At 39.9% G+C, this 821,336-nt stretch overlaps 12 protein-coding genes, 2 long non-coding RNA genes, 2 other non-coding genes and 1 pseudogene across 61 annotated transcripts; 7 read left to right on the forward strand and 10 right to left on the reverse strand.

The window, feature by feature from the left end:
- The first annotated feature begins 577 nt into the window (after window positions 1–577).
- On the forward strand, window positions 578–23,634 carry CDR2 (cerebellar degeneration related protein 2). Its single transcript, XM_014857887.3, has 5 exons — window positions 578–944; window positions 8,667–8,779; window positions 19,688–19,836; window positions 20,091–20,255; window positions 21,715–23,634. Exons 1-5 carry the CDS (start codon window positions 866–868, stop codon window positions 22,577–22,579), a joined length of 1,371 nt encoding a protein of 456 aa, XP_014713373.1. The 5' UTR covers window positions 578–865; the 3' UTR covers window positions 22,580–23,634.
- Window positions 23,635–34,125: 10,491 nt separating this feature from the next.
- On the reverse strand, window positions 34,126–65,234 carry POLR3E (RNA polymerase III subunit E). Of its 15 annotated transcripts, none has more exons than XM_070484768.1 (21): window positions 65,078–65,234; window positions 58,929–59,003; window positions 57,614–57,664; window positions 54,665–54,742; window positions 53,740–53,852; window positions 53,309–53,391; window positions 51,382–51,489; window positions 50,999–51,048; window positions 49,252–49,371; window positions 48,007–48,092; window positions 47,633–47,677; window positions 47,461–47,552; window positions 46,226–46,346; window positions 43,711–43,792; window positions 42,361–42,420; window positions 42,083–42,240; window positions 41,430–41,491; window positions 40,327–40,853; window positions 37,808–37,885; window positions 35,840–35,965; window positions 34,126–34,927 (listed from the first exon to the last, which is right to left on the reverse strand). In XM_070484768.1, exons 2-21 carry the CDS (start codon window positions 58,962–58,964, stop codon window positions 34,871–34,873), a joined length of 2,133 nt encoding a protein of 710 aa, XP_070340869.1. In that variant the 5' UTR covers window positions 58,965–59,003; window positions 65,078–65,234; the 3' UTR covers window positions 34,126–34,870. The 15 variants fall into 15 exon arrangements, with proteins under 15 accessions (XP_070340869.1, XP_070340868.1, XP_014713374.1 ...); XM_070484767.1 differs by having other exon boundaries at window positions 50,999–51,045; window positions 53,787–53,902; XM_014857888.3 differs by having other exon boundaries at window positions 53,787–53,902.
- Window positions 65,235–65,397: 163 nt separating this feature from the next.
- On the reverse strand, window positions 65,398–65,479 carry TRNAL-AAG (transfer RNA leucine (anticodon AAG)). The gene has a single exon. It is a non-coding gene; the product is annotated as a tRNA-Leu (tRNA).
- An 8,512-nt stretch (window positions 65,480–73,991) lies between these two features.
- On the reverse strand, window positions 73,992–133,382 carry EEF2K (eukaryotic elongation factor 2 kinase). Of its 2 annotated transcripts, XM_014857892.3 has the most exons (18): window positions 133,016–133,382; window positions 118,810–119,131; window positions 106,756–106,856; window positions 103,293–103,353; window positions 101,309–101,346; window positions 100,704–100,875; window positions 96,971–97,120; window positions 96,512–96,644; window positions 96,128–96,255; window positions 94,928–95,129; window positions 93,345–93,412; window positions 90,729–90,806; window positions 89,777–89,839; window positions 88,235–88,369; window positions 87,884–88,072; window positions 82,322–82,446; window positions 78,673–78,851; window positions 73,992–77,331 (listed from the first exon to the last, which is right to left on the reverse strand). In XM_014857892.3, the coding sequence occupies exons 2-18, from the start codon at window positions 119,053–119,055 to the stop codon at window positions 77,222–77,224; spliced, it is 2,178 nt and encodes a 725-aa protein (XP_014713378.2). In that variant the 5' UTR covers window positions 119,056–119,131; window positions 133,016–133,382; the 3' UTR covers window positions 73,992–77,221. The 2 variants fall into 2 exon arrangements, with proteins under 2 accessions (XP_014713378.2, XP_044602335.2); XM_044746400.2 differs by lacking the exons at window positions 100,704–100,875; window positions 101,309–101,346 and having other exon boundaries at window positions 133,016–133,337.
- On the forward strand, window positions 133,346–136,727 carry LOC139040207 (uncharacterized). The gene is made up of 3 exons (XR_011494264.1): window positions 133,346–133,613; window positions 134,553–134,708; window positions 136,379–136,727. It is a non-coding gene; the product is annotated as an uncharacterized lncRNA (long non-coding RNA).
- A 4,580-nt stretch (window positions 136,728–141,307) lies between these two features.
- TRNAL-UAG (transfer RNA leucine (anticodon UAG)) lies at window positions 141,308–141,389 on the forward strand. The gene has a single exon. It is a non-coding gene; the product is annotated as a tRNA-Leu (tRNA).
- Window positions 141,390–145,625: 4,236 nt separating this feature from the next.
- LOC123276947 (uncharacterized) lies at window positions 145,626–151,274 on the forward strand. The gene is made up of 5 exons (XR_011494265.1): window positions 145,626–145,906; window positions 146,782–146,926; window positions 148,973–149,051; window positions 149,155–149,248; window positions 150,597–151,274. It is a non-coding gene; the product is annotated as an uncharacterized lncRNA (long non-coding RNA).
- SDR42E2 (short chain dehydrogenase/reductase family 42E, member 2) lies at window positions 145,696–161,516 on the reverse strand. The gene is made up of 11 exons (XM_044747449.2): window positions 160,425–161,516; window positions 159,846–159,941; window positions 158,447–158,504; window positions 157,656–157,774; window positions 156,908–156,983; window positions 152,771–152,853; window positions 151,500–151,637; window positions 150,885–150,950; window positions 148,966–149,029; window positions 148,513–148,586; window positions 145,696–145,932 (listed from the first exon to the last, which is right to left on the reverse strand). The coding sequence occupies exons 1-11, from the start codon at window positions 161,142–161,144 to the stop codon at window positions 145,696–145,698; spliced, it is 1,731 nt and encodes a 576-aa protein (XP_044603384.2). The 5' UTR covers window positions 161,145–161,516.
- A 4,681-nt stretch (window positions 161,517–166,197) lies between these two features.
- Window positions 166,198–221,900, reverse strand: VWA3A (von Willebrand factor A domain containing 3A). 10 transcript variants are annotated; one of them, XM_070484776.1, is made up of 35 exons: window positions 221,762–221,873; window positions 217,419–217,506; window positions 216,983–217,106; window positions 213,033–213,157; window positions 212,860–212,953; window positions 212,430–212,698; window positions 211,179–211,233; window positions 208,522–208,620; window positions 206,931–207,037; window positions 198,263–198,388; window positions 197,833–197,941; window positions 197,537–197,602; window positions 195,434–195,559; window positions 193,733–193,868; window positions 193,520–193,623; window positions 192,169–192,249; window positions 191,655–191,749; window positions 189,843–189,962; window positions 186,097–186,171; window positions 185,738–185,882; window positions 185,097–185,292; window positions 182,719–182,789; window positions 180,167–180,319; window positions 178,628–178,718; window positions 177,804–177,914; window positions 177,147–177,244; window positions 176,143–176,280; window positions 175,076–175,184; window positions 171,969–172,113; window positions 170,824–170,968; window positions 170,261–170,412; window positions 169,324–169,447; window positions 167,602–167,699; window positions 167,350–167,415; window positions 166,198–167,024 (listed from the first exon to the last, which is right to left on the reverse strand). In XM_070484776.1, the coding sequence occupies exons 6-34, from the start codon at window positions 212,498–212,500 to the stop codon at window positions 167,364–167,366; spliced, it is 3,198 nt and encodes a 1,065-aa protein (XP_070340877.1). In that variant the 5' UTR covers window positions 212,501–212,698; window positions 212,860–212,953; window positions 213,033–213,157; window positions 216,983–217,106; window positions 217,419–217,506; window positions 221,762–221,873; the 3' UTR covers window positions 166,198–167,024; window positions 167,350–167,363. The 10 variants fall into 10 exon arrangements, 7 of the variants coding, with proteins under 7 accessions (XP_070340877.1, XP_070340876.1, XP_070340873.1 ...); XM_070484775.1 differs by having other exon boundaries at window positions 212,860–212,937; window positions 221,762–221,867; XM_070484772.1 differs by lacking the exon at window positions 212,430–212,698 and having other exon boundaries at window positions 212,860–212,937; window positions 221,762–221,899.
- A 12,149-nt stretch (window positions 221,901–234,049) lies between these two features.
- On the reverse strand, window positions 234,050–298,368 carry MOSMO (modulator of smoothened). Its single transcript, XM_044746663.2, has 3 exons — window positions 298,196–298,368; window positions 239,407–239,619; window positions 234,050–234,802 (listed from the first exon to the last, which is right to left on the reverse strand). Exons 1-3 carry the CDS (start codon window positions 298,299–298,301, stop codon window positions 234,618–234,620), a joined length of 504 nt encoding a protein of 167 aa, XP_044602598.1. The 5' UTR covers window positions 298,302–298,368; the 3' UTR covers window positions 234,050–234,617.
- Window positions 298,369–301,907: 3,539 nt separating this feature from the next.
- PDZD9 (PDZ domain containing 9) lies at window positions 301,908–318,084 on the forward strand. Its single transcript, XM_070483990.1, has 5 exons — window positions 301,908–301,914; window positions 304,994–305,264; window positions 306,832–307,028; window positions 311,878–312,067; window positions 317,557–318,084. The coding sequence occupies exons 1-5, from the start codon at window positions 301,908–301,910 to the stop codon at window positions 317,951–317,953; spliced, it is 1,062 nt and encodes a 353-aa protein (XP_070340091.1). The 3' UTR covers window positions 317,954–318,084.
- A 798-nt stretch (window positions 318,085–318,882) lies between these two features.
- Window positions 318,883–352,588, reverse strand: UQCRC2 (ubiquinol-cytochrome c reductase core protein 2). 14 transcript variants are annotated; one of them, XM_070484779.1, is made up of 18 exons: window positions 352,545–352,588; window positions 350,252–350,362; window positions 349,356–349,414; window positions 348,656–348,729; window positions 341,431–341,643; window positions 338,871–338,954; window positions 338,623–338,772; window positions 337,142–337,206; window positions 335,665–335,721; window positions 335,116–335,240; window positions 332,737–332,834; window positions 329,480–329,537; window positions 327,248–327,343; window positions 326,740–326,939; window positions 324,874–324,954; window positions 322,729–322,805; window positions 320,506–320,659; window positions 318,883–319,148 (listed from the first exon to the last, which is right to left on the reverse strand). In XM_070484779.1, exons 5-18 carry the CDS (start codon window positions 341,461–341,463, stop codon window positions 319,065–319,067), a joined length of 1,362 nt encoding a protein of 453 aa, XP_070340880.1. In that variant the 5' UTR covers window positions 341,464–341,643; window positions 348,656–348,729; window positions 349,356–349,414; window positions 350,252–350,362; window positions 352,545–352,588; the 3' UTR covers window positions 318,883–319,064. The 14 variants fall into 14 exon arrangements, with proteins under 14 accessions (XP_070340880.1, XP_070340882.1, XP_014713388.1 ...); XM_070484781.1 differs by having other exon boundaries at window positions 350,252–350,359; window positions 352,545–352,581; XM_014857902.3 differs by having other exon boundaries at window positions 348,656–348,725; window positions 349,356–349,411; window positions 352,545–352,577.
- A 7,883-nt stretch (window positions 352,589–360,471) lies between these two features.
- LOC106841718 (phospholipid-transporting ATPase ABCA3-like) lies at window positions 360,472–578,468 on the reverse strand. 7 transcript variants are annotated; one of them, XM_070484794.1, is made up of 21 exons: window positions 578,157–578,468; window positions 507,105–507,278; window positions 504,400–504,581; window positions 500,138–500,275; window positions 485,402–485,519; window positions 466,619–466,773; window positions 458,487–458,697; window positions 455,813–455,963; window positions 451,581–451,679; window positions 435,682–435,853; window positions 434,705–434,999; window positions 428,196–428,442; window positions 427,933–428,050; window positions 423,419–423,638; window positions 420,115–420,270; window positions 414,245–414,432; window positions 381,188–381,375; window positions 380,535–380,705; window positions 379,722–379,921; window positions 360,998–361,071; window positions 360,472–360,617 (listed from the first exon to the last, which is right to left on the reverse strand). In XM_070484794.1, exons 1-21 carry the CDS (start codon window positions 578,212–578,214, stop codon window positions 360,477–360,479), a joined length of 3,456 nt encoding a protein of 1,151 aa, XP_070340895.1. In that variant the 5' UTR covers window positions 578,215–578,468; the 3' UTR covers window positions 360,472–360,476. The 7 variants fall into 7 exon arrangements, with proteins under 7 accessions (XP_070340895.1, XP_070340894.1, XP_070340893.1 ...); XM_070484793.1 differs by having other exon boundaries at window positions 380,535–380,702; window positions 427,846–428,050; XM_070484792.1 differs by having other exon boundaries at window positions 427,846–428,050.
- Window positions 387,134–388,013, forward strand: LOC123276878 (small ribosomal subunit protein uS2-like; annotated as a pseudogene).
- A 2,717-nt stretch (window positions 578,469–581,185) lies between the features above and the next one.
- On the reverse strand, window positions 581,186–786,651 carry LOC106841750 (phospholipid-transporting ATPase ABCA3-like). Of its 3 annotated transcripts, none has more exons than XM_070484799.1 (31): window positions 786,525–786,651; window positions 774,930–775,016; window positions 774,320–774,575; window positions 759,867–759,991; window positions 750,041–750,200; window positions 745,887–746,146; window positions 719,350–719,466; window positions 718,884–719,001; window positions 711,275–711,448; window positions 703,262–703,443; window positions 701,036–701,173; window positions 684,350–684,479; window positions 671,395–671,549; window positions 670,990–671,145; window positions 670,473–670,683; window positions 668,047–668,197; window positions 663,637–663,735; window positions 653,390–653,546; window positions 650,961–651,261; window positions 627,472–627,724; window positions 627,046–627,250; window positions 615,483–615,702; window positions 603,548–603,709; window positions 600,661–600,836; window positions 597,757–597,882; window positions 597,337–597,531; window positions 589,215–589,402; window positions 588,352–588,522; window positions 587,788–587,978; window positions 581,846–581,919; window positions 581,186–581,449 (listed from the first exon to the last, which is right to left on the reverse strand). In XM_070484799.1, exons 2-31 carry the CDS (start codon window positions 774,987–774,989, stop codon window positions 581,327–581,329), a joined length of 5,034 nt encoding a protein of 1,677 aa, XP_070340900.1. In that variant the 5' UTR covers window positions 774,990–775,016; window positions 786,525–786,651; the 3' UTR covers window positions 581,186–581,326. The 3 variants fall into 3 exon arrangements, with proteins under 3 accessions (XP_070340900.1, XP_014713390.3, XP_070340901.1); XM_014857904.3 differs by lacking the exon at window positions 786,525–786,651 and adding an exon at window positions 784,357–784,481; XM_070484800.1 differs by lacking the exons at window positions 670,990–671,145; window positions 786,525–786,651 and adding an exon at window positions 784,357–784,481.
- A 522-nt stretch (window positions 786,652–787,173) lies between these two features.
- On the forward strand, window positions 787,174–804,178 carry CRYM (crystallin mu). The gene is made up of 8 exons (XM_014857905.3): window positions 787,174–787,459; window positions 787,925–788,078; window positions 789,911–789,973; window positions 794,990–795,091; window positions 797,290–797,473; window positions 800,804–800,925; window positions 801,613–801,697; window positions 803,831–804,178. Exons 1-8 carry the CDS (start codon window positions 787,290–787,292, stop codon window positions 803,893–803,895), a joined length of 945 nt encoding a protein of 314 aa, XP_014713391.3. The 5' UTR covers window positions 787,174–787,289; the 3' UTR covers window positions 803,896–804,178.
- Window positions 804,179–809,696: 5,518 nt separating this feature from the next.
- On the reverse strand, window positions 809,697–820,451 carry ANKS4B (ankyrin repeat and sterile alpha motif domain containing 4B). The gene is made up of 2 exons (XM_014857907.3): window positions 820,224–820,451; window positions 809,697–811,944 (listed from the first exon to the last, which is right to left on the reverse strand). The coding sequence occupies exons 1-2, from the start codon at window positions 820,385–820,387 to the stop codon at window positions 810,849–810,851; spliced, it is 1,260 nt and encodes a 419-aa protein (XP_014713393.3). The 5' UTR covers window positions 820,388–820,451; the 3' UTR covers window positions 809,697–810,848.
- Between the last annotated feature and the right edge of the window lie 885 nt (window positions 820,452–821,336).

Genomic DNA, 821,336 nt, shown 5'->3' on the forward strand with positions numbered 1-821,336 from the left:
AGTACAACTCCCAGAGGATTGGAGGTGAGGGCTCAGATGTCAAGGAGAAAACTGCTAACAGCCCTAAACTCCTCACCCACCACTGATTTCCCGGCGTCAACGAGATCAAATGTGGGAGTCAGAAGACCCGAAGGGGCCGGCGGGGCAGCGGACCTCGCGCTCCCGGCACCCTTCGCGCCCCGCGCCCGCACGAAGGACGCCCCACGACAACATCCCACTGCTCCGAGGCCGGGCTCCCGCCCCTCACGATCGCGCAACCTGTCCACTGGCCGGCCGCCCGACACCCACCACAAGCGCCGCGGAGGCCACCACCTCCAAGACCCAGCGTTCGCAGCGCACTCCCAGAAACTACCCAACGCAGGAGAGGGCGGGGCCTTCGGCCGCACCCCTTCGCCGTTCCCCGCCTCCTTTGTTTCTTCCGGATCCGCCATTGGCTGCTTGCCCCCGAGACCGGGCGAACCCGCGGGCCTGCATTGAGACGCGATTGGACGACGTCGCTGCCGCTCGGCCGGCAGCCCGCTCTCCATTGGTCGAGGCGCCGCCGGGGGTTTGAATCGCAGCCCCGGCCGGGGAGGGTCCTGCCAAAGTGCCACGTTGGGCCCGGCTGCGACGTGAGAAGCCGGCTCCGGGCGCCAGCCGGGGCGCTCGCGCCATTGGGGCGGGTGGGCGGCGCGAGGCGAGTCGGGAAGCGGGTCCGCGGCGGGTGGCTCTCGTCAAGGCGGCGGGACGGAGCCCGGGCGGCGGCGCGTCCCACCCGAGGGCGGCTCTGGCTGAGGGCGGAGGGGCAGGCGGAGCGCCCGGGGCAGCGGCTGAGGCGGGACGGCGGCGGCGGCGGGGACCGCTGTCCCCGGAAGAGCCGGCCGAGATGCTGGCGGAAAACCTGGTCGAGGAGTTTGAGATGAAGGAGGACGAGCCGTGGTACGACCACCAGGACCTCCAGCAAGGTGAGGGCGCAGTCGCCCCGCAGACGACGCGCGGGCGGCCTGGCCGAGGAGGCTCCTCCTGGGCGCGAAACTGTTAAAAAGTTGCTTTTGCTGGAGGCTGCCAGGTGCCAGGTGCGGGGAGAGGCTGGCGCTCACCTGGCGTTGGGATGGGCTGTGCCTGCCCATCGCGCCGGGGAGAAGCATCTGTGCGGGGCCGGGGCGGGCTTGTGCTCGGTGATCCTCATCAGCATTACTGCGCGCCGAGCGCTAACTATGCACCAGGCACTGTTTGAAGCGCTTTCCCCGGCGTCGCTGATCTAATCCTTAGAGCGTTCCTCGGAGGCAGGGGGGACCCCGAGCCGGCTCGGGCTGCGGCCTCTCCGCCGCTGGGAGTCATCGCAGCCCGGGCCGGGCGGGAGCGGCTGCAGGGGGCAGGTGTAGCGGGGCCATGTGGCTTGTGCCTAGCCGTTTGCACACATGCCGTCCGCACAACGGCTCTGTTGGTGAGAGAGTGACTTTTAGCATCCCCATTTTCCAGACGGGGAAAGCGGGGGCTAAAACGGCTAAGTGACTTCGCTCGAGTTAAGTGTGGGAGCCGGTATTTTTGGAGTCACACCCTCAGAATGAGGAGTGCCCAAACGCTATCTGTTCTTTTACCACCCGGTTTACAGGTTCTTCCGTTGAGTGTTAGAGAATTGCTTAGGCATAGTTCAGATGCCGAATAAAATGACTCCGGGGCCCTTCTACCCCGACCACTCCTTCAGTTCGCGCTGGAGCTTTTGAGTTAAAAACAAGCGTTTGGCTCTTGGCCTGCCTTGGATTTCTTGTTGACGCTGTCTCTAGAGAAAAACCTTAGAGCAGCCCTCTTTTTTTTTTTTTTTGCGTATTAATAGCAGGGACTTGCAGTCCGGGGAACACTTTTTATGTGCCAGACACCGACTGGCCCTTACAACAGGTGCTCACTTAATCCTCCCAACAACTCGGGAGGTAGAAGTAGATACTGTTATCAGGGAGCTAGGATTCCACTTCAGACTCCAGCGCCAACTTCCTTAACCACCATCCTGAACGCTGAATACTCCTCAGGAATTTCTTCAGGCATCTTCTGTTTCTGCGATTCTGTGTCAATCAATTTTTCCACCTCCAAACTTGCACTGAAAATTAGCATCTCATTTAGTTGAATATTAAATGACCATGATGTTTGTTCAGGCTAACCATTGAACTTGGGGGCGGAAAAAGAATGTAGGCTTAAATGACTCATACTCAGAAAAGGAAAATAAAACAAGTACCTCTTTTGGGGGAAGATGATTTTTTAAATCAGTATGCTGTGGACGGTAACCGACATCAAAGTTATTCACCGTTACGCTTTTATAGTCTAAGCTATTTCGTGGCTGTGGCGCAGAATTTGCCATCGTGTTCTCTAAGTCCGCAAGAAAGATTTGTCTTACTTTTTAACAAACCCGTTTTCAGAATTCCCTGTAAGGATTGATGGCCTAGTTTGATGCTTTCTCCAGGGTTAATGGAGCAACCACTGTGAGTTGCAACATTTCCCTATAATAAATTAAACAGTTTGCAGAAGCAAAGCTAAATATTTTTCTTTCCTGCGTTTAAGAAGCCTAGATCCCTACAGGCTCCTTGTTTTGAATCCAGCGAAATACTTGACACATAATAGAAGCCCAATTTTAGTATTTGTTGAACTGAACCGAGGCACTCACACAGTCTTGCTGGTTTCATGGCTCTCTTCCATCAGGTGCCTTTGTCCACACTACACTTTCCCCCTGTGGGAGATTGTTAGAAACAACCATTTGTAATACTTCAGTCTACTGAGAAGCAAATGCAAGGTGGTGGGGTTTCATGTGGAACTCATTAATCTCTGATCAAAACGAAGTCATTAGGTGTTCAAGTTTAATGAAACCTTAAAGAGCACAGGTCTCAACCTCCTTAATGTTAATTTGCATTTGGAATTTGTTGTATGCTTTTCAAAGGACTTTTACATCCATTATCACGATGGACTTTGACATAACCCTGTCTGTCATAACCAAGTGCGTGGGGTAAGAAGAGATGTGAAATTCTAACAATCATAACTTATGAATATGGCCTGTAGAATGAAGGCTGCAGTGTGAATAAAAGGATATCTTTGTCCCAATTTTGTTAAAATATATATTAAAGAACTCCTAAACTTCTAATGGATTTAAATTTTTGTTAATTTCTCAAAAATTTATTATCTGCTCTATGCCAGGTCTTCATGTAGGCACTGGGGCCACAAGTGCCTATCCACAAGCTAGGATAGTCAGGGTCCTCCTCATGGAGTTGACAGTCTGGGCATCTGTTGACTAGAGAAGCCTGGAGATGCTGCCTCCTGGTATGTGCCCACTACAGCGCCTGGCATATGTGGTAGGCCCTCAGTAGATATTTTCTACTGAGTAAAGTGTTGGAATTGTCCTGTGAAACAGATTGATAAGCAAATATAGTGGGATTTTATCAAGTGCAGATATCCATCTGCTCATTTTTTACATCCTCACTATTAATTTACTGAGCAAGCCCTGTTTGAGAGAGCTGCTAAAACAACTTTTTCAGATCTGTTCTCAAAGTCACAGAACTACAAATCTTTTCCTTTTGCAATAGAAGTATTATTTAAGTAGATTGAATCTTTGTATCAAAGCTTGCTGGCACATTCTTTTTTTAAAATTGCTGAAAAATTCTACCCTCAGAAGCTCTGGTCTACCATTCATACCTTGTTAGAAACATGTAAAGCTGTGTGCAGGCAGAAGGAGAGAACCCATTGCTTTCACAAAACACTTTGATGAAGAGACTGTCTTTTGTCAGAGGGCTGAGTTGGCACAGTAAGAATGCTGACAGTGATCTCTGAGTAAGATCTTTTCTGGGACAGCAGGAGCCTTCTGTGCAGGTAATAATGGTGCTCGCTTTGAAATGTGCCCCTGAGAACAAGGTGGAAAGACTTCAGAGACTGGGTTTTCTTTTAGACGAGCTGCTATTATAATTGTTGTTTAGAGAGCTGTGCAAGCTTAGAATAAGGATTCAGATTTCTCCACTGTAGATCAGCAAATGAAATCTTAGTTTAGAGGAATCCTAGGATTTCTGCTTCTTTTCAAGATGAGTACATTTTCCTTGTGTGCAACTAATTTGCTGCATCACTGCTTAGAGGGTCGTTAAAACTGACATTGTCATTTTTCTTGGTGTTTATGTTCAGGCTTTTTGCTTTCCCAATTATAGTAACATTGGCAACAGGAGGTACACAGAAGCATCACCGAATGACGCATTTGACTTTTGTAATAGGAAAAGCTTTCAGCCTTAGTCTTACTGAATTACTGCTGCCGACTACAGCTAACCTGGGAATATGTTCTCCTAATGTTTTTTTGGAAAAACTGCAGTAAAATAAGAAAAACTAATAGCAGTGGGATTTAAAGGTTTCAGAATTCTGGAAAAAAGATTCTTTTAAAAAAATCTCTCCAACTACTAGAGCTAATTTTCAGCATAGGGCTGAGTGGAGTGTCTGTTTAAAGCTAACTGTTTACGCTGTTAAAATAGATTATTATCACTTGCAAAGACTGATTAGTGATAGAATATTAAACTTGTGGAAGTATTGATAGGTTGCAATTCTCAAGCCTACAGTAAATCTGTGGTATTTTTAGTAGCAGCTTAGGCCAGTTCAACAGGATTTAGAAGAGACAATGTCTTAATGAAAATCCTTATTGGAAAATAGAACGGGTACATAAGGCTTCAAAATGATATTGTTTCCTTTTCTTTTGTGCCTTAATTAAAAGTATAATAGTAAGGGACATTGAATACTCTCCCATTCCCCCCTGCTAATTATTTAGAAAACTTTTTTGGGCTTACTGCCAGCTTTTGGCTCCTTTTGGTTATGGAAGGCAGACGCTACACAACAGGAAACAAACTTTTTTTAAAGACCAAAAAAAGACCCTTTACCAGATGAAGTAATATCCTTTTATACCGTGTGACTTCACAGGCACTTTCTTGTAGTTGAGACCTGTCTTACCAGAATTCTATCCTAAACATCCTATGAAATATTTAGGAGACTGAGACTTCGGGAGATAAGGACGAGTCTCAAATTCTTTTCTGTTTACTTTTTACTAGAGGAGTGCTATACTTGGCATCTCTTTCTGCAGCAGCAGAAAAGCTGCTCCTGGCTGAGTATTAAGTGACACAGGTAGTTTCACAACTGAATGAAAGTAGTTGATGATGGTTTGAAGTTAGTCTTCATTCTGGAAAAGGTTTCGGCTCAGGTTTTGATTGCTAGTTGAGAATATCTTTGGTGAATCTCTGGTCATTCCCAAAGAGGAATTACTCACCAGTTTACAACAGGCCAGGAGAGGCTTAAGTCATGTCTAGGTAATGTATATATGCTTTGTCTTTAATACAGTGTGGTGGCTTGGCTTCTGTGTGGGGCTGTGTATACACATTACACACCCTGCGTGTACAAAATAATTATATCTGGAACATCTTCAGCCATACATAATTCTTTTTTCACTTAGTGAAAGCAAGATATTAACTTGCCTGGGGTTGTATGTGTTTTCACTGGCAGAGCAGGCAGTACAAACCCAGAAAGCTCAACTCTCGTTTCTCATTACCATCTGTGAAAACAAGTGAAAAACTTAAGTACCTCGCCTAGGGAAATTTGTACTCTCTCCCTTAAACAAAGAAGTGTATATCCCTGTCAGACTTAAAACTGTGAAGATGTGGATGATAAAGTAGAGAATCTAGTGAGAGTAAGAGTTAGAACCTGTTGGCTTATTATCTGAAGTCTTAAGTACTTTAGTAGACGTTAATATTTACATCATGAGAATATATTGTAACACTCATCCATCAACATTATACTGTTTGTTTAAAATGGGGTATAAAATGTTTTAAAGTGAGCTACTGTGGTGTATGGTAGATTTTGCTGCTTTGTTTTTTCCTAATGAGGGAGAACTAAGCAAGGAGAATGCTAATTATGCACTTGAATGGACATTAGGATGTAACAAAAGTTGTTGCTTTTCTGTTACCACTTATCCTAGGTTAAGTTTTAATATCGGTAGTAGTGAATGAACATTAAATCTTGCTTGTCAACCTCTAAAAATTAAGTTTAAAAATCATACGTAATAAAGAAATTTGTTTTCATAATAAATATTTTTTATAACATTAAGTGAAATGACTTTCCATCATATTTAGAATAAGATTCAAACTTTCCTTACCATGGCCTATAAAATCTTATGTGATCTGGTCCCTGCCTACTTCTCCAACTTTATCTCAAAGCACTCCCCCCCCTCATGCTTCTGTCACGCTGGCTTTTTGTTGGGGTGTGGAGTATGCCAAATTATTTCCTGTCTCAGGGCCTCTGCCTGGCTTTTACATGGCAAGATCCTCATCCTTCAAGGTTTAGCTAAAATGTCTCCTCAGAGAGACTGGCCTTGTGACCTCTCTTCCTAAAGTAGATCCTTTCTTCATTATCACCAAATCCAGGGGTTTTTTGTCTTTTTTTTTACACTCCACATCCAGTTGGTTAACAAATCCTTTTAGCTCTAACTTTCAAAGCATATCCAGAATCCTACCCCTTCTCTCCATCTCTGCCACTCTAGTCCAGGCCACCATCATCTCTTACCCAGACCATTGCAGTATCCTGTCACCCTGCTTCTAGCTTTGTCCCTTTCAATCTGTTTCCACAGCAGCCAGAATGATCCTGTCAGAAGTCTTCATTGGGTTCCATTTCACTCAGAGTAAAAGCCAAAATCTTCATCTCCTTTGTTAGGCCCTACACAAGCTGGCCGACCTTGGAACCCTGCTTGTCGTACTCCACCCCACTCCCCGCATCCCTCACACACTCTTACTTTGCTCCAGCCTCAGTGGCCTCCTTTAGCTCTAGTCATGTTCCTCCTGGTCTTTGCACTTGTTTTGCCTCTGCCTGGAATGCTCGTGCCCTAGATAGATCTACATGGGTCACTTATTCAGTTCCTTCACATCTTGATTCTCATGTCACCCTTGTCATATGTTCTTAAATTTCCACCTCCCATATCCACACTCTTCCTGTCCCCCTTCTTGCTTTATTTTTTCTCTTTGACTCTTAGAACTGTCTATTATGTGTTTTATCATGTTGTTTCTCCCAGTAGAATATAAGCTCCATGAGAGCAGGGATGTGTTAGTTGAGTTCATTTTTAGATCCCTGGTGCTTAGATTGGTGTCTGCTATTATTGAATGTATGCATGTGTGTGTGAGTGAATAGTGTTTCATGGTTTGCAAGTTTATTTGTTTGCTGTCTGGCTTCTGGCATTAACCTGGGAGTGTCAGGAAAGCAGGAACGTCATTCATTTTATTCACCATTCTGTGGCCAAAGCTTAACATAGTGCCCAGCAATAAAAACATTCATTTGTGAATCAGTGAATACTAACAATACTTTTCCCGTGTATTGCAGCTTAGTTTGTAAAGTTTTTGTGTATTATTTCGTTTACTTTTCACAATCATCTATTGACAGGCCGGTCACCTCTAGACAAGAATAGAATTCTTGTCTGTAATAGTGTAGGGGCCTTTAAAGTCACCATATTTTTTTTTTAAGATTTTATTATTTTTTTTATTTTTCCTTCTTCTCCCCAAGCACCCCCAGCACACAGTTGCATACTCTAGCTGTGGGTCCCTCTAGTTGTGGCATGCGGGATGCTGCCTCAGCATGGCCCGATGAGCAGTGCCATGTCCGCGCCCAGGATCCGAACCAGCGAAACCCTGGGCCACTGCATCAGAGTGCAAGAACCCAACCACTCGGCCAGGGGGCCAGCCCTAAAGTCACCATATTGAAAGTATTAACCTGGTAAATGGTAGTCAGAACTGGATCTCAGACCTTCCTACCAGTTCAGTGCATTTCCCACTATGTTGAAGAACCTCTCCATGAAGTTTACTGTACAGATAAGTATTTCAGTTACCTATGTTAGAACCAGTGTCCTTTTCTGTGTCATCAAATTTTTATTTCTGGGATTGTGTATAATACAAACAAATCCGATTTTATGTGCACATATGCGTGAGAAGAAAGAGTTGAAAAAAGAGGTTTAAAATGGAAATAAGGCTCTTTGCTAAATGAAAGCTTACACTATGACACATAATTGCCTCAGAAACTGTATTGCTGCTTTGCTTGTCTGATTTGCTCATCTTGGAGAAGGACTTGAAGAGAAGAAGGAAAAATGAGACCTGGGGCAACGTTCTTATTACTGATGTATTTTTCCTTTTCTTGACTGAATAATTTTTAGCACCCTCGGAAGGCACCAGGATCTGTAACAACAAACTTTGCTTTGATAGCTGCTTTCACAGTGGCTGGATTTCATGGAACTTTAGAGACTATTGAAAGATTTGTCTGTATTTTGGCTCAGGGGTCCATCCAAAAAAGTAGATAATCAGGATCTGAATAAGTCCAGTCCATTAGCAAATAATTATGATCTTAGAAGTTACAATGCTAAATAATCATTCCTGAAGTAATTAATACACCTGCATAAAGAAGATCAGTATTCTTCAAGTCTGACATGTTAGGACAGGTCAGAGAGTATGTTACCTGTAGAGGACCTCAGTTCAACTGAATTTTAAGTAGAACTCAGGTTTCCGTCCATGCCATTCCACCCTCCGTTGGGATCTGACTTAAGCTTTATATGTTGGCTTGGGTCTTGGTTCATTCCTCTTTTAAAGACTGAATTATATAAAGTGTTGAAGTGAGATTGTTTGCATTATTGTAAGATTCACTTGTTTTCCTAGATCTCCAACTTGCTGCTGAGCTTGGGAAGACATTGCTGGATCGGAACACAGAGCTGGAAGATTCTCTTCAGCAGATGTACACAACCAATCAGGAGCAGTTACAGGAAATTGAGGTAATGTCCTCGGCGGGAGAGTGACACTTGGAGGTGTTGCGTGTTGCTGCTGTTGTACCAATCATATTTTGATAAAATGGCACTTGCAATTGAAAGCAACATTTAATTTCTAACACAAACTTTTTTGAGAATAGGAACTATTGGAGAGGGTGGAGAGGTTGATTTCTACCTTCTTCAGTCTTTCCCAACATGGAAGGCTGAGTAATGAAAAAGACTTCTCCCTTCGCCCTTGGTGAAGTTGCTAGAAGTAAATGGTCCAGTATTTGCCAGTATGTGAAGCAAAATAAAGCTGTGAATATTACGCTCAGTTTTTCACTTTTTTCTTTTAAAAAAATGAATTATGCAATATTTAAGATATGCAAAGAGGTATAAAAGAATAATACAGTATAAACACCTGCGTACCCACCACCCAGCTTAAAAAGGAAAACTACCTACACTGTTGAATGTCCCTGTCTACCCTCTCCCTGGTTGCATCTCCCCCACACCAAACACCATCCTAAACTGGGGTTTAGATAAAAAATTTAAAAATCACATTATTGAATTTCATAATGTTTTCAAATTCCTTGTGTCATTCAAACAATTAATCATAGATGTTTCTTTCTCTCTGCACTGATCTTGATTTATTTACATTTTTAGTAGTTTTAAAATTAAAACACTACTTTTTCCCTTGGCTAACAAACTAAAATGAAAGATGCTGGAATAGGGCTTTGAAATGGAAGGTGCTATCTTGTAAATGATCCCATTTAAGTAGCCCAGTTATATGTAGGCTACGTGGCTATAAAGATGGTAATTATGGCTATTAACCAGACAATTGTCCCATTAGAATGTTTTCTCCATACCGCAAACTCCCCCACCTCCAAAAAAAAAAGCTTTACACTTAAACTACAATTCTTTCCCCTCAAATTGGTACACTACAATCAGGACTCTTGTGTCTATGTGTAGAAAAATGTAAAAGACCTTAGAAAAGTGAAGCAATTCATCATGATCAGAACTTATTGAGCTCTGATTATATACTAAACCTGGTGCTAGAAATTCAAAGAAGTAGAATTACATAGTCCTTGACTTCAAAGCAATCAAAATTATACAGATTTCAATTTTTGAACATAAATATATCGTCAAAACCGAGGCAAATTTATAATTTCAGTATTCTTAACTTTACATGTCGCCATGATTGAAGAACACACAATAGATCTTGCCCTTTGTCACAGTTTAGGAATATAGCCAATGATACGACTGAAAGATCCTTTTATAATTCTGGGACGGCATGTCTTGTAATGATATTGAGGTCACCAGCTACCATTTTTAGCACATTCTAGAGCAAAAGAGCATAGAACATGCCATACCAGAAATTGAGTTTACAGTAGTCCCCTTATCCACAGTTTTGCTTTCTACAGTCTCAGTTACCTGCGGTCAACTGCAGTCTGAAAATATTAAATGGGATATTCTAGAAAAAAGCAATTCATAAGTTTTAAACTGCATGCCATTCTGAGTAGTGTGATGAAATCGCACACTGTCCAACTCTGTCCCACCTAGGACGTGAATCATCCCTTTGTCCAGCATAGCCACACTGTATATACTATCCACCTGTCAGTCACTTAGTAGCCATCTCTATTATCAGATGACTGTCGCAGTATGGCAGTGCTTGTGTTCAAGTAACCTTATTTTACTTAATAACGGCCCCAAAGCATAAGAGTAGCGATGGTGGCAATTCAGATATGCCAAAGAGAAGCTGTGAAGTGCTTTCTCTAAGTGAAAAGGTGAAAGCTCTCAACTTAATAAGGAAAGAAAAAAATATCATATGCTGAGGTTGCTAAGATCTATGGTAACTTTTATTATAGTATATTGTTGTAATTGCTCTATTTTATTGTTATTGTTAATCTCCTACTTTGCCTAATTTATAAATTAAACTTTATCATGTATGTACAGCTGTGTGCTGCATAACGACATTTCAGTCAACAACAGACCACATATATGTTGGTGGTCCCATAAGATTAGTACCATATAGCCTAGGTATGTAGAGAACCATCTAGGTTCTCTATGATGTTCGCACAATGACAGAATTGTCTAACCATGCATTTTTCAGGACATATCCCTGTTATTAAGTGACACATGATTGTATAGGGGAAAAAAAACGTATCTCCTGAGGATAAGGGGGGACTACTGTAATTACTTGTAGAGTTTGCCAGAAACCTAAAAATGTAGAAGAACCAGGCATTTTTAAATTATTAAACTAGCCAAATGTCATTTGTGGTCAAGGAACTCATTCCTGCTTTGTTTCATAGATTTTGTTTCTCAACTCATTGGAAGATTTCGTAGAGTGGTCTTGGGGTATATCCATGAAGACTGTCATCCATATTTATTTGTATTTGGGTAGAAACATAGTCTTAACACATTGTATTGATGATTCCTATGAAAGCAGCTATAAATCACTATAACAATGCTATAATTGATACTTATTTTAGCATATCTCCCAAGTGTAGATGAAAAAAAGTCCAAATTTGTACAATTAAGAGAATGATGCCTATTTGTTAATGTAGGAGGTTATAAACACAATTGCTTTATGATCTAAGTTACTTGTCTTTCTACCTTTGTTTTCTGTGGTATTGAGGATGATTAAACAGTTAAGACAGATCATTGACATTCTGAAAAACTCCAAAGATCTTTGAAATTCTCCAAATCTGCAAAGAACACTCCACCATCTAGTGTCTTCCATAAGATGTTGTAAAACATAATGGAAATGAAGTATCCAGTTCAGACCTTAATGATTAAATAAATATAAAATTAAATGTGTGTATAAGTATTTCAAATAAATTTAGACTGGAGTACTTGCCAAAATATTTTCTTGAATCTCTTGTCTCTCTAATAGTGCATGTGGTCCACTGGTTCATAGATCCAAGCATTGTAGCATTCAACATTTTACTCTTTATCTAAAGCTGTTTTTTGGCTCAGAATAACACTGTCTTAGATGTCTTCTCTGCCATAACAGTTGCCTTTCTTCTTTATTTCTTTTTATAAATTGCTTCATGAAAGTCAGTAGGGGTGGGATGAAATGGGGAGATGAAATGGACATGCTGGCTAAGCTTATTTACCTGCCAGAAGACTACGGCGTAACAGCCTTACTGCCTGCTTGGTTCAGATCTGTTTCTGGGCATGCTTACCGATCACAACATAGACTTCCACGGTCTCTCACTAATAGTCTAAAACAAAGAAGGCCTGATGCTCTTGTAAAAGTAACCAGGCAGCCAAAGAGCTTAATTCCCTGCTAAAAGATGACCCTTGCATTATGTACCTCTTATCAATGCAACCTTCAGGAGCCCCTAAACTTTATAAGGGCTCTTTCCTTAATTCAAACCTTATGTCAATTTTTTTCTTTTAAGTAAACTTTTTATTGAAATATAATGTACATACAGAAAAAAGCATGAATCCTAAGTATATAGTTCAATGAATTTTCATAAAGTAAACATACCCATGCAACCAACACCCAGATAAGAAATGAGAACGTTATCAGCTCGTCCAGTCACCCGACTAACCAGCATTCTAACACCTAGATTAGTTTAGCCTGTTTTTGAACTTTACATGAATGCAATCACTTGTACAAGTTTTAAACCAACTTTTCAGAATGTTTATTGGGAGTTTTCCTAATGAGAAAAGTAATACATGGTCATTTTTTTAATTTATAAAAATACGTATTTGAAAACCAAAAGTCTCTTATCCCACCAACCCAGAGAAATTTTAAATGAGACAGTCCAGAAAAATAGTCTTGGAACAAACTACTCAGAGTGGATGAAGAATAGTGCAGAACTGGTGAAAATACTAGGACAATTATAATCCCCAAACCGTGACTCATTATGGAAATAGACAACTTGGAAACTGTCAAAAGGTATTTTGTAAGTAGAACTACAAGCATGCTTTCAAAGACTGTTAGTAGGTTTCAAACAATCCTCACAAAAATTGATCAGTATTTTGTAAAGCATCATTTTTAATGTAAAAAAAGATTAAATAAACTATTGAAAGTAGTGATTGGCTTCAGAGATGCTTACAGCCTGTGTGACTTTTATTCAGTATTAATCTGAGCATCTAATTTTTCAAGATTTCAGAGCAAGTTTTTCTCTCTGGGATGAGGGGGAGGAGAGAAGCTTTGGAGAGTAATGAGATCTGACACTATCAGACACAATTGGATTCTCTTAAAGTTTCCTACAATCGTGTAAGCAGCCCACAGCCTGGTGTTTTTTTTGCTTCTCTGCGTGGAAACCTGCATTATCCCCACAGAAGTTGTCCCTACCACTCAAAGTCAGCTGGCCTTCAAGGCGTCCCTTCTTGCAAGAGCTCGTGTCTTCCTTGGAAATTTTAAAGCATTTTGTGCTTCCTTTACTACATTTACCAATATTCTACTGTATATTATGCATATTTCTTGATTTGTTTTATTCTTCCCCCTCACCCCGACTTCCCGTTGCAGTGTTGAAGCTGTTGCTGTGTTTATTCATGGTCTTTCACACAGAGTAGGTAATCGATAAATGTTGAAATCAGTGTCTTAACAGAGGACAAATAAACAGTTTACAAAGTGCTTCCAATATTACTAAACTGTGGGTTTCCACCTCTGGAGATTTTTAAAGGAAGTGAAAGGAGCTCTGGCCTCAGTGTTAGAAGACTCAGGTTTAAGCCTTCAATTCTACAGCAAATAGCTAGAGACTTAGGCATGTGAATTACCTCTCAGATCCTGTTTGCTCCCCTCTGTGATGGTGATAAGAATGCTTGCACTACCTTGGTACAGGGTTGTTCTGAGGGGATGCGATTATGTAAATGCATATATTTTGGCCAGTATAATTTGTTGCACAGTTTATCCATCTTTTAAGAATTTTAGTAATGAAAGAATCTTAATTCTTAAAAAAATAAATCCTTTTCAATTACTGGAAAACAAATCTTAAAAACAAGCCAAGCTTTTAATAGTGAGATTATAGATGGTTTTTTTTTTCATATTCATGCTTTTATTTCTTTTTCCCACTAAATTTCTTACAGGGGAAATATAGTAAGCAGAGGACAGAGATTTTTCAAAGGTAATAGGAAATATTTCTTCAGTATTGGGGAAGGTCATTTTGATCCTAAATTAAGAGGATTTGGGCTATAATTCTTAATATAAAGATAATCTCAACACTGCATAAAAGCCAAATTTCCATTCCATTCCTTATGTGTTTTTAGTTTGGGTTGTGTCTGTCTTTTCCTGCATTCCAGGTCAGGGTTCTACAATTGCCACATGTTAGTCTAATCCTACTGACCTTTCTTTTTCAAAGGTTTGCCTCAGTTGTAAAGGTGGCCTGTTTATAGCTTTTGTGTATAACCTGAACCTTGTACTCACAGCTGAGGTGACATTCTGTGCAAATTCCAAGACACGTGTGAGATAACCCACGGAACTTAAACTTTGATACTCTCGCCTATAAGTTGACATTTTTCCCTTTATTTTTGCTACCCGCATCTTCTTCTCCCCCCGCTGTTTTGCTTAAATGTCCTCTTTCCCCCTGTTTAATATGGCAGATAGTTTTGTACTCGAGTTCTTTTTGGCACTTGAATTTCAGATTGGTGGCAGTCCTGTCATTCATTTGAGGCTGTGTATCAAACATTCTGAACTGAGAAAACCAGAGCATTAGAAGTATATCTGTACCTTTAAATGCAGGGTAGAAAATAAGCTAACTCATTTTCTTCTAGATTCAGAAAAAAATTGATAAATACTAATTTGAAGTTTTAGACGTCAAGCCTTAAAGCGGTGTCTGACTACATGGAGTTCTGATTCTCAGGCCTTATATCAGTACTTGCTAAAAGATCTAATAATTTTTCTTTTAAGTTGCTGACCAGTTTAATCAGACTCCTTTGTTAGGTGACCTCTCACAGATTGTGGAGAAGTGAAGGGCTTTTCTGATTAGTTTTGCTTTAATAAGATTAAACTCCTACCGTGTGAAAACAAGCTCCCTGCCATTTAGATTGTCCTTAAAGCCAAGTCCTCTAAAACCAAAATATCACAAATTCCTCCTGAATGGTTTCCTTGTGTTTTTGTCACAGTTTTTTATATCAAACGAGGGAGACTCACTGTAGTTTTTAAATAGCCTCTTTGTATTTATTTGCATATTGACTCGTTCCCTTTATGTTGGCCGCAACTCTAATTGAACATATCTTTATAAAGGGGCAACAGCTTGGGGCCCACAGAATAGCTGGAATAGGTGCAGAGAAATAATCTGTAAATGGAGGAAGAGAGGAGAGAAGTAGTGGCTAATAGGGCCTTTTCCCAAGAGGGCTTTAAGCAAAGCCCTTCTCAAAACCTTTCAATTAGGTCTCTCGACATTTCAGCTGAGTTGTGATATAGCACATGATAGCTGTTGTGAACAGAGGTCTAGAAATTGCCATTTAGCCTACTTTTTTTAGTCACTACTGTGTGTCAGGAATTGTACTAAATGGACTAGATGTATAAGGGGCTTCCCTTCTTCAAGGCGGGTTAGAATACAACATTAACAAGTAAGTAATTGGGTTGTTTATTATTGTGTAAAGTGTTTCAAGGGAAATTGATAGGGTGCCTTGGGAGAGGTGCTGCTTTAGACAGGGGGTCTAGAAAGGCTTCTGAAGACGGTCTGTTTGAATGGAGGCCTAAAGGATAATCAGAGTTCTTAACCATTTTTGTGCTGTCAGTCCCTTTGGCTATTTAGTGAGGTCTATGATGATCCTCTTAAAATACATCAAATACATAGAATTACAAAGGGAACCTGTTATATTGAGATGCCTATGAAAATATTGCAAAAAATGAGTTTGTGATATCGTAATATGTTTCTTTATTAATACATTAAATATCAAGATCTAATGGCAATCTAAAAACTGCAATTTCAAATAGTGATGAGTATAACCAATAAATCAACATTTCTGCACCCATTATCATGTCATAGGAAAATGTCTGTGATTTCTATTGGTGAGGAAGTGCTAGGTACCCCTCATACTACTGGTGGTTTTTTGCCTCCATTCATAATTGAAGGAAATGCTAAATTTCAATTAGAAGTTAGTGAAAATGGAGCTACAACTTTCCCCCATCCATTGTTGCAGACTCTTTCAATTCTGTCCGTGGACCCCAGGTTAAGCACTGCTGGATTAGATAGAGCCAGCCAGGAGAAGTGTGTCCTCTGGGAGAGGGGAGAGTAGGGGAAAGGACCTAAAGGGAGAGGGAGCTTGCCTTAGGCTGAGGCAACTCCACAATTTTAATGTAAAGTTACCCACCTCCTGAGTGTGAAATAAGGAAGAATCAATGGCTAACAGATAAAGCTGGAAAAACCATTTAAAGAGAGACAGTTGGGAAAATATTAACACCGAAACATAATAGCTGATATTAAGGAATTATTGGGTTTTTTTTTTTTTAGGTGTGATTGGAATTGTAGTTAAAGTGAAAAGTCTTATCATTTAGAAATATAAATATGTATACTTGAATTAAGGTGTCTTGGATTTGCTTTAAAATGATTGGAGATGAGAGTAGAAGAGTAGAGATGAAACAAGATTAACTGTATGTTGATAATTGTTAAAACTGGATGATGGATAGATGGGGGTTCATTAAACCATTTTTTTCTGCATTTATGTTTGACATTATCCATAATAAAAAGTTTTTAAAATGTAGATAGGATTAGCCATCTGTAGAGTCAGTATTTGAGTGGACTGAGAATTTAGGAAGCAGCACTCAAAGTTCAGGTAACTAGTACGTAATTTCAGGGAAGTATGAGTGTAAGAATTTGTTGAAGTATAACGTGGTAAAGAATGCTACTGTGATACAGTTAAAATCTAACTTAATCTTATTGAACAACTGCAACTCGACGAAGTCCTAAGAAGGGAAATGGTGAACATTAAGCTTAAGGATCATTGTTGATCCAAGTGAGTACTTATGTCTTCTAGACCCAAGAGAAAGAGACATTGGGTTAAGGGAGGGGAGATTTCCAGGATATTCCATGACCAGGATCAACATTTCTCTCGTAAGTGTGATCCATGGACCACTTGTACTAATATCACCTGGAGTGTTTTCTAAAAATGCAGAATCTTAGCTCTACCCTAGTCTTACTGACTCAGAACTTTAGGGGAAAGGCTCCCAGGTTCCTATACTTTAAAATCCCCCAGATAAATCTTAGCACGTGTGAAGTTTGAAAACCATAACCGTAGATAAAGATGACAATAGCTGTCTCTTGTTGAGCAGTTTTACCATATGCCACATGCCATGCTGAACCTTTCACATATGTTAATCTCTCAGCAACCTTGAAAGGTGATGAGGCAATTTCACCCTAGAAAAAATTGTTACTTGCCGGAGGTCACCCAGTTAGAAATGACAAAACAGGACTTCAGACCAAATTCTGACCCCAGAGCCCAAGCTCTTAGCTACTATGCCTCTCCCTCCCATCAGGCTTCCTCTTTTCTCTGATCCTGTGCCCACCAAAAGACTCCCGTGGGAGCTGGCCTCTCACCTAGCATTTATGGGGCAGATGTGTCCTACAGAGGACGTGACTATTCCAATCGCTGGGCAGGGACAGATCCTGTTGTAAATTAATAATTAGTGTCTGGTCTATACATTAGCCTTTTTTAAGGTGGTTGTGAATCAGTCCCAAAGAATACTTGAGACTTTATACTTGATATAAAGTAGCTTGCAGAATTTCTGTACTATTGTATATATATTCCCATATTCTAAACCTCCTTTCCACTCCAATATTCCTAAGACATTGAACACATTTTCCTCAGTGACAGGAACCTACTATGACATGGCTAGCCAGAGGGCAGGATTAAGGGCAGGGTCCTAGGAGAAGCTGTGGGGGATGAGGGAGTGAAGAATAAACACAGGTTTTACAGGGTCATGCTGTGTGTCACTTATCTCACATAATATTTCAATCCTACAAGATGGGTGCTAAGAGATCCTCAATGCCTTATTTTCAATTCCCGACCCAAAAGGCTCTGTAGAACAAGATTTTTTTCTTAAGTTTGCAACAAATTCATTTGGCAGCAAATCCTGACCTGAACTCATGTGAGGCTGTTTATAATCTTTATTCATACTTTTTGATTCACAAAAATCAATGCTTGATTACAGAGTGCTGCCCAGACCCCACCGGGGATATTATAAAGTGTTGTGTGCCATGTTGTCTTTCTAAAATTTAAAGAATTTTCCAAAACACTTTTGGCCCCAAGAGTTTCAGATGAGAAAGTTGGAGTTATGAGAGTTAAGTGTTTCTCAACACATTGCTACCAAGTTATGTAACTAGATTTGATAAAAGGCCATACATGCTTTTTTCAACTCTGCCACACTGCCGTTTAAAGAGCCCACTAAAAATTACGTAGCCTGTTCTTTGAAAGAAGGCTGTTGGCTTTGCAAATACTTGTAAGTTTGTATAAAAAGCCTCAAAAAAGTATTTTTAAAGTCATGTCTTTGGTCTGTTACCATTTGATCATCAATAATGCTTCAGACCTACCTTTTTTCCTCTTTCTAGTTGTGCCCCAGAGAAATATGAGTGTTTCATTTGGAATATGTACTGTGTGTCAGCATCTTGAGTGGAGTTGAGTAGGGGAGGGAAGCAAGATAACTTTAACACTGAGGCTTTAAGATTGTGATAATTCCCCTGTATTCCTGGCTTTAGAAAGCAGTCTTAGCAGTACCAAAGTAAATAATCTGGCAAATTTCTCACGAATAAGGAGGATTATGATGATAACATTCTCACAGAATTAAAAATAATAGGAATCTTTGAATCATATTAAGCTAAAATATGTCTTTCTGGTTAAATCAGTCTTATTTTCCATATCTCTTGTCCAGAATGGCTCACTCAGAGAAAAAAATGCTTTTTTTTCCAAATGAAAATTGTTTAAAGTCCTCCACTTTAGCCTTTCTTATTTCTGTAAAACGTGATATTTTTGCTTAAACATGGATTATGTATTCCATGCTTTTTCTCTTGTGGGAGTATCATATCTCACTTTAGATTTTTCTGTAGAGTATTAATTTTATGTGTGTTATGTGATTTGTAAGAGTAGACCAGACTCATAATATGCAGGATGTTGCTAAGCATTAGGGGAACTAAGCATATAAAGGATGGTCTGTACTCATTTCCTATTAAGACAAGTAGTTTAACTGGGATTCAAAGTTATTTCTATAAAAAAACCAAAAAAAACCTGTGGTATTGTGGTGTAATAAAAATTATATATTTGATCTTTGTCCCCAGCCTGGCTCAGAGCTCCTAAAACCCTTGGAATCTCCTGAGTGATAGGAGGGGACAGGTTTCCAGAAGGAACCAACCACTTGATTAGTGGGTTAGAACTATCAACCCAATCTCCTAACCTCTGGGCTGGAGGTTGAGTTCAGTCACCAATAGCCAGTGATTTAATCAATCGTGCCTATGCAGTGAAGCTTCAATGAAACTCTGAAACGAGGCTAAGGGAATTTCCAAGTTGGTGAACAAATATATTGATGTGCTCGGAGGATGGTGTGTCTGGAAAGGGCATAGAAGCTCCACACCGCTCTCTACCCCCACACCTGGCCCTATGTCTCGCTTCCTTTTGGCTGTTCCTGAGTTGTGTCCTTTAGAATAAAGCAGTAAATGTAAGTAAAGCACTTTTCTGAGTTCTTTGAGTTGTTCCAGTGAATTATTGAACCTGAAAGGTCGTGGGAACCCCCAAATTTATAGCCAGGTGGTTGGTAGTACAGATGGTCCCTGGGACTTGCAACTGGCATCTGACGTAGGGACAGTTTTGTGGGACTGAGCTATTATGACCTGTGGGGTCACCAATTCCAGGTAGTTAGTGTCAGAATTGAATCGAATTGTAGGAACTCAGTTGGTGTTGGACGATGAGAGAACTGGTGTGGGAATACTGCAGGTATCGCATCTGTTTAATGTGCAGCCTGGTCACTGTCATCTTCTCTTACAGTATCTGACCAAGCAGGTGGAGCTTCTACGGCAGATGAATGAACAGCATGCAAAGGTTTACGAGCAATTGGATGTCACAGCAAGGGAACTGGAAGAAACAAATCAAAAGCTAGTTGCTGACAGCAAGGCCTCACAGCAAAAGATTCTGAGGTAAATTTCCGGACTCTGTTGAGGAAGCTCTAGGGGAAAGTCATTTGGTATAAGCTAGAAAAGAACATGGCTGTCGTGGGTTGGGTCAGTATGGGGTAAAGTTTAATTTGATTCTTTATGGAGAATAGAGGTTAAATGGAAGGCCTTTCCAATTACAAAAACCATTTGTGTGTCTGGCAACTAAGCTCTCCTCACTGCTTATGCCCTTAATTTAATATGACAAGCAGCAATTGGCTTCTCTCTGTTCCTCACAGTCTGACTGAAACGATCGAATGCCTCCAAACCAACATTGATCACCTCCAGAGCCAGGTGGAGGAGTTGAAGTCATCTGGCCAAGGGAGAAGGAACCAGGGAAAATGTGACCAGGAGAAATCGGCACCCAGCTTCTTGTGTCTGAAAGAGCTGTATGACCTCCGCCAGTAAGAGCCTGCCTTTCCATGCATTTACAAGCAGGGGAGCGTCTCATGTCGTTGACACACTCTGGATTCCAAGAGATTAAAAGTATCCTTTTAAGGGGCTGGCCCAGTGGCATAGCAGTTAAGTGCACATGTTCTGCTTCGGCGGCCCAGGGTTTGCCGGTTCAGATCCCAGGTGCGGACATGGCACCATTTGGCAAGCCATGCTGTGACAGGCGTCTCACATATAAAGTAGAGGAAGATGGGCATGGATGTTAGCTCAGGGCCAGTCTTCCTCAGCAAAAAGAGGAAGATTGGCAGCAGATGTTAGCTCAGGGCTAATCTTCCTCAAAAAAAACAGTACCCTTTTAAGAAACACCACATGGTTATTAAACTGCCAGTGGTTTGAACAAAACCACTTAATGTAAACATAAAAATTACAGGGTTCTTGGGTATTCATAATTCTATGAAAACTCATTTTTGAAAGTCTTGGGAGCATTTATTTCAGGGTTTTAATGCATTAAATCTTACTTAAAAATAAGATGCAGTACTTCTGATAAACTATAGATTTTGGGGTTGTATTTCACATTAGAGTGAAGAAAAAACTGAAATTTCAGTGAAACAAAAATCCAGGCAAACAGAAGTTTTTTCTGCCTACAGAAATGCCTTTACAATTTAGAGCTATGAGATTGAATTTTTATTGAAGAAGTGTTTATTGAGCACCTGTTGACGGCAGGTGCTATGCCAGAAATGAGGAGTGGTAAGCGAAATAGACACAGTTCTGCCCTCTTGAAGCTTTCAGTCTCGAGGAGAGGCAGATGAACAATCACGTAAATAAATACACTTGTAAGTTACCTGGGACTGCGTTGGTGGTTCTCAGCCTTGACAGTTCATCAGATTACTTGTGGCGTTTTTCAAACTGCAATACCAATGACTCCCAGAGGCCTCAATCAGAATCTTTAGGTGTGGGGAAAAAGCTGCCCAGGTGATTCTGATGTGCATTCCTGGTTTAAAGTCAGTGCAGCAATGGTTCTCAATCTCGGCTGCATATTAGGAATCTCATGGAGAGCATTTAAAAAACCCCAAGTCTAAGTGACAGACCAACTAGGTCAGAATCTATGGGAGGGGGACCCAGGCATCGATATTTTTGAAGACTACCCAGGTAATTCTCATCTGCAGCCAAGGCTGAGAAGCACTGGGCCATCCTGATTTCCTTGAGAGGTATCGGTCGTACTACCGGTCTTTGGGAATGGATGTTTTATAGTACTTTTAATGTTTAAAAAAAATTAGTCATGTTTTCTTACATGTGTTTATTTTCCAGCCGCACACAGTTTTATTTTAGCCACCACTCTAATGTGGAATAGACAAAAAATAGGTCACTATCACAGCTCCCCAAAAATACTGGGTTGAAAAAAACATCACTCGCCCGCTTTCCATTCTCAATTGACCTGTGTAATATATTCTTTCGTCATTTTTCCTCTAGACACTTTGTGTATGATCATGTGTTTGCTGAGAAGATCACTTCCTTGCAAAGTCAGCAAAGCCCTGATGAAGAAGAAAACGAGCATTTGAAAAAAACAGTGACAATGTTGCAGGCCCAGCTGAGCCTGGAGCGGCAGAAGCGGGTGACTATGGAGGAAGAATATGGGCTTGTGCTAAAGGAAAACAGTGAACTGGAACAGCAGCTGGGGGCCACGGATGCCTACCGAGCTCGGGCGCTGGAATTGGAGGCTGAGGTGGCAGAGATGCGGCAGATGTTGCAGTCGGAGCATCCTTTTGTGAATGGGGTTGAGAAGCTGGTGCCAGACTCTCTGTTTGTCCCTTTCAAAGAGCCCAGCCAGAGCCTGCTAGAGGAGATGTTCCTAACTGTGCCAGAAGCACAGAGAAAGCCTCTTAAGCGTAGCAGCAGTGAGACGGTGCTAAGCAGCTTGGCAGGAGGTGACATCGTGAAGGGCCACGAGGAGACCTGCATCCGGAGGGCCAAGGCTGTGAAGCAGAGGGGCATCTCCCTTCTGCATGAGGTGGACACTCAGTACAGCGCCCTGAAGGTGAAGTATGAAGAGCTGCTGAAGAAATGCCAGCAGGAAGAGGACTTCCTGTCCCACAAGGCCGTGCAGACCTCCAGGGCCCTGGCCAAGGACCCGGCTGGAGTGAATGCCCAGCCTGAGCCCAGTGCTAGCAGCTGGGAACTGGCCTCTCTTACCCCAGAGCCCATTGGCTCCCCCACCACCACCACACCTCCAGAATACAAAGCACTTTTTAAGGAGATCTTTAGTTGCATCAAGAAAACTAAGCAGGAAATAGATGAACAGAGAACGAAATACCGATCTCTCTCCTCCCATTCCTAATTGAACCTCCAGCTCTTCTGCTAAAATGCCTGTTTCCTATCACATCTCTCTCCACTCAGACAAGTGTTTGTAAACCCAAAGCCTAACGTTGCTCATGATGTTTGCCTCATTACTTTGCTTATTTAGCAAATGTGTACATCGAGGAAAGAAGGTGGCTACTGATGTCAGTTCTATAATCCAGTTCTGTTTAAGCTTCTCAGGAAATCCCATGACAAACTGGCCTCGGGCTGGCGCGCTGATTAGGCTGCAGTTTCTTGAAAAGCCCCAGAACCAATGGAGGGAAGATCTATGCTCCTGGAGAAGTCTGCCTGGAGTTACTATAGTATATAGTATATGTATTGTGTATAGTATATTGGGGGGAAAGGGCAGAGTTGAAACAAAGTCAAGGCAATTGTTGCTGCCTCCTTGCTTCTCAAAACTACGTAGAAGTCAGATGGCTGCCAAACTGAAATATCTTTTGCAAACACTGTTGGATACTGTGAATTCAGTAAGAATGTTCAGGAGAAAGCAGGAGTCTAATCCAAAATAAATGGCATTAACAAATGCTCCAAGCCTTTGAGTTGTGTTACATCTGCTACCAGTTGAACTGTGACTGACAGGTAATCCTAAAACCTCTAAATCTAATTGAATACCAAATGGAAAGGGCAGACTCTGGTTTGACCAGCTTAGCTTGTTAGTATCCACCCCCACATTCAAATGTTTTTATGCAAAGCTATAGTGATTAGGACAGGCAAATATGTAAATCTTTCATTCCTTTCTTAAATTCAAACTAAAAGGGCAAGATCAAACCCCTTACTCTTACTGTGTTGTCGGAGCTGGCTAACCTGCCAGCCACAAGCTGCTCTTGCTCAGTTTCTTCATTCCTGTAAATGGATTTGACTTGCTGCAGAAACTCCGATCTGCTACTTTGTTAAACAGTATTGACGTTCTGACTGTGGAAATGTACTCACCCTCTCACTTGCATACTTTTAATTTAAAACTATTTAAGAAAACCGAGGTTATAGTAATTGTATATATTTTTCTAAAAACCAAATAAAACTATGAAAATGAACAAATGGGTCTATTGCTTGTTATTTTAAGCTTAAGCCATTTTACTGTTAAAAACAACTGCCCACTTTTTTTTCTTCCAACAAATTTCTCTAGGAAGACATGGTAGTGATTTTTTTTCCCCATTTCCTTAGGATCGTGTAATGGCACAAATTCTCTTGTTGACAGACGTTCATTAAAATTACTATATGATTGAAAAACATTTTCAAATTTATATACTGTATATAATTTTCACGATTTGAGAAATGTCAGACTTGGATCTGAATTAAGAGCATTTGACTAGTTGATTCTTAAAACATTTGATCATTCAGTCATAGGAAAGAAACTTTATAATATTTAAACATTAAAATGAGCATTGAATCTAAATTAGTTTTGCTTTTGGATTATTTAAGTTTTTAAAAATGGGTAAACATTTTTTCCAACAGTGCAAAGAGTTTGTAAAGTTAGTCATCTTTTCTTCCCTGACCTCCCAGCCCTCTCTTCCCCCAAATCAGCTAGTTACTGGTTTCTTGTATATTCATCCAAAATATTCTGTGCATGTGTTAGTACACAAGTATGCTTATATCGCCCCATTTTTTTAAACAATTAAGAATATACTATAAGCACTCTTGTGCACTGTATCTTCCGTTTTTATTGAACCATCTGTCTGTGAAATAATATCTTTATCTATCTACATTCTTTATGATAGCTGTATAGTATTCCAGTCTATGGAGAGAGAGAGATATATATATATGTAACACAGAAAGAGAGATTCATTTAAATAGTCTCTGATGGGTAGATTGTTTCTAGTCTTTTGCTACCACCAAAACAAAAATCTGTGATGAATGGCCTTAAATACATCTTTGGACACTTATGAGTCTAGAAGATAAATTATTAGAAGTGGAGGCAAAAAGAAATGGGCATTTTGCTAGTGTCATCTTCCAGAAGTTTACTGATATATACTTCCTTCAACAATAGGTAAGGTTGCCTATTTTCTCACACTTGTGCTGGTGAACTTTTTGACCTTTGCCAAACTAATAGAAAAGTGGTGTTTCCTTGTAGTTTAAATTTGCATTTCTTTTATTGTTAATAAGGTTGAATATTTTTTAATCTTAAAATTTGTATTGTCCTTTGCCCATTTTCCTTAATTCAGAGCTCTAGTATTTAGGAAGTTTACTTATCTTAATTTTTACTTTCTTATGGGCATTTTGCCAAGCAAAATTTTTATGTAGTTATATTAATTTTTTAACACTGTTTCTTTTTGTGCCTGACAATTCTTTGATCTACCTGAGCTTTGTTTTTTCTTTTTTTATCGTGGTAAACATCGGTATAGTATAATGATTACCATCTCGACCATTTTTAAGTGTACAGTTCACTGGTATTAAATACATTCACATTGTTGTGCAACCATCACTACCATCCATCCCCATAACTCTCTTCATATTTAAAACTGAAACTTTATACCCATTAAACAGTAATTCCCCGTTCTCCCCTGACCCCAGTCTCTGGCAATTACCATTATACTTTCTGTCTTTATGATTTTTGACTACTGTAAGTACCTCATATAAGTGGAATCATACAGTATGTTTTTTTGTAATTGGCCTATTTCACTTAGCATAAAGACCTCAACTTTCATCCATGTTGTAGCATGTTGCAGAATTTCCTTTTTAAGGCTGAATAATATTCCATTGTATGTATATACCACATTTTGTTTATCCATTCATCCATTGGTTGACATTTGGGTTGCTTCCATGTTTTAGCTAGTATGACTAATGCTGCTATGAACATGTGTGTACAAGTATTCTTTGAGACTCTGCTTTCAATTCTTTTGGCTATATACCCGGAAGTGGAATTGCTGGATCTTAATGGTAATTCTATTTTTAGTTTTTTGAGGAACATCAATACTGTTTTCCATAGTGGTTGTACCATTTGACATTTCCACCAAGAGTGCACAAGGATTCTAGTTTCTCGACATGCTCACCAACACATTGTTTTCTATTTTTTTTTGATAGTAGCCATCTTAATGGGTGTGAGGTTTTGGTTTGCATTACTCTGATTAGCGATGTTGAGTATCTTTGCATGTGCTTATTGGCCATTTGTTTATCTTCTTTGGATAAATGTTCAAGTCCTTTGCCCATTTTTGAATGGGATTGTTTTCTTGTTGAATTTTAGGAATTCTCTATATATTCTGGATATCTATCCCTTATCAGATAATATGATTTGCAAATATTTTCTCCCGTTCTGTGGATTGCCTTTTTACTCTGTTGATAGTGTCTTGATGCATAAAATTTTTTAATTTTCACAAAGTCCAGTTTCTCTATTTTTTCTTTTGTTACCTTTGGTGTCATATACAAGAAATCATTGCCAAATCCCAGGCTTGTGAAGCTTTTGTCCTATGAGTTTTATTGTTTTTGGTCTTAACATTGAGGTCCTTGATCCATTTTGAGTTAGTTTTTTTATATGGTATTAGGTAAGCATCCAACTCCATTCATTAGCATGTGGATATTCAGTTTTCCCAGCACCATTTGTTGAAAAGACTGTCCTTTCGCCATTGAATAGTCTTGGAACCCTTGTCAGAAATCATTTGACCATACGTGTGAGGGTTTATATCTGGGCTGTCTATTCTGTTGGTCTATATGTCTGTCTTTGTGCTGATAGCACACCATTTTGATTATTGTAGCTTTGTAATAAGTTTTGAAATCAGGAAGTATGAGTCCTCCAGTTTTTTTCTTCTGTTTCAAGACTGTTTTGGCTATTTGGGGTTCCTTGAAATTCCATATGAATTTTAGGATTGGTTTTTCTATTTCTGCAAAAAATGTCATTGGGATTTTGATACCAGTTGCATTGAATCTGTAGATCTCTTTGGGTAAGAATAATGTTTTGGTAATATTGTCTCCCAGTCCATGAGCATGAGATGTATTTCCATTTATTTATGTCTTCTTTAATTTCTTTCAGTAATGTTTTGTAGTTTTCATAGTACGAGTCTTTCACCTCTTGGGTTAAGTTTATTATTATTTTATTCTTTTTGGTACCATTGTCAATGGAGTTGTTTTTATAATTTATTTTCAGACTGTTCATTGTTTATGTATAGAAATGCTACTGATTTTTGTGTGTTGACTTTGTATCTTGCTACTTTGCTGAATTAATTTATTAGTTCTAAAAGTTTTTTGTGGAAACTTTAGAGCTTTCTACATATAAGATCATATTATCTGCAAACAAATAATTTTACTTCTTCTTTTCCAATTTGGATGCCTTTTCTTTTTCCTGCCTAATTGCTCTGGCTAGAACTTCCAGGACTGTTAAACAGAAGTGATTAAAGTGGGCATCCTTACCTTGTTCCTGATCTTAGAGGAATGCTTTTAGTCTTTTAACATTGCATATGATGTTTGCTGTGGGTTTTTCATATATGGCTACTATTATGTTGAGGTGGCTATCTCCTATTCCTAGTTTGAGTGTTTTTTATCCTGAAAGGTGTTGAATTTTGTCAAATGCTTTCTCTGTGTCCATTGAGATGATCTTGTGGGTTTTTTCGTTCATCCTGTTCCTGTGGCATATTACATTGATCAATTTTTTAGTGTTGAGCCATCCTTGCATTCCAGGAATAAATCCTACTTGGCCATGGTGTATAATCCTTTTAATGGGCTGCTGAATTCTGTTTGCCAGTGTGTTGTTGAGGATTTTTATATCAATGTTTGTGAGGGATATTGATCTGCAGCTTGCCTTCTTTGTAGTGTCTTTGTCTGGCTTTGGTATTAGGGTAATGCTAGCCTCATAGACTCATTAGGAAGTGTTTCCTCCTGAATTTTTTGGAAAAGGTTGAGAAGGATTGGTAGTTCTTTAAATGTTAGGTGGAAAGCCATCACGTCCAGGGCTCTTCTTTGTTGGGAGATTTTTGATTACTGATTCTGTCTTGTTACTAGTTATAGGTCTATTCAGATTTTCTATTTCTTTGTGATTTAGTCTTGGTAGGTTTTGTGTTTCTAAGAATTTGTCCATTTCACCTGGGTTGTCTAATTTGTTGGCATACAATTGTTCATAGTTCTCTCTTATAGTCTTCCTGCAGAATCAGTAATAATGTTCCCACTTTCATTTCTGATTTTAGTAATCTGACTCATCTCTTTTTTCCTTAGTTTATCTAGCGCAAGTTTTGTCAGTTTCACTGATCTTTTCACAGAACAACTTTTTGTTTCACTGACTTTTCTCTATTGTTTTTCTGTTCTCTATTTTGCTTATCTCAGCTTTAATCCTTATTATTTCCTTTCTTCTGCTAGTTTTGGGTTTCGTTCTTATTTTTCTAGTTCCTTAAGTTGTAAAATTAGGTTGTAGATTTGATATCTTTCTTGTTTTTAAATGTAAGCATTTATAGCTATAGATTTCCCCTTTATCACTGCTTTTGCTGTGTTCCATAAGTTTTGGTGTGTTGTGTTTTCATTTTCATTTGTCTCTAAGTATTTTCTAATTTCCTTTGTGATTTCCTCTTTGATCATTTGTTTTTTAAAAGTGTGTTGTTTAATTTCCACAATTTGGTGAATTTTCCAGTTCTATTACTGATTTCTAACTTCATTCTGTTGTGGTCAGAGAAGATACTTTGTATGATAACTATCTTTTAAAATCTGTCGAGACTTAATTTGTAACCTTAACATATGGTCTATCCTGGAAAATTTCCCATGGGTAATTGAGAAAAATGTGTATTCTGCTGCTGTTGAGTAGAGTGTTTCTTATATGTCTGTTAGGTCTAGTGGCTTTATTATGTTGTTTAAGTCCTGTTTCCTTAATTGTCTTCTGTCTGGTTGTTCTGTCAGTTATTGTGAATTGGGATATTGAAATCTGTAACTATTATTATAGAACTGTCTATTTCTCTCTTATGTCCTGTCAGGTTTTGCATCATCTATTTTGATAGTCTGTCATTAAGTGCATAAATGTTTCTAACTCTTATATCTTCTTGCTGTATTGAACCTTTTATTAATATATAACATCCTTTGTCTCTTGTAGGCTTCTTTGATTTAAAGTCTATTTTGTTTGATGTTAGTATAGCTACCCCGGCTCTGTTTTGGTTACTATTGCCACAGAATATCTTTTTTCATCCTTTCACTTTCAACCTGTTTGTGTCTTTAGATCTCAAGTGAGTCTCTTGTAGACAGCATCTAGTTGGATCATGTGTTTTTATCCATTCTACCAATCTCTGTCTTTTGATTGGAGAGTTTAGTCCATTTACAGTAAGTAGGCAAGGAGGGACTTCTGTCATTGTGCTATTTGTTTCCTAAATGCCTTATAGCTTTTTTCCTTAATTTCCTGCATTCTTGTCTTTTCTGTTTAGCTAATTTTTTGTAGTGAAATGTTTAAATTCCTTATTTCCTTTGGTGTATATTCGTACAGCTCTTTTCTTTGTGGTTACCATGGGTATCACATTGCATCCTAAAGTTATACCACTCTAATTTGAATTTATGGCAGCCTAAGTTCAATAACATAAAAAAACTCTGCCCCTTTACAGTTCTATCCTCATCCCTTTTGGCTGTTGTTTCCTCTCTATACATTGTGTACCCAAAAACAAACTAATAATTATTTTAAATGTATTAGTCTCTTCAATTATATAGAAAACAAGATTTGGAGTTACAAATCAAAGTTGCAGTAATATTACTTTTTACATTAATAATTGTGGTTTCTTTTTCTTTAAATGTATTAGTCTCTTAAATCATGTAGAATACAAAAAGTACTGTTAAAACAATGGTTATAATACTAGCTTTTGTAATTGCCCATGTATTTACCTTTATTGAAATCTTTTTCTCTATATGCCTTCAAGTTACTGTCTAGTGTCCTTATGTGTTACCTTGCAGGACTCCTTCAAGCCTTTCTTGCAGGGTAGGTCTAGTTGTGACAAATTCCCTCAGCTTTTGTTATCTGGAAATGTCTTACTATCTCCCTCACTTTTGAAGGACTTTTTGCTGGATATAGAATTCTTGGTTGACAGTTAATTTGCTTTTAGTGCTTTGAATATATCGGCCCACTGTGTTTTGGTCTCAAAAGTTTCTGATGAGAAATATGTTTATCTTTGGGTTTTTTTTTGTTTTTTTTTTTTTTTTTTGAGGAAGATTAGCCCTGAGCTAACATCTGCTAAGACTGGCCCTGAACTAACATCCATGCCCATCTTCCTTTACTTTATATATGGGATGCCTGCCACAGCATGGCTTGGCAAGCGGTGCCATGTCCACGCCCAGGATCCGAACTGGCAAACCCCAGGCTGCCAAAGCAGAATGTGCAAACTTAACCACCACACCACTGGACCGGCCCCTGTTTATTATCTTATTGAGAATCTTTGGTATGTGAGGATCCACTTCTCTCTGCTGCTTTCAGGACTCTGGCTTTTGAAAGTTTGATTATAATGTGTCTCAGTGGGTCTCTGAGTTTATCTCACTTGGAGTTTATTGAGTTTCTCAGATGTTCATATTCATGTCTTTCATCAAATTTGAGAAGTTTTCAAGCCATTATTGCTTCAGATATTCTCTGTGCCCCTTTCTCTTTTCTGGAATTTTCCTGATGTGTGTGTTGGTACATTTGATGGTGTCCCACAGGTCCCTGAGGCTCTGTTCATTTTTCTTCAGTCTTTTTTCTTTCTATTCCTCAGACTCAATTTCCATTTGTTGATTCTTTCTTCTGCCTACTCAAATCTGCTTTTGAATCCCTCTAGTGAATTTTTTATTTTAGTTGTACTTTTCAGCTCCAGAATTTCTTTTTGATTTTTTTAATGTCTTTTCTCTTTATTGATATTCCCATTTCCTTTATATGTTCTTTTCTTGACTTTCTCCACATCTTCCTTTTTAGTTCTTTGAGCAACTTTAAAACAGTTGTCTTACAGTCTTTACCTAGTATGTCTGCCATTGTGTCTTTCAGGGACATTTTCTATTGATTTATTTTTTCCTTGGAATGGGCCATACTTTCCTGTTTTTGTATGCCTTGTGATTTTTTTTGTTGAACACTGCACATTTGAATCTAATAATGTGGTAACTCTGGAAATTAGATTCTACCACTTCCCCAGTGTTTACTGTTCTTTTATTTTTCTAGATTGTTTCTCTTTCTGTTTCTAATTTTTAGATTGTTGTAAACTTTGTGCCAAAGATCAGTCTGAAGTATAAACTTTAGATCTTCTCAGGTCTTTCCCTGGGCATACATGGTCACTTTCAAATTTTCCCATATAAGCAGTCATTTCTGAATGTCCTAGTCTTTAATATCTGGTTCCCAGCCCAAAGAGGAAAACGCGAAAAATGAGGGCCAGGGGAAATGTGTGCCAGCCCTTTAACTCCCTTGGTAGTCACTTCAGCCCTGGGGGAAGGGCTTGTAACAGTAGGGGGGAGGTGAAACAACAGTGGCTGCCCACCTCTTTGTCTGCACCTCTGTGATCAGACGCAGCAATCAGAGCACAGATCCCTGATATTTGGAGAACAGGGCCCTTTTTGCCCACCCTGGTTCCTGCAAGCTGTTCCAACAACCTGGCTCCGGGGGGAATGGGTAAGTTGCTACTGTGCTAAGAGCTGAAATTGACCAAAATCAACTGCAGTTTACAGTTCAAGTTTTCCTCTGGAAGTTACCTTTACAGACTCCAGTTCCAAACTGTTACATCAGAGATTCTGCCATTGCAATTATCTAGCTGGGGAGATAGATCCCTGGTGCTTCCTACTCTGCCATCTTCCCAGAATCCTCCTAAGCTTCATCTTAAGTCTATTCCCCGTCACTTGAAATACCACCCAAATCAGTACTAAATTTCTACATGAATTTGAACCTATTTCTGTTCTAGGATCTTTATTTTCGTGCACCTAGGGCAATTTTTAATTGCTACATAGATTGATATTATATGTTCCCAACTGGTAAGGGGAAGTTACCCTCATTGCTCCTTCAGAATTTTCCTGGATTTTTTTGCATGTTTTTTCCAATATAAAGTTTAAAATTAGCTTGTCTGGTTCTTGGGGAAAAATTGTTACTTTCAATGAGATTAAGTTAAACAAATAGGTTAAATGAAGTAGACTATGATACAGAGACTTTAATCCAAAAACATGGGTTTAGGACTTCTCATTTGTTCAAATGGTCTTTTTTCTCTGTTTTCAATTTTTTTTTTTTTTTGGAGGCAGATTGGCCCTGAACTTAACATCTGTTGCTGATCTTCCTCTTTTTTCCTCCCCCAAGCCCGAGTACATAGCCGTATATCCTAGTTGCAAGTCATTCTAGTTGTTGCACGTGGGATGCTGCCACAGCATGGCTTGATGAGCAGTGTGTAGGTCCACACTCAGGATCCGAACCGGCAAACCCCAGGCCACTGAAGTGGAACATGAACAAACTTAACCACCTGGTCATGAGGCCAGCCCCTCAAATTTTTATGATTTAGGTCCTGCAGATTTTAAAAGGTTCATCTGGATATTTGTAAGTAAGATCTTTTCTTATTATATTTCTAACCAGTTGCATATAGGAAAGCTGGTGATTCCAGCTATCTTGTTAAATTCTCATTGAGAATAGCTTTTAGTTGATTCTGTTGATATACCTGAAAAAAGTTTTGACTCCTTTAACCTTTTTCTTGTTTAACTGTTCTAATGAACATACCCAGGATGTTAGATAATTATGGTGAGTAAACATGTCTGTCTCAATCCTGAGGAATGTGTCCCATGTTTGATTTAGCATGCTAGCTTTTATTTAATCATGTTAATGAAGAATACATTTCTTGTTTTAAGAACTTATTTCTGGAATAAATTCTAAGTGTTGACCCCTGAGGTGATTTTTTCATTTGGCCTGTTCAGTTGGAGCTGTATTGTTAGTGGAGGCCCTGATAGCACCCTTGTATTTGTTATGGTTAGTCCTACTATCATCACCCTTGACAGACACGTTATGGAAGAGTTATTTCATTGACATGCCACTGGAATCCACTACTTAAGATTTTTATTCCTATTAGGCTATCTTTGTCAGTTTTTTTTTTTTTTTTTTTTGAGGAAGATTAGCCCTGAGCTATCTGCTGCCAATCCGCCGCTTTTTGCTGGGGAAGATTGGCCCTGAGCTAACATCTATGCCCATCTTCCTCTACTTTACATGTGGGACGCCTAGCACAGCATGACATGCCAAGCAATGCCATGTCTGCACTCAGGATCTGAACGTGCGAACCCCGGGCTGCTGAAGCAGAACATGCGCACTTAACCACTGTGCCACGGGGCCGGCCCCATCAGGTTTTTAAATCAAGGCTTCTTAAGAATTTGGAGGCTATTACATGCTTAAGTTTCACCCTGTGTTTGTCGTAAAGATTTGATATAATTGGTGTGTTGCAATTTCTTCTTTCCAACCAGTTTTAAATTTTTTTAGAGAAGATTGGCCCTGAGCTAACATCTGTTGCCAGTCTTCCTCTTTTTGCTTGAGGAAGATTGTCGCTGAGCTAACATCTGTGCCAATCTTCCTCTATTTTGTATGTGGGACACTGCCGCAGCATGGTTTGATGAGTGGTATGTAGGTCTGCACCTGGGATCCAAACCTGCAAACCCTGGGCTGCTGAAGTGGAGCATGCAAACTTGGCCACCAGGCTAGCCCTTCCAACCAATTTTAATAATTCATGTTTTCCCTGTACATCATCTAATTCCTTGAACCTTTCCCATCTCACTGTCTATTCAGGCTTGTGCCATTTTACTTCATTGGTTAATTGTTGGTATATCTTAATTTCTTCCTCAATTTTTTTCACATTTCCCCCTGTTATTTCCCTAGCTATTTGAAGTCAATGTTTAACTTCTCTCTTTATCAGTATAAATGTTTAAGGCTATGACTCCCCACTGAGCCCCCTAAGTTCTGCTCTCTGGTTGTGCTCAGTCTCTGCTGTCCAACCATGAGGGACCCCCCCACTGTAATGCAGCTATATGATAGCAGGATATACTCCAGACCAATTTCGGAAGTTTCTTACTCTTTTCAGGCTCATGTATGTTAACAATTAGAATCAAGAACATAATGTAGTTTAGCAGGTTGATTGTATATTATCAAATAGTAGATGTTTTTCTTTTTTGGTTGGTGGGGGAGGGGGATGGTCATACATAGACCATCTTCTAAAGCTTCGGATAGGAGTGGCTCTATTGCCCCAAATACATCATGGCAAAAGCTTTATCAAAATTTCACATCTCACCCAACCCAGCTTACTCCTTTTTTCCACAATCCTCCAGGGCTGCACTGTTCAATAAGGTCACCACTAGCCACATGTGGCAACCGAGCACCCAAATTGTGGCTAGTCCAAATTCTGAGTGTTGTAAGTATAAGGTACCACATCTTGAAAACTTAGTACTAAAAAAGAATGTAAAATTTGTTATTACATATTGATGTTTTAGCCATATTGAGCTAAATAAATATTAAAATTTAACCAGTTTCTTTTTACTATCTTAATGTGTCTACTAGGAAATTTTAAAATTATGTATGTGACTGACACAGTCCTCCCTTCCCTGACATACATACGAGGCTTTGAGAGCACAGACGTTGCCTTCTTGTAACTATCTGAAGACAGCAGCACCATGATACCAGGTGAGATAGCATTTATTTTAAAAATACACAAAATATAAATTTTTTTACATCAAAGTGTGATAACCTCACTTATATTTTTCCATACTTACTTACCTCGTTTTGTTTGCATCCTTATGCAAACATTAACAGATGGACTTGAGATTTGATTCTGATTTTTTGCTATGGTTCATGTAAACGGTTGAGACTGCTACATAAAGTAGGTTGTTTTAAAAGGTAAAGTGGCCACAGAAACCCAACAGTAAAACAATTCAGTTTGGTTTAATGAAATTGGCAACAGTCTTAGCATATAGATAATCGAAGACTAAATACTGGCTTCTAGGCATTTTGAATATTAAAAACCTTGAAGTTTTCTTCATCTTGTAAACATAACTTAGACCTTGTTGGCACTGAAAAGTAAAATATTAAACCATGATTTTCATCATCCTGCCCGTGTCAGTATACACTCTCTTTATTATGAGAATGAAACCAAATAATAAGCAAAATACATCAGGAATTTTCAAATTGTACTGAAAGAAGGTCCCAGCTGGTCTCTTCAGAGAGCGATGTAACTTAAGCTGATCCTGCCACTGGCTGAGTATGATCCCCTCTGTCCACTGGACAGTGCAGTGCCCCAGGCCACGAGATGGTCAGTTCCTCTTGCTCCATATCTTCTGAAGCAATCGAGAATCTACTTCCACCTCTGCTGGCTCTGCCTTCTTTCCTTGGGCTTGGATTTGCTGGGTTAGTGGTTTGCAACTATTGTCAAGACTGCACCGTCCCTTTAAGGTACCACATGCCACCATAGCTTACACAACAGTCCTATGAATAGAGAGAGAAACATGTTAAGGGCAGACTTGAGCAGGAAAGGTAGTTGCTACATTCTGTGCAGAATATCAAAATGATTTATGATTAACAGATAGAACACAACTGGGAAATCAAGATCTGCCTGACCACAATGCTGTGGTAACTGCCTGGTCTCAGTGTTTGGGCCTCAGGCCACCCTTCTTCCCCTCAAACGTACCTTAAGAGTGAGGAACTATAAATGGATGTGCTTTATAAACACAAAATACAAAAACTGTTAGTAAGCTGACCAGAACAAAAGTGCTTCATAAATGGTAATAGATCAGAATATAAGAAAACTATCATTGGCTTTCTGTGTTCCACTGTTTCTGCAAATATGGTATTTGTACCACAGTCAGTTCAGAAAAGCATTAGAGATAGTACACTTAAGTATTCTCATATATTAAACAAATGATATATTCCTTTTTAAACTAAATTAAAAAACTGACTCTACTGAAAGCAAGTAGTATAATCGTTAGTGTGTAGCTATGGCAAAAATCACGGAAGTGGTACCAAGATTCAAAGTGGGTGTGGAGTGAGGACTCTCATCTAGACCCTGTCATTTTAAAGGATGAGGAAGATGAGCCACTAGGTGGTATTTTTTGGAAATGGAGCCTACGTCTTACTCCAGTTTAGTCCGTTTGCAAATACCCACTACACCAGTGCCAATCATTATCAGTTGCCCAAGACCCAACTGGCTGGCGAGGGGTCCGGAGGAAGCCTGACTTAAACTCAGCAGTAGGAAAGGCACCAGACTAGAGCCCTTTCCACACACCGTCAGCTTCCAGCTGAGAGCGGGAAGAGCCAGTCATGGGCGCCCTCGTGCTGAACCTCGTGGTCAGAGCAGAAGCCCAGAGCCTCTGGATATTATTCTACAGAAAATGGATGTACCTTTAGCACTTTATCCACCTCCTGTTTACTTAGATCTTCTCCACACTCTTGAGTCAACCGAGACTGGATCATGTTCCGGCGTACCCGGTAATTTTTGGAAAAGATTTCAAGCAAAACCTGTCGATGCTTTAGTAGCAAAAATATGTTATTATGGGAAACAATCACCTAAAAGAGAAACATCCCCAAACAAGAAATCCAAAGCTATGGACCACCCAACTCCCCACTTCAGTCTGTGATCAAAGACCTTGCCCAAGACTTCTGGCCAATTTGTCATCTCTTGAGACCCCAATAAAATGAAGTATAGAAATGTATATGCCACAAAAACAAAAGAGCCAGTGAAGCGTCAACAGAGGATAAGCAGTTCAGACATACTTTTGCATAATAAAAACAGGAGTGATAACTGATTTAGCAGGCAGAGAAAGCCACAATCTAAACTGCATGAAGACAGAAGTGAGTGGCTTAAAGTCTTGTCATACTAACATGACATGGCATCCATGAAACAGGATGCCATGAAAAGGATTATGTCCCAAAATAAAAATTAAATAGAAGATAGCTGAAATCCTCCCAAGAGGAGAAAAGGTGTTAAGTGAGACAGAAAAGATCTGATCCGGTATATCTAATGTGACATAAGAATTCTGAAAGAATAGAAAAAAAACTGGTGAAGGAATTACCAAATCTATCACAGAAGTTCATAATGACCCAACTGTCTAGTAATAATGACCCACACCAGGTACATCTGGACTTGCACTGATGTACAATATGCAGAATAAGGAAAAAAACCTTACGTTTGGGATAAAAGGAAGGATGTGGGTCAAAAATTTTAAAGACCGAGAAGCAGAATATCATTGAACAACTCTGAAAGCTTGACTACAATGGAAAAATATCTTAAATTCAGAGGGAAAATGATTTGCCCTCTATAATTCTAGCCCCAGACAAACAATAATACTTGACCAGAAAAGTCATTTTAAGACAAAGAATGCAGACAACTCCTCTGCCCCTTTAGAAGCTAAAGTTAAGTAAGGAGGAAGACACAAGATTCTGCAAGCCAGCAACAGACAGAGCGCGCCAGTCCCGCTGGAGAGGCCTCCAGGGAATCATTCAAGCACGGGATGACTGCTGGCGTAGATGTTCAGAAACTCATGCAAGCAGAAATAGGAAGTAACATAAAAAAGAAATGTGATCATAGTATACTACTGATATTTGGCTCTTCATAATATACCCCACAATAAACTGCCTACATTCTCCCAATATAGCTGAGAACTAAATCCTCATGCACTGCGACAGGAAGCCCATTCATATTATCAAGTTGATACATCAAACAGCAGTATAAGCACATTGTGTATATGTAAAAAAAACGGAGGCAACTCTTTTGGTGGCATCTTGTAGTTAAAAAGTGATTGCTTCTGAGGAGTGGGACTTGGATCAGACAGGGCAGAAGACAGTTTCCCATAAGCTTTCAGTCTGATTTTTAAAAATATGCACTTACTACTTTTTTGTTAGTTATCAGAGTCCTTCAGGAGTGGGAAACCCAGATGCCACCTATTCTGCCCACAAGCACACAGGCTTGCTCAGGGAGGCCTGTTCCAGACTGTTCTCAGTCTACAGCACCATCACAGGCCCAGGGGGCACTGAAAGGCCCCACCCCTTTTGTATGCTCAGCCTGCCAGTCAATCCCCTTCTAAGAGGCAAAAGGAGACAAAGAACCCAGCAGGGGCTTTTGCTCACTCCCTCTTTCCCCCCACCTTAGGAACAGGGCCTGAAAAAGGATAGACTGGTTTTGGCTCAAACTGTTGGTGCGTTCCAGTCTCTTTGGCAGCATACAGAGACATGGAGCCAGAATATTTAAAACTAGGAGTGGCTAGAAAATCTGAAATGGCTATGACTGCACTCTGGCTCTCCCCGAAGGCCTTACCCTCTCGAGGAACACCTCCCTGCTCTTGGGGAAGATGGCGGCAAAGGTCACCTCACCTGATCACTCATGTCTCCAGACTCCCAGAGGGCGAACACCTTCTGCTCATCCGGAGAAGCAGCAGTCTGTGGGGGAAACTAACCAAGGCCCAGGCATGAGTTGGCTGTTTGTCTTTACCACATGGATCCACCTGCCCCAAGCCCTCACCTCTCCCAGTCTGCACCAGCCCAGTTCTGGGAATGTGGGTTCCAATCCCAGCTCCTGGTACTCGCTAACTGTGGGGCTGTGGGCAGCCACAAACCTGCATCAGTTTCCTCATCCTCCCCAGAGGGAGGCAGCCAGTCACACCCCACCAAGACCTTAGAGGGCTTCGGTGAGAGAAAAAGAGTGACACGCCCAGCCTGAAGCCCACAGATGCGCTGCATAAGGCGGGTTCTTCCATTTTCCCCATTAGCCTGACATTAGCTCACCTCTCTGCTTTAACATCCAGTGTCCTCCTACCCTACATATCAACCCTCAGATGTGTCCTGAGAGGTGCTCTCACCCCAGTAACTCTTTAGGGGTGTCCTGGGGATTCCTTTCAACCCCTTCCCACAACGGCCATGGCAGGATGGGTTAGAGGCCCTGCCTGACTCCTAAGCAACCCATGCCACTGGGATCAGCAGGGTCAGAAGTTGGACCCAGAAAAGGGTGGCCTAGGCTCCGGGTACCTGGATGGGGGGACAGAAGGAGGAGGCTGGTAGACACAGTTGCAGTCTTGGCGCCACAACACAAGTGACTGTAATGATCGCTACCATGGCTGTATATTTAAAGCCCCAGTTGGGCTTCTGATCATTAGAAACCAGAGAGGTAGCGAAGTGTTACTGCCCCTACTCTCCATGAAGAAAATCCGGTTCAGAGAGGTTAACTTATTGTCCATGGTCACATAGCTAATACGTAGCAGAACCAGGAGTTAAACTCAAGTCTTTATGAGTCTGCTTGTTCTCCCTGGGCCTCAGCTCCCTCGTGTAAAAAAACAAGGCTAGACTGATCTGAGGTCTCTTCTACCTCAGATAAGACTATGATGTGACCCCCGCGTCACGATCATGGGGAGGGAAGTTGACGAGAGAGCTGCAGAGAGGACCATGGTCACCACAGATGCCAGCTCTACCAAGAGGAAGAAGCATGGCAAGAGCAGGTCCTGAGGGTGGGGTAGGATGTCTGAGAGCAGCCCACTTCATGTCCCTCACCTTCTGTCCACTCCAGCCACCTAAGACAGCCTAGCTAACACCAGGCAGGTGCCCCTCCCTTGCCTGGCCCAGCTCAGAGAAGGGAAAGCTTTCAGAAAAACGACCCATTTACTGGTTGGGCCAGGGTGGCTCCAAACAGGGCAGGGCCCCGAAACCCCAGTACCTTCCATAGGAGACCTCACCAAGAAGATTCCCTGCCATGAGGGCCAGATCCCCTGGGACAGCCCAGGCAGCCTGGGATCCAGGGCCTCTTGTCCTAGTTCCTGTCCCTCACGTACACGGGAGTGGGCCTTCGCCTCAGATCACCCAAGGCTGTAGGTGCTTCTGACCCTGGACTGCAAAAGTCAACACACCCTTGTTAAGAGGTAGCCACAGCCCACCTCACCGCGTTTTCTGCCAGGTCTGGGCAAGGCCTGGGAGGAGAGAACAACCAGCACAGCTTCCCTGAGGCACAGCCCGGCACCCTTCACCCTCAGCTAAAGGAAATGGTCTCCAACACACGCTCTGCTCCTACGTTTCCTCCACTCTGGGGCCCCTGAGTGACAGGACTGGGGTGTGGGTGGCCCACCCTCCCACCTGCAGGCCTGCCACTGGAAATGCTAACTGAAAGGCCACAGAGCCCATGCTGGTCAGCTAGCCTCTATGGACAGGGAGGCCCGCTACGACCCAGGCACAAGCTGGGGGCTCTGGTGAAAGAGTAAGCTCATCTCAGTTGGAGCAGAAAGGATTTAAGACTAGGAGCCACTATACTGAGGTTCGAGTTCCAGCTCTCTCACTTCCTGGGTATATGACCTTTAAACAAGTTCATTTCACCTCTTTGAAACTCAGTTTCTTCATCTGTGAGTTGCAAAGAAGATCAAATGATACTTGAAGTGAAAGCATCCTGAAAAATGGCAAAGCTGACAGAAAGGAGAGGTGTCAGCAGGGGCAGGGGGGTTGAAACGAGGATGGGGAACCTGCACATAGCCCTGCTGTGTGCCAAGCAACAGGTCAGGGCCATCAGACGTCTCCAGCCCTCACCAAAGTCCTAGGACACAAACGAACATTGGCTCATTTCCCATGAGGGTGCAGAGCCCAAGAAGCTGACTGGCCCAAGGTCACACAGCCAGCCACCACAGGAGAGCCAAGATTCAAACCGAGGTCCATGGTCCTCCCAAGTCCCCACACCCCAGGAAGCCTCCAAACAGCTGCTTCCCCCAAAGCCGCAGGGCTCAGGCCACCCTAGAATGACCAGACCTCTTTCCAGAGCTCCCTTCTACCAGGAAAGGTGCTGCCTGCCAAGAGCCCTCCTGAGGGGCTGAGGGCAGCCTCGTCTGTCCACCTGTCCAGCAGGCGCAGACTCTACTTACAGGCACCAGTATCTGCTTGCAACCGGCGGCCAGCACCGTGTCCTGCAGCATGCGGTCCGAGATGCCACTGAAGAGCGTGTGGCCAGGGGGCAGGCTGGCCAAGTGCAGGTTGAAGAGACGCTTGAGTTCGCTCAGTGTGAGCACAAACTGTCTCTGAAAGGTGGCCTCCACGAAGGCCCTCAGTTCCCGGGCCACAGGGGTGTTGGCGCAGCCTGGCGGCGGGTGCCCATTGAAGCTGTCCCCGCCTGCTGCCCGCCCGGCAGGCAGCCCGTTGGCCAGCCTATTGTGGAGGCCACGACTGGGTGAGGTGTCCATGGGCTCCTCGTCTTCCTCCACTTCCCGCTCTTCCTCTTCCTCTCCCTCCTCACTCATGGGCTCCTCCTTGATCCGAACACCAGGCAGGACCGTGGATGCCCGGATCTGTTCCTTCCTCCGTTGCAGCTCCCGTTCCAGCAATGCGTGGTTCTGCTGGGCCTTGCTCTTGGCTACTTGGACCCGCTGGTCCCCAGAGACCAGCACAGCAGGCCCTGCTCAGGAGGGTAGAGAGACATGCAGAGAGGGGCCTGAGACAAAGGCCCATGGCCCCTCTGCCCCACGGACAATCCCTTTCATCCTGACAGGGGATGTCCTGCTGTCCAGAGCAAGGTGACAGGAAAAACGTAGGCCAGCTGGGGCTGAAGCAAATGGCCCAGTCCTGCCTTTCACCCCACCTTACCCAGGAGAGATTTCGCTACCCCAACAATGAGGAAGAAAGAGAACTGCGAAAATCAGATTCCCACATCAGAGAGCCAAGCCAGGCTGGTTACTGCTGCTCCTGTCCCACCACCCTCTGCCGACCCAAGAGGCAGAGAGAGTCATAGGGGCCTGGGACCCAGACACAGCCCTGGGGTACAGAAGCCCTCTTTCCTAGAGGCTGAGGTTTTGCCACTAGATAAGCCTTCGGCTGAGGTCTGTGGGGAAGGGGAAGAGGGCACAGAAAGGCAGCCAGCAGTGAGAGCCACGCACCCTTCTGCAGGCCCAAGCCCGACAAGCCCCAGCAAAGCAGCCCTCCCAGAGCCAGGCTCAGGGTCAGGGCCCTGCCCAGCCTGATGCCCCTCACACACCTGATTGTCCATCCGGCTTCTTTGGCATAGTTTCCTTCACAAGATTATAAACTTTCTCAAGTCTGAAAAGAAGAGTAAATGCTTTTAACTTTAAACCCTGTCCCCCATCATCTGCCTCACAATAGAAATGCCTCCCTTAAGCCCCGGGACGTCCTGGTCACTGAAGATGCTGCCTGCTTGGAGCTCTGCGGTCTCTCCCCACAACAAACAGGCTCCATGTCCATTCGGAGCCCCCATGACTGGGGTGAGGAGTGGCAGCCCACCCCTCCCTTCCCTAGCCAGTCTCAATCCAGCCTGCCTTGGGCCACACAAGCCCAGGCTCTTGCTCCTGAGTGCTCTTCGTCTCTGTCACATCTAGCCCTCCTCCCCGACCCCTCAGAACAGACATGCTGAGATTTCACCTCACAAGTCAGCTCTCATCAGCAAGGAGTGGCTGTGCAGGCCTGTGCTGGGGAGATTCTGGGATCAATCAGCAACGTTCACCCGAGTGGAGGAGGGGGGCCATGCAGCCCCAAATTTGGCAAATTTGACCAAATTTGCCTTCACTGCCCCAGATGCAGCGTGGCACTGCTCCCCCTGGGAGGCAGGGTGGCTGGGGGCGGCCTGGTACTCCTCTACCTGGCTTCCCCCCTTTCCACCCAGCAAGCTCTTACTTGGCCTGGATGCCCGTCCACAGCATGTGCTGCCGCTGGACCACATCCGGATGCTTCTTGATGAACTCTCCATCGTAAGGCAGTATGAACTCCCAGCCCTTGTTGATCCTCACTACCGCCATGTGCTCCAGAAAGTCCTTCACATCCTCTGCACTGAGCTGGGAGGAGGCGGGCAAAGCTGAGGCACGGCCAGCCTGAAAGCCACACCAGCCCCACAGCCAGCCCCCAATCCTTCCAGCAGCAGACCCAGGCCTCAGAGCAAGAAGAACATCACTTACTTTAGTCACCGTTGCCACCTCTTTCCTTACCACCCACCGGCTCTGCGTGAACTTCCACATCTGAGGGAGAAAAAGCAGCATGTTTCCAGAAGGCAGAGATGGCTGCTCCTAAAACTGTCCCCAAAACTGTGTAGTTGTCATGGGATGAGGGTACAGAGTGGCAGTTCGGTGCCTGGTGTCTGGCAGACCTGGGTTTGGATCCTGGCCCTCACTCTTACTAGCTGTGTGGTCGTGGGCAGTCACTTCAACTCTGAGCCTCCGTCCCCTCCTTTGTAAAGGACCTCCAAAGTCACCTCATCTAAGAGGGCACCTGGACCCACCCCACGCCCATCTAGACCCCAAAAGCTCCCTAAGCAGGGGATGCTTTGTCCCTCTGTCCCTACAACTCAGATTCAACTAGACTCTCTCCCAAGCCCCCAGATTCCACAATGTCTGCACAAACAGAGAAGGGCTAACAGGTAGGGAAAGGTGAAAGGCACGCGTACGTGAGTAAGTGACCCTGGGAGCAACTATCCATACTGCACTCTGATCCCCAGAGACAAAACAGACTGCATGGGCACCTACACACTAACTTCCCAAAGGAGCTGGGCCATCCAATCAGGAACAGAGAAAATGCAGACACTCTTCAAACAGCTAAGGGGTGCCCTGCATGACCAGGCCTGCACACAAGCACAAAGGTCCCCATGGACAGCTCCAAGGAGACAGATTCCAGCAAACTCCATGCACGCTCCCGAGGTCGAGGAGGCAGTGCAGGTCCCAGGAGCTGAGGGTTCAAGTCCTTGGAAGGGATGCTTCGGCTGGGACTTTAGTTCTCGATAAGGGCAGGGGCAGGGTGGGCGATGGGATGGAGAGATGACCTAGCTCAGGAGTTACAAAACAATGCAGGGAACATGCACGCGGGCAGCAGACGTGCCTGGGAGTGTGATGAACTGGGGACCATCAGTCCCATCCAAAGTAGGTGCCGTCTGGGGACATGGGCCCAGCAGTACCAGACTGTGGGATTATTGGTGACAAGCTAGAAATCTGGTTTGCATCATGATTTTGATTTGTAAAAATCAACAACCAAGTCAGCATCTTAAAAACACCACCCAGGCCAAATGAAATATGCTCCTTGGCCAGAATTCACCTATGGGCCTCCAGTCTGCAACTCGAGGCTTGAGGAACTCAAAGGTTCTTAACAAAGCCTGAGATACCAGGATCCCAAGAGGAAGGAGGAGAAAGGCAGAGTCCAGAGGCCCCTCTCTGCCACAGACACCTGCCCTCTGCCCGGGCCAAGGTCCAGGGAGCTGTGCTGGCCCTGGGTCCACCCACTCTGCCCCTGCCCCACGAAGCCAGAGCCTGGGCACTTACAACAAAGTCTCGGCCCCTGCAGAGCACCTCGGCAGGCACGCCACTGTGAGGGCTGGAGGAGTCCTTGGGGTACAGGATGTCACTGCCAACGAGAGTCGGGGTGGCAGGTCAGTCCCCGTCCTCAACCGCCTCCACCTCCTGTCCTGCTCAGGATCTGAGCAGAAGCCCAGCCCATGCCTCTTTCCAACATGGGTCACCACAGGCCTGGGCCCCATCTGCTCTCAGCAGCCTGGCTCTGTGAACCTGTATGTAGGAAAGAAGCACCCCCCTCACACCTCCCCCTCAAGAATTCTTCCTCTTTCTCCTTCTCAACCCCTACTCACACACTGACCCAGCCCTGAGGCCCACTGCATGGCCAGGGAGGGGCCAGGGTTTCAAAGACAGACAAGGCGAGCCCAGGACTCTTTGGAAGACGGTGAGTCCCACGTGTAAAGGAAGTGTGATGCCGAGAGAGACTGGTGATGAGGCAATACACAAGGCCGTCACCACCTGCCGAACAGGAAGAGATGGGCAGTGTGAGCTGAGGCAGCCGAGGCAAGAGGGGTGGGGGCCGGGATCTGGACAGGCCCTGAGCATGGGGGAGTTGAAGCCTTTGGAAAGAATGGGACCAGCACTCAAGGTTCAGAAAACTTCAGGGCCCAGGGGCGAATGAGCAGGGTGCTGAGATTGACCAGAGTCTCCACAGCAGAATTCTGAGCCCAAGTCCAGCCCCAGACCCCACAGCCCAGGAGTACACACACACCACCTCCCGCAACTCCGTGCCTGCGATGCCCTTGTTCTTCCTGCCCTGGCAACCAATCCTACCTGGCAACCAACTACTCCTCATCCTCACGGTTGAACTCCATGTCCGCCCCCTTCCCGTGAAAACTCCATGGGAACAGGGAGCTAGCCTAGGTTGTTCATCGCTGCTGTGGACACGGAGCTCGACTGTGAATGATGAGGAGAGAAGGCAGCCACTAAGTAGGTGCTGAATGAATGTGGTCCGTGCCCTGGATCTCTGCACTCAGTGTGCTCAACTATAATGGTGTTCACCCCACCCCACAAATTTCCTGAGAACAGGGACAGTGTCTGAACGAGAGCACAGGGCACAGAACAAGTAATCAAGATAAATGTACTGAACAGACGGTGAATTTTGCATCATCTCCTCACAGGGACAGGGTATGGAAGGACCATTACCCACAGGCCTTGGTGCGGCAGTGAGGGCAGCATGAGAGTAATTAATGCTCGCGGCAGGACCCCAAGCATGGGGGCAGACAGTAGGCCCCGCCTTCAAGTCACAGGGACAGATGACATGCTAACCAGGGGCGCAGCATCCGGGGCACATGCAGCACCAGGCAAAGAGCTCTAACCCCAGCTCTGTGGCAACCTTTTTTTAAAAATTTGGAGCAATTCACATTTTGACCGATTATTCATCTTACACCATGCTTCCCCAAAAGTGAGTCTTTATTAATGTATTTTATATTACACCATTTAAAATTAGTATAATCCAAGTATGCATAAAAATGTAGCCACACTGTTGGTACCCACAGTCTACCGTGTGCCTGGCATTATACTGAGCCCCGGGATATAAGGGCGAGTCAAAACGCACAGCCCCTACCCCCTTGAAACTGAAGTCTGGTGTGGGAGAGTCTAGTGGAGGCATCACAGGAGACGGGAAACTACTGCAAAACATCAAGCCGCAAATTCAAGACCTACGAACCTCAACAGGGTCCACATAAAGAAACTCACACTTAGACACATCTTAGTGAACTGGGGAAACCAAAGCAAGAGAAAATCTTAAAAGCAGCCAGAGGGAAACAGAGGTAAACTACTTTCAAAGGAATAAGTATTAGAGAGACAGTGGATTTGTCAACAGAAACAATGGAAGTCAGAATATAAGGAAATTATATCAATGTGTGGAAGGAAAATAACCAACCTAGAATTCTCCTCTCAGTAAAAAGATCCTTCAAAAACAAAGGTGAAATAGACATTTTACCTTTAAACAAAGTGAAGGAAACAAAAAGCAAGGGAACGCATCACTGCAGGCCAAATACCACAGCATTCTTTAGCGGAGGGAAATTAACCCAGAGAGAAACTAAGAGATACAGAGAGGAATGATGAGCAAAATAAAGAACACTGACTGGATAACACAATGTCTTGTGGGGTCTAAAATAGAATTAAAATATAGAAATACGACAGCACATGAGTTTAGAGAAAGATAAATATGAAATATTCTAAGGTCTTTGAATTGTCCTGGATGAGAGTAAAAAGCAGCAATTAATATTAAACTGTGGTAAGTCATGAATGTATGCTGAAATCTGTAGGCTAATCACTTAAAGAGTCAAGAGAGTCTAACTTCCAAACTAGCAGGGAAAAATGGAATAATAAAAAAGGAATCCAGAAGAAGAATAAAGAGAAAATACAATGTAGGCAGGACAAACAGAAAGCACTATGGTAGATTTAAGCCCCCAAAACCGGTAATTGCATTAAATTTAAGTGGATTAAGTGGCCCCATTATGGGACTAGGACAATTTACCTCTTTACCACCCAGTTTCCTTGGACTAACATCGCCACCTTCTGGATGCCACGCAGAACAGCCACAGAGTCGATGAAGGGGCCTAGGAGGCTCATCAAGTTGGCAAAAGGCATGACCTTCACTGAAAAGGATGTGGGAAACGTCAGACAAGGGAAAAGGGGCCAGATCCTTCCCACCCCGCACCAAGTCTGTATAGCTTCAAGTTCACATAACAATCCCAGCATGTGAATAACAACGATGACATGGCAGTAACAGTTGACATTCACTGGCTGCACAGTCTGGGCAGGCACCTGCATCTCGCTAAATCCCAGAGGGAACACCCATTAAGGAAGACCAAGGAGTGCCTTATGAGGAAGACTCTTATTACTCAGGCCTACTCTTACTACTCAGGTCCAGAAACGTTTTGAAACTCACCCATGATCACTTGGCTAATAAGTGGCCAATAAGTGGCAGAGGCAGGATTTGAACCCAGGCCTCTGGGTCCACAGTCCATGCACTCAACCACTGTGTTCTGCTCACTCCCAACCACCTGACCCCGAGCCCAAGTGAGCACAGGGAGGGCCTGGGAAGGCCCAATGTCCTCTGCAGCAAGGCCAGCGGCCTGGCACTCTGGCAACCCCAAGGACAGCAGGGGCTCTGTCTGCTGAGGCCTCTCTGCTCAGGCCCTGGGGCACCCTCGAGTTGGCATCTCAGAAGAGGAGCCCAGGGCCCGAGGTTCAAGGCTCAAGCCACTCATCAACTAAGGCCCCTAAAGCTTCTGGCCCTCAGCGTCCTGAGAAAAGGAGACCAGTCCCGACCATGTGGAGCCTGGTGAGGGCGCCACAGTGCCAGTGAACACTGCGTTACTGAGGTGAACACAGCTCAGGTGCACATGCGAGGCTCGGCACCAGACCTTCAGAAGCCTTGTCTCTGTGAACCCTCACCTCAGCCCCCAGGAGCCATTGTCAGTCCCTTTTTTAGAGAGAAACAAACTAAGGCTCAGGAAGGTCAGTGACCCGCCCAAGCTGACACAGCAGGGGCGTGGCGAGGGCAGCACAGGAGCCCCAAGCCCGCCTGAGGGAGCCTGCCATGACACTGTAGTTCGTCCTTTCCAGACAAGGGCAGAGCTGTAAAGCTGGGCAGGCTCTGGGTAGTGGGGCTTCTGGCCTTGCCCCTTGGTCTTCAGTCTGTCCCAGACTCCATTTCCCTGGGAGGGGGTAGGGCTGGGGTCTGCAGGGCAGGGGGTAGCCACTCACCATTCTTCATCAGGATCTTGATCTGATCAGCCAGTGGCAGGGTACGCAGCTGGGCCATGGACAGGACATTGCTGGGGGCCACGGGTTTGTCTCTGTTGAAAACAAAGGTGATGGGTTAGAGAAGGCCGGTGGGGGAGTGGGGGATGAGGGGGTCCAGCCCACCTCTACTCACTTCTCCTGCTCCTGGCTGGGTGGCATCAGCATCATGAGGTACTCACTGCAGGGCGGAGAGGGCGAGTCAGCGGCTCCCAGGGCTCCATCCCTGCTCCACCCCTGCCCACGAACCCAGGCTGCATCCAGGCTGAAGCTTCCCCAGGTGAGGGTTGGGGGAGCGGGAGCAGACAGAGGCCTAGCCACCCCCCCAAATTCACAGAGAAAGGAAGACCATCTCTTCCCACACCCACCCTCCTGGCCCCTACCCATGTCCCTCCCCATGCTACAGAAGGGACAGTCCCAAGGGAGGATCCACCCAAGAGGGACCCTCCCGGGGCCAGCGTCAAGCTCAGGAGCCCATAGGATTCAACACTCTAGCCCAGCCCATCTCACCTGGGTGACTTGACGAGCTCCGTGTTCTCGACCCCACTGGAGCCCTGGCACAGCAGGTACTGGCGCTCATGCTCAGAGCGGCTGTCCTGTTGGAGGAGCAGGGTGCGGAGGAACCTCAGCCGTCAACTCAGGCCTGTGCCACCCCAGAGCTCCTTGTGACATCCCGGAGCTCCCTCCGCCATCCACAGTTCTCACCCCTGCATCACCTTCCACTGGAAATCGCCCACTGTCCTGCCTCAAGGCAGGCCACAGGATCACATCCAACAACCTGAGCTCAGCACTCAAGACCTCTGAGATGTGGCCTCAACCCACGACCTTCCTGGCTTTATGACTGCAGAGCCCCAGCATGTGCACCTTGGTGCCCTGTCCGTGACAGAGCAACACCAAGAGCAATGATAAAAATAACAGCTAGCATTCACTGAGCACCTACCACATGCTGGGCTCTGTTCCAATGGCTGTATATCCACCAACTCCCCTCATCCTCAAAACAACTCTAGTTAGGTACTATTATTACTATTCCCCTTTTACAGATAAGGGGACTGAGGCTCAGAAAGGTTAGGTAACTTGCCTAAGGTCGCACACTAGGAAACAGCAGAGCTTCTGGCAGTCTAGCTCCCAGCCTCAGGCTCTGTCAACACAAATCTCTTTGAGGAATCCTGGTTCCAGAGAAATCAGGAGTTACTCCTCCCCCAGAAAAATGTTGGGGAGCCCTAGCCCGCGGTGTCTTTGTGAGCTAACATTCAACTGCTTTTCTCACTCAATACACAGTTTCAAGGATTGGGTTCTAAGTCAACACACGAGAAGAAAACTGAGTATAATGAAAATCACCTGTGGCAGGTACACGGCAAACTCGGCCATGTGACAGATGGCCAACTCTCCATGGAGCACCAGATGAAGTGTCTAGTTTCGTTCAGGGCCCACAATGCGTAAAAATATGTAACCACACACCAGCCCAGCATGGTGCTCACATTTAGGGGGACCCTGGGGGGCTGCAACCCTCAACCAGGGAAACACTCACTTCTTGATTTCACGTTCCCTTGGCAGCACACAGAGTAGACTGCAGGAGAAACTGCCCACAGAACTTAATCCTCTCTCCCTGGGGTATTACCAAGTGGCTACAACTGAATGTGAGATGAGCTAGAGGAGAGACAGTGAGGGGACACTGTAACACTTCCTGGGCACTGGGCTTTCCTCCCAGGACCCCATTCTGGGGCCAGCGTCAGCCGCCAGGGCACCTCAGCTCACCCTCAGGCCGTAGTAGTGCAGGTGGACCCAGGGCTCTTCGGCATGCTTCTTCTGCAGGAACTCGTAGGACTGCACACGACGTTGGCGGGCCTGTTCTGACTCGGGCCGGGAGAACCGGACCTGGGAGGGGGTCATGACTTCAGGCCTGGTACACTTCCTGGACTGCTGTCCCCGTGCCCACCAGGAGGCCAGAGAACCCCATATCTGGGGCATTTCCCACTCACACCTCCCTCTCATTTCCTGACGCAGGTCATTTTAGTTCAGTTCTAAGCCTGTCCCTCTCTGTGACCTGCCAGCAGGCCAGGAAGCAGCTATCTCCTGCCTCTGCCTGCCTAGCACTCAATCCATTTCCATTCCCACTGGTAACAGCACCTCCATTTTCCTTTGGGAAAGTCCCAGTTCCCCTCCAGTTCAAAGGAGCTAACATCCCTCCCCCTGCCTCCCACCCCCACACACGTTCCCAGCTACAGGAATGGGCACGTGACTCAGACCTGGACAATCTGAGCACCAAATCCTCTTAGCCACAGGGGCTGGTTCAGGGTTGGCCAAGCCAATGAGTCCAGTCTGGGACTTTTGTTTAAGTAATGAGAAAGAAGTTTCTTTTTCCCTGGAGTCTTGGAAGCTGGGAAGATGTGAGCCTGGAGCTGGGACAATCCTCTGTACCACTGAGAACAGACACCCTGCCTGAGAGGCCAGAAGAGGAAGACAGAACCTGGAGATGGAGATGGAGAAACCAGGTTTTGATGATAGAGCCTGAGCACCTGAATCCAGCCATACCTGAAGCTACCCTTCAACTTTTCAGGACCAATACATTTCATTTTTGGCTCATGCCAGGTGGATCTAGGTTTCTGTTGCTTAAAGTCAGATGGAGCCAAGCTCTGACTCACCTCTCCTGTGAAAGACATCTGCACACGGGTATTGGCTGGATTACAGAATCCTGGGATTCTATATGGGGGTGGGGGGAGGGCCTTTAAAGCACATGGGTCTAAGAATACCTGGTTAAACGAGGGCCACTGAGTCCCCCAAAAGGGAAGAGGGCATCTAAGGTCATCCAACAAGCTACTGAGAGAACGGGCGGAGCACCCACGGCCCCTACGTTGTCAATATTTGCCAATCACTTGCCTTGCACAAGGATATGCAAACATTCACCACAGCTTCAGCCTCACTTGTGTACCATCTGCATCATTATCTGTACAGTATTTTTCTTTAAATGCTCATTTTAACCTAAATATGCGTAAAGAGGGGAAACTTTATAAACCATAAATGGAAGGTTGATATTCTTTTAAACATCTTTAAAATACAGGAGTAACTATGAAGACAGAAACTTTTCATCTGTGCATCAGTGAAAAAATAGAATTACATGGTCAATGAACACAAGGTTTTGGCTCCGTTAAGACATGGCTCCAGAGCACAGACTCTGTCTGTGAGCTCACTGGGCCTCCTGGGCCCTGGCTTCCTCTTCCCAGGCGATTTCAGCCAAGCCCCAGGATTCCATCTCTTATATACACCCAGGGCCAATATCTGTTCATAGCTGGGAGAACTCAGGCCAGGCAGAGGTTAGGCTACCACTCCAGGTGGCCCAGCAAGAAGACTCTAAAGGATGGACACTGTTTCTGTATCTATTTCAGACCCAGAGGCCACGTTCCGTGGAGACCCTCCCGTCCCTTGCTGTCTCTGGGCAGCTGAGCTACAAAGCCAGTCCTGCTGCCCCCGAGGCCGCACCCTCCCGCCTGGAGCCAGAGCTCACCGTGATCTGCTTCACATCTTCTTCTGCCTCGTCCTGTGAAGAGTCTCCTGCTGCAAGAGGAAGTAAGCCCTGCTTGCAGCCTCTGGTAGAGCCCCCAGCTCCCCACTCCCAACCCCACGCACCAGGGAGGCCTCAAGCAGGGTAGCCGCATAAGTCAGTGATTCTCAGTCAGGGATGATTTTTACTTCCCAGGGAACATGTGGGAATGAATGGAGAGATTTTTGGTTGTTCAGACTGTGGGGGTGGTGCAGGTGGAATCCGGTGGGTAGAGGCCAGGGATGCTGTGAAGGATCCTATAATCCATCCCTTCAATACGTTTTCTCATGACCAAGCCATCCCGCCAAGACGCAAACAGACAGGGGCTTTGGGGGTCCATAGCTCACCCTCATTGGCGGCCTCCCTCTCTCGGTGCTTGGCATCTGCCTTATCCAGGTAGGAGAAGCTGGGCCGCAGCTGCAGGATGCCATGTAAAGGTGTCAGGTGGAGCTCACCTGGCAGAGGAAGAAGGGCTTGGACCTGACTCTAGGAAGTGAGGCGAACCGCCCAGCTTGGCTCAAGGCAGTCACCAAGGGCCCTGGACTCCCCTGAAGACCTCAGCCCACTGCCAAACCACCTCCCACCTCTGCTCTAGCCCCCACTCCTAAAGCCTTGGGACCATTAGGCCAAGGGTCATTCCCAACCCTACCTGGCCCTACAGGACACACCAGACACACAACCCAGATCAGGACATGAACCCAAAGTCTTCTGCTCAAAGCCATTTCCCCAAGGCCTGCCTGTAAACACTCAAGGCCCTCCCAACCCTGGTCCCCACTCCTCGCCCCACAAGTGCTTGTTCCGACCACAGAGCAACTCATCCACACCAAACAAACCCTGCTCGCTCCCCCGCCAGGCCTTTGCCACACCACCCTCACTGCCTCCCTAATCCCACACACACCCCGATTTCCTCTCCTTCGCATCCTCCCACCTCTCCGTGTCAAAATGCCACCCGCCCCACGGAGAAGTCTGCTCGGGCAAATGTGGCGCAAGAAGTGGCCCCTGGCACAGCCAGGTGGAGGACTGTCTGTGCAGTGTGACGAAGATCATGACTTTTCCTTGTGACTCAAACCCATGCACTGGGAGGCAGTGCAAAGACAATCGATCTGAATCAAGTCAATGGAGGCTTGAAAGAGAAGAAGCCAGATGCTAAGGCTCTGTGGAAATGGCTCTGTGGACTCCAGAGGAACAAATGCTTGAGATAAGGAGTAAATAAATGAATGATCTGGCTGCGAGGAATGTGGCTTTAAAGAACTATATCCTTGAGATGCAGGTTCACGAAAGAAGAGTATGGTTATTCAACACTACTTCCGCTTCTACTCTGTTTCCCACGTGTTCAAATTAGTTGCATTTATTGCTTTATAAACTCTAAATACTTACAGTACCTTGTACTTCTTCATAGCTTTACTGCGATATAATTCACCCGTTTAAAGCATACAATTCAATGTATTTTAATATATTCACAGAGCTGCACCACTAGCACCACAATCAATTTAAGAACATTTTCATCACCCCAAAAAGAAACCCTGTACCCATGAGCAGTCACTCCCCATTCCACTCTCCTCCCCTGGTAACCACTAATCTACTTTCTGTCTCGATGGATTTGCCTATTCTGAACATTTCATATGAGTGGAATCACACAACACGGGGCCCTTTGTGTCTGGCTTCTTTCACTTAGCTCACTGCTTTCAAGGCTCGTCCACGTTGGAGCATCTATCAGTACTTCATTCCATTACATGGCCAAATAACATTCCACTGCATGGCTAGACCACATGCTGTCATCCATGCGTCGGCTGATGGACATGTGGATCATTTCCATCTTTTCAACATCATGAATGATGCTGCCAAGAACATCCGTGTAAAAGTTTTTGTGTCGACACAGGTTTTCATCACTCTTGGGCAGATATGCTGTCTAAGAATGGAATTGCTGGGTCATGAGTACCTCATCTTTAAAACAAAATTCCACCACCTGTCTCAAAAGTTATTCTCTGTGTGTGTATCTGTGTCCCAAAAGGACAATGACCTTGGAGCCCCATCCCTATCATGTCGGAGGGTGTCTAGCCAGAAGTCCCTAAAGATGGCCAATTCGAGCCCCCTGACAATCTGTTATTTCCACAACCTGCCTGGCCGCTGCAGGCATCTAGCATTCAGGGAGGAAGGGGCTGGACACCAGGCCAGGGAAGGCCTGCCTCTCCCTGTCCCAGCCCCCATCCTGCTTCCCTCCCACCCAGTCAGCCTCCACAAGCCATAGTGCCCGGGATGCCCAGCTGCGGGTACCTTGCCTGTAGAGCGCAGCAGCGTAACGGGACGTGTTACTGGTGGTCTGGGAGGAGCAGAACGTCTGCTTGTCCATCAGCTTCCTGGGAGCACAGGGAGAACAGACATCAAGGGGAAAGAAGCTGCAGACCCAGGACCTGGCAGGCTCAGCCCCCTCCACCCTAAACACTTTATGAAATCCAACAGCGAGGGACCAACGCCACAGGAGAGGCTAACGTACCTCAAGAGGGAAGCTCACATGAGACAATTCAAGGCCTGTCTGTAGCCCAAGAGACAGGCAGGGGGTGGGAGCTCCCACTCCCATCAAGGGGCCATCATCTCAAGAGAGAAAGGTCTGAGGTGGGCCCAGCCATGCAAAAGTGAGACACTGGTAGGGAGCTGAGCAAGGGGGCACAAGGACTTAGGTGTCTTAAAGCCTTTGGAAGGCTCACATTTGAACACAGCGAAGCTCGGACGCCTTGGGGCCTGGGGAACTCACGAGGAATATGTGCTGGTCTCGTCGGCACAGGCGCCATCCACATTCAGTGCAATCTGCTCCCCTTTGCTGCGGCAATAGTTGGGATTCAGGGTGTCGATGGCCATCTCAAGCTCTACCTGGAGGCACCAAGCACCCCCACCAGCTATAAGGACGCTGAGGCACAGTCCCCAGGGGATGCCATGGCCACCTCCTAACCCCAGTCTTGCCAGTCTTGGCCCTGCTCAGCAGCAGGACTGACACATGTCCCTTCCCAAGGGTCTCTAGGCTGCAGTCCACACCAAAGGCCATAAACCCAAATTCCAACAGAAAAGGCTTTTTTGGGGGTTTTCACGTAGTTTTGTTTGTCCCCCAACTCTACTCCCAAAGATCTATATCCGGATTTAAAAAATCAAGAGATTTCTCATGAAATCTTTTATCTCCACCCTCTCTTAAAAAGTCAGCAGAACTGGGCAATCCCTGAAGAGCACTTCTATGTGACAACGGGAGCGAGAGCTGCAGCCACCCAGATGGGGGCACATCCCCAGTCCTCCCGGTCCCGGTCACCCATCCCTGCGAGGCATGAGATTTCCCCGTCACAAGGCCTGCTGCACACTGGCCCCCAGCCTTACCCTGTGAACACGAGTCATTCCCATTGCCCTTTCCCCCGCATCCCATTCTCTAACTCATCCTCAGCCACATTCCTCCCTGGCCTCCTCTGGAAATGCCCAACCTCTTTCCTTCTGGAACTCCTTCCTTCCTAAGCTACTGGTTCTCCTCCTAACTCTCCAACAGCTCCTTCTCTGGGCTTCCAGTCCGCAAAAGGCCCGTCTCCTGGTCTCCATCAGCCCCCACCCACATCACCACTCCCATCCCCCACCTCCATCAGAGGACAGCCCCACCTTCTGCTGCTTGGGCTTGATCTTGGCTGAGAGGTGCGGAATGTCATCGTAGGTCATCGAGGCTGGGCGCACAGGGTACTGGGGAGGGGAAGGGAGCCGTCAGTCCATCCTGCCCAGAGCTGCACTCCAGGGGCTCCAGCCAAGAATCACCACAGCCACCCTCAACCCCCAGGCCCACCCCCAGCAGAGATCAGAGGCTCCACTAGGCTCTGCTGGTCTCCACCTGCATCCCATTCTCATTGGGTCCACCCAGCCGTCTTCCAAAGGGCAATTTTCAATGTCTTTGACTTCCAAGAGACATGCCTAGGCATCAAGAACCCAAACAGGCACCAGCTCACATCACCCTTTGGGCTCTAGTAACACACAGAGCACTGCCATGGGAGTCAAGAGTGAGGGTACAAGGTCTAATTGCTAGTTACCAGGCCATCCAGGGAGACAAGGACAAGTGAAATGAGACCACAGGGAGCAAAGAAGAAAAACAAGACTGGCAAAGTGCTGCTCACTGCTGAAGCCTGACGAAGGATACATGGGAACTCATTATCTCATCTCTCTTCTTTTGCTTACACGTGAACTTTCCCATAATAAAAAGTTGAAGGCAGAGAAGGGAGCTGGTCTGCCACTGGCCTGCTCAGAGAGCCCTCTCCGGGCCTGAGTGTTGTCATGCGTGAAGTTATTTTTATGTCACACCTTAACGTACTGCCCTGAAATTGCTTCTTTGCTCTGAACACACTGGGGACATCTTTCCACGTCAATCCTCACAGACGCACTTCTTTCTTTCTCCCACATTGTACGTATGCTACTGGGTGGATGGACAGGTCAAGGTTTGAACTCACTCTCAAAAAGCTGTGGCCATCGCTGCTGGCACCGTGACAGACTGAAATGAGCCTGGTGGAGGCAGCAGTGCGTAAAGTAAACTCTCCCCTGGAGGCCATTTCAGATTAGCTACATGCCAGCCCAAAGAAATGGGTGTTTCCTAAAATCTCACTGAAATTGCAACACAGTGACTCTGCCCTGCTTCCCGGGCCGGAGCGTGGGGCAGGACCTTGGAGCGCAGGTCCAGGAACAGCCTGCAGCTCAGCTGGTCTGGATGAGCCTTTGAAAGGGGACTGGGCTGGGACAAGCTCACTCACGACAGCCCGGGAGGCCTCTGGTTGGCCAAGGTCCCAGGCAGCTCTGTGATCTTCACATCTTGGGCTGGGAAGGGTGGTGGTGAAGGGCACAGGTTCTGGAACCACAGAGGCCTGGGTTCTAGTCCTAAGTCTGCCACTTGCTATTTCAGCTCCTCACCTCCCCGAGCCTGAGCATTCTCACCTCACAGGGCCGCTGGAAGCAGGGGATGAGGCAAATGGAGCTGAAACCAGCACAGGGCCTGGCACACCATGAACACGCCAGGGTCACTTCACCACCACCAGCTCCACCATCATTTTGCGGTCACTCAAGGAACTACGTTCAGAAGGCCCAAAGGACAGGCCTCCAGCCCCAAGGCCTGTAAAAGCAGACCCCAGAGGATGGACGCCAGGCCTCTTAGCACACGTTTGGAGCACCACTTCTGCCACCCCGTCCCAGGCCCCTTGCACAAGTTACTAGCTTCCCTGTGCCTCATTTTCTCCTACGCAATACGGGGACAAAAATACTTAAAACAATAACGTTATTGTTGGGAATGTAAAGTGGTGCAGAACAGCCTGTCAATTCCTCAAAACAGTAAACACAGTGTTTCCATATGACCCAGCAATTCCACTCCTAGGTTCACACCCGAGAGAAATGAAAACACATGTTCATACAAACACTTGTACAGAAATGTTTACAGCAGCATTATTCATGGCAAAAAGTGGAACAACCCAAATACCCATCAACTGATGCATGGATAAACAAAACGTGGTGTGTATATATCCATACAATGGAGTATTACACATCTGTAAAAAGGAATGAGGAACTGATACATGCTACAACATGGGAGAACTGGGAAAATATTATGCTAAGTAAAACAAGCCAGATGCAAAAGGCCACATACTACTTGATTCCGTTTATACGAAGTGTCCAGACTAGGCAAATCCAGAGAGAGAGAAAATAGGTTAATGGTTGCCTAGGGCTGCACATGGGAATGGGAAGGTAGGGGTGCGCAGGAAAAAAAAAAGTCCTAAAATAGACTGCAGTGCAGGTTGCACAACCCCGTGAATAGACTAAAATCCACTGCATTATACACCCAAATGGGGGAATGGAATGGTGTGTGAATTACATCTCAATAAAGCCATTAGAAAGTTACACTCATAATAACCACCATGGGTTCTTGTGGGATGAAATGAGTTAACATATGTAAAGTGCTTTAAGCAGTGCCTGCAAACAGTCAATGCTCAATGCCTGAGACCCACTAGGACAGCTACCAGCCCAGGAGAGAGGGGAGGGGGCAGGGATAACAACTCAGGGGACTCACAGCTGGCAGGACTGAGGGTTCACTGCTGCTGCCCCGGCGCTGCTCCAGAAATGATGGTGGCCAACATGCTCAGTGCTAGCTCTGTGCCAGGCAGTGTTCTAAGCACTTTAATATGGACTCATCTAATCCCCATGGGGACCCTACAAGGCAGATATTATTACCGTCACCACTTTGCAAATAGGGAAATTGAGGCACAGAGAGATCAAGGAACTTGCCCAAGGGCTCACAGCTTAGTTGCGATGGAGCTGGGCCTCCATGCGGCAGTCTGTCCCCAGAGCCCAAGCTCTAACCACTACACCATCCTGCCGCTCACAGTTGCCTTAGTTTTCCATCCTCAAAATGAGAGGCCACTATTGACCTGCCCACAAAAGCAAAGAGAACCCTCTTATCGCACCCTCTGCACTAAGAATTCTAAGCGAGGCTGAGGTTTCCCACAGTTCCCAGCCCACCACTTACTGCATCTCCACCACTCCACCAACACTGCTTTGTACCCCTTTACCTTCAAGCCCCATAATTACCTGAAACAGATAGAGCTTCTCTGCCAGACTTTTGGCCAAGTACACATCGATCTGGGGACAAGAGAAGAAGACTCAATCAGGAGACAGAACCCAGTGCCTGACCTGTACTTGCATGTGCACGCACCTCCAATTTCAGGTAAGGGATGGCGGCCTGGAAAGGCAGTTTGGGAGTGGAGGGAATAGCTCAGCTAATGCTAAAAACAAAGGGACCCAAGTCTTCAGTCTGCATATATCCAGGGCCTGCTATCCAGGTTCACTACAACCGAACAAAGAAGCCTCTTCCCTGGGGCTGCCCAGATCAGGATGCATCCTAGATGAAGCACTGTTCTGATGAGGATGGAGCAGGGGAACGCTCACCCACCTGTCAGGGCCCTCCGCCACCCGTCCAGGATCAGCCTGTCACTCTGTCTTAGGTGGTCCGAAAGTCCCTCCGAGACTGACCTGGCCCTACTTTCTTTCTTCTCAACACTCAGCGCCCCCTGCCCTACCATGCAGAAGTTTACCTGCTTCCTAGCTCTTCCTACGAACCACGTTCTCTCCCACCTCCAGGCCTTAAGGATGAGTAAAGGGTCATCAGGTGCAGGGGAGGTATGCACGAAGGAATTCTAGGTGGCAGGAACAGCATGTGCAAAGGCCAAGAGGCCCTAGGATGTGTCCGGATCTGGAACCCACCTTCCCACCCTCTGCAACTTGAGACTCCTTCCTTGTCAGTCTCACCCTGCAGATCCTAAGCTTCCCAAGGGCAGGAACACGCCTCACTCACTGCCCCCGGCACACAGTGGATCCAGTGAACAACTGCTGAATGACTGAACCTGGGTAAGCCCAGGAAGAAGGGGGAGTTGTCAACCCCATTCATTCATTCATTCAACAAATAGTCACTGAGTATCTATTAAGTGCTAGGCACTAACTTGGCTTTGTGGACACAGTGACAAAGAAAACAAAATCCCTGCCCTCATAAAGCTTACATTCCAGTGGAACAAGACTGATGTCTAGGCTGATGAGTGCTGTGGCCGAGTGCAAAGCATGGCCAAGGTAAGGGGTTGGGAGTGCTGGGGGCAGTGTGCAGGGGCGTGGCCCACGAGGCAGGGTAGTCAGGGAAGCCTCGCTGACGACCTGATGCAGGATCAGAGACCCGTAGGCAGTGAGAAGGTCAGCCAGGCAGGAATCCGGGAGAAGAGGGTTCCAGGCAGAGGAGATGCCAACAGGTCCAGGGCCAGCCTGAGGACGGACGAAAGGGGCCCAGCCCCACTGCCTGCAGCCCTGGGCCCGGCGCTTTCCCTGGCAGCCCGAGCAGAGGGTGGGGACCAGCAGTTACCTCCTGTACAACTGGGTCATCCTCTTCATTGGCCATACTAGGGGGGGAGCCAGCCGCACAGTTCTCAGACTTGACCTGCAAGGGACAGCAAGAGGCCTGGACCGTCAGTCAGTCGTTCAGCCGACACTTCTGAGTCCCTATTCTACAAAAGGCCCTGCCTTGGGAGAGAGGAGCCCAAGACAAACAGAAACTCATCTCATTTCTACATCTATCATGAAGTCGAAAATACTCAGCCCACCGTATACCCCATCAGCCAAAAAAAGAAACAGATAAACAACCAAGCAATGGGTACAAATAGGTGGACCCAAGTCACCACATCAGCTGCACCTGTGGGAAAGAACAAATGACTGGTTTTAAGGCTCTCTGACCACTCACAAAGAAGAAGGCACCGCCAGGCAGGAGGCTGGAGGCTGGCGGGTCCACAACCATGATGAAAACACTCGAGAACTAACTGGGGGCCATCGGGAAGCTCTAACGAGTCCAACGTCCAACAGGAAGAGCAGACAGTCCCAGGGCCTTCCAGGCTGTCCCTGTCTCTGATGTTTGATTTTCAAGCTGACTTTAAGCCCAACCTCGAGTGAGATGACTCTGCTCTCTGGGTCTCTGCGTGTGTGTGTGTATCTGAAAATGGCCCTCTTCACATACTTTTCTCTAATGTGTGCAACACAACCCTGTAAGTGGCTTGACTGCCCCCATTTTATAATGAGGAGACTGGAACATTTGGAAAGTGGAGACATTTTACGTATGTTACCCAAAGCCACACAGCAAGCAAGAGGACGCAACAGAAGTCAAAGCCAGGCCATACGACTTCAGGGAGCAGCTCCAGGTAGGGGGGTTCAGAAGAGGGAAGGGAAGGGGCCGGGCGGGGCATTTGGGCCGGGTCATGAAGGATTAGGACAAGCCTGGAGAGCAGAGGGGAGGAGGGATCGCAGGTGACAGGAAGCGCTTCAAGCGGCTGGAGGAGGGAAGGCTGCAGGTCTCCACGCGGAGGGCGAGTGAAGGCGCCTGGGCACCCTCAGATCTCAGCAGTGCCCGGACCTCTACTTTCGAGTAAGACCACCAGGATTTTTATCTTACCAACTTAACATTTGAGCTATTTAATATTTAAAAAGGCAAAATACCTTCACCATGGGTGGGATTCAACATCATCAAAGGCCCCTGCCTGAGCAACACCACCGGAAACCACCTCACTTATTCCCAATACACATTCCAAACTCGGACTGCTCAGGCCAAAATGCCGGCATCATCCTAAATGCTTCTCTTCCTCTCATCCCGCACCAGCAAACCCGGTCAGTTCCACCTCCAGAGAACGTCTGGAAACTGGCCACCCCCACTGCCACAGCCCCAGTCCAGTCCAGTTCTATCTCTTACCTGCATTACCGCAACAGCCTCCTGACTGCTCTCCCCGCTTCCAGCCCTGCCCCTCCAATCTGGGCTCCAGCCCACAGCCCCTGGTCCTTTGGAAAGCCAAGTCAGATCATGTCACTCCTCTGCCTTCGAAGGCCTCCTCCCTCCCATCTCACTCAGAACAAAAGCCAAAGTCTTTATGAACGCCCCCCCCCCCCCCCCCCCCCGACTTTACCTCTCAGAGCTCATCTCCCACAGGCCTCCTTCCCTCTTCTCTCCCCTCCCACCCCACCTCTGGGCCTTTGTAAGGGCTCTCCCCTCTGATCGCCTCATGACTCCCTCCTCCTCTTTAAGGTTTCTGCTCAAATGTCAGCTCATGGCTAAGACCTTCCCTGTCCACCCAATTCAAAATTGCAACCCCCCCCCCCAACTCCCTTCCCTGCTCTGGTTTTCTCCATAGCACCTATCGCCCTGTGACTGTGTATAGCTCTGTGTTTATTATCTGTCCCCACCACCATTGCCACTAGCTGGAAGCTACAGAAAAAGCAGAGATTTGCATCTATTTGGTCCCTTGCTGTAGCCCCAGTGCCAGATACTCAATACATATTTGTTGTCCAAATAAATGGATCACAGGAATGCTATTTAATAGGGAGCTACCAAAGGATTCTGAGTAGAGGAAAATCTGGAGGGGGTAAAAAGACAGACTAGAGGGAAATAGGCCATCACGACAGCCAGGAGATGGAAGACTGGGGGAAATCAGAAGCCCCGAGGGCCGGCCCAGTGGTGCAGCAGTTTTAAGTTCGTGCATTCCACTTCTCGGCAGCCCGGGGTTCGCTGGTTCAGATCCCGGGTGCGGACATGGCAAAAGCCATGCTGTGGTAGGCATCCCACATATAAAGTAGAGGAAGATGGGCATGGATGTTAGCCCAGGGCCAGTCTTCCTTCAGCAAAAAGAGGATTGGCAGTAGTTAGCTCAGGGCTAATCTTCCTCAAAAAAAAAAAAAAAAAGTCCCGAAAGGACAGTGTTAGGTGCCTTCTAAGGCCCAGACAGAGAGCAATTGATGGGGGAGCCCAAGACCCCCCCATCTGCACTGGCTGCCAAGACCACAGATGTACGTCAAGCACCTACCTTCTCTGCAGTTGGCTGTGTTCACAACTGAGACTGGGGCCTTCCAGGTGAGCCAGGGAACAGATCATTTATACTAAGAGGGTGTGGCCAGGGAGATTCCCAAACCGCAATCATTCTCCCAGACAGGCTTTCCCGGCTCTTGTGCTCTGCTGGCCTCTCCCAGCCACAGAGGAGCTCAGGGAGGATGAGGTACCTTGAGCTGGAGCCCCTCCCTCCAAGGTACACCTGATTGGGTTACTGCAGGGGTTAAACACCTCGCTTCATCCTCCCACCCAACATCATCCAACTTAGTGGTTTTCAAAGTTTTGAGCCTAAGACCCACAGTAAGAAACCCATTTCAGGGGCTGGCCAGGTGGCATACTGGCTAAGTTTGTGTGCTCCACTTCTGCGGCCCAGGGTTCAACTGTTTGGCTCCTGGGCATGGACCTACACACCACTCATCAAGCCACGCTGAGGTGGTGCCCCACACAGAAGAATCAGAAGGACCTACAACTAGGATATACAACTATGTACTGGGGCTTTGGAGATTAAAAAAAAAAAAAAAAAAAAAGAGGAAGACTGGCAACAGATGTTAGCTCAGGGCCAATCTTCCTAACCAAAAAAAAAAAAAAAAAACCATATCTTTAAAAACAAAAAAAGAAATCCATTTCATATAAACAACCCAGAACATATATACAATTACACAACTAAAACAAGGTTTCATACAGCCATAATTGTCTCCAGTAGATGTGATGCAGTGACGTTTTCTACTCTTGCTCATTAAAATTAAAAATGCTGGTTACAGGGCCAGTCCAGTGGCCTACTGGTTAAGTTCAGTGCGCTCTGCTCCAGCAGCCCAGGTGTGGTTCCTGGGTGTGGACCTACACCACTCATTAGTAGCCATGCTGTGGCTGTGACCCACATACAAAATAGAGGGAGACTGGCATAGATGTTAGCTCAGGGTCAATCTTCCTCAGTAAAAAAAAAAAAAAAAAAAAGCTGATTAAAATCCCAAGTTGATTTCACATCCCACTAATAAATCTTGACCTGCAATTTGAAAGGTACTGCTCCAACAAGTCTTCCTGTGGCCCCTCTTTCCTACCTCCAATCCTCCCAGAAACGGCCCAAGTTATTCTTGTAAAAAAGTAAATCACATCATTACCCTGCTCAAAACTCTTCAACTGTCACATGCAAAAAAATCCCAACTCTCTTTCATGGCCCCAAGGCCCTACATGATCCTGCCCCACCTTTCCCTCATCATCCCCTTGGCCAGGTGACCACTTGCTGGGCTTCCAACAGGCCAAGCTCCAGCCTCCCTCATGACCTTTCCACATCATCCATTTTCCCCAGGTCTTTTCAAGGCTGGCTCCTTCTCATTAGACATCACCACCACCCCCTCCAGAAGGAGCTAAGATTCCTTGACCGCCCCATCTAAAAGAGCCCCTCGCCCACCTCCAACCCCTTCCCAGTCACTACCACATCTCCCAATTTTACTTCCTTCGCGGTTCTTATCACGATCTGGAACTACCTAGCCTGTCTCCTTATGCATTGTCTGTCTTCTGCACTAGAATCTGAGCTCTATGAGGGTCTCTAGATGCTTCAGTTTCCTCAAAAAAAGTGGAGATTTTTATGGGGATTTGTTATGGGGATGATCATCTTTTCTTTTTAAACTCACGCTATTTTCCCATTCCTAGAACAGTGCCTCGCATAAAGTAGACCCTCAATATAGTACAAAGATTCAATGAACGAGTGTCTGAAATCAGGGGGTCACACAACCTCAACCCCGTGAGCCTACCTCTGCCCCATCAACAGAGTGGGGGCCAAGAGACTGAGCCGCATGGACACTGGAGAACAGACAGTGGCTGTGGCCCAGGCCAGAGCAGGCCTCCCAGCCACCACAAGCCAAGCTCCCCTGACAGCAGTGACTACCCGAGCCTCAACAGGGGGTCTTGTGGCCACAAGCAGACTCTGTGGCAGTGGCTCCGTGGCCTTAGGCACAGGAAACTTCCCTCAACAGGGAGCTGCTCAATAAATGGAAAGGGGACAAGGACACCAGGTGGAGCTAAGGAGGGGTTCAGAGCACCCAGGAATCTAATCTGTCAATTAGAAAAGCAGAGGCAACTCCAAATGATCTCCAGCTGTTGGAGGGAGTGAGCGAGGTCTGAGGGGATAAAATACAACGGAGTTAAGAGGAGAGGGCCCCAGGGCAAACAGTCTCAAGGCCTGGCCACTAACTGGCTGTATCCCCTGGACAAGGTATCTCCCCTCTCTGGGTCACCTCAGTTTCCACCTCTGCTAAAGGAAGACTTGGCCTAGGGGACAAGAAGAACTAATTAACCCTTAACTGAGTGTCAGATCCTTCTCTATGGACTTGAAATACATTCTCATTTAACCTTCTCAATAGCCCTATAAATCAAGATTTATCATCCGAAATTAAGAAATGAGGAAACTAAGGTTCAAAGAGTAAGTAACTTGCCCAAGGTGACAGCGCTAGAGAATGGCAGAGCCAGGACAGAAAGCGGGGTCTTGCTGTCAAAGATTCTTATTCTCATTCTTAACCACTATGCTGCACACACTTCCAATAAAAGGCAGTATGGTATAGTGGGTAAAAGCCTGGACTCCAGAGCAGAACTGCAGAGGTTCAAATCCCACGCTTGCTACTCACCATCCACAGCCCACCTGGCACTGTTTAAATGTCCGTTATCGTTCGCTATTTTCATCCCTAAAAAGGGGATTATAAAGTACCGACCTCCAGAAGACTGCGGTGAGGATTAACTACGTGATTAACGTAACCTGTGAGAGTGTTTGTTATTACTTGGCAACACGTTTTCTTCTAATCTAAGAGGATATGAGATTTAGCCACAAATCAAACGCTGCAAGCTGGAGCTTCTCCCGTCTTACCCGATTTAGCCCTCACCACAACCCTATGAGATAGGAAATTCTATTATCCCCATTTCACAGACGAAGAAACTGCGGCGTGTGCTAAGATCTCCTCTTCCTGCCCCCAAACCTAGTGATTCTAAAACTAAGAACAGAACGACCTTGTTTCTTTACTGGTTTACTTGACGTGCTTACTGACCCCTCCTCTGACCAAATGGTCAGGGTCGCATCCGCGGCATAGAGTTGGCTCCCAATCATCACTGAATGGTGGCTTCAACAAATGAACGAAGAATTCCGGGCCTGGCCGGGCGGAGGCTGATCTGGTTCAGCGGCGAGCAGGGGACCCAGGCAGGCCTGGTACCTTCCCCCTGCCCATCAGGGCGGGCGGGCCGCCGGCCCCGAGCCACACTGTCCAATGGTTTTGCCTCCCTGGCGGGTGGGCAGGCCCCCTTCTCACGCCCACCACGCAGCCATCGCCACAAGCCTCCGCGCCGGCCGGACACCGGCTGCCTTGGGACAGGTGCTCCCGTAGAAGGCCCATCTGGGCCGGGAGGGGCAAGGCGGCTGGACCCTGAGTCACCGCCGGCAGCATCGGCCGCGGCCCCCACCACTCCGGGGCCGGGGCCAGGTCGGAGCCCGCGGCCGGCCAGGGTCTACCGGGGCAGGCTGCCCATCCTTCCCGCCCGAGTGCCGGAGGCCCTCAGCCCCGGGGCACGGCGCGGGCCTCCCGGCCTACTCGGCAGCCCAGCCCAGGCCCACCTCGGGAGTGCGGGCCGGCTCAAGACCAGGCGGGCGCTGCCAACTCGGCACTCACCTCTCCGCTGGGCCCGCGAGCGGGCGGCGGCAACGGCCCAGGTAGCCGCGGGCTGCAGAGGCGGCGGCGGCCCGGCTCTCCTCTCAGGCAGCGGCCATGTTGCTGGTGGAGAAACTCAGGCGGACACGTGGGGGGAGCGGGCCGGCCCTCGCGCTTCCTTTTACCCACAATGCCCCGCCCCGGCGCACACGGACCCGCCCGCTCCGCCGCTCCATTCATGCAGGCCGCTAGCCCGGCGGGCAGCAGGGGGCGCCCACGCACCCTCAAAAGAGAGCCGAAAACAGCCCCGCGCGGAAGCGAACCAGACAAAAAGCTGACCTTGGCAGCGGTGGGATTCGAACCCACGCCCCCGAAGAGACTGGAGCCTTAATCCAGCGCCTTAGACCGCTCGGCCACGCTACCCGCCTGGAGGGGAAGTCTTCCAGGGACCTACTTAATACGCTTAAATGCACTTGCAGCGCATTTTCCTCGGAGTTTCTTTGTTTAATATGTGCTTTACCTGATCTTGATAGAGCTATTTAAAAGAAAATATTTGCGCCAATCTTTAGATGCAGAGTTGTTCCAGATAGATTAAAGGGAAAAGCAGTTTGAGTCTGTGTTCTGAGTCGGGTGTTTAAACTCGGAGACCTCAGGTTAAGCCACGCTCCTCGGGTTACGTATCTCCGGGAGAAATGACGAATTCTGGAAGAAACCCGCACCACGGGCTCCGAAGCCAAAGCAGGGAGCTGGTTTGTGCCCTTCTCTGTGAAAAGTTGTTTTAATTTTTAATTACACAAATAATACGTGAAATTTTGCAAAATATTAAAACTTTGCAGATAAGGTACAAATGCCTTTTTACCTTTGACCCCCATGCTAAGTCCCCTCCGCAGAGGTAACCCTTATCATCAGCTTCGTATATATCCTTCTGGATCTTTTGCTGTGAAGTTATATGGATATATTCATATGGATATATGTACGCATAGAAAATAGAGGGTTTGTTTTTATTGTGTATGAGTTTTTACATATTATCGTGCTATTAGTATTGATCTGCAATTGACTTTTACCCAACTACATATTTCAAATATCTATCCATATGGACGTATATAGATATTTAAAAATACAGAAAAAGTGCAAAGAAAGAATAATCATCCATATTCCTACCACCTAATATTGAGGCATTTCACTTCCAATTCTTTTCCTATGTATATACTTTTTTGTTAAAATTTACACAGGTAATGGTGAATATGTCGTCCTTTTAAAAATCCATTAAAAAGTAAATGGACCGTTACAAATAAAAATAAATCCCCCTTCCCAAACATCCTCCCTGGCTATAACTATTTATCATGAATTTGATGTGTATCCTTCCAATCCATCTCTTACACTTTCATATCTATATATACATTTCTGTGTGTCTTCTGTATATTTTTCATTTACATAAACATTACTACATTGTAGCAATATCATTCTGCAACTTGCTTTTCGCCTCCAACATTATGTTTTCGAGGTCTATTACAACACATACAGATCCAGTTTATCCTATGCTATGAATATGTGTGTTTAAATTGTTTATATTAAGTTAAATTGTTATATTCAAGTTTCTGGTTAATATCCAGTAGACACACACCCTGACATTGGGGCATTCCACATTTCTCCTTCTCTTCAGTTCCTCCTTAAGCCAGTTTTTTCTCCATTTATCTTTAACAAAAGTATTGATACGCAAAGATTTCATTGTGCTAGGAGAGTTTGTTGCTTTTAAAGGAATTTTTAAAAAATACAGAAGCAGCCATCTATTGAAGACACCACCAGTCACTGAAGGGGATTCAAAGCTAAATGAGGAATAGTTCTTGAGATCAATAGATGCATTGCTCTGGTTACAGTGTTTTAGTACCGGGGGACTGTATTTGTTTGTGAGTTGTGTGCTGTGTTTTCCAAAAAGAAATATCCCAACGGTGAAGAATAATTACTGGCATCTCTGCCTAATCCCACTTCTCTAGGAATTGTTTGACTAGCCCAGAGAATGGGTCCCTGGCAGACACATTTGTGCTGTGCATCCCTGCCCCATACCATGGCCAGCGGGCTCTATGAGACATAGGACTCAGGGTGGATCAATCAGATTTTCTTTTGAGAATCTAAACTGACACATGGTGAGTTTCTGAGTTGTTAATTTGACTGTATTAAGTGTTGGAGTTACTCTCTGAGACTGACTGGATCTAGGGAAAAAGGGGAAATTGGGTGGCCATATTCTGTGAGATGGATTGGAGAAGTAGAGAAAGCCAGTGTATGGAAAAAGAAAGAATGATCAAATGAAAAGAACAGAGAGTCGTAGAGAAATCCTGATGGTTTTCTGGCTCCCAGCCCCAGGCTATTCCCAGGGCCTATTAGGACTTAGCATTCTTAGAGACATCCCTTTATCATTGGAATAAATTCCCCTTTTCTGCTAAAGCTAGTGCTACTTGGGAGCTGTCAATTGTAACCGATAAACCTGCCTTGCACGGTAAGGGCTCAAATGAAGCTAGCGATATTTCTACCAGAACATTCTGGAGCAATTCAGGTCTGTGCCTACTAAAACATGCTGACGGGGATAATTAACAGGGAACCTGCAGGGATGCAGGCTGATTCTGGAAGGCAGAGCCCAGGGCCTTCTTTTGAGAGTTTCTTGCAGTCTTGCAGCCCCATTCCACAGCTGTCTTGTGACAATCAGATATGGAACTAATAAGTAGGAGAAGCAGAATGTTGCATTAGAACTCTTGGACCCACAGGGTTCCAGCAGCTTTAGCCTGGGGGATAGAGGGAAGGGCTGAAACCATGATTATCCCTTAGTGTGTCTACTTCTCTGTCCGCCCCACTCCCTGCTCTGGTGCAGGTGGAGTGGGGATGGGCAAGCACCACAGATCAAAACTGCCCACTTGGCCCCTACCCCCAGTCTAGGGGCTGTCAGGTGAAGGGTGTCTGTGTATATCATAAGCCCTCACCTGTGGGCAGTGAGGATGGGCGGAGCGGCTCAGTCCTGGATCCCCTCCATTCTTCACTCCCTTGTCCCCATAAAAGGAAAATGATCACAAACCTGGTCCAAGACCAGACCTTTCCTCCAGGAACACGGACCTCCTTCTGGAAAGAAATTAACATTCCTGGTAAAATGAAATTTAATAATATTGAGATTTGAACTGGGAAACTAGTTTTCTACCCACCCAGTTGACTGTCGTTTGTCAGTCAAGAGCCTAGTGAACTTTTCTTTTCTTTTTTATTTAATCCTTCGCTTGTCCTATAAAATGTCCCTTTCAAGACAGAGGTCAGAAGAGTGGTTACCCTCGTGCGGGGTGGGGTGGGTGGGGGTGTACTGCCTGGGAGGGGCCCTGAGGGAGCTTTTCTGCAAATGTTCGAAAATTCATCAAGCTGTACAATTTTTTTTTAATGATCCGGAAGGAATTTTATTTTATTTATTTATTTATTTATTTATTTATTTATTTATTTATTTATTTATTTATTGAGGAAGATTAGCCCTGAGCTAACATCTGCCACCAATCCTCCTCTTTTTGCTGAGGAAGACTGGCCCTGAGCTAACATCCGTGCCCATCTTCCTCTGCTTTATATGTGGGACGCCTACCACAGCCTGGCTGATGAGCAGTGCCATGTCCACACCCGGGATCCGGGCCGGCAAACCCCAGGACGCTGAGAAGTGGAGCGTGCGAACTTCACCACTGTGCTACTGGGCTGGCCCCCAAGCTGTACAATTTAAGATTGTGCAATTTACTCTATGTAGGTGATACTGTAATAAAAAATAAATTTTTCGAAAATATCCCTACCAAGTATGGATCTTTGAATTGGCCTCCTGGCAAGTTTACACTTGCCACAAGGCTGTAATCCAGTTTTGATAGAGGATTGCAACCAAACCCTCAGAAAAGTTTTAACACTTTCCTCTTATTTTCAGGGCCCTTTTCCTCTTCCTCTGCAAAGGGAATTCTCTCTCTGGGTGGGAATCTGTTGTTTTTGCTTTCCCAGAATCCTTTCCCCCATTTTCTGCTTCCAATACTGATTTTCCTTTGGGGAAACGCTCCTGTCTGTGGTCTTGGAGGAACTGTCAATCAAAGTGGTAAGGGGATGGGCACAAGACCCAAATTAGACCAATCAGAGAATTTATCCTAGAAAACTGAATCTGGACTCCAGTTATTGTTTAGCTCAACAGTAGGGCCGTGAAGTGAACTTCCAGACCATTACCCCCTGCCTGCTAGATCTCCACACTTGGCCCTATAGCTTATTTTCTAAGGCCTGATTCTTTCAGTTTTATCCTCCATTCCGTAAGCTACTTCTTCCCAAAAATATTGCTTCTTTGCTAAAGTTAGCCTGCATTGATTTGTAATGGCAACCAAGGAACCCAAGTGATCATCCCAGGCCTCCCCAAAAAGAACTTCGTACTTGCAGAGGAGACACATTTTAGTTGTGAGCAGAGCACGTACCCTTAGCACGGCCATCGGAGCACTTTTTTCGGGAACAAATGCTTAACCGGAAGAAGTGGGACATGGGCGTGAACTAGGACTCTCCCTGGTAAACTGGGACATGCAGTCGTCTTAGACCTTGACCACTCAAAGGTCCATCCAAGTTGACAGACTTGAGTGAGATTTTCTGTGTTGAGTCAAATTAAGCTACAGACTCCACCACTGGCACCCTTCCATCAATTCCTTGAAATTTCAGCTTTGCAAACCCAATCCTGGTGTCCCAGGAAGGTGCTGGTAGGTCGTGGGAATAACACAGCAGCATTATCAGTTGGCATTGATGATATCTGATCTTCAAACCTCCAACTTTCCTTCTTGATTAATGAAAACATTCTTGGCAAATGATTATGGGACCCTTTTAAGCCTCATTTTTCTCATCTGTAATATGATCACAATAATACTGCGATTTGTTGCAGAGTTAGAGATAACTGTATATACCCAGCCCAATGTCTGACATAACACATATTCTTGTTTCTAAGACACATTTTTTCACATTTTAATCTCTCTAAAATTGACCTGCATCTTATGATCAATGGCATATTGTTTATTTTCAGGGGTTTTTTTCCCATTAATACTTAAAATAATGGTGCATCTTAAGAGCAATGGTGTTTTAGCTTCAATAAAACATAGTAGTAGGTGTTTAATACATTAATTATTATAATCAATTTTTTTTTTTAGGATTGGCACCTGAGCTAACATCTATGGCCAATCTTTTTTGTTTTTTTTCTCTTCTTCTCCCCAAACCCCCCCCAGCACATAGAGTTGTAGATCCCTCTGGTGGTGCTATGTGGGACACCACCTCAGCATGGCTTGATGAGCAGTGCCATGTCCGCGCCCGGGATCCGAACTGGGGAAACCCAGGGCCACCCAAGTGGAGTGCGCAAACTTAACCACTCGGCCATGGGCCAGCCTCTATAATGTTTAACTTAGCAAACTTAATTTAGTATTTTTAACTTAGTAAATGTTTTAAATTCTTACTTCAATTTGATAATTTTACCAAAGTTGTACATGTGTATAACATAAATGCTACAAGGCTTGTTATCAGAATTAGCCATACGCCTGTCCCTTTCGCCCAGGCAACCACTTTCAACCTTTAGCTGATTCTTCTGGTATTTATCTCCATATTCTAAACAGCATGCTTAAATTGTTGCTTTGTTTTTTTTCTTTCAGTTTTAGGCATTCCCTACTGACTTCCCACTGAGTCTTTAACCATGCACCTCCACTGTCACAACCACTCCCCTCACCCCAACCCTCCTAATAAAGTCATATTACAATTTCATTTGAGTGATAATTAGTAAATGCTATTCACTAAGCTTGGTCTTAGCTGTATACACAACTATTTTTCCTCTTCTGGAAAATATTGTTTATAGTTAATAATTGCCTTTTTCTTACCTAGTTTCTATGAAGTCATCCCTAATACAAATCCAAATTGTCCATCCTTGCCACAGACACATGAGGTATGCTATCACTTCAGCTTCTTGAAGACATTTCTCCCATCGCCTGACACGGACCATAAAGTCTAGCTTTACAGCAAGGCCGCTATGTTGGATTGCCCTTCACCTTCACAGAGGGTCTGACTTTGCTCCACTCTTCTGCACTCTTCACCCTATGAATTCCCTGTTAGTCCCTCCCGACACTGGCCCTCTTTTGATAGAGCAAATCCTCCAGTATCTTCTGAAGAAAGAGGGAGATTACATTTTTGAGAATTTACATGTCTGAAAATGTCTTTATTCGACACTTATACTTGATTAACAGTTTGGGCATATCATTTTAGGCTAAAGAGCATTTCTCCCAGAATTTAGAAGGCATTCTCCTCCAACTTCCAAGGTTACTGTTGAGATGTCTGATGTCGTTCCAATTCTTGATCCTTTGTGTGAAACTGGTTCTTTCCCTCTGGAAGCTTCCAGGATCTTTTCCTTGTCCTCAATGTGCTGAAATTTCATGAAGATGAAACCTGGCACGGGTCTAATTTTATGCATTGTCCTGGTACTTGATGGGTCCTGTTGTCCTAGAAAAACACGTCCTTCAGTTCTGAGAAACGTTCTTGAATTTTTTAAGATCCTCTCCCCTCTACTTTCTATTCTTTCTCAAACTCCGAAGTTAGGCTCCTAGACTTTTTTAAAAAAGGATTTACTTTGGTTTTAATTAAGACTACTACACTTTCTTCCCACCAGATACTACTTAATATTAAGAGCTCAATTCTTTGGAATTTAGTTTATAATTGGGAAAACTAAAACTGTGCATGAAATAAGAAAGAAGAAATACAAGTATGTAGGAAGAAAAACAGCTGGATACCACAACTGGCTCATAAAGGGAAAAAACAAAACCAGTCCTACCCGACTTATGAGTTCCTTTTGGTGATCTGAAACACTGAGAAGAAGTATGTCAAAGTAGAAGGAAAGAAACCAAACCTTTTCGGAACCCTTATTGTATTACAGTAAAAGTTATCTGCTTATTGCTAAATGATTCGTACACTGGTAGGACTGAGTTACACTTTTTTATATTTTAATCAATACAATTTAGTAAAGATGATATCTATATCTACATGGAAGTTCAATTTATATTAAAGTCTCTATGAAAATTTTGATTATGAAATTAAGATCTTAGAATTCTGGTCCCAAATTTTAAAAGGCCAAGATCACTTAAAAAGCTGCACATACATAATCTTAGGCTGTTCTTAGCTATTTTCTCCACAAATATAACAATTATAACTGCTCCACTGTGGAACAGTTGTGCAGCCCAGAGTGTGTCTGTTCCTCCGGCTCTGAGAATTTTCTCCTAGTTTCTCATCTTTTATGTTTTTTGTTCCACTTCCTGGGAGATTTCTCTACTTTTATTTTCCAACCTTTCTATTAAGTTACTCATTTTTGTAAGGGTATATTCAGTTTACAGGAGCTCTTTTGTTGTGTGAATTTTTAGAATTGAATCTTGCTCTTTTCAAGGATGCAATATTTTATCTAAGGATATTGATAGTTTTTTGTTATGTAAAGTTTTCTTCTCCCCTATAGTCTGTTTCCTCCAAGATGCTTTGTTCTGTTGGTTTAATGTCTTTCATATGAAATACTTCCCTTAGTATGGGTCTTTGGCCAGCTGTTCAAGTTTAAGAATGGGGCTCTAATAAGTTGTCTGGGAATTTCTGCGGGTGCGGGCAGGGCTTGGTGGCTGGGGCCTCCCCTGTGAGGTACTCCAGCCAGCCTGTTTCATTAGGGGGAAGTACCTTTAAGTCTTTTATCTTGGGCTGGCCAGATTCTCTAGGGATTTCTCCAAGCATCTGTCAAAGTCAAGCTTCCAGTGCCTGGCAGCACAGGGTCAAAAGGTGGCTAGTGGAGACTCTGTATCCTATATGGAAACTTCCACCTACCCCTCCCTCCAGTAGAATAGCTTCTCTCTACTGTGCCTGGTGCCCCAGGCTTCTGCAGGGTGATGGAGAGGCGGCTGGCTGGCTACACATGGGAGCTGAGCAGGTCTAGCGGTCTGATGCAGTCAGTCTTTCAACTGACCCTACCATTTCAGCCCCATTTCATTCCCCCTTCAAGAGGTTCCTAATGTCAATTCTTCAGCCTTTTGGGGGTTCTTAGATTTCTCCACTGCTTACTTAGAATCCACCCTTCTTGGGTCCACTAATTGAATTACAGTCTACCTGCTTGCCAGCATCCAAAATTTTGTTGCTGTTGACACCTCTTCCTCTTCATCTTCATGGGTTCATGACATTAACAAAATCTCTTTCCTGTCATTTTAGTGGGGATTTATGAGCAAATGGACCTAAATACATGTATTCAGCCTACGATGCACAGTCATGCTACATTCAACTTTCTTAAAAATAAAAAACCATTAGCTTGAAACCAAATGATCATACCAGTAACCAAGATTTTCTTCAGCTTTGGATCACAAAGCATCTTTTTTCATTTTTTTTCTTTAAAGATTGGCACCTGAGCTAACATCTGTTGCCAATCTTCTTTTTTCTTCTTCTCCCCAAAGCCCCCCAGTACATAGTTGTATATTCTAGTTGCAGGTCCTTCTGGCTCTGCTATGTGGGACGCCACCTCAGCATAGCGCAAAGCATCTGTAACATGCATTATCTTCTTTGAAGGTGATGACAACTCTGTAATGGTAAAGATTATTCTGTTTTATAGATGAGAAAAGTCAAGAAAAAAGAGAGATTCACATACTTTATCTAAAGGAAATGGACAACATACGGGCCAAACCTGGAAGGCTTTTTTTTATCACAATTTATTAGAAATGTTAAAAATCAGGAGACCTTGCATTAAACAATCCAACTTTCAGCAGCTCTTGAAAAATCAGAAAACAGGGCAACATGGGGCCCACCCCCCATGGAGACAATCATTCGGAGCTGAATCTTGGCTGCCTCTTTCAGATGTGGCCTGAGCCCTCCAATTTACCTCCGGCGCCAGCCAACTACCTCACTCATTTGTTACCAGGAGACATTTGACTTTGTGACCAGAAAGAAAGAAACCACTTTATTTGGGAAGACAAAATGGAACTTAATACATATGTAAAAATAAATCTGTAACACAAGCCACTTCTCTGGGTCCCACCCTATTCCACCTTGTCTAGGCTAAATGGTTACCTCAGAGACTTAGAAACACGAGTCACAGACACAAATCCATGCAGAATAGATGCATATTTTGTCTCCTTTCTCCCACACAAGCTGCATATATTTGTGTAAACATTTGTTGATTTGTAAAATGTGTCTAGTACTGCAGACAGATGCGCTGGGATGAAAGGAAAGAAGTCACTAAAATAGCTACAAGGGTAGTTTACATGGCTTAGTTCATCCAGGTTGCATCTGATGATAAATTCCCACAATGCCTCAGGTAAGGAACAAGGATGGTCAGAAGCACTGGGGTTTGGGACTATTTTTTCTTTTTCCATGCATAAAGCCCGTTTTTGTTTTTTTTTAACCTATAGCAAAACTGAAAACATTAAACTCTAGTTTAACTTTAAATTTTATTCCCAGGATCTGTAAATAACAGCACCTCTCAAACCCGAGCTCCAGTTTAGCCACTAACTGGCAGTGTCATTGTGAAAGAGTCTACCGTTCAGAACCTCAATTTCTCCACCTGTCATTGAAAGTATCAGATTATACCCCTGACTCGCCTAAGTTCCAGGACCTTCACCTGCTTCTCGCACTTGAAGACAGTCTCTGAGGGCTTCCCAGTTAGGCTGCAATGTCCTGGGGCTTTTTTGTTGTTGTTTTGCATACCCAGTATTTGTGGAAAAAGAAGATGCCCTAACCAGCTTTAGAAGGCATAAAACTAGGTTTTGAACATGGGATAAGTTCTCTGGCTGGTTCAGAAGGATCTCAACATCTTGTAGATCATTTTACTCTCAATGGTCCTTAAAGCAGCATTTGCTTAGCTATATATCCAGGCCATCCCAGCCCCCTGGAGGAGAAGGGGACCACCTGCTGACATTAAGGCTATGTGGGTGGGTTGGGGGGTGGGGCACGGAATTGCAGGGGTAATGGTTCAAGCCAATCATTAACTGGTTGGAGGAACCAGAGCCACAAAGAGTGAGTGCAGTGACTAGGGCTGGCCCCCCATTTGTTCACGCATTTATTGAGCGCCTACTCTGTGCCAAGGCACTGTGTATTTGAGCCCTGGAGGCAGAAAAACTGACACAGCTCTTGCCCTCAGGGCTTAATACAGTAGCTTTCAGTCAAGGATGAGAGCAGGACTCAGCAACTCCAGCCCAGGCAGGCTGTTTAGGTAAGTAAAGTTTTACTGGAACACCAGCCACATTCAGTCTTTAGGTATTGTTCACGATGCTTCTGCAGTACAACAGCAGGGCGGAACAGCTGCAACAGAGAACATACGGCTCGCAAAGTTTGAAATACTTACTATCTGGCTCTTTACAAAAGAGTTGCCATCCCTGTGTTAGAGATAAGCATTGATGTATAACTAAGAAATGAGACAGGTGGTAAGGGAACCTAAATTATTTGTACAATAAAGTCTCAGAGAGAGAGGAGGCTGGCTGAATTAACAATAACAAAAAAAGCATGAATTATTTGAGGCTGATTCCTTTGGATAGATAAGTCACAATCAAGTTGCTCCCAACTGACATCTAACATACCCACAAAAAACACAAGCCAACCACCTGATCTGGTGCCAATGTAAAAAGAGCGATCAGTTCCAACTTCTAAAGGAAACTGGCTGTTTCCTTTAGAGTCCCTATACAAAAATGAGGGATACTGTCATTTATAGGCAGTCTAAAGGATTTTTAAAGGGTACTTTTGACTGTGCTTGATTTTTCCTTTAGGGCACACTCTGAACTTTGGAACCTAATGCTGGCACAGGTTTATGACTCCACAGCACCTAACACTAGCGTGTTGAAGGATCTGTTTTAATGAACACATAAGAGTGGTTTGTATGTTACACTCTGCTTTTTCATGTTTTGATTTTTAAACAAAGAAAGAGAGGCTGCATTAGCACTTGCGGTTGATCAAAGCAGTCTGTTTTCTCTGCTATTTGAAACACCAACTGAAGTCACACTGATATTAAATCTGAATTCCTTTTAAAGGGAAAGCTCATTAAATACAGATAGCCATAGCCTGGCCCTAGGGAAACTACTGGAATTAATGAGTGTTTATAGTTCTTGCCCTCTCATTCTCAGACAGCTTCGACATATCCCAAGGGACTGCTGCTGAAAACATCCTGCTGCAAATTACAAGAAAATCAGCCTAGCTTCAAGCAGAAAATACCAAGGGGGGAGCGGAGGGGGGTGCCCTGTGGAACGGATTCTACACAAAAACATCAGATGCTAAGAAAACACGGAGGAATACTGTGTGCAAGGGGTACTTCAGTCACATTGTGGATGCTGCCACTGAGGTGCAGAGTACACGTCTGCTTGGAGGAAAGGCTCCAACATATCAAGCCCCTGTCCTGTTACACGGACAAGTTGTGAGGTGCACCCACTTCCACACTAGCTGACGGAGGACTTAGAGGTAGTGAATGTGTGCATACGAAAATCAAACCTGTTTTGTGAAGCCCACTGTAGAAAGCATGCTCAAAAACAGAATTCGGCTGTATTCCAGAAAATCAGCTCCATTTCAGGAAGGAAATTTAAAAGATGAGCAAACAGTCAGCGTGCGGGCCCTCCCCTAGGGCAGAAGGGGGCCTGGGTACTACACAATCTCACATCCACAGAATAGCGCCATGCACACTTCCAAACGCTCTGAGAAAGCAGCCTGTGCACTAAGTCATCGCACTACACCCATGGAAAGCTAATGTGCGGCTCTACCTTCCCAGCCCTGGCTCAGGAAACACAGGCCCTATGGGCCTAAGATTTCAGTCCAGCCTGGAAAGGCCAGTGGGCAAGGCCCTAAGGTTTTCCATCCAGAGCAGAAAAGCACTTTCTTACATCTCATGATAACACAAAACAAGAACCTCAGAACGATATGTTGGTTAATTAGGCTGCATTTTCAATCCCCACTTCCCCAAAATGCTGCCCTAGGGGACAGCAGTAGAGTCTCTGCTGGTAGCAAAGATATTTTAAAGAGTGGAAAAAAAGGAAATACAAAAATTGATTTACAATACACTAAAAATACTTGCCCTTCCTCCCCTCCAAAAAAACCCTAAATAAGTAAATAAGTCTTTTTTCTCCTCCCTCCTAGCCCTTTTGCTTGGGACTGGCCAGCAGGGCTTTTCCCAGCAAGTTATTCCTCCATCTGGGCCCAGGCCTCCTCCGCCTTCTGATAGTACTGGTTGGCCAGCCGGCCCTTCATGGCTGCCATCGCTGCCTCGGCTGCCTGGGTGTACAAGTCGCCTGAAAGAGAGCAAAGTAGGGTACAAAGAGGTGAACCATCTGTTGTTTTCGCCCCCACTCCCATCCCTGGGAACAGCATCCTGAGGTTTCTTAAGGACCCAAACTACTCCCCACACCTTCTCCTTCCACATGGCTGGGGTGGGGCTCTGGGTGGGCATGTGATTCAAGCCTGGCCAATCAAAGTACTCCCCATTTCCTACCAGGCCTCAGGGATTGGTCCAGATTTAGGCATAGCCAATCAGAGTAAGCCATCTCAATGAGTGCAGTGATTGTTTTAGAGGTGGGTGGATGATTCTATTTGAGCCAATGAGAATCAGGCTAAGGACTTTTGCAGGACTAACTGGGGATGTATGAAAGTGGAAGAAAGAAAATAGAAGAAATAAAGATTATATAGCCTCATGTCAGTTCTGGATAGGTTTTGCCACCAAATGAATTTATGCAAAACATATAAAAATACTTGGTTTTCAAAGTTTTTTGGATTTAGAAATTTCAAGTATGGGATTATAGCTCCACATTATTATTTGCTTAATTTTTTTATACAATCTCAAAAAAAAACTCTTAAACTTAGGCTTATCCCATACCTGTGAAACCAGGAGGTCAGTATGTTTATTACGTAACAGAAAATAATATATATTTAACATGTACATCAACTGATGAATGGATAAACAAAATGTGGTACATCTGTACAATGGAATATTATTTGTCACTAAAAAGGAATGAAGTACTGATACATGCTACAACATGGATGAACCTTGAAAATATTACGCTAAATGAGAGAAGCCAGACACAAAAGGCCACATACTGTACAATTCCATTTATATAAAATGTCCAGAATAGGTAAATCCATAAAGACAGAAAATTGGTTGGGGATTGCCAGGCGTGGAGGGAGGCGGGAATAGGGATTCACTGCTAACAGGTACCGGATTTCTTTTTGGCATGATGGAAATGTTCTGGAATTAGATAGTGGTGACAGTGGCACAACATTGTGAATCCTACTAAAAACCACTGAACTGTACCCTTTAAAATGGTGAATTTTCTGTTATGAAAACGTCAATTCAATTTTCAAAATTGAAAGAAACCAAAATCCCCCAAACCCCTAATATATAACCAGTAAAACAAAAATGTTCATCTGAATACCAGCTCCATAAAGCCCCCTCCTGAGCCCACACTACATGGGTATCCAGCCTGGCAAAATATAGGGCCAGTATGAATGTTTCTCCCCACCAGTACTGAGAAGAGAGAATCAGCCTTGCATCTTGCCATAATTCCCATTGAGACAGGAATTATGACCCTCCCTGTCCAGTCCTGTCCCACTCCAGGGGCAGGTCTGCCAGGCCGTACCTGATCTCTGCGGGTCCTTCTCTAGCCCGCAGCCACCTGTGAACAGCATCTCAGCCTCCCTGGCCAGCAGCGTGTACCGGGGTTCGTCTTGCATCCCATCGTACTCACCGCCCTCATCACAATCTGTCGTCTCCAGGGCAGTGTTGTACCAGTGCAGGGCCTCCGGCCAGTTTTGGGACCTGGCCAGGATGTACAGAGGGAAAGAGGGAGGTTACCGCAGCAACAAGGCAGGAGGGAGGAGGGCCATCCAGCAGGAGGGGAAGTCAGAGATCCCAGTGGGGTCACCACCTTTGCTTCATGACCCATAGACCCCAATGTCACCACATGTAAGGGGCATCATTCACATTGTAGATTTATATATTATGACAGCAGTCAAGTAGCTTTCCCTAGCAAAATCGGTATATTACAACAATTTTCCAACAGATGAAAGTAAAGCATCTTGAGGAAGGGGGGCATTTTTCTACTTTGCACAAAATCACCCTATGGGCTAGCATTAGCAGTGGCTGGTATCCCAGTCAATCTGCCCTATGACGAGTAGGAGAGGAGGTGGGTAGGGACCCTTTGCCAAGGCCTCTAGAACCATCTGAGCTATTGGCAATCTTTTGTCCCGATCTTATGCACTGCCTGTGCTGGCCAGCTCGGGCTCTCCTCCTGCACAATGCAGGGCTTACCCTAAAAGACCTGGCTTCCCTCTTCTGGCTCCGCCCCTCTACCTTCAACTCTTTCTCTTACTGCAGCCAAACATATAGCCAAACCATCAAGGGCACACCCAGTTCCCAACCACATCTCAACACCACGAAATACAGAGCAAACAGGGCAGCACGCTCTTCCTCTCTGGGTGTACTAACTGTGTATCACCAAGCACGTGAGTAACTATTTACGGCACATCAGAACAGAGAGAGATGCAGATAAGAAGATCTGTGGATTTCATGAAACATTTCAGGAGCACCAACTATAATATAATGGCTGTCCTCCCCCTGTTGCCCTACCTAACCTGGCTCTGCCCCCATCTTAGCTCCTGTTAACCTCCCTCTGTGCCAGACTTGCTGGACCACTTTCTAGTCTCCAAACATGCCAGCTCCTGTCTGCTCCTTGACCTTTGCACCTGCTGCTCCCTCTGCTTGGAATGTTCTTTCCACACCTGTCTCCTCATCCCTCCAACCTCAGCTCACACATCATCTCTTCCAAGACGCTGTCCTCAAGCACCCTATCTCTTAAAACCACCACAGTCTGTAATTCTCCTGTTTGCTTATTTGCTTGTTTATTATCACTAGAACGTAAGCCCCAGGAAGGCAGGGACCCTGTCTGCTTTGTTTACGGCTGCAATCCCAGGGCCTGGCAAATGGCACAGCCTCACTAAACGCCTGCTGAATGAATAAACATAAAGAAGTGGCTGGCTGGGATGGTGCTCGGGAGATAACTTTAACACCATTTTATTTTATAAAAAAGGGTAATCATTTGAAAATTATCGGTGACACACCTAACAAACTAGGGTTTTAACAGTGGACTGGCAGCTACTAAAGTAGTTGATCTGACCCTTTCAGCTCTGACTCTCCTCTGTCTTAAAGGGCAAAGTAGAATTGCCCCAAAAGCATTAAATAGGAAAGAGGGGAGGGCCTAATCTCTCCCCCAACCCCTCCCAATTCTATACCCAGTAGTTGGGGTGCCCACCCTGCCTTGGAATTTCCAGTGACTTTTCCTTCCTCTATTAGATGGTAACTTCTGAGAAGGTCAAAACCCCTTGAATGCAAATTTGGGCCTGCATGGCCCAAATAGCTTTCCCATCGCAGGCCCTTAATTAATGCTCCCTGAATGGAAGAGGCTGGAGCTGCTTGGAATGAGGAAGAAGAATAAGAAAATGACTACAGCAGAAGCTATAATAAAAATCTTGATAGATTTAACCGCATAAATATTAAAAACCAGGGTGTTCCTAAATCCAATAAACAATGGTTATTGTATGGCACATGTGCCATCTCCCGTTCCGCCATGACTATGGTAGCCATCTCTGAAAAAAAATTTTTCAAAAGAGAACTCCTATGCCAAAGCATTAATATTAAAGCCTTAATATATAAAAAATTCTTACAAATCAACAACAAAAAAATTATCATCTTCAATAAAAATGAAAAGTAGACAAAAGACATGAAGAAAAACCATAGAGCAAAGATTTTTTTAAGGACCTCAGATACAAATATTTAATGCCCAGCACCAGCTCCCTGCACTCATGCTGTGCTTTCCCTACTGACTCAATGGGAACCATATACACTGGCATTGATCTGACACAATTATGTCATGTCTTTTGTTTACCTCCCCTCCATGCCAGTATAGTTCTGACTCCACTAGGAAGTAGGCCAGTGGACAGTCCACTGGAGGAGAGGTGAGAAGACCTAAGTTTTGGCTCTGCCACTTACTAGCTATTTGACCATGGGTAAGTCCCTTCCCTTCTGAGAACTACAGTTTACTCATCCATGAAATGGGTCCCAAAATACCTGCTCTGTCAACGTCAAAAAGATGTGCTGATTTATCCAAACTACTGAGCCAGGCCCTGCACTAAGAAATGGGACTACAGAGATGCAGGAGATGCAATTCCTTGTGCCCAGTGAAATAAAATCACAGATATGAAAGTGTGGTCCAAGGGAGCATTACTATTACATAGTAGGTAACTGATAAAGCCTGGGGCTGCATGATATGTAATACAGGCAGGATGTCATGTATCCAGGCATTTTAGACCCTGAGAGCTTAATATGATACAGCCACAGTGCTGACTTTCTTTATTCTAAACCCAGTGAGAGGGAGATGAGACCTTGACCCAAAGAGGGGGAAACTGCCAGGCTGCTCCAACCCTGGAGGTTTAGACAATGAATGTGCCCACCCTGCTCCCTTCCAGAAAGCCACAGGCTCCTGAGGACAACCGTAGGTGGCTGAGACCCAATGAGGGCCACAGAGGGTGAGCAATGGGTCCCATTACAGGTTCAAATCCCCCAGCGGCCCTCTGCGTCTGGATTTCTGGGATCTCCCTCAGGCCAAGCCAAGATACAGCTACCACTCTCCTCTCCTCCCACTACAGAAACCCGTCCTGGCATCTCAGCCCAAGGGGTAACTGAAAATGTGTTGGCACCTGCAGAGTCACAGCCTTCAGCAGCCTCAAAGCCACTCTGGAAAACTCCCACTAGGCCTGAGCTCACCCCTGGAGCTTGCTCCCTTCCCGTCCCCTCACTACTCGGAAGTGAAAAATGACAAAAATAAAAGTAGGAAGAGTAAATTAAACTCACCTATAATCTTAACATACAGGGACAACCACTCTGGACTTCATAGTGCATATCCTTTCAGACCTGTTCTCAGGTAAATCTTGATATATCATGGCTAAGATGCTCGCCATTTATCTTATGCTTTATGTGCCAGGCAGAGTGGGAATTACAGGCATCATCTCATTTAACCCTCAAACAACAACCCTAGGATGCAGATTCTATAATTATTCCCATTTTACACAATGAAGAAACTGAAGCCAAGGAGGTAAAATAACTTGCCCCCGTTAGTGGGTTGGTACCAGGGGAGCCGAGCCTGGAACTTGGGTCTGGACTGATACTGGAGGGGAACCTCCCACCTGCAGCCCAGGGTCCCACCAGCTCCACCTGAGCGACAGCCACAGTACCTGTCTGGGCTAAGGTTCTGGCCACTGTCAAAAGCCCGTGCCACCAGGATCATGGACTGTCTGTCACCAGCTTCAGCTGCCTTCAGTAGATAATTGAATCCTTTGGTTTTATTCTCTTCCGTCTCCTGTCAATACAAACCAAAGAGGGGGAGAGAAAAAGTAAACAAGGCTTGCACTGGAGGGGCTGCCAGGATCTCACTAATCAATCTTCTTCCCATTTCTTGGACTGTTTTGAGAGCCATGGGCTGGGGCTGCTGTAGAAATGCACATCATGAGAAAGAGAAAAGGCCTGGTACCGTGTTGCAATGAGCTCCTTGGGGGTTTCCATCAGGCAGGGAGAAACGGAAGCTTAGCTCACTCACCTCTCTCTGCTCTGACTGCTCCAGAGAGCCACATCATCTCTTGCTTCCAACAGGGCTCCCTGCTTCCATTCTTTTTAACAGCTTTATTGAGATCTGATTCACATACCATATAATTCACCCATTTAAAGTATACAATTTAACGGGTTTTAGTATGTTTAAAGAATGTGTAACCATCACCATAATCAATTCCCTATTTTGATCAAGCCAAAAAGAAACCAAACACCATACTCCTTAACTGTCACCTCCCAACTGTCTTATCCCACCCAGCCTTAGGCAACCACTAATCTACTTTCTGTTTCTAGAGATTTCCCTATTCTGGACATTTTATATAAATTTAATCATACAATGTGGCCTCTTGTGACAGGCTTCTTTCTGAACTTAGTACAAAGTTTTCAAGGTTCATTCATGTTTTAGCATGTATCAGCACTTCATTCTTTTTATGGCCAGATAACATTTCACTGTATGGATATACCACATTTTATTTATCCATTCATCAGTTGATGGACATTGGGTTTGTTTCCACTTTTTGGCTATTATGAATAATGCTGCCATGAACATTTGTGTACAAGTTCTTGTGTGGATGTATGTTTTTATTCTCTTGGGTATATACCTAGGAGTGAAATTGCTGGGTCACATGTAACCCTATGTTTAACCTTTTGACGAGCTTCCCAACTATTTTCCACAGTGGCTGCACCACTATACTCTCCCACCAGCAGCGTACATTCTCATCTGCTTCCATTCTGCTCCCCCAAGATCCATCCCACAGAAGCAGCCAGAAAGATGTTTTTAAAACCTATGTCAGGTCACATTACTCTATCAAATCTGCTCCATAGTTTCCTATCTTACTCGGAGATAAATCCGAAACCTTCCTAACAGCCCATGAGGCCCTTCTTAACCTTCAGGCTTCAAGAAGTGTGGCAGGGACTACCAGTTGTTCCCCATATCCATTCTCTCCCACCATGTTTTTGCGGGCACATGGTTGACCAGCTAAAGACTACATTTCCCAGCCTGCCTTGCAGCCGGAAACTGTCTAAGACGAGAGGCCTAGCCAGCCACTCTTGATCACGTTTTCTCTCATATTTTCTCCCCAGCACTTTAGAACAATGCTTGGCACAGGAAGTGCTCAATAAAGGTTAGTTTTTTTAAAATCTGTTGGGAATATTTTCATTTGTTAATTATTATCTGTACTACATCCTTCCCGAACTAAAAAGTTTGCTGTCATGAATAGGAACCTAGAACAGTGCCCAGAGCATAGGGGATGCTCAGAAAGTGTGCTGGATGAATGTATGTCTTAGTGAGACGACAGAAAAAGGCCCAAAGAGTGGGGGCATTGGGGAAAGTGGGAGACGAGCTTTCTAGAGCACACAGCAACCTCTCAGAGCACGTAGGCATCATTTTCCTTGCTAAGTCATAAGCTTGGCTTGATTAAAGCTCACTTCCTTCCTGCCCTGTCCTAAACACACTGCTCCATCCAACCACACTCCTGCTAGGGGAAGCTGCCAGAGTCTGTCCTCAAGAGAAAGGCCTTTGGGACGCCTGCAGACGAGCAGACTAAAATCACTCCTGCTTCCCTTTAACAAAGGTGCCAGGATGCAGCTGGTGTAAAAAGCCTGAGATCACAAGGAGAGTTACCAGGGAGTCTCAGAGAGAGGAGATCTCCCCCAGTCTTGGCCCCCCATCACTCATCCTGGGCTCCGGCATTCCTTTATTCAGGCCTCGAACCCTCTGAGTGTGCTCTCTGTGCCAGGCTCTGTGGCAGATGCTGGGGGGACAGGCCCACTGCACTGGTTCACTGGAGCCAGTCTACAGGCTTGTGAGAAATGACTAAAATTTGCAGGAATTTTGCAAGCTGGTTGTAAAATACAGCCATTATTAAAAATTAAATTGCATAAACTTACAATTAAATGAAAGGTAACAAAACTCAAAGCTCAACACTTCCTAATTATTTTACTATTATCTATGCTCTTAGGGTTATTTATATCTATTGCAGGGCTTCTCAACCTGAGCACTACTGACATTTTGGACCAGATAATTCTGTGTTGTGGGGCTGTCCTTTGCACTGTGGGGCATTTGGCAGCATCCCTGACCTCTACCCACTAGACGCCAATTGCATCCCAGAGTTGTGACAACCAAAAATGTCTCCAGACATTGCCAAGTGTCCCATGGAGAAGGAGAGGGCAAAGCGACTATTCGAGAACCACTGGTCCATTGAATCCATATGGTGGAAATACTATATAATGGTGTGCTACTGTGCATTTCTTCCCAACTCCACGTTCAGTGATGTCATGTTTGTACCTTGCACTTGGCCTCAGGAGGAGCATTTACACCACAGAAAGTGGGAAATGCTACAGATCAAGGGTTGGTGTATTGGTTTTTTGTCTTGATTGAAAAAAGATATGGAGAAAATATTAATATCGCAAATTAATTTAAAACTGTGTCATGTCTGTAGCCATTATTATGACTAGCACAGGAAATTGAAGAAACATTCTTCAGTATTTAAAACTATTATCTGATTCAGCAAAGAAGTTGCTCACATCAGCAGCAAATAAACAAAGTTCCAGCTAGACAGATGTCTTCCTCATTTCACTTTCATCTTACTCACTGAAGTGAAAGTGTCAATCAGTAGTTATGTCAGAATTCCACTCTTCCATCAGTTGCAACCAGAGATGGGCTACAGATATGAAGTCCACGAAAATTAGCGAAAGCATTCTATGAGGATCAACTGACTATATGGAATTTACAATATAGAATATTTTTATGATTGTTTGTAAACTGTATGTTCTACATTCTTTATATCAGTAAAATGTATAATAAACTTACATACATATATGTGCATACATCCCTCCCCACCCGTAAGAGACATTTACTAGCACACCACTGGAAGAATGAGATACTACAGTCGGTCCTGCCCTCAAGGAGCATGGAGATGGGAGGGAGAGAGGAGAGAGAGACAAGTTGCCAGCCTGTCAAAATCCCACCCCAACAAAGCCTGCCCCTCACCATCTAAAATGGGAAGTAAAAATGGCATTGGGTTACCTCCTGCCCACGTGCCAAATGATGTATGTGACTGAGCCATATGACACTGTCAATATTCTACCATTTAGGACCTACAAAAATGGCAGTTTCATGAAGTGCAACTTAACGTGTACAAGGCTAGCCACTGCAGCAATATTCGTCATATCAGAAGAATGGAACCAACCCAAATGTCCATCAACAGGGCATAGGTAATAAAGTACACTGCACTCACACAATGGAACGTTACACAGCTATCAAAAAGAATGAGGAAGCTTTTCCTAAACCACTGAGGAAAAACGTCCACAGGACGCTTGTCAAGTGAGAAAAGAAAGGCCAGATGAGTGTGTGTGGTATGATAACTTTGGAGAAAAAAAAAATAGGGTGATAATAAGAATCTATACTCTGGGGCCGGCCCTGTGGCTGAGTGGTTAAGTTTGCTCGCTCCGCTTCAGTGGCTCAGGGTTTCACCAGTTTGGATCCTGGGCGTGGACATGGCACCGCTCATTAGGCCATGTTGAGGCGGCATCCCACATGCCACAACTAGAAGGACCCACAACTAAAAATACACAACTATGTACTCGGAGGATTTGGGGAGAAAAAGCAAAAAAAACCAATCTATACTCTGTATTGGCATAAGGAAACTCTATGTACTGGGTTGAACAGCATCGCCCCAAAATTCATGTCTACCCAGAACTTCAAAATGTGACCTGATTTGGAAATAAGAGTCTTTGCGATGTAATCAGTTGAGGTCTTACTGGAGTAGGGTGGGGTGACTACTATAGTATGACTGGTGTCTTCATAAGAGAAGAAGAGACACAGAGACACACAGAGAGGAGAAGGCCATGTAAAGACAGAGACAGAGATGGGCGTGATGCATCTACAAGCCAAGGAACACCACAGATTGCCAGCAACCACTAGAAGCTGGAAGGGACAGGAAAGATCTTCCCCCAGAGTCTTCAGAGAAAGCACGGCCCTGCTGATACCTTGATTTCAGATTCTGGCCTCCAGAACTGAGAGAGAATAAATTTCTGTGGTTTGAAGCCACCCAGTTTGTGGTTGTTATGGCAACCCTAGGAAACTAACATACCCTGGAATTATATATAAGAAACTGATAAAAATGGCTGTTATAGGGAGAATGAGAGGATGGAGGAAAAGGTGGGAGGGAGATTTTTCACTGTAAACTTTTTTATATTAAAAAAATATTTTCATCACAAGAATGTATTACATATTTAAAAAGTGAAATAAGGACTTCGGAGTGCCTTCCCACCCTCTTCCGGCCTGACACCCCTCACTCACCGGGCCGTGGCCAGGCCCACCGAGGAGGGTTGGTGCCCTGCGCTCACACTGAGCCCACCCGAGCCAAGCCACTCACCCAGCCACAGCTGGGTCCACGTGTTAGGGAAGATGAGGACAGATAGGCTGGGACCACACGCACGCCAAGAGCCTCTCAACTTCTCCAAGAAAAAGATCGCACCCCACAGGCCTTGTCACGTCCTGTTCACTCAGTCCTTTGCTCACTGTGCCCAGCGATCAGGGAAGGGAAAGAGGAGCAGACACCCTCACAGATTTCCCAGCACACCCACATCCTGCTGCTTCAGACCCGGTCCAGACCCACTCTCAGCCTCATCTCCCGCACCATCTCCTCACGCCCCACGCTCTAGCTATAATGATATCCACCTCCTGTCCTCTGATCCATCATCCTGCTGTCAACTCTGGGCCTGAGCACGCGAAGTTCCCTCTGCCTGAACTGCTCCCCTCCACTCTGCCTGGCTGACTCCCCCTCAGCCTTTAGGTCTAACTTAGATATCACTTTCTGTATTTGTTTCACAAACGAATACTGAGTATCTGTGTGCCAGGCTCTGTTCTAGCCACTAGGGATAGAGCTGGAACTGACAGTCAAGAAGCCTACACTGACCCCTGGGAACCCAGGTAGGGCCCTTGCTCATTTGTTCCCAGCACTATCCTCTGCTTCTATCAAACCAGGTCATCATTGCCTGGAAATGTAACCATCACCTTCCACTCACTCCCCAAGGGCAGAGACCAATTCTACCAGTTTCAACTAACTTGGAAATGCCTCGCCCCAAACTGATGTTCAGGAAATTTATGTGGCATGCCTAAACCACAGGATGGGGAGGACGATGGATTGACTAAGCCCCCCTCTGGCTGGGTCCCTGCCCACCCTCACCTTCAAAGAGACGTCAGCCAGGATGTGGTGGGGCAGCTGTGAGTACATGAGTCCCAGGCCCACGATGGCCTCCAGCTCACCCAGGTCGGCTGCATGTTCCAGATGGAAGACGGCCGACTCACGGTCCCACTCCTCATCCTTCTCGCAGAAGCGCCCACCCTCATGGTAGCGTACCATGGCCAGATGGACCTGCCACACAGACTTCACTGTTGGTCCGGCTATCTGGAAGGCCAAAGCCGCACCCAAGGGCCGCCCAGCCAGCCTGGGGAGGAAGTGATTAGTGGAGGAGAGGCGTGAGCCGGGGGCTCCGGGTTAGTGCAGACAGGGCTCTGAAACGGGCATCATCGGTACCTTCCCCAAAATGGACTTCCCGATTTTCTTTTCAAGGTCCAGAGCATTAAGCCTTTGCATCTCCAGGGCCACAGTTGAAGGCCTCGGCAGGTGGAGGCGGGAGGAGTTGAGGAGATTCCACTTCTCCACACAGACCTGAGGGAAAGAACCGGGCATGGAGAAGTTTATAGGCCAGACAAGTGAGGAGCAGGAGATGGACACATTGTCACCAGCCCCCAGCTGCTCCCACTGCACAAAAAGGCTGGCAAGTTCAGGGGTGTGGGGAGCGAACCCTTATGGTGTCAAGTTTTCTTCAACAAATACAACTTCATTTCTAATCACTCACATTCCGCCAGCTTGTGGGTGCTGAGGGAATATTATAGCAACAGGCCACACAGGCTAGCAGAATGGACTGCAGCAGCCCAAAGAAGCATTTCCCCCTCATCTATCAATCAGGGTTTGGTTGGGGAAGTTGGACCCTAAGTTGCTCCCTTTGCCAGCTTCCCATACAAGGCACCAGGAGAGTCTGGCTTCAGACCATGCAGCAAATCCACTTTGCTTTCCTCTGTGCATCACCACAGTGCTGTGGGCAACAGCAACAGCATGCTTCGGGGAATGGGTTTAAAAAACACATGACGTCTCCAGCTAAAGACACCTGGTCAAAAGGTTCCTGCAGGACAGAGCCAGGGAGCTGAGCATGTGTGTGCATGTGTGCCCTAAACACCCTAGAATGTACAGGGCAGTCCCCCAACAAAGAATGTTCCAGCCCAGAACGTCAATGGTGCTGCAGGTAAGCAACCATGCTACATTCACACTGAGACCTTGACCCGACTGAGAAATGCCACGTGGTAAATAAATACCACGTGGTAAATAATTTTCGTTCTGGAAGGGGCAACAGTCAAGCCTGCTGTGGTGATCAGGGAAGGCTCCTGGAGGAGGTGCCACTGGGGTCCAGTCTGGAGAGCAGGCAGGCTCTGAGGAGATACGACCAGAGGGGGAGGAAGGACCTTGCAGGTGGGAGACCTGCCTCAGCAGGGGCTCCAAGGTGAGAGGTTCAAAGTGTGTTTTCAGAGTTAGCTAGAGAAGAGCGTTCCCGAGGGCTGGTCTTTCCCACAACCGCCTGATGACAACGATCACCCGAGATGCTTCTTGGAAATATTAGCCTGGGGAACACTGCTGAAGACCCCCATTTTCTCATACGTAAAATGGGGATGAACAGCGTTAGCCTGTTTCATTGAGTGGTTGCAAGAAGCAAATTAATTGATACTATAAGGCACTTATATGGGCATGACTTTAACACGTGAGCTGTGGCTGTTGTAATTTCTGCTCCAGGATGGAGCTATTCTAGTCTTCTCTAACCTTCCCCACAGATACCCCAGCATCCCACCCAGGAGCTCAGAAAGTATTTGCTAAGGGGAGTGGCTCCTTTGCATCCATCATGTTTCTTTAGGAGACGTGTGAGGCACCTGGGCAGGCAGCAGCGACATGAGGCAGGAGAAACAGAAACAGAGCCTGGAAAAGGCAAGCATGCAGCCACGACAAGGATTCCTGGGGGTACATTACCCGTCCGGAGCTGCCCAGGCTGTCTTCATCCGACTCATACCTCCGGGTGCCGTTTGAGTGGCCCTGATGGAGGCAGAGAGTAGAGTGATCCAAAGAGCAGTAATTCTTCCCAAAAATCTCCTCCTGGGGAACTGGCCCAGCCCTCCCAGGGGGGCCTCTTCCTAGGGGGCAGGTCCAGCCCTCCCAAGGGACCCTCCTCTCAGGGAACCGGCTCAGCTCCCCCAGGGGAAGCTGGAACCCTTGTCTGCCAAGCAGAGAGGATGCTGGGTAGATGCAGGACCAATGTGCTGGGGTGGCCACGGGCTTCGTCTTGCTCTCTTTGTGTGCAAAGATGGAACTGACTCAAAGGTACAGGATCCTGGCAGACAGGCACCAGAAAAACTCGGCCAAGTCCTTCCCCCAGCCGAAGTTTCCTGGCATGTCTTTATTCACAGTAACAAAGCTGAGAACAGAGGGCTCGCAGTAAGATTGGCCTTGATGCTCAGGCTCAATCTTGGCTCCTGGCAAAACCTCTAAACGGCTGGCACTGTCCAAGGCCACCCTCACCAGAATGCTGCTGGAAGGAGGCCTCAGGAAAGTGGCCTCTAGGGCTCTCCCCAGGGCCTGCCCGAATCCTGTGCCTGTGAGCTGGGCCCTCCAACCTACACCAGCACCATTCTGGGCTATTAGCCAGCTTCCACTCTGCTTAGCAACCAGAGGTCCCAGCTTCACCACTACAGCTGTCCACCATTTTCAATCTTGGGTCTAATCCTCCATACTTGTCCCCTTACTAAACCTACTGGTCCACATTCCGTTTTGTCTTCTGCTCTGCATTTATCTTGATCTGAAATGATCTTACTTATTAATTTACTTGTTACATTCTTACATCCCACTCACATCCCCCCCACCTCTCTATCCTCCCTGACAGAGAGACGACAGGCAACTCTGGTCTCATTTTCTACAGGTTCCTTACGTGTTCTTGGGGCTCTGGGTCATCCAGCTCACCCCGCTTCTCACTGGGGTATCCGCTGTCCCCACTGTTCTCAGAGTCCTGTGGAGAGAAGATGGCCCTAGGGTCTCAGCAGCCCTTGGAGTACCTGGTGGTGTGACAACATCTGGACATCCCAGCCATTTGCCTTCTCCCCTTTGTCCTATCACCTCACTTAACATTCTCTTCGTCCTGCCCTTGCTGGTTGGGTGACAAGGGAGCAGGAGAAAGTAGTGGTGAAGAGCTTGGGCTCTAGAGCCACACTGCCTGAGCTCAAATCTGAGCTTTGTGACTCATCAGCTGTGACCTTGGGCAGTTGCTCACCCTCTCTGAGCTTCGGTTTCCTTAGCTATGGGGATTCATGAGAGCACCTATATCAAAGTGCTGTGAGGATGAAATGAGGTGTTACACTCAGAGTGTGGCTCGGAGTAAGTGCTGTTATTGAGAGTGGCTGACCCATTTCACAGGTGGAGAGACAAAGGCTGGTTCAAGGGCTATGGACAAAAATGCAGGACTGGGCACAACATTTACTACAACTAAGCCCTCTGCCAAAACTGCACAAGTCACCGGGGCTTATTTTTTATTCTTCTAGCTCTGAGTTCGGTTGTGAAAGGGAACCTGGTATAAATCAGAATCTCTACAACTTCAGTCATTTGTCTACTAACGCTGGGTTCAGGCCCCATCTGCATGTTACCGGCATCACCATCCAGCTAATACTTTCACTTTTTCCCTTCTTTATTCTACTCAGAAGTATTTCTAACACGCAAATAAGAACAGAGAACACCAAGATGAACTCCTCTGCATCTATCACCCAGCTTTGTCGACCCTTAACATGAGACCTTCGTTAATCCTTGGCCTCTGGTTTGTCCAGGGGTCCTTCCACCGAGGAGCTACGTATCCTGAAAAGGCCCCTCCCAGGTTTCTAGAAGCTCTACAAGCTTCCCTCCCAACACTTTGCTCTGTGTGGGCTGACAGCCTGTTCTGTTTTTTTATTTTACTTTTTTTAAAGATTTTATTTTTTCCCTTTTTCTCCACTAAGCCCCCCAGTACATTGTTGTATATTCTTCGTTGTGGGTCCTTCTAGTTGTGGCATGTGGGATGCTGCCTCAGTGTGGTTTGATGAGCAGTGCCATGTCCGCACCCAGGATTCGAACCAATGAAACATTGGGCCACTTGCAGTGGAGCACATGAACTTAACCACTCGGCCATGGGGCCAGCCCCATTTTTTTTTAATATTTTAATTTTTAAAACGGAAGTATAATTTACAGACAACCAAATGGAAGTGTTCAGTGTGCTGAGTGAAAGGCTGCTTTTGAAAACAGCCTGCAGGCCATACCCAGAACCCCCAGACAGCCTGCTCCTTGCACCTCGTCCACCTCACAACTTTGGGCCCCTTTGTGGCCCCTTTTGGAACCACTGCCAAGCCGAGCAACAGAGTCTTACTCAAACCCCAGCTCAACAACTTCCCAGCTCTGGGACCTCAGGCGAGGCCATCAACCTCTCCAAACCTCAGTTTCCTCATCTGAAAAACAGGCAGTGCATACCACAAGGTGAGGAAGAGAAGGCAGCGGAGGACAGCAGTGCCGAGGGTGGGTCTGAGGCCAGACGGCCTGGATTTGAACCCTGGCTCCAACACTGAGTGACCGTGAGCAAGTAGCCTCCTTTTCTGTGCCTCAGTTTCCTCATCTCTAAATAGGGATGATGAGAGTCCTGCCCAAGCAGCTGCTAATGCTGGGATAAGCAGCAGGCGCCCAAGGGATGGGTGGGAGGGGACCTTCCACCAAGCTAATCTTTTGAACTTTCACCTTTGGAACCATGAGAATATATGACCTATTCTGAAATTCTAAAATACATTCTGATTCTAGGTTAAAACCTACTCTAAGAGGAATAAAAAATGATATCCATCTCATAGGTTGTTGTGAGGATTAAATGAGAGCATCTGCCAAGCTCTTAAAACAGCATCTGACCATAGTGACGACTCCACACCTGTCAGCTATTCTTATTTTTTTCTTCCACTCAAGGACTCTGAAAAGCAGTCAAGAGCGAACTGAACCCTTTGGAGCCATCTGAGGCTACAGCACAAAGTGAGCTTGGGGTCTGTGCAAGTGTGCTACTTCTGCAAAGTCTGTTTAGAAAATTCCCATGAATTTTTAATTTGACACCATATTATGTTTGCCTGAATGCAGATACAATATCTTCGGTTTCTTACCACTGAGTCACCCAGAGGCTGCAGGAAACCTGGCCTGTGTATCTGACCCTTGATTATCACACATCTGAGACCCAGGACAGCCCCCTCCCCCCAAGACAGCTGTCCACACAGGTGTGGCCAAACCCCCCAGGGTTGAGCCAGGCACTTACCAGAAGCTCACACTGCTGCTGATTGGGACACACTCTGCTCTAACCATCTCCAGGAACTGGAATAGACTCAGCACTTCCCAAAGGAAACTGCTGCTTTGGGGAGGAGGCTGAGATCCACCTGCATTCCCCTGTGCCCTCCTGGCAGTGCCGGGAGAAGCCTTGGGCTGCCCACCTCTGAGCCTGAGGATCGGCCCTCAGTTCTCGCTCCTCCCAGCCCTGCTCTCTCTGTGCCTCTCCACTCACCCGGTGGTTGTCCAGATGGTCGTGGTCTCGGGGTGTCATGTTATCGAGGTCACTGAACACAGGCCAATCTGGGCAGGGAAATAACAGAGGGATGAGCTGACTCCACCACTGGAATAGTTCACAAGACCAACCTTCGGCCTATAGCTGACCGCATCTGCCACCAAGCCTTTTTTTCTTTTAAATTTTTAGAGAAAGGTACAAAAATGGAAGAAGAATGTCGTCAGCACCCAGAGGGCTACAGTTCTTCCTTGAGAACTTTCTCTGAGTCTGGCACTTGTCAGCAGTGGGGCCTTGAGCAAGCAGCTTAACCTCGTGCACCCTCAGGGTTATCAAACGCAAATATACTTGCCTGACGTGTTTGTAAGCACACGCACTTGGCCCATGGATGGCCCTCAATGAGGTACACTTGTGAAGGAAGAAAAGCCATTTGTACGTTCGGGACCCAATGGGTAGCTACAACCGGGAGAAGCCCAGATGACTTAAAAACCAACCACTTCCTGGTGGTTCCGCCTCTAGCCCCGCCTCGAGCTCCCGTGAGCCAAATCTGGCTTGTCTACCATTTCTTACCCAGTTTTTACACTTTTAAATGGTCCAAAAAGCAAAAGAAGAATATTTTGTGGTATGTGAAAATTATACAAAGTTTAAAATCCAAGGTCCATAACTAGAGTTTTACTGGAACGCTGCCACGCCTATTCATTTAGGTATTGTCTGCAGCTGTGCTCATGCTGCAAACGCAGAAACCCTACAGCCCCCAAAGCCTAAAACCTTTATTCTCTGTCTTTTAAGAAAAAGCTTGTTGACTCCTGCTCCATACTATTCCCAAGGCCTTCTAGTAGAGATGTACAAAAAGGCTTCTTTACCCTTTGACATGTCAGTCCTCCTCTCCTGCTCCCCCGCAGCCTCCCCCAGCTGAATAAACGGCCACACGGTCCTTCCAGGCAAAACCTGAGAGTCAGCCTTGCCTCCCCTCTTTCCTGCAGAACTCCTGCCACATCATGAGCAAACTGTCACTTCAACTTCAGAAATAATGATTTACTTTTTCTCTTTTGACCTATTATGATGCTAATCAATTTCCTCATGTTGAACAACCCTCAGAGTCCTACAAAAACCCTATCTGACCATGGCAGGCGATTCTTTTAAGATACTACTAGTCTTTACATGTTAATACCTTATTTAGAATTTTTGTATTATATATTTATTTTTTGCACTGTATATTTATATCTATAACTCACATTAGGATATAGTTTTCTTTTCTGGTGTTTCGTCAAATTTTGGTATAAAAGTTTTGCTACTTTCATAACACACACTGAAAAATATTACCTTGTTTTCTACAATACGAGTTGTTTTTAGCATTTGGATGACTTGCTGATCCTTGTACTTTTCCCCCTGAATTTTCTCATGTCTATCAACGGTCCCATCAATCTTCTGAAAGTTTACTCAAAGAACTCAACCATAAAACCATCTGGGCCATGAATCTTTTTGGTCAGCAAGTCTCATAAAGTAAGTGAAAGCCAGTTTAGCTCTGCCCTACCCAGTGCTTGTGCCCTCCAACCACACTGACCAGAGACCAAACCATCACTCACGGAGGTGGTCCAGTTTCTGGCTGTGTGGCGTGGCCGAAGATGGGGAGGAAGGGAGAGAGTCGAAGGTCACGTCACTCATGTTCTCGTCTCCGGAGTTCTCTGAAAGGCGAAGGAGCAGTGGAGGCCGGCTCCCAGACAGGGTCCTTACTCGGGGGCTTCCACACTTTTCCTCTGTTCCCCTCAAGATGGTCTTGGCAGATTGCTGGAGAATTAACAGGGACATTCATGTCACACAGGCACCCCCTGGGAATGAGGGGCCCTTCCTGTTGCCTGTTGTTTCCCTGAAACCTGAGGCCCTGTCAGCCACAGCTCCCATATGTACCTGTTTGGGGACTGGCAGAAAATCCAAAAATAATCAGTGGGGGATTAACCCGAAAGCCTCTAAGAAGGGGCATCTGGAACAGGAGCTCAAAGGGTCTGCCAGCCAGCATTCTCAAAAGTGCTGACCACACTTTACAGTTCTGAACTGGGGAATACATGTCACTATATATCCAGAATCCCAAGTTGGTCTTTGCCAATATTCTCTTTTTTTTTTTTTTTTTGAGGAAGATTAGCCCTGAGCTAACTACTGCCAGTCCTCCTCTTTTTGCTGAGGAAGCCTGGCCCTGAGCTAATATCCATGCCCAACTTCCTCTACTTTATATGTGGGACACCTACCACAGCATGGCGTGCCAAGCGGTGCCAAGTCCGCACCCCGGATCCGAACCGGCGAACTGTGTCGCCGAGAAGCGGAACATGCGAACTTAACCACTGCACCACCAGGCCGGCCCCGCCAATATTCTCTTGTATCTGGTCCTGCGAGTGGAGGTGGGATGGGCACATCCTGGACACAGCAAGGTGCCCGAAGAGCCAGGTCCCACTCTAGTCCAGTCATGTGTCAGCACCCCACACAAACACATACAAACACACACACCACACACCTCGCTCACTATCTCTACACATATAGTCCCTTCACTCTGGTCAAAAGTGGGCCCAAGTCAAGCAGACTCCAGTTACTCTGGCGGCAACACTCAGGAAGGCTTTGTGCACTGATTTGGGAGGGACGAGGGGCACGGATAGGACCAAGATCCTTCCAGCCCTGACACTTTTCAAGTAAGCATCAGCAGGGCCTGGGCCATCATCACACAGAGAAGAATGGCGTGCTGGTCCTGGCAGCAGAAATACCCCGCCAGTCCAAGCAGGCTCACGCCGGGCACTCACCAGCAGCTTGGTGTTCTGATTCACTGCATCCTTCTCTCTCGGCGAGAGGTCGAAGGGCGTGAGGCCCATGCTCTTGCAAATCCGGTTGCAGGCATGAGAGTGGAAGAAGAGAGCCATCCCCCGGACACCTGTGGACAGAGCAGGGGTGTCTGGAGCATTGCTTTGCTTTGTGACAGGGGGTGGGGCAGTGCCAGGCACCAGAAACGTGGCAGGGGCAGGTGTAAAATGTGCAGAACTGGCAGGGGGTCAGAGGTCCCAGGCTCCCATTGCCATGATCTCGGGAAGGTCACTATGCTATCTGGGCCTGTGTTCCTGGGTGTCCAAAGGGCTGGGAGATTTGGGGGAAGGGAAGGGAAGTCCATGGAAACAGGTTTCCCCATCTACCTAGGTTGCCATCTCCAAAGTCAGTGCCCTTCTCGGTGTGGATCTGTGGGTCAGTGTAGAGGTCGCCCACACCCTGGATGTCCACCACAATCAGCTGATGGCCAGAACGCTCAAACGTGAAGTGGCTGAAGGCCTGTGGGGGCAGAAAGAAAAAGGTGACAGCAAGAGGCCAGGCTGTGGGCTGCAGGGTCACTGGCCAGACATTACTCTGAGGGGCTGCGACACCCCAGCTCTGCCCATGGTGGGGGCCTTTGTCTGCAAGGAGGAGCTGTATAGAGGAAAAGACAAAGGAAGCAGCCCTGTTGGATTCAGCAGCAACCTTAGGTTGGCTGACAGAAGCTGGCATGGGGTGACGGGTGTCTTATTACAGAATTTCCTTCAGAATGCTCCATGGGGCTTGAGGGCCCTCTAAGGCTAAGACCCCATCCCCACAGGGACCCTCCTCTCCAGGGGCCTCACCTGTGGTGTCAGGCGCACGTTGTCGTCGCGGACAAAGCCCGAGTTGGAGTTGTACTTGATGTACTTGCCCTCGATATAGTGCTCCAGGTGGAAGAGCGGCTTGCCCGGCCTCTCCTTCAGCTCCACGACGCACATCTGCATGATGTCCACCTGGTGGGAGGGGAAGTGGAGTCAGGTGGAAGGCAGGGCCCAGGTGGGACCCTCCTCTGATGAGAGGCAGGAGCAGAGGGGTTAAGAGGAGCCAGCCTGCCTGGGCTCAGATCCTGGTTCCATCACTTACCAGCTCTGTGGCAGAAGCTGCTGACTGTCCCCAGAATCCATTTTCCCCCTTTCCTTTGAGAATGAAAACTCCTGCTATGGCCTGAATGTGCCCCCCTAAAATTTCTACGTTGAAATTCTAACCCTCAAAAGCGATGGTATTCGCAGGTGGAGCCTTTGGGAGGTGAGTAGGTCATGTGGGTGGAGCCCTGATGAATACAATTAATGTTCTTATAAAAGAGACACCACAGAGCTGCCTTGCCTCTTCCCCCATGTGAGGACACAGCAAGAAGGTACCAGCTACGAACCAAGAGGGCCCTCACCAGAACACGACCATGCTAGTGCCTGGATCTTGGACTTCCTAGCATCTAGAACTTAGAGAAATACACTTCTGTTTTTTTGTAAGTTATCCAGTCTGTGGTATTTTGTTATAGCAGCACGAATGGATGAAGACAACCACCATCCTTGAGTTTGTTTTTTTTTTTTTTTAGGAAGATTAGCTCTGAGCTAACATCTGCCACCAATCTTCCTCTTTTTGCTGAGGAAGACTGGCCCTGAGCTAACATCCATGCCCATCTTCCTCTACTTTATACGTGGGACACCTACCCCAGTATGGCTTACCAAGCGGTGCCATGTCTGCACCCGGGATCTGAACCAGTGAACCCCGGGCTGCCGAAGTGGAACTTGTGCACTTAACCGCTGTGCCACTGGGCCAGCCCCCCATCCTTGAGTTTTGACTAGAGGCACAGCCATCCAGCAGGGATGACGTCACATGGCTTCCCTTGCAGCTAGGTGTGGCCATGTGACCAAGCCTGGCCAATGGGAAGCGAGCAGCAGTGATGATGCAACTCCAGCCTGCCCTCCGCTTCTCCGGCCTTCCTGAGGCTGTAAGGTGGACATCTGCCAGTGAGCCAGAACTGACCACGTGGTCCAGGGCAATCCGCAGGGGATGGCAGAGCAACAAGACAGAAGGAACCAGGCCTCTGCATGACTTAAAGAGGTGAGGCACCAGCCCACCCCGAGCCCCCCACCAAAACAGGAGTGTTAGATGAGAGAGAAAGAAATCATTTTGTGTTAACACACATTTGTGGGTCTGTCTGCTGAGCAACTTAGCCTGTGCCTTACACTAATACTCTGAATCTGGGCAAGTTATTTCATCAATTTGCCTCAGTTTCCTCGCCTGTGGAATGGGAATCTCAGACTTAGGACGAGGCTAAAATCCGTTGATGCACAGAAGGTCTGTCAACATTTGCTGACATCATTACCATCAGTAGGGACAATTCTAGAGTAATACATTCCCAACTGTAAACAGTGGTTCTCTCCCTACAATGGGGAATTATGGGGAACTCAGACATTCCCTGCTGAATGTCTTACCAAGTAGGTTTAATTTTGCACACAGAAGAAAATGTACAAGTATGGCATATGGTTGTGAAGTGGGGTAGGGAAGACCTGTGATTCTAATTTGTGATCTGTTACACCAGGATTCGCCCACGGCACCCCAGCCCCCTCAGTGCTACCCAGGACAAAAGGAGCCAGGTCTGGGTTTCCCAAAGAAATGACCATCTGGGGAACTGCCTGTTGAGTCACTAGACAGGCGGACAACAGCGGCAAAGGCGGCAAGGGGCCCAGAGCTGAGAGCTGGGAACCTCCCCAAATGCCGCCTCAGTTCCGAGAACCAGCCTGACGGGAAGGAGCAGCCGGTTCCCAGAGGGTCGCCACCCCAAATGCTGGCTCCATCTCTACAAGGAAGCCTGCAGGGCCAGAGAGCTCACTGGGGGAGGGGAAGGGTCAGGAACCCAGCCTCGAGGGGACAGCCAGTTCCTCCTCAAACAACCACACTCCTGTCCCTTCAGCAATTCAACCAATCACTATTACCTGAGCACCTAGGTGCTGGGATACAAAGTGTACCAGACAGATAAAACCCTGCCCTCGGGGGAGAGAGGCAACTAAAATATTAACTATGTGAACAGGACTCTTTCAGAGAGAGCTAATTTGCTCTGAGAAAAAGACACCAGAACAAACAGAACAAGGGGACAGAGGGCGACAGCAGTGCAAGGGCTACTTCATTCATGCACGCAGTCTGGGTGGGGCGGTCTCCCTGAGTAGGTGACATACGAGCTGAGACCTGAAGTATGAGAAGGAGATCAACATGCAAGGATAGGGGAACATGAGGGATGCGGTTTGGGGCACAGCCAGGGCAAAGGTCCTGAGGCAGGAACAAACTTAGGGAGGAAGGGAAAGGAGGCCAGGATGGAGTGTAGTGAATTACGGAGGAGGTCACAGCCCCCAAGAGTGGGGACTGTGGCTTCTTGTGTTCATTCCAAGTGCGCTTAATCAAGGACCCTGCGAACAGCAGGCACTCAATAAATTCTGCTGGCTGCTTGAAGTGTGGCTCTCCTGAGGCAGCCAGGAGATAGTGCCTTGTATCTAATAGATGCTCAAACAATGGGAGAGCTGAGCTGTGAATTCAGGCAGGGCAGAGGCATGCAGCCCTGCTTCCCCAAGGAGCCCCGCTTCCTCAAGTGCCTGCAGGCAACAGGAAGTTCTCCTTGGTCTTGAATCGCTCAACATCCTGGGGGTTCAAATGAAGAAGCCCACTGGGCAGGGGCTTGGAAAGCCTGGATTTGAGCCCTGGCTCCCTAAATCCTGGCCCGTTTGGGCAGGTCACTTAATCCCTTTAAGCCCTGGTTCCCCAGGGCCAGATATGGCATCCATTCCTCCTTCCTCCTTCTGTTTTTTCTCGGGAGCCACCAAACTCAGTCCACGTAGTCTGGGTAGAAGGACCCACATTCCTAGCTCTAAGGGTGAGCACATGGCTCAGACCTACCCAATCTGCATATCCCCTCCCTCAGCCATTGTGATTGGCTCAGCAACAGGTATCTGACCTATTCAGAGCCAATGAAACCCAGTTCTGAGACTTTTATTGGAACTCCTGGGAAAATAGGTGCTGTCATTCCACAAGGCTGCTGAGAAGACAGAAAGCAAGATTGCAGCTGCTGGTGGCCAACATGCCACTGCAAGTCGAGAAGCTGCCTGAGAGTGATGCCAACACAGAACACACACCAAGGCTAGAGATGGAGGAAGATTCCCAATAACCTCAGTTTGGTCCTGAATCCAGCCATGCCTGTGGCCAGCACTGTTTCTCAGTTACATGAGGCAATACATTCCCTTTTTGGATTAAGCCCATGTGAGTGGGTTTCTGTCATTTGCCAACAAAACTCCTGACTGACAGACCCAATCTGTAAATGAGATAAAAACATTCCAACTTCAAACAATCTCAGAGCTGTTTTTAGGAATAAACGACTCTGCACGTAGAGTCCTTGGCCCGTCACACTCAATAAATGACGGTTGTTATTAGCTACTGTTAAGACGGTGCAGAAGAGAACCTGCGACTGGCAACACCATCACCCTCATCTCCAGACACTGTCCCCAGCTGCCCTGGGGTGCGGAGGCGGCAGGCAGGGGTACCACACACCTGCTTGGGGGGCTTGTGCCGATTATACTCCTCTCCCCAGAGCTTGGCCTCCATCTGTAGACACACATCCTCAAAGTACACGTCCCTGTCCACCGACTCAATGTAGCGCTTTGCCACGTAGTTGGAGGCACCCTTCCACTGCTGGGTGTGCAGGAAGTTGGAGAGCTTCTTCCTGGGGAAGAGGCAGCAAGGGGCCCATCTGGGCGCTCGGGTCCACCAGGGACCCAGCTGTGGGTGTTCAAGTAAGGGAGACCCTGCCTGACCTGGGTGGCTGGAGCCAGGAACAAAATTCAGGAGCGGGGAGGGGCTACCCAAGCTCCCTGCGAAGAGGCCTAAGGGACATTGTTAAAGGTTTCCTCTCCCACATCCCTTGGCCCCCAAACCCCAGAGGAGAGATTAGCAGGATACTCCCTGTTCTCCTGGAGCCCATCCCCACAGCCAGGCCTAACCCTGTGGTCCAAGGGAGACCAGATGGAGAGGAGCTTAGGCTACAAGCAGCAGAGGCCACTGTCTCCGTTTCTTGGCCAGAAATGTCACAACGCCCAGGCTCTCAGGAGTCTGAGGAAGTCTGGGCAGGGCCCCGAGAGCCAGGCTGAGTCACTTACGTCCTGAAGCACTCCCTCATCGCTCCACGGCCAAAGGGCTGAAAGACACCACACACAGGGTTATCAGTCCCCACGCCCCACCCAGAAGCAGCCCTGAGTCAGGAGACTTTCCCCTTGGACATCAGCCACCAAATGGGTGCCCTAGACCTCGTCTCAATCCTAAAATCCCTAGGCCCTCACTCCTATACCCCAGCACCAAAGCCTGATAGAACTGTCAGCCTGGGGGCTGCGCAATTGATGAGACCAGCCCATTCTCCAACCCGAGCTGAGTGGAAGAACTCCTAGGGCCAGATGTCATGGGGGTGCAGGGGCAGGGGGACAGCACATATCAAAGGAAGTTTTTGCAGCCCTGTCTGTAACAGGAAAAAAAAAAAAAAGACAACCTAAATGTCCATCAACGGTATAATGGATAAATCAATTAGGTCTATTCATTGGGTGAAATACTATACAGTAACGAGAATGAACAAATTAGTTCTAGCAAAAACTTGTACAAACCTCATGGACAAAATGTTGAGCAAAGGAAGCCACATTCAAAAGAATACATACTGTGTGGCTCCGTTTGTATGGAGTACAAAAATAGGCAAAACGAATCTAGGGCGACAGAATTCAGGGCACTGCTTACCCTTCGGGGTAGAGGAGTAGTGACTGGGGCTGAGCAGACTTCTGAGGGTGCTGGGGATGTTGTGTGTCTTGATCTGGGTGCTGGTTACACAGTGTGTTCACTTTGTGAAACTCATCAAGTTGTACACTTTTCTGAGTGCGTGATACACTAAAAAATGTTTCACAAAACAATCCTTACCCTTACTATCCAAGAAGGAAGTTCTCTATTTCCTAGTCTACTTCTTTTTTTTCAAAAAGGCTGACTATAAGCCACTGAATTCATTTAACAACTCAGTAATAGGTGGTGCTCTGCCATTTTTGAAAATGGATAGACACATTTACGGTCAACTGATTTTTTTTTTGGTGAACTGATTTTTGAGAAGAGTACTGTAGGGAAGCAGAATTTGCTACCTCAAAATGTGTCTATTTGGCTTGATTATTTTCAAGAACAAAAGACTCAGGAAGAAACTCTGAACTTCCCCTAACTGACTAAAAGAATTTAAGATAGAAGGCCTGTTACCGGAAGGAGCTATCACCATAGAGAACTATAGTGTGATATGATCTAAGTGTGGTAGACAGAGAGGAACCTAGCAAGGCCAACTCGATCAAAGTTCTCTCCATGTCTCTGCCAGGCATGACAAACATTTGTTTACCAAACATTTGCTTTTCCATCTCTATGTGAACTGCCTTCCTCCCCTTCGAAGTCCCAAACCACTATCCCCAAAATCTTCCTTCGTCTTTAGCTGAAGATGGTATTTAAGGTGGTGGCTTCAACCATCTCAGTGTTACTCAGTTTTCCTGGGTTTCTCCCATGTATACATCTTATTAACCTTTGTTTGATTTCCTCCTATTATGCCGTCTCATGTCAATTTAATTCTTAGATGAGCTAGAAGAACCTGGAAGGGTAGAGGAAAATTTCTTCTTCTCCTACAGGGCCAAGAAGAATCTTTTTTTGAGATAAGATATATGATTAACATATGAAACATCCAGAACAGGTAAGTCTATAGAGACAGAAGGTAGAGTAGTGGTTTCCCAGAGCTGGAGGCAGATGGGGAAATTGGGGACTGACTGCTAATGGGTACATACAGGGTTTCTTTTGAAATGGTAAAAATGCTCTGGAATTGATTGTGGTGATGGTCGCACATCTCTGTGAATCCACTAAAAACCAGTGCACTGTATACTTTAAGTGGGTATGGTGTATGGTGTGTGAATTATCTCTCAATAAAGCTATTACAAAAAATAAAATAAATATCCAATAATATAAAGAATCCCCCAAAGTTAAAAAAAATAAAGAGGGTGTGGAAGGGAGGGAGCAAGAACCCAAGTGGGCTTGAGAAAAATCCCCACTCAGCCCTGTCCCCACTGGGCTGGAGGCTCTGCTCACCTGAGACGCCATCTTGATCAGAACTTCATCTTCCAGCCACTCCCCAGTAACAGCGTTGTACCTGCAGAGACCAGAACCCACCCAAGGCGTCCATAACCTGATCTTCTCACTCACTGGCTAAAGGCGAAAGACCTTTCTGGGCTCCCCACTGCCCTAGGGATCAAGCCTATTCTCTACCTGCAGGCAGCCAACCTCCTGGGTTGGGACTGCAGACTCTCCCTCCCTCCCAGACCCCCACCACATTGGCCTCCTTCCCTTTCCTCAAACGCAGGTGTTCCCTCTCCACTGTGTCCCCGGGGCACTGAGTGCTGTGCTGTGGGCAGGCTTGGTCTCTGTCTGGCACTCCACTGAACAGTAACTCCACAAGGCAGGCCCGTGTCTGTCTTGTTCACTGCAGGGCTTGGTGTGTGTGGATGCTTAATAAATGCATGTTGGATAAACGACTGAACAAATAAATATGCTTATTATAACTGGTCTACATAACAAATGGCAGGTCCCAGGAGGGGAGATGGCAGCCTCAACCTTGCCAGGCACCTGTGCGAGGCCCAGCCCAGGCAGCTGGGTGCATCTCCTGCAGACCATCTGGGTGCAGGCAGGGGTGGGGGAGGGTCTTGCCTCTCAGTCCATCCAGGAAAGGGGCTGCTGGATGCACACCCAAGGCAGAGAGGGATGGAGAGGGCTCCAGAACGTTTCCATGTCTCCTTTCCCAGGAGTTCTCCCTCCCAGAGCCGATCTGCCCCTAGGCCTGCCTGGGCCTCAGACAGGTTTGCCTGGTAGAAAGCTCTTCAGCTCAGTAAATCCCTAAAGTCTAACATGTCCCCTGGGGCTGAGGTGTTGTTAGCTCTAGCAGGTGCTGCCCTGGCCCACCCTTCAGCGAGGGGGCGGGGGCCAGAACACTCCCAGTTCATGAGAACAGGCTTCTCGGAGTCTGAAACCTCCATGAAGAAGAACAAGCAGAGGCCTGGCAGGTAACCGCCCCCAGGCCCAGAGCAAGGAAAGTTCCTCAGAGCTGCAGCTGGATGGCAAACAGCCCACGGCAAGCATTGTGCTCAGTAAATAACAGCAGTGATGATTATTATTACTACGTAGAGATCAAGGCAAAGGAAGCAGTCCTCCCCCACCTGCAAGAGATTGAAAACTGAGAGGCGCCCAGAAGTCAGGCCAGGGAGGAGTTAGGCGACATCAGCGTGATCTTAATCGTTCTTCATAACCACCGACATCACACAGGTCAGAGTTGCTCAAAGCTCAGTGAGCATTCACCATACGGTGGGTGCCTAAACAGAGCTCTTCAATCAACCTTCACAGCAGCCCTGAGATCGGTACAATTATTGCGCCCACGTTCCAGACATGAAAACTGAGGCTCAGACAGGTGAAGTAATCAGCCTGAGAGACAAGATTCAAACCCGGGTCAGTTTCAACCAGAACCCGGCTCTTAATCAGCCTGGGGACAACCCATGTGAACAGGAAATGTGCCCCACTAATGGCTGTCTTGCCCCAGAGCTCTTTAAAAACCAGGGATGGAGGAGGGAGCCTCCAATTTAGAAATCTCTGGGGGTTCTGGCCATCAATGCCTGACATCCCTCTGGTGGCAGCCAGGGCAGATGAAGTCAGCCGCTTTGGTTAGGAAATAAACACAGTTTGGCCTGGTTCCTGGTTCCCAGTCCCCGCGGACTCCAAGACACACAGGGCCAGCCCAGCATGTAGGTCCTGCCTTTCCAGGGGCTTCCCTGTGTTGCTTGTGTCCTCAGCCTGAAGGCCATGTGTCACCAACCAGCCACCACGCTGCCCTTATAAAGGCAGGAAGAAACAGAGTTCGTACCTTGCCCTGCTGGGGCCCCCAAGAATGCTGACCTTGGCTGCCAGCACAGACCCCAGAGCCTACTAGGAGGTGGGCCTCCAGGGGTAGGGAGGGGGTGCCTGCCAGGCTCTAAGCCATCTTCTCACAGAGTGGGAGCAGGAATATATTGCAGAAAGGTGGAGAAGCCTCCACGGTTTCTGCCTGCCTAGCATCAGCTCCCCCTTCTTCTAGTAACAGCACCCCCAGCCCAATTTTCCTTTGGGGAACCACCATCCTCCATTCTCAGAATATGTGGTCTGGGTGGAGCTGATCCCCTAGCACCTTCTGTCTTGTAGTATGTGGTCTAGTCCTGGCCAATCAGAACAAAGCTCCCTGAAACAATGACTGGTTCGGACATGGGCATATAACTAAAGCCAGGCCAATGAGATTCACATATGGAACTTTTATTTAAAAAAAATTGAGAGAGAAAAAATCCTTTCCATTGGGTGAGATGAAATGTGGGGCTCCCGAGGGTCATCTGTACCAATGATATAAGAGAGTCTATCTGAGGTCAAAGCGAAAAGCCTCCTTGGAGCATCTGGAACCAGCCATGCCTGAAGCCTCCCTATATGAGCCAAATATTCCCTTCTATGCTTAAGCCACTGTGAGTTGCATTTCTGTCACTTGCATTTGAAACAGAGTTCTGACTAATTCAAAGACACTGTATTGAAAGTCAGAAGGTTAGCTTATTAACTACATGGCTGACCCTAGGCAAACTTCTCTCTCCCCTGGAGCAATGAAGGGAACTGAGAGGGTTGGTCTGGATGACTCAGAGCTGGTAGCATCTACAGAGGTCACAGGACAGAGGGCAGGCTCCAGGGCAAGTCCATGAGTTCTCTAAAATTATAAGCAAATTATACATACGTGTGCAACTTTCTGAGCTGGCCCTCATCAGATTCTGAAAGGGGTCTCAAATGCTTGAAACAATTCCTACTTCAGGCTTTTTTAAATGAGTAAATATACACAGAGTGTTTAAAACAGTGCCTGGCACATGGAAGATTCAATTAATAAGGGCCACCATCATCATTGTCATCCATATTATTTTATTAGTGGTGGTGTTTTGTGGTTTTTGTTGCTACTTCTTCCTGAACCCCCCTGAAAACACTCTTCTGTCCCTCTGCCTCTTCCAGTAGGGACTCTAGACGCTCCCAGTTCCATTTTGTGAATCCTCCTGGGGCCAAGGCATTGAAAACCTGGTGTGCTGCCTCCATGCTCTCTCTTCCCCTTTGGTAGCAACTGTGGGGGTCACATGTTGACATGATGGAACTGCAAGATGGAAGCAGCCTGGATCACTGAGCTGCCCTGAAGAGGTGCTCAACTCTCCCCCAACTTTATATAAGTAAGAAATAGATCTTTGTTGCCTTAGGCCCCTGGGTATTTGTTACTGCAGCATAGCTCAGCCTCGCCTGTCCAATACACACCTTATAGGACCACTCTAAGGTTTAAATGAGATAATGCCTTAAGCATGCATAAGCACTCACATATTGGCTGATATGATTATTATTCCCTTCTCCTTGACCTCCAGGGGTACTTAGGCCTCACTGATTGTGAAGAGAAGCAGGACTCACACCCTCAAGGACTCCTTGAGGCCTGGGGCCATAGAGTACCCCTAGACAAGCTGCTGACCTGTGACGTGTGGCACATTCCGTGGCAATGTCCTCCAGGTGGAACTCAGCCCAGGGGTCAGGCATGTGCTTGGCCTTCTCGATTGCGTGCTTCCAGGCTTCCTGCAGAACGCAGAGGAGAGTGTGAGACCAACAGCTTTGGAAACAGTGCAGCCCAGCCTCCTCCCACCCTGTGATTTCCCAGGGGTCCCCAAGCCCTGGAAAGGCAGACAGCGTCAGGGCAAGAGAAATACTCCCATCTATTATCCTTTCAGGAGCAAAGTTCCCAAAAGACCCTATTTGGTCTCACTTGGGCACAGCATTCCCATGGGCAGAAGTGACGTGTCTTAACTACGAGACCAAAGAAGAAACATAACATGCATAGGAAAACACACACCACTTTGCTTGTATTTAAAAAGTTGAGAATGAAAATAAGCTATCATTCCCCCATCCCACCTTGTTCAGACTGGCAAACATTTTAACAACTGCTAACAGGAAGTGCTGTCCAGGATGGGGGGAAACCGATGTGCTCACATACAGTCAATGGGTATAAACCTCTTCTAAAGGCAATCTGGCAATGCACTAAAATGAAAAAAAATGCATTCCTTTATTCTGACCCAGCCATTCTACATCTAGGGATGTATCCTATAGAAACACAAACACAAGTGTGCAAAAATATGAGGCATAATTGTGATTGTGCAAAACTGGATTCAACCCACATGTCTGCCTGTGGAGCCTGGTTTATACATTTTAATTATATCCACTTAAAATGCTAATAGCCTTTCCAAAAAGCTGCACTGATTCCACGGTGAGAATTATGGACCCTATCAGGCCTAACAGCACCTTTTATAAATACTATATAAATCATAAATACACCCATTTTCCTGCCCTAAATGAAAATCCTAGACCACATAACCTTCCTAAACTCAGAGTACATCGAACTACGCAAAAAGATGTTGCCTTTACTTTAACACAGTGCTAAGCTCTGGGCTCAGTTCATCATGAACAGATTCCCACGAGACATTCCAAGGTCCTGGGGATGCAGGACAATTCATTGTGCAGAACTGCCTGCCTGTTTCAGGGTTTCAGCATCAATGCCCCCAAACTTTGAAACCTTTTGAGAACCAGAGCTTTCTGGGCACTTACCGGGAAAGATGTCCAAGGCATATTATGAAGAGAAGAGAGCATGCTCCTCAACGGTATTATGGTACAACTCCATTTTTTGTTTTAAAAGGCTTACTTTATTGCTTTTATAATCCCAAGGTGGAATTCTTCCTTGTCCCCTCCCAACAAACACCCTGACACCCACACTAGGTAGCAATCCCTTTCACTCTCTTCCTGAAGAAACTGACCCTTTGCCCTGCAGCCTCTGCAGAATCAGTGAGACGAAAACTTCCTGCCAGGCCAGAGGCCTGAGCCATGGGGAGGGGACGGGATGGTGGGCTAGACGCTGCCTGAGCAGGGCAGGCCCACAGCACTCTGAGACAAGACAGACTCGAGGGACAGCAATTCCAGACCTCCTCACCCGTGACGGTATCCCTCAGCCACCTGCACCAGCCTCTGCAGGAGCCCAGCTCCCCACGGATTCGGGCCCAGACAGGACAGCATCCCAAGGGCCCTGGCCCCACCTGAGCCCCATCACTGGGACCCTGCTCAGAGAAGACAAGGCAGAGGAGCTGAGCCTTTCGAGAAAAACACACACAGAAACACAGAAGGTCAAGGACTCCCTCGCTGGGCCTTCCTAATCTCTGCAAAATCCAAAGATAAAGCCCATAATTTTTTTCCTCCAATTCAGAAGCTAATTCATGCTTAATAAAAACACTTGGAAAATACAGAAGACCAAGAAAATTCAAATGTGCCACATGCCATCCACCTAGAGCAACCATCATCAACGCTTTGGACTAGTTCTTTTCCAGATCTTTTACACTCATTTTTTTATAAGACTGGGATCACAGCGTAAACATAATTTACGGCCTTTCACGAGAGTGGGTCAATGAGACTTGGGACTTTATTTAGTGATCTTGACTATTTTCCTGATTCTAAATGTATGATCTGCTTATAGAAAAAAACTGCAAGCACTACACAATTCTGAACTAGAAAGCAGAAGTCCTTTCTAACCCCCAACCCCCAATCCTCTGAAAATCACAGCTGATGTAGATATTCTGCAACTTTTCTGCTATGCATTTGTTAACACATACATGAATTTAAGAGCAATGGGACGGGCCACACATTCTGTTCTGCATCTTACTTTTCTCCACTTAATACAGTATCTTGGACTCAGCCTTTCCAAGTCATACGTACAGACAGGCTGGGTCATCTCATTTCCCTCCCAGGATTGTGAAACTATGTAATTGTACAAACATATCTTAAGGTCTTTCTCTAAGCTCAGTTGATGGATATTTGGATTCTCTCCAATAATTCCTAGTACAGACAGTGCCGAAGTGAACATCCTCCTATCTAAATCTTTGCACACTTGTGCAAGATCTCAGTAGGACATATTTCTTGGAAGTGTAATTGCTGGATCACATTTAAAATTTATAAGTTTGGAGTCCTCCTTCAAAAACTTTCTCTTAAGTTACACTCCAAGAAATAGCAAATAAATCACTTTTTTTCACACAAACATGACATCATGAATTTGGAAGTTAGTTGTAACAGCTGTATAATAATCCACTGTATGGGTTCATCATTACTGCCTTAACCATTCTCATACGGTTCTCCACTGTTACACTTTGAGCTTGTCACTGATTTTTCCATTACAAATAACCTCAAGGCAGACACATTTACAACTAAAACATTTTCTGAATTTCTGTACTTTAAAAAAGTACCACAGTCCCCTCTCGTATTCCAGCTGCTGTGAATGGCAGGGACGGCCCTCTCACCCCCACCTGTCAAGGAGCCTGTGGTGTTCTGAGCAGTCAGCAGCCCACCCTTCTGAGCGTGTGTGTGCAGGTGCCCTCTTCTCTGCCTGGGACACCAGGCTGTCCAACTGCACCTCTCTCAACTGGTGACTCAAACACTCCCTAAGCCACCGAAGACCTGGGCCCCCATTCCATGAGGATTGTCAAAAGAAATTACCTCCTGGCTGGTTGCTGTGGAATCAACCAAAAAAAACAGTCAAGGAAAAAAGTATTTCAGAATTAGAGGGCATGTTATTCCACAGGGTCAAAATTACCTCTTTTTCCAAACCAAAAAAGGAATCATGCCGTATCTTATTGGCAACAGGTGGGTTTAACTCAAATGACTTTTTTTTTCAATCACAACAGAAGGAGTCCTGTACTAAGCTTTCAGTTCCCTCAACTCTGGTTCCTGCCCACCACTGACGAACTGTGGGAACCTCTCTTTCCTCATTTACAAATGACAATGAAAAATGTTTTGACTACTAGTAGTCAGCTTTTTTCCGGTCCCCACTCCTGGGGCAGACACGCTCCCTCCAGAAATAGTGGCTCACTCAGGTCACAGTGGTCACTACAGGTGAACAAGCTCTGCCCGAGCTGAAACTCCCTGGTGAACTAGTTTACCCATCAGGTTAGGACAAGGGGCGTTTATGGAGGCCTAGGCAGTGGATACCCTCAGACACTGAGAGGGGAGTGGAGGCAGGGACTATCACCTCTGAGAGCCATCTGGCAGTGGCTATGAATCCGCTCCTTCACTATTCGTGGCCCAGGTCTGATCAACTGCCTAGGCGTGCCCAGGTGAGCCGGCCCAAAGATGGTCAGTCTTATAATACTATACAACAGTCGAGCACTGAAACCACCTGCCTGTCGACAGGGGTCTGATTACATGCACTTGGTATACTCCTACACAGCCGTTAACAAGATCAGGGCACTGACATGGGCAATCTCTAAGACTTACTGTTCAGGAAAAGAAAGCACGTTGCCGAATAATACAAGCAGTATGACACCATTTACTGGTCGAGGAAACCCACAAATCACTATGATGCATTTCTAAGGATGTGTGTGTCTGCAGATACATGCATAAACGTATATTTATATACAAATGCATAAAAAAGGTCTGAAAAGTGATTTACACCAAACTGCTATAATGGTCAGCTCTGGGAAGAGAACAGAAGATGATCCAGGAGACTTCAGTGTTATCTACACTGTTCGCATTTGTTTTTACTATGACAACGTCTTCAGGTATTGCATGTGTAAATCGAAGTTAACAAACAAAGATCACTGGGTTGTTAGACGATTCTTAAGGCCCTGCCAGCTCTAATATTCTCTAGTTCTAAAGATACTAAAACTGAGTTGTCAAGTGGGCTGATTAATCTTACATAAAACAGGATGTCTAGGGGATTTCATAAAAAGGAAAACAGAACCCAGCCTAGAGAACAGAAAGGTTTTGCTTCTTCAAAGCTTGAGAGCACAAAATAAAAATAAAAATTGAATAAGAATAGTAACAATAAATTTCCCAGAATATGCCATGAATGAGGCCGGATGTGCGGGTAATGTGTTTGCAATTTCTTTGGCACATAGAATGTTGCTGCTGTTGCTATGTCACTATTCCTGTTGCCACTATCACGGCCATCAAACCCTCTGGACCTCACGAGGAAGCATCCAGTAGCTCAGGGAGGCCTCTTTCCTGAAACATTAACTGTTACATTCGCCAAGGGGATGTTATAAAACACGTTTTTTCCCCATCCTCACTTCTGTAGACTTTAAGAATTAGAGCTCTAAGCCTCCACCCTGGCTGAGAGTAAAGGGCTTAAACCACACCCAGGGACCAATAAAAGCAGCACAGTCACGCTCCTGGTGAAAGAGGTCAACAGCGCCGTGTGGCTGCCCCATTCTGGGCCACATGCATTTAGAGGTTTCATGGAATTTCCATGGAACCCAGCATTGAATATAGCAGCAAAAAACTTGAAACTGCCTACACATCCAACAAGAGGAAATGCTTAAAGAAAGTGTGGTAGAGCCATACCATGGAGCCATTAAAAAAATGATGGACTAGATTCATATTTACTGATGCAGAAAGATATGCATGATCTATTATTTGCTGAGGGAAAACTAGTTACTGAAAAGCACATATAGCATGATCCTAATATTGTAATACAAAGTCCCTATTTATTCATGTCTGTATTTATAATGAAATATAGAAAAGTCTGAAATACATACTAAAGCCTTAATAGCATCTGCTACTATTTTCTGCAAGGAATACGGATTACTTCTATAAGCAAGAAAACAAACACAAAAGAAACATGGCAGGACCAGCCCGGTGGCGCAGCGGTTAAGTGTGCACCTTCTGCTTCGGGGGCCTGGGGTTCACCGGTTTGGATCCCGGGTGCGGACAAGGTACCACTTGGCAAGCCATGCTGTGTCAGGCATCCCATGTATAAAGTAGAGGAAGATGGGCACGGGTGTTAGCTCAGGGCCAGTCTTCCTCAGGAAAAAGAGGAGGATTGGCAGCAGATGTTAGCTCAGGGCTAATCTTCCTCAAAAAAAAAAAAAAATTAAAAAATAAAAAAGAAACATGGCTAAAAATCCTAAAGAAAACTCTCTTTGTCAAAAACAGTGGCTGTAGCTGATCTCCCTTGACCAGTGGGATTCAGAGCTGTGGACAGAGAGGACAGGATGGGAAGGATGGAAATAATAACCAGCAAAGCGATAACAGTCCCCAAGATGACAATGTCCTTGCCTCCGGGAAGCCCTTCTCCAGATGACATCCCAGCCTGCACCCCATGGCAATCTTGTCAACCGCAGACAGGCAGGCAGGCTAGTTCCCCAGGCCACTGATACATTCAAGGCTCAGAGCGAGAGGAGGTGACTTGCCTGAAAACCTGCGGCAACCAGGAAAAAGCAGACCCAGGACTCCAACCAAGCCTGTAAAACCCCAACTGCCTGCTCTTTCACAAAAAGAATGTGGGCCAAATGTAGAGTTACCACATGACCCAGCAATTCCACTCCTAAGTATCCATCCAAGAGAAATGAAAACACGTCCACGCAAAGACTTGTTAGCCAAAAAGGAGAAACCACCCAAATGTGCATCAACTGATGAATGGATAAACAAAATGTTGTATATCCATATAATGGAGTCATATTTGTCAATAAAAAGGAAGGAATTGCTGATACACGCTTCAACATGGATGAGCCTTGAAATCATTACGCTAAGTGAAAGACGCCAGTCACAAAAGGCCACATATTACATAATCCTACTTACATGAAATGTCCAGAAAAGGCAAATCCATAGACAGTGAACGTAGATGAGTGGTTGCGCAGGGCTGGGTGGGATGGGGACACCAGGGCATGATGGCTAAGAGGTGTGGGGTTTCTTTTTAGGATAATGAAAATGGGCTACGATTGACTGTGGTGATGTGGGTGCATAACTTTATAAAGCCACTGAATTGTACATTTTAAATGGGTAAATGGTACGGTACGTGAATTATATCTCAATAAAGCTGCTAAAAAACATTTACAAAATACAATTAAAGAAGGGGACCCCTTGTTCCCCGGCACGTTTCCACGAAGGATTTAAAGATTTCAGCACATGCACATACTGCAGAAAGATGAGTCCCTGTAGCTGGGCCCCAATCTCCTCAGCCTCCTCTTGTTTTCCAGACACCAGGTCACTGAGTGGCCTCCTGCCCAATGCCAGCATCACTGTCTTTTTCCTTCATCTGCCCAGCAGACCCTTATCTTGCTGGTGGTCCTAAGCTTTTTGGATCCAGGACACCTAAGCTTCCTTTTCCGATTCTGCATTCTCAGAGCAGTGGGCAGAGCACCGAAATGGTCACCGCCTCTGGGTGTGCACAGAGCTTCCTCTGGTCACTTGGCAGGGACAGAAGCCCAACACCGCCAGGGTGGGGCTCCTGGGGGTCAGGTAGGCAGGGATGTCTCTGCCCCTAGTAAGTCATCAGACTCTGGCTCCTCCGTCTCATTTTGGAGTGATCACTGTTTTTTGACTAAGCTGTCAGTCACCCTCAGTGGGTCGAAAGTATAAATGTACTCACTGAAGTCTGTCAACAAGGGTATGGGAAGCAGGCGTGCCCAGGCATCATGGGGGGCACAGAGGCTGGTGCAACCTCTTTGAAGGGCAACCGGCAATGCCTGGCTGAGTTTTAAACCTACAAACGGTTTGCTCCAGCCTTTCCACCTCTGGGCACTCACCTGGCAGGCAGACCCCTGCGTGGGTACAAGGACATACATAAATGGATGCTTATGGAAGTGCTGTTTGTGGTAGCAAAAGTCTGGAAACAACCTTCATACCCATCCAAGAGGAGATGGCTAAATACATTATGGTGTTTCCAGACAATGACAAGATATTCAGCCATTGAAATCAGCAACCTAAGCGAGGCAACATACTGCAGTCATGAAGAGCATCAACTCTGGATCCAGACTGGCTGGGTTCAACACGGCCCCACCATATACCAGGGAAAGTGATTAAGGTCTCAGAGCCTCAGGTTTACTATCGGTCAAAATGCCAATCCTCATGGGACTGCTGTGCAGATTAAGTGAGGTGATCCAAGTACAACACGCAGAGCATTGCCTGCCCCACCCCGCGACCCGAGGCCCCCAGGGAAACAAGGATCAGAGGTGGGAGGCTCACTCTTCACTGTCTACCATTTACAGTGTGAATTCTTTGTACATATACATGCACTGTTTACAAATTATATGTATTTTAAAGGTTGCTTGGATACATAGATAGGGAGATTTATTACAGCACTGTTAGTAATAGAAAAACAAAGGAAACAAAGTTTCCCTTAAGAGGAGATTGGCTAAATAAATCCATGTCTATCACGTGATGGAATATAACTTAATCTCCCTAAAAAAAAAAAAAAAAAAGAGGTGATTTGCATGTGCGGATGCGGGATGATCCCCAAGATATTCTCAGACAAGGACGACATTTTTTTTAAATAAAATTGCACACTGTATTAAAAAATTGAAAACATATATATGCTGCAGATGCTTATTCTAGAAAATACAGAAATGACAGAGAAGTAGAAAAGGAATGCAATGACTCCTGATCCTGTCCAAAGACAATCCCTGTGGGCATGCTGACGTACTTCCTTCTGGGCTTTTGTTCTGTGTGTGTGTGTAATCATACTCTATATTCTGCTGTTTAAATTTAACTCCAGAGCAGAAGCACTTTCCCACGTTATCATAAACTCTATAAACATCCTTTGGCTGGCCGCCTGATAATCTATGGAGAAGGCGGCCCCCTGAAAGGTTCTGCCACCACCCCCTGGGAAACTCAGGCGGAAGGCAATGACCTTGACAGTGACAGACCTCGACAGTTCATCATACATGCCCAGTACCTGCAGGGCGGCGCCACCCTGGAGGAACGCCAGGTGGCCATTTTGGTTAAACAACCCAGGTTGCCATGTTGACAGTAAATAAAAAAATACGTTAGGTTTGTCGAGTGCCAGAGAGAGTGAGGTTTGGAAAACCGGGCTGCTATCTCCCTCCGAAGTCGCCACAGGCAACAGGAACCCCACAGAGCCTGCTTGCGATGATCTAGGACACGGGCAACAAAGAGCTACAGCCCACGCACAGGGACTGGGAAGTGCAATCGGACTCAGCCCCTAGCCTTGCAGTCAGCGGCTGACTCATAAACAGAGACTGACACATGCACAGAAAGGTCTGCTACAGCCCCAGGGAATGCAGAGGAGATAGCCAGGGCAGGGTGTCTTCAAATCCGGTCCTGAGGGAGCCAGGACGATCATTTTAACAGACATCAGTTGAAAGAGGTTTCAGGCAGAGGCGTGAAAACCGAAGCCTATTCCAGGAGCGGGAGAGGTGTGGGGTGAAGAGAGCCCAGCAGGGTCCCTGAGGACCATGAGGGCTCCCTCCTCAGGGAGGATATTGAACTTTGCCTTGTAGAAGAGACCTGAGTTGTAAGGAGGGGCTATTTATTGATTTGTTTGTTTGGGGGGAGGGGAGGTTATCTGGCTGTTTTGCTTTATTTTTCTTCTAAAAACATCTTTTTCTGCACACAGGTAATACATACATGTAGTTTTAAAAGTTCCAAATGTTTAAAAATACATATAATGTAGATAATCAAAGTCCCCCTTAACAGCACCCTCTCCCCCAGAAAGAATCACCATTAACTATTGGATGCAAATTTCTCTGTCAGTTTTTGCTATGCAAATATTAATATGCGTGTGTGTATATATATATATACATATTTTAACATTGGCCCTGAGCCAATCTTAAAATACTGTCAATCTTCCTCTTTTTTATTTTTCTCTCCAAAGCCCCAGTACATAGTTGTTTATGCTAATTGTAAGTCCTTCTAGTTCTTCTATGTGGGATGTCACCACAGCATGGCTTGATGAGCAGTGTGTAGGTCCACACCCAGGATGTGAACCGGCGAACCCCAAGCTGCTGAAGTGGAGCACACAAACTTCATCACTACGCCACCAGGCTGGCCCCTGTGTATATATGTTTTCTGATAAAAGTGGGATTGTATTACATTTCAACTTGCTGTTTTACTTAACAGCATATAAAAACAAAAATAGCTAACATTTTTTGTCCTTATTATGGACCAGCACTGTCCCAAGGGCTTTTCATGGATTTTGTTTTCCTCCCACAAAATACATAATATGTACATACACGCACAGATATATATTTATCTCTATTTTGGCACTGTTTTCAAGTCAAATCACACGGAAAGGTCATCTTTGTTTTCATGTAAATACAGCATTCTGCTAGGACCATGGTCTACAATGGACATTTGAGCTGTGTCCACGTTTTCTTTATTACAAACAATACCGCAAAGCACATCTTTAAATACGTAAATTTGAACACTTAGACAAATACTTCTGTACTGGTTCTCAGCTAAGAGCAGTACCCCCTCACATGAGCTTTGTAAAAATATGGTGGGGAACATTTTGGGCTGTCATAATGAATAGGGGGAAAACATGGTATTTAGTGGCAGGAGTCAGACATGCTGAGTATCCTACAATATAAGGGACAGTCCCACCCAATAAAGAACTGTCATTCCCAAAAAGCCAACAGCACCCCCAGTGGGAACACCTGGCTGAGGATGAACTTCCAGAGATAAAACTGCCATCTGAGGTATGTTTTTTATTTTAATAACTATTATCATATGGCCGCAGCAGCTTACGTTTTATGCAAATACTGTCTATCTGTTCCTTAGAGAGAGAGTACCCACAGTGAAGTGAATTCAGCATTTATCCATGTCCCCACTGATTCCAAATGAAGCACCTACTGTGTGCACAGCATGGCTCTAGGCACTGGGGATGAGTGATGAACAGGCCACAGGGTCCTGCCCCCATGAAGCTCACATCCTAAAGCCAGACCTACAGACAGACCTCCCTTCACCAGAGCACGCCATCTGTGTTTCCTTTAAAGGCTCACCGTACTGCATTCTGCAGTCAGAGACTGTGTCCCACCATGTCTGAGACCCCTCAGCTCCTGGGTCCATTCAGTGTTTGCCAAACGGCCCCCACCAGGCTCTTGGTTCCTCTAAACAGGCAGCTGTGGGGAGAGTCCTTCTGAGGGGTCTGCCCCGCTTGGAGGCCACTAGGATCCTCCTTCCCTGGAAGCAGCCCCTCTTTTGTGACACCCCCACCCCAAGCCCTAGCTGGAAGTGACCGGATCAGAGATGCAGGATGACTGACCCAGGCTGGGCCAACCAGATTTTCTCCCCCCACAACTGGGATGGAGAGGGTCAAGTCTGTCTTTGCACGTGGCTCCAGCTGTAATGAGGGGACTCTGGGACTGTGAGGGTCTATTTTCCCACTCCGTAGACCAAGAGGCAGAGAAGATAGGACAGGATATAGGATAGAGATTGGGAGATGAGACAGAGAGAGACAGGCCCATGGCCTTCCAGTTCCTGCATCTGTCCCCTGAGAGACACACATCATTTCTGCCCCTGGGTCCCAGAAAGCACTCCCGGATTGTTACAATAAATTCCCTCTTTCCCTTGAGCCGGCGTGGGCTGGTTTCTGTTTCACGAGCCCTGACCCCCCAGCCCCCTCTGGCACCTGGATTCCCTCACATGGGGTAGAGGACGCCGCACAGATCAGCATCTCCTCGAGCCTTCCTGACCTAAAGTGAAGGGACAGAAGTGCCAGGTGCTCTCCCACCCTTCCCACGCTGCCCTCCGAGGGGCTGGGTGTGCATTTCAGAGCTGCCTCAGGACAGGAAAGCGGGGCAAGCCACAAGCCGACCCTTCAGGGGCCCCCCCAACCTCAGAGGGGACCCACAGGGCTATTTCCGGAGCTGCCTGCCCCAGAGAGACTTAAGCTAGAACTCTGGCCCTGAAAGGAAAAAATATTCAACTGTGAACCAGAATTATTAATATTCTAAAAACAGATTAATTCTGAAGTTAGAAGAGAATGGTTTCAATTTCAAATCCCAAAGTGGTAATAGGCATTTTGTTCCCAGTACTAACAGATATTTACCGTTTGTGAGGATTGAATAAAGATAACAGTATCGCGCTTTTAATGTTTTTCACCACCAGTTATTATACAAAAGTGCAATAACGTTTGCCTTTCTCCCTCTCCTTTAGACCAGCTTTCCCATGGAAGGAACACAAACCCCTAACGAAGTAAGGGATTTCCTACCCTTTTCCTCAATCCAGAAGAAGGATGCTCAACCCTAAGCAGTGGCTTTTTTGACTGCAAACCACACGAAGAACTACATTTTATGTCATGTCCCCGGGCCCACGAACACACACACCAGAAGTGAAACAAAAATATTTAACAATTGGTACATCGTGAGAAGCTGGTCATCAACAACCAACCTGGTCACCACGTTTATGTGTGTGAACATGGATGCATATATGTGCCCCCAAATAAGATCTTTACAATATGCAGTATTCTCCAATACTTTCTAGTCTATTCTGTTCTGTTCCAGTTCCTAAAAAGCTAGTCGAGGTTTTCACAATGCAGGGGTGGGTCCCAAGCAGCTATCTGAAAAACAGTGCTTTCATGTAATGAAACTTGTTTTAAACCAACAAAATCCTTCCAGCTTAACAGGTCTAGCCTCAGATCCAGATTTTAGAGGGCTGCCCACGGTTTCGAAACAGGGAAGACTCTAACCAGCGACCCGAGCTCCCCATCCCTCATGCAGGTGAGCTGGGGTGGGGAAGGTGGAGCGGGTGGTCCACTCACCTTAAAATGGAAGGAGCTCGCGGGTGACCCGCTGGAGCTGTACTGCTCACTCTTCATTAGGTTGCTGTAGTAGTTATTAACCTTGGAATTGACATTCTGGTGTGACCTGGGGTCATCGGTGATGGGGCAGATGAAGTAACCTTCGTCATCGTCGCTGTCTGCGTCAGAATCACCATCGGGGCCAGCCCTGGAGGTCTGGCCGCCATCAACGCCTTCGAGGCGGAAGATGAGGTCTTCGTCTGCCATGTTCCTGCGGCGCCCGTCTTACCCACAGGGTGGACGGTACAGCCAGAGTCACCGCGCAAATGCAGCAGCGAGGGTCCTGCAAGGGGAAAAAGAGAATGGGTGCTAAGGCCCAGGGGGTGAGAGCTCGCTGGGCACCTCACCCCAAATGCCACTGGCGACAACAAGAGCCGGCACCCTCAGAGGGAAGACTACAGCCACCTTTTGGGGAGGCACCTGGCAGGCAGCATCTGGGAACATCTTCAACGTACAAACCCGTCCACCCAGTCATTCCGCTTCAAAGAACAGCACTTGAAACAAGCCAGGGAAAATAAACCCTTCTTAAGTAACCAGAGTGATCTTTTTAGAACATAAATGAGACCAAGTCACACTCTCCAGTGGCTTCTCTCCATGTTCTTAATAGAATCGAAATGCCTTTTAAGGCTATACGGCCTGCGTTAGTCTAGCCCCTGCCCACCTCTCCTCCGCCTTGGTGGCTCTCCAGGCACACTGGCTTTCTTTCTGTCCTGTGAACACCGCGAGCTCATTCCCACCTCAGGGCCTTTGTACTTGCTGTTCCCTGTGTGTGGAACGACCTCCCCAATCTTCCAACAGTGGGTTCTTTCTCATCATTTGGATCCCAGCTCAAAAGTCACCTCTCGAGAGAAATCTCTGACTCCTCAATTCAAAGGACTCCTCTGACACGCACGTCCAGCCACTCCCCAGCACATCACTCTTTTATTTTCTTCATATTTTCTCAAGTTGAAATCATCTCATTCACTTTTTCATTGTCTGTAGCCCCAGTGCCTCAAAGAGCGCCTGGTAACAGAGTGGGTACTCAAAACACATCCCCAGAATGAATGAGGGGCCCTAAGAGTGTTCTCTGCAGCGTGATCAGTAACAGCAAAAAGACAACAGCCCACAGTGTCCATCGATGGAGCCTGGTATATAAGTTACAGTTTCTCTTCGCCCTGAAATGCTGTGTGACTGTTAGAAAGAAAGGAGAGGCTCTGAATACACACAGACATGCACGGATAGTCAAGCAAGGGGTCAGCAAGACTGTAGGATACACAAATCAATTGTATTTCTATACACTAGCAATGAAAAATCCAAAAATGAAATTAAGAAAACAATTCCATCTATAACAGCATCAAAAAGAATAAAATATGTAGGAATAAATTTAAGAAAAGAAATGCATGACTTGTAGAGTGAAAAACAAAATGCATTGAAAGAAATTAAAGACGACCTAAATAAGTGGAAAGACATCCTGTGTTCATAGATAAGAAGACTGAGTACTGTTAAGAGGGCAGTCTTGCCCATATTTATCTAGAGATTCAACCCAATCACTATCAAAATCCCAGCTGGCTGCTTTGAAAAAATTAACAAACTGGTCCTAAAGCTCATATGGAAATTCAAGGGACGCAGGATAGCCAAAACAATCTTGAAAAAAGAAGAACAAAGTTGGAGGAGTCACACTTCCTGAATTCAAAACTCACTACACAGCTGCAGTAATCCAGACAGTTGGCACTGGCAATAAGGACGGACACAGACCAAGGCAATAGCATTGAGAGTCCAGAAACGAGCCCCCACATTTATAGCCAACTGATTTTTGTTGGGAGTGCCAAAACAATTCAACGAGGAAAGAGAAATCTTCTCAACATATGGTGCTGGAACAAGTGAATACACACATGCAAAAGATATTGGACCCTTTCCTTATGTTATACACAAAAATTAACTCAAAATGGATAAACAGCTTAAATATAAGAGCTAAAACTGTAACTCTCTTAGAAAAAAATACAGGAGAAAATCTTTGTGATGTTGGGTTAGGCAAAGCCCTAGATAGAACACCAAAAGTACAAGCAACCAAAGAATAGATAAACGGACATCATCAAAATTAAAACCTTTTGTGCTTCAAAGGACAGAACCAAGACAGTGGAGAGACAACCCACAGAATGGGAGAAAATTTTTATAAATTATGTGTCTGATAAGGGACTATGTAAAGAACTGATATAACTCAACAATAAAGAGACAACTCAGGGGCTGGCCCTGTGGCGTAGTGGTTAAGTTCAGTGTGCTCCACTTTGGCATCCTGGGGTTCATGGGTTCAGATCACAGGCACAGATCTATACCACTGGCCAGCCATGTTGTGGTGGTGACCCACATACAAAATAGAGGAAGTCTGGCAGAGATGTTAGCTCAGGGCAAATCTTCCTCAAGGGAAAAAAAAGACAACTAAAATAAACTATGGGTGAAGGATTTGAATAGACATTTCATTAAAGAAGTTATACACATGGCCAATAAGCACATGAAAAGATGCTCAACATCATTAGCCATTAGGGAAATACAAATCAAAGCCACACCCACTAGGATGGATATAATCCAAAACATGAATAATAACCAGTGTTGGCAAGGATGTAGAGAAATTGAAACCCTCACACACTGTTGGTAGGAATGTAAAATGGTGCAGCCACTTGGAAAACAGTCTTACCATATGATTCAGCAATTCCAGTCCTAGGTATACGCTCAAGAGAAATGAAAACATGTCCACACAAAAACTTGTACACATATGTTCATAGTAGTATTATTCATAATAGCCACCCCAAATGTCCATCAACTGATGAATGGATAAGCAAAGTGTAGTCTGTCCATACACTGGAATGCTATTCAGCCAAAAATGGAATGAAGTATGGATACATGGATGAATCTTAAAAACAGGCTAAGTGAAAGAAGACAGTCACAAAAGACCATATACTGAACGATTTCATTTACAGGAAATGTCCAGAGAAGACAAATCTCTACGACAGAAAGTCCACGAGTGGTTGCCTAGGAACGGGGGAGAGGAGAGCTGGGAGGAGTCAGAGAACGACTGCTGATGGGCACAGGGCTTCTTTCGAGTTGATGAAATGTTCTAAAATTGATTGTGGTGTTGGTTGCATGATTGTGAATATACTAAAAACCATTGAATTGAACATTTTAAATAAGTAGATTGTAAGGTTTGTGAATTATATTTCAATAAAGCTAAAGTTAAAAAAGAAGACAGTCTGGGCCAGCCCAGTGGCATGGCCAGCGGTTAAGTTTGCATGTTCCGCTTTGGCGGCTCAGGGTTCGCCAGTTCGGATCCTGGGTGCAGACATGGCACCACCTGGCATGCCATGCTGTGGCAGGCGTCCCATGTATAAAGTAGAGGAAGATGGGCACGGATTTAGCTCAGGGACAGCCTTCCTCAGCAAAAAGAGGAGGATTGGCAGCAGATGTTAGCTCAGGGCTAATCTTCTTAAAAAAAAAAAAAAAAAGAAGATAGTCAAAGAAAACTGTTAAATTTAAAAAGCAAGTTGCAGAAGAGCAGGTATATTATGGTGATCCTATTTGTGTTAAAAGAAAAAGGACACTTGTAGACACATTAAAACTTTCCTGAAGGACCCACGGCAACTCTCCCAGCACTGGGATGGGCAGTGGGACCGGGAGCTGGGAGCTAGGGGGTGGAGGCAACTTTTTAAAACTTAGTACACTTCTATCCTGTTTTAACTTTTTACAAAGCTGGATTGCTTCGATACAAAATAATAAATAAGTGAAAAAATTTTAAATCTTTTTTTAGATCAAGGCAATAATTTCAATTATTCTTAACAGCTCTTTCCATCGGCAGGCAGTCTTCTAGATCTGAGGCCTTGGCACTTAATCTTGACAGTTATCACAGCAGGAAATATATTTAGATCATAACCCAGGACATGCCCACAAAATGTCAATGAGAATTTTAGGAAACCGTACTCAGTCTGATTTTGTACAATACACTCTATTTTCTTATTTTTCATTGTTGTTTTTCTTTTTATTCTTTTTCCCTAATGCACCACTCACACCAATTTCTCGACTCAGTTTGAAAATTGCTGCTCTAGGAGTCGACGGCTGAGTTTGTTTCCTACGCTCTGGGCAAGACACAGTCACGGCATGGATCCAGTGCCTGAGCCACCTGATCCTGCTCGTTACCAAAATCTTCCCGGGGCCCTGTGCCCACTTCTCCCCACTCGCGGCCACGCCCAGCCCCAGCGGCTACTCTGTCCTGGTCAGCCCTTGGCCTGAATCCATGCTGATCAAGGCAGCTTGGTGCCTGGAGCTGCCAGCAGGCCCAACCAGGCCACTGGCCTCTGGGGGCCGGGATGGTGTCAGACACACAGCTCCAGCCTGCAGACCTCCAAGCAGTGTAGCCCAGTGGTTAAGAACCTGGACTCAGGAGCTAGGCTGCCAAAGGTACAAATCCCAGCTGTGCTGCTGGTGACCTTGACCAAAATAATCCATCTCGCCGACCCCCCCACACACCCGATTGGTAAGGGGAGCTGGAGTGGGGAAGTAGCCTGACTGGGGTTCCACAGCCAGTTCACAGGAGAATTATGAGCAGCGCCTACTCTGTCCTGGCCAGCCCTTGGCCATGTCCCACCACAGACCTGACATTCTCCTCGGTCCTGGGAAACAACAGACGCTGCACATGCAGCTGTGACCCTGCCTGGCACAGCGCCTCGGACTTGGCAGGCACTTGGTATGTATCCCAGAACTGGGGGAGCGGGATGGGTTTTATGGCTTTTCAGTTGTCATAAATTTGCTCTGAAGGCAGCTGAGACAGCGGCTACTAACTGTCCCCAAACAGCTGTTCTCTCCCTCCTAATAACGAACCACCCGTTTTTGGCCAAGCAAATGGTCACTCAGAATGACGGCTACATTTCCCAGATTCCTTGCAATTGGATGTGACCATGTGACCTAGTTCTGGACAAGCGGATATACGCAGAAGGGCTGTTTTCAACCTTAGAGAAGGGTTTTTAAAGGGAGGGAGTGTGCCCTTCTGCTCTCCCTCTTTCCTGCTGGCTAGAATGAAGCTGTGATGGCTGGAGCTCAAGTAACTATATTTAACCATGAGGAGGAAGCCATGTGCTGAGGATGGCAGAGCCATGAGACAGAGGGAGCCTGGGGCAACATAAGCTTACATCATGGGGCAGCATAATAGTCCTGGACTCACAATCTTCAGACTTTGCTACCTAAACTTCTATAATCTACTGTAATTTTCCTTTTTTCTTTACTACTAGCTAATTCTGTCTGGCTCAGTAGCTCTTTTTCTCCCTTATCATAAAAAGGCGCATCACATCTCTTAGGATAAGTTGATGCCTGGGCAGAATCAGCCTGGGAAAACTATGGCCTCAGTCTAGAGTCCTAACTTGACAGCTGCTCCCACATTTGCCCACGAAGACTGGGCCCCTGGACAACGCTGGATTCTCCCAGACAGGCAAGGAGCCCCCACTATACCATAACTCAGTCCCATGATGCCTGTTCCAACACCAGCCAGGGCACCCCACCTCCTAGGAATCTCCATCTAACCTGGGCTTCCCTCTGCCCACAGAGAGGGCCTGCTCCTATAGAACAGAGAGCTTGAGACCAGGAGCAGGACCCCAGCTCCCAATACAGCAGGATTCTCTAGAAAGTCTCCTCGGCCTTCACTTGGGCATCCACATCTTCCCCTCCCAGTCGCTGACACACCCTGGGAGAATATTTCCATGGAGAGGCAGCTGAGTGGAGTTCTGAGACAGGAAGACCCGAGTTCAAGCCCCAGCGCTGCTACTTACTGGCTGTGGGGCTTCGCCTCTTGACCCTTGGCTTCCTCACTATAATCTGGGATGCAGAGTTGTACCCATCCCCTTAACTTGGCGGTGCCGGCACAGAGCAAGCACTAAGACATAATAGCTACTATTGTCATCATCATTTTTATTATCATAAACAAAGGGGGCTGAGCCTTGGGTCCCAGCAAGGCTGGTGACCTGGTCGCTTGGTTAGCAGCCGAGCCAAGTTTCTTCAGGGGTCCTCAGGGAACAGGCTATTTCAGGCTCTGGCCACAGGACCACTGCTGTCACTGGGTCTTGCTATAAAGGGCTCCTCTGGCAGCTGCTGGGGCAGGGAGCGACGCTTGCAATGCTCAGGTCAAGGCCTGCGGGCCAAGCTACAGTGACCGCTGGTCCTCCTCAGGCCTCCCCTCATCCCCAGGAGCTGCTTTCCTGCTGTAGAAATGAGCTGCAATCTCCCACCCACCACTCCCGGGAGCCAGCACCCCACAGCCAATGTGGCCCACGCTGAGCTGGCCAGTGCACACTAGTATATGCCCAGCACAGCAGAACCCACCTGGTCCTCAACTGCAACCACAGTGGACAGAGTGACTTCTGGGCTACCTTGTGTCATGCCCCTGCTTCTGTTCAGGACCTGCTTTCCCCAACACTCAGGTCACAGTGGTTGAGGTTGGGGATCCCACCCCCAGGTAACAGCATGTGTCCCATGACCCAGGTCTAAGCCAACTACAGAGTTCAGGCACCTGGCCACAGTGACTGGCTCAGAGGTGGGCATGTGACCCAAGTCAAATCAAGCTGGCCCAATGGCAGGTAAGCCTGGGGCTTTAGCCTGAGTGACTGGAGATCAATCCTTTCCCGCAGGATATGAATCTGAGACACGGGCTGAGGCCACCGGAGAACAAAGCTGACACTCACTGGAGAGCAGAACAAGAGATAGAGAGAAAAATGAGTAGTGATGACATCATTTGAGACCCTGAATCCAAATGTGCCTGAAGCCAAAGTACCTGCCTGGACTTCTGAATTATCTGATACAACAAACCCTTGCCTTTTGTGGGGGTCAGGGGATGACTCGGCCAGTTACACATAGGGTTTTTGTCACCTATAATAAGATAAGTCCAGGACTTAGGGCTACTGTATACTATTTCTATATAATTAAAAAAAACACTTTTATTAAAGCACATGGTTAAAAATAACACCCCTTTCCTTGTAAGGCAACCATATACGACCACACAAGTTGAGTACTGCTCAACTTGAGTGAACAACCTTTGCAACAGCACATGAGCAGCCCTGCTTCCCACCTCCAGAGACAACCACTTCCAGTTAGTCTAGATGTTACTCCTGGTAGATAACTCCACACCTCTAAATAATATGCTTTCTCTGCTATTTCATACTTTATCTATTTTGGTCCTTATTGATCGATTTCCTGGTATGATAAATGAGACTTTAGCTTCACTTCCCCTCACTGCTTCCCTTCCCCACTCCACCCCCACACTGGTAGGTCTTCTGGTTCCTTCAGATATCACGGCAAGAACTCTCCACCTTATTCCACCAACCAGAAGGAGCTACGAGTTTCTCACATTGTAGTGTGAGTTCATCTTACCAAGAGAAAGAAGGAAAGATGAGGCTTTTGTGCTGCAAATGAATGATAAGAAAGCAGAAGAGACCTTTGCTCCTATTGACCTCAAAAATGCATGATTTCTACTGAAACAAGACAAACAAATAACCCAGGTGGACAGGTTACTGCACCCCAGGCGCTACACTAAGCATTTGACATGGACTTTCTCATCTGGCAATGACAGGGGCCTTGGGGCAGAAAAGGGCCGGCCCACCTCTGGTGGGGCCACCTTGAGGAGGAAAACTGAGCAGAATTAGGCTGCCCTGGGCGGCACCTGGCTTGTTCCAAGGATATCTTGAGCTCTAGCTTGAGTCCTCAGTTTCCTTCAAACAGGACACAAAAAGCTATCTTGAAGAGGAATTTGCACCTCCACGTTCACTGCAGCATTATTCACAATAGGCAAGGTACAGAAACATCTTAACTGTCCGTCAACGGAGGAACAGATAAAGAAAATGTGGAGTGTATATATATATATATATATATATATGCATACACATATTCAAACAATGGAATATTATTCAGGCTTAAAAAAGAAGAAAATCTTGTCATTTGCAAAAACATGGATGAACCTGGAGGACATTATATTAAGTGAAATAAGCCAAAGAAAGACATATTATGTGATCTCACTTACATGTGGAATCTAAAAAAGCCAAACTCACAGAAGCAGAGAATAGAAAGGTGGTTATCAGGGGTTGGGAGGTGGGGGAAATGGAGAGATGTTGGTCAGAGGGTCCAAAGTTTCAGTTCTGCAAGACGAGTAAGTCCTGGAGATCTGAGGTACAGTGTGCTGACTGCAGTTAACACCGCTGCGTATACTCAAAATTTCCAAAGAGAGCGGATCTTATTTGTTCTCACACACAAAAAATGGTAACTATGCGAGGTGACGGATGCATTAATTAGCTTGACTGTGGCAATCATTTCACAATGTATACCAAATCATCACACTGTACACCTTAAATATATACTATTTTTATTTGTCAATTACACCTCAATAAAGCTGGAGAGGAAAAAAAAATCCCAATGTGGTGGTGGAGAGCTTGTGCCCTGCAGCCACATGGCCTCTGTGAGGAGGCGGGACCCTGTCCTAAACAACAGACTCTGTGGGGCAGGCTGGGTCTTCCCTGGCACCGAGCAGGACTCCACAAGCGCTAATCAAACACCTTTCTAGGCTGTGTTTTATTTATTCACGGGGTAGGGGGCGGTAACAAATATACAGCATCAGGAGTTAGTCAGTCAAGCATCAAACTAAGAGTTGATGTCAGTGTCTCTTAATGTCTGTACCCCACTCCGCATGTATAAACATTTATGGAAACTATTAAGAGAAATAATATAGTTTGCTGTCAGAATGTCAGAATAAAAGGATGGATTTACAGATGTCCACACCCATCTTCTCCCTCCTGCTATCTCACCTCCCCTGCTCGCCCCACCCAAGAACCAGTCACCGTTCATGACCAAGCTCTCACCTCCGCGCCCCGGAACCCTAAGGCCCCTCCTTCCGGAATGCCTTTCCCACTTGCTGCCAAACCCCCATGTTCCCTTCAAGATCCAGCTCAAATTTTGACCTCCTCCAGAAAGCCTTCCCTGGGTGTTTTTCTCATCTGTAAAACACAGGACAGCTAACAGTACTTATCCCAGGAGTCGTTCTGAGGATTCAATGAGATCAGGCATGTGGCGCCTGGCAGAGAACTGGCTCGCAAAAATACCAGCTGCTATTACGCCCTGACCATCCTCCACCCCCTAAGCCACATCCCTCCTCCTAGGCCCTCCATAAGCATTCCCGTTACACCCAGAGGCCCAGCAGTCTAGGTGGTGGGCAGAATAATGGCCACACAAAGATGTCCACATCCTAGTCCCCGGGAACCTGTCAATAAGTTCCCTCATACGGCAAAAAAAACCTCTGCAGATGCGATCAAGTTAAGGACCTCGAGATGTGGAGATCATCCTGGATGATCCAGTAAGCCCAACGTAATCACCAGGGCCCTTATGAAAATGAGGCAGGAGGGTCAGAGTTAGAGGAAGAGATAGGACAACAGAAGCAGGGGTCACAGACAGAGAAAGATTTGAAGATGCTCTGCAGTGGGCTTTGAAGATGGAGGAAGGGGCCACAACACAAGCCAAGGAATGCTGCTGGTTTCTAGAAGCTGGAAAAGGCAAAGAAACAGATTTTCCCTGGAGCCTCCAGAAGGAACACAGCCCTGCTGACACCTTGGATTTGAACTCCAGAATCACAAGATAATAAATCTGTGTTGTTTTAAAAGCCGCTCAGTTTTCAGTAACTTGTTCCAGTAGCAATAGCTGGAAACAAATATAGTCTAGAACAGTGGCTCTCAACCTGGGGCAATTTTGTCCTCTCAGGGACACCTGGCAATGTCTGGAGATATTTTTGGTTGTCACAACTCCAGGAGTACAACTGGCATCTAGTAAGTAGAGACCAGGGATGTGGCTAAAGATGCCACAGTGCACAGGACAGGACCCGACAACAGCTATGCAGCCAGACTGTCAATAGTGCTGAGGCTGAGAAACGCCGCTCCAGAATGATCCTGGTGGAATTCCAAGGAGCCCTCCCCGACCTTCTCTCCCTCTTCTCCTCTTTAAAAACAAACCTCTGTGCACAGAAAAATTAACTCACTCACTGATAAGAACGCAACCTGCGGCGGAATCGAAGGCGATAAGTCAGCACTCACCCCACGAAGTCTCATAAAAACATCACCGCAGGACACAGTGCTCTGTCCACATGACACTGTTATGGTGCAAAGGCTGTTTTATTGTTTTACAGATTAGAAAAATACATTTTGGAATACAAAGCACAAAATGTTATAATTATAGCTCTGATTAATAAAATGCACAAGAGAGCTGGAATTTTAATTTTTAATCATTTGCTGGGCACTCGGCTCATGTACCAGGACACTGTGTACTCCTGGCAGGTCAGACCATGGAGACAGCATGTCTCACTTCTCAGGGGAACTCTGTGTTTACGCAGCCGCTCGGTGGCCAGACCATGTGAGTGTCTCCAACAAAAGGGGCCGTGTCTTATTCCTCTCTAGCTCCCAGCCCAGAGCACAATGCCTGGCACACACCAGATTCTCCGTAAATACATGTTGCATGAATGAACAAGCAACTGGAGAAAAGTTGGCAATTTCTGCTGATATAATAGGCATTGCAGGCGTGGAGGAGTGCAGGGACTACTGGGTTATAATTACAAGGTGTCTGGGGGTTAGTTAGCTAGAAAAGACATGGCTGAGGTCCGGAGCGGGACAGCCTGGATCATGGGGATACCTTCAAAAAGCACCCAAGACCAGGTCCTGGCCCAACAAGACTTTTGGGACCAAGAGATCTGGGATCACGTCCTGGCTCTGCCACTACTAGCTGAGTGACCTTGGGCAAATTACTTAACCTTTCTGAACCTCAGCTTCCTCATCTATAAAAGTTACTCATTCAGCAAAGTGGAGCAGAGACAGCAAGGTGAAGAGGTGAGAGAGGTGGCCAGAGGCCAGAAAAAGCCACACTGGCACAGACAGCTAGCCCTCCACCACGGATTTGTGCTCACCTGCCCAGCCAAGGACTACATTTCCCAGCACATTTTGCATCTAGGTGAGACCACGTGACAGCATTTGGGCCAATGGAATGTGGGCAGAAGTAACTTGCGCTGCTTCCAGGCCCATCCTGGCAGCCTGTTTTCTGCGTGCTGTCGGCTTCCCTTCCACGGCGATCCTGCCCTGAGACCCGCAGCCCAGAAGAGATTCACAGCATTTCAGGATCACTTACAAAGCACTTGCTACATAACTCCTCTCAGCAACCTGGGGGACACAGGATCCCGTCTCCCTGGGCTTGGCACACACCGTGCCCTCCATCTGGCACATGCCCCAGCTTGCCCTCCCTACTAATCCCCTGGCCAACTCCTCTGCTCATCTTTTAGGTCTCAGCTTAGATGTCACCTCCCCCAGGAAGCCTCCTTTTGAACCCCAGGGGGTAAGCCCTATTAGCTTCATCCTACAGATGAGGAAACTGAGGAACAGAGAGATTAAGTGACTTGCCCAAAATCACATGGCTAGAAAGTGGGGGTTGAGTTTGAAGCCAGTGCAGGCTGAATCCCGGGCTTCCACTCAGTCATCAATTGCTGACCCAGTCTTTCTAAAAGTGTGGTCCTGGGACCACCAGCAGCAGCAGCGTCAGCCTCACCCGGGAACTTGTTAGATGTGCAAATTCTCGGGCCCCGCTCCAGTCCTACTAAATTAAACTCTGGGGGCGGGCCCAGAAATCTGTGGTTAAATAAGCCCTTCAGGTGGTTCTGATGGGCACTAAAGTTGGAGAACCAGTGGCCTCGAGAAATTTCCTGCGGTTGAGCCACCTGCTTTTCAGCCAGTCCCTGTGGAGTCCTTGCTAAGATGAGAAGATGTCACAGCTGAAGAACTGAACACTGTCTCCCCTCTGACCTTCCAGCCATTTGAAATGCTTCTCTGGATGTTCCACAGTCCTGAGACTATCAGGACCCAGAGAAGGTCATCTTATACTTTATCATCAGCCTGTTAGTGATTCCTTCCTTTGCTTGAAGGCTTCTTGCCTGTGCCCATCAGCCTTGGCTATGAGAGTTTAATCCAGCAGCACTTTAAGGCTCGAGCCACTTCCATCCCATGGTGGTCACTACAACCACCTCCTTCTAGAACATTCTCAGTTCACTGCAGTAAACATTATGCAGCTTCTTGGTCAGCAGAACTGATCTCCCCAACACAAAAACTTTTATTTTTTTAATCAGTCCAGCCAGCTGCTATTACTTTGAATATAGTCCTGATCATCAATTTCTTCTGCTTTAGCTTTTAGAGTCAGACCTGAAAGAGTGAATCCTCGAGAATGAGCCTGAACAAATCCAAGCTTCTGCTGTTGACCCTCAGTTTTCTTCCACAGTGCTCTCAGAGTCCCGGCAACCAGAGGCCAATCCTGACAGAGACTGGTCAAGACGTCTTTGGGGAATCTGACCAGTGTGAGAAAAAAGACCTAAAAACACCGTTCCCCAGTGGAACAGCCCAGCCAGATCGCCCTGAGGGGAAGGCCACAGCCCACAAGCCCCACTCACACCCAGAGACCTTCCAAAGAGCTTACTGGAGTCCCACTGTCTCTAGCAAACAGCCACCAACCATCAGGGGAGGTGGAAAGGAGAGGCTCAGCTCCACAGTCACTCAGGAGCCCAGGCTCCTTCCAGCTTGTGGCTCTGCCCTCCTCTAGGCCCTCACAGTCCTCTCAACTCATCTGGTAAACAAAAAAAGAGGGGGAGATTTTTTGGGTCCATGCTTGGGAAGACAACATACTATTTCTGCTCACATTCCATCAGCCAAAACTTAGTCATGTGGCCCACCAAACTGGCAGGGAGTCTGGGAAATTCGTCCAGGTGATACCCCAGGAAGAAGAGAACAGAGGTATTGGTGACCAACAGCTGTCTCTGCCACAGAATACATTAAAAATGTTTTAAAATCAAATCAGTGATACATCTTTAATCAGCCAAAAAGTACTGTTCTGTCACAAAAAGCACAAAAGAAAAAAATTGTAAATCATAGAAGGTACACAATTGATCATACGTAAACTGAGACCATTTCAAGTAATCATCAGGCCCTGACTTCATGCCTCCCCCCACCTCCTGCAGAAGATAGGAACTTGAGATCCCAGCCCAAGGGGACAGAGAGAAGAGGGGATGGCAATCCCAACCATGTTACACCTGAATTCACGTCATCAAGAAGCTTCATCGCACTTGTTGAATTAATACATGCTCAAAGGAATGAACATAAGGTGCTGTGGAGGCCACAGAGAAGGAAGATATCTGCATACCTCTCTCTCTAAACCCCACCTCCTTCCACGGGCGTCCTTTCCAGCTCAGCTCAAACATCACCTACTCCAGGAAGCCTTCCCCAATAATCCTCCTCCCCCCATCCACACAGCGGGCACTAGCAGCTCCCATGTGCTTGCTCTCTACTCCCACACTTCCTCCATCTTGCTTCTTAGAGTCTGCTATTAGACCACCCACCCTCAGCCTCAGTTTCTTCCTCTCTAAAATCAGAGTGGACGACGTTACTCAGTTTCTTGGCTGCGTGGCCCCAAGCCAGGACCAAGGACCCAGAAGTCAGGCTCCCAGAGAGCGTCCCGACAAGGCAGACCTAGCGGCCCCCTTCCCATGCAACCCATCTGTCACACTAGGGGCGCAGCTGGGCCGATTTCCCGCAATCCCCCCAGATGGCGCAGGCAGACCGAGGCCGGGACTAACCCGGAGGCCACCGCCCCCGCGCCGCCACTTGCATATTAATACCCGGCCCCTTGGCGCACAGGTCAAGGGAGCCTGCCAACACCCGAACTCCCGCAGCCAACAAGGCAACAAGGGCGCGTCTACACTGTTCTCCAGGTTCGGGGAATTCGGGCCTCTCGTTCAGGGTCGGGGTGGGGGATGCGGCTCCTAGCCCTGCAGGTGACAGGATGGCAGCGCTGCCCCCATACTCTGCGGAGGGGCCCCGGGCGGAGGCGCCCAAACTGCCTCTCCCAGCTTGCTGCATGCCAAGTGTTTTCTCAGTAGACACTGCCGTTAAACTGCATGACTCCCCCATCTTACAGAAGCAAACACTGAGCCCCGAAGAGTTTAACCAGAGGAGGAGCGCCCCGCACACTCTCCTTCCGGGCCGCCTCGAGCCCCAGTTTCAAGCCCCAGACCCAGCGCGCTCCGGGTGCCGGCTGCACCGAGGCGCGCAAGCTTGCCCGATGCCGGCCCCCCTGGCCAACCGCGGCCCCCACCTACCTCCCTCGGAAGGACAGGAGCCGCAGCCGCTGCTCACGGCCGCGAGGATCCAGAGGAGTTGGCAGAGGCTCGCAGCCCGGTGCTCCAGGGTGCAGGGCGGGCGTGTCCCCCGAGAGTGCCGGGGAGGCAGCGGGGGCCGCGCGGAGCGGATGGAGCGATCCCGGGGCGCGGGGGGCGCGTGCCAGGGGCGCGAGCGCAGTCGACCGACCGCCGAGCTGGGGCAGCTGCAGCGCGTGGCGTGCGGGCGTAGGAGCTGAGCAGTAGCCGGGCTGGGGCTGGGGCGGGGACAGGAGCCGGCGGGCGCTCGGCGCCGCGCTCACGTGGCCGGCCGCCCCCAGCTGGCCGCGGCCGCTGCTGCAGACGCAGCGCTGGCCTTCCGGCGCGCTCACGGGCGCCGCGGCCGCCGCTCCCCAGCCGGATGAGTACATAGCGTCCGGATCGAGGGCGTGGGGTGGCCCTCGCAACTCCCCGCGGGGGCGGCGCCCTCCCCGTGGGCGATTCGAGGAGGGCAGCCAACCGCCCATCTCCCACCCTGCCTCCCCGGGCTCCGTCAGCTGCCAGCCCAGTTCCTGTATTCGAGTCCTTTCCAAAATCACTGGTAATCTGACCTCATTGTTTGTCTCTATGCATAACCTTAAAATAGTTTTATCAGAAATTGCTTTTGTTTTTTTTTTCCTGATTTCTACTTTGTAAAAACTTTGGCACTTAGGACAATTGCAATTATTTGTGTAATTATTTGATTAATAGCCCCCCTAGAGTTCCCTGTCTAGTCCTTCGCTGTACGCCTAACTCTAAGCACAGGACCTGGCACGCAGTAAATGCTTAATAAACACCCGTGGAATGAATGGACAAATAGGGAAAGGTATAAAGAAGAAAGAGAAATAAAAGGAATGATAACTGGGCCAGCCCCGGTGGCCTAGAGGTTAAGTTCAACGGTGCTCCATTTCAGCAACCTGGTTCGGTTCCCAGACGCGGACCCACGCCGCTCTGTTAGCAGCCATGCTATGCTGTGCTAGCGGTCCAGCTGAAAAAGAGGAAGATTGGCTGACAAATGTTCCTCAGACAAAAAACCCAAAACTACTGTGAACATGTTGATATTATCTCCTGCCAGATGCTTTTTAGTGAAATTTTAGAAATTTCACAACTCTTATTTTAGAAATAAAAATGATATTTATTGGATTATTTATTGTACACCAACGAAGAGGTAGGTTTCACAGCTCTATTTTACAGATCATAAACCTGAGGCTTATAGAGCTAGGCTTGCCCAAATGATTTCTAAGGTGGCTCCTGTAGGCAAAGGGTTTCTATATTTCATGGCTCCTGCAGGTTTGGGGTCTGCTGAGTTATTCTGTGTAGTAAAAGGAGAGAGGCATTTGAAGCATTGCAGGTGAGAGGGAGGGAGGGGACAGGCAGAAGCTGCCAGGCATTGTGGGAGGGAGAGAAGGGGAAAGGCTTCCAGTAGGAGAGCATCTTGTGGGGGCTGTTCAAATAGTTTGCTGTAGGGGGTGCATCCTAACCACCTCCCTATGCCCCACAGAGCTCTTCAGTGAAGGCTACTTGGGCTGGAATGGTGGGAGTGACCAGATTCTCTCATGGACCTGGAGGGAGGGCTGAGTCTTAGTCCAGGTGAGCCCCAGGCGAACAGAGACCACAGGTGTGGGCAGACCAGAGACAGAAAGAGGCCGACATCTGGGTATGTACGTGGGTCTATTTATGTTTTTCCTAACAAGAGTGGACTCCTATTTATTGCTCCTTTTCCCCCCTCAACACTAGGTTGTAAACATGTTTCTGTAGTCAAGAGCCACCTGTTATTTGTAATGCCTGGTTTGATGTGCCTTTTTGGACATAATAATTAGAGCTGATATTTACAGGGCATTCCCTTTATGCCATGCAATTGCTTTACAGGCTTATCTCTTTTAATTCTCATCACAACCCTCTTATTGCACCCACTTCATCCACAGGGAGACTGAGGCAGGTTAAGTGACTTTCTCAAGGTTACACAGTAAGTGGCAGAGCCAGGATTTGTTCCCAATCTGGGTATATACTGGCCCCTCGAGTGTCCTGTCCCTAAACCTTGACTGTTCAGTTTTTGAGGCCTCTGAAAATTCAGGTTCCCTTGGGAGAATGAAGGCCTTCAGCTTACCAGCTACTATAGCCTCTGTGGGGAGTAGGTTCAAGTTTATGAGGCCTGGGCAGTGGAGCAGCATACAGGCAGCATCTCATAAGTTGGTGGGGGGAGGGGATGAAATAAAAAACAAACGGTCCTGAAACCCATCATTGAGTATACTACCCCTTGGGCTCTGTGCTACAAGTTTGAAAATACAAGATCTAGAAGATATTATTTTGGCTTGAAGTGCTGGCTCCTTTGGTCACCTTGAGAAAACTGCTCTGGCTTTTGGCAAAAGACAAAATTGTACCTGAAATTCTGATCGTGGGAAACTGGGGCAGGAATAAAGCATCTGAGCTAGTCTGTCCAAGCCCCTCCCCCCACCCCCCAAAAACCTGCACTGCTTATAGCTCTGTGGCCTTGGGAAAGTTATTTAACTTCTCTGAGACTCTGTAGTTTTTGTCTGCGCAGCAGAAATCCTCCTTCTTTGCATGATCTCCTTGATTAGTCCTCAGGGAAACAGCCCACCCTACTCTCAGTTCATGAGAATAACCTGCCCCCTCACTCCCCTGGCTTCAAGAGTAGACACATGACCAGATCTGGCCAATCAGCATATTCCATCCCTATAGCCCCACTGATTGGTTCAGGAATGAACATGTGAGTCAAGCCAGGCCAATGAGATACTAATCTGGGTCTTTTATGGTAACCATTAAAAAGAGAATCTCTCTTTTCCAAGGAGTTGTTGAGCTGGTAGCATGTAAACCTAGGGTTCCTGGGCGTTCACTCTTATGGCAGATATTTATTAAAATCGTATTGTGTGCCAGGTATTGCTCTAGTTGTTGAGGGAAAGGCCTGCCCTCAGAGAACTGTCTAAGAGGGTAGGAAAAAGGAAAACAAATTTCTCAAATAGCCATTATTCCATACCAATATAAACTGCAAAGCATGCTATGAGCAAGAAGTGTAGGGAGCAGCGAGAGATTATAAAGGCAAACCTGGTCAGGAAGGCTTCTCTGAAGAAATGACACTTAAGCTCTGAAGGAGGAGTCAGCATCCTTCTAGTAGCTTTAGGAAGGCAGGTGCCCTGGGTGGCCTCAGCAAGGAGACGTAGGTTAGATCATTCTTGGTTTTTGCTTGGTCCTTAATCACCTCCTTCAACCATCACACAAAACTGTTCAGATTTTATTGAAGAGTTTGGGGTAACAAAAGAGAACTAAATATAGGAGGAAAAAAATTAAATTGTTCTCTCAATGTTACAGCATCCAAGAGGAAGAATAACCCTTCCCAGGGGACTCTTCATTGGTGCACTCAGTTCCAAGCCTTGCTCCCCTGTCCTGAAGCCTGCCCTTCCTTCTCTCATCTCATGTGGACAAACATCTCTTCAAACTCTGAGGGACAAAATCCCCACCTCTATTAGAAAAGTCCCTCTCCTTGCTCACAGGGATTGGGTTCTTTCTCCTTTTCCCTCCACCAGAATAATCCACAGGATTCAGTAACCCACGGGATGCTAAAGATATCTTCAAGAAAGTGAAAAAACAACTCAGAGAAAGGGAGAAAATATTCACAAATTATATATCTGATAAGGGATTTGTAGCTAGAATATAGAAAGAGCTCTTACAACTCAATAATAAAAAATAAATAACCCAATTGAAAAATGGGCAAAAGATTTGAACAGACATTTCTCCACTAAGTACATGAAAAGATACTCAACATCACTAACCACAGAAAAATGAAAATCAAAACTACACCCACTAGGATGGCTAGCATCAAAAAGTCAGATAATAACAGATGTTGGCAAGGATGTGGACAAATTGGAACCTTCAAACACTGCTAACCCAGGAATGGAAACTAGAGAACAGTTTGGCAGTTCCTCAAAAAATTCAACATGAGGTTACCATAAAATGTAGCAACTCTACTCCCAGGCATACACCCAAGATAAATGAAAACATATGTCCACACAAAAACTCATGCAAAAATGTTCATAGCAGCATTATTCATAATAGCCAAAAGGTGAAGGCAACCCACCATCAACTGATGAATGGATAAACATGTGATGTGTCTATACAGTGGAATATTATTCGGCAATAAACAGAAACGAGGAACTGATACATGCTACAACATGGATGAATCTTAAAACTATTCTGCTAAGTGAAAGGAGTTAGACACAAAAGGCAACATATTATATGATTTAATTTATATGAAATGTCCAGAATAGGGAAATCCATAAAGACAGAAGGTAGATTAGTGGCTGCCTGCGGCTGGGAAGGGAGTTCAGGAGGAACAGGGAGGGACTACTAACAAGTATGGGGTTTCTTTTCTGGAGTGATGCAAATGTTCTAAAATTGATTGTGGTGATGGTTGCACAATTGTGTAAAAATACTAAAAAACAATGAATTATCCTCTTTAAATGGGTGTATGGTATGTGAATTATATTGCAATAAAACTGTTACCCAAAAAAAAGGAGTCACGGTGCCTCCATGTTACCATGGTGCTTCAGGGTGTGGCAGCAGAAGAGAGGTCGCCAGGAATAGTATTCCAGCTCTTACGTGCTCTAGCCCAGTCATGGGTACGTGGCTGTTCCCAGCTTCAAGGAAGTAGGTGTGATCTTCCCACAGGCTCAGAGAGGGTTGGAGAACCACACTAGCCACATACGCGATAGGAAGGAAACGGTTCTCAAGTGTTAGCTGCTCAGATCCCCTGTCCACAGGAGGCCATGTCCACACGCGTTGTAGAACAGTTTTAGGTTCACAGCAAAATTGAGCAGAAAGTGCAGAGATTTCCCATTATCTCCCCTGCCCCCATACAGGCACAGCCTCTCCCACTATCAACATCCCCCACCAGCGTGGGGCATTTGTTACAACCAATGAACCTACAATGACATATCATTATTCCCCAAAGTCCATAGTTTACATGAGGGTTCACTCTTGGTGGTGTACATTCTGTGGGTGTGGACAAATGTATGAGGACATGTATCCGCCGTTGTAGTATCAGACAGAGGATGATCACTGGCCTGAAAACCCTCCGTGCTTTGCCTAGTCATCCCCTGCCCCAACCTTAACCCCTGGCAGCCACAGTGGGATGTTTTCAAGCAGCAGCATGAAGGCCTCCTTGGCTCACTTCCGTGGCTCAGAAGGTCCTGGGCCTACTGAGCATGAGAAGCGAAGCCCATTGCAGAGCCATCGACGGCCCACCTGCAGCTACAGAAAGCCTCGCAGGGCTATACGATGACCACTCTGCTGTCCTCGGGATGGTGCGTTTCTCCCTTGCCCTTGTGCTAGGCAAACCCCAGGGTTCCAGTGGGGCATGTTTGGGCCTCTCCTTCCCTGTGCCCATACACGTGCATAGGAAAAGATCTGGAAAGATGCAGCTAAACTGTTGCTCTTCACAGTGGTTACTTCTGAGCTGTGGAATTGGGTGTGAAGGAGTGGGGTGGTGAGGGAGAGAATTTCCCCTTAACTTTATACATATGATTGGACATTTAAGAAAAAGTCACAATGAGCATGCATTACATTACATTTCAAATGCAAAAAGACAACCTACACCTTCCTTTACCAAAGCATTGACAGAGTTGAACGGGGTGGGGAAATTAAAGGTAACTTTATATTCTCATTTGTGTTTTTCCTTCTTTGCTCGAGTTTCAACAAGGAACATGTATTACTTTCGCAAAAGTTATTTTTAAATGTCCCTTAAAAGCAAACAAACAAACAAAAAAAACCCCAAACTGAACAGAGCCCAGTTGCTCTGGTTTCTATGGCCTCTGAGCCCTTGTCTGGCTGGGGCTGACTTTGCATAGGAGCTGCTCTCGCAGCATCAGGCTTGAAGGCATAAATCACCAGAGAAGCTGACTCAGCAAGACTGTGGGAGCCCGGTAGGGAGACAGGCGGGTGGAGCCATGCTCTCGTTGGAGCAGATGAGCTCACGGCCTCGCTTCCACTGGAGTTTTGTTCTGTTGGAGAAATGCCTCAGGCATGAGGGTTCTGAGCAGCTCTGGAAACAGCTCTTCTCACAGAAGGCCTGCTTTTTTCCTGATCAGGTCTACTAAGTGTAGGATTAATGTTCACTTGAATTAAATTATCAGAGAGAGAGTTGGGGTGGGGGCAGGGTTGCTGCTAGCAAATGGTCCAAATACTGGAGAATGCTTTGAGTCATTGTAGGGGGATTATCCAAAGAGATCTCTGCATCCTTCTTGCGGCTGCAGGCGGGGATCTTCCAGTAGAGCAGACCACAGTCTGGCCATGTCCAGATAAAGGTTCTGTGAGCTCTCATGTTGAGCAGCTCCAGTCAGAAGCATTTACCTCTGGCTTTGTCTAAGTCCACATAGCAAGATGGAGTGGCCTTAACCAAGGATGCCAAACCACTGGTTCAAGGAATGGTCTGGCTGCCAACACTGTTTCAGGCCCTGGGGATATACTGTTGGATGAACAAGACACTGTCACCTGCCCTCCTGGGATTGGCATTCTAGGAGGGCCCAGTCATTAGGAGAGACTCATAAACACCAGCTTGAGGCAGGGGAGTAGGGGAGATGTTTGTGGAATACCACCGAGTGATCAGCAGCCGTGTAAGAACTCTCGTGGTGAGCACATTGAGGAGGAAGTGGAGAGCTCGGGTCCCTGGAGTCCCCACCATTACACCCCTCACTATGTGCCAGGTATCTGTTTAAGTGCGTGACACACATTACTACATTTATTCTTTGTCTGACTTGTTCTCTGATGTGGCCAAGAGCCCAGAACAGTGCCTGACACATTGTAGGTGCTCAAGAAATATTTCCAGAATGAATGAATTTAATTCTTATAGCAGGGGCTGGCCCCGTGGCCGAGTGGTTAAGTTCGCACACTCTGCTGCAGGTGGCCCAGTGTTTCGTTGGTTTGAATCCTGGGTGTGGACATGGCACTGCTCATCAAACCACGCTGAGGCAGTGTCCCACGTGCCACAACTAGAAGGACCCACAACGAAGAATATACAACTGTGTACTGGGGGGCTTTGAGGAGAAAAAGGAAAAAAATAAAATCTTTAATTCTTATAGCAAAGCCTGTGATCCTACTATCATCCCATTACAGAGACGAGCAACTGAGGCCCAGAGAGAAGTAGCTTTCCTAAGGTCACACATCCAGTGAAGGCTCAGGCTGTGTGCTTCCCAAGCCCATGGGTTTACCTACTGTATTGGTTTCCTTGCTGCTGTAACAAATTTCTTCTAATTTGGTGGTTTAAGATAACACAGTTGTCTTACAGCTCTGCAGGTCGACGTCCTAAAGTCAAGGTATCAGGCACCTTATGTTCTTTTCTGGAGGCTCAAGGGAAGAATGGGCTTCCTTACCTTTTGCAGCTTCCAGAGGCTGGCCGCATTCCTTGGCTTGTGGCTGCACCACTCCAAACTCTGCTTCTATCTTCACATCTTCTCTAATTCCTGCCTTCCTCTTATAAGGACCCTTGTGATTACATTGGGCCCACCTGGATAATCCAAGATACTCTCCCCATTTCAAGGCCCTTAATTTAATCACATCTACAAAGAAGAACACTGGGTCTTGGGAGGCTGGGGCATGCTGGCTCTGCCTGGGACAACTGAAACAAGTTACTTAGCCTCTCTGAGCGTGAGTTTCTCCCTCTGTAAGATGCGCATAACAGTTATGATTGACGGAGCCCACACTTGCAAATGACCTGTAACAACGTTCAATGATTCTCCTCCCTGGACTCGTGGTTCTCACATCGCGGGGGCAGGAGCCAGCCCGTGAGGCCACCTGGGCTGCAAAGGTGACCTGAGGCAGGGCTGGAGAATCCGCAGGCTGGGGACCCGGCCGGGTTCGGCGTAAACCCGGATTCCCCGCGGGACCCGCAACCTGGCTGGGAGGAAGCGGCAGCGCGGCACTGCCCCCAGGTGGCCATAGACAGTATACCACGCTCATGGAAAATAAAATGCAAACCTACGTGAAGACTGGATATTAATGTTTAACATTCTGCATCTCTTTTTTCCTTTTTTAATGGGCATCCCGACTGTAGTTATTGCTGCCGGACACGAGAGCACTGTGACTCCGAAGCCCGGAAGACATCCAGGAATCAGTACGCGCTGACGGGTGCAGGAAACTTCAGGGCGGCATTGGGCATGCGCAAACCTAGGAAGGCGGAGCTCGCCGAACGTGAGGCGCAGCGTCATTACACTAATATAGTCTTGATAGAATACGTCAGGAAGGGGAGGTAGCGTGGCCGAGTGGTCTAAGGCGCTGGATTTAGGCTCCAGTCATTTCGATGGCGTGGGTTCGAATCCCACCGCTGCCACACCCTTGATGGTTTCACTTTTCCGGCCTTAAACCCTTCAAATTCGTTGTTGTCGTTGTCTCCCGATCTCTCTACTCGGTTTGTCCTTTCTGAGCCGTACGGTTTTTTTAGTGGAATGGGGGACTGGGGAGGAAGAAACTGAAGCACAGGCCCTCTCACCCCCTACCCTAGTACACAAACCCACCAATCCTGCTACCAAAAACACCAAAAACGTTCCTCTATTTCCAGGAGGAAGTATCTGAGATACCTGGAAAAGTTCCCAACAGCCTGCCTGCATCTTTACCTTAATGCTTCAAGATCTGAGCCCACAGGAAGTGGGCCTCTTTACTTCCCAAGGACAACGGTTAGGTGGGGATGATTTTAATCGTGACCTGAGTTAGGGATGGTCCCTTTCTGGCCGGCTCTGTGTCTTGTAGAGAGTTCCCGCTGACTTCATAAATCTGTGTTCGGAGAAATGGTGTCAGGTGACCCTAAAGAGAGGCTGAGATTTCAGGGGGCCTGCCCCACGTCTGGGTACCAATCTTGGGGTGCCAGCTTCATTGATCCACCTCCTACTTGGTCTTCAGGCTTGGTTTAGGGAACCTTCGTTTATTTATTCATTCAATGACTATTTGTGAAGGGCCTACTATGTGCCAGAAACCAAGTTCATCCTGATGCCACAGAGAAAACAAGACACACACGTCTTCGCAGTCAGCCATTGTAACTTCATTAATTATACCTGTGAGGAGTGTTATACAGTGCAGCATGCTAACCTGGCCCAGGGTCAACGGAAGTGACACTTAGCAGGGACTTGAAATTGAGACATTAATTATGTGAAGGTGGGAGAGGGGAGTTCCAGGAAGAGGGAACACCATGTGGAAAAGCCTAGAGGCGCATGAGAGCCTGGTGAGTCTGAGATGCTGTGAGGGCGATTTCGGGCAGCGGGACAGAGAGCAGCAGTGGACCAATGATAAGTGATGAGGCTGAAGTGTTAGGCAAGGAGGGCCATAAACGTCAAGATAAAGCTTTGAACTTGATCCTGGGGGCACCCGGAAACCACTGAAAGGTTTTAAGCCCGAGGGTGGCACGTTCCAATTTTGGATTTAGAAAGTTCCCTCTGGCAATAGGAGCAGGAGGTTCCATTCGAAGCCTGCTCCAGTTGTCCAGGAAAAAGAAGAGTGGCTCGTGCCATCGCTGGGACAGTGTGTAGGACAGAAGGGGTGGGTCAGAGAGACGTTTTGGAAGTGGATCTGACAGAACTCACTGATTAAGACATGAAGAAGAGGAAGGTGTTAAAAGTGTTGACTAACTTTTGGGCTTGAACTACTGGTTGGATGGTGGTGCTTTTCCTTTTCCCTAGAAAGTTGCAGAGGATGAAGAGGAAGTTTGTGGAAAAGATGATCTCAGTTTGATTCACACTGAGTTTGAGATGTGGGACATGGGGTTGAATGGGAGGTTGGACACAGAAGTCTGGAGGTCAAGAGGACATTGGGAACAAATGATATGGATTTGGGAGGCACTGGAGACTGAGGATTTGGAATGGATGAACTCGCCCAGGAAGAGTGTGCAGACAGCAGAAGGGCCAAGACGGAGTCCTGAGAAACATCATCTTGAAGGGAGGGCCGTGGAAGAGGAGACAGTGAAGGGGACGGAGAAGGACTGGCCAGAGGCATAGGTGGAAAACAGGTGTGGTGTCACACAGCCCAAGAATATGACAAGAAGGAAGGAGTAGCCAACCATGTTGAATGCTGCTAAGAGGCTTGAGAAGATGAAGGCTGAAAAATATCCATTGGATTTATGATTCATGGGCAAGGTTATTGATGACCTTGATTAAAGTCATTTTGGAATGAGTTGAAGAGAAGAAATGGAAACATAAGTGTGGACAACTCATCATCAAATTTGATTTTGAGGAGGGGAGAGGGATGGGAGCCGTAGTGAGAGAGAGAATGGGGAGTCAAGGGAGGATATTTTTAAGATGAGAGAGACGACGATGTTTTAGACACCTGGCATTGGGTCTACAGTGGAGAACAGCTTCAGCACCCACAATGGAAAGCTTATGAATGTACCTTGATGGTCCATTCTGATTGGCTGTGTTGCCTTGGGCTGCCCACAGCAACAACTCTGTTTTCTGCATGCATGATGCTTCAGTGTCTCCAAGAAAGCTAGGACTTCCTCCTGCTTGCCCTCTCAGAACCTGATGGAGAGCTGGTTATGTGGGCAGCTTCTAAAACACTCACGGGCTCAGTTTGTCTGTTGGGTGGAGGTGCTTTGGTCCTTTTCCATTGGGTAAAGTCACGTGAGAGGAAGGAAGCTTTCCTGGCATAGTGACCCACACCACCCCCAGCCCCAGGGTTCAGACATTATACTTTCGGAGCCGCAGGGCAGAGATGACTTAGAGAAATCCAGAAAACAAAGGAATTGATTTTGCTTTTGGGTTTCACAAGCTGAGGTTTGGCAGTAGATAAAATGTCTAGAAGATTCCGTGAACAGGGAAAGCCTGTTTTCCTGCCCTAAGAACAGATGTCTCAGGATTAGTAGAGAGAGAAAAGTCAGAGAAGGAGGTGAGTGTAGACACAGCTGTATTACTGAGAAGAAAGGGAGGCCGTGAACTGCCAGCCCCAGATGGCCCGAGGTTTGTGGATCTGAGACGGAAGTGGATCCCAGAGTGCAGCCCAAGCCCTGGCACAGCCCGGATGCAGAAGAGCAGAAACGACCGTGTGTGTGTTTAGGCCAGTGGGCCTTGGGCAGCTCCTCCAAATTACCCCAGCTGCAGAGCAGGAACCCCCACGCTGTCCCCTCTTTGAAGTTAGACACGACCTCAGTTTCCTCATCTATACAATGAGTAATAAATCCTACTGTAAGGGTGGCCCTAAGAAGGAACGAAATAAGAGCATATAGATGAAAGTCCTTTCAAACTGTCAAGCATTAAACAGACATAAAGGATTATTATTGAGCTTTAAAAAATTATATTTACACACGCAATTCAACTTAGCAAAGAGGAGCATACACTTTTTAGCTGCTTTGCAAACTTTCTTCATTGATCAGCAGAGAGGGACACAAGAGCAATGCCCACACCCACGATGGCCACGTTAGCTCTGATTAACTAACACATTCGCTCCCCTGCAACACACGTTTCTTCAGACTTATGATGGTTTTCCTCCTTGCCAGGATCCACGGTTTCCTCCTTGCCAGTTCCACGTGTGCATATTACGGTATATACATGGATATATTTACACACTGATCTTTGTACCCAGAATCGATACCAAGACCATAGGGAGGCGCTGTTTCTGTGGCGAGCAGGACTGGATTAAGAAATTTTGCGGATTTATACACTGAAGATTATGGTGATCACCACTGCCTCCTCATTAACAAATAGAAGCAACATTAAATCATAAAATAAGATCAACCAAGTTCTAATCCTTCCCATTATAACTATATTGGTGTTTGTTTTTTTTTTGAGAAGTCCAATTCTTTCAAAAGTTTTTTTTCTTTTTTGATATCCCTCCTGGTAACGAAGCCTGTGCTTACTATGCCGAGTCACCCTCAGACTCATAAACCGGAAACCCAAAAAGGCGAGGCTGGGCTGAGCAGAACCCTGGCTATCAGCACACAGGGAGACCTGTGTGAGTGAGCGAACTCAGAACACTAGGGTAGGAGCGGATCAAACGTCACGCTCCCAGAAGGGGTGTAATCCACCTTCCCGAGATGATGTCAGGACAAGCCCAGAGAGGCTTGGGCAGCGAGGAGGGTCCAGCATCCCTAGACAGGCCGCAGCAGACAGCAAAACTCTGTACACGCCACCCAGCCTGCAGTGGGCGCTGGAGACAACCGCGGCCAGGCCCGGGGAACTCACCTAGGAGGCGCTGCTGGGGAGTTGGGGGGGAGGGTCGAGCCAGAGCGGGAGGGGAGGAGGCCAGGGCCGAATTACAAGTAAGAGAGGGGAGGGATTGGATCCAGAGAAAGGAACAAGGCCAGTCCCGGGGGAGGAACCCAAGGCGGGGGGGGCAGGGGGTGGGGCGGTTCACGGGTACCGGTAGGGCCAGAAAGAGAGCAGAAGCGGAGCAGGGGCGAACCCGGGGGTGGGCCAGGCCTGTGCAGAGGCGGGGGGAAGGCCCGGAATGCGTAGCCCGTTGTGAGGTTAGGATCTCGTCAACAACCCAGCCAGGCCAGAGGGAGGAGAGGCCAGACCAGGGCCCAGACGGAGGGGCAGGGGCGTGGCCATGACGCAGGGGCGGGTCCAAATCCAGAGGGCGTGGTGAGGCGGGGGCGGGACCAAGCCCGGAGGACGAAGGAGGGGCAGCGGCAGGGACCGGCGGGTGGCAGAAAGTTAGACGGCGGACGGCTGCAGGCCGAGGACGTGCAGGGCCAGGGCGAGTAGGCCGAGGAGCAGCAGCAGCCCGAGCAGCAACCGCAGGAGCGTCCGCGCCGTGAAGCGGGGCCTCCCGGCCGTGGACTGCAAGTATCGGTCCACGGCGTCGGCGAAGCTGAACTTCTCGGGCGCGTAGCCTAGCTGGGCGCGGGCCTTGCCGATCTGGAAGGTGTGCGTCACGGCCACGCTGCGCACCTGCGGGGAGAGGAGGGGCAGCCGAGGGCGGGACTAGTCGGCGTCGGGGGGACCTCCACCTTGTTTTATGGAGAAGAGAGGGCTTCCATCGCACAGCAGTTTAAAAGGACCCATGCGCTGTCTTGCATCCTGCAATGCCCTCTTCTGGAAGGGCTTCCTTTCTCTCTTCTATCCCTATATTCCTCGAGAGCGCCGCCTCCAGGATGCCTTTTCTGCATCTCCCTCACTCAGTTCCCCAAAAGCAAAGGCCCCACTTCTGCACTCCCCTTCCCTGGCCTAGCGCGGTGCTGGGACTCAGGAGGCCCTTGAAACATTTTTGGGTGGTCATTAGGAGACTGAACGCCCCGCGTTTGGCTTGGGTTTGGCTCCGGAAAAATGTCTCCAGGAAGCTTGGCTTCTCAGCCCACAGCCCCAGACCAAGTCTGGCCAGACGGGCCCCAGGGCGGCGCCCTCACGCCCTTGCTGATTAACTAAGCTTCTCTAAGAGAGGAATTCAATTACGCGGAAGTGATTACTCTCCAGGGTCTGAGCTGCGTTTCTCCTCAGCCGCAAGATGGCCTGGGTCCCACAGGCTTCAAGAGTAATAATGACAGCTGTCAATTACATCACTCATTCTCCACACCTGACCTGGGCTAAATCCTTTATAAGCCTTATCTCATTTAATCCTCTGAGGTGGTACTACCACCATGTCTTTACACATTTGAAAATCAAAGATCAGAGGGGTTAAGTGACTTGCCCAGGGTCACACAGGGGAGCCAAATACTAGCCCATGCTATTCCATGCTGTGCTGGGACCAGGAGGATGCCCTCCCACCTGACCTGACACATTTCTTCCTTTCTTGTTCCTCAGCTGGACACTGGGAAGGGGTCCACTAGTTGCTTGGTTCTCCTATGGCACTGAAATGAAACAGCCCCCGGAGTCAAGCCCTAGTCTTGGATGCTTGTAGGAGGAAAGACGGAGAGAGGCCAGTTCTTGTCCCCTTTTGCCCCAGCTGGTAAGTTCTGGGCTTTGGGGGATACAGCCATGAACTAGATAAGCAGGGTCGTGGGACGCAGTATTCTCAGATCTCAGGCTTAGATGTCACCCCCTCTGGGGACCCTCAGAACTGGCTGAGGTGTCCCTTCTGTGTGCTCTGAAGTTCCTCCTAATTCGCCTAGTGCAGCCCTCATCACAGCGTGTTGAGTTGCCCAGTTACTGGGCTTCCCCTTTGGACTGCTTGGGGTAAGGACTATATCTTGCCTGCATTGCTCAGCACAGTGCCTGGCACACCGTAGGTGCTCGATACATGTCAAGGGAATGAAGGCTCTAAAATCAAACTAGACGGCTGGTTGCTATGTCACAGACTGACCAGCAGAGGGCACCCGAGCCACACTGCCTAGAAACGTCCCCAGCTAACCAGGGATCCTTGGTCCCTGAGCTGAATAAGGAAACCCACAAGGGAGAGGAGAGAGAGGGGAGCAGGCCGTGCCCGACCACAGGTCAGCAGCACCCGGGCAGCTATTGTACATGGATGTCATTCCTACTGGTGAACCTGAAATCCTTTAGGTCTGGTCTGGGTTCGAATGTCAGCTCTGCTACTTAAGTGAATGATCACGGGCAGTTATTTCACCCGAGTGTGTCTCATTTCCTCCTCTGTAAATGGAGATGATAAGAGAATCTACAATTTAGAGTGGAAGTGGGGATTAAGTGAGATAAAGCGCAGTGCCTGGCATATCGTCACCACTTAACAGATGGTCGCTGTTGTCATTATTCTCTTTCCTCTGCTGGTCAGGGTGGTTCAAAGCATAGGGAATTGCTTCTTTCTGTCGCCCACTCTGCATTCCCCAAGTTAGAGAGCACTGGGCCTGGAGTGTGAAGCCAGTTTCAGAATGGGGTGACCTTGGACAAGTCACTGACTTCTCTAGTGCTCTTTCTCATCATAAAAAGAGGTCATCATCTTTTGCCCTTGGTGACTTAGCAGGGCATCAGGGAGAATCAGATGAGAGAGTGAACTGGAAGGATTTTGCAAATAACACCAAATACCACTTGTTCCTTTACTGTTTACAGTTTGTATTAAAACATCGTCTTTTCTAAGCTGTAGATGCAAATAGAAAACTGCATCATCATTATTTGAGAAGAGTATTGTGTACACACTAGGTACTTAATATATACTTATTGAGTAAGCATGAACGGTGAGCCTAGAACCAGCAGGCTCGTGTGCGTATGTGTACTGACAGTTGGTAGGGTTGGTGGGGAGTGGTGGCATTCAAAAACTGAATGTCATGGCACCTGCCTTGGGGAGCCTCCAGTCTGGCTGGACAGATAAGCTGCTTAGGGATGAAATGACAGTGATGAGGGATGGGCCTGAAGCTGTTGCTCTCCAGACCAAAAGAGCATAGCCTCCACCAAAGCCCAGAGGTTGGGATGGTTATGGAGCTGGCAGTAGATTTTGGCCCACGTGGAAGCTTCTGAGACCTCAGACAAGCATGCAGTTATAGTGTCACAGGGGTGAGGGGTGGTGGCAATGGGGGTGTGGAGAAAGGGCAGGAGGGCAAGTGAGTGGGCACCAGGGGACAGGTCCCCCAGCAGCTGCCCACTTACCTCACTCCGGGTGAGCAGTGGTGGGACAACGCAGATGGGCCTCAGGGCCAGGTGCAGATACTCCATCACCGTGGCTGTGTGGGGAGACGGGGGCCAATGACTAGGGTGCCTCACTCTGTGTAACCTCCAGGGAGGCCCTCGGGGACAAATCAGTCGGTGGCATTATTTGCTTTGCTAGGGGGAGTCTTCCCTTTGCAAAAATATCCTGTCCTTGGATTCATTTAAATCAACACTTCTCAGCACATATCAGGGGGCCTTGTTTGGCTGTGAAGGGTGTCACAAGTAAGTTGTTATTAAACGACTGACGTTTTTCAATATCTCTATAATCATGTCTCTCCCTCCCTCCCTCCTATTCCTATATACTCTCTTGAGTAAGAGAGGAAGAAGTCGGAGCAGTACATAAAATGAGGTAATGCATGGCCACCTGGCGCACACACACACTCCTTTCCTTACCTGCCAGGTAAACCCAGGAGGTAGGCACCTGGATCCAGGGCTGGCTGCACCCCAGCTTCTCAAACTGCAAGGAAACGTGGCCTGAGGTGAGAACAGGTCCCGCAGGGGCTGGTGTGGGAAGTCCACATGTTCCTTTTACCCCCGGCCCAGCAGAGGTACCTCTTGGCCGCTCACCCACCTACCCTACAGGGCAGACCCCACAACCAGCCCCAAGCCTGCACCAGTCTTGAAATGAAATCCACACCTTGACCTGGAACCCTCAAGGAGGAATGGAATGCATGAGGTGGGTTTTTAACTTGGGATCATTCATATCATTTAGTTATTATTTACATCTGCCTATACCCAAAGACACTGCAAGGCACTTACGTAGAATCTGATTTTTCTAGAATTGACTTTTCTGCTATTATAGAAAAAAAAACCCCAGCATATGTGTGGAGGGTGGTAGGAGATGTATGAAGAGATGGTCTGGCACAGGATGGTAAAGGTCTTCACTTGTATAAAAACTCTCTAGGTCAAAAAGACAGACAATAACAAGTGTTGGTGAGGACGTGGAGAAATTGAAGCCCTCTTACACTGCTGTTGGGAATGCAAAATGGTGCAGCCACTTTGGAAAACAGTCTGGTAGTTCCTCAAAAAGTTAAAAACAGAGATACCATAGGGGCCCAGCCCCATGGCATAGTGGTTAAGTTCGGCATGCTCTGCTTTGGCGACCTGGGTTCACAGGTTCAGATCCCAGGTGCAGACAAACACCACTCCTCAGCCATGTTGTGGCGGCATCTCACATATAAAGTGGAGGAAGACTGACACAGATGTTAGCTCGGGGCTACTCTTCCTCAAGCAAAAAAAAAAAGAGAAAGACTGGCAAGAGGTGTTAGATCAGGGCAAATCTTATGCAGCAAAGAAAAAAAAAAGGGGGGGAGAGCTACCACAGGACTCAGCAATTCCATTCCAACGTATCTACCCAAGAGAAATGAAAACATACCACACACAAAAACTTGTACAGGAATGTTCATAGCAGCATTATTGATAAGAGCCCCAAAGTAGAAAAACCCAAATTTCTATCAACTGATGAGTGGATAAACAAAATGTGGTATATCCATAGAATGGCATATTTTTTGAAAATAAAAAAGAATGAAGTGCTGATATGATCCATGCTACGGCATGGAGGAATCCTGAAAACATTAGGCCTAGGAAGGGAGCCTAACACAAAAAGGTCACACCCTGTATGATTCCGTTGATATCAAGTGTCCAGGATAGGCAAATCCAGAGACAGAAAGATCAGTGGTTGCCTAGGCTGCGGGTGGGATGGAGTGGGGAGGGGGTAAAAAGAATTGACTGCTAAAGGGTAAAGATTTGGGGAGGTTCTTCTTTTGGAAGGTGATGAAATGTTCTAAAATTTATTATGGTGAGCATTGCACAACTCTGAATACACTAAAACCATTGATTTGCATGCTTTAAATGGGTGAATTGTATGGTTGAAGTTGACATGCGAGGGCCTGAACGCCCGAGGATGTTTGCCACGGCCCAGGGCTTCTGGGCAGTGCAGGGCCTCCGAGGGGCTGCAGTGCAGGAGGCCCCAGGGCCAACACGTCCCTTTGTGCTCCGATCTACCCTCTACTTACCTCTTTCAGAGCCTCAGCACATCGTATGATGGGCATGAGCAGAACTCCACAGTCAACATGATCGGGAAGCAGGCTGGAAGGGACTGTGGCAAACTGGGGGAGCACACGGCCCCCCAAAGGGGCAGCCATGACCCAGCTCCAGCCAGTTCCAATGTCGCCCAGTGGATGCTATTGGCATAGGTGGTTCTTAATGTGAAATTTTCTGACTTTTTGGAAGTAGGAAAGCATGACTGGGAGAGAAGACATGAGGATCCCGGAGTTCTCCCTTGGGGTGGGGGCGGGCGTCTGGGCACCTACCAGCGGGGCCATCCACTCGAAGACGTTGACGCTCTCCCCGTCGTTGATGTAGTATGCCTGCCCGCTCTGAGGGGGACACACGGGGAGAGAGACAGTCAGGCACCCGCCCACCGCCTGACCCCACCCTTGCGGATGGCTCCCAGAAGCTGCCCCCACCGCCCAGTTCTCCTGAGCAGCCACTGAGGAGTCATGGCCAGCCCCCAGCCCTGAGCACAGACCTGGGCAATTCTCTTTGAAATCTGAGGCTGCCACACTGACTAGCTGTGTGACCCCAATGGAGTCACTTAACCTCTCTGTACCTTCTTCATCTGAGAAATGGGAGGATAATAATGGGATCTCCCTCTTGGGCTGTTGTGAAGATTAAATGCGAGAGTATATGTAAAATGCTTAGCATTTGGTGACTGTTATTCTGGGATCAATGACACCTACTCACAGGGTCACCTTGAGGAGGTAATGATGCTCTATAAAGATACCCCGCCCTCCGGCTTCCCTGGGCGGACAGTCCCACCAGCCATCTTGAGTGGAGGAGGAATGTGTGAACCAGGAATCCCCTGGGGATGGGATGCCCTGACTGCAGCCCGTGGGCACGGTAAGGTGGGGGGAGCAGAGACTCACGGCCACGTAGCCCTTGGCGGCGGTGAGGGCCTCGGCCGCCAGCACGTGTGCCTGCACGAGATTGCGCACGTGGACCCAGTTCATCCGAGTCCTGCGGTCCCCAAATCGGAACAAGAACAGCCTCTTCTTGATGTGGCTCTGGAGGGGGCGGTGAACACAGACCCAAGCCTGGAGTGGCTTTCAATTCCATCTACATGCTGACGGCTCCCAATTTCTAGCTCCCGGCCAGACCCCTCTGCCCCGGGCCCACACCTTCCCCACATCTCCACCGGGTCGTCGGCCTCCTGGACTGAGCGCTGCCCTGGCTCCCGCCTCCCCTCTCAGCTGACGGCCCTCCAGGCTGAGCCAAACCTGGAAGCCCTTTGCCTTCTCTTCTCCCACACTCCACGTCCAGCTCCTGTTGGCGCAACTATTCAAACCTGTCCAGAATCCCACCACTTCTCAACCCCGACTTCTCCCCTGGAAACCACGAGAGCCTCCCTGACTGCCAGCACTCCCAGCTCCCACACTCTTCTCCAACATTCCTTATCCCTTATCATGTTTATCTGTCTCCTCCTGTGAGAATATAAGCCCCACCAGGATGGGAGCTGTCGTCTGTTTTGTTCACCAATCTGTCCCCAAACCTGAACAGTGATCTTCCTCATCCCCAGGTTTGTTCCCACGCTGTCTCCTCTCTATGGACTACCTTCTGTCCGCCAGCCCGTTTCCTTGGTCAGTTTCTTCTCTTTCCCAACAGCACAGGTATCACTTCCTCCAGGAAGCTCTCCTGGACCTTTCCTGCCAGGCTGTCTCTGCTGTGCTAATTCCCTCTCCACAGCCCTGAGCACACTGAATCTGGGACTGTGGCATCTGTCTCCCTGCCCAGGCTGTGAGAAGTCTGAGGACAGGGCCTTGAGTCCCTCGGAGCTATATTCCTGGCACCCGGCTTTCTCTGGAGAGAGGTTTTCTGCCTGAAGACCCTTATGCTGGCGGCATGAGATGAGCCTCCTGGCCCTCAGGGAGCCTGCATCTGAGTGGGGGCAATAAGCTCACTTCTGCCTCTGGGGTCACAGTGTCTCCTCCACCTGTGCCTAGGCCTGGTGGCGCACACGGAGAGTGCTGTTCCTGCTAGGCCTGATGGGGGTAGGGGCAGCTCCCAGAAGTGAGAGTCCCAGGCTCGGGAGGGACACTGCCCCGAGACTAACACGGTGACAGCAGGCCGGGGGTCTCCAATCCACACACACGTCAGCCAGCCTCCTCCTGTGCCTCAGGCCAGGGCTGAGATGACATACCGCCACGCGGGGCAGGTGCCTCTGCTCTTCAGGGCCGTAGATCCCCGGGGGACGGAGCACACATGTCTGCAGAATGCCTCCTCCTAGGGCACAGGAGAGCACAGTCAGGGGAGAGGGGTGGACCAGCAGGGAGAGAGACAGAAAGGCTGTCCACATTTCCTAGTCCTTACCTGGGGAGGTAGCAGAGAAGACAGGCCCTTGGGGTTTCTTTGTTCAATCAGTTATTCTCTCAGTTGATCAGGAAGTCATTCAGCAAACACCATTCAGAGTTTCCCCCCACCCCACCCCCAGCACTGAGCCCTGGGATGGATGCTGTGGAGAATCCAAGGATGACCAAGAAATGGTCCCTGCCCTCATGATGCTCCCAAGCCAGTGACAGAGGCAAGACCTCGATGCAGACACGGGCGTGGCTCGTGAGAGCTTACCCAACACTTGGTGGACGTGATCTCCTTTGACTCCCCAGAGAGCGTTACTGTGCCCATTTTACAGACGTACACAGACTCACTCTCTCAGGCCAACAGATGTAGTTCTTTCCTTTTCTGATTATCCGAGAGATAAGGACTATGATGTCTCTCAGAGAGGGCCTACTGTGTGCCTGGTGCTCTGGTAAGCTGCCATTTTTTTTCCCCCCCCCCCTCAAGGCAACGCTACAGGTGGGAGCTATTATTATCCCTGTTCTATGGATAAAAAAACTAAGGCTCAGCAGCTAGCCCCGTGGCCGAGTGGTTAAGTTTGCGTACTCCGCTGCAGGCGGACCCAGTGTTTCGTTGGTTCGAATCCTGGGCGCGGACGTGGCAATACTCATCAAACCACGCTGTGGCAGCGTCCCACATGCCACAACTAGAAGGACCCACAACGAAGAATATACAACTATGTACTGGGGGGCTTTGGGGAAAAAAAGGAAAAAATAAAATCTGAAAAAAAAAAACCAACAAAAAAACAACTAAGGCTCAGAGAAGGGATGTGATTTGCCTAAGGGCACACAGCTCAGCATAGTGGGCTCTTTTCACTAATACCTCTGCCTCTCCGTGATAGGATACTAACACACACGCCCTGGCTTTCAGCTCTCTGTCTTAGTCTCCTCACCTGGAAAATGGGTGCTTTGTAAGCGGTGGTAGCATTATACTCTCCAGACAATCAGTGGAGGAAGGAAAAGACCAGAGCCATCAGCACGAGAGCCTGGGGGTCCGTTCCCTTAACTCTCACTGCTCTGTGCCAGCCGTGGCCCCCAGACCAAGACAGAGCTTGGTCCAGAGCTTCCCAAATTCTCTGCCAGGCGGCCCCCAGTGGTAGCAGTGGTGAACATGTCTGTCCCGGGGAAGTCAGGGGGTACAGCCTGAAGGGCTGCCACAAACATATTTCTTTGAAGTCTTCAGTCTACAAAAATTTCAGTTTACTCCCATAATCCATTTGTGCTTAAGATTTTAAAAAAATATTTAAAATTATTTTGTAAATTGATTCCCAAACCCAACACCTTAATTGAGATGGAACCTCCTGGAAGCTGTTCCACTCTCCGGAGGCTCAGGGTCCCAAGCGGCTATGCCCCCAGTTTGGGAAAGCCTCATGTGGACCATCCTCTAGGACCAGCAGCCCACCCTCCTGTGGGGAGCCCCGCCCCCTCCACACAAGGTCTGGGGGGACTGTCAGTCTAGATGCACTGTTACTCCCGGAGATGGTGGCCATGGGACCCAAGCTGGGACAATGACATGTTCTCACCCAGGAATGTGAGTCTCGGTATCAGAGACACGTGGACCTAAAAATCTAGGAGTGGGTTCACCCTGAAGAGACTATCACCAGTTCCTGCCACCCTGGTCCCTGGAGCTGCCCTGCCCCTGTCCTTCCCAAGCCCTGGTGGTCATTTTTCTGGAAATATATTCTCCAGAAGCTATCCCACATCCTTTCACTCTAAGATCCCCTTTTCCTCGTAAATTAGCTAAGGCTGGTGTCTCCAGGTCATAGCCTAACACCCTGACTGCTCCCCTTCCAACACCCTCACTTTACAACGAGGCCCAGTGTAGTGGGTTGAGTGGTGGCCCCCAAAAGATATATCCACGTCCCAGAACCCGTGGATGCGACCTTATTTGGAAAAGGGGGTCTTTGCAGATGTAATTCAGGATCTCAGAATGAGCTCATCCTGGGTTATCCGAGGGGGCCCTAAATCCAATGTCAACATGCTTATGAGAAACTCACAGAGAAGAGACAGCTGGAGAAGAGAAGAAGGGCACATGAGGATGGGGGCCGAGACTGGAGGAATACGGCCACACGCCAAGGAATGAATGGGGCCATGAAGCTGGAAGAGACAAGGAAGGACTGTCTCCCAGAGCCTTCGGAGGGAGTGCAGCCCAACTGACACCTTGATTTCAGACTTCGGTCCTCCAGAACTGTGAGAGAAGAAATTTCTATTGTTTTAAAAGCCACCAAGTTTGTGGTAATTTGTCCCGGTGGCCTCAGGACACCAATGCACCCAGAGACAGGAGGACACAGCCGCGTTCACACTACACTGGGGTCTGCACGTCTCAGGACTCTGCTACAGGGACCCGGGCCCTCCATGCTGGGTTTGAAATAGAGTCTTAGGGACTGGCTTGTGTAGCAGGGACTGGAAATCACCTAGCGCGACCTGGCTAGACTCCTGGAAGGCAGGTATCAGGTGAGCTTTTCTGTAAAGAGCCTGCAGCTAATTTTAAACTCTGGGCCACCTGGGCACTGTGCAGGGGAGGTCAGGTTGCAGCTGACGTTGGCTGGCAGGGCATGGGGCAGCCACGTCACAGAGGGGCTGGGCCCAGGGTATCCATGACTCTTCTGACCATGGAAAGCTGGGGATGCTCGTATAAATAATTCTCAGCCAGAGGATTAGGTGTCTGGCTCGTAGATGGCTGGTCCAGCCGGGGGACGCCCCAGGGAGAGAAGAGAATTCAACTGCACCAGGTCAAACCCCTGGGAAAACACAGCTAGATGTTCCTCCTGGGATCAGGGATCAAGACCTGACAGACCCAGAGTGATGGGGTGGGGTGGCGAGGATTTTAGGGAAAAAAGCCCATGTTCAGGGACCTGCTCAGCTCTGGCTGCAGTGTAGCACGATGGTTAAGCCCCAGTTTCTGGTTCTAGACCCCAGGGCATGTGTGTGTGTGCGCACGCACCAGATCCCACCTCTGCCACCGAGTAGCTGTGTGACCTTGAGCTACATCCATTAACCTCTCAGCCTCCGTTTTCTCCCCTGTAAATTTAGGGGCTTATAATTTCAAGCATCCCTTGCTTTCCTAATCCACTTGGCCCCTGAGTTTAGATAGTGAGAAAAACCAAGTTTTCTGATTCTCTTGTTTCTGAACTCCGGAAAGCAAGTAGTGATCATTTGGAAAGCAAGGAATTTATCTGAATCTTTGGCTCCTGAGTTTGGAAAGCAAGAGATGTCTAAAGCTCTTACCTCAGATGGATGCTGTGAAGAGTTATTGAGAATTCTGCATGGAAAATAGGGCCTGGCATGGAGTCAGCCCTTGATAAACGCGGACCGTCCACATTCTTTTTTAAGAGTGCCCGGCATGATTTTGTTCTCATACAAGCTCTTTGAGGAAGATTCCACTATCCTCATCTCTTTACAGATTGGAAAGTGAGGCTTGGAGAGGATACGTGCATTGCCCAAGGTCACACAGCTAAGAGGTCGTGGAGCTAGGATTTGAACTCAGTTCACTCTGACGCCAGTCCATGGGGGCTTAGCCACTGTGCCCTCCTACCACCTTCCCACATTCTGTCATTTCCTCTCTAGAACCAGAAGTGGCAATGCAGTAAAGGCAGCCAAGGCTGATGTTTCTGGGAGTTAGTGAAGGTTAAGCTTTAGGGCCCCTCACTTGTATGGCCTCTCCAAAGCGCTATACCTCATTCCATATTCATAATTTTGTACTCTTTTATCTAAAGAGGGTCCCTAAAACTGGATCCACTCCTATGCAGCAGAAAAAGGATCCATTCCTATCTGGTCTCCTCCCCACCAGACCACGAGCCACATGAGGGCCTGCTTTGGAAGTGTCGTTTGGCAGGGAGGCGGGCTTTAGAAACATATCAGCTAGAAGCTAGAACCGCACACACATTTCGGGGAGGCGGCAGTGGCACGCACACTTCCTGTGAGCAGGGATCCGCGATACCCACCTGGGAGAGGTGTTCCGTTGGCCATGAGGGTCAACTGGTCGGCGATGGCTTTGGTCCGGGAGTAGTGGTCCATGTGCTGCCAGAGGACAGGGAGATCAGAGCCCCCAGAGAGAGGTCAGCGACAGTGCTGGCAGGCCCGCCCAGCCCAGCCTGGCCCAGGGCTGCATCTTTGCTTCAGACCACACAGGGGTTGGATGTGGGCAATCCCAGTGGGAAATGGCCGAGTGCTAGGCCCCGTTGCCCCTCCTCTCCCACTGGGCAGGAGCAGAGGAGCAGAGCTCAGGGCAGTAACAACGACCAGGGGCTCCTTGACTCAGGGGGGCTCCCGCCAGCCTCAAACGCCTGCCCTGGGATGCTGATGCTGGACGTGCGTCGGACGAATTATTTCCATGTAGTCCTTTGGTGTTCACGTGGCATTTTTGCCTATATCACCTCATTTCCTACTCTCCACAACTCCACAGGGGTGCCCAGATGAAGAAACAGAGGCTCAGAGTGAAGTGACCTGCTCAGGGTCACATAGGTAGAAAGTGGCCTGGCTGGCTCAAGGCCAGCTCTGTCTGATTTCAAAGCCCTTGCTGGCACCACCAGCTAAAATAGGAGAGGGCTAGTGCCACCCAGTTTGGGGGACCCCTTCTTCCGGGAACCTACCCTGAGTTGTGAAGTTGACCCTGGTTCTACCCATCCCTACCCTTTGGTCTGAGGGTCTCCAGCCCACGGGCCCTGCCCACCTCTCCTGGAAGCCAGGTACCTTCTCCAGTGGGAAATATGGCACAGAGTCCTCATCGCCCTGTTCTATGGGCTTCCCGCCAAATGCGACATTGACAGTGCTGGTGTAGATGAGCCTTGGAACTCGCCGGCGGACACAAACTGCAGGGACAGGTGCACAGAACACACACACACACGGGGACAAAGTGGTCAGGGAGTTGGCTGAGGAGGTGCCCATAGAGACCTCCTTGAGCGAATCCGCTGGTCTCTCCCCAGCCTCCCACACACCCGGCCCCGGGCCCTCCCAGAGCACAGAGCTGCTCAGGAGGGAACGGCCATCCCCTGAAACTGCAGGGAGGTCGAGGCCCTGCTCCTGGACCCCTGGGGGCCGGCCGGCTCACTCTTCCTTGTTAGTGTGGCCATGGCCCCTGAGCTACCTTGCCAGAGACAGGTCAGAAAAAAGTGTCACTCAGTGGGGACACAGAAAGAAGACACTCTAGAATTAGAGAGAAAAATGGATGCAGGACATGCTCGAGAGCCCCGATGTGGGTCTGTTTTGGCGATTCAGCGCCTTTTCTGACTTCTATCTCCTCAGCTCTGAGTGCAAACTCTGCTCCCCGAGTCCTCAGACCCATGGAGGCCATGCTGACACACCCCATGCAGGGACCCCGGGCAGGTCTGCACCACAGGAAGGATGTGCTGCCACCGGCCCTCTGCTGGGGTGGGCAGGGGTAGGGGTGGAGGGTCCCACCTCTGTCCCCCAGAGCTGGGCCTGTGGCAGGAGGGAGAGAAGCAGGACACACACAGCAGGTCACACTCCGTCTGAGTGCCTACCATCAATCACTAGTTTGGTGCCTCCAACATTTATAGACTCAATCTGCTCTTTTTGCAGCTAAAAGACAAGACAGAGGTGGGACAGTCGTGGTGCTGCCTTGTGCCTTGTCCCTGAGGATGAGGGGCTGGGCTTGGAGTGGGGCAGGGTGGGGGCCGCAGAACATCCAGCTCAGATGCAGGGACCCCGAGAGGCCCACGGGCTGTGCAGCAGCCCCGGGTCCAGTGCCCAGCTCTGCCATACCTCCACGGGCAACCGGGAGGCATCCGTCCCTTGTCTGGCCCTCAGCTCCCTCACCCTTAAAGTGAGGGCAGACCCCCATGGGTGGTCGGCAGGATTAAATAAGCCCCATGGGAGGACCTGGTACAGTGCTTGGCACAGAAAAGGGACTCAAAATGTGTTGGATCGTTTCCTCGCTCTGAGAGTGTCAGTTTCCTTATCTGTAAGATGGACACAGCAATAGTGCGCATGGTCTAGCGAAGGGGCCGGGGCGGGGGGTGAAAATAAAAACAACGGGTCTATAGCGAGAGCAGCTCGGGTGTTAGCAAAGCCTTACGTCTCATTTAATCCCTACGACCACATTAGGAGGTGGATTCTATATTGATTTTTAAATTCTATTTATTCTCATTGTGGTTGTTTTTAATAAGTAATATAATCACGAGGTTAAAAATAATTCAAACAGTAAAGAGTCACAGTGAAAAGGATATTTCCCTTCCACTCATGGTTCCACATCTCCCTTTTCCCTCCCAGAGGCCACCACTGTTACCAGTCTCGTCTGTTTCTAGAGATAATCTGTGCTTATTAATATCAGCACACATGTGTGAGCATCTAAATATTGACTCTAGCTTTTTTTAAATGAATAGGAGGATATCCAAGACTGTCTGTGCACCTTGGAAACTGTTCTGTCATCAGCACATAGGGAGTTCCCTCATTCTTTTGAATGGCTGCAGAGAATTCCATTGTGTGGATACATCACAATTTATTTAAATAGTCCCCAGCTCGTGAGCATTTAGGTTATTCTTGTGTTTTGTTATTAAAAACAAGGCTGCAAATATACAAAAAGTGTGATTTCTGATTCAAAGAGTATGTGTATGTTTTGATGGATACTATTACACTGCTCTCTGAGAAGGTTGTGACATAAATACTAGTAATGTCCTCACTTTACAGATGAAGAAACGGAGGTTCAGAGAGGTTAAGTTAACTTGCCCTGGGTCACACAGCTAGAAAGTGGCAGAACTGGCATTTGGTCCCATGGACACAAAATGCAGGCTGGGTATAGCCCAAATCTTGCCTGGAGTAGGTGAAGAGCAATAATGAACACATGGGCATGAAGGGGTGTGGCGGGCAGAGCCAGGATCTGAATCCCACTCTAACTCCAGGTCTCACACGGGAGGGACCCACCTTCTCAGCACCAGACATTCCATAGGACGCCACGTGGAAGACACAGTCCACCCCTTCGAAGGCACGGTACAGGGCTTCTTCATCTCGGATATCGGCCTGAGACGGGGAAGGAAGAGATAAGGCAGGAGGTTTGGGTCCAAGGCAACAGCTGTGCACCTTGCCAGGTCCCAGAGCTTCTCCCTCGACCCCCAACCCCCCAGGCCAGATGGAAAGGCTGTGGGGCAGGATTTACTGCATGACTCTGAGGGCTTCACCATCACCATTGGCCCCATTTCCAGAGCTGTCAGGAGGCTGTGCGCAGTGATCTATGTGTACTATCTCACTGACTCCCCGTGAGAGCCTCGTGAAGCGGATATTATTAGTGTCCCCTCACTACGGATGAGGACGTGAGGCTCAGAGACGTGGAGCCTTGTGTCACAGCTACCCGGGCAAGTGCCAGAGCCAGAGCTGGACCTTCAACAGGCTGACTCCAGAGCCTGTGCTCCACAGCCCGCCACCAGTTTCACATCAGATGCCACCCCCTGACCTCAGCCACCAGCCGGGGCGCCCGACACCCCCCCAAGACCCTCATCACTGCACCTGGATGAACTCGGTCCCTGGGAGCAGCTCCCACTGGGGTCTGCGGAGGTCGAGCAGGATGACTGAAGTGCCGCTCCTGGCCAGGCTGGAACCCAGGCTGAAGCCCAGGTAGCCTCCTCCTCCAGTCACCAGAACCTTCTGCCTGGGGGCCTGTACGGGTGTGGCCTGAGTCTGCTGCTGCGGTGCTGGTGTTGGAGCTGTTGTTGGCTCATTGGTTTTAGGTCCAGTCCCCGACCCCCGTCTGGGCCCAGGCCCTACCCCTGGCCCAGGTACTGACCCAGCTCCTGGCCTAGGCCCCAGACCTGGTCCCGGTCCTGAAGCAGCACCAGGCCCCAGCCCAAGTCCAGAAACAGCACCCAGCCCTTGTCCAGGTCCCAGAACAGCACTAGGCCCCAGCCCAGGCCCTGACACTGCACCAGGCCCTGGTCTAGGTTCTAGAAACACACCAGGCCCCAGCCCAGGTCCTGACACGGCACCAGCTCCCAGCCCAGGCCCCAGAACAGCACCAGGCCTTGGAACAGCAGCAGGCCCTGGCCCAGGTCTGAACACAGCACCAGGCCCCAGCCCAGGCTCTGGAACAGTACCGGGCCCGGGCCCCGGCCCTGACTCAGACCACGGGCCTGAGACCCCTCCCCAGGCCTGGCAAACAGGGCAGCTCTTCTCGCCCTGGCCTGGAGCTCTGCAGGCCTCTGGGGAGGAGCCTGCCAGGTTGGGCTTCATCCTCTACTGAGCCATGTGGACCCAGAGTCTGTCTACCTGTAGGGAAAAATAGAAAACGTATGTTCTAGAGTTGTCTCAAGTCGTGTGGTTTATCAGACCCCTAGGGGCCGAAGGGAACTTTTGGCGAGAACTGGAGATGCTCTGAGTTCCCAGTGAACCTGTCCCTTTCAGAATCTAGAGAACTTCCAAGGTGGGCCTTCCGCAGAAAGAGGCAGAGACAAGGCAGCCAGGCCTTGGGTTTTACAGCTGGGGAAACTGAGGCCCAAAGCCACACGGCGTGGCTGAGATTTACACCAATCATTCCTAACTTCTCCACCAGTACCTTAAAACTCCAGTTCCCATGCAGGACCAGAGGAAGACAGACCAAATGATGCCAAGGGGAACTTCCCCAGACCCGGGCGGGGGGGTGGGCGGTGACTGCTTTCTCTCTGGGGAGATAAGAGGGCTTCCTGGGGGGGGGGGGTGGGCAGGAGCAGGGGAAGAGGAGAAAGGGAGGAATAGGAGGGGGAGGAGGAGACGGGGAGGACTCCACATGGAATCAAAAGGGCTCTGTGCCCTGGAAACTTGCACACGATTCCAAGCGCTGCACGCCCCTGCCCTGACAACTGCTGCCTCTGGTTCTCCCAGGTTCCCCAGCAGTGCAGGTGGCTGGCACCACAAGGTCTGCCCAAGCCCCCTACGGGCTTCAGAGTCAGGTCTGTGGACCTCGGGGGCCAGCACTGAGGAGCCTGTCCTCCTCACTCTAGACTTAAAGCCAGGCTGTCAGTCACTGTCACCATCATCGTCCCACCCCCTACCTCCTGCTCCATCTGATGACGAGGCTGGACCAGGGGCCAGATCATCATCATCATCATCATCATCATTAGTAACAGCAACAACCTTGTACTGTGAGCCTACCATGTGCCATGCCCTGTGGGTCCAGAGATAGGTAAGTCTCTGCCCTGAGTGGCACACAGTGGCTGTAAAAAAGGACAGGTGTGACTGAGTGACTGAGTGATGAGCCCCACGGTTGTTGCTGGTGGTGGTCATGGGGCAGCTATAGGGGCTGTATCTTTCAGTCTCCTCTGTCACTGTCCTGCTCTCCAGAGTTCCGGGTGAGGGATACAGCCTGTCCTGTACAAATACTGGCACTCAAGGGGTTCACAGTGGGAGGGAAGATGCCCCGAATCTGAGTCATCACAGGGCATGAGTCTAATTTCCTGATAAGGGAGGGCAGAGGATGCAGCCCCCGAGTGGAGCCCTTCTCTACCCAGGCTCAGGGCACTCTGTTCTGGGGGAGGGTCTGTGGGACCAGGGTGGTCTTTCAATCCTATGGGGATGTTTTTTGTGACAAAGCCTGGGACCCTGCCTCGGGCACCCATTTTGCTGAATGTGCCCTTGGGCAAGATCCTGAAAACCTCACTGCACCACAGTATCCACAGCTGTAAAATGGACCCAGACACCCCCGGCCGCTCCATCTACCTCACGGGTGGTAAGGAGAGAACAGCTGGCAAAGGCCTTGGCAAACCGCTGGAAGGCACGCTCCAGGAGGGCTCTGTGCACTGTAGTGTCCCCACACCCAGACCTGCCGCTGCGTGAGGCAGGCCTGAATGAGCGAAACCACTCAGGGCGGCTCTCATCTGGGAGCTCTCTGGCCAAGCGCGGCGCTGAGCCCACGCTGCCCCGTCTAATCTCCCGGTAGTCCTGTGAAATAGACGCTACTGTTCCCATCATCCAGAGATGGAAAGTGACGCTCAGGGAACCTTCACGAACTTTCATGGAGTCACAGTAAATGGCTCGGGCTGGATCCGGGTCGATGGGGACCCCAAAATAGGGTTTGGTGAAAGGAACTGGCGACAGGGAAGGGGCATCCGCCTCTCCGGGGCGGGCAGGGGCGCGTGCGCCCCACGCCGAGAGCGGCCCCAGGCCCTGCAGCTCCGGGGGCAGGTCCTCCTCCCGCCGGTTCCCCCGCGCCCCCGGCCCGCGCCCGCCGCGCTCACCTGGCGCTCACCTGGCGCTCACCTCCCGCGCGCTGCCAGCTCCCCGCCTGCGCCCGCGCGTCTCCGCCGAGCCTGGGCGCTGCGGGCCGCCGCCTCCTCAGGGCGGGCCGGGCTCCGGGACCGCCCTGCGCTCCTCCCTCTGTCCCCCGCGGCTCTAAGGCGGGAACCCGCAGCCTCTCACAGAGGGGAAACTGAGGCTGATCGATGAGGTGAAGTGGGCCGTGCTGCTGGTGGGGAAGGGAGGCCAAGGCGCTGCGTGCTGGGCCCTGTCCTGCCCATTGTCGTCCTAGAACCCCAAGAAATGCTGTTTCTTTCCCCACCCATCGACCCATCCATCTATTCTCCCACACGTTCCTCTCTCTTCAGCCTGCCTCCTGCCTTCCTTTCCACCTTCCTTCATCTATTCATCATCCCACCTATTCTTCCATCCCTTTGTCTATTCATCCATCTTTCCACCGATTTTTTTTTTGTCTATTCATCCATTCGTCTATCCATCCGTCTTGTCATTCTGTCTTCCCAGCTATCCATCCAGCTTCATCCATCCATCCTTCCACCTATCCATCCAGCCTTCCATCCATCCAGTTCATCCCATGTCTTTCTTTTCTTCCACCCATCTATCTATCCTTCTGTTCTTGCATTCTTCCACCGTCTCTGGGTTCATCCAATCTCCGATGCCATCGTTCCACATTTAATAGGTGCTTCTTCAGTGCTGGCCTCTCCCTTACACTGCAGACCCATATGGATCACACCCTTGAAAACCCGTTTGCAAGTGGAGGTAGCAGAGGGCAGGCACGTGCCCAACAGCTCTCACAGCTGCTATAATAGAGTGATGGTGGCTGTGCACCCAGGGCTGGTTACTTTGGTCTCAAGAGGGCTGCTGGAAAGGCTTCACCCCAATGAACATCCTCTGTGGGCATAGGTGGTCATGGGAAAGAGAAAAACAAAATCTTAGGTTGCATGTGCTATGTGCCAGGTGGTAAGGTACATACCTGCTTAATCCCCACAACTCTGTTTTAGCCCAATTTTAGAGACAAGGAAGCGAGTTCAGAGAGATGAAAGGGGCTCAGAGTGTGGTGGGAAAAGGCCATGGGGTAAGCGCTGGGTTTAAATCTTGGCTCTGCCACTTTCTTGCCGTGTCTTTTTGGGCAGCTACAAGCCTCAGTTTCCTCATCCATAAACGGGAGCTGTTGTGTACTTCACAGTTGTGATGTTTTGAGGCTTGTGGCTAACAAGGTGTATGCAAAATGCCGAGTATGGTGCCTGCCAGTTGGTACTCAACCAATGGCAGCTGTTATCATCATTGTGTGAGAGGCTGGGATTCAGACCCAGGTCCTGTGCTTTGCCGCTTCACAAACCATGTCTCTGGTCCATCCTTCCATTCACAAAGACCAGCCTCTTCCCCTCCCACCAGCAGGGCCGGAGAACTCATACTCCCCAGGCCCAGCCGGCTCATGTTGCCTTAGAAGAAGCATGGTTTACAACTGTTATGAGTTGAATTATGTCCCCCACAAATTCCTATGTTGACGTCCTAAGCCACTACCTCAGAATGTGACCTTAGTTGGAAATAGAGTCATAGAGGATGTAATTAAAGTCACACTACAGTAGGGCCCTAATCCAATATGACTGGTGTCCTCGTAAAAAGGGGAAATTTGGATATAGACATGCGCACACGGAGAACATCATGTGAAGACTGGAGTTATGTGCCACAAGCCAAGGAGCTACTAGAAGACTGGAGAGGGGCTGGAACAGATCCTTCCTACCACCTCCAGAGGGAGCATGGCCCTGCCCATACCTTGATCTCAGACTTTCAGCCTCCGGGACCCGAGACAATAAATTTCTGTTGTTTCAACCACTCAGTTTGTGGTACTTTGTTACGACACCCCTAGAAAAGCAATACAACCACCACGGGCCATTTTCTCTGTGTTTATAGAAGTGATGCAGAAGGGTAGCTGCCCAAGACAGTGATCAGACTGAGAACCACTGTGGCAGGGGCTGTGGTCACTGCTGCCTCCCTGGGCCCAGCAGGGAGCCTGGCCAAAGCCAGGGCTCATCAAGCCTTAGTAAACCATATTTTTTTAGCAGCTTGATTCTTTGCTTATGTAAACATCAATGTCACCACCACCCGGATCAAGATATAGAACATTTCCAGCATGCAAGAGGCCCACTATGTGCCCACCTGCCACATAAGGTAACCACTATTCTGGCCTCTTTTGCTAGTGAGTTTTGCCTGTTCTTGAACTTCATATAAATGGAATTACACAGTGTGTACTCTTTTGTGTCTGGTTTCTTTTGCTCAATATTGTTCATAAGATTGATGAATCTTGTTGATATAACTGTAGTTCATTCTTTTTTTTCTGGGGGTGGTGTGGAAGATGGGCCCTAAGCTAACATCTGTGCCAATCTTCCTCTATTTTGTATGTGGGATGCTGCCACAGTATGGCTTGATGAGTGGTGTGTAGGTCCACGCCTGGGGTCTGAACCTGTGAACCCAGGGCTGCCGAAATGGAGCGTGAGAACTTAACCACTATGCCACCGGGCTAGCCCCTACTTCATTCTTTGTTAATTGACGTGTAGTATTCCACTGTACAAATGTATCACAATTTATTTGTCCATTCTACCATTGATGGATAGTAAAGCAGTTTACAATTTTTATGAATTGGCTCTTATGAATAAAGCTACTCTAAACATTCTTGTATATGTCTTTTGTCGAACATATGCACTCATTTCTCTTGGACTGGATTTGCTGGCATAGAGTGAGCATGTGTTTTACTTTAGTAGAAATTGCCGAACAGTTTTCCAAAGTGGTTGGAAGAATTTAAACTGGCCCACCCTGACCCCAGCAATGTATGAGAGTTCTGATTGCTCTGTATCTTGATAGCATCTGTCTTTTTATTTTTACCATTCTGGTGGGTATGCAGTAGTATCTCATTGTGGTTTTAATTTGCCTTTCACTGATGGGTAAGGCTGCTGAGCCCCTTTTCATATACCTATCGCCCATTTGTACCTGTGTGAGGCTTGTCCATTCTTAAAAATTAGGATGTCTTTTTCTTATTGATTTGAGTTCTTCATATATTCTGGATATGAGTCTTTTAATTAAGTTTTATCACACAAAAAATTTACACACATATGAACCAATGATCGCTTAAGTTTAAAAGTCATTTTGATCCTAATTAAATAAAAGCAACTTTTCCTGTCTTAGAAAATGACCCCAGATGACATAAGACATGACATATTCATTTCATAAGTCCACAGTGGGGCTGGCCCAGCAGATCCAGCCTGATTTTCACATGCTTGAGCAGGGTATTTGCTCTGGACGGGGCTCCAGAGCAGACTGCAGTTCACTTTGGGTGAGCTGGGGTGGGGGTGGGGCATGAGGCTCACTTGTTTCTTCTTCCTCCAAGATGGGCTGATGGTGAATCTGCATCGCTCCCATGGACCAGGGTGGTGGGGAAGCTCAGAGCAAGGGGACCAGGGTAGAGACAACCCCATCTGGCTGGTTCCAGAGCTGAGGTCCCACAACTAAGCTGCATGCTGTTTCCTACATGTCTGCTACACAGCAGGTTCTGGGGACACAGAGGTGGTCAGGATACCAGCCTTATCTTGAGGAAGCTCACAGTCAAGGAGAAGAGTTAGACAAAGGAACAAGGAAGCCTGATATGGAGCACTGTCATAAGTGCTAAGTGTCACCTCTGTAAAGAGGGATATATGGTCAGGGCGCCATGGGAGGACGGCTGGAGGCCCCCAGCTCCTGGTGGTCCCAGGGTCATCTTCACAGTGTAGCTGATGCCATCTGAGCTGTGCCTTGGCGGGTGAGCAGGAGTCACCAGGCAGAAGGTGGCAAGAAGCACATTCCAAGCATGGGGCTCAGAGCAGGACTTCCCAGCGAGTGACAATCCTGTGACTGGAGTGTAGGGCATGTTGGGGTCAGGGCGGGAAGGTTAGGGTAGACCCAGGGATGGCAGAGACTTTCCTCCTTCAGCTTCCAGGGCGCCCTGGTGCCGGAATCATGTTTGCTGTGGATGATCTGTGGCTTACAGCCTTCCAGGGTACCTGGCTCTCAGGGTCAGTGTGAGCCTAGTGACTGCTTCTTTGCAGGCTGGGCTTTCTGTTTAGAGGAATCATTATTTCTGATCCCTCCGCATAGTTACCACTATCCACAGAACAGAGCATGCTGCCTGACCCTTGGTGGGCACTCAAAAGTTGGGGAGTCCATCCCCTCCCCTTACCTGAGAACGCTTCTCTAAAAAAGAGCCACCTTTGGTTCTGTGTTGGTTTTCTTCTGGAGTTGGGACCTAGTGGACAGGAGGTGAAGGAAGATGTCCCCTCGATGCCCAGATTTCTGAGCCTCGTGGGGAGAAGTAGGGCAGGAGGACATTGAATAAGGGTGCCATGACCATGGTGGGCCCAGTCTTGCTGGGGTTCAGGGTCTGGGTGTGCTGGAGCCACGGCAGGTGGGAGGAGCTGCTTGAAGGGCATACCTGAAGGACTGGGCCTGCCAGAGGAAGCTTCTGGCCTTGGCGATCTCCTGGGCCAATCTCCTTAAATCATCTCCCTCAAATAGTGGCAACGTGGGGTCCTTGAAAAGGAGAAATGAGCCTGAAGTTAGGTCCATTAAATGACAGGATGGGACCTGAAAACTCAAAATCTCAGGAGAAGACTTTTAGAGCTAATTAAATGCAGCCTCCCCCGCAGGGCAGGAAATCTTATGGGCCTCAGCTTGCGTGTCTCCAGGGACAAGGAGCTCACCACCTGTCGAGGCTGTCATTCTGCCACTGGGACACTTTGAAATAAGAAGTCTGAGAGTCAGTGCAGGCAGGGGGCAGTGGCAAACCAGGATGGCCTCTGGACTTCACTGAAGTCAGCCCCTCTCTGCCCAGTAGAACAGAAGTGGTATATGCTCCTTCTCTCTCTATTATTCAACAAAATCTGTTCAGCTCTTTCTCTATTTCTTCTAGTAAAACAGAGCTTCACAGGCATGCTTTTTTCTTACGCCAACCAATGAAATTCCAGAGTCTGGCCTTAAAACCACAAATTCTCATAATTTGCAAGAGCATCTACGAAAATGATGAGGCCATCCCTTCTCCTTGGCAGTAGCAGAATGATCCCGTTCTGCATCCACAAACTAGTCAAAGAATCTGATTTGATAAGATACTAAACTGAGAACCTTCACAACATCGTCAAGTTCGTTTTCCTGTGCTGTACGGATGATCGTGAGTAACTGTTACTTTCACTTGTTCTGTTCTCTGATTTATTTGTAATATTTGTCCCTAGAAGAGTTACTTGAACAAAGAAGTCACGCAAAGCACTCGACTTCCAAAATCATGCCATGTGCTGTGGCAGTAATCGTTAACCTCCAAAAAAGAAATCTGGAATTCTGGTTGGTTGTCTTATTTGATAATTTGCTGCCCTCACCACACTCCTGAAAGGTATAAATATGTACATAATTTTTCCATCAGATCAGAAGAGGATCGTTGGTACTTTCCTCTTATCTCACGTGTATGATGGAACCTATGACTTTACTCAATTTATTACTTAACAGACCATTTGAATATCTGTGTTTCAATGAATTGAACACAGGGAGAGAGAAATATGCAGGAATTAAACAAAGAGGTTGAGAGCATGGGTGGCTGGGCTCCGGCTTTACCATCTACCCCGACTTTAGGTATATTCCTAAACCTTGCTGAGTCTGTTAATCATCTGGTGAATGAGTACAGCAATGGTTGGAGGATTAAAAGAGAGGTTCTGGGGGCCGGCCCCATGGCCTAGTGGTTAATTTGGGCATGCTCCAGTTCAGCGGCTAAGGTTTGGTTCCTAGGCAAGGATCTACATCCCTCATTGGTGGCCATGCTGTGAGTGACCCACATACAAAATAGAGGAAGATTGGCACAGATGTTAGCTCAGGGTGAATCTTCCTCAGCAAAAAAAAAAAAGAGAGGTCCTATATAAAGCAACCAATCTGCACATGGTAAGTGCCCAATGAACGTAAACTGTTCTATCATTAAATATCAACACCCCCAAACACTGCTTCCCCTAACCTGGAAGAGAGTCAGTCTACAAGGAGAGCAGCAGGGAAACACGACCCTTTTCAAAAGTTGATGCTTTGACGAGAGAAGCAGAGAGATCTTTTTAGTTAGAAGGAAAAAGCCATGCCTGTTGTCATTTTATGGAGCCATTTCAACAGACCTCACTCAGGCACCTACCCTCTCATCCACGGAGCCCTTGGTCAGCAGGCCGTGAATTCTGACGAGCGTGTCCTCCCCAGCAGGGCAGTGGTAGCGGCCCCCGGTGAGGGAGGCCAGACGTCTCAGGAAGTTAGCCGCTGCCCTGGGGGGAGGAAGAGAGGGCTGCTACAGCCAGGCCCACCGACTGCCCAGGCTCCCTGTGCACCCCCAGCCCGTGGGGAACTCAAGTCTGTGGGGCAAAGGCCCTTGGCCCCCGAGACTGTGCCACTGAGGCCACATCAGCAGCACCAAGCCCACTCTCCTACCCAGTTTACGGGCAGCGGCTGCTGCCTGCAGTGGGTTCACCGTTAGTGTCGCCATTTAGACTGGACTCCCTGAAGGCCCACAGCCAGCACACTCCACCTCCATTTCTTAACTGGACATCTGTCCAGTGCCTGCTCTGCATGAGGCCTGGCAGAAACACAGTGTGCCCTTTATGGAGCTCATGCTTTAGACAGAGAGAGAAAATACACACCAGAGGAAACACTTTTGCCAATTATATTAAAGTTTTTTTCTGAAAGAGGCTAAATCTCTCTTGTCTAACACATGTTCTTCTATGGCGACCGTTCATAAAAATAACCATACACTGCTACTTTAAACGTTTTCCCCCTAAACATTCATAAATGTGCTCCCAAGAAAGATCAGGAGGGAAAACGCAACACGTGACTGGGGGAACCCGTGCAAATCCGTTTCCTGCTGGAGAAAGTAGGAGAGCGGGTCCTCGGATGGGTGAGTTGGGGTGGAGGGGGGCTCTCACTCTGTGGCAATCCCTGCCCAGGCCGTCCTAATTTTTGACTGACCGGCTTGGGCCCGGAAGAGATCAGCGTCTGAGGGGCACCCCAGGGTGAGGCGATTGCCCCTCAGACGTGTGGCCATGGAAGAGGAATATGACTCAGGCTGGCTCCTCACTGCCCACCTGTCTGAGCAGCTCAGGGAAATGGTGTGCACCTTCACGTCTCTGTTCTCCTGGAGTCTCTGGACTTCACTCAGAATAAGGCTGCAGCTTGTGTCTGGCTTCCCATCGGTCAGGAGGTACAATCCTTCCACATCTGGAAAACTGAAAGCTTTCTGAAAGAGCATGGGAAGGTAGTCTAGCTCAAGGATAGGCACTAACCAGGAAGGGCAAAAACCAGTTGGCTGCTGTCCCCAAGGAAAACGTGTCTGATCGGATCCCACTGACTTGTCTGTTAAGACACAGACCAAGGAAACTGCTGAGGTTTAGGAGAAAGAGCGTGGCCCACCTCCTAGCTGGTTACCTTCAAGCAATTCACTTAACCTCTCTGAGCCTCTGTGTCCTCATCTATGAAGTGAGAACAATGAGAATCCCTTTCTCTTTGGCTTGTTGGGAAGAGGAAATGAAGTAACACTCAGTAAATTCTAAAGTGTTCTTTGTGAAGTCTAAAGCATCGTGTAATATCAGTATAGGGGGTGATGGTATTTCTGTTTTGCTGTGGGGTTGGGCTCAACGGTGGAACTTGCCAGTAGTGCTTCCAAGACTGAGGTGCTCCCCTGAGCATGCAGGTGGGTCACCCACTGCATAGCTTCGTGACATGCCACATCTGTGGTCTCCACCAGAGTGTCCTGCCATAGTTGTAGGCCCTCTGCAAAGCTGAGCAGGTTGAAACTGGGGAGGGGAGAGAAGAGGTGGGGGGCAGAGAAGGGGAGAAAGCGATTGGTTGGAAGGCGCCCGTCTATCTGAATTCGGGTGAAGTAACCTCCGTGAGGACTGTTCATGCCTGTCAGTGGAGACCCCTCCAGTGAGCCCTGTGGCCCTCGGGGAGAGGGCTGTGGACCACCTGAGCATGAGAAGTACACGTTGAAGATTCTAGATGCAGACAGAAAGAGATTTAAATCCAACCGCAGCCACTTATTGGTTATGTGATTGTGGGCAAGTTATTTAATCTCGCTGAGTCTACTTTCCTCTTCTGAAAAATGGGGCTAATAATAGCAATATCTCATAGGGTCACTGTGAGGATTGACATCATGCATGGAAAGTGCCCAATAAATGTTTACTCTTTTTAATATAAGACAAGAATGAGTCCAAACCCAGGACCGGAGTCTCCTGCCGTCCTCTTAGGGTCAACACTTCTGGGCAGAGAGAACAGACAACCCAACCCCCCCAAACCCTCCTTGAACTAAAAAATCAAGTTGCAGGCCAGCCCTGGTGGCCTAGTGGTTGAGTTCAGCATGCTCCACTTTGGCAGCCCAGGTTTGGTTCCCGGGTGCAGATCTACACCACTCATCAGTGTGGCATACTGTGGCAGTGGCTCACATACAAAAAAAAAAGAGGAAGATTGGCAACAGATGTTAGCTCAGGGCGAATCTTCCTCAGAAAAAAAAAAAAAAAAAAATCAAGTTCAGCTGAAATCCACAATTCAAGACCATATGGTGCTTCCCTTGATCTACTTGCAGTTGTCCCTGGGCCTGAGATAGATTTCTAAAAACTACTTTACTTCTGCAGCAGAATGCAGTGTTCTTTCCTTCTCAAATAACTATTCAGAAGAGCATTTCTGAAACCTGTGGGCCCTTTGGAACTGTGAGGAGGGGGTGCCCTTGGCCAGGGAAGCCCCAGGAACTACCCACTGACATTCCTGACCCCACCCACCCCTACTCCTGCCTCTTACCTATCGCAGTGCTTCCGCAGCTGCTCCCAGATCAGCAGAATCAGCTCCGTCTTCACCTGCTGCAGGTAGGGGCCCATGGACCCCGATGTGTCCAGCAGGATGCACACTTTGCTCTCCAAAATGGTGCCAAACAGTCGTCGGCTCCCTGATCCAAGGTGGGTGGGGACAGAGGCAGGGAAGGAGTGAGGGGTCGCCCCTCCGTTGGTTTCCCTCACTGTAGCTATCAAATGTAAGGTCTTGCAACACTTGCTGCCTGACTGATCATTGATCAGAACTCAACCCACTGGGAGATGGCCTTGGTGGTGATGTTGGAGGAGTCAACTGTCCAAGGGCAGAGTCAGTTGGTGGTCTGGGCTTTGGGAGATCAAAGTCTTGGCTGTGGCTTTGTCTGTGATGATGAGCACAAGTGGCTATACCACCCTGGGCTCGAGTTTCCTTGTCCCTAAAGTTAAGTGATTGGACTACATGATGTCACAGTGTTCTTTGGGTCTGGAAAAGATGTTACAGAGCATGGAGTCCATCAGTTGTTCAACAGAAGTCAAAGGGCATCCACTATGTGCTCAGCACTGTGCAAAGTACAATGGTGAATGAGAGGGTCCCTGGCCTCATGAAGCTGACAGGGCAGGGAATCAGATGTTAAACAAACAGTCACAACTCTGCTGAGAGTTATGGCAAAGGGTTAAGGGAGTACAGATGGGGAGAATGTGACTCAGATGGATATCGGGTGGGGAGCACATAAGCTATGACTGAAGGATGAGCAGCAGCTAGTCAAGGAAAGAGGTGGGGTGTGGAGGTGAGGGAAAGGCTCTGAGTTGGGAGAGCAGAACATGGCATTCTTGAGGGAAGGGAAGAAAGCCAACATGGAAATTAAAAGACTGGAATGGAGAGACCCACAGGGAGAGGGACAATGGATAAAGCTGGAGAGGTTATTGAAAGATTTGTGATTCATTCCACGGAGAAACAGAGAGGGCCAGGGGCTTGCCCAGGGTCACACAACTTGGCAAGGACAGCCAAGATTCATACCCAGGTCCTCTGATCCACACTTTAGTCAGACAGTCACTAACCCCGGCCCTTCTGGCTCCACAAGGCTAAATGGAGGTAACACAGGTAAAGGTGGCCAAACAGAAGGTGACGTGTCCAATGTTCTTGAATCACACCTTGGGGACCTCGTTGGAGGAAGTAGTATTAAAAATGGAAAAACTGCTACAAAATGGACCCACTGCCCCCCAGGAAAGGGTGGGCTGAATTGGCTGCATCCACTGCCCAGGAATCTTTCAGGACTCATCCAGGGTATTCTCTGGCAATGCTCATGTCAACATCAGGACAAGAGGGGAGCCATCCTGAAACATGGGGGACATTCCATAACGAGAGCCAGCCAGGCAGTTGGCCAGTGGAGGGACCTCCAACCACAAATGGCCAGCTGATTACCTTAGGAATCAGAAGATGGAAACACTGCAAGCCGCCGAGCCCTGTCATCTTTACCTGTCCAATCTTTCTAACTCTGCCCATTTTGTCCATCTCCTTCATCACTGCCCTTTTCCAGCCAGCCCAGTCTTTCACCTGGGCTACGAGTGGGTTGCCTTGATTCCACTCCATCCCCTCAACAATTTATTTTCCATGCGGCAACCAGAAGGATTATTGCCGATGCTAACTTGATCATTTTCCTCTTATTTAAAATTTCTTAGTGGCTTCCCATTGCTCTTAGGATAAAGGACAAAGTCCGGGCCATGGCCTCATCTTTCTGCACGGTCTCAACTTTTACTCCACCTCCCTCTCAGCCACACCGGCTTCCTTTCAATCTGTACTCAGCATCCTCTCCTGCTCAGCGCCTCAGTCATGCAGGTCTTTCCTCTCTGCCCAGGTAACATCCACTCATCCTTCAGATCTCAGCTGAAGTATCACCTTCTCAGGGTGGCCCTCGTGGTCTTCCTGTGCAGGTCCATTGCCCCTCTCAGAGGCTTTCACTGCACCATGCCTGTCTCCTCCCTGCACCTGTCACAGTTGCGACATTAGACTTGTTTGTGAGACACTTTGGTTAACGTCTGTCTCCTCTCAGACCATATGCTCCATAAGCTTGGGTCCATGTTGGGTGTTGCCTTCCGCCATCTCCCCAGGACCCAGTGGGAGGGCTACACTTATAATGAATGAGTGAGTGAATCAGTGAAGCATCCTCTGGGTAGTTTTGCAGTATTAGATGGTGTGGGGGTGTGTGCCCTTATGTGAGGTGGGGAATTTGACTCGGTCTTCAAAAGGAGTAGCTGCCTCTCTGGTCTTCACACTCTTCTCAGCGGTAAATGGGAATTGGGGATGGGAGAGGCACACGATCTCTTTGGTCTACCTCAGCCTCTGACCTGATAACTACACCTGGAGCTTGCAGCCCCCTCCAGAGGCTTTGGAAAGTGGCAGTCATTGCTATACCCCACTGCCCATGGACTGTTTATACCAGGTTCTACTGCAGCGGATTGGAACTAATCGATTTGCACAGGAACGCAAGTGGCCCACACAGGGATCTCAATAAAAGGTTCCTGCCCTCCTCCCTCCTATTGTCCCAAGAACCCACCAGGTCCCAAAGCCTAAACACCCTCTCAACCAGTTCTAGCTGTCTTTCTGGGCTCTAAGACTGGATGCTGAGACCAACTCCTCTTGATGCTTAGCCCGCCCTTTTCTGGGATGTGAGCCTGGCTCTCCTCAGCCAGCCTTGTCCATTAGCCTCTTCCAGAGGGGCCTTGGTGCTCTTTGTAAAGAACAACGGGGGACTTCTTCTCTGTCAGGCCCCTCTCCCATCTCTACCTTCATGGGCCAGTTCTATGGGACCCAATCAATATTAAATTGAGCCTCTTGAGGTGTGGAAGATGGCCTTGCAAAGCAAGCCTGGACAGGCATGGGTTCTCTCTAGTGCTCTCTGGCCTGAGCTCCACCTCTCTGTCAGCCAGCACCTTGCCTGACCTCCGAACCCAGAAGTCATGGTTGGATGACCCTCCTGGCCTCATCCCTGACCTGCCAGGTTATGAGTGCCTAGCCTGGGAGGGACTGATCCTGGGGTCCCTGGGGTTGACCTTCAACTTCCCCTCACGTCCCCCAACCCTCCAGCACAGCAGCAGGCTCACCAGACAATAGCCACTGCAGCCTCTGGACATAGCGCCGTATCACCTTCTCCAGGTGCGTGATGTACGCTTCCAATTCCCTGGGTGTCCACTGGATGTGTCTCACTGTCCCCTGGAGTAAGGCAAGAGAAGGCAAATTTCCCCCCATCAGCTATGTCTTCATATCCCCAACATCCCCCAAAATAGTTTAGTCCACTGTGGTTCATAATTTTGCAAACATTGTCAACCATACATTTTTGTTTGTTTGTTTAAAAGCTTCTTTTGTGAAACTACTAGATTTATGGTTCTAGGAAAGTGTAGGGGAATTGGGATGATGGTTTTATGGCAAATACGGTAATTATAATAATGAAAGATATAGGATCTCTAAATTTTAAAATAGAAAATCCTTAGTGGTAGGATGAGAGGTCCATAAATTTCAAACTAAAAGATGAGCTCGGATGGAGAGGGGGCAGCATGAGAAAACTCCCGTAAAATTCTTCTGGTGGATAATTTTGAATTCGGTGGCTTTTAGCTTTATAGTTTCCCCTAATGTGATAATGTTTTATAAAAGGGCAAGGAGAGAAAATGGAGTGTTTTTTAAAAAGCATGATTAGATTTTCCTTTGTACTAAATTTACTTGTTCCAGTGTCAAAGCAATGAAAAAATATTACCTCAAAACTAGAAAATAGAGACAAGGACCCCCTCCCCTCCTGTCATAACCCCTGCTCCCCACCATCCTAACAGAACCATCATCAGTATGGTGGTACAGAGTTTTTATGGGTGAGCACGTCAGCCCCTGCCCTATGTTCCCAGCACTTGTTTCTCATCCTCACTCCAATGAGCCCCTCTAACCCTCGAGTGTGGTCTCAGGCACTCTGAGAGGCTGACTTCTCTTCCAAGGGGATTCTGCATCTCCTATGCCCTGAGGGCAGTCCCCCTTTGGGGGAGTGGGGTTCACAGAAGCAGGAATAGAAGCCATGGTGCATACATTCACATGGAGCTCTCCCCAACACACTCTGCCATTTGTGCCCAAGAAGAGGCAGGAGTTGGGAGGGAAACAAACAAACAAATAAATAAAAATCATGACTTACGTTGATCTCTACACTGGGGAAGACACTGCAGTATTTGGCTGATGCTGACCTCTGTGCTGACTTTTGATGAGAGCATTTGGGACCGATGTATCTGGAGATCTCCATCTTCAGCTTTTTTAGCCCATAATTTGCTACCCACTTTAGAATAAATGAAAGAACTATTATCTTGGTTAATTCAGGCTTAATTCAATGATTGACTCATCTTCTAAATCCTCAAATTTGAACTCTGTCTCAGTTTTGAAACGTGGGGATCCTAGGTCCTCACTGAGCATCCAACATATAGAGATTCCTTCTCCTGTGCTGGGGAGAGATGAACTAGAAATATGGGGAACAGGCAACTAAATGTATGGAGCATCTACTACTCCATAGTCTTGTGGACACTGTGGCTTCCCCAATATCCATTTCAACCCTCTCCCACAAAATTTGAGTGGAAAGCACTGATTGGTCTAAAGTTCAGACTCTAAACCAATTAGGATAATCTCAGTCTCTTTGTCACAATGAGAGATACAAGAACGGGCAGGCTCAAAGCACTCAGAGCATAGCATCCAGGATTGGCCCAATCAGAACCAAGCTCAGATTTTTACTGAATGGTCGTGGGAAGAAATATGTCCTATCTTCTGGACAGGAACAAGAAAGGGGGTTTCTGTTGCTTACAACTGAAAGGATCTGACACCACTAAGTACTTTACACAAAATATGCTTCAATTAATCATCATCCTATTAATAGGTACAACTGTCTTCATTTTATAAACAAAAACACTGAGATTGAGTGTAGCAAAGTGACTTGCCCGACATCACCCAGCTGGGAAGTGGCAGACCAGACCCAGCTAGGAAGCGGCAGGTTTCGAATGTAGGTCTATTTAACCCTTTCACCATCTGCCACTTTAAGCAGTCATTCTAAGGAGGTTTGTCCTCACTTCCAAGTATGCTCACGCTCCTAGAAATAATGGTTGGTGGAAGGAATTATTGCCTGAGGGGCATGTGCTCATGCCGACAACTTAATACCTCTTGGCTTGAGCAGACTGTATTCTTTCTGGGCAACTCAATAGAAGAGCTAGTCCTTCTTACTCCCCTTCCTTGAGGGTACTTCTTGTACACTGAGCCTGTGAGAAACAGAATAAGGTTACCTTGTGCACCTCTCTTCTCCTCCCCTCCCTCCACTGCTCCCTTTTTCATGTCAATTTCTCTGTCATTCAAGTCAGTCGTAAAATTCCTTAAGTGCAATTTGCTGAGAGGTAGAAAGGGAGGCTATTAGAAGGACCAGGTAAAGCATGCTGGGACCTCCTTCTCCACACCTCGATGAATTGTTACTGGGATCTAGCATTTGGCAGCAACCCATCAGGCTGGCCTGGGGGACTCATCTACACGCCCTTCCCAATCAGCCTCAGAGATGAGGACACACCCCTGGTGAATGGAGCGAGAGTGCTATATTCAGAGACCTTTGGAAATCTTATCTTTAATATTGATTTTTCTCCTCTTGGCAGTGTCAAGACTGCAATTCCACTTCCCTGGACTGGGAGACCTGAGTGGCTTGAGGATGGGCCTGCGGTGGAGGCACTGCTGCCCATGTCCTGGAGGGGTCTGCTTCCCACAAAACCTGCTGACCTTACGGTTCTCACAGGGCGAGAGGCTGTCCAGACATTTGTGTAACCCCCAACTTACCCACATTATTCCCTGTCTCTGTATAAAACAGCAAGAGAGACGTCTCTGCCTCCCTCGATTTGGTCTTCCTCCTCCGTTCGGCGGTCCCTTCTCTCTTTGGCTGAGCTGCAGCTGGAGGACATTTGGCCTGTTGGCTGGAGGAGCCTCATTGGTTCATGTGGTGAAGCTGTCCAGCTTGGCTTAGAGACTTAATTTTAGCTGTGCTCTGCCCTCAAAATGGGGTTCCCAGATGGCTTTGAGGTCCTTTGGGACTCCCCCAGGTCCTCTGGCCTCACCTGGATCATTAAGAGCTAGGGCTGCCATTTAACGAGTCCTGATATTTACCAGGTGTGGTACTCAGTGCTTTCCGTACCCTGTCTCATTTGATCCCGCAGTTCCCCAGTTTACCGATGAGGCGGGCGGGACTCAGACTCAGCAAAATAGAGCAAAGATTCCACCCAGGTCTTGCTGACTCCAGAACTCCGCTCTGAACCACTCTGCTATGTCTTTGACATTAGAAGTAAGATACATCCACGGTCTCAGGTTCTATGAGCTGAGAACGTTCATAAAAATACTGATGCCCTATCGTGACCAGCTGGCCCTGGTCCTTTTCCTCAGCCCGTTTGAGCCTGAATTTCTTCATCAGTAAAATGAGGAACTTATAGATTACCTGCCACGTAGGATTGATTGTTATATGCTTTAAATAGGACGGTCTTAGCAGAAGGGCTGGCGCACGATCAAGACCCGTGATCATTGGTCATTTTAGTGACTATCATTATGAATACGTGTCTCAGCCATGCCTGTCCACCCCACCACCCGCCAGCCCGACCACAGCCACGACTTACCTGGTGGGATGCCTGGCTGGTCGCTGGGTGGGCGCCATATCAGAGCTCTCAGCGGGGGACTCTTCTCTCTGTCAGGGCCACCTTTAATGCTCTAGAAAACAGGCAGTCTTTCCCGTCAGTGGTCTGTTCTCTGTGGCAGGCTGTACCCAATCACCCCAGTCTCAATCTGTCAATTAGGGACCTTTGCAGGGAGGGGCTCTGGGAGTAGACTCCTCAGATATGTTTGCCTCATCTCCTATGGCAGATTCAGAGGAGACTCTGGGTTTTGAGGTGAAAAAGTATGTGTGTGTATATGTGTGCGTGTGTGTGTGTGTGTGTGTAATGAGAGAGAGAAAGAGAGAGAGAGCTAGGACAGCTGTGGGATTTGCCAGAACTTTCTGCATCAGTTACCCACCCCATTCCTACTGGACTGGGATTTCTGGGCCTCTAGCGTGATAAGCAACCATTCAGGTAACTTCTGTGCCCGTTTGGCACCTCAGTTTTAAGGGCGGGGTTCCTCCACTGGGCACAACCAGAATGTGGTGGTGGTTAAACAAAGTTATGCAGGGCCCTGGACCAGCTGAGGAGACCTCCGGGTGAGCTGCTGTGAAAAAGGTTGGTTGCTGCTGCTCCAGGGAGCCCCGGGCCCTGGTTTCAGGAAGCCCATGAGAGGCCTTGGTGCAGCCTAAGCCCCCTCACACTGAATCAGCTCAGGAACCCCTGAAGGCCCACGAGGCAGACCCCCAGGTTCTGGGGTTTCACCTCAGAATTTGGGAAGGGAGCAGAGGGCGATGTCTCTGGGCCGGCTTCTGAAACTTTGTGTTCTTTGAATGAGGGCAGTGCCTGTGTGTGGACAGAATCTCCTGGAAATGCAGCCTCTGGGATGGGAGTAAGCTACACACTGTCTGGGTGGATTTCCTCATTCGGAAACATGCGCTGTGTTCACAATGCGCTGTCAGTTAGTGAAAGACTGAAGAGCTCATGGGTTTCAACGCCCCTTCTGCTCACAAGCACTGTGGAGGCTGGGATCTCCCCCAGGCACACCCCTAGAGGCCCCTTCTGATTGCTGGAAGTGGGTATTTTGTGCAGGACAGGGTTGACAGGCTGTGAATGGGGATAAGCCCCAGCAGGCACAAGGCCACCCTCAGGCTCCTATCAGACCCCTGCTAAGCCTGGGGCAGCAGCAGCAACAGCCCATTAGATACCCAAATACCCTAACTCCTTTGCCCCTGAGAGACCCTCCAGCATAAGCCCTCGTGCCTTACAGCCACGGTGGGTGTCAATTCCTTGGAGTCCCTAGCACCACAAAGCTGGGATAGGCAGGCAGAGCCGAAGGTGGGGTGGCGTGGGGAGCCAGAGCTGCCCCCAAAGCTGAGAAGGTCCCCGAGCAGAGTTCCTTCCCTGGAGGCACCCAGGGACACGCACCACTGAAGACCCTGCCCCCACCCCTGCTGGCCCTGGGTCTGGAGGTCTGACCCAGGGCACTTCAAGATCCAGGAAATACCAAGAGACAAGGTGGAAACAAAATCCTCTGTGTGTTATTAGGGAGGGGAGTCAAACCATTCTGGCCACTGAGGGGGCTGTGGGTTTGGAAGGACAGAGTTTCTTGGGCTGACTTCTTTGCTTGAGCATCTTTGACTTTTCTTTCGGGAGGGCTGCACTTTCCAGTTCTTTCCTGGACTGGTTCTTCAGGGAGGACACTAGTAAGGCACACTGCAACGGGATTCAGAGGGTTAGCAGCACCCCAAATGTGGGGTGCCTCCAAGCAGGGGACAGAGACACACACATACACACCAGGCGGAAAGACTTGGGCCACTGGGGCCACTGGACTCCTCTTTGTGTCCTTAGAATGCCTCCTGGGGCTGAGAGCACTGCGGATCAATCCTATTAATAAGCACCATGTATGGAGGGCCTGGGATGCACCAGGCACTGGGCCAGCTAATGCCTAAAACCCTTATGCCAACAGGATATGCCAACTATGCCAGTAGGGCAAGTGCTATCTTATCCCCAATTTACAGATGAGGAAACCAAAGCTCTGTGAGTTTAAGGGACTTGCCCAAGGCCACACTATCAGTATGTAAAGGACCTTTGATTCCAACCCAGGTGGGTCTGGTTCCAAAGCCAGTGCTCTTTCCATATGTGGACCCAGCATCCACATACGCCAGTAGGGTCAGCATGTGCCCAGGGCTGACTCCAGATGCTGGCATATGACTCCAGATGATGGCAATAGTGGCGTAATACTTAGTTCCTTTTGCCTACACATTTCTCAACTGCCTGAAGGGTTCTCTAGTAATTATTCTCAATCAAAGCACTAGAAGACACCACTGGAATGTAAATAACATCCTAGGAAGAGTGGATTAAACCATTATTGCCCATTAACACCTCGTGACTGAGTTTCTCGGATGAGGGAGCACCTGAGGAGAAGGGCCCCTTTCAGGCAGGGCAGTTGAGGAATCTCTAGGGAGCCCCAGATCTGCCAGGCTGTGGCCTGCCTCCTAGAGCTCACAATGTAGTTGGGGAGATAAGTTGTCCTGCAAATGGTGATAATTAAAATGTGAGTCAGGCTGAGTCTCCTTCACAGGCTCCTCCCCACTCCCCGCCTTGACCATGGCCACCTGCAGGCTCTCTGTTCATCCCCATGGCTTGAACTCCCCATGTCTCTATCTCCAGCCCTTATCTTTTTCCACCTGCCTGAAGGATACCTCCACTTGTTATTCACAGGCCCCACAAACTCACCTTTGTTCTAGGCCCACCCTCCCTGCACCCCCGACGGGATCCTCCTCGTGTTTTCCCTTAGTCAATGGCACCATTGTTCACCAGGTCCCCCAGTGAGGAACCTGAGAGTTACTCTGGGATCTCTTCTCCCCCACCCCATACATTCAATCAGCCACAAGTTTGGTCAATTCTTCCTTAAATGTTCTCATGTCCGTTCCCTTATTTCCAGTCTCATTGCTCCTGATATGATCTGGCCCTTCTCTGCCTCTCTAATCTCACCTTGAACTTTCAACTCTCTTGTCTGAGGAAATAAAACTTCAGTGAGCCTTGAAAAATGAGGGGCAATCCATGGATGACCTGGGAGGGGAAGGGCAGGCAGAGCTAACAGCAGCTGCAAAGGCCCTGAGTTTAGGGATGAGCTTGATGTGCTCAAGGAACTCAAAGGAGACCAGAATGTACAGCACACAGATCTAAAGCCAATGACTTACAGGAAACTCCCATGTTTCACCTGAACCCTTGGGTGTCAGTGGATCAGGACGTGAGGAGGAAGCTGATGTGGGATGAGCCATGTCCCCCAAAAAGATATCTTGAAGTCCAAACCCCTGGTATCTGTGAATGTGACCTCACTAGGAAATAGGGTCTTTGCAGATGTAATTAAGATGTAAGTTAATGAGGTCATACTGGAGAAGGGTGGGACCTTAATCCAATATGACTGGTGTCCCTAGAAGAGGAGAAGTGAGACAGACACACACTGAGGGAGGAGAGCCATGTGACAATGGAGGCAGAGATTGGAGTAGTGCTCTCTCTCCTTGATCAAACTTTAGTAAGACACCTCTTAACCCTCTTCTCCTCTAGGCCTCAACATTGGTCTTCTGAACCCAGTTTTAGCAAAGAATCCTGCTAAGTCAAGGGTGAGAACGCCCCACCCTTGATATTTGAGTCCTTGGCCTGCCTTTAGCAAGAACCCCCCCCCACCCTTGATATTTAGTCAAGTTCCTGTTAGTACTTTTCCATCCCATGACCCTCGAACTCTGCTCTTTGGCTATAAATCCCCAGCTATCTTTGCTGTATTTGGAGTTGAGTTCCCTCTCTCTCCTCTATGGCAGTAGTATTGAGTAAAATCTTCCTTGACATTTTTAACAAGCATCCAGTATAACCTTTTTCTTTAACACCAGCCACCACCAGAAGCTAGGAAGAGGTGAGGAAGGATTCCACCCAGAGCCTTCAGAGGGAGCACGGCCCCTCTGACACCTTGGCCTCCGACTTCTAGCCTCGGGAACTGTCAGAGAATAACTGTCTGTGGTTTTAAGCCACCCAGTTTGTGGTACTTTGTATGGCAGCCCTAGGACATGAATACTGGAAGCCAGTAGAGTAATGCGCCCACACCTAAGGCGTACCTTTTGGGAGTAGTTGAGAGCCTTTTCCATCTCAGACATGATGGCATTGATGTCATCGCTTTCGTAAATGCCTGGAAACAAAGCATATCGTGAGTGTGGGGAAGGGATATAGATTCTGGCAAGTGTCTATATCTGAACACACGAGGGCCATGTGGAGGTGACCTGAGCCTGAGGGGCAGGGTGGGGTCTTAATGAGTTGAGCTGACCAGCCTCCACCCCTACACTGTCCATTAGTGAAGGGGATGGGCAGTTACAGTGAGGTTACCAACAGTGGGGCTGGCCCTGGGACCTAGCGCCCTGGCATCCGGCCAAGAGCTCTCACCCGTAGGAAGAGTAGGTCAGGAATAAAAGTCTTGCTATTCCAGTGAATAAAAAGACCCACCTGGGAGTTATTTGAAGTAGTTAATGTATGTAGTGAATACTGATGACTTATTTGAGAGGGACTAGAGTATAACAGCTAAGACTCTGAAGTTGGCCTGCCTGGGTTCAGCTCTTGGTTCCACCACTTACTAACTGTGTTTTGGGGCTCTGTATCCCAACTTCTCCATCTGTAAAATGGGAATAAAAATAACCTACTTCATGGGGTTACTGTGAGGAGCGAATCATAATATACAGCCACACGCTGCATAACGACGTTTTGGTCAATAACAGACCGTATACATGACGGTGGTCCCATAAGATTAGTACCATATAGTCTAGGCGTGTGGTAGGCTATGCCATCGAGGTTTGTGTAAGTGCACTCTATCATGTCCACACAACGACGAAATCACCTAATGACACACTTCTCAGCACGTATCCCCGTCGTTAACTGAAGCATGACTACATGTAAAATGCTTAGAACCGTGTCTGACATGTAACAGCTGTTCTATAAATGTTTGCTGATATTAGTAATAATCACCAATAATAACTTAAATGTATATACCCAGCACTCTTCATGGAAAGAGCTGGGAAACAGGGCCAACAATTTCCACACCAGCTATGCCACTAACTTTGTAACCACAGGCACCTCAAGTCCCTGGGAGTCATTTCCTCATCTGTACATCTCAGAGGTTGGAATGCACTAGTGTGTCCCAAGCCTGGACCACTTCTGTATCACTGTCACCATTTTGTCTTATCTAAACCATACCTCCTAAACCATTATTGGCTTAATTTATATTTTTAATCAATTCATTTTCATTTACTTAAAAGTATATATATATTTTAACTGAGATATAATTGACATATTACATTATATTAGTTTCAGGTGTACAACATAAAGATTTGATATTTGTATATACTGCAAAATAACCACCTGAATAAGTCTAGTTAACATCCTTAAAAGTATATTTAAAAAAGAAAATTTATGTCACTGCTGGCAATGGAAAGCTGGCATTTTTCTAAAAAATGTAAAAACAAACATAGAACTCTTTATGGGAAGCGAAAAATCTTTTGCTCTGCCCTCCTAGATTCTCCAGCTGGGCCTTGGAAATTAAACTGACAAATGACAGATTAACAAGAGAAAATCAGAGTTCATTAACGTGGGCGGCACACATACACACGGGAGAAACTCAGTGATGAGTAACTCACAAGAGTGGTTAGAACTTGGGGCTTATATAGCATCTTAACAAAGAACAATGCATTTGTAGAGAAGTGACAAGACAAAGAAAGGGGGTTAGGCATTCAAGGGTGGCAACTGTGGGAAGGCAAATACACAGGGAGAACTAATGGAAGATAGGGGTTGTTCTATTAAGGTTTGTTATGCAGATCCCTCTTGGTAAGAGTCTAGAATTGTCTTCGTGATTCAGAGTCTAAGAGTCATCCTCCTCTTCCTTTACAAATGGAAATTTATGTCCTGCTTTTAGGGCTAGAGAGCTTTTTTGGTATCTGCTCTTTCTCAATCGTCTTCAGCTCAAAATAATCTTTATGCGAAAGTGGTATATTTTGGGGTAGTATATTCTGATCCTCTACAACTATCACAATAAGAAAATTTGTTGCTCCATGTTCCCCACACAACCGTCTTTCCAACCACCTGTTGTGAACATTTCACCTTTTGGGAAACAGTAAACTAAGGGCACTTGAGGGCCCTTTTCAGCTCTGACACTCTAAAGTATTTTAAAATAGTTTTACTTTTTTTTCTTTTTTACTTTAAGAAAATTGTAGTAAATATACATAACATAAAATTAACCATTTTTAAGTGTACAGTTCAGCGGCATTAAGCACATTCACATTGCTGTGCAACCATCATCACCATCCATCTCCAGAAGAGTAGTTTTACATTTTCAAATGTGACTTTCACATGCCCCTTTGCTGGAATACATTTAAGACATAGGGAGCCATGTTGGTACTGAGACAACTGTCTGGGAAGAAAGACGTGGAGAAACCTGCCAACATTCACATACCTGTGTCTCCAAACCAGTGGAAGCGGCCGCCAGCAGCCCGGGTGACATCCCGGTAGGCAGCAGCAGTGTCAGTGCGGCTGGCATAGCAGGCAGGGGGCGTGGTGTCCATCTGTGGCTCACCCACGTAGAAGAGACATATGTGCAGCTGGAGGTCGCAGCCTCCACAGGCCTCGGCCACGTAGGCCCTGAGCGTGGGCTGCGAGGGACAGAGCAGGAGGGGCCCACAGCTGAGAGCTCTTGAAGCTGCTGGTCTCAGCTCAGTTCATCCTAATCATCTTTCTTGAGGGCCTACTATACGCCTGGTCTTTACTTGGCTTGGAGGACAGAAAGATGAGCGAGACTGGGTCACAGTTTCTCTTAGTGTCTTAATAGGGTATGGCCAGGGAGCTGTACTCAAGAACCTGGTTACTCCGGGTGTGGTCTGTAGACCAAGGCCATCCCCTGGGAGCTTGTTAGAAATGTAGACTCTCAGGCCCCAGGCCAGACCTTCTGAACCAGGATCTGCTTTGAACAACATCCCCAGAGGATTCTTCTGCACGTTAAACTCTAGTTTGGAAAATCATGCTGGAGAAACCCGTTGCTGGGCATCTTCTTAGGGGAGGCTGTGGGGTCACGAAGGTTAAGGGATGTGGCCTACCCACCATGTCCTGGTCAGGCACGCCCCCCGTGAAGAGGTAGATGCCCTGCGATTGGTGTTTGTCTTTGTCCTTGAAGTCCACTTCCACAGCCTTCCGCAGGGCGCTGAGGACGTTCCTGCTGCCCCGACACTGCAGGGTCAGGGCCCACCTGGGAGGCAGGGAGGGCCATGCTGAGGGAGGCCAGTTGCGAGGCCCGGAGGGGAGGGAAGGAACGGAAGGCAGTTGTTTTCCCATTCATGCCCTCGTCTGTTGGAGGACAGGGATTCTAGAAAGCTACTTCCTGATGGAGAGGGGAGCAGAGAAAATAGCACCTCTGAGGCTGCCCTCAGACACAGCAGGTGCAATCTCTGTCCATCACCTACCGCCAGGCGCTTTGTAAGTTGTCATGGCTCACGGCAACCATCTCAGGCTTCCAGCTTTCAATGGTGCTTCCAAACCTTGGAGGGAAGGAAAGAGGCTTGTTCTTAGGCAGGAGGTATAGGTCCACTCTGCGCCCTGGCTCTTTGGGCTCCCCAGGCTTTTAGGTGGGCAAAATTCTGATTATACTCCCAAAACATTAGGATGCCACTGGCCTGGGACAGTCACGAGATTTCCTTGCCAGTCATGACATGTCCCAGAACATTCACGGTGAGGGCAGAGCTGGGGGTCTCAATCAAGAGACAGAGCCAGGACCAGCTTCGGCCAGACTTCCCTCCTGACAAGTTAAGGGTAGCTCGTGTTGTCTCCCTTTTCTCTGTGAACTGCCCCACCCACCAAGAAGGGAGCCATTTCTCCCTGTTTAAACTCCCCTGGCACTGATTCATCCTCACAACACATGTCACTCTCTATCTCTACTATAGATCGTTCTAAAAATATACATCATCTCATCTTTCCTATGAGACAAAATTTAAATCCTTGGGAAGAGAATTTATCCCCTCTATCAAGGAGAGGATGTCCCCTTTCTGGTTCAAGACTGATTCCTCCACCTGGGCTGTTGACTTCACTGTCGCCAACCTCTTCTGAGACCTTGCCCCGGAGTTACTTCTCGCTTCCTCATTTACCTTTCTGCGTGTTTAAGCCTCTCCACACTTAAAAATAACTTCATCCTTCCACCAGGGTCCTCTACTAGCTACTTCTCTCTCTTTCCCCTTATGGAGAAGCTCCCTGGAAAACCAGCGTCCCACCAGCTCCTTATCTTCTACTTCCTCCTCAACCCTCTGCAGTCGAGCTTCCACCCTGGGAGGTTCTCTGGCAAATATTAATTATGACTTCCTTTCCCCCTCCCATGGAAATGGCTCTAGTATTGCTAGATAATAAATCCTCTAATATGATTTGATGACAACCCTAACAATATCCAGAGAGTGAAGATTCCTCCAGTTTTATTCCCCAGAAAAAATTTTCTGTTAACTTTTGCTCTATAGTCCTTTGGATTAAAAAAAATGCATAGGTCAATGTATATTTACAGAAATGGAATTATACAATATATACTATTTGTAATCTTCTTGTTTTCTTTCATTTGGTCTTATTGAGGGCATTTTTCTAAATGCACCCTCGTAAATCTCATTCTTTTGAATGGTTGCATGGTATCCCACTGTCAGGTTGTTTTGCCAATTTCCTCTTGATGGTCACACAATTTGTTTGCAGGTATATCTACTATTAGAATTCTGTGTTGAACATCTCTGCGCAGTTATCTTTGCACACTCATCTTAGTGTTTCCTTCAGATAATTCACAAAGATTTAATTAAAGGAACAAAGAATATACACTTAAAAAATTTAATACAAGGGCTATACCAAATTACACTTCCACCGACACTTTCCAAGAGCACCTTTTCATCATATCATCACCAGCACTGGGCATTATCAATCTTTGAAATATTTGACAAACTGAATTGCAAAACAATTCTCTCTTGTTTTCCTATCAGTGAGCTCTATTGCCAAATTCAATGGATTCCTTCCTTCTTGCTTCTGCAGGATCAAACTCTGTCTCTTTCTAAGATGCTTCTCCCCTTGGCTTCCCAATACCCTCCTCTCCCGGTTTCCCTCCTCCTTCTCCGGCTGTTCCTCTCTTGTGTTCCCCTGCCCCACCCTCCAAACGTCAGTACCTTCATGCAAGTTCTGTCTTGGTTGTCTTCACATCTCCACAGGTGCAACTCATGCTCTCCCATGTTTTCAACCATATAACCAAAATGCTGATGGCCCACAAACCTGTGTTTCCTGGCTAGAACCCCTCACTGGAGCTCCTAACAAGAGAATCTCCAAACTCTTGCGAATCTCAAACTCTACACGTTTAGACCCATCTTCCACTTCTTAAATCTGCTCCACCTGGCACATCTTTGCTTCTCCATCCCTTATCCCCTACAGCCCAAAAATGACTACGTTCTGTAGCTTCTAACTCCCAGCACCTCTCCCCACATCGCTTTCTTCCATGCCCTTAGCCGTGGCTCAAGCCCCCTCTACACTACTGCAGACTATTGCAGTAGCCTCGCTGGTCTCCCTTCCTCCAGTATTTCACCCTTCAATTCGCCCTTTATCTTATTGCTCAAGCATTTCAAGATTATTACCTTGCTTAAAATCCTTTAATGCCTACAGGTCCCATAGCATAAAAACTCCTGAGCATGGCCTATATAAATCCTCCATCTTCTGGGGCTTTTTGTCATGCACAGTCTCTCCCTCTCACCCCATATCCATACTGAATACCTGATGGTCCCTCAAAGTTCCCTAGTACCTCATGTGCCTCTGCTCATGCCATTCCCTGTACCTGGAATGCCCTTCCTCCCCATTGCCCCCATCACTCCCGAGTGCCAGGCAAACACCTACCCATTTGTCAACACTCAGTTAAAGGGTCACTTCCCCTAGGAAAACTTCCTGACGTCACTCTGCCCAGGTGGAAAGGACTCATCCTGCCTTTGGGCCCTCACAGTCCCATATCCTGCCTTCCAGCTATTTCTACAGAAAACACTTATTGGACTTATTTCTTAACCAGCCTGTCTCCCACTGCTAGGCCATAAGTGCCTTGAGGACAGGGACTGTGTGCTTTACCTTCCGTATCCCTAATGCCCAACACAGCAACTGCTATGTGGCGGGCTTCCAGTGAACGTTTGTTGGATGGATGGATGGCTGGATGGATAGATAAATAAATAAATGAAAACATTGCCTAAAATGTTTCTCTAAGCATTTCTTCTGTAGAACTTATTAGGGAAAGATTAGGCTTTGGTACAGAATAATATATAATATTAACTGCTGACTTAATAGGTTTAGAATACTCCGTTTGATGTGAAGTTGTATAAAAACATTTCCTTTAAGTAGGTTCCTTTTCTCTTTCTCCCCTAATTAGTTAAAATGGTATGCAATCAAAAAAATATAAAACTATATATATTTAAATTATATGTAACTATATATAATAGATATAATTTAACTATATATAATATATAACTAAATATTTAAATTATATATAACTATATAATACATATAACATGTTATATAACTATTTTATATATAATTGAACTATATATAATATATAACTATGTAATTATATATAACTATATATAATACAAATATATACAGTTGTATATAATTTGAGTATATATAGTTAAATATATCATTTATATATAAAATATTTATATTTTAAATTTTAAATTTATTTATAGTTCAAATTTATATATAAAATTATTTTATGCAAAAATATATAATTTAAATATATATTATAGTTTAATTATATATAGTTCTATATATAATTAAAATTTAGCAGTGGAATCTTAAATGTTTGCAATATTGTGGCTTGCTAGACCGGAGCTGGGAACTAAGACTGGGGCACGCCTGGGGGCCCTTCTTTTTCTCTTTTGTGCTCATCAGCTTGGAAGCCAAATGGGGCAATGGGCTGAGTTACTTTATCCTGGCTGATCAAGCAGTGTGTTTGGGGCCACTTATCACCTTCGCCCCAGTGGGACTGTCCTGCAACCATTTAATTATTCAATGCCCCAAACAAGATCATTCAAATCAGATAAACTGATGGCCATTCTGGGAGGCTGGGCGCTCATAACGACTGTCGTCCAGCTACCTGCCAGAAGCCTCAGCCCAGCGAGGGCACCAAACCCACATGACCTCCCCCGCCCGGGATCGGGGAGCGTACGCGATGATGTTGAAGTGGTCCTTGTTGGACAATTGCTCCTCCAGCAGCAGCCGCAGGGAGTGCTGGATATGAATAATGTACATGGAATTGGTCGCAGAGATATCCAGCAGTATAACCACCCTAAAAAGAAACACAAGCTTTAAGAGGAGAACTGAATCTCTCAGATAGGGTTTATTTTGTTCCATTTTACTATTTAAAGTGTTTTCCAGGGGAATTTTACATGCCAAAGTCACAGCTGGCCAAAATCTTCTTCATGGTTTGAGGTCAATAGAGTAGATTTACAACAGGAGACTAAGCGGGTCGTGGAAACTTCTCTCCCAGGAGGTTCTATCACGGAATAAAGTCGCAGGGTGGAGACAGTTTATGGGGCTGCGTACAATGCTTTTCACACAGTTCCTTGTTTTAAAGCACCAGCATCAGTATTATTATAGGCCGGGGTCTTTGCAGGGAAAACAGAAACAAGGTAAACAAGTTAGATGGGGAATTAGGCGTATCTGGGCCTCTGGGGAAATGTTCGTATCTTTTTGTTTCCTTTCTCTATTTGAAGATATTTAGCCCCATTCAGCCTTCTTTCATCACTTCAGATCTTTCATTCCCACCTCCTCCCTCCATTCTCATTTTGAGACAGCTATGGATAGCAAAAGAAAATCCACTGGATTTAGAGTCAGAAGTCCTTGGTTCAAGCCGCACTTCCTGTGTGGCCTTAGGCAAGTCACAAAACCTCTCTGATTTTTCGAATATTTAACTATAAACTATAATGAGACTCGTTATAGGATTGCTTTAAGAATTAAATAATATAATAGATGTATAATATTACAAACTGTAATATTTTGTAAATGGTAAAATCACATAAGGTATAGAATGATAATGATAGCTATAATGGACACCTATTGCTTCTCCCTACTCAGCATCCATTACCTCTTCTGGCAACAGAAGCCTGATTTTCCTTTGGCAATCACTTCTGCCCCTATCAGTCCATTTGAGGTGAGTGGAGCTGACCCCATCCTAAGCTTCAAGGGTGGGCATTTAACCCTAGGCAATCAGAACATCTCACACACACACACACATTCCCACACGGCCAGAGTGAACAGCTCATGGATGGGCCCGTGCCCTAAGCCCTGAGAGTGCTAAACTGCCAGAAAGTAAGTTGGCAGCTTCAAGTGGCTATCTTGCCACCTGGAGGGGAATATCTGCCTGAGAAAGCCAACAGATAAGAAAGCAGAGCTGAGAGATAGAGATAGATTCCTGACATGCATGAACCTCTGGATCAAGCCATGCCTGAAGACACTTATCAAACCTAATCTCGAATTTTTTTTTTTTGAAGAAGACTGGCCCTGAGCTAACATCCATGCCCATCTTCCTCTACTTTATATGTGGGATGCCTGCCACAGCATGGCTTGACAAGCAGTGAGTAGATCCACACCCAGGATCCAAACTGGCGAACCCCAAGGCTGCCAAAGCAAATGTGCAAACTTAACCGCTGCACCACTGGGCCGGCCTCTAGTCTAGAATTTTCAGTTTCCTTAACCAGACTTCCCTCTTTGGTGAAGCCAATTTACAGTTAGTTTCGGTTGCCTTTTAATGGAAAGAATGCTGAGTGGCACAATGGTGATATTATTGATGCTGCTGATGATGGTGGTGACTTCTTCCTCCAGGGGTTCTGCGGAGTGATGGCTGAAATCTTATTCTTAATCTAATCCTTAATCTCAGTGATGATTTCTGATGCTACCAATAGGGAATTCATGAGTAGAATAAGTGCTGTGTCCCACACCAGACCCACAAGGGATAAGAGCACTGCTTAGGAGAAGGTACCTTTTTTCACAAACAGTGCCCCAGATTCTTCTGCTGGCCAAGGAAAGCCACTCGATCCGCCTCTCGTACATCCGCATAGCTCTGCTGAGCTGTTTCTGCAAACGCAAGGGCCACAGACAGTGAGCGACTATGCAAAGGATGGCTGATTAAGGGGTCTGTGGGGGAAGGGAGCGTACCCCAGTTGCCTTCTGGGAACAGCGTGTCAAGGCCATGGGTAATCAGGCAATATAAACATTGCGCTAAATCATGAAATGAGTCTGCCACAAGACCAGGAAGAGAAGAGTTAAATATTTCATTGCCTCAACAGGGAGAGGAGGTAGATCTCGCCCCAAAGGATCAGAGACTTTTGTTTTAGGCATCCAGGTCCCTGATACCAGAGATGCCTGTGGGTGGACAGTTTCTGTTTACAAGAGAGAGTTCAGTCAATGGCTCGCTGTCTCCACATTCACTGGTGCCTCCCTCCCATTCCCTGCTCCCGCACCCCATCTTCTGACCTGTTGGACCCATTGCTGACCTGGTACTCATAGAGGAACGGCGGGTCCACGTGGACGTTCTTCACTGTCCCGTCATGCCACTCAAATTGTACCATCGCTTTCTGCACTCAGGCGCGGCCAAGAAGGGGAGCAGGCGAACAGAAGCACATGTGGGGAATGATTTTAAGTTTAATTTGGGCACTGGACTCTCCGAATCAGATACAGGAGAGGGAAATGGCCACATCTGAGCACATGTGGGGTCGGACTACGTCTCCTTCTGCCAGGCCACGGCCTTGTCTGGAGCTGGCAGCAGAGTGCCTTCAGGACAGCGGTCCCCTGAATGAACATGCCTGACAGCAAGCAGGCTGCCTTCTTGGGAAGCTCTTCTGAACATCAGAGTTTATTACAAGATATGGTTGGGGGTTTTCGTAATAGCAGAGTTGGAGAACTTAAAACATACTGGCATGGGTTCTTAGGTTTGGGAACCCAGATAAGGACACTGAAAATTAAATTTATTCATCTTTTCTTTCATCTTCCACCAAGTCATTATACTGATATCTCTAACTATGACTCCATCGCTCTAGTCACTCATCCATCCACTGCTAGAACTATACATCCGCCACACCACCTCTCTTTCCTTTCATTCTTCCATCTTTCCACTGATCTTTCTATTCACCTATTGTTCCTGCCTTCCATTTCTCCATCCTTACTTAAATTTTACATTCATCTTTTTAAATTCCATCCTGTCATCCATCCTTCCATTTTTTCCTTTCATCTTTCCATCTGTTCACATTTCCATCCATCCGTCATCCATTCATCCTTTTACCTGTTCATTCATCATCAACATTTCCATCCATCTACCCATTCCTCTTTCTTTTCCTTCTTTCCATCCTTCCTTCTACCCACTCAGCCGTCCAGTAAACATTCATTGAGTGCTCATTTGTACTAGAAATTGAGGATACAGAGTTGGAGAAGAGTTTTTCCTTTTAAAGGGCTCATACTCTGGTGGGGATTTAGATGTGTAATAAATACACACATTATATGAGCTATAGCAGGAGTCAGTACAAGGTACAGAGAGGACACAAAGGGAGTGAGTGTGTTCTGGGTGGAGAGAGGAAAACCTTCACAGAGGAGGAGACCGTGGTACCCAGTTTACTCCATCTTACCCTCATCTCCCAAGTTCCATTTTCAGATCTGTGAGAAACAGCAGTTAGAGTGGATTTGATGAGAGTTCTGGAGGCCTGGGTGGAAAGCCTGCATCCTACTCCAGGCCCTCAGGCCCCTGCTCCTTGGGCTCTGCCTTATGACTCTTATTTCCCGACCATTTAAGAAGGGAAATGCCACAGAGGAGCTCCCCTGCAGAGGACCGAGAGAACTCTGAATCTGAGTTACCTCATGGATAGTTGATGATACTGTTTTCTGGAGAATAGGCACAAATTCCTCCACGGGCGAGAATGCGTTGGGTGCCAGAACCTGATAAAGGCTTAACTTCTTGGCTGTAAAAATAAATAGTGGGGCTTGAGGCACCACTCTTGAAGCCCTAGAGGATTCAGGCCTGGTAGTCAGTCACCTTAGTTCTGGCTTCTGCCCTCTTTTGGGATGTACCTTTCAGGCCATTGATCTTGAGCCATTCTGCAGAAGTCTTGTCCAAGTTTGGGAACTCAATGGTGAGGGGCGCCTCATGCTTTGGAGGTTTAGGCAAGAGACTTGTGAGTGGCCCTTTTGCAATCTCTGTGGAAAGCTAAATTAAAATTAAAATTAAAATCCTCGTTACATAATTGTATTTTAAAGCTAAAAAGTCCTCAGTCTCCCCCACCCACCCGGCTTCCCTAAGCGGAGCATGTAAAACCTTACCTGGTAAATTAAAGGCAGTTATGCCTTCCCTTCCACCACCCCCATCCCCTTCTCTGGAGACTTCCCGAATTTCCAGGGGAAGAGGGAAATGTCCCCAGCAACTCGTTCCCTCTTTCATTTGTCAGTCCTCCTCGTCCCTTCCCCACCCTGACCATTAAGATCAGCACCTGGGACTCTAAGATCACAGGTGGCCTCTCCATGAGCTCAAAATATGAGGTATGGGAACTAAAAAGTAACTCCTACACCAAATCAGATAGGGAGCCCTGATCGAGCCCACATTTACAAACTGAAAACCTGAGGTCCTGAGAAGTTAAAGCACTCCTTGTCAAGCCACGCTGTGGCAGGTGTCCCACATATAAAGTAGAGGAAGATGGGCACAGATGTTAGCTCAGGGCCAGTCTTCCTCAGCAAAAAAGAGGAGGATTGGTGGCAGATGTTAGCTCAAGGCTAATCTTCAAAAAAAAAAAATTTAATCCATGTATCACCTTATAATCATCTTGCAAATCAGAAATAGTACATGCATTTCATTTTGGGAAACTCCTGGCAAGGTTTTGGCATTCGAAAGACCTGGGTTTGATTCAAATTCAATCTATTTCTATCTCTGTGATCATGCGGAAATCATTTAACCTCTTAACTTCAGTTTTGTCATCTGTAAAGTGTAAAGTACCCACCGCCGACTGTTGTTGTAAAGATAGAATAAGGCATTTAAAGAATTAAGCATCGTGCCTATCTTAGAAAGTACACTCAGTACCTGAGAACTGTTATAATTACAAGACTGATAGTTGTTACGGTTTACAGAGAGCCAGTAGAAGAGCTGGAACTAAAATTTCAGACCCCAGTCGAGGTGCTGTGTTTCTTTCACTACATCCCGCCAGGCCGAAATGTCTGGTCCTCACACCCACATCTTCATTCAGTGAAGTTACAAATGCATTCGTTCCTCGTCTGTCCACGCCTCAGTTCCCTGCACAGTCTAAACGGCACACAGCTGGTCATGGTGCTTGTGGCCTGGAGCTGCCTGAACTATGCTGCTGATGTTAAGTTAACCAAGTCACCGGCAGGGACATCTGCCCTGAATGAGGTGCTGGGTGGGAAAGATCTCCTTTAAGACAGACTGTTCTGTGTGGTTGAGCTTTTCATCATTCCTCAAATTGGGGGAAGGGAGGGGACAGTGGCAGGTGGAAGAGGTGGCAGAAGCCTGCTGGCTTTTCTCTGAAATACATTTTTCAGTTAGAAAATGCACCCGGATCTTTCCTGCACAGTGGAGGGCTCGCCCAGCCCACCCGGCTGAGAGCTGTGAGCTACAGCAGAGGGCGGGGCTCTGCCCTGTTCCACTTTCGGGACATGGGGGCCTCAGAGCCATGCCTCTGAGAGACAGGTGAGAAAGGAGAATAGAGTGAGGCCAGCTGAGAGTCTCTGGGAGGAGGTCCCAGAATCTTCCTTCGCATCACCTACCTCCCTCATCATGCAGGTCAGCTCATCCCAGGGGGTGCTGTGGTGGAGGGCTTGGACGTGGCCCAGGAGGTTCTGAGCCTTCTGGATTTCTGCCAGGAGCTCGTCCACCTCCCGGCTGGTACAGATCTGGGGGTGGTGGGAGCAATCAGCCATCCAGGGGTCACTTGGCAGAGTCTTTAAATCAGACATGATACACTGGGGTCTGTGTGCCAGACAGAGCTTGCAAACATGTTGTGTCCCTCTTGTGCAGTATTGGCCCGCAGTGTTTTTAAACAATTGAAGCATTGTCTACCCTTAAAAAAGTGAAGAAACACTTTACACCCAATAATAATAATAATAATGATAATAAGAATAATAATAAAGGGACTATAACAAGTATCCACGAGGAAGCAGAGAATTGGAACTCCTGTACATTGCTGGTGCGGATGTAAAATGGTGCAGCCGCTGTGGAAAACAGTTGGGTGGTTCCTCAAAAGATAAAACATAGAATTACCACATGACACAGCATTTCCACTTCTACGTATATACCCAAAATAATTGAAAACAGGGACTCAGATACTTGTACACCAATGTTCATAGCGGTTCACAATAGCCAAAAGGTGGAAACAACCCAAATGTCTGTCAACTGATAAATGGACAAACAAAATGTAGGATATCTAGAAAATGGAATATTATTCAAGCATACAAATGAACAAAGTTCTGATACATGCTACCACATAGATAAACCTTGAAAGACACCAAAGGTACAGCATTCCATTTAAATGAAATCTCCAGACTAGGTAAATGCATAGAGACAGAAAGCAGGTTGGTGGTTGCCAGGGGCTGTGGGAGAGGAGGAATGGGGAGCATCTGCTCAATGGGCAGAGTTTCCTTTCGGGGTGATGACAATGTTTTGGTACTAGACAATGGTGGTGGTTGCACAAGGCTGTGACTGTGTTAAATGTCACTGAACTCACTTTAAAGTGGTTAACTTTATGTTATGTGGATTTCACCTCAATTTTTTAAAAATGGAGAGAAATCACACCCCAAAATCCAGATTTCTGGCCCTGCTGGAAAAACTGGAAGACGTAGCAACACTGAGGTCACATGCCTACAAAGCAACGATCAGCTGGGGCTCAGCAGAGGCGTCTCTTTCGATGGGGCATGAGCCGACTAGTTCACCGCAGGCCCCACCACTTTGCCGCCCCCCCATCAGAGTCATAATTTTTTGTCATCCTCGCACGGTTGTTTTGCTTATACTAAAGAGGACAGTGAAATTTGTTGTGCCCATATCTCTACCCAGAGCAGAAAAACAGTAGATATGCCAAGAGGGCCACAGACTTTAAGATAAAATATTTCTTAAACCCGCCCTTTTCGTCCATTTACTGTACCTTCCTCGCCCCTGTAGCCTGTGACCCCCACAAACAGAGAAGCGGTGTTGGCCCAGGAAAATGTTGCCTGACCCTGGCTCCTTGGTGTGAAATGCTAGACTTCGCAACACTTGAACATATTTGTGAGGTGCAAACATTCATTTGCTCATGGCTATGAATGGTTAGCAGGCAAAGCACAGCCTGTGAGCTGGATAGATGGTTGGCGTCTCAACCTGCCACACAGACCTACACACACATTTGCTAATTGTTACCTCCATTGTGGGCATGGGGTGTTATCATTAACTTGGACAAGGACACTGATGGATAGATTGGTAGAGAATTAATTGCTCATTCAGAATTGATTGCTGGGGGTCTATCCAGGAGAGAGGACTGAGGCAGCTTTCAGACTCAGAGCTTTGGTGAGAGCAGGGGTAGGGGTGGGGCCCATGTCAATGGTAACTGGATAGAGATTCATGATTCTACCCACCAGGCTTCAAAAGGCCTCCAGGCTCACCAGCGTGCAATCAACTCATCATACACGCTGACCAAAAGATTTCTTGTGACGTCATGTTGCCCCTGTTCTTGCCACATATTCATTTTAACCTGATTACACCTGGGTAAACCCATTGAGCATAGGGGTGGGAGGAAGCAAGTACATAGCGTGGTCTGTCCTGGCCCAGATCCCATGGGCACAGCCTTGGAGGCAGGCAGGCAGGGAGGGAGGAGAGGGCAGCGTGTTGGCAGAAGGGCTTACCTCCGTCTCTGGGCTGTAGCAGTGGTAGTAGCCCCCGACAGCCTCTGCAAGGTTCCTTAGGACAGCCTGCAGGGATGATGACAGATCAGCCCTCAGTAGGGCCACACCAATACTCTAAAGAGCTTTCTTCTTGACTGAACCTCCCAACTGTCCAACGCTTCTCATCTTACCAAAGAGAGAACTAGACACAAGGAGAGTCATGTTCTTGTCCACAGCTAGGGTGGCCTGTCCTCCAAGACCGGCCCAGCTCACCATGGCCAATCCAAGGGAAACATTGGAGAATCTTGGGTACTTACAGGGGGCACCTGGTGGTCGCATTTGTAGGTGATGATGTGGGTGATGAGGCCCCTTCCCACGACGGACTGTTGGATGTAGTCGGACAGGATTTCAGAAGGCTGATCTGGGCTGGGAGAAGATGGAAGAAGGGAAGGGGGCACCCCAGGTCAAATCCCTCTGAGGACATTCCACAGCAAAATGCTAATTCCCAGGGAACATCTTATGAATCCCACTGACCACCTGTGTCCCAGGTCACCTGTGTAAGATGCAGGGCAGAGGGACCGCAGGCCTGGCCTGGCTGTCCTGCCCCAACATCTATGGACAGCCAGCCTGTGAACACAATCATTCTCTCAAGTGCATGGGAAGAGTCATGCTGATGATCTTTTCTCAAACAATGCTTTGGTTCTCTGGCCTCCTTAGTCTGTCACCCACTTAGCAAAGGAGACCTACCAGCTTCCCATTATGGTCACCAGAGAATTCAGCTCCTTTACAGCGAAGATCTTCTTCAGGGCTTGTAGCAGATTGCTGCCCACATCAGGCTGCAGTTTCTTTACCCAGAGCTTGAGTTCCTGGAGGCTGAGGGAGACAGTAATGGAGAAGACAACAGCGATCTCATCACAGTGCCCTTACTAAATACCAGGCCCAGGACAGATATGAGCTCATTGAAGCCTAATAATTCCTTGAGGCAATACCTTTATTCCCATTTTATAGATGAGGAAACTGAGGCTCAGAGTTATGACTTGCCCAAGGTGATAATGTAAGCATCTGGCAACACTGAGATTTCAGACCTGGTCTGATTCTAGGACCTGAGCTTCTACTGACTGATGTCTGAGGGTCTGGGGCTAAGTTCCTTCTTCCCCAGACACCCTCCCAGCCCTCCTGGAAGGCAGACCTCAGCCTGAGCATCGAGTTAAGCCCCTAACCCTCAGAGGTTTCTGAGAGAAGGTACTGTGGCTGTGGGACTGCATCCCACGTGGACTGGGATACACATCACTCATGAGAAGGGAAACGCCCTAACACAGTGCGTTCTTGGTTAAAGACCTCACGTGGTACAGTGAGAGATTTCTGCTCTTTCCGTTTCTCTTTCAGTCTGTCCAAAAAAAAAAAAAAAAAAACTCAGCTTACTGTCAGAAGTCTGTCTTTTGTTATTACATAACTGTTGAGTCTCCCTTTTCAACAAAGAGAGAACAAATCCCAGGCATAGCGCCTTCTCAAGCCAACAGGTTCAAGCTGGAATGTAATATCATTGTTTTGTTTGCTTTCATTGTATTTATTTTTATGACTACTTTCTAACTATGGCAAGTGAGATGGGCTTCTCACTTATGATATTCACAGAATTTCCTTCAATAATAAATATAGAGTTGATATTTAAAAAATCAATAATAGTGCAAGTGGCAGAGCAAATAATAGTACAAGTGGCAGAAATATGACAAAAATCACAAAGGAAGCAATGACTGAAGTTGAGGAGTTCTTGGCTAGATGATCTCAAGGTGACTTCCAGGTCCAGCATTCCGGAGATCAGGGGTGAAACTAGAGTGGAAATCTCAGAAAAAAATGCGCTCATTCACTGAGTACCTGCCACATGCCAGGTACTTAGTTTTCATTTCATCTTCACAACAGCTCAGTGAGGGTTCTCAGTCACTTGGCCTCTTTCTGCTAAGGAGAGAGTTAAAGGACTGGTCAAGGTCACCCAGTAACTGTCAGAGTGGGATTCAAAGCCAGTGCTGCCAGAACTGGGCTCTTCCCTACTCAAAAGTGTTGCTCATTGCAGCCAGCGCGGGGCAAGGGGACCCTGTCCCGGACAATTCAAGCACGTGGTTTGTCCTGGAATCTCCTCTGGGCATGTTCCCTAACTGAGTCCCAGTTTTCTCATCTGCAAAATGGGGATAATAATCCTATTCCACGTTTTGGCTATAAATATTAAATAAGATCGTATGTGCGAAGGGCCTAGCATGGTACCTAATACATGAGTGGTCAAGCATATTCCCTTCATAAAAGAGAAATTTATGCTTACTGGCATAAGTAATTAGAAATTCTTATACACCTTTCCTCTCCCCCCACACCCCCAAAAAACTGCAAATGAGAAACTCCCAAATAAAGGACTGGTTCAATTGTAGTACGTCTATGCAGTGGCATAGTATATAGCCATTAAAAAGAATGCAGTAGGTCTGTGTGTACTGAGAGAGAAGGCTATTCAAGATTAGGTGACAAGCCAGGGTGGAGAACAGTGTAACATGCTCGTGTTTCTGTTTAAATAAAAGAGGATAGGAAGATCCAAGATGGCGCCGTGAGTAGTCCTCTTTGTTTCTCCCCCTTCGAGTCTACAACTATTTGGACACTTATCACTTGACAAAGGATATCCAGACAGCATCTCAGGATGTCTGAGATACCCACGTGACTATGCATCGGAAGGTGGACGGATTTTCCTCTGGGAGGATGTGGAAATAGGTGAAAACTCTCCGACCCCGACCGAGCAGCCTAGTACCCACAAGCGGCTTTCTTCCAACGGACGCCCCCAGAGGATCTACACACATCTAGGGCAGGAGCGAGCACACAACAGAGGAGCGACGGTGGAAACAGGTGACCAGAACCCTACCTAAACCCCCCGCAATTACTCCTAAACGCAGAGGGAAACTTTGGAGTTGCACACCTGAGCCCGTGGGGAGAGTCTCTCCCCGCCATTGGCGGGGAGACCCCGCCTGGTGTTCACGGCGCCCGGAGGGTCCCAGAGAGAGTCGCTGAGGGTACGGAGGTCTCCCGGCTGCCACTGCCCGCCCCGTGGGAGTAGGGATTGCCGGAGATCTCGGAGAGGACAGGGGCTGGGGAAAGTTTCAAAGGCCGGCTCTGCGACCCGGAGGGGAAGCTCCGGAGTTCCGCCCAGGCAGCAGACAAAACTCTCTGTCTGCCATTAGCAGAGGGGCCACGCCCAGCATTCACGGCTCCGGGAGAGTCCCGGAGAGAATCCCAGAGGGTGGGGCGACCCCCAGCTGCTGTTGCCCGCCCCGTGGGACTAGGGATAGCTGGAGATCTCGGAGAGGACTGGGGCTGGGGGGAGTTCCAGAGACCCAGCTTCGTAGCCTAGGGGGAAACCCTACAGGCTCACAGCAGCCTTAGGGAAAGCCTCTGCACAGCACCAGTAGAAGGCACCCAGCTGGCAGCCACAAGGCTGGAAGACCCCAGGGCAAAAGCAGCATAGCTAGGTGAACTAACCACAGACTGTAGAAGATGCCAATAGCTCTCCTGCGACCCATAGAGGACAAGTGAGATTTTGTGGGTGCCGAAAGCAATGGAGCGGCAAATATAAGTGATCCCACCCCTGGCCGCTGGAAAAGCCCATAACACCGTTGCAGACCCCAAGGAGAGAGCACATCTAGGTGGGCTGCAACAGTAGGCACCAGCAGCCTGAAGCCCCCCTGTGACGGCCCCCATGGCAGAGGAGGGAATCCAAAGGGCCACTGTGGCTACGAGGAGGGGCCCAGGCCCAGTTAGCAACTGCGGACAGGGTTCCTGGTTGGAGTAGTATAAACAGCTGCTCCCCCACCGCAGCAGCTGAAACAAGTGAAAGGAGCAACTAAACTCTATCTCCATGTGGAGGCACGAATCAACAACATCAAGCAATATGAAAAAATACATTAAATCTCCAGAACAGAAAGAAAGTAACAAATACACAGAAAACAATCCCAAAGAAAATGAGATATATAACCTAAATGATGATGACTTCAAAACAGCCATCATTAAAATTCTCAATGAGTTAAGAGAGAATTCTGACCGACAACTCAACGAGTTCAGGAGCTATGTCACAAAAGAGTTTGATACGATAAAGAAGAACCAAACAGAAATATTGGAAATGAAGAACACAATAGAGGAGATTAAGAAAAATCTAGATGCTCTGAACAGTAGGGCCGATAATATGGAGGAAAGAATTAGCAATTTGGAAGATGGCAATATAGAATTGCTGCAGGCAGAGGAGGAGAGAGAAGCAAGACTAAAAAGAAATGAAGAAACTCTCCGAGAATTATCAGACACAATTAGGAGATGCAACATAAGGATTATAGGTATTCCAGAGGGAGAAGAGAAGGAGAAAGGGGCAGAAAGCCTATTCAAAGAAATAATGGCTGAGAACTTCCCAAATCTGGTGAGAGAGATGGATCTTCAGGTGACAGAAGCCAATAGATCTCCAAACTTTATCAATGCAAGAAGACCAACTCCACGGCATATAGTAGTGAAGCTAGCAAAAGTCAACGACAAGGAGAAAATAGTAAGGACAGCCAGGCAAAAGAAACTAACCTACAAAGGAACCCCCATCAGGCTATCAGCAGATTTCTCAGCAGAAACTTTACAGGCTAGAAGAGAGTGGAATGATATATTCAAAAATCTGAAGGACAAAAATCTACAGCCGAGAATTCTCTACCCAGCGAAAATATCCTTCAAATACGATGGAGAAATAAAAACTTTCCAAGATAAACAAAAATTAAGGGAGTTCATTGCCACAAAACCTCCGCTACAGGAAATCCTCAGGAAAACACTCATTCCTGAAAAATCCAAAAAAGGAAAGGGGCTACAAAACCAAGAGCAGAGGAGATAAGTAGAAGGACAACAACAGAGAGTAGCAGCTCTACATCAGAACAGATTAAACCATGGGACGAGAAACAAAGGAAATTGAAGAAAACCGGAAAACAAGACACAAAATGGTAGTGGTAGGCCCCCACATCTCAATAATCACTCTAAATTTAAATGGATTGAACTCCCCAATCAAAAGACACAGAGTGGCAGGATGGATCAAAGAACAAGATCCAACAATATGCTGCCTCCAGGAAACACACCTCAGCCCCAAAGACAAACACAGACTCAGAGTGAAGGGATGGAGAACAATATTCCAAGCTAATAATGAACAAAAGAAAGCAGGTGTCGCTATACTAATATCAGACAAGGTAGACTTCAAAGCAAAACAGATAAAGAAAGACAAAGAGGGACAGTATATAATGATAAAAGGGACTCTCCACCAAGAAGACATAACACTTATAAATATATACGCACCCAACACAGGAGCACCAAAATTTGTAAAGCAACTCTTAATAGAACTAAAAGAAGACATCAACAACAATACAATAATAGTAGGGGACCTCAACACACCATTAACACCAATGGACAGAACATCCAGACAGAAAAGCAACAAGGAAATAATAGAATTAAATGAAAAATTAGACCAGATGGACTTAATAGATATATATAGAACACTTCATCCAAAAACAGCAGGTTACACATTCTTCTCAAGTGCACATGGAACATTCTCAAGGATTGACCATATTTTGGGAACCAAAGCAAACATCAATAAATACAAGAGAGTTGAAATAAGATCAAGCATCTTTTCTGATCATAATGCTATTAAACTAGAAATCAACTACAAGAAAAAAGCAGAGAAAGGTGCAAAAATGTGGAGACTAAACAACACGCTTCTCAACAAACAATGGATCATTGAAGAAATTAAAGAAGAAATCAAATTTTATCTGGAGACTAATGAAAATGAGAACACGACATACCAAATCATTTGGGATGCAGCAAAAGCAGTCCTAAGAGGGAAATTCATCGCAATACAGGCTCACCTCACTGAACAAGAAAAAGCTCACATAAGCAACCTCAAACGACACCTAACAGAACTAGAAAAAGAAGAACAAACAAAGCCCAAAGTCAGTAGAAGGAGGGAAATAATAAAAATAAGAGCAGAAATAAACGATATTGAAACAAAAAAGACAATAGAAAGGATCAATGAAACAAAGAGTTGGTTCTTCGAAAGAATTAACAAAATTGACAAACCCCTAGCCAGACTCACCAAGAAAAGAAGAGAGAAATCTCAAATTAATAAAATTAGGAATGACAGAGGAGAAATCACAACAGATACCAATGAAGTACAAGAGATCATAAGAGAATACTATGAAAAACTACATGCCAACAAATTGAACAACCTGGAAGAAATGGACAAATTCCTAGACTCCTACAATCTCCCCAAACTGAATCAGGAAGAAATGGAGAATCTGAATAGGCCAATCACAAGTAAGGAAATAGAAACGGTAATCAAAAACCTCCCCAAAAATAAGAGTCCAGGACCAGACGGCTTCTCTGGAGAATTCTACCAAACATTCAAAGAAGACTTAATACCTATTCTCCTCAAACTGTTCCAGAAAATTGAGGAAGACGGAGCACTCCCTAACACATTCTATGAAGCCAACATCACTCTGATCCCCAAACCTGACAAGGACAACACAAAGAAGGAGAACTACAGGCCGATATCACTGATGAACATAGATGCAGAAGTCCTCAACAAAATTCTGGCAAACCGAATACAGCAATACATCAAAAAGATTATACACCATGATCAAGTGGGATTTATACCAGGGAGACAGGGATGGTTCAACATCCGCAAGTCAATCAACGTGATACACTACATCAACAAAATGAAAAACAAAAACCACATGATCATCTCAATGGATGCAGAGAAAGCATTCGACAAGATCCAACACCCATTTATGATAAAAACCCTCAGTAAAATGGGTATAGAAGGAAAGTACCTCAACATAATAAAGGCCATATATGATAGACCCACAGCCAACATCATACTCAATGGACAAAAACTGAAAGCCATCCCTCTGAGGACAGGAACAAGACAAGGGTGCCCACTTTCACCACTCCTATTCAACATAGTACTGGAGGTGCTGGCCAGAGCAATTCAGCAGGAAAAAGAAATAAAAGGAATCCAAATAGGTAACGAAGAAGTAAAACTCTCGCTGTTTGCAGACGACATGATCTTATATATAGAAAACCCCAAAGAATCCATAGAAAAACTATTAGAAATAATCAACAACTACAGCAAAGTAGCAGGGTATAAAATTAACGTGCATAAATCAGTAGCATTTCTATACACTAACAATGAACTAACAGAAAAAGAACTCAAGAACTCAATCCCATTCACAATCGCAACGAAAAGAATAAAATACCTTGGGATAAACTTAACCAAGGAAGTGAAGGATCTATACAATGAAAACTATAAGACTTTCTTGAAAGAAATTGACGATGACATAAAGAGATGGAAAGACATTCCTTGCACATGGATTGGAAGAATAAACATAGTTAAAATGTCCATACTACCTAAAGCAATATACAGATTCAATGCTATCCCAATCAGAATCCCAAGAACATTCTGCACAGAAATTGAACAAACAATCCTAAAATTCATATGGGGGCAACAAAAGACCGCGAATTGCTAAAGCAATCCTGAGCAAAAACAAAGCCGGCGGAATCACAATCCCCGATTTCAAAACATACTACAAAGCTACAGTGATCAAAACAGCATGGTACTGGTACAAAAACAGGTCCACAGATCAATGGAACAGAATTGAAAGCCCAGAGATAAAACCACACATCTATGGACAGCTAATCTTCAACAAAGGAGCAGAGGGCCTACAATGGAGAAAAGAAAGTCTCTTCAACAAATGGTGCTGGGAAAACTGGACAGCCACATGCAAAAGATTGAAAATCGACCATTCTTTTTCACCACACACCAAAATAAACTCAAAATGGATCAAAGACCTAAAGATTAGGCCTGAGACAATAAGTCTTTTGGAAGAGAATATAGGCAGTACACTCTTTGACATCAGTTTCAAAAGAATCTTTTCGGACACTGTAACTCCTCAGTTGAGGGAAACAACAGAAAGAATAAACAAATGGGACTTCATCAGACTAAAGAGCTTCTTCAAGGCAAGGGAAAACAGGATTGAAACAAAAAAACAGCTCACTAATTGGGAAAAAATATTTACAAGCCACTTATCTGACAAAGGGTTAATCTCCATAATATACAAAGAACTCACACTGATTAGCAACAAAAAAACAAACAACCCGATCAAAAAATGGGCAGAGGACATGAACAGACATTTCTCAAAAGAAGATATGAATATGGCCAATAGACACATGAAAAAATGTTCATCATCGCTAATCATCAGGGAAATGCAAATCAAAAACTACACTAAGATATCACCTTACACCCATTAGATTGGCAAAAACATCCAAAACCAAGAGTGACAAATGTTGGAGAGGATGTGGAGAAAAAGGAACCCTCATACACTGTTGGTGGGAATGCAAACTGGTACAGCCACTATGGAAAACAGTATGGAGATTTCTCAAAAAGTTAAAAATAGAAATACCCTATGACCCAGCCATCCCATTACTGGGTATCTATCCTAAGAACCTGATATCAGAAATCTCAAGAGTCCGTTGCACCCCTATGTTCATCGCAGCATTATTTACAATAGCCAAGACGTGGAACCAGCCTACATGCCCAGAAACTGATGATTGGATAAAGAAGATGTGGTATATATACACAATGGAATAGTACTCAGCCATAAAAAAAGACAAAATTGGCCCATTCACAACAACGCGGATGGACCTCGAGGGTATTATGTTAAGCGAAATAAGCCAGTCAGAGAAAGACGAACTCTATATGACTCCACTCATAGGTGGAAGTTAGTATATTGATAAGGAGATCTGATCGGTGGTTACCAGGGAAAAGGGGGGGTGGGGGGAGGGCACAGAGGGGGAGGTGGTGTACCCACAACATGACTAACAAAAATGTACAACTGAAATCTCACAAGGTTGTAATCTATCATAACATTAATAAAAAAAATAAAATAAAAAAAAATAAAAGAGGATAAACACACAGATGCATGTATGTGAGACCATGGAAGCAGATAGAAGAAACTGTCACTGGGCGGAAAGGGGGAACTGGGCTGAGAGGGAGATCCATTTAGTATTATTTATCCTTTCATACTGTTTGAATTTTTGAAAATGAGCATGTATTATTTTCATAGTAAAACTATCTTTGCTAGATTGCTGGGTAAAAATGGTGGCTCACGGTTGTCTTCTCTTTCCTTTTGTGGTTTGCTCATGAGGGTGACCGTTTTTCCAAAAGCTACTGGCTCCCAGTGTTTTGCTTTTGCAAATCATCCCTGTGGACTCACACATCTGTTGGGGTCTTGGGTTTGCATTTTAATCATGGACTACAGACACTAACACGTAGGGAGGAAAACGAACAAGTACACATCCTGGCCAAGCCTGGGCTGTCACTCACGTGGAGGCCTTGACTTCCACCGGGTCTGGCCAAAGGGCACTGGTGGTGGTGCCGAAGGACAGGACATACAGCTTCTCCTTGAGGCTCAGCTGCTCATCAACGAGGCTCTGGCAGACAAAAGGACATCTCTGGCTCCCACAGCCAGGGGCCACATGGAGCCTCGCTTCACCTCTCACTCTATGGCTGGGCCCTCTCTGCAGGGTGTGAGCTGTGCTCAAACAGGGTCACTTGAAGCTTAGTGGCCCCCAGCTGACATTTGCGTTCTGTCCATTGGGTTTCATGGGGGTACAGAGTGAGCACCTTGGCTGCCCATCTCAGCCTGGGGGCGGGGCCTGGGCCTTCAGCCTGTGGACTGGCCCATGGCGCTGGAAGGCTGTGCCCTCATGCACCCCCACTGACTGCAGACTGACGTTCTCTTCTGGAGCAGCCCTTAGGGCTGCTGCACACTTGGGTCACGAGTGCGGGTGGGATGAACACCCTGGCTACCCATCTCAGCGTGTTATGGGTGGACCCTTGGCACTGAACTGTGGCACCCAGGGAGGACAGGGGTCGGTCAGTGGTTTCTCTCCAAAGCTTGTGAGGCGGGGACAGAAAAATGGGCACTACATCGTGCTGTTTGATGCTCTCAAGCTGTAGCTGGTGAATATCCAGCAGTAAGGTAACTCCTCCCTCTTATTCCTGGCTAGCTAGAAATTTCACCTGCAGGCCACCAAAATGGGCCTTATCCTGGCCAGTATTCAACCAGCCTACCTGGGGGCTCTTTGGATACTCGGCCCTGAGGACTTATCCTGAAGGGCAGCCTGCACTGACACCTGCTCCTTGATACCTGCTGAGACCAGGAACAGGGAACCAGTCTGGATGGCGGGCCCATGTTGAGCCCTATAAGAGATCCTTGAACCAGCTACTGCTGCTAAGGTCCCTTCCAAAGCTCCAGGGTTTCCATAAGAAAATGGACTCTATGTTACTTCATGGAGACTTTACAGAGGTTCTTTCCATGCCAGAGTTTGTACCAAGCACTTAACCCGCATGAACGCCTTTCATCCTAGGGCAGCTGTGTGAGGTGGCCACTGTTATCATGCCCATTTTACAGATGAGGTAACTGAGGCACAGAGAGATCAGGTAACATGGTCACAGAGCTCAGAAGTGGTGGAGGCGGCTGGGATTTGACCTTAGTCATGTGACTCTAGAGTTCTTGGCTTCTCTGTCACGGACATGTCAAAGAAACCAGAATAGCTCCTCCGTCTGGAAAGGGCCAAGAAGCCCATCCAACGCTGTGCCGGAGTCAGTCCAACTGATTTCTATCTTAACACCTTCTTTCCAGGGAACCGGGGCCCTTGAGGCAATATCCAGTTAGCAGGGACTACGGTAGTGAGAATACTAGAAGCTCACACTGCAACTGAAAACTGCCTTTGTGGTTGGGTTTTGCAGAACTCAACATATTTTTTTAACCGCCAGGTGCTAATTAAGTGTGAACTGTTCTTTGTAAAACACCTCACTTTGCATTTGCTCTAAACAAAGCCAGTTCGCAAGCTCACAAAGTGGAGGGAGGCGGTGGGGTGTTTCCAGGTATTTCTCTGTGCCAGAGACTTACCACGAGGTCATTTTGGAACTCTTCTGTCTGAGGACTGCTGTTGATGGCTGACACGTCAATGAGGATGCCGACTCTGGCCCCCTTGATGAGGCCAAATGCCTAAAACCAAAGGGGGCATGCGGAAATACCCAGCACAACTCTGCTTCTCTTAAGCCTTGCACTGAGCCTCTCCACGTGATGCGGAAGTTCGAAACCTCCACAAGAAGCAGCTGAAAGAAGGCCCGTTTGATAGAGGAAAAAGCAAAACCCCATGTCCTGTCTTTAGCTCCGGGCATTATCTGCTCCTGTTTTGTGGCAGCCTGTTCTTTAAAAGTTTTTTGTTGTTGTTAATATTTACTGTTAACTCTTATAAAGGAATACATGTTCGTTACAGAAAATTTGGAGGCTATAGAAAAAGCATCCTTTGTAAGATATAAAGTTTGCTATCTAATTACATCAGCTTCTCTTATTTCATTTCTTATATCTTTATTTATTTCCTACCTGCTCTACCGGTCAAAGGCAGACACGTTAAGCTCGCTGGCTGCAGCGGTATTTCTGAGTTTCTAGTTACGTTTCTAACAGCTATTGCTAACTCCGCGTCAATGCCGTTTGACTCTGCACGGAACTATTCGTCCTGTTCCAGCTGCATTGTGAATTGGAATTTTCAGTCATATGAAATGGTTGGTTCTCTAGGGGCAGGAGGTTCCATCTGATGCTTTTTGCCTTAAGTCCTGCTATTGGCTACTTCATTTTCCTGTTCAATTCACTTCTCTGCTCCCAGAGATGCGTATTTTACGCCTCCTACACCTCCAGCCTTCCCCTTCTGCATTCTCTCAGCAAGTGATTTTGCCTCCAATTTCACAAAACAAAAAACAAACTGAAGAGTTACTTTAAATCTTTCCACTCAGAATCTACCAACCTACCCGCCCCCACGTGCCTCGTGCTTTGCCTTTTCCTGTTACAAGCTATCTAAGGCCAATTCTCAAAGCCCCAAGGCCAACCCTTTGACTTGCATTACTGGATCTTCTGCCAAGTAGGGACTTTGCTTCCAGAATAATGCCTCCTCCTGGATCATCAGTTCCTCCCCATCTATCGCACCACACACAGAGGCCATAACGTTGCCCTTCTTTAAAAGGAAATAAACTTTTCAGGACCCCATCTCTCCCTCCAGCTACCACTTTCTTTCTCTGCTTCCCATTTTAGCAACGCTTCCTGACCTCCCATTTCACTGCGACACACTCAAATTAGGCTCTCACTTCCCCACTCCTCTGAAGCCACACTGGTCAAGGTGATCAGTGACCTCGCTCCTGCCAAACCCGATGGTCAGATCTAAGTTCTCAACTTTCTTGAACTCTGAGTAGCATATGACACAGTTTGGCCGTGTCAAGAATTTGGCAAGTCGAAGCACTTAGTGAGTCCACCTCATCTTTCAGGGCACATTTTCCCGCTTTCCCCTCTACTGGCTGGCCAGGCCTTCCTCATCTCCTCTGCTAGACAGACTCTCCCCCTCCTCCCGGAGACTAAAAATTGGAACGCCCTGGAAACTTGTTCCTGAAGGTGTTGGCCATGGACAAAAGCATTACCACCGCCTGGGAGCTTGTTAGCCGCAGAAGCTCAAGTCCCACCCCAGCCTTACGTCTTAATTAGAGTCTGCATTTTAACAAGATCCCGCCCACCCCTCCCCCCAGGGGATTTGGCTGCACAGTAGCGTTTGAGAAGCTCTGGGCTAGGGTTCCATCTTCCTTTTTCTTCTTTATCTACACCAGGGTTTGTCAACGTTGGCACTACTGACCTTTTGGGCCAGATAATTCTCTGTGGCGGGGAGCTGGCCTCTGCATTGTAAGATATTTAGCAGCTTCCCCGGCAACCTCCCTTCCCATTTGTGGCAACCAAACATTTCTCCAGACACTGCCTGGGTGAAAGCAAATGGTGAGCTAGAAAAGTATCAGTTAGAGGAAACAGGCTAAAACAAGTAAGAAAGCAAATCAAAGGTTAATTTCCTCATGATCACCCTTCTACCCTCTGGCTCTAGGGAAAACGTTTAATCAAACTTTGAAGAAAAGTTACGTGCAGATGACCAGCCTTAGTCGTGTAAATCTCCCTGTGGGTCTGAGGCTAAATGGTCTAGGAGACACCTGCTGTTCTCAGCTGCCCGGGACTGTTTCCCCTTGTGGTAACAGCACTCTGGCTTTCCATATGCAGCCATCTGTCTCCCTTTCCCAGTCCCGGAGGTCTGGGGGGACTTACCCAGTCTCCCCCCACAGCCTCCACCCCCTGGTTTTCCCCAGCAGTGAGCACTACTTCCAGGCCTGGCCAGTTAGTATATCTCATCCCCTGGGCCCAGCGGGAGTCAATCCCAGGACTTGAGAGTGTGTACTGGGAAAGGAAGGGAGGTCCCTTTCCACATGTCACTCTGGCTGGTGAGCATCTTTCCAAGACTGAGGAGAGCTTTCCCAAGAATAAAACCGACCCAGAGGAAAGCAGAACCCAGAGACAAAGAGATGGCATCATTTGAGCCCCTGGATACAGCTGCGTCTGGGTTTTTCCTTTATGTAGGTCAAGAAATTCTCATTTTAGCTCCAATTTAACTTGGAGGTCTGTCACTCACAGCTGAAAGGGGTCTAACAAATATAGATGGAATCAGTGAACGGGGGCAAAGAATGAAATCCACGTGTTACCTTCTTGCTGTTTTCTGTGAGCCACTGAATTCTCTGTTGATAGAGTTCAACAGCTCTGTCAAAACACCAGAAAGGCCTGTCACCCAAGGTCAGCTTCATCCCTGAGCAACAGCCACTCACACACATGGAAGGAAGACGTAGACAGGAATTTTTTTAAAGGTATCTAAGATGTTTGGAGAATATAAGACAAAGATCTAGCAAAAAGAAAAGTGAACGTATTGTTTTGCCAGGGGTGAAGGACAGCGGGGATTGTGAAGGAGATAAGTGTGTGGACGCTGGTCTTTGGTGACACAGTTTACGTTATAAATGACCATGGTTTGGGGAACACGGGGTGGCGTAGAGACAGGGCAGGCCTGTGCAGGACGGGGTCGTGCGTTCTCATGAGGAAGGTGGAAGGACACTCCTCAAAGCTGTGTCTTCTCAGGTGAGACTTCCGTCACGTGGAGATGGTCATAAATGCACAACTGCGGAAGTTCAGTGCAGCTTCCCCGGGGATTGATGAACAAAAAACTTAGTTTCCGAAAAGTAAGTAGTCGGGGCAACGTCTTGAACTTCCCTTATTGCAAACCATGCCAATGGCTGTTTGGAGACCAGCATGTAACAGGTGCTTAAGGTAAGGACTCATCACTTTCCTCAACTGAATTGCCTTCATTGAGGTCAGGTAGGATTTGGGGACCTCGAGAAGGGCAGGGAACACCTTTGGATATGGAATCATATCCAATCAAAGGGGCAGTGGCTGGTGGATAGAGTCCTAAGGCATACATGAGTATGGATAGAGCTGAGAATGAGCTTCATAATGAGACGTATTTGTCTTTGAGATCTACTCTGCCATTTATTAGCTGTGTGACTTTGGGTAGGTACGATAACCTCTCTGAGCTCCAGTTTCATCATCTTCAACATGAAGATAATAATAGAACTCTGTTCACGTCAATTTGCCAAAAATCAATTTCCTGAAAGGTAATTATCTGAAAATCAATTTGCCAAATGATCGGTTAACTGAATAGAGCTGAACATTCCCTAAAATGCTGGATTCATAATTAAACCCTATCGCCAAAATATTGCAGAATTCTTTAAAATCTGTTCAACCTTCCAACCCAATAAAAATTGGTCATTTAGCAATTGATTTTTGGTTAACTGGCTTGATAATAAAACTATATTTCGAGTTGTGAGGATTAAATAAGATAATGCATGCGGCCCTTAGCAGAATTCCTCACACATTAATAAATGTTGGCTATTAATTTTTATTATTACCTTTTAAGAAACCTCAGGCAATCAGTAATCATGGATCGTCGATGGCTACAGCAGCGATGGAATGTACACATGTGCTGCTAAAATCCAGTTTAGGAGTGGGGAGCCTGCGTATTTTTCACATACATTTGCAAAACGATGGACTCAACTAAGCTGTCTTTGAAAGCGGTCACTCTTCACCATTAAACATCAAATGAGGCTGTGAGGTTTTATGTGTTCATCCAAAGAGACCGTGGATTTTAAAAGATGGAGAAAAACTGATGTGGGCCAACCTGTTTATTTGAGAAAAGAGGAATTTGGGGCTAGAAGTGGGAAGAGACCCGCCCAAGTTCCCACAGAGATGGTTGTTTGGGCAAAGTTACTTTCAGGCTGCTGAAATGAGGTGGTTCTTGAGCTCTGGGAGTGTTGGGAGGACCCTGAGAAACACACTTACTCAGAGAGCTTGGATTCAAATTGGTGGATGATCTCAGTGGAGAAGTGTATTTTCCTCATGACGTTGCTGCCCTCCTCCCTGAAGAGGCAAAAACCTATGAGAGGGGTCTCTTGGCCCCGCAGTTGGCAGGGTCCTTGCAGGCTCAGGGGTGCGGGGAACGGCTTCGGACTTACAGCACGGCGGTGCCCTGTCTTATCAGGTCAGCCAGGGTGAGCTTCTCAAACTTTAAGCTGTGCACTGAAAGCCAGTCTTCTGAGTCCTCCCGAGCTGAAGGCTGGGTCTCGTCCCCCTGCAGCCTCTGCAAGACAGAAGCCAGAGTGAAACGGAAAACTCTGGAAAGAGAGGGCAAGGCTGAGGGTGCCTTAGGTTCCTTTCACACGGATGCTCAAGGGTTGCCACCTCTGGCTGGTCCCACCTGAAAAGCAGTCTGTTCAGGAACTCGACTTGCTGAGGGCACAGAAGAATGTGGAGGCCTGGGCTCTGGGCCACTTGTCCCGGAAATACCTGTTCCCATCCCTCACCTCATCCCCAGTATGTGGCTGGACAATTCAAGGGCCTCTCCCCATGGCTTTGTGAGAGACTGAATATGCAAACACACTCGGGCCAGACCACGTGTGACAAGAGAACTGTGAGCCGCAGCCTCTGCAGCAGCCAGCCCATGAAGCCAAACCACAGCTTCTGCAGCAACTGGTCCAGGAGGGTCAGGACTTGGTCAATGACTGCCAGCTTTCCTATTTTTCTTCCCTTTTCCAGGTCAGGTCCAACCAGGAAAAGTCAAATATGCCCCCAAACCAGTGACAGAGACCACCCATCTCTCGTTAGCCCATCTCCAGCTTCTGCGTGCCAACAGCCTCCCTCAGGGCACACCTGAGGCCGTACATTTTGTCCACTGTAAACCTTTCCCACACCCCTGCCTGCCTTTGAGTCCCTGCCAAGCACAAGTGGTGGTGGCTGACCCCCTGGCTAGAGCAAGCTCTGAGCAAATTGCCTGTGTTCTCCTGTGGGTGGTCTTTGTTTATTTCCACACTTGCTTTCTCTGTCTCTTTTCAGGTGTATGAGTTCTGCCTCCCTATCGCGCTGAGGGGTCCTCGACAAACATTTATTGAGTAACTGATGGAAGAGGGGAGGGTTTATCCTGTGCATTCCAGAGGCCAGCCATAGGAGCAGTGGGCGAAAGCTTTGGGGGAAGCATTTCCTAGCTGTCACAGGAGGCAGGCCATGAAATGGACTACACCCCCTGGCTTCTACCTAGTGACACCTGTGTCACTTACATAGTGGTAAGTCCAGGTTGTGGGAGGTGGCCTTGGTGGTGGAGCTGAAGTCAGTCATGGTAAGCATTCCACATTGGAGATGCTTTCTGGGAGCCAGAAGGTGAGTGAGCTGACCTGAGGCTCTGAGTTCACCCTGCCTTATTCACCTCTTCTGGAGGCGGGCATTTCGTCCTCTTTCTACTGGGTGTTTCTGAGCCCTACTATGAAGTGGGCATGGTCCTGGTGTTGGGGCACAGTGTGAACAAAATAGAAATGTTCTTGCCTTCTTGGAGCTAACATTCTAGTGTGGGTAGATGGAAAATAAAGAAGAAATGAAATCAGTGTACATAATTTCAGGAAAAAAAAACCAGTTCTATCAAGAAAATGGAGCAGAGACATGTGATAGCAAAGGATGAGGGTGGAGATGAGGAGGTCGCTTTAGCTGGCATGGGGTCAGAGAAGGTGTCTCTGAGTTGAGATCTGAAGGTGAGGAAGCAGCCAGGCCTGTGCATAGCTGGGGAATGCACATTCCAGGCAGAGGCACAGAGTGGGGAAGGGGTCAGAGTGTTGGCAGAACAGAAAGGTGGCAACTGTGGTTGGAGTGTAGTGAATACAGGGTAGCATGACATGAGAAGAGGCTGGAAAGTTGTGGAAGGCCTGGATCAGACAGGATTCTGCAAGAGCTTCCAGGACAACCACAGTTGTTTATGTGATATAGATGGGCCTTACATGTTGCCATAGCTGGCCATCACTCAAGGTGTGGAATGGCATCAAAAGGGGAGGCTGGCTCCATCTCACTGTGAGAGAAACTACCCCACAGCATCCGATGACTGTGGAATGGGCCTGATCACTATTTAACCCATTGGGACCCCAGTCTAGATTCAGAGATGCCTTCACCCTGCTCCTGACACCTGCTTGAACCCTAAGTGCGTTCTGCTTGAGCCTGTATTTATCAGGGCTTTCACTGTGGTGGGCGAGGTGGTGGACAGGAAGTTGGAAACTATCTGAGCTACAGTGGATAGGACAAAGGAAAGGAGAGAGAAAGAGGGGGAGAGAAGAAAGGAGTGCCCTACACTGGGCATCTCCATTGACTAGCTGTGTGATGCTGGGCAAGTCATGCATCTCTCTTTCTTCACCTGCAAAATGGGTTGTAGGACCTGTGAAGCTGTGCTATAGAGCATAGCTTGAGTGTTGCTGCGTAAACAGTTCCCAACAGTAATCCTTATTTCCCCTTCAGGTTGTCATAAATAGAAGGTAACCTCAAAACAAAGACAATGAAAAGAAAATGCTGTTATATTCCAACTAGATAGTATAGACTAATAATAAGAGCTAACACTTAAATAGCACTTGTTATGTGTCAAGCACTTTCCATATATTAACTCATTTAATCCTACAGAGTAGGTTCCATCATTAACCCCATTTTACTGACAAGGAAACTGAGGCATGGAGAATTTAAGTAATTTGCCCAAAGTCACACAGCTGGTAAGGGGTGAAGCTGGGATTCAAACCCACACAGTATATAGCTCAAGTCACGCTCATAATCACACTAAAGGCCATAGCCTTTAAACTGGCACCAAACCGTGACTGTCTTCCTGAAGGATGGGGAGAGAACTGATTGAAAGAATGACTTTCTCCTTATGTGATTCTATGCTAATTAAGGTCCTGCCCTTGAACAGCATCGCCTCAAATCACGGTCCCACACTTAGGGAAACACTGCTGCACGTCGAATGAACACTAGATGTCACTCTTCTTGTCTTTCAGGACTCAACCATCTCCCTGGTTGCTGACGCTGAGTGCAGTAGACTGGATTCTCCTTTCTTCCATTTTACTTGCTTTTGAAACGATCCATCATGTTTTAGGATATGGATTTTATGTTATTAATATTTGAAGATCCACCATTAAACGCATCATAGGTTTTGACTGTAGGGCATACTGATAACTTATGTGCTTTCCACAGAGACTAGCAGGATCTGTGTGTTGGGCAGTCCTTTCCCTCTTTCCCTGCTATTCACTGTGGCTTCAGCTGCAGCTGATAAATATACATGTGGTCCTGGTACACCTGGTAAGTCACATATTTTGATATTAAATTAGATGAAATAAAGACTCATATCAACACCTGAAGTCATTGAAAGAATTCTTCAGAGTCTCAAGACTCTATCGACATTTCCTCATTTCCTTTTAAACTTGCTTTCCCGTAAGTGCCAATACTTGAGAAAAGTAAAACATGACTATTTTCCTGATTGTGTCATTGCCAGAATTAAAACTGTACTGTTTCTGACTGGTTATCGTTTCAAAGGTAAACTCTAGTGTGGATTAGATAGACAGTTATGGGCTAGGCTTGCACCTGACAACCCCTGATGACAGTAGTTTCTATGGTAGAATGAATTCTGAGTTCTAGCAAACCCACTCACCATCTCGGGAAGATAGCTTATTTACACATGGAATGTCAGCCTAAAACCACAGTTCTGGATATTCTAGAGATGAATTCTTCTGCCATAACTCTCTTGTTCCAATAGCACTTACTGAAACTGATTTTTGGATCTAGATTTTAAGGAATCCTAAAAGAAAAACAAATCTCAGGAAGGGGAATTTTAGATTAAATTCCTTAGACTTTAGGCTTTGATAACATGGACAGAGTCTTCACATGCTCCTGAATATTTAATGATATGGCCAAGAAGGCCATCAAATTTCTAGAAACAGTAAAAAAATTCTTCAGTCACTTCTAAAGGCAGATTAGCGATGAATGCTTTGCTAATCTTTTTCAGTCCTGGGATCCTATGTGAAAAAAGAAATAGCCAGAATTTAACCCATTCTGCATTCCCTGACTATGGTTTGTAGGCACTGTGACTCAGTTAAAACACCATGGTTTTTACCAGTAAGTCCTGTGTCTGGTTGACGTGTGTAACCAGTAGTCCATCGTCTGGATTTTGGCCAAGTCCATTGATATCCTTCTGATTCAATTGCTTCTTTGGATCTCTGCCATTGTTTCTCCTCATGCTACAAAACACAAAGTGTTGTGATCAGTGCCCCAGCACTGGACATTGACTCCACGCTGCCAGGGCCTCCAGAAACATTTTTATTTCTGTGCAGTAACTGGGAAGGGTTCACGTAGAGTGCTGATAAAATGTGGGCTCCAGGTTCCTAAGACATTTTATTCTCTTGTTCTGGTAGTTAGAGAACTGAAGCCCTCAGTTATAAGATGACACCATGACCGTTTGACCAGTCTCACTTCAAGGCAGGGCTAGCCCTCTCAACTCCTATGGGCAAAATACTGTTGTTTTCATTTGAAAAATCAGAGAAGATGCTTACCAATGATTTTCCAGAAACTTGTTATCTTGACCATGAAAGTCATGACTAGTTTGTGTAGCCATTATAAAACCACCCACTGCTTATTTTCCTAGGAAGGAAAAGAATACCAGAAAAGATAAGGATAAGTGCAGCATAGAGACAAGAGCTTTGGGGGTATCTACATTCAGCTCAACTCTTTTAATTTATTCATTCCGTAAATACTTATCAAACACCTACTAGGCATCAGCTTTGTGCTACATGCTGAGCACACAATGGTGAACAAGATAACAAAGGTTTCTCAACTTTGGCACTTTTGACTATTTGGACAGGATAATCCTTTGTTGTGAGGCTGTCCTGTGCATTGTAAGAAGCTTAGCAGCATCTCTGGCCTCTACTTATTAGATGCCAGTAGCATTCCTGCTCCCCAAGGTTGTGACAACCAAAAATATCTCTAGACATCGCCTGATGTTTCCTGGGGGCACGACTGTCCTCAGCTGAGAACCACTCATCTGGATATTGTCCTTGTCCATGCAGAGCTTACGTTCTAGAGGGGAAGACTGATATTAAAAAATTAAATATTGTAATTACAAATTGTGGAAAGTGTTATGAAGGAAGTAAACAGGATGATATAGTAGAGAGTAATCAGGAAAGGGGATCTATTTTGCACAGGTAACGTAGTCAGCAAAGGTGACCTTCTTGAAGGACAAAAAGGAGGAAGGCATGTTAACAGTATGGTGAAGGTTGGACCAGGCAGAGAGGACAGTAAGTGACCATAAGGATTTCGAGAAGGGGGAGGAGAAAGGAAAAATATTGAGATGATGTTGAGTTCTTTGTCTGAGAACTGCATCTGTACTCAAATGGGTGAGTCTCTACAGCCTGCTAGTTGTAGCTTATTGAATCAGTGTAGACCTGTATCCAAGATGGATCAATCACATTCTCTCTCTGGGAATTCGGAATTCAGAGCTCTGGGGCCACATTCAGAAGCAGGAAGACTGTCTCCAGAGAAAAGTGGAGTGAGTGGTCATTCCCTGCCTTGGTATCCCTGGCTTCCTCCCGGCTTCCTTCTTGCTCTCTGCTCCTTCTCAGTCTTCTTTGCAGACTCATCGTCCTCTACCTGAGCACTTTAAGTCGGTGTTCCTTGAGGCTGAATTGTGTATACGTTTCTCTTCTCACTTTCTCCTCTTTTCCTAGGCAATCTAACCTTGTCCACGGCTTCAACTACCACCTATACACCAATGATTCCCAATTGTATGTCAAAAGCCCAGACCTCTCACTCACACTCCAGACCCGTGCATCCATTGACCCTGGATATTTCCAATTGAAATACCTCAAACTCAATATGTCCAAGATTGAATTCTAACTCCCTACAAACCTATCCTCTTTTCATTGTTCTCTAGCTTAGAGAAAAGAGTCACCATCCATTTACTTATTTGAGTCAGAAACCTAGGAATTATTCTTGATGCTTCATTCCCCATATCCAATTCATCACCTAATCTTGTTGATTTTACCTCTCTCAAATCTCTCCACTTATCTGTCTCCACTGACATTTCTTGTGTCCACTCCACAGTTGTCTCTGCCATAGACCCTAACGGGCCTCCCTGCATCCCCCCAGTCCTCTCATCCAATCTGTTCTCTTCACTGAAGCCAGAATGATCTTTAAAAAAACACAAGCCCAATGTCACTCCTCCTCTTCTCCTTTCTGATTAAAACTGTCCAAAGGCTTCCCTTGATTTCCAGGAGAAGACTAAGATCCTTATGATGGCACTAGATGATTGCATGGTCCGGCTGCTGCCCACCTACATCTCTGGCTTTCCCACTTCACCACTTCTCTCTCCAGTGTTCCACAACCCCCCTCACTTCAGTTCCTGGAATACTACATAGTTCCTTTAGCCACAGGGCCTTATCACGTGCTATCTTTGCTCTAGAACATTTTTCTCCCCTCCCCCAACCTACTCATCCTTGACATTTCAGCTTAAATGTCACTTCTTCAGGGAAGTCTTCTCCAGCATCCCACTTTATTTCAGAGTCCTTTGTATTATATAAACTTTCATAGGACTGTGTGCCTTTCTTTCAGAGCACTTAATTCAGAATGATACATTCATTAGTGTGATTTTTAAAAATTGGTGTCTCTCTCCTGTTAAACTGTAATTTACATGAGAGCAGGGACTGGCAGACAATGTTTTGAGGAGGGGAGGTGAAGGGAGAGAAGGCAGTTGAGAAACTGCCTTGGTTCTTGAATTTCTAATCACTGATCCCAGGTGCTTGTGAGAACTGACCACTTTCTCTTGGGTTCCATGAGATACTCTGTTCTTTATAATTCCCTACATTTTGGCTTAAGCTAGCTCATTTTAGGTTTCTGTTCCTTGAAACCAAAAAAATACTGGCTAAGACAGCAAGCGAGACACTCCAAACGGAGCTGCAGCTTTAACTCAGAGTGTGCATTCTTATGAAATCATTAAATAACCTAATGATAATTTAGCAACTTGCTTTTCTCTTTTTGGTCTTTAATCGTTTATTCAGAGGATGCTTTGCTTTTTGGGAAGCACCAAGATAATGTGGCAATGTCTAAAAAAATAAAAACTGGCGTTCCTTCAGTACTCTTTGCTGGCAGTACTCTAGTGGCAGAGACTGTGGAAATAGAAATGCCTCAGGGACCCTGGACACCCCACGGTGTCCCAGCCCCCTCTTTTCAGTGAGTGACTAACAACACTTAATGAATTCAGAGGCCTGCATGGCTGGACTTTGGGATGACTTGTGTGGGCCGATGGAGGAGGTACTATAGAAATGGAGGATACCATTTAAAAAATGGGCTGCATCTTTTTTTTCTTTTTTAATGATTGGCGCCTGAGCTAACAACTGTTGTCAATCTTCTTTTTTTTTTTCTGCTTTTTCTCCCCAAATCCCCCCAGTACATATTTGTATATTATTTAATTGTGGGTCCCTCTAGTTGTGGCTTGTGGGACGCCGCCTCAGCATGACCTGACGAGCAGCACCACGTCTGCCCCCAGGATCCGAACCAGCAAAACCCTGGGACACTGAAGTGGAGTGCGGGAACTTAACCACTCGGCCATGGGGCTGGCCCCTGGGCTGCATCTTCAAGCACTTCAGCATAGGACGCTTAAGCAATCATTCATCCCTGAACGTTTATAGAGTACCTACTGGGTACCAGAGAGAGCTGGTCCTGGGGAGGCAGAGAGGAACAGGATGCAGCCTTCGCTCAAATCAAACCTTATTAGAGAGGTCTTCTTCGATTCCTCCCATAGTCCTCCCTCTAGCCTGCTTTGTTTTCTCCATAGCACATTTCATCATCTGACGTTCCGCATACTTATTTATTATCTGCCTCTCCCCCTTTCTCTCTCACCCATCAACCCACCAGAAGCAAGATCCATGTGGGCAGGGACTTAGTTACATTCACGGCTAGAACCCTTTTGTGTAATCAGTGCCTAGAACACAGTAGCTGCTTAAAAAGCATGTGTTGAATAAATGTACTTAGGGAAGCTCGAGAGAATAGACAAAGGTGGGCCACATTCCCCGGGGGAGTGGTCTCGGGAGGGGAAGAGAACATGAAAACCAGTCCTTGCGAGACAGCATCTTGGCCAAAGGGAGACAGGTCGCCCTGAGTAATGGCTACAAGAAAACCTTCAGCTAACTTCCTGGTTTGCTAACAGCTGGACCTAGGATTCTCCTAAATATTTATCCAGCATAAAGCCATCCCCAGGGTTTGTATTTTTAACTGCTAAACAACCTCTAGTCTTGCCCCCATCCAATCCACTTTACGTTCTGCTGCTACAGGGATTTTTCCAATATGCAGAGTTGTTCTTATTGCTACCTGTTTCAGACCCTGCCATGGCTCCTCAGTGCTATGGATAAGCATGTCAAACCTTCTTCACAAGGGTTATCATTCCTTCAGGATCTGTTCTTTGCTTACCTCTCGACCCCATCTTGCATCCTTCTACAGTCCCTGGCAACCCCTACTGACACACACCTTGCTATTTCATACCCTTCTTTGCTCAAGTTGGACATACTTCTAGAAATGCCCTTTGTCCTTTTTGTTTGACAAGAAAACCCAGAAAGTCTTTCCTGAACCCCATTTGCTGGCCCCCAACCCCCATGGAGGAAATCGTTTCCTCCTCTTGCTGCCTTCTGGCTGTCTCAGACCAAGTCATCATGGTCCTTCTCTGGAGCAGCCCCATTACTTCCTTGTCTACTGTTGGACCCCCAGCACCTACCACAATGCCTGGCATGTAGGGAGTAGATGCTTAAGACCCCAGGCTCCCTAAATCTTTCTCCCTCAGTCCATAGGCTAACATCCGGGCCTCCCCCACCCTCTCTCTTACCACCCTGTCAACCCTTGTGATACTCACCTCACCTGCATTTCTCCATTTATTTCTCCTTCTTTAGGAGAAGGGTCCCGGTCATCCCACAACCCTGCTTTGCCTGGTTCCCACTTCTAGTTCCTCTAAGCAACTCAACAGTGAAGCTTGCCCTGCTGGGAAGTGTTAGCTGGTCTCCAAGGTAACAGACTGCACCATTGCAGCTTGTGGCAGGGACAGGGAAAAACCTGCTTTCCCCCAGGGAAGAAATTACCACTTTGTTGTTGATAACAACCTCTCCCAGGCCTCTCTGCTTTTCTCCACCCCCACAAAAACCTGGAAGCAGGATTTGGACCTCTTTTCTATTTTTAGAACCTCTGGGTCAGCAGAGAACTATGGTTTAGGCCAGTAGAGGCCTGGTGCCTGCTACCTTCCTTTGGTAGGAACTGAAGAAAGGTAGCAGAGAACCTGTGACAGGAGTGGAAGGTGATAACCTTCTCTTCCTCCTCAGATTCCCTGGGGTCCCCCAAACACAATCCCTGGGAGATGTCTGACAGCCCCTCACCGCCCTCCCCAGGTTCGGCCCCACTCAAACCTGGCTAGTGTAGCAGTAGGCTCAGTGACCTCTTAGCATCGGAAGAGATCATTTACTGCAGTGGTTCCCAAACCCAGATGCCCATCAGAACCATCTGGGTTGTTTGTTAAGAAAACATACATACATTCCTATCTGGGAGCTTGAGACAGAACTGAGGTAAAGTGTGGGAACATGAATCTTTAACAATGGCCCCAGGTGATTATGATGTAACCAGCCCTTGGCCTATAGTTGGGGACCTCTTCAAATCCTTCTTTTATGGAAGTTAAGAGAAATGAAGTGATGTACCCAATGTCAACCAGCTTATAAGTGGCTAAGGGATCTGCACTTAATTTTTCTTATCCAGGTCATTTCACAAATCACTGTCTTCACCTTCTGAACCTTTAATTTTATAGTTTAGAACACATATGACTTGTGGTAGTGATCATATGGTAGAGAATGTTGACCCCAGGAGTGGCTCCTATAGGACGATCAGAAACAATAGAACCCCTCAAAATAAACTGTTTACCGACCACCAGTCACTCCGGGCAGAATAGTCATGGGTTGTGAGTAGCATGTGTAAATCCAAGGCGTTTGGTCAACACCAACAAGGCAGGAGAGGAGGGAGATCGTAAAGAGGCAAGGAAGTCAGAAGAGGTAAGAGTCACAAGAGGCTGAAAGCAACCAACCAATGGCTACTCCGTGAATGAGAGGTGGCAGTCCTTGTGCCCACCTTCCTAGAAATCCTGGGTAGAAGGGGCTGGATAGCTCTGAGACACAGTTTTTGGAGACATGACGTCCCAAGATGGTTTACCATCCTCCCAACTTCCTTTGCTCCTGGATACATGGGTTTTTAATATTTACAAGAGGTAAAATCCAACATTGAGAAGTCATTGTTACTTCTTTTTTCTGCTTGAGCTGACATGACTTACACATTCTGGGTGTATCTGTGCCAGATGGATAAAGCAGAGTAGGATTTTCAGGCTGTATGACCAGCCAAGAGGAAGGCTATGTGCAGGTGCCATCTTTCTCAGCTCTCCTCAGACTCTATGTAGCTCATGATTAGACCCATGTATGGGATCGGAGCACAATAGGAATTTCTCTTTCTCTTACCGTAGGTTCTTGGAACCTGATCAGGGTCACCTCATCTCTGGTCTTTATTTAGGAGCTCTAACCTGGTCCCATTGCCCAAAATATATTTGCTATGTTCTGAAGGTGTCCCTCCAAAATTCATATATGTTGAAAACCTAACCTCTAATGTAATGGTACAAGGAGGTGGGGGCTGTGGGAGGCGATTAGGTCATGAAGGCAGAGCCCTCCTGAATGGGATTAGTGCCCTTATAAAAGAGGGCCGACAGAGCTCCCTAGCCCCCTTCTGCCATGTGAGGATATGACAAGAAGTCGGCATCCCAGAAGAGGGACCTTACCCAACCATGCTGGCGCCCTGATCTTGAACTTCTGGCCTCCAGAACTATGAGAAATAAATTATTTTAAAGTGATGTTTCAATGTACATTGTTTTACATCTTTGCGTGCTGTGAGATTTTGTTTCTGTAAGATAAAGACACAAAAGTAAAATGTGTGAATCTAGGGACTTTATTTTAGAAGTAAAAGGCCCTACAAACTGAAAGTATTTCTTAAGTTCACAGCAAGCTCATTTGCTTTTTATAAGCCACGTAGTCTATGGTATTTTGTTAGAGCAGCCCAAACAGACTAACACAATATTATTGTGTGATATATTTTTTTAGATATTACTTTGTATTTTGCTTTGTTTATTTCTTACCTCCATTTCAAGCCAGTAAGAGGTGCTTTTTGTTGGGTTGAGAAGTAGCCTGAAGTCAACAGTTTTTTTCTGTCTATTGTAAAAGCCTAAGCTAACTGAAAGATTAAAGTGACATGCCAAAACGCGGAAGGTGAGGGATGTGTTTAATGTCAAGAGGAAAGTGGGAGTGTATCAAGATTCTTTCAGTTAAAAGACAGAAGCCCAACTCAAACTGGCATAAGGAAAAAAGGGAATTTATTTACTCAAATAACAGAAAAGTCCAGGGATAGCGCTAGCTTCAGGCATGGCTTGATCCAAAGGCTAAAATGATGTTAATGGAAATCTATCTCCATTTCTCAGCTTCCTTTTCTCTGTGATGGCTGTATTCCTAGGCAGGCTCTTCATGAGTGGTTGGCAAACTTGGCCACCAGCAGCTTAGCTTTTCTCCCCACAACTTAGCAACCATAGAAGAACACCTCTTTCCCAGGAGTTCCAGCGAAGTCCCAGGTTTGGTTTTGTCACATGACATGCCCATTCCTGAACCAATCACCCAGACCTGGCTTCTGTGTCCAGCCCTGGAGCCAGAGAAACCACATGGCCTGAGGTTGGGAAACGGGCAGTTTTCCAAAAGAAAAGAGCTGAATTTTGTTTGTTTGTTTGTTTATTTGTTTTTACTAAAGAAGGGGACATGGGTACTAGGCAAACATGCCTCTCATGGAAGCCAAAGGGGAGAGGACGGCCCCTACAGGGGTCGGGAAATCGGATCTGAAAATCAGAGGGAGTAGGGATCTGCTCAGCGTTTGGTAGCAACACCTTGGTGAGATGGCAAGACCTCAGGAGAAATGTGTCCTGGAGATATCCAGGGAGAAAGTCTACAGGCGCAGGGTTTCTAGCTCACTGAAGTTTCCCATGCTCAAGCATCAGATGCACACAGAACTACTGCACCATTCAGCCTGGGACAGCTGATGTCTCAGCTGTAACAAGTGTAGACAGATAACAGACAACTGGAGGGGCCTTCCTAATGTTGGAGTCACGCACCTCTGCACAATCCTAGGCTACTCAATAACCAAGAGATTTCCGATCAACAAGGGAGAAGGCATCTAGCTGATTTTTTTTTTTTTTAAAGCGCTATAGAGGGGATGGGGGGATAGGCCTGTTTGGGAAAATTTCCCTGGATCCCAATAAAATCAATGAGTGGCATCATCTAGTTCACCAATCACTGATGTTAGCACTAAAAAATACCACTTAGTGGGGCTGGCCCCGTGGCCGAGTGGTCAAGTTTGCGCGCTCCGCTGCAGGCAGCCCAGTGTTTCGTTGGTTCGAATCCTGGGCGTGGACATGGCACTGCTCATCAAACCACGCTGAGGCAGCGTCCCACATGCCACAACTAGAAGGACCCACAACGAAGAATATACAACTATGTACTGGGGGGCTTTAGGGAGAAAAAGGAAAATAAAATAAAATCTTAAAAAAATAAATACCACTTAGTGACGATTGCAGAGAGGAAGGTGACAATGAGAGGGAAATGATGGAAGATTAAACACCAACAACTTAAATTATTAAACTTACGTACCTTTTTTTCCCTTTCAACAAAATATATAATATCCACAGGTTGTTTCTAAGTAGGGACTGCCTTTTATGGTTTGCATTCCACATCCAGAAGAAGCAAACCATACATAGATTTAGCTGCTCATGTCTTGAGCCAAGGAATAATGCAACTGGGACAAGCTATTTTTATTTCCCTTAGACTAGCCAAACTGGCAATGCGGGACAGCAGAAGTAGTGCTGGATTTGAAGTCAGGGAACCCAGGTTTGAAACCCAGCTTCTCTGATTACCAGTTATAGAACCTTGGGTAAATTTTTCACCCTTCTGATCCATAGTTTTCTAGTCTATAAAAAACCAACTCCACTTCACCTTACAAGGATTAATTAAGACAACATATGGAAAAACACATAACATGAATTTAATGTTAGTTCCTTTCTCCAAACTTTTGTTGAATGCCACTATTTCTTAGCCAGTATTTTTAAATATACAAATTGCCTTAACAGAGTTAGTTGGTATGCTTCAGTTGGATGTCAGGTTGTTATAATATTTGGGAAGTTTCTGTTATCTAAGGCCTAAGTTCATAGCAGCATTATTTGTAGTAGCAAAAACTGGGAAACAACCTAAATGTACAACAACAAGGAAAGAGATAAATATATAGAGAGAGTCAGGTGTCGCTTAACAATGAAAATACATTCTAAGAAAACATCATTAGGCAATTTTTTCATTGTGTGAACATCATAGAGTGTACTTATGCAAACCTAGATGGTGTACCCTATCACACACCTAGCCTATATGGTACTAATCTTATGGGATCATCATCATATATGTGGTCCATCATTGACCATCTTTTTTTTTTTTTTAAAGATTTTATTTTTTTTCCTTTTTTCTCCCCAAAGCCCCCCGGTACATAGTTGTATATTCTTCGTTGTGGGTCCTTCTAGTTGTGGCATGTGGGACGCTGCCTCAGCGTGGTTTGATGAGCAGTGCCATGTCCGCGCCCAGGATTCGAACCAACGAAACACTGGGCTGCCTGCAGCGGAGCGCACGAACTTAACCACTCGGCCACGGGGCCAGCCCCCATCATTGACCATCTTTATGCAGGTACATGACTGTGTGTATGAGCCATTAAAAATGAGGAAGATCTTTATTTATGGACACAAAAAGTTATGTCATAAATTAAGTTTAAAAAGAAAATAGTGGCAAATATGTATAATATGATCTTGCTTTTGTTAAAATAACTGAATAGGACACAGCCATCATATATATATACATATATACATACACACCTGATATACATATATTGTAAAAACAGCAAAATGGAAGAATACCTAATAAACTGTTAACAGTGGTAATCTCTGGAAGGTGGATTGTGGAGGAGGGAGCTTTTAATGTTCTATACTTTTTCTTTTATTTTTTTAAAATTGGTACCTGAGCTAACATCTGTTGCCAATCTTTTTTTTTCTTCTTCTCCCCTAGGCCCCCCTCAGTACGCAGTTGTGTCCTCTAGTTGTAGGTCCTTCTGGCTGTGCTATGTGGGACGCCTCCTCAGCATGGCCTGACGAGTGGTGCCATGTCCGTGCCCAGGATCCAAACCGGCAAAACCCTGGGCCGCCAAAGCAGAGTGCGTGAACTTAACCACTCATCCACAGGGCTGGCTCCCTCTATACTCAATTTTAAAAATATTTTACAGACGTGTCACCGGAAAAAAAAAATCCTTTGGTCCCAGTTTAGGGTCATGGTAACTTTATTCTCCACAATAGCACTTAGGACAAGAAAAAGTTTGGATGACCCTGAAAACAGAAATGCGGTAAAGTATGAGTGGTGTGTGTGAGTGAGGGTGGGACAGCAACACGAGTCCATTTTGCTACTCACTAACCACATTAGTGAAATATGTAGAAGATGACGTAGTCGAAAGCTTTCTTAGATATGTGGATTATTTTTTTCCCCTAGAGCAATTTATTATGGGTGATGGAAAGGATTTTCTTTGGTTCGCCAACTGTATTTGCATTTTGCTACAGAGAACAAAGCAATGTAAAAGAATGAGTTTTTATTTTGTTATTAAAGAAAATACTTGAATTGTCTTAGACTAAATTAAATATGTAAACAGCCTGAAAAGAGTGCCAGAGTCAGGATATAGCGTTTATTTTACTGACTTGCCCTGACAGATAAGAAATAGGGATTGATTTAATAGTGACCAAATACGTTGGCAATATGCTATAAAATGGGCAGTTGGGGATGACCACATCTAAAGTGAGATCAAATCCTTAGGTTCGTTCCTTTTAGCAGAAATAATTAAAACTATCTTGGCAGAATGAAGTCTTTGCAAAACATACCAAATGTATGGCTTCAAGAGGGTGGAGAACCCACAAGCCTGAAGAAGCCTCCAGAGCTCTCAGGATCAACAGGGTGCTTGCATCCTCCTGGTCCTCTTTGCATAAGTATCAATATTAGAGCACTGTGAGTTCAGTAACAGTCTTGAGTCCACAGAAAAATCCTAAGGAGGTCAACGAAACTGGCATATTATACAGTCAACTGCTTACGAATAAAGAAATAATAAAGTCACCACACTTACTTATAAAGGGCGATCTAGGCAAGCCTCTGCTGTCAGGAAGGATTTCACTGAAATGATCCTGGCAGATGGGTGACTGGGTCTTTCAAATCTCCTGGAAACATAGTTTCATAATTTTTCTTTATAACCTAGCCCCAAATTTAATTATGATAATTCAATTCATGTGTAAAGCATTGTGCCAGGTCTCTAGGGAATATGAGAAAGCCACATTCCTTGCATTTGAGTTTACAATCTAGTTAGAGAAGTGTTTAATAATAACAGCAGCAACTAACATTTGAATGCTTACTATGTGCCAAGCACTTTCCATGCTTTATCTCATTTAAAACAACAACAACTCTATGAGGTAGGTGTTATTAGCATCGTTCTACAGATGAGAAAACCAAGACTCACAGAGGTCAAGTGATTTATTAAGGGTCACACAGCTAGAATTGTGGAACTGAGACTTGAATCCAGGCAGTCTATTTCCCTCTAGTAAGTTCTGTTACAGAAGTGTAAGAAAAAGGGAAACAAAGCACAAAAATTAGATATATTTCAAATATGGGAGGGATTAGGAAAAACTGCATGCAGGAGGTATTACAGACACAGCCAAGACAGAAAGCAGGTGTAGTGAAAGAATGAGTAGGCTGGTTTGTTAGTAAAAAGTGGAGAGAGAGAGGGGTGGGAAATAAGACTGAAGAGAGAGCCTAAAGCCAGATCACGAAGGATTTTAAATGCTATGCTAAAGAAGTTTGGACTTCATTCTGTAGACAGCGGGAATGAGAAGAACTCAAATAAGGAAATAAAAATCTTTGTGTTAAGATTATTGTGGCAGGAATGATTTGGATGGATTGAAGTAGACAGAGATTAGATGAAAGAAGACTGGTTCAAATGGCTACAGAATTTGAATTGTTCTAGGTCAACAACTGTCTAAGGTCTATTTGTCATAGACATTCTTTTCTCTTTTTATTTCTTTGAGGAAGATTAGCCCTGAGCTAACATCCGCTGCCAATCCTCCTCTTTTTACTGAGGAAGACTGGCCCTGAGCTAACATCCATGCCCATCTTCCTCTACCTTATATGTGGGACACCTGCCACAGCATGGCTTGATGAGTGGTGTGTAGGTCCTCGCCCGGGATCCGATCTGGCCAATCCCAGGCTGCCAAAGCAGAGCACGTGAACTTAACCACTAGGCCACCGGGCAGCCTCTAAGACATTCTTTTCTATGTTGAGTGCTCCACTGAGACCTAGTTGTGTGACTTTGGGATAGTCAATAAGCCTTTCTGAGTCCTTGATTTCTTCATCTAAAACCTGGAAACACTGGACATGCTGTCTGAGATTTCATTCAGCTCTGAAATTTTATGTGTCTCATGAAAAATTTCTTCTTGAAATTTAAGGTTGGGTAGTCTTAGTCTGTGGAACTGGGGCTGATTTGTAGAAACCTTGAAAGTACGTGCAAATATCATCCTAGTGTTTTCTTCTGCTGGAAAAATTCTGGAAAAACAATACAGCATTATGCTTTCTATCTTTAATATCATTTATAAATAACTACTTTTGTTGCTGGGTAACTGTGACCCACAAGAGTTGACTTTGCATAAGAGGAACCCACAAACCTCTAGTCTTGGTGTTTTTCCTATAATCTTCCCAAACAGTGGTTAGAATAGAGTTGATGGAAGACTAAGTCAAAAAAACGTATTTTTAAACACATGTTGTTGTTTTTAAAGCCAATCTGTTGCCTTTTTCCTATGGTAATACCAAAGAGAAAGAAAAAGTGCCCCTCCTCTCTTAGAAGTTCAGTAGAAGTTTACCATGACAATTTCCAATTGACCTATTTTTTAATGTTCATAGAAAAAACCCTTCAAATTCCTCTAATATGTGTTACAAATCAGGGCAGGATTTGGATGATGTAAAGACAGAGCGATCAACTCATCCCTGTTTGTCTGAAACTTTCCCAGTTATAGCACTAGAAGTCTCATGTCCTGGGAAGCCCCTCAGTCTCAGGCAAACTGGGATGGTTGTCACCCTAAGATGCCCTTAAGATCCTGGATCCAAGAACATCCAAATCCTACCTTGTCCCAACTCTCCATAAGGCTCCTGAAGAGGCCACATAAAGAAGAAACAGCAGCAAAGGATGAACAGTGTTTTGTTTGATCATTAGTTATTGTTAGGCCGGGCTAATCCTGATACCCCGAAAAGAGTTACAGTAAAGGTGTGATGGAGCACATGGACGAGTCTAGAGACCAAGGGCATCTATATCGTTCCTTCAACCCAAATTCTAGAATCTTAGAAGATAAGTTCCTTTGGCCTGCAATAAAGTAGAAACAGAAGACTGACGCAAAGACGAAGGGGCTTAGGTCTTTGTGCATGGAAGGAAGGGAAGGAAGACGGCTGGCTTTGGGGGCCTTGGCTCGCTATCTCTCTCCCAGCCTGAGGAAACAAGATGCAGAAGAGAGAACCACATGTGTGTGGTCTTTTACTGCTGAGAGACTCTTCTTATTGGTAAACATGGCCTAATCCATGTTCTGGAATATTAAGGGCATCTCTCCCCTAAGGGGGAGCTAGGATGGGAGTGAAAGGAGAGAGGGCTGTCCTTCCCTCAGCATGATGCTAACGACAAAACCAAAACAAGAGGCATGTAAGTGTCACTGTGTGAATATGTGAAACCTCTATAAGAAATAAATTTTAAAAATCAAAGCTTATTTCAAAGTAATAGAATAGAAGCCTTTTTAGTTTCTTTAGTAGACAATTTATTTTGATAAACTTGCTCAATAACAAAAATACAAGTGAAGAAAATTATGTTCATTTTATACAGTTTGTATTAACAATTTGTTTTGAAACTATTAATTGAAAAATGTTATAACCAATTAGAAAACAATTCTTAATAAAGTTTGGGGTAATATACAGACCTTGATCACAAACTTGAAAATCTCTTGAGGTGATACAACTAAGAAGTCCTGTGTAGGGAATCCAACCTACACAGGCCACTTTTTTCCTTCATATATTTTCATCCTTCAAAAATTAGTTCTGAAAGACAGCTTACTGTTTTGAATTGTGAATGTAAATTTTTAAAAGAAGACCAAAGTGGGCTGATAAAACAGTTACTACAATCAGAGTAACTTGTGGTTAGTAGTCTTTTAATAAAGACAAAATAAATGCAACATGTTCTTCCCATGAAGCTCATGATGCAAAATGATAGGTAAGAATATATCCAAAGTTAGTTTCCAATACTTTTTCAGGGACTTTCCTCTAAATCAATAGATTGTATGTCACCAGGACTATTTATTATTTTACTTAAGAGATTAAACAGTGAATTCACAGAACATCGGGTGGGGATATCAAAGCTTTAGGCAAAAGGGTAAAAAACCAATGAAGTGTTTTGGTCATCTAGAACATTAAAAAGAAAAAAAAAACCATCCTTCAAAACAAAACAAATGGAAGAGAAAATAGATTTATAAGAAGAGTCAGAAAAATTACATACACACATTAACAACATAGAACATGGATTACCTTTGGAAAGAATCATACTGAAAGGTTTGCTTTTAATGAATTGAAGATTTTTCATGTTTACAGATGTTTAGGCATGTTCAATAGGAGCTTCCAAAAATTTCAAACTAATTAAGTCTTGTGCAAATAAAACCTATAAATAGTTTTCAGCAGATTTTACAGTGATGTTCTTAGGTATGGGAAGAATGCACACCCTCTAAAAACAATGTAACAGACAAACATTTGACAAATGATTGCACCATAAAACAGTGTTTTATATACAGTTTACAAGATATGATTTCCTGCTATAAATTAATACTGTACTATATAGTACTTATTATAGTGACCTTTTTAAAAGCAACTGCTGACAGTTGTCTATCTTTTCACTTACAGGATTTATAGAATTTTTATATGAATAAGTCCATTTCAATGTTTGGTCTGGAAGAGTACAAAGATTTAACTTCACATACTACTTGATGGGACGGTTTTAATCCTGGGTTAGAGTGCTGACTGGTTAGAGGGAGTTTTCCCCTATCAGCCCTTTATGCACTGCACCTCCAAGACAGTGATGAAATTAAAGACAATTTAATGGTTTGGGTAATAGATACAAATAAAACCTTAAATTTTGCAATCTTATATGCAATACCACTGTAAGTGAAAGAAGTAAACAGTGGGGAAATTCTTAGCAGCTGAGAAACTTTCTCTCCCCATGCTTATGATCCAGTTAAAAATATTTTGAGAAACTATTTACAATAAAATTTGTCTTTTGGAAGAGAAAAGCTCTTGGTCATATCATAAATTAATTTGAACCATACTTTGCTAACACTATTTCAGTGGTATAATGGTGACAACCAAAGCTTTCCTTCAAAGTGATCCATCTGACTGAGGACCAATCAAATCACTATGGGAACTGCAATCCCAAATGTCCATGGAACACATCCAGTGGTATGCTCAGAACTGACTAGATATCATAATACTCGGGGAAAAACAGCCTCCCCTGGGCATTCCCCAAAGGTTTCTTTGACCCTGGGAAGGAAAGGTGTGACAGTCCCCAGCACACTCAAGGAATGCACTGCAGTGGTGGTCCTCCTCTTACCCCAACTCCTGAGCGAGCTGAAACACTGGGGGTTTTCTCTCTCAATAAACACTGCTGGATTAACAGTAAAATATATGAATGTCAAACAAGCCAGTGTGAAACACATCAGGCGCTTCCATTTCATACGTTGAATATCTGAGGAGGCAGCCCCATCTCCAAAGTAATCATTCTGTAATTTATAATGTAGTTTTTTAAAAACAGTGCATTCATTTCTGTGCGAAATATGGACTACACGGGACTCTAACTCTACCTGATAGGGACATTTGGGTTGCCGTTTTACTATAAAGAAGAAAAACTTAGTTCCACTGTCATGAAAGACTCTCCTGCACCACATTTCAAACAGGAGATTATCTGTATTGTTCACCTGGAGAAACAACTAAGCACTGACATGAAGGCATGGAAACGTGGAGAAGAGAAACACTGTATTCCAAAACTATTTGCGGGTTTGAGGGTTAGCTGAAATGCTTCTTTTAGGAAAACTGTAAAGCTGTGGGTTTAGTACAGCCCTTTTAAAGTAAATGCAAAAATGTTAGCTTTTAGCAAACAAAAGCATACAGCATATAAAGAAAATATTGTATTGCTCAGGTTTTTGGTAAAGGAGATGTATTAATAATGCTTGCAAATGAAAAGAACATAATTTTTTATAGCAGAGTGAAGTTAGTGTTGTAAATAGCCAAAATATTGTAAATTGATATTACTAGTGAACTCTGTATTTATGTAAAATTGTGTGCTTGAACATATAAAATGTGTTATTAATGTAACAGACCGAGCCAGTAGAAAAAGAGAACCTCTGTACAACAGACAACAGTTGCCAATAATTTAAATAGTGTCAGATTCCCCAAATTATAAGGTTTGACATGAGCTTACCTTCTACCATCATATACAAATAAATTAACCCTACAAAGAATTTTAGCTTAACTTAAAATTGCACCTAGAAACGTATGGGAGTATTTGTACCTATTACAAAAACCTGTTAAAATCAAGGGCCGCTACAAAGAATGAGGTAAACTGAAGACTCTCTCCACTATGCAGCCTTCAGATAAATGGCTTTTTTTCTATTGAGTTCTAGGTTTGCACACCACAGTGTTTTGCTAGCAAAGCATTCAGAGTTCTCTTCCAGGAACTATTTGCATGTGTGTGTATATAAATTTACACACACACACACACACACTATATACACACTGTATACTGCATCAGCAAAATATATATATTATATATATATTTATATAAATATAAGGAACATTTCCCCCACCCACCCACCCCAACAACATATTTCTTAGTGTTCGATTTTTTTTTTTTTGTACACAGAGAATAGGGAATTTCAGAATTTTTACATACATTTTAGCAAACAAGTTTTGATCTATTGGCTTCTTGGTGCAGTAATGCAACGGCAATCCATTCTGGTGCCAAAGGCTCATACCATTACAATGAAGCTGTGAACACTAATTTCTTAGGAGGTGAGGCCAGCCCCACATGAACTTCTCTTGCATCCCTCTGGTCCACCATGATTCATAAATAATTAGACTTGTTTTTCTCAAATGAATCATTAGACATTAAAAACAGAACAACAGAATCACAAAGGGCCACATGCTTTCAGTATAAAGCATTCTCCTTCACTAGGTTGCTATCACAGTGCAGACCTAACTGCCTGAATATGCTCAGGAGATTAGTCAATATTGTCTGTATTTGGTTACGGAAAAGGCTCGCCTCACTTTTTGTTTTTAAATCCAAAGTGCATAGTGAGAACAAATCAAAGCATTTTTTTTTCTTTCACCATCAGTTTCATCTAAGCATCTTCCTCCGAGAGGACTTCTCAGATGCCTTGCTTTTGTCCTCCCAACTCTCCAAAAATAAAAAAATAAAATAAAATAAAAAATAATAAAAGAGTCAAGCAATTTAGACATTCATCAGCCTGGTAAACAAACTTTGCCAGCAAATAGAAGTCCTACTATTGTAAAGAAAATTGATAAGACAAAAAGTACATATGATGACCCAACTACTGTATTGTTGGGTAATTTATAAGGTTGACCTCCGACTTCATTGATGTAAAATCCTATCGGAAATATTAGGGCAGCCATACAGAAAAGGATCACTGTAAAACAAACCAAAACACAACATTAGTAACACGGTTTGGTGATTCAGAAAACAATGAAAATTTGGCACAAAGGAATTTTGTAGGAAGGGTTGTGGATTGATAACATGGTCAAACCTGTTAAAACATTGGACCACTTGTCAAAAGATTTGTATCTACTACAGATCACATAATGTCCCCAAAGCCTAACAATTAAATACAGTAAAAGCTGGGTTAGCCTTTTAGATAACTGGTAGGACACTTTCGAACATGAGCAGTAAGAAGGGCCTCCAAACCTACTCAGGGCCCGCATCTGCTATTTTTGACCATTTAAAGTAGTGATTAAGGGCTCTGGCTAGAATCAGATAGGGGCTAAGTTCTGGCTCTACTGCTACTTACTAGCTGTGCAATTTTAGGCTTCTGGTTCCCTTCAGAAAATGGGGCAAATACTAGAAGGATAAACAAAACAACGTCAAGTCCCTGGCACACTGCCAAATTAATGGTAAGTGCTAAATAAATGTTGCAGACTATCATCATAGTTATTATTTTGCTAATTCTCTGTTCCTCTCAGTTAGTATTACTTAGAAGGGATTGGGGGAAACGTACAAACAAACATAGGTACCATTTATCTTTGATTTAAAATCAGCTAGTGGAAAGAACCTCAGACTTGTAGGATGATTAGCAAATTGTCAGAGTGGTTCTCTCATCATGCTCAATGTTCAAAAAAATAAAAATCTCTGTTAGTTTCTGGATACCCAGGGGTTAAAGTGGGGAAGGATGGGGAAATGTTCTTTGATTATTGTATACAAACACAATGAAATATATTATTTGCTAAAATGTTTCTAGAAAGATATCAGAAAACCCAGTGTCTGGGTAGAAGTAATTCCACAGTCCGCTGTTTGCTAAAACAGCATGCTCCCCTGTGCTCTTCTTAGCGAACACAAAGTAACCTATGCATAGGCTAGCTTTTCCAAGAACCTATCTTATGCTTTTTGAAAGCACATTCGTCAAATGTTCATAGTCCTTCAAATTTCTTTGGAAGCATAAACATTTCTTCAGTGTAATGTGAAGATAGATTACTACAGGCACTGCATATGAAGAGTTGAAGCTTTCCCTTATTAACTGAACGAGAAACCTTTTCCAAGTTAAACCTATCCCCAGGAATACTGCCCGAGTTCTGGATAAACATCTCAGTTGACACTTGTCCTAAATTATTTTTGTGTTAATCCAGCAACAAAGTTTAATAGAAGAGTCCTTAAAAGCCAATTAGGAATCTTTTCCTGGAAGGAATAGCTCCAGAAATGTATTGAAAGGTAACATTTTCTTAAGTAATACACTAGCTTAAGAAAAACATTGACACTCTTGCGTGCTTTGCACCATTTCAGTGGATTATTTTATATTATACAGACACAGAACCTATTTCATTTTGGGCAAACGACCAAACCAAATAATGCTACATGAATGCATTTGGATTCTCTTGGATACCTACTATAGAACAAATGAAAAATTTAGTTATTAAGTATTAGGTTTTTTGGCCTTTCTGTTGTATAGTCAGTAGTAAATAACTTTATTAGTGCTGTCAATGCCCACTTATCAGTGTTATCTGCTACCAATTTCTAATGGTTCTTATGTCTTAATATGGTTTGGTAAATAAAATGAAACTATAATCTAAGTAGCTATACATGATCTAATAAAAAACAATGTGACAAGACTATTGTTTTAAAAATAGTTTGTTTCTTAATGTTGACTAATCTAATCTCAAGAAATACTAAAATAATTTACAAGTGCTTCAGAAATATGCAGATATTACAGTCGTTCATTCTGTTAATTGATTTGCCAACTTTATTCTTATCCTTTCCTATTTTCTATTGTAAAATAAAAATCTATCCTTTAAACAGAGTAATCATTTAATGACTATATTTAAAGTAGAGTTTAATATTTTATGAGTTAAATATTTTCTAAATTGGTTAAGAAAGGCTTAATCAAATTTTAAGGAAGCAATGAACTCCTATTCAATCTAATCTTGGTTTCTAATCCAAGGAATTAGGTTCTCTATATTTCCTGGGAAGATTTAGTGTAGGTGAATGAGTTTTCTTCTAAGCTATTGAGACTTGTGACGTTACTTTAGATCTTAAAATATAATTAATGCTGACAATATCTATCAACTTTTGACAATTAAGTTCTAGGTCCTAAATAAGCCTGTAAAGACATAACTTCATATCCTCCATGGCACAGATTTCTCAGTGGTGAGACTCAGATATTGGGTGTTCTTGTGGATGAGGATGTAAATTAGGGCGACAGAGGAAAGGACAATGGTCAGACTTGAAGAAAAAGAACATCTTTTGTTACACTTGTCCCCATAGGAAAGCCCCATCACGTGCGGCTCTCCTCTGAGAGCTATTTCCCCACTGGGTAAACTCATCAGAAAATGTTGCCCTTACATTCTTACCAAAACTACAGCTTAACTGGAATAGAAATTAATACAATAGAGTTGAAGTACATTTTCAAAAGCTGAATGGAAACACTAGGGGGAGCCCAATCCCTCTCAGGACTGCCACCCCAGCCAACTAGCTCCTGTAACAAAAATAATGCAGTTAAGGAAGCTAAGAAGAGTAATGCACCTCTATGCTTACTTAGATGACATTAACTCCAAGATACTGTGGAGCTAAAAAAACAAGGTAAAGAATAGAATAAATACAAATTTATACAGCACTCACACATATACATATATGTTTTATGCATAGAATACCTCTGATAGGGATCCCAGAAATTAGTAATAATGGTTGCTTCCAGGAAAGAGGGATTGGATGGCTGGGTGACAGGACCACAAATTAGACTTACTTTTCACTTGGTAATCCTTTCATAGGCTTTGAATTATGTATCACATGTACATATTATTTTTTAAAGTTAAATTATTTAACTAAAAAATAAAGGAAAAACACATTGCGTTTGAAAGTAGTTACATACACTTAAATATTCTCTGAAGAGAAATGAGAAACAAGGTAATCCTAGTACTTTCCCTTTATTGGGTCACCACAACCAATGGCTCATGTAAGCATATTAATACTTTCTTTGACTCATACTACTTTGCTATATTATATTTTAGATTTTTGGCATTCAGAACATATGCATTCCCAAATTTCAACTAAATCGTTCTTCTTTGACTTTCTTTTACTTCTGAAAGAGAGAATTCTATCTGGATAAGTAACTTTATCTGTGAGTAAAGATTCTCTTTAAATTCCTCATCAACACCCTTTAATTTAGTGGCACAGTCTCTACAACTGCCTCTGGGGCCTACTATTTAGAAAAGAAATGTATTGGGAGGTCTGTTTGACCTCAAACAAGATCATCAACTTGTTTCACATTTCTTAACAAGAAAGGAAGACTTTTTATTTCATAGGCAATTTGCTCTAAATTTTAAAATTAAGGGAGATATAGAGACAAAATTAAAACAACAGGGACAAAAACATATACATTCAAGAGAAAGAGTTTCACAGAGAGATAGGGAGAAACAGAGACTCACGAACTACATCCCTATCCTATGGTCTTTAAGGATAAATTGAGTTTTGACATTAATACAGATAGGTGGGATTATGCCTTACCCCTATCATACAAGTTCTAAATGAAAATATCAAGTGAAAGTAAGCGCTGTTATAATATTCATTTTTTAAAACTTACGCGAACCTGAGATGATTATAAGGCATTGAATTAGAAGTTAAATCCCATAGTATTTGGCATAGGTATCGTTATCCTGTTCTTTAGAGCACGGTTTCTCAACAGGGCCCTATTGCCATTTTGGGTCAGGTAAGTCTTTGTTGTGGGGGACTGTCCTGTGCATTGTAGGATGTTTAGCAGAATCTCTGGCCTCTACTCACTAGATGCCAGTAGCATCCCCTTAGTTGTGATAATCAGCAATATTTCCAGACATTGACAAATGTCCCCTGGGGGGAAAAATCACTTGAGAGAGAAAGAAGTAAGAAAGCAGAATTACAGAAAATCTTTCCTGTGTGCATTTTTGTTGCTTTTAACTTGGGAAAAGCCTCTGATGTGTTCTGAAATTAAATCAATTTTGCAAAGGACAAGAGAATGTGTGATATATAAATATATCATACCCTTTGGCATAGCTTAATGGAGTAAAAAGTGTTGATAAACAATCATTAAATAACCAAATGTGTTGATTTTTCAATGGTCACACAACGACTCACAGCAGAAACTCAGAATCTGGGATATTGAAAAGCAAATCACCACCTTAATCTAAGTTATATTTCTGTATATTTTCTTCTAGATTTATCTTTATTTGATAGAAGATATGAACACCTTCAAGAAGAAAAAAGACTCAAGTTAGTTGTAGCTCTGAGTCACAGACCTGGAACACTTATGTCACAATGTGAGCAAAAACAAAATTCATTAAAACAGCATTTCATACAAAGGAATTAAGGGTTTGGATGTCCTGGTCTTGTGGTGAGAATTCTGAAGAGCTGATGGGACTGCCTAGAGTCTGACGGCCGTATGCAAGTGGTGCTCTTCGGTGATTATGGAGTCCTTATTACCGATTCTTGATTATCTTCATAAAAATACCAGTGTGCGTGCCTTCTCTATAAATTTAGTAAGCACAGGTTACTTACTTCCAGTGAATGCTATCCATCGAGCATATTTTGTAGCTTCTCTTCGCCAGTGGGAAGCCACCAGCAAACCACATGTGACAGTCAATGAAATGATTCCCATGATGATAAAAAACAGTGTGGTGACCCACTCTGGGGGAAGCCGAGGTGGGATGCACGTCCGGTCTCGTCCATGGATTGTTTGACACTGTCGCACAAGGCCCACAGTGAGTGCTCCTGCGGGGATGAAAGGTGGGACTATTTTAGTGGGTTTGGCGTACCCAGGGAATATTCCTACCAAACCCCTTTCGTCCTTAAATCTTATTTCTCTCCGTGTGGGTCATTCAAGCACTTAATTCCACTGAGTCCTACTCCTCAGCATTCTGCGGTAGTCACAATGTAATAATACTCGGCTCAACATACAAAGTGAACTTGTTTAAAAAAAAAACAAACAAAACCCACAAAAGCCATGAAAGGCAGTTCATTCATTAAACAGATACTATCTGAGTACTTGTGTCAGGCACTGTTCTAGACTCCAGGGAAGTAACAGTGAACAAGATAGATGAAGTTCCTGCTCTTGCTGAGCTTACATACCAGCAGAAAGAACTGGAAGTTTTCTCTTCCCAGATCTAAGACTCAACATATATTATTTTATTTTGGCAGAATCGAAAAACATTTTTCAGGAAATTGAGGCAAACTTGAAATATGTCTAATCATAATATATAAATAACATTAAATAATGGATTAAATACTAGAACCAATATATTTGATTAAAGTTAAAATCTCTGAGAATATTACAATATAGTTACTTTGCCATTAAAATCAAGAAAATGTTGGAAAAAATAGTAGGTTCCCCCCATTTGGTAAGCTCAATTTTTGTACAATGTACAAGTGTTTACATTGCCAAACCATCACTAGCATGCTTCAGCAGAGGAGCATGAAGGCATTAGTGGTAATTTTTAAAGTGCCCCCTCTCCCATTTAAATACTATAAAAGTAATTTTTGTAAAACATCAAGTGCTATTTTTACATAAACATGCTTTTATGTCAAACCCAAGGAACCCCTATATCGTATTTGGTAGAGAAAACCTAGATAAGGAAGGTGAAAGACTAATTGTTTTATCCTCTTCCCCACTAAGAAGAACAATTAAAATGTTACTTTGAGTAAAAACTTGTTTCCCTCTTTAAGAGCACCTGCAAATGGAAAACAGTTGCCAAAAGTACAAGAAAAGAAATTTCTGGAGCCACTTAAAAGACAATATATTTCTGCATCTTTTTTTGGTCTTAATCATTGTCTCAGTATGAACAACAACAACAACAAGACATTAACCTCAAAATCACAGCACTCGCCGTGAACATCAGCGCCTTTTCTGAGGACAGTCACTGAAATTCCTCAGGGCATTCTGGGAAGCTGTGCCTTGGTGGGAGAGACAGACCAGGGCTGGGTCTGTGTATATGGATGTATGTGTGGGTAGGGGGGGCAGTTGGAGAGAGGGGGCTTTCCTGCAACTTGTGTCTAGCCATTGATGCATTTTTAGAAATTGAAGCGAAAAATTAGTTCTCTCAAAATCAAGTCATTGTTTCCTTTAATGCTAACCCTGACGATAACTCTTTAGGTAGAGTGGAAGAAGAAAACTCAGATAAACAAGGTGTACCTTTTTCTATTGAATCATCTAATAATTAGGCCCATCTTGTGATCTCCATATAGGTGCAAACAGCATTATAATTATGGAATCATCCTCAGCAGAATGGAGGCAGATGGGGGGTGGGAGAGGGACAGAAAGCAAGCAAACCTTCACAATAAGGCCACACACTATCCCTCCTTCTAGCTGCTGCTTGGAGCTGAGTGATTTCACAGGCCAAAGAAAAGTAAATCAGTTCAAAGTTTTGGACACTCAACTGCTAACCTTTAAAGTATCATGGTAATTGCTTGAAACCAGAAAAGGGGAGAGGGTAGGGGTAAGTAGACACTACGGAGTTACATAATTGTTCTTAATTTGAAACACTAAAAAGCTTCCTTGGAGAGAAAACTTGGGGAAGAGGGATGTTTTATAACGATAAGGCATTTTATTATAAGTTTGGAAATAAAGAAGGCATTCACAGCAATGCTCAAGAACGTCTAACAGGAAACTACTCCTCATCATTCAGCAAAAGACCTCTAACAAATTACCCTCTGTAGTCACTATCCCATTTATACAAGCTGTAACTGCAATAAGAACAGACAACAGGCAATGAAAGACCATCTGACAAAATGCAATATTGTGCATTCTGATTATAGCAGCAACTTTCCTCATGACTTAATTTAAAATACAAAGTTTCACTGGTAATTCTATATAGCTAGTGGACTTAGACTTACATTTGAGAATTATTATTATTTTTTTTTGCTGGCAAGTATTTAAAACTGTAGGTTCAGTAAATCATAACTAAAATATCTCTCCAAAATATTTCTGAGTATCCTTAGGTTGCCTTTCTTGCTTTCCGTTTGTGGACATAGCAAGGAGCATTAGGACTCAAATTTAACTTAACCTTCTGTGACTGTAGATTGTTAAGCTTTCTGAGTAGGATTGCTTTTTCCTCCTCTCCTGACTGGCATACCACACCAAATAAATACAAATAGAACCAGTAAGAAAATGAAAACTATAGCTATACTTTCTGCAAACCTGACATTTGGAAATAACCTGACAGATGTGCAGCTTTAAAAGAAGAGTTATGCTCCTATATTTACAAAAGTCTTTATCACCACAAATCAAGACCAAATATTCAGCAGTTATATTCTGGAAGAAAAGAAAGCTTATGTTAACTGACAACCAGAAGGTACACTGTATATAAGAAAATCAATTCACATATATTTTATTGAATGTCTCTTGTATGCTCAGCATTGTAGTGGTCAGAGATTCCAAAACTAATACTCTGTCACTTTCAGTGAAAACAGACTTTCCTTAAAAAAACTATACAAGGGGGGCTGGCCCCATGGCTGAGTGGTTATGTTTGCCCACTCCGCTTCGGTGGCCCAGAGTTTCACTGGTTCAGATCCTGGGCGTGGACATGGCACCGCTGATCAAGCCATGCTGAGGCGGCATCCCACATGCCTCAACTAGAGGCACTTGCAACTAGAATACACAACTAAGTTCTAGGGGGTCTTTGGCAAGAAGAAGAAGAAGAAAATTATACAAGGGCTAGTGCAAACAGTGGTTGGTCAACATTTTTGCTAAAATCCATGTTTTGAGTAAGAGTCTAGGTCAACAATTTATATCATAGTCACACATTTTCTATAAGCTGTCTGGGGGGAGAGATCTGCAAAGGTAATTGTACTGCTACTATTAAATCTTGTAAATTCAGGTACTGTTAGTACAAACTTTCACCAGGTCTTTAAATTTCCTCTTTTACCTCAAAGAATTATCTCCTACCTATAGGTTCAAATCCATCACTCACATCAACTAGCCAAGATCTTTTACATCCTCCACATTCTCTGAATACCTATAGTTGTGTATCACACAATCGTCCACTTGATTTTAAGGTAGATTCTTTTTACCCCAAACAGAAAATGAGCTTTTCAGGAGGGAACTGAACCTTCTACTTCATTGGAAACCCCCAGAATGGCCTGCAGCAGTAGGCACAAAGCACAAATTAATAAGTATTTGGTGAATTTAAATGAATTAGAAACAAGCTAAATTTAAAATCACGCTGCATTAAATAGGTTCTCCTGTAGTGTCTTACTCAGTGTGATCTCCCTGAAGCACACTAATTAAGCGCAAGCTCAGCCATTCACTAATTTTTGTTTTATCCAACAGGTCTTCTGCTTCTAGAAGGGGCCTGTAATTCCATTCCCCAAACACCCAATCCATCTTTACCCTGCAGCGGTTTCCTAGGTAACCAATCCACCCAAATAAAAGACAGACACAATAGGAAAAAGGAAATCAAACTAGGAACTATAGCATCCCACATGCCTCTCAGTATCTCACCTGTGCATCATAACACACAAAAGGAAGTTATAATGAGTCTTACCCCGTTAACTGGAGGATTTTAACTAAAAGGCTTTTGACACTCATCATCTACAGATCCAGACACTGTTGAAATGATTTAGCACAGCCAGTCTGAGCATATCTGCTGCCACAATGAGGATGTAAAAGCTGTGTCACAGAAAATCTGAAACACAGGGAGGTAAAGCAGAGGGGCATACACGCCTACCAGAATCTGTCAGAGGAAATCATGGGAAGTGCTGGCAACTTGGCCATAGAGAGGATTTTCCTATACAGGGTTGAACCTCAGCAAAAATGGTGAAATTAACATTTGCTATTGCCTTCTCCCATCTCCCAGTTAAATTTTCTTCCTACTCACAATGTTCTCTTCCTCTCATGGGACTCTCCTGTCAGCTCTAGGTATTGTGATCTGGCCTGCCCAATCCCCACCAGTGACATGGATCTCTTACTCTACTTCCTCCCTGGGGATGTAGAAATCTCATCTTAGCAAAGTAGCTTACTGGTAATACAGACCAAACGCTTTACCACAAATGTCTTAATGATTGATAAAGGCTTAACATATTAATATTGCCCCTCCCAAGAGTATCTGTATTTAAGCAAGGGACAATATTCCAACTTAACTGAAATTATGGAGTATCATGTTTTAGTGACAGGTTGGCTGAGGAAATTTAGGAGAATTCGGAGGGATGGAGGATAGGAGGGGATGGGAAGAGGGTTCTAATGTAGGCAGTGATGCATATCTCCCTGTGTAAGTCATACCTGGCAGCTCATACTTTAAATGAGTAAAAATACAAGCACAGAAAAGAATAGCCTATAGGTAACTTAAAAACTTTACATATTTAATTTTTTCCTCCAGAAGCACTGATAGTGGTGATGATTTTTATCAGCTATGATTTCTGGGTTCTACCTTAAAACATAGGTGCTTATAAATAGTGAACTGGCCAAAAGGAGTGAACAGATAAAACAAGGAACCTTAATGAACCACACATGGACAGTGTCTGAAAACCTGAGTAACATAATAGGTTTAGGCCAGTCACTAGTGTCCACTATAGCGAGTGTCCCCTCCCATTACTTCTACCTGCTCTAAAACTCCACAGCACTTCCTGTCACTGACCCCTATTTTCTCCCAATCCATCACCTTCCTATTGTCCTCCCTGCTTTCCCTATCCAGCCTAGAGTCCTTGATCCATCATATTACCACCTAACTTCTAGCCTTTCATTGCACTCACCTGGCAAAGACCATAACCCTGATTCAATATAAATTTCTCCCTTCCTATAGTTACCTCCAAGCTGCTGAATACGGATACAGAAAATTATCTATCAGAGTGCCCCTGTGCCACTGCAAATTTCTAAGTTTCAATCTCAGGACAAATCACCACCATCCAGAAACCAATTAGGTTTCCCTACTTCAGCGCTTCCCCATTCTCTGCTGTGCCTATCCCAAGTCTGTTGCACTCTCCTTAAACAGAGAACCAACCACCACGTCTCTGAGAGTCAGCAGGTGCCCACGTCTACTACTTCTCAGAAAAAAACAGGCCGCCAAACAGCAACTTCTCAATTGTCCACCATTAAAACTTACGAACTTTTCTGCACACATTCATTCTTTCATCCTATTGATCCTCCTTCCTGTGTTTGGGATCCTATTCCCTCTCACTTTTTTTGGGATTTTGCCTAATTTACCATTTTCTTTCTCTTCTGGATTGTAAAATTGTTTGAATGTGCTTGCGTCTCCCCATCATAACAAAACGATCCTACTATGCCAAGTCATCCTCCCTCCTGCTTGTGCTTGTCTGCTCTGCCTAGCCTCCGCTGCCCCCTAGCCTTGTCAAGATTTCCTGTCTCCACTTCCTGAGTCTCATTCACTCTGCAGTCTACTGCAGCTTGACTTTTGCCCCAACTAACCCCCTGAAACAGCTCTTGCCCGGCTCACCCACTCCACATTGCTGACTCTAATGGATATTTCTAAGTCCTTTTCTTAACATTTTAGCAGCATCTGATAGAACTTCTTCAAACACATTTCCTTTGGTTTTGGTGACTCCTTCCATGTTCTATTCATTTTCCTCATGCTTCTTAGTTTCTCCTTCTTTTCCCACACTTTTTTCTCTGTCATTCATTAAAATTTATTGTTCTTTAGGGATCTTTATTGGATCTGATTTTTCTTCTACACACAGTCTCCTCTAATTCCAAACGGCCTACAAAGGTCTGGATGATATTGCTTCTGCTTTTTCTTTTTACTTTTCATACCTGATGCTCAAATTCTTATATCGTATATATACCTCTCCATATATACATAACATACACACAAATCAGGCCTTTATATATGCTGTTCCCTCAGGCTAACCTACTTTTCCAAACTTCTCCTGGCTCTACCCATGACTCAAAATTCCATTCACAGCTTAGAGGTTACTTTGGGGAAGTCTTCCTTGACAAGCTCTTACCCCCCCCATTCTGGGTTGAGTGCTTGTCCTCTGTGCTTCCACGGCTCCTATCAAAGCACTGCAATTCTCTTTATTGAACATGAGGGGGTCGTGGGAACCCCAAAATTTGCAGCCAGTTGGTCAGAAGTGTGGGTAGCCTGGGGGCCCTCTTGAAATTGTGGCAGTGTCTGAATTAGGGTCAGTCTTGTGAAGGACTGAGCCCTTAACTTGTGGGGTCTGTGCTAACTGCAGGTGATTAGTGTCAGAATTGAACTGTAATACAGTACACTCAGTTGGGGTTGAAACAGAATACATATCTTTACACAAAAGCTTGTACATGAATGTTCATAGCAGCATTATTCATAATAGCAAAAAAGTGGAAATCCAAATGTCCATCTATTGATAACCACAATCCAGACAATGGAATAGTATTCAGGAATTTAAAAAAATGAAGTAGGGGGCCAGCCACATGGCCTAATGGTTAAGTTCAGTGTGCTCTACTTCGGCAGCCTGGGTTCAGTTCCCAGGCATAGACCTACCCACTTGTTGGTGGCCATGCTGTGGCAGCAACCTACATACAAAACAGAGGAAGACTGGCATAGATGTTAGCTCAGGGCAAATCTTCCTCAAGCGAAAAGAAGATTAGCAACAGATGTGAGCTGAGGGCAAATCTTTCTCAGTAAAAAAAAAAAAGAAAAAAAAAAGTAGTACTGGTATACACTACAACACAGATGAACCTTGAAAACACTATGCTAAGTGAAAGAAGCCAGATACAAAAGGCTACATATTGTATTATTCCATTTATATGAAATATCCAGAATAGGTAAATCCAGAGACAGAAAGATTAGTGGATGCCAGGGAATGTGGAGGAGGATTTGGGAAGTATGGGGTTTTTCTTTCTTTTCCAAATATTCTGGAACTAGATATTGGTGATGGTTGCACAACATGGTGAATATACGAAAACTCACTGAATTGTAGACTTTAAAAAATTATGAATTTTATCTCAAAAGAAACTCAACAGGTTAGACTTACCAATTTAATTTCAATAGTATACCAAAACTTTGCTCCACTATCCCTCCATTCCCTCCCTTCCTTTTGTACTATTATCGTGCAAATTACATCTTTATACATTATAAGCCCATCAACACAGTTTTATAATTACTGCTTTATTTAAAAGACAAAAGAGCTACAAACAAAGATACATGTTTACTGACTTTTATATTCACCTATGTAGTTACCTTTACTGGTGCTCTAATTCTTTGTGTGGATTTGAAATACTGCCTAGCATTCTTATTTCAGTCTGAAGAGCCTTTCAGTATTTCTTAGTGACAGATTTATCTCAGCTTTTGTTTATCTTAGAAAGTCTTAATTTCTCCTTTGTCTCTAAAGGATAGTTTTGCTGGATACAGAATTCCTGGTTGATAGTCCATTTCTTGCAGCATTTGGAATATTTCATCCCACCGCTCACTGGCCTCATGGATTCTGATGAGAAGTCAGTTGTTAATAGCATTGAGGATCCTACATACACGAGGATTCACTTTTTTCCTGCTGTTTTAAGATTCTCTTTATGGGGCCAGTGAGGTGGCAGAGCAGTTAAATGCTTACGTTCCACTTCAGCGGCCCAGGGTTTGCCGGTTCGGATCCTGGGTGTGGACATGGCACCGCTTGGCAAGCTACGCTGTGGTAGGCATCCCACATATAAAGTAGAGGAGGATGGGCACGGATGTTAGCTCAGGGTCAGTCTTCCTCAGCAAAAAGAGGAGGATTGGCAGCAGATGTTAGCTCAGGGCTAATCTTCCTTGGGGAAAAAAAAAAAGATTCTTTTTATGTCTTTGGTTTTTGACTGTTGGGCTATGATGTGTCTAGGTATGGATCGAATCTATCCTACTTGGAATGTGAGATTCTTCAACATGCAGATTAAAGTTTTTCATCATATTTGGAGAGATTTCAGTCATTTGTTCAAATGTTCTTTTTGCTCCTTTCTCTCGTCTCCTTCTGGGACTGCCATTATGTGTATGTTGAAATACCTGATCACATCCCACGGGTCTCTCATGCTCTGTTCATTTTTATTTTTTCTGTGTGTTCTTCAGATTAGCTAATTTCAATGGACCGGGCTTCAAGTCAGTTGATACTTTCTTCTGCCAATTCTTATTTCTATTACTAATTTTTAACTAATTTCAGTTATTGTACTTTTCAACCCTAGAATTTCTGCTTTCTTTTTACAATTTCTCTTTTTAGATATTCTCTACATAGCGAGACATTGTTTTCTTACTTTCATTTAATTCTTTATAGATGGTTTATTTTTTTACACATCCTTTATACATCCTTTACTTTTTGGAACATATTTGTAATAGCTGAATTAAACTTTTTGTCTAATAAACCCAATGTCTGGGCTTCCTCGGGGGCAGTTTCTACTGTGTGTATTTTTCTCTTCTATAGGCCATACTTCCCTGTTTCTTTATGTCTTGTAAGTTTTAGTTGCAAATTGGAAGTTTAAAACAATACAATGTGACAACTATGGAAATCATATTCCTCCCTTTCCCAGGGTTTGTTGTTACTGTTTGTTTACTGACTTTCCCGAAATAGTGCTATAAGGTTTGTATTCGTTACTGTGTGTGGCCTCTGAAGTCTCTGTTCCGTTAGTTAAGTAGTCAGCCAATGATTGAATGACATTGAAATAAGAGCTCTGGGAACAGATCTTATAGGAACAGCAATGCTGGGAACATTGGGATTGAGAATGCTTTGCTAATAGAATGAAATCACAAAAGGTTTTGTTAGATACAAAGTAAATAAAAAATGATCATTAAGCTTCTTTTTTAGTTTGATTTTCTTTTCCCTATTGGCTGTTCTATCACAATTTAAAATACAACTATTACCAGCTGTTTCTAAGTAGGACTGTAGTTCAGAGGTCATATCTCATTTTATAGTTGACTAAATCATACCCAACACTGAGATACCCAACACTGTCCTCTCATTTTAGCTTATTCTATCAGCTCTTGCTCTATAAACTGGCCTTGGATCTAATTCTATAAAGATGTTAAACATAAACTAGCAGTGAATTTCTATTTTAAAGTCAGCTGTACTTGACAAGTACAATACGGTACCAGAATCTGTTCTCACTACTACTCTCCCAATCACTGATGCTCTTAACATATAATGTGCAAGGAAGTCATAACAAAAAAGCTCACCACAATGTTTAAACTCTCCATACAATGTATGAAAAATATGTGGAAGAATATTTGTCACAGTGCTAAGAATGGCCTAATCTGACTAAGTAGGATTGGAGGTAGATTGCGGTTGAGAACCCTTGTACTTTTTATTCTACCTTATCTGAATGTAGATAAATTCATACAATTCTGACCTTAAAAAACCCAGAAAACATTTGCTTTCTATTTTAAAATTCCAAAATGTTTATGGAGTATTATACATTAAATTTAAATAAAATGTATTAATTGCATTTATATTACCCGCTGTGAAATCTTTCAATCATGTATGAATTTAAGCACATGCTCTGGATCTAAAAGAAATTAGAGAATGCAAAAGAGATTAAAGTAAATCAGGTAGAGAACTAAAATGGAATTTAAATTACTATGTCTATATTTTCTATTCCATTTCAATTCAATTCAGTATCATGAGAAACTCCCATGGAGGAATTCAATAGATCATATTGGGATACTTACTGTTTTTTCCCTGATTGATTTGGCAGAAGAAACCAAGTTTAACATCTTAACATTTATTTCACCTAATAGTCTCCATGTTTTACATGTAGAAATGAGCTGGTATAAGACAGGTGATACTGGTAAATGGAATAAAATCAAACAAATTTTGTACATCAAGTAGTTTTTGTGGCCAAAAAAGTACTGCAGAATAATTTGCAAAAGATTTTGATGAAAAGGCTGAACATTAATAACAACTCCACAGCCTTCAAATCGCTGAAAAGGTTTGCCAATGAGAGGAAACGAACAGACATTTCTCCAGAGAAGATATACAGATGGCCAACAGGCATATGGAAAGATGTTCAACATCACTAATCACCAGGGAAATGCAAATCAAAACTACTAAGATACCACCTTACATCCGTTAAAATGGCTATAATCACTAACACAAAAAATAACAAATGTTGGAGAAGTTGTGGAGAAAAGGGAACCCTTGTACACTGCTGGCGGGAATGCAAACTGGTGCAGCCACTATGGAAAACAGTATGGAGATTCTTCAAAAAACTAAAAATAGAAACACCCTATGACCCAGCTATCCCACTACTGGGTATCTATCCAAAGAACTTGAAATCAACAACTCAAAGTGACTTATGCACCCCTATATATATTGTAGCATTATTCACAATAGCCAAGACACGGAGGCAACCCAAGTGCCCTTCGACTAATGACTGGATAAAGAAGATGTGGTATATATATACAATGGAATACTACACAGCCATAAAAAAGGACAAAATCCTCCCCTTCACAACAACTTGGATGGACCTGGAGAGTATTATGTTAAGTGCAATAAGCCAGATGGACAAAGACAAAAACCAGATGATTTCACCTATATGTGGAAGATAAACATACGGACAAAGAGAACAGATCAGTGGTTACCGAGGGAAGGGGACTGGGGGTTGGGAAAAGGGTTGAAAAGGAGCATTTATATGGTGTTGGCAAGCGACAATGCACAACTGAAATTTCACAATGTTGTAAACTATTATGAACCCAATTAAAGAAAAAAACCAATGGACAATGATCAAGAAGTAAACAAGCAATGCAGCAGACAGAATGGTTCTCAATCATGTAAAACTCCTGCCCAAAAGTAGTCATAAAATAGGGAATTTAGAACTAGAAGGGATCTCAGAGATCATCTGTCCTAACCTCCCCAAGTTAGGGTTTGGAGAATACTGAGGCCGGGAGAAGTTAAGTGATAAATCCAAGGATACAAAGCAACTAGCAGTGCTGGGACTAAAACCCAGGGTTTCAATTAGGGAATGTATGTAAAGCACCTAGAACGAATGCCTGCTACACAGTAAGAACTTGACAAATATTAAACATTATTAAATGATATACTGCTATTTCACTAGAGGTATGTACTTTAAGAAAGGAAACCCAATCCGTGGGATTCCATCTTCCTCTTAAATTTATTGTTCTCTCATGGTACCTTTCAGTTCCTTGCTTTCTTGGGCTTAGATGAAAAAAAATCATAAATCTGTATTCATTTTATGTAGATCTATTGCATTATTTAAAAATGAATCAAAAGTTTAGAGTCTTGCAAATGTGAGGAAAGAAGTTTAAGATTGAGATGAGTATTCTGTGCCATTAGCATGGTCCCTCAATTACAGAATAGGATGGATTTAAGAGTGGAGAGCTTTGAAGAAAGACAAAAGTTCTGATTCTGACAACTGCTCTTCCATTTAATCTTTAAGGGGAGCTTGTGTTCCTACTGTAGTTATTTTTGGTTTCAGTTTGAAAATGTAAGGTGATATCTCCCCCAATTTTCAACATCAGAAAACACTATCTGAGCTTTCGCAGAAATATACAATATACAATATACAATATACAAATATACAATATAATCAATCTCCCATTAATTAGCTGACATTTATCGTAGCTGTGATCTCCTAAGCAAAGAGATGGTGGTCTAGGAAATCCATACATTAGAGACAGTCTCTGCTGAACTTGAGAAGCCTGGCACTATGCCAAGAGATAATCCTGACTTTTCTGTCCAAGTCTTGGTAGCCACGGCGTGCTACGCTAAACTTTCATTCACAGCAAATACTGAGCACACGTTCTGTGCAATACATTGTGGGAAGTATGAAGAAGAACACAGACATCATTGCTATATTTCCATAGCTTATAATATATACATACACATGGTCTGTGTATTTCCAGAGCCAAGATGCACACTCACAGAACATTTAAAAGCACAATACACACCAGGATGTGATTTAATCCCAAGAGAACTGGGCAACCTCACAAGACTAGGAATCTGGAGATAGGTACTCTATCCACAGGCACATTAATCACATAATTTTGAGCAAGAAACTTCACTTCTTTAGGTCTCTTGCCCCATTTTACAAATGAAGTATTTCCTAAAGGGTTCCTGATAACTCTTTACAATTGTTTAAATTAGCTTTACTGAGGTATAATTTAGATACAATAAAATTCATTTTTTTTTTTTTAAGGAAGATTAGCCTTGAGCTAACTACTGCCAATCCTCTTTTCTGAGGAATCCTGGCCCTGAGCTAACATCCCTGCCCATCTTCCCCTAGTTTATACGTGGGACACCAACCACAGCATGGCTTTTGCCAAGTGGTGCCATGTCTGCACCCGGCATCCGAACCAGCGAACCCTGGGACGCTGAAGTGGAACGTGCGCACTTAACCACTGTACCACCCGGCCGCCCCAAAATTCATCATCATGTGTACAATTCAATGAGTTTTGACATATGTGTACAGCCATCTCAGTCATGATACAAAATATGCACACCACTACAAAACATTCCCCCATATTCCTTTGCGATCAATTCCCTCCCCAAGCTCCCCAGACAGACCTGCTATTACTATACTTTTGCTTCTTGTAGAATTTCATATAAATAGAATCACATACTGTTTGCCATTATGAATAAAGCTGCTATAAACACTTGTGTACAGGATTTCACGTAGACCTGTGTGATGGTGCAGGTGGGCATTATCCAGTCCGTTGAGAGCCTGAATAGAATAGGCAGAGGGAGGAGAAATTCACCCCTTTTTCTCCTGCCTCACTGCTTGAGCTGGATATCTCAGGTCCTATTCTTCTGCCCTCGGATTGAAATTTACACCATCACATCCCCTGGTTCTCAGACCTTTAGACTCGGACTGAATTACATCACTGGTTTTCCTGGATCTCCAAGCCTGCAGAAAGCAGATCATGGGACTTCTTAGCTTCCATAATCTAGAGAATCCTGACTAATATAACACACTTTCATTCTTCCTGTGTTAATACCTAGGAGTGAAAATGCTAGGTCATATGATAAGTGTATGTTTAAGTCTTTAAGAAAATACCAAACTCTTTTCTAAAGTGGCTGTACCATTTTGCCTTCCCACGAGCAATATATGAAAATTCCAGCTGCTCCCCATACTCACCAACACTTCGTATTATCAGTCTTTTTAGTTTTAGTCAATCTAAAATGCAGAGGTGGGTATGTAGAGGTCTCTTATTGCGGTTTTAATTTGTCCTTTCCTATGTAATGATGTAGAAAATATTTTCATGTGCTTATTTGCCATCTTTGGTCTGTTCTCATCTTTTGCCTACTTTTAAAAAATCAAGTTCTTTGTCTTATAAGAGCTCTTTATATATTCTGAATACAAGTCCATTATCTGACATGTGTTTTACAGATATTTCTCCTTCAGTCTTGCCTTTAAATTTTCTTAACAATGGCTTTTGAAGGACGAATGTTTTAAATTTTGGCAGAATCCAACTTATCAATTTCTTATCCTGCCTTCTGTGACTAGAGGCAGAGGGGGCATACACCCCACCATCCTAAACCAAGCTGAGACCAAGGCAACCAGATACTACATCAGACGGGTTACCAGAGTAATACATTTTATTTTTAAAGCTCTCTATAAGGAGATACCCCATGGCTCACAGAAAAAGACTGCCAAGGAGTATTCAATTTTCCTTATTATGTCTGGGAAGACAGCTAAAAATCATATCACCTCAACCATTTAAAAGACAAATATACAGTAAGAATAGTTCTTCGTTCCTTATTTAGACAAAGCTCACTGTCTAACCCAGATGCTTAGACGATATCAACTGCATTACCTTTAAAAGATCAATTAATTGCAAAGTCTATTCACTGTCTGAATAAATAATAGATAATATACAAACAATAATAAAGAGATGACAAATCTATCTGGCAAGAGAAAGGTTACTATTTCACAACAGAAAGCCTCAGTTAAAACAACGAAAGTTATTACGAAGTACAATTCTTATAAAACCAAAGCCTGTCATAACAAAAATTATACAGAACATCACCAATGAGTTCTTCAAGTTTATTCTCAAACCACCTCTTTCATCTCACTCCAAATTCTTTCTAGGCAATCTCAACTAGGTTCACAGATTCACTTATCACCTATAAGCCAATGACTCACAAATTTATCTCTAGCTAAGACATTGCTTTTTCTCTTTTGCTGAGGAAGATTAGCCCTGAGCTAACATCTGTTGCCAATCTTCCTCCACTTTATAAGTGGGTTGCCACCACAGCATGGCTGATGGGTGGCATAGGTCCATGCCCAGGGTCCAAACCTGCAGACCCTGGTTGCTGAGGCAGAGTGCGCTGAACTTAACCCCTAGGCCTACATGGGGCCGGCCCCTAAGGTATCTCTTTTAAGCTCCAGATTCCTATATATTACTGCTTACTTAGTATTTCCACTTAGATGCCTCACAGGCATCTTGAGCTCAACAAACACAAAAATGAATTCATCTTCCCTCCCAAACTGGCTTTCTCTGGTGTCCTACTCAATGTCACCACTACTCATACACCTGCTCAAACCATTCTTAACCTCCTTCCTCTTCTAATTCCTAGAACTCTCCACCCCAAAATCACTAAGCCAAGTGGAATCTACCTGCTAAGCATAAAAATCTATCCTCTTCTTTCCATCTCTACCTGCAACATTCCAATCTAAGTCATTATCAATTCTCATCACTCAATTCTTGTCCCTTTCGATCCTTTCTTCTTTGCAATGCAGAGTATCTGTTTTTAAAATGCAAATCTGATTTTTGTCACACTGTCTTAAACCCTTAAATGGCTTCTCAGCATTCTTAGGATGAAGACCAAAATCCCTCACATGGCCTACCAGGTCCTCTAGGACCTGGACTATGCCTGTTTCTTCAGGTGTATCTCTCTTCTCAGTCTCTTCTCTTGCTTGATACTTAGCCCCACTGATTTTCTTTAGTTCCTAAGTGCACTGGACTTTTTCCTACTTCAGGCCTTTGCACGTTATTCCTTTTGTATGCACTGCACGCAGCATCATTTCTTGCTAACTCTTGCAGTTCCTTTCATCTTAGTTTAAGCATCATTTTCTTAGGGAAGATTTCCCTAGTACTTTCTTCCTTTTATAGGCCCACAGTAAACTACACTTCTCCTTTCACAGCACTTATGAAAATTATGTTTATTTTCATGATTTCTTTGTTTATTGTCTCTTTTACCTGCTAGACTCTAAGCTCAGTGTGTGGTCTGTGTCTATGTTATTTACCGATATATAGCCAATGCTTAGCATAGTACCTTACATATAATGTGTCCTCAATATATTTTTTTCCAGCTCTATTAAGGTATGACTGACAAATAAAATTGTACATATTTAAAGTGTAAAATGTGATGATCTGACATATATATATGTTGTGAAATGATTATCACAATCAAGTTAATTACCACATTGGTCACCTCACATAATTAACATTTTTTGTGTATGGTGAGAATGCTTAAGATCTACTCTCTTAGCAAATCTCAAGTATTATAAACCATAGTCACCATGCTGTACATTAGATCTTCAGAACTTATTCATCTTACAAACGAAAATTTGTACCCTTTGATCAACATCTCCCCATTTTCACCACCCCCAGCTCCTGGCAATCAGCATTCTGCTTGGTTTCTATGAGTTCAACTTTTTTTTTTTTTTTTTTTTTTAAAGATTCCACATATAAGTGACACCAGATAGTATTTGTTTTTCTCTGTCTGGCTTATTTTACATAGCATAACATCCCCCAGGTTCATCTGTCTTATCCCAAATGCCAGTATTTCCTTCTTTTTTTATGACTGAATAATACTCCATTGTACATACACATCACATTTTCTTTAACCATTTATCTGTTGATGGACCCTCACGTTGTTTCCATATCTTGGCTATTGTGAATAATGCTGCAATGAACATGAGTGTGCAGCTAATTCTTCAAAATACTGATTTCATTTCCTTTGGATATACAATCAGAGGTGGGATTACCAGATCATATGATAGCTCTATTTTTAATTTTTTGAGGAATCTACATGGAGGCTATAGCATTTTACATTCTCACCAAGAGTGTACAAGGCTTCCTTTTTCTCTACATCCTCTCCAACATTTATCTCATCTTTTTGATAACAGCTGTCCTAACAAGCGTGAGGTGATGTCTATCTCATTGTGGTTTTGATTTGCATTTCCCTGATGATTAGGAAGAATTAATATTGTTCAAATTTCTCTACAATCCAAAGTGACCTACAGATTTAATGCAATCTGTACCAAAATTCTAATGGCATTTTTCACATAAATAGAAAAAAAATCCTAAAATTCATGTGAAACCACAAAAGACCCCAATAGAGAAAGCAATCTTGAGAAAGAACAAAGCTGGAGGCATCACACTTCCTGATTTCAAACTATATTGCAAAGCTACAGTTATCAAAACAGAATGGTACTGGCATAAAAGAGACACATAGACTAATAGAACAGAATCAGGAGCCCAGAAATAAACTCATGCAACTAATCTTTGACAAGGGCACCTAGAACATACAATGGGGGAAAGGACAGTCTCTTCAATAAATGATGCTGGGAAAACTGGATCACCACATGCAAAAGAATGAAACTGGACTCCTATCTTACACCACTCTCAAAAATTAACTCAAAATGGATTAACGACTTAAAGATCTGAAACTGCAAAACTCCAAGCAGAAAACAGTGAAAAAGCTCCTTGACATTGGTCTTAATGATTTTTTAGATATGACACCAAAGCACAGGCAACAAAAACAAAAACAAGTGGGACTATGTCAAACTAAAAAGCCTCTGCACAGCAAAGGAAACCATCAAAAAATGAAAAGGCAACCTATGGAATGGGAGAAAATATTTGTAAACCATCTATCTGATAAGGGGTTAATATCTAAAATATATAAGGAACTCATACAACTCAACAGCGAAAAACTAAACAATCTAATTAAAAAATGGGCAAAGTCAAAGAGTGTGCTACCAAAAAAGGGGGAGGGGGCAAAGGATCTGAATAGATATTCTTCCAGAGAAGACATACAAATGGCTAACAGGTACATGAAAAGGTGCTCCACATAAACAATCATCAGGGAAATGCCCTCAGTAAATATTAATTGAATGAATAGTGAATCAACTGTTCCATATAATTTTTGTGCTTATGGTTTAATAAGCCACATTTTATCACATTATTCTCTTCCTCTAAAATATAAGATAAATTAGGGAGTAGTTAATTATTTTTCATTTTAAGGTAGGGATCATTTAAACAGTAGTGTTCCTAGACCACTGACACTAGTTAATTCTCTACTTAAGAGGAAACAGGAGAAAATAGAAATATTTATTTCAATAAGCCAGCAAAATATGTTACATTTTAGTGACATATCCAGATAATAATTAGAAATCCTGATAATGTTCTCATTTACTTCACGGCCCAAAGATATCCCTACAATAGAATCAGAAATGTATTTTTACCATATCTGGTCAACTGTTAGCTGAGATGTGTCTTGGGGAATATACTGGTTCCTGGGACATTTATAGCGAAATGTAAATATAGAGACCCTCAAAATTTTTTGTCTGTCTAATTTGAAAGGAGGAGAAGGAAGCAGCAACAGAGATTTGAAGAAGAAAAAAAGACTACAGAATTGATAATGTCTGCACTCGGGCCTCAGTTGCAGGTGCTAATGTAGGTAATGTCCCAGAAAATGGGCTACATTTGTGAAAATAAAGGCTTTAGAAACGGGACTAGCCAAGCCTACTCCCCAAGAGGAGAGGGCTCCCAGGCAAAGCTACAACGTCTAGCACAGAGTACACAGCCTTACTTTTGTCACCTCTATGAAAGAAGGGATACCATCCCAAATTCCCAAAGAACCAAATTTAATTCCTTTAGGTTTACTGCTCTTTTTGGACTACGGTGTGGAGAAATCTGCAAACAGCATCAGGGTTTGGTATGATCCAATGCCATGCTGCGTAATGTTCAATTCAGTAAGGCAGCCTAACTCCTCCTCCTCGGGTGAAAGATGTAGGCATATAAGAAAGTCATGACAGCAAGTCATTTCTTTTCCACCCTGAAGTGCTGGCTAAAGGTTAAGGTGAGTACAATTTTCAACTTCTGCTATGATTAATACCTACTGACTCATTTTTCATTATAAGACCTGATAGAGGATGGAAATTTTGTGATTTGAGTTCCAAGGGGCACTCTTCTTCAAGAAGTTTATTTGCATTAAAGACTGAGGATTGTTGTGGGATAGAATTTACTCTAACAGAAGAAAAAGTCTACGAGGCAAATCTAATCTGGTAATAAAGCCTTTAACACGCATCACAGAGGAGTGATTCTGAGTAATGCATGTGCCCCTTGTATTTGCCTCTAGTGGATTTGTATCTAAGCCCAAGGAGGATGCAAAGGTTATGGGGAAAAAAATAGAGCCAGTTCTATTAAAAGTCCCTAAGATACTGGTGGAAGTGGCAATACTGTTGTGGTACTGCTCTAGTCAGGATGTAACATAAAATGGAAATAATTCTCCCATTTCAGTAGAACACAATGTACCTAACTCAATACCCCATCATTTGGAGAATACCAGTATGTCAACATTTAACTTAGAGGATGCAGTAGTGGTGCCTGGTGGAGCAGCAGTACTCAGAAGCAGCAGTGATGTTGACTAAAGTGACCAACAGATGTCATGCTACCCAGTGGAAATAGCATCAATGCCTGGCAGTACCCACTAGTACTACACTAAAATAGGATGTTGTACAGAGGCCAACCAGACTTGTTCTGTCTCAAAAACAATCAAGGAGAAGGTGAGACTTTTCAGAAGGCTGGCGTCTTATATTTGGTAAGAGAATGTATGAGTCTGCTAAATACAGGTACATTTGTACAGCTTTAATCACTTATGCTAGAGATAACGAATGCATCTTTATGAAATAGAACGGATTTAGCATTTAATGAAGATAAATGCCTTTGACATGTTTGACAAATAATTTTTTTGTTTTTGGTGAGGAAGATTAGCCCTGAGCTAACATCTGTTGCCAATCTTCCTCTTTTTGCTTGAGGAAGATCGTCCCTGAGCTAACATCTGTGCCCATCTTCCTCCATTTTGTATGTAAGAGGCCACCACAACATGACTTGATGAGCAGTGTATAGTTTTGCGCCAAGGATCCAAACCAGCAAACCCTGGGCCATCGAACTGGAGCACATGAACTTAACCACTAGGCAAGCGGGCCAGCCCCCATGTTTAAGTAATTTTAATTAAATAAGACCCAAATTATTCCCCTAAAACATGTGGAAAAAATACTTGTGAACAGTCTTGAAAAAAAAGAGAAGTGTTCAATTAATAGATTCTATTTCTAAATTACTCAAGGTAGGAATACAAAGTTTGACTTTTGCTTCCTATCAAAGGCAGGGCCTGAATAGACATTTTGGTGAGCTATATATGTATCCAAACTGCATAGCACTATTCTAATATAAGCGCAGGTAGTGTTTACTAAGAGTTGAGATACGAAGGGAATTAAAAAAGATGTTAAAAACACTTGAGGAAAACTTCAGAGATTCTTCACTAAGCAATACAAAGAAAAGTAAAGTTAGTGAGGCTTTGGATAAGGGCTAAGAGTAGAATAGCATTTATCCATATTCCATGGAATTTAACCTTTAAGGAAAAACTGGCATGAGAGGTGAAGTACCTAGTCAACAAAAATGTGTATTCCTTTTATTTCATATATGGTTTGGCAAAACTTGCAGTCACCAAGGTTAGAAATACTAGAATTTCTCCAGCCATCTCTCATAAATGATAAATAACTTTCCTTCTTTTTTCCTGGGCACATTGTTTTTTAAACAAAGATTTGAATACATTACAATATACATTTGCTACAAAAATTCAAAAGGTACAGGAGGGTGTGGTGTAGAGCGATAAGTAAACTTCTCTTCAACGACTGGCCTCCAATTACCCAGTTCCCTTCCCTTGAAGCAACAACCACAGCTACCAGTTTCTTGCGTATCTTTATAGGAATAAAGCATGCATACACACAAGTGTGTATTCTTTATTTAAAAAAAGATCCATACAGTTATGGAAACAAATTATATATAATGTTCTACATCTTGCTTTTCCACAATTATTTTTATTAAATAATTAGTAAGTATAAAAGAATATTTATAAAATATACATAAGGTTAAAAAATCCATGACATAACAAACACTCATGTACCCACATGCCAGTTTAAGAAAAAAAATTATCATTACTTTTTCAATCGCCTATGTGCTCTCCCTAATTCCTTTCCTCTCCCTTGAGGTAATTACTGTCTTTGATTTTTTGCTTATTAATTCCCTTGCCTGTAGTCTTACAATTTTTTTTGCCTAGACAACAAATTGTTTAATTTTGTGTTTCTGAACTTCATATGAACAGAACATTTTATGTATTCTTTTATGACTTTTCTTGCCCAACATGATTGTTTAAAATTCATTCTAATTGTTATATGTAGCTATAATTCATTTTCATTGCTGTATAGTACTCCACAATTTATTTATTCTACTCTAGACAATTGAGTTGTTTCTAGTAGGCTGTTGCTGTTATTTGGTTTTCATGATTATAAATGGTACCATGAACATTTTTTTACATGTCTCCTGGGCAAATGAGCAAGACTTCCTCTAGAACCTATTAACAAGTAAAATTGCTAGGCCATAAGGCATATGCATCTTCAAATTTACTAGATAATACCAAATTGTTTTCCAAAGAGGTTGTACCAATTCACTTTTCCACCAGCAGTATGTGTGTTCCAGTTGCTCTATATTCTTGCCAACACCTGATATTGTCTGCACTTTGCTGTTTTACTTAATAACATATTATGGAGAACTTTACACATGAGTATAAATAGAGCTGCCATACTCTTTTTAAAGGACTTTATAGTATTCTAGCATATGGATATGACATACTTTATTTATACAGTTTTCTACTGAGGGAACACTCCAGTATTTCCCTTTATTAGATTATTTCCAGCCTTTTGCTCTTTCAAACAATACTGCAAGAATAGCCTCTTATATTTACTCCAAAATGCATTTCACATATGAGACTATATCTGTAGAATAAATTCCTAGAAATTAAATTTATGGGTTAAAGAACATACGCATTTAAAATTTTGTTAGATACTGCCAAATTGTTCTCCGTGGAAGTTATATTAATTTACCCTCAACTAGCAATTAATTCCTAGTTCATCACATCCTCACCAATAAAATATTTACCAAATTTTTTGATCTCTGCAAATATGATTGAAAAATGGTATCTCACTATAGTTTTAATTTGTATTTCTCTTACCAGATAGGCTGAACAACTTTAAGGGTCATTTGTAGAATCTTTATAACTATCTGTTCATATCTTTTGTTTTTTTAATTGAGTTGTTGGTATTTCCCTTACTGAAATGTGAGGGCTCTTTAAATATTAAAGAAATTAGCCATCTGTCTGTGATTTGAGCTATAGATATTTTGAGAACTCCTGCTTTAGAGACAGGTTTACCTTCAATAGTATTTGTTTCTTGGGCTGGCCCCATGGTGTAGTGGTTAAGTTCGGTGTGCTCTGCTTCTGCAGCCTGGGTTCCCAGGTTTGGATATCACTCATCAGCCATGCTGTGGTGGCAACTCACATATAAAATAAAGCAGAGGAGGACTGGCAGAGATGTTAGCTCAGAGTTAATCTTCATCAAGCAAAAAAAGAGGAAGATTGGCAACAGATGTTAGTTCAGGGCTAATCTTCCTCAGGGGGAAAAAAAAGATAAATAAAATTACTTCTAAACACAGAGATGATCAGACCTAAAGAGTAACATCCAATTATGTTTGGCAAGAAAGGTGTTTCTTAAACAGTGAAACTATTTTCTTCTGGAGTTTAATATTTTAAATCATCAAGTAAAGCGTCTGGTGCTGGTATTTCTCTTGGATAGTTCTCTCTCTAGCTTTATAATAGCTTAAGAGCACCTATTACCTTGTCCCAGAGAACAAATGAAGTATGCTGTTTAAAGACCACAAGGCAGAACGGTGACAGAAGGCACCCAAGCAGAACCCAATTCAATCCACTTCATTTACTCTAGCTTAACAGGGGTTTTCCTTTTAACTTCCAAAATTAAAGTCAGTGTTTGAAAACAAAACTTCTACAGAGTGCTTACTTCCAAGGTGAACTCTCTAGCTGCAAAACAGATATTTCAATCAATAAAACAGAATCAAACACATCTCAACAGGCCAAGTATAGATAAGATGGCAGTAGAAAACAATGGAAAGAATGGATTATTTAGTAAATTGTTTTGGATAATTGGCCTACCATTTAGAAAAGAATTAAGATAGATTTCTACTTAATACCATGGACCAAAATAAGACAACATATGGATATAAAAATTAAAACCATAAAATAAAAAGAAAGGAAAATATTCTAGTTGACTGTGGTCTCTGGAATGGGGAAGACCTTTCTATCTATATATGCAAAGTCAGACTCTATAAAGAAAAAGACCATGATTGTAATTTAAAGGTAAACAATAACCTGTGTGCAATACACATGAAGGGATAATATTCTTTATATATAATGAATCCTTACAAATCAATGTGAAATCAAACAGCAAAATTGAAAAATGGATAAAGAATGTGAACAAACTATTCACGATAAGAAGCCATACAGGGGACGGCCCCATGGCCAAGTGGTTAAGTTCATGTGCTCTGCTTCAGCGGCCTAGGGTTTTGCCAGTTTGGATCCTGGGAGCGGACATGGCACCGCTCATCAGGCCGTGCTGAGGTGGTGTGCCACATAGCACAACCAGATCGATCTACAACTAAAATATACAACTATGTACTGGGGAGCTTTGGGGAAAAGAATAAAAAAAAGAAGATGGCATACAGAACATCAGAAGTATATATTTTTTACAAGTTCTCTCTTTCTAGTAATTAAAGAAATGCCAAACAAAACAACATTCCCATTTTTTGGCTTCTAACTTGGCAAAAGCTAAAAATATAAAAACAGGGTTGGGATGGGGTACAGCAAAACATTCTCTGGCAGAATAAATTTCTAAATGTATTCCTCAGGGTAATTTGGCAACACATGTTAAAACCTTTAAAAATGTCTATATTCTCCATTCTAATATGTATAGAAGTTTAGAATATGTAAAGGTGCCATTTCAAAGCATCAGGAAAAAAATATGCTAGTCAATGAATAGCACTGGGGCAACTGGTTATAGATGGGAGAAATAAAGCTAATTATTTTAAATTATGGATAAAAATTACTTTAAGAGGTTTTACAAGGCTAAACGTAAAAAAAAAACCCCCAAAACTATAGACTTGGAGCAAGAAAGTCCTTTCAAAGACACAAAACCCTAAACCCATACAGAAAAAAACTGATACTTAAAATTTTAAACCTCTTTCTTTACGATAAAAGAAACTATAAACAATAGTACTGAAAAATAAATTTTAAAAACAATGGGAGATTGGAAGGAAATATTTACAACTATATAACAGTTTAATATCTGGAATATACGAAGAGGTACTACAAATGAATAAGAAAAAATTAAAACCTCGAGTATACAAACAAGCTAAAAATATAAGTGGCCAACATTATGAAAAGATGTTCAATCTCATAACAAACGCCAATTAAGACAAAATATCATTTTTTGGTCATTAAATTGGCAAAAACTAAGAAGATTTATACTATCCAATACTTAAAAAGGTATGAAGAAATGAATATTATTTTACACATTGTTAGGATGGTGGGAAGAAAAATTGATACAGCCTGGGAGAACAATCTGGAATAATAGTAACGCAGCAGCATCAGTTAACGCTTATCTAGTGCTAACACGTCTCAGGTATTATCCTAAGTGCTTTAGGGAGACATACTAGCCCACTTCATCTCTTTACAACACTATGAGGTATGTACTATTATTTCTCCAGTTTATAGATGAAGAAACTGTGACACGTAGACGGGGAGTAACATCTTATACAAAGATGTTGAACTTAGAGAGTCTGGCTCTAGACTCTGCTATTATCCACTATGCTATACTATACTGCAGTGGCAGCCACAGAAGTACACTGCTGCGATCTCTCTTGAAGACATCTGGTGGTTTAGCTCCAAAGGGTGCAGTGAGCCTCCCGCTGTTAGTACCTTTAAGATTTGACTCATCTTTCAAGATCAAGCGGCTTTCTTCCCAGGCAGCCCTTGGTCCATACCGAGCATGAGGGAGTTCTAGGGCCTAGCCATGTCTGTCCATGGCAGTACACAGTACCACTCCTCTTAGAGGCAATCTGCACTCCAGAATGCCCCACTGAGTTGGCTGAGACTCTGCAAGACCTGTATCAGGATCTGACTACTTTTCTTATCCTTTAGTTTCTGCTCCCTGTCTTTCACATGCGTTAACTCTCAAACACTGCTTGCAGCTCTAATTCCTTCTCAGTGTCTGTTTCCTAGAGGATGCAACTGACACAACTGCCTTTCTAACAAAATTTAAACTGCATATGCCCTTCTGCTCAGGAATTTCATTTTTACATAGGTAATCCAGAGAAAAACCTCCAGATATGGAAAAAGAAACAGGTACAAATATTTTTACTGCAATATTTTTTATAATAGTGAAAAAACCTAAATACTTATCAATAGAGGAATGGTTAAATATAGTGCATACACACCATAGAATACTAAAAAGAATGAGATAATTCTGTGCATATTGATGTGGACGGATCTCTAAGACATCATGAGAAAAAAGCAAACCACAGAATAGTATGTATCATGAGATATATTTATTAAAATATATACACATAATTCTGTAAGTACACATATATGTAAATGCACTGGAAACTGAAAGTGGTTATTCTAGAAAGGAAAGACGGAGTGGGGGATGGGAACAGTAGAGATGGACAAGAAAGTTTTTTATTTTTACTTTTCATTTTAAAATTTAAAATACATTCATACATTTGATCCTCGCTATTTCCAGATTCCATACTTGCAAATATGCCCACTCACTAAAAGTTATTTGTAATCCTCAAATCAATAGTTGTGGCACTTTCATGGTCATTTGTGGACATAACACATGTGCAGAGTGGCAAAAAATGTTAGTCGCTTGACAGACACTTCCAGCTGAAGTTGAATTGGTGGATGTTCTGCCTTCTTTCAGCCCTCCTACAGTAAGCAAGTGTCATTTCCGTGGTCTCTTTATGGCATGTTTTTTGAATTCAATGTTAATGAATCAACAATACATATTAAACAGGTGTCTTTAAACAGAAACACACATAAAACTAGGTTATGTATGGATTGGCTGGGGACATGTGACCAGAGGCTCACAGGAACCTAACCTCTTATATCTCCTAGAGGCAATGATCCAGTATTTACTAATCCAGCATTCACAGTGACTTTATAGAACATAACTACCACATAAGAATCAAGAGTATCATTAAAATTTAAAAAAAGAAAAGAGCAAGAGCTATGTCAGCCAGAGTTCTTTAAACACAGAGCACTGAAGTCATCACTAGGGGTTAAAGTGTCCTTTTAGCTCTCCTGTGCACTCAAATCGCACATCCCTCAGCTTCCTGCTTTTCATGGTGATGACACAGTTGTTTGAACTTTTCTTAACTCAGATTTCTCTTCACAAGGCCCCTAAAAGAATTAAAGAACTCAGAACGAACGACACCGGGGTTCATCCAAAAAGACAAGATTTTATTCCATAAATGATCCCTTCGACAGCCTGGACCTGCACTAACATGATAGCCACCAGCCACATGTGGCTACTGAGTACTTGAAATTTCTATTATAAAAAAAATTTTTAAATACTAACTAAAGTCCTTTTAAATTTACTGTCATCCTTTTAGCATAGGAAATCTTTTTAAGAAATGCGAAGAGCAAATTTTTATTTTCAGGATCCAACTACTAATCATTTTTATCAGTTTCCCTAACATTTTGCTACCCACCAAGGCCCACAGCCAACATTAGAGAACTCAATACATTTTATTTATAAGGACTATGGAGATCTAGCCCAAATACTGCCCTTCTTATGTCTTTCCCACTCTGGTAAAATAACACCAGAAAACATGTAGCATTTTTCCAAAAAGCCCAAACTTCACACTGAATTAACTACAAACACGTTAGATTCTTGACCGTGTATAACAGACCAAAGAGCAGGGCTAATTCTTTCCTTTCACTCAGTTATATCATTAGTATTAAACATAAGCTCCTCAGATAATGCAGACTAACGTGCCCAGCTGTTTGAAAAGCTATCCTTAACATGAGGGCCAGTGAAAGGCAGCACAGAATAATGGTTAAGAGCATAGCAAGCTATAAAGCAAGTCCACCCGGGTCTCTGCCACTTACTAGCTCTGTAACCCTGGGCAAGTTGCTTATCCTCTGTGTGCCTCACTTTTGGCATCTGTAAAATGGGGATAATAAACAGTACCTACCTCACAAGGTTGTTGAGAAGATTAAATGAGTTTATTCTTGCAAAAAGCTTAGAACAATGCCTGGCACACAGAAGTACTTAATAAATTAGTTATTATTAATATTGAGAGAGTGTTGTATTAGCAATACAAACAAAATACTTCAGGCTATCTAACTTGGGGAACAGGTAATTAAACAATCACGTATTCCTTCAATGGGTTGTATTCCATACAACTGTTTTCTATAATATTTTTATATAATTGACGTCTCAGAATTTCTCAAACTTAGCTAAATTGATCACATATTTGAGGCAAGTCTCCTTGATTCTAAGTTCAATTGTGAGTATACATAACCATCTAGACTTTCATCACATTCTACACCTAAGACCTAAAAACAACCACCAACCAACCCAGCTTACTCTATGCTGGGAGGGACAAACCGGCTTTGAATCAAGACATAATTATGCATTTCTCTGGATGGAATAGCAGAAGTAATGCATGTTGGTCCTATTTTTTAATTAATAAATCCCAATTTTCAGAAAACAGGCTTTCCTGGGTAACTCCTGGGATATCTAGCATAATGGCTGGAATAAAAAAAGTGCTTTGTAAATATTCATCGATAAAATAAAGGAAGATGAAGCAAGAGTGTGTGAACAGTCTCAGATAAGCATCCATGTGAGCAATGTAAAGATATATATTTAAGGAAAAATAATCCCTCTTACGTATATCAGATAATAGTTAAGCCAGGAATGCAAATGTATTGCCGTGGCTAAAAGACAAAAATGCTGGGTACCATCCCAGTTCCCTGAAAATAAAACAGAAAACCTTAAATTCCTACTATGCATAACCCTTATTTGTCCTCATGAAAAATATGCAGTTCTATGTGTCATACTAGGAACCTAAAGGCCTAAGGGAGTCAGAAGAAAAGACTATAGGAACAGATGAAAAATTTCCCATTTAATTAATTCCCAAGGCTGCATTTCTTTAATTACTGATCCATACTGGGCAATAAGTTGCTTCCAATTAGAAATTACTAATTAGTCAATAGTACTACCGTTATTTTATTTTATGCATAAAGAACCTAACTGGCTGGACTATATCCTACCCAAGGCAGCATGGTATAAGGAGTACAGGGTGTAGAATAAGAGATGTGGGTTTGACTTCCAGCTGTCCAGCTTCCTTGCTCTGTGACCTTGGGCAATCTAAGCATCTGAGCCTCAGTTTCCTCATTTGTAAAGGAGATATTCTAATATCTACCCTAGAAACGTTGAAAGTATCAAGTAAGATAAGTGTAGGATAAACAGGACAGTACCTAGGTGTTCCTCTTCACTTAGTTCCAAGTGACTCTTACTTATCCAAACCTGGAGAAAACTAAGCAGGTTGGTTTCCTTTGCCCTACACCCAGGGCCCGGCATTCACTTGGTGGTAACATTCAGTGCCCAGGTGAAAATAAATGCCCTCCACAGGGCTGGCATTAGAAATAGCAATCTGTAAAATGATGGCAAGCTTCACATGAACTGTGATCAAAATCCACAGACAGAACGAATGTAAATATATTCTAGCAAATCACTACAAGCCTCTTTTGAGTTGAAAGTCAGGTAAATTTTAGATACTTTATATCTTGTATAGAAAATATATGAAGTTTATTATTCAGTGAAGTGGGACAGGCTGAAAGCATCAAAAAAGGCATAAGTAAATCTACAGAAGATGAAGCCACAATGAGTTACCTGGAGAAGAAATGTTTTCAGGACTTTTCCTCACTTTGAAAAATGTTAGGGAACTGCTGACTGGGCCACCAGCCATGCCACCTAACTTAACAGAGCCCAAGGCTGCTAGCACAGCACTGCTTCTGTTCCTCCTCTGTTGACTCTGCTGCGCCCCCCACACCAGCTGTTTCAGACCTTTCCACACTCCTCAAATCATGCCTGCCCAGAGTAGATAACCTTTCTTCCCACTTAACGGAAAAAAGAAAGGTCAAGCAAATGAAGCAACCTCATTGCCCTTCTTGCACCCTGAAAACCTCCTTGAAGTTCACCATCTCAAAATTTCTCCGTACCATCTCTTCCTGTTTGTTTTAAAGATGAACTCCTTCTCCTTCCCAAAGCTTAACCTTTACCCTTCATTTTGTAAAATCAAATTCCCTTCTCACCCTTTTCTTTTCTACTCCTTGGACCAGTGTTAGAGTGTGATCTTAGTATTTACCTCAGAATCTTTTGGATATGTGTGTGCGTGTGTGTTGTGGCGTGGGGGTTACTTGCTAAAAAAGGCTGCTATCTGGTCCCCCGACCTACTGAATCAGATTCTCTGTAAATGGTGCCAGCAACCTGCATTTAATAAAATCCTCTTGTTATTCTTGTGCACACTAAAATTTGACAATTCTTTTAGATTATGGCTCTCTCTTCTCTCTCTCCACAAAATACGCTTAGGTCTTTATATAAAAAAACAAAACGAAGCAAACTATACTTCCTTTAAATGACTATCTCAGATTACCATGTTGCCTCCCTTCCTTTAGCTCTATGAGGGAAAAATATCTCATGATCCACTCAATTCCTCACACCCTTTGTAATTTGACTTTTACTTCACTGCTCCGTGTAAGTTGTTCTAAGATCACTCTTGTCCTCTCAGTCTCTAAATCCAAAGATTTTCTCCAGTGCTTATTTTCTTCGGATTTTCTGAAGGATGTAACATTGGTTACCTCCTCCTTCCTGGAACTAGCTCTGTCTCTGCTGTCTTGAAACCACACTACTGTTGTTCTTCTCCTACCTCAGAGGCTGCTTCTTCTGTTAGTTCGTTCTTTCCCTTTAAATACCATAAATCCCAAAGTCTTTTATTCTTTCCACAATGTTAGCCTCATCCTCCACCTGCTTGGGTGTCCTATTGTTATTTTAAACACACGATGTAACCTTCTGATTTCTCCTATTTTCTTTCATTCATTCAAATATTTACTGCCCATCACTACGTGTTAGGGACTGTTCTAAGTATTGGACATAAAAAGTTATAAAAGGAGATGAAGGCACACGCCTTCAATAATGGTACTGTCACTGCTTCAATCACCCAGTTTGGAAATCTTGGAATAACCTTGTTGCTTCCTTCATTTTGTCCCTTCTAATGTTAAAAACCATTCTTTCTTTGTAATTTTTCTTATTTGTTCCTTCCTTCCATTTACACTATTATCTCTGTTCAGATCTTCATATCCTAATGTTGAAATTATTCTAATAATTTTTGTTTTGTTTTGTTTTTTAAAGATTTCATTTCTTCCTTTTTCTCCCCAAAGCCCCCCCCCCCCCACATAGTTGTATATTCTTTGTTGTGGGTCATTCTAGTTGTGGCATGTGGGACGCTGCCTCAGTGTGGTTTGATGAGCAGTGCCATGTCCGTACCCAGGATTCGAAACAACGAAACACTGGGCCGCCTGCAGCGGAGTGCACGAACTTAACCACTTGGCCACCGGGCCAGCCCCTCTAATAATTTCTTAACTAGTCTCTCTCCTTCCAGTCCCTCCTTATATTTCATTCATTCAACACATATTTACTGAACGCCTCCTATGTGCTAGGCACTGTTCGGGCTGCAGAGATACAGCAGTAAGACAGACAACATCCCTTTTCTCATGAAGCATATATTCTAGTGGAGGGAGATGGGGAAAAAAGTAAACAACTTAATAAACATGGTAATTGCAGATAGGCACAAACGTCATGAGGAAAATGATACAGGGTAAGGTGTTAGAGAGGAGGAGGAAGCACTATCTCAGATTCTCAGGGTGATTAGGGAAGGCCTCTTTGAAGAGGTGGTATCTAGCTGAGATCATAAATCCCATCACACTACTGATAAATTAATAGTCCTAAAACACCGCTTATGTTCTCTCTCTGCTCATGAACTTTTAAAGGCTATCTACTAATTAGCAAATAAAGGCCAAAATCCCCATCTAACTTTCCAATTTAATTTTCTACAAATCCCCTAGAGATTCTGCTTCAACTCACATTCACCAAGTGGTGAAAAGGACGTGTCAGGCATAGTGCTTAGCATTTTTTTCCTGTAAAAGACACCCAACTGAATACTCTCAACATGTATTATAATTTCCTTTTTAAAGATAAAAAGGAAGGAAAGTTGCCTAAGGTCACTCAGCTAACAAGTGACAGGATTGGGCCACAAATAATAATAAAAGCTACTATTTATTAACATTTATTATGTGCCAAACTATGTGTTAAGGGACTTCCTTGTTTTCTCACTTAATCCTTATCACAGAAAAAGACAGGTATTACTATGATTAGAAAGCTGCTATGATTAGGTGTGATTATTATTAAGAAACTGAAAGAGGAGGTTAAGGAATTTGCCTAACACTAAGTGGTCGGGAGAGGATTAAAACAGACCTGTCTTGACTTCAAAGTCTATTAGACCATTATGTTTGTTCATTCAGTGCCTCTTTCTCCTATGTCACGTGGGACAAACTCCAACTCTGGATCAACACAATGGTCTCCTTTTCACACATCTCCAGCCAGGCTGCTGAACTCTGCTGGACAAAATACATAACCATAAGACTGGGATCATTAAAAAATTTATGCCCTACATGCCCAACTAGGCCCTCATTTCAACCTAGAAATCATTCTATTTTTCTAGCCAGCTCTCTCTCTACCACTCTCTTTAATAGCTATCTGAACTTTTTCCACTCTCCTCAAACTTCCTATCATCCCCTTTTCACTCCTAACAAATGACCCTTTCTGTTATCTCAGAGGGAAAAAAATAAGCCATCAGAAGTAAACTCTCAACTTTCTACCACCATATCTATAAACTTACTTACCTGCTCCATTCTTCATTCATTCCTTCCCTCTTTTGTAACAAAGGAAAATGTATCTTGCCTCCTGAAGTTTATCCCTCTGCTGTGCTCTGTCTACCATTCTGTTGGGTATCATCAGGATCCTTGCTCAATCAAGAATTCCTTCTCTTTTGTGCATTATCAACCCCTCCCTCTCATTATTACCATCAGATAAGCCCCTCTTCTCTATCTAAAAACTACCTACCCTGGGACCCCACATTCTTCTCCAGTTAACTAACCTCCCTCTCCCTTCCATCTCCATTGCTATCTTACTTCACCTACCAGTCATCTCTCAACCCACCATGAATGAGGCTCCTACTCTACCAGTTGACTAAAACTTCTCTCACCAGAGTTATTAACAATCTCTTTAAAACCAACGTACTTTTCAATTTCACATTACTTCCTCTTTGGTAACATTGCTACCACTTCTTTCTTCTTGAAAACAGTTTCTCCCCATGGCTTCCACAATATCAAATTTTATTTTTGGTTTTCTTCTTAAGTCTAGCTCTTGCTCAGCCTCCTAAAAATGATGGTGATCTTCAGGGTTCTGGCCCAGGTTCTGTTCTCTTTTTTCCCCTCTCTCCCTGGGAAATATCATCCCTACCCATAGCATTTAAAATCAATCATATGCTGATGATTATTCTGTATCTTCACTCTAAGTCTGATTTATGAGTTTCAGATTCATACATTTACCAGGCATACTCTCTGGTTGTTTACCTCTTCAAATTCAAAATATTAAAATTGAGATTAATATTAAAATCAAGTACAAATTCTTAACATACCTTAAAAGGTTCTTTAGAAAACATTTTGGCAGTTTCTCAAAAAACTAAACATGCAACTACTATATGATCCAGCAGTTGCACTTCTGGGTGTACATCCCAGAGAAAAGAAAACTTAGGTTCATACAAAAACCTGTATACAAATGTTCATAGCAGCTTTATTTGTAATAGCCTAAAACTGGAAACAGCCCAGATATACTTTACCAGGTGAATGGTGAAGCAAATTCTGGTACATTTATGCCACGGAATATTACTCAGCAATAAAAAGGAATGAACTATTGACACACATACCTGGATGTCTGATCCTGATTATGGCAGTGGACACATAAAACTACACAGATGATAAAACTGTGTAGAACTTATTAATACACAAACACAAGTGAGTACAAGTAAAAGTAAGGAAATGTGAATAATATCTGCAGAATGTATCAATGTCAAAACCTGGGTTGTGATATTACATTATAGTTTTACAAAAATGTTACCACTGTGGCTAGGAAGAGAAATGAACTTCCTCAACCTAATAAACAGTATATACAAAAACCCCACAGCTAACATACTTAATGGAGAAGGACCAAATGCATTCCCCCTAAGATCACGAATAAGACGAGGGATGTCTGCTCCTGCCACTTTTATTCAAAATTGTTCTGAAGGTTCTAGTCAAGGCAATTAGGCAAGAAAAAGAAATCCACTGGAACACTATTAGAGCTAACAAATGACTTTAAAAAGGTTGCAGGATATAAGATCAATATACAAAAATTAATTGTATTTCCACACACTAGTAATGAGCAATCTGAAAATTAAGAAGGTAATACATTTACAATAACAGCAAAAAGAATAAAATACCCAGGAATAAATTTAACAAAATAGTGAGAACTTCTGGTTTCTGGTCCAGCATGTAAGGAGCTTAGAAGTTGTCATTCTCACCCACAGAACAAGAAAAATGCTGAACAAAATGACTATCAGCAGCTCTTCTTAGATCCATCAGAGAACCGAGGACACAGGGCAAAGCACTGTCCGCAAAACTGGAGAGACAAACAGGCAGATACAGAGAACCACAACTCACTGGAACGGGAACCAGTACCAGAGGAGGAAAACCTAAACTGTGACGAATTCTTGGAGACTCAGTGTGGTCAAGTTTGAAAGTTAAAAATTCCAGGGGGACCCAGTCTTAGGGGGCCCCTCACACTCTTGTGAGTGTTAATTCTAGAAGCTCTACCAAGTTCTCACAGCAAAGATAGGAGAAAAATTCCCTGTGCTTCTGGCAGGGGAAAGGGGAAAACAGCTATTTTGAAATAAGCCTAGAACATTTTGTTCTTAACGTGCCTTGGCCTCAAAAGAAACTATTTCACCAGAGCCTGATTGGGGTTTCACCAGAGCCTAATGGAACTAAAGAAAGAGAAATAGCCAACTCCAGCCCTCTTTAGCCTTCATGTCTCACCTAACGAGGGTAGGGGCACTGAGAAACACTTGTGAAGGTCACGGCCCAGGGGCACAGGGCTCACTTAAAGACTAAGACCTAATCATAGAACTGGAGAATGCTTTCCCTTTCTACATATCTCATCCTGACATAAATAGGGCTTCTGTATCAGAAAAGGAGAATACAACTCAAAGAACTGCATGTATCAGATCTTATTTAAGAAGTCTCTAGAGAACCACAAAGATAGCAAGGGAGACCAAAAAAAAAAAAAAAAAAGACACTAAAGGAAATTTTAGCCACTGACACTACAGCTACAACAAACAGTAAAAACAGCCTAGCCTCTAGCCAGATAAACATAAATTCTCACACTAAAGGCCTATTTATATCAGTTCCTTTTATCCAATGTAGTATGTCCAGCTTTCAAGAAAAAAATTACAAGACATACTAAAAAGATAAAAAACACAGTTTGAAGAGAGAAAGCAAGCATCAGAAGCAGATTCAGATATGGCAGAGACATTGGAATTGTCAGACTGGGAATTTAAAATAACTATGATTAATATGCTAAGGGTTCTAATGGAACAAGTTAACAACATGCAAAAACAGATGGGCAATGTAAGCAGAGAGACAGAAACTCTAAGAATCAAAGAAAATGCTAGAAGTCAAAAACACTGTTAACAGAAAGGAAGAATGTCTTCAATGGGCTCAATACACTGGACACAGTTGAAGAAAGAATCAGTAAGTTCGAAGAAATGTCAATAGAAACTTCCAAAGCTGAAATGCAAAGAGAAAAAAGAATATCTGAGAACTGTGGGACAATTACAAAAGGTACAACATAGTGTAATGGGAATACCAGAAGAAGAGAGAAAAAGAAATGGAAGAAATATTTAAAGCAATAAGGACTGAGAATTTTCCAAAATTAATAATGGGCACCAAGCACAGATCCAGGAAGCTCAGAACACCAAGCAGAAAAAATATACACAAAGCTATATCATATTCAAACTGAACAAAAGGAAAGACAAAAAGAAACCTCGAAAGAAGCCAGAGCAAAAAAGACCTTACCTGTAGAGCAGCAAGGATAAGAATTACATCATACACCATGCAAGAAGAGAGTGGGGTGAAACATTTAAAGTGTCAAAAGAAAAAACCCCACCAACCCAAAATTCTGTATCCAGTGAAATTATCCTTCAGAAGTAAAGGAGAAATAAAGGCTTTCTCAGACAAAAATTGAGTAAGTTTTTACCAGTAGACCTGCTTTGTGAGAAATATTAAAAGGAATTCTTCAGAAAGAAGGAAAATGATATAGGTCAGAAATTTTGGTCTACATAAAGAAAGAGCATTAGCGAAGGAATAATCAAGGCAAAGTAAAATCTTTTATTTTTCTTATTCATAATTGATCTAAGAGATAACAGTTTGTTCAAAATAATAATAGCAACAGTGTATTCAGTGATTACAGTTTATGGATAAGTGAAATGAATGACAGCAATGTTATCAGGAATGGTAGGAAAGAATCAGGAATTGAGTAATACTCTGTTATAAGGCAGTTGCACTATGTGTGAAATGGTGCAGTGTTATATAAAGGAGGATTTGGATTAGCTATAAATTAGCTGCAAACTCAAGGTCAACTACTAAAAAAACTTTTTAAAAAGTACAACACATGTACACTGAACACTACAAAATGTTGTTGAAATTAATGAACATGTAAAAGAACAAAGCTAGAGGACACACTTCTTAACTTCAAAACCTACTACAAAGCTACAGTAATCAAGATGGTGTAGCAGTGGCATAAGGATAGACATATGGATCAATGGAATAGAATTAAGAGTCTGAAAATAAACCCTCACATGTACGGTCAATTGATTTTCAACAAGGGTGCCAAGACTATTCAATTGGGAGAGTTCGGTCTTTTCAACAAGTGGTGGTGGGACAACTGGATATTCACATGTGAAAGAATAGATCTGGACCCTTACTTCACACCATTTACAAAAATTAACTCAAAATGGGCGAGACATCTAAATCTAAGAGGTAACTTAGGAAAAAAAAATCTTAGTGACACTGGCAATAGTTTCTTAGATATGACACCAAAAGCACAAGCAACAAAAGAAATGACAGAAAACCTGGACTTCAAATTTAAAAACTTTGTACATCAAAAGATACCATAAAAAAAAGTGAAAAGATGGTGCCAGCCCCAGGGCTGAGCGGTTAAGTTCGCGTGCTCTGCTTTGGCAGCCCAGGGTTTCGCTGGTTCGGATCCTGGGCACGGATATGGCACCGCTCATCAGGTCATGCTGAGGTGGCGTCCCACAGAGCACAACCAGAGGTACTCACAACTAGAATATACAACTATGTACTAGGAGGGTTTGGGGAGGAGGAGAAGGAAAAAAAACAAGATTGGCAACAGCTGTTAGCTCAGGTGCCAAACCTTAAAAAAAAAAAAAAAAAGTGAAAAGACAATCCATAGGATGGGAGAAAATATGTGCAAATCATATGTCTGACAATGACTTAGCTCTTACAACTCAATAATAAAAAGGCAAATAATTCAATTTAAAAGTGGGCTGAGAGTCAAACAGACATTTCTCCAAACATATAGAAATGGCCAAAAGCATATGAAAAGATGCTGAACATTATTAGTCACCAGGGAAATGCAAATCAAAACCACGATAAGAAACTACTCTACATCCACTAGGACAGTGATAATCAAAAACACAGATAAAAACAACTGTTGACAAGGACGTGGAGAAACTGGAATCCTCATATATTGCTGGTGGGAATGTAAAATGGTGCAACCACTTTGGAAAACAGTATGTCAGTTCCATAAAAAGTTAAAGATATGATCCAGCAATTTCACTCCTAGAAATGCAAGAGAAATGAAAATATATGTTCACACAAAAATGTGTACATAAATGTTCATAGTAGCATTATCCATAATAGCTACAAAAGGTAGAAACCACCCAAATGTCCACCAATTGATGAGTGGATGAATAAAATGAAGTTTATCCATACAATGGAATATTATTCGGCAATAAAAAGAAATGAAGAACTGATACACGCTACAACATGGATGAAGCTTGAAAACATTACGCCAAGTGAAATACGCCAGTCACAGAAGACTACGTATGACTCCATTTATATGAGATCTGCAAAACAGGTAAATATATAGAGACAGAAAGTAGATTGGTAGTTGCTTAGGGCTGGGATAGTTGGGGGGGGGGGGGTGACAACTAAAGGGTACAGAGTTTCTTTTTGAGATGATGAAAATGTTCTAAAATTGATTGTGATGATGGTTGTACGACTCTGTGGATATACTAAAAACCAATGAATTGTATACGTTTCGAAGGGATGAACTGTACGGCATGTGAATTATAGTGCAATAAATCTGTTTAAAAAAGTGGGAGGGAATACCATGTCTTCTCAGACAATGGAAACAAAAGAAAAAAATAAACAAGCAGGACTTTATCAGACTAAAGAGCCTCTGCAAGGCAAAAGAAACTAGGATCAAAACAAAAAGACAGGAAGGGCTGGCCCCGTGGCCGAGTGGTTAAGTTCGCGCGCTCCGCTGCAGGCAGCCCAGTGTTTCGTTGGTTCGAATCCTGGGCGCAGACACGGCACTGCTCATCAGACCACGCTGAGGCAGCGTCCCACATGCCACAACTAGAAGAACCCACAAGGAAGAATATACAACTATGTACCGGGGGGCTTTGGGGAGAAAAAGGAAATAATAAAATCTTTAAAAAAAAACAAAACAAAAAGACAGGAGCCAGCCTCGTGGCCGAGTGGTCAAGTTCGCGTGCTCTGCTTCAGCAGCCCAGGGTTTCGCTGGTTCGGATCCTGGGCACAGACATAGTACTGCTCATCAAGCCACACTGAGGCAGCGTCCCACAAGCCACAACTAGAAGGACCCACAACTAAAATATACAACTATGTACTGGGGGCATTTGGGGAGAAAAAGCAGAAAAAAACCCCAGAAGATTGGCAACAGTTGTTAGCTCAGGTGCCAATCTTTTTTTTAAAAAAAACAAAACCAAAAAGACAACCCACCAATTGGGAGAAAATATTTTCAAACCATATATCCAACAAGGCGTTAATCTCCATAATATATCAAGAACTCACACAACTGAACAACAACAACAAAAAACAGCCCAATGAAAAAATGGGCAGAGGAGATGAACAGACATTTTTCCAAAGAAGATATACAGATCGCCCATAAACATGTGAAATGATCAACATCACTAATCATCAGGGAAATGCAAATCAAAACTATATTAAGATACCACCTTATGCCTGTTAAAATGGCTATAATCACTAAGACTAAAAACAACAAATGTTGGAGAGGTCGTGGAGAAAAGGGAACCCTCATTCACTGCTGGTAAAAATGCAAACTGGTGCAGCCACTATGGAAAACAGTATGGAGATTCCTCAAAAAACTAAAAATAGAAATACCATATGACCCAGCTCTCCCACTACTGAGTATCTATCCAAACAACTTGAAATCAACAATCCAAAGTCACCTGTGTACCCCTATGGTCACTGCAGCACTATTCACAATGGTCAAGACATGGAAGCAATCCAAGTGCCCACGGACTGATGACTGGATAAAGAAGATGTGGTATATACATACAATGGAATACTATTCAGCCATAAAAAAGACAAAATCATCCCATTTGCAACAACACGGATGGACCTGGAGGGTATTATGTTAAGCGAAATAAGCCAGACTGAGAAAGATGAACACCGTGTGATTTCACTCACAGGTGGAATATAAACAAACACACAAAGAAAACAGGTCAGTGGTTACCAGGGGAAGGGGGATGGGGGTGGGCACAGGGGGTGAAGGGGAGCACTTATATGGGGACGGACAAGAAATAATGTACAAGTGAAACTTCACAATGATGTAAACTATTATGAACTCAATTTAAAAAGGGGAGGGCAGGGGATGGAAAAATAACCTCTTCATGATCTAGTCCCCATTTAACGATCCAGTCACCTGATGCCACTCCTTCAAACTGCTGTTATCAGCACACTTTCAGGTTCCCTACACATAACTGTTTTTTAAGCCTCTAAGCTTTTAAATTTGCTTTTCCTTCTACCTGGAACATTCTTATATCCCTCCCTTGTTTGGTCAATTCCTATTCGTTCTTTGGACCAGAGCTGAGATGTCATTTCTCCGTGCAGCCGTTTCTAACCTTCCAAGCCTGAATTAGAGGCACTCCAATGTGCTCCCACAATAATATGCACTTACTACTATTTTAGCACTCTTCTTACTGAATTCCAATTAACTGTTTGTAGCTCTTACTAAAACTGGGTCTTATTTATTGCACCTTGCCCTAGAGTAGGTAAAAAATACTTTTCAAAGAATGAGATAATCATAAGTCAGAATCACTTTTGTGATCATTTGTCAGCTCAAAAGAACACACACAAAAAAATCCCAAACTGCCGGAAATATTTAATTGTAAAGAGAAAAGCACTCATGCACAATTTGCCTATGTATGGATGTATGTATATATATGAAATATATATGAAGCACTTAATGTTGACACCCTAAGCAAGTTTTTAAATGGAAAAATAGTGACCTGCCTTAACCGGTGAAGCTTTGTGCAGACACACACATGCTTAACCTGTTTGGAAAACACAGTTTTAGTTTTCAAATACTTCGTATTTGAATCTTTTGCTGCAGTGATGCATGATAGGTTCTGAATCCCAGCGAACACCTGTCTACAGTCAAGTCTGCAAGATAATAGACCCAAGAGAGCACTAAGGCTCAGTGCATTCTTTTCAATTGTGAATTGCAGTGAAGGTGGGACAGGATAGATTCCGTCCAGAGTCTACAATAACATGGTGATGCCCATTGTATAGATTTTTTCCAACTTAAGAATGGACTTCATAAGCAATTTTGTCAGGAAACTTTCAGAATCTGGAGGAGTGGGGTGGAGAAACATGGGTTTATGGGGGGGAGAATCTGAGAAAATAGTCTTTTTTAGATTATCATTAATTTTTGTGTGAAGTTGTTCAGCAATCTAGTAATTTAGAAATTTCTACAAGAGGTTCAGGTAATTGCTTAAAAGCCTTTAAGAATGCAACAGCATTTTCTGTCTGGAAGATTTAAGTGTCTAAAGTGCTAAGCCAATCGACTGCCAAACTACATTTTGGTGACGCAATGAAAGGAGAGGTAAGAGCTTTTTTTAAATTTTTTTTAAGATCGGCACCTGAGCTAACAACCGTTGCCAATCTTTTTGTTTCCTGCTTTTTTCTCCCCGAATCCTCCCAGTATATAGTTGTATATTTTAGTTGTGGGTCCTTCTAGTTGTGGCATGTGGGACACTGCCTCAACGTGGCCTGATGAGCGGTGCCATGCCTGCACCCAGGATCCGAACCGGTGAAACTCTGGGCCAGCGAAGTGGAGCGCGCCAACTTAACCACTCAGCCACAGGGCCGGCCCCAAGAGCTTTTAAAACAGGAAAGGAGAATGAAGAAAAGGAAAGAGATTTTCTCAGGCCGTAAGATCTATAATAATGTGTATGACATTAAAGTATGTTAGCTTTTATTCCCTAGACAGATAAGTCCAGAAGACTATAAATGTCAACTCAAGAAAGAACAGGTAACCCTGTTTCATGTTAGGAATCATACACGTATCTAACAGCCTAGAGAAAAAGAACTTTCAAACTTGGAGGCATTTAAAATGCTAGAAACGAACATTAAATAATCTGCCTTTTACGAATTTAAAAACATGAACATTGCAGAAAGGGTAAAGGAAACAAGGCTCTGACGTATGCACTCATTCACATACATGGGAGTGAAGGACTGCAAAGTGGAGTGTAATTGCAGGACACGAAAATATAATTTATATCACCTTTGGGAAAATAAGATTTTAGAAAGAGAAAAATTAAATATGACTGAGTATGTATAACAATTCCTAAAAGAAAGAGGTTAAGTATAGTAAAAGGTAAGTTAAAAAACGAAAAGGTGGTTTTAGAAATAGGTTTAAAACACCCTTCAGATATTTACAGAGTATTAATTATGTGCTTCCAATGTTAGGATCCTCTCTCTTTAAATTCCAGGGTCCAGCAGCCTATCTATGATATTGCTGAAATGATTATAATCAAACAAATATCATAACTTTGACAACTTAATGCAACTGAGTAGTTACAATAAAGGAAAACTGCATTTGTATGTATGGGTGTGTATATACATATGCATGTATGTGTTTGGTGTAATGATCACATTCTGAAAACTTGAAGGGAAAAATCCAGTAGTTTGATTATGACGATTTTTATTGATTGTCAACTGTATACATTATATTTTTGGGATAAAAGACTTAACAGCTCTTAAAATGGATGGGCACAACCCAGAAAAAGAATTGAAAACAATAATTTAGAACTATAGAAATTTAATGACCTAAAAAAATTACAGACTTTAAAAACTGAAACTGCATCCAGATGTTCTTCCAAAAGGTTATGGTTAGTCAGCCATAAGAAAACTCCTGGAAATTGTTCTCTGTGTTTCAGTCAGGCAAGAATCTCCACAGGAATACATAAACTTTCATATTGAGGCAGAGGAACTGGAGGCAAGGGCCAGGGGCAGGAAACAAATGAAAAATTCAATCTTCTTGCCACTGCACAAGTACAGTAGGTATTCCGCAGCTTTCTTTCTCACTTCCAAACAGAATATCAAGTGTGTGGGTTCAGAAAAATCTAGTTTTGTCTTAACCTCTACTTCAAAACCTTGACATTAAAATAAAGGGCACTCATAATAAATTTTCTTTCCCCATCACTCATCAATCTGGAGGAGGTAAAAGGATAAACAGTAAGAGCTGCCACTATATTCCAGGTGCTCACTTAGTGCCAGTCACAGTATTGAGGGCTTACATATACTCATCTAATTCTCAAAACAATCCAATGAGGAAACTGAAGAACAGGCTAAATGACTAGGGACCAGCTAGAAAAAGCTGGAGTTAGGATATGAACCAGGGCTGATTTGACAGCTGTGCTCAAAGTTTACTATTTAGGAATATTTTTGCAGAACAGTTTTTCCTGAATGTTTGTCCAGAGAGTTAAAACCTTAGAAACATCAGCAAAGAGGTCTCATAAACACTGATTTCCACAGACAAGTGGTACATTCCCGACCAACAGCTATTTTGGACAGGAAATACTAAAATAATTTTCTCCAGGTGTTTAGAAACTCAGTAAATCTAATAAAAGACTATAACACTATTTTATATTCTTCATTCTGATAAACAGCAATTTTTCAAATTAATCTGATTGTCAACCTTACTTCCTTTTAAGAGTATACTGAAATTCTGGGCCTAGATCTTCTGGACAATTTCTCCGACATATTACATAAAATTACATTTTAAAGCCACACACTTTAAAGATAGTTCAGAAGTGATTAAAAAAAATAGAATTCCATTTTGATTCTGCTAATTCAAGAAGAGGTTCTTCAAGATGCTGCAATTTAAAAAATACGCTTGGAGATTTACTACACGAAGTACTTTAAGCAAGATCCAACTAAATTCTTGTACAGTTTAATTCCTCCCATCATTTTTACTCAGCAGAATCTCAAATAGCAGCTTGTGTACTCAAGTTATTTACATATTTTCGCCCTTAATCATCCCCTTTTCAAAGGACACAGAGTTCATTTAACAACCAGTTATTATGTCTTTGTTTCACTGCTATTTTTATTTGCCTTCTTTAATGAATGAATCATTTAAAAATCACAGTTTATAAAGTAATACTTGTTTCTACTATCTCTCATGTAAAAAACGTGGGTCCAACACTGCAATCTTTATCACTCTCCCCCTACATTTCTCAGCACCAAATCACCATAAGATATCTTAAATTACAAATAGATGAATGTCTTTAAGAATGCAGCCTCTCATGTACAACTTCCAGGCTTAATTATCAATACAGAATATATCCATAAGTTATCATGACTTTGACACTAGCCATAATTCAGGAAACTAGTTACTGATGAAGTAGGAGGAATGACAATTAAGAGAAAAATCTGTCAGGTCACCTTAGAATTCAGAAAGAAAAGGGTGACAAGAGTTACATACCTGGGGCCAGCCCAGCTGCATAGTGGTTAAGTTCACCTGCTCTGCTTTGATGGCCCAGGGTTCGCTGGTTTGGATCCTGGGCACCGACCTACACACTGCTCATTAAGCCATGCTGTGGCAGCATCCCACATACAAAATAGAGGAAGACTGGCACAGATGTTAGCTCAGGGCCAATCTTCCTCTCACACACACACACACACACACACACACACACACACACACACGTCACATATCCTTTAATTTAGGAAGGCAGAATTCAAAAAGGTAGGCATGATTGCATGAAATGAAATTCCTGAAGCAAAGGAGATTCAAGAGGTTAGAAAGCTCTTGAAAATGTGGTTCTAACTAATAATTACAGATGATGCCAATAAAAGAAAGAGAGGTACTAAAGAAACCAGGATGGTACCACAGGGGCTCATCTAAACAGCACACTATAAAAATAAAAAAAGCAGCGTGGTACAAAGAACAGAGCATGGGATTTTGAATCCAGCTCCACCACTTAATTAAATGATGCCTGGCAAACCATTCCCCTCTGAATACGCTTCTTCATCAGCAAAACAGGAATAACATTTCTTGGGAAGCACTATCGTAGGGGGTTCGCTACCTACTGAGTTCGATATTCCCTTGCTGTTCTTTTCGTCCTTAGGCCATATCCCACTAAGGGAGCACAGTCAGAGTACTAGGTCCAAGAGTTACTTAATTCTTTTTTCCTTGGTAATTACCTTATCAATTTGAAAAGCTCATTGGTTTTAATTTGTACACAATATTAGGATTTGCTTTCTTCCCATCACTTTTTTTTGAGGAAGATTACCCCTGAGCTAACACGCGCACCGAATCCTCCTCTTTTTGCTGAGGAGGACTGGCCCTGAGCTAAAATCCACATCCATCTTCCTCTACTTTATGTGTGGGAAGCCTGCCACAGCATAAGCAGTGCGTAGGTTCGTGCCTGGACCTGAACTGGCGAACCCCCGGACTGCTGAATCGGAGTGTGCGAACTTAACGCTACCAGGCCGGCCCCACGTCTTCCCAACACTTTAAATTTTTTGAATATGTAAAACAGATGTTTGGTTCAAGCAAAACCTATTCTTCCCACTTCATTACAGTAGTGGTACTATTCTTTATATGAGGCAAAAATTTTGGCCACTTGTCCATGGGCTAGAATTCCAGTATGGAGACATTTAAATCTACGACCTAAAACTACATAATATTTATGGTCAACTTTAAGATAGCTGCCTATTGCTAATGAAAAGATTATAGTTAAGAATCTTCAAAAGTCAGTCCCATTAATTTTAGTTGACATGTACATAGCGCTATTTGCCAAGCACTTTAAGTATTTTATATACACAAATGCTTTAACCTTCAAACAAACCTCTGAAGTACGTTGGCCAAGATCATGCTTCTAGTAAGTGGCATAGGTAGAATCTGAATTCAGACTCCAGAGGCCGTGCTGTTAGCTACTTAACTATAATGTCTCCAGCATTCTAACTGATCGCACATACGTTCCTGCCATACAGGGACTATAGAATTTAAACCTTTTCTGGCTTACCTAAAAAATGTGTGACCTAAAGAAAATTACTGAATCATAACTTTCCCATTACCAATAAAAATTTAAAAGATAATAAGCAAATATGAACTAAATCTCTTAAAGATATTTATAAGTATTATTTAGACCAAATCAACTGCACCTCCCATCCATTGATTTCTCTCATTCAATTAACATTTATTAAACACCCTTGGGAGGTAAAGTGAGTCAATTTACTCTCCTTTCTTCTCCAGATCCTAATGAAATAACCAACAGAATATAAATTAAAAAAAAATTCTATTAACAGCATTGAAAAATGACAAGGATATCAACAACAAAGCAAAATCACTAAAGAATTTCTGCAATGTATAAAAGAGAGAACAGGTTCACAGAAAAGGAGTAAGTGCCTCTGTAGCCTAAAACAATACAGTTAAAAGACAGTCCTCTTCCTCGTTAGAGAATTGGATGGATTCTCATAAAAAACCCCTAGCTCAGAGAAATAGGAGCTGAGCAGAGGGCTGTGGGTGGTACCTAAAGAGATACAAGAAAAGTCAGTGGGAACTGCATCAGGGTTCCTGACCATTCGGAATAGCTGACATGTGCACCTCAGCCTTTTTCATCTGGGTATGAACTGCTTGAATGGTCAGGTTCGGGATTTACCACACAGGCTCCTAAAAAGGGAGGGCAGAGGGCAGTAGGAGGCAATGTACAAGGGAAACAATATTCTAGCTCTAGGCTAACAAAGAAAGTACAAAAGCACTGGCCAACAACTTAGGCAAAAAAAAAAAAAAAAAAAGTGTATATATATAGCACAGTAGCAAAAACCCATAATGTCCCCAACCTCCCTGATAACCGTGAAGATATTCACAATAAAGGATAATCCCTTAAATCCAGGGTGGTCCACTTAAAGCAGACATCTTGCTAGCTACTGGTGTGATTCTGAATGGTTACTGGACGATAGCCACCTCCTGGATGCTAAGTAGGCAGATACTAGAAATAGTCCCCGAAAGTTCCTGGGATTAGTCTGTTAGCAACGTTTCAACAGACAGGAGTTTGTTTTCTGATCCTAACCCAGTAAATCTTATTGAGAGTGGGACTCCTAAAGGTGATCTAACACGCTGATATCTGTCTACATCAGTTTTAACTAAGATTCATTGTTATGGTTTTTAAGTGATGCAATTAATGATTTTTTAAATTTAAATTAAATTCTCAAAGTAATTATTTTATCTACAGGATAACAATATTAAAAGTTTCTCATTTTATGTTTCATAATAAGCAAATGAATAGGACTATAACAAAATATCTTACAGGCTACCTGTGATTATCAATCATCCTTTACTTTTAGAACTCTCTCTATACTCAGTACTGATTTCAACTAATAAGGTCAGGGTCATGGTTTATATACTTAGCCAGTTGCGGGAGAAACCTACTCTAGGGCCAAAGACTACATCCATAACCCACTTAGCAAACATTTGCTAGAGTAAGAAGGTTGACAGAATGTTAACTGCTTAGTATAATTTGTCATCCTTACTGGAAAATCCCCAAATACATATTACCTTTGATACATAGAACAGCACTTGCATATAAGTGTTTGGATAGGCTGCCTGGTACTCCCTTCTCTTAGTGCACTAAGGTGGAAGAAGGCAGCAATCCAGGTAAGTACTCGGTACAGTGTGTATGTAAAAATGATATGGGGAACCAGGTCTAACACAGTTGATACATCCTAGTTTAAAAAAAAGCCTATTGGTTTTGGTGACTACCCGATGGGTAAATAATCAAGTGCAACATTATATTCTATTCATCCAATGTGATAAGAGATTACTCCATTTAGCTGCTTCACAACAACAGCTACCATAAGTGCCTATACTAAGAATTTTCTAGGAATTCAACATATATATACCCACTGTGATAGGAGTTTCAGATGTATTACCTTTAGTTCTTACAGCTACCTTGCAAGGTATTATTTCCATTTATAGATGGGAAAACTCAAGCTCAGAGGCCAAGTAACACATCCAAAGCCACAGAGCTGGTGAATGGCACAGCCAGAATTTGAGCTGAGTTCTGACTTCAACCCTCATACTCTCTTCAGTTTAACTTTCTTAATAAAAAATTTTCTAAGAATTCAACTTATCATATACACCCAATTTTATTTTAAATCAAGAGATGGAGGAGGAATACAGAAATATTTTTCAGTTGGGAAAAATAAAGTCTCAAATTTCAATATAGAAGTTTCAATATAGGTACTCTTCAAGTTAAATACTTAATTTGCACTGTTTCATACCCTAATTAGCATATAAATTGCTGTTTTTCTCCTTCCTTCCTCCATCCATCCACGGGGACCCCCCAACAAAGAGTATGCATACTAGCCAGGGCTAATGGCTCCTCCCAAGGGCTGGAATAAGGAGCACCAGATCCAATCTCTTCCGCATCACCTTGGTTCCCCATAGGAGAGATCACTTACAAGTTCCTCATCTCCCCATGTCCACTTTCCACCGTAACACACCACACACATCACATGCACATTCACGCACTCAAATACACCTTCCTCCACTGAGTTTTCTCTATCTCAGGTTATTTTACCTCAGGAAATCTCTTAAACATACATTTTCTGTAAATCCTCTCTTTTCTTTCTCTGATAGGGCAATTTATAAGTCAAAAAATGACCCAAAATATTGTTGAGAAATATAAGAAGAATCTCAGCGAATCATCTATATCACACAGAAGAAATGTCATAAGCTTTAAAGTCAAATTAAAGAATCAGAGGAATAAGCTACCCTTTATTTCTTTTTATCTTTTTACATGCTATTGATTAGTAATGCAACTGTACTGCTTTCTATTATCTTTTTGTTGCAGAACTAAATATTTCAGCTACAACATGGTCTTATGGGCTAGCCTAGGAATCTAACTCCTGTATTCATCCAGAGAATTAACCAATCAACCTACAAATTAACTTTCATCTTCTATTTTTTCAAAGTTGGGAATGACTACATGGTAGCTGGACCTTACTTTCCAAAATGAAAACCAACTGATAACATGTTAAAACAATCAAGACTGGATTCTGTGGATATACAGCTACAAAACAATAATTTCATATATGTAACAACCTAAGTATCATACTTGTGAAAATGAGAAAGAACGCCAAATATTGTTCTTTCCTGGGCTCTAGTCCCTTTCTGCTTGGATAATCTCACTTCACCATAACATGTCTAAACCAAACTCATCACTTTTACCATAAATCGTCTCATTCTCCAAAATTCCCAATTCAATTCCCTACTCTAAAAATCTTAGCGTTAACCATAACACTTCCTCTTTCCTACCATATGCAAGTTTGGACTGAGCACTACCTAAGGTACAAAGATCAATAAATCATATCCCTGTTCGTAAGGACCTTAAAAAACTACACTAGAAAACAGGACAAGTTAACACACAAATAATCATGATACAGATATACTACCATGAGAAAGACGTAAGGTGTTACCAAGGAGGGAAAATCACTTTAGGAAAGGGAATCAAAATAGGTTTTTATGAAAATGGCAGTTGAAATATGCTTGTGAGATGGGTAGGACACTGATAAGTCAGGGACTGGGAAGAGTGAGTGGTCCTTTCAGGCTGAGAATGAACAACATAGCAAGATTGTCTGGAACAAAGTCCAGTGGTACAGGGAATACTTATGGGAAGATTTAAGGAACATTTAGAGACAAGAACAAAGACTGTATTTAGACACTAGAGTAATAATAAAGGGCTAGAAAGTAGATCCATGTAGGAAAAAAGTAGGATCTAAAGTTGGAAAGGTAAGTTAGAGTCATATTGTGAAGATCCTCGAGCGCCTTCTGTTCTGTGGAAGAGGAAGAGTCACTGCAGGGTTCTGGTACACGCACACGCAGGGGTTAAGAGGAGGACTCTGGAGCCAGACTTCCTGGATTCAAATCTCAGCTCTTCCACTTATCAGCTGTGTGAACCTGGGGAAGTTACTTAACTTCTCTGTATCTCTGTGAGACTAATAACAGCATTTATATAGAGATGTTATGAGGATTAAATTAGTTAATATAAGTGTGTAGAAAAGTATCTGTCAAGGGGCCAGTCCGGTGGCACAGCCGTTAAGTTCGCACATTCTGCTTCTCGGTGGCCTGGGGTTCGCCAGTTCAGATCCCTGGTGCGGACATGGCACTGCTTGGCAAAAGCCAGGCTGTGGTAGGCATCCCATGTATAAAGTAGAGGAAGATGGGCATGGATGTTAGCTCAGGGCCAGTCTTCCTAAGCAAAAAGAGGAGGATTGGCAGTAGTTAGCTCAGGGCTAATCTTCCTCAAAAAAAAAAAAAAAAGAAAGAAAGAAAAGCATCTGTCACAAAATAAGATCTATATAAGTACTTGCTATTTATTTATTCTTTAGAAAGATAAATTTAGCAGCAAGGTATACAAATGAACTGAAATGGAAAACTTCCTGCCTTTTTTTCCTTCTTCTCCCTTGAGCCCCCACCCAGTACATAGTTGCAAGTTCTTCTAGTTGTGCTATGTGGGACGCTACCTCAGCATGGCCTGATGAGTGGTATTAGGTCTGCACCCGGGATCCGAACCAGTGAAACCCTGGGCTGCTAAAGCAGAGCATGGAAATTTAACCGCTCAGCCACGAGGTGGCCCTCAAAATTTCCTGCCTTTTACCCACCGTTACTCATGCCATTCCACCTTTAAGCACAAGTACTCCACAGGACTTAATTTTTTTCAAATTAGGAAGTGTACTCATTATTAAGTGTATCATCTGTTAAGCTCAAATTCTACCTCTTCCTCAACCACTTGGGCAGAAAGTAGTTTCATCACATACTTGACAATTATCTCATGTGTATAGAATTTTATCTTCCCAAATATAGCACAGGTTTCTCAGGGATAAAATACTTCTTCATTTGCTTTAATGCAATCTCTCTGAATATTGAGTACAGTTCCTTACAGACCACACATACTTCAATATGCATTTGTTGCAGCAAGACTGTCTGCAACAAAGTCCAGTGGTACAGGGAATACTTACGGGAAGATTTAAGGAATACTCATAGTAAATTAAAGATTTATTTTATGAAAACGGATGGTACTTTACAAATGAAATGGTCATAAATGAAATGGCCCTAGAGATCTTTGACTTTGAAGTTAGTGGTCTGGTCAGGAGAACTAATCTGAACACAGTCCATTTATTTTTGAAAAGAACTTCTGTTATTATAGCTAAAAGTGGACCCAAAAATGTTCCAGGTGAATAATTTACTGTGAATACACTGCAAATGTGGAGACCTAGGGAAATTCTGTTCTCCCATTTTCTTACTTGACCAAAATGCATTTTTCTTTACTCGTTTAATCTCTACCGATAGCAGTATATGGTCCCTAGTTGAACAGATCTATATTAAAAGTCAACAGCTGCTTTTTTGTTCATTATACACGACAGCAAGTGTCAAAATTCCAAATGTGACCTTTTATTTATAGCAAAGCTAGTATAAAGAGGCACACAAAAAAGTGCAGCCTTTTCTTTCTAATTAAAAAAAAAATAGAGCAACGATTCAAAGAAATAGTTTGCTTCAAAACTGTATTGGAGTCATACATTGAAACTTCATGTAAGCAAAATGTACACGTTGGTTGATATTTACTCACAAATACATGTAAGTATTACTGATAGTAGCACCCAAATCTATATGCTTCTTTATTTTGTCAACTCTAAAGCAATAAATTCCAAAGGAACATCACACTCTACTTGCTCACGGCATATTTGGTAAGGGTTCTCCTCCTTGTAATTTACAGGTAACAAGAGAATACATAGTAAAGTTTACAGAGGTATGTTAGTAAAAATGATTTTGATCCAGATACCTATTTTTAGGTACCTTGACATTCAAAGGTCTTCAGGTTTCCTCATGGCTCTTAACTAACCTCTCTAGTATTTCTGTAATAGCTTTGCTAAATATTACTTTCCCATCAGTCTATAGTCAATAAGAATGAAATAATGTAGCCACTACACTCAATCTGTTGTTATCAACTGGACCAGGTTTCGTAAGTAATGTACTGAACTTTCTAGCAGCTAGTTGCTAATTGGGCAGAGAATTCTAGAAAGTACTTGGGAAAAAATGTGTAGCTTCAGGGCTTGAAAATAAAACATTCTGACAACCCAAAAGATATGAATGGCATGTTTACATAAATCATCATAAACAGGTAAAGCTGTAAATATGAAATTTATACCTATATATTGTCACTGCTTCCACTGTCCAACTTAATCTTCTGGGTTAGAGAATATAAAACAAGGTCATCACATAAATAATTATCCATTCAGGATGCATGATTAAGCTATTATAATTCAACAATAACAATTTCATAAACAGCAATACTTCACTATGTGTCTAAATTTCCCCTATAAGATTACACAATCTGGCTCACCACTTAAGGAAACACTGAAATAGGGTACAAAAAAAAATACTGATAGTTGCATTACAGAAGCTAATGAAAGTAGAAGAAATTTTATTCTATAAACAAAACTAAATTTTCAGTTGTACTATTTGCCAGGTTTCTATAAAGAAATAACTATCTCATATATTTCAAACTTATTTTCAGCCGTTGAAGTGAGACTAATTGACTCTCGATACTCCAACTGTAACACTTTACAGACTACTTGCTCTTAGACATATTCCTTTAAAAATAACTTCTGAACTAAGTGATTTCACAACTCACTGTGGTTATTACTCTTTAACCTATAGGGGAACAGGGGTCTGAACCTGCATAACAATTGAAGTACTGAAAGAGGTATTGGTCAAGTCTGAATGATATAATTTTTATTAATAAAAAACCCTCAACTACAGCTTGTCTAAGATCAATTACATGGCTAGTAAATAGCGGGACTGGGATTGGACTACATGTTGCTTTGCCCCAAACCCTGTGTGCCCTTTCCACTACGCTAGGCTGCCTTTCACTTAGCAAACCTCTTCAGTCTGTTCCAGAAACACACGAACCCAATGCATTCCTTGGTTTTGGTATTTATATGTGTCCCGTTAAGTTTATATTACCACAACAACTGACTTTGCAGTCTCTCTTCCCAAATTGGACCCAGCTGGGTTTCAGGAATATTCAAATACTGACATACCATGTTTCCTTAAATCTCTTTTTAGAACAAGGCAAGATATACATAAATAAATAAAACAGATAATACAAAAGGGAAATGTTTAAAAATTCAGATGTTTTGATCTTTTATATAATAATTATGACTAACATTTGAGCATTTACTATGTACTAGACCATGTGTTACCTCCTTATACACCATATTTTATTTGCTCACAACCATCCCTTGAGATAAATATACCATCCCCATTTTATAGCTGAGAAACCAAATTACATGCCCCAAATCATAAAGCTCATAAAAAGGAATCTGAGAATCAAATCTAGATATGGCTGACTCCAAATCCCACAGGACCATTTTAAGATATTGCAACTCCAGCACAAACCCAGTATGTACCAGGTAAAAGGTTAAACAATACTGTTTTAGGTCATACTAAGCTGAATAGTGGAGGACTGACTATTACAATAGTCAGCCTTAAAAGGGCCTCTGGCAGCCAAGGGACAAGGAATTCAACAACTCTGGTCAGTCTAATGAATGCAACAGCAGTCATCACTCTGTAATTTCTTTGTCTGCATTTCCTTCCTTCCAGTGATTTCCATTCACTTCCGTCCAGGCTCTTGGTCCTAAATTCCTCTTCTCCAAAACTTTTAAGCTTACACACCTTTCATCCTGAAGGGCTACATTTCTGTTGATAATGGTAAAAAGAGATGACTTCTGGAACTAAGGTTGTAAAGGAAATAAATGCTTTGTTCAAGAAATCTAAACTTACACTGGAACATCTGGCCTACAATGTGAAATTAACAGTATCATAAGCGATTTCAAGTTTTAAGTATGTCCTGTGAACACTGTTAGAAGACAAATCTTTGAATTTTTATTCACAGTTCTTATTATTTGATATGCTGAAATAAATAATGCCCATAATGTCACTTTTTAAAAAACAAATTAAAAAAATATCTTTGGATAAGTGCTATTCTCGGATGTAAAAGAAGTTTATTGGCCCAAATATCCATCATCTGACGAATGGATAAATGAAATGTGGTGTATCCAAATATACCATACTATTTGGCAATAAAATGAAATGAAGTACTGATAATTGTTATAATATGAACCTTGAAAACATTATGCTAAGTGAATGAAGCCAGTCACAAAGGACCACACATTGTATGATTTCATTTATATGAAATGTCCAGAACAGGGAAATCTACAGAGACAGAAAGTAGATTGGTGGTTGCCTAAAACTAGGAGGTTGGGGGTAACAGCTGAAGGATATGGAGTTTCTTTCTGGGGTATTAAAAATGTTCTAAAATTGATTGTGGTGATGGTGGCATAACTCCATGAATATACTAAAAGCCATTGAATTGCATACTTTAAATGGGTGAGTTTTATGGTTATGTGAATCGTATCTCAATAAAGTTGTTTTAAAAGAAGAAAATTTACCGGAAAAAGAACCAAAAGGTCATTGAAGAAATTTTGTTAACGCTTTTTAAATTAAAGGAGAACACAATCTCAAGACTTCTGCCCTCTTAGGTAACCAAATTCTGCCCTTTTCTACAAGTCATGTCCAAAGTGATTAACGAAACAAAGTTCTGGAAGGGTTGGTTTAACAACTTAGTTACAGAGCTCCTTCATGCCAAAGCACTTTTGTGATCAGTGAAGTTGTCACGCTTCAGGGGAAAGGGCTTTTTACTAATTTTCTCGTATTTAATAAATAGGTCCACTTGGGCAGCTTGTAATTTCAATGTTTTAAACCAAGGACCCCCGATTTGTAGGCCAGGATATACCTGTAGATCTTGAACTCTCATGTGATAGATGCACCACAGTCCCCTATCTAAGGTTTACCAGGATTTCCTGTGGAGCGGGTAGTAGGTAGCAGAGTGGGAAATGACTTGCCCATCCCTCAACCGCCCTTCTCTTCCCCAAGCACCTGACAGTCTTCATACTTGAGGAAAAAGAAAATTTTTCCTCATAAAATGTCAGCCATCTCCTGGGTTTCAAACAGGTAAGGCTTTCTCCCCATTTCTGATGTTTCTACCCATGCAGAGTGGGGATGGGGGGACTGTTAGAATAATACTCGTAGCTTATCTGTGTCCCTCACTCAATCCTTCCCAGGTCAGGAGGAATGACTTCATTTGACTGGCAGTTTAGGAGAGAAAACTGGGCATACGTGGTCCAACTTTTTGCTCTTGGGAGCAAGTTGCCCATATGGAACACTCATCTTCTCTGTTCTTTTATGCTGGAAGTCTTAGAGGGCAGGTCCCCCAGTACTGCCTGGGACTGATAGTTACGTCTGTCCAATTTGGAGGAAATTGCTCGTCCACAGATACAAGCCACATTCACGACTATCCTCTTTATCAGCAATAAAACACTATTTTGGCTCCTAATTATCTTACTCTTTTGTTCCCTCAATTAGTTCAGAATACAAGCACTTCTTGAGACTCCTTAAACACTCTAACATCCAATCTAAGCAATTTCAGAAAGAACAAGAATGAAAGTTCTTGAACAAGAATGAAATTTTCAGGGATAAATACACTAAGTATGACTATAATGTGAATACGATAACCAATTCTAGAGAGAGAAATTTTGATTAGGCATAAAAGAGAAGTTCCTTTATTTACTGGAAGACACTTCTGGAAAACATTTGGAAATCTTCATAAAGAACATTAAGCAAATCCATCTAGGATGATTTAGGATGGTATAACCTTAAGTGGTCAATGAAATCGTTGTTGTACAAGGATGATGTCTCAATAAAGGGATCTCCAGATCCTTTATATTTATCAGAAGCAGCTTTGCTTAATTGCTGATCTTGTTGAAATTAACTCAATAAAACTACTTTTTCACAAAAAGTTTGTTTCTGTAGGGATGAGAAAGCAGTGACTGAGATCAAGGGACTTATACAAAGCAAAGGACGTCACTTTAAACCTGAAACCCAAATCTCCCTCCTTCGCTCTTCTGTAATCTGGCAAAAATTTCAGCCACTGAAGAATTTAACCTCTTTTAAGGAAACACAAGGTGTGCATAAATAAGATATAGGTAATACTTCAATGACGAGTTTTCTTGAAGGGAGTCTTTGCAACACTAAAATTCAAATCTCTTATGCAAAGCATTGACCTGGGAAAAAAATGTAGAAATGACTATTTTACATTAGCTAAATATAAAAAGCCCAAGGAATCAAATCAAGTCATGGATGTGAAAGTGCTTCAAAAACTATAAAGTACCATATAAACTGAAAGATAGTGTTATTGATGTTGAGCTCCAGTAACCAGCAGAAATTTGACTCCAATATAGCAGAATTACATAATTTTGCCATCATATTCACCTCTGATTTAGTATTTTTGATTACATTAATAGAAACTGCTAAGGAAGGACTAAAGTGTCCCCCCATCATGCATTTTCCCCATACATATAATATCTATTTCTGTTTCATTATATTTTCAAATTATATTGTGCATAATCCACAAGCTATGAGAACATGCTCAGGAAATGCTATCACACACAGATGAAAATAAAAGGAATGTACATTCTCTGTACTGTATCTGGACCGATACAATAAAAAAAAAACCAAAATTCTGCCAGTATGAAGCATGGTCCGTAACCTATGGGAATACAGTTTATTAGTTGGGATTTCAGGAAGTTATTCTATTCAGTTGTTTTTGTATATTTCCTTTCCTCTTGTGGCAGTTCAAGTAGAATCTGAGCAGTAGAGAGACTAGAATATGGAGACGAGAGACTGAAAGAGGAAGAACAGTATGGACACGATGGAGAAGGCCCAAAGCCAAGAGGGAAGACAAATTTATTTAACTTGTGCTAAGCCTGACCCTGTTATTCTTGGTGTTTCCTTGTTTCCAAGAACATCTAATAAAGAAAAGGGGTCAGTTCTCACAGTAACAAGTTCTAAGCTTTAATTTTGAAACTGGGATTCTGACACCTGTCACTATAAACTGGAACAGCAATGCAACAAGATCTAACTTTTATTGAGCACTTACTGTGTGTCAGGCACTGTTCTAAACGTTTTACCTGGATTAACTCAATCATCACAATAACCCAGTGAGAAGGGTACTATTATTATCCCTATTTTACAGAGGAGGAACTGTAGAGAGAGAAGCTAAGGAACTTGCCCAAAGTCTCAGAGTTTCTAAGTGATGAAGTTTGGATTTGAATCCCGAAACTTTTCCTTAGTCGTTCACTGCAGTGGTTTTCAAACTACATTCTGCCGAACCTTTTGGCTCCAGGAATTCTACGTTCAAAATATATTTTGTCCATTTACAAAACTGCAGTAAAAACATCACAATCCAAACTTTTATACACTGTATATAATGCACTGAAGGAAATCAATGCACTAACTTTTTGCTGCCAGGTTAAGTCAATTTTGTGCAGATCTTAGAATAAAGCTAATCCTGTCACCTCTGAGATCTTATTTGAATTTCCTATAAATGTTTCATTGGTTTGGAAGGTGTAACTCTGCACTGATTTTTTTTTAACTCAACTGGATCTGTCCGCTCAGGTAAAAGCGTACAGTGGGCATACAAGCTCAAACACCAGGCAGAGTTCAGCTGCATCGTATCACAGTGCAAGAGCACAAGAGTGAACAAAGGAACATATGACCCCATTAAAGTTTGGGGGGGCCTATTGTCTGACATATCTAAGGTAAAAACTAGGGGTTAGATATGATTTTGAGAAATTTTCTACTGTTCCTACTACCTCCTCTTATTCCTCTTTCTAGCTACAGAATATTTAACTGAAGGGTATCCTGAGATGGCAAGGGAAACTGCTGGGAAAAAATCACCTCCTCAACCCCACTTCAGCCACACATCCTCACTGTCACACTCTGGACCTTGTGCCTACAAGGCCCTGTCCTTCCAATTTGCTGGATCAATCACTTCCAGTCAGGTCTTCGATTCTATTGGGTCCACTATTCCACTGACCATATACCATCTGCTGTTCACTGACCAATCAGTGTAATGACAGCTCTTTCTTTTATTCACTTTGACTCTTTATCCAGCTGAGATTCCATGAGCCATCGTTACAATATTTTGACCAATACTGTAAACACCTTTGCTCCTCTCTCATTTTGTTGCATGTAGCTGGCAAACCCCAACCCTGAATGAAGCCTTCTACTGGCTTTCACCACACACTAGTACCAAAGTAGCTGAGTACTACTAGAGAAGGTCAACAAGGCAGATGGGTTACCCAGTCTGTGTTCATGACCACTGACTTCAATGAGGCTTCCACGCTGCTGGACAATCCTACTGTGTCACCCGTTGGTATGCTCTCTCTATAGCTACTTATTTCGAACATTTTCTACTTTCTTTAAACCTTGGACTTCAGTCCTTCCTACCTCCATAGCAACTCACAGCCAAAGACTTTGCCTACTAATCTGAAGGAGTTATACTCATCCTATCCTTCCTTTCTTTCTAATATAATAGAGGAGCTATCCCTTTTCCAATGCTTTGAATGCTGTCCTTTTCCATCTTTTCAGGAAGGTTACGGTATTACTCGTTTCTTTCTTCTCCTGTGCAAGTAACAGTTCCCTCTCTCAACTATATCTTTCCTATGGGCATTTAGTCTATTTTACACATTGGGATTCCACCTGAACCTTCTTTGCAGAAAGGACCTTTTCTGCCAGAACAGTGAAACCTCTTTGCCCCTAAGAAAGTCTTGTAAAAGGAGTCACTCCACATATAATTAGGATAAAAACAACAACAGTCATGAACTGGATGTCACACACACAACCGTACAAATTAGTAGCAATGCTGACATCACTAACATTTTCAGAAAAAAAGCCCAGTTTCACCAAATTCGAAACCACTCTGATATTTCCTTTATATGCTTTACAATTTTAATAAAATGGAGCTGTAACTGACATATAACACTGTGTATGTTTAAGGCGTACAAGGTGTTGATCTGATACATTTACGTATTACAATATGATTACCAGGGTAGCATCAGCTAACTTCTCTATGAAGTCACATAATAACCATAGATGCTTTACAATTAAGAGCTCTGCTAAAACTGCACAGGCAACAAAAGGAGCTGAATTTTTTAAGAGTGTTATTTTAATAACCAGTAAATCTGACAGCGTGATTTTGTGTTACTAGGTCTAGATGGAAGAGAGGAAGGAGGGAGGAGGAAGCAACAAATGTCCCAGCTACAGCCTTTTTGAAGAGCTAAAAATACTGCAGGATAAATACAGAAGCATAAGTAATACTTAAGAAGTAAGTTTGACAGCATAGTGATACATTTTTATAACAAATTATTCATGGAGGGAGCTTGACATTCCCAACCCCCAATATTCCCTTCACCTGCACTGAACAAGCAGTTAGAAAACAAGCTCATTCCTTAACTCCGACAGCTCTCCTGACAGCTGTTACATTAATTAAAGGTTTGGTCTCACAGGTCTGTATGTGTGTGTGGTGGTGGTGGCCCAAGCTGAGAAAAATCCTGCAAGGGCATTCACCTGGGATACCCTTCAGAAAGATGCCTTCCTCTTCCTGAGGGCACCACCTCGTCTCTGCTGCCTACAGCTCCGTGGTGTCAGAGCAGGCACTGGCACTGCCACTGCTGCGGGGCCGCCTGCAACTCTAATGTGTTATTTAATTTTGTAACTACTATTAAGATCTCTAAAGCGTTTTTTGTGATGCGCTGGAATGAAAGATGCTCCATAAAATGAAGTTTATTATTAGTATTATTATAGCTCCCGGGCCTAAAATAAAGCAAAATTATAACCACAGAGACTTCAAAGGGAAAATCGGAAGCCACTTGAGTCTCAAACACTGCCAAGTGGGCAGGGGATGGGCGGGGGCGGGGGCGCGGGCAGGGGGGCTCCCATCCGGCGCCCCCCACCCCCAGCTCCCCCAGCAGCATCACAACCCCGCCTCGTCGGGCCCCCTCTCACCCGGCCGCAGCTTCCGCGGGGGGGCCCTGACTCCTCCGGCCGCCCCCCCCCCCCCCGTCAGCCCTCTCGGGGCTCGCGCACTGCCCTACAGGCTGCCTCGCTCCCCGCCCCAGCCTCCCCGCCTGGTTTCTAATTCCTTCACAGACGCCTCAGTTTCCTCCAAGTCGCTTTCCTCCCGTTTCCCCCTCTGACTTTTTTTTAAATCCAGGACGAAGCTCGTTCCTCCGGGGTCGCTCAGGTCGGGCGGCTGGCTCCCCTCACCCCCCTTCCAAAGTCCGGGACCCGCCAGCCCAGCCCGGGTCTCCTCGCCCCTCTTCACTCAGCCTGAGGGTCCCGCCAGCGACCAGCGCGTCTTCTCCTCCAGCCCCTCTCTCCCTGAGCCCCTCGGCCGCCCGGGGGGCCCGGGTCGCCCTCCGCCCCCTTTCGCCACAGGCCGGCCCCCGCCTCGCCCGCTCCAGCCGCGTTCTCCCCTCAGCCGGGTCTCCCTCCCCTCCCCTCGCCCTCAGCCAGTCCCCCGCCCGGCCCGCGCGCCGCGCTCACCCGCCGACTCCCCGGTGTTGATCCAGTCCGGGTTGGCGATGCTGGCGATGGCGAAGATATCGGCGGCCAGAAAGAGACATCCTGAGATGATGGTCAGTTTATCCATCTCCCCGCCCCGCTCCCCCCACCCCCCGAGCCCCGGGCAGGCCGCGGCCTCACGCCTCCCGCCCCATGGGCCGCCGCCGGGGCCCGGAGTCCCCGCGCCGCCGCCTCGCGCCCCCTCGGCCCCCGCGCGCCGCCCGCGCCCTCCGCGCGCCCGGGACCAGCAGCCGCGGCGCGGCCCGCACAGCCGGAACCGCCGCCCGCCCCGGAACTGCTCGGCCCGCCCGCCCCTCACCCGGAAGCGAAGCTGCGGCGCTGGCGAGGCTGGCGAGGCCGGCTCCGGCTCCCCGGCCGCCGCCGCCCGGGGCCGCGCTCCACTCCGCCCGCCTCTCCTGTGCCGCCCGCCTCGCTGCCCCGACCAGGACGCTGCCCCAGGCCCCTGTCCCACTCCCGGTTTCTTCGGGCCCGCCACTCCGCCTCTTGGCTCTCTTGCCGATGATAATAATATTGTCGTCGTTGTTACTCTTTGGTTACAAAACGTCCCTCAGTCTTCAGGCTTTCAAAAGGGAGACTGGATGGGGGGCGGGGGGGCGCCCGTTTTCAAGCAGGAGGCAGGCCCTGACTCCGCCGAGTGACTTGGGGGCCACACAGCCCTTGTCACTTTGTACTGTCATTGCCCCTTCTGTGTCAGCTCCGGGTCTGCCCCATTTAGGAAGTACGACCCCTACTGTGCGTCGGGCCCTGGGGATGCTGGAGGGGACAGGAGAGGCCGGGCTCCCGCTCTCTTGAAGCTTGCCTCCTGGTAGGGAGGAGACAGAAACACGTTAAAAACGTCTCTTTAAAATAAAGATAATTTCAGGTGTTGATCCACGAATTAAATTGGGGGTCGGTCTGATGGCGGGGAGCAGGGGACAGCGGGGATACTTAAGACGGGCAGAGAAGGTTACACCGACTGCCAAGATCCTGAAGACCTGACCTGTGAAGATCTGGGCAGGACTCCTCCAGACAGGGAAAAGCAAGTGCGTAGAGCATTAGGGGAGGGGGCAGGCAAGAAGGTGGCCTGTTCAAGGAACTGCAAACGGCCTGTGTGGCTGGAGAGTAGTACGAAAAGACAGAGAGGCAGGCAGAGGCCAGATGAGCTTTGGGAACCACAATAAAGAGCTTAGATTTTGTTCTAGTGCAACGGGAAGGCGCTGGAGGGTTTTCAGCAGGAGAGTGACAAGATCCTATTTAATCAGTAAAGGCAGTGTAGACTGGGGAAGGGGCAAGAATGAAAGCAGAGATACCAGTTAAGAGGCAAGGAGTGCAGGAAAGATAGAGAGAGATGTGGCTTTGGCTGGAATGAGAGTAGTGAAGATGGAGAAAAATGGACAGATCTGGATGTTTTGTAGGCAGAGGGACCGACTAGCTGATAATGGGGGGAGGGGTTGAAAGAGAGGACTGAATGACTTCTAAGTTTTTGGCCTGAGTAACCAGGTGTTTGTTGATAATTCTTACTAAGTTGGGCCTGAGGAGAGGCTTAGGTTGGTTGGATAAATAGAAAAACATGACACTGGCATAGTTTGTTAGCAATACAGATGATCTATCTATCCTCCTACAATTTTGCTATCTAGTGGAGGCTTCCTTTTTTTTCATGGCTCACGGGCCGAATCACCATTAACCCTGACTTTGGATCCAGCTCTTTCTCGGATAGTCCCCCATGCAGCAAACAGGAGATGAGACACTCATTTTCTCCTTAAATGCCACCTAGGTCATCATTAGAAAGACCTAGAAGAGTGACATCTGTCTCTATTTTTGGAATGCCTACATGTCCACAAAACTCAGCAAGTTTCAAATTCCACCAAATCCAACAGCCTTGCAGAAATGCACAGAGTTATCAGTGTCACCACAGAGATAACTGTGTATAAAAAGTGTATAAAAACTGTGTATAAAAAGATAAGGAGGGGTTTGATTGCCAGTCTGTCGACTTTCCTGTCCAAACATTGGTCTCTTGAGGGGGGAGGATTTTTAAAAAATTATTATGATGTCATCTATTTTTCCTTTGCCACAGAAACTGGCACAAGCTGATTTGTATATTCCAGGGATTCAGATATGTGTATCACATTACTTTAGGAGGTCTTCATTCTAAGTACTGGAGAAGTTTGATGGAGTCATATTCTTGGCTTCTGGTGCAGTGCTTCTATTGCCCAGTAATATAACTCCGACTATACAGTTCTGAATTCTCAAATAATGTCCACTGATGTTCACTATTGGGCAGTGGATGAGAGTCCTAGGGTGAAATGTTGGAATGGTTTGCCTATTCTAACTCTAACTGAGTGGAATAATGATGACTTGATTCTTGAGTTTAAAAAATGCAAGTATAGGGGCCAGCCCAGTGGCACAGCAGTTAAGCTTGCATGTTCTGCTTTGGCGGCCTGGGGTTTGCTGGTTCAAAGCCCCAGTGCGGACCTATGCACCACTTGTCAAGCCATGCTGTGTCAGGAGTCCCACATATAAAGTAGAGGAAGATGGGCACGGCTGTTAGCTCAGGGCCAGTCTTCCTCAGCAAAAAAAGAGGAGGATTGGCAATAGATGTTAGCTTAGGACTCCTCTTTCTCAAAAAAAAAAAGAAAAAATGCAAGTATAGGGCTGGCCCTGTGGCCAAGTGGTTAAGTTCATGTGCTTTGCTTTGGTGGCCCGGGGTTCACTACTTAGGATGCTGGGCATGGACCTAGATACCGTTCATCAAGCCATGCTGTGGCGGCATCCCACACAGAAGAACTAGAATGACTTACAACTATGGAGCTTTGAGGAGGAGGAAAAAAAAGAGGAAGATTGGCAACAGATGTTCGCTCAGGGCCAGTCTTCCTCACCAAAAAGCAAAAAAAAAATAATAATTTTTAAAAATGCAAGTATAAATTCCTCCTTCTACCCAGGCAGCACTTCTCAGTCCCTCCTGCTTCTGCTCCTCCACAAAAGGTTCTAGATCTAAGATTAAAGCATAAAAACAACTAGTATAGAATTAAATAATTTTTAAACATTTTTTACCAAATGAATGGCCACATATCACTACAAACAACAGTCATCTATCCCATCCCTTCTTACCAACCAGGATCGGGGTGCAATGGGTGGGCAGGGACCAAAGACTGCTTACAGATTTCCCATTAATCCTCTTTTTAGCCCCACATCTCATTCTTGCCTTCCAACAAACCTGGTGTTTCAAAGTCCCAGGCGTCTGTGAGATCTATGGGACAGATCAGTTCCATTTTTCTCTATATTTCAGTCTGGATTTTAGTACAGGCAAACCCTAGGGGTTAGGGAGCAGTGGTGTGATGGAGTAAAAAGAATACAGAACCATATTCTAGTCCCACCCCTACTATCGACTTGAACTTGGGAAAGTCACATTACCTCTCTGGGCCTCCTTCTCCCGTCTGACCTAACAGACTCCCAGAGTCAGGCACTCTGCTCCAGCGATAGGACCTCCTCATCCTCTCACTCAACCTTAAGCAAAGCAGCTGGGACTTTTCTATTCCGAGAGAGGATGAGCCATGAGGCTCCTTAAGGCAGAAAATCCTTGGGGACCTAGAAGAACATAGAAGGCCCCCAGGAGGGAGCTGTGCTGGCAGCCTGAAGTCATAAATAGCCATCCTGTGGCTGTTAAAGGAATGTGAGCACGGTGTGCTTTATCGTGATGGATGGTAGGCCTCGGCCCAGCAGAGGCTGAATCCAGATGGGGCCTCGGGGAAAGCTGTGGAGGGGAGTGTGCAATCACTCCACTCTTTAAGGAGTATCTTTAGCCTGACAGGATAAAGAACACACGGACTCCCTGAGGGTCAAGTTTATTGTGCAGGCCAACAGCGTGGTGGTTGCAGCACACATGTGCCCCTTGGGTTTCTGGGATTAGTTAAAACAAAAAAGCTAAATCCAGAGGTTAATGATTGGTGCCTTGGGCTCAAATCTCATGTAGTCTCATGGACTGGGTTCCCTTGGAGCTGACCCGGAGAGAAGAGATTATTGAATAGTGCGCAGGAGCTTTATTAGGGAGTGCTCTCAGGATCAACTGCTGTGGGGGAAGGGAAGGAAGCAGGGTTGGGCAGAGGGGGCAGTACGGCTGTGGTACAGTCCAGCAGGCTTTGGCAGACCCTGCAGGGAGCTCTGAAGCTGGGATGGCTATTCAGAGTTGTTCTGAGTTGGGGGTAAAGGGGCCAAGCCTTTGTATCCCTGCATGGACCAGCCAGTGGATGCTAGTTACCCCAGGAATGGGGCATAACTTTTGGTAAGGTGGCTCTTCAGCCAAGGACAATTCCTTGGGAGGGCAACAGCCGAGACCTGTCTACCTACAGCCTTCCCAGTAGCTGGGCACTAGGCGCTTCAGTCCTGAGCAGGGACCAGGCAGCACAGTGCAGCATTTGCAACAGTGCATACATTGTGCTCCGCAGATCCACTTGCTTCTTTTCAGTTCCGAGAGCAGCACCCTCAGGACCCTGTGGGCATCTTTTCCTGTGGGAAACTAAGAAGAGGAAGGTTAGTGGGACAGACTGCAGCTTCTGCTGCAGCAGCAGCTCATCTCGAGGCATAACTGACACACTCATCATTTCCATCCTCTCCTATCCATCCTAGATTCCTTTCACCCTCTGCTAGCACCTTTGATGGTCTAGGTGGCTTATGTGGTGAGGTGGCTCAGACTGCCCCGCCCTGAGGGGTTTGAGCCTCTGGTTGCCACGTACTTCTCAGGCTGTGGCTGATATATTTGTCTATTTACTGGCAAAATAGGACAAGGGAGTACTATGAGACACCCAGCTGGATCATGTGGGTGCCAAGCCATTCCATCTTACTACTGGTGAAAAATTGAACAATCAGTGCTTCCCTGTGCCTGAGGCTATGTACAATCCTCCTTTACTGGGAATGGGTCTTCATTATTACCTGGGCAGTGGGTCATCCAGCTACAGAATCCCATCTTGGCTTCTCCTCTTTCAGACCATCCCTGGAACTAGCTGTTGCGGGTTGGGTTCTCTAGGAAACACACTCTGAGTTGCAGGGAGTTTATTGGGGAGCTCTTGGGACCCACACCTGTGGGGGGAGGGAAGGAAATAGGACCTGGCAGAGGAGGAAGTTAGGTTGCAGTGCAGCCACAGGAGGACCTCAGTGGACCCTGTAGGAGCTCTGAAGCTGGGATGGCTCTCCAGAATTGTTTGAGTTGGACAAGGGAGCCAAGTGTTTTTTACCAGTCACCAGATGCTACCTGCTCTGGAAAGGTGTGATCTTGGGGAGAGGGCTGTCTTCAGCTATTGCAGGGGTGGAGTGGAGGGGAGGACTAAGTCCTTCAGCCCTGAAGGGGGACCCAGGCAGCATAGCACAGCATCCACGACAGTTTGTATCTTGCAGTTCCGCCAATCAGTGTGATCTTGGCATCCACTTTAAAGAGAGTTTTCAGCCTGGGATGGAGGGAAAGCGGTGGAGCCCCTGTGTGCCACGAGCCGCTGATGCTGCCCTTACAGAACCTCGAATGCTGACATGCTTTATTCCCACAAACTCTCTGCATTCCCCTTCTGATAGGAAAATGGAGGAAAAGGATGCATTTTATGATAGAATTAATTTGGTATCTGGACAGACGCTTTGCCAGACTGTTTGGAGGAGGAAACAGGTGATCTATCACAGAAGCCACCTGCAGGAGACTCCTTGAGGTTGAGAGTAGCGGGAACAGGACGACTCTGTTCATTTCCTTTTGTATCAGCCTCTGCGACACAGGATTTATCCAACAAGAAATCTGCCCTGGTTTATTGTCTGCGTAGAGTCACAGAAACAGCCAAATAAGCTGGGACCTGCCTGGGTTTACCATGAACATCTTTGCACGGTGCTCTATTACTCTTTGTTGAAGGCAAGAATGTTGAGATGCTTAGCTCTCAGTTTCATCAGAGTGGGGATGACAACAGGACCTACCTCATTACATTGCTTTCTATTTCTTCTAGAATTTATTTATTTATTTATTTATTTAAAGATTTTATTTTTCCTTTTTCTCCCCAAAGCCCCCCGGCACATAGTTGTATATTCTTCGTTGTGGGTCTTTCTAGTTGTGGTATGTGGGACGCTGCCTCAGCGTGGTTTGAGGAGCAGTGCCATGTCTGCGCCCAGGATTTGAACCAATGAAACACTGGGCTGCCTGCAGCAGAGCGCGCGAACTTAACCACTCGGCCACGGGGCCAGCCCCTAGAATTTATTTTTGATAATTTATATTTTCCTAAAATTGTCCAATTCATCTGTTTTTTAAACCCGAATTCCAAGAGGATAGAGCCCTTGTTTGTCTTGTCTACTGTTGTGTCCCCAGCATCAGCACAAACCAGAATGGGATTCCAGTAAATATTTGTATGAGTGAATGTGTGTGTGGGAGGAAGAATTATTTTGGAAAAAAGGAATAATTAATTCCTCTCCTAATCGTGACTCATTTTTTGGCCACCCTTGGCCTTTTCTCATTCAAAACATTCATGAAAAAAGTGCAGTTTCTCAGCAGTGGGAACTGTTGATGCAACAATATTAAAAATACCATTATTGGGAGCACAGCAGGGGATTCTGTGCTCTTCCATGGTCATCTAGCTATGATCTTCCTCTGTAGACCATTTCACATCTTGGACACACCCTCCTCTGTGCTCCCCCCACCCTCCCCATTTCAATAGTTTCCCAAGAATGAATGACGAACCCATTGTGAGCCAGGCACTGTGCTAGTCCCCGCAGGTGTTTCGTTTTTTTTCCACGAAAATTTTCACACACTCCATTTTCCAGGGTCCATTGAGGTGGGTCCTTGTGGTGACCGCACTGCTGCCCAACTTCTGGGCGTCGTCGCAGCGCCCCCTGGGGGTCAGCCCGAGGGGCGGTGCCCGAGGTCTCCTCCCCGCCTGAGGTCCCCGTTTTGCGCCAGTGTGCCAGCTCCTCGCTCCTCGAGGGTTCCAGACAGTTGGGAGTTGGACCGACTCCAGCTTCCGCTCCGGGAGGCCCTGCTGAGCGGCCTGCCTTCCCGGGGCCATGAAGAAGGCCTCCGCCAAAAGCAGAAAAGGTAACTGGGGAGTGGGGAAGAGAGTGATGCCCTGGGGACCAAGCCTTCCTCACTTTTCCTTCTCTGTAAAATGGGAATGTGACACTCTTGGCCTGGGAGATAGCCTCTCTCCCTCATTTGTTTACCGAACTATAATTTACAGACAGTAAGAGCCCCCCTTTTTGGTGCACAGCTCTGAGTTTTGACAAACGTATACCCATGTTTAACCACTACTGCAATCAAGATGTGGAACAGTTCCACCATCCCCAAAATTACCTTGTGCTACCTGTTTTCAGCCAACCCCTTCTCCCACCACAGCTCCTGATACTCCCGATCTGTTGTCTATAGTTTTGCCCTTTCCACAGAGAATGTCATAAATACGGAAGCATATAATGTGGAGTCTTTTGAGTCTGGCTTCCTTCACTTAACTCTGCTGCCTTTTGAGACCGGGCTTCATAGGGGGTTGTATCATAAGCACATGTAATTTGCAGGTTGGGGCTGGAACTCAGACCCTGCCTAACATGCCACTTCTCTGTGTGCCCAGGAACTGGAGGCTCAAGGAGCCTTGTCTCTAAAGACGGTAACTTCTTTACACTAGGTTATTTATTTTCCAGACAGAGAGCATCTGTGGTTTTGGGGAGGGTGAGGTTGGAGATAGGCAAGGACACTTACTTGGAGGAAAGGGCCTGAACCCAGCCAGCTCCCCACAGCTGGGGTGGGGAGCAGGGGAGGGCCCATCCCTCAGCAGTCGGGAGGACTCCTGAGCCCCCAAAACACCACAGTCACATGGATTTGGCAAAGGCTTGGCAAGTAGCAGTTTGTTACTTGTCCTTAAGGAAAAGTGGTGTGTGTGTGTGAAATGCTGAAAAGTGTGCTGAAAACAAATCTCCTCAGAAGCTTCCTCTTGGGAAAATAACTTGTTCTAAATCACTCTTTAGTCTTTGGAACATTTCTTGTGAGATTTAGTTTTGTAGAAAACATATTTCAACTCCTTCCGTTACCTGTTGTCCCAGATTTTCCTCCCAAATGCTGTTTTCCTACTGTCCCTTTTCACTGTCATTGCCATGACTTGCTTGGGTGACTGCAGTAACCCTTTTGTTTCCCACTTCCACTCCCGACCCCACAATCCATACAGCAGCCAGAGGGTTGAAAAAAAAAAAGCAAATCTTATGTGTCCTGCTTAAATCACTTCTAAGCTTTTCCAGCAAGGTCAACTTGGGAAGCAGCCCCTGTCTGCTCTGCCTTTGCTCCTCCTGCCTGCCCCCTACTGGTCTCCTTTATGTTCTTTCCACTTAGAACCTTGATCCAATTTGCTCCCTCCCACCCTCCTTTGCCTAGATATTTTCTATTGGTCCTTTTGACCTCAACTCAAATTTTACTGGGCCTCCTGTTGGTCACCCTCAGAGCATTCTGTACTTTTCCTTCATTGCGTGTGTTACAGTTTGTTATTCAACATATATTTACATAGCTGATATTGTGTCCTCCACTAGGCTGGAAGATCTATGAAAGCAAGAAACACTTTCCTAGCACACTGCCTGCATCAATATATAAATAAATGCTGCTGTCTAGGTGAAGGATGAAAACAAATCTTCCTCTTTTTATCAGAAAAACAAATCAGTCTCAAAATCAAGACATCTGAACACAAGTTGAGCAAAACTAAGGAGACCAAACTCACTGTGAGCAGCCTCGGTTTAGGCCTGATCGTCATCCAGCATGGGCCCTTCCTCCAAATCATCCATCTCATCAAGAAGGGGGCTGCAGCCAGGGATGGAAAACTCCAGCCAGGTGACTGTGTTTTTCACATGCATCCCACCCTCCACCCCCTGCCTCCCTTCTATATGCCTTCAAGGAGACTTGGGTTATTAGGTTTTGGTGTAACCATAATGATGATGATGACATTGTTTGAGAGCTTTCTATGGGCCAGCTGCTGTCACTTATATAATAACCCTCACTGTTGTCCGTATTTATTAATTGAATTCTTACAATAACCCTCTAAGTAGGAATTATTATCATCGCCTTCCTTTTACAGGTGAGGGAACTGAGGCTCAGTGAGATTGAGTTCCTTGTCCAGGTTCACCCCCATGTAGCAAGTGGGATACAGACACAGGTACTGTGTCACTCCAGAGTTTATGGCTCTCTGTGGATAAAGATTTCTTTTTCGTAGGTAGTATTCATCATCATCACCATTTAGAGGCATGATCCCATTTCACCCCACTCTGACGATCCCATTTCACCCCACTCTGACAATCCCTGAGATAGATCCTGCATTACACCACGTTAGAGATAAGGAATCAGACATTTAGTAACTTGCCCATCATCACACCAAGGAGCAGGAATTGGAATTCTGTTAGATTCCAGAGCCCAAGGGCTTTATCAATACTGTCCTGCTTTTCTTGTCTTTGGGTGAATGAAATTTCCATCCAGTTCAAGATGTGTTTTCCCAGTGCCTGCTCCGGGCCTAGTGCTGTGCTCAGGAGTCAGGGAGGCACAATGGGATGGTAAGGGGGTGAGAAGGAAAAACCACTCAGGCCCAGGCTCTGCCACTTTCTAGTTCTGTGACCTTGGACAAAGTCACTTAACCATCCAGGCCACAGTCACTTCATCTCTAAATTGGGATAATACCACCTTTGTCAGAGATTGCTAGGATTTGATGAGTTAATTTTTATGAAAGTGCTTTGAAAACTATAGAAATATTGGCAATCATTTCTCTTAGGCTGTTCTTACTGAAAGATTCTCTAGACTTGTCTGTTTTTTTTTTAATAAAAAATGACTCTGGTACTAGAGCCCCAGTGGATTAAACCACTGGTTTGCAACTCTGGTTACCTATGAGAATCACCTGGGAGCTTTCAAAACTAAAATTCCTGGGCCCCATCTCCCCAGAGGTTCTGGTTCAATTGGTTTGGGGTTGGGGTCAGGGCAGTTTATGGTTTAAAAGCTCCTAAGGTGATTCTAATTGCAGCTAGGGTTCGAAGCAGTGGATTAAAGAAAGTAGATAAATAGTGCTATTACTAACAGTTTACCTCACCTTAACATCCAAAGCATTTTCTCAGCACATCACTACTTGGTACTGGGGAACAAATGCCAGAAAGAAGGTTCTGGACTTTCCAGACCAATAGAGCTCCAGGACAGGCCCCACGGGCTTGTCTGCCTGTCCTCCTCAGCTTCTCTGGGGTCAGGTGACAGATGTTGGTTAATAGCCAACGTGCACACTTGCTAGAGTGGGAGAGGAGTATGCTTTATGCACAGGAAACAGAAGCTCTTGGTGGGGCATCAGTTAGTGGGCTCCTTGAGGTCAGAGGCAGTCTTGAATTCAGCTTTTAAATCTAGGACTTACCTACAGTACTGGCACATTTATGATGTCTGTGCTTAATAAATGACTAATAAATGAATATTTGCCCCAGGCACTGTGCAAGATGTTTCCACATCTATTATCTAATTTAATCTCTGCAACACTCCTGGAAGATAGATAATCAAATATAGAGGCTTAGAGAGAAGAAGTAATGTGTTCAATACACAGAGCTAAGTGAGTGGTTAGAGCTGGGATTTGAACCCATGCCTGCCTAGAAAGCCCATACCTTTGACTAGAAATGAGATTTCAATACAGAGGAAGTCCAGAGCCTCGTATCTCTTCGTGACAAGTCAGCCACCTCTCTTCAGGGTCTAGGTTTCAAAGACTGTAATTCAGTTTTGACAATGATTATGAGATTTTTAGAAGTGACAGTCCGAGAAACCTGCTATTTCTTTGACCCCATTACCTCCCAGCCCCATTATTTCTCATCTGTGTGCTTTAAATTTCTCTCCTTTTTGGTGTTTCATAACGTGATTTCATCTTGATTTTCTAATTTAGTTTAGTGTTAGTTTATTCTGGCTAAACTTTAAATTCCCTTTGGCCAATATGGCTTTAACAGACTCTGATAACCAGAATGTTAAGAAATTAATATAGTTTGAAGGTAAATAAAAGTCACGTACTGGCCACCACCCTTACCAGGCCACATTCATTCAGTAATTGTTTCCTGAATGCCTGCTCTGTGCAGGCATCCTGCTAGGCACTGGGGTACAGGGTGAACCAAACAGATGTGGTCTCTAACCACTTGGAGCTTAAAGTTACAGCTTAGTTGGGAAAGATGGAGAAAAATAAAGGTCTATTTTTCAGTCATGGCTTGGCTGCTTGCAAAGTTGATTTAATATAGGTTATCAAGACAAAGTTTATATAATATGGTTCCTACAGCCCATTAAAACAGAATAAAACGTGTTATGAGGTTAGTATTCATAACTTTCAAATTGGTGTTTCTTTATGAAGGGCAATGTTAATATCTATTGCCAGAGTAGTCACATTCATACACTGACACGTTTGGTTTACAGCCAGAATGGTCAGGGAATTAAGCTGTTTATTTTCTGCCCTCTTCACAAAAGTCACCCTTTAACAACATAATTAAGCAGAATGCCAAGCCATAGCTTTCAGCCATAAACACTCCTTTTAACATTAGGCAAGTAAGTTCATTCAGTGAGGTTTTTTTGCCGTTGTAATTAACCTCCGCAGGATGAACAGCTGTTTCAGACCGCACGATCTGCAGGTAGCTGGGAGCAGCCTAGTTTTATTCTGAAGTTTATGGTTGGCTTTACCCCCAGCTACTTAAGACCAAAGTAGGTTTTCTGCACCCTTCTAAGTATTCATTTTCTTTAACACTGGGAACTTTTGTTTCTGATAGGATCTAGCACTGTGGAAATTTGTCCTTGGTTTTGCTTGGCGGCTTCCTTTGGGATCAGCAGTTCCCGATTACAGCACAGTGGGGTGTAGGATTAGAGAAGGTATTTCCCCTAGATTCTTTCCTCCTCTGAGTGAGGCTTCAGCTGTCTTGGAATGAGGGTGATTGAGGGGTCCCTAGCTTCCCATGCACAGAGAGGTGGACACATCCTTTGGTTCTTCATTGGAGTCACTTCATCCGATATTAGCTAGGAAGTCTCCAGTACTATTCGGCAGGATGTTAGTATGAGAAAGATCTGAAGACTAAGATTTTACCCAATGTGAGTCTGTCCTTGAAAAGCAGTTTCTTTGTATTCCTTCCTCTCTTGCCGAATGCCTATGTAGCAGTCAGGGTTCTTCATTGTAATTAACAGAAAACAGTTCTGTTAAGGCACTGAATTTAGGACATCAAGTCTGACAGAATTGCCAGAAAGGCTTGGAAAATAGAGAACAAAGAGCCCATGAATAACTACCCCTGGAAACCTGGTGCTCCTGTCACCCCTCTGCATCTCCAGTTCCAGGTTCAGCGACCCTGGTGGGAGTACCAATGGCTGGACCTAGTTTACATGTCTATGCCGTAGCTGGGGGTAAGGAGGCGGGTGCAGTGAGTCATTGGTCTTTTTAAGCATCCAATTTAGGGGTTCAGGGGCTTGCTGTCAAGATGTGGTTCTCTTCCCACCTGCTGGGGGCTCAGAAGCTGCATGGCTGACCATCATGCTTCCCTCCCTGTCCAGCACTGCCCTCAAGTAGGGGACCTAGCTATCACATCCCTTTGAACCAACGTACTCTCTGTGGACACATCTTAAGCTTAATTAAAGCATGCTAATTGTCTAGCATTAATTAGCAATAATTGTCTAGCAATTTGTTGAGAATTATTTGCTCAACAAATACCATGCAAGGGCAGAAAATAAAAATGAAAGGCTTGAAGTTTAATATGGTCTACTTACTGTGGAGGGCACTGGAAATTGCCAGGCAAGTATAATAGAAAGTAGGTCCTTCATTCATCACTTAGTGTAAATGGTTTTTTCTTTAACAGTAATAGCCATTCATTTTATTGGAAACAAACACGTTTTTAGAATTCTAAAGGATGGTTTGGATTATAAATGGTTTTTAGCCTCTGTTATGCCAAAGACTTCAGAAATGTGAAATGTTGTAAAAACATGATATAATCATCATACTGCTATTAAGAAACATCTTGGTTGGGGGGCTGACCACATGGTGTAGTGGTTAAATTCGGTGTGCTCTGCTTGAGTGGCCCAGGTTTGCAGGTTTGGATCCCCGGCATGGACCTACACCACTCATCAGCCATGCTGAGGGAGCAACCCACATACAAAAAAATAGAGGAAGACTGGCACAGATATTAGCTCAGGGCTCATCTTCCTTGAGGAAAAAAAGAAGAGGGGGTTGGCCCAGTGGTGTAGTGATTAAGTTTGTGTGCTCTGCTTCAGTGGCCTGGGGTTTGCAGGTTCAGATCCCAGGTGTGGACCTATGCACTGCTCATTAGGCCATGCTGTGGCAGCATCCCACATACAAAATGGAGGAAGATTGGCACAGATGTTAGCTCAGGGCCACTCTTCCTCACAAATGCAAAAATAAAAAAATAATAAAAAAGAGGAAGATTGGCAACGGATGTTAGCTCAAGGCCAATCTTCGTCACAAAAAAAAAAAGCAAAAAGCATGCAACATCTTGCATGCATTCTTCATTATGCAAAGGATACTCATGTCACTGAGATGGTTATTTTTGTTAAATAAGGCTGAAGTCTGGTTTTGGTTCAAAATGAACCAAGAAAATGAACCCATAAAATGAAACACCTCACAATAAAGTCAGAAATGGTATGATCGCTTTAAACCATTACCTTAATTTTACTGATAAATTTTTTCCCTCTTCAGGTGATGTTCTGATTAGTGTTGGCCATGCCAATGTATTAGGATACACTCTTCGAGAATTTTTACAGCTTTTGCAACATACCACCATAGGAACAGTGCTAGAAATCAAGGTTTACCGAGATTTTATTGACATACCCCAAGAATGGGAAGAAATACATGATTTAATCCCTGAGACCAAATTCCCAGTAACATGGTAAGTAGTTCATTTTAGGGTATCTTTGTTATACTACAGATTCCCCAGGGCCTATGAAGCACAGGGTCTTGATTTAACGTGAGAATTATCAAATGGACCATGGTAGGAGGGATTGGTGACACCACCACAATAATTTACTGGGTTTCTAAATCCTTTTGGAAAGGACAATGTGCAGGACCTAATATGAGGCAGAATAACAAAGCCAAGAGCCTTGAACCTGGAGTTAAAGAAAATACAAACCACCTGATGGGAACTCTGCCTCTAAACCTACCTGCAAGGTGCCCCCTTTTCCAAAGTCAGCCCTTAAACATGGGCCACGAATCCCATTTCCTCATTTGTCTTCTGCATATTCAACTTCTCTCTCTCTGGATCCTTCCCAGTAACACTTAAGAAGCCTTTTAAAGCCCCTACCATCTTAGCAAACCCCACTGTAACTCCACTCTCCTCTCCCTGCCCCCTCCAGACACTGTCCTATGCCTTGACTCCAAACTTGTTAAAAGAGTTGTATTGGACATCACTATTTCCTCAGAAGACACCATCTCCCAGGCACTTCTCAACCCACTTTACTGTAGGCCTTGCTTTCGTTATTGGCTGAGAGGTCTCTTCCCATTCCAGGGTCACTCACAACCTTCATGCTGCTGCTTCCAATGGATTCAGTCTTCACTTTGCTTGGCTTCGAGCTGCATTAGAAGCTTTACAACCTCCCACTCTCACTCTTGTTGAAACATTATCTTCCTCAGGCTCCCGTGATACCACACTCCTCAGATTTGCCTATGACCTCTGGGCACTTGCCTCTTAAAATCCAACCTTGGAGTTCCTCAGAGTTTAATCTTTGGCTCTCTTCTCTTCTGGGCAATCTCAGTGATGCCTGTGGTTTCCATTACTATCCACACATTAATAACTTTCAAATTGTATTATCTCCAAACCTGCATATATAAACTCTGACTTGAAATCTTCATTTGGATGTATCATAAACTTCTCAAGCCCGTTATGCCTAAAATCTAAAGCTAGCTCATCACTGAGCTTCCAGAGGCCCTATCTTACTGGAGGAGTACTTGCCTAGTTAACAAATCAGAAATCTAGGGATTGTACTTGATTTCTCCATCTCCCTTGTCTCCCACACCCTCCCACCCAAATAATCACTAAGACTTGTCATTTCCTTCCAACCATCTCTCGTTTGTTCCCTTCTCTCTGGCCACTACCATCACCCCAGTCAAAGCCACCATTTGGTCTCTGTGCATCTACTCTTGTCCTCTATTCATTTTCTACACAGAATGATTCTTTTAGAATGCAAATCTGAACGTGACATGTTCCTGCTTAAACTCTTGTAAGACCTTTTGTCCTCAGGATAAATGCCCAAATCCTCACTCTGGGCTCTGCTATCCTGGTTGGCTGGTATCCGCATACTGCTCTTCCCTTCCCTCTCTAGTCCACTTTGGCTTTCAGCTTTTTGACCTTACGTAGCTCTCTGCCTGGGGCCTTTGCACTTGCTCTTCTGTCTGCAACATGCCTAGGACCCTGTCATTACTCTTCCTTGAAGGCCTTCCTAAAGGAAGTGTTAGCACTGTCAGGTCCACCTGTCATTTGCTCTCATAGCACCCTGTGTATCTCCTTTATAGCATTTATCCCAATTTCAATGACACAATGTCTAATCAGTTGTTTACTCTGTTGCCCTGGGAGAATGTAAACTCTATGAAGGCAGAGACTAAGTCTGTCTTGTTCTGCTAAACCTACCACAGGACTTTCGTGTGGTTGAGGGCTCATTTATTCAGTGAATGAAAATGAAAATCCAGCTCTGAATCTCAAGTAAATCACCTAATCTCTGAGAGCTTGTTTATGTCACACATAGTACCAGGGACTCTTCTGAGGATCAGATATGCAAAGAAGTTCTATAGGACACGAGAACATGAGATCCTTTTCTTTTAGTGACAGATTCAGTGCTCTGGTGCAAGAGTTTGTTGTTGTTAGTGCCACTGAGTTGTTTCAAAATCCTAGTGACCCTGTGTATTGCAAAGTGGAACCCTGCCCGCTGTTCTTTTTGTGCCATCCTCTTACCTTCTGGTGCTATTATTAGACAATGCTCTGCTGCTACTCACAGGGTTTCCATGCCAATTTTTTGGAAGTTGGTGGCCAGGTCTTTCTTCCTAGTCTGTCTTAGTCTGGAAGTTCTGCTGCAACCTGTGTACCATGGGTGACTTTGGTGGTATTTGAAGTACTGGTGGCATAGCTTTCAGCATCACAGCAACATGCAGCCTCCATACTATGACAACCGACAAATGGGCGATGTGGTTCGCTGACTGGGAAACAAACCCAGACCATGGCAGTGAGAGCAGTGAATCTTAACCACTAGACCACCAGGGCTGCTGATGCAAGGGTGGTCTTTATTAGTTCTGATAGGATTCCTGAGCACTAGTTGCTGCTGCTGTGTGCCTTTGCTTATTGGGATGGGCTCAAAGAAATATGGCTAGGAACTTTACCAAGACTAAAAAATGGCCCATGTTGCATAGACATTACTTCAGAGATTCCAACCTGTGGCCCAAGGGACTTTGCTCATCTCCCACAGCATTTTAAAAACCCAGAAGAGTAGTCATCTACAGAGAGCAAGGAGGACACATGGGGTTTTTCCAGGGGACAGTAATGGTGGCTACCAAGCTGTTCATAATTTTTTTCATTAAACTGTTTTTTGCATTTTTCTGTATATTTCAAAATTTAAAAAATGAAAAATATTTGAATTAGTTGCCAAATTTACAAATCTAAGATTTCATGGAAAATCTGCATCTCTGATTTCTCCTGAAAAATCAGAAGATGGACTTGCATTCCCACATGTGACAGTGGGCTAGAGATGGGTAGCAGCTGTCCCCTTCAGATCAGGCACAGACTGGGGAAAATTTTTCCCCCAAATAACCAAACCAATCCTGATTTGATTAAAAGCTGTTAATGATAACAGTGAACACTTATTCTTTGCTCACTATGTGGTGGGCTCTGCTTTACAAGCATCATACCATTTAATCCTCATGCCAATTCTTTTTATTATCCTCGTTTTATAGATATGGAAAACTGAGGCCAAGAAAAATGTGTATGAACTTTCCAGGGATCACAGGGCTAAGTGGCACAGGTCTGTCTCTCGAGTAGCAATGTGGAATAAGAACTTTTTGCAGTGATGGAAATGTTCTGTACCTGTGTTGTTCCATATGGTAGCCACTAGCCAAATGCAACTGAGGAATGTTAAATTTTATTCAAGTTTAATCAATTTAAATTTAGCAGCCATATGTAGCTGGTGGACCCTATACTGGGGAGCACAGCCCTCGAGCCTGAGCCCTTATCATTAGCTTGTAGAACAACTATGTTCTAAGCATTTTAATTACACAGATTTGGAGATTCAGAATATTAAAATCTAAGGATGGCAGACTGACCATTCAAAAGCACAGAAGAAAGAAACACAGAATAGTACAACTTAAGTAGGGGGCTAAAACCCACAAACAATACCAAGCACGTTTTGAGTCTCTTTCTTACTTAAGCAAAGTGCTTATATTTAAGGCTTTTTAGTGACTTATGTGGAAGGGGGCAGGGAAGGGGTAGAAGGAGGAAGAAAAGGCTTCTTTCACAAAGTTAGTATGACCTTTTTGAGGAGCAAATGGCACTGTGTGCACACTGGAGAAAATATTCCATATGATGCTCTGGGCAGGCCTAGTGGTATAAAAACTGTTTCTAGCCAACCCTGACCTCTGCTGGCCTGTGGCCTTAAATGCCAGTTTAACAAGAACCTATCCCTGCCACCTGTCCTTTATGGTTGCCTAATACAGAGTTACAAAGGATACCCTTTGCAATCTGAAAAAAAAAGTACCTTGGACTTTTTTCCCATTCATATGCTGTACAGGAAACCCTGAGCATGTCTGAAGGCAAACTGTTCTAATCCTGAGATCTTCTGAATCTTCTTGCACAGCACTAAATCAAGGATAAAAGAAAATCATACAATTTAAGACTAGTGGCTCTCAGTAAACATGACTCAATACTAATTGTATATTACTAGAAGAGAGCAACTTTAGGAAAAGCTGTTCAAATTTTGGGGAGCAAATAAAATAGGCAGATCTCCAAGGATATTAGTGATAATACTAGCAAGTCTGACAGGTTCGGGGGGTGGGTGGTGGGAAAGAAACCTACTTCCTATTTCCTTTTAGCAGCACAGAATGTATGAGAGGTTCATAATCACAAAGATCTAGTTTTGGATCTGCTGAGCAACAGCACCAGGATGGCGGGAGCAGGTGACAGATAGCATTTGTTCAGGAAAGGAATAGCAGGCACAGGTACTGCAGGTATTAGGAAAGTTCAAGAGGCCTGTAATTGCTAGCAGACAAGCGTCACCCAAGTTCCAACAATCAAGAAAGCCAATAATTGGGGGGCTGGCCTGGTGGCGCAGTGGTTAAGTTCACATATTCCGCTTCAGCGGCCAGGGGTTCACCCGTTCAGACCCCGGGTGCAGACCTACGTACTGCTTGGCAAGCCACGGCTGTGGCAGGCGTCCCACATATAAGGTAGAGGAAGATGGGCACGGATGTTAGCTCAGGGCCAGTCTTCCTCAGCAGAAAGGGGAAAATTGGTGGCAGATGTTAGCTCGGGGATAATCTTCCTCAAAAAAAAAAAAAAGAAAGAAAAAGAAAGCCAATAGTTGGGGCAAGTTACAAAAAAAATCTTTAAAAGCTTTTGAAGAGCAACAGAGAGGTGGAATAGTGAATGATGAGATACACCTGAGTAAAAGGTGTTCTACAAATCCACATTGGTAAACCCAAAGGAGAGGCAAAGAATGATGCTTAGGAGAAAAAAAGACGACAAAGATTTACCAATGACTAGCATGCTGAAAATCTTTGAGGCCCACTATTTCCCAGCTCCCCTGGAAACTGGTAATATTCTCTGTTATTGCTGACCCCATGTGACCCATGAGAACAGAATTCTGTGGAGGAGATGCCCAGTTTGACCTGTCATTCTGGATGGAGTGAAATTAACCTACACTTAAAGCCTGCTAATATTCAGGTCAGTAGTGTGGCTTAAGTTTGTGCAAAGCTTCTTAAAGTAATGTGAGGGCCGGCCTGGTGCTGTAGTGGTTAAGTTCACGCACTCCGCTCCAGTGGCCCAGGGTTCACAGGTTTGGATCCTGGGCGTGTACCTATACACCACTCATCAAACCATGCTGTGGCGGCATCCCACATACAAAATAGAGGAAGACTGGCACAGATGTTAGCTCAGGGCCAATCTTCCTCACCAAAAAAAAAAGTAATGTTAAAGAATTTAAGGCAGAATTTGACTTATGTTTAGGAATGGAAACAAATATAAAAGTACTTTTAGAAAAGAGAAAAATTTCAACAGAGAAAGGTAGTGCTAAAGCTAAACTGTATCCTTTTAGGAGACAAAGCAGGTTATAAGACATCTTGTTAGGAGACAACGAATGTTCAGACATTAAGAATCCATTTCATTCACTAGTCTTTTCATTTCAGCACAACAAAGGAAACTGAGAAGGCAAAAGAGGACTCTTTCAAAAGCAGTGATGACAATGAAGATGTAGTTTTAGATAAAAAATTTAAGTATTATAAAGGTCCCCGGTCCACTGGACATCACACTGCAAAGACACCAATGTCTATCTCCAGAGAATGGCATGGATATAAAAAGAAGAACCGTACTATCAGTGTAGGAAAGGACATTAACTGTGACGTGATGATTCACAGAGATCACAAGAAGGAAGTGAGAGCCCCTTCTCCATACTGGACAATGGTGAAGCAAGACAATGAAAGCTCCTCCTCCTCCTCCTCTGCCTCAGATGCATTTTGGCTGGAAGACTATGCCCAGGTTGAAAAGAGCAAGGGTCCACCTGTGCAAAAGTTGGTTAGGCAGTAGTTTGCAAATCTGTGCTCAGAGGTGCATTTCTCTTGAAAATACTCAATTTTCGTGCATGGCCACGTACAGGTCAGCTATACTTACAGGAGTATGCACAAACTTACCAACTCCCTTTCATGACTGTGTTGTAAAGCTGTTGGAGACCTCCTTCACCCTGATATCCAAAGACTTCCCTGGGGCCTCAAAGGCTTCACAAACTTTGCTATTTTCAAAATAGCAACATCATTCAGATCATTAAGACCCTCCTTTTGAGAAGAATGTCTCATCTTTTAGAAAATGCAGCAGAGGAACCCAATATCAGAATGTGTGAACATAGTAGAGAATTTCACTTTTTAAGGTAAGTACCACATTTTTATTTAGATATTTAGTTTCTCTTGTTTTGCAAACTTCAAGTGCCATGCTTAAAAGAAATAATAGAGATATATTTTTTTGGCTAGTTGTTCACATTAGGATTTTTTTTTCATTTTTCAGCCCTACTTTTACTTTGAATGTTGGGTTGATAGTTAATTACTTGAAAGAGACAGGATAGAAACCCATAGGGAGAGGGAGAAGATGAGAGAGAAACCAAAAGTCTGCCACAGTGAAGCTAAATCAGACATGTAAAACGAAGCAGTGGAAATACAGGATATGACTAATAGGGAAAACAAGTTTTAGAAATAACTAGTGCAAAAAAGGCAAAGGGGGTAAAACTTAGACCATTTAATTGTTCTCACCCAAAAGGACAGATTTTTAAACTCCTTTTATCTTAAAAAGCCACCAGTAATAGTCTGGAAATATTTACTCTGATAGCTACTTGGCCTTGATTTTAATAGTTTCTGATACTCTGTACTCTATTATTATATTCCCGTTCTGCTTTACAGCATCTGAAACAAAGGTCTCAGCATATAATAAATACTTATTCATTAACTGATTGGGAAAAATGCAAAAAAACCATTTAAACAGAATGTTTTATTGACTTTAGGTCAGCTGGGAACAATTACCTGCATTTATGCTTTAAGATATTTCACCTCCTTAAAAAAAAAAGATAAATATTATATTAGAGACTTGACTTTCATGTTTGCTGCTCTGGGTTGGGAAAGTGTTCAGCTCTGTCTTGCAATGTCTTTCAGTATTATAACTCATCAACGAAAGGCGTATGCCCCAAATTTCCACTTGCTGCCATTGACTTCTGGCCAGAAACAAACTTCTTTGCAGCCTTTAAGTAAACAAACAAGAAAAGACAGAAAGTTAACAGAAATAAGAAAATGTATTATCAAGTAGATAAACTTATTTATTCTGTTATTTCAAGAGTTTATGGATAGTACATTCTAAGCCAGCAATTCTATAATAGGCTCTTAGGAAAACTATAGGAGAGGGCTGGTGCATTATTTTAATTTGTCACAATGTAGGAGGAAAAGCTCAGCTGTTCCTTTGGATGTTCCATCATATGTGTGACTGAGCAAGTGTGCTGCTCTAGATATGAGGGTCGCTGTTAAAGAGGGGGATAAGGAAAACTTCACTAACATTACAAAATAGGGCAGGGTTCGGCCTTGGGCAGGGCTGTACTTTCCTGTTTCTGTATTACAATGGCAAATAGTCTGAGTCAATAAAAATACAATGATTGTTAATTTGAAAGTCAAACTTTATATCCTAGTATTCTTATTCCATGACTTCAAGTTCAAAAGCTGATTGTTTAGGTTAAGTGTAATACCATGAGTAGCAGCCCCCCCATTATCTCAGGCCAGCCTTTTTAAATGGAGAGATGGCGGTGGAGGCAGGTGGGCTGGGACTTACATGACAGTATAGAAGATGAGGACAGCCACTGGAAGAGATATAATGATGAACTTAGGGGCCAAGTGAAATCAAATCAGCGTTACTATCTTAAAATAGCCTGTCTGTCTTTTCTATCTCCATTGTCCCTATACAAGGTAGACCTGTTGGTGAGAAGATGGTTGAGACCTCTGTAACGGAAGGGGAGTTGGCATTTTTAATATAGACGGGACTGGAAAAACCCGCTGATTCTGGATTTATTCTGTAGTTCACATACTTGTTAGGCATGGTAGGGAATACAAAGAATTCTAAGACATGGTCCTTGTCCTCAAAACAACTCAATTTTGTAGGAAACAATAATATACGTGAAAAAAAATAATATAGCAAGAGCAGGAGAATGTCTTAGGCTGAGAAGACCAAAGAAAATCTTGAGATGCTGGATCATGAAGGATTGGCAGGATAGAGAGTTTATTTCTTGGGAGTAATGAGGAAAAATACCAAACTCAACTGAGGTTGAATCATATGAAATTGGCAATATTCGACTCTTCTTGACCTCTAAGAATTTAAAATGGTTTAACCTAATAGTAATTGGGTTGCATGAGGAAGATACACATACCCTGAGCTGATAAGGAAGCTATTTGCAGAAGTGATGGTAATGAGCCCTCCTGCCTCCACACCAGCTACAGAGGCACACAACAGCATGAGAATAACATACAGACGAAGAAAGCTTACGCATTCCTTCTGAAATTTGATCATTAAGGTCAAGTCATTTGATGTTAAATCATAAATTTTCATTTGCTTACATTTATGATGTCAGCATCAGCTACTGAGTCAATCTGCTGAAGGACCGTGGATGGCGGCGTGTACGAACCAGCAGCTAGAGCCTGGGACCCAACTTCATCCAGGAAACCCTCAGAAGACTCCACTGACATTAGGTACCCAGCTTTCAGCTTGTTCCTGTCCAATAAAAGGTGTGTAACTAAAAAGCCACTTTTATAGAGCAAGGCAATTTTAAAGTATACCCCCAAATGCTTAAACACGTTTTAGTCAATATGTAAATTAACAGTTCTGAAATTTTACAAGTGCTAAAGGCCTCCATCCTATTTCTTCACTTCACCAACTATTTTATTATTTACATTGTCATTTAGAAAGCTATCAATACAAGATTATAGTAAAAATCCAACAGATTGCCTTTTGATTTTGGACTAGAACTTAGATCTAGTTAAAAGTATTTTAATGTGAGGTTTTGATTAGTGAAGTAACTCTTGCCTCCTGATTACTTTTTTGGTGATAATTTAGGCATTTCTATTAAAGAAAAATACCTATGTGGGCGCTTATGGCACTGTCCAGAATGCACTAAGTCCTCAACTTAGCAGAATGTCATGTGCTGATTCTATACCTATCACCCCCTGCCCCACAGCCCCATTTCTATGCTGGGATTTGTCTCATCGAGTGAGGGTAGGGCAGGATGGAGAAGGCAGGTAGGGAAGGGCAGTATAAGTCTTCTAAGTCCCAGCAGCTTAAATATGGGCACAAAAGCATCAATTTGAAATAAAATAAAATCCAATTCATAATTCTCCCAGAAAGAAGCTGATGTTCAATAAGTCACTTGAGTTATTTAATTCTCAAACTATCCTCCTTCGGCACTCTGCAGCAAGACTTCCATTAAAACATAATTACACTTTAATGCAGCAATTTTGCCACACTGTCAGTTTAATTAAAAAAAGATTTTACCTGCAGTAAACTTTACCAAGAGATTATTAGTTTTCCCTTCAGCAATGACACCTCATTTTCTCTTTCACTATAGCAAGACTAAGAACCTTACAAGAAAAAGTATCAACTCCATCCAAATAGCAGAAAACAAACATATCGACCTTAATAACCGAAATTCCATTTTCTACATGTTGCTGTACCTTATAAAAACTGTGCCACACTTACTAAGAAAATATTTTCTTAAATAAATTAGATTCGAAATAGATTTTTCTTCAGTAGTTCCAGTGTTTCAGTTTATTCTCATCATGTTTTGTTTCAGGTGCAATCATATAGAACTGTATCCTATCAATCCTTGGTCCCATGTATAAAATACTTAATTGTGTTGTAATTACGCAAGAGATGCAAGTTTTAGTGTGTTCAGTATAACAAAGGTAATAATACTAACGGGAACAGAAATGACTAAAAGGTCGTTCCCTCCTGGGTTGTTAATTCACCCTGTCATACTTCCTTTGTGAGCAATACTAAAAGATCATGAAGACTGACTGAGTTTCAGGATTCACATTTTGAGTTGTCCTAAATGGATGGAGTCAAATTTAAATGTTCTAAGCTGCTGTACGAAAATGCGAGTTGATTTCCAACTCTTTCACTTTCACTTAGAGAAACTCCCCGAACTACTGAGTTAGAGGTATTGTTTGACTTCAAAATATAAAAATAAAAATATTATATAAATACACACATACACTTTAACACAGAGTCTTTCATTATAATGTTTATAACTCCTGACCCAGTTGGGAATCTATGCCAAGAAAGTAATATAAAATACTAAAATGTTCTAAGCCCAAAGGTATCCTTTATAGTTCATAATTTCCAACTGCATAAAATGTCCAAAAAGTCTATTTTGATATAACAATTAATATTGTTGATGACAAATGTCTAGTAATCTGAATAAATGGAAACACCATTATAATGTTAAAAGAAAGAGAAATCATTGGTAGGGAATGAAAGATCATTTTTGTCTTTTTTGTATTTGTAATTTTCAAATTTCTACACTAAACATGCTATTAAATAGGATGTAGGTATATATATAATATTAATAATTATGTTTAAAAATGCATAAAAATGGTCAAGAAAATAAGGAAAATGTTAACAATTATATCTCTAGGTGGTAGGATATGGGTGAGTTTCCCTTTCCTTTTAAATACTTTTCTGTACCTTTCAATTCTTTCGAACATATATTACAATATTGTTTGAACTAGAAAAAATACAACTTTCAAATAATTGAAACATGAAACACAGTTAATACAGAAACTTACTTGGCAGCCTGGACATCTGCACTGGAAAGGTTTCCTTGAGCAATCTTTTTTACTTGGTTATAGGCAGCCTTGATAACCTAGGATAGACAAGTAAAAGCTGGTCATCTTTGATGGGTGCCAGAGTCTCCTACAGCAATCAGATACTCCTCTACTGAGGCAAAAACACAAGATGAAAGGTTAGTTACAGAGAATCACACAGTGTCCAATTGGAATTCTTAAGTCACTATGTGTTCCTTATTCTTCCAGTGTTCCGTAAAGCAGTTTGTACAACTTAGAGTATCCAAGTAACCAAGCTTCTTCCAAAAGTAAGGTGGCAGAGGGCAGAGGATGGCAGTAGGGTTTAGGAAGAGCAAACAGAGGGATTTATAATTGTCTATAAAGAATAAGTACCTCTAAAATTTCTCCAGACTCTCAAAGTGTCATGCAATTAATACTGCTGTCTCTTAATATTCATTAAGAAGAAAGTAGTAATCCATACACAACCAATTTGTAAAGCTTGTCCATACTTGGGAGGCCAGAGTCAAGAAAAAATCAAGTTCCAGTGATGTGCATGGGTGCTGGCAAATATTTGTTGAATAAATAAATTAATAAACTTGGCCCAGGATTTTCTCCATTCCAACCTTGGCACCATTCTGGGTCTGCTACTTACTGTTCCTTCTAATCACTTAAATTCTAGGACTTTCATTTCCCCTCCATTTTAGCTACCTGTTTCCATAGCCACACTCCAGACCTGGACATAATCTAGATTTGCCCTACCTCTGAAATCCTCAATTCGAAGACCCCAGCCTAAGTCTTTAATCCTGCCATCCTTATTCTTCCACTTTATCAAGATCTCTAGTTCCTTGATTTGATCACTCTCTCTTACTCTGTCAGGTCCTTTTGGCTTCACTTCTCTATCTAGCCTAGAGCCATGAATCATCTCTTCAATCACTCTTGCGAGTGTTCCCAATCCTCTGCCATCTCCTCATACTTCTGATCTGCCTACTTTGCTGGATTCCAACCTGGGATCAACATTACCACCTGCCTCCTCCATTTCTCCATTAGGCTAGTGAATACTTTTGAAGAAAAATTACAACACAGATCTGACTATACTATGAATTTGTGGTCACATCTCAAGGAGACATCTACACTGCTGCTGATGCCCATTCTGTGTGTATCTAGTCATTAATTTGTCCCAAACCTCATTACTTTCTTGAAACTCTCCTTCCTTCTCTTACTCTCAAAACATGACTTAGCATCCTACCTCACCAAGGATGTGCTTCCTCATCTTCCCAATATCCTCTTCTCCCAACACCCGCCTTTGTGTGCAAGGCTAATGTCCACTTGTACTCTGGATCCCAACTGGCTCTTGCTTTTTCAGACTTGATCCATTTATAATTTATCTCCTATATCTGCTCCAATCTTTCTTTCCTTTCAGTATGAATGTCTTTCAACTTAATTTCTCAGTGTAAATTCTCCTAAACCTACCACCCACCTCCCTGCAAGTCTAAGCTCCACTTGCCTATAGCAACCTTGCATTTCTTTCTTCTTATTCATTCCTTAATACCATAAATTTCAGCTCAACTTCCTACACTCTGGTGAAAACTGGCAATATCACCAGTCACGTCCTAGTTTGCTAAAACTACCAGATCTCTCTGTGGTAACTAAAGGGATGTTAATCCAGAGTAGATCAAAATGGTGCTAATCATTCTCTCTTTCCTGGCCTCCAAATATACCAGTTTGCCTTCTTTTTCTTCCTGCTTTCTTCCTCAGTCACTTGGAGTTATTGTCCAGAACCAGAGCTTCAGTTTTCTCCTCTTACCATCTTCCATACATAACCATTCAACACAATCTCTATATTGAGGACTCCCAAATATATATCTTGGCCTTGACTTTGCCTAAGTTCTCAATTTAGATGTCCCAGAGACAACTCAATGCCACTTGTCTAAACAGAACGAAAACACCAAGGAGGCATTTCCTCCTTTCCTGGAAGCATTAGTATAGATTTTTAAGTTTCCTTCACTCTAATGATATTAGATACACTCTAATGATATTACACTATACAGAGCTCTGATAAGTCATGGCATTCAAATGTTCCATATTTTGACTAAGAACATGTTAATGGGGGAAAAAAACCTTGTGAGAGCTGGTGAGTTTGCAACTTACATCTCCAGCAGCTGCAGACTGAGAGATCGTGTAAAACCCAAAGAGTCCAGAATCCGAGTAACTTGCATTAAAAGCAGAAACCTGAAATATAACGAAACTTTGCTGTATGTCATTCTACCAGGTAAAATGGCACAATTTCCCTAAGGTTGTCTAGACAAAATGTGGATCTTCAGAGTGTAAGCAAAATAGATTAATTAATTAATATTTCACTTAACCAGTTCTGTCATGGACTGAAGTTCTATATACAGGTTACCTCTTTCAGAACTATAATGGTTTAAATCTTTCTAAATTGGATTGCTCACTCACCTTTTTGCTGGGAATTTTTCTAACCTTTTGATGATTAAAGGTTAATGCAAACATTAATTTGTGAACATTATTATTATAGCTACAGTATGGCTGAGCAGTATGGATCATGGACTTTTGGCATTAGACAAACTTGCTTTCTTCCCTGAGTTGCTATTAAAAATAAAGATTTCAGGTTCCTGCAACAGATTTACTCACTCAGATCCCTGTAGACGCAGTCTGGGAGCCAACATGTTTAACTAGTGTTCTAGGTGATTCTTATGCACATTAAAATTTGAGAACCACTGGTTCAGCCCACATAAAGCATAAGAAGAAATGCATTTCAATTACTTGAAGTTTAATTACAATTCTGAGACTATTCTATTCATACTCCAAATTTCTGGCCAAATTCTGAGGTAGGAATTTCTGTTAAATTATGTCATTGGGTTAGGATTAACCTCTAGCCACCCAAAAGCATCATTAAAATTCAATGATGAAGAGTAAAACATGGAGAAAGGAAAACAGAGTAGACCATGAACCAAGAGAAAGAAATTTAAAAGCAGCAGCCAAATTTAATTTAGGACTAATTTAAGGTAATGGTTTTCAAACTGTGCTCCAGGGAACCCGAAGGCTCAGTACAGAGGATTCCAAGGGTTTTACTGTCAAGAAATCCTTCAAAACTTCTTTAAAAAGCAAAAACTCTGTGTTGGGCATTGTAGTTGGGAAACTGTATGGGAAGAAAACCTCCTCTGCTAAAAAAAGTTTGAAAACTACCACTCAGGTATTAAACAGAGGGACAAAAAAAGAAGGTTGATTTTATTTTCCACTGTTGTGTCAAATGGCCAAAGACTTACTGAAGCATAAACCCACCTGTGCCATGTACTGTTGCTGAAATTATGAACAATACTTAATCCTACAATTTAGTGCATTTGTTACCTTAAGGCCTGTCATTGAAGGTCATGTAAGGTATTAAATTGGACAAACAATGGTCACTGATAATACTTTGTTGCTTGACATTTCACATTCTCTTGATTTGAACATGATTATTTTGAAAGCTTTAGCACTTTCCTATCGTAAGAAAGTGTCTTCTAAAGTAACATAGGCTTTTTGCTAGAATTAAATGTCAGTTTTTATTTTTTAACTTAATCTCAAGCTGGAGGGGTGGGTCTATAAAAGTTCTTGGTGTAGATCTTATACACTTGGTTGGAAAACATGAAATTCAGGAAGTAGTCACAAGAACAGAAGGGAACACAAGAAAATCTAGCAAAAAAAGACAAATTAGAATCTAGGGAAATGTTTAATATCAAAACTTTATTCTAAAGGAAACTGAAGTGTGAAGTTATGACTTCTTAAGCATTCAGTTCTTCTTTCCATATTAGAATAGTTGAAAAGACAGTAAGTTTTTGATAGACCTAGTAAGGTACTAAAATCAAGCCTGCTGTCTCTTCAATTTTATGAAGACTGCCTTCATGTTCATTTTAAGTTTTAAGAGCAAATTAACATTAAGAGCAGATTATTAGGACAACATCGTAAACAATGAGCTTCTGAAAACTAAAAGGAGTGCTATCAACTGCTCAGACTCACATCAAATGGCTGGTTAGTTCCCTTGGCAACAGCCTGGTATAGAGAGTTGGTGGCATTGCTGCCCCTCTTGACATGTGGTCCAGCACCGAGGACATGCTGGAGAACACTAAATGCATTTGCTTCTGCACTTCCTATGGCAGCACTTTCTGCTACAAGAGCAGCATGGACGAGACTGTCTCCATTCTGTTCTCGAATTTCACCTGGGGCCATATAAGGAGAGAGTGAAGAAGAAAGTAGCTTGGTCACTATTGGTTTTATTCTCCAGTATTCTCTACAACACAGTATTAACCCACTAAGATTAAGCTTTTCTGTGGCCAGTACTCTTCCCTGCCCTTGCCCCAACCCACACACAAAACATGTTTAATATACAATACCCAAGCAATCTAATTCTTTGCTTCCACACTGAGACTGTTTTTTAGTAAATAATCAGGCCTATTTCACTCCTGTATGCTATTGGGGGAGGGGACATCCTTATGATAAATTAACCCTATTAGAACAAAATGCTTACCTCCACGGTATCTGGCCTTTGCACCAGATAAACCAAGCCCACCCCTCATGTTGAGAAACTGTTCAGCAACTTGCTTTAGAACAGGATGACTCACACCTATTTCAATAGAAACAAAACCAAGGTAGAACCAGAATTTCTAAAATACAACTGTAAAATATTACTATTTTAAAATATTACTATTTTAAAATATTACTATTTTAAAATGATTATACAATTCAAATATTATAGAAATAAACCATAAAGAAGACAAGAGTCCCCCCATAACACCACTCGCCCAGATATATCAATTTACAGTTTACTATATATTCATCTAAAACTTTTTTCTATCCATGTATTAATATTATCCTCATTTTCTTTTCTTTATTTTTAAAATGGTGTTATTCTATTGATATTATCTCTAACTTGTCTTTTGTAATTTACATCTAAGTGAATGGTCTACATAAAACATTTAATACTTAAAAAGAATTCCATTATATGGATGTACCATCATTATTTAATCAATCCCTTCTTGATGGACATTAGCATATTTCCAATGGTTGGCCATTAAAATGATAGTGCATTGTGTATCAAAGGACATTTCAAGAGCATGAAAAGACAACCCACAGAATGGAAAAAAATATTTGCAAATCGTGTATCTGATAAGGATTTAGTATCTAGAACATATAAAGAACTCTTACAACTTAACAATAAAAAACAACCCAATTCAAAAATGGGCAAACGCCTTGAATAGACATTTCTTCAAAGAAGATATACCAATAGCCAAAAAGCACAAAAAAAGATGTTCAATGTCAGTAGGCATTAGGGAAATGTGAATCAAAATCACAATGAGATACCACTTCACACCCACTAAGATGGTTATAATCAAAACGACAGGGAATAACAAATTCGAACCTTAAGCACTGTTAGTGGGAATGTAAAATGGCACAACTGCTTTGAAAAACAGTCTAGCAGTCCCTCAAATGGTTAAACAGAGAGTTACCATATGTCCTGGCAATTCTACTCCTAGCTATCTACTCAAAAGATTTAAAAACAGGTGTTCTAACAAAACACAATTCTCACACATGACTGTTTATATTCACAATAGCCAAAAGGTGGAAACAACCCCAAACGTCCAACTGATGAATGGATAAACAAAATGTGGTTAGAGTATTTTTCAGCCAGAAAAGGGAGTGGAACATTGCTATGTACTACAATATGGATGGACTTTGAAAACATTATGCTAAGTGAAAGAAGCCAGTTACAAAAGGGTACATATTATATAATTACATTTATATGAAATGTCCAGAGTTGTCAACTCTGTAGAGACAGAAAGTACATCAGTGGTTGCCAGAGGTGAGGAGGTGGAATGGGGAGTGACTGCTGATGAGTATGGGATTTCTTTTGGGGATGATGAAAATGTTCTGAAATTAGCTAGTGGTTAATAGTTGCACAACTCTCTGAATATACTAAAAACCATGGAACTGTATGCTTTAAAAGGGTGAATTTTATTGTATGTGAATTATATTTCTGTTAGGCTGTTACTTACCAAACAAATGAACAAAAAAATTCAATGTTGCAAATAATATTCTCATGCAACTATTTTGTAAACTTGACCAAGTGTTTCTGTAGGATAAATTCTTAAAGGTTAAATTGCTGGGTCTAAGATTATAAACATTTAGAATTTCAATATTTCAAATAGACTTCCAAAAATGTTGTGCCAGTTTACACTCCACCATCAATTTTTGAGAGTGCCTGTCACTCCATACTCCGCTTAATACTGAACAGTGTCAATCTTTTAATTTGTGCCAATCTCACAGATTAAAATTTTCTTAATTTTTAGTGAGGCTATCTTTTACAATGATAATTGGCTACAGACACACACACACGCGCGCGCGCCCCATGAACTGTTCATGCCCATTGCATATTTTTCTATTAAACTGTACTACTCTTTAAAAAAAAAAAAAAAAAAAAAACTTGTAAAAGCTCTTTGCTTAGAGAAATTTACCCCGTGTCATAGGTTTTGCAAATACTGTCATGAATTTAAAGCCAGTAGTTTACAAAGTTAAAAATTGGATTCTGCTTTCCAAGGGGGAGAAAAAAAAGACTAGCAATTAAAATGCTATCACATACTGCCTGTCTGACATAAACAGAGGACTCAGTTCTCAAATTTTGTTCAATCCTGTGTTCACATAATCACAGTTTGAAGACTGCTCTTAAGGAAGCACACTGACATGCAGGCAATTCCCAACTTACCAAGTCCAACCAAAGCCATTCTTGCACTTGTAAAATGGTTCTGAACGTAGTGATGTAACTGAGCAAGTTAAAAACATTTATTAGGTTATACTGGTATAAATAGGAAAAGCTGTAAAAACTTAAAACTGCAGTTCAGGAGAAAATAAATACTCAGGCTTAAAAGCTGCTATAATGACCTACAAGGAACTAACTAGTGCTGAATTACACTGAGATTTCATTTTTTGGTGAGGAAGATTGGCCCTGAACTAACATCTGTTGCCAGTCTTCTTTTTTTTCCCTCCCCAAAGCCCCAGTACGTAGTTGTATAGCCTAGTTGTAGGTCCTTCTAGTTCTTCTATGTGGGACACCACCCCAGCATGGCCTGATAAGCAGTGTGCAGGTCTGTGCCCAGGATTTGAACCAGTGAACCCCAGGCTGCTGAAGAGGAGTGCAGGAACCCAACCACTACGCCACCAGGCTGGCCCCTGAGATTTTATTTTTAAAACTATTGCTTAAAAGAACTAGAACTTAATGTGATAGCTACATAACTCTGTGAATAGAGTGAAAACTACTGAATTGTGCACTTTAGTGGATGAACTGTATTGTATGTGAATTATATCTCAATAAAGCTGTTACTGGGGGAAAAAAAGGAATGAAAAATTAGGGCACACACTGGCTTGAACTTGAAATAATGGGACGAAGTTTACGATTTCTATTATAATGTAATTTTAGCAGTACACCAGGTTTCTTTTGTCTTGGTGTTGGTAAAAATAAAGCACCATTAACACTCTATAATCAAGTCCTATCACTATACCCCTCCCACCCATCTTTGCAGGTTTTCTTGTTATGAGGTTACTGTCTATATCAGGGTTTCCAACCTGGATGATTACAGAATTACCTGAGGAGTTTAAAAAAACAAAAATGAACACTGTCACTGTCTCCCCTCCCCACCCCATTGCTGGACCCACTCTACAGAGTGAAATAGTAGAATTCAATGTGGAATCTTGGAATCTTTATTTAAAACCACCTACCTCTCCCCGCCCCCATCCAATCAACCATCCAGGAGACCTGAGGATCAGTGAGATTTGAGACTCACCGGTTTATACTATTACCTTAGACCTAATATACAAAAGTAGGGCTGAAACATGCATTCTCAACAGCAGCACTATTGCTCCCAAGGGAGTGAAAATTGGTTCTTGGGAGTAAGAAAAAAATCTTGTTCCTTTTATATACAGACTACAAATATACATACAGTACACAAAATGATATATAGTGTATCTGTGGTATTAAAAATTCATTGGGGAGGGTAGAAAAAATTGCCTCAAAAAATTGGCTCTTATGGCTCCTTGGGGATGGGTCACAATGTTGAGAATCACCAGGCCAAGGTAATGAGACTGAATTTTTAATCGAGTTATCAGAATGTGCGCTCTAAAATGAACGGTGTCTACATCTACGGAGTTACCTTGGAAAGTCATATTCTTTTTTTCCATTGAGGTTTTTCTACTGAATGCTGCTACTGCTCAAAGGAATGCACCAATTTCTTTAGAAATTCCTTTAGCCTAGGTACACATTTAAAAAATGCTAATAACTTTGAGATAACCATGGTTAACATCTTGGTATTTGTCTATGATACACACACACCTTAATTTTAAAAAATGGAATCCTTTGGTATATCCTATTCATAAATTGCCTTTTCTTCACTTGACTATGGAATTTTTCCATATCAATTAATATTTTTGAATGGTTAAATAGTGTTCCATTCTATGGATATTTAATAAGCTATTTAGTCCCCTAATGTTAGATATTTAACTTGTTTCTAATTTTTCACAATTATAAACAATGCCACAATAGACATCCTTGTAGGTAAATATTTTGCTATGTGTATTCTTTTAGCTACCTCAATAATATATCTTCACAAAGGTGATTTCTGAAAAACCTCAAAACTTCTTAGAGGCCAGTCTTACAAAAAATGTTGGCTGTTCAAGTTGGATGTCAGTTATAATTTTTTTAAAAAAGTGCCATATGAATGATGGGCATTAAATTATTGATTGATAAGTGGATAGTTTTCTTAACCAGGAGATAAGTAAAAAGAGGGAAGGGATATACAGTTCACTTTTACGTAGCGGCTAATCAGAAATGAAATGAGAATAAAAACCTTAATTTCCAAGTCATAGACAGTCATGCTCCGCATAACAATGATTTGGTCAATGACAGACCGTGTATACAATGATGGTCCCATAAAAGCAGTACCACACAGCCTCGGTGTGTAGTAGGCTTTGCCATCTAGGTTTGTGTAAGTACACTCTATGATGTTCACGCAATGATGAAATCACCTACATTGCACTTCTCAGAACATATCCCCACCATTAAGCTATGCATGACTGTATACCTTCAAAGTGTTGATAATTTCCAATTTTCCTCCTATCTTTTTTTTTGGTAAAGAATACTGGCCCTGAGCTAATATCTGTGCCAATCATCCTCTATTTTGTATGTGGGACGCTGCCACAGCATGGCTTGATGAGAGCTGTGTAGGTCCATGCCCAGGATCTGGACCTGCAAACCCCAGGCCACTGAAGCAGTGTGCAAACTTAACCACTATGCTACCAGGCCAGTCCCCCAAATATCTTTTGATAAATTTTTTTTGGGGGGTGGTTGGGGAGTAGGAAATTAAGATTACATACACATATCTACACTTGCAGATTTAACACTTAATGTTCACATTTTGGGAAGAAAGTTCTATGATATATACATGGCTGTTGACACGTGACATATCTGTACCACCAGCAAAGAAGGTGAATGAGCTAGAGAGCAGGCTGATGAGGGAATGGGAGGTAAGGAAGCAGGGTTCATTCCTACCAACATATTCAGCAGGGTTAAAGGAAGACTTTTAATCCCAAATTATGATATTTAAACATTTAAATACTGTTTAAAAAAGATATCACAGAAAAGGGTCTAGAAGAAAATATACCTAGGTGTTATCAATGAGGGCTGTGAGATGTGTGAGATGTTTTCTTTTCCTTCATTTTGCATGTCTTTGTTTTCTGAATTTTCTGTAAACATGTCCATTTTGTAATAAAAACTTTTTAATAGTTAAAAGATACACAAAAACTATTCAAATAGAATTTTAGTTAAAAAGCTGATGGAAAAAAAAAAGCAAGTGAGTTTCCTAAGTTAAAAGATAAAAAGAAAAATTAGCAAATAAACCTGAAATGGTAGATGAACATTCAACTTAATGTGAAAACAAGCACATTTTAAAATGTAATATGTTTTATTTGTACCTCATCTGGTGTCACTTTTCCAATCCTATAATCAGGACAATATAAGGAATTAGCCAAGGCATTTCGGTAAGCTGCAGCATGCAAATTTTCAATGACATCTGTAAAATATGTAAAGTAGCAGTTACAGAAATGAAATTTAGATAAAGACAACAACATTTTTAGAAACTAGAAAGCAAACAGACTATACAACTTTGGTCATCTTATGGCATTCGAGCATTAAGAGAACTTCAAATTTATTATCATTTAACCTCTAGCAACTTAAAATTCTACCAGTCCAATGTGCTGAGAAAATAAGAGATTATATGACAGCAGCTTCTATAAGCCAGAGGCCACCTAAATGCTTCTCTACCTTTCAACCACCTGGTATCATCTGGAAAGTATAAGGGCCTGGGTTTCAGAAAGTCTGAATCTAGTTACAGTTCTGCCACCAACTTGCCATATGACCTTGGATAAATCATTTAATCTGAATTTTACTTACTTCTAGGTTTCCTCTCTAGGTAACAAGGGAGTTGTTGGGATAAGAGGAGATATGAAAGAGTCGGTCTTAGGTCATGTTGGTAGCTCTCAGGGGTCAAATGCTGCTGTCAAATTGCACTCCTCACTGGTGCCTGGCCCTGGCCCTGCTTTTCAGCTTCAGTGCCTTTGCCTGATGTATGGTCTTTTCAGTTGCTCATTATTTGGGCAGTCTCCCTATACCAGGCACTGTGATGGGTGCTAGAAATACAGAGATGAGTAAGACACCATGCCTGCCCTCAAAATGTTGACAGGAAAAACTGAAACAAAGTGTTATGGGCACGATGTCAGCAGTATATCACAAGTGTAGCAGGGGCACAAGGGAAGGGCAGTGGTAAGTGGAAAGGAGTTAACAGAAGTCAAATCTGGAATGAGTCTTACACAATGAGTAGGTTTCCCAGGTGAATGATTTGGGAATGGCATTTCAGGCAGAGGAAACAGACAAAGACATAAAGCATGACAACAGGAGATTCAAAGGGGAATAGCAGCTGGGAGGGGAAGGGGGTAGAAGAAGAAACAAGGGAGGTAGGCAGGGGCCAGATCATGAAAGTTATCATAACTGCTCAGTTGAAGAGTTTGGACTGTATCCTGTAGATAATAAGAAGCCTTTAGAGGATTTTGACCAGGTTTTCAGGTCAGAAGGATCACTGTAAAGGCAAGGTGGAAGACTGATTGAAGATGTAAGCCTGGAGGCAGACAGCAGCCAGGGGACTACATTAATTGTTGAGGCAGAAGGGATGAGGGCTGGAGCCTCACTGCTACTAATGGGGGAGAAGCCACTTGGGACATGTAAATCATCTTGTCTACAATTCTACCATTCTACCCCTTTCTTTGATAGAGGTCCAGAGTAACAAAGATCATACTCCTCTGTGACACAAAGTATCAGTATGAAATAACATTAGCTAACATGAACCAAACACTTGCTATTTTCCACACTTGACAGGAGCCCCTCTCTTGACTGGCCTGCATTTCGAGTGAAGCCCACCCCAAGCTGAGTCCCTGCAGCTGGTCACCTACTGAGACCTGAGTGGTTTACCTGCACACTTCTGCTCCTCCCAGAAGTTGTAAGACTTCCAAGAGTCAAGAGTGCTTGTTTATAGGTTTGTTTTGCCAGTTGTACTTGTCAAGATTATATACACATTATATAAATACAAAAATAGAAATACATGAAAAGTTCTTATTTTTTAAAAACTAAGTTGATTGCTTTGCAAAGACCCAATAAAGGTGAGTTGGCTACACAATACTAGCAATACACAACCATATACAATAATAGCAGCAGCAGCAACAATAAACTGCAGCTGGATTTGGTGTAAGCAAAACAACCATCAAAAAAACACCGGGGGCAGCCAGCCCTGTGGCTGAGTGGTTAAGTTCGCGCGTTCTGCTTTGGCAGCCCAGGTTTTGCTGGTTCAGATCCTGGGCGTGGACCTAGCGCCGCTCATCAGGCCATGCTGAGGCGGTGTCCCACATAGCAGAACCAGAAGGACCTACAACTAGAATATACAACTATGTACTAGGGGGCTTTGGGGAGAAGAAGGGAAAAAAAAGAGAGATTGGCAACATATGTTAGCTCAGGTGCCAATCTTAAAAAAAAACAAACAACACGGGGGGTGGGGGACGGACAGGAAAAACACCTAGGACTCTATAAACAATTTAAATACCATCAAAGATGAAAAATAATCAACAATATAAATGTTTAGAAACAAAAGAACAATGTATTTAAAAAACTGGACAAATTTTTGGAAAAGGCATTTTCAAACCCAAGAAGAAAAAAATTTCAACAGCAATTTTCTCCCTCTACAAATTGATCTTCTCAAAAACCCAGTATCTTAGAAACAACCGAACGTAATCTGAAAATACACTTACGAGCCTGTGGATTCTGAAAAGCCACAGCTTTGTCAATCCGTAGCTGAGACTGAAGGGCAGCTACCTCCCAACGACGAAACTCCGGTGACGTGGTAACATTGAGCAAGAACTCCATTAGAATATCACTACGGAAGATATCAAGATAAGATTGAGTCAAAAATTTAAAATCAACATTCATTCTATATAACTGTAATGATCTCAGTATTAAACTTTAGGCCTCGTGGTAAGCACAGTGTTCTAAGCAGTTTGTGAGGAACAATCCAAAACTAAAGTCAGAGTTTATAATGCCACACTAAAAAAGAGGAGAACTGAGCCGCTTCATGTTTCTTTAAAAGTAGATGTCCTGAGATAAACAAACACATGGACAAAGAGAACAGACTAGTAGTTACCAGGGGAAAGGGGGTTGGGGTTGGGCACAAAGGGTGAAGGGGCACACCTATAATATGACTGACAAATAATAATGTACAATTAAAATTTCACAAGGTTGTAAACTATCATAACCTCAATTAAAAAAAAAAGTAGATGTCCTAAACAAATGCAGGTACTTACATGTCGTCCCGCAGGCACTCCACAGTGTAAGCCATGTTTTCCCTTGTTGAAGTCACACTGAATCGGAAATAAATTATAGAGAATTACCTAAACAGGAAGAATAAGCTTTCCTCTATATCTTTGTTAAATCAACCAATTCTTTTGGAAAAAAATATTTTCAAGTATAAAAAGCATAAATAATAATATAACAAAAATACACATATTCATCAAATAAAAATTTAAAAATTAAAAAATATTTTAAATAAGAAAATGCCAAATAATTCAACTTTAAAAGGGAAGGAAATCCTGACACGTTACACATGGATGAACCTTTAAAGACATTATGCTAAATGACATGTTAGTCACAAAAGGACAAATAGTGCATGATTCCACTTATATGAGGCACCTACAGTAGTCAAAATCATAGAATGGGGGTTGCCATGGGCTGAGGGAAGAGGACAATGAGGAGTTAGTGTTTAATAGGTACAGAGTCTCAGATGGGGAAGATGAAAACATTCTGGAGATGGATGCTGGTGATGGCTGCTCAATGTCACTTAATGCTAGAGAACTGTAAAAGTGCTAAATTTTATGTTGTGTATATTCTACTCTAACTTAAAAAAAAAAGGCAACTAAGGTTGAAGATCTCTTTGTAACCTTCCCAGGCTAATTCTCTCACTCTCTCTCACTCTGGAAACAAACATAATCATAAGCACGACATATTATTATTTTGTTTAAAAATATTAAAAATGCCTCGTAACTTAAAAAAATCTTGAAACTTGTTTTCCCACAAAACATTTTGTCTTTAAGTCTGCCATGTTGATATAGAGATACAGTTCATTCCTTAAGTGCTGTGTAGTAGTCCCATCCACATGACTATATCATACTTTATATACCCATTTCCCTAAAGATGGCATTTAGATTGTTTCCAGTCTTTACAAAGATAAAGAATACCTTTCTGTATGTGGATTAAAAAGTGTCAGGTTGTAGGATATGCTCATTTTCAATATTACTAGATATTCCTTGATTCCTTTCTAAGTAGTCGTATCAATTTATACTCCCACCAGCAGTATAAGAGATTCTGTATCTCCCTTACCACTGCCAACACAGGATATATAAAAAATCCGATGGGTGTGAAATGGTAACACACTGTTGATTTTAAGTGAAAATTGCTGTTTCTGGCTTTCTCTTCTGGGAATAGTCTGTTCCTATCCTATGTCCACCAACTTTCTCTTTAGTTGTTTTTTAATTTGTAGTTATTTTTCCAAATAACCTCTCCATGTTATGTATGTTACAAATATCTACTTCCAGTTACTTAAATTTTTACTCTGAGGCATAAAGACATTTTACATTTTGATGTAGTCAAATTCAACAGTCTTTTCCTCCTTGTGCCTTGTTTAAGGAATCCTTAACAATCCTGATAACAGAGAAAAGTTCCCTTACAATCAAATATTTTCTGGTGTTTTCACTATTTATTTCCAATTATTTATTTTTAACAAACCTTAATGTACCACCAACTGCTTCAATTCCACGGGTTATCTTGAAAGATGAAGCTCCTTTTGTAGTCTTGAAAAAGAAAGAATAATTGTTTTTAGTAGTTTTTAATGCTAAGTTTGCCAAACATCACACTACATCAAAATCTAATGTCTGATTGTCATTAGATTCAAAAGGAACTTTACCTAAATAGTGGATGCTTTTTAGTTTAAAAAAATTATAAAAGAAAGTTTATCAAAAAGCAAAAGTATAGATTTTTATATAAATTACATTCAGGTAAAAATTATATTATTAAATACAAGCTTACTGGATTCATTAGTCTATTCTGAAAGATTTCCATACAGGAAAGACTAATTTTCTTTCATTTTAGGCACATGTTTAAAATGGACACTAATTTAATGCTTCTCTGTGGTGAGTATTCTGTGGTTTTTCATATTAGACTAGGGGACTGTACTGGGTTGAATAGTGTCGCCCCAAAATTCATGTCCACCTAGAACCTATGAACGTGACCTTATTTGAAAATAGGGTCTTTGCAGATGTAAGTATTTAAAATGAGGTCATACTAGCTTAGGGTGGGTCCTAAATCTAAGTGGACTGGAAAATCCACTAAGAGTGAGATTCAGACACAGAGACACAGACAGAGGGCCTTGTGACAACAGAGAGATTGGAGTGATGCAGCTGCAAACCAAGGCACACCAAGGATTGCTGGAAACCACCAGAAGGTAGGAAGAGGCAAGGAAAGATTATTCCTAGAGCCTTTAGAAGGAGCAGGACTCTGAAACCAAGAATGAAGGAGTTAAAATTTTTCCTGGATTAGGGTGAAACTGTCTTGTACCCACAAGGTTAACATGGGAAAAAAAGTAACCAAAGTTTCCAAACCACAAGCCCCCACCTGACTAAACATCATGCAGGAACACTGAGAAGCCACAATGACCGATTCTAAACTTTAGGTGTCACAGACTAAAATACCACTGCATATAACCCATAGAACCCCCCAAAGTTGCCCACGTGACCTACAAAGAACTATGAAAGACAGTCCCACCTGCTCAGAGGACTCTTAGAACTTCAGCCCTCAAGGTCACATGCTCCCCCTCCCCTAAAACCCCAAATAAAAACCCTTGCTTGTAGCTTTTCAGGGAGTTTGGGATTATAGCATTAGCTGCACTTTCTCCTTGCTCAGTGCTTTGCAATAAAATCAAATCCTACTGTCTTCCACTACACCCAGTGTTAGAGATTGGCTTGCTGTACGATGGGTCAGCAAATCCACTTCAGGTTTGGTGAAATTTTCTCCTGACCCCTTGACTTTTGAGTTCTAGCTTCTGGAACTGTGAGAGGATACATTTCTGTTGTTTAAGCCACCCAGTTTACAGTAATCTGTTATGACAGCTCCAGGAAACTAACCCAGGGACATTGCTTTTAGTTTTTCTTTTCTGTAGGACCAAGATACCATAGCATTTCTAAACATACTGAGGTAGCAAAGATGCTTACCAAACTGGATGCAAGACGAAGCAAATGAGAGGTTCCTAAATTGTTGGAGTCTTCGTATCTACTGCCTGCTTTAATGAACAAACCAATTCTTGAGGCAGGAGCATAGTTTTCCAGAGAAGCAATCACTAAACCATTTGGTAATTTGGTAAACTGTATTTAAAATAAAGTAGAGATATGATTAATGTCTTTATATTAGACGGGACAGTAAGGCATGCATGGGTTCCAGTGAGCAACTCAGTGGGACTAACCTCAAGGTCCTGAGGATGTGGAGGCACTCCTGCGGGGGCAGCCGTGGCTTTAACTTTGGGAGCAACTTTGAGAGAATAAAATCTCTAAACACAAAAAAGACAGGTATACACATTTCTCATGAGAACAGTACATTGTACCCTAGTGTGCCCAAGCAATAGAGGGTGTTCTGTGGTAAAAGAATTCCATGGGAGCAGTTAGCTAATTAAGTTATTGTGGACTTATTAATCCACCAGTGTACCCAAGCCATTCTTAAACCTCTATTTATTTGTGATTTGTGGAGCCGGAAGAAATATTGAGTTCTACATGCTATTTTTTTTTCCACTATGTAAAGAATTACCCTATTTTCTTTTACTTCTTAACTATCTTACTAAAGCTTCAAGTGATTCTTTCTAGCTTTGGAATTTTTTAAAAAATGTGTGACTGCCACATCCATACTCTTTTATAGATTTTGGCATTACTACTTCCCTTACCTGCCCAAAGAGTCTCATCTTTTTAGTCCATTTCCAAGTGAAATGACTTCATCTCCTTAATCATTTTAGTAATCTTTAAAAAAGACAAAGTATAGCAAGGAAAACTTTCGGAAGCCCCCAATATTTCCCATAGTATCTTCGCTCTCTTGTGTGCTACACTATGACTTCACAAACAAGGGTTTTATCTTCTTTGGCTAAGACAAATTTATATTATCCTGAGATTAACAATAGCTTCACCCACAGCAGATTCTTGATATATAATACACAACCACTGAAAGGATAAAGGCGTCCTCTTAAATGTCAGATAACAGATCCAAAATGTATAACTTTATTCAGTTTATTGAGGCACATGATACACAGTGCCACAGAATTCACTTTGATTATGCCTAAGGTCAAGCAAGGTTATTAGTCGCGATGTTAAGAATTAATTAAACTTGGCATTCCCAAGAGCAAATGAACACGCTGCTGGAGTTTCCCAAGGACCCTCGTCAGAGGCTGCAATGCCCCTACTCTGTGAGGTCCAGAAGGGTTTGTTGTGTATTCAGCATCAGTGCTGTACTAAGGCGGTTTCCAGTTTTCATTTGCTGCTAGTACTTTTTAATCATAAATTACAATTAACTTTGCTTTATCATCATCAATTTCCTTTGCTGGGTGTGGTATAGGTAACCCTACTTGTGATTTTGGCTTTTGATTTTCCAAAAAGTAAAATTTAAGATATGTGGGCGTAGCAGTTCAAATATGAATAATCCATAGTTCCACTGCCAAGGGAGATTTAGGTGCTTTCTCCTCAAATGTGCCTCAACAGTGACACTTTGTGGGTTATGTGCTTCCTATAATCTGTCCCATTCAAATCCCAGTAACTGTCAATTACTAGACTATTTTGTTTTAATAACAAAATATGGGTAAATTTGTTCTTATGTAAAATAAGCGTTATAATTATTTTTCTACTGGAACGTGGGGATGAATGGAATGAGAGATTTGGGGTCTTTTGCCAGTCTAACTGGGCCCCCTAAAAGAATTATTAATCATTGGTTAGTCTAGGCACACTAGAAAGGGTAAGATAATCACAGCCTAAACTATGGCCTTTTATATAATCCATAGTGTATCTATTTAAACATGAAGCATAGGGAAGCTCCATTCCCTGGTCTTCCAAACCTCCCTCTAGCAGGTTACCTAGTAACCCAGGTAGTCACGGCATTTGGGACTGGATAATTCTTTGTCGTGGGGGGGTGTGTTTGTGCACTGAGGATGTTTAGCAGCACCCCTGGCCTCTAGATGCGAGTAGCACCACCCTCCTCCACCTTGTTACAACCAAAAATGTCCCCAGATATTGCCAACCCCCCCGGGGACAAATTGGCCCCGCTGAGATTTTTAAAAGTGTTTCCCATCTGCCCCCCTCGATAACTACCACTCCACAGTGATCTAACACTGACACTAGAGAAGTTTTCCCCAAATGACAGTTGTTTCACTTGGGCTTGAAGGAGGAGCCTTAACGAGTTCTTGAAGGCCGACCAAGAGCCCCTCCTAGAGGAAGTCTCTAACGAGAAATCAAGAAAAGCGCACGTTAGACAGCGCGACACCAGAGTAACACTCAAGTGCCAGGCACAGCAATAAACGCTATACAGGCATTAGCTCATTTCTTTCTTATACTTTTACTCATAAGCCCACTTAACCGTTGGGCAAAGTGATGCTCGGTGATACACCAAGAAGCAGAGGCCGCAGCCGATAGGGTAAGAGTTGGGGGCCAGGTCTACGCCGGCCTCCTGCCCCCAGGTGTCCGGTCTCCTCCTCCGGCACGCCAAGTGCAGCAGTGACCTTCAGCGGTCTCTCCGCCGACAGGCTTCACCTCCGCTCTCAAGCCCTCTCCCTCTCTTCGGGTTTTCTGGGGTGAGGTCTCTTCTGCTCACAGCATGAGATGGGCCTCGAATGCCCGACCCACCCGGCAAGCTGCTCACTCGGCCCGAAGGGTTCAGCTGAAGGGCAGACCGACTCCAAGGCCCCGGGACCCCAAACCAGGCACCTCTGGTCCCTATCACCTTGCTAACAAACTGCTCTCCACCTCTTCCCCAAGCCCGCCGGCTGTGCTCACCGAGAGGGACCCGGCTCTGCTTAGCAGCTTCATGGCTCAATATTCCTCGGACCCACTGTCACTGCCGGCTTAAAGGAGAGCAAGATGGTGGCGGACGACGGGAGTATCCCAGCTTTCCCCGCGACACTCTTTCCCACGCCCTCTTCGTGAGGGGGACTCTCTATACGGACTGCGCTCTACTGCTCCCTGCAAGCGGTTGGACCAGTCCAATTCCTGCAAGACGTAGGGGAGGGAGACGCATAATTTCATACGTAAATATTCAGGAGACAACTTAGGTTTCTGGGTTCTCTTCCCGGCCCCGATAGCCCCGCTGTAATTCTCTTTTACGTCTACAACAGCGCATCACAACTCCCCCGCCACTTTGGATTCTCCCAACCCGGAAAGTCCAATGAAACGGCCCCTTTTCTGCGCTCCCCTCCGCGGTCTTTGGAGGTGCGGGGCGTCCAGCTACTTGGAAGCCGGAGGCTCTGGGATCGTGTTCCCCGTGTCCCGTTCTGCAGACTTAGGCTTCGAAGCCGGGCGTGATTGCCTCTTATTTGGTGAAGCCCTCATTTGATCATTAGCCTCATGAGAGCAGAGGCCTTGTCCAACGAATTCGCTGCTCTAATTTCCAGAACAGGCCCGGGACACTTACGTGAGCCCGAAACTTAGGGAATTCTCACGACTAAGGTCTCTCCTCTCATGGAATTTATTTTCTAGGTTGGGGTTACGTAGAAAATAAAAACTGTATAGTTTTCGTATGACAAAAAATGTTTTGAATAGTAGGGTGTGTGTGTGAGTGTAAGACTTCTGAGCTGAAAACTGCCTATTGAGAGAGTCTTAACGATCTAGAGGAAGAGTTCACTCCTGTTAACTAAGGAGTTGTCTTGTGCCAGACACTATGCTAAAGGTTAGGGCGTAGTCTCTGCCTTTCAGAGACTTAAGAGTCTCGTACCTTGTTACTTAACGTGGTTCAGAAACCAACAGCTTCCGTACAATTTAGGAGTTTGTTAGAAATGCAGACTCTCCAGGTGCCACATTGGATCAAAATCAGCATCTTTACGAGATCTCGAGGTGATTCACATGCACATTAAAGTTTCAAAAGGGCTAGTGCTGTGGATGTTACAAGGCTTAGACAAATTTCTGTCCTCTTTGGCCTGTGGCTGAATTGCTCCACACCTACAGCTGTTTAACAGGATTCCAGGTGACAGCTAAGACCTGGTCATTAAGAATCTGACCCAACCCAATTTCTGTGCCTTCAGGGAGCAACGCTAACAATCCATACCATACAGTAGAGTTACCCACAGTGTGGTAGACTTACATTAGTGGTGCAGGAGATGATTTTAAGTTGGCACATGAATGAACATTGTTCATTTTAATAGTTATATACTTATTTTAAATGTTTATTATGGCAAGCAATGCTAGTAATGTTTCCTCTTTAAATACATTTACAAAACAATAAAAGTTAGTTGGTTTAAACAACGTTAAGTAAATTAACTATAGGTGATGGGGAGATATGGCAAAAATGAAGGTGTTATACCAATGAGTGAAGTTTGGGAAACAGTGCTCTGATTGAGTCACCCACCTGCTTAAAATTTTTCAATGATTCCGTATGTTTTTCAGGATAGAGTTCAAATTCATCAACATCACATACAAACCTCCAGCTCCAGTACTTTTTAATCACTACCTCCAAATTAGCTGCACCCCTGAGAGTCCAGTCATTGGAACTTCATCGTCCAACAGTTCACGTTAGGTCTGATACAGACACATACATACACACACAGCCCTATGTAGAATGTTCCCTTATTCTTTGGTTATAACACCACTCACACATCAAAACATAACTGTGACTCAAATGAAAAATTCTCTTCAAATTGTGGTAGGATCTGAAACACAATTCATGGTGTCAGCTACATAAATAATAAAATCCTAGCTTTATTCAGTATTTCACAGCATCACAAAATTTCCTATTAAGCTTTAAAGGACAAAGTAGGACTGCCATCTTGTGGACAGATCTACCACTTCCACATCATATCCTGCCCTACCTAACTCCTGTGTGTGTGTGTGTGTGTGTGTGTGTGAGAGAGAGAGAGAGAGAGAGAACAGTTGAGATGGAATGCTATTATTAACATATATGTGTGGTGTTGGAAGGTGCTGTGTTTTCCATCTCATGCTTTTTCTTCAGCTAATTACATAATTATAGTGCTGGAGGAGGCTGGACCTATGAGCTTCAGTTTTTATTTTGTGTTGTCAATTCCTATACCCTTTGAAGAGTTAATGCTTGGAGTGGTAAGCCCCTGTAATGAAGGGAAGTAGTAAAAGAGTTGAGAATGGAGGACACAGAAGGAGAAAGTAGGTGGCCAAGAGAAGAAAAAATAAAGAAGACAAAAGGGAGGGAAGAAGACGGTTCTCAAGATGAGGTTCCAGGTTGCTTATGTCTTCTTACTCATTAATGTTGCTAATTAAATATAGTTTAAAAAAAATCTCTTTTATAATGCCCATGGCCCAGTCTAGCATAAAAACAAGGGTGTAGGCAACAGAAGACCTTAACTTTTCTCCAGGTTGCCTTACCAGCTCATGCCAGGTTTCTGCTGGAACTCTAGCATTTTATTACAGAAGAAAATGAGGTCCTTGAAATTGTTTCTGCATAGGAGACACTGAAAGCCCCAGGGAGAGGAATTGAGCAGACTGGAAGAGAGTAGACATGGAAGACCACATGAGTGCATTGCTGGAAAGCTCTAATTGTTAGTTTTCTTAATGTGGAGTCAAATCTGATTCCATGGAGCCCAAGTCCTTGCCCTGAGCTGGAATTGGCTGGTTGCATATGCACGGAGGTACGGGGGATGTCAAAGGGAAGGAGGCTATCATGGGAGCCAAACAGATCCCAGGAAAGTGGTTTGATCTTATAACTGGGAACATCACCTTGCCATGTTAGGGCCAGAGGCATTAATCATGGCTTCTCTAATCCATAATTTTGATGGTTGGCACTTCCTTTCCCATTCCTCTCAGAATCCCATCCAGGTAAATACCACCCTAGTCTGGAGTTTTTTCTCCCTTCTCTGTCTTAACTTTACTGCCTTGTATTGATAATTAATTTTACATTCATGTTTTATCTCCCTTAACTAGATTAAAGAAAAAAACATTATTGGCATTTCCCAACATGAGCAGAAGTTAAAAGGATAATATAATGAACTCCCATTTGTGTAACTATTAGCCAGTTTCAAGCATCATCAACATTTTACTTGTCTTTCTTTATTTTAAGCTCCTTAATGGAGAGAACTATGATTCATAAATATTTAAGATGGCTTCAATCATAACTGAGGGGCCTGGTAATTTTTAACACCTCACTTAAGTGGTCAAGATCTGAAGTCAAACCTGCTGTAGTTAATGTTTATTCTCCCATTTTCTCTTGCATCTCTGTATTTCCTATTAAACAGAAACACTCGCATCCCTTTTGTCTTAAAAACTCTGCTTTCCCTTTTCTCGTAGTTGTGTGTGGGATCTAAGTAAGTCTGATATTTACCTCAGGGGCAGACATGAGATATGAAGGCATTGGAGATCACTGGTGTCATGAGATTGCAAAGATCAGAAAGGAAGCACCTCAGGATTAACACCTTATTTAGAACGGATATTTTGGAGCTAGTCTAGATGTCCATACTCTAGTTCTTATGATGTCCTGTTAGACCTCATGACATCAATACAGTCTAAAATTTTGCAAGCAAGTTTGGCTGGTCTGTCTTCTTTAAATTATTTTCAGACTCAAGTAGCCAAAGCTACTTTGACAAGAAGGTCGTGACATTGGTAAATTTCGTGAAATAAAGGAAGGAAAAATGTGTTTATCATCTGTTCACTATGGCTTCAGCATAAGTCTTGTTTGAATGGTGACATGACTGAAAATATGCTGTTACCTGGTGGTATTTTGTATTCATGTCAGAAAAAATTCCTAAGAATAAAAATGACTTCTTAAGCATTAAAACTGCAGACCTTAATTTGAGAATCCCCTGGAAGGCCTAGCCCATTTATCCCCCCAAAGCCATACTTGCATCAGAATTATGTGTGTGTGTGTGTGGGGGGGGGGGCGTTCTTGTTAAAATGCAGATTCCTGGGTTCTCCACCACTCTGATTGAATCAGAATCTCCAGAGTTTGGAATCCAGGAATCTGCATTTTAAACAAATGCCCCCAGATGATTCTAGTGCACAGCGAAGTTAGGAACAGCTAGGCTAGCATCTGCCCCTGTGCAGTAGTTAGGATGTACCAGGAGTCTATGCCTTTAAATTCTTGTCTGCTCTCATACAAAGAAAGCACGAAGACAGGACAGAAAACTTGCAGAAAAGTTGCAGAATTTACAACCCTTTAACCTACTTTTACTGAATTCTTCCTAGATTTTATTTTCTCCTTTCTTGCTTGTACTTACCTGTTCTCTGCCCTGGGCTGCCCTCCTGGCCTTTTGCGGTAGGGATTTCACAGATGTCTGGGGACTGAAGTATCCAAGCACCAAACAGACCGCTGGTTGCTTTCCCTTCCTTTCCTGCCCTCCATCCTTCAACACTTCTGTTTATTTGTTTTATTTTCATTTAGTTTAAAAATATCTCTACATTTGGAGAGCCCTCTGAGCTAAGAACTGGTGTTACTACCCATGTTTCTACCTCAAGTTTATAATTAGCGTTATTCACTCCACCTATTTGGGGGACAGGAGGAGGTACTATATTGATCGATATGCCTTCTGGTCTATAAGCTACTATAATTAGGGTGACCATATAATTTATTACCAAACCAAGGCAATTTTTTGTCTGTTCATTTTGGTGAGGAAGACTGGCCTTGAGCTAACATTTGCTGCCAATCTTCCTCCTTTTGATTGAGGAAGATTGTCCCTGAGCTAACATCTGTACCAATCTTCTTCTGTTTAGTGTGGGACACTGCCACAGCATAGCTTGATGAGCAGTGTGTAGGTCAGTGCCTGGGATCCAAACCTGCGAACCCCGGGCTGCTGAAGCAGAGCATGTGAACTTGACCACTATGCCACTGGGCCAGCCCTAAACTAAGGCAATTTTGAGACTAAAGGGGGGAACTATTAGTAATTAAACCAGGATAAAATAAACTGTGAGCATATGACCCAGCAATTCCATTCTTAGATATATACTCAAGAGAAATGAAAACATATGTCCACAAGAAGACTTGCATGTGAATGTTGATGGCAGCATTAGTCATAATAGCGAAAAAGTGCAAACAACCCAAATATCCTTTAAGTGGTGAATGCATAAACAAAATGTGGTATATTCATACAATAGAGTATTATTCAGCAATAAAAAAGAATGGAATACTGATACATGCTATGACATGCATGAACCTGGTGTAGGCAGGATAAAGATATCTATTCCTAGTTTGTGGAATCTGAACACATTACATGGCAAAAGGGACTTTACAGATGATTATGTTAAGGATCTTGAGATGAGATTATTATAGTGGACCCAATGTAATCACATGGGTACTTATAAGAGGGACAATGGAAGCAAAGGCCAGAGCTGTATGCCACAAGCCAAGGAATGCAGGTAGCCTCTAGAAGCTGGAAAAACAAGGAATGCATTCTCCCCTAGAGCTTCCCAAAGGAACACAGCTCTGCCAATTTCTTGATTTTAGCCTCATAAGTCCCCTTTTGGACTTCTGACCTCCAGTACTATAAGATAATTTGCATTATTTTAAGCCATTAAGTTTGTTGTAATTTGTTATAGCAGCAATTGGAAACTAGTATAAACCTCACAAACATTATGCTAAGTAAAAAGAAGCCTGACACACAAAAAAACATGATTCTATTAAATATGAAGTGTCCAGAAAAGGCAAATCTATAGAGACAGAAGACTAGTGGTTGACTGGGAGTAGGAAAAGGGACTAACTGTAAATGGACATGAGGGATCCTACTAGGTGATGAAAATGTTGTACAACTGGATTGTGGTGACGGTACACAACTCAGCAAATTTACCAAGAATCGTAAATCTGTATACTTAAAGCAAGTGAATTATACATAAAGTACACCTCACTGAAGTTATTAAAAAATGGGCAGATAGTCACCCTAACCATAAGAAAACAGTGCATCACAATCTCCCAGAAAACTTAATAAAGATGCCTTGGTCCTCTGCGAGCAATATCCCTGTTTTTGCTCTTATACTAAACTTCCAAATGCTGTCCCTCATGATAGAGACTTTGATCACCTGATGTATTTGTCCCTCAGAAATCAGAGGTTTCTTTTTTTTCTTCCTGTCATCGGAGCTGGCTCTGGGATAAAAATTAGAGAGATGTTGCTGAAAGATCTCAGCTCCTTTATGTCTCTCACACATCTGAAGGGCTTTTTGTACACATAGGTCCTTGCTGTAGTCCTCACAATGGAAGATAAACTTATTAGGAAACTTCTTTAAAAATAATGATTTGTTTTATTCCCAGGGAACACTTTTTACTAACACACACACACACACACACACACACTAAAGACACATATGCACACACATCTAGAGATGCTGTCGCTATGTTATCAGTTATAGGTAACACTGGGCAGGAGGGGTGAGATGGTAGTTGGAACCACTGTTCAATTATCTTCATAACTTTGGTTTAGTTTTTTGATTTCTGTTTGGCCTAAACTCAGGAATACTTGCTCCAGTGTGATCTGACTAATAGAATAATCTCATCCATGTTCATCTTTGATTGACTCCAAGATACTAAATACCTTCAGGACAGCAGAAGAAATCACTGTTATTAAAGGCCCTCAAAGGGGCAGGTGGGGAAAAATACTGGATTAATGGAGAGAAGAAGAGGGAAGAAGGCTCTGTTTATTCTCACCTTGGATGGACCTGGAGACTCCCTATTAAGCTAATAAATCCCAGTTAGAGAGGAAAAGTTTTGCCCATCTACCTCTGTTAATGTCAGCTTCCCAGGATACTGCGAATTTTAAACCTCACACCTGCTGATACAGCACTCATCTATCTATGCCCTCAAATTACAAATAACTCCTAAGAGGCCAAAACAATTTAAGGCTGAGACATGTAAACTACTATGGTGAGAGCTAAGGAGAAACTGTACTGGCTTTACAAGGTATCCAAGAAAGGGAAGAACAGATTCCAGACTAGAAATGGTCACTGATGGAGCCAAGTTTGACTGAAATCTCTCAAATGCCTGAATTTGAATGTTTTAAATTATCCACCAACTCTCAAGTCAAACACCTTCTATGATTTTAGGAGGGCCTGGTACCACACTCACCTTTCCTCACATAAGGTCCTTGCTAGGCATGTGGTAATGGACCATCCCTTGGTGCTCATGCTTTAGGGAGCTGCCTGAAAAAGGGAAAGAGACACTTTTTTTGTGAGGGATAAGGTGGAACGAGGGTTATTTCCTGGCACATGTAGTTTTCAAACCAAAGCAAAGGCTAGAGTCAATTCAAAAGAGGGAATAATTCAAAGCTCCTAATTAAAAAAAACATATAAATGTTGCTTGCAGATTTATCTTATACATCCCTATTTTCTGTGTTCCATAAAAATGCACAGGGATAGCAACAGGAGAACTGTTGGAAGGAGGTGCAGATCAGTTTTGTGTCCCTCTATTTGCACCAGGGAAAAGTATCAAGGCAAAAAGGTGCTTCTCTCACTTATCTTTGATTGTGTTTTTTTCCCCTGCAATTAATTTTTTGGCTTCCCTTTACTGTTCCTGAAGGGAAGAAATCTTTCTCTAGTTTACATTAAAAGTAGTAGGTAACATTCTAGTAAGAATGCATCCCTTAAATCATTGGGTTCCACCCTTGTGCAATGTTAGTGGGAATGTAAAATGGTGCAGCCACTATGGAAAACAGTATGGAGGCTCCTCCAAAAATTAAAAATAGAACTATCATACAATCCAGCAGTCCCACTTCTGGGTATATAACCCAAAGAACTAAAAGCAGCATCTTGAAGAGATATTTACATACCCATGTTCACAGGAGCATTAGTCACAACAGCCAAGAGGTGGATGCAACCCAAGCGTCTGCTGATGGATGAATGGATAAACAAAATGTGGTATTTAGGTACAATGGAATATCATTCAGCCTCAAAAAGGAAAGAAATTCTGAGACATGCTACAACATGGATGAACCTTGAGGACATTATACTCAGTGAAATAAGCCAGTCATACAAAAAATACTGTATGATTCCACTTATATGAGGTATCTAAATTATGTAGCTCTCAGATCTGAAAATATAATGTAAATAGGGAATGCAATAAAAAAGCTTTTAAAAGAGTTATACCTCTTTTAGGCTAGTTAAGTAGGGTAAAATGACTACATTTACTCTTTCATTTTTATCATTATCCAACTATTATTTAACCCCATAAAATTTGGCTCTTGTCCCTACCACTGCATTACACTTCCTCTCAGAGGTTAATAAGGACCAGTTGATAATCTAATGTGAGATTACCATTAAATTTGGCACAATTAACAACAGGTTCCCACTAAATGTTTGTTGAAGGTATTATACAATTAGTCTTAAAAAATCCAAACTCCTTATCAAGGCCTACAGAGCCTCTGCCCACCTTTCCAACTTTCCCAGATTATCTAAACACATGGATCTTTTTCCAGCCTCAGTGGCTGAAGAAATGATACTCTCTCCAGTTGGAAGGCATTCTTCACCCCAACCTCTGCTAGCTGGCCGCTATCTTCTCATCCTTTAGTTCTTGGTTTAAATGCTACCTTTCCAGAGGCATTTTTTTGATAGTTTTCCTCTTAGCATGCTTGTTTTTCTCCATTCATAGCATTTATCTTAATTAGTAACACACAATTAGCAATAATTAGTAATTACAATTACTTGTAGTAATTACTAGTAATAATACCTTATTTGTCTATCCACTTCCCCCTCCACTAGAATGATAACTCCATTGGATCATGCTTGTTTTATTCATCATTGAATGATGACATTCATCCTTGAATGCCTATCGTGTCTTCTGAAACAAAGCAGATGCTCAATGAATACGATGAGTGAATGGAATCAATTCAAATCATGGACTGTGTGGTAAGCTAAACTACTAGAAGAAAAGGATGAGGACCTTGGGACCTTGAGAAGTAGGTGCTTTGCTAACTCCATTCAGGCAGACTAAGTCCCAAACTTGTCTTTAATAGGTTGGCGGTGGCTGCTCAGGAGCTTTGAAGATTTCAATGGCTTACTTAGGCAACTGTTAATGTTACATCCTCCAACCACTTATTTCAAGCTTCAAGAAATTCACAGCAGTTGCCCCCACTATAACTTTGTTGCCACATTCACTCTTTCACTCACCCCAATAATCATAAAACTTCAGGCAAATTCAAAGCAGTCCCCTCCATAGAAAAAATATTGGATCCTTGACCTAAACTACTCAGAAGCATATAGGCCCTTAACTAGATTATACCAAAACTTGGCAAAATTTAGTGTCAGTCTGGGGAAATGAATGATTAAAAAACAGCCACATGGATCTGAACTTGGGGAACCATTAATGGAATTGAGAAAGTTAGGAAAGGGAATTTGAAAAGATTTTGTCAGCTTGTCTAAACTAGCTTGTGCCTTAACAGCTTTTTCTTGGCCCACAGTCTTGTTAGTAAGCTTTTAAATATCAGTCAAACTCATGTTGTTAAATGTCAGGACAAGAGCTACAGACCAGAGCTGTCCTGGGGAATCCAGGATGCAACAGTCACTGTATCTACAAAAGATTCTACCCTCCCACCACCACCACCACCAGTGCCAGATTGAATGGTAGGTGTATTCATGACCTCAGCAAAGTCAGTCAGAATCCTAGGCATTTTCTAATTTGAGTGGGGTGAACTTCTCTCTGATGGTAAAATGTGATGATGTGAGTCTGTAAGCCAGCAGCAGCGACATCCCACTATGGGAGAAAAGACTAAATGTAGAAGAAATTAAGCTGACATGCAGAGAGCACTTGAGAAAGGCTGGCCATGCTTTAGTGCACAAAATTCTCATTGCTAGCCTAATTCTCGAAGCTTGGTTGGTCAACTTTGGTCATACAGCCTTGAGATCCCAGTTTCTCTGGGATAAATCCTTTCTTTTGGCTGTGCAGAAGAATCACCTGGCTGGTAAAAATACAGATTCTGAGGTCCCACTGCAGATCTCAAGAAAGAGAAGCTCTTGGGGTGCAATTTGGACAGGCGTATTTAAAGATAACTCTCTATGCAAGTCTGACTACTACAGGTCCTAAAGATGATATAGTGGGCACGATGAGTTTAAATGGCTTCATTTAACTGGTCTGTCCATTTAAAACTGCCATCCCCCCATTCTGCAAACATTTGTTACATGTCTACAATGTGCCAGGCACAATGCTAGGTCCTAGAGGTACAAAGACGGTAAGGCTCTCAAACAGGTTTTATTCTCTATTTGATACTTAAGATGCTTAATTCAGAAACTATTAAAAATCTGTCTTTTAGTAAAAATGGTGGCTTTCAAAAAGCATCTAAAAAGTAGGAAAAAACTAAAGGCTGCCAGATTCCTTAAAGTCTTAAAACATTTTAAAATTCAATTTTAAACATGTTTAAAATAAAATTACTTATTTTGTAGTTACTGCACCAACAAACTATATTTTAACACTGAAACAATACATACACGGTATAATTTCATGTAGAAATCAAATTATACGACACAAAATCACTTCAGTCCTGTACTGGGTAAATGGAAAAGGGTTATTTAAAATTTTCCTTAGCATTCCAAAAATCAACCTAAACGTTCCAGAACTTTTACAAAGCCACAACTTTTGCACACCACTTTAGACCTCGGGCCTTCAGCAGGGCGGGGATGGGGCTGTGTGCCCCAAGGGGGAGAGGACGCGATGGATGGGTGGGAGGAGCTGCAGCCGAAGAGTCCGCCGACTGTCGCCCGACTGCTCCTCTCCTCCGCGACCACCGCAGCAGCAGTCTTGCCCAAAGAACTTGACGAGGCGCTCACGCCTCCCTCGGTGCCACAACCGCCACCGCCCGGGAGCAGCATCCAACACTCCCAGCCCGCAACGCCTTTACCTAACGGCGAAACCAGCCCAAGTCTCCTCCCTGCTACGGCACAGGCGTCAATCAAGACCCAGCCCGGCGCTGGCTGTCCGGAGACCGCCACGCGCCAGCCGCCCGGCAGCTCCCGGCGCCTGTACTCACCCTCCTCAATCCCCGGCGCGCCCCCGCCCCGCCCCCCCCGCAATGCCCTGCGCGTGCGTCCCACCCCCTGAGAGCCCAGTGCGCGTGCGCTCTGCTCCTCAGGCCCGGCAAGTGCGTCCCGACCCTTAGCGTTTGCTCCGCCTCCTCAGTCCCCAGTGCGTGCGCTCCGTAAAAGGAGAGAAGAGGAATTTATTTAGCATCTGGAGAAAGTTGAATGCTAAACCGGAAAACTGATTTGCGCTAAAGACAGTTCTCAAAGGCTCAGAAATTGATTGTACTTGGTACTTCTGCGAGGTGAGGCTGAAACAGGGAGACCTGTAGATATAAGAAGCAGTTAGGTCCTAATGATGAGGATTTTTAGGCTGGTTAATTTTAAAACTACAGATAAGAAGCAGGCTCCGAGAAGTGGAATTTGCTTGCCCTTTGATCAGAGACAGTTGCATTTGTGAAGGAAATCTCCATGCCTCCCTCTCTGCGCCAGGAGGAAGGGGGGATGGCCTTATCTCTGGAAACTCTTAATGGGGAAGGCAAGAACTTAAGTTGTTTACTGTCTGGCAACCTCATGTAACTGACCCCCCACCCCAAAATCCTCCTTTGTCTTTAGTTGAAGCTAATATTTGAGCGGTGACTTCTGCCATTTACTCAATCCGGTTTGATTCTTATCTAAAAGTTGTGGGACCGCCCAATGGCCGGACCCTACCGGCACTGGTACCATTTTAACTTTTTTTCTTTGTCTCGTAAAGAGATAACTCACATACCCATGCCTTAAGTTTAGCCTTACTCTCCACCCAACTTTGCAGCAGAAGCAGCAGCAGCAGGAACTCTGACTGCCTGTGGGTCCTGTCCCCATGCACCAGCTCTGCCTGCCCATGGGTCCTGTCCCCATGCCAGCGGGGGCAGCAGAGGCAGCAGCAGAAGCAGCAGCAGCAGCAATGGCTCCTCCTGCCCATGGGCCCTGTCCCCACGTAGCAGCCTGACTGCCCATGGGTCCTGTCCGCATGCTATTCTATACTATTCTCTAAATAAAAGAGCACTACTGCCAGATCTTAAGAGTCTAAGAAATCTTTCTTTCGACTCCTCGGCTCACCGACCCCGCATCACTAATATTTTTTCTAACTCCTTCAGCCCTAGGCGCTTGCGTCCCACCCCATGACAGCCGTTTCCGCACGTGCGCTCCTCTCAGCCCCTTATCACCCAACCCCCCCAACTCCCTCCTGCTTATCCTCAACTATCCTCATCCGTGTGTGAGCGCCCCACACCCTCAGTCTCCCGCCCTTTTTGTCTGCCTCCTCTGCTTACCTGTTCTCTATTTCCTTTGACAAGTTCTCTTCCCATCACACCCTGGCAGTGTTGCTCAACGCCTCAACCTCCCCCAGGCACCACTATTCCCTCTTCATCCCTGTACACGAGTTAGCATTACCCACCCACTGCTCCTTAATTTATGCTCTTAGGTTTATTGCCGTCACATACTTTGGAGATTGTTAGTTTTTGTGTATGTTGTTTTTTCATCTCTAGCTTGGGTCTTTGGATTCAGGAGGGCATAGTGTCTCTCTTCCGTAAAATGAATGGAATGGAAATAAACCTCTAACGAAAGAGAAAAATGGCAGGGGTCATCATGTTACTGGCTAGAAAGATAGGCTCCTTACTTACCCGCCACACAAGAGGGGCCAAATAAAAACTGGAACACCAGGCTTATGGCAAGGAAAGGGTTTTTATTTTGGGTGATGCCAGCTGGGAGACAAGAGTGAACTCTCAAATTCCTCTAATCTCCCTGAAAATGGGAAGCTAGGTGTTTTAAAGGTTGTGAGGAATGTGGCTGCTTGTAGGCAGGGGGAGCCCATGGCCTTGCTAGTTGGTGCTTTCCCACCAGCCTGCCTTTGCCCTTGTGAGTCTGTTTGCAGGGAGGAGGCTGAGAGAGAAGGGAATCTGCAGGTGGGTGTCCTTGGTTGTCTGCCTCGGTGGTGGATAGTGGATGCTGGTGCCAGCAAGCCTAGCAGTAAGCAGGGAAAGGGGATGAGTGCTTTTGGTTTTAACCCCATATTTGCTCGGTTTAATGTAGGGGAGCTGATATCAGGGGTGGTATCAATCAGTGGATGAACGATATGAAAGACTGGAAGTTGGAGAGCAGATGGAAATGTATTTGATACTGGCCTAAAGCAAAGTTGACGTGAGGGAAGCTATGTTGTAACTTAGAATAACCTCTGACTAACTCACCCAAGCTGTATATGTTTTACCTTGCATATAGCCTAGGAGATAAATAGCTACCCTCTGGGAAATAATTCCTGGTTGACACGTGTATCTCTCAATAGTGATAGATGATAACTTTGTTCTTTTGAGTTTCTTAGGACATGATGACCTCCTCAGAGAACATCTGTGTTGACATCCATCATTGATGACAACTGAAAGACCTGGTGTGGCATCTCTAGTCACTGATGCCAGATGGTCAACATTCTTGATCCCCTCCTTGATAGCCTACTAGTCCCTGTATAAGTGTCTCAAGATTATGTGCTTGTTTAAGATGGTCTTTGGGACATGTGTCTGCCATCTTCTGATTTCGCTGGCTAATCGAATAAATCCCTTTCCCCCAGTGAACCTCTTGCAATTGATTGGCTTTAGACTTGCTCAGTTACATGTTGACAAATGAAAACAAGAGAAATCAGCTTCCTACCATGCATGCAAGAGGGGATACACTAGATCTGGTTGCAGATCTTCTCAGTGGAATCCTTGAGAGGCTTAGGGCTTGGAGTTGGCATGTGATTTGGAGATCTTAAAAATATAGGGAAAACTGAAAGTATCTGGAATAGTTGTGCCAGTCAGGTAGGGTGCAGCACCCAGGCAGCTCCAAGTGTAGAATCCTCAGGCATTAGAAAAGACCACAATGCATACAACCACAGGATGCTTTTTAAAAAGGAGCCATTAGGGTGGGCAAGGACCCTCTGAAATGAAAAATACCATTGCTTACCAGAAACAAAATCAAGATAAGGGCTGGAAGACAAAATGAAGATACTATCTGAGAATATATAAAAAGAGAAAAGAAATATGGGAGAAAATATAAGGGATTTCAATTTACTAATGTAGGAGAACTCACGTTTGAATAAAAGTAAATGTAGAAGGAGAGAATAGGGATGATGGAGGGGAGCAATTATTAAATAAATAATGGAAGACATTTCCCCAAAGTCCAAGAAAGACTTGAGATTGAAAGAGTCTGTTGGGTAACAGGATGAATTAAAGAAGACCTATGCCAAGACTCATCTTCATGAAATGCATGAACCCCAAGGATAAAGAGAAAAAATCTTGGGAGGAGGAGAGAGCTGGGTGTGTTTGTTTAGGGTGGGGCCTATTTTACAAAGGAATGCTAATTAGCAACCCTGAGTGCTAGGGGACAGTGGAACAATGTCTTCAATGTTCTGGGAAAATGCACTATTCATAGTAGAATTCTATACCTGGACACTTTGTCCCTCCAGTGTGAAGGAAAAAGAAACATTTTCAGTCAGGCAATTACTCAGAAACTTTACTTTCCCCTCTTGTCTAGAAAGTTACTTGTGGTTTTACTCTAGCAAAAAGACAATGAAAACCAAGAAACAGGAAGATATGGCATACCAGAAAAACTGGAACTAACCCAGGAGTGTAATAAAATGAAATACCGGGATAATGTTACATGGAAGGTTTAGAAAGCTATCTGTCCAAATCTATGTTCATAAGTGAAACTAAACTAAGAATTAAAATTGTTTTTCTTGAATTATTCTTACCCAGTTTTGGTATAAAGGTTATATGCTCTCATAAAATGAGTTTGACAGATTTTGCAGTTCTTATATTTTCTGGAACAATTTGTAAAAAATAGAGATTCCTTGAAAGTAGTTAAAACTCATCTGGGTCTTTTCTTGGGGACTGGGGTAGGATGAGTTTTGATTAACATTCCCATGTTTAAAAAAATGGTTATTCATCAGTTCAAGTTTTCTATTTTTTCTTGGCCTATTTATTTACTTATAGTTTCTAGACATAAGCAATTTTTCTTAGGATTAAAAAAGTTGACATCTAACTTACATACTGTAAAATTCAACCTTTTTTGGTGTACAATTATTTTGAGTTTTAAAAAATATATGCATTCATATAACTATCACCACAATCAAGATATAGAACAGTTGCATCACCCCCAAAATTCCCATGTGCTGCTCCTTTGTAGTCAACCCATCCTCCTGTTTCTAGATCCTAGCAATCACTGATCTGTTTTCTCTCCCTAAAGTTTTGCTTCTTCAGAATGTTGTGCAAACAGAATCAGTAGCCTTTTAAATCTGGTTTGTTTTACCCAACATGATGCAAAATTGATGCCTTTAAGAGTCATCCATTTTATTGAGTGTATCAATTGTTTATTTCTTTTTATTGCTGAGTAGTATTCTATTGTCTGGATATATTTACCAATTCTTTATCCATTAACCAGTTGAAGGACATTTTGATTGTTTTCAGTTTTTGGCAATTATGAAAAAAGTCACTTTAAAGATTTGCACACTGGCTTTTCTGTGAACATAGGTTTTGTTTGAGTTAAAACCTAGGAGTAGAATTGCAGAAACATACACTTACCTTTATAAGAAACTGTCAAACTGTTTTCCAAAGTGAGCTGGGTCATTTTGCATTTTCACCAACAATGTATGACAATTCCAGTTGTTCCACATCCTCACCAACACTTGGTACTGTTATTTTTATTTTAGCTGTTCTAATCGGTATGTAGTGATATCTCATTGTGATTTTGATTTGCATTTTCCCAATGACTAATGATGTTGAACATCTTTGCATGTGCTTACTTGCCATCTGTATATCTTCTTTGGTGAAGTGCCTGTTCAAGTCTTTTGCCCATTTTTTAAATGGGGTTGGTTTTTTTTCATTGTTGTGTTTTGAGATATATATATATATATATATGTATATATATATATATATATATATATATATGCTGTGTCTTAGTCTGTCAGGCTGATATAACAAAATGCCACAGACTGAGAATCTTATGATTAACAGGAATTTACTGCTCACAGTTCTGGAGGTTGGAGGTCTGAGATCATGGTGCCAGCATGATTGGGTGAGGGCTCTCTCTTTTTGGTTCATAGCCAGGGCCTTCTTGCTATGTTCTCACTTGGTGAAAGGGACAAGGGATTGCTATGGGGTCTCTTTTATAAGAACACTCATCCCATTTATGAAGGCCCCACCCTCATGACCTAATCACCTCCCAAAGACCCCCACCTCCTAATACTATCACCTTTGAGGGGTAGGATTCAACATATGAATTTTGGGAGGACACATTCAGATCATAGCATACTGGATACAGATACTTTGTTGGATATATGATATAGCAAATATTTTCTCCTAGTCTATGGCTTGTGTTTTCATTCTCTTAACAGTGCTTTTTTGTAGAGCATAAAATTTAATTTTGATGAACTCCAATTTATCAATTTTTTCTTTTATGGATTATGGTTTTGTTGACATAGCCAAGAATTCTTTAACTAAGCCAAGGTCACAAAGATTTTCTCCTATGTTTTCCTCTACAAGCCTTATAGGTTTTGGTTTTATTTAGGTGTATGATCCATTTTTAAAAATCTTTTTATTTTAGAACAGTCATACGTTTATGGAAAAATTGCAAAAAAGTAAAAAGAGTTCCCATGTACTCCACATCCAGTTTCCTCTATCATTAACATTTTGTATTAGTATGGTACCTTTGTCACAATTAGTGAAGCAATATTGATGCATTCTTATTAAGTCCATATTTTGTTCAGATTTCCCAAGTTTTTACCTAGTGTCCTTTTTCTGTTCCAGGATCTCAACCTGGATAGCACATCATATTTAGTCTATGAGTCTCTTTAGGCTTCTATTTTTAAACTTTTATTGAAAAATTTGTCCTTCTTGTACCTGACCCTTCCAGATGAGAAGTCTGGCTATAAGTAGGGGATGACTGGAATAAAGGTAAAGTTATAGTTGGAATCGGAGACACCAATTTTGTTGTAATGGAGGGAGAGCAACAACTCAGAAACCTGGGGAAGGAATGTCTTGGACCCAGGGAGAATGGGGGAAAGAAGGACCTTAATGATCTTTCATCATTCAGAACCACTGCTTGAGTCTTCCTCATGAAGGAAAATGATGTTCTGCAAATCTCCCAAACTGTTCTATGAACCTTAAATTTAACTGACTATGGGGTCTTTCATCTTTTGTCTGATGGCTCTGACCGCAGTTTAATAGCCATTCTCCTTAAGCTTACAGATAAATCTACTCGAAATAGCAGGGGATGGCCCCACACTTCCCATGCAGCACTCTTGTCATCACCTGTCTTTCCATCCTTATTTTTGTAGCTATTGCTCTGTCTTTCCATGGAGGCAGATGACTGCCATCTGACTGTTGGCATAGACAAACAGGATGTGTTGGACTGATTTTCCTTAGATAGTCCCTCCCAAAACAAAGGCTAGACTCAATTATCTATATTGAACTAAGGATCAGAAGGTTTACAAGCTGTCCAGAAGAATATGTTTGAAGTATTGTGAACCTGTGCCCTCTGACTGATGTGGGAGATATTTGGGATGGGGGGACCAACAATTGTAAACACTTTCCAGGGGTACCAGGTGCACCCTCAGAATTGTATTTTTGTATGAAATCCAGTGATTAACTTTCTTCCCTTCAAAAAACGCTGGCTTGGACCTTTGAGATGGTCATAAGAGATCTTTGAATGTTTAAGGAAATGCCATCTTGACTCTGGAAGGCATTCAGGTCAGAATATCATGGCCAACGTGGTTTAGGATGATAGAACCTCTCTAGACTTTCTCTTTGCAGGCCAGGGTGGAGTCAATGTAATTATTAGTACATTCTGCTATACCTGGATTAATGCCTCAGGCAAGTGGAATGCTCAATACAGAAATGGAAGGACAAAGTCACTTGATTTTCTAAGGTAAACATAAATGGTTTTTAGGATTTGTTCAGATAATTGGATCTGAGACCCTGGGAGGCATGGTTGAGGTCAAATACTAGAGGTTAGCTTCATCATGCTGCTCAGAGTTCTATTGGTAGTAGCCTTAAAAATTGTGAGACAAATTAAATAAATTTGGTCCCAATCTCAGATTAATCAGAATGGCTGATGGGGTGGCATACTCATGGGGAAATTTGCCAGAAGCCAAGATTGTGTGGAAACAAGGGGTAGATATTATTGGGAAACAATTTTCTTCATGGGTCACTTGCATTTCCTAATGACTTACAAGGAGAAGCCCTAGCTACCTTTTTGTTTTGGACTATTTTTGCAAGGATGATTGTAGAGCAAATGGCCTTTGAAGAGAGATAATATCTCCCTCAGATCAGAGGGAAGGTTTACTTAATGTTCAGTATAATAAGAATGTTTCCATCCAGAGCAAAGGTCAGGCATGCTTACTTACTGCCCATTATAAAAGATTTGGTTTCCATAAGCTCAGGGTTCCTCTCCTATAACACAATTGAATGTACAGGTGTTACCTGGTTTTCTTTTGTTGCCTTGTGAGAATTAGGGATTGGGGAACTGGCACAAATATGATCTCTGACTACTGCTATTGCTGTGAATAATGAAGTCTAGTGTCTTTGACCCAGGATTCCAACGTCTTCTGCCAGTATTCATTAAACTGTGGTAAGCTAACTCGATAACTTTCAAGTAGGGTAAAATCTCAGACCCTTCATAGTTCAGGTCTTGACAACAGGTCACTTACCTTAATCTCCAAACTTTCTTCTTTCGGGTTGAACGTGTGTATACACACAGCGAGGCGGGGGAGGGGGAGGGCAAAGGGGGTAGGTGGGAGGGAGGAAGGGAGGGAGAGAAAGACAGAGAGAGAGAGAGAGAGAGAGAGAGAGAGAGAGAGAGAGAGAAAGTGCCTCTATGTATCAAGTTGTAGTCAGCAGTTTAAGAAAGACATAAGGGTCCCTGGTTGGAACTAAATCTCATACCACCTTTATTTCTTGCTCATTTTCCGTTTTATCAGTATTAGCAAAGCTTAGGAAGATATGTTCCAGTGTTATCTGACTGACGGAATAGTCTTCTAGGTTGAATAGCACTTTAGCTTCCTCCAAAATACTAAACATCTTTAATAGAAAGAAAAATGGTAGTGTTACCACTGCAATATCCTCATATGGACCATTTCCCCACCCAATCATTCCCCAATTTCCTGCCAGGTTTATGCTTAGGGACAAAAGATACAGAAGGGGAAAGTTAGAAAGTAGAAGGAAAAGATGGTTGAAAGAGAGAAGAGGAGGCAGTTCTTCATTCCCATTCTCTTGGTAGGTATGGAATAATAGAATTTAGGGTCAGAAGTCTCAATCAAACTACAGGGGCCTTTAAAAAGTAACAAAGTTTCTCCTCCTCTGCCAGTGTCAGGCTTCCATTCCACATGCTTGAATCTCAATGCTTCCTATCAGTCCTCTATTAACACATAATGTTAGAAGGGTATGATTTCTACAATCACCTTTCCCCAGCAAATTTCCTTGCCGGGAATGTGGTAGCCAACAATTCCTTGATGCTCCTGCTTTAACATTTTACCTACGAAAGAAAAGATTTGACAGTGAGTAGCAGAGCAGAGCCCCATATTATTCCCAAATAATTCCCATTCTAATTATCCACACCAATGGAATATAGAATATGTGCAGGTAATACAAAAGATGACATAATCCCAAAGCCCATTCTTTTTAATATATGTGACTTTGTTAAGTATTTCAATAGATTTACTTCTACATGAAATATGATCTTACTGCCCGTAGGTTGTAAAAATTGCAGAGGGTAGGATAATCACTTTTTTTTTCCTTCTTCTCCCCAAAGCCCCCCCAGTACATAATTGTATATTCTAATTGTGAGTGCCTCTGGTTGTGCTGTGTGGGACGCCACCTCAGCATGGCCTGATGAGCAGTGCCGTGTCTGCGCCCAGGTTCTGAACCAGCGAAATCATGGGCCACCAAAGCAGAGCCCACAAACTTAACCACTAGGCCAAGGGGCTGGCCCCTGATAATCACTTTTAAGCATGGAAAAATTGATAGCTCACATGCTCATGATGCTATACCTTACTTACATGAATCCTAATGTTCAATAAGTCTCTGTTTCTAAATATTGTCCTGAAACTATGTTCATAAAATTTGGGTGTGGATTCTTTTTTCAGTTGTGTGTGTGCAGAGTAGGATCTCTATACTATTCTCATGACTAGGCAACCTTCACCCTAAAGGATAGAGAAAACTCATGAAAATAAAACACAAATGTGAAGGCATTCACTGGAGAAAAGAGAGATTACACCTTTTGAAAATATAGTAGTAATATTGTAGGCATTCCTAATTGATAGGATGCATTTATATTTATTATCACACAGTTGAAGATTATTGCAAATGGAATTAATTTGGATTAAAATATTTAAAATAAATAAGCTATACGTCAATAACAGTGATTTTCTTTTGTAATGAGTCCCTACATAGCCTCCATGAGTAAGTAAAATTTTCAAAAAACATTTTAAATTGTGAAATATATCAAATGCATAAGAAGTGTATGGAACATAGATGTACAGTTTAGTGAATTATAATAAAGTTAACAAACATGTAACTGACATCCACACTCTAGAAATCACCTATGTGCCGCTACCAAGACTCACTTCCTTCCCCTTACAGACAACTACTGTCCTGATTTTTATGGTAAACATTTCTTTGCTATTCTTTATAGTTTTATTACCTAAGTATGGAACCATAAGTTACAATAGTTTGGTTTTGCCTTCTTTGTACTGCATATGAATGCAAACATACAGTATGTATTATTTTTATTTGGTTTCTTTCACTCATTATATTTTTAAGATTCATCCATGTAGTTGTGTACAGCTTCATTTATTTTTATTACTATAAAATTTCTAGTGTATGACTACACCTCTACTCTTGATGGACATATGGTGTGGTATCCGGCCTCTTAGATGGCCCTTAATGATCCCTACCTCCTAGTAATCACAAAATTCTCTAGTCCCCTACCACAATGAACAAGGCTGACCTGAGCAACCAGTAGGTTATTGCAGAAATAACAGAGTATGACTTACGAGGCTAGTTCATAAAAGACATTGTAGTTTCTATCCTTCTCTCTCTAGGATCATTTGAAGTGAAGGAAGCCAGCCATTACCTTGTGAGGACGCTCAAGCAGTCCGATGGAAAGGCCCATGTGGTGAAGAACTGTCAATAGCCATGTGAGTGAGTCATCTTGGAAGTATATCTTCCAGCCCCAGTGAGCCTTCAGATGACTAAAGCCCTGGCCAACAGCTTTGCTACATCCTCATGAGATACCCTGAGCCAGAACAACCCAGCTAAGCCACTCCTAAATTTGGAACCCACAGAAATTGTGGTAAGTGTTTCTTGTTGTTTTAGGCCACTAAGGTTTTTTGTAATTTGTTATGCAGCAAGAGATAACTAAAACAGCTTCCAGTTTGGGGCTATTACATGCAGTTTTGTTTTGAACATTCTCTACCTTCCTCCTGATGCTTATATGAAATCATTTTTCTAAGAGTGGAATTGTTGGGGCAGAGGTTTGAGTATCATTAACATTAGTAGATATTGCCAAAACTTTAGAAGTATTTTATATTCCAACTAGACATGAATGAGAGTCCCTTTTATCCACATCTGTACCAACTCTTGGTATGGTCAATTTAAAAATTTTAGTCATTTTGATGGGTAATGGTATCTCATTACAAGTTTTAATTTGTATTTCCCAGATGACTAATGATGTTGAGCACCTTTATATATGTTTACTGCTTGTTTTGGTTACTTTTTGAATGCAAAACATTGTTCTCTCCAAAACTTCCCAATATCTAGGCTCCATTGCTGTTAGGAATATCAAAATTACCCTTTCTCACCCCTTGCCTATGTCCAGCACAACTGCAGATTGTGCATGAGTCTTGTTGCTGTCAGTGGTTTTGGCACACCTATTTGTATTCTAGGGTGGTTGGAGGACACTGTGTCACCTATTTTTTTTATAGATGTTTTCCATGAGTTATCACTTTTGCCATTCTATGTGTTCTGTTTTAGTGAGAGATTTGGGGAGATTCAAAACTAGGCTGTCATATCATAGTCATTTGGTTTTAATTTCAGTGATTACAATTTTCATCTCTGAAGTTTTTATTTGCTTTTTAAAAATTTTGCCTTGTTCATTTTTCAAGAAAATTCTTTTTTTTTTTTTTTTGCAGGGGACGATTCATCCTAAGCTAACATCTGTTGCCAATCTCCCTCCTTTTTTCTTCCTTTCCCCCCAGTGAAGTCCCACTACTTAGTTGTGTATAGTTGTAAGTTCTTCTGGTTCTTTTGTGTGAGCCACTGTCACAGCATGGCTACTGACAGATGAGTGGTAGGTTCCATGCCTGGGAACGAAACCCAGGCCACCAAAGTGGTGAGAACACTGAACTTTAACAGCTAGGCCATCAGGACTGGCTCTCAGGAAAATTCTTTACTAAACTATCACATACATACAGAAAGTAAACAACTCATAATTATGCTGCTCAATGAATTTTCATGAAGTGAATCACACTGCTTGATTATACAAATACAATCATACAGTTAGTAAGCTTTTGTGTTTGTCTTTTTCTCTCCTTCAGTATTGTGTGTGGGTTGTATGCTATGTAGTTGTATTTTGTGCATTCTCATTGATGAATAGTATTCCATTGTATATGTATGATATTCCACTTCAATAGACTGAATCATATTCCATTCCATTATGAATGTGTCATAATTTATTTATCCATTCCACCATTGATGAGATTCCAACTCCCATAAGTTTTAGCCATTATGAATACTGCTTTAATAAACAGTCTTGTACATGTTTTTTAGTGGACATATGTACTTATTCCTACTATGTTTCTCAGGAGTAGAAAAAAAGAGTACACTTCAAAATTCATTTTCTGAGTCCAGCATAACTTTGATCCTAAAATTAGGCACCACGAATTACAAGAAGAGAAAATTACAGACCAATATATCTTTTGAGCATAGATAAAAATATACTTATAATATACTAGCAAATTGAATGTAGCAATATATAAAATATGGAATCCATTACAACCAAATAAGATTTATTCCAGAAATACAAGGTTGGCTTACGTTAAAAAATCAACCAATGTAATTCACCACATTAACAGAAAAAAGGCCAAAGATTATGAAATCATTTGTATAGATGTATAAAAATCATGAGATAAAATTTGACACCCAATAATAATTAAGATTCATAGTAAACTTGAAAAAAAGGAACTTTCTCAATCTACCTTATTCATTTTTGATAGTCTCTAATTTCTTGGTCTTTTTCTCATTGTGCTTAAATTTGCATGATATTTATTTACCATTTAAACCATTTTAATTGGACATTCAGTAGGATTAATATTAACGTTCACAATACTGTGTACTCATCATCATGATCTATACTCAAAACTTTTTCATCATCCCCAACATAATCTCTCTACCCATTAAACAAAAATTCCCCCTCACCCCTTCCCTTAGCCCTTGGTAACCTCTATTCTTCTTTCTGTCTCTATGAATTTGCCTCTTCTAGGTACTTCATGCAAGTGGGAATCATACAATATTTGTCCTTCTGTGTCTAGCTTATTTCAATAAGCATTATATTTTCAAAGTACATCCATGTTGTAGCATATATCAAAATGTAATTCCTTTATATGGCTGAACAGTATTCCATTGTCTGTTTGTATCACATTTTGTTTATCTATTCATCTTTGATGGACACTTGAGTACTTTCCACCTTTTGGCTGTTGCGAATAATGCTATGAACATTATTAGTGTGCATAATTGGTGTACAAATATCTGTTTGAGTCCCTGCTTTGAGTTATTTTGGGTATATACTAGAAGTGGAATTGTTAGATCATATGGTAATTCTATCTTTAACTTTTTCAGGAACACCCAAACTGTTTCCCACAGTGGTCACACCATTTTACATTCCCACCAGTAATGCGCAAGAATTCCAATTTCTTCACATCACCACCAACATTTGTTAATTTCCATCTTTGGTTATAGCCATCCAAGTAGGTGTAAAGTGGTATCTTATTGTGGTTTTGATTTACATTTCCATAATGACTAGTGATGTTGAGCATCCTTTCATGTGCTTATTGGCCATTTTTATATCTTCTTTGAAGTAATGTCTACTCAAGTCCTTTGCTTCTTTTTGAATTGGGTTGTTTGTTTTTTTGTTGAGTTGTAGGAGATCTTTATATATTCAATTTTTCTAGGTTATCCAATTTGTGGGCATATAGTTTTTCATAGTGTTCTCTTTTAATCCTTTGTATTTCTGCAGTATCCATTGTAATTTCTCCTCTTTCATTTCTAATTTTATTTATTTGAGGCTTCTCTCTTTTTTTCTTGGTGAGTGTGGTACCAGAGTTTGTCAGTTTTGTTTATCGTCTCAAAGAACCAGCTCTTAATTTCATTAACCCTTTCTACTGTTTTTTGAAGTCCCTATTTCATTTATTTCAGCTCAATTTTGATTATTTCCCTCCTTCTGCTGATTTTGTGCTTTGTTTGTTCTTCTTTTTCTAGTTTTGTTAGGTGCAGTTTAAGATTACTTATTTGAAATTTGTTTTTGTTTGCTGAGGTGGGCCTACATTGCTATGAATTTTCCTCTTATGGCTGCTTTTGCTGCATCCCCTAAGAGTTGGTATGTTGTTGTGAGGGGATGGACTATAATTAGTTTTTGGGTGGTGAACATGATGAATCTACACATAATTCAAAATATATTACAATGTACATCCAAAAGTTATTTAATGTTATAATCCAATGTTACTGCAATTAAAAAAAATAAGAAAGGAAAAAAAGAGTTGGTATGTTGTATTTTCATTTTTTATCTGTCTTCAGATATTTTTAAATTTCTCCTTTGATTTATTCCTTGATCCAATGGTTCTCCAATAGCATTTTGTTTAGTCTCCACATATTTCTGACTTTCCCAGTTTTTTTCTTGTAGTTAATTACTAGTTTCATAGCACTGTGATTGGAAAAGATGCTTGAGATGATTTCACTCTTCTTAAATTTATTTAGGCTTGCCTTGTTTCCCAACATATGGTGTATCTTTGAGAATGATCTATATGCACTTGAGAAGAATATGTATTCTGTTGTTTTTGGATGTAATGCTCTCTCTATATCTATTAAATCCATGTGATCAAGTGTTTCATTTAAATCTACTATTTCCTTGTTGACTTTTTGTCTGAATGATCTGTCCATTGATGTAAGTGTGGTGTTGAGGTCCCCTACTATTATTGTGCTGCTGTTAATTTCTCTCTTTAGTTCTATTTATAGTTGCTTTCTGTACTTTGCTGCTCCTGTGTTTGGTGCATATATATTAATAACTGTTAATTCCTCTTGGTGGAATGTCCCTTTTATCATTATATACTGCCCCTCATTTTCTTTTTAAACTTGAAGTCTGCTTTGTCTGATGTAAGTATAGCAACACCTGCTTCCTTTTGTTTGCCATTAGCTTGGAGCATTACCTTCCATCCCTTCACTCTGAGCCTATGTTTGCATTTAAAGCTGAGATGTGTTTCCTGGAGGCAGCATATTTTTGGGTCTTGTTTTTTTAATCCATCCAACTTCACTGTGTCTTTTGATTGGAGAATTCAATCCATTTATATTTAGAATGATCATTGATATATGAATGCTGCCATTTTATCTCTTGTTTTCCAGTTGTTCTATGTGTCTGTTGTTTCCCTTCCTTTGTATTTCTGACTGCCTTTTCATTTTGGTGGTTTTCTGAGGAGGTTTTCTCTCCTTTTATTAATTGTGGCTCTGCTCTGATTTTTTGTTTAGTAGTTACCTTGAGGTGTATATCAAAGATCTCATAGATGAGATATCCATTTTCTCATAGTCTCTTATCTCCATTAGCCTAAGCAGGTTACATCCCTTTCTTCTTCCCCCCTCTGAGTTATTGTTAAAAATTATTTTGTTTTGTGTTGTGAATTTGTGGCTAAGTTGAAGTGTTTATAGTTACTTTTGATGCTTTCATACCCTTTTAAGTTATAATTTGAATATTTCCTTCCCTGTTCTGATAGCTGGAGTTTTCTGATTTTTTGTGTCTGTCTTCTTGCTCACAGTTTTGTAGTCCTTTGCCTTTTTGTTTCTGGTGTGACTGCATCTTTAATCATTTCTTGTAGGCGACGTCTAGTGGCAGTGAACTCTCTCAGCTTTTGTTTATCTGGGAAAGTTTTTTATTTCTCCATCATATCTGAAGAAAAGTTTTGCTGGATAGAGTATTCTTAGCTGAAAGTTTTTGTCTTTCAGTATTTTGAATATATCATCCCATTCTCTCCTAGCCTGTAAGGTTTTTGCTTAGAAATCTGCTGAAAGCCTGATAAGGGTTCCTTTTAAGGTTATTTTCTTCTGCCTTTCTGCCCTTAATATTTTTTCTTTGTTGTTGACTTTTGCCAGCTTTACTATTATATGCTTTGGAGAAGATCTTTGAGCATTGATGTAATTAGGCATTCTATTAGCTTCATGTATTTGCAAATCCTGTTCTTTCCGCAGGTTTGGGAAGTTCTCAGCTATTATTTCTTTGAACAAGCTCTCTGCTCCTTTCTCTGTTCTCCCTCTGAATACCTATAATCTTTATGATGCTTTTCCTAATTGAGTTGGATATTTCTTGTAGAATTTCTTCATTTAAAAAAATCTTAGTTCTCTCTCCTCCTCTACCTGTAGCATTTATATATTTCTATTCTCGTAACTCACTAATTCTTTGCTCCATACTATAAGCCCCATTTTTTTAAGGATTCTAGATTTTTTTATTTCACTAATTGTGTTCTTGATATCCAGAATTTCTGCCTCTTTTTAAAAAAATAGTTTAAATCTCTTTGGTGAATTATTCCTTCTTCTCATTAATTTTATTCCTGAGCTCATTGAACTGTCTTTTTGAGCTTTCTGGTGACTCATTGAGTTTCTTTATGACAGCTATTTTGAATTCTCTGACATTTTGATTGTAAATTTCTGTACCTTCAGGGCTGATTTCTGGAGAATAGTCATTTTCCTTCTGGTCTGAATTGTTGCTGTAGTTTCTCATGGTGTTTGATGAACTAATCTTTTGTTGGCATATTTTGGTTGTATTAGATTGCAGAGTCCACTTGCTACCGCTAGGGGGAAGCAGGAGCTGAGTTTCTGATTGCACCTGGTCTGCTTGAAGTTTTGGGGGTACTACAGGTGCTTGTGCTGGCCTGGAGGGCTTTTGTGTGTGTGTGTGTAGACTGTGCTTGGTGGGTGGGACTTCTTAGTGGGGTCCAAGCCAGGGCTGCTCCTTGGGGCCTCAGGGGCTTGGTGGGCTCTCCCAATGCCAGGAAAGCGATCACAAGTGGGTGAAGGAATACTGCTGCCTCTTCCTTCAGTCTCCCCAAGGCGTGTTCCCACTTTCAGGGTGTGGCAATTCTGTGGGAGCTTGTGCAGGCCAGGAATGCTCTCACCCTGGTGCATAGAATGTGCCACCACTTCTGCTTGCTGTCCCACTGGCTGCTGTGCTTAGTGAGTGGGGCTTCCTTGAGGGGACCAAGCCAGGGCCACTCCTTGGGACCGTAGGGGCATGGTGGGCTCCTCCACTGCCAGGAAAGCAATCATGAGTGGGCTAAGGGCCGCCACTGCCTCTTCCTATGGTCACCCTGGGGCACATTCCCACTTTGTGGCACATTGATACTATGAGTGCTTGCACCAGGCTGGAAAGTGTTCATGCATGTGCACAGGGCTGCCAGGGAAGGGCAGGGAGTGCTCACCTATTGCCACCTCTTCATGGAGTGCCAGTCAATCCACACTCAGATGTATAGCTTTGTGGGTCTCTCAGGCATCCTTTTGTGCTGTGTGGGCTTCCTCCACTGGTCAATGAATGTCCATTTAGTTGTAGTTCAAAGGGGAAGAGACAAAAGGAACAGCTCACTCCACCATGTTGCTGATGTAATTCCCTAGATCTCTAATTTCTTCCAGCAATGTTTTATAGTTTTCATTGCACAAGTCTTTTACTTTCTTGGTTATATTTATTCCTAAGTATTTAATTCTTTCAATGCTGCTGTAAATGGAATTGCTTTCTTAATTTCTTCTATGGATTGTTCATTGATGATGTATAGAATACAAGTGATGTTTGTGTGTTGATCTTGTACCCTGAAACTTTGCTAAATTTGCTTTTCAGCTCTAGTAGTTTTCTTGTCAATTATTTTGGATTTTCTAAGTATAGGACCAGGCCAACTGTGAATAGAGATAGTTTTACCTTTTCCTTTCCAATTTGGATGCCTTTTATTTCTTTTTCTTGTCTAACAGATCTGGATAGAATTTCCAGTATAATGTTGAATAGCAGCTGTGAAAATGGGAATCCTAGTCTTGTTTCTGATCTTGGGGGAAAGCTTTCATTATTTTGCCATTGATTGTTATGAGTTTTTCATAAATGCCCTTTATTATATATATATAACATATATATATATGTAATATTATATATATTCTAGTTTCTGAGAGTTTTTATCAGAAAAGGTTGTTGGATTTGTCAAATGAATTTTCTGTATCAATTGAGATGATCATTTGTTTTGTCCCTTCATTCTATTAATGTGATGGATTACATTGGTTGATTTTCTTATGTTGAACTACCCTTGATCCAAGAGACAAATTCCCCCAGGTCCTAGTGACTAATCCTTTTAATATGCTGTAGATTCAATTTGCTAATATGTTGATGTCGATTTTTGCATCTATATTCATTGGGGATGTTGGTTTGTAAAACTTCCTTGTTTTTGCTTATCTTAGGATATCTTCATTTTTCCTGTTTTGAAGGGTAGTTTTGCTGGATATAGAATTCTTGGCTGACAGTTTTTTCCTTTCAGCACTTTGAATATATCAACTCACTTTTTTTCTGATTTCCAAGGATGAAAACTCTGCTGACAATGTTATGAGGATCCCTTGTGTATATGATGAGTCACTTCTCTCCTGTTACTTTCAAGATTCTCTTTTTGACTTTAGTTGATAGTTAGATTATAATGTGTTTTGGTATAGGTCTCTCTGATTTATCCTACTTAGAGACATTGAGCTTCTTGGGTTTGTAGATTCAAATCTTGCAACACATTTGGGAAGTTTTCAGCTATTATTTCTTAATATTCTTTTTGCCCCTTTGCTCTCTCTTCTCCTCTATGACTCCCACAATGCATATATTGATCTTCTTGGTGCTGTTACACAGGCTCCTTAGGCTCTGTTCACTTTTCTTCAATTTTTTTTCTTTGTGTTTCTCAGAGTTGATCATTTCAACTGTGCTATCTTCAAGTTTGCATATTTTTATGCCTACTCAAATATGCCTTTGAATCTCTTTAGTGCATTTTTCATTTCAGTTATTGTACTTTTCAGCTCAGAATTTCTTTTGGCTTCTTTTTATGTTTTCTATCTTTTTATGATTTTACAATTTCACTCATACATTGTTTTCCTGAATTTGTCCATGTCTTCACTTAGTTCTTTGAGCATTTTTAAGACCCTTGTTTGAGCCTTTGTCTAGCAAGTCCTCCATCTGTTCTTCTTCAGGGGTGGTTTCTTTTTCTTTTTGTAAATTCCAACATCTTACCGTATCTGCTACAGAGGGTTTTTTTTTAGGTTGGCACCTGAGCTAACATCTGTTGCCAAGCTTCTTTTGTTTTCTTCTTCTGTTCTCCCCAAAGCCCCCCAGTACATAGTTGTATATTCTAGTTGTAGGTCTCTCTTTTTGTGCTATGTGGGATGCTGCCTCAGCATGGCTTGATGAGCAGTGCCACGTCCATGCCCATGATCTGAACTGGTGAAACTCTGGGCCACTGAAGCAGAGTGCATGAACTTAACTACTGGGCCATGGAGCTGGCTCCAGGGATGGTTTCTTTTGATTATTTTTTCCCTTTGAGTGGGCCAAACCATTCCTGTTACTTTGGGATTTTGTTTTTGTGGAAAAGTGGACATTTGAATTTTAAAATGTGGTAACTCTGGAAATCAGATTCTCCCCCTCCTCCAGGTTTACTGTTTAAAAAATCTTTTAAAAATTGTTCTATGTTGTCTGTGTGCTAGGGATCAGCTTGAGGTATAAGCTTAAGGTCTTCTCAGATCCTTTTTGTGCATGCATTTTCCCCTAGCATGTGAAATGACTTTCTAAATTTCCTTGTATATGCTGTTAGTTTTGAACATCGTAATCCTTAAATGTCTCACATCCAAAAGGGGGAAAAGGGAAAAATGAAGAAAAAAGGAAAAATGTGCTTTCCCTCTAAATTCCCTGAAATCCACTTCAGCTGATGGTGGTTGCAACAATGGTGGCCTGCCTTTGTGTCTGCATGTCCTTGATCCAAAGGATTAATCTGTGCTCAGGGCACAGATTCCTGATATTTGGAGGGCAAGGTCCTTATTGCCCACCATTACTTTCACAAGCTCCTTTGGGAACACTGATTTGCTACCTCCCATGGGGCTGGGCATTGAAGGATGAGTAGCCACTACTTCATTAATGTATGAAATTGACTGAAATTAACTACAGTTTGTAGGCCACATCTTCCCCTGGAACCTGGAAGTATTCAAATAGACATCAGAATTTCAAAATAATTACATCAGACAGTTTCTGCCAGTACAATTGTTGTCTAGGTGGATAGACATATTCCTGGAGCCTCCTGCCCTGCCATCTTCCTTGATGTCACTTCTTACCCATTTTTGATTCCCTCTTTTATTTTATACAAAGTTATTTTAATGATTTCAAGATTCTCTCCTTTTCTTTGGCTTTCAGCATTTTTACTATGTTTCTGTGTATGGATCTCTTTGTAGTTATCCTACTTGGAGATTTTGAACTTCTCAGATGCAGAGGTTAATGTTTTTCATCAAATTTAAGAAGTTTTCTGGCACTACTTTTTCAAATATATTTTTCGCTCTTTTCTCTCCTTTCCTTTTGGTGCTCCCATTTTGCATATATTGATGTGTTTAATGGTGTCCCATAGGTTTCTGAGGCTCTATTCATTTTTCTTCATTATTTATTAGTTTTGTTCTTTGGATCACATGATCTCTATTGATCTATCTTCAATTTTGCTACTTATTCTGCCAGTTCAAATCTACTGTTAAGCCCCTCTGGCAAACTTTTCATTTCAGTTATTGTACCTCTTCATGACAGAATTTGCTTTTGGTTCTTTAAAAAAATGATTTCTATCTCTTTATTGATATCTTTTACTTGTTGAGATTTTTCAGTATACCTTCCTTTACTTCTTTAAGCACTGTTTAATTTATTCTATTGAATATATTTATTATAGCAGCGTGGTCTTTGTTAAGACTGACATTTGGTCATTTTCAAAAATAGTTTCCATTGTTTGATTTTTCCACACTGTGTATGGGTTAAATTTTCCTGTTTTTGGCATGTCTCATAATTTTTGTTGAAAACTGGATATTTTAGTTAATATAGTGTACAAACTCTGGTACTAGTACTCCAAGGCTTGTGATTGTTGTTTGCTTGTTTATTTATTTATTGATTGGCTGTATCTTTTTAGTGAAATCTATTTTCCCCCTTCCTCTTGTGGTGTGAAAAACCTCTGATGTTGCTCCCCAGAGGGTACTACCTTGGACATGTGCACAGTCACCCTGGGATGACAGTTTCTTTAGCAGGGCTCTCTTTGACTCTCAGTTTCCTTGACTACATCCAAATGGTAAACTCCACTACTTGCTAACTGAATGTTCTAATTGTTTTCATCAGTGCCTTAGGGCATAAATTGCTCCAAAGATATTTTCAATTACAGTTAGGTTCTTTTCAAGGATAGTTTTTGTTTTTCCTTTTTCTCCCCAGGGCCCCCCAGCACATAGTTGTATATTCTTCGTTGTGGGTCCTTCTAGTTGTGGCATGTGGGATGCTGCCTTAGCATGGTTTGATGAGCAGTGCCATGTCTGCGCCCAGGATTCGAACCAATGAAACACTGGGCCGCCTGCAGCAGAGCGCGTGAACTTAACCACTTGGCCACCGGGCCAGCCCCCAAGGATAGTTTTTTTCCAAGAAATTTTATTGAGATCACAATCATTTATAACATTGTGTAATTTCAGGTGTACATGATTATTTATCCACTTCTGAATACACTTCATCATGCTCACCTCTAATAGTCTAATTTTTATCCATCACCATACATACATGCCCGTTTGTCCCTTTTGCCCACCCCACAATCCCCTTCCCCTCTGGTAACCACTAATCTGTTCTCTTTATCCATGTATTTGTTATCTTCCACATATGAGTGAAATGATGCAGTATTTGTCTTTCTCTGTCTGGTTCATTTTGCTTAACATCATACCCTCAAGGGCCATCATGTTGTTGCAAATGGCAAGATTTCTTTCTTTTTTATATTCCATTGTGTAGATAGATATCACATTTTCTTTACGATTTATCCATCAAAGGATATTTATGTTGTTCCATATCTTGGTTCTTGTGAATAATGCTGTAATGAATGTGGGAGTGAAGATATCTCTTTGAGATAGTGATTTAATTTCTTCAGATATATACTCAGAAATAAGATTGCTGGATCATGGTAGTTCTATTCTTAATTCTTTGAAGATCTTCACACTGTTTTCCATAGTGGCTATACTCATTTATATTCCCATAAACAATGCACAAGACTTCCCCTTTACATCTTTATCTCTTGTCTTTTTGATAATAGCCATTCTAACAAATGTGAGGTGATATCTCATTGTGGCTTTGATTTGCATTTCCCTGACTATTAGTGATGTTGAGCATCTTTTCATACACCTGTTGGACATTTGTATGTCTTCTTTGAAAAAAAGTCTATTCAGATCCTTTGCCCTTTTTTAATCAGGTTTTTTTGGGAGAGTTAGTGAGGTGTCTGCGTTTCTTATATATTTTGGATATTAACACCTTATCAGATATATAGTTTGCAAATATTTTCTCCCCTCCCATGGGTTCCCTTTTTATTTTGTTGATTGTTTCCTTTGCTGTGCAGAAGCTTCTTAGTTTGATGTAGTTTCATTTGTTTATTTTTGTTTTTGTTGCATGTGCTTTTGGTGTCATATCCAAAAAATTGTTGCCAAGCCTGACATCAAGGCGGTTTTCCCCTAAGTTTTCTTCAACTGTGGTTTTGGGTCTTATACTAAAGTCTTTAAACATTCTTGAGTTAATTTTTGTGAGTAGTGTAAGAAGTCCAATTTCATTCTTTTGCATGTGAATATCCAGTTTTCCTAACACCATTCATTGAAGAGACTCTTTCTCCATTGTGTATTCTTGGCTCCTTTATAAATATTAGTCGACTGTATATTCATGAGTTTATTCTGGGCTCTTGATTTATATTCAGTTGGTCTGTGTGTTGGTTATTATGCCAGTGCCATACTTTTTTGTTGTTGTTTTTTGTTTTTACTGAGGAAGCTCTAAGCTAACATTCGCTGCCAATATTCCTCTTTTTGCTATTTTTGTGTGTGAGCCATCACTAAAGCATGGCCACTGACAGATGAGTGGTGTAGGTCCACATCCAGGAACTGAACCCAGGCTGCTGAAGCAGAACATGCTGAATTAACCACTAGGCCACTGGGGCTGGCCCCAGCCAGTGCCAGACTTTTTGATTGCTATAACTTTGTAATATAGTTTGAGATGAAGATGGTAATGCTTCCAGAATTGTTATTTTTTATGAAGATTGCTTTGGCTTTTTGGGTTATTTTGTAGGTCCATACAAATTTTGAGATTGTTCTTTCTATTTGAAAAGTACTGTTGGAATTTTTATAGGGTTTAAATTGAATATATAGATTGCTTTGGGTAGTATGAACATTTTAACAATATTAATTCTTCCATCTATGAACATGAGATAGCTTTCCATATATATTTATCTTCTTTAATTTCTTTGATCCCTGTCTTATAGTTTTCTCTGTTCTTTCAGATCCTTGGTTAATTTAATCCTAACTATTTAATTGTTTTTGATGCTACTGTAAATGGAATAGTTTTCTTTATTTCTCACTCTTTTTTTCTTTTGTTGAGGAAGATTGGCTCTGAGCTAACATCTGTTGCCAATCTTCCTTTTTTTCCTCCCTGAAGCCCCAGTACATAGTTGTATATCCTAGGTGTAAGACATTCAAGTTCTTCTATGTGGGATGTCACCACAGCATGGCTTGGTGGGCAGTGTGTAGGGCCATGCCCAGGATCCAAACTGGTGAACCCTGGGCTGCTGAAGTGGAGTGCATGAATTTAGCCACTTAGCCACAGGGCCAACCCTTCTTTATTTCTTTTTCAGACAGTTTGTTGTTAGTGCATGCAAATGCAACTGATTTTTGTATGTTGATTTTGTATCCTGCAACTGTACTGAATTTATTAGCTCTAACAGTTTTTTGGTGGAGTCTTTAGGGTTTTCTATATATAAGATCATATCATCCGCAGACAAAGACAATTTTACTTCTTCCTTTCTGGTTTGGATGCCTTTTATTTCTTTTTCTTACTTAATTTCTCTGGCTAGAACTTTTGGTACTATATTGAATAGGAGTATTTTGGATGGGGCAAGAAAGAAGTGGGTCTCTTTGGCAGGGTCCCACAAAGTTTGAGAAGCCAGGCGTTCATTCACATGTTCTTGCCTTCCCTCATGGGCCAAGAAGGTCTCTCTTGGCATTGAGATGTGCCACCTTGTGGTTGGGGTGACACTGGTAAAGTGAAACTGTTCCTCTTAACACTCACAAATGTGACCAAGTTTGGATTTTTTTGCCCACTGGTGTCCTGGAACTTCTCTTCTGGACTCTCCAACTTCCACAAAGGCACTCTCACATGTGGGTGACTGTCAAAATTGGTGTTCTTTGTGGGGAAGACAGTAGAAAACTCCTACTTGGTCATTTTGATGTCATCACTCTATTAGTATTTTGAACAAATTTTTATCTGTTAGGTGAATGAAGAGTAAGAAAAATTAAACTTTTTATTTTCTATCTTCACTTATTCCTTCTCTGATGCTTTTTCTTTGTTTATGTAGATCTGAGTTTCTGACCTGCGCCATTTTCTTTCTCTCTAAAGAACTTCTTTTAACACATCTTGCAAGGCACGTCTACTGGCAAGAAATTCCCTCAAGTATTTTTTCCTGACAAAGTATTTATTTCTCCTTCACAATAAAGGGTAATTTCCCTGGGTATGGAATTTTATATTGGTGGTTCTATTCTCTCAACACTTTAAATATTTCACTACACTCTTCTTGCTTGCATGACTTGTGAGAAATCGGATGTGATTCTTATGTTTGTTCCTCTCTAGGTAAAGTGTCTTTTTCCTCTTGCTTCTTTCAAGATTTTTTTCTTTTTCTCTCAGTTTCTGTAGTTGGAAAATGATAGGCCTAGGTGTAGTTTTTTTTTTTTTTTTTTTTTGTATTTATCCTGTTGGTGTTGTCCGAGCTTCTTTGATCTGTGGTTTGGTGTTGACGTTAATTTGGGGGAGATTCTCAGTCATTATTGTTTCAAGTATTTCTTTTGTTCTTTTCTCTCTTTTCCTTCTGGTATTCCCATTATGCAGTCTACTAGTCTACTAGTACTACTAGTACTACTAGTAAGTCCTTCAAAGGCATTATTCATTTCTGTTCTTGTTCTTTCTTAGCATTTCTTTTTGGTTCTTTCTTAGGATTTCCATCTCTCTGCCTACATTGCCCATCTATTGTTGAATGCTGTCCATTTTGTCCATTATAGACTTTAATTCCAACACTCTTTCCATGTCCAGTTCTGATGCTTGTTCTGGCTCTTCAAATTGTATTCTTACCTTTTGGTATACTTTATAACTTTTTCTTGATAACTAGACTTCCTGGCAAAAAGGAAAGGCAAAAATAGGCCTTTAGTAATCTGGTGGTGAGATGTGGGGAAGGGGAAGTGTTCTATAGCCTATGTGTATATCTCAGTCTTTCAGTGAGCCTATGCCTCTGGACTATGAACTTCACAAGAGTCTCAATTTTTTTCTCCCCTCTTATGTGGAACAAGATGGCTAGAGTTGGCTGGAGTTGGGTATTTCCCTTTCCCCAGGTCAGTTAGGCTCTGGTCAAATAGTTTCCCCCAAGGACCTGCCTTGTTACAAAGAAAAGAGTTCTCTGATGTGTTTTAAAATGGTTCTTTTCCCCTCTCCTGCTAGAAGCATGAGGGGATTTTTATCTGATAGTTGCTCTGGTAACTTGGTCAAGGTCCTGAAGGTAACTATCACAATATTGTGGGAGCTATCCATAACTGGGTCCCCCTGGAGTTTTTACCTCTCACAATTGTCCATACAGCATCTCCAGCAGATCAGGTTTTCCTACCCTGGCACAGGTTCCCATTGTGGTTTCTACTTGAGTCTCTGCTCTAGTAAGCCATGACTCCCTGTATTTGCTTGTCTGTCTCACCAATCTTGGCTGTAGTGGTTTACCCTGTGTCCTCACATCTCTTTCAGATCCTAGAAGAGTTGTTGATTTTTCAGTTTGTTCAGCTTTTTAATTGTTATTAGGACAGAGTGGTGATTTCAACATTCTTATCTACTTGGCTGGAAAGCAGAGCATTTGTTCATTTTTGAAGGTCCTTGCTTACTGTGAGAATCTTAGGTTAAGCTACACGCATTGCAATGGGTCCAAAGTTTCAACTCTTATCTCAGTACTGGTGTTAGAATTTGCTTCAGGACAAACCAGCTTTTGCATTTTATTATTGTCACTATTAGGTTTCATCCTGATAAGTTTTTTCTGTTCTATTTTGGTTCTTTGAATTTTTTTCACTTTTTTCCCTCAGTCTAAGCAAACCATTAAAAAGCAGTTTTACTTTATGTTTTCCAGCACGTATTTTAATTTTAACAGCAGGACCTTTCTGAGAGTATCATCTGCCATGATGTAGAATGAGGAACTATTTTCTTTGTGGTCTTTTAAAAATAATGCACAATCTCTTAAATTCTTTGCCATTAGGGAGAACATTTAATTAAAATAATCTTCCAATTCATATAGTTAATCTGGGACTGAAAGGTATATTTAAGTTGCCTTTCACATGTTATGTTTCTTTCTTTTCTCCTTTTCTGGATGATCTTTATGTATAGGCCCCATGCTGGTTCCTTTCTATTCTGCTGTCTTTAAATGGGGAAGTTTTATTTGAAACAGCTAATTTGCTCAAGGGTAGTATAGGGAAAGATTGCTAAATCAGCAAACCTACCTACATAGTTTTACAACCAAGCTATTGTGTTCACCTCCTTCAGGAAAAGTTTGTCCTCAGTTTTTTGTGTCCTCTTTCTCCTTTAGGTTGAGTAGGATGTTGGAGTGGCTCAGAGTATTTATGATTCTATGTGGTTAATTCACTATCTTCAACACTGCATACAATAAGTGCTCCATAAATCTTATCATATGAATGCATGATTAAATGAAATATTCAACTTCCTAATGGACATATTTATCTGGATATCTAAGTATAATTAACCTGATTAATATGGAATTATCTTTCCCGGGTAGTGGTTCCTCCTCTTGAATTGCCCATTCCTATATCTATATATCTATCTATCTGTCTATTTATCTATCTATCCATTTCCTCCTCTCCATTCTTAATGTCACTTCCTCAGTGCAGGCCAGTACCATTTATTGCTTTACCATTGTTATAGCCTCCATGCTTTTAATCTTGCATTTTGACCACTGGACCGCCACATTGTTGTTAGAGTAATCATTCAAGTTGAAGACTAAGCAAGTCAGAATTATTAAAAGGCTTACCATGTCTCTGCTTAATGATTAGAATAAAGTAGCAGGAATAGAAATAAATAGAATCTGGCAATAAATGCTGTGTACCATGTGCACCGAGAGGCACTTACTGAGATTACCACACAAAAGCAAAATGATTGATTTTTATGCATTACATATCCAGATTATTTCCTTGAAAGGAGAAAAGGGAGTTTTTTGTTCTTGTTTGCATTTCACAAGCATTGCCTGTTTCACAGCTCAGGGAAAGGCAGAGGATACATGCTCAAAAAGAGGGGAAACTTTAAAAAATTATCAAGGATAACAAATAGGGACTTAACTTTAATAATTTAACTCTAAATGAATATATATGAACAGGTTCATCTTACTGGTTGTTTCCTACAAGAGACAGGTGAGAATCTCTGCTATTTGAGATAGCTTCTTAGCATTATCAGGGATAATTTCATAGAAAAATTATTCCATAAGGATCCTAATATAAAAGCTCAACAAACATCAATAACTCATGGGAAAAAGTTAATTATTGAGGACATGCAGCAGAACAACATATATGAGTTAACATAATTGTCACAGTCAGTCCTACCTTTATTGCCTGGGAAAGCTGTTGCAATGAAGTTTTTGAACTCCCCTAGTTTATCTTCATTCTTGTCAATGTTAATCTTTGCTGTCAGCCTGTATACATTACCAAACTTGTTCTTCAGGTGCTGACGGCTGCCTAGGCACTTGAACCTCCCCTTTACCATGATGGCCAGCCTTGTACAGAGGGCCTCACATTCTTCCATGCTAAGGGGACAAAGGAGATAGTGCTGAAGAGACTCCCTTTCAGAGGGCAAATTTCATATTTCAAAACAGAGCTAGGATTATAAGGTAACATTTGCAGTAAGAAATCTTGGTATTGCAGATGATCACCAAAAGACCATAGAGTCACGCCCTGCATAATAATGTTTCAGTTAATGGTGGGCTGCATATACAATGGTGGTCCCATAAGATTGGTACCGTATAGCCTAGGTGTGTAGTAGGCTGCACCATCTAGGTTTGTGTAAGCATACTCTGTGATGTTCACACAACAACAAAATTGCCTAATGACATTTCTCAGGAAGTATCCCCAATATTAAGTGATGCATGACTGTATTTTGGAAGAGGAGATTTTAAAATTCAAAGCAGTTGATTCTTAAATCCACAACAGGATTAGTTCCCTAACTTCCTACCTTCTGTCAGTTCTGGATTCCAGAACTCAACTGAGGATTCTTGGCTTTAGCCAAGAATCAGCCTCTACACATGGTCCCTCCTATGTAGATCATATACTTAGACAAGTTCACTGACCTATATTCCTGGCTCCAACTAATTCCTTCCTGTACAATTCTAACTCTCAACCAAACATCCCAATGGGTCATACCTGTGGGAAGTTATGATGATAGCTTTGCCACTTTTACACATCCATGTAACTGCATCCCAGAGCAGGTGCCTGGCTACTGGGTCCATGCCAGTAGATGGCTCATCCAGGAATACCACTGAGGAATTTCCCATTAGGGCAATAGCAGTATTCAATTTACGTTTGTTTCCTCTACTTTATCATCAAAGAAGGAAAGAGAAAGTAGAAGAGAAAGAAGGGTACACACATCATTAATTCATGGGACAGAATTAGCTCATATAAACACAGTACTGATTTGATATGACTCACAAAGCAGTAGGCCCAAATCCAGATGTACATATCAACTCATTTTCATTGAAATGACTTTTTCTTTTGTAATTTATTTCAGCATCATTATTGGTAAAATATTTTTGTTTTTGGGAGACAAAGAACCATAGGGAGATATGAACAAAGGTGCTCTTTTTTGAAATGCAATACAGCTTATATCTGCAAAAGGTTAACGTCATACAAGTGGGATCTGACTTATTCCTGACATCTAAACCCTGAGAGGACATTAGTCTATTTTACAGTCATTGCCTCTGGGTGACAGAGGGATCAGGTTGAGTTTGCAGGCATTCATTCTAAATAGTAGAAACACAGGTAGGCAGCTTAATAATTGCAACAGCACAATGTCTCACCTGTATATGTTGACAAACTTGTCAGCCTGGGTTTCCAGGTGCATTGAATGCAAAAAGGTTTCCACATACTTATAAATGTCTGGCTCAGGGACCCCCCGCAGCCTGGCATACATAATCAGCAATTCTCGACCTGTCATGTGGTTCAGCATGGGGTCAGATTGAGGACAATAGCCAATTCTTGACCTAACCTGAATCAAGAGGGTAATCATAAGCAACAGACCTAAGTCAACTATTCTATTCAGTATACAGTTAACAGAGATGAGATAGAAAACCTGAAGTTTTCTAGCTCATGCTGCTAAGAAGGTTGATACCCATAAAGGTCCCAAGAAGGATTATTTCTTTTCCAGTCTAAGGAATCTTTACAGCTGGAACCCACTGTAGTAAAATGGAATACTAACATTCCTAATTGGAATTTTCAACATATACACATTGTGCACTACTATGTGTCCAAGATAGATGTTTGTTAGATGAAATTGCCTATTCACATATCATTAGGAAGGAACCATTCTATTAGATCAATTAAAATAATGTATAGGATTCCACTTCCAGCAATGGCCAAGTAACTTCTATCAGTCCAACCCACCCACAGATAACAATTATAAGATATATATATATACAGATAGATTTATATATATATATAAAATGTGGTATATCTATACAATGGAATATTATTCAATGATAAAAAAGGAAATCCTGCTACTGGAAACAACATGGATGGACCTTGAGGGCATTATGCTAAGCGAAATAAGTCAGACAAAGACAAATACCATATGATCTCACTTATATGTGGACTTTATTTTTGTTTTAAAATACATTTTTATTTTATATTGTTCTTAATTTTTCTATGAAAGTTTTCTCTAGTTTTTCTCATTTAAAGACCATTATTCTTATTTGCTCTTAACAAAGCTGATGGAATAGTCCCTATGAAACTTTCCTGGACTGGTATTTTATTTGACCTTATTTTATTTTATTTCATTGAAGAGTGAATCTTTGACAACTTTCTCTATTTCGTCTATGGAAATTATGATTGTTTCAGTTTTCTACTTTCTATTTCTTATGAGGTCAATTTTAATAATTTGTATGTATCTAGAAAATTATCAGTTCCACTAAAGATTTAAATTTTATTTGCATGAATTTGATTCAAGTACTTTGTGTTTCTTATTTCTTTTCAATGCATTTGTGTTCTCTCCTTTTTTAAATAGGTTTATCCATTTCTTTATTTTTACAAAGTTCTAATTGTTTTGACTTACTTGTTGGATAGCTAACTTTATATTTATGCTAATTAATTTATGCACTTGTTGTCTACATTTACATTTTATGTGTTTTCCTTCCATTCATTTTTGTTTTTTTCTGAGTCAAGTGTTTATTCTTTCTTCTTTATTGAAATGAGTATATAAGATTATACATTACTCTCTGAGTAGTGATTTAGTCTCATAGTCTCTGACATATAATGCTTTCATTATTTTCTATAAATTTTTGTAATTCTTGACTGAAAGCAAGAGTTATTTAAAGGTGAACTTTTAAATTTCAAAATGGGAGGGGCTTTTCCTATTCTGATTTTATTTCTTGTTTTATTCAACTACAATAAGAAAAAAATATATATCTATATTTTGGAAATATTGTTTTTTTAATGTATAGCATAAAAATGATCCTATTCATAAGTGAATTATTTTTGAAGGATGCAGAGTTTGATATATATCAAACACGTATATATATATTTTACCATGTTGACTATGTTGCTTACATATTCTTTTTTTTTGGTGAGGAAGATTGGCCCTGAGCTGACATCCACTGCCAGTCTTCCTCTTTTTGCTTGAGGAAGATTGTCCCTGAGCTAGTATCCGTGCCAATATTCCTCTCTTTTGTATGTGGGACACTGCCACAGCATGCCATGACGAGTGGTTTGTAGGTCTGCACCTGGGATCTGAACCCATGAACCCTGGGCTGCTGAAGCAGAGTGCGTCAACTTAACCACTATGATACTGGGCTGGCCCCACATATTCTTTGTCCATATTTATTTTCTATTGACATGATTTGTCTTAGACTAAAAGAATAGAATTACACTTCATGTTTGTTTTTCTTCTCATATCTCATATAATTTCTGCCTTAGGGAGGTTGCTTATGTGTCATTTGGTTCAAAAAATATTCATAACATTTTAGTCTTCATTATAATGTTACCTTTTAGTATTAGTGCCCTTTTTATCATTTTTGATGCTTTTAGACTTGAATTCCACCTTGTTTTAAATTAAAGCTGAAATTCCTGATTTCTTACTCTTTGCATTTTATTCTCCACATTTCTGAATCACTGTATAAGGCATGTCTTAAGGTTAGCACAAGTTTGGGCTTTATTTGGGATTGCAATTTTAAAATCTTTTTTATAGATTAGATTTGTATTTTATAGATTAGATTTTATAGGTGACTTAAACCAATTTATATTTATTGACATGCCTGGTGTTTATTTCCTTTTTATTTTCTTCTGATATTTACAAGGGTTCGTATTGTTCTAATGGTATCTTTTATAAATATCTATTTATGTATCTTTGAAATTTCTTGAACCGTGCTTTAATCCAACATATGATCAGTTCTTCTAAATAAATATTCCTTGTGTGTATGAAAAAATAGTATCATTCTTCAGTTGCTGGGTATAATGTTTTATATATTTCTTTAGATTAAGCCTGTTAATTTTTTTGTTCAAATATTGTACAGCATTAATGATTTTTAATGTCCATGTTCTGTCTACTATAGGAAAAAGTTATGTTAAAATTAGCCACTGTAATCATGAATTTGTCTTTCTCCTTGAATTCTTCCTCCTTTTTAGGCTTTGTATATTTTGAGACTATATTCTTAGACACCTAAATTTTTTTTTCCTGAGGAAGTTTCACCCTGAGCTAACATCTGTTGCCAATCTTCCTCTTGTCTTGCTTGAGGAAGATTAGCCCTGAGCTAACATCTGTGCCAGTCTTCCTCTATTTTGTATGTGGGTTGCCACCACATCATGTTTGATGAGTGGTGTAGGCCTGCACCCAGGATCTCAACCCACGAACCTGGGCCACTGAAGCAGTGTGTGCTGAACTTAAGCACTATACACAGGGCTGGCCCCTGTAAAATTTTAAACTATGTCTTTCTGATGAAAATTATGCAGTTACACTCTTCTAACTCTAGTAATAGTTTATGCCTTAAAGTTTTGTCTCATATTATTATAACTATCCTTGCTCTTTTAGCTATCTTTTTCTCTCCGTTTACTTTCAAATTTTCCTTATGTTTTTAAATATGCCCATTGTAAAGAGGATATAGTTTAATTTTTTATTTCTTTATTTTTATCCAAATGGTCAATCTTTGCCCATTAACTGTAACATTGTGTTCACTTATACTGAAAGTCGTCACTCATATATGTGAATTTAAATCTTTCAATTTGATTTATGTATTCTATTTGTCCCACATCTTGGTTACTCTCTTTTTTCTTGCCTTATTTTGGATTGATTGAGCATTTTTTATCATTACATCTTTTGCTTTACTTTTTAAATTTATAGACAATATTTCTATCTTTTAGTGGTTTCTCTAAAACTTAAAATAGTCTTACTTATCAAAATAAAAAATTAATCACTATATTTTACTCCTAGACTACATAAATAAGAACATTTTAACTTTATTTACTACTTTTGGAACTTATATCTGGCCATTGTCCCGTGTTCTAATTATTTCATAATTCTCATTAATATGATTACTTCATAGAGTGAGTGTACATTGGCATTTACTCATATGTTTACTACCTTTTTCTTAGTTTTCAGTCCTTCTTCCATTGCAAGCCTTCTGTGTTGGATCAGTTTTCTTATTCTTTTTTTTTTTGATTGGCACCTGAGCTAACATCTGTTGGCAATCTTCTTTTTTTCCCTTCTTCTCCCCAAAGCCCCCCAGTACATAGTTGTATATTCTAGTTGTAGGTCCTTCTGGTTGAGCTATGTGGGACGCCACCTCAGCATGGCCTGATGAGTGGTGCTGGGTCCATGCCCAGGATCCAAACCAGTAAAACCCTGGGCCACTTAAGCAGAGTGCGCGAACTTAACCACTTGGCCATGGGGCTGGCCCCGGGTTTTCTTATTCTTAAAGTGTAAATCCTTTAGTATTTCCTTCAGCAAGAGTGTGCTGGTGGTAATAAATCTCATATTTTTTTCACTGAAAACGTTTTTATTTTACCACCATTCACCAACACATTTTGTTAACAGCTTTGTCAAGCTATATTTGACATACAATAGACTATATATTTAAATTGTACAACTTAATAACTTTTATAAATATATATATAACTGTGAAACCATTACCACAATCAAGATAGTCACTATATCCAACACCCCCAACATTTTTTGTGTGTCCCTTTGTAACCTCTGCCTCCTGCTTCTCTTCACTTCCTACTCCAGAGACAATGACTGATGTACTTTCTGCCACTATGAATTAATTTAAATTTTATAGTTTTATATAAATGGAATCACATAACATATACACTTTTTATCTGGCTTCTTTCACTCAGTATAATTGTTTTGAGATTCATTCATGTTGTTGCATGCATTAATAGTCAGTCCATTGTATTGCTGGGTTTTATTCCATTGCATGAATATACCACAATTTGTTAATCCATTCACCTGTGAAGGGATGTTTGGATTTTTCCAATTTAGAAGATACTACAGATAAAATCCCTTCACTTTTAAAGGATATTTTGCTAGGCATAAAAGTCCAATCTCACTTCAGAATAATGATGCAAACTCCTAAAAAAAATAACTGCATAGAAATCCAGCAGCCTCCTAAAACATAATGCCTTATGAGACACTGGAGTTTATCCCAGGATGAAATGATGAATTAACATTAGAAAGTTTATATAAATTCATCCAATTAATAGATATAAGGAGAAAATAGTTTGACCTTCTCCATAGATGGTAAAAAAGCATTTGACAAAATTTAATATTCATTCTTCTTAAAAACACTCAAAATGACTTGCATTTTCAAGTTCCCCAAGACCACAGAGAACAAAGAAGTGGTTTTAAATAGCCAGTGGCTATTCCCCCTGGATCAGTACAGGGAGAGTAGGCAAAAACACCCACCTTCCAGTTTCTCCCTGAAAGGGGCTAGACAGTATTTCTAGTGTCCCAACTTTCCTGGCTGTTGCCCAAAAGTTGGGTTTCCAATAACCTTGGAAGGTGACAGGGCAGGCAATTAACAGTCCTTCAGGAGCCCAAATGGACATGTGCACTTTTCCTCTCCCTGCAGGGCACTGATGGAACTCAGCACACCCTAATCTCCCAGGAGCCACTAAGAACAAAGATGGCAATTTGAACAAGCACAAAGGTTTGAGAGGCACCCAGAATCTCCAGCCAGGCTGACTGTCAAGGATCACCTCCTACATGAGAACAGTCTGTCAAGGCTAGGAGAGACGGCTGTTTTATTTAATGTGTAGAAACCAACACAAAGAGCCAAGGAAAATGAAGAAACAGAGAAATAAAACAACAAACAAAAGAACAAGATAAATCTCCAGAAGCTGACCATAACTTAGGTCAGGAGAGCAATGCATGAACAAAGTGAAAATTTCAGCAAAGAAAGGAAGTACAAAAATGTACCAAACAGAAATCATAGAGGTGAAGAATACAATAACTGAACTGAAAAGTTTAAATAGAGGGGTTCAACAGCCGACTAGAACAAGTCAAAGAAAGGATCAGTGAACTCAAAGACAGGCCAGTGGAAATCATCCAATCAGAGGGAAGATAGTTTAAGGGACGTTTGGGATGCCATCAAGTGTATCAATATCTGCATTATGGGAGACTCAGAAAGCAAAGAGAAAGAGAAAGGGACAGAAAGTTTATTCAAGGAAATAATGGCTGGCCTTTCTGTGCTACCCAGAGAAAAGTCCTTTGGGCATTGTTCTTGGATCCTGTCATAACTTAAAGAGAAAGTTTCTCAATGTCTGGAGCCCTTAATGTCCTGAAAGTGAAGGAGGAGAATGTCCTCAAATTATTTTCAGCATGAATCCACTTAGGTGGCAGCAACCTTCACTTCCAAATGGAACAGTACATCTACAAAAGGTAAAGTGATGGCATATACATCATAAACCTGAAGAGAATCTGGGAGAAGCTTCTGCTGGCAGCTTATGACATTGTTGCCATTGAAAACCTGGGTGATGTCAGTGTCATATCCTCCAGGAATATTGGCCAGTGAGCTGTGATGAAGTTGCCTGTTGCTACTGGAGCTATTCCTATTGCTGGCACTTCACTCCTGGAACCTTCACTAACCAGATCCAGGCAGCCTTCCGGGAGCTGTGGCTTCTGGTGGTTACTGATCCCAGGACTTACTACCAGCCTCTCTCAGAAGTGTCTTCTGTTAACCTGCCTACCATTGCTCTGTGTAACACAGACTCTCTTCCGTGCTATTCTGTGCAGACATTGACATCCTATGTAACAACAAGGGAGCTCACTCAATGGATTTGATATAGTGGGTGCTGGCCCAGGAAGTTCTGTGCGTGCCTGGTACCATCTCCCACTAACAGTCATGGGAGGTCATGCTTGATCTCTACTTCTATAGAAACCCTGAAGAGATTGAAAAGGAAGAGCAGGCTGCTGCTAAACAGGAGGAATTTCAAGGTGGATGGACTGTTCTAGCTCCTAAATTTACTGTTACTCAACCCAAGGTTTCAGACTAGTCTGAAGGTATGAAGGTGCCCTCTGTGCTTATTCAGCAGTTCCCTAGTTAAGACTGGAGCACTCAGCCTGCACTGAAGACTGATCTGCAGCTCTCACTGCACAGGCGACCGAACTGGATAGGAACAACTACTGAGTGGTCTTAAGCTGTTCTTCCAAAGACTCTCAAATAGAAAATGGAAATAAGGGTGATGGAAATGAAACAGTTTCTAAGAAAGAAAGAAAGAATAGCTGAATGGCTAAAAACTTCCCAAACCTGGGGAAGGAAAGAGACATCTAAATCCAGGAAGCTGAAAGAAAACCAAATAAGACAAACCAAAGAGACCTACAGCAAGACACATTATAGTCAAATTGTCAGTTAAAGAGAGAATTTTGAAAGAAGCAAGAAAAAAAACAGCCAACCAAGAATACTATACCCAGCAAACCTGGCCTTCAAAAATGAAGGGGAGGTACAGACTTTCCAAGACAAACAAAAGCTGAGGGAGTTTATCATCACTAGATTTGCCTTACTAGAAATGCTAAAGGGAGTTCTTCAATTTGAAATAAAAGGACACTAAAAATAGTAATATGAGAGCATAAGAAAGTATGAAAATCATTGGCAAAGGTAAATATATAGACAAAAACAGAATATTGTATTACAATAATGGTGGTGGGTAAATTGTTTTTAATTCTACTATAGAAGTTAAAAGACAAAAGTATTAAAAACAAGTATAACTGAAGTATGTTAATGGATACATAATATAAATAGATGTTATATGTGACATCAATAGCATATAATCTGGTGGGAAGAGAGGTAAAAGCAGAGAGTTCTTGTGCAAGTGAATTTGTTAGTAGCTTAAAATAGGCTGTTATAACTATAAGGTATTTTATGTAAACTTTTTGGTAAACACAAAGAAAATACCTGTAGAAGTTACACAAAATAAAAAGAGAAAGGAATCAAAACCCATCAATACAACAAACCCAACAACAATGAAACACAACAGAAGACAGCAAGAGAGAAAAAGAGGGACAAAAGAACTACAAAACCAACAGATAAGTTAACAAAATGGCAGTAATAAATCCTCTATCAATAATCACTTTAAATTTAAATGGGCTAAACTTCCCATAAAAAGACACAGAGTAGCTGAATGTATAAATAACCAAGATCCAACTGTTGCTATCCACAAGAAACTCAGTTTAGATTCAAGGACACATGAGCTGAGAGTTAAGGGGTAGGAAAAGATATTCCATGCAGATGGTAACCAAAAGAAAGCAGGAGTCATTATAATAATATCAGACAAAATAGACTTCAAGTCAAAAACTGTCTCTAGAGACATGGGAACTCATTACATAATGATAAAAGGGTCAATTCAACAGGAATATATAACAAATGTAAATATATATGCACCCAACATCAGAGTACCTAGGTATGTAAAACAAATAATAACAGTTCTGAAGGTCAAATTGACAGCAATACAATAATAGTAGGAGATTTCAGTACCTCACTTTCAATAATGAATAGAACATCCAGACAGAAAATCAACAAGGAAACAGTGTCTTGAACAATACTATAAACCAAATGGACCTAACAGACACATATAGAAATTTTCATCCAACAGCAGAAGAATATACATTCTTCTCATGTGCATACATAACATCCTCCAGGATAGATCACATGTTAGGTCACAAAACAAGTCGTAACAAATTTAAGAAGACTGAAATCATACAAAGTATTTTTTCTAACCACAGTGGGAAAGAAACTAGATATCAATAACAGCAAGAAAACAGGAAAATTCACAAATATGTGGAAATTAAATAACACACTCTTAAACAACCACTGGGTCAAAGAGAGTTAAAAAAATATCTTCAGACAAAGGAAAATGAAAAAAAAAACTCACCAAAACTATGGGATGTAGCAAAAGCAGTACGAAGAGGGGCATTTAAAGTGATCAACACCCATGTTAAAAAAGAAGAAAGACCTCAAATAAACATCCTAACTTTACACCTCAAAAAACTAGAAAAAGAAGTGAAACCCAAAGTTAGGAGAAGTAAGGAAATAATAAAGATCAGAGCAGAAATAAATGAAATAGAGAATAGAAAAACAACAGAAAAAAATCAACAAAACTAACAATTGTTTTTTTGAAAAAATAAACAAAATTGACAAACCCTTAGGTCGGCTAAGAAAAAAGAAGAATCAAATAAATAAAATCAGAAGTGAAAGAGGAGACATTACAAGATACTTCAAATATAAAAATGATCATAAGGGGCTATTATGAACATATATATGTGAGCAAATTGGATAACCTAGAAAAATGGATAAAGTGCGAGAAACATATGCCTACTGACACCGAATTAAGAAGAAACAGAAAACTTGAACAGACGAATAAGAACATTGAAGTGGTAATCAAAATCTTCCCAATGAAGAAAAGCCCAGGACAAGACAGCTTCATGGCTGAATTCTACTAAAAACTCGAAGAATGAATACCAATCCGTCTTAAACTCTTCTAAAAAATTCAAGAGGAAAGAACACTTCCAAACTCATTTTATGAGGACAGCATCATCCTGATACCAAAGCCACACAAACACACCACAAGAAAAGAAAATTATAGGCCAATATCTCTGATGAGCATTGATGCAAAATCCTCAATAAAATACTAGCAGACCAATTCAACATTACATCAAAAAGATTATACACTATGAGCAAGTGGAATTTATCTCTGGGACGCAAGGATGATTTAACATATACCAGTCAATCAATGTGATACACTACATTAGTGGAATGAAAGATAAAATCCACATGATCATCTCAATAAATGAAGAAAAACCATTTGATGAAGTTTGACATCAGTTCTTGACAAAAATTCTCAACAAAATAGATATAAAAGGAAACTTCCTCAACATAACACAGACCATTTATGAAAAGTCTACAGCTTATCAATTGGGAAAAACATAAAACTTCTCTTGTAAGATCTGGAGCAAGACAAGGGTGCCTACTCTCACCTATTTAACATAGTCCTGAAGGTACTAGCAAGAGCAATCAGATGAGAAAAAAAAAATAAAAGGCATCCAAAGTGGAAAGGGAGAAGTAGAATTATCTGCTTCCAGATGGCATGATTTTATATGTAGAAAACCTAAAGACTCCACAAAACACTGTCAGACCTAATACACTCATGTGCCCCATAAGGAGGTTTCAGCCAACGATGGGCCACATATATGACAGTAATCCCAGAAGAGTAGTAGCATATACCCTGGCTGTGTAGTAGGCTATACCATCTAGGTTTGCATAAGTACACTCTATGATGTTCATATAATGACAAATTGCCTAATGATGCATTTCTCAGAACATATCCCTGTTTTTAGGTGATGCATGACTGTAAATGAATTCCATAAAGTTGCAAGATACAATGTCAACATACAAAAATCAGTGCATTTCTTTACACTAACAATGATCTGAAAGAAAATTAAAAAAATCTGATTGATGATAGCATCAAAAAGAATAACTTTATTAGGAATAAATTTAACCAAGGAAGTGAAAGACTTGTACACTGAAAACAAAATACATTGATAAATGAAATTGAAGACACAAATAAATGGAACAATATCTCGTGTTTATAGATTCGAAGAATTAATATTATTAAAATATCCATACTACCCTAAGTGATATACAGATTCAATGCAATCCCTATAAAAACTCTAATGGCATTTTCCCCACAGAAATAGAGAAAACAATCCTAAAATTTGTATGGAATCACCAAAGACTCCAAATATCCAAAGCAATTCTGAGAAAGGAACAATGCTGGAGGCATCATTCTTTCTAATTTCAAGCTATATTACAAGCTATAGTTATCAAAACAGTATGGCACTGCATAAAAACAGACACATAGACCAATGGAACAGAATCTAGAGCCTCAAAATAAAACCATGCATATATAACCAACTAGTTTTTGGCAAGAGCAGTAAGAATACACAGGGGGGAATGGATAATCTCTTCAATAAATGGTGCTGGGAAACCTGAATATTCACATGCAAAAGAATGAAATTGGGCCCTTAACTTAAACCATACACAGCGATCAACTCAAAATGGATTAAAGACTTAAAAGTAATACTTGACACCGTAAATATTCTAGAATAATACATAGGGAAGATGTTCCTTGACATTGGTCATGGCAATGACTTTTGGATATGATACCCAAAGTACAAGGAACAAAAGCAAAAATAAGCGGGGCTACACCAAACTAAAACGCTTCTGGACAGCAAAGGAAACCACTAGTAAAATGAAAAGGCAGCCTACCAACTGGGAAAAAATATTTGCAAATCACCTATCTGATAAGAGGTTAATATCCAAAATATATGAGAAACTCATATAACTCAATATCGGGGGAAAAGCCCCAAAACAAAACAAAAAAGACCTGATTAAAAATGGCAAAGGACCTGAATAGACATTTTTCCAAAGAAGACATACCAATGGCCAAAATGTATATGAAAAGATGCTCAACCTCACTAGTAATCAGGAAATGCAAATCAAAACACCACGTAGGTATCACATCACACCTGTTAGGATGGCTATTATCAAAAATAGAAGAGATGACAAGTGTCGATGAGAGTGTGGAAAGAAGGGAACCCTTGTACACTGTTGGTAGGAATGTAAATTGGTGCAACCATTATGGAATTCAGTATGGAGGTTCCTCAAAAAACTAAAAATAGAACTACCATATGATCCAGCAATCCTTCTTCTGGTTATATATGCAAAGGAAATGATATCAGTACTTCTAAGAGATATCTGCACTCCCATACTCATTGCAGTATTATTCACAATAGCTAAGATATACAAACAACCTAAGTACCTGTCAACAGATGAATGGATAAACACACACACACACCCCACTCACACACACACTGGAATATTATTTAGCCTTAAAAAAGGATATCCTGCCATTTACATCAACATGGGTGAACTTGGGAGACATTATGCTAAATGAAATAAGCCTGACATAGAAAGAAAATAACCTGCATAATCTCACTTTTATATGGAAACTAGAAAAGTTGAATACATAGAACCAAAGAGTTGAATGGTTGTATCAGCAGCTGGGAGGTGGGGGAAAAGGGTACAAATTTGCAGCAATGTAGGATGACTAAGTCTGGAGATATAATATACAGCATGATGACTCTGGTTAATAATACTGTATTGAATACTGGAAATTTGCTAGGACAGCAGACTTCAGGTGCTCTTATCACAAACACACAAAAAATGTTAACTGTGAGGAGAAGATATGTTGATTAGTTTGATGGTAGTAATCATTTCACTATATACATATATAAATCATGTGGTACACCTTAAATATATACAATTTTTATTTAAAAAGTTATGCAACCTAACTTATAATAAGAGAAAATTTAAAACAATACTGAAATGCAATTTTTAAAAACCTACCAGACAAGCAAACATTAAAAGAGTGATCACACACTCTGTTGTGATCAGTATAGGGAAATGGGCACTCTCAAACACTGCTGGTGTAGTGCAAATTTATACAACCACATGTGGAAAGCAATTTGGAAAGGTCCAGAAGATTGTGTATAATATACTACCTTTTGTGTTAAAATGGACAATAGATCTTTATATTTGATTGTATATACATAAAAACTGTAGAATGATAAAAGTTGTTCCCTTTTTGTATGGGCTGGGGAAGGAATGAGGCAAAGGTGGTAGGACAGGGATTGAGACTTGATACTTTTGTGGTTTCTTTATTGAAATATAACATATAACATTGTACAAATTCAAGGTGTACAACATGTTGATTTGATACATTTATATATTTTAATACAATTAGCATTGTAGTGATAGCACTTCTATCACATCACCTAATTATCATTTCTTTATGTGGTTGGAATAATTAAGATCTAGATTCTTAGCAAGTTTGATGACCATAACACAACATTGTTGTCAATATTCACTATGTGCATTCAATCTCCAGGGACTATTTGTCTACCAGTCGCAAGATTGCACCCTTAAACAATTGTCCTATTCCCCCACCCCCTGCCCCTGATAACCACAATCTTACTTACTGTTTGAGTTTGGCATTTTTAGATTCCTCATATAAATGAGATTATGCAGTCTTTGTCTTTTTCTGTCTTACCTCACTTAGCACAATGTCCTCAAGGGCTATCCACATTGTCGCAAATAGCAGGATTTCCTTCTTTCTCATGATTGAATAAGACACCATTGTACCTATATATCACATCTTCTTTTTAAAAAAATTATTTTATTGGGGTCATATTGGCTTACAATATTGTGTAAATTTCAGGTGTACATCATTATATTTCAGTTTCTCTATAGATTACATCATGTTTCCCATCAAAAGTCTAGTTGGCATTTGTCACTTTACACATGTGCTCCTTTACTCCTTTCATCCTCCCTCCTGCCCACCTCACCCTCTGGTAACCAACAAACTTCTCTGTATCTAGTGTTTGGTTGTTTATCTTCCACATATAGGTAAAATCATATGGTAATTGGCTGTCTCCATCTGACTTATTTTGCTTAGAATAATACCCTCAAAGTCCATCCATATTGGTGCAAATGGCATGATTTTGTCTTTTTTTAATGCTTGAGTAGTATTTTATTATATGTGTGTATATATGTATATATATATATATACATATATACACCACATCTTCTTTAATCCATTCATTTGCAGATGGGCACTAAAGTTGTTTCCAAGTCTTGGCTATTGTGAGTTATGCTGCAATGAACATAGTGGTGCATATATCTTTTTGACTTTTTGTTTTCATGTTCTCTGGATAAATATCCAGAATTGGAATGGCTAGATCATGTGGTATTTCTATTTTTAATTTTTTGAGGAATCTCCATAGTGGCTGCACCAATTTACATTCCATAGTGGCTGCACCAATTTACATTCCTATCAGCAGTGTATGAGGGTTCCATTTTCTCCACATCTCCTGCAACACTTGTTATTTCTTGTCTTTTTAATAATAGCCACTGTGAGGTGTGTGAAGTGATCTCATTGTAGTTTTGATTTGCATTTCCCTAATAAATAGTGATGTTGAACATATTTTCATGTGCCTGTTGGCCATCTGTATATCTTCTTTGGAAAAATGTCTGTACATATCCTCTGCCCATTTTTTGATCAGGTTGTTCATTTTTTTTGTTGTTGAGTAGTATTAGTTCTTTATATATTTTGGAGATAAACTCCTTGTTGGATATAAGATTTGTAAATATTTTCTCCTAGTTGGTGGGTTGTCTTTTTGTTTTGTTCATGGGTTCCTCTGCTTTGCAGAAGTTTTTTATTCTAATGCAGTCCTATTTGTTTATTTTTTCCTTTGTTTCCCTTGCCTGAGTAGACATGGTATTCAAAAAGATACTGCTAAGACTGATGTCAAAGAATGTACTGCCTGTATTTTCTTCTAGGAGTTTCAGGTCTTATATTCAAGTCTTTAATCCATTTTGAGTTAATTTTTGTGTATAGTGTAAGATAATGGTCTACTCTTATTCTTTTACACATGGCTGTCCAGTTTTCCCAAAACAATTTATTGAAGAGACTTTCCTTTCTCCATTGTATGTTCTTGGCTCCTTTGTCAAAGAATAGCTGTCCATAGATGTGTGATTTTATTTCTGGGCTTTCAATTCTGTTCAATTGATCTGTGTGTCTGTTTTTGTGTCAGTGTGATGCTGTTATGACTACTATAGCTTTGTAGTATATTTTGAAATCAGGGAGTGTGATACCTCCAGCTTTGTTCTTTTTTCTCAGGATTGCTTTGGCTATTTGGCATCTTCTGTTGTTCCATATAAATTTTAGGTTTATTTGTTCTATTTCCATGAAGAATGTCATTGGGATTGATTGGGATTGCATTGAATCTGTAGATTGCTTTAGGTAGTATGGACATTTTAACTATGTTTATGCTTCCAACCCATGAACCTTGAATATTTTTCCATTTCTGAATGTCTTCTTCGATTTCTTTCAATAATGTCTTATAGTTTTCAGTGTATGGGTCTTTCACCTCCTTGGTGAAATTTATTCCTAGGTATTTTATTCTTTTTCTTGTGGTTGTAAATGGGATTGTATTTTTTACTTCTCTTTCTGTTAGTTTGTTCTTAGTGTATAGAAATGCAACTGACTTTTGTATGTTGATTTTGTACCCTGCCACTTTACTGTATTTCTTGATTATTTTTAGTAGGTTTTTGGTGGATTCTTTAGAGTTTTCTATATATAGAATCATATCATCCACAAATAGTGACAGTTTTACTACTTCCTTTCTTAATTGGATCCCTTTTATTTATTTTTCTTGTCTAATTGCTCTGGCTAAAACTTCCAGTACTATGTTGAATAAGAGTGGGAAGAGTGGGCATCCTTGTCTTGTTCCTGTTCTCAGGGGAATAGCTTTCAGTTTTTCACCATTGCATATGATATTGGCTATGGGTTTTTCATATATGGCCTTTATTATGTTGAGGTACTTTCTGTACACATTAAGGATTTTTAATCATAAATGGCTGTTGGACCTTGTCAAATGCATTCTCTGCATCTATTGAGATGATCATATGGTTTTATTCTTTATTTTTTTAATGTGGTGTATCACATTGATTGATTTCCAGATGTTGAACCATCCCTGCATCCTTGGAATAAATCCCACTTGATCATGGTGTATGATTCTTTTAATGTATTGTTGTATTTGATTTGCTAGTATTTTGTTGAGGATTTTTGTATGTATGTTCATCAGGGATATTGGCCTGTAATTTTCCTTTTTTGTGTTGTCCTTGTCTGGTTTTAGTATCAGGGTAACATTAGCCTTGTAGAATGAGTTAGGAAGCATCCCATCCTCTTCAACATTTTGGAATAGTTTGAGAATGATAGGTTTTTAAATCTTTGAATGTTTGGTAGAATTCACCAGGGAAGCCATCTGGTCCTGGATGTTTGTTTTTTGGGAGGCTTTAGATTACTGTTTCTCTCTCTTTACTTGTGATTGATCTGTTCAGATTCTCTATTTCCTCTTGATTCAGTTTTAGGAGGTTATATGATTCTAAGAATTTATTTATTTCTTCTAGGTTATCAAATTTGTTTGCATATAGCTTTTCATGGTATTCTGTTATAATCCTTTGTATATCTATGGTATCCACTGTAACTTCTCCTCTTTCATTTCTGATGTTATGTATTTGAGTCTTCTCTCTTTTCTTCTTAGTGAGTATGGCTAAGGCTTTGTCAGTTTTGCTTATCTTCTCAAAGAGCCGGCTCTTAGCTTTATTGATCCTTTCTATTGTTTTTTTAGTCTCTTTTTATTTCTGCTCCAATTTTTATTATTTCCCTCGAGTGACTTTGGGCTTTGGTCTTTTTTTTCCAGTTATTTTATGTGTCATTTAAAATTACCGATTTGAGATTTTTCTTGTTTTTTGAGGTAGGCCTGTATTGCTATAAATTTCCCTCTTAGTACTGCTTTTGCTGCATCCCATAAGAGTTGGTATGTACCGTTTTCATTTTCATTTGTCTCCAGGTATTTTTTGATTTCCCTTTGATTTCTTCATTGATCCAATGGCTGTTTGGTATCATCTTCCATCCCTTCACTCTAAGCCTATGTTTGTCTTTAGAGCTGAGATCTTTTTTCCTGGAGGCAGTATATTGTTGGATCTTGTTTCTTAATCCATCCAGCTACTCTGTGTCTTTTGATTGGTAAATTTGATCTATTTACATTCAGAGTGATGTTGATAAATGAGGGCTTAATACTACCATTATCTTTTGCTTTCTGGTTGTCCTGTATTCTTGTTGTTTCTTTTTCTTGAATTTCTGTCTGCCATTTCAGTCTGGAGGTTCTCTGTGATGTTTTTCTCTACTTTCTCTTTATTTATGCTTTGTGACTCTGCTCTGATTTTTGTTTTGTGGTTACCATAAGGTTTGTGTAAAAGATCTCATAGATGAAATAGTCCTTTTTCTGATTGCCTCTTATCTCCATAAGCTTATGCAGGTTCCATCTTAACCCCCTTCTATGTTTTTGTTGTCACAAATTCTTCTTTTTCATGTTGTGAGTTTCTGAGCTAATTATATTGGTTACAGTTATTTTGATGCTTTCTTTCCCTTTATCTTTTATAATTGTTTACTAATCTATTTTGATATTGAGCTGCAGTTTTCTGATTCCATCTATTTACCTCCTTCCTCAAGGTTTTGTAAATTTTTGCTTTTTAGTTTCAGATAGTAGGGCTCCTTGCAACATTTCTTGTAGGGCAAGTCTTGTGGTGGTGAACTCCCTCAGCAGTTGTTTGCCTGGGAAAGTTTTTATTTCTCTGTCATATCTGAAGGATAATTTCACTGGATAGAGTATTCTTGGCTGATAATTTTTATCTTTCAGTATTTTGTATATATCATTCCACTCTCTTCCAGCCTGCGGGGTTTCTGCTGAGAAATTCGCTGAAAACCTGATGGATGTTCCTTTGTAGGTTATTGTCTTTTCTCTTGTGGCCCTTAATATTTTTTTGTTGTCATTGACTTTTGACAGTTTTAATAGTATATGTCTTGGAGAAGGTGTTTTTGCCTTGAGATAATTAGGACTTTTATTAGCTTCATGTACTTGCATGTCTAGTTTTCCCCCGAGGTGTGGGAAGTTCTGTTATTATTTCTTTGAATGTGCTCTCTGCTCCTTTCTCCCTCTCTTCTCCTTCTTGGATACCAATAATCCTTATGTTACTTTTCCTAATTGAGTCAGATGTTTCTCAAAGAATTTCTTCATTTTTTTCAAGTAATTTTATTAAGATCATAATGGTTTATATTGGTATATATTGTGTAATTTAGGATGTATATTGTTTATCAGTTTGTGAATACACTTTGTTATGCTCACCTCCAGTATTCTAATTTTTACCCATCATCATACATATGTGCCCCTTTATCTCTTTCACCCACCCCAAATCTCTTTCCCCTCTGGTAACTACTAATCTGTTCTCTTTATCCATGTATTTGTTATCTTCCACATATGAGTGAAATCATGAAGTATTTTTCTTTCTCTATCTGGCTTATTTCGCTTAACATCATATCCTCAAGATCCATCCATGTTGTTGCAAATGGAATGATTTTGTCCTTTTTTATGGCTGAGTAGTATTCCATTATATATATATACCACATCTTCTTTATCCATTCACCAGTAGAAGGGCACTTGGGTTGCTTCCACATCTTGGCTAATGTGAATAATGCTGCAATGAACATAGGGGTGCATAAATCTCTTTGGATCATTAATTTCAAGTTCTTTGGATAAAAACCCAGTAGTACGTTAGCTGGATCATGTGGTATTTCTATTTAATTTTTTGAGAAATATCCATAGTGTTTGCCATAGTGGCTGCACCAGTTTGCATTCCCATCAGCAGTGTATGAGCATTCCCTTTTCTCCACATCCTCTCCAAGATTTGTTGGTTTTTCCTTGGTAATTATAGCCATTCTGATAGGTGCAAGGTGATATCTCATTGTAGTTTTGATTTGCATTTCCCTAGTAATTAGTGATGTTGAACATCGTTTCATGTGTCTGTTGGCCATCTGTATATCTTCTTTGGAAAAATGTCTGTTCACATCCTCTGCTCATTTATTGATTAGGTTTTTGTTGTTGTTGTTAAGTTGTATGAGTTCTTTATATATTTTAGAGATCAACCACTTGTCAGATAAATGATTTGCAAATATTTTCTCCCAGTTGGTGGGTTGTCTTTTCGTTTTGTTAATGGTTTCCTTTGCTTTTCAGAAGGTTTTTAGTCTAATGTAATCCCATGTGTTAACTTTTTCTTTTGTTTCCCTTGCCTGAGTAGACATGGTATTTGAAAAGTTGTTGCTAAGACCAATGGCAAAGCATGTACTGCCTATATTTTCTTCTAGGAGTTTTATGGTTTCAAGTCTTACATTCAAATCTTTAATCCATTTTTAGTTGATTTTGTGTATGGTGCAAGATAATGGTTTACTTTACTTTCATTCTTTTGCATGTGGCTGTCCAGTTTTCCCAAAACAATTTATTGAAGAAATTTTCCTTTCTCCATTTATGTTCTTGGCTCCTTTGTCGAAGATTAACTGTCCATATATGTGTGGTTTTATTTCTGGGATTTCAATTCTGTTCCACTGATCTGTGTTTCTGTTTTTGTGCCAGTACCATGCTGTTTTTATTATTATAACTTTGTAGTATGTTTTGAAGTCAGGGATTGTGATGCCTCCAGCTTTGTTCTTTTTTCTCAGGATTGCTTTGGCTATTTGGGTCTTTTGTTGTTCCATATAAATTTTTGGATTCTTTGTTCTATTTTTGTGAAGAATGTCATTGGGATTCTGATTGGGATTGCATTGATTCTGTAGATTGCTTCATGTAGTATGGATATTGTAACTATGTTTATTCTTCTGACCAATGAACATGGAATACCTTTACATTTCTTTATGTCTTCTTCAATTTCTTTCATTAATCTCTTATAGGTTTGAGTGTACAGGTCTTTCACCTCTCTGGTTAAGTTTATTCCTAGATATTTTATTCTTTTTGTTGTGATTGTAAATAGGATTATATTCTTGAATTCTCCTTCTGTTGTTCATTGTTGGTGTACAGAAGTGCAACTGATTTTTAAAATAGATTTTGTACCTTGCAACTTTATTGTAGTTGTTGATTATTTCTAATAATTTTCTGGTGGATTCTTTAGGTTTTTCTGTATACAGAATCATGTCATCTGCACATAGTGAAAGTTTCACTTGTTCCTTTCCAATTTGGATTCCTTTTACTTCTTTTCTTGCCTAATTTCTCTGGCCAAAACCTCCAGTACTGTGTTAAATAAGAGTGGTGACAGTGGGTACCCTTGTCTTGTTCCTGTTCTCAGAGGGATGGCTTTCCGTTTTTCACCATTGAGTATGATGTTGGCTGTGGGTTTGTCATATATTGCCTTTATAATATTGAGGTACTTTCCTTCTATACCCATTTTATTAACAGTTTTTTAAAAATCATAAATGGATGTTATATCTTGTCAAATGCTTTCTCTGCATCTATTGAGATGGTTATGTGATTCTTATTTCTCATTTTTTTAATGTGACGTATCACATTGATTTGCAGATGTTGAACTATCCCTGTGTCCCTGGAATAAATCCCACCTGATCGTGGTATACAATCCTTTTAATGCATTGCTGTATTTGGTTTACCAATATATTCTTGAGGATTTCTGCATCTAAGTTCATCAGTGATATTGGCCTGTAGTTTTCCTTCTTTGTGTTGTCCTTTTCTGGTTTTGGTATCAGGGTAATGTTGGCTTCATAGAATGAGTTAGGAAACATTACATCTTCTTCAATTTTTTTGGAATAGTTTGAGAAAGATAGGTATTAAATCTTCTTTGAATGTTTGGTAGAATTCTCCAGAGAAGCCATCTCGTCCTGGACTTTTGATTTTTGGGGGGATTTTGATTACTGTCTCAATCTCTTTAGTTGTTATTGATCTATTCAGATTATCTATTTCTTCTTGACTCAGTTTTGGCAGGTTATATGAGTCTGAGAATTTATCCATTTCTTCTTGGTTATCCCATTTGTGGGCATATAGTTTTTCATAGTATTCTTTTATAATCCTTTGTGTTACTGCAGTATCTGTTATAATTTGTCCTCTTTAATTTCAAATTTTATTTTTTTGAGCCTTCTCTCCTTTTCTTCTTGGTGAGTCTGACTAAGGGTTTGCCAATTTTGTTTGTCTTCTCAAAGAATCAGCTCTTAGCTTCATTAATCCTTTCTACTGGCTTTTTTTTTTAGTCTCTATTTCATTTATTTCTGCTATTTTTAAAATTATTTCCCTTCTTATGCTGACTTTGGACTTTTTTTTTGTTCTTTTTCTAGCTCTTTTAGGTGCATTTTAAGATTACTTAGTTGAGATTTTTCAGGCTTGCTGATCTGGGCCTGTATTGCTATGAATTTCTCTCTTAAGATTGCTTTTGCTGCATCTCATGAGAGTTGGTATGCTGTATTTTCATTTTCGTTTCTCTCCACTTATTTTTTAATTTCCCCTTTGATTTTTTTCCTTCATCCAATGGTTGTTCAATAGTATGTTGTTTAGCCTCCACATATTTCTGACTTTCCCAGTTTTTTCCTTGTGGTTGATTTGTAGCTTCACAGCATTGTGGTTGGAAAAGATGGTTGGGACGATTTCAATCTTCTTACATTTATTGAGGCTTGCCTTGTTTCCCAATATATGGGCTATCTTTCAGAATGATCTATGTGCACTTGAGAAGAATGCGTATTCTGTTGCTTTTGGATGGAATGCTCTCTCGGTATCTATTAAGTCCATGTGATCAAGTGTTTCGTTTAAATCTACTATTTCCTTGTTTACTTTTTGTCTGGATGATCTGTCAATTGATGTAAGTGGGGTGTTGAGGTCCCCTACTATTATTGTGTTGCTGTTAATTTCTCCCTTTAGGTCTGTTAATAATTGTTTTATGTACTTTGATGCCCCTGTGTTAGGTACATATATATTAATAAATGTTACGTCCTCTTGTTGGAATGTCTCTTTTATCATTATATACTGCCCCTCATTGTTTCTCAATGTCTTTTTAAACTTGAAGTCTGCTTTGTCTGATATAAGTATGGCAACACCTGCTTTCCTTTATTTGCCATTAGCTTGGAGTATTGTCTTCCATTCCTTCACTCTAAGCCTATGTTTGTCTTTGGAACTGAGATGTGTTTCCTGGTGGCAGCATATTGTTGGGTCTTGTTTTTTAATCCATCTAACTACTCTGTGTCTTTTGATTGGAGAATTCAATCCATTTACATTTAGAGTGATTCCTGATATATGAGGACTTAACATTGCCATTTTATCTGTTGTTTTCTGGTTGTTCTTTGTTTCTATTGTTTCTCTTCCTTTGTGTTTCTGATTACCATTTCATTTTGGTCATTTTCTGAGGGGCCTTTTTCAATTTTCTCTCTTTTTGTGATTTGTGGCTCTGTTCTGATTTTTAGTTTAGTGGTTACAATGAGGATTGTATGGAAGATCTTGCAGGTGAGATAGTCAATTTTCTCATTGCCTCTTATCTCCATTAACCTAAGAAGGTTCCTTCCCTTCTCTCTCCCCATCTGAGTAATTGGTGTTACAACTTGCTCTGTTTTTAATGTTGTGAGTTTGTGATTAAGTTGAATCATTACTTTTGATGCCTTCTTCCCTTTATCTTTTAAGTTGTAATTGAGTCTTTGCCTCCCTGTTCTGGTAGAGAGCTGCAGTTTTATGTTAGGTCTGTCTACTTATCTTCCTGCCCAGAGCTTTGTAGACCTTTCAATTTTTGTTTCTGGTGTGAGGGCAACTTTATTTGTTGTAGGGGAGGTCTAATGGCGATGAACTCCCTCAGCTTTTGTTTATCTGGGAAAGCTTTTATTTCTCCATTGTGTCTGAAAAAAAGTTCCAATGGATAGAGTATTTTTGGCTGAAAGTTTTTATCTTTCAGTATTTTGAATATATCATCCCATTTTCTCATAGCCTTTAGAGTTTCTGCTGAGAAATTTGCTCACAGCCTAATAGGGTTTCCTTTGTAGGTTATTTTCTTCTGCCTTGCTGCTCTCCATATTTTTTCTTTGTCATTGATTTTTGCCATTTTTTACTATTATATGGCTTGGAACATTCAGTCACTTGTGTGTACTGTGGTTGGTAGCTGGGACTGCCTTGCAGGACAGTGCTAGGGCCACTCCTTGGCATCACAGGGGCTCATTGGGCTCCCCCTCCCCATGGGAAAAGTGGACACAAATGGGCTAATAGTGGCCACCACCTCTTCCCCCAGCTGTCTGGGACTTACTCTCTCTTTCTGGGTTCAGCAGCACTATAGGTGCCTGTGTGGGCCTGGAGAATACCAGCCCCAGTGTGTAGATCTGCTGAGGCCTCTGCTTGTGGTTAGGGCCACTGTGCTTGGTGGGCTGAGCTTCCTTGCAGGGACAGATCTAGGGCTGCTACTTGGCACAGCAGGTGCACAGTGGGCTTCCCCTACATGCTGGGAAGGTGATCACCAGGGGGCTAAGTGCTGCTGCTGCCTCTTCCCACAGCTGCCATGGGTCATGTTCCCTCTTAGGCAGCTCAGCAGCACTATGGGTACTTGTGCAGCTTGGAGTGTGCTTGCCCCAGCATTTAGATCTGCTGTGGCCTCTGTTTGTGGCCACTGTGCTTGGTGGGCTGAGCTTCCTTGCAGGGATTAAGCTATGGCCACTCTTTGGCACCACAGGTGCATGGCGGACTCCCTTTCCTTACTGGGAAAGTGATTATGAGCAGGCTAAGGGCTGCCATGGGCTGCTTCTACCCAAGCCCCAGTGTGTGTGTCCACTTTTGGGGTGTTTGTGTAGGTAGGAAAGCATTCATGTGCATGCACAGGGCTACTGGGGTAGAGTAGGGAGTGCTCACATATCTCTGCCACTTCCTGGGGGGCTAGTCCATCCACCCTCTGATGTGTAGCTGCATGTGTCTCTCATGCATCCTGTTGTGCTGGGTGGGCTTCCTCTGTTGGTCAGTGAATGTCCATTTAGTTGTAGTTCAAAAGTGGGAGAGACAGAGGGAACAGCTCACTCTGCCATGTTGCTGATGTCTCTAGAATTTCTTCATTAAAAAAACTTAGTTCCCTCTTCTCCTCCACTTGACTCATTTCTAGGTTTCTATCCTTGAGCTCATAATTATCTTCTGCACATGATCTGCTCTATTTTTAATGCATTCTACATTATTTATCATCTCATTTATTGTGTTCTTCATATTTAGAATTCCTGTTTGTTTTTCTTTAATAGTTTTAATCTCTTTGGTGAAGTACTCCTTCTGTTCATTAATTTTATTCCTGAGTTTATTGAACTGTCTTTCTGAGTTTTCTTGTAACTCAATGAGCTCTTTGTGACAGCTATTTTGAATTCTCTGTCAGTCAGATTGTAATCTGCTGTGACTTCAAGCTTGGTTTCTGGAGAGCGGTCATCCTCCTTCTATTCTACCATGTTACTGAAATTCTTCATGGTTTTTGATGAATAGGTCCTCTGCTGGCACATTTGTGGTAGTAATCACCTTTCTTATTTAGTTATGGCTTTGGTTACTTTGGCTCTGTGCTGCTTCTGGTTATATTTGAGAGCCTACACTTTCCACCCTCCACTGCCTCTGCCAGGGGCATCCTCAGTGCCCTCCTTTTGTCACTTGTGCCTCCAAGGTTGCTGGTGCCTTCACTTTAGTCTCAAGTGTTGCCACAAGGGTCACCAGGCTGTGAACACTTCTACTGCTTTTGGGGTTGCCTGAGCCTCATGTCCCTCCACTGGCTTTCCACGGGGTTGGATGCTGCTGCCCTGTATACCACCTGTGCTGCTGTTCCTTGGTTGTCTGGGGGGTGCTGGTTGCACTGCTTCCAGGCGTGCTGGGTTCACAGGTGTCATTGTTGCTGCCAAGGGCCCGGGGACCCAGGGAATTGTATGTAGACCCTGCAGCTGGTGGAGCTGGTGTTAGGGATGCTGCCACTGGGGACTGGGTCACCAGTTCTGTTTGGTTCCTGAAGCCCTTGGTTGCAGGTTCCACTTGCCACTGCCAGGGGGAGTAGGGGCTAAGCCGGGAGAGGTTTTTGTTGTTGCTTGCTGTGCAGCCTCTGGTCTCTGATGCTAGCTGGTATGTTTTGAAGACTTAGGTCAGAGCCCCCACCTCAGCTGGGAAAATCTGAGTTTTGTATACTGTCTCCACTGTTGGAAAGACCTGGACACTGCAAGGGGATGGGGAGAGGGTGCACACACTTGATCTACTGGTAGAGGAGCAGGTAGCAATCCGATTCACCCTCTCCACCTCTGCCAGGACCACTCACAGGGCAATCAGGCTATTTACACTGGGAGACAGGCAGGTAGTAAGCTGGCCTGCTTTCTCCACCCCTGCCAGAACTGCTTGTTTGTGCACAGGTTATGTCTGCTGGGAGATGGGCAGGTAGCAAGCTGGTTGCCTTCTGCACCCCTGTCATGGGCATGCAGGCTATGTCTCCACCCCCACTGGTACCCCTCTAGAAAGTTCTGTTTTCTTGGAGGCAGGTAGGTCAGTGTGGAGGTCTGTTCCCTGGATGGCTGCTACTGGGAAAGTGGGGTGCTCCTCTAGAGTTCCACTGCCCCCCAGGGGTCCAGTCCACCCATATTCAACTGTATAGATGCCTGGATCTCTTATGCATCCTATTGTGCTGAATAGTGAATCCTATGTTGGTCAATGGATGTCCAACTTGTTGTAACTTAGAGGAGAGAGACAAAGGGGAAAACTCACTCCACCATGAAGCTGACTTCACTCCCTCGAGACTGGCTACTTTTATACCTTTTTATATTGTTTTGATTTATGGTCCATTTGAATGAATACCTTCTTTTCTCAGATAGCTCCTGTTGCTATATATTTTAAATTTCCTTTTACTGTTTCCCCTCACTTATATAAACATGTTCTAGTTGCTAAAATTACAGTTCTGGCCTTGTCATCCCCTTAAACTCTGGGTGTCATTCTTTTCCCCCTTTTGTTTGACAGCTGCCTTTCGTCTAAGTTTGGTCCACACTCATTATTTCCTCATCCATACTTGCTTATTTGTTATCCCACTGCATTTAGGTTTCAATGATGTCCAGTGGACATTGTTCAGTCTATCTTGCCTGACATCACTGTTTCATTTCCTTCTTGAAATTTTCTCTTCATGTGGACTGTGATAAAACTTTATCCAAATTTTCCTCCTAATTCATTAATCCTCCCCAATTTCTTCTTCAGTTATTCTCTCTCTGTGTGTCTTAGAAATGTTGATAACCCTCAGGATTCAGCCCATACTTTCTTCTAATTATTATACACACTCCCAATCGATCATCTCATCTACTTCCACAGTTTAAATTTCACTTGTACCTTGATGAATTCCAAATTCATGTCTCTATATCAATTTACTATCATAGGTTCCAAATGTCTATTGGATATTCTCCCATTTGGATGTGTTAAAGACATGTAAAACTCAACATATCCTCTTCTGAACACTCATCTCCTGTATTTACTATCTTGGTGAATGGAACTTTCACCCATTCACTGGCTCAAGATAGAATCTTGGGAATATCTTAGGTTCCTTTCTTTTCCTTATAACCCACACCCAAATGGAGCCTAAACCCTATCAATTCTACTTTCTTAATATTTTCACTACTTTTTCTAATAATTGTTTTATATCAAGCTCTAATTATATCACAGCAGATTAAGTGAATAACTGTTCTTCCTGTTTCTAGTTTGACCCATTTACAGATACTCATCCTCTGTTTCAGCCAGAAAGAATATTTGCTCTTCCCCAAACTCAAAATGTTATCATGACTATCACTGAGATATATATATATATCAGTGTTTCCAGCTTCACTGACATTTCCCCCATCCATTTGCCTGGTTACTTCCTCCCTTGAGGCACTGACTCAGTGGTTAGGACCAGAAATACCTTTCTTATATTTTCAGTGATGCTAATGCCATCAATTAACACAACTCCAGAGGTTATGGTCTCCTCTCCAGTCAACATTTTGAATGTAGTGGTTTTTCCGGCTCCATTTAATCCAAGTAATCCAAAGCACTCACACTTTTTGACTACAAGGGAGATATTTCTTACAGCCTTTACAACTGGACATTTATAATAAATCTGAGAAAATAAAAAAAACCCCACAATGTATTAAAGCAATGATTATGGGTCAACCACAACCATAACCTCAGACCCTTGTGGACTGCTACATGTGGACAGTTTCACAAGAGCTCTTCCCCTTTCAGCTTTCTATTTTACCAGAATATACATAGATCCCATAGAACTCCAAGGAATTAGCAATCCTATCAATGAATTCTTTGTAGGGAAGGTGGGCTAATGGGCTAAAGTTCAGGGCAATATTGGTCATTGAATGACTTTACCTTTGTAAGTTCTTTAAAAAGCAGTGGGGTGTTCTTCAATTTAGGAGGCAATGCCAGGACTTTTTTTCTTTCATTTTCTATATCTGGATCCTCAAATTCGTTGATTACTTGGATAGACACCATAGCCTATATTTTCAAGACAAGGATCACAGATGTGAATTTACTTTAGATATTTGGTTTAAACTCAGGGGTTTTTGAAAGCTGACCTGGGGGAGTAATCTCAAAGATGTCAGAAAATGCTTGAGTAATTTTTAAGAGCCTTCCTACCAATTTCCTGAAATCTTATGCACAAATTTATTCTTGACTTAGTTTTGGAAACTATAGCCATGAAAAAGTTTTTCTACAGCTATGAGTAAGCAGTATGTTTTGGCCAATAATGTGGACACTTCATGGAAAACAAAAGCCACATCAATACTATTAATTATTGTCTAGTGTGATTTGTTACAATTAAAATATGTTCAAGAGACCAAAAGATACAGAGAAGAGAAGAATTAACTCTTTCTTTAGGGAAAGCCTCTTTTTGGGCAAAGTCTGAGGTGATTTTGAAGAATAAACAAGGTTTTATTGAGAGAATGAGGGTAGAGTGGGGATGGAAGAAAGGCTGCCATCAGCAGTGGGAGCTTAGTGAAAGATATGTAGGAATGAAACAACGTAGCATATTTTATGAATAGAAATTGGTATTGTTGGAGCAAAATTCTGTTGATTTGAATTACCTATTTTTGCATCAAGTACTCATTTAACAGTATTTGTTAAGGAGGAATGAAGCACAAGAATATATTCAGCTCAGTAAACATGCTAATTAAAAGAGCGAGAAGAGAGCTGTTTTAAGTGTTTTTTTTTAATCTTTTCCAATGTCAAAAATGGTGGTATACGAGTGGTAAGAGTGAACATCCTTGCCCTGTTTTCATTCTTAGAGGGAAAACAGTCAGTCTTTCACCATTATTTTTGATGTAAGGCTTTATGTAGAAGTAGATGCCGCTTATGGGTCTGAGATAGTTCCTTTCTTTCCCTGGTTTGCAGATGTTTTTTTTTTTTCCTAATTATAAATGGATGGTGAATGTTGTCAAATGCTTTTTCTGCAATAATTGGTATGCACTTGTAGTTTTTCTTCTTGAGATTAATATTGTGGGTAACTGATTTATTCTCAAGCATTAAACTAGCTTTACACTCATGGAATAAACCCCACTTGTCATAGTGTATTATTCCTTCCATATATTCCTCGATTCTATTTGTGAACATTTTGTTGAGGATTAGTGTGTATGTGTTCGTGAGGGATATTTTCTCAGGTTTTGGTATTAGGGTAATGATGGTTTCATAAAATGAATTGGGAAATGCTCCCACTAATTCTACTTTCTGGAGGAAATTTTGTAAAATTGATGCTATTCTTTAAATTTTTGGTAGAATTAATCAGGGAAATTATCCAGGCTTGAAGTTTTCTTTTTTGGAGGTTTTAAACTATGCACAAAATTTCTTTAATTGAAACGAGACTAGTTTATTTATTCTAGAGTGAGTTTTGGCAGTTTGTATCTTTCTAGGAATTTTTCTATTTTATCTAAGGTGCCAAATTTATGAACATAGAATGGCTTCTAATTTCTGTAGTATGTGTCGTGATATCCCTTCATTTGTCCTCATATTGGTAATGTGTTGTCTCTCTTTATTTCATTGTCACTCTGGCTAGAGGCTTATCAGTTCTACTGTAGTCCTCCCCCTATCTTCAGTTTCAGTTACCCATGGTCAACTGCAATCCAAAAATATTACATGGAAAATTCTAGAAATAAATAATTCATAAGTTTTAAATTGCATGCCATTGCTTGAGTAGAGTGATGAAATCTTGCACCATCCCACTCTGTTCCACCCAGGCCATGAATCATCCCTATGTCTAGCATAGCCACACTGTATACGCTACCTGTGTGTTAGTCACTTAGTAGCTGTCTTGGTTATCAGATCCAGTGTTGTGGTATCACAGGACTTTGTTCAAGTAACACTTATTTTACTTAATAATGGCCCCAAAGCACAAAAGTAGTGATGCTGGCAATACTGATCTGCCAAAAAGAAGTTGTAAAGTGCTTCTTTTAAGTGAAAAAGTGAAAGTTCTCAACAAAAAGATAATTTGAAAGAGAGTGACCACATTCAAATAACTTTTATTACAGTATATTGTAATAATTTTTCCATTTTATTAGTTATTATTGTTAATCTCTTACTGTGCCTAATTTATAAATTAAACTTTATCATGGGTATGAATGTATAGGAAAAAACATAGTATATATAGGGGTTGGTGCTATCTATGGTTTCAGGTATCCACTGGGGGTCTTGGAATGTATCCTGTATAGGTAAGGGGCGACTACTGTGATCATTTTACAAAGAATTAGTTTTGAGTTACATTAACTGATATTTCTCCATTTCTTTTCTGTTTGCAGTTTTCTTTTCTTTTTATTTCTTTTGTTTATTTCTTTTCTTATTTTTACTTACTTCTGCTTGCTCTGAGTGTATTTTGCTCTTCTTTTCCTAATTTATTGAGGTGGAAGCTTCAATTATTGACCTGAGACCTTTTTTCATTTCTTATATAAGCATTTAATATTAGAAATTTCCATTAAAACACCGCTTTACATGCAACCCACAAATTTTCATGTCTTTTGTTTTCATTCAGTTCAAAATATTTTCTTTTTTTATGAAGTATAGTTGACATGCAAAATCCTATTAGGTTCAGGTATACATCATAGTGATTCTATACTTATATATGTTATGGAATGATTACCACAAGTCTAGTTACCCTCTGTCAGCATACAAAGTTATTACAATCTTATTGACTATATCAACTATATTCCCTATGCTGTACATTACATCCTCATGACTTATTTATAACTGGAGGTTTTATCTCTTAATCCCCTTCACCTATTTTGTCCACTCTCCCCAAGCACCTCCCTGCTCTGGTAACTACCAATTTGTTTCCTGTTATCTATGAGTCTGTTTCTGTTTTGTTTATTCATTTGTTTTGTTTTTTAGATTCCAGTTCAAAGTATTTTCTAATTTCCTTTGCAACTTCATCTTTGGCTGATGGGTTATAGAGAAGTGTGTTGCTTAATTTCCTAATACTTAAAGATTTTCTTGTTATGTTTATATCATTGATTCATAGTTTAATTTCATGATGATCAGAAAACCTGCTCTGGATTATCTCAATTCTCTTAAAATTGTGAATGATGTATCTTGGCCAGTGTTCCATGTGCACTTCTCTTTTTGGGTAGAGTGTTCTATAAATGTCAATTAGATTAGTTGGTAGATGGTGTTTTACAGTTCTTTTATTGACTTTCTGTCTCTGGTATTCTATTGATTACTGAGGGAGTAAGCAGTAGATTACCCACAACTGTGAAAGGCACATGCTGTTTTGCAGGGGAAGTCTCTCTATTTTCTTCATATGAGGAGAGAATGTGAATTCTTAACAGAGAGGAGTGTGCCATTTCTGTAGACCCAGAATTTTCAGAGTAATCTGGGGATTTAAGATTTTGGGGTCATTAACTCAGATGTCCCCATCTCATGTATCAGGATCCTCTTCTTTTCTAAGGAGAGCTGTGATCTTGGCATAGCAGATCTGCTTTGGCTGAGAGTTTGACCTTTCCTGGAGCTCATGTAATCGGAAAATTAGACCTCATTCCTAGTACTCAGTTTTATCTGCTCTTCCACTGGAGGAAATTAGAGCCTCATTCTATGCTACCAAAGAAGACCTTTCATTTTCACACTTGGCTGTCAATCTCTTCCTAATAACTCTCAGCTTTTTATAAAGCAAGGAGCTTAGAAATAGCCTCATAATTTCATTGTTCTTATGGTTGCTATTTTCCCCATATTTCTTGAAGACTTGACATATTAGTCAGTGCATTCTCTTCCTTGGTATATCATCTCAAGTCACCACTGATGAAAGTTTTAACAATTAGACCACTACTTTATGCCAGGTGCTATCTGTACTTCCTTTACCACCAGTGATGTGGACCTCATTGCCAGCTGAGCAGTGAATCATCTAGTTCTAAACCTCCATCTTATTGTATATTTCTCAGACCTCTCCTGGTACTAACTGTTGCAGGTGGAGTTCCCTTGGTACCAACACCTGTAGAAGGGAGAGGAGGAAGTCAGGAGTAGGCAGGGGAGAAGTCAAGCTGTGATGCAGGCCAAAGGACATCCTCAGTTGATTCCATGGGAAGCCTTGAAGTTGTCTGAATGACATTGAGATGACCAAACATTTTACTCTAGCATCTGTAAGTGACTGGATGCAGGTCACATAGGAAGGAGTGTTATCTTGGGAAAGGAGGCTCTCTGCAGCTGAAGAAATCCATAAAGATGACAGCTAAAGGCTGTCTGAAGACAGCACTCCCAGAAGCTGAGGGCAGATCCAAACTTCACTGAAGGGGGATCTGGACAGTGCTTTATGATATACATCACAGGGGGGCATTCAATCCTTTTATTTTCTGGGACATATACAGCATCCACCAGTGTAAATGTTTGCTCTCAGCATAAAGTACCAAGAAGTCCTTTTGAAACAAAGTGAAAGATCTGTACATGGATTTTAATGGTAGATTAGATTGCGGATGGAACATGAAAAAAGGAGTTAAGGACAAGTCCCAGATTTCTCTGTTGAACAAATGTATAAATGATGGTGTTACTTATTAAGCTAGTGAATATTGGAAGGTTTTGGGCAGTGGAAGAGGAAAATGAAGATGTTAATAAGCTACAAGAATTCTCCTACTAAAACACAACATTTACTGACTGTTTATTATGTGCTAGGCACTGTGCACATCACAGATGTTTGTGATTATCATACAGACTAACAACTGTATGAAACAAAGTCTATTGTTATCTCATTTGTGTAATGGAAATATTTGAAGAAATAATGACTAAAAATTTCTTAAATTTGATGAAAAATATTAATCTATACATCCAAGAATTTAAATGAACTCCAAGTAGTTTACAAACAAAGAGATCCACACCTAGCCACATTATAGTCAAACAATTGAAAGTTAAAGACAAAAAGAAAATCTTGAAAGTGGCTAGAGAAAAATTACTCATTAGACACAAGGGTAACACAAAAGATTAATAGCTGACTTCTCATGAAGTCAGTACTCCATTTCATAGAAACAATGGGGTCTAAAAGTCAGTGGTGTGATATAGTCAAAGTGTTGACAGAAAACTCTATCAATGAAGAATTCTACATGTAATCTCTGTCACTTTTCATGGTTTAAGAACCATCGTCTACTTCTCATTGATATCTGTGTCTTTTTCTCATTTTGAAATGTTAAGAAAACTGAGATCAGACTTTTGGCTTAAAGAGCACAGGAAAAACTGTTTACTTTGGTTTAAGGATACTGAGGCTAAACAGACTAGTTCATTAGATTACTATATAAAGTTTGAGGCCTTGGCCTAATCCAAGTATTATTCCTTTGCTTGGCCTTGTTCTCTCAGCATACAGGAGCAGTGACAAATAGGGGAAGAACCTTCAAGCCAAATATTCTCATAATATTGTCATGAAATCTCCTTTCATACTCATTATGCTTCTTTTTTCATACCTGAAGAAGTGTGACATGGTTCAGGGACTACTGTCTCAGCCTAAGAAAGGGCAGAAAAAAGTCTCGAGATAAAATTCACATGTGTAATCCAAAGTACTAGGAAAAAATTCTTTCTTTTTTTATGCTGCTCAAAAACTTAAACTTCTTTTTGTCGGCATGTCTTGGACTAGACATCTTCTGACTAGAGTAGTAAAATCTGTATGGGCTTTGGTATAAAAGTAGGTAGAAAACAACTTTTGGATTGTTATATAGTTCTAGGCATTAATTAGCAACATATAACAAGCCACTAAAACTCTGGGTGAATGCTATTCATACTGGTCAGAATTCCAGGAGGTAGCAGAGGCTATTATGATCTCAAGATATCCTCCCTTCTGAAATTAATATATGCAGATATTAGATATATATTAGATATGCAGGATCAGAGAAATTTATGGTCAAGATCTAGAGCCACCCGAGAATAGTAGCCAGAGACAGAATTGGGATGAATGAAGAGAAGTTATAAAGAGACAGATGCAGCAGTTTTCTGCCTTAGGAGATGTTCAAGTGTAGAACAGTAAGAATTCAATTACTAATTAATGGATCATTAAGATAATTTTAAAAATTTTAGGCAGAACTCGAGATTATATGAAGTTACGAGAGCTTATAAAGCAATAATTAATACTCTGACTGGTAGAGGCCATGCTGTCTTACAATCCTACATAGTTTTAAAGAAGCCAATTAATTAATTAAAGCCAAATACATCTCAAAGACAGTATATGTGCAAGACAGTGCTTTCTATCATAGTCAATCCATTGTAAATGGAGTATTTCTTTGTTGGCAAAGGATTCAAAGTTTAGAACCTGAAACCCAAACTAAGATGAAAGACTTGTGATTCAAATTAGTCCCAGTTAGAATTTGGTATCATTGAATAATATTTTCTTTATCAAGTAATAGAGGTAGGAATATGTAAATTCTTAATTCTGATCTAACATTGAGCTTTGTTTGAATTTTATCTAAAGTCCATGTTAGTTACTCACCTTCCTGCCTTTCATCAATATGTTGTAGACATTAAATATAATTTTTTGAAAGAAGAAGTTTTTCAGTCTCCAGAATGTAGTCTCCATACACAAAAGCAAGAGGAGATAAAATAAGCCCATGGCAGCCGATGAAATCAAAAACTTCGCAATCCCATTTTCTCCAAAACTATAAATATTGTTCTCAGTAACTGAGGATGATAAAAGAGATAGCTTTACCTTAAAAACTGATACAAAGTCTAAGATGACACCAAATATTAATATAGGATTGAAATGAATTTTAAGTTGGGCTTACAGAAGTATAAAATATGGAAAATAAGTAATTGTCTTAATATTTTGTCTCTCTTATTTGATCTTCCCTGATATTTATGGTTACTATGAAAGTTCTCCTGCAAATGATTTTTCCTCTAGTTTTCACTAGTTTTAATTGGAGACAACCTTACTGTTTACTAAATTCATTTCAAAGGCTGAGCCTTTGTAAACAGAATGCTTAGTAATTAAATAAAGTGAACACAATAAAGATATCTATGCATATCTAACCATTATGGTAGGCCATGCAGAATATTCTTAAAGACCTTCAGAGTGAGAAAAATTTGTATTCTATAAACAGGAAAAAGTTTTAAATAGGAAAAGAGCGTTAATGGCAATATCTCACAAGGAAGAAAATAACAAATAATTTAAATGAGCAATCGTTTATAGTTTTTGACTTTACTATAGAGAAAATTACCTAGTACAAGCAGCTAAATTCTGGATATGCAAATAGGAGGCATCTTTGAGATGTGAAGATAATAAAAGCACTCTTTTTTTAAACAAGAATTGTATTTTCAGACTGATCTGTGCCAGTATATAGAAATGCAATTTATTTGTTTGCTTTGTTCTAATAAAATATACATAAAACTTACCTTTCTAAAGTGTACAATTCACTGGCACTGAGTACATTCATAATGTTTTGCAATCATCACCACTACCCAGATGCATAATACTTTCATCACCTCAAAAGAAAATCCTGTATCTATTAAGCTGTCACAACTACCCTCCTTCTACTAGCCACTGGCAACCATTAACCTATTTTCTGTCTCTATGGATTTGCCTATATTGGACATTTTATATAAATGGAATCAAACAATAAGTGGCCTTTTGTGTCTGGCTTCTTTCACTTAGCATAATGTTTTCAAGGCTCATCCATGTTGTAGCGTGTGTCAGTAATTCATTTATCTTTATTGCTGAATAATGTTCCATTGTATAGATATACTACATATTGTTATCCATTTCTCAGTAGATGGATATCTGGATTGCTCCTTCTTTTTATGGAAAAAAAGCTATTATGAATAATGCTACTATGAACATTTGTGTACAAGTTCTTGTTTAAATACTTGTTTTCAATTCTTTTAGGTATGTATTCAGGAATGAGATTGCTAGGTCATATGTTAATTCTATTTAACTTTTTGAGGAGCCACCAAACTGTCATCAACAGTAGCTGCAACATTTTACATTCCTACCAGCAATATATAAGGGTGACACTTTCTCCATATCCTCACCAAATCTTAGATACTTAGATATGTTTCATTTCTCTTTTAAAATTATTTTTATCTTATTTTATTTTATTGAGGTAACATTGGTTTATAACATTATATAAATTTCAGTCATACATCATTATATTTCAATTTCTGTGTAGATTACATCACGTTCACCATCCAAAGGCTAATTAGAATTCATTACCATACTCATGTGCCTAATAACCCCTTTCACCCTCCTCCCTCCCCCTTTCCCCTCTGGTAACCAACAATCCAAACTCTATCTCTATGTGTTTGTTGTTGTTTATATCTTCTATTTATGAGTGAGATCATACAGTATTTGACTTTCGCCCTATGATTTATTTCATTTAGCATAATAACCTCAAGGTCCATCCATGTTGTTGAAAATAGCAAGATTTCATCCTTTCTTATGGTTGAGTAGTATTCAATTGTGTATATGTATATAGTACATCTTCTTTATCCATTCATCCCTTGATGGGCACCTAGGTTGCTTCCAAGTCTTGGCTATTGTGAATAATGCTGCAATGAACATAGGTGTGCAATATCTTTACTCACTTGTGTTTTCATGTTCTTTGGATAAATACGCAGCAGTGGAATAGCTGGATTATATGGTAGTTCTATACTTAATTTTTTGAGGAATCTCAATACTGTTTTCCACAGTGGTTGCACCATTTTGCACTCCCACAAGCAGTGTATGAGAGTTCCATTTTCTCCACATCCTCTCCAACACTTGTTATTCAAAAGAACAGAATTTAAAATCCAGAAATAAACTCTTATACTTGTGGTCAATTCATTTTTAATAAAGGTACCAAGACAATATGATGGGGAAATGATATTCTTTTCAACAAACTGCTAGGACAAATTATGCTGTGACCTAAATATGGGTCTAGTCATTTAGAAGAAGACATTGGAGAAAATCTTCATGACCTTACATTAGGCAGAGTTTTTATATATGATACAAAAAACACCATCTATACAAGGAAATATTGATAAACTGGACTTCATCAACATTCAGAACTTTTATGCTTCAAAAGACACAAATAACAACTTTTGTCCAAACAAATGTCCATCAACTGATGAATAAATGTGGTATATCCATACAATGGAATACTATACAGCTAACAAAAAGCCATCCCTCTGAGGACAGGAACAAGACAAGGGTGCCCACTTTCACCACTCCTATTCAACATAGTACTGGAGGTGCTGGCCAGAGCAATTCGGCAGGAAAAAGAAATAAAAGGAATCCAAATAGGTAACGAAGAAGTAAAACTCTCGTTGTTTGCAGACGACATGATCTTATACATAGAAAACCCCAAAGAATCCACAGAAAAACTATTAGAAATAATCAACAACTACAGCAAAGTAGCAGGGTATAAAATTAACGTGCATAAATCAGTAGCATTTCTATACACTAACAATAAACTAACAGAAAAAGAACTCAAGAACTCTATCCCATTCACAATCGAAACGAAAAGAATAAAATACCTTGGGATAAACTTAACCAAGGAAGTGAAGGATCTATACAATGAAAACTACAAGACTTTCTTGAAAGAAATTGACGATGACATAAAGAGATGGAAAGACATTCCTTGCACATGGATTGGAAGAATAAACATAGTTAAAATGTCCATACTACCTAAAGCAATATACAGATTCAATGCTATCCCAATCAGAATCCCAAGAGCATTCTTCACAGAAATTGAACAAACAATCCTAAAATTCATATGGGGCAACAAAAGACCGCGAATTGCTAAAGCAATCCTGAGCAAGAAAAACAAAGCCGGCGGAATCACAATCCCAGATTTCAAAACATACTACAAAGCTACAGTGATCAAAACAGCATGGTACTGGTACAAAAACAGGTCCACAGATCAATGGAACAGAATTGAAAGCCCAGAGATAAAACCACACATCTATGGACAGCTAATCTTCGACAAAGGAGCAGAGGGCCTACAATGGAGAAAAGAAAGTCTCTTCAACAAATGGTGCTGGGAAAACTGGTCAGCCACATGCAAAAGATTGAAAATTGACCATTCTTTTTCACCACACACCAAAATAAACTCAAAATGGATCAAAGACCTAAAGATTAGGCCTGAGACAATAAGTCTTTTGGAAGAGAATATAGGCAGTACACTCTTTGACATCAGTTTCAAAAGAATCTTTTCGGACACTGTAACTCCTCAGTTGAGGGAAACAATAGAAAGAATAAACAAATGGGACTTCATCAGACTAAAGAGCTTCTTCAAGGCAAGGGAAAACAGGATTGAAACAAAAAAACAGCTCACTAATTGGGAAAAAATATTTACAAGCCACTTATCTGACAAAGGGTTAATCTCCATAATATACAAAGAACTCACACTGATTAGCAACAAAAAAACAAACAACCCGATCAAAAAATGGGCAGAGGACATGAACAGACATTTCTCAAAAGAAGATATGAATATGGCCAATAGACACATGAAAAGATGTTCATCATCGCTAATCATCAGGGAAATGCAAATCAAAACTACACTAAGATATCACCTTACCCCCGTTAGATTGGCAAAAACATCCAAAACCAAGAACGACAAATGTTGGAGAGGTTGTGGAGAAAGAGGAACCCTCATACACTGTTGGTGGGAATGCAAACTGGTACAGCCACTATGGAAAACAGTATGGAGATTTCTCAAAAAGTTAAAAATAGAAATACCCTATGACCCAGCCATCCCATTACTGGGTATCTATCCTAAGAACCTGATATCAGATATCTCAAGAGTCCGTTGCACCCCTATGTTCATCGCAGCATTATTTACAATAGCCAAGACGTGGAACCAGCCTACATGCCCAGAAACTGATGATTGGATAAAGAAGATGTGGTATATATACACAATGGAATACTACTCAGCCATAAAAAAAGACGAAATTGGCCCATTCACAACAACGTGGATGGACCTCGAGGGCATTATGTTAAGCGAAATAAGTCAGTCAGAGAAAGACGAACTCTATATGACTCCACTCATAGGTGGAAATTAGTATATTGAGAAGGAGATCTGATCGGTGGTTACCAGGGAAAAGGGGGGTGGGGGGAGGGTACGGAGGGGGAAGTGGTGTACCCACAATATGACTAACAAAAATGTACAACTGAAATTTCAAAAGGTTGTAATCTATCATAACATTAAAAAAAAAAAAAGTAACTAAATACTGAGATATGCTGAAACTTGGATGAATCTCAAAAACATTATGGTAAATCAAATGTTTATGTTCAGCATTGTAATGTTGAAATGATACAAATCATGTTCAGGAATGTTTAACATTATAAGGTTGAAATGATAAAAAATGATGCTATTTACATGAAATATCCAGAAATATCAAAGCTATAGACACAGCAGGTATATTAGTGGATGGCTGGGCTAGATGTGTTAATGGGGATTAACTGTAAACAGGCATGACGGATCTTTTTCAGATAATGGAAATATTCTAAAACTGGCTTGTGGCAATGACTGCATGACTTTATAAATTTACTAAAAATAATAAATAAAACAAATTAATTAAAACTGGTGACTATGGTAGGTAAACAATAACTTAGAGCTATTTTCAAAAAACAGAGGAATTTATTGTCCAAATATGATGCAAACTAAAATGTGACATAATTTTTGTTATTTGGGGATTATAAGAAAATATAATCCATTTGGCCTGAATAATTACATTTTACCCTGTATTGATTTAGTGAAATATTATTACATTTCTCTTTCTGTGGCTGCATATAAACTATTTGGTTCCAGAATGAATTACAAATATACATACACACACAGTAAATATGCTTATTTCTCAATTTCTAGAATCAACCTAAAATAGGAAATCAGCCTAAAATAAAGAAAATTTAATACAGCAGCTTTATTTTTCCCTGATTTTGATCTGGCTGTGAATTTACCTTTCTTTCATCTGTGTGACACTTAAAGCTGAGTGTCCCAGAAAACCTATTTAATCTTCAGTTTAAGTTAGGTGTTTAGTTTCTTCATTTACAAAACTGGAATAATAGCTAACTTGTAGGGTGCTGTGAAGATTCAAAATAATGTTAAGGAAAGCTACTTTCACATAGTAGATGTGACTGTTAGTAACTCATCCTAAATCTGGTGGTGACTTCACAAAATTTATCTTGGATTTTATTTTGAGGCTTCATTTTTTCCCCCAGTCTGTGAAAACAACTTTGGTACAGTAAAACACTCAAAACAGCAAGCCTAACTATCTCAATTGGAGGAGGGACAACTTTCTCTTATCTTCCACAATCTAAGCTTAAATGTGGAAGTCTGGAAAGGAATAGGTTATTTTTCAGGGATCTGGGGAGCCCCAGATACTCACATGTTTTACTGCAGTGCAGAGATGTAGTTGGAAATTTCCTGGCACATATTTTTTTTACCTCATAGTCATCAAAGAATCTGCTGATACTCATTGCAAAGTTGTAACTAGGAAGCACCATTAATACATTCTTTATGGAGGCTCCAATGGAGTCAGGCTCTGTGAGGAGAAAGATGACAGATTATCTTTAATTATAAGAAACTAATGAACCTCCCATAACAATAAACTTCCCCAAGATGATTAAACCACTCTCAGAGAATTACTAATCTAGCAGATGATCCTTGAGAAAACACTAGTTATTAAGCCACTAAGTTTGTTCACCTTGATATCTTATAGCCTGGATTTGTCAACTATAGAGTTCAAGAGAAGATTTTTGTTAACAGTGTTTCCCAAGGCTCTGTCCCTCTTTATGTGTGGGTCTGCTATTAAGATCTCTACCTCAGCTTGGCTCTAGGTCATTCTACTCTCCTCTGTTTCCCATGCATCCTATCAAATGGAAAATCATGGGATTCTGGATTTCACTTTGCTGTTGGCCTCTGCATTCTGAAATTTCTTGCTAGATCAATCATGTATTTAAAAAGTTTAAACAATTTTTTATCCAACATATATTGTTGTTTTAAGTGGAAGGGCAATTCACGATATTCAGTCCTCCATTCTTCTGGACATGGAAGTCTCCACTGAATTTCTCATTACCAAATCTAATAGCCCTCTGTGTCATATTTCTTCTATTTTCCCCTTCTAATCAATACGCCACCCTTCTCCATTAGACTTTGTGCCCTGGGAGGATTTTCTATATGGACTAAATCAAGGGACTTCTTTGCTTTCTGGCTCCTGGTTGGTCTACACCCATGGGAAGCCATGGCTGGAGAGAGGGAGGTTTCACTAGCATGTTCACTTTGTGAAAATTTATCAATCTGTACATTTATAGTCTCTGCACTTTTGTTTATGTAAGTTATACTTAAATAAAAAGTAAAAATAAGAAATACATTCTTGAAGAACTCCGTGTTGACTGTTGTAGGGTGAAGATGATGGTAGGGTGTGTTGCAATGGAATTTGGTTCCCTGACACTAACGGGAATAATGGGATTCTGGAAAGTAGAGGCCAGGAGGAAGAACTGAACTATTAAGAGACAAGGTAGGAATCATTCCCACCATAAGCAACAGGGACAGAATGGTAATCAGATTTTTTTTCAACCATCAGAGTAGAATTAGTTTTCTAAACTTAGTGTTTTTTGCAGGCAAATTATATTATAATACAATAAGAAAATTAACAGGTTTAGAAGTCCATGAAACTACACTCCAGGAGAATAGTCTTAACTGTTAGAAACTGGAATTCGGAAAACCCATAGTATCTGGGTTTTAGTAAAAGCAAAATCAAGGTTGCTACTTTAGTCTGCCCCAGGTAGTAGGGAAAGCTCATTCCTCTGGATTCAGATAATACACCATGGCCAGAAAATAAAGTCTCAGAGATGAAATTAATAATAAAAATTAACATTACCTGCTGCCGAGACCAGCTAGGCAGCCAGCTGAAGGGGTGGATGGAATTAATAGACAGAACACAGTCTATATAATAGACACAACACACTGTATATTATTTAATGGGACAGGGAACCATCAGCCTCAAGGACTGAGGTGACATCCCTCTGATTGCCATGTGTTTATTTGCAGGCAAAGAAGTACAAGCATAGCAGGAACTCATGCCAGCAGGGATATGCAAGTCAAAGCTCAGCAGTTCTAGTCTTCCCCCCTTCAATGTACACCAGCCCTACACAAGGCCATTCTCTTAGGGAGTATCCTGGGAACAAACAATCAGCAAGTTATGCAGACAGCGTTCCGTTCCTGCAAGGGCCCAGCGTTCCTAAGCCCCTTGCTTTCATGTTTGATAAAATACTCCCTTCCAGCCTTTGATTCCAAAGCACAAACAATCTAGCATAGTAATTCATGAGAATCAGCAGATTGCATATTTCTCAGTCACTCATTTTGTAATTTGTTCTTGCTAAACTTAAAGCCTTGCAATAATGTTGCTATGCTCTCCTGCAACAATTACCAATCCACCTTCACCTTCTGTTAGAATCTGAGGACTTTATAGACTGGCTGCCTATAGGGAAGGGGATTCACTGAGAGAGCAGGGATGGACAGCTCGCTATGAGAAATGAGCTTCAGTTCTACCTGAGGTCAGGGGAAATAAGTGGATATTGTTGCAAGTGTCCAAAGGTCTACGTTACTAGTAGAGGAGAATTTTAGAAAGGAAATACAAATGAGAAAGAATCGGTAACATGATCAATTAATAGGGCAGACCACTGGTAGAATCTATAGATAACATAAAAATGATTGACAACAATTATCACTAATTCATGGAATAAGCACAAATGCATAATTGGCCACTTGGCTTTTAGGCTACTATGCAGTGGCTTAAATCTTCCTCACATAGTATACTACTAGTCTTTGGAGAGGTGTGAATAGAATAAAAAATTTATGCCTGGTTCACATACTATGTTTCATTTTGTGTGAGGCCAAGGTTTAAAGTCAGGGAATGAGTTTGGAAGCCTCTTTTGGTGGGGTTCTGCTACTTCAGGTAGAGTGGATTAACACAGTTCAAAATTCATGTTTATAGAGAAATTCAACAAAGGAATTTTCTATAAACAAAAAAACAAATCCTATTTGTGATAATCTCTAGCAGAATCAGGCTCTTTTTAAATTTCATAACCAGAGAAGGAAGATGGGGGAAACTACTCCTGGAATCCTGCTGAAACCAGGCCTGAAAGGTGGGAAACGGGTTTAATGATGAGTACATTTGTTACATATTTTACTATGTTCTTCTGAAAAAATCTCATTAGGAGGTTCAAGATTATGTGTTTCATTAAATTAGGGCGAAGTCATAGCAGAGGACCTTCCACTCTCCAGTCTCCCCATCGTGCTCCAAAGTGCTGTTAAGATGTTAAAACTGAAGGACCAAGTCTCAAGGGAGGGGGACGATCTTTCAAAGGAGATGAATGTTTTGCACACTTGTATTGCAATCTCTTACTCTTATAATTTTTTCTCTCAGGCTAGAGTGATACCAAGTCCTGCTTCTTCAGAGGGCTTAGCTTCTCTCTCTCTTTTTCTTCCTTTCTCTTCCCCATTTCCTCTTTCCCTAAACCTCTATCTCAAATCCACTCAATAAATATTTGATGATTTTCAAAAAGCATAGCTTTTCAGATTCTTGGAAAGTAAGTGCTTCACAGTTAATATTTTTATCCTCAAGCTCTTTCATCCTCATTTATTCACTGTATTTCCTGGAGAAAGGGAAAATTATGTGAAGTCCTTACCAGAGAGTTGCCATAGGATGTACGTGATCATACTGAAAACAGTTGAAAAGTAGTTAAAAAGGGTGAGCTTGACGTATGCAGTAGTACTACTAGAAAACAGGAAGCTTCCAAGATACATGAGAGGAACAACAGACCAACCATACAGCATAAAGATCATCATTGTGTCCAGAAAATGGTAATCTGCAACAAATGCATCGATTCCGCAGTACTTGAACACTCCCTGAGACATAGAGTGCAGAAGTAAGAGCAAGTTGAAGGACACTGTGCAACAAGAAGGCAAGCCAAAACATTTAGAAAACAGCAAGCACTACCTTCATTAGAGCATAGAACTATTCATTACTTAAGTCATTTTACCCATTAAAAAACCCTTTAGCTTATGAACCTGAAATAAACTACCTCTTTCTCAATAGAAGACTTTTGTGACAGAATGACTACACTTACCTTTTCTGTTTTTTCTATGTGGAACAGTATTACCTTTTATTCTCCCCCCCATGATTAAAGTCAAAATAATTATGTTTACATTAAGCCCAACTCTGAATTTTCCTAGGAAAAAATGATGCAAGAAGTAGACTATTTCTCTAAAGGTTTTCCCTGCAGCTGCCATAGTATTACACAACCTCCCTTGCATCACTCCCCACATTTAGACTGTCTCCTGGCCCTACTCTGTACCCCCAATCCCCTTATATCTATCTCAGGAACTCAGGAACCTCCTTATTCAATTACTTCTTGTTCCATTTGAGAATCAGATAGGCAAGCATAAATTTAGAGTGAACTAGATTAGGAAGAAGGAAAACTCTAGAGCTATTAAAGAAGAGAGTTTTCCAGAAATCTATATGATAATAGTTGGTAATTACAGTTTCTCCAAAGATAGCAAGGTTGCCCTTTTTGAGTAATTACAAAATTATTTAGCAGGGCCACTAATAAATGGAAAGAAGGGTTAAACTAAGAACAGCCTCTATTACAACCTGATGATGCTCTTAGAAGCACTTTATATTTAAGCAGTAGTGTTTACGGAGAGTATATGAAGAGAATCAGTTATCTTAGGTGAAAGAACCTGAACAGCTATAACTATAATTGGTTCCCCAATCCAACTAAGGATGAAATAAAAAGAATAAATACAGTCAGAAAGAAATTGCAGGTAACCTAGGAACAGCTTTGTTCTAAGGCTGACAACGCTCAGGGATGTCTCAAATTAAAATCTGTTTCAAAGAAAATTTAAATTTCTACTTGGATACGTGAAGACACATACCTTTTTTTAAGATAGGGTATGACTTGATGTGGTAAAAATGTAAATTCTTCCAAAATTACTCTAAATAAAAATAGCAATAGTAATTTTTTTGAAATTAGGTAAGCTGATTCTAAAGATTACATGTAAACAAAGAAAATATGTCAAGATAGCAAGGAAATCCAGCAGAAGATTAATGGGGGGAGGTAAGGAAGGTCAATCCATAAAAATAAATGAATTATAAAACTACCATAATTAAAACAGATTGGTAGTGGAACATTGCAGATACATCAATGGAACAGAATAAAGAATACAAAATATACCTAAATGCTTATTGTTATTTAATGTACACCATAAGCAGTGTTTCAAATCAGTTTGAAAAGATTGGCTATCAAAAAAAAGATGGTAGAACAATGGGTTAGCTATTTAGGAAAAGAAATCTGAATCCTTACTTGGTGCCTTGCCTAAAAATAAGTTCATGAATGAGGGGGAAATAGCAAAAGATGACACTGGTAAAGTAAGCTGTGCCCAATGCATTGTGGCCTGAAGTGGCGGAAGCTCCCTTAAGAATTTCTAGAACTGAGCTACACAATGATGAGAATAGTATATCTCAAGGCTTATGAGAGGCACATCTCCAAAGTGACACCAACTTAGCTATTTAACCCCTTGATGAGGCCAGTAATTTTAATATTCACTAGAATTTAAGCTCATCAAGAGATGAGCCCTTGTCTGTCTTCCCCAAGCTGTATCCATAATGCCTAAAACACAGACCAGCTTATAGTAGGAACTGAATGTTTGTGGAATAAATAAATAAATTCTATGTTATTCAGGAAGGTGGGACTTTCAACTGTATTTTATAGGACTTTTAGAGGTCATGAGACAGGCACACAGATTGCATGAGGGGGAAGCCTCACCACTCAGCATCTCTAGTAACATAACTCATAAGAAAAATTACTTATTCTACTTTCCCAAGTCTTCATGCATGGTCTCAGTTGTAGAAGGCAGAGGACTCTACCAAACCCCACTAAGAATCTCTTGGGGTAACAGGTAAAACAGTGGTGGGGCAGGTAGTTCATCAGGGGTTGAAGCTAGCAACATAGTTAGCTTAACCCTCGTGTGGCATATGATCAATAAAGCCACCTGCTTTCTCAATTTGACAGGCAGAGAAAGGGTGAAACAGGAATCCTGGCTACTAGGCAAAGTGATAGAATCTTGCTTCCTCTTGCTGGGTCCAAGAACAAGTCAAGTTGGTGGCATTTCACAGAACCAGAGCAGGGTGAGGGAGTGTTTCACTTAAAACAACAAGAGGACAGCCAACTCAGATAAGCAAGCAAACCTATGAACCCTGATGGAGAACTCTGGGCTGAGAATCATGAAGGGGAATTTTGGGTGGGTGGGTCGGGGGGGAGAGAGTGTTACCAGATATCAAAGGATAGAAAAGCAGATATCAAAGTAGAGTAAGATGCTAAGAAAGAGGGAACTGCAAATATGAGAGCAGAAATAAGATTAAAGTACATTATCCAGCATGACTTTGAATGGATAAATGACAAAGAGCCTTGGAGTAACCCCAATCAGGGTTCTGAAATGGTACAAGCTGGGAGGAGTTGGGTAAGTAACTTACTTTTGTGAGCCTCAGTTTCCTTGCCTGTAAATATGATGAATTAAAGTCGCTTCAGATAATTGTATTTGACATAACATAAAAAAAAATGACAAATAACTTTTCCTCATGAGCCATATATGGCAATATTGGTCTAGGTATTAATAATGGATGGTCTTATTTACAGATCTATTAACCAGGAAATGATAGCTGAGTGTGCTAGCCAAGTTTAAAGAGTCAAAGAAAAAATGGATGATGGAGATGAAAAGATTCAGAGGTTTTCTCATTGATTCCAATACTGCATTACACAGAGGAGAGACAGTAAAGCCAGAGACCATGCTTGGATCAGCTCTCCCAGTTGCTGTGGTGAAAGATGAGAGTAGTGGCCCCCACAAAGGATGGTGGTCTTCTCTTGTTATGCTGGTTGGTTGGTGAGCTGTGAACAGAAGAGACTGGGATGGAGACACTAGCCAGTCTTGCAAGATGAAGGAAGTACTGCTCTGTTCTGTCAACCTTGGGATTTTTCTGTACGTACTATTTGCTCACAACACTACCACTACCATCCTTGCCCTGACTGTTCCAGCCTCTGGTCCCTGCTGAGCAGCTGTTGTAGTTTGTGGGATCCTGACTCTCCTTCAGAACGAATCCTAGGGCCCCTGTGCAATAATCATGAGTTTTCTTATGGTTATCGGAGCCAAACTGACCAAAAGTTTCTCGTTTTTCCTGTAACAACTAATTTTACTGTTCCATGGTATAGTTTGAGTTGGAAATTGCTAGTTCATCCTTTATGGTAGCAACTAGCATGCTATTTTATAACGATCTACTTTAATTTCTGTGTCTACTGCTAAACAGTCAACTATTTGAGTGCTGAGACACTGTTCTATTCATATTTAAGTCCACAGTACCTCCTGTACAGAAAGTAACTTTACCTCCTTTACCAATATGTTTACCTCTTGTAACTATATAGCTTCACATCTCCCTCACCCTCAAATATGCACACAAAATAAAAGAGGTTGCCAAGTTCACTAATGAGCAAAATCATTACATTAAAAAATTCTGTACATACTTACATGCTTGCTGTTCATACTACATCCTCAGTGTCTAAAATTAGGTGTCGGAGGCAAAACTAGTTTTGCTTTGCTGACCAAGACATCTTAAACTTGGGGTATGAAAGTGGGAGGGGGTTGAACAGTAACAGGAAGCATTACTTAGGTCATGATTCTAAACTATGTGCTATAGTCCAGTTTCACCAGAGGGCTCAGCATTGGGAATTAGTGGGCAGTGGCTTATCTATATAAGGAGTGGGGGATAAGTGACAAGTAATAGATCTTACTACTTTAGAGTAGTTTTTAGGCCAGGGCATAATGCTGAACAATTACCTGGGAAGCCAAATTCAAGAAACTGAAGAAAAATATTTTCTCCAATTGAAATAATATGAGGGTGAATATTTCCATAATGAGGTTACTACAATAGATTATCTGGCATAATGAACCAAAGTCGTTTCAAATTTTTTACAAGTTTTATTTTAGGTTATGATTAGTTGAATAGGACTTTCCTGTGGGTGACAGAAAAATGAGCCTTCATGACAGTTCAGCTAACACTCACCAGTAGTAAGCAGCATGAAATGGAGAAGCAGATGAGATCCCATAGCAAAGCAGAGAGCCAGTAAGTAAGTATATAGACCCCACTCACAAACTGGATGTGCTTTGCATTAGTGGTTCTCTCAGTCACTGTCTGAAGGCAAAAGCTACTGACCACAACCGCCATGCCAAAAGCCAAACATAATACTATTTGTGATCCACTCGTAGGCCTACAGAGGACAAAATAAAAATTGAAATACATGATGAAATAAAAGTATACAATTACAATTTCAGTAGCTCTTTTCAAATGTGTATGGCCAGATAGCAAGTGGGTATATTAAGGCTCAATTCCAGTAAAAGGAAAATCATACATACACTACATTAGAACCATAAATATGGGGAGGTTGAGGCTTGTTGTAGACTTCAATGGAGGCATTGGGGCCAGAAAGTGACATAAAAAGAATGTTGTCTAACACCGCCAGGGATGTTGCAGCTGAATGGTATGCCTCATTATTGAACAAGATAGTAAATATTGTTTCGTTTTTCTCAACCTCAATGGAAAGTGCAATAATGGAGAAGTCATGACACTCTTTATTTTCCAATATGTAATTCACTATGTTACCTAGAATAAAGAAAGAAATTGGTTAGTGAGTCAACATGTAATAAATCACCTACTAATATTGGAGAGGAAAGGCCAAAATTTTTTTTCCTATGATCTCTCTCCTTTCTAACTTCCCACAATGTCTTTGTCAAATCTTTACCTTTCTCTTCAAGAATTCCAACCCACCACTAATCCTTACAATAATCTCACCATATGTGGTTATTCTAGATCATTTACATTTCCATACACATTTTAGGATTGGCTTGTCCATTTCTGCAAAAAAGTCTGCTGGAATTTTGATAGGGATTGCAGTAAATCTATAGATCAATTTCGGGAGAATTGCTATTCTAAAAATATTCAGTCTTCCAATCTGTGACATGGAATATCTCTCCATGTCTCTAAATCTTTAATTTCCTTCAGCAATATTTGATAAATTTGTGTGCAAGTCTTGCATTTCTTAAATTTATTCCTAAGAATTTTGCTGTTTTTGATGCTATCATGAGTTTTGATAGTTTGTGTTTTCCCCCGTAACAATGTGTCCATTTCATGTAAGTTGGATTTTAAAAATTCCATTCTGAAAATCTCTGCCTTTTGATTGCACTGTTTATTCTATTTACACTTAATGTAATTACTTATAAACTAGGATTTATATCTGCCATTTTGCTATTTGTTTCCTGTGTCTTACCTACTTTTTGTTCCTCTGTTTCCCCACTACTACCTTTTTGTGTTAAATTTATATATTTTATAGTGTACCAGTTAAGTTCCTTTGTTGTTGTTCCACTATTTTTTAAAGTTATTTTCTCAGTGGTTGCTCTGGGGATTACAATATGAGTCCCACCTTAAAACAGTCTAGTTCAGATGAATATCAACTTACTTTTGATAGTGTATGGAAATTTTGCTCCAACATATTTCCCTTCCCTCCTCCCTTATTTGTATTATCATCATAGTAAAAGTTATAACTTTATACATCATAAGCCCATTAACACAGTTTCATAATTATTGTTTTATGCAATTGTCTTTTAAACCAGTTATAAGAGGAAAAGAATTAAAAGATATGTCTATACTGTCTTTTATATTTACCTATGTAATTATCTTTGCCAGTGCTCTTATTTCTTTTTATAGATCAGAGTTACTGTCCAGTGTCCTTTCATTTCAGCCTGAAGAAATCCCTTTAGTATTTCTTATACAGAAGGTCTACTGGTGATGAATTCTCTCACTTTTGGTTCATTTGGGAATGTCTTTATTTCTTCATTTTTGAAGGAGAAATGTCCTGGATATAAAATTCTTGGTTGACAATTTTTCCTTTTAGCACTTTGTGTCATCCTACTGTCTTCTGGTCTCCAGGGTTTCTGACAAAAAGTCAACGTTAATCTTATTGATAATTCCTGATGTGATGAGTCCTTTTTCTCTTCTGCTTTCAAAATTTTCTCTTTGACTTTCACCAGTTTGATTACAATGTGTCTAGGTGGGGATATCTTTGAATTTATCACACTTAGAGTTCACTGAGCTTCTTGGATGTGAATATTAATGTTTTTCATCAAATGGGAAGTTTTCAGCCATTATTTCTTCAAATATTTTTCTGCCCCTTTATCACTCTCCTTATCTTCTAGTACTCCCATTATGCATATGCTGGTATGCTTGATGTTGTCCCATATGTCTCAGAAGCTCTGTTCTCACCTCCTCCCAGTTTTCTTCTTTCTGTTCCACAGACTGGATAATCTCTATTGACCTACCTTCAACTTAGCTGATTCATTTTTCTGCCAATTCAAGTCCATTGTTGAGCCCCTCTGATGAACTTTTCATTTCAGATATGCTTTTCAACTACAGAATTTCCATTTGTTTTTAAAAAATCATTTATATTTCTTTATTACTGATCTCTTCTTAGAGAGACATAGTTGCCATGTTTTCCTTTAATTCTTTATACATATTTGCTTTAGTATTTTGAAAATAGTTGTAATAGCTGATTTAAAGTCTTTGTCTACTAAGCTCAACATTTGGCCTCCATCAAAGTACATTTTCTACTGGCTGTTTTTTCCTCCCTTGTTTATGTGTCATACTGTTCTGTTTCTTTCTATATGGGTTTTCTGGGGCTGCCAAAACAAAGTACCAGAGACCAGGTGGCTCAAACACCAGAAATTTCTTTTCATGCAGTTCTAGAAGCTAGAAGTCTGAGATCAAGGTGTTGGCAGGGTTGAGTTTCTTCTGAGGCCTTTTTCCTTGACTTCTACATGGCTGTCTTTTCCCTGTGTCTTCACCTGGTCTTCCTTCTGTGTATGCATGTCTGTGTCCTAATCTTCTTTTCTTATAAAGATACCAGTCTTATTGGATTAGGGCTTACCCTAATGACTTCATTATAAATTAATTACCTCTTTAAAGACCCTATATTCAAATATAGTCACATTATGAGGTACTTGGGCTTAAGACTTCAACATATGAACTTTGGGGGACACAATCCAGCCCATAACACTATACCCTTTGGCTCCCCAAAATTTATGTCTTTCTCACATGCAAAACATATTCCCCTTATCTCAATAGCCCTAGATGTATTAGCCTATTCCAGTATCAACTCTAAGTCCAAAATATCATCTAAATCAGGTATGGGTGAGACTGGAGGTATGATTCATTTTGGGGCAAAATTCCTTTCCAGCTGTGAACTGGTGAAACCAGACATCAAGTTATCTGCTTCCAAAATACAATGGTGGACATTTGTAGGACAGACACTTCCATTCCAAAAGGGAGAAGTTATAAAGAAGAAAGAAGTTGTGAGTCCCAAGCAAATCTGAAACCTAGCAGGGCAAATCTCATTAGACTTTAAGGCTCAAGTCTAATCCTCATTGGCTTAATGCTCTGCCCTCTGGGCTCACTTTGGTGGCCCTGCTCTCCCCACTCTGTGTTTGTTGTTACAGTTCCTTTTTTTTATTGTTACCGCTCATTTGATTAGTGACTTATAAGGACTAATTTTGTAGATTCTGTATTCTGTACACTGTGCAGCCACTTAGTTCTCTGATAGACTTAAAAAACCTAATTCTGGCTTTTATTTTTAAGCTGGCTTCTAAGGATCAGCCCTGGGTCAGTATAATTTAGTGATCAGCTAAAGGTTTCTTTAAATGCCTAGAGCCAGTAAGTCTTCCACCATTTGCCAATGGGATCTGTGTATAAGGGCACACCTTCAAATTTCAGACAGTTTACAAGTCAGCCTCAACTTTCACTTCTTGCTTTTACAGAGGCTCAATGTCAACTAGAGGTGGGTGGCTGGAGCTTTCTCCTTTTCTAGATCATTTCTGGCCATCCACACTAGCCTTCTGAGCCTTCTAGATCCCCAGGAGTGTCAGAACTTTTCAAAGCTCGCTGCGGTTATCTAACTCTCTAGCTATTCCTTTAAAATTACTTTTTGACCAGGCTCTTGTTTGGCCCAACTGAAATGACAGCATTAGCTGACTGTGGTGATGTTACCAGCAGGTTGCTGTTGTTTTTAGTAATGCCCTGAGCATAGGGCTTTTTCCAAAGAGCTGAGTCCTGATTCAAATCCAACAGCTAAATGCCCTGGGAATGGAGTTTTTCAGGGAGCTGCTATTTCAGTCAAAGTATTGGCAGTGGTCTTGGGATGGGGCTTTTAACAGAGCTCTAAAGAGATCAGTCCTTTCCATTAACTGTGAGGGTACTGGTTTTTCATGGCTACCATATCATTGAGTTGGGGAGGGAGAGTGACAGGAATAATCCAAAGTTAAAATGTCACACACCTTATTGTTTTTATAGAGGTTCAGTACTTTCTTTGTGGTCACTGTTTCTTTAGATAAGCTCTCTGCTCCCTTCTCCCTCTCTTATCCTTCTGGAATACCCATTATCCTCATGTCACTTTTCCTAATTGAATTGGATATTTCTTGTAGAATTTCCTCCATTTAAAAAAAATTTTAGTTCTCTCTCCTCTTCCACCTGAATCATTTCTAGATTTCTATCTTCAGGCTTGCTAATTCTTTCTTCCATATGGTCTGCTCTATTTCCAATGCTTTCTACTTTATTCTTCATCTCATTTATTGAGTTCTTCAGCTCCAGAATTTCTGTTTGGTTCTTTTGCAGAGTTTCAAAATCTCTTTGGCGAAGTACTCCTTCTGTTCATTAATTTTATTCCTGAGCTCAGTGAACTGTCTTTCTGAGTTTTCTTGCAGCTTGTTGAGTTTCTTCATGACAGCTATTTTGAATTTTCTGTCAGTTAGATTGCAATCTTCTATGATTTCAGGTTTTGTTTTTGGAGAATGGTCATTTTCTTTTTGTGATACCACATCATTGTAGTTTTTAATGATGCTTGATGAGTTGTTTTGCCAGTGCATTTGTGATAGCAAATACCCTTTTTTTTTTTTTGGATAAGGCTTTGTTTACTTTGATTCTGAGCTGCTTCTGGTTGTATTTGAAAGCCTACACTTCCCACCTTCCCTGCTTCTGTCAGAGGTGTTGTCAGTGCCCTCTTTGTGCTGCTTGTGCCTCCAACATTGCTGGTGACTTACTGGTTATGGTGTCACTGCAGTCATGAGTGTTGCCACTGGGGTCACGAGGCTCAGGAGCACCTCTGCTGCTTCTGGGGTCGCCTGAGTCATGGGTTCCCCGACTGTGGTTGGGGAGGGGAAAAGTGGGGTGGGAGCTGGGGTCACAGGCACCTCTGCTACATCCGTGTTTGTTGAGTCTGTAGGTGCTGCTGCCATGGGTTGGGGGACTGGGGTTGTGGGCTCCACCATGACTGTTACCAGGCTCTCTGTGGCCTTGGGTGCTGCTGCCATGTGGGCAACCTGCCTGCTGGTCCTGGGTTTTCTGGGGGTGCTGGCACTGCTGCTGTTTGGGGCACTGGGTTCATGGGTTTCACTGCCACTGCTGGCTGGGCTGGGGTCATGGGTGACACCACCACTGCTAGCTGCACTGGGGGTCACAGGTGACACCACCACTGCCATGAAGGGAGTGGTACCTGAGTCATGGATGCCATCATGGCTCCTGGAACCTCTAGTGACAGGTACTGGCACAGTTCTTGGAACCTCAGGTCATGGGCACAGCTTCTGTTGCTGGAGGCCCAGGGTCTTGGATGCAGCTCCCACTGTTGGAAGGGCTAGTGTCAGAGGTGCCACTGCTGGGTAAGGGTGAGGGAGCTGGGTTGTGGGTACTGTTGCGATTCCTGAAGCCTCCAGTTGTAGATGCTGCAGCAGTTCCTGGCACCTCTGGGAATGTGGGCTGCCTGGGTTCCTGGGGCCTCTGTTCATGTGTGTTACTGCAGTTCCTGGGGCCTCTGGTCACAGGTGCAGCCACAGTTCCTGGGGCTTCTTGTCTTGGGAGCTGCCACCGCTGCTCCTCTGGTTCTACTGCCCCCGCGAGATGCAGTCCCCCACCTTCAGATGTATAGATGTATGGATCTCTTAGGCGTTCTGGTGTGCTGTGAGGAGAATCCTTTGTTGGTCTATGGATGGCCTTCTGGTTGTAATTTAGAGGTGAGAGACAAAGAGAACAACTTGCTCCACCATGATGCCGATGACACTTCCAGTAAGTTTTTTTTTTAATAGACACTTTTTAGTTTGTCCTGTGCTTTCTGGTTAATTTCCAGTGTCCTAATTCATTGATTTTTAAAAAAATTGTTTTCCAAGTATTTTTGTTGCTTTTGTGGGAGATTGAGTTCATTCAACCATACCAAAAATTCAAATTCTCCATCCACTAGGTTTTGGGGTAATTTGTTACACAGAAATAGATAACAAATAAGTTATACAAAAGGGTTGTTTTTAGGATTAAGAAAGATAATGCAGAGAAGGTGTTAGTATGGTTTTTAGTAATGGTAAGCATTGAACAAAGTAAGTATGTTTATACTACCTTCAAAAAATTAGTACTGAGGAGTCAATCTGTTAAGTTTTCAGGCACTGTTTTTACAATAGCCAATATAGTAGACTGAAGGACAACCTTCAGGTCTTGGAACCAATATTACACCCTGTGAGAGCTTATAGAAACATTTTTGTATTCTATTCAGAATAAAAATTCTATGGTAAGTGTCACAATATAGTATTTTGGCTCTTTTACCCACCCTCCAAAGGTGATGCAATTAGCTGAAAAACCCCTACAGCCAAAATGCCTCCATTAATTATTAACTTTTGTGGCCAGTTGTCTTAAAGTGTACATTTTTTGCCTCTAAGATACTGGTAATTAGTACGAAAAGAAAGAAATGGGTACCTAAATACCATAGTTAAGTCTCTTCTTCACAAGTGATACAAATAGGTCTTCATATAGCCACAGTTCCTTTTTTTCCTATGGGTCTTACCTTGCACTTCCCGAAGTTCTTGATTCTTAGCATTTAGAAAAATCTTAAGGTTCTTTGTGAGATTCATAGCCAACTCAGAATTCCCTGAAATTGAGTAAGGTACAATTGTTCGACCATATTGACTCAAATCCATTTCTCTGGCAGGCAGCTCATACTGCAATTTTGTAGTTAGTAAGAGATATGTAGTGACAATCAAAATTACTGTTGTCTGTAGCAAAATCAACTTCCAATTGCGCCAACTGAATAGTGCTCTCTTTATAAACATGGAACGAAATTGCTGGCAGTAAAGTGGAAACTAAAAAGAGGAGAGAAACACAGCATTACAATTGTGGGTGACCCAAATAGGATGTTCATATTGAAATCAATTAAGATAAATGCTTCAAATACTTATACCAAAAGATATACACATACAATGCAAATATATTCTTGAGTTGAAAACAATCAAAGCATTAAAAATCTTATCATGATTTTATTCATTAATATACTTGTAGTAATTCTGATCAGAAAAACAGAATTATATTTCTTTTATTTAATATTAAACCATAAACATTCTATTTCTCCATTTTAAAGAGAAACATCCCCATAAAACTTGTATACAACTATTATTCTTTGCTAGGTTTCAGTACATAAATGATGGTTCATAGTGAGAAAATGCCCCTAATCTGATTAACCAATATCTTCTGATTACAAGTCATAACTCTTGGGTCTTGTCTTAGAACTGAACAAAGGGAAAATTTACGAGAAAATGAATGAGAACTTTTCAAAGTGATTCCGCAATAACAATGGTGAGAGGAAAAGCTGTGATCTTTATCTAGAACCCATTTCCCCTGTATCAGGGAATTAAGGGGGTGGTAATACAGACTGTTCCATATTTGGCTGGGTCTTCGATGGCTAAACTCCAACAGATATAAAACAAAATGTACATCTTATACCCATGCCAAAGATATAAGGTTGACATTCTTAGTGAATATGCTCACCCCAGTATTGAACTTAATGGTAGCAATTTCATTCAATCTAGAAAAAACTGGTCTCTCGTAATTACTGGACATATTCACATTCCACTTCATGTCTTGTGTTAGTTTTTGGCTCTTCAAGGAAGGGTACTTGATAGGCTGAATATCCTTTTCGGAATCTGCCAGCTTATGGGCCCTACATACACACACATACACAAAAAGTACAAAACATTTCATTTTGACTATAGCCTCAACCTATTTTATTTGGGGGGGTGTCAAACAAGGTTCCAAATTTGGAAGACTCCTTGATCCTTCTCACTGATTGTCAGTAGAGGCAGCATGATAACAGTGGCTCCCAAAATACCAGTCAGAAGACCGCTGCCAATCCATGGCAAAGTTTCTACCATTCTGAGGCAACATGAGAAAAACAATTATATATGTATGTTTTATTAAGCTGAACTTATTCAAGTTAAAGGACTTACCTTTACACTTGAAAGAAAGTATGTGATTTGAAAGGTGTATTTTTTCTAAGCCATAGAAGTATCAAAATCTTTTTAATACCTTCCTATTAGCATTTTTATGCAATACATTAATAAATTCTGAACTATGACATTCACAAGTAATGAGTAGATCAACAACTTCTGTACCCTTTAAAAAAATATATCAAATAAATACACATTAAAAAACCTGCTTTAAAATATCCATGCAGCATGTTTATCTTTTGTTTGATAATAAAAGGTTTGAGGACTATTGTGCCTTTTCAGTATAATCATTGCATATTTTCTCTGTCATCTTTAAGTTTTTATTCTTCATATTTTATTCATTGCTAATCAATTCCCATTAGGAAAGCATTAGAATGTATAAATAAGTGAAAGGAAAAATATTCCTATTACCTACAAATAACCCAGATGAGATATTTTCCACAAATATGTATAAACAGGCACAAACATATACACACTCTCTTAAAAGTGGCGTCTGAATTGTATTTAGTCCATTTACATGCAATGTAATTATTGATATATTTGGGTTTATACCTAACTTCATGCCATTTGTTTTATATTTATCTTCTTTTTATTCTCTGGCTTTATTGAAGTATGATTGACAAAATTATGTATATTTAATGTATAGAACATGATGTTTTGATTTGTGTATACGCTGTGAAATGATTACCACAATCAAGCTAATTAACATAGCCATCAACTCACATAGGTACAATTTTTGTTTTGGTGATGAGAAAACTTCAGAGATTTCTGGCAAGATAGCAGTGTAGGAGAACTCTAAGCTCACCTCCTCTCACATGCTCAACAAATTTACAACTACTCTTGGAACAATTACCCCTGAGAGAGAACTGAAAACTGGAAGAAAAGAACCCCCACAATAAGGGGCAGTGCTGACTGAGGTGGAACAGGCAGAAGTTTCTTTATGGAGAGGAAAAAGCTATGTTTTAGCCATGGCACTTCAGCTGGGAGCAATCTTCAGGTACAAAGCTTTGCTTAGAGGAATGGGAGATCTGAGTGGGAGAGCTCTGCCACAATAAGCAGCTTTTGGAGTCAGCACATTTGAGATGCGTGTCATAATATCTGGCTTTGTTGGCTTTTAACAACACCAGGGAATATCCCTAGAAAAGCTATCTGACATAAGGGAAAGAAAAGCCAGCTCTTAATGGGCCCATGGACAAATTCACATGTTTTGGAAAGCAACCTAAATTCACCAGAAAGAAAGGTGAACAGTCCTTTGGTGTACAGAGACTCACTTGATAGGCTCTGGGTGCACCTCAGTGAGAGGTGAGACCTCCTGAGGCTGGGACCGTCTCCCCAGGGACTGAGCCATTGGCAGCAACCATTATTGTGACATATACAGGCGTGCTGACACAGACACTGGCAGATCTTCCCCTGTTCTTCCCCTGGCCTGTTAGTGCAGGGGTCTACCTCACCTACTAGAGTACTGATTTAATCCAGCTCAGCCCACCCTAGGAACTGACCCCACCCAACAGCAAGCCCTTGGGCAACTTGTGGGCCCACATAGGTGGGGTGTGTGGGACCTCAGCAGCAGGATAAGTGGGTCCACCTCTGCAGGGCATGGCATGTGGGAGGGGCGAGCCTACATTAGTGGAGTATGTGAGGCTTCTGCAGTGGGGTAAGTGGGTCCACTTCAGTGGGTTGGGGCATGCACATGGGGCAGGACTGTGTTGACGAGGTGTGTGGGCCTGCAGGCAGTGGGACTTGTCAGCTGCAGCAGACTTGTGCTTCTCAAACAGTCATATTGTGGATTGGCCCCACCTTTCAATGCCTGAAACGATTGTGTATTGCCATGCCCAGGGCTGGCCCCACCCAGCAGCACTCCTGAGAGAGCTGATAACAGCCTTGCAGGCCAGAGGACTACAGCAATTGTAAGTCCCTGAGCCTAGTAATCAGCCATGCTGGGGGCCCACTCACTCAACAGAAAAACTGCAGCAGGAATGTGCTATTAGATCTTGCAGCTAACTGTGCTGGGGCTCCCCACACCCAATAAAGTGACTGAAGTGATCATAGCAGCCACATGCAGCTGAGTATTACAACCAGTCACAAGGTGGACACCCTAGTCTCCCCATATACCTGCAGCAAGAGGAACCCTGCCACAACAGGACACACATAGCCCACACAGGGGACACTCCTGGAACATCTGGGACTGGTGATGAGAGGGAAGCACACTGCTGGGCCTCATAAGTTATCTCTCACATAAGGCCACCTCTCCAAGATCAAGAGACATAGCTGATCTACCTAAGACATATATATAAGCACAAAGAGGCAAAATGAGGAGACAAAGGAATATGTTCCAAATAAGGACAAATCCTCAGAAAAAGAACTAAATGAAACAGAAATAAACAAGCTACCTGATAAAGAGTACAAATTAATAGTCACAAGGATGCTCAATGACCTTGGGAGAAGAATGGATGAATTCATGAGAACTTCAACAAAGAATTGGAAAATATGAGAAAGAACCAACCAGAAATGAAGAATACAGTACTGGAAATGAAAAATTCACTAGAAGGTCTCAATAGAAGGGTAGATGATACAGAAGAGATCAGAGAGCTGGACGAAAGACTAGAGGAAATCATCCAAGCTGAACAGATAAAAGAAAAAAGAATTAGAAAGAAAAACGACAGTCTAAGGGACTTCTGGGACAAGATCAAACACACTAAAATCCATATTATAGGTGTCTCAGAAGGAGAAGAGAGAGACAAAGGGGCAGAGAATATATTTGAAGAAATAATAGCCGAAACCTTCCCTAACCTAAGGAAGGAGACAGACATCCAGGTACAGGAAGCACAGAGAGCAACAAACAAGATAAACCCAAAGAGGCCCACACCAAGACACATTATAATTAAAATGCCAAGAGTAAAAGATAAAGAGAGAATCCTAAAAGCTGCAAGAGAAAGGCAACAAGTTACATACAAAGGAAACCCCATAGGACCAACAGCTGATTTCTCAGCAGAAATCTTACAGGCTAGAAAGGAGTGGCACAATATGTTTAAAGTGCTGAAAGGAAAAAACCTACAGCCAAGAATACTCTACCTGGCAAGGTTAATGTTCAGAATGGAAAGAGAGATAAAGAGTTTTCCAGACAAGCAAAAACTAAGGAGTTTATCACCAAGAAACCAGGCTTACAAGAAATGCTAAAGGGACTTATATAAGTAGAAGAGAGAAGACCACAAATAGGAATAAGAAAATTGTCCAAAAAAATGCCACAATAAAAATCACTGGTAAAGGCAAATATACAGTAAAGGCAGCAGATCAACCACCTATGAAACTAATATGAAGGTCACAAGACAAAGGTACTACAATTATCTATTTCTATGATAAGAGGGTAATGGAGACACATGCACAAAAAAGAGGTTAAATTTGATATCAAAAACATAAAATGTGGGAGGAAGGGAGTAAAAGAGTAGAGCTTATAGAAAGAGGTCAAACTTAAAAGACCATCAACTTAATAAATATACATTGCTATATATGTAGGTTTTAATAGAGGAACCTCATGGTAATCACAAACCAGAGCCCTATAATAAATATTTAAAAATTAAGAGAAAGGAACCCAAACATAATACTAAAGGAAGCCATCAAACCACAAGGGAAGAGAGCAAGAAAAGAATAGAGAAGAACTACTAAAAAACCCAGAAAAAAGGAAGAAAATAGCAAAAGTAAATACTTATCCATAGTTACTTTAAATGTCAATTAACTAAATGCTCCAATCAAAAGAGATAAGGTGGCTGATTGGATAAAAAAACAAGACCCATATATATGCTGCATACACGAGACACACTTCAGACCTAAAGACACTCACAAACTGAAAGTGACGGAATGGAAATGGTACTCCATGCAAATGGCAATGAAAAGAAAGCTGGGGTAGCAATACTTCTATCAGACAAAATAGACTTTAAAACAAAAACTGTAACAAGAGACAAAGAAGGGAACTACATAATGATAAAGGGAACAATCCAATGAGAGGATATAACACTTGTAAATATGTATGCACCCAACATAGGAGCACCTAAATATATGAAGCAATTATTAACAGACATAAAAGGTGAAATAGAAAGTAACACAATAATATTAGGGGACTTTAACACTCCCTATACACCAATGTATAGATCATCTAAATAGAAGATCAACAAGGAAACATTGGCCTTAAATGAGAAAACTTGAGATCTACTCCCTTAGCAAATTCCAAATTTACAATATATTACTGTATGTGTTGTCATCATATGTACTTGTGGAGACCTATAGGTCTCCAGAAGTTATTCATCTTATAATGAAAATTTGTACCCTTTGAGTAACATTTCCCATTTCCACCACTCCCTGGCCCCTGGTAACCACTATTCTACTCTCTGTTACTGTGAGTTCAACTTTTTTAGATTTGACAAATCCTTGCCCATTTTTAAATTGGGTTATTTTTCTGTTATTGAGTGTATGAGTTCTTTATATCTTTTGGATATTAACTGCTTATCAGATAGATGGTCTGCAAATATTTTCTCCCATTCCATAGGTTGGCTTTTCACTTAGTTGACGGTTTCCTTTTCTGTGCAGAAATTTTTTAGTTTGATGTAGTCCCTATTATTTTTGCTTTTGTTGCTTGTGCTTTGCTGTCAAATCCAATGGCAAAACTAATGTCAGTGAGCTTTCGCCTGTTTTCTTCTAGGAGTTTTACAGTTTCAGGTCTTGTGTTTAACTCTTTAATCCATTTTGAGTAGAATTTTGTGTATGATGTAAGACAAGGGTCCAACTTCATTCTTTTGCATGTGGATATCGAGTTTTCCAAGCACTATTCGTTAAAAGTACTGTCCTTTCTCTCACTGAATGATCTTTACACGCTTGTTGAAAATCATTTGACTATACACGTGTGGGTTTTTTTCTGGGCTCTGTGTTCTGTTCCTGGGGTCGTTGTGTCTGTTTTATGCTAGCACCATACTTTTTGGTTATTATAGACTCGTAATAGAATTTGAAATCTATAAGTGTGAGTCTTCCAACTTTTCTCCTCTTTTTTAAGATTGTTTTGGCTATTTGGGGTCTTTTGTACTTCCATGTCAATTTTAGGATTATTTTTGCTAATTCTGTGAAAAATGCCATTGGAATTTTGATACAGATTGCATTGAATCTGTACGTCACTTTTCGTAGTATGGCCATTTAAACAGTATTAAGTATTCCAGTCCATGAACATGTGATGTTTTTCCATTTGTTTGTATCTTCTTTAATTTCTTTCCATGATGTTTTATTGTTTTCATTATACAAGACTTTAACCTCCTTGGTTAACTTAATTCTTAAGTATTTTATTCTTTTTTTTATGCTATTTTAAATGGAATTGCTTTCTTAATCTCTTTTTTGGATTTCTCATTGTTACCGTATAGAAATGCAACTGTTTAGCATGTTGATTCTGTGCTTTGCCGAATTTATGGTTCTAACAAGTTTTTTTTTGTGTGTGTGTGTGTGGAATCTTTAGGGTATGCCATGTATAAGATCACATCACTTGCAAACAGAGATAATTCTACTTCTTCCTTTCCAACTTGGATGCCTTTTTTTCCTGCCTAACTACTCTGGACAGAACTTACAGTACTATGCTGAACAGAGGTGGTAAAAGTGGGCATCCTTGTCTTGTTCCTGATCTTAGAGGAAAAGCTTTCAGTATTTCACAATTGAATATGATGTTAGTTGAGGGTTTTTCACATATAGCTTTTATTATGTTAAAATAGGTTCCTTCTATTCCTAGTTTATTGAATGTTTGTTTCATGAAAGGGTGTTGAATTTTGTGAAATGCTTTCCCTGCATCAACTGAAATTATCACGTGATTTTCTTTTTAAAACTTTTGTTTTATTTCAGGAAATATGTTTGAATTACAGTTTTAGAGTTTGTTCTATTTCAGTATTTTCTTATAGAGCTTTCTGTGCTGTCTACTGGCTATTGTGTTTCTCCTAATTTAGTCTTTATTTCTGATATGTATTTTAGTTTCATTTATAATTCTTTCCTAAACTGTCAGTTCTGTTTTCGTCATCTTACTTCCTAGCTATCACTTCTCTGAGCTTTTATAATTTAACTATAATTTTCTTTCATGATTTCTTTTTTCTCTAACTTAGCTTGTATTTTTTTAGTATTAAATTATAGTTTTCCATTGCTGTGTAGTCATATTTTTTAATTTTTTGCATGTGTTATTAGTTAGCATTTTCCTCTTTTGTCACACTGTCTTTGTTGGGGTTCAAATACAATCTTTCTCTGTTGATCATGTTTAAGTGAGGGCTTTTTTCCTGTGTTCTCAGATGTATATTCCTCGGTAAAGAGAGGGGAATGTTGAGTTTTCTTAACTTTATAGTTCCAGGGCCACCTTTTGATTTCTTAAATATAAATTATTTAAAACAATGGCCTGTCAATGTAGAGAGCTCTCTAAGGCATTCAGAAATCTGCCTTCTGTGACTCCCTCCCACACTATTATGTGAACCATCTTAGTCCTATATTTCCAGAGTTCTTACTTTGTGTCTTATTCTCTGCAGTTTTCCCTCAAAATGAGGGTCTGTATTTCAGTGAGTATTTTCAATGGTCTAAGGAGTCAGCTTCCCCCTAGAAGCCTCTGACTTTCCCATATCTTCCTTGTTCTTACCACAAATTATTTCTGAGAACCCAGTCCCAGTTTCAGCTATTGTTCCCAGATCTACCAGAAGAGTTTTCCACTCTAAGTGGGGATTCTTTCTTTTTGTCTTCCCTCTGATGCTCCCACATAGCTGCTGTTATTGTGTACCTCATCTTATACATGGAATCTAAAAAAGTTGAACTCATAGAACTAGAGTAGAATAGTGATTTACAGGTGCTGGAGGATGGGGGCAATGGGAAGATGTTGGTGAAAAGGTATAAACTTTTAGTTATAAGATGAATAAATTCTGGAAATCTAATGTACAGCATGGTGACTATAGTTAACAATACTGTATTATATACTTGAAAGTTGCTAAGAGAGTAGATCTTAAGTGTATCACCACACACACACAGAAAAGGTAAGTATGTGAGGTGACAGATGTGTTAGTTAACTTGATTATTGTAATCATTCCACAACATACACATATATTAAATCATCACATTTTACACCCTATATATTTATATACACACAAAACTTTTAATTGTCAATTATACCTCAATAAAGCTGAGAAGAAAAAATTATGATGCTCTAGTCACCACCTTACCTTCTTCCTGAGTTTTCTCCTATTTATTTTTTTATTTAATTTTTTATTGAGGTATAACTGACATCCAAAAAAGCTGTACATATTTAATGTATACATCTAGATAAGTTTGAATTTAAGTATACACCAATGAAACCATCACCATATACAATGGCCTAAACTTAACCATCATTTCTAAAAGTTCCCTTGCTTCTTGTGTTTTGTTCTTTTGATAGGAACATTTAACATAAGATCTACCCTCTTAAAAAATTTAAGTATAAAATATAGTATTGTTAACTATATGCACTATGCTGTACAGTAGACCTCAAGGACTTATTCCTCTTGCATAAGTGAAATTCTGTACCCTTTGATCAACATCTCCCCAATTCCTTCCTCCCTTCCAGGGCTTGGAAACCACTATTCTACTCTGCTTCTATAAGTGGGACTATTTTATACTTCTGATATAAGTGAGATCACGTAGTGTGTTCTTCTATGTCTAGCTGATTTCACTTAGCATAATGTCTACCAAGTTCATCCACATTGTAGCAAATGGCAGAATTTCCCTCTTTTTTAAGTCTGAATAATATTCCACTGTATGTATATGCCAAATTTTCTTTATTCACTTATCTGTTGATGGACATTTAGGTTGTTTCTATGTTTTTTTGCTATTATAAATAATGTTTCAATGAACATTGAAGTTCAGATATCTGTCAGTTCCCAGACTGGGATTGCTGGATCATATGGTAGTCCTATTTTTAATTTTTTCAGGAGTCTCCATGCTGTTGTCCATAATGGGTGTACCAATTTCATTTAGTTGATTGTTTCCTTTGCTGTGAAGAAGCTTTTTAGTTTGATGCAGTCTCACTTGTCTGATTTTGCTTTGGTTGCCTGTGCTTTTCGTGTCATATCCAAGAAATCATTGCCAAGATCAATGTCAATGAGTTTTTCTCCAATGTTTTCTTCTAGAAGTTTTACAGTTTCAGGTATTATGTTTAAGTCTTTCATCTATTTTGAATTGATTCTTTCTGTATGATGTAAGATAAGGGTCCAATTTCATTCTTTTGCATGAGGGTGTTCACTTTTCCTAACGTCATTTATTTATTTTATTTTATTTTATTTTGGCACCTGGGCTAACAACTGTTGCCAATCTTTTTTTTTTCTGCTTTATCTCCCCAAACCCCCCTGTACACAGTTGTATATCTTAGTTGCAGGTCCTTCTAGTTGTGGGATGTGGGATGCTGCCTCAACATGGCCTGACGAGCAGTGCCATATCTGCGCCCAGGATCCAAACCCTGGACCGCCGCAGCGGGAGCACGTGAACTTAACCACTCGGCCACGGAGCCAGCCCCCGTAACGTCATTTATTGAAGAGACTATCCTTTCTTCATTGTGTGTTCTGGGCACCTTTATTGAAGATCAGTTTACTGTAAATGTGTGGGTTTATTTCTTGGCTCTCTTCTTTGTTCCATTGGTTTATGTGTCTGTTTTTATGCCAGTACCTTACTGTTTTGATTACAGTAACTTTGTATTATAGTTTGAAATCAGGAAGTGTGATGCCTCCAGCTTTGTTCTTTTTTCTCAGGATTGCTTTGGCTATTCAGGGTCTTTTGTAGCTCCCACACTGAGTTTAGAGTTTTTTCAATTTCTGCCAAAAATTCAAAAATTTCAGATTCTGCTATTGGAATTGATAGGGATTACATTGAATCTATAGATGGATTTGGGTAGCATGAACATTTTAACAATATTAATTCTTCCAATCCATGAACACAGGATATCTTTCCATTAGTTGGTGTCTACTTCAATTTCTTTCATCAAAGTCTTGAAAACAAGAGAGAAGTGAATAATCACATACAAGGGATCCTTAACAGGATTATAAGCAGATTTCTCATCAGAACATTTGGGGGGCCAGAAGACAGTGGGCTGATATAGTCAAAGTGCTAAAAGAAAAAAGATTTCAACCAACATCTTATATCCAGCAAAAGTGTTATTCAAAAGTGAGGGAGAAATTAAGACATTTCCAGATAAACAAAAGCTGAAAGAGTTTATTACCACTAGAATTGCCTTGCAATAAATGCTCAGAGTCCTGCAAGGTGAAAAAAAGGTGACTCTAGACAGTACAGCAATGTCATATGGAGAAATAAAGAGCGTGATAAAAGTAAACAGGCAATTATTAAAGCTAGTATTACTGTAACAATGATTTGTAACTGTACTCTTTATTTGTTTTCTACATGATTTAAGAGACTAGTTCATTTAAAGGGGGAAAAAAACAATTAGTGTAAAAACCAGTATTACATAACTCTGGTTTGTAACTCCAAATCTTGTCTTCGACATAATTTAGCAGACTAATGCATTTAAAAGAGTTATCAGTTTATGTTTTTGGACACGCAGCATATAAAGATGTAATTTTGTGACATCAATAACCTAAAAGGGTGGGCCAGAGATATAAAGCAGCAGGATTTTTGGATGTTGCTTAAGGTAAGCTGTTATAAATTCTAACTAGAGTGTTATAACTTTAGGATATGAATATAATCCCCATGGTAACCACAAAGAATATAGCTATGGAATATACACAACAGGAAATAAGAAAGGAACTTAAACAGTTCACTGTAAAAAATCAACTAAACACTAAAGAAGACAGTAATGCAGGAAATGGAAAAAAATCAATGTTATAGGGCACATAGATAACAAATAGCATAATGAAAAAAGCAGTCCCTTCTTATCCATAATTACTTTAAATGTAAACTGATTAACTCTTCAATCAAAAGAGATGGCAGAATGGACAAAAACACATTACCCAACTAGGAAAGCACAGTACCCAAATAGTGCCAAAAGAGAGCAGGGGTGGTTATATTAATATCAGGCAAAATAAACTTTACATCAAAAAAGGTTATTAAAGACAAAGAAGGACATTATATATTAATGAAAGGTTCAATACAGCAAGAAGAAGTAATAATTATAAATATTTACACACATAATTACAGACCATCAAAATACATGAAGCAAAAACTGACAGAATATAAGGGAGAAATAGATGGTTCCCCAATAAAAGTTGGGGACTTCAGTACTCCACTCACAATAATGAACAGAACAACCAGACAGAAGATAAGTAAGGAAATAGAGAATGTAAACAACAGAATAAACCAACTAGATCTAACAGACATGTACAGAACACTCTACCTGACAATAACAACATACACATTCTTCTCAAGTGCATGCATGACATTTTCCAGGATACACCAAATGTTGGGCCACAATTTAAGTCTCAATAGATTTAAAAAGACAGATACCATATAAAGTATCTTCTTTGACCACAAAAGGATGAAGTTAGAAGTCAATAACAAAATTAAAACTGGAAAATTCACAAAATTGTGGAAATTAAAGAATATGTTTTAAACAACTAATGGATCAAAGAAGAAATCACAAGGGAAATTAGAAAATACTCAGAAATGAATGAAAATGAAAACACAACATATCAAAACTTAGGGACACAGAGAAAGCAGTGCTAAGGGGACATTTATTGCTAAAATACTTACATTAAAAAAGAAGAAAGATCTCAAATCAACAATCTAACTTTACAACCTAAGGAACTAGAAAATGAAGCACAAACTAAATCCAATGCTAGCAGAAGCAATGAGATAATAAAGATTAGAGCAGACATCAACAAAAGAGAGAATGGAAAAACAATAGAGAAAAATCAATGAAACCAAATGTTGTTTCTTCAAAAAGATTAAGAAAATTGACAAAAATTTAGCTAGGTTACCTAAGAAAAAAAGAGAGAAGACTCATATCACTATAATCAGAAATGAAAATGGGGACATTATTACCAATCTTACAAAAATAAAAAAGATTAAAAATGAGTACTAGGAACAATTTATGCCAAAAATTAGATAACTTAGATGAAATTAATTCCTAGAAACACAAAACCTACCAAGACTAAATCACGAAGAAATAGAAAATCTGAATAGATGTATAACTAGTAAGGAGATTGAATCAGTAATAAATATTCCAACAAAGAAAAGTCTCAGACCTGATGGCTTCACTGGTGAATTCTACCAAGTATTTAAAGAAGAACTAATACCAACCTTCTCAAGCTTTTTCAAAAAATTGAAGAGGAGGGAACACTCCCCAACTATGAGAACAAAGCCAGACAAAGACAAAAACTACAGATCAATATCCCTTATGAACATTGATGCAAAAGTCCTCAACAAAATACTAGCAAACAATTCAGTGGCATACTAAAAGGACTATATACCATGACCAAGTGGGATGTATTCCTGGAATGCAAGGATGGTTTGACAAGCTAAAACTAATCAATGTAATATACCACATCAACAAAGGGAAGGGAGAAAATGACATGATCATCTCAACTGATGAAGAAAAAGCATTTGACAAAATTCAACCCCCTTCTGTGATAAAAACACTCAACAAATAGGAATACAAGAAAATTACTTGAACATAATACAAGCCATATATAAAAATACACAGAAACACCATATTCAATGGTGAAAGACTAAAAGATTTTCTCTAATATCAGGAATAAGGCAAGGATGCCTGCTTTCACTACTTCTATCCAACATAGTACTGGAAGTTCTAGCCAGAAAAACTAATCAAGACAAAGAAATATAAGACACCCAAATGAGAAAGGAAGAAGTAAAATTATCTGTTTGCAGATGATATGATCTTATATGCAGAAAATCCTAAAGAGTCCACAAAAAAGCTGTTAGAGCTAAAAAATGAATTCAGCAAGGTAGCAAGATACAAAGTCAACACTCAAAAATCAGTTGCATTTTTATACATAAACAATGAACAATATGAAGAAGAAATTATAAAAACAATTATATTTACAATAGCATCAAAAAGAATACATTAATTCTACTTAGGAATTAACTTAACCAAGGAGGTGAAAGACTTATACAATGAAAACTGCAAAACATTGCTGAAGGAAATGAAAGAAGTCATAAATAAATGGAAACACATCCCATATTCATGGATTGGATGACTTAATATTGTTAAAATGTCAATAGGACACAAAGCACTCTACAGATTCAATGTGATCCCTATAAAATTCCCAATGACGTTTTTTGTAGAAATAGAAAAACCCATCCTAAAATTCATATGGCATCTCAAGGGACTCTGAATGGTCAAATCAATCTTGAAAAAGAACAACAACACTGGAGGACTCACACTTCCTGATTTCAAAACTTACTACAAAGCTACAGTAATCAAAACGGTGTGGGGGCCGGCTCTGTGGCCGAGTGGTTATGTTTGCACGCTCCACTGCAGCAGCCCAGGGTTCGGGTCCTGGGTGCAGACATGGCACCGCTCATCAGGCCACGTTGAGGCAGCATCCCACATCCCACAACTAGAAGAACCGGCAACTAAGATATGCAACTGTGCACGGGGGGTGGGGGGCTGGTTTGGGGAGAAAAAGCAGAAAAAAAAAAGATTGGCAACAGTTGTTAGCCCAGGTGCCAATCCTTAAAAAAAAAAAAAAAAGGAAGATTGGCAACAGTTGTTAGCCCAGGTGCCAATCTTTTAAAAAAAATGCTGTGGTATTGGCATAAAGATAGACGTATAGACCAATGGAATAAAATAGATAACCCAGAAATAAACCCTCACATTTAAGGCCGTGATTTTCACAAGGGTGCCAAGACCATTCAATGTGGAAAGGACAATCTTTTCGACAAATGATGCTGAAAAACTGGATATCCATATGTGAAAGAATGAATTTCACCCTTACTTAACACCACATGTAAAGACTGACTCAAAATGGAGCAAAGACCTAAATGTAAGACCTAAAATTATAAAACCTTTAGAAGAAAACATAAGAGAAAAGCTTCATGACATTGGATTTGGCAATGATTTCTTGGATACAATACCAAAGGCACAGGTAACAAAAGAAAAAATAGACAAATTTGACTTCAGGAAAATTAAAAACTTTTGTGCATCAAAAGACACTATCCAGGAGCTGGTCCCATGGCATAGTGGTTAAGTTTGGCATGCTCCGCTTCAGTGGCCTGGGGTTTGTGGGTTTGGTTTCTGGGTGCAGACCTACACCATTCGTCAGCCATGCTGTGGTGGTGATCCACATACAAAATAGAGTAAGATTGGCACAGACGTTAGCTCAGGGCTAATCTTCCACACCAAAGGAAAAAAAAAACAGATACTATATCCACAGAGTGAAAACAAAACCCACGGAAAGGGAGAATATGTTTTCCAATCAGATATCTGATAAGGAATTAATATCAAGAATATTTAAAGAAATCTTGAAACTCAACAACAAAAAACAAACAACCTGACTGAAAAATGGGCAAAGAATTTGAACAGACATTTCTCCAAAGAAGATATACAAATGGCCAACACGTCCATGAAAAGATGTTCAACATCACTAATCATTACTCAAATGCAAATCAAAACTACAATGAGATGCCACTTTACACCCATTAGATGGTTACTATTAAAAAATAGAAAATAACAAGTGTTGGTGAGGATGTGGAGAAATTGGAAGCTTTGTGGAAATTGGAACCATTGGTGGGAATGTAAAATGGTGCAACTGCTGTGGAAAACAGTATAGCATTTGTCAAATATTAAAAATAGAATTACCATATGATCCAGCAATTCTACTTCTGGGTATATTCTAAAAAGAATTGAAAGCAGGGTCTCAAAGAGATGCTTGTACACACATGTTCACAGTATTATTCACAACAGCTAAAACATGGAAGCAACCCAATGTACATCAATTGATGAATGGATGAGCCAAACGTGGCACATACATACAATGGAATATTATTCAAACTTAAAAAGGAAGAAAATTCTGCAATATGCTACAACATGGATGAACTTTGAGGACATTAAGCTAAGCGAAATAAGCCAGTGACAAAAAGACAAATGCTGTATGATTCCATTTATACTTGCTGTAGTAAAAATCATAAAGACAGAAAGTGTAAATGGTGGTTGCCAGGGGGAGGGGGTATGGGGAATGGGGAATTATTGTTTAATAGGTATAGATTTTCAGTTTTACAAGATGAAAAGAGTTATGGGGATGGATATTGGTGAGGGTTACACAATAATATGAAAGTATTTAATACCACTGAACTGTACACTAAAAAATGTTCAAGATAGTAAATTTTATGTTATTTGTATTTTACCACAACAAACAATGAAAAAAAAAATGTAGGAAAGAGACTCTGTGGCAAACATTGACAATAACCCCTAAGAGAGACAGCCTAAGTGTCACGGTCCAAGGTTTTAACCTGTAATTCCTAGTGGCAGGTAGAGCATGTATTGTGGAGATAATGGCTTTAAATAATATTAATTAATTCATTTACTCATCCAGGAACACCCTTGAGTATCTATTATGTGACAGACATTGTTTGAGGCCCCAAGTATAGTCAGTGAACAAAACAGACATAGTCCCTTGCCCTTATGGAGCTTGTCCTAGTTATGCTTACAAAGTAACTTTCTCTTAATTTTGCTCCCTATGTAGCTTGCCTAGAGACAGACGAGAACATTTGATTGAAGGGCCAAGAGGCCATTTATTTTTAGAAATTATTCTTATTATAATTTACTTGTTATTATAAATTAATGAGTGGCTTTTAAATTTATATACTTCAGTCTTTTGTGAACTTAACTCATGTGAATAAATTACCCCAAGTTAACTTTGAGACACTGACAACATTTAAATCCCAAGTCTGAGAGAATGAAGTCTAGGCCTAGTCTAGCTCTGTCATAACCTTATCAGAAAAAGGGCATTTTGTGAAACCTTTTGATAGCTACTGTCTGACTTTGACTAGTGACAGCCTGAATTCCCTGGTCATATTCATTCTGAACTTTTTCACAGTGCAAGAAACCAACCACATACAAATTAAATAAATTATGGAAACATTGTTAGGCCAAAATTTAAAGTAATTTCTATTACAGACTCCAAGTTAGAACTAGAACTTTTCCTATGATGACATAGATATTAATTCTTTCTTTTTTCTTGACTAACTCTTAAACCTTCTACCACAAAAAAACCCACACACATGCAACAAGGCCCAAACTCAAAATCTTTACATATTCTCAGCTGAACATATAATGTGTGTATATGGAATAAGTATATGGAAAAACATTAGCATAAAAAATTAACATATTTGAAAAAATTCATAACTGTGATTACTCTATTCCAATGCAAAGAGGATAAGATTTGCTCTCAAACTGATGCAGGATTTTAGGGATGGAAGTTTTTATTTTTTAAGGTCATTATTACTCACTTAAGGAAGACTTCTTCCATGGTAGTGATTGAAGCACCAAAGCTGGCAATGCCCAGCTGTTTTTGTGTCTTTTCCAGATCATTAAACAGAGCTTCAAACCTGGAAGGAGAGGAGGAAGAGGAAAAGAAAGTACCAGAACTAGCCTAGGTCCATTTTCTTTTCTTTTCTTTTACCTCATTTTATTTTCTAGTGAATGGAATTTTTGAAAAATATGAGCATTTACTTTTTTCCCCCCATTTAATACTTAATTTTATTTCCAATTGTATTCTTCCCTACTGTTTTCTTAAACTTTTAAAAATTGTGGTAAAATATATAAAACACTAAATTTATCATTTTATTTTAAGAGTACAAGTTAAGCAGCATTAAGCACATTCACAACATTGTGCAACCATCACCACCATCCATTTTCAGAATTTTTTGATGATCCCAAACTAAAACTCTGTACTCATTAAACAATAATTCTCTCTTCCTCCCTTCCCTCAACTTCACTTTTACTTTCTGTCTCTATGAATATGCCTATTCTATGTGCCTCATATAAATTGGAATCATACAATATTTGTCCTTTTGTGTTTGGCTTATTTCGTTTAACATAATTCTTTCTAGGTTCATACATGTTGTAGTATGTATCAGACTTTCATTTCTTTTTAAGGATGAATAATACTCATTGTATTGGATATAGAATATGTTGCTCATCCATCATTTGCCAATGGACATTTGGGTTGTTTCCACCTTTTGGATTTTGTGAATAACGCTGCTATGTACATTGGTGTACAAATATCTGTTCAAGTTCCTGCTCTCAATTATTTTGGATATATACCTAGAAGTGGAATTGCTGGATCATATGGTAATTGCATGTTTAACTTTTTGAGGAACTGTCATACTGTTTTCTACAGCAGATGCACCATTTTACATTCATGATAGCAATGCACAGCGTTCCAATTTCTCTACATCCTTACCAACCTTTGTTATTTTTTGTGTTTTTGATTTGCATTTCCCTAAAGAGTAGTGACGTTGAGTATCTTTTCATGTGCTTATTGGCAATTTGTACATCCTCTTAGGAGAAATGTCTATTCAAGTCCTTTGCTCATTTTTGAATTAGGTTGTTTGTTCATTTTGTTAGATGAATTTTCAATATCATTTTGTTCCATAATAATTTCTGGTTAGCCATGGGAAAAATGTTTAGTAGATCATTATTCACTGTAATGCTTATTGTGAAACAAATAGAAATAAGGAAGATACATTTGCCTTAGCAAAGTTCTCCCCACTGTAACTTTATCTTTGATACAAATTCTTTAGTTCTTCTAAAAAATTATTTATTTTCTATAACTGTTAATGACTATAGCAAATTAATAAAAGTTAATTTATTCACATGTGCTTCCTACATCAAATGCAAAATAGTCCTCAAATTACTCGAGGTATAAGTCACTAAATGATAGAAAATGGAGGTAGCGAAGTAGAAGCTGGGCACTGAGAGAGAAAGATTTAATCAAATAGCTATGTGAGTCGTATGGAAATTTTGCTAATTGTGGTGTAGTTACATCAAGGATTCTAAACAATAGTTTTACCAAAAAGAATCAACACTGCTTTAGGTTCAAAAGACCTTCTCCAGAAACCTATCTACTTCTTAAAAGTCATCTCTCATTCCCAGTGAGGGTCCATCAAGCCTACGGTGATAACGCTCAGAGATGGTGAACTCAAAACTCTTAACCTTCTAAACTTCCTCCATATTCTAGGCTGAATTCCATTCCCATCTAACTTTACTTAGCTTTGATTATTGGTTCTACCCTTACCCTCAGTTCAATCTGACCCTTCTTCCTATGACAACTCTTCACGTATCTTAAGGTCATTTTCCTCCTCTGTTTGAATCTTCTCAATAGGATCCCTCCTGCACATGATTTTCACCTATATTCAAGATTCCATATATTCTGTTAAGGATTATTGTATAATCATAATAAGATTATTCTTGTAATGTTTTTGACTGATTTTGGTATTAGGGTAATACTGGCCTTATAAAAACAGTTGGGAAATGTTCTCTTTTCTCTTATTTTCTAGAAAAGTTTATGCAGGAATGGTATTTTTTCTTAAGTGTTTGGTAGAAATCATCAGTGAAGCCATCTGGTCCTGGAGTTTTCTCTGTGGGAATGTTTTAAAGTACAAATTCAACTTAATATATAAAGAACTTTTCAAGTTAGATATTTCTTCTTGAGTCAGTTTTGGTAATTTGTGTCTTTCAGAGATTTTTTTTCCATTTTGTCTAAGGTGTCAAATCTATTGGCAGAGAGTTGTTTACAATATTCTTCTATTATTCTTTTAATATATTGTCTGTAGAACATATAGTGATATTATCTCACTCATTCCAAATATAGGTAATTTGAGTCTTTTCTCTTTGTCTTTCTGATCAGTATGACTGACTTTTTTACTGAAATGCATTGGTCTTATCAAAGAACCAGCTTACAATTTTGCTTAAAAACCTCAAGTTCACTTTTATTAACCATATTCTATAGATTAGAATATAGATATGTGGGGTTAAAAGTATTGTTTCTTCAATACTTTTTTTCTCCTCTTCATTGTTTTTTCATGTAAATACACATGTGTAAAGCATTTAGAGCTGTGCCAAGCACCAAGCAAATGAATGATTAATTAAGCTATCAAAGTCTTGGAAATAACCAAAACTCCTTGTCATTTTTATTCTTTTCCTACCATAGGGAACTATTGTGTGAGTTAAATGGGCTATGGAAATTTTATTCTGGTTGTTTTTCTCTCTCTCTTTCAATATTGCTTTAAAATTATCTTGTTAAAGAAAATTTTATTCTGAAGAAACATATTCTTCCCCAACTTCATGATTTGCATCCTATGCTGTGCTAGATCCACTGTCCGTGGCCCAGAAATCCACATCTAATATGCTGATATTAATCTGTGTGACTAGTTGTTCATTTCTCAGAGATTCCTCTTCTATCTTCCATGTCCAAAATATTTAATAGGAAGAGTGATGAAAATAATACCTATTTCTAAATCCTTACATTTCCTATTTTAGCCTTAATATTAATGATATATTCATTATTCTTGGTTTCTTCTGACAATGTCATTTGTATACGTCTGATATGGGATGGGAAGATGTTGTGATAAGTTTAAGCAGCTTCTCTAATGTGCTTCTTTCAGAGACACTCTGCAGTTCCAGATTTATAATTACCATACTGTGCTAAAAGTACCCACCAAAACATCTGTCTTCTAACTCTGTTGAAGGATTGTTCATGTAATTGATGTCCAGCTGTAGTTTCTTTCATTTCCCTGACTCTCCCATCATGACTAGGGTCGAGGTTCACCCCAGCTGTCTCAATACTGTTCCATGCTCCTTCTTCTCAAGAAGGTTCATATTTACTCTTCAAATGAATATAGCTCACATGGAGCATTTCTTCTTCCTTTTATTCCTCTTCTAGGAAACAATTATTTATTTTCATATCTCTTCATTTACTAGAATCTTGGTTGCCTGACTCTTGTGTCTTATTTCCTTCATTCTATCCAGGAACTCTATATTAGATGGAAATATAGAACAATGTCCTACAAGTCCTTCATCTCCTATAGTATATGGCAGCCACCTTGCATCTATGGGATATCTAGGTAGTAATAACTTCAGACAAGACAGTGAAAATGGCACACTCCCTGAAGGTCAATGATGAGTTCCCTTAGTTTCCATTTCTCCTAGCTTGGATGGGAATCCCAGGCAGAATTACCATCTGTGCATCTCCCCTCTATAATTAATTTGGCTAACTACTGAGATCAAAATCCCTGTTTCCTCTGTGTCCTTGTCATCCTTGCTCCAAGAGTTGCCATTTAAACTACGTTTTTCTTTCATCATCTTAATATTTCCCTGGACTTCACTCACCATACATAAAATTTGTACCCTATAAACATCTTACCATTACTTATCCCTTATTAACACTAGGAAGCTACATAGCCACTAGGTTGCAAACCTCCTTCCAAAAAAAAAAAAAAAAAAACGGAAAGAAAAAGATCGAACAAGCCTTGAATGAACTTGAACTTATGAGGCAATCCTCTGTTCAGTGAGAGAAAGCTTCAGCTGTGAACTTCTCAACTCTAGTTGGTAAATGACAGTTATAACTGGAGATCTGGCTTGTTATCAAAATACTACTCACTAAACTTGCTAAATATGGTAAGTTAAAAATGATTTCTGGCCACTCAAACCACCCATCTAGAACTCTCTGAATCTATACCTGTGTGCATATTCTTTGGGTAGGATAAATGATAATTCAGCTCCAGTACAGTTTTCCAAAGTGGCATCTGGAATATGAGACTGAATCATCGCAGAGACCTTTTCAACATCACAATGTGGTTCCCTCTCCAGGACTATGTGATATCCAGCACCTGAGAGAAACCATTTAGAAGACCAGATAAAGCAGTTTTGTACATTTACATGTCCTTGTAAGACCAGATTAGGCTCTCTATGATTCAGGTCAACTACGTCCACAAGGAAGAAGACATGGTATGTCACAAGACAAGGCTCATACCTAGAACTTCCAAATGCTGCTCCAAGAACCAAGACATTGGGTAAATAGCAACTTCCTATATAATTTCAATAATTTCCTTAGTGAACAATAATAATTTAGTGTATATAACCAGATACAGCGGATGTATTAAGAAAGGCCCTGTAATTTGGCTACTTATTATTTTTGAAGCTGTAATCTTGATAAATATTCATTTATTATCATTGGTTGTCCACTGTGTATCAGGCATTAATCTAGGCCCCGGGGATAAAGCAGTGAATAAAGCAGACAGAAATTCCTGCCTTTATAAGCATTACTTTCTAATCAAAGGAGACAGATAATAATATAGAAGAATAAGTTAAAATATATATTGTGTTAGAAAAAATAAGGCAGAGAATGGAGATATGAAATGTTGAAGGAAGGTTGTTAAATTTTAGACAGAGCCATGGAAAGCCTAACTGAGAATATATGTATATATTTTTTTTTTTGAGGAAAATTAGCCCTAAGCTATCATCCACTGCCAATACTCCTCTTTTTGCTGAGGAAGATTGGCCCTGAGCCAACATCCCTGCCTATCTTCCTTCATTTTATATGTGGGATGCCTGCCACAGAATGGCTTGATAAGCAGTGCATAGGTCCGTGTCTGGGATCCAAACCAGCGAAACTCAGGCCTCCGAAGCGGAGCACGTGAACTTAACTGCTGCACCACTGGGCCAGCCCCTCTGAGAATATAATTTTTGATTAGAGACCTTAAAGAAATCAAACTCTTATACCTAATTAGTGCTTAGTTAGCCTATAGAGAAAGTCTTTTCTGAACTTGGAGGAAAATCTCATACCTTTTAAATGTAAACGTTTTAAATGGTCATTGTATTTGAATTTATGTTTCTCATTAATATTTTTAGAAGTGACTAATAGGTCTTAAGCATAGATAGTCTGGTTTATTTACCTGGCTTATAGTAGGGAAGACACTATTATTGCATTTTACAAATGAGGCAACTAACATCCAAAGGATGAAGTGACTTACCTTTATTTACTAGCTACGGGAACCAAAACTACTTTTGGTTTACTTACAAAAGGATATGTAAATTGTTTTTCATTTCTCAGGAATCATGACATAATAAGCTTCTCAACTGTCTTGTCCTCTTAAGACTCTAATCAGTTGAAAATGCCTCCTTCTGCAGTGAGGCAAGGTACTTAGTGGGAGTTGAATGCTGACACCAACATGGAATTTCCTATGCCATCAAAGAAGCAAACACAAATCCTAGGCTTTTGATTAAAACATAAGAAGTCCAGTGTAAGCATATTTAAGGTTTAGCATCAATAAGAAGGGATCTGAATGTCCCAAAGTATTACAACTTTTAAAATATCTACTTACATACTATGTACTATTTTACCAATAATTAGTAAAATTAGTGAATGCTATGAGAAATTATTATAAATGATTTATTTATCAAAAGCATAGCTGTTTAAATCATGTGGCTTATAACCCAGGCATGCCCACTTCTGATGGCATGAATCTAATTTTGGATGTAGAACCCCTTAAAGTCAATTGTACAAACTCAGACCTGTAAGGTGAATAAACTTTGAAGAACTAAATGGGTATATAAATATGACTTTATATAAATTTTTGATATATCTGCGCCCAAGTTTTGTATTTTATAAAATATAGTTCTTATTTGAATATTAAATATGATATATAAAGTGGATACCATAGTAACTAGTATAGAGAAAATAATTAATGAGTTGAATGATCTCAAATACTGAATAAATGAATAATGAAGCAGTCCATCCTTAATTATTTCCATTTACAGGTATACTCTCCAATTTTAGATGTCTATTATTGTAATTTTAGCCCTCAATAATTCACTGTGTGATGTTTCAGTTTTATCTCCTAAAAAAGCCATATACTTATCAAAGTTAAGGACTGTTTTATTCCACTAATATGATTTCTTCATTCTGCACTACCTCCTTACTGTCAAATGCCACATTTTAGAGTTATGTCATCACACTGGGGATTTGATATTGGTTTGGCAAACAAGAAACTAGAATCAGAGATTATTGACTTCTCTACTTCCTCTCCTCATCAACCAATCAATTACTCAATAAAATAAATCTATCTGGAGGCAAACTGCATTCCAGGGACACAGAAAAATGTCAGTAGCATGCCCTTTGTAGGTTGATAAAAGTATTTCCTGAGTCTGAAGGTATGTGTTGGAGAACAAGTGATAAGTATATATAGGGAATATCCAGATTGCAAGGGACCTTAAAAATCAATTAGAATAGCTGAGACCTAATTAACAGGACAGAGGGAGTCACTGAAGTTTTGGCAAAATATAATTAAAATCATGTTAGAAGAATATTATTAAAGCATCAATATCCTAAGAATGATCAAAGAGAGAAAGACCATATATTTGTTTCAGGAAGACTGAAGAGCCACAGCACTGCAGGGTCCCCTTGACCATGATGGCAATGCGGTCACCCAGGATCTCAGCTTCATCCATGTAGTGGGTGGTCAGTAGGATGGTACGATTGTGTTTATTCTCCTGAAGGAGATCCCAGATGACTCTCCTTGAGACTGGGTCCATGCTAGATGATGGTTCGTCAAGTATTACTACCTAAAAACCAGAAGAACAATTCCATGACCATTGATAATTGATGCTATGCTACTTGTAGGATAACTTACAGTTCTAAGAGAATACATTTAAGCTAAGATACAGAGTCTAGACTAAAAATAGTGAGAAAAACTCTAGAAAAATAATAATAACAATCCCAAACCATATTATAACAGCTGAGCCAATAATGCAAATTCCTTCTGATTAACATAAGGCAATGTTCCTTTAAGATTTATGGTATCACAAATATCAACTCTCAGGTTTTTGTCAGCTGAGTTTTCTAGACGAGCTGGCAAGAACTCATTTTTAGTGCATTTCTCTTTCTCTTTCATTCTCTCCTTTTTAATACCTCAGAGTCCCCTAAAAGTGCTATAATGATGGAGAGTTTGCGCTTCATTCCTCCACTCAGTGACTTTGAAAAAGTATCACGCTTTTCTACCAGGTTAAAAGTAGACAGCAAGCGGTTAATTTCCATAGGATACACCTTTCGATGTAGTCTTTTTACCTAGAAAGAGGAGCCAGAATTTACATGGTGCATCCAACTTTATCTTCATTAAAGTTCTTAGATTATAACTTTTCTTATATATCTATATAGATAAATGAAGTTTCTTTCAACTATATCCTTAAAACATTTTACAGCAGCTCTTACATCAGCTATAAAAGTGTCTTCTTCCCATTGCCTCCCTTTATGTCTAAAGGAAAGTTCCTAAAAAAACAAATTTTCAGAATTTATAGACACACGAAGCTCATGAACAGAGGGAGAAAAGAAAGGTATCTGTAGCTTCTGGGTATTATGGAGTAAACATACACACCCTTTTATCTCCCACTCAAGTCAATTATGAAACCTGGAGAAATATAAAAAGTAAATATCAGCTGTTGGATCAGGAAGAACACCAGAATTTGAAGTACCACTGAACCAGTGTTGAGTTTACCATTTTTTCCATTCTGTATCCCCTAGCCTGAACTCAAAGTGATCCAAAGCCTGGAAATGAGCACTGTAGTGCAGGTAGAATGAGATTAAGGACAAACTCTCTAGTTCTGGCTAGAGGAGTGGAAAAGGGAAAACTCCTAAAGCTCTGAGAGAATGTGGGAGGGGCAATCCCATTTTTCCCTCTATTCTCTTGTGCCCTGGTTCATGGGAAATCTTGTGGCAGGGAGGGTGGCAAGAGTAGAAAAGAATGGGAATCCTGCAAGAGCCAAAACTCTGAGAGAGAGGAACATTCTTGTCAGTTCACTGGAGCTATGGCTCCAAGAGGACAAGGCCAAACCCAATTTCTTTTTACCACTCTCTCTGTCTTTCTGTCACTTGGATGTGGCACAATCATGAAAGTGGGTGATTTCTGGCTAGAGGGCTGAGAAAGGAATCCTGGGGAACCAGAAAATACTGGAAAGATAACAGGAGAGTGGAGCAGGAAAGTGACACCTTTAAAGTTGTTTATGAACTCATGTGTCTACCTCATCATTTGCTTACATGGATCTAATCCTATCAGCATACCAAGTTTAAAAAATTATGCTAATGAGAAAACCTCTACCCAGGTGTGAGCTGACCAATGGATAACACATACATGGTAGAGACTGGAATAGCACTGCAAAGACTTGGAAACTGACATTGGAACCACAGCCCACAGGAAGATATAAACAAGATGCAGAGTCTCATGAGGTATTGTTGAAAACATACAGGGTATAAACAAAAAATACTTGGCAAACAGAATCAAAAAATCTCAACTCATGTAGGGAAAGATAATCAACAGAAATCAATTAAAGGATGCCACAGATGTTGGAATGAATATAGAAAGTATCATCAACATATAGAAGATATAAGGAAGAAACTAATGGAAACTTTAGAACTAAATATCTAATAATTAAAATAAAAAGCTCATTTGGTCTACTCAGTAGCAGAATAGAAATGATAGAGGAAAGCGTCAGTAAATCGGAAGGTAGATCAATAGAAATTATCCAATCTGAACAGCAAAGGGAAGAATGACTGAAGAAAAATGAAAAAAGCCCAAAGGGCTTTTGCGACAACAAAATGTCTAACATTTATGTCACTGAAGTTCCAGAAGGAAAGAAGAAAGAGTATGTGGCTGAAATAGTATTTGAAGAAATAATGACTGAAAACTTCCCATGTTTGGTAAAACATACAAACCTACAGACTGAAAAAGCTGATTGAGCCTCACCCAGAAAAACTCGAAGAAATCCACACCAGACAAATCATAACCAAACTGCTGAAATGTAAAGACAAAGAAAAAATTTTGAAAGCACCCAGAGAAAAATGACAAACTGCCTATAGGGGAACAATTCAGGTATCTTCGGATTTCTCATCAGAAACCATCATATCCAGAAAGTGGAACAACATTTTGAAGTGCTGAAGGAAAAGAACTGTCAACCCAGATTTCTACATCAAGCAAAAATATACTGAGGAATGATGGTGAATTAGATACTTTCAGGTGAAGGAAAACTAAGAGAATTCATAGCCAAGAGTACTGATCTAAAAGAATTGCTAAAGAATGTTTTTCAAACAGAAGAGAAATGATACAGAAAACTTGGAACATCATGAGTGATAAAAGTACAACAGAAATGCTAAATGTAATAATTATTTTCTTATGATTCTTTAAACATGCTAGGTGGTTTTAAGCAAAAAACATAACATTGTCTGATGATGTTTTCAATATATGTAGGTATAATATATGACAACTTTAGTGTAAAGGGAGGAGGATGAGGAACATACAATGTACTAAGGTTTCTACATTCCAAATAAAGTTGGAAAATATTGATTCTAAATAACTGTGAAAAGCTAAGTCTGTATTTTATAATCCATAGAGTAACCACTAAAAACGTGTACAAGAGATATAATAAAAATCACAAAGACAAATCAAAATGGAATACTAAAAAATGTTCAAATAATTCCAAAGAAGACTGAAAAGGGAAAACAGAGGGAAAAATGCAGTAAAAATAAATAGAAAAGAAACAATAAAGTGGTAGACTTAAATGTAAATATATCAATAATTACATTACAAATAAATGGTCTAAACACATCAATTAAAAGATAGAGACAGATTATATAAAAGCATGATCTAACTATACAATGTCTACAGGAAACTCAAAGTTTAATGATATAGGTAGGTTTAAAGGGAAATGTTGGAAGTAGATATACTATGTGAACACCAATCAAAACAAAGTTGGAATGGCTATATTACTATCAGATGAGGTTGACTTCAAAGCAAAGAAAATTACCAGAGACAAAAGAGGGATATTACATATTGATAAGAGAATCATTTCACGAAGAAGACATAACAATCCTAAATGTGCATGCACTTAATGACAGAACTTAAAACACAGACAAAAATGAACAGAACTGAAATGATGAAAAGAAAAATATATGATTACAGTAGGAGATTTCAATACTCCTCACTCAGTAACAGAACTACTAGACAGAAATCAGCAAATAGAAGAATTAAACAACAACATCAAGTTTATGAGTCTATTTGATGTTTATAGAAAATTCCAACCAAACAGCAGAAAACATATTCTTCTCAAGTGCATATAGGACAGTCACCAAGATAGATCATATCCTGGGTCATAAAACCTTAGCAATTTTAAGTCATTCGAAATCACACAAGATTTGAAATCTTTGACCAAAACAGAATTAAACTTAAAAATAACAGAGAGAAAACAGGACAACTTTACATCACTTGGACATTAAAGGACATACTTGCAAATGATCTGTGAGTCACAGAAGCTGTTTCAAGGAATATAGAAAATATTTTGAACTGAATAAAAATGAAAATATAACAAATCATATTGAAACTTATGGATTGTAGCTAAAGGAGTGCTTAGAGGAAAAATCGTAGCAATAAATGCTTACGTTAGAAAGCAGAAATGCCTCAAATCAATGATCTGACCTTAAGAAACAAGAAAAAGAAGAGCAAAACCTCCAAATGAAGTAGAAGGAAGAATATAATAAATATATAAGCATAAACAAATGAAATAAAAAACCAAAATGCAATAGAGAAAAAGCAATGAAGCTAAAAGCTGGTTCTTTAAAAAAAATCATGAAAATTGGTAAAATTCTAGTACAAACAACAGAGAAAAAAAGAGAAGTACAACTTACCAATATCAGGAAGAAGAGAGGGTATTACTACAGACTCCACAGACATTAAAAGGATAATAAGGGAATACTACAAAGAGCTTTATGCATACAGTCATCAACTTAAATGGAATAGAGCAATTCTTCAAAAATCACTAAGTACCATAGCTCACCCAATATGAAATAAATAATCCTGTAACTATTAAATAAATTGAATTTTTTACAGCTTTATTGAGATATAATTGACAATTAAAAATTATAAATATTTAAGGTGAACAAGTTGATATATGTATATGTACATATATACGGATGTGTATATATAGATATATATACACACACACACACATTATGAAATTATCACCACAATCAAGCTAAGTAACATATCCATCACCTCACATAGTTTTCATTTTCTTTCTTTTTTTTTTGTGGTGAGAAACACTTAAGATCAATCCTCTTAGTAAATTTCAGTATACAATACAGTATTATTAACTATAATCTCATTCATGTACATTAGATCTCCAGAAATTATTCACCCTGTGTAACAGACACTTTGTACCCACTGACCAACATCTCCCCATTTATCCCTCCACCCCTAGCCCTTGGCAACTACCATTCTATTCTTTGCTTCTATGAGTTTGACTATTTTAGATTCCACATATAAGTGAGGTCATGCAGTATTTGTCATTCTGTATCTGGCTTGTTTCATTTAGCATGATGTCCTCCAGGTTCATCCATGTTGTCACAAATGTCAAGATTTCCTTCTTTTCTTAAAGCTGAATAACATTCCATTATATAGATATACCCCATTTTCCTTATCTATTCATCTGTTGATGGACATTTAGGTTGTTTCCATATCCTGGCTATTGTGAATAATGTTGAAATGAACATGGGAGTGCAGATATCTCTTCAAGATTCTGATTTTGTTTCCTTTGGATATATACCCAGAAGTGGGATTGTTGGATCATAGACTAGTTCTTAAATAAACTGAATTCATATTTAAAAACATCAAAAACATATCTCCAGGTTCAGATGGTTTTACTAGTGAACTTTACTTAATAGTTAAAGAAGAAATAAATTAAAATTAAAATTAAAATTAATTAAATAAATATAAATTAAATTAAACAATTCTTCATAAATTCTTCCAGAAAACAGAAAAAGAGGGAGCACTTCCCAACTCATTTTACGAAGCCAGTATTACCCTGATACCAAAACCAGACAAAGACAAAACAAAAAGAGGATACTAGAGGCTAACATCCCTCATAAACTTAGCTCTGAATGAAATATTATCAAACCAAATTCAGTCATGTGTTAGCAAAACCCATGACTAAGTGAGATTTATCCCACAAATGTAAGGCTGGTCAATATTTGAAAATCAATCAAAGTAATCTATCATGTTAACAGTCTAAAGAAGAAAAATCACATAATCATTAACAGATGTATGAAGAGTCTTTGACCAACTGCAACATTCATTTATTAAAAACTCTCAGCAAACTAAGAATAGAAAGGAACTTCGTCAAGGTGATAAAGGGTACCTATGAAAAAAATTTTTAATGGTGGAAGACAGAATGCTTTCCTCTTAAGATCAGGAACAAGTCAAGGATGCCCACTCTCAATAACAATATTCAACATCATACTGTTCCTAGCCAGTGCAACAGACAAGAGAAAGAAATAAAGAGCACACAGATTGGCACAAAAAACCAAAACTGCCCTTATTCTCTGATGGCATGATTGTCTCTATATAAAAGAAATCTACAAAAATCCCCTCCTAAACCTAATAAATGAGCTTAGCAAGGTCAGAGGTTAATAGGTCAACACACAAATATCAATCATTTTTTATGTAGAAGCAATGAGTAACTAGACATCAAAAAATTTTTAAAGCTCCAAATAATGAAATACACACACACACACACACATATTAACTCTGGTAATATGGTATTGGATCTATATATTGAAAACTAAAAATGGTGATAAAAGAAATCAAAGACCTAAACCAATGTAGAGACATACTGTGTTCAAAGATTTGAATTCTCAACATAGTAACAATGTTAATTATCTCCAAAGTGATATATAGATTTAATGTAATACCAATCAAAATCACAGCAGAATTTTTGTAGATATATAAAAAATAATACAAAAATTTATCTGGAAGGGCCAAGAAGCTATAATAGCTAAAACACTTTTTTAAAAAATATAGTTGTGAATAGTACTATCCGATATTAAGACATACTGTAAAGCTACACTAATCAGTTCAGTGTGGTATTTGCAAAGGGATATACACATAGTTCAATGGAGGAGAAAAGAGAGTTCAGAAATAAGTCCATATAAATATGGCCATTTGATCTTTGACAATGTGCAAAAATCATGAAAGCAGAGTGTTTTCAAAAAATGGTGTTAGAACAATTGGTCACCCAAATGCAAAAAAATGAACTTAGACCTAAACTTTACAGCTTTATATAAAGACTAACTCAAAATGGATCATAGATCTAAGTGTAACATGTAAAACTACCAAAATTTGGATGAAAATACAGAATAAAATTTTCATGTCCTGGGGTTAGGCATGAGCTCTAGAAAAGACAGCAAAGGCAAGATCCATCAAGAAAAAATGTGATAAATTAGATTTCAACATTAAAAAATTTCCTCTGCAAAAGACATTGTCAAGAAAATGAATAGACAGGCTACAGATTGGGGAAAATACTTGCAAAGCACATATCCAACAAAAGACATACATCCAGAATATACAAAGAACTTTCAAAAATTCAGTAATAAGAAAATGAATAACCCAAATTAAAAAAATGGACAAAGGGGGCCCAGCCCAGTGGCATAGGGGTTAAGTTCACAGGCTCCACTTCAGCGGCCCAGGGTTCACAGGTTTGCACCTGGGTGAGGACCTAGCACTGCTGGTCAAGCCATGCCGTGTCGGCATCCCACATAAAATAGACGAAGATTGGTACAGATGTTAGTTGGCTCAGCAATGACCTTCCTCAAGCAAAAAGAGGAAGATTGCTGACAGATGTTAGCTTGGGGCCAATCTTCCTCACACACACACATAAAAGGACAAAGGGCCTGAACATATATTTCCTCAAAGAGGCTATTAAAATGGCAAATAAGCACATGAAATATGATCAACATCATTAGCCATTCATGAATTGTAAATTAAACCCATGATTAGATACAACTACACACTTATTAGAATGGTTAAACTTAAAAAAGAAGTATTAACAATACCCAATACTAGCAAGGACGTGAAGCAATTGAAATTCTCATACTTTGCTGGTGGGGGTGCAAAATGGTACAGCTACTCTGGAAAGCAGTTTGGCATTTATAATATGATCCAGTAATCCTACTCTGAGAGTGATTAAAATTTATGTTTACATACAAAAAAAAAGCTGTACGTGAAATTCAGAACAGCTTTATTCATATGTGTGGAGCCTGGAAACAACCCAAATGTCCTTCAGTTGGTGTACTGTGTTACATCCAAATGTGAAATATTATTCAACAATTAAAAGAAACATATTACCTACTACACAACCATGGATAGATCTCATAGGCATTATGCTCTAAGTAGCTAATCTCTAAAGGTTACATACTATATGATTCTATTTATATGATAGTCTCAAGAAGACAAAACTATGGTGATGAAGGATAGATCAATGGTTACCAGGGGTTCAGGGGAAGAGGGATGACTACAAAGGAGTGGCATAAAGGAATGTTTTGGGGTGATGAAACTGTTCCGTATTCTGATTGTGGTGTTGGTTAAATGTATTAAAATTCATAGATCTGTACATTAAAAGAAAAAAGTTAAATTTACTATATAATTTTAAAAAATCTCTGACTTACCACAGCATAGAAAAAAAGGTGTTCTGATACTGTCAAGTCATTAAACAACAAGTCATGCTGTGGGCAGAAGCTCAAGTTTTTTCGAATCTCAATTATATTCTTCGAGATGTCATATCCATTAATATAGACCTCTCCTCTGGTGGGAGGGTAGCGACCTACAAGGAAGCAGAAGACATAACAAAAGCTGTGCTTTGGTGAGAACATAAGACGCTGCAAATCAGCACCTCAAATTCAGTCTACTGGTGGATTACTCAAAAGATTTAGCACCGTCTCCTGCATGAGAATAGTTCAGGAAAATTATAGTTACATCTGGGTGGTAGGATTAGCTAGCTTTTGATTTTCTTTCTTTTTCTTATCTTTTTTATACTAATTTTCTACGAGTATGGACTATATTGGAGATAAAAACATTTAAATAATTTGCTATCTTCCAATATATTTGCATTGTCATCAGCCAGTTAAGATATTTGTGAACCATGTTAGGTACTGTGTAGATGCTATGAAAAACATATCTGGAATATGTAACTTTTGTCCCCAAGAAACTTAAATATTAATAACAACCAGTCCAGATTTTGTGGGGAACTATTTGGTAATATGTAAAAAAGAAACTATAAAACCATTTAAACCCTATGAATCATTTATCCTGTTTAAAAATATATATCCTTTTGAAAATTGAGATATAGTTGACATGTAACATTCTATTAGTTTTAGATGTACAACATAACGATTCAATATTTGTATATATTGCAAAATGATCACCACCTAAGTCTAGTTAATGTCCATCACCATACATAGCTACAAATTATTTTTCTTGTGATAAGAACTTTTAAGATTTACTCTCTTAGCAACTTTCAAATACACAATACAGTATTATTAACTATAGTCACTATGCTGTGTATTACATACCCATGACTTATTTATCTTATAACTAGAAGTTTTTCTTTTTGGCCCTCAAATACCATTTAGCCCAGCTCCCATCCCTCACCTCTGACAACCACCAATCTGTTCTCTGTATCTATGAATTTGTTTTTTTAAGATTCCACATATAAGTGAGATCATACAGTGTTTGTCTTTCTCTGACTTATTTCACTTAGCACAATGCCCTTAAGGTCCATCCATGTTCTTGCAAATACCAAGATTTCCTACTTTTTAATGGCTGAATAATAATCCATTGTGTGTGTGTATATATATATTCATTGTGTGTGTGATCTATATCTATATGTTTATCTATATCACATCTTTATCCATTCACCATTAATGAGAACTTGCATTTCTAACATATTCCCAGGTGATGCTGATGATGGTGCTGGTCAGAGGACCATACTTTGAGAACCACTGAGTTAGGGTAAAGGCTAAACTGCCACATCAAAGAGGCCCCAAAGAAGTTTAAAGATAGAGATTTTGCATTCATATGATCATCCCAAAGTGAACAATCCAGTTGGTAGGAAGATCAACTCTACATTTTCTTTATTCATTCATCTGTTGATGGACACTTAGGTTGTTTTCATGTCTTGACTATTGTGAATAATGCTACAATGAACATGGGGATGCATATACTTTTTAGAGATAGTGTTTTCATTTCCTTCAGATAAATGCTCAGAGGTGGAATTGCTGGATTATATGGTAGTTATATTTTTAATTTTCTGAGGAACCTCCATACTGTATTCCATAGTGGCTGCACCAATTTACATTCTCACCAATAGTGCCCAAGGGTTCCCTTTTCTCCACATCCTCATCAATACTTATTTCTTTTCTTTTTTGATAACAGCCATTCTAACAGATGTGAGGTGAGATCTCATTGTGGTTTTGGTTTGCATTTCCCTGAGGGTTAGTGATGTTAAACATCTTTTCATGTACCTGTTGGCCATTTGTATGTCTTGTTTGAAAAAACGTCTATTCAGATCCTCTGCTCATTTTTTATTTGTTTTTCTGCTATTGAGTTATACAAGTTCTTTTTAATTTTTGGATATTACTGCCTTGTCAGATAAATGATTTGAAAATATTTTCTCCCATTCAGTAGGTTCCTTTTCATTTTGTTGATGGTTTCCTCTGCTGTGCAGAAACTTTTTAGTTTGATGTAGCCCTACTTATTTATTTTTGCTTTTGTTGTCTTTGCTTTTGGTGTCAAATCCAAAATATCATCACTAAGATTGATGTCAATGATCTTACTGTCTATGTTTTCTTCCAGGAGTTTTATGGTTTCAGGGCTTATGTTCATGTCTTTAATCCATTTAGTTAGTTTTAGTGTATGGTGTAAGATAGTTGTCCAGTTTCATTCTTTTGCATGTGGATGTCTAGTTTTTCCAAGACCATTTATTGAAGAGATTGTCATTTCCCCATTGTATTTTCTTGGCTCCTTTGTCGCAAATTAATTTACCATATATTTGTGGGTTTATTTCTGGGCTCTAGATTCTGTTCCATTGCTCTACATGTCTGTTTTTATGCCAATATCACACTGTTTTGATGACTATAGCTTTGTAATATAGTTTGAAATCAGGAAGCTTGATGCCCCCAGCTTTATTCTTCTTTCTTAAGACTGCTTTGGTTAAAAAACTGTATAGTTTTGTTTCTGGTTAGAGTTAAGTTGTTATCAGCTTAAATATAATAACTATAAAATATTTTATGTAAGCTCCAAGGTAACCACAAAGAAAATACCTATAGAATATACACAAAAGAAAAAGAAAGAAATCAGAGCCTGTCAATACAAAAAGTAATGATACGCAGAGGAAGACAGCAAGAATGGAAAAGAAGGACAAAAGAACTACCAGAAAGACAGAAAACAATTTAAAAATGGCAATGGTAAGTGCTTCCCTATCAATAATTTAACTGTAAAGGAACAGAATCAAAAATATATAAAGTGGCTGAATGGATAAAGTAACAATATCCAACTACATGCTTTCTACAAGGAACTCACTTTAGATTTAAGGACATACACAGGCAGAAAGTAAAGGCATGGAAAAAGATATTCCATGCAAATGGTAACCAAAGAGAGCAGGGGTGGTTATACTTAAACCAGACAAAATAGACTTTAAGTAAAATCAGTTGAAAGAGACAGAGAATAATATTATACAATGATTATATAATGATTTTATCATATAATGATAAAAACAGTAAAGTTGCGGGAAGATATAATAATTATAAATACATGCACCAACATCAGAACTCCTAAATATATATAGCAAACATTGACGGAACTAAAGGGAAGAATAGATAGAAATATTATATTGCATGGAGACTTCAATATCCCATTTTCAATAACAGATAAAATAACCAGATAGATGATTACCAAGGTAACAGCAGAATTGGATAACATAATAGACCAAATGGACCTAAGAAACCTTTTATCCAACAGCAGAAAATATACATTCTTGTCAAGTGCACACAGAACATTCTCCAGGATAGACCATATGTTAAGTCCCAAAACAAGGCATAAAAAATTTAAGATTGAAATAATACTAAATATCTTTTTAAACCACAAAAGAATGAAACTAGAAAGCAATAGCAGAAGGAAAACTGGACAATTTATAAATGTGGAAATTTAATTTTTGAAAAATCACATTCTTGAAAAAGCAATAGGTCAAAGAAGAAATAAAAAGAGAATTAGAAAATATCTTGAGTCAAATGAAAATGAAAACACAACATATCAAAACCTATGGGATGCAGCAAAAACAGTACTGAGGCAAGATTATATTGATCAATGCCTACATTAAAAAAGAAGGAAAAAAACAACCACCTAACTTTACACCTCAAGGAACTATAAAAAGGGCAAACTAATTCCAAAGTTAGCAGAAGGAAAGAAATAACAAGAGGTAGAGAATAAATAACCAAAATTGAGACTAGAAACACAATAGAAAAAAATCATTAAAATTATTTGAAAAGATAAACATAATTGACAAACCTTAACTAGACTGACGAAAAAAGTGGGAAGACAAACAGAATCAGAAATAAAAGAGACATTGCAACTTATGTCACAGAAATAAAAAAGATCATATTTGTAAACCATACATAGTTAACCCTCTGTATCTGCTGGTTTTGCATCCAAAGATTCAACCAACCGCCATATGATCCAGCAGTCTCACTTCTGGGTATTTATCCAAAAGCACTGAAATCAGGATCTTGAAGAGATATTTGCACTGCTATATTCATTGCAGCGTTATTTATAATAGCCAAGATTTGGAAACAACCTAAATGTCCATCTACAGATGAATGGATAAATAAAATGTGGTATATATACACAATAGAATATTATTCAGCCTTAAAAAAAGGACAGATGGAGTGATGTTAGCATCATGGTGACATAGATGTCCCTCATTTTTGTCCCCTACTCAACAAAAAAGAAATTCAGCATTCACCCACCAACAAAAGTGCTTCTGTTGGAGTTGTGGGATCCAGCACCATATGTCAAGGTACCTGGGAGAAGTCTTGCCCACCTGGACATTCGATAATAGGCAGACAGACCTCAGTACCAATGGTGGAACCTGGAGTAGTCTGTGAATTGGTTCCAGCCCTTCTTGGCCGTGGTCTGGGAGCACCTGGAGAACACTGACTTGGGCAGTCACCCACGAATGAGATAGCCTTTATGGAAGTCCAGGTTTACAGAAGAGAAGTTCCAGCATCCCGCTTGAGCAAAAAACATGAGTTTGCACACACTGGAGTGCTAAGAGGAACAGCTTGACTTTGCCAGCATCACTCCTTCCCCAAGACGGCACAGCTTAGGGTCAAAGGAGACCCTGGACTGTGACTTCTGTCATGGGAAAGAGGGAGAGATGTTGGTCAAAGGGTAGAAACTTCGAGTCAGAAGATGAATAAATTCTGGGGATCTAATCCACAGCATTGTGAATACAGTGAACAATACTGTATTATATATCTGAAAGGTGCTAAGAGAGTAGATCTTAAATATTTTCACCACAAAAAAAAATGGTAACTATGGGATGTGATGGAGGTATTAGCTAATGCTACAGTGGTAATCATTTTGCAGTATATAAGTCTATCAAATCAATATGTTGTATACCTTAAAGTTACACAATGTTATATGTCAATTATATCCCGGTAAAGCTGGAAGAAAAGAATGTGTTCCTTTTAGCAAAACTGCATTTGCATAAAAATTCCTAGAGGATTCATCATAACAAAGTCAATGTGTTAATGAAAATATTAGGAACAAGTAAGTCCCTAGGAAAAAAACCCCAAAAACTTAAATGGTCATAGATGTATGGGTTTATTTCTGGATTCTCAATTTGATTCCTTTGGTCTACAGGTTTATCCTTATGGCAGTAACATTATAGATTTGTTGAGATTTTCTATTTCTTCTTGAATTCATTCAGGTAATTCTGGTGTTTCTAGGAATTTGTCCATTTAATCTAGGTTATTTAACTTGTTGGTGTACAATTGTTCATAGTATTCTCTTATAAGCCCTTTTCATTTCTGTAAGGTTGGTAGTAATTTCTCCATTTCCATATCTGATTTTAGTAATTTCAATCTTCTCTTTTTTCTTAGCCAGTTTAGCTACAGATTTGCCACTTTCTAGAAATCTTTGTGAAAAACCAGCTTTTGGCTTTGTTTATTCTATTGTTTTTCTACTCTATGTTTTATTTTTCTCTGTTATAATTTCCATTATTTCCTTCCTTTGGCTATCCTTGGGTTTAATTTCCTCCTCTTTTTCTAACTCTTCAAGGTGTAATGTTAGATAATTGATTTGAAATTTTCTTCAATTCCAATTTCTCTTACAATTTCTTCTTTGTTCTCTTGGTCATTAAAGAATGTGTTGCTTAATTTACATAAACTTGTGAATTTCCCAATTTACTTTGTGCTATTTATATTTCTAGCTTGTTCCTTTGTGGTGGGAAAAGATATTTTGCTAATTTCAATCTTTTAAAATTTATCATGACTTGTTTCCTTGCCTAATGTATCATCTATCCTGGAGAATGTTCTATGTGCAAATGTGTATTCTGTTGTGTGGAGTGTTCTATACATATCTGTTCTGTCCAACCTGTTTAGTGTGTTGTTCAAGCTTGCTATTTTTATATTACTCTTCCCTGTTGTTGATCTATCTTTCTTTGAATTTGGGATATTGAAGTAAAATTTTGCTTCATATATTTTGGGGCTATGTTGTTTGGTGCATATATATTTATGACTTATCTTTTTGATGAAACCGACCCTTTAATCAATATATAATGTCTTTTATCTGTCTTTTTTTACAATTTTGACCTTAAGTCAACTTTGTTTGATATTATAGTGAACTCAGGTCTATTTCGGTTACTATTTGCATGCAATCTCTCTATCTTATAACTTTAAATCTATTTGTGTCTTTGGATGTTAAATTGAGTCTCTTGTAGACATTATATAGTTTGGTCTGTTTAAAACATCCATTCTCCCAATCTCTGCCTTTAGGCAGGATAGTTTAATTCACTTACATTTAAAGTTATTGCTTCTTAAAATTACTTTTATCATTCTGCTTTGTTTTCTGTGTGTCCTGTACTTATGTCCCTCACTTCCTTTATTACTGCCTTAATTTTCACTTAGTTGATTTTTTAGTGAACCATTTTGAGTCTCTTTTCATTTCCCTGGTGTACAATTTCTAGATATTTTATTTGTGGTTACCATGGGGATTATACATAGATATTAAATTTATTATAATTTAGTTTGAATAGATAACTACTGAACTTCAGTAGCTTATAAAAACCTTGTTCCTACACATCTCCATCCTCTCTACTCTATGTTGTCATAAATTACATGTTTACACATTGAGTGCCCCACAAAATAATTTTATGAATTTGTCTTTGAAACCACATATGAAAATGTAAGTTACAAACCAAAAATACAGTAATACTGGATTTTGTGTCTGCCTATACAATTACTTTCACTGGAGACCTTTATTTCTTCATGCTAGCTTCAAGTGACTGTTTAGTGTACTTCCATTTTTACCTGAAGGACTCCTTTTACCATTTCTTGTAATGCTAAATGTCATGCTAATGAACTTCCTTGGCTTTTGTTTATATAGGTATCTTAATTTTTCTTTTATTTTTGATGCACAGTTTTTCCAGGCAGAGCATTTTTGGCCAAAAGATTTTTTTTCTTTCAGCACTTTAAATATGTCATCCCACTACTTTCTAGTATCCATGATTTCTAATAAGAAATCATTTAGTAACTTTTGAGAATCCCTTGTATGTGAGAATCTCTTGTATGTGAGAAGTTATTTCTTTCTTGGTGCTCTCAAAATTCTCTCTTTGTTTTCTGACAGTTTGATTATAGTGTGTATTGATGTTGAATGCTTCAAGTTTATGCAGTTGGAGTTCAATGAGATTTTTGGGTGGGCAGATTTAAGTATTTCATCAAGTCTAGGAAGTTTTGGGCCATTGTCTTCCAATCTATTTCAACCCCTTTCTCTTTCTGCTCTCCTTCTTGGACTCCCCTGTTTGGTATATTTGATAGTGTCCTATGGGTTCCTTAGTCTCTGTCACTTTTCTTCATCTTTTTTGTTTCAGTTCTTTAGACTGGATAATCTCAACTGTCCTACTTTCAAATTCAATGATTCTTTCTTCTGCTTGCTCAATTCTGCTGTTTAACCCCTCTAATAAAACTTTCATTTCCCTCATTGTACTTTTCAGGCCCAGAATTTCTGCCTGGTTCCTTTTTAAAATTGCTACCTCTTTATTGATACTTAATTTTGTCCTCTGTCATTTCCCTGATTTCCTTAGTTTTTCTTCAGGTTTTCTTTAATTCTTTGAGTATATTTGAGACAGCTAATTTAAAGTCATTGCCTAGTAAGTCCTTTGCCTGGACTTCCTCAGGGCTGGTTTCTGTCAATTTATTTTATTCCTTTGAGTGGGACATACTTTCCTATTTCTTTGTATACCTAGTGATGTTTTGTTGAATGCTGGATATTTGAATATTGTAATGTGGTAAGTCTGCAGATTCTCTCCTCTCACCAAGGTTTTTGATTATTGAAGGTTGCATTCATCCATTTGTTTAATAATTTTTCTAATCTACTTTAATAAAGACTGCCTTCTTTGTCATGTGTGATTACTGAAATCTCTTGATCCTTTAGATTGTATACAGGTAGTGTTTTGACAGAGATTTCCTTGAATGCCAGGAGCTAAAGAACAAAACAAAATAAAACAAAACTCTTCCAGTCTTTACAGAGTGGCCTTTGCTAGGAACTCCTTTAACACTCACCAGGCTGCATTGAGCCTAGAGATCAGCCAGAATCATGGGGTCTTCTTAAGTCTTTCCTGAACATGCGTCTTGCCATAAGCATGCATGTGGCTTTCTAAACTTGTCACTTCCATAGTTTGCCTTTTCACTCTGTTGATTATGTCCTTTGAAGCACAGAAGTTTTAAAGTTTGATTTAGTCTTATTTGTCCATTTTTGCTTTTGGTATCCTAACTAATAAATCATTGCTAAACCCAATGTCATGAAGTTTTCTCCTCATATTTTCTTATACTAATTTTGTAGTTTTAGGTTTTATATTTAGGTCTCTATTTGACTTTGAGTTAATTTTTCTATATAATGTAGGGTAAGGTTCTAATTTCATCATTTTGCCCATTTGCAGTTTTCCTACCTCTATCTGTTGAAGAAACTACTTTTCCCATTGAGAGGTTTTGGCACCCTTGTTGAAGACCATCTGAATATAGACACCATGGTTATTTTCTTGGCTCTCTATTTCATTTCATTGGTCATATGTTTGCCTTTATGCCAGTGCCACATGATTTTGATTACTGTAGCTTTGTAATATGTTTCTAAATTGGGAAGTGTGAGACCTCCAACTTTCTTTTTCTTTTCAATATTGTTTTTGCTATTCAGGATTCCTTGAGATACCATACAAATTTTAGGATGGATTTTCCTATTTTTGCAAAAATGCCATTGGAATTTTGATAGAGATTGCACTGAATATGAAGATAATTTTGAGTAGTATAATATAAATATAATTTAATATAAAGTCTTTCAATCCAAGAACACTAGATGTCTTTATTTCTGTCTTCATTATCTTTCAGCAATGTTTTTTAGTTTGCAGTGTATAAGTCTTATCTCTTTGGTTAAATCTATTCCTAACTATTTATTCTTTTTTGATGCTACTGGAATTGAAGTGTTTTCTTAATTTCACATTGTTCATTTTTAGCTTATAGAAATGCAACTGATTTTTGTGTTGATTTTGTATCCTGGAACTTTATTCACTAATTAGTTCTAACAGGGTTGTGTGTGTGTGTGTGTGTAATCTTTATGGTTTTCCATATATAAAATTCATGTTATTTGCAAACAATTTTACTTTTTCCTTTCCAATTTGGAAGCCTTATATTTCTTTTTATTGCTTAGTTTCTCTAAGACTTCCAGTACTATGTTGAATAGAAGTGGCAAGAGTAGGCATCCTTGTCTTCTTCCTGATCTTAGAGGATAATTTCTCATTCTTTCACCATTAGGTATGATAATAGCTGTGGGCTTTTCATATATGACCTTTGTTGTGTTGAAGTAGTTTCCTTCTAGTCCTAATTTGAGTGTTTTTAATCATGAAAGAATGTTGGAGTCCACCAGTTTGTATTCCCACCAGCAGTGTATGAGGGATCCCTTTTCTCCACATCCTCTCCAAAATTTGTTATTTTTTGTCTTGGTAAGGATAGCCATTCTGATGGGTGTGAGGCAATATCTCATTGTAGTTCTTTTATAAAGACAAGTTATGTCTTTATGTATTGTGTTCTCACTAACATAGATTCATAATTATTTTTTATGCTTTTGTCTTTTAAGCTCTATATGAGTCAAAAGTGAACTTATGCACCAGAACTAGAATAAAACAGGTTTCTATATTTGTCCATATATTTTTATATGGCTTTTTGTTGCTGTCTGTGGAGTCCTTCATTTCAACTTGAAGTACTCTCTTAGCATTTCTTGTAGGAGAGGTCTGGTGGTAGTAAATTCCTTAAGCTTTAGTTTAACTGGGAAAATCTTAATTTTTCCTTCATTTTTGAAGTACAGTTTTCACAGATACAGTTTTCTTGGTTGCAGGTTTTTTAAATTTCAGCACTTTGAACTTATTACCACTACCTTCTGCACTTCAAGCTTTCTGCAGAATAATCTGCTGAAAATCTTATAGAGGCTCCATTGCAATTAAAGAGTCACCTTTCTCTGAAATTTTTAGAGTTTCATTATAATGTGTCTCATTGTGGGTTTCTTTCACAGTTGTACTTGTAGCTTGTTGACCTTCTTGGATTTGTATGTCTGTTTCTTTTCCCAAATTTGGGAAGTTTTCAGCCATTCTTTCTTTAAATACTCTGTTACTTTCTCTCTCTCATCTCTGGGACTCCCACAATGCATATAGTAGTCCACTTGTTGGTATCCCATAAGTCACTTGGGCTCTTCTCACTTTTCTTCATTCTTTTCTCTTTTTACTCCTCTGAGTTGATAATTTCAAATGTCCTGTCTTTAAGTTCACTGATTCATTTTTCTGCCTGATCAAGTTTGATGTTGAAATCTTCTAATGAAGTTTTCAATTTAGTTATATTTTTACACCTAGAACATTTTTGGGTTTTTAAAAAATAATTTCCATCTTTCTTAGTATTTTAATTTTGTTTATGCATCATTTTCCTCATTTTATTTAGTTGTCAATTTGTGTTCTCTTTTAGATCATTGAACAACTTTAACATTATTTCTGTCAGGTAATTCAGAAGTCTGTGTTTCTTAAGGGTCAGGTTCTTGAACTCTGTTTTGTTCCTTTGACTGGGGCATGTTTCCTTGTTTCTTTGTATGGCTTATAATGTTTTGTTGAGATTTAAGAATTTAAGAAATGGATACTTTCCTCAGTCTTTAGAGACTGGCTTCAAGCAGGGGAAGTCCTTTACCAATCAGCCACCATAGAGGTTTGGGACCTTTCAAACCTTTTCTGGGGATTTGTCTTCTCTAGGGTTGTGCATGTGCTTTTATTCCAGTATAAATGGTTGTCTTTAATTATCTTAAGTTCCATAAGTGGCTTGCAGGTTTTGGTTTCAGTTTCTAATGTATTTTTCTGCCTATAATCTGTTGTCCCCTTGGCATGTGCCAGCAGAAATGCAGACTTTCTACTGCTTTAAAGAACCTTAAAGTGCTGCAGAGCTTGCTTCTTCTTTCTGTGGATTCTAACCTGACAGTCATACCATGCAGCCACTCCCATTAGTACTCTGTTAAGCAAGAGAGAAATTAGTCCCTTGGGCAGCCCCCAGACAAGCCAGAATATTGGGCACAAGTTCTAGTCTTTTCTTTCTGTCCTGACAGAGGAGCTTGAAATTGGGAAGTTTCCTCTTGATTATGCCATGCCATGTGGGGAGAGGGATTAAGGCAAGAAAATGCCTCAAACTTTATACCCCTTTGGATATTGTCTATGGATTCATTTCCATGCTGCAGCTTCTAAACTCGTTTCTAGAGCTTTCAAAAAGGCATTTTTGTCTGTATATTGTTGTTAACTCAGTGTCTCTGTGGGGAATGAGGGCCTGAAGCTTCCAAGTCCAGCATATTGCTGATGTTACTCTCACCTCCTACTGTTTCTAAGTTGCCTTTTTCTTCATTTAGCATTGCTTGATTGCTGTAAGTCTCCAAATGTTTCCAGATTTTTGAAAAAATTGGTTTTAACATTTTATGCTTATTTATCAATTTTGTCTTGTGAAAGGACTGGAAGTTGGAGCTACCTCCTCAGCTATTTTGCTTAACATAATGCCCTCAAGCTTCATCCATGTTGTTGCAAATGGGATAATTTTCTTTTTTTTAATGTGTGAGTAGCATTCCACTGCATATATATATATATCACATGTTCCTTATCCATTCATCAGTTGATGGCCACTTGGGTTCCTTCATATTTGGCTATTGTGAATAATGCTGCAGTGAACATAGGGATGCATAAGTCTCTTTCAATTGCTGATTTCAAGTTATTTGGATAAATACCCAGTAGTGGGAGGGCTGAGTCATACAGAATTTCTACTTTTAGTCTTTTGAGAACTCTCCATACTGTTTTCCATAGTGGCAGCATGAGTCTGCATTTGCACCAGCCGCATATGAGGCTTCCCTTTTCTCCACATCCTCCCCCATATTTGTTATTTTTTGTCTTGGTAATTATAGCCATTCTAACGGGTGTAAAGTGATGTCTCATTGTATGTTTGACTTGCGTTTCCCTAATGATTAGAAATGTTGAACATCTTTTCATGTGTCTATTGGCCATCTGTATATCTTCTTTGGAAAAATGTCTGTTCATACCCTCTGCCCATTTTTTGATTGGGTTGTTTGTTTCTTTGCTGTTCAGTTGTGTGAGTTCTTGAGGTATTATGGAGATTAAAGCCTTTTTGGATATATGATTTGCAAATATTTTCTCCGAGTAGGTGGGCTGTCTTTTCATTTTGTTCCTGGTTTGCTTTGCCTTGCAGAAGCTCTTTACTGATGAAGTCGCATTTGCTTACTTTTTCTTTTGCTTCCCTTGCCCAAGTAGACATGTATTTGAAAAAATATTTCTAAGACCAATGTCAAAGAGTTTACTGCCTATATTTTCTTGTAGGAGTTTTATGGTTTCACATCTTACCTTCAAGTCTTTAACCCGTTTTGAGTTAAGTTTTGTGTATGGTGTAAGATAATGGTCTACTTTCTTTTTTTTTTGCATGTAGCTCTCCAGTTTTCCCAACATCATTCATTGAAGAGAATTTCCTTTCTCCATTGTAAGCGCTTCGCTCCTTTGTTGAAGATTAGCTGTCCGTAGAGTGTAGTTTTATTTCTGCGTTTTCAATTCTGTTCCATTGAGCTGTGTGGGTTTTTTTTGTACCAGTACTGTGCTGTTTTGATTACTAAAGCTTTGTAGTATATTTTGAAGTCAGGGATGGTGCTGCCTCCAGCTTTGTTCTTTTCTCTCAAGATTGCTTTAGCTACTTGGGGTCTTTTGCTGCCCCATATGAATTCTAGGATTCTTTTTTCTATTTCCATGAAGAATATCATTGGGATTCTTATTAGGATTGCATTAAATCTGAAGATTGCTTTAGGTAGTATGGACATTTTAACTATGTTTATTCTTCCAATCTATGTGCATGGAATATCATTCCATTTCTTTTTTTTTAAAGGAAATTTTTTTTTCTGCTTTATCTCCCCAACCTTGCCCCCGTACATAGTTGTATATCTTAGTTGCAGGTCCTCCTAGTCACGGGATGTGGGATGCCGCCTCAACGTGACCTGATGAGTGGTACCATGTCTGCGCCCAGGATCTGAACCCTGGGCTGCTGCAGCAGAGCGTGTGAACTTAACCACTCGGCCACGGAGCTGGCCCCTATTTCATTTATTTATGTCATCATCAACTCCTTTCAACAATGCCTTATACTTTTCATTGTACAGGTTTTTCACCTCCTTGGTAAAACTATTCCTACATATTTTATTCTTTTGGTTGCGATTGTAATGGGGATTGTATACTGTTAGTTCATTATTAGAGTATAGAAACGCAACTGATATCTGTAAGTTGATTTTGTACCCTGCAACTTTGCTATAGTTGTTGATTATTTCTAATAGTTTTCCAATGGATTCTTTACAATTTTCCACATAGAATCATGTTATCTGCAAACAGCAAATTTCACTTCTTCCTTGACAATTTGGATGCCATTTATTTCTTTTTCTTGTCTAATTACTTTGGTCAAAACCTACAGAACTATGTTGAATACCAGTGGTGAGAGTCAGGACCCTTGGTCCAGTTCTCAGAGGGATGGTTTCAGTTTTTCCCTGTTGAGTACTATGTTGGCTGTGGGTTTGTTACATATCATCCGTATTATGTTGAGGTACTTTCCTTCTATACCCACTTTATTAAGTGTTTTTTTGGGTCATAAATGGATGTTGGATCTTGTCAAAAGCTTTGTCTGAATCTATTGAGATGATCATGTGGTTTTTATTCCTCATTTTGTTAATGTGGTGTATTACATTGTTTGACTTGTAGATGCTAAACCATCCTGGCATCCCTGGTACAAATCACACTTGATCATGGTGTGTGATCCTTTTAAAGTATTGTTGTATTCAGTATGTCAATATTTTGTTGAGGCTTTTTGCATCGTGTTCATCAGTGATATTGGCCTGTAATTTTCCTTCTTTGAGTTCTTGCCTGGCTTTGGGATCAGGGTGAATTTGGTCCTGTAGGATGAGTTATGATGTGTTCCATTTCTTCAATTTTTTGGAATAGTAAGAGAAGGATAGGTATTAAATCTTTCAATGTTTGGTAGAATTCTCCAGAGAAGCCACCTGGTGCTGGACTTTTATTTTTTGAGAGGCTTTTGATTACTGTTTCAATGTCTTTACTTGTGGTTGGGCTACTCAAAGTCTGTTTCTTCTTGATTCAGTTTTAGGAGGTTGTACAAGTCTAAGAATTTATCCATATCTTGTAGATTGTCCAATTTGTTGGCATATAGTTTTTCATGGTATTCTCTCATAGTTCTTTGTATTTCTGTGGTATTCATTGTAATTTCTTTCATTTTTAATGTCATTTATTTGAGCCTTCTCTTTTTTTTCTTAGTGAGTCTGGCTAAGGGTTTGTCAATTTTATCTTCTCACAGAATGAGCTCTTTGTTTCATTGATCCTTTTACAGATTTTTTTGTTTCAATTTCATTTATTTCTGCTTTAATTTTTATTTCCTTCCATCTGCTGACTTTGGGATTTGTTTGTTCTTTTTCCAGTTGTTAGGTATAGTTTAAGATTGCTTATTTGAGACTTTTCTTGTTTGTCAAGGCAGACCTGTATTGCTATGAACTTCCCTTTTCCTTTTTAGGAAGATCAGCCGTGAGCTAACATCTGCTGTCAATCCTCCTCTTTTTGCTGAGGAAGACTGACCCTGAGCTAACATCCGTGCCCATCTTCCTCTACTTTATATGTGGGACACCTACCACAGCATGGCTTGCCAAGCAGTGCAATGTCCACACCTGGGATCCAAACTGGTGAACCCCAGGCTGCTGAAGTGGAACATGTACACTTAACCACTGCACCACTGGGCTGGCCCCTGAATTTCCCTCTTAGGACCACTTTTGCTGCATCCCATATGAGTTGGTATTGTGTATTTTTCGTTTGTCTCCAGATATATTTTGATTTCTCCTTTAATCACTTCATTGACCCATTGGTAGTTTAGTAGTGTGTTGTTTTGTCGTCACATATTTGTCAATTTCCCAGCTTTTTTTTTGTAGTTGATTTCTAGTTTCAAAGCGTTATGATCAGGAAAAAAGCTTGATGTGACTTCAATCTTCATAAATTTATTGAGGCTTGCCTTATTTCCCAACATATTGTCTATCTTTGAGAATGTTCCGTGTGTACTTGAGAAGAATGTGTATTCTGCTGATTTCAGACGGACTGTTCTCTATGTATCTATTAAGTCCATCTGTTCTAGTTTTTCATTTCATTCCACTATTTCCTTGTTGAGTTTCTTTCCAGATGATCTACCCATTGATGTAAGTGGGGTGTAGAGGTCCCCTACTATTTATTGTGTTGTTGTTAATTTCTCCCTTTAGGTCTGTTAATAGTTGGTTTATGCACTTTGGTACTCCTGTATTAGGTGCATATATATTTATAAGTGTTATCTGTCACTTTTATAATCACATTCCACCCCTCTTTGTCTCTCATTGTCTTTTTTATCTTGAAGTCTACTTTGTCTGATATATGTATGACAACATCTGTTTTCCTTTGTTTGACATTAGCTTGGAGTATCATCTCCCATCCTTCCACTCTAAGCCAGTGTTTGTCTTTAGAGCCGCAATGTGTTTCCTGGAGGAAGCATATTGTCGGGTCTTGCTTTTTAATCCAACCAGCCACTCTGTGCCTTTTGATTGGAGAATTCAATCCATTTACATTTAGAGTGATTATTGATATATGTGGGATTAATACTGACATGTTATCACTTGTTTTCCAGTTGTTATGTATTTCCCTTGCTTATTGTCCTATGTTTTTCTGACTGCCAGTTCAGTTTGCTGTTTTTCTAGGATGGTGTTCTCAGTTTTCTTTTTATTTATCATTTGTGTTTCTGCTCTGATTTTTTTGTTTAGTGTTTACCATGAGGTTTGTATAAAAGATCTCATAGATGAGATGGTCCATTTTCTGATAGTCTGCTATTTCCTTAATTTAAGCAGGTTCCATCTCTTTCCTCCTCCCCATCTAAGTTATTGTTGTCACAATGTATTTCATTTTTGCTGAGTTTGTGATTAAATTGAAGTGATTATAGTTATTTTTGATGCTTTCCTTACATCTATCTTTAATGTTATAATTGTTTGCTAACATGTTCTGATAGAGAGCTGCAATTTTCTGATTTTGTCTGCTATTTATCTCCTTGCTCTAAGCTTTGTAAACTCTTCTTTCTTTTTCTAGGTATAAGGGCCTTCTTGATAATTTCTTGTAGGGGGGTCTTGAGGCGATGAACTCCCTCACTTTCCATTTGTCTGGGAAAGTTTTTATTTCTCCATCATATCTGAAGGATAGTTTCACTGGATAGAATATTCTTTGCTGAAAGTTTTTGCGTTTCAGAATTTTGAACGTGTCATTCCACCCTCTCCTAGCCTGTAATGTTTCTGATGAGAATTCTGCTGAAAGCATCATAGGGGTTCCTTTGTAGGTTATTTTCTTCTGCCTTCCTGCCCTTAATATTTTTTCTTTGACATTCACTTTTTTAGTTTTACTAATATATGCCTTGGAGAAGGTCTTTTTACATTGATGTAATTAGGAAATCTATTGGCTTCATTTACATGTAATTCCAGCTCCCTTCTCCAGGTTTGGGAAGTTCTCAGCTATTATTTCTTTGCACAAGCTCTCTGCTCATTTCTCCCTTTCTTCTCCCTCTTGAATACCTATAATCCTTATGTTAGATTTCCTAATTGAGTTGCATATTTCTCAGAGAATTTCTTCATTTCTTTTTAGTCTTAGTTCTCTCTCCTCCATGTGTAGCATTTCTCTATTTCTGTCCTCTAAATTACTGATTCCAGCCTCCATAAATCAGTTCTATTTTTTAAGGACTCCAGGTTTTCCTTTATCTCATTCATTGTGTTTTCATATCCAACATTCCTGATTGATTTTTTAAATAATTTTAACCACTTTTGTGAGGAATTCCCTCTGTTCATTAATTTTCCATTCCTGAGATCATTAAACTGTCTTTCTGAGTTTTCTTGTAACTCACTGAGTTTCTTTATGATAGCTATTTTGAATTCTCTGTTATTTAGATTGTAAATTTCTGTTTTCATGATTGATTTCTGGTTGCTTGTCATTTTGCCTCTGGTCTGGAGTGTTAATATACCTCTTCATACTATTTGATGGGGTAGACGTGCCATTGCATAGTGATAATATCCAGTTGTAGTTCTACCTGATACTGCTGGGGGAAGGCAGGAACTATGTCTTATGAGCTCTCTGTGAACCCTAGAAGATATGCCTCTGTTGGAAGCTGTGCTGATGGGTCTATCTGTGTTTGCCCACTGGCTGCTGCTCCTTTACACATGTATGTACAAGTGGTCTGGTGGGGATGCCTGTTCTGGCTGACCAGGTGGGAGGGGGCGAGGGACACTTTCTTTCATGTGCATGATCCTGCCTGCCCCTGCTCTGCACAGTCTGCTGGCTTGGGCTGCTCACATTCGTGTGGAGTGGACACCCCTGTGATTGCTTAGCTGCCTTGGTGTGGAGCATTTGTACAGGCTAGGAGGCAACTCCAAGAGCACAAATTGTCCCGTAGAGAGCTGTCTTTCTCACCTTCTCCTCTCAGTGTCACTCCTGGCTGCCATCCCATGCCCTAGATCACTGCCACTTGGGGAGGGAGAGGAGATCTCCTTACCTCCTTCCACTGCCTCCTGGGGAGGGGCCCAGCACCCCCATCTTCAGAAGTATGTCTGTGTGGATCTCTGAGACATCTATTGAGTTGTGTGAATGTCCTCTGTTGGTTTGTGAATGTCGTTTTTGCAGTATCTTATGGGGGAGAAACTAAGGGAAGAGCTCCTCCACCATGATGCTGATATCACTCCTCAGTTTTGGCATTGTTTTTGTGCTACAGGAGAGGTTATTTTTATCTAAACTGCTAGGCTCAGCCCTTCTTCAGCCCCTAGGAGTTACATTAATCTCACATACATGGTATTCACTATCCTAATGGTTTCTAGTATTCCTTATCCATTCTTCCTTTCTGGTGAATGCAGTTCTAAAGTATAAATTTTCATAAAATATTATTCTGTGGCTTCTCACTGCTCTCAGCATTAGATTCTAAACTACACAGCATGGCTTCCTCAAAACCTTTTATGATTTGACCTTTTGGTTATTCAGCTTTATCTTTCGCCATTATTTAAATGCCTTCTCTGATCTAGTCATATAGGTGTTCCGTGCTTTCAACACTCCTGGTCTTTGCTTACACCTATAATATTCTTCTTTCCTTTCCTTCACAGTCCTTTATACCTCCTATTTGCTTCACATTTGACATCACTTACCTATTCCTCACCCCTCCCCCAAACATGTTAGGTGTCATTCTATTGAGTGAATAGTATCTTTCCTGTAACATTCTCTTTCTTATTTATGGTGTACCATAAGTTTCAAGTTTCTTGCCTGTATATTCACCAGAGTATAAAATTGTGTAGCAATGTTGTAATCACCACTGATCATCAGTTCCTATAAAAAGAACTGGCATATACATTTTCATTGAATAAATGAATGCATTTATTACATTATCTGGAGCATTGTGGTTGTAAATAATTGAAATTGTAAAAATAACTGCAACACTGAAATGACAACCTACTCAACACCAGAAGTGGTTGATTGGTTAAAAGTCTTAGAAGGAACCTGACTACTATTCTGGACAGAGATAAATACATACCTGCAAGAATAGATAAAGTTGTAGTTTTTCCTGCCCCATTTTGTCCTAGAAGCATAGTTATCTGCCCCTTATATAAATTCAAAGACAGGTTGTTTACTGCTACTTTGTCACCAAATTCCTGTGGGATACAAGAAAGAATAATTTTATATGTGTCACTATCACTTATGAAAGACAAACACTCATATCCTCTATCTTTAGAAAAACAAAATTATATCACCAAACTCATGTTGTAAAATAAAGATGATTTGAACAAGGAATAATATTTGCAGGTGCACTGAGTTTGTATATTAGTCACAATAAGGGTGAAGGTACAGTGGTATGTATATCTAACTACATTTGGTAAGGAAAATGGAGACTTCTCTACATTCTATGTATGGAGAGTGTAATACAGTAATTACGGGCTCACTCAAGTGTAGCAAGAGCCAGGGACTCTGCCACCAATGATCAGAAAAGTTGATGCTATGATTTCAGCTAGAAGGTTGGTGATTCATAAAAGCATGCCTGGAAATTGTTGATATTCTAAGCAGAAGTTGGCAAACTCAAATATGGTGTATTATCTGTTTTTGTATGGTCAATGAACTAAGAATGGTTTTTACACTTCTGAAGCCTTGTTAAAAACAAAACAAAACAAGAATTTGCAATAGATAGTCTATGTGGCCCATGGAGCCTAAAATATTTGGTCCTTCATAGAACATGTTTGACAACCCTTCTGATGGGTATCTTGGAAACTTTCACTATTTCAACCTGAAATTAGAACGCTTGTGGTTCACAAGAACTCACTTAGGTGAATCTAAAATCTGCCTATGTGTCTGTTTATAAGTACCTCTCATTGGAAATCCTAACTAGAAAGCAAACAGGGAAGGGAATTTGGGGGAATTTAGTTCATGGATTCTCTTCTGCAATGTAGGAGAACCTTAGAAAGAGGTCGTAGTGTTGCCAAGTCGACAAGAGACAATCCAGAATAGTATGTCTACAAACTCTCCCTAGGCCTGGGCTTCTCAACAGTAGCACTACCAACACTTTGGGTTAAAGAATTCTTTGTTCTGGAGGGCTCTTCTGTGCCTTGCAGGATGTTTAGCAGCTTTCCTGGCCTCTACCCTCTAGATGCCAGTAGCACTCCTCTCTTTACCTCTCACTCCCTTGGTTGTGACAATCAAAATATCTCCAGATATTGTTAGATGTCCAATGGGGGGACACAATCAACCCCAGCTGAGAATGACTGCCATAGGGAATCTATTTTTTTTCCATGAATTAAATTATCTTAAGATGCTGATAATACTATAATTTGTCTCAGTCACTATCTCTCCCCAAAGCTATAATTCTGCCTCTCCAAATGCCTACAAGAAACATGAGTTTAAATACTCAAAATATCTCAAATTCAATGTTTAAAACTCTGCTCATTGTCATCCCCTGAAAATATACTCAACTATAGTCTAGGTCAGTGAATGGCCCCAAAATTCAGCTAGATGTACAAACCAGAAACCTGCATATAGTCCTACACCTCTCCATCAATATTAACTACTGCCATAAGTCACCAAGTCCAATTAATTAATTTAGGCCAGAGGTTATCATTCTTCATTCAACAACTGTTTACTGAATGCCAATTATGTATCAGGCATTGTGCTATTTGCTAGGATTATATCTAGGAATAAGTCACACAAAGCCCCTGCTTTAATGAAGCCTTTGTAAAGGAAGATAAGAAAAAAAGTAAAGGTACGTAGAAGTAATTATGGATTAAGATCAACTTTATGAATAAAACATAGGGCCTGGAAAATTGGAGTTGTGACATATTACATGTGAAACAAATGTTTATAATGGACATCAGGAAACAAAGGACAGTGATTCCTGAGAGCTGGAAAACAACTTGGAAAACATGATTGTCCAAGCCTAGCTAGACAGAGTTTCCAGCCATGGCACAGAGACAAGTAACTCAGGCGGAGTCCAGCAATCTACCTGAGTTGAAGATAGGGAGCTGAGTCCATTGAGGTGAAGGGATAGAATACTGGAGAGGATACAGATGCATGCAGGGAGAAATATGAAGATCTAAAGTGGGTCCCCTAGAGTATTCAAAGAAGAACTGATCAACATAAGCATGTGAGGAACCTACCTGAGGCTGGAGAAAGAATCATTTAAGGATTAGAGGCAACAGTCCTTGGCACTCACCTAGATCCAGGAAAGGTGCTTGTTTCCAACAGGCAGACTAGAAAATTTCAAGATTCATAGGGCATCGGGTAGATTACAAAGAAGAAAAGGTTTTGCCTCAATAGTAGGGAATAATTAACTGCAGACTAAGTAATGCATAAATGAAAATGTTGAACTATTTCAAACTCACTTAATTCTTCCAGATAAAAAATCAAAAGTATTTCATGGAATATAGAATCAGGTAGAATCCAAAAATGTAAAGAAGTAGGAAAATATGACCTATAATGAGGAAAGCAATTGATCAATTGAAATCAACCTAGAACTTATATACATCTTGAAATTGATCAAACACATTAAAATGATTATAGTATATACCATACGTTGAGAAAGATACAAAAAAAGTAAAAACAAATAGAACTTCTAGAGATAAAAACTACAATTTATAAAATGAAAATACACTTGATGAGATTTACAGCAGAGTAGACATTGTAAAAAAAATAGTTAACTTGAAGACATAGCAATAGAAACAATAGAAAACAAATTGCAAAAATGAGCATCTAAAAGAACAAAGCAATATCAAGCTGTGATACAACTTCTAGTGGCATAATACAGGTATAGTTGAAGGCCCCAAGCAGTTTGGGACATAAAAATCACTGAACAAATAATGGCCAAAAACTTTTCAAATTTGATGACAATGATAAACCTACACACTCAAGAAGCTCAACAGACCTGAAGATCAAGAAGGAAACTACCCCCAAGGTATATCATCATTAATCTGCATAAAACCATTGCTAAAGAAATGCCTTGAAAGGTGCCAAAAAAAGAGAGAACTGTACATGCAGGAAAAAATGACAAAAGTGAAAACAGATATTTCATTGGAAACAATGCCTGTGAAAAGACAGTGGAGAAACACCTTTAACCTAACATTCTATATCCAGTGACAATATCTTTCAAAAATAAAGATAAAATAAGGAGCATTTTAGACATAGAAAATCTGAAAGAATTAATCACTAGCAGACCTGCACTAAATAAACATCAAAGCTAGTCTATCAGGCAGAAGGAAAGTGATACCAGATGGAAATCTAGATATAAAGAAAGGACAGGAGAGCACTGAAAATATTACCTACATTGGTAACTAGGCATCACCTTATTTTCAATTTCCTTAATATATAACTGAAAAATTAAGCACAAAGATAAAAATATATTATAGGCTTTATAACTTACGTATAAGTAAAATGCATAACAATAGTAGCATGGAGGTTCTGAGTGCAAAGATAAAAGTATAACTAATGTAAGGTTCTTATACACAAAATAGTATAATACCATTTGAAAGCAGACTGCAATAAGTTAAAGTTGCATAATATATGAAAGAGAAACCAGTAAAATAGCAAAACAAAAAAATTAAAGTTAATACAAAAAAAGGGAGATAAAATGGAATCTCAGAAAAATACTCCAAGAAAAGGCAGAAAAAGTGGAGAAGGAGAAAAAGAATATATAGTAGAAAAACAAATCAAATAGTGGGATGATAAATATAAACCATACCACTAACATCAATAATCACATTAAATGTAAATGACACGAACACCACAATTAAAAGGCAGAGATCATCAAAATGGATAAACAGCATGAACTAACTATATGTGTATATATATGTATACAAAAAATGTTCTTCAAATATAAAGACACAAATAGGTTAATAACAAAAAGATGGAAAAAATATACCAGGAAAACTTGAACTAAAAGAGAAGTGGACCAGGCTCACCTGAAGACCTTCACACCAGGCCTTCCCATAATCCTGGAACCATCCCTAACCATCTGCAGATTCTGACACCAGGACTGCCTGCCTGTGGACCCAGGTGTCTGCCCACACGTGGACCCTGCTAGCCAGCTCATCTAGGGACCCTGTCATCTGGCCTGCTCATTGTCCCCACGAACTGGTCTGCCCAAGATTTCTGGGCGGGCACTGAGAAAGGGCTTTTCTTACTGAAGACATCGATAAGGAACAGAAGAGGTGACTGCCTCTTCAAATGTGCAGAGAAGAATATAAAGCTACAAGGATCATGAAGAATCAGGGAAACATGACACCACCAAAGGTACAAAGTAAGACTCCACTCCAAATTGGTAGTGAAATTAACAAAATTGATTGCTTGAAATTATAAAATAATAATAATAAGAAGAAGAAAAATAAATAAGTAAAACTCCAGTAACCAAACCTAAGGAAATAGAGACCTATAAACTGTTTGAAGAAGAATTCAAAATAATCATCTTAAAGAAGCCTAGGGAGGGGCCAGCCTGGTGGCGCAGTGGTTAAGTTCACACATTCCACTTTGGTGGCTCGGGGTTTGCTGGTTCTGATCCCAGGTGTGGACCTATGCACTGCTTATCAAGCCATGCTGTGGCAGGTGTCCCACATATAATGTAGAGAAAGATGGGCACAGCTGTTAGCTCAGGACCAGTCGTCCTCAGCAAAAAAACAGGAGGATTGGCAGTAGATGTTAGCTCAGGGCTAATCTTCCTCAAAATAAATAAAGAAAGAAGCCCAGGGAGCTGTAAAGAACACAAATAGACAACTAAAGGAAATCAGGAAAACAACAAATGAAAAAAGTGTGAAGTTTGACAGAGACAAAAACTATAAAAAAGAACCAAATGAAATTGTGGAGCTGAAGAATCCAATGATTGGATGGAAAATTCAATAGAGGGCATCAAAATCAGACTTGAGCAAGAAGAAGAATCAGTGAACTTGAATATAGGTAATTAAAAGTTATCCAGGCTGAAGGATAAAAAGAAAAAAAGAATGGAAAATAGTGAAGAAAGCCTACAGTATATATAGGATAATTAAGAAATCAGTATACGCATTATAGGAGTCCCAGAAGGAAAAGAGAGAAAGGGGCAGATTTATGAAGCCCAAAGGAGTCCAAATAAGTTAAACCCAAGGAGATCTACATTAAGACATATTAAAATTAAACTGTCAATTTCAAAGACAGAATTTTGAAAGCAGCAGGAAAAAAGCGAGTTGTCATTTACAAAGGAACTTCTATAAGACTAAAGATTTTTCAGTAGAGACCTTGCAGGCCAGGAAAGCATGGGATGATACATTCCAAGTACTGAATGAAAAAAACGGCCATCCAAGCATACTATTCCTGAACAAAAATGTACTTTAAAAATAAAGGAGAGATACTTTCTCACACAAACAAAAACGGAGAGAGTTCATCACCATTAGACCTGCCTTATAAGAATCACTAAAGGGAGTTGCTCAAGGAAGCTAAAGAGTAACACGAAAGCACATGAAAGTATATATCTCAAAGGTAAAGGTAAAAACAGGGAAATACAGAATAATGTAATACTGTAAGGGTGGAATATAAATTGTGTTTAACCCTAGTAGAAAAGTCAAAAGAAAAAAATTTTAAGAATAACTACAACCACAAAAAATGGTTAATGGATGCATAATATAAAAAGAAGTAAATTCTTACATAGATAATTTAATGTGTGTGTGGGGGAGCAAAAGTGTTGAGTTTCTTAATGCAGTTGAAGTTGAGTTATCAGATTAAATTCTGTTCTAAGAAGTTTTATGCAAGTCTCATGTTAACCACAAAGAAAAAACCTATATAAGATTAAAAAAAAGAATCAAAGTATATCACCACAAAAAATCATCAAGTCTCAAAGGGAGACAGCAAGAAGGGAACAAAAGAACTAGAAAACAGATAAAGAACAATTAACAAAATGGCAATAGTCCCTACCTATCAAGGATTAGTTTAAACATAAATAGATTAAACTCATCAATCAAAAGATACAGAATGGCTGAATGGATAAACAAAGTCCAACTATATGCTGTCTACAAGAGACTCACTTTAGATTTGAGAACACAGATAGGCTGAAAGTGAAGGCACGGAAAAAGATACTCCATGATAATTTTAACCAGGAAAGTATGGGTGGTTATACTTATAAGCAGACAAACAGACTTTAAGTCAAACACCATCACAAGAGAAAGGAGGTCATTTTATAAGATAAAAGGGTCAATCCATAAAAAAGATATAACAATTATAAATTTATATGCAACCAAGATCAGAACATCTAGAAATATAATGTATACACTGACAGAACTGAAGGAAGAAATAGTCCTAATAATAGGACACTTCATATCCCACCTTAAATAACAAACATCCAGAGAGAAAATCAATAAGGAAACAGCAGACTTGAATAGCACTATAGATGAAATAGACCAAATAGACATACCCAGAACATTTCACCCAAGCAGGAGAACATACATTCTTCTCAAGTGTATAAGGAATATTCTCTAGGCTAGATCACGTTAGGACAAAAACCAAGTCTTAACAAATTTAAGAAGACTGAAATAATTCTAAGTATTTTTTTCCAATCATAATGGAATGGCACTAGTGATCAGTAACAAAAGTAAAATGGGCAAACTCACAAATAAATGGAAATTAAACAACACACCATTGAATGAACATGGGTCAAAGAAGAAATCAAAAGGGATATTTGAAAATATCTCAAGACAAATGAAAATATAGCACAACATACCAAAACTTATTGGATGCAGCAAAGTAGTTTATAGATATAAACACTTTCTTTTTATCGAGGTCATAATAGTTTATAACATGGTGCAATTTCAGTTGTATATTATTGTCAGTCACCATATACATGCACCCCTTCACCCCTTGTGCCCACCCCCCACCCCAAAACCCCTTTCCCCTGGTAACCACTAAACTGTTCTCTTTGTCCATGTGTTTGTTATCTTCCACACATGAGTAAAATTGTACAGTGTTTGTCTTTGGCTTATTTCGCTTAACATAATACCCTCAAGGTCCATCCACATTGTTGCAAATGGGACAAGTTTGGTTTTTTTATGGCTAAGTAGTATTCCATTGTATATATACATACAACATCTTCTTTATCCAATCATCACTCAGTGGGCGCTTGGGTTCCTTCCACATCTTGGCTATTGTGAATAATGCTGCAATGAACAAAGGGGTGCATAAGTCTCTTGTAATTGTTGATTTCAAGTTCTTTGGATAAACATTCAGTAGTGGAATAACTGGGTCATATTGTATTTCTATTTTTAATTTTTTGAGAAATATCCATACTGTTTTCCATAGTGGTTGTACTAGTTACCATTCCCACCAGCAGTGTATGAGGGTTCCCTTTTCTCTACAATCTCTGCAACATTTGTTATTTTTTGTCTTGGTGATTATAGCCATTCAAATGGGTGTAAGGTGATATCTTAGTGTATTTTTGATTAGCATTTCCCTGATGATTACTGATCTTGAAGATATTTTACTGTGCCTATTGGCAATCTGAATATCCTCTTTGGAAAAATGTCTGTTCATATCCTCTGCCCATGTTTTGATGAGGGTAGTTCCTTTTTCTGTGTTCAGTTGTGTGGGTTCTTTATATATTAAGGAGATTAACCCCTTGTTGGATACATGATTTACAAATATTTTCTCCCAGTTGGTGGGTTGTCTTTTCATTTTGATCCTGGTTTCCTTTGCCTTGCAGAAGCTCTTCACACTGATGAAGTCCCACTTGTTTATTTTTTCTGCTGTTTCCATTGTCCGAGTAGACATGGTATTTGAAAAGATCCTTCTAAAGACCAATGTCAAAGAGTTTACTGCCTGTATTTTCCCCTAGGAGTTTTATGGTTTCACATCTTACCTTTATGTCTTCGATACATTTTGAGTTAATTTTTGTGTATGGTGTAAGATAATGGTCTACTTTCATTCTTTTTCATGTGGCTGTCCAGTTTCCCCAGCACTATTTGTTGAAGTGATTTTCCTTTCTCCATCACATCTGTAGATGTGTGGTTTTAATTCTCTGCTTTTAATTCTGTTCCACTGATATGTGTGTCTGTTTTTGTACTAGTACCAGGCCGTTTTCATTACTATTGCTTTGTAGTGTATTTTGAAGTCAGGGATTGTGCTGCCTCCAGCTGTGTTCCTTTTTTCTCAGGATTGGTTTAGCTATTTGGGGTCTTTTGTTTCCCCATATGAATTTTAGGATTCTTTGTTGTATTTCCAAGAAGAATGTGATTGGGATTGCATTGAATCTGCAGATTGCCATAGGTAGTATGGACATTTTAACTTTGTTTATTCTTCCAACCCATGTGCATGGAATATCTTTCCATTTCTTTGTCATCATCCATTTCTTTCAATATTATCTTCATTGTATAGGTATTTCACCACCTTGGTTAAATTTATTCTGATATATTTTATTCCTTTTGTTGTGATTGTACATGGGATTGCATTATTGAATTCTCTTTCTGTTAGCTATTATTAGAGTATAGAAATGCAGCTGATTTCTGTAAGTTGACTTTGTACCCTGCAACTTTGCCATTGTTGATTATAATATCTTCTGATGGATTCTTTAGGGTTTTCTATATATAGAATCATGTTGTCTGCAAAGAGTGAGAGTTGCTCTTCTTCATTGCCTATTTGGATTCCTTGTATTTATTTTTGTTGCCTAATTGCTCTGGCCAAAACCTTAAGTACTATGTTGAATAAGAGTGGTGAGAGTGGGCACCATTGTCTTGTTCCTACTCTCAGAGGGATGGCTTTCAGTTTTTCCCCATTGAGTATGATGTCGGCTGTGGGTTTATCATATATAGTCTTTATTATGTTGAGGTACTTTCCTTCTATTCCCATTTTATTGAGAGTTTTTACCATAATTGGATCTTGGGTCTTCTCAAATGCTTTCTCTGTGTCTACTGAGATGATCATGTCATTTTTATTCCTCATTTTGTTAATGTGGTGTATCACATTGATTGATTTGAAGATATTAAACCATCTCTGGTATAAATCCCACTTGATTATGGTGTATGATCTTTTTAATGTATTGCTGTATTCGGCTTGCCAATATTTCGTTGAGGCTTTTTGATCTACGTTCATCAGTGATATTGGCCTGTAATTTTCCTTCTTCGTGTTGTCCTTGTCTGGGTTTGGTATCAGAGTAATGTTGGTCTCACAGAATGTATTACAAAGTGTTTCATGTTTCTCATCTCTTTTGGAATAGTTTGAGGAGAATAGGTATTAAATCTTCTTTGAATATTTGGTAGAATTCTCCAGAGAAGCCATCTGGTCCTGGACCTGGGTGGTTTTTGATTACTGCTTCAATCTCTTTACCTGTGATTGGTCTATTTAGATTCTCCATTTCCTCTTGATTCAGTTTTGGGAGGTTGGATGAGTCTAAGAATTTATCCATATCTTGTAGATTGTCCAATTTGTTGGCATACAGTTTTTCATAGTATTCTCTTATAACACTCTGTATTTCTGTGGAATCCATTGTAACTTCTCCTCTTTTGTATCTAATATTGTTTAAGCTTTCCCTCTTTTTTTCTTAGTGAGTCTGGCTAAGGGTTTGTTAATTTTGTTTATCTTCTGAAAGGATGAGCTCTTTGTTTCACTGATCCTTTCTACAGTTTCTTGGTTTCAATTATTTCTCCTCTAATTTTTATTATTTCCCTCCTTCTGCTGACCTTGGGCTTTCTTATTTTTCTAATTCTGTTAAGTGTAGTTTAAGATTGCTTATTTGAAACTTCTCTTATTTGTTAAAGTAGGCCTGTACGGCTACGTATTTCCCTCTTATGACTGCTTTTGCTGCATCCCGTATGAGTTAGTATGGTGTATTTTCATTTTCATTCATCTCCAGATGTTTTTTGATTCTTCCTTTAATTCGTCAATGATCCATTGGTTGTTCAGTAGCATGTTGTTTAGTTTCCACATCTTTTTCACTTTCCAAGATTTTTTATTGTAGTTGATTTCTAGTTTCATAGCATTATGGTCAGAAATATGCTTGGTATGTTTTCAATCTTCTTAAATTTATTGAGGCTTGCCTTGTTTCCCAACATCTAGTCTACCCTTTAGAATGTGCCATGTGCACTTGAGAAGAATGCATATTCTGCTGATTTGGGGTGGATTATTTATATATCAATTAAGTCTATCTGGTCGGGTTTTTTGTTTAAATTCACTATTTCCATGTTGAGTTTCTTTCTGGATAATCTACCCATTGATGTAAGTGGGGTGTTAAGGTCCCCTATTATTATTGTATTGTTAATATCTCCTTTTAGGGCTGTTAAGAGTTGCTTTATGTACTTTGGTGCTCCTGTGTTGGGTACATATATATTTCTAAGTGCTATGTCTTCTTGGTGGAGTGTCCCTTTTATCATTATATACTGCCCCTCTTTGTCTCTCATTACCTGTTATATGTTAAATGCTACTTTGACTGATAGAAGTTTTTCAACACCTGCTTTCTTCTGTTGGCCATTAGCTTGGAGTACTGTCTTCCATCCCTTCACTCTAAGCCTATGTTTGCATTTAGAGCTGAGTCGTGTTTCCTGGAGGCAGCATATTGTTGGGTCTTGTTTTTTAATCCATTCAGTCACTCTGTGTCTTTTGATTGGAGAGTTAAATCCATTTACATTTAGAGTGATTATTGATATATGAGGGCTTAATGCTATCATTTTATTGCTCTTTTTCCAGTTCTTCTGCATTTCCTTTGTTTCTCATCTCATGTATTTTGGACTACCAATTCAGTTTGGTAGTCTTCAATGATGGTTTTCTTAGTTCTCTTTATTTGTCATTTGCGTCTTTGTTCTGATTATTTCTTTAGTGGTTACCATGAAGGTTGTATAAAAAAAATTCATAAATGAGATAGTCCATTTTCTGATAGTCTATTATTTTCTTAATCTAAGCTGATTCCATCCTTTTCCTCTTCCCCATCTAAGTTATTATTGGCACAACTTATTCCATTTTGTGTTGTGAGTTTGTGGTTAAAATGATGAGATTATATTTATTTTTGGTGGTATTTTCCCTTTATGTTTAATGTTATAATTATGTATTTCCTAACCTGTTCTGATAGAGAGGTATGATTTTCTGATTTTGTCCACCTATTTATCTCCTTGCTGAAGGCTTTGTAACCCCCCCTTTTTTTTTCAGGTATGAGGGCCTTCTTGATCATTACTTGTAGGGGGGCATTTTGTGGTGATGAACTACTTTAGCATTTTTGTCTGGGAAATTTTTTATTTCTCCATCATATTTGCAGGATATTTTTGCTGGATAGAGTATTCTTGGCTGAAAGCTTTTGTCTTTCAGAATTTTGAATGTTTCATTCCACTCTCTCCTAGCCTGTAAGGTTTCTGATGAGAAATCTGCTGAAAGCCTGATAGGAGTTTTTTTGTAAGTTATTTTCTTCTGCCTTGCTGCCCTTTAATATTTTTTCTTTGCCATTTACTTTTGCCAGCTTTACTACCATATGCCTTGGGTCACGTCTTTTTACATTGATGTATTTAGGAGATCCATAAATTTTTTTCACCTGTATTTTCAGCTTCTTATCCAGGTTTAGGAAGTTCTCAGCTATTATTTCTTTGAACAAGCTTTCTGCTCCATTCTCCTTCTCTCTGTCTCTGGAATACCTATAATCCTCATGTTATATTTCCTAATTGAGTCAGATATTTCTTGGAGAATTTCTTCATTTAGTTTTAGTCTTAGTTTTCTCTCTTCCTCCATCTGCAGCATTTCTATATTTCAGTCCTTGAGACTGCTGATTCACTCCTCCATATTATCAGCCCTCTTATTCAGAGAATCCAGATTTTTATCTCATCCATTGTGTTTTTCATCTCAAACATTTTGATTGGTTTTTCTTTATAGTTTCAATCTCTTTTGTGAAGAAGTTCCTGATGTCATTGAACTGTATATCTGTATTTTCTTGTACCTAGTTGAGTTTTTAAATGATAGCTATTTTGAATTCTCTGTCATTTAGATTATAAATTTCTGAGCCTTCAGGATTGATTTCTGGGTGCTTGTCACTTTCCTTCTGTCTGGAGGTTTAATATATTTTTTCACACTGTTTGACAATGTGGATTTGTGCATCCACATAATGACAGTATCTGGTCACAGCTTCCACCTGCCACCACTGGGTGGAGGTCAAGAGTTGTGTATTCTGAGCCCACTGCAATCTGTGGGTAGCTCACGCACAGCTGCTACTTTTCTTTCTGTGTGGGCAGTAGGGTCAACTGGCTGAGCTGAAGCACTGGGCAGAGGGAGGGGTGCTTTCTTTCACCTACGTGATCCTGGGGGCATTCTCACTCTGCCCTTGCTATCTGTTCTCCTGGGGTGCTGGCTTGCTGAAGACACCCCCACAATAGCTTAGTCACCTCTGTGTGGGGCTTTCCCACAGGCTGTGAGGGAACTTATGTAAGGAATCTAAAATAGTCAGCCTAATATAAGCAGAAAGTAGGATGTGGTTATCAGTGGCTGGGGGGTGGGGAATATGGGAAGTATTAATTAAAGTGTACAGAATTTCAGCTATGCAAGATGAATAAGTCCTAGAGATCTACTATACAAATCGTGCCTATGGTTAACAGTACTGTACTGTATGTTTAAAAATTTGCTGAGAGGCTAGATCTTTTATTGTGTTCTTATTGCACACATGAAAATAGTAAATAAAGAGGACAGGAGGAAACTTTTGGAAGTGATGGATATCTTATGGCATAGATTTTGATAATGGTTTCATGGGTGTATACTTATTTCCAAACATATCAAATTGTATACATAAACACGTATGACTTCTTGTATGTTAATCAAATCTCAATAGAGTGGTTTAAAAAAACACATGGATATTGCCTAGTTAATATTGCTTTTTTCAAAGACTATAACATATAAACATTCAGAAAAATGTTCGAATTTCATATTTGCACTGGAACAAACCTGACATGTCTTAGTGTTATTATAATAAAATAGAATTCAATAACAACAACAAAAAAGATAAGTGGTGTGGCTATATTAACATTAGTCAAAGTAGATTTAAGAGTGAAGAATACTGCCAAGGATAAAAAAATGTCATTTTATAATGACAAAGAGATAAACTTTTCAAGAGGATATAATATTCCTAAATATTTATGTGCCCAGTACCAGAAATTCAAAATATATGAGGCAAAAAGTGATGGAACTACAAAGAGAAACAGAAAAATGCACAGTTGTTTTCAAAAACTTCAATACTTTTCTCTCAAGAATCATTAGAATACGTAGAATCAGTAAGGATATAGAATACTTGAAGAACTACCAACTAACTGACCTAATTGACCAAACAGCAGATTGCACATTATTTTCAAGTACTCATATAACAGTTATCTAGACAAATAACAGTCTGAGCCATAAAACAAAAATCAATAAATTTAAAAGGATTCAAGTAATATAAAGTGTCTTCTCTGACCATAAGAGTTATGTTAGAAATTAACAACAAAAAGATCTCTGGAAAATCCCCCAAGTAATTATAAACTAAGTGATACAAGCTGTACAAAAGCTCTTTGGGAAAATGAAAAGGAGGAAATACTTCCCAACTCACTCAGTGAGGCTAGCACTGTCCTGATATCAAAACTAGAGAAATGCCTTACAAGAAATGAAAACAACAGAGCAATATCCATCATTAACCTAAATAAAAATATTATAAACAAAATTTAAGAAAATTGAATCCATAAGAAAGGATAATAAGAGTTTCACTTCTGGAAAATAAGCATGAAGAGCTCCACAGACCCACTTGCCAATGAAATAAGAAAAGCTGGTGCAAATTGAAAAACAAAACAAAACAAAAAACTTAAAGTCTCCAAGAATTGTCCTAAGGGCATACAGCAAATGAAGAAATATTTATTTAAGAAAATCTACTAAAACTTGGTGAGAAAAGCAAGAGTGTGTTATTTAACATTTGGTTGCTTTAGTTTGTCATCTAAGAATCATTCTAATTTCCCCCTTTTCCTTCAATGCCCATCTATCCCTCAATATTCTTAGTTCTATGGAAAATATCCTGGATCTGCCCATTTCCCTTCATATGTACTGCCATGACCCTTGTCCAATTATCATTATTTCTTATGGAAAACCTTCCATATGGTCTTCTTTTTCCCACACTTGTCCTTCTAAACTCCCCACTCTCCAACACCCCATTGTCCACACTGTGGTCAAAATGATCTTTAAAAAACATATACCATATTCCTACAGTGCTTTGAACCAAACGATGGCTTCCCAATAAAGCCATTTACTATCATTCTTTTGCCTTGATGTTTTGCCTCCAAATATATTGGTCTTCTTTCTGTTTCTCAAACACATGAAGATATTTCTCACCTCAAGGTCTTCAAATTTGCTATTTGCCTACTTGGGTGTTCTTCTCTTAGCTTTTCAAATAATTGGTTCTTCTCATTCTTTAGGTCTCAGCTCAAAGGTCATCTCTTCAGACATATTTTCCTTTAACTGTATTTAGTGATTTCCTCCCCACCCACGCTCAAATGTTACTACTGCATCATCAAGTTTATCATCTTTAAAGAATTTATTACAAAATTTGATTATCACTTGTTGTCAAGCCCATCAGAGGAGATTAAATGTAAGCATAATGGATAGATCAAATAAGAACATATTTGTAAAGATATATATATATATTTATATCTTCTATTAATGCTCCTTAAATTAGAACTATATTGATTATGACTCTTCATTAAGCATCTCATTTATTATCTTGGAATGGCCAGTTACAAACAATTCCAATTCACAGTATATGGCTTTCAGTCCTTGCAGGAAAAAGAGGCCTTTGAAAGAATACCTTGTGCAAATGTTTGATCTGGATACCTGCCACCAAATTAGGAGGTTCAGCTTGAAAATACTTGTCTTCATTTCTCCCACAGCATTTCATTTCTTCATTTTCCCTTCTTGTTGTTGGTTGGCCAAACCAATACGAGTGCTACAAAGAAAGCCAAAATGTAATTACCAAAATAAGCATTAAGAAATGAAGCATTCCATCTGAACAGACCTATAACAAGTGACTGAATCAGTGATCAAAGCCTCCCTAAAATAAAAGTACAAGACCACATGGCTTCAAATGGTGAATTCTACCAAACATTTAAACAAGAACTTAACAATAATCCTTCTCCAAGCCTTCCAAAAAGTGTAAGAAGTCTAAACATTTCCTAACTCTTTCTATAAGCTCAGCATTACCCTGATACCAAAGCCAGACAAAGACATCACAAGGAAAAAAAACTACAGAGCAATATCCCTTATGAATATAGACACAAAAATCTTCAACAAAATACTAGCAAATAGAATCCAACAGCATATCAAAAAGATTATATGTCATGACAAAGTGGGATTTATCCCAGGAATTCAGGGGTTCAACACATGAAAATCAATTAATGTAATACATCACACATCAATAGAATAAATGGAAAAAAACCACATGATCATTTCAAACGATGCAAAGAAAGTCTTTGAAAAAATGTTTCATGATAAAAACACCCAGAAAACTAGGAATAGAAGAAAACGTTCTCAAAATAATAAAGGGTATTTATGGATAAAACCCCACAGCTGACATCATACTCCATGGTGAAAGACAAAGCTTTTCCTCTAAAATAAGGAAGAAAGATGGCTGCTTCCATCCCTGCTATTCACCACTGTACTAGGAGTTTGAGCCAGAGCAATGAGGAAGAAAAAGAAATAAAAGGCATCCAAATTGGAAAGGAAGAAGTAAAACTAGCTATATTTGAAGATGACATGATCCTACAGATAGAAAAGCCCAAAGAATTCACCCCTCTACACATACTACTAGACCTAATAAACACATTCAGCAAAGATGCAGGGTACGAGATCAACATGCAAAAATCAGTTGTGTTTTTATACGCCAGCAATGAACAATCCAAAAAGAAAATTAATAATTCCATTCACAATAGCATCCAAAGAATAAAGTATTTAGCAAGAAAGTTAACCAAAGAGGTGATAGACTCACACACTGAAAACTATTAAAACCCTTGCCGAAAAAATTTAAAGAAGACTTAAATAAACAGAAAATTCATGGACTAGAAGACAGTATTTTTTAATAGGGCAATATTCCTTAAAGCAATCAACAGATTCAATGTAATCCCTATAAAAATTCTAATGGACATTTTTGCAAAAATAGAAAAGCTGATCCTTAAGTTTACATGGAACTTCAAGGGCCTTCCAATAGCTAAAACAATCTTGGCAAAGAAGAATAAAGTTAGATGACTCACACTTTCAGATTTCAAAACTTACTATAAAACTACAGTAATCCAAACAGTGTGTACTGGCATAAGGATATATATACACAGACCAATGGAATAAAATTGAGGGTCAAGAAATACATACATCTATAGCCAATTGATTTTCATTGAGGGTGCTAAGACCATTCAATGGGGAAAAACAGTCTTTTCAAAGAGTGGTCCTGGGACAACAGGATATCCATATGAAAAAGAATGAAGTAGGATTCTTACCTCATACTATATAAAAATTAGCTCAAAATTTACCAGTGATTTAAACATAAGAGATAAAACAATCAAACTCTTAGAAGAAAACATAGGGATAAATCTTTATGACCTTGGATTTGACAATGGCTTCTTAGATGACACCAAATTCACAAGCAACAAAAGAAAATTAATAAATTGGATTTAATCAAAATAAAAAACTTTTGTGCATGAAAGGTCACTATCAAGAGAGCGAAAAGACAACACACAGAATGGAAGAAAATATTTGTAAAACACATGTGTGATAAGGGTCTAGTGTCCAGAATGTATAGAAAGACAAACAACCCAATTAAAATTGGCACAGGACTCGAATAGACATTTCTCTAAATAATAAATACAAATGGCCAAAAGCACATGAAAAGATCTCAACATAATCATTAGGGAAGTGCAAATAAAAACAAGATACCACTTTATACCCACAAGGTTGGCTATAATAGAAAAAAGGAGAATAACAAGTTTTTGTGAGGATGTGTAGAAATTGGAAACCTGGTACATTGCCTGTGGAAATGTAAATGGTTCAGCCACTGTGAAAAACAGTTTGGTGGTTCCTGAAAACATTAAAGATAGAATTATCATATGAACTAGCAATCCCCCTCCTAGGTATATTCCCAAAAGAATTTAAACAGGTATTCAAACAAATACTTGTACACAAATATTCATAGCAGCACTACTCAAATAGCCAAAAGATGTCCTATATGTCCAACTATAGAGTACTCCTTATACATGCAGTTATGGGTGGCTTAATGATGGGTATATGTTCTGAGAAATGTGTCATTAGGGGATTTTGTTGCTGTGTAAACATCAGAGAGTGCACTTACACAAACCTAGATGGTATGGCCTACTACACACCTAGGCTATATGGTACTAATCTTATGGGACCACCATCACACAGGCAGTCCATCGTTGACCAAAACATTTTATGTGGTTCATGACTGTGCAATGAAATATTATTCAGCAATCAAAAAGAATGAAGTACTGGGGCTGGTCCAGTGGCATAGTGGCTAAGTTTGCATGCTCTGCTTTGGCGGCCCAGAGTTTGCCAGTTTGGATCCTGGACATGGACCTACACACCACTCATCAAGCCATGCTGTGGTGGCATCCCATATAGAAGAACTAGAAGGACTTACAACTAGGATATATGACTATGTACTAGGGCTTTGGAGAGAAAAAAAAAGAGGAAGACTGGCAAGAGATGTTAGCTTAGGGCCAATCTTCCTCACCAAAAAAAATCATGCCTTAAAAAGAAAAAGAATAAAGTACTGATATATACTATAACATGGATAAATCTCAAAAACATAAGTGAAAGAAACCAGACAGAAATGGTCACATATGTATGATTCTATTTATATGAAACACCCAGAAAAAGTAAAATCTATAGAAAAAGAAAGCTGATTAGTGGCTACGGGCTTGGGACAGGGAAAATGGGATGTGACTTCTTAATGGGTACAGGGTGTTAGTTTTGGGTGATGAAATATTTTGGAACTAGATATGTACGTGTACACTGTAAATGTGCTAAATGCTGCTGGCTTGTTCATTTTAAAATGGTTAATTTAAAGTTATAGAAACTTTATCTGAATTAAAAATTTAAATGTGAAAAAAAGAAATGAGGCACTCTAAGAACCTGCACTTTGGCTTGGTTTACTTTGTGAGATGGAGAAAGCTGTTGCATACTTTCAGGGATTATATTTTTCAGAATTATGTATGATTTGAATCTCCAGGGCTTAGAAGCAAAAACTCTTAAAAGGCTAGTGTTCAAGAAGTAGGGGCAAAATGGAATTACTCAAAAATGAGGGCACAGCCAATGCATTTTATCACACTTGGTCAAAATATCTTCTTTGTACTATATATTATCCAGTAATGGTAAGGGTCATAGAGGGCAAGGTGCAGATTATCTCCTACTCTAAGTAAATTGGTCTAACCATTGAAAGGAAGCAGATGGTGAGAATAGAGATATGGGAAATATCTAATCCTCCACTCACTAGGATCTAAGAAACCATCACATATTAATTTAGCTGGGAATAACTTTTGCAGAGACTTTTTAGGTTTCTTTATCCTTGAATCTAATTCACTATGTAGCACTTGGCTGAAGAAGGATTATTTTACTCTCAATTTTAATCTATGGGGTGTCAGTGCCTTATCTATAGATATTGTGCATTTGCATATGTGAAAGGCTTTAAGGTATAACAAGAAATGGCTAGGGGGCCGACTCCGTGGCCGAGTGGTTAAGTTCGCGTGCTCTGATGCGGCGGCCCAGGGCTCGGATCCTGGGTGTGGACATGGCACCACTCATCAGGCCACGTTGAGGTGGCGTCCCACATCCCACAACTAGAAGGATGTGCAACTAAGATATATAACTGTGTGCGGGGGGGGGGGTGTGGGGGAGTTTGGGGAGATAAAGCAGAAAAAAAAAAAGAAAGAAATGGCTAGCATTTTATTATGGCTGGTATGCAGATGAAAATGATTCTGCACCTGAGCTTTTGATTTGATTATAAATATTATGAAATAGGCTCATAAGGACTATCTTCCTTTGCAATACAGCAGCATTAGAACTTACCATAAGAAAAAAGTACCATGGTTGGGGCACGCCATACTGCCCTGGAAAGACAGTTTCTACATACCAGGTCACAAAGCCATACAAGAAAGCATCAAGTAAAAGCATTCCCAACATATAACCAAAGACAAGGTTATCCTCAAGGTTGGCTGGTGTCCAGAGGTTATCCCACTTAGCACCAACTTCTGAAATAAAAAGGAGATATTTACCATAGATGACAACCCTGTGACTGAAACAGCAAAGAAAAAAACATTGATACTCTAAATTTTACCACTGTGAATTATCTATATATTGACACCTTTAGTATTTAGGTCATTCAAAAAAATGATGGAATATGTAACAACATTGGTTTCTTCCCTCCTCCCTTCAAAATCTACAAAAATACCTAAGAATGATTGAGACAAAGGTAATGACTGAAACAAAAATAAACAATAACAAAAAATTAAAGAAAAAAGCTGACCTATTAAATTCTATTCCTCTACTTTCCCCCTCATGCTAAATTCCTATTGAAACAATCATCAGGATGTACAAATTTGGAAAAATATTCAACAGCACTAGAGACGGGTGCTGATCACCAAGCAGAATAGAAAAGAAGTTTTGCTTAGTTACAGTACTGATGGAAAAGAAAAAAGGAAGTCATAAAAAGAAGACAGGTAATCCTTTGTTCTTCTATTTCCTCTATTACCAGACCGAATGTGGCACAACTGAAAAGGCACGAGGGTTTGCAGTGAACTCGTAATTCAAAGAGGCAAGACATGAAGAGGATAATGGCCCATGAAACTTGTCCTTTGAACTTTAGTCCTCCCTTTCCTATAGACCAGCACCATGAGAAGAATATTCAAGAGCATGTGTCTTTGAGAAAGCTATAAGAAGAGGTAATAGGCTGAGAAAAAAGTACTTAGTAGAACCAAAAATGATTATCAAAATGAAAGCCATTTTGAGAGGCAGTGAACAGCAAATTAGAAACCCCAGAAAAAGAGAAGGTAGAATACAAACTTCAGGAAGTCTACCATAACTTGAGAAATTCTCCCACCCAAAACATAATAGGAGTTCTGGAAAGAGAAAATAAATAATATAGAAAAGAAACAGTAACTAAATAATACAATAAAATAAACTAAGTTGATAAAAGTATGCATCCTGTTGCAGATTAAGCCAATGAAAATGCCACATCTAGATAAATTCTAGTGAATTTTTAATGCTTAAGGTATAAATAAGAATATGCAAGTATCCATAAAGAAATCATATGCATATTCTTCTGACTGGCTATTCATTGGGAGTAGATTTTTGTTCACAGATGAGAAAATTAAGCATCCTAAATCCTCCTCATTAATCAATAAGTGCAACGAAATTCCCACTAAATCCCAACCCGATTTTTCATAGAATTTGACAAAGTGATCCTAAAGTTCAAGTGGAAGCAAAGTGACAAGAATCACTGAAGAACAAAAAGGTATGGGGACAAGACTATCAGTTATTAAGACTTGTTATAAAGCTATAATGAGTAAAACTGATATCGACCCTGATATCAGTTTCCCCACATTAAACCCAGCATATATGGGGTTAAAACCAAAATGCTCATTCCCTGCTTACTCTCTGGCTTCCTGGCTCCAGATTCTACTATCCTCCATGGAGACAGACACCGCCAAGGACAAGCACCTGGATCATCTCCTCCCAGCACAGAGATCCAGGCTGGTGGGAAAGCTGCTGACCAGCAAGGTCATGGGCTCCTTCCTCTCTGCAAGTAGTCTCGAGGCCAAAGAAAGGCTGGTGGGAAAGCTCCGACCAGCAAGGCCATATGCTCCCCCTCCCCTACCTAAAACTTCAAATAAAAATCCTTCCTTTTGGCTTTTTGGGGAGTTTGGGATTTCAGTGTTAGCTGCCCTCTCTCCTTGCTCAGCGCTGTGCAGAAATAAAATTCCTACTTTCTTCCACCACACCCGGTGTCAGAGAGGATTAGCTTGCTGCACAACGGGTGAGTGAACTCACTTCAGGTTCGGTATCAAAACCATTGTTATAGTGACACAAAAATAGACTAAAAGAGATCAATAGAATGGAAAAGATTACCAGAAACAGACATTCATATATGGAAATGATGTAAAGCTGTGGTGGAATTAGAAACCAGTAGAGAACAATAAACTATCCAATAACTGATTGTAATAGCCCTATTTTCATATGGGAAATAAAATTAGGTTTCTTACCTTATAAACAGAAGTATCAACTCTATGCTTATTGAGTTATCATAATAGCAATAAAATTAATCTATGAATATCTTATAAATGCATTTTTATACGTAGGAATTTATTTATATTAGTATGCATACTGTATGACCAAATGTATGTGTACTATTGTGGGTAATAGCAAAAAATTGGAAATCACTTAAGTGTGCATTGATAGGGAACTAGTTAATTATAGTACCACTTCACAACAGAATATTAAACAATTCTGTAAAAAAACGCAATGTATCTCCATGTAGGAAGATGTGTAACATATTATTAGGTGAATAAAGCAAATTGTAGAATAGAAGGTTTAAAATTATTTTATTTAAGACTATAACTGGGGAGTTATTGTTGAGAAATGGAGAACTTTTAATTTCTCACACCTCTGATCTCTTTTTTTTTTTACAGTTCACATAACTGCCTTTATAACAAATAAACAAATCTGGGGATAAATAATTTTTATAACATTTTCTTACCCTCACCCATTGTCCTTACGTTTTAATTCCAACCTGAGCAGAAGATTAACCCCCAGTGCCAGTGCAACATTTGAGCTGAGACAGGCAGCAACCTTCTTGGTGAGGGTTAATTGCCCATAGTGCTGAGAAAGGGAATTAAATGGAAAAAAACTGGCAAAATACAGGAGGTTTCCAGCAGAAGCAGTCAAACGGGCTGCAAATAAGAAGGAAATTATAAGGTCAGTTTAAAGCAATATGCAAAATAATGAATTACAAATAACTTTTTATACAACAATAAAGGAATAGAATGTAAGCTCTATGAGGGAAGGTAATATGTCCTTCTTTTTTCACCCATGTGTCACCGATGTATGGCACACAGCATGTGCTCAGTAAATATGTGCTGAATGAATCAATGTATAGGGTGAGTTAATGTATAGGATATTTACCACATGTGGTAAATATTTAGAGTCACTTAAACAAAGGTTGACTCATACATGTGTTATAAAAAATTCCTTCTTCCTTTCTAAAATTTATTCATTCATGACCACTTGGCTTGAGGATTATAAATGCATATCATCACTATTAATATAAGTTGAATATACTTAGTGTTTCCAGAGAGTTTGAAGTCATGGGTAGAATAAAAAGCCCTTGATGAAGTTTTTAACACGTTTCCAATCTAAATCATGATACTCAAAAGAAAGAATAGTTAAATAATTACTCAGAGTTGGATGTGGTTAGGTCCATAAATAGGGGATCCAATAAGCTAGAAAAAGAATTATTGTCAAGATTATCATCAAGATGATATAAAACCAACATTGATGAAGAAAGTAAAAAACACACAAATAAAACTATAATGTTATGAATTATCTTTCTTTAAATCACCTTGTTGAAATATTATTGACATATGAAAAGCTGTACATATTTAATGTAAACAACCTGACAAGACTGGAGATAAGTATATACCTGTGAAACTATCACCACAATCTATACTTTAAATATATCTATCACCTCCTCAAGTTTCCTCATGCCCCCTTTATAATCATTACTTTTTCTGTAATAAGAACACAACATAAGATCTAACCTCTTAGTGAAGTTTTAAGTGTACAATATGGTATTGTTAACTACAGGAACTATGCTGTACAGTATATCTCTAAGACTTATTCATTTGCATAATGAAACTCTGTACTCTTTGACTAATACCTGTCTGCTTCCCCCTCCTCCCAGTCCCTAGCAACCACTATCCTATACTCTCCTTCTATAAGTTTGACTACATAAGTCAATATAAGACTATATGTGATTATACAAGACTATATAAGTCAATAAGTTATATAAAATTCCTTATACAAGTATATCATGTAGTATTTGTCTTTCTGTGTCTGGCTTATTTTACTTAGCATAATGTCCTTCAGGGTCATCTGTGTTCTTACAAATGGCAGAATTTCCTTCTTGTATAAGGCAGAACAATATCCCATTGTATGTACATACCATATTTTCTTTATCCATTCATCTGTCGAAGGACATTTAGGTTGCTTTCATGTCTGGGCTATTGTGAATAATGTTGTAAAGAATATGGAAGTGCAGATATCTCTTTGAGATACTGATTTCAATTCCTTTGAATATATACACCTAGAAGTGGGATTGCTGGATCATATGGTAGTTCTATCTTAAATTTTTTGAGGAATTTCCAAACTGTTTTCCACAGTGGTCACAACAATATACATTCTCATCAAGGGTCTACAAGGGTTCTCATTTCTCCAAGTCCTCACCAACACGTTATCCTTTGCTGTCTTTTAGTAATGGCCATCCTAACAGTTGTGAAGGGATACGTGAATCTAAATTCCAGAATTACCACATTATAAAATTTAAATGTAAAGTTTTGAAAAAATATCACAAGGCACACAAAGAAACAAGAAAGCACAGCCCATCCAAAGGAAAAGTAAATCAATAGCAATTGTCCCTAAGAAAGTCTAGATGGTGGACTTATTAGACCAATACTCTAAGACAAATGTTCTAAAGATGGTCACAGAGCTAAAGAAAGACAAGGATAAACTCAAGAAAATGATGTATGAACAAAACAGAAATATCGATAAAAAGGAAGAAAGCATAAAAAGGAACAAAAAAATTCTGGAGCTGAATAATACAATAAAAGCAATGAAAAATTCACTAAAGGACTTCAAAATAAAATTTATACATGCATAAGAAAGATTCAGTGAACTCAAAGACAGTACAATTCAAATGATCAACTCTGAGAAATACAAAGTAAAAAAATTGAGGAAAAGTAAACAACCTAGGGAACCTGTGGGACACCATAAAGTGGACCAATATATGCATTGTGAAAGTCCAAGAAGAAGAACATAGAATGAAGAAGAGATTATTTGAAGAAATAGTGGCTGGAAATTTCCCAAGTTTGATGACAGACATGAATATAAACATCCAAGAAGCTCAACAAACACCAAGCAGCATGACCCCAAAGGGACCCACACCAAGACACATTATAACCCAACTGTTGAAAGCTCAAGATAAAGAGAGAATCTCAAAAGCAGCAAGAGAGGAGGCAATTGTTACAAAGGATCCTCAATAAGATCATCAGCAGATTCTTCATCGGAAACCTTGGAGGCTAGGGGACAGTGGGTTGATATATTCAAATTGCTGAAGGCAAAACAGTGAAAACTAAGAATTCTTAATGCAGCAAACTGTTCTATAACAATGAGGGAGAAATTAAGACATTCCTAAAGAAACAAAAAGACTTGTCCCGGAAGAGAACTAAAGGGAGTCTTTCAGGTTGAAATGAAGGACACTAGACAGTAACTGGAGACTGTTTGAACAAGTAAAGATCTCTGGTATAAGTTAATTCATGGACAATTATTAAACCTAGTATTATTGTAACCTCGTTTGGTAACTCTACTTTCTGTTTTCTACATGATTGAAGAAACTAATGCATTAAAATTATTAGTCCATTTTATTGCACACAAAATTCATAAAGATGCTGTTCTGTGACATCACTAGTTGAAAAGGGGTAGAAACAGAGCTTTATAGGAGCAGGGTTCTTGTATGCTACTGAAGTTATGCTGGTATAAATTTAAATCAGAGTGTTATAACATTAGGATATTAAATGTAATAACCATGTCAACCATAAAGAAAATAACTGTAGAATACAAACAAAAGGAAATAAGGGGATTAAAATTTTTCACCACAAAAAAAATCAACTAAACACAAAAGAATACAGTAATGTGGGAAATAAGGGAGAAAAATGCTATAAGGCATATAGAAAACAGGTAACTAAATGGAATAAGTACATCCCTCCTTGTCATAAATTTCTATAAATAAAAATGGATTAAAGTCTCCCAAAAAAGACAGAGACTGGCAGAATGGTTAAAAAAAAATGCTCCAACAAATGCTGTCCACAAGAGACTCTCTTTATATCCAAAGATACAAATATGCTGAAAGTGTAAAATGGGAAAAGATATTATGTACAAACACTAACTAAAAGAGAGTGGAGGTGGCTGTATTATTATCAGAAAAAATAGACTTTATATTAAAGAAAGTTATGAGACAAAGAAGGACAGTATCTCTAACAAAATGTTCAACAATGCAAGAAGACATAACAATTGTAAACATTTACACACCTAAGAACACACCTTCAAAATATATGAAGCAAAAATTGACCAAATTCAAGGGAGAAATAGATAATTTCACAGTAACGGTTTCAGACTTCAATACTCCACTTCCAATAATGGATAGAACAGCCAGAAAGAAGATAAAGAAGGAAACAGAGGACACAAACAACACAATAAACCAACTAGATCTAACAGACATACACGGAACACTCTACCCAACAACAGATCATACATTCTTGTCAAGTGCATATAGGACAGTCTTTGGGATAGACCAAATGTTAGGCCGCAAATAAAATCACAAGACCCTAAAAGATAGATATCATACAAACTATCTTCTCTGACCACAAAAGGATATAGTTAGAACACAATAACAGAAAGAAAATTGGAATATTCATAAGTTAGTGAAAATTTAGACAGCACACTCTTGAACCACCAAAAAATCAAAAAAGAAATCACAAGAGAAAGAAGATATATAGAGATAAATGAAAATGAAAACATAACATAACAAAACTTATGGAATTCATTGAAAGAAGTACTAAGGCAGAAATTTGCTGAAATTGCTTACACTGAAAAAAGAAGGATCTCGCATCAAAGACCTAACTTTACAATTTAAGAAACTCGAAAAAGAAGAAAAAAACCGAAAGCTAGCAGAAGGAAGGAAATAGTAAAGATTACTGCAGAGATAGAGAGTAGAAAAATAGTAGAATTAATAAACAAAAGCAAACGTTGGTTGTTGAAAAAGATTTTAAAAATCTGTAGCTAGATTGGCTAAGATAAATAAAAAAGAGAAAAAACAAATTACTAAAATTAGAAATGAAAGTGGGGACATAACTGTTGACTCTATGGAAATAAAAAGAATTGTAAGAGAGTATTATAAACAATTGTATGTCAATGAATTGGATAAAACTAGATAAAATGGACAAATTCCTAGAAACACAAAACCTAACAAGACTGAACCATGATGAAACAGAAAATCTGAATACACCTATTACTAGTAAGGAGATTGACTCAGTAATAAAAACCTCTTAACAAACAAAAGCTCTTAGTCTGATGGCTTTACTGGTGAATTCTGCCAAACCTTTAAAGAAGAGATAACATCAATCCTTTCCAAACTCTTCCAAAAAATGGAAGAGGAGGGGACACTTTGTAACTCATTCTATGAAACCAGCATTGTCCCAATACCAAAATCAGATAAAGATATGACAAGACAAGAAAACTACAAACCACTATCTCTTATGATTATATATGTGGAAAGACTTAAAATACTTCAAACAGAATTTAGCAGCATATTAAAAGGCTTATACACCATGACCAAGTGGGATTATTCCTGCAATGCAAGGATAGTTCAACATATGAAAATTGATAAATGTAAGACATAACACTAACAAAATCCACATGATTATCTCAATTTATGCAGGAAAAGTATTTGAAAAAATTTGGCACCCTTTTATGACAAATCACTTAAACTAGAAATAGAAGGAAACTACCTTAATATATTAAAGGCCATATAGTAAAAACTCACAGCTAAGATCATACTCAATGGTGAAAGACTGAAAGCTTTTCCTCTTAAATGGGAATAAAACAAGAATACCTGTTTTTACCATACCTACTCAACATAGTATTCAAAGTTGTAGCCAGAGTAATTAGGCAAGAAAATGAAATTACAGGCACCTAAATTTGAAAAGAAATAGCAGTTGCTAATGATGTGATATTATAGTTGGAAAACCCTAAAGATTCCACAAAAAAACTGTTAGAACTAATTAACATATTCAACAAAGTAGGAGAAAAAAATCAAGATATAAAAATTAGCTGTTTCTATATACTAATAACGAATAATCCAAAAAGGAAATTAAGAGAACGATTCCATTTATAATAGCATCAAAATAATAAAATACTTAGGAATTAACCAAGGAGGTGAAAGATTGGTACACTGAAAACACAAAATATTGCTGAAAGTCTTAAAGAAGACAAGTAAATAGAAAGACATCACATGTTCATGGATAGGAAGACTTAATATTGTTAATGTCACTACTACTCAAAGTGATCTACAGATTGAATGCAATCCTTATTAATACCCCAATGAGACTTTTTTGCAGAAATGGAAAATCCATCCTAAAATTCATATGGACTCTCAAGGGATCCCAAATAGCCAAAACAATCTCAAAAAGGAAGGACAAAATAGGAGGACTCACACTTCTTGATTTCAAAATTTACTACAAAGTTACAATAATCAAACAGTGTGGTACTGGCTTAAACACAGATATATAGAGTAATGGAAGAGAATAGAGAACTCAGAAATAAGCCCTCAGGAATATAGTCAAATGATTTTCAACAAGGATGCCAAGACCATTCAATGGGGGAAAAGAGAGTCATTTCAACAAGTAATTCTGGGAAAACTGGACGTCCTCATGCAAAAGAAAAAGGTTGGACCTTCACCTAACACTATACATAAAAATTAACTCAAAATGGATTAAATACCTAAACATAGTCCCAAAACTATAAAACTCCCATAAGATAACAGGGAAAAAGCTTCATGACATTGGCTTTGGGAATGATTTCTTGGTGTAGGTAACAAAGGTAAAAATAGACAAATTGGACTTCATCAAAATTAATACCTTTTGTGCATAAAAGGACACTATCAACAGAGTCAAAAGGCAACACACGGAATGGGAGAAAAAATTTGCAGTGCACATATCTGATAAGGAATTAATAACCAGAATATACAAAGAACTCCTAAAACTCAAGAACAAAAAAGCAATTAACCCAATTTAAAAAATGGTCAAAGCTCATGAATAGACATTTCTCCAAAGAACATATAAATAAGTATATGAAATAATGCTCAATATTACTAATAAATTTATAGTTACACTAACAACAGCTGGGACATTCCTTATCCCCTTCAGAGTTACAGGTATTACTGATAGTAACCAAGATATACGTTTCACTTCTAAAATACACAATGGTAGACTCTTAAAAAAATTTAATAGAACTTTTATGACTCTGATAGGTTCCAGATAGCTGGTATAATTGAGAGACATAGTAGTCCCTGAAACAACTCCTTTTCAAATTCTAGGCCTGCAAATGGACCACTAAATGGGTCTTTATCTTTCCACAGGTCAGAATCTCTCTTAATTCAAGTCCTCTTGGCTGAATTACACCTCACAATTTTAAAAAATTTTCCCACTGCACTTCCCTATATTTAAAAGGAGATATACCTAGTCTCCATATATGTAAATACTCCTTATATATGAAGTTTTTAAATAATATTTGTCACTATCTTTATAAATTTTTGATCTTATAAGGGCTGGAGGCCAGAGGGAGGGCATATACCCTCCCGGGATGCATTAAGATAGCTTGTCCCACAGGCCAGGCAGCTGCCCATCTGATATGGGACCCATTTGACACTAAATTTATACCACTCCAAAAAACCTTCCTGAATATGTTAGGGTTGGAAGGGTTGGATAATTAATCTGGGCTCTCCTGTGATCCCTCCAGGAAATTACTATTTAGTATTCCATGACTATTCTCAGACAATGTGCACTACCAAAAAGGGAGAGAGAAAACTCTACTTAGTAAATAAAAAACATATTTGGAGATAATAATAAATCAATACCATATCTCAAATGATGAAATCAAGCAACCTCTCCTTGGTAATAATACATGCTGGAGGAAAATCTGTATCAGACAACAAAGCCTGTTAAGTGCAGCTGCACACCATTCTGTTGGTTGTTGGTCTTGTTACTATTAGTGTGGGCGTTTTCATTGGTTTGCAATCTTGAGGCTCAAATCCTCCAAGTAAGCCATTGTTTCAACCAAACATGGCAGATCCTGAAGTCCACATGTCATCAAGTTTGGCTGACAATCCCTACAACCCAAAGTCCTTGCCAGCTTGCCCATCACCAACCAAACAACTAAGGAAAAGGGCCCATTGTAATTGGAAAAATTAGAGGGCCTGCCTACAGGCTAATTCTGGAGCTCCAACCTCAGCCACAGATATTTTGGCTGACAAATGGCCTGACACCCTACTAAGAACACACATCCAATCAGGCCATATAATTTAAAACTTATTTGTAACAGAATAACCCATGTGGGTAAAACCTTGGACTGTTGGAAACTTTTAGATTCGACTATCCTTAATTGGAGCTATAATTGCACACAGTCAGGTTCTGGTGCTTTTGTCCCTTGCAATAGAATCATGGATGCCAACATCTTCTTTGCTGACTGTGCACCCACAAAGCCCCTTGATGTAAAAGATATTCGCAAGTCAAGCTCTTAGGCCCAATGTTGCCTTCAAATTACACTAGTGGCTCAGCCTTGTTATACTACTAGACAGCCGCAAAAACAAGACCTACATCAATATGAGCAGGTATCCACTTGGAAAGCACATCCTAGTGTCACATCCCCCATGACACTGTCCTGGCCCAAGAGCTCAGCATTATGGATAATTTTTCCTCCTGTGCCAGAGATGACTTTACCCTGGACACTAAAACCTCTGTTCCAGTGATGCCCATGGGATGCCCCTCCTAAGGTGTTGACAAGTTGGACAAGGGACATTTATTGCTTTTCTTCATTTGCTATTAAAGATTCTAATATGTTGGCTGAGTTTTCAGTCTGCTTAGCCCATGGTCATGGCATACTCCCTGCTGCCAAAATGTATATCCGTACTTGAATGTATACCCCTTGCCTGAAAGGAAATGTGGGAGAGGTTACTACTGACTATGCCATTCTGAAAATTAAGAGAGACTATTGCTTCCCTCAGGAAGCACCTGCTTCATATCACTGAACACTTTGAACTCTTGGGGAGAGGACCACCCATTCCTAAAAGCTTCTCCTACTACCCACTTCCTCTAGCTTTCCACCACAACCTCCTACCCTGCATCTCTAACCATGACCACCATAACCATCCCTTCCCCCGATCATACACAAATACCACTAATCTTTACATATACTTTACTAACCTATCAGTTCCTACCATCCAACAAAACTGCCAGACCTGACACATTGACCTGAGAACTACACAAAGAAATTATTCAGAAAAATTTTATATATATAACTCATACTTTGAACAAACAACTCCTCTAAGATATTGTTAGAAACCCCAGAAATTTAAGATGTTTTCTTGGCTAAAGCCATATAAATGGGAACTTGGTTACAGGCTAGCCTACAAGGACTTCTTATACTTTGTATTAGTCTACTTGGGCTGCCATAAGAAAATACCATAGACTGAGTGGCTTAAATAATAGAAATTTACTTCTCACAGTTCTGGAGGCTGGGAAGTCAAGATAAAGGTGCTGGCTGACTTGACTCCTGGTCAGAGTTCTCTTCCTGGCTTGCAGATGGCTGCCTTCCTCCTATGTCCTTACATGGCAGAGAAAGAGAGAGAGCGAGCGAGCGAGCGAGCTCTCTGATGTCTCTTCTAATAAGGATACTAATCCTTATAAGACATTGGGAGTTACGGCTTCAACGTACAAATTTTGGGGGGACACAATTCAGTCCATATCATACTCCAACTTGTGCTCCTCCTTTTTACTCTCATAATAAAATGTTGTCTGTTCTGTCTAGGGTAACGTATGCTCTACCCTCAAAAAGTCTTCTCTACCATCATCCCAAAGGTTTCTTAATTTTTAAAAAACCATACTATTGAGGCATGGTTAACATGTAAAAATCTGTACATATTTAATGTATATAACTTATTAAGTTTGGGGATAAGTATACACCTGTGAAAGCATCACCACCATCAAGGCCATAGAAATATCCATCTTCCAAAGTTTCCACCCACCCCCTTTGTTATTATCATTATTATTTTTTATGCTAACAATACTTAACAAAAGATGTACCCTCTCAGCAGATTTTCAGGCTACAATACAGTGCTGTTAGCTATAGGCATTATGCAATGTAGTAGATCTCCAGAACGTATTCATCTTGCATATTGAAACTTTGTACCCTTAGGCCATCACCTCCCCATTCACATCCACCCTCAGCACCTAGCAATCACCACTGTACTCTCTGCTTCTATGAATTTGACTGGGTTTACACAGAGAATTGAGTTCATGCAGTATTTGTCTTTCTGTGTCACATGTATCACTTAGCATAATGTCCTCCAGGTCCATCTATGTTGTCATAAATGGCAGAATTATCTTCTTTTTTAGGTTGAATAATATTCCATTGTAAGTATATACCACATTTTCTTTATCCATTCATCCATCAATGGACATTTATGTTGTTTCCATATCTTGGCTATTGAGAATGATGCTGCAATGAACATGGAAGTGCAGACGTATCTTAGAGAGCCTGAATTTAATTCTTTTGGAAGAATACCCAGAAGAAGGATTGCTGGATCATACGGTAGTTATATTTTTAAGTTTTTGAGGAACTCCATACTGTTTTCTATAGAGGCTGTACCATTTTACATTCCCACCAACAGTGTACAGGTTCAAATTTCTCCACATTCTTGTACACTTGTAATCTTATTTTGTATAATAGCCATTCTAACAGGTGTGAGGTGATATCTCATTGTGGTTTTGATTTGCATTTCCCTGACAATTAGCGATTCTGAGCACCTTTTCACATACCCATTGGCCATTCATATGTCTTCCTCAGAGAAATGTTCATTCAAATGTCCACACTTGGCTCATTTTTTTCATTCAATTATTTGTTTTGTTACTACTGAGTTGTAGGAGTTCCTTATATATTTTGGATATTAACCCTTTATCCCTAGGTCAGGTTTACGTAATACATGAAAGTAGAGTGTTCCTATGAAAACTTTCATAAGCCAAATTGGTGTAAAGTGAAGAAGCAATCACCATTAATTTATATGGAAAAAATTGAGCATTCCCAGACCTGAAAAATAACACACGAAAATAAATCAAAATAAAGCACAGATGCTCACAAATACAGTTCAAAGCTCTGGTGGCTTGATGCTGAGACATTGAGTGTAGTTCCTGGGGAAGGAGCTTGGTGATGCCACTCTCGCTGCTCAAGGTGTGTGCTGCCTCTATAATGACTCACTGCAATACAATTGCTGAACACTATTTTCACTTTTTGTCTTTCTTTCATATAAGTGAAAATCCTCCTCGAATTTCTTTTGGTTAGCAAAAAGAGGTACTAATGTAGGTCTTTTGTAAAAGTGAAGTGGCGTAAAGCAAATTTTTGGATAGCAGAGGAAACCTTATTTGGTTTGCAAGTATTTTCTCTCATTCCATAGGTTGCCTCTTCATTTTCTTATTTACTTTGTTGTGCGAAAACCTTTTACATTGATGTAGTCCCACTTGTCTATTTTTGCTTCTGTTGCCTGTGATTTTGGTGTCATATCGATGAAATCATTGCCAAAACCAAGGTGAAGAAGCTTTTGTCCCGTTTTCTTTTAGGAGTTTTACAGTTTCATGCCTTACATTTAAGTCTGTAATCCATTTTGAGTTAATATTTGTGTATGGTGTAAGATTAGGGCCAAATTTCTTTTTTTCGCATGTGGATATCCAGTTTTCCCAATACCATTTGTTGAAAAGACTATCCTTTCCACATCTATTCTTTGTGTGTTCTTGGCACTCACAGTGAATATCAGTTGATGCATGTGTGTGGTTTTATTTCTGGGCTCTCTTTTCTCTTCCATTGGTATGTGTTGTTTTTATGCCAGTATCATAGTGTTTTAATTACTGTAGCTTTGTGATATATTTTGAAATAAGGAAGTGTGATGTCCCCAAGCCTTGTTCTTCTTTCTCAAGATTGCTTTGGCTACTTAGGGTCTTTGGTGATTCCATACGAATTTTAGGGTTTTTTTCCCCCTACTTCTGTAAAAAAAAATGTTATTGAGATTATGATAGGTATTACATTTAATCTGTAGTTCACTTTGGGTTAGTATGGACATTTTAACAATATTAAGTCTTCCAATCCATAAATACAGGATGTCTTTCCCTTTACTTGTGTCTGCTTTAATTTCTGGTCATCAATGATTTGTAGTTTTCAGGGTACAAGTCTTTCACTTCCCTGGTTAAGTTTATTCCTAAGTACTTTGTTCTTTTTTGACGCTATTGCAAGAGGAAATGTCTTCCTAATTTCTTTTGTGGATAGTTCATCATTAAAGTATAGAAATGCAAGTGATTTTTGTATGTTGATTTTGTATCCAACACTTCACTGAATTTGCTTATTAGTTCTAACATTTTTTGTGCGGAGTCTTTAGGATTTTCTAAATATAAGATCATGTCATAAGCAGAGATCTTTTTACTTCTCCCTTTCTGATTTGGATGCCTTTTATTTCTTTTTCTTGCTCAACTGCTCTGGCTATGACTTCCAGTACTATGTTGAATAGAAGCGGTAAGAGTGGGCATCCTTGCCTTGTTCCTGATCTTAGAGGAAAAGCTTTCAGTTTTTCACCATTGAGTATGATGCTAGCTGTGGGCTTCTCATATATACCTTCCTTATATACCTAAATGGTTGAGCCTATTTTTCATGAAACAGTATTGAATTTTGTCAAATGCTTTTTCTGTGTCTATTGAGATGAACTTAAGATTTTTATCTTTCATTCTATTAATGAGGTATAACATATTAATTGATACGTGTATGTTGAAACTTCTTTGTATCCCACGGATAAATCCCACTTGGTTACAGTGTATGATCCTTTTTTTTTTTTTTAAAGATTGAGCTAACATCTGTTGCCAATCTTTTTTTTTTTCTTCTTCTCCCCCAAGCCCCCCAGTATATAGCTGAATATTCTAGTTGTCAGTGCCTCTGGTTGTGCTATGTGGGATGCTGCCTCAGCATGGCCTGATGAGTGGCGCCATGTCCACGTCCAGGATCTGAACAAGTGAAACCCTGGGCTGCCAAAGCAGAGCACACCGACTTAACCACTTGGCCATGGGGCTGGCCCCAATGTATGATCCTTTTAACGTGTTTGTGAATTTGGTTTGCTAGTATTTTGTTGTTCATCAGGGTTATTGGCCTGTAGTTTTCTTTCCCTGTGGTGTCTCTGTTTGGCTTTGATATTAGGGTGATGCTGGCATTATTAAATGAGATGGGAAGTGTTTTCTCCTCTTCAATTTCTTGGAAGAGTTTGAGAAGCTTATCTTTAAACATTTAGTAGAATTCACCTGTGAAGGCCTCTGGTCCTTTTTTTGTTGTGAGATTTTTTTTATTACTGATTCAATCTCCTTGTTCTTGGTCTCTTCAGGTTTTCTTTTTCTTCATGATTTAGCCTTGGTAGGTTGTGTTTCTAGGAATTTATCTATTTTTTCTAAGTTTTCCAATTTGTTGGTGTGTAATTGTTCACAATAGTCTCATGATCATTTGTATTTCTGTGGCATCAGTTGTAAAGTGTTCTCTTTCATTTCTGACTTTGAGTGTTTTCTCTTTTTTTTCTTAGTCTAGTGAAAGTTTTGTCAATTTTCTTTAGCTTTTCAAAACCAAATCTTAGTTTTGGTGATTTATTTCTGTTGTTTTTATATTCTCTCTTTCATTTATATCTGTTGTATTCTTTATTATTTCCTCCCTTCAGTTTAGCTTATTAATCTTCTAACCCTTAAAATTAGCTTGTTTACTTGAGCCTTTTTCCTTTTAAATGAGTTTATTGCTATAAATTTCCTCTTGGTGCTGCTTTTGCTGCATCCCATGAGTTTTGTTATGTTGCTTTTAGTTTTCATTTGTCTTGAGATATTTTCTAATTCCCTTTCATTTCTTCTTTGACTAATAGTTGTTCAAGAGTTTTTAAAAATTCATGAATTTGTGAATTTTCCCATCACTTTCTTTTTAAGGTTTTATTCCATTGTGATCAGAAAATATACTTGGAATGATTTCAGTCTTCTTAAATTTTTTAAGACTTGTTTTGTGACCTGAAATGTGTTCTGTTCTGGAGGATATTCAGTGTGCACTTGAGAAGAATGGGAATTCTGCTGCTGTTGGGTTGAATGTTCTGTATATATCTGTTCACTTGGCCTATAGTGTAGCTCAAATCTCTTTCTTTATTGATTTTCTGTATGGATGTTCTATTCATTGTTGATAGTGGGGGTATTGAAGCCTTCTACCCTTACTGTATTACTATTTCTCCCTTCAGATATTTCAAAGTATGCCTTATATATTTAGGTGTTCTGACATTAAGTGCATATATATTTATAATTGTTATATCTTCTTCATGAATTGACCTTCTTGTCATTATGTAATATCCTTCTTTGCCTCTTGTGAAAGTTTTTGACTTAAGGTCTATTTTATATAAGTATACCTGCCACTTCTGCAGCCTTTTGGTTATGATTTTTACAGAGTATCCTTTTCCATTCCTTCATTTTGAACCTGTGTCCTTAATTCTAAAGTGAGCCTCTCATAAACAACAAATAGTGATATCTTCTTTTTTCATCTATTCACTCACTTACTGGTTTTTGACTGGAGTGTTTAATTCATTTATGTTTAATAAAGTAATTATTGATAGATAAGGACTTACTATTGCCCTTTTGTTACTTGTTTCTGATTCATAGTTCTTTGTCTCTCTTTTCTTCTCTGCCATCTTCTTTTGTGATTTGTCAATTTTTGCAGTGAGAAAGTGATTCTTTTTTTTTGTGTGTGTATGTGTATTTACTATAGGTATGTCCTTTGTGGTTACCACGAGCCTTACATAAAATATCTTATAGTTCTAACAGTCTCTTTTAAGCTGATAACAACTTTAATTGCATAAAAAACTCTACCCTTTTAATTCTTCCTCCTCAAAGTTTATGTTAGATGTCACAATTTACATATTTTTATATTGTGTATACATTAAAATTTTTGTATTTATAGCTATTCTCATTACTTTTGTCTTTTAACTTTTATACTGGAATTAAAATGGAATTACTCAGTGCCATTACAATATTACAATATTGTATCTGTCTATATATTTGCCTTTACCAGTGAGTTTTGCACTTTCAAATGAATTGTGTTTCTCTTTAGCATCATTTTGTTTCAACTTGAAGAACTCCTTTTAGAATTTCTTGTAATACAGGTATACTGGTAATAAACTTCCTCAGATTTTGTTTGTCTGTGAAACTCTTTATCTCTCCTTTATTTTTAAAGGACAGTTTTGCCCAGGCTAGTACAGATATAACTCGTTTTATTGTGCTTTGTGTTTTGCACTTTGCAGGTACTGCATTTTTTATAAGACCCTCTATCAGCAAAAAGATTATGACTCACCGAAGGTTCAGATTATGGTTAGCACTTTTTTGCAATAAACTATTTTTTTAATTAGTGTACATAAACTGGTTTTTCAGACATAATGCTACTGTACATTTAATAGACTACAGTATAGTGTAAACATAACTTTACATGCACTGGAAACAAAAAAATTTGTGTGACTTACTTTATTGTGATATTCGCTTTATTGTGGTGGTCTGGAAGTGAACCTGCAATATCTCCAAAGTATGTCTGTATTCTTGGTTGGCAGTTTTCTTTCAGCATTTTGAATCATAGCCTTCAAGGTTTCTGCTGAGAAATCCATTGACAATTTTACAAGGATTCCCTGTACATGAAGATACAGTTTTCTCTTGCTGCTTTCAAAATTATCTTTTTCTTTGACTTTTGACAATTTGATTGTAATGTGTCTCCATGTAGACTTCTTTGGGTTCATTCTATTCGGGGTCTATTTGGAGGCTTCATGAGTCTGGATGTCTGTTTTTCTCTCCGGATTACGGAACTTTTCAGCCATTATTTCTTTAGATAAGCTTTCTGCTTTCTCTTTTCTCCTTCTGAGACTCCCATAATGCATATATTATTTACTTTATGTTAGTGTCCCATAATTCCCTTAAGAGTTAGCCTTTCTTCACTCTTCTTCATTTCTTTTTGCTTCTCTAACTGGATAATTTCAAATGTCCGTTCATTGAGTTTGCTAATACTCTCTTCTGCTTGATAAAGTCTGCTTTTTAATCCCCCTAGTGAATATTTCAGTTCAATTACTGAATCCTTCAACTAAGAATTTCTATTTAGTTCTTTTTTTTTATTGTTTCTATCTCTTTGTTGGTATTCTCATTTTGTTCATGTATTGTTTTCCCGAATTCATTTAGTTATCTTTGTTGTTTTGTAACTTACTGAACTTCTTAAGATGAGCTGGGGAATGAGAGATGGTAGGTTGGTAAATTTAAATGTCACAATGTTCTCTTACTGAAATCTACCAGCTTCTCTCTTTTCAACTCCCCTGGGTGGTGTAAGTTTTTAAAATTTGATTCTAGAGTTTTGAAAAAGTTGTTTCTGACAGTTTTTCTCAGGAGCTCAGCTTTGACAGGGAGCTAGAGATAGAAAGTTGGGCTACCAGATGTTGGAACCGTCAATTAAAGCAACAAGCCAAAACAGAAGTAACAGAAGCCTTTAATCACTTACTGCAATAGTATAAGCAAAAGGCTAAAACGGAGAAAGCACCAACTTTCCCCTGTTCTATTTCCTCCATGGATCAGTACAGTGGTTGAGAATCACATGGATCATCACAGATGTGGGGTGTCTTCATCTCACTGGGGACTGGAGGAGAGCTACAAGTGGAAAAGTTCTGAGTGCTGAGTCACAGTGGAGAAAAATGTCTTCAATGTTCACCCCCATACCCAACACACACACTAAAGAGGTCTCTGCAGAAGCACCTAGTAATGAAGAGAGACATAGTAATGAAGGCAGCTGGGTTAGGAATGCAACTATACATAAGAGCATGGTGTCAACAGGGGTACTCTCATCTGGAGGCTCTAGGGACAAATGCACTCCTTGCCTATTCCAGCTCTTGGTGTCTGCAAGCATTCCTTGGTTTGTGGCTGCAGCAATCCAAATTCTGTGTTTCAGCACCTTAAGTTGTAGAAACCTGACTTCCCTTTAGGTTACTTTGCCCCAATCACTTTATAACTCTTAATTGTTGTATGTATTTTCTTTACTTAGATTTGGCAACACATTGGATGGTGTATAACTTTGCTTCATCCATCAAATTTGACCTGAGAAACACAGGAGAATTAGAATAGTCTGCTATACTTATACCTATTTTTACCCATTTCCATGTTCCTTCCTTTGTAAAGTTTTAAGACTTATGTTATAATTTCCTTTCTGTTTAGAAAACTTCCTTTAGCCACTTTTTAATGGTAGTTTGCAAGCAACAAATTCTTTTCATTTTTCTCCTGAGGATGTCTATACTTCCTATTCATTCCTGGAGGATAATTTTGCTGGATCTAGAATTAATTGTTGGCAGTTCTTTTCTTCAGCATTTGAAAAATGTGCCACTTCCTTCTACTTTTAGATGAGAAATTTACAGTCATTCAAATTGACGCTCCCCTATAAATAATGTAATGTTTCTCTCTGGCTGTTTTATAGTTTTTTTCACTGTCTTCAGTTGTCATAAGTTTAATTGTGATGTGTCTTGGCATGAGTTTCTTTAAGTTTATCCCATTTGGGGTTTACTCAGCTTCTTGAGACTATAAGTCTTTCACCAGATTTGATAAATTTTCAACCATTATTTCTTTGAATACTTTTTCAGTCCCATTTTTTCTACTCTTCTTTTGAGACTCCATTGATATGTTAGATATGTTGTTATTGTCCTACAGGTCTTTGAGAATCTATTCATCTTTTCAGCATATTTCCTCTCTATTCAGAATGTGTAAATTCTATTGATCTGTCTGCAATTTCTCTTATTCTATCCTCTTGTCTTCAATTTCCTTAAGTTTTTAAGTTTGTTATTGTGTTTTTCAGGACAATAATTTCCATTTGGTTCTTTTTTATCACTTCTATTTCTTTGCTGAGATTTCTATTTTTCCATTTGTTTCAAGAGTTTATAATTGCTTGACTAAGTATTTTTATGATGGCTGCTTAAGTTCCTTGTCAGGTAACTGCAATATCTACTTCATCTCCATGTTGGTGTCTGTTGACATGAATGTCATTTCTCATTCATTTTGTGATTTTCCTGGTTCTTTGTATGATGAGTTATTTTCTATTGTGTCCTGATCATTTTAGGTATAATGAGACTCAGAATCCTAATCTTTTTTTTTTTTTTAAGCAGGCTGTCCCTCTGTGAAGGTGTATCACAAAGGTCAGGTGGGTGTGTATGTTCTTCCTCCCTGCTGACACTTCCTTGGAAAAAATAGGGTAATAACCCTGCTTCATTGCAGAGAGATGAGGTGGAACTTCAAATCTCTCCTTGGGTCTGCTGACACTTTCCTAATGAAAGTGGGGCACTGACTCACACCAACTCTGACTGAGGGTGGAAGCTCAGCTCCCCACTGGGCCTCACTGATGCTACAGGGTGAGAGGTGGGGAAGGAGTGGTGACTAGCTTTGCACCACATTTTCTTTAGTCTCATTGCTGTTGGGTAGATGTGGAAGATCAGCTCCCTACTTGGCCTTGCTGACACCAGGGTTGCTTATTAGAACTGACTTGTACTACCTGTTAAGTCTTACTGATGCTGTGTGTGGATGGAAGTCCAACTCATTACCGGACCCTGGCAATACCCTGGCAAGGGAATTGGAATACTGCTTGATTCTGGAGAATAGGCGATTGGGATGAAGGATTAACTTCTTTCTTGACCCTGCTTCAGCCATGCAGGTTGGGGTGCAGTCATCTTCCCCTTAGTGTTGGGCTGGAGTAGGACAAATATTGCCAAAAGTCTTTTTTATTGGTAGGCCATCCCCTTACTAGACCTTTGGCTTGGGAGAACAAGCTTTTCTTAGAACTTTTTCTGTGCCTGTTGTTAGTTACAGATTGGAGGTTACTGCAGTGTTTTTTCAAAGATATATGGGAAGCAATAAGAAAATACAGGGAATGTAAGGTCATTTAATTCCTCAAGTTCTGAGGTCTCTAGGCAGCCTTCTTTATATATTTCAGGGACTTCCTATGCTTGTTTATTGTTATATCAAAGATTTTTAATTGTAAGGGGTAGGACTTGGGCAGATGAGGTATTCCATCTTTGTGGAGCTATATATTTAAAAAATATTTAAAGCCATATATTTAAAAATAAGTTAAAAAAACCCAACATTTTAATTGTTTTAGTTGAGAGAGTGATTCCAATTATTTAGTCTATCATGCCACCAGAAATAAAATTCCCCTTCCTTTAAGTTTTTATAAATGCAGTGATTCCTGTTTATCTGGCAATATTATCTTGATCTTCAACACACCACCTTATGTTTTAGCTCAACAAATTATTTTTTTTTATACATGATTTTGTTGTGTTAATTGTTTTGTTAGGGTCCTCAAGACCACCCCTGAGTTTGATGACCTGCTAGGACAATTCACAAGATTTAGCGTATAGTCGTACTTACAGCTATGGTTAATTAATAGTAACACTGTAATAACAACAGAAAGATACAAAGCACAGTCAGCAAAGGGAAAAGGAGAATGAGGCAAAGCCCAGAAGAAAGCAGGCACAAGCTTCCAAGAGTTCTAAGTGGAATCACACAAGTTGTGCTTAATTCCCCCAGCAGTGAACTGTGACAACATGTGTGAAATATTGTCGACCAGATGCTCATTAGAGATCCAGTGACCAACGTTTTTATTGAGGGCTAGTCACATAGGCATTCTCTGCCTAACAGATACCAAGATTCAAGAGTCAGTATAAACCATATTGTTCGCACAAACAGTATAGCTACAGTGAGCCACTCTTATTATTTAGAGGATGGTGGGACTCTTCCCCAAGTTTAAGTTCCCAGATGCCAGCCAAAGGCCAACATTTCAAGCAGGCCTTTCTAAGGATAGGAGTCTCAGGCTTGCTTTTCTTCTCCGCACAATTGTGAAAATCAATCAGCTGATAATATCTGTGATAATATATTAAAGGCTAAATTACCAGTGATGTTGAAAAGTCTTAACTGTGAAACTATATTTATACTCTAAAATTTTTTAATAGGGATAGTATTCTGATGGTTCAGTATGGAAGAAAGATACAGGAGGAATAATACTTGGTTAATACTTGGAGTCTAAAAAAGAAACATTCCTTAATCTTTTGGGAAGTGATTTAAAAACTGCTAGCAGAGAACTATTTCTACAAAATCCTTAATAGAACAATATGGGGTTATTTGATCACACATATTTTTCTTGTGTGAGCTTTCACAGAGAATCAGTTTTCCTTTGTACTTATGTATATGGTACAAGTTCTTGCCACGTGGTAAGTGCACAAAGGATATGCTGAATAAATGAATGAATGAATACCTCCATCCTTTGACATGCTTTCAGAAGTGATTTGAAACCAACTTCTGTAAGAAGCGTTGTCCAGTTTATCCTAAGTTCCAACTATCACAATTTTATTTTATATCTTCTTTCTATATATACATTGGGCCATTTTAATTTTAAATGCTCTATACCTCCTGTCAAATTTTATATGCAAAATACTTTCTATGTTAGAATCTAAGTCAAGACTATACATGAGGTAGCCAGAAGGAGCTCCCAAACATGATCCTATTTTGGCCAATTAAAACAAATTCTGTTACAGAAGAAGTCTTAGACTCACCTTTACTGAAGAATGTGCTAATCATAAAGCCAAAGAATATTGAAGCAATGGAATAACACATAAGAAAGATAAAGATGAAACTATAGTCACTGTAGCGGAAGATTGGATCACCGACAATCTACAATAAAACAATTATGACATCATGTAAGGTACACAATAAGTAGTGTCACAAAAAAAAAAGGGAAGAGGGAGAAAATGATGGTCTTTAATGAAATATATCACACTGCTCAGTGACTGAAACTCAATGAGATGGAAAAATAACTAAATAACATTTCTTACACAAGGGTTTAAGTTTTTCTCAGCAATTCGGTCGCCTCTGAGTTTCCCTAGTGGAGACAATAAAAGCTATATTTCATCTTCCTGACAACCTGAGACAAATCAGTCCTCGTTATATTACTTTTTCCCTTTCAAAGGATAGCTGCAGCAGGCTGCAATCAACTGGACATAAGATGTCCAATATAGTAGCCATTAATCACATGTAGCTACTTAGCACTTGGAATGTGTGATTCCAATCACACATGGAGCACTTGGAGCACACATGAGCACTTGGAATGAGCTAGTGTGATTGAGGAACTGAATTTTAATTTTCATTTAACTTTAGCTATTTTTAATTTAAGTTAAACATAGAAAGCAGTGTCAAGTACAGACCCAGCATTCCTAATGAAAATACAGCATATGAACCTAGATGTGCTATAAATATAAAAGATACACTGGGGTTTGAAGACTTAGTACACAAAAGTATGTAAAATATCTCGTTTTAATTGGTTGCATGCTGAAATTATATTTTGTACATACTGGCTTAAATTAAATATTAAGACAATTTCATCTGTTCTTTTTGCTTTTCAAAAATTTCTAGTTTCTAGTTCAAAAATTATTGCTACTAAAAATTTAATATTACATATGTGACTCATATTTCTATTGGACAGCACAAAACTAGACACTTGCCTTGGCAAAGAATAACACACATATCAAAATGATAATAATGATATAAAAAAGGAAGAATGTGAAGAAATAGGCAGCCCATATCATCCAGTTTCTAAGTCCAATTATGAGCTGGTACTCCTGTAGAAAGTCAACACAAATCAAATATTACATATATCAGCAATTCATAGTGCTTTCACATATATTTTTCTAATTAAATTCCCATAAAACCCATACAAATGGGTAATATCATCTCCATTTTATGAATGCAAAAAATCAAGGCTCAGAAAGTCAAGTGTATTGATCAAAATTATGCAGTTAGAAAGGGCAGTACTGGAATTAAAATACATTTCTCTAGATTTTCCACACTACACCCAACATTGGACCAAATGGAAAACATTTCAAATTAAACCTTGACATATTGAAACTAAGATCTCTTTCCTATTATACTATACATCCAAGAATATTAGGAAAATGTATCTTTCATTTTTCTAAGGAAGACTCACCCTGAGCTAACATCTGTTGCCAATCTTCCTCTTTTTTTGCTTGAGGAAGAGTAGCCCTGAGCTAACAACTGTGCCAGTCTTCCTCTATTTTGTATGCGGGTCACTACCACAAGATGGCTGATGAGTGGCAAAGGTCCGTACCCAGGATCCACACCTGCAAACCCAGGCCGCCAAACAGAGCATGCAGAACTTTAACCACTCAGCCATGGGGCCGGCCCTTCTACATTTTTGTTTTTGTTTTAAAAAAATTCAATTATAAGTGAGAAGTTGGCTTTATTTCTTATGCTTGTTCCTTGTAGGCAATGTGTCTTTTCCACCCTCTCTGGCTGCCTTCAAGATTTTCTTTTTGTCTTTGGTTTTCATCAGTTTGAATATGACATGCCTAGGCACGTGTGTGTGTGTGCACGTACACTCTATTTATCCTGCTTTGTGTTCTCCGAGCTTCTTGGATCTGGTTTGATGTCTATCATTAATTTTGGAAAATACTCTGCCATTATTTCTTTAGCTCTATTCTCTTATTTGGGAGTCCAATTATGTATATGTTATATCATTTGATGTTGTCCTACACCTTTTAGATGCTTTCTTCTGGATTTTTTTTTAACTGAGTTATTGATAGGTTACAATCTTGTGAAATTTCAATTGTACATTAATGTTTGTCAGTCATGTTGTAGGTGCACCACTTCACCCTTTGTGCCAACCCCCCACCCCACCTTTCCCCTGGTATCCACTAAACTGTTCTTAGTCCATAATTATAAATTCCTCATATGAGTGGAGTCATACACAGATTATCTTTCTCTCGCTGGCTTATTTCACTTAACATAATTCTCTCAGGGTCCATCCATGTTATTGCAAATGGAATGATTTTGTTCTGTTTTGCAGCTGAGTAGTATTCCATTGTATATATGTACCACATCTTCTTTATCCATTCGTCTGTTGCTGGACACTTAGGTTGCTTCCACGTCTTGGCTATTGTAAAGAGTATTGCAATAAACATTGGGGTGCATAGGACTTTTGGGATTGCTGACTTCAAGCTCTTTGGATAAATACTCAGTAGTGGGATGGCTGGATCGTATGGTAGTTCTATTTTTAATTTTTTGAGGAGTCTCCATACTGTTTTCCATAGTGGCTGCACCAGTTTGCATTCCCACCAGCAGTGTATGAGGGTTCCTTTTTCTCCACAACCTCTCCAACATTTGTTGCTATTAGTTTTAGATATTTTTGTCATTCTAACGGGTGTAAGGTGATATCTTAGTGTAGTTTTCATTTGCATTTCCCTGATGATTAGCGATGATGAGCATCTTTTCATGTGCCTATTGGCCATCAGTATATCTTCTTTGGAGAAATGTCTGTTCATGTCTCCAGCCCATTTTTTGATTGGGTTGTTTGATGTTTTGTGGTTGAGTTGCGAGAGTTCTTTATATATTATGGATATTAAGCCTTTGTCAGATACATGACTTGCAAATATTTTTTCCCAGTTAGTGGGTTGTTTTTTTGTTTCAATCCTGTTTTCATTTGCCTTGAAGAAGGTCTTTAATCTGATGAAGTCCCATTTGTTTATTCTTTCTATTGTTTCCCTTCTCTGAGAAGGCATGGTGTCCGAAAAGATCCTTTTAATACTGATGTCCAAGAGTGTACTGCCTACGTTTTCTTCCAGAAGCCTTATGGTTTCAGGTCTCACCTTTAGGTCTTTAATCCATTTTGAGTTTATTTTGGTGAATGGTCAATTTTCATTCTTTTACATGTGGCTTTCCAGTTTTCCCAGCACCATTTGTTGAAAAGACTTTCTTTTTTCCATTGTATGCCCTCAGCTCCTTTGTCAAAGATAAGCTGTCCATAGATGTGTGGTTTTATTTCTGGGCTTTCAATTCTGTTCCATTGATCTGTGCACCTGTTTTTGTACCAGTACCATGCTGTTTTGATTACTGTAGCTTTGTAGTATGTTTTGAAGTCAGGGATTGTGATGCCTCCCGTTTTGTTCTTTTTTCTCAGGATTACTTTAGAAATTCAGGGGTTTTTTTTGCCCCATATGAATTTTAGGATTCTTTGTTCTAATTCTGTAAAGAATGTCATTGGGATTCTGATTGGGATGGCATTGAATCTGTAGATTGCTTTAGGTAGAGCGGACATTTTAACTATGTTTATTTTTCCAATCCATGTACATGGAATGTCTTTCCATCTCCTTATGTCGTCATCCAATTCTCTCAGAAAGGCCTTGTAATTTTCATTATATCGGTCCTTCACTTCCTTAGTTAAATTTACCCCAAGGTGTTTTATTCTTTTTGTTGGATTGTGAATGGTATTGTATTCTTGAGTTCTTTTTCTGTTGGTTCATTACTGGAGTATAGAAATGCTACTGATTTATGCAAATTGATTTTATACCCTGCAACTTTGCTGTAGTTGTTGATTACTTCTAACAGTTTTCCAATGGATTCTTTGGGGTTTTCTATATATAAGATCATGTCGTCTGCAAACAGCGAGAGTTTCACTTCTTCCCTATTTGGATTCCTTTTATTCCTTTCTCTTGCCTGATTGCTCTGGCCAGGACCTCCAGTACTATGTTAAATAAGAGTGGTGATAGAGGGCATCCTTGTCTCGTTCCTGTTTTCAGGGGGATGGGGTTCAGTTTTTGTCCATTGAGTATGATGTTGGCTATGGGTTTGTCGTATATGGCCTTTATTATGTTGAGGTAGTTTCCTTCTATGCCCATTTTGTTCAGAGTTTTTATCATAAATGGCTGTTGGATCTCGTCAAATGCCTTCTCTGCATCTATTGAGATGATCATGTGGTTTTTATTCCTCAGTTTGTTGATGTGGTGTATCACGTTGATTGATTTGCGGATGTTGAACCATCCCTGTGTCCCTGGTATGAATCCCACCTGATCCTGATGTATGATTCTTTTGATGAATTGCTGAATTCTGGTTGCCCAAATTTTGTTCAGAATTTTTGCATCTATGTTCATCAGTGATATTGGCCTGTAGTTCTCTTTTTTCGTGGTGTCCTTGTCAGGTTTTGGGATCAGCGTGATGTTGGCCTCATAGAATGTGTTAGGAAGTGTTCCATCTTCCCTAATTTTTTGGAATAGCTTGAAAAGGATAGGTATTAAATCCTCTCTGAAAGTTTGGTAGAATTCCCCAGGAAAGCCCTCTGGTCCTGGGGTTTTATTCTTTGGGATGTTTTTGATTGCTGTTTCAATCTCTTTCCTTGTGATTGGTCTGTTCAAATTGTCTGCCTCTTCTTGAGTGAGCTTTGGGAGATTGTAGGAGTCCAGGAATTTATCCATTTCCTCTATGTTATCCATTCTGTTGGCATATAGTTTTTTGTAGTATTCTCTTATAATCTGTTGTATTTCTGCAGAGTCTGTTGTTATTTCTCCTCACTCATTTCTGATTTTGTTTATTTGAGCTTTCTCCCTTGTTTTCTTTGTAAGTCTGGCTAGTGGTTTGTCAATTTTATTTATCTTCTCAAAAAACCAGCTCTTTGTCTCATTGATCCTTTCTACTGCCTTTTTCATTTCAATAGTATTTATTTCTGCTCTGATTTTTATTATTTCTCTCCTTCTGCTGACTGGGCCTCATTTGTTCTTTTTTCTCTAGTTCAGTTAGGTGTGCTTTAAGGTTGCTTATTTGGGATTTTTCTTGTTTGTTAAGCTGTGCCTGTATTGTGATGAATTTTCCTCTTAATACAGCTTTTGCTGTATCCCATATGAGTTGGTATGGCATGCTATCATTTTCATTTGTTTGCAGGTATTTTTTTATTTCTTCTTTAATTTCTTCAATGATCCATTGCTTGTTCAGTAGTGTGTTGTTTAGTCTCCACATCTTTGTGCCTTTCTCAGCTTTTTTCTTGTAATTAATTTCTAGCCTTGTAGCACTATGATCTGAGAAGATGCTTGTTATTATTTCAATTTTTTTAAATTTGTAGAGGTTTGCCTTGTTTCCCAACATATGGTCTATCCTAGAGAATGTTCCATGTGCACTTGGGAAGAATGTGTATTCAGCTCTTTCAGGGTGGAGTGATCTATATAAGTCTATTAAGTCCAATTGTTTTAGTTTTTCATTCAGCTCCACTATTTCCTTGTTGATTTTCTGTCTGGATGATCTGTCCATTGATGTGAGTGGGGTGTTGAGGTCCCCTACTATTATTGTGTTGTTTTTAACATCTTCCTTTAGGTCTGTTAATAGTTGCTTTATGAATCTTGGTGCTCCTGTGTTGGGTGCATAGATATTTATAAGCGTTATTTCTTCTTGATGAAGTGTCCCTTTGATCATTATATATTGTCCCTCTGTGTCTCTCTTTACCTGTCTTATTTTGAAATCCACTTGGTCTGATATGAGAATTGCAACACCTGCCTTTTTTTCCTTGCTGTTTGCTTGAAGTATTGTCCTCCACCCCTTCACCCTGAGTCTGTGTTTGTCCTTGGGGCTGAGACGTGTTTCCTGGAGGCAACAAATTGTTGGATCGTGTTCTCTAATCCATTTTGCCACTCTGTGTCTTTTTATTGGAGAGTTCAATCCGTTCACATTGAGAGTGATTATTGACGCATGTGGACTTAATGCTGTTAATCTGTCGCTCATTATCTTGTTTTCCTGCATTTCTTTTCCTGTGTGGTTTATCCTACCCATTTAACACTGCAATTTCTTATGCTGGGTTTCTTAGATTTTTCCTTATTTATGATTTGTGACTCTGTTCTGTACTTTATTTTAGTGTCTACCTTGAAGTTTGTATTTAGAATCTCGTGTATAATATAGTCTGTTCTCTGGTGGTGTCTTACCTACTTGACCAATACTAATTTAGACCCTTTGCTCTTCCCCTCCTAAATAATTATTTTCATTTTTTTATTCCAACTCGTCTTATGCATTTGTAGTTAGAGTGCTAAGATCGCCCTTGTTTTGGTAATTTCCTTACCTTTACCCTAATGCTATAATTGAATATTTGCTATCCTGTTCTGGTTCTATCCATCAGTCTCCCTAGTCTGTGGATTGTGTCCCCTTTCTCCCTTTTTTCTTTTTTCAAGTATGAGAGCCTTCTTGAGGATTTCTTGTAGTGGAGGGATTTTAGTTACAAATTCCCTTAACTTTTGTTTGTCTGGAAAAGATTTAATTTCTCCCTCATATCTGAAGGAAATTCTTGCTGGATAGAGTATTCTTGGCTGAAGGTTTTTATCCTTTAAAGCTTTGAATATATCACTCCATTCCCTCCTAGCTTGTAGGGTTTCTGTAGAGAAATCCGCTGATGGTCTGATAGGGGCTCCTTTATAGGTTATTCTCTTTTTTTTCCTTACTTCCCTGAGTATTCTCTCCTTATCATTCCTATTTGCCAACTTTACTACTATGTGTCTTGGGGTAGCTCTTTTTACATTGACAAATCTAGGAGATCTAAAACCCTCCTCTACACACATTTCTCCGTTGATCCCTAGATTTGGGAAGTTCTCTTCAATAATTTTGTTAAGCACACTTTCCGCTCCATTTTCCTTTTCCATATTCTCGGGAATTCCTATGATCCTTATGTTCTTACTCCTCATTGAATCCATTATCTCTCGGAGATTTTCCTCATTTTTTTAATTCTTAGTTCTCTTTCTTCCTCTGTCTGGCACCATTCAGGCTGTCTGTCCTCGATTATGCTAATTTTTTCCTCTATGTTGACTACATGGGCATTCAGGGAATCTGTATTTTGTTTTATCTGGTCCATTGTGTTTTTCATCTCAAGTAATTCTGTTTGATTCTTCTTTATGATTTCAATGTCTTTTGTGAAGTAACTCCAGAACTCGGCTTGTTTCTCTTTCTCTCTACCTCATTGAGTTTTTTGATTATAGGTGCTCTGAATTCATTATCACTTAGTTTACCTAATTCCAAGTCCTCAGGACTTAATTCTGTGTTTTTATTATTTTCCGTCTGGTCTGGGGCTTTTATAAATTGCTGGATGGTAGAGGAGCGTTTTTTTCCCATGGTGGTAGAATTCAGTTGCAGTTACAGCCTGTCGCCACTAGATGGGGGTCGAGAGCGGCGTGTTATGAGGTCTCCGCCTTGGGGCAAGATGGCTGCGCCCACTAGCTTCGCTGGGGCGGAGGGGCTGTTACACGCGCCAGTCTGTGTTCAGATCAGTTCTGTTGTCTGGTCTCCCAAGGCCCTTAATTTATGGGGTCCCTGTGGACGGAAGCTTTCCCCCCGTCAGCAGGTCTCCACTGAATCAGCGGCAGGCGTCCTGGATGATGCCCCGGTCGCATGGCCCCTCCCCCGCTCCCTCCTGACCCACGCCACAGTGATCGCACACTCTAGGGGAGGGAGCGATGTTCTCTCCTACCGTTCCAGTGCCTCCGAAGGTATAAACCAAGGTTTATGATCTCTGCCTTCTTGGAATTGTAGGTCTCTAACGAGCTGGCATTACTTTTGTTCTCTGAAATTCAGTTCTTCCAATCTTTTGTTGTATTTTGGAGGGGAGAGAATCCCGGGTCAGCTCACCCCGCCATTTTGCTCTGCCCCCTCCTCTTCTGGATTTTTACATTTTGTTTTCTCTTTGCATCTCAGTTTGTGTAATTTCAACTGTCTTGTGTTCAGGTCTCTGATTCTTTCCTCATCAAAGTCAAATCTGATGATCCTGTCAAAGGCATTCTTCATTTTTGTTAGCATGTTTTTTGTTTCTAGAAATTCCATTTGACTCCTTCTCAAGTTTTGATCTCTCTGATAGCATTACCTGTATGATCGTGCACGTGCAGAAAAGAGTTAACAAAGACGACCTGAGAGTACTTTTCTTAGAAAGGCATGTTTGCAAGGTTGGCCCTTGGCTGGTATATGGGAACTTGGATGGTAAACTGTTCCCTACACTGATATAAAACAACCTCTAAATGATAAGGGTAGGCGACTGTGCCTAAACTGTTTGTACAAACAATATGATTTATGCTGGATATTTGCTGTCTAGGAGTTTGGAATTTTGGTACAGGCTATGCAAAGTGTTCTTATGTGACCAGCCTCGAGTCAAATCTTGGGTGCTAAGTTTCTAATGGACTTCTCTGAATAGAAACATCACAAACATGTTGCTGGACTTTCATTGCTGGGGCAAGCATGAACTCTGTGTAGACTCTTGTGGGGTTACTTGAGGAAGCCCACCAGTGAATTCCTCCAGGCTTTGCCTGTGTCATTTCCTCCTATGATGCAGCCATGTTTACTTACTATACTACTATAATAGGTCCCAGCTGTGAGTATAACTATATGCTGAGTCCCAAGAGTCCTTGTAGTGAATTTCAGAAAATAAGAGTGGTCTTGAGGATCCTGGACACATCTACCTTTCCCTTTAGAGCCTTTAAATTATTAATCATAGTAATTTTAAATTCTTTGATATTTCAAATATCTATGTCTTATCTGAGTCTGGTTCTGATGACTGACTTGCCTCTTTGGACTGTGTTTTTCTTAACTTTTAGTGTGCCTTATAATTTTCTGTTGAGACCCAGACATATTATCTAGAACAGTAGATATCAAGGTAAATAGACCTAAAATGCGAGAATTCATGTTAATTTAGCCAGGAGTTGAGCTGTGTTTGAAGTTCACTGTTACTCTAGATACTAGAGACTTGAAATTCCTCTAGTAACCCCTTTTATGTCCCTCCTTGCTTTCAGGTTTTTCCTTTGTGCTGCTCCCTAGAGACAATTTGTCTCTGAAATTCTGCCAGCTTGGAAAATTGATAAGTGGCATCAGTATTCACTCTTTCTGTTCTGTATTTGCTGCCACTGGGATGTGACAAGTACCCACCAAGACTGAACATGTAGAAATAATCCAACTCTCCAAACAAAACATCTCCATAGGCCTAAAAACAATCTTTACAGAAAATAATTGGGATTACCTTCAATCCTTTTTCCCTTTCCCACACAACGGATCGCATGATGGAAAGTACAGTTGGAGAGAACATGAGTATGAACATCAAAGGGAAGAAATTACTAGTGATCCCAATTAATTCATCATGAGGATAAGCTGGGTATGGAAATCTCTGTACAAAGATGCTGATACCATCAAACAGCTTCTGTCTAGCTGTGCTCTCATGATACAGCATGATGGCCTTATCTAAGGCATGCTGCACAGCCAGGAACCCTTCTCTGAGGTACCCTGCATGATAAAACAAACATTGTCAAGTAAAACAGACTAAGGAACAGCTTAGACACACAAAGAGCAAGGCAATTCAAGTAAGTCACAGCTTGTCACCTAAATAAGCTAAATTTACAGTTGTATCAAGGCCAATTGAACATAATTACTCTGAGAATCTATCATAGTTTTGACATTGAAGTAAGGGATACTTCTTCAGCTGAATATGATGCACATCTTCCCCAAACTAAATATATTCAATGAAAGTGGTTGGCTTGCTAAATGCAATTTATGTCTACAAAGAGAATGTAGATTTAATTAAATACTGGAGAGATGAAGGCTTGGAAATGTAAAGAAAGAAATGAAGCTCAGAATGACAGATATATTCTGGTGAGTAATGCAGAATGGTCCCCAGGGAAAATTGCTTCACTGAAACCAAGACAATTATACAACTAGAAGGCAGCTTAGGGTTTAATTTGCTTTTCTTTTACTAATTTTTTAAGGTTGGAACTCAGATAATTAACTTTAGGTTTTTCCGTTTTTCTAATATGAACATTCAAAACTATAAAGTTCTTTCTAAGCATTGCTTTGGCTGTATCCGCCAAATTTTTCTCCCAAATCTTAACATGTCATATTTTTTCATTATTCAGTTTAAAATGTTTTCTAATTTATGTATGACTTCTTCTTTGACTCATGGATCATTTAGAAATGTGTTGTTTAATGTCCAAATATTTGCAATTTTTCTAATTATCTTATTGTTCTTTAATTCCATTGTCATTAGAGAACATACTCTATATGATTTCAGTCTTTTTAATTTCAATGAGATTTGTTTTATAGCCCAGCATAAGAATTACCTGGTGAAAATACCATGTGCACTTAAAAAAAAAAAAACATGTATTCTACCACTGTTGAGAATTTATTCTACAAATGTCAATCAGTTCAGGGATATTGAAAATGTTATTTGTATCACCTGCTTCTTTATAATTTTTTTGTTTACATGTTCTATTACTTGCTGAAAGAAAGATATCTATGATTGTGGAATTGCCCAATTCTCCCTTTAATTCTGTCATTTTTGCTTCACGTATTTTGAAGCTCTGTTATTAGATGCATACACATTTATAATTGTTATATCCTCCTGACCAATTGGACCTCTGTCTTGAAATCTATTTTATCTGATATACATAAATCTGCTTCAGCCCCTTTATGGTTATTGTCTTTAACCAAATTTAGGGCTCTTCTAGCCATTTTTCTCTTCACTTTTTTCCCTGCCCTCTTCTCACTTATCTCTCAAGGACTCTGATTACAGATATGTTAGAACTTTCAGTATCTTCCCACATTTCATTGAAACTCTATTTTTAATTTTTTTGTTTTTGTTTTTCTGATTGAATACACTTTATTATTCCGAGTTCACTTACTCTTTCTCCTGTCATCTTCATTTGGCTATTAAATCTGTCCTGTATTTTCCAATTCTAGACTTTGTGTTTTATTTCTTTTTTATTGTTTCTATAGTTCTCTGCTAAGATTTCTTATCATTTCTTTCATTGGGCACTTATTTTCTTTTATTTCAATGAAAATAGAGCCACTTTAAAAGTCTTTGTCTGCTAGTTCCATTATCTGGGTTCTCCTGGAGTCTATCTCAGTTGATATTAAGGCACAGTAGACAAAATCATTGTAATAGTAATATTATTGGTTTAAGAATAGACAGACTACTAGGAAAAAAAGAACTTGAGGACAGATTATTGTAAACAGTTTTTTGGAAAAGTTTTTCTCTATTTGGAGAAAAATAATAGTGAATCTCTAACCAAAGCCACATACAAAACTCCTCATGGATTAACAACGAAATTGTAGGAGAAAAAAACATAAAAGAAAAATAGGAGAATATTTTTGAACTTAGCAGTAGGAATGGACTTCTTAAACGAAACCCCAGAAGAACAGACCACATGGGAAAAAATGAATTACATCAAATTAAAGATTTCTGTTCAATAAAGAACAACACGGATCAAATCAGAAATTGGAAAAAGAAACTTTTAACATTTGGAACCAGCAATATATCTAGAATATATATGGAACTGAATATTTATACTGAACTATACCTGAATACTTATAAATCTTTAAATAAAGTTTGTGTTACATTATTTGAAACTCTGTGTTCTGTGGAGGGATTGCTGTTTTTAAGTTTTAAAATATCAAAAAGATTCTTTTATGGTGATATAGCTGAAATATTAAGCACAGCTTCCCATTCCTCCGTTGATTCATGCAATAGATCTTAATTTTCTACTCACTTCCCTGCCAATCCTTCTTAGACTTTGTACCCTTGTCTCCATTTGTTTACTCCTCCTTAATTTGAATGTTATCTAGCGTTCACTTCTTCATCATCCTTTGTCTGTCTAAAATTTCCCTCAAAATAGTGTGGTATTAAGGAAACCTAAGGGTATACTTCCTGTTCTCAAGTAATATGCACTCGAAGATAAGAAGTGAAATGTCAAAATACAATCCCAACATCTGAGAGAAAAAAAGTCATTCTCTGAAATATCTTGATCAATTAAATAAATTATTATACAAATTGTGAAACGTAGGTCACAGGCTTATTCAGCAACAATATAAAACAAAAATTTTGTGTACAGAAAACAAACAAAAACCAAAGATAAACTATGAGTGTCACCACTTGGTAAGATGCAATCACTACGATACCATGTCATTTCTATCCATGCTAAATATTGCTATGCCTCTGTCTCTCATAATTTCCAGGAGAAATTTCATATTCCTTCACTTTACACACTATGTCTTTAATGACCTATTTGCCCCCTAGCCTCATCTGTAACAGCCTCCCACATGCACCCTCTATTCTAACTACGAAAACAAACAAAAGGCTATGTAGTTCCCTAAATGTGGCGTCCTGTCCTGAATGTGTTCATAATTTTACTTTCACTGCCTAGAATAATCCCCACCTATCTCTAGTTAATTCATACAGATACCTGTAGATCCAGCTTAAATTCTTTCTTCCTCAACAGACTTTGTAAATATTATTTTTAATGATTGTCTAATAGGTACATCGATTTTCTTATTTCTTATACTGTTTCCAATATTTGTTGCTAATGTTAGAATGTGCATAGCTCTTTTCTTCTATTGAATATTTGCTAAAGATAAAATCTCAAGATGGTAAACCCAAATTCCATATTAAGGGTTTTTTACATAAGATCATATACAAAATAAAAATTTGAATTAAAAATCACCATCACAATTTAAAAACTTTTAGATCAAATCAATAGAATTATATATAGACATGAATAGGAAAGCAATGCCAACATATGAACATGTATGTATTTGGAAAGCAGAACATTAAACTACAACTACATGAAAATAAATATATTGATATAAGAATTGAAAAAGGATAAAGCATGGTATATATAATATATATTATATATATTTATATATATTATTGCATATACATATATCAGGTTTACCACACGTATACAATTAAAAAATAGTTTTGGTAGACTATAAGTTTAATTTAAAAAATTACCACAGCAAGTTAAAAATGAACATATTATACATATAATTGTATATGTATATATATGCATATATATATACGATAACCATATATATACATATATTAGTCTGCAACTGTGATAATTAAGTATGCTTGAGGATCTGCTCACCAGGACTTCCTCCATCCTGATAATCTACATTCCTGGGTCCTACAGAAGGACGACTAGGAAAGAGTAAGGATGTTCTCCAGCCTACCCTGTCTGGCCACCAGACAGTCCTCTGTATCCTAACGAAACGCAGGTGATATTTTACCTAGAAGGAGCAACAGGAAACAAACTATGTTTAAAACCCAACAAAACTGAAAAGCAAATATTAGAAATAAAGGAAAGTTAAGTCCAAATGGGAAACCAAGTGATTTGAAAGATGAGACTCATCTGATGTCAAAGTGATTCTGAATGCCTGGAAATGACTGACTCCAAGCACACATATATGCTCCAATCATATCTACATTTGAAGTCCTCTAAAAATGTAGGCATTTCACAAAAATGAGATTTACACATGGCTGATAAATATATGAAAAGCTTCTCAATGTCACACAATGAAATAAAAGGAAATTAAAACTCAGAGATATATTTCTTATCTATCACACTGGAAAAATCAAAAGTTTAACAACATACTCTCTTGGCAAGGCTGTAGACAAACAGGCACTTTAATACATTGCTTGTGGGATACAAAATGGCATGACTGTAATAGGGAATCTGGCAATGTTTTACAAAATTACATATGCATTTATTGATTGATTCAGCAACCCTACTTTCAGGAACAAACTTGGAATATACACCTCCAGCAATATGAAGAAAACATATGCACAAGCTCGTTGTAGTATTATCTGTGGTGGCTATATATTGGAACTAACCTAAGTGCTCATACACAGGAGATTGCATAGACCATGATAGATCTACACAACAGAGCCATGTATCTGTTCAATTTATAGTCAGAAAACGGAAATCATACTAGATAACTGAAAGGGTAAGAGAATTTTAAGTTATCAGCAGGAAGAAGCCACCAGCCATAGGACTAAGGGAACAAAAACAAGAGTTTGGAATTAATAAAAACTATAATCGTAGAGGAGACATCCTGTGAGGCTGAAAATCAAACCTCTGAGGAGGGGGCACAAGTCAGCTAGAGCACTGTCTCAAAGCTTTAAAGAAGGATCCTTTGAGACTGGGACTTAGTCTGAGAAGCAGCTCCACTTGCCTAGTGCGGGTTATCTTTGAGAGAATGTGAAAAGGCTGATTTTGAAAAGTGTTGAACTATCTGCAAACTGAATTTGGCTGCTGCTATGGGAAGAAAGTGCTACCGCCAAAACAGAGAAGTGCTGCTGGGACGTCATTCACAGGAGCTACAAGCAGACAGAAAGCCAAGAGGAAAGCTCAAAGTCCTTCTTCTCACCCCAGTCTTGCCTCTAGTCCGCCTCTAGTGCCCTTTATTAGCAGAGTATCATGTAAAGCTGGCTGAAAAAGCAGAAATACAGCTACAGCATTAAAGAGAAGAATACAGAAGAATAGATTTATGGTTCAGAAAGAAAGAAACCTAATGACAAGTATGCTACCTTTTGCATAAAAAAGGCAAAATGAGGTATACATATGTAATTTATACTATTTATATTATATATATAAATTTAAGTGTATGTATCTATATACATTTATATTTTTATAAGTCTATATAATTTATATTTATCTATCAATACATTTAATCTTTAGATACACTGCAAAGGAAGTTGGCGACATTAGTACCCTTCCACCAAATACTTCAGCATTTACTAGAATTCAGTATTTCTTTATAGCTCTTATTTGAGGTAAAATTTACATACAACAAAATGCACAAATCTTAACTGTATACATTTACTTAACTGTATGTGAGTTTTGACAAATTCATACAGCTATGGTAACCCAAATCACTATCGAGATAAACATTACCCTGACTCTAGACAGTTCTTCCATGCCCTTTTCCAGTTAATCTCAACCACACTGCCTTGGAAATATAATTTTTCTGATTTCACCACAGATTAATTTTGTCTGTTAGATAATTTCACATAGATGGAATCATACAGTTTCGTATTCTTTTGTTTAAGGCTTCTTTTACCCAGCATGATCCCTTGAAATTCATTAAATTGCTTTTTCAATAGTTCTTTTTTGATGCTGAACAATATTCCATAGTATGAATATAACAGAGCCTATTAATTCTCTGGCTGATGGATACCTGGCTATTTCTAATTTTCTAATTTTTGGCTATCATGAATAAAGGTGCTAAAACAGTCTTTTTTTTTTTTTTTTTGAGGAAGATGAGGCCTGAGCTGACATCTGCTGCCAATCCTCCTGTTTTTGCTGAGGAAGACTGGCTCTGAGCTAACATTCGTGCCCATCTTCCTCCACGTTTTTTTTTTTTTATATGTGGGACATCTGCCACAGCATGGCCTGACAAGTGGTGCATAGGTCCACACCTGGGATTCAAAGTGGCAAATCCCAGGCCACCCAAGCGGAATGTGCAAACTTAACCACTGCGCCACTGGGCTGGCCCCGCTAAAACAGTCTGGTACAAGGTGTAAAACAGTCTTGTACAACTCTTTTTGTGAAAATATGTTTTCCTTCTTTGGGGTAAATTTGTAGGAGTCCAGCTGATGGATTGTAGGGTGGATGTGTGTTTAGTTTTATTTGAACAAACAAAAATGGTGCACATTTTCCTAACCTGGTCATATCATTTTATATTTCCACTAACAGTGGCTTCACATACTTACCAACATTTGGTATTGTCAGACTATAATTTTAGCCTTTCTGGTGGGTGGTTAGTGGTATCTTAATGTGGTTTAAATTTGCATGTTCCTGATGTCTAATGATATTGCACACTTTTTCATGTCTTTATTGGATATTTGTATATCTCCTTTGAACAAGTGTCTATTTAAACCTTTTAGTCATCTTTGAAATTGGGCTGCTTGTTTTTTTATTACTGAGTTGCAGGACTTTTAAAAATATCTTGGATACAGTACATTGTCAGATATATGCTTTACAAATAAGTTCTCCAACATTGTGTCTTGATAACTCATTTTGTTAAGTGTATTTTAAAAAATTAAATTTAGTAAGACAATTGTAGATTTACATGCAGTTGTAAGAGATAATAAATGAATTGTGTGTAGTCTTTAACTACTTTTCTCCAATGGTAACATTTCATAAAATTATAATACCACAACCAGGATACTGACATCAGTACAAATCACTAATCTTACTCAGAGTCCCCCAATTTTACTTGTACTCATGTGTGTGTATGTATTAAGTTCTGTACAATTTTATCACATGTGAAAGCTCTTGTGCCCCCCACCACAGCCAAGATACCAAACAGTTCCATCAACTCTTTTTTCCAATAGCTATCCTCTGACAACCAAGAATATGTCCTCCATTTCTAAAATTTTGTAATTTGAAAAATGTTATTCAAATGGAATCACACAGTATTAATTTGGGAGGATTAGCTTTTTTTCCACCCAGCATAATTCCCTGGAGATTCATCTAAATAGTTGTGTGTGCCTATTTATCTTTTTTATTGTGGTAAAATACAAATAACATAAAATTTACCATCTTAAGCATTTTTAGGTTTACAGTTCAGTGGTTTCAAGTACATTCACATTGTTGTGCAATCATTAACTACCATCCATCTCCATACTTCTTTTCATCTTGTAAAACTGAAACTCTATACCTATTAAACAATAATTACTCATTCTCTCCTCCCCCCAGCTCTTGGAAACCAGAATTATACTTTCTGTCTCTGTAATTTTGACCACTGTAAGTACTTCATTTAAGTGGAATCATACAGTATTCGTCTTTTTGTGACTGATTTATTGCACTTAGAATGATGTCTTCAAGGATCATTCATGTTGTAGCATGTACCAGAATTTCCTTCCTTTTTAAGGCTGAATATTCTATTGTATATTATATACCACATTTTGCTTATCAATTCATTCATCAATGAAGTCTCGGGTTGCTTGCACAATGTAGCAATTGTGAATAATGTTGCTATGAACATGGGTGTACAAAGATCTCTTCGAGACCTTGTTTTCAATTCTTTTGGGTACATACCCAGATGTGGAATTGCCAGGTCATGTGGTACTTTTATTTTTAATTTCTGAGGCCCTCCATACTGTTTCCACAGCAGCTGTACCATTTTACCACCAACAGTACACAAGAGTTCCAATTTCCCCACATCCTCACCAACACTTGTTTTGTCTTTTTGTGGTAGTAGCCATCCTAATGGGTGTGAGGTGGTATCTCATTGTAATTTTCATTTACATTTCCCTAATGTTTAGTCATGTTGAGCATTTGATCATGTGCCTATTGGCCATTCATAATACATATCTTCTTTGGAGAAATGTCTATTCAATTCCTTTGCCCATTTTTTGAGTTTTTTTTTGTTGTTGACTTTTAGGAGTTCTCTAAATATTCTGAATATCAAACCCTTATCAGATATATGACTGGAAAATATTTTCTCCCTTTCTGTGGGTTGCCCTTTTGGTCTGTGGATAGTGTCCTTTGATGCACAAAAGCTTTTAATTTTCATGAAGTTCAATTTGACCATTTTTTCTTTTCTTACCTGTGTCTTTGCTGTCTTATTGAAAAAATCTTTGCCAAATTTGATATTGTGAGCTTTTGTCCTATGTTTTTTTCTAAGGGTTTTGTAGTTTTAGAACTTACATTTAGGTCTTTGATCCATTTTCGTTTAAGATTTTATTTTTTCCTTTTTCTCCCCAAAGCCCCCCGGTACATAGTTGTATCTTCTTCATTGTGGGTCCTTCTAGTTGTGGTATGTGGGACGCTGCCTCAGCGTGGTTTGATGAGCAGTGCCATGTCCATGCCCAGAATTTGAACCAATGAAACACTGGGCCACCTGCAGTGGAGCGTGCAAACTTAACCACTCGGCCACGGGGCCAGCCCCTCTTTGATCCATTTTGAGGCTACTTTTACATATTTGGTTAGTAAGGGTTCAAATTTATTCTTTTGCATGTGTATATCCAATTTTTCCCAGCTCCATTTGTTGAGAAGACTGTCCTTTCCACAGTGAATGGTCGTGGCACCCTGTCAAAAATCATTTGTTGATACATGTGAATTTTTATTTCTGGTCTCTCCATTCTATTCCATTGGTCACTATATCTGTCTTTATGTCTATACTACATTGTTTTGATTACTGTAGCTTTGTAGTAAATTTTGAAATCAGGAAGTGTGAGTCCTCCAGTTTTGTTATTTTCCAAGATTGTTTCAGCTATTCAGGGTCCCTTGAGATGCCACATCAATTTTAGGATGGGGTTTTCTATTTCTGCCAAAAAAAGGTCATTGGGAATTTGATAGAGATTGCACTGAATCTGTAGATTGCTTCATTATTACTGACATTTTAACAATATTAATTGTTAAGTGTCCATGAACATGGGATGTGTTTCCATTTATTTATATTTTCTTTCATTTTTTTCAGCAATGTTTTGTGGTTTTCATTGTCCGAGTCTTTTACCTCCTTGGTTAACTTAATTCTTAAGTATTTTATTCTTTTTGATGCTATTGTAAATGGAGTTTTGTTATTTTCTTTTCAGATTATTCATTGTTTGTGTGTAGAAATGCAACTGATTTTTGAGTGCTGATTTTGTATCCTGCTACTTTGCTGAATTCATTTATAGCTCTACCAGCTTTTTGTGTGTGTGTGGAACCTCTAGGGTTTTCCACATATAAAATCATATCATCTGTGAACAGAGGTAATTTTACTTCTTCCTTTCTCATTTGGATGTCTTATATTTCTTTTTCTTGACTAATTTCTGGCTAGCACTTCCAGTACTATGTTGAATAGAAATGGGGAAAGCAAGCATCCTTGCCTTGTTCCTGTTCTTAGAGGAAAAGATTTCAGTCTTTCACCGCTGAGTATAATGTTTGTTGTGGGTGTTTCATATACGGCTTTCACTACGTTGATAGTTTCTTTCTGTCCCTATTTTATTGAGTGTTTTAATCACGAAAGTTTGCTGAATTTTTTCAAATGCTTTTTCTGCATCAATTGAGATGATCATGTGTCTTTTTTCCCCCCTTCATTTTGCTGATGTGGTGTTTAAAACTGGTCAATTTTGATATGTTGAACCATCCTTGCATTCCAGGAATAAATCCCACGTAGTCATAGTGAATAATCTGTTTAATATGCTGCTGAAGTCTGTGTTCTAATTTTTTTTGATGATTTTTGCATCAATGTTCATAAGAGATAGTGGTCTGTAGTTTTCTTTCTTCTAGTGTTTTTGGCTTTGGGATCAGGGTTGTGCTAGCCTCATAGAAAGAGTTAATAAGCATTCCCTTTTCTTTATTTTCTTCAGAAAAGTTTGAGAAGGATTGGTATTAGTTCTTGTTTAAATGTTTGGTAGAATTCACCAATAAGCTGTCAGGTCCAGGGCTTTTCTTTGTTGTAAGATTTTTGATAAGTGATTCAACCTTCTTACTAATTACAGGTACTTAGATTTTCTATTTCTTCATGACTTAGTCTTAGTAGGTTTTATATTTCTAGGAATTTGTTCATTTTATCTAGGTTATCCATTCTTTGGGCATACAATTGTCCGTAGTACTTTCTTATAATCCTTTTTATTTCTGTGGAGTTGGCAGCAATGCCCCCACTTTCATTTCTGGCTTTAGTAATTTGAGTTTCTTTTTTCTTAGTCCATCTAGCTAAAGGTTTGTCAACTTTGTTGATCTTCCCAAAGAATCAACTTCTGGTTTCATTGATTTTCTATACTGTTTTTCTATTCTCTATTTCACTTATCTCTGCTCTAATCTTTCTTTCTTTCTACTGGCTTTGGGTTTAGTTTGTTCTACGTCTAATTATTTAAGTTGTAAAGTTAAGTTGTTTATTAGCGATCTTTAATGTTTTTAATGTAAGCATTTACAGCCATAAATTTCTCCCTTAGCTTTAATCTTGCTGCACCACATAAATTTTGGTATATTGTGTTTTCATTTTCATTCATCTTCAATTTCCCTTGTGATTTCTCCTTTGATCCATTTGTTGCTTAAAAGTGTCCTGTTTAATTCCCACAAATTTTCAATTTTACATTTGCTATTGATTTATAACATCATCCTTTTGTGGTCAGAGAAGATAGTATCTATCTTTTTCATCTATTGAGACTTAATTTGTGGCCTAGTATATGGTCTATCCTGAAAAATGTCATGCGTGCACTTGAGAAGAATGTGTATGCTGTTGTTGGGCAGAGTGTTTTGTATGTCTGTTAGATCTGGGTGGTTTATTGTGTTGTTTACATCCTCTATTTCCTTACTTATAGTCTGTCTAGTTGTTCTATTCATTATTGTGTTTGGAGTGAACTCACAATTTTGTTGTAGAACTGTAGAATTATTGTAGAACTATCAATTTTCCTTTACATTCTGTCAGTTTTTGCTTCATATATTTTGATGGTCTGTCATGAGGTGCACAAATGTTTATAATTGTTAGATCTTTTTGATGTATTGAAACTTTTATTAATATATAATTTCCTTCTATGTCTCTTGTAATCTTTTTGACTTCAAGTCTATTTTGTCTGATATTAGTATAGCCACCCTTGCTCACTTTGGTTACTTTTAGCATGGGATATCTTTTTTCATACTTTCAATTTCAACCTTTTTGTGTCTTTGGATATAAAGTGAGTCTCTTGTAGATGGCATATAGTTGGATCATGTATTTTTATCCAGTCTGCCAATCTCTGTTTTTTGATTGGAGAATTTAATCTATTTACACTTAAATTACTGATAAGGAGGAACTTATTTCTGTTGTTGTACTATTTATTTTCTACATGCCCTACAACTTTTTTGTCTCTCATTTCCTGCATTACTGTCTTCTTTTGTGTTTAGTTTGATTTTTTGCAGAGAAATGTTTAAATTCATTTCCTTTTGTGTATATTCTATAGTTATTTTCTTTGTGGTTACCATGAGGATTACATAAAATATCTTATAACAATGTAACCTCCTCCTTCTTTGTATATTCTGGATGTTAAACCCTCAGCAGTTATATGATTTGCAAATATTTTCTCCCATTCTATGAATTGTCTCTTCACTCTCTTGATAGTTTCCTTTCATGCACAAAGGTTTTAATTTTGATAAAGTCCAATTTATATGTTTTTTTCTCTTTTTAGTCATGCTTTGGTGTCATATCTAAGAATCCATTGCCACATCAAGGTTATAAATATTTACTTATATGTCCTCTTCTAAGAGTTTCATGATTTTAACTCCTATATCTGGATTATTAGTCAATTTTGAGTTATTTTTTGTATATGGTATGAGATAGGGGTATACTCTCATTCTTTTGCATGTGGAAATTCAGTTATATTAGCAGCATTTGTTGAAGAGACTGTTCTTTCCCATTGAACGGACTTTGCACCACTTTCAAAAATCAATTGGCCACAAGAATATGAGATTATTTCTGGACTTTCAATTTTATTCCATTCGTCTGTTACTATTCTTATACCAGTGCCACACTGTTTTGATTAGTTTGATTTGCTTGAGTAGTGTTATAGTAAGTTTGCAACTGAATCCTCTGTTCTTTTTCAAGATTGTTTTGGCTATTTGGGCCTCTTGCAATTCTATATGAATTTGAAGATTAGCTTTTCTCTTTTCGCAAAAAAGGTTGCAATTTTGATAGGGATTGTGATGAATCTGTAGGTAGCTATGGGGAGTACTGATATCTTAACAATATTAAGTCTTCCTACCCATGAACTTGGGCTGTCTTTCCATTTATTTGGGTCTTCTTTAATTTCTTTCAGCTATGTTTTGTAGTTTTCAGTGCACAATCTTTGCACTCCTTGACTACATGTATTCCTCTGTATTATATCCTCTGCTCTGCCTACTCTACTATTTAGCCCTCCAACTAGTTTTTTATGTTATTGCATTTTAAGTTTATAATTTTTATTTTTTTTAAGATTTTATTTTTTTCCCTTTTCTCCCCAAAGCCCCCTGGTACATAGTTGTATATTCTTCGTTGTGGGTCCCTCCAGTTGTGGCATGTGGGACGCTGCCTCAGCGTGGTTTGATGAGCAGTGCCATGTCTGCGCCCAGGATTCGAACCAACGAAACACTGGGCCGCCTGCAGCAGAGCGCGCGAACCTAACCACTCGGCCACGGGGCCAGCCCCCTAAGTTTATAATTTTTTGCTCATAACTTCTATTTCTTTGCTAAGATTTTCTATTTTTTTAATTTATTCCAAGATCATTTTAATTTGTTGTTGAAAGTTTTTATGATGGCCGCTTTAAAATCTTTGTCAGATAATTCCAACCTCTAATTAATCTCAGTGTTCATGTCAGTTGATTGTCTTTACTCATTTAAATTGTGGTTTTCTTGGTTCTTGGTGTGACAGATGATTTTCTATTTTATCCTGTTCACTTTGTCTATTATGTTAGGAGACTCTAGATCCTACTTAAATCTTTTATTACATCAGGCAGTCAGTCTTTTTCAGTTCAGCATCCAGGTACTGGTCTACTTTTGTGAGCTGAGGTTTCAATGACAATTTAATTTTCAGAGCCTTATTAGAATTAATTTTGTCTTTTAGTTTATGTGGTGCCACTGGGGCTCCAACTGGTTCCTGGTGGTACTGCCTAAGGGGACAGAAAGGGTTTCCCTTCTGGGGGAAGAGGAGGCCCATGGGACAAAGAGCCTTCCCAGGCTGGACCTCTTCTGTTCTTCTTGCCAGTTTCACTTGTCTACCCTAGTGTCTCCCGGTGAGACAGAGGATTTTTAGGCCCAAAGGAAGGAAGAGGCTTTCCTGACTGGGCACTGATAGCAGGATCCTATCTGTATGGAACAGAGATTGCTTCTTGAGCTTGGGATTTCTTGTAGTGGGACAACCTACCACTGCTCCCTGGCTGCCCTTATGAATCTGGACAGGAAAAGGGAGGGTCAAAGGCCTATAGGGTCAAACAGGCTTCCTAGGCTTGGCCACTTGTGGCTGGGTCTCCCTTGATGGTTCTACTGGCCCATCAGTGTCTTGCCATGAGGGGTGTCTCAGGCCTGTGAAGATGAAGACACTTCCTAGACTAGGCCACTTGTGGCTGAGTCCTTCTTGCTCCAGTGCCTCAGTGTATATCAGCAGGGGAGGGGCATCTGAGACCTGGTGGGGAAGGACAGTATTTCTCCTGGTCAATAACTGTTGGCAGCACTCCCTATCATTCCTCATTGCTAGGGGTCTCAGAGTTGCCTGATGTCAGAAAGGCTTCCATTTGATCCTGGAGTAGAATGGAGCCTACATAGGCTGCCTTCTATTGCTAGGTTGGGAGTCAGAAAATGCTGGGTCTTGGTTGCTTTCTGTTGGGCAGGGTACATTAAGATGTGTGCCCCTGCATTGTTCCTCCAGGCCTGGGGTCTTAAACCAGTTTGCAGCCTTCTTGCCACCTTTCAGAGTTTTTCCTTGTTTGCCTCTGCATTATTTCCAGGGTTTATAGTTGTGCTAAGTGAGGAGGGGCAGGGAGAAATAGGTCCATACTATCTTGTCTAGACCAGAAGTCAACAGTGTCTTTTGATGAGAAGTTTCTAATTTTGATTAAACCTAATCTATTAATTTTTTCTTTTATGGTTATTGCTTTCTGTGACCTGAAAAACTTTTGCTATCCCCAAGTAAAGATGGTATTTGTCTATGTTTTATTCTAAAAGTGTTATAGTTTTAACTTTGACTTTTAAAACTATAATCCATTGTGAATTATTTTTTGTGTGTAGAATGAAGTAAGCTCAAGGTTTATTTTTTCCATATACAAATCCAATCATTACAGCACTATTTTTTTGAAAACATCTTCCTTTCCCTCAATCAGATTTCTTTGGTGCCTCTGTCAAAAATCAAATGATTATATTCAAGAAAGTTTATTTCTAGGCTTTCTATTCTGTTTTATAGATCTATTTGTTGATCATATTCCAGTAACACACTGTAATGGTTATTGTAGCTTTACAATAAGTTTTGAAGTCAAGTGCTGTAAATCTTCCAACTTTGTTATTTTTTTACAATATTATTTTGGATATTTTAAGACCTTTGCATTTGCATATACATTTAGACCTCATAAACAGGAAGTGACAAGTACTCTTAATGCCCAGGTAAGACACCTGCTTACCAGAGATTGAGAGATAAAGCCTATAAAGATTCAGGGCCTGGCTAATTGGTGAAATTTTTATGGGTCAATGTCTAGGGTATGCTAGGATATGCCCTCAAAGTAAACAATGATTTGCTGCACACTGTACTCCTAAACATTTAAAAGAGGCATTGCACTTGGTGGGTCTCTTTTTGGTGAGGCCTCTTTTTTTTGAATGTTGGAGGTGGCATATACCACACTTGAGACTAGTGGTCAGAACTATTCATCAAGTGAAAATTTTCAGTGGGGCCCAGAACAAGAAATAGGTCTAGAGTAGGAGTACAGGCACACAACATGCTTCAGGCAAGGGACCTATTTTATAGTGAAGGAGGTGCAACGATGGGCACCTGACCACTGGATCTACAGTTCTTATCATATTCTACATCACTCAGAAGCAGCATACCTGAGAGAAGAAGTTGAAATGGTCTATTAAATTTCAGCTAAGGTGCTAGCTTTGGGACAACATTCTGCTAATCTGAGACACTGTTCTACAGGATGTAGTCTATGTAATTAACAATAATTAATAGATGGCTCTGTGTCCCCACTAGCTAGAACATAAGGGTATGGGAACCAAGGCATGGAAGTAGATTGGCTTGTCTTATCACCACTCCCAGAGATGTGCTTGTGGAATTTATACTGCCCATCCCCATAACCTTAAATTCTGCTGCATTAAAGGCCTCGTTTCATGGGGCAGGAGGAACACTTCCAAGAGGGCACATAGTAAAGCTTCCATGAGACTTGTATGATTACCACCTGGGTAATACTGAGCTACTCACACTTGTGCACCAAAAAATAAATGAGTTATTATATGAAAGGGAGCAATTAACCATGATTAACATGAAGGGCTGCTATTGTACAATGAAAGCTGAGAGAGATATGTCTGAAACTTGGGGGTTTCACTGGGGTGCCTCTTGGTGCTTACTTTTCTACTGATAACAGTGAATATGCATTTGCAACAACCATGGCCTGACAACTGAGGACTCAAGAAGGGTACAGTTCACCTAAACAGGTAAGTAAGATATACCCTGTGAAGGGCTGGTCGAGAGTGACTAAAATCTAGAATGTGAATGTGTAAATATTTCCTTATATTAAAATTCTTCTGTTGAAATACCTACAGTAGTGTCTGTGTTCCCATATGGATTTTGACTAATAGAAATATACACAGATTATAATGAAAGGACAGAAAAAGAAGGTTGGGTGTGGGAGTTGAATGGAAGTTCACAGTCGCACCTCTATGGTAGAGAAAATAATGTGACCTAAAGCCTAGAAGCAAAAAGTAATATTGTGCATTCAGGGAACTTGTAGCCATTAAGTATTGCTGGAGCATAAAGTGTGGTAAGGATGGCAGAGATGGGATTGGAGAGATATCCAGGCACCAGGAGACTGATAGCATCTATCTTGTGAAAACACTCTGGACACGAGCCTGAGGTAATGGGAAGTCACTAAAGTCTTTTTATCAGGACAGTGACATGATTATATCTGAGATTTAGATGGGGATCATTGTGGCACTTGTGGATAAACAAAAGATCCTGTCAAGAAAGTCGGCTAAGATGGGGAAAAGCTGGTAGATATTAGAAGGTCTATGCTATATATGAACTCATTGACAGAGATCAAAATGTTTGTTTAGAAAACCATCAAAACAGACCAAACAGCATCTGTACATAAGATCCCCAGAACTCATTCATCTTAAATATTCTCACCACACACAAAAAATGGTAATTCTGTGAGGTGATGAATGTGTTAACTAACCTTATTGTGGTAAGCATTTTGCAATATATACGTGTTTCAAATCGTCACATTGTGTGTCTTAAACTTATGCAATGTTATATGTCAACTGTATCTCAATAAAGCTGGAAAAAAACCAGCCCAAGTATTGGGTAAACAGTTCAGGGAATTTTGGTGTTAGGAATTGAGTTTGAATATTTGGGGACACAAGCACAGTTGGTCAGCAATGAAAATAAAACTTGAAATGGCACTGAAGATACTTTGAGCCAATGTACACTGTTGAGCCTAAATCTATATCAGCATATGGATAATTTTGACTTAGTAAATGGAAGGAAGTTGGCACAGAAGAATAGAGTTATGGAAGGATGGGACATACGAAAAGAACATGTACTATCCTACTAGTCGTTTTATTAATCTTGCCTTCTACTGACAAGCTTCTGTACTCTAAACACAGAATTTGGCTCCATATATTACAGACTGACTACTTCCATCACGACCAGGATAGCATGTTTATAAGATCTGCTAAGGAGACACCAAGTTCAAAGCACTTTCTCTCTCCTTCCCGTGGGCTACGCTATAATCAGATTCTTTTTCAGTGCCTACAGATGTACTAATTTTGAATCAATGTGGTTGAGGTTTCTCTGAAGATTTATGAAAGGACTTAAATTCTGTGTTTCATTTAAAGAAGGAGGATGTTTCCACCCTTGGTCACCTGTTAGTGAAGATGCATCTGCTTTGAGGCTTATTTATTTCATCACGTTTTGTAGAACTAGAAGCACTGCTCAAGTAGTCAAAGTTTTCCATGAGTCTAAGGCCTTGTGTGTAGAAGATACAGTTCTGCCCTTATCAGCATAATGCAATAGTTAAGAGCACAGGCATTAAAGTTACTCAGATCTGGATTCATATTCTTGCTCTACTCTATACTAGTAGTTTGATCTTAGGAAAATTAGTTTCTTCACTCATAAAATAGGGTTAATACTATCAAATTCATTATAATGCTAGAAACTGGAAGTGCAATTACTGGAAAACTATTTAGAAAACTCTAAATAAAACTTTCTCACCTGAAGTGGCAGAGGGTCACTGCTATTTTTGAAGTCATAGTCAAAAATAATGGCAGCCAACACTTTACGAGATCCATAGTCATACTTAATGTATTTTTCAAACTCAGTTTCTGAAGAAAAGCCTTTAACTGTAAAGAGGCAAAATTTTTCACTTAAATAAAAATATTTGATAATCCCTCCTGAGAGGGGAGATACTACTTTACATGGACAAAAGCCTATCCAAATATTGTAAATTTAAAAACATTGTTTCTCAAATATTGGTATCATAGCTACTTAACGGATATTTGGGGTTCAAAGAAAGTTTAGGTATTTTATAAAATTTTACTTCAACTTTAAATAATAATCATTATAAAACATATATAAAGAAAAGTCATTAGTCATCAGGGAAATGCAAATAAAAATCACAATAATGCAAATATAAATCACATTCATATCCACTGAGATAGCTAAAATCAAAATGGTAGATGATAACAAGTGATGGTGAGGATGTGGAAAAGTCGTAACCTTCATATACTGCTGATCAGAATGTAAAATGGTACAATAACTTTACATAAAAGTCTGGAAGTCCCTCAAAAAGTTAAACATAGAGTTACCATATGACCTATTCATTCCACTCCTAGGTATATACCCAAGGGAAATGAAAACATATGTCTATATAAAACTTATAGCCAAATGTTCACAGTAGTATTATTTATGATAGCTAAAAGGTATAAACAACCTAAATGTCCATCAACTGAAGAAGGATATAGCAAATGAATGTAGTATATCCATACAATGTGATATTATTCAGCAATAAAAAGGAATGAAGTATTGATATATGCTACAACACGGATTAACTGTGAAAATATTATGCTAAGTAGAGAAGCCGGTCACAAAAGACCACAAATTGCATTTATATGACATTTATATAAAAGGTTTATAATAGGCAAATCTATAGAGACAGAAAGTAGATTAGTGTTTTTGTAATCCTGGGCGGGGGGATGTGAAATAGTACGGTCATGGCTGAAGATTACAGGATTTACTTTTGGTCATGAAACTGCTTTAAGATTGTGGCAATGGTTGCACAACTCTGTGAATCTACTAAAAGCCACTGAATTGTACACTTTAAATAGGTATGTGCATTGTATCTCAAAAAAGCTATTTTAAAAGAAACAAGATAAATCATGAGGTGGAAATCACTTCAAACTGATCAAAAAAAAAAAACCCCCCCCCTCATTTGATGGCTCAATAGCTGTAGAGAGATTACAGAGGAAGGAGTCAGTGAAGGTGGATCAGTAGAAATTACCTAATCTGAACAAGACAGAAAAAAAGAGACTGGAAAAAAGCTGAATAGAGCCTCAGTGTGTAAGACAGTACAAAATGTCTAGCATTTGTGTCATTGTCCTAGGAGAGGAGAAAGAAGGCCATATTGAAAAACAGTTTTGAGAAATAATTGTTGAAAATTCCCCAAATGTGGTGAAAGACAAAAACTTACAGATTCAAAAGGCTCAGTGAACCCTAAACAGAATAAACCAAAGGAAATTTACACTCAGACACATCATAATCAAACTTTTGACAAATAAAGACTGAAAATATCTTGACAGCAGCCAGAGAGAAATGATACATTACCTGTAGAGAAACACGGATTCAAATGACTTCAGATTCTTTTCAGAAACCAAGGAGGTAGGAAGAAAGTGGCAAATATTTTTTAAATGTTGAAAGAAAAGACTGTCAACCCAGAATTTTATACCAAGTGAAAATAACCTTCAGTAACGAAGTTGAAATAAAGATATTCTCAGATGAAGGGGGAAAAAAAAAAGAATTCACTGCTAGTAGACTTGCTGTAAAAAATTGTTAAAGGAAGTTCTTCAGGAAGAAGGAAAATGATATCAGAAGAAAACAAAGAACTTCAAGAATGAAGGAAGAGCAACGGCTATGGTAAATGTCTGGGCAAATAGTTTTCTCAAGTTCTTTAAAGTATGTGTGTGAATTATAACATTTTTCTGGTGAAGTTTTCAACTTATGTAAATATGAAAACTGCAACATAAAGAGGGAAATATAAAGAGACCTACATACTGGGAAACATTTGACATTACATAAAGTATAAAATATTAGTTCTAAGTAGACTGTGAAAAATTAAGTATGCATATTTTAACTCTAAGAACAAACACTAATAATATATAAATCCATCTCATCCCTTTTTTTTCTTTCATGATGATGCTTTTGATGTCAGGTCTCAGAATTCTTCAACTAACTAAGTTACAAAGATTTTCTCCTGTGTCCTTTCCCAAATGTTTTACCATTTTACTTTTAGAACCGTGACCCACTCTGATGTAACTTTTGCATAAGGTGTGAAGTTTCATTGTTTTAGCTATTGATGTCCAATTGTTCAGTACCATTCATTGACAGATTATCCTTCCACTGAATTCTTTTGCACTATTGTAAAAAATATTCTGGCATATTTGTGTGGGTCTACCTCTGGGTTCTCAGTTCTGTTTCACTGATCTGTGTGTCTATCCCTCCACCAATTCTTCACTGTCTTTGTAACTATAGTTATATTGTAAGTCTTAAAATTGGGAAGTGTGATTCCAAAAAGAGTATATTCTTTTTTCTACATTGTTTTAGCTCCATCAGAAAACAATTTAATAAAACATTTTCAGAAAGCCTTAATTTCTAACCTTTTATACTGATGTTTAGATTCCTCTTCACATTCTCAGTGATCTCTTTAATCACATCAATATCAGAAGGCACGTAAATCAATTCCCACTGTTCAGGATTTTTGAGAAAATAAGGCAGAGTACTGATGGGATGAGAAGTAAAATTGAAAGGTCCAACAACTTTTATAGTTTCATGTAGACGGAATAGCAAAAGCATCACTGGAAATACCAATGCTGTTAAGACTTCCATTATTAAATTAATAAACTGCCTCCTCTAGAAGAGGAACAAAAAATAGTGGTAGTTAAGAGAACATATTCAATGCACATGGATAGTTTTACTATATTAAGTTTCTGCCAGTTTCACTCTGGAACAGCCAGTTGTTTCTGGGACTGTCTCATACCACCTCTCAAATTTCTTATAGGTCGTACTATACTATTGATTAACTAAGTTTTATATATTTGGAGCTACCTATGGTTCTGGAATTGATTTTTCAAAAGCACATATACACAGACATATGTGCACACACACACACACAAAACCTGAATTGCAACAAATGGGCATTTATGAACATTTTCCATGAATGCCTTCACCTACCTTTAAGGTAAAATTTTTCCAGAGAAGCACTGCAAATTGGTTGAGTGTCAACAAATCCATTCTCCTATAGATAGTGTATGTTCAACTCCCGGTAAAGAGGAAAGGTCTTTTTAATGTTACGTTACCTAATAATGTGAACATTAAGCAAATAACAGTATTACTTCTTTCTCCTAATTTTCTCCTTAATCAGCCTCAAAGAATGATAACAAGAATGATTATGCATTTGAAATAAAGAAAATTATATTGTTTCTATTTTTGCCTGTTAATTTAAATCTAATGAAGTTCTAGTATGTTTAAAACACAAATAAATAGATAAAGATCAGAAAGATGTGGTTCCATCTCTCCAGATGTCATAAACCTAAAAGGATCTGATTTTTCTTATTTGGCTCCAGGACCAGATGTCTTCATAGGTGAATTCTACCAAACGTTTAAAGAATAATTAACACCAACCATTCTCAAACTCTCCCAAATAACCTGAAGAGAAGGGAAGGCTTCCAAACTCATTTTAGGAGACCAGAATTACCCTGATGCCAGATAAAGACACTACAAGAAAAGAAAACTACAGGCCAATGTCCTGATAAAGAGATGCAAAACTCCTCAACATATTCGCGCAAACCAAATTCAACAGCACATTAAAATCATCATACATCATGATCAAGTAAGATTTATCTCTGGGATGCAAGGATAGCTCAGTATATGCAAATCAATAGCTGTGACACACCACATTAGTAGAATGAAGGATAAAAGTTGTACGATCATCTCAATAGATGCAGAAAAAGCATTTGACAAAATTCAACACCTTTCGTGAAATTTCAGCAAATTAGGTATACAAGAAAGGTATCTCAACATAATGAAGGCTATATGCAATAAGCCCACAACTGACATCACACTCAAGAATGAAAAACTGAAAGTTTTTCCTCTTAGATCTATAGCAAGGCAAGGATGCCCACTCTTGCCAATTCTACTCAACATAGTACTGGAAATCCTAGCTAGAGCAATTACGCATGATAAAGAAACAAAACACATCCAAATCAGAAAAGAAGAAGTAAAATTGACACTGTTCACAAGTGGTATGATCTTATACAAAGAAAACCCTAAAGACTTGACACACAAAAAACGTTAGAACTAAATAAACCAACAGAACCAATTAAATGAAATCAGAAAAGTTGCAGGACACAAAATCAACATACAAAAATCAGTTGTGTTTCTACAGACTAACAACAAACCATCTGAAAAGGAAATTAAGAAAACAATCTCATTTACACTAGCATCGAAAAGAATAAAATACTTAGGAATAAACTTAACCAAGGAGATGACAGACTCATACAGTGAAAATTATGACATAATGATGAAAGAAATTAAAGCAGACATAAGTAAATGGAAACATCCTGTGTTCATGGATTGGAAGACTTAAAATTGTTAAAATGTTCATACTACCTAAAGTGATCTAGAGATTAAATACAATCTCTATCAAAATCCCCATGGCATTTTTTTGACCAAAATAGAAAAACAATCCTAAAATACATATGGAGCCACAAAAGACCCTGAATAGCTAAAGCAATCTTGGGAAATAAAAAAGCTAGAGGCATCACACTTCTTGACTTCAAAATATATTACAAAGCTACAGCAATTAAAATAGTATGGTACAGGCATAAAAACAGACACAAAGACCAATAGAATGGCATCAAGAGTCCAGGAATAAATCCACACATATATGGTCAACTGATCTTCAACAAGGATGCCAAGAACACACAATGGGGAAGGATAATCTGTTCAAGTGATCTTGGGAAAACTGGGTATCCAGATGCAAACATAGGAAATTTGACCCTTACCTTACATGATACACCAAAACCTGCTCAAAATGGACTAAGGATTTAAATGTAAGACCTGAAACTGTAAAACTCCTAGAGGAAAACATAGGAAAAAAGCTTTTGACATTGGGCGTGGCAGTGATTTCTGAGATATTACACCAAAGCGCAGGCAACAAAAGTAAAACTAGACAAGTGTGACTACATCAAAATTTCCATATGTTTATTGGGCATTTGCATATCCTCTTTTGTGAGGTGACTGTCTAAGTCTTTTATTCATTTTTATTGGGTGAGGGGACCTTTCCTTATTGTTTGATGGAAGACTTCTTCACATACTGTAGCACATAGTCCTTTAAATATAAATATGGCAAATATCTTCTCTAACTCTGTGACCTGTCTTTTTACTCTCTTCAAAGCATCTTTTGATGAACAAAGCTCTTAATTTTAATTTAGTCTAATCAACCAGTTTTTTGTGTCCTGTTTAATAAAAATATGCCTACTCCAAGTTTTTCTTCTATATTCTCTTCTAGATGTTTTGTTTTTCTTTTCACCTTTAAATCTACTCTCCACTTTTAATTGATTTTTGTTTAATTTGAGAAAGAGATTAAGATTAAATTTTTTCCATGTGAATATCCACCTGAGTATTTTATTGTAAAGATTATCCTTTTCTCATTATACAAAGAAAAAAAGAATTCCATCAACTAAAATAAAAAAAGAAAAATAGGACACAGAAGAAGCATAAAACATTTAGAACAACCAAAATGTAAAAATTAAAATGGTAGAATAGTTCAAATAGGTCAGTAATCACAAAAAAAGAAAATGGATTAAATCTGTCAGTTAACAGAGATTGTAGGCTTCAATTTAGAAATTTAGCTAAACATTGTTTATAAGGGGACATAGCTAACCATAAGAGTATGGACATACAAAAAGTGAAAAAAAAATTAAAAGATATCCCAGGCTAATACTAACAAAAGAAATCCTGGAGAGCTATAATAATTTTAGAGAAAATGATCGTTAAGGTAAAAAACATTTTTACTACATAATACAAGGCTCAATTCACCAGGAAATCTTAGCAATTCTATACTTATATACACCTGATATCAATGCTATATTAATGTATACTTAGTAAATAACGTAGTCTAAAAATATATAAACTAACTTTAACACAAGTACATGGATAAAATGGTCAATCAACCATCATGGTGAAAGATTTCAATACAATTTTCCAAATTATTGATAGGTCATACAAACAGAAAAATATCAGAAAAAATATAGAAAATTTAAACACAACATAATTAACAAATTGACTTAATGCATACATACAGAATTGTCTACACAATAATTAGGCTTGCTGCTCAAGCACACATAAAACATTTATAAAAATTGGCCATGTTCTAGCCATAAAAGCAATATCCTAATAAATTTCAAATTACCAGTATTATACAGAATACATCCTTTGGTCACAATTGCATTAGGGTGGAGATACATAAAAATATGAGTTAAAAATTCCTGTATATTTAGAAATTTAAAAAGAAATACTTCTAAGTAGTTCATCTGTCACAGGAGAAATCACAAAGAATTTAAAATACTTACAACCAATTGATAATAATAATAATACATATCAATACTTGTGGAATATAGCTAATGTGATATTTAGATAGGAATGTATTCTTTTAAGTTTTTATCTGAAAAAGCGAAAGAGGCTTAAAATAAATGATCTTAGGATTCAATTTAAGAGGTTAGAAAAAGAACAATAGGATTCACACAACTAAAGTTGGAGAAAAAGAATAATAAAGCTAAATGCATAAATGTATGAAATCGAAAATATAAATTAATAAAATACAGTGGAAAAATAAAACCATAAGTTTTTTTTTTTTTTTGAGGAAGATTAGCCCTGAGCTAACATCTCCCACCAAGCCTCCTCTCCTTGCTGAGGAAGACTGCCCCTGAGCTAACATTCATGTCCATCTTCCACAACTTTATACGTGGGATGCCCACCACAGCATGGCTTGCCAAGCAGTGCCATGTCCACACCCGGGATCCAAACAGATGAACCCCAGGCCGCCAAAGCAGAACGTGCACACTTAACCACTGCACACTGGGCCAGCCCCCATAGTTGTTTTTTAAGAGTAGTAAAATAGGCAAACCTCTGATGAAACTCATGACGAATAAAAAAGGAAGCATAAATAAATAATATTAAGAATGTAAAGGCAGACATAACCGCAAATCTAGCATGTATGAAGATAATATAAATCCACTTTCAAGAAGGGAAGAATAAGTTACTCATATCAACATTCCTGCTGGGTACAACCAGAAGATTGAAATTTGGCAGGCCTAGCATTTGGGGTAATCTTCCTCCCTTTAGCATTGTTAATTCCAGAAAAGGCAGCTAGGAGACTAGAAGCTGAGTAGCCCTTTTGAGTCTCATGTAGTAGAGTGACCAAAGTTAAATCCAAAGACTTGGGTTCAGGGTGGGCTATTATACCTCCCAAGCTTTGGGCTGCCAAGAGTGAAGGCAAACCAGAAGTAGACCAGATGTTGCAGAGACTGCAACAGAGCTCCAAATCATCTCAATCTCCAAGACTGGATGGAAATGCCATGTAGAAGAAAACAAAATAAAAATCTCTCTGGAGGAATTAAACATCTTAGACAAAATTATTTCTAAAAACAACTTTCCAAATATAATTTCTAGCACATAATACAAAATAACCATAGAAAAGAGAAAACAAGATTACATGAATGAGAAACCCGGAACCAAAGAACAATAGAAACAATTTTAAAAGTTCCATTACGTTAAAATTATCAGCCAAGAGACTTTCAAGTAACTATAACTGCTATGTTCAAAGAGAACAAGAGACAGAATTGAACATTTGAGAAGAGAACTGGAAACTGCAACAATGCCATGACAAATGTGAAAAACAGCCAGATAGAAAATTTAAAACAGAAAAATGTTTTAACAATTTAACCACAATAGAAGGTACTATTGCAGATTTGACACAGCTGAAGAGAAATTATTGGTCTGAAATTTTTTTTGGCTAAAAAATACTCAAAATGAAGTATAGAGAGACAAAAGGATAGAAAAATAAAGCAGAGAGGATAGTAACACAAAGATAGGCACAAAGTTTAATAATACATAATTGGAGTACCAATTGGAGTACAGAGAGAATGAACAGAAATAACAAATAGAGAATACAGCTGAAAATTTTTCAAAATTGATGAAAGACATAAAACCAGATCAAGATGCCCTATGAATCCCAAGCAGGATTAATGAAAAGACTTCCACACTTAAGTACATAATAGTTGAAGCCGCTAAAAACAAATCCCCACTCCACCAAAAAAAAAAAAAAAAAGAGTGAGAGAGAAAATTTCAAAAGCAACCAGAGAAAACAGATGATCTTCATAAAAGCAATGATTTGACTGACTTCTTTGAAAAAAAGGGAAACCAGCAAAGATTGAAATAATATACTCAATGTGTTGGAAAAAAATAACTACCAACTAATTTTATACCAAGAAAAGAATATTTTGCAAGAATTAAGGTGAAATAAAAAACAAAATCAAAGAAATACACATCGGAATTTGTCATTGGAAATCAGAACCCCTCCTCCAAAATGCTAAAGGGTGACTATGTAGAGGGAAAGCACGCATATGGAAGCTAAAAGACCCAAAAAAAGAACTGAAGAGCAAAAAAAAATGAATACATATAAATGATTCTTTACTGCATAAAATAACATTATGGCTAAAGAGATTAAATTCTGTGTCAAAAAATAGTACATGACAGCATTAGGCAATAAGGCAGGACAAGGATAATTGGAGCCTATGTTCTGAGGACTTTACCATGTCTATGAGCACTGTAAAAATTCTAATTAATATTAATCTTTGATAAACCAAAGTGCATGTTGTATTCACAGAAAATACTAAAATAATAGCAAAAGAGTGCAAAATACTAAACTAAAAGAGACAAAAGGAAATAAGATACCTCAATCAAAATGAAGGCTAGACAGGAGAGCAAAAGAAATGTAGAATTGGTTGTGCAAATAGGAAATACATCATACGATGATGACTTTAAACCCAGATACTGAACGTCAGGAGTTACACTAACTGAAAGTGGTCTAAATGCTCCAATATTAAAACAATAACTGCTAGAAATAATTTTAAAAAGAAACCCACACCCCAATTATATGCTCCCAATTAAATGGATTGAAAAAGGCACCATGCAAACACACTATAAAGGCTGCATGGCCTCACATTAGACAAAATAGACCTTAAGGAAAAAAAGTATTACTAGAGGAAAATAAGATTTGATTCACCTGAAACAAATAATAATTTAAAATGTATATGTGCTTCATATCATGGCCTCAGAGATAAAGCAAATATTGGAAGATACGCAAGTATAAATAGAGAAAACTATAATAAGGCAAAAGGAGATTTTTAACTACCTTCATTGTAACAAACTAAGCAGACAGGAAAATCAGTAAAGTTATAAAGTATTTAAACACCATGACTGGTACAGTTCTCTTATTGAACATATATAGAATACTATATCAAGAACTAGAGAATATACATTTTTTCAAGAACAAATTGAGAACTTAATGAAATGCTATACCATAAAGCAAATATCAAGTTTCAAAGGATTAAAATCATACAAATTATCTTCTCTGACCACAGGCTACTAAGCAAGGAATCAATAAAAAAGATAATTTGAAAAATATTAACACATTCAAATTTTAAAGAATAAACTTCCATCCTTAGTTCCAAGATCAAAGAGATTACAATGGAAATTGGAAAGTACTTTGGAACTACTTAGTAACAACCACATTATAGTACTATGGATATTTATAACAACGTAAAGAATAGAAAAGAAAAAAAGATGAGAACAAACGAGTTAAGAAGTTAGAAAAAGACCAAAATGTAACTAGAGAAAGTAGAAGAAAGGCAAAAATAAAGAACATTAATTTAAAAATTAAAAATATATAACATAAACTCTGATTGATAATATGTATGCTGAAGTGTTTAGGGTTGAAATGTATGAATGTCTGCAACTTGCTTTGAAATGCAGAGAAAAATAAGCTAAAGTGATAGATGGATAGAGAGAAAGATTGATATGTGTGATAAAGAAAATATAGTAAGATAAAAATGTAAGAATCTAGGTGGTGGATACATGGATGTTCACTATATACAACTCTTTTGTATGTTTAAGAATTTTCATAATAACGTGTTGGGATATAAAATACAATCTAGAAAATCAACAAAGTCAAAGTTGATCCTTGAAAAGAGGATGAACCCCTACAAGACTGATAAAAGAAAAGGGACAAATCACAAACATAAGAAATGAAAAGAGGGGACATTACTACAGATCCTACAGAAAGTGAGAAGGAAATAGGATATTACGAATGAAAAGGTGTCCACCATTATTAGTAATCAGAGCAATGAAAATTACACTAAAATGTGATACCACCACACCCACCTGAATGGGTCAAATTAAACAGGCATTATAAGACAATCCTAGGGGCTTGCAAGGATGCAGATACTGGGAACTCTAATACACTGGTGATGGAAGCATAAACTGGCACAACCACTTGGAAAACAATTTACTGTTGTCTACCAAGATTGAAAATATCTATCCCTTATAATCCAGCAGACTTTCTCAACTAGAGTTACTCATCCGAATCACAAAACACAGAAAATTATATGAGTGACTATTTCTTCCAATTCTCTCAAGGATGGGACACAACTACCACCATTCTAGAGGCATAGGAGATAAATTAAATCATTACATACCACTGACGCCAGTGGGCATTATGGCTTAATCCTAATTCCTTCACAGAATGATAGTGAGAAAGGTGATATATTTATCCAAATAAAATGCATATGCACATGCAACAAGGAAAGTGTTCATAAATATACTTAATACAATTATTTGTAATATACAAAACCTGAAAATCCAAAAGTCACCAATGGAATGGAAATTGTGGTATATTCATAAAACAGAACATGGCAAATCAATGAGAGGGATGAACTACAATTACACACAGTAGAGCTAAATATCCCATCATAATATTGACCAATGAAAAGCAAGTCTTAGAAGAATGTATTCATTAAGTTCCCATTTATCTAAAGTTCAAAAGGCAAAACTCCAGCATATATTAAGAATACATTCATAAAATATATACTGAAAACAAGGAAATGATCACCCCAAATATCAGAAAACCCATAGACTAAGATTGAAGAGAGGCTGTCAAGTGGCTCTAAATTCCCAAAAATGTTCTTATTTAACACTATAAAAAGGTGAGTAGGTATTTGTTTTCTTATTATTGTTTAAATAACTCAATATGGTTATTTAAGACTCACACAATATGGTCTTCTCTATGCATTATATATTGCACAATAAAGCAAACTTAAAAATACATTACTTCTTTTCTGCACTCTGTTTCACTCAGAATTTGTGAACTGAGAGTTGCTTCCTAAAACACTGCCTAAAATACACAAGATGTGGAAAATGTTGAAGATAGTTCAAAAATACAGAAAGAAAAATTAATTCATGATATTAGCTCTTGGTAGGTTTATTAGCACTGGCAACATTCAATCAGGAACCGGAAGGGTGAATTAGATTTTAATAGACAGAGGAGAGACAATGATGAGCAGAAAGGCAGGATGGCATAAAACTAAAAGGTACATTCAGAGAATGGCTAAATTTTTCTGGCTCTCTGGTGGAAAAAGTCTCAGAAATTATTAAAATACATAATATTTTCCCTCTTGGCTTTCTATCTGGAAAGATCTAAAACACGGGAACATAAACTTTAAATAAATCAAATAATTAAAATACAGTACACACAATCTCCCCACATGGAATACATTCATGAAACAATAAGTTAAATTCTATAGGGATGTACAATGTATCTATTTCTATATGTATTTAAGCACATGTGAAGTTATATTATGTAGCATTACATTTCCCATATGCTGAAGCTATAACCTCCAGCTTAAGAACAAGGTTGGGAGTGGCATCAACATCAGGGTGGAGTAAGTCATTCTCTTTTTCTCTTCTCTTTAAGTTACAACCAAATGACATCCACCGACCAACAGAGGATACCCTACACAGCACAACAGGAAGCCTGTGAGATCCATGCAACTATACATCTGAAGGTGGACGGACAGGACCCCTGGGAAGCAGTGGAACTAGGGGAGCAGGTCCCTACATCCTCCATCAGCAGCAATTCAGGGTGTGGATCCTTATGCAGTGGCTAGTGGGACTGTGAATGGAGGCAGGGGCAGGCTGGCCTGCCCATGAATGGCTGTGGAGTGGTGGCAGCCCAGCCCACAAGAGTACCCACTGAAAGGTGGTGGCCTGGCCTGCAAGAGCGTCCACCAAGTGGAGGTGGGCCTGCACGCATAAACATGCCTGCAAAAAGGCAGGGGCCCACCTGTGTGTGTAAGCCTGCCAAGTGGATGTGGTCTCACCCACACAAATGCACCCACTGAGAGGGAGTGACCCACACAACTATGAGCAGATGGGGTGGGAGCAGGAAAAACAGCCCCTGCCCTCCTCCAAGCAGCAGCAGGTGGAATCTGCAACCAGAAGCATCAGGAACCACAGCAGAACAGGTGACCTAGCCCCCAGTGGTGGCACCCCTGGCATCATCTCCACTAGTAGCAGAGGCTGATTACAAGTCCCCAGGTCCCTGGGTCCCTGCCACTGACAGTGACATCTGTGAACCAAGCACCCCTGGCAGTGGTGCAAACAGCATCCCGAGACAATCTGGGGACAGCAGCACAGGTGGTGCATGGGACAACAGCATCTGAGCCACAGAGAGCCAGTGGGAGAACACAAGACCCAGGCAACCTCAGAAGCAGCAGAAATGCTCACAACCTGCTGTCCCAGTGGAGTCACAAGAGACTGCAGCAACACCCAAGCAGCAAGGCACCAGTAATCCTGGAATCACAAGCAGCACAAGGAAGGCACTAATGACGCTTCTGCCAGAGGTAGTAAAGGGTGGAAACTGCAGGCTCTCAAATACAATCAGAAACAGCTCAGAACGAAAGTAAACAAAGCTGTACCCAAATAAGAAAAGGTGATTACTACCACAAATGCATTGGCAGAGGATCAAACACGATGAAGGACTACAGTAACACAGCAGAAAAGGAGGAAAATGACAATTCTCCATAAACCAAACTTGAAGTCACAAATGATTACAATCTGACAGAGAATTCAAAATAGCTGTCATAAAGAAACTCAATGAGTTACAAGAAATCAGAAAGACAGTTCAATGAGCAGAGGGAATACTTCACAAAAGAGTTTTAAGCTCTAGGGAAAGAAACAACCAGAAATTATGGAATGAAAAATATAATTAAGATAAAAAATAATGTAGAAAGCATTTAAAATAGAGCATACCTTATGGAGAAGAGAATCAGTGAGTTCAAAGATAGAAACCTAGAAATGATGCAGGTAGAAGAGAGAACTAAGATTTTTTAAAAATGAGGAAATTCTTTGAGAACCATCCAACTCAATAAGGAAAAGTAACATAAGGATCATAAGTACCCCCCTGCGGGGGGGTGGCAGGGGAGGAGCAGAGAGCTTATTCAAAGAAATAATAACTGAAAACTTCCTAAACCTGGGGAAGGAACTGGATATATAAATACATGAAGCTATCAGAACTTCTAGTTACATCAGTGCAAAATGACCTTCTCTAAGGCACATAACATTAAAACTGTCAAAAGGAAATATCAAAGAAAAAATATTAAGGGCAGCAAGAGAAAAGAAAATAACCTACAAAGGAATCCCCATCAGGCTTTCAGCGGTTTTCTCAGCAGAAACCTTACTGGCTAGGAGAGAGTGGAATGATACATTCAAAATGCTGAAAGATGAAACTATCAGGCAAGAATACTCTATCCAGAAAAATTATCCTTCAGGTATGATGGGGAAACAAAAGCTTTTCCAGAAAATTAAAAGCTGAGGGAGTTCATCGCCACTAGAATTGCCTTAGAAGAAATCATGAAGGCAGTGGTTTTGTTTGTTTGTTTTTGAAACAAAAAGGCAAAGGTTTACAAAGTTTCGAGTAATGAGATAAACAGACAAAATCAAAAGACTGAAACTCTATGTCAGAATAGGTTAGCAAACACCTAATTATAAATAAAGGATAAATGGAAAGAACACGTAAAAAAAATAACTACAAACACTTCAATTTGGTCACAAACTCACAACACAAAAAAGAATAATTTGTGACAGCAACACCATAGAAGGGAAAGAGGAAAGGAATGGAGCCTGCATAGGCTAATGGAGATAAGAGGCTACCAGAAAATGGACTGTCTCATCTAAGAGATCTTTTATACAAACCTCACGGTAAGCACAGAACAAAAAATAAAAGCAGAGTCACAAATCATAAATAAAGAGAAAACTAAAAAAGACTATCACAGAAAACCAACAACTGAAATGGCAGAGAGAAACACAAGGAAAAAGAAACAATGTAAATATAGAACAAGCAGAAAACAAAAGTTAAAATGGCAGTATTAAGCCCTTATATGTCAAAAATCACTCTAAATGTAAATAGATTGAATTCACCAATCAAAAGACACAGAGCAGATGAAAGGATTTAAAAACAAGAGCTAATAATATGCTGCCTCCAGGAAATACATGTCAGCTCTAAAGACACACAAAGGCTCAGAGTGAAGGGATGGAAGATGATACTCCAAGAAAATGGAAAGCAAAAGAAAGCGAGTGTAGCTATACTTATATCAGACAAAACAGACTTCAAGACAAAAAAGATAGCAAGAGGCAAAGATGGACATTATATAATGATAAAAGGGACATTCTACCAAGAAAATACAACACTTTTTAGTATATATGCACCTAACATAGGCACATCGAAGTTTATAAAGCAACTATTAACAGACAAAAACGGAGAAACTAACAGCAAGGTACTAATAGTAGGGGAACTCAACATCCCACTTACATCAATGGATAGATCATCCAGACAGAAAGTCAACAAGGAAACAGCAGCCTTAAATGAAATACTATACCAGACGAATTTAACAGATACATAGAGAACATTGCATCCAAAAATAGCAGAATACACACTCTTCTCAAGTACACACGGAATACATTCAAAGATCTCATCAAGATGGCAGCGTAAGCAGACTCTGAACTCATCTCCTCCCATGAACACAACCAGGTTACAACTATTTTGGGAAAAATTACCCTGGAAAGAAAACTGGAAATTGGATTAAAAAGAAACCCCATAACAAGGGACAGTCCTGACTAAAGCAGAAGAGGCAGAAATTCCAGCTGGAGAGAAAAAAAGCCACCTTCGGGGGCAGCAGAGCTTCTCAGCCAGCCAAGTAGGAGCCACCCTAAGATATGCAGCCCTCCCTGGAGGAGTGAGGTCCAGAGCGGGGGCCGATATTGCTATAAGCATCCTTCAGACTCAGCACAAATTAGACGAGGGTCTTACTATCTGGCTTATCTGGCTAGTAACTGCAGCAGGGATACGCCCAGAAAAACTATCAGATGAAAGCTGAAAAGACCCAGGTCTTAAAAGGACCCACACACAAACTCACCCATGTCAGCAACCTAAAATCACCAGAGAGAAGGCTGACAGTCCTTTGGTAAAAAGAGACTCACCTGGTGGGCTCCGGGGGCATTTTGGTGAGAGGAGGGGCCTCTCTGGAGACTGAGACGTTGGTGGGGGCCATTGTTCTGACCTGGTTCAGGCATGCTGACACAGACCCCATCAGACGCCATTGAGGTTCTTTCCCCTGGCCTGTTAGCCCAGGGGTCTGCCACACCCACTAGAGCACAGATTTAATCCAGTTCAACCAAGGCAGGCAGCCCACCCTAGGGACTGGCCCCGCCCAAGAGCAAGCCCTCAGGCTACTCTTCAGCCTGCATTTACTGGGTGCCTTGATCAGGCAGGCGAGTGTGTCCGCCTCTGTGGGGCAGGACCTATGTGAGGACCAGGTAAACTGTGGGTGGCATTGGTGGAGACATAGAGGCCTCTGCAGTGGGGCGTTGGGGTACACTCCAGGGGGTTGGGAAGTGTGCACGGACCAGGACTGTGTTGATGGTGTGTGTGGTCCTGTAGGGGGTGAGGCTTATCAGTGGCAGAAGACCTGTGCTTTAAAAATACCCATAAAAAGGATCAGCCCCACCTTCCAAAGCCTGAAACAATTGAGTGCTCCTGTGCCTAGGGCCAACCCCACTCAGCTGCACTCCTAAGAGAACTGACAACAATCTTGCAGGGCTGAGGCCTAAAGCAACTGTAAGCCCCTGAGCCTAGCAACCAGCTACACTGGGTACTTACTGAATTAACAGGAAAACTGCAACAGGAGTGTGCTGTTAGACCTTGTAGCCAATGGTGCTGAGGCTCCCCAAACCAGATTTACAAACAGCTGGCAAGGGAAGGAAAGACTAGACTCCCTGGGTCTCTACATTAAGAGCAACCCTGACACAGCAGAATGACACAAGTACCCCACAAAGGGGTCACTTCTGGATCTTTTGGACTGGTGACGAGAGGGAAGCACATTGCTGGGCCTCAAAAGGCATCTCTTACATAAGGCCACTTCTCCAAGATCAGAAGACATAGCCAACTCACCTAGTACATAAAAATAAGCACAGAGAAAGACACATAATGAGAGGACAAAGCAATACATTCCAAGCAACGGAACAGGACAAAACCCCAGAGAAAGGACTAAATGAAACAGAAATAAGCGATCTACCTGACAAAGAGTTCAAAGAAAATCTCATAAGGATGCTCACAGATATTAAGAGAAGACTGGATGAACACAGTGAGCTCATCAACAAAGAACTGGAAAATATAAAAAAGAACCAATCAGAAATGAAGAATACAATACTAGAAATGAAAAATTCACTAGAGGGACTCAATAGCAGAGTAGAGGATGCAGAAGAATGGATAAACAAGCTAGATGACATACCAGAGGAAATCACCCAAGCAGAACACAAAAAAGAAAAAAAGAACTGGACAGAATGAGAACAGTCTATGTTCAACAGAATGGGAACTCTGGGACAATAACAAGCGGACTAAAATTCATATTATAGGTGTCCCAGAAGGAGAAGAGAGAGTTAAAGGGGCAGAAAAATTATTTGAAGAAATAATAGATGAAAATTTTCCTAATCTAAGGAAGGAAATAGACATTCAAGTACAGGAAGCACTGAGAGCTCCAAACAAGATAAGCCCAAGGAGGCCCACACCAAGATACATTATAATTAAAATGTCTAAAATTAAAGAGAGAATCCTAAAAGCAGCAAGAGAAAAGCAACAAGTGACATACAAAGGAAAGCCCATAAGGCTATCAGCGGACTTCTCAGCTGCAACCCTACAGGCAAGAAGAGAATGGCATGACGTATTTAAAGACCTAAAAGGAAAAAACCTATAGCCAAGAATACTCTATCCATCAAGGCTGTCATTCAGAATGGAAGGAGAGAGAAAGAGCTTCCCAGGCAAGCAAAAATTAAAGGAGTTTATCACCAAGAAACACGTTCTACAAGAAATGCTGAAGGGACTTATTTAAGTGAGAAAGCAATGACTACAATTAGGGATAAAAACATCATTAAGAAAAACACAAACTAGGCAATAAAATCACTGGTAAAGGTAAAAATATAGTAAAGGTAGCAAATCAACCACTTGTGAAGATAATATGAAGGTTAAAAGACAAAAGTACTAAAATTACCTATTTCAATGATAAGAGGATAATGGATAGACACACACAAAACAAGAGATTATATATGATTTCAAAAACATAAAATGTGGGAGGAGGGGAGCGAAAAAGTAGAGCTTTTACAAAGAGGTCAAGCTAAAGAGTCTATCAACTTGATATAGACTGCTATATACATAGAATATTATATAGGATCCTAATGGTACTCACAAATCAGAAACCTATAATAAGTAAGCAAATAATTAAGACAAAAGAAATCAAACGTACTACTAAAGAAAGCCATTAAACCACAAGGGAAGAAAGCAAGAAAAAAGGAAAGGAACAGAGAAGAACTACTAAAACACTCAGGAAAAAAAGTAACAAAATGGTGATAAATACACACTTATCAATAACTACTTTAAATGTCAATGGACTAAATACTCCAATCAAAAGGCATAGGGTGGCCAATTGGATAAAACACAAAGACCCATATATATGCTGCATACAAGAGACACACTTCAGACCTAAAGACACTCACAAACTGAAAGTGAAAGGATGGAAAAAGATATTCCACGCAAATGACAAAGAAAAGAAAGTGGGGGTAGCAATACTTATATCAGACAAAATAGACTTTAAGAGAAAACCTGTAACAAGAGACAAATAAGGGCACTACATAGTGATAAAGGGAACAATGCAACAGAAGATTTAACACTTGTAAATATCTATGCATCCAACATAGGAACACCTAAATATTTAAAGCAATTATTAACAGACATAAAAGGAGACATAGACAGTAACACAATAATAGTAAGGGACTTTAACACTCCCCTTACACCAATAGGTAGATCATCCAAAACCATCAATAAAGAAACACTGGCTCAAATGACACATTTGACCAGATGGACTTATATATAGAAGATTTTATCCAAAAACCACAGAATACACATTCTTTTCAAATGCACATGGAACATTCTCCAGGACTGATCACATATTAGGCCACAAAACAAGTCTCCATAAACTTAAGAAGATCAAAATAATATCATGCATCTTTTCTGACCATAAAAGTATGAAACTAGAAATCAACTACAGGGAGAAAATCAGAAAAACCACAAAAATGTGGAAATTAAACAAAATGATACTGAACAACCATGGGGTCAATGAAGAAATCAAAGGATAAATCAAAAGATTCCTGGAGACAAATGAAAATGAAAACACGACATGCCAAAATCTATGGGATACAGCAAAAGCTGTTCTAATAGGGAAGTTTACAGTAATTCAGGCCTACCTCAACAAAGAAGAAAAATCCCAAATAAACAATCTAACAGCACATCTAAAGGTACTGGAAAAAGAAGAACAAAGCCCCAAATCAGCAGAAGGAAGGAAATAATAAAAATCAGAGCAGAAATAAATGAAACAGAGACCAAAAAAAAAAAAAGAGAGAGAGAGAGAAAATTAATGAAACCCAGAGCTGGTTCTTTGAACAGATAAAAAAAATTGACAAACTGTTAGCTAGACTCACCAAGAAAAAAAGAGAGAAGGCTCAAATAAATAAAATCAGAAATGAAAGAGGAGAAATTACAAGGGACACCTCCGAAATACACCTGTGAAAAGCTATATGCCAACAAATTGGATAATCTAGAAGAAATGGATAAATTCTTAGAAACATACAACCTTCAAAAACTGGACCAAGAGGTAGAGAATTTGAATAGACCAATCACCAGTAAGGAGATTGAAACAGCAATCAAAAACCTCCCAAAAAATAAAAGTCCAGGAGCAGACGGCTTCCATGGTAAATTCTACCAAACATTCAAAGAAGACTTAATACCTGTCCTTCTCAAACTCTTCCAAAAAAGTGAAGAGGAGGGGAGGCTTCCTAACTCATTCTACCAAGCCAACTTTATCCTGATACCAAAACCAGACAAGGACAACACAGAAAAGAAAATTACAGGCCAATATCACTGATGAACATTGATGCAAAAATCCTCAACAAAACACTAGCAAATTGAATACAACAATACATTAAAAAGATCATACATCATGATCAAGTGGGTTTTCATTCCAGGGATGCAGGGATGATCCAACATCCACAAATCTATCAATGTGATACACCACAGTAACAAAGTGAAGAATAAAAATCAAATAATCATCTCAATAGATGCAGAGAAAGCATTTGACAAGATACAGCATGTGATTATGATAAAAACTCTAAATAAAATGGGTATAGAAGGAAAATACCTCAACATAATAAAGGCCCTATATGACAAACCCAAAGCAAATATCATTCTCAATGGAGAAAGACTGAAAGCTATCCCTCTTAGAACAGGAATCAGACAAGGATGCCCATTCTCACCACTCTTATTCAACATAATACTGGAAGCTTTAGCCAGAGCAATTAGGCAAGAAAAAGAAATAAATGGGAGCCAAGTAGGAAAGGACAAAGTAAAATTGTCACTATTTCCAGATGATATGATTCTATATAGAGAAAACCCTAATGCATCCACCAAAAACCTATTAGAAATAATCAACAAATACAGTAAAGTTGCAGGGCACAAAATCAACATACAAAATCAGTTCCATTTCTGCACACTAACAACAAACTAGCAGAAACAGAAGTGAAGAATACAATCCCTTTTACAATCACAATAAAAAGAATAAAATACCTAGGAATAAATTTAACGAAGGAGGTGAAAGACCCATACACTTAAAACTATAACATATTATTGAAAGAAATTGAAGAAGACATAAAGAAAAGAAATGATATTCCATGCTCATGGATTAGAAGAATAAACATAGTTAAGATATCCATATTACCTAAAGCAATCTCCAGATTCAACGAAGTCCTAATCAGAATCTCAAGGACATTCTTCATGGAAATAGAACAAAGAATTGTAAAATTTATATGGAACAACAAAAGGCCCTGAATAGCCAAAACAATCTTGAGAAAAAAGAACAAAATTGGAGGTATCGTACTCCCTGAATCCAAAATATACTACAAAGCTACAGTGATCAAAACTGCATGGTACTGGCAGAAACACAATTGTACAGATCAATGGAACAGAAGTGAGAGCCCAGAAATAAAACCACACATCTATGGACAGCTAATGTTTGGCAAAAGAGCCAAGAATTTACAATGGAGAAATGAAAGTCTCTTCAATAAGTGGTTTTGGGAAAACTGGACAGCCACGTGCAAAAGAATGAGAGTAGACCTTTATCTTACACCATACACAAAAATTAATTCAAAATGGATTAAAGACTTGAATGAAAGACCTGAAATCATAAAAGCCTTAGCAGAAAATATAGGCAGTACACTCTGACATCAGTCTTACCAGTATCATTTTCGAATACCATGTCTACTCAGGCAAGGGAAACAAAAGAAAAAATAAATGAGAATATGTCAAACTAAAAAGCTTCTGCATGGCAAAGGAAACCATCCTCAAAACAAAAAGACAACCCACCAGCTGGGAGAAAATATTTGTGAGTAAGATTTCTGACAAGGGGTTAATTTCCAAAATATCTAAAGAACTCACACAACTTAACAAAAAAACCAACAACCCAATAAAAGAATGGACAGAGGATACAAACAGACATTTTTCCAAAGAAGATATACAGATGGCCAACAGGCCCATGAAAAGATGTTTAATACCACTAATTATTAGGGAAATGTAAATCAAAACTACAATGAGATATCACTTCATGCCTGTCAGAATGGCTATAACTAATCAGACAAGAAGTAAGTGATGGAAAGGATGTGGAGAAAAGGGAACTCTCATACACAGCTGGCTGGAATGCAAACTGTTGCAGCCACTATGGAAAACAGTATGGAGATTTCTCAAACAAAAATAGAAGTACCATATGATTCAGCTATCCCACTACTGGGTATTTATCCAAAACAGTCAACAATTCAAAAAAGTATATGTACCCATATGTTCATCGCAGCATTATTCACAATAGCCAAGACATGGAAGCAACCCAAGTTCCCATCAACAGAGGACTGGATAAAGAAGATGTGGTATATACACAATGGAATACTACCCAGCCATAAAAAAGACAAAATTGTGCCATTTGTGACAACATGGATGGACCCTGAGTGTATTATGCTAAGTGAAATAAGTCAGACAGAGGAAAACAAACACCATATGATTGCACTCATGTGTGAAAGATAAACAAACACGTAGATACGGAGAATAGATTAATGGTTACTAGAGTAGAAGTAGGTGGGGGGAGGGCAAAAGGGATAAAAGGGCACTTACGTAAGGTGACAGGTAAAAACTAGACTATTGGTGGTGAACACCATGCAGTCTATACAAAACCTGAAATATAATAATGTACACCTGAAATTTACACAATGTTATAAGCCAATATGACCTCAATAAAAAAGTTAAAATAATAAAAGAAAAAGATTGTCTCCAGGTGGCTTCCAGGGTACCAGGCTCCCATGAACCCAGGCTCCCAGCTCACTCCAGCACCAACCAGTTCCTGTGACCCTGGGTGGCAACATGCTCCCAATTAAATCAGCACCCCACCCCCAACCCAGGCTCCAGGTGGGCAATTACACTGAAGAGGAAGAGACAGATGCTTTCATCTCCCTCAGGAAGTAAAACTACTTTACTACTGAAACAAGATTTCTCTCCCTATTTGGCAATGGTGGCCCTGCCAATGAGAAACTGCATGTCAGCCATGGAGAAGCTATTGCCATCCTGAACTGTTATTTTCCCCTAAGAGACTATCGTTTAGAACAGCCCTTCCCTACTCCCCCTTTTTCTCTACAAAAACAGCTCCTCTCCTTTGTTTTCCAGACTTATCTATAGCATGCATATCCTGAATTGTAATCCTTTTGGCTATTCCTGAATAAACTTGGTTTGAGATAAAATAACAAGTGAATTTGCTTTTTAAGTTGACAATGTCTACAGCTAGTATATCACCTCGAATATTATTTTGAATTTAGGCAAGCATTTCTGGATATCTAAATTAAGACTAATCTTGACCAATGAGAGCATGGCACGTATTTCTGCACATGGGGCAATGGTAAAAATGAAACAAAACTAACAAACATACCAACAAAAAACTAGTTAAGGGACACTGTCAGTGACTTCTAAAATTGTGTGATTTTCCATGAATTTTTAACTGGAGGGGGTGAGGAGGATTTACATCATTTCAAATGTTCTGCAATACAGTGATACCAGTTATTGTTTCATTTGGTTTCCTTCAAAATAAGAGATTTTGTACAAAATTTTACTTCACTGTAGTAGGGAATAAGCATTTAGTAAATACCCGCAAAATAAATGATAAGGGAGTTTATTCCTCATTCAAAGGGCTGGGGCCAAAGTTTAAAACAGCTAACAGCACTGAAGTAAAGTTCCTGAATACAAAAATCTGGCAAAAATATCTTCTGATGAATTTAGGGATTGAAAAAATAGATTTAAACTTCAATTAAACTGGCAAATAAAAATGGCAAGCAATAGAATATATCGGACTATACGAGGAAGCCATTTGATGTAAACCTAATTTGGCCTGACTTTGTTTTTCCAAAAGGGCCCGAGGTGGCCATTGAGCATGCATTGTATACCTGCTTTAAGCCTTTGCTGTGTCCCAAAAACAAGAACAAATGCCCTTAAGATAAACGTGCAACTTCCCCCCCACTGGCATTTCCTTAAGGATAAGCATCTCTCCCTAGGGTATGAACTGATTGCTGCGCTCACCTGTGACCACCCAGCTGGAGACAACAGACCTGCCACCCTGCTGTGTCCACTGAGACAGCAGACCTACTACCTGCTGTGTCCATCAATCACTGCGCCAACAGAGCTGTCTCGTGACTGTTGTAAAAGGGGCATTTCAAGCACATGTGAAACATCCTCCTTGAGGGTATACATAATCACTGTGTACACCCACTTCTTTGGTGCCCTGGAAGGAAGGCCCTGGGCTAAGCTAGTCCTGAGATCTGGCTCAGAATAAATTCACCCCAATTTTCATTTATAGATTGGCTATGGGTTATTTGCGTCAAGAAACTACTTCCTTTTATCCTGCGTCCCATTCCGCTTTCAATCCTGACTTGTTCAGAGGAGAACATCACAAACAAGAAGACGGGTCAGTTCTGCAGTCTGATTCGTCTCAGAGAAAAATAACAGATTTGGGGTAATCCATGACGAGGAAAAGCAGAACCTAATTTGCTGTTGTCCCTCTTTACTGTCTCCTGGAGAGTTCTGTGAGGTTTTAGGATAGAAGACCCCTGACCCTTCCTTCCAGAGTAAAATCCTAAGCAACAGCAATACATCAGGTTGAAGAGGCAATCTGGACAGTGCAGGCCATGTGACGTTAGACACTGTGGTATAAGTAACATTATACATAATATTTATGTGTTGGGTTTTTTGTTTTGTTTTGGAGGGGAAGAGAGAGGGTTATGAAGACGACTTATGTCTGTCTTTGCTTTTTTTTGAGGGGGGGGGGGGTGGTTAGCACTTACAGCTCTGCGCTCCCAGTGCAGGCAGCGCGGTCGGCCTCCGCGGGAGACCGGGGAGCATTCGCCCGAGCAGCGGGACTTGGTCAGGAGGACCAAGGGCGAGGAGGCCCCGGACAGTCACCGCTCAGGCCTCACCACCGCCTCCGCCTTCGAGGGACGCGCGACCACTGGCGCGGCGCCTCCTCCAACGCTCTCGTCAACCGCCCGCCGCGCAGCCAGCCCCGCCGGCAGGTTCGCCGCCGCCGCCTCCGCCTCGCGCCCACGCCGCAAAGACGCGGCCCGGCCCGCTACCCGGCAGGCAGGAGGACCCAGAGAGTACCGCCGCGGCTCCCTCCCCGCGCATGCGCCCATGCCCCCAGCCCCGCGCCTGTCCCACGCCGACACCGAAGCCCGAGCGCGCCCTCCTGCTCCGCCCCCCTTCCCGGCACGCGCCCCTCCCGCCCCACCCCCAGCGCGCTGGCCCGCCGCCCGCGTCCCTTCAGGGCCTGGGGACCGCGCACCTCATCCCCCGCATCCTGCCCGAGGGCCCCAGACCCGGGAGGCCCGACCTCTGTGCCCTCTCGCTGGCTCCTCAGTCTTCGTCTCTGGACCCTACTGGACGACCCCCCAGTCCTCCACCTGTCGCGGGCTCCCTTCTCCCCCATGTGTCATGGTCACCCTCAGCGGCCGCAGGCGCTGGTGGCAGGAAGTCTAAGGAGATTCAGTGGCCGCCGCCCTCTAGGGTCTCCAGAGGGTTAGTAAGGAACTTCAGAGGCGCAGGCACGGGGTTCGGCCAACCCCTGCCGGGGGCCACCCGAAAGCCCCCATCCTGGGCCGCACCCCGCGGAGCGCGCGCCGTCGGCGTCCCTTTCCCCAGCGGGCGCCGCCCGCCCTCCCGGACCCTCCGCCCTCCGCCCTCCGCCCTCCGCGCGCGCCGCCTTTGCCCCCGACCGCTCAGCGCGTGGATCCCACCTGCTTCGTCTGTGCGCTCTGCCCTGACCCGCCGGCCCCTCGGTGGACCCACCTCCAAACCTTTCTCATGCTCCTCCGATTCCTTGATGCTTGCTCCTCCGGGCCGAGCCCACCCCGATACCCACCTCCGCTGCAGCTTAATGGTTAGACTCGCAGGTTCTGAATTCTATCGGAGGGCCAATCCTCTCCCTGTGCTGTGCCTGGTATCGGTTTATTGCCTCTCGACACCAAACGGAGCGGGGCTCTTGGACCGACAGGGTGAGCTGTGTCAGGAGAGGGCTGGAGGAACCCTGCAGGACAGGGGGCTTCTATTCCTGGTTGAGGTGTTTCTCTTAGATTCTCCTTGCGCTTACCTTGCTGCTGCCAGCAGCAGTTGTGGAGGGCATTTCGTGACCCTCGACCCCCTCCCCCGTTAAGTGTGGATTCCCAGTGACTCATGCAGGTGCCCCTTCCTAGCACCAGCCAGCCAACAACCCCAGACAAGAGTTTCCTGCTTGCCAGTCCCAGCCACAGTTCCCTGTTGGCCACCTAGACAGCCTGAACCCTATTTCCTGCTTGCTCAGCAGGTGTGGAACAGCCCTGGCCCAGGGCCAGCGAACTTCCCACCATCAAGTGAGCCACGAGTACAGCTTCTCCGAGAAGGTCTGAATCCCAGCCTTGGGGAGGGGCCCTCTTCCATGTTTGTTTCTTCTTTCTTCATTGGGTATTTTCCCTCAGCCACAGAGTATTCTTTAGACTTGTCTTTATCTCCTTATAATTATAACCTGTTATAATTAATAATTCTTTTAACTTTCCCTGTTCAAATTGTTGTGTGGCTCCAGGCTCCTGATGGGGACACTGACTGATATTCTTGGTTGCCTGCTGGGTGACTGTGGGTAAATCCCTTAACCCCTCTGAGCCTCCCATGTACAGTGAGGATAATAGCAGCGCCACCTCCCTCAGACAGTTATAGTAGGATTAAATGATGCAGTGAATGTCAAGTGCTTAGTAGAGGAACTGACACAATATTTTTTGTTTCTTGCTGGAAGATGAAGAGGGGGATGGGGGATAGAGAGGGACAGTGAAAGAGACTACTAAAGGAATTTTTTAAAGGGTCATTAATGAAAGCCAACCAGGAGACAAGATGCAAGTAAAAGCTTAGTAAAATGAGTTCCCCCTCCCTTTTTAAAGATGGCCAGCTTGGGAAACAAATGTTGCCTTTACTGAAATCACTTGTGGGAGATCTATGGCAGGTATTGGAATGGAACCCCCAGAAAGTTATATTGTGACTAAAAGCAATAGAACGGAGAATAGCTTCTGGATATCACTTTATTACTCACAATATGCAGTTGAGGATATAAAAACCTCCACCCCAAAATACAACAGCTGCATTGACTCTTTCTATCTTGCAATTTGAGGAGGATCATGTCTGCTCATCTGCCCATGAATCTGGACAAGTGATTAGATTGCTTATGTTGGTTATTGGGGACTCCATCTGCCCCAACAAGAATCAGAACTCTCTGTCTCCCTCTCCATGTCATTTCTCCTTCTTTCCTTCTTAATCAGAGGTAGGGCAAGAATAGGAAAGAAAACATGCTATTTTTAAATACTGTTTTTGCTTTACGTTCTTGGACTCTGAATGTTCTTGGTGCAAAGATTCTCTTACAAATGTAGAATCTTGGTTTGAGTTTTGGAAGTAACCTGACTTATTGCCATAAACTTTGATATTGATTTTAATTAGACTGGTATAAAATTGGTGTGTGTGCATGTGTTGTGTATGTGTCTATGTCTGTTGTGTGTGTGTATCTGTGGGAAAGAAGATTTTCGTATCAGATTTACGCTCCTCTTATCCATAACTCAGCAGCTAAAACAAACTCTTACTCTTTAGGCTATCCCATCTGACAGCTCCATCATTTCTGGATGTTTCTGTTCAAACATGTAGAATAATCAGGAATATGCCCTCGTCCCCACCCTGATTAAATGCTGCTCTTTGATATTTCTAGGATAGAAAACAAGAATTTCACCAAATGTCTTTAGATTTCCACATGCTATATACATAGGCCACTAATATAAAGCTACAAAGAAGGGACATCTGGTCTCCTTTGGGGACTCTTTATTGCATAAATATATTTACACCAAGATATACACACACGGGAATGCCCCTCTATGTATCCAGGCATAGTAGAGAGTTGTCTAAGAAAGACAGGGTCACTGGTTGGAACTGAATCTCACGGTACCTTTTTTCAATCATCAACTATGTTCTCAGGGTTAGCAAAGGTCAAGAAAACTTGTTCCAGTGTTATCTGACTGATGGAATAGTCTTCTAAATTGAATTCCTCTTTAGCTTCCTCCAAAACACCAAACACCTTTAACAACAACAACAACAACAAAGTAGTTACAATTGCAGTCTTCCCTCCAGCCCCCAACCCAGATGAGCCTCTCTTCCACTTCCTCCAACTCCTGCCAAGTTAATGTTGGAGGACAAAAGGCACAGAAAGGGGAGGTGAGAAAATAGAATGGAGAATTGAGGACCTGAGAAGCAGCAGAGGCCCCATTCTCTTGATGGACATGGATGAAATCTGGGATTTAGAGGTAGGCATCCGAAGCAGTTAAACTCCAGGGACTGTGGCAAAGTGACCTCAAGTCTCTGCTTCTCCAGTAACGCCAGGCTCCTATTCCACATGACTAAATCCCAAATACGTCCCCCATCATTAGTGCCCTCTTAACTTGTAATGTTAGAAGGGCATGATTTCTACAATCACCTTTCCCCAGCTGTTGTCCTTGCTGGGAATGTAGTAGCTAAGGATCCCTTGATTCTCATGTTTTAATTCACTACCTAAGAAAGGAAAGATAGGATAAATGAATAATCTTACAGATTTCATTTTAAATTGCCAAAATATTGCTGTATCAACTTAATTATACACAATAGAGTAGTGAATAGATGTGGCTAGTAAAAAAGAGACATAATCCAAAAGCCCACCAGTGTAGTATACATGACATGGTTAATTCTTCCAGCAGACTTATTCCTGCTGACGTAGGTTTTGTTTCCTTGAGTTCATAGCAATTATTGAGGACAGGCTTTCAGGCACAAAAAAAATTGTCAGCTCACATGCCCAGTGGATGAAATATGAGCCTTCTAAAATTCTAATGTTACTACAAGACTTGATTCCTATACACAGTGCTGAGAATATGAACCAGGAGGACTTTTGCTCTGGTTGTGTATGTATGCACGTACAGCGTGTTTGCTGGGGACGACAGCAGGACAAGGCCTCCTCACTATTCTCATGTTCACACACCATGTGAAAGAGGAAATCATACATATAAATCACCAAAGTCAGGCTGTGTGTTCTTGTTTCTTTTACAGGTAAGAATCCACTGGTGGAATGAGAGGGAAGAGGGTGGTATCCATTCCAAATTTAGAACAAACAGATGTATTTCTATTTATCATTACATATTTGCAAATTATTACAAATTAAATTAATTGGGATTAAAAACACTTTAGAAATACATGTTAAAGTAATCAAACAAGGGAGCCATTAGACTGAAGGGGCTCTAATTCCCTGGTAGCCTACATAAGTAAATCAAAACCCAACCCAGAAGGGCCGGCCCGGTGGCACAGCGGTTAAGTGGGCACGTTCCACCCTGGCAGCCCAGGGTTCGCCAATTTGGATCCCAGGTGTGGACATAGCACCGCTTGGCACACCATGCCGTGGTAGGCATCCCATGTATAAAGTAGAGGAAGATGGGCGTGGATGTTAGCTCAGGGCCAGTCTTCCTCAGAAAAAAGAGGAGGATTGGCAGTCAGGGCAAATCTCCCTAAAAAAAAAAACCCAAGCCAGAGTAAATGCACTTGAATCTGAAAAAAATGAAACAAGAACAAGCAGCGAACTAGGTTTTCTCAAATAAGGCAACTGCTTAAGCTTAGCCAATCAAACATTTCCTTGCTTATGCCTACATGTTCTCCCCTAGCATCTCTCTGTGGAGCCCTCCTAATCACATTTGTTTGGTGGCTGCCCAATTCAAATCAATGTGTGCTCTAATAAACTCTTGAAAATTTTAATATGCATCAGTTTGTCTTTTAAGAGTTCTGGTATCAGAAGCAGGATTCAAAAGAACCCCCGATGGCCCTGGAAGCAAAGAGCAACCAGGTGTAGGTACTCACTGGGCCCTTTGTGCTCACTACTTTCTCACTGCACCTGACAGTCTTACTAAGACCAAAGTTCCTCTCGGATATCTGGGCTCCTAGCGTTTGCGTCCTGAGCTATCTGACTTGATTTAAGCTTTTCTTTTACCAGACTGGGTCTGGGGTTGGACTGTGTCTGACAATCAGTATTGGCTCTCTGACTTCGACCACACTGGGTCTGGGGTCAGACTAGATCCAACTTAAACTGCACTGGACTCAGTGTGAGGGCTCACGCAGGTAAAATTTTGTTTTAAGGAAAGGAGAGGAGAAAATGGATTCTTCCAAGTCCAAAGAGTCTGGGACTTTTCCATATGGGACTCCTGCTAACTATACGTATAAAAATTATGTGGGACCAGCCCTGTGGTGCAGCAGTTAAGTTCACACATTCCACTTCGGCAGTCCAGGGCTCACCAGTTCAGATCCCAGGTGCAGACCTATGTACCGCTTGTCAAGCCATGCTGTGGCAGGCATCCCACATATAAAGTACAGGAAGATGGGCACGGATGTTAGCTCAGGGCCAGTATCTATCTATACCATATCTACATACATGAATAAAAATATACACACACACATATTCCCAGTATGTGGTTGGTTCTATTTCTTGTTATATTTGTGATACAGGAATGTTTATATTTTTGTTCTAATAGATAACTTCCTACTAATATCTTTATACTAATAGCCATAATCCCACCTTTTTAAGATACTGTCTTTTGGTTCCCTATTACAAACAACATTCACTATGCTAGTAACCTCTTGGTTCCCGCTACCAACACGTAATTTACAATAATATTCTTTTATTCCCAGCTAATACCTAAAATACATTCAGTGATCATATTTAACTTTCTATATATCCTTTGCCTTCTTCCCCTCCTTTTTTAATAATTGTATTACATATACATTTCTAAAAAGTAGATAATGATGTGATATCTTATCACATGGATACCCTTCATTTAGCCCTAGTTCTAGAGTTACATATATTCAATGCTCACCATTAGTTCTTACGTAGAAGCTTCTATAATCATTTCTTAGTGGATCTGAACTTTTTTTATTTGTATATTCTTCAGGAAAGACTAATGGGAACAATATTCCCTGAGCTGTTATGTGTTCATGACTTTTTGTGGCTTTTAATCTTGAAAGTCATTTTGGCTGGAGGTAAAAACCTTGCTTGCAATTTTTCTCTCATTGAGTATCTCAAATATATTACATGTTCTCCTAGCATAAACTTTCTTGTTAAAAAGCCTATGCTCAATGTGATTTCGTTTCCCTTATATATGACTTGTCTTTTTGTCTGCATTTCAAAAGATCACCCCCCTAACTTTATTATTAAAATGCGATCGTTAAATATTAGAATATTCCTTGGTGTTAATGATTTGGGGTCAGTTTTTTCAGGTGTCTGGTTGTCTTTTCAATGCGTAGGTTTGTCTTATTTTATTTCAAGAAGTTTTCTTGATAGTTCTTGGTATTTATTCTTTTCAGTAACTATTTTTTTCTTCTTTGTGGACTACGTTTATAGCTTGTTTGATTAACATTCCTTGCTTCTCCCTTACTTTCTCTCAAATGCTTATCTATATTTCTGTTTGATGTTTTCCTATTTTTCTCCTTTCCAATCTCCATTTACCTCGTACTTTCTATACTATTTGCTCTTGATAGTTAAGTATTTCTGAAATGTTTACTTTAAAAAACTCCTCTCCAATGCTGTCAGTTGTCTTTTCTTATTTCTGTGTTGTCTAGTCATCTAGTTTACTAGCCCTTCCTATTACTATTTAGGATTTTCTTTCATATCGTCTATCCCCTTCTTAACTGTTTAAGCTCAAATTGAAAGATAATGGTTTTCATCTGCATGTGGTCTTATATATCTGCTGTGCTTTTATTGTCTGTTAGGTTTTTCTCTTATTCTCTTTCACTTACTGTGGAGTTCAACCACAGTCTTTTCAGTTCTTCATCTTTAAGCGAGATGAATTTTCTTATAGTTTTGGAAAGAGTTTCCTATGTAGGAGGTGGAGTGGGACAGAATAGCTTTCTTAGCTTTGTAGCTATAGGATTCTTTCCCCAGAGTTTTCTGTGATGTATTAAATAATATGATCTCTCAGTGTAGACCTTCCACTGGTATTTTCTGATATGTGCTTCCTACAGTCTACTCCAAGCCTAATTAAGGATGCACTTCCTTCCAGAGGGGATCTGTGCTTGCTTCTGCTTGGAGTCAGAGGATGCTACCAACCACCTACTTTTCTCCTTTTTTTCTTTTCTTTTCTTTTTTTTGCTGAGGAAGATTAACCCTGAGCTAACATCTGTGCTAATCTTCCTCCACTTTATGTGTGGGTCACCTCCACAGCATGGCCAACAAGTGGTGTAGGTCCACACCCAGGTCCGAACCCACAAACCTGAGCTGACAAAGCAAAGCACACCAAACTCAACCTCTATGCCATGCAGCTGGGCCCAACTTTTGTCCATTTTGAGGGCCCTGCCTTTGTGTGTCAGTCTCAGCCTGAGCTCCCCAACCCTGGAGAGGCTCTAGAGCTTCATCCAATCCTAGTGCTGACAATCGCGCTTGATTCCAAGATTTGTATTTTGGAACTGGTCAGTGTTTCAGCTCACTATTTCTTTACTTTTTCCCTTCCTTTTACTTTTTGTTTTTCGATTATTAAATAATTTTATCACTTTTTTTCCTGAGTGACAATTATTTTTAATTATTGCATTAAAAATATTTTTTGTTTTAATTTTACCAAGTTCTAGTTTTGTTTTAACAGGAGTATCTTCAGGGATACAATCTTCTATACTGTAGAAATGGAATTATCTTATTTTAGAAATTATAAAAAGAATACATGGTCACTTATATTTCCTGAAGATGGGATAGAATTATTTACCCTAAACACTTCTCATTCCTATGGTAAGCCCTTTGTAGAAGTAGATATTCCAGCTGCCCTTTGCTTGTAATATTTATTTATCCTTTTTAAAAATCAGTATTTATGTATAGATTCCAAGTCAGTTTCTTCTTCATTCTCTCACATTTGAATAGCTACTTTCTCAAAATAGTGTGAAGAAGGATTGGGCAACAACCACCTTACAGATGGGAATGTGCCTTAAAACCACATTCCCATTAAAGGTCTTGTGTCCACATCCTCTCTGGTCAACATTTAGTGTCCTTCCTTCAAGTAGAACAAGTTTCTAGCACAGCTCACAATAACAGAGGTTTTCTAGTCACAGCTTTTCTTTGTGGTGATTTAGGGAACACAGGAAATAGAACTCTGATACAATCAGTACTCAAAAATATTTGCCAAATAAATACATAAGTGAACATTGAACTTCTTAATGGACTAGGAACGATACTGAGGTAATTCTATTTCCCACACATCTGTTCTCAACATCTGCTCTACCATCCATTTCTTTCTATTTTCTGATCTCCATTCTTACTGTGTAATCCATCATATTATTTTCCATTGCTTAGAAGATAAACTTCCAACTCCTCAGCCTGACACATAATTGGAACTTCTCTGATATTTTGGTCAACATAGCAGAGTGGAAACTAAGATGAAAAACCAGGAGTATTAAAAACCTTGCCATGTCCCTGCAGTATGTTTAGGAAAGACAGGTAAGGGACAGAAAGAAATAGTTGCTGTCTCTAGTATTGTATCATATGGGCAAAGGGATATACTTACTGAATTTAGCATGCAGAAGCATACTACTCTTGAAAGGAGAGAAAAGCTTAGTGGGTTTTGTTTGAATTTCAATTCCATATCCTGGCTGAGACAGCAAAAGACTAGAGTTACATTTTTAGCGCAAGGGGAAAAAAACCTTAAAACTTTTCATGGATGATGTTTTGGACTGAATTGTGTCCCTCCAAAATTCATAGTCTGAAGTCCTAACCGCAAATGTGATTGTGTTTGGACATTGGGCCTTTAAGGGGGTAATTAAGGTTAAATGAGTCATAAAGGTGGGGCCTTCATTCACTATGACTGGTGTCCTTATAGGAAGAGGAAGAGACACTGGAGATGTGCATGCACAGAGAAAAGGCTGTGTGAGGACATGGTGAGAAGGCAGCCATCTGCGAGCCAAGGAGAAAGGCCTCAGGAGAAACCAGACCTCCTGAAACCTTGATCTTGGACTTCTAGCCTCAGAACTGTGAGAAATTTCTGTTATTTAAGCCATTCAGTCTATGGTATTTTATTATAGCATCCCTAGCAGCCTAATACAGATTATACGAGCAAACAATTGAGCATTTACACTCAAACATAGCACTTTAGATATGTAAGTCATAAGGACAGCCCTAATCTACCACTGTCTTACTAGTTAATACACAGGAGATTGGTGAGTATTTCTGGGTTTTGTGAAAACTTCTTAGCACAAACAGGCACAAGAAGTTTATTAGAACAAGCATTCCAAAAGAAACTCAATGTGGAAGGTCAATAAATATCAATAACTGACAAGAAATAGTTATTGGAGACCCACAGCATATGGATGGTGAGAACAACAAATGTGATTTAACACATCTCTAACAAAGTTAGCACAACCAACCTAATTTACCTGGGAAAACTCTTTCAATAAATTCTTTAAACTCCTCTAATTTATTGTCATCTGTATCGACCTTGATCTTTGCCTTCAGGATGTAAACATTGCCAAACTTGTTCTTGAGGTGCTGAGGGCTGCCCAGGCACACGAACTTTCCCTTTACCATGATGGCCAGCCTGGTACAGAGGGCATCACATTCCTCCATACTAGCAAAACAAGATACCAGAATTATGTAAGGCTAAAAAGGTCTCCAATGGAAGACATTCTGTAGTTCAAATATCCAGTATTTTGTAACTCTCTTTGAAATGGAGAGTTTCATTTGCCCATCATCAACATCATGGGAAATGGAGCTATTTTCAAATTCAAAGTAGCAGAGGGCCAAATTCTCAAATGGAACAGCTCCTAACTTCCTGCCTTCTCCTCTCAATGAGGATTCTTGGCCATTCCATTTACTAGGATAAAGGAGGAGCGTGCATACTGAGGCAATTTTACTGTCCAATATTGCCAACCTCAAATAATGCCCTCCCATAGCCACTGCAACTCTTCCAACCCTTAATCAAGGTTCCCAATGAGCCACACCTGTGAGAAGTTATGATGATGACTTTGCCACTTTCACGTGTCCGTGACACTGTGTTCCAGAGCAGGCGACGGGCTACTGGGTCCATGCCAGTTGATGGCTCATCCAGGAAGATGACTGAGGGCTTTCCCATTAGGGCAATAGCAGTACTCAGTCTACGTTTGTTTCCTCCACTTCATGGTCAAAGAAGGAGAGAGAAAGTAGAAGCAAAGATGACTATACATTACAGTAATTTAATACATAAAACATCTGTTTAATACATATCTGATCCATTCTTTACAGGAAACAGTTTGCCTATTTCCAAAATGCTGAGTCATAGGAGACAGCAGAGGTATTAAAAATGCTGATTATATGTGACTCAACCAAGGCACGAGATCCAAATCCAGATATATAAATAAAGTCTTTTTCATTTGAAATGTAGAAAGGTGACTTTTGATTAGAAAATCAATTTTAGCCACATTATCAGTGAAATTTATATTCTTATTCTTGAGGTTTCTTGGGATTCCCAGATACGTAAATGACATAATGGCCAAGCCTATACAAAGAATCTCCCGCTGTCTTTACCTGAGAGGCAAAGAACAAAAGAGAGATAGGGAGAAAGATGCTCTTTTTTGTAATCCACTGACTAGAATTCCAAAAGACATAGCATTCTGAGTTTCACCTCTGCAAAAGAAGATATGATACTATCTAGGCCTGCTTTATTACTGGTATCTAAACATTGGCAGGGCATTAGGTTATTTTACAGTCATTGCCTCTGTTTGTCAGTGGAGCTCTGGTTAAACTGTGGGCGCCCATTCCAAAGAGCAGAAACACCGGGAGGCTCCTCAATATTAGCTGCAATGAGAGTACCAGTATAATATCTCACCTGTAAGTGTAGATAAACTTGTCAGCATGTGGTTCCAGATTCAGTGCTTGCAACCTCTTATTCACATAACGATTAATTTGCTTCTCAGGTATCCCCCACAACCTGGCATACATGATCATCATTTCCCGAGCAGTCATGTAATCCAGCAAGGCATCAAACTGTGGACAATAGCCAATTTTTGACCTTACCTAAAACAAGAGAATAACAATAGACACAAGTAATTACCTCACTGAGATTACAGTAAATACAGACAACATAGAGGACCTTAGGTTCTCCAGCCCACACTTCTAAGGAGGTTAGAACCCACAGAGTTTTTTAAGATTTTATTTTATTTTATTTTTTTATTTTTTCCTTTTTCTCCCCAAAGCCCCCCAGTACATAGTTGTATATTCTTCGTTGTGGGTTCTTCTAGTTGTGGTATGTAGGACGCTGCCTCAGCATGGTTTGATGAGCAGTGCCATGTCCGCACCCAGGATCCGAACCAACGAAACACTGTGCCGCCTGCAGCGGAGTGGGCGAACTCAACCACTCGGCCACGGGGCCAGCCCCAGAACCCACAGAGTTTTTGAAAATAATTTTTCTCCAGTGATTACAGAATCATTGCAACTGTAAGCTGTTGTCACGTATTAAAACTACAAATGTACAAAGGTATGTGACCAAGATGATTTCTATAACATAAAGTTATCTCCCTACATAAGTCCATAACCAATATATGAAATAAATGGAAAATAATCTTGAAATAAAAGCAGTACACCTATTTACAGAAAAAGGGGAATGAGATAGAGTTTAGTCTACCATTGGCTCAATTTTTGCTCATTGTAAGCCTAAAGGAAGCTCTGACGACTTTCAAAAAGTAAAAGAGATATAAATCAGTAGTATGAAGTCCAGTGTGAATAATTGGATGGATATTTTGGAAATTTGGGATCTTATTTTTCTCTAAAAGTCTTCATTAGTTTAGTCGCAAGGGATGCCAAGATATCATAATCAAATTGTGTCATAAAAGGACAGGCTGAATGGCAATACGTAGGTTAGGCTCAGTGACATCCTACTTTTTGGCAGTGGTGGTAGATGAGTGGATTATAAGTGGAGCCCTCCGTCTCTCTATTATATGCCATATGCATTTATGAGCATCATCTAAGATGTAGGTGAGCAGAACTGGGATCCTAGCTCTTATTTCAGTCATATATTGTTCATAAGGGAAGTCTTAAGATATTATAAAAGTTATATAATATTCAGACAAAATTCCTGACCAGAACGTAATTAAATTAAAAATCAACAATAAATATTTTTTAAACCTCTATTTTGCAAATTTAAAAATGAATTTCTAAGACTACACCTTTAATTCATGGGTTAAGAGAACCCAACACATCTCGCAAAATATTTTGAATTATGTGGGATATAGTGAAAAGACCACTTTAAACAATGAAGGGTAATAAATGAGTTAAATAAATGATTAAGTAGTTAACTCATAACACTATAAAAAGAACACAGATTCAGGAGATTCTGGGAAGACAGAGTAGGAAGCACCAGGAATTTATCTTCCCACCTAGACAACAATGACACTGGCAGAATCTGTCCAAGAACTATTTTGGAACTCTGGAGTCTATTGAAAGCTTGCCAGTTCCAGGGGAAGATTTGGACTGTAAATTGTGGTTAATTTTAATCAGTTTCACTTAGCTCTTAGCACACTAGCAGCTACCATCCTCCACCCCCAGCACCATGGCAGCATCTGTGCACATGTTCCTCGAGAAGCTTGCACACAACTACGGGGGATCCAGAGTGGGCAAAAATGATCCTGTCCTCCGAATACTGGGCATCTGTGCTCTGATAACTTATTGCTGGTTCTGATCACAGAGGTGCAAACAGGAAAGTACAGCCCATTTAAAGGAAAGAAATAAATCAAGAGGCACTGCCCCTGAAAAAGATCTGATGGTAGATCTACAAAGAGAGAAAGACTTTAAAATGACTGTCTTAAAGATGATTGAAGAATGAAAGAAATATGTGGAGAAAGTCAAGAAAACAATGTATGGACAAAATGGAAATATCAATAAAAAGATAGAAAACCTAAAGAGAAACTAAAGGAACTTGTGGAGCTGTTCAGTACAATAAGTGAAATGAAAAATTCGCTAGAAGGATTCAAAAGCAGATTTAAGTAGGCAGAAGAAAGAATCAGCAGATGAAAAGATAGGACAATGGAAATTATTGAGTCCATGAAACCAAAAGAAAAAACATTAAAGAAAAGTGGACAGACCCTATGGGACCTGTGGAACACCATCAAGTAGATGAATATAGGCATAGTTAGAGTGCCAGAATAAGAAGAGAATGAGAAAGGGACAGAGAGAATATTTGAAGAAATGATGGCTAAAAACTTCCCAAATTTCATGAAAGACATGAACATAAATATCCAAGAAGCTCAACGGACTCCAAAAAAGATGAACTCAAAGAGACCCACACCAAGACACATTAAAATAAAATTTTTCAAAATCAAAGACAAAGAGAGAATCTTGAAAGCAGTAAAGAAGAAGAGACTCATCACATACAAGTGATTCTCAATAGGATCATGAGCAGATTTCTCATCAGAAACTTTGAAGGTCAGAAGGCAATGGGCCAATATATTCAAAGTGCTAAAAGAAAAAACTTCTACAAAAATTCCTATATCTGGCAAAACTGCCCTTCAAAAGTAAGCAAGAAATTAAGACATTCCAAGATAAACAAAAGCTGAAGGGGTTTGTTAATATTAGACCTGCTCTGTAAGAAATGCTAAAGGGAGTCCTGCAGGGTGAAATGAAAGGACACTAGAGCATAACTCAAACAGCATGAAGAAATAAAGATCTCAATTAAGGTAAATATACAGGCAATTATTATTAATAAGAGTTAGTATTATTGTAACAAAAGTTTATAACTTGACTTTTTCTACATGATTTAAGAGATTAACACATTTTTTAAATTACTAGTCTAATAACTACTATTACAGTAACTTTGGTTTGCAAATCCAGATTTTATTTTCTACATAATTTAAGAGACCAATTCATTTAAAAGAATTATTAGTTTATATTAGTTTATTTTTTGGTCACACAATGTATAAAGATGTAATTTTAACTATAAAATTATATTTAAATTAGATCTAAAAGATATAATCACCATGGTAACCACAAAGAAAATAGCTATAGAATATGCACAAAAGGATACAAGAAAGGAACTTAAACATTTCACTACAAAAATCAACTAAACACAAAAGGAGACTGTAATGCATAAAATAAGGTACAAAAAAGCTATAAGGCATGTAGAAAATAATAGCAAAATGACAGAAGGAAGTCCTTTCTTATTGGCAATTACTTTAAATATATATGATTAAACTCTCCAATCAAAAGACAGAGATTGGCAGAATGGTTAGATACACATGACCAACTATATGTTATCTACAAGAGACTCAATTTAGATCCAAAAACACAAATATATTGAAAGTGGGAAGATGGAGAAAGATATTTCATGCAGATAGTCACCAAAAGAACAGGGTTGCTATACTAATATCAGACAAAATAAGCTTTAAATTTAAAAAAAAAGATTACAAGAGACATAGAAGGACATAATATATTAATAAAAGTTTCAATGCAGCAAGGAGATATAACAATGATCAATCTCTGTGCACCTAATAACAGACTGTAAGATATATGAAGCAAACACTGACAGAAATGAAGTGACAAATAGATAGTTCTACAGTATTAGTTGGATACTTCAATATCTCACTCTCTGTAAAGGATAGAACCACCAGACAGAAGACAAATAAGGAAATCAAGGACTTAAAAACACAATTAACCAACTAGATTTAACAGACATATGCAGAGCAACAACAGTATATGTGTTCTTTTCAAGTGTAAATTGGACATTTTCCAGAATAGAATATACGTTAGGCCATAAATTGTCTCCATAGGTTTAAAAGGTAGGTATCATACCAAGTACCTTCTCAACTGCAATGGGATGAAGTTAGAAATCAATTACAAAAGTAAAACTGGAAAATTCACAAATATGTGTAAATTAAACAACAAACTCTTAAACAATGGCTCAAAGAAGAAATCACTAAGGACATCAGAAAATACTTAGAGATAAATGAAAATGAAAACAAAACATACCAAAACATACAGGGCCCAGTGAAAGCAGTGCTGAGGGGCAAATTATAGCTTTAAACACTTACTTTAAAAAACAAGAAAGATCTCAAATCCACAATCTAACTTGACAACTCAAGGAAACAGAAAAAGAAGAAACTAAACACAAAACTAGCAGAAGGAAGGAAAAAATAAAGAGTAGAACAGAGATAAATGAACTAGAGAACAGAAAAACAATAGAGAAATCAACGAAACTCAAGTTGGTTCTTTGAGAAGATCAACCAAATTGACAAAACTCTAGCTAACTACACTGGGAAAAAATAGAGAGAAGACAAATTACTAAAATCAGAAATGAAAGCGAGAATATTACTACAAGAAAAGGACTATAAGAGAGTACAATGAACAACTGAATGCCAAGAAATTGGATAATCTGGAGGAAATGCACAAATTTCTAGAAACATAAAACCTACCAAGATCAAATCATGAAGAAATAGAAAATCTGAATGGACCTATACTAGTAAGGAGATTCAATCAGCAATCAAAAATCTGACCAAAAAAAAAAAAAAAAAAAAGGCCATAGATCTGATGGCTTCACTGGTGAATTCTAAACATTTAAAGAACTAATACCAGGGGCCGGCATGGTGGCACAGCAGTTAAGTTCGCAAGTTCCACTTCGGCAGCGCGGGGTTCGCTGGTTCAGATCCCGGGTGCAGATATGGCACCACTTGGCAAAAGTCATGCTGTGGTAGGCATCCCATGTATAAAATAGAGGAAGATGTGCATGGATGTTAGCTCAGGGCCAGTCTTCCTCAGCAAAAAGAGGAAGAGTGGCAGTAGTTAGCTCAGGGCTCATCTTCCTCAAAAAATAAATAAATAAATATCATGATTTTTAAAAAAATAATAAAATAAAGAACTAATACCAATCCACCTCAAACTTTTCTAAAAAACTGAAGAGGAGGTAACACTTCCTAACTCCTTCTATGAGGCCAGCATTACTCTGATACTCAAGCTAGACAAAGATGTTACAGGAAAATAAAAGTACAGATCAATATCCTTATCAATGTTGACGTAAAAATCCTCAACAAAATAGTAGTAAACAAAATTCAGAAGCATATTAAAAGGATTATATACCATGTCCAAGAAGGATTAATTCCTGGAATGCAAGGATGGCTCAACATATGAAAATCTATCAATGTAATACACTACATTAACAGAATGAAGGAAAAAAGCACATGATCATCTCAATTGATGCAGAAAAAGCACTTGACAAAATTCAACACCCTTAGAATGGCAAAAATAACCAAAACAAAAAGGGACAAATGTTGGAGAGGTTGTGGAGAAAAAGGAACCCTCATACACTGCTGGTGGGAATGCAAACTGGTGCAGCCACTGTGGGAAACAGTATGAAGATTTCTCAAAAAATTAAAAGTAGAAATACCATATGACCCAGCCATCCCACTACTGCATATCTATCCAAAAAACTTGAAATCAGCAATTCCAAAAGTCCCATGCACTCCTTTGTTCATTGCAGCATTATTTACAATAGCCAAGATGTGGAAGCAACCTAAGTGCACATCAACTGATGAATAGATAAAGAAGATACACACACACACACGCGTGCGTGCGCGCGCACACACACACACACACACACACACACACACACACACTGGAATACTACTCAGCCATAAAAAAGGATAAAATCGTCCCATTCATAACAACATGGATGGACTTTGAGGGTATTATGTTAAGTGAAATAAGCCAGAAGACAATCTCTGTATAACTTCACTCATATGTGGAAGTTAAACATGTAGACAAAAAGAACAGATTAGTGGTTACCAGGGGCAAGGGGCGGTGAGGGGTGGGCACAAGGGGTGATGTGGTGCACCTACAACACGACTGACAAACAATACTGTACAACTGAAATTTCACAAGGTTGTAAACTATCATAATCTTAATAAAAAGTGAAAATCAAAGAAACCCAAGCAAGGGGCTGGCCCCGTGGCCGAGTGGTTAAGTTCGCGCGCTCCGCTGCAGGCGGCCCAGTGTTTCGTTGGTTCGAATCCTGGGCGCGGACATGGCACTGCTCATCAGACCACGCTGAGGCAGCGTCCCACATGCCACAACTAGAAGAACCCACAACGAAGAATACACAACTATGTACCGGGGGGCTTTGGGGAGAAAAAGGAAAAAATAAAATCTTTAAAAAAAAAAAAAAAAAGAAACCCAAGCAAACAAAAACCACTCAGCAAAATAGGAATAGAAGGAAACTGCATCAACATAATAAAAACCACATATGAAAAACCCACAGCACACATCATACTCAACTGTGAAAGAGTAAAAGCTTTTCCTCTAAGATCAGGAGTAAGACAAGAGTGCCCACTCACATCACTCCTACTCAACACAGTACTGAAGTCCTATTCAGATCAATTAGGCAAGAAAAAGAAATAAAAGGCAACCAAATAAAAAAGGAAGAAGTAAAATTGTCTCCGTTTGCACATGAAATGATCTTACACTTAGAAAACCTTAAAGATTCCATAAAAAACCTATTAGAATAAATGAATTCAGCAAAACAGCAGGATACAAAGTCCACATGCAAAAATCTGTTGCATGTCTATACAACAACAATGAAAAAATCCAAAAACAGTTCCATTTACAATAGCATCAAAGAGAATAAAATACTTAGCCATTAACTTAACCAAGGAGGTGAAAGACTTCAGATCTATGATTTCTATTTGGTATTTTTATGTATCTTCCATCTCTTTCTTGAAGTTCTCACTTTGTTGCTCAACTTGGTTAGCATATTTATGATAGTTGTTTTGAATTCTCTGTCAGATAAATCACTTGTCTCCATTTGTTAGGGTCTTTTTTTCTGGAGATTTATCTTGTTTTTTTATTTGGAACATATTTCCTTGTCTCTTCATTTTCCCTGACTCTCTGTACTTGGTTTCTGCGCATTAGATAAGACAGCCAACTCGCCCAGTGTAGACAGATTGACGTTGTGTAGCAGATGAAATCACCAATCAGCTTGGCCAGAGATTCTCAGAGCCTCTTAAACCTTTGTGTTTGTCCAAACCATGGAGTATGTTAGTGGCCCTAGGAGATTAGGACATGCCAAGTCCTGTCAGTGCCCTGAAGGCCGAAGATGTGCTCACACGCCCATTCAGGCTCCCAGAGGAATACTAATTGCTTGTGCCATCAGCTCCCAGATGCAGGCTAATTTGAAGTTTAACCTGTGAGCAGCAGGTAGGAATGTTGGGACATTAGATATGCAGTCAAGCCCCTTTTGGCAAGAAACTGGGAGCTGGGTATATTGGCCTACTTGCTTTATGTGAGCCATGGGGAATAGCCACTACGTGTGCTTATGCACCTGTTGAAACTGCCTTTTTGTTCTCTGCGGCCCTGGGATACTCATGAATGCCATGTCCTGTCAGCCTCAAGAGCTGGGTGATTTGAGAGCCAATCCCTTGGATGGCAGCCGAAAAGTTGAGGAGCTAGATGTGTGGTCCCAAACCCTTCACTCCTCGGGGAGAAGCTGGGAGTTGGGGGTTCCCTCCTGAATGTAAGGCACTGTGTTGTGAGTGGGGTTTATGGTGCCAGTGTGTCTCAGCTTATCCTACCCGTTTCAGTGTGGGCATTTTCTCAGTTGTGTGGTGTGTAGGAGTCTCTCAACTAGTTCCTAGATTTCTCTCAGAGAGAATTGATCCCTGTGTGGCAGTTTACTTGGTGCATCCATGGAAGGAGGAAAAGATGGAAGCCTCCTATTCCACTATCTTGCTCTCCAATAGTTTCAAAACACACTAAAGACAATCTTGTCCTAGATTCACAGGGTAAGGCTGCTCTTATTGCCTCACCACCTCCCCTCAAAAATGTATTTCTCTTTCTAGAATCCACTGGCTGAGTCAACAGTATCAATATCAATGCTACCAAGATTCCTACCTGTCATCTCCCACGACCTGCCTCTTAACTTCACCATACAAGTCATCATGCTTCTAACATCTCAGACAGTAATACTGTCTTACCTTTCGGAGATCTTTGGTGATGCTGATCTGCTCAATAAACACATCCCCAGAGGTAGCAGTCTCCTCTCCAGTCAAAATTTTGAAAGTAGTAGTTTTTCCAGCTCCATTTAATCCAAGCAACCCAAAGCACTCCTCCTTTTGGATTGCAACAGAGATATTTCTCACAGCCAACATGGCTGGCCATGCAAAATATATCTTAAAAAATATGGAAAACAATTTAGTAAAGAATAGTTATAGGTCAAACACAAACAATATGTCAGACCCCTATGGACCACTACATTAAACAATTTCACAAGAACTCTTCTATTCTATTTGGGGAGTACACATAGATCCCAAAGAATCACAGTGAGTCCTTGACACTAGTGACCTGCTCTTTAGAGGGAATAAAACCATCATAAGTTGGCCATTGAATAACATTACCTTTGTGAGTTCCTTAACAAGCACTGTGGAATTCAGCAACTCTGGAGCATTCTCCAGGATCCTCTCTCTTTCACGTTGTACATCTTCATCTTCAGATTCCCCAGATAATTCGCTGGCCACTCTATCCTATATTTTCAAAATAAGAATCATAGAGATGGATGTCCTTTAGACATCTGGTCTAGTCTTCCATGAAGACTTTAGAATCAGCTGATCATCTTCCACATATACACATGCATGCACAAAAATACCCACTAGAATTTTGATTGAGATTGCATTGATTCTTTAGGACAATTTAGAGGAAATCTGTCATCTTCCCATGACTGAGTTGTCCAAAGCAACAATATGTTATATTCCTTCATTTATATAGGTCTTCTTTGATCTCTCAATAGTGTTTTGTAATTTTCCAGTAAAGGCATTGCATAACTTCTATTAGATTTATTCCTAGATATTTTTGTTTTTATCCTATTCAAATGGCATCATTTTACATTTCACTTTTTGTTTGTGGCTTTTATATAGATACATAACTGATTTTTCTACACTGACTTTATTCAGCAATATTAATTCTAATATTTCATTTCTTTAAATTATCTATGTACACACTCCAGCCATTTATAAATAATCAATTTTACGTCTTTTTCAAAGCTTTATGCGTATCATTTCTTTTTTTGCCCTATTTCACTAAGACCTGCAGTAAACTCTTGTATAGAAATGGTGATAGCATTGTTTTTCTCATTTTCCTTATTAATATAGTGAATTACATTTTATTAGTGTGGTCATTGATCTTAAAATGTTTCACTATCCCTGCATTCCTGTAATAAACCTTACCAGTCATTGCTAACATTTTTGTGAAGGATTTTTGCATCTATGTCCATAAGCATGATTCATCTGTAATTTTTCTGCTTTGTAATATTCTTTTTAGGTATTAGTCTCAAATTATGGCCTCATAAGAGAGTAGGACAGAAAAATAAAGGTAAGAAAAGAAATCAATGAAATAGAAAATAAAACCGGTAACAGAGAAGTCAAAAATTCAAAAGTCGTTCCCTTGAAGAGATTAATAAAATTGGTTAAAATCCTAGCAAGGGTAATCAAGATAAAAGGTGGTGGGAAGAAAACCCGCAAACTACAAACAGCTGTTAAGTGCAAAATAAAAAGATACTGTGCACAAATTTGTCAATACATTTGATTCTTTAGATGAAATTGACACATTCCTTCAAAAGTACAAAATAAGAAAAGAATAGAAACCCTGTGTACTCCAATGTCATGTAATTTGAAACTATTGTTACAAGCTTTACCCCAAAGAAAATTCCAAGTCTAGATAATTTTGCCATTGAATTCCTCATTCCCACGACTCTCTATTGCCCTCAGAATGAAGTTCAAGATCCTTAGCCTGGCACTTGTGAGGCCTTTCCTGCTTTGGCTCCTAGCATCTTTTGTAATCATCTTGCTCTGCCTGTCAACACCTGGACTTGGCTCCAGACATGCTGAATATCTTCTTGAATGTTTCCCATATCCTTGTTTGTGTATAAGTTGACCTCTCTGCCTTGAACTCACTTCTTCAAGAGTCATCAAATGCGCAAAGCTTGTTTTGGTGACACCTAGATGCACTTTCAGCATTTTGCATTTCCTTTTAGCAGAGCACATATTTCATTGGCTGGTATATGTCTGAGCCCTGACTTGGTCCCGGTCCTAAGCCCTTTCTCTTTTATCTCTATGGAGGTCTCCTTTCATCTCTCCTCCAAGTCTGGGGATCTGTTTGTTCCTCCTGGACCCCTCTCAGGAATCTTAGTCCTGTCCAGCATCTAGTGTGATAGGCACATAGTAGGTTCCTGAGGTATATCTTTGGAATGTATGATCACCTCGGCCTTGAGCATTGAACTTTGCTTCCTATAAGCAATGTTGCTGGTGCTAACCAGCTATTTGCTTGCTCACTTAGCCTGACTCTCCAATCCCTGGGCTCTTCCCACCCATTGGGAAACTCCCTACTTAATCTTGTAGATTAATGGGTCAGCTGAATGGGAGACTTTCATAGGATTTGGACACCAGGTGCTGGCTCCACTGATGACACCAGGGCTGGGCCTTTGCTCTGTATCTGTCCCACCTCTAAAGGCACATCCTGGATACTCTCTGCCTTTCACGTCTCACTTAAGTGCCATCATTCATTCCTTCCTCACACACATTGATTCTTGAGTACCTACAGAGTCAGACCTGTGCTGCACAATGTGAAGAAAAACCACACTGGAGTGGCAGGAATTTAGACTGAGGTCTTAGCTTATGGGAGAGTCATACAATTTCATTTTATTTTGGTAAAAGAGAGGTTTATTTTGCCTCAAAATATTCTTTTCTCTGAAAATACTTCAGACAGTGGTTCTCAAAGTGTAGAGCATGAGAGAAGAATCATCTGGGAATGTATTACATGTGCAAGTTTTCAGGCCCTACCTAGGATCCACTAAATCAGAAACTCATGGGACAGAGACCAGCAATTTGTAGTTTCAGAAGCCCTACAGAAGACTGATACCTGCCAAAGGGTGAGAACAACCGCTGTAGAGCCTTACAATCAAATATGCATTCTGCAGGCCAGCAAAATCAACATCACCTGGCAGTTTGTTAGAATTATCCAGGGGCCAAGTTAGGGTGAAGGGGCAGTGTGGGGAGGGAATGGTTTTCTGACACAGGAGATGTTCAAGGGAAAGCTTTTCTGTTATAATCAAACTACAAAAAAATACCATGTTCTGACTGGTAGAGGCCATAATGTTTAGAAACCACAAAATTCAAATTATGATGAAGATCTGTGATTCCCATGGATCCCAATCGACATGGATTGATTTTTATTCCTAAATCCAGTAATAAAGCATGTGTAGAGATATGCTTTTCTTCTTAGAGATATCTAAGAGATAAGCTACTCACCTTATTAAATTTCTTGTAGATAGCAAAGAAAATATAGCGAAACACAAAGGTTTTCACGGTCCATGAAGCAGTCTCCAGAAGGAAAACGATGAGGAAGAAAATAAATCCTGTGACAGCCATTGCAATTAAATATTTTCCAATTGCGTCATCATCCAAACTATATACGTTAAGCTTAGCTGTTGATGACAACAACAAAGATAAAGATATAGGCTTACTTAAAAAATTAACCCAATGAGAAAACTCTAAGAAGTCAACAAACAAGAAGTACTATAGAATCAAATTGAATGGTTGTCAAATAAGCACACAATTAGTATATTTAACGGTATGTTTAATAACTTTGTATGTCATGCAAAATATCTTCAAAATCCTTTAAGGGAAGCAAAACCTTTAATTCCATAAGTTTTGTCTTGCTATACTTCTAGGCATCCATTTCTAATATAAACCAGATAGCCAGAACCAGAATACTGGGTAGCAGCAGAGGCTCTTCTTGCCCCAAAACCTTTTTCCCCAAAAATACTTCAGATGGTGGTTCTGAAAGTATGGGGCAGTGGCAGAAGAATCACCTGGAATGTGTTACATATGAAACACTCTTACCTATAAGGGAACAGTAACATTTAAACTAGGTTGTAGGTGCCCAAGAGCTGACACTTTTCCAATCACTTATGAGAAAAAGTTCTGAATTCATGATAGGGAAAACAGTAGGCACATCAAGGAGCTGAAGATGATCAACTCTCCCTTTTAAAAAAACTTTTTATTAAAACATTATATACATACATAGAAATTCACCAAAGTATAGGACTCAATGAATTTTTACAAATTGAAAATACCTAGCAATATTTTTTGTTTAGTTTTAAAATTCAACTACATTATATCTTGTCTTTTTTTTTTTTAGTGTATCACCTTGCGTACCTTTTACAGTGTTGGCTCTAGGCATTACATTGTGCACATGTAGCTTATCACAATCATGGTGTCTTCCTTTTACCAGTTTGAGTGAAGTGTAGAAAACTTCACTTGATTTATATCCCTTTAACCTCCCCATTTATAATTGTCTTAAATATCTTCTCTATATACATTGAGAACATTATCAGACAATGTTATCATTTTTGTGTTAACTTCCAGACTCAAGAAAGCTCAAGAGCAGAAAGAAAGTACATTGTATTCACCCATATTTTTACTCTTTCTGTTGTTCCTTCTTCTTTCTTGATGTTCCACAATTCCTTCTTTTATCATTTAATTTGTTTATAGAACTTTTGTTAGTCATTCTTTTAGGGTTTCTACTGGTGACAAAAGTCCTGTAGATTTCCTTCATCTGAAAATGTCTTGATTTCCCCTTCACTCCTGAAAGATATTTTCTATGTATATAGAATTTTGAGTTGAAAATTATTGTATTTCAGCACTTGAAAATCACATGCCACTTCCTCTGGTCTTCATGGCTTCTGATGAGAAATCTTCTATAAATTAGGGAACTGTTTTTCCCTTATAGATAAGGCATCGTTTTTCTGTAGCTGCTTTCAAGACGTTTTTATTGTTTTTAGTTTTGATTATAGTGTCTCTTGGCATAGATTTCTTTGGTTTTAATCTATTTGTAATTTATCCAGTTTCTTGAATCTGTAGGTTTGAATCTTTTTTTATGCTTTTTTAAAAAAAAATTGGCACCTGAGCTAATATCTGTTGCCAATCCTCTCTTTTCTTCTTCTTCTTCTCCTTCTTCTTCTTCTTCTTCTTCTTCTTCTTCTTCTTCTTCTTCTTCTTCTTCTTCTTCTTCTTCTCCTGCTCCTCCTCCTCCTCCCCCTCCTCCTCCCCCTCCCCCTCATCCTCCCCCTCCCCCTCCCCCTCCTTCTCCTTCTCCTTCTTCCTTCTTCTTCTTTCTCCCCAAAGCCCCCCCGTACATAGTTGCATATTCTAGTTGCAGGTCCTTCTGGCTCTGCTATGTGGGATGCTCCTCAGCATGGCATGATGAGCAGTGCTAGGTCCACGCCCAGGATCTGAACCAGCAAAAACCTGGGCCGCCAAATCAGAGCACATGAACTTAACCACTCGGCCATGGGGCCAGCACCCATGCTTATTTTTTGATTGTCTTTTTTTAATTGAGATTTAATTGACATAGAACATTATATTAGCTTCAGGTATATAACCTAATGATTTAATATTTGTGTATATTGAAAAATGGTCACCACAATAAGACTAGTTAACAGCCATCACCACACAATTACAAATTTTTTTCTTGTGATATAAACTTTTAAGATACTCTCTCAGCAACTTTCAAATATACAATACAGTATTATTAACTATAGTCACCATGCTGTACATTACATACCCATGACTTATTTATTTTATAACTGTACCTTTTGACCCCCTTCACCCATTTTGCACACTCCACACCCCCTGCCTCTGGCAACCACCAATATGTTCTCTGTATCTATGAGTTCAGGCTGTTTGTTTGTTTGTTTGTTTTTTAGATTCAACATACATGTGAGATCATATGGTATTTGTCTTTCTCTGACTGACTTATTTTCACTTAGCATAATGCCCTCAAGGTGTATCCATATGTCTCAAATAGCAAGATTTCCCTTTTTATGGCTGAATAATATTCTATTGTTTATATATGCCACATTTTCTTTATCCATTCATCCATGGAGATTCTTTCCCATGAGAAAATGCATTATGCATATAAGCTTTGAATCTTAGCTCTAACTTGTATAAGCTGTGTGACATAGAGTAAGTGATTCAATTTTGTATAAGCTTTAGTTTTCTTAAAGTGAGGATAACAACACATAACGACTAGTTATTGTGAAGATTCAAAATAATGTAGGTAGAGCTATTCAAATGCAGTAAGTAACTAACTAATAGTAACTCTAATGAGCCTTGGAGAGCCCCAGATACTTACCTATTTTATCACAATTTAGGTGGGCAGGAGGAGTGCTTGTTGAGGAACACAGCACCTTCCTCTCCTGGATATCATAGTATTTGCTAATGCTCATCCCAAGGTTATGCATGGGTATCACCATCAATCCTCTAAGCAGGAGACTTTTAGAAGCAGCTTCCCTGTCTGTTATTAAAAGGATGATAATATTAACATGCTTGATATGAAATGAATTGCCCCAGGAAAACAAAATCTCCCTCCAGTTGATCAAATCAAACTGAGAAAATTACAAAGCCATACTACTATACTCAAAAAACTCTAAAATCTTGCCACTAAGTATACAATCCATGAGGTCTTGCAGCATAGTTTGTGTTTATAATTACAGCATTGGAAAATCGTTTGGAGAAAGTTGATATTCATATAATCTATCTTCTTGTCACCTGAGGTGAACAGGAAACCCATACTGATTATTTCTTGTCCTACATGATAATAAAGACACAGTTGGAAGAGGAAATTTGGCCTAGGACTCAATAGTGGGAAAGAGATAAGAAATATTTTATCCCTTGAAAGGAGATAACATCTCAGAGACCTATGCTTAAAGCTAACTGAGGTTTCTCTAGATATTAATGTGTATAATAGTTGATGAATATATATAAAGAAATATAAAATATGGTTAAGAGTTAACGTTATGAATTGTCATTGTAGGACTTCAAGACTGAGTTCAGATTTTGGGGACTAAAGATAAAATTATATGTCTGAGCAAAAATCATATTTGAAAGACTTGGGCAAAAGAGAAGTGGCCAACCAAGGGTGATAGAGGATGAGTGAATTTCTAAGACATAAATTTTCGAAGTGGTAAAGTCATACCAAGCCTGCCTCAAAGAGGGTAACAAACGGTGTATATACATATACTCTGGTAGCTGGAAAGAATTCTGGACATCGATTGGTCACTTGAGTAGATGCCAAAAATAACAAGTGACTAATGTTATAAAGTATTTTAGCCTCTCTCTATAGAGTACATAAATATTCTCTCACCTCTAAGGAGTAAAGGACAATCTTCCTGGATAAAGAGTAATATAATTCCCTAGCTGACAAATTGTTGAAGGACACCATATGAGTGGAGTGGGAAGATAAAAACCGAGAAAAATGTGTTGTAAATGCATGAATACTATTTAAAAATATTTATCTTCCAGTTCAGCATGTGTATTGACCAATAAGAGTAGAATAACAACCAACTAGATTGAATACAAATCGTAAAGAGTGTGGCCATCTTGTGCATAATGGCTGAATACTAAGTCTCTCTACACGGTCTAGAGAAAAGTCAACCTGCTGTCTGCTGTTTTGGATTGCCTTCTTATACATTCTCCATATTTCTGATAAAAGTGTCTTGATTTTCACATCATCTCTGAATAATGAGTTTAGTTTCTTCCTTTCTAATCTCATCTCCTTTATTTGTACCTATTACTGCACTGACCAGGACCTTAGGTGTAATGTGGATTTTAAAGGGAATGTTTTAAATGATTCAGCACCGAGTACAATATTTGTTGTATATTTTTTGCAAATACCCTTTACAAAGATATGGAAGATTTTTCCTACTTATTAAGAAATGTTATTATGAATCACCATTGGATGTTTTTGCATATATCAAGATTTTCCCCTATTAATTTATTAATATGCATTGCATTAATAGACTTTCTGAGTCTTATTATTAGTCCATTAAGTCTACTCTGCATTACTAGGAAAAATCCAGTTTGATTATAATGAATTACTTTTTCCTTTCTTTTATTAATTCTAAATTTCTTTTCTTCTATTCTTTTCTATGTATAATGTCAAAGTTATACTAACTTCGTAGAATGAATAGAGAGGCTATTTTTCCTCCCGGTCTCTAAAAGGGTTTGTATTAGATTAGAATTCTATTTTTCACATATTTCATAAAACTTACTAATACAGCAATATGGGCCTCATGTTTTCTTTGTAGAAAGATTTTTAACTAACAATTAATTTCTTTAATGGTTCATAGGACCATTTACATTTTATAATTCTTCTTGATAAAGTGTTGGGAAGTTATTTTTTATACAATTCTATCTAATTATTCTAAATATTCAAACGTGTCATCTTAAAATTATTTATCAAATCATCTTGTCTCTTTTAATGTCTGCAGCATCTATATTTATGTCTCCATTTTATTCCTAAGACTGTTTATTTGGACCTTTTGTTTTCTTTATTAAATTACCAGAGTCGTGTCAACGTTATAATCTTTCCAAAGAACCAATCTTTGGCTCTTCTAGTGCTCTCTTTTATTTTTGTTTCCTGTTTCTTTAGTTTCTACTCTTATCCATATTATGTAATCCCTTCTACTTTTCTTGGATTTATTCTGATTTTTTATATTTTTTTCAATTATTTTATTGAGGTCATAATGGTTTATAACATTATGTAATTTCAGAGGTACATTATTGTTTATCAGTTTCTGTATAGACTGCATCGTGCTCACACCAATAGTCTAATTTTTATCTGTCACCCTACTTCTGAGCCTCTTTACCCCTTTTGCTCACCCCCAACCCCCTTCTCCTCTGGTAACCACTAACCTGTTATATATATAATATATAATATATATAATAAATATAATAAATATAATAATATATATATATGTTTGGTTTATTCTTTGTCTAGTTACTTTTATGTGTATTTCTCAAATTCCAAATGTATGGTTCTGTTAGTTTTTACTAACCTAATGAAATGAGTTGGGAAATATTCTCTCTTCCTTTATTTTCGAAAATATTTTGTATAGTATTGGTATTTTTTTTCCTTAAAAGTTTATAAGAATGTACCAGTGTAATGATCTGGGTTTTAGCTATGCCATACCTCCAAATTATAGCCTGTCCTTAGGATAAAAGCAATAAAAATAAGAAACTCACACTTTTTCATTCCAAGTGTGAACTCCCTTCTAGTTTCTGCCTACTTTTAGTCATTGTGAAGTACATTCAACTTTTTAAAAATTGGTCCATAGTTTATAATTGTTAAGTGTTGGAGGATTGGTCTGATATAAGTTCCTCCACGTTTGTAGGTAGTAGAAAATCAGTAAAGTTTTGTCATCTTGGATGGTATAAATGTTGCACATCATTAGATTTATTTCTGACTATGTGAGTTTTAGTGGTATCTTCTTAACCATTTTAGTGGTTATCTTCTTAAATTTCATTTTCTAAATAAAACCTATTTTTGTATATCAATTATATCACTAACCTTGCAAAATTCAGTCACTAGTTTGCACAGGTTATCTGTAATTATTTTAGATTTTCTATGTACACAAAAATGTCATCTGCAAATAATGACATTCTATTCCTTCTTTTTCCAGTCCTTACAACTTTATTTTCTTGCTTATTGCAATGACTAAAACCTTAAGTCCAATGTTGAACATAGAAATGACAGATAGCATCCTTGATTCATGCCCAAATGCAAATGGAAATCTTTAGATAACACCAACCTTATATGAAAAAATCTTTTAGTGAATGCAAAGGACTATTCCTTAACTTTTTATATCAGGCCAGCATAATGTTGCTATCAAAATCTAAGAACGTTATAAGAAAGGAAAATTACAGGTCAGTCTGTCTCACGGACATTAACACAAAATTTTGTTATAAACTATTAACAAATTGGATCCAGAAATATATAATAAGGGATAATACAACCAAGTTTGGTTATTACAGGAATACGGAGTTGGTTTAACATTAAAAATTAATTATTGAATATCACCACATTAAGCAGAAAAACTACATGATCATCTCACTAATGCAAAAGAAAAAAGTATTTTTTAAAATTTAAAATCTGTGCATTATAAAAACTTGGAAATGAAAGTAATATCCTTAATCTTATCTATGTGTCTACAAAAAAATCAATGGCATATAGTTGTTCATATATCTTTTTAAATTGTAAAATATACATATTTATCATTATAACTACTTGTAAGTGTACAATTCAGTACAATAAATATATTCAATACAGGCAACAAATATATTTACATTATTGTATAATTATCACCACTACCTATACCCAAAACTTTTTCATTCTTCCCAACAAAAACTCTGTACCCATTAAATGATAACTCTCCCTGCTTTCCTGTCCCCTATTCTGGTAACCTTTATTCTACTTCTGTCTATATGAATTTTCCTATTCTAGGAAGTGGAAATATACAATATTTGTCCTCCTATGTCTGGCCTATTTCACTTAGCATAATGTTGTCAAGTTCCATCCATGATGTGGCATATATAAAAATTTTATTCCTTTTTTGTGGCTGAATAATATTCCATTGTATATATGCACCACATTTTGTTTATCCATTTATCTGTTAATGGACACTTGGATTGTTCCCACTTTTTAGCTATCATGAATAATGCTCCTATGAACACTGGTATACAAATATCTTTTTGAGTCCTTGATTTAAATTTTTTTCACTACATACCCAGGAGTAGAATTGCTAGGTCATATGGTAGTTCCATCTTTAACCTTTAGAAAAACTCCCAGACTCTTTCCCACAGTAGTGTCACCATTTTACATTCCCACAAGTAATGCACAGGGTTTCTAATTTCTCCCCGTTCTTGCCAAAACATGTCATTTTTAAAAAAATAATCACCATCATAATGGGTGTGAAGTAGTATCTCATTCTTGTTTTGATTTACATTTCCCTAAGGACTAATGATGTTGAGCATCTTTTCATGTACTTCTTGGCCATTTGTATATCTTCCCTGGAGAAATGTCTACTCAAGTTCTTCGCACATTTTTTTATTTAGACATTTGTCTTTTTGTTGTTGAGTTATGAGTCCGTTATATTTTCTACATACAAGATCTTTACTAGATACATGATTTTCAAGTATTTTCTCCAATCTGTAGGTTTCTTTTCAATTCCTTGATAATATTCTTTCATATGTAAAAATTTTTTATTTTGATGATATCTAGTTTATATACTTTTTCTTTTGTTGCTTGTGCTTTCAGTGTCATGTCTAAGAATTCACTGCCAAATCCAAAGTTACGAAGATTTACCCCTTTTTATTCCAAGAGCTTTATGGTTTCAGCTCTTATATGTGGGTCATTGATATATGTTGAGTTAATTTTTATGTATGGTATCAGATAGGATCCAACTTTCACTCTTTTGATGTGGATATTTAGTTTTCACAGTGGTATTTGTTGAAAAAACTGTCTTTTCCCCCATTGAATGGTCTTGGCACCTTGTAGAAAATTAATTTACCATATATGTGAGCATTTAATTCTGGGCTCTCTATTCTATTTCATTGGTCTATATGTATGTCCTTGTGCCAGTACTTGTTTTAATTGCTGTAAGTTGTGAAGTCATGAAGTCTGAGATCTTTAACTTTATTCTTTTTCTAGATAGTTTTTTCTAGATTGGTCATTCTGGGTCCATCACAATTCCATATGAGTTTGAGGATTGGCTTTTTCATTTCTGCAGAAAAAATGCTGTTAGAATTTTTATTGGGATTGTGTTGAATCTGTAGATAGCTTTAGGTAGTGTCATCTTAACATTGCTAAGTCTTCTAATCCATGGACACATGTGTCTTTCCAGTTACTTAGATTCTCTTTAATTTCTTTCAGCAATGTTTTGTAGTTTTCAGCACACAAATTTTTTACCCCCTTGGTCAGAATTTTTCCTAAGTAATTCTTTTAGATGCTATTATAAATGGAATTGCTTTCTTAAACTCATTTTCAAGTTGTTCATTGTTGGTGTATAGAAACACGACTGATTTTTGTGTATTAATCTCATAACCTGAAACTTTGCTTATTTTTTTCATTAGCTGTAGTAATAGTCTTGTGGATTGTTTGGGATTTTCTATACATAAGATCATGCTATCTGTGACTAGCAATAGTTTTGGTTCTTTCTGTCCAATTTAGATGGTCCAAAATTTTCATTTTGCATCCAATTCCTCTGGCTAGAACTTCCAGATCAATGTTGAATAGCAGTGATTAAAGGAAGCATGCTTGTCTTCTTCATGATCTTAGGCAGAAAGCTTTCAGTCTTTCAACATTGAGTATAACTACGGGTTTTTCATAAAAATCCTTTATCATTCTGAGGAAATTACCTTCTATTCTAATTATTTGGGTGTTTTATCATGAAAGCATGTTGAACTTTGTCAAATGCCTTTTCTGAATGAATTGAAATGATCATGTGGTTTTTAAAATTATTTAAATGGGGTTTATTACATTGCATTATTTTCTGTTGTTGAAACACCCCTGCATTTCTGGGAAAATGCCTCTTGGTCATGGTGTAATCCTTTTAATTGCTGTTGGATTTGGTTTGCTACTATTTTGTTGAGGACTTTTGCATGCACATTCATAAGGGATATTGGCCTCTAATTTTATTTTCTTGTGATATCTTTATCTGGCTTTTTTACAGGATAATGCTAGCCTCATAAAATAAGTTATGGAAGAGTTTTAGAAGAAATCATGTTAAGTCTTCTTCAAAAATTTGGTAGAACTCAGCAGTGAACCTCTGATCCTGGGCTTTTCTTTGTTGGGAGGTTTTTCATTATTCCTTCAATCTCTTTACTTGTTAGACGTCTATTGAGAATTTCTATTTCTTCTCAAGTCAATTTAGATCATTTTTATGTTCTATGAATTTGTTGATTTCATCTCAGTTATCTAATTTTGGGTGTACAATTGTTCATAGTCTTATCTTATACTCCTTTTCTTTCTAGAAAATTAGTAGTAATGTCCTCCCTTTCACTTCTGATTTTAGTTATTTCCATCTTCTCTCTTTTTTTCTTAGTCAGTCTAGCTAGAGGTTTCAAGTTTTGTTGATCTTTTCAATGAATCTACTTTTGGTTTTGCTGATTTTGTTTTCCTATTTTTTCTTTCATTTCTCTCTACTCTAATTTTTACTGTTTCCTTCATTCTGCCAGCTGCACCTTTAGTTTTCTCTCGTTCTCCTAGTTCTTCCAGGTGTAAAGTTATAAACCAAAAGTACAATAACATTTACTTTTTTATTTGCTCATATAGCTAATTATCTTTATTGGATATCTTTATTTTTTCATATGGCTTCAAGTTACTATCCAGTGTCACTTCATTTCATCCAGAAAGACTCCCTATAGCATTTCCTGTAAGGCAGTTTGAGTGGTAATGGGCCTCCTCAGCTTTTTATTCTTTCTTTTAAATCTGGGAAGGTCTTACTTTCTTCTACATTTTTGAAGGACAGTTTTGCTGGATATACAATTTTTGATTGACAGGTTATTTTTCTTTTAGCACTTTAAGTACTTTATCCCACTGTCTTCTGGTCCCTTTGGATCCTAATGGGAAATCTACTATTAATTTTATTGAGAATTCTTTGTACTTGATAAGTTGATTCTCTCTTGCTGTTTGCAAGATCTCTTTTGTCTTTTTACAGTTTGATTATAATGTATCCTACTTGGAGTTCACTGAGCTTGGATTTGTAGATACATGTCTTGCATCAAATTTGGGAAGTTTTTGGCTATTATTTCTTGAAATTTTCTTTCTATTTCTTGAAATATTCTTTCTGCCTACTTTTCTCTCTCTTCTCCTTCTGGGACCCCTATAAAATATATGCTGGTCTACTTGATGGTGTCTCAAAGGTCCCTCAGGCTTTGTTCACTTTTCTTCATTATTTTTTCTGTCTGCCCCTCAAACTCAATATTTTCAATTGTCCACTCTCCAAGTTCACTGAGTCTGTCTTCTACCTGCTGAAATCTGTTGTTGAACCCCTCCACTGAATTTTTTCATTCCAGTTATTGTATTTTAAAATTTATGTTTGGTTCTCCATAATTTCTATTTGGTTATTTTTTATAACTTTCATCTCTTTGTTGTTAATCTCTATTTGGTAAGACATCATTCTCATGGTTACCTTTAGTTTTTGTTTAGGTTTTTTTTTTACGTCATTTCCCTTAGGTCTTCAAGTATATTTTAGGCATATGTTTTCTTTGTCTGAATTTGCTCAGGGACAGTTTCTACTGATTTTGTTCCTTTGAATGGGCCATACTTCCCTCTTTCTTTGTATAGTTTGTGAACTTTTTTGAAAAATGGATATTTGAATATTATAATATTCTAACTCTGGAAAACAGTTTCTCCTCCTTCCCTAGGGTGTGCTGTTCTTTGGGTTGTTTTTGTTTTTTTTTTTCAATTGCTAAAGGCTGTAGTAGTCTGTGTGTCTAATGACTTTCCCAAATACTTTCATGGAGACTTTACTTCTTGTCATTTGTGGTCCCTGAAGTCTCTATTCCTTAGCTTTTTTGACAGAAATTTCCTTAAATGTCTGGATCCAAAGCCCTACCATTCTTAGAAGACTTTGTGCTGGAGCCCTCCTCCAACACTTAGACAGACTTTCACTGACCCTAGGAATCAGCCCAAAGTGAAAGCTTATGGTCTTCACAGGTTCTTTCTGAGCAAGTATCTTGCCCTTGGCATGTGTGTGGCTGTCTAAAATTTCCCCGTATACATAGTTGCTTTTGAATGCCCTAATTTCCCAAAGAACCTCTCTCTGGGTTTTTGTCACTGGCCTTAGGCAGTATATTTTATGCCTCAAGTGTAATCTTTTTCGTCAAGCACCTGAGAGTTGTTTATCTACGTTACAACATTTTTTAGCAATGTTCATTGCTTTTCATGCCTGGTGAGTTCTGAGCTAGCTGAAACCGAGATGAGTACCTCACCTCAGTTCTTCAGTTAACTCCCAGACAGATTAGAACAGATCTACACCAAAATTTGTGGAGAAGGTCTGCTCTGCTCCCTCTGGAACTAAGTACGAATGTCTCACATGGGGAGCATGGATTGTGCCTTCACGACTGCTGCCAAGCTGGAGAGGGAGTCAGGCAAGTACATGTAAAAATGCCACAAATCTTTCCTATTGTTTTAAGGTTCTTTTTCTTGATTAAGCATTTGCTTGGTTGTCATAAACTTTTGACCATTTTCCAGAGTTCTGACAGGGTTGGTTCTGACAGTTTCTGATGTCTTTTTTTACTTTTAAAGCTCTCCCATTTTTTTAAGATTTTAATAAAAGTTGTATATATTTAAGCTATATAACATAATGATTTTATATACATAGTGAAATTACTATAGACAAACTAATTAACATATCTTTTCTTCACATAATTACCATTTTTGTGTGATAAGAGCACCTGAAATCTACTCTCTTAGAAAATTTCCAGTATTCAATACAGAATTATTAACTACAGTCATTATGCTGTACATTAGATCTCTAGATTTATTCATCCTACACAACTGTAACTTTGTACCCTTTGACCAACATTTCCCCATTTCCTCTATCTGACTGCCACTGGTAACTACTGTTCTACTCTTTGGTTCTACATACTCAAGTTTTTTAGAGTCCACATATAACGGAGATTGTGTATCTTAATCATTTAATTTTCACAAGTTTGTGAAGTGTGTAGTATTATTCCTCTGTTATAGATGAGGATACTCTATCAGGAGATGAGGAGTCATGTCTAGGATATAAGAACCAAGAGTGGCTTAGCCAAAGGTAATCCTTCTGTCTGCAGGTCTCCAGTCTCTTCAAACACTCCTAATGCAAACAAAGATTTTGAAAAGCAACTCTCAACCCAACAGAGATCCTGGCAAAATATTCCCAGTGCTTCTTCATACCTATAACATTGTTTCTGTAGAGGTTATAAAGTAGAAAAAAATAAATACAGCCTCTAGAAAATCCTTCCATAAGGCTATCTAGATTTCCAGGTGGCTATTTAATTCCAATGTGACATTTACGAAAGGCCATTAAATTTTATGGAATAAATAGGAAATGTTCCTCTCTTGCTCAAAGACCACCTCTTAACCATCTCTCATTTTAAGCAAATATATAATAATGCTCTGAGCATCAGGATGCTGAATTTATAGTGACTGAAGATTATTTTGCATTTATGGTTCTCTTTAAATTGTGTGCATAACTCTCTTCAGAGAACATTATTTAGCATGCCTTTGTTTCTGAAAAAATAAAGAACACTGTTAAGTTACAATTCTATTCTTCCAATGAAAGTGAACAGAAATCATCCCAAACCAACCATCCTAAAGTTACTTCTTGGAAAACACCTAATCCTTAGAGGAGGTCAGACTTAGTATGTATTTCATAAGTGTTTTATGTGACGTGATATGCAGGCACGCTGAGTAAGAGCTCTCAGGTATCCCATGAAGATGTTCCAGTAAATATCTAATCTTTTAGGGTCTTTTAGATCTAGGACTGCCATGAGTGGCACACAGACATTTTCTGTACTTAAGACCAGTGGTGATTGAGCAGTGAAGGTGTCCTTGAGCATAGTTACTGAAATATTGATTGAGGTCTATTTTTTACCACAATGGAAATAAATAAGAAATCAATTTAAAAAATCTAGAAAGTCATCAAATATTTGGTAAACAATGTGAGTCAAGTAGAAATTATAAAATATTTATAACTCAATAATGAAAATACAACATATCAAAATTTGTGGGATGCAACTAAAACAGTACTTAGAAGGAATTTTATAGCTTTAAATGCTTATGTATTCCAAAGAAGAAAGGTTTAAAATCATGTAATATTTGACCTTACAAAGATCGAATAAATATAACAATTCCAACTTAATAGGAGGGAAGGAAAATAAATATAAGAACAGAAATCCATAAAATATAACACAAAAAATAGACAATATTAACAAAACCAAAAGATAGCACTTTGAAAAGATTTAAAAATTGGTAAAAATCCTAACAAGATTAATGATGAGGAAAGGTTGGGAGAGAATGAGCGAATACAGCAATATCAGGAATGAATAAGCAGATATCAATATTTATTTGTAGACCTTAAAGGATTTCATAAAGGAATGTTATGAACAACTTTATGCCAATAGTTTTATAAACATAGATGAAATGTAAAACTTCTTTGAAAAAAGATAACTTGTCAAAAGTGTCATAAGAAATCTTAATAGCCCTATATCATGAAGAAATGAAATTTACAATTAATAACAAAACTTGCCACAAAGAAAACTCCAGGCCCTGAGGTTTTTAATGGTAAGCTCTATCAAAAATTTAAGACAGGAAAAATACCAACTTTACAAAACCTGATATCCGGCCTATAATTTCAAGGCACTGAATTTCTGCCAGCAACCCAAATAAGCAAGGAAATAAATTCTCCCCTAAGACCTCCAGAAATGAAGCCAGCCTTGCAGACACCTTGATTTTAGTCCAATAAGACCCATGTCAGACTTCTGACCTACAGAGCTATAGACAATAGATTTGTGCAATTTACTAAGTTTGTGGTAATTTGTTACAGTAGCAACAGAAAACTAATACTATTGGTTTAGAAACAATTAGAGACTAATTGACAGCAATGCAATTAATTCAGGAATGAACATCAAAGCACAAATCCTCCTACGTATTTCTTAGTCTACTATTCAGAGATCAATTCTTTCTCATATGGCTTAATATTCTCCCTTGAAGAGAAGTATTAAAAAAGGTCTTCAACTAACTCAGGGAATTCTTTTTAGGAAGGCAAGACCTAAGGTCAGAAAATGGGTTGGAAGCCTATTCCTCTCAGTCTCCACAAGACCAAGATTGATTGAATTACTTAAAACAGATCAAATTAAAGTTTATAGGATGATTTAATAAAGGAGTGGCAGCAGTCTGTCTTCTAAGAAATATTTGTGATCATTGCCAGTCCAGTCAATCTCCCCTTAACTTCAAAATCAAAGGAGGAAAATGAAAAGATAAACATTCTACAAATACTGGGCAAACAAGGCCTGAAGCAAGGGGATTGGGTTAGTTAAAACATTAGAGTCATAATTTGTTTTGCACTGTACCCAACATAATGCCTATCATATTAGTGACACTTAATAAAAGCTTATTAAATTACAACTAGCATAAGTTTTTCCCAGATACCAAGAACCAAACAACTTTGTAATGTTCTTATCTTCAAGCCCATTTCTCTTTATTTATTCCCTGGAAAGGAGAAATTGTGTGAAGTCCTTACCCCTGTTTGTGATTATAAAATCCGCTATTATACCGAAAAGTCCTGCACAGTAGTTAAACAGGACGAGCTTGATGTAGGCACTGGTATTACTGGAAAACAGGAAACTTATCAGGTACAAGAAGGGAATGACAGACCAGCCAAACAGCATGAAGATGAGAAATGTGTCCAGAAAGTGGTAATCCTTGATCAATAAATCCAATCCGCAGGCTATGAACACCACCTGAGACACAGAGAGTACAGAAGTAAAGTCAAAGTTAAGAAAACTATACAATGCCTAATAACTCAAGTCTAAAAACTTACAGAAAGAAAAATCTTCCTTTATTAGAACACAGAACTATTTATTAATCAAATAATTTTGTCTGTGAGCAAGATTGTGAAATACTTCCACTTTTTCCTCATTAATGAGCAGAACCCTTCTACTCGCTTTTCTACTTGTTTTTATCTACTTGGAACAGTTTCATTTTGTTCTCCTTGAACAAAGATCGAAGTGTATTCTTTCTTCCCATTCTCCCAACCCCAAATAAGCCCACTCTCAATATCTCCAGAAATTAGATCACCTAGCAGGAAAACCTTTTTTTTTTTTTTTTAAAGATTTTCATTCTGGCAGCTGTAAGCTGTGATACAAAGAGACCTACCTCTCAGGGCTCTCCATCTTTAGATTCTACCTGTTGGCTCTATTTTGTTTTCCACCCCTTCTCTCCTCATCTCATCTTTGTATAGCTATGTATCTATAATAGCTATAGAGCTGTTAAGGAAAATGAATTTCCAGAAATCTACATCTGAAAGTTATTAACTGTAGTTTCTCAAAATAGTCCAGAGTTATTCTATTTAGAACTATTAAATGACGGGATCCTTGAGAAGTGGAGAGTGGGTTTAAGTTGAGAATAGCTACTATGTGATTGATAGCACATCTTCAATGGTAGAAAAAGTAACAAAGAAATGAACGTTGCATAGGTGAAAATACTTGGGTATTATGGGCATGGCTACCTTGCTTCTATCACAGCAGAATTTCAGTCTCAAGAGCAATGGAATGAATGCAACCACTTGCTTATATAGAAGTTGGGGTGATCTAGGTATTTCTTTTGTTGAAAGAGTTATAATGTTTAGGGATTTCACTAATTATAAAGTATACATTTTTGGATAGGAAGATGAAACATTGTAAAAAGGTAGATTTTCCCCAAATTAGTCTATAAACAAAAATATCAATATTTAGATCAGTATTTTAAACTTTATTTTGAAATGCAACATTCAGAAATGCACAAAATATAGATCAATGAATTATCAAAAAACAAACACTGCTGTGAAATTACTACACAAAGACCTCAGTGTCACTCAAGGCATGAACATGTCCCTCCTCTGTGAAGGTAACCACCATCTTGACTTCTACAATAGTCACGTTCCTTCTTTTCTTTATGGTTTTAACAAAAACACCCCTAAATATTACCTGTAGTTTCAACTATACATAAGTGGAATTATATGGTATGTACTTCTTCATACCTGGCTTCTTTTGCCAACATCGCATTTGTGAAGTTCATCCCCAAGGTTTCCTACTGTGGTTGTTCATTTTCATTGCTGTTTAGTATTCCCATATATTATTATATCACATTTACTTATCTATTATAGTAGTATAAACATTTAAGTTGTTTGCAGTGTTTATTGTTTATTATTGTGAATAACATTCTTAATGACATCCTTGTACATGTCTCTTGCTGCATATATATGTATGTAATCTAATGCAGATACATATATATTCACAAATCTTCAAAGTTTTAGTAGAAAATGGCAAATTGTTTACCAAAGTGACTGAACCAATTTATGTTCCCACCAATAGTTATCTCAGCTCCCACTGCATTACATCCTTACCAGCATTTGGTATTTTAGTCTTTTTAATTTTAGCTATTCTTTTGGGTGTATATTAGTCTATGTATTAATTTCCTATTGCTGCTGTACCAAATTACCACAAACTTAATGGCTAAAACAACACAAATTTCTTTTATAGTTTTGGAAGTCAGAAATTTGAAATGGTTTTCACTAGGCTAAAATCAAGGAGCCAGTAGGGCTGCATTCCCTCTGGAGGCTCTAGCGAGAATCCATTTTCTTGCCTTTTCAAGCTTCTAAAGGCTACCTGCATCACTTGGCTCATGGCCACTTCTTTTATCTTCAAAACCAGAAGCTTAGCACTTTCAAATCTCTCTCTGACTCTGATACTCCTGTCTCCCTCTTTTATTTGCATAAGAATACTTGTGATTAAATTGGACCCACTGGATATTCCAGGATAATCTCCACATCTCAAGATACTTAATTCCATCTGCTAAATCCCTTTTGCCATAGATTCACAAGTTCTGAAGATTAGGATTTAGACATCTTTGGAGGGCCATTATTCTTCATACCACAGTGTATTACTCTGATATTTTTATTATGGTAAGAATACATAAAAAATTTTATCATTTTAACTATTTTTAAGTGCACAATTCAGTGGCATTAAGTACATTCCCACTGTTGTGCAACCAATACTGCTATCCATCCCCAGAATTTTTTCATCATGACAAACAACTCTATACCCATTAAATAATAACTCCCCATTCTCCCTGCCCCCAGCTCCTGCTATTCTACCTTATTCTACTATTCTACTTTCTGTCTGTGAATTTGACTAATCTAAGTACACTAATCATAGAGCATTTGTCCTTTTGTGTCTGGCCTATTTTATGTAGCATAATCTTTTGAAAATTTATCCGTGTTGTAGCATGTATTTTGTCAATTTTTAAGACAGAATAATATTCCATTGTATGTATGTAGCACATTTATTTATCCATTTATCCACCAATAAACATTTGGGTTACTTCCACCTTTTAGCTATTGTGAATAATGTTACTATGAATACTGATGTACAAATCTTCGTTCAAATCCTTGCTTTCAATTCTTTTGGAATTTCACTATTAGGGGAAGTGCTCGATCATATAGTAATTCTATGTTTAATTTTTTGAGGACCAGTTTTTCCACATCTTTCCCAACACTTTTCATTTTCTCTTCTTTTAATGATAGCCATCTTAATCTGTGTGATGTGGTATTTCACTGTGGTTTTGATTTGCATTTCTCCAGTGAGCATCTTTTCATGTGCTTATTGGCCATTTGTATACCTTCTTTGGAGAAATGTCTGTCCAAGCTCTTGGCCCATTTTCGAATTGGGTTGATTTTCTTGTTGTCGTTAAGTTTTAGGAGTTCCTTATATATTCTGGATGTTAATTCCTTATCAGGTATATAACTCACAAATATTTTTTCCCATTCTGTAGGTTGCCTTTTCACTCTGTGGATAATGTCCTTTGATTTTCTTAATTTCTTAATTTTCATGAAGTCTAATTATCTTTTTTCTTCCTTTTGCTTGTGCTTTTCTGTCACATCCAAGAAAACACTGCCAAATCCAATGTCATGAAGCTTCTACCTCTTGTTTTCTTCTAAGAGTCTTACAGTATTAGCTCTTACATTTAGGACTTAGATCCATTTTGACTTAATTTTTGTATATGGCTTAAGGTAAGGGTCTAACTTCATTCTTTTACAAGTAGATATCTAGTTTTCCTACCATCATTTGTTAAAAGACTCTGTACTTACTGAATAGTCTTGGTGCCCTTATCAAAAATCATTTGACCATATATATGAGAGTTTATTTCTGGGCTCTCTATTCTATTCCATTTATCTATATGCCAATACCACATTGTTTTGATCACTGTAGTTTTGTAGTAAATTTTGAGATCAGGAAGTGTGATTCCTCCAGCTTTGTTCTTTTTCAAGATTGTTTTGGCTGTTTGCAGTGACTTGCCCCTTTCCTCACTAGATAATATCCTTCTTAGTCTCTTGTAATACTTTTGGACTTAAAGTCTGTTTTGTCTGACATTAGTATAGCCACCTCAGCTCCCTTTTGGTTCCTATGTGCATGGAATGTCCTTTTTCCACCCTTTCACTTCAACCTTTTCATGTCTTTAGATCTAAAGTGAGTCTGTTGTAGACAGCATATAATTTAATCATTTTTATTTTTTATTTTTTTAGAAAAACTGAAATTTATTGTTTCAGAGATCTTGAGACTGGAAGTCTGAAAGCAAGGTGTTGGCAAGACAGTGCAGCCTCTGAAACCTGTGGAGGAAGGACCTTTCCTTCCCTTTTGCTAGCTTCTGGTGGTTTACAGCAATCTTTGGTGTTCCTTGGCTTGTAGATACATCACTTCAATCTTCTGTCTTCACATGGCTGTCTTCTTTGCAAGTCTCTCTCTCTATTCAAATTTTCCCCTTTTTGTAAGGACACAGTCATATTTAATAAAGGCTTATGCTAATGACGTCATTTTAACTTGATTACCTCTGCAAAGACCCTAGTTCCAAATACAGATTCATTCTGAGGTACTAGGAGTTAGGACACCAACATATCTCTTTTGTTGATGGTAGTGGATTCCTTTTATTTTCCTAAGGGAAGTTTACTCTCTCTCTTGTTTTTCAGTTGTACAGCATAATATATTTCAAATTTTGTGTTCACCACCCAAAGACTAATTACAATACATCACCACACACATATGCCCAATCACCCCTTTCACCCTCCTTCCTTTCCCTTTCCCCTCTGGTAACCACTAATCCAATCTCTGTTTTTATGTGTTTCTTTGTCATTATTTTTATCTTCTTCTTATGAGTGAGATCATATAGTATTTGACTCTCCCTCTGACTTATTTCACTTAACATAATACCTCAAGGTCCATCCATGTTGTCACAAATGGCCGGATTTCATCATTTCTTATGGCTGAGTAGTATTCCATTGTGAACAAATACCACATCTTCTCTATCCATTCATCCCTTGATGGGCACCTAGGCTGCTTCCAAGTCTTGGCTATTGTGAATAATGCTGCAATGAACATAGGAGTGCATGTATCTTTATGTACTTGTGTTTTCAATTCTTTGGATAAATACCCAGCAGTGGAATAAATGGATCATATGGTAGATCTGTTCTTAACTTCTGAGGATACTCCATACTATTTTCCATACTGGCTGCACAAGTTTGCACTCCCAACAGCATTGTATGAGTTCTCTTCTCTCCATAGCCTCTCCAACACTTATTATTTACTGTCTTGTTAATTATAGCCATTCTGATGGGAGTGAGGTGATATCATGGTAGTTTTCATTTGCATTTCCCTGATAGTGAATGATGTTGAACATCTTTTCATGTGCTTGTTGGCCATCTGTACATCTTTGGCGAAATGTCTGTTCACATCTTTGGCCCATTGTTTAACTGAGTTGTTAGGGTTTTTTTTGTTGTTGTTGTTGAGATGTATGAGTTCTTTTTATATTTTGGATATTAAACCCTCATCTGACATATGATTTGCAAATATCTTCTCCCAATTGTTAGGTTGTCTTTTCATTTTGTTGATGATTTCCTTTGCTGTGCAGAAGCTTTTTAGTTTGACGCAGTCCCATTTGTTTATTTTTTCTTGTTTTCCTTGCCCAATCAGACATGGTATTTGAGAAAATGCTGCTAACACCAACGTCGAAGAGCGTACTGCCTATGTTTGCTTCTACCAGTTTCATGTTTTGAGATCTTACATTCAAGTCTTTAATCTACTTTGAGTTCTGTGTATGGTGTAAGATAATGGTCTACTTTCATTATTTGCATGTGGCTGTCCAGTTTTCCCAAGACCATTTATTGAAGAGACTTTCCTTCATTGTATGTTCTTGGCACCTTTGTCAAAAACTAGCTTTCCATATATGTGTGGGTTTATTTCTGGGCTCTTGATTCTGTTCCATTGATCTGTGTGTCTGTTTTTGTGCCATTACTATGCTGTTTTGGTTACTATAGCTTTGTAGTATATTTTGAAATCAGGCAGTGTCATACCTCCAGCTTTGCTCTTTTTTCTCAGGATTGCTTTGGCTATTTTGGGTCTTTTGTTGTTCTATATAAATTTTAGGGTTCTTTGTTCTATCTCTGTGAAAAATGTTGTTGGAATTTTGATAGGAATTGCATTGAATCCATATATTGCTTTAGAAAGTATGGACATTTTAACAATGTTAATTCTTCCAATCCCAGAGCCCTGAATATCTTTCCATTTCTTAGTGTCTTCTTCAATTTCTTTCAACGTTTCATAGTTTTTGATATACAGATCTTTCACCTCTTTGGTTAAGTTTATTCCTAGGGTATTTCATTCTTTTTGCTGCAATTGTAAATTGGATTGTATTCTTAATTTCTCTTTCTGCTACTTTGTTGTTAGTGTATAGAAGCACATCTGATTTTTGCATGTTGATTTTGTATCCTGCAACTTGACCATATTCATTTATTATTTCTAAAAGTTTTTTAGTGGATTCTTTAGGGTTTTCTATATATAAAATCATGTCATCTACAAATAGTGACAGTTTCTTCTTCCCTTCCAATTTGGCTCCCTTTTATTTCCTTTTCTTGCCTGATTGCTCTGGCTAGAACTTCCAATACTATGTTAAATAAGAGTGGTGAAAGTGGGCATCCTTGTCTGGTTCCTATTCTTATAGGCATAGCTTTCAATTTTCTGCAGCGAGAATGATATTAACTGTGGGTTTGTTATATATGGCCTTCATTATATTGAGGTATTTTCCTTCTATACTCATGTTATTTAGAGTTTTTATCATAAATGGATGCTGTATCTAGTCGAATGCTTTCTCTGCATCTATTGAGATGATCATGTGATTTGCATTCTTCATTTTGTTAATGTGGTGTATCACACTGATTGATTTGCAGAAGTTGAACCATCCCTGCAACCCTGTAATAAATCCTACTTGATCATGGTGTATGATAATTTTAATGTATAGTTGTATTCAATTTGCTGGCCTTTCCTTGAGGATTTTCCTTGAGGATGTTCATCAGTGATATTGACCTGTAATTTTCTTTTTTTGTGTTGTCCTTGTCTGGTTTTGGTATCAGGATAATGTTGGTTTTGTAGAATGAATCAGGAAGCTTCCCTTCCTCTTCAATTTTTTGGAAGAGTTTGAGAAGGATAGGTATTAAATCTTCTTTGAATGTTTGGTAGAATTCACCAGGGAAGCCGTCTGTTCCTGGACTTCTATTTTTGGGGAGGTTTTTGATTACTGTTTTGATCTCCTGACTGGTGATGGGTCTATTCAAATTCTCTACTTCTTGATTCAGTTGTGGGAGGTTGTATGATTCTAAGAATTTATCCATTTCTTCTAGATTATCCAATTTGTTGGCATATAGCTTTTCATAGTATTCTCTTAGAATGTTTTGTATTTCTGAGGTGTGTGTTGTAATTTCTCCTCTTTCTTTTCTGATTTTGTTTATTTGAACCTTCTCTCTTTTTTTCTTGGTGAGGCTAGCTAAAGGTTTTTCAATTTTGTTTATCTTTTCAAAGAACCAGCTCTTGGTTTCATTGATTTTCTTTCCTCTTTTTTAGTCTCTATTTAATTTATTTCTGCTCTAATTTTTATTATTTCTTTCCTTCTGCTGATTTGGGCTTTGTTTGATGTTCTTTTTCCAGTTCCCTTAGGTGTACTGTTGTATTGTTTATATGGAATTTTTCTTGTTTGTTGGGGTAGGCCTGAATTGCTATGAGCTTCCCTCTTAGAACCACTTTTGCTGTCCTCATAGATTCTGGCCTCTCGTATTTTCATTTTCATTTGTCTCCAGGAATTTTTTAATTTCTCCTTTGATTTCTTCATTAACCCAATTGTTGTTCAGTCACATTTTGTTTAATCTCCATATATTTGTGGCTTTTCTGATTTTCTTCCTGTAGTTGATTTCTAGTTTCATACCTTGGGGTCAGAAAAGATGCTTGGTATTATTTCAATCTTCTTAAATTTATTGAGACTTATTTTGTGGCCTAATATGTGATCAATTCTGCATAATGTTCCATGTGCTTTGGAAAAGAATGTGTATTCTGCAGTTGTTAGATGGAATGTTCTATATATACTAAGTCCATCTGACCTAATGTGTCATTTAAGGCCAATGTTTCCTTATTGATCTTCTGTTTGGATGATCTATCCATTGGTGTAAGTGGAGTGTTAAAGTCCCCTACTATTATTGTGTTAATGTCTATTTCTTCTTTTATGTCTGTTAATAATTGCTTTATATATTTAGGTGCTCCTATGTTGGGTGCATAGATATTTACAAGTGTTATATCCTCTTGTTGGATTGTTCCCTTTTCATTATGTAGTGTCCTTCTTTGTCTCTTGTTACAGTTTTTGTTTAAAGTCTATTTTGTCTGATATAAGTATCGCTACCCCAGCTTTCTTTTCATTGACATTTGCACGGAGTAACTTTTTCCATTCCTGCACTTTCAGTTTGTGATTGTCTTTAGGTCTGAAGTGTGTCTCCTGTATGCAGCATACATATGGGTCTTTTTTTTTTTTTATCCAAGTGGCCACCCTATGCCTTTTGATTGGAGGATTTAGTCCATTGGCATTTAAAGTAGTTATTGATAAGTATGTTCTTATTGCCATTTTATTACTTTTTCTGGGTGTTTGAGTAGTTCTTCTCTGTTCCTTTTTTCTTCTCTTGCTTTCTCCCCTTGTGGTTTGATGGCTTTCTTTAGTAATATATTTTATTTACTCTCTGTTACTTATTTGTCTATTTATTATAGGTTTCTGATTTGTGATTGCCATGAGGTTCATATATAATATTCTACATGTATAGCAATATATATTGAGTTGATAGGGTTTTTAGTTTGAGCTTTCCTGAAAGTTCTACTCTTTTAATCCCCTCCTCCCATATTTTATGTTTTTGAAATCATATCTAATCTCTTATTTTGTGTGTGTCTATCCATTATCCTCTTATCATTGAAATACGTATTTTTAGTACTTTTGTCTTTTAACCTTCATATTATCTTCATACATGGTTGATCTGCTACCTTTACTGTATTTTTGCCTTTGCCAGTGATTTTATTGCCTGTTTTTTAAAACATAATTTTCTTATTCCTATTTGTGGTCTTCTCTTTCCAACTTAAATAAGTCCCTGCAGCATTTCTTGTAGAACTGGTTTCTTGGTGATAAACTCCTTTAATTTTTGCTTGTCTGGGAAACTCTTTATCTCTCCTTCCATTCTGAATGATAACCTTGCCACATAGAGTATTCTTGGCTGTAGGTTTTTTCCTTTCAGCACTTTAAATATATCATGCTACTCGCTTCTTCCAGCCTGTAGGGTTTCGGCTGAGAAGTCCACTGATAGTCTTATGGGCTTTCCTTTGTATGTCACTTGTTCTTTTCTCTTGCAGCTTTTAGGATTCTCTCTTCACCTTTGATTTTGGACATTTTTAATTATAATGCTTCTTGGTGTGGGTCTCTTTGGGTTTATCTTGTTTAGTGTGCTCTGTGCTTCCTGTACTTGAGTGTCTGTTTCCTTCCTTAAGTTAGCAAAGTTTTCATCTATTATTTCTTCAAATAGATTCTCTGCCCCTTTGTCTCTCTCTTCTCCTTCTGGGACACCTGTAATATGAATTTTAGTGTGCTTGGCATTGTCCCAGAGTTCCCTTAAACTGTTCTCATTCTTTTTAATCCTTTTTTCTTTTATCTGTTCAGCTTGGGTGATTTCCTCTAGTCTTTTTTCCGGCTCACTGATCTGTTCTTCCATATGATCTACTCTACTGTTCCTCTAGTAAATTTTTCACTTTCAGTACTGTATGCTTCATTTCTGATGGGTTATTTTTCATATTTCCCAGTTCTTTGTTGTTGTTCTCACTGTGTTCCACCAGTCTTCTCCCAAGATCAGTGAGCATCCTTATGAGTTTTTGTTTGAACTCCTTGTCAGATAGATTGCTTACTTCTGTTTCATTTACTTCTTTTTCTGGGGTTTTCTCCTGTTCCCTTGCTTGGAACATATTCCTTTGCCTCCTCATTATATCTCCTTCTCTATGCTTATATCTACATATTAGGTGAGTCAGCTAGGTCTCCTGATATTGGAGAAGTGGCCTTACATAAGAGATGCCTTTTGAGGCCCAGCAGTATGCTTCCCTCTCATCACCAGTCTAAATGTTCCAGGAGTGATCCCTGTGTGGGCTACATGTGTGCTTCTGCTCCAGAAGGTTTTCTCTTACTGCAGGTACCCACAGAGTCTAGACTTTCCCTCCCTGGCCAGCTGTTTGTAAATTCATGTGTAAATGGTGTTTGTAAACTGTTGACTGCAAGATCTAATAGCACACTCCTGTTGCAGTTTTCTTTTAAGTGAGTAGGCACACACTGTGGCTGGTTACTAGGCTCAGGGGCTTACAATTGGTATAGGCCTCAGACCTGCAAAGGTGTTGTCAGCTCTCTTAGGATTGCAGCTGATTGGGGCTGGCCCCAGACATGGGAGAACCCAGTTATTTCAGGCTTTGGAAGGCAGGGCTGATCCCCTTTGTGGCTGTTTATGAAGCACAGGTCTTCTGCCATGGATAAGCCCCCCCACCCCCGGTCCACACAAACCTTCAAAACAGTCCTGGCCTGTGCACACTGCCTGACCCCCTGGAGCATACCCAGTTGCCCCACTGCAGAGGCCCCCACATTCTCCACCAACACCCCCCATAGGTCACCTGTTCTTCACATAGGCCTTGCCGCATAGAAGTGGACACACTCGCCTGCCTGTAGAGGATGGAGGCACCCAGTCTATGCAGGCCAATAAGTAGCCTGAGGGCTTGCTGTTGGGTGGGGTCAGTCCCTATGGCAGGCTGTCTGCCCTGGGTGAACTGGATTAAATCTGTGCTCTAGTGAGTGTGGCAGACCCCTGGGCTAACAGCCCAAGGTAAGAACTCCAATGGCATCTGCCAACATCTGTGTCAACATGCCTGTAGTAGGTCACAACAATGGCTGCTGCCAATGTCTTCATCTCTGGAGAGGTCTCACCTCTCACCAAGATGCACCCAGAGCCTACCAGGAGAGTCTCTTTTCACCAAAGGACTGTGCACCTTTCTTTCTGGTGATTTTAGATTGCTCTCTGAGACAGGTGAATTTGTGCATGGGCCCTTTATGATCTGGCTTTTTTTTCTCTTATGTCCCATAGCTTTTCTGGGGGTATTCCTTGTCATAGTTAATAGCCAGCACAGCCATATATTATGACACTCGTCTCAGTTGTGCTGAGTCTTTAAGCATGCTTATAGTGGTAATGTGCCCCTGCTAAGGTCCCCACTTCTCCAGGGAAGGCTGCATAACTTAGGGTAGCTCCTGCTCAATTGTGAAGCTCTGCGGCTCACAAATGTTACTTTTTTCCTCTCCAGAAGGAATTTCTGCCTCTTCTGCCTCAGTCAGGACTGTCCCTTGTTGTGTGGGTTCTTTTCACCCAGTTTTCAATTCTCTCTCCAGGGTAATTTTTCCAAGAATAGCTGTAATCTGGTTGTGTTCATAGAAGGAGGTGAGTTCAGAGTCCGCCTACACCACCATCTTGACAAGACCCCTGATTTAATCATTTTTAAATCCATTTTTTTAGATCTATACCTTTTTATTGAGAAGCCAAAAAGTCTAACATAATGAGCCAAAGTATTTTCATTTTTCTTGAGAGAGAGAGATTTAGGTTAATATTAGCCAAGTAGAAATTTTGGGGGGTATACCAGAGAATGAGACCTTAGAAGACTTTGTCTAATACTCACCATTAGTAAGCAGCAGGCAATGAAGAAGATAAGGAAGTCCCACAACAGAGCAGAGAGCCAAAAATTAATGGCATAGACCCCACTCACAAACTGGATGTGCTTTGCTTTTGTGATTCTCTCAGTCACTGTCAGGAGACAAAAGCCACTGACGAAAATACTCATACCAAAAAACAAATTCAAGGCTATCTCGAGTCCTGAAGTTCTTCTACAAAAGAATGAATAAAGAGGACACATTGGTAAAATAACAAAGTGGCAAGTGCCAATTTCTAACAGTAATTTTTAATTATTATTTATTTATTATAAATTATATTTATTAGTATTATTATTAACTTCCAAAATTAACTTTTTATTAAGAACATGGTCAGACAGGGGAGAAGAAATGCATTTAAATCACAAAGTTCAATTCCAATAGAAAAGCATCCGTACCTTCGACTAGATCTACCAGTAGTACTGTTTTGAGGCTGAGGTTTGTTGGAGACTCTAATGGAAGCATCAGCGCCAGAAAGTGATGTAAAAATAATATTCTCTAATACTGCCAGGGATAATGATGGTGAATGATATGCCTCATTGTTGAACCAGAAGGTAAATGTCATTCTATTTCCAACAGCCTCAAAGGAAAGTGCGATAATGCATGAGTAAATGCATTCTTCACTTGTCACCAAGTAGTCCAGAAGATCACCTGGAATGAGAAGACAATACTGGTCACAGGTTCAGCATACAATACAGATCACTTACTATGTATTTTGGAGAGGCAGACTTTACCTGCCTGATATTTTTTTACATTTTCAATGTCTCAAACAACTCTAAAATACCTTGGCCATTCAACTCAAGAACTTTATTCTACTAATAATCCACACAAACTTCACATATTTCAGCTCAGTTTCACTAAGAAAATATAGCCCACCAGGTCCCTCAAGTTTTTTTCCCCTCTCAAAACTGTCAGTCTCAAAATTTATTTTTGAGGACTTCCACTTCTAACTTTGATAAATTAGCTTATAGGAAACCAAACTCTTGTTAAGAAAAACTAGAAAGGCTGAATAAGAAACACAAATCTGCCTGAAGGAATCAGAATATTACCAAAGAAGTATGTTTGAAAGTACAAAGATCTGAGAGAAACAAGGAAACTCACAGAAGCTAAGTCCAACATTCTATACTGCTTTTCTCCTCTATACAGTTGTAGAAACATAAGCAGCAGATCCAGAATGTAACTGATCAAACAAATAAGCCCTCTCTGGAGGATGATAATATTATCTAAAGCCTCAATAGTATTTTACACAATGTTCAGCATTCACTAAAAATTACTGGACATACTAATAAATAGTATCAAGAGAAAAATAAATAATAAAAACATACCAACAGGTAATCTGGGCACTAGGGATTAAAGTAACTATAATCAGTATGTTAGCAAAAGACAAGTAAAGGGAGTCACCAAAAAACCTGAGTCAACAAAAAGAAACAAATGGAAGTTCTAGAAATGAAAAAACTCGTTAACTGAGCTTAAAAACTCAATTGATGGTGGCCAGCCCAGTGGCCCAGTGGCCCAGCGGTTAAGTGTACACGTTCTGCTTTGGCGGCCCAGGGTTCACTAGTTCGGATCCCGGGTGCAGACATGGCACCACTTGGCAAGCCATGCTGTGGCAGGCGTCCCACATATACAGTGGAGGACGATGGGCGTGGATGTTAGCTCAGGGCCAGTCTTCCTTAGCAAAAAGAGGAGGATTGGTGGCAGATGTCAGCGCAGGGCTAATCTTCCTCAAAAAAAAAAAAAAAACCTCAATTGATGGTTAAATAGAAGATTGCACATAGAGGGGAGTGAGCAAACTAGAAGATCCATCAGTGGATAATGTCTAGAATGAAGCACAGAGAGAAAAGAGGATGCAAAAGACAATAAGGAATATAAGAGATATTTGGGAAATAGCATAAAAAGCCTAAGTATCTGTTACTGGAATCCAAGACAGAAAGAATGGGGGAGAAGTAAAACATGAGGATTTGCTGCCTGATAAATTCCCTAAAGAGATAACGAACGTAAAGCACAGACTGAGAAACACCACACACCTCAAGCAGGATACATAGAAAGAAAATCAGGTATATCATAATAAACCTTATGGAAACCAAATACAAAAAGGACACTTTTCTTTGAAGGAAGCAACAATAAGTCTAACAGCTGGCTTCTTAAAAGAAATTATGGAAGACAGAAGAAAATAGAATGACATCTTCAAAGTGCTGAAAGAAAATAACTATAAAACTAGAATTCTATCCTAGCTAAAAATATACTTTAGAAAAATATATGTTTAGAAACACAAAAACTGAGACTTTATTGCCAGAAGTATTATACCAAAAGAAATACTAATAGTAGCTCTTTAGATAAAAGGAGTATGATATCAGACAGAAGCTTGAAAATGCAGTAAGAAATAAGGAGCTACTACAAGTGTGAATGTGTGGCTATATCTAAGTAAATGTTGATTATATAGAACAATAGTAAGGATTTTTTTGTGGAATTAAAATTTTATGTGTAATTCAAATACATGAGAATAAAAGCACAAAAGGTGGGGGCGGGGGAGCGGTGATAAAATGAACTAAAGTGCTCTAAGGTATTTGCTTTGTCTAGCAAGTGATAAAAATACCAATTTCTGTTAGACTCAGGTAAGTCAAAAGGATGCATGCTGTAAGCTTGCTGAAAGCACTAAAAGAGTAGTAAAAGAGTAAATGACAAAAAGGTAATCGAAAAATGGAATAATATAGAAGAGGATAAAGCACAAACATCACGTGGGACAAAGAGAAAACAGTAGTATGGTAGTCACAAATTCAAACATGTCAGTAGTTACATTAAATATAATTTAATACTTGTTGAAAACTTTCTATTCAGTGCATATTCTCTAGCCTAGTCTAATTAGTGGTCAAGTAAGATTCTACCAGACTGACCCATCTTCAAATAACAGCTATAAGCTCTGGCCAAAATACAAAACCAGTTACCTGACAGCACTGTAGAGTGAAGAGAAGTATGCAGATGGGAGAAAGTAGTTGATACTTAAAGGAGGGAAGCTACGGAGGATAAAATTCCCATTTTGCAGCTTTTATCCTGGGGCAGGGCTTAGTCAGCATACATGTGGGGTTGGCTCAGGTGCCTGTGAAAAACATGTAGTCTTTTTGGCCTGGGAATCAGAAGACAAATTTTGAGGCATCTGTGACCACTGGAGGGAGGGGCCAGAATCCTAAAAAGCAAAAACTCAGAAACAGGCACCCTAAAGTCTGCCCAAATCTCTGGCTGCCCACTAAAACTAGCCTGTATGAAACAGGCTCAAAGCAGTTCAGCTAAGGAAAAAACGTTCTGAACTAAGACTAGTACTGCCACGCACTAACAGAATTAGCCTTTTGAGTGGAACAAATTTGATTGCTTGTTAACACAGAGAAATATAAGATAGTCCAGAGTAGCCACAAATTGTCAATTATAATGCCCAGGATATAGGCCAAAATTACTCAAAATACAAAGATCCAGGGGAAAATGAACTACTGCCAAAAGAAAAGACAATCGACCGAAACCAACCCCAAGATTATCCAGATGTTGGAGTTAGTACATCAGGATTTTAAAACAGCTATAACCATCCTCAGTGATGAAATAAATGTTTGCAATACATAAAAAGATAGGAAATAGATGAGAAAAAAGTAGAAATTCTAGAAGTAAAAAAAATATAGTATGTGAAAAAAACATTTCACTGAATGGTATTAGAAGAATGGAGATGACAATGGAGAGATACAATGACCTTGAAAACAGATCAATAGAATTAACCAATCAAAGAACAAAAAGAAAAAAAGCTTAAATAATAAATAGGCCTTGGGGACCTGTTGGGTAATATAAAAAACCTAATAAACAAGTAACTGAGCTTCTAAAAAAACAAGGAGAGGTAGAACAGAACAGCAAATATATTTCAAAAAATGTGCGAAAATTTCTTGAACTTGATGAAAAACAAATCTATAAATTAAAAAAAAAAACCCTCAGTAATTCCCATGCAGGATAAATATAAAAAGACCACCTCTAAGAATATCATAACCTAAGTACTGAACAAGAAAGATAAAGCGAAAGTCCTGAAAAAAGTCAAAGAAAAATGACAATACTTTCAGTAGAACAACAATATGAATGATCAAATTTCTACATCGTCCAGAAATAAAAGGGATAATATCTTTAAAGTGCTGAGGAGGAAAAAAACCATTATCAAAGAACTATATATACAGTGAAAATTTTATTCAAGGATGAAGGCAGAGTGGCAGAAAAAATGGAAACACAGAAGAACTTGTCCTCCAACAAAGATCAACAACTCAATAGCTATCCATGAAAAAACACAGCTCCAGAGACCTCTTTGAGTCCACTCAAGAAGTTTTAGCAACACCACGGAACAAAAATCTGAGAATAATCACACAAGAAGAGAAGGAAGAGTATTTCATTTTGCCTGCATCATCCCATCCCCCAAGCTGTCATTGTTCAGCACCAGAAAGGAACTTCTCAGCTACGAAAAGTTCTTCTTGGCAGAAAAGAAAGAGCAGGATAAGCAGCCAGCTTCTCTAGCTTTGCAGAGCAATGTGTGAAGGTACTGCCTCAGTTTCACTCCATCCATACGGGCAAAGCTGAGACTTATTGAGCCAGCTAGGAACAAGAAAGAAAAGCAGAGGCTATTATTTGCAGACATGCAGTAGGAGCGGTTGTGGTTCAGAGACCTGCTCTGCAGAAAACACAGCAGCTTTCACCACTGATCGATTTAACAGCCAACAGAGCCACATCAGACCCCTGCAGATCTTTCTACAAGTATTTGCATTTGCTAATACCAGCCACCTCAGTCCCTCCCTGCTTGCTTCCCACACCTTGCCCTGCTGGAGCCCCGTCCCACACCAGTAGCCATCCAAGGTCTCTCTGTGGCTGCACAAATGTAAGATGCCAGCCACCTGAATCCTTCCTGACTCCAACCAGCCAGCTTGGTCTTCTGCAGCTGCATGAATGAAAGACACCAGTTGAGGGCCCTCTGGCTGATGCCCATCTCCATGCTCATACTCGTGGTTAGCCCCTCCAGCTGTGCACCTACATGACACCAACCTGATGCCCATCATTAGCCTCCACTGCAGCACCCACACAAGGGGGAGAGAGTGTGCAGGCATGGGTGAAGGCATGGACAGACAAAGCCCCCTGCAGCTGCTTGTTGACTTGGATCAGGCCCTGTTTTCTGTCACTGGCCAGCACCACTGAGCCCACCTGTAACTAGTCCCTCCAGCAGTGTACCTGCATGCCCCTAGCTTGACCCCTGTCACCATCTTCCACTGCAGTGTGCACCTCCAGGGGGACAGTGTGCAGCCACAGGAGAGCATGCTGACAGCTAGGAACTCTGCAGCTGCCAGTGAGCCCATAGTTGTTCCCAACCCTTGCTATCTTCCCTGGCACCCATCACTCTGCATGTGTCTACAATTGGCCTCTGCCAATACAAAGGCATCTGCAGGTGACTCCTCCAGCTGAGTGTATGCACACCACTGGCTCTGGCCACCACTGCTATCTGCCTTGGTCCCTAGCTACTATATCTGGAGGCACCAGTTAGGCTCCCAACAGCCCTTGTAGCCACTGCAGACTCTCCACAGTGCTTGCCAAGTACTATATAGTTGTTGATGCTGTTGACCCCAGTGACCTGAGCTGAAGAGACCCCCCCAAACCCAGTGCTGCTGTGTGCCCCTACACTTGGTGCCCTGCAGCAATAGACCCAGGGTCATAGCACAATCCAGCATGCCCTCATCTGCAGGTGAAAGGCTTCCTTTACCAAACTTAATCCATAAAATCTAGAAGAGACTTCTTCAAAAAAACCTATGCAAAGCTACATTGATCATGAAGAATCAGGGAAACAGGTCTCCACCAAAAGAATAAAGTAAACATCCAGTAGCTGGCCCCAAAGAAATGGAGATCCAGGAACTGCCCAAAAAAGAACTCAAAGTAATTGTTCTCCAGAAGCTCAGAGAGCTATAAGAGAACATGTAAACAATTCAATGATGTCAGGCAAACAATATGTAAACAAAATGAGATGTTCAACAAAGAGACAGAAAACAAAAAAGAACCAATTAGAAATTTTGGAGCTGAAGAATACAATGACTAAACTGCAAAATTCAATAGAGAGCTTCAACAACAGATTTGAACAAGCAGAAGAGAGAATTAGCGACCAAGATGATAGATAAGTTGAAATTATCTGGTCAGAAGAGTGAAAAAGAAAAAGAAAATGAAAGAAATGGAGAAAAGCATAAGGGAATTATAGGACACTATCAAAATAAATAATGTACACATCATTGGAGTCCCAGAAGGAGAAGAAAGGGAGAAAGGGTTGGAAAGCTTATTTAAAGAAATAATTGCTGAGAACTTCCCAAACCTATGGAGAGATTTGGACATCCAAGTTCATGAAGCTAATAGATTGCTTCAAAATTTTAATCCAAAGTGTTCTTTTCCAAAACATCTAATAATACAACTGTATAAAATCAAAGACAAAGAGTGAATTTTAAAAGCAACAAGAGAAAAGAAATTCTTTCATGCAAGGGAACCCCCACAAGGCTAGTAGTGGACTTCTCAGAAGACACCTTGTAGGCCAGGGGAGAATGGAATGATATATTCAAAGTGCTAAAGGAAAGAAACTGTCAACCAAAAATACTTTACCCAGCAAAGATGACCTTCAGAATTGAAGGCTAAAAGAAGACCTTTCCTAGTAAACAAAAGCTGAGGGAATTCGTCACCACTAAACCAGCCTTACAAGAAATGCCAAATGTTCTTAAGCTCAAACAAAAGGATGCTAATTAGTAACATGAAAACATACAACACAGTGGTAAATGTAAGCATATAGTTAGATTCAAAATACCCTAATATTGTAATATGGTGATGTATTAACTACCTAACTCTAGAATAAAGGTTAAAGGAGAAACTTATTCAAAATAGCTTTAGCTTCAACAATTTGTTAATGGGCATACCATATAAAAAGATGTAAAATATGGTATCAAAAACATAAAAGGGGAAGTAAAAGGACAAAATTTTGTATGCAGAGTTAAACTGTTATCAGCATAAAATAGACTGATATATATACACACACATATATATCATATATATAACATATAATATATGATATATATGTAACAAATATATACGATGTTTTATGAAAGCCTCATGGGAACCACAAAGCAAAAATCTACAATAGATACACAAAAGCAAGAGAAAGGAATTAAAGCATACCACTATGTGAAATCATCAATTTATAAAGGAAGACAGCAACAAAAGAAGAAAATAAAAACGGAACTAGAAAACAATCAATAATACGGCATAAGTAATCCTTACCTATCAATAATTACTCTCAATGTTAATGAATTAAATTCTCCAATCAAAAAGGATAGTGTGGCCGGATGGATATAAAACAAGACCCAACCATATGCTGCCTACAAGAGACTCACTTCAGCTTTAAGGACATACACAGATTCAACGTGAAGGGATGGCAAAAGATACTCCATGCAAGAGGAAACCAAAAGAGAGTAGAGGTGGCTATATTCATATCAGACAAAATAAACTTTAAGCCAAAAATGGCACAAGAGACAAGGATGGTCATTATGAAATGATAAAGTGGTCAATTCATCTGTAAGATATAACTATCATAAATGATACCGACCCTGATATCAGTTTCCCCACATTAAACCCAGCATATATGGGGTTAAAACCAAAACACTCATTCCCTGCTTACTCTCTGGCTTCCTGGCTCCAGAATCCACTATCCTCCATGGAGACAGACACCATCAAGGACAAGCACCTGGACTATCTCTTCCCACAAAGAGATACGGGCTGGTGGGAAAGCTGCTGACCAGCAAGGTCATGAGCTCCCTCCTCTCTGCAGTGTCTCAAGGCCAAAGATAGGCTGATGGGAAAGCTCCGACCAGCAAGGACATATGCTCCCCCTCCCCTACCTAAAACCCCAAATAAAAACCCTTCCTTTTAGCTTTTCTGGGAGTTTGGGATTTGAGCATTAGCTGCCCTCTCTCCTTGCTCAGCGCTGCACAAAAATAAAATTCCTACTTTCTTCCACCACACCCGGTGTCAGAGATTGGCTTGCTGCACAACGGGTGAGTGAACTCACTTCAGGTTCGATAACATAAATATATATGCATCCAACTTTAGAGCACCTAAATATGTTAAGCAAGTACTAACTGATCTGAAGGGAGAAATAGATGACAATAAAATGTTACATAGGAGGCTTCAATACCCTATTTTCAGCAATGGATAGATAATCCAGACAGAAAATCAAGAAGGAAACATTGGACTTGAACAATAATTTAGACCAAATGGAACTAACAGACATATATAGAACATTCCATACAACCACAGCAGAATACACGTTCTTCTCAAGTGTACATGCAACATTCTCCAGAATAGATCAAATGATAGGTCACAAAACAAATTTTAGCAAATTTAAGAAGAGTGAAATCATATCGAGTATCTTTTCTGACCACGATGGTATGAAAGTAGAAATCAATAGCAGGAGGAAAGCTGGAAAATTAAAAAATATGCGGAGATTAAACAACATGCTCCTGAATAACCAAAGGCACAAAAAAAAAATCAAACGGAAATCAAGAAATATCTTGAAACAAATGAAAATGGAAGCAAAATGTATCAAAATTGCAGGAGCAGTTCTAAGAGGAAAATGTATAGCAATAAATGCTTATATTAAGAAACAATAACTATCTCAAACAACCTCAATTTACACCTCAAGGAACTATAAAAACAAGAACAAGTTAAGCCCAAAGTTAACAGAAGGAAGAAATAACAAAGATCAGAGCAGAAGTAAATGAAATAGAGACCAGAAAAACAATAGAAACGATCAATGAAACTAAGAGCTGGTTTTTTCAAAAGATAAACAAAATTGACAAACTTTTAGTTAGAGTAACTCAGAACAGAGACAGGACTCAAATAAAATTACAAATGAAAGAGGAGACATTACAACTGATACCACAGACATACAAAGGATTGTGAGACTACTATGAACAATTATATCCAACAAACTGGAAAACCTAGAAGAAACGGATAAATTCCTAGAAACATATAAACTAAGAAGACTGAATGATGAAGAAATAGAAAATCTGAACAAACCAATAATGAGCAAGGAGATTGAATCAGTAATCAAAAACCTCCCCAAACAGAATGCCCCAGAACCAGATGGTTTCTCTAGTGAATTCTACCAAGGATTTAAAGAATAATTAATGTCCATCCTTCTCAAACTCTTCCAAAAGAGGAGGGAACACTCTCAAACTCATTTTGTGAGGCCAGCAATACCCTGATACCAAAGTCAGATAAGGATACAAGAAAATTACAGACCCCTATCACTGGTGAATATAAACACAAAAATCCTTTTTTTTTTTTTATTAATGTTATGATAGATTACAACCTTGTGAGATTTCAGTTGTACATTTTTGTTAGTCATGTTGTGGGTACACCACTTTCCCCTCCGTACCCTCCCCCCACCCCCCCTTTTCCCTGGTAACCACCGATCAGATCTCCTTCTCAATATACTAATTTCCACCTATGAGTGGAGTCATATAGAGTTTGTCTTTCTCTGACTGACTTATTTCGCTTAATATAATGCCCTCGAGGTCCATCCACGTTGTTGTGAATGGGCCAATTTCGTCTTTTTTTATGGCTGAGTAGTATTCCATTGTGTATATATACCACATCTTCTTTATCCAATCATCAGTTTCTGGGCATGTAGGCTGGTTCCACGTCTTGGCTATTGTAAATAATGCTGCGATGAACATAGGGGTGCAATGGACTCTTGAGATATCTGATATCAGGTTCTTAGGATAGATACCCAGTAATGGGATGGCTGGGTCATAGGGTATTTCTATTTTTAACTTTTTGAGAAATCTCCATACTGTTTTCCATAGTGGCTGTACCAGTTTGCATTCCCACCAACAGTGTATGAGGGTTCCTCTTTCTCCACAACCTCTCCAACATTTGTCGTTCTTGGTTTTGGATGTTTTTGCCAATCTAACGGGGGTAAGGTGATATCTTAGTGTAGTTTTGATTTGCATTTCCCTGATGATTAGCGATGATGAACATCTTTTCATGTGTCTATTGGCCATATTCATATCTTCTTTTGAGAAATGTCTGTTCATGTCCTCTGCCCATTTTTTGATCGGGTTGTTTGTTTTTTTGTTGTTAAGCAGTGTGAGTTCTTTGTATATTATGGAGATTAACCCTTTGTCAGATAAGTGGCTTGTAAATATTTTTTCCCAATTAGTGAGCTGTTTTTTTGTTTCAATCCTGTTTTCCCTTGCCTTGAAGAAGCTCTTTAGTCTGATGAAGTCCCATTTGTTTATTCTTTCTATTGTTTCCCTCAACTGAGGAGTTACAGTGTCCGAAAAGATTCTTTTGAAATATAAACACAAAAATTCTAAACAAAATATTAGCAAACTGAATTCAACATCACACTAAAAGGATCATTCACCATGATAAGGGGATTTATCTCTGGGAAGCAAGGATGGTTCAACATATGCAAATTAATAAATGAGATACACCACATTAATAGAATGAATGATAAAGTCATATGATCATCTCAATAGATGCAGAAAAAGCATTTGACAAAATACAATCTTTCATGATAAAATGCTCAACAAATTGGGTACAGAAGGAACATAGCACAACATAATAAATGCCGTATATCACAAACCCAAGGGAACATCATACTCAGTGGTGAAAGGCTAAAAGCTTTTCCTTGAAGATATAAACTCCTGTATATAGATTCAAGTAATATTTGACAAGCGAGCCAATTATACTCAATAGGGAAAAGATAGTTTCTTCAATAAATGGTGTTGGGAAAACTGCATATCCATATGCAAAAGAATGAATCTGCACCCCTATTTCACAGCACTCACAAAAATTAACTAGAAATGGATTAAAGACAAACATAATACCCGAACCATAAAACTCCCAGAAGAAAACTAAGTAAAAAGCTCCTTGATATTGGTCTTGATGTTGGTATTATGGTTATGACATCAAAAGCGCAAGCAATGAAAACAAAAATAAACAAGGGGAACTATGTCAAACTAAAAAGCTTCTGCACAGCAAAGAAAACCATCATTAAAATGAAAAGTCAATCTACAAAATGGGAGAAAATATTTGCCATACATATATCTCCTAAAGGGTTAATATCCAAAGTACATAAAGAACTCATACAACTCCATAGTAAAAACCCAAATAATCCAATTTAAAAATAGGCAAATTGCCTAAATAGCCATTTCTCCAAAGAAGATATACAAATGGCGAACAGGTATATGAAAAGGTGCTCGACATTACTAATTATGAGGGAAATGCAAATCAAACCACAATGAGATATCAACTCACACCTGTTAGGATGGCTATCCTATAAAAGACAAGAGAAAACCAGTGCTGGTGAGGATGCAGAGAAAAGTGCACCCTGGTGCACTGTTGGTGGAATTGTAAATTGCTACAGCCACCGTGGAAAATAGTGTGGAAAATAGTATGGAATTTCCTCAAACAACTAAAAGAAGAACTATCATATGATCCACCAATCCACTTGTGGGTATATAACCAAAGGAAGTGAAATCACTATCTCAAATAGATATCTGCACCGCATGTTCAATGCAGCGTTATTCACAACAGGCAAGATATGGAAACAACCTAATGGTCTATTGACATTGAATGGATAAAGAAAATGTGATCTCTCTCTCTCTTCCTCAGAGTCAAAGAGGGAGAGAGAGAGAGAGAGAGAATGGTAGTTTCCTGGGGTGAGGGAGTGAGGGAAATGGGAAGATGCTGGTCAAAGGACACGAACTTCCAGCTACAAGATGACTAAGTTCTGGGGATTAGTGCACAGCCTGGTGACTATAATTAACAATACTGTATTGTATACTTGAAAATTGCTAACAGAGTAGATCTTTAAAGTTCTTACCACACGATAAAAAATTTTAACTCTGAGAGGTTATGGATGTGTTTATCCTTATTGTGGCAGTCTTTTTGCAACATATACATGTATCAAATTATCACATTGTATACCTTAAAGTTACATAACCTTATACATCAAATATATCTCAATAAATCTGGGGGGAAAAAAGATTTTCTGCTCAGGTCTCTCGAGATTCCATATGAACTGAAGGATGGATTTTTCTACTCCTTCCCCCCCACAAAAAATTAGGATTTTGATAGGGATTGCACTGAATCTAGATTTTGTGGGTGAGTATTGACATCTTAACAATATTAAATCTGCCAATCCAAGAACAGAGAATGTCTTTCCATTTATTTGTGTCTTCTTGAATTTCTTTCAGCAACATTTTGTCATTTTCAGTATACAAGACTTTTGCCTCCTTGATTAAGTTTATTCCTAAGTATTTTATTCTTTTCAGTGATATTATAAATGGAATTGTCTTCTTAACTTTGTGTTTGGATTGTTCATTGTTATGTATAGATACACAACTAATTATTGTGTGTTTATTTTGTATCCTGCAACTTTCCTGAATTTATTAACTCTAATAGTTTCTTTTGTGTGTAAAATATTAAGGGTTTTCTGCAAATAAGATCATGTTGTCTGAGAACAGAGGTAATTTTGCTTCTTGCTTTGCAATGTGGGTGATTTTTTTTTTTCTTTTGCTTGTCTAAATGCTCTGGCTAGGACTTCCTGTATTAGGTTGCATAGAAGTGTGAAAGCAGGCATCCTGGTATTATTCCTGATCTCAGAGGAAAAACTTTCAGTGTTTCAATATTGAGTCTGATTTTAGCTCAGGATTTATATATATCCTTTATTATGTTTAGGTAGTTTCCTTCTAATTTGTTTAGTCTTTTTTTTTATCATAAAAGTAATTAGCATTTTGTGAAATACTTTTTCCACATCAATCGGGGTGATCTTGTGTTTTTTTTTCCTTTCATTCTGCTAATGTGTTGCATTATGTGAACCAATTTTCGTATGTTCAACCATCCTCCCATTCTAGGAATAAACTGCATTTCATCATGGTATATAATTCTTTTAATGTGCTGTTGTATTCCGTTTGATAGTATTTTGTTAATGATTTTTGTATTAATATTCATCAGGGATGTTGGTCTGTAGTTTTTCTTGTAGTGTCCTTGTCTGGCTTTGGTGTCAGGGTAACGCTGGCTTTATTGAATGAGTTTGGAAGTGTTCTCTCCTTTACAATATTTTAGAAGACTATGAGAAGAATTGGTATTAATTCTTATTTAAATAGTAGAACTCACCAGTGAAGCCATCCAGTCCTAGGTTGTGCTTTGTTGGGAGGATTTGGATTACTGATCTGATCACCTTACCAGTTATAGGGCATTTTAGATTTTATATTTCTTCATGATTCAGCTTTGGTGGGTTGTGCATTTCTTGGAATTTGTCCCTTTCATCTAAGTTATCCTATTTTTTGGCATAAAATTGTTCATAGCACTCTTTATAATTCCTTTCGTGTCAAATCAATAATAATGTCCCTCCTTTCATTTCTGATTTAGTTATTTGAGTCTTCTCTCTTTTTTTTCTTGTCACCCTATCTAAAGGTTTCTCAAATATACTGATCTTTTCAAAGTGACAACTTTTGAGTTCATTGGTTTTCTCTATTGTTTTTCAATTCTCTACTTTGTTTATATCTGTTTCAATCTTTACTATTTCCCTCTTTCTGCTAGCATTGAGTTTAGTTTATTCTACTTTTTCTAGTTCCTTAAGGTATAAAGTTAGGTTGTTGCTTTGACAATTTTCTTCTTTATTGAGGTCATAATAGTTTATAACATTGTGAAATTTCAGTTGCACATTATTATTAGTGAGTCACGATATATATGTTCTACTTTACCCCTTATGCCGAACCCCCCCCCCAATCCTTTTCCCCTCTGGTAAGCACTAATCTCTTCTCTTTGTCCACATGTCTATCTTCCATATGTGAGTGAAATCATACAGTGTCCGTATTTCTCTGGCTTATTTCGCTTAACATAATACCCTCAAGGTCCATCCATGTTGTTGTAAATGGGAAAATTTTGTCTTTTTTATGGCTAAGTAGTATTCTATTGTATATGTATATACCACATCTTCTTTATCTATTCATCAGTCATTGAGTACTTGGGTTGCTTCCACATCTTGGCTATTGTGAATGATGCTGCAATGAACATAGGGGTGCATCAGTCTCTTTGAATTGTTGATTTAAAGTTCTTTGGGTAAATACCCAGGATTTAGATAGCTGGGTCATATGGTATTTCTATTTTTAATTTTTTGGAGAAATCTCCATACTGTTTTCTATAGTGATTGCATCCATTTGCAGTCCCATCAGCAGTGTATGAGAGTTCCCTTTTCTCCACATCCTCTCGAACATTTATTGTTTTTTGTCTTGGTAATTATAGCCATTCTAGCAGCTGTAAAGTGATATCTCATTGTGGTTTTGATTTACACTTCCCTAATGATTAGTGATGTTGAAATCTTTTCATGTGTGTGTTGGCCATCTGTATATCTTCTTTGGAAAAATGTCTGTTCATATCCTTGGCTCATTTTTTGATCAGGTTGTATGTTTTTGTTGTTGAGCTGTATGAGCTCTTTATATATTTTGGAAATTAACCCCTTGTCAGATATATGATTGCAAATTTCTCCCAGTTGGTGGATTGTCATTTCGTTTTGTTCCTGGTTTCCTTTGCTTGCAGAAGCTCTTTAGTCTGATGAAGTCCCATTTGTTTATTTTTTCTTTTGTTTCCCCTGCCCGAGTAGACATGGTATTCGAACAGATCCTTCTAAGACTGATGTCAAAGACTCTGTACTGCCTATATTTTCTTCCAGGAGTTTTATGGTTTCATGTCTTACCTTCAAGTCTTTAATCCATTTTGAGTTAATTTTGGTGTATGGCGAAAGTTAATGATCTACTTTCATTCTTTTGCACGTGGCTGTCCAGTTTTCGCAGCACCATTTATTGAAGAGACTTTCCTTTCTCCATTGTATGTTCTTGGCTTGTTTGTCAAAGATTAGCTGTCCACAGATGTGTAATTTTATTTATGGGCTTTCAATTCTGTTCCATTTATCTGTGTGTCTGTTTTTTTGTGCCAGTACCACGCTGTTTTGATTGCTACAGCTCTGTAGTATATTTTGAAGTCAGGGATTGTGATGCCTCCAGCTTTGTTCTTTTTTTCTCAGGATTGCTTTAGCTATTTGGTATCTTTTGTTGTTCCATGTGAATTTTAGGATTCTTTGTCCTATTTCTGTAAAGAATGTCATTGGGATTCTGATTGGGGTTGCATTGAATCTGTAGATTGCTTTAGGTAGTATGGGAATTTAACTATGCTTATTCTTCCAATCTATGTGCATGGAATATCTTTCCATTTCTTTATATCATCAGTTTTTTCAATAATGTTTTATAGTTCATTGTATAGGTTTTCAACTCCTTGGTTAAATTTATTCCTAGATATTTTAATTTTTTGTTGCCATTGCAAATGGGATTATATTCTTGAGTTCTCTTTCTGTTAGTTTATTATTAGAATAGAAATGCAACTGATTTTTGTAAGTTGATTTGGTACCCTGCAACTATGCTGTAGTTTTTGATATTTCTAATAGTTTTCCAATGGATTCTTTAGGAGTTTCTCTATATAAAATCATGTCATCTGCAAACAGTGAGAGTTTCACTTCTTCCCTGCCAATTTGGATACTTTTTATTTCTTTTTTCTTGACTAATTTCTCTGGCCAAAACCTCCAGCACTGTGTCAAATAACGAGTGGCAAGAATGGCCACACTTCTCTTGTTCCTGTTCTCAGAGGGATGGCTTTCAGGTTTTCCCCATTGAGTATGATGTCGACTGTGGGTTTGTCATATGTGGGCTTTATTATGTTGAAGTACTTTCCTTCTATACCCATTTTCTTGAGAGTTTTTATCATAAGTGGATGTTGGATCTTTTCAAATGCTTTTTCTGAATCTATTAAGATGATCATGTGACTTTTATTCCTCATTTTGTTAATGTCGTGTCTCACATTGATTGATTTGCAGATATTGAACCATCCCTGCATCCCTGGTATAAATCACACTTGGTCATGGTGTATGATCCTTTTAATGGATTCCTGTATTCAGTTTGCCAATATTTTGTTGAGGATTTTTGCATCTATGTTCATCTGTGATATTGGCCTATAATTTTCCTTCTTTGTGTTGTCCTTGTCTGGCTTTGGGATCATCATGATGTTGGCCCCATAGAATGTGTTAGGAAGTGTTCGATATTCTTCAGTTTCTTGGAATAGTTTGAAAAGGACAGGTATTAAATCTTCTCTGAATGTTTGGTAGACTGCTCCAGAGAAGCCATCTGGTCCTGCACTTTTGTTAGGGGAAGGTTTGTGATTACTGTTTCGATCTTTTGTGATTGATCTATTCAGATTCTCTATTTCTTGTTGACTCAGTTTGGGGAGGCTGTATGAGTCTAAGAATTTATCCATTTCTTCTAGATTGTCCAATTTGTTGGCATATAGTTTTTCATAGTGTTCTCTTATAATCCTTTGCATTTCTGTGGTATCTGTTGTAACTTCTCCTCTTTCATTTCTGATTTTTTGTATTTGAGCCTTCTCTCTTTGCTTCTTCTGAGTATGGCTAAGGGTTTGTCTATTTTGTTTGTCTTTTCAAAGAACCAGCTCTTAGTTTCACTGATCTTTTCTACTTTTTTTTTGTTTCACTTATTTCTGCTCTAATTTTTATTATTTCCCTCCTTCTGCTGACTTTGGGTTTTCTATGTGTTGTTGTGGTGTATTTTCATTTGTCTCCAGATATTTTTTTATTTCTCATTTAATTTATTCAATGACCTATCATTGTTCAGTAGAATGTTGCTTAGTTTCTACATCTTTGTCATGTTCCCAGTTTTCTTCTTGTAGTTGATTTCTAGTTTCCCAGCATTATGGTCAGAAAAGTTGCTTGATATGATTTCAATCTTCCTAAATTTATTGAGGTTTGCCTTGTTTCCCAACATATGGTCTATCTTTGAGAATGTTCCATGTGTACTTGAGAAGAGTGTATATTCTGCTGTTTTTGGATGTAGTGTTCTCTATATATCTAGTAAGTCCCTCTTGTCTAGTTTTTCATCTAATTCCGCTATTTCCTTGTAGACTTTCTGTATGGATGATCTATCCATTGATGTAAGTGGGGTGTTGAGGTCCCCGACTTTAATTGTGTTGCTCTTAATTTCTCCTTTTAGGTCTGTTAATAGTTACTTTATCTACTTTGGTGCTCCTGTGTTAGGTGCATATATATTCATGTGTTATGTCCTCTTTGTGGAGTTTCCCTTTTAGCATTATATACTACCTCTCTTTGTCTCTCATTGCCTTTTTTAATCTTGAAGTCTACCTTGTCTGATATAAGTATGGCAACACCTGCTTTCTTTTGTTTGCGTTAGCTTGGAGTATCATCTTCCATCCCTTCACTCTGAGCCTGTGTTTGTCTTTAGAGCTGCAATGTATTTCTGGAGGCAACATATTGTTGGGTCTTGTTTTTTAATCCATCCAGCCACTCTGTGTCTTTTGATTGGAGAATTCAGTCCACTATATTTAGGGTGATTATTGATATATGAGGGCTTAATGCTGACAGTTTATCACTTCTTTTTCAGTTGTTCTGTATGTCCATTGTTTCTTGCCCCATGTGTTTCGGACTGCCAATTCACTTTGGTGGTTCTCTATGATGGTTTTCTGTTTCCCCTTTATTTATCATATGTGCCTCATTCTTTTTTTGGTTTAGTGGTTACTGAGAGGCTTGTATAAATGATCTCATAGATGAGCTAGTCCATTTCCTGATAGCCTCTTATTTCCTTAATCTAAGCAGGTTCCATCCCTTTCTCTTCTCCATTAAAGTTATTGTTGTCACAATTTATTCTGTTATGTGTTGTGAATTTGTGGTTAAAATGAAGGGATTATAGTTATTTTTTATGTTTTCTTTCACTTTATCCTTAATGTTATAATTGTTTGCTAACCTGTTCTGATAGAGAGCTGCTATTTTCTGATTTTGCCTGCCTATTTATCTCCTTGCTCAAGGCTTTGTAAACCTTTTTTTCAGGTATGAATGCCTTCTTGGTCATTTCTTGGGGTGGGGGGTGTCTTGTGGAGATTAACTCCCTCAGCTTTTGTTGATCTGGGAAAGGTTTTATTTCTCCATCATATCTTAAGGATATTTGTACTGAATAGACTATTCTTGGGTGAATAATTTTGTCTTTCAGAATTTTGAATATATCATTCCTCTCTTGCCCAGCCTGTAAGGTTTCTGCTGAGAAATATGCTGAAAGTCTGCTAGGGGTTCCTTTGTAGGTTTTCTTCTGCCTTGCTGCCCTTAATATTTTTTCTTTGTCATTCACATTTTCCAGTTTCACTAATATATGCCTTGGAGAAGGTCTTTTTACATTGATGTAACTGGAGTTCTATTAGCTTCTTTTACTTGTAATTCCAGCTCCCCTCCCCAAGTTTGGGAAGTTCTCAGCTATTATTTCTTTGAACAAGCTCTCTGCTCCTTTTTTCTTCTCTTTCTCCTTCTGGAATACCTCCAGTACTTATGTTGGATTTCCTAATTGAGTCAGATATTTCTCAGAGAATTTATTCATTTCTTTTTAGTCTTAGTTCTCTCTCCTCCTCCATCTGAAGCATTTCTGTATTTCAGTTCTCTGAATTGCGAATTCTGTCCTCCATAATATTAGCTCTGTTATTTAAGGTCTCCAGATTCTTAAAATCTCGTTCATTGTGTTTTTCATCTCCAACATTTCTGACTTTTTTAATAGTTTCAATCTCTTTTGTGAAGAATTCCCTCTGTTCATTAATTTTATTCCTAATTTCACTTGTCTTTCTGAGTTTCCTTATAACTGAGTTTTTAAAATTATAGCTATTTTGAATTCTCTGGCATTTAAACCATAAATTTCTGTGCCTTCAGGATTGATTTCTGGGTGCTTGTCATTTGCTTTATGTTCTGGAGTGTTAATATACTTCTTAATACCATTTGATGGGGTGAATTTGTGCTGTCACACAGTGGTAGTATCTGGTCGCAGATTCAACCTGCCACCACTGGGGAGGGGGGCTGGGACTGTGTATTCTGAGCCCACCACAATCCCTGGCACCTGTGTCTGTCCTTTGGAAGCTATGCTGACAAGACCTGTCTGTGTTCGGCCACTGGCAACCACTGCTTAACACATGTATGCACAGGCCCTTTGGTGGGGATCCCTTGCAATGGCTAACTGGCTGAGCTGGTGCTCCAGGCAAGGGGAGGGGCACTTTCTTTCATGTGTGTAATCCCAGGGGTGCTCACACTCTGCACTTGCTGTCTGCTCTCCCAGTCTGCTCAGCTTGATGAAGATGCCTCTCAAGGTTGCTTAGCCTTCTCAGTGTGGAGCTTTCCGATGGGCTAGGAGGCAATGCCAAGAATGAAGGCATTCCCTTGGAGGGCTTCCCCCTCCCCCTACTCCTCTCAGAGCCATGTGCAGTCTTACACCCTAGATCACTGCCATTTGGAGAAAGAGAGCAGATCCCCTTACCTCCTTCCACTGCCTCCTGGGGGATCCAGCCCCTCCATCTTCAGGTGTATGGCTGTGTGGATCTCTCAGACATCTACTGTGTTGTGTAAATGTCCTCTGTTGGTTTATGCATGTCCTTTTCATTGTATCTTGGGAGAGTGTAAGGGAAGAGCTCACTCTGCCATAATGCTGATGTCAATCCCCCAGGTTTCTTTTTTAATGTAAGAATTTTAGCATTACTTTCACTGCATTCCTTAAGTTTTAATGTTATATTTTCATTTTCCTTTGTCTCACAATATTTTCTAATTTCCATTATTATTTCTTATTTGACCTGTTGGTTTTTAACAGTGTTTTTTCAAAAAATTTCCATATATTGATAGATTTCCCAGTTTTCTTTCTGCTATTCCTATCTAGTTTCATTCAGTTGTGATCAGAAAGTATAGTTTGTATGCTTTCAATCTTTTTAAGTTTATTAAGACTTATTTTCTGCCCTAACATATGGTCTATCCTAGAGATTCTTTCTTGTGTTTTCAAGAAAAACATGTATTCTGCTCTTTGTTGAGACAAGTTTTCTGTCATGTCTGTTAGGTCCAATTGTTCTACAACATTGTTCATGTCCTCTCATTCCTTATTGATCTTCTGTCTGGTTGCTCTATTTATTATTGAAAGTGGGGTATTGAAGTCTCCTATTATTGTACAACTGTTTATGTCTCTCTTCAGTTCTGTCCATGTTTGCCTCATGTGTTTAGGATATCTGTTGCATATATGTTTATAAAGGTTATATCTTCCTGGTGATTTTCCCCTTTTACCACTAGATAACGTCCTTCTTTGTGTCTTGTAACACTTTTTGACTTAGAGTCTATTTTGTCTGATATTAGTGTACATGCTCTCTTTCAGTTACTATTTGCATGGAGTATCTTTTCTCATTCTCTCACTTTCAACCTATGTGTGTCCTTAGACCTAAAGTGAGTGTCTTGTAGATAGCGTATAGTTAGATCCCTATTTTTATCTTCCAGTTTATGTCTTTTAATTGGGAAATTTAATCCATTTACGTTTACAGTAATTACTGATAGAGAAGGACTTATTACTTCTATTTTGTTATTTGTTTTTTACATATCTTGTAGCTTTTTCATCCTTCATTTCCTCCATCACTGATTTCTTTTGTGTTTAGTTGATTTTTTATAGTGGCACTTTTAATTCCCTTCTCATTTCCTTTTGTACATACTCTAAAGATATTTTCCTTCTATTTGCCCTGGACATTACATATAAGATTCTAAAGTTATAACCATCTATATTAAACTGATATTAGCTTAATTCAATCACATACAAAAACTCTACTCCTTCACAGATCTACTCGCCACTTTATGTTACTGATGTCACAATTACATCTTTACATATTATGTACCATTAACATTGATTTATAGTTAATGTATATTCTTTTGTCTTTTAAATTCTGCAGAAAAAAAGAATAGTTACAAACCAAAATCACAATAATAGTGGCTTTTACATTTGTCCATGTATTTGGTTTTACTGGAGAACTTCATATTTTCATATGTCTTTGTGATATTATGTAGTGTCTTCTCATGTCACTTTGAAGGACTACCTTTAAAATTTCTTGTAGGGAAGGTCTTATGGTAATGAACTTCCTCAGCTTTTATCTGGGAATGTCTTACCTTCTTCTTCAGTTTTGAAAGGCAGTTTTACTGAATATAGAATTCTTGGTTGACATGTTTTTGCTTTCAGCACTTTAAATATATCATCCTACTTCCTGCTGGTCTGTGAGATTTGAGCTGATAAATTTTCTGATAATCTCAGTGAAGAGTGTTTGTACGTGGTGAGTTGCTTTTCTCTTGCTGCTTTCAAGATTTGTTGTCTTTTGACAGTTTGAGTATAGTGTGTCTTGGTGTAGGTCTCTTTGGAGTTATCCTACATCAAGTTTGTTGAGCTTCTTGTATTAATATATCCAAGTTTTCAGCGTTATTTCTTCAAATAAATTCTCTGCCCCTTTCTCTATTTTTTTCCCCTTCTAGGACTCCCATAATATGTATCTTGGTCTGTTTTATGATGTACCATAAGTCCTTTAGGTCCTGTTCACTTTCCTTCATTCTTTTCCTCTTTTTGCTCATCAGATTCAATAATTTAAAATGATCTGTCTTCAAATTTGCTGATTCTTTCTTCTTCCTGCTCAAGTTTGCTGTTGAACACCTACAGTGAACTTTTCGATTCAGTTTTTGTATTTTTTAGCTCCAGAATTTGGTTCTTTTTTTATAATTTCTATCTTTAATAATGTTCTCACTTTGTTCATATATTGTTTTCTTTATTTCTTTTAGTTGCTTGTCCATATTTCCTTTACTTTCTTGAGCATATTTTAAGATAGCTGCTTTAAAATCTTTGTCCAGTAAATCCAAGGGCTGTGTTTCTTTAGGGTTGGTTCCTGGAGATTTATTTTATTCTTTTGAATGGAGTGTGTTTCCTTGTTTTTTTGGATGCCTTGTAATATTTTGTGGAAAATTGGACATTTGAAAAAAAAACCAGACTACATCCATGCAGAGACAGACCTTTACTAATTAGCCCAGCATGAAGCCTTCAGTTCTTCCCAGAAAAGGGCATGTGTCTTCCCTGGGCCTGTGTATATGCTTCCCCCCTCCAGTTCTCCATTATATATGGCTGCTTTTGAATGTCTTAATTTCCCTATGAGTTTCACCCCTGTTTCCTCTTGGGGCCTTAGATATTCTACTATATTCTGCTGTGTATAATCTCTTTCCCTTGGTGCTCACATGTCTGCAGCCGCCTTGGAGTTTTCACACACCTTCACATTTATCACTGCTTTTTGCAACCTCTAACATGATATCAAAACTATGCCACTATTCCCACATGAGTTTTGAGACAAGTAAAACCAAAATCAGTCCGTTATGCAGCCCCCTGATAGGCCTGAATATTGTAAAAACAAATTCTACTCTTTTCCTTCGATGCCAAGGGAGGAACCAAGAATTGAGTAGTTTTCGCTCAACTCACTATGCTGCCCCAGAAAGGGGGTGGGGCAAGGGTGAGCAAAAACACCACAAAATTTCCTACCATTTTGAGTTTAGCTTTTCTGAACTGGACATTCCCTTGGATGCTGCAGACTCTTGACTGGTTTCTATTAAAAGCTCTTTAAGCTAGCCTGTTGTTTACTAGATATTTCTATGGGAGAACAAGGGCTTGAGGCTTCCTATTCCACCATCTTTCTCAAAGAGTTGCTCAAATAATTTCTAATTAAGATAACTCCAAGATACTCAAAGAATGAACAAAAAAGATTTAATTTGATAATTTTACTATTGATATATCTGTGAAGTATAGTCTTTTTATTTTTGTATAAACAATATAATGTAGTAAAAAGGAACCACCTTATAAATCAGGGAAATTCGTTTCTCTCTCTTCTAATCAACTATGTGATCTTTGATAAATAATTGTTCATCTAGTGCTCCTGTAATGGAGGAGGAAAAGGAATATGTAATTTACTGATAGTTTCTATGCTACCCATCATATGATGTGTATGTTGTAAAATCAGGATAATGGAAGAAGTAATAAGCAACATTTCCAGGTGCCTTTTCATCTCTCACAATGGAACCTAAAGCATAAAAGAAAAACAACCTGACAAACCTAAAGGCTATATACTGACCTAAAGTAACACTGTCAACCAGACAGCAGCTGAAGAAAATACAAATGAAGCACCTGGACAGAAGTGATCAGTCTTGAATGAGGGAAGACTTACCTCTTACAGAGGTAATTTAGCATAGTGAGGGGGTTAACAGTGCAGGATCCCACCAAGCAGTGTTAAAATCCACTCCTTGCCCTAATACATACTAGCTGCATGACTTGGGGGCATAGTTAACATCTCCAAACTTCAATGTCCCCAACTTTAGCAAATATGATTGTTATAGATATTAAATGAGATAATTCAAGTACTGCCAAAAATATGTGTTCAATACATAATATCAATTATTACTACTATCTTTCAAATATATAAGTTTTGAGTAGCATCCCTATAAAGACTTCAGCCTAACCTGGTTATCTGTTTTTAGATATGGCCAATCTAGAAGACTTGTGGGAAGACTTTCAGGATTTGGAACATGATACCACACTGTGAGCCTGGCTTTATGTGAAATTCTATGCTAAATTTTATTAAACAAAATATTTTGATACTTTAATCCATTCCCTAGAAGGTGCAGCAAATGGCTGGTAGATGACCCAGACTCAACATGCCCCCATTAATAATTAATCTCATGACCAGTAGCCTTGGAGGATGATTCTTCCCTCTCATTTGGCTGCCTTTATGAGACTGATGACTAAAAACAGAAAAGAGCAACTAGCTAACTCTTCCAGTCAAGACCTTTCTTTGGAAGTGACACAAGCAGGTCTTCATCTACTAGCAGTCATTTTCTTTTTCTAAGTCTTACCTTGCACTTCCTTAGGTTTTTGTTTCTTAGCTTTTAGCATGCTCTCAACATTGTCTTTTAAATTCTGAGTCAATGGAGAATTTCCAGAAATTGAGTAAGGCACAATGGTTTCACCATATTGTTCCAAATCCATTTCCCTGGCAGGTTCTTCGATACGTCTTGTAAAGTTCACCTCTCTCATCAGAAAATAAACGATACCCAAGAGTCCCAGGATCTGCAGCAACACCAAATTCCAGTTGCGCCAAGTGAACATTGCCCTCTTTAAGAGCATGGCAAAGAACTGCTGGCAGTAAAGAGTCCACTGACAAGAGGAGAGAAGAATGTCATTACAATGGTCACAAACCTTAATGAAATCCATTAACATTGATGTTTTGAATCTTATGCTAGAAGACGTACACACTTCTATTTATTTATTTATTTATTTTAGGAAGATTAGCCCTGAGCTAACTGCTGCCAATCCTCCTCTTTTTGCTGAGGAAGGCTGGCCCTGAGCTAACATCCATGCCCATCTTCCTCTACTTTATATGTGGGATGCCTACCACTGCATGGCTTGCCACACAGTGCCATGTCCACACCTGGGATCCAAACCGGCGAACCCCGGGTTGCCCAAGCGGAACGTGCGCACTTAACTGCTTCGCCACTGGGCAGGCCCCCACACTTTTATAAATATATCCTTGAACAGAACATAGCCATAGTTAGCAGACTAGGTAACAAGCAAAACTTCATATTTGTATAACGTGTTGACTGAAAGGGTTAAAGCTTGGCTTCTAATCTAATTATACTGAAAACTTCAAAAGGATCATTTTTATTACTAATATATGCATAGCATCTCTGAGCAGAACAAATCACATCTATCTTTCTTTGTTAATGTAAAACCATGATCTTTCCATACTATCTCTATTTTATAAATGAAACATTTCCATAAAATGTGCATATGTAACAAGTTTCCATTGCTAGGTTTTAATCCATGTGATCTGCAGGGACGCGGATAGTCAGGAAAGAGAAGATGAATTTATTTTTAAACTGCAACAATATGCTCAGTATGTTTTTTTCCACTTCTAAATTTAAAGCACTGTGTCCAATGTTAATTTGAAAAATGTACTAAAATATACTATTTTTTCTATTTTTCCAGACTTTGTGGCTCATCTGTAGTTGATTTACTACATATTTTTCAGATTAACAATGGAACCTGTTGCTTTAAATGTAGAGACTTCACCTGAAAAGGTATCTGAATGTTGAAGAAAAGCATCTAGAACATATTACTTGACTATGTAACTAATAGTTTAAAAATATGTTCATCCTGTATTTCCCAACATTTTGGACACCCCATAACTTGTTGTGAGAAAATATCCCTAATCAATAAACCAGCATTTTCAGAATAAAACAATCAGCATTGGATGTTTGTCACTGACTAGAAATAAGGTAAAGTTCAGAAGGATAATTTTTTTCTCACACTGTCTTCAAGGTAGGAAAAAGTACTTTCTGTCTTTTAAAAGATGGGTGATGATTAGATCTAGTTCTAGCATAAAAGAATATGTTAAAACAAAAATCAACTTTTCCAGACTGGCCTGAAAATCTTCCTTCAGCTGCATCTTTATAAGAGGGGGAAATAGGGAAAAGTAATATAGCAGGAGAAATGTGTGAGCAAGCAGAGGAGGGAAATTACATTTCTTAAGTATCTGATTCACGCCAAACATTACACAGTTCACATTTCACCACCGTTAACTCATTAAAACAGACTCCTAGAGAATGAAATTGCAGTATAGATAATGTTAAATGACTTGGTCAAGGTCAAATAGTAATAAATGATAGAGCAGGAATTGCAGTCCTATCTGGCTCAAAATTCCACGTTCTTGTTATACAACACCCACTCTGCTTCACAACTGGCTCATAAGCCCCTCAGTGAAGGCGTGCTTATGGGCAACTCTGTGAAACATATATTCCATCTCAGAAATCCTAGTCTTTATTAGGGAAAATTGTAGGGAATAGATGACAGGAGAACAACGAAAGAAGTGCTTGGCAATCCAATGAGATTCCCCATGCTAATGAAGGCCCATACCAACTTGAGAATAGTCCACTAGGAAGTAGCAATGCATTCCAATGCATAAATTTAAATGCCTTTTATGTCTGTGAGTAGTGATAACTTTTACTAAGACCCTTTCTCAACTCTGAATGAACTAACAGTTTTGAAAACTGAGATAAGCGACTCTGAGGAGTAACAACAGTGAGCGCAAAATTGGATTTTAACCTATCATATTTCATGTTTGAATTAGAAAATTAATCGGATTGCTTTACAAACTGTTCATTATTTGGCTTTCTCTGGGTAAGAACTCCAAACTCTCCTTTCAATTCAAACATTATAGTGAAATGTATCTCTTTTATCCCATCCAAACATTTACCAGCAGTATGTTCATAGTGAAGATGCTCACCCCAGTATTAAACCTAATATGAGCGTGTTCACTTGAGCCAGAAGAAGTTGAGCTCTCAAAATTTCTGGGTACATTCATATTCTGGTTCATGTTTTCCTTTCTCTTTTCGAGATTTACGGAAGGGGTCTGGAGATCCGGATTATCCATTTTACTGACCCTACACAAACACACCGAAATTCATTTTAACCAGAACAGTGGTGCCTACATACCCAATCTATCACAAGATCTTCACAAATTGAGGCAAGAATTTTTAAAAACAAGCATGGTTATACAATGCTAACATTAACACTGAATAAAGTAAACTGAACTTAAAATTCTAAGACAATATCTTTTTTTAGGAGAGGGGGTTGTTAAATCTCCTTATTTTAAGAAATGATAGTGATAATAGATAGCACGGTTTTACTTTTATAATGTTTCTAAGCCTATGTCATCCAATAGATTTGTTTTCCCTTTTTTTCTGCTTCAGGCTATCTAAATACTTGGAATGGTTTACAAAGCAAATGCACACAGTTAATTTGTCCTCCAAGGGTTCACAACTACATGAAAGAAACAGACATATGTATTTTTTAATGTTTTTCCTTTTAGTTTTTTTTTTAATGTTGAGAGAACATTGGTTTTATAATATATAGATTTCAGGTGTAAATCATTATAATTCAAACTCTGTATATACTACATCGTGTTCACCACCAAAAGTCTAGTTTCCATCTGTCACCATACAAATGACCCCCTGTACCCAATTCACCCTACCCCCAACCCCCTTCCCCTCTGGTAACCAACAGTCTGTTCTCTGTAACTATGTGTTTGTAGACATACGTATTTAATTTTAATATAAGGGAGACAATGCTAAACAGAATAATAGAAGTCATAGTACTATAATGGGTGATGTGAAACTTTAAGTCCATCCCTTGGAGTTCTGTAACACTTGATGAAAAACTTATAATTTGTAAAGACAGATTTTTCTTTCTAAACCAATGAACTAGTAAGGCTTTTAAAAACCTTTCTTTTTGCAGGACAAGAAAGCAAGCATCAAGTACTGGTTTGATTTGATAAGTCTGTTATCAAATTCTTTTAAATTCAAGTAGTATTTGTACGGTGTCTGGTCACTGTAATACTATAGTAATTGATACCACTGAGACAAATAGGGTTTTTTCCACTACTTTTTCCTCTAACTTCTTTATTAGGTTTTTGTACACTTGTAAGAAATACTCAATGGGATGAGGTTTAAAACACAATAAACTAAAAGAAAAAAGTACTCAAGATCTCATTACTCAGACGTACTCAAATGACATTTTTCTATACCTACGAATGCACATGCCCGGATATATACATACACACATAAAATGCAAAATCAAGATCATACAATAATACTACATTGTTATGCAACTTGTTTTTTAAATGATTGATATATATTCATTTTAATATCTATATACTTACATCATCACTTCTGACAATTTCATTTCATCATACCAATGCACCACAGTTTATTGACCACTTATTTAGATTGCTTTAACTTTTTATTATTATAAACAATGCTGTGATGAACACTATTCCACATATATCACTATCCATAAAGGACAAAATTTTAGGTGTAGAATCTACACATTTTAAAGCTTCTTATATATCTGCCAAATTGCCCTTTGGAAGGAGTATACTAATGTACAATTCTATGTCAGTTTACAAGATCTTCCTATTTCAGTACATATTCACCAAGACTGAGTATTTTTTAAAAATATTTGCTGTTTTATTTTTAATTCCTTTGAATTAATTTCACCATTTGTAGTTATTCTTTTGTGAATGTTTTTATCATTTGTCTAATTTTATACTGTTTTCATATTTTTCTTTTTGATTTAGAAGACATTCTTATTTATTATAATGAACCTTTGTATCATTTGTCTTTTAATTCTGTTAAAGTATTCTCTGATATACAAAATGTTTAAATTTTATTTAGCCAAATATTTTCCTTTATGGTTTCTGTATGGAAAAAGAAATAAAGGTAATAAAACATCCATTTCCCCAACTCAGAGAATTAACCACTTTCAACATTTTTACCTTGAGCCAATTTTTAAAATATATTACAAATAAGTTTAAATCACTTTGAGCAAGATTCATAATCCCATTTCTCCCCATTCCTTTCATCAAGTCAATTATGACATTTGGTCTGTAATCTTCCAGATATATTTTTTCTTTTCTTTTTTTTAAAGATTGGCACCTGAGCTAACAACTGTTGCCAATCTTTTTTTTCCCAAATACCCCCTGGTATACAGCTGTATATCTTAGTTGCAGGTCCTTCTAGTTGTGGCATGTGGGATGCTGCCTCAACGTGGCCTGACGAGCAGTGTCATGTCTGTGCCCAGGATCCAAACCGGTGAAATCCTGGGCCGCTGCAGCAGAGCACATGAACTTAACCACTCAGCCACGGGGCCGGCCCCGTCTTCCAGATATATTTTTAAATAAACTTTTAATTATAGAATAGCTTTAGGTTTACAGAAAAGTAGCACAGATAGTACAGAGAGCCTGTATACCCCTCACTCAAATTTCCCCTATTGTTGACATCTTTCATTACCATGGTACATTTGTCACAACTAAGAAACCAATGTTGGCAAATTACTGTTAATTAAACTTCCCATTTTATTTGGATTTCACTAGTTTTTCCACTAAAGTCCATTTTCTGTTCCAGGACTCCCCTCCAGCATACATTATATTTAGCTATTCTGTCTCCTTAGTCTCCTCCGATCTGTGACAGTTTCTTATATGTTTGTCATGACCTTAGACGTTCTGAGCAGCACTGATCAGGTATTTTGTAAAATGTTCCTCAGTTTGGGTTTGTCTTATGTTTTTCTCATGGTTAGATTGGGGTTATAGCTTTTGGAGAAGAATATCACAGAGGTGAAGGACCTTCTTCCTCACATATTATCAGGGACTACACGATATAACATGAAATATCACTGAGATGAATCATCACTTTGATCACTGGTCAAAGTAGTATTACATGAGTCCATACTGATGTAACTAGAGGATTGAATGCATAAATGGAGGAGAGACACAAATCTTCGTTGCAAAATTCCAAATAAGGTTTGTAGATACTACTCCCTCCATGAGGTGGTGCTCGATCCCTCATGCCCTCAATTGAGTATGGGCTGTGTTTAATGACAGGCTTCCAAAGAATACTGTAGAGAATGGGGAGAAAAAGTAATTCTACAGTGGAGAAATCAGATATATTTTAATAATTTTGTATACACATTTATGCATTGTAAGCATGTACAGTTTTGTTTTATGGGTTTAATCTTCTATATAAATGGTATATTTAACAGTCCTGCAAAATGCTTTTCTTCCTCTAAAAGAGTAAATGTTTTACATCTCTCCTTTTTGACGTTTGTATAAAGAGAAATTTAGTTCATTCCCTTCAACTGAGATATAATTTCATTACATATGTATCATATTTTACTAATGCATTATATTATTTATTCTAATATTTTGCTATTGGCTATTCCAGTGAGTATCTGCCTTCAGAGCAAATACGTATTTCTCTAGATTATATACTTAACAGTGAGATTTTTGGGTTGTGGAAAGTGGGTCTTTGCAGTTTACTGGATGTTGCCATGTTATTCACCAATGTGGTAGAACCAGCTCATTGTATAATCAGCAGCATTTGAGAGTTCCTCTTTCCTTTTCATCAGCACAACACTGGATTTGCATTGCCAAAGTTATTTTGCCCATGCTAAGTCCTTTGTATTGAGACATAAATTTTAGAATCAGCTGATCAGTTTTTACAAAAACGTCTTCTGGTTTTGATTGTGGTTTCATGGAAGTAAAGATCAATTTGGAGAGAATTTACGTCTTTAAAATGTTGAGTCTTCTTACTGAAGAACACAGTATATCTCTGCATTTATTTCGGTCTTCTTTAATTTCTCTCAGTAATGTTTTAGTGTATAGATCTTACACATCTTTTGTCACATTCATCCCTATTTCATATTTTTTGATGCTATTGAAAATTACACTGTTTTTCTATTCAATTTCAGATTGTTCCTTGCTAATATACAGAGAAACAATTGACTTTTTGATATTTTATTTTCTTACCCTGCTGCAATGAGTAGACCTCCAGTAGAATCTTGAATATAAGAGGTGAGGAACATCCTTCTTTCTTGTTTCCTTTTTTATTGTTAAGGAAGATTGGCCCTGAGCTAACATCTGGGCCAATCCTCCTCCATTTTATATGTGGGACGCCTGCCACAGCATGGCCTGATAAACAGTGTGTAGGTCTGTGCCTGGGATCTGAACCAGTGAACCCTGGGCTGCCAAAGTAGAGCATGTGAGCTTAACTGCTGCACAAACACGTGGACACAGGAACATCCCTTTCTTGTTTCTCAACTCAGGGACAAAGCATTCAGTTTTTCATCAGTAAGAATGATGCTAGCTGTAAGTTTTTTGTAGATGCCCTTTATCAGTTTGAGAAAAATCCCTTCCATTACTATATAGTCATGCCTCACTTAATGAGGAGATGGTTCTGAGAAATGTGTCATTTGGAAATTCTGTCATTGTGCAAAATATCATAGAGTGTACTTACACAAACTTAGATAGTATAGCCTACTACACACCTAGGCTATAGGACACTAATTTTATGGGACCCTGTCTTATCTGTGGCTCATCATTGACTGAAATGTCACTATGTTGCACATGACTGTATTAATGAGAGTTTTTATCACAAACAGATGTTGCATTTTGTCACATGCTTTTTCTGCATCTAATAAGAAGATTAAGTGGCTTTTCTCTTTTAGTTTCTTAAAATGGTAAATTACATTAGTTGATTTTTGAATGTTAAGATGTTAAATCAACCTCGCATTTCTGGGATAAACCCTTAGTTATGAAGTATTATCAATTTTATTTATTATCATATTGTTGAATTTGATTTGCTAAAACCCTTGTTAAGAACTTTTGCATTTATGTTCCTGAGAGATATTGGTTTGTGATTTTCTTTTCTTGTAATACCCTTGTTTGATTTTGGTATCTGGGTAAAACTGACTTGATAGAATCAGTTATCAGACATTTCCTCCTTTTCAATTCCTTGGAAGTGTTTTTATAGAATTGGTATTATTTCACCCTTAAATGTTGGGCAGAATTCACTAGTAAAGCCATCTGCACCTCTAGTTCTTTTGCTTGTGAGAGATTTTTAAACTATAATTTCAATTTCTCAAATAGAAATTAATGACTATTCAAGGCATCTATTCCTTCTTGAGCAAGTTTTGATAGTTTGTATCTTTTAAGGAATTCGCCCACTTCATCTAAATTGTCAAATTTATTGACATAAAACTGCTCATATTATTCCCTTTTTTGTCTTTTTAATATCCATAGAATCTGTAGTAATGTCACCTCTCTCCTTCCCAATATTCATAATTTGAGTTTTCACTCTTTTTCCCTGTCAGACTGAATATCAGTTTACCAATTTTATTAATCTTCTCAAACAATGAACTTTTGGTTTCATTGTTTTTACTATTTTTTTCCTGCTTTCTGTTTTATTGGTTTCCAGTCAGATATCATTCCCTTCTTCTGCTTACTTTGGGATTACTGTACTCTTCTTCTTTTAGTTGCATAAGGGGAAGACAGAGGTCCATGAATTAAGGAATTTCTTTTATTCTAAAATGCAGTACTATATATTTCCCCCTAAATAATGCTTTAGTTATATCCCACACATTTTGATATCTTTGTTTTTTCATTCAGTTCAAATACTTTCTAATGTCCCTTTCACTTTTTTTCATTGACCCATGGATTAGTTAGAAGAGTGTTATTTAATTTCCAAATATTTGGAGATTTTCCAAAAATAATTGTTATTAATTTCTAATTTAAGTCGACTGTGATCAAAGAAATTCTCTGTATGATTTGAATACTTCCAAATTTATGAAGACCTTTCCTCAAAAAGTCACTATATAAAGTGTTATGATGTAATTTTAATTAGGTATATTCCTAGGCATTTTGTTTGTTTTGCTATGGTGAATATCTTTTTTTCTTATCTTATATTTCCTCAACTAGTTATCTACAGTTTGTAGAAATGCTATTGATGTGAATATGTTGATCCTGTGCCCAACAACCATACTGACTTCTCTAATTATTCCTAAGAGTCTGTGTGTGTGTGCACATCACACACATGCATACACATATATATTATTGAATTTTCTAATAAACATATAATCTAAAATAGCGACCCTTTTTTCTACGCCTTTTTATGGCATAGACATTTATTGCTCTGATTAAACACCTGCCACTATTCCACATTTTCCAAGCCCTTTGCAGCTAAATGGGGCCACGTGATTGGTTCTACGTAATGGGTGTGAGAAGATATAATTTGTGTTACTTCTGGGCAGAAACATTTAAAGGCTCTTCCCTCTGCCACAGTAATTTGAAAGACAGGTGTTGAGATGAGAGAGCCAAGATGAAAGATGTCTGAATTGCTGAGTCAATACACGAAGGATAGATGCCTTTGTCACCCAACTTACACTGTTTTGTGTGACTGCGAAATAACCTTTTGTTGTGTTAAACTACTGATAAATTAAGTTATTGGTAAATTTCTTATTACATATAGCTTATCCGATTTGGACTAATATGCTTTCCAATCTATATACATCCATTCTTTTTCTTCTATTATTCTCTTGGCTAGAACCTTCAGGAAAATACTGAATACTTCTGAACTTGTACCTTTATTATAATTTTAGTGAAGCTTTTATTATATAATCTGAATCAAGCTAAAAAAGTTAAATTCCATTCTTTCTACTGTCTTTGTGCTTACTTTGCTATCTTTCTATATTCTTAAGTTAACAGCATAGTTAATTTTTAAATAATCCCTTATTACATATCCCATTTCTACTAAGCATATTCATATTTATAAATTTTGTAAATTTTCCTCTGAGTACACCTATGTCCATAACCTAGAGACTTTCTTATACAAGACTCTCATTACTGAGTACTAAATACATATAATTAACAATTTTATTTCCTCTTCAATCCATGAGTATTTTGGTAATTCCTTGCATTGTGAGAAATATTCTTCAGATGTTCAGAAGTTAGGACAAGTCTCTGAGCAATTTTTTTCCAGCCATTGTTCATATAATTGTTAGCTCTCAGGATGCAGTAAAGCTTATGATGTCCTTTATAACATCAATTTTTAATTACGTTCTAGTTTCTCCCTTCTATTTCTTGATCATTTCATTGAAAATGCTTGCATATATAAGTAAAGTACAAGTAAAACTTTAGCACTTTCGTTACACCTCAAACTACCATTTTTCTATGCATTGTCCTAAAATTGCTTGCTGTAGTTTGAAATAAAGGCAGAGAGACCATGGGAGAGCACAGAAACAGATTAGTCAGCAGCATTCAAACTCATGAAGCACAATATGGTTTTTGAGAATTCACTGGCTGAGTATACAGCGCAGTATTCTCTTTACTACTGACTGTGAAAAATAAATATATTAACTGCCTGTTTAATACTGTGATGTAATTGTATTCATAAATATTTCAGTATGAAATATTTCTGAAATAATGAGCACTATAATAAAGCAGTGCTGTATAAGAGAACGCATTCCTAATCATTTAACAAACTTAATCAAACAAATAGCAAGCTATATATATAGAGAGAAGTATTTTGTTGTTATTTCACAACATAGTGAACAACAACAAAGGCCTAGACATTTGTCAAGATTTCATTTGTGGTCTAATACCACATATTGATTGTGATTGATATTTATGAATGTTTTATATATATTAGAAAATAAAATGTGCTTTCTGTTTATTAAGGACAAAGATGTGTATGAACGTGAGTATGTGTGTGTATAGAAAAAGAATGAGAGAGAAAGAAACTAACTTAGTAAATCATATTTTTCAAGTCCTTTATTTCCTTATTAATATTTTGTCTACCTCATTTGCAGTTTCTGTGAGAACTGGGTTAAAGATTATCACACTACTGTGAATTTTTTTTATAGAATTCCATAAATTTTTGCTTTATTTATTTAGAAACAAGGTGAAAAAATTCTTACAGTTTCTGGTGGACTATTCATTTTAACTATATAAATTATTCACCTTGATCTATTGTATATAACAATCTACCAAAAAGGAAAAATAATAAAAAAGATTATAATAAATAGAATTCAAACCATATTTTCAGGTTATATGATAGCCTCCATGGAAAACTCCAAAGAGTCAAATGAGTTAAAGAATTTGTCAATAAAAAATTAATAACTAATAGAAAAATTCATATGAAATAATAGAGAACTGTGCAATTTTGGAAAATAAATGTAAAGAGGGGAACCTGCACTAACAAATATTAATATATTTAGCAAATGTAGAATTGCCATAAGAATAGAAAGCCCAGATCTATAGACAGCATTGGAAATTCTGGAAAGAGACATCAGTTTATCTAACAATCATAAAGAAAGCATTTCAAGTACATTGCATTGAGATAACAGACTAACTAGTAGGGGGAATATCTTGGATTCAATCTCTATCTCATGCAACAAAATTAATTTTAAGTGAGTGAAATAAATAATGCTAAAAGAAAATACAAATATTTATCTAGTTTCAGAATTGTCAATAATTCCTACACGTAAACAAAAAAACTTATAGTAAATATTGATGTATTTGAATATATAATAGTTTTAGACTTCTGAAATAAGAAACATTCAAATGAAAAGGCAATGAAATTAAAAATATTTTATAAAAATTAATGCTTTTCATAGAGAAAATATCCTTAGTATATTCAGAGCACTCAAAAACATATGGAAAATCCTATTGGCTTGGTTTGAAACTGTCACTTACTAGCTTTGTGGGGCTTTAGGGAATTATATGATCTCTCTCTGTTTCTTTATCTCTAAAATGGAAATTATAATACAGAGTAATAGTAAAGGTGGTAATGATTAAATACCAACATATAGAAAGTATTTAGACCGGTGTCTGATACATAGTAAGAACTCAATAAACGTTAACTTTTAACTGGTTCCATAGCTGTTACTGTTGCCTCTGTCAATCTCATCATAATCAAGATATCTTTTATTGGGTACCTACTATGACACAGGCATTGTAATTTTTCCATTATAAAATTGACATCAATCCTCACATTACCCCCTTTAAAGAGGTGAAACTGAAACTGGGAGAGGTTAAATAAGTTGCATGAAGTCAAGCAACTAGTATGTGGTATATAGCCCATGACATGGGCCTAAAATTATCTGACATTGGTGTCCATGCTATTTCCACTAAGCCATGAATATTTAATCGTTAGTTATATTAAGAATACTACTTTACCACAATGTAGAGCTTGTGCATGAACGTGACAAAAACATGATCCCTAAGGAAAATAAAAATGTCCTTTGTGTCTTAATAATAAAATAACATTTTTTAATGGATTAGAGCAGAGAGACGGAGCCAGCAAGAACACATTATTATCTGCTCCCCTGACTGTTCTATCTGTTACTGCAAATTAATCAGGTGGCATTCTGATAATATATGCAATGATCTTTGGTTAACTTTATTAGCACGAGAGTCACTGTCTATGTAAGCACTGAGACTGACAAGATTGTTTCTAAGCCTGAGAAAATGAAGTCTAGACCCCCAAAAAAGACTTTTTGTGAGGTCTTCTGACAGACAACCACTGGCCTTCCCTTAGAAATATCCTGAACTCCCTGGGCACCTTCTCTTTGAACTTTGACACAGTGTAAGGTATTCTCGGAATATAAAACGTGTAACTTACGTAGGTCACCAAGACATGATTAGTCCAAGATTTTAAAATCATTCCCAGTAAAACCTCCAATTTAGATCCAGAACTTTACCTATGACCCCACAATTTCTCTTTGCTCTAGGTCAATCCTAACCCCTCCACCCCCCAAAAGCACAGGCACCCAAATCTAAACCCAAAAGCTTCATATATAATCTTCCTGCCCAATACGCCTCTACCTGAGTGTTTAGTGCCTGGGTTTGGTTGTTTTTTGCAGTTTCATAGACCCAGTATTTGCTCTGAACATCCTGATTCCTAGCTCTCTGAACTGATGCTCTGACTCTAGTCCCATGACTCACAGCAGACTCAGCCCATCAGGGAAGCAAGATGCAAAAATTACTGTGCCTGGGATTCACAGAAGATGGCCACATCTAACAATCCAATACTACTTCTTCAATTACTCTAGCCCCAGACTGCATGGGGTTTCCTTTCAAAATGAAATCTGATTTTAGAGGAAGAGACTTTTTCTCTCTCTTGCCCCCCACACATTACTCACATAAAGAAAACTTCTTCCATGGTAGTGATAGAGACACCAAAACTAGCAATGCCCAGCTCTTCCTGTCTGTCTTCCAGATCAGCAAACAGGTCTTTAAACCTAGAAGAAAGAAGAGAAAGAGCTAGCACCAAAACAGATGGTTTTCACATTAATAATTTTTGTTCTCTATTAATTTCCTTAATCAGAGGGAAAAATGTAGCTCGTTCTTCACTGCAATGCATGTTATAGTTTCCATGCCCCTAATAAATCAGAAATGTGCAACATATAAAGAGAAAAGCTAGCAAATTGCTGTCACAAACTGGTTCTTGGTTTTCTGATAAAAGTATCAATTGGTATTCATTGCTAGTTAAGATTAATTAGCATATATAACATATATAGTTTCTAAGAAACACTAAATCAAAGAGGAAAAATGTTTTCAAATTAATAAGAAGCAGAAGACACTCAAATCAGAAAATGAAGTAAGAATAACAGAAACTAGGGACTGAGAGAGAATTGTTCACTCTCATAAGCAGGGAAGTTCTGTGTCATTTCCAGCAGATGTGATGTGGTGCCACTAAAGATGCTGAAGAGTAGTTTTTATTAGATTTCTCAGTTTCTCTGGTTTAGAAGTTAATGTACCCTAGAAACTGATTCAGTTCTTGATCCTCTCTCTACTATATTCTAAGGGGTGAACCATTAAATACGATGTTAGCTGGGGGTTTTTCATAGATGCCTTTTATCAGGTTGTGAAAGTTCCTTTCTATTCCTAGTTTGTGATGTGGTTTTATTATAAAAGGGTATGGATTTTGCCAAATGCATTTCCTGCATCTACTGAGATGATCGTGTAGTTTTTGTCTATTCTATTAATGTAGTGTTTTACATTGATGATTTTTGCACATTGAACCAACCTTGCATTCCTGGGATAGATCTGACTAGGGCATAGTGCATAATCCTTTTTACACACTTCTGTATTAGTTTTGCTAGCACTTTGTTGTTGTTGTTTTGCCTCTACATTCAAAAGTGACGTTTGTCTGTAATTTTATTTTCTTTGTTTTTGTCTAGTTTTATTACAAGATCATACTAGCGTCATAGAATGGATTGGGTTCCCTCTCCTATTTTGGAAGTTTGTGAAAGACTGTTATTAATTTTTACTTTAAACATTTGGTATAACTCACCACTGAAGCCACCTGAACCTCGTCTTTTCATTATGAAAGTCTTCTGATTCCTAATTCAATCTCTTTAATTGTTAGCGGCCTAAGCAGATTTTAATTTTTTCTTGTCATGTTTTAATACCTTGTTTTTTAAAAGCAGTTTTAGGTATACAATAAAATTAAAAGGAAGTACAGAGATTTCTCATATACCCCCTCCCCCCCACACATAAAGACACCTATTATCAACATCACTCACCAGACTGTACATTTTTTACCTGGGATGAACCTACATTGACACATCATAATCACCTAAAGTCCATAGTTTACCTAAGGGTTCACTCTTGGTGTTCCACATTCAATGGGTTTGGACAAATGTATAATGACATATACCTATCATTATATTATAGAGTATTTTCACTGCACTAAAAATCTCCTGTGCCTATTCATTTTACCCCTCCCAATCCTTGGCACCACTCATCTTTTTATTGTCTCCATATTTTTGCCTTTCCCAGAATGTCATGGAGTTGGGATCATATAGTATATAGGCTTTTCAGATTGGCTTCTTTCACTTAATAATACACATTTAAGGTTTCTCCATGTCTCTTCATGGTTGATAGCTCATTTCTGTTAAATGCTGAATAATATTTCATTATTTGGATGTACTACAGTTTCTCCATTCACCTACTAAGGACATCTTCCTTGCTTCCAAGTTTTGGCAATTACGAATAAAGCTGATATAACATCCATGTGCAGGTTTTTCTGTGGACATAAGTTTTTTCAACTCCTTTGGATAAATACCAAGGAGCATGATTGCTGAATTGTATGGTAAGAGTATGTTTAGTTTTGTAGGAGACCACCAAACCATCTTCCAAAGTGGCCATACCATTTTGCATTCCCACAAGCAATGAATGAGAATTCTTATTGCTCCACATTCTTTCCAGCAATTGGAGTTGTCAGTGTCCCAGATTTTTGCCATTCTAGTCAGTGTGTAGTGGTATCTTACTGTTTTTTTAATTTGCATTTACCTGATGACATATGAGGTGGAGCCTGTCTTTTTATATAGGCTTATCTGCCATTGTATGTCTTCTTTGGTGAGATGTCTGTTAAAGTCTTTGGCCTATTTTTAAATCAGGTTATATGTTTTCTTATTGTCGCATTTTAAGAGTTCTGTGTGTATTTTGGGTAACAATCCTTTATCAGATGTGTATTTTGCAAATATTTTCTCCCAGTCTGTAGCTTGTCTTCTAATTCTCTTGATATTGTCTATTGCAGAGAAGATTTCTTAATTTTAATGAAGTCCAGCTTTTCAGTTATTTCTTTCACAGATCATGCTGTTGGTATTGCATCTAAAAAGTCATTGGCACATCTAAGATCATCTAGTTTTTCTCTTATGGTATCTTCTAGGAGTTTTATAGTTTTTCATTTTACATTTATGTCTATGATCCATTTTAAGTTAATTTTTGTGAAGTGTGTAAGGTCTGTGTTTAGCTTTTTTTGCATCTGAATGTCCAGTTGTTCCAGCACCATTTGTTGAGACTATCTTTTCTCCATTATATTGCCTTTGCTCCTTTGTCAAAGATCAGTTGATTATATTTATGTTGGTCTATTTCTGGACTCTCTGTTATGTTCCACTGATCTACTTTTTTATTCTTTCACTAACACCACACTGTCCTGATCATGGTGGCTTTGTAGCAAGTCTTGAAGTTTAGTGTCAGTCACCCAAGTTTGCTCTTCTCTTTCAATACAGTGTTGGCTATTTGGGGTCTTTTGCCTCTTCACATAAACTTTACCATCAGCTTGTCAATAACCACAAAATAACTTACTGGGGTTTTGATCAGGATTGCACTGAATCTATAGATCAAGTTGGGAAGAACTGACACCTTGATAATATTGAGTCTTCCTATACGTAAAGATGGAATATCTCATTTATTTAGTCCTTTGACTTCATTCATCACAGTTCTGTACTTCTCCTCATATAGAATTTGTATATATTAGATAATATAATACCAAAATATTTCATTTTTGGAAGTGCTAATGTAAATAGTATTGTGTTTCTAATTTCAAATTACATAGGAAAGTGATTGACTTGTATCCTGAAACCTTGCTATAATCACTAATTATTTCCAGAAGTTTTTTGTCAATTCTTTTAGAGATTCTACATAAGATGTTTGTGTTATCTGTGAACAAAGACAGTGTTATTTCTTCCTTCCCAATCTATGTACATTTTCTTGTCTTGTCTTATTGCATTAGCTAGGGCTTCCAGCACAATGTTGAAAAGGAGTGGTAAGAGAGGACTTTCTTGCCTTGCTCCTGATCTTAATGGCGAAGCTTTGGGTTTCTTACCATTAAGTATGATGTTAGCTGTAGGTTTTGTATAGATATTCTTTATCAAGTTGAAGAAGTTCCCCTCTATTCATCTTCTTTTGAGAATGCCAACCAGCTTGCTTCAAGAGAATATCAAGCTAGTAATTACATCTTGCAAGAAGATGAAATTGGCACAAACCTTAAAGGTTTATGGTGAGGACTCTTATTTTCCTCTTCCTTTAGTTAAGATAAAGTTTCCAGGAACAATTACTATTCCTTGTCTCTCCCTTTGATAACTAAGATGGCTAAAATTGTGGCCAAACTGCTGTTTCCTCTGGTTTCTAGAGTTCCTGGCTCCAAGAGCTGCCATAGAGGCCACTTTCTCTCTCTCTCTCTCTCTTTTTTTTTTTGAGGAAGATTAGCCCTGAGCTAACATCTGCCACCAATGCTCCTCTTTTTGCTCAGGAAGACTGGCCCTGAGCTAATCCATGCCCATCTTCCTCTACTTTATATGTGGGATGCCTGCCACAGCATGGATTGACAAGCAGTGTGTAGGTCCGCACCCAGGAGCCAGACTGGCAAACCCTGGGCCACCAAAGTGGAACAAGCGAACTTAACTGCTGCACCACCAAGCTGGCCCCAACTTTTTCTCTTATTATCTTAACAACTCACTTGATTTAACTCACCAAGAAGAAAATTTGTGCCAATAACTTACCATATCTTATTACTAATTAACACCATGCTGTACGAAATAGAAATAAAAATATCAAGCCTAAAAGAAATCTAACTTGTGTTAGATTGGTACAATCTGTACCCTCTGTACCAATAGAGAAATCTTCAGAAAGTAAATTTTTTGAATATTATTTGTCAAGTGGCAACTAGAAAGAATCTACTTGATGAGCTGAGGAAACCTGGAAAAGTAAAAGTGATTTCTGGTAACCCAAAACTATTTATCTAAAGTTCTCTGGGTCCATACCTGTGTGTGTACTCTTTGGGTAGGATAAATGATAATTCAGCTGCAACATTATTCTCCAATCTGGCACTTGGTATATGAGAATGAATCAGTTGGGTAATTTCATTAACATTACAATGACGTTCCTTCACCATAATTAAGTGGTATCCCACACCTGAAAAGATTCATTTAGAAGACCAAAATTTTAAAAATCAAATCTGCCCAAATTAAACATAATCCACTCCCCCTGGAAAACAAACAAACAAAACCTAGGCGCTTGTCTGTTAAAAATTTCATTTCTAAGAGGTATCATGACTGTGCTTAAGAGCAAATGGTCTTCAAATTACCTTCAACTCATTTCTCTTAGTCAGTTCCTGACTCTAATCTTTGGGCTGTTCTAGTTTCATATTCTTACCAGAATTTAAACCTGTTAAAGTTTTATTTTATATCTTTTTGGACTTCTTTCCTTCCATTTTTCTTTAAATACTAATACTTAATGTTCACTTGCCACATTTCAAGACATGTCATTAAAATGGAAACTTCTACCTCAGTATATTAATGGATGAAAACTGCAACATTTTACCTCACTATACTAAGAAGTCTTCCCTTTGTCATATGACAACGGACCACATGGACTTCTGTCACCAAGTTTTTCTGATCCTTTCAGGATTTTATACACAGACACGTGTGTGTGTGTTTGTCTACACATGTGTACACAACTTACTTTTCCTGTCTTGATGCCCTTATTTCTTATTTTGGCATTTATCACTTTAAATTGGCTTACTGTTATATAGTTGAATTGGGCTTCTGAATTCCATATTTTTTTTATTGAGGTAACATTGGCTTATAACATTATATAAATTTCAGGTGTACACATCATATTTTTATTTCTGTGTAGACTACATCATGTTCACCACCAGAGGAAAAAAGGCCCATTTTTATCCTAATGCTTTTTCTTACTTACCCACTTTCCTTAAAAAAGGCGTTCTTTTCTCCGTTGCTTTTTTAAACTCTGTAACTGAAAGCACTCTATGAATAATCAATATACCTGGGTAATAATTTTGTGTCTACAACTAACCTACTATAAGAATATTAATTTCTATATCCTCATCTGTAAATGCAAAGGCATTCAACAGTATGATTTCCTCTACTTATGACTTTCATCAAATTTACATCTACCAAATTAGCCCAACATCCTCTCTGAGCTAAGTATAAAGGGTAAAAGGGAAGTGGTAGCATATGAGAGTGTAAGGCATGGGCTTTGGTGTCAGAGGGACGCAAGTCCAAATCTCTGCCACTTAGTGTATGGTTTGAATAAGTTACTTAAATATGAGCCCCAGTTTTCTGCTCCATAAAAATGATGAGGTTATGATGACTACATAAGATAATGTGTGTAAACATGAAACATAAGAACTCACCCATAATAAACATGAGTTGAATGAATGAATTTAAATACTGAATTAAGTATTTATGGACTAATATCATCCTTAACTGTTCTCATTGATTTGTAGTGTACAGTTCTGAAGCCTGATACATTTACTGGTTTGAGTCATGTAATTTCAGAATTCAATTATATATGATTGTATATTGCTCATTTTTGATGTACTAGTCTTATTGACTAACCAAATTAAATACTTGTCAAAGTTAAGACTATTTTATTCCACTATTCATTCATTTTCTGTTCAATAAGTTCTTGTAGATCAACTTCCAGATTTCAAGAATATTTCATGAAAAAAATTGAGGAGGTGGCCCTATGGCTGAGTGGTTAAGTTCACACACTCCACTTCAGCAGCCCAGGGTCTCGCCGGTTTGGATCCTGGGCATGGACAGGGCACCACTCATCAAGCCATGCTGAGGCAGTGTCCCACATAGCAACCAGAAGAACCTACAACTGAAATATACAACTATGTACTGGGGGGCTTTGGGGAGAAGAAGAAGAAATAAAAATAAAAAAGAAGAAGAGTGGCAACAGTTGTTAGCTCACATGCCAATCTTTAAAAGAAAAATTAAAAGCACTTAACTCATTACACTAGGGGTTTGATATTGATTTGGAAATAGAGAAAAAAAGAGTCAGAAATATCTAGTCACTGATTTTTTTCCCCTACAAGCCATCAATCTAGGTACCAAATCCCTTGTAAGCTTTACTTCATTCCTGCAACAAATGACCACTTTAATAGAAGCCACACAAGAAAAATAAACATGACTTTTGTGAGGTCAGTAAAGGGTATTTTCCAAGATAGACTATACTTACTGAGTCATAATGGGAAATAATTGAATAGATAGGAAATGTCTATATTACAAAGAGCCAATTTAAAAGGTTTGACCTAATGCAATATGACACAGGAAGCTTTTGAGGATCTGTGTAGAGGGACAAAAATAATAATAAAAATCATGTTAGAAGAATATTCTTAAGGCATTAGCATCCAAAAAATGATCAAAGGGAGAGAGACCATATATTTTTTTCAGGAAAATTGAAGAGCCACAGCACCGCAGTGATCCCTTGACCATGATGGCTATGCGGTCACCCAGAACGTCAGCTTCATCCATGTGGTGGGTAGTCAGTAAGATAGTACGATTCTGTTTACACGTCTGAAGGACATCCCAGGTGAATCTCCTCGAGACTGGGTCCATGCCAGATGTCGGCTCATCAAGTATCACTACCTAACGACCAGAAGAATAATTCCACGGTCATTTTTTACTTCATGCTATGCCCATCATGGTATAATATACTATTCATGGGGGACTTATTTAAGCTAAGACACACTATCTAGATTACACTATACTAAGAACTTGGCAAAATTAATAGTAATTTCAAACTCCATAATCTGGGTCAATAAAGGGAATCCCCTCTGATTATCATTTGTGAAGTTCCTTTTAGAGGAGTTAGATTCATATCAGCTCTTAGGTTTGTGTCAGCTGAGTTTTATATTTCAGCTGCAGCAGGGATCCATGTTAATCATTCTTCACCTTGGAGCCTCCTACAAGTGATATAATGATGGAGAGTTTGCGCTTCATTCCTCCACTCAACGACTGTGAAACTACATTACGCTTTTCTATCAAGCCAAAAGCAGTCAGCATTTTTTCAATTTCCACGCGACGCTTCTCTGGAGGTACTCCTTTTATCTAGAAAGAAAAGCCTGAGTTTATATGGTGCTTCCAACTTTATCTTTAGAAAATTCTTACATCAAAACTTTTCTTACACAGCTATCTATAAACAAGACGTTTTCTCTTCCCTTTGCTTCCCTTTATGGTAAAAGAACAGTGCCTCAAAAAAAATGAACTTCCACTAAATAAGGGTAAGGATGTTGATCCTTGGTCACACTGCCCGAAGCATATAAAAAGAGTGGGAAAAGGAATACATCTCTGGCTCACCACACAGTAGAAAGAGAGATGTTCTTCTACTGTCAGGTCTGGAAACAATATGTCATCCTGGGGGCACAAGCCCATGCTTTTCCTGACTTGATCCATGTCTTTGGAGATATCATAACCATTAATATAGACTTTTCCATGGGAAGGAAGATAGAAACCTAGAATTAAGCAGAAGACATGACAGAAGCTTAGCTTCAGTGAGAGAACCTTACAACATACTGTTCATTAGCACCTCACAGTCTACTTATGGATCACCCAAAAGAATTATCAGTGTCTCCTACAGAAGAAACAGTCTGGTAGAGAGTGTCAAGATGGTAGTGTCGGTGGACTTTGAACTCACCACCTCCTATGGACACAAATTTACCACTACTCTTGGAACAATACCCCTGAGAGAGAACTGAAAACTGGATAAAAAGAACCTCCATAATAAGGGACAGTGCTGACTGAGGTGGAAGAGGCAGAAATCCCTTTCTGGAGAGAAAAAATTCACCTTTGAGCCACGGGCCAGGAGCAGCCTTAAGGTATGAAGCCTTCCCTGGAGGAGTGGGAGATCTGAGTGAGGGAGCATTACCACAATGAGCAGCTTTTGGACTCACTGCAACCAAGACAAGTGTCATAATATTTGGCTTTGCTGGCTATTAACAACAGGGAATACCTCCAGAAAAGCTATTGGACATAAGGGGGAAAAAAAGCCTACTCTTAAAGGGCCCATACACAAATTCACTCATTTTTGGAAAGCAACCTAAAATCACCAGAAAGAAAGGTGACAGTCCCTTAGCGAAAAGAGACTCACTTAATAGGCTCTGGGCATATCTCAGTGAGAGATGAGACCTCCCCAGGCTGGGGTCACCTTCCCAGGGACTGAGACATGGGCAACAAGCGTTATTGTCACCTGATACAAGCATGCTGACACAGAAGCTGGCAGACACCACTGGAGTTCTTCCTCTGACCTGTTAGCACAGGAGTCTGCCCAATCCTCTAGAACATTGACTTAATCCAGCTAAGCCAGGGCAGGCAGCCTGCCCTAGAGACTGGCCCCAACCAACAGCAAGCCCTTGGGCAACTTATGGGCCAGTACGGGCAGGGTGTCTGGAACCTCTGTAGTCAGGTGAGTGGGTCCACCTCTGCGGGACAGGGTGTGCGTGAGGGGCAGGACTGCATGGGCAGAATATGTGGGGCCTCTGCAGCAGAGTGACTGTGTGTCCTTTAGTGGGACGAGGTGTGCACATGGGGCAGGACTGTGTCAATGGGGTGTGGGGCCCCGCAGGCAGTGGAACTTATCAGCTGCAGCAGACTTGCATTTCTCAAACAGCCATATAGAGGATTGGCACCACCTTCCAAAGCCTGGAAAAAGTGGGTGCTCCCACGCCTGGGGCTGGCCCCACTCATCTGCAATCCTAAAGGAGCTGACAACAGCCTTGCAGGCCAGAGGCCTACAGCAATTGCAAGGCCCTGAGCCTAGCAACCAGCCACACTGGGGGGCCTACTCACTTAACAGAAAAACTGCAACAGGAATGTGCTATTAGACCTTGCAGCCAACTGTGCTGGGGCCCCCCACATCCAGTAAAGTGACTGAAGGGTCAATAAAAACCACACACAGCTAAGCATTACAACCAGTTGGCCAGAGGGACAGCTTATCCTCCCTAGGCACTTGCAGCAAGAGCAACCCTGCCACAACAGAAGGACACATGTAGCCCACACAGAGCACACTCCTGGAACATTTGGAACTGGTGATGAGAGGGAACACACTGCCAGGCCTCATAGGCATCTCTTACAGAAGATCACCTCTCCAAGATTAGATGTACCTGACCTACCTAATACACAGATATCAGCAGAGAGAAAGAAGCAAAATGAGGAGACAAAGGAATACATTCCAAGTAGGGGAAGAGGACAAAAACCTCAGAAAAAGAAGTAGATGAAACAGAAATAAATTATCTACCTGAGAAAGAGTACAAACTAATGGTCATAAGGATGCTCACTGATCTTGGGAGAAAAATGGATGAACTCAGCAAGAACTTCAACAAAGAATTGGAAAATGTAAAAAAGAACCAATCAGAAATGAAGAATACTGGATGAAGAATGAAGTACTGGAAATGAAAGATTCACTAGAGGGACTCAATAGCAAAATAGATGATATGGAAGAATGGATCAGTGAGCTGGATGAAAGACTAGAGGACATCATTCAAGCTGAAAAGATAAAAAAGTTCAAATAAGGAGGACAGTCTAAGGGACCCCTGGGACAACATCAAGTGCACTAACATCCATATCATAGGTGTCCCAGGAGAAGAGAGACAAAGGGGCAGAGAATCTATTTGAAGAAATAATTGCTGAAAACTTTCCTAACCTAAGGAAGGAAACAGACTTCCAAGTACAGGAAACACAAAGAACACCAAACAAGATAAACTCCAAAGGCCCACACCAAGACACATAGTAATTAAAATGTCAAAAATTAAAGATAAAGAGGAAATCACAAAAGCTGCAAGAGAAGGCCATAAGCTACATACAAAGGAAACCACATAAGGCTATCAGCCGACCTCTCAGCAGAAACCTTACAGGCTAGAAGGGAGTGGCATGATATATTTAAAGCACTGAAAGAAAAAAATGTACACCCAAGAATACTCTACCCAGCAAAGTTACCATTAGGAATGGAAGGAGAGATAAAGACATTCCCAGACAAGCAAAAACTAAAGGAGTTTATCACCAAGAAACCTGCCTTACAAGACGTGCTAAAGGGACTTATTTTAGTGGAAAAGAGAAGACCACAAATTGGAATAAGAAAATTATAAGAAAGAAAATACTAAAATCCCTGGTAAAGGCAAATACACAATAAAGGTAGCAAATCAACCACCTATGAAGCTAATGTGAAGGTCAAAAGACAAAAGTATTAAAATGTTCCATTTCCATGATAAAAGGGTAATGCATACACACACACAAAGAGGTTAAATATGATATAAAAAACATAAAATGTGGGAGAAGGGGAGTAAAAGAGTAGAGCTGTTAGCAAGAAGTCACACTAAAGAGACCATCAACTTAATATAGATTGCTACATATGTAGATCATTATATATGAAGCTCATGGTAATCACAAACCAGAAATCTATAATAAATACGCAAAAAGTTACAAGAAAGGAGCCCAAACATAATACTAAAGAAAGCCATCAAAGCACAAGGGAAGAGAGCAAGAGAAGAAGAGAGGAACAGAGAAGAACTACTAAAACACCCAGAAACAAAGTAACAAAATGGCAATAAGTACATTCTTAACAATAGCTACTTTACATGTCAATGGACTAAATGCATCAATCAAAAGGCATAGAGTGGCCGAGTGAATAAAAAACAAGACCCACATATAGGCTGCATACAAGAGAAACATTTCAGACCTAAGGACACTCACAAACTGAAAGTGAAGGGATGGAAAAAGGTATTCTATGCAAATAGCAATGAAAAGAAAGCTGGGGTAGCAATACTTATATCAAACAAAATAGACTTTAAAACAAAAACTGTAATAAGAAACAAGGGCACTACATAATAATAAAGGGAACAATCCAAAGACAGGATATAACACTTGTAAATATCTATGCCCCCAACAGAGGAACACCTAAATATACAAAGCAATTATTAACAGACATAAAAGGAGAAATAGTAACACAATACTACTAGAGGACTTTAACACTCCACTTATCCCAATGAATAGATCATCCAAACAGAAGATCAGTGGGGGAACATTGGCCTTAAATGACACATTAGACCAGATGGACTTAGTAAATATATACAGAACATTACATCCACAAACTGCAAAATACACATTCTTTTGGAAGGTACATGGAACATTCTCCAGGATAAATCACATATTAGGCCACAAAACAAGTATCAATAAAATAAGAAGACAGACATAATACCAAGCATCTTTTCTAACACGATGGTATGAAACTAGAAATCAACTACAGGAACAAAATCAGAAAAGCCACCAATATGTGGAGATTAAACAAAATGCTACTGAATAACAATTGGATCAATGATGAGATCAAAGGAGAAATAAAAAAATACCTGGAGACATATGATAATGAAAATATGACATGCCAAAATTTATGGGATACAGCAAAAGTGGTTCTAAGAGGGAGGTTTATAGCAATATGGCTAAGTCAACAAACAAGAAAAATCTTAAATGAACAATCTAGCAGTGCACTTGAAGGAACTAGAAAAGTAACAAACAAAGCCCAAAATCAGTAGAAGGAAGGAAATAATAAAAATCAGAGCAGAAATAAATGAAATAGAGACTAAAAAATGAGAAAAATCAATGAAACTAAGAGCTGGTTCTTTGAAAAGATAAACAAAATTGACAAACCTCTAGCTAGACTCACCAAGAAACAAAGAGAGAAGGCTCAAATAAATAAAATCAGAAATAAAAGAGGAGAAATTACAACAGACACCTCAGAAATACAAAAGATTATAAGAGAATACTACAAAAAGCTATATGCCAACAAATTGGATAATCTAGGAGAAATGGTAAATTCTCAGAATGATACAAACTTCCAAAACTGAATCAAGAAGAAATACAGAATTTGAATAGACCAAGAATCAGTAAGGAGATCAAAACAGTAATCAAGACTCTACCAAAAAATGAAAGTCCAGGACCAGACGGATTCCCTTGTGAATTCTATAAAACATTCAAAGAAGGCTTACTACCTATCCTTCTCAAACTCTTCCAAAAAATTGAAGGGGAAGGAAAGCTTCCAAATCACTCTATGAAGCCAACATTATGCTGATATGAAAACCACACAAGGACAACAGAGAAAAAGAAAATTACAGGCTGCTATCATTGATGAACATTGATGCAGAAACTCCTCAGCAAAATACTAGCAAATCAAATACAACAACACATTAAAAAGATCATACACCATGATCAAGTGGGATTTATTCCAGGAACATAAGGATGGTTCAACATCCACAAATCAATCAACGTGATACACTACGTTAACAAAATGAAAACTAAAAATCACATGATCATCTCAATAGATGCAGAGAAAGCATTTGACAAGAGACAGCATTCATTCATGATGAAAACTCTGAATAAAATGGTTATGGAAGGAAAGTACATAAACATAATAAAGGCCATATATGACAAACCCACAGCTAAATCATTCTCAATGGAGAAAAACTGAAAGGTATCCCTCTAAGAACAGGAACCAGACAAGGATGCCTACTGACACCACTCTTATTTAACACAGTATGGGATGTCCTAGCTAGAGAAATCAGGCAAGAAAAAGAAATAAAAGGGATCTAAATTGGAAAGTAAGAAGTAAAACTGTCACTATTTGAAGATGACATGATTTTATACACAGAAAACCCTAAAGAATGCACAAAAAAACTTTTAGAAAAAATAAATGAATGAAGTAAATTTGCAGGATACAAAATAAACATACAAAAAATCAGTTGCTTTCCTAAACACTAACAACGAAGTAGCAGAAAGAGAAATTAAGAATACAATCCCATTTACAATTGTAACAAACAGAATAAAATACCTAGGAATAAATTTAACCAAAGAGCTGAAAGACCTGTATACTGAAAACTACAAAACATTGTTGAAAGAAATTGAAGAAGACACAAAGAAATAGAAAGATATTCCATGTTCTTGGATTGGAAGAATAAACATAGTTAAAAAGACCATACTTCCTAAAGCAATCTACAAATTCAATGCAATCCCTATCAAAGCTCCAACAACATTTTTCACAGAAATAGAACAAGAACCCTAAAATTTATATGGAACAATAAAAAACCCCAAATAGCCAAAGCAACCCTGAAAACAAAGAACAAAGCTGGAGATATCACGTTCCTTGACTTCAAAATACACCACAAAGCTATAGGTAGTCAAAACAGCATGGTACTAGCACAAAAACAGACACACAGATCAACAGAACATAATCTAGAGCCCAGAAGTAAACCCACACATCTCTGGACAGCTAGTTTTCCACAAAGCAGTCAAGAACGTACAATGGAGAAAGGAAAGTCTCTTCAACAAATGGTGGGAAAAAACAGCCACATGCAAAAGAATGAAAGTAGACTATTATCTTACACCATACAAAGAAATCAACTCAAAATGGATTAAAGACTTGAATTTAAGACCAGAAACCATGAAGCTTCTAGAAGCAAACATAGGCAGTAAGCTCTTCGACATCTGCCTTAGCAGCATATTTTCAAGAACCATGTCTGACTGGGCAATGCAAACAATAGAAAAAATAAACAAATTGGACTACATCAAACTAAAAAGCTTCTGCACAACAAAGGAAACCATCAACAAAACAAAAAGACAACCTAACAATTGGGAGAAGATATTTGCAAACTATATATCAGATAAGGGGTTAATATCCAAAATATACAAAGAATTCACACATCTCAAAGACAAAAAACCAACAACCCAATTAAAAATGGGAGAAGATATGAACAGAGATTTCTCCAAAAAAGATACACAGATGACCAACAGGCACATGAAAAGATGGTCACCATCATTAACTATCAGGGAAATGTAAATCAAAATTACAATGAGATATCACCTCACTCCTGTCAGAATGACTATAATTAACAAGACAGGAAAAAGCAAGCATTGGACAGGATGTGGAGAGAAGGGAACACTCATATACTGCAGATGGTAGTGCAAACTGGTGCAGCCACTATGGAAAACCGTATGGAGACACCTCAAAAAAATTAAGAATAGAACTACGATATGATCCAGCTATTCCACATGAAAACATGAATGCCTAAGGATATATGCACCCCTATGTTCACCACAGCATTATTCACAACAGCCAAAACTTGGAAGCAAGCTTGGTACCCATCAAGGGATGAATGGATAAAAAAAAATGTGGTATATATATACAACAGAATACTACTCAGCCATAAAAAGGATGAAATCATACCATTTGTGACAACATGGATGGAAGGGTATAATGCTAAGCAAAGTAAGTCAGAGGGAGGAACATCAAATACCATATGATCTCACTCATAAATAGAAGATGAAAACAACAACAAACAAACACATAGAGACAGAGATTGGATCAGTGGTTACCAGAAGGGAAGAAGGAAGGGAGGAGGGCAAAAGGGATGATCAGTCACATGTGTATGGTGATAGATTGTAATTAGTCTTTGGGTGGTGAACATGATGTAATCTACATGGAAATTGAAATATAATGATGTACACCTGAAATTTACATAATGTTATAAACCAATGTTACTGCAATAAAAATAAAACTTGAAGAAATAGTCTGGTAAATATCAATGGTTATCTTCTGATAATGGGGAAAGAAACAATTTTTTCCTTTTTTTTTATCCATATATTCCAGCTTCCAATGAGCATAAAATAATATTATTTGAGTAATAAAAAATGTTTTAAGGAATTTGCTGTTCTAATATTCTAGTACTGCTTTCTGCCATTTGACGATATACGTGAACCATCTTATGTGAACACAGCATTATGAACACTGTGCTAGATTTTTTTAAAAACTAAAAATTCACAGGACCCTTATCCTCAAGAAGTTAAAATTTAGTTAGAAGACAAAACATAATCACATAAAATAGTCTAAAAATATTTACAAGGCATTTTTGCATAGATTGCACCTGGGCCAGTTTTATGGAGAAATATCTGATAATGTACTAAATATAGCTACAAAACTACTTAAATTTCACAACTCATTAACTCTACTTTACAAAATGTACTCTGAAGGGGAAAAATGTGTTCAAGATTATCCATTATATTTAGTGTGATTAAATGTCCCTATTTTATGTGCAGCAGATGTTAGCTCAGGGCTAATCTTCCTCAAAAAAAAAAAAAAAGAAAGAAAATACTCTGAGACACATGAAAATGTAAACACAATATTACATAACTTATTGCATGCAGGGCAAGCAGTGCTTAGAGAGAAATTTATATTTTTAGACACTTGCATTAAAATCAAATAACCCAATTTTACCTCAGGGAACTAAAAATTGAAGAGCAAGCTAACCCAAAGGTAGCAGAAGAAAGGAAATAATAAAGATTAGAGCAGAGAGAAATAAAATAAAGAATATAAAAATATTAGAAAGAATCAATGTAACTAAAAGTTGGGTTTATGAAAACATTGACAAACTTTTGCCAGGCTGATGAAGAAAAAAATAAGAGAATGTTCAAATTACTAAAATCAGATGAAAGTGGGCACATTGCTACAGATCTTACAGAAGTAAAAAATATTATAGAAGAACATTATGAACAATTGTATGCCAAAAAATTAAACAACCTAGATAAAATTGGCAAATTCCTAGAAACACACAAAATAGCAAAACTGACTTAAGAAAAAATAGAAAATCTGAAGAGATCTATAACAAGTAAAGAGATTGAATCAGTAAATCAAAAATCTCCCAAAATACAAAAATCCAGAACCAGATGTCTGCATTGGTTAACTCCCCCAAACATTTAAAGAGGAGTCAATACCAATCCTTCTCAAACTCTTCCAAAAAATTGAAAAGAAGAGAACACTTCCTTTACCGATTCTATACAACCAGCATTACCTTGATAGAAAAGTCACATAAAGACATTAAAAAGAAAGAAAGCTGTAGACCAATATCCCTCATGAATGCATATGCAAAAATCCTCACAAAATAATAGCAAACTGATTTCAACAGCATATTAACAAGATTATACATCACGATCAAGTAGGATTTATCCCAAGATGCTAAGGGGGTTGAACATATGAAAATAAATCAATATAATACATCACATTGATAGGACAAAGGAAGAAACTCCACATAGTCATCTCAATTGATGCAGAAGAAGCATATAAAAAAAATTCAACACTCTTTCATGGTAGAAACATTCAGCATACCGGGATCAACATCAAAAAGGACGCTTATGAAAAAACCACAGTTGAAATTAATTCAGTGGTGAAAGACAAAGCTTTCCCCTAAGACCAGAAACAAGACGAGGTTGCCTTCTTTCACTATTGCTATTCAACTTTGTACTTTAAATTCTAGACAAAGCAATTAGGCAACAAAAAGAAGTAAAACACATCTAAACTGAAAAGGAAGAGGTAAAAGTAATTCTATTAACAGATCGTATGATCTTATATATAAAAATTTCAGAGACTCTAAACAAAACTAATAGAAGTTATAAAGAAATTTAGCAAAGTTGCAGAATACAAATTCGACACACAAAAATCAGTTGCATTTCTATACACTAGTAATTAGCAACTTGAAAATTAAATTAAGAAAATAATTCCACTTACAAGAGTATCAGAAATAAGAAAAAAAAGGTAGAAATATACTTAACCAAGGAGGTTCAAGACTTGTACACTGAAAATTATAAACCATTGCTGAAATAAGTTAAAGATCTAGGTAAATGGACATATAGCTCACGGTCGTGGATTGGAAGACTTAATATTGTTAAAATGGCACTAGTCCCCAAAATAGTCTACAAACAATGTAATCCCTAGCAAAATCTCAAAGACCTTTTTGTAGAAATGGAAAAGCTGACCCTCAAATTCATATGGAATTACAAGAGACCTCAAATAGCCAAAGTAATCTTGAAAATGAAATACAAAGTTGGAGAACTCACACTTTCCAATTTCAAAACTTACTACAAAATGACAGTAATGAAAACAGTGTGATGCTGGTACAAATATATATATAAATGGAATGGAATTTAGAATCCAGAAATAAACCCATACAACTATGGCAAATTGATTTTTAACAAAGGTGCCAAGACCTCAATAGGGAAAGGATAATCTCTTCAATAAATGGTGCTTGGACAACTGGATATTCACATGCAAAAGAATGGAGTTAGACAAAATGAACTCAAAATGGATTACAGACCTAAATGGTAAGATTTAATACTATAAAACTCTTAGAAGAACATATAGTGGTAAATCTTTGTGACATAGGATTTTGCAATAGATTCTTAGATATGCTACCAAAACCATAAACAACAAAAGAAATAATAGGTAAATTGGGCTTTATAAAAATTAAAAAACTGTGCATCTAAGAGCACTTTCAAGGTAGTGAAAAGGCAGTCCACAGAACGCAAGAAAAAAAAATTGTAAATCAGATGTGATAAGAGGTTAGAATCCAGAATACATAACTACATTTTGTAACTCAACAACAAAAAGACAAACATCCCAATTAAAAAATGGACAAAGGACTTGAACAGACATTTCTCCTAATAAGATCTATAAATGGCCAATGAGCACATGCAAAGACTCTCAACTCATTGGTTACTAAGAATATTCAAATCAAAGCCACAAGGAGAAACCACTTTTAACTCTTATAGGATGGCTAGAATTAAAAATAAAGGATAATAAGAAATGTTGGTAAGGATGTGGAGAAATTGGAATCCTCACACATGGCTGATAGGAATATAAAACAAGGCATTCACCATGGAAAACAGTTTGGCAGTTCTTAAAACATTAAACTGAGAATCACCATATGATCCAGCCATTACTCTCTTAGGTATATATCCAAAAGAATTTAAAACAGGTGTTCAAGGGGCTGGCCCCGTGGCCGAGCAGTTAAGTTCGCACGCTCCGCTGCAGGCGGCCCAGTGTTTCGTTGGTTCGAGTCCTGGGCGCGGACATGGCGCTGCTCATCGGACCACGCTGGGGCAGCGTCCCACATGCCACAACTAGATGGACACACAACGAAGAATATACAACTATGTACCGGGGGGCTTTGGGGAGAAAAAGGAAAAAATAAAATCTTAAAAAAAAAAAAAAAAAAACAGGTGTTCAAACACAAACTTGTACATGTAATGATCACAGCAGCACAACAGCCAAAAGGTAAAGCAACCAAAATGTCCATTGACTGATGAATAAACAGAATGTAGTACATGCATACAGCAGAATATTAATCAGCCATGAAAAGGAATTAAATACTGATACGTGCTACATCACTGATGAAACTAGAAAACTTTATGCTAAGTGAAAGAAGACAGACACAAAAAGCCAAATATTGTATGATTCCATTTATATGAAATATCCAGATTAGTCAAATCCATACAGAGTGAAATCAGATTAGTAGTTGCCAGGACTGGGAGGATGGGAAATTGAGGGGGTGATGGCTAAGAGGTGTAGGGTTTCTTTTCGGGGGGAACAAAACTATTATGGAACTAGATAGAAGTAATAGTTGCACAATTATAAATGTAGCAAATGCAACTTACCTGGATACTGTAAAATGGTGAATTTTATGTCATAGGAATTTTACCTCAATAAAAAAGTTACCATTTAAAAAGTTAACAAGACATGACCCTTGTCTCAAACAACTTAAATCTAATGGAGGATACAGGTGACTCAACAACTGTAATACACAATAGAATTAATTATTCCACAAGTATTTACTGAGCACTTACTATGTGAGGAACTCTTCTAATCATTTAGGACATAACAGTTACCAAAAAGAGGTAAGAGTCATTAATTCTGGTTGAGGGGATCAGGAAGTTGCTTTTGAGCTAGATCTTCATAGATGAATAGGCTATTTCAAAAAGTGGAGTGGTTGTTCAGGCATTCCCAGGGAAGGAAAGGGCATGAGCACATTCACATAAGGAAGTGCATGATGCATGTTCTGAGATAATAAGTGTATTGGTTTCCAATGGCTGCTGTAACAAATTACTACAAACTCAGGGGCTTAAAACAACAGAAATTTATTCTATCACAGTTCCAGAGACCAGAAGTCTGAAATCAGTGTCACTGAGCTGAAATCAAGGTGTCAGCAGGGCCACTCTCTCAATAGAGGCTCTTAGGGGAAAACCCATTCCTTGCCTCTTCCAGGTTCTGGTGGCTGCTGATAGTCCTTACCTTGTGGCAGCATCACTCCAGTTATATGTGTCCATCGCCACATTGCTTTCTCTCTTCTGTGCCTCCTCTCCTCTTCTGCTTGTCTATAATCTCCTTCTGCCTTTCACTTATAAGGACACCAGTGACTGAATTTAAGGCCCACCCAGATAGTCCAGGAGCATCTCATAATTTTTTATTTAATCAGTTAAAAGTCTGCAAAGTCTTTGCCATATAGGGTAACACTCACAGGTTCCAAGGATTAGAACATGGATATATCTTTGGAGTAAATTTCCTATTTACTCATCAGTATCCTCGCCTCACCCACCTGTAAGATCCTTGAAGGAAAGGACTTTGTTTTCACCACTGCATTCTCAGTTTCCATCCAAATACATGGCATATTAATATACACTGAAGTTATGAATGAATAAAGTTACTGTTTTATCTGAAATGTATTGGTTGCTCTAAACTACAAGTGGGTCACTTGAGTAATGAGATAATTTTCTGGGATGTTAGTGAAGTTCTCTATCTTAATAGAGATTGAAGTGAATTACACAAATGTATGCATATGTCAAAATTCAGAAAAAGTTTTAGTTAATGATGTGCATACTAAATTATTTAGTAGGAAGCATATTAATGTCTAACACTAATTTTGAGGTGCCTAAAAAATGGGATTGATAGATATGTGAAAAGTATAATAAAATGTTAAAATGGTAAAACCTAGACAGTGGGTATAAGGGTGGTCACTAAAAATCTTTCAACCTGCATATATGTTTGAAAATTTTTTAACGAATATAAAAATAAACTCATAAGAATATATATGACACATTTTAAAACGAAAACAATGTACATCGAACAAATTAGAATGGTTTCTTAGGAAAGGACAGAGGAATAGTAGGAAAAGTAAGATAAAAAGAAATAAAGAAATGAAACTTTAAAAAAGAGAGACTTTACAATAAGGACGGTGCACTATGAAGTGAAAAGTCTGATGCACCTGAGATACAAAAATAAATACTGATTTTTAAACAATAATAAGTGATTTGCACTTGAAGAAGAGTGGATTAATCAACAACTGCATGCATCACTTAAGTGACAATGATGTCAATGTCAAGAGCGTACACAAAAGCTTCAGATCTTGTTCCACACTACCTGTGCTCAGGGCGAACCCTGAATACATACCTGTGAGGATAGATAAGGTGGTAGTCTTTCCTGCCCCATTATGCCCTAGAAGAACAGTGATTTGCCCCTCATATATATTCAAAGACAAGTCTTGTACTGCCCTTACGACAGTATTCTGTAATGTGAATTTCTGTGAAAAGAAAAAAACAATCACTAACTTCATATCTATTGCAATTACTTATAGAGGACAGGCATTGATATAAATTATCCAGAGGGGAAGAAAAAACAGACGAGTAATCTCAAAAAGGAGCAAAAATCAAAGTACAAAGAGAGAGAATTGTAAAAAAGAAACAATATTTGAAAGCAGTATATGAATAGACCTTCAAAGTAGGTCTACAAAACTCCTTCTGAACAATCTTACCCAGTCCCACTTTGGTCCAATTACTGTTTGAAACTGACAGTGTCACAATCCGCTCTAGTCAATGTCTTTCTCATAAGTTCCAGAACTTTATGGTGGAAACCCATTATACTTGGTTGTCCTATATGCACTTCAAACTCTACTCATTACCACATCTGAAAATGTACTCCTCCTGCTACATTCCTTACCTGAGTAAGATGCACCATTATCCACCTAGATGTACAAGCCAGAAACCTGGGGACTGACTTAACTTAGACATCTCCCTCTGCCACATCTACTAAAACTCATCAGTCACCAATCACTGCTGATCAATTCATTTATTCAACAAATGTTTACTGAGTGCCTACTATGTGGCATACAGTGTGTAAGGTACCTTGAATACATTTGTGAACAAGACTGACACAGCTCCTGCTCTCATGAGAGAAAAATTCTAGAAGAAACACACAAAAAGCAAAAACTGATAAATGATTACCTATTGTAATAACCATTAGTAGATGGGGCTACTTTATGAAAGATGGTCAAGAAAGATTCTTTGAGGCCATATTTTTTTTAAGCTACAAACTGAAATTGAGCATGTTCAAGGAACTAATAAAAATATAGTCGCCTCCAATAGGGAGGAAGTTATCACTCTCATTCTCACTATGACAAAAAAGCTGAACAAACTGGAAAGCAACAGTTCTTAGATCCATTAGAGAGCTGAGGTCACTGGGCAAACAAATGCATCAAAAACTGGAGATGCAGGCAAATACAGAGAATTACAGCTTCTGGGAGCCAAAGTCCCTGGAGCCAGAAATTCACAAGATCATTTAAATGGTAATTGACAAATTTCTAGAGGCTGAGTGTGTGCTAGCTTGAGAGTTAAAAACTCCTGGGGGCAAAGTTTTCGAAAGCCTGCATCCTTTCATGAGTTAACCTCGAGGAGCCCCAGCAGGTTCTCATGGTGAAGATTAGAGAAAAATACCTTGTGCTTCCATAAAGGGAGGGTGGAGGGAGTAACCATTCTGAAATACCTCAGGATAAAATAAACAATTTTTCAATATGCCCAAGTGTTCTGTTCAGAGTTACAAAGGCCAGTCCTCAAGGGAAACTCCTTTATCAGAGCCTAACAGACATGAGGGAAGGGAAATACCCAACTCCATCTCGTTAGCATTTCTGTCGCAACTAAGCAGGTGATGGAGAGCTGAGAAGCACTTGTGAGGGTCACAGCCCAGGGGCACAGGCCTAATAAAAGACTGAGACCTAGGTATAGGATTATAGAATACTTTTTCTCCCCCTATACCTTTCCACCACATAAACAGGGCTCATATGTAATAATCGGATTACAGCAGAAAGAATCACAGGCTCAGACTGTATTTAAGAATAAGTCTCTAGGAAAACCCAAAACTAACAGGGGACAAGAAAAAACAAGGACACTAGAGGAAAGTAAGGCCTCTGACGGCTACAGCAAACTGTAAACACAGCCTAATTCCTAGACAGGCAAAAATAAAACCTCATACTTAAGCAGTAATTTCATCTGTTCCTAGTAACCAATACATGATGTCTGGTTATTGGCAAAAAATTACAAAGCATGCAAAAAGGCAAGGAAAAAAAAACCAGTCTGAATGAACAAAGCAAAGAACAGAACCAGATGCAGATATGGCAGAGATTTTGAAATATCAGACTGGTAGTATAAAATAACTATGATTAATGTGCTAAGGTCTCTAAGAGACATGAAGAACAAATGTGTAATGTAAACAGAGATAGAAACTCTAACAAAGAACCAAAAGGAAATGTTAGAAAGCAAAAACATTGTGACAGGAATGAAGGATGACTTTGATGAGTTCATCAGTGGATTAGACACGGCTGAAGAAAGAATCAGTGAGCTTGACAGTATACCAATAGAAATATCTGAAACTGAAATAAAAAGAAAAAAGAATTAAAATAACCAGAACAGACTATCCAAGAACTTTGGGACAATTATAAAAGGCATAGCACACAGGTTATGGGCATACCAGAAGGAGAAGAAAGAGAGAAAGGCACAGAAGAAATATTTGAAGCAATAAGGACTGAAAATTTTCAAAACTAATAACAGACACCAAACTATAGATCTAGCAAGCTCACAGGACACTAAGCAGGATAAACACAAAAAAACTAGACCTAGGCATATCACATTTAAACTGGTGAAAAACAAATAACGAAAGTCTTGAAAAATAAAAAAATCTCAATAAAAGCTGGGGGGCAGGGGAGAACATTACCTATAGAGGAATAAGAATAAAATTACACTAGACTTCTCTTCAGAAGCCATAGACAGGCAGATTCTTTGTAAATAGGATTCTTTGTTCTATTTCTGTGAAGAATGTCATTGGATTCTGATTGGGATTGCATTGAATCTGTAGACTGCTTTGGGTGGTATGGACGTTTTAACTACATTTATTCTGCCAATCCATGTGCATGGAATCTCCTTCCATCTCTTTACGTCATCATCTATTTCTTTCAATAATGTTTTATAGTTTTCATTGTATAAGTCCTTCACCTCCTTGGTTAAATTTATTCCTAGATACTTTATTCTTTTTGTTGTGATTGTAAATGGAATTCTATTCTTGAATTCTCTCTCTGTAAGTTAGTTATTAGAATATAGAAATGCAAGTGATTTTTGTAAGTTGATTTTGGACTCTGCAACTTTACTGTAGTTGTTAATTACTTCTAATAGTTTTCCGATGGATTCCTTAGGGTTTTCTATAAATAAGATCATGTCATCTGCAAACAGAGAGAGTTTCACTTCTCTCCCTATTTGGATTACTTTTATTCCTTTCTCTTGCCTAATTGCTCTGGCCAAAACCTCCAGTACTATGTTAAATAAGAGTGGTGATAGAGGGCATCCTTGTCTTGTTCCTGTTCTCAGAGGGATGGCGTTCAGTTTTTCCCCATTGAGTATGATGTTGGCTGTGGGTTTGTCACATACGACCTTCATTATGTTGAGGTAATTTCCTTCTATCCCAATTCTGTTAAGAGTTTTTATCATAAATGGCTGTCGCATCTTGTCAAATGCCTTCTCTGCATCTATTGAAATGATCATGTGGTTTTTATTCCTCATTTTGTTAATATGGTGTGTCATATTGGTTGATTTGTGGATGTTGAACCATCCCTGTATCCCTGGTATAAATCCAACTTGATCATGATGTATGATCTTTTTGATGGATGGCTGTATTCGGATTGCCAATATTTTGTTGAGGATTTTTGCATCTATATTGATCAGTGATATTGGCCTGTAATTTTCCCTTTTTGTGCTGTTCTTGTCAGCATTTGGTATAAGAGTTACGTTGGCCTTGTAGAATGTGTTAGGAAGCATTCCATCTTCCATAATTTTTTGGAATAGCTTGAGAACAATAGGTATTAAATCCTCTCTGAAAGTTTGGTAGAATTCTCCAGGGAAGCCATGTGGTCCTGGGCTTTTATTTTTCGGGATGCTTTTGATTACTGTTTCAATCTCTTACTTGTGATTGGTCTATTCAGATTATTTCTTCTTGATTCAGCTTTGGGAGGTTGTAAGAGTCTAAGAATTTATCCGTTTCCTCTAGATTGTCCATTTTGTTGGCAGATAGCTTTTTGTAGCATTCTGTTATAATCCTTTGTATTTCTCTGGTATGTTTTTATTTCTTCTCTTTCATTTGTAATTTTACTTATCTGAGCTTTCTCTCTTTTTTCCTTTGTAAGTCTGCTGGGGGTTTGTAGATTTTATTTATCTTCTCAAAGAACCAGCTCCTTGTTTCATTGATCCTTTCTACTGCTTTTGTTTGTTTCAATAGCATTTATTTCTGCTCTGATTTTTATTATTTCTCTCCTTCTGCTGACTTTGGGATTTGTTTGTTCTTTTTCTAATTCAGTTAGGTGTAGTTTGAGATTGCTTATTTGGGATTTTTCTTGTTTGTTAAGGTGAGCCTGTATTGCAATGAATTTCCCTCTTAATATGGCTTTTGTTGTATCCCCTATGAGTTGATATGGTATGTTTCCATTTTCATTTTTCTCCAGATATTTTTTGATTTCTCCTTTAATTTCTTCAATGACCCACTGGTTGTTCAATAGCATTTTGTTTGGTCTCCACATCTTTGTCCCTTTCTCAGCTTTTTTCTTGTAATTAATTTCTAGCTTCATAGCATTGTGATCAGAAAAAATTCTTGTTATTCTTTCAATCTTCTTAAATTTATTGAGGTTTGCTTTGTTGCCCAACATATGGTCTATCCTTGAGAAAGTTCTGTGCACACTTGAGAAGAATGTTCTCAATATTCTGTATTTATTTCTGCTCTGATTTTTTTATTTCTCTCCTTCTGCTGACTTTGGGCTTTGTTCTTCTTTTTCTGTTTATTCTCCTGTTTTTGGATGGAGTGTTCTACATATGTCTATTAAATCCAACAGGTCTAGCTTTTCATTTAATTTCACTGTTTCCTTATTGATTTTCTGTCTGGATGATCTAGCCATTGTTGTGAGTGGAATGTTGAAGTCCCCTGCTATTATTGTGTTATTATTAATATCTTATTTTAGGTTTGTTAATAGTTGCTTTATGTACTCTGGTGCTCCTGTGTTGGGTGCATAGATATTAATAAGTGTTGTCTTCTTGGTGGAAGGTCTCTTTAATCATTATTTACTGCCCCTCTTTGTCTCTCTTTACCCGTCTTATCTTGAAGTCTACTTTGTCTGATATAAGTATTGTAACAACTGCTTTCTTCTGTTTGCCATTAGTTTGGAGTACATCTTCTATCTCTTCACTCTGAGCCTGTGTTTTTCACTGGAGTTGAGATGTGTTTCCTGGAGGCAGCATATTGTTGGGTCTTCTTTAATCCACCATGCCACTCTGTGTCTTTTTATTGGAGAATTCAATCTATTTACGTTAAGGGTGATTATCGATATATGAGGGCTTAATGCTGCCATTCCATCATTCATTTTCCAGTTCTCCTGCATTTCCTTTGCTTCTTGTCCTGTGTATTTTGGTCTACCAATTGAGTTGTGGTGTTTCTTTGTTTTCTCCTTATTTATTATTTGTGTCTCTGTTCTGCTTTTTGTTTAGTGGTAACCATAAGGTTTGTATTCAAAATCTCATAGGTAAGATAGTCCAATTTCTGATGGCCTGTTATTTCCTTAGACTAAACTGATTCCTCTTTCCTCTTCCCCTTCTAAGCTGTTTTTCTCACATATCACTCCATCTTGTATTGGCAGTTTGTGATTAAAATAACAAGATTATCTTTGTTTTTGTTTTCCTTCCCTTTATCCTTAATGCTACTCTTGAGTATTTGCTAACCTGTTCTGATGTATAGCTACAATTTTCTGATTTTTTTATCCATTTATCTCATTACTCTGTGCTTTATAATCCCTTCCTCCCTGTTTTTTCAGTTATGAGGGCCTTTTAGAGGATTTCTTGGTGGGGGGGCATCTTGTGGCTACAAACTTCCTTACTTTTTGTTTATCTGGGAAAGTTTTTCTCCATCATATCTGAAGGATATTTTTGCTGGATGGAGTATTCTTGGCTCAAATTTCTGTCCTTCAAAGATTTGAATATGTCATTCCAGTCTCTCCTAGCCTGTAAGGTTTCTGCAGAGAAATGCACTGAAAGCCTCATAGGGGCTCCTTTGTAGATTATTTTTTTCTGCCTTGCTGCCCTTAGTATTTTTACCTTTTTTTTTTTTTTTTGAGGAAGATTAGCCCTGAGCTAACATCTGCTGCCAATCCTCCTCTTTTTGCTGAGGAAGACTGGCCCTGAGCTAACATCCATGCCCATCTTCCTCGACTTTATATGTGGGACACGTGCCACAGCATGGCTTGCTGAGCAGTGCCATGTCTGCACCTGGGATCCAAACTGGTGAACCCTGGGCCACCGAAGCAGAATGTGTGGACTTAACCCCTGCACCACTGGGCCGGCCCCAGTATCTTTTCTTTGTCATTCACTTTTTCCAGTTTCACTACTATATGCCTTGCAGTAGGTCTTTTTACACTGACGTATTTAGGAGATCTGATAGCTTCTTCCACATGGATATCCATCTTCTTCCATAGGTTTGGGAAGTTCTCTATTATTTCTTTGAACAAGCTGTCTCCTTCCTTCTCCTTCTCTTCTCCTTCTTGAGTACCTATAATTCTTATGTTGCATTTCCTAATTGAGTCGGATATTTCTCAAAGACTTTCTTCATTTCTTTTTAGCCTTAGTTCTCTCTTCTCCTCTATCTGGAGCATTTCAACATGTCTATCCTTGATTATGCTGATTTGTTCCTCTAACATGTCCACTCCGGTGTTCATGGAATCTATATTTTACCTCTTCCACTGTGTCTTTCACCTCCAATATTTCTGATTGATTCTTCTTTATAGTTTCAATCTCTTTTGTGAATTAGCTCCTGAATTCATTGAATTGTTTCTCTACATTCTCTTTTAACTCATTGAGTTTTTTGATGATAGCTATTTTGAGTTCTCTGTCATTTAGATTACATATTTCTGTGTCCTCAGGTCTGATTTCTGGGTCCTTGTCATTTTCTCTCTGGTCCGGAGATGTAATATAATTTTTGATACTGCTATAGGGCATGGCTCTGTTTTTGCACATTGTGGTATAATTTGGTCACAGTTACTGCCTATCGCCACTGGGTGAGGGTCAAGAGCTGTATATTCTGAGCCCCATGGATTTTGCCAAGATCCCAGGCACTGGGGCTGGTGCTGGGTGAGTTGCAGGGGAGAAGTGCTTTCTTCTGCATGCTCTTGGGGTTTTCTCTGTCTCCCCTCACTATCTGCTCTCCTGGGGTGTTGGCTTGATGAGGTCACCCACACATTAGCTTTCACTTTGGTAGGGGCTTGCCCCTAGGCTGTGAGGGCCCTTGGGGATCCATGATGTTCCCACAAATGAAGATCCCCTCCCTCGTTCCCTCCCTCTCGGAGGCCGCCCACAGTCCTGGATCCCAGTCTTTTGGGGAGGGAACGATGTTTTCTCTTACCCTGTTCCACCTCCCCTGAGGGGGGCTCCAGACTCTCCTCCTTCTGTCATATGGCTCTGTGGGTCTCTCAGATGTCTTTTGCGTTGTGTTTGGATGTTCTCTGTTGGAGTATGAATGCTTTTTTCATTGTATGGTGGATGAGAGAGATTACTGGGAAGGCTCACCCTGCCATGATGCTCTTATTCTTAATTTTTAAAGAAATCTCCATACTGTTTTCCATAGTGGCTGCACCCATTTGCATTCCCACCAGCAGTGTATGAGAGTACCTTTTTCTCCACATCCTCTCCAACATTTGCTACTTTTAGTCATGTTAAGTATAGCCATTCTGACAGGTGTAAGGTGATATCTCACTGTAGATTTGACTTGCATTTCTCTAATACTTAGTGATGGTGAACATCTTTTCATGTGCTTATTGGCTATCTGTATATCTTCTTTGGAGAAATGTCTGTTCACATCTGCTGCCCATTTTTTTGACTTGGTTGTTTGTTTTTCTGTTGTTGCATTGTATGAGTTCTTTATATATTTTGGAAATTAACCCCTTGTCAGATATATGATTTGCAAATATTTTCTCTCAGTTGCTGGGTTGTGTGTTTTTGTTTTGTTTTTGGTTTCCTTCACCTTGTAAAATCTTTTCAGTCTGATGTAGTCCCATTTGTTTATTTTTTATTTTTTTACCTTTGCATGAATAGACATGGAATTTGACAAGATGCTGCTAAGACTGATGTCCAAGAATGTACTGCCTATATTTTCTTCTAGGAGTTTTATGGTTTCAGGTCTCACATTCAAGTCTTTAATCCATTTTGAGTTGATTTTTGTGCTTGATATAAAATAGTAGTCTAGTTTCACTATTTTGCATATAGCTGTCCAGTTTTCCCAACAACATTTATTTTTATTTTTATTTTAAAGCTTGGCACTTGAGCTAACAATGGTTGCCAATCTTCCCTTTTTTCCTTCTTCTTCTTCTCCTCCAAGCCCCCCAGTACATAGTTGTATATTCTAGTCATGAGTCCCTCTGGTTATGCTATGTGGGATGCTGCCTCAGCACGGCCTGACGAGCAGTGCCATGTCTGCACCCAGGATCCAAACCAGTGAAACCCTGGGCTTCTGAAATGGAGCATGCAAACTTAACCACTCAGCCATGGGGCTGGCCCCCCAACACCATTTACTGAAGAGACTTTCTTTTCTCCATTGTATGTTCTTAGTTCCTTTTTCAAAGATTAGCTGTCCATAGATGTGTGGTTTTATTTCTGGGCTTTCAATTCTGTTCCATTGATCTGTGTGTCTGTTTTTGTGCCAATACCATGCTGTTTTGATTATTATAGCTTTGTAGTATATTTTGAACTCAGAGATTGTAATGCCTTCAGCTTTGTTCTTTTTTCTCAGGATTGCTTTGACTGTTAGGAGTCTTTTGTTTTTCCATATGAATTTTAGGATTCTTTGCTCTGTTTCCATGAAGAATGTCATTAGGATTCTGATTGAGATGGCACTGAATCTGTAGATTGCTTTAGGCAATATGGACATTTTAACTATGTTTATTGTTCCAATCCATGAGCATGGACTATCTTTCCATTTCTTTACATCTTTATCAATTTTGCTCAGTAGTTTCCTATAGTTTTCAGTGCATAAGTCCTTCACCTCCTTGGTTAAATTTATTCCTAGATATTTTATTCTTTTTGTTGCGACTGTAAATGGGATTGTATTCTTTTTTTTTTTTTTTTGAGGACGATCAGCCCTGAGCTAGCATCAGCTGCTAATCCTCCTCTTTTTACTGAGAAAGACTGGCCCTGAGCTAACATGAGTGCCCATCTTCCTCTACTTTATATGTGGGACACCTGCAACAGCATGGCTTGATGAGCATGGCATGTCTGCACCCAGGATCCAAACTGGTAGACCCGGGGCCACTAAAGTGGAATGTGCAAACTTAACCGCTGTGCCACTGGGCCAGCCCCTGGGATTGTATTCTTGACTTCTCTTTCTGCTAGTTCATTATTAGTGTATAGAAATGTAACTGATTTTTGTAAGTTGATTTTGTACCCTGTACTTTGCTGTAGTTGTTGATCATTTCTAGTAGTTTTCTGGTGGATTCTTCAGACTTTTTTATACATAGAATCGTGTCATCTGCAAAGAGTGAGAGTTTCACTTCTTCCTTCCAACTTGGATCCCTTTTATTTCTTTTTCTGGCCTAATCGTTCCAGCCAAAACCTCCAGTAGTACACTGAAAATGAGTGGCAAGCGTGGGCACCCTTATCTTGTCCTGTTCTCAGAGGGATGGCTTTCAGTTTTTCACCGTTAAGTATACTGTTGACTGTGGGTTTGTCACATATGGCTTTTATCATGTTGAGGTTCTTTCCCTCTATATCCATTTTATTGAGAGTTTTTATCATAAATGGATGTTAGATCTTGTCAAATGCTTTCTCTGTATCTATTGACATGGTCACATGATTCTTATTTCTCATTTTGTTAACGTGGTGTACTACATTGATTGATTTGCAGATGTTGAACCATCCCTGTGTCCTTGGTATAAATCCCACTTGATCATGGTGTATGATCCTTTTAATGTATTCCTGTATTCTATTTGCCAATATTTTGTTGAGGATTTTTGCATCTATGTTCATCAGCAATATTGGCCTGTAATTTTCCTTTGTGTTGCCCTTGTCTGGCTTAGGGATCAGGGCGATGTGGGCCTCATAGAATGAGTTAGGAAGCATTCCATATTCTTCAATTTTTTGGAATAGTTTGAGAAGGACAGGTATTAAATCTTCTTTGAATGTTTGGTAGAATTCTCCAGGGAAGCCATCTGGTGCTGGACTTTTGTTTTTTGGGAGGTTTTTGATTACTGTTTCAAACTCTTTACTTGTGATTGGTCTATTCAGATCCTCTATTTCTTGTTGATTCAGTTTCGGGAGCTTGTATGAGTCTAGGAATTTATTCATTTCTTCTAGGTTATCCAACTTGTTAGCCTATAGTTTTTCATAGTATTCTCTTATAATCCTTTGTATTTCTGTGGTGTCCATTGTAATTTCCCTTCTTTCATTTCTAATTTTATTTATTTGAGTCTTTCTTTTTTTCTTAGTGAGTCTAAGGGTTTGTCTATTTTGTTTGTCTTCTCAAAGAACCAGCTCTTAATTTCATTGATCCTTTCTAGTGTTTTTCTAGTCTCTATTTCACTTATTTCTGCTCTAATTTTTACTACTTGCCTCCTTCTGCTGATTTTGGGCTTTGTTTGTTCTTCTCTTTCTAATTCTTTTAGGTATAGTTTAAGATTACTTATTTGAGATTTTTCTTGTTTGCTGAGGTGGGCCTGTATTGCTATGAATTTCCCTCTTATGACTTCTTTTGCTGCATCCCGTAAGAGTTGGTATGTTGTATTTTCATTTTCATTTGTCTCCAGGTGTTTTTTTATTTCTATTTTTATTTTTTCATTGATACAATGGTTGTTCAGTAGCATGGTGTTTAGTCTCTACATATTTTTCACTTTCCCAGCTTTTTTCTTGTAGCTGATTTCTTGTTTCAGTGTTGTGGTCAGAAAAGATGTTTGATATGATTTTAATCTTCTTAAATTTACTGAGGCTTGTCTTGTCTCCCAACATATGGTCTATCTTTGAGAATGTTCCATGTGCACTTGAAAAGAACGTTCCATGTGCACTTGAGAAGAACGTGTATTCAGCTGTTATGAGATGGAACGTTTATAAACATCTATTAAGTTCATCTGATCTAGTGTTCATTTAAATCCACTATTTCCTGTTGAATTTTGTCCGGATGATCTATCCATTGATGTCAGTGGGGTGTTGAGGCTCCCTACTATTACGGCGTTGCTGTTAATTTCTCCCTCTAGGTCTGTTCATAGTTGCTTTGTATACTTTGGTGCTCTGTGTTAGGTGCACATATATTCATTAGTGTTATGTCCTCCTGGTGGAGTATCCCTTTTATGATTATATACTGACCCTCTTTGTCTCCCATTGCCTTTTTTATCTTGAAGTCTGCTTTGTCTCATATAACTATGGCAGCACATGCTTTCTTTTGTTTGACATTAGCTTGGAGTATCATCTTCCACCCCTTCACTCTGAGCCTATGTTTGTCTTTAGAGCTGAGAAGCGTTTCCTGGAGGCAGCATATTATTAGGTCTTGCTTTTAATCCATCCAGCTATTCCATGTATATTGATTGGGGAATTCACTCTATTTAGAGTGATCATTGATATATGAGGGCTTAATACTGCCACTTTATTTCTTGTTTTCCAGTTGCTCTGTTGATTGTTTCTCTTCCCTTCTATTTCTGACTGCCATTTTGGTTTGGTGGTTTTCTGTGATAGTTTTCTGAGTTTTCTCTTTAGTTATGAATTGTGGCTCTGCTCTGATTTTTTGTTTAATGGTTACTATGAGTTTGTATAAAAGATCTCATAGATAAGATAGTCTATTTTCTGATAGCCTCTTATCTCCATTAGCCTAAGCAAGTTCCCCCCACTTCCTCTTCCCCTTCTGAGTTATTGTTGTCACAAATTATTCTGTTTTATGTTGTGAGTTTGTGAATAAATTGAAATGTTTACAGTTATTTTTGATGCTTTCATTCCCTTTACCTTTTACAATTGTTTGCTAACCTGTTCTTACAGAGAGCTGCAATTTTCTGATTTTGTCTGACCCTTTATCTCCTTGCTCAAAGCTTTGTTGATCTTTGCCTTTTTGCTCCAGGCTTGAGGGCGTCTTTCACCATTTCTTGTAAGGGAGGTCTAGTGGTGATGAACTCCCTCTGCTTTTGTTTATCTGGGAAAGCTTTGATTTCTCAATTGTATCCGAAGGATTATTTCACTGGATAGAATATTCTTGGCTGAGAGATTCGTCTTTCAGTTTTTTGAATATATTATTCCATTCTCTCCTAGCCTATAAGGTTTCTGCTGAGAAGACCAGTAAAAGCCTGATAGGGTTCCTTTGTAGGTTATTTTCTTCTGCCTTGCTGCCCTTAATATTTTTTCTTTGTCATTGACTTTTGCCAGTTTTACTAATATATGCCATGGAGAAAGTTTTTTGCGCTGATGTAAATAGGAGCTCTACTGGCTTCATGTACTTGTGAGTTCAGTTTCTTCCTCAGGCTTGGGAAGTTCTCAGCTATTATTTCTTTGAACAGCTCTCAGCTCCTTCCTCTCTTCTGCATCTGGAATACCTACAATCCTTTTGTTGCATTTCCTAATTGAGTCAGATATTTCTCTAAGAATTTCTTCATTTTTTAAAATCATAGTTCTCTCTCCTCCTCCACCTGAAGCATTTATATATTTTTTATCCTCTAAATCACTAATTCTGTCCTCCATAACATCAGCTCTATTTTTAAGGATTCTAGATTATTTTTTTATTATTATTTTTATTTTATTTTTTTAAATCTTTAAGATTTTATTTTTTCCCTTTTTCTCCCCAAAGCCCCCCGGTACATAGTTGTATATTCTTTGTTGTGGGTCCTTCTAGTTGTGGCATGTGGGATGCTGCCTCAGCGTGGTCTGATGAGCAGTGCCATGTCCGCGCCCAGGATTCGAACCAACGAAACACTGGGCCGCCTACAGCGGAGCGCGCGAACTTAACCACTCGGCCACGGGGCCAGCCCCATCTAGATTATTTTTTATCTCATCAATTGTGTTCTTCATCTCCAGAATTTCTGTTTGGTTTTCTAAAAGAGTTTCAATCTCTTTGGTGAAGTAACCCTTCTTCTCATTAATTTTATTCCTAAGCTCATTGAACTGTCTTTCTGAGTCTTCTTGTAACTCTTTGAGTTTCTTTATTCTATTTTGAATTTTCTGTCATTTAGATTGTAAATTTCTGTGACTTGAGGATTGGTTTCTGGAAACTTGTCATTTCTCTTCTGCTCTGAAGTGTTACTGTAGTTTTTCATGGTGTTTGATGAACTGATCCTTTGACAATGCATTTGCAGAAGTATCAGGTCACAGATTTAACCTACCACCTCTAGGGGTTGGGGGAGCAGACAGGAGAGGAATCAGCAGTCTTGAACAACACTATATACCAAATGGACCAAACAGATACATGCAGAAACTTTCACCCTACAGCAGAAGAATATACATTCTTCTCAAGTGCACATGAAACATTCTCCAGGACAGATCACATGCTAGGTTGTAATACAGGTCTTAAAAAATTTAAGAAGTTTGAAATCATTCAAATGCCTTTTCCCACCACAACAGAATGAAACTAGAAATCAATAACAGCAAGAAAATGGGAAAATTTACAAATACTTGGCAATTAGACTACACACTCTTGAACAACCACAAGGTCAAAGTGGAAATCAAAAGGGAATTAAAAAAAATACCTCAAGACAAAGGAAAATGAAAACACAGCTTACCAAAACTTATGGTATACAGCAAAAGCAGCTCTAGAAGGAAAGTTCCTAGCAGTAAATGGCTACATTAAAAAAGAAGAATGATCTCAAATAAACAGCCTAACTTTACATTTCAAGGAGTCAGAGAAAGAACACTCTAAACCCAAAGTTAGCATAAGAGAGGAAGATCAGAGCAGAAATAAATCAATAGAGAATTGGAAATAACAGGAGAAAAATCAACAAGACTGAAATATGGAGGGTTTTTGGTAAAAAATAAATATAATTGGAAAATGCTCAGCTAGACTAAGAAAAAAGAGAATAATCAAATAAATAAAACCAGTAATGAAAGAGGAGACATTACAACAGATGCCTCAGAAATAAAAAAGATCATAATGGGGAGCTGGCCTGGTAGCACAGTGGTTGAGTTCGTGTGCTCTGCTTTGGCAGCCTGGGGTTCACAGGTTCAGACTCCAGGTGCAGACCTACACATCACTCATCAAGCCATGCTGTGGCAGCATCCAAAATACAAAGCAGAGGAAGACTGGCATAGATGTTAGCTCAGGGCCAATCTTTCTCACCAAAAAAAAACACAAAAAGATCATAAGGGACTATTTTGAACAATATGAGAACAAATTACATAATCTAGAAGAAATGGTTAAATTCCTGGAAACATACAAACTACCAAGACTGAATCAAGAATAGAAAGCCTGAACAATGAAAAATAAGGAGAATGAATCAGTAATCAAAAACTTCCCAAGAATGAAAATCCCAGATCCAGATGGCTTCACAGGTCAATTCTACAATTCATATGGGACCCTGAGCAGCCAAAGCAATCTTAAGAAAGAAGGACAGAGTTGGAGGCATAACACTTCCTGATTTCAAATTATACTACAAAGATATAGTAATCAAAACAATGTGGTATTGGCATAAAAATAGACATACAGACCAACAGAACAGAAAAGAGAGCTGAGAAATAAACCCATGTATATACGGTCAACTAGTTTTTAACAGGGATGCCAAGAACGCACAATGGAGGATGAACTGTCTCTTCAATAAATTACCAGTATAGTGATAACTGGATATTCCCTTACAAAGAATGAAGTTGGACTCTTATCTCACACCATACATAAAAATAAGCTTAAAATGGATTAAAGATTTCCACCAAAAAGTAACCCCTTTCCATGATTAAACAGAAAAGGGGCACAGATCATCATTTCCATATAATCTGGGATTCAGCAGGGTGAAAAAGAGGTTGCAAGTTGAGAAAGACTCGATCCATCACAGTTCATTCTCGTTCCTCAAGCATGGTCCTCTTAATTCTATAGTGGAGTATCTTATAGGTTTATATATCTTCAGTTCAGAAAGACTAAAGGAGATTCTTTCCTGTCCTTCAGAGATTGGGACATAGCTCTTCAGCTTACTGCTCATTACAACTCCAAATATGGCAGATATCAAGGGCAGAGGCAATTGTGTGCTCTCCCTCTAGTATAACTTTGTCTTCTGAGCTTCACAGATTCACAAATTTCATACTGCCTTTTAGAATCCTTGGTCTGATTTTCAAGCATCCCACATGTAGCTTTATAAATCAGTAAATATCCCATAGGGGAAACTGGCCACATGTTTGGATACCCTCAAGCTTCCAAAATTTCATGCCAGCCAGCTATGACAACCAAAAGACTCAAGTGTCTCTCTTTCTGCAGTAGAGTCTTGTATGGAGGCCTGATCCTCAGTCCATGGTTAGAATCAGCAAATTGTTAAAATGAAGAAAATGTCCCCCATTTCTAAGTTCAGTTTAGAAGGGTCGCTTATCCTTGGGAATGGAAAATAATCCCATCTTCATTGCTTCTACAGCTGTCTGATAAATATAATTTATCTGGCTTCTCCTACCTTTTGCTGTTTGAGTGTTGGGCTTCCAAGACCTTCTCCAGCCTACTTGCAAGGAGAAGTATCCCTAACATTTACTTACATATTCTTGAAAACAGAGATTTTATATGCCAAGTACACAACTATATTCCCAATACTAATCAGTTTCTGGAACATAATAGATGCTAAGAAACTAGTCATTAAACTTCTTGAATAGATAAATAAATGGTACATGGAAGGTCTTTGGTTCTGCTAAGCACACATGAATCTGGGTATGCAAGTATGGGGAAAAGATCTAGGAAGCAGTGAACTGCTCTATACATTAGAGGAAGCTCTCAGGGACAATCTTGGAGAAAACGCAAAAACAGAGAGATTAGAAGAGACATGGTTGGGTAAAGCTGGGGAAATGGCCACAGCTCATGTGTTCCTTGAAATAACCCCATCAAGTGCCAAACTATTAAAGGTTAAAATACTCAGATAATTGTTGATGTGAATGAATTTCTTGAAAAAAACAGTGAAAAGGTTGAGGTTTACATCTGGATTGATGTGATCAAAACAGAATCAGAATGTAATATGCTGCAGGCAGAGAAAACCACAAGAACATAAATAATGCTCCCCACTTCCCAACACACACACACACACAAATAATTAGCAGAAACTGTGAAGAGAGATTTGAGTTTCCACAAATCATAAGGTTAGAGGTTCAAGTTAAGCAGAAGTATCTCCTTGAGGGGCAAGAGAATGCCAGCAAACATAGGGGCTACCTGAATGATACATGCCTGCAGTTGATCTAGATAAACTGATATATCCAAGAACACCTCCTTGCCAAACACTTAGACAGGGAAGAATGAAGTCAAACAGCTTAATACATAACTGGTAGAACAAGAAAAACTACAACTTTGAACAGAAATTAGTATTCACATATCAAATCATCACAGTTCCAACTAGATGTTAGTATAATGAGAGTATTGTAGAAGACACTATTATCATCTATACAAAATTGGCTATCCTGAATAAAGGAGGGAGGAAACACATGGGCTTCCATTTTATTTTCATACATTTCATTTTTATCTTGTCAAATAATAAACATGCTGTTTACAACCTTTCATTAACATCTTATGAGGGGAGGGTTATTGCTAGTGACAAAAATTACTATGCATTGTAAATTAACTTTCAGTTGCATCAGGAAAAACAGAGCTGTAAAACAGTACCTTGTACAAATGCTGGATCTGGATACCAGGCACCAAATCAACAGGTTCTTCTTCGAAATAGCGATTTGGAGATACATCACTAATTTCACTCTCTTCTTTCTTCTTAATGCTTGCAGCTTTCCCAAGCCAGTAGGTTTTCTGAGAAAAAAACAAAAACCAATCATCATAAAGTCACTGAAAAATTAAATGCTCTTAAGACTTGAAAACGTTTTGGCTCATTTCACTTTGGTTTTGAGATGGGTTGCAGCAAATAACTTGAAATGAAATTTGGAAGCCAATTGTCTATAATTTTAATTACTACAGAATAAACACAAAACGTGCTATTTAAAATGTCACTGTCCAAGAAGAAAGACAAAATAAAATCACTCTAAAATATCTCAGTGAAAAGAACTCTGTCACTCTAAGAGGAGTCTTTATTTGGATATGTTGTCTACAGATCCCTGGGGATTCCTAAGACCCTTTCAATAAGTCTGTGAGTCAAAATCATTTTCATAAAAATACTTTTTCAAATACACAATTTTTATTTTTATTGTGTCCATATTTTCATTGGACACAATAAAATAAAAGCAATGTTGGATAAAACTGCTGGTACCTTAACACAAATTAAAGCAGTAGCATGAAACTGTACTAATTAGTCATTGCCTTCTTAACCGGTAGACACAGTGTGTCTACTGTGTCTTTGATGAACAAGTAAAAACAATTTATTGTCTCTTTCCTTGAATACAATTTTTACAATATTCTATGTGATGAAATGGGAGATACATATAAAGCCTTGCTGCAGCATATGAAAATATAATGGGAGCCCTGAGAAAAATTACTCGTTTCATTGTTTGAGTTGTGACATGAACTAGCCACATTTTTTATGGAATAGCATTTTTACCTGAAAGAATGACAGACAAAAAAACTATGGTTACTCAGACTTGGATACCTAGTAGACATTTTCTTGAAAATTAATAAAATGGTGTTGTCATTACAAGAAAAATAACTGACATAATTTGTGGCCAATGATAAAATTTGAGCTTTTGAGTGAATATTAGAATTTTGAAAAACTTGCATCCATTGTTGTGAGTGTGACAGATTTCCAATTCTTAAAAACTATTCTGATGACATCATGTTAATATTAATAAATGTTTTGATAATGTATGATGAAATGTGTCATCACTTGGAAAGTATATATCAGTGAACCAATATTTTACAGATAACCAAAATATGATGTTATAAATTTATGCATGGTTAAAGATCTACTCCATTTGCAAGATACAGCAATGGATATTATTGTAAGAGAATAAGAAACGTCATTAATATTTTCTCAGATTCCAAACTTCAACTAACTGTTAGTAAATTATCATTAGTTGAGTTTTGGTGAAGTACTAAAGAAGAATATCCAAATTTATTTAAAAGGCTACCAAAATATTCCTTTTTCCAACTACATGTCTATGTGGAGCTGTATTTTCTTTATATATTTTAAGCAAAATGACATAATGCAAAGATTGAATGCAGAGCCAGATACACGCTTTCCAATGAAAATCCAGTTATTTTCTATAAAGCACATACGAAAGATATTTGAAAAAATGTAAAACATGCCACTCTTCTCACTAATGTTTTTAAATTTTACAAATAGTTATTTTTCACCAAAATGTTATTTACTTCAGCATGTAATGGGTTTACTGGTGATACATTTAAATAAGTTGATAAATATTTTTTAAATTTCTCTAATTTCCAAGTATGGTAAATATTGATAGACATAACTCACATTAACCAAAGCTCTTTGGAGTGCTCAATAATTTTTAAGAGCATAAAGGAGTTCTGAGACCAAAGAGTTTGGGAACCACTTGCTTGAAAGCATAGAATGATAAGGAAGAAGACTGAAAATAGAGGCCAAGATACAGATGCTCCCCACTTTACTGTGGCTTTGATTCTAAGTAATTTGGGCTAATAGTGGGAAAAAAGCATATGGTGATAGACCAGATATGGGACCCTCACTAGGGTCTAAGGACCCCACCACATATTAATTCAGATGGAAAATTTTTTTAGAAAGCCATTTGATTCTATTGATACGTGTTACAAAGTTACTCATAATGGCTTTAGTTGAGAAGAAATAAAAACTGTATTAGTATCATAAGGTCAGAACACCATAGGGAGGGTGTTGAAGGTAATGATGTTCACTCTGACAAACTAAGTACACAAAAACTGAGGTTGGTCTACAGCAGAAGCATTATAACTTACCTGACAAAAGAAATACCATGGCTTGGGCACACCATACTTCCCTGGAAAGACAGCATCTATATACCAGGCCAAAAGGCCATACCAGAAAGCATCAAACAAAAGCATTCCCATAACATGGGCCAACGCAAAATTATCACCCGGGTTCGCTGGTAACAAGAAGTTATTCCACTGAGCACCATATTCTGAAACATAATAGGAGATAGTTACTTCAGGTATACAACTGTGATTAGAACAAAGTCACCTCGCTGCTTCATAATTAAACAATGAAGAAAAAAATGTATTTGTATTCTCTGGGACAGTTACTGTCTATTTGCTATTTGCTGGTACTTTAAAATTTAGGTTTTCCAAGAGGAGAATGAAGTACATAATGATGTAGGGTGCCTCGTCCTACAGCCAAACCCAACTAAAAGTTAGCAGTGACTGAAACAAAAATAAACAATCATCAAAAGTCCATAAAATAAGCCTTAAAGCAACAAGCAGATCTATTGGTTGAGATGGTGGCCCTATTCCTCCATTCTCTTTCATGTTAATCTCCATCGAACTAACCAGCAAGATATATAAATTTGGAAATATATTCATCAGTATAAAAAATAAGGATTGGCTTCCAGTTTCTGGGCTGACATGTAAGGAGCTTAGAAGTCACCACTCTATCCTAACAAGGAGTAAAAAGGTAAACTAAAAAATCAACAAACTCTTCTCAGATCCATCAGAGAAGTGAGGTCACAGGTCAAGCCAAGCCACTGCCCCAAAATTGTAGAGATACATAGGCAGGTACAGAGAATCACAATTTAGTGGAACAGAAACGCTGAGCAGAAACCGCCAAGGGAACCAGTACTGGGGTAGAAAAACATGAACAGTAACTGACAAATTGCTGGGGCCCAGTGTGGACAAGTATGAGAGTTAAAAACTCCAGGGGATCAAGTCACAGGGGATTCCCCCACACTTTTATGAGTTTTACTTCCAGGAGCCCTGCCAGTTCTTCACAGTGAATGTCAGAGAAAAATCCCCTCATGCTTCCAGGAGGGGAAAAGAAATAGGAACCATTTTGAAACGTGCCAGAGCATGTTGTTCTTAACCAGGTCTGCCCTCATGAGAAACTATTTTACCAGAGCCTAACCTACCTAGGAGGAGGGAAATACCCAACTCCAGCCTCCTCTAGCCATCCTCTCCCATCTAAGTGGAGAAAAAACTGAGAAGCACTGATGAAGTTCATAGTCCAGGGGCACAAGCTCACTAAACGACTGATTCCTAATCATAGGACTAGGCATGCTTCCCCTCCCAGCTACACCTTACCTCTTCACGACTAAAGACCTATTTACTACAGTTCCTTTTACTCAATACCTCATGTCCACCTTTTAACAAAAAATTACAAGGCATACTAAAAGGCAAAGAACATAGTTTGAAGAGATCAAACAAGCACCATCAGAATCAGTCTGATAGGGAAAAGATGTTGGAATTATCAGACGAGGAATTTTTTAAAACTATGATTAATATGATAATGGCTCTACTGCAGAAAGAGAGATACTTGAGTCTTTTGGTTGTCATAGCTGGCTGGCATGAAATTTTGGAAGCTTGAGGGTATTATTAGTACACAACATGCATGAACAGAAGGAAAATATAAGCAGAGAGATGGAAATTTTAAGAAAGGATGAAAAAGAAATGCTAGAGGCTTTGCTGTGGCTGCAGAGGAGACTATGATGGAGAAAATTATGGATGGGAAGGTAAGAGAGAAACCTGAGAAGCCACAGCTAGTTAGAGCCTCTGGAGCGATAATGGGGTAAGTTCCAGTCACAGTGCAGAGAAGTGATCAGCTGAAGAAGCAGCCACAGACCTCCCAACAAAACCTATACAGATCTCCATGTTTGGACTCGGTAGTCAGACAACAAAGAAAGCAAGCATGAGCCATATTCATTAAACTTGGATCAAGTACGCCCAAACTAAAGAAGCTGTTCTGACCCTCGCTCCAAAAACTCTTTCAGTGGCAGCAGCTTTTAGATAGAGAACCAGAGGAGGAAATGCCTCCTGAAGCAAAGATGAGGATGAAAAATATTAGAAGGGATACACCAACATAACTAGGATTAAACCCCTTCCATAAAGGAAAGCATAGGTTTTCTGATAACCAGGAGCTATGGGAGTGAAATATAAAATCTCATCTTGGAAATGGTCCATGACCAAGACAATTAAATGACCTGTTTTGAAATCAGGGTGGGAGGTGGGCATAAAATTAAAAGGAACAGTTTCCTTTTTTAAAAAAAAAATGGTATAAGACTGTCTTTGGAGCCATTTTTTTAAAGGTTGAGCTACACTAATACATGACAGTTTGAAATTAGGGTAATTTATGTTTTATATACAGATTTCAAGATATTTGCTAATTTTATAGTTTCATGTGATTAGTTTCCAAAGGCTACAGATAATAAAGAAATCAGAAATGGGATCTTTTTAAGAATTGTCTATTTTTTTAGACACAACTATTAGCACACTAAGCGGGAAGCAAAAAGTTACTGTGTATTTAAAATGCAAGCAATTACTGTCTAACTTAACTCCCTCATTGCCTAAACTGTCTGGCTCCCAGCAACTGCCTTATAGGGAGGGATTATTGTATTGAGAGGAAGATGTTATTAGACTATTGCCTGAAAATAAATTTAGATAAAATTAAAATACAGCCTTTTTTCCTTCTGGGTATTTATTTTGTTTCAAGTTATCATAAACTAGGTATTGCGCTGCTATCAGTGGAGATAGATGCTTACTTCTTTAAAAAATATATTTTAAAATTTTATGTAAACTATCAAGTACTTGAAATAGCCCACTTGACCTTAATGGATCATATCTACCTTCATTAGTCTTCAAAGAACAACCATTTGCCACCAAAGTAAATCAGTATTTCAAATGTGCTTCTCTTGGTTTTTATTATTAACTAGTAATGTTATTTTTATTATTAGCTAGAAACGCTGCAGCATTTCCACCAGAGCCTGAGGCAAATTATAAGGGAGCTGTTTCTTTTAAAATACAAACTGCCACCAAATATTTTAATGTACATATTGCTTAAATATTTGACTGCTTTTAATTTTCAAAAGGTATAAACTGAAAAGAAGTATGTTTTATGAAAATGGAAAATAATAAGATGCATTTTCTGTAACTTTGTCAAAGCACTTAAGTTATTAATTTATGAAATCCAATTTGAATTGACCTTAATATAGGATTTCTTATTAGTACTATACAATGGTTTATCTTAAGTGTATACGTTGAACAATGGCCTCTCAAAACATTTTAGGTACTAAAAATAGAATGAAAGTAAATGTATCTTCAAACATTTTTATGGAATCTCTCACCACATATCTTTTGTTAGATCTGTGTGTTATAGGGTGGTTTGGGGTTTTTGCATTTTTCTATGATATATTAACTCCTTTTTTTTTTGAGGAAGATTAGCCCTGAGCTAACATCTGCCACCAATCCTCCTCTTTTTGCTCGAGGAAGATTGGCGATGAGCTAACACGCATGCCCATCTTCCTCTATTTTATATGTGGGACGCTTGCCACTGCATGGCTTGATAAGTGGTGCACAGGTCTGCGCCTGGGATCCAAGATAGTGAACCTGGGCCACCCAAGCAGAGCACACGAACTTAACCACTATGCCACCAGGCCAGCCCCTATGAACTCCTTTGAATGTGAGAGTTAAACACATAGTCAAAGACAAAAGAAACATTATATAATGATTTCCTTGAAAACACCTACAATGCTAAATTTCAAGGCAGCTTTTGACTATTTTATTGGTGGTAACTACTTGATGAGCTCCTTTATGGTAACAACACCAGAGAAGCAGTCTCTGTGTATTCCTACACTATGTACGCTTGCATTTAGAATGAGCCCCAAGTAAACCAATGAAAATGTATATAGAACTATTCGTTCCTGCTTACATGATTTAATTATATCAAGATACAGGAATTGAACTCTAACTTACTTTAATGTAGACAAACTTTCCATTTTAGTCCCATTTTACTATATATATTAAAATAACATCCCCCTCCTACCTATTCTTTCCTTGACCCTGGTACACTGTTAGTGGGGACATGAATGGGTATAGCCACTATGGAAAACATTATGGAGGTTCCTCAAATTTTTAGAACATAAGATCCAGCAGTCCCACTCCTGGATACATATCCAAAAGAAATGGAAACAGGATTTTGAAGCGATACCTGCACTCCCATGCTCCCTGCAGCATTATTCACAATAGCCAAGATACGGAAACAATCTAAGTGTACATTCATAGATGAATGGATAAATAAAAAACAAATATATATATATACATATATATATATATATCACATTCACAATGAAATATTATCCGGCCATAAAAAAGAAGGAAATCTGGCCATTTACAACAACGTGGATGAACTTGAAGGGCATTATGCTAAGTGAAATAAGTCAGACACAGAAAGACAAGTACTGTGTGATCTCACTTACATGTTTTATCTAAAAAAGTTGAACTCATAAAACCAGAGAGTAAAATGGTGGTTGCCAGGGGCTGGGGGTTGGGGGGAATGGAGAGCTGTTGGCCAAAGGGTACAAATTTTCACGTATAAGATGAATAAATTCTGCAGATCTAATTTAAAACATGGTGATTACAGTTAATAATAATTTATTGTATACTTGAAATTTGCTAAGAAAGTAGATCTTAAGTGTTCTCATCATAAAAAAGGTAACTATGTAAGATGATAGATGTATTAATTAACTTGATTGTGATAATCACTTCACAATACATATGCATATTAAATCATCATATCGTATCATTGTACACCTTTTAAAAAATCACATTGTACAACCTAAATATATACATTTTTTGTGAATCATACCGCAACAAAGCTGGAAAAAAATAGAACGAAAAAAGTTGCATGGTCATTTCAACTGATGCAGAAAGAGTATCTGACAATATCCAACACCCTTTCATCATCATAATAATAAGGAAAACTCTCAACAAAATTGAAATAGAGGGTATTTTCTTAATTGGATAAAGGAAATCTATGAAAGATCATCTACGAAAAACCAACAGCTAAAATCATACTCAATGGTGAAAGACAGAAAGCTTTCCTCCAAAGATCAGGAACAAGATAAGCATGTCCACTCTCCCACTTCTATTCAACATCATACTTGCCGTTATATTGATGGAAATTAGGCAAGATAAAGAAATAAAAGGCAACCAGATTGGATACGAAGAAGTAAAACTATCTTTACTCACAGATGACATGATCGTATGTATGGAAAATCCGAAAGATTCCACACGAAATAGTGTTAGAGTTAACAAATGAATTCGGAAAAGTTGCAGGATACAAGGTCAACATACAATAATCAGTAGTATATTTATATACTAGTAATGAACAAAAAGGAAATTAAGAAAATTTCATTTACAATAGCATCAAATGCTTATGAATAAATTTAAACAAGAGGTGCAAGACTAGTATACTGACTATTACAAAACACTGTGGCAAGAGATTAAAGAGGACCTAGACAAGTGGGAAAGCATCCTGTGTTCACAGATTAGAAGATTATATTGTTAAGGGGCCAGCCCAGTGGCACAGTGGTTAAGTTCTCATGTTCCGCTTCGGCGGCCCGGGGTTCGCCAGTTTGGATCCCGGGTGCGGACATGGCGCAGCTTGGCAAGCCATGCTGTGGCAGGTGTCCCAAGTATAAAGTAGAGGAGGATTGGTGGCAGATGTTAGCTCAGGGCTTATCTTCCTCAAAACAAAAAAAAATAAAACAACACTACATTGTTAAGATGTAACAGTACCCAAAGCAATCTACAGATTCATTATAATGCATATTAAAATCTCAACAGCCCTTTTAGCAGAAATGGAAAAGCTGAACCAAAAAATTTATATGGAATGGTAAGAGACCTAGGATAGCCAAAACAATCTTGATAAAAGAAAAACTAAATTGGAAGACGCACACTTCTGAATTTCAAAATTACCAAGCTACAGTAATCAAATTGTGTGGTACTGGCAAAGGATAGATATGTATATCAATGTAAGACAACTATGAGTAATGGTTAATTGACCTTTGACAAGGATTCCAAGAAAATTAAATTGGAAAAGAAGACTCTTTTCCACAAGTGATGTTGAGAAACTGGTATCTACATGTAAAAGAATAAAGTTAGACTCTTATCTTACAACATGACAAAAATTAGCTTAAAATGGATCAAAAACCTAAACATAATAGCTAAAACTATTTTTTTAAATCTTTGAAAAAACATGGGGGTAAATCTTCATGACTTTGGATTTGGCAAATATATGGCACCAAAACACAAGCAATAAAAAAAATAGATAGGGGCCGGCTCCGTGGCCAAGCAGTTAAGTTCATGCACTCTGCTGCAGCGGCCCAGGGTTCAGATCCTGGGCGTGGACATGGCACTGCTCATCAGGCCACATTGAGGTGGCGTCCCACATCCCACAACTAGAAGGACCTGCAACTAAGATATACAACTCCGTACCTGGGGGGGGAGGGGGGTTGGTTGGGAAATAAAGCAGAAAAAAAAAAGATTGGCAACAGTTGTTAGCCCAGGTGCCAATCTTTAAAAAAAAAAATAGATAAATTGGATGTGATTAAAATTAAAAACCTTTGTGCATGAAAGGGCATTATCAAGAAAGTAAAGACACAACATATAGAATGGGATAAAATATCGTATATCTAATAAAGGGCTTGTATATAGAATATATAAAGAACTTTTGCAACTTAAGAACAAAGAACAAACAACTCAATTGAAAAATAGGCAAAGTTGGGGCTGGCCCCGTGGCCGAGTGGTTAAGTTCGCGTGCTCTGCTGCAGGCGGCCCAGTGTTTCGTTGGTTCGAATCCTGGGCACGGACATGGCACTGCTCATCAAACCACGCTGAGGCAGCATCCCACATGCCACAACTAGAAGGACCCACAACGAAGAATATACAACTATGTACCAGGGGGCTTTGGGGAGAAAAAGGAAAAAAATAAAATCTTTAAAAAAAAATAGGCAAAGAACTTTGATAGGTATTTCTCCAAAGAAGTTGTATAAATGTCTAAAAAAACACATGAAAAGATGCTCAATATCATTGTCATTAGGGAAATACAAACCAAAGCCACAATGGGATACCACTTCATACCCACTAGGATGAGAATAATGTTTTTAAAAAAATAAAAGGAAAATAAGAAGTATTGGTGAGGATCTGGAGAAACTGGAATCCTGATGGGAATGTCAAATAGCTCGGGTACTGTGGAATCAGTCTGGTAGTTTCTCAAATGGTTAAGCACAGAGTTTCCATATGACTCTGTAATTCCACTCCAAGATATATAACCAAGAAAATTGACAACAGATACTTTTACATGAATGTTCATAGAAAAATTATTCAGAATACCTAAAAAGTGGAAACAACCCAAGTGTCCATCAACTGATGAATGGATAAACAAAATGTGGTATGTCCATACAATGGAATATCATTCATTCATAAAGATAAAGTACTGATACATGCTAAGACAGGGAAAAACTTTAAAAACATTATATAAGTGAAAGAAGGAAGACATAAAAAGCCATATATTGTATGATTCCATTTATATGAATTGTCCAGAAGAAGCAAATCCATAGAGTCAAAAGTCATACTAGTGGTTTCTAGGGGCTGGGAAATGCCGAGGGGCTGTCCTATACTCTCTGACTGCTACTACTGGATATCAGTAGCACTCCTCCACTAGCCATGACAATCAAAAACTAAGCATGGCCAACATCCTCTAAGTGGCAAAATTAAGGTGTGACCACTTATATACATGAAGAAGTGGAAATAAATAAATGAACATTTGCAAATATGTGTGTATAAAGCATATACATATATAGTACACAGATATCATTTTTTATGATAAAAAAACTACAATCTAGGAAAAATATTTAAGAAACACTAAAATCATCCCTTACCCACGGTCCCACCCACTCCATCGCCAACCTCAGATCACCTGCTTTTTCTTCCTGGAAATCAAATCAGTTTTACAAAGGAAAGACTCACTCTTCATTTCCAACTTGCATATTATATCAAGCCCCATAGCCATTGCAATGTTTGAGCTGAGACAGGAAGCCAGCTTATCCGTGAGGCTCATCCGTTCATAGAAGATAGTGATGATTACAAATGGAAAGAAGGCGAGAAAATAGAGGAAACCTCCAATAGAAACAGCCAAAGCAGCTGAAAAGTAAGAAGGAAAATATAGAGTCAGTTTACATAAACTATAAAAGCTTGAAATAGAAATACCCTCATTTAACTACTAAAAGAGCTCTTAAATGTAAGTTCTATAAAAAAAAAAGGAAAATTATCTGTCTTATTCACTACTGTATCACCAGCATCTAGCACAGTGCTCAATACAGAGTAGGTGCTCAATAAACATTTTTGCCTGAATGAATAAATGAGTGAATGAAAAGTATGAGGAAGAAAATTTCTGGAATTTAAACTCCTTCTTATGCAATGATTACAGACATTTAAAGGACTTATTCTTATGTTTATAAAAACTTCCTTTCTCATATTTACTTATGACCACTCAACCTAACAAACTCTAGATGTACACCACCACTAATCACATCATGTGAATATACCTACACTGTTTCCATTTATTTGGGAATTTGGGTAGATGAAAACTGAAAAATTTGCTAGTGGTTTTATATATCCTTCCAGTACTATTTATGATACTTCAAATACTTATTTATGATACTTTATAAAATAATATATTTAAAAAACAGACAATAAAGTCAATGTTATAGAGAAGCACCTGGATCAGGGTGCTATGTATCTGCGTTATTTCAGACCAACTCCTTCAATGACCAAAGAAAATCTAGACAAATTATTTTTTAACTATGTTTTAAAGTATCAGAGAACTACCAGGCAAGGACAATTTATAGGGCCAAAATCAAGATAAGAAGACAGGTTCAGAGAGGTGAGTCTAGAATTTGGTGTTAATTTTCATCTTGAAGTATTTGTAAAATCTCAAGTGTGGTTCAGAGGCTGAGAAATTGAGCAGAGCTTTTGACAGTGTCAAGGGTTTAGGGAGATAAAGTGAGTTTGAGACGTGCTAAAGGAAAGAAGCCACGATTAGTTCCTCATGCTTTTACTTAGGGCCCTGAAAGGCTACCTCTAAAGGCCAGGTGTACCAGAAATAGATCATCCTTCAATCACCTCAAATCCTTATTGGATTAGGATTATCTGATGCTTAATCTAGAGATGCTAGTGCCCCTAACCTGACTCACTCACATTTGGAATTCCAAATGAAAATATGGAGTGTCTACCTCCACCCTGGGATAGGGCTTGAACTCCAATCTCTAGTTCCCGAGCACCATAAGAACAATTATATCTCTGCTTAGCACTTTATTCTCGCGTCTGTTATGTTCTGTTGGTATTTTAGACCCTTACTCTGCTTATATTCAGCCAAAAATATGAGGATAATCTGTATACAGATTTTTTAGTTCACTTCTAACTTCTAATGATCAATTCCCAAATAAACCATTTGCACTCAGAGTACTATCTCAGGGTGTGCTTCTAGATGAACCAGGCTACAACACTGTACAAGCTATTCTTTCATGGCCAAACCCAGAAGTCCCCATAGTGAGAGAAAATAAGATGCCTCTTAGTAAGTGACAGAATGAGCAGTTAAAAGAAAAAAGACTCAGGACTTCTCGTTCTGGACAAGATGAATAGATACATTCCACCCTATTCTTATCACCAATTAAAACTAATAAACCTGGAAAAATACATCAGTTAAGCTATCAGAAGACACTAAAAGATGGAGAAAAGAAGTCAGGCTGGCTAAGAAACTTGAGACTCAAGGAACAACTAGGTGGTAGGCTCCCTGCTGCTGTTGTTTGTTTTTAATGGTAAAAGGCTGGAAATATAATATCAGGAATAAGACAAAGCCCATTGTCATAACTTCTACTCAATTAGGTATTAAAAGTTCTAGTCAGTATAGTAATGCAGAGCAAAACCAATGTTATGAGGACTCAAACGGATCATTTTAAAATGTACTATTTAAATATGATATTACTATAAATGTAGAAAACAAAAAATTCTAAAGATATTAGAATTAACAAGTGTAACAAAGTGAATGATATAAAATAAATACTTAGAAATAAACTTAAATACATATATACCTTTTCTCCCCTGCCCACCTCCACACATAGATTCTCCTATTTAACATTTTGCATTAGTGTGGTACATTTGTTACAATCAAATAACCAATATTGAAACACTATTATTAACTAAAGTCTATAGTTTACATTAGGGTTTATCTTTTGTGTTGCACAGTTCGATGGATTTTGGCAAATATAAAATGTCATGTATTCACTATTACAGTATCACACAGAATAGTTTCACCACCCTAAAAATGCCCTGTGCTCCACCTATTCATAGCCCTCCCCCAGAACCCTTGGAAACCACTGATGTTTTTGCTGTCTCTACAGTTTCGCCTTTTCCAGAAAGTCATATAGCTGGTATCATAAAATAAATACCCTTTTTGGACTGGCTTCGATCACTTAGCGATATGTATTTAAGACCCCTCTATTCCAGTACTCAAAACAGTACGGTACTGATGTATGAACAAATATGTAGGTCAATGGAACAAAATTAAGAGTCCAGAAATAAATCCGTACACCTATGGTCAATAGATTTTGACATGGGCACCAAGACAATTCGATGAGGGAAAGAATAGTCTTTTCAACAAATGGTGCTGGGACAATTGGATATACACATTCAAAGAGTGAAGCTGAGGGACTGGCCTAGTGGTGTAGTGGCTAAGTTCGTGCACTCCACTTTGGTGGCCTGGGGTTCATGGGTACACACACTGCTCATCAAGCCACGTGGTGGTGGCATCCCACATACAAAAAATAAAAAGAATTATTGGCACAGATGTTAGCTCAGGGACAATCTTCCTCACCAAAGGAAAAAAAAAAGAAAGAATGAAGTTGTACACCTACCTCACACCATATATAAAGATTAATTCAAAATGGATCAAAGACAAAAATTTAAGAATTAAAACTATAAAATTCCTAAAAGAAAACATGCAGTAAATCTTTGTCACCCTGGATTTGACAATGCTTTCTTAGATATGACACCCAAAGCAGAAGCAACAAAAGAAAAACAGAAAAATCTGACTTCATCAATATTAAAAACTTTTGGGCATCAAAGGATACCATCAAGAAAGTGAAAAGACAATCTACAGAACGGGAGAAAATACTTTCAAATCATATATCTGATAAGAGACTTGTATCTAGAATATATAAAGAACTCTTACAATCTAATAATAAAAATATAAATGAATTAAAAAATACCCAATTTAAAAATGGGCAAAGGACTTGCACAGACATTTCTCCAAAGAAGATACACAAATAGCAAACAAGCATATGAAAATATGCTCAAGAACATGAGTCATTAAAAAATGCAATTCAAAACCATAAGATACCACTTCATACCCACCATGATGACTATAATTTAAAGAAAAATTAGAAAATAACAAGTGTTGGCAAAGATATGGAGAAACTGGAACCTTCCTACATTGCTCGGTGGAATGTAAAATGGTGTGGCCACTGTGAAAACTAATTTGGTGGTTCCTCCAAAAGTTAATCACAGAATGACCATACGATTCTTCAATTCCACTCCCATGTATACACTCAGAAGAAGTGAGAATGGATATTCACAGAAATACTGGTACACAAATGTTCACAGCATGGCTACAATAGCCAAAAATTTGGAAACAATACAAATGCTCACCGACAGATGAATAGATTTTTAAAATGTGGTATACTCATACAATGGAATATTATTTAGACATTAAAAAGAAATGACGTGCTGATGCATGCTAAAGACAAATGAACCTTGAAAACATTATGCTGTGTGAAAGAAGGCAGACACAAAAAGTCATATATTGTATTATTCCATTTATATACAATATATAAGTAAATCCATAGAGACAGAAATAGATTAGTGGTTGCCAGGGGCTGGTGGAAGGGGGCAATAAGGAATGACTGTTTAATGGGAACTTTTGAGAATAACAAAAACGTCTTAGATCAAGATAGTGGTGATGGTTTCACAACATTGTGAATGTGCTAAATGCTACTGAAATGTACACTTCAAAATGGTTAATTTTATGTTGTGTGAACTTCACCTAAAAAAAAAAACCAAAAAGATGAACAGACCAATTATAAAGTGGACAAAAGAAATGAATGAATATTTCACTAGAGAAGAGACACGAATAGCAAATAAGCACATGAAAAGGTGCTTGACATTACCAGCTGTTAGGAAAATTTAAATCCACAACGACAATTACATGTAGTATCCAAAATAATAATATATTTAGGAATAAATTTAACACTGTACACTGAAAGATACAAAATATCTCTGGAAGAAATTAAATATCTAAATAGAAAGACACTCCATGTCCACGGAAGACCCAATATTTTTCAAGATGACAGTTTTCCTAAAATTGGTCTATAGATTTAATCCAGTCTCTGTCAAAGTCCCAGCAGGATCTTCTGTAGCAACTGACAAGCTGGTCCAAATGTATACAACAATGCACAGAATCTATAACAGTAAAACAATCTTGGATATAACTTACATTCATACAAGCATTAAATATATACATGCCCCATCAAAAAAAAAAAAAAAACGCCACAATGAGTTATCAGTGCACACTCACTGCAACAGCTATAACAATAATAAAAAAAACAGACAAAAAAACATTGGCCAGAATGTGGAGAAACTGGAATTCTCACTTACTGCTATAGGAAAAAATATAAAATTGTACAGACACTTCAGAAAACATTTTGGGAAGTTCTTTAAAAGTTAAATATAAATTTATTCCTCAACCCAGCAATTGCCTTTCTAAGAGAAATAAAAACATACATTCACACAAAGACTTGTATGTAAATAGTCATAGCCACATTATTCATAATGGTCAAAAAAAACTGAAAACAATCTACATGTCCATCAACTGTTGGATGGATAAATAAAATGTGGTCCATCCATACAAGGAAATATTATCCAGCAATTAATAGGAGGGAAATATTGATACTTTCTAGAACATGAATGGATTTCAAAATCATTACGTTAAGTGAAAGAAGCCAGACTAGATATTTTAAAAGAAGAAAAGTATATATTTTATGGTCCCATTTACAGCAAATGTCTAGAAAAACCAAATTTATATAGAGAGAAAGCAGAGAAGGTGTTGTCTTGTATCAGAGAGGTAAGAGTGGGGATTGACTGAAAACAGGCTCAAAGGAAATTTTGAGAGTGATGGAAAATTTCTAAAACGATATTTGGTTATGCTTGCATAAGTTGATAAATTTACTAATGGGTGATTTTATGGTATGAATGTTATACTTCTGTAAAGCTGTAAAAAAAGATGGTCAAAAGATGTTAACAGGCATTCTATAGAGAAAAACACATACGGTTCATATTAACCTAAAAATGTGATCAGCATCAACCGTTACCAGGGAATTACAAATTCAAAGTACTATGAGATATCTTTCATGCTTCAAAATATGGTACAAATTTTTAAAATATGAAACAATAGGAACACTTATCTACTGCTAGGAGGATTGTTAAATTGTATAACCACTTTGGAAAGAGTCTGACATAACTGAGTAAGGTAACATGTTCACATACCCTATGAATAAGAAATTCTATGCCCAATTATGTACTCCAGAAAAAATCTTGCACATCTGCACCAACTGACACATACAAGAATGTTCACATCAGTATTATTCATAATAGTAACTAACTAGAAACAACTCAAACATTCAAGTGTAAAACTGAATATTGTACAATAGAATACTATACAGCAGTAAAAATGAAATCACAGTTATCCACAACTACACAGACAAAGCTTAATCATAAGGCTGAGTTGTATAAAAATCATACGGTGCAATTTCACTAATAAAACTAAGCAATACATTACTTAGATATATAAGTGGTAAAGCCACAAAGAAAAGCCAATCAGAATAGTGGTTGTTATCAGAAAGGGGCACATAAAGTGTTCCTCAAGTATTATCAAATTTCTCTTTTCTCATGTGGTATGTGACCACCTGGGTGAGAATCTGGGCATTTGTTTTATTATTATTTATATTGTATAATCACACTTGCATTTATGATATACTATTTCACACCATTAAAAAAAACTTAAAGGACTTAAAATCAAGGAAATAGATATGGAAAGGCATCTATGGAAAAATAATAGAATGATACCAACTCATACATAGATCATTTCCCAGAGAATATGTGGAGTTTTATTATTTAGCCAAAAAGGCAAGCAAAACAGGAACCACAAAAAACTTCAGATATATAGGTAGATTGCTGGAGAGATACAGAAGCACTTAGATAACTTACAAAATATAAAATTTTAAATACTTCACCAGTCTTCTGGTATAAAACGTGGAATTGCTACCTGCTGATTGCACTCACTGACATCTTTCTCACGTAAACCACAATCTTAATATTTTGGTGGATTTAAGCAAGGCAAAAATTTGCTGTTCCTTCTGTGTGGCATCTTTATTTCTCATTCTCCTTTTCAGTGAGGATGGCTCTTTGGGGTCCTGCCTTTATTTGAGGTGTCCTCTTAAATATTCCACCTTCAGCAGGCTCTGGGCTTATCTTAGCTCCTTGAATGCTGTCAGAGGAAAACTCCAAAATCTCTGGTGTTCAACAGAAACTCCCAAGACAAAAGCTAGCTTTGGCTTTCAATCACCTCTTGCTTAGTTTTTGGACTTTGTGCCACTCAGCAGTGTTTATAAACAGAAGGAATTTTAAAAATATTTAATCAGTATCACAGTTGTTTTGCCCAAGTGAGTCATTCACTGGTATTTGCCTACTTTACAGTGCTCTTCGGCATGTCACCTTCAGCCTTACTTGGACATAGTAATTCTCTCTACCCATAGTTTTACTGTGCTTTATGTAGGTGAGAGGTATGACGCTCTACTTCATAAGAACGAACCAGTTGAGAGCAGTGTTATTGCAGGAAACAATAAAAATACCTATGAAATGTAAATTTTTTTCACCATCCTTTGTTTTATGGTACTTGTGCCCTAAAGGACTGAGAGAAGGTAATATTCTAATTGTTCCAGATATAAAAGTGAAAAAGTGATGACAGTTTGTTGTCTGAAAAAGAAAATTTACTTATTTTTTTTAATAAATGTAACAGAAAATGACCACTGGAGAAGTAATTCTACAAAGTCCCTAACTAGGCCCATCTGAATTTCTCTAGTCACACATCCCTCTTGCACATCTGAACCAAGGGCAGGAAAGCAATTCTCATTTGCTTTTCATATATTCGAAATTGTTCCAGTTATGTGAGAAGTGATCCAAAGAGTTCAATGAGTGACTCAATGAATGAAGGAATATTTCCATATGACTGTATTTTAGTTTCTATCCTCTTGTCACATACGATCTTATGTTGGTTTTTATTTTCTTTTCTCATGCATGCTATGCTATATTCATTTTCACCAATCTTTGCCCTTCCTCTCAAATCATTTCACATGCACTTAGTTAGAATGAAAGCAGAGGCTCTATATGAGGTGCTCTCTGATAAAATCCCCTTTCAGTCAACTGAAACACTTAGCATCTTCCATGGACGAAGTCTTAGACTCACTTGTATTGAAGAATGTGGTAAGCAGAAAGCCAAAGAATATCGAGGCGATGACAAAACACAGGAAAAAGATGAAGACGAGAGATCGGTCACTGTATGGGAGGACAACTGTAGATACAATCTGACAAGACAATTGGGAAGCCAGTTTAGTTACAGAGGGAGTGGTGCCATAGAAAAACAAGGGAGGTGAAGGAAAACATCCTTAAACACTTAAGTAGCCCTAGCGAAACAACTCATTGCTCAACGTGACAGAAAGTTAACTAAATAACTCATTTCTCACAGAAGGGCTATCAATCTAGGTCTACGGTTTTGTTTGCTAACAGACTGAGCAGCTTCTGAATTTCCAGGTAGAATCATGAAAAACACATTTATTCTTCTGCAACCTAAAGCCCACTCAGCCCATACCTGCAATTACTTTATCCCCCCTCAAAGTTTAGCTGCAGCATGCTGCATTCACATAAATACTTGCCTTGACAAATAAAACCACGCACAGTAAACAGACGATGATTAAAAACATCAGTAAGTATGTGATGAAATAGGAAGCCCAGAGCATAGCACTACTGAGCCCTATCATGAGCTGGTACTCCTGTGGGAGAGTTAACACAAACCAAATATCGTGAAAAACAATTTGTAGTTTTCAAAATGCATTCACAAATATTATCTAACTCCCCCAAAAACCTAAATAGGTTTTATTATATCATCATTTATATCATGATCCTCATTTTACAAAAAAACTCAAGTCTCAGAATAATCCAGTGATCTGATCAAACCATCTACATAGTAAGTGGCAGTGCCGTGATTCCAACTCAGAATTCTGAGTCCAGAGATCTTTTCCCCATTAACTTACCAGTTATGGTTCTAAGACAAGAAACACTTAAATAAAAATTTAAAACAAAAATTAAGATCGCCTTTCTTTTTATTATGTTCTACCTCTGGGAAGTATTAGAGGAAGATAAACAAGCTTTAATTCAACGATAGATTAGGGCAAGGGACAGGCAAACTACATTCCATGGGCCAAATCTAGCATGCCTCATATTTTTGTAAATAAAGCTTTATTGGTACAAAGCCATGCTCATTTGTTTCTGTATTGTCTGTGGCCGCTTTCATCCTACAACAGAAGAGGTGATAGTAATGATATGGTTTGCAAAGCCTAAAATATATATTATGTGGTCCTTCACAGGAAAAGTTTGCCAACCCTTAGTCTAAACTAAACCCTTCTAATTTTATAGATCAGAAAGCCAGACCCAGAGAAGGCAAGTTACATCTACAAAGTTACACAGCAGCAGAACTCCCTGTTCTGTGCTCTTCGGGCTCTATCATGCTGGCTTTTCCCTAGTACAGGCACAGACTGGAGACAGACTGGGTTTGAATCCTGGCTCTGTCACTTACCAGACCTGTGACCTTGAGTAAGTTCCTTGACCTCTCTGTGCCTTAGTGTCCTCATCTGTAAACACTAAAATCCGAATAAAAATAATGGGCAAGAAAAACTTCACAGAATTTTAGTAGTGAGTTTTACGAAATATAATTCACCAAAGCCATTGGTTATAGACACTTTGTATTTCAAGTTTTAACAAAAGCAGATTAAAGTTATAAGATGATCACTTTAATTTCAAAGGCTAATAAAAAGAGTCAAGTTAGTGGTACTAGTTCCCAGAGGCTATTCAAAATAGATGTTTTATACTATAGTATTAAAGTAACATATTTTTAATTATGGTATTTCAATATTAAATTCTGTGACTTTAGTCTCTTCTGTCTAGTACATAGGAAGTGCTTAAAAATGTTTGTTGAATAAACAAATAAATGTGAGGGTATTTGATTTGGTTATTTGATAGCTTTCCAATATTCTTACAAATGGATTCAGGTATATTTTATTATGCAAAGGAACAAAATAAGGAAATAAAGTTTTAAATGGAAGACTGGAAAACCATGAAATAACAGATTTACTAAGGATCAGTGACAAAATTGTCCTTTTAAGCAAGTTTCAGTGAAAAATCAAAAAGAGAAATTTCACAGTGAAATTCAGTAACTTACAAATGCCATCAAAAACTCCCAGATAGCAAAACTTGTGTGTGTAGATGTGCAGTGTCCACATGCATACACTGAGAGAGAGAGAAAAAGAAAAAGAGAAAGATACATTAAACTGTTACAAGATCTTATCTCTGGGCGAGTGCCCCAGGGATTCATGAGGGAGACGCATGTAATCCTCGTTTGCTTTGTTTTTTTAACATGCATTATTTATGTCTTAGACGTGGATATTTTAAAATAAAATCATTTGGAATTACGTGCCAGTATTTTAAACCAGTGATGAATTGACACTAACGAAAGCAGCAGCTATGGCAGCAACTAGCCAAGACTCTAGGTAACTCTGCCTTAGATAGGAGGACACAATCTCTACTGCTCTTTCAAATAAAATTTCTATACAACATAAGAAGAGAAATAGAAGCCTTCCCCTTCTGGCCTAGAGGGGAAAATGGGACTGGATATACAGACAATAAAATATTATTCAGCCATAGAAAAGAAGGAAACCTGCCATTTGTGACAACATGAATGAACCTTGAGGGCATCATGCTTAGTAAAATAAGTCAGACAGAGAAAGACAAACACTGTATGATATTAATTAGAAATCTTAAAAAAAATCTAAAGAAAAATCCAAATTAAAGCTAAGTGAACTCTAAAAAAAAAAAAAAAGCCAAATTCATAGATAGAGAGAACAGACTGGTGGTTGCCAGAGGCAGAGAGTGGAGGATGGGCAAAATGGGTGAAGGCAGTTAAAAGGTACAAATTTTCAGTTGTAAGATAAATAAGCTGTGAGAATGTAATGTAGGGTGTGATGACTATTAATTATTAGTTAACAATACAGTGTTGTATATTTTAAAGTTGCTAAGAGAACAGATCTTAAAAGTTCTCATCACACACAAATTTGTAACTATGTGTGGTGATGGATGTTAACTAAACTTATTGTAGTAATCATTTCTCAATGTATACATATATCAAATTATGTTGTACACATAAAACTAATACAGTGTTGTGTATCAATTATATTTCAATTAAAAATTAAAAAAAAATTTTAAAACAAAAGAAAGAAACAAAATGAAAAACTGATTTTCAAGACATAGAAGACCAGGGAATAAAAGACAGTATCCCTTAGAGAAGAGAGAAACAAATGAGAGAAGCCCTACAATCACCTAGCTAGTCACCTAGTTAACTGGAGTGAGAGCCCAGCAATGTCCTCGAGGGGAGAAGACAGTGCTGGGAGTCCAGGGAGAACAAGGTGGCTGGCATGCACAATGCCAGATAACAGAGAAGGGAGATAATCACAGAGAGAGAGCTCCAGAGATCTTTGGAAGGTGCTCTTACATTTTTCATCTTAGTCCTTATCAGCACATAAGTGTGAGGAATGCTCCAGGGCCATGAAAAGAAGTACTTACAAAGATTGGAGGAACAAATACCTAGAGCTCACATACGGCCAGAAATAGTTCCTGCTCCCACCAGCCAGAGTGTAAAACCACATAATTTATAGGTCATAGGTAGAATCCCTACAAGGATTTTGGGTTAATAGTGGGCCAAATTTAGCCCTAGACCTGGGTTTCGTGACCTCAGCACTAGTGAGAACACACTCAGTGCAAAGCATTGTCCTAAGTACTTCATACACATCAGTATTTCTCACTCTCAGTACTAATTACATTACAGAGTAAATTCTTCATTGTAGGGGCTGTGTTGTGTATTATAGAATATTTCACAGCACCCCTGGCCTCTACCTACTAGGTGCCAGTAGCAACCGTCCCAGGTGTACAAGTGTCACCAGACATTTCCAAATATCCCCTGGGAGCAAATTGAGAACCACTGCCCTAGAATAAAACCACTGTGGTCTCACCTAACAGAAACTAAAAAGCAAGACCCCAAAGGATAACACTGTTTCCAGTTTACTTAACTCAGTCTCAAAATAAAACTGAAGAATATAGGGAAACAGAAATATCCAGGAATACAGAAATAGCGAGGACCCAACAAAGTAAAATCCACAATGTCTGGCATTTGATTAAAAATTATCAGGTGTGATAGACAGTCTCTAAATTGGCCCTGTCATCTCTGCCCTCTGGTGTTCACACTCCTGTGTGATTCCCTTCACCTTGAGTGTGGGTGGGTCATGCAACTTGTTTTAACCAATAGAATGTGGAAAGGGTGATGAATGCCACTTCTGTGATTATGTTACATAGGATCATGGTTCTTGTATCACTCTGAGATTCTCTCCCTTGCTAGGTTTGATGATGCTGTTGACTATTTTAGGAGGTCCATATGGCAAGATGCTGAGGGCAGCATCTGACCACTGCCAGAAAGAAACTAAAATACTCAGTCTTACAACCATAAGGAAATAAATTCTACCAACAACTACATGAGCTTAGAAGTGATTCTTCCCCTAGTTGAGACTCAGATGAGACTATGGCCCTGGCTGACACCTTGATTGCCGCCTTGCAGAAAACCCAGCTAAGTCATGCCTGAATTCAACACACAGAAAGTTTGAAACAATAAACATGTGTTGTTATAATCCATTAAGATGCAGTAATATTGTTACACAGCAGTGAATAAAGAATACACGAGGTATGCAAAGAAGGAGAAACAGGATCCACAATGAGGAGAAAAATCAATCAAAATTGACATACAAATGTGCAATCTATAGAACTAGTAGATGAGGACATTAAAACTTGTTACAACTGTATTCCATCTGCTCAGTAAGCTAGAGGACAATGGAACATGTTAAATGGAGACATGAAAGATATAAAAGTATTTGAGACAAAAAAATACACTGGATTGCATTAACATCAGATTAGACACTGCAGAAAAGATTAGTGAACTTGAAGACACAGTAATATAGATGGCCCAAAATGAAACACAAAAGCCTGAAAAAATGAATGAAGCATCAATGAGCTATAGGACAATTTCAGGTAGCCTAATGTAGGTATAATTAGAGTCCCTGAGGGAGGAGAGGAAGACAGAGGACATAAGAAATATGCAAAAAGGCAGGCCAGGTGGTGTAGTGGTTGGGTTTGCGTGCTCTACTTTGGCAGCCTGGGGTATGCTGGTTTGGATCCAAGGCACATTCCTGCACATGGCTCATCAGGCCATGCTGTAGTGGCAACCCACATGCAAGACAGAGGACTACTGGTACAGATGTTATCTCAGTGACAATCTTCCTCAAGCAAAGAGAGGAAGATTGGTAACAGATGTTAGCTCAGGGCCAATCTTCTTCACCAAAAAAAAAGAAAAAAAAGAAATATGTAGAGATATAAGAACTGAAATCTTTCAGAATTTTGACCAACTATAAACCCACAAATACAAAAAGTTCCATGAAATCCAAGCACAAGAACATGAAGAAAACCACACCAAGGCATATCATAGTCAAATTCTTGAAAACTAGTAAAAAAGGAAATCTTAAAAGCAACCTCAAAAAAATCACACATTATGTATAGAGGGGAGGAAAGCCGCATCTTGTTGGAAACATGGAAAGCCACAAGACAATGGATCAGATACACAAGTACTAAAAGAAAAACATTATTACCTTAGAATTCTTAACATAAGTATCTTCCAAAAATGAAAGCAAAATAAAAACCTTGTCAGATATACAAAAGCTGAAAGAACAAAAGTGACAGAAAACAGAACTACAAAAGAAATGTTTAAAAAAGACTTTCAGGCAGAAGGAAAATGATGTAAGATGGATCTAGATCTACAGAAGGAATAAAGAGAAGAGATAATAAGAAGTACATTAGGAAAATATAAAATACTTTTTCCTATTATTCAAATCTCTTTAGAAATATAATTGACTTTTTAAAGGAAAAATGATACCAATATATTGTGAAGAAGTGAAATGTATAATAAAATGGAAAACATGTATACTATAAACCCTAAAGCAACCATGCAGATAACACAACTAAGAGTTATAACTAATAAGACAACAAAGGAAGCTAAAATGAATAAGAAATACTCAAAGAAAAGTAAGAAAAAAGAGAACAGATGGGAGAAATGGAAAACAACTTAAACCCAACCATATCAGCAATCACATTAAATATAAATGGTCTAGAAGATCTCGTCAAGAGGGCAGCACAGGTGGACTGTGAACTCACCTCCTCCCATGAACACAACCGGGTTACAACTATTCTTGGAAAAATTACCCCAGAGAGAGAACTGAAAACTGGATAAAAAAGAACCCCCACAACAACGGACAGTCCTGACTGATGTGGAAGAGGCAGAAATTCCTTCTGGAGAGGAAAGAAGCCACCTTCACGAGCAGCAGAGCTTCACAGCCAGCCAGGTGGGAGCAATGTTAAGGTACACAGCCCTCCCTGGAGAAGTGGGGATCTGAGCGGGGACCTGTTACCACTATAAGCATCCTTGAGACTCAGCACAACTGAGAGGAGGGCCCTACTATCTGGCATCACTGGCTATTAACTACAACAGGAAATACCCCCAGAAAAGCTATCAGAAGAAAGCTGGAAAAACCTGGCTCTTAAAGGGCCATGTGCAAATTCACGCACTTCAGAGAACAACCTAAAATCACCAGAAAGAAAGCTGCACAGTCCTTGGGTAAAAAGATTCTCACCTCAGAGGCTCTGGGTGCACCTCAGTGAGAGGTGAGACCTCTCCAGAGACCAAGACTGGTAGCAGCCATTATTATGACCTAGTGCAGGCGTGCTGACACAGACACTGGCAGATGCCATTGAAATTCTTCATCTGGCCTGTCATCCCAGGGGTTGGCCACGTCCAATAGAGTGCAGATTTAATACAGTTCAGCCAGGGCAGGCAGCACATCCTAGGGACCAGCCCCACCAAACCACCCAACAGCAAGCCCTCAGACTACTTGTCGGCCTGCATAGACAGGGTGGCTTTATCCTCTACAGGCAGGTAAGTGTGTCTGCCTCTGTGGGGCAGGGCCTGTGTGAAGACCAGGTGAACTGTGGGGGGCATTGGTGGAGAGGTGGAGGCCTCTGCAGTGGGGCAACTGGGTACACTCCAAGGGGTCAGGAAGTGTGCATGGGCCAGGACTGTGTTGACTGTGTGTGGGGACCTGTGAGGGGATGGGGTTTATCAGTGGCAGAAAACCTGTGCTTCACAAACAGCCACAGAGAGGATTGCCCCCACCTTCCAAATCCTGAAACAATTGGGTGCTCCCATGCCTAGGGCCAGCCCCACTCAGCTGCAATCCTAAGAGAGCTGACAACAGCCTTACAGGCCTGAGGCCTACAGCAACTGTAGGCCTCTGAGCCTAGCAACCAGCTACATTGGGTGCCTACTCAATTAACAGCAAAACTGCAAAAGCAGTTTACTATTAGACCTTGTAGCCAACGGTGCTGAGGCTCCCCAAACCTGATTTACAAGCAGCCAGCAAGGGAGGGAAAGCCTGGACTCTCTGGGTACCTGCAGTAAGAGCAACCTTGCTGCAGCAGAATGATACACGTAGCCCACAAAGAGGTCACTGCTGGAACATTTGGACTAGTGACAAGAGGGAAGCACATCATCAGGCCTCAAAAGGTATCTCTTACATAAGGCCACTTCTCCAAGATCAGGAGACATAGCTGACTGACCTAATAATACATAGATATAAGCACAGAAAAAGAGGCATAATGAGGAGGCAAAGGAATACATTCCAACCAAGGGAACAGGACAAAATCCCAGAAAAAGAACTAAATGAAACAGAAATAAGCAATCTGCCTGACAAAGAGTTCAAACAAAAACTCATAAGGATGCTCAACGATATTGGGAGAAGACTGGATGAACACAGTGAGAATGCCAAAAAACAACTGGAAAATATAAAAGAGAACCAATCAGAAACGAAGAATACAACACTGGAAATGAAAAATTCACTAAAGGGAATCAATAGCAGAGTAGATGATATGGAAGAATGGATCAGTGAGCTGGATGAGAGACTAGAGGAAATCACCCAAGCTGAACAGATAAAAGAAAAAAGGATTAAAAAGAATGAGGACAGTCTAAGGGAAATCTAGGACAATATCAGGCACATTAACATTTGTATGATAGGTGTCCCAGAAGGAGAAGAGAGAGACAAAGGGGCAGAGAATCTATTTGAAGAAATAATAGCTGAAAACTTTCCTAACCTAAGGAGGGAAACAGACATCCAAGTACAGGAAGCACAGAGAGCACCAAACAAGATAAATCTAAAGAGGCCCACACCAAGTCACATTATAATTAAAATGTCCAAAGTTAAAGATAAAGAGAGAATCCTAAAAGTAGCAAGAGAAAGGCAACAAGTGACATACAAAAGAAAGCCCCTAAGGCTATCGGCAGACTTCTGAGACAAAACCCTACAGGCTAGAAGAGAGTAGCATGACTTATTTAAAGTACTGAAAGGAAAAAACCCACATCAAAGAATACTCTATCCAGCAAGGTTATCATTCAGAATGGAAGGAAAGAGAAAGATTTTACCAGATAAGCAAAAATAAAAGGAGTTTATCACCAAGCAACCAGCCCTACAAGAAATGCTGGAGGGACTTATTCAAGTGGGAAACAGAAGACCATAAATAGGGATAGAAAAATATTTTTTTTAAAAAACAGGCAATAAAATCTCTAGTAAAGGCAAAAATACAGTAAAAGGTAGCAAATCAACCATCTATGAAGATAATATGAATCTTAAAAGACAAAAGTACTAAAATTACCTATTTCAGTGATAAGAGGGTGATGGATAGACACACACAAAATAAGAGATTAGACATGATTAAAAAACATAAAATGTGGGAAGAGGGGACTAAAAGAGTAGAGCTTTAGAAAGAAATCAAGCTAAAGAGGATATCAACTCAATATAAATTCTATATACATAGAATATTATACAGGAACTTCATAGTAATCGCAAATCAGAAATCTATAATAAATAGACAAATAAGTAACAGAAAGGAAATCAAACATATTACTAAAGAAAGCCACCAAGCCACAAGGGAAGAGAGCAAGAGAAGAAGAAAAGGACACAGAAGATCTACTAAAACACCCAGAAAAAAGTAATAAAATGGCAATAAGAACATACTTTTCAATAGCTACTTTAAGTGTCAATGGACTAAATGCTACAATCAAAAGGCATAGGGTAGCTGATTGGATAAAAAAAAAAAAGACCAATATAAATGCTGCATACAAGACCTTCAGACCTAAAGACACTGACAAACTGAACATGAAAGGATGGAAAAAGATACTCCATGCAAAGAGCAAAGAAAAGAAAGTGGGGGTCACAATACTTCTAAAAGACAAAACAGACTTTAAAACAAAAACTGTAACAAGAGATAAAGTAGGGCACCACATAGTGAAAAGGGGACAATCCAACAAGAGGATAAAACACTAATAAATATCTATGCAACCAACACAGGGGCACCTAAATATATAAAGCAATTATTAACAGACATAAAAGGAGAAATAGACGGTAACACAATAATAGTAGGGGACTTTAACACTCCACTTACACCAAGAGATAGATCAGCCAAAAAGAAGAGCAATAAGGAAACACTGGCCTTAAATGACACATTAGACCAGATGGACTTAGTAGATATATAAAGAACATTCCATCCAACAACTGCAAAATACACATTCTTTTCAAATGCACATGGAACATTCTCCAAGATTGATCACATATTAGGCCACAAAACAAGTCTCAATAAATTTAAGAAGCTCAAAATAATACCAAGCATCTTTTCTGACCATAAAAGTATGAAACTAGAAATCAACTACAGGAATAAAATCAGAAAAGCCACAAAAATGTGGACATTAAACAAAATGCTACTGAACAACGATTGGGTCAATGAAGAATTCAAGGGAGAAATAAAAAAATACATGGAGACAAATAAAAATGAAAATGCAACATGCCAAAATCTATGGGATACAGCAAAAGTGGTTCTAAGGTGGAAGGTTATGGCAATTCAGGCCTACCTCAACAAACAAGAAGAATCTCAAATCTAACTTTAGGTGCAATCTAACAGTGCACCTAAAGGAGCGGGAAAAGAAAACAAACAAAGCCCAAAATCAGTAGAAGGAAGGAAATAATATAAATCAGAGCAGAAATAAACTAAATAGAGACTAAAAAAAGAACAGAAAAAATTAATGAAACCAGGAGCTGATTCTTGAAAAGATAAACAAAATTGACAAACCTTTAGCTAGACTCACCAAGAAAAAAAGAAAGACTCAAATAAATAAACCAGAAATGAAAGAGGAGAAATTGCAACAGACACTTCAGAAATACAAAAGATTATAAGATAATACTATGAAAAGCTATACACCAACAAATTGGATAATCTAGAAGAAACGGATAAATTCTTAGGATCATATCACCTTCCCAAACTGAATCAAGAAGAAGTAGATAATTTTTTTTAACTTTTTATTAAGATTATGATAGTTTACAACCTTGTGAAATTTCAGTTGTACATTATTATTAGTCATGTTGTAGGTGCACCACTTCACCCTTTGTGCCCTTCCCCCACCCCCCTTTCCCCTGGCAACCAGCAATCAGTTCTCTTTGTCTATATGTTTAACTTCCACCTATGAGTGGAGTCATACAGAGTTCATCTTTCTCTATCTGGCTTATTTCACTTAACATAATTCCCTCAAGGTCCATCCATGTTGTTGTAAATGGGACAATTTTACTCTTTTTTATGGCTGAGTAGTATTCCACTGTGATATATACACCATATCTTCTTTATCCAATCATTAGTTGGTGGGCACTTAGGTTGCTTCCACGTCTTGGCTATTGTAAATAACACTGCGATGAACATAGGGGTGCATGGGACTTTTGGAATTGCTGATTTCAAGTTATTTGGATAGATACCCAGTAGTGGGATGGCTGGGAAAAAATAACCAAAACAAAAAGCAACAAATGTTGGAGAGGTTGTGGAGAAAAAGGAACCATCATACACTGTTGGTGGGAATGCAAACTGGTGCAGCCACTATGGAAAACAGTACGGAGATTTCTCAAAAAATTAAAAATAGAAGTAGATAATTTTAATAGACCAATCACCAGTAAGGAAATCATAACAGTAATCAAAAACCTCCCCAAAAATACAAGTCCAGGAGCAGACGGCTTCCCTGGTGAATTCTACCAAACATTCAAAGAAGACTTAATACCTATCCTTCTCAAACTCTTCCAAAAAATTGAAGAGGAGGGGAGGCTTCCTAACTCATTCTATGAAACCAATATTATCCTGATACCAAAACCAGATAAGGACAACACAAAAAAAAGAAAATTACAGGCCAATATCACTGATGAACATCGATGCAAAAATCCTCAACAAAATGCTAGCAAATCGAATACAACAATACACTAAAAAGATCATACACCATGATCAAGGGGGATTTATTCCAGGGATGCAGGGATAGTTCAACATCTGCAAATCAACCAATGTGATACACTACATTAACAAAATGAAGAATAAAAATCACATGATCATCTCAATAGAGGCAGAGAAAGCATTGGACAGGACACAGTATCCATTTATGACAAAAACTCTAAACAAAATGTACCCATTTAGAAGGAAAATACCTCAACATAATAAAGGCCATATACGACAACCCACAGCTAATATCAATGCAAAAATCCTCAACAAAATACTAGCAAATCAAATACAACAATAAATTAAAAAGATCATACATCATGATCAAATGGGATTTATTCCAGGGATGCATGGATGGTTCAACATCTGTAAATCAATAAACGTGACACATCACACTAACAAAATGAAGAATAAAAATCACATGATCATCTCAATAGATGCAGAGAATGCATTTGAAAAGATACAGTATCCATTTATGATAAAAACTCTAAATAAAATGGGTATGGAAGGAAAATACCTCAAAATAATAAAGATCATATATGACAAAACCACAGCTAATATCATTCTCAATGGAGAAAAACTGAAAGCTATCCCTCGAAGAACAGGAATCAGAGAAGGATGACCACTTGCATCACTCTTATTTAACATAGTATTGGAAGTCCTAGCCAGAGCAATCAGGAAAGAAAAAGAAATAAAAGGGATCCACATTAGAAAAAAAAGTAGAAACTGTCACTCTTTACAGATGACATGATTTTATATATAGAAAACCCTAAAGAACCCACTAAAAAACTTTTAGAAATAATAAATGAATACAGTCAAGTATTTGCAGGATACAAAATTAACAAACAAAAATCGGTTGCACTTCTATGCACTAACAACAAAGTAGCAGAAAGAGAAATTAAGAATACAATCCCATTTACAATTGCAACAAAAAGAATAAAATACCTAGCAATAAACTTAGCCAAAGGGGCAAAAGATCTGTACACCAAAAACTATAAAACATTGTTGAAAGGAATTGAAGACACAAAGAAATGGAAAGATATTCTGTGCTCTTGGATTGGAAGAATTAACATAGTTAAAATGTCCATACTTCCTAAAGCAATCTATAGATTCAATACAATCCCTATCAAAATTCCAACAACATTTTTCACAGAAATAGAACAAAGAATCCCAAAATTTATATGGAACAACAAAAGACCATGAATGGCCAAAGGAATCCTGAGGAACAAGAACTAAGCTGAAGGTATCACACCCCCTGATCTCAAAATATACTACAAAGCCACAGTAATCAAAACAGCATGGTACCAGCACAAAAATAGACACACAGATCAATGGAACAGAATTGAGAGCCCAGAAATACACCCACACATCTATGGACAGCTAATTTTCAACAAGGAAGCCAAGAACATACAATGGAGCAAAGAGAGTCTCTTCAATAAATGGTGTTGGGAAAACTGGACAGCCACACGCAAAAGAATGAAAGTAGACCATTCCCTTACACCATGCACAAAAATCAACTCAAAATGGAGTAAAGATCTGAATGTAAGATATGAAAACATGAAACTTGTAGAAGTAAACATAGGCAGTACGCTCTTTGACATAGGTCTTAGCAGCATTTTTTCTCAAATATCATGTCTGACCGGGCAAGGGAAACAATAGAAAAATAAACAAATGGGACTACATCCAACTAAAAAGCTTCTGCACAGCAAAGGAAACCATCAACAAAGCGAAAAGACAACCTGATAAATTGGAGAAGATATTTGCAAACCATATATCAGATAAGGGGTTAATATCCAAAATATACAAAGAATTCACACATCTCAACAACAAAAAACCCAACAACCCAATTAAAAAATAGGCAAAAGACCTGAACAGACAATTCTCCAAAGAAAATATACGGATGGCCAACAGGCACATGAAAAGATATTCAACATCATTCACTATCAGGGAAATGCAAACCATGACTACAATGAGATATCATCTCACTCTGGTCAGAATGGTTATAATTAACAAGATAGGAAAAAACAAATGTTGGAGAGGATGTGGAGAGAAAGGAACCCTCAAACACTGCTGGTGGGAGTGCAAACTGGTGCAGCCACTGTGGAAAAGGGTACAGAGTTTCCTCAGAAAATTAAGAATAGATGCACCATATGATCCAGCTATTCCACTGCTAGGTATGTAGCCAAAGAACTTGAAAACACACATGCATAAAGATACATGCACCCCTATGTTCATCACATCATTACTCACAATAGCCAAGACTTGGAAGCGACCTAGGTGCCCATAAAGGGATGAGTGGATAAAGAAGATGTGGTATATATGCACAATGGAATGCTACTCAGCCATAAGAACTGATGAAATCCAGCCATTTGTGATAACATGGATGGACCTTGAGGGTATTATGTTAAGTGAAATAAGTCAGAGGGAAAAAGTCAAATACTATATGATCTCACTCATAAGTAGAAGATAAGAACAACAATAAACAAATACATAGCAACAAAGATTGGATTAGTGGTTACCAGAGGGGAAAGGGGTAGGGAGGAGGGGAAAAAGGGGGTGATTAGACACATGTGTGTGGCAATGGATTGAATTAGTCTTTGGGTGGTGAACATGATGTAATCTACACAGATTCAAAATACATTACAATCTACACCTGAAAGTTATATAATGGTATAATCCAATGTTACTGCAATAAAATAAATAAATACATAATACATATGTATAAATGCTCTAAAGACTCAATTAAAAGGCAGCGATTTTTAGATTGGATAAAAGAGCAATACCGAACTATGTGCTGCCCATAAGAAACTCACTTTAACTTTAAAGATGCAAATAGGCTAAAAGTAAAAGGATAGAAAAAGATATACCATCCTAACACTACACAAAAGACAGCTAATCATATTAATATCCAACAACATAATTTTCAGAGAACAGACTTAGAAGGGATGAAGATAGTAACTTTACAGTGATAATGGGATTAATTTATCAAGAAGGTATAAAATCCTAAAGAGTAGAACACCTAATAACAGAGCTTTAAAATACGTGAAGCAAAAACTGTCAGAACCGAGGAATAGACAGATCCACAAACATATTCAGATATTTCAACACTCCCCTCTCATAACTGACAGAACAAATACAATGAAAATTAGTAAAATATAGGAGATTGAATAACCCTATCAACTAATTTAAGACAGTGAGGTGAAGCCCTGTGAGCTAATTCTGTCCTATACTAAGCCAACCCCAGCAAAGAAGTAGTACCACTTCCCAACCAGACTGTGCAGAGAGTTCGAGAGAGGATAAACCTGGGGAAATAACCCTTTAAAGCTTTGTATGAAGTCCTGGACTCACCTCCATTTAGTCCATGTGTGAAACTGACCAGAATCAACACTCAACTGCAGTGTGTAATATGGATCAGGTGTCAGATCATGCCCTGGGTAGAGCATAGTGTAAATGAGGCAGACTAAAACAGCACTCTGAAGGCTTTACAAACTAAATCGGTATTCAAACCACAGCCCACAAAAGAGAACTAGTTGTAAATATAAACAGATTGACTACCTACTAAAATGGAAAATTTTCAAAAGGGACAAGAGATTCATAGCATAATATTAAAAATATCCAGGATACAAGCCAAAATTACTTAGCAAACCAAGACCAGGAAAATCTAAACGCCAAAGGAAAAAAGATAATCCTCAGATGCCAAAATCGAGATGACATATATGTTGAAATTGTGTCATAAGGACTTTAAAGAAGCTATCAAAAAAATGCTCTAACAATCATTAATGAACACTCCTGAAATAAACAGAAGGCTTATCAAAGAAATTGAAAATAGAAAGAAGAACCAAATGATATTTTAGAATGAAAAATATAATAAGCAAAATTTTAGAACTCACTGGCTGGGGTCAACAGAAGAATGGAGGTGACAAGGGAAAAGGTAAGTCAACTTGAAGGCAGATCAATAAAAATTTTCCTATCTGAAGAACAGAGAAAGAATAAATTGAAAAAAAAAATTAACAAAGCCTCAAGGACCTGTGAGGCAAAAACAAAAGATCTCACAGCTGTCTCATAGAAGTGCCAGCAGGAAAGGAGAGAGAGCGCAGGGCTTAAAAATATATTTGAACAAACAGTGGCTGAAAACTGTCCAAATATGGCAAAAGACATAAATCTATGGATTCAAGTACCTACGTCAAATTATAATGATGTACACCTGAAATCTATACAATGTGATAAACCAATGTTATCTTAAAAAAAAATTAAAATACATTCACACCCAGACATGTCATAATCAAATTTCTAAAAAGTAAAGACAAAGATAATCTTGAAAATAGCCAGACATACGATTTCTAAATAGAAACCAAGGAAGTGACACATTTTAAAGTGCAGAAAGAAAGAATATTTGATCCAGAATTCTACATCCAACAAAAATATACTTCGGGAATTAAAGTAAAATAGAAATAATCTCAGATTAAGAAAAATTTACGATAATCCATCACAGGAGAGAGGACCTAAAGGATTTACTAAAATAAATTCTTCAGACAGAAAGAAAATGATGACAAAAGAAAACCTGGAAGACCAGGACTGAAGAAAGAGTGTCATAAATGGTAAATATCTGAGTAAACATAATATACTATTCCTCTATTAAGTTGTTTCAATTGTATTTGATCAATGAAAGCAAAAAATTGTAACACAGTTTGATGGAGGGTTCTTTGTACAAAGAGGTAACATTTAAGACAAGTATATCATATAAAGTGGAGGGTAATGAGATTTACATGGTAGAGGTCCTACATCCCACTGTAGTGGGAAAATACTGATACCAGTGGACTGTGGTAAGTTCACTATGTATATTATAACCCCTACAGCCACTACTAAAAACCCTACACCAAGAGTTATACCAAAAAAATGAAAGATAAATTAGAACACTAAAATATGTCACATAATGCAACAGAGGGCAGAAGAGAGAAAATAGAGGATGAAAAATACAAAGAAAAGAAATCATAAAACAAGCACATTTATATACAAGCATATCAATAATTATATTAAATGCAAAAGTTGAAAGAAATTAAAAGATTATTAGAATGGATGAAAATACATAAACGAGTTATATAAGAAATTCAATTCAAATATAATGATATAGGTAGGTTATTAGTTAACACTAAAATGATGGAAAAAGATATATAATGTAAACATGACTTTAAAAAAAGCTGGAGTGGTATATTAATACCAGACACAATACACTTACACATTTAAATTTAGCAAGCACTGAAATTTTTTAATTTTATATAAAGTAATATATATAAATATTTTATGTATATTTTTAAATGTATGATTAAGAATATCTATATATTCCTATATATAATTTAAGAATAAAAGATCAATTCACCAAGAAGCCACAACAATGCTAAATGCGTATGCACCAAACAAAAGGGTACCAAAATAAATGAAGCAAAAATTGACAGAAGTGAAAGGAAATACAGCAAATCTATAATTACAATCTGACATTTCGACACTCCTCTCTTAGTAATCGATAGAAATAGAAAGAAAGAAAATCATCAAGGATAAGAACTGAACAACATCATCAACCAACAGAACACAACTAACATTATACAAAACACTCCACACAAAAACAACAGAATATGCACTATTTTCACATACACAAGGAACATTCAATTAAACAGATCATATCCTTCTTCAGAAAATAATCCTTAAAAACTTGAAAGAATTGGCAGCATAAAAAGCATGCTCTCCAGTCATAATTGAATTAAACTAGATATCAATAACAGAAATATAACAGAAATATTCCCAAACTCTTGGAAATGAAATAACATATTTCTAAGTAATACATGAGTCAAAGAGGAATCTCAATGGAAATTTAAAATATTTTCAACTGAATAAAAATTAAAATACATCAGAATTTGTGGGATGCAGATAAAGTAGTACTTAAAAGGAAATTTATACCATTAAAATGCTTATATTAGAAAAGAATAAAAGTCACAAGTCAATAATCCATGCTTCCATCTCAAGAAACTAGAAAACAAGAGAATCAAAAGCTTTAGGCCGAGATGCCTTTATTGGAGAATTATATGAAACATTTAAAGAACAATCAATACTACACAAATTCTACCAGAAAACAAAAGAGGAGAGAATATTTACCACCTCATTTTATGAGGCTATTATTACCCTAATACCAAAACCTGACAAAAATACAAAAATAGAAAACTTAAATCAATATCCCTCATGAACAAAGACATAAAACTCCTCAACAAAACATTAGCAAGGTGAACCCATCAATGGATAAAAAGGAAAATATGCAACAACCAAGCAGGGTTTATTCCAGGAATGCCAGGTTGATTTGATATTTAAAAAGTAATCAATACTATCCAGTACATTATTAATCTAAAGAAGAAAAGCCACACTATCATACCAAATAACAGAGAAAACACATTTGATAAAATTCAACATCCAGTTGTTGAGAACATTATTCACTGAGTGTCTCTGAAGCCTCCTGGAGAAATTTCAGTTAGAGCTAAGAGCTTGGAATAGGTTCGCCCTCTCTGAGGAAACCTTATGTTTTCTTATTTTGGTACAAGAAACTATGTGTTGCTTTTAATTCTGGGTACCAGGAAGCTCAGAGCCAACTACTATCCCCATTGGAGACCCTTAAAATCCAAGAAACCACAATCTGTATTTCTCTCTCTTGCCTTGACCTAGGATTTTAACTTATATTTCCCAGGTCTGTAATTTTTCAGGCTACTTGATCATGTGTACTTCTGTCAGTAAGCTCTATCCTATGGGAATGAAGTGGGATATTTTAAAATAATATTTGGGCAATATGTAGTATTCTTGTAGGGGCAAATCAAGGTTGACTGGGAGTCTGTAAGCTCAAAATTTGGAGTGGATGAACTGGAAGCTATGGTCTAAACAGGGAATGCTCAGGCAGGAGCAAGGAACTGGAGATCACCACCTCCTGCATCACTTTTCTTTACAACACCTAAAGGAAAGGGGCCTGAGGACCTCTGAGAGTCCCTGAGCCCCTACTGCTGGGGAGAGAGGTCTGCAAGGCTAAAACTCTTTTTGCAATAGTATTAAGATGTTATTTGCCTTTTTTGCTCCTATTCCCTCATGAGTATAAAGTGGCTTTTACCAGAGTGAGATGTTTCCATGCCATAGGTTATCACAACAGAATGAATGCAGAAGCAGATATGAGAATCCAACTGTCCTCTATGAAGACAGGCATTAAAGGGATTTGCAAAAGTCATATAATGCCACTCGTCCCAAAAATATTTTTTGAAAATGCATTTTTCATTAAAAATACTATTTATGTTAACATGCTAAAAAAATTCAACCACCATTCATGATAAAAATTCTCAGCAAACTAGGAATAGAGGAGTATTTTAAAAACCTAACAAAGAGCATCTGCAAAAATCCTACATGTAACCTCACACTTAATGGTGAAAGACAATATTTTCCCTCTAATATTTAGAAGAAGAGAAGGCTATCCACACTCATTACTGCTATTTATCAGAGTACTGGAAGACCTAATCAGTGCAACAGAGAGTAGGAAAAAATTAAATAAAAATTGCACAGATTAGAAAGGAAGAAATAAAAAATGTCTTTATTCACATTAGACATAGATAATCCTAACAAATCTATTTTTAAAAACCTCCTATATCTAAAAAGTAGCTCAGCAACATGGCAGAATACAAGGTTAACACACAAAAATACACCATATTTCTATATTCTAGAAGTGAACACTATTGTTTACAATAGTCCAAATAGGTTAGGGATAAATCTACAAAAACATGTACAAGGCATGTATGCTGAAAACTACAAATCACTGAAGAAAAACTATAATAGATACACAAAATAGAAAGAGAAAAGAATCAAAGTAAATCACTATTTAAAAAAATCATCAAATAACAGAGAAAGACAACAAGAAAAGAAGGACAAAACAATTGCAAAACAGATAGAAAACAACAAAATGACAATAGTAAGTCCTTACCTATCAATCATTACTTTAAGTGTAAATGGATTAAACTTCCCAATCAGAAGGCAGAGAATGGCTAAATAGATCAAAAAACAAGATCCAGCTATATGCGATCTACAAGAGATTCATGTTACATTTAAAGACACACATAAGCTGAAAGTGAAGGGATGAAAAAAGATATTCCATGCAGATAGTAACCAAAAGAAAGCAGAAGAGGCTATATGTATATCAGACAAAATAGACTTTAAGTCTAAAATTGTCTCTAGAGACAAAGAAGGTCATTATATATAATGATAAAAGGGTCAATTCAACAGGAGAATATAACAATTATAGGTATATAAGCATCCAACATCACAGCACCTAAATATACAAAGCAAATATTGACAAATCTGCAGATAGAAATTGACAATACAATAACAGTATAGGACTTCAATAAAATAATAGAAAAAATATAAGGAGGAACATCTCCAAACTCTTTTTTTCTTTTTGAGGCCAGCATCACCTTGATATCAAAACCAGACAAATACACCAGAAGGAAAGAAAGCTACAGGTCAATAAACCTGATGAACATAGATGCCAAAATGCTCAATAAAATACAAGCAAACCAAATTCGACACCACATGAAAAGGATCATACATCATGACTAAGTGAGATTTCTCCTTGGGATGCAAGGATGATTAAACATATGCAAACTAATAAATGTGATACAACACATTAACAAAATGAAAAAAAAGCACATGATCATCTCAATACATGCAGAAAAAGCACTTGAAAGGTTCAACATCCATTCATGATTAAAACTCTCAACCACATAGGTATAGAAAGAAACTTACCTCAACACAAAAAAGGTCATATATGAAAAGCACATAAAACACATAAGCAATGGGAAAAATTGAAAGCTTTCCGGAAACTCTGAGATCTAGTACAAGGCAAGGATGCTCACTCTCGTCATTTCTATTCAACATAGTATTGAAAGTTATAGCCCAAGCAATTAGACAAGAAAAATAAGATTGGCAACAGATGTTTGCTCAGGGCCAATCTTCCTCACCCCAAAAAAAGAAAGAAAAACCACAGAAAATAAGTTTTGGTAAGGATGTGAGTACAAATCCTCAAAGAAATATCTGTACATGATTATTATTATTATTATAATTCACAATAGCCAAAAAGTGGAAGCAATCCAAATGTCCATCAATGGATGAATGGATAAACAAAATGAGGTATAGGGGCCGGCCCTGTGGCCGAGTGTTTAAGTTCACGTGCTCCGCTGCAGCAGCCCAGGGTTTGGATCCTGGGCGCAGACACGGCACTGCTCCTCAGGTCACGGTGAGGCAGCGCCCCACAAGCCACAACTAGAAGGAGCCACAACTAAGATATACAACTATGTACGGGGGGGTTTGGGGAGATAAAGCAGAAAAAAAAAAAGATTGGCAACAGTTGTTAGCTCAGGTGCCAATCTTTAAAAAACAAAAACAAAAAAAACAAAATGAGGTATAGACATACACTGGAATATTAATTAGCCTTAAAAAGGAAGGAAATTCTGTGGTCGGCCCTTGGGCTGAGCAGTTAAGTTCACGTGTTCTGCTTTGGTGGCCTGGGGTTCACTGGTTCAGATCCTGAGTGTGGACCTACACACCACTCATCAAGCCATGCTGTGGTGGCCTCCCACACAGAAGAACTAGAAGGACTTACAACTAGGATGTACAACTATGAGCTGGGGCTTTGGGGAGAAAAAAAAAGAGGGAGATTGGCAACACATGTTAGCTCAGGGCCAATCTTCCTCACCAAAACATGGACGGAAATTCCGATAAATGCTACAACATGGATGAACTTTGAGGACTTTATGCTAAGTGAAACAAGCCAGTCACAAAAAAACCAAATACTGCATGACTCCACTTACAGGAGGTATCTAAAGTAGTCAAACTAAGAGAACCAGAAAGTAGAATGGTTGTTGCCAGGGGTGAGGGAGGAGTGGAAAGAAATAAGGAGTTATTGTTTAACAGGTATAGAGCTTCAATTTTGCATGATGAAAAAGTTCTAGAGATTGGTGCACAACAATGTAAATACATTTAACACTACTGAAGTGTACACTTAAAAATCATTAAGATGGTAAACTTTATGTTATACATGTTTTACCACAATTAAAATTAAAACAAACAAATAAAAACTAAGTTTAAAAATATATAAATATTTCTAATAGAAATACATTTCCCATTATACCAAAAATTTAAAAATAGCAAGAGAATAAGTTCTAGAACAGAGAAACCTAATCTATAATGATACAAAATCAAAAAAGTGATTCCCTCTAAGGTGAGACCAATGAACGGAGTGGAGAAGGAGAACTTTCTGGACTCTGGTCTATATCTTGACTAGTTTGATACTACATAAGTGTATACATATGTTCAAACTCTTTGACCCATACATGCAAAAATCTGTGCAATTTACTATGTATAGTTAATCCTTCAACAAAAAAAGAATAAAGGTAAACTAGAGAATTTTTCAAACAGAGTGAGAAAATTCATCACCAAACGTATACTGAGTCCTAAAGATTTAGGCAAAAGGAAAAATCATTATTCATGGGAAGATACAGAAATTAAAATAACTGGGTAAATACATAGGTATATAAATAAATATCACCTATCAAATAGTAATATTTTGTGGGATTTAAAATATAGAGAGAGAATTAAAATACATGATAGCAACGTTTGAGGAGGATTCACAAAAGTGCTTCTTTTTACATAGCTTTTAATTTTCTTAATTTGCTTTTGGTGCACTTTGATGCTTCATTGCTGAATTTTGATGATTCAAGAAAGCATGTTAGAATCTCTAAGTTTATATTTAAAAAGCTAATAAAAGAATGCATAACTACCAGGCTAATTAAATAATAAAATCCAAATGATAAAATCCAAAACAAGGCAAGAAAAAATAACAAAGTAAAATGGCACTAATAGAAAACAAATGACAAGATGGTAAATTTAAACACAAATATGTTTAACTGCATTACCTGTAAACAATTTAGTATGCTTACGATCACTACAGCATATATTTTAATGACTGACAAGAGACATATTCAAACGTAAAGACAAATATTATAAATAAAAGAATAAGAAAATGTATATCATGTAGACACTAACCACAAGAAAATCAGTATAGCTATATTAGTATCAAAGTCGATGTTAAGGCAGAAGAACTGCTGTAGATAGATAATAGTGGACATTTCACAATGATACAAGTTAATTTCATAATGATAAAAACTTCAATCCATTTGGAAGAGATAACCATTCTAAGTTTATAGGTACTTAATAACAAAGTATCTTAGCCTACGATGCCTAAAAAAATACAGCCTAAGCGAGGCTTACATGCTAAGACTTTATTGGGAGGTACATTCACAGGATAGCAAGAATGAGAGAAAACAGGACGTGAAAGAGGAAACACAAATTCAAGGTAATGTATTACCAAGCTGGCCACAGGTTCATAAAGAGAAATGCATTCAGATGCTATCATACAGATAGGCCAAATGGACGCATCAGGCCTCAAGATAGTCCACTGGAGGGGGAAAGAGAAAGGGATTTATCTGCCAACTTTTTACTATACTCCATAGTCAAAGTTACTAGGCTGGGTGATAACTCCCCTGCACTTCTGAGTTGGGTGACGTGATGGTTCTGGGCAGCCACTGTGGATGAAAGACCCCTCATCCCATTCCACATCTTTTCCTTTGAGTCCAGAAGAGGAAAGAACTAGCTCCCAATGCAGGTTTAATGGATGCCATTCCAAACACTGGTCCTTACCCACAAAGGAGTTTAAAACAACCTGCAATCTTAGGAGACAAGGTTATGGCAATGGTGGGCAAGCTCTCCACTGAGAAATCTGCCAACTCCTGCAGAACATGTGAGAATAAGCAAATCCTATAAACTGGGTCTACTAAACAAAGCATCAACATATATAAGGCTAAAATTGACAACTAAAAGGAAAAATTAGACAACTCAATAATCAATAATCATAGAGGGAGATTTTTTAAATACTTCTCACAATAACTGACACAACTGACAGATTAAACATGTTAAAGATATGTCTAACAAAGTTGATGTAACATGTACAGAAAATTGTACCCACTGAACACACAGTATACATTGTTTTTCAGTGCACACATGCATGCATAACATTTGTTAAAATTGGCTATATTCTAGCCCATAAGGCAAGTCTCATCAAAACTTCAAAATACTGAAATCAAATACTGGCTCCTGATATGTTTGAAAATTTTTTAATGCTTTTCTAATTATCCTATGGGTCAAAGAAAAAAATTCACGAAATTGGAAACTATTTTGAACTGTATGATAAAATACTACATTTCGACTTGTAGTTTGCAACTAAATTTATGATTAGAGGTAAATTTAGAGACTTAAATGCAAAGATTGGAAAAGACGAAAATCTAAAGAACAACAAGGAAGCAGACAGGGGGAAACTCAGCCAGGATAGGCTGGACACAGAAAGCACTAATAATAAGGGAAAAGACTTAATTACATTAAAGCTAAGAACTTATGTTATTCCAAAGACATCATTAAAGCAAGCTACAGATTGAGAGAAAATATTTGCAATAAACGCATCACAAAAAGGACTTATATCCAAAATATACAAAGAATGCTTACAAATCAATGGAAAAAGACACATAACCGAACAGAAAAATCTAGAAAAGACTTTTGAACAGACATTTCACAAAAGAGGATGTCCACATGGCCAGTAAGCATATGAAAAGGTGTTCAACATCATTAGTTAACAAGGAAAATAAATTAAAACCACAATTAGATACCACTATATGCCTTCCAGAATGGTTAAAATTACAAAAGACTATTACCACTAAGTGTTGGCATATTTATGAAGCAACAGTAACTCTTATACATTACTGATAAGAGAAGAAATTGGCACACACACTTTGGAAAAATGTTTAGTCTTATGTAACAAGGTTGAAAATATGTATATTGTATGCTCCACCAATCTCAATCCTAGGTATATACCCAACAGAAAAATGTGCACAAAATATTCACAGTAGCATATTGTAATAGACCAATACTTTAACAACCAAATGTCCATCAACAGTAGAGTGACAAATAGCAAAATATTCATAAAATGAAATACTACACAGCAACAAAAAAGGCCAAATTACAGCTACACAGAACATGAATGACTCTTACAGACACAAAAAGATAACCATTGTATGATTCTATTTAAATAAAGTTTAAAACCAGGTAACGCTAATATAGGGTTTTAGAAGTTAAACAGTGATTATCTTTGGGGAAGAGGGAAGGTATAGTGATTTGGACCAGATGTGAGGGATTTCTGGATTAAAAAAGACACACAATTCTATTTCTTGAATGGCATAGTAGTTATATGGGTGTGTTTATGTTTGATAATTCAATGATCTGTACACATAGGTATATGTATTTTATATGTATGTATTTTACATTTCAATTAGAAATTTAAAAATGAGAAAGCAAATAATAAATAATTTAAACTACTTGATTGAAGTTTGTGTAACATGACCTGGAGACACAAAGAGAAAACTAGTAAACTGCAATTGAAAGTTGAAAAGAGATTTCAAAGAGATTAGTCACCAGTTAGAAAAGAGAGAAAAAGACATGCTAATCAGAGAAAACAAATAAAGAGTGGTACAAAATGAACCATTTTGGGGTAGAGGGAAAAGGAGTTAAGGTGAAGACTAAAGAGAGATAGTGGTTGGGGAAGCCAACGAGAAGATTTCTGAAACGGCTAGATGGTGAAAAATCAATAAGAGCTTGAACTAGAAATGACAGTTCTACAAATGGAGAGAAAGAAGCAGAATTTACACTAGTTCATATATGCTGCACACAGGGGACAAAGAAAATAGAGAGAGAACTAACTTTGATGGCTACGTAATATTTCCTATGCACTAACAACTAGTATCTCTTTAATCGTCACAACAACCCTATGTGGTAGGAGTATTTTCATCTATATTTTACAGATGAGGCACAGAGAAATTAAGAAACTTACCCAAAAGTTACAGAGGCAGGAAATGGCAGTATTCTTAAATACTATATATACTATACTATACCAATAAGACTGAGGTTTGAAGCTTGGGTGATTTGGGAGAAGATAATTTCATTAGTATAACCAAGAAAACTGGAAGGAGGGGCAATCCCTTGCACAGAAGGAGACTGATTTCTCTATCCCATATTCATTAAACTCAAGCATCACTGGTTCCTTCAGGAAACACAGAATATTTCCTCATCCCAATATAATTTGCTAAATAGCCCTCAAATATCTTAAGAACAACCTGATATAGTGAAAAGAAAGTCGTTGAAAGGTGTTTGCAAAATTCTAGAATTCGAAATTAATTACATACATATCCATCTCCACTGATGTCTACCTCCCAAATATTTCTTAAACTATTCCCTCTCTATTCTTACATACTAAACCACCTTAGTTGAGGCCCTCCCTACTGTTCTCCTGGTCTGTTACAATTATCTCATAATTGGTTCCTCACCTTCAGTCAAACTTTGTCAGCAGAGTATGGCCCATGGGCCAAACCCAGCCCATAAACTACCTTTGCATATCCTGTGAGCTAAAAATGGTTTTTACATTTCTAAATGATTTAATTTAAAAAAAAAAACAGAAAAGGATGTGTGATAGAGACGCAGTTGGCCCACAAGCCTAAAATATTTATTATCTGTGCTTCCCACAAAAAGACTGCCAAACCTAATCTAAAACATCCTCCATATCCCCTTCCCAGGTCATTTTTCCAAAGGCAACACTGATAGGAATAGTGCATAGTTTCAAAGCCCATCCCCCGGTGCTATCTACCTAGTGAACTCCTATTAGCCTTCATTGCTCAGACCAAGCATCAAGCCCTCAGTACTTCAAGAATAACTTTTTCCACATCCCTACCTAGGTACTTATCATATTACAAAAGTAACTCAGTTTACTAATATCTCCTCGACTAAAAACTTTTAGTTTTAACAATTTGTGAGTAGGAATTCTGTCTTCTCTTTGTAACTACCATTTGTTGAGTGCTTATTACAGGTCAGAGACTGACCCAGACACTTTTCTGAACAACATCTCATTTAATACCCCCAATAATTCTAGAAATTAGGCATTATTATCTTCAATTTACATCTGAAGAAACAGGCTGTGATCACAGAGTTAATAATTGGCGGAGCCAGGATTTAAGCCTCAGATTTATCAAAGTCCCTGGAACAAAGTAGATAATTAATAAATAAATATTGAATGAAATAATGGATAGAGAGATGAGTCGGTGGCCTTCTCTCTGACTTTAGAGCCACTTTTTTTCACAATATGGTCTCGTTTCAACTTACCATTGAAAATCATCTCAAATCTTGCAATCGATATGTACCTCAAACTCACCTAATTCAAGAGCTCATATGATTATGTCTCTGTTGCCCATTTTATTCCAAATTAGATTCTGGGCATTTCACACATGGCCTCTCTCCATAACATTCTTGTTAAATAGCCATTTAGTCAATAAACTTACAAGCCAAATCAAGAATTTAGATAAAAGCAAAACATCAGAAAATTGACAAATGACATAGTGCACCCTCAACCCAATCTATATTTGTACATTGCTACTGAAATATAACCATTCAACAGTGCAAAATATATAGAAATAGTCCGACCCTGCACACAAATCTGTTCCACAGGCCCAAAATGCTACAAAGAAAGTGAAGTTACCTTTAATCTGTTTTCCTTTTCCGTAACGATGGTCCTGATAAGGGTAAGTTCAGTTGGAGAAAATACAAGTAAAACTATCAAAGGGAAAATAGTCATAAAAGCCCACATAAATGGATCAAAATAAAAAGCAGGGTATGGAAATCTCCTAGCATAAATGATGACATTATCAAACAAAGCTTCTCCACGTCTGCCGCTATGGTGTACCATGATGGCCTTATCTATGGCATGCTGCAGAGCCAGGAACCCTTGTCTGATGTACCCTAAATGAGAAAACAAAGATTGTCAAGTTCAGTATACTCAGAAACAGCCAGGCAAATAAAGAAGGCAATTCAGGTAATTCAAAGCTTTCAACCCAGAGAACAATTTCACAACACTTATAGTGATTTGGAAAACAAACAGATAATATATAACATAGAATTATATTACTATCTTCCCAAAACTAAGATACTGCATAAAAATGGTACAGTTGTTGGGCTGGCCCTGTGGCCGAGTGGTTAAGTTCGTGCGTTCTGCTGCAGGCGGCCCAGCGTTTCATTGGTTTGAATCCTGGGCATGGACATGGCACTGCTCATCGAGCCACACTGAGGCAGCATCCCACATGCCACAACTAGAAGGACCCACAACAAAGAATATACAACTATGTACTGGGGGGCCTTGGGGAGAAAAAGGAAAAAATAAAATCTTTAAAAAAAAATGGTACAGTTGCTTTACGTAATTTTATCAGCCAAAATAAACGAGAATTCAAGACAATACCAGACATAATTCTATACAATGGACCTATGAAGAGAAATGAAGCTCAAAACAAGAAGTGATACAATCCCATTTACAACAGCATCAAAAAGAATAAAGTAAGAAATAAACTTAACTAAGAAGGTAAAAAATTGCATACTGAAAACTACAAAACATTCCTGAAAGAAATTTAAACGGACACAAGTAAATGGAAAGACATCCTGGGTTCATGGATTGGAAGATGTAATATTGTTAAAATATCCATACTACCCAAAATGATCTACAGGTTCAATGCACTCTATCGAAATCCCAATGGCATTTTTTGCAAAAATAGAAAAAACCATCCTAAAATCCATATGGAATTGCAAAGGACCCTGAATAACCAAAACAATCTTGAGCAAGAAGAACACTTGCTCTTGAGAGCTAGACGCTTCACACTTCCTGATTTCAAAATATATTACAAAGTTAGAGTAATCAAAAGAATATGGTACTGACATAAAGACAGACATAGAAACCAATGGAACAGAATACAGAGCCCAGAAATAAATTATAACATATATGATCAAATGATCTTCAACAAGCGCACTGGAGGAAAGGATAATCTTTTCAAAACAAATGGTGCTGGATAAACTGGATCTCCACCTGCAAAAGAATGAAGTTGATCCTCACCTTATACCATATACAAAAATTAAATCAAAAAGGATTAAAGATTTAAACATAAGACTTGAAGCTATAAAACTCTTAGAAAAACTCTTAGAAGAAAACACAGGGCAAAGGACTCAGGACATGGGATTCAGCAATGATTTCTTGGATATGACACCAGAGGAACAGGTGACAAAAGCAAAAATAGACAAATGTGACTACATCAAACTTAAAAACTTCTGCATAGCAAAAGAAACAATCAACAGATTAAAAGGGCAAACTATGGAATGCGAGAAAACCATCACAAATCATAACTGATAAAAGGTTAATATCTAGAATATATAAAGAACTCCTATAATTCAACAACAACAAAAATAACCTTAAAAAATAGGCAGGACCGGCCCGGTGGCGCAGTGGTTAAATATGCATGTTCTGCTTCAGTGGCCTGAAGTTCGCCAGTTCCGATCCCAGGTGCAGACTTATGCACCACTTGTCAGGCCATGCTGTGGCAGGCGTCCCACATATAAAGTAGAGGAGGATGGGCACAGATGTTAGCTCAGGACCAGTCTTCCTGAGCAAAAAGAGGAGGATTGGTGGCAGATATTAGCTCAGGGCTAATCTTCCTCAAAAAAAGAAAAAAAAAACAAGTGAAGGACTTGAACATACATTTCTCCAAAGAAAATAGACAAATGGCCAAAAAGCACATGAAAATTGCTCAACTTCACTAATCATCATGGAAATGTATATCAAAACCACAATGAGATATCACCTCACACCTGATAGGATGGCCACTACTGAAAAACCAGAAAATAACAAGTGTTGGTGAGACATAAAGAAATTGGACTCCTTGTGCATTGTTGGTGGAAATATAAAATGGTACTCATGCAATGGAAAACAATATGGAGGTTTCTCAAAATATTAAAAATAATTACCATATGATCCACCAATCCTATTTATTGGCATATATTCAAAAGAATTGAAAATAGACTCTCAAAGAAATATATTTGCACTCCCATGTTCATTGCAGCATTATTCACAATAGCCAAGAGGTGAAAGCAACCTAAATGTCCTTCAATGGATGAATGGATAAACAAAATGTGGTATATACATACAGTGGAATATTATTCAGCCTTAGAAAAGAATGAAATCCTCTCATGTGCTACAATCTTAAGGACATTACACACAAAACGATAAATAATGCATGATTCCACTTAAATTAGGTATCTAAAGTACTCATACCCATAGAAACAGAAAGTAGAATGGTGGTTTCCAGGGGATGAAGGGAGAGGAAAATGAGCTGCTCTTTAATGGATATAGAGTTTCAGTTTTGCAAGATTAAAGAGTTCTAGAGATCTGTTGCACAACAATGTGCCTATAGTTAACAATATTGTATTGTGCACTTAAATATTAAGATCTCATGTTGTCTTCTTACTACAATAAAAGAAATCTCACTTTTAAATTTCACTGAACTAATTCTGATCTTCTCTCCCACCACTTATCTCAGCTGATTTAATTGGCTGAAGTCCTAAGAATTAATATCATAGAATTTTAGTCCTGAAAGGGACCCATAGGGTCACCTAGTCCAAGCACTCATTTTTCAGATGAAGAAATTTGGCTAAGAGTGTTTAAAATCATAAAGCTAATGATTAACAGAGTCTGAGAAAAGAACATCATCTCCTGATTCCCAGTCACTACACTACAATGCCACTTACAAAACAGAGCATCTCTTCATACCAATTTTTTAATATTAATTTGCCACACAGTGTCATTCAGTAGTTTGAATTTGTATAATTATCTTCTTTGTTGTTGTATAGAACATGGTCTTTTTAAGGGAAAACCTCCCACCATATGCAACCAACTCTTCTTTTTGGTTTTAAACTACTCTTTTTCCACCAAGATCATGCTATTTTCCATTAACTTACTCTCACAAACTACGCTTAGGATGCAGCATATTATTTTAAAAGAGGCCAGACTCCTCTTCAACTTTTGATTGGAAAAACATTCAAAATGTTTTTGATAAGATGACAAAACATCACACAATCACACCACTCTAATTTAACTATTTTCATTTTTGGACAGCTATCTCAATTTTGTACAGATCCATACATATTTTCCATAGCCATAATTCTATATATATAGTTCTATATTTATCAGGCCTGATAATGATTATCTTTAATCACTACACAATAGTCTGTCAAATTGATATATTATCATATTCTTAACCACACACTTATTACAGACTATTTTTACTATTTTCAAATTTTATTGGTAATGGTAAATTGCACAAAGCTTTGTCTTCTGTTGAATAATTTCCTAAATATAAACTCTCAGGATTGTTAGTTAATTCAAATTCCTTATTTTTTTTACTTCAAGGTAATCCATACAATTAAAAAAATAATTTAAAAATTACCATTGCATAATTAAAAATCATTCATAAACCCAAAAGAATAATTTAGAACCATAAGTATACAGGAAATATTAATATATAAAGATGTGACTATTCAGTCAGTAGAGCCAACATTTACCAACTAAGACTATATAAATGCTCGGATATACACTAGTAAAGTTCAGGAAATGATCTAAGGTATTATAATGATACTTTTCAAATGTATAAAGTTTTCTGCATGCTTGTTTTTACAATAAAAACTAAATTGAAAAAATTTACTGCTATGATTAATGAAGAAACAACTTTCTCACATGTTGAAAGAAAATGAGTCACACTTGTTGATAGGACTGCCAGCTTGCAACCAAAATAGTAATATAAGTATACATAAGGATCTCACCAGGATCTCCTCCATCATCTTCAGCCCCATTCCTGGGTCCTTGAGAAGGTACTGTTGGAAAGAGAAGAGCTGTTTCCCATGTATGGCGTCTTCGAGCAACTAACTTATTTGTATGATGACTCCGTCTAACAAAGCCACTAAAACGCAGATGATATTTTACCTAGAACGAACAATAGAAAACAAACAACATTCTAAACCAATGAACACTAAAAAGCAAATATTAGCAGTGAAAGGAAAATAAAATACAAAGCTAAGAACTGTGTTTTCAGGATAAAGTGAGCAATTCAGGATCTTAAATGATGAAAAATGACAGGATCACTGGCCAAGAGACAAGTAGCAAGTCTCACGTGCTGGAATCACAGTCAAAGTCTGAAATCGACTAAATTTGTACTGTCCTCTTTCATCTTCATGGCATTTTGCCTCTGAGTTTCAAAGACACAACAGTGGTACCTTGATCATTTGCATGAATTTTTCTATACCCACAACTGTCCTGTCTACTGAGTGAAACATCACAAAGTTCTATTAATTTTCTTTCCGACCACATTAGCCAATTATGGTAGAGTAACAATATGTCCCTCTTCAAAAACTGAATGACATATGATTCAGCTATTCCACTTCTGGGTATTTATCCGAAAAACATGACAACTCTAATTCAAAAAGCTATATGCACGGTTAATTTCACTGCAGCATTATTCACAATAGCCAAGACTTGGAAGCAACATAAGTGCCCAGCAATGGATGAATGGATAAAGACGATGTGGTATATATACACAGTGAAGACTACTCAGCCATAAAAACAGACAAGGGGCTGGTCCAGTGGTGCAGCAGTTAAGTTCACAGGTTCTCCTTTGGCGGCCTGGGGTTTGCCAGTTCAGATTCTGGGTGTGGTCATGGCACCACTTGGCAAAGCCATGCTGTGATAGGCATCCCACATATAAAGTAGAGGAAGAAGGGCACAGATGCTAGCTCAGGACCAGTCTTCCTCAGCAAAAAGAGGAGGATTAGCAGCAGATGTTAGCTCAGGGCTAATCTTCCTCAAAAAAAAAAAAAGACAAAATCTTGCCATTTTCAACAACATGGATGGACCTTAAAGGTATTATGCTAAGTGAAATAAGTCAGACAGAGAAAGACAATTACCATATGAATTCACTCATATGTGGAAGATAAACAAATAAACATATAGATAAGAAGAATGGATTGGTGGTTATCAGAGGGGAAAGGGGTTGGAGGTGCGTGAAAGAGGTGAAGGGACACGTGTCTGATGATGGATGGCAATTAGACTTTTGGTGGTGAACACAATGCAGTCTATACAGAAGTCAAAATATAATGATGTATACCTGAAATTTATATAACGTTATAAACCAATATGACCTCAGAAAAAAAATGAATTGCACATAAGGAAAAAAACAAGAAGCAGCAAGAGTAGGGATGATAAAATTTAAATGTAGAATGTTGCATATTTTAACTATTAAATGAAAAGATGATGATATATCTGGAGAGCTGAGTAAACTCTAGGGTAAGTCATGGTAGACCTGAGTAGCTTAACAAGACAAGAGACTACAGTTACCAAAGGTCAACAGAAGCAGAACAGAGAAATCAGTAAGATGAGGAGGAGCAAGCAAGTGTGCTAAGTCTAGGTAAACATTCAAATAATTCAGTAATTTAAAAACAAAGTTTTGAGTAACTACAGCATGCTCATATATTACTAATATACAATCCTTGACCTCAAGGAACTCACAAGGTGTTAAGAGAGCACAGAAGAGGGAAGGGGAGAGTTTGTATAGGTAATCACAGCCAGAGTTTTATAGAATTAATAAGAGTTACCCAAGAAAAAGAGGGACAAGGAGAAGGAGAAAGAGGGACAATCAAAAGGAGAGAGGAGAGGGAGTGACGTCAGCATCATGGCAGAGTGAGCTTGCCTGGGACTCTCTCCCCTCCAACATACAACAAAAATGAGCAACCATATTCCAACAAAAAATATCCTAATAGCACAGGAATCCTCGGAGACCCACAGCAGCCAAATGACAGAGGGCGGAGAGGCTGGAGTCCCACTTCAGAGGAGCTGGAATGGGCTGAGAGAACTTCACTCCCTCCCCTAAAGACTATGGTTGCTGCCTTGGGAGGCTCTGAGGGAAGGAGTGGGGGAGGCGTCACACATCTGCAGGATCACTCAGGACACCCTAGTGCCCTTGCAGCCTAGAGAGAAGCCCTCTAACCTGGTGAAAGCTTCCACGTGGGGTGACCTCATCAAGCCAAGACCCCGGGAGACCAGATAGTGAGAGCTGATCAGGAAACCCGGTCTGCATGCAAGAGAAACTGCTCCCCCACCCACGTTGTGCCGGGCCATCTTGTCTGAAGGCGGAGGGCTCAGAATACATGGCTCTCAACCCCCATCTAGTGGCGATAAGCTGTAACTGCAACCAAATAATATCACTATGCAGAAAGATCATTCTTCTAGCATCAAACAGTTCATAAAAGCTCCAGACCAGAAGGAAAACAATAATTACACAGAGTTATGTCCTGAGGACTTGGAAATAAGTAAACTAAATGACAATGAATTCAGAATAACTATCATCAAAAAACTCAATGAGGTAAAAGAAAATATAGAGAAACAATTCAATGAGTTCTGGAGTTACTTCATGAAAGAGATTGAAACTATAACGAAGAACCAATCAGAAATACTAGAGATGAAAAATACAATGGATCAGATAAAACAGAATACGGATTCCCTGAATGCCCGTGTAGACACTATAGAGGAGCAAATCAGCATAATCAAAGATAGACAGGTTGAATGGCTCCACACAGAGGAAGAGAGAGAACTAAGACTAAAAAGAGATGAAGAAAATCTCTGAGAAATAGCTGGCTCAATGAGGAAGCAACATAAGAATTATAGGTATCCAAGAAGGTGAAGAGAAGGAGAACGGGGCAGAAAGCATGCTCAAAGAAATAATAGCAGAGAACTTCCCAAATCTATGGATTGAGAGAGAAATGTGTGTGGAGGAAGCTTTCAGATCTCCTAGATTTGTCAACGTAAAAAGACCTGCTGCAAGGCATATAGTAGTAAAACTGGCAAAAATGAATGACAAAGAAAGAATATTCAGGGCAGCAAGGCAGAAGAAAATAACCTACAAAGGAACCCCTATCAGACTTTCAGTGGACTTCTCTGCAGAAACCTTACAAGCTAGGAGATATTGGAATGACATATTCAAAACTTTAAAAGATAAAAATCTTCAGACAAGAGGACTCTGTCCAGCAAAAATATCCTTCACACATGAGGGAGAAATTAAATCTTTCCCAGACAAACAAAAGCTAAGGGACTTTGTAGCCACAAGACACCCCCTACAAGAAATCCTCAAGAAGGCCCTCATACCTGAAAAAAGACAAAAAGGGAGAAAGGGGTCACAAAACACAGAGTAAGGAGACAAATAGATAGACTCAGGATAGGACAGCAAATATTCAACTATAGCATTAGGCTAAAGGGAAGGAAAACACCAAAAACAAAGACAATTTTGTCACTTTAACTACAAACTCACAACACAAGTTGGAATAAGAGATGAAAATAATCACTTAGGAGGGGAGGAGCAAAGGGACTGAATCATTTTGGCTAAGGAAATAAGAGGCCATCAGAAAATCGACTATGTTATGCATGAGATTCTGAATACAAACTTCAGGGTAGCCATTAAACTAAAAAACAAGACAGAGACACAAAAAATAAATAAGGGAAAAACTAAGAAACACAGCATAAGAAACTACAGAAGTCAATGGGTAGACCAACACACACAGGATGAAAAACAAAGGACATGTAGGAAAACCAGAAAACAAGTGACAGAATGACAGCATTAAGCCCTCATACATCAATAATCACCCTCAATGTAAAAGGTTTGAACTCTCCAATAAAAAGACACAGAGTGGCAAGAAGGATTAAAGAACAAGATCCAACAATTTGTTGACTCTAGGAAACACACCTCAGCTCCAAGGACAAATACATGCTCAGAGTGAAGGGGTGGAAGATGATACTCCAAGTTAATGGCAAACAAAAGAAAGCAGGTGTCGCAATACTTATATCAGACAAAGTAGATTGCAAGATAAGGCAGGTAAAGAGAGACATAGAGGGTCAGTATATAATGATCAAAGGGACACTACATCAAGAAGAAATAACACTTATAAATATCTATGCACCCAACACAGGAGCACCAAAGTTCATAAAGCAACTATTAACAAACCTAAAAGAAGATATCAAAAATAACACAATAATAGTAGGGGACCTCAACATCCCACTCACATCATTGGACAGATCATCCAGACAGAAAATCAACAAGGAAACAGTGGAATTAAATGAAAAGCTAAAACAGTTGGACTTAATAGACATATATAGAGCACTCCATCCAAAAATAGCAGAATACACATTCTTCTCAAGCGCACATGGAACATTCTCAAGGATAGACCATATGTTGGGAAACAAGGCAAGCCTCTATAAATTTTTTTAAAAATTGAAATAATAACAAGCATCTTCTCTGATCATAATGCTATAAAGCTAGAAATTAACTACAAGAAAAAAGCTGAGAAAGGGACAAAAATGCAGAGACTAAACAATACGCTAATGAACAAGCAATGGATCATTGAAGAAATTAAAGAAATCAAAAAATATCTGGAGACAAATGAAAATGATAACATGCCATACCAACTCATATGGGATACAGCCAAAGCTGTATTAAGAGGAAAATTCATCGCAATACAGGCACACCTTAACAAACAAGAAAAATCCTAAATAAGTAATCTCAAACTACACCTAACTGAATTAGACAAAGAAGAACAAACAAAGCCCAAAATCAGCAGAAGGAGAGAAATAACAAAAATCAGAGCAGAAATAAATGCTATTGAAACAAAAAAGGCAGTAGAAAGGATCAATGAAACAAAGAGCTGGTTCTTTGAGAAGATAAGTCCCCTAGCCAGATTTACAAACAAGAAAAGAGAGAAAGCTCAAAGAAACAAAATCAGAAATGAAAGAGAAGAAATAACAACAGACTCCACAGAAATACAACAGATTATAAAAGAATACTACGAAAAACTATACACCAACAAAATGGATAACCTAGAGGAAATGGATAAATTCTTAGACTCCTACAACCTCCCAAAGCTGAGTCAAGAAGAAGCAGACAATCTGAACAGACCAATTACACGGAAAGAGATTGAAACATCAATCAAAAGCATCGCAAAGAATAAAACCCCAGGACCAGATGGCTTTCCTGGGGAATTTTACCAAACTTTCAGAGAGGATTTAATACCTATACTTTTAAAGCTATTCCAAAAAAATAGAGAGGATGGAACACTTCCTAACACATTCTGCAAGGCCAACATCACGCTGATACCAAACCTGACATGGACAGCGTGAGAAAGGAGAACTGCAGGCCAATATCGCTGATGAACATAGATGCAAAAATTCTCAACAAAATTTTGGCAACCCAAATTCAGCAATACTCAAAAGGATCATAGATCACGATCAAGTGGGATTCATACCAGGGACACAGGGATGGTTCAACATCCGCAAATCAATCAATGTGATACACCACATCAACAAACTGAGGAATAAAAACCACATGATCATCTCAATAGACAGAGAGAAAGCACTTGACAAGATCCAACAGCCATTTATGATAAAAACTCTGAACAAAACAGGGATAGGAGGAAATCACCTCAACATAATAAAGGTCATATATGACAAACCCACACCCAACATCATACTCAATGGGCAAAAACTGAGCGCCATCCCCCTGAGAACAGGAACGAGACAAGGATGCCCTCTATCACCACTGTTACTTAACATCGTACTGGAGGTTTGGGCCAGAGCAATTAGGCAAGAGAAAGGAATAAAAGCAATCCAAATAGGGAGGGAAGAAGTGAAACTCTCGCTGTTGCAGACATGATCTTATATATAGAAAACCCCAAAGGATCCATCGGAAAACTTTTAGAAATAATCAGCAACTACAGCAAAGTTGCAGGGTATAAAATCAACTGACATAAATCAGTAGCATTTCTATACTCTAATAACGAACTAACAGAAAAAGAACTCAAGAACACAATACCATTCACAATCGCAACAAAAAGAATAAAATACATTAGGGTGAATTTAACTAAGGAAGTGAAAGACCTATACAATGAAAACTACAAGACTTTCCTGAAATAAATTGATGATGACATAAAGAGATTAAAAGACATTCCATGCACATGGACTGGAAGAATAAACAGAGTTAAAATGTCCGTTCTACCTAAAACAATCTACAGATTCAACACAATCCCAATCAGAATCCCAATGACATTCTTTACAGAATTAGAACAAAGAATCCTAAAATTCATATGGGGCAACAAAAGACCCCAAATTTCTAAAGCAATCCTGAGAAAAAAGAACAAAGCTGGAGGCATCACAATCCCTGACTTCAAAACATACTACAAGGCTACAGTAATCAAAACAGCATGGTACTGGTACAAAAACAGGTGCACTGATCAATGGAACAGAATTGAAAGCCCAGAAATAAAACCACACATCTATGGACAGCTAATCTTCGACAAAGGAGCTGAGGGCATACAATGGAGAAAAGAAAGTCTTTTCAACAAATGGTGCTGGAAAACTGGAAAGCCACATGTAAAACAATGAAACTTGACCATTCTTCTTAACCATTCACAAAAAGAAACTCTAAATGGATCAAAGACCTAAAGGTAAGACCTGAAACCATAAGGCTTCTAGAAGAAAATGTAGGCAGTACACTCTTTGACATCAGTGTTAAAAGGATCTTTTCAGACACCACGTCTTCTCAGAAGGGAAACAATAGAAAGAATCAACCAGTGGGACTTCATCAGACTAAAGAGCTTCTTCAAGGTAAGGGAAAACAGGATTGAAACAAAAAAACAACCCACTAATTTGGAAAAAAATATTTGCAAGTCATATATCTGACAAAGGGTTAATCTCCATAATATATAAAGAACTCACACAAATCAACAACCAAAAATCAAACAACCCGATCAAAAAATGGGCAGGAGACATGAACAGACATTTCTCCAAAGAAGATATAGGGATGGCCAATAGACACATGAAAAGATGTTCATCATCACTGATCACCATGGAAATGCAAATCAAAACTACACTAAGATATCACCTTACATCCATTAGAATGGCAAAAATAAGCAAAACAAAAAGTAACAAATGTTGGAGAGGTTGTGGAGAAAAGGGAACTCTCATACACTGCTGGTGGGAATGCAAACTGGTGCAGCCACTATGGAAAACAGAATGGAGATTTCCCAAAAAATTAAAAATAGAAATACCATATGACCCAGCCCTCCCACTACTGGGTATCTATCCAAAGAACTTGAAATCAGCAATTCCAAAAGTCCCATGCACCCCTATGTTCATTGCAGCATTATTTACAATAGTCAAGACATGGAAGCAACCTAAATGCCCATCAACTGATGATTGGATAAAGAAGATATGGTGTATATATATACAATGAAATGCTACTCAGCCATAAAAAAGAATAAAATCGTCCCATTCACAACAACATGGATGGACCTTGAGGGAATTATGTTAAGTGAAATAAGCCAGATAGAGAAAGACAATCTCTGTATGACTCCACTCATATGAGGAAGTTAAACATGTAGACAAGGAGAACAGATTAATGGCTACCGGGGAAAGGGGGGGTTGGGAGTGGGCACAAAGGGTGAAGGGGTGCACCTACAACACAAGTGACAAACAACAATGTACAACTGAAATTTCACAAGATTGTAAACTATCATAAACTCAATAAAGATTAACTTAAAAAAAAAGTCTGAGAGAGGATAATGTGATCAAAGGCAGAGATAACACAGTACAGTTATGTGCTGCGTAACAACATTTCAGTCAATGATGGACCACATATTTGACAGTGGTCCCACAAGATTAGTACCATATAGCCCAGGTGTGCAGTAGGCTCTACCACCTAGGTTTGTGTATGTACATTCTATGATGTGTGCACAACAACAAAATCACCTAACAAAGCATTTCTCAGAACATAGTCCCACAGTTAAGTGACATATGACTATACATGCAAAGAACAACTAGTGGTTCAACACAGGCATACCTCAGAGATATTGCAGGTTCAGTTCTAGACCACTGCAATAAATCAAATATCACAACAGGGAGAGTCACACAAATTTTTTGGCTTCCTAGTGCATATAAAAGTTATGTTTACACTAGACTGTAGCCTATTAAGTGTGCAATAGCATTATGTCTAAAAAGACAATGCACATAACTTAATTAAAAAATACTTTATTGCTAAAAAATGCTAACCATCATCTGAGCCTTCAGCAAGTCATAATCTTTTTTGCTGGTGGAGGGTCTTATAAAATATGCAACATCACAATAAAATGAGGTATGTAGTATTGCTACAGCATAAAATTCAAAGAAAGAGTTCAAAATGAGGCTGGAGAGGTATGCAGAAAACAGGTTGCTGATGGCCTTGTATCCCATGCAAAGAACCTTCTGTAGTCCATGGAGAACCCCTGGAGTCTTCTATGCAGCACAGTGACATGATCTTTTCTGTGTTCTTAATAGATCATCGTGGTACAGTTGGCCCTCTGTGTCCGTAGGTTCTGCATCTGCAGATTCAACCCACCAGGACTGAAAGTAGATGCTTGCATCTACTGAACATGTACAGACTATTTACATAGCATTTACATTGCATTCTTTTTTCTCAGGAATCCTTTGGCTATTCGGGGTCTTTTGTTGTTCCATACAATCCAATTAGAAAATGGGCAAAAGATCTGAACAGAGATTTCTCCAAAGAAGATATACAGATGGCCAACAGGCACATGAAAAGATGCTCAACATCATTAGCTATCAGGGAAATGCAAATCAAAACTACAATGAGGTATCACCTCACTCCGGTCAGAATGGCTATAATTAACAAGACAGGAAACAACAAATGTTGGAGAGGGTGTGGAGAGAAGGGAACCCTTGTTCACTGCTGGTGGCAGTGCAAACTGGTGCAGCCACTATGGAAAGCAGTTTGGAGCATCCTCAGAAAATTAAGGATAGATCTACCATATGATCCAGCTATTCCACTGCTGGGTATTTATCCAAAGAACTTGAAAACACAAAGGCAGAAAGATACTTGCACCCCTATGTTCATTGCGGCATTATACACAATAGCCAAGACTTGGATGCACCCTAGGTGCCCATCAAGGGACGAATGGATAAAGAAGATGTGGTATTTATACACGATGGACTACTACTCAGCCATAAGAAATGACGAAATCCAGCCATTTGTGACAACATGGATGGACCTTGAGGGTATTATGCTGAGTGAAATAAGTCAGAGGGAGAAAGTCAAATACCATATGATCTCACTCATAAGTAGAAGATAAAAACGACAAAAAAAAACACACAGCATTGGAGATTGGACTGGTGGTTACCACTGGGGAAGGGGGGAGGGCAAAAGGGGTGATTAGGGTCACATGTGAGGGGATGCACTATAATTAGTGTTCGGGTGGTGAAGATGATGTAAATGTATACAGAATTCGAAATATGATGTACACCCGAAAAAAATAAAAATTAAAAAAAAAATGACCTTAGGGTAGCAGATACAGTTTTCTCCTTACCAGTTTAATGTAATGGTCAAAAGCACAGGAATTAGAATAAGATGGAGTGCATTCAAATACCTGCTCTGTTTTATACTCGCAGTTATGATCTTGGGCAAGTTACAATTTTTCCCATTCATAAAATGGGGATGTACCTATACACAATAACTCTCTGAAACCCAAAAGTATAATTATAAAGTCTTTAGTAAAACTGTCTCACCTGAAGCGGCAAACGGTCATTGTTTTTGAAGTCATGATCAAATACAATAGCAGCCAGCACATTAACAGACTTCTCTTCAAACCTAATGTAATTCTCAAAATCTTCTTCTGAAGAAAAGCCTCGAACTGTAGAGAGAAAAATCTAAGTCGTCACATAAATGCAAAATATCTCATGATTATTCTTATCTGTACCATGAACACAATAATCCTATCATAATATTGTAAACTTTAGAACATTATTACTTAAACATTGACAACACAGATGACCTAATGGATATTTGGGGTACATAAAAATTTTTGTGTATTATAAAATTGTATCACATTATGAATAATATTTAAACATTATAATAACTATATATTAAGGTAAACCAAGAGCAGCGGAACTTTGAATCGAGTCTTGAAATCTAATGATTCTTTTTAATTTGAAGGGAAAGGAGAAGTGACAAAATTATTTCTGTGGAAAGTATGATGTTTCAGAAAATAACCTTAAGTTGCAGAATAAAACTACTTTACATTTATGTTTTCTCATTCACAAATTAATCTGTATGAAATTTGGAAATACACATTCACAAAACCACACACACATAACCACACACATACAGGTAACTTAAATGACTAAAGTTTTTTCTTAGGAATTAAAATATTTCTAATGTAAATAGGCTATTAAAGTCTTTGATAGCCTCCAAATAAGGAAACACAATTACTGAAAGAAGTAAATAAGACTTTTTTAATGGAGTTATCCACCATGTTCAAGGAGTTAAAGAAAATCACATTGTAAAGATGTCCTTTCTGTAAAAATTGACATATAGAGTCAATGTAATTGTAATAAAAATCCAAATAGAATTTTTATGAAAATTTACAAGCCAATTCTAAAATTTATGTAGAAATACAGTGGGTAAGGAACAAGGTGGGAAGACTTCCTTTACAGGTATCAGAACAAGATAAAACTATAGTAATCGAGATAGCATCGGATTGACAAGAGGATATACAAATAGACCTATGGAATATAATAGAGAAATACGTTCACGAATATATAAGGATTCATAAATACGTCCATGACTATGTGGACAATTGACTTATGATAAAAATGGTAATACAGAGTAGTAGGGAAAGAGTGACCTTTTCCAAAAATAGTAAGAATTCAAATGGATATACATATGGGAATAAAAGAAACCTCACACCATTAAAGAAAATCAATTCCTGGTGCACTGGAGATTTGCATGTAAAACACAAAACAAAAAAGTCCCCCAAAAGATAGTGGAGGAGAATATCTTCATGATTCTGGGGTAGGGAAAGTTTTCTAAACAGAACAATAAACACAAAGGAAAAGAGTGATAAATTAGGGCTTTATTAAAATTAAGAACTGCTATTCTTCAAAAGATACCAGTGGGGCTGGCCCCATGGCATAGTGGTTAAGTTCAGCACATTTCACTTTGGTGGTCCAGGTCTGTGGGCTCGGATCCTGAGCACAGGTCTACACCACTCGTCAGCCATGCTGTGGCAGCAACCCACATGCAAAGTGGAGGAAGACACACACAGATGTTAGCTCAGAGCTAATCTTCCTCAGCAAAAAAAAAGATACCACTAAGACTGAAAAGGCAAGACACAGACTGGGAGTGTTGATATGCAACACCTATAATCAACAATAAATATAGAAATAACTCCTACAAGTCGAAAAGAAAAAATAGTCAATCCAATATGAAAATGGACAAAGTATTTGAACAGGCTTGTCACAAAAAAAGGATAAAGAAAGATATGACAGATATGAAAATGTGTTCAATGAGATTAGTAATCCAGAGAAATGTAAATTAAAACCACAATGATTCCACTGCACACTCAACAAAATGGTTAAAATTTTATAAAATTATATCAATATTTTTATTCACTAAATGAAAAATATTCATTAAAATTCTCCTTTTTCTATATTGGCAAAAACATATGACCTTTACCTAAAATTTTAAGTGATTAATGCTGTCTTCTCTATCTCTACCTTTTAAGAAAGTCCAGTGAACGTTATACTGGGTCCTTCATAATTTATAACCTGATGATACAAGGGCATGAGTTTTCTTCTAGTTTCAAACACATGCTAGATTGAACTAAGATAAACTCCCTTTGTTTCAAACTAATAGAAATGCTGAAAGTGATGTCAGCATCATGGCAGCATGAGTTCCGCTTTTCTTTCCCCTTCAATTTACAACTAGTCAGACATCTATAACCAAATAAAAAATGCCTCTACGCAGCACACCAGGACAACTGAGAGATCCATTCATCTGTGCACCCAAAAGTGGGTGGATTGGATTATGAAGGAGGCAGCAGAGCCAGGGAAGTGGTGGCAGAGGCTGATGGCAGAGAAGCTGGCAATGGCAGGAACCAGCAGTGGACCAGCAAGACCATACTGGCAGAGAAAATGGAGGGTGAAGGAGGTGAGTGGGGGTCTGCCTGGCCACATGTGCTGCAGTTGGAGAGACCCAGGGCTCTCTCTAAAGAGAGACCACAGTAACTAGGGGCAGGGAATGGGAAGAAGGTGGACAAAGAAAACTAGGAATCTGTTTCCTGCTGTCTGCCCTGGGATTCTGGCTAGAGGATCACCCACAGACCTCTAGGACTCCCCTGCCCCCGATTCAAGGATCCCCCTACCAAGCCATGGGCACACTTAAAGTCCCAGGTGCTAAGCACACATCTCCCCAACATGCCACCACCATCTTTTTTTCCCTCTACCAGTTTTGTGTGTGTGTGCACATGCTCCCAACCTTAGCAGCGAGTAAACTCTGGTAAGACAAACCAAAAACTTGTGCTATAGCACCATATTCTGAAAAACACAAAGAAAGCTCCCAATTATCAATGTGTTGAACTGTTAGAATCAAAGTAAACAAAGCCTAACCTAAGTAAGAAAGGTGTTTGCTATTTCAAATGCAGCAGCAGAGGCACTTTTCATCAAACACGATGAGAAATCACAGTATCACCAAAAGAAAATGACAATTTTCCAGCAATTGAACCCAAAGACAGGGAATTGCAATCTAACTGATAAAGAATTCAAAATAGCTCTTATGAAGAAATTCATCAAGCTACAAGAAAACTCAGAAAGACAATACAATGATCTCAAGAATAAAATTAATGAACAGAAGGAGTACTTTACAAAAGAGACTGAAATTCAAAAAAGGAACCAAACAGGAATTATGGAGCAGAAGAACTCAATAAACAAAATGAAGAATGCACTAGAAAGCATTAGAAACAGAGCAGATTAGATGGAAGAGAGAACAAATGAGCTTGAGGATAGAAATTTAGAAATCATTCAGGTGAAAGAGGAGAGAGGACTAAGATTTTTTAAAAGTGAATAAACCCTGTGAAAACAATCAGACTCCATTAAACAAGCTAACATAAGATTAATAAGTATACCAGAAGGAGAAGTGAGGGAGAAGGGAGCAGAGAGCTTATTTAAAGGAATAATAGCTGAGACCTTCCCAAGCCTAGGGAAGGAACTGGATACACAATGGAAGCCAATAGAACACCTTATTATCTCAACGCAAAAAGACCTTCCTCAAGACAAATTGTATTAACACTGTCAAAAGTCAATGATAAAAAAAAGAATTTTAAAGGCAGCCAGGGAAAAAACAAAGTAACCTACAAAGGAACCCTCTTTAGGTTATCAGCAGATTTCTCAGCAGAAACTCTATAGGCCAGGAAAGAGTAGAATGACATAATCAAAGCATTGAAGGTAAAAATTGCCAGCCAAGAATATTCCATCAGGCAAAGTTATCCTTCAGATGTGAAGGAGAAATACAGGCTTTCCCAGACAAACAAAAGCTGAAGGAGTTCATCACCACTAGACCTGCCTTACAAGAAATGTTAAAAGGAGCTCTTCAAGCTGAAATGAAAAGATGAAAGTACACAAAACTCTGATTAAGGTGATGAATAGACAATCAGAATCAGAATTAGAAAACTGTAACTCTTTTTGAGAATAGTATATTAAATGTAAATGGATTGAACTCACCAGTCAAAAGGCACAGAGTGGCTGGATGAATAAAAAAACAAGACCCAAATATATGCTGCTACAGGAGACTCATTTCAGCACTAAAGAGACACATAGGCTCAAAGTGGATATATACCCAAGAGTGGAATAGCTGGGTCATATGATAATGTTATGTTTAATTTTTTAAGGAACTGCCACTATTCCATTTTACATTCCACCAGCAAAGTATGAGGATTCCAATTTCTCCATATCTTCATCAACACTTGCTATTGTCTTTCGATTCTAGCCATCTTAGTGGGTGTGTAGTGGTATGTCATTATAGTTTTGATTTGCATTCCCAGCTGACTAACGATGTTGCACATCTTTTTATGTGCTTATTGGCCATTTGTATATCTTCTTTGAAGAAATAGCCACTCAGATACTTTGCTCATTTTTTAATCAAGTATTTGATTAATCAAGTAATTTTAATCAAGTACTTATTGAGTTATGAGTTCTCTATATATTCGGGATACAAGTCCCTTATCAGACATATAATTTGCAAATATTTTTTCCCATTCCATGGGCTGTCTTTTCATTTTCTTAATGGTGTTCTTTGAAGCACAAAGGTTTTTAATTTTGATAAAATCAAAGTATCTATTTTTTCTTTTGTTGCTCATGCTTTTGCATCATATCTAAGACTCCTTTGTCAAATCCAAGGTTATGAAAATTTACCTATGTTTTCTCCTAAGAGTTGTACAGTTTTAGCTCCTATGTTAAAGCTTTTGATCCATTTTGAATTATTTTTGTATAAGGTATAAGGTAAGGATTCAACTCCATTCTTTTCATATGGATATCCAGTTTCCTCAGCACCATTTGTTGAAGAGACTGTTTTTTCTCCATTACTTGGTCTTATTACTCTTGTTGAAAATCAACTGACTGGAGCTGTAAGGGTTTATTCCCGGACTCTCAATTCTACTCCATTGATCTATATGTCTAGCCTTGTACCACTGGTGAATTCTATCAAACATTTAAGGAAGAATTAACACAATCCTTTTCTAAGCCACACGATTCTCTTATTGGAACAATTGAACGGGTCCTGAATGATGGAGAAAGCAAGAGCAACTGCAACAAGAATTCTTTAGGCAGGTGAGCGATAATTGAAAACCTATTCCACTGTAAACAAAATTCATCTGATCTATAAGCATTTGAGAGCTTTAAAATGTCATACAAGGTTGTGGATTACTGTAGAATACTGACAGCTGCTTTATTCTGAAACTTACTACACATCCTCCAAAAATCATACAGATCAAAAAGGAGAGGGGGAAGAAACATTCATAACACACCTACAACATAACTAGGAAACAGAATACCACAACCGTCAAAGCGTAAATAGGAAACTACAGAGCCAAATTCAGCAGAGCCAACTGCTGAGCTATACCAGTGAAAGAGGCAGACACAAGCTTCTCAGAGAAGGGTCTAAGTATGACAGAACACAGATAAAACTACCTCCAAACAGAGAAAGTGACACCAAAAGGAGAAAATGCCAAGGAATAGCTCTGGACCTGGCATATCAAAACTCTGGATACTGGGGAAATTAAGAGAAAAGGACTTGAAAGTGTGTGGAACCTGAGATACTAGTGTTTGGAAAACACAATTTGTGATGGGGTAGAGGGGCATGTAGAAAGGCCACACTTGGAGATTTGATGGCAAAAATGGGAAAAAGAGGAGAAAGAGGTGGAAATTAAAGGATCTCTAGAAAGAAAAGAAACACACAAAATCAGAAAATACATCAACCTCTGCCCCACCATAATAAAGAGCTGCATCAACTTTAAAAACTAAGTTTAACTACACAAACAAGAAAGAGTGTTGGAGAACTAAGAAATCTAGTAGGTTAACCAACACTCTCAACCTTGACTATATACAACTTTTATTCCTGATTCAGAAAAAATAAGACATTAAAAAATGAACAGAATCCTCAGTAGACAAAGCAATCCTGAGGAAGAAAAACAAACCTGGAGGTATCACACTTGCTGATTTTAAGCTTTATTACAAAGCTATAATAATCAAAACAGTATGGTACTGCCACAAAAGACACAAAGATCAATGAAACAGAATCAAGAGCCCAGAAATAAACCCATGCATACACAGTCAACTAATATTTGACAAGGGAGCCAAGAAAACTCAATGAGGAAAAGATAGCCTTTTCAATAAATGGTGTAAGGAAAACTGGATATTCACATGCAAAAGAATAAAACTGAACCCCTATCTTACACCATTCACAAAAATAAACTCAAAATGGATTAAAGACTTAAATCTAAGACCTAAAACCATAAAACTCTAGAAAACAATAGGGGGAAAAGCTACTTATTGGTCTTTGCTATGATTTTTTGGACACAACACCTAAAGAACAAGCAACAAAATCAAAAATAAACAAGCGAAACTACATCAAACTAAAAAGCTTCTATATAGCGAAATAAGTGATCAACAAAATGGAACGGCAACCTGTGGAATGGGAGAAAATATGTGCATCTAATAAGGGATTAATATCCAAAAAAATATGAGGAACTCATACAACCTGCCAGCAAAAATAATAATAATAATAATCCAATTAAAAAATGGCCAAAGGACCTGAATAGACATTTTTCCAAAGAAGATATTCAAATGGCAAACAGATACATGAAAAGATGTTCAACACCACTCATCATTGGGGAAATGCAAATCAAAACCACAATATGACATCACTTCACACCTGTTAGAAGGACTATTATTGAAAAGACAAGAGACAACAAATGCTGGTGAGGATGTGACAACCCTTGTACGCTGTGGCAGGAATATAAACCTGTACAGTGACTACGGAAAACAGTATGGAGGTTTCTCAAAAAATTAAAACTAGAACTACCATAAGATCCAGCAATCCCACCTCTTCGTATATATCTGAAGGAAACTAAACCACTATCTCACAGATATATCTGCACATCCATGTTCACTGCAGCATTATTTACAATAGCCAAGACATGGAAACAACCTAAATGTCTGTCAATAGATGAATGGATAAAGAAAATGTATACATACATATACAATGAAATATTGTTTAGCCATAAAAGAGAAGGAAATCCTGCCATTTGCAACAAGACAGATAGACCTTGAGAGTATTACACTAAGTGACATACGCCAGACAGAGAAAGATAAATACTGTATGATGTCACTTATATGTGGAATCTAAGAAAAGAGCAAACTCATAGAAACAGAACTGATTGGCTGTTGCCAGAGATGTGGGGTAGAGGGTGAGGGAAATGGGTGAAAGTAGTCAAAAGCTACAAACTTCCAGTTATAAGATAAATAAATTCTGCGGATGCAACATACAGCAAGGTAACTATAGTTAACAATGCTGTATTGTATATTTAAAGTTGCTAAGAGAGTAGATCTTGAAAGTTCTCATAACAAGAAAAGAAAAAAATTTGTAACTATGTGAGGTGATAGATGTGAACTAAACTTATTATGGTAATCATTTTTCAATATATATACATATCAAATCATTATGCTGTACATCTTAAACTTATGCAATGGTATATGTCAATTACATTTCAATCAAACTGGAAAAAAATTAATTAAAAAAAGAACAGAAAATAGCATATGACATCCATAGAAAACTACTTAAAAAAACAGATAATGAGAATCAAAGCATTTCAACTGTTGAAAATTCTCTCCCACTCTATCTTGAAAATATTTCACAGAGCAGAAGAAAACTGATGCCACACTCCAACCTGAACTAAAAATCCTGAAACAAGTATTTGCAGACATGATAAAACACCTCAAATAAGAAATCCAAAAACTCTGCACAGATATAGACCAGAAAAAAAAAAAAAACAGGAAGAAGTAAAACAAAAGTTGGCTGAATTTCAGAGATTTAAGAAAAAGACAAGAATCACCCTAGAAAGGAAGACCAAAGTATATGGTGCCCTAAATGAACAGATTTGACTGAAAAAGATAATAAGAGTAATTGAGAAGATAAATGAAAATAGCAAAGAGCATAAAAACAAAATAAAGAGATAAAAGAATCAGAGAAAGTGACTGGTATGGAAAAAAGCCAAAAATATGCAACATATGAAAAACATGTCCATAAAAAAAGACAACAGACAAGCTGTTCAATGGAGCAAAAATAATATTTAAAATATAATCTAAGGAAACTTCCAGAAATAAGACACTAAGTCACTTACAAAGCAAAACAAATTAGGTTGGCATCAGACTTCTCAATTACAACATACAAAGGAAGATAATAAAGGGACAGCATTTTTGAGAAAGGAAATAGGAGCCTAGGATTTTATATCCAGCCAAGCGAAAGCTACAGAAAAACAGTTTAATACACACAGAAACCCAGGAAACATTATACTCATAAGTCCTCAGAAAACAAGTATTAAAAGATGAGCTTCATTCAACTGTAATATACTACTGGGAAGAAAAACTAAATTAAAAAAGAGTGTATTTAGTATGCTCTTGTATAAGAAAGGAGAGCAAAAAATACATATAGAAAACATATAGGTATAGGCGCACATATACATAATTACATGCAGAAGCAATATTTATACCAAAAGAAACACAAAAAGGATAACTGATAACCAGACACTGATACCATCAGTTACCTACAGGGGATGGATGAGAACAGGTTAGAAGGAATAGTGAAGATAATGTCAGTTAATTATCCGTTTTAATAAAGGTTTGTCTTTTGTACAATGTTAATCTTTTACATGCTCAAAAAATAAAATTAAATCAAAACAGAGGTGTATAATAACTATAACAATAAGAAAACAAATGAATCCTAAATAGATATTAAATTAATAACATAACCACAAGAAGAAAGAAAATTAATTAACCTAAGTAAATTTTAAACACAGTATGCTGACACATATCCCTAATGGAATATAGTCTAAAGAGAAAAAGAACTACAAAGAAATCTTAAATTTTACTTATAAGTTTACGAAGGGTAGTACTATGTATATAAGTAATTCAGAAATATTTTTCTGTAAGATTGGGCAAATGAGCATATTGATGCTGCTAGAAAGTAGGGTTCTGTGAAAGAAGGGAGGTACAAATACGTAAAGGGAGAAGGAAGGCAAGAGGCTTACAGTGTTGGGTTGGAATACACAGTTATCAATATAAAATCATGATTTAAAAAAATCCTACATCTATCCACTATAAGAGTCTAAGAGCAAAAAGATCCCAGTAGTAAGGAGTACATCTAGTACTCAGATCTTAGTTTCTTAACACCATCCCCAACAAGGACGAACCAAGACTCCTTGACTGATTTAATTGAGTTCTGGGGCAAAGAAAACACAAGGTCAGCCTGAACATTTAGTTCTGTTAGAAAGTAAGAAAGTGCTCAAAAACCGACAGAGAAACATGAAAAGGACATTGTTTGGGAAAAACCTATTGGCTAAATCTGGGACAACTTTAGCATCAAAAATCATCATCATCATCATCATCATCATCATCATCTTCCTCATCATCAAAGGACTGCAATCATTCAAATTATGTTCTCCAATCATAATGGAGTAAAGTTACATCCAATCACAAAACTAGAAAAATTCCAATTGCATGGAAATTAGGCAATACACTCTCAATAACTCATGAAACAAAGAACTCAAAACAGACTAAGCTCTAAATATACATATAAAATTTCTTAACAAAATATCATCAAATAAAATTCACAGAATAAATCCAACTAAATGGAGTTTATTCTAGTATGCAATAATGCTTCAACAGTTGAAAAATCATTGTTAACAAAAATGAGAAAAATTCTATGGCCATCTTAGATACAGAAAAGACATTTCACAAAATTTAACATCAATTCAAGATTTTTAAACATCTGTTAGCAAAGTAGGAATAGAAAGAAGCTATCTAAATCTCATAAAGAACATCTACAAAGCACTTAAAAAACATGATGCTCAATGGTGAAATATCGAAAAACTTTCTCTAGAGACAGGGAACAAGACAAGGATGCCTTTATCAGTTACTTCATATCAAAAGATGTAACATACCAAGTGTTGGTGAAGATGTGGAGTAACTGAAACTCTCATACATTTCTGGTAGAAAAGTAAATATATTTGCAAAATTGTGTCATAGTATCTAGTAAACCTAAATAGATACATCCTCCATGACCCAACAGTTTCATTCATAGTTATAACCTGGTTATACACCAAATAGGAAGGTATATATACATTCATCAAAGGTGCATATAAAAATGTTCATAACAGAACTACCCATAATAGCCAAAATCTGGAATCTCCCAAAATGTCCATCAATAACAAATGGATAAATAAATTGTAGAATAATAGATTAATGGGATAGTCTAAGGAAAATGAATGATTTACAATCTCACACCACCATTTGGGTGAATCTTGGAAATATAATGCTAAGTGAAAGCAGACACACACAAACTATATAACATATACTGTATGTTACACAGTATGCTATAACGGGACCAGTGAATGACTCCATCTATACAAGTTGTAAAGCAAGCAAAACTAGTCTATGGTCTTAGATATCAGAAATAAAAGTTAAACTTGGGGGAGTCCTAACTTCAAGTTGGCACAAGGGGGGCTTCTAAGATGCTGGAAATGTTCTGACTGGAATTACAGATTCTTTTTTAACTGCAAAGAGAAAAACAGTGCCTTGACAATGGAAAGTCTGATGGAGAGCCATCTTAATGAAATGAGCAAACGCGATATCACCAATTATGGAAGAAACTGGTAATGTGCTTCCTAATGTGATTCACTAGGATGATCCTATAAGAAAGATATAATATTATTGACACAAATGTTCAAACTGAAACTAAACTTGAGGAAACAATTAGACAAATACAAATTAAGAAACAGTCTGCAAGATAATTGGCCTGATCTCTTTAAAAATGTCAATGTCATTAAAGAAAACAGTAACAGTGTAAGGTAGTGTTCTAAGTCAGGGGTCAGCAAATTATGTCCTGTGCAGGTCATATCTATCCAACAGTCTGCTCTGGTATGGGCCAGTGAGCTATGAATGGTTTTTACATTTCTAAGGATTCTAAAAAAAAGAATAGTCAATGGAGACCTAAATAGCCCAAAAAACCTAAAATATGTACTATCCGGCACTTTATAGAAAAGTTTCCTAATCCCAGTGAAGATTTTAAAAAAACAAACAACACGATCAAAAAAATGGGCAGAGGACATGAACAGACATTTTTCAAAGGAAGATATACAGAAAGCCAATAGGCACAAGAAAAGATGCTCAACATCACTAATCATTAGTGAAATGCAAATCAAAACTTCAATGAGATATCACCTTACACCAGTCAGAATGGCTGTAATTACCAAGACCAAAAACAACAAATATTGGAGAGGATGTGGAGAAAAGGGAATGCTCATACACTGCTGGAGGGAATGCAAACAAGTGCAGCCACTATTGATACCGACCCTGGTATCAGTTTCCCCACGTTAAACCCAGCATATATGGGGTCAAAACCAAAACACTCATTCCCTGCTTACTCTCTGGCTTCCTGCCTCCAGAATCCGCTATCCTCCATAGAGACAGAGACCATCAAGGACAAGCACCTGGACCATCTCCTCCCCACAAAGAGATACGAGCTGGTGGGAAAGCTGCTGACCAGCAAGGTCATGAGCTCCCTCCTCTCTGCAAGTGTCTCAAGGCCAAAGACAGGCTGGTGGGAAAGCTCCGACCAGCAAGGCCGTATGCTCCCCCTCCCCTACGTAAAGCCCCAAATAAAAACCCTTCCTTTTAGCTTTTCCGGGAGTTTGGGATTTCAGCGTTAGCTGCCCTCTCTCCTTGCTCAGCGCTGTGCAAAAATAAAGTTCCTACTTTCTTCCACCACCCCCGGTGTCAGAGATTGGCTTGCTGCGCAACGGGTGGGCGAACTCACTTCAGGTTCGGTAACACTATGGAAACCAGTATGAGATTCCTCAAAAAACTAAAAATAGGACTACCATATGACCCAGCTATCTCACTACTGGGTATCTACCCAAACAATATGAAATCAACAACCCAAAGTAACATATGCACCCCTATGTTCATTGTAGCAACATTCACAACAGCCAAGACATGGAAACAATCCAAGTGCCCACCAACTGATGACTAGGTAAAGAAACTGTGGTATATATATGCACAATGGACTACTAATCAGGCAGAAAGAAAGACAAAATCATCCCATTTGCAGCAACATGGATGGACCTGGAGGGTATTATGCTAAGTGAAATAAGCCAGACTGAGAAAGACAAATACCATGTGATTTCACTTACATGCGGAATGTAAACAAACACATGGACAAAGAAAATAGTTCAGTGGTTACCAGGGGAAGCGGGGTGGAGGGTGGGCACAGGGGGTGAAGGGGAGCACTTATATGGGGACTGACAAGAAATAATGTACAACTGAAATTTCACAATGATGTAAACTATTATGAATCCCAATTAAAAAAAAAAAAGAACTCTTGTGTCTGCAGTAAACAGTAAAAAAAAGCTGAGGGAGATCACTTTAACAAACCCGTTTTTAAAAATATTACTCTATAGTTTCTTCTAAAGTGTTTATTTCTCTATATAAAACTTTTAATCTTTTATTCAAAAAAATAAAAAATAAAATAAAAATCTCTAACTGGATCCTGGATTACCAGGAAAAAAATACAGCTCTAAAGAACCTTAATAGGACAAGTAAAGAAATATAAATATTGACTGTATATTATATATTATTGCATCAATTTAAAAATTCTTGGGTGTGATAATTGTAGATTATGTTGGAGAATGTCATTCTTAGGAGATACAGGAAATGTTTGAAGGTGAAGTGTCATGATGAACGCAAATTACTCTCAATGATTCAGAAAAAAAATCCAGTAATTATATTTATATATTCTTATAAGTTTTACATATTTATATACATTATATATATATATATATATATAAAGAGGGGGAGACTGATAAAGCAAATGTGGCAAATGTTACTTGGTGAATTGCAACATTTTTGCATTTTCTCTATTGGTCTGAAATTTTTCAAAATCAAATGTGTATAGGTGGAGGAGGGCCTTTCTGCATCATTGTGCTAAAAGTAAAGTACTGTATAATCCTCAAGAATTCTTTGTCAAAGCTTATAACAGAAATCATTACTCTGTATTGATTAAACCAAGTTATCAAATACCAACATCAAAGTCTTACGCAACACCAGCTTTCTAATCACAAGCTATTATACTAATAACAGATACACAATACTATAGTGTACCATACTGTACTACATTATCCTATTCAGATATTATACTATCAGAATTTGAATTGGTAGATTAAAAGCTTCCAGTGTACAGTTGTTTTTTTAAAAAAAAATACTATAATTCTTTAGAGTAGCACTAAAAACTGAATGAGGGAGTTTTCCAAATGAAGACTTTTCCACATATCCTCTCATATCCATTGAGGTATTTGCTAAAGTGTTGGTTCAACAGAAACTAAAAGAAGGTAATCAGGCCTGATTAAGAGGAGGAAATAGACATTTATTAACATATGCCACCATGGACCTTCAACTCATCAGATCTCTAATCTGGCCCTCAGGCACACCCTCTCAAGACGGCCTCCGGATGACAGAAGAACAATGCTTCTTAGACTTTTCCACTGATGGAACCATAATAGCCAAAGTTAAGAAACGGCAGCCTGTCCCCGACCCCCACCTCCATACACAGGGATACTTGAAAGGTAACTTAAATCAGCCCATCACAAGCACCAAAGTGCTTCAGAGATTCATCGTTTATATGTTTTAAATTCATAGGAATTTTGCATTGTTACATGCTAGAACACTTTCATTTTTAAAGATGGTTTTTAAGATGGCAAAGTGAATATATAACATCTCTCCTTCCCTCCTACCTCAAAGCCCTTAAGATGAGAGAAATAAATATATAATTTTAAAAATATATAACAGAACAAATCCACACACACACATATGTAAAAGCATGAGACAAGACTGAAGGGATGCTTACCAAATTTCTGAGAGTGTTTTTAACTGTAGGAGATAAAGAAGAGAAATCGGGTGCAGAGTGAGGAGAGTATAAGGAGATGAGAATTTTTCTGGCATAATTCTACATTGTTTTAATCTTCTTTTCAAATGCATTCATATATCACACTTAAGTAATATTGTTATAAAATGTTTAAAATTAGTGACCTCAAGTAAAGTTTATGCATCCAGAAAAAAACTACCAAATTCACCCTGAGGCTTTGTGTCCCTTCAGCATGCTCTCAGGTACATACCCCAGTTGAAGAAGCACAGTTAGAAATAAAACAGATTTAGAGTTACATAACTCATCATCTAATTTTAAATATTATATTCTGTTTATGATTATTCAAAGAATATGTTTGATTTATTTGACAAAGTCCATAATGTCATATTTAGGAGATTAATGCACAAGTTAGGAAGGTCACTGAAGTATGCCTCTTCTAAAACAAATTAATAATTATTCTACAAAAAACACTTTAGACATCACAATCTCCAACCTGTAAAATTGATTTTTAAATCCGCTTTCACCATCTCCGTAATATTTCTTGCCACATCACTTTCAGAAGGGACATAAACCAATTCAAATGTAGTTTCTGTATCATTGAAGAAATCAGGCAGATTACTCAAGGGAAGAGGTCGGTAAATAGAAGCCTTTCGAAAATCATTTAGCGTATCTTTGCGATAAAGCAAAATCACTGCAGAGAAGAGCGCTGTCATGCAGATTTCCACAACTAGAGAAACTATCTTCCGCCTCTATAATAGAAATAAAAAGACTGTTAATTAACCTAAGACTATGTGTATGTGTGCGTGTGTCTGTATTCATACTCTTAAGTGTATACATGTATACAACACAAAGTTATATTATTCAGCTTCATTCTACAATATGAATGGTTCTCTGGATTGTTTTTTCACCCTTTCCCACATTTCATTATTCTTTCTATTGATTTACCCTATGGGTATTCTTCAGATTTAGAAGTGCTACCCTCTGCCATGGGACAAAAGGGGGGAAAAACACATAAACTAAAATGAAGTGAAGAAGCTATTAAAATTTTTCCCTTTCAGGTTCATTAACCTTTACAACTATTTCCTACAGATACCCCCACTTACCTTTAATATGAAATTTTTCCAGAGAAGGATTCCAAATTGGTTGAGCCACAACAAATCCATTTTACCACAAAGAACGGAAGTTCAACTCTAAGGAAGCAAAGATTTTAAAATTTTAGGTTACCTGCCAAAATGTTAAATTTAGTCAAGTAAAAGGATTACTTCATTGTTTTACTCGTTTCTTTGTTCAATTTTGGAAGATAACTACAAAAAAAATCAACTTGAAATAAATACTAGGCTGCTCCTGTTTTCATATAAATTCACATCTAATGATCTCCTAATATGTATGAAAACATTAGGCAACAGAAATGCAAAGATCAATAAGTTGAAGCCTCAGGTTTATAAAGATGTAAAATGTAAATGCAGAATATCAATTATTATTTTGATAGGCTCTGAAACTCTCACAAAATATAATGCTGAATAATTATTTATTTAAAACCTACTCTGTGTCATATTCTATGCTAAGCATTAGATGAATTCAAAACAGTCATGATTCCTTCCTCATGGTGTGGATAGTAGGGCATAGTAAGTGAGAACCCAGGATCTGAAGTTACCTGAGTTCCAATTCTAACTCTCTCACAAGCTGTATAATTTTGAGCAAATAATTAACCTATGGCTGCTTATCATCCATAAAATCAGAAAAATTACAATACTTACTTTGTAAGGTTTTTACTCTGGGGTCATTTGCTACTATGGAGGGGGTAGCTGAAAGGCTACGCACTTTTTCTTAATTGTGATAAAACATACAGAACGTAAAATTTGCCATTTCAACTATTTTTAAGTGTACAGTTCAGTGGCACCAATCACCACCATCCATCTCTAGAATGTTTTTCATCTTTCCAAACTAAAACTCTGTACCCGTTAAACAATAACTCACCATTCTCTCCTCCCCTCAGCAACTGGGGCAACCACCATTCTACCTTCTTTGTCTGTGAATTTGACTACTCTAGGTACCTCATATAAGTGGAATCACTTATTTGTGACAGTATTTGTCCTTTTGTGACTGGCTTATTTCACTTAGCATAAAATGTCTTCAAGCATCATCTATATTGCAACATGTGTCAAAATTTGCTTCCTGTACACCACACTGTTAAACCAGAATTGGACTTCAAGGCATACCACAGGGGAGAAGGAGGTGCTGTGTATTGCATTAGTATTAAAAGGCATTGCACCCTTTAAGGGAGTGAACCAGAAAGAGTAACCAGAAAATACAGCAAAGAAGAACACCAGAATTGAAGTAATTCTGAAGTTTCCCTGGCAGGCAACAAAGAAATTCAATGATTTCTGGCCAGAAGACAAAAAAGAAGAGTGCCTCAGAGAAACTGAAGGTACTGGGGAGACAGAGGAGCCCAGCCTTGATCTGAGCTTAAGTGGATCTCATCCTCGTTAGCACGTCAATCACTTTGATTACTGAGCTGACACACTCTGCCAGGGTCCCAGAAGGATCCAGATAGAATAAGAAAGTCTTTAAAAACTCAATTGACACTGCAACCAGAGCCCACAGAGGCAGGTTGGAACTTGTGGTTTAAACCTAACCAAGTAGGGTTACCAGATAAAATACAAGATTCCCAGTTAAATTTGAACAATTATATAAAATCACAATAGATAAATTGCAATAGAAAGAAATGAGACAGTAAAGTAAATCTACATGAAGAAATAAAGAACACCAATGAAGATTACAATGCAAATATAAAATCAGTATTAATGGTCCATAACTCATTTTTCCCATATGTTTGAAAGACAACTGTATTTAAAAAAATTATAAATCCATGTTGATTTTGCAAACAACATATAAAGATGCAGTTGTGACAATAAGAAAATAAAGGGTGGAGCAGAGGTAAATAGAAGCAAAATTTTTGTATACTATCAAAATTAAGTTGGTATTAATTTAAACTAAATTAAGATGTAAATTATAGTCCACAGGCCAACCACTAGGAAAATTACTAAAAAAAATATTGTACAAGAAACAAGAAAGGAATCAAAATGGTATACTAGAAAATACCTTACCAAAAAGAAGACAGTAATGGAGTCATTGAGTAACAAAAATTATATAAGACATAGAGAAAACAAAAAGCAAAATGGCAGAAATAAGTCTTTCCTTATCATTAATTACATTAAAGATAAGGAGATTAAACTCTCTAAATGGCAGAGATCGGCATAATGGGCATGAAAACTTGATTCAACTATATGCTGCCTATAAGAGGCTCACTTTACATCCAAAGATGCAAATAAGGTGAAAATTAAAGGACAGAAAAAGATATTCCACACAAACAGTAACCAAAAGAAGACCTGCAATGACTGTACTAATATAAGACAAAATAGACATTAAGATAAAAAGTGTTATGAGACAAAGACATTATATAGTGATAAAAAGCTCAACTCATCAAGAAGATGTAGCAATCACAAACATATATGAAGCTAACAACAGAGCTCCCAAAAAATGTAAAGCAAAAACTGACAGAATTGAGTAAGAAATACAAAGTTCAAAAATAATAGTTGGAGACTTCAATACCTGACTTTCAATAGTGAATAGGAAAACTAGGCAGAAGATCAACAAGGAAAGAGAAGTTATAAACAACACCATAAATCACCTGGACCTAACATATATAGAACAATCTACCCAACAATAACAGAACACACATTTTTCTCAAGCGCACATGAAACATTCTCCAGGATAGACCATTAAGCCACAAAACAAGACTCAATAAGTTTAAAAAGATTGAAACCATACAAGTATCTTCTATGACCACAATGAAATTAAATTAGAAATCAGCAATAGAAGGAAATCTGGAAAATTCACAAAGATGTGGAAATTAAGCAATATACTAATAACCAACCAATGCATCAGAGAAGAAATCACAAGGGAAATTAGAAAATACTTGGAGATGAATGAAAAACATACAACATACTAAAACTTATGGGATGCAGTGAAAGCAGTTTAGCTGTAAACTCCTACCTTTCAAATCAACAACCTAGACTTCCACCTTAAGGAACTAGAAAAAGAATAGAAAACTAAAACCACAGAGAGCAGAGGCAGAAAATAATAAATATTAAAGCAGAGAACAATGAAATAGAGAATTTAGAAAAATAAAATCAAAGAAACCAAACATCAGTTCCTTAAAAAGATCAACGAAAGTGACAAACCTTTATCTTGACTGACCAAAATAAGAGAGAAGACTCAAATTACTAAAATCAAAAAAGATAGAAAGGACATTATTACCAATCTTATAGAAATAAAAAGGATTATAAGAGAATATTGTGAACAATTTTATAACCTAGATGAAATGACAAATTCCTAGAAACACACAAACTACCAAACCAACTCAAGAACAAGTAGAAAATATGAATAGACTTATAATGGAGATTGAAGCAGTAATCAAAAACCTGCTAGCAAAGAAAAGGCCAGGATCACATGGCTTCAAGGGTGAATTCTACTCAACATCTAAAAAATAATTTACACCAATACTTCTATTTGATTTTCCAAGCAACAACCAATTCCCCAATTCTTTGACACCCCAACAAAGTGTTCTACAATTCAATTCAACTCTGACACTAATTACCCAGTGTCAGCACAGACCCCACAGGTTAAAGTCTCCATTGGACAAGACTACCTTCACTTCAGATGCCAGCTGCAAATAGGGTCCTCAGGTTATCCACACTTCTCCTCAGCTAACTACAAATTTGGGGTTCCCACAATCCTCCCTCAAGTTCAATAATTCACTAGAATGACTCACAGAACTCAGGAAAGTACTATACTTAAAAGAATAGTTTGTTACAAATGAACAGCCAGATGAAGAGGTACATAGGGCAAGGAGTGGGGGCACGGTGCTTCCATGCCTTCTCCAGTATGCCACACTGCCAGTACATTGATGTTTTCACCATCCCAGAAGTTCTCCAAACCTCATTGTTCAAGACTTTTTATTGAGGATTCATTAAGTAGTTACGATTGATTAAATCAATAGCCATTGGTTATTTAAGTCAATTGCCATCCTCCTCCCCTCCTGGAAGCCAGGGCATGGGGTAAGGTCTGAAAGTTCTAACCCTCTAATCACATGGTTGGTTCCTCTGCAACCAGCCCCATCCTGAAGCCACGTAGGGGCCTACTAAGAGTCACCTCATTAGCATAAACTCAGATTGGTCAAAAGGGGCTAGTTATGAAGAACAAAAGATACTCCTACCACTCAAGAAATTCCAAGGACTTGGCGGGTTCTGTGCCAGGAACCAGGGACAAAAACCGAAAGTATTTTTTTTTACCATAACTTCTCAAACTCTACCAAAAAATAGGAGAGGAGGAAACACTTCTTAATTCATTCTATAAGGCCAGCATTACCCTTATACCAAAGCTAGAAAAAGACATCACAAGAAAAAAAAAAAACTACAGTCTAATATCCCATTTGGATAAAAATGCAAAAATTTCAACAAAACACTAGCTAACTGAATCCAGCAGAATATCAAAAGGATTATACCCATGGGGATTCATCCCATGAATGCAAGGCTGATTTTCATGTGAAAATCAATGAAATACAACATATTAACAGAATGAAGGAAAAAACCCACATGATCTCAATTGATGCAGAAAAAGCATGTGACATGTTCCAACATCCTTTCATGATAAAAAAAAAAAAAAAACAAAACTCAATGAAGTAGGAATAGAAGGGAACTTCCTCAACATGATAAAGGGCATCAAATGAATATTCTAATATTGTATTGGTGGTGTCTAAATCATTTATAAATCTAGCATAAGGGTTAAAAGATGAAAGTATTAAAAATAACTATAGCTACAATAACTTGTTAGTGAATATACAATATAAAAAGATATAAAATCTAATGTCAAAAACATAAAATGTGGAGGGGAAAGTGTAAAAATGTAAAGCTTTTGTATATGTTCAAAGTTAACTTGTTATCAGCTTAAAATAGACTGTGACTTACGTAAGCTTCATGGTAACTGTGAAACAAAAACATATAGTAGATACACAAAAGAGAAAGAGAAAGGAATCAAAGCATACTGCTGCAGAAAATTACCAAATCACAAAGGAAGAGAGCAAGAGAGGAAGAAAGGAACAAAGGAACTAAAAAACAGCCAGAAAAAAACAATTAACAAAATGACAAGATTAAATCCATACGTATTAATAATTAGTTTAAATGTAAATAGACTAACTTCTCCAATCAAAAGACAGAGTAGCTGAATGGATTAAAAGACTCACTTCAGCTTTAAAGACACACACAGGCTCAAAGTGAAGGGATGGAAAAACATACTCCATGCAAATGGAAACCAAAAGAGAGCAGGGGTAGCTGTGCTTATGTCAGATAAAATAGACTTTAAGCCAAAATCTGTAACAAGAGACAAGGTCATTATATAATGATAAAGGGATCAATTAGTTAAGAGGATATAACAATTGTAAACATGTATGCACCCAACATCAGAGCACCTACATATATAAAGCAAATATTAAAAGAACTGAAAGGACAAGCAGACAGCAACACAATAATAGTAGACTCCCATCACCAGCCTCTGCAGCAGTGTGCATACCTGTGGCAGTATCCTGCAGCCATGGAAGTGCACACTGACAGCCAAGGCCCCTACAGCTACTTGTGGACCCAGATTTGCCCTTATCTCCAGGCAAGGGCCAGCACCTCTGGGCTCACGTGCAGCTAGCTCCTCCAGCTGTGCATCTGCATGTCCCTAGCCTGAGTCCTGACACTAGGCTCCACTGCTGTTCACCCGTGGTGAGGCCTTGCAGCCACAGTAGTGCACCCTGACAGCCAGGGCCCCCACAGCTGCTTGTGGACTTGGCTCTGGCCCTGTCTTCTGTCACTGACCTTCACCAGCGGGCTCAGCTGAAGTTAGCCTCACCAGCTGTGCACCTGCACCCAGCCAGCCAGACTCCTGTCACCAGCCTCCTTTGCTGTGCATGCCCAATGTGAGATCCTCCAGCCACAGAGTGTACGCCAACAGCCAGGGCTCCTGCAGCTGCCAGTGCACCCTCAGTTGGCCCTGGCCCTCGCTGCTGGCCCTAGCCCCCACCACTATGTGTGTATCTGCAACCAGCTCCTGCCACTACACAGTCACTAGTTGCTGGCCCCCGCAACAGAGTGTAGTACACACCACCAGCTCCAGCCACCAGTGCCGCCTGCCCTGCTCCATAGCCTCTGGACCTGGAGGCACTGCCGAGGACTCTAACGGCCCTTGCAGGCATCGTGGACTCCCCATAGTGCTCACTAAAGACCATACAGTTGTCAATGCTGTGGACTCCAGCAGCCCAACCTGAAGAGACATCATGCCCCGCTGGATCCGGAGCTGCCACATGCCCCTGTACTTGGCAACCTGCACCACTACATTGCAGGGTCACAACACACTCCAGCATGTCCCCATCCACAGGTGAAGGTCTTTCTTTACCGAAGTCAGTCCATAAAATCTGGAAGAGGTGACTACTTCTTCAAAGGTGCAGACACCTATGCAAGACTACTGGGATCACAAAGAATCGGGGAAACATAACGCTACCAAAGGAACTCAGTGAACTTTCAGTAACTGACCCCAAACAAATGGAGATAATTGAATTGACCTACAAAAAATTCAAAATAATTGTTCTAAAGATGATAAAAGAGCTCAAGAGAACACAGATAAAAAAATTTAATGAGGGTATGGCCCCGTGGCCGAGTGGTTAAGTTCACGCGCTCTGCTTCGGCGGCCCAGGGTTTCATCAGTTCGAATCCTGGGCGCAGACATGGCACCGCTCATCAAGCCATGCTGAGGCAGCGTCCCACATGCCACAACTAGAAGGCCTACAATTAAAAGTACACAACTATATGTTGTGTATGTTTACCTGGGGGCTTTGGGAGAAAAAGGAAAAATTAAAAAATAATACAAATAAAGAAATCTTTAAAAAAATTTAATGAAATCAGGAAAACAATGCAAGAACAAAATGGGTTTAACAAACAGAAAACAATCTCATTCACAGGAGTATCAAAAGCAATAAAATACTTAGGAATAAACTAAGGAAGTGAAAGATCTTTTCACTGAATGCTATAAGACATTGATGAAAGAAACTGAATACACAAATAAATGCAAAGATATTCCATGTTCATGGATCAGAAGAGTTATTGTTAAAATGTCCATACTACTAAAAACCATCTATAGATTCGATGTAATCTCCAGGTTTCCAGGGGCTGAGGGGTGGGGGAAATGGAGAGAGGTTGGTAAAAAGAACACAAACTTTCAGTTATAAGGTGAATAAGTTCTGAGGATCTGATGTATAATATGGTGACTTTGGTTTATAATACTGTATTGTATAATTGAAATTTGCTAAGAGAGTAAATTGTAAGTGGTCTCACCAAAAAAGCAGGGGGAGGGGACTATGTGAGGTAATTGATGTGTTAATTAACTTGAATGTGGGACTCCTTTCAAAATGAATATATATATAAACCATTATTTTGTACACTTTAAATATACAATTTTTTCAATTTTACCTCAATAAAGCTAGGGGGGAAATTAAAGAAGACCTAAAGAAATGAAAGACATCCCATGTTTATGGACTGGAAGATTTACTATTATTAAGACAGCAGTACTCTCCAAACTTATCTACAGAGTCCATCAATCTCCCACTGCCTTTTTCTGCAGAAATGAACACACATCCTAAAATTCATAGGGACTTGCAAGGAACCCTGGGTAGCCAAAGCAATCCTGGAAAAAAAAACAAAGTTTGGGGTCTCACACTTCCTGATTTCAATACTTTCTACTAAGTGATAGTAATCAAAAGAGTATGGTACTGACATAAGCAAAGAGACATAAATCAAGTGGAATAGAATTGAGAGTTGAGAAATAAACCCAAGCTCATTCAATGAGGAAATAATAGTCTTTTGAGGAAACAATAGTTTTTTGAACAAATAGTGCTTAGATAACTAAACAGCCACATGCAAAAGAATAAAGTTGGACTCTTACCTCACACCATATACAAAAATTAATTCAAAAATGGATCAAACGCTCAAATGTAAGAGTTAAAACAATAAACTCTTAGAAGAAAATATACAAGTAAATCTTTATAACCTGGATTTAGCAATGCATTCTTAGATATGAAACCAAAAGAAAAGATAGATAAATTGGGCTTCATCAAAATCAAAAACTTCTGAGCATCAAAGGACACTATCAAGAAAGTGAAAAATCAACTTACAGAATGGAATAAAATACTTTCAAATCACATATCTGATAAGGGTTTCACATCCTGAATAGATAAAGCAATCTTACAACTCAACAACAAAAAGACAAGCCAATTAAATAACGGGCAAAAGGATCTATAGACATTTCTCCAAAGGAATTACACTAATGGCAATAAGCACCTGAAAAGATGTTCAACATCATTCGTCATTAGGGAAATGCAAATCAAAACCACAATGAGATACCACTTACCCACTAGGATGGCTATAATTAAAAAAAAAAAAAATTTTTTCAACAGAAAATAACAAATGTTGGTGAGAACAGAAAAACCTGGAACCCTCTGCACGCTGCTGGTGAGAATGTAAAATGGTACAGCTGCTCTGGAAAATAGTGAGGCAATTCCTTGAAAAGCTAACATATAATTACCATCTAACCCTGCAATTCCGCTCCTAAGTACATACTCAAAGGAATAGAAAATATATGTCCACACAAAAACATGTACACTAAGGTTCATAGTAGGATTATTCATAATAGCCAAAAAGTGGAAATGACCCAAAAGTCTGTCAGGTGATAAACAAAATGCAATATATGCAAAATGGAATGAGGTACTGATACATGACACAACATTCATGAACCTTGAAAACATTAAACTAAGTGAAACAAGCCTAACAGAAAAGGCCACATATTATATGATTCTATTTATCTAAAATACCCAGGATTGGAAAATCCATACAGACAGAAAGCAGATCAGTGGTTGTCAGGGCCTGGAGATTGCGGGGCTGGAAGAGGGGGGCGTTGGGGAGTGGCTGTTCAGGGAGCACAGGGTTTATTTAGGAATGGTAAAAATGTTCTGGAATTAGTGGTGATAGTTGCACATCATTTTGAATGCAACAAAATCCACTGGATTCTAATACTTTAAAGTGGTAAAAATGGTGAATTTTACCTAAATTTTCAAAAAAAGAAAAACCCTGCGAGATGGGTAAAATGATATTCCTACACTATAGCTGAGATTCAGAGGTCAACTCTCTTGCCTAAAGTCAAACTAAAACCAAAGTTGACAGCATCTCCCAAAACCTTCCTTCTAACCCCTAAGCTATAACCAAAATAAAAAACTAAAACAGTTAAAATTCAACCCTAAGTTCCTAGTGGGTTTTTGCGCATTTGTACTTGTTGAGAGGAGGGGGGCGTGCTCTCAGGCTGCAGGGCGGAGAGGGTGGGCCCCGGGGAGCCCAGGGCCTTGGGGAGGAGGACGAAGGGCGAGGAGGCCTGCACACTCACCGCTCACGACTTGCAACCGCCTCTGCCGCTGAGGGGCGCGCGTGGAGCCGGCGCCGCGCCTCCTCTCAACGATCCCCGCAACCGCCGCGCCCCACCCCACGCAGGCGCGGCCCCGGCCAGATACCCTGCGGGCGGGAGGGGGCCCAGCGCGCGCCGCCGTGGGTGCTTTCCCCGCGAGCGCGCCCACGCGCCCCAGGCTGCAGCTCTTGCCTTCCTGTCCTCCCCCAGGCGCGGCCCGCCTTTCCCACGCTTCCCAGATACATCCCCGCTTGCTCCTCCTGGCCCACCTCCCAGTCCCCGACCTCCTGAGGACAGAGACTGGGAAGCGAGGGTAGTGAGACACTCGCCTTGGCTGCAACATTTACGGGGAAACCGACTCAGTAATCAAGATAAGTACTTTTGTCAAAATTGACTATAGTGGAGCCATCTTTAAATGAAGTCGGAGCTGCTTTTCCAGAGAAACTGCTTTGCTGACTTAAAGCTTTGGACTCGGTCAAAATGGCAGTTGTTCGAGAAGTCAGCAGGAGAACGGACATTCTAATTAAAAGGACTGAGGAACAGAATCAAGAGCTAGTCAATGTTTAGCCAAGACTAGCTTCTGCCTCCAACTCCAACTAAAATTCTTTGTAATACAATCTGTCTTCCTTCCTTTGGAGCAAAGGCAAATAGAAGCAAATAAACATCTGGCTTTCTCACACATGTTCGTATTCCTATTTCATATCTCTTTTAATTAGTGAGTAGTTGGTTTTGCTTTTTTCTCCTCAAGAATAAAAGACCAAATTGCTTATTTTCTTTATACCTCTGTATTTTTTAAACCCAATAAATGTTACATAATAATTATTATAACAACACAAATAATGGGCCATAAACATTTCTGTAATCCCCACAACCCTGGGCATGCATTTCTAGGAGAGGTGAACTGAGGAAGTAAAATTGTGTAATTGAAATCAGCTTTTGCCAAACACTGCAGCATCTTCTCTCTTTTTTGATGATATGAGATTAATTTATGTGGCTACTCTGTGCCAAGCACTGTGCTAAGTACATATTTTGACACAACCCACGAACTGTCTTTTATTATGATGTGACCATTTCCTAAGAAAAGCCCTATGGGGCCCAGCCCCACGGTTGAGTGGATAAGTTTCTGTGCTCAGCTGCAGCAGCCCTGAGTTTGCTGGTTCGGATCCTGGGCAAGGACCTACACACTGCTCATCAAGCATGCTTTGGCGGCATCCCACATAGAGGAAATAGAATGACTTGCAACTAGGATATACAACATAGTTTTAGGGAGGAAAAAAAGAGGAAGATTGGGAACACATGTTAGCTCAGGGCAAATCTTCCTGACCAAAAAAAAAAAAGAAAGAGCATACCTTGGAGAGAAAAAAAAAAGAAAGAAATGCCCTGTGTAGCTCCCAACCAAAATATCAGGGGAGCACAATTTAAGCACTGGAGCCTCCTGACCTGTCTCCCAGGCTACACTCTTGCTCATCTGTTTCATCCTATACATTGGTGCAAGATTAAACATCTTTCTAAATGTTTAATCTCTTTGAGCATATAATTCCTTTCCAAAGAACCACCCTTCTTAGCCCCCTGACTCCAAGAAGCATTCCATTTTATCTCCTGGTGCTCCCAGACTTCAACCCCAGGTTTCAGCCCAACTCTGTCTGCCAAGACACTGTTCGAGGACTAGACAACATTCCTTCCATCCCTGGGCTTCTCCTGGCCTGAAATGCCCTCTTCCTGCCTCTCTGCCAATGTAGCTTAATGGTTAGGAGTGGGGTTCTGGAATCTGATTTAAGGGCAGATCTCTACTCCTCTGCTATGTACCGGGTGACTTTGGACAAAGCCCTTCACCTCCTGGAGCCTCGAACGGACAGTGAGGCTAACAACAATACCTACCTACCACAGAGGGGCTTGTCTAAGTCAATGAGATGATGCACATAAGACATGTAGTGCAATACCTACTACACAGTAGAGATCAATAACCTGTCGCTGTTATCACTGTTGTTATCATTATTTTTATTTTTGGCCTTGCTTTATTCCCCCTCCTTCATAAAATCCTTATCTAATGACCCCAAGTCAAAATAATCTCTCTCTTTTCTCTGAATTATCAAAAGCCTTTACTTTTCCTATCACTGATTTGGCTAGAGTTGACTGCCCTGCATCGTTACCTTCTTGTGCACACATTGTCTTATTTCTTCCTCTCGGGTATAAGGTCCTTGAAGAAAAGACCTCAGTCTTCTTATGCATTTTGGCTCTTTGTGTGACTGAAGCCGTCACGTTGCATCTTGCCCTGGGAACTTCCTCGTTTTTGAAAACTGAAAGTTAGTCGCGCTGGTTAGCCTAGGAGAAAATTGTGCACTTACAGCAATCAACGGCGGGAGATCTGGGGGTGGGGACGGGGCTGGGTGTGGGAGGGAGGCTGGGATAAGAGACTCCAGATGGGGACAGAATTGAAAGGAAAATGTTTTTTAAATAACTATCTCCTTTCATCTAAGATCTCCTAGCAGCAGGCAATAATGTAAGAAAAAAAGCGAGCTCCGCCATCGTTTGCCCCATCTTTCCTGTCTCCTCTTTTCTCAGGCACGACGACGGAGACAGCAAACAGCAGGGTTGATGGGGAGGTGGAAGGTGGGGCGCCAGAGCCCCTTGCAAGGAACGTGACTACAGCTAATTACAGGAATTGAGAAAGTGGACCCAAGATTACTAACTCCCAACCCACCACCCCAACTCCAATCCTCGGGAACCGGTGGCTGGAGGGGACCCAGCTCGCTCACCTCTGGAGGTGGGGGTGGGCCGAGACCGGCGTCGCTCCGCCCCCGGAGCTGGGCGGGGACCAGTAGGCGGCACCGCACCACCGCGCGCACTCATATAGGGCGCAGCCCCGCGGACGCGGATCGCTGTGGCCGCGCTGAGGATAGAAGGCAGGCGGCGAGATGAGCAGGGCGCCAGCGTTCCTGAGCGCGGCCGAGGTGCAAGAGCACCTCCGCAGCTCCAGCCTCCTCATCCCGCCTCTGGAGGCGGCTCTGGCCAACTTCTCCAGCGGCCCCGAGGGAGGGGTCATGCAGCCGGTGCGCACCGTGGTGCCGGTGGCCAAGCACAGGGGGTGAGTGAGGAAGGCGGGGGCCAGGGGCTGGGAAACTGGAGGGGAGGAAGAAGAGGGGTGCGAAGGGAAGCAGCAGGGGCGGGGGAAAGGAAGGGAGGGCTTTCCTAAGCGCTGCTAATAACAGCTGCTACTTAATGTGTGCGCTACCCGCTGGGCCAAGTGGCCGCTTTACAAGATTTACCTTATTCAGTCGGTAGGTATTGATGCCACCATTTTACTGGAGGGGAAACTGAGACTCAGAGAGATGAAGTGATTTACCCGATGTTACACAGAGAAGTAGGGTGGCTTTTCTCATCCAGACCTGGACTCTTGAATATGCTCTGCATGCTGCTTAAGAGAAGGGCAGAGGAATCGGGGGAAGGGAGAGGGCCAGAAGGGCAGAAACAGAGGAAAGAACCTGGGGAACTTGATAAACACCCCAGTCTTGTTGGGAAGGGGTTGAAGCTGCTCCCTCTCTCCTCATAGTTTCCTGGGGGTCATGCCGGCCTACAGTGCAGCAGAGGACGCCCTGACCACCAAGTTGGTCACCTTCTACGAGGGCCACAGCACCACCTCCACGGTCCCCTCCCATCAGGCCACTGTGCTACTCTTTGAGCCCAGCAATGGCTCCCTTCTGGCGGTGAGCAACTCCTTGCCTGGGGTGGAGCCTGGTCGCTGGGCCCAGAGCTATACTCAGAAGTTAGGTCTGCATTAGCCCTTGGGGGAGTTTTGATTGTGGCCACACATACCCCTCTGTAAGCGATTGGATAGTAGAGACAGTGAAGGTTATCTGTGACCATGTGTCTGTTTCTAGGACTGCCTGAGGACGCATAACACCACCAGAGCCCACTGCTGCTTCAAGTGTATGACATTGTGGAAGTATTAATCTCGTCGTTCTTGTCCTATACCAGTTACTCCAAATATACAGCCTGAACAAGCCCAGTAGCCAAGGAAACATTTACTGAGTGAATCTCTGCAACCTGGAAGAGAAGGGTGTTCCTTAATCCCTGAGAGTCTTTTCTGAGGGGTACACAGTGATCTGTTTTAATATCTAGTAATAGTATTAAAAAGTAGTGGTAGCCCATATTTATTCAGCACTTTTTATGTGTCAGGGACTGTTCAAACACTTCACATGTATTAACTCTCTTAATCTTAGAACCATTCTACGAGGTAAGTAATACTATTACCCCCATTTTGCAGATGAGGAAACTGAGTCATAGAGCAACTATGCCCAACTTACCCAGGTTTACATAGCTAATAAGAGGCATGGCTGGACTTCAGACCTATGCGGTATAAGTCCAGGACCTATACACTCTTAAAACTACACTCTACTTACTGCCTTTCTAACTACCACTTACTGAGTACTCATCATGTGCCAGGCAGGAGGAATTGATCTCATTCAATTCTGACAATTCTTCTGTGGGAGTTCTTACTACACCCCACATCTCCCAATTTCTAGGTCTGTCTGAGCTTGTACTGTTAACTCCTGTGCTCTGTGCCCTCCAAGCTAGCTCTGAGACCAGGCAGTAGAGACGTCATCAGGGACAATCTCTAATTCCACCCAGACCTCCCCTGGATCCTTAGATCTTCCTTCTCCCCTGAATTCCTGGCTCTCTGAGGAACTTGGCTGCTCATTACTCCTCTGGGAAGAATATCTAGCTCTTCCCAACCTACACTCATCCAAGGGAGATGACATCCATGCTACCCACCAACAGTGATGCCCCAAGAAAGTGAGACCAGCTCGGGCTTTGAAACTTAATGACCAGGCCTTAGATCCTTCCTGAGTCTGCTCAGTAGCTAAGTGATTCACTTCCTCATCTATAAAATGAGAATACTCATTCTACCTCCTGAGGGTCAGCTGAGATGAATAACATATAAATGGAGGAGGAGAGTGCAAAGGATGGTGGTTATTAGCCAGGCATAATTCAGAATCACCTGGGGAGTTTTTAAAGACAAGGATGTGTGGGTCCCACCCCTAGAGATTCAGATTCAGTTAATCTAAGGGTTGTGTCTGGGCATCTGTATCTTCACAAAGCTCCCCACATGTGAGGCAGGAGTTGGGAGCCACTGAGAAAGAGTTTTAGGGTACTTGCACAGATGTCAAATGACTTACTCTGATTCCTCAAGTTCCTCCTTAATTTAGTGTTTTGAGAATCTTGGGGCAAGAAAAGATAATGGGCAGTTCATGAGGGCTTGCCATGTGCTAGATGTGTTCAATGTCAATGCATTTAATCCTTACAAAACCCCTCTGAATGGTTGGCATTATCTTTGTTTTTACAGGTGAGGAAATCAGGGCTTAGAGATTAAAAATATTTGTTCAAAGCTGTATTTCTCGTAAGTGGAAGAATTGGATCCAGGTCTGACGCACCCTTTGTAGGATACTATGATACTTCGTAGGACTACCCTTGGAGAGCTACTTCTCTCTACTTAAATAGTGGGTAGGGGTGCTCACTGTCTGTCCTTTCCTCCAAGGTCATGGATGGGAATGTCATAACTGCAAAGAGAACAGCTGCAGTATCTGCCATTGCCACCAAGGTAAGACCAGTGCCTGGCTGTGCTGTCAAGGTGAGTCGGTGGGTGGGGTTGGATGTCTCAAGCCTGAAAGTGGAAGGAAGTGAGGAACTTATTTTGGTTTCCTTTGGACATAGCTGGATCCATGTGCCAAATACGGGATGTCAGGTGAGCACAGTGATTCACAAAATTGTTAGCTACCGTTTAATGAGCAAACCAGATTCCAGGTATCTCACATGCTTTGTTCCTGATCTTCACTTCAACCTTGCAAAGTAGATATGATTATCTCCATTTACCCCATGTAAGGAATGTGGCTCAGAGAGGTTATGTGAGTTGCTCAGGATCACACAGCTACTAAGTGATAGAGCAAGAATTTAAAACTTGACCTCCAACTCCCAGGGCTGCTTTCTTGCCCTTGTACAACACTGCTTCTGTTAGATCAGTGTGGTTGTCCCATAGGCCAGGGACCGTACTGCACAAGAAGCAGAGGGGGAGCTGAACAGATCTGAGCCAGACTCATGCATTCATTCAACCAGTATTGACTGAGATCCTACCCTATGTCGCGCACAGTTATAGATGTTGGGGATACGGCAGTGAACAAGACAGAGAGTGGCAGACACAGGGGAGGTGAGACAATAAACAAAGTAAAAACTAAAACACACAGCATGATTTGCTAAAACATAATTAACCAAAAACAACAAACCCCTTTTTAAGTTTAATAATATGCTAGGATTTGCTGAAACAACCACAACAACATAAAACACATAGTATGTTAGAAGGATGAAAATAAGGTTGACTTAAGAGTACTGGGGAGGGTTACATTTTAAATTATCTAGGAAAGACCTCACTGAGAAGGCGACAGCTGAGTAAAAACCGAGGGGAGTGAGTGAACCAGGCAGGGGCAGAGCTCTCTAGGCAGAAGGTAAAGCAAGTGCTGGGGGCGATGACGTCCCGAAGCAGTGTTGGAGTATCCCACAAGAAAAACAGTATTTTTAGAGGTTAGAGTTAGGAAGAGGAGGCTTTAAAACTGGGTGTCTGTGGGCACGATTGGAGACTGGAATCCTTCCCATTAAATGGAGAATTGCAAAGTCTGGGAATGCTGGTTTATGAGGTCTAAGTATAAAGAAAATGTGGGATCTAGGGGAGGGTTGGCACAGCAAAGACCAGGTGTTCAGACTGTGGGTGTGTTAAAGTCTTCCAGGCACATGATGGGGAGGGAAGAATGAGAGGATTAATCTGGTAATTGTATAGGAAGGGAGTGGACTACAGTATGCACCTCAATGAACTGGTTTTGTTTTACTTTTTTGTTTGTTTGAGTTGTTGTTTGTTTTTCTTTCTTTCTTTCTTTCTTTTTTTTGCTGAGGAAGATTGGCCCTGAGCTAACATCTGTCACCAATCTTCCTCTTTTTGTTTTTGGTTAAGGAGGATTAGCCCTGAGCTAACATCTGTTGCCAGTCTTCCTTTATTGTGTATGTGGGTTGCTGCCACAAGTGGTGACAAGTGACAAGTGGTATAGTCCACACACAAGAACCAAACCCAGGCCCCTGAAGCAGAGTGCAGTGAATTTAACCACTAGGCCACAGGGCCAGCCCCTGTTCTTTTAAAGTTATATCCAGACCCAACTCAGATGGAATTAGTCAAGGGGCTCCTTGAGATTGTTTGCTGGTAACTTAGGAACAGAGTGACTCTAACAATACTGCCTTCCATTTGTGAAGCACTTTGGTCTTTTCCAAAATAACTTCCAACCCATTTTCTTGACTTACCTTTGGGTTTCTGTGAAGAAGGCAGAGCAAGTATCATTGGCCTCATTTTGCTCCGAAGGAAATGGAGTCTAGGGTTTCCTGAAGTCACATAACCCAAGTTGCTGTGGGTCTTGTCTCACATCGGTAGTTTCCACCCCAAACTCTGCAGCAGCATCACCTGGAGGAGTTTTTAAAAATTCAGCTTCCCAAAACCACTGACTCAAAACAGCTGAGGGTGAGGACCAGGAAACTAGTTTGTTTCAATAGTCTCTGGTTGAGTCTGAGGATCAACTAGGTTTGGGGAGCAAACTGTTCCAGACCCAGCCTCAGTTACCCTGGGCTTTGTTGCACTGAGAAAAATCTGCACTCCCAGGAGAGCTGAGAGTCATTGGGTTGAAGCTTCAGCGTTTAGGCTGAAACAGCTTTGTTCCCAGGGGCTCAGATGGGTTATTTCTACAAGGCACGAAGCGTCTATTTTACTTTTTGCCCTGTGAGAGTAGAATGACTTCTTCTCCACCACGTCTCTTTCCCTTAGGGCTTCGGACAGGAGGATGAGAAGTATGGGACGTCTTCAGGTCTGACAGACAGTATAGCTTCTTTGCATTTGGGTTACACATAACCTTAGTTGGGGACTCTGACATGCTTTCTCGAGGTGACAATATGTATCAGACATGCATTTATTTAACAGATATTTGAGTGCCCACTAGGTGCCAGGCCCTGTGCACAGCATGGGGCATAGAATCCTGAGCAAAACCAGACACAGTGCCTGCCATCATGGGGCTCAGAGTCCATTTGAGGAGACAGATATTATTCCAAAGATCATACCAATAAATGTGAAACTACAGCTCTGACAGATACATTGAATGAAAGGGGTGAAGTGCTATGAGAGTGTGAACTGGAGGGTCTTGATCTAGTCTGTGGAATTTGGGAAGATTTTTCCTATGTAAAGGATATCTGAGCTGAGATTTGAAGGATAATAGGAATTACTTGTGAGGTGTGGAGGGGAAAGTATTCCAGGCAGAAGAAAAACCTGTGTAAAGGCCCTGTGGTTGACAGAGACACATGTGCTTGGGCAACTGCAAGGAGGCCAGTGTGGCTGGAGGACAGGAAGTACAGGACAACATGAGAGGTAGCTGGAGAGATGGGAGGGCCAGACCATGCAAGACCTCGGTGAATGCAAATACACTTTCAAACTCTTTGTTTCAGTGAGAAACCTAGCAGGTTCATGTACATGTTTTTAATTATCTTCATGTTTTTGGGAAAAGAATGAAATGCCAGTAATCCTGTTATGATTGAATAAATCTTATAAATGTTATACTATTTAGGAAAAGAGATGTCAATTTTAAAATTATTACCAGGGCAGCAAATTATCAAGTAAGACAACCAATCGGAATTAGAGGTTTAGTTTCAGAGGTTGAAGGTTATTTTTACAGGACACTGAAACAATTTCTGAGGCCCAAGAATAGATTCATATTAGCTAAGAACAGAAAAATATTGGTTTAGTTAAGGAAAAATCACCTAATTCTCCTTATTGGACAAGAGCGTAAGATTGCTAGTTTCGTGGATATTGTCATCTTGAAACCTTTTCCAATTAGCTTCTTTGAAGTATATTTTATGGTTAAAGATGGTATCTCTCCTTCTGCAGCTATAGGAGAGATGAACATCTGCTAATATTTCTGAGACTCCTTTTTGCTGGGAATTAATAATTAAGAAGACTTTTAAGGTTACACTCCAGAATTTCAATAATTAGCATTGTAAGAAAGAGCAGATGCAAGGAGCTCAAATTTTACTAAATGAAATAGAGAAAAGGTAGAAGAGAGTCTTATTTAATACAGATGGTTTGAGGGCCAAGAGATGTCCTTCTTCTATCCCAGTTCTCAACCAAGGACAATTTTACCACCTGCCCCAGGGACCTTTAGCAATGGTTGGAGTCATTTTTGGTTATCACAGCTGCAGGTGTTGGGGGTGCTAAAGGATAGAGGCCAGGGATGCTGCTTAACATCCTATAATGCACAGGACCACCCACCATCCACTCACTTTCCACTCCCCACCTCCCACCACCTGCCGACAAAGAATTATCCAGCCCAAATGTCAGTAGTGCTGAGTCGAGAAACCCTGCTCTGTTTCTTATAGGTAATAGTAGATATGTGCCAATTCTGTGCAAACAAGACTGTCTCGGTCCTCATGGGGCCTACAGACCAGTACAAGAAAATAAATCTCTAAATAAATAAGTGCTATTAAAGTGGTGAATTCTATTAGGGATGTCAAAAAGACTTTACTAGAAGGATGACAAGTGATATGAGTTGATCATAGAACCGCACTCCCAAACGCAGACACACATACTCGCTTAGCAGGTGCCAAAAACGCCAGCTCTACATTCCTCTTTAAAGGAAGACAGAGGGTGAGAAAGAATCAACAGAGAGTGGGCTCAGCAAATATAGCTGAGAACTCGGCTCAGCAAATATAGCTGAGAACCCTGCATCCAAGGATGCTCAGGCATCCAAGGGCTCAGGGCTCTGAGAAGTGGGTGTTGCTTATCATGTCTCTGAGATGGGGTAGCACAGGAGAGAGAATGTGGGCTTTGGAGAATAAAAGATGTGGTTTTAGAGCCCTGCTGTGCCATTTAGTAGTTGTAGGACCCTGAGCAAGCTACTTAACCTGTCTGGACCTCAGTTTATTCATCTGTAATAGGAGGAGAGCAATAGGAATATCTAGCTCATAGGGTCATTGTATGGACTCAATGAGATCATGCAGGTAAAGCATTGGCATACATTAGTTACTCAGTGAAGGCTCCTTCCTTCCCTCTCGACTCTGTGGAGGGCAAGCAGAAACACAAAATGAATCCCCATGACTGCCCGAGAGTTTTGTTGTTGCTGTTTTTAGTATATTTGTCATATAACGTTGTGTAAACTTAAGGGGTACAACATGTTTATTTTGTACATTTATGTATTGTAATATGATTGCCATTGTAGCAGTAATTATAACTTTAGTGATTGGGATAATTAAGTTCTAGTCTCTTAGCTAGTTCGATATTATAATACAGTATCGTTGTCTGTATTCGCTATACTGTGCATTAGATCTCTAGGGCTTGATCTAAAAAAGCCAAACTCTGAAAAACAGAGAATAAAATGCTGGTTACCAGGGGATGGGGGTTGGGGGGATAGGACAAATGTTGCCTGAGAGTTCTTGAGGGAGCTGAATATAGGACAGAAGTCACTCAATAGTCAAACTATTATTTGTTTTCTACCTGGCTGCCAGTGTCTTCCTTGACCTTTTCCATCTCATTTATCTCAAATAGTTTTTGAAACCGCCCAACAGTCAAGTGTTATGCATCCTTGGGGCTGGGGTCCAGGCCTACAGCCATTATGAGGTCTTCACAGAGCAGTTCTCCTTTAAGGAGGTAAGTCAAGGGAAGGTTGTGGGAGATAGAAGGACAGAGTGGCCATGACCTTTGTCTGTGCTCCTTCACTGCAGTGTGTGTCATGCTGAAAGAGTTAGGTCGAGTCCTATCTCGACCATTCTTTTAATGACTTGCCCAGAAGTCCCATAGAAGGTGAAGAGGGGGATGGGGAGGCCTAAATCACCTCTCTCCAGTTTCCCAGCTCACAGGGTTTACCTAGGATGCAGGGAGCCTACTAGGTTAGTTAAAGGATTATATTGTATCCGTTACAGTCATACATCACTTAACCATGGAGTATGTTCTGAGAAATGTGTCGTTAGGCCATTTCATCATTGTGCGAACATCATAATGCACTTACACAAACCTAGATGGTATAGCCTATTACACAACTAGGCTATATGGTACTAATCTTATGGGACCCCCATCGTATATGTAGTCCGTCGTTGACTGAAACATTGTTATGCAGTGAATGACTGTATATACGTTCAGTTGTCCTTTGGACCCCTCTCTGTGCTTCTCTTAGGAGAATCTGGAAGTCTTTAAGTATTCAGGGTTATGGATCCAGGAACTGGGTGCGAGACCTAGAGGATAGAACGCCACAGGTCCCCTTCTGCAGCCTAGATATTGGTCCACCTTTTGCCAATTGTGGCTCACACTTCCGTCTGGAAACATTTTTTTTTTTTTTTTTTTTTAAGATTTTATTTTTTCCTTTTTCTCCCCAAAGCCCCCCGGTACATAGTTGTGTATTCTTCGTTGTGGGTTCTTCTAGTTGTGGCATGTGGGACGCTGCCTCAGCGTGGTCTGATGAGCAGTGCCATGTCCGCGCCCAGGATTCGAACTAACGAAACACTGGGCCGCCTGCAGCGGAGCGCGCGAACTTAACCACTCCGCCACGGGGCCAGCCCCCGTCTGGAAACATTTGATGCTACCTTTTATTTCATTCTTTTGTACATGTGTGAAAGGAGTGGGACAGATTTAAAGTATTTTTTTATGATAAAAATAACACCTTTGCTTTGGGAAATGTAGACTAAAAGGAAGAAAACAAGAGAAAAATTCCCTTTTATCTGTTTTCAAAAACAAGCAGTTAACATTTTCTCATCTTCTCTCATCAGCTTTTTATAACATAGTTTTAATCATGTTAGATATACACAGTTGTGTATCCTGTCTTTTCATTGAATGTTCTAACACCATCTCTTTTCCAGATTACCTGCTTTTTGTATAGTTTTTGCATAGTTTTCTGTCAACAAGGGTGGTATGGTTAACCATTCACTTATGAGGGGGCATATTGTATTATTTTTCACCTTGATTGATGAACTTAGACATAACACTTATTTCCATATTTATTATATTTCCTTATGAAAGATTGTTTAGGCCTTAATTTCACTTGAAAGCTGACAATCCCCACCCTAGATGTCAAAATGTGTTAAGTAAGCTGGCAAGTCCCCACCTCCTGGTGATGCCAGTGACCCCTCCTCTCCCCGCAGCACCTTCCAGGATTTTAACCGTAGCTACTACTCTGCCTTTTCATCTGCCGCACCATCCACTCCTCAGCCCCTTCCAGTCTTTACTTCCCTACACACTCTTCAGAGAGGAAGTTATTCTGTGCACAGCACTGCCATAGGTAATCCTTGTTGGGAATCCCACACCTGCTATGACTCCTTTACAGAGTCTCAAATTAAAGTATGAGTTTGATGCTGACTTTGCCCATAACTCATTCGCATTTTACAGCCATGAAAACTTAGGCTAAATGAGGTTAAGTAACTCCAGGAGCAGTAAATGACAGAACAAGGATTGATTCAAAGCCTACCTAGCTCCAGAACTTGCTCTGCTAATCATGAAGCTATACAATATATATATATACACTTTCTTTCTCTCCCTCTCTCTCTATATATATATTAGCACTATATGTATATTAAGCTGCTGAAGCTGTGTGTCCCAGGCTAGAACTGGAAACCTTCCCCGCTTCTTTATAAGGGGAAAGGGATAGAGAAAGGTCATTTTCAAATATCTGACCAGGTGTCTGCCCAGATTAATGCTTTACCCTTGATCAAATGCTTATTCTCCCTAGGGAATGATTTAAATAACCACAGCCCTTACCCCAGAGTAAGTCAACTTTCCCTTGACTCCCCTGGGCTTGAGGTAACATAAACAGCCAAACAATCATGGCACCAGTGTCCCTCTTGTTACCCCCAATGAAGGTGAGGATATGGAACCGCACCAAGGAAAATGCGGAGAAGTTTGCGGACACAGTGCAAGGAGAGGTCCAGGTGTGTTCATCGGTCCAGGAAGCTGTGACAGGTGCAGATGTGATCATCACAGTCACCATGGCGACAGAGCCCATTTTATTTGGTGAATGGGTGAAGCCAGGGGCTCACATCAATGGTAAGCAGAGTGGCTCCATGAGCCATAGGTAGGTGAAGGCCAGATTCATCCCTCAGCTGGACCAAGGGGCCACACCTGCAGAGCTGTTTTACACATGCAAACTGCTGAGCTTTTTAAGGGCCTCAGAAACATGTGAGCCTTGAAAAACAATATTCACTCCAAAATATGAAACAAAAATCACAAACTTGAAACTAATAAATTCTGTATAATGTAACATTATGGCAAATGATCGGTCACAGCTCAGTTCTTAAATGTAATGAAGTTTAAATTACAAAAGTCAAATGACTCATTTATTCTTAACATTTAGAATTACAAAAAAATTCTTTTTTAATTGCAACGCAAAAGACATTGAATGTGACATGTGGATGCTTTTTAATATGTGTGATGGGATGGATGGGACTCTAAACAAAAAGAGTTCCCCGGCCCTCTGAAGATCCTCAAATGGCCTTGGGGGTTATAGCAAGAGCTGGTTTATATTGAATCCTTACTATTACAGATGCTGTTCTAAATTTTTTATTTATATTAGATCATTTAATCCTTACAACAACCTTGTGAGGTAGGTGCTATTATTATCATGACCCCCATTTTACAGGTGGTAAACAAAGGCAAGGAGAGATTAAGTAATTTGCCTAAAGCCTGAGGTTCTTAGTGGCAGAACTGGGATTTGAACTAGACAATCTACCCTCAGAGCCCAAGCTCTTGAATAATACTCTATATTATCTTTCAGTAAGAAGACTGGATTCTGGTGAGCTAGCAGGCGAAGACTAGAGGATTTAAAGGTGTTATCAGTGCCCCATGTTTTAGTGACAAGCACCTGGTGTGAACTCAAAAGCTAAGATCTCTGCACACGTTGGCAGATGGGCAGGCAAGAGCTGAGTACCATGATGGTGCATCCATTTACAAATGTGTACTGAATCTCTGCCATGTGCCAGGCACTGTTCTAGATACTGAGGGTGCCACAGTAAACCAGCACTCAAGGTCACTGCTTTCCTGGTGCCTACAAATACACGAACTAGATAGTTCCGACTAAAGATAAGTTCTGTGAAGAGAACGAAAAATGGCATGTTTGAAGAATGGGCCAAAGTAAATTGAAGGTCTCCGCCTGTGTGGGACTGGTGTTATGATGTGGGTCCATGGGGTGGGTAAGAGGTATGGTTTAGTTGGTAGGTAAGAGATTGTTCGGAGCTAGCTTTATGGACAGTAGGACCATTTCAGGAAGGACTTGGGAAATCAAGAGAAACCAGTTCTTGGTTAAATAAGACAACAGCTAAATCATCAGCAAGGCTGATTTGTTTTTTCAGCTTAAAACAGCACATATTTATCATCTCACAGTTTCTGGTTCAAGGAGTCTGTGCGTGGGTTAAGTGGGCCCACTGCTCACACAGGGATGAAATCAAGATGTCATCTGGGCTGCAGTCTCTTCTAGAGTTCTCTTCCAGGCTCACGTGGTTGTGGCAGGTTCCTTACGTTGTAGGACAAAGGTGTCCATTTCCTTGCGGCCACTCTTAGCTCCTAGAGGCTGCCCACATTCCTTGTCCTATGGACACTCCATCTTCCAAGTGAATAACAGAATCTCCATCATGTTGGATCCCTCTCATGCTTTGAATCTCTCTCCAGGAAGGCCTGACTTGATTTTGAGTCAGGGCGTCTCTTATATTTCCCTACCCTAAAGACAAATTGGTTTATCTGTTCACGGAGGCATCAAATATACTTAAGAAAAGTATATTACAAATGTGATTGACTGGGAAACGCCAATGACAGATTTTGCTTACTTTACAGGTTGACTAAGAGACAGGCCCAATTCCAGCCTCCCCTGCATTTCCCTCCTCCTGCCTGCACCCCCCACCAGCCAGTGTCTGACCCTCACCCATTCCAGCCCCATTGAAGCAAGCCAGAGCCCAGTCTGAGTCGGGCCCCTCCCTTCGCTGCCTGGCCCACCTCCATCTCCCCGAGTGGCCTCACACAACCCTTTGAGAACTCGCCCTGCTCAGGAGAACTGGGGGAACAAGTGCAATGAGAAGAGGTGGCTTGAGAAGCTAGGGTTTTTCCCACCAGCTTATGATTTATTTACGAGCTTCATTAGTTAGTGCTTTTGTTCTGTAGAACTCCCCAAACAACCTTCAAGATGGACATTTTTACACCACTGTCTTTGAGAATTAGAGTGAAGGAGAACAGCAGGAGAGGGAAAAAGTAGAGAAAACTGGATGGCAGTGTGAGAAGGCATATAAATGCTGCCTTATATTGGTATCAGGCTTTATAGCAGCTTCCAAAGACCACTGGCTATGGGCTGGATCCAGCCAGCAGATATGTTTTGTTTGAACCATAGAGTGTTCTTCACACAAGAAATAACATATGCAAATAGATTTCCTGCTCCTCTTTGAAAAAAAAAAATGGGAATATCTAACAGTGGCCCTGCATTCTCACGTGGCAACAATTAGCTGGAGCGAACAATGTCTCCTTTAGAAGGGCCCGCTTTCTTCTGTGTACCTCGGTCTTCACCATTTCCAATCCAGTCCCTCTGACCAGCTTTGCTCGTTTTCATTACCTGTCTGACCCTGCAGGCATTTGGCTGCAGCCTCTGCATTATCCTATGTGCCGGTGCCAGAAAGCATGATTCTTTGGATTCACTGTTACAGTTCTGGACTCTGCAGAGGATGTGAAAGCTCAGTGTCAGGATGGAGCCAATTTTTTTTTATTGGATTTTCTCTGTGACTCTGACAGTGGGCTGTTTTGTCGTGAGTTAAGAGAGAAGTGGTTGGGAGTGAGGAATGCAGACAGACAGACAGAAGGCAAAGGCGTGTGGGGTATGAATGAGCTGCAAGGGCTATCTCTGTTTCAGGGTTTTTGTAAGGAAGGCACTGCTCCTGATAAGTGGAGGAGGCACGAGAGGCGTGGCACTCTCCCAGACCTGGATACACTTATTAGACACATAACCTTGGCAAGCACCTTCATTTCTTTCAGCCTCAGTTTGTGTATCTCTTCAATGGGAACCGGACATGAAATGTACTTGTGAAGACTATAAATAGTACGTGTGAAACATCCCACAGAGAGTAGGCACCCAGTAAATGAATGCTAAGTTGCCCCAAATCTTTTAGGAATGAGATGAGATATGAAATGGAAAGGGAAAAGTGGTAGGTATTATTCTTATTAGTGGGTATTCAGTCTTGCTGATTGGGAAGGGGTTGGCCTGGGGAAATGAAGCATTCCAAATCCTAATGTTCTGACGTGCTGTCTGTCACCTCCTTTTCCCTACCCTTCTTCCATTCTTTGGCACATTTAGTATCCCTTGCAACTATTTCTGGGTTCAGGGTCTGTTTTGCTGTCTCTCAGCCATCGGAGCGAGCAGACCTGACTGGAGAGAGCTGGATGACGGGCTCATGAAACAAGCTGTGCTGTATGTGGATTCGCAGGAGGCTGCCCTGAAAGAGTCTGGAGATGTTCTCTTGTCAGGGGTGAGCCTGTTCTCCTAGTGGGCTGTTGCCTGCTGGCCTCATCTGGATCCCAGGGTTTCATTAACTTCCCCTTCCATTAGGCCTACTCCAGATCTCAGTCTGCCCCACCTCTTTGTGAGATGACAGCTCCTAAACATCTCTCAATCCTTTCTAATGCTCTTTCAGAATAAAGTGGCCATTATGGTAGTAACATGTATTTTCCTTTGCCTGGAGAGAGAAGCTTGATGGATTCTATTGGACTTGGCTGCCCTATAAAGCAGTAGGGTTGGCACATAGGAGCCTGTAGCAGCCTGGAAACCTTCCAAACGTGGCCAACAAAATAGGACTATGGTTGGCCACTTTCTGGCCTTTTTCTTTTGTAATCAGGGCATAGAAGCAAGAAGGGGACTGCCAAAATGAGTGTTCAGATAAGATCATGCCTGTTTCCTCACCAAGACAGTGTCCTGGCAGGACATTCCCCTGTCTGCAAATCTGTATCTCTGCATTCATGGTATCATAAAAGCAGATGCTACCCAAAAAGGATTTAAAGGGTTAGCATCCTCCCTGACATCACCTAGTGTACAAACAGTCTTTTTATCAAGTTTATCCCTTATGCAGTTCAGGGATGCCTTCCCTGCCCTGGCTTCAGAACCCAGCTGGAGCAGACATTAGCTCCATGGCCTGGGTCGCTGTGTGTTCATTTCACAGGCCGAGATCTTTGCTGAGCTGGGAGAAGTAGTGAAGGGAGTGAAGCAAGCCCACTGTGAGCAGACCACGGTGTTCAAGTCTTTGGGTAAGGGCCATTGCTCTCAAGGGCACAAATCTAACCAGAGCTCAAGTAGGTTTACCCATTGGTGGGAAGAGGAATGAGTCACCAGGCTGCTTAGCTGAATCATTGTGAAATCTATCATTTGGGTCAATTATTTACATGTCTTAGCATAGTGGTTAAGCCCATGAACTCTGGAACTAGGAAGTCCTGGAGTGGATCCCCTTGTCTGCCACTCTCTGAGCATGCATTTTTGGCCAAGCGACCTCACCTCTCTGAGCCACGGTTTCTTTTCCACCTGTTACCTCGAATTTCTGTAAGAATTAGGTGAGATATGCATGTAAAACGATTTGTACATAGCGAGTGTCAGCAGTAAATCATTTACACTTAGATCTAAATGAAACTCAGAAGAAGATATCCTTCAGAGGTGGGGGATAAAGATGTTAAAAGACAGGGAGCTTAAGGGAAATGGCAGGGAAACCCAACGTGAGAGAGACCCAGACAGGAAGTACAGCCTGAGACCTCTTTTCCCTCCTTCCCTACCCTCCTGTTTGCTGTTTGGAGGAGGGCGTCCATAGGGAGCCGCGTTACCACATGAATTGGTATAGGCAGAAGCCCAACAAAGGATGGGCTCCTAGTGACAGGTCTGCCCCTCAGCCCAGCTCTCACACTTCACCAGATTTAAGGACACAGACGTACATGGTAACAGAGCTGATATTCAGCTGATACACCTAAAATATGGAAATACTCCCAAACTGGTGAGTAAACAGAGCCCCTCAAGAGTGTCCTCTCTCGAGATCTTCCGTATTTCCTATGGTGAAGCACCCAAAGCTTTAAAGCTTAGCAGAGCATTAGGAATGCTCCACCCATGCTGATCACTCAGTATTCATGACTTGCAGGCTGTTAAACATTTTTAAAATCTCTCATGCATAGGAAGACAGGCAAAGGCAGTATAAACTTTACCCAGAGCCTGGTTCAGACATCCAGTTTTGTCTGAAAGTTTCAGAGTTTTAGCAGGTCAGAGGTCAGCCAACCCCCTGCAGGAGATAGAACACTGCAGAAACCTACTCTATCGTTTTGAGCTGTTTTTGTTTTCTCACTTTTGGGAATTGGTTTATTGGCATATCCTTTCATCTAGCAGGTGCATATTAAACACCTATTACATATCAGGCTCTGTAACTGGGTGCAGCAGTAACTACAAAAATCAGTAAAAACCAGCCCCCTCCCTTTAAGAACATGTACCTGTTAGAGGTTAAAGTGTGTAACCAAAACTACAAGACAAAGAGGGATCGCTAAAGGATGCAGGGTTTGGACTAGACTGGGGGTCAGCAAACTACAGCTTGTGGGCCAAACCCAGCCCACCACCTGTTTTTTGTTTTTTTTGTTTGGTGAGAAAGATTGGCCCTGACCTAACATCTGTTGCTAATCTTCCTCTTTTTGCTTGAGGAAAATTGTCACTGAGCTAATATCTGTGCCAATCTTCCTCTATTTTGTATGTGGGACACCACCACAGTATGGCTTGATGCGTGATGTGTAGGTCTGTGCCTAGGATCTGAATCCATGAACCCTGAGCTGCCAAAGCAAAGCACACAAACCTAACACCTCTACGCCACTGGGCCAGCCCCTCACCACCTGTTTTTGTCCAGCCCATGAGCTAGGAATGGTTTTTACATTTTCACGACTGGAAAAAAACAAAAAAATACTATTTTGTGACACATGAAAATTCTATGAAATTCAAACTTCAGTGTCCATAAAGAAAGTTTTATTGGACACAGCCAATCTCGTTTGTTTACCTAATGTCTATTGCTGCTTCTGGACTACAATGGCAGAGCTGAGTAACTGCAACAGAGACCATATGGCCTGCAAAGCCTAAAATGTTTATCATCTGGCCCTTGACAGAAAGTTTTCTGAACCCTGAACTAAACTTTGAGGGACGCTTAAAATTTGTTTGATGGGCATTTCTTGCTTAGTGTCAAATTCTCTGCCTCACCCTGCCCCTTACAGACCCTCCAAGCCGGAGCTTACCTCCGGATACCAGTCCATGTTACCCTGATGAACATTAGCAGGACAATGTATCAGGAACCTGCCAGTCAAGGGGCCTGGGCTGTTTCAGGAGAAGTTGTTCTGACAAAAAGTGAACCACATTTCCATCCCTTTCAGGAATGGCAGTAGAAGACTTGGTTGCAGCCAAGCTAGTGTACGATTCCTGGTCATCTGGTAAATAAAATGAAGGAACTTTGCATTGAAGTGGATGCTACAGCTCAAGGGATGTTGCCACCAAGTGTCTCATAAGTTCCAGATCAAATGAGGAAGCCCAGTGCCCAGTGAGCTATAGTTTTGTGCTTATCATGTCTTACCTTAAATAATGAAATCCCCACTTGTGTTTGTAGTTGGAAAGCAAAACTAGGTAGCCATTCTTCTGTAACACCAGACTATGCTAGCTCTCTTTCCCCCCTGTATTTCACTACTTTTGTAATTCCTTGAAATAAAGCATTTGCCAATTCTGCAGTTCTTGCTTCAGTAAGTTCTATCCCTCATGGCAAGGAAAGTGAGGGGATCAGGTGCTTCCACTCACTCCCTGGGGAAGCTCCAATGACTATAATTAAATTTTTTTCTATTTTTTAAATTGACATACAATTTACATACCATAAAATTCACCAGTTTAAAGTGTACAATTCATTGGTTTTTAGTATATTCACAGAATTGTGCAACCATCACCACTGTCTAATTCCAGAACATTTTCATCACCCCAAGAAGAAACAGGATTCCTGTTAGCAGTCACTCCCCATCGTCCTTTCTTCCCCGCCCCTGGCAACCACTAATCTACTTTCTATCTTTATGGATTTACCTCTTCTGGACTTTTCATATTAATGGAGTCATACAATATATAGCCTTTGGTTTCTGGCTTATAATTAAAATTTCAGGGAACAATGCAGTTTCTATATTGGTCAGAACTCCTTTGATCACAAGTGGTAGAGACCACAACTCCAACTACCTCAAGCTAAGTGAATGAATGAATGAATGAAGAATGGAATTTATTGGCTCTTACAATTAAGAAGTACACAGGTAACTGGTTTCAGCTACAACTGTATCCAGGGGCTTCAGGTATCATCAGGACCCAGTCTGACTCACTCCATCTCTCAGCTCTGTTTTCTTCAGTGTTGGCTCCGTGATCAAGCAAGCTCTCCTCTGGTAGTAGCAGAACGTTTGCCAGTAGCTCCTGAATCATAGATTGTCCTCTTCAGCAACCCTGACAGAAATAGAGAGTCTCTTCCTTAAGAGTTGAAAGATCTGGAACTGAGACTCACTGGACCATCTGAGTCATGTGCCCATTTCTGTGCCTAACATTGTGGCTAAAAGAGATGGGATACTCGGGCACAGGCCAGGGCCATGTGTCTATCCCTGAACCATCACAGCATCCAGGGGGATCTGACGCCCCCCTTGAAGTCAGGAGAGCAATCAGCCTATCTGACCACATGAGCTGACAGAATGGAAAGGGTCTCTTTATCAAAAAGAGGGAGGACTGGATATTGGATAGGCAAATCTACAGCTGTCCACTACAGCATCAGTGTTGAAAGGACCACTAGAGGTCATCTAGTCCAACCTCCTCAGCGTACACATGGAGAAACTGAGGTGCACAGATGCTTCCCCCAGGACCCTTGAGTCACTAGCAGAGTTGTGTTGCCCTTGTCCTGCCAAAGACCCCGTCCAAATCCACCCCCACCCCAGGGCTGATTACCAGATAAGTCAGCAGCAAAGAAAATCATGTTCTACTGCTTTGTTTTCCTACCCAAACTCTTCCTGGCAGGTCATCTTCATGCTCCAGGTAGCTTAGCCAAAAGTTTATTGTGTTTGTCAGGCTGTCGGACAGGGGACTTGGCACTGGAGTAAAATACCCATGATCTGCTTCCACACACGTCAAGTGACTGTGGAGTCTCTCCGGGGAACTTAATGGTCACAACCCTAAGGGATGTGTAGAGAAGGGTGTGTGAGGATGAGATTATTAAAAGTGCCTTAATTCACTCATAGATTTCTTCTTTTGTTCTTTCCATAACAGTCCCTACAGTCTCTCTGTGCTAGGCCGCTGAGATACAACAGAAAACAGTCCTCCCCCAACAAAGAGAACAGTCTGGGAAGACAGATGTGTCAAAAGATAATTACAGGACCATGCTTTGGTGTTACAGGAACATACAGTACAGGGGCCCAGCAGGAAATAGATGCCATACTCAAAAGGGGTGACTGAAGAGAACTTAATGAAGAGACTGTTTAAAAAGGAGAGGGCAGAGTTAAAAGAAGAAGAGGATCGTGAAGCAGCCCAGGGCTAGCAACAGTAAGAAGTTGCTACCACTGCTGAGCTTGCAGGAGCAGTGAGGGAACCCAGCAAGCACTGGAGCTATAGCAGAAGGTTGCCAAAAAGTGCTATGGGCTTAGATGAAGGAAGGCAGCCACTGCCCTGCAAGAAAGAAACAGGTGGAATAAGTGTCTCACTCTGTCTTTCCTCCTCTAGTCTCCTGATGGTACCTCTCATTGGCCAAACCCAACCAGAAGCCCAAGGGCAAGGGAGCCCTTTGATGCAGTCCACGGAGGTCAACCAGTGGGACACGGAGGAGGGTAGAAAATAGCAGAGACAGGTTCTGGAGGGTTAAACAGAAGATGGCCTACACAGCTAGGAAGAGTACCCAACCTAGACTGGGCGCAGAGAGGGTAAATCTCTCAATAGGAGTGGCTACATGGAGGAAAGGTTTTCCAGGAAGAGGGATGATGGCATGCAAAGACACAGTCTTATGAGAGGCATGCTATATTCAGGATCTACAAGAAATCTGATGTGGCTGTAATTAGGGGACAGAGAGAGGAATGGTCAGAGATGAGATCAGAGGTTTGTTAGGTTAAACTCGCCATTCATAAAAAGAGGAAGAGTAGATTTAGAGCTGGGTTTCTCGATCTCTGCACTATGGACATTTGGATTCAGATAATTCTTTGTTGTAGGGGGGTGTCCTATACATCGTAGGATGTTTAGTATCCATTGTTTCTACCCGATAGATATCAGTAGCATCAAATCATATAAGATCAAAAATGTCTCCAGACATTGCCAGATGTCTCCTGGGAGCTAAAGAGCAAAATCATCCCAGTTAAGAACCAATGACTTGGGAGAAAATGAGTTCAGGTTTGGACACACTGAGTTTGAGAAACGTGTGAGACATTTGAGGGGAGATTCAGATAAGCACTTGGGCTTATAGATTTGCAGCTCACAACAATGGTCTGGGCTGGTGACTCAGATTTAGGAATTACGAGCATATAACTGACCTGTATAACATGATGACCTGAAATATAAGCACAGTATGCATTTACCATGCCATAACTTCAACTCCTCCCTTCAGTGAAATGTTCTTTCTTTCTTGTTGACTTTTATGTTAGATTACAAAGGGGAAAAAAAAAGTGAAGGGGATGGGGGAGTCAGACAGCATTGGATTGAGCTGTTCTAAGCATCTAGTTTAAAGGATGGAGGTCTGAGTTCAGTGAATCTTTAAACTCATCCTGGCTCATACTCTGGTCTTTGTCTCCAGAAAAGACTTTTATATTGCTGTAGCTTCTTCTCTTAGGCTTCTTTTGTTTGGTTTAGTTTGAAAGATCTAGAATTCTTAGAACATATATAACCTTTTATAGCATGGTGTAAAACTATGTTATAACATAATGCTTCATGATGGAGAGGCTATATCCTCCATGACGAAAAGTTGGGAGAACCCTCACTTGTTGATTCTGTAAACAAATCATAAGAGGCCAAGAGCCCACAAGAAGAGCATAAAGGTGCCCAGTAAGACCCCCAACGACAATCTCGCCAAAAGAGGTGGGAGTTGCGTGTTCAGGCTCATTTCTCCAACCTGACTGGTGACACTCTCCACTATGTCATACTTGGGTCAGGAAATGGATCAAGAGTGGTTTGGGCAAGCAGGAGAAGGTTTTTGCCTTTCCAAGTTACTCCTTTTGATGTCATATTACCAAACCCCACCGTTGGATGCTGTGCAAAACACTGAAGTCAGTGAAATGTCTAGGAATCAACAGACCAGAGTAATCTGCATCTTGCCTCCAGCCCAGGCATAGCATCTACTTATTCAACAATATTTATGGAACACCTGCTGTGTGACAGACAAGCACTTGGTGCAAGCGATGTATCAGTGAATACAGGACAGAGAACACTCCTTGTCCTCAGGGAGCTTACTTTGTAGTAGGGCAGGACCTGGCTTCTCTGCTAGGGAAGTCAGTATAGGAGAGTTCCCAGGAGCAAGAACCCTTTAATTAGCCACCTCTGCTCCCTGATATATAAGATCCAAGTGAATTCTGACTGTTTTGCTCACACATTTAGAGCCAATCTTTGCGATAATCGTAGACAAAGTATTTACCCTTTAAATGGAACAACAGGAGACATTCAGGGGATGGTAGATGAGCATATGGAATCTACAAGCTGGGATACCTTAAAAATAAAATGCACCTGTTGGAAAAAATACAACTTCACTTCTCACAACCCATTCTGGCCTCACAAAAGTTTATGTTATTTGTAATTACATAAAAGGATTATGTTTGTTCCCTTCTTTTCTTTCTTTTTTTTTTTTTTTTTTGCTGAGGAATATTAGCCCTGAACTAACATCTGTTGCCAATATTCCTCTTTGTTTCGCTTGAGGAAGATTAGCAGTTAGCCCTGAGCTAACATCTGTGCCCATCTTCCTCTATTTTATATATGGGTCACCACCACAGCATGGTTGACAAGTGGTCTAGGTCCATGCCCAGGAGCCAAACCTGCAAAGCCAGTCCACCAAAGGGGATTGCACTGAACTTACTCACTAGGCTGTGGGGTCAGCCCCTGTTCCCTTGTTTTTAATCCAGTAATTTGATGGAATTTTTATGTGAGGTTTTACAAGCCATGTATCCTTCAAATTCATACCCCTTTATCTCATCACAGCACTGACGTGAAGGCCAAGGGGTTGGTCAAAGTGAAAGCTTCCACTTCTTCTGGGCAAACATACCTTCCTCTTCCCACATTGCCTAAGCCAACTGCCCCCTCCAGAAGGGCAGCATAGAAAATTCCAACTAGAAATGCTCAACTCTTAGGAAGCAGAACTAAATCCTATAATGCTGAGTTCCGGTAATATTTCTGCTGGCCTGACTTTTCTTATTCTCCCAAAGAACATCTTTCCATTTCCATAACGCTGTATTCTATCCTCCAAGTAGTAATGCTGGTTTCCAGCTCAAAATTCTTTGTACCACCTCATGCTGCCTCTCATTTGGTAGAATACATCACCAGGCTTTCTATATTACTTTTATCTCTGACAATGATGTACAAAGCCCTACTGGAGAACATCCTTTTTGTTAACAACAGCACTCCCCTGGTGGCTTATTCTTCTCCTATAGAGTGTCTCATCAGGTAGGTTCTGGGAAATACGTGGAGAGAGGGACCTGGCATCTAAAATAATGAAGTACTAATACAGGCCATCTCAGACACTACAAACTTTTTTTGAGTGCTTTCTATGTGGCAACTGCTTTTGTGAGCATTTTTGAAAGCAAGTACAACTTCAGTGTATTTCAACCAACAAAATGTAATATTTGTAAACATAATTATCCCCTAGTGCAACATATTTATTCCATGACTGACAACCTTTCTGAACCTATCCATGGAGGAAGAATGAGCCAACTGTTCATCAGATTTGAGCATCTGCATCCTCCTTAACCTTATGTCCTCCACAGTGCCTCTTGAAGTAACCCAAACAGATGTGAATCAGGAAGCGTACTGAAGACAAATATCTGTTTTTATATTATACATGTAATTGATAGTAAATTCTACTTGATGTAAGTCTGGCTATAAAAAATCCAATGAAGCTTAGCTATCCAGTAGGGTTTCAATTTGAATTTGGGATTGCCATTCAAAAAATGTCGGCAGCAATGTTGCCAGTTTATACTGTAGAACCTACATGTATTCAGACTTGCAAGAATGTATGAAAGGGGTTGATATGTAAATAAAAGATACGTACATAATGGGCATGAAAATATAAAATTTACTTTTACAATCAAATTTTCCCTACAAAGAACCTCAATTTTTTTCCCTTTTTTTAAATTTCAGGAGGCATTTACCTTTAGAAAAATCATTAAATAGGCCAGATATTTTTTCTATGTTCTTCTTTCTGTGCTCCCCTACTCTCTTGCTTAGGAGCTATATTAGTCTGCTAGGTCTGCCATAACAAAATACCACAGACTGAGTAGCTTAAACAACAGAAATTTATTTTCCTACAGCTCTGGAGGCTGGAAGTCCAAGATTAAGGTGATGGAAGGTCTGGTTTCTCCTGAGGCTTCTCCTTGCATTGCAGATGGTCACCTTCTTGTGGCTTCACATGGCCTTTCCTCCGTGCATGTGCATCCCTTATAAGGACACCAGCCATACGGGATTAGGGCCCCAGCCTTATGATCTTATTTAACCTTAATCACCTTTTTAAAGGTCCTATCTCCAAATACAGTCACATGGGGGTTAGGGCTTCAATATGTGAATTTGGGGGGGACACAATTCAGTCCATAAAAAGTACCCTATATTCTATTTCTTCCTTCACTCTCCCTACCTACCACTCTGTCTCTTTTCTCAGGCAGGAATATTATAGCCCATTTTCATCACTTGTAAACATCTGTTGAAGGGTTAGACAGATTTAAGTTGGGCATCAAACATCAGTCCAGAGGAGGAGCTTAAATCTCCACCAACAGACGAGCTCATAGAATTAAAGACAGAACTGGAGTTAGAATCCTCAGACTATAACGATCAGAAAGCAAGCAGCAGGCTAGTGTGATGACAGATTGTAATTTTAAGCCCAGAGCTAGAGAAGTAAAGAAAGTTTTTTCCCTTCTCTGTCATTCATTTAATCCTTTATATATTCAAAAATATCAAAAAGATAATTAAAGAGAAACACCATTTTCTCATTCCCAGGTCTCCTTGAGTTTCCCACTGGTAGTTTATTTGGATAGGAATAGAGTATTTCTGAGAGTAGATTTTGAGCCTCTTTCTTAGGTGGGCATCTCCTAGATCCCCTAGAAACCATTCCCAGTGGTCTGGCATTGGGTACAGAGGGGATGTTGTCTGGAATGCTTCAGTGGGCCACAGCATCACTCCACTGCTGCAGGCTTACCCCATTGACCCAACACTCCATCAGAGGCTGGTGTCTACCAGCTGCCCAGGCTGTTGGAACACCTGCTTCCTTCTGTTTATGGCATTAAGAACTTTCTTCCTGGGACCCAGCTGCATTTGTATGCTCTGAAGGTCCTCATCAGAGCAAAGCAACAGAGCTTCTAGATCAATCTGCTCCCTCACGAAAATGGGAAGGAATTCTTCCAGGTGATGGGACTGCAAGAACACTTCCAGGGGAGTAGCATCGACCACATCTTCTTCCCACTCCACTTCATCCTCATCCCAAGGCAGATCATCTTCATGGGTTTTTTCCTCTCCTTCTTCGTCAACCTCGGCTTTGTCAGCCTCTACTGCTCCCTGTCTTTGAAGCACTTCAGTGGACATCTTAAACCCCAACTCCCTCTTGCTGTCTGAGATGTCTCCAGAGCTTGATAGTCTGTTCTTTCTAAAAACAATGTTTCCTAGACCTGGGCGGTTTAGAATGGAATCGTGTTGCACATGGCTGTCCTCCTCTGCTGAGAACTGGAGCTTCTCTTTGAAGTCCCCTGAGAATACATCTTCCTCTTCCGCCTCCTCTCTAAACACTTCCAACACATTCCTCTGCCTACTTCTGCTCTCGTTCCCTACCTGCTCTGCTGTATCTTTGTTCTTCTTGAACTTTAGCTTGAAGCTATCTTTAATGCCCTTAGACAATGACCCAAATGTACCAGAAGCAGAAGCATTTGAAAGGGATGACCTGGAGAAAGAGCCCTTGGAAGAAGAAAGAGTCCCAGATTCCTCCTTGCTGTAGGTGCGGGCCATCTTATTTTGATGCTTCTCCTGGAGCCTCTCACACTCTTTAACATGCCTCCTGGCATTCTTCTGAGCCTGCTCCTTCAGCCTGATGACCTTCTTGGGGTTCATGATGTTCTGAGCTGTGGCAGCCTTATCCAGGAGAGCAACGCATTCAGTCTGCTCTCTGCTGGCAGCTGCATCGAGTGGAGACTGTAAGTCATTGTCCAGGGCAAAGATGTTGGCACCAAAGTTGATCAGGAATGAGACACAATGGGCATGACCATTAGAGGCTGCACAATGTAGAGGAGTGTTTCCCCAGATGTCACATCTATCGGGGTCACCCCTAGAAGAGAAAATATCAAAAATACATACTAAATTTTTTTCTCTGAACATGAGGTCCAAAAACAATAAAAATAAGAACAAAATGCACGTTAATCCTGCCTTGGCATTGTTATAACTTGTAGAAGTCCAGATATGTCACATCCAGACGTCACAGGGCCAGAAACAGAAAGAGGCCATCTCTACCCTCTCTCCTTTTTAGAAGCAAGAGAAGCTTTTGAAGAAACTCTCCAACAGAGCAACTTTCACGTCTCATTGGCCAGAATTGGGTCACATTCCTGAAGGAAGGAAAATAGATCTAACGTAGATCAATTAGAGTTTTCTCCTGATGCTAGGGAAAAGATTACCCAATGATGTGCTGGTAAATGTTTAACAACTGGCTCACCCAGAAAAAAGAATCAAAGCTTTGATTTATAGCATGTGCCAATTTCTGTGGTATAAATATACCTACCATGGCAAATTTCAGGCTATAAATGTGGTATTACTGGGCATGGAGTTTGGAAGAGACAGGCAGTAGCACATCATTATAAATTATTCCCACCAAATAGATATAACAGACATGCAAAATCTTGAGAGCATAGATAATAGTAAAATAATTAGGAATTAATGAGTTTTGAGTACTTTTTAATATAATTTATCAAATTATAAGTTTATATGACTTATTTTTAATAATGGCTGTGTTTAACTAACTCTCAAACTTCCTGAAAATTTAGCAGTGATCTCTCATGAGCTGGTAAGAGGTGGTTCCCCGTCTACCACTTCTACCCTCCCTTGAGTCACATGTAGGGAAATAAATAATTGAACAAAACTAGGTCCCCATCAGCAAGAAGGAAGGGAGGAATGGATGTTGGGTAGGTAGCAAACAGTGTCTGCTACAACCATTATTTATACAAAAGGGTAGAATGTCTCCACTGATTCTCCAACCTACTTCCAGGTAATCACAGTGTCATATATATGAATAGTTCTGTGGAGGTTTAAAGTGGAATTGGGGGCACTATTAGATGGCAGTAAGGCCAGAGATGCGATGCCGGGCACGGAAACAGGGACATGGTAGGTGCTCGATAAAGATTTGTGGAATGAATGAATGCCTCCTGGAATCTTGCCCCAGACTGCAACTCACCCACCTCCTGTGAGGTCTTGAGTTACAAACAGGCGCAAATGGAAAGTAAAGTAATAACTTATTGTTAACTATGGCTCTGGCCGCCAAACCACTGTTTAGAACTCTGATAATACAGGTACTAAAGGGCACCTTCCCTTGTCCTCGTCTAGACCTCCCCAAAATCAGGATCTCACTAAACTCGTGTCAGACTGGTTCCATGGAAGGACAGGAGAGAGCATCTGAGAAGGCCCCTTAAAATTCCTGGTGAGTAGAAGGTGGAAACAGAAGAGAAGATCCACGCCCTTGCAACTGACATGTTAATGCACTATGACCCTTCTCCTATTCCTTGTTCCTCAGTTTGGTCCCTGCACCAGGAGCAGCAGCAGCATCACCTGTGAGTTTGTTAGAAATGCAGAATCTTGGACCCCAGCCCAGACTTCCTGAATCAGAATCCAAAGTTTAACAAGATCTTCAGGTGATTCATAGGCTCGCTGCAGATTGAGAAGAGCTGCATTAGTTAATATGACCCAACTAGTGTCCTATAATTTGATGAATCAGATTTGCACCGCCTCCATGGGAACCTCCTCATGCTTTTCCGTTGCGAAGCACACACTCATTCACTGCCCCCACCCCCACCAACTGTCACAGTCTCCCTCTTAGAGAAGGAAGTTGGAAATAATTGTTAGAGGGGTAAAATAAGACTCAGAGCACTTAACTGATTTGCTCAAGAGTACACAGGTAGCACACTTTGGATCAGGCCTGTCTCCGTATCTAATGGTCTCCAGCACAATACAGTCTTATGTTAACACACCTCCGCTTGTCCACTTTACCGGCTATGAGGCCTCAAGCTTAACTTTTCTAAGGACTCAGTGTCCTCAATTGTAAATTGAGGATAATATTTCCTACTCATATAATTGTTATGTGAATAAGTTAATATACATAAAGCATTAGAAAAGTGATTGGTTTATAGTGAATATTCAACAAACATTACAATCTCCCCCCCTTTTGAAAATTACCTATTTTCATTTCCCTTGTCTCTAAACTCATAATCCTTAATTTCATATATTTGTTTTTTTTCACATTCATCTAGTAAATTCCTACAACACTACAATAGATCTTGTGGCTTTTTAACAGTTATAGTCTCACTTAATTTGTCAAATATTTATGCCCTATCTCCCTAATTAGATAATACCCCAGAGGGCAAAACCTGTGTCTTTTTGTCCTTTGTATCACATCCCCTAGCAGAAGTCTCAAACTCAACCTAAAGAAGCCACGCAGATAATTTAAGTAACTGAATGGGGCCAAGTTTGTTCTTTCAACAAAATCAGAGTAAGTACAAGCTCCACCTAGAAAGAACAGCCATCACTCAGCTGCGGCTGATGGCTACCTTGAATAAAAGCAGACACGATATTGCCAGAGCTTCCACTTTTCAGACAAAGCCAGAAATCCAGAATTTCATGTAAAATTTTTTGACTTCTAAATGTTGGTTCAAACTCAAAAGAAAAATACAGTGAAGTCCAAATAAAACATATTCGTGGGCTAGATCCAGCCCATAAGCTGGCAGTTGGCAACCTCCTTCTAAGTAGAGAGAACAGAATGAGCAGATGCACACATGGGTAATATTACACGGCATATCTGGGGAACCAGGAGTATACCTCAGTGTGACCAGAGTGCATGGAGATGGGGGCAAGGGAAATAAGTGCAAAGAGGGAAAAAAAACATGATACAATCTAAGGAAAGCAAATATTAAATAACACTGCTGTCTGGCAGCAACTTTCAAGAAGGCTCTAGTCAGTCAGACTGATTCAGTTGTTTTGGATCAAAGGAAACCCCTTCAAGCTTGGCACATTTGTGTATCTCAGGGGAGCACAGTACCTCACTTCCAACGATGTAGCTTTACTTTTAACTTAATTTAACAAAACATCATATTCAAAAGACTCCTTAAGTACCCTACATGTCAAAGAGGGATTATAAAACACCCAAGATGTTACTGTAAACATAAACAAAAACATATTGATTAAATCTGCCAGAAATTATCTTTGAATTGGATAAATTAAAAAAGAAATTATTAAGAGAAATGAGCTGTGGTGGGGACATTAAATGGTATTAAGAAGTTTGGGTTAAATCTACATGCTTCAGGCCATAGAGGAGCGGAATTTTCTCATCTCAAAGAATCTTAAATGATCCTTTCAAGATGAAAGAAGAACATGAAGAAACCCTGACATGACCGCAAAGATGGATCTTCTTTCAAGAAACTTTCAAATGCAAAATTCCAAATTTACAGATGAAACCAGATAGGTAAGATACTTTATGAGTTTCCCTAGTGCAGTTAAGCTATTTCTACTTGCAAAAGTTCTATTTACAGACAACTTTCCAAATTAATGTACAATTTAAATCAACATATTTTCTATTGACAAGTTTCATGGGGTCCTTCTAAATGCAATCTTTGTCTTTCAATCCCTGGTGTCTTTCACGTTTCTTGATAAAACCGTTACACATCCCTGCTCAGGGATTCACAAACTGGTCTCCCTCATTTGATGATCTGAGTGCACTGCTGATGCTACATATAGCATCAATAATATGTATATCATTTCCTTGGGCTAAATTCAGTCTAGTGCTGATTTTTTCTTATTTGTTTTTTTTCAAAAGAGATTTTAAATTAGTCTATATTTTGCCCTTGCTTTTTGGTAGCTGAGTGCATTTGGGCAATAATTTTTAAAGCTGGATTGGTATTATTGTCACTAAATAGGCAATTTGCTTTTACTATATTACTCTGAACATCTGTTCCATTTCAATTTCTCCTTTTGAAGTAGATTTGATTTTTTGTGAAGTTGTTCTCAGAAAAATATTATTCCTTCAAAGATGTTTTTCTACAGGAGAAGGAATATTTGGACTCACTCATAATCAAAGAAATGCAAATGAACACAATGCCCTACCATTTTTTTGCCTATCAGATAGGCAACGATTAAAAAGAATAGTAATACTTGGTTTTGGCAGGAGTGTCGGGAAATGAACAATGCTGGAGGAAGCATAAAGTGGTTCAAATTTCCTGGTACAATATGTGCCAAAAGGCTTTAAAACATAGCATCCTCTTGAATCAACAATTCTGCCTTTAAGAATTTATCCTAAGGAGATATCAGACCCTTGTGCAAAGACGAACGATCAAGGATATTCATCATAACTTACTTATAATAGTTAAAAGACCAGATTCAAATTAAACATCACGAACAAGCAACTGACTAAATAAATTATGATGAAACTATAAAACACAATATCATGTAGCCTTTAAAAATAGTGGCATGGATCTCTACTTTTAAGTGCAAATGGTCTCTGATACATTGTTAAATAATTAGAAGCAGGTTTCAGAACAGTTTATAAAATATGATTGTCTTTTTAAGGAGGAAAAACATACATGTGTGTGCATGTTCTCAAAGGAAAAAAGTCTGGAAGGATATACACCCAAATGTTAATGACTATAAGAATTCGTATAATTTTTACTTTATTAAATATATCTTTCCAATATGACGTGAAATGTTACAATAAGTACATACGATTCCTTTTAGAATCAAGGAGGAAGAAAATTTATTTCCATTTTAGAAAATGAAAGAAAATTTTAAATATCATGCACACTTTAAAGGCAAAATAAAATTTTGTGTAATTGGGGCCCTCTTCCCAATGTAGGATAACACATGTAATTGCTCTTCCTCTTTAAATTTAAAATAGAAAAACAGTATTTAACAAAGCCAGAGTTTGGATGTTAATGGTTACCACATGATTCATTGTCTCAATCAGGTAGTAACAGACAAACACTGCAATCATCAGACTGGAATGGCCCTCAATGATTGATTAGTTCTCAGATTCAATTTTTAATTTATTTCCCTTTTAATTCCCTTAAATCTAATTGGCAATTTAATCTCACACAATTCCTAAAGATTGGCTATGGTCAAAATGGGAGGTGACCTAGGAAAACTCTCACAAGACTTTTTTTTCAGCCTACGTCAGGCCAACTTAATATAACAAATCTTAAATGCTGCTAGAGAGAAGGAAACAAAATTCAGGATGTGCTAGAATCAATCAGAAGACAAGAGTTGAGAAGGAATGACTAGAGAAAGCAGGGTTAGAAGGATTTTTGCGCCCATAGTCAATTTAATAAGTATAACTTAATGGACTGGATTTTCACATTACATTGAGAAAAATTACTTTACCATGTCAAATAAATGGGAAAAGAGTGGACTATGTAACAAATTGTGTTGGGACAAAGGACTAACCATTTGGAGAATGTATGGTTAGATCATAACCTTAGAACTTAAATCAAAATAAATGATATATGAATTAAGTACTTAAAATAAAAAATGAAACTAAAAATGTACTGATGAAAATAGTCAATATTTAGGCATGACCTCAAAGTTAGAATTATATAGTAAAATTGACAGGCTTAAGTATAAAAATATATACACTTAAAACTGCATACTTAAATATATTTATTTTTTACTTTTATTTAAGATATCTGTTGTCAAAAATATTAAATTGTGAAGATATTTGAAATATAATGACAAAAAGCTTATATTCTAACTTTAAAAAGCATGTTTTTATAAATCAATGAGAAATGTTGAAGACCCCAATATAAAAGTGTGACAAGGTTATAAATACATAATTCACAAAAGTGAAAATACAATGGTCACTAAACATAAAGATAATTTTCAACCTCACCAGTAACCAAAGAAAAGAACATTAAAGCCACACTGATATTATACATTTAATATTGAGAAAAATGGGTACTCACTTTCCGAAGGGCAATTTGTCAACAAACACAAAAAAGCCTTTAAAATATGCATATGCCAATTGATCCAGAAATTTCACTTTGGAGAATTTATCCTCAAGAAAATGTAAACAAAGATTTATGTACAGAGATATTCATCACAGCACTGTTTAAACTATGGGGAACAAATTATTTGTCCGAAAGAGAGATTGACTAAGAACGATATACATTGACTAGAACACTAAGAATTTCCTGAAAACTAAATTATAAAAGAACACGTATTGACATGGAATAATATTCATGATGTATTGAGGGGTAAAAAAAAAAAAAAAAGCATGCTACCAAAATGTCTACTTAGGATACCATTTTTTGTGTATGTGTAAATATACACATATTTATATACAATACACATATATTATATATATAAAACATAAAAATATTAACAGCATGGCATCATAGGACATTTTTTCTTTATAATTTGTGTGCATATATATGGTTTAATTTTCTGGGTTCATATTATGTTACTTTTGTCATAAAGACCAGCAGGACAATAAGTGTAAGAAAATATTTCCAGCATACAAAGGACAGAGAGAGAGAGAAAACATCTAGGTGTTGCCATTTAAATCGACCCTAAAGGAAGCAAGGGCTTTCATTTGTTGTGAAGTAACTGACATCTTGCACTTGGTGCAGAGGTGGTATACTTTGTGTAGATGAAGAAAGTTTGGGAGGACGGGAGAGATGCGCAATGTTACAATTTGGAGAAGGATGACAGATAGGGGTGGGGATCAAAGAAGGTGTCTGGGAAAAGGAAGTCAAATCAGACAAGAGGAAGGGGGAACTTCAACTCCACTCACTTCCTCATTCAGTTCTCTACTCAGGAACTCTCTCTACCTTTCGTTCTTCTAACTCTTCCTAAAGTACCCCCCACCTCAAAAGAGGGTGCCAACAGCTATAAGCTGTCAAAGCCAGAACCTGAGGCCTTGATCCTCCTCTTTCTTTATCAGCACATCCCAACATCCAATCAATCATGATCAGTTCTACATCTGAACTGCCACTCGAATCCACGCATGTCTCTCCGTTCCCACTGCCACTGCCCAAGTCCAGTTCACTTCTCATCTCAATCATTAAAACAGCCCCCAAACTTTTCTCTGATAGCTATACAGTCACCTAAGCAAATTTCGTAAATGCAAATCTACCAGGTGGCTCCCCTGTGTAAACCCATGACAATGGCTTCCCATGCTCTTAGGATAAAGTTCAACTCCTTAACAGAATTTACGAGGCTCTTGTGACCTGGTCTTGTCTCTTACAGCTTGACGTCTCCCCACTCAAGCCATGCACGTCCAGCCATATTTAACTTCTTCAGTGCCTAGAATGCACAGTGCTCTCACTTGGGGGAAACAGTCTTCATCTAGCCAACTGCTTCTCACTTTTCAAATCCCAGCTTAAATGCTCCAGAAAGCCTCCCCTCCCTCCCTAGATCAGGATAGACGCCTAGATATCAGGGTTATTTATTTAGTGCCCTCTCTTTCCCCCTTTGTAACACATATCATACATGACGTAATTTCTGCCTTCCTCTCTCAAATCTGATCACCATGAGGAGAGCAATCGTGTCTCTCTTATTGATCACAGCATCCCCAGTGGCTAGCAAAGTGGCTGGCACATAGCAGATATATATAAATATGTATATTTACACATATTTATGTATATGTATAAATAAATATGTATTGAATTGAAATAAATTCACTTGGCTCCTTTATTTACATTTTCTTTTTTTCTTTCTTTACCCTTCTTAGGTTACAGTTGCCAACACTCCCTAGCCCCTTTAGTAACAAGCAGAAGAAAAGAGCTAGCTAATTCCTGCATTAGAATTTAGGGGGAATGTGTGCACATATATGTATCTAACAGCCAAAGAGGTAATGAATTTAAGACAGGCTGAAGGTACCTTTTACAGCTTGTAAAGCTAGCAACCTCATCTAAGAATCAAGGGCTTGTTCTAATAAAAGACTGTGGGATTTTAATGGCATAGATGAAAAAATAAAATAAAAACATAATTTGTTCCAATCAAGATTGACAACTTAAAACCAAGTAGAACAGTGCTCTCTTTTTAAAGAGTCAACCATTTACATTTCACGGAAAAGATTTTTAAAGCCACAGGATTAAAATATCTTGCCCCCAAAGCAGATAGTGCCTTAGAGTTCAGGATCTCTCTGTGTGTGGCTCATAAAGGATGAGCCACCCCCATGGTGCCAGTTCTCCATGGGAAAAGAGAGCATCTCTAGGCAATTTTCTCCCTTTCTCTAAGAAGACAATTACTTAGTCTAGAAAGAGAGAAAAGTATTTTCATTGACTTCCCTGCCTCTTGCTGCTGTCTGCAGAATCCTACTGTAAACACTGTTTCCAATCAAAACCATCAGATTGAACTTACCCTCTGCTGCAGATTATTTCTAGGGCTTCCAAGTTTCCATGGTAGGCTGCCAGTAGTGTAGGAGTCATGCCATCTTCGTCACAAAGGTTCAAATCCCTCTTGGTAGCCTCTTTCAGAAGTTCCAGATAGCTATCACTAGCAGCTTGGTGGTAGCGAGTGGACATTTTTTCTGCCCACCAAAGCTTGGCCAGATATCACTCTCCAGGCAGAGCAGGATGTTGGCGGAATAGCCTTCCCACAAAGCTGGTTAATCAGTGACAAGGAAGAGAGTCACCCCAGGGCAAAGCTCATTCCATCCTCCCTCCTTGGAAGGCAGCCAGAAAGGTTCACAGCACTGAACTTGGACCTGTTCTTTATAGAATGGCCATGACATTGAATATTGAGGACTGCTGTGTTCATCTTGAGTGTTTTGAGGCACATTTAATTTTTTTAATGTCCACTATCAGGTATTGAATATATCATTTAGTCACAGAATGTAGAAGATAATTTCCAAACAATTCAGAACTAGTCTAGTTCACTGGGGAGGTTTATTTTTTTAACTGCTTTGTTGAGGTATGATTTACATATTATAAAATTCACCCATTTTAAGTGTACAATTCAATAACGGTAAATTTACAGTTGTGTAACCATACCATAATCCAATTTTGATACATCTATCACCCCAAAAATATCCCTCATGCTCATTTGTCGTCAATCCTCATTCCCACTCCCAACCCCAGGAAACCACTAATCTGCTTTCTGTCTCTACAGATTTGCTTCCTATGGGCATATCATATCAATCGAATCATATAATATATAGTCTTTTGTGTCTAGCTTTTTGTTAGCTTCACATAATATTGTGAGGTTTGTCCATGCTATAGTGTGTAATAGTACATCCTTTCTATTGCTGAATAATATTCTACTACACTAATATATCAAATTTTCTTTATTCATTCAACAGTTGATGGACATTTGAATTGTTTCCAGTTTTTGGTTTCGTGAATAGTGCTACTACGAACATTCACGTAAAAGTCTCTGTGTGGACATGTCTCTTGGGAATATACCAAACAGTAGAATTGCTTAGCTGTATAGCAATTTATATTTAACTTTTTAAGAAATCGTCAAACTGTTTTC

This window comes from Equus asinus, chromosome 14 (genome assembly GCF_041296235.1).
Source record: "Equus asinus isolate D_3611 breed Donkey chromosome 14, EquAss-T2T_v2, whole genome shotgun sequence".
Taxonomy (NCBI): Eukaryota; Metazoa; Chordata; class Mammalia; order Perissodactyla; family Equidae; genus Equus; species Equus asinus.

Bases quoted from the DNA above. Each gene is read 5' to 3' on its own strand.
- EEF2K (XM_014857892.3), bottom strand. From the start codon at position 119,055: ATGGCAGACGAAGACCTCATCTTCCGCCTCGAAGGCGTTGATGGCGGC. The intron at 97,121-100,703 runs GTGTGTGGTACC...CCCTCCCACCAG, and splicing joins GGCACAAGCCCCCCAAGCAG to GTGGACATCATGCAGATGTG. The intron at 88,073-88,234 runs GTACCGATGATG...TCTGTGTGGCAG, and splicing joins GGAAGTCCATTTTGGGGAAG to GTCCATCTGGCCATGGTACG.
- PDZD9 (XM_070483990.1), top strand. The intron at 305,265-306,831 runs GTAACTGGGGAG...ATGAAAACAAAT, and splicing joins CTCCGCCAAAAGCAGAAAAG to CTTCCTCTTTTTATCAGAAA. The intron at 312,068-317,556 runs GTAAGTAGTTCA...TTTTCATTTCAG, and splicing joins ACCAAATTCCCAGTAACATG to CACAACAAAGGAAACTGAGA.
- SDR42E2 (XM_044747449.2), bottom strand. From the start codon at position 161,144: ATGAAGCCCAACCTGGCAGGCTCCTCCCCAGAGGCCTGCAGAGCTCCA. The intron at 159,942-160,424 runs GTGCAGTGATGA...TCCCCGTCTCAG, and splicing joins CAGGGACCGAGTTCATCCAG to GCCGATATCCGAGATGAAGA. The intron at 148,587-148,965 runs GTAAGGAAAGGA...CTCCCCACACAG, and splicing joins CTCCTGGGTTTACCTGGCAG to CCACGGTGATGGAGTATCTG.
- VWA3A (XM_070484772.1), bottom strand. From the start codon at position 217,480: ATGGCTACACAAACTAGTCATGACTTTCATGGTCAAGATAACAAGTTT. The intron at 185,883-186,096 runs GTAGGTGATGGA...CCTGCCTCCCAG, and splicing joins AACTTACAAAGCGCCTGGCG to GTGGGCCCTGACCCTGCAGT. The intron at 177,245-177,803 runs GTAAGTTGGGGG...TGTTTCTCACAG, and splicing joins AGAGACAGGGAATAATGTGG to GCTCAGTGTACAAGAAGTAC.
- UQCRC2 (XM_070484779.1), bottom strand. From the start codon at position 341,463: ATGAAGCTGCTAAGCAGAGCCGGGTCCCTCTCG. The intron at 338,955-341,430 runs GTGAGCACAGCC...TTTTGTGTTTAG, and splicing joins GCAGAGCCGGGTCCCTCTCG to AGATTTTATTCTCTCAAAGT. The intron at 335,241-335,664 runs GTAAGTACCTGC...TATCTTCCGTAG, and splicing joins GAGTGCCTGCGGGACGACAT to TGATATTCTAATGGAGTTCT.
- LOC106841718 (XM_070484792.1), bottom strand. From the start codon at position 578,214: ATGCTCCCCGGTCTCCCGCGGAGGCCGACCGCGCTGCCTGCACTGGGA. The intron at 504,582-507,104 runs GTAAGGACAATG...TTTTTATTTCAG, and splicing joins GCTCAGGTTGGAATTAAAAC to AAGTTGGTGCTAAGTGGGAT. The intron at 466,774-485,401 runs GTATGTATTTAT...GCTTCCTTGTAG, and splicing joins AACTTTATCTATTCTTGCAG to GTCGCTACCCTCCCACCAGA.
- MOSMO (XM_044746663.2), bottom strand. From the start codon at position 298,301: ATGGATAAACTGACCATCATCTCAGGATGTCTCTTTCTGGCCGCCGAT. The intron at 239,620-298,195 runs GTGAGCGCGGCG...TCATCCCCGCAG, and splicing joins CAACACCGGGGAGTCGGCGG to GAGCACTCACTGTGGGCCTT. The intron at 234,803-239,406 runs GTAAGTAACCTG...TTTGTTTTACAG, and splicing joins ATGGATAGCATTCACTGGAA to TGATCCTTTTCTGTATGGCT.
- CDR2 (XM_014857887.3), top strand. From the start codon at position 866: ATGCTGGCGGAAAACCTGGTCGAGGAGTTTGAGATGAAGGAGGACGAG. The intron at 8,780-19,687 runs GTAATGTCCTCG...CTTCTCTTACAG, and splicing joins AGCAGTTACAGGAAATTGAG to TATCTGACCAAGCAGGTGGA. The intron at 20,256-21,714 runs GTAAGAGCCTGC...TTTTTCCTCTAG, and splicing joins GAGCTGTATGACCTCCGCCA to ACACTTTGTGTATGATCATG.
- LOC106841750 (XM_070484799.1), bottom strand. From the start codon at position 774,989: ATGGATTTGTTGTGGCTCAACCAATTTGGAATCCTTCTCTGGAAAAAT. The intron at 759,992-774,319 runs GTTGGAGATTGT...TTCTCTCTACAG, and splicing joins TTTAAAAATCAATTTTACAG to TTCGAGGCTTTTCTTCAGAA. The intron at 600,837-603,547 runs GTAAGTATCTGG...TGTCATCAACAG, and splicing joins CCTAAATTGTGATAAAATAG to CTAAGCTTAACGTATATAGT.
- ANKS4B (XM_014857907.3), bottom strand. From the start codon at position 820,387: ATGTCCACTCGCTACCACCAAGCTGCTAGTGATAGCTATCTGGAACTT. The intron at 811,945-820,223 runs GTAAGTTCAATC...TTTCTCTTCTAG, and splicing joins GAAATAATCTGCAGCAGAGG to GGGTGACCCCGATAGATGTG.
- CRYM (XM_014857905.3), top strand. From the start codon at position 787,290: ATGAGCAGGGCGCCAGCGTTCCTGAGCGCGGCCGAGGTGCAAGAGCAC. The intron at 788,079-789,910 runs GTGAGCAACTCC...CTTTCCTCCAAG, and splicing joins GCAATGGCTCCCTTCTGGCG to GTCATGGATGGGAATGTCAT. The intron at 801,698-803,830 runs GTAAGGGCCATT...CATCCCTTTCAG, and splicing joins CACGGTGTTCAAGTCTTTGG to GAATGGCAGTAGAAGACTTG.
- POLR3E (XM_014857888.3), bottom strand. From the start codon at position 58,964: ATGGCCAATGAAGAGGATGACCCAGTTGTACAGGAG. The intron at 53,392-53,786 runs GTGAGTTCCCCA...CTGTGCTCCCAG, and splicing joins GAGACCAGCACATATTCCTC to GAAGCTGATGGACAAGCAGA. The intron at 51,490-53,308 runs GTACCCGCAGCT...TTCCTCTGCCAG, and splicing joins TGCTGCGCTCTACAGGCAAG to GTGAGCTCCACCTGACACCT.